The sequence below is a fragment of the Lissotriton helveticus genome, chromosome 9 (assembly GCF_964261635.1).
Source record: "Lissotriton helveticus chromosome 9, aLisHel1.1, whole genome shotgun sequence".
Taxonomy (NCBI): domain Eukaryota; kingdom Metazoa; phylum Chordata; class Amphibia; order Caudata; family Salamandridae; genus Lissotriton; species Lissotriton helveticus.
In genome coordinates, this window is record NC_136070.1 from 587670469 (window position 1) to 588823901 (window position 1153433).

Consider the following 1153433-nt stretch of genomic DNA (forward strand, 5'->3'; position numbering starts at 1 on the left):
AACTGTCTCGAACCATCAAAGATCTTGACGAAGAAATTTTCAACTTAAAAAGTGATCTAGAAAAAGTAGTTGAGCCTGAAACTTGGAAAACCACTTTGGAAGATTTAAATCAAAAATTGGATAGATACAACAAGGAGTTGCAAGAGGGTAAGATAAGAAAATATCGCAGAGATACGATAGACTATAAATTAAACGAGGTCTATACGTGGGCTGAAATCTATGCCAAGAGGAGGTTTACTCCAAACAAGACAAAGACATCCAGTGAGGAAAGTATTACCACTGATCAAGATGTGTCTGCTTCTCGACAACCACTGGCCAAAACCACTAGTGTAACTGCTTCGGTGCACCCCGCAGCTCAGAGCACCATCAGTGCCACTACGTCGTCTTTTTTGTTACAGGCTCCAACTACAGGACAACCACCACCCCAGATGCAGGCAACAATACCGCCCCCTGTAAGTGACGCACAAGGAGAGGACATGGGAAGAATACTTCGCAGCGGGAAGAACCTACCCTTGTCATAAATATCTCATCAACGGAACTTTCGAAACAACAAATGATGACACTCAACAAAGGGATGTCCTTTGTTCCCACCAACGATACTACCTTTTTGGAAACCAATGTAGCGTTTTATAAATTTATGCGCAAATTGAGGTTGCGCCATTATTTTTCAAACATTTTGGACAGTAAAACTGATGAGGAAAATACATTGGAAGAATCCAAATTTAAACCACCTAGCAAATATCTTCCACCAACTTCTCATAAAATTCTGGATTTAATACACTGTACCTACTATAGGAGAACAATGATACTCACCATTAGGGACTACAAGTTCCAATATGCCATTAGGCTACGGTTGTCACGCCTACGAAGTGCGATGATGTCAATATGCTAATCAAAGAGAGTTAATGGTGAGTCCACGGTGTATTCTTGTCACCCTGAGAAAAAGAGGCACAATGCCTCGAAACACGTCAGCTTTATTCAATTATCACAGGAAGCAGAGAGACGAGCTGCAGAAAGGCTTTCAATGAGAAGAACACCATTAAGTGACCTCCCGCTTCTCAAGGGCATTTGGTTTTCACATTTCTACACGGCGGCCCCTGCCGTGGGGAGGAGCACCATTTTCCTACAATCAAATGAAAAGGCTGTGAAGTGGAACTGTTCTACATTATGAGGCACGGCGTTCTTATGCGATGAAGAAGGCCTGTCTTTCCTGCATTCCATCCTACTAAGGAAATCAAAGAGTTAAGAGACTTTAATATACTGTACCTACTGTAGGAGAACAATGATACTCACCATTAAGGACTACAAGTTCCATCATGCCATTAGGCTAATGTTGTCACGCCTACGAAGTGCGATTATGTCAATATGCTAATAAAAGAGAGTTAATGGTGAGCCCATGGTGTATTCTTGTCAGCCTGAGAAAAAGAGGTGCAATTCCCCGAAAACGCGTCAGCATTATCCAATTATCACAGGAAGCACAGAGGCGAGATGCAGCAAGGCTTTCAATGAAAAGAACCCCATTGAGTGACCTTCCACTGCTCAAATGCATATTTTTTTCACATTTATACATGGCGGCCCCTGCCGTGGGGAGGAGCACCATTTTCTGGAACCACGGTCAAACTCCAGAAAAGACTTCAACGTATTCAGAACGTTTCTGCACGCCTCTTCCTCGGCATCCCCTGCCACTCCCACATTACTTCCCACCTGAAGGACCTGCACTGGCTCCCCATTAAGAAGAGGATCACCTTCAAGCTCCTCACCCACACTCACAAAGCACCCCACAACGCCAGACCAGCATACCTCAACAAGCGTCTCACCTTCTACACCCCGAAAAGTTCTTTCCAATAGGAACAGTGCGCACTACTAGTAGTTTCTTAACTACTGTTTTGTTTGTTTTCCATTTTGTGTAGCCAACACAATTTTGTAGCGCAGCACCCTTTGAGTAATTTGTTTTAGTAGTGATCTAGCATACAGAATATATAACGAGTGCACCTCTGCTTATCTTTCTTGTTCTTCACTTTTTGGCGCAACAGAGGCTGCACCGACACCGGTACTATATTGCACATAGGAGAAACAAGATGGCTTCATTTGATAGTATTACGCACATAACAGAGAACAGAGCTAGTAAATTAGCCTACACCAAAGAGGAAGCTACAGATATATATGCACTCATTAATGAGATCAAACTTGTTGACACCAAAGGGGGTTCAACAATTCAACGCCTCAAACAACTAGAATACCTCACAAGAAGACAGTTAAACCAACGGCTTCACGCATCAACTTTGGTGCAATATCATCGGGCGCAAAGAATACCTAGAGGTCTAAGAATTGCGTTGAGACCTATGTTATTCAGGTTTCATATGAATCCTAAGTTCATGGACAAGTGGTTTTCAATCCTGAATAAGTGCTCGCTGGATTTAATACTTCTTATCATTGAGGAACTGTCTCGAACCATCAAAGATCTTGACGAAGAAATTTTCAACTTAAAAAGTGATCTAGAAAAAGTAGTTGAGCCTGAAACTTGGAAAACCACTTTGGAAGATTTAAATCAAAAATTGGATAGATACAACAAGGAGTTGCAAGAGGGTAAGATAAGAAAATATCGCAGAGATACGATAGACTATAAATTAAACGAGGTCTATACGTGGGCTGAAATCTATGCCAAGAGGCGGTTTACTCCACACAAGACAATGACATCCAGTGAGGAAAGTATTACCACTGATCAAGATGTGTCTGCTTCTCGACAACTACTGGCCAAAACCACTAGTGTATCTGCTTCGGTGCACCCCACAGCTCAGAGCACCATCAGTGCCACTACGTCGTCTTTTTTGTTACAGGCTCCAACTACAGGACAACCACCACCCCAGATGCAGGCAACAATACCGCCCCCTGTAAGTGACGCACAAGGAGAGGACATGGGAAGAATACTTCGCAGCGGGAAGAACCTACCCTTGTCATAAATATCTCATCAACGGAACTTTCGAAACAACAAATGATGACACTCAACAAAGGGATGTCCTTTGTTCCCACCAACGATACTACCTTTTTGGAAACCAATGTAGCGTTTTATAAATTTAGGCGCAAATTGAGGTTGCGCCATTATTTTTCAAACATTTTGGACAGTAAAACTGATGAGGAAAATACATTGGAAGAATCCAAATTTAAACCACCTAGCAAATATCTTCCACCAACTTCTCATAAAATTCTGGATTTAATACACTGTACCTACTATAGGAGAACAATGATACTCACCATTAGGGACTACAAGTTCCAATATGCCATTAGGCTACGGTTGTCACGCCTACGAAGTGCGATGATGTCAATATGCTAATCAAAGAGAGTTAATGGTGAGTCCACGGTGTATTCTTGTCACCCTGAGAAAAAGAGGCGCAATGCCTCGAAACACGTCAGCTTTATTCAATTATCACAGGAAGCAGAGAGACGAGCTGCAGAAAGGCTTTCAATGAGAAGAACACCATTAAGTGACCTCCCGCTGCTCAAGGGCATTTGGTTTTCACATTTCTACACGGCGGCCCCTGCCGTGGGGAGGAGCACCATTTTCCTACAATCAAATGAAAAGGCTGTGAAGTGGAACTGTTCTACATTATGAGGCACGGCGTTCTTATGCGATGAAGAAGGCCTGTCTTTCCTGCATTCCATCCTACTAAGGAAATCAAAGAGTTAAGAGACTTTAATATACTGTACCTACTGTAGGAGAACAATGATACTCACCATTAAGGACTACAAGTTCCATCATGCCATTAGGCTAATGTTGTCACGCCTACGAAGTGCGATTATGTCAATATGCTAATAAAAGAGAGTTAATGGTGAGCCCATGGTGTATTCTTGTCAGCCTGAGAAAAAGAGGTGCAATTCCCCGAAAACGCGTCAGCATTATCCAATTATCACAGGAAGCACAGAGGCGAGATGCAGCAAGGCTTTCAATGAAAAGAACCCCATTGAGTGACCTTCCACTGCTCAAATGCATATTTTTTTCACATTTATACATGGCGGCCCCTGCCGTGGGGAGAAGCACCATTTTCTGGAACCACGGTCAAACTCCAGAAAAGACTTCAATGTATTCAGAACGTTTCTGCACGCCTCTTCCTCGGCATCCCCTGCCACTCCCACATTACTTCCCACCTGAAGGACCTGCACTGGCTCCCCATTAACAAGAGGATCACCTTCAAGCTCCTCACCCACACTCACAAAGCACCCCACAACGCCAGACCAGCATACCTCAACAAGCGTCTCACCTTCTACACCCCGAATCGCCAGCTTCGCTCCGCCGACCTCGCCCTCGCCACCGTCCCATGCATACACTTAACCACCACCGGCGGCAGATCCTTCTCCTACCTCGCCGCCAAGACATGGAACACCCTCCCCACCCATCTGCGTCAAACCCAGGACCTGCTGACTTCCAGGAGACATCTCAAGACCTGGCTATTCGAGCAGTAGCTGCTACCCCCCCCCCCCCCCAGGGCCTTGAGACCCTCACGGGTGAGTAGTGCGCTGTACAAATGGTCTGATTGATTGATTGATTGATTTTCTACAATCAAATGAATAGGCTGTGAAGTGCAACTGTTCCACATTATGAGGCACGGCGTTCTTATGCGATAAAGAAAGCCCGTCTTTCCTGCATTCCATCCTACTAAGGAAATAAAAGAATTAGGAGACTTTAATACACGGTACCTACTATAGGAGAACAATGATACTCACCATTAGGGACTACAAGTTCCAGCATGCTATTAGGCTAGTGTTGTTACGCCTACGAAGTGCGATGATTCAATATGCTAATATATGAGAGTTAATGGTGAGCCCACGGTGTATTCTTGTCAGTCTGAGAAAAAGAGGCGCATGTCCTCGAAACGCGTCGGCTTTATCCAATTATCACAGGAAGCAGAGAGGCGAGCTGCAGCGAGGCTTTCAATGAGAAGAACACGATTAAGTGACCGTCCGCTGCTGAAGGGCATTTGTTTTTCATATATATAAATATATATGTCAAAAAACGTAGCTCAGGGCTTTGAAGCCGCACACCGCTGAAAGTTTTGGTCGCAAACCTTTATTCGCAAGCACAATGTATCCCCTCCAGTTATTGTAATCCTTCGGCCTGACGCGTTTCGATGCCTTTGTGCATCTCTTCAGAGGCCGGCACAGGGAAAGTTCTTTCGTCACTCCACTCCTACTAGCAATGCTGATTTGATTAGCCTCAGGTGTGCTGTGATTGTCACGTTTTTTTAACAACTGCATGCTGGGAAATGGAGTCTTTGTAGGCAGTATTAACCCTCCAGTGGGTTCCTTTCCCATGCCTCAATTTCGGATGAAATTTAATGAGCCCTCCAATGGGCCCCAGACGGTGTACAGTGTGCTCTGAAGAGATGCACAAAGGCATCGAAACGCGTCAGGCCGAAGGATTACAATAACTGGAGGGGATACATTGTGCTTGCGAATAAAGGTTTGCGACCAAAACTTTCAGCGGTGTGCGGCTTCAAAGCCCTGAGCTACGTTTTTTGACATGTCTACACGGCTGCTCCGACCGTGGAAGCGACGCACCTCTGAGAACCGAAGAAAGGACCAGCAGGGGGGTAACGTCCCGTCTGTATTGGCGCTGGAAGTAGCAAGAATTAAGCACACTGTACACCGTCTGGGGCCCATTGGAGGGCTCATTAAATTTCATCCGAAATTGAGGCAAGGGAAAGGAACCCACTGGAGGGTTAATACTGCCTACAAAGACTCCATTTCCCAGCATGCAGTTGTTAAAAAAACGTGACAATCACAGCACACCTGAGGCTAATCAAATCAGCATTGCTAGTAGGAGTGGAGTGACGAAAGAACTTTCCCTGTGCCGGCCTCTGAAGAGATGCACAAAGGCATCGAAACGCGTCAGGCCGAAGGATTACAATAACTGGAGGGGATACATTGTGCTTGCGAATAAAGGTTTGCGACCAAAACTTTCAGCGGTGTGCGGCTTCAAAGCCCTGAGCTACGTTTTTTGACATAAATATATATATATATATATTCACTGAAAAAACCATAGGTTTAACACCAGTTATAGTTAGCTGAACATTTTACTCATACAAAACCATTGAAATTCCCACGTTATAGTTAGTTGGACTCACTATAACTCACGCGCCCGCAATCCACTGCTGATGATGTCACATATTACATCATTTATGACATGGTCAGTGACATCACTGATGACATCTCAAATGACATCACTGATGACCTACGGTTTTTAAAGTGATTTTTTTATTTTTTTAATAGCTAATTTTTAAAGCTATTAATTATTATATATTTTTTTAAATTATTTAAATATTGTATATTTTTGTAACATTCATTTTTCAATGTATGGTTTTTTTTTTAACCCCGGAGCGCTCAGGGTACGCGCACCCGTAAACGCACCCGTACACGTAGCGTGAGCGCTATTCCCGCGAGCGGAAAAAAATATAAGTATGTATTTAAAGTAAATAATAATGCAAGACATTCAGTGGCATACTCGTAAAAGTAGTATTTTTGATTTTAAATACCCGTATTTTAACTTTATACGCATTTTTGAAAATCTAGCAAAACGTCATTTAGACGCGCCGCGTAAGGCCCCCGGAAGCGCCTACGTACGTGCCGCGTAAGCGCCCCCAGAAGGGCTCCGGAGCGCGTAGCGTGTCAAGTCATGTGACCTTAAAATAACACTTTTCATTGGTTCATAACAGTTTTTTTCAACAAATATTGAACGTTCCCACCCATATCCCTCACTACCTCTTTGCAATTGCTAAGAGAACACCTCTTGCCTGCTTCTGCATCTAATTTTGGAGAGATGGCTGCTTCTCACAACACTTCCTCTGATTCTGAAGAGGAATTCCTGCATGAGGATCCTCCTACCAGGAAAGTGAAAGAACAATTCATGTGGAAGTTTTTTACCTTCCCGGAAGGTCGAAAAAAGGTGAATGCAGCAAAGGTGTGCTGCAAAATCTGTGGTACCACCTTATCACTTGGGAATCCAAATAAAAAATATATTTTTGGAAATGCCACTTTAATTAGGCATGTGCAGAGAAGACACCCCAACAACTTTTCCAGGGAGAGTGTCAGAGACCTGGCATGCAATGCACCGAGAGATGGGGCCAGCACCTTGACTGGTGGAGTAACAACTTCGGGAAGACAAGGTGGAAGATTGATCCCGAACGTGCAGCCAGTCTTTGCACGAATCAAAATTGTCTGCATGGACTGTGATGAACTGCTCTGTTATGGGGAGCAGAGTATTGAACTGATTGCTCGGAAGAGAGAGGAACACCGCTGCCCTCCCCAGCCCTAATGTTCCCCCTTTTTTTGCTCCTGTTGAGCAGTTTTGGAATCCCTGGTTTTGTTTTCCCCTGAAAAAAATACAAAAAAAATATAAAATCGTTATAAAAAAGAAGAAAAAAAGTTATTTTCAGAACTACCTCCAATTTTCCAAAAAGAGCTATATTCTTTATATATTTTGCAATTCTTTTTTTCAGAGAATGTGTACTGAATAAATGAATGAATGAAATGAGTGAATGAAGGGGAGAAAGTGACAGAGGGAACAAGTGACAGAAGAGGAGTGAGAGAAGGTGAGTTGTAAACAAGAGTGAGTCGAAGTGGAGTGAGCGAAGGAGAGTGACAGGGAGTGACGGAAAGAAATGAGTCAAGGTGAAAAAAGGGGATTGATATTGAGGGAAAGAGGGTGAGGGAGGATAAAGTAATGGGAGTGAGAGTAAGCCAAGGGGAGTGAGGGAGAAGGAAGGTGGAGTGAGTGAGAGTGAGTTGATGACAGTGAGGGTTTGAAGATGAGTGAGGGTGATTGAAGGGAAGTGAGAGTGAGGGGACAGAGGGAGTGAGGGTAAGACAGACGGAGTGAGAGGAGAGCAGTGAAGAAGTGAGAGGACAGAGGGAGTGTGAGAAGGAGTGAGTGAATTGGAGTAAGGTGAGTAAGGGAAGGGGAATGAGTGAATGAGCGAAGGAAGGGAAGAGAGGGGAAGGGAAGTGAAGAAGGGGGACTGAAAGAAAGTGAGTGTGGGAGGGGAGTGAGGGGAAGGGGAGTAAACATGGGGAATGAGGATAAGTGAGGGAAGCAGAGTAAGAGAACGGGGCTGAGGGAGGGTGAGAGAAGAGCAATGAGGTTGAGGAAAGAGTGGTGGATAAAGGCAAGTGAGCGTGAGACGAGGGGAATGAGGGAGTGAGGAGACACAGGGAGTGAAGAAAAGAGTGAGAGAAGGGGACTGAGTGAGGGATCAAAGAAAGGTAAGTGAGGGAGTGTGGGTGAGTTAAAGGGAGTGAACGTGACGGAAGAGGAGTAAGAGAGTGAGGGGACGGAGAGAGTGAGGCTAAGAGAGAGGGAGTGAGGAAAGGGGAGTGAAGAAGTGAGAGGACAGAGGGAGTGAGAGAACGAGTGAGTGAAGTGGAGTAAGGTGAGTGAGGGAAGGAGAATGAGTGAGGGAGCAAAGGAAGGGAAAAGAGTGGAAGGGAAGTAAAGCAGGGGGGCTGAAAAAAGTTGAGTGTGGGAGGGGAGTGAGGGAAAGGGGAGTAAACATGGGGATTGAGAATAAGTGAGGGAAGCGGAGTAACGGAACGGGGGTGTGGGTGGGTGAGAGAAGAGTAGTGAGGTTATGGAAAAGAGTGATGAGAAAGTAAATTTTGTTTGTCAAACTTACCTTATAAGTAATGAACACTTAATTACATATTATTACTAAATTTAATATCTGTGGAAGAGGGAAAAAAATAAGTTATAATTTTTATAATATATATTTCAAAATACAAGAGACAAGGCAGGAGATTAAAAGTCAAAAAAGGGTACTAAGCGATAAAGTAGGAGTGAAGGACACAGAAACAAAGGAATGGTGAAGGACAGAGAGAGGGAAAAAGAAATATAGGGTGAGCAAATTACTAAGAGGATAATGAGGTGGATAGATTCAGTGACAGAGAGGAAGAGAGGGAGAGAGAAATGAAATGAAGGTGAGTAAGACACTAAAGGAATGTGAGTTAGCAAAACTAAATGAGGAAAGCGGACTAAGGAAAGGGGAGTGAGTGAGAGGGAAGGGGGAGTGAGTGAGGGTGCATTCACGACAATGAGGGATGGAAGGTGAGTGAGAGTGAGTGAAGGGGCGTGAGAGAGTGAGGGGACAATGGGAGTGAGGGTAACAGAGAGGGAGTGAGGAAAGAGGAGTGAAGAAGTGAGAGGACAGAGGGAGTGAGAGAAGGAGTGAGTAAAGATGAGTAAGGTGACTGAGAGAAGGGGAATTACTGAGGGAGCAAACGAAGGAAAGAAGGGGAAGGGGAATGAAGCAGAGGAACCTGGAAAAGGTGACTGTAGGAGGACAGTGAGGGTAAGGGGAGTTAAGGATGGGGAATGAGGATAAGTGATGGAAGTGGAGTAAGGGAACGGGGGTGAGGGAGGGTGAGAGAAGAGCAGTGAGGTTGAGGAAACAGGAGTTATACAGGGTGGGTAAAGGTGAGTAAGCGTAAGACAAGGGGAGTGAGGGAGTGAGGACATAGAGGTAGTGAAGGAACTAGTGAGAGAAGGAGACTAAGTAAGGGAGCATAGAAAGATAAGGGAGCATAGAAAGATAAATAAGGGAGTGTTCGTGAGCTAAAGGGAGTGAGTGTGAAGGAAGGGGGAGTGACAAAGTGAGGAGATGGAGGGAGTGAGAGTAAGAGTGAGAGAGTGAGGGAAGGGGAGTGAGGATGTGAGAGGACAGAGGGAGTGAGAGAAGTAGTGAATGAAGTTGAGTAAGGTGACTGAGGGAAGGGGAATTACTGAGGGAGCAAAAGATAGAAAGAAGGGGAAGGGGACTAAAGTAGAGTGACTGAGAGCTGGTAAGTGTTGGAGGGGAGAGAGGGGAAGGGAAGTGAAGGAACGGGGGTGAAGGAGAGTGAGAGAAGGGCAGTAAGGGTGAGTAAAGAGGTGTGATAGAGGGAGGATAAAGGCAAGTGAGCGTGAGACAAGGGGAGTGAGGGAGTGAGGAGACAGAGGGACTGAAGGAAAGAGTGAGAGAAGGGGACTGAGTGAGAGAGCATAGAAAGATAAGTGAGGGAGTGTAGGTGAGTTATAGGGAGTAAGCGTGACGGAAGAGGAGTGAGAGAGTGAGGGGACGGAGGTAGTGAAGCTAAGAGAGAGGGAGTGAGTGAAGGAGAATGAGGATGTGACATGACAGAGGGAGTGAGAGAAAGAGTGAGTGAAGTGGAGTAAGGTGAGTGAGGGAAGGGAAATTATTGAGGGAGAAAAGCAAGGAAAGAAGGGGAAGGGGAGTGAAGTAGAGTGACTGAGAGCTGAAAAGTGGTGGAGGGGAGAGAGGGAAAGGGGAGTAAAGGAATGGGGAATAAGGGGTAGTGAGGGAAGTGGAGTAAGGGAACAGGGGTGAAGAAGAGTGAGAGAAGGGCAGTGTGGGTGAGTAAAGAGGGGTGATAGAGGGTGGAAAACGGTGAGTGAGCCTGAGACAAGGGGAGTATAATATATATTTACAATACAAAATACAAAATAACTTGTACAACATGTTATATGGTTTATTTTTGCTGTTCTCAGAATATATTGAATTTCACTTAAAACAGTGAGTGTAATACTACTCATCATATGACAGCGGGCAAAAAAAACACAATCAAAAAGATTGTGTTTAAAAAAGCCATACAAAGTTTCAATAAATAATGTAAAACTTCGAAAAACATATCTTAACTCACTTTTGATCCACGTACTTTTCCACGAGGCCAAATAGTATATGGAAAGTCCTTTTCTTTGGAAATTACTCAATAGTACTCTTAAACTTCCATTTACCCGAGTTTCTGAAAGAAAAGCTCCAACATCTTTTACATCATGAAACAATAGTTATATTTTCACCTCTGGCTGAATCATGATCAACATTTCCTATAATACTGATATCACTCACTATGTGATACACTTACACTACCTCTATGACAACTACAAGTTTTTTATTATCTTGATCACTCTCACTCACAAAGTAATTTTGAACGAACAGCAGACTAAGTTTTATTAACTGCTCCAATCTTCATAGGCCAATTACCTTTCTTAAAATTTTGGTTGTAAGAACACTAGGTAAGAATTTGGTAAGTCAAAAGGCAAACGTTGTTTAAAAGTCAATTGAGTATCATTACAATTAGTCCAGCCTTTTTGACATTTTAAATAAGCTGTGTAATGTCCTGATGTTGTCGAAGGACCATCATGGAAAATAAGTGCTGCAGTTGCAAAGGTTCTTCCTGAAATTGATAATTGAGAAGCCACAACATTTTTAATTCAAGTTGTCAATTTAGTTCCATCAGGTCTACATCGTTGGAACATTAAAATTACGTACTGTCCATATCTTTGTATAAATAATGTTGATAGCATTGCAGATTTACATTGAGTACAGACCATGTTTTGATTTGCTTCTCTGGTAAAGTTACATATATAAATCTTTCAGTGTCTATTGTAGTAGTACTTGAAAAGGAACAATTGTCGCAGTCATGCTGCCATTTATAAGAAAGGCCAAAAAGATTTTCTACATCTATACCTTTATCTTGCAATACAACAAGCATATACATTAGAAATTCCTGACAATCTTGCTGAATATTCTGTGAAAATTGATTTAGACAAGAACATATGTATAAAACATTTCGAATTTCAGAAACACTTTCTATTTTTGTTCTATCACTGCTACATTTCTCAAACACAGAATTCAACAAACAACAAAATCTTTGATCCCGATTTTCAACAATCTGTTCTTGTAAAGATTGGAGAAAAAAACAACATTAACCACTATATTAGCATAGCAGTTAACACCAGAACTGTTTTCAAACTGAGATCCAACAACATCTTTAACTGAATCCTTTTCCTTTCTGCTTACAATTACTTGTTCATATACTTTTTTTCTTTTTGCTACAACTTCACTACCATTTTTCTCATTTCTTCTTTTTCGGCCTACCACACGCTTTTCAAATAGAGGATATTGAGGTAAATTTGGAGCATACTCTCTTCTTAACCTATTATATTCTTTTACACAATTTAGATCTGCATTAATCTTTGTCTCATCAAAGTCAATCAAGTATAATCCAGATAAAGTTCTGACTCGCGATAAAGCAACATATGCCATACCCTCCTTGAACACAGAACTTAAACCTTGAGATTTATGAATAATCACTGCATATGCCAAAGAAAACAGGAAACTGTTTTCAGCTGACATATAAATCTTTTACAAGCAAAAATCGAGCAGAACAATGACTGATTTGTTGTACTTCTTCAATTCCATCAAACTTAATTTTTAAAAATTCAATTCCATCTCTATTTCGGTAATTCACAAAATCAACAAAATGACCCATTGCTCCATTTACTAAACCTCTTTCCACATGTACATTCCGTCGTAAAATTATACGACAATTTAAACTTGCATACAGCGTCTTTTCCAAACCAGCAGTTTTAGATATTGTCTTCTCTAAAGAATCCAATTTTGATTTTAACTTTCTGACAAAATAATAGTTGCTCCTTCATGCTCTATGTTATCAATAGCTTCCAGTTTCACAATCTCTTGATTTTCTAACTTTAACATTTTGTTGTTGAAAATTGAACATTCTTGCAGAGTTGGCATCAAGCATATCACAGATTTGTTTTCAGGAATTTTCTTAAAAATATTCTCTGGGAGAATATTTTCGTTTGGAAACAAATTTGAAATTAATCGTGCATGTAAAGCTTCTTTACCATGCTCACTTACTTTTCCAATTCTTACATCTTGTAGAATATTTTTATAATCTTCATCCTTTGACTGTCGCATATTTTGAAGCAGTTCTGCCTATTTGAAATATAACCATATATTAACATTTCCAATGCTTCCTTGGCACTTCCTGGTATTTTCATGCGTAAGCATTTTAAACACTGGTTGTCCTTTCACTGGAGTTAGCTGCAGTAGATCTCCAAAAACAATGATGTGTTTGCCTCCAAATAGCACATCATACTCTGTTTTAAGAATTTCTTGCATTCTTAAATGCACAAAAGCAAGCATTACATGTAATACCATGCTTACCTCATCAATGATAAGAAGTTTCATTTTCTTCAGGACTCTGGAAACTTCACAACAAGCTTCTCCAGATAGCTTGTGGTATTGTAATTTATTATCATGCTCTACTGGCAGCATCAATAAACGATGTAAAGTAATCCCTTTAATGTTATGTGCTGCCAACCCAGTTGGAGCGGTAACAACACAAGACAGCGATGACTCCGTTCTTTTCTGCAGATAAGTTGCAATTGCTTTAATCAGAAAACTTTTTCCAGTTCCTGCTTCTCCACTCACGTACAGTCGAACAGGCATAAATGACGTACATGAGCACTCTTTTTCCTCATGATATAAACCATGCTCAATCTGTTCTGTGACTTCGTCATATATTTGTTTCTGCTCAACGTTTAGTTTTTTTTCCAAATATTCTAAGTTAACTACATCCTCTTGAGCTTGTTCCATGGCTCTTTCCACTTCATCCATGGCAGTGGCAGCTTCATTTTGGATAATTGGTCCTCCTAGTGGATCCTGACTCAATGAAGCAGAACTCTGACTGTCTTGAGAACTGTCTCTAGCAATCTCTGCTGCAATTGTAGCTTCTTGCTGTATTTCCTCATTCAACATTTGCAGATAATTTGAAAAAACAGGACATTCTATGGTATCCTTGGTTCCATTGAAGGAATCTTCATAACTGAGAAAACCTCCAAGTAGTTCCTCTTCTGTACGCCAAGGTTTAAAGAGTTGCAAAAGAGCTAAATAGTAAAACTCCCTTTTGTCAGGAGATTCGCAACTCAATTTTCGATGATTAATCAAATTGCCTTTTCTTTGTTTCACCAGACATCCTTCACATCCAATTACAGCATATACTCCTTTATTGATATCTTCTGTGATGTTCCTCTTAAAAGTATAGCTTTGCAGAACTTCATAGAGACAAACGTTCTCAAGATGACTACTTCTATTTGGATAGTATGTATCCAACATGTTTGTCTTCAAAATATCTGTACTGTTTGGTTCTTTTTCCGCCAAATACTCAATTTCTTGTACAGATTTCAAAACTCGGTTTCGTGTTGCAGCAAGACCTAGACTCACCCAAATGATTGTTCTAGATTTGGCATATAGACTTGCTGATGATAACCGATCAGAACATTCATATGCTCCAATTTCTCGATGCAACAACATCTTCAGACTGTAACTGTACAACTTCTTACTTAGACCCTTTTCATGTGAAATTTCTTCCCACATTTCCTTCAGTTCCGTCTTTTCTGTGATGTAAGATGTCACATATCGAGCCACAGCAATTGAGTTGTCAGCAACATATTGATTATCCATGTTAGCATTCCACATGGACAAAATGACTGGGTTGTAGTCATTTATATATTTAGACTCTTGATTTCTTCTTAAGTTGTATGTATTTTTTGGTGATTTTCTTGTCACAGTATGTCGCAGAGAAGACATAAAATTGTTCACTCTTCCTTTAGATATTACTGGTCGTGGAAATCCAAAACGACATTTTGTGTAGAACTTGTCCTTGGATTTGAACTTTCGACGGCAGTATTTTCCACAATGATGGGTTTGAAAGCGTAAAACTTGATGTCTTAAATTGTTTTCTTCTGTACTTTTTGGAACAGCACATGTAGAATATTGTTCAATGAAACTCATCACTGTGTCATCCGAATACGTTCCAAATGTAGGTGCATCTTTGATCCATAGCAGCATATGTATATGAGGAGCACTTCTTGCTTGATACTCCTTTCTCCAAAAGAAATCCAAAACCTCACCAAGCGGAGGATTTTTTTTGTTTGTGATAAAAGACATCATAGCTTCAAACCTATGATTAAAATACCTGCATACATTAACTGGATCCAAAGAGCACAGTTCTCCAGGTGTCTTGTATTCAATATTTGCATTTGCCTCTCGTAGAAATTCTTCCCAAGCATACTCAGCACAGCTACCTCTAAGCACTCTAAATTATTTTTTTACTCTAATTTTGTACACTGTTTTTCCCCGTGGTGCGCTCAGGGTACGCGTACCTGTAAGCGTTCATGGGAACGCACCCAGCGCTTACCCCGCGATTTTTTTTTTTAATTAGTTTTTTTGCCCTTCAGGCTCCTTCTAGGCCCCCCTCAGAAAACCAAGGGGGTCAGGGGGTCTCTACCCTACCCCCTTTTAATCATTTCCCCCTTGTTATTTTGACCTCTTGTGTCTCGATTCTACAGAGACACAAGATGGCGGATTCTCCGGACTGTTTAGAATGTTGACAGACACCCGAGAGCCAATCAGCTTTTCGGTCGCGCACTTCCGTGGGGCGCCGGGTGCGCTCCCCGGTACGCGTACCGGTGAGCGCTCGTAGCGCGCATATAGATATATAAATTTTTTGGAAGTTAATTTTCGTAAAAACTACTGGAGCAATTTTCACCAAATATAGAAAAGGCACTTCTGCGTACCAGTCCCTACAATTTTGCAAAGTTTGGTGTAATTCCATTCAGCCGTTCGGGCTGTAGCCGTGTCTGAACGTCCTATGGAAATTAACATGGGGAAAACACATTTTGGGACCCCCCTTTTTTCTCGGCCCCCGCATGACGAATCCCGCCGAAACTTCCAGAGACGGAGCGGAGCGGAGCTGGCCTAAATTTTGGAAAATTACACGCAAATTCCTCAACCAGCGCCAAAGTTATTCCCAATAGAATGTTGCGGATTTCCTATGGTAACTAGGTCCTAACTATAACTACCTACTGGCGACCGCCAGTAGGTAATATATATATATATATATATATATATATATATATATATATATATATATATATACAAAGCCATAGAGATATGAAGACATGAAGTCATATAGCGACTTAGAAACTTACATATCCAGTGACACAGAGAGACAGGGACTGACACACTTATTTAGATGTGCACTGAAGTAGTGATACTCCTAGTCACTCATCCAGACTAGTAGTCCTTTAATAATGTAATCCGCCTACTACTGCAGACGCTGCATGTGTAGTTTTCCTGCTAGATCAAGTTGGTATTTAAAACTCCTTGCTTTATTGGGCCCTTCCACAACATATAACTCCTCCCTAAGGTAGGCCGTAGATAAGCCATAGGGCAGGGTGCTATGTGCTTAAAAAGCAAAACGTGCTTTTAACTTTCACTGAGTTACACATGTACTTACAGTCTCATATGCCTAGTTACACATCCAGTCTTCTAACCATACTGCAAGTCACATATGTATTTACAAAAGCATCGCGGCACTCACCCACCCAGTCAGACAGAAACAGAGACACTGTCACATTCAGTCACTTTTCCAACCTGCACTTATGTATCTAGTAGTAACAGTCAGTTGCACACACAGATATACATCCCAATACTCAGAAACAGAGCCAGTAACTAATATATACAACCAGTTACATACATATAGTTAGACCTTTAGAGATACTATGATAGATGGTCATAGAGCGACAGTTACTCACAAATCCAGTGACACACCCAGACAGGTACTGATGCACTTATATAGGTTCGTACTCAAGTAGTGACTTTCTAAGTCACCTATCCAGACATTTAGCTCTTTAAACATGTGTTGGGCCTGCTACTGCACAGCCTATGTGTGCAGCTTTACAGCCAAGTTCAGTAGGCATTTAAAACCCCTTGCCAAAGCATAAACTTCCTTTTTTCTACATATAAGCGACCTTTAATGTAGGTCGTTGGTAAGCTTACACTCAGACACACTCTAATGCATATAGAAGCACACCCAAGCACACATTGATGCATACACCAACACAATTAAGCACACACTCATGCGTACACTAACACACCCATGCAAACATTGATGTATACACTGACACACCCAGTCACACACCGACCCATACAAAAAGATACCCAGGCAGACACTTATGCATACACTAACACAACCAGATGCACTCAGATAAAATGTGTGTGCAGATTTACTGCAAGGTTGAGTTGCCATTTAAAACTGCTTGCTAGGCCTTAATCTTTCCTTCTATTACATATGACACTCCTAAAGTAGAGTGTAGGTAGGCCATTGGACGGGATTCTATGTGCTTAAAAGGTAAGACATGCAATTTGATGTTTTAGTGAGTTCCATATGCACTTCCAGACCCATATGCCTAGTTAAACATCCAGTCTGCCACCCATACTGGAAGTCACATACATATTTAACATAAGCATATAGGCACTCACCACCCAGTTAGACAGCAACAGAGGTACTTACACATTCAGTCACACACCCATACATCACTTATGTGTCCAGCAGTAAGAGAGCCACTTGCACACCCATTTTATATATCTCAAAACAGAGTAATAGAGCCAATAAGTAATATATAAAGGCAGTTACATACACATATCTAGACCCATAGACATACTAAGGCAGCTAGTCATTTAGCAAAGTTAGTTAGTTATGCATCCAGTAACACAGCCAGAAAGGGACTGATATACCTATTTAGATATGTAGTAAAGTAGTGATACTGCCAGTCACTCATCCAGCCTAGTAGGCCATTAAACATGTGTTTGGCTTGCTACCTCAGAGCCTGTGTGTGGCACTTTTACTGTGAAATTGAGTTCATATTTAAAACTACTTGCCAAGCTTTAAACTTCTGTTCAACTACATATATGAAACCTCTAAAGTAGGCTGTAGGTAGACAATAGGGCAGGGTGGTATGTTCTTGGAAGGTAATACACGTAGGTTGAAGTTTTAGTGAGTCACATGCGCATTTCCAGACCTTCATGCCCAGTTAGACATCTAGTCTCCCACAATACTGCAACTGACATACATATTTACAAAAGCATAGAGGCAGGCACCCTCCCAGTCAGAAACAGAGGCACATTCAGTCACACGGTCATACAGCATTTATGTATACAGCAGAAACAGAGCCATTTGCACCCACACACACATATATCTATATCCAAAAGTTCAGTAATAGAGCCAGTAAGTAATATATACAGAATTATGAATAAATGAAACGGGCCAGTGACATACCTACATAGTTACTTACACATCCAGTGACACATCTAGACAGGAACGGATACATTTATTTAGGTATGTACTCAAGTACTGATACTCTAAGTCACGTATGTAGAAAAGTAGCCCTTTAAACATGTGTTGGACCTGCTACTGCAAAGCCGGTGTGTGCAGTTTTAGTACCAGGTAGAGCAGGCATTTAAAACTTTTCCCCAAGCCTTTAACCTCTTTTTTCCTACATATAAGTCACCTCAAATCTACTCTGTATGTAGACATACACTGATGCATACATTCACACAGACACACACACACACACACACTCTAAAGCATATAGTAGCACATCCAGGACACACTGATGCATAGAGTAACAGCTCTATGAATACACTTATGCATTCACTAGCACACCCAGGCAGGCACTGATGCCTACACTCACATACCCAGACACATACAGATGCATACACAGACACACCCAGACACACACTCACGCACGCACAAAAAACACACCCTGGTACACTCTGATGCTTATAGAGAATTCACTGATATACCCAGGCACATACTGATGCACACACTAACACACCCAGTCCCACACTGACCCATACAGAGAGACACCAAGGCGCATACTGATGCCTACACTGACACGCCCAGGCACACAGTCATGCATACACCTACACAGCCAGGCACACACTTATGCATACACTGACACACCCAGGCACATACTTATTTATACACTAACACACCCAGGTAGACTCTGGTGCATAGAGTGACACATCTATACATACACTAATGCATAAACAGACACAACCAGGCACACACTAATACACACACTAACATACCCAGTCTTTTTTTTTTTTTTTATGGGGTATTCTTCATTGTTCTCTTAGTATAAATCGTTATAATATGCTTCATTTTCATGTATGAAATAAAAGAAAAAAGAAAATAAGGAAAAAGAGGGTAAAAGAATATGGTTTTTAGTTCGTAGCCAACGTGTATGTTCCAGCTGGGATGTCTAGTTTTGCTCAAATCTATAAAATCGTTAAAAAAAATTGAGACCGGACTAGATCTAAAGTGCTTGTGCATAGGGATAACAACTGTGTTTGTGGGCCCAATTTTCTCAACCTTTGAGTGGGCCCATTAACCTAGTGGATTAGAAATTGTTTCTAGTTCAGAAGTCCTTTATATTGACAGTCCCAGCATTGATTGTGAGTAAAAGCAGTTGAAACAACGTTGGCGGAATTTTTCCTCGTTTCAGTACGGGATGCGAATGTTGACTTATCTGACATGCACGATTGATCTTCTTATCTTGGTCAACTGTGTTTCCTTGTTTGACAGGAAATTGTGCTGAGTGGAGTCTGACGCAAACCTCTAACTTTATTGTGGGAGCCGGACTATTTCTTTGCTTCAGGGAGATGTTGGTTCTTGTAGCTCTGGCTTGGTGGCCAGCTAGTTGCTGCTGGTGGCTTTAGTGGTGTGTGTGAGAGTGACCCGAATTGCATTTGGGAATTTCCCTTGTCTAGCCGCTGTGTGTTCTGTGTTGACAAAGAAGCACTGATCTGTAACTTCTCTACAGTGTCTAAGACCATGAGTCCTGCAAATTGGGATTGTGAAACAATGTCGCTCACTAGCCATCTTTTGACAGTAGCACAGTAAAGTAAGACATGATTAGCATTGGTAGCTACATAGACGACATGAGGTTGAGTTGTCCCGCCCAGCCCAGGATGGATTAAAGACCATGATAGGTAATGCCAGAAGTCTCATGTAGGAGATTCTCTTCAGAGTTTGAACTGTCAAGGCTTGCTCGAAGTAAGGATGAGTTTGGCCCAGGATGTAGGAGGCGTCCAGTTTGGAAAAATTAGGTTGGCGGCGTAGGCTTTCCAGATCCCTTTCAATTGAGATTTTCTTAACCTGTGCATTCATTGACTTTTTCCAGGCTGAGACCAGGATGTCCTGGTTTTGCAGGTTTTGCACTTCTATTTCAAGTAAACTTGTGGCTGCTACCAACTGGGCCTACCATGTGAAACCGGCTACTTCAAAAATTATTTTGATTTGAGCTTTTTAGTGAGGGTGATGGGGCAAACAGAGAGCTGATGTAATATTTCATTGTGTCCCCTGAGCTTATGAAGTCCGGACGAGTGAGTCCCAGCTCCAATCTCACTCTAGCTCTTCTAGCCTGTCGGGGGAGCATTAGAACCTTCTTGTGAGCTGAATAATGGAAGTGCATACAAAGCATGTTAAATGCGTCGGGAAATGCTAAATGGCCATAGTTGAGAGTTGGGACAAGTTTAGCTCTCAAGACTTTCAAGATGAGTGCTGCAGTTGGACTATGTAGCAACTGATTTAAACGTTTCAGGCTATAGATGATGCCAGCCCCTTGCTTCTTAGATGTTTTAAATGGTGCCACTGGTATTTACCCTGTCTGATATGCTGACGCCAAGATAGTTATAATGTGTTCATGTTTTAATCTGCTGATCACCAAGGAGCCATTGGACAGTTTTCTTTCATGGGTACTTCCCAAAGATAACTCTCTTAGACTTCTCCTGAGTCACCGTAAGGTTATTCTTTTGATTGTACCCATGGAGTGCATTAAGGGCTTCTGTAGGTCGGTCCGTGTATGATCCATTATTGGTATATCATCGGCATACTGGAGGATTTGGAGCCGCCCTTTCCCCAACCTTGGTGTTAGTAGACATGCACCTTCCAAGGCTTTGCCCAGGTATGCTGTATAAAGATTAAAAAAAAAGGGGGGGTGAGGACACAGCCTTGTTTCAGGCTGTTGTTGGTTAGCACATTTGCTGTTACAGTAGATTGGCTGGTCTTTATGCTAACCCAGGTTCCCTGATGTAGTGCTATTATTGCCTTTAATAACTGTTGGGGGATTCCCCAGGAGTCTAGTTTTTCCCACAGTTAACCCCAATCCACCGGGTCAAATGCTGCGCTGTAGTCCACAAAACAGCAAAAGAGAGGTGATTGCATCAGTTGTGTAGTTCGGTGTCCCAGGTAGCCCAGTGCTAGGATATGATCCATGGTGGAACGTTTGGGCCTAAAACCGGATTGAAAAAGGGAAGGATATTGTTATATTTTGCCCAAGCTTCTAGTTCTTTCAGTAGATTCTTGCATACACTTTCGCTTCTAGGTCTTGTAAAGCAATGAGGCAGTAGTTTCCCAGTTTCATGCAGTCCCCTTTTTTATAAACTATGAAGAGAATGGAACCTTTTCATGACGATGGAATTGTCGAGATGTCATAAGCATGCTTGAAAAGGGGTGTAAGCTGTCCCAACCAGTGTTCATGTGAGGCTTTGAACACTGATGCGGGGACCCCATTGGGTCCTGGTGCACCCTGTGTCCTCATTTTTTTAATTAAGTCGGTTACCTCGGCCTCTGTAATATTAGGTGTTTAGGGACATGGCGTGTTGCTGAGGAAGATTGATGTGGGGTTATATATGATGAATTCTGATGGTTAAAATATAGCTGTTTTGAATATTTGACCCACTCGTCATCTGTCACTCCGTTCTCTTTTGTCTGACTAGTGTTACTGTATTGATTGATGTGTTTCCAAAGTCACACACTGACCCATACACTAAGACACACAAGCACACACTGATGCGTACACTGACACAGTGAGGCACACCCTTATCCATACACTAACACACCCAGATACATTGATGCATATAGTGACACGGTCACATATACATGAATGCGTACACTGACACACCCCCACACACACTTATGCATACAGTAACATACTCAGGTACACTATGACGCATATAGTGACACAGGTACACATACAATAATGCATACACTGACACACCCAGGCACACACTTATGCGCACAGTAATACACCCAGTCACACACTGACCCACACATCCAGGCACACACTGATGCATACACTGACACAGCCAGGCACACATTTATGCATACACTAACACACCCAGGTACACTCTGATGCATATAGTGACATGGCCACACATACACTAATGTATATACTGACACATCCAGGCACACATTGATCCATACAGTGATACATTAAGTCACACACTGATGCATACGGTAGAACATGCAGGCTCACTCTTATTTAAACATGAAAAGTAAGAGACTAAGAGTGCCTATAACATAGTGACCTGACTGAATTAGAAATTAAATGCTTATGATATGTAATTTAATGGTGTATTATGAAAAGCTAAATATATAGATTTTTTTAATTTCAGACATCTACTTGTATATAAACCTAGCAGCCCGTCCCGACGTTGTCCGGGTATGAATTGCTGCCGGCCAGTAGTATATTGTTTTGTAGGATTTCGTTTTGATAGCATTTCTTATCTGTGACAGGCCTGTGAAACGCTCCGATTCACAGTGCACTGCTGATGCACTTTAAGAGTGCACGTTCAGTAGTGTGTGAACTCGAGTTTCCCTACTTTATTTTTCCTTGCAATATTATATAGCGCGAACTCGACAACATGGCATGAGCACAATTTACATTACAGAAGAACACATTCCTTTGTGGTAGGCACGGGGAGACAAAGCGATTTGCTTGGAATCACAGGATGTTGAGCTGTTGCCGAGATTCGAACGTAGCTCCCCAGCTCTAAAGTTCGCAATTCTAGAACTTGTGGCGGGAGGTGTGTCTAATAGTGTATGTTGGTGCTGGCCATCAATGAGAGAGACCTGTGCATTTTTCAAATGGATGGTGAAAAAATATGAGTATGTTGCTGGAGATGTGGGCCGCCGTGACACCAATGTACTTACCGGGGGAGGGTAAACACCCATTATTCCACAACTTTCTTTCCGCATACCATCACTCCGCATACTTTTATTACAAAAGTACCATGACTCCGCAATGCCATTAGAACGCATGGCATTAAATTTTATATGCTTTTACCATGCATACATTTACAACAAAATTGGTTGTAAATGCATGAATGGTAAAAGCATGTTTTTTTTTAAATGTTTGGATAAGGTAAGTATGGGTATAGGGGTATATGTTTTGGGGTACTGAGGTATATGTTTTGGGCTGTTTGGGTATTTTAAGGGTTCAGATATAGTTTTGGGTTATGGGGTACAGGGGTAGTTTTAGAGTTTAGGGATAGGTATGGGTTTTGGGTACAGGGGTATTTTTAGGATTCAGGGCTAGGTTTGGGTTTTGGGCTATAGGGGTATTTTTAGGGTTCAGGGGTAGGTTTGGGTTTTGGGGTACAGGGTTATTTTTAGGGTTTAGGGCTAGGTTTGGGTTATGGGGTACAGGGGTAGTTTTAGGGTTTAGGGATAGGTATGGGTTTTGGGTACAGGGGTATTTTTAGGGTTCAGGGCTAGGTTTGGGTTTTGGGCTATAGGGGTATTTTTAGGGTTCAGGGGTAGGTTTGGGTTTTGGGGTACAGGGTTATTTTTAGGGTTTAGTGCTAGGTTTGGGTTTTGGGGTACAAGGGTATTTTTAGGGTTCAGGGGTAGGTTTGGGTTTTGGGGTACAGGGGTATTGGGGTATTTTAGGGTTCAGGAGTAGGTTTGGGTTTTGGGGTACAGTGGTATTTTTAGGGTTGAGGGCTAGGTTTGGGATTTGGGGTACAGGGGTATTTTTAGGGTTCAGGGGTAGGTTTGGGTTTTGAGGTACAGGGGTATTTATAGGGTTCAGGGCTAGGTTTGGGGTTTGGGGTACAGGGGTATTTTTAGGGTTTAGGGATAGTTTTGCATTTTGGGGTACAGCGTATATTTATAGGGTTAAGATGGGTTAGTGTTTAAGGGTGTTGGGGTATTTTAAGGAGTAAGGGTGGGTTATGATTATGGGGTGCAGGGGTATTCTAAGGGAGCAGGGTGGACACCCGGAGCTGGAATGTACATAACCTGGGAAGAAAAAACAATGAAATGTTGGGCACAACGCTCGCTTTTTTTCCCCGCAATCCCGCGCCCCGCACACGCCCACACCCCCAGCACACACCCACAGTACACGATATGAGACATGGCATGAAGGGTGGAACGTACCACACGCCCCCAGCGTTTGTCACGCCCCCAGTACATCCCCACAGCACAAAGCAGACATGCCCACAAGGGACTACTTTTCTGGCACGGTTCTTTTACCTTTTAAATGTATATGGTGGGCGTCTGCATAGCCTATGTCCTTCTGCTGCAATTGCCCTTTCCAACGCTGTATTGGGTGTTGTGATTGGTGCTGTGGTTCCTGAGATTACCCGCCTCAAAGGTTTGGGCTCTCTCTTTATTTTATTAGTATGGATATGGATAGATACAATTGATTTCACAAGCACAGCGCAAGCGTTATGCAGGAATAAACTAAAAAGTGCAGACAATCAGGGGCGGCTGTTGACATTTGAAAGTGGTGCGGCGTAAACTAATTAGCATATTGCACCGCAGCGAGCGAGCGCAGCGAGCGAGCCCGAACCACCTTGCATCCATCCATACATCATTCATGCATCCACCCATCCATCCACCCACCCACCCATCCTGCATCCATACATCATTCATTCATGCATCCACCCATCCATCCTTCCACCCACCCATCCATCCTGCATCCATCATTCATGCATCCATCCACCCATCATGCATGCATCCATCCATGCACCCATCCACCCAGCAATCATTAATGCACCCACCCTGCATCCATCATTCATGTATTTTTATGACCATATAACTTGCACACAGCTTAGCACCACAGTCTCATAAACGTGGGCTTCTGGTCGCAGTGGTGTCTGCAACCCTCACCAGGGGGTGTGTAAAAACGCCTGTTGCAATCTCACTGTAATGCTGACAAACCTCAACATGTGCAGACAATTTATAATGCCACATTCCCGTAAACTGGGGCCTCTGGTCGGAGTGATGCTGGTGTCTTCACGCACTGATTAAACGCCTGATTGATCACTGTAAAGCAGCGCTTTGGCAGAGACCTGACAAAACCTCAGCACCCAAATTGTTTGCGATGTAGAATTCCATTTTTTATAAATGTGATTTAATAACAGGAGAGACATTTACTGTGCGTGGTGTTAAAGTGGAAACAGCAACAAATATGAAATGACTTCACCCGATGAATATCACAAACCACTGATTCCCTCTCCTTATCACCCTCCCTCCCCCGCCTGCCGCGTCCATGTTCCGTTATCAGGTGTTTTTATCAACTATCTCTGCCTCTTGTGAGTCTCCGTAGTTCCGGGGGGAGGAGGGTTAATCCGGGCCTCAGTCCCTGTATTGCTGCACACTTTTACTGATTCCGAGTAACCACAGGCCTGTTTTATTTATTTTTCTGAGTTGTTGAGGGGCCTTCTTTTTGCCTGTTAATTCATTTATTTTTCGCCCGTCCCGACGTTGTCCGGGAGCAAAAGGCTGCTTCTGGGCCCCCGGCCGCCCGACGTTAAGGCTGCTTCAGGGCCCCCTGCAATACTGACACCCGTCACAAATTGTCTGCTCCTTTCCGCGCTCCAGGAAGTCCCTTACCTCGCGTCCCCACTGTCGCCGCCGCTCTCTTCCCTGCTCCTCCCGCCGAACGCCGCATTAGCTGTACTCCTCGCGCTGCTGATGATGTCAGCACGTTCGTGCACACGGCCGGCGCTACTTCCAAGGGACTATTTTTTTTGTAAGGTAGATTTTCTAAAGAACGTATATTTTTGGGGGTTATATAGCCTATGTCACTCTGCAGACCCTGCCAATTCCAATGATGTATTGGGTGTTTGGGTTCCCGAGTTTACGTACTTTATAATAGTAGTATAGACTAAACAGTTATAATGCCGGAAAAAAACCGAAAGAAGAAAGAAACAAAGGTAACGATACTATTTACTTACAACTGGGCATCCTTAACCCTTTCAACGCGTCTGGAATTCCCCCACGGTGTGGGCGATTCCACGCGTGCGTGGTTCCGGCGCACACGCCCACCGTGACATCAGACGGCCGGCGGACGTCCGATGCATGGAAAGGGTTAAAGGAACTTGGGGCCCTGGACATCCTCATTGCCTAGATAATTAGCCTCAAGTTCGGTAAGGACCTGGGGGACAATTGACCGATACAATCCTGATAGGCATGGGAATTAGGCAACGGTGCATTCTGGCACCTCCCCTCTTCTCCCTATACGTCAACAACGTAGTGGAGGAACTTTTTCAAGGGTATCTAGATGCACCTAAACTGGATGGGCCAGGGTACCCACACTCTTAATCACTGACAACACACTTTTAATTTCCCAGACTCCGATAGGCCATCAGCAGCTATTTGTTAATTTTAATGCCTTTTGCCCATCTAGGCGCCTTGAGACTAACGTCTCAAAAACTACCTTTATGACAGTCAGACTACACAAAACATTTAAGCATACTTTGTCCCTGACTGATGAAAAACTAGGACGTGCCTCCAGATTTGAGTATTTGGGCATAATGCTTGATAGCAGATTATCATGGTCCCCACTCATTGAGAAAAGAAGGGTTGTGATCCAACATCAAGCCTCAGAGATCTATAGGAGGTTCCTTTGAGAGCCTTACTCCCGGCACTTGAATTATACAAACTAGTGCTCAATCTGCTGCTTTGAACGGGGCAGAAATTTGGGGAAACTCCAATATAGATTCTCTTACCTCAAGCGAAAACAAGTTTGTTTTTTCACTACTCTATCTCCCCACGAGCACTCCTCTAATACATATGTTTAATGATGTTGATTTGAAAAGAGTGGGAGAGGTCGCTGGATTAGGAGCTCTCCTATATTGGGTGAGGCTTTGGACCCCTGAGGAGTTGAGGCCGCCGTATCAGATGGCAGTCGAGGAATTGTTTGCCCTTGACAAAGGCCTCACCTTCCCGTGGTTCAAACATGCCCACCACTGCTTTGAAAGATTGGATCTTGGAACCTTCTGGGCAGAAACAATTTTGCTGGTGTTTACTTCTAAGCTGTGGCAAAACACCCGCTACTGGGAATATTTTCAAACCAGGCTCTCTTGTTGTCCCACCCTTGGTAGGCAGACAAACCAATTCTTGCTTACTAAGGATCGTCCCTCTTATGAAACCTTTCTTGATCTCCTGCTCCAACAGCTGGGAAAATATTTATACCTGAAATGTTTCTGTGATACACTGGAATTGGGGTCATTCACTGCATTATGGAGCTTTAACAGGAGCGCTGTCCATTTGTCTGTATTTACTATGCTTTGACTGTCAGTAAATGAAACTGTACACCATGTGCTATTTTTCTGTCCAGCATATACAAAGCCTAGAGTGAAATGGATACGTCCACTGTGCAAGTATCATGGCATTTGGAGATGTTCGGAAGCATTGAGAACCTTGAAGGGTGACAAATCCATTTACACAGTTTTTGCTGAAAGAAAGTTCTTATTCATGGTAGGCTTAATTCTATACCAGGAGAAACTGTTGCATGCACTAGTTGCTTTTTTGTGCAAGTACATGTTTTTACTTCTTGCTGTGTTATGAGAATTGTTTTTATACTTTTTAAAGCAATGGTATGATGTAATGGAATAGACTTGAAGAGAAATTATCTGGCCATATTAATTCTGAAAAACGGTATATTAATGATTGTTTTATTGACTGTAAGTTTTATGGAATCAATTTTCCAAAATAAACTTTTACTGCACACTACTTATAACAGAGATTCAAAAGGGACAGAATGTGAACAATGGGATTAAATAGAAAAGAGCTGCTGGTAAGAAAACTAAGACATTTCTTAAAATAGTATGTGGAAAACTGCAAGTAAGAAAACTAAGACATTTCTTAAAATAGTATGTGGAAAACTGCATAGTGATAAGAAGCAAGTAAGTTTTCAAATCAGTTAAGAAAGGACAAAAAGTAAATGACATTACGAGTAATAAATTGTATAAGAAAACAGAGGCAGTTTAAGGAAATAAGAGTCAGAATGTTTAGTAGTAGGGTAATTCAGAATCTCGTACAAACTACAAAATGGGTTAAAAAGGAGAAGAGAAGCAGTCAAACAAAATGAGCGTGTTGAGGGTGTGTAGATGATCTGGAGAGGAAGCTATTTATTCTGATTTTGAGCAGAATGAGAACACTGGAAAAAAAACTTGTGAACAGAAGTAATTTTTGTAAATTTTCAGTGGCGAATGGAAGCATACTTTTGTTAACGCGGGATTTCTGGTCTATATTTATTCTTCCAGATCCCAATTCAGGTCGACTAAATCGTTGGTACCTGTCATTGAGTAAAAGGCAATCCACTACTAGGTTAATTAATAAAGATCTTACTCCACTCTGAATAACCACTTACTACAAATAAGTTTTAAAAGTTTATTATAAAGCCAAAGTTACCTGAAGATACAAACACCTCAGAATAAGATTCAAAAGATATACGGGAATCAATACAAACAAAAATTCTCTAAATGCTCTTAGTCGGCAAAATAATATCACTAAAACAAATTCAAAAAGCATTAAAGTTGCCAACATAGACACAAGCTGTAGCTTATGCGTCATTTACAGAAAGGAAAAGTTCAGGTTAGACTGTCCCTACACTAGACTAAGTGGCATCCCTACTTAACAAGATCTTTACCTAAAAAGGTGTCAGCCGTGGTGACTTCCAAAGAAGATCACACACTTCTCTTAGTCTTAGTTGCAAATCGATCTCTTGCAATTAACCTATCTGCCTACCCAACCGCTCTCTTAGGCTCCTCAGACCATCTGCTCTAACTCCACCCCGGGGTGCTGTCCCTAATACAAAATCACATTTCCAATAGAAACGCCCTTAGAGACGCCCCTCACGTGGTGTTGGTTCTGGCGGCAATTTCCATGCTGGTACTCCTCTGGGTCCATCGTTAGCGTTGACCTTGCTTCCCAGGCTCTTCTCGGCTGGACGGTACCCCCCAGGAAATTCCTGAAGCCTCCTACAGGTCTGTGCCAGGCTTCTCTGAACCAAGCCCATTCATCACTTTCCTGATTAAACCCCCTCGCACCTGCAAACAGACACTTTCTCTGTGGGCCCCAAATTCCGGCCTCCACCATATCTCTTAAGTCGTAAACCATGTAACAGGCTCTGTGTCTTGTGCTTTGCTTGACCTCTCTTTAACGAACCCATGCAGATCAAACGAAATGACTTTATCTATTCAGGCCTACTAGAATTACATGAAACAGTCCTCTGCACTTCTGCAAACATTTCACTTTCTTTAGTTTAAACAGTATTCTAACTATAACACATTGATTAAATGAAACACTTCTATAAAACATACTTTGCATTACAACAACATTAGATCCATATTATGTGGAAATGCATCAGCTTCTTGTATTCTCTGTGAACTGCCATGTGGCCTACACATTTCTACGTTTAGCAGAATTACATTTTCCCTTACAACAGCCACGTAACATGTGATTTCAACATCATCCTAACATCACTACACAATTCTATATTAGCTTTTCACTCTGGTATATGTATTATTACTCTAATTAAACACTCTTATATATTGTCACTCTACATATTTCACACTCTTATATAATTTCTACTGGGCTAATGCAACGTGCTTGTAAATATGGTGTACTTCTACATTTTTTTCTTAAATTGCGCTCTCTCAGTCCCCCCTTTGATGACTTTTAGTAGTCATCACAATCTCAACACCATCCCTAAGATGTGAATTTTCAAACTGAAGTCGTTGCAACATTCCCTCGTTTCATCACTTCTAGGGCCCTCAGGCTCCTGTACTGATTCTCCTGGATCGCAGCTACTCTCCTCTCCTGCTCTCTCATGGATCTTTGCAACCTGTTTGATCTATACCATTGGTACAGCAGCACCAATCCCCACAAAGTGATTACACAAATCACTATTATGATGATAGGCTTCACTATGTACCAAATGATTCCCTTTCCTAGGTTGGCAAACCAACCTCCAACTTTACCCATTCCTTGACCTACTTTCTCACACACATTTACCTTTGTCAAATCCTCAATCTCATGGTGTATTTCAGTAATATTCCGTATGTACTTCTCTAGAGGTTTTGAATTGTCTGGAATGTAAGTGCAACATTCCTGGACCTTCAAAGCCTTACAGACTCCTCCCTCTTTGGCTAACAGAACATCTAGAGCAAGTCGGTTCTGAAGAACCATTGCCCTTATCGATTGCATCTCTCCCTCCACCAGCATTAATGATCTAGCAGTACTGGCGGACAACCTATCTACGACTGTTGCCAATCTTCTAATCTTGATGTCATTCAGTATGATTCCCAAAAGAGGAAATGCAGCACCAAATACATCTCCAACTACCTCCTCAGTGCTGACATCTCTTCTTCCTCTTGCTTGAGTTCTTCCCTCTATGATCTCTAAATCCTTAGCATGGTATATTTTGGGAAAGACAATCGCTAAGTAGCATGATCCATACCAATTATCTGGTAGTTTCACATATGCATTCCTCCCACAAACAAAATATACATTTGGGATCACCTGCATTTCCTTCAAAAAATCCTTGGAGTAGTATTCTAACTGGAAAGCATGTTCACAACTTACTTCTCCCACAAACACATTTTCGTGATAGGTTTGACCCCTATGTATGCACAGTTTCCCCTTTTTCTCTTGATCTAAAGCTATTGGACCATTACTACCCTTTCTTTGATGTGACCTTTCTTCCTCGGTCCAATCTGTTTTCCATTGACCTGAAGATTTTAAAATCTTCTGTCTCCTATATCGAGCATCCACCTGTCCTACAAACTTTTTCTCAATTTCTGACACTGTACAAGTCAAATTGTTTCTTCTAGCATGTGAAGTATCTAAAGTTTTTCAAGGAAGGAAAAATGTCTGTAACCTGTCTTCACTCTTGTAATAATCCCATTTATTGAGGTGCTTGTAATTTGGCACCTCTGGCAACACGGAGTCAAAGTTCGAGAAGTAGTACTCGAAACCATCATGTTCATAAAATATGCTCAGCAATAAACTACATGTGATTCCATAAGTTAATGGAAGATGGTGGTACCTAATGCCCTCGTCTACAGATGCTGGCAATTTCATGCAAACGTAGCAATCTTTAGCCTCCATAGCATCCACATATTCATAAAGCAATTTAGCATATGCATTTGATTTAAAATTTCCCTGCGATTCATCTACATGTAACCTACGAGTCTCAGCTGCTAGCAAAGCTTTCTCTCTCTCTGTATTGTCCCCCTGTTTACCAGCAGTTGTAGGTCTCTGTGTTGATACACTTTTTGCTTCCTTTGCTGCTTTCACATCATTTTCATGTCCCACTACATATGATATAGTAACCACTAAAACTATAAGAGAAATCACTACCACTAAAAGTGTGCCTACTATGCATTTTGCCCTGCGGTTCGGGTTGCCAGCCTCCATGATCTCAAACAGTGTAGTTTTGCTTTTCTTTCACAGCACAAAGTCTCTTTTCTTTGCACAATGTCTCTTCTTGAACCACACCTGGAAGTTGATAATCCTTTCCGCAATTCAGTCTCTGAGTTCAGTAGCAATAGACAACTCTAGCCCTTCTCCAGCCGCTAAAATGGAAGTCCCTAGTTTCTTCTTTTTCTTCCACTTGGCGCTAGGTTATCTCTTGACCAGTTTATTTACAAAGTTTTTCAAAGTCTTTAGCAATCCGGAATTATACGTGTTCCAACAACTCTCATCACACACTCTAATATTTCCAAACGAAGAAGGAGTTCCTCAAGTATTGGACACCTTGAACAACAAGCTGGAAATTCCACTTTGTTTAGAACCAAGTCTCTTATTCCGCTCAGGTAAGGAGGATAAACAATATTGAGTGTTAGCAACCCTTCAACCTCCACTCCTGGTATCAGCAACTTTATTTCCACTATTATGATGGGGTCAGTACTGGTCAGGGTCACTTCCCTCACCCTCCCCGTTCTGCGTGCTTCGGACATCTGTAGCGAGGTAGGTCCACTCAGGAGTAGCGTATTTTCTGCAAGGCACTCGCACCCTCCTTGATCTTCTCGGACCTTCCTGTTCCTGTCCTTGTGCACCTTCGTCTGGATCTGAGTCTTCGGATATAGGAGCAAGGGTTCTCTCTGGAGTTGGCTTTAAGTTCGGCCTCTGTTTTCTTTCGGGCCAACTAACTTCTCCACGCCTTGTTCTCCTATTTCTCGTCCTCACACTCTGTTCTTGATCACTCTGGTACTGATCTGTGTCTGAGCCGTATTCACAACAGCTTTCTCCTTCTGTGGCAACCTCAGTTTCACTGCCGTCCTGCCTTTCTTCTTCTGGATCTGTAACACTCCCAACTTCTTCTGACACCCCCACAGCTTGACTGATCCTCTCTAGTGGTTCACTGTCCACTGCTGGATTTTCATCTGCGAGAGGAGCTGTTTCTTCCAGGGGTGCTGGAACTCTTCGAGTATGGGAAGCGTGGATCCAATTAGGCAGTCCTCCGCACTTCACGGCAGTGTTCGTCGTTAAGATGATCTGGTATGGCCCCTTCCAGCGCACGTCTAAGCAATTCTTCCGGACGTGTTTTTTCACCAATACCCAATCTCCTGGGCACAAGTTGTGGCATAAATCTCTGGAAGATGGGACTTCAGCAGCCTGCACCTGAAGGGACACAGAATGAAGGGCGTCAGACAGTCCATTGCAGTAATCCAAGATCAAGTCATCTGTGATATTCATCAAAGCAGTGGTTGGGACTGTTGGAAGTCTCATTGCCCTCCCCATTAGCACATCGTGTGGAGAGAGACCTGTCCTCCAGTCGGGTGTGCTACGCATACTCATAAGCACCAAGGGCAAAGCATCAGGCCAACTTAAGGAAGTCGATGAACACACTTTGGCAATTCTGCATTTCAACGTCCCGTTTATCTGCTCCACGATACCTGAAGCCTCTGGTCGATAGCTACAGTGCAACTTCTGATCAATGTTCAATGCCGAGCAGAGCATCTTCACAATTTCACTGTTAAAATCAGTTCCTCGATCTGATTCCAGGGAGTTTGGCACCCCGTAGCGCGGGATCAACTCTCTAAGTAACAATTTTGCTACTGTGAGTGTATCGCACCTGCGTGTAGGGTATGCTTCGACCCATCTGGAAAATATGCATACAACCACCAGAACATACCTGAGGCGGTTGACTTTTGGCATCTCGATAAAATCGAATTGCATTCTATTGAAAGGCCCCCCAGACCTCCCAATGTGATTCATCGTAACTGGTGTTCTTTTCCCTACGTTCAGTTGCTGACATGTAACGCATCTCCTACAGACTGCTTCTGCTGCAACCCTAAACTTAGGACAATACCAAGTCTGCCTAAATACCCTCAGCATGGCATCCCTTCCTAAGTGTACTGGACCATGTATCTGTCTTGCCATTGGACTCACTAATTCCTCAGGTAACACTGCCCTTCCATCTGCTGAAACCCAAAAGTCCATTTCACCTTTCACACAACCTGCTGTTTCCCATGCCTTTTTCTCAAAATCAGGTGCATTGTCTTGCATTACCTTCAAATCCTCCCAAGCATCCTCTGTTTCTAACATCATGTTTAATTCTGTCTTTTCCTGAATCCCACCTACTTCCACCTCCGTGAAAGAATATCCGTGCTCCGCGCAGTAACGGGCAACTTCGTCTGCATATCTGTTACCTTGCGACACAAAATCTGTATTTTTGGTGTGGGCTATACATTTGACTATTGCAATTGCATCCGGACCTTGTAATGCTTCTAACAGTAGTCGCACAAATTCTCCATTTCTGATGGGCGAACCAGAGGAGGTCATGTAACCCCTCTGAGACCACAATTGCCCGAAATCATGAACTACACCGAAACCATATTGGCTATCAGTATAAATGGTGACTCTAATCTTTCTACCTGCTATGAAGGCACGGGTCAATGCAATGATTTCTGCTACCTGTGCGGAGTGTACTCCTTCCAGGCAAGCGGCTTCCACAACTCCAGTAATGGTGCAAACAGCATAAGCTGCTCTCAACCGACCAGTATCGTCTCTTAAACATGAGCCATCAACAAAGAAAATTTCATCGGGGTCAATCAAAGGCTCATCCACAATATCTGGTCTGGGCTTCGTGCATAGTTCAGTCACATTAAGGCAATCGTGATCTTCACAGTCTTCGCCTTCTATATCATTAGGAAGTGGCATCAGTGTAGCAGGATTCAAAACAGAGCACCTCTTCAGGGTCACGTTTTCCGCAGCAAGAATAACTTGCTCGTAACGCGTGAGCCTACTGTTGGTCATGTGCTGTGTCTTGGTCCTGGTCATTAACAATTCCACAGAATGCGGTACATACACCACTAACTGGTGTCCCATCACTATATTCTCACAACGTTCAATGCTGACACCTGTTGCAGCAACGGATTTGAGACATCCGGGCAACGCTGCGGCTACCGGATCTAAAGTAGCCGAGAAATATGCAACTGGTCTACGAGCATTTCCATGAGTTTGTACTAAAACTGACAAAGCACAACCTTCTCTTTCACAGCAGTACAGTGAAAATGGTTTCTCATAGTCTGGCATCCCCAAGGCTGGAGCACGACACAGGTCCTCTCTCAGCTGTAGGAACGACATCAAACACTCTCTGTCCCATGGTACCGGATCACTCACCTCCTTGTGCGTCAGTTTCTGTAAGGGTTTTGCTTTCAGTGAAAAGTTAGCTATCCACTGTCGGCAATAACCAACCATTCCTAGGAACATCCTAACTTCTCTCTGTGTTGTAGGCGCGTTCATTTTCATTATCGCCTCTATCCTGTCTGGTGACACTTTGCGCTTTCCCTTTTCTATCCGATGACCCAAGTACTGTACTTCGGTCAGACAGTACTGCAATTTGTTCGGGGATACCTTGTGTCCATTTTCAGCTAAATGGTTCAGCAAGGCAATGGTATCTGTCTTACAAGCTTCTTCTGTTCCTGACGCAACAAGTAGGTCGTCTATGTACTGGACCAGAACCGAGTTCTGTGGCAGTACTAGACTTTCAAGATTTTTCTTCAGTATCTGATTAAAAATTGATGGGCTATCTGTAAACCCTTGTGGAATATGACACCATGTTAAAACGCGATCTTCCATTTTAAAAGCAAAAAGGTACTGGCTCTCTTCATCTAATGGGATTGAAAAGAAAGCCTGACAAAGATCTATCACTGTGAACCACTCAGCTTGGAATGGTATCTGAAACAATATCACTGATGGATTCGGTACCACTGGACAACATGAAACAACAATGTTATTAATTTTTCGAAGATCCTGTACTATTCTAAATTTCCCACTAGGCTTCTGCAAACCCATAATCGGGGAGTTACATGGACTACCCACGATTTCCTTCAATATTCCCTGTTGAATCATAGAGTCAATCACAGGTTTTATTCCTGCTATCGTCTCCTGGGACAATTTGTATTGAGGCGTTCTTGGATAATCGACATTTGGTTTCACCATGATCTTTACTGGTTCTACACCTTTGATCAATCCTATCTCTTCACCAGTAAAATCCCATACCTCTGAAGATACTGCATCACGTAAGTCCCAGGGAAGGTCCTCCACAGTCAGAGTAGGATACAGCTCTATGCATGTTCTCGAATTTGTAACTTAAAGGTAGCATCATCGTCAGTAGTCTGTACCTCCACTCCCTGAGGTGTGCAGTATTGTGATGTATTCCTATAGGTTCTGTATCGATCCCCCTATTCCTGACCCTATTCTGGTTAACAAGTTAACTAGCAGCCATCCCATGATGCAGAAAACCCCCATGATGCAGAAACCGTTATCTGATTAAGCCACACTACGGCACAGGAACGTGTTATCTGATTAGGTCATAACGCTTGCCATCTAATTAGACAAGCGATATTCCTCCAGCCCCTGATAAGGCATACGGAGTTCTCAAAACAAATCAAACCTATGACAACCTGGGAAAAACCCTGCGGCCATTGTTTTGATTTCACCGAGAACTTCAGCAAAAGAATGTGCTAACGACCAGCTCGTATGACATCCTTATTGACGTATCTATGTCCATCCTTACGCCAATCTCGGCACCTTAAAGGTATAAATATTACCGATATTGCCCTATGCAAACACACGCGGTGGTGACGAGATCGGAGCAGCCAGACTTGCCGAAGCCCAGAGCAGAGCAGACCCCGCTGGCGCAGCCCCGCCTTCCTGACGCGCTGAGAACGAGACGCTGCCTTTCTCCTGCCGAGAAATCCAGCTCCGGCGCTTCCGGGTAGCCCTCGCAGGCAGCCTGGAATATCGAGACCAGAGACGAGAGATACCATCCCTCATTCATCCTAGACTCCAGGTACAGAACTGAATAACCCCTTCCAGAGAATTCTTTAGTCAGTCACTTGGCAAAAACAAACTTAACTTAAACTGCTACTTTCTATTCCCGCCCACGTATTAGGCTTAGGTCAGGTACACGGGGTAGGCGTAGTTAGAAACACCAGTTGAGTACGATTAGTCAAATGTATATGTGTATGTATCTATTTTATTCATTTTAAACCATCATATGGCTTAGAAACCATATCAATGTTTTTACAGTATTATTTTATACTTCTGCTTTTAATGTATGCACTTTACTTAACCATAAGTATTGCAATAATATCGATCCATTTCTCTTGTATGAGAAAAGAGACTGATCAATAAATACCATCTTTTATTGAACACGCCCGTCTCTTCCTTTTCTCTACAATCTGGTGAAACTAAGAATGCACGTACTGACTGAGTAAAATAAGTCGTCTTTTGTTTTCACACAACTCTAGAGATACACTCTTGATTAGGGGAGAGCAAAGTTGTCATGTTCTATGGTTGTCAGAAATTAAATCCCTTCTTGTCTATCCAGGGAGGTTCAACTCCTCCTTGCCTATTCGAGAAAGTTTCTAGTGAACTCTGAGCTAGCTGGCAAACCCAAAACTTTAAGTCTAATATCGACAGTAGTAGACCTAGTTAACGTCTGGTCTAGGCCTATACTATTGAAGGTATTATTCCAATGCGCAGAGCCTATTGGGATAATAGGAACTACACTACATGGCGCCCAACGCGTTTGGATAGGCGATAAAACTAACGTAAGACAATTAGAGTAACTCAGTCGTGCTTTTTCACTCAGACCCCTTTTTTCCCATAATACTCCAAAGACGTCTGGAGTGGGTGAAAGGTCATATCCGCCAGACCTCGCAGGAGGAAACTCCTATGTATGGTTCTTGGTTTAGTCAACGTTGAAGGATACACTGTCCAAAATATTGTGCATCTAATCTTTGTTTCCATAAGAAACCTGATCTGCAAACAAAAGAAATAACCTTCCTGTCGGTAAAATGGTAGACAGTGATGAAGAAAGAGAGACAGCTAGAATAACAGCTGAACTCGCAGCAGCTGATAATGCACTGCAAGAAGCAGACCCGGGTATAATAATCATCCCGGTCAACACAAGGAAATCTATAACCTTAAAACTTATAGAAAATGGACTGACACCTAGAGGTGGCACAGTCATATTCGTAATTGAGGCACACGAATATCGGCAGACAGAGGTATTCTACACATGGATAAACTTTCCAGCAGCAAATGCTGTAACAAAGTACTTCCACTATTACAAAACAGAGGAACCTCCTGAAGACAACACTCCTTTCGAGGAGGTGGAAGTACCACTTAAATTTCAAGAGCACCTGCTCTTATTTAATGGCGCCCTAAAACATAATAATCACATCACCAGGCTCGGTCCCTTAGGTAGACCAGGAGCAACGGGGCCGGTCCTAGCCGGATACACACCACATCCAGACATCGAAAGAATGCCTGCACCAGAGCTTTTAACACAGCTAAAACAATTAATAAAATTACATAGACAATTAGTCCAATATGTGATGCGGACTTCAACAATCCAACCAGCAATTAAAATTTCACAGCTGACCCCTCACCAGGGGAACACAAATAAAATTACACCACAGAACATACAGTCCTGCCTAGGTAAAGTACCAGCTAAACGGGAACAAATACCTTTCTGGCTAGCACAAAAAATCACCCAAATAGAGGCGGTGTTTCCAGACACCACCCCGTTAGAAAAACACAGGATCCTGACTATCTGTCTTCCAATGGGAATCGCACCACACGTGGAGGACTGTGACACTTGGGGTACAGTCTTTGCTTTCATTTACACAAAAACGCATGGTGTTCCATCCATCTCGGTAATACCAGATGTGCTAAAACAAATTCAAGATGAATACGGTCCAGAACCCGCTTTAACTCTTGGTATGAAATTATTAAAAGACTTCAAGCAGGTCTTGGCTATATTATTAGCCAACATAAAGGGAGAAGCAGCAAACGTGGCGATCCGCCAGATGTTAAAAGAGACAGATATAGCAGACCAACCAGCTGAAATTGCCAGAATTATAGAAAAATCCTATGAGGAACTAGGTAGAGATAGTTTAGGTGGAATACCAGTAAAACCACAACTGATTGAAAGTCCTGAAAAAATATTTTTTAATAATAATTCAACATCACAAAAAAGGAGCTGGGATGGAAACAAACAATCCAATCCTAAAGAAAATAAATTCAAGTCCAGAGGAACATCTCCTCGGCGGAGAGAAAAATCTCCGAACCAAAGACACAGGTCACCCGAAAGTGACCCCTCTGGGAAAAGATACAACCTTAGAAATAGGGATAATATAAAGAAACCTGATAGATATCAAGACATTGATACACGTCCCTCTCAATCTTTTCAGACTTCCTCGCAGAAATCGGAAAGAAGAGGACGATCAGAACAAAGAGAAGAGCACGCCAAGTCCAAAGACAAGGAACCTGCTCATCTAAAAAAGAAATTAAAATTTCCAAAAAAGAAGGTAGCCAGCATTAAAATAGTTAACAATGCCGAGAATACTGAGGACACAACTGAAAAACGGAGAATGGGCTCAGACAATGCTAGACAGCGCAGCAGAAGTGAGCATAGCTCGCAAAGTCCTTATGAATCATCTGGAGACAGTGGACACGAATGAATACCTTCAAGTGGAAACTGCAGACACCAGAGTTAGCAAACCTCACAAAATATATGAAATAACATTACGTATAGAGGGGGATAAGACTAGAAAAATAAGGGGACTATTCTGGGATAATCTCTCCAAGGGCTATGACATCCTTCTAGCTGAAAAAGACTGGCCACCAGAGTTTGTCAGGGATTGCCCTCATGGCGAAGAAATAATTATGCCTGCCTTCTCAAATCATATCCCAATTCATAAAAAATACACACTTGCTAGAAAGTGGGCAGTAGCTCAAGCTCCTGCTTTATATAAAAATCACGTAGGATGGGATGAGGACTCTCCTCCTCACAAAATCCAGTTAAAATCACAACCTACTGCACAAAGACAGTACCCAATTAAGCAAGAAGCTAAAAAACAGGTAAAAGAAATCCTAGATCAACTAGAATACCAGGGGGTGATTGAAACTTGCACCTCACAAATGAACAACCCTTTGTTTCCGGTCTCCAAACCAGACAATTCATATTGTCTAGTTTTGGATTACCGACACCTTAACTCATGTTGCAAAACTTTTGCAGTGCAAAACTCGCATAGTGCTGCACTAATGAATAACATAGTGCGCAAAAAATACAAAACAACATTAGACATCTCTAATGGATTCTTTTGTCAAAACATAGCACCAGAGAGCAGATATTTATCCGCGTTCTCAATAAATGGCACTCAAAAACAATTCTGTCGGTTAGCCCAGGGGTACAAGAACAGCCCAGGAGTATTCTCAGCGAGAGTAACAGAATTACTACAAACATATGATGACAAAGCATTATCTTATGTCGACGACATATACTTAACAGATGATGACTTGGATACTCACTTGAAGAGAGTGAACACCATAATACTTGGGTTCGCAGCAGAGGGTTACAAATTCAACTTTAAAAAATCTAGAATGGCCCATCTGACAGTCCTGTTCTTAGGATATGAATTATCAAGTGAAGGCAAAAGCCTGGCTGACAATTTCCTAGAGAAATGTGCCGTACTCCAAGCACCTAGAACACTAAAAAACCTACAGTCAATTCTAGGCTTCCTAAATTTCGGAAGAACATACATTGCAAATTACGCAGAAAGGGTCAAACCCCTTTATGATCTAATAAAACCAGATTTTAAAAGAACCAATTGGACTCAAATACACACAGAAATTCTGAGATCCTTACAAACAGACATGTTAATTAAAACAAAATTAGAAACACGTGATAACACACGCAATCTTGTGATTCGAGTCATCCCAGGAAAATGCAGATTCACATACCTGACCTCTAATGAGGGAGAAAAGGTACCAATTGCATTCAAATCACACTTGTACACAGAGGCTGAAAAGAAGTTCAGTATTAAAGAAAACATTGTTCATGCAGTTCAAACCGCAATAGCTAGAGAAAAAGATAAAGCTGACGGTAGACGTATCACAGTCAGAACAGCAGAATCAGCCTTTGAGACACTAACTACACCGTGTAATTTACCAACAACAACATTGAATCCGGAATGGATACAATGGGTGAATTCAATTACAACGGACAAAGTATACTACTATTTTGATCCAGAATTAAAAGAATTAAAAAATCTAGAATATGAAAGAACATTCCCTCTGCCAATCGATATTCTGCCATTACGACAATACGCTTGTGTAATCTATACAGACGGACATGCTCAACCCTCCGTTTGGGGAGAACAAGCATACAACCCCACATGTGAGATTACAAAAGAAGTGTGGCGCGGAGGTAAACTAAGACCTCTATTAAAAAAAAAACACACTCAGTAGAAACTAATTCAGAACAACAGACTGAAATATTAGCATTGACAATGGCGCTAGATAATGCGGATCGCGAATTCCCGACACTTATAGTGTCCGATTCATATTACTGCGTCAAATCATATAACAACGATTTGCAGACATGGATTCAAAACGGTTACAAAGATGACACAGGTGCAACAATAAAGCAAAAACTGCTTTGGGAACAAATAGTTCTGTTACAAAAAGAACTACCAAAGACTCACGTGACACACTCACTGAGTCATCAGCGTGATGGCGTTCACGTTGCAGGGAATTCATTGGCTGAGACAGCCACAGCGGTAGCAACTAAATCGGCTTCCGTAGCTAGAAAAAAGCGTACATTAAAATACATTGACGGTGAAACAGTGCTGGCGGTGAAAACGTCATCAAAAGGCGACTGCTCAGCGCTACCGATCAACTATCCACTCAATTACACATACATAATCGATGCAAACTCCGTCCCTTTTGCCCGAATCCCTGGAGTGGGGGATAGAGTGATTCCAAACATGGACAGGAGAACCTTGTTAATTGCAGACGCACATATGGGCGAGGGTCTCGGACACCTCAAACTAAAAGATTCTCTGGAAGAATTACAATCAAGGTACTGGTGGCCAGGCATGAGCCTGCAGCATCACATTTTTGTAAAAAAATGCCCAAACTGCAACAGAGATCAGAGTGGCGAGAGAAACGGTATACTACCGTGGCGTTTCACTCCAGAAAAGATCAACAGTAAAAAGCAAAGCGTCCGATTAACATATACAGGCTAGTTTCCACTTATAATGTAGATCCTCAGCACTCGGCTGACGTCTGGACTGTTATACAAAGATTTGCGAGTCTAAATGGCATATACGCTAGGAACATGCTACGTTTGACCAATGTTTTCACATTTAGCCCTCAAGCCTGTGGGGAAACATAGTCAAATGAGCATAGCACAGCGGGATTCTTCTCACTTCCTTCCTGAGGGATACGGGATGGTGTAAAGAAAAAACCAAGGCAGAAAGCAATCTATAACGGAAAGGGTATTAGGTTCGGGAGCTGGGTGGGTCAAACATCTAATAAGTGTCCAACGTAGTCTAAATAACCTGCCAAGAAATTCTCTGAAGGGATTCAGTCCGTACGAATTATTGTTTGGAACTAGGATGTTAGTCTTAGACCTCGACAGTCAGACTTCAGTCGTGAAGGAAAAAAGCTTTGATATCAAAGACCGTTTGGCTATTTTACAGGACTTAAACGAAACAAGAAAAGACCTGAGCAACATAAAGTTGAAGCAACAGCCAACAACCACTGAAGAACCACCACCTGTCCCAGCAAGACCTGTCTGGATTCCAAAAGTCGGGGATCTAGTCAGAGAAAAGATCGCGGTAAAGAAGGAATTTGGGCCTTCTTACAGAAAAGCAGTTCCTGTCTTGTCTATCAACGGGACAAGATCAGTTGTACTACCGCCGCTTGCTGGTAAAAAGGAGAACCGAGTTGTATCCATCGACCTGGTAAAACCACAATCATGTGGCCGGTAACAAATAGTAGGCCAAGTGGACTCCCAATAAGTAGCAGAACACCAAGGTTTGCTACCAATACAGAGGTCCTAACAAAGAGGCTAATCACATTTGAAACGCCTACAGAAGAACAACAAGGACTATGCAACAATGCAATGGAACTTAAACCTCTAAAAACCCAAATAAAAACATTTAGCAGAGACACACCAACCTACAATGAAGTAACAAACGAATATGCAAGAAACAGTAATCGTGAAGCAATTGGAACAATTGACAGAACTGCATCCGGCTACTTCATAAACTTCGATGATTCCTCTGAAGGCTTCAGTGAATCAAAAACACAGCCATCAACAAAAACCTTTAAAGATAAAGCTAAAGAACTTTTGAAACAACTGAAAGAAACATACCTAATTTCTCCATGGATTGAATTTTGGGTGGGTTTTGGTGCATTTATCCTCATACTTTGGCTCATCATGGTACTAACTTTGGGACGCTTCATTGAGGGAAAATATGCTAAAATGGACACAGCATTTCAGAAAATCAACTTGATCCTCAAACCACACACATCTTCACACGCCGAGAAAAGAGAACTTTCTTCAGTCAACTTCACAGCCAATCCTATACCGGGTGGGGTAGCATGGGACAACACTGACTACGAAATCTATGGTCCGGTTGAAATCCTGAAATATCCACACCAAATCAAGATCTCATTGAGTGACTTTGTAAAACCAAGCTCATTTGCTGATGATTGGGACTTTGAAAGTATAAATAATATGATGTCTGACTTAGTGATGTCTGCTAAATTTACCAAACATGATTATTTGCAGGGTTCGACAAATTATGATAGTATGTACTGTTATAACCACTATGGTAACCATTTCCTACATAGATCTGCACAACCTAGAAATGTTTTAAATTATAATCAATGGGAACATTGTGCAACCCCTCCAAAAGGAAGCTCAAGAACCTTTTATGACAAATATTCATACTTTTCAGGTTTTAACACAAGTAATGCTGAAACATTTTATTTCAAATTGTCAAATAAGACAGGGACAAAGACCATGATAACAAACACGAAATTGATATATTCAGACTCATTTTTTGAACAAATGAATACTTTTGGTTATGATTATTGGGACAAAAATGTTGAAGTAAAAAGTGTTTGGGGTACAAAAGAATGGCAAGTACAAGGTATAGAATCTTTGTTTAGAGCCTGCATGATCCCAGAACAAATTATATTTTTAAATGACACTGTTCAACAAACTACTTGTCTTGGCCTAGCCAAAATCAAAGACTTAAATAAACCGTCTATTCCAAAACCAACAATGAACAGCAATAGCTCTACAGATGAAGAGATAGACGTAAACTATGTATTAAACCAAAACAGAACACATCCTGATTGGAAACAGTGGTTGATCTGGCCCACAGATACTAATAACTGTCAAGACAGATTCCTGAACAAAACACAGGGGTTCAAATTGACCAGGCCAGACCCTAGATATTCCCAAAGACAACACCCAGGGATAATAACCACCTACAGTGTGGGCAAATTATGCCTTCAATGGCTACAAACTTCCACACTGGCAGAAATTAAGCAACACCTAACTTTACTTACTGATGGTGCTGACTTGCGTGATTTCCTTATGGGACCACGCAAACAGCGTCAAAAACGTTTCATAGCAGCCTCTGTATATGCAGCATACAACGAGGCCTGGAAGGTGACTCAAATTGAAACAGCAGAAAGTATACGGGAAATTGACCGTATTAATTTGGAAAAATCACTTTCTGTAGTGGACAATGGGTTAATGACTCTGTCCTCCAGAATTTTTTCTTTGGACAGCATTGTGTCTTCAGCAATCGACATATTATCGCAAGACTTACTGTTGTTACAACACGGTCAGTCTCAATTGCGTTCTATTGTACAGCTTGGCTGGACGTTACAAAATCTGCGTTCAGGCTATGTGCCTTGGCGTTTAATCAACACAACGTCACTGTTTAATATCTTTAACCTTACTGATAAACAAATCAGTATGCCACAGAAGGGTGCTGATTATACAATCCTGAGCATTGAGAAACTCAAGAGATTACCAGTGACAATGTCAGAACAACCTGTCAGTGAATGGATAATACATGGGATAATTAATATTCCAATATCAACCTTCAGGTTTCAATACTGCCAAAAATATATACAGGCTGGCATGTACGAAACATTGGGAAAAGGGTACATTAAAACAACATGGAACTTGCCCTATTCACATGCATGTGTCAGTAATAAAGGACAGAAAGTGTTTCTTAGTGGCAATAATTGTGCAATGTCACTAAGCGGTACACTTCTGTGTAATGGAATTAGTTTGCATGGAGCCTGTGAAGGGAATTCATATAACCTTTCATGTCACCAGCTAGGCGCACCTGCAACAGAGATAGAACCATTCTTTCAAAGACTCTATATTGGGAGTTACATTCTAATTGTAGATCGCAGATGTTGTAGTCTTATGCCCGGGACTCCTTATCTCGTAACTACGACTGCGAAGGTCAAGTGCTGTGGACGCTCATTGTTCCCCAGCTCCTTTCCAGACAGGGAGGCAAGGGCATGGCCCAACTTGAAAATTACTTCTATTCGAATAGATACTTTAAGCAGAATGAAAACAGTGCTTCTTCAGACGCCAACCAGACTCACGTCATCAAAGGAAACGTATGATCTCCAAGTCGCAAGGACGACTGCAGAGATTCACTCTTTGTTATCAACTAATTCCCCCATACATTTCGCAGAAATCCTGAATGAAATCTTAAATATTTCTGATACCAGTGGAGTCTCAAAAGTATTTAAGACAGTATTTTCGATGGCATTAACACCATTCAAAGCCATACTGGGTATTTTTCCAGATTTCGTCCATTCGATTTTTGGCGGACTTCCCCTCATTTTGGGACTAATTGCAGGAATCCTATTCTTGGTCCTAATATTTCGTTATGGCAAACCATGTCACAGACAAAACACCTGCGACAAGGGAAGAAACAATCCGAGCCATTGGATACCGGGACCGGATATCAAAAATCCTGGGACTATCCCGGCTTAGAGACCTGAATATGACTTGGTTTCTTTCATTTCGACCAATGTGGCATCGATGTGTTTTACCTGTATTAAGGTGCATGCTATGCGGAGAAGAATGCGTGTTAGACACCTGTCTGACGCTACAATCGGATGCGCCAATGGATGCAGAAACATTGTTGAGTCCAAAAAAGGCTCATGCTTTGTGCTGCCCTCAACGGCTACCAATCATGATGACGGCATTCGTGGAAGCTTCACCACTACGATTAAGGGGTAGTGAAGTTCAAGATGAAAGCAGCATCGATCAGGTACGACCTTCTGTCAGCAATCCTAATCAAAACGTCAATGGAGACAATCATGCGCACGAATGCATGGTTACACCTTTTTCCGAGTTAGTGGAACTCTCCCAGGAAGCTGTTGACAGCTTTTTCGACAGTCTAAATGATATGATGTTCTCACCAGAGCAGAAATAGAGACTTTTGAGCAAGCTCGCATACGGCGTTCCCTGAATTTGGCCTTCAACTAGAATAATAAAATACCATGAACAATTTTCCCTCCAGTTCACGGACAGCAATTTTTTTCAGCAGCCCCAAAATATTTTTACGAATTTTTCGGGATACTTATCTTCTGCTTAAAGTAAGAACTATTCTTAGAGAACTAAAATTTCTATTTTTAGATACTTTATAGACATCAGCTGCCCGCTGGTATGTTCATAATTATTTTATTCTGTGATGGAATGGTCTCGAACCTTTTTTCTGTATTAAGAGCCATTTCATGTGTAAATTCTCATATACCAATTAGCAATAATGTATACATATGCGTGACTACATTATTCTACAGCTTGAGTGCATATAATACATGTGACTGCCTTTTTCCCGTATATTTGATAATTTCAAAATGCATTTATGTATTTTGGGGTGGTAAAGTATACACAATACTCTACAGTATGTTTTACTATGCCTAGATTCGTAAATATGTCCATAGTTAGCGTGGAGTGGGTGTGATGTATTCCTATAGGTTCTGTATCGATCCCCCTATTCCTGACCCTATTCTGGTTAACAAGTTAACTAGCAGCCATCCCATGATGCAGAAAACCCCCATGATGCAGAAACCGTTATCTGATTAAGCCACACTACGGCACAGGATCGTGTTATCTGATTAGGTCATAACGCTTGCCATCTAATTAGACAAGCGATATTCCTCCAGCCCCTGATAAGGCATACGGAGTTCTCAAAACAAATCAAACCTATGACAACCTGGGAAAAACCCTGCGGCCATTGTTTTGATTTCACCGAGAACTTCAGCAAAAGAATGTGCTAACGACCAGCTCGTATGACATCCTTATTGACGTATCTATGTCCATCCTTACGTCAATCTCGGCACCTTAAAGGTATAAATATTACCGATATTGCCCTATGCAAACACACGCGGTGGTGACGAGATCGGAGCAGCCAGACTTGCCGAAGCCCAGAGCAGAGCAGACCCCGCTGGCGCAGCCCCGCCTTCCTGACGCGCTGAGAACGAGACGCTGCCTTTCTCCTGCCGAGAAATCCAGCTCCGGCGCTTCCGGGTAGCCCTCGCAGGCAGCCTGGAATATCGAGACCAGAGACGAGAGATACCATCCCTCATTCATCCTAGACTCCAGGTACAGAACTGAATAACCCCTTCCAGAGAATTCTTTAGTCAGTCACTTGGCAAAAACAAACTTAACTTAAACTGCTACTTTCTATTCCCGCCCACATATTAGGCTTAGGTCAGGTACACAGGGTAGGCGTAGTTAGAAACACCAGTTGAGTACGATTAGTCAAATGTATATGTGTATGTATCTATTTTATTCATTTTAAACCATCATATGGCTTAGAAACCATATCAATGTTTTTACAGTATTATTTTATACTTCTGCTTTTAATGTATGCACTTTACTTAACCATAAGTATTGCAATAATATCGATCCATTTCTCTTGTATGAGAAAAGAGACTGATCAATAAATACCATCTTTTATTGAACACGCCCGTCTCCTCCTTTTCTCTACAATCTAGTGAAACTAAGAATGCACGTACTGACTGAGTAAAATAAGTCGTCTTTTGTTTTCACACGACTCTAGAGATACACTCTTGATTAGGGGAGAGCAAAGTTGTCATGTTCTATGGTTGTCAGAAACTAAATCCCTTCTTGTCTATCCAGGGAGGTTCAACTCCTCCTTGCCTATTCGAGAAAGTTTCTAGTGAACTCTGAGCTAGCTGGCAAACCCAAAACTTTAAGTCTAATATCGACAGTAGTAGACCTAGTTAACGTCTGGTCTAGGCCTATACTATTGAAGGTATTATTCCAATGCGCAGAGCCTATTGGGATAATAGGAACTACACTACAGTATATTGTGCAGTTCAGTTTGCACAATAAATCCCTTCCTAGCAGACACACAGGACTAGAATCACATACCACAAACTGATGTTCATTGGTGTAGTTTCCTATTTTCACTGACACTGGTTCCGTCAAGGGGCTAGTCATTCTCCTGTTTGCGACTCTTACCACTTGAATTGTTTCCCCCGACATCGGTAGATCTGGAACCACTGCTGATCTCAGAGTTGATCGAGTAGCTCCAGTATCCACTAAGAATGTTGTAGGACACCCTGCCACTTCAGCCTCAACAAACGGTCCTCTTTGATCCACCTCTAGAACTGCCCCGAGGGTACAGTCCTCTTCTCTTCTTACACGTTGTCCTGTCAATGGATCAATGTAATAACATTTTTCTTCATCTATAAAAAGAGGCATTTGTCTATAGACCTTTCCCCCTGTCGCAATCTTTGGTGGCTGCGGGATCTGAGCTCGTGGAGCCGAAGTCCCCCCTTTGGCCACATTACTTCTTGTCACTGTCACCCTTTGGACTGGGACTTCCTGGACTTCCTCCTCTACCTCTAATTCTCCGTTTTCAGGGTTATAAGGACACTCGCGTCTCCAATGTCCCACCTGGTGACACTGGTGGCACTTTGTCGTTTTCTTCAATGTAGCAATGTCTATTCTAGGTCTCGAGTTTTCCTCGCTGTCTTTATTCTGATTATTCGATTTCCTTCCCATTGTCCCCGTTCCCTGCTGCTGTCCACCCTTTCCAGCTGACTGCATCTGCACCATCATGAGCTTTTCCTTTAATTTCTTTGCTTTAGAATTTATTTCATCGCTGCAGTACCTTGCGTACCTCAAAATCTCATCCAATGGTTTGTTTTGCCAACAAATTAAATGTTGCTGAATCATCAAACAAATATCAGGTCTCAAGCCCAAAACGAACTTTGATACATACTGTCCTATATCCTTGGGATCCATTACATCTAGTCCACTGTATTGTTTGAATGCTTTCAGCAATCGCTCATAATACTCATGAACTGTCTCCTTGGGTTCCTGCCTTGTTCGGTCTATTTTTACCCAATCTATATCTTGTGGTGGCACCTTCTCTTTCAGCCATGTCATCACCCTTTCATATTTTAACATTACACTTTCTGACGGTCCATTAGTAAGAGCATTCCTTTCTGGTTCTACAGTGGGCCATTCGACACTGGTCTTGCATGTCGTCCACAAGTCCCCTGGAACCACAATGTCAAACAAAGTGTTCAAATCAATCCACAATACCTTTGAAATTTTGACAAACCTCTCTACCTGCTTGTACCACTCGACTGGATTTTCCCTTAACTTTGGAAATGAGTTGGTAAATGCGGCCAAATCTCCTCTACTCCAGGGCACATGTACACAATTCCCATTTGCTATTTCTCGCAACGGGAATGCCCCCATCTGCATTAGTCTTCCCTCTGGAGACATTGCATTCACGCTTCGTCTAACAGTTCCCTTTCTGGACCATCCCTCTTCCCGTTTGTCCAGATCTCTCCATGCTCGTATTCCTGTAATCAGTTCCCTTATGTGTGTTTTTAATCCTGTAGTTCTCTTCTCATCCAAGTCCTGGTCTGAATACTGCAACCTATGGTTACCCTGCAGTGTCTTTGTTCTGGACAAATCTACCGTATATTTTTCTGCTAGTTCAGACAGTTTCTCATGAGCTGCTCTTGCCTTTCGAGTGATGTCCTTTGCCATAAACAGTAGCTCATCTTGCTCGTACGTCTCAATCCTTTCTATTTGCAACGTACCATCAATTATATCTTCTAGATCTGATCTTAAGCTGGACACATCGAGTCTTTTAGCTTTCACCACAGCTTTCAGTACGCCATCCCTAGAGGGTCCATTTACATCTCTCCCATCACAGCTCTGAGTCCTACGTCTGGGCTCAGGCGTGTTATGGGGAGTCCTCCCTTGTTCCCACCTCTCTAGGTCCCATGCAGTTCCATCCTCTCTGGGTGTATGGTGAAACACCTTTCCGTTTGCCGTAGTCCCAGAGTGTCCATCCTGCCTGGTTCCCCTAGGTGCATGGTAAGACACTTCATTATTCCCCATTCCTCCACAATTTGGCGGTGACCTCTGATCACTCGACACATGGCAAGATCCCTCACTGTTCCCTGTGTTCCCATGATTCCAGTGCTGTATATTATCATCAGGTGCGTGATGAGTGCACCTAAACCTGTCTCTGTACTCACGTGTTCTTTGGTCTCCCTCACTTTGCATGAGACGAGACATCTCTCCACATCCTGTACTTCTCTCTCTTCGCTCCTGCCCATTTCCTCCATCACTGTATCGTATAACTCCTCTACTCTCCTGACTTTTACCATCCCACTCCTGACTGCTTGCGCTAGCCCCGCAGTGAGACAATGTCTCCTTTCCTCGATTTCCCCATTCTGCTTCCACTCTTGACCTGTTGCTCGGTGCTTCTGTGGACCTATCCCATTCTCTCAAGTCAGCCCTCAGCTCTTTATAAGATTTCGGCCGTGGTCCCCTCAGGTCCATCGGTCCTCTCTGACCCCCCTGCTCTGTTACGGGATCCCCTGCCGAATCTAATGGGGTGCTCCACGTTATCGGTCCTGGCAATTGCCTCCAGGCATTTGTCGTGTTATTCCTCCTTTCCATCTCGACTCTTTCCCTGTCTAACTGTACCTGTTCTCCCTCTTTCCCCTTCTCTGGGTGATAAATCGACCGTATAGGTCCTATGGTAACGGGTACTTGAAGAGCATCTGGCAATTCATAAGATTCAACCCTCTCTGTTGCTGGCGTCTTCTGTACCACAACCCTTCCAACTACACTCTGTATGGTACTATGTTGGGATGGCCCTTCATCTTTGGTAGGTACCTAATCCGCTAAAGGGAGTGATTTATACCCCTCTATGCCAACCCTATCTTCCCTTGGGAGTCCCGTACTTTCTGTCTCCCTATTGTCCGGAGGTGGTCTATCCATTAACAACCTATTTATTACATTGTCTTCCGACTCGCTCTCCTCATCCTCTTCCATGAGCCTCTTTTCTCCTGCAACCTCTCTCACTGTGTACAACTTATCCACCTCAATTGCCTGTACCCTCCATCTCTTGGCGTCCGCATCCCATTGGGCATCTCGCACTGCCCTTACTGATCGCCTCACCCTTTCTTGGCGCCTGTTCAGATTCCTGTTGTGCGCCGCCCTATTCCATGCATTAAATGCCTCAAACTGTGTTGGTCTAGGTGAAGGTTCCATTGAGGACATGATTGCTTTCAGCCGATGTAACACTTCTAACCTAAACGTTCCATACTTCGGAAACGTCAGTTCCTCATTCCCTTCCGAAATCTTGCTCCATTCACTAATCCACAGTATAGTATGCAAACCAACATTCGTTGCCATATAGTAAGCTGGTGTACCCTCTGGCGGTGCTTCTTCCCCATAATAGGAATTTCTTCTTTTTCTCTTAAAAATCCCCCTCAAACATTTAAAACACTTCATGTTCAAAACCTACAAAACTCCTATTTTCTCCGCATTTGTTTACTTCCTGATGACAATCCACCAATCTCAGCGCGGTTCTCGCTAACTGGCCTATCAGAGCGCGGCTTCTCACTGACGTCACACCAACCGCCCTATCACAGCGCGGCTTCACCAACGTCACACTAACCGCCCTATCACAGCGCGGCTCTAGCTGACGTCACTCGTCCCCCTTTGCAGCAGTTCCCCTCCTTTCTCCGCTCGTCTCCCGGTCATGCATGTGTCCCATTCATACTCTGAAAAATGATTACTTCCGTCCAAGCGATCACTTTCCTTGACTGTACGTCCACAGTCTAACTGTAATTGTCACCTTAACCGACGAAATGTCTTTCCGTGTACGTCCAGACAATCGCCTTCTCTGATAGGTTACTTACACTCGGTAACTTTCGACCTGCGTCCGTTACCCACACATTCACTCTTGCATTCCCCCCATCTCGGTCCTGCGGCGGTCAATGGTACCTCATGACCTCCTTACTCTGGTCGACAACTACTCTGGATGTTCGATACACCTGAACCACTTAAGCTCTACCCCGAACTTAAGATTTTACCAGTTCACCCGTTTACCAGGTTACCAGTTTACCAGGTTGCGCGCGCTCACAACCTTCTCTCATTCACACTACAGGCATTCAACTCCGCAAGACATTACAATACAAATACAACACAAAACACCGCAATCTGTCCACGCATGACCCTTGTTATACTCACTCTCTTCCGACACTGCTGCTTCTCTCGTACCGTCAGCACCTTCTTCGGCACGCGATTCTTCCGCTGCTCATCTCTCGATCTCTAGGGGCCTTGGGATAATCTAACCTAGTCTAGATTACCTTCCTCAAGAAGATAACCATCCTCACTCTGCTACCAACTGTTAACGCGGGATTTCTGGTCTACATTTATTCTTCCAGATCCCAAAATCAGGTCGACTAAATCGTTGGTACCTGTCATTGAGTAAAAGGCAATCCACTACTAGGTTAATTAATAAAGATCTTACTCCACTCTGAATAACCACTTACTACAAATAAGTTTTAAAAGTTTATTATAAAGCCAAAGTTATCTGGAGAAACAAACATCTCAGAATAAGATTCAAAAGATATACGGGAATCAATACAAACAAAAATTCTCTAAATGCTCTTAGTCGGCAAAATGATATCACTAAAACAAATTCAAAAAGCATTAAAGTTGCCAACATAGACACAAGCTGTAGCTTATGCGTCATTTACAGAAAGGAAAAGTTCAGGTTAGACTGTCCCTACACTAGACTAAGTGACATCCCTACTTAACAAGATCTTTACCTAAAAAGGTGTCAGCCGTGGTGACTTCCAAAGATCACACACTTCTCTTAGTCTTCGTTGCAAATCGATCTCTTGCAATTAACCTATCTGCCTACCCAACCGCTCTCTTAGGCTCCTCAGACCATCTGCTCTAACTCCACCCCGGGGTGCTGTCCCTAATACAAAATCACATTTCCAATAGAAACGCCCTTAGAGACGCCCCTCACGTGGTGTTGGTTCTGGCGCCAATTTCCATGCTGGTACTCCTCTGGGTCCATCGTTAGCGTTGACCTTGCTTCCCAGGCTCTTCTCGGCTGGACGGTACCCCCCAGGAAATTCCTGAAGCCTCCTACAGGTCTGTGCCAGGCTTCTCTGAACAAAGCCCATTCATCACTTTCCTGATTAAACCCCCTCGCACCTGCAAACAGACACTTTCTCTGTGGGCCCCAAATTCCGGCCTCCACCATATCTCTTAAGTCGTAAACCATGTAACAGGCTCTGTGTCTTGTGCTTTGCTTGACCTCTCTTTAACGAACCCATGCAGATCAAACGAAATGACTTTATCTATTCAGGCCTACTAGAATTACATGAAACAGGCCTCTGCACTTCTGCAAACATTTCACTTTCTTTAGTTTAAACAGTATTCTAACTATAACACATTGATTAAATGAAACACTTCTATAAAACATACTTTGCATTACAACAACATTAGATCCATATTATGTGGAAATGCATCAGCTTCTTGTATTCTCTGTGAACTGCCATGTGGCCTACACATTTCTACGTTTAGCAGAATTACATTTTCCCTTACAACAGCCACGTAACATGGGATTTCAACATCATCCTAACATCACTACACAATTCTATATTAGCTTTTCACTCTGGTATATGTATTATTACTCTAATTAAACACTCTTATATATTGTCACTCTACATATTTCACACTCTTATATAATTTCTACTGGGCTAATGCAACGTGCTTGTAAATATGGTGTACTTCTACATTTTTTTCTTAAATTGCGCTCTCTCACTTTCAATACGGAGTATTTCATTAATGAAGAAAGCTAATTTTAAGAGAACAAATTAGTACATGCAGTTGAAACAACTGGTTGATTTTATGAGGTGAAGGATGGTACTCCCATTCCAAAAAAGATGATTCCTAGGAATGTTGAAGTAGAGATAGCTAAAGAGTTACAGGGAAGGATTAGATAGGCCCCTGTATACAAATGGACCTGTAGTAGTATTCGGCTGGAATCAATTGGTATATTGGGAGCTTTCCTATGTCAGTTTCCGTGCAAAAGTCTGAAACTGAAAATTGGGATTTTGCAAGGATTAGATCCATGAAAAGTAAGGACATATACTAGTTCACAGGAACATTCACTAGCATGTCTATCAAAGAAAGTGTGCCGAAGCACCTATCATCAATTTAGAATGTTTGCTGTTCACCACTCTAAAATGCAAGATTTAGTTAAGAGACTTTACTATGTGAAAACTCCTGCCCTATGTATAGGAGAAATTAATAGAGCTCTTTTTCATGCTAGAGTAGCAGAGGTAGAAAACTTTTGTGAATATCTTCAGTTACATTTCTTTGGTCCTAAACAGGAGTCTAGGGAAAATTAGGAAATGGTATACACAGGTGTAGAGGAACAGGACACAGGTATTAGTACTGATAACTTTACACAAGAGATTGCAAAGTTTAACACTGTTTCTTCAGATAAATCAAACTGTATTTGTATTTGTTGTTGACGCACTCACTACAAAAGCCAAATTCAAAATGTAGTTCTATTCTCAAAAACTGAACAGGAGAACGGAGATAAGTGGCAAGAATATGCTGTATATTTATTTGTAGAGGAATGCCTTGATTTGACCACATGGCAAATTATAAGTGAATATTGCTATGGTAAGTTAAAGGATAAAGAAATGCCAGCTAGAGCAGTACATAACAAGTTTGAATTAGTATAAATTCTAGAAGAACTTCAAGAATTAAATGTTTATGAATCAATTCTCATACAATCTATACACCCCTTTCAAGCAATAGTTAATATGGAACCAAAGACAGGAAAACTACCACAACAGAGCTACAGAAAAGCCTTAGAGGAAGAGTTCTGTACTTACCTTTAGATATTAAACGTAATATTGAAACTGTAGGGATAGAGAGAGATATTGATGAACCACTTATCATTTTAGTAAATGGTGTGCCTACTAAGAACAAAACAATCTGGCAAGTGTTAGTGGGTGTTCATAAAGTTAAAACAGCACTGTACCTGGTACAAATTATTTTTATTATAAAAATGCTGATTTTGTTCAAGATGTAACACAGGTGGAGGATGAAACATTACCATCAAGTGGACAGATTAAATAAGTGGATCCATCCAGATCAACAAAAACATTATGAACACTACAGGATTCCTATACTGCATGCTGAAGAAGGTATTGGTGATGTGATTGGTCTCTTTCAAATGAAACAAGCAAAACAAGCTCCCATGAGTTTGTAGGAGAGGCTCATTGTTTTCACAACTATTTCCCACTGGAGCAGGTGGTACAATGACCGCCTCGTGGAAATTCCAGCAGCTGAGAACAGTACACCTAGATTATATTCAGAGGATCCTAAATGTTGCCAATGTATTCCATACCTATTCTATCTTCTATTTGAGAGTGACTTGCCCGGACTAAGATGCCATTTTATTTGCAAATGATTTAAAAGCACCAACATTGTATTTAGAATAAGAAAGGAGCTGGTGCACAATTGAGGATAGTTTTTTCTACAATCTTTTTGACTGTTTTATTCCAATCTGTGCATGGATTAATCCTTATACAGTACATTATGTATGATATACTAGTACAAAAGCTGAGAACAGTAAAAAAGGGAAAAGGAAATGCTATACTACAATGTGAAATAGTAATACTGCACATACAAAAAAGCCTACTGTTTTCTTTATAATAAGACCTTGTGCATTTCATAACTAAGGGGCCTCATTACGATGTCTGTCAGAAAGCCTCCGACCAACAGTTGGATTCCCCTAGACCGAGTTGGAACCCAACCGCCCGACCGATTGTGTCGCAGTCTGAAGGGGAACCGTTTGGTCATTCTGAATCAGTCCCAACCGGCAATCACAGAATCCCTATCGGTCAGAGGCGATCTGCACAGCTCTACGGACAGCGTTTCAGACAGACCGATTGCGATTTTGGATTCTGACAGCCTTTCTGACTTAGTCTGTCCGACACAATAAGACTTTTGGAAATTGACTTTGGGAGCCCCTAGCAGGTCTCCCTTCATCCTGAGGCCTCTGGTTAGGGGCACCCAAGGTACCCCCTGTGAAACCATGCACAGTGTGGCAGGCACCATGAGGTGCATGCCAAAAGGTGCAAGGCTTTCCGCAGACACCCCTTTTACCCAGAAGAGCCTGTGTTGTCGGTTGGAATAGGCCCCTATAGAAGTCAATAAGAGTCCTTCTGAATGGTGTTCAGAAGCATCGTAATTGGTCGGGAGGTACTTCCGACCGCGAGTTGGTCGGATCTCGAATCCAAGACGTGTCGGGAAGAACTTTTCCGCCCAACATCATAATGAGGCCCCAAATGTTTTTTCTTCTTTTTAAACTGAGGTACAACACCATCTATTGTAGTAAAGTAATTTCCGAACTACTTCCTTCTGTGTAGTTTAACAAACTTAACTTTGTCAAGGTACACGTCAAGTATGAGCCTGATACAGCCACGGAGACATCCACATACAGCTATACAATCACTATTGCACACAATCACTCTTCCATTTAACCACTGACATACCTAATCAATTACCCAAACAGTTACAAACACATTTGTTCACTCACCCAACCAGTCACTCATGCATCCAGTTAGTCATCAATACAGCTAGTGAGAGACACAGTCTTTCATACAATCAGCGACACATGCAGTCACTCACCAATATAGGCACTAACACATACCCACAGTCACCCATACAGACACTCATGCACCCACTCACTCACCATACCGTCACTAATACATCCCACTCAGTCACCTATACAACCAGTAACATACCCAGTTACTCTACCATGTAACCACTGACACAACCAATCGCTCACCCATACAGCTACTAACACACCCACTCATACACCCACTCAGTCACCCATACATTCACTAACACACCCAGTCACACTCCCATGTAACCACTGACATACCTAATCACTCACCCATACAATTACAAAGACATCCATTCACTCACCCAGTCACTCATACATATTTTCAGTCACCTATACAACTACTAACACAGCCATACAGCTAGTGACACACACACACTCAGTAATTCATCCAGTCAATGACAGTCACTAACTCATCCATACAGACACTCACACCCACTGACTCATCCATACACTCATGCACCCACAGTCACTCATACATCCACTCAGTCACCCATACAATCACTAACATACCTAGTCATTCTCCCATGCAACCACACACACCCAATCACTCACCCATACAGTTACAAATGTATCCACTCACTTATCCAAAGTCACTCATACACCCTCGCATTCACCTATAGATATTAACACAGCCAGTCAGTCACTAATACAGCTAATGACACCCACCCACAGTCTCTCATACAGTCAGCGTCACAGGCACTCACTCACCCATATAAGCAGTAACACACATCCTCACTCACCATGCAGATACTCATGCACCCACTCACTCATCCATACAGTCACTAATACATCCCACTCAGTCACTAACACACCCATTCACTCACCCTTACAGCTACCAACACACCCACTCACTCATTCATATAGCCACTCATACACACACTCAGCCACCCATACAATCAATAACACACCCAGGTAACACTCCCATTTAACTACTGACACAACCAATCACTTGCCCATATAGCTACAAACACAACTACTCACTCATCCAGAGCGCCACTCTGCCATCCACACGATCACTAACACACAGTCACTGTACCAAGTAACCAATGACACACCCAATTACTGACCCATACAGCTACAAACATACCCACTCACTCACCCATAGACCCAACCATACACTCGCTTTGTCACCCATACAATCACTAACACACACCAGTCACTCTCCAACGTAACCACTGACGCACCCACTCACCTATAGAGCTACAAACACACCCCTTCCCAGACTCATAGTGACATAGACCCACTTGTACGCCCACTTAGTCATTCATACAATCACTAACACACCCATTCACTCTCCCATCAAACCACTGACACAACAAATCACTCACCCATTCTGCTTCAAACACACCCATTCAGTCACACATAGACCCACTTCATTCACTAGCACACACAGGCACTCTCCTATGTCCACTGATACCCAATCACTCACCCACACACCCAGCCACTCTCCCAAGTAACCACTGACACACCCAATTACTCCCCCATACAGCTACAAACATACCCACTCACTCACCCATAAACCCAATCATACACTTGCGTAGTCATCCATACAATCATGAACACACACCACTCTCCAATTTCACCACTGAAGCACCCACTCACCTATAGAGCTACAAACACACTCACTCACGCATAGACCCACTCATACACCCATTCACTCATCAATACAATCACTAGCACACCCAGGCACAGTCCACTGACACCCAATCCCTCAACCATACAGCCACTCCCGTATCCATTCACGTACCCATACACCCACTCACTCACCAATAGAGCTGCTAATGCACCCACTCTCATACCCATACAAACACTCACACACTTATTCATTAACCCATACAGCCCCTGAAATACCCACTCACTCACCCACAATGCCGAAATGGAAAGAAGTTCCCTGGAGACATTTCCTGGTGATCCATTATGCAGCTATAGTGTAGAATACGCACCTGGCATTTACCAAACATGTAGCACTTACTAATTAACTAGTAGAAACTATTCCAGCTGGGTAGACATTTTGTGCAAAACTGTAGACTCTTGTTGGATAATCTGGCAGGTGATGTTCCTTTCTGGCCATGATGCTCATCTCACAGAAATGAAACCGCTCCGGGAAGTACTTACAAAAATAAACAGAGCAGGTTCCCCATTTGAAGCTCCACTTCTGTAAATGACAAATTATCATAACTTCCTTGGCTTCATAATGGGAAAGCAAGTGTGTTTTCTCTGCAATTACACATTGAAAAACAATCTGAAATCCTTGGAAAAGACGAATGCGTAATTGACTTATCAAAGCGCAATCTGTAGTGACTGTGACAAATGTCTTCTTTCTTGACCTCCCCTGGTGATAGCAGAGTCCATGGTTCTCCCTTTCAATGACTACAAATATGCAAAAGTTTATCTTTTTTTTAAACCAAGAAAGGTGGTTCTGGCGAGAACCTTTTTTTTTTTGTCTTTTTTTAAAACTTTTTTTTTAGTTTTTTATCATTTATTTTGCAAATAAAACGAAAACTGAAAAAGGCTTTAAAAGAAAAAAAATCCAAACTGGAAAAATACGTGGCATTAAAAAAAAATGAACACGTGCAGTTTTGCTGTGTCCAAAAGTGCAGCAAGTTACAATTTTCTTGCAGTCCAAACAAGAAGTGCCAATTATCTGGGGTTCTGGTGACTTCTTTGGGAATGGTTTCTGGACCTAAGATGGTAGAGGGTCCCCTGGAGCATTTGGTGTTGCAGTTGAGGTTGACGGATCACCTGCACTTTGCTGCCTCTATGCTCTGGTTAACTCCTTAGAGTGGTACATCTTCAGATGATACAACATGCTTGTTGTGCCGCATGAATATCTCTTAGATGCACCCCTGGAGAGGGTCGCATACTATGCACTTCACATGCTTAGCCACCACTTTCTTCTCCGCAGAGGGGATGGTAAAACACTCCCAAGCAATTGGTTGCCGCTTTGCAGTGGGTTCCTTCTCCAAAGAACTGTCTTCATCAAGGTGTGGCCGATGATCTTTACTGCCACCAGATGCCATTTTATTAGAAAATTTCCACAAATTGCCAAATCAATATTAAAATTGAAAAGAGCAAGAGCTGAAATGTGAGCCTCCAATCTCACCACAGGAAGTCTGAAATAAACAAAACTGTGTGGGGACTTACTTTCTAGAATAATCAAAAGTGTCTTGTCCAATGAAATCCTTTTCTTCCGCAGTCATCTGATATTTATGAACATCGACGTATTAGCGAACGCCCACTTATTCATGAATATGGGAAATAGAATAAAACAATGTTCAACCATAAAATTACTTAGGAAAATCTCTCTTTATTTTTTTATATTAGTAAACTACTGATCACAAACATTAATTACAAATATGTGTATGTATGTTTTTAGACTTTCTAAAAATCACCCTGATTTTGCAACTATCCACAGTAGCGGAATATACATATTGTAACTGTTTGCGACGAATTCACGAATATTAAAAATACATTAAAAAGAAAGAAAAGCCTTCTGGGCACACCTATTTCTTGATGCCCAAGAAAATGAGTATATCTCCACCAAACAAGGAAACACTTGCTTCATTTAGTATGGAGAAAGTACCCTAACTTGGTGGAGATTCACCTCTTTGTAGTCGTGTTGCCTTCTCTAGAGCAGGATTAATGTTATCACAGACTTCTGGTTGAAGACACACAAGAAACAATAACATTGCCGAAATTCAGAGAAGGTCGCTGGAGACATTTCCTTGTGATCCATTACACAGCTATAGTGTAGAATACACACCTGGCATGTACCAAACTATGCAGCACTTACTAATTAACCAGTATACACTACTCAAGCTAGGTAGACATTGTGAAAAACTGTGAACTCTTGTTGGATAAACTGGCAAGTGATGTTCCTTTCTTGCCCTGATGCTCATTTCACAGAAATTAAAACTCAACAAGAAGCAATTACAAATGTAAACATAGCAGGGGCCCCATTTGAAGCTCCACGTCTGTAAAGGACATCTTATCCTAACTTCCTGGGCTTCACAAAGACAAAGCAAGTGTGTTTTCGCAGCAATTCCACATTGCATAACAATCTGAAATCCTTGGTAAAGGCGAATGCATCGTTGACCTAGTAGAGCGCAATCTGTTGTGACTGTGACAAAAGTTTTTTTTTCTTGGCCTCTCCTGGTGAGAGCAGAGTCCATGGGTCTCCCTTTTAATTACTACAAATATGAAAAAGTACAGAATCACCTGGAGGCATTGCCCGTTTGGCTCCACCCTGTCTACCTAAGTAGTATGCAGCTCACAGCTACACACCCACAAAGAAATGTACACACCCACTCATACATCCATACAGCCCTTACACACCGTCACCAACCTCTACAGCCACTCAAACACCCACTCACAGACCCATACAGTCACTCACATACCCACAAACCCACTCACACACCCATTCACAGACCCTTACAGCCACTCACACACTATCAAAGGTTACAGGTTATAGTTAGGAAATAAAATGTAAAAAACCTTAGAAATTCACTGAAAAAAACAAAGGCTACTGGGACGTTATAGTTAGGCTAAGATTTTACTCATACAAAACCAGTGAAATTCAGCAGTTGAAGTTACCTGAGCTAACCATAACGGTATGTAATGTTTACAACGAAATTTTTACAACGCACTACCATTACAACGCAGGCATTACCACGCATACCATTACAACGCATTGCGCTGGGGGGCGCTCTAGGATAGGGAATACGTTTAATTTTCTATCCAACACCTTCCCTAGTGTCCACGGGGACTGGAGTCGGAATAGAAAATTATACTTACCACTATCCAGCACCCCAAAGCGCTATGCGTAGTAACGGTATTCGTTGTAAATACCGCGTTGTAAAGGTATGCGTGGTAAAAGTATGCGTTGTAACGTCATACATCCAACAATAACGCCCTAAAATGCACTGCATATGACCTCACATATTACATCACTCATGACATGGTCAGTGACATCACTCATGACATCACTGATGATATCAACCACAGACCCACTCTCACACCCACTCACATACCCATAAATCCTACCCACTCGCTTACCCACACAACCACTCACATACTCATTGACAGACCCATACAACATCTCACACACCCACTCACTCACCCTTATAGCCACTTACACACCCGCTCAATCACCCATACAGAAACTCACATAGCCACTCAATCACCAATTACTGACACACCCACTTATTTACCCATACAGTCACTCAGACACCCACTCACTTACCCATATAGCTACTTACCCACCCATACAACCACTCACACACCCACAGAACCACTTACACGCCCACTCACTCACTATTACAGCCACTCACACAGACACCTACTCTCTACCTCAGCTACTCCCACCCAACAGAAAAATGTTAAAATATACCCAAAGCAGATCCTAAATATTTGTTTTCACTGAAAAAAAAGGCTTACTACAATTTCACTTTACCACCCGATACCTGAGACCAAATTACTTTCTAAGTAGACCACAGTGTATACAATATAATATTTTTCACCTAAGCATCTACCATCTAGAGACATATGTCTTCTAGGTAATTCAGTCCTTGGTTAGGAGCATGAAGTGCTATATGACTGCACTTAACAATTACATTCTTAACAGTGCACTTCATTTGTAAACAAAACATGTCGGCAACTTCTTTGATTTACATACAGCTTTCTAACATTATGTCAATATTATGTATAATATTAATAGCATGATATTTTTGACACAGTGAATCAATATTTTTGAGACAATTGTTTGGTGGAATACCCAGCATGCTGTGCGTGTTGATCATCTCATTGTGAACAAAAAGGAAAGTTTTCAGGACGTGTTCCCTCATGTTCAGAAATTATTTTTTTCAAGAAAAATCCTTGTGGTGCAAGCACAGAGAGATTTTGCTGCACATTGTGGTGGACGAACTGTTTACGACCACAGCACTGGGAGGCTGTATGACATAACATTGAGGAAAACAATATCAAAATTCACAAAAATCCCCACAAAGTTGATTATCTTAATATTGCAATCCAATTCCTGAAAAGAGAAAATAATATTATCAACTACAAAATCACCAGATAAAATATTTAAAATATCGAAATATCGAAAATAAAGAAACGCTCAATACTGGCACCACAATAAAACACAGCACATATAACAGAAATATGGATAACTAAAATATCGACAACAGAATATCGCCCTTATACCAATAAAAAAAAGTTAAGCACCTAGACATACATCACTAAATATATATACGTATTGTATTAAATATCACAAATGCACTAGCCATACCATTAGATATTAACAACGTTGTAGCATGTAAAGTCATTGAAGTAAATAAAATACTTATGAGATCAGAAATGTTATTATTTGCCAGAACACAGTGCATGATACAGTGGTGAGTTACAGTTAATGTAGGGTGGCAAGTGAGGTGACAAGAGTGTGTACGGAAGTGCACGAGTGATATTAATTTGAAGTTGGTGCATAAGTATAAATGTGAGTTATAAGTATGAAATAGTAATTTGAAAGTGGTGTGTAAATGATGATTTAAACAGATAAGTATATATTATTTTTTTTACCCACTGGCGGCAACCACTTCGGGGTACTTATTGGTTTACTAATAACCAGTGGTAGGCATGGTTTGTGGGTGGAGGGGCGTGTGCGGGGGCACGGGCGTTAGTGGGGGATTTGGGATGGAACTGTGTGCAATGTTTAAAAAAAACAATAATAAAATGAACCCTTACCTTGCCGTGCCGGGTCCCGCCTCTCTACTACATAGCTGCCAAGGTTGCAGATTACTTATGTGTGACATTTTCATTACTTCAGTGTAATTATGAGTGACATTCAATGACTATGAGTGACACTATCTTGCGAGCAAAATCAAGTACTAAAGACGAGGGGAACATATAAATATCAGAAATTACACCCCTTTGAGCAGTGGGAAACTCTAAGAAGATCTTAAAACTTCTGCAAAGCACCAAAAATGGAAGGGCACTAACTTCAGAGGAGGGTCTGTAGTGATAAATCAATATAAAATGGGCAGTAAGATATAACTGGTTCAATACTCAAGTAAAAGAGCTCATGAAGAAGTACAACACAGCTACAGACCCAGGACCGCTGCACAATGGCACTGCAGGGATAGCCTTGCAACTGAGCAGTGACTCACACACTACAGCTCTCGCCAGCTCTGCTCTCTGAAGATATTGCAGGACTTCTTGATGGTGATGGCGCTGTCTAGTGACAGGCCGCCTTTCAGTTGTAGAGTCTCTCTCCTATTGGTCATGTTAGTGATGTAATCAGGGCCTCTACCCCAGACTGTGACAAACGTACATGACTGGAGGGCTTCACTGGTAAGGGTAAAGTTCAGATCCGTCTGGCCTGCTGATTATTTCCAGATGGTCTGAAGGGGGCAGCTGCAATTTGTTAAAACATCTTTCGCCGAGCCCACCAACACAAAGTCAAACTCACAGCACACCATGCACGGCGCCAAGATGGCCCTGTGCAATACGACAAAGGAAAAATGCAAATTAAGATGTTTTCATGTAAATTCATCCACTGGTGGTAGTGAAAAGTGATGACATGCCAAAACCAGCTGCATGACTATTGATTGCACAGGCCCAATAACACGTGAATCATCACACAGCACTCCCTAGGCTAATATTTACCCAGAGTCACCAGCCAATTGTCCAGAAAGTCACAAAAAGAGATAGTTTACTAGAGACACAACCAAAAACTTTACAAGGAGAATAGTAAATCTTAAAGCGGTCAGATTTCTGGCTTACCTGACTGGAAAGTGGAGTTCAAACAGATAATAACACTGTCTGTGTGCCGTTGGCACATGGCTTAGGCCAGTGTAGGTGTAGCTGGCAGACAGTCACTCATTTGCAATCCGCCTGTTGTTTCTTGACCTCTCCTCATGGTCCAACTCTGTCCATGCAGGCCTGGTTGGTGCTACGTGTCACTGTGCTGCCACCCGCACCCCTTGAAAAAATGAGAGGGACCCTGTGTGCACCAAAGGACTAGGGTTCAATCTAGAAAAATAACAATATATCCTTTGGTTGGCAAATACTGAGAGAACTCTCACGCATTCACTCACCTAAATCACACACATTCAATCATGGGGGATACAGTACCAATTGAAAAAGCAGTGTGCCAGTACACCAGAAAAATATTGGAAATGTTATGTATCAATTTATTAAACGCATATAAAACAATTGTAGCAAACTAAAAAACAGTTAACCATACATAGTATATTTATGTTCAAAATCATATAAGTCACACTATAAATAAACAAATGAACAAACTCAATAACAAAGACAATTAAACAAGAGTATTAAAAAGACACTACACTTTGTCATAAAGTGACCATATCCGTATGAGGTAACGTTGGGGCTGGGCTAGACCCTGATGTACAAAAGACAATCAATATCTAGTGTGGCAGCCCACAGTGTGGATTATAGTTCTATGGCGCACCTTCGAGGGCCTCCCGGGACTGCGGCTATGCCGCCTCGTGGTTTCTAGAGTCAGACTCCTGACCACAGCTAGCTCCTGGTAGTGAAAGGGCTGTGGTTCCCTACAAATGAGCAAGCAGAGCGACGACTGTCACGATCCGTAGCTGACTGCTACCTCAGGATGTACATACAGGCCTCCGTCCCAGGCGTTGTGACTGCGGGAGCGGGCTGCAGCATAGGGTGCACCTTAGACTGCTGTTCAGGCTGACCGGTCAGGAAGATGAGGCTAACAACGCAATGGGGTTCATTGAGAAGCTGTAATTGGGATAGCTTTTGGCCGCAAATCCCTCCTTTGTGAATCTTAACGTAATCACACATTATTTGCAGTGTCTACCAACTGTGCACTGCTCGTGCGCCGCAGGTCACGTGACTCACCTGTAGGTGTGTCTCTGTGACACATGAGTCTCTGTTCGCATTGACTGGGCAGTAACCATAGGGCAAAATCAGACCGACTCTCGTGATAGTGCTGAATGCCGTGGTGCATAGGTAACATTATATCCAGAGTCAACTCAGCTGAGTCAGCCCCCCCAAGCCTGGGCGGATCGCTCACTGCCACTAGTTTACCTAGTAAGTCACAGTAGTGCTAAATAGAGCGCTCCACTTCACAGCTGAGGGGGTGTTAAAAATGTGTGACTTTGCATTTTAGTGCGGTGATGCGGATCACCGCACTGAAATGCGTTAGTCTAACACCTGATATGTGGTACTTGGCAGGGCTGAGCCAGGGTCCCCTGAACAATCACAATACTGCAGCGTTGTAATTGGTAAGCACCCAGGCTCCCCATACCAATCAGGTATGGGGAGCCAGAGGGAGGGAGACCGAGAGAGACAGAGGGAGGCAGACAGAGGGAGGGAGACAGACAGAGGGTGACAGACAGGCAGAGGGAGACAAACAGACAGAGGTAGGCAGACAGACAGACGAAGGCAGACAGACCGAGAGAGGGAGACAGAGAGGAGACAGAGAGAGAGAGGGAGGGAGACTGAGAGTGGGAGACCGAGACAGGGAGACAGAAAGAGAGGGAGGGAGACAGAGAGAGAGTGAATGAGACAGTCAGAGTGAGTGAGACAGAGGGAGACAGAGCGAGAGAGACAGACGGAGACAGACAGAGGGAGACAGAGGGAGAGAGACAGAGAGAGGGGGACAGAGAGAGAGGGGGACAGAGAGAGAGGGAGAGAGAGAGGGGGGGGGAGACAGAGAGAGAGAGAGAGAGAGAGAGAGAGGTGTGTATGCTGGGTCTGGTGGCTCAGTGGACGAAGGTGTCCGCTGCAGGGACCTGTCTTCAACCTCATGGTCGCAGTTTTTTAATGCTCTAGCCCCGCCTCCCTCCCCCACTGACCCCGCCCCCACCGGTGCAGCCCTCCGCGACAAGCCACACTGTAAATTTGGCCCCCCCCGAGAGAAAGTTTGTGAGTACCCATGCACTAAAGCTATAGCCTGATTTTAATTGGATATCCTGCATATAGTATTTTATGGATATGGTTTATCGGGGTCTGCTGTTGGGATTTTTATTCTCTTGTTTTTATTTATTTTATTGTACTTTTTGAGATATGAAGATGTGCATAATTTCTAGGATGGTTTTATGTTTTTTATTTTTTTATTAACCGAATAAAGCTTCCCTGAGCTGACCTGACTGAACGCTAGATCTTGGTCCAAAAAGCATACTTTTTTCATTTGGTTTAAATTAATTCACTAGTTTTTGAGAAATTAAGGTTTAAAGTCTATGTATATTTCGCACTGAAGAGGCTCAAACAAACAGATCTGATTGGCTGGCCGCCTCTCAGATGCAGAATTCTGAAGCCAGGCCTGTTCCCAACATCGACACAAGCTTTCCAGCATCAAAACACACTAACATGAAGTGCTTATGTTAAATTTTTTTTTTTTTGCGTAAGACATTTATTGGTCATAAACAATAGGTACACTGCGTTATGCCAGCAACCCGGAGGTAGGTCGCGATATAAGCAAGTATCAAACAACAGCAGGTCTCCCGCGGGGGATTGTCAAGAATATCCTGGTGTCACACAGCTGGCCGTACCTGTAAACTATGATAAAAGGAAAGAAACATACAGTGCAGCAGAAGCAAATCACATAATCTTACATTTTTGTAGATGACGTCGCAAACAGTCAAAAGTACGCATGTAGTAGACATCGCACCGCCATAAGGACGAGAACGGTAGTCATGGCTCACCAAAACAGCAGTATAGAATAGACAAATTCGCGACACCCTTAACTCCCAACCTCTCACAACAGTGTGAGGGTAACAAAGAACACGGTGGTGCTTAACAGAGTGTGATCTACTTGGCCGAAAAGGCAATCTCGGGGCAGAGCGCGCAGGGCACAGACAGCTAATGTAATATGCAATCATGTGGCAGGGTCAGTAACAGGGGGACTCCAGAATCTCACTGAAGGTAGAGGGGGGGGGGGGGAGCAGACCGACTAGCGTGTCGTGGGATCAGTGAACGGGGCAGAGCAATAAGTCCGATGGGCGCTAGGTGAAGCAGAAGTAGTGCATGGGCAGGGTGTCTCGCAGGCCATAGGAGCAGTCTCTTTGGCAGCACTCAACTCGCCACAGGGAACGCGCGTGCTATCTAGGGATCTCAACCCATGTCGTCAGAGACTCCCACGTCAGGGAAACCTCCGGAGGCAGCAGAGCCTGTTTTCTCCCTAGCCCACTGGAGGAATGGCTCCCAAATGTCTTTGGGTCTGGCGGCAGTGGGCATCGACTCCCAGTAGTGCGTGAGTTGTGTTTGACCATAAGTCACGTCTTTTACCCACTCCGCGAATGTTGGTAGAGTCCTGCGGCCCCAGTTTATCGCCACCTGGCGTTTCGCATAAAGGAGCAATATCGCGTGTAGCTTCCGATCACAAGGCTCAGTGTCTTTCACATAACCTAACAGGCCCACAAGCGGGGTAGGCTCGTCTGACCTGCGCAGCATGTGGTTGACAGCATTGAAGATGGCCGACCAATATTCATGTAACTTCGGGCAGGCCCACGCCACATGCAAAAAGGAGGCATCTGCCCCACCACATTTCCAGCATGAAGCATCTTCTCTGATGCCCATGCGGTGTAGCAATGCCGGAGTGCGGTAGTACCTGTGCAGGAATTTAAAGTGCACTAGTCTCAACCTATAATTCGGTGACAGCGCCGACAGTTGTGCGCAGCAGTAGTCCCACATGTCGTCACTGAGGGGGTCATCTAAGTCGGCAGACCAAGCCTGTTTGGCCGCGGGCTCTGTGATCGGAGCTTGTTCCTGCATGCAATTATATAGTCTAGAGACCAGCTTCACGGAAGATGGTCGTGACAACAGATTATGGAGTGCCTCCAGGCGCGGCGGCTCCTCAGGGAAGTTAGGCCACAACTTCTTACAGGACTCCCGGAGGGAGTGGTGCAGCAGTGCGTCCGAGAAGGAGTCAGGATGTCCATCCTCTCACGCTGGTAACTCAGCAAATTTCCCGTCGGGATAGAGATCCGCAAACGTCAGTATGCGTTTCCCTCTGAGCAGAATGGTGTACCCCCTGGTGCAGAGGCACGGTAGCATCGGGTTACCCCGTAGTGGGATCGATGGCGCGTAGAGCAACGGGAGTTTCGCACGGATCCTCAGTTCACGCCAGGACCAGCGGATCATTTCCACCGTGTCAATGTCTTTCGATGGGCGCGTGACCCCTCCGTATAGCGCCACCTGTAGAGGTGATGGGGCGGCAGCAGCTAGTTCCACCGCCACATGCGGCTGGTATGGGGTGGGGAAGGCCCAGAAATGCAGGAACTGTGCCTGTGCGCATAGGGAATATAGTTTGAAATCCGGCGCTCCCAGGCCTCCCTGCCTGAGCGGGAGGGTCAAGAGGTCCCAAGAAGATCGAGCCTGACCACCGGACCACACTAGTTTTAGAAGTAGCGACCTCACGCGTGCGTGGAAGTGCGCCGTCATTGGTACTGGAACATTCACAAACAAATACAGGAATTTGGGGAGTACAACCATTTTCACCAGTGCTATCCGTGCGACCAGGGAAAGGGGAAGTCTGTTCCAGATCTCCACTTTGCTCTCAAGCCAGTCCACCGCCCTCCCGAAGTTTAGGGACCAGATCTCCTGTACGTCCCGGCTCACCCATACTCCCAGGTACTTCACCGCCTCAGTTTCCCACCGCAGGGGATATTCCGAGGGAGGCTGTGTGGTCGCGTCAGTTAGGGGGAATGCGACAGATTTTGACCAATTTATCGATATTCCGGCTAGGCCCTCGAATCTCACAAATTCTCGGAGCAGTGGGTTCATATTGTCAGAGGGATCTGTAATGTAGAGAGTTACATCGTCCGCATATAATGAGATTAGCAGACTCCGGGAGCTGAAGCCGATCCCCCTCGCCGTATGATGTTGACGAACCCTGGCCGCCAACGGCTCCATGGCAATGGCAAAAAGGAGTGGAGATAGGGGGCATCCTTGTCTGGTTCCTCTAGATATGTTAAAGGGCTCGGATACCAAACCATTCACACTCACCCGCGCCCTAGGTGCATCATACAGTAGTTTAATAAGTGTGATGAAGTTGAGACTAAACCCCATTTTCCCCAAGTTCTTGAACAAGTAAGGCCATTCCAAGGAGTCGAACGCTTTGGTGGCGTCTAAGAACACCACCGCAGCTCGGAGAGATGGGTGTAAATAGTGTAATACGGAGAAGAGGGTCCTGAGGTTGTGGGAAGTCGCGCGGCCAGGGATGGACTGGTCAGGGAGAGCTATCAGGGGCAATAGCGGTTGTAGCTTGTCTGCGATGACTTTAGCAAAAATCTTGGCGTCAACGTTAATAAGGGAGAGGGGACGATAAGAGTCAAGTGCCATGCTGTCTTTGTCAGGTTTCAGGAGCGTAATTATTAGGGCCTCGCGCATTGAGTCAGGAAGTGAATTCAGCTCAAGGGCCTGAGCAAACAGCGAGTGTAGTTTCGGGGCCAGTTCCTCCACATATGTTTTGTAGAAGGAAGTCGTGAGCCCATCCGGGCCAGGCGCCTTGTTTGATGGCATGCTTTTGATAACCTGAGCTATATCTTGTGCAGTAACGGGGAGGTCCATGTATTGCCTGTGATTGTCATTGAACCAGACCAGGGCAATAGAATCCAGGAAGCTATCCAGGGAATCAGGGACGTCCGTCTGTTTAGCTTTGTATAGGGAGGAATAAAAATCAGTGAAGGTTTTTAGGACTGCCTCTTGGCCCACCACCAGATCGCCTGCGCTGTCATGAATAGTGTGTATGTGGTGTGTGTCCGACCTGGGGGCGATCAACCTAGCCAGGGTCCTGCTCGGCCTGTCCCCCTCTCCGTATCTACGCGCCTCAGCCCATTTACCCAAAAATTTTACTTCACGCTGCGCCTCCTCAGCGAATTCGAGCAGTTTGGCTTTGATGTTACTGGCTATCTCCAGGTTCGGGTCTCGGCAGAAGGTCAGGTCCAACTCCCTCAGCTCCTGTTCTAACCTTGACAAAGAACGTCTAATATCACGTAGCACTCCCGCTTGCCTGGCTATGCACTGACCTCGTATTACCGCCTTAAAGGCGTCCCACACAATAGCCTCCGTGGAGGCCGACCCCTCATTATCCTTAAAGTAGTTATCAATATCAGTGCGTATTTCCTCAGTGAACACCTGATCCGTGAGGGCATGCGGGGGCAATCGCCAAGCAAACGCCTTGGCAGTGCAGCCAGGAATATTTAGCTCCAGTGCACAGGGGGCATGATCAGACAGCGACCTAGCTTGCACGTCCACCCTCTCCACCCACGTCGCAACCTCAGGTGACACCAACCAAAAATCCAACCTAGACCAAGCAGCATGATGGCATGTGATGCAGGTACCCAGTCTCTCCCCAGGGTGCCTAACTCTCCACACATCAGATAGTAATCCCTCCTCCATCACATCAAGTATAGCCTGTCTCGCATTGACGTGTGTGGGTCTGGCCATACCCTGCCTGTCCAGTTCGTCATTTAACACAACATTAAAATCCCCTCCAATCACAATTGAGCTAAAGTTCAGCAAAGCAATTCGTGCCCAGACCCCGCGAAAAAAGTCCGGGTCATCCACATTCGGACCATATACAGCAGCCAGAACTAGAGGTTTGCCCTGCAGCGAACCATGCAGAATGACAAAGCGGCCTTCAGTATCAAGCACGCACTCATGCTCCTTCCAATCCAGCCCTCTACGTATGAGAACAGCCACTCCCCTAGCATATTTGGAATAAATAGCGGAATATATCCGTGACCACCTATTTTGTTTCAACCTGGGCGACGGAGTCGCATTCAGATGAGTTTCTTGCAGGAAACAAACGTCGACATTGTGTCTGGACAGCACACCATGCATCAGCTTAGCTTTCTTGTAGTCTCCAAGCCCCCTAATGTTCCAGGTCCACAGTTTAACCCCCCCCATCCCAGCAGTTGGATCGATGTGACTGAATACCCCCCGCCACCAACCCCAACATCCTCTTAACGTCCTCACACCCCGCAGCCTCTCTCGCATCAAGCAAGTAAATACGTAAGCAATTGTGCACCAGTTCAAAACAAATAACCAAACACCCAACCACGTATTCCCCCCCCCACCCACGTCAACCCCCCAATCAGGTTGCGTTAAAACCCTAGGTGTGCTTAGACCAGCACTCCAGTAAAGTAGAAACAGTAACAGCGGGAAATACCCCATGGGGGCGAGGTGCTCCCGGCATACACCCCCGAATACTCGGGGTGGCTGCACATCTCAGAAGATTCACAGCTTTCCAGAGATAGCCAGACTCACGAATGTGCCAATAATGTACCAATATGGGAAACAGCAGTGTCTTAAACCCGGAACTGCACCCGGTTCCCAGTCGATCCTCGGGCATGGAAAAAAGTACTGGCGTCTGTCGGTCAACCATGCCAGTGTCCAATAGGCACGACGAAGCAGGGTCCCCCCATCTAGGCTACCACGCCGAGGGGGCTCTCAGCCAACCAGGGCTGATGTTTTCAATCATTATCGGTCATTCGATCAGCGCTGTCCTCCAGTCTGGGTGATTTTCGGCGAGCACCAGCTCCGCATATGTGTCTGGAGAATTTCAAGGCAGATTTCGCGTCTGTGAAGAAGTGTGCCTCTCGCTCGTGCATTATTTTCAATTTTGCCGGATATAGCAAGGAGTACGGTATCCCGGCTTGCATCAACAGTTTCTTGGCCGGTAGAAACTCCTTCCTGGCCGCTTGAACCAAAGGGGTAAAGTCAGGATAGAATGAGAGCTGGTTCCCTTTGTGAGTAATCTTTCCTTTCTCGCGAGCTAGCCGTAGGACACGATCACGATCCTGATAATTTAGCAATTTCGCCAAAATAGGTCGAGGAGGGGCCCCCGTCGGAGGTTTCTTGCCAAGGGTTCTGTGCGCCCTCTCTACCACGAAAACCTGGGAGAGTTCGGGGTCAAACAGTTCGTGCAGTAGGTCCGTTACAAAGACCTCCATTTTCCCAGTATTATCAGTCTCCGGAATGCCTGTGATACGAATGTTGGATCTGCGGGAACGCGCCTCCAAATCATCCACCTTGGCTCTCAGGAACTCCAGTTCGCGCTCAATGTTCGTTACGTGTTGCTTGGTCTGTTGCTGGAACTCGCAGCATTCCGTTTGTCTGTTCTCGAGCTTATCCAGGCGTGTCTCATGTGTGTCCACCTTGGCTTTGACCGCTTCCAGCTGCGAAGCCATTGCGTCCAACTTGGAGTCGATGCTTTTGAGGCTAGATCGGACCTCCATGATTAAGGCGCCAAAATCTATGTCTGGTGTAGGACTGGTGGAAGGGGGTGTCGCTGCCTCCTGATCTGCCGACATCTGTTTGGCCTTTTGTTTCTGCTCAAAAGTGAGCTTGGGCTGTCTTGCATCTCTATTTTCCCCCATCTGGAATCAGGAGTCCTCCACAGAGGTCGCGTGTGTCCACCCACTCACTAGTGCGACCGTGTCCCCAAGGGGTGTACAGCCCAGAGCAAGGAACCCTCAGATATGAGTGGGGAATACTGGCGTGTATCCGCAGGTTAACGCCACTCGATGTAGGTGTCGGGAGGGTGCCGCGGTATCAGGCGGGCCTCGGGATAAGAAAATGGCGGGCCTCTCAGCGACACGGTGCACCCGGGCTCCGTGTGCCCTGCGGATTCGCCCCCAAGTCCACCCCTCGAGGACAGGCAGAGATCACTCACCAGTGATGCAGCAGGTCTCCGCGTGGCTAGTGGGCAGCAGGAGCACCGAATACCGCCAAACAGGAGCAGTCCTTAAACCACACAGTCGAGTGTCCAGGCTATGGTCCTCTGCAGCGCAACCCCACACCAAAATGGCGGCCGCTCTGTCGGGTCAGCGTCCGTCCGCCCCACGGGCGCTGGGTGACCGGCTGGCACCCCCGCCCGGCTCCGACACCGCAGCTTCACACCACACAGCAGTCGTCAGCCAGCCTTCCTGGGGTTCCGACAGCCCCCTCGCTCCGCAGGTGTATAGGCCCACTAATCCCCGGGGCCCAGTGAACAGCCGCCGCCGCCTCAGGCTCCACCGCGGTCTGCAGCAGAGCCGGTCAGGTCGTCTGCGCCAGAACTCGGGCGCCCGGAGTCAGCGCGCCTCAGAATTTCAGCCGAGTGTGCCCTAGGTCATGTAGCGTCCGGCCACTCGCAAATCTGGGTCTCTCCGCAGCATAGAAAGGATCGTGCAAGGATTATTGGTGTGCAGCCGGCGGAGCCCTCTCACAGAGCGGCCATTTCGCTGCTCGGTTAGCCACGCCCCGCCAGAGCTTATGTTAATTAATGGTGAAGTTAGTTCCAACCCTCTCGCTGCTGACTGCCGCACACACGTGTGAGCTGAGAAAGTACAGGTTTTGTGAGACATATTCCAATGCGCATGCATATCATAGTGCGCATGCGCGCCTGACGTACCTGGGGCCTCGAGCTATGGGCACCTTCCGCCGACTGAACACTGGAAGCAACAACACCTGCCTGTGTTTGCAGTTTTGGAAGCACGCGAGGATTTGGTCGAGAAATCGTAGGTATATGAAGAAGAGAATAATTGTTCTTCTTTGCCCTTATTTAAATGCATTTTTCCGCCACTAACAATTCAAAGATCTAACATTCAGTCCCTGTTTCCGAATTGCTGTGAATAAAAGCATGATCAGCGAAATAGTGAGATCGGATTTCAATTCGAAAAGGCAGGCATTTCATAACTGCGGGGATATTGATTATTTTTCGTTCTGGCATTGCATCCCTTTTAAAATATCATTTAATTCTGCTCCAGTCATCCTTGTTTTAATGGTGGTTACGACTCCCAGGTCTTTGGGGCCTGTTTCGGGAGCATGCTTTTGGAGGCTAAGCACAGTTAAGTCTTTTTTATACGAAAAGCTAAGCAACTGTGTATTAGGACGTCCAAAATGTAAGCATTCCTTTTCAAGGTTCCTAACCCATGTCAAAAAGGAAGATCATCCTGGAGTCATTCTGGACTCATCTGATGATTACAGTCAGGCTATTCCTGCAATTATCTGGGGAAGTCATCCCAAGCCATCCTGAAGTATGCCTGTAGGACAAAAAATGTAAATGAGATGACGAACCTAGACTCATCACAAAAACTACAGTAGGATGGTGTTCTGATGACTTCTACTGGCAGGGAGCGATTACCTTTTACAACTCCACGAATACTAATTGACAACTTCAGGAGGAGGGAGAATTACTCCAGGATGGGTTCTAGCTAAGTTAAGGATGACTGCCAATTATTCCAGGATGATCCTATAACCTCTCCAGGATGGAAGTGGATTACTCTGGAATGATCCCATGACAATTTCTGGATGAGTGTGGATTATTCCTGGATGATCCTATGACAGCTTCAGGGTGGCTATTGATTACATCAGAATGACCCCATTATATTTTCAGAATGAGTGTTGATTACTCTAGGATGACGTGGTGAAAGGGAGGCATGTTTTTGTCCTTGATATTTGGATTTAAGCGTGGACTCCAAGACAGGTTCATTTTCACGGTCTGATGCGTCATTTTTAGTTGTGGATTTTTGATGAAGGACACTAGCCATCCCTGCTAAAAGGGCCAGGTTTTCAAGTTTCTGCAAATTCATGCGCAAACTTGCATCACCAGGCTGAAAAGTTGTGCTTTCAGCATCAGCTTTGTTACCAACTCTTATATAATCCAGTCCACTCTGCTTGGCTTTCTTGTCCTTGCATCTTTTCTCTGCAATTTCTTCCTCTTGTAGTTCGCGTAACACCCTCTTAAGTCTACTAGCGCTTCCCCGATTGCCACAGTCCATTAACATCTGCTTTTTCTCCAGTGCCCTTTGAAGTAACACCTGTTTTAGACCCTCTGTCGTGCCAGAATAGCTTGCAATTAGCTCTTGAAAAATATCCTGAATCATTAGACACCGTTTCTTCACTAAAAAAAGCAAGAGAAAAAAAATATATATTTACATATAAACTTCAAAACAGAAAAGAACACATTGACCACTTGCAATATATCTTCACGCTCTAGCCATAATATATAAATAAAGAGGTATTGATAATAAAGGACAAATGTACAATCTATCCATAACCAAGTAAGTAGGTTTTCCTTGATAGACAGTACACATTGTAAGCCTGAACTTGAACCTCCTGAAAAAAGTTGCCTAAATAAAATAGTTTACCCAAAAATGGCTGCCTTATAGTAGTGCCACAAGCTAAACATTTCAGTCCTTTTCATATGTGTTACATTTGTCTCTGGAGAGCAATCCAAGGCATATGTGGGGACATGCATGTTCATTTTTACTGTCCATTATTAGATTAATTAATCACAAATGTAGGTTTTTACTAAAACAGGTTGGTAATTTGTACCGTTATCCTGCAGTTGCAAACTTATTATAAAGGTTTACTTATTGTGCTTACCAGATGATTGGAACAGAATCATAGCTTCAAAATCTCACTCTTCGGTGATTGGCCGACCAGCTTCATCTACATTTTCGACCAGCCATTTACAAAGAACTTCCCCGGGATTGTCCAAAAGCAGGAAGTCACCATCTTTTCGAACACACACAGAATGATCGCAAGTGAAAAACAGGACGTTGAATGAAGCCATGATTATGTCCTGCTAGATATAAAAATCAGGAATTAGTTTGTGTGTGGTTTAAGTTTCAGAGGTAAAATACAAAGCATATCAAACTGATTAACAGATTTAATTGGAGAAAAGCACCCCAAAAAGTACACTGACCTGGTGCAATTTCTATCTAATATGCCTAGATTTTGGACTACAAAGAAGTGATTGGGCATGCACTGAAGGCCATTGAGGAAATTACCTAATAATCAACTTTATTTTTGGAGAGCCAGAGTGTATGCTTAGGTCTTGCTGCTCAGGACAAATAGTAATAGCAAAGTAGAAGCATTATGAGAGAAATAGAAGAACTATCAATAAGTGAACTTTCACACTGGGGTTTGTGACGGGAAATCAAGTTACCTATCCCCACAGATGCATAGAGAGTCAGATGCCTGCTACCCTCTGCCCACCGGCACCCCCAACATGAAAGGACAAGCGTTAAAAATGCAATAGGTTTCACCTTTTATTAAGCTAAAGAAATTAGCTTTGCTAGTAGTATTGTACGTTAATTGTGCAATATGTAATGGCTTAATAAATGAAACAAAAGGCATTACAATGGCAAATACTTAAAGCAAAAGCATTGGTATAGCCAATAGGTCTCCCCTCCGGGACCTTATAAGTGTTTTGCCAGAGGTGTTTGGTAAGAGATGCAATTTAACATAAAGGGATCCCATACCTCGTTGACACATGCAGTACCCGCAGTTCAAACGAGAAGAGGGCATGGGGAAACCTCTTATAAGATCTCAATCGAGAGAGAGAGAGAGAGAAATGCGATTTATCTCAAGGCTCGATCCCTCTGCCTCAGTACTTTAGCAGTAGGTCAGGTTGTAACTGGATATGGCTGGGATCGATAGTGGCAGATGTAACAAGACCTGCTTCATTTTTACAGAGATCTTAGCGGTCAAGGTAAATTAGCGCAAACAGGGAATACGTAATTGGCCCTGTCTCAATAATATATACAAGGTAAATTAGCGCAAACAGGGAATACGTAATTGGCCCGGTCTCAATAATATATACAAACGAGTTAAAAACATTGCATGCACATGGAACGAAACCAGAATGATAGCCTGTTTTGCGAAAGTAGATATTGCAAGATGTTGGAATGCGTCTGACTACGTTTCCTAAATAGGGCGTAAACCTCAATCGCCACAGGCAACCAGGCCTTTCAATTACACAAATAGCAAACAAAATAAGGAACCAGCATTACAACGGCTAAGTTATTTGAAGCATTTAACCTTATGCTTCGAAACGCATCCATGAAAACTGCCAGTGTTTTAGAAGATGTGCTGCTCTGCACACTACATAGCTTGGGGAACGTGACCAGGATTCAACAATAGAGCACACATTCATTTAGTAATGAAAGCTCACTACAAGTTGCAAGGACACAAGTAATGCTCAACAATATACAATATTCACATAAAGAAATGTGTTTAGTCTTCTTTGATTGACACCTTTTCAGTAGATCGAAAACTGTTCCATTTGGTCGAGAATCTTGAATACACGCAGGTGCACTTGGAACCAACATGGGACCTACAATATACGGGCAGTAATTTATTTTTCCTTACGGCGAAAAACTTGCTGTAAAACACATTTTTTAGGCTTTTTGCAATTTTCCACAACTTACACAAGCACGCACTACGTCACACATACACAAAAATACACATGTTCAAACACAAAAGGTGCATATTAAACAAGCAGGCAGGCTGAATACAGACAAACATCAAACACACATAATACACACACATTGCAAGGCAGGCATTAATTATAACACGTAGGAAGCACACACATGCAGGGAGCTGCGTCTGAATGTACCCCCTTAATGAAAATTCGTGCTTTCCGAAAATTGAGGAAGATGGTCTGGGACGGAAATTGAGCAGCTGGGTCCGAGAGCGGAGGATCGATGCTGCTCTTTTTTAACAGCTGCAGCACTTACCTGAGTATACGCTGGAATCGATGAAGGAAGTGGAGTTGGAAAAATAAAGAGACCGATGCCAATCCACCTGTCCCTTTCATGGCTATTGAACTCACGGCAGTCTTCGTTCTTGCCGCAGGACAATAACGTCACTTCCGGCGCTCCCCTATGTGCGTAGGCTTTTGCTAGAGGAATCCACCGGCTTCCGGTATATGAAAAGGTGAGAGAGCTGCTCTCCATTGATCTGCGGTTCGAGTCCCAGCCAGCCGGCAGACTGATGGTTTACAGTAGGTGATTTTGGCATTGTGTTAGAGGCAGCTGTGCTTTTTAAAAATATATTTTAGTTTATTTATGCATTTTTATATAGCGCGGACTTTACCCGAAGGTGTCAGAGCGCTTCACAAAAGGAACAGAAATGAAACATAATGAGAAATATTACAAAAGCATACGTTACGTTACATAAGGTAATAGTGACATTTGTGATCAAACAAAATACATGAGGTAGTAAAAATTGTGAGCAACCAAAAATACATGAGGTAGTAAAGGTAATAGTGACAATTGTGAGCAAACAGAATACACGAGGTAGTAAAAATTGTGAGCAACCAAAAATACATGAGGTAGTAAAGGTAATAGTGACAATTGTGAGCAATTAGTATTGTGATGGAGTGAATTCGGCAGTCACCATGACGACAAAGCTTGTTTTCCTTTGCAAGACCTATTCCTCGGGCCATGAGCAGTTCTGTCCGCAGTTGTTTTAAGAGTCTAGCAATCGGATTCCACTAAACTATGTGTTTATGGAAATACTCTATGAAGGAAGTGCAGCCTGGGGGTACAGAAAGCATCATATCACAGCAGCGCCTCCCGGCATTCCGTATTCATAAAAAGTTTGGGGGTTTGTAGGGCTTTTGGATTTTAGGGTGTACATGGTCATTTTAGGGTTGAGGGTGGGTTTGTGTTTTGGGGGGCCAGGTGTAATTTAAGGGTTTAGAGCATGTTTGGGTTTGTGGTGCGAGGGTTAATTTTAGGGTTTAGGGTGTGTTTGTGTTTGGTGTGCAAGGGTTAATTTGGGGGTTCAGGATGTGTTTGGGTTTTAGGGTGCAAGGGTTAATTTGGGGGTTCAGGTTGTTTGGGTTTTGGGGTGCCAGGGTTAGTGTTAGGGTTTAGGGTGTGTTTGGGTTTTGGGGTGCCAGGGTTAATATTAGGGTTTAGGGTGTGTTTGGGTTTGGCGTGCAAGGGTTAATTTGGGTGTTCAGGGTGTGTTTGGGTTTTGGGGTGCCAGGGTTAATTTTAGGGTTTAGGGTGTGTTTGGCTTTAGGATGCAAGGGTTAATTTGGGGGGTCAGGGTGTGTTTGGGTTTTGGGGTGCCAGGGTTAATTTTAGGGTTTAGGGTGTGTTTGGGTTTTGGGGTGCAAGGGTTACTATTGGGGTTCAGGGTGTGTTTGGGTTTTGGGGTGCAAGGGTTAATTTGGGGGTTCAGGGTGTGTTTGGGTTTTGGGGTGCCAGGGTTAATTTTAGGGTTTAGGGTGTGTTTGGGTTTGGGGTGCCAGGGTTAATTTTAGGGTTTAGGGTGTGTTTGGGGTGCAAGGGTTAATTTGGGGTTCAGGGTGTGTTTGGGTTTGGGGGTGTCAGGGTTAATTTTAGGGTTTAGGGTGTGTTTGGGTTTTGGGGTGCCAGGGTTAATTTGGGGGTTCAGGGTGTGTTTGGGTTTTGGGGCGCCAGGGTTAATATTGGGGTTCAGGGTGTGTTTGGGTTTTGGGGTGCAAGGGTTAATATTGGGGTTCAGGGTGTGTTTGGGGTGCAAGGGTTAATTTGGGGGTTCAGGGTGTGTTTGGGTTTTGGGGCTCCCAGCTGCAGGAGGTCAGACGTTTATCTGCAATTCATTGTGCAATCATCCAACAGTTTGCATTTTTCTGGAAAACTGAAACCAAAGTGGTGGACGTCCTCTTTAAATAGACAAACAATTCCTGTTAAAATCTCCAGACGCAAAAACATCTTATTGAAAACACAATGGTACCTTTGAAGTATTCAGATGCTTATTTTCAAATCACCCCAAAGTCATCAGGAACAATGTCATCTTGTGAAGTTATCGGAGAGTCATTTACAAGTCATCCTCAGATCATCAGGAATAATGACACCTTCTGAAGTCAGCAGATACTAATTTTCAAGTCCTCCTTAAATCTTCACGAATAATGACGCCTACTAGAGTCATCAGGTACTTCTTTTCAAGTCATCCTTTAATCATCACGAATAATGACACCTTCTAAAGTCATTAGATACTCATTTTCAAGTCATCCTCAAATCATCAGGCTGAGCTTCTGCAGCTTGCTGATGACTTCAAGAGCTTGATGATGTCTGATGACGTGTTAATGACTTCTAAGGTAGTTGGATGATCATCCAATGACTCTGGGATGGCTTCTAAAGTAATCCTGTTTGACCTGGGAATACTAATCATCTGAATTGTAGTTGATCTTTTTTTCTGTTAGTTAATAAATGTCTCGTGTATCTTCCACTTTTTAGGTTTTGACTGGCCATGCGCTTTGCGCATGTGCCAAAAAAACCTCTTGAGTTGTGTGTGTGGGTCGGGATACGCCCCCTCCTCCGATTGGCTAGCTCCATAAATGGAGGCTAGCCATTGGACGAGGGGCCTGTCCGTCAATGCCGGACCAGATTCGGGGGCGTTCTCGAGATTCTTTGGCTTTTGCCGACGTTACGCGACGTCAGCCAAAAGCCGGGAACGCCCCCGAATCTGTCCCGGCATTGAGCCGGCACCCGCCTTCCGATGCAGCATTTTCATTGTTACTATAAGCTTGTTTATTTTATACGTTTTAGCGTTGTGGACATTAAAAAGGACTGAAATGATGTACATATATGTGAATATCCGTTTTAGAGTTAGGTCCTTTGCTGGATGTGTTTTATTTCATGGGAGTAAAGTATACCGAATTCACGCTGGTTTCTCTTTATTTTAATGAGGCGAAAACAGACTAATTTGTGCGGTGATAAATGTCCCAGCGGCGAGCATGCTACTTTTTTTTATTTAATGACAGCCTCATTAGATGAAGTTATTTATTTAGAGCTTCCCATGTGTTACCTATTATAGGGCACCGACCCCCACTGTGAAACCACTAACTTTCCACTTTCCGACCAGAAAAGTGCACCCGGGATCACAGCATCGCCTAATTGTGCACTTCCCGCGGCAGCGAAGGCCACGAGGCAGCAATATTGTGCTACTGAACACTGCCTGACCCGCTGGGCATTGACAAACATTGCATGCGTATTAACACGAGGAATAAAAAGGTCTGCTTACTACAGAACAAAGGGAATATTTCAAGTAGATAAACTTCCAAATAAGGTAGGAATCGTAAGCTGATAGTTAAAAAAATGTTTATGCTGTCGCACTTTGAAACTTCCTGCTCACCTTTTAATAAAATTTCGTAACGAACATCAGGCAAACAAAGGAACCGAGAGTGGATTTTAAGGCGTGCAGATTCAGAGTCAGAGTGCAGATTCAGAGTCAGAGTGCAGATTCAGAGTCAGAGTGCAGATTCAGAGTGCGAGTGCGAGTGCAGAGTGCAGAGTGCGAGTGCAGAGTGCAGAGTGCGAGTGCAGAGTGCAGACTGATAGTGCAGACTGATAGTGCAGACTGATAGTGCAGACTGATAGTGCAGACTGATAGTGCAGACTGATAGTGCATACTGATAGTGCATACTGATAGTGCAGATTGAGAGTGCAGATTGAGAGTGCAGATTGAGAGTGCAGATTGAGAGTGCAGAGTGCAGATTGAGAGTGCAGAGTGCAGATTGAGAGTGCAGAGTGCAGATTGAGAGTGCAGAGTGCAGATTGAGAGTGCAGATTGAGAGTGCAGAGTGCAGATTGAGAGTGCAGATTGAGAGTGCAGATTGAGAGTGCAGATTGAGAGTGCAGAGTGCAGATTGAGAGTGCAGAGTGCAGATTGAGAGTGCAGAGTGCAGATTGAGAGTGCAGAGTGCAGATTGAGAGTGCAGAGTGCAGATTCAGAGTGCAGATTCAGAGTGCAGATTCAGAGTGCAGATTCAGAGTGCAGATTCAGAGTGCAGATTCAGAGTGCAGATGCAGAGTGCAGATGCAGAGTGCAGATTGAGAGTGCAGAGTGCAGATTGAGAGTGCAGATTGAGAGTGCAGAGTGCAGATTGAGAGTGCAGATTGAGAGTGCAGATTGAGAGTGCAGATTGAGAGTGCAGAGTGCAGATTGAGAGTGCAGATTGAGAGTGCAGAGTGCAGATTGAGAGTGCAGATTGAGAGTGCAGAGTGCAGATTGAGAGTGTAGAGTGCAGATTGAGAGTGCAGATTGAGAGTGCAGATTGAGAGTGCAGATTGAGAGTGCAGAGTGCAGATTGAGAGTGCAGATTGAGAGTGCAGATTGAGAGTGCAGATTGAGAGTGCAGAGTGCAGATTGAGAGTGCAGATTGAGAGTGTAGAGTGCAGATTGAGAGTGCAGATTGCAGATTGAGAGTGCAGATTGAGAGTGCAGATTGAGAGTGCAGATTGAGAGTGCAGATTGAGAGTGCAGATTAAGAGTGCAGATTGAGAGTGCAGATTGAGAGTGCAGATTGAGAGTGCAGATTGAGAGTGCAGATTGAGAGTGCAGAGTGCAGATTCAGAGTGCAGAGTGCAGATTGAGAGTGCAGAGTGCAGATTGAGAGTGCAGAGTGCAGATTCAGAGTGCAGATTCAGAGTGCAGAGTGGAGATTCAGAGTGGAGATTCAGAGTGGAGATTCAGAGTGCAGAGTGGAGATTCAGAGTGGAGATTCAGAGTGGAGATTCAGAGTGGAGATTCAGAGTGCAGAGTGGAGATTCAGAGTGCAGAGTGCAGATTCAGAGTGCAGAGTGCAGATTCAGAGTGCAGATTCAGAGTGCAGATTCAGAGTGCAGATTCAGAGTGCAGATTCAGAGTGCAGAGTGCAGAGTGCAGATTCAGAGTGCAGATTCAGAGTGCAGATTCAGAGTGCAGATTCAGAGTGCAGATTCAAGATTCAGAGTGCAGATTCAGAGTGCAGAGTGCAGATTCAGAGTGCAAAGTGCAGATTCAGAGTGGAGATTCAAGATTCAGAGTGCAGAGTGGAGATTCAGAGTGGAGATTCAAGATTCAGAGTGCAGAGTGGAGATTCAGAGTGCAGATTCAAGATTCAGAGTGCAGAGTGGAGATTCAGAGTGGAGATTCAAGATTCAGAGTGCAGAGTGGAGATTCAGAGTGGAGATTCAGAGTGCAGATTCAAGATTCAGAGTGCAGATTCAAGATTCAGAGTGCAGATTCAGAGTGCAGAGTGCAGATTCAGAGTGCAGATTCAGAGTGCAGAGTGCAGATTCAGAGTGCAGAGTGGAGATTCAGAGTGGAGATTCAGAGTGCAGAGTGGAGATTCAGAGTGGAGATTCAGAGTGCAGATTCAAGATTCAGAGTGCAGATTCAGAGTGCAGATTCAAGATTCAGAGTGCAGATTCAGAGTGCAGATTCAGAGTGCAGAGTGCAGATTCAGAGTGCAGATTCAGAGTGGAGATTCAGAGTGGAGATTCAGAGTGGAGATTCAGAGTGGAGATTCAGAGTGGAGATTCAGAGTGCAGATTCAAGATTCAGAGTGCAGATTCAGAGTGCAGATTCAAGATTCAGAGTGCAGATTCAAGATTCAGAGTGCAGATTCAGAGTGCAGAGTGCAGATTCAGAGTGCAGATTCAAGATTCAGAGTGCAAAGTGCAGATTCAGAGTGCAGATTCAAGATTCAGAGTGCAGATTCAGAGTGCAGAGTGCAGATTCAGAGTGCAGAGTGCAGATTCAGAGTGCAGAGTGCAGATTCAGAGTGCAAAGTGCAGATTCAGAGTGCAGAGTGCAGATTCAGAGTGGAGATTCAGAGTGCAGATTCAAGATTCAGAGTGCAGATTCAGAGTGCAGATTCAAGATTCAGAGTGCAGATTCAAGATTCAGAGTGCAGATTCAGAGTGCAAAGTGCAGATTCAGAGTGCAGAGTGCAGATTCAGAGTGCAGATTCAAGATTCAGAGTGCAGATTCAGAGTGCAGATTCAAGATTCAGAGTGCAGATTCAAGATTCAGAGTGCAGATTCAGAGTGCAGAGTGCAGATTCAAGATTCAGAGTGCAAAGTGCAGATTCAGAGTGCAGATTCAAGATTCAGAGTGCAGATTCAAGATTCAGAGTGCAAAGTGCAGATTCAGAGTGCAGAGTGCAGATTCAGAGTGCAGATTCAGAGTGCAGAGTGCAGATTCAGAGTGCAGATTCAGCCCTGTGTGTGGTGAGGAGGGCCCCTCAGTGTTTCACATGCTTCTACGGAGGTTTAGGGACCTTGTTGCTTCACTGCTGATTGGGCTCTGAGACGACCATCCTGCCTAGTTACCTGTTGTGAATGGGTATAAACAATAAACGTCCGATTATGGTGCCGGTTGGACCTATCCCCCCCCTCAAGAACACAAAGAACCTACTGACATTTTCTACCTGAAATAGACCATCTAATTTGGAAAGACCACCCTGTGTCCTTCCTGATTTTATTTTCACCCAGTCACTAATCTCAAACTTATACTCCTTTCTCTCCATGCTCACATTTGTCCCCTTGCCTCCTACACCATTTCAACCTTTCAGCCATGCATGGACCAATTTAGTACCAGGTAAGCATCACACATCTATTGAAATGGGGGTCGCAGTGTGTAGGGCTTGCAGTGTGTGGGGGGGTCGCAGTGTGTGGGGGGGCTCTGTGTGGGTGGGTGTGTGTGGAGGGCTCCGTGTGGGTGTGTGTGTGGGGGGGCTTTGTGTGGCTGTGTGTGTGGGGGGCTCTGTGTGGGTGTGTGTGTGGGGGGCTCTGTGTGTGTGTGGGGGGGGGCTCTGTGTGTGTGTGGGGGGCTCTCTGTGGGTGTTTGTGTGTGTCATTTGCGAGAGATAAAGCTAGTTGCATTGTAAATGACAATGCCATTTATTTATGTTTTAAAAAAACACATAAATAAAAATAATGTCAAGAGCAATGCCAATAGCTCTAACTTTAACAAAGGCAAAACCATTGCATTGTAAATGCTTGTTGGCCTTTCTGGTCTGTATATTAATTGCGCTCCAACTACCTTAAGATCGAGTTGCGCTACGATAAAAAATACCTTTGTCCTATTAGAGACTAGCATTTGCTATTGTCTAACAGGACAAGGGTATGTTTTTTCAGTTTTATGTAGTGGAACTAATAGTGGATTAGAGCGCTTTACATGGGTACGTGTTACATTACACACAGTCAAATTTGTTTTTCCTTTTAGGTAGGGCTTTAATTGGGATGAAATAAATGGGGTGTCTTTCAGAGGGGTGTGGCCGATGTAATTAAGGGCGTGGCATAAAAACACTTAAGCTAACTAACTGTGCTTAGCATAGTGTGCCGCCTGACTGGTATTTAACTGCTTCTGTCATTGCATCTAGATATACACTACAACAAATAACATTACACCTACAATAAGCCAGGAATATTGACTTTGTCAATGGCTGTTAGTTGCATGAGATAAAAAAGCAACAACTATGGCTTTGTTGTATATAATATTGAAAATGCTTCAGTTCTAAAATGTTGAGACCGTGAAAGAACTATAATAAGTTTCCTTGAAGTTACATCAAAGGCAGTGAAGAGTGGTACAGCTGCAGAGTTAAGATTTGGTTTTCCACCCTGAGGGCAAAAATGGAGAGCCCGCTAGGGACCCGTTTCAGCACCTGCTTTTTAGAACTGTCGGTGCTGAGCACCGGCAATACCAGACCCACTTAAAGCCCTGCCTTTTGCACGGGAAGCTAAAGTGATTTGCATAAAATCACAGGATGTTGAGCTGATGCCAAGCCTCGAACCTGACTCCTTAGTTCCACAGACAACAGCTATAGCTATAACCTCACTTTTTTCCAGGTTCTATCTGGTTCCTGCAAATGCAGATATTATGCATACTCGTCCGTGCTACCAATTTATTAAGTATGGGCTACATGTTTTGACAGTCCCTGTCCGTACGGATTTCACAATGGAGTCCTGTTGCTTTTTCGAAGGCGTGCCTCTCCCACGATTCGAGGCACAGTCCTCAGTAGTCAGGAGTGAGTGAGTACCTACTCCAACATTTTTCAGTTCATTATCGCCAAAGAAATGCTTCCAGAGTTCTGGTTGTGATTTTGTCTATTTATTTTTCCAAAGTTCATTGCATAGTAAGATAAAGAGACCTTCACACAGCCAACACGTGTTTCGCTCCTATGTGGTCATTCGGACCATGGAACCCTCAGGGCTTAAAACTGGGTTCATATCTGATCTTTGATTCCAATTTCGAATATATAGGTTCAAAATTTTCACAACAGTATAAATCGTTATGCGGTCTGTCTGTCGTTGCGGTCTATGTTCGTGACCCTGCTGGCGTCTTCAGTAGTGCTCCCGTTTCTCACCTTAGATAGTCTGTGCTGTTTGGGAATCTATTCTCCGAACACTGCTGGATCTATCATCTGGGGCAGAGATCATTTTTAGTATTAAGAAACAACCAATGATACAAACTTCTGGTGTGTAATGGTGGGAAGAATACTATCTGTCTTTCTATTAATTCCACCTATCAGTAGTACCTTGATTCTTGGGAAGCTGTGAATGTCACTTAGATTAGACTGACATTATAGTAATCACATAATGAAATTAGAACCGCTCTCCTTACTCGTGCCCTTTGCCTCGCAGACATGTTAATTTTCAGTCTTGTCTGTGGTAAGGGTGTTGTCAGTCGTAAGGTCCTGGCTGTTCCTGCAGCCCCTGCTCACCTTTTCACAGAGTTGACAACACAGCAATTTGGATTTCCCCATGTCTGCTGTCAAGTATTTCATATACCATTACCCCCTCATCGGACCTCCTTATCTGATTCAATAAGAAATAAGGTGGTCCCGCCCAGACAGGCCGCTTTCTACACATTAGTCTTTCTTTTATTTTTAATAAATAGAATGAAGACTCCTTCCTTCTTCTTGTCTGCTTAGTTTCCTAACCCAACAGGCAAGAGACACACTAGTAATTTGTGTTTTTATTTTCTTGCTGTAATCTTTCTACTCCCAGTGCATTTGCTTGGCTGGGACGTGGATCTGTGTGCGGTCTGCGGTTTGCACTTTCTGGTACAGGGATGTGGAACAACACTCTGGCTCCACTGTAGTGTTATGTGAATGTACGACTGCAGGGGGACAGTGTGTTGTTTCCTATGCAACCATGTCTTGGCCTCCCTGAGATTTGGTTGCCTGGCGACACCTATAAATAGGAAGGTGTGCCTTCAGCACTGCTTACTTCCGGCTTTTAACAATTGTGGCTATGGATAACATGGAGGATCTTTCTGATTCATCTAGGTGGAAAGCTACCCAAATAAGGAAGCATGTCAAGGATTTGGTTGAAGGTGAAATTTAACAGCTATCAAAAAGTGATCTTCAGGAATTGATCAATAAGGTGGTAGAAGCTGCCATGCAGGAACCACAGACAGAAAAGCAGAAAGATTATACTGATGATGATCACGATACTTCACTACAGGACAAATATGTGCAGGGGAAGGTTCTTTCAGAGATGTTGGTAAAGATATGTAAAGTCCTAGGCTTTGATCCAAAAACCCTGGATGAGGAAGGGTTCTGTGCGCAAGATAATACCTCTGTTGTGAATGACCTTTTGCATGATACCATTAAAGAAATAATTACAAAGGAATGAAAGGATATTGATAAGCGAGGTATCCCACGTTTTTTGAATAAGAGGTATTTTATTGCACAATTTGAAGATCAGTATCCCCAAATCCTAGAAGTTTATTTAATTCTGGCATTGTCTTCCTCTTTATCGTTGTTGGAGGTGACTCTATCAGACCGGGTTGAAAGGAAAGCCGAAGCAGCCCTTAGGAGAACAGATGCAGCCTCTAATTTCAGGCTATGTGCCAGCACATATTCTGCATATGCATCGCCAGTCTTATTAAATGACTTTGAAAGACTGTTTGATTGTCTCCAGGATCAAGGTGAGCCCAACTCCTATTTTAGCCCAGATGGGAGTACTGGCTCAATTCCTCTCGCATGTCACTGTTGATACTTTGTGGGCCTTTTCGTCTGCATTCGTTGCAGCGATTTCAAGACACAGGTCTCTGGATAAAGCCTTGGCAGCTAGATGCTTCACAAACAAATCTTACATAAACTGCCCTTTGGGGATCCCGGTGTGCTTGGGGATAAGTTATATGATAAGGCTCCGAGGTCTGTGGAAGAAAAGAAGATTTTAAACCTTCCCAACTGTTCCAGAGGAAGAAATCTTTTTTTTTTCCAAACAAAATTTTCTATGTCCCTTCGACAAGACCTGTCCCTTTCGAGGCCAGGCTCGAGGTTGAGGAGCTGTGTTTGCTAATAATACACAACCACAGGTACAAACCAGCCAGCAAACTGGTCAGAAGGGATTATGCAGAGGTTGGTGCCAGGTTTCGATTCTTTTTCCAGCAGTGTCTTTTGTACATAACGGATCAGTGGGTCCTTTCCGGCATTCATCATGGATATCGATTCCATTTCTCAAACGCACACTAGAAAAATTTGGAGCTACTCCATTATCAAGAGCCATGCGAAAGGAAGAGGCAATGTTGATAGGTGTGGAGAAGTTGTTCCTAAAGAAAGCAGTAGTAATGGTCCGGCAGCCGAGGAGAGAGAAGGGTTTTAGTCTGTTCTCTTCCTGGTTCGTAAACTGGACGATTTTTTCAGCCTATCCTAGGTCTGAAGGGATTGATCAAGTTTGTGAAGTTAGAACCAGTTTGGATGATCACTCTGCAGTCCAACCTCCCCCCTCCTCCAGAAGGGCGACTTTTTAGCAACTTTGGATTTGGAAGACTCCTATTTCACATTCCAGTTCACCCAACAGTCAAAGCTTCCTGCGGTTTTTGATAGAGGAGAGACACTGTCAAATTCAAGTCTGGACATTCCACCTGTCAACAACCCCCAGGAACTTCACCAAGATATTGGCACCAGCGATAGGGGTATTTTCAGCGTAGAGGTGTTTCGATCTTTCCGTACCAACTGGCTAATTTGTGCTTCCTCTCACACTAATGCAAAAACAACAATTTATGGACAGAATGCAGAACAATGTCATACATTCACCCAGTACAGAGATCTGGACCTATATCCATCGTTTTTATCCTCCCCTTGCCATTCCAGTTTGAACCCAACTATATGCAAATCAGTCTTGACCCTCTGCCCGATGGGACCAGTCCAGCCCGAACTGCCAGGCCAAGTCCTCCTGGAATGGAAACAAGCATCCTAGGACCTGTTTCGGGGTTTCACCTCTCATCAGCCAAAATAACATGACTCCAGTGGCATGGAGAGCAAGGGACCCATGTCTGGGCATGCCCGTCCCTCTCGGAGTGACAAATCCAAAAACAACAATTGATGAACAGAATGCAGAATAATGACATACATTCACCCCACTACAGAGACCTGGGCCTAAACCCATCGTTTTTTCCTCCCCATGCCATTCCAGTTTGAACCCAGCTATTTGCAAATCAGTCTTGACCCTGTGCCCAATGGGAACAATCCAGCCCGAACTGCCAGGCCAGGTCCTCCCTGGACTGGAAACAAGCATCCTAGGACCTGTTTTGGGGTTTTACCCCTCATCAGCCAGAGTAATTTGACTCCAGTGGCATGGAGACCACGGGACCCACATCTGGGCATACTCGTCCCAATCGGGGTAACAAATCCAGAAACACAATTGATGAACAGAATGCAGAACAATGTCATACATTCACCCCAGTACAAAGACCTGGGCCTGAATCCATTGTTTTTGCCTCAACATGCCATTCCAGTTTGAACCCAGCCATATGCAAATCAGTCTTGACCCTTTGTCCAATGGGAACAGTCCAGCCCAAACTGCCAGGCCAAGTCCTCCCTGGACTGGAAACAAGCATTCTAGGACCAGCTTCTGGGTTTCTCCCCTCATCAGTGAGGATAACTTGACTCCAGTGGCACGGAGAGCACCACGTCTGGGCATACCCACAGTCCATAATCTCCTTGTGTTTGCTTTGTTTGCCCTAAGTTGCCAGGGTATGCCCAGACGTGGGTCCTTTGCTCACTTTGTCACTGGATTCACGCTAGCCTGGCTGATGAGGGGTATTACCCTGAAACCGGTCCCAGGATGCTTGTTTCCGGTTCAGGAAAGACCTGGCTTGGCAGTTTGGGCTGGACTGTTCCCATGAGGCACAGGGTCAAGACTGATTTGCATATAGTTGGGTCTGAACTGAGGTGGCGAAGCGAGCTATAGAACTATGATGGATTCAACCCAGATCTGTGACTGGGGTGAATGTCTGAAAAGTTTCAGCACTCCATCCATTATCTCCTTGTGTTTGCTGTTTTCTCTCTCCCTAAGGCAGAAGCGGCAATGGGGGCTATTTTTCAACAATTGGGGATCAAACTCAATTTATCAAAGTCTCACTCACCCCGACTCAACAACTGTATTTAATTGGAGCAAAATTTGACAAGCTGAATGGAACTGTTTGTCTGCTTCACCCCAGGATTGAGACATTGCAGTCAAATTTGAGAACATTGTTGTCCCTATCGTCCGCCTCATCCAGGTGTTGGTTGAGAGTTCAGGGTCTCAGGGCAGCAACAACTTCAGTAGTTACCTGAGCTTGGTTACACCGCAAGCCGCTTGTCAATAATCTGTTGGCCTATTGGAATCTGTCCCTCGCCAGCTACTATTGCTATTCACATGGCCCAATATGTCCAACCCTTGCCCAGGAGTTAGTCTAGTTGTTGTATACCTCCCAATATTAAGATGGGTGTCCAGTTTCAGCTACCTATCTTTGCATTATTTAAAAAACATTTTTTTAATTGTTTTAAAGAAACAATGATTATAACCGTACAACACAATAACACATCCTTCACAGATTCCCCTGTCCCCGGCTCAATCCCACCATCCCCACAGCAAACCCCATTGATCAAGCATTGTAGCAATGCCAGATGAAGGCCCTCAGTCAGGCTGCCCAGGTTCCAGCTTCACCAGACCCAATGCTGTGTGTGTGATCCCCACCACCTCCAAATAGCTCAGCAGACCTGAACTACTCTACCGTCCCCACCTACGCAGACCCAGGCTCACATCGTCCCCCCAGCACCAATTCTTGTTCCCCACCCACCCCATATCTTATCAAACTTGTGTGGGCAGCCCCTGCCCTTACCTTATAGACTTCACTCTCCAGCAGCATGCAACTATCAATATCAGTCGCCCAGTCCCGCACCCTGGGGACCATCCCACTCCACCATTTTTATGCAATATCTCTCTTTGCCACCATACAACCTATGTTAACCAGCAGTTTCTCCTAACTCGTCAGGTCCGTTCTTTGAGACCTCAGATCCCTAGCAGAGCGAGTTGGGATTGTAGCTCTATGCGGGTCCCAATTGCCTCCTAGCGAGCCTGCAACCACTTCCAAAAAGGTTCTGAGTTTCGGACAGTACCACAGAGTATGCATTAGTGAGCCTTCCTTCCCACAATGTCAAAGGGGAAACAGCCTTTACAACGAGATTTGTACCTCGTTGTGCCTTTACCACACATTTTTTAGCACGCATATTTTACCACGAATATGCATTTACAACACATGCCAATACCACATGTATGAACTGGTGGTCTCTAGTTGGCAATGGTTTTCACCATTGTCCAAAAAGGGACCCTTGCTTCTAGTCAGAGTAAGGGGGCTACGCTCCTAAAATAACCCCTGCTCAACCCTGTGGTAGCTTGGCACGAGCAGGAAGGCTTATCTCAGAGGCAGTGTGTAAAGCATTTGTGAACACATACAGTAATACAGTGAAAACACTACAGATGGACACAACACAGGTTTTATAAAAATAAGTATTTTTTATATATACTTAACACAAGACCCAACCGACAAATATCCACAAATACAGTATTAAGAAAATGACTTTAAGATGGTAGAAATAGCTTAGTTTAACGATGATGGTAATTGCAACACTTATTTCTCAAAGTACCTTAGGATGCGTCACGCAAGATAAACAAAAGGTTAGCAGGGAGAACAATGTGTTGCTTCCCTGCTTTGGGGGAGGCGATGCATCTGTTCCTCAGTGCGTGCACAAAGTAGGGGTTGGGTCTGTTCCTTACCAGAGAGGAGGTGATGTGACGATCTCGTGGTGCGTTCCGGTTGCGATGCGACGATCTGGTGCGATGCGACAAGATGCATCTTTGATGCGATGTGATGACATGAAGGCAATGCGTGCACGCCCGACGGCCTTACGGCGACTCTGTAACTGTGGAGCCCCGACAGGCACTGCGACACGCTTCTCCGGTGATGCAACGGCGACCCATGCGGTAGCGAGATGCTTCCCCAGTGATGCGACGACACACAGCTGTGACGAAGGCACGCTTCTCCGGTGATGCGATGGCGACCCTTGCGATGGCGACACGCTTCTCCGATGATGCGACGGTGACAGCTGCGGATGAGACACGCTTCTTCTCGTTGAGTCGCGCTTCCACCTCCCGACAACACGCAGGCTTCTGCAGACAGAATTCCCAGCAAGGAAATTCAGTGGGGAGCTGGTGGTGAAGTCTTGTATCCCTGAGACTTCAGCAGGAGGCAAGCACAGTTCAAGCCTGTGGAGATTCTTCTTCAAGTTGATGAAAGTTGCAAATAAAAGTCTTTCTCCTTTCCTTGGCAATAAAGAAACTACTGCAGGTCAACCCCAGAAAGCAACATACTGGCATAGGGGAAGTAAAAAACTCCTGCATATTCTCTGGTTCTTCTCCTTGGCAAAAGGTGTCCAGAAGTGATCTAAAGTTCTGGGGTTTGGGTCCCCTTTTATGCACTCAAATCCTTTGTCTCTGAAGGCAGAGAGTGTCTGTACCTAGTCCAAACCAATTCTGGGTGCATTCTGCCAGTGCACAACTTCTTCCTTTGTCAGTGTGGGCCAGGGCCATGAGACACACCACAGGAGGTGGAGCCAGCATTGTGGAAGGCAGGCACAGCCCTATTCAGGCCCAGGTGCTACTCCTCCCACCACTCCCAAAACAGATAAGTCTATTCAGCCTAGTGCTTACTCACCTTGCCTCCTGGAGCCCCATCAGCATCTGTCCCTCACAAACCAGACATGCAATACACAACCTAGCAGAGGCAGGCTGGGTGGTTTAGGCAAGAAAATACCTACTTTCTAAAAGTGGTACATTCAAACACAGAATGTTAAAACCAACTTTACTAAAATATGTATTTTATCATTCTGAGTTCAGGCATACTAAATTCGTTTTTCTACCATGTTCCCTGGGTTAGTGAAAACTGCCCATTCTGGCCTATGGGGACAGGTAGCCTTACAATAGTGAAAAACGAAATTGGCTGTAATTCACTATCAGGACATGCTACACACATCAGGGCATGTCCTACCTTTCACATACCATACCATGCACCCTGCCCTAGGGCTTACCTTAGGGGTGGCTAACATGTAGAAAAGGGAAGTTTAGGAACTGGTAAGTGGGTGTGCTTACCAAGTCTCATGGCAGTACTAGACTGCACACAGGCGCTGCAATGGCAGGCCTGAGAGACACTTTACAAGCTGCTTCTGTGGGTGGCACAATCAGTGCTGCAAGCCCACTCGTGTAGCAGCATTTGCTCTACAGGCCCTGGGCACACATGGTGCACTGTACTAGGGTCGGACAAGTGCATCTAATAAGCCAATCATGGAGTCACTAATCCATTACAATAATTACAATAGGTAGCACATGCACTGTGGCACTGAATAGCAGTGGCACAGTGCCCAAAGCATGTAACCAGCAAAAACATATAAAAAAGAGAGGAGACACCAGCGAAAAATGGAAGGGAGACTCCTGCCAATGGTACCAGGTCTAACACCACACATTTAAAGTAAGTTGGGGGGATAGAGGGTCTGGTATTGGCATGCATTTTAAATGCATATTCGTGGTAAAAACATGCGCGCTACAAATGCGCGGTGAAGTCATGCAAAGTATTTGCCTGCTTTGTACTGTCGTACAACCTGTCTGAGGCATCCTGCATCTCCCACCTTCCCCATTTTAAACAATGGGGTCCTTGTGTAATACGTCCTATGAAGGATCTTCAGTTGAATTAAGCGGTAACTTGCCTTAATTGCCCCTTTCCCACGGAAGCCCAGTGCTGACTGCCAGTCTTCGTCATATAACTCACCCAAGTCCTGTCCCCAGCGATCCCTCAGTTGGCCGAGCTCCCCATGTGTATTTCTTAGCAGCGTCCCATGCGTTAGCGAGGTGGCCTTTGTCTGTAGGTGTCTGTCTAATAACCTCCTTTCCAATGGGAAATCCTCTTGTGTCTCCTCTCTGGGAATTCTACTCTGGAGTTCATGTCTCCGCTCCCCATACTTAAGTCACTGCGTCTTGGACATCTGATATTCCCTCTGCAGGGGATGTATGACGGTACCACGCGTACTTTTACAACGCGTACCGTTACAACGCTACTTTTACCACGCAAGTCGTTACAACGACTTGCGTGGAGGGGCGCTGGATAGTACATTTTTTAATTTACTATTCCAACTCCAGTCCCCGTGGACTCTAGGGAAGGAGTTGGATAGTAAATTAAACTATTTACTATCCTGGAGCGCCCCCCAGCGCAAGTCGTTGTAACGACTTGCGTGGTAAAAGTAGCGTGGTAACAGCACCGCGTTGTAAAAAATGCGTGCTAACCGTTGTATACCCTCTGCAGGTGCTCAAATGGGGCAATCCCATTTACGTCCCACATATCAGCCGGCGTCAAAAGGGCAATGTCATTCATCGACCCCTCGCAGTCTGGTTTTCGAGCCAACCACAGCACCGAGACCGCCCTCATCGCAGCCACCGACGACATCAGAACCCTGCTGGACAACGGGGAAACAGCGGCCCTCATCCTCCTGGACCTCTCCGCAGCGTTCGACACCGTCTGCCACCGCACCCTAGTTCAACGCCTCAGCAACATCGGTATCCAAGAGAAGGCACTGGAGTGGATCATCTCATTTCTCACCGGCAGAACTCGGAGAGTGCACCTCCCCCCGTTCCATTCCGAGGCCACCGAAGTCATCTACGGCATACCGCAAGGATCATCACTCAGCCTCACCCTCTTCAACGTCTACATGAGACCTCTCGCAGCCATCGCACGCCAGCACAACCTCAACATCATCTCCTATGCCGACGACACCCAGTTGATCCTCTCCCTCACCACCGACCCTGCCACCGCCAGAACCAACCTACACGAAGGGATGAAAGAAGTAGCCGAGTGGATGAAGAATAGCCGCCTGAAACTGAACTCAGACAAGACGGAAGTCCTCATCCTTGGATCATCACCCTCTGCCTGGGACGACTCCTGGTGGCCCCCGGCCCTGGGCAGCGCACCCAAACCAACGGACCACACACGCAATGTGGGCTTCATCCTGGACTCCCCCCTCTCGATGACCAGACAAGTCAACGCCGTCTCCTCATCGTGCTTCAACACCCTACGCATGCTCCGCAAGATCTTCCGATGGATCCCGACCAAGACCAGGAAGACGGTCACCCAGGCACTCGTCACCAGCCGACTGGACTACGGAAACGCCCTCTACGCCGGAACCACAGCCAAGATACAGAAAAGACTCCAACGCATCCAGAACGCCTCCGCCCGTCTCATCCTGAACATCCCCCGACGCAGCCACATCTCCGGCCACCTGAAGGACCTGCACTGGCTCCCCGTCAGCAAGAGGATCACGTTCAGGCTCCTCACCCACGCACACAAATCCCTCCACAACCTGGGACCCAAGTACCTCAACGACTGCCTGACCTTCTACACGCCCACCCGCCAGCTACGTTCGACAAGCCTCACCTTCGCAGCCATACCTCGCATCCGAAGAGCCACCGCCGGTGGCAGATCCTTCTCCTACCTGGCGGCCAAGACATGGAACTCCCTCCCCATCCATCTTCGACTGACCCAGGACCATCTCGCCTTCAGGAGACAACTCAAGACCTGGCTGTTCGAGCAATAGCAGACCCCTTCCCCCAAGCGCCTTGAGACCCTGCCGGGTGAGTAGCGCGCTATACAAGTGTTATGATTGATTGATTGATTGATTCAATCTCTGGAAGCCCTTCAGTTTCTCAACAGGCACCAGACTGGTCCCTTCCCACAGCAGGGTTCTCGGTGTCGACTGCTTATTCCACTTCATTTCTCTGTAGAGTCTGCGCCACATCACTGTCAACATGGTTGAACAGGTAGTGGGACCCATCTTCTCACCATACAAGGGATGCAAGTAACTTTTACCGCCCATTCCCCACTACCCTGCTGGAAAACCGGGTTAGCCCAGTCCGCATAATCCCAGTTATTCTCCACACTAATCTGTGAGGCCTCTTAATACTTCCAGATGTTTGGCAGTGCTATACCCCCCTCAAATTTGGTTTGCTGCAGCACAGACATTGTAATACAGGGCTGCCCCAGCCCATAACAGCGTTCCTAGCAGGGCGTCCGGCCTAGTGAAAAAGGCATCTGGAATACAGTATGGGCTGTTCAGCAACACATAAAGGAGCCTGGGCAATGTGATCATTTTTAACATATTCGCTCTTTCCAGGATAGAGAGCGGTAGTGTGTTCCAGTGTCTTAACATCATTCTCCAGTGCCTTCGCCGTCCACCCCAGGTATGCCTCATAATGAGCCTCAGCTCCCCTGGACATCCATAGTCCCAGATACTTGAACTTGCAGGGCTCCACCCCAAGCTGCAGCGGCAGCTGTCCATCTGGTGCCCAAGCAGCCATCGGGAACAGCAGAGACTTACCCCAGTTGATCTTAAAGCCTGAGTACCTCCTATATATACGGAAGATATCCAGTAACCTGGGTAGGGATTGGTTGGGTTTTTGAGATAGAACAGTGTATCATCCACGTAAAGCGATACTCTCTCCTCCCATTCCGTTTTCCCCGGCCCATCCCCATTTTTATGTGCATCTAAGCACACCCATTCAGCCAGCGTCTCCACTGCCGGTGCGAAAAGCATCAGCGATAGGGAGCGGCCCTGTCTCATCCCTCTCTCAGTTTGAAATTCCAAGGAGAGGGAACCATTGAGCTTCACTCTAGCCTGCTGCTCGCTATAGAGTAGTCTGACCCACTGGATGTATTGGGGCCCAAACCCCATCTTAGCCAATATTTCACACAGGAATGGAATCAAATTCCTTATTGGCACCCAGGGATGTGATAACCCACCAGTCTGCTCCCGCCCGTGCAGAAGCCAGGCAGTTATGAAGTCGCTGAAGATTCAGCCTGGTGGGCCTATGTTAAATGAATCGCCTTTGATCCGGATGGACCAGTTCAGCCACCACCACTCGCAGTCTATTTTCTAACATTTTCACTAGGACCTTAGCGTCTGCATTGAGCAGAGATATAGGCCTATAAGAATCACATTTGTCCGAGGCTTCCCTTCCTTGGGGTTGAGAACAATTGTTGCTGTACAGTTTCCTAAGTTGTTATGCCTCTTCATACATCCCATGTAGGGGGTAGCCATCATCCCAATGATCTTCTGGAGGAACTCTATAGGAAGCCCATTGGGGCCCAGAGCCTTTCTTGACTGTGTTTGTATAATTGCCAGTGTCACCTCCTCCACTCCGAGGTCAGCCTCCAAGTCTCTCCAACTAGTCAGGCTCAGTTTCCTTGTCGGGCAGTCCCACACACACTCTCTCACCTCGCCCAGGGTACAGCCAGCCAATTCTTTTAGAAGTATGTCATGTAATCTGCAAATGCCTCAGCTATGTTACTGCTCCCAGTTGCCGAGTCCCCATTCTCCATCTTAAGCTCCTTAATGTTTAGTTCCTCCCTCTTCATGCTCCCCTACCAAGCCAGCAGTTTCCCTGCTTTATCTCCAGTCTCATATATATGTTTCTGCTTGGCCAAGTATGCAGTTTTCACCTCCTGGCGCGCTACAATATGGTATTCTCCCATCAGGGCTGTCGGTGAGGCACCATGCTCATGCTCTAACTTCAACAACTCCCTCTCCAAATCTAACAAGCACAGAGCCCTTCTCCTCTTCTCACCCTTCTCCCCCGCTATGATCGTTCTACTAATCGCGGCCTTGTACGCCTCCCAGAGTGTGGACACTTACCACCGACCCAGTATTATCTTTGAAGTATTGTTGTGATGCCCTATGTAGGCTTTTCATCTTCTGTTTATTCGCTTGCCGCCAGGTTGCCATCCTCTATTCCCTGTGCTCTTGCGGCCTATTGGAAGTTAGGGTAATGACCAAGGGAGAGTGGTCATTGATCCCAACGCCAGGTATCTAGCCACTGTGAATCGGTACGTAGTGGCTAGCGGTATTAGAAAGTAATCTAGCCTGGACAGCATTTTGTGTGCATAGGAATGGAAGGAATATCCTCTCTCCTGCCCGTTAAGAGAGAGCGGCAGATGTAGCCCAGCCCAAGTGCCTGTATGAACCCCTCTAGCTTCCCTCTGTGGCCTCCCCTTCCGGCATGGGGCACATTCTGTCCAGCTGGGAGTTCAGCACTAAATTTAAATCGCCTCCCAGTACCATAAGGGCTGGGGGGCATATTCGTCAGTAGGCAGCCTAGATTTTGCAGCGTCTCCACTTGCAACCCTAGCGGAGTATATACGTTAGCCAGGATCATGGCTTAACTTTCCCATTCCCCCTGCACCACTGCATAGCAGCCCATGTATGGGTGACATAGAATGCTAGTGATTTTTTTTAAATCAAGATCACCACACCCTAGAGCTTGTCGCATATTGCGCTCTGCTGGCCACTCTATTTACCCCAACGTAGGTAGCTGTGTTGATTGTCCACCATGTGCATTTCCTGGAGGAGTGCCTTAGAGACCAGCACCGTTTTGATTCTGTTTCCCAGCCCATTTACATTCCAGGACAGCAACGACAAATCTTGTTGGCCTCTCATTGGGCCTGTCGGTTCCCCCGTCTCCCTGTTCAGGCAGACAGGCCTACTCCAGTACGCTGCGTGGAGAACCCGGGAACTGAGTGTGCCTAAAACTAACCCTCCCCAACCCCCTACCCTATCTTAAAGTGCTGTGATTCTCTAACTGACCCTCTGTTCATGGTGTGTGCATTACCAAACCACAAACAACATTTAACAATACAAAGTGCCTTACGCAGGGGACGTCCCTGCCGACGTTCTTCTTACTTTAGGCATGGCTTTGGGAGCTTCTTGTTGTTGTTTACTAACACAGTACCTGCAATGCCATGTCACTCTCCCTTCCAGCTTCCCAAAGTCTGTTGCCTATAGCTCGGGCCTACAGACGGACCATGCCCAACCCCGACCGGCCAGTGTGTTCATGCCCTAGTTTCAGATAATGTTCTCCGCTGTCTTCGGGGTTCCATCCGGAATTTGCTCGTCCTCCATGTCTGGCCCTGTTTCTGATACTTCAGAGCCACTTTTGTCATTCTCCTTCTCAAGCGCCCTCCATCTGTTGATGTCAAGGGCTCTCTGGTGTTGCTCAATTTCTTGTACCGTCTTGATCTGGCACCCCGCATTTGCTTCTTGGTCAGGGTGGCGGCTTGTTCTTTCCTGTTCTTCTTTCTGGGAGGGACTTTAGTCCAATTCACACAATTCTGGGACCTGGTGAGCACCTCTACCATAGATTTTGTTGTTCGTTGTGGCTCTTCATGTATGATCCACGCCTTGGCATGGAATAAGAGTGCATAGTTCATATCCAACTGCTGTAGCACTTTTTTTAGCTCCACAAACCCCTTTGTATCGGCACCAAGTTAGTATAATCCAGATATATGTTGACTTTGCCTTCCTCAATGGTCTAAGGGCTGTGCTTGCGTTCCATTTGCAGGATGTTGGTGCGGTCCTTAAAATTAATCAGCCGGACTATAATCGGTTGTGGGGCCATCCCCAGTGCAGGCATCAGTCCTGGTATCCTATGTGCCCTTTCCACCGAGAAGAATCTCACGAGTTTCCCCTGTAGCACCATGTCAGGCAGTCACTCTTCCACAAAGAGTCACACATTGTGCCTCCTTGACCGTTCTGCGTCTTCCAGGTAGTCAGTCAGTATTTTGAATTCTCTGGACATGGTGGTACATTTCGGTGACAAGTTCCTCCCCTTTGGGCATATATGTTTCAGTGTCCGTCATTCGCACCTCCAGTTTCTTGTGGTTAACCTTCAGGATCCCCACTTTGTTAACCATGGCAACTATTTGGGCCTCCAGCGCCACCTTGGTGTCCTTAATCGCCGCCACAATTGTTACCATATGTGTCTCCAGCGAATGACCGTCGCCTTCTGCTGCCAACGTATCATCTGTACCTCCCACTATTATTGAAGCCAGCGATTTAGCCTTACCGGCCGAGGTTTCCCCATTGCCTTCTGCAGTCTTCTGTTGATACCACTATAGCACTGCCGAAAGACTCCAGCAGACTCACGTAACCGGTACTCTAGTCCAGTTCCTCAGCAAGTGGAGAGCCCCCTCCGCCAGGCTACACAATGGTCGTCCTTGTCCCCTGCTGTCGTTAAAACCCACAGGTCGTAGCCACAAGGACAGCTGCACAGATGCTTTCCCCCCCAGGCACTGTACAGTCTTAGTGGATGGCATGGGGGGGGTGTCGGGGCCCCAAGTCTATCCCCAATGGCCCAGTGCACCACTACTCAGTAGTCTTTTATACACCCCTCGCCCAATAGGTGGGACACTTTCCAGGCCAATCTTGGCCTCCTTCTCCGGACTCGGGGAGGAGGGGTGAGCACACACCCCAAAGCATGTTGGTCCCAGCCATGGTGCTCCCCTTCAGCCCTGGGGTGGCCACTCTGCTCCACCTCAGGCACTCCTTGTCTCCATCATGAGGGGGGCAGGATCAGTACTCCTTTCTGCGCCCAGGAGACCACTGCAACTGTAAGGTGCATCCCAATGGCCCACCTTTCTACAAATCTTTGCGGGATCAGGCAGTATGTCTCTCTGCTTCTGGGCCCCCCAGATCACTTCTCTTTCTTTAAGCGCCCGGGGTGGGGGTGCTCCTTCCTAGTCACCCTCGGACCATCTCCTCGCTCACACACCTTCAACCGATCCGTCAGCTGCCCTGCGAGCGACCTTCTTCGCAGAACACAGCGGCTGCCATTGTGAGACCGAAAGGCTTGGACTCCGGCTTCCTGTCATGGGTCCCCAGTGACTCGGGACCTGACTTCGTGCACCGCAGTCAGTGCACCGCCACCCCAGGAGGACACACCGACTCACTCGGGGACCCAGCGGGTTATCGATGCAGGATCATTTACTATGGGCTTACTGCCAACAGGAATGCTGCAAGTTCTGACCTACTCCATGGCAGCTCAAGCCACGCCTCCTGCCTGGTTTTCTTGACAACGGATGCCAGCCTCTGGTGTTGGTGGCAACCCTGGGGAATTTGGAAGTGAAGGGGAAATGGTCACTGGGAGGGCAGCAGTCATTTATCTAATTAGAGAGAGTTGGCAGCAGTTTGGGAGCAGTGCAATTTTTACAAACACAGCTGCAGGGAGTTAATCTAGTGGTCTACACCTACAATCAAGTAGCGCGGTGTTACCTAAATCACCAAGGGGTGCACGGGGTCCTCTTCTTAACATTCTGGCTTTACAGATTTTTCTCTTGGGTGGAATATAATCTCATTGTCTTGAGGGCAGTTTATATTCAGGGGCAGCTCAATTTCATGCGTATTGCTTGAGCCGCAGCCTGCCCTCCTCCGTTCTCTACCATCTCTCTTCCTGTGTCTCACCTGATATGCCATTCTTTGGGTAACCGTGGACAGACCAGTTTTACCTCTCCGAACAACACCCTTCTTCCAATATTTTGTTTGGAAGTAGTTTGCCACCGGATATGGACGGTGGATGCCCTCTCGATCCGTTGGCCCCCTGGTCTTCTGTCTGCATTACCTCTTTAATCCCTGGTGGAGAGGGTAGCTGTGATTGTAATTGCCCCCTTTTGGCCTCAATTCCATTTAGTTACCTCTCTTACTCAGGTTTTCCAGAAGGAGGTTTGTCAGGCTATCAGTCATTCCCTTGCCTCTCCAGTTCCCAGCATTGCCACTGAGCCAGCTTCAACAGCTGAAGTTCACGGATTGGCTTTTTACGGTTAGCACTTGTGAACATTGGATTCTTGGGCCATATGGCGGCAGACATTTAACAATATTGTAAACAGCCTACTCTTTCCTCCTATAAAAAAACTGGTGCTTTTTTGTTACATGGTGTGCTGCTTAAGGTATTGATCCAGTTGATGGGGATCCCTTTCAGATTCTTGAATTTTTTAGGGATTTGTCCTGGAAGGGTTTGGCTCCAGCTAAGTCGGCTGATCAGCAATTAAAGCTTGTCATAATCATAAAGGTAAATTGGATATGGCCGCTCTATTGGTAGTCTGTTTACTTAAATGTTTTTGTCTAAGAAAACCAGTCACTTCAGACATTGTTACTTCCTGGGACTTACTCACAGTTCTCCAGGGTCTGCAACTGTCCCCATTTGAACCTCTCCAGGATGAAGACTTGATATGGATGTCGGCCAAAACTGCTTTTCTTTTAGCCATTACCTCATGAGGGCCAGACGTTTAGGGGAGTTGGGAGCATTGTAGATATCCTATTCTTATTTGCAGATCCTTCCTGATAAGGTGGTTTTGCGGTTGGATCCAGCTTTTGTGCCAAAAATATTTTCTAAATTTCATTTGCAGGGGGCGTGGCCAAGATGGCAGACGAGTCATGTCTCTTCGCCCTCTTTCCCGGCCCGGACCGTTATAGCAGCCGTCACCCAGAGCAACAATTCCTCCTCTTACAGCGCAGAGGTGGGGGAGACTGTAAACCCCACTTTAAGCGAACTACAAGGACCCTGACTGAATTGACGGAGCTGAGAGTACCGAGAAGGAGCTGCGGTGTGGGGCCTGTCCCTCGACAGTACGATAATTGGCACTTCTCAGAGGATGGAGCCGGCGGATCTAGTGCTGCTCCACGGGTTAGACAGACGGACGGCTGCTTGGAGATCTGAGACGCCAGCAGGGGACGGGCAGAGTGCCTTCCACAATCTTTTGGACTGAACGCTGAGCCTATGTGCGCCCCTGCCTGCTCTGGTCTAGATTGCTGCCTGTGCGCAGTGGTCCCCCTCGATAAGCTGTCGCCGCAGAGATAGGGCTGAGCGGTGACTTTGGAAGATTGTGGAGGACCTTGTACTTGTCCTAGCGGAGGCCTCTGGTGAAACCCCCTGGTAACAGTGACAGTTTGGACTCGCACAGACCTTCACCTGCTGCTTCTTCTGGCAGCGTTTCCTGACGGCTATGAGGGATCCCCGTTTCTTCCCAAGAGATCCTACCTCCGCCCCAGTGCTGGGCCTTTGAGGTGAGCGCTGCAGCGATGCCCAAAATTTGATGATGCACTGATTAGAGCTTCGTAGCGAGTGAGGCCTGCTGGTGTGCCCTCGCTTTGTGGGAGAGATTGGCAGCGGAGTCTATTGCCTTGAGAGTGCTGGTATCCTGGTGGGGAGAAGTGGGTGATACCCCTCCCGGAGCTTGTGGGATGGACTGTTGGGCTCTCTTGAGTTTTTGATAACTTTTGATTACACTGGGCATCTGCATGACTGCTTTCCTCTTGAACTACACATTTATGTGGTGAGAATCTATTGATTGAGACTGACATCTCGAATGCCTGCTGTGGGAGCACCGGGGACTATGAGTAATCAAGGGACAGTGATACGATCTACTCTGTGGTCCCTGGTTGAAACCTGTGACAGAGGTGGGACCCGGTGCTGATGCTGCACTACCGCCTAGAGCGATATGAAGCCAATCTGAGAGATTTGTGTCCTCGAAAGTCCTGGCCTGAGCTCTAAACGGAGTCATCAGGGTGAGCGCTACAGCAATATTGTGATGAGAGTTTGTCTTAATTGGTGCACCTGCAAGGGGAGATGACTACTCTTAAAATTCTGCACCAATGGGTAGTATGTTCCCGTTTTACATGTAACTTTGGCGACCTTCCCCTTTGACTTGTTTACCCAGCTTCTACCTGGCACGACTCATATCCTCGTTATCCTCCACTCTGACTGGATCATTTAACTCTTGCAGCTTAGAATTGTGTTGAGGCCCTGTACATAGACGCTCCCAGCATGTATCTCTATGTAGGTCAGACCATGAGTTTGGCTGATAGATCATTATTTGTTGGGCAGGTATGATCCGCGCTTGTGAGAGGTCAGCTCGCTTGCCTTTGGAGTACAAGGCTAGTTGCTCAACAGGCAATTTAAGAGATCAAGTATTGGTTCTTCCTATCATGCTCCACCAAGCCAATAATGACAACTCATTTCTCAGCCTAGCCTTCAACCAACTGACCTACTCAGCCAGCTCACATTCTGATATTTCTGTAGTATATCATCCTTAACAGACATCATGCCACAGGATGGAGGAAGAAGAATCACTCATTAAAAAATATGTTGGTTAAACTGGGGGGCTCAAAACGCCGAGCAACATCCGCCTAAGGATATGGATTCTACAGCTAGTAGTGGAGAGGCGGATGCCCCAGTGACACAGCCCTTTCTGGAAACACTTTTTTCCTGCCTTACAGAAGATCTTCAGACTCACAGTAAAGACCTCTCAGCGAAACTCATAGAAACTCTCCAAGCAGTGAGTAGCTTGGGAGACAGGGTGTCATCCTTGGAAGATCATGTATCCACCTGAGAAGAAGAAATTGAACAACTTCAACAGAAATTTCTTCGCTTACGGGACCAAAACTTAGATCTGCAGGCTCATTCTGAGGATCTAGACGTAACAATATATGTATTAAAGGAGTAACATCTGGTGCAGAAGTATCAGATATCACTGAACTCTTCCGTACGATTCTACGGGCCCCTCCTGATAAGGACATTAAGCTAGACTGTGTACATAGAGTGGGTCCTCAAAGACCAGATTCCGCTTCCCCTGCAGATATTCTAGCATATGTTCATCATTATGCTCTGAAGGAGCATATACTCCGTGCTGCGAGGGAACAACACCCAATACAATTTAAAGAACACCGTCCAACGCTATACCAGGATCTGGCTTCCTCTACTCTTCAAAAACATAGAACTTCCTGCCCAGTCACATCCCACCTTAGCAACCAGGGCATGTCTTATGCATGGGGTTATCCTTTCCATCTGGTATTTCGAATATACGGTAAATTACACCAAATCCACTCATTTTAGGAAGCCTGTAACAGAATGACAGACGCCGTCGGAGAAAGAATGTGGGGACCTCAGTTGAGACGCTTTGCCCAGATATTGAGACTATAGCAAAGGATAGACAGGCGATCCTAGACTCCCTGTCCAGAGATTTAACATCATTAGAAGAAACTTGAATGAAATATGTCCTGGGTCTTGTAGCAGAAAAGTTTCAATTCTATTAGGGACACGGAGGCGAGGATTAGGCATTTTCTTTCTTCTTTATTACGAACAGCAACTCTGTTAAACACGATAAACAACAACAAAGGACTATGTTTCCTATGATCCCAGGGAAACCATGAAGTAATAAAAAGAAACAAGTCTGTCCGATCAGGAGCCTCCAGCCCCCGTAACCGTTGTTGTCCTTCCTTGAACCACCTCTTCCTGCAACCAAGCTGCCCATAGGAGATGCACTCCTTCAATTACCCTGGCTGTTGAAGATTTCACTCCTGTCGAGCCGCTATCCTCCATCAGATCTAAGTCCTGTTTAGCAGATTCCTATCCTGTAAGTTAGAGATCAATGAACGCAACATAATGGTCCATGTATCTCAGCACAAAGCACAAAACTAGACAACAGACATTACAGAGAAGCAGAATTTTTGTTACGTACTCTCAGACGTTGATCCAAGGACGTGGGCGGGTCCTGATTCATCAGCGGGAGGGCTAATCCTTGCTTCCGTGTTCTTAATAGAATTGAAACTTTCTTTTACAAAAGCTAAGAAATTTTTCATTCTGCGTCAGTGCACAGTGGCGAGGATTAGGCCAGTTCAAAGCTTATCCACCACCAGAGCCGGAGTGGAGGAGACTGGCTTAAAATAGAACCTCTTGAAAGTTTAGTCTGACGACCAGCCTGCTACGTTCAAGATAGCCTCCAAACGGGCTCCAAGCACAAAAGCTTTCAAGGCCATTGCACCCCGTGCTGAAGGCGCACCAATTATTTTGGTATCAGTGCTGGCCGCCAACATAATCCACCAAACCCATCTTGCTATGATCGGGGAAAAGATTGCTTTAAAGGGCTTCCTCAATTCGATCCGCAGTTGTTTCTCCCTGCCTCATAAGCCTTAATGCACCATACCACGCACAGATTGGGAACGTCTGGAAACGCAGGCTAAGAAATCACAGAGATTGGCTCTTCATACTCTGAGTGACGTGGAAGGTAACCCCGCCTGGAGTGAAGGACCGCCCGTCATGTCTAGGGCTCTGACATCCAAAATCCTCCTACTTGCGATGGGACATAACAGCATGGCCACCTTGGGCGATAGTTGCTTTCGAGAGAGATACTTGTTGCTTGGCCATCCGGCCAGTAACTTCAGAACCTTATACACATCCCAAAGGATGGAGTACCAAGGCTCTGGGGGGAGAGATAAACTCATCCACAGGAGCAATTTTCCGACCATCGGTGCTCTCCGACAGGAAGGCCCGCCACTGTCGCATGGCTCACTGAGATAGCTGACCGAAAGGTGTTGACTGAGCGAAAAGCCATCCCTCCAGAGGCAAGGGAGGCTAGGAAGTTAAGGATGTGAACAGCGTCTGCCCCCACAGGATCCAGACTCCGTCGCAGGCAACACGCCGTCCAGCAAGACCAGGCTGATCAGTGTCTTTTAACGGAACCGTGCGCCCATGCGTGGGAGAGGTGGTCCGCTGCGCCGGTAATCCTCCACACCTTAAGCGGGAGGCCATCGTTCATCACCAGAGGATGAGGATTGCCGGACGGATCGCTCAGGAGATGAGGCAATGGGTGTAGACAGATTGGAGAAGCCCGAGAAAGTTCCATTACAACTGGAAACCCGACATCCATACAGGGGTGATCACCATAAGATCTGGCCTCTGCCGGCACACTTGAGTCGTCAATCCCATGATCATGGCAAATGGGGGAAAGGCGTACCCCAGTGGCGTATCGAAACTTGAGGGGGCCCCCCTGCAAAGCACATGTAGGGGGCCCCCCTCCCCCTGCGGCGCGGCCCACCATCTACCACTTTGCCCTACCACCCAAAAATCTAGTGTATATTGATTTGAAACCTCCAACATTGAACTGAAAGGCCTCTATATTGTCTTTCTCTAAGTTCTAATGAGAAAGTGGGAAACACTCTTAACATACAAGCTATGCCATTTGTAACAATACTGTCAAAAGCAGATTATTTAACTGAGGCAGCAATCAGAACAATTCCAAGGAGCGATCCTATTGTCTCAGGAACTGCCTATGGCTGAAGAACAAAGAACAACTATGAAGGGTCTGAAATAGAATTGACATTAATGGACAATACCTTGGAACTTTTCAAAGACAAACCCAAACCTGCAATTCCATAAAAACTCGACTGACAATATAATGAGAAGTACACAAGATATAACTTAGTATCCTGCAAAAGTCAAGCGAAATAGACTGGTGAATTATCTGCATGCAACACACTAGCGACTGTCGAGGGTTGTGCAGGATAATAACGTGAACTGAGGAAGCAATTTCAATCATAATGTCTTTATTAGTAAGCATTGCAAAACAGGCAGGCAAACAAGGCTGAGGAACAAAACTGTTTAGATGCCAACAGCCACCCTCTTCTTATTCATGGTTGGTATAGATCCAGCAGCATGGGGCGAAAGGAGGTTCTTGTTTTCGCCTCAAAATGCTGGAAAGCGCTTCCGCTGCACATTCAAAATGCCCCCAACACACGGGCCTTTCGGAAACTGCTGAAAACCTGCCTCTTTAACTCTCCCGAGCCCTCCCTCTGTGTCTGTCAAGGCCTTGTGAGCTAGCGCCAAGACACCTCCAGGTATTCGTTGTGCTTTAGAAGTCCTTACATAACACAATACATCACAACATATCACTCATTACACAACACATCATAGCACTTTACTCATAACATAACACATCACTCATACCACATCACAACACATTACTCATAACACAACACATCACTCATAACAGATCACTCTTCACAACACATCACAACACATTACTCATAACATAAAACATCTCAAAACATCACAAATAACACAACATATCACAACACATTATTCTGATCACAACACATCACTCCTATCACAAAACAACACTCATAACAAAACATATCACAACACATCACTCCTAACACATCACAATACATCACATAACGCAACACATCACTCATAACACAACACATCACAACACATCACTCATAACACAACACATTGCACACATCACTCACAACACAACACATTTACTCATAACACAACACAACACATTATTCATATCACAACACATCATAACACATCACTCATAACACAATACACCACTCATATCACATCACAACACATCACTCACATCACGTCACACCACAACACATTGCTCATAACACAACACATCACTCCACATCATAACACATCACTCATAACACAACACATCACTCCACATCATAACACATCACTCATACCACAACACTACACTCATAGTCATATCACAACACATCACTCATATTACAACACATCACTCATAACACAACACATTACTAACGCAACACATCACTCATAACACAACACATCACTCATATGACTCCACATAATAACACATCACTCCACATCATAACACATCATAATATATCACGCACATCATAACATATCACTCCACAACATAACACAGCACAACTCATCACTTCACATCACAACACATCATACTACATCACTCCGCATCATAACACATCACTCATATCACTGCACTTCATAACACATAACACTTTTGCCAACTTCTGTGAGGAGGTTTGAAAAGTAGGGTGCATACACAGGCCCTGAGATCAACAGCTCATCTACAATCTTTACTTTCATGAAAATATAGCAACCATTCAAATCCTTTCCAGGTTTTAATATCTTTCCTACAAAGATGTTTTCTGAAAAGAACGCCCACCACAGGGTTTGGTTAGATTAAAGGTAGGTGACAGAGTGTCTCTTTTCATGGTCGCTGCCACTGACCGACACCCGGTCACTGTTCAGTTTTTCCATTTCTAATCCCATTAATTTTGTGTCCAGGAGGATTGTAGTATCTGTACAAGTAAAGTGAATGAATGAATGAAAAGAAAATGAATAGATGGATGAATGAATGAATAGCCACATTTCTAAAGCATAATAGCTGCACAAAAGCCCGCCCTAGCGCTTATGTAAAGTAGCGGCTTACATAACGCACTATTACTTAAATCTCCTTTAAAAGGCATGTTCTCATCTGCTTTCTGAAGCAAGTCTCACTCTTAGGAAGATGGACCTATGAAGATGGGATACTGTCCCAGGTGTTTTCGGACAGGTGGGTAAATGCCCCCTTTAACTAGTCTAAACCCAGGAATCTTTAGTAGAGAGGATTTAGACGATCTCAAAGTCCACGACGGACAGTGACCCATGAACCTTTCTCTGAGGTGACTAGTCTTAGTGCTGCTTTGTGAAAATAAAATTGTGTGAAATAAAGAAGCGCGCATGCAGAGGACTGTCTCACACATTTCTAAAGTGCTGGAAAGAACCATCTTCAACATGGAGGGTCCTTTACATTTCCACAAACCGTAAGGTGCTGTTTTGGATGGTGGCAGCATACGTTAAAATATTCCTCCCTCTCAACCTTACCGTGCATGTGAAAGAGCAGCAAGGCACAAAAAAAGCATTTCCATTGCCCAGCCCTTAATTGTGACGCTGCTCTTCTAATTTAGAGACAAGCACAACAACTTTTGTTTATGAATACAATATACATTAAAAAATATTAATACCTACCTCCCTAGCCATTCATATACTTTGGGTACCTGGAATACTATGAACGGTCACACTTGCAGGAGAGAGGTGGTTAGTTGTTGTTTTGATACTGTCATTGACAGCGATGACAGTGACAATGGGTGGTGCAAGCTGCAGTGTACTCCTGGTCAGGGCCCTGGCACTTATTCTTATATAAATTAAGCACTGTACCCAGGCCTGCTATAAATACACCCTTAACTCTCATTAACAGTTGGGAGTGTTTGGTTTATTTAGTCTCAGTCAATAGTTCAAAGGTAGACATAAGGATACAATGTAATGAATAAATAAATAAATAAATGTTACACTTCTTTACATTATATGTGTAAATGTGTGGAATTCATTGCAGTAGTTTGAGCTGTAGAAATGCATTCATGAATATAAACAGCCCCCCAGCTAAACAATCTCAGCACTCAAGAAACGCAAGTGCTTACTTCTAACAAAATGCCATTGGAGTTTCCAGGGCTGTTGCTGTTGGTGTCTGTTGAAGTGGGTCAGGGGCGAGTGGAGGCCTGTCTCCTGCCCGACCTCTGACTCGTCTCGGAAAACAGACTGAGACTGACTCACCTGGCAGGGGGTAGCACTATAATAATTATATTATGCTCGGCGGCCCGGCCCGGCCGCATGGTGATGACGGTCCACTCCAGTAGTGGTCTCGGGCTGGGCTGGGTCGGGTCGGGTCTTCTGGGATACTTCACCTCGCCACGAGTCCTTAATTACGCACACGCACTTTTAGCTGCAAGGCGCATGATAATAATAGCATTGTGCCCCACTCGCGCTGGTTCGGTGGTGACAACTGCGCGCCGCCGCGCACCATTTCATTTAATTATGAGCGCGAGAGCCTCAGAGGCCCGGCCGTGCACACGGCACTATTTATATAAATAATGAAGGGCAGTGCGCAACTGTGCATGGTGTGTGCGCACACGCGCAGTTACACACTATTTATTTAATTTATGGAGACTGCAGTCTTAGGCCCTGCGCAACTGTGAGCACCATTTAATTGTACTAGTCTTGAAGAGTAGAGGGCGATGCTTGCTGCCTCCGCTGAGTGAGGGGCCCCTGGAGCGCGAAGGGCCCCCCGCACGCGTGGGCTGCGGAGGCCTGTTTTACGCTCCTGGCGTACCCCTGCTCCATCGCCCAATCCTGGAGAAAGGCATTGGTCTTCACTGCCCCTGGATCCGGTCTCTGACCGAAGGATCGGGGAAGGTGGTGATCCAGGCGTGACGCAAACAGTTAGATCGAGAAGGGCCCCAAATCAACTGGAGGGCTTGAAATATCAGAGGGAACAACCTCCACACACACTAATCCCAAAGATGACGGGATTGCCAATCCGAAACCTGATTGGAGGAGCCCGGTAGAGGCTCTCCCGTCACCGAGACATGATGCTCTAGCCAGTACTCCCAAATATTCTTGGCAAGGTCCGCCAGGGCTTTGGGACGTGTGCCCCCCAGATGGTTGATGTAGCGGACCGCTGCCATATTGTTTATCTGTAGCAGGACACAAGACTGCACCCGGTCTTTGGTCCAACAACGGACTGCAGACGAGCCTGCCATCAGTTCTAGGAAATTGATGTGGAGCAACTGCTCCGCAGAGGACCAACCACTGTCGGTGGTGTACTCTTCACAGCATGCTTCCCAGCCCGTTAAGCTGTCGTCCAACTCATTCACGAGGTCTGGCTGCGAGCCAAAAATGGCCCGTACGTTCCACGCTTCCATAGGGGAGAGCCACCAGCTGAGCTTCTCCTTGGCCTCGACAGACCAGGGCACCTGTTGGGCGTGAGATAGCCCGCAATGCAGATGGGATGCCTTATGTCTCTGCAGTGCTCGACAGTGGAGCGACCTGGAAAAATGGCCTCGACTGAGGACGGTAAGAGACCTACCACCCTTGTGATGTTGCGCAACAAGGCTGCGGTTTCTCCACACCTTATGTCGATCTTCGCCATTTTCCTGGAAGGCAGGCTCAGGGTGACCTCCACAGAGTTGATCTCGAAACCCAGAAAGGTTATCGAACGAGAGGGCACAAGGCTGGACTTCGCGTGGTTGATGACGAATCTCAGTGATTAAAGGAGCTCCACTGCCGTACACAATTGGCGAGAGAGGGACAGCGGACACTGATTCATGCCCCTCGCTCGCAAGCGCTCTACCCCTGGACGTAGGACCTTAGTAAAGCACACTGGTGCCAACAACAGGCCAAAAGGGAGCGAGGTGAATTCGAAAGTTTGGTTCCGCCATTGGAACTGCAAAAACCAACAATGCAGAGGGAAAATTGGGACCATGAGATATGTGTCCTTGAGGTCCATCCAAACCATCTAATCGTTGGGGTGAGGAGGTCGCGAAGTAGATGGATTTCCTCCATCTTGAAGTGGCGGTACACCAACCACTTGTTGAACTCTCTGAGATTTATCACTGGTCGCTGCCCTCAGTCCTGTTTCTGGAACACATTGCTTAAAAACTCTACTGGATAAGGGGTAGAGGGACAGATTGCCCCTTTGGACATTAGCTCTCTCACCTCTTGTTAAAAAAGAGCAGCATCTTGACCTGAGAATAGGAGTGGACGGGGGAACCCATAGAACTCCTCCTGAAATCCCTGAATAGTCTGCAGCAACCAGGCGTCGACTGTAAGACCCTGTCAGTTGTCCATGAACTGTGCCAGTCAGACCCTCAAACAATAGCATGAGATGATTAAAGAACACACTGTAGGAGGAGGTGGCCCCAACACCACGGGAACTGCTGCGCTGTCTTCTGTAGCATACTCTGCCCCTGGTAGGGTAGAATCTTCCAAAACCTGAAGAGTCTTGCCACAGGCCTCTATGGGAAGAATGGCCTCTTCCAAAGACGGGTTGGGAGGAACGGCCAGCCGAGAGCCCCCTACCTCTGCCGACCCCGGCAAATACACGTGCGTCACTGTCGACTGGGTCTTGTACAGGGAATTGATGGTGGATACAAATTTGCTGAGCTGCTTGACAAATGGAGATCTGAAGAGACCAACCTCAGCCAGCTGACCAGCCTCAGACGTGGCTACCTTGCCTAACTTGGGGCTAAGTTTAATAAGCCATGATCTGCGTCTTTATCAGTAGAAATCGCAATTGGCATTGCCAAGAAATATGATCGCTCTTTGCGACCAGCTGGAGAGGACATCTGGTGGAATGAGGGCCCCGGATGCCTTAGTATCCTCCACCAATGGGCCAGTGATGTCCAACAGCTTATCATGGCAGTAACGGTCAATGCACTTCTAGGGATTCTCTATGTATTTAGTTAAAAGGTTGCCATATGGACATCACATTCGGGCATGACCACCACCTTGCCACCCTGAGTTGGGATCGGAGCTCCTGGTCCATATGCTTACGCGGCCTACCAGCCACATAGCCACCTGTGAAAGGGGGATAGAGGACCCAGAGGCAGATGACAAACAAACCATTCCCCGGCACATTTTCCGCTTACCTGCACGCTCTCTTTTTCCCCTGCAGCCCGACGGTCATAGTGGTGGCGATTCAAATGGGAAAGGAAACACACTGACAAGAGAACCGGATGATGCCGATCACATGGTGGGCCTAGAACCAATCACCAAGCAGGGTGGGCCTTTTAAACTCAGGAAGCAGAAAGGGAGGCTGCTGGACGAAAATGCCGATTCAGAATACGAGAGAGACACGACACCAGGGGAATAATGTGGCGAAAAGGACAGTACCGGGCCAAAGCCAACCTACTTCTTAGACAAAAGCTGGAAGAGGGAGAACCCACGCCTTTTCAACCACCCGACCAGCGTGTCTTCACAGATATCCTCCCTTCTCCTTGGATGGAGTAGAAGAGAAAGAGACACGGAAGGTTCTGCAGCGGCAAACGTGAAGTCCCTTCTCTCTGACAGCCTGTGGCGATGACGTGATACCAGCACCCTATTACAGATCTTAATCTTCGCCTCCTCCTTCTCGCTTCCTTTTTTTTCTTCTCTTTGTTCTCCCTTCATTGCGCAAGACCTCCAAAGCATACTATTATGTTGTAGTATTCGTTTTTTTTCTTTCCTTAAGTCACAATCAGCCCCGATAGCGATTGATGCAATTTGGAGCAAAGGTGTTTTGCTCTCTTTAGGACTCACGCTATCCTCTCTAAAGGCCTACATAAGAAAAGTAAGCATATCTTACCATGGCGTATTCTTTTCTTTCTCCGAGGGCATCCCGGATTCAAGCCACAGACTCCGCCAGGATCTAAATAGAAAAAAAGAAAGAAGCAAAGAAAGAATTAAGATTTTTTTTATTCTTGTGATACTTTATTAAAACTATGTGACCTCAAGACAAAACAAAAATAGTCGGATATCAATACACAGAATTTTCTTTCCTTACCTTCTTTACTACTTGTAATTATTACCCGCAAAGAGACACCTCCTTATCACAATGAACACCCTCCAAGGAGCGGGGGTGAGATAGAGCTCCTCTGGCTCCAAAAGATCTGATTGCACTTCTCTCGGGATATCCACCGCTGGGCGGGAATCAGGGGTTGAAGGATGCCAGGTCAGGTCATGATCCGACTTGCCATCTTGCTCTGCAGGAGATTCATCAGAGGGTGGGGGAGAAGCTATGGGAGCCTGATCATCCGTAGGAGAGTAGGATCTGCTTACTATGGTTACCCCCACTTTTTGCTGGTGTTTCACTGTTTTTCGACTTTAGTCTGGCTGGGGCCCTGCTATCCAGGACCCCAGCCTAGCTGCTTCCTCTCTAAATTGATTGCATGTACTTTAGGTACACTCCAGATTGGTTACTGGGTTACCCTTGTGAGTCCCTAGTATATGGTACCTTAGGTACTAAGGGCGTAGGTACCCCAGAGGCCTACCAGGGGCTGAAGCATGTATTATGCCACCCCTGGGAAGCCTTCCAAAATGGCACCACAGGTCTGCTAATGCAGCCTGGGTAAGGTGGTGCATGCACCCCTTACTAAGATATAGGTTACCTATATCTACCTTTAATCACTGACACATATAAACCTATAAGTCACTCCTATGGCAGGCCTTATCAACCCTGAAGGCAGAGTCCTTGGTTTTGTGCGAGAGGGTGCCCATGCATGAGCTAGATCCCTCTGCAGCTTTTCTATTCTCTGATGCTGTTCTGTGATGCAGTCAGACCATATACTCTTAAGTGCATTATAACCTCGCGGTAAAAGCTAACTTTGGAATGGCTACATGGAAACATGTCGAGTTTGGTCTCAAACACTTTGGAATCCTACCCCCCCCGCCAGTCCTGGCGGCGGGGGTAGAATTCCACCCTTCTAGAGGGAGAAGACATGTTCACACTGGTCTAACCCGTAATAGTTTAAAAGAGCCCTGGCATCATAAAATGGTTGCCACAGACGCGGTTCTGACCTCTTGCTGCTGGAAGAAACTCCGGCAGGGAAGGCCTAGACAATAGGTTTCCTGTCACAAGGAGGTGCAACCACCTCCCAGACAGGCTTTAGTGTATGGGGGCTGGGTGGGTGCATTCAGAGAATGCTTTTCAGACAGTGCTGGGGGCACACTTGGTGTCCCTGTGCATACCCCAGTTCAAACCGGTTGCAGGGGCATTTAGCCCCTGCTCTGGCACGAAACTGGACAAAGGGAATGGGTGTAACCACCCCTCTTCCCAGACCCTCCCATAGGTGGGTCCCCAGAGTATGTCCAACCCCCTTACTTAGTATAGGTATCGGACCCCAGTCCTTAGGACTTCAGATTACACCTGGACGAAACTCTGCAACATATCCTGGAACTTCGACATTCTACTTGACTAGAAGAAGGAAGAATCTCCCGGGGGGTCAAGGAGTGACTCTCCTGTTCAAACAGGCACCAAAGAAGCATCTTGCAGGTCTGCATTTCCAAGGCTTATGCCGGATCGCGACAGATTTGTGACTCAGGACACAGACTTCCAGACTTCTCAGAGGCCGACACGAGATCCCAGCAAAGCTGAGATCCGCAGCCCTCACGAGTGACGCGGAACCGGAACTCCTGGACCCCGTGCACATTTGCAAGTGCATCGACTTCCCGAGCTTTCCCGAAGTTGTGCATTGGGCTACTTGTAGTCCAAGCCCTGAGCACCATTTGCACCGAAGATTGTGGGCCTACACTCCACGAGTGTTCTGTGGGCCTGCTTCTAGCATTTCCGCTCGAGGCTCCTTTGCGATCCCTGGTCACTCGACTGGTGGGTCCCCACGAAGGTAACTCTTCTGTTTCTTGGGCTTTCCTGGTTGCTCCATACGTGCCTTGACTCCCCACCGAGTGGTGAGTCCTTCAGACCTTGCTGGTCTGCACCGAAGCCAATCTTTGCTTTCTGCGTGGGTTGCTGTTGCCAAGGCTTGTTGGATCCAATCCGGATACCGATGCCGCAGCACTCGACATCCTTTGTGGGACAGCTCGAATCCAGCTCCTGGTTGTCGTCGACGCCTCCTGGTCCTCGTGGCTGAAGAGTCAAGCTTCACCATCTTCACCTTAATCACCCGACATCGGTGGACATCTGCTCATCTCGTTCCTGGACACTGGCTAGTGACCCAGACTTTGTCCCCTCTACTTTCAGGTTCTTCTCATCTCCGATTCCCCCTTGGATCCACCCGGACACTTTCGACTTGGTCACCAGCAGCACTTTGCAGCAGATCGCCATTGAGAACGACGACGAAACCCGACATCAAAAGACACCTATGCACCCGACGTCCCTGGGTGAGGTAACTGGAGTACTCTGGTGCTTCTGCGGGTATTGACTATAGAATTGCCTAGTTCTAAAGGAGTTTGCTCCAAGTCCTCTTCCAAGTGTCCTTAATCTTTAAAATTCCAACCGCGACTTTCCCTATAGAAGTTAATGGTGATTTGCAGCTCTTTTTAGACACTGCACGCGTCCCCCGTGGGACCCCTGTGTCACTACCTTGGGTGGTTCCTGGTGGCCGCAACGGTTCTAAAGGCTCTAGGCCTTGTATCTATGTCAGTCGTGGGTCTTATACCACTGTCTTATTATATGGTTTGGTACGCCCCTAGGGCTCAAAATATATTTTGCTAAATAAGTTTACTAAATGTACTTTTGCCTCTAGCCTCATAAAGAGACTAGAGGAATGTGTTTAGAATACATACATATATTTTATATATATATATATATACCTGGTGTGGTTCTCCTTTCATTTGGTCATTCATGAGATTATAGATTGGTAAAACTAGCTGCTTTACATTCCTTCAAGACTTAGCCTGAAGGCTGCTCTTTACAGCTACCACTAGGATAGCTTTCTATTTAGGTTGTCTTTAAACCCTCCATCAATAAGGGTCGTTTGGACTGGTGCAAGGTACCCACTAGAATAGTGGACAGCATATGCCAGGCCAACTTCTCACAGGCGGGAGATCAGATGGGGCCTTAGTTTGTGGGAGAGGCGGCTGAAACCCCAGAAACGCTTTCTTGAACCTATCAAAGGCATCTAGATCTGCCCCTTTGGGAAGGGGACGTTTAGTCGGGTTCTCTGGGAGAGGGTTGGTGGCCTGCTCTGGATTTTTTGGGGCAGAAGGCCCAGGGAATTCTTCCCTCGGTACAAGGGGTTGAAGGCATCGTTGTGCCAGGTCCATCAATCTCTTCTCCTGAAGGGCCATGGCCTCCAAGTCAGCTCTAATGATGGAGGCATCCACAGCATCACAGAAATCGTCCGTGGCCGAGAAGAACTGCAAGTTCGCTTCCTCCTCACAGTAGTCTTCCTTTATAGGGTAAGTATACCAGGGCGCTAGTTGGCTGCAGGAGGTAGGAATGGGGAAGGAGACCCTGACGGTATGTATGCCCAGGTAAGTATTGTCCCTGAACTGGAAGGGTTAACCGCTAGAATTTAGCCCCAGAGTAGAGGGACCCCACCTAAAAAAAAAAGCATGCACAGGCGCTACAGAGCCCAAACTGGACCAGGGACCAAGGCAGACAAAACACCCTCAGTTCACAGGGGTGTAAAAAAATACAATTTCCTATGGTAGTATGACAACCTAGGCAAGTCTGCCAAACATCTGGGTTATAATCAGTGGCGGCTCCTCCATTGGGGCGTGGGGGCATCGCCTCACTGCTTTCTCGCAGTGTGAGAAGCAGACACATAAAATGGTAAAACTACCATTTTATATTCCTGCTTCTCGCACTGTGAGAAAGCAAAAGTGCCTGGTTGTGGGCGGGTGGGTGGGCTGTCCTACTCGAGGGCAGGGGGGAGTGGCTTGCCCACTGTTGTGGGTACTAACTGTTTGGTCGGCCCCAGGGCTGACCAACCCAGTCATGCGCACTCTCCCTTTTTAGGTCTCGCCTCTCAATGCGCATGCGCATTGAGCGGAGCGAGACTATAGGGGCTTAAACAGACTTTAACTAACTGGCGATTTGATGCTGTGCCCGTGCGCTTTTAGGTCAATGCGCAAGCGCATTGACCTAAAATGCGCGTGCACAGCATCAAATCGCCAGCCATCTGTTGCCCAGCTTGGTGCCGCTCCACCCCCTGCGGCATCAAAGGCTTTCACGGCCGGCCGGCGGTGCTTTCAGTTTCACGGCCGCCGCCAGGCCGTGTCTCCTTATTTATTTAACGAGTCAGCCCCTGAATGCTCTAACTAGCGGTAGTTTCAACAACATTTTATGGATTATGACTTTAGAGGGAAAGCAGGGCCAGCGGAAGGAGCCAGCATTTCAGATTGTTGCTGCTAAAACAATCTCGCTTTGTAAGTTCAGCCATTACACTCGCAGCTAGCTGCACCTGGAAAGAAAGAATCCAGTCTCTTTTAAATATCCCGTGATCACCACAATGAATAGGGGGGATTCGGGGAAATGTAGTTGCTTACGTCTTTTAACCTCTGTTTTGGTTGTATTTAATGTTTAATGCTGAATAAATTAAGGCACGATCCAACCCGAATTTATAGGAGCATTATGTGAGGCATTTTATCACTGGAGTGTAAGCGTGTACCTTTCTGGTAAGATTCGAAACAAATCGCAGTAGATTTTGAGGAAATGCAGAGACAAAAATAAACGTAAACAAAGATACTACCAACCATGTGCGCCTATTAAAAAGCTATGTAAGTAGTCTAGGTGTGACGAGGCACCTGGTTTTAAAAGCCATCCAGAAAGCAGTTCTGTTCACTCGGTTTTAAGTACTTTGCTGACCAAACCAAGCAAAGTGCCTACACGTTTTCAGCCATTGCAGTCAGTTAAAGCCATTTTGAGCTCAAAAGTTGAAGGTATGCGTGAAGAGTTCACGTGCCTGTGCTACAAACCTGCTGAGAAGTGTGCGCCTATTCTGCAGTGTTCTGCTCTGCAGCCGCATTCCTTTCCCTCGGCGGCTACACCCCCCGGCCTGTGAATGGAGACATAAGGGTGAGTTTTCATTTCTTTTTTGTGCATGCTTTGTGTTTGTTCTTGCGTCGGGCGTGTACATGTATGTGATGTAGACTGCTACTCGTGTATGGGCAGAAGGGGGCGAGCTCTACTCTGGGCAGACCCAGCCTGACAGGCTCCCGCAAGGCGTGCGTTCTTGGTTCATTGTCTCGCGCCGGGCAGCTGGAGGGGTAAAAGTTAGTTACTTCCTGGTGCTTTGCTCTGGGATTTATAAGTAGGAGGACTTCGTCGGATGTTTACCGAAACGATTTTGATGCGTTTGTGTGTGCTGAGTGTCTGAGTGGTATAATTGCTTCGAAATGGCTAAAAGGCAGAGGTCTGCGCGGAATGTAGTAGGCACATTTTGGAGGGGTAACATTTACTGATCTTGGTCTGCCTCGCCGTGGTTTTGTAGAGGGGGTGTAAAAATCGTAAATGTTGAGATTTCAAGGCGGAGTGTGCATCATTTTAAGCAATGTTCCAAATAAAATGCAATACTCTGAAGTTGGTGTCATTATCCATCATGCGAAGGTATATAAACAAAGCATTTAGTAAGTTGCAGCGCCCAAGGTCTCATTGTCCCTACCTAGCTTTACCGACCAAACCCCCGCTTTCCTCTAGTTTTGTTCTTTAAAAAAAAAATCTCGTTTCCTGTAGCGCCCCTGCAATGTTCCTCAGGTCCGAAGCATTCCAAATGAAACCGGGGAAGTTTTTAATTATGGTAGGAGTGCTGAAAAAGCAGAAATTAACGTAATGAATGTAAATTATGAGACAACCAGACTGACTAAGTGTTACCTAGTGATTGTTATGCAGCGCTAAACTACACCAACTTCTGGAAATTCTTTCTCACAAGGTCTGTGCTTCTGAAAGTTATTAGCTGGTAGCCACAAATGTACATAGACAGACGTGTTTACTTTCCTGATTAAAGTGGTATGTATGCGTGGAGCTGGAGAGCAGCTGTGCAGTTTGAGCAGTGCTGTGCTTTTACAAAACAGTGCCTGTGCCCTGGAAATGGTACACGTGTTTTGTTACTCCCAAACACACCCCACCCTCCGAGTCAGGTGATGTGTGGTGTAAACATGTCCTGTAAATCAGAAGGTTTGCTTCTCTCCTCTCTCCCTCTATTTACCTTCCCACTGCTCTCCTTTTTCTCCCTCTCCCCATCTCCCCCTCTGCCTGCTCTCCTCTCTCTCTTTCCCTCTCTCCCTCCCCTCTCTCTCCCCTCCGTCCTTCGCTCTCGTCCTCCCCCTCTCTCCCTCTACCCTCTCTCCCTTTCCCTCTCTCTCTTTCCCTTTCTTCCCTCTCCCTCTCTCCCTTTCCCTCTCTTCCCTCTCCTCTCTCCCCTCTCTCCCCTTCTCCGTCTCGCTCTCCTCTCTCCCCCTCTCTCTCCTCTCTCCCTCTCTCTACCCTCTCCCTCTCCCTGCTCTCATTTTTCTCCCTCTCCCCATCTCCCACTCAGCACCACCACAGCATCACTCAGCACCACCACAGCATCACTCAGCACCACTCACCATCACCACTCAGCACCACTCACCATCACCACTCAGCACCACTCACCATCACCACATCATCACTCAGCATCACCCCGCACCACCACAGCACCACTCAGCATCACCACATCATCACTCAGCGCAACCACAGCATCACTCAGCGCAACCACAGCATCACTCAGCGCAACCACAGTATCACTCCGCACCACCACTGCATCACTGCATCACTGGTTCAAATATGTTCTTTTAATGTTTCAAGCTGTTTTCAAGCTTTCAAGCTTTATTACAAATCACAAAAAGATGTTAATATTTCACTTCTGTTCTTGGATTTTCGTCACAATAAAAAACACTGAACATAATCTTCACAAAAGTTATTTACAAAAGTTTAAGCTATTGACATTACAAATTAAATAAATTATTTAAGTATTAATTATTTAAAAAAATTAAAAGCCATTGTTATTTGTAATATCAATACATCTAAGTCACGTTAATACACAACATGTTGCATTACAAATGCTATAGGTGTCACATTTGCGAAAGTTAGAACTATTGGCATTGTTAATGACAAAGCTATTAATTTAGCTATTTTAAAAAACAACACAAATAAAAAAAATGTCATTTATAAGACCAATAGCTCAAACTTTCCTAAGGGGAGACCTATTGCATTTCCAATGCTTGTTTTCCCTATGTAGGCTGCATGCAGCTTACATAGAGAAAATGGCCCGGCTTGGGTGCTCTCCGCTGCGCCTTACCAATCACATGGCTGCCATTGCAGTGTTGTGATTGGCTTAGGGCCGACCGGGGAACGAGGCTGCCTGCTGGCTGCTTCCTGTTCCTGCGGACCCGGGTGTACCATCACACCGGACAAGAGCAGAGGTGGCCCGGGCGGTAAGGTAGGTTTTATTTTTTATTATTCCACACCCGCGCGCCCTCCCGCCGCGGCTGGATTGTACCAATTGCCCTCAAATCCAGCCATGTTGCTTTCTGTGCCAGATGCAACTCCTACAATTCCAGGCACCAAAAAAGAGCATCAAATTTGCCTTTGTTTTCCTGGGCAATGGCCACAGACTACACATTTATCAGAAAATCTTGGGCCTTACTTTGGCATCTTTTTTGCTGGGTGCTTGCCAGCCCTCCCCTCTGATAGCCCCCAACTCAATTGCCAACGACACACGATCACTACTTTGTATTCTTCACGCATCCAGATTTCCGAAAGCTCAACCACGATGCGCCTCTGTGCTTCGGAAAGGCCTCTAACCGCAGAGATGACCCCGTGCCACTCCCGCCTCAAGGTACAAAGGTCAGTGAGTGTCCCAGCGGTGTGTGGGAAGAATGAAAAGGAAACAGCGCCCCAAAGCCGTGTCACCAGGCTCTGGCGGCAGCACAGGGCTTGCGTGCATCAGCATGTCGCCTCTCCATGTTTTTCTACACCTTGCCTCGTTGTGCGGGTTTTAGGGTTTCGTCATTTACAATCCTAAGCACATCTGAGCTCTCTCCGTCCTGGCTGCAGTTAATGGATCCCTCTCTCTCTCATCATACAGTAAGTGCAGTTCCTTACTAAGTCTGGACAGACCGTGCTAATGGGCAGATGTGCTCCCCTGACAATTCCGCTTCTGTTTATGCTTAGTTGGGAGAGTGATGAAGAGAAGGGTAAAGGGTGCAGAGAAGGAGGGAAAGAGCGAAGGAAAATGGATAGAGAGGGGGAGAGAGTGGGAGAGCGACAACGATACAGAGATAAGGAAGAGAGCCAGGGGAAAAGGGGGAATGGGTGTGTCAGGAGAAGGACAGAGGGGGAAATGAGGAAGAGCAGGAAAATAGAGAGGTGTGCGTGGAGGGAGAGATGGTGTATGGGGAAGGCACAGATAAATGTAGAGGGGCACGGAGAAGGTGTGTGACTGAGGAGGGAAAGGGAGCGGGACAGGATGAGATGCTGAAAAAGGGAAATGGAGAAGCAATGGGGGTCAGGTTGTGTGAGGGGAAGGAAAGCAGACAGATTTAAGAAGGAGACATATGGGGCAAGGGACTGAGAGAAAGAGAGAGGGACGAATAGTGTTTGATAATATGAAAGAAAATGGGATATTATTGTGGATTATTATAGTGCTGGTCAAGTCATTGTTGACATCAAGCGCTACACATATAGCATGTACAATACAACATTTGGAGGTCAAAGATACAATACATTACTATATGACAAGACACAATCTGCATGCACAAAAGTGTTGCTATACTGAATCCCAGTAGGTGACATGGTCCTCATCGTTACAGATTGATGTACAATGCCTGATGGACTCTAGTCAATATGGACGTATCAATAACCTATATATATTCATAGAGGGTCCTAAGGATATGAGGCTTTTGGAAAGCTGTTTGTAGGCCGGTTTGGCGGGAGCATGGTGTTGGTTTATTAAGAATTCTTCCAGCCTTCCCTTAAAAGAAGTATAAGAAGGAGCTGTCCTGAGGCCTGAAGGGAAAGTTGTTCCACATTCTTGGTGCTGTCTATGGAATGATTGGTAGAGCGCTTGTTGAATTTTGCAGTCTTGAACGTCTGCAGATCCTTGCTTCAGGCATTTCTGGGTAATCGTTGCACATTCAGTTTCGGTGCAAGGTAAGCCAAGGAGTCATGATGTAAGGCTTTGTATGTTTTTCATATCAGAGCATATAGCTCTTTTCGTTGGGAAGGTGTGAATGTCTATGTGATGTGATTTGTCTTTTTAGTATTCAATATACATTCTGGTGCTGAGTTTAGTACTCACCGTAGCAGCATTGTGATTGGCGGAGGGGAGGGAGGCTGCCTGTGTGTGGCTGCTTCCTGTTGAGGACTGGAGCAGCACAAAAGGCGTGAATCGGGACCCGGCCAAGAGCTGAGGCGGCCTAGAGAAGGTATGTTTTATTTTAATTTAATTAAACTCATTTCCCTTCCCCCCCCCCCCCCCCCGCGACAACCCTATTCCCCCACCAGTCCGTCATGCCGGCTGCAACTTCTCCTGGAAGACCCCTGTGTGAGGGTGTGGGCACTGTATTATCTTTTTTCACGTGGAGATGTATGTAAGATAAATTTAAAATAAATAGAGTGAGCAGGCAGCTAATTCACAAGTTGTGCCCAGAGTACCCACAACAAACCCTACCAACCGCCGAGCTGCTCTACCTGCGTTTTACTGCAACGTCCGATGTTTTACGTGAACATTGTTTGGTTTCTTTTCAGGGTTTGAGTGCACATTTTAGGAGCTATCTGGTAAATATGTGTAATTTTAGGGAGACATGTGGCCCTTCTAATCCTATTTTCAGTCAGAACTGTGGGCAGAACAACCAATCTAGTGTATTGATGTAGTTTGAAAGTACCACTTGTAGGTCACTTATTCTCTGTTTCAAGGATGGGAACGTAGAGCGCCTGGAAACAGAGAATTGAGTGCAACCCTTTATTTCTTCCACATAGATAGATGTGACCAAAAGTAAACATATTTGTATCGCATGGTAAGGGTACTTTACAGCCTGTCGGGGGCCACAAGGGTCCTAAAGGGGTGTGTTGCAGTCCGTCTTCCATTGGGGGGGGTCTGTGACAGGTGGCTGCAAACTAGGATAATATTTATGCCAAAGGGGATGCAGTGCTTACCTCCTACACAGTGCCCCTAAGTCCAACCAGTCCGATAAAGTATTGTGTGCCAAGGTAATTAAAATACGTTTTACAATATGTGCCAGGACACAAAGTCCATCGCTGTTCCTGTGCCAGAAGGAACCAGGCAAATGTCTGTCAAAGCCCATCGCTGTTCCTGTGCCAGAAGGAACCAGGCAAATGTCTGTACTGCAATTGCGAACAAATTGAATGTAAATATTAAGCCTAGCAGGAGTGCTGCTCAAACTTTCTGCTTTCTCAAATTTGCTTGAAAATGCACCATTTGCCCACTCTTTTTTCAAAATTTTCTCAGGGGGGATAACCCCTGAGCACCCCATAGGTGGTTCGGGCTCACCGCAGCACAGTACAATAATTGTTTTACACCTCACCACTTTCAAATGTCACCAGCCGCCACTGGTTATAATCACTGCAAATCTTACCCACAGGGTGTTCAGCTCCAAGCTGGCCGGGGCCCAACTATGACAGAATCAGCGATGTGGGCTGAGGTGCTCAGCTCAAGCGGAAACTGAACGCGCTCGCGCTCCACGTCGGCGCAGGAGGCGTGCGTTCTAGCGGGCGGCAGACCGCCGCGCACTCTGGCCCTGGGCAGTGAAAAACTGACAGGAAAACAATTGTCAGGATGTGGCCCTGAAGGAGTGATAACGCATTCCCGCGGCTGCGGGGAAAAAAACGAAGCAGAGGTCTCGTCTCGCACATTGTCAACTGAAAACCCACACTCAAACGAAGCTGTAAAAAGGCAGTAATGATACCTGAAGGGACTCTCATCCCATACTAATTTTAATGCTGCTGCAGCAGCAGAAGAAATAGGTGGTTCAAGGAAGGGCAACAACAGTTACGGGGCAGGAGGCTCCTGATTGCACAGACTTGTTTCTTTTTAGTATTTCATGGTTTCCCTGGGATCATTGGAAAACAAGACCTTTGTTGTTGTTTATCATGTTTAACATGGCTGCTGTCTGGAATAAAGACGAAAGAAAATGCCTAATCTTTGCGTCTGTGCTCTGACATAGAATTAATTACTATACTCCATTTTTGCCTCTCTAGCTAATTACTATACTCCCTTTTTGCCTCTAGCTGGGTGGGCCGGGCTGGGGACAGGTAAACCATATCCTTAGGCCACTATAAACACCTGTACCTTTTTTCCACTACTTGGGGACCATGTTTTGTGACCATGATGATGAACATTATCTGATCTGTTTGCATGTTTTAATATGCTATTTTTTCTCTTAGTGGGGTTTTTGGTAACCAGCCGATAATGAACTCTTCTAGCCACTCTTTAGGTGCTTCACACGATGTTTCACAATCCATTATGTTATATCTGTCTACGCATTGATATATGCTTGGGGAGCGATTGATAACTGTTCATCCTTCTGTTATCTTATGACCACTGTTCCCAACAAGCTGCGCGGGTGAGCGCGCGCGCACAGAAGTCACCCTAGGCGCGCAGAGTGCTGTATTTAGCGCGCACTCCTGCGACACCGTTCGCGCCGTCTCTTTTACAATGCGAGCGGCGCGAAACACTGCCATTTCATCATTGCGGGAGAGGACGATTCTTACAGGGCACAGCTGAGGGGCTGATTGTGGTCCTTTGAATTAGTATTCGTGCAATTAACGTGAATAGCGTGAATACTAACTCAAAGGGTCACAATCAACCCCGCAGCTATGCACTGTAAGAAAAGGAATGCAGTGTGTCAAACACGACGTGTGATAAAGCACACGTCGTGTTTGACTTTGCTTTTCTTTTCTTAATTGCGCTCAATTGCGGGCCTGCTTGTGACCCTTCCTGTTGCCTTCCTCCAGCTGTCCTGTAAAGGAGAGATAATAATAATAATAATAAGATGAACGGTCACCCATAGAAATCAGCAGCTGCATTAATGCGACACTCTCCACTCGCTCGAAAACCAGACACTTTTGTAATGCATTTCCTGAGTTAAGCACTTTTGAAATTATCCCTAAAAAGACTCTTTAAATAAACGTTTGCAGCTCATACGGACAGGTGTGTTGACAGGAGCCTGAGGTGGGAGGGTGACGTGAGGGGAGAGAAAGTACGAGGGTGCAGTGGGAGAGAGCGAGCCTGCGAGACAGAGGCAACGAGATGGAGAGAGAGAACCCGAGGCAGACAGCAAGAAGAATGAAACAGTGACAGAGTGAAAGGAAAGACAGCATGCACGAGAATTATACAAACCTAACCAACAAATTAAAAAGTGAAACTACACCTGTGGGAACGCATCTCGACAGCGGCTAAAAGCCCGTGCGCGCTGAAGGCAGATGACATGGGCCCCTTTAGCTGTTTGTTTCCCACCCCTTCTTTCTTCAATTCTCTCCTCCTCCATTCTTCTTTCTCACTGCCCTCCCACCATACGTGTCTCTCTCTCCCTTCTCGTTCTCTTTTCACTCACTTTCTCTCCCTGTCCCTTGTGCACCTATAATGGTTACTGTCTGGACACAAAATGCTATGTTTACTCCAGGCCGCACACGAGAGACGTGAGAGAGACATCGAAAGAAAGAGGAAGTGACGTGAAGGGTGACAATAATGTAACCACGCTCTGTGCAGACCTCTTTGGAGACAGTAGGTGCCTGCCTTCACCACACATCTTTATCACAACGGTCTCCTACACCCAGGAGTAGGGGCTGTTGCACGCTTGGTGTGATGTGGTTTGAGCCATCTCTGCCAAGGACACACACTCCTGCGTCCTTCCCACAAAGGCCACACTATAATCACACTTCTCCAACTAGTGCCTAGACTCTAGGCACTAGCATACTAATGCCTAAGTGTCCTGCCTTCCCTCCGTCTCACCTCACTCACGAGAGTGCACAGTGAAAAGAGAGCAGCAAACACTACCCACTTACGTCACCGGCCAGACACGCACTATTCCATCCACAGACCCACCCCCACGGAGGAACGTGCAGTCAGGTCACCAGTGCACTCTAGCACCTCGCCAGGATGTAAAGCACTACATAACTACAGTATGGCGTACCTCAATGCGCTACAGTAACCTCACTGGCTATCTTACAGAGTTTACATGCGTCAGTATCAAACTTACTTAATAAACGATGCGTTGATTTTAGAACGAAAATACCACCTCTTTTCAAGTTATCTGTTATACAGAACTATAATGCCCACATCAGGCAGGTCTAATCTTTATTACACAAATATGACTAAAAATACCTTCAAATCAAAAAATTTCATTTTTTTCGACTTGGGGAGGATGAAAGGTAGATTTAGCCCTGCCCGGACTCAACCAGCAAGAGGAGCCCAATCTCATCAGCAGGCGCGTTCACCTCTTGAACTTCCAAGAGGTCTCGCGCTAGCAACAGCCACCAAACCCTCCCTTTGAACCCAGCTCTTGACTGGTATCTTAAATCTTCCTGGCCTTCTCGGGATTGTCCCTCCGTGGCACGTGCCACATGCTTCAACATGGCACAACACCGCCTAGTACTTTGAGACGCCTCTGAAATGGCATAGCTACACCTGGCATTGTAAAGCGCCTCGGAGATGGCACAGCGCTATCTTGTATTCTAAAGCGCCTCGGAGGTGACACAGCGCTGCCTGGGATTCTGAGGCGCTGTCTGGTGTTCTAAAGTGCCATTGAGATGACTCAGCGCCGCCTGGTATTCTAAAGGTAAGCATTCTTCCAGTAAGCCTAGCGGGGCCTCCTGATTGGTTCCAAAATTATCAGCATAACCACAAATGTCGAAACCTGAAAATCGACATTTATTAATATTAAAATCCCCCATCCAAACAAAAATACAATTTGGCTCATATCCTTTACAGAATTCTCAAGCACAGCAACAAGGTCTTCCATGTCTCTGTACCTTGTACTATTTAAAACATTATCATAAAAGTTTATAAATACACATTTTTGCTTCATATCCATCTGCAAAAGAGCCGGTTGAAAGAATGGGGGTTTTGTATAGATTTTCTTTACAGTCACTGGGACAGTAGTGGATATCAATTTTGCCAAGCTGTCTTTTGCCCTCCCGTGGAGTGAGGGTTTTGCAGGGGAATATATTGTGACACATCAATCAATATTAAAATTCTGTGCGCGCCAATACATTTGCCAATACTTGTTACCAATTTTGTTTTTGATCCCTGCTACATTCCAAGATCTCATGTTTAGAATCTTAGCAAGACATCTTTCACTTGGTTTCTTACACTGCTGCGTACCCCTTGTATCTTTATCCCTCATCCAACTAGATTTCTCAAGGATCCCAGTGTCCACCTGCTGTCAGTCTTGTTTACCGAGGCATCAGAGAAGAGCAAATCGTTTTGAACAGGGTATAGATAAGCTCTGTCTTTGATTTCTTTGTTGGAAGAATTGTTGGTGGCCCTGTTTCCATAAAATGATTGGTACTGGAGGTTAGTAAGGGAAGCCTAGGGGGGCAGCTGTAATCTTCTCCTCAAAATCATTAAGGTGTTGATGGCTGGCCTGAATGGTAAAAAGGTGGGCCTTTACCATATTTGGATGCTGAAAAATGGCACTAATACAGTCTCCATTTCCTATTTTATGTATGGGTCCAATCCAGTTCACCCTTCTAACCCTGAAATGATTTCCAGAGCACCACATAATTGGAGTGTTTTGGCCATCAATCTGACAGGTCCAATGGTATTGTTCAGAAAGACATGAGTTAATAGTATATAAATTGGGAGTCCAATATATGATGACAGTGTATATTTCTAACTATGGTTCCAAAATGCTTTTTATTCTTAACAACCATTGACAAAGCCAATAGTCTTAGCTTCTTGTAGGTGTAATGTTACTTGTATTATATATCTGGATGCAATGACAGAAGCATCAAAATATCAGTAAGGTGGCACACTATGCGATGCACATATTTTTTGCGTAATTGCTTTTAAGCGATACTTTTAATTGCATCGGTTACGCGCCTTTGAAAGATCACCAAGTATTTTCATCCCATTTAAAGCCCTGGTCTACACACGCGGTCAGGTTCTTGGTGCACATAGCCTTAACTGCAGCGCACACAGACCTTACTCTGCCGCACACAGAGGAAAATAATTAGAGGGAACATTGCTTATGACCCAGGTGTTATGAATCCTTTCCCTTAATGTTTAAGGGAGTAAATAACCCAGTGAAACGAAAGGCTATGGGCCCAATTCACAGAACTAACTTAAGACAAAATCCTAAACTTACTACCATTTTGGTATTCACAGAAGGCACTTACTCATTTCAGTATTCACAGAAGTTAGGAGTCCTAACTTTAGGACTCGTAAATGCCTTCTGTGAATACCGAAAGTCTTAACGTTAGGATTTTTCTCAGTTTAGGAGTAGTAAAATTAGGACTAATTTTACAACTCCTAAACTGAGAAAAATCCTAACATTAGGACTTTCGGTATTCACAGAAGGCATTTAGGAGTCCTAGAGTTAGGAGTCCTAACTTTACTACTCCTAAACTGTGACAAATCCTAACTTTAAGACTTTTGTTATTCACAGAAGGCATTTAGGAGTCCTAAAGTTTGGAGTCCTAACTTTACTACTCCTAAACTGAGAGAAATCCTAACTTTAAGACTTTCGGTATTCACAGAAGGCATTTAGGAGTCCTAACTTTACTACTCCTTTTCAGTTTAAAGATAAGTTTATTGGGTACAAGAATGCAATTCGTACAAGGAATAACAACTGCAATATGAAACAACTCAAACAAGCTAGTTAATTTTTATAAGAGAAAGTGGAAAGAAAGAAAGAGAAAGGGGGAGAGGGAAAGAGAGAAAGGAAGGAAGAATTGGAAAGAAAAAAGAGAAAAAGGTAAAAAGTCAGCAGAGAAAATACAATTGCAGTATTCAAGGCATAACACTATAAATAAGCATAACCATTTGAACTACATCAAATCATGAAACGAGTTGAGAACGTAGTAAAAAGAGTAAGTAAAGAACAATTCAAGGGGGTTTGGGCACTTCCTCATTACGAGGGGAATGAAGTGTAGAAGATGCAGCTGAGGAATCTAAGAAAGAGGTGATAGGCAACCACAATAAATCACGTTTGATAGCAAGCGTAATAGGATAAACATAAGCTCTATCCAATCTATGGTTAAAACAAACACCATACCACCAGGCCTGATAAGATATGGATGAGGTATCTTTCCATGCTTTGGTGATTTGCTGGATGGCGATTGCTAGAAGGAGATCAATAATAGAAGTGTTGAAGGGAGAGGAGGACCATATATCGGAAAGGCTACCCAGGAAAACATTTGTATAGGAAAAAGGAAAATTAGTGGAGAAAATAGTATTAATTTGTTTCCAAACCTTGGACCAAAATGTACGAACACGGGGGCAGAGGAAAAGCATGTGTTTGAGATCCGATCTTGCTTCACTACAAGACCAGCATGTAGAGGGAATAGAGGAATTCACTTTGTGTAATCGTGCAGGGGTGAGCATTAGACGATTATAGAGGAAAAATAAAGTCTGGGTAGTGTTGGCTGCTCTAGAGGATTTCCGTAGTTTATTCCATATGTCTTGCCACAAGGAGGTAGAGAACGTTTCACCCAAGTCTGATTCCCATGCCAGTTCGACGGTCGATTTATCTCGGGTAGGGGAGGAGTCATGTAGTTTTTTATAAATCTGTGAAGCGGAAGATGAGGATAAGAGAAAAGAGAGTGTAAGAGGGGAAGAAGCGGAAGAAGAAGAAGTAGAGGACGAAAGGGAGTCATAACCTAGTTGGACCGCAGTAGTCAAAAGAGTGAATTTAGAGAGGAAGGAAGGAGGAAGAGAGAAACGCTGTTGAAGAGTAGGGAAAGAAATGCAAGCACCATGTTGAAAAACTTGATGTACCCAAAAAAGGCCGAGTTCATACCAAGCCTTCCAGAAAAAAGTCCTATTTTTGATCTTAATAAGAGGATTATACCAAAGAGGAGATTGTAAAAAACGGGAATGTCTATCAAGGGTGGTCTGATACACTGGAAGGAAAAGTTTCCTGGAGATCGTAAGAGTAGGAAGAGACAGCTGTTTTGGGATACGGGGCAAGGAAATAAACTCTTTAAACGAAAAGGGATGAAAAAAGGAGGCTTCAACATCAACCCACAAGGGAAGAGAGGTATCATCAAGTAAAGTAGGAGACAGCAAAGAAACTGAATGAGAAAGAAAAAAGGAAGTATGGTAAGAGGAAAAATCGGGAAAATTAACACCTCCCAGATGTTTGGGACGGCGGAGTTTAGAAAACGACATTCTAGCTCTTTTATTTTGCCATAAAAAACGGGATAAAATGGAATAAATGGTTTTAAAACAAGATTTTGGAATATTAACAGGAAGATTAGAAAGAAAAAATAAAATAATAGGGACCAGCATCATTTTATTGGAGTCTAATCTTCCCCACCAAGATAAAAATAGCGGGTGCCATCGTGACGTAGAATCTGTGAGAGTGGTATGTAAATGTTTAATATTAAGGGCTACTGTTTCTTTAATGGATGGAGCGAACCAAAGGCCTAGATATTTAATCTTAGAGGGACTCCAGTGAAAAGAAGATATCAAAAAATCCGCATGAAAACAGTATTTGTTAAGGGGAAGAATCTCGCATTTATCGACATTTAGTTTATACCCGGAGACGGTTGCAAAATCAGAGACTTCAGAGAGGAACGCCGGAACAGAGACTTGAGGGTTAGAAATAAAGAGAAGAATATCATCAGCATATGCGGACAACTTTAAGTGTTTATCTCCATACGGGAAGCCCGAAATCTTTGCATTGAGTCGGATTTTTGTCAGGAAAGGTTCTAAAGCAAGAATAAAAAGAAGGGGTGAAAGAGGACAGCCTTGACGAACTCCACGAAATAAAGGAAAAGAAGAAGAAACAAGGCCATTAGCAAAAATAAAAGATCTAGGAAAAGAATATAACAAAGAGACGTAAGAAAGAAACTGCGGCCCAAAACCAAACCATTTAAGAGAGGACAAAAGGAAGGGCCAGTTAACTCTGTCAAAAGCCTTTTCAGCATCTAAAGCTATAGCAGCCAAAGATTGAGGGGAAGTATGTGATTTAGTAAGAACATCAAAAAATAAACGTGTGTTATCTGATAGATGTTGACCTTTGATGAATCCACACTGTTCCTTACCAATAAGCTGAGGTAAAATTTTGTCCAAACGTAAAGCTAAAATTTTTGCAAAAATTTTATAATCAAGATTAATCAAAGAAATAAGCCTATCATTTTTACATAAAGTATGATCTTTGCCATCCTTGGGGAGAAGACAAATCAGTGCTTCCTGAAAAGAACCCGTAGACTTTTGGGAAGAAATAAAGAAAGAAAATAATTGAAACAACTTAGGAACAAGAAAAGCAGAGAAATGAGAATAAAATTCAATAGAAAAACCATCTGGACCTGGAGCCTTCCCCCTTTTAAGGACACGAATGGCTTCTAAAATATCTACAGACGTAATGTCTTTGTCTAAAGAGGAGAAATCTACATCAGAAACAGAAGGAGAAGGAATAGAAGATAAGTAACGATCAATGACGGAGGGGACAGGAGGAGATTCAGGAGTGTAAAGATTCTGATAAAAATTAGAAAATTCATGCAGGATATCTTCATCCTTATGAAGGATAGTGTTTGTGGAAGAGACAATCGATTCAATTTTGGTGCGTTCTTTCTTAACTTTAAGATAATTCGCCAGCATGTTACCAGCTTTATTCTGAGAGGAATAGTACTTAGCACTGGATTTAAGTAAAATTAAATTTGCAGATTCGGTGGACAACTTATTGAAGGAGAATTTGGCGGAAACAAGATTATTAAGGTCAAATTGAGATTTAGATGAGTAATAAACTTGTTCTAAATGTTTAATACGAGCGGTAAGCGTAGAGATAGACTGGGTACGTAGACGCCTCTTCCCGGCAACATAAGAAATGATGAAATCTCTAGATGCAGCCTTAAATGTGTCCCATACTAGTTGGGGGGAGGTCTGAGGGGATTCATTCTCTTTAAAGAAAAGAGAGGCAAATTGAAGGAAGGATGTAGAGAATGTAGTGTCAAGGAGTAGGGAATTGTTGAATCTCCATCGTTTAGTCCCCTTATTAGGAGGAAGTAAATCAAGTTGAAGGGAGACTGGGGCATGATCGGAGATTAAAATGGAACCTATATCGGAGTGAGTAATGAGTTGAGAAAGAGCTTTGGAAATAAAAAGATAATCTATTCGGGATTGGGAAGAATGGACTGGAGAAAAATACGTGTATTCTTGTAGGGTAGGGTTACAAAGTCGCCATGAATCAACCAGGGATCGTTGGTCAATAAAGGAGGTGAATTGAGTATGAATTGGAGACGGGGAGAATCGGGAATGAGATCTACGATCCAGAAAAGGATCCATAATCGTGTTACAGTCCCCACCAAAAATAAAATAATCGTCAGTATATTGCATGGTGGAGGAGAGGATTTGTGGCCAGAACAACTTATCAGGAGTGGTAGGGGCATATACATTAAAAATGGTGAGAGGAATTTTGTTGACCAGTAATGAAGCAACAACCCATCTGCCCTCTGTATCATTATCCTGTTGAACAAGTTGAACATTCAAACGTTTATGAGTCAAAATAGCAACCCCATTACGTTTCCCCGACCCCGGAGAAGCAAAGACATGACCCACCCAATTACGTCTAAGTTTAGAAACTTCAACATCTTTGACATGTATTTCCTGTAACAATACTATATCTGCTTTCAGATGAGCTAAGTGAGAAAGAACACGTTGTCTCTTGATAGGAGACCCCAAACCTTTAACATTCCAAGAGATAATATTAATTGCCATTGAAAAAATTAAAAAACATCCGAAATATATAAATAATCATGCATAAAATGAACAATGCAACAAATGAAGAAAATGGAGAAGAAATGCAAGGAACTGCTGAAAGCTGAGAAAAGAGAAAAGGGAAGACTTAAGATAGGAAGATATAAGAAATAAGAAAATGAAGAGAAGAAAAGAGGAGAAGAGAGGAGAAGGAGAGAAAAGAGAAGAAAAAGCGAGTACGAAAAGAAGAGAAAAACAAGAATCAATGTGATACTAAAACACATACCGTACAAATACAAGAGAACTGGGGATGGAGGAGCCATAAAGGAAGGGAGCACAATGAACCGAAGACTCCACGGAGACGCGGCAAGGGGAGGAACCACCGGGCAAGTGAGGAGGAGTGAATGAAGAACAAATGGTAAGGACCACATGACCAGCAACTAAAGGAATAAGGGAGAGAAAAAATAACCCATATGAGAAACAAAATAAGAGAGAAAACACATGAGCTACATAACAATTGCACATAACAACCAACATTGGGAAAGAGAGGGAACATCACAAGAAAAAACAAGAGAAGCAACAAAAATCATCATGGATGCAGGGTGTCCATCGTTTCGGCGTGACAGGAATCCAGGAACTGCTGCAGGCGAACAGGATCTTCATAGGATGTCGTCTTGTTATTATAGGTGACCCTAAAAATGCAAGGATGAAAGAGTCCGTAGCGGGCATTAAGGGCCCGTAAAGCAGGTCTCATGTCCAAAAATCGTTTACGACGGTCTGCAGTAGCTTTAGCATAGTCCTGAGCAAAGAACAAGTTAGATCCATTGTATGAAATTTTTCCTTTTTGTCTGGCAGCATGAAGAACTCGAAGGAGGTCAGTATATTCCAGAAAGTACAGTATAACACCTCTAGGTTTTACCGAAGTGGAGACATTTGCTGAATGAGATACTGGACCTAGACGGTGAGCACGTTGAATATTTAAAGGAGGCGAAGGCGGAATATTGAGAAGAGTGGGAAGAAAAGATTGAAAAAATGAAATTGGAGTGGACCCCTCAAGATTTTCGGCAAGGCCATAAATACGGAGGTTATTGCGCCTATTTCTATTTTCCAAATTCTCAACCTGCTGCTTGAGAGAAGCAATCTCCTTCTGCATAGGAGGAACCTGGGCAATGACCGTTTGAGCTGAAGCCAGGGAATCTTCAATATCCACCACTCTCTGCTGTGTGTGAGACCAATTATCCTCAAGACTCTGGAGGCGGGAGTTGGTCTCTGACATGTATGGCCGGAGGGCTCGAATCTCTTCCAAAAGAAGTTCCATAGAAATTGCGTTGGACATATTTGTAGGAGAAGGAGGATTAACCTTAGTCCTCTTTCCTGAGTTGAGATTCGAAGATGGAGAGACAGCCTTGGAGAATGGCTTTGTGGAGCGCGACTTAGGAGTACTAGAGCCTTTGACGCTAGCAGAATCAGAGTGTGAATCTTCAAATGAGTCCTGCAACACATTGAAAGGGTTATTATCCGCCAAAGGAGCATGAGAGACAGAGCGTTGCTGAAGAGGAGCATTACGGTTTGAGCGGGACGTAGCCATTGTAGTGAAAATTCAATTGAAAAAGGAACTACGTGAAAAAGGAGAGTCCAGCACAAGTAGCCGCTAAAGTGAGGAGAAATAGCAATAAAATGTCTTGAAAACACAACAGCAACTCAGCAAGGACGCCTGGTTTTAAATGACAGCAGCAGGGAGCAAAACTAAGGGCTACCGGAAACAGGAAGAGGCCATGAAAAGCATAATACTCCTGCGAGAACCCAGTGAGGAAAATATCAAAAACAAAATGGCGGCAGGAATTTGAGGAGAGAACAAATCAAGCTATTAAATCAGCATGGGAGGTCAAAAAGTGAGGAATATGCACAGAACAGTAGCCAATGTCCAAAACGTAATGCAGCATACTAAAAAATGCAGCATCCCTGGAAATAGCAGAAATTCACCTTAGAAATGCGAGACAGCTCGTAAAATGGCGGCCGCAGGGTGAGCGAGCCGTCAGGAACTGCAGGTGGAGAAATGCCGGCAATGAAAGCTGTTCGCGAGCTGGCGGACACATGGACATGCGCCGCGTACCTTCCGACGCACTTTAGCGCTGGTCCGGTAGGCGAGGAGAAGAGAAGTCACCCGGTGAAGCTCCCGTCACCTCACGTCGCGACGGAGCTGTCCGGGATTGCGGCCATCTTCCTCGGCGCCTTAGCCACGCCCCCAACTTTACTACTCCTAAACTGAGAAAAATCCTAACTTTAAGACTTTCGGTATTCACAGACGGCATTTAGGATTCCTAAAGTTAGGACTCCTAACTTCTGTGAATAACAAAATGAGTAAGTGCCTTCTGTGAATACCAAAATGAGTAAGTGCCTACTGTTGAATACCAAAATAGTAGTAAGTTTAGGATTTTGTCTTAAGTTAATTCTGTGAATCGGGCCCTATGTTATCTTACCTGTAACACTCAGGAGTCCATCTATGTTTACTTCAGGAGACACACTTAGTAACAGCAGACCTGCCTTGTTTGTGCTCCCACGCTTTCCCACTTCAGTTTTTGTGTACGGACCCTTCTAAAACTGCTGGCATAACTATTTTGGTTTCTAATACTTTTCGAGGCAAGATAAGCCCTCGATGGGTGGAAATATGGGAACGACTTTTGGCTCCCTGTCACGCTAGGCACTCATACATTCACACTGGGAACCATTTATTCCCCCAATGCAGGTTAGAGACTGTTTTTAACCCCTTCCACGCTGATGACGAGCTGGGCTCGTCATGAGGTAGCCTCCTGCTACGCTGATGACGAGCCCAGCTCGTCATGTAACGCGGCTTTTTGAAAAAAGCCGCGCAGCGCATAAATAGCCGCCGCACGCATGCGGTTAAGATGGGCTGTTACAACAGTACTAGACAGGCAGGATTGTCAAGTGCTTATAGGGTGTGATTTTCATTTGGTATTTGATAATGATTTAGATAGATTTGCACAACAACGTGGATAGGCTGGAGCACTTTCTGTGGGAGGGGCCCTCTGGTTACAAGATATGGGCCTAGGGGATATCTGGCATCGGCTACATCCCAATACCCGAGATTACACCTTTTATTCTCATGCCCATAAAACCTACGCTTGCCTTGACTATTTTTTAGGTACAACTGTCATACAAACTAAAGTGGTGGAGGTTGAAATAGAACATAGTTCTCTCTCTGGTCATGTGGCAATCTTTCTCACTCTAACCTTTCTTCAGACGTCACCCCCTGCTGGCAATGGCGATTGCGTGACACACTCCTACATCGACCATAAGTGGTTCAGCAGATTAATAAAACCAGAATTGATGTTCTTGCCATAAATGATATTCTAGACACTTCTGTTATAACATTGTGGGGAAACTCTCAAAGCGGTCATCAGAGGCGAAGTCAACGCTATCTCAGCAGCACATAATAGGATTTGCTAAGAGAAAAGGGAGCAATTGACGTGCCAAATTTAGGAACTTGAACACATCCATAGGAGACCCGGCGCACCTCAGGTGTGGTGACAATTAGAGGTTGCTTATACACAACTGTCCGGTATTGACTTAGATAGGGCAGAATATGCCGTGCTTCGACTTCGACAGGCTTACTATGTCGGGGTTAATAGATGTGGCCGACTTTTGGCTAACATACTAAGGTCACATCGACAGTCGAGCTCGGTTCAGACTATTTTAGGGCCTGATGGTACTGAATACACAACTGATGCCATGATTGCATCTACCTTTCAAGAATTCTATAGTGAACTGTATCAATGCCAGGATCTGCCCCCTGAAAACCCAGTCCTCCATCTTCATGAGGCAAACATTTAGAAAAGTACACAGATCCAAGCGGCCGAATTAGACAGCCCTATCAGGTCTGATGAGGTGATTTCTTTTATAGCCAGAAAGAATCTTAATACGTCTCCAGGGCAAGATGTCTTTTTAGCAGCTTTTTATAAAACCTTCTGTTCCTCTCTGATCCCAATCCTAACTAGACTGTTCAATTCCATCTAAGGGCCGGATTCAATATCACCATCTATGCTTTAGGCGTCAATAGTGGTCATGCCAAAACCTGGCAAAGACAAATGCCAATGTGCCTCATATTGACAGATTTCTCTTCTCAATGTCAATTATAAATTACTTACTGTTTCAGTTTTAAAATCACGTTTATTTGGACCATTGGTCCACAAACAAAACACATACTATTAAATTTTCTCTTCAAAATGACACTTCATTAACACACTAAAACAGATCATAAAACATATTCAGTATAAAACCCTCCAGTAACTCTGATTGGAGCTATATTATTACTAAAACTCATTAAAAAAAGTAAAAAGGAATGCCTTCACTCTTTGCATAAATTTCCCAATAGCAACAGCAATGTCTAGATGGATCATTTCAGTCATTAAAGCTACAGCCTGGGCCCTAGATTTAATTTCATATTTCTTAAAAATCGGTTTTAAAAACATAATTCGTAAGTCAAGAAACTTCTGACAATCAAGTAAAATATGTAACAGGTCACAAGAGGTGCCCAAGGTGCAAGTGCATCTTCCTGTCTTATCGATCATTACATTTTTTGCCACATTATTCATATAACACGGGTTCACCCCAATTCTTACCCTGAGAACCTCACTTCGTAGTCGGCAGTCCGGTAGCCTATCAATATAGGGAAAGCTTTGCTCATTTTTCCATGCATCTAACATAAAATTCACTGAGATTTTATTTGCAAGGTAATTTTGGTCTTGTGCATGGGATAATTCCTTCCCCAAAGTCTTTAGTATCTTCTTGTCAATATTAATCATAAGGGTCATGGGGCACAATTTAACCTCCATCATGTGACATAGCTTCATCATAATCGCCCTAGTCTCTCTTGCCCATTTTAATTCGCTATTCCGTATTTCGTTTTTACACCATTGTGAAACTTTGGTGTCTTCGTCTACTCCTAGACGTTGCCAGAATCGAAGTAGGGCCATACCAGCTAGAATGCCCCATGAAGTAAGTCCTAATTCTAGTCTTACCGCTTGAACCATGGCTGACCAGGGCAGTATAAATAGATTTTTTAAGTTTTTACCTTCCTCAACATCCCAGCTCTCTTTACCGCTCAGGTATAGCAATTCTGCGCCGTACAGAAATTGCGGAGGTACCATGGCCGAGTAAGCTTTTAGTACAGGTCTATCTGACATCCCACCATAGGCTTTGTTAAACAATTTCAAGCCACTTATTGATGCGGAAGTTCTTGCTTTTGATGCCTCTAGATGGGTGGACCATTTCATACTTTTTTCAAACCATAGCCCCAGGTACCTATATTCAGTAACCGATTCTAATTTATCTTTCCCCAGCCACCATGTGAACCCGGCCTTCCTTCTACCAAAGCTCAGGGTTTTAGTCTTATCCATATTGATTATAAGTTTTTTCCTGGAGCAGTAATCATTAAATATATTCAATTTCCTTTGCAGGCCAACTTCTGTCTGATCCATGATCACAAGATCATCGGCATAAAGCAAGCATGCAATGTGCCTACCATCTTGTTTCGGGCTTGCTCCAATCACATTCCCCAGAATTTTTGGCAGATCTGCTAAGAACAAGGAAAACAGCAGAGGTGCCAATACACATCCCTGCCGCAGCCCGTTTCCAATCTCAATTCTCCCAGTTAAACTACCGTCTATATCTATAATTATCTGGGCCCAGTTCTTAGAGTGGAGCAATTGAATCAGGCATAGCAGATCTTTAGGAATACCAAAGCTAGTTAGGGCCTCCCACAACAGTTCCCGATCCACCAGATCGAAAGCTGCTCGGAAGTCTACGAAGCAGCAGAACAAACTTCCCCGTACTTCCGTCGAATTCCGCGCTATTGCCCAGAGGGCAAAACAATGGTCGATTGTTGAGTGCCCTGCTTTAAACCCTCCCTGTTCCGGGGGTATAATCTGATTTTCCTCTGCCCAGTCTTTTAATAAACCCAATATGGCTTTGGCAAAGACCTTTTCCCCTACATCAAGGAGATTTATCAACCTATAATTTTTTGGTATTTTATAGTCGCCTTTCTTATGTATAGGTCTTATGATTGCACCCTTCCAACTTTCTGGAATAATACCAGTATCCAAGACTACCTGAAACATCTTTGCAAAGAACTCAGCCCACCAATCTGGCCTAGTTTTTATTATCACTGCCGGAAGGTTATCTGGGCCTGCAGCACGGGTGAGATTCATACTTGTTATAATTTTCTTTATATAGCTTGGGGTGAAGAATTCTTTTATGTCATCCCTCACCTGCGGCCAAACTGGAATCCTGGTCTCTTCTTGCGTTGACCATTTCCCATAGATTTCTCCCAGGTAGCCCGTCCAGTGATCTTCCGGGACCATACATTCTAGGGAACCTACTTCCCTGCCCACACTTTCTTGAACTAATTTCCAAAATCCTTTGGCATCACTAGTTTCAATTACCTCCAACATTTTTGCCCAACACTTATTTTTAAATGTTCTTTTTTTATTCCGAATTAGGGTTTTATATTTTAACCTTAAATGCTGGAGCGACTGATATAATTCCACATTAAATCTAACCCTTAGTTTCCTTTCCTTCTGTCTAATCTGGGCCTTGGCTACCCGACATTCATCATCAAACCAGGTTTTCCTATTTTTCTTAGTACTATGGCTCCCAGAACCTGGCATTCGTGACCTAAATTGTTTCTTTAAGGTATCCACCAGCTTTCCAATGGTGGATTCAAACCAGGTAATATCATCTCTAAATTCAAACTCTTCTACCGGAATAGTCTGCTGGGTTAGCTTTAACTTTTCGATATAATCCTCTGTTATACTAGTTGTCAACCGTTTTGGATAATTCACTTGGACCTGCAGAACCCTTTCTCTATTTATCCTATGTAGTGAATGTAGTTCTGCCCTCAATGGATAATGATCACTACCCGTCATTTTCACCACCTCAAAGTTTTTAATTAGCCCAAAACACCAAGCCTGGCAAAACACATAATCTATTGGGCAGAGTTGCTGGCCCCTCAGGAAAGTACGTTCCGCTGGCCGATCTGGCTTCAATCTCCCATTTGCACATACCATGCCCAATGAACCCATCAGCTGGGTAAAGGTCACGTCCTGTGGCAATTGCTCTCCTCTTGGGAAAATTGCCAATTCAATATTATAAGATTCTAATAAATCTTTATGCCAGCTATCCACCCTTCTGGGGTCTAATCTATGATTAAAATCACCCATCACCAATAATATATCCTTCTGGAACTTTACACTAACCGACGCTATATCTTCTTTCAATCTTCTCAGGTTTATCTTATATTCCTGGACCTTTCCCTTCTGTATGTAAACATTTATAATACAAATTCCGTCATAACGGGGATCCGAGTTCTGTAGTAGGGTCCTGCAACCTAAAGCCCAATCGCAGAGTAGAGCCAGCTTTTCAACCTTCCTTACAATTTGTGTGGAAATTAGCGTTAACTGACCCCCAGATGGCCTCCCAGAGTTATTTTTCTTTGCTGCTTTAGAGAATTGGACAAATCCTTCTATAACTAAGGTTTCTAGGTTATCGTCACACAGCCAAGTTTCCTGTAGGCACACTATATAATTATTCTTAATGAAATTATCAAAGTTAGTCTGAGATGATATTTTCCTGTAGCCATTTATATTCCATGAAAGTACTGTTAGGCTGTGTGACGACCCATATTCCTAGTCGATTTCACTTAGAAATCCCTCCTCTTCATACTCCCTAAATTCTGGGGATACTAGGACATTAAATCTATTTCCATCAGATATATCATTTCCGTATCTTACAGGTTTATTATCAAATACCGTTATTGTTAAGTCCTCCCTCTTATTCCAATTAGAGTTAATTAACCTAATCTGCCGTAATCCTAGTTCAGCATGATTCTTAAGGAAATGCTCTCCCTGTATTTCCTCCCTTCTTACCAATCTAATCCCCTCCTTTTGCAGTTCGTTTTTGGCATTTTCCACCGCATCTTTTACCAAGGCTGAATAAAACAGAACCTTGGTCACTTCACCCCCTATGCTACTATTAACAAACCCTACTTCTCTAAGGTCCTCCGTGCCAATGCTGCCGAGACTTGCACATTTTGCCAGGGAGAATAGAAGCTGTGATCGATTTAATGGGTTTAACTTCTTAACTTTTTTGCCACCTTTGCCGATGTTATAAGGTTCTAAAAATATCCATAGGTCGGGGTTACCTTCTTCCCTTACCCCAAGGGTAACCCCCTTTGGTCTGGCCTCCCTTTTCATTGTTATAGGATCCCCCTTTTCTTTGTCTATAGGGGCCTTACTATCTCTAGAATTTCCTGGTCTCTCTTCCATTAATTTCCTCCTTTCTATACTTTCACCTTCTTCCCTCTTCTTCTCTCTCATTGTAGATGCCAAACGACTTTTACTAATCTTAGGTCTGTCTAAGATTTTCCAATGCTCTTCTTGTTCAGCTAGTTCAGCTTGGGGCTTTGCTTTATTCTCTTTTAAACTTTGCATTGTATTCCTCTCGCAACCATCTTGTTCCCTCTTTCCTACAGTCCCTATTCTCACCTTCCTTACATAATGCCTTGTTAAATGTCTTTTTCTAAGGGCGACTACCCCTGCCCTTAATCTCGGGCGACCATTCATATAATATCTTCTTTCACCCCATCTTTTCACAATCATTGGCTGCCGCGATATATATACAGATGGTTCCCCTGTCTTTAGGTTGAGAGCCCTTGTCCCCGTTTCCACCTCTTCGATTCTACCTACCCCCTCCAGTTCTTCGCTATTCGGACTAACTAAGGCCGGCATTAGCCCTCTGATTTGAGACAACTCAAGCAACATTGCTTTAGACTGCTCCCCTTGTAATTTTAAGAGATCGTTATTTAATACTGATACCTCTAACAGGCCTTGCAGGGTTTTGTGGAGGATCCACATAACCTCAGCAATTACTTACTGGGATTTTAGCGGCCCGACTAGGACCGCATCTTCTTACTATCATTGCTCCAGACCAAGTGGGCTTGGTTCCCAATTGCCAATGCAGCAGCAATGCGAAAAGGATTCTAAATCTTATTGATAAAGCTCGGCTTTCCAATCAAGAGCGAATGCTCTTGGCTGTAGACGCTGAGAAGGCGTTTCACTGAGTACATTGGTATACATGAAAGAAGTGGTCTGCAATTTTGGACTGGGTACATGGCTTATCACCTGTATCCTTAGCAATTATGGCTCCCCCATGGCTACGGTTCGAGTTAACAAGCATACATCTACGCCATTTACCATCTCTAGGGGCACTTGCAGGGGTGCCCTCTCTTTTCCTTACTTTTTGCGATGTACAAGAAGCCACTAGCCCGGCGAATTAGAGATAGTCTGCACATACACTGTGTACATTTGGGAGGGGGGGGTCATTTTATGAGCTTATATGCTGACAATGTCTTTGTTACTTTGGAACACCCGACAGCTCCCTGCCTGCTTTTTCTGTAAGAGCTAGAGACCTTCGGACAAGCGGACGGTTTTCGGATAAATGTACACAAATCTCGGGCACTAAATCTCTCCCTTACCTCAGCCACGCAGCTGGCTCTTTCTACCAAATAGCCTTTACAATGGGCAGACGAGTGTATCCCTTATTTGGGCATACAGCTAGCATCTTCAGTACAAGCCACTACAACCCTTAACTATGCTCTTTTACATCCGAAGATAAAGACGGACAGCGAAATCGAGCTCCTACCACTTCTTCTGGCTATGATGCGTGGCAGCACTCAAGATGTCAGTGCTGTCCAAGATTCTTTTTTTATTCCAAGCTCTCCCAGCAGAACCACCCAAGGGTATGTTTCAGCTTTTACAGCGCACTATTAATACTTTGTCTGGTCAAACAGCCTTGCATGTGAGTGGAACTAAGTTATAGATCTCCGAAAGAAGGGGGCCTTGGATATTACTATGAATCAACACAATTTAGAATTATTCTTGAATGGTCACAAGAAGAATCAGAAAAGTATTGGCTTTTCATGGATAGGGCAGTTTCTGGAAAACACTTCTGGAAGATTCCATTCCTCCCTAAATACTCCAGACCCGCAGTCTTTATTAATCACCAATTACTAAATCCTTTCTCGAAGCCTGGGACCAAGTAAGTACGGAAAGGGGCTTAACCTCCTTTCCTTCTCCCCTCACCCCAATAGTGGGTTATGTGGATTTCATTCCAGGACTAAATGAGACTGAATTTCATCACTATCAAGTAGTAGTTGTCGTTCCATAGTCCTCTATTTGACACAGAAGGTTTCCTTTTCTTCGGCAGGTGGAGCCTTTGAACATGAACTACCTGAAACAGAACGATTTCGCTATCTCCAGATCCAACATTGGATAATGCACCCCACACTTCGTCCTAATGCCCAGCGTCCACTTACTGTATTCGAGAAGGGGTTAGTCTCCAAGTCTACTGATAAGCGTTTGGTTTCTGAACCCTATAAACTCTCACAGCAACCTACCCCTCAGATTAAATACACGAGTCGGAGACTCTGGGAGACAGAACCTGGCCGCTCTCTAACACCCAGAGAGTGGGAAGGCATATATTACCGGGCTCGCCACACTGGCAGTGTTGAAACAGCTACTAAGGTCGCCACTTACTGTTACCTACCTTACCCCATACGTCTACACCGGGATAACCCTACCCGTAAACTGGACTGCTGCCGACAATGCGGTTCCTAAGGAATCTTTTTACATCTGCTTTGGGAGTGCCCCAAAATACCTGCCCAGTGGTCTCCGATTTTAAACAATGTGGATACTCAAATACATACCCAACTCCCTAGATTTCCAGCTTATGTGATACTGGGTCTTCCCAATCCACTTTCCTCCTAAAGTCCCGCAGGGGATGACAGATAGGATAAGCTTTGGGAGATGCAATACAAAATATTCTGACACACTGGGGAACTGAGTATCTCTCTACATATCATGGGTGGTTACCCTCACACTTTTGTCCCAGGCTACTACCTATGTTAAATTATGGCGCCCTTTCAACAATTTATTGTCAGAATTTCGAGAATTCACCTGCCCTAAATATCTCTGTCTCCTTCGCTTAACAGATTTAACAGCCACTGCACCATCAGAAATTACCAGCTAGAGAGCAACATATGCTGAATAGGATCACACCGTTTCTTCTATTAGATATCATCTGGTTTTGTTATCTATTTCTCTCTCTTTCTTTCTTTGAATATATAATGGACCAGAGCTACTTTGACGCATGATACTTCAGGTTAAGATGATTTGTTCATTTAACTAAAAACAACTAATATATGTAAACCATAAATTTCATTTGCGCCAGGAAGCAATTCTGCAGGTCTTTCATGATGGCGGTGGCCTTCAGCTTCCTTCCTCTCTGGATGTTAGGAGGGCTGCAACAATCAATTTGCAACGTACAAAGTGGTTGCGCTTTGCTAATTCCTTGTTTGTTTCTTTTGGTAGTGTCAATAAGGGTAAGAAAGTGACTACCTTGAACCTTGTTAAGCTTACAAATCTTTGGGTGCTGTACCTCCATCACAGTTTCAGGGGCGCTCCACTTGATCAGTTCTCTCCTCTTGGGCTGAGACAACTGGAATATCCATCCAAGAAATTTGCAGGGCAGCCACATGGCAAAATCTAATCACATATTTATTAAACGCTATTGCCTTGATGTTTTGCTTTCTTATGATAATCTTCCAAGTGGTGTTGTGATAGCAGCTTTGAAATAAGTGTGGTTTTACAAACATTTACTTGTTTTCAGCATATGGTGTAAAACGAGTTTTCTTTGTTGCTTGTGAGAGCCTCAAATCATAATAACTGGGATGATGAGGTCCTATGAGAGGGTAATAAATCCATTGCTTACCGGTAAGCTTCATTCCCCCGATTAAGGTCCTCCTTTTCCTGGTCATCGACCCTCCCTCCCTTCTGATTTTACACCTGTTTTTGTCGGAACTTGTTAGTAGTAGACATGAAGGAGGGAGGGAGGAGTCTGTATTCTATTTAATAAAATAAAGACTAGTGTGTAGAAGGCCTGTCTGGGAGCAGGACCACCTCGTATTGTAATGACTGTGGCAAGGAGGACCTTAATCGGGGTTTTGAAGTTTACTGGTAAGTAATGGATTCAATGCCTCCTATCATATGTTCAGTGAAAACATTTATTCAGACGTCGAAGTGTTTACAAAACAGTGTTAGAATATTTTGTGCTTCTATATGATTTTTGGATCTATTTTCTACTGTGTTCTCTCTAAAACATCTTACTTGCTGTTGCTCACCTTCCCATATTGTTTTTCTTTCTGTTTCTGATGTCTCGTTAGCACAATTTATTCAGAGGTAAAACCCACTTTGAAAGGCTTGGTTCAGCATACATAGATAAGCCCAAGAATCATCTGACACTAAACTAATTTCTACTTTTACCACAAGCAGCACACAGTGATACAAGTTCACGTAGACTTTATGCATGTACAACATAATCTGGACTTTGTACATACTCCCATCCTGCACCAAACAGACACAAAACCTGCACTTTCAAGACAGATTCCAGCCTTCCACAAGCAATCTCCTCCAGTCCTTCCTACAATGTAGTCATTCAAATTGCATACGTGTTATCCATTGTACATTACTTTAACATACTGAATATTTTAGTATGAAAAAACCCTCCCATTATGACCAGTGCCCGAAACACAGCACAACAAAAGCTTTTCTATGCAGTTTTCTTTGAGAAAACCCGGACTAGTGATTGGGAAAGGACAACTGGGAGAAAGGGCAAGGGGAAAGTTAGTTAACTATAGCACATAGGATACATCCCATATCCACCCTGCATAGTCGTTATTAATGTATGTGCTGGTAGTTACCGCTCAAGAAACACGTTTTTTTTATCCGTGCTTGCTGAATAAATCATGTGTTAGCAATGGTCTGCACCCGGTGCTTGAGGTAGCGTTGTTTTCCACTGCCTGTTTCTGAACCAAGCAAACCTCCGAGTTTCTCACATTCATGTATGAGTAGAGCAGGCGAGTTATGTTTTGCATTCTACGCTTTGAAGTCCTGTTCATCCCATCATAAAACTGAGACTAAAGGTACAGAATGCAGTGGGGAAACGGAGTTGGCAAAGAAAATAAGTATAATTTGGATGCCATCCTTTTTGCCGTGTCAGTGCTAGTTTTAGTTTTTTCATGGCTTTTGCAAAACTTTATTGTTGGGGAACCTCCTGGGTTCTTGTCCGTCCAAAAAAAACGAACAAAAAAACTGAAAGCAAAGATATTTGTTGTTCTCAGCACACTTGTTATTATGCTGACACTTAAAGGAACTACTTTGTCTCACAACATGGTACTTATGAAAGGGAAGAATGATATTTGTGTGAAACTAGCAATTGGCTGTTCTTTGTTCCTACCATGTTTCACACACAACCTTTCTAATTGTTTTAACCTACTTAAGCAAATTGTTGCTATCTAGTTGTGTGCTATTCACTTTTTTTCACATGCTGCTTTTCTTTTCTGTAGGAGGGTGATTGATTCAGTGTGCAGTGACCTCCTTGGTGTCTGCTGTCAAGTTGAAATTTAAGTAATGAAAATTTCAAATATATATTTTATAAAATGTGCACCCAAATGCGATGCATTGCCAAAAATATGTTATGTAGTATTTTATTTATTATAAAACTTTATATGCAGATATGTTTCATTATTTTGGAAAACCTCAGGCTTATGAGAAATTCCTAAATCGAGCACAGATGACACAAAGCTGCCTCAGTTTAACAAAGATCTCTTCCCTCAATTCCGCTGTCTCACTTCTTTATCCCATACGCTTTGTCTCTCTGCTTCTACATCTGTTCACTCTCTTCAGCTGCCCCGTAAATAAATAATAAATAAGAACCTACAGGCCTAGTGATTTAGCCAACTTTCTCTGCCTGGTGCTTTTGAAGCAATACTCTATGCTGTCTCAATATGTATTTGTTCCATTTATTCTTATTTTATGATAATTGGCTTTTATCTGTCCGAGTGTGTCTTTGAGTTGGTTCTCATCACCTGTTGGAAGTCGGTTCCCAGAAGGCCACTTTTTTTAAAGGTTTTATTGAGGTAGTTTGCAGTTGACTTTCGGTGTATTGGGAGCTGTAAAATTGTTTTCCTTTATGTACATACACCCAGCTCTACACAAAGACGTACAGTGATACTACTAGGACATTAAGGCAACATAGCTCACTTCATACATCTATTTGTCTTCCTCCTGTAACTTTATGGACAGTACTAAGTTTGCACATCTGTCTTTGTGTGCGCCTCCTGATCATATATACAAGTGCATAGCTGAATACATAAAAATTGTGGATGGGAGCCATAAAGCTCACCCAGTTTACCTAGTTTCCTCAGTATTCTACTTTGTGCGATATGAGGCTTGGGGCTCGATGGATGAAAATATTGGTCGCAAATCACAGAAATACGTTTGAGACCAGTCTTTTATTTTGTGATGGGATCTATGTACTAATAGGTCACATCACAAAATCTCCAGTCTAATGGTTTGCAGATAAACCTGCATAATGAATAGTCTTTTATTCGATCAAAAATATGATCATTTACATCATATAAAAGCAGTACATTAAAATAAGACAATTAGAATGCATTAAAATACATGTTGTAAACAATGGAATAAGACAAACTGATAAATCTTCCATTATAAGAGCAAGAATGTGATACAGCATGCCCTTTGACAGTATTATGCTAAAGGAAATAAAACGAAAACAAAAATAGTATTCAGAAGACAATTTGCCCTGTTTAGACCTCTTCCACCAGGCATATAGTAAAAACCTCGAAATTGTAAACACTAACCCTCTTGTAGTGTGTGTCCTAAATAGGCGTAAAGCTTCCATAGGACGATTAAAAGATAAAATACGACAAATCAGCGCTATCCAAATTTTTCTGAGGGCAGCATAAAAAGGGCAGCAGAATAGAAAGTGCTCAATAGTCTCGGGAGAAATATGACAAAGAAGACACAATGGATTGACGGACACATTCCCCCAAGAACTTCTTTTGGCATTCAGAGGGAGTGTTCCATATCTAAATTGGATATACAACGCTCAAGCCTGGGGTGGTTCGATATAATCTAGAAACATCTCAAAGTCAAAACCTCCTTTAATGTGCAAAAACCTCTCGGTTAAAATGCCATGTGCAATACAGTTTACACTCTCTGTGTCCATTACATCCCAAAACCTCTTTTTAACAAGGGGGACCATAACTTTAGTAATAGACTCTGGTTCCTCCCATAGCTGCCCCAACCCAATTTTAAAGAACCAGGCCTTGATCTTGCTAAAGCACTTAATGCGGCCAGTTTGCTTATGTAGGGCTATCAGCTCGCCTAGGGCTGTGGAGTCCAGACCAGCCTGTTTCTAATGCGGACACCCAAATAATCGAAGGACTTAACTTGCTCCTGAACTTGCGACCCCAACACAAGTTTACCTCTATTCGATTTATATGGATTAAAAATCATGTATTTGGTTTTGGAGCAATTTATTTCCAAGCCTTGTCTTTGCAGACGTTAGCAAATTTATTCGGAAGATTCTGGATGCCACATGGTGTTCTGGCTATAAGCAGTGTATTGTCTGCAAAAAGCAGACAGGGCACTACACTGCCTGCCAGTTTTGGGGGATCGCCACCATAGTTATAGAGTTCTCCTATTAGACCATTAATATAAAGGGTAAATAATGTAGGGGCAAGAACGCAGCCTTGGCGAACACCTTTCTGAACCAGTATATCCTGTGTCAGGTTACCATCGGGATTCCATCTAACCTTAGCATAGGTCTCATGATGTAAGCGAATCAGAATCCTAAGTAAATAATGAATATTGAAAAAGCTTAATTAGTTGTTAATTGATACCACCTGTAACTGGCTAACAACATTGGGATGCTCAAATTTAAGGAACATCAGACCACCATCCCTGATTTTGCATTCCCAATCAGGAAACAGATTTCTTTTTTATGTAGCTTATGTTCGGTAACAGATCTGATCATTCTTTAAGAGAAACAGTTTTGGAACATATGCAGAGAGCGGCAGTGTTGTCAGTTGGCCAGCAGTGGCCCTTTGGACAGCAACATGATTCCCAGCACGGAAGCTATTAAACTGTGATCTCTTCCTAAATCTGTTACCAGTCCTATAGGCATAATTATGGAGAAAATTGCCTTAAAAAAATGTACTCGACCTAATTGAAATGCACTTGACCTCAGTTTCTGGAAGCAGAGCAAATGTGACAAGTTAACAAGATTTAAAGGCATTTTTAATGCTCATTCACTTTGTGAGCAACAAAGATGCCTTTAAATCTTGCTATCTTGTCACATTTCCTCTGCTTTCAGAGACAGAGGCCAAAAGTCAGTTTGTCTTCCTACTCACCAGAAAGGGCGAGTAGGACCTAAAATAGCTCACCCTAATTGAATCTGTCTCGCAAATGTGAGCAGGCGGATGAATTTTTCGATCCCTGAGCACTTAACGTGACATCTCATTGCCCCAGCTTGTTGAAAGCCTTCAAAACATGTTTTGTTTAAACAAATTTAGATCTAAGCCCTTCCATACACCTGTCCTTCTTCCCGTTCTGTTGCTATCTCGATTGCTCCTACAGCTTCCTTTTGTTGAGCTCACAGCGCCTTGAAGGTCTTTTGAGTAACAATGGCACTCTACAAATAGAACTTACATTACGTTACTGTCTCTTTTGAGGAGTCAGTAACTTTTTACTGATTTGCACCACAATTGCGGTTGCAAAATATTGATACATTCCAATTAGGAGGGGACTCCCCTTTAAACCCTTTCCCATTTTTGAAATTGCAATGGGCCCACAAAACCATTTGTGACCCGAAAATGCTTTTGTGACTTGAAAATGAATTTACTACATAACAAGCTATTTACTGTGCAATACCCTGTAACTGTAATATGTGCTTCCAGGAAATGCAACCTGCACATCAGTGAAGATGCCCCTGGTATCGCAACGCCCTGCATGTTGATGGGCGTGCCAGCAGTGTCTGTTGTGGCAATGGTATGCTGTGTGTTGAGGTGGCTGAAGTGCTACATGGGTGCAGCCAATGGCACCTAGCACAAGAGGAAAATGGGCAAAGACATGCTCTGGAATGATCCAGTGGCCATGAAATGGAGTGCAGCCAGTATTTGACAGGTGTTATTACCTGGGCGGCCTGTAGGTGAATCCAGCTCCTACCTCCAGTCAGCAACCATGTCCAGGGTTATATCAGATGTGAAGCAGTATCTGGCAAGTGCGGCTTCACTGGACACAGCAAATATGTTAATCCTTTGCATGTAAACCCTCTCTCTCCTCCTATTCAAATAATGCTTCCTCAAAAGAAGGGCCAAACCTACAAATACATTCAACGATTTAGTGAAGACAGGAGGAGGGGTTTGGGTTCCTTTCTATTGTGGTCAGCCTGGCTGTTATTGGTTGTTGTTGAAACGAGTGTCATCTGCAGATGGGTGGTGCAGTTGAGAACAATCATTCATTTCATTATCGTGTAATCCTTGTAATATATACCACCAGCATTTATTTGTGATGAAAACTAACGTAGCTGTTTAAAAACCTTATCTCCAGGTTCAATTATTAAATAACCGTTTTCAGTTGCAGTTTTCTCATTTTATTTAGTTCTGCATCTAAAATAAATAGATATATAATTATTGTGCATTATAATTTAACTTAAACATATTTTCAATCTCTGCCTAACTCTTACGCATCCCTGTAGTAAAGTATAATTAAGTGATGCCTAAATTACAGGTAGCTTACATACATTTCATAAAATGTCATACCTTACTTTAATTTTTTTAAATAAAAAAAATGATAATTGAATAATAAAAAACATGCTATATTTTAATATTTTTTTAACATTGACTTGAAATAGTTATATTATTATTATATATTAAATATAAATATGTATTACATAATTATATATTTAGCTATTTAAATTAATTAAACATTATTTCATATGGGATTTTAGTTTAAGTCCCTAACTGATTTCTGTGGGAGCATGTTGCAGTATCGGTAGTTGGCCATGTGTGCTGCTGGACTTACTTCAGCTTTGAGGTTGACTAATTTACTGGTTTAGGCCCTTTTTTGTCTGCAGTAACTTTACAAGTGAAGATTGGGAATAGCAATGACCTTACTCTTTTGTAGGTGGTTACACATCACTGCCTAAACCCCTCCCTTAACCCATTCTTAGTCCTCCCTATTACTCCTCTATCCCTCACACAATTACTACTAAAATGTATACTTGCGTGTGCGGAGAGTATGCAGTCGAAGTTGTGATGTTTGAGGGGGCAAGTAGGAGATCTCTGCACAGAAAAAATAGGAGAGGTATAAACACTACACATAGGTTTGTGAATAGCTTTTTGTAGTACTACAAAACGTATTACAAAATGCAGTTTGTGAATAGGACGCGCAGTGTTTCAACACCCAGATATGGCTACGCTCACCATCAAAGGACCTTCCGTATAGTGAAATTCATGTTGCTTTGATCACTGATGTGAACCATACTACTTGCAATCAATAACAGTTCGCAATCAGTGAGAGTACGAGCCATCATGTAAGCTGAAATTTATAAGTGCAACAATTACGCAGAATTGCATAGAATTAGACTGCATGGCTATTCTACTTTGCATGGTGACCATGGCATCCCTTTTTAGTACTTACTCCTTTCTTGTAATATAGAATACATGTAGTGCATTAACTTTCTTCACTGCAAAACGCGTTTAACATAACTTTTAAAAATATGAATGAACAAGGGGAAATGTATATTATAAATAGATGCATAAGAGTGATTTTATGTTCTGTGGTTTCTCTTTTTTTTCAGGACAGAGAAGACTATAGTCATTCGATAACTTAAGGAAGTGCATTATTTCACTTTGGGATAATGTCGCGTGATCCCTAAGGAAATTATGTATGACTTGTCAGTCATTAATGGATAGAACACATATTCCTCTGATGGCATCTCTAACCGTTCATAAAGGAGTGTATTCTTTTGCAAGCACAATTAAGAGGTGTTCAATCTGAGAATGACTGCCTAAAAGGTAAGTAAAGGATATTATATTTTAACAATATATAGGGCAATTAATTTTCAGAGATATATCCCTCAACACACAATTACATGTCACTTTTTTCAATCTTCCACCTGTATAGTTAAAAATATGTATATGTTCTCTAAATCTGCTCACTTTCAATTATTTGTTTCCTTTATAGAACACCTTCAGAGAGAAGATGGCCATAAATAATTTTCATGCAGGAGTCTGCATTGACAAGGTCAAACATCGTACAAAAAATCCTCAACATTATCAAAAATATTTAGTGGATCATTTGCAATACAAAGGGTGACTTGCTTTATTTTATTATCCTTTGGTATATTATTTCTGGGTTGCAATCAACCTTCTTTTTATGGATTTAAATCGTCACTGGTAGGTGTGTTATGCCCAGATGTCAGATTACTATCCACAGACTACCACTTTTATATTTTTACTTGGTTTTAAATATTGTGATGGCATGCATGTTAATACTTCATTTGGCTATCTGCAGGCTGATATTCAGGAGCTGATGAACAAGTCCACTGATCCTTCCTGAAACAGAAATGAACTTATTCCAAAGAGAGGTATGCACAAGCTGTCGGAGGCCAAGTATGCTTGGAACAGTGCAAGTTTCCTCCTCACTAGTTAAAGTGAGATACAAGTTTACCAATAGAAAATTGCCAGAGGTGTTACCATGGCTCATAGTGGAACTGCTGCCCTTGATGAAGAGAAGGTTGATATTTGATAAGGTAGTTGAAATGTCTTAATTACCCTTCTGTCAGAGCTTTGTGAAAAGACAGTAATACACATGAAATGGTCCCAGGGAAAGAGCTCTAACGTGAAGTCTGGTAACAGCAAACAGCACTGTCTGCACAAGCTGCTCCAAGCATTACCTTGCACTTGTGCAGCACTTATGAAATCTGTATACAAGGTCAAAAGCTGGCCAATCACTAACATCCAAATTATGCGGTGGAAACTTGCCATACAGATCTGCCTTGCCAGAAGAGAACTGAAGAAAACATCAAATCTGGCAGATAACAACAAAGTACCGGTTGTAATTTTCTCTATTTTCTCAAGTATATTTTATGGTAACCTGAGCCCTTGTGGGGCCAGGTATGTGCTTTAGTTGAATAAAATTAAATTACTAAGTTTTCTTAGATCCTTTTTATTTTAACTTGTGCTTATTTTAGTTTTTTTTATCACAGATCACAATATCAGAAAAAGGTCAGGTAATGTCCTATACTCAAATGAAGCCGATGTCCACTAATATGGAGGAGTATCATGAGCGAAATTGCTTTTTTGCATACAACGCGTGTTGTATTCTTGCTAATCTCTACTCAAGATTTTTTTATTACCTCCCCACAACCTTTTATTGTGCAGAACAATAAAGAATGACGCCAAAGTTAGATTGTTGCTGCTTAGAGTACTCTGGACAGTTTAAAGAAGGTGCATTTATTACATTCAAACACAATTCCATACTGTACAGGAGGGCACATAGAGCATGCACCTCAAAGTACTTGTTTAGCAACAGATTAGTTTATCTAAATTCCTAGATGGGTGCTGGATTTGAGAAGATGTGACCAGAGAATGTTCTCATGTCATAGAACCTGCAATGGAACATTGGAAGGTTTTTATCCCAGAACAGCTTAATAAAGAGCCCACTCATAAAGTCGGTCATACCTTGGACCTCATTTTAGCAAATCCTGAAACAGTAGTGGTAAATCCAGTTTTAAAACTTTTTGGGTCGGCCCATGCTCTTGTTTCTTTTAAGACAGTCTCTCCCACCCTCTGTGTCACCCAAGAAGGGGCTAATACTTCATCTAGGCCCTGCCACAAAGTCTCTGAATCCCACTTTATGGAGTCACTTCAGTCCCTTCCCTGTCAGGGGGATCTAGAACAGGTTGTTTCGGTTTTCAACAAAGGCTGATTGTGTTTGGATACCATTGGCCCTCTGAAATCCCACTCTTCAAAGCGGCTAAAACCCTCAGTGGAGATCCAAGCTTGGAAAGGATGCAAAGGCAATTTACCAGGCAGCTATTAGGACGGTCCAAAAAAACATTATTGGTTCGTCCATTTTTGAGACAGCCAATAAACCAGAGAGCTGCTTAAACTTATCAACTCTTTTCTCTCCCCCTCAGCCACAAAAGTTACCCTCTCACTATCTATGGAGTTATGCGGGGGCCCCTCTGACTTCTTTAAATAGATATAAACCGTCTGATCAATTTCCGGTGCAGTCTTCCACTACTCAGGGAGCTCTGTCCTACCCTCACTCTGGGCCGGCACTCTAGATTTATCCTCTTACCTCTCGCTATATCCGCAGCTTAACTTGCAAATTACAAGTCTGATTCCCCCTTGAATCACTGCACCCCCCCATCCTCAAACAGGCCACCCCTGTACTAAATCCTATCCTGATCTGTCTGTTAAATGCATCCTTAGAACAGGCACATTCTCTTTCCAGCTGGAAGCCAACTTTTCTACTCCCCTTGCTTAAGAAGCCTTCAGCCGACCAGAAGGTTCATGACAGTTTTAGGCCTATTTCCCTAGAGTCTTCTCATTTAAATATTTCGGCCTATACACATACTTCAGGATGTTTTGGGTTGATATTACCAGAACATTACAGGAATAGCCTATCTGGAGTCATTCAGTGACTTCAGAATGACTCCAGGAAGATCTTCATTTTTAACTTGGGTATAGGCTTAAAATGTTGGCATATATGCATTAATATTTTACCTCTAAATTGGTAGGAACGACATACATGCCAATAGACTCGATTCAGGTAGCCTAAAATATCTTTAGTTTAGATGTCTCCCGCCTGAAATTGCCTCTGCTTCAATAGAAGTCAATGGGAAAAAAACATTTCCCAGATTTTGTTTTCAGGATCGTCCACTTTCCTGTTCTGAAATGTTGACTATGTAATCATTCACAAACCGGAATGGGGTTTCCTTCTTTTTTTGTGAATGGTGACATCATTTTTCTTAGTAGCTCCGTGGGACCACTGCCTGTTCCTAAAAAAATAAATAAACAAAAAGTTTTTTGTTTTTTTAACTCAACCTCTATTCCTTTTAGAAGGGATGTGATGTCCATTTGAGGTTTTTATAAGCTATTCATCGATTTGCACAAATCTACAACACTTAAGCAAAGCAAATTTCATCCCAGTCATTACTGTTGAGAATGGATTCCCAGTCAGAAAATACTATGTCTAACCCCACTCACTTTTCAGCTGGAAGCTATAAAGACTAGCATTCCCATAAGTACTTTCAGTAGTACCAAACCGAGTCTGAGGCTCATCTCAGGGAGGTCGGATGGGATTGTGATGACTGGAACGAAGATGACTAGAACTAAGAGAATGAAAATGACCACTAAGGAAGCGGGCTGTTACCTCTATGTCCCCCATCCCAGTCATCACCGTTTGCGGTATATCCAAGCCAATAAGGCCTTTGCATTTTGTATTAGCAGAAAATATGATATATAACTATATACATGTACAATAAAATATTGTGTAGTTCCTAAAAGACCTATATAGGATCTGCACATTTAGACAACATGCACTGCGGGACTGGTGTCCAGACTGATTCCAGACACCCCCACCGGATATGTTGGCCTGTGTACCAGCTAGCTCGAAATGCCTCTATAACCTCCTCTTACCCAGGGGGAATACTTCTTGGCAACTATCGAACATGACAACCCTGATCCCTCAGGACTGTGGTAACAGTAACTTACTTTTGCTCAGTCACTCGTGCTTACCTGTTCTCAGATTGATACAAAGAATGAACGGTTCCGACGTTTTCAATAAGTATTTATTGAACAGTCGTTATTCTGGCGTAAAATAAACGCACCTAAATCACCAGTAGACAGTAGCATATATTAATGAGTTGTAGCACATGGAAAGTAGACAAATGGTAGGTTTCTACCATTTTGCTAAAACCACAGGCAAGTATATAAAATAATAATATACATGACAATAAAATGCGTACTCCTACGATGCACCCTAACTAGATGTACCTAAGTGTACCTAGCATGTGAGTAGGTGTAAAGCCAAGAATCCCTCTAGGATATAGCCCACCCCATTACCTGATGTGAGACTGCGGGACCCCATTCTGGTCTCGAGCTGAACACCCCGCGAGTGATGTCAGACCACTGTGAGCTTGAGTATCTGCTTGCAGGAAGCTCAGTGTTGTGCGTCAGTTTGTCGGGAGGGAAGTCGTGATCTCCTCTCTCTATTTCAGCAAGATGTGGTGTTTATATACCCTAAGGTATTCCCAGGGGTTCTCGGCATAGGGTGTTCACCCTATATGGGAAGGATATACCCAGACGTGGGTCCCTTGCTCACTAAGCCACTGGAGTCAAGCTATCCTGGCTGAAGATGGCTGATAGCCAGAAACCGGTCCTAGGATGCTTGATTCTGGTCCAGGGAAGACATGGCTTGGCAGTTCGGACTAGACTGTTCCCATGAGGCACAGGGTCAAGACTGATTTGCATATGGCCATGTCTGAACTGGGGTGGCTTGGTGAGCACAATAACGATGGATTAAACCCATATCTGTGACTGGGGGTGAATGTTTTGCCATTGTGCAACATTCCGTCCATCATCTTGTGTGTTTTGCTGTTCACTCTATGTGGGAAGGGTATACCCAGACGTGGGTCCCTTGCTCACTAAGCCACTGGAGTCAAGCTATCCTGGCTGAAGACGTCTGATAGCCAGAAACCGGTCCTAGGATGCTTGATTCCGGTCCAGGGAAGACATGGCTTGGCAGTTCGGGCTGGACTGTTCCCATGAGGCACAGGGTCAAGACTGATTTTCATATGGCCATGTCTGAGCTGGGCTGGCTTGGTGAGCAAAATAACGATGGATTAAACCCAGATCTGTGACTGGGGGTGAATGTTTTGCCATTGTGCAACATTCCATCCATCATCTTGTGTGTTTTGCTGTTCACCCTATGTGGGAAGGGTATACCCAGACGTGGGTCCCTTGCTCACTAAGCCACTGGAGTCAAGCTATCCTGGCTGAAGACGGCTGATAACCAGAAACCGGTGCTAGGATGCTTGATTACGGTCCAGGGAAGACAGGGCTTGGCAGTTCGGGCTGGACTGTTCTCATGAGGCACCGGGTCAAGACTGATTTGCATATGGCCATGTCTGAGCTGGGGTGGGTTGGTGAGCAAAATAACGATGGGTTAAACGCAGATCTGTGACTGGGGGTGAATGTTTTGCCATTATGCAAAATTCCGTTCATCATCTTGTGTGTTTTGCTGTTCATCCCCAGGGGTTCTACCTTGCTGTGCCAGTGTCGGACCTAAGATGACGTCAGGATGAACTTTATACACAGTTATTATGCAGGAGATGATGGTCCTGCTGTGATTCCCAGAAACTAAGAATCCTCATGCATAATTTATGAGGCCAGTGTCCAGGAAAAACCCTACGGGGCAGATTTACAAGCCCCTTGCGCCACTTTTACGTCATTTTCCCATGTTAAAAATGACCCAAAAGTGGCGCAAGTGGCTTGTAAATCTGCCCCTACGTACTTATGTGTAGTATTGTAACTGGGTAAAAGATCAGTCCTTTCAATCCATTATGTATGTAGTATAGGAGAGAATGTAGATGAAGGGTTATGATGATACCTAGACTTATATTGGAGTACCTATATGAAACGCCCACTCCTCATCCGACTGGACAACACTACTAAATTCTAGCATACTATCAAGGCGTCTAGAGGTTTGTGCGCAACAAAATAAAAATATTTTTCAAAGAAGTTAAAAAGCGTGAAAAAAACCCTTTAAAAGTGTTCTAAAAAATCATTGAAATAGTGGCTCTAAAGTGTCCGTTTATATAGTCCCAACAACTACAAGCATCCAAAAGCCATGCAGGTCAAAAAGATTACATTTGGAATACGAAGAAGGAAAAAGCCAAATCATTCCAGCCTGTGACATGCCAAATGTTTGTGTCCTTGCTGGTAGTTGCAACATTGCTGCTGTCTGCATACGCAGCCGCCGATCCCTGTAACACCTCACAAAGAATGTCAATTGAGCACAGATGATCTTCCGTACTGCCTGCAGCAGATGCTGAGGCAGCTTGTGCCATATCCAAGGCCTGAGGTTTGGAGGAGCCAGTGCCCATACCACCAGGAGCAGAAACTACCTGTGGTGGCTCTAAGAATGCTGCCAACAACATCGGAATATGCTGAGGACACTGCAAAATATGGGCCGTTATCGGGTCTAGTAAAGCATCAATGTCTGGTGGCGTAACCCATGGAAGTGTCAGACAGAGGTCCAACACGCATTGTTCTCTGCAGAACAGGCATCGGAGAACAGGTAGGACACAGTCCAACCAGACTGGTCTAAATGACAAGAACCAAGGGGCGCTCAGTTCCTGTAGGCGAGGTGTGCCCAGATGTTGTACCATGCTGTCACGGTATCTGCACTCCAGGAGAGCTGTTGGTACTTCCTTGGTAGCTGGGGCAGCGCAGCCGAAAGGTAACTATCAGGATTTCTGCTATTAGAAACAGGAGCAGCGGAAGCCCTCCAAAAATGCTTCTAAGGACGGAGTGTATAAAGTTTGTTATAACTCCGAGGACCGTCTGAAAGGTGCTTAACAGTCCAGACCCCATGGTTTTAAATAAGTTTACAATACCCGTCGTATCAGATATGTTAATGATACGATTCACCATATCTCGGTGAATGGAAAGGGCAGTTAGTACGTATAAGGGCCTGTATCTCAGCCGAGGACCTTGCGATCTGGTGATCAAAAGTCTCCTTGGCGGAGGTTAAGACAGGCATTTTCATTCTGCTGAGAGTATCAAATCGTATAAAGGAAACATTTAGCAAAGGCCATAACGGTGCCTCCCTAACTGTATGTGGTGGTGGAAACAATACTTGCATACAGCAAGTAACCCTGGAGCTTACAGTTACTAGATATGCGAGGCCCGGAAGCATCCCACAACAACCTTGATTATTCAGCATCAAGTAACTACCATTCGAGAGATGCCTGAATGTCTGGTGGCGTAACCCATGGAAGTGTCAGACAGAGGTCCAACACGCATTGTTCTCTGCAGAACAGGCATCGGAGAACAGGTAGGACACAGTCCAACCTGACTGGTCTAAATGACAGGAACCAAGGGGCGCTCAGTTCCTGTAGGCAAGTTCGCCACAGACCCATTACAAGCCCCGTGTAGCATAATATCCTGGCATGTGAGAGATCCACTTAAAGCGTTCTCGCAGTTAGTTCCTCTTAGAAACACTTCCAGATCCTCACTCTTGCATCGAAATCTGTATTGTAAATCCCAGGGTTCCCTGATGAATTCCTTACCCATCTTATCAGATCTGCTTGCCTGTTGTTGTTCTAGGCAATATTGAAACTGGAAAGTTGCGACCAGTGATGATATATGGCCGTGGACTAACCATTCTGTGGACGGTGACCCAGCCATAGTAAAGGGTACCCTATCCTGTTTTTCAATACACAGCATTGTATATTTCGCTCTCCTCTGTGTCATTTTCATCTGTTTTTCTGTTAAGTTGTATGCAGAAAAACAAACCTGCCACCGAAACAGGACCGACCGCCAGAGGTGCAGTGGTCCCGCAGGGCCAATTAGGATGCGACCGCCACCCTGGCGGAGTCTACGCCATGGGAAGGCCTACCCACCGCAGGCATTCTAATATGTATGGCGGTGCCTGCAATGCACAGCCACCATATTGTGGGCCTTTCCCGCCCGGCCGGCAATCATGTGGATTGCCGACAGGCGGAAAAGCGGCGGACGGACTTTCTGTCCGTTGCGGTACCCCCGCCATGGTAATATGGTGGTGGGTACATGGCGGTCGGGCGGGGTGTTATGGCAGGCGGATTACTGCCGCCGGTTGGGCAGTGGCGATCTGCCCGCCATCATAATAGGCCCCTTAAAGTTGATAAAACGCCAAGGCACACAACCGGCACGCAATGACTGCAGCGTCCAGCTCAACAAAACAATAGAACATACCTGTGACTGTCCATGTTGCAATATGGACAAATCCTGTTCTATTACATCGATAGCAGAATGTTGCCAGTGAATATACCCTGGATGTTAATGTAGTCATGCCATTGTCAACTACGGCTAACACCTTTTCTAGGTTAATTATATCTATTTCTCTTAACCTCTCTTCTGTTTCTGATTGAATGAATTTCCAGATTTTATTATAGACAGCATACAAAAAGCGCTTCTGACTTGGTTTTCTGGGATCTAACAAACAATCCTGTTGGTCCACATCCTCTGAGAGTAAGGTCAAGTGTTGTTTTACCTGGGGTAGTGTTAAGGTTTTTAGCCAATCAAGGCACACCTTCCCAACACTGTATGATGTCCCTACCCCTGGATGTTCTCGTTGTACATAACATGGGTCTGGTCTGTGGATACTAAACCCTTCTGTGGTACCCCTGAATCTTTCCTGACATCTGTTTGTGTCAGTAGGCCAAACCAACCATCCCTTCCAATTGGGGTCTTATCTATTGTATTGCAATATGTTATCCAACTTAGACCCTCTTTCTGATGTTAAATTACCCACGGTGTTCAAAGGTGTTGGACTTTGAGGTGTGTTCAAGTCCTTGTTCTTGGCTATTCCAAGGCAGGAAATCAGTTGCACAGTGTCATTCAGAAAAATCATCTGCTGTGAAATGAGGCATGCTCTAAAAATAGCTTCTGTCTCCTGGACTTGCCAGTGCCTAGAACCCCAGATCCATTTCAAGTCTACAGTGTCCATCCAAATGTCAAAACCCTGTTCAGACAGCTGGGTGATAAAGGCGGCAGAATAAATCTGTTTGGTGTTAGTTAACATATTTTTCTATGCAGATATTGGTGCAACCTTATAGTAGTGTGAGGTTGGGTCAGAAGTGTTAAACCCTAAAAAAGATGACAATTTCTGTGCAAATGTTTTTTAACTACTATTCGGTAGTGTAGGGCAATGTTTCCACTGATGGTATGTGAAAATATTTCTAGGCTTGCTAGATTTATGCAAGAAATGATGACCATAATGTTGATAACAATACATTTTGTCATAATCAGATCTATCCTCTTAACATTTCAGTGCTAGAAAATGTAGTAGATTGTTCCAAATCACACATTAAGTTATCAACAGTTTCAAAATCCTAATCATCAGCAAATGTACTGGAGGTAATGGCATTGTTCAATGAACCCAGATCTGTGACTGGGGGTGAATGTTTTGCCATTGTGCAACATTCCGTTCATCATCTTGTGTGTTTTGCTGTTCATCCCCAGGGGTTCTACCTTGCTGTGCCAGTGTCGGACCTAAGATGACGTCAGGATGAACTTTATACACAGTTATTATGCAGGAGATGATGGTCCTGCTGTGATTCCCAGAAACTAAGAATCCTCATGCATAATGTATGAGGCCAGTGTCCAGGAAAAACCCTACGGGGCAGATTTACAAGCCCCTTGCGCCACTTTTGCGTCATTTTTTCCATGTTAAAAATGACCCAAAAGTGGCGCAAGTGGCTTGTAATTCTGCCCCTACGTACTTATGTGTAGTATTGTAACTGGGTAAAAGATCAGTCCTTTCAATCCATTGTGTATGTAGTATAGGAGAGAATGTAGGTGAAGGGTTATGATGATACCTAGACTTATATTGGGGTACCTATATGAAACGCCCACTCCTCATCCGACTGGACAACATTACTAAATTCTAGCATACTATCAAGGCGTCTAGAGGTTTGTGCGCAACAAAATAAACATATTTTTTAAAAAAGTTTAAAAACGTGAAAAAACCCTTTAAAAGTGTTCTAAAAAAAATCATTGAAATAGTGGCTGTAAAGTGTCCGTTTATATAGTCTGAACAACTATAAGCATCCAAAAGCCATGCAGGTCAAAAGGATTAAATTTGGAATTACGAAGAAGGAAAAAGCCAAATCATTCCAGCCTGTGACATGCCAAATGTTTGTGTCCTTGCTGGTAGTTGCAACATTGCTGCTGTCTGCATACGCAGCCGCCGATCCCTGTAACACCTCACAAAGAATGTCAATTGAGCACAGATGATCTTCTGTACTGCCTGCAGCAGATGCTGAGGCAGCTTGTGCCATATCCAAGGCCTGAGGTTTGGAGGAGCCAGTGCCCATACCAACAGGAGCAAAAACTACCTGTGGTGGCTCTATGAATGCTGCCAACAACATCGGAATATGCTGAGGACACTGCAAAATATGGGTCGTTATCGGGTCCAGTAAAACATCAATGTCTGGTGGCGTAACCCATGGAAGTGTCAGACAGAGGTCCAACACGCATTGTTCTCTGCAGAACAGGCATCGGAGAACAGGTAGGACACAGTCCAACCAGACTGGTCTAAATGACAGGAACCAAGGGGCGCTCAGTTCCTGTAGGCGAGGTGTGCCCAGATGTTGTACCATGCCGTCACAGTATCTGCACTCCAGGAGAGCTGTTGGTACTTCCTTGGTGGCTGGGGCATCCATTGCGCAGGCGAAAGGTAACAATCAGGATTTCTGCTATTAGAAACAGGAGCAGCGGAAGCCCTCCAAAAATGTTTTTAAGGACGGAGTGTATAAAGTTTGTTATAACTCCGAGGACCGTCTGAAAGGTGCTTAACAGTCCAGACCCCATGGTTTTAAATAAGTTTACAATACCCGTCGTATCAGATATGTTAATGATACGATTCACCATATCTCGGTGAATGGAAAGGGCAGTTAGTACGTATAAGTGCCTGTATCTCAGCCGAGGACCTTGCGATCTGGTGATCAAAAGTCTCCTTGGCGGAGGTTTAAGACAGGCATTTTCATTCTGCTGAGAGTATCAAATCGTATAAAGGAAACATTTAGCAAAGGCCATAACGGTGCCTCCCTAACTGTATGGGGTGGTGGAAACAATACTTGCATACAGCAAATAACCCTGGAGCTTACAGTTCTAGATATGCGATGCCCGGAAGCATCCCACAACAACCTTGATCATTCAGCATCAAGTAACTACCATTCGAGAGAAGCCTGAATACCAGACTAATCACAGCTGCAGGGGCACCCCTCAAGTGACAGGACAAGTTCGCCACAGACCCATTACAAACCCCGTGTAGCATAATATCCTGGCATGTGAGAGATCCACTTAAAGCGTTCTCGCAGTTAGTTCCTCTTAGAAACACTTCCAGATCCTCACTCTTGCATCGAAATCTGTATTGTAAATCCCAGGGTTCCCTGATGAATTCCTTACCCATCTTATCAGATCTGCTTGCCTGTTGTTGTTCTAGGCAATATTGAAACTGGAAAGTTGCGACCAGTGATGATATATGGCCGTGGACTAACCATTCTGTGGACGGTGACCCAGCCATAGTAAAGGGTACCCTATCCTGTTTTTCAATACACAGCATTGTATATTTCGCTCCCCTCTGTGTCGTTTTCATCTGTCTTTATGTTAAGTTGTATGCAGAAAAACAAACCTGCCACCGAAACAGGACCGACCGCCAGAGGTGCAGCGGTCCCGCAGGGCCAAATAGGATGCGACTGCCACCCTGGCGGAGTCTTCGCCATGGAAAGGCATACCCACCGCAGGCATTCTAATATGTATGGCGGTGCCTGCAAGGCACAGCCACCATATTGTGGGCCTTTTCCGCCCGGCCGGCAATCATGTGGATTGCCGACCGGCAGAAAAGCGGCGGACGGACTTTCTGTCCGTTGCGGTACCCCCACCATGGTAATATGGTGGTGGGTACATGGCGGTCGGGTGGGGTGTTATGGCAGGCGGATTGCTGCCGCCGGTTGGGCAGTGGCGATCCGCCCGCCATCATAATAGGCCCCTTAAAGTTGATAAAACGCCAAGGCACACAACCGGCACGCAATGACTGCAGCGTCCAGCTCAACAAAACAATAGAACATAACTGACTGTCCATGTTGCAATATGGACAAATCCTGTTCTATTACAGCGATAGCAGAATGTTGCCAGTGAATATACCCTGGATGTTAATGTAGTCATGCCATTGTCAACTACGGCTAACACCTTTTCTAGGTTAATTATATCTATTTCTCTTAACCTCTCTTCTGCTTCTTATTGAGAGAATTTCCAGGTTTTATTATAGACAGCATACAAAAAGCGCTTCTGACTTGGTTTTCTGGGATCTAATAAAAAATCCTGTAGGTCCACATCCTCTGAGAGTAAGGTCAAGTGTTGTTTTACCTGGGGTAGTGTTGAGGTTTTTAGACAATCAAGGAACACCTTCCCAACACTGTATGATGTCCCTACCCCTGGATGTTCTCGTTGTACATAACATGGGTCTGGTCTGTGGATACTAAACCCTTCTGTGGTACCCCTGAATCTTTCCTGACATCTGTTTGTGTCAGTAGGCCAAACCAACCATCCCTTCCAATTGGGGTCTTATCTATCGTATTGCAATATGTTATCCAACTTAGACCCTCTTTCTGATGTTAAATTCCCCTCGGTGTTCAAAGGTGTTGGACTTTGAGGTGTGTTCAAGTCCTTGTTCTTGGCTATTCCAAGGCAGGAAATCAGTTGCACAGTGTCATTCAGAAAAATCATCTTCTGTGAAATGAGGCATGCTCTAAAAATAGCTTCTGTCTCCTGGACTTGCCCGTGCCTAGAACCCCAGATCGATTTCAAGTCTACAGTGTCCATCCAAATGTCAAAACCCTGTTCAGACAGCTGGGTGATAAAGGCGGCAGAGTAAATCTGTTTGGTGTTAGTTAACATATTTTTCTATGCAGATATTGGTGCAACCTTATAGTAGTGTGAGGTTGGGTCAGAAGTGTTAAACCCTAAAAAATATGACAATTTCTGTGCAAATGTTTTTTAACTACTATTCGGTAGTGTAGGGCAATGTTTCCACTGATGGTATGTGAAAATATTTCTAGGCTTGCTAGATTTATGCAAGAAATGATGACCATAATGTTGATAACAATACATTTTGTCATAATCGGATCTATCCTCTAACATTTCAGTGCTAGAAAATGTAGTAGATTGTTCCAAATCACACATTAAGTTATCAACAGTTTCAAAATCCTAATCATCAGCAAATGTACTGGAGGTAATGACATTGTTCAATGAAATTTTAAACAAATGTGGAATTTTTAAAAGCTCGGTTGGTCCGAATATATCAAAATTCACTTTGTCCCAAACTATACCATCCGGTATAGGAACTGCTGAAATGTTCAAGAAAGACAAGTTTCTTTGTTCACGATGAAATGAAACGTGAAGTTTTAAAATTAAGTTTACTTTTGACGTTGCAGAGCTCTGTTGAAGATAAGTTCCATTGATGAGCGAGTGGAAAGTTATTACTAATCCTAACCAGTAAAGAAAAAATAAAATACCTGTGATTATCCAAAGCTCTAGCCAAGGTGGAACAAAATAAGTTATCCTAATAAAGTTCAAAAGGTCTTTGATCCGTTGTTTGCAAGAAATTTGGGCTTGCGTCGTTTCAGGTTCACTTGGATCCAATGATAAGGTATCAAAGTTGATGAAATAGCCAGATGCAGTCTGATCTATCTTTGGTAGCTCAGCAGGTTTTGTCAAACTTGTGGATTGCTCTTGTTGAGGCATGTTGACATAGACATCCATATTCAGTTGAATTTAAATTTGTCTTTCATTTTGGTTCTGAGAGTTTTTGTCAAGGGGAAATAGTTCCATTGCATTGTTATTGATTCCGTTGCTTTGTAAAAGTGACTCTTGAAATATTGAGTCTCTGTTTGTATTTCTTGTATTGTAGCGAGAGGAGGACGTCGGCTACTCAGGAACCCACGAGCCCTACTATTTAGTTTCGGCCACATAGTGTGGTTTGATCAGATCGATTGAGGTGAATCTAATTTCTTTTCCGGCAAGAGGCGGCAGAAGTGCAGTTATTGATCCTTCAATGGCCAGGACAGGTACAGGCTTTCAATAGGATGGCCCGAATTATTTTTGTCCACAATCCTTTCTCTGACCAGATCCCCAGCTTTAGGGATCCAGGCAGGTCTTGCCCTGGCTGACTTGACTTCCTCAGTGGCGCTTTTCTTTGTCTCGACGTTGCTTAAGGAAGCTCTGGAATCATCCAGATCCTGTAAAACAGCCAAACGTTTATTGATGTCAAATGGTTTCTCATCCGCCACTGTGCCTTCACAATCGAGATCAGGTACCCACATTCTTGTCCCAAAAAGGACCTCGTAAGGGGTTGCACCTCCCAGAGAGCCTCTTGGCTGGTTGTTTAGGGCCCGCAGGACCCCATATAGGTGATTGACCTAACTACCACCCAAGTCTAATACCCTAGCTGTTAAAGATTGCTTTAAGTCCCGGTTTTTCCTCTCCACAACCAAATTTCCCTCGGGATGGAACGGAGAGGAGCACCGCAGTGCTACACCCAAACTTCCCATGGCTTCCTTGTAAGCCTAGAGCTAAATACGGGGCCACGGTCAGAATGTTATGTACCAACTGCATATGTCCCTATGAAGACTCGTAAGTCTTTTATAACAGTTCAGGCGTCAGCCGAGCGCTGAGGCCATACCCATAAAAATCTTGAACAGGAATACACTGCAGCTATGATATACTTGTAAGCCCCATCAGATTGTAAACGGCCGCAGTGGTCCAGATAAATGCACGCGAACGGTCTGTCCGATATTAATAATGGTGTCTGCACTGGACGTACTGCGGTAGACCCTTTTATCTGTTGACAGATATCGCACTTTAACACCAAGTTTTTGGTCTGCTTTGTTAACCCTGGCCATCAATAGCTTTGTTTCAGTAAAGAAACTGTTGCCGTAACTCCTGCGTGCGCAGAACCCAGACTCTCGTGTGCAGCCATGATTAAACCTAACCTGCGATCTATGTTTGGTATTACTCTATCCCCCACTCCAGGAATCTAAGTAAATGGAACGTTGTTTACATCTAACTTGTAGGAGTATCTGAGTGGAAAATCTTTAGGTAGTTCTTTGCTGTTATTGCGTGAAGCAATTACTGCTACCATTGTGCTACCGTCTACCCTTGTTTTTGAATGGGTGATTGCATCTACGGAGGCAGTGCATACTGCCCCCTTCGCGGCTTCATCAGCCAATTAATTCCCTTCAATGTGAACGCCAACGCGTTGATGACTCAGCGTGCGTATCACGTGAGCTCTTGGTAGTTCGTTCTTTAACTCTGCTACCTGTTCCCATAGTTTTCTATGTTTAATTGTGCCACATTTTGCATCTCTGTACCCATTCTGTCCCCAATAGTGGAGATATTTGTTATACGACTGGACACAGTAAAAGGAATCACACACTATTAGTGTGGAGAATTCTGGATCCGTACTCATCCGTGCCAGTGGTAGTGCTTTTAATTCTACCAACTGAGCAGTGCAGTCTCAGAGAGACTGACTTTTTGTACAGTTTGGATGGAACTTGCCGTCCTGCATCCTACCTTTTACAATAGCGCATGCTGCACTGCATTGTTGATTACTCCCTATTGCTGGTTGAACAGAACCGTCAGTATAAATAATGTATTCATACCGATCTAGAGGCCTTTTATTTCATTTGGTAGAGGATATTCTTGTTCATATTGCAGGAATGCTTGTGTTTTTATACTAGGGTCATATCTGTATTCTACATCTTTTGCAGTGAGAGAATTACCCCATTGTATCCATAGTGGATGTAACGCTTATGCATTTAGGACACTTGCCTTTGTGGCAGCCTCTAAGGTCGGTACCGGGGTCACAACAATTATTCGTTTCCCCTGAGCCAGTGCTCTTTCTCTCTCTGCAGCAGTCTGTACTGCTGTCAGAATGTTTTCTGTAGAAGCAAAATGCATTTCAGCGTTTGTGTCAACTGCGATTTATATGCAATTGGTACTGTTTCATCTTCATTAAATGTTAAGTAAGTATACCCTGATTGACCTGCGACTATGCGGATCAGCAGGTTGCGTATGTTTACGGGTGTCTGTAAATGTCTTGATAATATCATATCAGCTTGTAGGGAACGAAGAATATTTGTGTGTTCCTGTGTCCATTGTCTAACTGAAAAGTCGGGTCTTATTAGGTCGTAGAAAGGTTTTACACTCTCTGCGCAATCCAAAATGTATGTTCTGCCAAAATTAAAAAATCCCAGTATGGACTGTAATTTTTTTAACAATTTTGGAGGTTGTAGCAGTGTGCACTTCTCTAAAAAGTGGGCTGCCAGGCTTTTGCCTTCACTTGATAGCTCATATCCCAAAAATAGGACATTGAGGTGGGCTATCTTTAATTTTTTTTAGGTTACATTTGTAGCCCTCAGAGTTGAAACCCAAAATAATGGTGCTTACCCTGGTCAAGTATTCCTCTAAGTCATCATCTGTCAGTTAAATATCAAAATATAGGATAATGCTTCTTCATCCAAATTCTGTAGTAACTCTGTTACCCTTCTTGAGAATAACCCCGGGCTATTCTTATACCCCTGGGGAAGTCGAAAAAATTGACACCGTAACCCTAGCGCTGTGAAGGCTGTCAAATATCTGCTTTCAGTCACATTGTTTCGGCAGAAAAATCCATTCAAGATGTCTAGTGTTGTTTTATATTTTTTCCGCATAATGGTATTTATTAGTGCGGCACTGTGTGAATTCTGAACTGCAAATGTTTTTGTGCATGAGTTTAAGTCTCAATAATCTAAAACTAGACAATATGAATTGTCAGGTTTCATTAGGGAAACAAAGGATTATTCATTGATGAGGTGCATGGTTGAATTATACCTTGGTATTCAAGTTGATCTAAGATCTCCCTGACCTGTCTTTCTAGCTTCCTGTTTTATTGGATACTGTCTTTGTGGGGTTGGGTTTGTTTTTATTGGAGTAACGTGGTCGGGTGACTCTTCATCCCACCCTAAGTGGTTACGGTATAAAGCTGGATCATGGGCTTCCGCCCACTCCTGTGCGTATGCATGTCTTAGGTTTGTGGGGACTAGGTCGGAGAAAGCTGGAAAAATTAGTTTCCCCCTTTGGGAATTCCATAACAATGGTAGGCAGCCAATCTTATTCCGCTAATAGGATGTCATAGCCCGAAGTCAGTTTCTCCCAAAAGTGGTAAAAATTAGTATTCCCACTCCACTGAATGCAACAGTAGGATAAGTGTTGGATAGCAAGGGGTATAAAAATGTATTCCCACTCCGGTAAGTGCAAAGTGTTAGATAGCGGAGGGATAAAAATACTACTCGCACTCCAAAGAGTGCTACAGTACGGAAAGTGTTGGATAGCAATGGGGTAACAATTACTATTCCCACTCCAGTAAGAGGCAACAGTAGGGAAATTGTTGGATAGCAGAGGGGTAAAAATTACGATTCCAACTCCAGTGAGTGCAACAATAGGGAAAGTGCTGGATAGCAGAGGGGTAAAAATTACTATTCCCACTCCAGTGAGTGCAACCATAGGGAAAGTGTTGGATAGCGAAGGGGTACAATTTACTATTCCGACTCCAGTGAGAGCAACAGTAGGGAAACTGTTGGATTGCAGAGGGGTAAAAATTAGTATTCCCACACCACTGAATGCAATAGTAGGATAAGTGTTGGATAGCGGAGGGGTAAAAAAATGTATTCCCACTCCGGTGAGTGCAACAGTAGGGAAAGTGTTGGATAGCGGAGGGGTTAAAATTACTATTCCAACAGTAGGGAAAGTGTTGGATAGCGGAGGGGTTAAAATTCCTATTCCAACTCCGGTGAGTGCAACAGTAGGGAAAGTGCAGGAAAGCGGAGAGATAACAATTACTATTCCCACTCCGGTGAGTGCAACAGTAGGGAAAGTGCTGGATAGCGGAGGGGTAAAAATTACAATTCCCACTCCTGTGACTGCAACAGTAGGGAAAGTATTGGATAGTGGAGAAAAAAAAATACTATATACTCTCAACACTTAAAAAATTGAAATAATAATAATAAAAATTAATAAAGAATATTAAAAAAGATATATTAAACATAAAAAGAACACATATTATAATAAACTAGAAAATATTTACAAACAAAAAAATGTATTCAAACATAAATGTATTTATTTTATTTCTTACCCTATAACACCACACCAGTAACAAAACAATTCACCATTTTTACTTACATTTATTTACATAATTAATAATCAATAAAAAATATTATTAATAAAAAAACTAATCCACATTAATTTACTACACACACTTTAACACTATAATATCCACAAAACACACCTAAATTAAGCTAGAAAATAATAAAACCCAATTAAAACTTATTTTAAAATTAAAAACTATTACGATTAACAACTACTAATTAAATAATGTAAATGTATTTAATACTCACCCTTTACCCTTTTAAAAGTAAAAAGAACACACACAAAAACAAACAAGTACCCAAAATAAATATCAAATAATTAACATTAATTAATTAAACACAAATCACTTCCCACCCTTTACTCCTATAAACACCACAACACGCCTTAAATTGATTACACAAGTACCAAAATTAATTACAAATTAATTAATAAAAATGATTTAACAACCAATTATTAATTCATATATTATAAATAAATTACTTCCCACCCTTTACACCTATAAAAACCACAACACACACCAAAAATTAATTACAAAATTACCAAAATTAATACCGAATTAATTAACCACCAATTATTAATTAATTAATTACAAATAAATAACTTTCCACCCTTTACACTTATAAACACCACAACACACACCTAAAATTAATTCCCCAATTACCATAATTAACTACCAATTAATTAAGTAAAATTAATTAATAATCATTTATTATTTAATTGTAAATTACTTTACACATTTAACACAATGGCAAAAACAACAGGTGATGGACAGAATGCAGAACATTGTCATACATTCACCCCAGTACAGAGATCTGGGCCTAAATCCATCGTTTTTTTGCACTCCACACCACCCCAGGTCAGACATGGCCATATGCTAATCAGCCTTGACCCTGTGCCTCATGGGAACAGTCCAGCCCGAACTGCCAAGCCATGTCTTTTCTGGACCGGAATCAAGCATCCAAGGACTGGTTTCTGGCTATCAGCCATCATCAGCCTGGATAGCTTGACTCCAGTGGTGTGGAGAGCATGGGACTCACGTCTGAGCATACCCATCCCACTCGGGACGACAAAGGCAAAAACAACAGGTGATGGACAGAATGCAGAACATTGTCATACATTCACCCCAGTACAGAGATCTGGGCCTAAATCCATCGTTTTTTGCACTCCACACCACCCCAGGTCAGACATGGCCATATGCAAATCAGTCTTGAACCTGTGCCTCATGGGAACAGTCCAGCCCGAACTGCCAAGCCACGTCTTTCCTGGACCGGAATCAAGCATCCAAGGACCGGTTTCTGGCTATCAGCCGTCATCAGCCTGGATAGCTTGACTCCAGTGGTGTGGAGAGCATGGGACTCACGTCTGAGCATACCCATCCCACTCGGGGCGACAAAGACAAAAACAACAGGTGATGGACAGAATGCAGAACATTGTCATACATTCACCCCAGTACAGAGATCTGGGCCTAAATCCATCCTTTTTTTGCACTCCACACCACCCCAGGTCAGACATGGCCATATGCAAATCAGTCTTGACCCTGTGCCTCATGGGAACAGTCCAGCCCGAACTGCCAAGCCATGTCTTTCCTGGACCGGAATCAAGCATCCAAGGACCGGTTTCTGGCTATCAGCCGTCATCAGCCTGGATAGCTTGACTCCACAATACAATAACATCTCAATTAAACAAATATTAATAAAAATAAATTAATACATTTAATATAATTAAATTACTTCCCACCCTATTCCCTTATCAACCCACAACCTGCTACGGAACTATAGCGCAATTCAAATTAAAAAAATGGATAACTACTAAAAAGTTAACACATATATTAAAAATACAAACAATTCTTATAAAAAAATACATCACATACATAAAAAATATATACTAAAATACATAACGATAATAAACATTTTTTTTAACAACTATACTTTTGCAAATGATATTAAACACTTCAATATTTTTAGAATCGATATTACTTACCTTAAGTCGATATTCTTGACCACGATATTCTTGCTGTCTATTTCTGACCCACGATATTAATGACTCGATATTTGTGCAACTCGATATTTTTTACTCGATATTCTGTCCCTGCACCGGCATGTGTATGTCTGTCCTTTGATAAATAGAGTACAACTTAGAAGTTGTGTCTTACTGACTTTGCAAACAGAGGTAATCAATCCGGGGTTTGTAAAGCACAGCTACTCACCCGTGAGGGTCTCAAGGTGCTGGGGGGAGGGGGGTGTCTGCTGATCCGTCTGGGTGCTGGGGTTCAGTTGAAGAGTCAGGTCTTGAGATCCTTCCGGAATTGGGTCAACAACCGGAATTGCCTGAGGTGGAGAGGCAGGGAGTTCCAAGTCTTGGCGGCGAAATAGGAGAAGGATCTTCCTCCGGTTCTGGTGTTGTGGATTCGTGTGATGGTGGCCAGGGCCAGTTGGGTTGATTCTTTTGTTGACTGGGAGCCAGTGGAGTTCTCAAAGGGGTTTGGTGATGCAACTGCGGTGGGGGAGATTGAGGACCACTGTGGCTGGTAGCCATAACCAAAAACACCAGATGACTGTTAGACGGGGACCTGGAGGGTCGGCCGAGCACAAGGGGAGAGGCCTCCGGTGAGGGCCGTCTCCAGCGATCGTACAGACAAGTAACTTCCCCCCCCCACAGATGGACACCACACCAAGATCAGATTAACACCCTTTATAGGCAGTTCTTGAAGTAAGGTAGTACGATACAAGGAGATCAGGACACGATGATCCTCTCAATTCTAGTCTCTAGTAGGGAAAGGGGGTAGCGGGACAGTCTTGGTACCTACGGGTACTGAGGTGAAACGGCGGTAGCTCACAATCCTCGAGCTCGGCGGTCGGACGGGTCGGACCGCGGCAGCGCCAGCAGGTCCCGAAGAGATCGTAGGTGGCAACGGGCCGCGGCAGCGCCAGCAGGTCCCACGAGGATGGAAGTTACAACGGGCCGCGGCAGCGCCAGCAGGTCCCACGAGGATGAAGGTTGCAGAAGGCCGCGGCAGCGCCAGCAGGCAGGACGATAGTTCACAAGGCAGGGCTGCGGCAGCGCCAGCAGTCCGTCAAGGATGAGTTCTTCTCGGTGTCTTTCGACTCCAGGATACAACTGCCTTCCTGCTCTGGGGCTCCCTCGGTTATAGGTCTGGCGCCCTTTGATGTCCGGACCCTCGCACTGGGAGGTCGGGAGGTCCGGGATGAGGGAGTCCAGACACCCAGCAGGGGGGTGGAGCCAGCACCCGGGGAGGCTGGGGGCGATCGGCACCTGGCGGGGGAGAGCCATCGACACTTCTTGGATGCAGGTGCGTACCCGATCTGGTACTCGGTACGGCCGGTGTCGGATAGGAGGACTGTCGCCAGTGTCCACGTCGTGCAGACACCAGGGGGTGACCCCGGGTGTGAGGGAGAATAGGTTTGCAAATTGCAGCAGGAGGGCCCGACAGTCTTGGCGCTGCTCCGGGGTCAGAGCCTCGGAGAGTTGGACCCCGTCCACCGAACCATCTTTTTCCCCGGCCCCCAGTAGGTCAGGGAGGGGCTCGGATTCCTCTTCCGCCCCACTGTCTGTAGCCATCAGCAGGCTGAGCTCCGAGCGCACGAAGTGGGGTTTGAGTCTGTTGGCGTGGAGGACCCGGAGGGGGTTCCGGGGGGATTCCATGTCGATGAGGTAGGTGACGGGGCTCTTACGCTCGATCACCTTGAAGGGCCCCGTCCATTTGTCCTGTAAGGCACAAGGTTCGATGGGGGACATCACCCATACCTGCTGGCCAGGCTCGAATTCGATGGAGGAGGCATGTTGATCGTACCACTTCTTCATGTCCTCCTGACTGGCTTCAAGATTGGCTTTGGCGAGCTCTCTGAATCGCCGGGTCTGATTACGGAGGGTCAGGAGGTACTTGTAGACGTCTTGAGGGGTCTTCAGGGGGGCCATTTCCCACTCTTCTTTAACTAGGCTGAGAGGCCCGCGAACAGGGTGTCCGTACAGGAGTTCGAAAGGGCTGAAGCCGAGGGACTTCTGGGGGACTTCTCGGTAGGCGAAGAGGAGGCACGGTAGTAGCACGTCCCACTGGCGGCGTAGGGGTTCTTCCAGCCCCATGATCATCCCCTTGAGAGTGTGGTTGAATCGCTCGACCAGTCCGTTTCCTTGCGGGTGATAGGGGGTTGTGAATTGGTAGGTGACTCCGCACTGTTGCCATAGGGATTTCATATATTTTGAAATAAAGTTCGTGCCCCTGTCGCTGACGACTTCCCTGGGGAAGCCCACTCGAGAGAAGATCCCCATTAAGGCTCGACCTACCACTGGTGCTGTTACAGTTCGAAGGGGAACCGCCTCAGGATAGCGGGTGGCGTGGTCCACCAGGACCAGGATGAATCGATGCCCTTGTGCTGTTCGGGGGTCCAGGGGCCCCACAATGTCTATTCCCACCCTTTCGAACGGGGTGGTCACAACGGGGAATGGTTGCAGAGGTGCCTTGAGTTTGCGGCCGCTCTTCCCGCTGGCCTGGCAGGTCGGGCAGGACCGGCAGTGGGTGGAGACGTCATTTCTCATTTTCGGCCAGTAAAAGTGAGTCACCAGGCGGTTGTATGTTTTGTCTTGCCCCAAGTGTCCAGACAGGCGGACATCATGGGCCAAGTTCAGAAGGAAGTCTCTGAAACGGAGGGGCACCACCAGCACTCGACTGGCCCCCAGCTCCGCTATTCTTTGTTCGCTGTACAGTAGGTCATTGTCCCAATAGATCCAGTGGGCCCCTGCGGTGTCTCCTGCGCCCTGGGCGAGCGCTTGCTGTCGCAGTCCCTCGAGGGAGGGACATGTCTTTTGCTCTTGCCGGAATTGTTCTTGGGTGGGCCCCCCTTCCTGATGCCACTGAGCCAGGTCCGGAAGGTCTTGGGGCTGAGCGGGCTCTTCGTGGCTTTGTTCCGGGGTGTCGGTAGGGATGGAGTCTCCCTCTGGAGCGATCGGGGGAGGAGGTGCTGGCCATTCGGGTTCTTCAGATCTAGGGATGGTGTCGGCGGCCATGGACCGGGTGGTTACGCACGCCCAGCCCGGGAGGCCTAACATCCCCAGGTGCTCTCTTCTTTCAACGGCTGCCCACGGGGAGCTCTCGAGATCGTTCCCCAGGAGGCAGTCCACGGGGGCATCGTCGCGGACAGTCACTTTTAACAGCTCCGCTGGTCCCACGAGGATGGAAGTTACAACGGGCCGCGGCAGCGCCAGCAGGTCCCACGAGGATGAAGGTTGCAGAAGGCCGCGGCAGCGCCAGCAGGCAGGACGATAGTTCACAAGGCAGGGCTGCGGCAGCGCCAGCAGTCCGTCAAGGATGAGTTCTTCTCGGTGTCTCTCGACTCCAGGATACAACTGCCTTCCTGCTCTGGGGCTCCCTCGGTTATAGGTCTGGCGCCCTTTGATGTCCGGACCCTCGCACTGGAGGTCGGGAGGTCCGGGATGAGGGAGTCCAGACACCCAGCAGGGGGGTGGAGCCAGCACCCGGGGAGGCTGGGGGCGATCGGCACCTGGCGGGGGAGAGCCATCGACACTTCTTTCTCCCATTAGCCTGCCAAGTGGTCCGTTCACCTCCTGGATGGATGGTGGTGCCGGGATGGCGGGGCCTGGCCGGGCCCAGGGTTGGGGTCGAGCTGAGGCCACGCGGCTGCGTGGTGCAGTGTCCAAGATGGCGGCTGGGCCGGGCAATGGGGCTGACGGGGGCCCGGGCCCCTGACACAGAGATATCCGGGAGCAGGCGTCCCGGAGGGGACGGGTTGCGGGTTGCTTCTGCGGGTAGCCCCCGGAGAGCCGGTGTCTGGGCCCTGCCATGCGGGGAGGGAGCGAGGCCTTCGTGGGGCCTGTCCAACAATTACATTCCCCAAGTTTCCTGATAACATTTGTTACCTCACTTGTGTGGGTAGGGCTAGTGCCTGCAACAGAAAAGGCGTCAAAATGAAACCTTGACATCACATTTTTCCACTGAAAACTGACTATTTTTTGCAGTGTGGCTTGCAGTGAATTTTAGGCTCTCCATGGTGAGGTGACTTTGTGGGGCTCTCACCGGGTTTCTTTACCCAGAAGCCTGTGGAAACCTAATGTTTAACTTAAAACACACATTTTCCTCATATTTGCTTGAGGAAAACTTCTGAAGTCTGAGTGGAGTCACAAATTTCCTACCACCCAGCATTCCCTCAAGTTTCCGGATAAAAATGGTACTGCACTTGTGTGGGTAGGGCTAGTGCCCGCAACAGGAAAGGCCTTAAAGCGCAATATGGGCACATACATTTTTTCCCACTGAAAACTGACCCTTTTTTGCAGTGTGCTAGCTGTATATTTTGAGCCCTAGTTAACCTGGGGAAACTTAGCAAACCTGCACATTTTTTTAAATGGGGAAATGGGGAAATCCAGGGTGGGGTGACTTGTGTGGCTCTCACTAAATTTTCTTACCCAGAAGCGCTTGCAGACTTCAAACCTCGACTAAGAAACACATTTTCCTCACATTTCTGAGTTCAGGGAACAACACATTTCCTACCTCCTACCATTCCCACAAGTCTTCCCATTAACATGGTACCTCACTTGTGTTGGTAGGAATAATGGCCGCAACATGAAAGGCACCAAAATGCAATCTGGACACATCACATTTTTCCACTGTAAACTGACCCAATGTGTCTGGCTGTGGATTTTTTGCCCTAGTTCAGCCGCAGACATATAGGAAAACATAGCAAACCTGCACATTTGTGAAAAAAAAGACACCTGAGGGAATCAAGAGTGGGGTGACTTGCCTCTAAATCAACACATTTTCCTCACATTTCTGTGATGGAAAATTCTATATTGTGCAGGGAGCAACACATTCCCTACCACCTACCATTCTCACAAGTCTTCCGATTAAAACGGTAACTCAATTGTGTGGGTAGGGCTAGTGGCCACAACAGGAATCAAGAGTGGGGTGACTTGCCTCTAAATCAACACATTTTCCTCACATTTCTGTGATGGAAATTTCTATATTGGGCAGGGAGCAACAAATTTCCTACCACCTACCATTCTCACAAGTCTTCCGATTAAAATGGTAACTCAATTGTTTGGGTAGGGCTAGTGGCCACAACAGGAACAGATCAAACCAAGGTCAACATGTGTCCCTTTGCGAGGACTCCTATTGACCTTAGTGTGATCCATTCCTGTTGCAGCACTATGCCCAGCCACACAAATTGGGCAGCATTTTCATAGGGATTAGTGGGGGAACCTTGGGTGGTAGGAATTTTGTGAAATCCGAAGGAATATGGCCCATAAATAAATACAAGGGAAATGTGCGATTTTAGGTAGATTTTGAGGTTTGCAAGTATTTGTGGTTAAAAAAGCTTTGTGGGATCTACAAGAGGCACACCACCTTGTACTCCTCTGGGTGTCTAGATTTCAGTAATGCCTGGGTGGTTTGTTAGGTTTTGCTGGGTGGCCTCCAGGCCCAAAAACTGCAGCTACCCCCTTTGTTATTGTTGCCACATTCCTTCTTGTACACCGCCCTTTTGAAGGTGCTATGCCCAGCCACACCGGTGAGGTACCACTTTTATTGGGAGACATGTAGGACCTCTGGGTGGCAGTAAATTTGTGGCTACACACAGATTCCAGTACTTTGAGTCACAGAAATATGACGAAAAGGTGTGTTTATAGCCTGTGTTTGAGAATTGCAAGGGCTTCTGGTAAAGAAACCTTGTGGGATCCACACCAGACACACAACCCTGGTCCCCCCCCCCCCAATATCTAGTTTACGAAAATATGTGGGGTTGATAGATTTTCCCTGGAGACAATGTACATTCTGGCAGAGAAAAGCAGAAAAGACAAAAATTACTTCACCACCATCTACTACTCCAGTACACACACATACTAGTCAGATTTGGCATGAGGGTAAGTGAAAAGTGAATTTTATGAACAAAAGATTTCATGAAAAAACTTAGAAATCACTGTAGATAAAAAAATTAAAGTTAGTAAGGCTGAACCAGTGACTCGGCTTGTGAGCTGTAAAGCCACGACAAGGCACAAACTGCTTTACAGGCCATTCACACACCTTTCATATGTCACACACACAAAACCATTCACACCTCTAGCTGCAGGCCCAGCACATTACAGCACTCACATCAACAAATGGCGCCATTCAAGGGCCCATCACTTTCAAACGCCCATAGAACTGACACAGCAATCACACCACCTGGCAGCAAGTGGAGGGTGTAGAATGGCGTTTGGCTGCCAGTGTGTATGTAGCGAAAAGCAGTAAGTCACTAAAGATGCACCATGCTAGCCAAATGCCAGTTCACACACACTGCCTGCCAGATACCAGTCACACATACAGCAGGTGGAATGTGTGGACTGGCGTTTTGATGGTGGTGTGTGTGGGTAGTGACTTACTGCTAGTCACTATACACACACACACACACTGACAGCCAAACGCCAGTCCACCCACACGGCCAGCCAAATACCAGGCCCACACACCACCAGCCAAACACCACTCAGACATCACCATGAAGCTCCACACCTTTCATTTCTAAAACACTCCCACAATGAACAGATTACGCACACACACAAAGCACAGACAGGACAAAATAAAACGTCCAACTAAAAACAGCACGTTTGTTTTCAAATAAGAAAGAACCAACCTATTGGTAGAAGTGACTGTATATACAACCGGTGTAACTAAGCAGATCAAACTACTGCCAACTAAGTATCTAAATAGAAAATATATTTAAATACAAACCACAGTGTTTCCCTTTTACTCTCATGGATGCTTCCAATTCTTGAGTTGTGTATGGTACTATTCTAAACGTGTGCACATGTAGGCCAGGATTACAGCAACACTCAGGGCAGTACATGCGACTCACTTTTCGTACTCCTCTTCGGACACAGACTTTATATCTCGGACAAAGCAAGTCTTTTTTTAGGTTTTAGAGGAATGTATTCAGGAAAGTTACGATCTTTCAGGTTAGCCACATCCTCCACCACTCCAGCTCTAGAAAAATGTGCCTGCTCAACTGTAACAAGGCTATTTATTACAGACTGCTGAAACTGTACAAAACTCAACTTGGATTCTGGAGAACGATCTTTGAAAACAACGTCAGCATTGAAGGATGTTAAAAGAAATAGATGAGCAGCCAACTTCTTGTACCAGAAGTAGGACTTCCAACTTTTGACCTACTCTATCTACACCTCCCATGTGCTTGTTGTAGTCTAGAATACACACTGGCTACACACTTCTGCAACCTAACCCCAAACAGAGGCAGTGCTTTCATCATGAATAGTAGTGAGCATCTGGATAGCTCATCTGTCTGAAAATGTCAATGTAAGTAGTTCACTACTACGCAGAGCACAGCTCCGTCCCCCCCTGAAGTTTCTTACAAACAAGCTCTTTAGGGTAACCTTTACAGTTAGAGTGGATTGTGAGACATGCCACGGTGCCAAACAATTTTCTCACTGATTCGAAAAGTGAAAGGATAACCAGGAGGATTCAATTGAAGAATCCCTACCAGTGTACACCCTGAAATCATTCACATATTCAGTGGTAAATTTCACACAGCATATACATATATCATAATGTGCTCTCTTCTTGGGAATGTTTTGTCTGAAAACCAATTGACCTTTGAACAAGACCAGAGAATCATCCACAGATATATCGTTCCCTGGAACGTAGATCTCTGAGAAGCGATCTACTGAATGGTCAGGGACAGGTCAAATCATAAAGAGACGGCGTAATCAGGGTGATCTTGTGGCAATGCTGTAGCATTATCCACAAAATGCAGCATCCGCTGCAGAAGCAAATGCTGATCTTGACTCATAGTTGCTGGAAATATAGCAGTTGCCATCAAGGGACTAGTAGACCAATATAAAGACAGGGATGGCTTCCTTATCAATCCCATCAAGAAAGTTAAACCCCAGAACTACTTAATCTCATAGAGATTTGTGGGAGTCCACTGGATAGCTCTGGGTTGGGTCTTAAGTGTGGCATGGTTGTTCCTTAAAAACTGCTCTGCATGCCAATTAGTCTGCTCTATAATATCATCCACATCATCAATAAACAGTTGGAAGAAATGTACAGGTAAAAAGTAATCTGTATCGACTCTACACCCTGAAACACATCTAAAGGCAGGCAAAACAGGCTACACCATGTTAGGGGCAACCCCAGGGTTCAGCACTTCCAATTGGAAGGCTTCCAGCCCCTTGCTTCAATCCAGCTTGCACCGCCAGCATATCACTGTCCTCCTCTAAAAAAGGCACTTCATCAACACTAATAGTGGATTCATCATCAGATGGTTCCTCTCAAATAGAACAAGCATTTGCAATGCAATAGATCTCGCATTAGGAATGTTTGAGCTAGGGGGGCGTGGCCTGGAGCCGTCGATGGTGGACGTGTAGTTCCCCAGCTCCGTCCTCAGCCCTAAAAAACGAGCTAATTATCCTTCAACACCCTGCCTATAACCCACCTGATCTTTGTCCAGATCGTCTCCGGGGGCGAGCGGCGTGGAGCGGGACGATATATCCCTACTTGGATTGCTCCTTTGGCGGGTACCGGCGTTGGTGCCTGTGTGGCCTGTAAGCCGGAGTAAAGCCCCGGCCTCGAGTAATTGGCCTGGCCGGCCAACTCCCTACCTCCTTCGCGGTAGGATTGGGACCCGGGCTTGGATTTCCTCTGCATCTTCGGCCGTGACTGTGGTGAACGGTGAAGTGCCCCATCCTGTTTCGGGCCCCACAGCCCCCCCGAACGGCTGCTACACCACAGGCCGGCCGCCCAGCTACGAGGACCTGCGGTATACGGCAACCTTTCCAGGCTGTCCCCCCCCAGCCCACCAGCAGAGCTAGCGGGGCTCCGATATACCACCACGGGGCCAGGAACCAAGGGACGGACAGCGCACGCATTCCGCTGCCACCGCCAAGGGGCCGAATCCGTCCTGCATAGAATACTGGCATTACAACGCGTATCGGCCCGTCAACACTGGTATATTGGTGCCATCTTGCCGTCACCCCGGGGCTGGTGCGAGACCCTTGGAACCCGGCACTCTCGCCTTGCCCTCCCCCCGAGTCGCCTACTAGAGACCCTGATAATACTGCACAGAGTGCTACGCACCGGCGACACACGGACATTGGAGTCGGGGGGCTAGAAAGGGGAGGTGCGCACCGCGCCCTGGCGCCATTTATTGTGCTACAGCCCCGGAGTTTGCCGCGTTCCCGGCAGGTGAGATGAGCACTGCAGTGGCCGGGACCCCAACACCTCTCCCCCACCACTGGCTCCGTGGGCCTGGGGCCATGCCCGCCTGAGAAGACGCCAGAAGCGCACAGACCTACCTGCGTTAATACATCGCTCTGATAGCCTGCACTGGCGCTGCCAACGCTGGGGCCTCTGCTACCTCTGCCTCTGCCCAACGCGTGGTGGTCCTCCCAATACCACTACCGCACTCTCGGAAGGGCTGCGGCGGACTGCTGCACCCACTACAACGCCATCCTGCTAACAAGATCCATGGGCAAGAACAGGGACAAACCTCGGGCCAAGGGCGCTCAGACGGACGCGCAGTCCACAGGCTCTGAAGACCCGCTGGCCTCCTCCAACATGGACATCATCCCGCCGACCGGTAAGGGGTCGCAAGATGCCAAGCTGGATCTGATCCTAAATGAAATACGCGCGACACGAGAAGCGCTGGAATCGCGCATGGACACCATGGCGACTGGACTATCTCTACTGAAGGCTGACCATAACAAGTTGGCGGATCGAGTGGCGGAGCATAAAATAGCGCTAGATGACCTGATCCCGCAGCAGACGGAACACTCCGCGAAATTGGAAAACGTGGAGAAGCAGCTGAAGCGACTGTGGGATCGAGTGGACGATGCTGAAGGACGTGCCCGCCGAAACAACGTCCGCATCCTGGGCATTCCGGAGAAAAGCGAAGGGAGGGACCCCACGCGGTTCGTGGAGGATTGGCTACGGAAGCTGGTGGGACAGAGAGACCTCACCGCCCTCTACAGTGTGGAAAGGGCCCACAGGATGCCAGCGAAACCCCCGCCACCAGGGGCACCCCCTCGCCCCCTGATCGCTCGTCTCCTTCACTTCAGAGACCGGGACACTGTCCTGCGAGCGGCCAGAGAGGAAGCACCGATACGCTTCGAGGATAAGAACATATCGGTCTACCCTGACTTCACTCCCACTGTGCAGCGGGCCAGATCCAATTTCCTTGGGGTGAAACGCACTTTGCGGGACAGGAACATGAAATATGCACTTTTGTTCCCTGCTCGGCTCAAAATCCTACACAACAACAAGTCCCATTTTTTCGACTCACCTGAAGAGGCAGCGGAGTGGATGGAGGTCACTCTAACCCCGCCGGCATCACAGGACCCTTTTGCAGACCACCGCAGTGACACCCGCAGGAACTCGCCAGGCCGACGAGACAACGCTCACAGCCCCGGTCACCATCCCTCCCAAGGAGCATCGGCGGTGACACATCCCCATGGCCGCCAAGCGGTGGACCACTCGTCAACATCCCCGCAACATCGTCTTACTGAGGAGGCACTGGCCGCCCACGACGCGGGTGCACCCGGAGACAGACTCACCGACACCCGCACTGAGGTATCGGGTTCAGTTGATAGCTTACAGCTCTTCCCGAAGATCACGGCCCAGATGGCTGCGGAGTTTTGAGCCACGACACGATTGATCCCCTCCGGGTGGTAACGTATAGCTGATCCCCCTCCTTCACAATTGGTGGGTTGTATGTGTGGGGGCCCATTGTATTGTGGGCTATCAAACCCACGCAGTCCGTTCAGTGACGCTTGACGGAGGCTTACCACCCCCGGTATGCACACGAACTTGACTGACTTGTGCCCACGTTGGGCACCATGGTTTGGCTCCTGGGTACGTTGGCTCAGGGACCTTTTTGTTCAGGGGTTACATGTTTGCGAGACACTCTCATTTACAAGCACAGCAGGATATGTGGGGTCGCCCAGTAGTTTCACTTTACCGCACCGCACAGATGGTAGTTGGACACCTTAATGATTACCAATTGTGCACCTGGAACGTGCGTGGCATGGGATCAGTGCATAAACGACACCGTATCCTTGCGCAACTAAACCGCAGGGGAACACAGATTGCTTGTTTACAAGAGACACATTTGAACGCTGCTGAAGCGGTGAAACTGCGCAAGAAATGGAGAGGGCAGCTCTTTTCTACCTCATATTCTGCATTTTCAAGGGGGGCGGCGATTTGGCTACGTAGCTCTCTTCCCTTCCAGATGCTGGAACAACGGATTGACCGGGAGGGTCGCTATGTATTTGTGCGGGGACTGTTGGATGGGGAGGCGGTTGTCATTGGATGTGTGTACTCACCTAACGTGAATCAGTCGGCATTTCTGTTAACTGTTAATGAGGTACTTGCGGGTTGGGCTGATCTTCGCTGGATCATTGGGGGCGATTTCAATGCTGTACTTGATGTTAGCCTAGATAGGTCACACCCCCCCCCTACAGGCTACTGAGAGCAGGAAACAGGCAGAGGCGCTTGCGAGTTGGGCTGAGGGATGGGATTTGGCAGATGTGTGGCGCAGCATACACCCTCAGGAGAGGGAATACACCTTCTTCTCCCCCCCCCATCAGCTACATACCAGAATTGACCATGTTTTCTGCTCCCGCTCCCTTACGGCGCTGATTGTCCAGGCCCAGCATATGGGGAAAACTCTATCGGACCACAATCCTGTGGAGATTACATGGCAGTGGGGTAGGAGGCTGGCTCCCATCCCGACTTGGCGACTCTCTCCTGACCTCCTTGAGGATTCGGTCTTCCGGTCCTCCCTGTCCGACACTATTGACACCTACTTCTCCATGAACGAAAACACGGCCAGCTCCCGGCAGATAGAATGGGACACTTTCAAGGTCTGTCTTAGAGGGGCTGCTATGGCCACTAGGGTGGGGAGGAAACGGGAAGTGATCAGCCAGCTGAAGGAGGTGGAGGGCTCACTCGCGTCCCTAGAGAATGAAGCAGCGGGCACCAATGTTCCCTTTACACCACTGCAAGAGGCACATATTAGACACGCAGAACTACTGGAAGACCTGAGGCTTATTGACTATAGGGAATACACGAATAGGCAACATACACAGGCAGACCGGGCCGGTACGCTACTAGCCCGCCTGCTGCGGGACCCCCCGATCAGCCAACCCATTCTGAGGGTCCTGGACCAATCTGGTCACACGGCTACCACCCAAGTAGGGATTAACACGGCATTCATGGGTTATTACTCTAAGCTGTATGGTCCCCCACAGCCCGTATCAGAACCGGCACTTGCAGCCTTCATGGAGGGTCTGGATCTCCCGCAACTTACTGCCAGCCAGAACAAAGACTTGAAGCGTACTATTTCGGTGGCGGAAATTAGACAGGCGATACGAGCCCTCCCGAAGGGAAAGACCCCCGGCACGGATGGCCTACCAGCCGAATTCTACGCGACATTTATAGACGTCCTGGCACCACGGTTACACACTGTCTATTTGGAGGCCCTACGTACATCCACTCTACCACAATCATCCATGCAAGCATTGATCACGTCCCTCCTGAAACCGGCCAAAGATGGACTGCAGATGGCAGATTACAGACCACTGTCCCTTCTCAATACGGATTCTAAAATATTGAGCAAGGTGCTAGCGTCGAGGCTCGTTCAGTATGTACCGAAGCTGGTCCATTCAGATCAGTGTGGTTTTGTAATGGGCCGTAATACAGCCATGAACCTCAGGCGCTTAGCCCAGCTTATGCACGGAGATAATGTGGGCGCAGACTCCGAAGGCTGCATATCTCTGGACTTAAAACAAGCGTTCGACTCACTGAGGTGGGACTATATGTTCTCCACCCTATCAAACTTTGGGATACCGCCTGAATTCCTGGCTTGGGTCAGATTGCTGTATACCATCCCCACAGCCAGAGTGCGCACTTCCCAACAAATTTCAGGCCCCATAGCAAGGGGCACCAGGCAGGGTTGCCCACTTTCCCCTCTCCTCTTCGTCCTTGCCCTAGAACCGTTGCTCTGTAGACTTAGGTCGCTGGCCCCCCACTATGGCATACGGCGACATGGTACGGAACACATTGTGTCCGCGTATGCGGATGATATTATATTATATCTCCGTGACTTAAGAGGCGACTTGAGCCCGGTTTCCAAAAATTTTTAGGACTTCAGAGAGATCTCTGGCCTCACCATCAGCGAATCTAAGTCCTATGGGTTCACCTTCACAGCAACGGACGGGTCCGCCCCTCTGCTTTTTACCCTTCATACCTTCCAGATGGCGGAAGGCACCTTCCGATACCTTGGGATACAGATATATAGAGAAGCGGGCATGATGGTGGACGGCAATCTGGGGAGGGCCGTCAGAACGCTGAAGTCACAAATTCAGTTCTGGCTAACACTGCCGCTCTCAATACCCGGCAGGGTGGCAATATCCAAAATGGTGATGCTCCCCCGTCTCATCTACTACTTCACCAACCTGCCCTTTCAGATCCCGGCGGTGATTTTTAAGACCCTCGATTCCCTCCTCACCGAACTTGTTTGGGGCCCTGGTCGCAGACGCATAGGCCTGGCCAAGTTGCAGCTCCCCTCCGACTCCGGAGGCATGGGCTTACCGGACTTCAGAGCGTATAATTATGCGTGTCAGCTACAATGGCTAGCTTACTGGGCGGCGGGCCGTAATCTTCATGAGATTAATGTTTCAATGGACGACCATGCTAAAGGGAGAGTGCACGTCTTGCTCCTGCCTGGCTCGGATCTACCTAGAAACGCCCCACCGCTTCTCAAGCTGGCGGTAACGTACTGGCGGAAGGCATTAAAGTACACGTCCCCCGGGACACCTTATGCCCCCACAATCCCACAGTTGGGCATACCTCTGGGCTCGGGCACGCTCACGGCGACCCTACTGGAGCCCTGGCCTGATGCAGGCGTCACGCATGTGGGTGACCTGTTTACAGAGGGGCACCTGTTATCCTTTGAGGACTTCAGGACCAGGCAGGGCATCCCCGATGGCTCCTTTCTGTTGCACGCCGGTCTCCGCCATTATATTACACGCATATGGTTGCCTGAAGGGCGTGAGCCTGTTACGAACTCTCTCGTCGCCATGCTTTACCTCATGGGAACGGGTGGCCATCTGACCAGGTGGCTCACGGCTGCCATAAAATCAGGGAAGGCACTTACACTGGCACCACTGCGGGCGACATGGGAAGCAGATGTGGGGCGGCCACTGAGAGACGCGGAGTGGAGGCACATACTCCAGTTCCCTAAAAGAGTAGCTAGGAACCCCAAATACAAGTTCATCCAACTGATGTTACTACATAGAGCCTACTTGACACCGCACCGCCTCCATGTGATGTTCCCTGCAACCAAAAGTAACTGCCCCCGATGTGATGCAGACGACGCATCGCTGGAACATATGCTGTGGCAATGCCCTAAACTGGGATATTTCTGGGCCGCTGTCCACGACTCCCTTGAACAGGCTGGTACTCTGCATAGACCCCCTACTCTGGAACATACAATACTTGGACTAGGGCCTACAACACACGCCAGGACCGTGGCGTCGCGCTTCTCAGATCTGGCCTTGTTGCTAGCGAAGCGCGCTATCACGATCAGATGGAAATCGTCTACTCCACCTAACCCCGACCTGTGGCGGGCAGAAGTAGTGCGATGGGGTAAAGCGGAGGGTGAAGCACTACAGAGGGAGGAACGGAGGGGTCTCCGGAAAAATCCGATCTCGCTGGATTGGTTTGCCATGCTGGGGGCATTTGAGGCTAGCAATGAAGAGGATGAAGGAGGTTCAAATGAATAGCCCCTAAATGTATCACTAGGCCCTGCTTCACTTCCCCAAACACGGACACAGACTACGGTGCACTCCGATGGAGCACGGGGGACCCCGGCCCATCGGTCATGCTACTCCATCCTACCTGTGCGTTTAACTTACCTTACACTTTGTATTCACACATTGGGAACGACCCCCCCCCCCTTTTTTCCGACATTTCAATTATGTGCTTATTGAGAGAGTGACGGGTGGGATTCTATGTGGGTGGAGGGTGGGCGAGGGTGTGAACGGGTTTGTTGGTTTGGTACAAAATGAAAAGTCGATTTCGCTGTTTCTTTAACTGCTATGAGCTGACACATGCATGTACCACCTGAATTAATGATGGGCTTATATATATAAACATGTATGTTTGCTGATGCTCTGACTACTTTACTAATAAACAGATTTTTTTTTAAAAAAAGGAAAGTTTGAGCTATTGGTATTGTAAATGACACATTTTTTATTTATGTGTTGGTTTTGAAAATAGCGAAATTAATAGCTTTGTCATTTACAATGCCAATAGTTATAACTTTCGCAAATGTGACACCTATAGCATTTGTAATGCAATATGTGTTGTATTTACGTGACTTAGATGTATTGATATTACAAATAACAATGTCTTACTTTTTTTAAATAATTAATACATAAATAAAAGTTATTGTAATTTATAATGGCAATAGCTTAAACTTTTGTAAATAACTTTTGTGAAGATTATGTTCAGTGTATTTTATTGTGACAAAAATCCAAGAACAGAAGTGAAATATTAAAATTTTTGGTGACATTTGTAATAAAGCTTGAAACATTGAGAGAACATATTTGAACCAGTTGTTGTTGAATGGTTGCACAGATTGATGCTGTAGTGGAGCTGAGTGATGTTGTGGTGGCGACGATGATGCTGTGGCGTTCAGTGATGCTGTGGTAGCGCATAGTGATGTTGTGATGCCCCTGAGTGATGCTGTGGTGGTGCTGAGTGATGCTGTGGTGATGCGATAGATACAGTGAGTGCGATAGATAGATTGAGTGAGGGCGATAGAGTGAGGGCGATAGATAGATAGATAGATAGATAGAGTGAGGCCGATAGATAGAGTGAGGGCGATAGATAGATAGAGTGAGGGCGATAGATAGATAGATAGATAGAGTGAGGGAGATAGATAGATAGAGTGAGGAGGATAGATAGATAGAGTGAGGGCGATAGATAGATAGATAGAGTGAGGGCGATAGATAGATAGATAGATAGAGTGAGGACAATAGATAGATAGATAGAGTGAGGGCAATAGATAGATAGAGTGAGGGCAATAGATAGATAGAGTGAGGACGATAGATAGATAGAGTGAGAGCGATAGATAGATAGACAGATAGATAGAGTGAGGGCGATAGATAGGTAGATTGATAGAGTTAGGGCGATAGATAGATAGATGGTTGTGTGTGTGGTTGTGTGGTTGTGGTTGTGTGTGTTATGCTTTGTTTTGCTATGCTATATTTTGTTATGCTATGTTTTGTTATGCTGTGCTATGTTTTGTTGTGTTTGGTATGCCCTGCTATGTTTTGCTATGCTATGATATGTTTTGTTTCGCTATGCTATGTTTTGTTGTGTTTTGTTAAGCTATGCTATGTTTTGCTATGTTTTGTTATGCTACGTGTTCTGTTTTGTTATGCTATGCTATGTTTTGTTATGTTATGCTATGTTTTGTTATGCTATGCTATGTATTGTTTTGCTATCCTTTGTTTTGTTATGCTATGCTATGTTTTGTTTTTCTATCCCATGCTTTGTTTTGTTATGCTATGCTATGTTTTGGTGTGTTTTGTTATGCTATGCTATGCTTTGTTGTCTTTTATTATGCTATGCTTTGTTTGGCTATGTTTTGTTATGCTATGCTATGCTTTGTTTTGTTATGTTATGCTATGTTTTGTTGTATTTTGTTATGCTATGCTATGTTTTGCTATACTATGATATGTTTTGTTTTGTTATACTATGCTTTGCTATGCTATGTTATGCTATGCTATGTTTTGTTTTTCAATGTTTTGTTATGCTATGTTTTCATATGCTACGCTTTGTTTTGTTATGTTATGCTATGTTTTGTTATGTTATGCTATGTTTTGTTCTGCTATGTTTTGTTGTGTTTTGTTATGCTATGCTATGTTTTGTTATACTATGCTATGTTTTGTTTTGCTATGCTTTGTTATGTTATGCTATGCTTTGTTTTGTTATGCTATGTTATGCTATGCTGTTATGCTATGCTATGCTTTGTTGTGTTTTGCTGCTATGCTTTGTTGTGTTTTGCTATGCTATGTTTTGTTTTGTTATGCTATGCTATGTTTTTGCTATCCTATGCTTTGTTTTGTTATGCTGTGCTATGTTTTGTTATGCTATGCTATGTTTTGCTGTGTTTTGCTATGCTATGCTATGTTTTGCTGTGTTTTGCTATGCTATGCTTTGTTATGCTATGTTTTGTTATGCTATGCTATGTTTTGTTGTGTTTCATTATGCTATGCTTTGTTTTGTTTTGCTATGCTATGTTTTGTTATGCTGTGCTATGCTTTCTTATGCTATGTTTAGTTATGCTATGCTATGCTATGTTATGTTGTGTTTGCTATGCTATGTTTTGTTTTGTTATGCTATGTTTTGTTGTGTTTTGTTATGCTATGTTTTGTAGTGTTATGCTATGCTATGCTTTGTTTTGTTATACTTTGTTTTGTAATGCTGATTTGTTTTGCTATCATATGCTGTGTTTTCTTGTGCTATGCTATGCTTTGTTTTGCTATCCTATGCTTTGTTTTGTTATGCTATGCTATGTTTTGTTGTGTTTTGTTATGCTATGCTATGTTTTGTTATGCTATGCCTTGTTATATTATGTTTTGTTATGATATGCTATGTTTTGTTATGCTTTGCTTTGCTATGCTATGTTTTGTTTTGTTATGCTATTTTTTGTTGTGTTTTGTTATGCTATGCTATGCTTTGTTTAGTTATGCTATGTTTTGTTTTGCTATCCTATGCTTTGATTTGTTATGCTATGCTACGTTTTGTTTTGCTATCTTATGCTTTGTTGTGTTATGCTATGTTTTGTTGTGTTTTGTTATGCTTTGCTATGTTTTGCTATGCTATGTTTTGTTATGCTATGCTGTTTTGTTGTGTTTTATTATGCTATGCTTTGTTTTGCTATGCTATGTTTTGTTATGCTATGCTATGTTTTGTTATGATATACTGTTTTGTTATGCTTTGCTATGTTTTGCTATGCTATGTTTTGTTATGCTATGCTGTTTTGTTGTGTTTTATTATGCTATGCTTTGTTTTGCTATGCTATGTTTTGTTATGCTATGCTATGTTTTGTTATGATATACTGTTTTGTTATACTATGCTTTCTTTTGCTATGCTGTTTTGTTATGCTATGCTTTGTTAAGCTATGTTTAGTTAAGCTATGCTGTTTTGTTGGGTTTTTGTTATACTATGCTATGCTATGTTTTGCTATGCTATATATGTCTTGTTTTGTTTTACTATGCTTTGCTATGCTATGTTTTGTTATGCTATGTTGTGTTTTGTTATGCTATGCTATGTTTTGTTGTGTTTTGTTATGCTATGCATTATGTTATGCTATGTTTTGTTTTGTTATGCTGTGCTTTGTAATGCTTTGCTTTGTTTTGCTATGCTATGTTTTTTTATGCTATGTTTCGTTGTGTTTTGTTATGCTATGCTATGTTTTGTTATGCTATGCTATGTTTTTTAGTGTTATGCTATGCTTTGCTTTATTTTGTTATGCTATGCTATGTTTTGTTATGCTATGCTATGTTTTGTTGTGTTTTATGATATGCCATGCTATGCTTTGTTTTGTTATGCTAGGTTTTGTTTTGTTATGCTATGTTTGTTGTGTTTTGTTATGCTATGCTATGTTTTGTTGTGCTATGCGTTGTTTTGCTATGCTATGTTATGCTATGCTATGTTTTGTTGTGCTATGCTTCTCTCTGTTTTGTTGCGATATGCTATTCTTTGTTATGCTAAGCTATGTTTTGTTTTGCTATGTCTTGTTGTGTTTTGTTATGATATGTCATGCTATGCTTTGTTTTGTTATGCTATGCTATGTTTTGTTTTGTTATGCTGTTTTGTTGTGTTTTGTTATGCTATGCTATGATTTGTTGTGTTATGCTATGTTTCGTTGTGTTTTGTTATGCTATGCTATGTTTTGGTATGCTATGTTTTGTTATGCTATGCTATGTTGTGTTTTTTATGCTATGATATGTTTTATGTTATGCTATGTTTTGTTATGCTGTGCTTTGATATGCTATGCTATGTTTTGTGTGTTGCTATGTTTTGTTATGCTATGCTATGTTTTGTTATGCTATGCTACGTTTTGTTGTGTTATGCTATGCTTTTCTTTATTTTGTCATGCTATGCTATGTTTTGTTATGCTATGCTATGTTTTGTTGTGTTTTGTTATGATATGCCATGCTATGCTTTGTTTTGTTATGCTAGGTTTTGTTTTGTTATGCTATGTTTTGTTTTGTTTTGTTATGCTATGCTATGTTTTGTCATGCTATGCTTTGTTTTGCTATGCTATGTTATGCAATGTTTTGTTGTATTTTGTTATGCTATGCTATGCTCTGTTTTGTTGCGATATGCTATGCTATGCTTTGCTATGTTTTGTTATGCTGTTTTGTTGTGTTTTGTTATGATATGCCATGCTGTGCTTTGTTTTGTTGTGCTATGCTATGTTTTGTTTTGTTATGCTATGTTTTGTTGTGTTTTAGTATGCTATGCTATGTTTTGTTATGCCATGCTTTGTTTTGCTATGCTATGCTTTGTTTTGCTAGGCTATGTTATGCTATGCTATGGTTTGTTGTGCTATGTTTTGTTGTGTTTTTATGCTATGCTCTGTTTTGTTGTGTTGCTATGCTATGCTTTGTTATTCTATGCTATGTTTTGTTATGCTATGTTTTATTGTTTTGTTAAGCTATGCTTTGTTATGCTAGGTTTTGTTTTGTTATGCTATGTTTTGTTATGCTATGCTTTGTTTTGTTATGCTATGCTATTTAATGCTATGCTATGCTATGATATGTTTTGTTATGCTATGCTATGTTTTGTTATGCTATGCTATGTTTTGTTATGCTATGCTATGTTTTGTTGTGTTTTGTTATGCGTTGCTTTGTTTTGTTATGCTATGCTATGTTTTGTGATGCTATGCTGCTTTGTTGTGTTTTGTTATGCTATGCTATGCTTTGTTTTGTTATGCTATGTTTTGTTATGCTATGCTATGTTTTGTTGTGTTTTGTTATGTTATGTTTTGTTGTGTTTTGTTATGCTATACTATGTTTTGTTATGCTATACTATGTTTTGCTATCCTGGTGTGTGGTTATGTGTGTGTGGGGTTGTGTGTGTGTGTGTGGTTGTGTGTGTGTGGGGTTGTGTGTGTGGGGTTTTGTGTAGGGTTGTGTGGTTGGGTGTTTGGGGTTGTGTGTGTGTGGGGTTGTGTTGTGTGTTTGGGGTTGTGTGTGTGGGGTTGTTTGTGTGTGGGGTTATGTGTGTGTGTGTGGGGTTGTGTGTGTGGGGTTGTGTGTGTGGGATTGTGTGTGTGGGATTGTGTCTGTGGGGTTGTGGGGGGGGGTTGTGTGTGTGGGGTTGTGTGTGTGTGTGGGGTTGTGTGTGTGCGTGTGTTGCGTGTGTGTGGGTTTGTGGTTGTGTGTGTGGGGGGATTGTGTGTGGGGGTTGTGGTTGTGTGTGTGGGGTTGTGTGTGTGTGTGGGGTTGTGTGTGTGTGGGGGGGTTGTGTGTGTGGGTGGGGTTGTGTGGGGTTGTGTAGCTGTGGGTTTGTGTTTGTGTGTGGGGGGTTTGTGTGTGTGTGGGGTTGTGTGTGTGGGGGTTGTGTGTGTGGGGGCGTTGTGTGTGGGGTTGTGTGTGGTTGTGTGTGTGGCGGGGTTGTGTGTGTGTGGGGGGGTGTGTGTGGGGATGTTGTGTGTGTGGGGTTGTGGTTGTGTTTGTGTGGGGGGTTGTGGTTGTCTGTGTGGGGGGTTGTGTGGTGTGGGGTTGTGTGCGTGGGGGATTGTGTGGTGTGGGGTTGTGCGTGGGGGGTTGTTTGTGGGGGGTTGTGGTTGTGTGTGTGGGGGGTTGTGTGGTGTGGGGTTGTGTGTGGGGGATTGTGGTGTGTGTGTGGGGTTGTGTGTGTGGGGTTGTGTGGTTGTGTGTGGGGTTGTGTGAGTGTGGGGGGGTTGTGTGTGGGAGGTTGTGTGTGTGTGGGGGGATGTTTGTGTGACATTAATACTAAAAGCATCTCAAAATAAAGGAACACAAACATCGAGTTTGTGGAAAGAGAAAGCACATTGCAAGTCAAACGGCGCAGCAAAGCATTAACACAGCAACGTTCTTTGATGTTTGATGTTCTATGAACGAGAACTTCAAAGGGGCGCTGCTAAAGTTTTCGCTGGCGAAAGTGACACATGTTCTTTTATGTTTGATGTTCCTTGAAGGAGAACATCAAAGGGGCGCTGCTAAAGTCATTGCCGGCGAAAGTGATCTTGGGCGCTTAATGAGGCTGACACATGCACTGTGCCCGATCCGCCTGCAGACTGGGAGCATTTTTGAAAGTCCCTTACTATACTCTCGCTGAACAACGCATGCGCGTTGGTTCAGCGAGACCTAAAAATCACTGCTAGAACATGCAACATGGTCTTCTGCCTCGGATGCAGAGTCCGTCTCAGAGACATGTTCAGCTGCAGATTCAAAAAGCAAACCTACAACCTGCTGGATGGTCAGCTAGCAGGCATCTATTATGCTTACTTATGAAACTAACACAACAAACAAGACAACAATAAACAACACTGTCATATTCAAAACAAACTCAGCTGTATTAAACAGTAAATAGAACTGTTGACATATAAAGATCTGGAAAAAACTATGTATTCAGTCTACACAAGGAACGTTATACTCTAAAAGATACCTTTCATTTGCACAGACAGCTAGACTGAAGATCAACTGCACCTACTCTGCACAGACACAGCAAACACCAAAGATAGCCCACTGGAAAGGAAAATCAATTACACACAAGATAACACAATACAGATCTTGCACAAATCCAAATATGAATTTGATACAAATGTTATAAGATCAATATGCTGCAATTATTACATCCATTAAAAACCATACAAGCAGTGCAATGATATTATTTTTCAGTCATTACATCATCTAAACACCAGCCACACACATTGACAGCCAGAAGCCGGTTCACACAAACCACCAGAAAAAAAAACAGTTCAGACCCACCATCAGCCACAAGCCAGTCCACACAGGCCACCAGCCAAACAGCACTACACGCACACCGCCAGCCAAACGTCAGTTCACACACACACGGAAACGTATTCCCTGGTGTCTAGTGGTTTTCTGCCACTCCTCAACCCCTCTCTTGGGCAGATTGGCCTACCTAAGAAAAGTCTGATCTGCCCCAGGGAGAGAAAAAAACAAAGGACATATGTGGGCAATGCTGGGTAGTGACCCTTGGCCAAGAGGCTGGTCCTCCAACATCTAATATAAAACCAAACCCTTGTGCCTAGTGGTTGTCCATTCCCCCCCCGCCACAGATCGGGTTAAAAATTGTCCGATCTGCCCACAATGGGTGGGGGGCGGGGAGTAAAGCAGCCAAAACATTTCCCCAAAAATGGGGAGCAAGCCTTGTCCACTGGGCCGCTCCCTTGCATACATAAACTATATAATTCCTGGTTTCTAGTAGTTTTCTGATCTCCTTGGAGCTGTTTGACCTAAAAATGACTGCTCTGTCTGCAGTTCAGGGCAGAAAACAGCCAAAACGTCCCCAAAAATGAGGAGCGAACCTTGCCTAAGGGCCTGCTCCCCAACATTTAGCATTAGTACATTGTCTAGTGGTTTTCTGCCCTCCTTGGGTGCAGTTCAGCCAGCAAATTTGTCAACCTGCCCAAAACATGTGACAAAAGAATGGGTATCAACCCTTGCCCGAGTGCCGCTCCCCACAACAAAAACACATCTCTGGTGTGTGGTCGGTGCATTCCAGCTGCTCAGTCACGGTACCTCCTGCAATCCGGCAACAGGAATGCACTTTAGAGAGACACCGGGAGGGAATGGAAAAACTCTTTCCTTTCTCCTAGTATCTCTCTGCCATCCTGATCCCTCCTGGGTGCGAAAACCTGTTTTCTGGCTGTGCTGGAAGCAAATGGTTTCCAGCGCGCCCGTGCCTTTTGATGAAGTCGGGTCTCTGTGCCTGCACTGACGTTTTCAGATCGCCGGGGAGGAGTCATGGCGGCAACGGATGTGCTTCCGCTGCCATCCATGGTGGGGGCATGAGGCGGGGGGCCTGTGGAGGGGGCACCAGCACTTACCCATGTGGGGAGAGGGGGTGATACTAGAATATGCTTGACATCTCCTCAGCACCCGAGGGCCAATGCTCAGGACGTGTCCAGCACGTCTTTAGTACCCAAGAAGTTAAACAACAGTGGAGGAGATAATCACAAATTGACACAAGACCTGTTGCAGTTATATATTTTTTGCAATAGACAAATCTTTACATAGATAATTAGAATTATTAACTTCAGTCACAATTATTGCAATAATCAAAATACAGATATGTGCACTATTACAACAGATGTTTAGGTTGCTCCCTTTGCTGTGTTATTTGCGACCATAAAAATCTGTGAATAGTTTTGTTTTTTTCTCATATTTACTATTTGTATTTTAATGTTTTCTCTGTCTTCAGAAAGATGCCGTTGAAACCGTTTACATATCCACTGCCTGAAACACGATTTCTTCATGCTGGAACAAGTGTTTATAAGTTTAAAATCAAATATGGCACCAGCATCAAGTAAGTGCCCACTTTTATTTGAATGAACTAAATGTATACAGCTTCTAAACATATTGCTGCTGTCAACTAGATTTGTTCCATAAAGTTAGATGGGGAAAGTTTGATTGTTTTCTTCCCTCCGGTTCAAGCTTTTCCCCCAACCTCTCTAGGAAACAAAGCTAATTTCGCAGAAGCAGAGGCTTCTGCAACGCTTTGTTAACCCCTTCTGCGCTGATGACGAGCTCAGCTCGTCATGAGGTTTACCTGTCGTGCGCTCTTGACGAGCTGAGCTCGTCATGAACTGCGGGGGTTTTAAAAACGTCAGCGCGCAGCGGGAAAACCCGCCGCGCACATGTGGTTAAAGCCTTAACCAGTACTTTAGGTGAAATATACAAATTTACACAAGACATGCCAAATCTGTAACTGTCTCCTTGTATTTTTATTATTCTTCATAAAAGCCATAGAGCTTCTGTTTGGATGCAATCAGCTAATAGAGAGCTGAACATATCTGAAATGGGTGCAGCTCAAATAAATAACCATCTTAATTTGAACACTAACACCTCCATTCCATGTGTGGAGGAATTTGCAGTTGTTTCCAACCTTGGATTATAGAGTTTAGGGCAATACCACATTGCTGCTGCTCAAGTATCAGCTGAATATTGTGTTGAAAACTTCAGATCGGAAACTGGATGGAAATGATGAATTACTATGAAACTGGTGTGGTAATTCCCATTCCTGTTAAATACCCTAATTTTTCAGGATCCCTCTTGAAGCTGGTAGCTAATTCTACATCCTAAAAATCAGTATCTCAGGGATTTCGGGTGCACAATTCCCTACGTGGGACTTTCTCACCACTTTGAATGTAGGTCTTAGTGGGTGTTTTTGAAAAGTTTATATCTTAAGTTAGTGGGGGCATCACAGTGATTGCATACACAACATTGAATCTTATTTGCCTTACTTTCCCCTACACAATGCCACTTGCGAAAAGGGGCCATTTGTCTCAAGTTCCCTTTTCTCTCCTTGTACCTCCCTCACCACAGCTAGCTTTGATTACAACTATTGTACCAGACTAATTTCCCCTAGGTTTTCCTGCAGTATAGAATGTAATGTGTTGCCATTGTATTAACATGCTGCAGTATCGAACATTCGTACAAGTAGGTCATGATGTAACAGAACAGAGCAGGTATCTTTTGAAAGAGACAGCTGAAGGCTGGATGAGATCTCTGTGGGTGGGGCACCTACTGGATAATCCTATCTCAACCTACTGCTGCCTTGATGTGGAAATCCAGCACAACTTACCAATAGTGAAGAGAGCAAGGAAGAACGTGAATCTATTAACCAAAGCTTTGGCTTAAGCATCCCAACACTTGAGTGAGATTCTCGACACCCTGACCAAAGCATCACTAGAACATTGATAGCCCACTTTCTGTTATGTTATGCACAGCAATAGATTGATGCAGTCTTTTCAGATGCTTGTATTAATATGTTGGGGGGTTTTAGTTTAATATTGACACTCTCAGCACTTGTTTAGGCTTAGAAGATGCGTTAGAGTTTAGAACTCACCCCTTCATGCTCGACTGACAGAGCACGAGGCTCATCATCAGGAGTTGCCCCTTCAGATATTCGTGCTCTGCAGTTTTTCTCCGCAAGGCCACCTGACGAGTCTAGGCGCAAGGAGTGAGCAGCGTGCTGGCCAGCTTGGACACATGGAGTCAACTGGCTACTGTCCCCTCAGCAGTGCACATGATACTGCTGGTGCATTTCAAGAACAGTGGTGGTGTTAAGTGTAGCAATGGATGCTCTTTTGAATAGGTATATCATTGCAACATCACAGATGTACATGTTCATGCATCCATTCTTGATAAACACTAGATTGCACACTTTAATGGACTCTTTACAATAGGTTACTGGAGTGCTTAGGTGCTAGATCATTGACCGGAGGTACAGATGAAGGGTTTGAATGTCAGGGCACTGGTGAAGGAATAACGTGTTTCTTGTTTTTCTAATGAGACACTGGGGTAGGAGGTGTTAAATACCTTCTTTGGCATCAGTGGGAGTAATACACTTCTGAGTTTTGGCATTTTAAAAGAACACAAAAGCAAACAATTTGGAAAAAAAGGGGTTTGCTTTTAAAACCGCTTGCTCCCCCTGAAGTTGAAATTAATGTGCAATGTAGCAGGTTCTGTAGTAGGGGATCTCTGTGTATAGTCATAATCTAGTGAATAGTCCCGCCCATGTGCGGGGACCCCGGAGCAATCAATCTCTTAAGCTGTCTTCTTTGCAGTCCTGCATAGACACTTAAGAGAAAATCAAAGACAAATAATGCAGCCGATAATTACAAGGCTACACTGGCCAGTACTTCAACTTAAAGTGAAAAGGATAGCCAAATAAAGTCAAATTTCACACATATTGCCAAGTTTCACCCATAGAGAAACTTCCCTTCACCAAAATCCTTGAAATGATAGAGAGGAAGGGTTGGACAGACAAGCCCCCATAGGCTGCCATTATGTGTCTGGAAAAGGGATACCGTGCCTTTAAGGAACTCTCCAGAGACCCTCGTTATCCCAAGATGCACAGCCAAAGTCCTTTTACTTCCAGTTATTTTTTCCGGCTCATGCTAGCAGGACCCTGGAGCATTGAGCTCTCCCTTTTTGGGTATTTCTTCAATTTGTTGCACTTTTCCAGTGTTTTGAGTGTTTCACTCGCTGTCTGGGGTCTTCCTCTTCCATTTGCTGTGTTTTTTAACCAGTTTTACCACCTCTTTCTGCCGAAAAGGCCAGCTTTATTCAACAAGTGCCCTGAGTGTGGTAGGAAGAAGGCTAAATCTGACTCCCACAGAGTATGCATACTCTGTCTCCCTTCCACCCATGTCCCTGAGTCTTGTGATATCTGACACTCTTTCTCCAGGAGGACCCTGCATGACAGGGACAAGATTCGTCTCGAAGGCCTGGAGCAGACATGAAGAACCAGGTGGGACTTCTGGGCATGAAGGGACTCAGTCATCATCCTCTGCCCGTGCTTCGGCCTCTGGGGGGATCCCCAGTCAAGAAAAGGCCCAGAAAAGGCACAGATCCCGGTCGACGTCGATAGCTTCGACGTCGGCGTCGAGAGGTATGACCACCATCTGCTCCCCGTCGACCCAGGGCTCTGGGTCCAAGCGGCGTCGCCGCTCGATGTCGAGGGGCAGGACGTCGAGACCTCGGACGAGGTCGATGTCGAGGACTTCACCGGCGTCGACACACCATCGACGTCGAGATGAGTCCAGGAGGCAACGGCGCTCGCCGTCGAGGCTGTACCGCCGTTCGCCGTCAACATCGACATGACGGTCGACGTCAAGGAGAGGCAAGTCGACGTCTCGAAGATCGACGTTGAGAAGTAGAAAGTCGAAGAGGTCGACGTCGAGGAAAGAAAAATCAACGTCAAGGAGACGTTCAAGGACCAGGACAGTGTCCCCTGCCTCAGTGGTCAGTCTGTCGTCTTCATTGGCGAGCTCCGGGTCGCGGCGGCGCCGGCACTAGGCCACAAAGAGGTCTGCTCAGAACATCTTCTTCGAGGCCTGCTCAGAAGAAGAGGAGAGTGGTGAGGTCATCGGAATCGGAGTATTCACGGACCTACTCACCTTCTAGGCCCAGGACGCCTACGCCTCCATCACTGCCTCCGAGGATGCCTCCTCCGCAGCTTCCTCCTCCTCCGGTCGACGTCGATAGCTTCGACATCGGTGTCGAGAGGTATGACCACCATCTGCTCCCCGTCGACCCAGGGCTCTGGGTCCAAGCGGCGTTGCCACTCGACGTCGAGGGGCAGGACGTCGAGACCTCGGACGAGGTCGATGTCGAGGGCTTCACCGGCGTCGACACACCATCGACGTCGAGATGAGTCCAGGAGGCAACGGCACTTGCCGTCTAGGCTGTACTGCCGTTCTCCGTCAAAGTTGACACGACGGTCGACGTCAAGGAGAGGCAAGTCGACGTCGAAGAGTTCGTCGACGTCTCGAAGATCGACGTCGAGAAGTAGAAAGTCGAAGAGGTCGAAGTTGAGGAAAGAAAAATCGACGTCGAGGAGACGTTCCAGGACCAGGACAGTGTCCCCTGCCTCAGTGGTCAGTCTGTCGTCTTCATTGGCAAGCTCCCGGTCGCGGCGGCGCCGGCACTCGGCCACAAAGAGGTCTGCTCAGAACATCTTCTTCGAGGCCTGCTCAGAAGAAGAGGAGAGTGGTGAGGTCATCGGAATCGGAGTATTCTCGGACCTACTCACCTTCTAGGCCCAGGACGCCTACGCCTCCATCACTGCCTCCGAGGATGCCTCCTCCGCAGCTTCCTCCTCCTCCGGTCGACGTCGATTGCTTCGACATCGGTGTCGAGAGGTATGACCACCATCTGCTCCCCGTCGACCCAGGGCTCTGGGTCCAAGCGGCGTCACCACTCGACGTCGAGGGGCAGGACGTCGAGACCTCGGACGAGGTCGATGTCGAGGACTTCACCGGCGTCGACACACCATCGACGTCGAGATGAGTCCAGGAGGCAACGGCACTTGCCGTCTAGGCTGTACTGCCGTTCTCCGTCAAAGTTGACACGACGGTCGACGTCAAGGAGAGGCAAGTCGACGTCGAAGAGTTCGTCGACGTCTCGAAGATCGACGTCGAGAAGTAGAAAGTCGAAGAGGTCGAAGTTGAGGAAAGAAAAATTGACGTCGAGGAGACGTTCAAGGACCAGGACAGTGTCCCCTGCCTCAGTGGTCAGTCTGTCGTCTTTATCGGCGAGCTCCCGGTCGCGGCGGCACCGGCACTCTGCCGCAAAGAGGTCTTCTCCAGAACATCTTCCTCGAGGCCTGCTCAGAAGAAGAGGAGAGTGGTGAGGTCATCGGAATCGGAGTATTCACAGACCTACTCACCTTCTAGGCCCAGGACGCCTACGCCTCCATCACTGCCTCCGAGGATGCCTTCTCCGCAGCTTCCTCCTCCTCCTCCACTTCCACCGCCTCCTACACCGCCCCTGCCTCCTCTTCCACCGCCTCCCTGACCTCCACAACCTCGGCCTGATCAAGGTCTAGAGGAAGGGATCGCACTCGCAGTAGACACCGCTCCTCCACAAGGTCCCGTCATCGCTATCGGAGGGACAGGTCGTGGTCCCGTTACACGGGCTCCTCCAGTGACCAGAGGTATTCTCCAACATTATCGGATTCCCCTCCTACGAGAGTGTCACCTGTGGACGACATTGTGACATTTCAGGAGGGGCTGCTGAGGGGGGCAGCGAATTTATGGATCACATTGACGGTACCCACACCATCTACCTCTGTGATCTTTGAGACTTTGCACAAATGGCATCTCTCTCGCCCGTTGTTGCCCTTGGTGCCAGGACTGGATGAAACGGCCATGGAGCTATTTCTGACCCCAGCTTCTGTGAAGTCGGCTCCATCTCGGCTGCTAAAGAAGTACAGGCTCCGGGATTCTGATCCGGCGTTCTTGAGGTCAGATCCTGTACCGGATTCTGTCATTGTGACAGTAGCCAAGAAAAAGCATGCTACTGCTCCGTCTTCTACGGTGCTTCCGGACAAGGAGAGCCGTCAGATGGACTCAGCCGGATGGAAGGTTTGCGGTACAGCTGCCACCTCAATAAAAGCGGCACTCTTGGGTCACTATGACCGCGCTTTGTGGGAGTCTCTGCAACAGTTTATTGAGCTCCTCCCGAGGGATAGGAGAGAAGACTTCCAGGAGATATTGAAGGAGGCCATGATGGTCTCCAATCAAGTCATCAGCTCTGCGGCGGACGCCTCTCTCCTGGCGGCTCATGTTTATTGCCATGGAATTAATTTAAGACGCCATTCCTGGTTGCGCCTTACCTCTCTCAAACCGGAGGCGCAGCAGAGAGTCGCAAATTTGCCGTTCTCTGGATCGACGCTCTTCGGGACGCATGCGGATGAGGAGATGGCCCGCATGAAGGCAGAAGTAGAGACATTGAAGGCCGTTGGTTTGGAGAAACCAAAGGAACAACGGAAGTCCTTCCGTCCGTTCCAGAGGAGGAGGTATGGTTCCCAGAAACGAGGACAAGGTTGTCAAGCTTGCCAGCAGCAACAACAACAGCAGCAGTACCAGCGGCAGCCTTTCCAGAAGCGTTAGAGGGCCAGAGGTGTCCAGCAGTCCTCCTCGGCAAACAAGGGCCCAGCTGGGTTTAAGCCCTGAGGTGCTACTTCCCCCTTGTCCGTTACCCGCTCCGGTGGGGGGAAGCATACAAAATTACTTGGCAGAGTGGAGAAAAATTACTCAGGACAAGTGGGTGCTTAATATTGTTTGCAATGGACACAGTCTTCGTTTTGTCAGCCCTCCTCCAGCAATTCCACCGGTTCGCACGCAGTTCCAACTGCGCGAGATCCAAGCGGAGGCCGATACCCTGTTAAGAAAAAGGGCGATAGAAGACGTCCCTTTGTCTCAAAGGGGAAAGGGTCTTTACTCACGGTTCTTCCTAGTGCGCAAGAAGGACAAGAACGAGTTCAGGCCCATTCTGGATTTGCGACAAGCAAACAAATCGAATCGCAGGGAAACGTTTCGCATGCTGTCTTTGCACCAGATTTATCCTCAGCTGCAAAGAGGAGACTGGCTTTGCGCAATAGATCTACAGGATGCGTACTTCCATGTGCCCATTGCACGGAAACACCGGAAGTTCCTGCGCTTTCTAGTCGGCACCAATCACTATCAGTACACCGTACTACCGTTTGGACTGAAGTCTGTACCCAGGACTTTTTCAAAATGCATGGCAGTGGTGGCAGCGCACCTGAGAAAGAACAAGGCGTTTGTCTACCCGTACCTGGACGACTGGTTGATCAAAGCCTCCACCTTCCAGGAAGCGCAATTGCACTTCAACAGGACGGCCGTTCTGTTGAACCAACTGGGGTTGCACATAAACATGTCCAAGTCTGTTCCGACTCCTTTCCAGTGCCTACAGTACTTGGGAGCCTCCATCGATACTCTTTCAGCAAGCGTGTCTCCTTCGGAGGAGCGGCGCTTATCGATCCTTCAGAAGGCTCAGGCTCTCATAGCTGTTCCATCTACGACAGTGAGGGCGGTGTCTTCTCTACTGGGGTCGATGGCCTCTTGCATCTTCCTCACGCCACACGCACGCCTCCACATGAAGCCGCTGCAGGAATGTCTGGAGGATCAGTGGGACCAGAAGCGGGGGAGCTGGGACGACAGGATCCGGCTGTCCCTTCACGCTCAATAGTCCCTGAGATGGTGGTGCTCAGCTGAAAATCTCCTCAAAGGGGTTCCATTCCACAAGGACATTCCCATTCAGACTATCGTCACGGATGCTTCTCTCCACGGCTGGGGAGCACATTCAGACCATCTACAGATCCAGGGATCGTGGTCCCCGGCGGAATCCACGTATCACATCAATTTCCTGGACCTCAGAGCTGTTCACTTGGCACTAAAGTGCTTTCATCTGTCCTTCCAGACCAACTCCTTGCTTGTACAGACGGACAATACGACCACAATGTATTACCTCCACAAGCAGGGGGGCTCGAGATCGCGCACATTGTCACAAGAAGCGCAGGCGATCTGGCACTGACTGCTAGCCAGAGGACTGACGATAAAGGCTACCCATCTGCCAGGTGTGCAGAATGCTCAGGCGGACGCACTCAGCAGGCTGGTGCAAGAAAACCACGAGTGGGTTCTAAACGACGAGGTGCTAGGAAACATCTTCGACAGGTGGGGCACTCCAGACGTAGATGTGTTCGCCACCGCCGAAAACAGAAAATGCCGAGACTTTGCCTCGAGGTATTACCAACCGGGGACTCTGGGGAATGCACTATGGATCAGCTGGTCTAACAGCTTTCTGTACGCTTTTCCACCCATTCCTCTGATTCCGGCGGTACTCATCAAGCTGTCTCAGTCCAGAGCACGGATGATCCTCCTTGCTCCGGAGTGGCCCCAACAGTGGTGGTTCACGGACCTGCTTCACAGGTCTCTCCTACCCCACCTGCGGCTACCGTGTTAGCCGGACCTTCTCACGAAGTTCGGGGGGCAGATGGTGCACCCCAACCTCTCATCGTTGAGTTTGGCGGCATGGCTCCTGAGATAGTGCATTATGGACACCTGAATATGCCTGACGATTGCATGGATATATTCAAGGAGGCTAAGCGACCTTCCACTAGGACTTCCTATGCCTACAAATGGAAGAGGTTCTGCATCTGGTGCACTTCCAAGAACTATGATCCGACGACGTGCAAGGAAGATGTCATTCTTCCATACCTTTTGCATTTGGCTCAATCTGGCCTTAATTTTCATTCTATTAAGGTTCACCTTGAAGCATTAACTGCGTTTAGGAAATGCCCTTCACAGACATCCTTCTTCCAGATTCCTGTGATTAAAGATTTTTTGGAAGGATTGAAGAAAGTGTTTCCTCCTGTTCGGCGTCCTTCGCCTTCATGGGAGCTGAATGTGGTGCTGTCCAGGTTGATGAAGGAACCTTTTGAACCTAGTCATAAGGCTTCACTACAGCACTTATCATGGAAGGCGGCTTTCCTCGTGGCCATTACAACGGCCCACAGGGTGAGTGAAATTCAGGCATTGTGTTGCCAAGAACCCTTATACTGAATTTCATGTTGCTAAGGTTGTGATGCGTACTCACCCTAAGTTCCTTCCTAAGGTTATTTCGGATTTCCATGTCAATCAGACTATAACTTTACCTACGTTTTTCCAAAATCCTTCCACTCCAGCGGAAAGGTCTCTTTATTCCCTGGATGTCAGAAGGGTGTTGAAATTCTACTTGGATAAGACCAAGGATATTCGTAGGTCAGACCAATTGTTTGTCAATTATGGGCCGTCAGTCAATTTCGAGGTGGATTGTGTCATGTATCCAGTTATGTTATCAGAAAGCTAACGACCTTAGGGGGTAAGCCTAAGGCCCATTCCACCAGGGGCAAAGCAGCTACAACGGCTTTGCTACGTAATGTTCCCATTGCAGATATCTGCAGGGCTGCCACTTGGAAGTCGGTCCATATCTTTGCGAAGCCCTACTGTCTGGACTCTGGTGCCAGGGCAGATGCTCAGGTTGGGCAGGCTTCGTTGAGAAATCTGTTTGCACAGTAAGAGTGTTGTCTTTTTCCTCCACCGCCAGATTGGTTCTGATGGGATGGGCTTGCCATTCTATTCACTAGATTATGACTATACACAGAGATCCCCTACTCCAAAGGAGGAGTTTCTTACCTGTAACTCCAGTTCTGTAGTAGGGGTATCTCTGTTATAGTCATAAGTGCCCGCCTTCCTCCCCGGTGGAGAAAATGATAATGTACTGTATGCTACAGGCCTTCTTGCTTTATACACCTTCAAAAGAACTGAAAGTAAAAGGACTTTGGCTGTGCATCCTGGGATACCGAGAGTCTCTGGAGAGTTCCTTAAAGGCACGGTATCCCTTTTCCAGACACATAATGGCAGCCTATGGGGGCTTGTCTGTCCAACCCTTCCTCTCTATCATTTCAAGGATTTTGGTGAAGGGAAGTTTCTCTATGGGTGAAACTTGGCAATATGTGTGCAATTTGTTTTTATTTGGCTATCCTTTTCACTTTAAGTTGAAGTACTGGCCAGTGTAGCCTTGTAATTATAGGCTGCATTATTTGTCTTTCATTTTCTCTTAAGTGTCTATGCAGGACTGCAAAGAAGACAGTTTAAGAGATTATTTTTGATTGCTCCGGGGTCCCCACACATGGGCAGGACTATTCACTAGATTATGACTATAACAGAGATACCCCTACTACAGAACTGGAGTTACAGGTAAGAAACTACTCCTTCTGTCCATTTAGTCTACCCGTTTTTTTCACAAATGACTGTCCACTTTTTGGACCTTTACTTGTGATTAACTCTTTCTGAGTCTCACTCACAGTACATTCATGGTAGTTAGACGGAGCTTGTTTACCACTTGTGTCCTTCTTATAATGTAAGTTCGCTGATACACAGCTAGGGTCAGGGACACTGGGATGGTTGCATATAAACATGTGGGCACACGTGTGTAGGGTGCACACTTAAAAATACCATTGTATGCAGCTCAGTAATTGTGCACAGGTAGCCTGACTCAGAAGGGATTCTGCAAGAATTGCTGCTGACCTGGGGTAGACTATATAGTATTAGTGGGCATACATAGATAGTTCAGGAGGGCTTACTGGAAAATCTGTAGTGTGCGGAATCAGCCTGGGGGGCCTGCACACCTTTGTATAATTACCCCCTGGGAGGAGGGGACCTAGGCCTACTTCCTATCCGTGGTGGCTTGCATCACCCCGAGGTTCGACGCAACAAAGAAGAAACCTTGCGAGTGCAGAGCAGGATCCTGGAACCCATCTCCGGGACCCAGAAGAAGACAGAAATGTGAGGAAAATGTGACTTTTTAGCTAAATTTGAGGTATTCAGGGGATTTTGCATAAGAAAATGTTGGGAAGGTCCACGCAAGCCACACCTCCTTGGACTGCTCGGGTTTCTAGTTTTCAGATATGTCTGGGTTTGATAGGTTTTCCAAGATGGCGGCAGAGCTCAGGACCAAAACCGCATGTGCCCCCTTGCTAATACACGTCATTTTGTGATAAAGACAGAAAAGACTAATATTACTGCACAACCATCTATTCCTCAACTACACCCACATACTGGTTGGATTTGGCACCAGGGTGAGTGAAAGGTTCAAAATGTAAATTTTATTACCGAAATTTCACAGAAATTAAATGCACTGTTACTAAATGAAAGTTAAAAAAACAACACAGCTTGTGAACTATAAAGTCATGACAAGGCGCAAACTGCTTTACAGCCCATTCACATACCTTTCACACATGGCACACACAAAGCCATTCACACCGCCAGATGTGGGCCCAGTACATTATAGTGCTCACATCAACAGACAGCGCCATTCAAGGGCCCTTCACTTTCATGCACCCACATACTGAAACAACAATCACACCGGCTGGTGACTGATGGAGTGTGTGGACTGGTGTTTGGCTGATAATATGTGAAGTGACAAGCAGCAAGCCACTACATACACACCGCAAGCCAGATACCAGCTCACACACCACCAGCCAAGCGCCAGTCCACGTCCACTGCCAGGCAAGCTGTAGTCCACGCACACCACCAGCCAAGCGCCAGTCCACACTACCAGCCAAGCAGCATCCATGCACACCGTCAGCCAAGCGCCAGTCCACAGTGCCAGCCAAGCGGCATCCATGCACAACGCCAGCCAAGCGCCAGTCTACGCACACTGTCGGCCAAGCACCAGTCCACGGACACCATCAATACATTTTGTTTAACAAAAAAAAAAACTCAAAACAATTTGAAGATCTTTTTACATGTACTTCCTACAAGAAAAGACTACAACTTCGAGAACTGCTAACCTGCTAAAAAACACCATCTATCACAAACCAGCAAAAAGATATAACAAAGTAAGTATACATAAATTATTATAAAATATATATGCAACCTAAAAGCGAGTAAAAATAAATCTAACAACCGCTACCTCTACAAACTACTAACAAATATACATTTAAAATTAAACAGACCCTCTTTTTTTCTTCCAACAGAAAAAAACACCTGCTCCACATGACATCACCCCCAGCGGAAAAGCTTCAAACCAGTGTAAAACATCTATGAAAAACATACATGTAAATATAAATAAAAGTGGTGGCATAATCTTATGTGCCAATAACAAATTTATAAACGTAAAATTGTATTTATGTATTCTATTAAACTACTTTCCGATACAATGACAGAGGGAGCTAAATATATGACAGAGGGAGCTAATATATAACATCCCAGAAAGGAGAGCAGTTACTAAGTCACATGGTCTACACCTATAACCAAGAAAGTACGTTGACAGAAAATGTGAATTTGAAATGTACCATATATTATTCTAGTGCATGCTGTGCGAGGGCTACTACAAAAGATGATGTTGTAATTAATATAAGGGAATAAAACCACCCCCAAATGTGACAGAAATGTGAGTTAGGGAGGAATTGCAGAATATAAGAGAACAAAGCACTAGTTCCCAGGAACCCACAACCACAACCAAAACCACAACCAAAATCCTAAAAAAGATATACTCACTTAAGTACCAACTATCACCTATACCCACTTTAAAATGTTCATTTGCACGAACTTAAAAAGCCACCAGCGATACTCCTCCTGCTTCTAGAAGGTACCAAGATAAAGAAATACCTGACAATTTAAAAATGCCCCATAGGGCCTCATTATGATGGCGGTTGCATGAGTGTCCGACCCCCATCGCAGCCGGATTGGGGCTACCCAACAAGTAGTCAGCAGTCCCACCCGCCTATTATGATACAACCACCGTGTAGGTAGGCTGAAACATCCCTTTTTCTATTGCAGCTTGAGCTGCAGCCCGGAAAAGGGACTCAGCATATGTCGCTGTAGAAAAAGGGATGTTTTTAAGTATCCATGCTCTGTTTGTCAGGCATTATGTCGTGCCTGGCACACGGTGCATGGATGTTTGGGAGAGCACCATATGTGTCCACCAGGCCACATAGCCATCATTCAATCAGGCGTTTGTTAAGCACTCTACTCATCTGTAGGGGTCTCAAGGCGCTGGGGGGGGGGGGGTGCAGCTTCCGGTCTTCAGGGAGGGGTCCATCGAAGAGTCAGGTTTTGAGGTGTCTTGCGAAGATGGGAGGCAATGTTGTCTGTCTGAGGTGTCGTGGAAAGGAGTTCCAGGCTTTGGCCACGAGGAAGGAGAAGGAGCGGCTTCTTGATCTGGTTTTCCTGGTGCATGGGACCACGGCGTAGGAGAGCTGGGCTGATCGTAGGGTCCTTTGGGGTGCGTGGAATTTAAGCCGGTTGCTCAGGTATGCTGGTCCGGTGTTGCGGAGGGCCTTGTGTGCGTGGGTGAGCATCTTGAAAGTGACTCTTGCCTCGATAGGGAGCCAGTGGAGTGTGCGCAGGTGCTGGGAGATGTGGCAGTGTCTTGGCAGGTTGAGGACCAGTCTTGCGGCGCCGTTCTGGATCTTTTGTAGCTTGCAGGTGAGGTTTTTGTTTATTCCGGCGTAGAGTGCGTTGCCGTAGTCGAGTCTGCTGGTGACCAGGGCATGAGTGACAGTCTTTCTGTGTTCGAAGGGGATCCATTTGAAGGTCTTCCGTAGGAGTCAGAGGGTGTGGAAGCAAAAGGACAAGCAGGAGTTGATTCGGCGGTCCATTTTGAGCTTGGAGTCCAGTATGATTCCCTGGTTTCGTGCGTGGTCCTTGGGGGTGGGCGGGTCTCCGAGGGCGGGGGCCACCAGGTGTTCTTCCATGCGGCGGGGCTTGGGCCCATGATAAGTACTTCTGTCTTGTTGGTGTTTAGTTGTAGGCAGCTGTTTTTCACCCAATTGGCGACGGCTTCCATGCGTTCACGAAAGTTGTGTCTGGCGATGTTGGGTAGGTTGGATAGGGAAAGGATGAGTTGGGTGTCATCCCCGTATGACACAATGTTGAGTCCATAGGTTCTAACGATGGGGGCGTGTGGGGCCATGTAGACATTAAAGAGCGTAGGACTGAGGGAGTACCCCTGAAGGACTCCGCAGGTGGTTGGTGTGGGGTCCGCTGCGTTCTGCCGGTGAGGAAGGAGCGGATCCAGTCAAGGGCTTTGTCCTGTATCGCTGTGTCGAGGAGTCTGCGTGGGAGACTGTTGAACACCGCTGAGAGGTCAAGGAGGATGAGGGCTACTGTTTCTCCTTTGTCCAGTAGGGTGCGGATTTCGTCTGTTGCGGCGAGGAGGGTGGTTTCCGTACTGTGGTTTTTTCTGAAGCCGGATTGGAAGGAGTTGAGGATGTTGTGCTCTTCGATTAATGTGGCGATTTGGCTGTTGATGGCTTTCTCGATGACTTTCGCTGGAAACGGAAGCAGGGAGATAGGTCTGTAGTTTTTGAGGTCGGTGGGGTCGGCCGAGGGTTTCTTCAGGAGGGGGTCGATCTCGGCGTGTTTCCAGTCGTTGGGGAACGAGGCAGTTGCCAGGGAGTGGTTGATGGTGTGTTGGAGTATGGGTGTAATAGTGTTGGTGGCTCTGTTGAAAATGTGGTGGGCAGGGGTCCGTGGGCGCCCCGGAGTGGATTGACTTCATCGTCTTCAGTGTGTCTTCGGGGGAGAGGGCTATCCAGTTGTCGATTGCTGGCTTCCGGGTGTCGGGGTGGTAGGTGGGGGCTCCGTGTATTGGTTGTCTTTGTTTAAATTGTCGTAGATGCTCTTGATTTTGTGGTCAAAGACGATACTGAGTTTCTTGCAGAGGTCTTGTGAGGGAGGAATGTCAGTCGATTTGCTGGGGGGGTTGGGCGAACTCCTTGATGATGTTTAAGAGTTCTTTGCTGTTGTGTGCATGTGTGGAGATCCTGTCTTCGATCGCTTTTTTTCTTGTTTTTCTGATGAGTTGGTGGTGGGTGTTGGTGGCGGCTCTGAAGTTGTTGTGTGCTTCTGTGGATTTGGTGTTCCTCCAGGTCTTTTCAAGGCGGCGGCAAGTGCGGCTGGATTCTCGAAGTTCGGTGGTAAACCATCTGACTTTCTTGGCATGGTTGTTGTTGTTTTCCTTCAGGGGAGGCTATGGTGTTGGCTCTGTCGGTGATCCATCTGTGCAGGGTTCGGGCTGCGGTATTGGGGGTCGTCGTTTTCCGCGCTGGTTGGGGTGGAGTTGCTGAGTGAGGTGGTGAGCTGGTCGTCGGTGATTCTGGACCAGTTTCTTCGTGGGAGCAGGTGCTGGTGTCTGTGGATGGTGGGTGTTTTGAAGGTGAAGTGGGCGTGTCAGTGGTCAGTCCATGGGAGTTTAGTGGTGTGGCTGAAGGTGATGGAGTTTCCTGTTGTGAAGAGGGGGTCGAGGGTGTGTCCTGCAGAGTGCGTGGGTTCGGTCACGATTTGGCGGAGTCCGATGTTGTGGAGGTTGTTGTGGAGGGATGTGGTGTTGGGGTCCAGTTGATTGTCGAGGTGGAAGTTGAGGTCCCCCAGCAGGGTGTAGTTGGTGGATACGATGGCATGCTGGGAGATGATGTCCATGATGGAGTTGGTGAATGGTCTGCGGGGTCCATGGGGTCTGTAGATGAGGGTTCCCCGGAGGTTGGTGGTAGGACTTGCCTGTACCTTGAAGTGCAGGTGTTCCATCAGGTCTGTGGGCTCGTCGGGGAGTGTACTCAGGCGGAGGGAGGATTTGTGGAAGATGACGATTCCCCCTCCCAGGTGGGTGTGGCGGCCCTTCCTGTAGATCTTGTATCCTTGAAGAATGGCGATGGCGATGTCCGGGCCTGAGGTGGTGTTGGTCCAGGTTTCGGTGAAGAACGCTACGTCCGGGGTGGTGCTGTCGAGGAGATCCCAGATTTTTGTGCCGTGTTTGTGGAGGGATTGGACGTTGAGGAGGATGCATTGCAGGGACTTCGGTTCCGTTGTGTTCTTGCGGTCGGGTTGTGCTGGGTCCGTGTTCCTGGCGGTGCTGTAGGTTTGTTGGCAGCGGTGACAGCTGAAGGGCCCGTGTGTGTCGGCTGGTGAAACTAGCTTGCAGTTGTTGTTGCGGCCTGGGTTGAGTGCTTAGAGTGCCGCTGGGTTGTATCGTTGGCGGTGCGGAGGTCCAGGATTCCTGGCGCTGGTCGCGGTTGAGTCGCGGACGGACATATTTTATTATATCAGTCTAAGCATTAAATAAAACTCCAATCTTAAGTACGACTGATAGAATAAAATATACATTATTTACATGCGAAATCTAAACCTCACCAACAAAGAAGGTCAAGAAACAAACTCAGTCTTTCACATCAAATAAATACAATACACTAACCACACCTTTCCAAATATCAGTCACATACATACACAAACAATGAAATATAAAATGTACCACTCAAAACAAATACACATAACTTAGTGTTCTGTAGCTGCACTTCCTCTGCATCCACGTAGTCGAAAATAATAATCCACCATAAACGGGAAATTGTTTCTCCAAAATGCCTGAAAAAAATGCAAAAATAAAATCAATCTAATTGAGATCCCTCGAAGCAATCCAAAGTATCTAGGAACCATAAAAAAGGACATCAAAGTTAGTATTGGTTTATTATAAACCAAACTTGAGCTCCTTTAAAAACAAAAACAAACTGTAAATCCCAATGCCTATAGGACACGCTCATAGACAAAAATCTACAAAGTTAAACAGAAAACTTCTCACCAAAACAAATTATATTCCAAAAAATACATATACTTAATAATCATAAAATAAGTAACATAAGACAATATAATATAACATAACGATACATTACTAAAACAGTGTACCAAAACCTGAAACTACACCATAGTGAAAAAAAATGATATTAATACAAGTAAATGTACAGAAAACCCACAAACAACACTATGGGGTTGATTATGATGTCGTTAGGAAAGGCGCCCAATTGGATTCAGCTCTTCCGAATCAGATTCGGAAGCCTTGTTTCCTACCAAATCAGAAACCTTTCCAAATGAGCAATTACGATGTTTGGACTTTCCGACTCAGTTCCGAATCCGAACCAGACGGCATTCGGAAAGTCTGAGTCGTTTGGAGCTGGATCGTGTGTGTCTACGGGATGTGTCTCCAAACGACTCGAAGCTTTCCGACTGAGCAATTATGATGACAGATTCCTTTCCGAATGCCTTTCCGAATTGGTTGTTCCGACATGGATCGGCTGTCGGAATCTGACTTTTGGGGCCCGTAGCCGTAGCAGGCCCCCCCTTCATCCAGGGCCTTCTGAATGGGGCCCGTGGGGGTACCCATGAGTTCCCTCTTTCCAACCATGCACAGTTTGAGAAGCACCAAGGGGTGCCCGCCACAGGGTGCACGACTTTCCCCTGCCACCCCTTTCTTCAATGGAAGCCGGTGTATTCGTTCGGAGCACAGGCTCCCATTGAAGTTAATGGGAGTACGACCGAATCGTATCTGGAAGCATTCAGATGCATCGTAATCCGTCGGTCGGACTCCACGGATCCGATTCGGTCGTAAACCATTCCGAGACCGATTCGGTCGGAATGCTTTGTAATAAACAATAGCTTATAATTTTAGTCTGAATATGTATTAATTATATTACACAAAAATGTAATCAACCCCTACAACAAACCTCTAGACCTCCCCCTAGACCCCTCAATCCTCAAAACATTTAAAAAAACTTTAAAAAGATTTACCTGTTCCAATGAAAGGTAGCACCTTACCGCAACATGGATCTCTAAAATAGAATAAATATTACACAAATAAACTACAAATTAGAAGGTAGCGGTAAAAATAATGCCCACTAAATGAAACAAAAAAAAAACCTTTCTCCCCATAGAAATCAATGGGAAATAAATAAAAAATATTTAATAAATGTATTAAAAATGGGGAAAAAATATTATACATGTAAAACATGTTTAAAAAGTTGTAAACAAATTGTTAAAATTGTAAGGTATAAATTTAAATATAGTATAAACGATATAAAGTTATCTAGTATATACTGGAAAAAACTTGTTAAAATGAATTGGAAAATATGTATATAAAACAATGTAATAAATGTTAAAAAATTGTTCAACAATTGAAAAAAGTGGAAAATGTACAACATATGGCCCGATTACGATGTAAGTCGGAAAGCCTCCTACCGCAGTTCAGAAGCTTTCCGATTTACATCGTCGGTTTCAAATCCCACAGCCTTATTACGATGAAGGCTGTCTTATTTGAAACCGGCCGGTCGGACTGACTGGCTTCCGATGGGCTCAAGGAGCCTGTTGGCCAATCGGCATCCGCTCATAATCCCCTATGTTCAGCGTTTACGCAGTGGGGATTATGATGTTGGTTTCCGACAAGCTTTTCATGTCGGGCTTTCCGACTTACATCGTACAACATAAAAATGAATGTAAAAATATTGTATTTTCGATTAAAGATTTTTCTATTTTAGATTTAAAAAAATAATTCACAATTGATTCACATTATTAAATTAAATGTTTGATATATTAGTATTTTTACAAAATATTATGATTTTAATATATCTTTTAATTCTAACCAGCAACCCTCCGAGTAAGACATCCTGTTCTAACCAGCAACCCTCCGAGTCACGACTTGACCCTAATGCGCGTCACTTGATGGTTTCGCAACTGCGATTGTATTCATATATACGTAATATGTATGTAATTGCATGACCACTGCTGATGTCTCTTTTTGTTTATTTAGGTTTGTCCGCTACACTAATGAGTCAATGATTCACTCACCATTTTTTTTTTTCTTGCACGTTCAGGTCTTGCATATGATGAATCATTTGTAATATCTTTTTTGCCTCTTTGATCCTTATTGTATTGTATTGTCTTGTACTTTGTTTTTATTTCTGATTTGAAAATAAAAATGATTTGAAATAAAAAAAAATTACATTTTTGTGTAATATAATTAATACATATTCAAAATAATTATAAGCTATTGTTTATTACAATTAATAATGTAACAAAATAAATGTAAGAAATGTACAAAATAATTTCCATACCAGAAAAACAATTGCCAATAAATTTAAATTAAAATATTCCGTTTTTAAACCTCCATTCTCTAAAAACCTAATATCCTATTGCTAAAAAATATTGTAAATCCATTATTTTTGGAGAATAATGCAACTAAAAATATACATTTCAAAAAATGTATAATTTATAAATTATCTCCCTAAAAACACAAATAAATTAAACATATATTATCAAACGCACTACAGTAAATTACATAAAAAATATAATTTGCAAACAATATTACATACAACGATAGTCTCTAAATCAATTTTTTTTTTACAACGTTGTGAAAAACATCACTTACAATTATATTCTTATCTTTGATATTCCTATTGATGATCTTTTTGGCATCCTGATATACTTGACATGATATTTTTGTATCACAACATTTTTTATTGGATATTTTGGCCAAGCACCACACCTTATGTTAGTTTCCAAAATTGGTGAGAGATCTGGAAAAATGGGATCTTAATATCAACCATCAAGCCATCTATCTTGAAGTATTGTAGCTAAACAAGATCGCTATCCAGACCACACATGTATTTTCTTGCCCAGCAGAGCCCCAGAACGAAGAAAGAAGGAGAATCATCCAGACAATGTCTTTCTGAAGGATTAAGCATTAATACCAAGACAGAGACAATTTGGATTGTTAAGGATATCTGAGACAAAGCAACTGACAACACACAGTTTAACTAGTTGGACCCTAAACATTGCATTGAAAACGCCCTAGGCGTGAGTGCCAAGAATGAGTGAAACATGTGTTGGCTGTGGCTCATATACCAACAGAGCCACATAAAAGAATTTCAACCCGGAACACTTATTTGTATCTACTGCTGTACAATATTGTTTTTTTAGTATTGAATTGACTTCTTTACCTGACCAAGGGCCTTATTACGAGTTTGATAGTCCTCCTGTGCATCTGCCTGTGCGCTGTCCGCAGGAGGGGCGCCAAAGCTGTGGTGCACCCGTCCACCGGATAACGAGTTTAATCCAGGTCCGGCAGGCGGTGCTGCGGTGGTCTCACATCAGTGGTCTGTTAGGCTCATAGGAGAGTCTAACAGGCAGACTGCCACAGTAAGAGCACCTGCAGCATGTTCCATAACGGTGTGGCATGCACCATGTTGTGCATGCCACACCGTGCAGGAACAGGGGTGCAATTCCAAAACATGTGCCCCCCTGCATGCACCCCGAGGAGCAGAAGGGGCCCTTTTAGGGCCCCTTTAGTTGCTTCTCTGCCACACTTTTCTTGGCGGGCTTACCGCCATTAAAAGGGTGGTGGACAGGCAACTCCTAATATGCTTGGTGGTGCGGCAGCGGCACGTTAGTGCGCCTGACCGCGGCACCACTGCTGTGGGATCCTGGATCCCCGGCGGACAAAGCATTTCTGTGGCGGTCCGACCACCACATTCAGAATACTGCAGGTGGGCCTACAGTATGGTGGTGGTCGGACCTTCACCGCAAGTGCTGCGGTCCTGTGGAACACCGTACTCGTAATAACGCCCTAAGACAATATACCAAATATTATAAGAAATAAGTGCTAGCAATCATAATCATAATCATAATCCCAAGCGTACCTAAGACTCTTTCTTACAAGGGGAAATTAATGAAGGTGAGATCCAAGTTTCTTGGCTAGGTGCTATTATAAAGGCTATCCACAAAAACACAATAATGGCAACATTCCAAGGGACTTATGAGGAGTTGTGTGCGCATGGAAATTCTTTCAAATGCATCTGAAAGCCATGTTGAATACAAAGGAACCATACCATGTAAAAATTGCAACAATTGCAATTGTATTATTAAAGGTAACATCATACCACATCCGATGAAAGGCAACCCCATCAAACTACATGTCAACGCAACTTGCGATTCAACGAATCTGATTTATGCGATAAAATGCCCATGTGGACAACTATACGTTGGAAAAACTGAAAGAAAGGTGAAAACACGCATGAATGAACATAAGTCGAATATTCGCACTAAAAATGTAAGGTCGAATCTAGCTGTACATTTCAATGAATTTCGCCATACCATCGCTCAACTGCAGTTTACAGTGTTAGAGATAGCCCCCAAAAAAGAGGGCATTGACATTCGCAAATTTCTTCTACAAAGAGAACTAGAATGGATTTACAGATTACAGACCCTTAAACCTAACGGACTCAATGATCGGGCAGAATATAGTTGCTTTTTGTAATCTATTTGTAATATAAGTCACTTAAACTCCACATACCGACCCACCGGCATTTTTTTTTTTTTTACCGTTTATCACCATGCCACCCACCCGCACTACCCTAACCATTGTTAATTTCTTCTTCTTTCAGCGCTCCTTGAAAAAGGGCGTTTTTAGCCCGAAATGCATCGGAGCTACATGCTTGAAACGATATGTTGACCATATATTCAAAGCTATTGATATGAACACTAATATCATCTACTGAAAATGAATAATTCAAACAAATAAACATTTTCAAAGCACAGTGGAATCATTGTTTTTTGAGCCACCCAGGTGTGCCTCCCTGGGATGTATCCGCATGTTCCATGCGCACACAACTCCTCATAAGTCAATTGGGCGTTTTTTGACGGAAACGCAACCAAGGAGTGCACCCCACCGAGAAAACCATCTCTACAGAATCAATTCTATACATTGCTGTGCATCCTCTGCACCCATCGTAGTCAACATTCCAAGGGAACAAGGTGATTTCTGAGCAAACCATTCAACTATTGATTATTTAAAGTCATGGGCACTAGCAGGAAGATCTATCTCAAATGTGAGCTAATTATTCTTCTGTTTTGTGGATCTCCAATTGGCTTTTGATCTAGCCGACTGGGACCTTCTATGGAGTAACTCCAGTCCTATAATATTTATGAATTTCTACTTCTAATGATGCATTAGTTAAACTCACAAAATGTAGAGCATCCAGCATGTTGCTATTTGCTATATAAATGCAAAATCAGCTATGGATGGAATGTCTGCGATATGTGCCACTTTTGCTGTAAAAAAAGGGTCTCCTGGCAGTCCGAAAAACATCTTTTTTCTGTCTGCCGGGAGACCTTTTTTACTGTACGGACTCACAATGACTTATTTACAGCATTTAGTTCCTTTTTAAACAAAATTGTGACTGATTATTGGTTACATGCACGAACATCATTATTTGCCACTGTGACAGCCTTGAAAGCTGGTTCCTGCTGTTGTATTACATATTTGCAGTTCGCTAGGGCAGAGTCAAGAGCAGATCAGAGAGGCCCACGACCTGGCTCAGGCTTCAAGATCAGTTTTTGGAACCTTCGAAAATGAAGGTTTTAAAGTTGAGAGTTGGCAAATATGGTGAGGAGGAAACTGCGGCGAGCTAGCAGTCTACTGGGAGAGAGATGTGGTCATCAAGGCAAACAGTAGTGTATCTACTATCTCAGTGGATCCGTCACATGTATTAGTATTTATTGCATTTTGTTTTATTCTTCTTAGATACGTCGTTGTCATCTGGTGTTTCTGCAGTGAATGCATTTGTCACAGTGCTAATGTATGATAGGGATAGGTATAGTAAAGTGCTAATCTCTTAAATAGTGCTGTGCTTTTAGTCTATGAGGTGCTAGCATAATCCTCAAAGGTGGTGGTTAGAAGATGAGGGTAGAATTATAATTTGGTGCTTTAGGGCCAAATGACTCAAGGAGTTCAGTCCTCACTGCTTACAGTTTAGTGTCACCAGTAAGTTATGTGTTTGAGGTCCACTAAAATCAGTTCAGGCTTTCAACTTTCCAAAGTCCATAAACTAAATTGCAGTAAACTCAGTAATGCGAGTATCTACTTTTTGTACAGTGCAGTGAAATGCCAAAGACTGCAGAATTTAGCACCTTTTAAAAAACAAATTATTTAGGGACGTTGCCTTTGTCAGATGAAAATATTTTGATGCAATATGACAAAAAAACTTCCATCCTCAATGTGTAAACAAGAGTGTTCGGTATCTATTCCAAACTATCTAAAATATGATGCCCTTTTACTTTCTGTCCTCTAGCCTCAGAGAAGTGTGCATATTGAAACTCTTCACCTTAGATCATAACCTCCCTCCCAGTTAATCTTTATTTTCACAGAAAAACATGCTTTCCACTTCTTTAGTGAAAATATCCTTGAAGTAATGTGGATTCTTCTACCACTTGCCACTGTTAAAAATGAATTTACAAAACACAATCCATAACAAAAAACAAAATACAGAAATGCTGCCAGTTACATAACCAAAATAAATAAAAGTACATTGGGGCAAGATTATCACACTGATGTTTAGATTGTGCTTCTGCAGGCACAACTTGCATAGGACTATCATTGTGACAACAGATAGATATGTCTGCACCAAGAGGGAGAGCATCATAAGTTGGTTTCACCAGAGAGATTAAGGGCCTGACTTAAATCTCTGGGGACAAGTTACGCTGTCACAACAGTGACAGATATCCCGCCTGCCGAAATATACTTCCAATTATATCCTATGGGATTTATTATATTTTGGAGGATTGTATATCTGTCATTGTTGTGATGGAGTAATCCGTCCGCCGAGATCTAAATAGGGCATTTAGATTCGATCATATGCCCTAACAATAATCCATCTATGCTGTTGTTGGATAAGTTGAATGGTGAAACTCACATCTGCAAGTATTCCTTAATGTGGTTACACACCTAGAAGTATTTTCAGAAAAATTACAATGTCTGAAAGGTTACGTATACAGGAACTTTGTAAAAGTGGGGACTACCAAAGACAAGATACATTTGAAGGGTTCCATTCATCATAATGCAATTGATACTGGCAGAATTAGAGAAATTTTAAAGATGGCCCCAGAGGAATTTGAGGCCACTGGTTGGTACCCGAGCAGAGTAGCCCACAAACACAATGGCGGAGTTAGACTTGATCCGAAGTTATATGTCTAAGTTTACTCATACACTTATAAATACCTTTACTACTTTTGGTTATTCACGATTTACCAGTGTATTACATTTAAAAAGTTATATATTTAAAATAAAATTAGAAATGTTTTATTTTTGGATTTTTTAAACATTAGATTCATTTATATTATTAACTATTTTGAGTAATTGAAATTTTTTCCTATAGGGTTTTATTTTAAGTCACTACTTCCATTATTTTCTGTGAGGGGATGTTGCAGTACCAGTGGTTGACCATTTGTGGCTGTGGCCTTACTCCATCTCTCAACTGGGGTATATTTACTACTGTTTTGGGTCCTTTTTGGCTGTAACACCTTTAGAGATACAGTTTTTGAATAGGAATGAGCTTAATCTTTTATGGGTGGATGCGCGTCCTTCCCTAAACCCCTCTCTGACCCTTCCTTAACTCCTCCTTACTCATCACAAAACCCCCTCCCATTTAGTAGTAAGTGGGCCTTATTACGATGTCAGGCGGACAACGCCGTTTTTCGACCACCTAATTACAATGCAACTGCACATGTTGCGGTCGCAAACTCCAATTTCTCTATGGGAGCTTGTGATGTGGGCGGTTTCCATCCGCGGCACAAGCTACCATAGAGAAATGGGAGATTGTGTAAATCCCTGCACAGTGTAGCAGGCAACCCACGGTGCCTGCCACACTTTGCAGGGATTTACAGGTGCCCCCAGACCTCCAACCAGAGGCCGTGGACAAAGTTGGTTTCCGACAGGCTTTTTCTGTCGGAAAACCCAACATGAAAAGCCTGTGGGGAAACCAGTATTGTAATCCTGATGGTGGATATGCCGTCCTTAAGGGATTACGTGCTGGTTCCAATGGGCCGGTTCCGACCGGCTCCTTGATCCCGTCAGAACCTAGCCAGAATGACAGGCCGGTTTGACATCCGACCGCCTACATTGTTATTAGGCGGTCAGAAGTCAAACCTTGGATGTCAGTCGAAAAGCCTCTGACCCCTGGTAAGAGACTTTCCGGCCGACATCCAAATGAGGCCCTAAGTAGTAAACTTACATGTGTGAGGATCTCCTTACAAAAAAGATAGGAGAGGTGGAGATATATACTCGTATGTTTGGGAACTGCATTTTGTTGTAAGTAGGTTGTACTAATGTAGCACTAAGTTATGTGCTACAAAATGTAGTTTGTGAATCAAGCCCAGAAATTCTGTGGTGACGGATTGATATCCCATTCCGAGCATTTCGGAGTTGTCATTACTTAAGGGTGTGAAAATCTTAACTATCCTAGACTTAATCTCGGCATATCATCAGATTAAATTGTATGATGGGTCAAAAAATCGGATGACCTATGTCTCACCATTCAGGGTATGTAGATATTTTCGGGCAATATTTGGTCTAATATCGGCAGCATCAGTTTTTCGGTGTGTGATGGAAAAAGTCTTGATGGGTGATGTTAGTGGGATTATGTCAGTGATCATTGAGATGGCAGAACATAAAGAGTGTTAGGCAGTTTTTAAATAGATTGAGAGATAATAATTTCACAATAAAGCATGAAAAATGTAAATTTAGTAAGAGAGAAATGGCATATTTAGGCCACACAATATCAGTTGAAAGTGTAAGACTTCAAGATGAGCTTATCAAATTGATTTGTGATATATGTCAGTTCCAGTAAACTAGAGAGAACTGATGATGTTTTTTAGGATAGCATAATACTATAATAACTTTGTGCCTGGCTTTACAGATCAATCTAAGGAGAGTTAAGAACGCGACGTAGTACCAGGTAATCCCTGGCGAACACCGAATGAGCGAGTGGGCTGCACAAGTGGAGAGTTGTGAGCTGTTAGCAGACGCCGCGGATTAGCCAAGGTTCGGCGAAGCAACACAGTACTACAATGGCAGATTAGCATACTGATGATTTCCTGAGACCCTCCTGCGCATTTCAGCTTTGATGTGTCCCTGTGTGTACACCACCCCAGCTGGGAGATCCAATGCTGCAAACTCATCTAGGCTGAATCATCCCATGATGGCGACTATGACAGCCCGGGGGAGAAAAGCTGAGACCTAGCTACTTTTGTATGATGCCCGGTGGAGCTACCTCGCTAGCTTTGGGGTAGATTGACTTTGGGCTCCCTCCGTTGACTATCACCTACCCAGCCGGACTTCGGGCTAACGCTCCCGCGTCTCTCCTGACCTTACCTTCCCCAACACTCCCCCCTCTCCGCTCCTACACTTTCCAGCTTCTGTCCTCTGCCCTCACCTGCCCTTGCCCTTTGTCCCCACCCTGTTTCTCTGTGAACCTCTTCCCTCGCCTCTTGAGACTGAACTATTTTGTCTGATGCCCGATGGAGCTACCTGGTTTAGCTATAGGGGATATGGGCTGTGGATTCCCTCCTCGGTCGTCACCCACCCAGTCGGTCTTTAGACAGACTTCCTTTCGTCTCTACGGTTGTCTCTTCCCTTATCCTCACTCTCTCTCCTCCCCTACCCCCACTACTTTCCCTCTCCTTTCTCTCCTCCCCTAATGTATTGCTGATTGTTTGATTTAATCTTTACTTGTCGATCTTTTTCTGGTATACTGTTGAACCACTTTGTTGCACTTCCTTTCGTCTCGCCTGTCGTCTCCTCCTGCATCCTCCCTCTATTTATGTCTCTCCTTCCCTCCTCTCTCAATGTATTGAGACCAAAATATTTTGTCTGATGCCCGATGGAGCTACCTGGTTTAGCTATAGAGGAGACGGGCCGTGGATTCCCTCCTTGGCCGTCACCTACCCAGTGTGTCTTTAGACAGACTTCCTTTCGTCTCTACGGTTGTCTCTTCCCTTATCCTCACTTTCCCTACTCCCCTACCCCCCACTACTTTCTCTCCTCCCCTAATATATTGCTGATTGTTTGATATAATGTTTATTTGTTTGATCCTTTTCTGGTATATTGTTGAACCACATTGTTGCACTTTCTTTCTTCTCTCCTGTCGTCTCCTACCGCATCCTCCCTCTATTTATGTCTCTCCTTCCTCCTCTCTCAATGTATTGAGACTGAACTATTTTGTCTGATTCCCGATGGAGCTACTTGGTTTAGCTACAGGGGAGATGGGCCGTGGATTGCCTCCTTGGTCGTCACCTACCCAGTCGGTCTTTAGACAGTCTTCTTTTCGTCTCTACGGTTGTCTCTTCCCTTATCCTCACTTTCCCTCCTCCCCTACCCCCCACTACTTTCTCTCCTCCCCTAATGTATTGCTGATTGTTTGATATAATGTTTATTTGTTTGATCCTTTTCTGGTATATTGTTGAACCACATTGTTGCACTTCCTTTCTCCTCTCCTGTCGTCTCCTACCGCATCCTCCCTCTATTTATGTCTCTCCTTCCCTCCTCTCTCAATGTATTGAGACTGAACTATTTTGTCTGATTCCCGATGGAGCTACTTGGTTTAGCTATAGGGGAGATGGGCCGTGGATTGCCTCCTTGGTCGTCACCTACCCAGTCGGTCTTTAGACAGACTTCTTTTCGTCTCTCCTTATTGTCTCTTCCCTAGCTCCTATCCCCTCTCCCCTGAATCTCTCCCCTTGCCTGCTACTCCGCCTACCCCCCTGTCCTTTGTGCCCTTTGACTAAGCACTCCTTCTCCCCTTGTTGGGGAAAGATCCAATATTTATACTCTGGAGTCTCAGCGAACCCGCTGAGTGAGTCCACTGCGCCAAGGGAGCCACTCACAGCTGAGGTATTGTATGGCACCCCTTGCCAAAGCACTCCCTCTCCCCTTTTTGGGGAAGGATCCAGTATGTAGGCCTTGGAGTCTCGGAGACCCCTCTGAGAGAGTCCACATGCGTAAAGGGAGCCTCTCGCAACAGAGATAAGGAAGTGATACCACTTTCCCTGGGATCACAGCTTACTGGACTTTGGACGTTGCCTTGACTCGTCTACCGGTTTGTGCCCCCGTCACCCTTCCCCTCCTCTTCCCATGCTGTGTCTCTCACCCTCCCCTCCTCTTTCCCGCCTTCATTATCTCTCTACTTCCCCTGCTCCAACCCCCCTCCCCTGAATCTCTCACCTTGCCTGCTTTTCCCCTTACGTATTTGTGCTTATTGTTTATCTCGACCTTACAAGTAATTATGTTGCCATGCTCTAAGAACTATGTAACCTTTGTAACAATGTAACCTGTAACTATGATCTGATGCTCATGTAAAGCGCTCTGATACCTCCGGGTCTTGCCAGCGCTATATAAAACTTTTTTAAATAAATAAATTAGTGTATTGATTAGTGTATTGAGAAAAATAAGTAGAATATAGATAGAGTTCTTGGATTTCAATAGCTGTTTAGCGGAATTGTCTTGAGTTTTGACCCCGAAGCCAAGATTGCTATGTTATTGATGCCAACTTGAAAGGACTTGGTGCAGTACTGAAACAAGATTAGGTTGAATCAGAAAAGACTATTATGTTTTTTCAAAAGCTCTGAAAGGTTTAGAGTTGAAATAATGTAATTAAAAGGCGGTCTTGGCGAATTTTTTGGGCTCTAAAATATTGAAAGACATTCTTGTGGCGAACGTTTTTGTAATAAGGACAGATTATAAACCCTTCAATTAGGTATTTATCAAGAAGGTCATTTACTTTTAGCAGGATATGTAAAAGGCACATTGCACTACAAGAATGTGACTTCAATTTTGTGTATATTTCAGGTGCAACCAATTGTATAGCTGACTGTCTCTCTAATTTAGTGCAATGTAATGTTGCAGAGCCTGTGTTTAAATTTGTGGATTAATTTGAGGAACTCAGGGTTTTTTTAATTGTAGGGGAGATTGTCAGTGAGAAAGTGGAAAAAAAGGACAAACTTGCAGAGCACATCAGGACAGGTTGAAACTGACTGCAAGATCTCATGTAGTAAGTACAGAGTGCAGAAAATGCTTGCTTGTTAAGGATGAGTGGTTGATTTATAAAGGCTCCAGGTTGTTGCCACCCACCAGTATTAGGTCCATTCTGATTGATAATTCCCACCAAGGCCGTGTGGGATTTGCAAAACCAAAGAAAGACTGTGGTTATGGTTATGTTTCTGGTGGCCTTGATCAGATGTACAAACGGAATGTATAGGAAGAGACTGTATTCAAATCTGTAACAGTGATAAACTACACAACCCCCAGGAACAGTCTATGATTGGGGGGAGATTACCGGACTAGCTTTGGGAAATGTGGTATTTGACATCTTAGGATCACCGTGTGGTGGTTAAGCCAACATTGCTATTGTTCTTATTGACATGTTTCCCAGATGGCCTGAGATAAATATCACTAATCATTTAAGGATAAGGACAGTTACAAAAATTGAATGATGTTTTCTGAAGAGAAGGATTTACACACACATTTCCTACTGGCTGTGGAGTTCAGCTAGTATATCTGGAGATGGGAGAGTTTCTGTCTAAAAGTGGAAGAACTCATAAGAAGGGTGCCATCTACCAAGTGTAAGAAAGCAACCCCCTAAACAAATATTTTAAGGGCTGGGTGCATGGGGAAACAAACGTCGACACATCTTTCGCAGGCCTTCCCGCCGGAACAAAAGGAACTCCTATTGCAGTCTTGTATTGGGACATTGATTTCTGTTAACCAAGAAACAAAAACGTTTATTTAAATCACCAGACAGATGGCAGCCCTACAGATTTAACAGTCACTGAGCCTACTTCTGATAAAGGAACTCAAATGTAGAGACTCATCTAAAGATATTTGCTCATTATTAAATGAAGCTATGCCTCTGGATCCATATATATTTATTAAGGACCAGTGCACCCTAGGATTAGGGACGTCCCCATACCATCATAACTCTTCCCATCATACCTACCTCTGCAAGTGACTTAAATATTGTTGTGTGGTCCTGAAGAAGGTGACAGGCAAATTATATGCCCACACCGAAACGTGCATTGACCTCTTGCTGGAAAACAGATGCCAGCCTACAACAACGCAGTGGATAAAATAACATGCTGTATCTCTGCTAAGGCTCGTTTTGAAGTATATATTACTGGGACACTTGTACGAATGTTGAGTATGCTAGTGTTGCAGTGTGAATGAAAGATAGAATGACAGGCTTGGGTATGAAGGTAGTTGGTCTATCTTGGAAGGCACTATATTGTTTTTAACAAAATCAAAGAAAAATGTGTCATTAATTGTGTCACAATACATAGAAAGAATTTTGAAATTTATTTGTAGACTGTTCATATTAATATGTTGTTTTTCAAATAATTTCTAAGGAATAATAGAAAACTTGGTAAAAAATATATATGGAAAAGAAGATATAAAATTGATCTCATGAATATCTACTCACTTGTCAATATTCCATCATAAATAGGACAATACCAACAGCGTATATCAGCAGAATTGAAGTAATACAGGTCTAGAGGATACTTGTCTCTTCTTCTTAGGTATGCCATCTACTATCCTCGAGTTAGTGGCAAGATATAGAGGTTTAACCGAGTACTGAAGGAGGCCTTACAAATTGCCGAGTCCAGTTTGAAGAATTGGAAAGAGTTTTTGAAGAGTAGAAATATCTTATTCCACCATGGGGCCCTTGTCTTTGTAGATGAACAGGGTCAGTAGGCTAAATAGTGTGTTTAGTCCTGTGTGGATGATTGATATAGATATTGGAAAGGAGGACTGGAGAAGAAAGCAAATGTAGAGACTGGTGGTTTGCAAGAGGTAGTTTAATCTAAAGCGAGGAACCAAAGGAACCAGCATCTGTGTGAAAGACACAATTAAGAAAAAGAATACCGTGGATAAATGGGACACACCAAGTTTTGTAAGGCTATGAGAGTTTTAACCCCTCCCATGCTCATGACGAGCTCAGCTCGTCATGAGCCACGGTGGCAGTGTGCTCATGACGAGCTGAGCTCGTCATAACGGCCACAACGCTCGCACGCAGGACTAATTCCCCCGCTGTGCTGAGCGTTCTAAAGAAACGGGTGTGGCGTGACGAGCTCAGCTCGTCATGAGCACACGGCCAGCGTGGCTCATGACGAGCAGAGCTCATCATGGGCACCGGGGCGCTGTGCGCGCCCCCCGCCCCCCAGCACAGCGGGGGAATTAGCCCCGCAGGCAAGGGGTTAAAGCTGTATACCAATGCAGTCTGAACAGAAGAAGCAAGAATTTAGGAACTTAAGAGAGTAATTCTAGTGAAGAGCTGTGAAAATGTTGGGTAACTCTTGAAGAACTGGTCGCAAAGGGCTATCTGAAAGCAGTGCTCCATGTGGTTGCATGGATGAACATGAGGGTGCTGTGGTCAGGAAGAGTGCAAAGATGGCTAGGTCGCCCTGTATCTGAATGATTTTGTACAGTCTTGATGCGTGGGTGTGTGTGTGTGGCAACCATTGTGAACATGTGTATTCCTTTTATTGTATCCTTCTCTTGCTATAATATATAATTTCCCCCATGTCCTTTAGCCTACCAAACCCTGTAGGGAAGTATTTCATTTTTACAAAGTGGAGTTTTCACAACTTTTTCGGATTCTATATTTAAAAAAATTGTGTATTATGATTGTCTCTGAGGTCGATTGTTTGCCCAGGAGGAGAGAGTTATTTTTCTCTGCTCTTCATTTATCTCTTCTTCTTGTTTCTTAATGTGAGTCGCATGACTGATTAGGAAAGGGCTATCCTCGATGGTTACAAGTGTACATATAATTCCGCATCTTTTTTTAATTTATTTATTTAAAAAAGTTATATATAGCGTTGGCTAGGCCCGGAGGTATCAGAGCGCTTTACATGAGCATCAGATCATAGTTACAGGTTACATTGTTACAAAGGTTACATAGTTCTTAGAGCATGGCAACATAATTACTTGTAAGGTCGAGATAAACAATAAGCACAAATACGTAAGGGGAAAAGCAGGCAAGGTGAGAGATTCAGGGGAGGGGGGTTGGAGCAGGGGAAGTAGACAGATAATGTAGGCGGGAAAGAGGAGGGGAGGGTGAGAGACACAGCATGGGAAAAGGAGGGGAAGGGTGACGGGGACACAAACCGGTAGACGAGTCAAGGCAACGTCCAAAGTCCAGTAAGCTGTGATCCCAGGGAAAGTGGTATCACTTCCTTATCTCTGTTGCGAGAGGCTCCCTTTACGCATGTGGACTCTCTCAGAGGGGTCTCTGAGACTCCAAGGCCTACATACTGGATCCTTCCCCAAAAAGGGGAGAGGGAGTGCTTTGGCAAGGGGTGCCATACCATACCTCAGCTGTGAGTGGCTCCCTTGGCGCAGTGGACTCACTCAGTGGGTATTGTGTTTTGTCCTGCAGGAATTTCTGTGCCCATCATAATTATTAATTTTGATTCTGCTCTACTCAGTCTCTGCTCCCTGTTCCCTCCACTACTGTTTTTGGGTATATGTTTGATTCCAAAATAACTAAAAACTTTCAGTGAGCTATTATGCACTTTTTCTAAATGATTCGCCATCGGGTAACTCATATCTCCATTTTTGATAGCCCTTATATGTTGTAATATTCGTAGTGTAAATTTGTTGATGGTGCTGTCCACGTAGTATTTATTGCAACTATATTTGAGTACATATACTATGAATTCTGTCTCACAAATAATTCTTCCTTGGATCGTTCTCTCCCCACCTAATGTTTTAAACGACTTTTGATCGATTCCAAATTGTCAAGCTCTACACGAACTACATTTTGTGAAACATTTTATGCTGCTTGTTACCCAGCTATTTTCCCTAGTTACTTCCAAATAACTCCTTGTTAAAAGATCTCCCAGTGATTTGTTTTAAAAAAAAGTTATTCCGGGGTTTTGGTCCACCACATCTATGATTAGATTTTCCTTTCGCAGTATACTCCAATTTTTCTTTAATATTTTCTTTATCGTTGGATGTACTGGGTTGTAGTCAAAGGTCCCTCTGTTTCCCTTTTGTTTTTCGTTTTCTTCTTTATCTCCTTTGGTTGGATAAAGTACTTCTGCTCGTGTCTTTTTGCTAATTCTTTCTTGAGCATCCCGTAACACATTTCTCGGGTAATCCCGCTAAATGGATCCTTCTGTCATTCCCTTTAGTTCTTTTGTTAGTCGTTCCTCTGTTGAGCAGATTCTTTTCGCTCGTAGCATTTGGCTGTACGGAATACTTCACTTCAATGCCGTTGGGTGTCCACTATTGGCATGTAGAATAGAGTTGGTAGCCATGGCTCTTCTATGGATGGTTGAGACCAAATCTCCATCTTGCACATCCAGATTCACATCCAAAAATTCACAATGTGTCTTACTCACAGTGCTGTAAACTTGATTTTCACCTCATTATTATGCAGTCTCATTATGAACTCCTCCAGCTCTGTTATTTCCTATCTCACAAGATGAATAGGTCGTCTATAAAGCGACACCAAAGCACAGCCTTATCCATGTAAGGATTGTTATCTTCTTTCCAGGCCATATATATGTAAATATATAGAAATAATACCCGTAGACGTAGTTTGAAACATGGAGCTTCATAACACTGTAACAAGATGGCCGAACATCTTGGGGAGACTTTATATGGCTATATTGCTAGTCCTTTACTTATTTCCTATACACTCCTTTAAACACGAGGACTGGTCGGTGTCTCGTTTCGCTGTATCGTTCGCTATACTAACCGTGGAATGAATTGCCGTGTATGGGTAGGATTCAGATTTGTTTTGTGTTATGACTGTACTGCCTTTTACTTATATTTTATGCATGACTCGGACTGACTCAGTGGCTTGTATATGCACAGCCATAGGTGGGAACTTACTGTGGGCTCCTGGACTACACGGAACAACGTTATTTTGGAGCTTCTCTTTGCCCCAAAGACAGTGGCGACAGCCTCTTTTTTGATGTGCATTTGCATCCAATTATCTTTAATTCAACAATTCTTTTCCTCTTCTTTTAAGTTACTTCTATTTTTTGTACTCTGTTTTCATTTACTCATTTTTATGCTCATTTAAGTCCTTCAAAAAGTCATGCAAGGTAAATGCCAATTTTTCGTAATTTCTCATGTTCAAGAATGCATGCAGAAAACACCATTCATCTTGTTCGTCACTAGCAGTTTATTCCAGCCCAATGCATTTCGGACCCCCACGGGTCCTTCGTCAGGGGTAACTGTAAATAACAACAAAAACATCCTTATAAATACTTTCCCTCCACATATTTACTAAAATATTACAAAGCTTCAAAGATCTAAATGACACGTAAACTAACATTCCTAGATGGCTCAGTAGAAATCTCATCCCCCCTCTCTATCCGCCTTCTCTCTACCGTATCTCGCCCTCTTACAAACTTACGAACACTCTTCAACAAAAGTTAAAAGGAAAGGAGGGGTTAGTGGATAACGTAGAATCCGCTGGGAAGATGGAAACACGAGGATGACTACTGTTGAGCAGGTACGCGCAGAGGGGTTAATGGAAGGAAACAAGGTGTATAAACAGTTGAAGAGTGTTCGTAAGTTTGTAAGAGGGTGAGATATGGTAGAGAGAAGGTGGATAGAGAGGGGGGATGAGATTTCTACTGAGCCATCTAGGAATGTTAGTTTACGTGTCATTTAGATCTTTGAAGCTTTGTAATATTTTAGTAAATATGTGGAGGGAAAGTATTTATAAGGATGTTTTTGTTGTTATTTACAGTTACCCCTGATGAAGGACCCGTGGGGGTCCGAAATGCATTGCGCTGGAATAAACTGCTAGTGACGAACAAGATGAATGGTGTTTTCTGCGTGCATTCTTGAACATGAGAAATTACGAAAAATTGGCATTTGCCTTGCATGACTTTTTGAAGGATTTAAGTGAGTATAAAAATGAGTAAATGAAAACAGAGTACAAAAAATAGAAGTAACTTAAAAGAAGAGGAAAAGAATTGTTGAATTAAAGATAATTGGATGCAAATACACATCAAAAAAGAGGCTGTTGCCACTGTCTTTGGGGCAAAGAGAAGCCCCAAAATAAAGTTGTTCTGTTCAAGCACGTGCTGTTTGGGCTTGGCACGCTAAAAGTGAGCACGCCACATGATGTAACTGTTGGATGATTTGAGTAAAAAAACTGGTGAAGATGTTGTAATGAAAAACGGAGTGCTACCCAGATATTTTTGAACTCCTGGACTACACGCCCACAATTATGGAGCTTGTTGTCTGAGTATACTTAGTGGAGGAAAGATTTTGACATTGGAGATCGTTTTGAATCTATATCACAAGCATGGTTACACCCTAGCATGCACTAGTAAGTCTCCCTCTTGTACTTTGCATTTGGTCTTTTCATATTTTGGAAAGGAATTATATGGATCAGTTTTCATTTTTAAATTTAGTTCTCTAAAATACCTGATGAACTGATAATCTGAAGATTTTTAACATGGGATTACCACATACATCACATTGCGTGGTAAGATTTATCCACCAGCATGACCAATCACTATTTTTAAATTTGTGGCTTATTAACGATTTCTTTACAATTTTCGGCATGTGCACGTTTTGGAGGTTCGATACAATGTCTGTGACATTGACTCTGGTCTCTTGTCTCTGTTTAGCTAATATGCCACCTTATATATGATGTTTTAGACTACAATCTTTGTGAGTCTGTATCTCTCAGACGCTACCTTCTGACCACGGTCTCTTGAACTTTTATTGTGTTATTCTGGTATGGCAGTGTATTTTTCACTTTTTCTTTACTTCACCTGGGTACTGTATCATCTTTTGGTGACTTTTGTTTTGATGACATATTCACAAGTATCATTGAATTCACTGCACATTTATGTGATTAAATCCCTTTGGATTTAATTTTCGACACCCCTACTTTTTGGACTTTATTTGTTGGACTTCTTTTATGAATGTTTCGGTATCTTTGTATAATTTCATAATGGGAAGGCGTTTGTGAAATGACAGCAATACCAGTTATAAAACAAACTGTACACGCCAGTGACTCACCTGCAACAAAAAGTAGGTAGATACAGAAGCAGATCCAGGAACTAACACCACCACAGACTCAAAAACGCACACGGCAAGGAGCAACATATAAAAAAAAAAACTACCAACACACAGTACAAAGATACGAAAAATACAATAAAAACTGAACTTCTTCTCTGGCACAAACAAATCCATAGCAGGCCGCACCTACCGAGAGCATATTCAAAAACCTGTGTTGCACTGCAGAGGGAGAAAATAATTGAGAGTGTTAGATTTCCAATGCAGCAAACCATAAAAGCCACACAATTAAAGAGTAAATGGTAAACAAACAAATAACAAATGTTTGCCACACCAGTGGACAACAAGGGGGGAAATCCTGAACAATATGCCAGCAAAAGACACAAACTGAATTTCTTCTCAAGGACTCAAAGAAAACATTAGACGACTGGAAGGTTACTGATTTGAGTCATGACTGGGGAATACTTGTTCTTCTTTTATCTTCTATGTGATCTCACTGTTCCATCATTCGATCCAAATCTAGCGACCTTTAGCTATGCCGGAAAGCTATACCCATTTTGTCACAGAAGGCTCATTGGGGAGGAAGATCTTGGAGATTTGTGCAAATAAGGGAATAATCATCGGAAACTCAACAAAACCAAATTACAAAATTCTGTTAAAAGATACCAACTCCTCATACTCGTATTGGGAGCTGAATCCCATGCCAGGGAACGGGAAGGGGGGCTCCTACCACGAAATGCATCCGATCCCTGGTGTCTAGTGGGGATTCCTGCTGTAAGATTGTGCTTTGGGCGATCGTCCTGCAGGAATCCACATTGTAGAGGCACTTGGGGATAGGGAGAACACTTACCTTTCGTTCGATCCCGCCCCAGCATCATATCTTTACATTTATTAAATTACTGTACTTGCCCATTGCTTCAAAATTCTCACCTCTGAGGACTGGGGAGGAGGTTGCTTCTCTATTTGACCATTTACGATTTTCAGAGAAAATCGGAAAATGGACTTGGAATAAAATAATTGCAATCCAATTTCTGTATCATGGCTGTTTTCACTGTGTTTATTAATGATTTTGAATAAGGAACATAATCTTGGTTTGGATTTTATATCTCTTTTCTCTATGTGACGTTCAAAATCAACCTGGCCGTGTTTTGCATGATGGGAGAATTTTAAATGTGGCATTGACCGTTTTCACTTGGATTGAAGACTAGGGGACCCATTATGATGTCGGGCGGATTGCCCCCGCCAGGCTGGCGGTAGGCACCGGCAGCCTGGCGGGGGCAATCCGCCCGACATCCACACTCGTTTCCCCCCGCGCCATATTAATATGGCTGGGGGGACCTCGGCGGACGGAAAGACCGTCCGCCGCTTTTCCGCCCCGGTCGCCTTGTGGCCGGGGCGGAAAAGGAATAATATGGTGGCGGTGTCTATCAGACACCGCCAGCCATATTATGATGGTTGTATTTAGGTGCCTTTCCGCGGCGGCGATGCGCCACGGAAAGGCATACGGTCTTCACTCTGGGGGTCCCCTGCAGGCCCCCAGAGTGAAGTATAGGTGGGGTTGCACACGGGGGTACCTGTGGTACCCCCCCTTCATTTGCATTAACAAAGCGGCAGGCACCGCGCGGTGCCTGCCGCTTTGTTAATGCAAATGCTGAAATGCATTTTTAGCATTGTGGCGGGCGGTGCAGAGAGCACCGCCCGCCACAATGCTAAAAATGCAGGATGTGCCCGCCACTGTGGCGGGCACATCCTAATACCCCCCACGGGACCCCCGCCCTTATGGCGGGTGGTCCCGAATTCCGACAGGATGGCGGGCGGACCCCTAAGCGTAGAAACAACTGCTTTATTTCTTCATTTAAATTGTATTTGTGTCGTGGTGTTTTAATTTGAAAATACTGTATAATGACTGATTTAGTTAAGTGGCTTTCATTTAAAAAAAGACAGAACATAGTCTCATATGAATATGTTTGCTTTAAAAAAATAACTTACAAAAGGGTTATATTTAAAAAGTGTTCCAGCATTTTGCATATAGTGCAAATACTGCACGTTGTATAAATTTAGAAAGCATACTAATAATGTAGGAATAAAAACGCAGATCAGGATGGGAGCAGTTGAACTTGCTGTATATTGAGTTCAGTGAGCCTCAATTATTGCTTAACACACAAGTAACAATCCTACACGCTTCATGTTTCTCACATCTAATCGCAGTACACCAGTCAGCATGGGAGGAAACAGGGTGCCCCAATTAGGGAAGACCCATGTGATACGGATATCTCATCTCACAGGGAGAAAATCGTATATTTAGGCCCTGGTTTGGGTGCAAATAAGAGTCGAAAAGAGGCAAAACATGAGGAAATCGGATACGCAAACTCCAACTACAATTGATATGTCTCAACCTGACAAATGGAATTCAGAGGTCTAATACTGCACCGATAAATGGCAGGTGTATTATGACCTTTCAAAATACGTGGGCATTCGTGATGAAGCACCTTATCTCTAATTAGATGTTCTCTCCTAGGCATATTACAAAACATACTGTAATTAACACCTCCACCTCAGAATAATTAATATACAGGTTCGATTGATCTCACTAGAGGCATGCATCTCTCTCTCTCTCTCTCTCTCTCTCTCTCTCTCTCTCTCTCTCTCTCTCTCTCTCTCTCTCTCTCTCTCTCTCTCTCTCTCTCTCTCTCTCTCTCTCACACACACACACACACATCCTCACACACCTACTATCCAGGTGCATAAAAAAGATTTGATCTTTCTGTACACAGAGACACTGCCCAGGCAAATTCTCAGAAAACATGGAAACTCCAGCTGTTATTGATGGGCTGTTGGATTTCTCAGTCCTAACAATTATCATAACAGTACCAGTACAGTACCTCACTTGTATAATAATTGGGTTGTTCTGTGTTTGCTCCCGCACTATGTCAGAATTGAGTTTAATGCACTGTGAAGTATGTAATATGTGCTCCAGCGATTTCAAACAATGTAGTCTTTTTGACAGAAGCTGTTTTTGAGATCCCAGCTAATGAATGATATTTTTTTTAATCCATGTCAGTGGTGAGGAAGTTGAAAATAAGGAAAGCATTGTCAAGGAACTTGAGGTAAAATGCATGTTTTTCTTTAGCCCCTGGCGTGAAACGAATAATCTGATGTATACTAATGCTTTCCCAGCTGCACACATGGTGAGAAAGACACCTTCCTCAACCAATCACCAACTGTGTAGTGTCAGAAGAGACGTATTTTACCCTTTGTATACCAAATCAAAATCTTAAGCACTATCTTTACGCTATTTTTCCTGCCACTGCATTTGTGGTTTAGAGCCTTTACTGGTTTAGAGTGTCTTAAATATTACCAGGTTTATAGAGCCTCATATGCTCGATGAAGGTATACTCGGATGCTGAAAAGTTGAAAGAATAATTTTTCTAATAGTCATTTGAAGTCAGAGTGAAGAAACATGTATTGAGTCAGCACTTAGTACTTCATAAAGCTATGGTGACTGAGTGCGGATACATTGTAAAGATTTGTTGGTAATTTAGACCTCTAAGTCGAAAGGATGCTTATCCGTGAGTGAATTAGTGGTCACACATTTGAAATCCAACAAGGCCTACTCACCAGTCATGTGATACCCACGGGCCATTGAGTTGGGTACTTGTAACACAGGGATTCAGGTTGTGTATCCTCACAGTCCTCGGGATCAGCGTGATGCTCAATGGGGGCCACCTCCTGATCTATCCAAACCCCGAATGCTATAATAGCCGTGGGCAATGGAAGGATCAAGCGAGGGCAGGGAAGGAAGGGAACAGCAGGAAGGGAGATCTGAAACGACAAACCAACAATGATGAGCTTTCTCCTGCCTAGCCCTATTCCCTAATGTAAGTCACCACATTATATCTACATGAACAGCTACATCATCATCAACTCTACCTGTAAAAGAAAAGAATTCTACTGCAAGAAAAAAGATACGACTCTTCACAACCTTCATGGGCACCTTAAGGAGGTGAACTGCTCTACTCCCCCTGCAAAACACAAAGAACAACTACTATGCCCCACTGTACTATTCTCCTTGTCAATGTTTCTATATGTAGAATTGATACCTACCCCCGTATTGCATTATCGATATCGGGAAAGGGGCATCTCCTGAGCAGTATCCTTGTAGCACTATGTCACCTAACATATGAATGTTATCAAACAATAATCCATATTGGGTTACGTCACCCCTTTGAATAATTCTAAATGTACAGTACCTGTACCAAGTTGCTCATTATGTCCCGATAGGTTTGTCCAAAAACGTTCCACACCCAAAGACTACTCAGCTGTTCATCTGTGGGCTGGAAAAGACTTCTGCCATACTTTTCATAAAGGTCCTCCGCATGAACCGCAAGCCACAGGTTCGCCAACAGAGGACCAAAACACCAATCCAGGTTTTATGCCACCAACGATATATATATATAATATCGTCTTCCGCAATAGCCTTGAGAAATCAGGCTCTCCAACGGAGGGCAAAAACGAGGTGCAAATAAAGTACGTCCTCAATTGTGTAACACAGATCGTCCTCCGCATGAGCCGTATAAAAGCAGGCTCGTCCAACGGAGGGCAAGGCAGACACAAACGAGAATCACAATAACTTCACCAAAATCATCCTCCGCATGAGTCTAACAGGACTCGCCAACGGAGGACCAAGGTCAGGGAAAAATACCCCGCAATTGCCGAACTTCGTAATGCCACGAAGTTCACTAGGAGAAAAGGTCTGGAAGCGCTCCTATTCACAGGAACCAAGAATCCTCAGAGCTGAAGCAGAACTCCTCTACCCGGCCGCCGATACAAAATATCCGACACCGGCTGCTGGCAGTGTAATCCTATATGAAACCTCTCACTTCCGGGTCGTAGCTAAGGCTTCTGGGATACGTAGTCTTTTCGTCCATTTCTCATTCCGACCGCCGCAAACTCCGGAATACGAGGCACTCATCTAACGGACTTAACAGTACATCCCCCCTCACTGAGAGCGCCTCAAAGGGCCAGGGCGCTGTGGGTACCTTTTATGGAACAACGCCACCAAACGAGGAGCATGAACACACGCCGCAGGTTCCCACGTATTCTCCTCAGGGCCATACCCCTTCCATGCAACCAGATAACGAAGGCTGCACCCCTGCCATCTTGAGTCCAGAATACTCTTTACCTCATACTCCAACCCATCTTGTACCACAAGAGGCGGAGGTAGTCTCCTCACCAATGACAAAGATGGCTTCAGCAGGGACACATGGAACACCGGATGGATCCGCAGGTGTTTTGGCAGCCTCAGCTTCATAGCCACAGGATTGACGCACTTCTCAATGGGATATGGACCGATGTAAGGGTTAAACACACTGTGTCTCCGAAATCTGATGTTTCTGGTCGACAACCACACAAGATCCCCCACCTGACGTCTGTGCTTATCGACTGCGCGTTTGTAAGCCACCTTTGAGGCCTTGAGATTAGCTTGTGCTTTCGCTAGGGTGTCCTTGATGTGTGAAACTCTCTTTGCCGCCTCAGGTACTTTGTCCTCCTTTATGGGATGAAGAAAAGGAAGGAAACGAGGATGGCACCCATAGGTACAATAAAAGGGAGACACCTGCGTGGCACTATGGGTAGCATTGTTGTATGCCACTTCGGCAAGCCACAAATAGTCCACCCAGTTTTCCTTGCTATGATCCAAGTAATATCTCAAGAACTGCTTTAAGGTCTGATTGAGAGGCTCCGTTTGCCCATCTGTCTGGGGGTGGAAGCTGGTGGACAAGGCTGTCTTGATATGCAGGGAAGAACACCAAGCTTTCCAGAACAGGGCTGTAAATTGAGAACTCCTGTCAGAAACGATAACAGCAGGCAGTCCATGCAGCCGCACAATGTGTACCATCAACAAACGCGCTAGTTGCCCTGCCGTGGGCACCTGTTGACATGCCACAAAATGCCCCATCTTTGTCAGGTAATCGATCACCACCAATATTGTTGTACACCCCTGGTCCTTGGGCAGAGCTACCACAAAATCCAGTGATATGCGCTCCCACGGAACGGAAGGAGTGGGTAGAGGTTGCAGTAACACTGCAGGCCGACGATGATCCGCTGTGACTGAAGCACAGACCTCACACTTTGATACCCATTCCTTAACATCAGACCTCAGAGATGACCACCAACATCGTCGATTTATGTGTTCCACCGTCTTCTCCACTCCCATATGACCCGCAGTAGGAGAGCAATGACACCATTGGTACACTTGTTTGCGAAGGGGGACTGTAGGGACCAAAAGCCTTCCTTGGTTTACAGGAAATCCCTCCTTGAACTGCCATTCTCTGTGGCTCTGTAGCCATGTTTTCCAATAAAAGGTGTTGATTCCCTTAAGGATTCCTTTCAGGAATGCGTCGGGCTGTATGACGCGGGAAACACCAATTACATCGATGTAAATACATCGCGGTGCGATGTTTACATCGCATGCTCGTTCACATCGCAGCCTTTTAGTGCGCATGCAACAACGGCGCGATGGCATTAACATCGCATGCAATTACAAGGCACGCGATGTTAAAATGCCATTACAACGCACGGAAAATGAAAGAAAGAAGAAAGTGGGCTTTTCATAAAAATAACATGTAGACACGGAAACATCCTAACATGGATGGGTGAAACGGGATAACAATGAAAGAAAGAAGAAAGTGGGCTTTTCATAAAAATAACATGTAAACAATGAAAGAAAGAAGAAAGTGGGCTTTTCGTACAAATAACAGATATACACGGAAACGGCCTAACATGGATGGGTGAAACGGGATAACAAGAAACGATGATTTCATGAAAGGTGTGCAAGATTTAAGAAGAAACAGGTGCACTGAAACGATGGGTGGGGAATGGATGGGCAGAAGGACGACGATGATTTCATGAAAGCAGGAAACAGAGGGCAGAAGGACGTGACAATATTTAAGAAACGATGATTTCATGAAAGGTGTGCAAGATTTAAGAAGAAACAGGTGCCAAGAAGCACGTGCCAATATTTCAGAAACGATGATTTCATGAAAGCAGGACGTGTGGTCTGACGGCTAGCTCTGCCGACTTTAGTGCTGTTAACCAAGGTTCGAGCCTCCTATCAAGTTGCCACACTTAAAATGTCAGCGCTATATTTACTTTTTATGTAGTTACAGTGATATTACAAGATATGTTATAATGGCGCAGATGTAAGTATTTATAAGAGACAGGTGAATATTACTTAATATTAATGAGAAGTGTCGACATGAGATGTGTCGACAAGAAAATGCTCAGCCTCGCAGATCTAAATATGTAAGAAGCAGGTGCCAAATCATATGTGTATGGGTGTATGGATGGATGCATGGATGGGTGGGGTGGATGAATGCATGGCGGGTGGATGGATGGATGGATGGATGCATGGGTGTATGCATGGATGGGTGTATAGATGGATGCATGGATGGGTGTATGGATGGATGCATGGATGGGTGTATGGATGGATGCATGGATGGGTGGATGAATGCATGGCGGATGGAGGCATGGATGGGTGGGTGAATGCATTGCGGATGGATGGATTGATGGATGGATGGATGCCTGGGTGTATGGATGGGTGTATGGATGGATGCATGGATGGGTGGGTGAATGCATGGCAGGTGGATGGATGCTCAGGCTCGCAAATGGGGACGGGGGAGGGGAGCAGGCATATGGGGTGTGAGTGAGCGCGCATGGACATACAACATGCATTGTGAAATTACCCTTGACCCATGCGGAAATGAAGACACATACAAAAGAACACCTTTGAACATTTTTATTTTCTTTACATTGCATTAATGCCAAATACTCAAACAAGTCTGGAGCTTTTTATTTTCTCTACATTGCATTGAAAACAAACACTTATTATTTGCTTAGCATTGCATTAATACAAAATACTTAAAAGATGAATAGGTATTTACTAGCATATAGAAATAACACACACAAACAAGAACACAACCCATTGACAAATTAAGGGTGGTACATATCCCACAAAAAATGTAAAGAAGATAGGGTGTCCAATGTACAGATCGGATTATGGTACACAACAGCAAGGGACAATTTTTTTACCCAAAGGAAGTAAGTACGTGTGCGATGGAAGATATGTAGTCACACGGCACAGACAAGGTGAAAAGTTGTAATACTTCCACAATTCGGGCAGACATTTCCTTTGAACGCTGAGAAAAACGAGGATGTAGATTACCGGCTAAACACTGTGAGATGCGCATTTCCTGGTAACTTTGCTCCTTTTGCAAAATCTCAAGAAAACTGTAGAAATTAGGGTGCGGTTTTCCAATACTTTTGTTCAAAGAGTTGTGCCAACCCTCTATGGCATTGTTTGTTTTTGCTCCTCCCTCTAAGCAGGCCGAGTAGCAGTTCCACCAGTCCACAAGAAAACGTGGTTTCCTCCGGCAACCCGACCTGCTTAGATGCCCAATCCATGTGTCTTCAAAATAATTTAATATTGGTGCCAATTTTTCTTCGTTTACCAAAAAATATTCAGACTGTGTAATCGATGTGTAGTATTCGTCTACACTATTAGGAGGAACAAAGCAAAGTCCAGAAAGTTTTTTAAGCTCAAACTGGAGTTTACTATCAGACACATAATCCTCAATAAGGGATGTTTTTTTAATTTTACGCCAAATAGCCTGAGAAAAGTGGAAAAAACATCCTTGTATTTGGGTATCGATGTACAATTTATTTATAGAATTTATCATGGGTAATTCAAAGTCCATGATTTCTTTTCTCTGACTTTTGTTTGGGATTTTGACTTTTAAGACTGACAAAAACTCAGTATACGTTGAAAATTGTTTGTCTGGTAGTAAACTGTAGACTAAAGGGACTATAATGTCGTTAACGTACCTGTGAATGGTGTAGATTTGGGTGAAAGGGGTGGGCGTGCTTTTAAAGGTCCCATCCATCATCCACACATCACTGCTCTGCAAGCGGTTGAGATTGCGGGGGGGTGCTAAATATTATATTGCGCTTTTGACAATTTTCATTGTCATACATAAGAAACGGTTCATTGGAAACGGTAACACTGAGTTCTACAGGAATTTTAATATCCCCAAAAGTTTGTGGTGCCACGCGTTTTGGGTCCTTTGCGTGTTTCTGACGTTGGATCATTCTACGTAAGTTGAGGATGGCAGGCATACTACTAGCCACATGTTCAGTAATGTTTTGGGATACCTCCCTTAAAATGGCACCACAAGGGTCATTGGAGTTGCCTGCAATCACTTTCATTTCATTTATCGCTTCTCGTACTTCAATAGCAGTTGCAGAGGCCGAGTGGTTATGCTCTGTGCTTCTTAAAACAGACTCACCCAGAGTAACCGCTTGTCCTCTGCAATCGCTTGAATAATATTTCACACACTTCCAATGACCCCGTGGCTCAGAATTTCTCTCTTTACAGTATTTATAACCGCTGTGTTTCAGTAGACGGTTTCCTCTGCTTGAGGTGATATATTTCGCCATCTTTGGATCAGACATTTGCTGTAGAAAAAAATAAAGCATTACCAAAATGATAAGAAAGACATAGGGAAAGTGGTAAGAAAGACATTTGCTGTAGGAGCACCCCAAAAACATGCCTTTTAGAGATGATAAGAAAGACATTTGATGTAGGAACAAAACATAAGCATGCATTTTTAAAATGTAAAAAAAATGTTTTTTCCATAATGCCGGTCACTAAATACAATTTAAATTAAAAGCCTTTTAATTGATTAATAACCAAACACATTTTTTGCGTGGGGAAAAAAATGGACACATTTTTATTATAGCACAGCATATCTGATTTGTCAACAAATCACATTGATTGACCCTTTAAGTAACAACAGACATTGTTTACCTTTTGTGCTACTCTGCTGCACTTAGCGGAGAAACTCCAAATCTTTGCTTGCCTTGCACCTCCGTTAACTTTACAACTCTGCAACAGCAAGTAACAAAATTAGGTTTGCTGTGTTATTATTACTTAGGTGTATCAAATACGCATTTGACAGTTGCTTCTTCAAACTATTTGGTGTCGTCATAGTTAGGACAAATTAACATTAATGTACCTGTAGCGTTGATCCGAAAGACATTTGATGTATGGACAAAACATAAACATGCATTTTTAAAATTAAAAAAATAAAAAGATTTTCGATAATGCCGGTCACTAAATGCATACAGTACTGCTAATAAAACAAAACAAAAAGCCTTTCATTTGATTAGTAATCAAACAATTTTTTTGCGTGGGAAAGAAAATGGACACATTTTTATTATAGCACAGCATATCTAATTTGTCAACAAATCACATTGATTGACCCTTTAAGTAACAACAGACATTGTTTACCTTTTGTGCTACTCTGCTGCACTTAGCGGAGAAACTCCAAATCTTTGCTTGCCTTGCACCTCCGTGAACTTTACAACTCTGCAACAGCAAGTAACAAAGTTAGGTTTGCGGTGGCATTATTACTTAGGTGTATCAAATACACATTTGGCAGTTGCTTCGCCAAACAATTTTATGTTGTCAGGGTTAGGCCAATTTATGCAATCCACCAACCCATCCACCAACCCAACCACCAACCCATCCAGCCACCAACCCATCCAAGAACATTTCAGTAGGAACCCCCCAAAAAAATGCATTGTACCGATGATAAGAAAGACATTTGAACAAAACATAAACATGCTTTTTAAAAATTAATCTAAAACAAAAAGCTTTTTTCATAATGCCGGTCACTAAATGCATACAGTACTGCTAATGAAATAGAAAAAAAAGTAATTTATTTCATCAAAAACAAAACACAATTATGGGTGGGATCAAAAGTGGACAAATATTAGTTTTGCCACAACATATGTAATTGGCAAAAAAATCACATTGCTTCACTCTTAAAGTAACGCCGGACATTTATTACCTTTTCTGCAACGCTGCTGCACTTAGCGGAGAAACTCAAAATCTTTGCTTGCCTAGCACCTCCGTTAAATTTCAAACTCTGTAACAGCAAGTAACAAAATCAGGTTGGCGGTGGCATTATTACTTAGGTGGATAAAATACGCATGTGACAGTAGCTTCGCCATACTTTGGCCGAAATACCATTACTGAACCTGTGTCGTTGTTTTAAACTGGGAATGACTTTCACCAACCCATCCACCCAACAACACACCCATCCACCCATTCATCCATTCATGCATCCATCCACGCATCCATCATGCACCCATCCACCATGCATCCACCCACCATGCATCCACCCACCCACTGCATCCCCCTCAGACCCCTCTAAATATAAGTCGGCTTTTATGTATATAAAGATCAGTGTAATCACTAGTATATGCAGTAGAACTTTGCACTCTACCATTCACATTCATATCCCTTTCCTATGTATATAAAGATAACTATACATTTGCAATTTTATTCTAATTGTATCTTTTATGTAACGCATGTAATCCTAAGTCCTTATGTTTTGCAACTGGTTATTATGTAAAACGCTCTAACACCTTCAGGGCAAAGTTCACGCTATATAACATTGCAACAGAGGGCACAACAGCACAAAAAACGAGGAAAACAGAGCTGACCCCTCACATATCTTGTTTGACTCTGATGTAGGGCACCTAAATGTCCCTTTCATTTTGAGAAGCCTAATTTTGGGGCTCTGGTTCCTTTACCCTAGGCCATCACATTCATCCTGTGTGATGAGTTTCCTCTTGCAGCAGTCCACCCATCCATGCATTCATCCATCCGCCATCCATTCGTCCACCCATCCATGCATCCATCCATACAGTCACCCATTCATCCACCCACCATCCATTCGTCCACCCATCCATGCATTCATCCATCCGCCATCCATTCATGAGCCCATCCATCATAACCTAATACATTAATAAAAATGTTATGTAGCGCTGCACTTTGAGGTTGTTGATAGGAGGCTTGAACCCTGGCTGACAACACCAAAGTCGGCAGAGCTATCCGTCAAGCTATATGTTAGCCCGTTTTGTAATTGTTTCCGTCTATATACATATGTGAGCGTTTTTTCTTTTGGGTTTGTCTACCCCTTTCCCTTTATTTTTGTTAGTTTGTTAGCCCGCTTTGTAATTGGCTTTTTTTGTCTGTTTCCCATTTATTTTTATTAGCTCGTGAGCTTTTTTGTGAGCGTTTTTTGGGGGGGATTTGACCATGTTGTTAACTGTGGATAGCAACAGGCACTTGTGCGTTTTCGGTTGAGCTTAACCACTTGGATGCTAAGCCTATTTGTTGATTCCCATGTAATTTCCATTGAAACCAATGGAAACTCCATGACGAGCTGGGCTCGTCATGAGCGTCGAAGGGGTTAAAGATGGCATAGTACACAGTATGGTGCACGTGAAGTTAAATATGATGACTCTGGACGAGATGATGGGGACTTGAAGAGGCAACTAAAGGTCAGAAATATTGGGAAGTGGTTTAAATGTCCCTTTCATTTTGAGAAGCCTAATTTTGGGGCTCTGGTTCCTTTACACTAGGCCATCACATTCATCCTGTGTGATGAGTTTCCTCTTGCAGCACTTGCAACAGAGGGCACAAGAGCACGGAAAACTAGGAAAACAAAGGGCAGAAGGGCACGCTACAACGAGGGAGAAGGCAACGAAATACAAGGGCAACAGAGGGCACAAGAGCACGAAAAACGAGGGGAACAGATGGCAGAAGGACACGAAATAGGAGGGCAACAGAGGGCACAACAGCACAAAAAACGATGAAAACAGAGTGCAGAAGGACACGAAATACGAGGGCAACAGAGGGAACAACAGCACAAAAAACGAGGAAAACAGAGCTGACCCCTCACATATCTTGTTTGACTCTGATGTAGGGCACCTACGGGGACGTACGGGTGAGCTTCGGCATTGCTATATACCCAAGCATCTTTGTGTGATTGGTAGGAAGTGCTACGTATTGGCTTATCAGAGGCTGTTTAAATGGGGCCCTGAGCTATTTACTGCCTATTTAACCCTACTCCATGAAATGCACGGCTTCCATTCTACCGGACCGGAGTATCATTCACATACATCTGGAGTTTCCTTATAGTTTCGTGCCTGTGGCTGCAGTCTAATGCTGCGGTCTACCATGTTGTTTACTGTGGATAGCAACAGGCACTTGTGCGTTCTTGGTTGAGCTTAAAGATGGCATAGTACACAGTATGGTGCGCGTGAAGTTGTTTTAATGTCCCTTTCATTTTGAGAAGCCTAATTTTGGTGCTCTGGTTCCTTTACACTAGGCCATCACATTCGTCCTGTGTGATGAGTTTCCTCTTGCAGAACTTGCAACAGAGGGCACAAGAGCACGGAAAACTAGGAAAACAGAGGGTAGAAGAGCACGCTACAACGAGGGAGAAGGCAACGAAATACAAGGGCAACAGAGGGCACAAGAGCACGAAAAACGAGGGAAACAGATGGCAGAAGGACACGCAAAAACGAGGGAAACAGATGGCAGAAGGACACGAAATACGAGGGCAACAGAGGGCACAACAGCACAAAAACCGATGAAAACAGAGGGCAGAACGCCACGAAATACAAGGGCAACAGTGGACACTTACCGAATTCAAAGTCACAACACAGGCACAGGGTCACGACACAGGCACAAATGCTGCAGACACGGTGAGCAGGACCATATATACCCCTCAACCCCCACCAACCCATTGGCTGAGATGATTTTTAAAAGTGTGGCCTCCAACATCGCGTTGTCATGTCGAGCGATGTATGGACGCCGCGCGATCCAATGACAGGCCCGCATTGGCGTCGCAACGACGTGCGGTGAAAAAACGGCCGGTGTGGATACCGTTGCAGTGAAATTGCCGCGATGTGAAGTCGCGCGATGGCAGTGTTCCCGATGGATCGTCATACAACTGTATGACGCACACCATCTTGGCTGGGTCGATGATAGCATTCTCCACTTTGGCCTTAGTATTCTTGGTGGAGGATTGGCGCGTGAGTGCATCTGCCTTCCTGTTCTCCGCCCCAGGTCGGAACGTTATGGCAAAGTGAAACTCCGAAAAGAAAAGCATCCACCTAAGCTGCCTTGGTGTGAGGTGTCTAGCGGCTGTCATAAATTGGAGGTTTCGGTGGTCTGTATATACTGTAACCATATGTCTGGCTCCCATAAGGAAATGCCTCCATTCCGTGAATGCAACCTTTATAGCCAGAAGTTCTTTTTCGGCGATACAATAGTTGCACTCCGCCCCATTCAATTTCCTGGACATGTACGCTACTGGATGTAATTGTCCAGTCAATTCATGCCTTTGTGAAAGTATGGCTCCCAGCGCTGCATCGGATGCGTCTGCCTCAACGATATAAGGTTTGTCCGGATTTGGATGGGCAAGCACTGGAGCAGACACAAAGGCTTCCTTCAATGCCTCAAATGCTTCTTGGGCTTCTTGATTCCAGGCAAAAGGCTGTGCCTTCCTCAACAGGTGTGTGATGGGGGCGAACACTTGTGAGAACTGCTTGATGAACCGCCTGTAAAAATTAGCAAAGCCGATGAAGCATTGCACATCCCTTACGTTCGGAGGTACAGGCCACTCTTTCACAGCTCGGATCTTGCCATCTCTTGGCCATAGGGGCTGAGCATGACCCCCAATAATTCCACCGTGGTCACATGAAAGTCGCACTTGCTCAATTTACAGTACAAGCTATGCTTATGTAGGATTTGTAAAACTGACTTAACATGATGAATGTGCAGTTCCTCAGTTTCGGAGTAGATGAGAATATCATCAATGTAAACGACCACATAATGGCCTAGGATTTCTCTCAGCACATCATTTAGGAAGTATTGGAATGCTGCTGGGGCATTGCAGAGCCCGAATGGCATTACCAAATATTCAAACAGACCATACCTGGTCTTAAACGCGGTCTTCCATTCATCCCCTCTTCTCATTCTCACTAAATGATTTGCACTCTTTAGATCCAGCTTAGTGTAGATGGTGGCTTTCTTGACTTGTTCCAGTAACACATTAATCAAGGGAAGGGGATATCTTTTCTTTACTGTTACGGCGTTTAACACCCTAAAGTCCACACATGCCCTCAGTTCCCCATTGGCGTTGGGAATGAAGAAAAGAGGAGAGGCCGCCGGGGACTTGGAAGGACGTATGAAACCTAGCTCTAAGAGTTTGTTCAGATAGTCCCTCAAGTACACATTCTCGGGTTCAGTCAACGCATACAGGCGTCCGGTCGGAACCACAGCACCAGGGACGAGATCTATTTGACAGTCGTACTGTCGATAAGGAGGAAGAACCTCCGCTTGTATTTCGTCAAAAACCTCTTGATATTCTTTGTATACCACAGGCAGTTGGACTTCTTTCTCTGCGGCAGTAGCCACATGCACCCCGCAAGCTAAAGCAGATGAAGGCCTCTTGTTAACCTCATAACAATGTTCCCAGCAATATGAGGAATTCAACGTGATTGTGCCTGTACCCCAATCTAGCTCAGGATTGTGACGTCTCAACCAGGGGATACCCAATATGATACCATATTGAGGTGCCTTAATTATGCTGAACTTGACCTTTTCTGTATGGCATCCAAACAGCATTTCCATCTCTTCAGTGAGGTACCGAATGGGGCCTATGTCCAATTTCCTCCCATCTACAGCATAGATTTCCTCACTTGTCTCTCTGGGGATCAAACAAACCCCTACTCTCTTCGCTCTTCCAAATCCATAAACATACCTGTTGCCCCCGAGTCTACCATGGCATGCAATGTTATCCATTTTGCCTGCACCAGCAACAGGATTTCAATAAACAGATGCTGAGAACCCACCATATGATTCAACAAGGAAGGGATGCAAACCTGACTCCAAGGAACCCCTTAGTTCACCTTAGAGTCCTCTAGTTTTCCGGCGTTTTATCTATAGCTGCGGTTGCCCCTCTGTTGACACGAAACCTGGACATCTTGGGTTTCACAGGGCATTCCCGAACAAAATGCCCTTTTTTGCCAAAATATAAACAAAGCCCTTGCCTACGACGTTGCTCTTTCTCAGTGTTGGTTAAGGCGGCTCTAACCGCCCCTATATCCATGGGCTCAGAGCTAGTAGTATGGCTATTGTCTGCAGGTTTCTGATGCACATACGAGGGGACTGTTCTCCCTCTTCCTTTATGATCCTCCTTACGTTCCCTTTGCCTATGGTCCAGTCTCAAAACCAAGTTGATCAAATCCTCACATGTAACCGGCTGGGGATCGATCTGCGCTATAATGTCCTTCATGTCCTCATGTAATCCCTGTTGGAACAAAGAGGCTTGCTTGGCCTCAGGCCACTTAGTTTCCGTAACAAGTCTTCTAAAAGAATTTAAGTAGGTCCAAATATCCTGATGACCTTGTCGGAGATCTAGCAGCTGTGTATGAGTCTGCCCTACGATCAAAGACCTTGATGAACTCATCCCTGAAAGCTTCCCAATCATGTATGATAGGGTCATCTCGGTGGATCAGAGGCACCACCCATTGGGCTGCGTCTCCTGGGAAGTAAGAGATAAGGAACACAACCTTGGCCTGATTGGTAGGAAAAGACCGTGGTTTACAAGAAAAATGCAGCATTACCTGCGTAAGAAACACCTGAACCGAACCTGAGTCCCCCTTAAATCGTTCAGGGTTAGCCAACGGAATAGTCACAGGCATTTCCACCACCACTGAACTAGGCGGGGTGGCAACCGAGGCCTCTGCGTTGAAAGGATTCCTCTGAATGTTATCTAGTCTGTTTCGTAAGTCTGCTGTCGCCTGCCTAGAGGCAACCAACGCCGTCTGTACTAGAGCTAAGGCAGCTAAAACATCATCAAGAGTGTCCACATAATCGATTAGCACCATATATCCCGAAAATAGTAAATCCACAGCAGCATGGATTTGTCATAGGCAGAGACACCACGGCTCACATAAATACAGCTATTACTGCTTTTGATATAGCCGAGACGGAGTCCATCCCACTCGGCATGATCTTACTAGACGCCGAGAAGGCTTTCGACTGAGTGGGATGGGACTACCTCTGGTCAGCTCTGTCTTTCATGGGATTCGGGGACCCCTTCGTTAGCTGGATAAAAGCACTATATGACAGACCCACGGCGAGTATCAGCTATGCTGGGCAAACTTCTTCGGTATTCCCCATCTCTTGTGGCACTCGGCAGGGGTGTCCTTTATCACCCCTGCTCTTTGCCCTACCAATGGAACCCTTTTTATCTGCCCTCCAGCTCCAATCGCGTATCGTACCGTTTAGACATAGCCCTTTTTCATTGAAAATTACCGCATATGCGGATGATATTGCCATATATTCTACAGATGTATCCCAGGCACTAGAGGGTATCAATATCGAAGCCAGCAGATTCGGTGCTGTTTCAGGATACAAACTAAATATCAATAAAACACAAATAGTTGTGAACCACAAACCACAAGGAATTATTACTGGTATATGTAAGGTTGCTAATTATCTGGGGGTTAAAATCTCGTCTAAAATCTGCGACATCATTCCCGTAAACTACGATGCTCTATTAAAATCTACCGCTTCGTCACTGAAGAAATGGCATAAACTTCCCTTAAACATCATAAGTAGAATCAACTTTATCAAAATGAAAGTGCTTCCTAAATTCCTGTACTTATTTCGTTCTATACCTTTAGCACTTCAAAACTCTTTTTTTAAGAAGCTAGATGGTTTATTTAGCAGTTTTATTTGGGGATACAAAAAGGTTCGTAGATCCTTGACGCTATTAAAAGGGACAGTAGAGGCAGGGGGACTTAATTTCCCAGACTTTAAATTATATTTTTGGTCCACTTTTATAGGCTGGCTGCGCTCCTTGCTGAATTCTGATACTCAATTTTTTTTCCATATCCTTATGCTCAACTCGGACTCCATAATGTTTTTGTTAAGATTAAACGACCCAAACTATTACAAAAGGGTCAAATTTAAGACTGCCAGAGATTCTGCAAAAATCTGGTTCAATATCTTGACTTTTTGCCACACTTCTTTTTTTCATCCCAGACTACAATTGTGGGGAAATCCAGGTCTCCCTGGGATTTTTAACGATGGCAGGGCAAATAAATGGTCCACTCATGGAATTAAAACCTTGGGGGATCTTTACGGGTCTGAAGGTTTCCTAGATTTTGGGGCACTTAAACATGTATTTAAACTTACCGACTCAATGATGTTTCAATATATCCAAATCCATGACTTTTTAATACGTAAGAGGAAAATCTCAGAACTTTCAGACTCTGATATTTGGGATTGCTTTTACTCACCGCCGACTAAGTCTTTAATAAGTAAAAGTTATAAATGATTAAACACCTATAAGACAGGAGACTGCTCTAAACTAGTGGAGAAATGGAGCTTGAAGATGGGGCACAATGTAACCTATAACCAGATCGCTCACTTTCTTTCCAATCTGAACAATCTTGTACGCTCTTCAACTTTAAGGCTACAACAGTTTAAAACCACCTGTTTGCTTTATTACACTCCCGAAGTAATTTCTAAATGGTCGTTAAATGCTGCCTATAGCGATCGTACTAAGTGCCCCAAGTGCGACTTAGATGGGGCTGACTTAGAACATATGTTTTTTTCTTGCCCTTTGTTGAAGAAGTTTTGGTCAGCATTAGACAAGGTCTTGAAAATGAAACTGAGCAAACCACCATCACTGTCGGCTCCTCTGATATTATTAGATATTCACCCCTTTTCCTCTTCTGAGCAGAACCTAGTTACTATACTAATGTCTTGCGCAAAATTAACTATAGCTCGAGTATGGATCTCCCCTAAACCTCCTCACGTTTTGGAATGGTGGTCGTTGGTCAATGAAATACATTCTATGAAGGCTGCCCTGACCAAGTTTAGAGGGGTACAGTCGTTAAGGAAATTTGAAAAGATATGGGGAAACTTTTTATAAAATGTTAAATTAAATGTATCCTAACGATATTAGTTATATTCTGTCAGATTGCTATCTCTGCTCCACTGTCATTGTCATTGATTCCCCTTTATGGTGTTCTCGCTGTCTACAAACCGATTCATATATTCTGCCATTATTTTATTTTGCCAATGCTTTCCTCCCTCTGAATGTTCTGTATCTGTATTTTGTCTCCATTGCCGTGTTGTCAATAAAAATATTTTTTTTAAAAAAGAGTGGCCATATTCAGCGCCCGCTGACCAGGAGGACGCTGTATCGTGGGTCGGATATTCTGTTATCCTCACAGTCCTCGTGATCAGCGTGATGCTCAATGGGGGCCACCTGATCTATCCAAACCCCGAATGCTATAATAGCCGTGGGCAAGGGAAGAATCAAGCGAGGGCAGGGAAGGAAGGGAACAGCAGGAAGGGAGATCTGAAACGACAAACCAACAATGATGAGCTTTCTCCTGCCTAGCTCTATTCCCTAATGTAAGTCACCACATTATATCTACATGAACAGCTACATCATCATCAACTCTACCTGTAAAAGAAAAGAATTCTACTGCAAGAAAAAAGATGCGACTCTTCACAACCTTCATGGGCACCTTAAGGAGGTGAACTGCTCTACTCCCCCCTGCAAAACACAAAGAACAACTACTATGACCCACTGAACTATTCTCCTTGTCAATGATTCTATATGTAGAATTGATACCTACCCCCGTATTGCATTATCGATATCGGGAAAGGGGCATCTCCTGAGCAGTATCCTTGTAGCGAATGTATGACATTACAACGCATGCTTTTACCACGCATGCTGTTACAACGCAGGTTTTACTACGCATACCATTACAAGCATTACACTTGGGGGTGCTGGATAGTGAATAGTTTAATTTACTATTCCAACTCCGGTCCCCGTGGACACTAGGGAAGGTGTTGGATAGTAAATTAAACTTATTCCCTATCCTAGAGCTCCCCCCAGTGTAATGCGTTGTAATGGTATGCGTAGTAAAACCTGCGTTGTAACAGCACTGCGTCGTAAAAGTTGCGTTGTAAAGGATGTTTACCCTTGTAGCACTATGTCACCTAACATATGAATGTTATCAAACAATAATCCATATTGGGTTACGTCACCCCGTTGAATAATTCTAAATGTACAGTACCTGTACCAAGTTGCTCATTAGGTCCCGATAGGTTTGTCCAAAAAGGTTCCACACCCAAAGACTACTCCGCTGTTCATCTGTGGGCTGGAAAAGACTTCTGCCATACTTTTCATAGGATCACTGAAAGAATATCGACTGAAAGAATATCGACTACCCAAAATATCGTTGAGAAAATATCGACAGTCAAAATATCGAGTTTCTATCTACAAACAGGTAAGTACAAAAATATCGAGTACAAAATATCGTTTACAAAAATATCGTTGTTAAAAATATCGACTTTACTAAAAACAATGTTTAATTACATTAATATAAAAAATTAATTACTAAAATATAATTAACAATACTTAAAATAACTTTTAATAATTAAATAATTAATGAAAGTAAAAAAATTATTTTTTTTCATCATATTTCTTAAAACATATATATATAGTAACAAAATTTAATTAAATAATAGGCAATATTGTATATGTACCCCAAAAACCCAAAACTGACCCTGAACCCTAAAAATACCCCTTTACCCAAAAACTGAAAACTGACCCTGAACCCTAAAAATACCACTTTACCCAAAAACTGAAAACTGACCCTGAACCCTAAAAATACCCCTTTACCCAAAAACTGAAAACTGACCCTGAACCCTAAAAATACCCCTTTGCCCAAAAACTGAAAACTGACCCTGAACCCTAAAAATACCCCTTTACCCAAAAACTGAAAACTGACCCTGAACCCTAAAAATACCCCTTTACCCAAAAACTGAAAACTGACCCTGAACCCTAAAAATACCCCTTTACCCAAAAACTGAAAACTGACCCTGAACCCTAAAAATACCCCTTTACCCAAAAACTGAAAACTGACCCTGAACTCTAAAAATACCCCTTTGCCCAAAAACTGAAAACTGACCCTGAACCCTAAAAATACCCCTTTGCCTAAAAACTGAAAACTGACCCTGAACCCTAAAAATACCCCTTTACCCAAAAACTGAAAACTGACCCTGAACCCTAAAAATACCCCTTTGCCCAAAAACTGAAAACTGACCCTGAACCCTAAAAATACCCCTTTGCCCAAAAACTGAAAACTGACCCTGAACCCTAAAAATACCCCTTTACCCAAAAACTGAAAACTGACCCTGAACCCTAAAAATACCCCTTTACCCAAAAACTGAAAACTGACCCTGAACCCTAAAAATACCCCTTTGCCCAAAAACTGAAAACTGACCCTGAACCCTAAAAATACCCCTTTAATTTAACATAATTAGCAATTAATCAATTAAATTAAATTAATTACCAATTAAATTGTAAATAATTAACATATATTATTTAATTACCAATTAATTAATTATTACTACCAATTAATAAATTTACATATTTAATTTATTATAATTAAATTACTTCCCACCCTATTCCCCTATAAACCCACAACCCGCTACAGAAAAGACATTATTTTAATTTACATAATTAGCAATTAATCAATTAAATTAAATTAATTACCAATTAAATTGTAAATAATTAACATATATTATTTAATTACCAATTAATTAATTATTACTACCAATTAATAAATTTACATATTTAATTTATTATAATTAAATTACTTCCCACCCTATTCCCCTATAAACCCACAACCCGCTACAGAATAAAATTACACAATAATTAAAAAAAATATTAATTAAAAATAATTATTAAAAAAATGACACTTTTCACATATATTATAACATAAAAACACTATTAATAATTAAATATTATTGAAAAAACTATATTTTTTACTATCTAGATTATATACTTGGATATTTTCACTGTCTATATTATTTACAGTCGATATTACTTCACTTACCTTAAAAACGATATTTTGACTGTCGATATTCTGTCTAGTCGATATTTTCTCCAAACGATATTTAAAACTCGATATTCTTTCCAGTCGATATTTTGGAGTCGATATTATGTCTGTGCACCCTTTTCATAAAGGTCCTCCACATGAACCGCAAACCGCAGGTTCGCCAACAGAGGACCAAAACACCAATCCAGGTTTTATGCCACCAACAAAATATATATATATATATATATATATATATATATATATATATATATATATATATATATATATATAAAAAAATATATATGTATATATATATATAATATCGTCCTCCGCAATAGCCTTGAGAAATCAGGCTCTCCAACGGAGAGCAAAAACGAGGTGCAAATAAAGTACTTCCCCAATTGTGTAACACAGATCGTCCTCCGCATGAGCCGTATAAAAGCAGACTCGTCCAACGGAGGGCAAGGCAGACACAAACTAGGATCACAATAACTTCACCAAAATTGTCCTCCGCATGGGTCTAACAGGACTCGCCAACGGAGGACCAAGGTCAGGGAAAAATACCCCGCAATTGCCGAACTTCGTAATGCCACGAAGTTCACTAGGAGAAAAGGTCAGGAAGCGCTCCTATTCACAGGAACCAAGAATCCTCAGAGCTGAAGCAGAACTCCTCTACCCGGCCGCCGATACAAAATATCCAACACCGGCTGCTGGCGGTGTAATCCTATATGAAACCTCTCATTTCCGGGTCGTCGTTAAGGCTTCTGGGATACGTAGTCTTTTCGTCCATATCCCATTTCGACCGCCGCAAACTCCGGAATACGAGGCGCTCATCTAACGGACTTAACACAGGTAAATAAACTGTTCTACCAATTGTGCTGTGCAAGCTTTACACAATACTCTGCTGCGAGACATTCAGTCTTTTGCCTGATACGCAATGTACTAGTTGGCTGCGTGACAAAGAACTTGGGATCACTGATGCACACAATTTTGTCTAAATAACTGTGAAAATTAGCTGTTCACATAATATGCACAGCAGCGACCGGTAGGTTGAAGTTTTCCGATGGATAGCAGACCTTCATCTCAGCAGCTATTTTCTCAATTTACCAGATTTGTTATCTCTGTAATTAAAGGTAAAAGGAAGCCTACTTCCACAAAAAATAAGACATTGGGGAGAACAGTGACAAATGTGGACAGCTGTCAGAAGCTCAGGAGATGCTGGCCAAAAAGGGTTGCTTCATGGTGGCAAATGTATACGGTTGTGAAATGTTGTTGCTAGAGTTGGTATAGTGAGAAAAGTATTATAAAAACAAGCATTGGCAAAGATAATAGGTCTCAGATGGTAGAGGTATTGGCTTTATACAATTACAAGAAGAGATCATGAGGTGAAAAAGTGCATAAGTTACGTCCTCTAAAATATTAACGCATCTAAACCCAATAAGCATGGTGTACGAAAGATGAAAACGGAGGAAATTTGAATTCCGTATTTAACATCCCTAGGGTGAAATATACCAGATCCAGTTTTTCTGGAAAAGGAAGCCTCACCCACGTAATGTGGCATGCTTCATCATAGTCTTCTTCGCACCACCCTGGTAAGAGGGTAACTAACCAAAGCATACTCTAACTCATAATTATGAAGGAGTTTCTGATGAATTATAATTCCTGGATAATTGCAGGGATCCAGATAAAACTACTTAGGGTAAACCTATGGGATTTTCCTTTATTGGTAGCTACCGTAGGAATGATTAAAAAAAGATAAAGGAGATGTTTCTGGCCACTACGACCCTCACAGCAATTTTTCTGGCAATGTGTTTCTTCCCCTAATCTAGCGTATCAACCAGTCTCAGGTATTCATCTGAACTAATGAAGGTAGAGATAAAGGATCCCTCATAAACTAAAAGTAGCTCCTCTACATGCAGATGAAACGAGGACTTCCTACCTTCCTCGCATGGAGATGACAGCCTAGGGAATAGACATCATGGTAAGTATTTTTGTCATGATTGACATAATAAATTCATAGTGCAGTAAAATCAGCACATGACTTTCTTATAGTGACACTTCAAAACAAAACACTCTACACACATGAGACTGTGGTTCTGTGGAGACAAGAAAACATGCATCCAATAATGCCTCATGACTTACCCAACTTGGGGGAGTGCTTTACAACATGGTCAGATGTCGGGGGCAGTTCCTGTTGCCACACATTTTAAGCTTAACATGGTTATTAGTTGGTAACTATCAGAATGAAATCCAAAAAGTAAGACATTCTTTTTTTCTTTAATGGTAAGGTGGCCATATTGGCTGCGGTATTTCAACCTCAAAATATTCACCGCATAATACACATTTTTTTCTTTTTCATCTTTGGTGCCCCGTCCTGTTTGGTTTAGAAGAGCTATTGGCTTTGCTACTTGGTTAGGGGTGGAGAACGGGAGGGCTGTGTGGGTACAGAACGAGAGGGAGGGTGGGAATGGGGAACGGGACGGTATAAAAAGTGACATGATTCAGCCAGCCCTGGCCACGTCATAGAGCTTTTTTCCCCAACTTTTGGTTTAGGGGGTGGAGAAGAAACAAGCACTGTGGTCTCTTGGGAGGGTACAAAAAAACAAGGGTGGGGAGGGTCAGAGGTGAAGAAGAAACAGGGACAGCAAAGAAGAAACTGGGACAGGGTGGCTGGGAGCAAAATAAGAAACGGACGGAATTGGTGGGAAGGGAAGAAGAAACAGTGGCAGAGTTATTCCATCATTTTCAAAGAAAAGTCAATAAAAAGTGATGGCTTTATTTGACAATACTTTGTCATTTTAGCAGTTGAAATCACTTTAGCCCTTCTGTTGAAATTGTTGCTATGAGTGTCATACCGGATCATTATGTCGCAAATTCTCATAGTGTGACTGCTCTTACCAAGCACACATTTGCCATCAACTGCATTACAACTGATCAAAAAAATATCTTTATTAAAGTATATATGTGAATTATACGCAAGTAGTATTATGTTAGCCATCTTTGATAAAGACAAGCTTGTTATCTACACAGAGAAATGGTCAGTGGGAGGGGTGAGATGCACCTCGCACAAGGATAGTGTGGAGGGGAAGAAGAAATAGTACCTCCATCACCCGTGGGAGCAGCGGAGGGACAGTCATTAAAATGAACCAATCTGTGCTCAGTCCATGCTCTACAGAAGAAACAGCAAGCTATGCCTAGCATGTGCTGGCCAATTAGGCAGTAAAGAAGAGTTACAATGAAGCCCACAAATGATGAGCAATTACCAGCTTCCAGGACCCTTACTCACCACCACATCTCTAGCAGACGAGAGTGCATGCGCTAGCACTCATGCACTCACGCAGGGGAGACCTAAGAAACACTTATTGGACTGAGTTTAAAAATGGTTAACCCTCTTACCCATTCTTCAGCAGGAAGTAGATATGTAATGCTTTCTCAATGCAGTAATAAATCATTCATACATTTCGTTTTCCTGTGAGTTGCAATAAAGGAGCCTCTTTTTCCTTGCTGTTTGCTACAGCTAAAAGGGCTCAACTCACAGGGCCATATATGCCTGGAAGTTTGACTTGTATGGGCATTGGCTTGTTTTCTGACTGAGGAATTAACAGAAGGTGACCTTGCAGTTGGAAACCCTTTCATTCATGTAAATTACCACAGTGGTATAGTATGTGGTAGTAAATCACATACAGTTGATTGAAAGTGGGTATTTGAAAGTGTGATTCACCTTCAGAGTTTGTGAACACCAACAAACCTACTAGTTTGTGGATATTTTCAAATTTCTTCTTGATCCCCTTCCCAATCTGGAACTGGTCAGAGATTTGCCTTTTCACTGCTGACCAGGCTGGTAAAGAAGCACCTCCAAATTCATGGGGACGTAGAGGAAACTGCATCTCAATAGAAAAAAGTATAGAAGAAGAACAAAAACAAAGCAAAGTTGTGACATTGCACAAAGAAATGCAGGCGTAACCGCACACTATTTACAATTACAACAGTTGAAAAAACACGCCTAGTGGTAGATAAGTGGGACTACACTATGGCACTGTGCAGGGTGGTCGACTAGTTTCAGCTAGATGGAGTATCGCTCCAGCTTTCATCAGGACCTTATAATTGATAGGCTACTGCAACAAAGTGTGATAAGTGTACAAATATAGGAGAAAATTAAATACATCAATAGCGTACAATATACTTAAGGAAGTCATGTATCTCCCCGGAACTGAGAACCCCAGTGTCCACTGGGGACAGGAAAGAAATCTTCTTCCCAGCTTTGTGTGGGTGAAAACCTCACCTCCATCTAGCTGAAACTAGTCGACCACCCTGCACAGCACCATAGTGTAGTCCCACTTATCTACCACTAGGCGTGTTTTTAATCTTGACACCTACACTAATCTTTATAAGCAATCCCTTTAGTCTAGGTAGCCAATTTTAGCAAGCACTTCTTTCTAGAGCACTGCACTTATTCTGTACTATACTTTGAGCATGACTGTGGCTAAGTGCTCCGCTTTCTACTTCTGCACCGTTACTTGATGGTATGGGCGGTGCATGGAGCGACTGCCTATTCCCATATGATGAAATGCCGCCACAAGGGTGGTCTGATGGGAATTTCTCAGCCCAGTGTGACTCAATACACTTTTCCACACATGCACCCGTGTGATCCTCGTTCACCACTCAGGACAGCACACCACTTTGGACATGGTCTTCTCTTTCTGTGTTTTTTACTGTGTAATACAGCTGCCTGTGAAGAACTCTTGAAAGAAAAACCCTACAAATTCTCTGTTGGTCCTCATCTACTGTCTCGAAAATGTCTATAAAAGTGGGGCCCAAACCAACCCACTTTTTTCACTTCCATGTTTTTCCTGACCAAGGAAGGATATTGCTTCACAGAGTACTTGAAAGACTGCGGTGTGATCAGGGCTGGTCCCCAGCCAGTCCCAGAAGCATCACCTGATGCCTGCACTTTCTGCAGGACGAGCTGATGGTGTGTGTATTATTATATTTAGAAGCCAGCCTGCATGCTGAGAGGGAAAGAAGTATGCTGCAACTTGCCGTAGATGAGACTCTCCAGGAGAAGCACAGTTTATGCCCATTTTTAGGAACACCCAAAGAAAGAGGACTGCTTCGGTTAGTGATGCCAAGTTAGTAGTCAATAGTATAGTTGGATAATATCAGTATAGTTAGACAATATCGTATCATTTTCACATATAATTTTATAGTCTACTTTCATTAATTGTTTTTGAGTCCATTCTTTAGCCGGTGAGGTGTTTAGGCTTCACCTGTGCTCCCGCAAGACTATCTTCAGTGTCTCATTGCTTAGTGGTGACAAAAAAGTGCCTATAAGCCTTACATACACAGTGGGAAATCAAACCATGTTCTCATTCTCGAGGGTATTGCGATGATGGCCTCATCATAATAAAAATGCTGTTATTGCCACCTGCTGTTATGTTCACTGCAAAAAAAAATATTTGTTAGCAGAAGCTGCACCAAAGATGCCTAATGAGACAGTTTAATATTGACTCAACCAATTTGTCAGCATCTTGGAGTCCCTGGAAAAAATCAATTGGGAGACTGCTCAGCACCGCAAGATTATGAAGGTTGTAGTTTGACTGCTCTTGCAGCGTGAATTACCCCCCCCCCCTCCCCCCCCCCCCATTGCAGCTGCATTGAAGGCTTCCAATTCCCCAGTTGTGACAATGCTCAATGGCAAAACAATTTAGAAGACTTAATTCTAGGAGTTCTTGCCACCAGATGGGAGGAAGATGGCTGCCAGCATCCCCTGAAAGAAGAACGTATATTGGACAATCTAATAAAGACATCATTGGATAATATCAAAACAGGTTTTTGTCAACTGGACATAGAAGAGCAAATAAAAAGCAGGCAAGAATTAGAGTCTCTAACCTCAACTCTAAGGTGTAAGCCTTTGTGTCTCAGCAGAGAACGTTTATGGACTGAAAATTTAGAAATGTTTATAGTCCATGAAAAGAGGCATTGAGATGGCAAGTACCTGCAAATCCTTTCAAATTTGGAGAAACTGTCCTTTTGCTGATCATGGCAGAAGCCTAGATACAAACAAAGGATCTGTCAGATTATGAATGTTTAGACCCGCTGATGCCCCCTGTAGTCCCGGAATGCCTACGTAGGTGGACAAGCATTGGTTTGCTGCTTACAGTAGGACTTTAGTGAAAATAAGGAAGGGGAGTGAGAGAGAGAGAGAGAAAATAATAGATCTCACTCTTTAAAAAGAAATTGTCTCAGCCGAACACTATCTCAGTGTTTAGGAGATGGAGCTTTCTAAACTGGCTGTTGGAAAGACAGAGGGCAACAAGTAAGTAAAAGATGCCAGCAGGAGTGAACACCTACTGTATGTTAGCGCATGAGAGACTTACCAGTTTTAGCAGCAGATGATACCTTTATGACCCATAAGCAGACACTGAATCCAGCTGAGGGTCATACGATGCAGACACAGATCCACAGGTAAAAAGTTAGGCGGGAAGCGAAAGAGAGAGCAAACATTCACTAACGAGTAAGGAAGGCCTAAAAGAGATTCTACTGAGAGGAATAGAGAGCGAAGAGATTTCTGATAGAAACCGATGAGGCTGGGAACACTATTCGACTAAATGAGTGAGTGGATCATAGGAGTTGAAATGATTACTCATTTCCAGGTTTTGGGTACGCTTTCAACACTAAGGAGTTAGGAAGGCCTAATAGAGATTCTGCTGAGGGGAAGAGACTGGGAATGGATTAACAAAGTTGATACACAGAATGATGAGTCTGAACTAGTATGAAAGTGAAGAGCCACAACAACTTACAACACTTGCCAGGCAAAAGCTGTATGTCATGGATGGTCTTAATGACAGCTCTGTCACCAGTAAATTAGAAGTGTAGTAATCAGAACAGTCATTTAGTTGTCTAGTGTCCCCATCCTCATAGGTTTCCCCTGCCCCGTCTTCTACAGACTCCAACCCCCATGCAACTAATGCCCTATTTTGTGTCTTTGCTTAGACCGAATTATGACAGGATTATTCTCCCATCAGACCTTATAATATTTAGATAACTTTGCTAGAAAATATATTCAGTCCAATGTACAGGCTCTCAAGGAGGCCCCGCGTAACGGTCAGTTCTCTAACCCCTACCTGTGCCCCGAGCCTTGAATGTTCAAGGCACGCATTAAAATTCATTGAAAGATCCCCGACAGTGGGTCACAATGGCATCCAGTGAGTGAATGCATAGTAATCTTCATGAAGTTCACACGTTAGAATGTATCTAGCGACCTCCAATTATCACCCCAAAAGACAAAAAATGCACATGCAGAAGTTGATGAAGAGAAATCAAGGTTTGCACCCTAGGTACTTGCAGGTGAAAGAAAAACTGGAGAGTGGATGCACATTCTACAAGTACTAATATGTGGTCACTTTACAACAGATTATATTTGGTTTCCTTTGAACATAAATTGGCAACCATAGATCGTATCATTTACGTGTTTCTGTATGGCCTCGGATAAACAACAATTATCTTTACAAAGTACATGAACACTTTGGTGTCAAACTTGTGCTTGTTTGGGAATGATGTATTTCCATACTTAGATGAGTAGTTGGGAATTGAACTTTGCCTCTAAAGTGCAGCGTCATAAACACAAGTAACTGAACCTCTTCTAAATTCACTCTGCTTATTAGTCAGCTTGAAGAAATCTACAATTACACCTTCCTGGGTGTTAATCTTCATAGGTACCACATTGAGGTCCCCCTCTCAAGCCACAGGGTTGTAACACTATTTAGAATGTGTAAGAAACTCAGAATAAACAACCCTCCAATAATTAGTCTTAACAATGTTGTGCCCATAGCAAGACAATCTTCGTTTCATATATTGAGGCTGAGGGTAGAAGGCAACTAGGAACAACTGCACCTGTACGGGAAGCAAGAATGGGTTGAATTGGAAGAGTAAGTATTTCTTCCCGCAGCTCTTACGTTAGTTCTCTGTCATCATGTATAAGAGAGAAACCTACTGAGCTGGGGGATTTTCCTGGGCCCTCACACTAAGACAGCAGTATTCACTGATGCTTTGCTTTCCAGATTGGGTGCAAGACTCTCCTGTCAAGGGCCAGCGGTAATACCTTACTTCCGATGACAGAGGTTATGATGCTCATATATGTAGAGGGCTTGGACTTAGTTGAGGCACAGTGGGTACTCTGTCCCTTGTATACAGATAGAAAAATAACAATATATCCCACTAACCCAGGTTATATGTGAAAGTATTTTTTTCAGAAAAGAGCACAAAAAAACCATGTATCCTTATTTGAATGAATCATATAATCCTTTTTATACATCACGTCTTTGATAAACATCATTTTTTTAAAGGCAAAATAATGTTTTTTGAAAGAGCAATCATGTTGAACCTAAAACAAATGTTGTTTGTGAAATGACACCTGTCCAGCAAAAGTTAAGTGCATTCATTGGCGAGAAAATGATTAAAAAAACAGGTCAGCACGTTTTTTGGTAACAGAAATGAGTCACACAAAAAATAGGGACTCAGTATGGGATTATGTAGCAGCCTGGAATTTTTTTAAATAGGTTGAATTATTGTGTTTGGCCAGTTTTTAAACAGGTTTTTATTGTTTTTTAAATGATCACATATACAAATCCATTACACACGGCATCAACAGTTATCCAGTATTAGGGGTGTCTTTCATAGATTCACATGCCTGAATCATTCCCCGTCGTCGAGACGGGAGCCTCCGGTATATAGAAAAGTAATGTCCTATAGACATACATAAAGAAAAATAGGCCTAAGGGCCTCACCTTAGTAGCCTATCCTTGTCCTTATGCAAAAAGGACCAAACTCTTAGAGCCAGCCAATCAGCTATCACCTCCCTCTAGAACCTTCCCTGCAGGAGCCTCAGTCTCTCAGATTTTCTACCGCACGTTGTGCTAAGGGAGTCTCCTCTGAGCTCTGCTCAGATTCTGTGTTTTTTTTTTTCACTTCATTAAATGACTTTGTTGTCAAGGATTCTTTTCTACTATGGATTATCTTCAAATACATTCTCTAAAGAACGTCTGGTAAGGAGAAGAAAAGATTTTTTTTTTTTTTTTTTTTTATTTTTTTTTTTGAAAACCTTTATTGTACAAAGAAAGCTCACAAATACGGGCCTACAACCCACGAGGGCTGGCCACCACATGGTAGACAACGTAGTAAATGAAAAACAAATTTTCAACAGGATATGTCACCAGGAGCACAGGAGAAACAATAGGAGCATCGAGCAATCAGCAAGAACAGGACAATAAAAGGTTAATTTTCTAATGCGGGGCGGGGAAACAGAAGAATCATGGGCCGTGCAAAAAACAACCAGGGAGGGGCCGCGGCAAGCCGCCATCATACGGTCACAGAATGACAAAAGAGGCCATACCAACATAGCTATCAAAGAGTATAAACGTAATCGGAATATAAAGAAACGACAATGGCATCAATCAAACCGCACCTACCCGTCGCCGCCCCCACCCAAAATGAGGAGACATGATCAAAAAGGCCCACATAATAAAGACAATACGATACGCATCCCAACAAAATAAGAGGACCCCCATAAAGGAGGAAAAAGGGGAGAGGGAAAAAGGGAACGAAAGAAGGGACTCCCACCAAACCACGCACCCCCAGGAGTGAAAGCAGGATAATAGAGTCCGGCAAGCGACATAGCAAAAATCGATACCGAATTACCCAGCGAGCTACAATCAGATACATACCGGAATACGAAAGTCACAGAAACTCCCCAGGGGGATACAGGAGGAGACGGAGTCCCGGAAAAAGTGAACACACCAGAGCCATAGAACAAAAAAGAGAGGAAATAAGGGAGGAAAAAGACCCCCCAATACGGACAGACCCCCCCCAACCCACCCCTAAAGCCCACCCTGCACCCCTGCAGAAGGCTACGGCCTACCCCCCCGCAGCGTGCCTGTCGCCCTAATTAGAACCCGAAATATAGCGGAGCAAAGTTAAGTCGGAAACAAAGACAAAAATGGGAAGGGAAGAGAAGGAAACGAGGGATGGGAAACACACACAGACATACACGGGGGAGGGCCGGGAGACAGGAGTAAACGCACCCAGCCACCCGCCTGAGTCGAGGAGCCAAGTCCCCGGGAAGCCAAAGAACATCGGGTTAGAGTCCAGGGGCACCAGTCAATCACACAGAACCATACCGGGACAGGTTGACCATCCAAACCAGTGCAAGACTACCGCACACAGATGCCAATATACATTAGCCCTGTCCTTGTTTGTCCAAAGTGGAAACGGTCCGATCCAGCGAGGACCAGGTTACGAAGAACAGGAGACAGACAGCAGGAAGATCCAACGGCAGTCCGGAAAAGGCACGTAAAGTGGAACACGGACGATCCAGGAAAGTCACGAAGAGTAGCAAACGATGCAGGCACAAGTCCAAGGATATGTCCAGAAGAACCGACCCATCTGGGCCAGCACAGGAGACATCGCCGGGCAGCAGCGACCGAAAGGAAGCGGGAGAGTCATGAAGGCCAGGCCAAGTAAAATCCAGCTCCCGGGCCCGAGAGAACGAAGGTAGCGCAGGAGGAGGAGGCGCCCTCAAGTTCCGTACAGCAGCAGACGCGGTCGGAGCCGGGGCCAATTCCGCCAGGATAATTCCAGCCGCACCCCACGGCGGCACAATCACGTCTGGCCGTGGGGGCTCAGGAGGCCCGCCGTGAGGAACCATTTCCGAAGCTAGGATAGGCGCGGTCACACAGAGCCGCCAGGAGAGCAGGGTGTCCAGTAACTCCTTAAGTGTAGGAAAACATTCACAGTATCGGGCACCCGGGCCATGCGGCGGGCCCCCAGCGCTCGCCCAGGCCCGGTCAAGACACTCGGGGTCGGCCGCCATTTTGAGAGTCCGACAAGGCAGCGCGGCTGTAAATCTCCGCCGAGGCGGCAGTAAGGCAAACAAAGTCCCGCTGACCGGCAACAGAGCACCCCGGGCAGGAAGGGGGGCCACCAGAAGAAAGGGATTCGCCGGCCACCCAACGCCGCCGGTCCCGTTCTCCGAGTCCGGGCGGCAAAATCAAAATGGCCGGACCAGAGAACAAAGGGAGAGCAAGCCGGACACACGAGGAGCTTCGACCACGGAAGGCAGCGCCTCCACCATAGGCCTCCTCCCCACAGGAATCGGCCAGGAAGGACCTCCGGCCCACACGAACAACGGCCCTCCGATCACCTCCTCCGCGCCCCGGAGGGCAGATCCGCAGGCTCCGTCTGGCCCGGGAGCCGGCAAGAAGATCCAGGCCAGTCCGCCTCCGACACCCCAGCACAATCGGGGGCACTGCACCGGATCTACAGCAGCCAGGATAACCGAAACAAGAGGTAAGTGCCTGCAAAGCGTCGTAGCACCACCACTCAGCAAACAGGGCTTCCCGGGGCAGGATTACAGCAGGATAAATGTGAAAACCCAGGCGGGCGAACGGAGCCGAGCTAAAGCGCGGCCATCTCGGTCGCGAGCTAGGCTCCTCCCCCAGAAAAGATTTTTTAAGAGCCTGTGCAACTTGTTTCTAGAGGTTGCTCTGCTTTGATCCTCACACGGACCTCATTTACTTTCTATACCACAGGCCAAAGACTGCAAGGTATGTCTCACTTTCTCAAGTAAGTTTTTGAGAAGTCGTGAAGGGCGATTTTTAATATGGTGTCAAACACTAAGACCAGAAAGGAGGTTTTTCATTTTCTCCAGTGTCCGTGATGAGGCGTTATCCTCAACGTCTAGGAGACCTCAGAAGAGAATCTCCTCAGACTCATTCCTCAGGGGAAAATCCTGAGAAGGCCCTCAAAAAGATCACCCATGGGTCTTCTGGGCGCAGTTCTTAAAAATCTCCTCACTCTGTGGTAAAGGAGAGTACAGGACTTGCTTTTGGGAGAAAAATCATGTAAAAAAGACGACTTCTGAGCCGTCAAAATCACCTCCTCTGGTCATAAGACCCTTCAGGAAGGCGTCTTCTATACCTCCTGAGGTAAAGACTAAGAAGCCAACATCGTCAACAGGATCGTCGACGAAAAAATCATCATCATTGCCTATTACAGCCTCTTCGTCTACGATGGCCTCGTCTACGATGGCCTCGTCTACGATGGCCTCGTCTACGATGGCCTCGTCTACGATGGCTCGTCTACGATGGCCTCGTCTACGATGGCTCGTCTACGATGGCTCGTCTACGACGGCTCGTCTACGACGACTCGTCTACGATGGCTCGTCTACGATGGCTCGTCGACGATGGCTCGTCGACGACGGCCTCATCTACGACTGCCTCATCTATGATGGACTCTTCTACGCCTCATCTACGATGGCCTCGTCTACGATGGCCTCGTCTACGATGGCCTCGTCTACGATGGCCTCGTCTACGATGGCTCATCTACAATGGCTCATCTACAATGTCTCGTCTACGATGGCCCGTCGACGATGGCTCGTCGGCGATGGCTTGTCTACGGCGGCTCGTCTACGATGGCTCGTCGACGATGGCTCGTCTACGACGGCTCATCTACAATGGCTCATCTATGACGGCCTGTTTACGGCGTCGGCGATGACCTCGTCTACGATGGCCTCGTCTATGATGGCCTCATCTACGATGGCTTGTCTATGATGGCCTCATCTACGATGGCTTGTCTATGATGGCCTCATCTACGATGGCTTGTCTATGATGGCCTCATCTACGATGGCTTGTCTACGATGGCTCGACGACTGCGTCGTCGACGACTGCCTCGTCTATGACTGCTCGTCTACGACGGCCTGTCTATGGCGTCGACGATGGCCTCGTCTGACGCTCGTCTACGACGGCCTGTCTATGGCTACGATGGCCTCGTCTACGATGGCCTCATCTACGACGGCTCGTCTTCGATGGCTCATCTACGACGGCATCGTCATCGACGGCCTTGTCTATGACTGCTCGTCTACGACGGCCTGTCTACGGTGTCGACGATGGCCTAGTCTACCATGGCCTCGTCTACCATGGCCTCGTCTACCATGGCCTCTTCTACGATGGCCTCGTCTACGATGGCCTCGTCTACGATGGCCTCGTCTACGATGGCCTCGTCTACGATGGCCTCATCTACGATGGCCTCATCTACGATGGCCTCATCTACGATTGCTCCTCTGCGATGGCTCGTCGTCGACGGCCTCATCTACAACGGATCGTCTATGGCATCGCCTACGGCGGCCTCGTCTATGACTGCTCGTCTACGACGGCATAGTCTATGACGCCGATCTCGTCGACGGACTCGTCGACGAGGGAAATTCTGACATTTCTGGAATCTTATAATGTGGTAGAGAGGGCTGCTCAACCTTTTAAGATCTCAATGGTCTCTCAAGAACAGGTCTGCTTCTTGTATGACTTCACAGAACCTCTCAAGAAGGCAGTAAGGTCAATACCGATTATCGATTGCTTATAGTCAGAGGGGTAAGGGTCATGCAGAACCCCTCCTCTGTATCACCAGTGATCCCTCAGTTGGATAAGAAGTATAGGGCGCCAGATACAGCGCCGGCGTGTTTAACAGGACATACTAAGCCGGACTCCGTGTTGACACAGGCGGCCCAGAAGACCTCCAGGAATCCTTCGGCCCCTCTGTCGCTTCCTCCTGATAAGGAGGTAAGAAGGGTGGACAACATTGGGAACAGGTTTTCCTCAATATCGGCAATGACGGTAAAGGCCGCGAACGCCTTAGCACTCTTGGGACGTTATCATAAGCAATTGTGGGCACACATAGCCCCATAGCTGTCAGAATTGCCAGGTTCATCCACTGAGGTAGTAAAGAGGATTCTGCTAGATGGTGAAGCATCGGCGTCAGAAACTATAGACTGCGCGATGGATATCGCTATGACAGGGTTCTGCCAGTTGGCTGGAGCAGCAGTCTTGCGGCTCCAAGGAAGGCTAAAGGCAACCTCTTTCCGTCCTGAGGTGCAAACACAGATTTTGGACATGCCATATGTTAACCAGTTACTATTTGGAACAAAACATTGACGAAGCTGACCCTGCAAGAGCTTTGGGCACTCTTCAGTATAAGGATCAGTCCTTTAGTAGAATAGAGGAAGAGGACAGTCTTCCTACAGAGGAAATTATTAATACAAGTCTTCCTGCCGTTCGGGCCAGAGTAGACCGCAATACCAACGGCGCCAACAACAGCAAAACAAGCAATCCTCTTTTGGGAGGTCGTCCTTTCAAGGTAAAGGACAGCGGACATAACAAAAATCTACGGCTGCTTCTATGAGAAATCTCGATTATGCTGCAGACAGGAGCAATAGAGAGAGTACCTCCATCTCAGAAGGGAAAAGGGTTTTATTCCTGCTTCTTTTGATCCAGAAAAAAGACAAGAAGTGGAAACCAATCTTGGACCTTAGGGCCCTCAACAAATTCCTAAGAAGCAGTTGTTTCGCTTGGTAAAGATCCAGGAGGTCTTGCGACTACTGTAACAGCAGGATTTTAGGGCGTCCCTGGACATACAGGACGCTTACTTCCATTTCCCAATTCACAGGAATCACAAAAAGGTACTTGCGATTTGCAGTAGCGGGCAGACACTTGCAGTTTCGCGTTCTGCCCTTCGGGCTCAGGTCTGCACCGCGCATATTCACGAAATGTCGTACCCCGATGGCGGCATATCTCAGACAGTGCCCTCACCAAGCCTTTCCGTATCTGAATGACTGGCAGGTCAGGGCTCCATCCTTAGAAGACACGTCCAGGCCTTCCAACGCCTGTTTAAAGCTTTTCGATTGCTTGGGTCTCACCCTCAATCAGGAAAAATCGGTCCTACAACCTTCTCAGTGCATCAGTTTCCTAGGTGCAACCCTGGACACACGGTCAGCAAACGCTTTCCCATCCAGAGAGAGGATGAGCAAGCCCCTTGCACTAGCTGCTATAGTAGCCACGAAGAAAGTCTTGACAGTCCGTCTCTTCAAATCCCTCCTGGGGATGATGTCAGCGTGTATCCTCCTGATTCCTCACTGTCGACTACGAATGAGGAATCTACAGGAGGTGCTCTCGAAGCGGTGGGTCCAATACACAGGGTCATTCGACGACCACATAAAAGTGAATCCTCAAATGGTCGGAGACCTGCAATGGTGGATGTAATCTCAAAACCTGTCTCAAGGCTTGTCATTCCTGCTTCCGGCTGCTCCTCATGTTGTCACAACAGGCGCCTCCTTGGAAGGCTGGGGAGTTTTTCTGCAAGAGCAACAGATAAGCGGGTAGTGGTCTCCTATGGAGAAGAAAATACATGTCAATCTGCTTGAACTGCGGGCGGTCTTCCTGGCCCTTCAAGCTTTCCTGCCAAGAATAAAACATTCCCTGGTGCTCATCCGGCCAGACAACACCACGACTAAGCACTACCTCAACAAAGAGGGAGAGACACGCTCTCTGACACACTCTCGCGAGTTGCAAAAAATAATCTGGAATTGGCTCACACTCCACAATATAACCCTAAGAGCGGAATATGTCCCAGGCATGGACAATGTGCTCACCGACGTGTTGAGCAGGCAGAAAACATCGTCACACGAGTTCGAATTAGATCAACACATTATCGACCAGATCTTCTCCAGATGGGGCACGCCGCAAATCGATCTCTTTTTGACGACAATGAACGCCAAATGCCCACACTTCGCAAGTTGGCATCCCCAGTCAGGGTCTCTAGGGAATGCATCTTCCATCGCATGGCGCAACGTCGTTGCGTACGCCTTTCCGCCATTCCCCATGCTTCCCAGAGTCCTCAGCAAAATTTAGGTGGAGCCTTGTACTCTAATTTTAATAGCCCCAACTTGGCCGAGGCGGCATTGGTTCACGGAGCTCCACCGTCTATCCCTGGAGCCGCCGGTCCACCTGCGGCAGTATCTATCTCTGCTTACAATGAACAACAATAAAGTGCACCATCCGGATCTGAAGTCTCTCAGGTTCGTCGCCTGGCTCCTGAGTTCAGAGAGTTCCACAATCTGAATATTCCACAAGACTGCAGACATTCTTGCCAGAGCAAGGGCGGATAGCACGACCAAGACGTATTCCCTGAAATGGAAGCGCTTTTGTGTTTGGTGTGCAGATCACGGAATTCGGCCTTTCTCCACATCACCGGAGCAAATATTAACTTATCTATTACATCTGGCACAGTCGGGCCTAGCCCACTCCTCCATTAAAGTACACTTAGCAGCAATATCTCGTTATAAAGAACTTCAACGAGTCCATCGCTCTGGTCAAGCGGGTTGATTAAGCCATTTCTAAAACGATTATACAGATCTTTCCCGCCAGTAAGGATGTTGCCACCTACCTGGCATCTCCATGTGGTTCTTAACCAGCTCATGAAACATCCGTTCAAACCAGTACACTGAGCTGACCTAAAGTATGCCTCGTGGAAATCAGCACTCCTCCTGACGCTCACATCTGCAAGGGGGGTCAGTGAGCTACAGGTGTTTTCAATCCAGCATCTTTTTCTACTATTTAATAACGACAGAGTAATCCTGAGAACCAATCCTAGCTTTATCTCAAAAGTCCCGTCGGACTTCCACCTTAATGAACCGGTGGCTCTACGTTCCTTCTTTGCAAACCCTACCACTGCAGCAGAAAGAACATTACACTCCTTAGACCTCAAAAGGTGTATAAAGTTTTACTTGGACAAGACGAAAGGCTTCAGGAAGTCTTCACAACTTTTTGTGGCCTACAGTAGACCAAGGCTAGGTCTCCCTCTAACAAAACAGAGTATATCTAGGTGGATCTCTTCAGCGATAGCATTCTGCCATGACAAGGCCGGCCGGCCGTTGAATGCCACGGTTCATGCACATTCCACAAGAGCAATGTCCACATCAGCAGCGCTGTTCGCTGGAGTGCCGATTCTGGACATATGCAGAGCAGCGACGTGGAAGTCACCGCATACGTTCGCCAGGCACTACTGCCTGGATGTTGAGCTTCTGCAGGACGCAGCAGTGGGTCAGGCAGTGCTTCGACATCTATTCCAGTGAGGTGAGCCTTCCTACATCCCGCCATCCTGGTATGCACATCTCTTCTATTTGGTTATGTTGATGTATCCTAATGCTTACAGTCGCATGATACTAAGTGTGTTATATCACTGATTATATGGCATCATTGCTTCGAAGATGTGCATAGTGTATTGCTAACTACTCTGATTCAGGCATGTGAATCTATGAAAGACACCCCTAATACTGGATAAGAAATGCGTTACTTACCTGTAACAGCAGTTATCCAGTATTGGTGTCTTTCATAGATTCACATGCAACCCTCCCGCCTCCCCTGGAAGGTCTCACTTTCTCTCTACCTGCATTACGCCTACCTAGCTTGGTGCGTACGAAAATCTGAGAGACTGAGGCTCCTGCAGGGAAGGTTCTAGAGGGAGGTGATAGCTGATTGGCTGGCTCTAAGAGTTTGGTCCTTTTTGCATAAGGACAAGGATAGGCTACTAAGGTGAGGCCCTTAGGCCTATTTTTCTTTATGTATGTCTATAGGACATTACTTTTCTATATACCGGAGGCTCCCGTCTCGACGACGGGGAATGATTCAGGCATGTGAATCTATGAAAGACACCAATACTGGATAACTGCTGTTACAGGTAAGTAACGCATTTCTTCAAAATTCTAACACAATCACTACTTTACAGTACTGTATTAGGACATGTGGCACCACCCAGCATTTGTAATGAAGGGAAATCTCCCTGAGGTTTTCCTAGTCCAAACCATTATAAGTCCACCCCCCCACATATCTCCGTAAACTTACACTGGCACCCTCTCCCATCATAGACCCCTCCTTTCTGCTTCCTTACAAGCCATCTTTCAAGCTGACCACATTTGATTAGTTGGGGTAGCTGGGTTGCTCCACTCTGGCTGTGTCTCTTCTTGCTAGTATAAAGCCCAGATAGCAGTACAATAATTGCTTTCTAGGAAGGTAAACATTGCTTGGAATCTCCAAGATCGTGAACAATGGCTACTTGGCACAGGGACCTCCAGGACCCCCAACAGTTCGGCTGTTTTATTGTCTAGTATCTTCGAATCGAGTGGCACTTCCATATGGTATGGAAAAACATAATATCTGCTTCAGTACAATACATGCTTAATCGGGATTGCGCTGTTCCCATTTTGTACAGGTTACTTCGATTACAGTATACCCTATGAAGTACCTTCAGTTGAATGAATCTCTGCAATTAATCGCCACTTCATGTGGGTGTAACAGTGCTGCCTCTCAACCTATTATTCTAGTTGACCCAGAACTGCTTCCCAGGCTGCCCTAAGTTTGAGTAGGTTCTCAGACCTGGTATTAATGAGAGTTAAGTAAATGAAGGAAATAGCTTTTTCCCTTAACTCTTCCTGTAACAGCCTGCTTTTCAACTGTTTGCTGTCTGGCAAGTCTGTCAAGTCTTCCTTCTCTGTCCCCAGGGCATGCCTGAACTGTAAGTAATTATATCGCTGGGTGGGCGCCAAGTCTTATTCTTCCTACAGGTTTTCAAAGGATTTTGTAGAATCATCTAGGATTAGGTCTCCTAATTTAGAAATGCCAAATGGAGTCCCACTTTTTGAACCCTATCAGTTTTCCCACTTCCTGCAGTTCCCTACAGGAAGTGGAGAAACTGTTCCCTTGTGATAGGGGGTTTCCCTTGTAAGCCCCACACATATCTTGATGTTCTGTACCAGGTCACCAGAGTATCCTTGGAAGGGCCTATCAAGTCCCTCCTAAATGTTTTCTCATACAAATGTTGAATAAAGGAGTGTGGTTCCATTTAGATCTGTTCTAGTCTCGTCGCGGGTTTCCCCTCGAGGCAAACCTCTAATTATTAAAAAATGATGGAGTGATCTTGATACCGAAATACCTAAAACCCACCCTCAACACTTCGAGACCGTGGGTTATCACCCCACACCGGTCCAGTCTCCCAGCGTATATAAAATTGATGTCTCCCAGTTAACTCTAAAGCCCGAGTATCATTCAGAATTGCAAAATACTGATAAAATAACGGGAAGAGACAATATGGGCTTAAAAAGATACAGTGCAACATCTTCTGCATATAGTGAAATCTTCTCGTGTTCACAAGAGACCTCAGGAAATCCCACTATATCTGGCTGCATTCTAATCCAGCATACCAGCAGTTCCATATAGAGGGTGAAGATCAGTGGGGACAATGGCCATCCATGCCAGTTGCCATGTGTGAGATAAAATGTGTCAGAGGTTACCCCTTTACTCTCACTGCCACCATAGGTTTCCCATGCCGCAAAGCCAACCACTGATGAAATATTGTGCCAAATCCGAGGCTGGTCCGGACTTGGGAAAGGTAAGTCCAGTGGAGGATTCAAGACTTTTTTCTGCGTTTATTACCATACTAGCAGCCCGCCCCAGCGTTGCCTGGGGCAGAAGGGGGCTGGGGGCAGCATTTCCGGATTGCGGCAGCGTTGCCCGGGGCAGAAGGGGGCTGGGGGCAACATTTCAGGCTTGGGTGCACTCCCACCCCGGCCCCCGCCCGCCCCGACATTGCCCAGACCGCCTCCCGCCTCCCGCCTCCCTCCCGCCTCCCGCCTCCCGCCTCGCCTTTGCCTTTGCCTTACCTGAGCCGCCTCTCTTCCCCGCGCTCCGGACTTCACCGCCACTCCTCGCTGCTCGTCACCGCTCCTCCCCGCCTGTCGCCATCACGCACGTTGCGGACATCGCTAGGTCGCGGCCAGCGCTACGTCGCGGCCGGCGCTACTTTTAGGGGACTACTTTGTTTTTAAAGTTTATTTTTTATTTATGTTTTTTTTTATTTTATGCAGCCTATGACCATCTACACACCCTGAGGATTACAACAATGTATTGGGTGTGTGGATTGGCGCTGTGGTTCCCGAGTTTACCTTGCCAAAAGGTTTCTGTTCTCTCTTTATAATAGTAGCATAGATAGACCAATTGCTTGTATGTATTTTTTTATCTCATTAACCCAATTGTGAAATTGTCAAAGATTGAGTTGAGTGGACTTCCCAGGTAATAATCCTGTTTAGTCTCTGGATCAGTGGGTTTCATGACCTTTGCTAGACGCCTTTCCATGATCTTACACAATATTTTAATTTCAGTGTTTAATAGGGGAATGGGTCTATAGGAAGTGCAAACATTTCTGAGTTTCCCTTCCAGTGGACAACTACAATAATTGCATGTTGATGGTCAGGTGCCAATTCTTCAGAATATCTGCCCTTATTGAACATACTAAGATAACAGGAGCTCAGTTCTGATGAGAGCTTCTTATAGAATTCCATCAGAATCCTATTGGGTCCCGGGGTCTTACCACTTTAAATTAGGCCTATCGCTACCAAGATTTCACCAGTGTTATTTGTTTCTCCAGCCTTTCTGTGCTGTATGAATCAAGGCTCGACATCCTCAGTTCTCCCAAGATTGCGGTGATGTCTTATACACTACTAGTCAACTATACAGTGACTGTAAAAATTGCGCGAATGTGAATGCTATGGCCTGGTCCCCGTTGACCATTACCCTATCATCCTTAGTTATTTCTTCCACTCTTCTGCCTGCTTCCTCTCTCTTTCTTAACGAGGCAAAAAGATGGCTTGCCTTGTTTCCCAATTCATATAATTTATTTTACATCACATAAAAGTGCTTTTTGGCCGCTTGAGTGAATATGTGATATTTCCCCCCCCCCGTAATTCCTCTAAGAGTTGGAGACTAGATTACAACCCTGCATTGATATGTAGTGTTAGTATCCCCTTTTCCAGGTGTGTGACATGTTGTAGCTTCCTTTTTTATTTTTGGGAGATTACGTTCAGTGCCCTGTCTCTAAGGACTGCCTGCCTTATAAACTTCCCAGAGTATTATCGGCGAATCCAGAGAGTGTTCGTTTTCTGTAAAATGGAGTTTGGTGTCTGCACATATAAGCCTTTATTACCTGCTTGTCCTGGTGCTCCCAACTGTCCTGCTTCCAGTTACCTTTTCAAAGTCAATCTTCTATTCTCAGTGTAACCCAAAGGGGGAGTGATCTGAGATCACGTATTGGGACAAACACGTAATCGATTCAGAAAAAAGTCTGATGGGTTTCAGAAAAAAAGGAGCATTGCTTAACTGTTGTTTTTGCTCTCCAAGCGTCCACCAGGCCCATAGCATGAGTAAATTGTGCTAATCTGGCGGGTCCACTACGGGGACGTCGTGTGAGTGTTGTCTTGTCCAGGACCCTGCCGCCCAACAGGTCTTTAAAGTACCCCACTATGATATGTAGTGAAGCATCTGCTTCCAGCAGGATCATTCCCAATTTTTTGAGAACCGTTTGTTTCAGTGTTGGAGATGTATCTACATTTAAAACAAAGATGGATTTTCAACCTTCTCACGCCGGCTGACACCCACCCACACCAGCTCACCGCATGGAAATCCCTCACTGAGAAGGAAACGGCTTACATCATGAGATCCAGCCACTCCGGGGCTCCAGCAGACCCTTGCCCCACCATACTTTCAACCTCAGCAATCAACCTATCAGCAAAAACTCACCAAGGTCTTCAACTCCTCAATCACCATGGCCCACTTCCTCCAGAATTGGAAACATGCCAATGTGAAGCCGTTGCTGAAGAAATCTTCTGCAGACCCAGAAGAACTCAGGAACTACTGATCCATCTCCCTTCTCCCCTTCACAGCCAAGGTCATTGAGAAAGCTATCAACGTCCAGCTACCCATACATCTGGAAAACCACAATCTTCTGGATCCCTCCCTAGCCGGCTGCAGAGCAAACCACAGCACCGAGAAAGCTCTAGCAGCCACGGATGACATTAGAATGCTGCGTGATCACAGAGAAACAGCAGCCTTCATCCTCCTCATCTTCTCAGCAGCCTTCAGGACCGTATCGCACCACACACTGATCAACAGACTTCACCAGATCAGAATCCAACTAGCAGCCCACAGGTGGATCGCTTCCTACCGGTATACAACCTCTACCACGCAACTTTTACCACGACCTACCTTTACCACGCAATTTTTACAACGCAGGATCCATTACAACGAAGTACCATTACAACGCATGTATTTACAACGCAGATACTTTTACCACGCATACCAGTACAACGTAAGTATTGGTAAGTATATAATTTTATCAAAAATATTATAAGTTTGGGTTTTTGGGTAAAGGGGTATTTTTAGGGTTTAGGGTCAGTTTTGGGTTTTTGGGTAAAGGGGTATTTTTAGGGTTCAGGGTCAGTTTTGGGTTTTTGGGTAAAGGGGTATTTTTAGGGTTCAGGGTCAGTTTTGGGTTTTTGGGTAAAGGGGTATTTTTAGGGTTCAGGGTCAGTTTTCAGTTTTTGGGTAAAGGGGTATTTTTAGGGTTCAGGGTCAGTTTTCAGTTTTTGGGTAAAGGGGTATTTTTAGGGTTCAGGGTCAGTTTTTGGGTAAAGGGGTATTTTTAGGGTTCAGGGTTAGTTTTGGGTTTTTGGGTAAAGGGGTATTTTTAGGGTTCAGGGTCAGTTTTCAGTTTTTGGGTAAAGGGGTATTTTTAGTGTTCAGGGTCAGTTTTCAGTTTTTGGGTATAGGGGTATTTTTAGGGTTCAGGGTCAGTTTTTGGTTTTTGGGGTAAAGGGGTACAGGATAAATTAAATAAAATTAAATAATTAAATTAAATAAAAATAAATTAATTAAATTAATTAAATTAAATTAAATAATTAAATTAAATAATTAAATAAATAAAAATAAATTAAATTAATTAAATTAAATTAAATTAAATTAAATTAATTAAATTAAAATAAATTAAATTAAATTACAATAAATTAAATTAATTAAATTACATTAATTAAATTACATTAAATTAAATTAATTAAATTAAATTAAATTAATTTAATTTAATTACATTAAATTACATTAAATTAATTAAATTCAATTAAAATAAATTGATTATATTAAATTACATTAAATTAAATTAAATTAAATTAATTAAATTAAATTAAATTAAATTAAATTAATTAAATTAAAATAAATTAAATTACATTAATTAAATTAAATTACAATAAATTAAATTAATTAAATTAAATTACATTAAATTAAATTAATTACATTAAGTTAAATTAAATTAATTTAATTAAATTACATTAAATTACATTGAATATATTAAATTAAATTAAATTAAATTAAATTAATTAAAATAAATTAAACTAAATTAATTAAATTAAATTAAATTAATTTTAATTAATTTATATTTCAAAAAATATTATATACTTACTAATACTTACGTTGTAATGGTATGCGTGGTAAAGGTATCTGCGTTGTAAATACATGCGTTGTAATGGTACTTCGTTGTAATGGATCCTGCGTTGTAAAAATTGCGTGGTAAAGGTAGTCGTGGTAAAAGTATGCGTTGTAACGTCATACATCCCTTCCTACCTAACAGGAAGGACGAAGAAGAGCTTCATCCCTCACTACTCCGCGATCCCAAAGAACATCAGCCGCAGTATACCGCAAGGCTCATCCCTCAGCCCAACCCTCTTCTTCGTATACCTGACATCCCCTGGCCAATATCTTCAGGAGCCACGGACTCAACATCATCTCCTGTGCCAACGACACCCATTTCATCCTCTCCTTGACAAATGACCCTACGACCATCAAAGACAGGCCCTAAAAATGCATGAAGAATGTGGCCATCTGAATGAACAACAACTGTTTCAAACTCAACACAGATAAGACAGAAGTTCTCATATTAGGGAAAGGCAAGGACACCCTATGGAACAACGAGTGGTGGCCACCTGAGCTGGGCCCTATCTCCAAACCCACCCAACATGCCGGTAACCTCAGCATAATTCTCGATAGCAGCTTATTCATGAAGAAGCAGGCCACTGCCATCTCCTCCGCCTGCTTCCTCAACCTACAAATGCTCAGGAAGGTCTTCAGATGGCTCCCACCCAACACCAGACAAACTGTCATGCAAGCTCGCGTCACTAGCAGACTCGACTACGGCAACTCCTTCTACTTAGGAATCACCGCGCTACTCTTGTGGAAACTCCAGGCTATCCAGAACACAGCAGCTAGACTCATCCTTGACCTCCCCAGACAGACGCACCCCTCAACTCATGAAACTCCATTGGCTACCAGTCGCGAAGAGATGCCAGTTCAAGCTGCTCACCTACTCTTATCAGACTCTACACAACAAAGAACCAGCGTATCTCAACAAACGAGGGAACTTCCTCCAACCTACCAGGGAATTCCGTTCCAGATCCCCCTCTCTTGCAGCTGCCCAGTGCATCCGTTGAGCGAAGAGCAGAGGCTGCTTCTTCTCCCACCAGGCAGTTAAGACCTTGAACACCCTCCCCCTACACCTAAGAGCAGCTCCGTCACTCCAGCAGTTCAGGAAGGCTCTCAAGACCTGGATGTTCAACCAATAGGAACAGGCAGTGGTATAAGCGCAGCAGGATGCCACAGACCCACGAAAACCCATATGGGTGAAGCAGACGTGCTATACAAATACTGATTGATTTTTATTCCCCACATCCTCTGTATCTTCACATATCTACCCCATGCCCTCCCACGGGTCAACCCATGTCTGTTCTATTTGGTTCTGTGGATTTTTCTGCCCTAGTATAGCCATCCCTCTGGGGCCCTCTTGTGAAATCAGAGTGTGCCAGAGTCGCACATTGTCCCCTGTTTAGGCATCCCTCCAGGTGAGTCTCATGTAGAAGTACTAAGTTTGAACCTTGTCTATGTAGATATTGCAACACCACTTTATAATTTGTTGACTAGCCCATTCATACTCCAAATTACGATTTTAAGTTCCTGAATATGAGGGCTGGGTAATAAATCTTTGCACTGTGTAGATATAATCTGACCAAGGTATGCGATCAGCTTGATCGTCTCTCATTAGCAGCAATGTACTGAATTTGCTTCTATGTATTTTTGAAGAAAAATACCAACTTTACCAACTTTGCTGCGAGTGCGAGCAGTGTCCTAGGCTACCCAGGTGCTTCCTAGTTACTCCCCATCTGGGGCGACCTATCGTGGAGGGCGAGGGGCGAAGCCTAGGCTGCAACCCGCCATTAAAGCTGGTCTCAGTGTGGGAGCGGGCACTTTAGGATTTTGACGCTACCCTGTTGGCCATTGATTTTATCTCGCCACGTCTCTTTTTAAAAATTGTTGAAACTGAATTTGCTTCTATGTATTGTTAAAGTAAAATACCAATGTTACCGGCTTTGCTACGAGTGCGAGCAGCGTCCTCGGCTCCCCAGCTGCTTCCTAGTTACTCCCATCTGGGGCGACCAATCGTGGAGGGCGAGGGGCGGAGCCTAGGCTGCTACCGGCCATTAATGCCGGTCGCAGCGCGGGAGCGCTGGCGGCACGCCAAAGGCAAGCCCGTCTGCGCCCAGTTACCATGCCAAATTTTATAAATACACCTCGCAGGAACTAAGACAGCCCCAGTCGTCCAGCACCCACTCAATCCTGCCGTCGGCCCCATTCTGACTTAAAATGAGATTATGGTACAACGGGTGTGCTTTTCTGAAGTCGCACATCGCACTCACTGCCCCAAACACTCACAGAGACAGGATAGACACAGGCACTCGGAGCTATCTATTTTTTGTTTAAATACCCGTTCCATAGTAAAACATAAGCTTGAAATATTCCTTCTTTTGGTTTCAGAGAAAGCTGACATCCTCCTTTTAACCTAAACTTGGCTTGCTCAAGATTCAACCCCTGATATTCTTGCGGCATTGCCAAATGATTATTACAACCTCCAGATGAACCGCCCTCCATGCAAAATAGGCGGAGGAGTGGCGGCCATCATTCGCCAGGACCTTAAATTCACAGCTCTTAACCCACTTTGTCGCCCTGCCGCTATCAATGTTGTAATTAAATTAGAGTCTGTTTCATCTCCTCTAATCTGTGTATTACTTTACAGGTCCCCCCAGCACATGCCCCTGTTCCCCCATTTTCTGGGCGAACAAGTAGCCAATCTGGCAACTAACCACACCAAAATCCTGTTGAAAGGAGACTTTAACTACTGGTCAAACGAGATTCGAGGTGGGCCCCACTCCGCTGAGTTAACTGAGTTGCTCACCAACTTTAACTTCACTCAGCAGGTATCCTCTGCCACTCACATCAAGGGGCACGCACTGGACCAGGTATGGACCAACAGCTTGGTCATAGCTGCACTCTCGATTTTACCTTGATATGGTTGGACCACCATTTAATAAAGTTCACCATTAGGAACCTTACCGCAGCCAAATTCCCTACGAGCGATGGCAAGATGATTAGGAAATGGAATACCATTGATAACAGTCAATTCCACAGCACATTGGCTAACACAGCCCCATTCATTGAATCTGACCTCAATGTCAGCGAGAAAACTATCTCAGCCTGGCTATTAGCAGCCAGTAATAAACATGCCCCACTCAATAAAATAAACCTGGCCCATCGCCTCGATGCACAGAGATGGTTCGCCACTGACTTTAAAACAACAAAACTGACCCTTCGCCAACTGGAAAGGAAGTGGGGACAGAACTATTCGCCCGAAGGAAAACTCATCTACTTGGAGGCTATGAGAGAATTTAAAAAGGCCATCTTAATCGCTAAGGCCGCTAACTTCTCCTCCAGACTCTTGACCTCCAGTAACAGATCTAAGGAGATCTTCTCAATTGTAAATGAACTGTCCAACTCAGACAGAGTTACTACAAAAGTCATACCCACCCAAGCACTCTGCAACTCTTTGAATAACTTCTTCATCCAAAAGATCTCAGTCATCAAATCCAGCATTCCCACACGCCCCTCCCACGAGATTTCCCCCTCTATGCCTGGTAACCCATGCTCCGTTGAGCAATTCCCGACCATAAGTATACAGGTACTCCAGGACCTTATGTCTAAAGTAAAATCTGGATCACCTACAGACTGCTGCCTTCCCCTCGTCCTAAAAGATGCCCTCACCAGCCTTCCAGGGTCTGCCCTCTCCCTCTTGAATGAGTCCTTATCTCAGGGCCATGTCCCCGAGGCGTTTAAAGAGGCAATTGTTGTCCTCCTTCTGAAGAAACCAGGGGCTGACCCTCAGATCCTTTCAAGTTACCTGTCAATCACCTTACTCCCCTACCTGGCTAAGGTACTGGAAGCCCATGTGGCTAAGTGCCTGTCCAATTTTATTGAACAATCCAACTACTTAGACTCACACCAAGCAAGGTTCCGCCCGGCACATTCAACTGAGACAGTAATTCTAGCGGTATTAGACTCCCTGCGAGAGAAAGCCGACAGGGGCTCCCCTCAGGCCCTGGTGTTGCTGGATCTTTCTGTGGCCTTTGACACGGTTGACCATGGTATTCTGGTGGACCGTGTCAGGGAGGCAGGCATCCAGGGCTCTGCCCTCAGCTGGATCAGTTCCTTCTTAGAGAGCCGCTCCCAGTCGGTCCACATAGCCCAGTTCACGGCACCAAAGTTGGAAAACACTTGCGGGGTTCCGAGGGCTTCTCGCTTCCCCCTTTTTGTTCACTCTTTACCTCCGCCCTCTGATCCGGTCTCTTAAAGAAAGGAAAGTTACCACATTTAAATACACGGATGATCTTCAATTAATGTTCATCATTGACAATTCCCCTCAATCTGCTCTCAAATTTCAGTCCGTCATGCTGCACATCCGTCACTCGATGGACTGCAATCATTTAAAGCTCAATCCAGGTAAGACTGAACTGGTCCTCACGGGTGGAAGCCACAACCTCTGGGGCCCACACTTCTGGCAAGTGGACCTAGGCTCCCCTCCCCACCCACCCCTTCTCCCTCCGCAAAAACTTAGGGCATCACAATAAACAACAACCTGTCTCTAAAATCCCAAGTTGGCTTCGTGATCTCTACCTGTTTCTTCCAACTACGGAAGATCAGAAAGATCAGTAGACTTCTCACTCAGGAAGCACTGATACAAGTAGTGTTAGCCACGATTATGTCCCATCTAGACTATGCTAACTCAGTCTATCTTGGTTTACCACTATTTTTAACTAAACGTCTACAGCTGGTGCAGAATCAAGTGACCAGACTGATCCCTCAGCAACCCAGGTGGCAACATGTTACCCTAATTCTGAGGAAGCTGCACTGGCTCCCTATTCCTCAGCGCTGTGCCTTTATAGTAGGATGTCTGGTCTTCAAAGCATTACATGCCAGTGCCCCAAATTCATTGACAGCCTTATCCAAAGGTACCTTCCCTCACGTAACCCACGCTCGACCCCCGCCCATCTCCTGGCAATTCCCGCCTTCAAGTTGAAGCGACAAGGGGGTTGCAGGTTTGCAACTCTGGCATCCAGACTCTGGAACTCCTTTCCCTTGGAAATTAGTGGAGAAGTGTGGCTCACTGGTTAGAAGAGGCAGACCCTGAAGCAGAGGTCAGGCCCGGGACCAGGGTTCAATTCCCGACGCGGCAGGGTCTTGAGCCCAAATATCCACGGACTCGATAATTCTCGTTTCGGTGCCTACTCGAATCATGGGTTCACACTCTGCAGCTCTGGGCATTAGCTGCTTAATCTCCACTACGGCCCCCCCGCGGCGGGATGCCTGGCTTTCACCTTGGGGATGCCCAGTATGGGTATCTCACAGGGAAAAAAGCCAGGACGGGTTCCCAAGGCAAGCGCCGAGATGCCTACGGGTAATCGAACGCTATATAAGAACGCATAATAATAATTAGATCATGTACTGATCTGCTGAGCTTCAGTAAATCCCTTAAGACATGGCTGTTTACCCAAGCATATAAATAAACTCCAACTGGGCCCAGCTAGTCCTAGATACAGCGCCATGAAACCAACCTGTGTATGTGCGCTTTAAAAGAATTTTATAACATAACATAACAATGTACACTATCCATATGGCCATGTACTGCGAATCTGTGTATAGTTCTCTTGTCTTTTCCACCCCCAACCTTCTATTGATTAAGCATAAAACTGTCTGGGTTCCCAACTGTGAGGAGGACTGGTGCCCTATCCTCCCAAATATTCACCCCCAACTTCCTCTATATTTCCTCCAACTGCCCACACCCATACCTCTTTCCTAGGAAGCATCTGTTGCCCTACCCTCACACCTTATGTAACTTCTACCAAAACTGTCAGTGAGATGAAGGCGGTTGCATTCTTTGTGTCCTGTATCTAGAAGATTATCCTCAAACTGTGCTCAGGGCTGTTGATTCCCCTTTTGAACTCCTGTTTGTAGCCCTAACATCCCTTCGTTTGCTACACTTTGAAGTGAGGAACTGTGATTAAAACTTGGGCCCCAGGCATTACGCCTAGCTAGGATCCCAATTTACTGTTAAGTGCCACGGTAACATTGTTTATAATAAGTTAGTAGTCACGGTAATGGCTGATATGCCTGCAAGTACTCACTCCTTCCACCCCCCACCCTCACCCATGTCCTCATCTTCACTCATGGGGATGATTGTTTCCACTGTCCCCTCTCTCGCCACCCAGTTCCACAGCCAACAGGTCCAGATGATCTGAGTCTCTCTCCCATGGGAATTCCTGTACACGTTACTTGGCTGCTGGGAGGACCTCTCTCCTCCACCCAGGCCCATGTGGTCGCAGGCGTTGCGAGGAAGAAAGATGTATTTTGGAAAAAGACTCAGAGTTTAGCTGGTAACATGAGCACATAGTAAGTTGCATGGCACATAGTTTGTGTTCGACTATTAAGAAAGAGCGACGTTGTTGCTGTACCAACAGGGAATATTTTGGGAACAACATTATTTTCTGAATAAATCTAGTTCTTTGAGAAAACCTTTATAAAATCTCCTATACCTACTTCAACTTTCCAGTCTTTCCGGAACATCACGTATGATGTCTAAAACGTTACTTACAGGATGCAGACGATAGCCACAAGTTATTTGACTGGATCCTTCTCAAAGACTATTGGACCGATAAGAGTAGAACTATAGCCATGATTCTTTAGACGGGAATTAGGCTGGGCCCTATCTTAAGTATTTTTTGTCACAGTAGAGGGTAATGGTTTGAGCAAAAAATAAAAAATCTTATTGTATTTACTTCTTCTATCAAGAAAATGTATTCATAAATATTGAACAGAAAAAGAGGTACCAATAATGTATGAATGGCTGGCAGAAGGTGGATGCCTGGCTATAATAGAAAAGCAGTTTCATATAAATAAAGAGGCCTGGGAAGTGACCACAGGAGAAAATCCATCAAGATAGCAGGGATTATGTTTTACACCTCTCTGTATTCACAGCTTGGATCCTTACCATGTTGGACACCTAAAATAAGACAATGAAAACGTACTGTTCAGGGATGCCTCTCTCAACTAACTAGACCAATCTTCCACCTATTTAGAGGAGACAGACAGAACCCATCAACAAGTCAAAGAAACTGCCTCTTTGCCACAAGGGATTGAAATTGCAGAACTATAGATAGCATCGCTGCCTCATGTCATTGTATGCCAGATGTAGTACTTCGAGGTGGCTGGGCAGAGCTATAGAGAACGTGTGTAAAATAAAAAAGAAAATGGCGGGAGATTGTTTAAGGCCTCAAAACTGCCACTTAACCAGAGCATGGTATTGTGTATACTTTCCCCTCACTAGGCGCTCGGCTGCGTCCTATGTGAGTAAACCCTTCCTATTACCCATTTGGTGTGCATGCCACCACTTCTGGCTCATTTTTTGTTCATTGTGCTGTCAGGTATCCCTCATTCTCATGGTCCTAATGAGACCCCCTATTATTTGATGGATTGAAACGTTGTCGATTAATATCCTAACCATTAATTTTTGGCCTCCCCAGATTGAAAGGAGGCTGTTTTAGGACATCTATACTACTATAGTAAAGCAAGAACTTTCAGCCTTTGAGGCGGGTAAACTCGGGAACCACAGCGCCAATCCACACACCCGATACACCGTTGGAATCGTCAGGGTGTGTAGATGGTTATAGGCTATATAAATTTTTAAAAAAAACGTGATTTAAAAAATTTACAGTAAAAATAAAAGTAGTCCCTCCGAAGTAGCGCCGGCCGCGACGTGCGTGCTCACGTCAGGAGCGCGGGGAGGAGCGGCGTCCAGGAGCGCGACGAGGAGCGTCGGACATGGCGTGGGGAAGGAGCGGTGACGTGAGGAGCAGCGGACAGGCCAGCGGCGGTGCGAGCAGCGGACAGGCTGGAGGAGCGGCGGCTGAGGTAAGGGAGCAGCGGACATGGCGCGGGGGAGGAGCCGTGACGTGAGGAGCAGCGGACAGGAGAGGGGCGGTGCGAGCAGCGGACAGGCGGGAGGAGCGGCGGCTCAGTTAAGGGGACCCATGTCGGGGCAGGCGGGGGTCGGGGCAGGTGGGGGACGGGCCTGGCGGGGGCCCGGGCTGCTGCACAATGTCGGGGCGGGCGGGGGTCGGGGAAGACTGTTGCACCCGGACAAGGTCGGGACGGGCTGCTAGTTGTTTAATAACATATGGTCGTTTTTATGTATTAAGAAAGCTTATCTTCTGTTAAAATGTGTCACACTTGTTATGTTGGTTCTTTTTCCACATGGGGCACTGAGCACAGTCTGCATGTTTTCAATACAGACATATTTATTTTTTCCAAACAGTAATTGGTCTCTTTATTATATTTTGTATAAAGTTTCTTCTTTGGTATTCTTTTTCAGTTTTATTCTACCATTGTGCCTACAGATTATTGAGTATTTTCTCATTGTCCACAAGAATTACTATTTTCTAAACATATTGTATGGCTTGGTTTCCTGTGAGTAGGGTCGCCCTTATTTCTTTGCTACAACCCCTTAACCACTATGACACCCTCTAATGTTCTGGCTATAATTTATTTTTAGAGCTTCATTTGAAGGGGCATTGATCAATGACCTTGAGGAAATCAGTCATTCTTTTGCCTTCCCTTCTTAATATAAGGTGCTCCAAACACATATGTACTTGCTGAGGGGAATCTGCCATAGAGATTTTACTGGCTAGTGAGCCATCTGTCATTCTAGAATCTACAATTTCAGTTATGGTTATCTGATTGTTATGGTTATCTGATTGGTGCATATGTATGTCTAATGCGTGTCTCCCGTTCTGGTTCTGACTTTTTCTTTCGTTGCTTGATTGTGGCATTGTCTCTAGCCCACACGAGCAGTAATTCACCATACCCTGTCCACTAGCTATCTGTATTCCCCTTCACATTGATTAGTTAAGAATGGATGCTTCTCCCCCAGCAAACAGTCCCATTAAGGGATCACCTGATAGCTGCTTGCAATCACCAATGTCTATTATGACTCCAACAATATCTACGCCACTGGAAGGAAAGGAGAAGTCAGCATGCCTAGTTGATTCACTACCTCTGTCAGTTGAAAGCAATACAGATGGCACATCCTTGCAGTACTTGGACGTTGCCTCGAACAGTGGCAGTAGAGAGCCCTCACTCCACATCACTCAGGGGCCGTGCACCAGACAAAGGTTAGTCTGTCACAATCCTCTCTTGGACCACTATGACAAGCAGACTTGGTTCCCTCACAATAAGTTGTGCATCCATGGTGGCTGCAGACCTTTGAACTGAGTTGTTACTGTGCTGGAGCTGAAAGGTGTTCCCAGCCTCTGCCATTTTTTACCAACTTTCCCACAGTGGCAGAGGCTAATGAGGCATGAAAGCAGTGCTGGGAATTTGGGGCATCCTTCCTAATCTGGCAGCTGTTATTGGGCCAGTGCTAGGACCCTGACAAACCCTAATGAAATGCTCTGAGTGTATTCCACTGTAATGTGCTGACACAAGGACACATTCATAAGCACTTTCACATTTTCTGCTTTGTCATAACTTCTTAGATCAACCATTACATGGATGTTACTCATTCTTTGTTAGCAATCAATGAGAACTAGCTCTGGTTTAAATTGTTTATATGTCTGCGGGTGGAGGAAAACCATTAGGTTTTATGAAGGCCCTCACCCACCAACCTAGTTGGTGGCATGCTTCATCATCGGGCCCCACCCGAGGTACCGAGTGTACCTCAGGTGTGCTTCGACGCCAGATTACTGCGGAGCGGGTTTTTTGGTTTGTGAGGGTGCTGTGAGTGTGCTCTGAGTGAGGTTTAAAATACTGTCCTGGGTGTCCCAAAGACTGTTTTAATGGTGGGCCCCAGACAGTCAATAAAAATAAAGGCTTTTGGACGTGCACGGTAGGCTTATGGCATCCGACGTCCTGTGTGGTCAACTAGTCCCAGCCAGGCCTTTTCTTCTACTGGCTTTCGTCAGGACCTTATATGTGTAGGGTGTTACAGGGGTTTGTATGAGTTTGTCAGTGCCCTGTGTGTGAAGCACACGCTACTGTGCTTATATGTGCAAGAGGTGTTTCCTCTCGAGTTGTACCTGTGGGGGGTAAAAAAGGACAGACATAACATTTAAGTCAAGGCTCCTTGTAGCGGGCTAAAAGCGTTCAGTGAGGCCGCGCTGGGGGCCTAGTGGTGACCACAGACAAGGCGATAGTGTTGGCGTCGGTGGCGGGCAGTGAAAGTGTGGCCGGTCTCACAATATGCGTAATTATATGTGAAATTAGGCCTAAGTACCGTAACCGGAGATGGCGTAAACAGTGGTGAAGGAATAAAAAACATTAAAATGGAGTTGCTTACACCTGATTTTAGCGAACAAATCAGCATGGAGCTCAGCCGGGGTCAGGACCATGTGCACTCTAAATTGGGGGAAGAAAAGGAAAAAGGTTGTTGGGGGAGGGGGGTAGTCTTGACCCAACAAGGTAACGGTAAAAGGATGCACACACAGACACGGCCTGGGGCAGCATGAATGGTGGCTGCACCGTTAACAAAGTCAAGTTCAGGTACTTACTGCGCGATTCTTTGTTAACTGATCCAACGTATATAGGGATGGCACTTAATTGGCACTGAACGTATGTCAGCTAACCACCCAATATAGTTGGAATGCCTTCAAGGCAGGAGTAAGGCAGGCAACTTTAAGTTTCACAACAGCTAAAGAATCACACTCTTGAAAGGAAATTAAGAGTAGGTATCAGCATTTAAATAATCTAAAACACAAACACTCTCAAGTGGTGATATGGTGAGGTTGTGAACTAAAGGGATGTAGTTGTGGTGCTCCAAAACATGCTGTCATGAAATAATGTGACTCTATTCCTTGTCCCATTGATTAAGAAAGTTGTGCTGTTCCATGTTAGGACCGTCTTCACTGCAAGCTTCCTGTTGAAAGCGAATATTTCGAAATTGCAGTTGGGAAGGATGTACTTGTGCATACGTGCGCGTTCATACTGGAGATGATGAATTTAGACGTTTTCAGTTAAATTAACTGAGTAGCTACACAGCATTGTTTTACTGTGCGTATGCTGACTCCTAGCAGGGTTGTCAAGTGGTGGCACTCTGTGGCTGTATGCTTCATAGTTTCAATGCTTCAGCTGTCCATTGTAGACCTCAGTTTTCTTTAGCATTGAATGGTTTTATACTGATTCATACACAACTCTTCTTACAGGCCAGTGAAATGAAGTATCATGTCCTCTTGGTCCTACACCAAAAAAACGAAATGGATTCTGGAGCTTAGTTTTTATAGCCTCTGTGAATTCTTTGAATCTAAACAAATTGCTCATGATAACAACATTGAGAGTTAAAAAGGTAAAATTCTGTTAGAAATATGCTACTAAAAGTTCCACTTGACTGAGATATTCAAGTATATATATTAGAAAGAGGATTATCCCATCTGCATTCATTCTTTTAGTAACCATTTTTTAATTTAGATTTCTATTAAGATCACCCTGAAATCTTCACGACCACTTAAGTAAAACATGTAAACAGGAATCGCTTTTTGTTTGGGAGCACCCTCAATTAAGATTGATAAGCTCAACTGCTATTTCTTGGAAGATATTTTGTCAACACAGTATAGATCCCTGGGAATCATGTAGTATTAAATATATTTATGTTGTTCCAGGAAGCAGTTCGTGTCATTATTGCCAACCTGCATGATCTACAGCCATTTGCTACCAGAAATCTAATTATTTTTCCTTGTATCCTTTACTAAGTTGAAAATATTTGCACAGTTTTGCAAACATCATTGTTGAACCCCCAGTTATTTCTTCAGTACATTAAGTTGGTTTAAGGTCCATGCTGCCTGGAAGGTAAGGAGTGACAACTGCAAGTTTCCCATTTTAACTGTTGCATGTCTTGTGGGACACGTATAAGAGCAATAATTCAATTTACCTTTTGTCAGTAGAATTAATAATAAATCATACCTATTTCTGTCCCTTCTAACCTCTCACCATTATGACTTTCTTTATACTGGCCTACAAACATTTCATTGCTCTTCTGTGTTAAGTTAAAGAAAATTAAATTAGAACATCACTGTAGGCCCTCCTCTTTCGCCTTCCTTCCCACCATTGTCAATGGGTACCCAACTGATGATGTCCTCCACCAGCTACATCCTCATCATGTATGCTGAATCCATTTATGACCAAGATCATATAATGTCCTTCATAAGCACTATCTCCTACTGTGTATGCTTTTCGGTCAATATATCTAATGCCTTAATCGGCTCTAATAGCACCTTCCTGGATCATGACGTGAAACTGTCAACCTTCCTCCCTGCATTTCAAATCAGAAGCATCAAAACACTTAATTTTTTTTCACATTTCCGGAATAGTTACAACTACCCTGACCCTCAGCAAGCTAGACTATTGCAGTAGCATTTCACTGTCCCCTCTGTGTTCTTTTTAGCCTCTACAGAAATGTATTAACATCTGATAGAGAATTCTAGCCACAGATTCCTTACTGTAGAATTATCCCCAGACTCAGACTGCATCCGAAAATATTTCTTCAACAATATCCATGCGCGCCGGTAGGTGGCATCGTTTGGCTCTGCAAGACGTCATCTGCGCAGGACTATATTGGCGCCACCTTAGAGCGCTAACGTTGGGTCTTTTTGGCCTGTAAGTGAGCGCAGATTCCGCAAGAGCTACCTCTTAGTCAATTTTTTACTAACTTTATTTGACATATTGATCTACGAACATGCCAGAGACGTTTTCGCAATTTGAACCCCCATACTCAAATTTTGACACTACACAGAAGGATCCGATACCGAAAGAATACCGGAACTTATTTACTAAAGATTTCAATATGCAAATTGGAGCCCTGAAGGAGTCTGCGTAGGACGAAACTCTTTGGCTACTATAATCACTACACAATGGCGTTTTTTTTTTAATGAAGAAAATGAATAAATAATATTTTCGAACTGAGATACTATTGTCAGATGCAGTGATTTACATCATGTATCACATTCTTGGATATGCTCTCAGTACAAATTTTTGATGAACATATGCCGGACTCTCAATAACGTAACATATTGCTAATATAATTGTGGGTGCTGGACCACCAGTGAAACATGTTGTTTTGAACATTGTTTTCAAATTGGAGTAGAGAGGGGTTGTACTCCTGGCCCAAATTGTACCACATACAGATTATTAACCTGCCCAACTTATTTAGTTGTTAGGTGCTGTAGTGTTCTGCCTCGATCCCTCTGTATATAGATGTTCATATTGTCTAAGTGTTTTGAGGGTTTTTTCCTCCTCGTGTTTCAGGAAATTTCGTCAAAGGCTGGCTTCAAGCCCTGTGGCGCCTGTCACCTCTCGATGTCAGTGATGGACCGCACCTTGTTTGCCTTTGGTGCCTTGAGCACTACCACAACCCAAAGGCCTGCTCTGATTGCTGCGCCATGCACGCGAAGGCCTTGAGGAAGTGATCCCTCAAGCTCCTGGCAACTCGACGTGCGAGGCCATGACAAACCAGATACCGGTCGAGAGGAAGGGGCAGATGGGGTCGCGGAGTCCGAGATCTTTGTCAGGCCGTTCACCTAAGTCCCTCCACAAGAAGGAGAAGAAATTGAAGTGTGCTTTGACTTAACCTCATCTGTCGGCCGCCGAGATGAGGGAGCGTCCTCACTCTAGGTCTGGCTCCAGCAGTTGAGCCAGCACCTGGGCCATCTGTGCACCTCCCAGAGTTTCTTGGAGGTGGAACAACTCCTGCCCAATTAAAATAATTTAATGAAGCTGTGAACCTCATATTTGGGTGGCCTGTTCCTCTCTGGCGCGCCTTCGGGCCCCGTGGGTTTGGGAGGCACCCCTACTGGATCCACACTGGCGGCTCTGGTACCAGTTGTGTCCTCGGGATCCACAGATGGATTGGATCTGCGCCGGTCGTGCCATGTCTACCTTTACTGGCACAGGTCCTGAGGCCGACGTTCCTGGTGCTGGCAGCACCCACCGGCGGCGCCTTGCCCATTTATATCCCCAACTCTGACACTGAGCTGGAGGGGCATTGCTTGATGTCAACTCCGGCGCAGACTAGAGCCATGCCTTCCAGGCCGGACCCTGAGCCCTATTCTTATGGGCTAGGACTCTGGGAGTAATGGGGAGGTTCTCTGGACCCTGAAGAATACCAGCCATATGATGCCAACATGGACTGTGTGAGTATTTGGCGGATGCCAGTGGACTGGGTACTTCTCCAGAAACTGGCATGCTTTCTCCTTTTAATGTGGCTCTAAAGGAGGGAGCATCATTCTCAATGATGGTGAAGAGGGTGGCTGAGGTCCTGGACCTTAGCTTGCCCTCGGTGGAAATCAAGACTAACATCTTGACAAAAGTGCTCCAGTCAGGAGAGTCCTCTCCAGAACCACTTCTCCTGTTTTGATGAAGCACTTACTAATGTCCTGCTTGGGACCTCATCCAAGCTCACACAGGACATTTGCCCACCACCCCACTCCAGGGGATGCCAAATTCCTCACAGAACACCTTACTCCGGAGAGCTTAGTGGTCCAAGTCCCCACTTCCCACGTCAATCCTGGCGCATTCCCAACAGCACTGCCGGATCTGGAACTCAAGAGGCTGGACAACTTAGGCAAGAAATGTTTCTTCCACCAGCCTGGCAGTGCAGTCTGTGAACACCAGATGACTTTTGGGCTGCTGTACTCATGCACTGTGGGATATGTTGTGCAGGTGGTACCAACGTTTCCGGAGGAGGCCTGGGCCATGCTCTACCAGGCTGTTGCTGACGGGAGGGATAAAGCTAAGTTCACCAATTAGATGTGGACTGAACACTACTGATTCACTGGGCAGAGCATTTTCATCAACGGTGGCCCTACGGCGCCACGCCTGGTTGAGGACTACTGGCTTTTCTGGGGATGTCAAGGCATCACTTATGGATATCCCGTTTGATTAGTTCTGTCTCTGGATACAAGGTGGATTCAGTGCTGGAGCGCCTTAAGGACAGCAGGACTATGGCCAGGTCCTTGAACCTTTTCATGGCCCCTCGTCATCCCCAGTCCACCTTTTTTTTGTTTCATGGCTATAGAAGGGGCTTCCAGCTGCATCTTTAACTGCCCAGCCACCGCAGTGCCCAAGGTTCTCAGCCTCTGCGAGGCCAAGGACGGGATAACCACTGACCCTGTGGGTCAGACAGCAAGAGTTCGGGCCAGTTCACCACTCCCCTGGCAGCCACAGTCTCCAAACCCTTAAAGTCTGCCCTCTTACCATCATGGGTATAAGTGGGGAGCAGGATACCCCATTTCCTGCCCCACTGGCAGTCTCTAACATTGGACCGGTGGGTTTTGCAGATCGTCTGAAGGGCCTACTCTCTCTCCTTCTAGACTGCCCCTTCCTTCATGCCACCTATTTACAACAGGCTGATAGAGGACCACCTATCCCTTCCCCGCAAGGAAGTGATGACTCTCTTGACCAAGGGAGCCATAGAGAGAGTGCTGATGCCAGAAGTGGATTGTGGTTGCTACTTCCTCTACATTGTGGTGCCCAAGAAGGACAGAGGTCTTCATCATATCCTCGACTTGCATTCGCTCAATTTCTTCCTCAAGAATGAAAATTTAAAAATGCTCACTCTTGCTCAGGCCCTGGTCATAGGAGACTTGATGGTTGCGTAGGACTTGCAGGATGCATACTTTCACATCCCCATCTTTCCCGCCCACATATGTTACCTGCGGTTAATGGTCGATCACGAGCACTTTCAGTTTGCAGTGCTCCCCATTAGCCTTACAATGCTCCGTTGAATGTTCACCAAGGTGATGGTAGTGGTTGCAGCTCTTCTGCTGAGATCAGGGATGACAATCTTCCCCTCTCTCACAGACTGGCTGTTGAAGGCGGGCTTGCTGTCAGGGTTGCTGGCGGTCGGCAGGTGGCAGGTGGCGGGGGCAGAGCGCGCAGTGCAGAAAGGACGGGCTTGTGGACAAGAAGCTTCTTCCAGTTCTAGTTGTTACGGGTTACAGCTTCCTGCCATCACGTTGCGTCACCTACCTGCTCTTTTGGGTCCTGCACATGGATCTCAGCCTCCGTCTTCGGCTCCTCTCGTTGAGCTGCATTTCATCCTGGGCCTTTGTTGTCATTTCCTCTCATTTGAACCTGCTTCCAGCTCTGCTTTTCGATGCTACAGCACCTGCACATGAATTACAAGATTGATCAAAGTTTACTGACTTCAATTGGGTAACGCGCTATGCAAATTAAAGCATGGCACTCGGTCTTAATTTGCTACTTACCTGATTTGAATTCCTACATATTTGAATTTCTGCACGCTTGAATTCCTACACGCTTGAATTCCTGCACATTCTAGAATCCTTGTGTGCTCGCTAAAAATACGGAAAGACATTAGTGTTAATAAGTTGTACTGGTCAATGATTATTGCCTCAGTGAACTCTAGGCATTTCTGCTTTCTATTGAGGCTCATTCATTGTTACCTTTTCCCTGCATCATATCAGATGTTTGTACATTAGGTACATGAAGTAATGCTCTGAAATTGTATATATATAGATATATTTCTTTTGATGATTATTTTTTAGCCTTGCTGTTTAAGTGCATCTTATGAAGACATAACCCATATCAAGGGTATACCATTGTAATGCACATTTGGATATCCCTACAAGTACCAGTGTGATGTTGGGTACTACACTTTAGCGTTTCTTTTTCTCATCCTTAGATGTATGGTTTCATTGGTGGGCCGAATATTTTCGACCTTGCATTGGAAGAGGGGGATTCATAATGGTACTCTTTCCCCCGGGGTGATATTTCAGGAATAATATAAGACGCATTTAGAATTACTCATTTATATATGTTTGTTTCTCTAACACACAGGGAGAGATATAGAAGGGCCAAATTAACGCATCTCTCACACCACAGACATCCCCTTGTTGACTTTGACTCTGCAGACTGGGAAGGTGGGAACTCTCATCATGACTTCGTTAGCTCCTGTGGAAAATCCAGGTGAGATTTCTGACGTTAGCAACAGGCTGATGTCTTCCACCTCCAGATTACGGCGGACCTCCTGGATTTGCTGGGATTCACTATCGGCATGCCGAAGTCACACTTGACTCCCTCTCAGACGCTCCCTTTCATTGGAGCTGTTCTGGTCAAAGTGCAGTTTCAGACCTATCCTCCTAAACAGCGACTCCAGGATATTCGGGCTATGATACTGATGTTTCAGTCTCTACCCTGGATTTTGGTGAGACTGACTTTGAGACTGCTGGGCCTCATGGCCTCCTGCATCCTGCTTGTGACATATGGTCGTTGGCATATGCGGGCTCTGCAGTGGGACCTGAAGTTCTAGTGGGCGTAGCATCAGGGGAACCACTCCAGCATGGTCCAAAATCTCGGTGGGAACTGCAACAAATCTGCAGTGGTAGTTAACGAACCATAATTGTTTCACAGGCATCCCCCTCTCCCTTCCCCAACCAGTAGTGACAGATGCGTCCCTCCTGGAATGGGGGGCAATCGGGAAGAGGTGGAGATCAGGGGCCTCTGGTCTACGGTGGAATCTGGACTCCATATCAACCTGTTGGAGCTCTGAGCGATCTGGCTGGCATTGAGAGCCGTTCTACCCTCTATCAAGGGAAGGCTAATGCAGGTGTTCACGGACAGCACCACTGCCATGTGGTACAGCAACAAACCGCGGGGTGGGGTTGTGGACCCTTTGTAAGGAGGCCCTACGCCTCCGAACATGGCTGGAACATCAGGGCATTTTCATGGTGGTTCAACATCTGGCTGGCTCTCTGAACACCAAAGCAGACAAACTCAGTCGCAGAACCTAGCGGATCATGAGTGGGTTCTCCATCCGTAGGTGGTGCAAGGTGTACTTCAGCAGTGGGGAGAGTCTTGGTTCAATCTGTTCGCCACCATGGAGAACGCACAGTGTCTGCAGTTCTGTGCGCTGGAGCTTCCAAGGCAGCTCTCGCTTTGAGATGCCTTTTGTCTCGAGTGGAGTGCTGGCTTCCTTCCCACTTCACTCCTGCTCAGGGCTTAAGAAGATCAGGAATGACCAGGCCCAAGTCATCCTTATGGCTTCCATTCTGGACTCAGAGAGTTTGGTGTCCGAGCTGTTGAGCACGGCCTTTGGTCCTCTGATAAGGCTGCCCCTTTAGGAGAATATTCTGTCACTGCAGCAGGGGATGTTCTCCACCTGAACCTGCCAACGCTCTTCCTTCCTGCGTGGAGATTGAGCTGCAACAGTTGACAGCTTTCGACTTTCCTCCCAAAGTCTGACATGTTATCTTGACAGCCAGGTGTCCCTCCACCAAGACTGTAAACGCCTGTTTGGGAAAACTTGTGGCATGGTGTACAGAAAAACAAATTGAATCTCTTTCTACCCCCTTATCACAGGTTCTCCTTTTCGTCCTTTCTCTTGCCCTACATGGCTCTGCTCTAGGCACTCTAAGAGCTATCTCAGCTTTTTCAATTTCTCTGTGGTTGCCTGACCTGCCGTATTTTTTCACATTTTGTATTATAAATAGGTTTCTGTAAGGTTTACAATATTTGTTCCACCTTCTCCCTTTGTTATGTCCCAGTGGGATTTCAGTCTTGTCCCCACTTTCCTTATGCGCTCTCCCTTTGAGCCCCTGCTTAATAGTCCACTCAGGCTCCATACCATCAACACAGCCTTTCTTGTGGCTATAACATCTACTGGGTCAGTGAGCTTCAGGTGTTGCCATCCAAGCCTCCTTATCTGAACATCTACACAGACAAACTGGTGTTTCGTACAAGAGCTTCCTTTCTACTGAAAGTGGTCACTCCCATTTACGTAGCCCAATCCATCACTCTCCCTACTTTTTACACTCCGCCTCATCCCTCCAAGGAAGAGCAGCTACTTCACCATCTGGAACCAAAAAGAGCGTTGTCGTTCTACCTTGACCACACACGAGAGTTCGGAGTGGATGACCAACCATTTGTGAGCTATGTCGGAGCAAAGAAAGGAATGGCTGTAAAGAAGAGGACCTTGATGGATTCGGCTCTGTATCAAAATCTGCTACACATTGGCTAGGAAGCAGCCCCCTGAGGGACTGCTTGCTCATTCCACCAGAGCTAAAACTGCAACCACTGCAGTAGCACTCAGATTTCCAGTCTTGGACATCTGCCAGGCAGCAACATAGGCTTCCCTGCACACGTTTACCAAGCACTACTGCATGGACAGTGAGGTCTGTAGGGATGTGCATTTTGCCCGTTTGGTCCTGCAGGACTTCCTCATTTGAAATTAGTATGCAGAACCCCCTCCAAGGAGGAACTGCTTGGGTATCTATTCTAAGGGAATCAATCTGCAGCTAGAAGTCTAGATCAGATGGACAAGTTACTTACCTCTGTCACGCCTTATCTGGTAGAATGTCTATCTAGCCACAGATTCCTTACCGATCCACCCATCCTCCCTGACCTGCAAATGGCTTTCTAGGGACAGGCCTTTCCCCTTTCAGGGCCCTACTATTCCACACCAGTGGTCAGTGTATTTCGTAGCTCTGCGCATCTGGCGTGAAAGGTCGCGAAAAGTAACCGACATCAGCAATGCTGGGGTGGCGCCTATATAGGCATTGCACACGTCACTTTCGGTGCGGACAAATCCGGCAGCGCCACGCAAAGCAGAATTATGCCACCTACTGGCACGCAGGGGTACTGCTCAAGAAAATTTCCAGATCCCGTCTGATGCCTGGGGATAAGTTTAAGGTAAGAAATGTACGGCTAGATATAGAGTCTTCACCAGATGAGGCATTACCGAAAGTAAGTAACTTGTTCTTCTTTACCAACTCCCTACTCACCACTCCCCAACTCCCTACTTATCCCCTTCCAACACCCTGCATCAAAGCTAAGTCTTCCTACTGTTGCCTGGGAGAATTACCCATATCACAAATCCTACAGGTCCCTTCTCAAGTTGCTTCTCTTGCTCTTTAAGTTCATTGATGGCTGCACTCCTCCATAACCTGCTGTTTCTGCTGTATGATCATGTACTAGCTCTTAAAAAAAGTTAAAAAAGAAAAAAAAATATTCTGTCCCGTTCTAGTCTAAATCAATTCTTTTGGCAGTTATCATGGGCATGGTACAATATGTGATTACTGGTAATTTCTGAAGTCAATTAGGAATTATGTCCCGTTGAAGGAACTTGTTTTCCCATATCTCTCAAAATGAGTTCCACACCAACTGCATATCATGACGTTAAGTTCAAAGTGTAAGTTCTGTTTAGAAATTTCAAATTTTTATGGTATGACTACATCTCCTGCCTTTCTCATAAAACCTAGTACCTCCTTTCACAGTAGGGAGGATTTGTTAGATCTCATTTCCGTTGAGAGCTTGGATCCTGCAGAACATGCCTTCCTCTCCTTTCCTCTATCTTCTTAAGTCTTGGTTTCAATGTTAATTTTTGTAAAGCTCACAAATGCTGTGAGTTGTCTTGGTGCTGCAGAATTATAGAGCTCAGATTGCTGTAGAAGAAAAAAGAATTAGCAGTATCGGTGCTGAGATTTGGTTGTAAAAAGCCAGGTTTTTAGGTCTTTCCTCGACCTTAGCAGGGTGGTCGGCGATCTTAAATATAGTGTAAGGCTGTTCCATAGCTTAGCGTACCGCCAATGAAACACCTACCTCCCCAGTTGGCCAGTTTAAACTGGGGATTCCTGCATTGTTAGCTGAAGCAGATTGAAGAGTTCTGACAGGGGTGTACCATTGAAGGCTCTATCTAAAATATTCATGATTTGAGTCATGTAGGGCCTTGTGGGCGATACAGAGGGATTTGAAAATAATTTGGTTTTTGGTGGGCAGCCAGTGAAGTCTACGTAGGGCTTGGGAAGCTGGCTAATATGTTGGGATTCCTAATAGTATATGCACAGCTGCATTCTGCAGGGTTTGAAGCTCTCTCAGCAGTCCTTGTTGCATGTTAAGGTGAGGGCCTTGCAGTAATCCATTTTTTGACAAGACCAGGTTAACAATCACTGTTTTCTTGAGTTTGTGGGGAATAAACAGAAGAATGTTTACAATGATCCTGATGGTGTTGAAGGAGGATGAGGTGAGCGCATTCACCTGGGCTCTGAACTTCAATTTGTCGTCAAACAAGACGCCCAGGTTTCTGACTTTTTTGACAAGGGTGGGAATTGCCCCAGATTCTGTGGCCACCAGTTAGGGGACAAGGAGGGTTCTTTACGAAAAAGGAGATCCTCTGTCTTGCCCGAGTTTAAATTCAAGTCGTTTTTCTTCATCCATCTCCCCACTTCTTCCATGCAGTTGTGGAATCTGACAGCCGCTTCATGAAAATCACTAGAAATTAAAACAATGATATGTGTCATCAGCATATGACAAGAAGGATAAGTCAAAGGACTGTTCAGGCTTGCAAGGGGTATAACGTATAAGTTAAAGAGTGTTGGACTTAGTGTTGATCCCTGTGGGACACCACAAAGCACGGAGAAAGGGGTAGAGACAAATCTATAAAAATTTACAGATTGTTCTCTGCCTGAAAGGAAGGATCTGAGTGTGGCCAATACAGTATTCTTTATTCCTATACTGTTTAGACATTTTAATAAAACCTTGTGGTTGACCGTACTGAAAGCCACTGATAGGTCAAGAAGGATCAGAGCTGATATTGCTCCTTGATCAATACTAGCTCTAATTTCTTTTGTGGCAACAATTTGGGCTGTTTCCTTGCTTTGCCCACTTCTGAAGCCAAATTGAGTATGGTCTATAAGAAGGTTATTCTCCAGAAAAGAGGTAAGTTCCATGTTTATTGCTTTTTCCACCACTTTGGCTGGAAATGGGAGGCAAGTTATTGGAAGATAGCTGTTGGTTTCAAGGGACTTGTGTAGATTTTTAAAAAAGAGGTAAGATAGATGCTGTTTTCTAAGCGTTTGGAAAGTATTCCACCCTGAACATCTCATTAAAGATCTTCATAAGATAGGCAAGATGGCGTCCGCCGCGCGGACATTTGTGTGAGGAGCTCCTGTGTGCGGATGCTTGGCTCACCTGAGATGTGCTGACTGCTCGTTCTGGCCGGGCTGCGGTTGCATGCGCAGAAGGCTGGAGTCGGTCGGTTTCACCGTTGCTCGATTTGGCGAGTGTTTTTTTGGGGCTGTGCTGGAACCGGTGTGCCGGCGGACTCGGCTCTGGAGGAGCGGCTCGCTAGTGTCGGAGTTGGAGCCTGTGTCGGAGCGCCAGCACCGAGTGCTGGAGCCGGCGTTTGGGGGCGGGTCATCCCGCGCATTGCAGCGTGGATGGTTCTGGCGCCCGGACGGCTGGATGGCCTGACGGCTCCTGGGTGACAGCGGAAGGTTGAGCTGGAGGAAGGCGGCTTTTGGTGGACTGTTGACGGAGGAGCTGAGCTGAGTTTGCCACAAAAAAACATACATAGTGGTGAGTGTTACAGTATCACTGTGCTTGAGACTTTGGCTGCAACATTGTGGCTCACTGTGCAGCTCTCCTCGAGTTAAACTTTAACTTCAACTCGCTTTTGGTTTGACAATGCGAGCCGCAATTTGGTAAACATTTAATCAGGTGCTAGAACGAAAATTAAGGGCAGAAAAAAGGATAAAACAATCAAGGGACAAAATTTGGGGGGGAAAAAAAAAAGAGGTGGTAAGAGATTACAACGCAACTATCAGCAATTTAATTTGGAAAAGGCTCACTATGCCTCCTAAGGCTGGCCGTGGGGGTAAAACTCGACCTGCAGGGGATAACGCTGTTGGCACACGGGCCGCTATTGCTGCAAAGCAAAAGGAATTACAGAAGGATATACAGTAGTTACAGGAGGCTGGCAGTGCCGCTCACCCTAAAGACGCTAGTACTGGACAGCCAAAGATTCCTCAAATGTTTCAAATGGCTACCGGACTTCCAAAAAATATTCCTCTGCTTAATACATCTGTAGCCTGTTTGGTCGACAATATAGACAATGAAATTGGCAGGGAACAGGAAGTGATATCGTTACCAGTAGTAAACACATCTACATTACTTACTCCTGCCCCCCCTGGAACATTCGCTGTCCCAGTAGTAGTAACGGAGGAGGCGGGTGGTGCGACCAGCGATGATGAAATTCAAGAACCGCCGAGCAGCAAGGATGGTGAATTTTATTCACTCTCCGAAGCTTCTGAAGGATCTGATCTGGAGGAAGTTTCGTTACCAGAGGATGTGATGGGGGAAAACACTCCTACAATTTCGGAATATACTCTCTCTACTAGCACTTCTGCACAAATCTCTACTATCCGAAAAAAGGACAGGGCTGGAGCTTTAGATCCCATCATTACTCCAACAGAAATTACAGATTGGGATGTATCTGTAGAAACACAGGTACTGGAGCAGTTGGATCTTTCTGGTCAAATTCACGAGGATGGCGTACCAGTGAGCCCTAATCAAATAACTGGATCTGTATCTTTGGAGGAAATTTATCGGTCCATTAACGACCATCGATTAGAGGCTAGAGCTGAGCATTTAAAAACTCACACTGCTTGTAGAAAGCTCCAAAATACTGTTCGGCGCCTCACAAAAACTTGCAATGACTTTACAGATCGCATGGTTGAAGCTGAGGCGCGGATCTCAACACTTGAAGACCAGATGGTCACTCAAGTAGCCGATGTGGCTGAAATTAAGGCACATAAAGAAGACATACATGACAAAATGGCTGAATTAGAAAATCGCCTCCGGCGTAATAATTTACGGCTACTGGGAGTACCAGAGGGCCTTGAGGGCCAGGATGTGCGTAATTTTGTCATAGAACTATTTGAGGAAGCATTCCCTGAAACCACTGAATGGACTTGGAGCTACGAGCTACAGCGAGCCCATAGGTTTCCTTTTCGGCAACGACTTATGCGCAGTGGTCAGGTTGGCCCACAACAACCACGGGCCATTTTGCTATCCCTGAATAATTTTTGGGCGAGACAATTTTTGTACGACAAGGCCCGCCCCGATAAAAAGATTACAGGGAAAGGTATTCAGTTTTTTGTAAGGCCAGATTTTTGCCACTCTACAGTGGAGAAGCGATGGAAATTACGTCAGTTGATTGCTCCAATACAAGCTAAAGGGCTACAAGTTTTTTTACTACAACCTGCAACTTTGAAAATTGTGAACAAGGGCCAGAGCCGATTTTTCACTTCCGTGGCCGATGTAAATGCCTATATGCAAACTGTCTCTTGATGGGCTTAAAATAGTGGCTTAATCTTTGGATTGACTGTTATAGACTGTTTTCTCCTGACTCTGGATATAATTGATATTGGTTCATTCTATGCTCTACATCTCTCCTATTTTTTTTGCATTTTTATCAAGGTTAAAAGTGATATATGTATTTTGGTTCTGTTTTTTTCCCCATTGATTTGGTGAGCCGAGCAGCATGGGAACCACTCACCGAGCATCACAGGGCTATGTGCCCAATTGCCTTAGTTAAGGGGGGGCACTGGTGGAGGCTGGGGGGGGTTTGGGTGGGGCAGTGTGGATCTGGGGTAGCAGGGGGGCACTGGGGGGTTTGCTGGGATAGTGGGTTAGGGGGTAGTGGGGGGAAAAGGGAAAAATCATCAGTTCATAGCAGTGGGTTTAGATGTTTTGGAGCTAGGATTCAAATAAATATGCTCTTTAATGTCCTGCAATTAATCCTTTTATATGGCGGCTAGAAATTTACGAATCTGTACATTCAATGTTTGCGGTCTTAACAACATTATGAAAAGAAAAAGGGTGAAACAAGAATTAAGTTTAATTAACCCTGACATACTATGCTTGCAGGAAACGCATATTCCTTGGTCTAAGCACAAAATTCTATTAGAACTAGGCTATTCAATCCTAGCGGTGTCCAAACAATCCACTATGAATCGTGGGGTAGCTATAATGGGCAGCCAGGCGGTAACCGGTACTAGTAGGATTAGGGTCGATAATTTTGGATGGTGGGCTATCTGTGAGTGTATTATGGGGGATATGAAAGTTACGATATGCACCGTGTATGGGTCCAATTTAGATGAGCCAGACACCCTGGAATTTTTAAATGTTGAGCTAGCACAATGGCCCTCGCCTTTAATACTACTGGGAGATTTTAATATTCATGGAGATAATCACACTTGGGATTCCAGGCCACAAAGATATTACGGTCGTAAGCCTAAGGTATATCGGGCATTATATCAGCTAGTATCCCAACATGGTTTAATTGACGGATGGGCTAAACTAAATCCCACTAATCCAGGATATACATTTTTTTCTTCTCCCCACTCTAGATATGTACGGTTGGATTATATTTTCATGCCTCAATATTTAATTATAGGTGCGAAGATGCAAGCTATGCCCCGAATTACGTCAGATCATAGCCCGATTGTTTTGGAGGTGATATGTATGCAGCCGACTCGTCCAATCCATACTTTTACTTTCAATAAAAAACTTATTGGTGATGACGAGTTTGCTACGCATATTAAGCTATGGGCTGCACAATTTCTAGACTTTAACCGAGGCACTGCTAGTCAGCCGATGGTATGGGACTCTTTGAAAGCAGGGATTAGGGGGGAAACGTGCAGCTATGGCTGGGCTAAACAAAAAATCCAAAAAGCTAGGATTGCTGAACTGCTGGATGACCTTAGACTGGTAGAATTCGAGCTTATGACGATAATCCAATCTAAGGCTGACTCTCATACGCAACAAACTAAGGTCGCTAGTTGTAAAGCTAGGATCAACGGGGTCTGGAGTCAAGATATAGCCTCTCAGTATAATACTTATAAAACTGAAAGATATGAATATGGAGAGACAACGGGCAGATGCCTGGCTCAAAGGATGGGGGCAAACAGGTGGCTCAACGTATTGCCTTGTTGGAGAATGATAGAGGAGAGCTGGTTGAAACCCCAGATGGTATTATGGAAGTTTTTCGTAGTTTCTATCAAGAATTATATACACAAGATGTCATAGATCTAGAAGAGATAGAAACTTATCTTAGCGACTTGGATATTCGTAAACTTGGGCTCCTTGAGAGGGAAATACTTGAGGCCCCAATTACTATACAAGAACTACAGCTTGCTCTTGAAAATCTAGCGTTAGGAAAAGCATCAAGGCCAGATAAACTTCCTTTAGAGATTTACCATTTATTATTTAGCGCCATTAAGGAGGACATGTTAGCTACCTTCATTATGGCTCAACGAGGTAGTCCGCCGGCTTCTTGGGACGAAGCCAATATTGTAGTTTTAAAAAAAAAAATAAGCCTCCCGAACTGCCCGGGTCATGCCCGGGTCATATCGGCCCATATCATTAATTAACGCTGACGCAAAAATATACTCTAAAATTCTAGCCACACGATTACTCCAAGTTATTCCGAAGTTAGTATCCCAACACCAGCACGGGTTTCTCCCTGGGAGAAGCACGGTAAACCATCTTCACCGTGTTATAGCGTTAATTGACTATGCAGCCGCATCACAAGAAAATATGGGAATTATTTTTTTGGATGCGGAGAAAGCATTTGACCGGGTTGCTTGGTCGTTTTTATGGGCTATAATGGGAAGAATGGGATTTGGGCCATTGTTTATGCAGGCTGTTCAGACTATGTATAGGAATCCCCGGGCTAAAATTTGTACTATGGGACAGGAGTCTGCATCTGTCCATATTACCCGGGGGACGCAACAGGGGTGCCCCTGTTCGCCCCTACTCTTTGCGATCTATATTGAGCCACTATTGCAGCGTTTGGAATTTACCAACTTAATCAAATCAATGATGGTAGGAGACTACGAAACACGCGTACTCGCGTATGCTGATGATATTGCTGTGGTTTCATCAGATCCGGAGTCAGCAATACGGGAGGTTGAATTTCTGACGCAATCATTTGGACAAGTTGCTGGCTATAAACTTAATATTTCAAAAACTCAAATTGTTTGCTCAATTGGGCTGTGTACTAGTGAGCCACGTGCGACGCAAGAGGCTAAGTATTTGGGGATTAAAATTAGAATGTGTATACAGGAGATAATAGATGTTAACTGGAACGATATATTAGGGTCGGTTAAGAGTAAACTAGAAAAGCTAGAATGTTTGCATTTGTCAATGGTTGGGCGACGTAACGTACTTAAGATGTGTATTCTCCCTAAAGTACTGTATTATTTTCGGACAGTCCCCTTGGAGTTATCCAGACCACAACTGATGCAATTGCAGGGTATTTCGGATAGGTTTATTTGGGGTTGGAAGAAATCTCGTCGTGCATCTAAATACATGATGTTACCTTTAAATCGTGGAGGCTGGGGCGTCCCGAACTTCTTTTTTTACTATTTAGTTTGTCTAATACAAAATTCTAGGTTTATGTTAATTGGGGGGACCACGCGGTTATATGAGACACCTAATGTGTATCAAATGTTAATTGGAGAATCGGCTCGTGAAGTCCTGTTGAAATTTTTTGAGCCTAGTTATTTTAAACGTACTAGATTTAAAATTACGATTGCTCCCTATAAGGGGTGGAAGCTACTTCGGAAAATTCTGAATATTCAGCGGGTTAATTTTTATACACCCTTAGATTCTAGGAATATGTTACCATCTATTTTTTGGGACGCTAAGATGCGAATTTGGAAAACCAAAGGGATATCCCATCTGGGAAATTTGTTTAAGGATGGTATAATGGTTCAATATACGGATTTAATGAAGGTGTATCCGGTGCCGAAAAGTGACTTCTTTAAGTATTTGCAAATACGAGATTTTATGTATAAACGCAAATCACAACCTATTGTAATTAATGAATTCATTGAAGCTCTCTCAAAAGGCGCTAAGATTGGTGTCTTATATGAAATTTTGTTATCCAAACAATCAGATGATATTGAACTGCAGGATGCCAAATGGCAAAATCGACTAGGATGCTCGGGTGTATTTTTGCAAGATTCCATCGACATGGCTGGGGCAATAGTTCTGTCTGCTAATTTGCGTACGCAACATTATAAGACTGTATTTAACCTGTACCACACACCTGTAAAAATGATGAAATGGGGAAGCAGTTATGATGGTAAATGCTTTCGATGTCAAGCTGATGCTGCCGATATTGTTCATATATTTTATAATTGCAATGCACTTTCTCCCTTTTTTCTTAGTATAGAACAATTTCTATCTCTGATTATGAAGGTGCAATTTCATGTAAGTCGTGAACTGTTGCTTTTTGGGGTTGGTATGGATGACGAAACTGTACAGCACTATTATCCCCATAGATTTTTCATTTTTATGGCTATGGCGGTAGCTAGACTATGCATTGCCACTATGTGGTTGAAACCCGAACCACCCGCATTTGAAATGTGGAGAGCCAAGATTTATAATGTGTTTCACCTAGAATACAATCTATATCGTATTAAATCCAGGAAAAAAAACTATTGGGATTGAAGATATGGCAATCAATGCTCCAACATTTTGAAATGTCATCTGGATAATATTCTTATTGTTTAATATTTGTTGCAATGCTATGGTATTTGTTTTAATGTTATGGACCTTATGTAATTATTGTATTCTTTTTTATTTGTTACCTTTGGTATTTTTCTTTTTTTTTTTCCCCTTGTCTGCTATGAACTGAAATAAAAAAAAAAATTAAAAAAAAAGATCTTCATAAGATGAGTCACTGCAGTCTTTGAAGCCATATGTAGTGTTACTGGGGGACATGGACAGGATGGTGATACAGATTTAAGCAAGTCCAGTAGCCTGCTAACCTGTTCTGATGTGAGAGGGGAAACATTAGTTAGTGTATTCTTTACTTGAGGTGCCGAAAAACGTCAGTAGAAGTTTGACTAGCCTTCTTATTTGATACAAACGCATTGTAAGCTTCGGCTACTGCTGTATTTTGAAACAATTCTGATAATTAGTTACAGAAGGATTGATTGGCGATCGGCACAGTGAAATTACTGAGATTGGTTAAGGAGTTAATAATTTCGAAAAGAGTTGTAGCTGAATTTTTGGCTGATGTAATTTTGTCAGTATAATAGGAGAATTTGTCTTCCTAAATTATAGTTTTGTAGTGTGGGTTACATTGTTTATATTTTAGTCTCCCATTGGGATCATACGTTTTACGCCATATGCATTCTTGTTTTCAACAGAGTTGTTTTTACAGCCTGATTTTTTTCTGAAAACCAGGGGGCTTACAGTTTATTTCTGTGGCATTTAAACAATTTTTGGGGCGCCAATTTGTCCACTGCAGTGTGTAACTAATTGGTGTAGTTGGTGGTGGCGTCGTGTAAGTCCTTCAGGACATCAGGTAGTGTGTCGGGTTGGACCCAGTTGAGCTGTGACGATTCCAGCTTGTGCCAGGCTGACTGTAGGTAACAACAAAACGTAACAATTGCCAATACTGAGCAAAACTCCCAAAAACTTTTTGTTGGCCAGAACCTACGAATAAAACATATAGGTCCACGTTTTTTACTACACCATCAGTTGTTTTATTTGACAACTCTCTTACAAATCACTTTATCAATAATACTTTATCTACATGTGCATCAATAATCAATACAAAACAGAGGGAAAAGCTATGTACACAAAACTACATTTCATCATACATGACACCAGCAAACAATCATTGCAAACCTTCACACATACTGCATGCAGATTCAGTCAGACACTAATAACAAGCACTCACACCATCCAAACGACACACCAGAGCGGGTAAAATTACTTTTGCATGGCCCCAGATCTGGTGGACAATATTCTTGATCCCAAAGTCAAACAACACAATAAATCATATAAACTCCTACTGAAATGTAAAAATGATTCTAAGTAATCACCATTTCCTACATCCAACATCTAAGTCATTACATCAATGAATCAATTGTATCACGTGGTTTGTTTGACAAGGGAAACAAAGGTCGACGCGTTTCAAACCCAACTGTTTGTCGGGTTCTCATCAGGACCGTAAAGTTCTTATTTCCTTGACAGATCAAATCTGTTGCTTCACAATCATGATTATGTTAGCGTTCAATTGCTGAACTTGTAGGTGTATTCCCTGTTGTTATGTTGCCGGTACCAGGGTAACCTCAATCGCACGACGGGAAGTCAGTAGTCGATCTATCCATTTTGCCAGTAAATCTTGAAAAGTCTCTCTCCCTCTCAGAAATCGCATACACATCCTCCAAGTGTGGTGTGTAGCGAGCCCGCATTGAACGATCATTTAATGCGGGAACGCTCGCTACACACCACACTTGGAGAACGTGTATGCGGTTTCTGAGAGGGAGAGAGACTTTTCAAGATTTACTGGCAAATTGGATAGATCAACTTTAGCTTCTACTGACTTCCCGACGTGCGATTGAGGTTAACCTGGTACCGGTAACATAACCTTTGTTAGGCAGTTAGATTAGTCAGTTTGATGCCTTATTTCAGTGTAACAAATGAATCTCCCTATACCGACCTGTCCACGAATTCCAAGGAGACTTGTTTCTCTTTATTACTTTATAACTGTTCACTAAGTATTTGCTTTGTTTAATTGCTTTGCTTAGATATCCTTTGTGTTCTTCTGATTATTTTTTACTTCTCAGTGTATATGACCTATAGTTTTGTCTACCATTCTTACTTTGTACTGCCCCTTTAAAACACATCAGTAAAAAGAAGGTAAGTTATAATTCATTGGACGAATGCAGACCCAGAATTTTCACTGCAGGGGGCATACACAAGTTATTTTTTAAGGTTCATTGATTTATTATTGTGTTCTCTGAGATGTGTACATTTTTCATATTGTACCTCTTTACGTCTAAACAGTGCTTAATGCCTGTTGTATTTTTGTTTAACATTCTTCAATGTGTGAGAAAAATCTTTCTTTGTCTAAAATGCTTCTCTTTCGGCAAGCATATAAAGGATTACATTTTTGTTTTAATGGAATCATTCAGTTTCTTTTTCAAATATATTTTTAGTAAACACCACAGGATGTCCAGTAGACCTCTGTCAGCATATACCCTCTTGAAATCTATCTTCAGTTAAATACCACAGCACATTGAGATGATGTATCCATGGAGATCTAAAGATACATTTCATGGTTAAGAACTAAATCACCTCAAATTCAGTTGCACGGTTCCTGGCTAATATTACTGTGATCCTATGCTGGGATGTACACGAATCATTGAGATTATTGATTCAGTATGCAAGGAATAATCACATCCTTTAAAGAGACAAAGTGAGTAGAAACGGAGACTTATTTTTGGAAAACATACAATTTCTCATCATCTAATTAGTGCCTGAGCGGAGATGTCAGATTTAGCAGCTAGCATATTTGCTCATAGGGTGTATTTTAGAAGATACCTTTGGTCCAGGATTAAAGGAGAAGGCTCAACGAGGATTGCTGATTTGTTCTCAGTGGCACTGTATTGTTATCTCCCCTTCTGATGTCTGGGTCTATGTAGGAAAGTGGCCCTTTCTGCATGGTTAGCCCCCACTTTTTGCCTGAGATGTGATGCAACTCAACTTGATGTGACCTGGGTCCCTGCCAATCAGGTTCCAAGTGCCTGTGTTCTTTTGTAAAACTGTACCTTTGTACCCACAATTGGCACATCTCTAGCCACAGGTAAGCCCCTTGTAAAAGGTACCATGGGTACGGAGGGCAATGTGACCAGGGAAGACCTCTAGTGGCTGCAGCACATATTGTGCCACCCTTAGGGGACCTGCACCTTAACACCAATGTACTGCCATTGCAGGCTGCGTGCTTTGGTGCAGAGAAACGTGAAGAGTCGACATGACACATATCCCTGTGTGCCATACCTGCTATACCTATGGCCTATGTAAGGTCCCGCTCCGGCAGGGTGCACTAAACCACAGGTAAGGCTACAGTTGCATGAGCACTGTACCCCTACAGTGTCTAAGTCGATTCTTAGGCATTGTAAGTGCAGTAAAGACATATAGAGTATATGTTCTGGTAGTTGGTAGCAAACTTCTCAGCACATTAAACCCACACTGATTCCAGGGTGGCATTTAATGGAAAATGAACTTAGAGGGCATCTGGCATAATTGGGGGTGAACCCACTCTATGGGAGGGACCCCTGTAACGCTCCTAAATTTAGTATTTAGGGGCAACCCTTTCGAGGAAGAAAGAAGAAGGACCGAAGAGCTGTGCTGACCCAGGAAGAAGAGGACACCAACTGCTTTGGCCCCATCCCTACTAGCGTGACTCGACCCAAACTGCCTACAGCGGAAACCCTGGTGTGTCCAGCAGCCCCCCAGAACCCGAGAGACCTGCCCTGGACACTGTCTTCTGCCAGCATCAGATTTGCTCGACCAAGACTCCAGCACAGAACCCAGACCTAGGTGGCTCCGTGGTTCTACACTCGATGCCCACGGCCTGACTTCGAGGGGCCCAACTCCACAAGAAGGCCTCCCCAGTGATCCTGATCTGGTGGACATCGACCTACCTCAAACTTCAAGCTGATGCTTGCAGCCTCTATCTGAAGAGTTCCCCCAAACGCGACCAGAGATGGAAAGAAGAGGCGACGTCAAAACACACCCCTCCACCCGACGGCCTTGGGTGGCCCAACCGATGGTGTCCAGGCATTCCCGAGAACCCAACTTGCCTCTCCTGCCAGTGGTCACCTTCAGGAAGCCTCTCTGCCTGAGCCTGCAACCTTTTCTTCGAACCGGAGATCTCTATTGAAAACCACAGGGTCCCCAACATCTTCTTGGCGCTTTGCATCCGGCTGCCTCTGTGCCACTGGTGGTGCAGCTCCAGTGCTGATTGTTGGCCCCTGCAGTTCTGATCTTAAACCCCGTAGCTTTGCTCAAAACCCGAGTGGCCTGCTCGTAAGCAGTCCCTGACCGAAGGCCCCCTTAGCCCAATTGACTAACATTGGGCCCCTGCACTCTGCACCAGTGCCACTGGTGGTGCAATTTGAGTGCCTACCTAGATATTGGAGAACCTTGGTTCTAACCCCCAAAAGCTATTCTTGCAGGTCGTTAACTTACCTGCAAACCGATAACCTTCTTTTTCCCTTAGGGACCAATGTTGTGATTTGTGTTCCTAAAAATGCTCTGTCGAGCTGAACTTTTGTATTTAAAACAAAATATCTTTGCTTTAAACTCAAAAGTGTAGTATGTACCTGTCAGTGGTAAACTCCAGTGTGTGATATCTAGGCATATCACCTCCAATACTCAAAGTAACTGAAAATTAATCCAAAACTAATCAAAAGTAATTTCTATGTAGTCTAAACTATTTTAAAAGCAAATACAAACCTGTAACGTTTCCAATTCTACTCCCAATTGCATTTCCTTGTAATTGGTCTGGATTCTGTCTCTGAGTGCGTGGCATCAGCCTTGATTGAGTGAATACAATAAATGCTTAACACACCCTCCTGATAAGCCTAACTGCTCGACCACACTACCACAAATAGAGCTGTTAGTGTTTGTCTAATTTAGCCTCTGATATACCTCTACGGATCCAATGGACTCTGTGCACACTATACCTTACTTTGGTATAGTATATACAGAGCCAGCTTCCTAAAGTCTTCAACACAAAAATCGTACTCAGTGGTTGATCATCCATTAGAAGTAACTAATGCGTTTTAAGTTCCTTGAATGGTGACCACATCATTATAGGGACTCACTGTTGATGCTACAGTGGTTTTGAGGACAAAGTAGATATTGAGTAGTAGTCCCCTATGTGCTTACACACACAAATCAGTTACAATTCCTAATTCCCCATTATATTCATGGGAGATGCATCAAACATTGCTGAGGGTAATATGTAACAAATCATTAGATGCTGGAGAAGAAGAAGAATTCTCCAGATCTCAGATAAACCTCCAGACAGTTTTTCCTTTAAGGTTGGAGCAATTTTATTACATCATGTATGTTGTAGAAAGTGTAATAGTGAAGGATGTTATAGAGAAAGTTCATCCTCAGGAATATGTCATTGGGTGCCACTTAAAAGACCAAGGGGCTTTTAACGATGTCGGGCGGAAAGCCTCCTCCCGACAGACGGAATGTCCTCCCCTAGGTTGGAGCCCTTCCGGCCAACTCGGTTGGTTTACATTCCGACAGCCCGATTACGATGTACGCGGTCGGAATGTAAACTGCGTGGTCATTCCGAATCGGTTCCGAGCGACTCACTGAGTTTTATAGTCGGTCGGAACCACATCATACACTCCTATGGATATTGTTTTCGCTCTCGGGAATACGATGTCAATTTCCAACAGCCTTTCCACATCTGCCTGTCTGACGCGAAAAGGTTGTCGGAAAGTGACTTTGGGGGCCTTGGCAGGTCCCCTTAAGCCCCGCGGCCTACAGTTGATGGCCGAGGGGGTACCTAAGCCCTGTAAAGCCCTGCACTGTGTGAAAGGCATGTGGGGTGCCTGCAACAGGGTGCAGGGTTTTCCGCAAACACCCCATTTCCCCATAGGAGCCTGTGTTACGGCCGGTTGTTGGGCGGAACACGAGCTCTAATAGGGAACGATGGGACTCCGACCGAAAACCGAACAGTGTACGAATTTTGTTGCGTGCACTGCATCCCCAAATGCGATGCAGTGGGCGTAAGAAATTCCTTTTATTTATTTATATGTTTACTAACCTGTAAACCTCCGTAATCCATAGATTACTACCCCCCCACCCTGCCCCTCCGCCTCCCCACGTCACCGCCCGGCGGGTACTCCCACTACCGACCGCGGCTGATATTTAGGTGTAAAATCACCAATGCAGTCAGAAAATGTTGTATTAAGTTGTCAAATTAGAAGCTGAAGCTGTGAATCAGTATGACATCAGATAAAGCTGATCGCACACCAAGGTGCTAATCCCCCTTGCTGCACATTAGCAGGAGTGCGATATCACGTCTAAACATTAAGCGGCACATTCACCCTTGGTGCAGTATCAGCAGGAATGTGTAAACACATTTATTTCTAGAACTACATTTCGGTGCAAAATCCCCATAAGCCTCCACAGGAGTGTGCAAACACTTTTAAGATCGCAAATGTTCCTTCATTGTCGCTCATGAACATTTAACTTCAGCACGCACCCATGCCATTTAGTGTGTTGTGGTCTGGTGGTGAACTAACACATCTAAAGGGGAATAACTAATGCTGAGACTGAAAAACTGGGGAAATAACCATTACAACGCATCATTACAATGCACTACCTTTACAACGCAGCTGTTACAACGCAACTGCCTTTACATCGCATGCCATTACAACGCGTGTCACTACAACGCATGCCATTACAATGCATACCATTACAACGCATGCCATTACAACGCATTGTATGGTAAGTAATGGAGATTTTTAAGTTTTAAGGTAGGTATGGGTTTTGGGGTACATGGGAATAATAATTTTAACCCCTACACTATCCAACACTTTCCCTACTGTTGCACTCATTGGAGTAGGAATAGTAATTTTTACCCCTACACTATCCAACACTTACCCTACTATTGCACTCACAGGAGTGGGAATAGTAATTTTTACCCCTCCACTATCAACACTCACCCCGCTGTTACCCTAAAAGTATTATGTGTTGTAATGGTATGCGTTGTAATGGTAGTTTTAAAAAATGCGTTGTAATGGCATGTGTTGTAAAATCATGCGATGTAATGGTATTTGCGATGTAAATACCGCGTTGTAAAGGCATGCGTTGTAATTGTTTGCGTTGTAACATCATATATTCCACAAACTGCTTTGGCCTGATCTAAAATGTGAATTACTCTTTCTTGAAGCAGTGGCTGAAGGAGGCTGACCCAAAGGTACATATAGTGGGAGAGGGCTGGCTAAAAATCTCCCTTTGTATTTTTCCGTGTTGATGACCGGAGCCCTGGTAGATAGATACATCGATCTAGAGACAGAGTTGGAAACTCAATATTGTAATGACATGTGAATGCTACTAAGCAGGGACGTAGTTACAGGGCGCTTGTTGGGATGGGTGACCTATGTTAATGTTTGCCCTCGATCCCCCAAAAGGTCTGCCAAAAGGCATGGCTTTGTAGGTATAGATGTGGTACTTCTAATTAACTGCTTTGTTCTTTTTCAAACATATCCAGCAGGGTATAAATTCAGCATGTATGCTAAAACACCAAAACTAATTCTGCATTCTGATATACTTTCACAATAACCAACAATTCTCATCTATTGTGAAAATAAACAAATAGTGCATCATTTCTGCAAAAGAAAAATGTTTGACCACTATGGTTAATATAAACGTTTTCAGAATATTTCTATGATAGCATAGTAACGTTTCTGCAAAAATGTAATTTGTGCAAAGATTAACTGTTTGTTTGCAGCGTGCCGGCTCGTTCTTCTTAAGTTGCAACCTGATCCAGTACATATCCATATTTCCGTGTAACTTTCCTTTTCTGTATTATGTATAGGGCGCACTGCTCTGGTATTCGCTGCAGTGTACATTTAACAAGATGCACTGTTCGCAGACCTGGTTGATGTGCACCGGTCCTGGGGTTTGGTTTGCGCATTAGTGGGCAGACCGGCTGTTTGAAGCAGCCAGACCTGGGGCCTGCCTTTAAATAGGGCACCGTGATACCCTAGCATGTGGGTGAAGTCAGTAGCTTATCTACCCTCTAGTCTAGGGGATGGATGGGGGAGCAAGTGATGCCTTCTCACTCTTTTAATGAGTTGTCCTTGTGCGATGCACTCACTGTGTTGGACCACTTTGTGGCGCACAGTCATAACGCCCTCGAAGCTCTTTACCTGTACGCTCACGTCTGTAATACTTCATGGGTGCAGAGGCAACGAGTTCCCTCATTGTATAGGGGCGTGGTAAAATGTTCCCTCATTTTCGTGCTGCCACACCCTGATGCAAATGAGGGAACACCTCCTAGAGATTGTACTGTTGCACATGCATCACAGGTGCAATCTGTATTACAGAAGGGGCTGTTTAATTGTTTGTAGTCACTTTTGTGATAATTACCCCAGGGGTGCAGAAAGCGTGTACATAGATCCCAGATTTCTCTTCCTTTGCCATATCAGTCCTCAGGTTCCTTCCATTCTTCACATGTCCCCTACTTCCATTTCTTTTTTTGCCCTGCTGGTGTTTTCAGTCAGCATTATGGACACTGGTACTGAGACAAAGACATAGAGGCAGTGATATTAGATCATTATTGCCACAACACTGTGACAGAGATACTAGCAGTAGGATTGGGGCACTGACATTGGGCCACTAACATAGGGCATTGACTGTGGCATTACTACAGGAGACTTGGTAAATGTACGCTTACACTAATACAAGGATAACTCAAGGATAATATGTTATACATGTGCGCACGTGGACTCTGACACTGCTTCATTAATAGAGGCACTCTGACAGAACTACATTCGGACAATGACACTTGAACCGTTGAGATGCACACCTAAAGTCTGCTGTTGACACGGAAATTCTGACATAGTGACCCTGGAACAGGGAAATGGCACAGAGATATTGACAGAGGGACACTGCCCTAGGCACTAAAATGTGTTAATTGATGTGGTCACACTGACTTTTCAAAAGCATATTGTACTCAGGGAGACAATGACACTTGGAAACTTACATAGTAATAAAGACTTTGGCACAAGAGGAATTACATGGGTAAATTGTAACTGGAATATTGACAATGATACAGGGACAGTGAGAAGTAAAGAATTGGCTTTTGAACTCAAATACTAGGGCACTGAACACTGAGGCTCAGTCATATGGGAGCCCTGGAACTCTGAAAGTAACCTTACCCTGAGACACACAGGCACCCCTCAATATAAAGCAAAAGGGTAAATTTCGAGATGCTGCACATGAACAGGCCATCTACAATGTCAGCAGAGGATTCGAGGTTAGCACTGTTGTTGCAATCCATATATATTGCATGCAAGGAGGATTTCTTAGCTGACCCCATTCCGTCACCGTACCTGCTCCAAGACTAGATGCAACCCCTTGCGAAACCCAGGTATCTTGATGCTTCCACTGAAGTGTTCACAGTAATGCGTACTAATACATTCATGAATAATTCCCATACATCATTAGTAATTACAGAGAACTGGCACTTTTATCTCATCATGTGGGGGAAGCTGAAACCATTACTCCCATCACTCACTAACGGAAAAGGAAAAGATTCAGGTTGCAAACTGGGAGGACCCTATCCTTGGAGTGTCATACACTTTTATCCTTCAGTCTTCAAGAGAGCAAAGAATGCAAGAGTTACTGGACAAGAGTAGAAAAGAAAGTAATGAAAGTACGGCTATCCAGAAAGTGGGAGTCTTCAAGAATTCAAGCTCCCTCAAACCCCACAGTGTCAAAATTAGTCTGATGAGGAAATAACAATGACTGTTGCTGGTAGTTCCACATCTGTTGTAAGTAGTCAGGTCACAGGTGTAGAAGCAAATGGTGGAAGTCTTCTGGTAGTCTGCTTTTTCCCTTCCTTTGAAGATTTGTTGACTTTGGTTGAGCTCCAGAAGAAGGATTTGAAAGAGTACAGGGGGAGCTAGGAGTTAGATTACTATCAAGTGGCCATTTCCCAAACGATACCAACCACCCTAACGCAGTCTAAATCACATTTACATGAAGACCAATGAGGCCCCTCATCCTTCTAATGCAAACGTTCTGGTAAAAAGGTAATCAAATGGAAAATTTGCCTACAATTGTAGTAATGTATCCACAATTTCAGACACAGAAAGTATTTTGATATTCAATGCTTTTCTGGCTCAGTAACGGCCAGGACAGTGAGCATTTAGCTATAAAAGCTATATGTTGTAGAGTGGGAATCAGCAACTGGTTGCATAGTTGTTGATAGTTGTGGCCCAGGAAATATATTGGAAACCATGAAGAGTAACAAACAACAGGCAAGCAAAAGCTCGTACTTGAGACTCGTTCTTGATTAATAGGAAGAACAGACTTTCTTCCACCCTACACAAGAAGTTATTCTTCCCACATCTTGGGTAATTTCCTTCTATCTATGAGCACATCCACGTTTTGGCTTAATGCAAGATCACGGAGAGACCATTTAGGATAATTGTTGGCCCTTTTCGTTCCCTTCAATCTCTTTACAAATATATGGACTCATTTTCTCAACCTTTCAACTTTTTATTCTATCTCTTTACTCTTAGTTAACTTTTTTTTGGTTTGTAGTTTTTTTCTGGTGTGTCTGTATATTGTTTTCTAATGCATGGAGGACTTTTGGCCAAATCATGTTTTTAGTAAATGTGCAAGTTACACAGTGACAAGAGATTTTTCGGTTTGGGGCCCAACCCGAGAAACAGTCTTCCACTTTATCTCCAGAAGGAATATTCTCTCCTTTTGGAAACTCTTAAAGATGAGATTTATGTCAATCCCACTTTTCCCCTAACCTTTGCAGTATTGTGTCTTGGTTCATACATAGTTTAATAATAACTTAATCAATTAATTAACAAAAAATATTTAACTGAGACAGAGTGACATGACAAAGGGACACCGCTAACTGAATGATGACGCTAGAGCACTGTACCTTGATGGTGGTATACTGAGGAGACTAAACTAGGGAACAGAGTTGTTAAGAAACGGACAAGGACACATGGGAACATAAGCACAAAGATATGTAGCGACATTTAGACAGTGACACTGCATAAATTAGAAGTGAGCATTGGAATATAGGGGCAATGACACAGGGACATGTAAACTAGGTCGCAAAGGTGAGACCATGCACATTTTGAGACCACAGACACTGGGTCACCATGGATCCAAGAAAGTGAACATCAGCACTAAAAAAGGTTATGGCCTCGGCCTGCTGTTACATAACAATGAGTTAAAGCAGCCCTTAGATCAAGAGGTAATATCAATGGCAGATGTTACACTTTAAAAATGCTACCTAGCCTTTCTTCTCATGGGGAAGAAAACTAAAGTTACTGAAAAGAGAGAGAAGTGACTGTGCACCATGCATTGTGGAAGCAAACGCAGTTGTACACATCTTCTACAGTTAGATCAGACAAGTAAGACAGCAATGTCATGGATCCTGATGCTCCACCTGTATTCCACCACAGCTGCCGACAAGCCAAATGTCATGGGTGTCAAATACAGCTAGTCCAGTTTTTAACCAACGGGCCTCAAATATTTGTAAATTATAGGCCAAGCGTATAGCGAGGAAAGTGAAGCTGGAAAGTTCCAGAATCAAAGTACTAACATTTCTCACCAATGGAAGCAACACTGATCTTATACGTCTACTTATACGTATACTACAAGCAAGTAAATTAGGTGCAACCACAGGCAGCTTCTCCTAAAGCCACTGGTTGTCCTTTGGCAACCAGGATAATGACCTTGGTAAATGCAGGAACCAGACATAATCAAGGCTCTGTCTACTTTCTCTGTTTTCTCCTCTTTGCCCTTATCCACGCTCAACAGAAGCAAACGGTAGTCTGTTATTGGCTAATGGTGGAACAATGGGTTTAGTTTGTAATTTCATCTGGAAGTCAGGGTACTTGATGTAACTTCTGCTACCCTGTCATTTGATTAATAAGAGTATGGAAGCTATCCTAAAAGGTGCTTGTGCTATTACTGAAAAGTATATCTGTGCTATTGAGGAGCATAGCTACAGCCCATGAAAAGCACAGTATTCCAGTTAAGATGTGTTGGTCCTGTCCATTAAATGTACAGAAACCAGCTTAAAAATCCCTGAATTGAGTGGATTGGTGTTTTCCGACCCCCTGCTCAAAATCCTGTTTAAGCAGGGTTATGAATTCCGAGTTGAGTGTTATTTAATCCCCCCTATTCAATTTCGACTGCGGAAAAGTATACTGTGTTTACCGTACCATGAGGTTTTTAGTGCGTTAAACACCACGATCCCCATATTATTCCCCCGAACTCTCAGAATAAACACAATTTATTGCTCCCGATAAATAACATACCCTGGGGTATATTTATTTATGGGGTGTGATAAATAGGACCTTGATTTTGACGAACTTGGAATTAGGGCCCTAGTAGCAGATTTAGTTATATTTCTGAGTACTTTTCAAAGTGAGCTTCGCAGCCCAGCTGAATTAAAGTGGTTCTATTAATGCAATGTTTAGAAGCAATGCAGACCTATATATCACCACAGTCTATGAAATGTATGGAAACACTGCTAAAGCGTTGGTCCTATCCATTTAAGTATGGTAGTCATAATGAGAACTAATACTAATGTTATGTTGGTAAAAGTCCTTTCTAGTTTTAACTAATTCTTCAACCCCAGTGTGCTTCAAAGCATACGAGTGTCTATTCATTTTAAGCAGATAATCTATGTGGTGAAATAACAGCAATATTTTTAAAGGAATGGATTGTTTCATTTAATGTCTTAAAATATTGTATTCCTAATTTAACACAATTCTACATAGGAATTCCTCTCACAACCCTCTGCCTAAAAGAACGCATTTATGTTGTCATTCCTTGGGGTCATGCTCCCACACAAATATAATCCAGGCTACGAGTCTGCTACCAAGAAACCTAATTTTCATTATGGAACCCTGTTGGGGTCAAGCTTTCAAAGGTGTGTTCACTGAGTTTTAAGATCTGTACACCGATAGCTCTTTTTCTCTACGAAATCATCAGACAGACATTGCTGGAAATTCTATTTATATTGTTATGAGACCTATACGGCGTTGCTTCAGCCATATTAAAATAATGTATGCTTACTGTCCTTCCTTGTTCTTTTAGATTTTTTAAAAATGTATCTGCTTTGCTGCCTAGTTGCACTTTCACCCCTCGTCCAGAGTTGTTTTGTCCCTTAACTTACATTTCCAGATAAGAGTAAATGGGAAAGTGTTTCAAAACTAAGGTTCAAGCACGGAGACGTGTGTCTCTCTCCTTTCCCGTATATTTGCACCATGTATGTGGAAAGCAACTCATTTCAGCAAAACGTATGCCTCGGTAAGTTAAGGAACTATTCAGCTATTGAAACTGTTGAACCTTTTTGTGCCATAGAGGATAAGGATGATGTGTGTTTGTAATACATTTGTTCCTCTGTTTCTTTGCCGAACCTTAGCATTTTTTGAGAAACAAATCAAAACTTCTAGATGATTTGATTATCAAACGCACCACCACTTTTGATGCATACATTTCTGTGAATCCAAGGAATGTGCCTTACTTCAGACTAGCTCCTACATTTCAAGAAGTAAACAATACCTCCTCATGCAAAATGTGTGTGGATATGGACTTATATTATTCCTAGGTACATATCCTTTTTTTGTTTGAGTACCCTAATCAATATTTGATTTATTTATAAAGCTCACTTCAGGGACTGAACATCACCCAGTCATGTAGAGAATCATGCCTAGGCCAACATTTTCAGAAAGGCCGCTATCCATTGCTTTTCTAACAGTGGCTAAGGAGTGTTTTTCTCTCTACTGAAGCAGAAGATGGCACCACAGTTGTTGGCCCAGCAAAAAAATGCTATTACCTACAGGACCTGCTGTTAGTTCTAGGAACTATTCTCAGGGATAAATTCACTGAATTTAAGGATTAGCGAGCAGTTTTGAAGGATTTCATGAGCTAGCTAATCAAGTGCTGAGGAATGTAGTCATATGTGAGTTAAGGAAAGGATTGTGAACCTCCCGAGTTAAGCTTAGCAGGCAGGTGATGTGGAGACTTTCGTATGTGACAATCTTTGTCTAATTTTTGCAGGCCTTTAAACTACCTGAACGGTGACATATTGGACAAGCGGAAGTCATGCCAGGTTAAAGTCAGGGTGACCTCCAAAGAGGTACTGACATAATATAGTTTCGGGTTGATTAGGGCTTTAACAACTATTGGGTGCAGGTTTGCCGGAAGGGAATGGAGGACGCTACATAGTTAATATAATTTAAAGTAACAGTCTCTAACTGTGTTATTAATATGTGTAGCAAAGGTCATATGAGTATATGAATCATATACATACCTGAAGTGACAGCAAGATTTTTATGGTGTCTAAATATTTGATTGTTACACCTAACCAGACACGAGAACAAGGATTATGATCAGAGTGGAATGGGGATGCTTGGGATCTAGAATCATCCCCTAAATGTTCCCTTCAATCAGGATAAACTAATTTGCTCCTAGGCAGGATGCTCTCTGAATCAGGTAAGAATATTCGACAAATGAGCCAATGAGAGTCTTGTATTTGCAAACTAGGTAAATACACAGAACATTTGAATATCATAAATGTTTGCTGCTTTCAGTCTGCTATTTTTTTCACTTTTATTAAAGTGCTAGTGAAGTCAATAATACTTTCCCTTACTGATGGAAGAATGGGGTTTGGTGACACAATAGACAAGAAGCGGGATTTACTAAATGTGTACATGACAAATGCATGACGACAGACATGAGAACATGAGACTTCGGCTATTCACTGAATGATCTGATATCTGTCTCTGAGTGCAGATGACAAAGACAAGACTTTCAGAAGGAAGAGCCTTGATTGTGCAGATAATTTCCACCTTGTGATTTTTTACCTGAACAGGTGCCTTGTATGATAGTAACGGCCAAAATGTTGTCATTCTTTGGATAGTTATATTGGGTTGTGCCTTGTACGACCCTGATAACCAGACTGAAAGTTTTACATTCAGTTGTTTGATGGGCATCCTAAGTGGGAATTTCAATTCTCCCAGGATGTGATATAATTTTTGAAGGCCAAGCATGAATTTTTGGCAAGCTCTGAATTTGGTTTGAAATCGGTGGCAAACCTCTTTAGAGTTTGTTCATAGTTTTTGCCGGGTGACTACTGTTTGAGCTATTGCAATCAGTGTGGGTCACAGTGTGTGGGTGTGGGTGTGTGTGTGTGTGTGTGTGTGTGTGAGGGCTATTACATGGATGAGGGAAATTCAGGAATGGGGTTGCTGATGGGGAAATATTCCACAGAGGTACAAAACACATTATTGGTTATGTTGTGAACTTACATGTTAAATGATAATTCTGAGTTGAAATTCTGGGTGATAAGAGCACACAAGGATTGAAGCCAAATTGAGTCATGGGCCCCCAGATTTTCAGACCCAATGAGCTGGATCTCTGCTTTGTGGTGTTCCAAACAAATGCAGATTAGCCATTGTGAGAAAGTAGATCATTAGATGAAGTGGATGGTAGTCCACTACAAGTGATAATGTTACTATTCTTGTTAGGTCTTTTAAAGGTTTCAGTAATTTACAACTGAACACAACCCCTAGTAGCTATGGCTTAACTTAACAAATTGTATAAAGCATTTGAAAGTACTGAACAGTTAAAAAGTTAAAAACACAAACACATGAAAATAAAAGGACTATAAAAAGTCTGCTCCCATTTATAAAAATAGACAATATTTTGATTAACAAAATGACACACAAATAACAAAATCCTAAAAAGGGGAACTGGATTTGTTAGAGTTGTAAATAAAAATAACACCAAAGAGCGTTAAGCGCTAACTGTGGTCATCTGGTTGTGCTTGACCGGTACCTAGGCACTAATTAAGGTTGACCACGATGGAGTGCGGGTCGGATATAGAGACCAGATTCTTCCTGGTCAGAAGTTTTACCTTCTTACTTAGTCTCTGAAATGGAAGTTAAAAATCTTCACTGGGGCCAGGCAGCAGTGGTGCCGAGACAGGTTCCACGAGGCCAGATACCTTTCTGGTGAAGTCCCGGTGAAGCAGCTTGGTGGGAAATCTCTAAGCCGAAAAAATGTAAAACTTGCAGGGTCCAGGGTAGGTCTAATTGGCCCTTCGAGCATATTGGGCTTCTTACAGCTTTTGTGTCCCTGTAGCTTACCAAGAGGGCATCCAAATGACCATTGGCACTTCTTTGTCCTAGGTAAAAGTGGGAGCAGGTCAAGCCTTGGGTTTCTCGGTGCCGGTCTCAACAGCAGGTGCAAACCTTCTGCAGCCTTGCATGACCCTAACGTAATCCTCCTTACCCCATGCTAAACACCTCCCATTTTGTCACTCCCGCTGGTCCATCCCACGTTTGCTAATAAAAGATATGCTTTTAGAGTGCAGAGATCTCCGTTCAAGTGGCAGAGATATCCTCACAGAAAAGATAGGAATGGGGGAGACAGAGGTCCCTACACTTAGGGTTGTGAAATGTATTTTGTACTATGTGAGCAGTACTACTGTAGTACTGCTTCACATATCACCAAATACAATTTGTGAATCTGGCCAAGTATGTTTTTGTACTATGTGAGTAGTACTACTGTAGCTCTGTTTCACATACTACAAAATACAGTTTGTGAATCTGGCCCTGTATGCTTTTGTACTAAATTTAAATCGTACTACTGTAATACTGCTTTACATACTACAAAATACAATTTGTGAATCTGGCCCTGTAAGTTTTGTTACTATGTTAGTAGTTTGTACAACTGTAGTTCTGCTTCACATACTACAAAATACAGTTTGTGAATCTGGCCCTGTATGTTTATGTACGCTTTATTAAGAATTAATGCCCTGATCTAGTGCAGAATATATAAATAAATGTTGTAACAAAAATAAGCATAATGGTTCAAATTGAATTGTCGATAAAACAATGTATGAAAAAACTGCAACATATTATACGGTGTTCATTAAATCAAGCATTGATTGATGGAATCAATCCATGGTAAAAACTCCTCTCTTTCTAGTCACTAGCTAAAGTAATTCAGCACCCAAGTTCCTGCATGTTTTCCTCGAATGGTCTTGCACACTTACCTTTGTATAATAAAGATGTTGATCAATTTGCTATTGTGCACCAGGTCATTTTGTCTCTAGTATTGCATTCTGTACTATGAAACTCAGATAAGAATGGCAATGCCAACCTGTGGTTTTCAGTTTAACATGTCTACAGCAAACAACATGTTCCTAGGAAAATCTGAAGGTGTCTCTTTGCTAAAATGCTTTAGCATCAGCCTTAAATACTCTTTTCTTATTATTAAGGAAATGTCAGACCTCGTTACTAGTGATGTAAAATGCACAATTTAGCATGTACATTCTGATAAACTAAATGCAATGAGGGGCACATAGCAGAAAATGTAAAGCGTCTGACACTGGGATCCTGCACATATGTGGTCCTATTGTACGTTTTATGAATTTCAAGTGCCTACCCATGGTGAAGAACTAGGATCACAATGAATTAACTTTTCCTTTTTATATTTACCACATACTTAGCTAATGTGTGTTTCTTCCGTAATATCTTCCTACCTGCCTTAAAGTTTGTCACAATTTACCTACAATTCGAAAAATCAGCAATGTGATGTTTCTTGTGTTATTCTTGTGAACAGTGGTGATTTCTCAATTTATTGAGGGGACCAATAAACTTTCTTGAAACATGTTTTGTTGTATTAGTGAGTACTGTCTGACAACTTAACATTTATTTTAGAAATATGTTGGACGAAAGCTCGTTTCTTGATCTGACAGAAGACAATTTTGGAAGCATGAAAGGTTTGACAAGATATGTTAGCGTTAGTTTTGGGAGGCCAAATAGATTTTCAGATTTTGGATCTAATTTTTTTCATGCATGGTGTTACCTCAAGCAATACATTTTTTTATTTTATAAACCTATACTTCCATAGCTCTTACATATTTTTTTTACTACATCAATATATTGAATACAATTCCTTTCTTATTCTTAGTTTCTCCCAATTTGGAGCCCAAAGCATGGGCAGTAGCTGTACCCCCTTATATTTAGGTAATCTATCACAATACGCAGTTCTAATTGTTATGCATATTAGGCACGCTACAAGCTTTGGCTTTTTCTTTTTTAGGTGGATTCAACTTTTTCTTTCTGTCTCTCCTTCCTGAAAGGAGAGACGGAAAGAAAATGTTGAAAGAATTGTTTTCTGTTCGTATTAAATATTGATTGCAGATGTACCTTCCTCTGCTGCACATGCCGTTTATTACAGACTTCAAGTAGTGCATAGCATATGTGTTTCGCTATTCTCTGTAGCTTTCCCGCTCAAGGCCTGCATCTTCTATTTGGTTAATAACACCTTGGGAGTTCTTCTTTTGCAAGGGATGCATCAAGCATTACTGTAAAGCCTTGTTTGCCAGTGATCATCATTGGGTACTTTAAAGAGCTGTAACAAATCTACCAATAGTTTTCGAGTGCATAGACAAGATAAACACTTGAAGGATGGATAAGAATCCGTTTCCTACAAGGTTGAGGGATCAGAAGTCTCATGTACAGATATGGGGATTGCATTTCATAATTGGGTTTTATGGTAAAAACTAGATCTGCAACCAGTCTGTGAGTCCTTATATAACTATGTTTTCCTGGAAGATATTTTCCCAGGAATGTAAGGTATGATAGTTGTAAGTAATTGGGGTTTTACCTGCAAAGGATGTGTAGCCTTCAGAAGAAATAAAGCTGCTATTGTCTTTTTACTGGGAACCAAGTACTCCATTGTAACGCTTCATTCTCTCAGGGTAGTGACACGGATATCTCAGTGCCTATTCAGGGGAGGTGGTTTGGTCTAATAACCCCAGTTCAATGATCCATAATAACAACACTCAATACATTATTGTCCAGTCCAGTGATACTGAAAGTACGGCTCGGGACGCATACGGCCCTCCTGACTATTACATGCGCCCCCCCCGGCCAACAGCAGCAGTGGGCTGCTGTTTACTCGACTCAGTACTAAGATTGAGAAATACATTAAATAAACAGGCAAGCCTTTATTTAAAGGGTAATTGAAGTTAAAGAAAGGAAGTAACTAGGTTATTCTGCACTGCCTAACCTGAGAAACTTCGTTGACTTTAAAGACATCTTGCAGCAAAAGTGTAAAAATATACGGTCTCTTCAAAGTTCAAAAGTGTATTTCAATAACATGCAGAACCGTTTCACCTTAGTACATCACATTATACCAGTCCATTTAAAAGCTGTTTTTCTTTAAAGCAATAGTTTCCTAACATACACTTACAAACATTCATTCTCCCCCCCCCCCCACCCTGACAGTATTGTCAATAGTGAACTAAGAAGCAAGTCAGTTTTTAAGTGCACTCTTAGACTGGGTTTCTATTATTCATGAAAAAATATAGCTTATTAAATCAAACACAAGAGAAGGTTTTGTACAATGCGCAACCAGAAGTCATGTACTTCGATGTCCTTTTATATATGATAAGGAAGAAAAAGGGAAAGGGAAATTAAACAATTGCCTAAGATCATACAGTTTGGTAAAGTGGGGAAGCCGGGATTAATCCCAGGTTTTCTGGTTTCACATTGTGCAGTTCAACCACCGGATGTGTATGCTTTGCTTACCCTACACGCACCTTACTGGCACCGCCCCCCCGCCCCCCCCCCCAGGTCCCCACCGCACCAACCACCACCCTGCTGACATCAATGCGGCCCTAGGTTGCATCACAGACAAAACCTTTTGGTCCTTGGGAAAATGTCAGTACTTTCACTTTTAAAATGAGACATACTTTTATTACCGACATAATACTAAATACTCTTCCACCACAAGATCAGGACACTCTACGACAATTTCGATGACCAAGACCAAAGCACCGACCCAACACCGTCCACCAGCGACTCCACCCAGCCAGCCCTCCTCACCTCGACCCCTGTCACCACAGAAGACACTACAAAGACTATGAAGACCATCCACGCTGGAGCACCCACTGACCCCTGCCCATTGCACATCTTCCACAGAGCCGTCTCCGCCCCGGAACTACGACGTACAATCAGCTGCATCCTCAAAACAAGTACGTTCCCCAATGACTGGTAACCCGCCAAAGTCAACCCCCTCCTCAAAAAGTCCTCCGCAGACCCGATGGACCTCAAGAACCACAGGCCCATCTGTCTCCTTCCCTTTGCCGCCAAAGTCACAGAGAAAATCGTCGTAAACACCCAGCTAACGCTCTTCATTGAATCTAACAACATCTTCGACTCATCCAATTCTGAATTCTGCAGCAACCACAGCACCGAGACCGCCCTCCTAGCCGCCACCGACGACATCCGCACACCCCTTGATCAAGGCCACACTGCAGCCCTCATCCTACTAGACCTCTCAGCATCTTTCAACATCGTCTCCCACCGCACACTAGCCACCAGACTCTGCGACTCCAGCATACAGGGAACCGCCTTAGGCTGGATCTGCTGCTTCCTCTCTGGCAAAACCCAACAAATATTACTCCTGCCCTTCCTCTCTGAACCCACAGAGATCAGATACGGAGTACCGCCAGGATCCTCCCTCAGCCCACGCTCTTCAATATCAACATGGCCCCCTTCGTAACCATCGTCAGAAAACATGGACTCAGCATAGTATTCTATGCTGACGACACCCAGCTCCTCCTCTCCCTCACCAAGGAACCCAACACCACCAGGCACAGTTTCCAGGAAGGAATGAGTGACGTTGCATCCTGGATGAGCAGTAGCTGCCTGAAGCTCAACTCGGAGAAAACGGAAGTCCTCGTCCTCAGATCCACCCACACCGCGTGGCCCCCCACCCTTGGAAACCCTCCCACTCCCAAGGACCAAGCACGCAACCTCAGCATCATATTCAACTCCTCCCTCACCATGAACCGATAGATCAATGCCGTATCCTCCACATGTTTCAACACACTCCACATACTCCACAACACCTTCAAATGGATCCCACCTCCCCGAATCCAAGAAGACCATCGCCCACGCACTCATCACCAGCAGGCTGGACTACAGGAATGCCTTCTACGCCGGAGTCAACAAATCTCTCCTTCACAACCTTCAGACAATCCAGAACGCCGCATCCAGACTCGTCCTCCGCATCCCATGACACAACCACATTGCCCAAACCCTCCGAGACCTCCACTGGCTCCCCATCAGAAAAAGAGCGACTTTTAAGCTGCTCATAAACGCCTATAAAGCCCTCCATAACCCCGGACCCTAATAGCTCAACAAAAGAATCTCCTTCCACGCCCCCAAGAGAAACCTCCACTCCATCGACCTAGCCCTGGACAAAATCCCTCGCATCCGCAGTGCCAGAATGGGAGGCACACCCTTCACCTACATCGCGGCCAAGACCTGAAACAAACTCTCCCTCAGCATCAGACGAAGCCCGACACTGCAAACCTTTAGAAAGGACCTCAAGCCCTGGCTCTTCAGATGACCTCAGAGCTGCCCAGACCACCCTCCCCCATCGCCTTTAGACCCTCACAGGTGATTAGTGTGCTTTATAAATCCCTGATTGATTGATTGACTATACATACATCAGGTAGATAAAAATGCCTTTAGTGCAGTGACAGTGAAGTAGCGTCGACCCACTGCTCCAAAGTAAAAATACAATGATAATAACAAGCGTTATTATCATTGTATTTTTCCTTTGGAAGTCAGTGGCTCACGGGACAGGGCTGGGCAGCACAGGGGGAGTAGTGGTTTGCATTTCCTAAGTGCACATGACTGCTCGCCAAGCAGTCCTGCACACTTTGCTTGTTCTCCACCAGGCTGCATTACACAGCCTGGTGAGGAACATGCAAAGCCTCCCTGTACCCATCTGAGCACCATGGTTCGGCGCTCAGAACAATCCCAATGCTGCATTGCAGCGTTGTGATTGGTTATGGGGAGCCAATCACAACGCTGCTGTTGCTGGCTGGGACTGGAAGATGAAGAGGACGGAGGAGAGGCAGCTGTTCATCCATTTCAGGTAAGTCTTTTTTTTTTATTGCCTCCCCCACCCCACCGCATCCGTCCGGTAGCATCTGCTACTGCTTCAGTGACACCTTCAATACACATTACAACTCTAGTAGTCCTGAACCCTACAACTACAATACCCATCACTTATAGTAGAAGCAACATCACAAAATACGGGGTCTCATTTTAAATAAGGTAGGCCTACTGCCTTTGACAGGGTATCACCATATTAGTAAGAGCAGCCACATGAAATAATTCCACATTGCACCATCATTGAAGTCAATAAGCACAGTATTAATCATCAATTACAGGGTGGCATTAACACTGACATCATTATCCTCTGATCCCAGCTCCTGTCAGCAGGGGCAGGATTCCATTTTCCTTCCACTCCGCAAACTATTGCTGGTAGTTGTTACAGCGGGGTTCGCCCAACTCCCCCCACCCCCAGGCATTGGGGGGGAGGGGGGGGGGGGGGTGGGGGTTAGCGCAATTATACTATTGCAAGCCTATCTACTTGAATGTGGTGTGCACTGTTCACTTCAGATTATGTAATACTTTATAAATCACAATATGCTAAAATACTACATTTTATCTCATTTTTAATTCTTCATGTTCAACCTTTTTGTGATTTTTCACATTGTTTTCAATGTTTCAAATTTGTGATGAACAAAAAACTTTCCAAAACATAAATTCACTTTTAATTTTGTCTAACATCAATATCATACTGTGACATTCTTCGTAATATATAAGATGCACATCCTGTTTCTTTGCATGCCGTATGCATTTTGGGACAATTAATTCCCTTCCTCAAGGGCATACCTCTCGTCCAACCAAGTGCTTACTATAGCCTTGTTAAATCCCGAGCTTACCTCTGCTCAAAAACTGCTCCAAGTAATAGCTGTACTTGCTTCCCGTAGTATGTCCCGTTTGTGCCACCCCACAGGCCAGGTTTGGCCTGGTTCCTAGGCCATGTAGTCCCCAGAACATTTTGCCTCATTTAGGGCCATGGGGATGGATTCACTAGGCCAAATGTTGCTCACGGAAAGTGGGGCCCACACAGGACCCCTTCCAAGGGAAATTTTAAAAAGGAACATATTGACGAACCCTGGGCACCTGGCCCACCTCAGGGATGATTTTTAGGAAATACAGAGGAACACTACATGCTCGAGTTCATTTAATTTTCCCTATGGCACCAAACTTCTCAGGCCCATTTCTCTGGCCCCATTAGAACAGTTTTAATAAATGCAGACTTGTTGTGCTACTGGTGGCCAGCATTTCTTTCAAGGCCCTTGGCCTCTAAAGTTGTTCTATTCCCTTTCTGGCCCCGTGCTCTTCTCCTGCTTGTGGATGCATGTTGTGCTTTCCCTACACAGCCAGCCAGCACAACACACTCCCTGCCACTCATTCCAGGTCTCAAAGCCTAATGGCTAACTGTGGGTCAGCAAAAGCCAGTCAACAGAAGATGCAATTGAACCATCCAGGGTTTCCCCACCAAATCTCTTCCACCATCTGCTCCTCAGATGGTATAAGGCAGCCAGCGCCACTGTCCCTGGAGAGACCCATCCCAGTCCTGGGGTGTCAGCTGGGGTGAAAGTCCTTCAGTCCATCCTTGCAGGGAATCAGTTGACTTCTCCTTCCTGATGGGCATTCTTTCGTCATTCTCACTCCGAAGTCCAGTATCTTCTTCCTGTTAGTTGGGGGTGGAAAGTTCTAGTTGCCAGGCACCCCTGGGCAATGCTATGACGCCACATCATCCATCCACCCCTGTTCAAACCCACTTGCACAATATCTTGGACAAACCAATATTGTAACTTAAGTTATCTGTAGAAAGAGCTCACCTGGGTTCCTTCGCTCCACCCCTTGATGACACATCTGACTGATTCATCCCCATTGAGACGTCAAAGGTGAGCCCTCCTATTGTGACTCCAGAGGCCTGGCTCTCCTCCTTTGTTCCGGTGGGCCTGGTCTGTCCTGGTAGTGTGACCGATAGCAAATGTGTTAACAGATAGAGTAATTAACTTGCCACACTAGGGAGGACAAAGGCCTGGAATATGATTATGAGCTGAGCTAGGGAAATAGGACAAATCCTAAAGTGCCTTAAATAGTGTATGTGGGATGTTAGGGACTACAGATTTACACTCGGGTGCATGTTTTACCCCAGATTGATACCTTGGTGATGTAAGTGGAGCGAAAATGTACTTGCCGGTAGATTTCGGCAATAATATGTACACAGTGCAGGCACCACAAAACCTCAGTCAGTATTACAGACCTACTCTATGAATCCCCACTCATATTATAAAGCTTATCCCAGGTCTGCTCCAATCCTTGATGAGTCCTACCTACGATAGGCTACCTTTACACAGATACTGGGCTATGTAAGTTTGTAGTCTCCCACATGCCACCCGCACGTGGGCTCATGTGTTCACATGCAACTAGCCCAGAGCCTCTTACTCTAGCTAAGCAGCAGCATATATGGTTGTTGACGTTACAACGCATACTTTTACAACGCACACCTTTACAACGCATTTTTTACACCGCAACATCCATTACAACGCATTCCATTACAACGCATGCCATTACAATGAATTTAAAAAAAACTACCTTTACAACGCATTCCATTACAACGCATACTACCTTTACAACGCATACCATTACAACGCATAACATTACATTGCATTTATGGTAAGTATTGGATAGTGTAGGGGTAAAAATTACTATTCTAACTCCAGGGGGTGCAACAGTAGGGTAAGTGTTGGATAGTGTAGGGGTAAAAATTACTATTCTAACTCCAGGGGGTGCAACAGTAGGGTAAGTGTTGGATGGTAATGGTATGCGTTGTAATGGTATGCGTTGTAATGACTGCGTTGTAATGACATGCGTTGTAATGGTGTGCGTTGTAGTGTCATGCGTTGTAATGGTTGCGTTGTAATGGCATGCTATGTAATGGATGTTGCGCTGTAAAAGTTTTGTTGTAATGGTAGTGCATTGTAAAAGATGCGTTGTAAAGGTTGTTTCCCGCATATATATCTTAAAAGATTGACACTGATGGTTAGCATGCTGATACATCATGTCCATATATTGCCTTATCCACAAGAGTATGAAGCGTAACTTTTTCTGTTACTTTTAAAAAAATAGGATTGGCTCGTAAGCAGTGCATACCAATGATCAGAGTAAGATGTAGCCCTAGCTGCACAATATGATGATTCTTGTGAAATGTGTTCCTTTTTATGTGCTATGCATAGTCTGATTAGTTGTTTGTTGCTATAATCTGATTTGGAGTCAATGATGTCACTAGCGAAGGTAGTTCATTAAGAAATGGATGTAACACACAAAGGTTTCAGGTAGTTGCAAAAATGATCTACAATTGATGTCTCTTATCCAGTGACATGGAAAAAGTAAAAAAGACAACACCCAATCTGTTTGCTTTATTTCCCAAGCTGTTGACAGTATTTCCAATAAGGGGGTTTTCTGAGAAGAAGTCTAGACTTGCCTAACTTTTTTTGTAAAAGCTATAAAAAGAAGCTCAATGTTTGAGGGCTTCAGATTTAGCTTATTCTTGTTCATCTGAAGTTTAATAGATTAAGATGTAAAGCTTATAACAATCAAGTTAAGTTTTGATCTGTTCATCATCCTAAACAACTCCTGTGTGTTTTCTGAAAGCAATGAAATTGGATAACTTAGCAATCTCTAATTGCTAACAGATGTTGAAAGGCAGTGTTGATAAACATGACCTCTGAGAAGCTGTGCAGATGAGCATTGATTCAACAGATTGAATCTGATCTATATACACTCATGTTCCACTGAAAGACTTTAAGAGAGATCAGACATTTTATGGTAAAAACCTTGGATGTATTAAATTTATCCAACTTCAGTTTGATCATTTTCATGATTCCGAATTATTCAGACCTCCTCACCCCTCTTGTTCATGCCTATATCACGGCTCATGGTCAGAAAACTAAGTGTATGACCTCCGAAAGAATTGTCTGAGACTACTTCCCCTGCCATGTTTCCATAGCCCCTAAACCTCCCATGATCAAAGAGAAAAAAACAACCAGGGATAATAAAAACCCTCCATCCTAAAGGAAATATCTTGTGAAGAAGAGGGAAGCCATTCAGGGAGCAGATGGTAGAAGTAGGTTCAAACTCTCACAGAAAATCGTTCATATTTTCCGATTCTTCCCAACGTCTTTACTGTTGTAGCCATCGCATCTTCCATGTGATTGGGAAAACTTCACTTTAATTTAAAATAATGTTTTTGCACATTTCATAATTTCACTTCCCAAAGTACCAGAAATTTGGTTTTGCTGGACACCTGTAAAAGTACCCATGAGTTGTCAAGGAACACTTTACAATTTTCACTTCAATCTATCTTTCACTTCTCACATTCCACACCCATCCAATCTGGGTCCCCACAGTTTGGGGATTTTCCTCCACCATCTTGGAAGGTTTCCCAAATTTAGACTAGTCCTTTGTGATATGTCTTCTTTTAGAAATTCATACCTTGCTTTCTACCTAGAAATCAGGTAAACCACATTATATTTTTTTTATTATGTTGAGCCTCAAATGCTCTTGTTTCACTCTCACGATGTTTCACTATTGATTTTCTGAACAGACGGTCCATTTTTTCTTACCCTTCCGTTTCCCTTTTAAACAACCACAGACACAATTCAGAAGATTCATCATTTTTCTTAAATAGCCTGAAAGGAGTTTCTCCAGTGGTGAGTGGTACATGATATGATACAGCTGTAGTTTTGTAGTCTTTTGCGTGATAATTCTTTTCAATCTAACCCATTAGCAGTGGCCCACACAGTATTGTCCCTGATGACTGTGTTCATCCCGCCTATTGTGCAGCCACGCCCGGTGGTAGGTGTAACTGCAGGGCGGTGACGTAGGGAGGGGCAGGGTGGGAGGTTGTAATGTATGGATTACGGACTTTCTAGTGATAGAGAGGGAGTTACCCTTTTTATCAGGAAAAAGGATTGGGTCAACAATCATGAAAAGCAAAAACTCCTTTTCCTGAACTTTACAACCAATTTCTATTACTTTGTCCCATAAAGAGAGGTTTCACAGGTGGGAGAAGGGGTCTCGTCTATGCGTAGGTTACCACATTTACAAGCTTTTTAAGTGTCAGACCAGGTTCAACATGAATGTATTTCCAAACACAAATTTCTTAAAAACAATTTTCTTTCATTTATTAAAAAAATATTTAAAAAAAACAACAATACATTGTCTCATTACATTATACATCTTGTACTACACAAATCAATTACAAATATTATTTGACTTAGTTTAAAAACTTGGATTTCTAAACTTATCGGCATAGTTCAAAAAAAATTTCACTGCAACATATTTTATAAAAACAGAGAACAAACAAACTGCCGGCGCGCCGTTTCGGTGCCAAAGACAATCTTGCACCTTCTTCAGGACTTGTTCATTACAATGATATCTAAAAAAGAAATGTTACAATAGATTCCATTAGATCCTGTTTTAGTCCGACATTTGCACATTGAATGTTTTGCAATTTTATTACCTTTCCCCTACCATTTGGTAACCCCGCTAGACCTTATTGGGAGTACTTTACTTCAATCCCCAGTTATACTAAGATCCTACACTTTAGCATTACTCATACAAGACAAACCTAGCAACTTTTTCACTTATCACCAGGATGATTAGTCCTCAACTTCCTTGATGAGACACGATTATAGATGGCTGCAATTGATTTACAAAAACAGGGGGGGCGGCAGTCCAAACCTCTATCCCGTCTTGGTCACAAAGCTCTACCCACAGAGAACACTATGTTCTTACCCAGGTTTCTATTTTCTTCCTGGCACACCCTTTTCAGTTTTAGGAGCAAGTAGTCTCCAGTTGTATAGGCAGAAGATGTTTGTTGTTTTCTCTTCTGTATACTAGGAAAGTTCAGGAAAAGGAGTTTTTGCTTTTCATGGATTACGGACTTTAACAGGTAAGTAAACTTATAAATTAATAAAACGAATTTCGATGTGTGCACTGCATCACCAAATTCGATGCAGTGTGCGCAACGAAATTCGTTTTATGTATTTATATGTTTACTTACCTGTTAAAGTCCGTAATCCATACATTACAACCCCCCACCCTGCCCCTCCCCCTCCCTACGTCACCGCCCTGCAGTTCCTCCTACCACCGGCCGTGGCTGCTATTGTGTTGTGTTCGATTTTAGATTCCGAGTGAATTTCCCGATTCATGCCCTTATATAGGTACAATTCGCATTTCCCTTATATAGGCATAGAAATCCAGTCCTTATTTAGGCATAGTTCATGCTACCCAAATACAGGTATGGCTACTTCCATCCGTTCATCTACGTCACAGCGATTTCTTGGAAAACCAGACTCCTAAGCCGTTAGAGACTTCCCCTTGCTTGAATATTGATTTCTCCAAGAACTCATTTATTATGCATGAACGTCTATTCCTTAGGGGTTCATTCATGACGTTCATATGCCTGACTTTACGTCAATACTGGCATTCCTAAACACCTTCAAGGTATAAATATACCTTCACTTGCTATGGAAAAGCACGGTGTGGTTCGGTGCAGTTCGACTACCTACTTGCACAACACAGCTCGCTACAGCAAGTGCCGTAGGAAGCCAACTCTCCAGCTGACGCACTGACCAAGAAGCTGTCATCCTCTTGCCGAGAAATCCAGCTCCAGTGTTTCTGACTCCCCTTGCGGGGTGTTGGGATATCGAGTCTGAGACAGAGATACCAACCTCTCTCATTCTAAGGTATGGAGCTGATTAGAACCTAGAGAAACCTTTGGCAATTCTTGGCAAAACTAAATCTATGCTAAAGACAGCACCTACTTCTTCCCTCGTACTAGACCTAGGTTAGGTACACGGGGGTCGTGGTATTTTAGAAGCACCAGTTATGTATTTTAGCCGGTGTTATTTATGTATGTATTTATATATGTCATAGCAACAGACAATGCTATTACAGTATTATTTTATATTACTGTTTATGCTGTACGCATTATACTTTGCATTCTGTCTAACGATTGTAGCAGTTCACCTCTTTGCATGAGAAAGTTGACTGTTCAATAAACCCCTTTTTATTGAAACGCCCGTCTCTCTATTTCTGTGTAAACTCTGTAGAAACGAAGCATGCACAATTGACTGAGTGAAATAGTTATCGATTGTTTCCACGAATCTGGAGATATTGTTCCGGTTCTAGGGAAAACAAAGTTGCCATGTTTATGCGGGTGTCAGAAACTAGTCCCTTCTTGTTTATTCGAGAAAGTTTCTAGTGACCTCTGAGTTAGCTGGCACACACAATTAAGTTTAGTATACTCGATAGAGATATACTGACCTCAGTCCTATGTCAAATCTATAGTGTATATTATTCCAATGCGCAGAGCCTATTGGGAATATAGGAACTACACTACATGGCGCCCACCGGTTTGTTAAGGCACTAATTTAATGCTAGATACTGGAGTAACTTAGTCTGCCTTTCCCAGAGACCCCTTTTTCCGTAAAACTCCAATAGATGTCTGGAGTGGGTAATGGATATTATCCGCCATAGCTGAGTAGGACGAAAAATCCTATGTATTAGCTTTTTGGTTTTTTCAACGTTGAAGGATACAGTGTTCCAAAATATTGTGCACCTTATCTTTGTTTCCTTGAAACTTGCTCTGCAGAATTTAAGTAAACAATGTCGAATAACGGCAACAACACCGAAACCGGTGGAGCTGCGGCTGATCCAGTCCATGCAGCTTTTAACCTTACAGGTTTCCAAGAAACCGACGAGGATGCCGTAGCCATACCTCTAAATTTAAGGAAAGACATCACTATTAAACTTATAAAATATGGCCTAACATCAAGAGGTGGTAGAATAGTTTTCGTGATAGAGGCACATGAATATTACCAGACAGAGGTATTTTATTCATGGATAGTCTTCCCTGAAGCAAATCCAATAACACATGTGTTTCACTTCTACAAAGAAGATGATCCACCAGAGGAATACATTCCTTTCGAGGATTTTGAAATTCCACTCACATACCAAGAGCACGAGCTCTGGTTTCAAGGCACCCTAAAACATTTAAATCACATTACCAGGCTTGGTCCACCAGGTAGACCAGGAGCAACATGGTCAGCCTTAGCCGACTATATACCTGACCCTAACATTAAAGCAATGTCGGACGAACAATTACTTAGTAATATACAAAATGTAATAGAATTATACAGTTAAACCCCAACTGTCTGAAAATCCGGAAAAGGTCTTTACTAAAAACACTCCTACTCCTTCTAAAAAGAAGTGGGAAAACACTAAACAAACTTCTAAAGAGAAGTGTTCTCATTCCAGAGGTAGGTCTCCTCAAAAGGAGCCCTCTGAAAGGAGGTATAACCTCAGGAATAGGGATAATTTGAGAAAACCTGACAGATATCAAGATACTGATACACGTTCCTCTCGTACCTTTCAGACTTCGTCACAGAAATCCGAAAGAAGAGGAGGGTCAGAAAATAAGGAAGAACGCGTGAAGTCCAAAGATGATCAACACGTTCAGAAAAACAAGAAACCTCAATTCACCAAAAAGAAGGTAGCAGGTCTAAAAATCAGACATGCCGAGGATCTTGAGGACACAACTCAAGAGCGGAGAATGGGTTCAGACAATGTTGGACAGCACAGCAGAAGTTACAATAGCTCGCCAGAACCTTAAGGATCTTCTGGAGACAGTGGACTTGAATGAATACATCCAAGTTGAAACTGCAGACACGAGGGTTAGTTCTCCACATAAGTTATATGAAGTAACACTGCGGATGGAGGGAGACATACCAAGAAAAGTGAGAGCACTCTTTTGGGAGCTACTTCCTAAGGGTTATGACATTCTTCTAGCTGAACAAGACTGGCCACCACAATTTGTCAGGAAGTGCCCACATGGCGAGGACATCGTTATGCCAGTCTTCTCCAACCACATTCCAATTCATTAAAATAGTAACGGGTTAAGCAAGAAGCTAAAAAAACATGTCTGGGAGATCTTTGATCAACTTGAATACCAGGGGGTGATTGAAACATGCACTTCATAAATGAACAATTCTTTGTTTCCTGTCTCCAAACCAGACAATACATATTGTCTAGTATTGGATTGCAGACACTTAAACTCTTGTTGCAAAACATTTGCAGTGCAAAATGCACACAGTACGGCATTAATGAATAACATTGTGCATAAAAAATATAAAACCACATTAGATATTTCTAACGGTTTCTTTTGTCAAAACATTGCACCAGAAAGTAGGTATTTGACCGCTTTCTCAATTATGGGGACACAGCGTCACTTCTGTCGTCTTCCACAAGGATTCAAGAATAGTCCTGGGTTATACTCAGCAAGGGTAACAGAGTTACTACAAACTTATGATGACGAAGCATTGTCATATGTCGATGACATCTATCTGACAGACGATGACTTGGACAGGCACTTGAACAGGGTGAACACCATTATATTGAGCTTCGCCTCTGAAAGGTACAAATTCAATTTTAAGAAATCAAGAATTGCCCATCTCAACGTCCTTTTCCTAGGATATGAGTTATCAAGTGAAGGCAAAAGCCTGTCAGCCAACTTTTTAGGAAAGTGTGCGCTGCTCCAACCTCCAAAAACGCTTAAAAACACACAGCCTATTCCTGGATTCCTGAATTTTGGAAGAACTTACATTCTAAATTACGCAGAAAGGGTTAAACCTATCTACGAATTAATTAAACCTGATTTTAAAACAGTAAATTGGACACAAAAACACACAGAAATGTTGTGTTTGGTCCAAACAGACATGATGGCAACAAAACATTTGCAAACATGCCTAAACATACGCAACTTAGTGATCCGAATCATTCCAGGACAATGCGGATTCACATACTTAACTTTTAACAAAGGTGAAAAACTACCAATAGCTTACAAATCACACTTGTATACACAAGCAGAAATGAAATTCACTTCAACAGAAAAAAATTCTGACAGCTGTTCAAACTGCTGTAGCAAAAGAAAGAGCCCTAGCACAGGAGAAACACATTATAGTCGTAACTCCTGTACCTGCCTTAGAGGCAGTGACAAAAGCGAGCATACTCAATGCTAAAGCTTTACATCCGAGATGGATCGCTTTCTGCAACAGACGTTGAATACATTTTTGATTCTTATTTGAAAACACAAGCATTTCTACAATGCAAACAAGAATGTCCTCTGCCTGCTGAAATTCTCCCTCTTGATCAGTATGAATGTATAATTTATACTGACGGATCAGCTCAACCCACTACGGGGAGTAAACAAGCCTATAGTGCGGCGTGCACGATGGTTAAAGGTCATTGGTGCAATGGCAAATTTGGACCAATGGACACTAAAACTCAATCCTTAGGAGATTGTACAGCTCAGCGAGCTGAACTACAAGCATTTAAGATGGCACTTGAGAATACAGATCGCAAATTCCCCACACTCATAGTGTGCGATTCGTATTATTGTGTTCAATCTTACAATGAATACTTGCAAAATTGGCTTCTAAGCGGTTTCAAAGATGCCAAAGGTGGCATAATAAAGCATAAAACTCTTTGGGAACAAGTAGTTCAGTTACGAGAAGGACTACAAAACTACAAAACACTCATGTGCTACATATGCTGAGTCATCAACGTGATGGCGTTCACGTTGAAGGGAATTCATTGGCTGATGAAGCCGCAAAGGCAGCTGTGCAAACGGCTTCCAAAGCTGCAATCACTCGTTCAAAAATGAAAATAGACAGTGAAATAATGCTGGCTGTCAATGCTACATGCAAAGGCAGCGGGGCAGTATTACCTAATAAGTTTCCACTCATATATAATTAATGCAAACAGCGTCCCTTTTGCTCGAATTCCTGGAGTGGGGGATAGAGTAATTTCAAACAGGAAATATAGAGTACCTTTGATATACGAAGCACATTTGGGAGAGGGTCTGATACATGAAGGGATCTCCAAAACGATATTAACTGTAAAAGAGACGTACTGGTGGCCAGGAATGAATGCTCACATTCATATGTTTGTCATTTACTGCATACACTGCAATAGAGATCACAGCACAGAATTCTGCCAGAAACCTCACTATAGCATAGCCAGCCCAGTACAGACACCATTGTTAGACAGCATTAGACTATCTACCTGCAGATGTCCCTGTGGACAAATGCAATCCCACAAATATTAAGACAAGGTTCATTTGGATGTGGCCTCAGCGCTCGGCTGACACTCGAATTGTAAAAGATTTGCGAGTCTTTATCGGCACATATGCAGTCGCCACGCTACATTCTGACTAGGGTCCTGTATTTAGCTCTCGAGCTTACAAAGAGGCTATGGCCAATTTGGGCGTTGCATTGCGGTATTCTAGTCCATTCCATCCTGAGCAAAATTCGGTCTGTTTTAGAGAAAAAAACGGGATATAAAGCAATCTATAACAGATAGGGTATTAGGTTCGGGTGACGGGTGGGTCAAACATCTAATAAGTGTCCAACATAGTCTTAACAACTTGCCAAGAAGTTCTCTAGGGGGCATCACTCCATATGAGGTCCTTTTTGGGACTAGAATGTTGGTCACGGAGCTTGATTGTCAGAAATCAGTGGTGGACCGAAAATAATTTGATATCAAAGAACCTTTGGCTGTTTTATAGAACTTAATGAAACAAAGCAACGTGATCCTGAAGCCAACCACCACTGATGAAAAACCGACTGTCCCAGCAAGGCCTGTCAAAGCTTGGTGACATGGTCAGAGAAAAGATCACGGACAAGAAGGAATTTGGGCCTTCTTACAGACAACCAGTATCTGTCCTAACAATCCACGGATCAACCACAGTTTTACTGCCGCCCCTTGCTGGTAAAAAGGAGAACAGGTTTGTGTCCATGGACCTGATTAAACCACACTATGTAGCCAATACTAAGCAGTAGGCCAAGTGGACTCTGATGAAGTAGCAGTCGGACTCCTCTAGTACTATCCAAGAGGTTCAAACTGAGAGACTCATCACCTTTGAGGAATCTGCAGTGCGAAATGAAGGACTATGCAACAAAGCAATGGAACTTGTCGCTCTTGAGACCCAAATAACAGTTTGTCATGAAACACCTGTCTACAACGAAGTAGCTCCAGTCTACAATGAAGTAACAAGTGATCAAGTGGTTCCAGCGATTTCAACGAATCCTGTTGCAATCCCTACAATTGACAGAACTGCCTCTGGCTATTTCATTAACTTTGATATGTTTTCTGAGGTTCCCAGCGGGCCTGAAACGACGCCAGCGAAAAGGACTTTGAAAGAACAAGCGACAGACCTTTTTCATCACCTTGAAAAGACTTATCTGGTTTCACCATGGATTGAACTTTGGATTGTGTTGGGTGTATTTTTTCTTCTACTTTGGATGACTCTGGTAATAACTCTGGGGATGCTGATAAATGGAAGATACGTCAAAATGGACACAGCAAGTAAGAACGTCAACTTACTCCTAAAGCCACACAAATCATCCCATCGTGAACAAAGAGACTTGTCATCAGTGAACATCACAGCCGTTCCTATACCAGGTGGTATAGCTTGGGACAAAAGACAATATGTAATTTTTAGCCCGTCGGAGCTGTTGAAGATTCCACACTTATTTAAGATTTCATTAAGTGACTTTGTTTCATTAAGTACCTTTTCTGGTGATTGGGACTTCGACAGATGTCTTGCCTTGGGTTAGCCAAGATCAAAGACATGAACAATCCGTCCATACCTACACCTACACCTGATAGCTATAACACTTCAGAGTGGGAGTTTGACGTACATACTATTTTGCATCACAACAGAACAGATCCATATTGGAATAAATGGTTGATCTGGCTCACAGACACAAACAACTGTCAAGATAGATTCCTGAACAAAACACAGGGTTTCACATTTAATAGGCCAGACCCAAGATATGTTCAAAGACAGCATCCTGGAATAGTAACAACATACAGTGTAGGGAAGCTTTGCCTTGATTGGCTACAAAGATCTACACTTAAGGATGTAAAGCAATACTTATCTTTACTTAAAGATGGCACTGATCTTAGGGAATTCTTGCTAGGACCAAGAACACCGCGTCATAAACGTTTGATATATGTTGGTATCTATGCTGCTTATAATCAAGCATGGAAGATTACGCAAGCAGAGACTGCAGAAAGAATACCAGAAATTGATTGTATTAATTTAGAGAAAACTCTCTGTAGTTGACAATAGGTTAACAACTCTGTCGTCCAGGATATATTCATTGGACAGCATAGTATCTTCTGCCATAGACATCATGGAACAGGACCTGGTCATGTTACAACATGGTCAGTCGCAATTACGTTCTATCATGCTATTAGGCTGGACGTTGCAAAACCTTCATTCAGGCTATGTGCCTTGGAGTTTAATCAATACTACGTCACTGTTTTCAAAATTCAATCTAACTGATAAACAGATCAAATTGGCACAAAGATGAGCATTGAAAAACTGCAAAGATTGCCATTTACGGTAGCAGAGAACCAGCTACTGAATGGATAATACATGGAACAATCACTCTGCTTGTTACAGTTTTCCATTTTCAGTATTGCCAAAAACACATACCAGCAGGCACATATGAAAGGTTTGGTAAAGAAGACATCAAGACATCCTGGGAATTACCGTACATAGCAAGGGCGCAGAAAAGAGCCCAAAATAATCACAGTGGAGCACTTCTAGAACACAGAGTCCGGACCCCTAAAATTAATGAACCGATGACATGCGTCACCACCTTCACGCCAGCCTCAAACGAGGTGAGGAAAATCATTATGCGCCACTGGCAAATTCTTAGTACAGGCGAACTCTCTCTTGAACCTCCAAGGTTTGCCTTCAAGAGATCTAAAAACGTGAAGGACATTCTTATAAACACCAGACCCAAAAAACAAAATTCAGCCGCCCAGACTACCCTGTGGCAATTACCACCTGTGAAAGGACATTATCCTTGTGGATCGTGCAGTGCATGTCCATTCACTACAATACACAAGACTGTCCAGCTCACAGACTCTTTTACGTGGGAGCTAAGGGGAGACACAAATTGTAACACTGTGTGTACTTACTACAATGCCCCTGTGGGCTCCAATATGTGGGGATGACCAACTCGGCCTATCAAACAACGCATCTCAGAGCATCGGAGTAACTTCCGCTGCAAAAAGAACAATACAAAGATATGTAGGCACTATTTAGAGACTAACCACACAGCCGGTTCCCTGAAACGGCTAATAATTGAAGCAAGCCCTAGCATATCGAAACAGAACCTCTTCTTGAGGGAGCAAAGATGGATCCATCGTCTGGCCTCAGACAGGAAGGGTCTAAATGAGGACATCCCTTGGAGTTCCCTCTAATCATCACCCACTCAGCCCTACACTATGTGTGACGCTCCATTGATGACTGATCGTCTACTCCACCATTATCAGGACCTTTATGAGTTAACAATTGGCATGAGGTAAAATAGACTTGACACTTAACTTAGTAGTCGTTAGCTATACTATCTAGACGTCTGCTTAATACAACATTGTGTCCACTATACCTCCCCGACCTTTGCGCTTGACGCAATGAGGACATCGTGACTCGAGCACCATCACAAAATGACTGCAAGTACTAATGTGACTATTACTTGACCCGGCCTATTTTACTTGAAGATATTACTACCCGAACGGCTATTGAGTCCGCAGTCATGCAAGCACCTCAATTAACGATCCTTAAAACCTATACCTAACTAAAATAAATAACGCAACCACCAGACCCCTCGTTTGTATCCGGTCCTGGCGTAGAGGGGTAGGCGACCAAACGAGGACACAGGAGCATTAAGTAAGTGAATGCACACACAGTTAGTCGTGTCAATACGAACGGAGCGTCCTTGACACACTTGTATTTGCGGCATTCTAAAGCGTAGGGATATTAGCTCACCAGCATTCCACACAACCGTTCGGGGGCACAACCCATGCTTACCGAAAAGGGACGCCCTTGCTGTAGTTGTTTGTCTCTTTATCTGCCGAGGGCCGTGATTGATGCGCTCACACGTTATATATCTTCTTGAGAGCGGCAGCATGACCGCGTACACATATACACTGGGGATAGCGTTCCACCCGGTTTACTGCTTAACCCGATTTTCTGAACCACTCCAAGTAAGGTTATGTAAGGACAAGCAATTTAATACTGAACACCCTATATAGCTGCACTGCACCATATGTACAAGCTTATTGTGGGGTGACTGAGTCGACGAATGAGAACCATAACTACACTATGAATAGGCTTCCCTGTTTTCAGTTTCTATTTTGGGTAAAATCTGGTGGTGTTTTGTCAGTGTTTTCCAGTGATTTCAATACCTGAAAAAAACAGTGCTTTTCAGTGATTTCAAATTTTCGCGCCATAAAAAACAACTGAAACTGTGTTTTTCCGGTGTTTATGAAACGCTTTGCTTTTATTTTGCTGGCTTTCTTCATTGATGCATGGCATATAGACAGTGCATGTACGTGTATATGAAGTTCAAATACATTTTCACAAGTCAAATTTATTGTAGTAGACCATACAATATTTCTTCAGAGATTCTTTAGTCATTCGTGCTCTCTCTTTCCTTCCCATGTACACTTTTATTTGTGAAAATGCCCTCTCAACATTGGCACTTGAGACTGGCAACGCCAAAACAGCCAGTACACAACTTGCCAACTCTGGCCACTGACGTAGCTTCCCATGCCAGTACTGGTGCACCTCAAGGTTGACATTCTCTGGGACAGGTTCTGCAACATACGCGTTGAACTGGGTGCACATGCCCTCAGAGGTATTAAAGCGGTCAAAAATTAAGCTGTACTTTGAAAAGTCCGGAGAAAATTCCCCTCTACGGAATGGATCTAACACTTGTGCAGCGTACCAAAGTGAGGCTTCATTAACTTCAAACGCCATGGTTGGTGAAGGGACATTTCTATGCATCATAGCTAGCCATTTCTCATGCATGGTAAAATAAAATTTCCTGAATTGGTCTTCAACACTTCTTTGCTTCCCAAGTGGCAAGCATTCTAACAGGGAACATGTTGCCGTGCCAAAGTCACTAAAAGTGTCGTCTAGCCTACTCTCGAGGAGATGTTTGACATCAACACCAATTATACTGAACACTTGGTACACAAGGGTGTTTTCTGACTCTAGTTTTTTTATTATGTCCACTACAGCAGTCATGTTTTCCTGCAAAAATCTAAGGATGCAGTACAGTGTACTTTTCTTGACATCACTATCAATATGCACCCGAAGATCCTCACATTTCTTGCCTTTTGCATCATCACTAAGTAAAAATTCAGTAAGGGGTCGCCACATAGATAATATTGCATTCACGGCCTCTAGTACTGAGAACCACCTACTAAATGACACAGTTGGGATGATTCTTTCTTTGCTGCCACACAAAACACAAAATGAGAAATATTTGCGTTTGAGTTCTCGCGCATAACGAAACAGTGCGCCTGAATGTACTACAAAATCAATAGCATTCTTCATCAGCTCAGAAGATTGTAATGCTGCTTTCAGCATACCATCTAGCAAGTGGCAAGGATCTCTCACAGGGAAACACTTCAGCTCAGGCATTGCTTTTGATAGGTCATCACATAACTTTTTCATATAAGTAGCTGAATCGCTGCAAATACAAACAATGTCACTCCAATCTTTGTTAAACTTGGTAAGAACTCTCTGCAGCAGCATTCCAAGTGACACTGCGTTGCATGTTTCCAGTACATCCAGATCTGCCATGATGGTACGTCTGTGCCATCCATTTTTTGCATCACAAAATGTGATTACCACTGCCACTGCTGGGTCGCCACGCATCTCTGGGGTTTCATCAATGGTAACAGAGATCTTCACATCACCTTGGAGTAACTCTGAAATATGTTCAATATCTGCAAGGAACACCTCTGGTAGGTATTTCTCATACATTTGTGTTGTTTTTGGTAATGTTTTGAATGCTGGTGCACGCTTGCGGAATAGATTCCCAATCGGTCCATCAGCTTGGTGTAAGCTGGTTCCAGATTGCACTAGGGCACGTACAAATTCATGTGCCACATCCTTTTCTTCCTCACGTTTTCTTTTGAAGCGGGTCATTGTCTCAGCAAGAGACATCTGGCAAAGGCTGTCGCTATTAGGTGGCTCTTTCAATTTCAAGTGGGTCTTGGTGACAAAATGTTCAGCAATTCGGCTTGCAGTTTTCCCACTTACTATTGGGACAGTCACTCTGCAAAACCTGCAAATTAACATCTTTTGGCCACGCACTTCTTCAACCATGAAATCTTTGTTTTCCAGCACATAATCTTCTGCCATCTTTATTCTGCGGGGCATTCTGTTCTGCGCAAAGTAGATCATAAAAAAAGACACTTAGAAACCGGTTGTGTACTGTTGAGAAAATGATGCCACTGAACAGGCTGCCAACCAATTGGTGAAATTGAAGAACACATATTTGAGGCATAGCATAAGGATCCATTTTATCTTTAGCTTTTGATTTAAAACTTTAAAAATCTGTATCCTAGGTACCCTAAATGCTTATTAACCATCATGCTTTAAAAAAAGAATTAGTTTCTGGATGTATGCAAATTAGCTAACCTCCATCTTGCCTAAAAGTGATTAATACTTGGTGGTCGAAAGCCCTCAGGCCAATTTCACGCTTTATAAAATTGCAAAGGAATGCAATGTATATACAGATGCAGGTCAGGTAACCTATAGTCAGGAGAATGTTCAGCTTAATGAAAGGGGAATGTTGAATCCATATGTGTCCAGTATGAAACATTCAAATACAGTTCAACAGTAATAACGACCAGTGGTGTAAATATACTTACATAGCTCCCAGACGCGCAACTACAGTCAAATTTCGGGGTGGAGGGGTGGATTCTTCCAGCAATTGGCAGAATGGAGATGCAGGGGTTCTAAGAAGGGGTGAAATCAAGAAAGCCTTGTTAAGTAAAATGTTCTTGTTGGATAAGCAAAATATGAAATACAAGGCAAACAATACAGAATAGATTGGTCAGAGCGCACTGCACACAATCACCACCACTGCTTCAACGAAGGTACACAACTCTCATGAGTTGGGGGAGGTCCGTTTTAAAAATGTAAAACTCAATGGAATTGGACATTTGCTACTATGTGTTTAACCTAGCGCTTGAGACCGTACTTTGCTATCGCAGCGCTGTGTCTGGCAGATGCTCTTTCTGTATGTGTTCCAGTCCTTAAACAGAAGGGGGAACGGAGACCATGCAGGGGATCGATCATGTGCATTTGTGCACGCTTCCCCCCCCCGAAGGTGTCCCCTGGCTGAAACACAAAAGTCTATTGATGGCCAACTTAATGGTGGTCCTCATTTATCGACCTCAGAAGGATGTTAGAATGGGTGGACCTGCCGGGATTTACCTGAGCCATAGGGTCAAACACAGTCCTCATACAGTGGATGCAATAGTCTGCTAGTAACTACACCCGTATCTTCATTCTACAAGGGGAGTTTGCTTTTCCCCCTCTTTTTTTATTAACAAGGAATGCCACGAATTCAGCGCTCCCTCACTACCGAATAATAATGACCTGCACTGGCAAGATGAGGGGAACACAGGTGTATATCGCCTGCAACATTCCAGCTTTCGTATCTGAAAATAATAACCCTGAGTCCCAGCGGCTAATTAATACCACCAAGACGATGAACGAGTGGGGACACTTTGGGGCTTCAGCAAGGACATGCGTGCAGTCGCTGCATCTGTTGGCCTCGCGACATTCATTTACACCAAAGCACATTTTAACTGTGCAAAATTGACTGTCTGATGGCGCTAAGCTCCCCATTCTAAGAAGGGGTGAAAAACAAGAAAGCCTCAACAAGTAAAATGGTCTTGTACAGACCCGTGAAGTACTCGGGTGCGGCTGCAGTTAAACAGACGCCAAAACACATTAGCTCCTCTCCCCCCCACGTGAGTCCGGCAGGGGGCCTGGTGTTTCTCTGGCCCTTTGGCCTTTCACACCTCGGCTCCCCATTCTCGTGTCTGCCTTCGCCCCCTGCACTCTGGCGCTCATGTAAAGCGCTCTGATACCTCTGCGTTTTGTGTCCCCGCATGTCAGCAAACTCTCACATGCTGCCTGTAAAACTGCACATAGAGGCACAAATGTAGGTGTGGGATGCACAGAAAAATGCTAATCCTAAGCAGAAGCAGAGAACGTCAATTATGGCGATGTTGCGGTGAAAGCATGCACCGTACACATTTAGTCTTGCAAAACAGTGGCCTAATTGTAGGTGATGGACACCGGTGCACCTCCATGACAACACCACTTTATGCGGGTGGTCACGATGGACACCCAGGCACCCCCAAGAAGCAGTGGGACCAGAGTACCTCTGCGGTTACCTTAAATGGACATCTTCCACCAGTGGAAATATTCCCACTCAGCCATTTTAGGGCAAATGAGGTCAGGAACAAAAACCAGCGGTGAAGCCAGTTAGGCTGTGCCCTTTTTGCGATATAGTAGAAAGGCCTTACTTTGTGAAATCTCAGATCATCATTTCATGACATACACAAATAATAATATACTTGGTGCAGAGGCAAAGCAGCAGCTTCTGAAAACGAACAGTACCTTCAAGTGCTTCTTAACTGTAGGAAAGAAGGTAAAGTAGGGCTGGTCGATAGGACAATGCAGGATATAATAACAGTGCATGCTGACCTGTACAGCAATGCCCCTGCACCACCTCTCTGTGGACCCGTTTCATAATGCTTGTAAAAAGTCTACTTCAGTCCTGCAAAAGGTACCCAAGAAAAAGCGCACTTAGAAAGTGTGTGGAGTCGCTCACAGTTTCATTGCGAAGCAGGGCAATAGAGCATCAGAGCAAACATAAGGTCATACTTACTGGCAAAATGAGAAGGAATACTAACTAGTCGACGATTTCCCCTTGAATTTCACTAAAATGGGAAATGCAATATCCTGCAGAGTGTTTGAGATAAGTCCCAAATGTCCATGCATTAGTAGTGGTCCCAAAGCAAGACTTAAACCTCTTTGCCCTACAAACATAGTACTGGTCGGCTCACTGAACATTAATGCTATGACCCGTGAAGTACTCGGGTGCGGCTGCAGTTAAACAGACGCCAAAACACATTAGCTCCTCTCCCCCCCACGTGAGTCCGGCAGGGGGCCTGGTGTTTCTCTGGCCCTTTGGCCTTTCACACCTCGGCTCCCCATTCTCGTTTCTGCCTTCGCCCCCTGCACTCTGGCGCTCATGTAAAGCGCTCTGATACCTCTGCGTTTTGTGTCCCCGCATGTCAGCAAACTCTCACATGCTGCCTGTAAAACTGCACATAGAGGCACAAATGTAGGTGTGGGATGCACAGAAAAATGCTAATCCTAAGCAGAAGCAGAGAACGTCAATTATGGCGATGTTGCGGTGAAAGCATGCACCATACACATTTAGTCTTGCAAAACAGTGGCCTAATTGTAGGTGATGGACACCGGTGCACCGCCATGACAACACCACTTTATGCGGGTGGTCACGATGGACACCCAGGCACCCCCAAGAAGCAGTGGGACCAGAGTACCTCTGCGGTTACCTTAAATGGACATCTTCCACCAGTGGAAATATTCCCACTCAGCCATTTTAGGGCAAATGAGGTCAGGAACAAAAACCAGCGGTGAAGCCAGTTAGGCTGTGCCCTTTTTGCGATATAGTAGAAAGGCCTTACTTTGTGAAATCTCAGATCATCATTTCATGACATACACAAATAATAATATACTTGGTGCAGAGGCAAAGCAGCAGCTTCTGAAAACGAACAGTGCCTTCAAGTGCTTCTTAACTGTAGGAAAGAAGGTAAAGTAGGGCTGGTCGATAGGACAATGCAGGATATAATAACAGTGCATGCTGACCTGTACAGCAATGCCCCTGCACCACCTCTCTGTGGACCCGTTTCATAATGCTTGTAAAAAGTCTACTTCAGTCCTGCAAAAGGTACCCAAGAAAAAGCGCACTTAGAAAGTGTGTGGAGTCGCTCACAGTTTCATTGCGAAGCAGCGCAATAGAGCATCAGAGCAAACATAAGGTCATACTTACTGGCAAAATGAGAAGGAATACTAACTAGTCGACGATTTCCCCTTGAATTTCACTAAAATGGGAAATGCAATATCCTGCAGAGTGTTTGAGATAAGTCCCAAATGTCCATGCATTAGTAGTGGTCCCAAAGCAAGACTTAAACCTCTTTGCCCTACAAACATAGTACTGGTCGGCTCACTGAACATTAATGCTATGACCCGTGAAGTACTCGGGTGCGGCTGCAGTTAAACAGACGCCAAAACACATTAGCTCCTCTCCCCCCCACGTGAGTCCGGCAGGGGGCCTGGTGTTTCTCTGGCCCTTTGGCCTTTCACACCTCGGCTCCCCATTCTCGTGTCTGCCTTCGCCCCCTGCACTCTGGTGCTCATGTAAAGCGCTCTGATACCTCTGCGTTTTGTGTCCCCGCATGTCAGCAAACTCTCACATGCTGCCTGTAAAACTGCACATAGAGGCACAAATGTAGGTGTGGGATGCACAGAAAAATGCTAATCCTAAGCAGAAGCAGAGAACGTCAATTATGGCGATGTTGCGGTGAAAGCATGCACCGTACACATTTAGTCTTGCAAAACAGTGGCCTAATTGTAGGTGATGGACACCGGTGCACCTCCATGACAACACCAGTTTATGCGGGTGGTCACGATGGACACCCAGGCACCCCCAAGAAGCAGTGGGACCAGAGTACCTCTGCGGTTACCTTAAATGGACATCTTCCACCAGTGGAAATATTCCCACTCAGCCATTTTAGGGCAAATGAGGTCAGGAACAAAAAGCAGCGGTGAAGCCAGTTAGGCTGTGCCCTTTTTGCGATATAGTAGAAAGGCCTTACTTTGTGAAATCTCAGATCATCATTTCATGACATACACAAATAATATTATACTTGGTGCAGAGGCAAAGCAGCAGCTTCTGAAAACGAACAGTGCAAATGCACAAAGAAATAAAAATAACAATGACGCCTCTAGCCCTCTACACATGCCAAGTCCCTGCAACAAACACTCGCTGGTGTGGCACTGGTGACTGCTGCATCGGCGCGTGGGTTGTTATGCTCAGCACGGGTCATTAAAAATGAGGAGGTGAGCCTGCAGAGGCGGCTGAGGCGCTGTAATTTACACCGAGGCACATTTTAACAAAAGGCCAACCCTGTCCTCCCTCCGCTATTCTGCCCCTGCTTGTAAGGTACAGGGGTCATCAAAGCTGACGATTCTGTAGCAATTTGAAAGTGCGACAAAACACACACTTTCACTTACCAGCTGGGCCTTAGAGCACTTGCAGTACTGGCGGTCGTCCTCTGGTCGTCTTCTTGTCGTCGTGCGGGACTGGAATGTGCTGCGGTGTGCTTCGGTGTGTGGGGCCAGACAAAGTGCGGACAGCATTTTCAATAGAACCTGGCCCCACCCACCAACCACCCACCAACCTTGCCAACCAATGTGTCTCCCCGAATTTAATGGGGGTGACACACATGCCAAACTGCTTTGTTCTCGGCCTAAATTGGAGCTTTTCTTCGAATGCTTTGGCTCCATCAAGTGGCCAAGTGGTGCCATAACAACGAAAATCGGTGACACTCGGGTTAAACCTTATCAGCTGATTTTCACACCGGTAGTGTATTTTCGGGCAGATTCGGTTTTAACCGAATTCCGGACTGGCTAACTATGAATAATATATAAAGGGATAGAAGCATACGTATCAGACCCTCACTGGCAACATTTGTATTACATACCTTTACGACAAGGTACATCAAAAATAGATGATTTATTGAGAGTGATACACTGTGGTTTGAGATCAATATGCATGTTGTCCCCATTCCTCCCTTGTTTCCATTCTAGCCTTAGCTACAGAGGCTTGGCTCACCGATGCCCATCCCGCCAGGCACTGCTGTTACATTTAAAAATTGACCTCTAGGTGAGTGGGGTCATTATGACCCATTTAGATAAACACTGCTGCTCCTTTTGTTTTTAAACGCTGCTGCTCCTTTTGTTTTTAATGTCACTAGAAATGTCTTCATTCAAACTTCTCCATTTGAGCATGTCACTCACTACTGCTCCACCTGGAGATGTTTCACTTGTGTGATTTTACCTTCCACTATGTGCTAGTAGTCACCAACACGAGCATGCCACTGTGTGCACCAGGTCACAACGAATGCGGATCCCTGTACCGTACCTGCTTCAGATATGTAATCCCCATTCTTCTCCCTTTTGTTTCCAAAACCAGGCATGGAACAATGTATATGCAGGTACTTCATTTCCAAATCTTTAATATAAGCACTGATACCTAGATAGATCAGCAATAATGTAGACTGCGAGTACTTTTGATAGGTCCTGATGAATCGCGGGTGAATACACCCTGAGCGAGAAACATGTCGACCACTACCTTCACTTGTTAGTATAGTCTTGAGTGCGGAAAACATTACTTTCCAGACCTCCCAGACTAACTATTGTTTTTAGTTGACGCATGGGACCACCCGAATAAAGTTCCTTCTGGTGCCCCTGCGTTATTTTAAATTTCACATTCCGTCTACTACTACTCTGGCCCCTCACCCACACTTCACCCATGGGCAGTTGGATAGAAAGATCTCCGCCAAAGAGCCCCTCTTTGAGGTGTTGCCTGTTGGGTATTGCACCGCCCACCCAACGAGGAGCATTGCCTATGATGAAGCATGACACCTGCAAGGGTGTGTGAGGCCAACATATCCAACAAAATGGATACCCACTGGTAGGTTACCATTTAACCACCGTTACATATCCACATCCCAGTGACCTGCACCTATACCCCAGGAACAGCCCAGCCCTTTCTTTGGTATCAGATATCATCTGAGGGCTAACACTGCGGCTTGGACATTCCACTTGTCCCGAGTGGTAATTTTGCCCTCTAAATCCATAAAGATCTCCTCTCCCTCTTTTTGTATACAATTACCGTACACACACAGATGTTGGAGTGGGGGACATGAAGTGTTTCTTAGCAGGAAAACTGTGAAAACGCACTAAGCGGTTCTCTCCTTTGTCAGGGTATAAACTTGCACGGGGCCTGCGATGGTTCCTCTAACAATTTATCCTGCCATCTGCAAGGTTGACCAGCTGAGGTGATTGATCCAATTTTTAGACAACTTTCAAATGGAAGTTACCTCATGTCGAACGATCACAGTTTCTGTGGCATGTTGCCAAGTACACCATATCTAGTAACCGTGTCAGCCATGGTCACTTGCTGTATGCAAGTATTGTTTCCAATAACCAAGACAGACAGGAAGTCGCCTTTATGGCCTTCACTGAACATCTCTTCTATACGAATTGATACTTTTTTTAACATTCTGTTTATTGTGAGTTTACAAATATTTCAACGTGCGTCTTCTACTTCCAGTATGCATTACGATATCATAGTATTCCATTTGTCCATTTCAACAATAAAGTGTAACAAAGGAGCTTGGTACATACAGTATATATCTTCAACATTACATCAATGGGATAGTGTTGGGCGGGCTACACTCCCTTCACCATCAGATATGCTCAATGCCTAAATCATACAGTAGTCCAGGCACAGCAATGCGCCAGACTCTTGCCTGCTCCAGCTGCCCTAGGCCTCATCCCCTCTATCAAATGTCGTCCTAGTGAGGAGATAGCATGTAAGGGGGGGCCAAATATCATCTGGCCTGGAGGATACAGGTAATAATTCAGTATATGTAGCAAGTCTTTCTTGACAAGTAATTAGATCATTCAACCATGTCTTGAATTTAGGTGCTCTACCTCTCCACCATCTACAGGCAACCCTGCGCCTGGCCATAAGAAGTGACATTGCCACAAACCTCCTGTGCTCTGGTTTCACTTTCGTTATAATCCCCAAAAGCGCTAACAAGGGGCATGGTGTAAGTGTCTTGCCTGTCATTTGCTGCAACGCCTCAAATACCTTCTCCCAATAGTCACGAATGTCAGGGCAGTCCCAAGCCAAGTGCATAAAGTCTGCCCCAGGGGTGCGGCATCTTTCACATCTATCATTGTCCCTCAAGTTGAATCTGTGCATTTTGTCTGGTGTATAGTAGAGCCTATGGAGAAACTTATAGTGTATGATACGGAGTCTGCTGTTTGCGGACACCCTCTCAGTGTGCAGGCAGCAGGTCTCCCACTGTGTATCCGTCAGTGGTCGTCCCAGTTCCAAGTCCCATTTCACCCTTGCCAAAGCTGTCTGTCTGTCCTTTTGGGCATGCACCATTTTATATATTAGGGAGACTAATCGCATGGGCCTGGGCCGTTCTAGAATAGTATGTAACGGTGCAAGTTTCATTGGCTCGTTAGGAAATGTCGGAGGAATTGATTTTACACCCTGTCGAAGTCTAATGTATAGGAAGACGTCCAGCGGCGTCTGCTGCTCCGCAGGACACATATGTGCCAGCTCACGGAACTTGTTTTCATGATACATATCACCCCATGTGGCCAGGCCGAACTTCTCCCTAAATTTACGAAATACACCCTCCTGCAATAGCGGTATATCCGGGTGATAGGTGAGCGGCATCAACGGCGTGTACGCCAGCTGCAATTCTAACATCTCAGTTATCTTGTGCCAAGCTCTAATTGTACCAGACAGCGCGTTCGAGTTTCGCTCATGTTGTCCAATCTTCGTATACATTGCCCCCTCTAGTGGGACAGGGTGAGCCAGCCAGTGCTCCGCCGCGACCAGTGGCATATAACGAGGTTGATGGACCCAAAACCACACAAAGTGCGCCTGTGCCGCCATATAGTACAGCTCTATGTCTGGTATCCCAAAGCCACCTTGGACATAAGGTCTAGTTAACACGTCCCACTGCAGTCGAGGCTGTTTACCTCCCCACACGAGTCATACGAATTGATACTTTAAGCAGAATGAAAGCCATTCTTTTGCAAAAAACTGTGCCACTGACCTCGGCCAAAGAAACCTATGATCTACAAGTCGCAAGGACTTCTGCCGAGATACATGCCCTCTTAACTACAAACTTCCCTATACATTTCTCAGAAATGTTAAGTCCTATCTTAAACATGTCTGATACGAGCGGTATTGTACATGTATTTAAGACCGTATTTTCTGGACTGTTAGCACCTTTTCAAGCAGTCCTAGAAATATTTCCAAACTTTGTGTACTCTGTGTTTGGCGGATTGCCCCTCCTTTTGGGACTCGTTGCAGGGATACTATTTTTTGCTCCTACTGTTGCGATATGGCAAGCCAATTCACCAGCGACACCCAGTTCTCCATTGAGACAACTCTACTGGCGATGAAGTGTCGTGAGCGCATCGTCTAAATTTTGGGACTACCTATCTATGAGAATTAGATACCACATGGTTTCTGTCATTCAGACCAATTTTGCAAGATTCCTGTTCTACGCTGCCTGCTATGCGGAGAATAATGCGTGTTAGACACGTCTCACACTCCCATCAGTCATGCCAACGGATGTTGATACTTTGCTTGAACCGGTAACGGCCCATGCTCTGTGTTGTCCTCAGAGGCTACCAATTCTGATGACAGCATTCATTGAGCTCTCACAGATGCAAATTGCAACTGCTGATGTACGAGAGGAAACAGGTGCGCAGGTACCATCCTGTACGAACATTGCTAATGCGACCAATGCTGACAGCGATGCTTCACATCTATGTGCGGTTAATCTTCTAAACGAGGTAATCCAACTTTCACCTACAATGGTAGATGACTTTTTGTCAACAGATATAGAAGATTTTATGTTTTCTCCAAGCCCCCTAACACTGACTTTTGATTTTGGCACACAGTGTTCTGAGAGACTTTGAATTTGACCTTCATTTTTCAAAACAAAGTTCTAACTTTTGAACTCTTTTTCCTATGATTCATTTTTTTCCCCCCAAATTTGTATTTTTCATTTTTGGCACAAGTAATCTGCTTAAAGTAGAACTATTCATAGAGAACAAGATTTCTTTGAAAACTTACATAGACAATATTTGACTCATGTCCACATACAAACAGTTTTATGTAAACCTGACATGAAATGGTATCGGCCTTTTTTCTTCTGTATTTATGAGCCATTTCATATATGTATATTTTCATGATTCATTCATTTAGCATTATTCAAATGTGAATATATGCTTAGAATGAAACATTGCTTTAAATGCATACAGTACCAATGCTTCTTTTATGTGTACAACCAATACCAATGCATTTTTATGTCATTCGGGTGGGTTTTCACACTTCATGTGTAGATATGTTTTAGATATGATAATCATGTTTAGAATTTAGTAACGTCGTACATAAGAAAGTGGAGTGGGTGTTGTGTTCGATTTTAGAATCCGAATGAATTTCCAGATTCATGCCCTTATATAGGTACAATTCGCATTTCCCTTATATAGGCATAGAAATCCAGTCCTTATTTAGGCATAGTCCATGCTACCCTAATACAGACATGGCTTCTTCCATCCATTCATCTACGTCACATCGATTTCTTGGAAAACCAGACTCTTAAGCCGTTAGGGACTTCCCCTTGCTTGAATATTAATTTCTCCAAAAACTCATTCTTAGAGTCTTTATTTCGACATATACATGTTAAAAGACAAATATATTAAAAGGGGATAAACATTCCATTATATCATATCAATACATTGTAAAACTAGGAGTCATTCCGTCCATTACAAAATAATTTAGCTTAAAAACATCCATAATACCATTGCTATTAAAAACGTTAAAAAGAATCCAAAATCAAAATACATTTTGCATCACAGAATAGGTTATAACTATTACAATTATTGATGTTATGTTAAAACTCCAAACTTAGTGTGGGCTTAATTTGCGTGCACGAATAACCCACATCCAATGTAAAAATTTGGCGACAGCAATGGCCACAGGTTCAGAACAATCAGTTTTTAGTATCCTGAGGGCCTCGGAACCAGTGGTAATGCCCATCTGGAGACAGATAGGCTTTATCCATGTGTGCCTGGGAAACTTGTACTCTGGGCAAATAAACAGAATGTGTGCAATACTTTCCCGCTGAGTTGAACAGAACAGACAACTTGGGTTGTTATCAGCATGCCATTTTGCAACAAAGCAATTTACAGGAAGCGTTCCCACCCTAAATTGGTGGTACCGTTTCCTGTCTCCTGGAAGCATAATAAAATCCCAGTATCCTTCGTAGGCAGCTTCATGTTTGAGCTCCATGAAGTCTCTTGAGAGTGAAGGGCCTATACAATTACTAAACATTCTTGTAGTAACCATTGTCCAATGCAACTCTTTGAGTACCTTTCTCAGCGGGAAACAATTAGCAGTAGGGTTTTCCCACAAAGATCTCAAGCCTATAGCAGTGTAAGCTGCCCTAACCTCACTCATCCAGGGGATTTTGTGGGTACTATCAGCATCTCTAACTTCGAGGAATGCCCGGGCATACTGGGAGAGCTCTGGAGTTACCCACAGTCTCCTCCTGTAAGCAACTGGTCTTTAGCGAGCTATATCCTCGAGGCGTTGGCATCCCAAATCATAATAAAGGGGCAATAATGGCGTTGAAGATGGAAGACCAGTTATACCCCTCAAGAACTTATTTTGGGCACTGGTTAGTGATGATAGATTACTAAACCCCCACAACTCTGCCCCATAAAGAACTGACGCGCTAATCTTGGAACCATACATTTTCAGCGCTGAGCAATAGGTTGGGATGATGAGGAGTGAAGCTCCTTTATTAGAGCTCCTGTGAGTTGTGCATGTTTGGTAACTCGCTGGTTGATGTGGGGTTTCCAATCCAATTTTGAGCCCAGAGTAATACCAAGGTATGAGAAGACTTGAGTCTGCTCTAACAGAGCACCATTCATAACCACCCTCCCTCTTACAAGCTTGTGCTTATGAAGCACCATAAACTTGGTTTTACTCACATTGATGGAAAGACCATAATCCTTGCAGAATACCTCAAAACGCTCTATGGCTTTCTGAAGGCTTTGCTGTGTTTTTGAGATTAACAAGGTATCATCTGCAAACATTAGCAGAGGGATTAGTTTACTATCCAACTTGGGGGAATCGGTGGGATGGTTCTCAAAGTACTGAATCACCCTGTTGATGTACAGTGAAACGAGAGTTGGTGCTAATACGCAACCTTGGCGTACCCCCCGAGAGATAGGAAACCTGTCTGTAACATTCCCATGCTGTCCCCAACGAAGTCTAGCTATTACCTTCTGGATGCAATCTATTAAGCTAATCTGCCTATAATTTCCTGGATCAGAGCGATCCGCCTTCTTAAAGACCGGAATTATCTCCGCGCCCTTCCAGGTATCGGGTACGGGTGAACCATTGGCAATGGCATTGGCTAGGGACTGTATGTATAGCACCCACACCCCCTTATCATGTAAAAACAAATCGGCTAGTACCTGATCCAACCAGGGCGCTCTACCCTTTGGGATGGTATTCAGTGATCTTTCGACCTCTTCTTTACTGAAGTATAGCGGTGAAATATCTTTAGGGATGACCAATGGGTCTTGGTCAGACTCAATATCGGGAACCGGTAGCGCAAACTGGGTCTTAAAATACGACACCCAAAGATCAGGGGGAACATAGTTGGTAGGTTGTCCCCTAGGGTGCCCATTGCCCCATTTTACCAGATCTCAAAAAGTGCTCATATTCCTTTCTCTGCTAGCATAATACAGCTCCCTCCAGTGCTCTTCATCCCAGGACCGTTTAGCATCCTCTTGCACTTTTTTGTACACCGTCCGTGCATTTTTAATACTGTCCCTATTTTTAGATCTTATGGCCTTTGCCAAGGCTTTATACGCATCCCTGCACGTTTTACCATACTAAGTTTCCACCCTAGTTATAGGACGCTTTAGCTGATTAGAAACCTTTGTAATAAAAAAGACCCTAAGTTGGTTAAAAAGGTTTGTATGGATAGCAATAACCTTGGCAACCATATCCTCCTGTGTAATACATTTCTGAAGATCCATTGTCGCCTCTACTGCCAGCTCCCTCATCGCAACTAAATGATCCTCTTTCAGGAGGCAACTTGCCCATTTTACTCTTCTAGTATCATTACAAAGAAGAGTTTCAGTCCCTTCTATGCAAACTTCGGGGGGGGGGGGGGTCACATTTAGTCAACTGAAAGGATAGTACTAGCGGATCATGGTCGCTTTCCACTCTTTCTGTTACTGCCATGTCCCTAATAGAAGTCCAGTTATCTTTGGTACAAAGAATATACTGGCAGATGCATCAAGCAAAATACCTCCCGCTAAAATACCGAATCGGTAAAACAGGCCGAAACCAAACGCAAAACCAGAAAATGCAATGCATCAACCCCAAATCGGGAAAAAATAAAGAATCGCTAAAAATATCCCCTCGGTAAATTACCGAATCGCAAATCAGAAGTAACGAACACCAAAGCTGACCTCAGAAATACCAAATCGCTAATAAAGAATCGCAATGGAATGCATGAAAAATCGCTAATACCGAAAAATGCCAAAATCGCTTAGCATGAGCAAAATAAGCTCAAACTGGAGGTAAAGTTATTTTTTGCAGGTGCAGACAATCAGTAACCCTTCACAAATGCCCTGGGAAACCCCACAGGTCTTTCAAAATGGCTGCCCTCTACGTGCTTGCTAGGAGGAGGAGGATCAACACCCAGGCTCAGCGCAGAAGGATGATCCAGGACAGGGTCTTCAGGGTGCGCATCACATTGCTGGGGCAGACTGAGGAACAGGTGTACGATAAGTACAGGCTCAACCATGCCATGATAATGCGCCTAATAGCAGATCTGGAACCATTACTGCAGCACGAGACCCGTAGGACCAACGCCATACCAGCCCATGTCCAGGTCCTATGCTGCCTGCACCTGCTGGCGTCTGGAAGCTTCCAGGGGGTAATAGCTGAGACCAAAGGAGTGTCGCAAAGCGCATTATCGCTCTTCTTCCACCGGTTCCTAGAGGCAATGCTGACATTCATACATCGCCACATCACCTTCCCCACAACCCCCCAGCAGCTGACCCGCACCAAACGGGAGTTCTACCAGGTGGCACAATTCCCCCATGTGATAGGGTGTGTTGACTGCACGCATGTCCCCATCTGTCCTCCATCAGCCACCGAATACATATTCCGCAACCGGAAGCCATATCATTCTATTAATGTGCAGGTCGTGTGCAATGCTAAGTACATCATTACGGACCTTGTAGCCCAATTCCCAGGGAGCACACACGACGCTTACATATTCCGTCACAGTGGCATCCACAGGCGCCTGATCAACGGTGAATTTGGAGAGGGACACCTACTAGGTACATATGATGCATCATCGTTTACTCCGTCCCCACATGTATCATTGCATTCATGCTGATGACCATTCTCTCCCCATCCTGCAGGTGACAGCGCTTACGCATTGCGTGAGTATCTACTCACTCCCTACCTCAACCCAGCAACACCTCAAGAGCAGCGCTACAACAGAGCACACATCAGCACAAGGAATGTGGTGGAGCGCACATTCGGCATCCTCAAGAGTCGCTTCCGAATACTGCACAAGACAGGAGGTGCCTTGCAGTACGATCCAGTGACCTGCTGCCAGATCAAAGCTGTCTGTGCCATCCTGCACAACATCGCCACCCGCAGGGGGATACCCATAGAGGTGGACGGAGAGGATGAACTACGTGCACAGCAACCCCTCCCCCCCCCAACACCAACAGGCGCATGTGCACAACACAGCAGAAGGGCAACGGAGGCGGACATACATCACACGGCATCATTTCTGAGACAGGTAAGAGAGTGCCTTGACAACATGATCTGGTTTGCAAGGGTTTAATGGTCATGAACACCTGACTGGTGTAGAAATATGTAACTCAAACATGATGCAGCTGCAGTAAAAGTTCAACTAAAATAGTCCCTTGTCAACACGGGTGCTGCTTGTGGCACTATAGTTGGCCCATGGTTACGTCACCATGGATAGTAAGACATTGCCACATGTCTACTTGCGTTTGCCACGTACCCCCAGTCTCCTGTCCCGTGACTCCTCCGCATCTCCACGATGGGTGTCAGTGGCTGTTGCGCTGCACACACTGCGCCTCCTCCCGCTGATCTCCGGCAGGGAGACGCTGCTCACACTGGAGGCTGCCTCACTCCCCTCATCCACTCCCACACTGCTGACACTGGCTGTTCCAGACTGCAGATGCTCCACTGCAGTGGTCACTCTCTCGAGGGCCCTTGCCACATCCCCACAATAATGCCCTAGGTCCACTTGCAGGGACACAGACCTGCGGGATAGCACAGCTGTGCTGTTGCACAGCTTAGTGATGGCCCTATTGGTGGAATTTACAGCGAGCATGATCTGCCTGTGCCTCCGGCGCTCACTTTGTTGGCCTGTGACTACAGCACGTGTCAGTTCCTGCAGGCAAAGCTTGATGTCATTGTTGCCCGCAGCTACGGCTGTGGTGTGATCACGCACAGCGTCAGTCATGTTTCCTGATTTGTTACACAGTTTTGTCATGGTGAGTTTAATTGCACCCATGTGTCTCCCCTGCAGGCGCTGGACATGCAGCATCCGGGTCTCAACTACTCCGTACCCTTCGGCCGGATCCACTGGTCTTGCTGCTGCCCTACCCAGGGGCACGGCCCTCTGTCTGACACGCAGACGTGCTGCTGTTTGGGTGATTGGAGTGACGACAGCCTGGCGTGGGACATTTTGGGCTGCTGTACTCTGCTCCGACTCCATCTCGTGCAGGGAGGGAACATCTGCCCTGCGGCTCTGCGGAGTTGTCCGCACTGGTGGTGGTGGTGGAGGTGGTGTCTTTGTCCGCATGGATGGCGGTGGTGGTGGTGGGGTCTTTGACCGCATGGACGGCGGTGGTGGTGGTGGTGGTGGGGTCTTTGTCCGCATGGATGGCAGTGGTGGAGGTGGTGTCCGCGGTGGTGGTGAAGGGGAGGACATGGCTTCATGTCCCTGTGAGCACTCCGCATCGGTCACCACTGGTGTCTCAGAGATGACGAGGCGGCCACTGTCGTCTGATTCCATGGGGGATGCATCTGTGTGTGATACAGTGCATAGTTAATATTTAGTTATTGTATGTGGATATTGCATTATTTTCTCTATATAAAGTACATTTTTGGACAGACATTTGGCCCTTTGCTGCTGTTTTCATTTCATTCACCTCTGGGGTCAGACATGCACTCATTCATGTATTGACTACAACTCCCATGGTGCAACACTGTGGTGAGGGTATGTGTTTTAGGCACGGCTACATGTGCACTGGGTCTGGCTTGGGGGAGTGGGCAGGGATTGACTACACGCTGCATCGCTACGCTGCCATGCATCTTACCTATCCTCCTTCCGCAGCACCAGAGGTGTCCAGTTGTGTGACCCCCACAACAGCTTCAGGTTCTATTGTAGACCCACTAGGTCCTCCAGGGCTGTGCTCGGTGTCACATTGGATGTGCCCCCACCTGTGCCTGCTGCATCCTTGACCCTCTGAGCGATCCTCTCCTTGGCCCTTTTACACAGGTCATACCAGCGTTTTTTTAAATCGTCAATGCTGTGGTGGGTGACTCCGCAAGCATTGACCTTGTCCTTGATGCGCAGCCACATCTTTCTTTTTTCCGCCTCTGGCACCTTCAGGGACAGCTTCCCAAAAAGTTTGTCATTATTGCTGGTTACACACTCGATCAGGATTTCAAGTTCCTTATCAGAGAACTTTCGCTTTCTCTTCCTGTGTGTGTCCTTTCCCTGCTGGGGGGCCTCCTTCTCCATCTTAAACTCACCAAACACAGATAAGACTGTCTCCTCCCCTCCTAGCATCTGGTCTAAATCGACCTGTCTCTGCTTAGAAAGAGAAACAAAACTGTAATTACAACAGACAGAGGACTTCTATTCTTGTCTCACCTTCCCCTTTTTTTGGAGGCCATCTTAGACTAGTCTTCCACCCTGGATATTATATTACTTTATCTAAGGCTAGTCTCCCACCCTGATCATATCATCATCGTATCTTCCTCCCACAGCGCGCTTCTATACCTAACCGCTCATACCCCCCTCACCTACCTACACCTTCCGCTCCAGTATGTTCTGGCAGTTTGATCTTTTCGTTTACTGTTATCCCAATAACTGCTTTGTTCCCTTTTGCAATTTGCACCCATCACTTTCCGTGTAACACAGTGTCTACTACCTCACACATTGGTTACTGGTCTTTGCAGTATTTTACCCCTACATGTATTTTATACGCGTTTTCTCTGTAACCTGCACACGTAACACTTTTCTGTTGTATTGCACAGACTACTACCTCATGTATTTTGGTCGCGCACTAGTGTCACTTTTATCCTTGTAACTTAATGTTGTCCTCCAATTTGTTCCCTGTGGTAAGCTCACTGACACCGCTGGGTAAAGTCCGCACCGCATAAAAAATTGCAGAAACATTTACACCACCTCTCCCTACATGGATCCCACGGGCAAACACACCTATAAAATTACCTACCAACCCGAGCTCACCAAAAGAAACGCCAAACGCTTCAAACACAACTTCCTGAAGGCCCACCCGGAAGTCCCCTTCGTGGACACCTACCACTCACTGATCAATGGAGCCACGAGCACCAACATCATCTGTCTCCACCACTAGAAAATCCGCCCATGGTCTAACACTGTCCATCACACCATCCCTGCTCTTCTCAGGCAAAGCTACCATCACTATCTACAACAACGGGATCATCCTTTGTCAATCCACAGATAGGAACCTTGAACTACTGGACAATGTGTTCCCCACCCTCAATATCATATATCCAACCATCGGATCTCCTATCCGAGCCCCTCAGACTACACAACACCCCCCCACCTCTAATCGCCTATCTGACTCTCCTGACCCAGCACAGCATCAGAATGTCACGCACCTCGCCCCTCCCCCCAACGCGCTTGTCACTCACCCACTCACTGTAACTTCTACACACCCCTCACCCACAGGCATCGAGCACTCCTCTTCCTCCTCCTACATTCTCCACACCCACACCCCCCCCACCCACCACCTCACACCTCCTACTAGTCCCGCAGAACCCCTCACCTCCCTTAACTCATCTCCCCTTCCCCGCAGCAGTTTCATCTCTCACCCGATCTCACTATCCACGCTCAGTCCCCACTTCCCCATCCTCCCAACAAGTCTCGTAGAACACACCACCCCCTCTACCCTATCCCCTCCTCCTCTCTCCCCCCCCATTCTCAGCCCCCACTTCCCTCCATGCACCCCCACCATCTCAAGCCGTTACTCATCCCCCAACTCACCTTCACCGCCTCCCGCCAATGCCCTCACCATTACCACCAACGTCCCCCCTAGCTCACCCACACTTTTCACCCCCAAACTCCCTCACCTACCGAATTTCATACCACTCACTGATTCCGCAGAACCCTGCACTAACACTAGCGCAACCCTCCCCCCCCTCGCCAATTCCCTACTCAATCATTCACCTTCGGCTCTCTTCCCCACCACCATCCCTAATCCCACACTGGACATGATTATCTCCACCCTCGTACAAGTCAAAGAAGATCTTCACACCATCAAAGAACTCCTCTTCGCACACCCCAGACATCCCCGACCCACCTCTACTTCCACGCTCAACAAGCACCCCACCCGCCCCGCGCTCAAGAAACACACCACCCGCCCCACTGTCCCACTCACTCAACACGCCCCACATTGGCTATCTATCCCTAATCGCAATAACACCAACCGCCCCCAACGCGCCCGCAATCCCTTCTCGGACCACGACATACACACCCTCCTCCGTTCTTATGCCCCAGCTCCCCTAAAGAACACAACCACCACACACCTTTCCATACCCACGATTCTCTCAAATCCCCTCAGGTCCCCTACACAAAACAACAGAAGCTCCGTCCCCAAGAACCTCAGAAAAGTCCCTCTCTCACTAGTACCCCCCCACCACCCTCTTCACCCCCAGACTCAAATGCATTCTTCTCAACTGCAGATCGGCCCCTAGAGACTCCTCCGCCATCGCGGATCTTATCATCTCAAGGGACCTTGACCTAGCTATTCTGACCGAAACCTGGCTATCCGAATCTTCTACACCTATATTGGACATTCTAGTTCCCCCCAACTACCAAATCATTAGACTCGACAGGAACAGCAAGACGGGCGGGGGAATCGCATGCATCTCTAGGAACAACCTTGCTGTGACTAAAGTCACCGTCCCCTCACTCACCTCCTGTGAATTCTTCTGCCTCGAGATCACTAGCGGGGGCAAACCTGTATGCTCCTTACATGTCATCTACCATCCACCCGGGGACAACCTCACCTTCTCCCAACAACTCATGGACACGATTTCAACCAACTCCGGTCGGCAAAACACTCAAATCTACCTGGGTGACTTCAACCTTCACTGGAATGATCAGAAAGATGCAGTGGTGAATAGTCTCAAATCTTTCCTTAATGCGCTTGACCTCACCCAAATTTGCAACAGCCCGACACATGACAAAGGATCTATCCTCGACCTTATCATCGCCAAAGAGGACTCTACCCAACTGGAGGCAATCCAACCCTGTGACTGGTCAGATCACCACATTATCACATTCTACATAAGTGAAAAGGTTAAACTTAACCCGGCTCAACCCTACAAACCCATGATTTGGAAAAGGGACATGAAGAAACTTAGCCCCAACTCCCTGCCTTCCCACAGCACCAGCCTCCTCCTTCCCCCCACCGGTGCTGCTGACGTGCAATCTCTGACCGATCAATACCTCAACTCTATGACCTCAATAATTAATGAAGCCGCCCCACTGCAACTGAAGAGAGCCTCCACCAAGATCTCTAACCCATGGTATGACGGCAGACTCAATGAAGATAGGCGTGCCATGCGCATGGCAGAGCGCACCTGGAGATCAGCTCCCTTGGCATTGCACCTTAAAACGCTCAAGAAAAAGAGGAACGCCTACTTCAGAAAAATCAAGCGCTCGAAAACAGACTTCTTCAGCCTCCAGCTTGACCAAGCAAAAAATCGTCCAAGAAAACTGTTTGAACTAGTCAAAACTCAAACCAAGGAACAACCTCTTCAATCTAATAGCACAACAAGTAATATACCATCCTGTGAAGACTTTTCTGCTTTCTTCAAGCAAAAAACTGATAATATAAAAAGTGAACTCCTCAATGATGTAAACCGATATTCTAGCCACATCAGCAGAACCACCACTCAACCTAAAAATAACGCGGCATGGTCGTCCTTCGACACCTACTCAAAAGAATCAATTAACAAACTGCTCGGCACCCTGAAACCCTCTAATCACCTCACAGACCCCTTACCTGCTGATGCTGTAAAAGACTTCATCCCCTGCTCCTCCCTCTCTGGACTAAAATCATTAACAGTTCCCTACAACAAGGGCTCATCCCCGACTCCCTCAAGGTAGGACAAGTCTCGCCTATACTCAAGAAACCTACAGCTGATCCGCTCGACCTAAACAATTACCGCCCTATCACCAATATCCCCACCTTGGCCAAACTGCTGGAAAAATGCGTACAACTCCAACTGACAAAACACATTGATCAGTTTGACCTCCTCAACCCTCATCAATCAGGCTTCCGAGCAAGACGTAGTACGGAAACGGCTATGACGCACATAATTGATGACGCCCTCCAATTCCTTGATCACAATGACTCTTGCCTTCTCATCCTACTTGATCTCTCCTCGGCATTTGACACCGTCAAACATGAGAACCTACTCGAACTGTTAAACACCAGAATGGGTCTATCTGGGACTGTTCTCAAATGGTTCACTTCCTTCTTACATAATCGGTCTCAGAAGTTTAAGATCAACAACATGCTGTCCTCAGCTGTACCCGTAACATTAGGGTCCCACAAGGATCTTCCCTATCCCCCACTTTGTTCAATCTAGTCATGGTGTGGAAAAGTAAATTTTGCCATGTTCTGTGTCCCTACGTGTTCCCCATCCTATGTTATATGTGCATGATTAATACGCATATGTATCCCCTTATGATTGATTAAAGACGCAATTACAGTTGTGTCCAACTCTAGTATGCCAATTTCCAGTTCTCGTGAAAGCTACGAGTATTAGGCCTATGTAAACCTATGTTGCCACGTTTCACAGTGTGCACGTTAATTCAGTAAAAGTCCCCGTTTCTAGGCCTCAAAAGGGCCCGGACACCAGATTCAGCTCCTGTCTCCTGAACCCTCGCTGAGGAGCGATACAGCCCCCACCTGTATCCCTGACCCTTCACTTACTTCCTGCCTCGCAGTGCCCGGCTCGGCCTGGCTCTGCCTGCCAGTCTGCCAAGAGTATGTTATGATTCTAGTTATCAGTCCAGCTCTCCTTCTCTGCATTCCTAAGCTACTGAATCGCATCAATAGTTTCAGTCATCGTCTAGCCTTTACGTCTCCATGTAAGAGAAATACTGAATTAATGGTCATTTAATATTCCTCGACACGCACTACATGTAGAATAATGCATGCACCAGTCTTAGAGTCTGTTAGCCTTTGCCCTGATAACTTTTGGATTCTATCAACATGTTCTCTAAACATCAGATACTAGATAGTGTTTAGGTACATGTCGCTCTGACTCTCCAGACTTTCGTCTCCTCTTCTAGCGCAGAAGTCATAGCCCCCAGTTCCTCCTAGTAACACGTCATTGCCAGCCTGCGCGCACCACTAGGTCAGAGGTCCCGGCTCCTTAGGTAGCCCCCTCCATGTTTCCGCCCCATTTATGACATATTCTGTTACGTTTACATCACATGTCTATGTACACGCCTCTTGTTACACCTACTTTATGCCTTATCTTTCGCGACTGCTACAATCCCCGCCCACTGCTACGCCTACTACACTGAATGTAATGCAATTGTTTTAGTATATATATGATATACGCTGTTATTAAAGTTATGCTTTTTGTCCCGATCCTGCCCCCCGGCAGCTGCCATCCTATTCCCGTGCAGGTTGTCCTGTTCCTGTCCTTTATGCTTTATTAAAACCTGCAAAACTCCAGCTACCTCGAATCTTGACTCTTATTTATTGAGCTACCTGTTTATTTCGTATCCAGTCAAAAATAGTACCGGTAATTAATTATTTATTTACCACAATGGAACCACTCACCACCTTGCTCCAAGCATCGAATGTGCACTTCCATATGTACGCTGATGACACTCAACTCTACCTCAAGCTAGAATCCCCGGATGGCATCAAACTTCTGAACACCACGCTCAGAAACACCCAATCTTGGTTGGCCGACAATCACCTCAAACTGAATGCGCAGAAAACTGAGTTCCTTCTGATCTCACCTCCTGCGAAAATCTCCACCACCCAATCTTGGCTCAAGCACCTAACCGCACTCAACATCCAACCCACCATCGTGGACTCAGCGAAATCCTTAGGCATCACACTTGACACCAATCTCAACATGCAGCAGCATATCAGTAAAGCAACTAAGGGAGCTAATTTCCAAATCAACACTTTGAGGAAACTTAAACCCTTCTTCCCAGCTAAGGACTTCCAAACTGCAGTACAAGCCCTAGTCATCCCACGCATAGATTACGGAATTGTGGCTCTCAGCGGACTCCCCCTATCTACAACTGCACCACTAAGAGCCTCCCTGAACGCTGCTGCGAGACTGATCACTGGATCAAGAAAACATTTGCATATCTCCCCTGACTTCAGATCCTTGAACTGGCTGCCTTTTGAAGCCAGAATACAGATGAAAATTGCCTGCATGACAAACATGGCTGTACACCACAAGTCACCCAACTACCTCACCCAAAAGCTGTCTTTATCAGGAGGCTCGAGAACAAACAGAAGCTCGAAAAATCTCCTCCTGAAACCTCGAAGATTCCGGAAGGAGAAAACATACAAACGATCCTTCTCAGGAATGGCACCTAGGATCTGGAACTCACTACCTCCCGAAACGAGGCTGATCTCCTCCACGGCATTTTTTAATGGCTAAATTCACTTGAACTCTATTTTGTTCTGAGCTAAGACTATATACCGTCTCTTTATTAGCTGTTTACTTTATTATCTACTTGTTGACTTTTTTACTTTATTATATACTTGTTTTATGCTTTTATCGGATTGCGATCTTATTGTGTTACTCACATTTTACCTACTACTATTATTGTTACTAAAGTCTGCTCAATCACCCCCTTGTTTCCCTTACCCCTTCCCTCTGTAAAGCGCTCTGATATCTGCAAAGATCTTGTTCGCGCTATATAAAACTTTGAAAATAAAAATAAATAAATAAATAAACTGCTTGCCTCGTCCTGGTTGCTGCTGGTTCAGTCTGGCTCCTCAGCTCCTGTGCTCTACCTCCTCCTATGAGCTCCTCGGGCACTGAATAGAGCATGGGCTGTCCTACTTCCTGGTTGTGATGTCATCAGCCTGCTTCCGATGCGTCGCGTCTTTTTACCGAATTAGCAATTACCGAATTCGCTAATACCGATTCGGTATTTGCTAATTCGGTATTTGCTAATGGTGTCTTGCTATCGTACTTTCGCTATGTGATACCGATTTTTACCGATTCGGTAATTAATACCGATTTCATTGATGCATCGCGGTTTGCTTGTCCTTATTAGCGATTCCTTATTTTTCGCTAATAAGGACATGGAATACCGAATTATGATGCATATGCCCCATAGTCTATACGACTCCTTCGCAGTCCATTATTGAAAGTAGGAGCCCCCTGTACATCAGACTTAGTTCGACCATTTGCTGCCCTTAGCCCTTGTTCAAGGCATACAACTTTAAGCTGGAGTGCAGCCTCTGACCACTTTTTAATGTGGGGACGGACAATTGTGGAATGTTCCAGGAGCTGTCTTCCTCTACGGTTAGATTTATATCACTACCATCTAGAGGTTCAAAACAGCAATTAAAATCTCCAGCCACTAGTATGTTCCCTTTCCCATTGTAAAAATTGAGGTGCGATTCTAACAAGGCAACGGTATCCAAGGCTTTACCCCCGGCTTACCTCTAGCATAAATGTTAAAAATGAAAAGGTCCATAAACTCTGTACTCTGGATTCGAATTAGTAGTATATCACAACTCTTGGAATCCAGCTGTTTGACCTTATAGCGATCATCTTTTCTAATCCAGGTTGTGAGGCTCCCCTTTGGTCTACCCCGCAAGCTTGGAGTAGCTGGCCTGAAAAAGTTTAAATAGCCTTGCCTATACTCCGGTTCGATTAACCACGCTTCTTGGAACAATACAAAGTCATTACTATCTATAAAGGTTTGCCAATCGTAAGACATCAGTTTGTTTCTTAGCCCTACAATATTCCGAAAAACGAGGGATGTTACACTACTGCCACGAGTGGAATTAGAGCACGCTAGATGCCCACTGGCACCAAGAATCGGATTTATTGCAGTTTTCCCTATTTCAGGGGATACTAATAGAGGGTTTGAAGCTTTATTTGGACTAATTACCGCCCCCAAATTATCTGTTGTCATGTCAGTATTAGTACTTCTTTGAGAGCAATCCTTTATCTGAGTCACAGTCATTCCTAAGCTCATAATGAGTCCTGAGGCTATATTCTCCTGACGGCTTTGGGGTAAAATTACCCCAGAGCTCGTCGAGTCTATTATTGGGAGCAGTCAATCATTTACATCCAACCCACTCAATGCCTCAAAACTATTAGTTAATGGTATTGTGCTATTAGCAGGGCATTGATGGATCCGATTTTGCCACCCTTCATTACCCCTTTGGGGCATATCGGGTCGATAAAAGTATCCTAGCGGTAAGATATTGATGCCCTCAAAGCTAGTCCTGAGCGCACCTGCCTGGTCCAGAATACTACCGACCATATTCGGGGACCTGAAGCTTAGCACAACGCAATCACCCTCCCAGCTTTTGCGAGAGTGGCCGACCCATGCCACCCTTCTCACCATTTTAAATTCCCTGAATAGATGTTCACCAAGCCCTGTTTTACTATTCAGGAAATGTAGCGCCTTATTTTTAAGTGAGGACCAATGCTGCTTTTCTTGACTAGGGAGTTTCGGTACATTTGCTAGGATAATGGTGTAAGGGCTCGCCTCAGGTGGTAAATGAAGGAATACTCCCTTTAACATATGATTTCCCAATCCCTGAATTTTTCCTGTTGGACCCTGGGCCCTATTCTTCCACTATGCCCAAGGAGTTGCGGGAGATTCGAATGTGGTGCCCATTGATGCTAATGGAGGGCACGTTGTATCTGTGTTTGTTATTATAGGTACAATATCCTACTCCCTCCGAACTTGCTCAGCAACAGGTCTATCCCCCATAGGGGAGGATCGTTCTTTACATATGTGCTTTTCTAATTTGATTAGTCTATGGTCGATTGCTTCAAGTTTAGCCAAGACCGGATTAACCAAATTAATAGCTTTTCTTCCAATTGTCTTATAAAGTCAAATTTATCGCGGGGTAGACTATGGCCAAATGTGTTTGCAGAGTGATTATCACTACCCTCACCCCCCTTAGTAACCTCTAGAGTAATCGAGCTGTCTACATCCGCCCCCAACCCATGAGCAGGGTTCTTATTCTTGGCCTGTTTAGAAATTTGGTAACTTGATTTGGGAGCACTCCGAGATTTCCTTTTTGCTGGTGGTTCTTTCCCCTTGAAGGCTTGGGTGCCCCTCAACTGCCTGGTACGAGTATTTGGTGGAACAATAGGTGGTGTTGGGCAGGGTATATTAGCCAACTGTGAAGATAGTAAGGGGCTCTGTTGTAGAATAGATGTTGCTGACAACCTATGAGAATTTAGGGGGCTTACTGACACTACTGTGGTGGGCTCAGGGACAAATGCAGGATTTGCAAACGGGTTTAGCGGGTCAAACGAAAGCCTCCGCTCAGTGAGCTCAAGCTCGTGTATAAGCACAAATTCAGCCGGAGAGAGGAAGGCATCCAATGTCCCCACTACCCCAGCCCCTGTACCCCCTTTACGGGTATTCTTACTCATATCAGCAGATATACGTGAAAAACAATTGAATTACAATGCCACAATTTGGACCGACGAGCTAAAAACTGCTATACTTTAGGCTATAATACACTTTTCCAGTAGGAGTGAGCTGATAGACAACAATACCCCCATTAATTCCAGCTTACTTTAGATTTGCTTTAGTCCCAGTCCAGTGTCCACAATTGGAAGGAGTTAGAGGACTGGCCCAGCCCAGCCTCTTCCAGCCGCTGACGGGCGCGGATGGGCCAGCCCTTGGCCCGGGCTTCACACTTTAGATGTGCTTTAGTCCCAGTCCAGTGCCCACAATTGGAAGGAGTTAGAGCACTGGCCCAGCCCAGCCTCTTCCAGCCGCTGACGGGCGCGGACGGGCCCGCCCTTGGCCCAGGCTTCGCGCGGGCATGCCTGCGCGTGCCCAGCACTGCGGGGGCGCTCTCCCGGTTTTAAAGCCCCTCCTGGCGCTCTACTGGTGACTTGCTGCAGGCCACCGGGGCGCTCTGGGAGTTGTAGTCTTTACCCCCAATGCGGCGATGGTGCGGGAGTCGCGGGACAGTTGCAGCCTTCCAGTCGGCTGTTCCAGGTGGTGACAGAACGAAGAAAACAACAGGTGAAGCCAAACGCAGTCAGAAGGCACAAAGAACTCATTTATTATGCATGAATATCTATTCCTTAGGGGTTCATTCATGACATTCATATGCCCGACTTTACGTCAATACTGGCATTCCTAAACACCTTCAAGGTATAAATATACCTTCACTTGCTATGGCAAAGCACGGTGTGGTTCGGTGCAGTCCGACTACCTACTTGCACAACGCGGCTCGCTCCAGCAAGTGCCGAAGGAAGCCAACTCTCCAGCTGACGCACTGACCAAGAAGCTGTCATCCTCTTGCCGAGAAATCCAGCTCCAGTGTTTCTGACTCCCCTCGCGGGGTGTTGGGATATCGAGTCCGAGACAGAGATACCAACCTCTCTCATTCTAAGGTATGGAGCTGATTAGAACCTAGAGAAACCTTTGGCAATTCTTGGCAAAACTAGATCTATGCTAAAGACAGCACCTACTTCTTCCCTCGTACTAGACCTAGGTTAGGTACACTGGGGTCGGCGTATTTTAGAAGCACCAGTTATGTATTTTAGCCTGTGTTATTTATGCATGTATTATATATGTCATAGCAACAGACAATGCTATTACAGTATTATTTTATATTACTGTTTACGCTGTACGCATTATACTTCAAATACTTCCCATTCTGTCTAACGATTGTAGTAGTTTACCTCTCTTGCATGAGAAAGAAGACTGTTTAATAAACCCCTTTTTATTGAAACGCCCGTCTCTCTATTTCTGTGCAAAATCTGTAGAAACGAAGCGTGCACGATTGACTGAATGGAATAGTTATCTATTGTTTCCACGACTCTGACGATATTGTCAAATCAAAATACCCTCACAGTACATGACTAAATATCTATTCCAATTGAATCAAAAGGCAAAAAAAAAACAACGAATGTCGTGTCGGCACAGGGAACAAAACTACGTCGTTTTGTTCCCCGTGCCGACACAACATTCGTTGATCCAGATTTTGCATGGATATAAAGGCCGCTGCAGTCATTTAAGTTGTCTGTGCACGCTCTATGCTGTAAGAAGTAGCACAATTGACTGAGTGGAATAGTTATCTATTGTTTCCACGACTCTGACGATATTGTCAAATCAAAATACCCTCACAGTACATGACTAAATATCTATTCCAATTGAATCAAAAGGCAAAAAAAAAACAACGAATGTCGTGTCGGCACGGGGAACAAAACTACGTCGTTTTGTTACCCGTGCCGACACAACATTCGTTGATCCAGATTTTGCATGGATATAAAGGCCGCTGCAGTCATTTAAGTTGTCTGTTCACGCTCTATGCTGTAAGAAGTAGTATAGGAAAATCATATCCCCAACTACAGTATACCATCGGCAACGATCAATTTCGTTTTATGGTATTAGGCTGTTCCAGCCAGTTCTAAATCAGCAGCAGTGACCATTTTCTCACCATTTGGTAGAGGTACCTTTTTGAAGAGTCCATTATCCCAGCCGCTATCTACACGTCCTGAAGATGGTCTGATGGACTACAGCCGAACAGACCGAAACGTCGACCTCATCCGCTATTCCACAGAGATTTTGTTATTCTGAAGCAATATGTACTCCAATTTTGAGACTTTTTGCCTTTTGATTCAATTGGAATAGATATTTAGTCATGTACTGTGAGGGTATTTTGATTTGACTTCTTTACATGATTAGATGCTGAGTGTTTTATTCATTTGTACTCCATTCTCTATTTAAAAATATAAAACAAGATATATTTTTCAAAACTACTAGGTTCTCCTGTGTTTCTTCATATTTAAGTCATTTTTGTTGTCTTATGACACTTTGGTGTTTGTTCCGGTAGGACTAACCCCTTGATTTATCTGTGATTGACTAAAAGTTCTTTGCAAATCAAATCCCTTGCCGGCTCCTTTTACCTTCTACATTATTGCCCAAGCCTACAAGGGTAAATTGGGTCCCCAAACTATTGACTCTGAGTTAGCTGGCACACACAATTAAGTTTAGTATACTCGATAGAGACATACTGACCTCAGTCCTATGTCAAATCTATAGTGTATATTATTCCAATGCGCAGAGCCTATTGGGAATATAGGAACTACACTACAATTGGTCTGGAAATCATGCTCTTAGGTCCTTCATCCTTGCAGGCATTAACTGTACCTGATTATCCATGACCAATATTTCAAGGTATGAAGGAAGAAGCTCAAGACCTGGCTGTTCGAGCAGTAGCAGCCCCCCCCCCCCCCCCCCTAGCGCCTTGAGACCCTCCGGGTGAGTAGTGCGCTCTATAAATGTCTTTGATTGATTGATTGATTGAAGGTATCATTCTGAAAATTCTGCATCCACTGAAGAGGTGGCCTAACTCTAACGTCCAGTCATTTAGCATGGTAAACCACGACAATTGTGGGAAATTTGTGGTTTAGTGAATGGTTCAGAAATATCAAAAGCTAATATCTGCTAGGGATTTTGGGGGCTCATTACAGGAGTGAGCAATGCTGTTTTAATTTTCAAAACTGCGTTACTTCCACAACACTCCTTCATCCACCTGTCGGCTACAGCATTTATACCTGGCTGCCAAACAAAAGCATCATCAACAACTTCTTAATGGAGAACATGCATCGATAACCTCTAGGGACAATTTCCAAAATTCTCCTATGAATCCTTTCCAGTGGTACACCTGTGTGCTGCTTTAAATAATAAGTTACCCTTCAGCTCTCACTCACCCTCTGTTTGATAGTATGAATAGCAGTTCTGGTCTGTCAACATACGATCAGGTCCTCCCCACCCATTCCACACCTCTTCACAAACTTTAAAACTGCATCTTAACCCTCAGCATTATCCCAGTCACTCTCACACATATGGCAGAATTTACCAGCCACCATTCCCTTGATGGTAGTTACAACATCCTTATCATTGCACTCAACAGCTGACGCAACCAAACTAGATTCACACACAACTCCTGACATAGAGTAAGCAATAATATTGTTCCCCATGATCATAAACAAATACATATTTATAATCTAAAACACAGTCTTCCAATACATGCCGTTGAGTTTAGTTTATTCAGGATAAAAAACTCCTACTGATGGTTTTCAGTCATGGCAGCTAAAACTGACTACACCAATTAATATTCCTGTCCTTTTCAGACCCACCTTGCATACACAGACACACATACACCAGCAATTCTTCTTCTTTGACTGCATATCTTTTTTCAGTGGTATTTGATGTGCATAAAGCAAACGCCGCATTCCATTCCTCCTTAATTGATTTATGTGACAACATTTCCCCCAACCTGTTCATTCTGGCAGCCACCATCTAACACACAATTATCCCCCACAAAATGACTTCAAGGTGGGAGCATTCATGATTTCAAACTGGACCTTTTCAAATGTGTTTGGTTGCTCTGCAGTCCATACAAACTCTTTGTTTTTTCTTCTTGGTCTCCTTACAGGTTCAGTCTTCTATGCAAGATTACTTACAAATTTTGTATATTATTTAAAAAGTCCCACAAACAATTACAGCTCCTCTGTGGAGTAAGGAGTGAGTGCAAATCACATCCATCAGTGATTTATCCATGGTAGTTTACCTCTCTTTGCAGAAATTTGCATTTTTATCTATTTTAAAAGTCAACCTATTTGTGTGCAGGCTTTCACACACTTCTATAATGTGTTTTATGTAGTTATCTTCATCTTTTGAGAATGTGAGGATATCTTCTTATAGACACCGCACAAAATGTTCTACGTTCTTGTATCAATGAATGAATATTTTTTATTGTATTAGTTTAGTTTTTGAAACTTCGTACAATCATAAAGACAGAATACAAAAGTAAAATTGCCATAACAACAGTAGTACTGAGACCTAAAAATCAATTTAACTAATAAGAAAAATACAATTCTTTTATGTAACAGGACTAATTGACACAGAGTTTTCTGAAGTCTTTTGCCGCAACATTCAAATTAATTATTTTTATATTGTTCACTTTGGGGGTTTTAATAACCTTTATGTGATAAACATGAATTTCATAGTGCATCTGGTAATGTTTTCTGACTGTCCTTTAAAACATAGGTATGTAGCCTCTTGAAGTGTCCTGATTCCGTCGGACTTGAAGAAGGTTTAAAATATTTCTTTAGTGCCTTAAATAGTTTAGGGCTGATGCATAAGTGTTCCGTTGTTTTATTATGTAGATGACATAAGCGATATCAAATTTCCTTTTCTCTGCTCTTATGCCAAGATCCTTCGAATTGCAGTAGGGGAATATAAAGAAGTCCAAATCTAAGAAAAGTCTTGGTTGTCCGGTTTATGTTAAAATTGACATATCTGTGACGTTTCGTTGTCACCTTAGACAGGAAATGTCTTGTGTTTTTCTGCTTATTTGGATTTGATCTGTGTCAAACTTCAATTGATTAGATTTTACAGTATGTTTTATTAGTTTCTGGTGTAATGTTTTAGAAATGTTAATGAGATCTCTGATTTCTGTGCAATTAAAGTCAAGGTTAAAAAGGTTAATGTTGACTGCTTGTTTTCTGTACTACTCAAGATTTCCTTATTAATTAGGCATTTCACCGTGTTTGCATTGGATTTGGGATAGTCACAGAAATAATTTAAAAGGTTTGTGGTGTTCATTACCACTATTGACAGAACATTTATCTCTAACCTTACTCTGGAATGTGGAGTTGAGGATCTTAAATCGGTGATATGTTAAATACAGTTTATAAACAGACCATCCAGTTTAGCAACATCTTGGTTCTTCATCCCAATTGCTCCTTCCTAGATTAGTGAAGAAAATTTAGGGTGGGTAGCTGTGGAGGTTGGACCAATAGCTCTACCACCATATTTCTTTAAAACGTACTTGATAGCCCCTGTGATGGTGTAACTTTTGTTGGTTAGATTGGTTAGATGTTTAGACCATTTCAGCTGCTTGTGAATCTCCATTCCTAGTTATGGACAGCTATCTACAACATTGAGCCTCTTTGCTTCCAATTCCTAGATATAATTAGTTGCACAGTTCCAGAGGGCAGAAGATTTTGGTTACATCCAAATTTTATTTTTATTTCTTATGCCTTTTATAATTTTTGGATGATAAAGCTGACATTAGAAACCATTTTAAGTTGAGTTACGTGAGCACAGGCAAGTTTAGGTTGATCGAATAAGGTATGACCACATGCAGAGAGTCCACTTGATGAACGGAATAGTAGGTCTGAGACGGTTTAGCTCTTTTTTTTAATTCCCATTATCCCTCTTTTTGATGCAGGAATTTGGTTGGGATGTTCCTATTTCTCATTTACCTGAAGCTGTTACCCCTCCTTCAGTAGGAGTCCAATAAAAGGTGACAGACCCTCATATTTAGGTAGGATCATGCACTATGTTTTCCCCTTATTCTGGAAAACATTGACCCATAGGTTAGGGTTATAAGGAATAATTATGCATGTATCTAGAGGTATAGAAGAAGATAGAGTTGCCACCAACACTCTCATGGAATAAAAGGTGAATTTATCACACTTGAGAAAGAAGCATGATAAGCGGAGCACACAGTGGCAAACAAGCACCTAGTATGGTCTTACTTTAAAAGTTTGTTAACAGTATATGTACGGCTCAGTAAAGTGTGTCATTATGTTTAGGTTGAGAAGTGACTAAGGGTCTGATCCTGTGGCAATCCTGAAGAAAGCGATGGTAAATTGCTGAAACACGGGTAGATTTGTAGAGATTCACAAGCCACAAATTCATTTGGTTGACAAGGACAAACATGTGGAATAAGACATTTCAAAACAGATTGATATGTGTTTAGATATCTGCAATCATTCTGATGTCAGAACCATTGATCGGATCATATACGATGTAATGACTGAAGATTAACTGTGTTATTATCTTTTGATTATGTTCAAGAAATTATGATAGTTAATATGATGTTTTGGAGAACAATGTGTGTATGACGGAACAAATGTTGTTTGGCTGATGAAGTTATGGTATAATAGATATGATATGAGTTATTTTTAGGTAAAATTATTATTGTACACTTCTCACTTTGTTTGACCCTATGCAAATTTGACATAACAAAATGTAATTTAAAAAAAGAGTGTTTTATATTTCAATTGTAATCTGCTATAAAAAGTAAATATTTTTGTGTCATAGTAGTTTTCAGTGGATTGCTTGATTACGTATATCAGGTGTAGCAAACAATAAAGGAAATTAAATATACAATTGGATCAAACTTTGTTGTACTGGCCGCATATAAAAAATGAGTGAATGACGATTTATTGTAACAACAGGTTGCCAGCGCCTTTTTTCTCTTGTTACAGTAAGACATAGTCCACATATCACAGGTAATGCATGCCTAAAATTGATTTGTGGTGTCCACAAATGATTGGATTATCATTGGGATCGGTATCAATTATATGTAAATTAAAGTGTGTTTTTCTTGAAATTATATTCCCGCCACATGTAAACAAATTTAAGATTAGGTATGAGAGCCATATGCCTGATGTAGTTGCATGGTGTGAATGTACAATTAGCTGGTAATACTAGGAGCACCGAAGAAGGCTTTTGACCCGTTAGGAGCATCATTATAGGCTGACACTTGTTGGCAAAATGCCAAGAATGTTGAAATCATGCAATTCCAATAACAGGCACTTTGTTGCATTTTAATCAAATCTGAGATACCAATCTAGTAAAGAGAAAAAAACTCCTTTGGTTTTACCTCAAGATATTTTTAGTCCCTAAAATTATGTTGATTCCTGCAGTTGTCCTGTTTAGATTTATAAAGAACTCCCATGATTGGTAAATTTGTCAGGGAAATATGTAGCTACCCTTCCGGGTGATCTCACTAATGCTCAAGTATGCCACTAAAATGTAGTCTGTGAGGTGATTTCTTCAAATATCTTTCGATATCTGTATGGAGACGAGTAGTATCCATATGGAGAACCTCTGTTTATACAACCTAGGCACTCTTTGTGTTGATTGAAGTTGCATGTCTTTAACAAACTCCTGAAGAAAAGGATCATATGTTCTCAGAGAAGGGATGTACGCTGCACTACTATGTAGATCAGTGGGCTGATTGGCTCCCATGCTGTCAATCACGACAACCTCCTAGATTTTCTGGAGCAAAGGATGGGCCTCTCTGGGCAGGTGCTGCAATGGTTTTCGCCCTTCCTCCAGCTGAGATCCCAAAGAGTTAAGGCGAACCACTCTCTCTCCCACCCATCCCCAGTCACCATGGGGGTTCCACAAGGATCCTCCTTATCTCCCATTCTCTTCAATAATTTGTTTCTGGAACCATTAGCTGATGTGCTAAAATCCTTGGACATTCGATTCCATATGTATGCAGACAACACCCAACTCTACCTGAAGATCTCCTCCCCACACAACATCACTTAATCTCAACTCCACCCTAATGACTACTCAAACTTGGCTAACTGAGAACCACCTCCTGCTAAACGCCACCAAAACAGAATTCCACCTCATCTCTCCCCGAAACACACTCCTAATATTGACCTCTGGATGAACCAACTCACAGCCTTCAACTGCTCCCCCTGCATTATTGACTCAGCTAAATCGCTAGGAATCACATTGGACAAACACCTGAATATGAAGACCCATATCAGCAACGTAAGCAAGGGAGCTAACCACCTTCTGAGAACTCTCAGGAACCTCAAACCTTTCTTACCTCAAGTCGACTTCAAGCAGGTGGTCCAAGCGCTTGTTCTACCGAGGCTTGACTATGGCAGTACTACGCTATGCGGCCTCCCCAAATACACTTTGGCTCCGCTAAAGGCTTCATTGAATGCTGAGGCCAGACTGATTACGGTCACCACCGAAATGCTCACATCTCCCCGGTCCTAAAATCTCTAAACTGGCTGCCATACGAATCTAGAATTCAACTAAAGATTGCATGTTTATCGCACAAAGCCCTCCACTTCCAAAACCCCCAATTACCTGGTGCAAAAGTTAAAACTATCCGGAGGGGGGAGATCGTCAAGGAGTGCTAATTCCTTCCTCCTGAAACCCCAGATCTTCCTCAAAAAGAGAACTTGTCAACAAGCGTTATCAGGATCTGCTCCAAAAATTTGGAACTCTCTTCCACCGGAAATCCGGAGAATCTCCTCCAAGGTTGCTTTCAAACTGGAAGCAAAAAGATTCCTCATGAACAAATTCCTACCTTCATAAGAAGAGCGATTGTCAGCTCTTAGCGGATCGGACACACTTCAAGAATGGATGTCACTCTGGTATTTTTCTATTGTATTTGCTCCCCTTGCCGTTATGTTTTCAATGCCTAGCACATTATACGCCTAGCCAGGCCTATATTGGTCTTTTCTTGTGCACAATTTTTGCATTGCCTATGTATATTCCCTATTTGACTCTCGTACTGATGTTACCTCATTCCCTCAATTTGTAAAGCGCTCTGATATCCTTCGGGATCAAGTTTGCGCTATATAAAACTTTATACATAAATAAATAAATCCCTTCATGAGCTTGGGGAGACAACTTCATTTTGGGGAGATCCCATAGACCAGGTGCAGATCTCCTTATCTCCCCTAACAAGACACATCTCACCTTGGTAGACTGTTACTAGTTCCTGCTGAAGCATCGATAAGACTTGGCCTATGAGAACAGTATCACTAGACACCTGCTTGAGACATAGGCACAAACAAAGTTTCTCGGGTGAGGGTGTCTTTTTTTCGTTCTTCCCGGGCTTCTCTTTTTTGTCTTTGTATTTTTGGGGGAAGTGGGTGGGAAGGAGTTGCGGCAAAGGTTTACCTATATTGCAAAGTGGTTTCAGTTCATAAATAAGCTATGACTGAACTGTGAAAGAGGATGAGGAGGTAATGGTAATATGCCCCTCTGTTCTAAAATGTTAAATGTGCCTCCATTATATCCACAGCTTTAACTAGCTTTTCTACTTATTGTTACTGTTACATTTGCATCAGTAAATAAATAGTTTATGCCAAGCTTCATCCTAACTTTCTTGCTCGTTTCTTTTCAACTAATTGAAAGTTTTTTTATGAAGCATTGTCACGGTTATATAAAACATTCACATGTTAGATCAACACAGCCAAATGTGATCTTCATACAGGATTCCACTTCAGAAACATCTGAGCATATAGATATGTATTGAGCCCAGTTACTTTCCATTGTCTGAATTTGACCCACTTCATCTGCCAGTGCAAGTCAATTGCAAGTGACATGAGATGACTACCAAGCACTACCATGAGACACAACAGTTCAAAATTAGATCATTCATTTTCTGGGAGTTGTAGAAATATTTGTTTTGCATTAGTACTAATATATGACCAGTGATGGATATGTTCAGTGGCACTGGCATTGCTACTCAGTGGGATTCCAGGTTAGGACCTCCCTGGATTATAAGTAATTAAGTAAACATTTTAAAGTAAGTTTAAATTGAGATTATTAAAAAACTGTGTACTGCATTGATTCACAGAATGAGAGAGATACAACAAAAATGAAAAGACATACTATTAAGGATACATGCATGCTAACTGCTTATAGTTCTTGAGTCTCAATATGAAGCGGATAATAAATAGATCAAAGGACATTCATGAACTTTTGCTTAATGAACCTGACCCACCCCATTCTAAAGAATCAGCTGCGCAATATTGTTGTATTTAATAGGCTTTTCAATTAAACTGCAGAATATTTGCTGTACAAAACAGCAGCTTTGCCTGTGTGCGTATCTACGTTTTAACAGTTGCCATGACACAAGTCTGGGCAGTTAAAGTGCCAACAAGCCAGAAATTCCTCACATAAATGGTACTTCTCACTCATGACCCTATGGGGGTTATTTGGATAGCGGGCGGATCGCGGTGGTGATCTGCCCGCTAAAAACCTCCGCCCACTTAGGATTTCCTCCCCGCCACATTACCATGGCGGGGGGGACCCCGGCGGACAGAAAGACTGTCCGCCGGTTTTATGCCCAGTCGCAGAGTCGTTGTGCGGAAAAGCTGCTAACATGGTGGCGTGTCTGGGGGATACCGCCATCCATATTAGCATATATTGGGGTTGTTGCCGCCACGAAAGGCAGGTGGTTTTCACCATTGGGGGCCCGTAGCGGGCCCCCAGGGATTCTGGGGGATGGGGGGTGCACATGAGGGTACCTATGGTACGTTGTGCATGGAAGTGCACGACATGCCTTCTTGGCATTGCGGCGGGCAGTGCTGAGAGCACCACCCGCCGCAATGTCAAGAATGCAGGATGCGCCGGCCATGTGGCAGGCGCATCCTAATGCCACCAACAGTACCCCCGCACCAATGGCAGGCGGTCCCATTCTTCGAAAGGATGGCGGGCGGACAAAGTCCGCCCGCCATCCTAATGACCCCCTATGTGTTTTCCATTTTCCAACCTAATCTAATGTCAGTGAAGGCACTAACGAAAATTGCAGGTGAATAAATGTATGCCTTGTTATACTGACTAACGACTCATGAAGTCATTCTAAGCACGTAGTTAAATAATAGTCCAAGCTATTACATGAGATGTTTTTTGTTCAGAAGTCAACGAATCCCTGCTTAAGAGATTTTGGCCTACATTTATGAAGCCTTTTACCTGTCGCAAACTGGCTGATTCACAGAATTGGCCTGTTTGCGAATGGTAAAAAGTAGGGGTGGGTGGAATTTGAGTAATCGAGTTACGCAAATCTCCGCGAAACGGTAAAAAATCTCCGCGAACACGCAGAAATTCCACGAACACGCGGAATTGCTTGTTCGCAATGCTTTTTTCCTGTTCGCAATTGCTGTTTGCGTGCTCGGGGGGAAATATCTCCCGAACACGCATTTTGAGAATGCGAACAAGCAAAAAATTTAGCAAAGTCGCAGAACGCAGAATTTTGGGCAATTTTGCGTTCTCCGCAGAACACGAAATTACCCAAATTCCGCAGGCGGAACGGAATTTACCGCCCAGGCCTAGTAAAAAGCCTTTGGTAATCGCAAATTGCGAATGCCTTCCCATTCATTCCTATGGGCCTCTAGGTCCCTAGGAATGAATGGAAAGGCATTCCTTAATTGCGAATCACAAATTGTGAGTCGCCATTAAGGAATATGTGGGAATCGCTATTTATTTTACGAAACCTACATATATTGCATTTTCCGATTCTATAATAGCGAATCAGTAAAATTCACTATTATAGAATTGCAAAATGCAATGTTGCTACATCTGGCCCCATGACTTTAATGTTACTGCAAAACATCTTATTAAACACCATGCAAGTCATGCAGCACTCCTATGTGCTAGTCAGAAGCGGCCAAATATACCTAGGCGGGTGCTTCTCATGGGACAGTTAGCTCTACTGCGAATCCAAACCTTGTAGGTCCACTGAAGCTGTATTTTGCACTTTAAAATAAAATTTAACAAGATAGACTTCCATGAAGAGCTCAACCATCGTTCTGAACGTGGAACTTTTCATAAAACCCAGCCATTTTGAGAAGAAAACTCTGCACCATAGCCCAGTAGGCACTTTTTGGTTACCTTCAGAAACCGATCAAAGGATTTCTTGGGATTTTTGAGTGTGCCACCTAGTGCAAAGAGGCCGCCTTAAGTATGCTAAATCACACTAATGGTTTCCATGTTCAACTAGACAAAGACCAGAATATCTGAAGAAGTCTATTCCACCTCTTTTAGTTTCATAAACCTACTCCATGTTTCTTTAATCTTCGGCCTAACACAATTATTTTTAGTAGGTACACACGTTGTGAATCACAACCAATTTCTTAACTTTATTATAATCTTCAACTGCATAAATAAATCTTTGGTGGCCAGTTATGGTACTAATCCTGAATTACCAATTGTCCACTCTCCGGCCTCTGTTACAGTGTTGCACATCCAGTTCAGTTGAGGCACAAAGACAAGTGGGACAGAATGAAATAGCGGCGGGAGAGAGAGACGTAAATAGAAAGAGAAAGCGAGAAGGAAATGTAATGGGCACTAGATAGACCCCCATCCCCCAACCCCCCAAGGCCCTTTTTAGATGCCTAGACGTTAGAATGTTGTCGACTTTTACATCTGACGCTTTTCTGTCTCCCTCTGTCAATTTGAATTGTAAGATTCAGCTTGATTTCTAAGCTCATTTGATGCGTACCAATTATGACTGCTGCCTGGCTACGCTTGTAAACAAAACATTGCTTTTTGCTTTCTGTTCGTTGGACTTTTCTACCCGCTATCTATCATTCTTTCTTTCTTTCTTCTCGTAATATTTTTTACTTTTTCATTTGTTTATTGTGTCATTTAGCTAAATATTGTAAAAGGCAGTGGAGTAAAACATTACAGAAGATCCGTAGATAAAATCACAGAAGCAGGATATTGAGAAGGCAGAATTGAATGGCTCAGAAAGAAGTGATAGAGCGCGCGGGTCACCCGACCAATAATTTCGCCACTTCCGGCCCATATATTTCAAATCACCATATACATTGATCGGATGACCTCACAGTCTGCTATCAAATTTTGTGAGTTCCTTTCGTTATCCTTCAGCGTACCCGACTTACCATCCACCGACACGGGTACCTATGACCACAATGGATCAGGGAGCTAGCTGTAAAAGGAAAGGCAGCAAAATACAAACCCAACAAATAACATTCAAAACCCTTGTAAAATGACCACGGACAACTGGAAGTTTTAAAGTCTTTATCTAAAGTTCGTTCTCAGAAATCATTAGATTTACCAGAATAAGACAGTCAATAATCAAGATAATGAAAAGTACATAACTATAGAGAAATAATGTCAGGGTAATCATTGAAATTCTGATATGAGATGCAACGGGAATATGCTATGCATTTAGGGCAAAAGTTCTTTAGACAGTTTAAGTAAGGAGGTTCTAGACCAGATCAGAAAATGACAAACTGCAATGCAAAATATAATTTCTAAACAGGTAGGGTAACATAGGAATACGTTATGAAATAAATGCAAATGACTTTATGATTCAATGGTTGCGGAAAAGCATGGAAAATTAACATATGCAAAGGTGTCTCAATGGACAGCAGGTGCAGAAAGGACACCCAGGACAGGACAGGAAACCCTCAGATTAGGAATCAGGACAGGACCTCTAGGACAGGACCCTCAGGACAGGACCAGCACCCGCAGTTAGGAAGCAACGCCTGCGCTCCACCCTCTCTGCAGCTATCGATCAAGACCCCGATTGGGTCAGCGAACTCCCAGCAAAGTGCTCCGCCAGCACTTTAAGGTTCAGTAAAACCTTAGTCTATGGTCAATTTCGGACAGAGTGCTCCGCAGTACTCTGTATCTTCAGTCACCTATTGAATGCGTTGGGTCAGTGACAGGTCAGCTAAACCAGACAAGTCAGACAATTTCCCTAGGTGAACCCAGGGTAGTTATACTGTTTTGGGACGGTGTACCACCCCCCAATGTTGCAAAGTGTCAGAATCCCTCAATTTGGATTGGTCCTAAGGTAGGCTTTGGGTAACACACCAATCAGAATAGACCATTTGGAGGCCTAATTTACATCTCTGGGCACCGCCTAGCAAGATTGGGGTTCCCATGAGAAAGTCGCACAGAATACAGTGAAAGAATACATTTTCGTTACAATAGAGCATAATCATGATGCTGCTGCAGGGCGAAGGTGTTCTTTCCCAGGGTGGCTCTGGCATCAACCTTCTTTGGCCTCAGTTCAATGCCATAGCAGCTTCTACGATTCTGCGCAGAAATACCCTCCAAGATGGACTCCCCAGCCCAGCACCCCTCCGAGTCGAGGATACATGAAAAGTAAGCGAAAACAAATTCAAACATAGAAGTGATGGTATGAAAACACAGCATTGGTTTGGTACTTTCAACTTATCATTATAAAAATATACTATGCGGTTTTAAATGTTAGCAACATATACACTGTCACAAGAGCATCACCACGTTATTCACGAAAGCTGTGTATTACGCATGCGCACCCTTTCCCACCAAACTTATAACTACGTCAGGTCACGTGAGTGTGACTGACGCATGCGCAGAAGAAATTTTCCAAGCGGCGGCCATGTTTAGAGACATGGATTAGTTGTGTTAGAAAACACATAGACAAGCTTCATCTACTTCGTTCAAATATAAAAATAAACATTAGTAAGACGTACAAAATGTATTAATTGATTACACACGGGCGAGGTTCATGACTCGAGCAAGTCGCGATGCGAAGCTTGCTCTATCAATCCCCTCTTTGATGATATTTACTATCATCACAAAAATAATGGAACCAGATGCCAACTTCTCACACCTTATACAGCTCTATCTCTTCCAACAAGCGATTCAACTTTTCTTTCTCATTTTTGGTAGGGTGAGAATTTTTCACCCTTTTGTATATCTGATTATTCATTTCCTCTAGTTCAAGCTCATCCACACTTCGTTTCACTCCTCTGGCATTCACTTGATGCTTTCTGGTGTGCTTACGACATTTGCAACAGACAAATATGAAAAATAGGATAAGACCTATAATTCCAATTGGCATCAGAACCTTAAACAATAAGCTTTTACCTAAGCTAGCAAGCCAATGACCTACATTTGAGAGACCATCTACCAGTCTCTTCCAGGCACTGTCAACCTCGAGTGGTTTGAGTTCCCTTTCCAAATTAGTAATGTTTTTCACATATCTTTTGAGCTGCACACTTTTGTCCGGAATGTAAGTGCAACAATGTTGCGCCTTCAACATCCGGCAGACTCCGCCCTCTTTTGCTAATAAGGTGTCAAGAGCAAGTCTGTTCTGCAAAACCATTGATCTGATCGCAACCATTTCGGTATTGACCAGTAGAAATCCATGAGCTGTGTCAGTAGACAACACATCTACTATTGTGGACAATTTGCAAATTCTGTGAGTGTTCAGAACCACTCCCACTCCAGGTATCAGTGCACTGAAAATACTACCCATTATTTCACCTACGCTTTCTCTTTTACTACGCACTAAGCCATTAGTATTTTCACTGCTTCCAGCAACTTCATTCACATGGTATATTTTCGGGAAGACAATGCCAAAATAGCAGCTTCCATACCAGTGATCCGGCAATTTGAAATAAGCCTTGTCTCCACATATATAATAGATTCCAGGAAACACAGGCTCTGACCCATTTTTGAAACCCCATCCTCCAATTACCTTGTAATTATGTTCACATTCACTGGAACCAATGAAAATGTTATTATAGTAGCTAGTCTTCTCGCGGTGAAGACATAGCTTTCCTTTCTTTTCAAAATCCAGCAACAGAGCAGGTCCCGCCCCACCATTTGAGGTGCCTTCCATGTTCTCAGCCCATTTTGGCGTTTTCTGCCTTTCGTCATCTGCCTTTCTTTGTATTTTTATTCTCCTCTTCTCTGCCATGTTCAGGAACATCTTTTCCTGCTCACGCAAAGAACAGGTCAAGTTATCTCTGTGTGCGTCACCTATGTCGATATTACCTATAGTCAGAAAGTATTCGCCCATGTAGCGAGTAACGTCACTTTTGGTATGTACAGGATTCAGGTTCCCACGTATAGGAAGTTCAGAAAAGATCACGTCATTGTTAGAGTAATAGTACTGTAACGGTCCTCTTTTGTAAAATAAGCTTGCTAAAATGCTACAGGATATTCCGTATGTCAGGGGCAGGTGATGGTATGTCACGCCTTCAGCTACAGAGGTAGGTAGCTTCATGCAGACATAGCAATCTTCAATTTCCATAGTCTCTACATAGTGTATTAACAAGTTTGCGAAAACATTTAAATGTGTCTTATTCTTAACTCCATGATAATGTAGTCCTCCCTCATCTGATGCTTCTAGGTCTCGTTTTGTTTGTTTCAGTGCTCTCTCATGTCTTGCTACACTCTGTGTTGTCAGCTCCTCATTGTCAGTATTCACAATTTCAGTAGGGTCAACATTAGTGTTTTTGCTCACCGCAAAAGGAATGAACACTGTTAGTCCTATCCAAACTAATATCACTATAATTATACTACATACACATACCTTGCAGCATGTTTTGTAACAACTGCGACTAGGTCTACCATTCACGCTTGAATCAGACATTTTGGCTCAGAAGAAGTTTCTCAACCCCTCTTTGTGTCTTTACACGAGTATCTTACTTTGTGCAAATTCACGGTGGCTCGTCTTCTTCTTCGGCAGAGTACTCGGCGACTGGTTCTCCGTCGCTTTCGTCAGTTATATCAAGATCTTCAAATTCTTCCAAAACGAGCGTCCATTCAGGAGACTTGTACTTTTTGTTTTGTCTCTTTATTCGATCGCTCCTTCTTTTGGAAGTGTCTTCTTGTTGCTCAGCTATGCGAGCACTTCTCCTTTCTTCAGCACGTTTTTCTTCCACCGTTTTTATCCTCAGCCTCAATTTCTTTATGAAGCCAGGCTCAATGTGCTTTCTTTTCTTAAGTCTTTTAGTTGGCACTTGGATTTCGTTTTCTTCTCTTGCTCTTTTATTTTCTTTAGTTTGTGGCAATTCTGCTTCAGTTTCTTCCCTTCCTACCTGACTAGTTCCAGGGCTTGCATCTATTTCTTCTGCCTGGTTACTAATCTGGCCTTGTTCAGGAGAATTTTGGGTTTGCTTTTCAAATGTCTCTGTTTCTGTGTCCTGAACACGTTTTCCTAATCCTAGCTGATCCTGTTCGAGCACTTCGATCCCTTGATTTTCTTCCGCTCGAACTATTACTCTATGTCTAGTCTGTCCCTTTTCGACATCAGGAGTCAGTGGAGGAGTATTGATCACTTGTTCTGTCCCTGTCTGACCTTCTCCTTCCTCAGGTTTGACGTGAATCTCAATAGTCTGAGGTTCTTCGCCTGTGCCTTGCTTTTCCTCTCTATTCCACTCTCTACCTTTCCAAATTCGTTCTCTTGTTCTGATTGGGTCTTCGGTGAGGTCAATCAAGGGTATCCACTCATCTGGCCATATGCTTGGCAGCTCGTCATCAGCTACTTCTGGACCAACTTCTGGGAACCCTTCAGCAGGCTGGACTCTTGGTAGCTCGTCATCAACTACCTCTGGACCAACGTCTGCGGACCCTTCAGCTTGACTGGTACTGGGCTGTACGTCGTCAGCTACTTCTGGTCTGGCTCCTGCAGGCCCCTCTGCTGGGTGGCCTTCTTTTTCAGGCTCCTTGTCTGGTAATACCTTCTGGGTGTGGCTGGCGTGGATCCAATGGGGAACACCTGCACACTTCACTGCTGTGGTCGTTACTAGGATCACTTGGCGCTTCTCTCCCCACCTTGGTTCCAGGCAGCTCGACCGAGTATGCTTCTTTATCTTGACCCAGTCCCCAGGGACCAGTTTGTGGAGAGGAGTCGTTGGATTGGCGACGGCGTCTTCTCCGATCTGGCGAGAGATATAACGCACTTGGTCACCTAATCTCTTGCAGTATTCAAGCACCAAATCATCAGTAATACTCAACAGTTTGCTTCCTGGTACCCACGCTTGTCTCATCACTCTTCCCATCAGGATTTCATGGGGGCTCAGGCCTGTCTTTCGGTCTGGAATACTTCGGAGTCCCATCAGGACCAGAGGCAGGGCCTTCACCCAGGTCATGCCAGATGCATCACACAATTTCGCTAGTCTGGTTTTGATAGTCCCGTTTATTTGTTCCACTACTCCAGATGCCTCTGGACGATATGCACAGTGGAGTTTTTGCGAGATCCCAAATGCCTTACAGAGTTGGTCGATCACATCATTCTGAAAATGTCGGCCTTTATCTGATTCAATCGTGACTGGAACCCCGAATCTAGGTATCAGTTCTTTCAGTAAACACTTTGCTACTGTCAGTGCGTCGCTTTGGGGAGTAGGGTAAGCTTCCACCCACTTTGAGAATAGGCAGACAATGACAAGGACATAACGCTTCCCCTCACAACGTGGCATGGTGATGAAATCAACCTGTATTCTCACAAAGGGACCCCCTGACCTCCCAATTTTCCCCAGTTCCACCATTGTTCTCTTGCCTGGGTTCATCTTTTGACATGACAGGCACCTCTGGCAGAGGGACTCTGCTACTTTCCTGAACTTTTTACTGTACCAAGTCTGTTGGAATACCAGAATCAAGGCGTCCCTACCAATGTGTGATCCCTCATGTATCAATCTCGCCATTGTGCCAAGCAAGTGTCTGGGTAACACAGGCATACCATTTGGGCCCAAGATGACACCATCCTCACGTCTTGGTCTACACCCTTCTTCTTTCCACTTCTCTCTCTCTTGCCAGGGTGCCGCCTGCTGCCATTCTCTCACTTCATCCCATGTAGGCACTTCTTCAAACACTCGAAGTTGGCAGCTGTTTCCAGGCCCCCCCCGTTTTGGATTTATAATATATCGATCTCTGGCGCACAATTGGTCCACTCGATCAGCGAAATCATTTCCCAAAGATACAGAGTCAATGCCCTTCTTGTGAGCAACACACTTGACCACTGCCAGTTCCTTTGGTAACTGAATTGCCTCTAAAAGGTCTTGAACAACTTTTCCATTTCGAATAGGGGTACCTGATGAAGTCAGGAACTCCCTCTGTAGCCATAATTGGCCAAAGTCATGCACAACTCCAAAACAGTACTGACTGTCAGTATACACTGTTAGGCGTATGTTTTTCCCAATTTTGCAAGCTTTTATCATAGCGATCAATTCGGCTACTTGTGCAGACTTTATTTCAAATAAATAACCTGCTTCTACAATTTTTGTTAAGGAGACTACCGCATAGGCAGCACTCAGGCCTCCTTGTTCATGTCTTAGGCATGAACCATCCACAAACAATTCCATGTCATGTTTAGGCAAAGGTGTTTCTTTTATGTCTGGGCGTGGTTTTGTGCACAATTCTGTTAAATCAATGCAGTTATGCTCATCTTCTTCCCCATCTTCCATATCCATTGAGTCGGGAAGCAGAGTGGCGGGGTTCAGGATGTTGCACCTGACAATTGTTATATTTGCAGCACCCACGAGAATCCTCTCGTATTTAGTCAGCCGACTAGGGGTGAGATACTGAGTTTTCGTTCTGGTTAGTAAAATTACCACTCCATGTGGAACATACACAGTTACAGGATGTCCCATGACAATGGACTCACTCTGCTCTAAACTTGTGCAGGTAGCAGCTACTGCTTTCAGACATCCTGGTAATCCAGCAGCCACTGGATCCAGGGTGGCAGAGAAATATGCCACAGGCCTTCTGGTTGTGCCATGTTCTTGGGTTAGGACTGACAATGCACAATTATCGCGAGTGTCACAGAACAGGGCAAATTCCTTGGAATAGTCTGGCATTCCCAACGCAGGGGCTGTACACAGACAATCTCGCAATTTTGTGAAGGCTGTTAAGCTTTCATCATCCCATTCTACAATATCCGGTGTTCCTCTCTTGGTCATTTTTATCAAGGGCCTAGCTAGGACTGCAAATCCCACAATCCATTGCCTGCAGTATCCTATCACTCCCAGGAACATTCTGATTTCTTTCTGAGTACGGGGTAACTGCATCTTTTGAATTATTCTCACTCTTTCTGACGTTACTTTCCTGATGCCTTTCTCTATCTGGTGCCCCAGATATTTCACTGATTTTGCACAGAACTGTAATTTTTCAGGGGCTACTTTATGTCCCTTCTCACTCAGGTGATTCAGTAGGGCAATGGTGTCAACCACACAATCCCTATGACTTTTGGACGCCACCAAGAGGTCGTCGATGTATTGCACCAAGACAGATTTTCCAGGTAAGACCAAAGTTTCCAAACATTTTTTTCAAGATCTGATTAAAGATAGAGGGACTCTCTGTGTACCCCTGAGGGACCCTGTTCCAGACATACACGTGACTGTTGAAGGCGAATGAGAAAAGAAATTTGCTGTCTGGATGCAAGGGAATGGAAAAGAATGCATGACATAAGTCTATCACAGTGAACCACTCAGCATCCCAGGGAATCTGATACAGAATCACTGCTGGGTTCGGCACAATAGGACAGCAAGGAACCACTATTTTGTTTACCTTTCTTAGGTCCTGCACTACTCTGTACTTGCCACTAGGCTTTTTGATGCCCATAATCGGTGAGTTGCATGGGCTACTCATTATTTCCTGTATGATGTTTCCTTCTAGCAATTTCTGTATTTCCAGGCCAACACCTGCTCTCACTTCTGCATTCATTCTGTAGGGTTTAGTATTGGGGTATAGTGCATTGTCCTTTATTGCTATCTGTATGGGGTCTACGTTTTTCATTAATCCTACATCTTTCCCGGTAAAGTCCCATACCTCCGGCTTTACTGTTTCTTGGAGTTTTTTGGGCAAATCCTGCAAAGTCATTTGTTTAATTTCTGAGTCAGGTCTGATTAACATTAATTTATAAATGCCATCTTCATCTGGGGTCTGGATTTCAACACCCTTTGGTGTGCAAAAGATGGTACAGTTCATTTTGCACAGCAAATCACGTCCCAGTAAGTTCACTGGACTGGTGTCACAAACGACAAATCTATGCATTTCTTTAAAGTTTCCAATTGAGATCTCCATGGGCTCGGTAACAGGAGTACTAATCAGTTGATTAGATACACCCACTACTTGGATGGCTTCTCCCGAGAGGGGTAGGTTTGGAACGTCTACTGTTCTCACAGTAGAACGGGCAGCGCCAGTGTCCAACAGAAAAGTGACATCATTTCCGTCAACCTTTCCTTCAATGTATGGTCCGGACTGGTCTACCGGCAAGGAGGCGCCAAGTACGCACTCCTCGTCCTCCCCTCTCAGGCCCCGTCAGTACTGGTCATCACAAAAGAAGGTATCATTTAGTAAATACTGCGAAGTTGCTGTATTTCTGTTCTCATTGCTTTCCCAGACTTCTACATCATCACCCTCCGTGGATTTTCCCTTAAATACTTGCTTTGGTGCTCGGGGCAACTGAATCGTTTTTACCTGTGGTTGGGTCTTTCTTGGTCTTTCTTTCTGCGTCTGTGGAGTTAAATCAGGTGTTTTGGGGTTATCATCCGGCAAATAGGGACACTCGTCTCGCCAGTGTCCAATTTCTCCGCACTGGTGGCAGGGAAATTTCTTCTTAGCCTCTTCCCTGCTCATTTTGGGCCGGGGCTTACCTCCTCCCCCACCCCCAGGACCTTGGTTCTGAGTAGTTTTGGCCATTTTACTCAATTGTTTTTCCTGCTGTTCTGCGAGCTTCACTTGAGCCCACATAACCTTCTCCTTGAGAGCCTTTTTCTTTTCTGCCATCTCGTCCTCACAGTACTTTGCGTACCGTAGGACCTCATCCATCTTTTTAGTGTGCCAACAGATTTTGTTATCTTTTATCCACTGACAAATTTCGGGTCTTAAACCATTAACAAACCTGTAAATAAAATGTGTCATATCCTTCATCTCGATGTTATCTATTCCACTGTATGTTTTGAACACCTGCAACAGCCTTTCATAAAAGGAGTGCACTGTCTCGTCTCTTTCCTGCGTGGTTCTATCTATCTTGGTCCAATCAGTTTCCTTTGCTGACACTTTTAGTTTCAGATGCTGAATTACCTGCTCATATTTTCTCATCACTTCCTTCGATGGTTCCCCTGTTTTGTCATCTCTTGGGTATTCCTCACTAGGCCAAGCTATGGCTATTTTACACTCGGTCCATAGATCTACCGGGACCACAATGTCGAAAAACCCATCCAGGTCTTTCCACAGGCATTTTTGCACCTTTACGAACCTTTCCACCTGTCTATACCAGTCAACTGGCTTTTCGCGCAATTTCGGGAAATCGTTAGTAAAGGACACAATATCCTGTCTGGACCATGGAACGTGCACATATTTTCCACCTGGTACTTCGCGCATAGGGCATAACTGTTCTGGTTTCTCAGTTTCCCTTAGAACAAATTCGGAAGTTGCCTGTCTAGACCTGGCCTCATCCTTTTTCTTGACCCACCTGGCTTTCCATCTTTCCACATCTCCCCATTTTTGCAATACTGACAATAGTTCCTTGACCTGTGCTTTCTTCCCTGAAACATTCAAGTTTTCCAAATCTTTGTCTGAGAAATCTGCCCTATATGGTTTTTGCAGTGGTTTCGATCTTGAAATATCTATTCCATGCTAGCAGCAGTGTCTGTCAGTTTTTCATGAAGTACTCGGGTATTTCGGGTGAGACTTTTGCAGATAAACAGCATTTCGTCTTCGGAGTAGGTATTTAATCTGTCTAATCCTACGTTTCCTGCCATCAATTCCTCTATTTCTATTCTCAGCTTGTAGAGATCTAAAGGTTTCGTTGGGGACGTTTGCTTTTCCAATTCCTGACTCCATCTTTCGATTTCTTCAGGAGTCACCAATGTGACACTCCTAGTACCCGAGGTCGATTCCATCTGAATTTCCCTCGTACTAAACGTGTGCGGCTTCGGTATCTTTTTTCCGGTCTTTCTAACGGGCAGATCTAGCAGCGAGACCTCCGACTCGCACTCACTGGTCTGATCATCTATAATTAATGGTTCTGGTCGGGTCGGTGCAATGACAGGAGTAATTACGGGAGGTTTCGGACTTCCTTGACGGTCCCCATACAACGGAACCACCGGTCCGATTGTTACTGGGATTGTCAAGGCTTCAGGACTTGCATTTAGTTGTGCCATTTTCCGTATTATTTCAGCTCTCTGATTTCCCAGCGCTTCTCGCTCTTTCTCTTCTAATGACCTGTCCAAGGAGTTTCCATGTAACACCTGCGGGGTCAGAATGGGAGCATAACTCGGGGCAGTGGGATGAGTCTCACTCGGCCCTCCGCCATAGTTAGGCTTCGGAAACAAACTTCCTGTGCCTAGAATTCTCGGATCTTCCTCGTTTTGGGGCTGTAATAACGGCATTTCTGAACCTAAGGACCTCATCTCACCTCCGTAGGGAGGGCGAGAGCAGAAATCTCCTTCCTGTGAATATCCCGTCTCCCCGCCCACGGGTCTCCTGGGGTAAATACTTCTGGTTTCCACAGGCCCTATATCCTCAGTATAAGGAGGAATTAGATAATTCCCTCCTACACTTACGGACCTGACCTCCTCCCTTTGTAGAGGTCTCCGGGGAATATCTCCTGCACTTGCAGGTCGGTGTCCTTCATTATAAGGAGGCGGACTTCTCATGCATAGGTCATCTAACAATTCGTCATCTGATTCTCCGAGGGGCCCCCAGTGTTTGGATTTCTCTGTCCTCTTTCCCCCCCCAGGAGGACCTTCTGCTGACATCATGGGAAACAGTCCCTCAACAATCATGCTCTGTCTCCACTGTTTCATCTTTTTATCTCTGGTTTCTTGTTTCAGTTTTGGGTAAAACTTGGTCAGCCCTTTGTCCATTCGGGGCTTTTCTCTTTGGAAAGCCTCAATCTCCCATTCCTCTAATGCTTCATACTGCGTTAATCTTGGTCTGGGATGCAATTCATTCATTCGGGTTCTTAAATTGAATAGGATCCTACCATTAAAGGTACCTTCTAACGGAAAAGCCATTATTCCGTCATCTTTTGTGTACTTTACCCAATTTTCTAACCACACACATGTATTGTACCCTCTGTCAAACATCATGAAAGAGGCGGGAGTATTTGGTGGTGGAATAACAATGCCCTCTCTAGTTTGAATCGGCTTGTCCTTTTTGAAGTAATTCTTTACCTTATTTACAAGGGACATTTTTCTCTTAGTTCCGTACATAATATCGTATCTATTAGCCTTCCACTGATCCCTTTCAAAACCTAGGTTTCTTGGATCGGGTCTAGTCTCTGGAGTATACGAGTGCCACATACGATTCCTACGCTTAACTTTGTTTACAAAATTACCTCCAATCAGAATGCGTCTTGCAATTCCATGCGACCAATGTGGTGCACGAGTTCAAATATTTTCAGCCAATGGGTGCGCGGCCTTTTCGCGAGACAGTTCTCACGCTTCGGCGCTCACCCCTCCTTCACAATTCCAGCCCCGCTACCCGCCCGCTGTTTCTACCAATCCCAGCGCGGCACGGAGTGACGTCAGAGACGCTTCGCGACTGACTCCCTCCCTTCACAAGGTAACAGAAACTTTCTTTCTTTCTAAAGTGCTAGTGCTTGGTTATTTTACAAGGAATACACATTCGCCACAGTGCTCAAGTGTCTAGACAGGAAAGAGTTGTTTTACTGCAAGTAAACTACTTCCATTTACTTTTCACACGCTGCGGGTAGATCTCTTCCGCCTACCCTTCACTCTAGCATCAGTGAACCTGTTACTTCCCTAGACCCATCCACTCTCTCCGGGATATATCCGAGTCTAAGGTTTCCCAGCGGACCCCTTTTGCTTTCACCCAAGCTCCGATGAACCTGCTACTCTTCCGATGTGACCCTTACTAGGTTACGCCACTATTGGAATTTGGCCAATGAACCTCGTTACTAACATTTATTCACACATGTATTCAGAAAAAGCCCTAGTTAGTGCTTCTGGTTCTACCTAACCTGCACCTAACTTTCCTTGAGCCTGCGACCTCAAGGCAATGGATTCTATTCACCACTTGCCATTCAATTCCCCGGGGAGTTCCGACAACACTTAACGAACCGCTTTACATACGCATGGATTAATACATATAACAATATAAGAACAAGAATAACAATTTTCAAACAATTCATAAATTTCAAAAGCAACGCATCTCAAGAGAGTGATCAAGTCCCCCGAAATGGCCGCTCTTATAGCAGCAGTAGTGTTAGCAGCTACCGACTTGGCTAGCCTAACTAGTCCTACCTAACCTTTAACTATTCCCTAACCATAGCTCTGCTACCAGAAAAACTGATAGAGCGCGCGGGTCACCCGACCAATAATTTCGCCACTTCCGGCTTCGGGCCCATATATTTCAAATCACCATATACATTGATCGGATGACCTCACGGTCTGCTATCAAATTTTGTGAGTTCCTTTCGTTATCCTTCAGCGTACCCGACTTACCATCCACCGACACGGGTACCTATGACCACAATGGATCAGGGAGCTAGCTGTAAAAGGAAAGGCAGCAAAATACAAACCCAACAAATAACATTCAAAACCCTTGTAAAATGACCACGGACAACTGGAAGTTTTAAAGTCTTTATCTAAAGTTCGTTCTCAGAAATCATTAGATTTACCAGAATAAGACAGTCAATAATCAAGATAATGAAAAGTACATAACTATAGAGAAATAATGTCAGGGTAATCATTGAAATTCTGATATGAGATGCAACAGGAATATGCTATGCATTTAGGGCAAAAGTTCTTTAGACAGTTTAAGTAAGGAGGTTCTAGACCAGATCAGAAAATGACAAACTGCAATGCAAAATATAATTTCTAAACAGGTAGGGTAACATAGGAATACGTTATGAAATAAATGCAAATGACTTTATGATTCAACGGTTGCGGAAAAGCATGGAAAATTAACATATGCAAAGGTGTGTCTTTATTGAAGCAAAAAGACAGAAAAATAGAAAGGTGCAAGATTTAAAGATTCAGAGCAATATTTACCTAGACTGGTGTGGAAACCAAACCCTGGCCACGTGTCAGTTAAGGACAGGAAACCCTCAAGGAAGGATACCCCTCAATGGACAGCAGGTGCAGAAAGGACACCCAGGACAGGACAGGAAACCCTCAGATTAGGAATCAGGACAGGACCTCTAGGACAGGACCCTCAGGACAGGACCAGCACCCGCAGTTCGGAAGCAACGCCTGCGCTCCACCCTCTCTGCAGCAATCGATCAAGACCCCGATTGGGTCAGCGAACTCCCAGCAAAGTGCTCCACCAGCACTTTAAGGTTCAGTAAAACCTTAGTCTATGGTCAATTTCGGACAGAGTGCTCCGCAGTACTCTGTATCTTCAGTCACCTATTGAATGCGTTGGGTCAGTGACAGGTCAGCTAAACCAGACAAGTCAGACAATTTCCCTAGGTGAACCCAGGGTAGTTATACTGTTTTGGGACGGTGTACCACCCCCCAATGTTGCAAAGTGTCAGAATCCCTCAATTTGGATTGGTCCTAAGGTAGGCTTTGGGTAACACACCAATCAGAATAGACCATTTGGAGGCCTAATTTACATCTCTGGGCACCGCCTAGCAAGATTGGGGTTCCCATGAGAAAGTCGCACAGAATACAGTGAAAGAATACATTTTCGTTACAATAGAGCATAATCATGATGCTGCTACTGGGCGAAGGTGTTCTTTCCCAGGGTGGCTCTGGCATCAACCTTCTTTGGCCTCAGTTCAGTGCCATAGCAGCTTCTACGATTCTGCGCAGAAATACCCTCCAAGATGGACTCCCCAGCCCAGCACCCCTCCGAGTCGAGGATACATGAAAAGTAAGCGAAAACAAATTAAAACATAGAAGTGACGGTATGAAAACACAGCATTGGTTTGGTACTTTCAACTTATCATTATAAAAATATACTATGCGGTTTTAAATGTTAGCAACATATACACTGTCACAAGAGCATCACCACGTTATTCACGAAAGCTGTGTATTACGCATGCGCACCCTTTCCCACCAAACTTATAACTACGTCAGGTCACGTGAGTGTGACTGACGCATGCGCAGAAGAAATTTTCCAAGCGGCGGCCATGTTTAGAGACATGGATTAGTTGTGTTAGAAAACACATAGACAAGCTTCATCTACTTCGTTCAAATATAAAAATAAACATTAGTAAGACGTACAAAATTTATTAATTGATTACACACGGGCGAGGTTCATGACTCGAGCAAGTCGCGATGCGAAGCTTGCTCTATCAGAAGCATGTCTACATTTTCAGCAGACTTTATTTTATTGTTGTTAGTTTAAATCTGTGTCTAAAATAATTCTGATAATTGTGTTTTATAATGTTTTACTGTTCACAAGCCATCTGTACATCTTGATGCAATATTATTATTATAAGTAGTTGAATCTCGCTTTCCTTTAAAGAAGTAACAGAGTTTTTATTTTTTAACAATTGTACAGCAAAAGAGCCAACCCGTATACAGGTCTCTGTAAGTATCATAATTATTATTACATGTGGAAAAACATTAATTGTTGTACTAATTCCCCTAATGTTGATGATTGCTTTGGATCCCTGGCAGTTCAGGGCCTCTGGGGTGCTGTCCATATGATGTAACATTTTGAACATCTTACTTTGGCACCTATCTCTTTAGCTATCTACTAATTTGTCCTTGTCTGATATAGACTTCCCCCAAGCCCTTCTTTCTGTCCTTCACTCTCCGGTATTTCCCCCTTCACTGACCCATTTCTGTTTACTGTTGGGAAACCCTTCACATCCCTGACTTCTGCCTGTTTCTGTAATATATGTTGATTCCTTCTGACCCTTGCCAAGTTCGTCCCTCATACCCGTTCACTCATGATGACAATCATCCTTTCCTTCCCTTCACTTCGATGACTTTAATGTTTAAGATAAAACCACTTTATTTCCAGCCATTTACCACTTCATTTAGCCATTTGCCAGGTGTTTGGTCCACTCTGTCACATATTTCTGGTGGTCTTCTGAAGCCCAAGCTTGACACATCTTTTTCCCCACTTGTCCCCTATCCCCTTTCTCCATTTCACTTCTCCTCTCCTTCCTCTTGGTGGTCTGCTTGCTTCCTGTGCCATGTTTTTCTTGTCTGGCATTCTCCTCGTTCATCTCAGTCCTTGAGGTAAGATGATGCAAAGCATGACAAACTATCTGTGATGTGCAAAATGCTGCATTAATGAAACAGAGCTACACTAGACTAATCCGCCCACCACTTAACTACATATGCGGACCATATCTTTCTCCTTCCCCTCTTATTTTCTTCTCTGCTCTGTTTCTCCTCTCTTTGCCCCCTCTGCCCCTTGATGGCTCTGCGACATTTATGATATGCAACCTCAACCTCATGAGCGAGCGCACCCACTGTTCAGACTTCGTTATTTTCCTTATGTTTTTTATACAGTTCAGTTATTGTTTAGAACTGTTTTCCCCTTTTGAGATCCTTCATTGTTATACTGACTTTATGCTAGGTGCCTTTGAACTCCGGAGAGAAATATTCCTTGCCACCTTCATAGTTGACACCATTGATTTATCTTTCTGTTATTCATGCATAGGTAGCCGACATATAAGGATTACATTATTCCATGATGCAATACTGTTTTTTTCAGTTCTCTTGAACATATGTTTTTTACGCAGATTGTACTATGCTGTATCAATCACACTGTACTGGTTATATTCTTTAAAAAATGTGAATACAAATTATTTAAAAGAAAACAACTCAGAGCAATACTAACAAAACACACCCTGGAAACCCGTTAAAGCTTTAAAACCTTGCATCACTAATATTGGAGGTAACTGTCACCATTAAGCCTCCTTTACCTAACCATCTATCTTAAAACTCCTTAAATCTCTTCCCCTCACTGTCCTCCATATTTGTCATCTGAACGTCCTAAGATCACCTTCCTTTAATTTTTAAAAAGGACACATCAATTGGGGACTTATGGCATCTTTAGAAAATATGTGCTCGCCTGGCAGAGGTCTCTATGCCTTCAGATTAGCCATAGCGGCCCCTCTGAATGCATTGAATATTTTCTGAGCGACAACCATGTTTTATGTGACTGCTCAGCAAACATAATTGTTTGGTTTTTCCCAAATGCTACTGTTCTTCAAAGCACCGTCTACAGTAGATTTCCTATTGAATGCGTTCTCATACAAATCCAACTTTCTGTTTTGGAGAAATGATTCTGTGGTAATATTTAACAATATTTTGAAGAGATGTGACCTAGGGCCACATGTACGAAGCAATTTTCTTGTCGCAAATGGTCCGTTTTGCTGAATTGGGCCATCGTTTGCCACAGGAAAAATCCTTTTTGGGATGTACAAAGCCCTAATTGTGATATGATGACCTGTTACTGAATCGTAATTTGGGTTTTACGAATCAGGCTGTGGAAGGGGCATGTTAAGTGTGTCCCTCCGTAATAACGAATTGCAATGGTAGGTATGAATGTTTTGCGACCAGAAAGCGGTTGCAAAGCATTTGCTTTTTACCACCAAATTCAATTTGGTGGAAACCCATTTGCAAACTGGAAGGGGTGCCCAGCGGACCCCTTCCCCTGGATGAATGCATGTAAAAACATTTTTTAAGAGCAGACAGCGGTCCCACGAACCGCTGCCTACTCCTAAAAAATGAAGCTGAAACTTTTTTTTTTTTTAACACTTCCCGTTTTCCTTTAAGGAAAACTGGCTGCATTTAAAAAAAAAAAAGAAGTTGCTTAATTTAAAAGCGCACACAGACATGCGGGTCTGCTGTCCTCAGCAGGTCACCATCCCTGTGTTTTTAGCGATTCCCAGTGGTTCGCTAATTACGACCTACCTCATGAATATTAACAAGGTAGGTCTATTTGCGACCCAGGGAATCGCAGTTAGTAACTTGCAATTTCAAACATTTGTGCATGTGGCCTTAAGTGGCTAGAGATGCTGGTTGGATAACCGATGGATTCAGGCTTGAATCCTAGCCTTCATACTTGACTCCATATAGTTTGATTCTGGGAAAACCATTTAATTTCCCTGGGCCTAAAAAAGTAAAATATATTACTGTAATCCCCATTTGATATATTCGATCTTGTAATTTGTCTCTCAACACTCCACATAATGGACAGCACTCCGTTGCTACACCCCATAATGTACAGCACTCTGTTGCTCTTTAGCTAGACAAATACCAATACATACTGCAGCAAATCCAATTTTTGTTACCAAAACTCATAAACAACAGTACATTTCCCGGAATATCCTGAACCTAAAACAGTCATATGTTTGTATCTGTATAAACGCAGATAAAGTAATCCATTTCTATAGGCAACTATAATACATTTAATGTTATAACCTTTTTTTTTAAAGGATTTTATGATTAAGATAATTTTCTCTAAGAAGGTCGAAATTACAGTTGTGATTCTTGATTTTCCATCTCATTTCCCAGTATTATCCTGTGCATGAGCTCCTAACAATATGTTCTTTTCAGTTGTCGTTTATTTGAATGCCATTAAACAAAGTATTTTTGAATCTAAAAAATGTTTTTCATACGGCACAATTTCATTAATCTCGTATTACTTTATTGCTTTAGTATAAAGGTATTTCAAGTCCATGATACATCATTCAATACTCTTGAACTTCCCTAGAAAGAAAAGTAAAAAAATCACATCTTACAGGTTCTAGCCAAAGACATAGCCCATTGATTTTAATTCTGAATTTAGCAAAAGCTACATTTGCAAGACAAAATTGCAGTAAGACTTTGGGCCTCATTTAGATTATGGCAGATGGGCTACTCCATCACAACGGTGATGGATATCCTGCTGCTGAAATGTAAATCCCATAGGCTAATATGGGATTCATATTTCGGTGGATGGGATATCCATCACTGTTGTGACGGAGTGATCCCTCCCCCGAAATCTAGATCAGACCCGTGCTATTTTTAGAAATACCTGCACACGTCCATTGATGGTAGTGTTTTGAAAGTGTTACTTTTTATCTATTATATATCATGACATGCAATTTACAAATAAGGACTGATTCTTATACACTTCTAAGTTGTAAGTCAAGAATAAATCAGGATTGGTACATCTGCGGTATAGTTTGGAAACTGTTTAGTAAAAATCTGTTCGTTTTGTTACTATGCTGTTCTAGTCATCAGTTATTACCATTTCACTTCAGCTATCCTCTCATGTCTCTTTTTCTTCAAAATAATTTGTATTGTTGTATAGTAACAACTTTATAACAAATACAACATTGACTGCATCACGTTTAGGTTATCTGGAGGTGTATGTTGAGAAAGTACCCAGTCAATCACATTTCCCCCACAATCTCTTTCACAGACAGCTGAGAAATGCAACACATACAGAATACAGTGCAGGACCCCGCCAACCACCTCTAGATTAAGGAATGTGAAAATGGTCGTTGAATTTCCCCCATATCCCAATGCACTTGTTTGGGCAACCCCTGTATGTATACATTGCCTTTTCTGCTATTGAGCAGTGGCTCATACCCCTCAATGACTCCTACGGGTGGGCAGCATGTTCTGGATCTCCAATATTTGGTTAGGTTGCGCCTGGCCAAAACACACCTGATACCCACTAAAATGTTTTACCATTCCTCCCTGAAAACACAGCGAGAATCTCCATCTTGGGGTTGCGCGCCAGGTGAAGGAGTATTACGTCTTCCAGCAAGGAGAATGGGCAGAAAAGACTTGTCACGTAAAACTCGGTGGGCATTGCCACAAGCACTATCATCAAAACATTTCACAAGGAGACTTCACAGAAACAAAAATAAAGCCCATCTGGTTAATAGTTGGCACCATTGGCCGACGGACATGGGACCAACCCCTCATCCCGTCACCCAAGTTCGGAACCTCGGATTCCTCATAGACGAAAATCTTACTATGAGGCAACAGGCAGCCAAGGTGGCGTCCATCTGTTTTGCCACCTTGAGATGGCTTCAGAAAATTTTGTGGATGCTGCCTCTTTCCACACAGAGAACCGTAGTGCAGGCATTGGTTGTTTCTCGCCTGGACTACGGCAACGTTCTCTATCTTGGAGCAGATTCCGCAACGATATATAGGCTCCAAGTGGTCCAAAACGCGGCTGCTCGGCTCCTTTGTAATGTTCCGCAAAGAACATCTGCTTCCTTTGCTCTTCGAGACTTTCATTGGCTCAGGATCTCGAATCGAATTAAATTTAAAGCCCTTTGCCATGTTTTCAGGATTAAACTAGGCTCAGCGCCGAAATACTTTCAGGGCTTAATACAGTCATATAATCCAACCCGTAATTTGAGATCCTCTGGAAGTGGTGACTTTGTTGTCCCCAGGTTCAGGCTAGTGAAAATGGGTGGTCGTTCCTTTTCTCATTTGGGCCCAAAAATTTGGAAAGTCCTTCCCATGGCCCTAAAGACGGAGACCTCTCTTCTTCGTTTCCGTAAGTCACTCAAAACTTGGCTCTTTCAGCAGTGAGTAGACGGTTTTTGTCCAAGAAGTCCAGCCTGCTAGTCCTTTTTCTTCTTGAGTCTGTCCCTTGGCGCCGGGAAACCCACTGCGGGTAGCTGTGCGCCTTACAAGTTTAATAAAATAAAATAAAATAGTAACGCGAGACCCCTCCCTACAAATATTCATACACAAAAATCTGTTCAACAAGAAACTAGATTATTTGGATGCTTGTTTCGGAATGTGGCGGGCTTACGAGGTAAAATACAGACCACAGAATGGCTAGATTTGTAGACAGATATCAAATTATTTGTCTACAAGAGACATGGCTCACAGAGAACGTCCATCTAAATGGGTATAGGACATACTTTACATCAGCCATTCCATCCAATTATGGTGGAGCGAAAGGGGATCTGCGTACCTACGTAGCTAATACTTTACAATTTACTAATATTATTTCCGCCACTGACTACCTATCCTATCAATTATTGGTTTGTAATTCAAAAGGACAAGCTGTTTTAATTATATTTAACTTTCATAAGAATGCCACCATGATAGGGATAACAGGTCGTACAAGAAATAAACAATGACCTAGAGCGTATTGCGGTCTGTAATAAAAAATATATGACGATCTTAAGGGGGGGGGGATTTTAACAAGCATTTGTGTAACGTCCATTTGGTCAACACATGTGAAGTGACAAACAATGAGGATGTAGAGCAGCCCCATTGTATAAACAGTCCATATGGCAACAACTTAAACAAAGTAATATGTCAATATGATCTGTCCTTCGCTAATGAAATTTCAACACCTTATGTGAACCGTAAGAAGACCTTTAATAGAACAACTAATAACAGTATCATTGATCATGTTTTACTGGCGAACAACTGCATGGGCTTTATTTTTAACTGTCAGACTCATTCAATATCCTTAAGTGATCACTTCCCTCTGAGTTTGCAATTATAAATGGTGCAGTTTTTTTAATCAAGTGAAGGCTTAAGTGATTCCACAGGTAGAGGGGATTGAACTTGCCCGACACAATGGATACAGTTTGCGTTGGACTCAGATAAACCCAAAAGATCTTCTTAATCAGTTAATATCTAATAGGAAAGAACAAATTAATTTATGTTTAAGTGAGAATACTCCCCCAAAAGAAATTATCACGGCTTCCTTGGCCATTACACAGGGTGTTAAAGAGAGCATGTTGGTCAAGAGAGTAAAGACAAAAACGGGGGAATAGGGCTGGTTCGATACCGTATGTAGTAAATCCCACAAGCACTTGCCAAATAAAGGGGCCCCCTGATACAGGTGAGAAGTACACCTAGACAGGGAAAATACATTAATGTAAATACTCTAGGGCTACTTCAGACAGTTAAATCATTGTGAGGTAAAAGACAATAGTGACACTAGGAATTAGAAAAGTATAAAAAAGTTTATTTGTTGAATATCTTTATAATTTTAGTAAATATAAAACACACATTAAGAGAAAAAGAGGTCATACAGGGACTAGCAATTGCACAACATTCTGACCGGATTCATTCACAACCACAAGCATACTACATACACATAATCATAATGATGTATATGATCTTTTTAACAATCATGATTTGATTTGTAACGGATGTAGCGAAGAACAACAAATTGATGAATAATTGACTCTTTTGCGTGGTTTCCAAAGTGACTCTTCGCGCATTTCGACAGAACACTGCCTTCATCAGGAGTTCCACCACCGAATGTTGTGCTCAAGATGTTATAGACAAAGTCCATAGGTTGAGGATGAACGATAAGCGCTCTCCAACAATGCATTCATATATGCAAGACGTATATGCTCAGGAAAATAGGCTGTTCTAACATTAAAAAGAGTTGAGGCAGATCTTGAATCATCAAGAAAAAGGCTGTCACCCGAGATGCATGTGCAGGGTCTTGTTTTGTTGTAAGCCCTTGTAAAGAAGATGATTATTTTGCTTGCCGGTTCCTGATGGTAAACGGAAAGCTGACCCTGCTCGAAAAATATTTCCGGCAAGACGGACGACCTGCTGGTCCTTCAGGTAATTAAAACTGATTTGGTTTTGATGTTCGTGAAAAGACAGGCAGCTCTTATCTCAGGGTAGCAGCCAGCCGATATCAGCGGTGCTGAAAACGCCGATAACCGTAGCCCACAAGCGCCTTAAGGATGCCCGCATAAAACACCAAGGAGCAAGAGTGAGGTTGATCAATGTAGAGCTGATTATAAATCGGTAGTAAAGAGGAGGAAACAACACTTAAGAGAGACCACTTGGGATTCCCTACAGGAGGCCAGCATTAGCAAAGACGACAGATCATTCTGGGGGATAATCAATTCCTCACCATGGAGCACAGAGGGACACCCCAAGATTGAGGTTGCAATATTGGAGGAAGAGTGGATTAATCGCTTTCGTTTGTAATCACTCAGCACCTCCCATAACTAATTTACAAGAACATGGACAAGTTAATAATGAGACTGTAGCTATGTTCCAAACCTCTACCATCTCCCACTGGAGGAAGTTATTAGCGCAATCCAAGCAAGCAAAAGCAGCAAAGCCCCAGAACCAGATGCCATCCCCGTTGACCTGTACAAAGATAACATCAACCTGTGGGGCCCACTGTTGACCCAAGTTTTAAGGGCTAGTAGTAAAGTGGGACTTTTACCATCATGGGGAGAATCAATTATTGTGCCCATATACAAAAAGGGAGATCGTTTAAATCCAGCATGCTACAGGCCAATGTCCTTAATTGATTTCTCTAGTAAAGGTAGCAGGACGGATAATCTTGGAAAAGATTACAGCAGTGTGCGGAATTGCACTGTCACATCTGCAATATGGCTTTCACCCTGGTATTGGGACACTAGAGCAGAGTCTCAATTTAAGCATGTTTATTGGTAAATATGCTAAGATCAAAAAGGGGCAGATCTACTTAGCCTTTGTCGATCTTTCATCGGCTTTTGATTGCGTAATACACGACAAGCTGTGGTTAAAACTGAAAGACATGGGGGTGGAAATGTCAATTATTGGTTTTTTGAGACCTATACACGGGGTGCAGAGCCAAGGTAAGATTTGGTGTAAGCGTAGAATGTACTGAAGCCTTCAGTGTGGAGAGAGGGGTGAGACATGGGTGCATCCTGGTTTCCTTCTTGTTTTCTTTGTATATAAACAGTGTGTGGAAGGAGCTCGCAGCAGCCGCAAAAGATCTTCTGCAAGTTGGTGCTCGCCCAGTCCTGCCCCTACAATGTTCTTATGGCCTGCACTCCATTGGCTCTGCAGTCATTGCTCATTCATTTTTTTGATTATATGAAGAAATTGGTACTCCGTGTTAATCAAGCCAAGACGTGGAGAAGTGTGGCTCACTGGTTAGAAGCGGCAGACCCTGAAGCAGAGGTCAGCCCGGGACCAGGGTTCAATTCCCGTTGCGGCAGGGTCTTGGGTCAATGTCTGCGGACTCGATAATTCTCACCTAGGTGCCTAAGCTAACCATGGGTCCCCCTCTGCAACTCTGGGCAATAGCTTGCTTAATCTCCACAACGGCCACATCAGCACCGGGAATGCCTGGCTTCACCTTGGGTGTGCCCAGGAGGGACCATCTCACAGGGAAAGCCAGGACGGGTTGCGCTTTACAAGTATACATTTACATTCATTATGAAAAGCGGTAAAAACAGTAATAAATGTAGAACTATAGTAATAAATGGAACAAAGATTGATTTTACTGACACATTCTCCTATCTCGGAGTCCTATTCGACAAGGAGGGGCTGTGGAGGAAGGCCATTGAAAACAGAAAGAGCCTTTTTATTAAGGCCTGCTGGGCCCTCAGATGTTTTGCAAGGCCCTTTGGAACAAACCCGCCAGATATGATGATGAAGATCTACAAAGCAAAATGTGTTAGCATAGCACTTAATGGGACCGGCATATGGGGACACAAGACGTGTAGAGCTGCAATCAGTAGAAAATGATTTTTTTTAGACATCTCTTGGCAATACCCAAAAGTACATCAGTATATGTATTTCACTCTGAACTTGGTGCACCTCTTCTTACAAATGTAATCAAACTAGAACCCATTTTACTTTGGCATACTATCTGGTCCTCAGAATATACAGACCTCAACCGATCATTAATAGCTGATTGTCTCAAATCATCCTCATATTTGTACATCCCATGGCTGGCGTTTGTCCAACGGTTTTTCCATGATATGGACCACTCTGAATATTTCGAGAAGCCAGTGCTGCTGGCTACAATCAGTAGAAAATTGTTGAAAAGGGAAGCTATGGAACATTTGGAGAATTTTGACCTGATATCTGAACTCCCAAAACCTTCCGTTACAAATAATCAATTGAATTTAACCACTTTTAATATTCGGCCATATCTTAAATCTGTTTTAAATTCACGGCATAGATTTGTTCTTACAAGTTTACGGTTGGATATATTCCACCGACTATGCACTTTTCCCACTATGAATGATTGGTCCACAAAATTGATAAACTGCCCCTGTGTTGTTTCATATCGGCTTCAAAAGAGAAAAGTGAAACAACAAATTCATTACATTTCATGGGGTTTGTTGTGGGATCCCAGAAACTACTCTGCCTGTTGTCCTGTAGGGATTCTCAGTGTTCTTTATCACAGCCCCCAATATGCCATTCAGTTCTTGCTACTGCCTCTTGTCCCAAGATCCCATCTTAGATCTCTTTAGCACACATTACAGCACTTTGAAACCGTGAGTCCTGTCTCTCTTTGGGGCAGTATAATAGTAAGAGTGTATTACTAAAGCAAGTATATTCTCAACTAAGCCTCTGCAAATGTATTGCATTGCTGCTTGATCAATTTAGTGTCAAACAAACATAAAGCCGAACCACCACCAAGTAACTTGCCATTTAGCAATGGTTTAATTTTTACATTCATATTTTAAAACCAGCCAAGAGTGTCACGTGGCACTTATAAGTCAATTGTTGTCTGGTCACCTGGATAAGAACTCTTATAACTATGTATGTACCAGGCAATTTATTGAGACACTTTATATGCTTTAAAGGCAATCATTTGATGTGCTAGAGTATTGCTAATAACACATTTTGAACAATTTGAAGGACTTGGCAATGTGGTTTTCATAAGGACAGATACCATTTTAGTCAAATCTGGTGAAGGTACATAATGTTGCATGCAGATTGTAATTTTTGTAGCTAATAAGATGGCTCTGTTGAATCAGCTAGAGTCTGCAAGTCTCCTCATCGTGCTTCAACACCCTGCGTATGCTCCGTAAGCTCTTCCGTTGGATCCCCACCGAGACCAGGAAGACCGTCACCCAGGCACTCGTCACCAGCCGACTGGACTACGGAAATACCCTCTACGCCGGAACCACAGCCAAGCTACAGAGGAGACTCCAACGCATACCAATGTTAGACCCGGCTTCCTGGGCACCAGGGCACTCAGGGGTAACTGCGCTCCAATCGCATCAACTGGAGTGTTCCCTCACTGATGTCCTGGGGCCTCAGTACTAAGGGACCCAAAACTGGATAACCAAGTACTCCTCTCCAGCACTTGACTCTCTCAGGGTAGCGAGACAGAGCAGTCCAAGGCTTACTCAAGGAGGTGAGGTGGGGTTAGACATTCAGAATACAGTGTAAACCGTACCACCAGCTGATAAACTCAATGTCCAGTCAGTGCTTTACTTTTTATAAAAGAAAAGTACTTTAATACACATAAGATAATTATTCTACACATAAAACTAGGATAAACAGTGAAAACCAGAAGTCTCTACAACCCTCTGGGGCAGAGTTCTGACCCCAAACAGTATTATAGCGCCTAGACGCCAACCACTATAAAACACAGTTAACATGAAAACACACAGTAAGCATTGCATATTACAGATCATGTTACACAGGGCTGTTCTCATTCACTCCAACGCATCCAGAACGCCTCCGCCCGACTCATCCTGGACATCCCCCGACGCAGCCACATCTCCGGCCACCTAAGGGCTGGCACTGGCTCCCCGTCAACAAGAGGATCACGTTCAGGCTCCTCACCCACGCACACAAGTCTCTCCACGACCTGGGCCCCAAGTACCTCAACGACCGCCTGACCTTCTACACGCCCACCCGCCAGCTACGCTCTACTAGCCTTGCCCTCGCCGCCGTACCACGCATTCGAAGAGCCACCGCCGGAGGCAGATCCTTCTCCTACCTGGCGGCCAAGACATGGAACTCCCTCCCCATCCACCTTCGACTGACCCAGGACCATCTCGCCTTCAGGAGACAACTCAAGACCTGGCTGTTCGAGCAGTAGCCGACCCCTTCCCCCAAGCGCCTTGAGACCCTCCCGGTGAGTAACGCGCTATACAAGTGTTACGATTGATTGATTGATTGATTGGGTTCTTGCTGGCAGTAACAAACTTAACAGTGAATGAGCAGAGGTGTTCAGGCCTAGTGCCCTTCGCAGAATGGTTCTGGCCAAATGCCCTTCAAGGCCCAAATAAGGGAGTCACTCTGTACCTCGAGCACACTTAACTGTGATGGTGTGCCCTGGAAAATGTGAATAAAGAGCCTACAACCTTGTTGCATGACGTACTCAGATGAGTCAATCTAGCTAATCACAACACAAGCAAATAGCCAAGACCCTGCAGTGATCAGGCCAGAAACATTTATTGGCAAAGACATGCAGCTAACATATGAGGCTAACTTTGTAAAATAAATGTCAAAATAGCACATTTGTTTTTAGCAGAAGCAAAATCATAATTAAACAGCACAATTGTCCATATTTTCACCAAACACTATCTTCAATTTTTTGCCAACACAATCTAAAACATTTACACCTCAAAAGCGAATTTTAGCAAAATAAAACAGTTTGAAAGCAAGATTCAGGAATGTTGTTCTCTATCACGGATTTAGTGCCCAATACAGTTTTTGGGCCGACAGCCCCTCCTCATCCAGGGCGACGGAATAATTTACTCCGTCACACTGACGGAGGTGCCGCTGCGCCAAATTTTGAAATGTCCACCGGCCATCAAGGCAGTTCCTTCCAATACATTGTACCTTTGCTGGGTGGCTCCGTCAAACATGACAGATCTGTACATCAAAGTTACAATTTTTATCCACAACAGAAAATAAAAAAATGCAAGACTATATTAAACCCTGATAACATTTCTATAATATGAAACAATGATGATTTGAGTTTGTATACTGTCCTATTCTTGATAACAGCTTCCACTGCGAATGCAAAGGTCAGTGCACAGGTGGCTTGCCTTTGAGCATTTGCATTAGATTTCATCATGACATTTTGCACCCACAACAAATACGTTCTTTGCATGCCATGGATGCCTCCGGAATGGTTGTCCAATGCGGTACCATTACTCCATCAATCTTCTTCCATCCCCAATCATTTAAATTTGGCAATCCTTGCATGGGCACTAAAGTTTGACCCCAAACATGGCTCCTTTGGTACACAGATCATTTAACATGTTGAAGAAGTAGGTGGGATATTTTCAATTGTTCTTTTGCCACTTACAAACATTGATTGGCAAGCACTGTTTATTTCATGCAAGTGACAAGTGCAGCTATACATTAGTACAATGGAACAAGATCAACAGAGCTTGGTTGGTCTGTCAGAAATGTAAATGTAGGTGGCTGTAGAGAGGGTCACGTACAAGGCAAGGGGGTGCCCTAAGAAGTTCAATAGAGTATGGGAGAAATGGCGCCGATATCATGGCTTGGATGGAGGATTGTGAACCAGGGAGGGAGGGGGACTCGGCTGCTTTGGTTGGGAGGCGGGTTTAACTGGGAATGTGTTTTAGTATTTTGGGGCTCTTAGAGTAGCAATGTAAAGCCCGGTCAAGAGGAAGACGGGAGTATGGTTTTGCGGGAGGGGGGAGGAGGGCGGGGGGATGAAGGGTGGTGGCTGATGGTCTTCTGTGACAATCCTGTTGTGTTTATGCACTGTAAAAAGCAAATAAAAATATTCAACAAAAAAAAATAGAAATGTAAATGTAGGAGTAGAAGAAGATAGTGCCATCCAGGTGTCATAAGCTGCTTTCTTCCCTCTCACCAAAAAGCTGATGTGGTGTCGCAACTGGTACAAGCATGGAAAAAGGGCAGAGATTCACACATATGGAGAAGTGTGGCTCAGGGGTTAGAGGCAGCAGACCCGGAAGCTGAGATCGGTCCTGGACCAGGGCTCAATTCCCCGCCTCGGCGGGGTCTTGGGCTAAAAAAAATTCCACGGACTCGATAATTCTCGCCCCGGTGCCTCCTCGACTCACGGGTTCACACTCTGCGACTCTGGGCAATAGCTTGCTTAATCTCCACAACGGCCCCTCGCGGCGGGATGCCTGACTTTCACCTTGTGGATACCCTGCTATCTCACAGGGGAATACCAGGAAGGGTTCCCTAAGCAAGCGCCGGGACACCCACTGCGGGTAGCTGTGCGCTATATAAGCTCAACTACATTTACATTTACATTTACATATCAATGCCTAAGCTTGCTGCAATAGTGTGAGCTGGTATGTGCTGTACTTGTTTCCTGCACCAAATGCTAACCACAATTCTTGACATTCTATGATTTTAAAATTAGCAATTGCAAGAACAACTACATCGGTATCTACTGTAAGAATCATTATTTTGGAATGAACTTCAGTTGCTGCATGGGAAGAATGAAGCATAACTGGTGTGGCCGCTTTCTCATGGCTGCAAGGCAATATCTGATAGAGAGATCTAGCTATAAAGTCATTACCTTTGAATTTCCCAGCCTGACACCGGTGAAATTTAAAGGTAAGGAATCTGCGGCTAGATCATGTCTCTACCAGATAAGGCGTTACCGAAGGTAAGCAACTTGGACATCATTTCGAAATTCGTAATTGGCCTGGAACTTTCATCTTTATCCTGACAGGTGACAATTACTTGCTTCCCTTCGTTGTTAATAAGTTGTAGACGCCTACTCAGTAAACCAGACGATTCTGTCTTGTGTTCGTCTCATCAAAGGAAACTATGCCAATCTTTGGGTATAGCAGTGTTAGATTCAATTAGCTTCTGAAGACTCATATCTCTTTCTTCCTCTTAACACTTTGCTTGAAGCTTCCAGTAATATAACATAATATATTATATATATATATATATATATATATATATATATATATATATATATATATATATATATATATATATATATATATGCACAACAGTTTCAAATGCTAAGTGCAGCAGACTCCATTCCGCCGCGGCACCGCCAAGAAACAGGAGACCCAAAAAATTCCGTGAGTAATTGTTTATTCTGCAACGGACAGCATAACGTTTCGGCCTTCCAACGGCCTTGGTCACATGGCGCCACTGAGGGCGATGGCAGAAATTTAAAGTGCAAGTGCATAAACGTTGTCCAATCAAAATGGATATATGCAGGTAACACAATGAAAATAGCAAAAATACTGCACATTTACCGTTTTCGTTACTGTGTGCATATAAATCATGAAATCACAATCTTAGGTTAAATCCCTCAGCACAAGGTGTTTACGCTGGATAATCCTGCGTTATCTTATAGAGATGGCGATGGCTTACACAGGTGTTGATGAGTTTTAAATAACTACCACCATACAGGTCCTCATATTGTTTGAATTAATTCCTAGACCAATATATGTTACAAACACATTGTTAGTCATATCCCTATTACTAACATATATACAAAAATACAAAAATGCAAAACTACTAGATATACAGTATATACAAACATCCTATAACGATGCTTTAACATGTATCTGCATGTAACCCATAGTTCAACTTTGTATGTACAAGGGCTGACACATCACACTGTGTTATTTCAAAAAATGCGTGTATAATACAGAGCACGTAAGATCCACCCCAGTTTGTCCTTTGTGATGAGGAACATTCCTGGACAACGCAAAAAAATGTATATACATACAAAATTATACAAACGGTGCTCGATATTTTTGTGTATGTGAATATTAATTACTTAAGTGTCAAGTGAATAAAAAATTAGACAGACTGGTCCCAGTCTGACAGACAGACACATCTAGTAGCATGTTCAAAAATAAGCAAAAACAAGAGTTTTTAAGTTCACCAAACAACTAACACACCTTACATACACAACACCCCGTTGGTATCACAGTAGGTTAATGTCATTGTGTATGCAACTATGGACTATTGTGTGCCAGATATTCCTGCAGTTTGGCACAAATTGTGAAACAACCGGCTGCCTCAGAGACAGGTGTAAAAATCTTCTGAGGCATTAAGCCCATGAGGGGCCTTACTATCTAACATCACTATATACCTTGTTTCCAGCTTTCTTAATGCTTTCTTAATGCAGCATTCCTGTCACCTCCCCTTCTCATAGGATCTATTGAGTCAATGGCATAGAACCTCAGCAGAGTACTGTTGCTGTTATGGTACTCCTTGAAGTGCCTAGCCACTGGGTAGGCAGGGTCATTGGTGTTAATAGCCCTCAGATGTTGGAGAACCCGTTTGTGGACTTGCAGCTTCGAGCTGCCCACGTATCTTAAACCACACGGGCACTCCAACACGTACACTGCAAACTCGCTCTTGCAGGTAAGCTTTTTGCTGATCTTATACGGGACCTCAGAGAAAGGGGTAGTGTATTCTGTTCTATTGACCCCATGAGTACATGCCTTACAGACAGAACATTTCCTAAAACCTTTACTGCCACTCAGCCAGTCTTTGTTTGTTAATAATTCTGGACTGGATTTTACCAGGGTATCTTGTAAGGAATAAGCCTTTCTGTAGGTGATAGCGGGTTTTCTAGGCCTGCTTTCGCCAATTACTGGGTCGCACTTCACTAAATCCCAGTATTTATTGACGATCTTTCTTAAGGCCCTGTGTTGACTGTTGAATGACCAAATTAATCTGACTGGTTGCTGCATGGATGAAACAGTTGGGGCTTGTGATTTTTTATGTTGCAAGGCAACCTCACGAGGAAATGCATTAGCTTTGCGGATAGCAGCCTCGACAGCTTTAACATTGTATCCTCGTGCCAGAAACCTAAGTTTACTGGCTTGTTGTGCTGCAATGCATTGAATCTCAGTACTGCAAACCCTTCTAATCCTGAGCATCTCCCCATAGGGGATGCTCCTGATTAAATGTGGAGGGTGGTGGCTGTGGGCGTGCAGAACTGTATTCCCCGCAGTGGGCTTTCTAAACAAAGTTGTCTCCAAATAACCATTGTTGACTTCAATTGATACATCTAGAAAGGTTGCATGTTGTTCACTGATATTGGAGGTGAAAGCCAGGTTGTAGTTGTTCATATTCAGCTGAGTAACAAAATGTTCTGCTTCAGTGTGTGTGCCTTTCCAGATCATGAAAACATTGTCGATATATCTATACCACCGCACGATGTGATCTTGACAAATGGCTGAGTGCTCACCATGGAGGACCTGCTTCTCCCAGTAACCCATATGAATACAGGCATAACTTGGAGAGAAGCAGGCCCCCATGGCTACTCCCCTGATCTGTTGAAAGTGTTGTTGGTTGAACATAAAAAAGTTATTATTAAGACAGAAACTAATCATAGACAGTAACATCTTATTATGTTCTACCAATTCAATCGCACGTTGACCCAAGTAGTAAGAGACCGCCCTCAAACCATCTACATGTTGAATACTTGTATATAGCGACGTGACGTCGAGTGTGATTAACAAATATTCTGGATCCCATTGTAGTTCATTAATTTTCCTTAAAAAGTCACTGGAATCCTGGATGTACGAGGGTAGTCTATATACAAAGTCCTGCAGAAATGCGTCTACATAGATAGTTGTTTTCTCCAGCAAGCCCCCACACGCAGAGATGATAGGTCTGCCAGGGGGTTTATTTGGGTTTTTGTGGACTTTTGGGATCAAATATAAGACGGGCGTGATGGGGTGATCGTTCTTAAGATACTTCAATTCGTCCATGCTGATGAGGCCCGATGACCTCCAACCCATCAACATTGAATAAAAAGTCAGTTGAGACTTCTTTACTGTAGCTACATCACAATGTCTGTAGCAGGAAGCATCATTCAGCTGTAATAATGCTTCCTCCATGTAGAGGTCTCTTCCCCATAACACAATGTTGCCCCCCTTATCAGATTGACGTACAATAATATTGCCGCAACCCTGTATTTTCATCACCAAATCACTGTATTTGTGGTTTCGTCTGTGTTTGTGCTTATTGCCCTTTAATGTTCTTTCGAAAAGGGCCTTAATGTCCTTGACCACCGCCTCTTGAAAAATGTCAATGTTATCATGCACCATTTGTGGTATGTATGTCGATTTTGGTCTAAAGTTGGTAAGACCAGCAACTGGATCACTGGGGTTAGTGCTTGTACTCTGTGATAGAGATTGCTCCAAACGTAGACCCTCCAAATCCTGTAACAAAGGCATATCATTAGCTGTGAGTGCTACTTTACTTGGAGTATTTTTGTCAAATCTCACTTCTGCCTTGCGGGATTATTGTTGATAAAATGTTTTTTCAGTTTGAGCTTGCGCTTGAATTTGTACAAGTCAATACGTGTATCAACATAATTGAGGTTCCTGGGAGGGCAAAAAGATAGCCCTAATGAAAGAGTTTTTAATTCCGTAGGCGTTAAAGACATAGAAGTGAGATTAATCACAGAGAAATGTTATATATATATATATATATATATATATATATATATATATATATATATATATATATATATATATATAAAATACCAAACGCAGCAGCTTTCTCCCACTCCTGGAAATACAGCCACCACGGACTCAAACTGCACTTAGCAAAGATTTTCTTTATTGCAAAATTCCGGCAAACTCACTCGACGCGTTTCGAGACCTAGTTTCGTGACCAAGAGACTAGGGGCCAGATGTAGGTAAATCTATTTTACCGACTCATAAATACCGAATTTTACCGATTCGGTATTTATGAATCGGTAAAATAGAAGCAGGAAGATGTAGGTACATCCAGATGTTTTTTTACCGAATCGGTAAAAATCGGTATTTACCGATTCGGTAAATACCGACCGGCAATGCCCATTCATTCCTATGGGCTTTGAAGCCCATAGGAATGAATAGGCATTACCGATTCGGTATTTACCCAATCTGTAAATACCGAATGTCACAAGGGTGCAGGGGGTGTCACTTTGACACCCTCTGGCACCCCCAAAAGAGGTTCGGGTGCCATTTGGCAGGCATACCTGCCCTAAGGGCAGGTCTGCCTGTTATATGGCACAGGTGTGCATGCACACAAGTGCATGCACACCGGAATCGGTATTTTACCATCAAATTGATTTGATGGTAAAATACCGATTCTGTAATGCTTGTGGGACTCAGAAGAGTCCCACCTACATATCAATTTTACCGAATCGGTAAAAAATACCAATTCGGTATTTTACAGAATCGGTAAATTTACCGATCGGTAAATTTACAGATTCTGTAAAATACAGGGCCCTACATACCATTTCTGACATACCGGTCGGTAACGGCCGAAAATACCGATTTTCGGCCGTTACCGACTGACCTACATCGGGCCCTAGGTCTCGAAACGCGTCGAGTGAGTTTGCCAAAATTTTGCAATAAAGAAAATTTTTGCTAAGTGCAGTTTGAGTCCGTGGTGGCTGTATTTCCAGGAGTGGGAGAAGGCTGCAGCATTTGGTATTTTATATTAAGGTTCGTCACCTTTACCACGGACCGCCGTTTCACAGTGGCGGGGACATGGCGTTCCCGGTATTTATATATATATATTTATATATATATATATATATATATATATAGACACACACTCGATTGGCGTGCTTCTGCCGCTTAGGACGGCGGGCACTCGACGTGGTTCGCCAGCCCCTAAAATCCAAACACTCCTGGTTCACTTATTTCCTATCGTGAAAGAAACCCGAGTCGAGGCCCCAATGCAGTCAGTGCTTCAGGTTTATTAGGCACAAAAAACACCCTACGCGTTTCGAGATCTGCTGATCTCTTGCTCACGGGTGGAGCTTAGGTGCACTGGCATTCTTTTTAAAGTAAACATTACCGTGTTCGAAATCACACGTGATCATAGACATAAACGAGATTTTTTAAGAAATGTGATATTTATGAATTTTTAACAATGAATTTAGGCAATGACCGATTTTTTATTGTTATTCATATTTATACATATTTAGATGCAAATCTATTTATCATACACTATGCACTTTATGCTATATAGTTTGCACTGAATTGTTGCACAGCTTTTTTACACATTAGGTAGAGGTGTTACTGAAAAATCCACAACAAATATTTTTGCTATAATAATTTATGCACTTTATCGGTTTTAAGATCCTCCCTATAATACTGTCTGTGCTAATGGATGGAGTTATTAACGATGTATAGTTTGTATAGAATGGTGTTTAGGTAGTAGGATTTATCCTGGCATATATAGTTTTAACCCCATTAAGCTTTGTTATATTGCTTTTACACCTGAAGTGGGATCACATATAATGTATAGGCATTGATGCCGCAATATTGTTATAAACACACGTGTGATTCCCATCAATAAGGGACCCATCATAAACGCATTTATGCACTTTAGATTGAAAATCAGCTCTATTTGCACATTTGTCGACTACATCGGCCAGTAACTTCACTATGTCTATAGTCATGTGACTGAGCAGGAAGTTTGTACCAGGGGGGCGTGTATTAGGTTCACTGCATAAAAAAAAACAAAAAATGTAACTACTCTGCATGTGATCAAGGGCTCACGAGCCCGAAACGCGTCATTGCTGTTGTTGTTAACTTGTGCCATTAAAAGACATCTGTGGCCAGTTCTTGTGGTACGTCTCCTGTTTTGCTTCGCCGGTCCGTGTGATTGGAGGTGGCTTTGGGAGTGTTTTCCTGAATATATATATATATATATATATATATATATATATATATATATATATATATATATATATATATATATATATATATATATATTTATATATATATATCCGGTAAACCACGTCTCCACCCAGCAACAGTCTCCTACACCGAGACAGAGATACCACGGCCACGGACCAAGTAAGTGCTGAAGATTTTTTTTGTGCAAATTCAGCCGCATGACGTTTCGGCTCCGAGGAGCCTTCCTCACATGACAACATTCAAATGTGGAGAGCGCTCATTTAAAGTGCCAGTGATTAATTGTAACAACGTCACCTGATAGGGCTGATAGTAGACATGGACAAAATACTAGAGTTGAAATGACACTGCCGAGGTATTACATGAGTTGGTATCGATTTTTACAGAATATAACATAATGTAAAAACTTTTGCAGTCAAATACTGTGGTCTCAATCTCTGCATTATTAAAACCATATATTGTGGATTTAAAAGCAATAGTATGGGCAAGTTTCAAAACAAAAAATCACGGTCAAATACCCAATGATGTATGTATTATTCAATTTGATTCAAGAAACGCTGTCTGACGTATATTTTCAATACAGTTATATCCATCTAGTTGGCAGTACAATGAAATTATATTGCAACATCTTATGCTGAGTGCAAATTACGCAATAGTGCAAATTTCATATCCTCAGATAATAATCTCCTCGGATTTTTGTGCAAAATACGCAGCTGTGCAAATAGCTTGTTCTAATCATATGAACAAATAAAGTGCATATAATAATAAATCTGTGCAAAAATTTCAAATTTCACTTATTACTGCAATTGTACTACCCAGTTTTCTAGTGGATAAAAAAATACATTAAAAACAGCTGCAGGTCTTTGTCTAGAGTTTGATAAAACATCATGAACATTTTTTTGGGTTCGTCTCATTGTTTTATCACAATTCTAAGTAAAAAAAAAGCCTGTGTGCATAAACTCCACCAATATGTCATTACAAATAACCTCTTAGATTGTCCTACAAGTGAAAATTTCTATAGTGTGAATTAAACTATAAATAGGATCATTTTACTGATTGACTAATAGGGATTAAGGGCCCTTATGGTCTAGAAGATGATATAAGCCCTTCTTTTAGGAGACATAATTCATATAAACAGCAGCAGCAAAAGCACTCAGTGGATCTACTTCAAAACATCCCTAAATATTAAAAGCATATAGTTAGTCCACATAATGCTGTATCCCCAAATTAGATCTTATACTACTATTTTCCCAGCCGGGTAAAATTAGTAGGTGTCGGGCTCATAATATTAATAACTTTATATATATATATATATATATATATATCCCACACGTGTTCCAATCATTTCACGTTCCTTGCTTGAGTTTCTATGTAGGGTATACAAACTTTCAAAGGGTAATCATCAAATGTTTTGCAAGACTTGGGAGGTAGCATATTTACTATAGCTACACCATCTGATATATTTACATCTGCATTTGGAGCAGTGTTATGTATGATGGTACTTCGGGCAATGCAGTCCAATAGCTGCAACTTCTGTCCTTGTCTGATTTTACCATTCACTGATATAAATGGTGGAAAGACTGATTTTTGTGCTTCAAACATTCTTTCAAATTACTATTGCTTGCCTGACACCTGATATATAATTTAGCACACAGATTACAATTACTTTTTAACGAGGAAAGTTTGTCTTTGGACTCAAACTTTTATGCAGGCTTGTATTAAGTATTTGAAGTTTGTTTGTTCCTGATTATTGTATCTGTTATGGGCTTCGAACTTGTTTGCAACACCTCATTAAAATAAGTTATATTGGGATCTACCTATTTCATGTGAGTATTTTTCTGCCGTGATAACTGTAGCAGGCATAACTTAGTTGCTCTCCAGATTGCATAGATCACCGCTCTCCTCCATAAGTGGATTATTAACTTCCTCAATTGTGTACAGTAAAGATTTGGCATCTTTGGTGAAAGAATTTTGTTCACTAGGTATTTATTTATTTACAACTCTCGATATCATCCATCTTCTAAGAGCTCCATGATTTTCCATGAGACCAACAGCACCTCCATCTCTCTGATGATAGCATTTTCCTGTTCATGCTCTTGTTCTAGAACAACTGATAAAAATGCGTGTTCAATTTTATTGACAACAAACTTTCCTTTACGAAACTTCGAGTGATTGAGTGACATGCTAGTGTTGCCATGTTGTGAATGTGGACAGACAGCCATTGAGAATAATGACTGTGATTTGTAGCAAACATCCATTGAACCATTCGAACGAGTACTTGTACATAAAAATCAAAGTTACCCTCGCTAATTGAAAAAACAAATTCAAGAGCAAGTATCTGCAGATCCTTAGCAATTGCTCAAAATTGGAAGTGTAGGTGCTCATTTGATTTCCACTTAATCCTATTAGGAAACTGCCTTATTTCTTGATGTGACTGTCTAACTTCAAGATAACTTTGATAAGCCTTTCTCTGTAATATGTACAGCACAGCAATAGAATTGATGAGCATGACGTGTACGGGTTAAGTGGGAAACCTTCAATATAGTATCAGCTTTACCTGTGGTAGTGATGTCAGCTCGCACTAACATACTGGTCAATCCACTGTTCGAAAGCCAGTCTTCAAGTACTTCAAAGAAATTCTTTTTGTTATGAAATCCCCCCAATGTCACAAAATATTTATCTTCACCATATAGATGTGGTTCATTTCATTGAATTTCTTTTGCTAGTGCAAAGAGAGCTTGGTCCCTTGAAATAATAGATGTTTGTCCTGGGTTGAGATAATGAACAGACTCTTTAATTACTTTCATGCAATGCTAGACCATGTATTTAGAATTAGCGCTTTCTGTGAGCAGTGGCAACAGTATAGAAGTTGACGGTGGTAGCAATTATGCATGATGTACTGCCCAAGGTATGCTTTCATAAGAAGAAATATTTCCACTCTCAACATTGGGCATCAGACTTTCAAGCCATTTATATTCGTAGGTATTAGAAGCATCAAATAGATCACTTTTTGCGATCAACTACTACAGATGTTAATGGAATGTGACAATCTGTATTGTTTATTGAAGCTGGTTTGATATTTATATACTCTACTGGGAGATTTGAAATCTGTTTTGCCATATTAGGATTAATCACCACAATTCCACAATCAGTTCCTTCTAGTTCTTGTTCTGGGTGTTGTGTCAGAGTTATTGCTGTTCTCTGGAAAAAGTCTTTAGCTGTCATGGGGTTGTGATTTAAGTCATCAATACTTCCACTGGTGTGTACTTGCAACTTTCGTTTTGGTGGACACACAACTTGTTCACTCTCATATAGTGTGGAAATTCTATTTCTTAAGCCAGCAGATATTCTCAAAACCCTACCATATGAAGTACAATACCTACTTTATGGAATTGCCTATAAGTTCTCGATTTCTCGTTTGACTGTGGATAGAAAGAGCGATGTATATGGACAGAGGAGTTTCTTTGCTGCTGTTATGTCTGAGAACTGAAGAAGAGTCTGGTCTTTAATTCTTTACACAGTTAAACTCAGTTATTCCGAAATAGCCAACGCAATATTGGTAGTGGCTGTTTCACAGGAATACTGATCTCTTATGTCGAATCCACCAAGTATCATTTTACAAGGGCAAGAAGAAACTTATCGGTCTCTACAATCATCCCCAAACGTTCCATTGAATTTTTCACATTTCTGCATCATGTCCCGTCTTTCTAACAATGGCTGCTGCATTAGCTATATTTACAGCCTCAGAATCAGACGTGTCACATGCAAATATTAATGTAGATCCTACGTCATCTTCAATAGCTAACAGGACATCTCTCCCTTCATTGTATGGCATAAAACCTCTTGTATTTCTGAGAATTCTCTCTTTTAGCCTTGTCAAATTAACCATGCCTGCAGTGGAATCTGCTTTACTCTACTTATGTAAAGGTTTACTAATTCACAGAGTTTGAAAATTGTTTTAACATCTCCCACTCATGAATCTTTCAGATAAGATACGAGTTTGACTAGAGCTATTTCTTCTACGGAGGCCTCACTAGGTGATTTGTTGTTATTCTTTCGTACACCGCATGCTCTGTTATACAGTCCAACTAAACATTTATGATGGTATTCAGCATCCTGTGTGTGCATAACACCCATGGGCAATTTCACAATAACTGCTGTATCTTGAACTAACTCAGCACACTGGCGAATATTAGCATCCACATCATCTGTTTTCACTTTATGCATTACAGATGCATATGATGCATTGCCAAAGAAACATTCTTTTCTTCCAGGATTTCTATTTGGAACTGGAATTGTCAAACATGTTTTAACTGGGCTACTATATAGATCCGCTTCACTATGTTTTTTTTCTGAGCCTGTTGCAGCTTTAGATTGTTGCACTTGTTAAAACAAGATTTATGCCACACTGCATTGTTAGTCCTTAATGCTGCTCAATACCAGAGCCATCATCAAGCCGTTCTAGTTCGATTTTCATAGGTACGCACAACAGTTCTTTAAATTTCTTCACGTTATGATCTAAAACACTGAATCCATACCCTTAATGTTTGCATGTACCATGTGCTGGGCTAATAAGGCTTTCTAAAGTTCTTTCCTGACCAAGAACACAGATGGACCAATTTGTTGCAACAACACCATCACACTGGACAGCTTGACCACTGGTTGTCGATGTTGCAATAAGGTATTGTTTCGACATGCCACTCATTTTCAGGCATTACAAAACACGTGGTGAAGCTGAAAACAAAAGAAAGGTACATATTAATATGTAATACATGTTATTAAATGTTGATGCATGTTAATAAGTATGAGTATTTACACCCAATGTATGACTAATTTGAATGTAAACATTTTCTACATGATTTTGGTGGCCATTTTGGATTTATATTTATGAAGTCACAGTGTAGATCCAAAGTGGGCATGCACATGATATGCACTGACATGCACACATGAACTTGTGTGCCAAATTTGATGCAAATCGGAAGATTTAAAACTATTTTTTTTATATTTGTTGGCCATGTTGGATTTTGATTAAACTGTATGACATCATAGGCTAGATCCACTTGGGGTCTTGTTCTTATATTATTAATATTACAAAGACAAATGTCTGTACCAACTTTCAGCTTTCTATTACCAGGCGAAAGATTTTTCAGTCTAACAGCTATACTACAACATGGAGACATCAAGTATTCACTATGAAAGCTTCCCCAGTTTGGTCAAGTGAATTGCTCCAATATTTAGGCCCTGACTCTGTGCCACCCAGGGAAACCTACAAAGACCAGACTTTGTGAAAACTAGACACCTAGGGAAGTTCAGGGTAGTATAAGCTGCTTGGACCACTCTATGTTTTCTTACACAGAATGCTGTGCAGACGTCAAACTTTGACTATAATCACAGTTTTCCTCACATTTCTGTGAAGGAATATTCCCGAATCAGCAGGGAACAATAAAATTACCATCATGCAGCATTCCAGCTTGTGTGGCTGGGCGTATCGTACTGGACAGGAACCAATCAAAACTTGAACTGTATGAATTCAATGTATTGTCAATATAGTTCTCACATGTTTAAAGTTTTGGTCCATTCCTATTATGTGCTTTCTGTATACCCACACATGTGAGGAACAGTTTATCTTGGGAGACTGGTAGGGATGCAGGATGACGTGAGTTTTGTCTTTGGCTCTAAGTGTCCAAGATATTTTAACAATAATGTGGACAAAGTTTCATTTTTGACCCATAGTTTGACATTTGTGGGGCTTTTTGGGTAAGAAAACTCTCCAATTCCCTTGGTCTCACATTTTCCAAGATGCCCAGGATTTGTAGGGTTTACTGGGTGCTGGTTAACCTTGGGGCCAGATATTTCAACCATTTGCCATGGAAAGAGTGAGAATATTTGGCGTTTTTAGGCACAGTTTTGATGTTCACAGGGCATTCTGGGTTAGACTGTATGTTGAGCCCATGCTCACCACACCACCCTGGATTCCTCTGGGGCCTAGGTTCAAGAAGTGCCATGATTGGTAATCTTCCCTGGATAGTAGCTGACAAGGAGCCTGAAAATTACAGCCATTCCTCATGCTAAGTGAGAGGAAATAGCAATTACTTTATGTGTAGTTTTGAAATAGTGGCCTACAGAGAAGGGGTTAACCTCCCATTCTGCCTTTCCTTGGGTAGGGGGGCAGAAAGCTGCCTAGGGTTCAGGGGTTTGGGGGACAGACAGCCAACGCCAAGATCAGTCAACCCCCGCCTGATATCTTTTAAAAAAACATTTTTTTACCCAGGTGGTCTGGTGAGCTTAAAGGAGGTAAACATTCAATGTGCCACCAGGTGAAGGACACAAAGACTGGTTTAGGTCTGTGGTGGCGTGGATGTCCTAATGACTGGACAGGTCAGACCCCTCCACCACATACATAATTTAAAAAAGTATTCAAGTCATCCCTACAGTCTAGTAGTGCTTTCTGCCTCCCTTGGTGGAAGATTGGGAATAAACTCCTCAACCTGCCTCCTACGAGACTGTATGGTCTTCGGGGTGTTCGGGGTGTGGGGCATGACACAGAGCCAGGTCCAGTCGGAGCCCTGCACCATACTTAATAAAGTAAGCCAGTAATCACGGGTGACTCCCCTGGGTGGACAGGTTGAGGATAGACTCCTCAATATATCTATCCAATGGTGCAGAAAGCCTATATAGGCCCTGCGGTGTGGGGCACAACCCAATGCCGCGACAGGTTAGCTCTAGCGATGCATTTGATCCCCCAGGATAGGTAGATTTAGAAAAAACTTTTCAATCTGCCTCCACAGGTGGGGCGGAAAGGCTGAATGGGCCCTAGGGAATGGGGCAGGACCAAACCCAGCACCAGTTAACCCCAACCACATAATTAAAAATAAAAGTAGTCCTGTAATCATTGTTGTCTAGTTGTGCTTTCTGTGCCCCTGGCTGGGCAGATTGGGGGATAAACTCCTTAATCTGCTTTTCAGGGGCCTAATGATTTAATGGGCACCTGGAGTGAAGGAGTGTGGCTGAATGCCATATGGGCGAACCCCATACATAATAAGAGACGTAATCCCTAGTGTCTAGTACATTCTGCCCCCCTGGGGTAGACAGATTGAGGCATATTCTCCCATATGCCGCACAGGGGTGGGGGGGGCAAAATTACTGCTTGCCCCTGGGCGGGACCCGCAATCCATTCCACTTTTTTAAAACAAATTCTGGCACTAGTGGGCATTCTGCCTCCTTGGAGTAGGCAGATGTTGATGGCATATCCCCCCATTTGCCACCTCGCAGCCCTCGTGGTCTAATGGGGTAGATTCCTGTTCAGGGATCGCCCTTCTACAGCAATTACCAGGCAGCAATCTACTAAAGAGGAATATTGTTGGATATGAGGAGGACTGCCTCTTTTCAGTGGTACTCCTGTTCAGATTGGATCTCAGTCAGGGGAGCAGTGGCCTGAGCACCGATCAAAGTGAAAGCATTTGAAGCTGAGAGTGTTGTATGGCGTTTTAGGACCCAAGTGAAATTTTACCGATTTATGCCCTTATATAGGTACAATTCACATTGCCCTTATATAGGCATATAACTCATACCCATATTTAGACATAGCCCATGCAGTCCAAATAGAGGCATGGCTCCTTCCACCCGTACTAAAAAGTCACAACGATTTCTTGGAAAATCGGCTTAAGCAGTCAGGGACATCCCCTTGCTTGAATATTGATTTGTCCAAGAACTCATGGAGTTTTCAAAGAACTACCATTCCCTTGGGGTTCTTTGCTGATGTTATTATGCCCGACTTTACGTCAAACCAGGCACCTTCAAGATATAAATATGCCTTCACTTGCCCTAGCAAACACACGGTGGTTTGGAGCAGTTCAACTATCTATTTGCCCGAAGCAGCTCGCTACAGCAAGTGCCGAAGGAAGCCGATCCTCCAGCTGACGCACTGATCGAGAGGCTGTCCTTTCTCTCGGTGAGAATCCAGCTCCAGTGTTTCCAAGCTCCCCTTGAGGGGTGTTGGGAAATCGAGTCTGAGACAGAGATACCAGACCTCCTTCATTGTAACTAAGGTATGGAGCTGATTAGACCCTAAGAGAAATCTTGGATAGATTCTTGGCAAAGAAACTAAACCTATGCTACACCACACTTACTTCTTCCCTCGTACTAGACTTAGGTTAGGTACATTGGGGTAGGCGTATTTTAGAAACACCAGTTGAGTACTTTTAGCCATTGTTATTTATGTATGTATTGTTATGGCTTAGAAACCATACAATGCTTTTACAGTATTATTTTATAATACTATTCATGCTGTACGCATTATACTTTGCAGCCTGTATTACGATTGTAGCAGTTCAAAACGTCCGTCTCTCTATTTCTCTGCACCTCAGATGAAACGAAGCATGCACGATTGACTGAGTAAAATATCTATCTATTGTTTCCACGGCTCTGAAGATACGTTTATTCTTGGTGAAACAAAGTTGTCATGTTTATGCGGTTGTCAGAAACGAATCCCTTCTTGTTTATTCGAGAAAGTTTCTAGTTACCTCTGAGCTAGCTGGCACTCACAATTAAGTCTAATATATTCGACAGAGACCTAGTCGACCTAAGTACTACGTCAATGGTATAGGATATATTATTCCAATGAACAGAGCCTAATAGGAATATAGGAGCTACACTACTAGAGCACTGATTGTCATGAGCCAACAAAGAAGAAAAAAAATGCCTCTAGGTGCAGGGAAAGCTTTATCGTTGTCGCCTGAGGCAAGTGCCTCAAAAGGAAAGCCATCTTGTACAAATATAACAGCAGGATGCCGAGCTGTGGGGGCTTAAAAAAGACCGCCATATCTTAAGTACTTGCTGGGTTGTTCTGTAGATGTGGAGGTCACATCCATTGCAGGCATGGTGTTACTACTGCTCTGGGGTAATCCTGCCTTTGTATGATATGGTCTACCCGACACTGTATTGGATAAGATCTTCGAACAACTTTCTGGTGAAGTCAGTACTTTGGGATTGACTCTTGCCTTTCATTCATTTCCTGGTGATCCTTGTGAGGGATGATTTCGTTTTTTTTGTAAACAAACTTCATTAGTCATTTGAAAGACAAGGCATAATACAATACAGACACTTGCTCTGCTCGCCAAGCAAGTCGAGGTACTCCTCTGACATATATATAGTTTTCTATTGCTATGTTAATGTCCATACTCCGACTCCATGTCCTCAGGAGCTTTAGTATTGGGTGTTTGCTAAGCACATGTCTATAAGTGAAACAGTAATTAATTCGACCCCCATCCCCCTTCCAAACAATAACTCCCACCCCCCTCAACCCCGCCTCCCTCTCCCCAGGCATGTGTTGGCTTATTAGGCACCTGCGTCCTTCTCCGGGTCACCCTCTAGAGTATTCTATCTAATCCTCTTGGTCTCTGGCTTGGCAGTTCGGGCTGGACTGTTCCCATGAGGCACAGGGTCAAGACTGATTTGCATATGGCCATGTCTGAACTGGGGTGGCTTGGTGAGCAAAATAACAATGGATTAAACCCAGATCTGTGACTGGGGGTGAATGTTTTGCCATTGTGCAACATTCCGTCCATCATCTTGTGTGTTTTGCCAAACATTATCTATACACAGTTCTACCATTTGGCCTAAAATCAACTCTGCACAAGTTGTCCAAATGCATAGCAGTAATAGCAGCTCACCTGCAAAGGAAGGGATCTTTGACTACCCTTACTTGGATGGCTGGTTAATCAAAGCACACACACGGTTAGGCGAAGGTGGAAAATAATTTTAAAACAACTTTCAAGATGCCCCAGAAACAACTAGGCCTGCAGGCCTCCAAATCAACTTTTTAAAATCAATCTTGATACTAGTACAACATCTGTCAGATCTACTGCCCTCTCGGTTCTGTGGCATTTTGTATTTACGTTGTCCCAAATTCAAAGCTGCATATGGAATCCCTGTCGTAATGCCTGAAAGATCAATTATCTGAGAGATGTGCCAATTAAAGAGACATAGTGCAATTAACTATCACAGCAAAGCAATCCTTCAAATAGAAGTGCCAGAGTCTTAATCTACTCAAAGGAGTTGCTTTTTAGGTGACACCATCACATATATTGTAGCAGATGCATTTCTGACAGGTTGAGGAGGTCTTCTAGGTCACCTGTCAGTTCAGTGACAGTGGGTGGACAAGGAAAGTTCATACCACATTAGTTATATGAGATTGAAAGCAGTTCATGCGGGCTGCACAGCCTCCTTACCATCTCTGATAACAAACAGCATTCTGATACAAACAGACAACACCACAATCATGCATGTCCTAAAAAACAGGGAAGTATGGGCTTGAGCCCGCTGTCTGTGGAAGTGCAGATGATCTGGCTCTGGTCCTTAGCCAGAGACTGTTAAGATTATTAACTTAAATCCTTAAGAGTAGATATGGACTCCAAATTCTAAAGCCAGTTACTATCTCCTTAGGCTGTCTAGTCATGGCCTAACCATTAACATAAAGATGAAGTGTGGATACACCAGTAGGAGAATGGGGAATTGGATGAGAGTGAGAAACAGCAAAACACTGGATCTGGAGGTCTTCCGGTTACCTGTACTTACTTGATTCAGACTCTGGGGCAGATTTGTCCTAAAAGAGAAGTAACCGGGTTAAGTATCAAATAGCCATTTAACTTATTGCCATCAAAGCTGTTCACTGAGGATTAATTACATACAGTCTAATTAGTGCTGTTTGTAAAAATTGTTGTGTTCTGATGAGAGATAAATATATATATATATATATATATATTCACTGAAAAAACCATAGGTTATAGACCATATATAGTTAGGAATTAGCATTTACAAAACCTTATTTTACTCACACAAAACCATTGAAATTCCATATATAGTTAGTTGCACTAACTATATATCGCGCACCCGCACTCCACTGCTGATGATGTCACATATTACATCATTCATGACATGGTCAGTGACATCACTGATGACATCACTGATGACATCTCAAATGACATCACTGATGACATCACTGATGACATCTCAAATGACATCACTGATAACATCTCAAATGACATCACTGATGACATCACTGATGACATCTCAAATGACATCACTGATGACATCACTGATGACATCTCATTTGACATCAATGGTCACATCACTGATGATCTCATTCATGTGACAATACAATGCATCTCCTCACACTTTAATATAACCTCTGTTACACCCAGTGTTAAATACAGAATATAATTTTTTAAACCATTGACACACCAATACTAGTTACTACATACGCCCTCACTGATTCCTATGTCTACACACACATTCACTCATTCACCCATACAATCATTCATACATACAATCACTCATCTTTACAACACTGTCATATGCACTCATACACCTATACAGACACTCACACTCTGCCACTCATCCATGGAGTTACTCACACAAGGTTGTGCTTTCTATTACCTGGCTGCTGGAGGAAACGCTGCCGGAGTGTCTGCCGCTTGTCACTTTGCCGCTTGACACTTGTTCGCCTTCCCGACCCACGCCTCGCGGCCCCCGCTCCGCGGGCGCCGCTCGTGGTTCCTGCACCTGTGCCTGATTAACTGCAGGGGGACCTGCCACTGTTTGCATCAGCTTTCGGGACTGCGAGGACCAGCAGGCGCAGCGCTTTTCAACTCGCCGCAGCTGGTCCTCTTCCCGCCCCTCCTGCCTGGACTTGAAAACTGCGGGTTGGAGGAAACTCTGCGTTGTGCTTTCTATTACCTGGCTGCTGGAGGAAACGCTGCCGGAGTGTCTGCCGCTTGTCACTTTGCCGCTTGACACTTGTTCGCCTTCCCGACCCACGCCTCGCGGCCCCCGCTCCGCGGGCGCTGCTCGTGGTTCCTGCACCTGTGCCTGATTAACTGCAGGGGGACCTGCCACTGTTTGCATCAGCTTTCGGGACTGCGAGGACCAGCAGGCGCAGCGCTTCTCAACTCGCCGCAGCTGGTCCTCTTCCCGCCCCTCCTGCCTGGACTTGAAAACTGCGGGTTGGAGGAAACTCTGCGTTGTGCTTTCTATTACCTGGCTGCTGGAGGAAACGCTGCCGGAGTGTCTGCCGCTTGTCACTTTGCCGCTTGACACTTGTTTGCCTTCCCGACCCACGCCTCGCGGCCCCCGCTCCGCGGGCGCCGCTCGTGGTTCCTGCACCTGTGCCTGATTAACTGCAGGGGGACCTGCCACTGTTTGCATCAGCTTTCGGGACTGCGAGGACCAGCAGGCGCAGCGCTTTTCAACTCGCCGCAGCTGGTCCTCTTCCCGCCCCTCCTGCCTGGACTTGAAAACTGCGGGTTGGAGGAAACTCTGCGTTGTGCTTTCTATTACCTGGCTGCTGGAGGAAACGCTGCCGGAGTGTCTGCCGCTTGTCACTTTGCCGCTTGACACTTGTTCGCCTTCCCGACCCACGCCTCGCGGCCCCCGCTCCACGGGCGCCGCTCGTGGTTCCTGCACCTGTGCCTGATTAACTGCAGGGGGACCTGCCACTGTTTGCATCAGCTTTCGGGACTGCGAGGACCAGCAGGCGCAGCGCTTTTCAACTCGCCGCAGCTGGTCCTCTTCCCGCCCCTCCTGCTGGACTTGAAAACTGCGGGTTGGAGGAAACTCTGCGTTGTGCTTTCTATTACCTGGCTGCTGGAGGAAACGCTGCCGGAGTGTCTGCCGCTTGTCACTTTGCCGCTTGACACTTGTTCGCCTTCCCGACCCACGCCTCGCGGCCCCCGCTCCGCGGGCGCCGCTCGTGGTTCCTGCACCTGTGCCTGATTAACTGCAGGGGGACCTGCCACTGTTTGCATCAGCTTTCGGGACTGCGAGGACCAGCAGGCGCAGCGCTTCTCAACTCGCCGCAGCTGGTCCTCTTCCCGTCCCTCCCGCTATTTAGCAGCCGCTACTGACGCGCTAGCGGGACGCGCGCGGAGCAAAGCGCGGAGCTAAGCCCGGGCAAAGGGCGGGCCCTCTGTGGCCCTCAGTGGCCGAGGTAGGCTGGGCTGGGCCCTGTTACTTACATGGATTGAGTTATTTGCATTGTGTTACCCTCGAGTTTTATTGATTTTCGTTGGACGATCCTAGGAAGATCTATCTACTGACACTGTTTCGTTATTTCCTCGAACTGTTCATTTTGTCGGTCATCATTGGATCTTCAGGACTATATGTTTTATTTTGGAAAAAATTTTAATATTTTATATTAATTCTTCTGGAAGTTGGTATTTTTGTATTACTATTTTGTGAGTTATACTCTTAAAAGATGTCTAAAAAATTGCGTTCAGGGAGGGAAGTTGGAGGCATATTAGCCTCACAAAAAGAGCCTGTCCGCATAAGAAATAAATCCGTGAACAACCCCCCATTGAAGGGTCAATGCCAACTACTTGATCTCTGGGATTTGCCGACCCTTAAGAACGATAATTTGTCGAAGAATAAAGCCACCGGTGTTAAGGCCCAGGAGGTTCATACCTCTGCCCTTATGTCTCCCCCGCCCACTTCGGTGATGCCTGCTGCATCACATTCTGTATTAGCGGTGTCCTCTCCTCTTGCTAACTCTGAAGGGAAGGGAGAAAGCAAGGCTGATCTTGTGGGACCTGAAGGAGATCATACGATTCATCCACTGCTGTCTTATACTCCGCAGATTGACAGGTCGGGTGGCGGTTTGTTGTCATTATCCACCGACCCTGAACTCTGTGGTCAATGTGTAAATATAGCTAAAGTGGAAACTCAGGCCCCCAGTAGAACCTCGGGTGGTGCGACCCCTTCCGGGCTTATGCTGTATAGTAGTACCCCCTCCTTAAATGATCAGGACACGTCTAATCTGTTAGATGCTTCTGGGTCTTTGGGTCTTAACCTATCGGGTATATGCCACCCTCAGGAGGCGTGTGAAAAACCTATCTCTGAATCCATGATTGCTTTGGAACAATTACTATCCTCGATATTAGCCCTATTGGGGAAATTTGTTGGCAGCTCAGATTGCATCTTGGATTCAGTTACCCAAATCTTGAAGGCTCTGTTACAAAAATCAACTGATATGAGAGGTGTCCCTCTCCCCATGACGGAATATAGCTTGCAAGCGGGAGAAATAAATGTCCGTGCACAAGTCGCTAATACGAAGGATGTGGCGACATCTCCCCAATTACATACTGTAGCTATCCCCTTAACTGCAGTGCCGAACTGCATTACGAACTCAGTCTTAGAGATTGAGGAAGAAAATAAATCCATTTCTGGTCTCAACGGGGTTCAAGACCTATTTCCCATCTTTACGTCTGAGAATAGAAAAGACGTGTATGATTCTAAACCTGTGGTAAAGGAAAAAATCGGCAAACATGGAAACAATAAAGGGAATAAAAAGAAACCAATTCGCAAATATAGGAAGAAAAGGCAGCGTCGAATAATATTTCAAAATTGTTCGGCTGAAGGGGAGAATGAAGTAGCTGATTTGGAACCCCGCTCATTATCCGCAAAGGCGGATGCTGAGTTGAACTCCTTCTTTTCTTCACCTTCAAATGGTGAATGCGAACCGGGTCCCTTAACATCTCAGGAGGTTTTGCTACGAATAGGGGGTCACTTGCCAAGTCAGTCTCTACCGCCTGTGAGTGGAGACCCAAGTTATTTTCCACCTGGGACTCTTAATCCTTTGGCGCCTCCCTTTTCCATAGCTTTAGAGACTGATGATGGCCCTATAGTGGATTACCCCCAGTTTACATCAAAAGCTCCAGTGGACACCCTCGTCTTGGATTTTCTACCTTTATTTGATGTGGACCTTCCCTTAAACAGAGCCTGGCTACTTAAGCGCTTTAGTGAGAGTGAAAGTCTCCACCATATCCAAACTAGGGATATTGAGTTGGTTACCCTGTTTGGTGAAGTCAAGGTTTCTAGTATAAGGGTTAAATTCTACTCACCTATTATTGTAAACCTGATACTGCAGCAAGCTGAGATCTTCCAACGCACGGGTATCGATATTCTCCCGATCTTTAACCTGGGCAACATTAAGTATGCGTCTGGGGAGGCATTTGGAGGAGATAAGATTAAGGGGGTACCCTCTTCGCTTGGGGATCTGAAGATTCAGGTCTCTAAGGGAAAACGTTTGGTCTTGCAAGCGGAACCACCACCGTTAATGCAGACTTCCTCTCGTTTAGAGGATAATGATCGGTGGAACTGGCTGCACGGAGCCTTAACTACAAAAATTAAAGACAACCCCAGACTGTTTCAGCATCTTTAACACCCCGCTGAAAATTATTTCTTGGAATGCGTCAGGGATCCATAGCAGCCCAGAGAAATTTGATTTCCTTTTTTCATTAGGAGCTAATGTGATTTGTTTACAGGAAACTTGGTGTGTCAATATGTTGAATGTGTCTAAAGATTTTTATGTCTTGGAAGTGCCTGCTGCCCCTTCCAAGAAAGGACACGCCAGGGGGGGAATTGCCTGTTTATTATCTAACAAATTGCAATGGAGATTCTCCCATTATATTGATTCCAGTAAACTTTTCCATGCTATAACTATTGAAAATTTGTTTAATGTTGGCATTAAGGCCCCTATCGTGATTTTAAATGTTTATATTCCTCCAGAAGAACGTTTTAATGTGTTAATGAAGCGGGTATTTCGCTATGTAGATCAAATCAAAAATGTTCCATCTCCCCCGGAGGTTTTGATCATGGGTGATTTGAATTGTAAGATTTCTAATGTTAGTCTGGAGCTTTTTAGGAATAAGTCTAAAGAAGAGGCGCACTTTGTTCCCCAAGCTCTCTTCCCTGAAAAGTCAGTGACAAATAAAAGAGGGAAGATCCTGTTAAAAGAATTAGCGGCCGTCGATGGGCTTATAGTAAATGGGAGATTCCCGTCGGACGTCCCTGCAAAATTTACTCATAAGTCTCCCTTTGGGTCTTCCATCTTGGATTATGTCATTGTTGACTATGGCCTGTTTCCATCTATTCTTGACCTTAAGACTATACCCACCCCCCTGAGTGATCATACTTTATTATTTGTAACTATTTCCTTAAAAACCCTGCCTACTGCACCTTGGTCCCTTAATGGCAGCGATGCTGCCTTCCATGTTTCGTCGGGAAGGTGCTATTGGAATTCCACAGCCATTAAAGGGGTGCAGGAACTTTTATCCGATACCCTTTTAGCTCTTAATGAGTGGCGTGGAAACGAAATATTATACTTTGAAGAATTTTTGCGGAAGATTATTTCTTGTGCTAATAAATCTTCACGATCAAGAAGAGGGGTTGTAGTTCCCAGGACACTGTGTATCTTAAATAAGGAAATTAATAACCTTGTCCGGGAACAATATTTAGATAGAGGCATAGAACGTGGAAGAGAGATCTCCAGGCTAAAAAGAAAGAGAAGTAGACTTAAGCTAAAAATAAAAAAGGCTAAGGAAGACATTATCTGGATTGACTTACGGGAATCTGTTGTCCATGGCAGGATTAGAGATTTCTGGGCAATAATAGGTAAGGGGTGTGGGTCCAGATTAAGCCCCTCCCCTATTCCTATAGCGGAAGAGGTATGGACCACTTACATCCGGGACCTTTATGCAGGGAACTGTACTTCTGATACTATCGCCTCTGATGATATTTTAGGTGATGTTAGTACTATTGGTCTGATTGCGGATGGCCTTACGAACTATCCTTCAGTAAAGGAAATTGAGATGGCCATAAAAAATATGCGTGTCTCTGGGGCAATGGGACCAGATGAACTCCCCATGACGGTCCTTAAACAGGACCCGCTCGGGTGGAGTAAAATTTTGTACCCCTTGTTTAAAGTATGTTTCATGTCTAAAAAGGTACCCGCCTCGTGGAGTGGGAGTATCCTGGTCCCCATTTTTAAGAAGGGATCTAGGGATTGCCCAAGTAACTATCGCTTGATTGCTCTCCTCGACTCAATCGGGAAGGTCTTTGCGAAATGCCTTCTAGGATTCCTCTCCGCTTGGGTTGAGGAGAACAATATCCTGCCGTTTGCACAGACTGGTTTCCGCAGGAATCACGGAACCCTGGATAATCTTACTGCTCTACATGTGGTTACGGACAAATATGTACAGGTGAGACGGGGGACGGTGTATGCAGCTTTTATTGACTTCTCCACCGCATTCGATAAAGTGGACCGTGGAATGCTGTGGAGAAAATTGGCTGCGCTTGGTCTCCCGTCTCACCTGTTGGAGTTGGTGCGGGCCCTCCATACAGAGACCTGGTGTAGGGTCCTGTTGGGGGGTGAAGGGGGGCTTTCTGACCCAATTCCATCGGGTAATGGCCTTAAACAAGGCTGTTTATTGGCTCCCCTCTTATTCTCCCTATATACGGCTGATTTGCCCGCCGCTTTGTCTGCCACAGAGGGCATCGCCCCCTTGGTGGGGGGGACCCCTTTATCTTGTTTGATGTATGCCGATGATGTCCTCATTCTTGATCTAACTCCTAAAGGACTCTCAAATCGGCTACATGCTCTCCATAGTTATGCTGTGGCTCATTGCATGAAGATTAACATAACCAAGAGTAAAGTCATGTGTATAGTAGGTAAAAAGAGGTGTCGAGCTGCAGATTTTGGTTGGTGTATCGGGGGGCAAAAATTGGAGGTTGTAAAGTCATATATTTTTTGGGGGGAAATCGTTACGGCTAATCTGAGTGAGAAGCCCCATATAGAGCATTGCTCTCGCAAAGCTCTTGCCCATGGCAAAGGTTTAAACTTACTATACCATGCAACGGGGAAACGGCACTTTCCGATTTTATTGGAGGTGTACAGATCTAAAATCCCCGCAACAATTTTGTATGGCATAGAGTTAATAGAGGTGAAAAAGTGGGACTTCTGCCACAGGATTGAGGGGAAACTCTTAAGATCTCTCTCTTCACTAAATACTGCCTGCTCTCTGGCCGCCTGTAGGCTCGAATTCGGTCTAAGGAGCAGTTGGGTACAGGGACTCTGTGCCATAGTAAGATGGGTGGCCTGTCTTGCAAGAGCGGAAGTTGGGACACTGAGAGCACTCCTTAAAAGTGAACTAGGATCACTGAAAGAATATCGACTACCACAATATCGAGTACCCAAAATATCGAGGTGAAAATATCTACTACAAAAATATCGAGTTTGTATGTACAAACAGGTAAGTACAAAAATATCGACTACAAAATATCGTTTACAAAAATATCGTTGTAAAAAATATCGACTTTACTAAAAACAATGTTTAATTACATTAATATAAAAAATTAATTACTAAAATATAATTAACAATACTTAAAATAACTTTTAATAATTAAATATTTAATGAAAGTAAAAAAATATATATATTTTTAATCATATTTCTTAAAACATATATATATAGTAACAACATTTAATTAAATAATAGGCAATATTGTATATGTACCCCAAAAACCCAAAACTGACCCTGAACCCTAAAAATACCCCTTTACCCAAAAACTAAAAACTGACCCTGAACCCTAAAAATAACCCTTTACCCAAAAACTGAAAACTGACCCTGAACCCTAAAAATACCCCTTTACCCAAAAACTGAAAACTGACCCTGAACCCTAAAAATACCCCTTTACCCAAAAACTGAAAACTGACCCTGAACCCTAAAAATACCCCTTTACCCAAAAACTGAAAACTGACCCTGAACCCTAAAAATACCCCTTTACCCAAAAACTGAAAACTGACCCTGAACCCTAAAAATACCCCTTTACCCAAAAACTAAAAACTGACCCTGAACCCAAAAAATACCCCTTTACCCAAAAACTGAAAACTGACCCTGAACCCTAAAAATACCCCTTTACCCAAAAACTGAAAACTGACCCTGAACCTTAAAAATACCCCTTTACCCAAAAACTAAAAACTGACCCTGAACCCTAAAAATACCCCTTTACCCAAAAACTAAAAACTGACCCTGAACCCTAAAAATACCCCTTTCATTTAACATAATTAGCAATTAATCAATTAAATAAAATTAATTACCAATTACATTTTAATTAATTAACAAACATTTTTTAATTAACAATTAATTAAATATTACTACCAATTATTAAATTAACATATTTAATTAATTATAATTAAATTACTTCCCACCCTATTCCCCTATAAACCCACAACCCGCTAGAGAAAATACATTATTTTTATTGACATAATTAGCAATTAATCAATTAAATAAAATTCATTACCAATAACTTTTCACACATATTATAACATAAACACACTATAAATAATTAAATATTATTTAAAAAACTATATTTTTTACTATCTAGATTATATACTTGGATATTTTCACTGTCTATATTATTTACAGTCGATATTACTTCACTTACCTTAAAAACGATATTTTGGCTGTCGATATTCTGTCTAGTCGATATTTTCTCCAAACGATATTTAAAACACGATATTCTGTCCAGACGATATTTTGGAGTCGATATTATGTCTGTGCACCAGTGAACTATTAGGTAATTTCAATGAGTTCTCTCAACTTGTTCGTAATTTCAGAAAAGCCGTAACTCTTTTAAAATTAGATGAAACTATTCTTTTTGTGTATTCCCCTACACAGTTAAAACTTGTTTTAAAAACAGCCTCCTGGGACCTCTGCTTTCAATCGGATAAAAAATTAATTCATGGGAAAAGGAATGTAGATATCTTTCTTGACACTTATCTGATGAAGCAGCCACAACCTTATGTGCGATGGTCCCTCCCACACGGCATACGTAGATTTTGGTTCCTGCTACGCTACGATTTAATACCTTTAAATCTCCTGTTATCTAAATGGTATGGTTCCACCTCTTTGTGTAATCTATGTAATCTGAATATTCAGGATTGTACGCATGTTCTACTGATTTGCCCGGCACTATGTAAATTGCGCTCTAGATGGATAAAAGTTATTTGTCTCCGTCTCGGCATTTTAACCCTGAAAGACTTTTTTCTTGCACTTTATTGTCCCCCCAATGAAATGTTCTGCTTCCACATTTTTAACTTTTTTAAAGGTTTTTTAGCTATTTATTAATAATCCATGGAGATCCTCTTTTGACTTGCCAATTTTCTATTGCTGTGGTGTGTAAGTTAGTTTGTATGTAATTTAGGTACCTCTTGGGCGGACATTTGCCAGCATTTGTATTGCTTTGTACTGTATTTCTGTATATTTTATGTGGCCCTCTGTTGAGAGCCAAAACATAATAAATAAAAATTGAATTGAGTTACTCACACACCTAGTCAGTCCTGTAAAGAATCAATCACACTTCCATTTTCTAATCTATACAGTTAAACATAGAGTACCTTACATTTTCAAACATATACTAACACATACTTACTCTCTTATACAATCATTGATACAAGAACACATTGATCTGCACAGAGTCACACATATCCCAGCCAGCCACACACACACTCAGTCTCCCATACAAATACTTGGACAATCAATCAATTACCCATATAGTTACTCATATAGCTACTGATCAACACATGCAGCAGTTTACAGAACAACAGACATAATGATGCACAAATTAAGACAGTTTAGTCACTAACCCATGCACTCAGTGAGACACATTTAATCACTCACTCATACAGTCAGTCACGCACCTACTAAATCCTTCATCCAGACACTTCTACATCTACTCATTCTTCAATATGTAAAACATATTTAAACTTTACAGAAACACACAGTCACTGGATGATGTCATCAGTGATGTCATCAGTGATGTCATTTGAGATGTCATCAGTGATGTCATCAGTGATGTCACTGACCATGTCATGAATGATGTAATATGTGACATCATCAGCAGTGGATTGCGGGTGCGCGATATATAGTTAGTGCAACTAACTATATATGGAATTTCAATGGTTTTGTGTGAGTAAAATAAGGTTTTGTAAATGCTAATTCCTAACTATATATGGTCTATAACCTATGGTTTTTTCAGTGAATTTTCAAGGTTTTGTAAATGCTAATTCCTAACTATATATGGTCTATAACCTATGGTTTTTTCAGTGAATATATATATATATATATATATATATATATATATATATATATATATATATATATATAAAACATTTCTATGGCAAAATGAAACCCCTCATTTTGTTCCTTTGCAAATTAAATGTTTTAAGTGTTAACACTTTATTCCAATCAAGATGACTTCAGGTGTGCCATACTTGTGTCATAAATAAGACTGTTAGCGCTCTAGTTGTTCTTTAGAACACTCTGGGACATTCTGTCACTGGGCTATAGTTGGGCTACATCTGGCTGATATTTGGGCTACATTTGTTTTTTTTTGTCTCTGGTGGCCATCTTTGGGCTACATTGGGCTACATTGGGCTACATTTGGGCTCTAACATATATATAGCCCAATGTAGCCCAATATATATTTTTCAAAGTTAATTTTCGTAAAAACCACTGGAGTATATATCTTGAGACATAGCAAAGGCACATCGGGCTACCAGTCCCTACAATTTTGCCAAGTTTTGTGGAAATCCATTCAGCCGTTCGAGCTAAAAGTGAGTCCAACTGCCCTATGGAAAACTCAATGTTAAAAACACGTTTTGGGACCCCCTTTTTTCTCGGCCCCCGCTTGACGAACCCCCCCCCCCAAACTTTCAGGGGACGCTCAGAAACAAAATGTGCCATTTTCCTGAAAATTTCAGCCAATTCCGTCCATCAATGCTAAAGTTATTCAACATAGAATTTTCAGAAATCCCTATTCAAAAAAATCCTAACTATATATACCTACTGGCGACCGCCAGTAGATAATATATAACATTTCTATGGCAAAATGAAACCCCTCATTTTGTTCCTTTGCAAATTAAATGTTTTAAGTGTTAACACTTTATTCCAATCAAGATGACTTCAGGTGTGCCATACTTTTGTCATAAGTAAGACTATTAGCGCTCTAGTTGTTCTTTAGAACACCCTGGGACATTCTGTCACTGGGCTATAGTTGGGCTACATCTGGCTGATATTTGGGCTACATTTCGGCTCTTTTGTCTCTGGTGGCCATCTTTGGGCTACATTGGGTTACATTTGGGCTCCAGCATATATATAGCCCAATGTAGCCCAATATATATTTTTCAAAGTTAATTTTCGTAAAAACCACTGGAGCATATATCTTGAGACATAGCAAAGGCACATCGGGCTACCAGTCCCTACAATTTTGCCAAGTTTTGTGGAAATCCATTCAGTCGTTCGAGCTAAAAGTGAGTCCAACCGCCCTATGGAAAACTCAATGTTAAAAACACGTTTTGGGACCCCCCTTTTTTCTCGGCCCCCGCTTGACGAAACCCCCCCAAATTTTCAGGGGCTGCTCAGAAACAAAATGTGCCATTTTCCTGAAAATTTCTGCCAATTCCGTCCACAAACGCCAAAGTTATTAGACATAGAATTTTCAGAAATCCCATAGAGAAAAAATCCTAACTATATATACCTACTGGCTATCGCCAGTAGGTAATAACGATATTTTGTACAACTATATTTTTGACATTGATATATTTTTTTCTATATTTTTGTACTTACCATTATAAATATAGGTTGGAAATATTTTTGATATCGATGTTTAAAACTTGATATTTTGGTATTGTGGTATGGGGATATTTTAGATGTCGATATTCTGTCAGTGAATTTGAGTGCAGAGCCCATTGTATCTTTATTTTCTGAGAAGTAGAGCTCAGTTCTGTTTTTTTATTTTTCCACTATGCTGTTGTTTTTCAGGTACCAGAGGACGTTGGACCAGGCTCCTCCTTTCCTTTCCATTTTGCCCTGTATCTCTACCCACACTGGGGAGTGGTCCGAGTTTCCCCTTGCGAGGTGCTAGCCCCCACAAATCTACCCATGTGTAGGCATTGTGTCAGAAGATTATCAATGTGTGACAAACCTTTGTGTGCTCCTGAGTAGAATGTGTATTGCATATGCCAGGGATTGTGGGTGTGCCTAAGCCACGAGCAAGCTAGACAATTGACTAGGCTCTCCCAGAGTCACTCTTGGAGTTTCTCTGTCCCAGTTTTCATAAACTGGCATGTTAAAGTCACCACCCAAAACCAGTATTCCAGAGGATAGCTGTAGTAGAATGGAAGCTATCTCTGGGATGGTGAGTGCTTGCAATTCTGGTGGGATGTATACTGAGCATAGGTTTATCATAAGGCCGTCCATGTGCCCCGTCTGTAAGACAGATCTGCCCTGTTGGTCTATCCATGTCTGTTGAGGGACGAATGGGAGCAACGTTTTTATAAAGAGCCCTACCCCTCTCAAACTTGTGGTCTATCCGAGTGAGCTATTACTTTGCGCCCATATGTGTCTAATGCTTTATAATGATTGCCCTTTAGGTGGTTTTCCTGTAGGATGACAGCATCTGGGGCTTGTCTTTTGAAGTATTGCAAAACAATCCCTCTTTTGATTCTGTTTCCCAACCCATTAACATTCCAGGATAGCACTTTTAATGTTTTCCCTTTTGTCATTTTGGGGTTGTGTCTGCTGGTTCTGTAGGGATTCCCGGCTCAGTTACTGAATGTGGAGACCACAGTAGCGTAGCCACGATCGTTCTATTATGTTTGGGCCACTAGGAGGTTTTGTGACTGCAAAACAAACACATTCACCAAAACAAAACACCCATGTAATAAAACTCCCCACACCCCTGCATGACTTTGAACCCCAACTCGCAGTGATCATGTTGCCCCTTCATTTATGTGTTCTTTGCGGTGCAGCCCTTTCAGCATGTCCTTTGTTTTATCTGGGAGGGTATCAGCCCTCTAGTCAGTTCCATATCTCACCTTGAGTTTTAAAGTGCCAGTTTTTGCCTTCTGCTGTCACCCTCAATTTTGCTGGCACATTATCATGTATTTAATCTATCAGGCTCTTAGTGCCTTCCTAACATTATCAAAGTTGCATCTTTTCTTGACATTTAGGGTGAAGTCTGGAAAAAATCTGATTGTGGTATTCTTGTGTTGGATATTGTCTTCCAGGTGCACAGCTTGGAGTATGGCATCTCTGTTGCAGTAGTTAAAAAAGCAAACAACTATTGTTCAAGGTGGGGCACTTGGGCGAGTTTTGTCACTGGGGCCCTGGGAGTTCGCTTGACAGTGAAGAGCTTGAGTGTTTGCACAATTAGGTCCTCCAAGAATAAATCCATGATGGGTCCCTGTGCTCTTTCTGGGACCTTCACCACCCTAATGTTGTTGCAATTTGATCGCCCTTCATATTCTTCTAGTTTTGCCATTTTTTGCTCATTCTCTTTGGTGAGTTGGTTATAGTCGCCTTGAGAGATTTGGTGTCACTTTGAAGAGTGTTTAGAAAGTGTTCAATGTGTGTCACCCTTTCATTGATCTTTTTTAGATCTGCTCAAGGAAGGGTGACCTCAATAGTCTATAGTAGGTTCTAGCGCACCCTTAATATCTGGGATTGTTGTAATAATAACTTTTATGGATGGTTGTGTTTCCTGCCTGAGACTCTAGGCTCAATGCTTCTTGCATTCTCCCTGGTATGCTGGGCTGATTTCGCTGAAAGCATGTTTACCTTGCATTTGTCCAGTTTATTTTGTTGGGTCCCTTTTACACCTTTACCATGTCATCCTGGCCGTCTTTTTGTGTTTTGTAGGATGGGCCATTGCTCTGGGGCCTGCTGGTGGCAGGAAGAGACATATGTCCCCACTACTCTACCTCTGAGATAATGTGTGATACTCTTTGCTGCCATCCTGGAGGATGTGTGGTCATTGGTTATTTCTGTCCCTGCAGCCTTTCGGTTTCCCCACAAGCGAGCCTCGTCACAGAGTCCGATATTGTCTGTCGAGGGGGACAGGGTTCCTCACAGATTGCAGAGTTTTGCTTCTGCTTGTGTTTGTTGACGAAGGAGTAGGGGGATTGCAGGACTGGAAAGACAGTACTTATCTCACTTGAGGTATGCCACTCTGTCCAGATTGCTATTACCAGCAGTAGTGAATCCGGCTGTCCACTTCATCTGAGTTCCCGGGGTTCACCCACCATGATGGCCGATGGTGACGAGCTGCCTTCCTGGCTGTTGTGATAACTTGCCCCAAAGGTGAGTTCAGGGAGGATCATTTCTTCCCATCTTTGCAGGTGTGGCCTCAGCCTCTGCATCCAATTTTGCTCCTCAGCGTCGGATGGGCTCACTACTCAACCCTGAGATTTGTGCGCAGGCATAGGCCGCGAAAGTGCTTGTCCTGTCTCACAGTTTGTCGGGCCAGATCGCCGTTTCTGGGGTGTCATTCAGCTTCGCATCCTTGTCTGACATCTCTGTAGAGGTGGGGGTTGGATATTTGTACAGAGGAATTAACAGATGGGAAAAACTGTTACAAAGGGAGAAAGTAGGGATGAAAAACAACCTGCAAGAGTAAAATAAAGGGGCAGGAAATGTATGTTGGTGTATGAATGAGTCATGCCTTGGAATGAAGACTAGACAGCCTTGGCATTCAACATTGTGGGCATTTGACTTCTGAGAAAAACTTTGGGCACCCGTGCTTACTCTTTTACAAAAAATAAACTCTGCCTCTGTAATATTATCTGGGATGTATTTAAAGGCTGTTGTACAAAATACTACTTTAAGCTACATTGTACATGGCGCTAGGGGGCGCACGGCAAGATGGCCGCATGCTAGTGTAGCTCTGCCCGGCTGGGCTGCTATCCATCCGTAATCTGCCACCAAATCGCTGCATCCACGACACTGTTGCAGGGGTACTGCAATATATCACTCCCCTGCTTTCTTTTTGGGAACCGTGAAGCGCCCAGCGGTGCCGCTGCGCTGGGGATCCAGCCTGACAAGGTTCTAGCGTGCGCGGGCAAGATGGCGCCCAAGATGCGGCCCTGAGGTGAAGCTCTCCCGCTGTGGCCGCTGCCGTGTGTGTCGATTTAAAAAACTGAGGATAGCGGGCAGATCTTGGAAGTGGTAGCCGGCACGGAGGAACGTTGACTGTGCCTTGCCATTGACCGCTGCTGGAGTATCGCGGACCTGACAAGCGCGAGCGGAGCCCCGCAGTGTATGGAGGAGGTGCAGCGGCCTGAACTAAGCTCCTGGCCCGGGCATCTTCTGAGGTTGCCCGCTGCCTGCCATGTCCTTCTGGTGCCGACTGCGGTGAGTGGGGCTACGCCTAACCAGGCTCGTGACTGCAAAGATGGGTACGGGACCAGGGTTGCGGGTCGCGCTCTGCGAGAAACATTGGTGGGGGGAGCCGGTGGCCTGAAGGGAACTGACTATTGGATTGGCGGCCACCCGGCGTGGGATATACTTTCATCGTCCTGCGGCAGAATCGCCTTGAGGGACTTCGTGCACACAAGAGCTGCCGGGCGCTGCTGCGCGGTCCTCGCCTTGGGCTGGTGGCGACAGCAGAGAGGACAGTGCTGTGAAGATCGGGATTCCGGTGGGCCTGTGTAAATAGTGTGCTAAGTGACCCGGTTGATAGTGCTTTGTGGAGGCAGCGCCTTGGGCCCTGGGACTGTGTCCCTGAATCGTGGGCTGAGGGCCAGTGAAACCTGGTGTGGGGGCTTTGTCTCTCTCAGCCTCAAGTCTCAGTGCAGCTCCACGGGGGCCCGGTTGGTGCCAATTTGTAGCCCTAAGGCGCTGCTTATGTGAGTGGGCTTCTGTTCTCTGGCTCTATACCCAGTAGTTGGCGCCAGTCTACAGAGGGTGCTGGCGCAAGGTATTTTTATTTTGTATTTTACTTTGCACGCCACGTACATAGGCAGCTCACGTCCTCGGGGTAGACAATGGGGACGACAGATACATCACAACCTCGCCTCACTTATGAGGCACAAAATTTAACAAAGACGACGCAAAAAGCAGCCTCTGACTCAAGGGCGGATGCCCTTAGTGACGCACCTCCTTCCCTTGAGGCCACGCTACTGGCGATGCAGCGCAGCCTCCAATCCATTGAGGGCACAATGGCTGCGGTGAACCATCGTCTGGACCGTATGTCCTCGCAGTTAGAGAAGCAGAACACCCACATGGGTGAAGTGGAACAACGTGTATCTGCTGCAGAGGATGGACTGAGCGATATCGCAAGCAAGACACTGAATATGGACAAGGTTCTGGCCCTCATACAGGCCAAGAATGAGGATTTAGAGGCGCGGTCCCGGCGCAACAACATAAGGCTCACAGGGCTGCCGAAATCTACCAATGTGGGAAAAATGGAGAGCTGCATAGAAAATCTCATTAAAGATATTTTTGCTACTGAACAGTTGTCAAATATGTTCATTTTGGAGAACTTGCACCGCTCGCTCGCCCCCGGGACCGGACACGTCCGGTCCCAGGGGCCCCTCCCTGCCCAATTATAGCTAGGGCGTTAAACTATAGGGACCGTGATGCCATTCTACGTATGGCCAGAGACAAGGGGTCTATTGTGCATCAAGGAAATGCTAGAGCCTTCTTCCCTGACTTTACCATAGCTGTGTAAGCTGCCCTCAATGAAGTTGGAAACATAAAAATATGTCTGCAAGCTGAGGGGGTCCCCTATGTGATGCTATACCATGCACGATTGCGGATTGGCCCTGATGGAAACTCAAAAATGTTCTCCAATCCTAAGGCAGCCCTTGAACATGCGAAGCAGCTGAAGAGGAATCAGCGGGGTCCAGCACGGCATGCAGTGATGAGGAACAGTAGTAGGGGAGTCAGTTACCTCCGCAACGGGACTATTGCTTTATTGATTTTTGCTGTTTTTTTGATACACACTGTACTAAGAACACTCCATATTCTCTATGTATGTGCTCTACTAGGTAGTTCGCAACGGGACTATTGCTTTATTGATTTTTGCTGTTTTTTTTATACACACTGTACTAAGAACACTCCATATTCTCTATGTATGTGCTCTACTAGGTAGTTGGACTCATAGTGGATTTGCATCCTGGGGTCCCAGAATGGTTATTGTGGCACAGTCCCTAGACCTGCTCAGCCGCCTCCTACTAGATGGGAGTTTAGGAGCGCTCTGACGTCCCCCTCGAATGAGTGTACCCCACAAACAAGTTACTCTCCCTTGTTTTTGGTTGGGGCATTTGGTATCACATCGGGCTGGCTTTGGCGAGTTGGGGAAGCGGAATTGAGTGGGAGGTAGGGGGGTTGTGGTTCAGGGAAAGGCATTGGCGCTGTCGTTTTAGTTGATACAGGATATTGAGTAACCCTGGGCGCAGTGCTACGCTCCGTTCCTTCTAGAAACGCATCTTATTAGATCCTCTGAACGGAATGTGGGTGCTAGATGGGCAGGTGTGCGCATTGCGTCCTCTTACTCTACCTATTCACGGGGCATGACGATTCTTATTAAAAAGGGAGTCTCATTTACCGCCCTGCAGACTGACACGGATGAGAACGGATGAGTGGCGATGGTTTATGGTCAATTGGGGGGTATGAGCTTACTGCTGGTGAATGTTTATGGGCCGAATGTGGATGACCCTTCCTTTTTTACAGCTGTATGGCGCCGTATAGCTGGGTTCCCATCGGCTGATATTCTTTGTGGGGCGATTTTACCTTATGTTTGGATGGAGCTCTTGATCACTTGAATAGTGGTGCACCCAGGCTCAAGCAGGCATCGGAAACGTTACTGGGGTCATGGATGCAGAGAACTTACATGATGTATGGCTCAGTCAACACCCGGGGGAACAGCAAAGCACTTTTGTATCCTCAGTGCACGGGACCTGGTCTCTTATAGATTTCTGACTAGTTACTGAGACTGTTTGTACTTGGACAACGATGGTTAGTCACATGGTACGAACGCTTTCTGATCATTCCCCGGTGCTTATTGAATTGAAAGTACCAACTTGTGAGCAAACACCTTTTACATGATGGCTGCAACTGTTTTCGCTGACGGACCCTGTCTTTAGGCAGACTATTGGGGAGGCAATCCGTAAATTTTTTAGGGAAAACGAAGGCTCGATTGGCAGTGCCGGAGTACTGGGGGAGGCATTTAAAGTTACTTGCATAGGGGTGCAGGCTGGAGTGTTGCAGGACCTTAAATTTAGGATTAATACGTTGGCGGCCGATATGTCTACATTAGAACCAGAGTACTATCAGTCCCTTTCCCCTACAACGTTAGCTGCAATACGGGATCTTGTTACGGAACATAACGAAACTTTGGATCAGGAGATATTGCACAGATCCAGGCGCAGTTTACCCCACTATTATGGAGAAGGAGGTCGCCCGGGTAGGTCCTTGGCCCAGAAGCTCGCGGCACCACACAGCCAGACCTGTGTCACTGAGCTGGTGGATGAGGATGGAGTGGCCTATTATACAACTCCCGAGGTCAGTGATATTATCGTTCGGTACCACACTAAATTATATGCAAAAGGAGCTGCAGTGTAGGGGTGGGCGGAATGTGCGAAATTCACTTTCGCAAACTATTGCGAAAATGTAAAAAAATCTCCGCGAGCACACGGAAATATCGTGAAGACGCGGAAGTTTTTTTCCTGCCTGTTCGAGATATTTTCTGCGTGATCGCATTGAAAAAGTCTTGCCAACTTACCCATGCGGTCGCCTATGGGCGCGGCCATCTTGTTTTCACTTATCCCGTCCGCTCGTGATGCTTATTTCCTGTTCTGGGTCGCACAATGCATGCTCGCGATACATATTTCCTGTTAGGGAAAGCTTTTACATGTTCGCGATGCTTTTTGCGTGTTCGGGGAGAAAATATTGCACAAACTTGCCCACAGGGTCGCAATGGGCGCGGCCATCTTGTTTTTCACTCTATTGCATGTTTCTGGGGCCTGCTTTTCAATCCTTCCTCTATCTTTTCAATCTTTTGTTTCTAGACACTTTTAAAAAAATCTATTTTATTTATTATCTCTCTGACTATTTTCCTGCTTCTATATTTTTGGTTTTGGTCTACTTTTTGTGTGTTTTTTAACTACATTTTCACTCTTTTTCTATTACCTGCTTTTCCCATTTCTTCTACTTACTTTTTAAATTTTTACCTTTTCTTTTCCGCCCCCGCCTACCCCAGAACCATGGCAAGGGGCCACAGGGCTCATCAGAGCCAGAGCCGCGACCGCCTTCCTTGCGGAAGGCGGCACCCACAAGGGGCGCAGGCACGGGCCTTATTTGGGGAGGTGGAGTTGGCTGCACTCGTTTTCTTTGTGCAGCGCCACCTCCCCTTAACCCTGGCAGCAGGTGGCAGGCCTGGGTCCGGGTACGGTCTCCGGGAGTGTCGGCAGCGGTGGAGGAAGGTGAGCCGGGCAGTGTTCCGCTGCTCTGGGGTCCGGCACACCCAGAACCAACTGACGCACCGGTGGTCCGATATCCTGGACCGGGAGCAGGACCTGCTGGACCTGCTAGGAGTGGAGGTCCCGGGTCTTGGTGAGTAACTAATTATTACTACTTTGTGTCTGTTTTTCTGTTCTGTATTATATATTGCAAATATCTTTTTTTTCCAACCAGCTAGAATGCTGCTGCTTACATTACAGGTAAATTACGTTTAAAAGTCTTCTGTGATTGTTATGATGACACAGGTGCTCTTCTGCGCTACTATTCTTTCTTGTTTGCAACTTTGCGTTAGCGCTCACTTAGCGTGATTATATAAGAGTTTATTTTAGAGAAATGAAGTTACATAATGCTATAGTGACTCTAGTCCTTACTTTGTTCTGTCACTAAGAGATAGGGGCGGATTGATACTTAGGTTTAGTTACTTTGTATGAGTTTGTAATTTTTTTGTGGTATGCGTGATGCCCCCTCTGTTCCGTCACGTGTTGCTAGTACCCCAGTCTTTAGTAGAACCATTTCTAGTTTGTGCAACGAGTGGTAATAGGCTTAGCACTAGCAAAACATCATTCAGCATTAATCAATCAACCAAACATTTGGTGTATACAGAAATGTAGTCATGTGTCCTCCATTTAACCATATGCATTGTTGACGACTAAAAGAAGTGGAAATACATGATTAGTGTACAATTGGCATGCCTGGAATAGGTGGGCTAGGTCAGGTGGTACGTCGTACTTAGGCTTAGTTAGTATTCTGGAATCAGAATGGAAGACTGGATTGGTGTTGATAAATAGTAAGTAGTCGATCCGCGAATCCCCCGGTACTAATTTAGTTATTGCAATTGTTGTTTACATGAGTGTTTTTCAGACCGTTCTTTAAAAATATTTTATTTGTTTCACACCAATCATCAATGTTTGTCTCTTTCTTATATCTTTCCTGTTCAGCACCCAGGGGCAAGCAGACAGGGTCGAAGTCGGCGGGAGAACACCAGCAACAGGAGGACACCAACGAGGGCTCTTCTGCTGGCCCTAGTAAGTCTTCTTGTTTTCAATATTAATAATTCTTAATCCATACCTTTTACTGCACCATATTTTTCCCGAACTATTGTTTCCGTTTCCTAATGCTATTTTTTACCAACAATTATCCTTCGATCTGTACTATCTGTTTTCGAAATAAATTCTTGTTATCCCTGCCTCTGCTATGATAACTCTCTGTACTACTACTATTAGTCTGTCTGTAGTAGCTAAGCTTGCCCAGTTGGCCACTCTTTATTTAAAAGGTTTTAAATAAAACTCAGATTCACCAGTAGCTCTATCCATTGAGTCCAGTCCTTTGGGTTGTCCTCTTGTAGTACTTCTAGTCCTATTGATCTTGAGTCTTTGTTAATCTTGAGACTTTTCGACAATTCCCACCAACAAATGCCCAATCAGATTTATTACTATTTTGATAGGAGAGGACATACTACTACTGTTGTAGGGATTTTGAACATACAGAACTTTGCACAAGAAAATAGGATGTTGGTGATGGGAGGTTCGACCTTCCTCACACCTCAATCAGAAGTTTAGAACCCACCACAATCCCCTGCCCGACTGGTTATAGTAGTGTCTCGTTATAACTATTAGCTCTCCGAACCCTCCCCCTAAGATACCCAACAAGTAGACAACCCAGATCATAACACACCCGACCTCTCAGTCATGGAAGCAATGCATATGCACATCCTTCCTTTAGCTCACTCACTCGTGTAAGTCCACACCAAATACCACCGAGTCTATGTAAGTTCAAAAGTTTTATTTTGAATTGACAAGCTATCTACGTTGTTCTATAATGCAGCACCAACAGGAAAATGCATTTCAATAAAACAATAAACATTGTTACACTTACAGTTACTTACAACAACTAGAAGTCCATACTTGAAAAAAAGGAAAATCATGATAACTGAACAGTGGTGGAAGCACCACCATCCCCTTGTTAGGAATATAGTTTATATAAAATTTGAAATGAAGATTTCTGAGCATATTCTGGGGACCCCCCCACCTTAGAAGAACCTAGTACTGGTAGTTGTTACATCATAAGCTCTGCAAAGCTCTGGTTCATAGAAGGGAATCTTCTCTCTGTAATGAGAAAAATGGTGCACGTTAGTATATTGCAAGCATTTCTCAGCCGTGCCAAAAAGTGTAGCATTTTTATGGATAAGCAATATGGACTAATACCACAACTTCATAAAAAAGTGGCTTGTTAATGTTTTGGTTGACCTTGTACGCAGCGCTTAGACAGTAGCAGTATGAGGTCATGTGGGCTCAAAGGTGTCTCTTATACAACAAGCTGCGACGGAGGATAGATACATACCACAAATGTTATGTACTGTGCTTTATAGTGCTACTATGTGTACTATAATTAACTTGTCTTACTGTTTTTCTAAGAGTAGATTTTACAATAGTCTTGTTTTTTCTTTTTTATATACAGCTACTCCTTCAAAACCAGATTGGAAGGAGTTTGCCGCCAAGGCACGGCGCCGGAAGCTGGAGGCGATACAAGTGGAATATCGACGGCTGGTGGTCCTAGAGGAGGAGGAGGAGGAGGCGGCAGCAGCTGAACACTCCTCCAATGCCCCGGGCCCCAGCCACCGCCCTCCAGAGGAGGCAGTGCGTGTCCTCCAAAGACAATCCCGCCGAACCTAGAAGACCCTGTTTATTGCCCCTTTTTTATTTATTGTTTTGGTGGGTGGGAATGGGCGTTGGGGTTTTGGATATTTGGTTGGACTTTTTTATGGACAATTGGACATTGGTTGGGGTTAGGGAGAGGGGTGGGTCAGGTTTTGTGCTTTTGTTACATAGTTTATTTTTGTTAGGGTTCTTATTAAATCAATATTTCTAATTTACATACAATGTTGCTAACGTTTTGTGGGTGGGGTTACTGTTTTACATCACACTGTTTCCTTGCTGGTGCAGGGCCGCCCATAGCCAGTGTTTGATTTAAATAATTGGCTGACTTTGTAAGACACAAAAAGATAGATGCGGCACCCCTCACTGATTGAGTTGTCCTACTAGTACTGTCAGTCTCTCTATTCTAGTCTGTGCATTCTTTAACTGGACTCAAAGGGGTGTGTGAATTGAAAACATGTCCATTATTAATTATGCCTCCCCCAAACTTCTCCTACCTTTGCTTGATGTTTAACTTAGGCACAGCGATGACTGCATGGTGATGATGGTTTCCTCTCCTAACATGCCATGGTTGTGGTGGTGGTAGTAGTAGTAGACACTGGCAGGGCAGCAGCATTTGCAAAAAAAGAAAATGAGACAGTCAGTTGCCTGAGAGAGACTGTTCGAGGAGTAGTAGAATGAAGTACAGGAAAGAACTTACAGAGAAACAATAATATGCAAAAATATTTTACAACAAAACATAACAGTGGTGGTGATAGCCTACTAAACAGAGTTACAAACTATAGTTGTGTTGACTCACTTGAGTAGGCCTACAGTACACTCGACACAAGCGTAACAGTTAGTGCTGTGTATGAGGATGACAGCAAATCCTATCAATACCGGCAATTAATGAGGATGTATATGTTACTTTGGTAAATAAAAATCACCTCTAAAATATACTGTTCATGGGTGGCCAAGCAGAAGAAGATCCTCGCTCTGCCTTGAAATTGAAGTACTGTTGCTTTCGCCACATCCGCCCAAGCAAGCGTGTGATAAATTATTGGTGTACATTTAATTTAGTCACACCTCAATAAGTCACACAGCCCGGGGGAAGAGGGTTAGGGTTTGTTGAATGGATGGGAAGGGGGGTTTGGGGAAAGGTTTGAAAATGAAAAACAGTACGCAAGGACAAACAACAAAACACAATCTCTGTAGACTACCCTATCCATATCAATATGTTAAGGGAGAAAAAGGAAATGCATGCATGATGATGATTGATAAGGAGAACCGGATTACATACAGTTCTTAATCAGTTGTTCCGGGCTTACTTTTACAGATAGCAAATAATTGTTTTTAAATATTGGTAGGGATGAATCATAAACAGAGAGCAAACCTAATGATAATAATAACAACAAGAAGAACACACTGTTGTAAAGATTGTAGACAAAAAAATGAATCAAATTATTTAAAAGATAATGAAAGTTGAAACTGTTACTGTGTTATCCTCGGCATTCATCTTGGTCCTCTCGTCCATCAATCTTGAGTGTCGCCAGTCGCCACTGCCTGCAAGGCAAATGTAGATTTATTGGTAAGGTAAGTGTGCATTGTAATGTTTTCCCAAGTATAGCGCAAGGCCCGGCCTGTAATTGTAGATGGAAAAACAAAAGGGATATTGAGAAACAAAGTTGAAAGAAATGCACAAGTTATAGTGTAGTGCAACAAGAACACTTTCCGAGGCGGTATGTATGCATCATCTCTACTCTAGTCTGTTTCCAGCATTGACCTTCAACAACAACAGGACAGAGCAGGTCCACAGTGATGGCACGTTGCTTAGCACATCCTCCATTTAGAGTACTTTTTTTTAAAGAGTCGGACAAAGCACATATCCAGCAACATAGCATTTTACAATTTAAGTGAGTAAATCAATGCACCGCAGTCATCCCACCGCTACACTCGACTCCACTTCTACACAGAAATTTAGGTCTGCTGTGGTTGTTGTTGACATGTTTACCTTTTATGCCACTCATGAAACGTCCTCCTGACTTGTTATTATTCCATCAATCATCTCCGATACTTGTACTGACTGACTGTGAAGATCGGCCTGCAGTAGAAGTACAATTTTGTTATTACACAACAAGAGTAGAAATATTATTGACTTGAGTCACTCTTTAGTGTGTACAGTAAGACTACCAGTACACTTTGACTTCACTTCATGCACAACAAACAAACAACAAAAACACAAACACCAATCGCTCAGAGTCAGGTGTCTAATGCATGACATTCATTTTCATTACCTGTTCCTTCTCATCGTAAGTTAACGGGCCGTCTTTTTCGCCATCATCATCTTGGACAGTTCTGTTGTCATACTCAGTGTGCAGATTGAGTCCCCTTCCTGTATTCAATCAAAAGCAATGTATCAAGCTGCAGTAGAAGTACAAATTTCTTATTAAAAATAGTTGCAAGAAGGGGAAAATTGCCTTGCGTTACGTTTAGTGTGTACTGTAGAAAGATGATTAGTGCACAATGAAATAACTTCATGCACAACAAACAACAAAATCACTCAGTCTGCGTCCAATGCATGGCATCAATCATTACCTGTTCCATCTCATTTTCAGTTAATGGGCAGTCTCTCTCGGCTCTGAAAGGAGGATAGCTATAGTAGTCATCATGTTCTACTACTTTTGGCGGGACTAGGAAAGATTTTAGTTTTTTCTTCTCTTTTGCATCATCCAATCATCATTTGTCTTGATGGCAATGGATTTAGGGAGATTCATGAGGATGGAGCTGAGGAGCTGGTTTCGGAGGACTGTACTGTGAAAGGCAGACACCTGAAACTTGTATATTGAAATAAGAGTAGAAGACGGTGGTGATAGATTTGTTGTGATTCACAGTTTGTAACCGGAAAGACAGACACACAAATAAAGGAAAATAAGGGAGGAAGACAGTAAGTGTAAGCCTAATTGTCAGAGAAGTATAGCTCGTCCTCAAACTCTGGGGGTTCAGCCAGTAGTAGGTAATCATGTAACACACTACTTCCGTCACCTGAGCCGCTGTCCTCATCTTCCTCCCTTGAATTTGAGTTTGAATTTTAAAATATTTGTTAAGCGCGCTTATACCGGAACGGTTTCATGGCGCTGGATAGCTGTGAGTCAGTGGAGGCGAGGCAAGAGGCTAGACTGCTGCAGATCTGGAAAACAGGAAAGTCTTGAGTGATTTGCGAAATTCCTGATAGGAAGATGTAGTCCTGAGTGCGAGAGGGAGTGAGTTCCAGAAGGATGGGGCTAGGACCGCAAATCCGGCCCCCCCTGACTTCTGCTTTCTAAAACGGGGAACTGACAGGAGAGCCTGATAGGTGGAGCGGAGCTCTCTGATCGGAAGATAGGGTGAGATGGCTTCACAGAGGAAGGCGGGGGCAGTCCCCGACCTAGCCTGATACGTGATGCAGCCCAACTTGAAGAGGGCCCTCTCCCTCACCAGTAACCAATGCAAGGACTGTAACAAAGGGGCGGCATGGTTGAATTTAGGGAGACCATAGATCAGGCGAGCCGCCTGATTTTGTATCAGTTGGAGCCGGCGAATCAGGTAGGCCGGTGCGCCGTTGTAAATCACATTCCCATAATCAAGGCGCGAGAGCACCATAGCCATGAGAATGAGCTTGAGTGCAGCGGCCGAGAAGAAGCGGGAAACCTTTCGGATTATACGAAGGGAGAAGAAGCAGGCAGACACCACTGAGTTAATCTGCGTGTGAAGAATAAGCAGGGGGTTAATGAAGATGCCCAGAGTTTTGACCTTGGGAACTGGAAGGGGAGGGGGACCAAGGGAGTGGGGCCAAAAGGAAGGAGACCAGGGACTGCAACCACCCCCCGCCAAAACCAATTCGGTCTTGTCAGGGTTTAATTTGAGGTGGTTGCAGTTCATCCACCCTTGGATAAAGAGCATGACCCTCTGAAAATTCGAAGCAGAGGAAGGGGAGGAGGAAAGGTTGAAGATAAGTTGGAGGTCATCGGCGTAATTGAACACCGAGACCTCCATCTGCTGTAAAGAAAAAATGAGGGGTGAGATGTATAAATTAAATAACAAGGGGGACAAGGAGGAGCCCAGGGGGACTCCGCAGGTCACTCTCCGAGGTGGAGCAGTGAAATCGGCCAGATGGACGGCTTGCTCCCTGTCCGTTAAAAAGGAACGGAGCCAGGCAAGGGCCGTGCCCCCAATGCCCGCCGCCTCGACACGGGTCAGCAGGATGTCATGGTCCACCGTGTCGAACGCGGCGGACAGATCTAACAGGACCAAGGCCTGGGGCCGGCAGTTGTCAATGCCCTCCCTAAGTTTATCCATCACCGAGACGACTACCTTCTCGGTAGAGTGCAGCGGGCGGAAGCCCGCCTGACGAGCAGAGAGACAACCCGTGGATTCCACAAAGGAACTCAGGGACCTGGTGATATGAGCCTCTGAGACCTTTGCCAGGTAGGGAAGAAGGGAAATAGGACGGTAGTTGGCAGGCAGAGAAGGGTCAGTGCCTGCCTTTTTCAAAATCGGAATGATGACTGCCGATTTATGGGCATGAGGAACAGTGCCCGTACTAAGGGAGTGATTAATCAAAGTAAGAGGAGGGGAGGAACAGATTGAAAAAAACTCTTTTAGGGCAAATGCAGGACCAATATCCTGGGTGGAACCCGATTTAACCCGGGCCAGTAGGGGGAGAAAAGTATCTCGAGTCAAAGGAGGAAACTGGGTAAAGGATGAAGCGGGGGGAGGGGGGTTGGCCGCAGATGATACCGGAGGTGAGGAGGGGATGTTGGCCTTAATAAGGGCTATCTTCTCGAAGATTCATGTATTGTGTAATTCGGTGGTATGAAGTGCTGATTCCCTTTGATCACTGTTAACCTCTCCACGTTTTTGGGCGAGAAACTGGTCCTTCTCACTGTTACAATGGTAGCAGCAGCACTGAAAACACGTTCGGTAGAGACACTTGCGACAGGGCGAGCCAGATAGCTTATCGCCAGCCTGCTGAGCAGTGGCCATTCAGCCCTTTTCCTATACCAATACTGCATTGGGTTTTGATCAATGTACACCTCTGTTGGGTCATTCAGATAGGCCTGGACCATCCTCTCAATGTTCAGGGGTGCTGCTGCTAACCTTTTTTGTGCTCTTTTCTCTGTGCATCAGCACTGTGCTTACCAATGCCTAACTGTAAATACCAATCGTGTAACGATTCTACTGGGCCTAATGATCCAGTTATTGTTGCTGTTGTCGATAGTGATGGTGAGTGTTGTGAGCCAAAACCACTGCCCTCAGCCTCCGAAGTTGCACTTGATGCCACATGCCCTGCTGCAGTACTTCTTGTGGGTTGATCTAGCGGGCTTTTAATTAGCAGCCGTTCATTTTCCAACTTACTCGCTGCCTCAGCTATCCAAGTTTTGTAGCGGGCAACATCCATCTCTGAAAAAGGAATTAATGTCTTCAGTGCAAATGTGGCCCGTGGATCCAGAATTGTGGCAGAAATGTAATGTTCTTGTGACAAAATCTTATTTTGCACCCTTGTATTTTCAGCTAAGCGACGGGCTAAGCTCTTCACCAAGTCATATGCTTCTTCTTTTTCCTCTACACCTTTGTATGATTCAGACACCTTCTTCAGCTGATGCTTTTGCATTTGCAATAATGGGATAGCTTGGCCCATTGTACAGTCCTCCTTACTGACTTCACGTGTGAAGACCTCAAAAGGACGAAGCATGTCAGTCAGGCATTTAACTAGACACCATTGGTCCATCTGAAGGGTCATGCCTTTCACAGTAGCATCCAGTCTTTGCATGACATACTCATTGAGTGGCCTGTACTGCTCAAACAGACGATCAAGCATGTAATACGTTGCGTTCCAACGTGTTGCCACCTCCTGGATGAGGGCTTTGACTGGCATGTTATATTCACGTTGAATAATAATAATAATAATAATCCACATTTGTAAAGCGCGAACCATCACCCGTTAGGGTCTTTAGGCGCTGGGGGCCGTCGGGAAGATTAAGCAAGCTATTGCCCAGAGTCACATGGTGCTGGGCTAATCTGCCGCCGGCCCCAGAGATCGAACCGTGATCCCCAGGTTCCGGAGTCAGTCACCCTGGCCACGGCGCCACACCTCTCCCTGAATGATCCTCAGCTGCTTCCGAGCTTTAAAAGAATGGCTGGAATTAGTGCATATTCTTCGGCAGGTGGTCAGTAAGTTGCTGACTATGGGTTCTTTTTTCAGATAGTCTTGAACTATAATATTTATGCAGTGCGCCAAACACGGAACCCTGAAATAGGAACCAAGGTACATTACTGCCATTATCCGGGGCAACAAAACCAATACTAAGCCCTCTTGGGCGCAGCCATTCAAAAACCTTGCTGCGAAACTCTTCCAAAATGTTTACAGCAGTATGAGATTTCTCCATGGCGAACATGGGTACAGTTGCATGTTTCCGAGTAGCTTTAAAAATCTCAGCTGTGTCAACAGCACCTCTTTCAGATAGCTTATCTCTAACCCCCACAAAAGAGACCCAGTGTGCAGTGATGCACATGTAATCTGTGGCTTGGCAACTGGTCCACATGTCTGTTGTCAGGTGGATATTGTGAACAGCACTCTGCTGCAAAGCGTGTCCAACCAATTCCAGCACGTCATGATGTAGTGCCGGAACAGCAATTCTTGCGAAATAGGACCGGCTGGGAACCTTCCATTTAGGGCAGATGGCTGACACAAATTCAAGGAAACCCACCCCTTCCACAAATGAAAAAGGGAGAAGGTCCAGCGCTAACATTTTAGCCAGCTTTGCACTGTACAACCGTGCCGTTGGGTGGTTGCGTTGGAACTGCCCCTCCAACCTAAGCATGCTCTCAATGGTTGGCTGAATTACTTTCCTTTGTGCTGCTGTTGTTTTCATTAACCCACTTAAGCTCAACTACACACTTTGTCTCATTGCAGTAATCGGTCGCCTTGCTGTCTCAGCCTGACTCTGAGTATGGCTCTTACTGCGGTGCCACTGAGATGTTGCTGAGGAGGATGTGGGAGGTACCACTACACTACTGGGGGCAGGGCTAGAAATGCCTCCCCTTCTTCAACTTCCACCGCAATAATATCGTCCCCTGATTCTTCCTGCCCAACTTCAATGGGTTGAGTTTTTCTTCTTTGTTTTAAGTGAAGTAGGTGATTCACCCACACCATAGTGTAGTGTATTCTGAGATGACTTGCTTGGCCTACGGTACCATAGTTTGTACCAAGCTTACCCCGCCGAACAACTTGTCGACAAATTGAGCATGTAGCAACGTTCTCCTCCTTGGTGCTAACAGAAAAGAAGTCCTAAACTGGGGAGGAGAACTTTCTGACTCTGCTGTATGTGCCACTTTCAATACCAGATGAACTGGAGGGTGTGCTTGGAATGTGACTCTGTGCAGCTACACTGTGACTTTTACTACCACTACCTACTGAGATGGTTGAGCTGGATGTAGGTCCCAGCTGGGCCTTTGAAAATATGGCAGCTGGAGATCGTGGTGGTGTAACCTGTGTTGGTGGTATCCATGCTACATCCCGTTCAGCAGCATCCTTTCTGGATAGGGTGATAATGTTGGTCTCCATCCCCTTTCGGGCGGGAGTGATGTGCGTGATGACTGGCTCGTCTTCATCAACATCATCCCCCTCTTGTACATCTACCTCCATAACTCTAAGTTTTTCTGGAACCTTCCTTTTCAGAAGCATTGTCTTGTGGTGTGCATCACTCTCAGACTGAGCTGGTGGCTGCCAAGTGGCATCACGATCATCAGAAGCGGGGCTTGAAGAAGAAGAAGATGATGGACTAAGCCTCCTTTTCCTTGCTGGTGGTCTGGAAGACAATAGATCTTCCGAAACAGTGGTGTGCTCCACTTTGTCTGCAGGAAGCTCGATTTCCTGAAATGCCCCTAATTCAGGAGCAGCAACTACTATTGTGTGCTGTTCTTGCGGCTGCTGCTGTTCTTGCGACTGCTGCTGTTCTTGCGGCTGCTGTTGTTCTTGCGGGTGCTGCTGTTCTTGTGGCTGCTGCTGTTGTTGTTGCAGCTGCACACTTATCTGCTGATTTTCCGCCTGTGTTGATTGTGTACTACTTTGCGATAATGAGATTTCAACATCGCCGCTCATTAGTAGACTGGCTAACTCTGCGACACTCAAGGGCTTGGGCCTAGGTTGGTGGGATTGGACTGCTGGTGCGGAGGTGCTGCTCCCAGATTGGTTCCCAGACAACGCTGCTGCAGGCGTAATTTTTCTGGTCCCAAAAATAACATTGGCCGCCACACCAGTTGTGGTTAGTGGCACTTCCTTTTTCTGTTCCTTCTTCTCACCGGCAACTTTCTTGGTACTGGACCTGGTACCTTTTTTGGGGCCATCTTCTTCAGATGTCAGGCAGGACGCAGGTACACAAGTTGTGGTCACACGTGGACGTGATGGGCAGCAGGACTTCTGTCTGGCTGGCAGTACAACGGGTGATGATGATGACACATCCTCCTCTGGCTTTTTGTGCACCTAAAAGCAAATAAGCCAGGAGAAGAACATCAGTGAAATGTTGCATTTGTTGTTGTGGTTCAGTTACTACTGCACTAGTACAATCAAACAAACAAACAAAAGATATAGTCTAGCCATTTCTGAGAGTTTGTCAACAAGACCTATGTTATACTACTGTGTACACACTACACTCTCAGGAAGGATAGGAAATAGAATAAGAACCACCAAAATAAAAATGTAATGGAAGTGGGGTGGACCATTAAATTATTTGAGCATCACATCATTCATGGAGCTGCTGCTGGCAAAGGGGGTGAATGGATGGAAGCAGTAAGCCAATAGGAAAACCATGCAGGCCTATATGGCAAAAGCAGGACACTAATAACTCCCACCACAAAAAAGGCCACCAGCCACATGGACACTCACTGCTCTGCCTTTTTAATGCAATAAAATACAAAAACTAAAATTCACAGGCCCAAAAAAGGTCTGCAGGGTGCATGCATAGCACACCAACACACACCAGACACACACAACAAAGGCATGTCTTTAAGACACCCAACATCAGAAAGCCCACCCCAAAAAAACAAATTTCCCAACTCAATCCAATGCCATCCATGCCCTAAATGATGTCTAAATTCTACAGACCACACAGAAACACTTGCTTAATAAAGCTGTGGCTATCTGCTCTGAGCCTACTGGATGAAAGCAGGCCTGTTGGCAGACAAGGCCAGACAAGGTTGCAGGCCTAGGCTTCAGAATGGCCACCAGCCACATGGCCAGGACCAGCATCAGAAAGCCCACCCCAAAAAAACACATTTCCCAACTCAATCCAATGCCTTCCATGCCCTAAATGATGTCTAAATTCAACAGACCACACAGAAACTCTTGATTAATAAAGCTGTGGCTACCTGCTCTGAGCCTACCAGATGAAAGCAGGCCTGTTGGAAGACAAGGCCAGACAAGCTTGCAGGCCTAAGCTTCAAAATGGCCACCAGCCACATGGCCAGGCACAACATCAGAAAGCCCACCCCAAAAAAAATCATTTCCCAACTCAATCCAATGCCATCCATGCCCTAAATGATGTCTAAATTCAACAGACTACACTGAAACACTTGTTTAATGCAGCTGTGGCTACCTGCTCTGAGTCTACTGGATAAAAACAGGCCTGTTGGCAGACAAGGCCAGACAAGCTTCCAGGCCTAGGCTTTTAAATGGACACCAGCCACATGGCCAGGCCCAACAACAGAAAGCCAACCCCAAAAAAACACATTTCCCAACTCAATCCAATGCCATCCATGCCCTAAATTATGTCTAAATTCAACAGACCACACAGAAACACTTGTTTAATGCAGCTGTGGCTACCTACTCTGAGCCTACCAGATGAAAGCAGGCCTGTTGGCAGACAAGGCCAGACAAGCTTGCAGGCCTAGGCTTCAAAATGGCCACCAGCCACATGGCCAGGCCCAACATCAGAAAGCCCACTCCAAAAAAACACATTTCCCAACTCAATCCAATGCCATCCATGCCCTAAATGATGTCTAAATTCAACAGACCACACAGAAACACTTGTTTAATGCAGCTGTGGCTACCTGCTCTGAGCCTACTGGATGAAAGCAGGCCTGTTGGCAGACAAGGCCAGACAAGGTTGCAGGCCTAGGCTTCTAAATGGCCACCAGCCACTTGGCCAGGCCCAACAACAGAAAGCCCACCCCAAAAAAACACATTTCCCAACTCAATCCAATGCCATCCATGCCTTAAATGATGCTTGAAAATGAAATACATTAAAAAAACACCAAATGAACAGTTGCTTCATCATGCACTCGCCCATGACTAGCTCTGGGCCTACCGACTACTACTACCCACAACAATTTAAGGAATGATATGTACCAAAATTAAATTGTAGTTGAAACAACTGCAATGCCCCCAATCAAACAGACACAACAACCACTTTCTTGTAAAATATCCAATTCAAAAATCCTCAAATCCAATAAAAATGATGCAGCAGACAAAAAGAGTGATCTTTCCAGCTTAAAATCCAAAGGCAGAATGAGCAGGAGATGGACAAAGCACTGGGAGGAGCCTGCTGGACAGGAACCGGAAGTTGGAGATTCTGTGGCCCTTCCTCTCTTCCCCCACTTTAAAAAATGACTCCTTGCACAAAAAAGGACAGCCAAATGTAAATCTGAGGAGTTTTTTCATCCAAATCATCATTTGCAGAAGGTTTTATGCTGCTAGAGATGATAATCTTCTCCAGATTGAAAATTGTACATGTTCGAGTTCTCGAGCTTCACCTTACTTCCGCCGGATGTAGATGGCGCGTCCAAAATGACGTGTTTGCGGTCTCTCGCTCCCTGTCGCGTTGGATATGATGTGTTCGGGTTCTCTCGCTCCTTGTCGCGTTTGATATGACGTGTTCGCGTCCTCACGCTCTCGCTCGCGGTGGAGAATGACGTGTTCGGGTTCTCTCGCTCCTTGTCACGTTCGATATGACGTGTTCGTGTCCTCACGCTCTCGCTCGCGGTGGAGAATGACGTTTATGAGATCTCATACTCTCGCGGTGCATGATCGCGAGATGAATGACGTGATTGCGGGCGCGAACTCTCGTGAGATAGCGCAAACGGCTACCAACATCTCGTGGAGCACGCGACCGGTTCGGGAAAACTTGCCAGCGAATGCGTGTATCCAGGTAAGGCGATCGTGCACGCAAGAACGTATTTTTACAGCGCAAGCATGAAAAAAAATTCCGGTACGCTGCGGATCGCGGAAATTTTGGCATTTTCGCGCTCTTCGCGGATCGCGAAAATGTCAAATTATCGCAATTTCCGCGAGCGGAGTGGAATTTGATGCCCATCCATACTGCAGTGCCACAAAAGGAGATACACTCCTATCTAGGCTACGTCGCACTGTGGTGGTTATCCCAGGAACAGAGGGAGTACATTACACAGCCCTTTGATGTTGAAGATGTTAAGTTAGCTATAATGTCTCTTCCCACATTTAAGGCTGCGGGCTGGATGGACTCCCCAGTGAGTTCTATAAGGCTTATGTGGATGAATTATTCCCTCGGCTGCTGGATGTGTATGCGGAGGCCTACGAAGAGGGAAAACTCCCACCCTCCCTAAAAGAGGCTTTATTGGTGACACTCCTGAAGCCCGATAAGGCTGCCAATCGGTGCGACTCCTATAGACCTCTTTCCATTATTAATATAGATGCCAAGATATTGGCTAAAATGATAGCCATCAGGCTTCAGCCACTTGTTCCCCTTCTGGTTCTGCTGGATCCGTCGGGTTTTGTGACTAGATTTACTGCAAACAACTTGTCTACGGTGTTCTCCACACTGCATTATTTTGACCCGGCATTCCAGGCAGTTGCTGTGTTGCTAGACGCAGCAAAGGCATTCGATTCCCTGCAGTGGGACTATATGTTTACCGTTTTCACTATAATGGATCTTCTTCCATTCCTTTTGCAGTGGATAAGGGTGCTGTACACTGCGCATCTGGCACGAGTGCGTGTTAATGGATGGGTGTCCTCAGCTTTCCCTATGGAGTGGGGTACGCTTCAGAGTTGCCCCTTGTCACTGATGCTGTTCGCACTCGTGCTAGAGCCGTTGGCCTGTAAACTTCGGCAACAGCATGCTGCGGCTGCGCTTCGCTTTAGGTAGCGACCTTTGGTGGTTTCACTCAACTCTGATGAAATGCTGTTGTACGTAAGGGAGCCTGCCACCTTCCTACCAGCACTTCTCTGGGAGTACGTTAAGTTTGAGAGGTATTCTGGGCTGGAGATTAATTGGGCAAAGTCTACTGTGTTTCTGCTCACGGCTGGAACTCTGGAGGTAGAGATGGACTTCCCGCTGGCGTGGACTCAGGTTCCAGTGAAGTAGCTAGGGATACGGGTGATCTCTGAGAACTATGGCCGGGCAATCACACAGATCATTGAGCAGACAGAGCGATGGACTTGTCTGCCTTTTTCGCTAGCTGATCGAATCGCAGTAATTAAAATGACTATCTTGGCCAAATTACTTTATCTCTTTGTAAATATTACGATTAGATTGAACGTTGCGTTGTTACGTACACTCCAGTCTGCACTGCTCACGTGCGTGTGAGGTGGCAAGAAACCCAGATGCAGTTGTGAAATCTTAGTGCAACTCTTTTGAATGCCTGGGCTTCGAGGCGCCTGATTTACGGCTCTATTATCTGTGCACAAAAGCGCAGTTTGCACACTATTGGCACTTTCCACGGCGTTTTCAACCCCACACTGCGATAGAGGCGAATGCTGTGCTTCCATTGCCGCTACAGCCGGTCACCCTCTTGGGGGGGATGGGTGGGCCCAGAAACGAATAAATCCTGCACTGTGCACAGCGCGGGCCTGGAGGGCCTTAGCAAAAAAAAACATCTTCCCACACTGCATGCCCCTTCGTTACCACTGGCTGCACACCCAGATATCTCGGCGGCTCGGGAAAAACTTCCACTACGAGAACTAGCGGCCGTCGGCATTACTACCTTGGGGGACTTGTATAAACAAGGGCAGTTTCGTTCATCGTAGGACGTACAAGGGGATCGGTGTTGCAGCTTTATCCTAGGGTTTGTATGTGTACGGGTGCGACAAGCTATTTACCCGGCCTTTCCAGCAGAGGCTAGGCCGATGCGAGCACGGCAGGCGGTGCTGGCTGGGACAGAAAAAAAGTGCCTTATTACCAGGTTTTACAATGCATTGCAAAGGGAAAATGAGCCAGGACAACACCCCTCTTTTTCAAAATGGAGTGTGGTGCTGGGACCCGCATTAACGACAGAGCAGTGGCAAACCTGCTCTGCACTCTCTGGGTGCCTCACATCGAACTGTAATCTTCGTATGATCTACTTTAAGTTCTTGCACCAGTTGTACTATACCCCATTGCAACTCTGTAAGGTTGGCCTGCGAGAAGATGCTAATTGTGTGAGGTGTGGACAAGCGGACGACGATTTTCTGCTCCTGGCATGGTCCTGGGCTGGTGTATTGGAGTTTTGGTCTAGGGTGATGAAGGTGCTAACGGATGTTGTTATAGAACCTGTGCGCTGTACTCCGGATATGTGCCTCCTGGGTAGCATTAAGAGTCTCAAGCCCGGCAATCGATGCATTGTAGCAGTCTCAACCCTGATCGCCAAGAGGGAGGTGGCACTGAATTGGGGGGCAAAATCTGTTCCCACTGTTAAAAAAAGGATTTGTGCCTTACTTTATTGCAGGGATCAGTTGGAGATCTATGATGACGAAATTCCTGAGGCTTCACGGCCTAGAGAATTTGGGCCCCGCTCACTGTATATTTGTTAAGCCACCCTGATTTGTGATGCTGTGATTGCATATAGGCTGCTCAGTGCTAGAGATAGGACAGACTGTTACAGCAACTGTATTTATTACCATGGTATTGTATGTCGTATTTTATTGACTCTGTGATGCTGATGTTCCGTCAAGTGAACGTTGTAACCTCATTAGCCATGCCGGGTGGGGGGGGGGCCGGGGGTGGGTGTGTTGGGGATTGATGCGTTAATTAGTACATCACTGTGCATTATAACATGTTTCTCAAAAATCTAATAAACAGATTTTTAAAAAAAAGCTACACTGTACATAAAGATGAGGTGATTGATAATGAAACAGAGTTACTATGCCAAATATTGACACAACTACAAATTGAGCATGATCACCTGAGCCTCGATCAGATATCTGACAATGAAGAGCTCAAGACTTTTAAACATCTGGACATCCATGTACCAACACATTTCCCGTTGATCCAGAGTGGAAAATCCTTTCCCTTAAGTTGTTGGAGCATACTGACTTAACAGGTTGGATATAAGAGCTCAAATTAAAGGATACAATTAATAGAAATTATACTACTACAGTTTTAAGTAATGAAGCAAATGAGGTACAGCAACCTAGGACCATCCTGTAAGTAGTTTGTGAATTTTACTTAAATCTTTATATGGACAACACTTATGGTTCTATCGAAAAGCAGGAAGTAAACTGTACTCCTGATGAAGAAGCATACTTAAAATTTTGTATCAGAAAGAGTTAGCGTTAGTGATAGATTCCTTACCTTAGAATATACCCAGGCGTCAGACTGGATGCGGAAAGTTTTGCTTAGCAGTATCCCTGCGTGTCAGTAGGTGGTGTCCTGCGGCTCCACGTCCGTCACTGGCGTCGTAAGCGCCAAGATGACGTCACGGAGAGTACTTAGGCGCCACCCATGCGCGCTGATGTCAGTTCTTTCTTTTTCCACTCCAGCAAGCGCAAATCCGGATTGAGCACGTAACTTAGACACTTATTGACTACTCTTTTGAGACTTTTGTCTCTCCTCTTTCTTATCCTCGTGCACGTAGGGATGCCCGGCTTTAAGTCTTGTGGGACATGTAGCCGTAATATGTCGGTGGTGGACCCCCACGATGTGTGCCTCTACTGCCTGGAGACAGATCACGACTCCCGGGCCTGACCGGACTGTCGAACCATGGCCCCAAAGGCCTTGCGGGAGCGGCGCCGGAAGTTGCTGGAGGTTCGGCATTCGTCACACCGCCGCTCTGGGTCCAGGGGCCGTTCCCGCTGCCGCTCTCGAGACCGAAGCCGTCGCTCCTTGGGCTCCAAGTCTTTGGATTCCGGTAAGCGATGCCATAAAAAGAAGTCAAAGAAGCGCGTTCGCTCTCCGACATCCCCCTGTCGCTCCTCATAGGCTCCTCTGGAGCTTGGGAGTCCCGCGGCCTACCCGCCATACCCGGGTCCATATGCCACTCCCGAACAGGTGCAAGAGTTTCTTGCTGCCATGGACCGCCTTTTTAGGCCTCGGGCTCCTGCCTGCGTGCCTTCGAGCCCCATGGTACCGTGTCCAGATCCTGCTGGCCCGGCAGCTCTGCCACCGGATCCTGCGCCACATGATCCTACGCCGCTGGCTCCGGCCCCGGTGACACGAGGTGCAGCACTGCCGGCTCCGGCCCCGGTGCCGCCCTCGGCTCCACCCCGGCACCACACTAGGTGCTGTTCATCCCACCCTTGCCCCGGTTCCAGGACCATTTTGTTCCGGCCTGGGATCCGAATTGGGAAGCGGCTCCTTCCCTGCCCCGGCCGACGCAGTTCTCTGCGCTGTTCGTCCCTTCTCCCGGTACCGGCACCCTCTACGCCAGAGGCGGACGACGACTGGGAGGGGTCCGAGGACCCTGTTACCTGGCAATGTGATTCCAAGCAAGATTGGGTGGACGACCTGGAGGATGCAGGCGAACTCGATGTCTCTTCTGACCCGGGGTTTGCCTCTCCTCCTCCTACTATGGAGGAAGGTGCTTCCTACACCATGGTGCTCCGTCAGGCTGCGGAGGCTCTCAACCTCGACCTCCCTACAGTGGCCCTCAAAACCAACCTCCTACTGAGGTGCTCCAGACGGTGTCTACATCGTCGGAGCCGTTGCTTCCTTTCAATGATGCCCTTACCGAAGTCCTCTTGGGCACTTGGTTGCGGCCGGCCACGGGGGCACTGTTGGATAAAAATGTCACCAGGCGTCACCGCCCGAAGCCTGGTGATCCCGCCTTCCTGACCACTCACCCGATGCCTGAGAGACTGGTCATTCATGCCTCGACGTCGCAGAGTGCCTTTCCCACGGCTCTGCTGGAGAAGGACTCGAAGAGGCTGGAGCAATTGGGTAAGAGGTTGTTCTCCTCGGCCAGCTTAGGGCTGCGATCGGTTAACACCGCCTGCTTGTTGGGCTATTACTCCCACGCAGTGTGGGATTCCGTTACTCAGTGTTCTGAGGAGGTCCAGGCTATCCTTTCCCAAGCGATCGCTGCGGGTAAGGATGCGGCTAAGTTTGCCATCAGGTGTGGTTTGGATACCGTTGATTCATTGGGCAGGGCAATTTCCACGACTGTGGCGTTGCGGCGCCATGCCTGGTTGCGTTTGACTGGGTTCTCGCCCGATGTCCAGGGCTCGCTCATGGACATGTCCTTTGATGGCTTCCGCCTCTTTGGCGATAAGGCCGACAGTGCACTGGAGCGTTTTAAGGACTCACGGACCACAGCCAAGTCCTTGGGTCTTTCTACAAAGATCCCTGCCCCTCCTGGGTTTCGTTCCTTCCGTGGCCAGGGCAGAGGCACGCTCCTCCAACAAACCTGTGCAGAACCAGCCTCAGCAGTGGCTTCCACGGGGGCGGGTCTGGGAACCAGCGTGCAGGTCAATCCACCTCTACCCCCGCTGCTTCCACCTCCAATCCTTCCTAATCCAAGCTTCAGGGATCACCCCACGCCGGTGGGTGGCAGGGTCCACCACCACCTCCACCACTGGCGCGAAATTACATCAGACAAGTTGGTACTGCGGATAATCTGCAAAGGTTACTCCCTTCCTCTTCAGTCCTCCCCTCCAGACATGCCACCTCAGTGCCACCGCATGTCGGGGGATCATTTGGACCTTCTTCGACAGGAAGTTACGGTCCTCTTGGCCAAGCGGACCATCGAGTATGTTCCCAGGCAGGAAGTAGGGAGTGGTTGTTATTCCCACTACTTTCTGGTCCACAAGGGGGGCCTGCGCCCCATCTTGGACCTCCAGGACGTTGATCGCTTCCTCCGGAAGGAGAAATTCAAAATGCTGACTCTGGCTCAGGTCCTGTCTGCCATCGACCCTGGAGACTGGATGGTAGCGTTGGACTTGCAGGACGCTTATTTTCATATCCCCGTCCTGCCGGCCAACCAGCGCTACCTGCGGTTCACGGTATGCCAGGAGCATTTTCAGTTTGTCATGCTCCCCTCGGCCTCACCAGTGCCCCTTGGGTGTTCACGAAGGTGATGGCGGTGGTCGCAGCTCACCTGCGCAGGTCAGGGGTGTCAGTCTTCCCCTACCTCGACGACTGGTTGTTGAAGGCGGGCTCGCCCCAGGCAGTCGTCAACCACCTGCAGACTACGGCCGACCTCCTGCAATTGCTAGGGTTCTCCATCAACGTGCCGAAGTCGCACCTGAGTCCCTCTCAGAAGCTCCCCTTCATCTGAGCGGTTCTGGATTCAGTGATGTTTTGGATTTATCCTCCGGAACAGCGATCCCGGGATATTCAGGCTATGATTCCGACCTTTCAGCCTCTATCCCGTGTTTTGGTCAGGATGACACTCCGGCTTTTGGGCCTGATGGCCTCCTGCATTCTGCTGGTGACACATGCCAGATGGCATATGCGGGCTCTGCAGTGGGCCCTGAAGTTCCAGTGGGCGCAACATCAGGGCAACCTGTCCGATCATGTTCAGATCTCGGAGGACACTGCACGACAATTGTAGTGGTGCCTCACGAATCGCGATTGGGTCAGTGGCAGATCCCTCTCCCTTCCCCAACCGGAGCACACTGTGGTGACGAATGCCTCCCTCCTGGGATGGGGAGGCCACTTGGGAGAGGCGGAGATCAGAGGCATCTGGTCTCCAGTGGAGTCCCGGCTCCATATCAACCTTATAGAGCTGTGGGCGATCCGACTTGCACTGAAGGCATTCTTTCCCTTGGTCCGGGGTAGTGTGGTGCAGGTGTTCACGGACAACACCACGGCCATGTGGTATTGCAACAAACAGGGCGGGGTGGGGTCCTGGACCCTATGTCAGGAGGCTCTGCGCCTCTGGACATGGCTGGAACATCAAGGCATTACCTTGGTGGTTCAAAACCCGGCAGGTTCTTTGAACGCCAGGGCGGGCGAACTCAGCCACCCGTGCATGATGGATCACGAATGTCGTCTGAACTCGGAAGTAGCGCAAGGTCTCTTTCTACAGTGGGGAGAGCCTTGGTTAGATCTGTTCGCTACTGGAGAGAACACGCATCAGTTCTGCGCGTTGGAATTTCCAAGGCGACACTCGCTCGGAGACGCTTTTCATCGCGAGTGGAGTTGCGGTCTGTTGTACGCCTTTCCGTCTATACCACTTCTGCCCAGAGTGCTGAAGAAGATCAGGCGCGACCGGGCCCAAGTCATTCTTGTGGCTGTGGACTGGGCTCGAAGAGTATGGTATCCCGAGCTACTCAGTATGAGCGTCGATCCCCGATCCATCTGCCTCTTTGGGAGGATCTTGTGTCGCAGCAGCAGGGGACGGTCCTCCACCCGAACCTGTCCAGCCTTCACTTCCATGCGTGGAGATTGATCGGGATCAGTTGACGGCTTTCGACCTTCCTCCTGAAGTCTATGATGTCATTCTGGCAGCCAGGCATCCTTCCACTAAGACGCTATACGCCTGCAATGTGGAAAACTTTGTGGCATGGTGCACAGCAAAGCTGTGGATCCCCTTTTTGCCCCTCTTTCTGATGTTCTTCTGTTTCTTCTGTCTTTGGCCCAGCAGGGCTCTGCTTTGGGCACTATCAAAGGTTATCTTTCTGCTATCTCCGCCTTTCTAAGGCTTCCTGATCAGCCTTCTCTTTTTAAGTCCTCGGTTGTTAACCATTTCCTCAAAGGCATTACACACACATTTCCTCCCGTGCCTTTCAAAATGCCTCAGTGGAACTTGAATCTTGTCTTAACTTATTTGATATGCGCTCCCTTTGAGCCCCTTCATAACTGTCCCTTATGTTTTCTCACTTTAAAGACTGCTTTCCTGGTGGCTATCACCTCTGCCAGACGAGTGAGTGAGCTCCAGGCTCTTTCTTCCAAACCTCCTTTCCTTTCAATTCATCCAGACAAGGTGGTTCTAAGGACCCGTCCTTCTTTCCTGCTAAAGGTTGTCACGCCCTTCCACATCGGCCAGACCATCACTTTGCCTACCTTCTTTCCGCCTCCGCATCCTTCCAGGGAGAAGGAAGGGCTCCACCATCTGGACCCAGAATGTGCACTCACATTCTATCTGCAGCAAACACAGCAGTTCCGGGTGGATGATCAGCTCTTTGTTGGCTACGTGGGTGCCAAAAAAGGTTGGGCTGTGCACAAACGGACCATCTCCCGGTGGGTTGTTCTGTGCATCAAAGCATGTTATTCCTTGGCCAAGAAGGAGCCTCCTGTGGGGCTGCGTGCCCATTCGACCAGGGCAACTGCAGCCACTACTGCCTTGGGACGCGGTGTTCCCTTGCAAGACATTTGTCAGGCAGCTACGTGGGCCTCTTTGCACACGTTTATGAAGCACTACTGCCTTGACAATCAGGTCCGGAGAGACAGCTTCTTTGGCCGTTCTGTGCTCCGTGACTTTCTGTAATCTTGTTTGCAGACCCACCACCGGGGTTGGTATTGCTGGGGTATCTATTCTAAGGTAAGGAATCTATCACTAACTTGTCTCTTTCAGATGCACAAGTTACTACTTGTGTAACAATATATCTGTAAGAGACATTAGTTAGTGAAAGATTCCTTACCGACCCACCCATCCTCCCTATTCTGTGAACTGATTACTAGGGTTAAGGTCATTCCTTTTAGGACCCTAGTTTTATGCACCAATGGTCAGTATCTTGCATGGCTCTGCGTTCCTGGCGTGGAAAGTCATGTACAGAACTGATGTCAGTGCACATGGGTGGCACCTAAGTACTCTCTGTGACGTCATCTCTGCGCTTACGACGCCAGTGACGGATGCGGAGTCGCAGGACGCCACCTACTGACACGCAGGGGTACTGCTAAGCAAAACTTTCCTGATCCAGTCTGACGCCTGGGGATATTCTAAGGTAAGGAATCTATCACTAACTAAGGTCTCTTACAGATATATCATTACACAAGTAGTGACTTGTGCGACTGTGCTACACTTGAATACAGAAGAGATAATTAGAGCAGGTGAAGTACTCCTGTGGCTGATTCAATTCCCTCCAAATGTTATAAAGCTTTTTGGGATTACTGACAACTTTCTTTTAGACAGGGATCAATTAATTTGGAGAAAAGCTTTCAGTACCATCATCTTGATGGTAAATCAATATTGCTTTCTTTCCCAAAAACAAATAATGATTCAGAGCGTTGTGGTTCTTATCATCCAATATCCTTCATCAAGTCTGATGCTAAGCGCTATGCTAAAATGCTAGCGGATCTTGTAGCACAAACAAATAATGTTTGTTGGCACCTATGCAAAATAAATTTACCTTTTGAGATAGACCAGATCATTTTAGTAAGACAGCCACTTTTTCTGAATCCCAGGGTATATAGTCTGGGATGATGCTGTTGTATGCCATAAAGGCATTCAGCAGTATCTGTTGGTGATTTTTGAGCTTACTGTCAAGAAAGGGGGTTCTATCTAAAATGTGTACATGCATTGGATGCAAATTATAACCCCATCTCTAGGAGTAGTGTACTATACAGTTCTTGCAACAGTCAGGCGATCTGACTATTCCATCACTAGAGGTAGATTATTGCCAACTGAACTTCAATAATAGTACTTCACATTAGCCAATGTGCTGACCACCGAGGGAGGGTCAATTTTACAGTGGATCCTCAGCGGATCACTGTACTCTTAAAAACAAATTAAGTTTTTAGCCATGGGGATTCCCTCTGGCATTCCCCACCTGGCCAAGGGGGTCACTGTATCCCTACCCTGTCCCCCCCCCCCCCCCATGTCTTTTATATTTTTCATGACAGGGAACTGGGTTCCACAGTCCTAAAATGTCTGCCTCACTATCGTTGTTGTTGGTGTGGTAACCAATAATGTTATATAAGAAATTATAAGCCTGAGCTAATGTCAGATGTTGGGACAGTAATCATCTATTGGGATAGTGCCTAGTTGATTAATGTGGAGTAAATAAAAATGGAAATGTGTACATACATTTTTTAATATTTTATAGGGCGGCCTCACGCATCAGCATATAGTAGGAGATGAAGGCAAAGTATCAGTGAAACGCAAAAGAGTCCAACACCCAGAACAGTGGCACTTTGCACAGCGAAAGTTACTAAGGTTAGTGAAAACTTTTTTATCTGTGTCATCTACTAACCTTATACAAAATGTTTTAGCAGCATACACAATATCTCTGATTTTCACCATTATGTAGATACCTAGAAAATATTTAATTAATATAAAATACGAAAACAAGTCAGCCTAAACCTCGTGGAGCAATTGTCAATGAGAGGACAGAAAAAAACGACAAGAGAAACCCCAAAACATCCAAAACCAACTTTGATGTAAAATAAATTTAAAGCAAACAAAAGGAGATGATGGATGGAGCGCTGAAACTTTTCAGACACTCACTCCCCAGTCACAGATCTGGGTTGAATCCATCATCGTTCTCACTTCGCCCCCTCAGTTCAGACCCAGCCATATGCAAGTTAGTCCTACGTTTTGAGTCACTAATTGGCATCTGTTTTAGATTATAGGTAGGCATTTCGCTGTATGACGGACTGGTTTGACAGCACCGAAGGACCGCACATAGACATCCACATTACCGATATTGTGACAGGTTATTATCTAAGTTTAATCTCATCTGTCTCTTTCCCTTCTTTTGGCTCTGACCCTATAGGGTTATGTTTTGCTGGTAGCCATGCGGATTGATTCTCTTTGATGGTTCCCTTGCCATTTTTTCAACTGTACTATTTGCCTTTACGATTGTTCAGTCTTTTCCTTTGTTTTGGGTGGCACTTTTCTTCTGCACACTCATCACTTCCTAATAAATGTCTAAGGTGGGTGATGGTTCTCTTTTGGTCTGAACGGACTAAATTCTGTGATGTATTCGGAATCTGGTGACGATATCCCGTGTGATACACTGATTGGTGACGGTTCTACCTTTGATGCCTATTCATTATTGTGAGACTGTGTATCCATAACATCAGACCTGAAGAAGTGCAGGTATATAATACCTTATGACAAAACACGTGTTGGCTGTATCCGCTATATCAAGATGTACTATTGAAGAAATCAACACTTGTTATATGGACTGTATCATATGGATTACTGGCTGTGACAAGAAATTGGATTAAACACTGATCCTGAACTGGTGCTTATGGATTAAAAGTGGACTAAGACTACATTTGTGTTCTTAACATCAATTATGACATTTCAATTTTCTATGTGTGCTCGGAAAGGAATTTTGCTGTTGTTGTGTTCTCTTCTTTGAAAGGATTATTAGGGTTGAATTGGTAACCGACCCTTCTCTCCTAGAAGCACCAATGTTATTATTGCTGCATACTTTTCCCGATACTGTCTGCAGAGCGCCCCTTGTGTTTGCTTTCGAACCTGGTTACCAAATCTGTTTTCTTGAGACTCTCTTCATGGCTTGGTAGGATGTTAAATAAAATAAAATGTTTAAACATTTTAGAAATATATCCTCTGGATACTTGTTTTCCCCGCAATAATCAATAATTAAAAATGCCTTAGTATTCACGAAGGTAAGTTTAGATTCTCTTTAGAACACTGAGCTGAGGATTATGCTCAACTCTTTATTCCATAGATCAGTATTATACAAAGTTAACATCTTCACCTGTATATTTCTCAAAACTCATTTTGCATACGAACTCTTTAAATGGATGGCAGACAAACAAATACTCTTTCTATGAGACTTGCCTCATACATCGTCACCAATGATCTTCCTATTGGGCCACAGCATGGCATAAGAGGGGGGTGGAAGGAAGGAGAAGACTTCCTTCGACCCCACCACCCCCATCTTTCGTTGATGCAACTAAAAAAAATAATCTTATTTTATTTTAGGATCAGGTGCGAGGATTATGCTAGTACAAAGCTTACCACCAGAGAATGCTTTCCTACTACTGGCTTAAAATAAAAAATCTTGAAGGTAGACTCCGCACACCAGTCGGCTACTTTCATGATCTCTTACATTTTACCTCTCAAAGCTAAAGCTTTAGACGCCATACCGACTGTGGCCGAATGAGCTCCAGAAACTGAGATTTCAATGCCAGCTTCCGACATAGCCCAATTGTAATGAGCAAGAATCTGCCCAAAGAGCTTCCTGATGAAAATGGAAAGCTGATTGGTCTCTGCTGGGAAGAGTCCCGCTGTGATATCCTTGTACGCCTTAGGGCATCTAATCACACAAAGCTACAGATAGTCGTGAAACCTTGGGTAAAAAAACATGCAGTTATCCAACTTGGTTCATCTGACTATTGCCAAAATTATCCCATCTGGGGTCTACGTTCTCCTACCTAGATTAAGGACTGTGCCATCAAAAACCCATTTATAGGAGATTATATATAACTCATATCCAGCTTGGATCAGATCTCATTCTCAGGCCAAAAGAGAAGAAGGTTGAGAAACATGTAGACATCCCAGAGCATAAAATATTTGAAACCAAGCGGTTTGGAGAGGTGAATGCCCCTCAAGAGTTTGCATACCATAGGGTGTTCACCTGCTGTCATTCCCTCAAAAGGAATGCGCTCATCCGATATGGTGGACCGAAAGGTACTGACAGACGTGTAGGCTATCACTGAAACAACCAGTTCAGTCAAGAAATGTATTTTATGGACAAGTCTGCCCCCATGGAATCCAGATTCTGTCAGACATATCGACTGGCCTGTCTCCTTCAAACTTATCTGTATTGCTTGTTGGTGCTTTCTGAACAAGCCTTGCTGATTAGGCCTCAGCCTGCTTCGAAATGCCCGGGACTGGCTGCTTCTTCTAAGACCATGAGCTGAAGGAAGACCTATTCCAGTATGACAGGAAACCAAACTTTACCTTTCCAAAGGGCGGGTGCTCAACACCAGATATGTCCTCTGGCACCTCACCTGATCTTCTGTCCTCGTGATCATGACAAAGGGGGGAAAGGTGTAATTCATCTGACACCCTTTCCAGTCCTGCAGGATCTGCCGGAGCTTCTGGGTCCAGGCGCCACCTGTAATACCACTCCAGATGGTGAACTAACCGAGAAGCAAACAATTCTATCCTCCATGGGCCGTATGGGACATCAGGCCCTAAAACTCCACCGGATCCAGCATTCGGTTGATGAAATCCTCCAGATATCTGGAATTTCAGTCTGATATAACATTCTGGAAGACAGATGTCCTGCCACCACTGATATTCACTGTTTGAGGCAGAAGTGTTAAAAGTCATTGACTAACTCCACCAGCTTCTTCGACTTAGTACCCCCAAGTCACTTGATGTATCTGTCCACCAAAAGAGTGTACATCCGAAGAAGGATCCAGTAAGACTGCTGAAAGGCACCTCACTGCAAAGAATCTTGACAAAAGCTCTGAGCATTTAATGTGATGCTTGAGCTTCTCCTCGGCCCAGTGTCCCCCTTTAATATATCTCCACATCATGCACTCCAACCAGGGACCTTGCATCTGATTCTATTAACATAACCGAGAAATTCTTAAAGATTGCCCTACCATTCCACGCCTCCATAGGTCTAGTCACCACTGGATTTCCATCATGGCCTTTGTGGACAGAGAGATCAGCTCCCAGGTGGCAGGCACTTTCAGATGTGGACGCCCTTGAACTTCTGAAGAGCCCTGTAGCACAAGGACCTTAGAAAATTGCCTGAATTTATGACAACAGGAGACCCACTGCCCCTGCTACATTGCAGGGCGCCATGTTGTCCAGGGAATGAGTTATCCTCAGCTCCTTTTGGATACTGATCACTTTCATCCTTGGAAGATAGAAAGATGCCTGTATGGAGTTGATAATAAACCCCAGAAAAGACAAGAACTGATTTGGTATCAGAATTGACTTTTCCCATTGATAATGAAGCCATTGTTCTGAAAAAGGTCCACTGTCACACTGTCAGATTCAGATGGTTCACAAGACATTCCCGAGATTGGTCCTTCAGAAAGATGTCATCCAGATAAATAACCAAACTGAGACCTGGACCTGAGAAACACTGCCACTGACCTGAGAAGCTTAGAGTTAGCACCAAGGTACTGATGAAAGAACAAACCAAAGATCAGTACACTCGAAAATTGGCTCCCCCCAGGAGAACTGGAGACAGCGATGATGTGGAGGGAAGATGTACACCATCAGATATGCATCTTTCGGGTTCAGTCAGACCATCCAGTTGTTCAGTAGGAAAATATCCTGAAGTAGTTTTGTACACACAATAATCCAGCACTCCAACAAGTGATATAAACTCTTATGTCAAACAAATTTTCAGAGAGGAATCAGAAGGTCGTAGTATAACTTCTTTATTCAATGTTCTTCTCTTTAAAAATTACAACACGGAGTAGCCAACGCGTTTCGCCATTACAGACTTCTTCAGGGCAAAATTATTCTTGTAACGTCCTTTTCAAGATTCTACTTCATATTTTCTTTTAAACGGGTGATAGTAATAGAAAATGCAAAGTTTCAAAGAGCTTCCATATGCTCCCTCAATGAAATTACTAGGATGACTTGTTCCAATATGCTCTAGTGAAAAGCTTCAATGTATAATGTTGACATAATATTTATAACGGTCCAGATTTGTATAACAGCGCCATATCAGCCCGATTCCGCGTGCACGCGGAATCCGGACGAGACGCTCCTTACCGACATGGCGCTATTATACAAATCTGGACGGCTATAAATATTATGTCAACATTATACATTAAAGCTTTTCACTAGAGCTCTGAACCTTGGCACCTAAATACATAACTGTTACCTGATTAGGGGATAGTTGCAGTCATCGTTACCCTATACCCTTTGTGTTTCCATTAATATCCTGAAGTAGGTCAGTGCCTTCCATTTTGAAGTACCCATAAACCAACCAAGCGTTACATTTTGGAAGATTGGAGGTGGATGGGGTGAAGGATTAACCAAACAACTGTCTGTTTGGCTTCCAGGCCTGCCATTTTCTCATCTTAATATTGAAGACTGTGGGATAAGTGGAGCAGATGTGGGTGTTGGTTTTACCTCGGGGAATGTAGAGCTTCTATACAAACACCTGAGACGTGTTGAAGAACCCACACACCCCTCAAGATACCTTTTCACTCGTTATGATCGGCCGTAGTGTAAACCTTAGGGCTAAAGACTCTTTTAATGGGGGCTTTGGTCTTGTTCAGCGATGTAAAGGTGGAGGAGAACTTCCCCAGCTCTTTGAGGAGGGGATTACTGAAAAGTCCCAGATCTTCAATGAGCTAGCCTCTGCCCCGTTTTGGGTCCACCTTAATCAGTAAGGATTATCTACGTTCCATGAACAAGGCAGAGTTGGCATTGCCAAGGAAATAAATGACCCACTGGGGCCAGCATGACAGGATCTGTGGGAAAATCAGCTTTTCCCAAGGCCTTGGCCTCCTCCCCTGTCATATAAAGGCTCCTGGTAAGAGTCCTATGATATTCAAGAGTTTGTCTTGGTAGGCTGTCCAGGACCTGTTGATACCCTTCTTTGGCTCCTTAACAAATGTAGACAGAAAGGTGGGCATTTTCTTCTCAAGGGTAAGAAAAACCTTCCCCTCTGAAAAGGGGTGATGACATTCAGCCCTCAGCCTTCCCAGACCTCTTTATCAAGAGATGTATGGATTCTGTATGCTACATACTCTTCCACCTTCCCTGAGGGGCACCTCTCAGATGACATGTGGATATGGTGGTCAAGGTCTTTTGGTAGTAACATGTCCAAGTAGCTTGTTCTGAGTGGAACCAGGTCCGGTCTTTTGGGCCGAATTGCCCCTGCGGGCGGGCACCAGGGATGAGTGCGGCCAAGGTTTTTTTATAAAGCACCTGAAGTGCCTGAACCCATATCTTCCTTTAGGTCTTTCTCTGCAGGAGTAACCTTCTCCCCAGCCACCTCTGAGGGGAATGGTTCATGTCATTGGTTGCCGGCTTGTTTTAAAAAGCCTTCTCTGAGGTGATCAAATGCATCCAATTATGTAGCATTACTTGTTACATTTAGCCTTACCTCCCTTGGTGTCTCCGGTTCAAGGGCCTTGACCAAACTTTACCCGAAGGGAGGGGTTCAGGGAGATCTGCAGCCAAGAGTAGCAATTTTCAGCCCGGGCCTCAGAGTCTGTTTTCTTAAAGAATGAAAGCTATCCTGTCAGATACATCCTCCTCCACGTCACAGGGTTCCTCATAACCCTCCTAAAAATTGAATTTGCCGGGGGGCGTGGCCGAGGCGTCAAGATGGCGGTCGCACTTTAAGAGTGCTCTGGACCCCCCGTCCGTCATCCGCCTCCATCCTACCTGTTTTGGTGCCCTTCCTTCAACTCCACTGGCCTGCCTGTGATCGCCATCCCAGCCGCTCTCTGTTACTTGGTTCCTGGGTCCTGGAGCCTGTCTCCGCGGCTCCCGCTGGCCTGAAACGATCGGCGCCGAGGTAACATGGCGGCCCCCGCGCGTCTCGCGGGTAGTGACGGCCCCTGCTCGAGAGCCCTGTGCCGATCTCCTAGGCTCCCCGTGGTGGATGGGGAGCCGACTGCGAGTTGCGGAGCCGGGGGCCCGGGGCTGAGGCTGACTGATGCTCCCCCCTGGTCCCTGGTTTGAGATCCTGGTGCCCGGGACTGTACCAAGATGGCGGCCCCTGAGACGCTCCAGCCTGCCGCCTTCGCCGCTTACTACCTGCCTCCCCCGGCGCACATCAACGCCTGTGGTGCCGACGCCCCCTTGCTCACAGAGGGCCGGTCCTGAGCTGTCTTCTGTGGCTCCGGCTGCTCTGCTGCTGGAGCGGAGCCACTGCGCCTGCCTGAGGGACCCCGGCCTAGCGAGGTGAGAGGCACCGCGGCCCGAGGCCACCGTCCTGAGCGTGCTGCATCTGCCCGGAGGCTGCTGGCCCTGCGCTCCGTGTGGCCCAGGGGGAAGGTGGGGGGGGGGTGGCGGCCGGCCACCCCAAAGACCGTGTCCTGCTTGCCTCGCGGCCCCGGCCCTACCCTGGTGAGGGGCGCTGTTCGGCCTTCCCCCCTGTGCATTTCACCCCGCGGGGGCCCCGAGGGACGCTGCACCTGGCTGTCGTCCGCCTGCTCCCGGTTGGTGGTGGGTGCTGGGGCGTCCACCCGCTTGCCGCTCCCCCCTCCCCGTGCCATCTTTGGAGGGGTGGCCCACCGACTGGCTCTCGCCCGCGGGGGGCTCTACCCGCGCCAGCTTCTTCCTGGGGACACGAGGACTTTGTGGTGTGGCGCGACCCCTGGGGCCCCCCCGCGCACGGCCTGGAGTATTGGCATTGCCGCCAGTGAGGTTGTGCTCCAGTTGGAGGACCTACCACCTAGTCAGGGGGCACTACACTGCGGCAGGAGCGGCGCCCTTCCTGTGTCTGCTGGGATCTTTGGGACCAGGACCTGCCTTCCTCCCACCTGTGTGGCGGATCTTCTGGGGCCGCCAGACCTGCCTGTGTTACCCATTGTGCTGTCCTCGCCCATCTAGGATTGTGGCTGCCCTCTGCCCTGCCCTCCTGAGTCCAGGTGTGACGGACAGTGAGTGGCGCTGACCTGCGGCATCCCGCCTGCGCTACCGAGGATCGTGGCGCTTGTCCCTGCATCGGCTCACTGGTCCTGGTTTTGGAGGGTTGCTGCGCCATGGGGAAGCCTCAGGCGCCCGCGGTCGCTGTGCCCGCTGCTCAGACAACCCTGGACAAATTTACCACGGTGGAGCGGGGAACTGGCGCGGACAAGCTGCCGGGCTCCGGACCGGCTGGAGGGGACTTGCAAGCTATCCTCCATGCGATCTCGACCTCGCAGACATCGGTCAAAGCCAAGATAGAGGAGGCAAAGATTGACGTGTCTCTCATCCGTCAAGACCTCCGCAAGGCCACGGAGCGCCTCACGGAGGCTGAATCCAGGATCTCCACGGTCGAAGACGACGTCTCCACCATCAAGGCCCAAATGACTTGTCTCCAATCACAGACCTCCGAGCTTCACCGCCGGGCCGAGGATGCGGAGAACAGGGCGCGCCGAAACAACCTGCTCCTCCCGGGATTCCCGGAGGGAGTCGAGCGGGCGGATGCGGCCACCTTCCTGGAGGACTGGATCCGGGGCTGGATGCCGAAGGATAGGCTCTCCCCATGGTTCGCGATAGAGCGTGCCCATCGCTCCTTGGCCCCCAAACCACCTCCGGGAGCCCCTGCTCGACCCTTCATCCTTCACGTTCTCAACTTTCGGGATCGGGATGCCATCCTGAGGGCCGCTCGGGAGTTGGGGCAAATACACCATCGAGACTCCAGGATAATGGTTTTTCCCGACTACTCGAAGGAGGTCCAGTCCCAGCGCCGCTCCTATGAGGAGGTGAAACAGAAGCTTAGGGCGATGCTCATCCGCTATGGACTCCTCTTTCCAGCACGCCTCAAGGTTTTCTTCCAGGGACGAACCCTCTTCTTCGACTCCCCGCGGGCGGCGTGGACCTGGGCCACGGAGGAGCGACCTCTCCAGCTGCGGACGACCCGTTCCCCGCCCCGAGATGCCCCGGACCGCCCGAGCAATCCAGCACCCAAGCCCAGGCGGCACAGGACTGGGACCCGCAGGAGGGGCGCACGCGGGGTGTGGAGCTCCTGCTCGCCGGGCCCCGCAGACCAGCGGACCTCCCCTGAGACACGACAACGTGACCCTGCCCCACCTTCGTAGACTCCGTCCCTGATCGACCTACAGTCAGCTCCTGTGCCCGCTGACACCCTGCGGCGTGCAGTCTCGGACACTGACCTCCCCAGAAGCCCGTAGCTTCGCGGCCCCGAGGTGACTCTGACTCTTGATTGAACGCAACTCCGTCCTGACCTATTTCTGTCTGGGCCCTGGGACCTACGCCAACATCACGGGAGTCGAGTCTGGCTTGGTCGTGCCTGTGGCTCAACACTCCTGTGATTTCCGAGGCCCGACGTCTGGAGACATGGACTCCTTCTTGCACCGCCACGGAGGCGTGGGCCTGTCTGCAGACTCTTCTTCTTCTACTCTTGTACCTGGCTTCTGATGTTTTCGTTTGCCACTGCTGGTTTCTATCCTGTATTATGGAGGGGGGTCCTCCCTGTTGGTGTTCTGGCCATAGTTCCCACCCTTAGCTAACCGTTTTAGTTTAGCACTAATCCTACGGGGTTGTTACTAGTTGAGGGCGACAGATGCTTCCCGTTACGAAGTGTAGGGAGGGGGGAGTTGGGGGGATGAAGGGGGGAGGGATCGTTGTCCCTCGAGAGTTTGTTGTTTTCGGCCGCCTGCAGGCCGCCTTTATTATTTTTCATCGCTGGTCACTTTCCCTTTTCATCTTCCTTGGCACCTGTGTGAACCCCTGCATCCACACGACACACCCTCGCTTCTGGAGCTGGACCCAGGCCTGTCCCCTGCTCGTGGAGGGGCCCAATCCCTTGGGGCATCGCTCCTCTTGACCGACTCTGGACACTCGTACTCGTTTATGCCCTTGTACGAGCCTCACAGTTCTGCCTGTCCCCGAGCCTCTCCCCTAGCGATGGGGAGACCCCTTGGTCCTATCCGCTTTGTGCCTGAACACACCCTCCCCTATGCCTTACCTCTCTGACACGCCGCTTCATATTCTCTCCTGGAATGTGAATGGCCTTCTAGACCGTATCAAACGCACAGCGGTATTGCGTGCTGCCCGCCGTCACCTCCCTGACGCCCTGCTCCTTCAGGAGACCCACCTCCTGGGCAATCAGTGTCACTTCCTGGCGCGCTACAGGTTTGACCGAGTCTGGCATTCCGGCTTCGCAAGGGGTTCTAGGGGGGTGGCCGTCCTTCTGAGGCGTGGGCTTCCGTTCACCGTCACCCATGTCACCACCGACACTCAGGGTACGTACGTGGCGGTGTCGGGCCTGGTTGAGGGAGCCCCCTGAGCCTTCTCTCGGTATACGTGCCCCCGACCCTCCTGACTGCCACCCTTCCGTGCCTGTTGCGCGTGGTCTCATCCCTCCCCCAGGGACTCACAGTCATCAGAGGGGACTTTAACGCGGCCCCCCATCCCCACCGGGATGTTTCGGGCCCTCCCTCGGTGCAGCGGTGCGCTTCCGCGAAGTGCCTAGAGGGTTGGGTTTCGGCACTGGGACTCTGTGATGTTTGGCGGGTGTGGAATCCGCGAGTGACACAGTACACCCACACATCCGCTGCCCACCGAAACCACTCGCGGATTGACCTGATTCTTATACCTGCCACGGACTGCCAGCTGGTATCCGGGGCGGAAATCCTCGCTAGAGGGATCTCTGACCACTCCCCAGTCGCTGTACGCACCGGGTCCCCCACCTACTGGCCCAAGGCCCATCTGGTGCCTCAATGCGTGGTACCTGCAGGACCCGGACCTGGTCGACTCCCTCGGTCAGGAACTCCGACACTACTTCTCCGTCAATGCGGGATCGGTCTCTTCACAGGGAACGCTCTGGGAAGCTGGTAAGGAGGTGCTCCGTGGCGTCGCTAGGGGGCTTGTCCATGCCAAACGCGCGGCTCAGGCTGCCCATCTGGCGCAACTGGAGTCCACGGCCCTCCGTCTAGAGCGGACCCCTTCGGAGTCTGTCCCTTCGGATTCTTCCAGGCAACTGGCCCTGGTCCGAGATGAGATCCGACGGGTCTCGATGGAGTCTGCCAAAATGCTCTGGCGATCCTCGGTAGCCCGCATATACGATGGGGTGACAAAAACGGGAAGCTGCTCCATAATTTGGTCTCCTATCCTTGCGCCCACTGTATTGTCCCCGAGGTCCGTGCGGCTGATGGGACTCGTCATGTGTCGTCTCAAGCTATAGCACAAACCTTCGCCTACTACTACGAAACCCTCTACGCTGCGCTTCCCCTCAGTGCCTCCCTTGCAGCCCTAGTGGCAGAATCTGGTTTATCTCTGCCTTGCCTCCCGAAGGAGGTGGCGGACGCACTCGACTGCCCTCTCACTTCGGAAGAAATCCATGGGGCCATCACCCTGTTGCGCTCTGGCAAAACGCCTGGGCCGGATGGTTTCCCCCAGGAATATTACTCTGCGTTCCGGGACGATCTGGTGCCCCACCTGACGGAGCTTTTCCGGCAGGTGGTGGAGGATGGGTCCTTTCCGTCTGAGTCGGATGTGGCGACCATCGTGGTCATCCCAAAGACACACCCACCTTCCCTGGACTGCTCGGCCTTCAGGCCCATTTCCCTGATCAACACTGAAATTAAGATATTTGCCACCGCCATTGCCCAGAGGCTCCGCCCTCTTCTGCCCGACTTGGTCCACCCTGACCAATGCGGTTTTATGCCGGCCAGGGGCACCCGACATTGCATCCATCGTCTCCACCTTGCTCTGGCCCATCGTCACCGGCTTTTCCCCTACCTGGCCCTTCTCCTTCTTGACTTTGAGAAGGCTTTCGACACGGTGGACTGGGGGTACCTGGGCGATGTTTTGAAACGGTTGGGCTTCGGCCCTCCCTTCCGCCGCCTGATCCAAGTCCTCTACAAAGTCCCCAGAGCCCGGGTGCTCGTCAACGGCAAACTCTCGCTCCATTCCCCATCCGCAGGGGCACCCGCCAAGGGTGTCCTCTTTCTCCACTCCGCATTAGCGATGGAGCCCCTGGCGGCGCTCATACGACAAGACCCCCTGACTCAGGGTTTGCAGTGGGACCGGAGCCATACGGACAAAATCGCTCTTTATGCGGACAACGTGCTGCTCTATCTGGCCGACCCGGAGTGCTCCAGCCCTCGATCCCTAAGAGCGCTTGCAGCCTTTGAGCGGGTCTCTGGCCTACGCCTTAACCCGGCAAAGTCCACCCTGGTTCCCCTCCACCCTTCCCGAGCCTGCTTCGATTAGCAGACTATGATCCCCCTTCGCAAACTGTCCTTTAAATACCTAGGAGTGTGGATAACCCTCTTGCCTGAACTAGAGTGGTCACTCAACATCGCCCCCCTGGTCACCCGGATGAAAAACGAACTTCGTAATTAGCAGTCCCTCCCCCTAAACCCGCTGGGGCGTAGTGCCCTTTTTAAAATGATGATCCTCCCACGCTTCCTATATAGCCTACAAAATACCTAGATCCCTCTCACGAGCGGATGGTTCCAGGAAATGGATAGCCTGCTGATTCGCTTCTTATGGGGTAGGGGGCGTTCCCGCTTATCGCTCTCTCACTCCCGCATCCCCCCATACGACGGTGGTATGGGCATCACCAACCTCTACGCCTGCTACTTAGCCACCAAACTCATCATGATCCACGATTGGTTTGCAGGTGGGTGGTCTGACCCTGCCTACCGAGTGGAGCTTGCCGTCCTTGAATTCACACACCTGCAGGGCTTCCTGTATGGCTCCCCGGTGCCCCGCGACATACCCCCCCGTCACCAGGTCGGTCCTTATGGCTTGGCGCGCGGCACTGCGCTTTGTGCGCTGGGACGGAAACTGACTAGGCAAACGCCCCTTTGGTGTGGCACCTGGCTGGGTGAGACCGCGGCCCTGGAGGGAATCCGCCGATGGGACCTGGTGGGGATCACCCTGCTCGGTGACCTCTGGGTGGGAGACCACATACGCTCCTTCACTGACTTGCAACAACACCACTCGCTCCTACACTCCCAACTTTACAAATACCTGCAACTCCGACATGCTCCCCGCATTCACCTCCCCACGCCCACTCCTCTCCCGGAGTTTAGTCCCCTGGAAGCCCACGTCATGATGGGTGATCTGGGGAAGGGAGGGGTCTCCCGGATTTACTGTGCCCTAATTAATAACTCCCCTGCATCATTGGATCACCTTAGAGAGCAATGGGAGGAATGAGTGGGCCCCTTGGACGAGGTGGACTGGCATAACGCCCTTACTTATGGCGCCCAGAACCCTGACCACGTCCTCAAAGCTATGCCTGGTCCAGCTCTACTTCCTCCACATGGCCTACTTGACCCCGCTACGCCTCTTTCGTGCGGGTATGAGGCCCTCCCCGTCATGCGCCCGGTGCGCTGGTACCCCGGCTCACTTCTTCCATGTGGTGTGGCTTTGCCCGGCCCTGGGATCATTCTGGAAGGGGGTAGTGAGGGAGCTCACGGATGTGCTGGGGTGGGTGGTCCCGCATGACCCGAGACACTTGCTTCTTGGAGTGTTCGATGGTTTAGACGGCTCTCGGGCCGATAAGCGTCTACTAGGTACGGCGCTGGCGGTGGCGAAACGGGACATCGAAGCTAAATGGTCCCAGAGGGAGGCACCAACCCTATCACAATGGAGGAGAGGGGTGTACTGGTGTGGGACTCAAGAAGAAACCGTCTTCGAGGCGAGGGGCTGTCTGGACTTCTTTAACAAAATATGGGGCAAATGGTTTGGTGTCCTGCCGCCATGAAGACTCTGATACTATGTCGGGGCCGCTGGGAACCAGAATTCGAGCTATCCATGTTACTTTGACTTGTGGTGTTGTGTGGGTGAATCGGGGGTGTTTCAGGGGACTATCAGCCTGATTCATGTACAGGCCGTTTTGCGTGGCCCTAATAGCGAATCATAGCGACTCGCTATTGAGGACACGCAAAACGGCATTCATGTAGGAATTGCTAATTAAATAGCGATTCCTACATGTTCTTTATTTGCGAGTAGCAATTTGCTACTCGCAAAAACTCCCCATTCATTCCCATGGGCCAAGAGGCCCATAGGAATGAATGGGGAGTATCCCTTAATTGCGAGTAGCAATTTGCTACTCGCAAATAAGATAGCGATTTTAAGGGTGCCAGGGGTGTCCAAAGGACACCCTGTAGCACCCCTAAAAAGCACATTTGAACAGGTGTTGCGCACACACATGTCCAAAGGACATGTGTGTGTGCAACATGCAACTTAGAAAAATGCTTTTAAAAGCATTTCTCTGAGTTTTTGCTATTTACCGAGAGGTCTGACCTCTCGGTAAATAGCGGCCCCAAAAGTGCTAAATCGCAATTTCTTGATGTGTCATGAATAGCATTTGAGGAATCTCTAATAGAGATTCCTTAAATGCTATTCCTCGCATATTTGCTAATTCTTAAATAGCGATTTTTGCATTTGGGATCATGAATACCAAATGCAAAAATCGCACTCGCAAAGGGCCAGATTCTCAGAATCTGGCCCTTTTGCGAGCGCTATTGGCTACATGAATCAGGCTGTATGTGACTTATTGAAATGAAATTCATTGTGTTTAAAACTTCAATAAGACTTGATTATCAAAAAATATATATTTGAATTTGTCTTGTAAACGGTCCACTGTTGATGAATAGGAAGTGTTTTCCTGTGTAAATTGAGCCTACACAGAGACACGCTAAGTCCAGAGGCAGATCTAGGTTAAAAACACTAAATAACGAGAGGTAACTGTCAACACTCTGTGCAGATGTGGGTCCTGCAGAGAGAAGGAAGCCCATGTAAATGTCCCAATAGTATTGCCTGAAGAGCTCTGCACATTTCTAGTGCCGCCTCATAGGTAGGTGGATGACTGCACTCCTGTGAAGCGAACACAGCCTTGCGGTACAGTATGCTCAAGTAGCTTCGCTGGCATGCGCGACAAGACAATCTGCATCTGGAGGCACAGCAATGCGTGCTAGGTTGCTGGAGCAAGAACAAAAAAGGAGGGTTGTGGAAGGAGAGTGGTGTGCTGTGGCATGACGGGAAGGTCATTGGTGGCATAGGCAGTTAGCTCGGTTTTATCCCCGTAGAGTTTTACTCTATCTGAAAATAGCAAAAGAAATTCAGGTATTAAAATATCTTCATTTTAGACATTAAGGGTTTATGTTATAGCTCATGAACCTGAGATGTATCTGTGGAGAATTGAGCCCCAAGTCATCAAGACCGCGACCGCCCCCACCCCACCGTCTATCTGGCTGAGAAGTTCACCATCTCTGCTAGCTTTTGGCACACATGCATCAAGGACACCATCAGACTGAGACAAAAAAGTGAAAAAAAGAAAACAAGGCAATAAGTTTTGTTTATATTTGCAGCTAAGTTCTGGAAATACATCCCTGTATACAATATACCTGTTCCATTATATATATATATAAAAAAAGCCGACGTCTCAACTCTTTAAAGAGCAGTACATCATGATGAAGTAACAAACCACTTTCACTCCTAGAAACCAGCTACAATTCCAATTACATGTTGACTTTGTCTTTACCTTGGACCATATACAGAACTGAGCTGCATTACGGCTAGATTTGCACTTAATAAATTATTTATCATGTTTACATATAGTGGGAGAGTTTGCTTCGTTTATGACTAAGGTTAAGGAGAATAGCTGAGATCTTACTGTTACCTGTCAGGGCCTCTGTTTTTAAGCTTTTGATCCTCTAGCCAGAAATCATACTTAGGGCCAGATGCATCAAGCATCCATTTTGCGATTCCTTATTAGCGAAAAATAAGGAATCGCTAATAAGGAATAGCAAAATGGAATGCATCAAGCAATCACTACAAAAATAGCGATTCCTTAGAATTCCTTAATTGCGACTCGCAAATTGCGAGTCGCAATTAATGAATACCTCCCCATTCATTCCTATGGGCCCAGAGGCCCATAGGAATGAATGGGAAGACAATCTCAATTTGCGATTCGCAATTAGCGATTTGCAATTTGAGATTGCGAGTTCAAGGGTGCAGGGGTGTCCAAAGGACACCCTGTTGCACCCCTGATTTTGATCTGTGCACATATGTTGCGCACACACATGCCCTTAGGGCATGTGTGTGCGCAACATGAAACCTTGAAATATGCACAAAAGTGCATTTTTCTAAGTTTTAGCAAATTACCATGAAGTTGTACTTCGTGGTAATTTGCGTGCCCTATTAGCGAATTCGCTATTTTTGAAACTTTCATGCATTGCATTTAAGGAATCTCAATTTGAGATTCCTTAAATGCAAACAATCGCAATTTAGCGAATTCTCTATTTGCGATTTTTGCATTTGGGATGATGCATCCCAAATGCAAAAATACCGGTAGCAAAGGGGCAGATTCTGAGAATCTGCCCCTTTGCGACAGGTTTTTAGCTTGACGCATCTGGCCCTAAGTTGCGTAATATACTCCAGTACTGTTTCTAAATTTGGGTAGGTGAGTTCATTATTTATGCCAATACCATCTGTGTAAAAGCAAATTATGCAGGTGTCAGGGATCCCTACTGGACCTAGAATATCCAAAAAGCTATAAATCAGAACAGCCAGTTGTTCGATTAAAAAAAAAGCCAAAGAGAAGCAGGGAGGGAAATCACCCTTGACAACTAACTCTAACAGTCTCTACTGTACCAGTCTATCCCCTCAAAACTAAATTAAATAGTACAATCAGAACTGCAGTGACTTCATAATAGTAGGATTTGTACCAAGGAGTAGAAATCCCTTGTCCTCCTAGTAGTGTCACAGACTGTAGCTATTTTATTGCAGCTCATACATCTGCTGCTATCGTGGTTGTAATCAGCAAACTCTGTCCTTCCCTACAGGCAGATGCATCAAAGTTATGTTTTGCGAGTCCTTAATAGCGAATTTTAAGGAATCGCTATTAAAGACTCGCAAAACGGGATGCATGTAGGAATCGCAATGTTATTAGCGATTCCTAAACATTCCTTATTAGCGATTCGGTAATAGCTAATCGCTAATAAGGAATGGCTTTCCCATTCATTCCTATGGGCCAAAAGGCCCATAGGAATGAATTAGCGATTAGCTATTACCGAATCGCTAATGTTCCGCTATTTCAAGGGTGCCAGGGTGTCCAAAGGACACCGTGTTGCACCCCTGAAATAGACCTGTGCACAAATGTTACACACACACATGCCCTAAGGGCATGTGTGTGCACAACATGTAACTTTGAAAAATGCACAAAAGTGCATTTTTCAAAGTTTTAGCAAATTACCACGAAGTTCAACTTCATGGTAATTTGCTCCCCCTATTAGCGAATTCGCTATTTTTTTGGGTTTCATGCATTGCATTTAAGGAATCTCATTTTGGGATTCCTTAAATGAAAGAGCAATTTAAGGAATCGCTATTTAGAGATTCCTTAAATTGCAATTTCTGCATTTGGGATGATGCATCCCAAATGCAAAAATATCGGGAGCAAACGGCCAGATTCTGAGAATCTGGCCGTTTGCTCCCGGTATTTTCTTTGATGCATCTGCCATAGTGTTGTAAGGGAGAGGGATGTCTTTTACGCCCTTTTTGACCAAAAGTCACTAGTATTATCCCCACCGAATAGTTGTTAGTTTTTTTTCTTTTAAAAAGGTGTGCACAATTGCAATTTACCCCATCTAGGGTCTGGTGCTTAGGATCTTTCATTTTATTTATGGAATTGGCTGAAGTTAGCCCTCCACTCTGCAAAGTTAATAATTTCCCATTTATATTGTTTTTTTCTAGTTGAATCTTGGTTTGTAAATCTTATAATGTATAATCTCGGTAGCCACTAATGCAGATTCCATTATGATCTTGATCAAATCAAACTTTTTCTTGTCTGTTTACCTGCTTTAATTTATTTTGCATGGTGATGATTCGATCATAGCAGTGTTAGTCAGCTCTGTTATCAACATTTTTCCCTACCTGTCATGTGTAAACATGCTCAAATAGAATGGTTTAAAATGCTTTGCACACGCAGTGAACTGAGACTCATGCTCTACTCAAGTTAAAGAAGACTTGAAAAACTACCTAAATGTAATCTTTAAAGACACCTGCTCAGCTAACAACAAGAAGCTGTACAAATTAACCCCGAGTACAAAAAACTATGGGGCATATTATCAAGTAAGGGCGTTACATTATCGCCGCTTTTATCGGCAGGAAACTGCCGATAAAGCGGCGATAATGGGCTTGATAATATGCTCTATGAATTCCAATCGAAGCCCATGTTAGATGTGAAGACATCTAACATGGGCTTCGATTGGAATTCATAGAGCATATTATCAAGCCCATTATCGCCGATTTATCGGCAGTTTCCTGCCGATAAAAGCGGCGATAAGTTAACACCCTTAATTGATAATATGCCCCTGAGTTCCTAGAATCACCATATTGTGGTCCGCAAAAGGCATAGGTTTAATGTCTGCTGAGGTCCATTGGAGGTCGAAAAAGGTTAAATAGTAGTCAATTTGCAGTTTGCTGTGGGAATGAGAACTTTAATGACTATATCCCAGAACTGTTGGTTTATCATATATTGGTTAAATTAAGACACCTCATAACTTCTCCGAGATAACTCTGGGTTTTTGACTTAGGTGGATGGAGTATGTACTGTCGCCATGGTGGAATACTTTACTCCCACTATTGTGAGGGTACGCTGCCCTATGATTGTGCGGTGATTAGCATTAGAAATTATTTTGTTTCCGTTACTTGTTAAGCAAGATAATTTTAAACCTCAGAACTGTAGCAGGATTGTAGCTCTCCCCTTGGGTGTTTTTATTACCCTACACAACAATTGGTGAGACCTGATAATGTACAACATATGCGAAGGAAACGCGATGTTTTACGTTATTTTGGCATCACGGTTGTAAATAGGCTTGCGGCTCTAGCCCAGTATGAAACCTTAGATTGACAATTTAGCAGGTCTGTAGCTTAAACTCTAAAGCAAATTGTAATTGTGGGGAATATATCTAGTGGGATTATATTACAAAAGGATGAGCTTGAAGTCAGTCTGCCTCCTCCTCTGATACCTGATATTGGTTGGCCCATAACCTTTGGGGAACTGGACGTACAAGGTGTGATTCAGCTTTTAAATCTGCGTATTAGAACCTTTCAGGTTTAGGATCAAAATTAGGGGACCCAGATTGGTTGCACCTTATAAAAAGCTATGATATTATCTGTTGTCAGTAAACTTACAGGCACATGCATCAAAGCTTTTTGCGATCGCAAACGGCACGATTCGCAAAAATCATCCGTTTGCGATCGCAAAATTGGCTTTTGCAATGCATGAAACAACTTGCCTCTCTCAATATAAGAAATTGCAATTTTTTGGTGATTTCTTAAATTGTGATTGCATTTAAGGAATCGCAATTTGCGATTCCTTAAATGCAATGCAATAAACTAAAAAGAATAGCGATTTCGCTAATAGGGGGTGCAAATTACCATGAAGTTGAACTTCATGGTAATTTGCAAAAACTTTGAAAAAAATGCACCTTTGTGCATTTTTCAAAGTTTCATGTTGAGCACTGTGCAACATATGTGCACAGATCAATGACAGGGGTGCAAAGGGTGTCCTTTTGACATCCTTGCACCCTGAAATTGCATGCGCAATTTGTGAGAACCTATTGCTACTTGCAAATTGCGCATGCAATTTCCCATTCATTCTTATGGGCCTGTATGCCCATAGGAATGAATGGGAAGCCATTCCTTATTTGCGACTTGCAATTTGCGAGTCGCAAATAAGGAATGTGTAGGAATCTCTATTTTTATAGCGATTCCTACATGCATAGGCTTTTGCAAGTCCTTAATTGCGATTCCTTAATTATGGCAATTAAGAACTCGCAAAATCATACCTTGATGCATGTGCCAGTTAGGCTTTAGTAACACAACATATAGAGGGATTCAGCTAGTTTTTTACAGCTGTCATCCTTTCACGAGGTGGTAGAGCGAAGGGAGGACTGTTAACTTTGTTGTTGGTAAAGTTCCCTAGGAAAGGTGAATGGTGTTATCATGGGTCCCTCTATTCCCAACTGTTGTGGTTTATCTACAGCCATACAAATTGTTTATGGATGAACTTGTGCAATAATGATTTTGACTCACGCAATACAGATGTTCCTACTGCACTTACGAATGAAATAGCTAATGGGCCTGTAGGATTTCTGTGGATGGTAAAATGTAATCTCAAACTCTGCCCTTTTTCAAGCTCGGTTTCTTGTAGGCAGGTGGATCATTGTGGGGATGCCCTAACTCAGGTTTGTCATTCACCTTATACGGAAGTACTTAATCTGCTTCTTTTCAATTGTTGCTTATATTTTTCCAAAGATTCTTTGCCTACTACCCCAATTTTAAAACTGACATGTATCTTCAGGTATTGCAGTAGTCTAATTGACTATATCTTACTTTCATGAGATATGATGACTTTCTTCTCAAATTACTCAGTATTACAAACTGCACTTAGCGATCATAGTCTGCTCTCCGTCTCATGTCGTGGGAGGAGGGTGACCGCTGATAAAGGTGAACCAGCAGAAATGATTACCCTAGCAAATAACAAGGGAGTTATGCTGAAATGTGAGAACATAGACAAGGAACATTTGATTACCACCTTGGTTACGCAAAACATGATCGAGGTTTAAACCTGGTTACATAAGCCCCAGGAGACTAAGACCATGCATTGGTTTGACGCTAATTGCTCTAAAGCACACAGGAACTTGGTTAGTGCTCTGAAATCAACCGCTAGGATTCAGTTGCATTAAAAAAGCTGTGGACACCAGGAAACAACAAATAAGAGGGTAGACTTACGGAACTCTTTGTCAGGGACACTACTGCAAGGAGTCACAGTCACAAAAATCACAAACTGGGCGAAAACATGAAAACAACACCAACATAAATTCTACCCACGTTGGAAACGCCAGAGACTTCATCTTTTGTACCTACTTAGGCTGTTGCTGAGGTTCCGTGGCAATTGCTTGAAAGTGGAAATCTAAGATGGCGGCCACCATGATTGATTCTAGCGTTAGCGGTTTAGTCATTCTATTTTCAGTGCGAGCACTCAACTGCCTTAACGCTCACTCTGAACTCAAGCAATGCACTTCAACTGAACTCTTCATGCCACAAGTAGTGTCTCTCCAGTGCTCCTGCTCTGTCAAAAGTGTTTTGCTGGTTATTCCCTTTTAAATGTCCCTCCCCCTCAGAATTGTGGGGAGTGCACACCAAGGATAATTCACCAGTCCTTTACTTTGAGTATTGGGCGAAAGCTATTCGAGTCCTTGTGAATACGTTTTTTTTTTATTTTCTTTTTCTTTTTATTAAAACAAGGCATCAACAAAAAACATAGCACGGAAGAATCACATTACATATAGCAGTACATTAGTAAAGGAGGGGGGGGCGAAGAGGACGAACACAGAATCATCAAAACACCTCATGGGGATGACGGATCCTCAATAGCAGAATCTCTAGGTGGTACACAAATGCCCCCTCTGTGTCCATTCCACTGACCCCAGAATAATGCCCATTTGCGGGGGCGTCCCCTTGCCACACACACTGTCTTTTCACGAAACATACTCCAGTCCATGTCTTTTTCCAATTCCCTAAGGGTGGGCGGCGAGTCTGAGCCCCACTTCTGGGCAATGTTTCTTTTAGCCACCATAAAACCTAGTGTAACCCATTGTGATGTGAATACGTTTCTTAGTATTTTTAGTAAGACAATTGAGTCTGGAAGGAATTGTTTATCAAAAGAGAAAGTGTAAAGGAAAATTCTAACAGAACATTTTATGACTGCACCTGTTGTAACTCAATGCTTATGTGCAGTAGAGACTGTTCTAGAGATATTTTACTTAATTTGTTCAACAACTGATATCTGTGAATTTCTAAGAGAGACACTATTGGCTCTGAGAAACAAGGTACTCCAGTATTTAATTAAAAGGAACAATGGAGTTATAGTTTAAAGAATAATAGAATGGGAATACAATTATATTAGTGTGTGTGTGTGTGTGTGTGTGTGTGTGTGTGTGTGTGTGTGTGTGTGTGTGTGTGTGTGTGTGTGTGTGTGTGTGTGTGTGTGTGTGTGTGTGTGTGTGTGTGTGTGTGTGTGTGTGTGTGTGTGTGTGTGTGTGTGTGTGTGTGTGTGTGTGTGTGTGTGTGTGTGTGTGTGTGTGTGTGTGTGTGTGTGTGTGTGTGTGTGTGTGTGTGTGTGTGTGTGTGTGTGTGTGTGTGTGTGTGTGTGTGTGTGTGTGTGTGTGTGTGTGTGTGTGTGTGTGTGTGTGTGTGTGTGTGTGTGTGTGTTACTATCCTTGTGGGGACTTGGGCATGATAACACACTCACGCTGTGGGGACCTGAACACAGGTCCCCACAAGGTAATGTCTTCTAAATGATTAAAAATGACTTCAGGAACATCTGTGTCAATTTTTACAACTTTTGAAAAAATTGCCTTGTGGGGACCTGTGTTTCATAAAGTGTGTTTATATTTTTGCTCGCTCTGTCCCCGTAGGCAGGAGGTGGTACTGCAGTCCTAAACACACTTTGCATTTAAACACACATTGCTCACCAGAAACAAATACCAGCAGCAGAAAGGATGCACATTTCAAAGGGAAAGCTCCATAATCCTTTATACATCCAAATATTCTAAATGTAAATTAACCTGTTCTCTACAAAAAAAACTTATTTACATGATGCTGCTATTGAATTTAGTCGTTTGTGTCTGAAAATTGTGGTTTTATGAGCATTTTTAAAATCCATTTGAGTTGGAACACTTCACTATTGCCATGTGATCTTTAACTTCAATTAAGGAATGATGGGGCACTGCACTGTGATATAAAGTAAATGATTCTGATCATGTTTTGCAAAGAACTTAGAGGACTATTCAGGCCCAGTGTTCAGAGCCCTTGCCTTTTTTCGCTATGACAAAGTCAATTCACTCCAAGACTGTGACCATCCTTAGGCGGACTAGCTAGCCAGAGTCGACTTCAGGGCTAATGGTGCCTGGTGCAACAGTCTTTTTGGTGCGCCCCATGACCTCCTTCTGCATGGATGGCCTCACTACAACCCTTCAAATGTGCCCCTCATCTCTTCATAGCCCCTCTCTCACATGCATTTGTTTTATTGCACCACTGATACTAGTGAAGGTTGTCAGAGCATTATACATCACACACATTATACAGAGACAATGAATCATACAACTCTAAATTAATATGTAGGTAATGCTACAAAAGACACTAAGGATTACGAGGTGTAGGAATCGCATGTCATCCATTGAGTATTTTTTCTGGAGACACACAAACTCAGGATTTAAAACCTACCACAGTGATTGGGATACGATTTTCTAATCCAAATGTACTATTATCCAAACATACCATTTTTAGCGATAATAGGATAATGAAAGTCTGGGGGAAAACATAACATTCTAACCTATACCATACAGTCGCATGCAGCTCTGATGAAAGTTAATTGGTCACTGTGCTATTTAAGATAGTAATTTATGAACTGCAAGTAAGAAAAAGATCTCTGCAACAAGAGCAGTTATCCACTGAGCAACTCACATAAAATACAGTCCTTTTGTCTGCATGGTACACTTTCTTTGCAGAAGGCATATTAACTAGGCCTGGGCATAATTTTTATCACGCTAATCAGAGTAATTTTTTAATTCCTTTTTGGTAGGTACTCTTTGACGTAGAAATACCAATAATAATGCAATTACACCTGCTCCCGTAACTAAGAGTAATTTGGGGAAAAACAATCCTACCAGGAGAACACACCTAGTGAGTGCTAGTGGCTGATTGACCTTGCTATTCGTGTTCTGCTGCATTTAGTGTTATTTCTCAATGTAAAATGCATCCTTGCGTCCAAAATGGAATTTAGCACTAGAAGCTGGGAGTAAGTTGGAGGGAAAATAATTCATCTGCAACAGCACATTTAGCGCTACTGCTTAGCACTAAATGCCTGTTCACGCCTGTTACGGCTGTTTGGGGGGCATTTGGCAATAAGAAAATAGTGCCAAATACGGGGGAGGTAAATGTTTTGAAAAACCCACCCCAGGAGCACATTTCGTAAGCATGATTGGCTCCTTTCCTTTGCTATTCGTGTTCTGTTGCATTTAGCACTATTTCTTAACATAAAAAGATTTCTTATACTCATTTTTGGACACAAGGGTGTATTTTTGCATTATGAAATAGCACTTAACATAGAATTACTCTTTTTGCGTAATTATGCATAATCTCACCGAATTTTTAGATAATTCCGCTTGATTCCGCTACACTAATTACGCGAGTTATGCCCACCTCCAATATTAACCCTCTGCTCTACTTTCGGATGAATCAAAACTACCACTAGAAAAAACTCTGAACTCTCTCCAGCAGGAAGATTAATCACCAGAGTTATCTTGACATTTGTATTGTTGCCTGACAATTGATATACACACAAAGAACTCTGCAGCAGGTGCTTTTAAGCTCATACCTTATTTCTAAACACAGCCCATCCCTGAGCTCAGCGCCAGGTGTGGCTTCACCAGCTGCACCACTTTAAAGACGTCCTGTAGATGGCATCCCACCCTCAGGCTTTTCATCCCAGCATGGGGCTTCTTTCATTTTCAAGTGGTATTATCCAGTCTCCGCAATAGCCTAGGTTTCACTAGACTGTATGTACATGGCTAACTGTGCTGTGTCTCTTTCACATCCTCTGACTTACATCACTTCAGACCATTCTTTTTTCTGCATTTCAAGCCTCTCTTGAAATTTCAGGAGCGCTCAAGGTACACAGCTATGCATTTTCTAGCCAGGTGTCTCACTGCATCCATTAGTGTTGAAGGCATCAACAATGGAAAATCACCTAGGAGTACTGTTCCTATTGCCTGCTTTGACTGAAAAAACACAGTAATCACTGGGTATTTAAGGGTGTTGTTACTGGTGGCCTTCTGTGGAGCACACACTACTGACATCTCTTCAGAGAACACCACTTCTACACATGATGGAATGCACCATCCACAAACCTCCTGATTCAGTGTAACTGATCCAAGATCATTAGGTAGGGCTACCACCCTTGCTGAAAGCTCAAATGCTCTAGGTTTGCCCTCTACATTGCCACATGGATACTTGGTGGTGCTTCGTAAGATGCGGCAGACACCATAGAGCTGCGGTACTGGCTGTCAGGCTGGCCACTATTGCATCCTTTGTGCCCGTTGTCCCCTCATACCTGCAATTTACATATATACACCCTTCACAGTTTGGACAATCTGAAACACATATCATTTAGGGAGAAAGAGAATATTCTATTCTTGAAGTGCACAGCACTCATTTTGAAATCGTATCAATTTAACCAATGGTTAAACCTATTGCTCTTATTTTAATGTGAGCGCTAATCTAAGAGCAAATACTGTTTCTTTGTCTCGTCTGCAAAGTGCACAAATATGTCACTTCAATAAGAGGCATGCTGCATAAAAAAAGTTATAAATAAACCACGCGAGGGGTACGGTAATTACTGATGAGTAATGTGCTCACTGTTCTCAGTTTTGCACTTAGAACTGAGGGATGAGATAATGTGCAAAATGTATGTTTCCCCCATTCTTTCCTGATGAAAATTCTGCCAGTAAAAATTCTTGGGATGAGATATTTGTGCCCTGTTTCCGTTTAAATCAGATTAGATTTTACATTGGTATGAAGGAAGTGTGTTTGCAAGAAAAGGACAGAACTTATTTATCATTTGCACAAAAAATTTATGGATTCTTTTAACTTCCATTTTTATTTTGAATGAAGTAATACTTTCCTAAAAATGCCCTTTTTAACTTTCACCTTGAAACAGTTCGTGTGGGGCACAGAAAACAATTGTTTATGTACACACCAGTAATAAATGGTGTTTCGTTTTTATTAAGCGCATACCTACCCTCCACAACTTGTACTAGTGCTGAGTTTAAATTGCAGTGGTTTTATTAGGGGTTTTGAAGCGGCCCCGACTCCTTCGAGGGAGAAATCAGGAGCAGTAATGTACGATTTGTTGGATATTTGCCTTGCATAATGTTTTGGACTTTACTGAACATGCCGCGCTTACTTGAAACGTGATGTTTTTAAAGCAGAGTTCGTGAAATGAATGGTTTGAAAAACATGCCTGTGAACTTTATGCGCAAGGATTTAAGCAAAACAACTTTGCAAGTCTGCTCAAAGAGAAATCACTTTACCCGATTTGAATAGCCTTTCCTCTGCCCCTAGGAATGATAATACTGGCTGCCTAAAGAAAAAAAAACTGTAAGGTTTCAGGATGGCCAGGCGCAGGTATGCAAATGCACCTTCGCACATAACAAAGGGGACATTAGCCCGTCAAGAGGCGAGCACGCTGGAGTCACCTGAAACAGGAAACTCTCCCAGACTGGGGGATGGGCCCTGCTGAAAAGACGGCACCTTTGCAGGGAAAGGCAACATGAGATGTGACTGACTGGGACACTGAGAGCAGAACGAGGTTTAGGCATCCAGAGACTAAACCCAGCCTAAATCTTTTAGCGAGTTTGTAAACATTAATAAAACAGTTTGTGTAATTTAGAGATGCAGGCATTAATTCATACAGAGGTTTATTTGTCATTAAAATTTATTGGGAGAGAATGTGACATGTTGCCTCAACATTCTGTTATTCTGGGCAATTCACATACTCTCCCAGTGCCTGCAAAACAAGCATTGTCATAGCCAATAGATCTTGCCTTTGGCACCTAATGAGTGTTTAGTGATGCAGCACGTTATCCTGGGTGTTCCAACATCTACTGTGATTTCATGTGCCAATGAGGATGTAAGGAGGCTATGTACAACAAGAATGTGTGTGTACTGAATTCTAGATGCTAGGAACGAAGGAAACAATTAACAACAATCTGACTTTTATTAAATAAAGCTGCCTAGAATGTTGTGAGGCCAGTGTTGCTCACTGTAGATAGAGATGACAAAGAAAGCAGGTTTTCTTATTAGAAGTCTGTCCCATAGTTAACTGTCACCTCAGGGCCACTTCTACACATTTTACTGGAAAGAATGCATATCGGTGTAGCTACCTCTTTTGACCATACATGGAGTCAAGGGGGAGGGTCAGTATGCATATGGTCAGTTTAGTCACTCCAGCTTCCATTTTGTTTGAGGATTACATCGCTTTTCTGTAGACAGGAGCACATAGTGCTAGGACCTGGGCAAATGAGTAGTGGCAATTAAACCCCAGCACTGTGGTGTTACAAATCTCTGCACAAAATGCGATTTTTTATAAAACTTCAAAAGTCAATAGGTGGGGTGCGAGAATGCCATCTTAAAAACTTTTGGGATTTATTAAGTCATCAGAACCGATCTATGTTGCCCTTCATGATAGAAGTTCAACAGCAACAACTATTGCATCACATCCAATTCCTAAACCGTGCACACAATTAAATATTACCCATAATAAGCAGTAAAAGCAGCCAATCACAAAGGCATTTGTGGTGTAAACACAATTTACTTTTCTTCTACTTGTCTTATTAAGTAATTTAGTGAACACGTCTTTACTTTGGTACGTTTACTGCGGCACTAAAAATTATATTGCTCATCATGCACGGTTTAAAGGTCTAACACGCAAAACCTGTGGCTCAGGGGAATAGAGTATTGAGAGTGGAGCATAAATAACAAGGGGAGTATGATGAATATAGAGCTCAAGGTAAAAGGAGAGAGAGTGTCAGACAGAGAGGAAATAAACTGTGAAATAGAGGAAGTGAAATACAACAGAATGAGCGAGAGTAAAATGAAAGGAGGAGGAGAAATGAAACATCAGAAAAGAAAAGGACAACAAACACGAGTGAAGAAAGAAATATAGGGATCAAAATAGAAAATGTGAGACAGGAAGAGGGGAGAAAGGAGAAATAGAGGTAGTGGAATATGAAGGGAAGAGGGTGGAGTAATATCCAAAAAGAGAAAGGAGGAGGAGAAAGATGCAAAGACAAAGGAGAAAGAAATGGGAGGTCTCGAGAGAGGATAGGAGCGAGCGAGGAAGAAAATGAGATCGAGATTTAAAGTTAAAGAGACTGACAGAAGGAGCGGACAAGAAAGAGAGCAAGAGAATGAGAGGAAAGAGAGTGTGCCTTACAATTGGAACATTTGTAGAAGTCTGACTAGGGCTAACTAGTAATGAGTGACAACGTCAGCCTGGCTTTTACCCAGCAGCAAATTGTGTTGTGTGACTTGCAGTTTCACTTTTAACATATACAGTTCGCTAAAATGTTGAATGTCTGACTGAAAGTGCCATATACAGCTTTTCGGCTATCAGCACACCAAACGCGTTCCTGAATTAAAGGGCGCACTCCTTTAATTCTAAACGCATCTTTAGCGCCTGGATACCCTCGAGGTTGATTAGCCACTGTACAAGTCCCAATTGATTAATTGTAAATAGATTCTCTTTAATCTCTCCTCCTGAAGCTATGGTTATGACTTGATGGGTAGAGTAAACAATAACTGTTCACTAAGTATAAATGGTCAGCTGGTCCGTTCTGGAGTCCTTATTGTCTGCTTTTTATTTGTATAGCACTTAGGAACCCCTGATGAGGCGATACATATGGAAACTAAATGCTGTAGCCCATAGATGTGAATAATATCTCCATATTTCCACAACATATGGCTTAGGCAGCGTAAACCTCGCAGCATGGCTTGGAACTGCATTAAAAATGCTAATGCTCACAAACTAGAAAGATAGCTCAGTGGGCGAATGTGGCAGTGGCATAGAGCTGAATGCCACCTTCAGCCACGTTTAAAACTAGGTGAGGCATTCGGCAGATCAAGAACTAATGGACCAGCATGGTTGCCGAGGCTATCCAAGCTTACAGACTGGACCAATTCCTTCCCCGCACTTTCCTACGCTCTCACGGGACCAACCAGATCCCTACTATACAGAAGCCTTAAAAACAAGCATTTGTAATCCTGCTCCAATTTTGTTTTCTGTAACTCAAGCGGATACAAGCCACTTTCTCCAAAAGCAATAGTTGCTATCCTTTGTCTTCTTCACAAATCCATATAAGTATCGCAAGGCCATATCGTACCAAGGGGTATAATATAATTTTATACTTTTGAGAAGTGGTCTAACCTCCAAGTTGAACAGCACAAAAAGTGATACATGGGATGCTTGAGTGAATCTCATTCACTCGTAATTACAATGGTCACATTCCAATGCACCCTTTTTTAACTTACCTCTTCATTTACAGTCAGGGAATAATCATATAAGTAGTTTTTCACATTGAGAAAACGTCCCCACATACATCCCTCTATGGCAGTAGGCAGTGCTTTAAATGGGAAAAATAAGTGCAGGTACTCATTAAAATGAGCTAGAGGTGTAGTGAGGGGGTGGGGCTAAAGGCAAGGCCTGATGATACTTCATGACTTCTATTATTTTTTTTTTTTTTTTTTTTTTTATTGCAAGACATCGATTTGAAACAAATGCAACTGAAGATTCACACTGCGTCACGCCAACAACCCGGAGGCAGGCCGCTACCAATAAGGGCATACAAAAATCACAAAGAAAGCTAACCAGAGGCCGACATCCGACCGGGTTAATCATGCAGAAATAAACAGGAAATACAATAAAAGCTGTTGCGTGTGCAGTGCGACTTCAGCGAGGGAACGGTCTTGCTTTTCTCACAGTGTCGCAGACAATTGAAAGATATAGAAGATCAGTGAAGCCGCCCCTAAAGAAGCAACGGTCAACTAACCGCTGCAGCGGCCTATGGGAAGGATATGTCTATCAGCACTGTTTTTTCTTCCCAACAGGACCCCCCAACAAGCTAACCCAAAAAGAAACATCAAAACATAGGTGCAAGTACATATAAACAGCAGTCATACAGCACTTCAGGCCACAACAGAGTTGCGCGGTCTCGCCATGGAGCACTCAGATAGAAGGCAAGCCATAGTCTGGGCAGGCGTGCAATGGCATCGCATCTGTGCCCGTATATGCTGAGGGGCGTTTGGGGGAGGGGGGGGGGGCAAGCAATAGGCCACATGAGGGCCAGCGGGGGGGAGATGCCAGGGACAAGAACAGGGTCAGTGGGGGCAGCAACTGCAGAGCGCGCTTCAGGGCAGGGCTTGTACTCGACAGCGCCACTACGCAGGACTTCAATCATTAACCTACGCAGCGCACATCCTCAGCCCATATCATCTGAAACGCTCGTAGCACGTGATGTACCTGGGGTGTCTGAACTCGCGCGCGCCGCAGTCCACTGTACAAACGGGCCCCAGATGTCAGTGGGTCTGGAAGCGGAGGGCATGGTCTCCCAATAGTGTGTCAGTTGTGTGTGGCCATAAGTCACATCCCTAATCCAGCCCTCGAAAGAGGGGAGAGCCGATCTGCCCCAGTGCAGTGCGATCTGACGTTTGGCGTATAGAAGGAGCAACGCATGCAATTTCCTGTCGCAGGGTGTAGTGTCTTTAACATACCCCAGCAGACCCAGCAGTGGGGACGGTGAGTCAGTTCTTTGTATGATGTGATTGATGGCAGTGAAGATCTCCGACCAGTATGTGCTCAATCGAGGGCAGCTCCAAGCCATATGAATAAAGGTCGCATCCACACCCCCACACCTCCAGCAAGAGGCGTCCTCACGGAGACCCATACGGTGTAGTAGTGTCGGAGTGCGGTAATACCGGTGTAGGAATTTGAAGTGGATAAGCCTCAACCTATAATTAGGGGATAGGGCTGTCAGTTGAGCACAGCAATATTCCCATGTGTCGTCCGGCAGCTGATTCTCTAGGTCAGCAGCCCAAGCGTGTTTGGCCACGGCCTCCGTCACCGGGGCCTGTTCCTGCATGCAGTTATACAGTCTAGACACCAGCTTTTTGGGGGAAGGTCGTGACAGCAAGTTTTGGAGAGCAGCCAGTGCGCAGGGTTCCTCCGGGAAGCTCGGTCCCATCTTCTTGCAAGATTCCCTAAGGGAATGATATAGCAACGTGTCAGCAAACGAGCAGGGCTGGCTGTCCCCATCAGCGGACATCTAAAAAAAAGTGCCTTCCGGATATAAGTCAGCGAATGTGAAAAGGCGATTGCCACGGATGGTGAGGACGCCACCCCTTGCTGTCAAACAAGGCAGCATCGGGTTACCTCTCAGGGGGACGGCTGGCGCATAAAGTAAGGAGAGACCGGCTCTCTTCTGGAGTTCGCGCCAGGACCAGCGGACCATTTCCACCGTGTCCACCTCACGTGACGGGCACGTGACTTTGCCATATAGTGCTACTCGTAAAGGCAAGGGGGCGACCACTGCTAGTTCCACCGCAGCATGTGGCTGGTATGGGGTGGGGTAGGCCCAGAAATGCAGGAACTGAGCTTGCGCACAGAGGGAGTAGAGCTTTAAGTCCGGGGCACCCAGACCTCCTTGACGGAGTGGAAGCGTGAGTAAGTCCCAGGAGACTCTGGCTTGACCGCCGGCCCACACCAACTTCAGCAGCAGGGAGCGCACACGAGCATGGAAGGGCGCTGTCATAGGCAGTGGTACGTTGACGAACAAATACAAGAATTTGGGGAGAACCACCATTTTAGCCAGTGCAATTCTCGCGACCAGAGACAGCGGCAGTTTGTTCCAGACCTCGACCTTCCCCTCCAACCAGTCCACCGCCCTCCCGAAATTCAGCGACCACAACTCCTGCACATCTCGGCTGATCCAGATACCCAAATATTTGACAGCCCCCGTCTCCCATCTGAGGGGGTAATCAGGAGCAGGGCGAACAGTGCTCTCCGTCAGTGGGAACGCCACCGACTTTGTCCAGTTAATGGATATCCCCGCCAGGCCCTCAAATCGTACAAATTCACGGAGCATCGGACTTAGGTTATCTTTTGGATTAAGGACATATAGGGTGACATCATCCGCGTATAGCGAAATCAGTAAGCTTCTAGCACTGAACCCAATGCCCCTGGCGGTGTGATGTTGCCGTATGCGAGCCGCAAGCGGCTCCATCGCTATCGCGAAGAGTAGCGGTGATAGAGGACATCCTTGCCTAGTTCCTCTCGATACACGAAATGGTGGGGAGATGAGGCCATTAACGCTCACCCGGGCTCTGGGTGCTGTGTAAAGGAGCTTGATCAGGGTCATGAAGTTCTGGCTGAATCCCATCCGCCCTAGGACACTGAAGAGGTAGGGCCATTCCAAGGAGTCGAAGGCCTTGGTGGCGTCAAGGAACACCACCGCCGCCTGTACAGATGGGTGTAAATAGTGAAGGACAGAGAAGATAGTCCTGAGATTATGCGATGTCGCGCGTCCAGGGATGAATCCCGATTGATCTGGAAGCGCAATCATAGGCAACATCGGTTGTAACCGATCCGCAATAACCTTCGCGTAAATTTTAGCATCCACGTTGATAAGAGACAGGGGTCTGTAGGAGTCTAACTGTTGTTCATCTTTATCCGGTTTGAGTAGTGTGATAATTAGAGCCTCACGCATGGAATCTGGAAGTGTATTCGACTCGAGAGCCTCAACAAAGACAGAGTGTAGTCTCGGCGCCAGTTCAGCTACATAGGTTTTATAGAAGGAGGTTGTCAGACCATCTGGGCCAGGGGCTTTATTAGCCGGCATGCTCTTAATCACCTGGGCAATGTCTTGTATCGTGACCGAGAGGTCCATGTACTGTCTGTGGTTATCGTTGAACCATACTAGTGCAATGGAGTCAAGAAAGTCGCGCAGTGAAGGCGGTGCTGTGGGTTGCCTTGAGGTGTACAGGGTAGCATAGAAGTCTGCGAAGGCGCCTAACACTGCCTCTTGGCCCATCACTAAGTGTCCAGATGTATCATAAATAGTGTGTATGTAGTTCGAGTGTGTGCGAGGAGTAGTCAGCCTGGCAAGGGTCCTGCTTGGTCTATCCCCCTCTCCACATCGGAAAGTAGACCTTCATTCATGACATCAAATATCGCTTGACGCGCTCTAGCATGCTGCGGTCTGCTCACACCCCTACGATCCATGTCATCATTCAATGCAATGTTGAAATCTCCCCCCAGCACAACCGTCTGGCAGTTCAGTAACTCAATCCTCGCCCAAACACTTCTAAAAAAATCAGGATCGTCCACATTGGGGCCATAGATTGCAGCCAGGACAATGGGTCGCCCCTGTAAAGACCCATGGAGTAAGACATACCTTCCCTCCACATCTCGTACCTGGGAGAACTCCCTCCAATCCAACCCTCTACGAATGAGTATGGCAACGCCCCTCGCATAACTGGAGTATATGGAGGAATAGATATGAGCCCATCTGGAATTTTTCAATCGGGCCGAGGGGATCACGTTTAAATGAGTTTCTTGTAGGAAGCAAATATCAACGTTGTGTCTGGACAACATGCCATGCAGTAACCGGGCCTTCTTGTAGTCCCCAAGGCCTCTAATGTTCCAAGTCCAGAGTTTGATACCCCCCATCAGAGTGCAGTCCAGCACAGCAATCTCCCCACACATCTCCGCCCCCGGAGGCTAGACAAGTGCTCAGGCACAACATCTGCAGACCAAGCGCGCAAAAATAGAGGCATTTGTAGTAGTACAGTGCACCAGATACGGACGAAAACTCTCAACTTGTGAAATCCCCCCTTCCACCCCCCTCCCTCAGCAACCCCCCAATTAGGTCGTGACATACCCCAGAAACTCGCACGCATAGCGTGGAAATACCCCAACATCAACAACAAAGGGAGGCACCCCATGAGGCGTGGTGCGCTCGGCAAACACCCCCGTATACTCGGGGTGGCTACAGTCAAACTTTAGCGTTCCTGAGCTCTAGCAGTTCCCCCAACTCCTGGTCCACAAAGTCCGCAAGCAATCAATGTCACATTGGAGGCATGGTGACGGCAGCAAAAGTCTGTGCACAAAAGTGACTCCAAGACTTACCCTCAAGGAGATAATGCGAGTGTAACAGACCTGTGTGCTGGGCGCTAACCGGCCCCCATCCTCGAGGCAAAGAGGAAAGGTGCAGCCATTCAGGGTAGGCTTTGTAGAGACCTCAGTCATTGTCACTGAGGGGATCCGAAGCTTCCTCAAGTCTTGGCGATTTTCTCCTGGCTCCAGCACAGATGTGTTTGGCGAACTTAAGGGCTGATTTGGCGTCAGTGAAGAAGTGGGATGCGTTGTCGTGCTGAACCTTTAATTTTGCCGGGTATAGGAGAGAGTAGGGCACACCAGCTTGCAGTAGAATCTTCTTAGCTGGTAGGAATTCCTTGCGGGCCGCCTGCACCAGGGGGGTGAAATCTGGGTAAAATGAGATGTGATTGCCCTGGTGCGTGATCTTACCCTTCTCTCTCGCCAAGCGCAGAACGGCGTCCCTATCCTGGTAGTTGAGCAGTTTAGCCAGTATTGGACGCGGAGGGGCGCCCACCGGGGGTTTTTTCCCAAGGGATCTATGCGCTCTCTCCACCGCGAAGACCGGGGACAGATCTGGGTCGAACAGGTCATGTAGGAGGCACGATACAAACGATTCCATCTTCCCCGTGTTGGTTGTCTCCGGAACGCCTGTAATGCGGATGTTGGACCTTCTGGAGCGCGCTTCTAAATCGTCCGACTTGGCGCGCAAATTTTCAAGTTCCCGCTCCAGTGTAGTTATGTGCTGCTTGGTCTGCTGTTGAAATTCACAACATTCAGTCTGCCTATTTTCGAGACAGTCCAGCCTCGTCTCGTGAGCGTCCACCTTAGTTTTCACTGATTCAAGTTGCGCAGCCATGTTGTCAAGCTTGGCATCTATGCTCTTCAAGCTGGTTCTCACCTCCATGATGAGGGCCCCAAAATCAATGTCCGGGGTAGTGCATTGCGATGACGATGCGCCATTATCCAGTTCCATCGTTTTGTTTTTCGGCGGTTTCCTATTGTCAAAGCTTAGTTTCGCTTGCCTTGCGTCGTTTTTTCCCATCACCACAGTCCGAAGAGGTCCGCCTGCCACGCAGTGAGGTAGCCCCTATCCTGCGCCTCAGCCAGCAAGTGTTGAGCCCGCTCGTAATTATCCAGGAGATGCCAGGGCGCGCCAGGCGCGATGGAGCGAGCGCGGTATTGTGAGCCAGCCGCGTTAAATATCGTAGCAGGCGTCCGGCAATGTCACCCAACCTGCCACGTGTCCAGCAGGTCTCCTCAGGTCCTAAAATGGCGGGCTCTCTTATCGCAGCGGGGAGTCCACTCGTCAGGCAGAATCAAACCCAGCGCAGGGGCTCCAAGGGGATCGGGGCCGCAAGGCGTCCCACCATGCACACGGCGGCCCACTCCGTCGATTTCAGGAGCCGCTGGGGGGTCCGGGTGCAGTTGTGGAGCGGGAATACTGCCAGGGGAAACCCGTCCCTCCGCAGCACCTCCTCACCTTCTCTCCAGCTCCCGCCGCAGCGCAGGTGGTGCAGACGCGACTTCTTGTCCCTTCACCGGGTCCCTCTCATGGAAGCTCCGCCGCAGCAGGCCTAAGGATCACTCCTCCGCAGCGCGGCCGCTCCCGCCCAGCCTCGCCAGTCGCAGCCAGACTCGCAGCGGAGATCGCCGGTAGGTGCAGCGGGGGCACAATATTGAGGTGCCTTCGGCATGAATACGGCAAGCGCCAGACCTCCGCCGAGTTCAATCAGGCCGCAGGGGCCTCCGCAGCCGCGGCCCACAGTTGAGCTTGACTCCCAGCGAGAGACACTTCCGGCGGGACGCAATACTAGCTCACCGGCCGCTGGTATTTCCGTCTTGTGCCGCTTCACGGAGAAACCACCTCCGCGCACCAAACTCGGGTCAAAGGATCACCCGGGCTTGCGGAGCGGAACCCGGGAGGAATGGGGGTCCACAGGCGCCAGGAACAGGATAGTGTAGAGGATTAATCAAAGTAGCCGGCGGAGCTCACTCAGAGAGCGGCCATCTCGCTGCTCTGCTAGCCACGCCCCCCCTCATGACTTCTATTATTAGTTGCAGGACACATCAAAACACATGAGAAATGTGTTTATATAAACAAAGCAAGTTAACTCATTACACAAAAATGAAAGAGAAATGCTATAATATGTTAACATTTCCTTTTTTTGCAATAGATGCACCTTCTCAATGCCATATTGTTAATTGCTGTTGTTTGGCACAAAACCATATATTTTTCAGCACGAGTAGAAAGAAACTGAAAATACCCCCACGTCACACCAAAGCTCTTATGGCACCAAGCAAATGAAGCAAATCATCATGACCCTCCACAGAAGATATCTCTTGTCTCTTCCATAGATCTATCCATTCATCCTTTCATCCTACCATTTACCTGCTGATGTCCACCATTTAACATTTACATTCTGTCGTCTATTCTGTCTTTCATCCATTATTCAGTTTTTCACCATTCTGTCTGTCCACCCTTCATATAAACACCTATACATCCATCCAACTCAAAACCTATCCATTCATCCTTTCACTCATCCATCTTTTTATCCACTCTTTCGCTCATTTATTAATCCTTTCGCTCATCTACCCATCAACCCCTTCACTCCTTTATTCCATCCACCCTTTCATTCCATCCACCCTTTCACTTAACCCCTCCTTTCACTCATCCATCATCCACCCTTTCATCCATCCATCCTCCCTCCCTTTCATTCATTATTCAAATGAGCCCTGCTGAATAGCTCAGCTGGGGCTCAGATCGGGGCTGCAGAAGTGGCACCTTGGCTGCCAGATACACAGTCCACTCCGGCTCACCAGCACAGCCAATGAGCCTTACTTTTTTCGTGAGTACTGGTACTCTCAATGGCAGTAGAGAAGTGCTGGTACTCAGAGTGATAAATCTGAGAAGTGCCGATACTCAGTACCGGTGAGTACCGGCCCATTTAAAGCACTGGCAGTAGGAATAATTTGCTTTCCGCTTGTAGGGGCTCCGACCTTTCGTTATTCCAAAATGTAGTCTAGCAAGCCAGCAGCAAAAAGGGTGTATCAGGGAGGGTGACATATGGCACGCTGTTCGCCCCTGTTGAGTGACGGTGCAGGTTAGAGTGAACCCCACAGGCCTGAAGATGTCCCATTGCTCTAGACTGCTGGTGATTTGCTGAAAAGGCCCCTGTCCTACTTCAATCCATCACATTTTACCTGCGACTGCTGAGGTGGTCACAACAGGGCTGCTGACAACCGTTCTTATCTCGGGATCATTGAGGTGGTATCCCCCTTATCTGGGAATCGTGATTCTCATTATGTAACCCAGCAAACACCAACAGCATCTAATGGGACCCGGCCTCCATCAGCCCATGCATTTAGCAGCCACTGAAGGGCAGAGGTGAAGAAAAGCCCAGAGTGCAAGTGTTTATTTACACTTGTCAGAGTCCCAGGCTCACAAAGCACATCTGTGAAAAAGCTCAAAGTGTGGGTGGGTAATGTTGTCAGACTTTAAATGCTTAAAGGTTATGCTGTAAAAGACTATCATAATTGAGGGGAGTGAGTCTTTTACATGCTTGGGCCCCGGTATCACTACACATGCTGAAGTACCACTTGGAGACACTTATGTCAGAAAAAGCCCATGCATATTTCTATTGTAAGGTCACACGGCACACTCACCATAGAATCTGAACACTTTGGCTCCGATTCACTAAAGTAATCTGAGACAAAATCCTAAGGTTACGACTTTTTGTATTCACAAAAGGCATTTAGTAGTAGTACTACAACTAAACGCCTTTTGTGAATACCAAAAGTCAAAATGTTTTGTAGTAGTAAAGTTAGGAATCCTAACTTTACTACTCCTAAATGCCTTCTGTGAATACCGAAAGTCGTAAAGTTAGGATTTTGCCTCAGATTAATTTTTTGAATTGGGCCCTATGTCTTCCTGGGAGACCTCAACTTCCACCTGGACTCCACTGACCTACTGGAAAGATTGGACAACTTTGGACAACTTTGGACTCAAGCAACTGGTTACATACCCCAAACACAAAGCAGGACAAACGCTAGACCCCATCTTCACGTCCATCAACAGAATATGATACAGCCACACCACAGAAGTCACCTGGTCAGACCACTCCATCGTACACTTCACCCTCGATGGACACCCCATACTACCCCCAACTGCCCCAGTGCCCCTCTCCACAGGCTGGACCAGTGTCACTCAGAACCAGTGGATCGACGCTCTCAGCATCACACAGCCTAACACTGCTGTTGTGGTTTTTGTCATTGGCAGAGCTTTACATACAGACCAGTTAATTTTGTAAAAAAGTTATCAGGACATTAATGTTGGTTAGGAAACCTTGATCGTTACAAGTGCAACCACAATACCATCTGCATAAAACAGAAGTGTCATTATGCTCCATATGTCTCTGCTTTGTGTGATTGCCATCTCAAATAAAAACAGAGTTAGTAAAACAAGAGTGGGGACAGAGGACAGACCATTCTAGTGCCCCTTAAGATGAGGAACGGTTGTGAGATAAAGCTCCAAATGTTTATCTGAGTCAGTCACTTTATATAGCTTCTGCACTTTTTCAATGAAATCCCTGCACAGACTCAATTTACCTATTACCATGAATAGATACCTGCACTCTACATAGTCAAAGGCCTTTTCTGCAACCAGCAATATTGCTAGTTTGTCATTTGCTTCATTCTTTAAATGCCACTGTAGATGTATAATGGTTCTAAGGAGATTGCCAGCTCATATGCCTAGAAAAAACACCACTGCATCCTTGTACACCTGTATAATAGTGGTACCAACTTTGCTTTATTCAATTTATAATATTGAACTGGAAAGCAATCATCATACTTATCGTTCCCCTTACTCGTACTGTCCAGGGCATTGCTAGTTCATCTTCCTTGATGTCCCCACACAGGAAAGGCCTCCATCTCACTGTCTGCCATTGTCTCGGAAGTGACTTGGCAATTACTATCATGATGCATAAACTCTGACGGGACAATCATTAGACTATCATTAGACTCTATCTCAGTGGGGGCCGTAGCATTACTATAAACACATATTACCTCTTCAGAGACATGAACTTGATTAGCACACTATATATGTGTGACCTTAAACTTGTCTATCATCACATACTATCTGTGTGAAGGTTTGAACATGACTTTTATCATGTACTGAGACAATCTGGTCATTACAGTAATCACACTATCTGTGTGGGGACTTGCACAGCTATCAACACACTCTATCTCAGCATGTCTTGAATAAGAACACTATAACATACTATCTCCCTGGGGACCTGGCCATTACTCTCATCACACACTATTTCTGCATGTCTTGGATATGAATATCATAACTACTACCTCTGTGGGGAGTTGAATATCATGGCCACCACATACTAACAGATGTATGGTTCACAATCTTGCAATAGAGTTTTTATTAAATAAACCTCATTTTAAGGAGGCCGGCAATATGCCACATGCACAAGTGTTTGCCCTGATGTGTGTCCTAATGCATGTGTGAATGAGCTTCATGACACAAGAATGTGTCATGACACAAGCCTCTGCTTTAAATGTACTAATCTAACATGGCGGCCAACCATGTTAGATTAGTAAATTCAAATGTAAATAAAGTGAAAATAAAAGAGTGCAATATACAGAAGGAAGCAAATGGAGCAGAAGCATTTTGCAGATGCTAACCCATTGTAAACCAATAAATATTGACAGGAAGGAAATACCTGCACTCCCATGGAATGTTAAATCTAAAATAAAAAACAGCTCCACAAGTATGCAGAAGAAGGATAAAAAACATTCACTCACAACACTGTGAGATTAAAATGCCCCAGGGTGGAACAAACACAGAATCAGGGAGAAAAGCCATTGAATCAAGACATCTGATATAAACAACAATGGCTGTCCAATCACGAGCAAGTGGCTGTCCCAACGTCCACTCTAAGTACATGTAATGTTTTGGACATAACAGGTCTTGCCAACTTGATGGTCAGGGGTGTGCATGACTTCATGTGGGTGGGATGGCGGGTACTGAATTGATGCATAGTGGGATCCATTGCTTGTACTGCAAAGCATGATGGGTCCGCTTGTGTTAAGCTGATGTTGTCTATCTCCGATGTCTCAGTATGGTTGTAATCCATGTCTGTTCCTACCTTCCTAAAATCTGTGCACCTGATGCCTGAGGGAGGTTGCTAGCCCCCTTCTCACGTCAGTTGCTGGGTAAAATTCACCCATTCCCAATTGTGTGGCCAGGGATCTCTTTTCCGAAAGTGCATTCAGATGTATGGTGGATACAATTTTGATAAATCAGATAGATAGACTGATCGACAGATTTACAACTAGATAGAGGGATGGGCAGACAGTTGTACATACAAATGAAGGGATATATAGATGGACAGATGCACTACTAAGGATAGATTGAAGGAGAAACAAATATAGACAAAGACCGATCTATGTAGCTAAAGATGTCTCTGTTACAGGTAGAGGGATCAAGAGAGGGTGGGATAGAGGTTAATGGACAGACAAATAGCTTTAGATAGAACTACATTTAGATTCAGTTCAGTGTGTATTTCCTTCCTTTCTTCCTTCTGTCCTCCTTCCTGTCTTTCTAGTATGTTTCATAAACCCACCCCTCTCCTTGTCTTACTCTTTCCCTGTCTTTTACTGTCTCTCCCACTTCCTCACTCCATTTCGATTTCACATCTCTCCCTGTCTTTCTTTTTTTCTCTCTTCCTATTTTTCCATCTCTGTTTCTGTTTTTCGCCCACTGTTTTTGTCTCTACCTATCTCTCCCTCCTTATGACACTATCTGGCTTTATTTCTCTCACCAATTCTAACCCTGTTTCTCCTTGACTGTCACATATGTCTCATATTTGGCTGTCTTTCCCTATTTTTCTCTCTCCCTTCCTGTCTTTCTCTGTTTCTGTCTTTCTTTCTTGTTCCCTGTCTATCTCTGTATCTCTATCTTTCGATGCCTCTCACTAGCTTAATTTATCAGCCTCTCCTGTCATTCCTGTGCCCTCCCCTGTCTCCCCATATCTCTGACTTTCTCTCTCCCTGTCTATTTCTCTCACTGGTTTTGTTTGACTTTCCTTATCTCTAAATCTCTCTCTCCTGTTTACCCCCATTTTCTTGTTTGTCTCCAAGACTTTTACCACGTCGTTCTCTCCCTAAATCTTGATTCAACTTGTATCTCTCCCCATCGCTCTCTGTTTTCTCTGACTTTGTCCATTTCTCCCTATGCTCCTCTTACTATTTTCCCTATTCCCTCCCCATTTTCCTCCCCTGGGCCGTTCTTACTGTCACGGGTGAAATGTACATTACAGGCTCAATGCTTTATTTTCCTATGCTTAGCTATTTATGCTAAATGAAAGGAAGAGGATGCCGACTCCATAAATTGGGATCCAGGTTCGATTCTCGGCGCTCAGTGTCAGCTCAACACCCTGTGATTCTGGGCGTCACTTATTCTCCCTGTGGCTAGGAACATTAATGTGTTCTTGTGTAGCATATCTGGTGCTGTGTAAAGCGCTCCAATGCCTTCGGGTCGAGTTTCTGCTACATAAACCTGCAAAGGTTTCAGTCCTGGAAGGTTAGACCTGCAATGTTTACATTGAAGGATGAATAACTAGACTTGAATTATTTGCCAGCATGTAGTGCACCAAAGTCCTCCCTCTCGTTTGCTTCACTAACAACAAATAAAATGTTTCAAAAGCTATTAACTTTAGTTTTTGTGTTGTCACCCTGGAATTTCTAGTGCATAATCATGTGGTTATTGGATGACTGCAAAGAAATGCCAGTTTCATGTATCAGCCTTTGTCAAATACCTATTAATGGTACAAATTGTCAAACGCAAAACAAACTATGGGTCTTCCGCGGTTTCCTTGTTAAATTCAGTGTCCGTATTATGTTTTCAAGAGTGGCTCTCGTTGTTGCAACCAACCTGTGTTTGGAGGTTGGGGGAGGGGAGGTGTTCCTCTCATTCCTAACTTGAGGCTCACCTCTGTGATCAGCCGAAACACAAAGGCTGCGATCTGCATACATTAACACTTTGACAGCTGCCCAGGAAGTGCTCTGCCCAGAAGGAACTGCTAACTCCCTGCTCTTGCACCTGTCGCCTGAGAAAGGGGAGAGATTACAGCTGTTTTGTAGGGCCCGAATTATGATGAGCATGTTCTCTTGCTGTTAAAAAAAAATATATAACGTGGTGTAGCATGAGGCAATTTTGCAGTTTTCTTTTTCATTAGTTTATGCACATTCCGAAACCTATTTAACGCACTTTGGCACCTCATTTAAGGCCTGAATAAGATAATCAAAGAGAATGGTGAGCACAGCCCTATTCAAACAATTCGAGGATTCCCCCCACTTAGGCTGTTCTCAAACAGAGTGGACGCAGACATACAAGGTAAAAAGCAAAGTGCTACGTGGAAGCCAAATTGTAAACGATTCCTAGCCGTGGATGGCAATGCACATCCCTGATCAATTCAAAAAAGGTAACAGCTTATATAGCAGGTGTAGAGTAACACAGGTACTCTTGTGTTAACCTGTGAAGCACTACCTGCAAAATCAGATTTCAAACTTGTATTACTTCCTTCACTAAAATTGTATTTAAAACGTCACAGAGCAAAATTGTAGGCGTTGACTGCTAAATTTCCTTTGTGGATTTGAACAAGTTGAGTTTGTAATGTATTTATTTATTTATTTAGTTGCATTTATATATCGTTTACTACCCCTGACGAGGCGTCAAAGTGCTTTTGTGACCTTCTGTAAAGTCACTGGCTTCTAAATCATGTTTGTTTTTTCTTGAGACATTGCAATACTTTGCAAAAAGTTGTATTTGTTAAATTAGAGGAGGGCCATCATATATGTAGGGCGCTCTGCATTCCAAGCAATTCATTTAGTACTACAAAGAGCAAAGCACATGCATTTCATTCCATGTTGCTCACTGATTTGATTTCCACTACCTATTGAAATAGTATTTGTATTTTGTCTTCTTGGACATGTTGTGACTGAGGCCTCTTATGTCTCCTATTATTTGTTGATTAAATGCAGTGCACTTATTCAGCAATCGAGAGACAAGCGATCCAGTGGTGTAATGCCCATTTCTATAGGTTGCGCCCGGAATACCTGGGTGATCTCTTCAAGCATATGCTATAGCGAGGGGCACAGGAATTATGCAGCAGGGGAGGACCAAATTATGCAGCAGGCTTGAGCAGATTATGCAGCAAGAAAAGGGAAATTATGCACTAAAAGATGGCCGATTTTTTAATAGTATTACTTGATTCCTTTCTCATTTTTAAACTTGGGGCATTGGCTGTGCCTCTTTGGAACCAGTTTACCACCCTGATATAGTAATTGCAACAGAAAGGTGACTAGTTAAACTTTGCAAAGATCCTTCCATTGCGTGGCAATAGATGTTGCTTCTTTTTTAGTAACTTTTGAACCTTTCAAACAAGAAACAATTTTTTTGTTAAAATCTGCAGATTATGCGGTAGAGAGTAGATTCTGTGACCAATGCAGCATATCTATACTTATGTTAAAATCGCTGCTGCCACACAATTGCATAATTCCAGTGGCCCCGACTATAGCTGACCATACAATGATTGTTCCTCTGCTGGTACACAGTGGATTCATTAGAGTTTATATTGTTTCTGGTTAGAAAATAGCCATTCTGATGGGTAGCTCTTTTAATGGTCCTGTGTGATGGCAAGAGTATTTACTATAGTTAATCCATGATTGACCCCCACCACAGCTCCCTCGCATCTTAGCTTCTTTCACATCTGGACACCTCCAATGCCAATATTCAGTGTTCTTTAAACTGTTTGATAGTCCAATCCAAACGGTAGATGTCCACTAGGCCTGAGAAAAATGTAAATTACCCTTGCATAGTTTGAGTAATTTGGGGAATTTCGTGTTGCACTTGTTATGTAAAATCCCTGAAAGTATGCCATTATGTCACATCACCTAATTATGTGGCATTTGCTACAAACATTTATGTTGAACACTCAGGAGGAATGCGGACAAACAGAACGTGAGCAGGTATTGCTCATGCCAATTGTCTTGTTTGAGCTATAAAATGCTGCAGAATGTATGCCTGTGTCAAAAAGGACTTATTGGTTATTTTGTGCTAAAATATAGCACTAAAAGCCAGATTCACATTTTGCATTTCGTATAATTTTCATAACATTGTGTGTAAGTGCGTAAAAGCAAATCACATGAATTTCTCACACTCCTACTGTCCACATGCATGAACAGCAACATCTTTTCTAACACTTTTCTCACCTACCTAGGCATATACACAGCTATACTGCTGCTGTGACAAATTTTGCAAAGCTGCTGTCATATACACACAAGAGAGGGAGTTGGCCTAACGGCTAGGGCGCTCAACCTCGGACCTGGATGAACTGGGTTCGAGTCTCGGTAACGACGCCAAATGTCCTGTGATTCTGGGCAAATCACTTAATCTCCCCGTGCCTAACAAAAATGAATGTGTGTCCTCATGTAACGTAACTGGTGCTATGTAAAGCGCTCTGATACCCGATTCAGTTCGGGTCTAGTTCGTGCTATATAAAACTCTGCAAAAAAAAACAAAACAAAAAAAAACACAAACACCTCCCAAATGGGTCAGATTGCACCGACTCACTTTTCCCCCATCCATAGACTTAACACTAAGGTTTAAGCACATTATCTCACACCACTTTTTGCTTTATCTTCACACATTCTTCAATCCTTAGCACTGCCACAGAGTTTCACAATACCCATTTATAAATGCATTTCGGCCCTTCACCAGCTACATATGCCATACTATAAATGCATTTTTTTCATATAAATTGCCAGTACAGGATGAAATAATTTGATTACTGAATTCAATGTTTTGTGACAGAAGTCTAGGCTCTGGTCTTAACTTACTCGCTACATCAAATTGTGTGTGCGCGGGAAAGACATTTCAATCCAATATTCCTAATTTTCTTCAGGTTGTGTTATGTATGTAATCTCATTTATTTATTGTTTTCTAGAGTATAATTATGTGCCATATACAATAATGGTATGTGTATTTGTAGAATGTACTCTCATCCATGATGGAATTCTAGTGATGACCAGGTGTCTGTGCATCGAAACCAGTCGAGACAGATCATCAGGTTCTTTTGGAATTCAAGAAGATAGAAGACTCTGTCTGATGTGAAATGGAAGATCATTTGATGCTTTAAGTGTTATGTAAGAGAATGCTGTGGTTCTGTGCCTGCATAGAATGTGTGTGAATCGTACTGCAGAGTGTAGGTCACTAGGTGGTGGGTGAAAGGAGAGGTGGGTGGCCTGGAAAGTGGAGCCTAAGTAGTGTAGTGGCTTGAACATGTGTGTGGGAAGTTTGAAATGCACACATTTGTGCATTTGGAGTCAGTAGAGCTCCCTGAGATGTTATGTTATGTGGGTTATACGTGGTGGGTTGAGGAGGAGTCTGGCTGCCACATTTTGGATGGTTTGTTGTCTTCTTGTGAGATGCTTGGTGATACAACCGGAATGAATGCTTGATGGTACGACCAGAGAGAATGTTTCAGTAGTCTAGTTTGCTGGTGGTTAGGGTGACATTCTTTTCTGGTGTTACTTAGGAGGCATATAATATTCCTCAACATCTTTAGGGTGTGGAAGCAGGATGACTGTGCTTACTTGTGCTGTCACTGCCAGTTTGGTGTCAGTGATGATTCCGAGGTTCTGGTCCTAGGTGTGACTGTGGGTATGAGTGCAGCCATCCAACAGGTGGAGTCCCATGGTATGGTGAAGATCACTACATTTGTCTTGTTGGTGTTGAGTTTGAGAAAGTCAGCTTTCATCCAGTTAGCGATTTCGTCATGCAAGTGATTAACTTGTTTCTTGTGTTGGGGTTCATGTCTGAGAGGGAGAGTATGAATTGTGTGACGTTGGTGTAGGAAAGCATGCTGAGGTATGTGCTGATGATTGTGGTTAGAGGGGTCATGTACCTCGAGGCACCCTAGAGATGACTTTGTAAGCTTCTGAGTAGTGGGGTGCCAAGCTTATAGCTTTTGATCTATATAAAATCATAATTTTGAACATTGGTACTGCCAACTCCAAAAGTGTAATAGCTACTCGTACCATACCTGTCAAGGTAGGGCTATAAATAATGAAATATTTCTTTTATTTAATTAGAAAGTATGAATTGCAGGGAATATAATTAATTGACCTGCCAATAGGTCTGGCTTTTAATTTGTTTATTCAGATCTGCTTCTTCATTGTTACACCAGCCATTAGTAATCCTTAGTAAGTATTGGAATTTGCACTATCTCTCTATAATCATCAGCTCATGCTGAGATGTCCATCATGACTCAGTAATCCACAGTGCCTGTTTGGTTTTGCATATATGATAATTAATTCTTAGTATATTGTCAGATTTGCACCACTACCTAGAAATCTTCACTACATGCCCAGCTTTGAATCATTACTCACTAAACCATGTCTACGTGCATGCTTAGATATACACCACTTCTTATTAATTCTAAATGTGTGTTCACGTTTACCCCACCATAACTATCACTATCATTATATATGGACAATTTAATGTCACTGTCTTTGGGGCTATAAACACATATGTGTTTATGTTGTGTTTATCCTTCATGGACACTGCATTTGAAATAAAACTGGTTATTCATTGATCTTATTTCACAGCAAAGAATAACCATACTATGCTACTCAATTCTTTTGTTGAATACAAAATCACAAAAATCCATAGTGTGTTATGTACCAAATTGAGACTGCAAATTTGTGCCAGTCTTAGGCTACAGATCTGTGCCCAGTGATCACCAGGGGGACCTCATCCTTGGGACGCAATATTTAAGTGTCCACAATAGCCTACCCCCAGAACAATGTGGTTTTCTGCTCGCAGTCTCCCAGACTGGGAACTCCACTCGTCAGGGCTGGAGCAATCTAGACACACTTGATTCCTCACAATAGAGCCTCAAGGTGCACTTCTATATATTGTAAATGCGCTTCACTCTGAGCCACATTATCAGAGAAGCCGTCAACCTTTTTCTTAAAAAAAATGAAATGCGATATTTTAGGTATTACACTCACAATAGAGCCTCAAGGTGCACTTCTATATTTTGTAAATGCGCTTCACTCTGAGCCACATTATCAGAGAAGCCGTCAACCTTTTTCTTAAAAAAAATGAAATGCGATATTTTAGGTATTATTTTAAATACGATGTGCCCTCGTTTTGTATTATAATTCCTTATTATAATCTGAAAGTCCTCTTGAAATAACTAACAATTTCATAAATGTCTATGAAGATTTTCGGCATTAAATATAGCACATGGAATAAACATGAATGCACATCAACAAAAAACAAAACAATGTCATGACTCATAAAGAGTCATTTTTCACACTGAATTTGATGAACGAAAGTATTTAAGACAGATTTTGCTCCACCCTGTAGACAAAATCTTTCCTGCAGTCCCGCAGCTTGGATGTTACTATCACCTGCTTCAAGATGAAATATAAGGCAGGACTTAGAACTAAGTAGTTGTATACAAATAAATACACCTTTCTGCAAAACAAAGGAACCATTAGCACCTGAACAGGCTGTGTACTGGAACCTCCTGAAGTCAGTTGATTTCCATACTAGGGAATAGCCCTGCTGTGAAGACAGCACACCTTTGAGAAAGAAGGAACATCGGGGGCTCCTGAACTCCTGAGACTCAGGTGTCCAACTGGGCTGACTCGGATTACAGCTTGGCGCTATCTTGCGTTAAAACAATCAAGCCAAGTGTGGGATTTTAAAGTGTATAGTAAAAATAAATGCATCAGTGTGTTTATAGTAAATGTTGTAATTCACAAAAATCCTCCTGTCTGTGTCTGCAGCTGTCTCAGGAACTTGTACTAGGTAATAGTGACAACCAACTCCCAGATCCCTTCACAAGATAAACGCTGAGCATTATTTTGGAGCACTTTCTTAAGTCCTCAGAGTGAAGGCAATGCACACTACAAATAGAGAGATTTGGGGAATTGAAAAATGACAATCCTGGAGACTAAGGTATATATGGGCAAAAAGGGGAAAAAATTAAATGTTAAATTACCCAATTTTGCACTTATCATGTTAAAGAGCGCACTGAGGGTGATTGGTAACCCAAGCAGTACAGAAACATTCTCATCATTTGAGCAAATTTTGAATTTTTGTACTGTTAAACAAGCTCTTTGTATCACATGACCATCAACCTTGAGATAAAAAGGGATTTATTTATTTTATTTATTTCTGGCGATTTTTAGAGCGCGCAAATACCCTGGGGTGTCTCGGCGCTGTAGTTGCAGAACTCTCCGGAAGGGGGGGTGGAATTAGGCAGGGAACAACCGTGTCTTTAGTTGTTTTCTAAAGTTAAGAAGGGTCGGAGCGCACTTGATGTTTAGAGGAAGTGCATTCCACAGTATGGCCGTGGCCACAGCAAAGCGTTTGTCACCCCAGTTGGCCCTTCTTGTCCGGGGGACCATGAGTAGGTGCGCTGAGGATGACCGCAGAGTTCTAGTGTGCTCAAGCGGACGGAAGGCTCTTCTTAAGAATAGGGGTCCTTGGCCGTGAATGGCCTTATATGCAATGCATAAAGCCTTAAACTTGATGCGGCTCCTCACCGGTAGCCAATGTAATTGTCGAATATAGGGAGAGACCGATGCAAATCTAGGGATGGATAGAAGTGTTCTGGCGGCAGCGTTCTGGACAGTTTGCAGTTTATTAAGAACCTTGGGCTGGGATGGGCACACAGACACCTCAAGAAGATACCTCTTAAGTGAGCCTCATTCTTTCTATGTGTTAAGGACTTATTTTATATTCCTCCATTCTAAAAATGTACAACACTGACTCTGTGTTAGCTCTAATTTCTATTTACTTTGCTACTCAGAATGATTAAAAACATTCATCATCCAGCTGCCTGAGTGGTGCTCTGTAGTGTGTAACTGCACCATCTATCAGAGCATTGTAACCAGAAACATAGCTCTGCTGTCTGTCTGTAGACCACGTCGGGTTATTTTATCTGGTGTTAAGCCCTGCTGTATTAAGCCATGGCTTTAAGATATGTCCTACAGGAGAGGACATTATTGCAATTTCAGAATGCAAGAACTGTATCTCAAAGGATACTTACTTACTCGGTATAGGCCATCAACCAGGAATCTCTGTTGTGGGCTTTTTTTCAATCGGACTCCGGGTGTAACCCATCTCTTTACAGTAAGCCTCAAGGCATCGATGGTAGGTGTTTCTTGGCCTTTCTTTTTAGGTCGAGCCTTCGCAGCGCATGCGCTGCAAAGGAAAATGACCTTTTCCTAGCGCTTAGGCTTTTCAGCCAAGCACGTGCACGCGTTGCCATTGCCTTCAATGGCAACGCGTGTACGTCAGGAGATCCACTCGCGGGAGCGCGCGGCCCATGTGGTCGTAATTATCGCTCCCACGAGGGAATATCTCCCCCCTGCTACAGCGCAAGCGCTTTTTTTCTTGTTTTACTAGGAGCTTGAGTGAAACAACAATGTGAACTAAAATAAAGTTCTGTGTAATGTTTTCTGCTGACGTCGGGCGCAGTTCTTTAAATAACAGGATAAACGGGCGTGAGTCATTGGTGAAAACTCGAAATATTGTGATGAGCCTTGTGTTACAGTAAGCTGGCAGTCATCTCGCTCCAAGCCGACAGATAAGAGTTGAACTGTTTACCGAAAACACGCATGTTCCGACACAATTTTTCGAAGTCTTGAAAACAAATCCCGCCGATGCAAACTGGCCGTGGACACGGTTTGAACTAAATTCACACGACCATGGAGGGCAGTAACTTTTACAAGAATTAGCCCTGACGTTCGTTTTTAAAGTGGAATATGCATGGCATAGAGGCGCTCTTTCTTGATACATTTATGAGTGATGTTTAGTGTTGAAGATTCTGTCATTCGAGTCCCGGCATCCAACTTTTAGCCAAAAACGTTGTGTGATTTGTGGCAAATCACCCTCCCCCCGTACCCGAAAACGAAACCATTATCACGTGCAATGTGACTGGAGTATGTAGGATACAAAATTCAAACGGCGGAGTGTTTTTTCTAGTACTGTCTACATTACAACCCCCCCACACACACACATACTCTCACCTGTAACCATCACTACTGCAATCTGTCATCTGGACCCCTCCCTTCACAGGCAGCACTTTCACAACGTTTACAACGCTTTGTGTAACGCGCCACCTTGATCTCTGCATCCAGGTCGGCACTATATCGTGGACCTCTAGTATATTCTATTTCAGCACCTGCCTCTCTGTTTACAGTTTCTATTTCTTGCAACCACTTTACCTCTTGTATTTGCACCCGGAGAACACTCACACTATGTGTTGAGCTAACTAGTTCGTGTTTAAAAACAAAATGCACATATCTCTGTTCCGACAGCCATGTGGGCATTACTATTTGTACGTTTTGTCTCTTGAATCTCGGGAACTGTACTGTGCATATTTATCGTCTATATGTGTTGGTGTTTTCCCCATTTTATATTGTAATCATTTTGCGACTTCCGACTCGACTCTCGGCATGGTCCCGCTCGCCCTGCAGCTCTGATAACGCGATGGCGGGAGTGGGGGCCGTTGTATGGTGGCAAAACCGGACATCAGCTACAATACCTTTGCGCTCAGTAGATGCAGTTCAAACAGTGGGTTGTCGTGTCTTGGTCCCCTCCTGTGAATGCCGTCTCCACACTCTGGGGCAGCACAGATCAGGACATCAATGATGCCCTGTAAAACCGCCTTGAGATCTTTCTGTCTCACATATAATATGCCCTAGGATTGGTCCTTAATGTCGCCCCGTGACACCGGGATTCCCCAGCACGTGGCATGCGCAGCCGAGATTTGGTGTGAACTAGGGCACAGGTGTTGAAGCTCACTTCTCTCCTTCTCTGCACTGTATGCAATATACACTCTTAATTCATTGGGATCTCTTGTCCCTCAGGACATGTGGGAACCATTCCGCGTACCTAGGACACAGGGCTCACTCTCCAAACAAATGAGATAGACCAGAGAAATAAGTAAATATGGAACCATGATCCCTCAGTGTGCACTGACCCCCACGTCTCCAAGCACTCCTTTTACTACTCCTCAGTGGCCCACTTACCTCACTCAGGGCCAGATGTAGGAAATCCCAGATTACCGATTCTTAAATACCGAATTATAACGATTCAGTATTTAAGAACTGGCAATCGGGATGTAGGTAATTTTACCGGTTTAATTACCGAATCGGTATGAATCGGTAATTACCGAATCGGTATTTACTGATTCGGTAATTGACATTCATTCCTATGGGCCTGGAGGCCCATAGGAATGAATGTCAATTACCGAATCGGTAAATACCGATTCTGGTAATTGGGGGAAACATTGAAGGGTGGCAGGGTGTCACTTTGACACCCTGTTGCACCCCTCAATTGTGCATGACGAAAAGCTTCTATGTCACAGAGGTAACAAGTGTTGCTTTGCCAAGAGACAGTCTGTGCAGAGAGAGGAAGCACTGGTAAAATTATAAATACATAAAAGTAACCAGTTTGTATGCTGTAACATAAAAAGAAAAATCAATTAAAGTGTTGAGACAGCTACATACCCTGAAGTCTTTTCGTGCTATAACATTACAAATAGCAATTCCATCGCTAGAAATTTACAGTAATTCTTGGTGTCAGAGCAGAGTAAGTATATTCACCTGGCCGTTGCCTCTACAGAGAAAACACACTAGTTAACAAGCATTGGCATAGCCAATAGGTCTCGCCTTTGGGACCTTATAAGTGTCTAGCCATGCAACAGTTGATGTTGTTGCACCAAGGATATTGTGCTGGATAACTAAATACTTATAAGGTCCCAAAGCCGAGACCTATTGGCTAGGTCCTTTTCTGCACATAAACAATCCTAAAATGCCATTTTGTCACTTTTATGTGTGCTGCTTCATGTAACACACATAAAAGTCACACAATGACAATTTTTTACAGATTGTTCATGTACAGGAAGGGGGACCTTCCTGTACATAACAATCCATGGCTGTTTGCTTTTTCCATGTGTGCTGCACAAGGCAGCACACATGGTAAATGCATAAACGAGGGAAAATAATGCATTTCTCCTCATTTTGCCAAGTGAAGACCAGGTTTTCCTTAGTATTAATTTTGGCGCTGCCTGCTATGTACGCTGCCCTTGTACAAAGGGGGCAGCGTCAAAATCAATGGGTGTTGCGGTGGAACGCTCCCCAACATCCACTGCCCAACCCTTTCACACTAAAAATAGCATGAAAGGGGGCCTTATTTACCAGGCCGCGTTAATGATGCCTGTAAATAAGGTTAAGCCCCAAACGCCACCACAACGTCAGAAAAAGTGATATTGTGGTGGCGATTAAGCATGGGCGGATTTTGCGGATCCACGATTCACGAATTTGCGTATTCACGGATCGTGGATCCGCAAAATCCGCGGATTTAGCGGATCGGCGGATTTGGGGGCGGGGTTTCCATGCCAGGACCATCGTGCCAGATTGAACCCTGCCCTTCGTATTTATTCAAGAAGACGCCACCGTTTTGTGCCATACCTCTACTCAACTGGAGTACTTTCTACTGGATAATCAGTAAGTGCTACCTCGTTGGGTAAATGTATAGTGTTGCTTTTACTACAGTACAGCTGCTTAAAGTGCCAGAGAGTTGTCTACAGTGACCAGGTGTGTGTTACTATGCAATCGCGCCGAAGGGCGCAGGGGTCCCTTGAGTGATCTGCCCATCATAGTGGGTAAATGGCGGGAAGACGGTGCACACCTCGAGTGTGTGGGCGGGGCCAAACGGACGGGGCTTCCATGCGAGTGCACATGCCTCTTGTGTGTATAACAGGTCAGAGACTGATCAGAGCAGTAGATGTAGAGACAGAAGCTCCTGGTCACATAACAGCACGGGGATTGCGCTCGTGAAGGTCAAAGATGCAAAGGCCTTTGTCCAGCGTCACTGCTGATTTTCGACGGTATATTTGGGAAGAAGGCACACCTGCCCAGCCTCCACAACGCTCACGATTGTTTTTGGGCTGATGAATGAGTCACTGAATGTAAGCTTCAACTAGGGCACGTGCTGTATTGATATCTGTAAGTGCTTCCTGTTGAGGTTTAATTTTTGTGCCAGGACCATCGTGCCAGAATGAACCCTGCCCTTCATATTTATTCAAGAAGAAGCCACCGTTTTGTGCCATACCTCTACTCAACTGGAGTACTTTCTACTGGATAATCAGTAAGTGCTACTTCGTTGGGTAAATGTATAGTGCTTTTACTACAGTACAGCTGCTTAAAGTGCCAGAGAGTTGTCTACAGCGACCAGGTGTGTGTTACTATGCAATCGCGCCGAAGGGCGCAGGGGTCCTTGAGTGATCTGCCCATCATAGTGGGTAAATGGCGGGAAGACGGTGCACACCGCGAGTGTGTGGGCGGGGCCAAACGGACGGCGCTTCCATGCGAGTGCACATGGCTCTTGTGTGTATAAAAGGTCAGAGACTGATCAGAGCAGCAGATGTAGAGACAGAAGCTCCTGGTCACATAACAGCACGGGGATTGCGCTCGTGAAGGTCAAAGATGCAAAGGCCTTTGTCCAGCGTCACAGCTGATTTTCGACGGTATCTTTGGGAAGAAGGCACACCTGCCAAGCCTCCAAAACGGTATTATTCCATTCCTGGTCTGTTGTAACTAATTTACGATGGCGCCGGCAAGCTGCCAGCGCCATCATAAAATAGTTACAAAATTAGCTTCAACAGGAAGCTCTAATAGATTAAATAAAGCAGGCGCTCGATGACCTGCTTTATCTTATCTATTAGAGCTTCCTGTTGAAGCTAATTTAGTAACTATCTTAGGATGGCGCTGGCAGCTTGCCGGCGCCATCGTAAATTAGTTACAACAGAGCAGGAATGGTTGAACTTTTGCCCCCGGAATCCGCCGCTCGCGGATTGCGAATTTTCGGCAAATTCGCGAGAGTTCGCGGATCGCGAATTTACCGAAAATTCGCAAAATCCGCGATCGGAGCGGATTTAGCGCTCATGCTTAGTGGCGATAGGTGCTTGTACATATGCCCCTCTGTCTGTTATCATTCTGAAAATCCACTAATAGTCAGTAATACTGTCCAAGCGTGAGAGGTATTTTATAACTGGTATTTGTTGCAGTACACTTGCAATGGTGATCCTACTGGGTTCTCAATGATCTAGCTCAGTTTGGGATAATATGGTATGAGCCGATAATTACTGGGGACTTTTGGATCTAAGTTGGGTTTTAATATCAATGATGGGAGTGTTTATCGCAAAATAAAAGCCTATAAACAACCTAATTTGCAGAGTTAATGGAATAGGGTCATGGGGAAGTTCTGTAGGTCTTTTTTTAAACAGGTGATCATGTTCTGTTTGTGGCTAGATTTGAAATCAAAAGGTGGTAAGGGGGTGTAACACTTGTTATTTCTTATTATGATAGGCAATGTAAAACCCTGTGCTTTAGAAGTGTGTGGTCAATGCTAACATTACTTGCCTTTGAAGTGAAATACAAAGACAGGATGAACTTCCAACGATTATCTAAAGAACACTATTCTCTTTGGCAACCGTGGTAATACTGTAGTCACACACTATCTCTGTGGGGACCTGGGCATGTCTATAATCACACACTATCTCTGTGGGGACCTGGGCATGAGTATAATCACACACTATCTCTGTGGGGACCTGGGCATGTCTATAATAACACACTATCTCTGTGGGGACCTGGGCATGTCTATAATCACACACTATCTCTATGGGGACCTGGGCATGTCTATAATAACACACTATCTCTATGGGGACCTGTGATCTTTATAATCACACACTATCTTTGCGGGGACCTGGGCATGTCTATAATCACACACTATCTCTATGGGGACCTGGGCATCCCTATAATCACACACTATCTCTGTGGGGACCTGGGCATGTCTATAATCACACACTATCTCTGTGGGGACCTGGGCATGTCTATAATAACACACTATCTCTATGGGGACCTGTGATCTTTATAATCACACACTATCTTTGCGGGGACCTGGGCATGTCTATAATCACACACTATCTCTATGGGGACCTGGGCATCCCTATAATCACACACTATCTCTGTGGGGACCTGGGCATGTCTATAATCACACACTATCTCTGTGGGGACCTGGGCATCCCTATAATCACACACTATCTCTTTGGGGACCTGGGCATGTCTATAATCACACACTATCTCTGTGGGGACCTGGGCATGAGTATAATCACACACTATCTCTGTGGGGACCTGGGCATGTCTATAATCACACACTATCTCTGTGGGGACCTGGGCATGTCTATATTCACACACTATCTCTATGGGGATCTGTGATCTTTATAATCACACACTATCTTTGCAGGGACCTGGGCATGTCTATAATCACACACTATCTCTATGGGGACCTGGGCATGTCTATAATCACACACTATCTCTGTGGGGACCTGGGCATCCCTATGATCACACACTATCTCTGTGGGGACCTGGGCATGTCTATAATCACACACTATCTCTTTGGGGACCTGGGCATGTCTATAATCAAACACTATCTCTGTGGGGACCTGGGTATGTCTATAATCACACACTATATCTGTGGGGACCTGGGCATGTCTATAATCACACGCTATCTCTGTGGGGACCTGGGCATGTCTATCATCACACACATTCTATTTGGTGACCGTGGTAATACTATAGTCACACACCATCTCTGTGGGGACTTGAACATTCATTTAATTACACACAAGCTCTGTTTTGACTTGAGCATCACCAGCTTTGCATTCTCTGCATGGGGCTTTTTGAATACTGAAAAGTAGTACAGTTAGACTTTTGGTCTAAGTTTACATTGTTGAAACTGAAATGTACAAAAGTTAGAATTTTTGTCTAAGTTTACCATTGTGAATCGGGCCCTATTTTAATGAGGACTTAAACACAATCACCTTCATGCACTACCTCTGTGGGGACTTAAACATCGCTATAATAACACACTATCTTTGTGGGGACTTGAACAACACTGTAATACAACACTATCTTTGTGGGGACTTGAACATCACAATAATAACACACCATCTCTGTGGGGACTTGAACATCTCTATGATAACACACTATCTCTGTGGGGACTTGAGCATTTCTATAATTACAGACAACCTCTGTGTGGACTTGAACATCATTAGATTCACACCCTTTATAATGGGATTCAAGCTTTGAATGTACACACTATTTCAGTATCTCTGTGGGAACTTAAACATCTATTTTGCTAAAAATGTCAGCAGCTCCTCAAGCTCTGGATTCCACTTGACCATATTCCTTTGTTCCATAAGTTAATTTCTTTATGGTTAGTTCCCTTATCTCCTAAGATTTTAAGCACTAATAAATAGGTTAAATGCAGCTTTAAGTGTCTTTCGTTAAGCATGATATGGTATTTTCTGGCACATTAAGATAATCTGCCTTTAATGTATACACCTATTATATATGCAGTAATTCATATATGATTATATTATAATGTTGTTTGTGTATATTGTTGCTAAAATAAACATTTAGCCATGTGCCTTCGACTGTATTCAATCACAAATAGTGTTATGGACTAGGTCCCCACAAGGATGGTAGCACGTGTTCAAGTCCCCACAAGGATGGTGCTGTGCGCACGATTAAATAACAATATATTTGCAAATTTGAAGCAGGATCCTGTATCATGAATTTTTTCTTAACATTTTTCTGTTAGTTGTGTGTTTTAAAAACATTGGGAAAGGTAAGTCCCCACAAGGCAGGTATTCACACATAGTCCCCACAAGGATGGTGAGTGTGTGTGTGTGTGTGTGTGTGTGTGTGTGTGTGTGTGTGTGTGTGTGTGTGTGTGTGTGTGTGTGTGTGTGTGTGTGTGTGTGTGTGTGTGTGTGTGTGTGTGTGTGTGTGTGTGTGTGTGTGTGTGTGTGTGTGTGTGTGTGTGTGTGTGTGTGTGTGTGTGTGTGTGTGTGTGTGTGTGTGTGTGTGTGTGTGTGTGTGTGTGTGTGTGTGTGTGTGTGTGTGTGTGTGTGTGTGTGTGTGTGTGTGTGTGTGTGTGTGTGTGTGTGTGTGTGTGTGTGTGTGTGTGTGTGTGTGTGTGTGTGTGTGTGTGTGTGTGTGTGTGTGTGTGTGTGTGTGTGTGTGTGTGTGTGTGTGTGTGTGTGTGTGTGTGTGTGTGTGTGTGTGTGTGTGTGTGTGTGTGTGTGTGTGTGTGTGTGTGTGTGTGTGTGTGTGTGTGTGTGTGTGTGTGTGTGTGTGTGTGTGTTTTTTTTTAAAGTATAACTTCTCACTCATGCTTAGTTGTAGATGCTGGACTTCCCGTCAACGCATCCCTTCTTGGGCAGCTCAAGAAGAGAAATAATGAGCAGAGAAGAATATACAGTTTATCATCTGATGCCAGAGGCAGTCTCTCTTTCCATCCCAATCTCCTTTTTGGAAGTTATCATCTGCTTCTGTGGAATCTGGAGGTACAAGGTCAGCCTTGACAGATTGAAGTGCCATACACATTCCACCTGGGCAAGATGGCAGAGGGATTCGATATTGAGGCCTTAGCAACAATTATAGAAAACATGCAAAGACAACTATTGAGTAAAATAAAGGGTTAAGAGATGAGATTAAAAGATCCCAAGTAGAGTCACAACATTATTTACAGAGATTAGACAAATTGGCTGTAGGCCCTTCCTCCTTCCCTCATGTGAATAAATCATCATCATCCAATATAACAGAGATCTCCCATCCAGGTTATGCATGCGATTTCACCAGTTAGTCCCTTTGCCTTTCTAGGGTGATTCAGTGAAGATCCCCATAAGGCCCACATTTTCTTAACCAATGTTCATTACACTTTCTGTGTAGGCCCATTATCTTTGCAGAAGATCAAGCCAAGGTAGCATTCGTATTGTCCTATCTGAGTGGTGATGCAGCTGCTTGCTCCTTGCCATTAGTATCAAGAAATGAAACCAGTACTTTACGATTTTGAGAAGATTAAAACAGAACTTCCAATTTTTGACCAACGAGCTCCTTCACATGGCACTGACAATGAACTTCTAGATATTAATCAAGGAAATAGAGATTTGATCTCCTATTTGCTTCAATTCAATAAACTAATTGTCGACACTAAATGCCTGAAACCAAGAGAGCAGCCATTTTGTATCATGGTCTTAGGGAGGAATTGAAAGATGCCCTATGCCAAATTGCTAATAGACCCACAGAAAAACTAAATTAATTGCCTTGGTGTTACAGATTGATCAGAAATTGAACAAATGCCTAACAGAAAAGAAAAGAGATTTTCAACCTATCCCCCCACGTTTTAATAGAATTAAGTCTGAGATTAATAAGAGCCCGGAACAAAATATCTCAGAAAAACCTATGCAGATTGGAAGTACTAGAGGTCCACACTCTAAAGAAGATGAAGAGAAAAGAAGGTCTGGAAATCTCTGTTTGTACTGTGGCAATGCAGGACATTTTGTCAAAGAATGTCCAAAAAGTCCAAAGATTAATCCGTTGGGAAAAGAGAAGCACCATCAGTAAAAGGAGTTGCCATGAAGGGTTCCTTGGAAACTACAACTCCAAAAGGTCAACAAATAGCCAGCACATTACAATTGGCCTCCCCGCACCTGACCAGATGGCAAGATTTGGCAAAAAAGAGTTCTGAGAAGTCACTGCAATGATACATTCTGGACAGAGCCAGTTAGTGTGATGAATTTTCAAGGGCTTCACAATATGATTAACTGTAATTTAATCAATACCCTCCAATTCCAGTTAAACTGTGGTTTGCCCTAGTTAACAGAACATTATCCACATATAGAGTGAGAAAAGAAAAGTCTCAATGTCTTGAACATTGTTATATAACAGCTACAGAAGAGGAAAAGGGGTCTAAAGCAAAGGGTTTGCCCAAACAATCTTGAATAATCTGATCCATAGAGACTAAGGTGATTCTTGTGGCGTATCGGGATTTTGTGGATGTATTTCATGAAATCGAAGCAAAATGATTACCACTGTATAGACCATATGATTGCAAGGAACTACTAGAGTCACAGTCACATAAACCAGAAACTGTGCCTTAACAGCACCACCATAAACTCTGCGCCTGCTGGAAACGCCAGATAATTCATCATTTGCACCTATTTAGGATGTTGCTGAAGTTCTTTAGCAATTGTTTGAAAGCTGGAATCGAAGAAGGCGGCTGCCGTGACTGATTCTAGGGTTAATGCTCTAAGCTTTCTATTTTCAGTGCAAGCACTGAAGTGCCTTAACACGCGCTCTAAATTTAAGTGTGTTTGTCTTAGTGGAGTGTAATCCAGTTTATGACCTATGGGGCTGGGATCAATACATATTATCTGTCTAGGAGTACCCCCTATTTCATAAATCTAAAAAAAACTATTTTGCAACAGCAGAACACATCTCATCATAGTTTCTCTGATAGTCAATCTATGACTGCAGGTAGAGTTTTATAAATCATAACCGGTGTACACTGATTTTGCCATGTGTCAAATTCTCATATACCACTTTGATTTCCAAAATTAGAGAGAACAAGGGATAATGTGTATAATGTAATATTATCTTCATCATTAGTGAATAGAGAAACAATTACATATAATTAGTGAAACAAGTATATACACATAACAACATCAATCACAGAGACATGTGGATACAATATTATTGATCAAATCAAACAACAGACATTGATAAACATATGTTTTCATTAAATAGTGTTGAACATATAGTGTATTCGTGGACATCAAAAATAATTGCGGTATTAGAGATGGTGTCCTGTAATGTATTGTTGGTTAATGAGGGGTACATATTTTAACCCTCTATTATGTAGTCCAAGTGGTACTAGTTGGCCCTTTCCTTGGGTGGTCGGAGATCTTTAGCTATTAATCAGTGAAGTTCTGATTCACATCACCGTTTTTTGTAAAATAATTTATTCTTTTGTGATTCACGATAACTCTTGGCCACACTAGTGTGTACGCCGACGCGTTTCAACCATCTTGTAGGTCCATATATCTTTTATTGTTGAAGGTCTAATCCTACATTTTTGTGAGGTTTGTAGGTTCTGAAACTGTACTAGTCCTTCTCATTCAATTGTTGAGAAGATTCGGGCTCTGGGACCCTGGGGTAGTCAGGAAGTCATATGTCTGGAAATTATTTACTGGAACTGCTTTGTAGGTGCTGTTCCCCTTACTGGCGCATTCCTTACAGGGGCCATCATCTGTCAGCTCCTCTGTCTCCACCGCTGAAGCGTAAGTCAAGTGTAGTTCTTCAACTGAACTATTCATGGCGCAAGTAGTGTCTCTTCAGCAGGTGCATGCAGTGGAGAACTAATTTAGAGCCTCTCCTTGAATGTAGTTGCAGACGAGAATTGGGAAATATCATCTGCCCCTGTGGAATCTGAAGGAACAGGGTCAGTCTTGAAAGACATGAAGGCCCCAATTATGATGTTGGACACCGTTGCGGAATGGGAACTGTCCAGCCTCATGACTGTGGTTCTGACTGCATAATTTGGATGTGATCGCACACAGTGTGGTCAGAAGCATCCCTCTTTCTATGGGAGCTTGCGTGCTGGGCAGAAAACGCCCACAGCATAGGCTCCCATAGAAGAATTGATGTTTCCTAACGGGAAGCAGCCTTTCCAAACGGAAAACATCCTTTACAACGAAACTTTTAAAACGCACTACCATTACGACGCAACTTTTACAACGCAAACCATTACAACGCATAGCGCTGGGGGGCGCTCTAGGATAGGGAATGTATTTAATATACTATCCAACACCTTCCCTACTATCCACGGGGACTGGAGTTGGAATAGTAAATTAAATAAATCACTATCCAGCGCCTAAAAGCACTATGCGTTGTAATGGTATGCGATGTAAAAAACGCGTTGTAAAGGCATGCGATGTAAAAGTATGCGTTGTAACGTCATACATCCTTTCCAAACATCTCTGCACCATGTGGCAGGCACCTCACAGTGCTTGCCACACGTTGCAGGGATCTTGAGGGGGCACCAGGGCAGTATGCAGAGGCCACGTAGAAATGGGGGCCCTGCTAGGGGCTCCTAAATACACTTTCCGACACCAGTCCATGTCCTAAAGGCCGCTATGGAACTGCTATCGGAAAGTGCCATCATAATCCAGACTGCGGAAACGCCATCCTTAAGGGATTATGAGGCCTTTCTGACTGGCCAATGGGCTCCTGTAGCCCGTCAGAACCTTGTTGGATTCCCCTTCCGGTTTGAAGTCCGACTGCCGTCATTATAGTATGGCGGTCGGACTTTAAACCTACAATGTCGGTGGAGGCCCACTGACCGATATTGTAATTAGGCCCAGAGTGTTCTGGCAGGTGGGTAACCTGGCGTTTTTTAATGACTCATCTTATACAGGGCCTGATGTTATTTCCTCAGATAATTGGTTCACCCATTTTTGGGAGGTTTATAATGGCATCTCCCAGAGAGGTAGCTAAGCCCTGTGGTCTTGTCATCAGGATTAAGAATGTTTAAAAAGCCAACGGTAAATGTTCCACTGGTAAGGGTCCTGAACTTTTTAAGGCAAATATTGGTTTGTGTGCACCCCTTCTTACCAATGCTATAAGGCTGTTGTCGGTTTGGGCCTGCCGAGGTCCTGGTCACATGCTTTCATTGTGCCAGTTTTCAAATAGGGCAACAAAGGGAACACAAAATGCTACTGTCTCATTTCTTTGATTGCCACCACTGCGAAGTTAATGGATAGAACCTTACTGGACCAATTGGAATCCTGGGCCAAGGATAACCCGATTTTCTCTGACTTGCAATATGTTTTTTTTTCGCGAGTGGGCTTAAGTGGGCAAATGCATACATTTTTATCTTTTATTCAATAAATATGCAGTTGTGAAAGGTGGATCCGACTACACTGCATTCATGGATCTTAGCTCTGCCTTCAGCAATGTGAACCTAGGTAAATTATGGAATATCATGACAAATCTGGGTGTGGAGGGCGATATAAACTTTTTAAGACAATTGTTAGCGAGGTGACAGCCAGTGTCAGATACGGCCCAAATGGGGAGTTGAATAAGCACTTTCAAATTTCTTGGGGAGTAAGCCAGGGTTGTGTATTGGCCCCCTTTTTGTTTATTTTGTATATTGATGGGCTTGAAAACGGTTTATTTAATTTTCGCATTGACATACCAAGTGTTAGTAACTGTCCTTTACCTGCCCTGCTTTATGCGGACAATATTGTCCTTATGGCTTGGACCTCACTTGTTCTTCATAGGTTGCTGGATAGATTCACAATGTCTTTGTCGAATCTTGATCTCACCATGAACCAAAGACCAACATTATGGTCTTTGACCCATAAAATGTAAAAACAAGTCTTTTGTTACAAATCAAACCAAGATTATCTCAGTTTCCACTTTCTCCTATGTGGGGATTTTATTTCACGGTTCTTGTGGATGGTCCCCTCTGGACTTCATTATGGCAGGTACATTTGGAAGAAGTATGGAGGCACTTTTCAAATTTGCCTCAGAGTCGTGCAGCAAACCCATTGGAGAACTGATAATGGTTTAGGAATGTAAGTGCCTCTATTGCAGCATATGGTGCCGGATTATGGGGTATGAAGGATTATGACATTATTCAGAAAGTGGAAAATAGATTTCTAAGACCTTTGATGTCAGTCTCTCAGAGTACTTCCACCTCTCTGTGCCATACTAAATTAAGGTTGTACTATATTAATGATATAATCAAACTCCATCCAGCCCTCTTATGGTTCTCTAGCTGGGCTAATACCCAAACTTATTTCACGCGACTAATACTGGAAGATTGCTTGGGCCTGGATAAAGCTAAGAAAAGTCTGTGGTTAGCATATATTAAGGAATTAAGGACCAGTTTGGACATGCAATTAAAAAGTCCTGTGACTATTTATTTTGTGATGACCACCAGCCCTTTGATTGATTCATACCTTGTTTAGATTCCGTACAACTATCATGGGTATTTGCTGACACAATTACGTGTCAACATTGTCCACTTTATGGTCACATTCCTATAGCAGTTTTAGATCATACGACCGTACCTATCTGTCCTTAAAAGCAGTTGATGGCGAGGTCACTAACCAGTTAAAACCTGTCAGTCTTACAAGTTACATAACTCATGCTACTGATTGTGTAGAGTGAACACATGCTTACAATCATCAGTCCACTAATTTAGTAATTTGAGTGTAATCACTCTGTGCCCATTGTGAAGGCAAACATAGTAGGGCCAAGCCTATCTGAACATTTGAAGAACACATTTTCTGAGGTAGTCAGGCATAGTCAGGGTGCCTCTGGAGAGATCCTCAGGGCAGGCCATGCCAGGATTTTGAGACCAGGGCAACTGGCTTCTTAGTCACCCTAGGGAGATTGGGACAGAGTTACCTCTCGGTCTCTTGGTTTAGCTTCTCCAGTCCGAGACTTCCACAGGCAACTGGTAAGTTTCGAGGCTTCTCTAAAGGGCTCACTTTTTGCCAGCTCTTCCAGCTGGTCCAAAAACAAGAGCAATTTCAGAGGCCGGTGCAAACCCAAACTCGCACATACCCACCAACCCTCCTTTTCCTCCCCTGCATCACCTAGAAAGCTGCTTTAGTTTTCCCTTGAGAGATCATGCACAGCTGGTTGGAAGAAGGGTATTGTACTTTCTGCAGGACTGGAAGCCCATGACAGTGGAGCATTGGGTTCCACAAGTTATAGGAAGGGGATAGCCCCATCCTTTCCAAAACTGCTGTTGTAGCTGCACAGAAGGTACCTGTGGTTTGTGGTACGCTGTACTGACTACCAGACTGTAGGGACTAACATTAGCACTCAGGGTTTTCTCCAAGGTGATGGCAGCAGATTTGACACATTTGTGTACGTTGGGAATATCAGATATCCTGTAACATTGATTATTGACTGCCCGAGCACAGCTTGCTGCAGTTGGTAACAGGCCAAAGATTCTCTGCTGCTTGATGTGAGTTTTTCCATCAACCAACCCAAATTGCTCTTAGAGCCCTCTCAGCGCCTCAGGTTCATAGGGCTAGTATCAGTCGCAACATCCCTCTGAGTTTTCTCTCTAAAATGAAGTTTTAACTGGCATTTTCACCTAACTATCATGCCTCTTTAACCATTGGCCTTTTAAATTACTTTCTAAGGTTTTTTTTAATGTAAAGGAAGATATTATTACAATTACAAACTGTAATGTCACTTTAACCTCTCGAATTTTCAGTTAATAAAAAAAAGAAAGTAAGATGTCCATCGTTGTGCGTGGCGTGGTGCTGGGCGCAGGGCCTGGCCTATGGGCAGGCCCAGCACACAACGCCTGCAGGCGCCCAGCCTCCGTGGGCACCCACTGGCTCCTCCCACGCATGGCTCACTATGTCATGTAACAATATAAAGGGTTTCATTTTCATTAATTCAGATGAATTGATTTTGTCAAAGGGTCAGTGGGCCTTTCTGATAGATACATCTGCCGTGTGGATTCCTCACCTTGTGAATATCCCCCTTGCGCCAGCAACGTTCGGAAATTTTCTTCGTAGTACGCCGACGTGGGCGACGTCACAGGAGCACGGCATCGCGCGCGACTCCGTCTGACGTCACCGACCCCATATCAGGCCCACGCCGGCGTGATGACGTCAGTTCCCTTTTTTCCGCGTCTTCGACGCTAACGGTTTTCGGGATCTTACTGCGATACTTAGTATCTTTCTGTTAATTAAACGACACTGTTTCTCTCTTACGACTTGATTCTTCTCCGAAGATGTCGTCGAGGAAAACAGGCTTTAAGCCGTGTAGGTCTTGTGCCCGCACGATGTCCATCACTGACCCACATAAGGACTGTTTGTGGTGTCTTGGTTCGAGTCACGACGTCAAGAACTGCAATTCCTGTTTTAAGATGAATCCGAAGGCACTTCGAGAACGTGAAGCTAAATTACTTTTAGCGAAGGTAAAACAGGATTCTGGACGTTATTCAAGATCGACGTCACGGAGGTCGAAGTCGAAACAAAGGTCTCGATCGAAGTCGGTATCGGCGTCGAGATCCAGAGCGGGTTCGAGATCTGGTGAGGATACGAGATCTAAAGAGAAATCGAAATCCAGGGAAAGATCGAGGTCTAGATCTAAATCGGCTTCCGGTCACGCTTCGAGCTCCTCGAGGAGAAAGCATAAGAGGAGGAAGCACAGTTCGAAACATCATTCAGAGAAGGAATCCTCTGACTCGAAGAGAAGGTCTCATAAACATCGTAAAGACTTTGTCTCTCCTTCTCCTGCTTTATCGAAAGAAGGTTCTCCGGCCCCGGAGCCGGAGCCGGATCCGGATCCGATGTCCTCGGAACATGAAGAGGAAGAAGAAGTGATTCCTCAAGAACCGACTCCAGCGGAGACTCCTGCGGATCCGGAAGGTCAGAGTGAGGGTGTGTCGGGGCGACCTCCATTGGATCCGGTAGGTCTGTACCCTCCCTTTCCTGGTCCTGGACAGGATCCCTCGCATTTTTTAAATGCAATGTTCGGAGTATATTCCAGGGCAATGTACCCCACTGGAGCACCTGTTGGTCCCATGGGTCCATTATCATACAATCTGGGTATTCCTCAGTCGTATGCCCCAGCTCCATTTATGCCATTCATGCCGGCGCCTCTTCCACCATGGCTCGGTACGGCTCCACCGAGGTCTTCGACTCCGCATGCGGCTTCGCCGACTCCGGATCGACCTCGCAGTCGAGATCGAGGTACCACACCTGTTCATGACTCTCGTCCTGCTCCGGCTCCTCGATCGACGTCGGAACCGGCTCCGTCGGAGTCGTTACCGGATCCGTCGACGTCGATTCGATTGGAGTGGTCGAGGCGAAGAGCTCAGCGCCTTCTAGAACAAAAAGATGATGAGAGTTCTGATGTGGAAGAAGGCGAGCTTCCTGATCATGACGATGATTTTGATGAACTTCGGGATGCTAGTGGTCTAGAACTCTCTCCTGAGTGGGTTCTGCCTTCAGCTTCTGATGCTCCATCTAGGGACGTGGCACCCTATCACGTGGTCATTAGGAAGGCTGCTGACCTTCTTAATTTAAAGCTGCCCACAGTGGAGTACAAACCCAACATCCTCACTGAAGTCTTACATTCTCCTTCTTCAATTGTGGAACCTACACTGCCATTTACTGATGCCTTGATGGATCCAATAAAGGAGATTTGAAAGAAGCCCTTATCTGCTCCTGCAGTTTCAAGAGTTATTGCAAGACGCTATAGGGTGGCTCCTGATGACCCTGCATTTCTTTCTACGCATCCATCTCCGGAAAGTCTTGTGGTTCAGGCGGCTTGCTCTAATAGGGCTGCTGGCTCCTTCCCTCAAGTGCCAGCTGACAAAGAGTCTAAAAAATTAGATCTGTCTGCGAAGAAGACTTTCTCTTCTGGGAGCATGGCTCTTAAATCATCAAATGCTACTTGCCTTTTAGGTAGATACGTGCATGCGCTAATGGACTCAGTGAAGCAATTATCATCAAAACTTCCTGAGGATGATAAGAAGAACTTTAATGAGGTTGTCTCTGACACTCAGGCTGCTGCCCGCATGGTCATTCAAAGCGGTATGGACACTGTGGATTCTGTTGCTAGAATTATGGGTTCATCCATTGCGACCAGGAGAGCCGCATGGCTAAAGTCTTCAGATTTCTCTGCGGATGTGCAATCTACATTGCTGGACTTACCCTTTGATGGAACTGGCCTTTTCGGTAAGAAGGCTGATGTAGCCTTGGAAAGGTTTAAGGACAGCCGTGCCACCGCTAGATCTTTGGGTCTGCAGATGAGAGGGTCGACGACTAAAAAGTTCAAAGGATTTGGCAGATCTTCTTTTCGTCCCTTCAAGCAAGGCCAACAACAACAACAGCAACAGCAGCAAAACCCTCTATATAGATCCTATAGAGGTAAACAGAGGGGTCGTGGACGTCAAGTCTCCTCTTCCTCCACTTCCTCCAATAATGCCCAACCCCCACCCGCATCAGCAAAGCAGCCCTAGATCCACCATTCTGGATCATGTAGGGCCAGTAGGGGGTCGGCTTACTCATTTTCTACGAGATTGGGAATCGGTTACATCAGATCTTTGGGTTCTCAATCTCGTAGAGAATGGGTATGCACTTCCTTTTCAGGAATTCCCTCCCAATTACCCTCCTTGCCAAGGTTATTGTTCGGAGGACCACCTGCTTCTCCTGCAGGAGGAAGTCCTGGCACTGTTTCGAAAGGGTGCGATAGAGGTGGTTCCAGAGCAGGAGAGGGGTCAAGGGTGCTACTCCCGGTATTTCTTGATTCCCAAGAAGGATGGCAGGCTTCGGCCTATCCTGGATCTCAGGATTTTGAACCTCTATCTCAAACAGGAGAAGTTCAAAATGCTCACCCTTGCTGAGGTTCTTCTGGCGCTGATGGAAGAAGACTGGATGGTGTCGATCGACTTGCAGGATGCGTATTTTCACATCCCAATCCTGAAGTCGCACAGGAGGTATCTCCGTTTTACGGTGGGATCGCAACACTACCAGTTTGCGGTCCTTCCCTTTGGACTTACTACTGCGCCTCGAGTCTTCACCAAGGTGATGGCAGTGGTGGCTGCGCATCTCAGAAGGTCGGGGATTCCTGTATTCCCTTATCTAGACGACTGGCTGATCAAAGCAGAGTCGCCGGAGATGGTGCTCCATCATCTGCAGGAGACAACTCAGTTGTTACACAGGTTGGGTTTTTCGATAAATGTACCCAAGTCTCACCTGGTGCCCTCCCAGCGCAACCTGTTCATAGGTGCGGTACTGGACACTTCTGTATGTCGTGCATTCCCTCCACCTCAAAGAATTCACGACATTCAGGAGATGATTCCTTTATTCTACAATGGAGCGGTTGTTCCGGTCCTGAAGGTCCTTCGTCTGCTCGGTCTGATGGCTTCTTGCATTCTGTTGGTCAGTCATGCACGCTGGCACATGAGGGCACTCCAGTGGTGCCTCCGCAGGCAGTGGTATCAGCACAACGGAGATCTCAGGGAGTCAGTGAAGATCTCCGGAGAAGCTGCAGCGGATCTGTCTTGGTGGAGCGTGGAAGGCAATCTGTCACAAGGAAAGCCTTTTCAGCTACCTCCATCAGTGGCCACAGTGATTTCGGATGCATCCACTCTCGGGTGGGGTGCTCATCTGGGAGACCTGGAGGTCAAAGGTCTTTGGTCTCCGGAAGAAAGGTTGTTTCACATCAACCTTCTGGAATTGAGGGCGATACGTTTGGCACTCAAGGCCTTCCTCCCTTCCCTTCGCGGTCGTTCTGTTCAAGTCCTAACGGACAACACGACTGCGATGTGGTACATCAACAAGCAGGGAGGAGTAGGGTCGCAGTGTCTCTGCAGAGAGGCTCTGCGTCTCTGGTCCTGGGTTCAGGACCATCAGATTTGTCTGCTGGCAAATCATCTGGCCGGAGTTCTGAACGTTCGTGCAGACAGTCTCAGTCGACAGTTCTCTGCCGACCACGAGTGGAGGCTTCACCCGGAGGTTGTTCACGACATCTTTCGGATGTGGGGGACTCCTCGGGTGGATCTATTCGCCACTCGCGAGAATGCTCACTGCCTTTCGTTCTGCAGTCTCCAGTATCCGATGCAAGGAGCATTGGGGGACGCGTTTCAGCTGAGTTGGGGAGATCAACTCCTTTACGCGTTTCCTCCCATACCTTTGATTCCTCGGGTTCTGAGGAAGATTCGTCAAGACCGGGCCCAAGTCATATTGGTCGCCCCGGATTGGCCAAGAAGGGTGTGGTACTCAGACCTTCTCCGCCTCTCCTCTCACCCGCCGCTCCGTCTCCCTCACAGGGCAGACCTCCTCTCTCAGATGGAGGGGCAGGTTTTACACCCCCACCTCCAGACATTACACCTTCATGCCTGGAGATTGAACGGGGCAACTTGAGTTCTTTTTCTCTCCCTCACGAGGTGGTGGATGTCATTCTTTCTGCCAGGCGTGACACCACTAAGTCCATTTACTCCTATAGGTGGTCAAAATTTGTTTCTTGGTGCAGGGAGAGAGATGTTGACCCTTTGAAGGCTCATTTGTCTAATATTTTACAATTTGCCCTTTATCTGGCGCAGCAAGGTTTGGCTGTGGCCACGGTCAAGGGGTATCTTTCTGCCTTATCGGCATTTCTATGTTTGCCGGATCAGCCATCTCTCTTTAAATCTCCGGTGGTTTTGAGATTCTTGAGGGGTCTCATAAATATGTTCCCTCCTACTCCTTTTGTTGTTCCTCATTGGGATTTGAATCTTGTGCTGACCTTCTTAATGGGTTCTCCCTTCGAGCCCTTGCATAAGTGTCCATTGAGGCTTCTCTCTTTTAAAATGATCTTCCTCGTTGCAATCACCTCGGCAAGGAGGGTAAGTGAGCTTCAAGCTCTAAGTTCCAAACCCCCATTCCTGACCATTCATGCTGAAAGGATGGTTCTCAGGACCAGGGCTGCTTTTCTGCCTAAGGTGGTGACTCCTTTCCATCTTGGGCAGTCCATTACCCTTCCTACTTTCTATCCTCCCCCTCACCCGTCTAAGGAGGAAGAGAGACTGCACCGTCTGGACCCTAAGAGGGCGGTGTCGTTCTATCTGGACAGGACTAAAGACTTCCGGATGGATGACCAGCTGTTTGTTGGTTTTGCTGGCTGCAAGAAGGGCAGAGCGGTGCACAAGCGCACACTTTCCAGGTGGATAATCCTGTGCATCAAGATCTGCTACTCTCTTGCTGGTAAGGACCCTCCTGAGGGTATTAGAGCACATTCTACTAGAGCAAAGTCTGCAACATCTGCTTTGTCTAGGGGTGTACCTGTTGAGGATATTTGCAAGGCCGCGACTTGGGCCTCCCTCCACACTTTCGCAAAGCATTACTGCTTGGATACCGAGGTGAGGAGGGATGGCCACTTCGCGCGCTCTGTCCTCCAAGACTTCCTGGTGTAGCAGAGTGGGCACCCTCCTCCGGGAGTGGGGACTGCTGTGGGAATCTATTCACAAGGTGAGGAATCCACACGGCAGATGTATCTATCAGAAGAACAAGTTACTTACCTTCGGTAACGCTTTTTCTGGTAGATACTATATCTGCCTGTGGATTCCTCACTGACCCACCCGCCTCCCCGTTGTCCACTCTGCTATACCTGTTTTTTCTGTATATATGTTTATACTATTGATTTAGTTCTATGTGTACTGTGTACATTGTATATTTGCATATTTGCTGTCGTTGGTCCGTCCGTGTGCCTCGAAGGCACGGAAAAAAGGGCGGAACTGACGTCATCACGCCGGCATGGGCCTGATATGGGGTCGGTGACGTCAGACGGAGTCGCGCGCGATGCTGTGCTCCTGTGACGTCGCCCACGTCGGCGTACTACGAAGAAAATTTCCGAACGTTGCTGGCGCAAGGGGGATATTCACAAGGTGAGGAATCCACAGGCAGATATAGTATCTACCAGAAAAAGCGTTACCGAAGGTAAGTAACTTGTTCTTTGGCTTTATTAAGGACTCGCAAAAAACACAGTTGATGGACAGAATGTAGAACAATGTCATACATTCACCCCAGTACAAGGATCTGGGCCTAAATCCATCGTTTTCGTTCAGATGCTCCGTCCATCACCACCCCCTTTTGTACCGCTTTTGGCCGCCATAAGTGTGGCAGGGTATGCTCAGACGTGAGTCCCTTGCTCACTTTGCCACTGGATTCAAGCAAGCCGGGCTGAAGACGGCTGTAATGCCAGAAACCGGTCCTCGGAAGCTTGTTTCCGGTCCAGGGAAGGCATGGCTTGGCAGTTCGGGCTGGACTGTTCCCATGAGGCACAGGGTCAGACTGATTTGCATATGGCCCTGTCTAAACTGGGGTGGCAGAGTGGGCTAAAGAACGGTGATGGATTAAACCCAGATCTTTTGACTGGGTGTGAGTGTTTGATTGGTTCAGATGCTCCGTCCATCACCACCCCCTTTTGTACCGCTTTTGGCCGCCATAAGTGTGGCAGGGTATGCTCAGACGTGAGTCCCTTGCTCACTTTGCCACTGGATTCAAGCAAGCCGGGCTGAAGACGGCTGTAATGCCAGAAACCGGTCCTCGGAAGCTTGTATCCGGTCCAGGGAAGGCATGGCTTGGCAGTTCGGGCTGGACTGTTCCCATGAGGCACAGGGTCAGACTGATTTGCATATGGCCCTGTCTGAACTGGGGTGGCAGAGTGGGCTAAAGAACGGTGATGGATTAAACCTAGATCTTTTGACTGGGTGTGAGTGTTTGATTTTTATTTTATTTTTTATTTATTTTGAAAGTTTTATATAGCGCGAACAAGATCTTTGCAGATATCAGAGCGCTTTACAAGGACACGGGGGTGATAGAGTAATACAAAGTAATTTGAGGTAGTTCTGTACAAGGTCCTTAGTTACATAGGTAGGTCAAAAACATGAGGTAGGTCACAGGTGAGGTAGTACACGGTGCATAGTCAAACAGTTGTGGCAATAATATAAAGTACAAAAATAAGGAGCATATACTTGCTTAAGCGTGTTTAAAATTTTTGGAGATAGCATAGAGTTGGGCATAGTTGAGGTGGGTGAGTGCAGGATGTATAGTCCCACAGGTGCGACAGAAGTAGGAAAGTAGGGATCGTTGAGGTGGTGTGGGTAAAGTGTGCAAAGTCAAACGGGTGCGTCAACAATATAACAATATACAAAGTCAAACAGGTGCATCAACAATATAACAATATACAAAGAGTGAGCGTATACAATCAAGTAAGTCGATAATACAAGTAAGTCGATAATACAAGTAATACAATAGACCAGGGGGGTCAGGCAGGTCTTACAGAGCAGATTCATGAGAAATACGGAATAGTAGTTCATGTGTATTTAGCCATGAGGATCGCTTTAACTTCTTTCTTAAAAAGTTTGTTGGAGGAGATGAGCCTGGTTTCAGGAGGGAGTGAGTTCCAGATCCTGGGTGCCATTCCTGAAAAGGAGCGTTTATATGTTTTTTCCTTCCGAAATCTTCGAGGCTTCAGCAGAAGATTGTTTGTGCTTCTAGTAGTTCTAGAGCCACCCGAAATTGTCAGCTTTTGAGTGAGGTAGGCGGGTGAGTTCATGTGTACAGCCTTGTGTGTCATGCAGGCGATTTTCTGGCTTCAAAAGGTAGCCAGTTCAGGGATTTAAAGTCAGGGGAAATATGCGAGTGTTTTTTTGAGCCAGTGATGAGTCTCGCTGCGGCGTTAAGGGACGCTCTTAGGGGTGCCGTTGTAGTTAGGGGTAGCCCGCAGCGGGCGGTGCTACCGTATTCTATGTGCGGGATGACTATAGATTGTACTGCTGTTTGGAAGTCTTTGGCAGGAAGGAAGGGTTTTAGTTTTCTCAAGGTATTGATTTGGAAGTTCGCTCCATTGGTTGCCTTGCTGATGTGCTGCTGCATGTTGAGATTGGCGTCAAGTGATATGCCTAAAGATTTTGCTGAGTCTACGACGATGGGTTGTACATTTAGAGCCGTTAAGTGCTTAAGCCATGTTTGAGCTGTGGAGATTTTAGCGGGAGGTGAGATCAGGAGGAACTCAGTCTTCAGCGCATTGAGTTTGAGGTGATTCTCAGCAAGCCAGGATTGGGTGTTTCTGATCGTGGTGTTCAGAAGCATGATGTCCTTGGGAGATTGTATTTTGAGATAAAGTTGGGTGTCGTCGGCATACATGTGAAAGTGAACATTAGATGTCTGAAGCAAAGTAGTGAGAGGTTCCATAACTAGGTTGAACAGTGTTGGGGAGAGGGAGGATCCTTGAGGTACAGGTACCGGAGAGGACAGCAGGTTGTTACTTTTAAATCTTTGTGACCGGTTGTGTAGAAAGGAGGTGAACCACTTGAGAACAGTCCCAGATATGCCCATTCTTGTGTTTAAGAGTTCGAGTAAGTTCTCATGTTTAACTGTATCGAATGCTGAGGAGAGATCCAGAAGGAGGAGGAGGCAGGTATCGTTTTGATCTAGGATTTGGAGGGCGTCGTCCACTATGTGAGTCATGGCAGTTTCGGTACTGTGCCCTGCTCGGAAGCCTGACTGATGGGCGTTGAGGAGATCAAACTTCTCTATGAGTTTAGTCAGTTGTAGCTGTACGCATTTTTCCAATAGCTTAGCGAGAGTGGGAATATTTGTAATAGGGCGGTAATTGTTTAGATCAGTGGGGTCTGCTGTTGGTTTTTTTAGTAGCGGTGTGACTTGCCAGACTTTGAGGGCGTTGGGGATGGATCCTTGTTGAAGAGAGCTATTGATAATCTTAGTCCAGAGTGGGAGAAGCCAAGGTGAAAAGTCTTTTACAGCGTTAGCAGGAAGGGGGTCAGAGAGGTGATTGGATGGTTTCAAGGTGCTGAGCAATCTGCCAATTTCTTCTTCGGAGTAGGTGCCAAAAGATGACCAAGTAGCATTGTTCTTTGGGTCAGGCACTGCTGTGTGTCGGGGGTTGGAGTACAGGATAGCGTCATTGAGGAGATCGCTTCTTATTTTCTCAGTTTTTTGGATAAAGAAGGCAGAGAAGTCTACGCAGGAAGGTGTAACGCCCATGGTGCTGAGTGTCTGGGGTTGCTCTTTGGATTGTGTTCTGATTAACTCAAACAATTTTCTTGGGCGGTTTTTTGCTTGGGCGAGCTGGAGGCTGAAGAAATCTCTTTTTGAGCGTTTTATTTTCCTGAAGTAGGCGTTTCTATGTTTCTTTAGACTTTTTAGGTGCACTGCAGAAGGGGCTGACCTCCAAGTGCGCTCTGCCATTCGCATGGCCCGTCTATCCTCATTGAGGCTCCCGTCAAAACCATGGGTTGGAAATCTTCTTGGACGAAACTCTTTTCAGTTGCATGGGCGCCGCCTCATTGATTATTGTGGTCATAGTATTGAGATAGTGGTCAGTCAGAAGTTGAACGTCCGTAGCGCCGGACGGGGGAAGTAGGAGATTGCAGCTGTTAGGCGGTAAGGCGTTTGGGTTGAGTTTCTTCAAGTCTCTTTTCCACGCTTTGTGCTTAGAGGGTTGAACTGGGTTAATTTTAATTTTTTCATTGATGAGGAAGGAGACAATATGATGATCTGACCAGTCACAAGGTTGGATTGACTCAAGTTGAATAGCGCCCTCTTTGGAGATGATAAGGTCAAGGATAGAACCTCTCTCATGGGTCGGGCTATTGCATATTTGGTTGAGATCAAGTGCGTTGAGAAAGCTTTTGAGGCTGTTTACCACTGTGTCACTGCTGTCATTCCAGTGGAGATTATAGTCGCCAAGGAAAATTTGGGTGTGCTGCCGTCCTGAGTTGGCTGATATTGTATCCATGATTTGTTGGACGAAGGAGAGCTTGTCCCCAGGTGGGTGGTATATAATGTGTAGTGAGCATACCGGTTTGCTTTCGCTGATGACATCAAGGCAGAGGTATTCACAGGAAGTAAGAGAGGGGGCGGACACTTTAGAGACTGAGAGGTTGCTTCTGTAGATACAGGCAATTCCACCGCCTGTCTTTTTGGCCCTGTCAAGTCTAATGATACAGTAGTTGGGGGGACTAGGATATCCAGGATAGGTGTCGAGGAATCAGACAGCCATGTTTCAGTCAGAATGGCTAGATCCGGTTCCAGGGACATGATGAGGTCGGCGACCTCCGTGGAATGTCTTTGGGCCGATCTGCAGTTGAGAAGTATGCATTTAAGGCTAGGGGAGCAAAGGGTGGAGGACGATTCTATAGTGAGGGGAACATTAGTGAGGTTGTTGGGGACGGCGCCTCTGTTGTTATCCTTTTGGTGCCTGAGGGGGTTAGAGATAATCGTTGGGATGAACATGTGGTTGGTGGCTAGTGGATTTTGGGGAGCCGGGACGTAAGAGTGGAGAAGGGTGTGTACGTCCTGGTCTGAGATCGTGTTGGACCCATGATTGGTTCAGATGCTCCGTCCATCACCACCCCCTTTTGTACCGCTTTTGGCTGCCATAAGTGTGGGAGGGTATGCTCAGACGTGAGTCCCTTGCTCACTTTGCCACTGGATTCAAGCAAGCCGGGCTGAAGACGGCTGTAATGTCAGAAACCGGTCCTCGGAAGCTTGTTTCCGGTCCAGGGAAGGCATGGCTTGGCAGTTCGGGCTGGACTGTTCCCATGAGGCACAGGGTCAGACTGATTTGCATATGGCCCTGTCTGAACTGGGGTGGCAGAGTGGGCTAAAGAACGGTGATGGATTAAACCCAGATCTTTTGACTGGGTGTGAGTGTTTGATTGGTTCAGATGCTCCGTCCATCACCACCCCCTTTTGTACCGTTTATTAAGGACTCAGCGCATCATTATATATAAAAAAGATCTATTGGATTTGTCAAAAAATCACCAGTAACTATAATGAAATTTACATTTCATAAATTGATGCATTGCAATGTCTAATAGTATTGATTTTCCCAACATATTTTCAATAAAGTATTTTTGAGGAAAAAGCCATTAAACAGGCCTTTAGCAGCTCTAGAACCAACCACAGAGGTTCCTGCACTCCAACTGAAGAGCATACAGCTCCAGCTTGGATATAAATATGGGAAGCTGTCCAAGGGTCATGTATTCAATGACCCAGACACAGGAGACTTACTGTGGTTTTTATAATGTTGCTGGGGGTCTGTTGTGCTCCAAGCATCCCTCCAGAACATTATGAAAATGCTTAGTGGTGCAGCTGCTCCTTCTAGGGGCAGAACCAAGAACCAAAACTTTTATTAGAAAGCCCTCGCAGTAAATAATAATGAGCATCTCCTGCTGCTCATTTATTATTCTTTTTATATTTATTTTTTGGAAGCCCATATGCAATTATAGGCCTGTTGTGGGAGGCCCAAGGCCCCCACGGCTCTGTTGGCTTCCCAGCCAGTGCCGTGGGAGCCAGCTACTTTGTCATAGTGGGTTATCCCTTGCCCACCCGAGGCACCCACAATGTAGCCTTCATTGGGGCCGTGGGAGGAGCCCCAAAGCCTGTGTGGTCCCTTATTGGACCCATAAGGAGTGGGCATTTTTTTGTACTTTGGGTGCCCTTGTGCCCACTTGTGGCACCCACAATTTAGCCTTTGTTGGGGGCCGCGATGGGAACCGCAAGGGCTCTGTGGCACCATCGGGCTCCCGAACCAGCATCCATTGTGGTGCTGGTGAGAGCCGGCTTTCTTAGCTTCCTCCAACCTGTGCAGGCCAGGCAGGAGCAAAATTGTGTTCCCTGCCTGCCTGGGTGAGTGCAGGCAGCGAATAACGTTTATCTTCCCTGCCTGCAGTCTTGCCTACCCTCTTCTGGGCAGGAATGGTCCCGGGAGATGCGATCCCCGGCAGCAGTATTTTGGCCACGTGGAATGGAGACCCCGGGACTGATCTGTGGCTCAGGGAGGGTGACCCTTATACCTCTCCCCTGAAGACAAAAAATATTGTGCCCCCAGGGATGGGGTCCCCTGGTCCTCTAGGAGGTTTGAGATGGGGGATGAATGCCAATTCCCCTAAAATTCAAACTTGCCCTGAGGGATGGGGTCCTGGAGCCTCCTTAAGGCTTGGGGGGGTTGGGGCGCACGCCCTCCACCCCAAAAAAATGAATTGGCCCTTGAGGATGGTGCCCCACGGGTCCTACAAAGGTTTGTGGGGGGGGCGCATGTGCCTCCTGCCCTATATAATAATGACTTGAAGTGGAAGGGGTTTACTTACATTAAATAGACTTATCATGCATGGGAAAGGCATGCATGGTAAAAGCTTGTGTGGCAAATGCATGAATTATAAGGCAATTTTTGTAATGTCATACATCAAGTTGTATGGGGTACTGCTGTTGTATCTATTCAAGATGTGAGGAATTTGCATGTGGAAGAATCGATCAGAAGAAAAAGTTACTTACCTCCCATACTCATCAGTACTGCCCTCCTCCGTTTTGAAGGATGTTTGTAGGCATCTGAGGATTAATACGATTCCAATTTAGTCCAGAAGCAGTGCATATTCACTGGTGATTTAAGCTGACCTGCTCTCTGCATCAAAGGATTTGAAAAAAGGATGAGGAACTGAGACAAGAGCGCCAGAGTGGTGCTATATGGCTCCAGAAACATCACTTCCGCGTGGCAGATGGCGTCGAGAGGGAGCTGAGTTCACCTACCAGCAAAGGAATGCTGTAGCAAAATTTCCAGATTCAGTCTGCCACCTCGAGCTATTCAGGAGATGAGGCATCTGCAGGTAAATAGAGTATCCAGTAGAACGATCATTACAGAAGGTAAGCAACTTTTTCTTTTATGAAGTGCAGTGTGGCAGGTGGTACGGTAAGCCTAATGCCATGGGAGGCATACACATGCTGTTGTGCGGGTGTTCATGTGTTTTGTGTGTGTGTATGCACCATAGTATTATGTTGTCAAGAGCATATTTAGATCCCTGACAATTCTATAATTGGGTCTCGTCTCTGTAGAGCCATGCATGTTAGATTCTTTAAAATAGAAATGTTATTTTAGATATCAAATTGGGGAAGATATGAGATGATTGTGGAGAAGTGTGGCTCACTGGTTAGAGGCGGCAGACCCGTAAGCAGAGAACGGCCCGGGACCAGGGTTCGATTCCCGACGCGGCAGGGTCGTGGACCAGGGTCAGCGGACTCGATAATTCTCGCCTCGGTGCCTACTCTAGTCAGAAACCACACTCGGCAACTCTGGGCATCAGCTTGCCTCATCTTCACAACGGCCCCCCCAGACCGCCGGGGATGCTTGGTCGCACCTTAGAGATACCCATTAGGGACCATCTCTCAGGGTGAGCCAGGACGGGTTCCCCAGCGGTCGAAGCGTGGAGATACTCCTCCGGGAGTCGATTCCTAGCGCTATATAAACCCGCAATTAAATTAAATTGTACCACTGCATTGTTTGAGCAGATGGAGACAGGTATACTTCAGAAGCGGATCCAAAGGGCTCCTCTTTGCCCCTATATGGGACCAGTGATCACCAGTATATTGGACTGGACAGCTAAAAGTCCCCCTAAGCGTTAGGTAACATCAGTAGCCCCAAGAAAGTAAAAGAAGACTAGGAGAATTATAAGCAAGAATTGCTTAGGGTGCAGTGGTGGGAGGTTTGGTTGTGGTGGACACCCCATCGTCATTCACTACTAAGTGAACTGCCTGACTTAGAATTCACTGCTGCTAAATATCTTTATTTCTAGCACCAACTTCTGAGAAATGATAACCTATCCCTTTTGTGAATGGTTGTAAGCTTACAGGAGTGGACTCCTGCTTTGTAGACTACCCGCCCCCATAAAGAGCCCACTCTGTTACGCTCTTCCCGGCTGCTGCAATCTCCCTCTGTCACTTTTCCCCTCTGAATAGCGCCAGGAAGCCCCATTGTGTGGTAGCTGACACGATCTAGTAGTGCTATTCATCCATTCAGTAGGCCGTATGGGTGAAGAGCTAAATGACTGGGTGGGAGCAGTCGGTGATACGACAGTGCAATAGTACTCTGTCCTAACAGCTGATTAGAGATTGTTTACACTTGCACGAGGCCATTTCTGTATTGTGGGTAGAGGTAGTGTAGCACTCAAAGCAAGCTCTGCTGACACAGTTAAACATTTACTGGCCATAATGCTTAATAGCTGAAAAGTAATGGAATGGAATAGGTATAAAGGCGTCTGCCTCTCAGTGAAGAACAGAACTGTGGAGCTGGCTGCTCCTCTTAATGCTCGCCATTGATAGACTAGTAACATCTTCAGTCCTCTGTTGTGTTATATAGTATTGTTGAGAACTGACACTGGTGTTATATGTAGCAAACTAATTGCCAATACTTGTACTTCATGCATTGCTTTATTTTGTGAATAAAAATGCTAAAAAGAAGTTCACAACTTGCAAAATGTATATTATTCTGTGTACTTATATGAGATATTTAATTTCTTTTAGAAATGAAAACGTATTTCCAAGCTGCATCAAAACCGACACTACAAAGGTGAAAGGATATGAAAGGAAGAGTAACTACATGGTATATTTCTCAGATAAGAGCTGATCAATTTTATTTGTTGTTGCACATTTTTCAGAATATGAACTTTACAAAACAGCTTGAATTTTACCTTTGTATTCACGATAACATGTCTGAAAGGAGGGCCTGCTATGTGATGATAGAACCAAACAAACCAAAACTTTTCAGTGTAACAGGGTTCTCTTTAAACATTCTGAAAGTGTAATATTCAAAATATTTTGGAAAACATTCTTTATAGCAAGGACAATTTATACCATAACGTAGTGAACTTTTTTATAAGTCACATTATAGAACATCCTATGTACTTACTTCCTTTTCTTCACAGTTAACACTACTATGTCCATTTATAATTTATGTACTGTGTTCTTTTGTGTTTCAAAATACTGCAAAAACGAGATTGCAGATGTCGTATAGTTTCCACCCTATGGTAGGAGCCGCGCGTTTGTGGATCGCATAAACATTGGGATGGTGCCAGACTGATTCTGTGCACCCCCTCAGGATACGTTGTCCTGTAGACCAGCTAGCTCACAGTGCCACCATAAGCCCCCTCAACCTAGTCTGGCAGCAAATAGTTCTGGCAACCACTGAACATGACAACCTTGGTCCCCCAGTAAGCACAGTAACAGATCTAGAACACTTTTGCTCAGTCGCTCGTGCTTTAGTACTCACACAGAAATTTACAAGGGATACACAGAGGGACGTTTTCAATATTTATTGTACCTGAACCAGCATGATTCTTGTATAAAATATATGTGCTGCAATGATCAGTAGACTGAAGCAAATTAAATTATTAGAAGCACCAGAACAGTGAACAGAATAAAAAAATTCCACCATGGTAGTAAAACAATATATATATATGCAGGCATAAAAACTAATATAGAGAATTGATCGTACTCCGACTATGCAGTCCCTAACCTTAATGTCTAGGGCGAGTGTGTGTATGCAAGGCGAAGATATGCCTGCATATATACATTGTTTTACCACCATGGGGGATTTTTTTTTATTCTGTTCTGGTGCCTCTAATAACTTTCATTTGCTCCTGTCTATCATTACACATCAATTTTCTCTCGACTCCAGGAAAGCGTGTTTATCCAGGGCCAGAGAAAAACCTCTATTAAAACATTAGTGTGAATGGGGAGGCCATCAAACCTGTTTTAACAGCCGTGGTATCTAATACCACCATAGTGACATGCATTATAGGTCACAGATATTGCCCCCAGCTTCTGTGAGAGTATAGAAGTCATGTTACTTCCTAAAGGGAAACACCCACTATTAGAAGATCAATTCAGCACTATTATTTGTTGCTGTTTTCCCCCATTTTAACAGACACAGCAGCACTGCTGCTTGGCAGTAGGTTTAGATGTGAGGAATTGCCTTGCACCCATTTGTAAGTGTGTTTTGCTGCTATCCTCTGGGTTTTATTCATCCATATATAATTATTTATTATGGACTTTGTTTGTATTAGGGTGAACTGCCATCTACCAACCAGCTCATGCCCCCTCGGCGCTAAGTAAAGCAAAGCTGTGCGCTGCACTGCTTTTGCTGAACATGTGGGATACTTACTTGCGCAACACCAGTATTACACAGATAACATGATCTGGGAATGTTAATATTGTGGCTGGGTAGTGCCACTTTTGTGAACCTCACCCAGCCCACATTACTTATCGCTACACCCACTTACATCTACCATGCAGTAAAGTTAATTATGGCAGGAATATACGTCTATGTCTAATCACCACTCCAAATTTCTAAATCTTTGCATACACATTATTCCTGCTATGCGTGCTGCACTAAGCAGCACACATGCAAAGTGCATAGTCCGTTGTTGCATAGTAATGTGCAAGACCATGCAGGACTCACTGAGACACCCTTGTGCTATGTTACAAAGCTGCGTCTGTGGGGCACAGCCGCACATGACTCCGCAGGAGGTAGGGAGAGGGGAGGAGAGTGGAATTGTCATGAACCTATGGCACTCTCCAGTTCCCTCTTCCTCACCCGGCCTAGTGCAGCTTTTGATGCAGATGCTCTGCACTGCTTACTAATGATGTGAATCTGGCCCGTCCTGTCATGATGATGTTCAAATTGCTAATAGGTGTCTGCCATCACTAAAAAAATGCCCAAGGCAAGCCAGAAGAGGAACACCATTGCGGTTGGACCAACAACATGCGCCATCTTCGATGCAGAGGAGTTGGGGGTGCTATTTCATTCCATCCTATACTACATGCCCAGCATGCTTAAGGAAGGTGGCCGTGTGGGTCAACGCTATCCACTTAATGAGAGAAAGGAGAGATGGTGCTCGGTTGCCCAACCAGTGACTGAGGTCAAGCATCAGTGAGCTGACATCGTGGCTAGGGAGTAGGATGTGTTCCACCACATTGGAATTGAGGTCAATGGACCTGTTGGTGAGTCAACTTATGAAGTTGTCAGGGTGTGCATAATGTGAGTTGGTGCTGTGTATGCATGAAGGAAGTAAGGCACATCCTTGTTGTCACCAAATCTGGCCCCTTCTGTGTCTGTCATTACACTTCTGCCCATATGTCCACCACAGCGCTGGTATGCAGTGCAGCTGCCTGTCAAGGTTGCTGCAGTGCTTTGCATGATGTATATTGTGCTGGGGAGCACATGCCCAATGGAGATATGACTCTCTCTCCATCACACAACCTTGCAATCCTGTGTGCCATAGGGCATGTGTGTGTGTGTTGACACCTCAGACTTTATGCTGTTAGTGTAGCTTTACAGTGTAAATAAAGTTACTCCAGTATTGGAACTTTCATAGATTCACATGCCTGAATCATTCCCGTCGTCGAGACGGGAGTCTCCGATATATAAAAAAGCAGTGCTTAGTAGTATAGCAAACTGAAAAGAGGCCTAGGCCCATTTCCCTTTTGCAACCCATAGCCTTTGTTATGTAAAAAAGGCCCAAACTTTTCTCTGAACCAATCAGAGCTCCTCACCCTCTAGAACACTCCTGAGAGAAACTTCTGCCCCTCAGATTTTTCTACCGCACGTTGTGCTAGGGAGTCTAGTTTGAGCTCTGCTCAAACTCTGTGTTTTTTAACTTCTTTAAAGAACTATGTTCTTAAGAATTCTTCTGGATTCTGTTCTACTATAAATTATCTTCAAATACACCCTTTAAGGAATGTCTGGAAAGGAGAAGAAAGGATCATTTAGAGCCTGTACAACTTGTTCCAAGAGGTTGCACTACACTGATGAACCTCACACTGACTAGATTTACTGTCTATACCCGCAGGCCACCGACCTCAAGGTATGTCGCATTTTCTCAAGTAAGTTCTGAGAGGTCGTGGAGGCCGCCTTTTAATAGGGTGTCAAACGCTAAGGCCAAAAAGGAGGTTTTCCCCAGTGACAGTGATGAGGCGGTGTCCTCAACATCTAGGAGATCTCATAAGAGATAAAAATCTCCTCAAACTCATTCCTCAGGGGAACGTCCTGAGAAGGCCCTCAAAAAGACCACTCATGGGTCTTCTGGGCGCAGTCCTTCAAAATCTCCTCACTCTGTGGAAAAGGAGAAGAAAGGACATGCTTTTGGGGAAAGATCATGTTAAAAAGACGACTTATTCCAGTATTGGAATTTTCATTGATTCACATGCCTGAATCTAGGAGATCTCATAAGAGATAAAAATCTCCTCAAACTCATTCCTCACGGGAACTTCCTGAGAAGGCCCTCAAAAATACCACTCATGGATTGTGGGATGCCACTTTCATTCATATGCTCATCTTTATCAATAAAACTTGTTGTGAAAAATACCACTCATGGGTCTTCTGGGCGCAGTCCTTCAAAATCTCCTCACTCTGTGGAAAAGGAGAAGAAAGGACATGCTTTTGGGGAAAGATCATGTTAAAAGACGACTTCTGAGTCGTCAAAAGCACTTCCTCTGGTCAAAGAACCCTTCAGGAAGCAGTGTTTTATACCTCTGAGGTAAAGACTAAGGCAGCCTCTCCGTCGACGGCTGCATCGTCTACAACGGCATCGTCTACGACAGCATCGTCTACGACGGTGGTCGTCTACGATGGTCGTCGACGACGGTGGTCGTCTACGATGGCTGTCTACGATGGCCGTCGACGACGGTGGTCGTCTACGATGGTGGTCGTCTACGATGGTGGTCGTCTACGATGGTGGTCGTCTACGATGGTCGTCGATGACGGTGGTCGTCTACGATGGCTGTCTATGATGGCCGTCGACTACGGTGGTCGTCTACGATGGTGGTCGTCTAAGATGGGGGACGTCTACGATGGTGGTCGTCTACGATGGTGGTCGTCTACGATGGTGGTCGTCTACGATGGTCGTCGACGACGGTGGTCGTCTACGATGGTCGTCGACGACGGTGAAAACCTTTTGGATACACTAGTAGTCCCTCACAATTACATGTGAAGTATGAGGAGAAAGACTATGAGGAGTGATATGGGGAGTACCAATATCCTCAGCAACAGCACTATCGCCATGAGTGCCAGGAAGGAATGGTTGGAATGCCATGCTTCATGATGATAGATCTGCAGTTTATGCTGGCAGTCTATGGAAAGAGGTTTCTGCCGGCACCAGCTGCTCAGGAAATCCCATCCCTACAACTCCAGTTAGAAACAGGGAGCCACAACAAGAAGTTAGTCTGGCAACTCCTCGAATAATACACCACCAGAATCCGGTCACCACAGATGATGATGATGACCAGGAAGAGGGAGAAATAACAGATCCCAACAAAAAATGGGATGATTACTTGAATCCATCTCCGGCATCTCCATCACCAGGACTGGTGGATTCTCCGCAGATTCCATAATATAATGGAAACAGCTGCGAGAGATTCTAGCTTCCTATGTCGACAATACGAACGGATTACTTCTTATACGATTTCATGTAGCCATTCAAAACCATCCAAAATCTCATTTCGTGTTTTAGCAAGTGGCGCAACAGGAATCTAAGAATCCCTCTACGCCTATATCAACACCTCATAACAGGGAGGGGAGATGCTTGGACAACGCAAGACAGAGATTCTCATCCATGTCTGTTCTCTTAGGCAAAGCAGATAATGCCTTTGCTATTCTGGGCAGTTAATACAGGCATATATGGTGTAACATGGCGCCTAACATGGACCTCTTCCCAGAGAACATAAGACATGAGGCGAGCGAAGGTGCTAACGAGTCAGAGGTGGTTAAGGTCGACTGCCTTAAGACCAGAAGTCCAAAATTAGGATCCTGAATCTCCCCTTCGATGGTTAAGATTTATTGGGAAACAAGTGGATGAGGCATTTCAAGGTATCAAAGGATATACAGATACTACAAATACCCTGGGTACACTATGATACCGTTAGGTGCCTTTCCGAGGCTACTGGGAAAGAGGCCAGTCATCCTACAAAGGGAGTTATCAACAAGGGAAGATAACCCCTTTTATTCCTCATCATCACAACCATATTGTCAACAATAGGAGGTACAACAAACTATACAAAGTCTGCTCCTAGAGGACGAGAAGGTAGTCAAGGGAAAAAACATTGGTAAAAGACAATGACAACCTCAGGGATCTGGCTGCATGTTGCTTTTCCTCTCCACGAGTTCCATTGGTGGGAGAGTTGCTTCCCATCTATATTATTGACAGACAATAACAGACAGATGGGCCTTCAATATACTAAAATTCACACACTCTTCAGTTTTCTTCGATTCCCTCCTTCCAACACTGCAGACAAGTCAAGAGACTAAAAGCATCAATCTCAGATTCGTTTGGAGATTCGGACAATGCTCCAAAAGGAAGAAATAGAACCGGTGCCGATCTTCCAAAAACAAAAAGGTTTTTTACTACTGTTTTTCTTCCAAGTTCGGACGAATGCCCTGCAATAGCGCCCTATTCTAGGCCTGAGGGTTCTGAATACTTACCGTAAGAAGCAATTTTTTCCAAATGCTGTCCCTAGACATTCGGCTACTCTTAAACCCAGGGGATCATATTACCACTCTAGACTTACAGGATGATTATTTTCACATCCCATTCATCCTTCCTTTAGACTGTATCTTCGATTGGCAGTAGCCTGAGGACCATTACTCTTTATATAGTGTCCGACTCCAGCGTCATTTCTGGGGGCAATATTGGACACGGACTGCAACAAAGCGTTTCCCTCCGAGGAAAGACAACTGAGGATTGTGTCCCTCTTCCAAGAGTTGGTAAAAAGGAACTCTTTCAGTCCGCAGGTACAAATCCTTGCTGGGCACGATGTCCTCTTGTATTCCCCTGGTACCTTGCTACAGGCTAAGGATGAGACCATGGCAGGAACAGATTGATCTCCAATGGCATCAGGCGGAGGGATCCTTCGACGATACATTAAGGGTGACACCAGTGATGATACAGGCAGCAAAGTGGTGGACACAAAAAGCCAATGTGTCTCAAGGACTGACGTTTCTGGCAAGAGCGGCTCCACTAATGGTAACGGCGGATGCGTCGTTAGAAGGATGTGGAGCTTTCCTTCAGGACCTTTAAGTCAGCGGTCGTTGGAAGGCGCAGGAGCAGCAGTTACACATTAATCTGCTGGAGCTCAGAGGGATCCGCTTGGCATTACTGGCTCTTCTGCCAAGGATAAGAGGTTCACCGGTGTTGGTAAGAACAGACAACACTACGGCGATGCATTATGTGAACAAGCAAGGGGGAACGAGATCTCTCTCCCTGTCTCAGGAAGCCCAGGAGATATGGGAATGGGCTCTTCAGCAAGGAATATCATTGGCAGCGGAACACCTCCCGGGGGATCAAAACGTCAAGGTGGATACTCTCAGCAGGCTAACATTGTCCTGCCACGAATGGGAGCTAGACCAGGGGATCCTGGACAGCGTCTTTCGGAGATGGGGAACACCGATAGTGGACCTCTTCGCTACAAGGGAAAACAGAAAATGCCAGTACTTCGCAAGCTGGTTTCCCCAGAAGGGATCCTGAGGGAATGCGTTTTCCATGGCATGGTCCGGCATCTTTGCCTATGGTTTTCCTCCAATCCCTCTTCCCCCGCGTACTTTTGAAGATCAAGAAAGAGCCGTGCAGGCTGATCCTAGTAGCCCCGTGGTGGCCCAGACAACACTGGTTCACGGAACTGCTGCTGCTGCTGTCGGAGGACCGTCCAATTCGGTTGCGCCTTATTCCATCGCTTCTGACAATGTCCAAGGGGCAGGTGCTCTATCTGGACCCGAAATCCTTGCGATTAGCAGCCTTTCTCCTGAATACTGTGAGTTTAGCCATCTGAACATCTCACACGAATGTAGGGAGATCCTGTCCAAGGCCAGAGCGGAGAGTACCAACAAAACCTACAGGACGACATGGAAAAGGTTTTGTCTGTGGTGTAAGAGACCTGATGATCACCCTCTTACTGCTGCACCTCATCAAAATTATACCTTACATTCTGCCGTTAGCAAAGTCACGATTAGCACACGCCTCCATCAAGAGGCATTGGGCTGCGTTATCCCGCTACAGGAGGTCATCGTCAGGCCCATCTTTATGGTCCTCAAGGATTATCAAACAATTTATGAAGGGGATATTCAGAGTCTTTCCTCCAGTAAAGCCTCCACCACCATTATGGAATCTGAATGTTGTACTTTCTCAATTGATGTAACCACCGTTTGAACCGATACATAGGGCAGATCTGAAGTTCTTGTCCTGAAAAGTGGCTCTTTTCATTGCATTGACTTCAGCGAGAAGAGTAGGTGAACTACAAGCGCTCACGATTCAGGTGCTTGTCTTACAGTTTCAGGAGGATAGAATGATCTCAGGACAAACCCGAAGTTCATTCCGAAGGTGCCAACTGATTTTCATTTGAACGAACCATTGGTGTTGAAACGTTTCTTTCCTCATCCATCGACAGCGGCAGAACGAGTATTGCACTCGCTGAACGTTTAGAGATGTATGAAATTTTACTTGAAAGAAACTAAGGCGTTTCGCAAGTCTTCCCAGTTATTCGTCGCCTTCAGCGCACCCAGGAAAGGTTTCTTGCTGTCAAAGAGGGGAATTGCCAGATGGATTTCCAGTGCAGTTGTCTACTGTCATCAAGCTGCTGGAAAGCCTTTGAATGCACGAGTCCGTGCCCATTCCACGAGGGCAGTGGCCACATCCACTGCATTGTTTGGAGGAGTGCCAATCCAGGATATCTGCAGAGCAGCAACCTGGGCATCTACGCACACCTTCACCAGGCACTACTGCTTGGAGGCAGCCGCAGAATCGGATGCGGCGGTGGGAGAGGCGGTACTGCGGAATATCATCCAGTAACGGTGAGCCTTTCTTGCATCCCTCCATCCATAATTTCTTTTGTTTACAAAGTCACATTTTATATAAGTATGTATATATATGTATATGAGATTATACTTCATTTTCTAATGGTATTGCATGATTATGTAATGTATCAGGAAAATGTGCTTTGTTTTTTCACTGCTCGCTATTCTAATTCAGGTACGTGAATCTATGAAAGTTCCAATACTGGAGTAAGAAAACAAGTTACTTACCTGTAACTTTAGTTCTCCAGTATTGGAATCTTTCATAGATTCACATGCACCCACCCTCCTCCCCTGAGAGGCTCACCTCGGATTTAGCACAAGAAGTGTGTTATATGCACAAGTGCGTGAAAAATCTGAGGGGCAGAAGGTTCTCTCAGGAGTGTTCTAGAGGGTGAGGAGCTCTGATTGGTTCAGAGAAAAGTTTGGGCCTTTTTTACATAACAAAGGCTATGGGTTGCAAAAGGGAAATGGGCCTAGGCCTCTTTTCAGTTTGCTATACTACTAAGCACTGCTTTTTTATATACCGGAGACTCCCGTCTCGACGACGGGGAATGATTCAGGCATGTGAATCTATGAAAGATTCCAATACTGGAGCATTAAAGTTACAGGTAAGTAACTTGTTTTCATGCTGATCCCGACTCTGAATCTTTGCACACTTACAAACATTGCATGTGTCCAGCACTGCACATCACACATACAGTTTGAAGCAACAGTGAGGGTGCCCTAACCTGTGCATCACTCACAGGAGCACAAGGGTTCCTGGACCACTCACATGCTCTAATCATCTAGGAACATATGCAGTGCAGTGTGGTGCAAAGGTGTGTGCCTGACACTTTTTGATGAGTGTGCCATGGTGCTAGGCAGAGGGGAGAAGAGTGGGCTTAGTCTTGACATCAGTCTCACATATTTAACTCAAGTTAATGTCATATTACAGTGTACTGTACCATGTAAGTGCATAGAGTACAGTGGGTGTATTAGTAATTCAGACCCTCAAATCCCAATGTGTGAGTAGAGTGACATTTTGCTGTAATAACTGTAGTTGGTACGTGTTGCAATGTAGTGGGTAACCAACATTGATCTGTTAGTCACAATCGTATGTGATTGCATTGGTATGTTACAATGACACATACAGCAAGAGTTCTTACTATTGACTCAAGTGAACAAGCAATTGATATGTGATCAGGCATAGAATCGAGACAGTGTTTGGAGATAGGCAAAATCAAGTTTGTATGTAGGTTCATGAATGATGTTGCACAGCCATTGTTGTGCATCTTCGAATTTAGTTTTTCTCATCCTGGCAGGTGGACCAGAACCAATTGACCCAAACAAATTCAGCACTGATGCAGATGAGGGCTGTTAGACCTGACACCTTTTGGCGTGGTTCTTCCCCCATCTTTTTGCCTCTGACTCATGTGTTGTGATGCTGTGCTGGATTTCGTTTTTGCTGATTAAGATGCTTTGGACACTCTGCCACTGCTGATCAGTATCAGAGTGTAAGTGCTCCCTCTGTAAATTGTGATATTGATTGGCATATTTGTATCACCACGAAGTCCCTAGTAAAGTGCACTGTGTGTGCCAGGGCTGGTGATGACAAATGCTACTAGTGGGCCTGCAGCGCAGATTGCGCCACCCACATGAGTAGCTTTAAAATGGTGACTCAGGCCTGCCAGCGCAGAGCCTGTGTGCAGTCAGTGACTGCCATGTCAGCCTGGCCAGTGTCCCCACTGGCTAGGCCTAACCCTTCCCTGTCTGTGCACATCAGTCACCCCTATGGAAGGCTCAAGGTACCCCCCTGGGCAGGGTGCAGTGTATGGATAAGGTAGAGCATGTACTAGTGCAGGTAATATGCTCTGGTAGTGGGCTGCAGCCATTTTATGCGCTCACTGCTGTAAGGCTATCTGCTCCATAGAGTAACATGGAGGAGGCTGGGCCCAGGTGATACCAGCCTATCTTCCCATAGGAACAAGATGGGACGTAAGTGAAAGATATCCCTGAACTCAGAATTTAATGACACATCTTTTAGTGAAGGGTGTTTTTAAATCCTGTGTTGGAGAATAGCACTTTTAGAAAGTGGTTGTTCTCTTGTCTAAACCTTTCTGTGTGCCTGGGTTTGTGGAATGCCTGCCTGGTCTGGATGTGACAGGGGGGGCTGCAGAGCCCCAGAGGAGAGGGTCGGAGCCATCCCGGGGATGAAAGGGCACATCTGCCTGCCTGGGAGGTGGGAGGAAGGAATGCCTGATAAGTGCTGGGCTGTGCTGGTCTGCCTCCCCCTGCTAGCTCCCTCCTGGTGGTCAACTGACACCCCTGGCCCTGAAGCTGACAGGAAGAAGAAAACCAAAGACACCTCAGTGCTCCGCAACCCCCAGAACTGGTTTAGACTGGACCAAGGGCCTCCATGCACAAAGACTTCAAAGGACTTCAAAGACATTGAGGGGTATAAGGAAAGGACCCCTGACTACAGAAGATTAGATTCTGAAATTCTGCAAGCAAGAAGGAACCTTTGCTGGAAGGAGGACAGCTAGAGAACTAAAAGAAGACTGCCTTGCTGTGTGCTCTAAGGGCTGACTTGTTCTGCTGTCTAACTGGAAGCTAAGGAGGAGAAAGGGACTTTGCTGTGTGCTGTGACCCTGCCTACTTGAAACTGCCAAGACTCTGCTGTGTGCTGTGTCTACAATCTTGAATCTCCAAGGGCCTGAGAAGAGCTGGCCCCCTGTCTGCAACCCAGGGACATAAAGGTTGCCCGAGGACTACTAGATCCTGCTGTGCCCCCCCTGGAGCTGCTGTGTGGCGAGGAGATCGTGAAACCCTGCAGTTTGCCTGCTTAGCGCGTGGGCTGCTCTCTCTCATCTGCTCGAGAGCGCCGCGCTGACCCAGCCTGCTGAGGGGCCAAGATCGGCGTGTTCATCGACACACGTGTGTGTGGGGGCCGCCCGGAGACTTGTGGGCCTTCCCAGTGCAAGGCGCACTGAACACCACTGTGAGCTGTATCACCACCGCGGCCCGGGGTCCAGGAATACCCCCCCCCAAGATCGCCGATCGTTTGGGGAGCCGAGGCGCCGAAGAACGAAGGCGCCGCACTCCCATTGGTGGAGGGAGCCGAGCCCCCTCACTAACGCCGCGACGGGATTGGCCCGTGCGGCGCAGCGTCATCAGTGGTGGTGGGCCGTGATTGGTTGACGGCCCCGCATCGTCAGAGCCGAGTCCCGGGAGCCGCTCTGCCATTGGCTGACTCCCGGGTACTGAAGGGGCTCGTCTGAAGGGCCGCGACCTGATTGGTCCAAGCGTGGAGCAGCCTTCAAGCCGCCGAAGGAGCCGTGAGCCGGTGACCCCCCCAGCGAGGAGCCGACAGCCGGAGCAGCGGCCTGACCCGTCCTCGCCGAGGGAGTGAGTACGCGTGTGTTCCCTACCCCGGGCCTGGCGTCCCCTGAGGTGTGCTGCATCCCCGCCGCTCGTTGGATTGTCGAGAGCGGGCGGGAGAGCACTAGGGGACCGGCCGGGGCAAGGAGCGAGCGTGCTCTACGGGGCGCGAGGCGCCTGAGACCATCCGGCGCACGTGGCAGCCCCGAACGCCAGAAAAGGAGTCCCCCTTCCCCCAGCATCCGGGTGAGACGCGCAGGAAGCGCTTAGAGTCCCTGACCCCAGGGGCTCGTTGTAGGGGCCCATTTTGCTCACCGCTGGCATTGTTTACCCTGCTCTTGGGAGAGCGCTTGATTAGGAATCAGTGGCCATATTGTTTTTTAACTACTGATTTAAGGAACTTGAGACTATACATGTTTTTTTGCATAAGAACTTCCTATGTACAAGCACCATTATTAAGATTAAAGTGCAGCCCGTAAAGATAAAAATGCAACAGCTTTCTAAAGAAGTGTTTATCCTGCAACTGCTTTAATTACTTGCTGAAACTAGATACAGTTATATATTTTTATAAAATATACTTACCTGTGTGGTCTCAGTTTGTGGTGGATTGGGGATTATTGTTGTGTTAAGTGCAAATGTTATCCACATTGCCTCTGTTTAGCCTAGACTGCTCGCGCCATGCTACCTAGAGGGTGAGCAGGGGTTATCTCAGAGGGTTATTCCGTCACCCTGACTGGAAGTGAGGGTCCCTACTTGGGCTAAGGTACTTACCTCTGCCAACTAGAGACCCCCGGTTCTAACAAGGGCGAATGATGAGCATAAGTCTGTAATTTCAAGGGTCTAATGTGAAACATTGTCTATATGTACGGTGAACTCATGCTTATATCAATGATTCACTCATGTAGGAGGGCACCGTCACACCGAGCAAGTGTGAAACTAGCCAAAGTTGAACCTTGTAGGTGTACTTGACATGAATGGGCGTTGTCAGCTTGTGGTGTATGGAAACTCAGGAGGTGACTCCAATGTGTAACGTAAGGTACCCACACAGCTCAAAATTGATGTAAATGATGACTATACACGTACGTATGAGATGTGTGCAAATGTGTGGTTAGATGGGCAGTTGTCCGCCAACGGTGTGTTTGGATGGGTTTGTTGGGCAGGTGTACTGTAGTGCATAGATAGTTTTTGTGGGACTTGTACATTGTGTACAATTGTATTTAGGTAGCCATGTGGATCCACCAGGTGTGGTGTGAGTGTGGAGTAGGTGGATGAGAGTGTAACGTGTGGTGGATGACTGAGCTGGCCACAGGCTTCTGGTGGGAGGCAAGTCACACACAGTGTAAAGGAACATCACAACTAGGTTACTTCAATGTAATGGTAATGTTTTGGCTGCTCAGTATGTGCCAAATAATTTGTAGATCTTCCCACTATCCTCTTGGTCTGCCACCATCAACAAAATACAGGATTGCACATGCTTGACATGTGTTGCTCACTGTTGTAGATGTGTGTGCTATAAGTGGGTATTGGTCAGAGTTATGTTGGTGGGAATGTGCAAAATATTTTATGATACACATATTTCATATTGCTGTCTTGGCCATGCTTTGCTCAGACCTGTAGGCCTCCCAACCATTGGCAAAATCCAGGATGCAGCCATTAGACATATCTGGGAATGTGTAATACCCTCAGCGATGGAGCAAACAACTTATGAGTTCTAGTTGGTGGACTGTACATTGATGTTGTGAGAATGGATCATGCCGCCTAGGATGACACACTAAACTTCTTGTAGGATGTTGCCCTCATGGACGCACCTTGCAAGGCTGGTCAATTGTAGCAGTGTGTATCCAGGATGAACAGTGTTTCCCTGTTTGTATGAGTATCCTTTCACAAGTTGCAGCAATCACAGAGTACATTTCTTTGGTTTGGCATGTAAAGGCTGCAGTGGGTGGAGATGGTGTGTCAGACTGGGTCAGCAACTGCCAAGAGGTTATATAGGATGAGGCTCATTAGGTCTCCTCTCTACTTGGCCATGTAGATGTTGTTGTTGGTGACAAGGGGAGCATTTCCTCCACTGTGTCTGGGTCAGACCCTTCATATGGTGTTTGTGGGCCATCTGTCCATATGTGGATGTGTGGCTTTGGCAGTAGGCCAGTTTACATTGCCAGTTGCACAGGAAGAGTTGTTGTAGGCTTACTCCTGACCCTGGTTGTCATCACAGATAGTGTACAAGTGGTGACTATATTTACATTTCACCAGATGGTTGTGAAGTTGGTACCAGGGATTTTTCCTTAAGTTAGTGGGTGCATATATTTTCATGTAAAATGTATGTGCGCACACAGTTTTGGGAGTGGCTCATCACAGATGATTGTACGCGTATACAGTGACTGATCTGACTCCATGTAAGGAAATCATTGTTGGGTGTGACCAATGTTCATCTGATGTTGAACACTGGCGTCGATGGAATAATTATGACACATCATCATGCTGTCACCTGTCTAAATTTGTGACGACCTGTGGGACGTCATTCATTTTCTCTAATATTCAACTCTGGATGAAGCTGCACTGTGCAGGCTGAAGAAGAGGAAGATGCGCCTACATCACATGGAGGACATTGCCAAACATTTCCGGAGGGCAGCAGAGGCGTATGAACAGCAGAAGAGTATGAAGGGCCAGGAGCCAAAAAATTTAACTGGCCAGCTGCACAAGAAAACATGCGCTGGACATACTTCAGGGGCATATACAACAGGACATGGTACCACTGTTGCTGTAGGTGGAGCTCCACAATCCCATCTTGTGTATCCTCCATCAACATAATCATGTACTTCCTGCAAGCAGAACATGATTTTGCTGAAGCAAATTCTGCTTGAACTTAAAGGATTGAAGAAGGCCGATTTAATACACATAATAGTTGGTTACAAGTAGTTGGTGTCATTTTTTTGTTTATACATGTATATGTGTGACAGTTTAAAAACAATAGAGGGAGGTAGAGCGAAAAGTCTGGATTCTTGCTCCACGGGGTTACTTAGGTAAACACAGAGAATCCAACAGGAAAAATGGAAGGGAAGAGAGTGATCAACGAGTGTTGAAGCACTCAGTGTTTTGTAAAATACCCCTCACACACCAAAAGGCCCCTTGGTATCATGCTTCATCATCGGGGTCTTCGCACCCCTCTATCGGGATGCGGCGTGCTGCGACCTACGACTACGCGGGAGCACTAGTAGTAATGACTATGTGTGGTGTTAGGTGTGTGGGGTGTATTTGGTTTAAGTGAGTGGTGGGATGTGGTGAAAAATTAAAAAAAAATACCTGGCGCATGAGTTAAAGGAAAAATTTATTCTGAACTCTGGCTGGTATTATTAAAAAGAAGTGCAGTGTGAGGTCAGGGCTGTTGTATTAGGGAACAGGACCTCTGGTGTGCGTTGTCGACATGTTTCGGAGCCAAGCTCCTTCTTCAGGACGGGGGCACGACCTCCCCACCTTACTCACGTTTTTTTAAATAAAAAGTGTATTATACAGAAAAGTGGCAAAAAAAATAGGCTAAGTGTGCCTACAGCGGTCTGCTACAAGTACAATGACCTGTAGAAAGACAAAAAGGGAGAAAACAACATTGGTTACCCTTGTAGCGGGTAGTTCAAGCAGGTGCAGTCACCTGGAACCTCACCAGAATGCTTGTTTTAAAGCCTGTGGAAGAAAAAGGACTCACAACACATACAACATAGAACACACATGTTTGGTACTTAGAGTTATTGTTGGTCATACTTATGAAGCTTGCTTGTGGGCTTCATGAGCAAAAAGAACGTCTGGGGTGTTGCTATTATTGCAATCTGTTGGGAAGAATGATGCAGGTTTTAATAAATCATTCTTACTCACTTAGATTTCAGAAGGATGGTTTTGTTCAGGTCGATCTATGGAATACTCACAATGACAGGACGCTATGGACACCGTCTATCCCCACACGCTGCTCCGCTGGTTCTGAAGTGGTAAACCAGTGGGCATGCTATTTATACCCTGTTTTCGAATTGGGCGGAAGCATCTGTGTTACCTAACATGGGTGTTCCGCTCCATGTTAATTGACAAATGCCCATGTTTGGCGCGTCCGCCAATTAGCCATACATCATGCTTCTCTGTCCGTCATGGAATGACATGGAAATAGCGTCTTGTTATTATCCCCGCATGCGTATGGAAAGTGATCTGTCGCGCATGCGCAGGGTAGCGTTTCCAGCGCATGCGCGTTTGGTTCTGGCACTGCTGAAAGTCACTGATTATCGCGCATGCGCATTAGGACTTTTAGCGGTCCTTGAAGTACTTTCTACGAATCTCTTCGGATAAATGACTGTGTTAAATGGTGACAGCGCTGGTTTTTTAGCTGTTCATTTCAGCGGTCTTATAAGTACCTTCTATGAATCTCTTCAGATAAATAACAGTGACAGCGCTGGTTTTTTAGCTGCTCATTGTGACAGTGTTTATTTCTGAGATATTCATTATTTTTTGAAGGTCTATTCTTAGGCAAAATTAAAGGAATGTTTGCTGATTACTCGTTAATTGGGTCCAAGGCACAGCGTCATTAAGCCCAATTAAATGGGTTCCAAGCCTGAAAACCCATCTTTGTTCCTTCTGGAAGAGCCCGGCTTCAGAGGGTAGTTGCTCCATAATTGTCCAGTTGAGGTCATTTACACAGTGTCCTGCAGTCAGGTAATGTGTTGCCATTTTCGTTGTGCTCTTTTTACAGCGCATATTGCTCTTATGTTCGTTCATTCTTGTTTTTATGGCCCTCGTGGTCATACCTACATATTCAAGGTTGCAGGGGCACTTGATCAGGTAGACCACGTTTTTGGAATTGCAATTGGAAAATTTTCTTTGCTCCCAAGTTGTTCCATTACGGAAGGAAAGTTTTTTACTTTTCTTGGTCAGGTGGCAACTACTGCAGTTCCCACAGGGGAAATGACCCTGGATGTCAACAGACGGTTGCGTGACTGCTGTTGTTGGTTTTGGTCTTGTATGTACCAACATGTCTCTCAGGTTTCGTCCCCTTCGGTGAGCAAACATAGGTTTTTCAAAGTTTAGGTGACCACATGTAAGTATCCTCCAATGTTTATTTACAATTTTTGATACTTCATTGGACATGGTGTTGAAAGTTGTCACACATATCGGTCGTTTGTTCTCCTTGGGTACTTTAGTTCGATCCTCCAGTAGGGCCTCCCTGTTGTTATTCTTGGCCCTTTTTAATGCTTTGGCAATGATTCTCTTGGGGTACTCTCGTTGCTTTAGCTTCTCACTCAGGTCTTCTGCCTGTGATTTGAAATTGGACACATTTGTGCAATTACGTCTGAGACGTAAAAATTGTCCATACGGCAAGTTTTCACGCAGGTGCCTGGGGTGAAAACTGTCGTATCTTAACAGACAATTTCTCGATGTTGGCTTGAAATGGGTGGTGGTTTTTAAACCCCCATCTTCTGCATAAATATTCAGATCTAGGAAGACTAGTTGGTTGGCCGATATGGTACTTGTGAATTTGAGGAAGGCATTTTGGTTATTCAGCCAGATTTGGAAATCTTCAGCAGATTGTCGGTCACCTTCCCAGATGACTAGGACGTCATCTATATACCTCCTCCAGCATTTTATGTTTGCTCTGTATGGATTCTGTTTGTTGAGAATTTTTGTGGTCTCAAGGTGGTGTACATAGAGCCCAGCCAGGCTCGGAGCAAAGGTACTTCCCATGCTGGTCCCATGGCACTGCTGATAAATCGTGGTTTTGTACTGAAAAAAGTTTTTCTGTAGGGCCAACGAGATGCATTCTAGAACCAGCCCTCGTGGTGTTTGGTACTTCCATTCCGTAGAGAAGAGAACTTCTTCAATGATCACGAGTGTTTCGTCATGAGGAAGGCTGGTATAAAGACTTTCAACGTCTAGGCTGATTAGGAGTTGACTTCCTGGGTCGAAAGGTATGTCCTGCAGGAGTTGTAAGACCGCTTTTGTGTCTTTGAGGTAAGTGTTTGTTGATTGTACTAGTGGGCGCAGGAAAGCATCCGCGAATTTTGACAGGGGTTCCAAGATCGAACCGATCCCAGATACTATCGGTCTTCCTGGAGGATTGGTGAGGTTTTTATGAATTTTCGGGATGCTGTAAAAGTACGGAATACGTGGTTTTTTCTGCTCCAAAAATTCGCCTTCTTTTTTGCTCAACCAATCGTGTGCTAGGCCTTCTTCGATCATCCCTCCGATTTTGATCCTCAGGTTCTCTGTTGGATCCTGATGTAGGATCATGTAATTGCGTCTATCAGACAGTAGTCTTAAACATTCATTGTCGTAGGCCTCTGTAGTTTGTAGGACGATGGCTCCGCCTTTGTCTGCTGGCTTTATTATGATACTTGTGTCCTCTGATAGCGCTTTTAGGGCTTGTTGTTCTTCCCTTGTTGTGTTGTGAAAAACTCTCGTGGACGACACATCCAGTTTATTGACTTCTGTCATGATGGCTTTTTCATAAGCTAATAGCTCCAATGGGACCAAGGAATCTGGTGGAGTAAAGGTAGACTTAGGTCTAAGGCCGGTATCAGTTCTCAGAACCGGTGATGGTCTTTCCATGAAGTAAGCCTGTAGTTTCAATTTGCGTATGAATTCTTGCATCTCAATGTTCACCTTAAAGATGTCTGGTCTCTGTGTAGGTACAAAACCCAAGCCTTTATTTAACACTTGTGTTTGTAGTGTCGTTAGTGGTTTTGGAGTAAGATTGACCACTAAGTCCCTCTCTGGTTGCTGGACGATGGTTGGTTGGGTAGGGAGCCTGTCATGCTCCTGGTTTGTCGGGGGTTTCCTTGGTTCTGGTCCTCCCATGTGACGTTGTTGCCCTTCCGGTTCCTTCCCCGTGTCCCGGGGCGGGTGCCTAAAAAAGGCTGTGGATCGTAGAAAGCACCATCGAAGTCCTGGTTCCATTGTGGATACCCCTGAGCATTTGCTGTCGGACCAAACTGAAAAGGTGGGAATGGTGGAGGACCCATATATTGTGGGAATTGAGGATACCCTCTCCAACCCCGTTGTCTCGGGAATTGTTGTCTCTTTTGTCTCCAACCGCCTCGGTTTGGACGATACCTTTGACCATTGCCTGAGTTAGAGCTAGCTGAACTGTCTGACCCATCACTGTCTATATCACTATTTTGGTTCTTGTGCACATAGTCAGCTTTTGTATATGGATAAGCTCCTTCAGGTGTGAATTTGTCTTTATCCTTTTTTAATTTGTTGAACTTACTTTGTTTTAGGGTATACTCAAACTCGGTCATCTGTTGGTTAAGTTCATCTAGTCTGATTTTAAGGTCGGCAGGTGAGATGTAAGTGCTCAGTTGTACCTCAATTTTTTGAATTTCAATTTTTAATTCCTGTGTTATTCTGGCCGCTGTTTTAACAATGAGGACCAACCAGTCCCTGGTGCAGTGCCAGGAGATTAGTGACCACTCCTTCTTGAACTGGGCATCTGACTGGAATATAAATGGTTCAGTTTTGACGATCAGACCTGGTGGGCCCATTTTATTCCTGAGGTATTCCGTCATTAGTAAACCATGCAGTGCTGCTTTGATTTGGTTGCGTCTTATGTTTACTATTTCATTCCAATCATTAATGTTGGGACCTGTTTCTGGATTGCTAAGGCCCTCAAATGGGTTGATTGCTGTAAGAATTTTGTCGATCTCGTCGTCCCCAAACATGAGGCCATGTTCGTCCTCCATTTTAAAGACCGCTGGTGTATGTACCTAGTGTGTGTGGTACTATGTGTTGTGAAGAGAGTATGACTCCCGCAGCTGTGCGCTGCCTGAACTAAGTCAAAAACAATAGAGGGAGGTAGAGCGAAAAGTCTGGATTCTTGCTCCACGGGGTTACTTAGGTAAACACAGAGAATCCAACAGGAAAAATGGAAGGGAAGAGAGTGATCAACGAGTGTTGAAGCACTCAGTGTTTTGTAAAATACCCCTCACACACCAAAAGGCCCCTTGGTGTCATGCTTCATCATCGGGGTCTTCGCACCCCTCTATCGGGATGCGGCGTGCTGCGACCTACGACTACGCGGGAGCACTAGTAGTAATGACTATGTGTGGTGTTAGGTGTGTGGGGTGTATTTGGTTTAAGTGAGTGGTGGGATGTGGTGAAAAATTTAAAAAAATACCTGGCGCATGAGTTAAAGGAAAAATTTATTCTGAACTCTGGCTGGTATTATTAAAAAGAAGTGCAGTGTGAGGTCAGGGCTGTTGTATTAGGGAACAGGACCTCTGGTGTGCGTTGTCGACATGTTTCGGAGCCAAGCTCCTTCTTCAGGACGGGGGCACGACCTCCCCACCTTACTCACGTTTTTTTAAATAAAAAGTGTATTATACAGAAAAGTGGCAAAAAAAATAGGCTAAGTGTGCCTACAGCGGTCTGCTACAAGTACAATGACCTGTAGAAAGACAAAAAGGGAGAAAACAACATTGGTTACCCTTGTAGCGGGTAGTTCAAGCAGGTGCAGTCACCTGGAACCTCACCAGAATGCTTGTTTTAAAGCCTGTGGAAGAAAAAGGACTCACAACACATACAACATAGAACACACATGTTTGGTACTTAGAGTTATTGTTGGTCATACTTATGAAGCTTGCTTGTGGGCTTCATGAGCAAAAAGAACGTCTGGGGTGTTGCTATTATTGCAATCTGTTGGGAAGAATGATGCAGGTTTTAATAAATCATTCTTACTCACTTAGATTTCAGAAGGATGGTTTTGTTCAGGTCGATCTATGGAATACTCACAATGACAGGACGCTATGGACACCGTCTATCCCCACACGCTGCTCCGCTGGTTATGAAGTGGTAAACCAGTGGGCATGCTATTTATACCCTGTTTTCTAATTGGGCGGAAGCATCTGTGTTACCTAACATGGGTGTTCCGCTCCATGTTAATTGACAAATGCCCATGTTTGGCGCGTCGGCCAATTAGCCATACATCATGCTTCTGTGTCCGTCATGGAATGACATGGAAATAGCGTCTTGTTATTATCCCCGCATGCGTATGGAAAGTGATCTGTCGCGCATGCGCAGGGTAGCGTTTCCAGCGCATGCGCGTTTGGTTCTGGCACTGCTGAAAGTCACTGATTATCGCGCATGCGCATTAGGACTTTTAGCGGTCCTTGAAGTACTTTCTACGAATCTCTTCGGATAAATGACTGTGTTAAATGGTGACAGCGCTGGTTTTTTAGCTGTTCATTTCAGCGGTCTTATAAGTACCTTCTATGAATCTCTTCAGATAAATAACAGTGACAGCGCTGGTTTTTTAGCTGCTCATTGTGACAGTGTTTATTTCTGAGATATTCATTATTTTTTGAAGGTCTATTCTTAGGCAAAATTAAAGGAATGTTTACTGATTACTCGTTAATTGGGTCCAAGGCACAGCGTCATTAAGCCCAATTAAATGGGTTCCAAGCCTGAAAACCCATCTTTGTTCCTTCCGGAAGAGCCCGGCTTCAGAGGGTAGTTGCTCTATAATTGTCCAGTTGAGGTCATTTACACAGTGTCCTGCAGTCAGGTAATGTGTTGCCATTTTCGTTGTGCTCTTTTTACAGCGCACATTGCTCTTATGTTCGTTCATTCTTGTTTTTATGGCCCTCGTGGTCATACCTACATATTCAAGGTTGCAGGGGCACTTGATCAGGTAGACCACGTTTTTGGAATTGCAATTGGAAAATTTTCTTTGCTCCCAAGTTGTTCCATTACGGAAGGAAAGTTTTTTACTTTTCTTGGTCAGGTGGCAACTACTGCAGTTCCCACAGGGGAAATGACCCTGGATGTCAACAGACGGTTGCGTGACTGCTGTTGTTGGTTTTGGTCTTGTATGTACCAACATGTCTCTCAGGTTTCGTCCCCTTCGGTGAGCAAACATAGGTTTTTCAAAGTTTAGGTGACCACATGTAAGTATCCTCCAATGTTAATTTACAATTTTTGATACTTCATTGGACATGGTGTTGAAAGTTGTCACACATATCGGTCGCTTGTTCTCCTTGGGTACTTTAGTTCGATCCTCCAGTAGGGCCTCCCTGTTGTTATTCTTGGCCCTTTTTAATGCTTTGGCAATGATTCTCTTGGGGTACTCTCGTTGCTTTAGCTTCTCACTCAGGTCTTCTGCCTGTGATTTGAAATTGGACACATTTGTGCAATTACGTCCGAGACGTAAAAATTGTCCATACGGCAAGTTTTCACGCAGGTGCCTGGGGTGAAAACTGTCGTATCTTAACAGACAATTTCTCGATGTTGGCTTGAAATGGGTGGTTGTTTTTAAACCCCCATCTTCTGCATAAATATTCAGATCTAGGAAGACTAGTAGGTTGGCCGATATGGTACTTGTGAATTTGAGGAAGGCATTTTGGTTATTCAGCCAGATTTGGAAATCTTCAGCAGATTGTCGGTCACCTTCCCAGATGACTAGGACGTCATCTATATACCTCCTCCAGCATTTTATGTTTGCTCTGTATGGATTCTGTTCATTGAGAATTTTTGTGGTCTCAAGGTGGTGTACATAGAGCCCAGCCAGGCTCGGAGCAAAGGTACTTCCCATGCTGGTCCCATGGCACTGCTGGTAAATCGTGGTTTTGTACTGAAAAAAGTTTTTCTGTAGGGCCAACGAGATGCATTCTAGAACCAGCCCTCGTGGTGTTTGGTACTTCCATTCCGTAGAGCAGAGAACTTCTTCAATGATCACGAGTGTTTCGTCATGAGGAAGGCTGGTATAAAGACTTTCAACGTCTAGGCTGATTAGGAGTTGACTTCCTGGGTCGAAAGGTATGTCCTGCAGGAATTGTAAGACCGCTTTTGTGTCTTTGAGGTAAGTGTTTGTTGATTGTACTAGTGGGCGCAGGAAAGCATCCGCAAATTTTGACAGGGGTTCCAAGATCGAACCGATCCCAGATACTATCGGTCTTCCTGGAGGATTGGTGAGGTTTTTATGAATTTTCGGGATGCTGTAAAAGTACGGAATACGTGGTTTTTTCTGCTCCAAAAATTCGTCTTCTTTTTTGCTCAACCAATCGTGTGCTAGGCCTTCTTCGATCATCCCTCCGATTTTGATCCTCAGGTTCTCTGTTGGATCCTGTTGTAGGATCATGTAATTGCGTCTATCAGACAGTAGTCTTAAACATTCATTGTCGTAGGCCTCTGTAGTTTGTAGGACGATGGCTCCGCCTTTGTCTGCTGGCTTTATTATGATACTTGTGTCCTCTGATAGCGCTTTTAGGGCTTGTTGTTCTTCCCTTGTTGTGTTGTGAAAAACTCTCGTGGACGACACATCCAGTTTATTGACTTCTGTCATGATGGCTTTTTCATAAGCTAATAGCTCCAATGGGACCAAGGAATCTGGTGGAGTAAAGGTAGACTTAGGTCTAAGGCCGGTATCAGTTCTCAGAACCGGTGATGGTCTTTCCATGAAGTAAGCCTGTAGTTTCAATTTGCGTATGAATTCTTGCATCTCAATGTTCACCTTAAAGATGTCTGGTCTCTGTGTAGGTACAAAACCCAAGCCTTTATTTAACACTTGTGTTTGTATTGTCGTTAGTGGTTTTGGAGTAAGATTGACCACTAAGTCCCTCTCTGGTTGCTGGACGATGGTTGGTTGGGTAGGGAGCCTGTCATGCTCCTGGTTTGTCAGGGGTTTCCTTGGTTCTGGTCCTCCCATGTGACGTTGTTGCCCTTCCGGTTCCTTCCCCGTGTCCCGGGGCGGGTGCCTAAAAAAGGCTGTGGATCGTAGAAAGCACCATCGAAGTCCTGGTTCCATTGTGGATACCCCATAGCATTTGCTGTCGGACCAAACTGAAAAGGTGGGAATGGTGGAGGACCCATATATTGTGGGAATTGAGGATACCCTCTCCAACCCCGTTGTCTCGGGAATTGTTGTCTCTTTTGTCTCCAACCGCCTCGGTTTGGACGATACCTTTGACCATTGCCTGAGTTAGAGCTAGCTGAACTGTCTGACCCATCACTGTCTATATCACTATTTTGGTTCTTGTGCACATAGTCAGCTTTTGTATATGGATAAGCTCCTTCAGGTGTGAATTTGTCTTTATCCTTTTTTAATTTGTTGAACTTACTTTGTTTTAGGGTATTCTCAAACTCGGTCATCTGTTGGTTAAGTTCATCTAGTCTGATTTTAAGGTCGGCAGGTGAGATGTAAGTGCTCAGTTGTACCTCAATTTTTTGAATTTCAATTTTTAATTCCTGTGTTATTCTGGCCGCTGTTTTAACAACGAGGACCAACCAGTCCCTGGTGCAGTGCCAGGAGATTAGTGACCACTCCTTCTTGAACTGGGCATCTGACTGGAATATAAATGGTTCAGTTTTGACGATCAGACCTGGTGGGCCCATTTTATTCCTGAGGTATTCCGTCATTAGTAAACCATGCAGTGCTGCTTTGATTTGGTTGCGTCTTAGGTTTACTATTTCATTCCAATCATTAATGTTGGGACCTGTTTCTGGATTGCTAAGGCCCTCAAATGGGTTGATTACTGTAAGAATTTTGTCGATCTCGTCGTCCCCAAACGTGATGCCATGTTCGTCCTCCATTTTAAAGACCGCTGGTGTATGTACCTAGTGTGTGTGATACTATGTGTTGTGAAGAGAGTATGACTCCCGCAGCTGTGCGCTGCCTGAACTAAGTCAAAAACAATAGAGGGAGGTAGAGCGAAAAGTCTGGATTCTTGCTCCACGGGGTTACTTAGGTAAACACAGAGAATCCAACAGGAAAAATGGAAGGGAAGAGAGTGATCAACGAGTGTTGAAGCACTCAGTGTTTTGTAAAATACCCCTCACACACCAAAAGGCCCCTTGGTGTCATGCTTCATCATCGGGGTCTTCGCACCCCTCTATCGGGGTGCGGCGTGCTGCGACCTACGACTACGCGGGAGCACTAGTAGTAATGACTATGTGTGGTGTTAGGTGTGTGGGGTGTATTTGGTTTAAGTGAGTGGTGGGATGTGGTGAAAAATTAAAAAAAATACCTGGCGCATGAGTTAAAGGAAAAATTTATTCTGAACTCTGGCTGGTATTATTAAAAAGAAGTGCAGTGTGAGGTCAGGGCTGTTGTATTAGGGAACAGGACCTCTGGTGTGCGTTGTCGACATGTTTCGGAGCCAAGCTCCTTCTTCAGGACGGGGGCACGACCTCCCCACCTTACTCACGTTTTTTTAAATAAAAAGTGTATTATACAGAAAAGTGGCAAAAAAAATAGGCTAAGTGTGCCTACAGCGGTCTGCTACAAGTACAATGACCTGTAGAATGACAAAAAGGGAGAAAACAACATTGGTTACCCTTGTAGCGGGTAGTTCAAGCAGGTGCAGTCACCTGGAACCTCACCAGAATGCTTGTTTTAAAGCCTGTGGAAGAAAAAGGACTCACAACACATACAACATAGAACACACATGTTTGGTACTTAGAGTTATTGTTGGTCATACTCATGAAGCTTGCTTGTGGGCTTCATGAGCAAAAAGAACGTCTGGGGTGTTGCTATTATTGCAATCTGTTGGGAAGAATGATGCAGGTTTTAATAAATCATTCTTACTCACTTAGATTTCAGAAGGATGGTTTTGTTCAGGTCGATCTATGGAATACTCACAATGACAGGACGCTATGGACACCGTCTATCCCCACACGCTGCTCCGCTGGTTATGAAGTGGTAAACCAGTGGGCATGCTATTTATACCCTGTTTTCTAATTGGGCGGAAGCATCTGTGTTACCTAACATGGGTGTTCCGCTCCATGTTAATTGACAAATGCCCATGTTTGGCGCGTCCGCCAATCAGCCATACATCATGCTTCTCTGTCCGTCATGGAATGACATGGAAATAGCGTCTTGTTATTATCCCCGCATGCGTGTGGAAAGTGATCTGTCGCACATGCGCAGGGTAGCGTTTCCAGCGCATGCGCGTTTGGTTCTGGCACTGCTGAAAGTCACTGATTATCGCGCATGCGCATTAGGACTTTTAGCGGTCCTTGAAGTACTTTCTACGAATCTCTTCGGATAAATGACTGTGTTAAATGGTGACAGCGCTGGTTTTTTAGCTGTTCATTTCAGCGGTCTTATAAGTACCTTCTATGAATCTCTTCAGATAAATAACAGTGACAGCGCTGGTTTTTTAGCTGCTCATTGTGACAGTGTTTATTTCTGAGATATTCATTATTTTTTGAAGGTCTATTCTTAGGCAAAATTAAAGGAATGTTTACTGATTACTCGTTAATTGGGTCCAAGGCACAGCGTCATTAAGCCCAATTAAATGGGTTCCAAGCCTGAAAACCCATCTTTGTTCCTTTTGGAAGAGCCCGGCTTCAGAGGGTAGTTGCTCTATAATTGTCCAGTTGAGGTCATTTACACAGTGTCCTGCAGTCAGGTAATGTGTTGCCATTTTCGTTGTGCTCTTTTTACAGCGCACATTGCTCTTATGTTCGTTCATTCTTGTTTTTATGGCCCTCGTGGTCATACCTACATATTCAAGGTTGCAGGGGCACTTGATCAGGTAGACCACGTTTTTGGAATTGCAATTGGAAAATTTTCTTTGCTCCCAAGTTGTTCCATTACGGAAGGAAAGTTTTTTACTTTTCTTGGTCAGGTGGCAACTACTGCAGTTCCCACAGGGGAAATGACCCTGGATGTCAACAGACGGTTGCGTGACTGCTGTTGTTGGTTTTGGTCTTGTATGTACCAACATGTCTCTCAGGTTTCGTCCCCTTCGGTGAGCAAACATAGGTTTTTCAAAGTTTAGGTGACCACATGTAAGTATCCTCCAATGTTTATTTACAATTTTTGATACTTCATTGGACATGGTGTTGAAAGTTGTCACACATATCGGTCGTTTGTTCTCCTTGGGTACTTTAGTTCGATCCTCCAGTAGGGCCTCCCTGTTGTTATTCTTGGCCCTTTTTAATGCTTTGGCAATGATTCTCTTGGGGTACTCTCGTTGCTTTAGCTTCTCACTCAGGTCTTCTGCCTGTGATTTGAAATTGGACACATTTGTGCAATTACGTCTGAGACGTAAAAATTGTCCATACGGCAAGTTTTCACGCAGGTGCCTGGGGTGAAAACTGTCGTATCTTAACAGACAATTTTTCGATGTTGGCTTGAAATGGGTGGTGGTTTTTAAACCCCCATCTTCTGCATAAATATTCAGATCTAGGAAGACTAGTAGGTTGGCCGATATGGTACTTGTGAATTTGAGGAAATTCTGCTTGAACTTAAAGGATTGAAGAAGGCCGATTTAATACACATAATAGTTGATTACAAGTAGTTGGTGTCATTTTTTTGTTTATACATGTATATGTGTGACAGTTACAAGTTGTGATTGAAACTTTTTGTAAAAGGATTTTGTAATGTATATAATTAAAAAGTCATACTAACAATCTTGTCTCTCATAGTTTGCACATATGTATGTCCATTGCTATCCATTTCTAAGTTGTTTGTTGTAGAATATGTGATAGATGTCATTTGTAAGGGGGATCATACATGAACAATGTTTATCTTGTGTAAGAGGTTTCTTCCTGCCACACATTGGCTGGGTGTATACATGTGTTGGGGAAGCAGCACACATTAGGCAGGCCCATGCCTAAATCTGATGCTCACCACCTCTGTCTCCTTCATTGTCTGATGGCTAGGAGTAGAAAAGAATAATGAACAGACAATTTTGTATGTGTACTGAATATATTGTTTACACGACCCATCAGATAGCATTGTAGTTCATTTGGCCAGTAATTATCATCATGTTATAGATACAGAGTCTCAGGTCATCTTTTGATGACTGAAAGTATGTCCTGATCCAAATTTAATACATTGGATATTAAAATCTGGTATGAATTGTACAGACAGGCTACTCAACTTTGTAAATCGTGACATATACATTTTGGTCCCACTGATGTGCTGTAGTCTACTGCATATCAGTTCAATTGATTATCATTTAATTTTACATTACAAACTGGCCAACAGGTAAACATTCTCACAGGTGTGCTTAGTTTACTAACTAATTTTGCTGCTGCCCACATGTCTGTTTAGCAAAATATGTTAGAGGGTGCAGCAGATCATACAACATCATGGCGTAGAAGTGATTTATGTCAGCACCTTGCTCTTGCATGTACACAGAACATCACATGTCGAAAGTATGTATACCAAATTATGGTAATCATAATGCTATGCAATGTTGTTTTACTTGTCAGGAAATTCACATTTACAAACAGGTTTATCTTATATGAGTCATTTGTTCACTCACTTTTTTAACAACATAGTTTGTTCACTTCAACATCAAGACTGATGTGTTACACTTGTCCTATCTTCTGCTTCTATGACAAAACAATTACTCTTCTTCATCGGCACCATTTGATTGTTTGGAGTTGTTGATATGTGTAGTTTGTGATGTAGATGTTGGTTGTGTGGCTTTTGCTGCTGAACTGGTGTGTACTCTAGCTTCTTGGGCAGCAGCTATCCTATTGAGTGCAGATGGTATATCTACATGTATTGCTAACATCTTGACTTTTAAGTATATGATAGTTTTGACATCTTCTCTCAGGCCAGTCACTGTATCTAAAAGTTTGGTTATCATGTGGTTGGATTGTGACATCAGCTTCAAGACCTCATTGCTGCTTGATGGAGACGTTGTTGGATCTACCATGTTTTTTGAGCTGTTAACATCCAACTGTTTTATAATCAACAATAAGTCTTCATGGATATCCATGAAGGAGTTGTCCGTACCACTGAAGTAGAAATGCACGCCCTCTATCATTTCAGACACAGACTTGTTTGGATGTAGACAATCTATCATATCCTTGACAACATCATGTAAGTTTGTGAATCTTTCCTGCACAGCCTCACGTGCCAGATCTGGTGTTCTGTGGATTTTTTGTTCAAATTCATCAACTTCAGATGTTCTGTTAGATCTTTGTCTGTTTGGTGTACTAGGCCTATGTGGGCTTGTTTGATCTTTCTCCTGTGTGATTTCAGCATTGTCTGGTTATCATTCTGTGGTAATGGTGTTTGTAAGTTATTAATATGATGAGTAGTGTATCGCCATTTAAGGGAGGCATGTTGGCACATGTTTCCTCATTTCCAGGCTCTTCGTTTTGTGATTGGTCAGTCACATGTGGATTTGCTACACAAAGAAGAAGATGCAACATGATTAGGTTTTGTGAGATATGAACACCTACAGCATGATTAGTTGTATGTGAATGTTAGACTATCATGGTTTATAGAACAATCCAACATAACAGCATTCGGGATGTGTGGCGCAGCATGTTGGGCATATCACACTTGGGGAGCCACGCAAAAACCCTACCTGTCACTGATATCGTTACGAGGAGGAGGAGAAGGAGGATGCCGCCACTGGCAAGAGTCAGCCACGCCATTTTCGCCGCCGCCACCGGCCAGAGTCAGTAACGCCACGCCTCGCGCCGCCGCCCCGGGACCACAACCCCCGGCAGGCTCAGCGGCGGCACGCTCCACTGACTACGCGCCAGCGACAGGAGGCGCATATAATCGGTGCAGAGCCCCGCTTCGCGGGACGCGCGCGTGTGCACGCCGGGCAAAGCCCGGGCAAAGGGCGGGCCCTCTGTGGCCCTCAGAGGCCAGAGGAGGCTGGGCTCGGCCTCCCCCCTTTCATCACAATCTCCGTGGGCTCAACTGTAAGTCACTAACTTTATATCTTCTATTTATTACTGCTATGGCTCAGAAGGGGGATAATCCTAAAGCACAAAACACAACCTTAATTGGATCTATGGACACATTTTTAATTAAGGTTAACACTGCATTAGACCAGAGTATCTCCCTGATGGAGAGGCAGGTCTCTCAGGATCTGGAACTCGCTAGGAGATCATCTATGGGACACATTGCTAGCGCACGCTCACCTGATCTCCCCCAAGGGGTCTGTTGATGTAGGGGGGATTAACATCGACCTGCCACCAGAAACAAGTCCATATCTGGTAGTTTTGGCTGGGGTCCCGGTAGTAAAAAAGGACGAGCAAGAATCCTTCTCGTCCCTAAGGAAAAGGTGATAGTCTGGCTAAATAAACACAGACCTTTACCACCATCCATTTTCAGTAAAATACTTATGGTGCGTAGGGTCTCTTGGGTGGGCCATTCGGTCAAGCACATCAGGGGGGACTGTATCCTAGTTAATTTTAAAGATCCTAGGACAGTAGGGCACATCTGCAACTGGGGACAATCCAACTCTCGTTCTCTATAGTATCTCTACCCTTGGCCTACTTTTACCCCCCGTACACCCGACCCATGTGTGACGGTTGGTCACTAATCCAGCGGAAAGGGAGGAGTTTGTCTAATGTGGGCCGGTGTGAACCTTTACTATCCCCTAACCAGACCTCCTGTTATAACCGGTTTAACGGTTTGGAGTCTGTGGATTGACTGCAAGCCAAACCAATGGTACCCTTCACTCCAATTGTTCCATCGAGTTCCAGTTGCATCAGTCCCCCCAGGCCTTGTCAATCCCCAGCCATGATATTACCTACTATAGCCCCAACTAGACAGGGGGCCCTGTCTGATAACGATCTAATCCCCATCCCCACTAGTAATGTACAGCACTCATCCGATGACTCACCTAGGAACCTTAAAATTGTGTCGTGGAATATAGCGTGTTTGCAGAAAAAACTATCCCTACCAGACTGGAACACTTTTATTGATGCCTATGACCTGTGCATATTCCAAGAAACATGGAGTCTAGAGCCTTTGTATAAGCCAGGTTTTAGTTGTTTCCACGTTCCAGCCATTTCTTCTGGGTGCGGCCGTCCGTCTGGCGGGCTGATAATTTGGATCAAAGCTGCACTTAACTGCAAGACTGTCCATCATACAAATATTTCACCGGACCTTATGAGACTGACTATTAAGGACCCAAAGAACAATGTCACATTGGAACTCTTTAATATTTGTGCCAGAGGCTTGCAAGGGGGGGCAAAATCACCAACCGTTTCCACTCTTTCGGAAATTCTTACATCTTGCCCCTCTGACTCTTTATTTTTGATTGCTGGCGATTTCAACTGCACTTTTGAACCTTTGGCAGTAAATGGTGATGCTGGAATAGAGGAAGATGATGTTAGATGGGGTATACCACTCCTGCAGATCCTGCCTGTGAAAAAATGGTCACAGATTGTTTTACAACTAAATGCACTAACGCTTGGGCATGGCTTAAAAGCTGTCAATGGGCGTACCCCTTCGGACCTTTTAGGAGCCAATACATATAACAGGGTCTCCTGCCCTAGCAGAATTGATTACATTTTGGTGGACAAAAGGCTATGGAAATACTTGATCGATATGGCAGTCATTCCTTCTATCCATAGCGATCACAATCCCTTGTCTCTTAGCATGCGGGAACTGTTGCACCATACGGACCATCGGAGCAGCACCGGGCCCCATATGCTAACTAAGGCATCAATTCCCTCTAATTGCAAAAGATTCATCAAATGGCAAAAATTCTCTGTGAATGATCAGAAACTCAGTGCCTTGGATGAACTTTTAAGTAAACAGACCCCCAAACTCTCAGTAGCCTGTACGAACAAGGTGGGTCCCCCCGAGGCTGAGACAATCCATACTGAAACCACTGATTTGATAGCTTCTCTCTTTGCGGAGAGTATCGCCCCTAAAAAGTACCTCATGGGCAGGAAACCAGCCGATCACTGGTACAATAAAAACTGTAAGAAGAAAAAGTCTATCCTGATGCTTGCCATTAAAACTCGCAACCCTCTAGAGGTACGCCTTGCAAGACATCAGTATAGGCAAGCCATATCTGTAGCAAAGAGGGAATGGGAGGATAATCATTGGGCCAACCTGAAATTAGCCAGTCAGCCCAAAAATAGTGAACTCTTTAAGGCTTTAGTAAGACAATGAAATGGTTGTGGTTCAGACCAACTTCCCAATCATATTACTGACAGAGAATGGTTTGACCATTTTAGCATACTGTATGCAGGGGATGAGGTTGTTGAGGGTAATGGGCACTGTGGCTATCTACTGGACCCTATGATTGGACCATCTGACTCTTTAGATCCTATAGAGAAGAGCGAGGTAGTGGTGGCCATAAACAAAATAGTGCTCGCTAAGGCCCCGGGTCAGGATGGTATCCCAGGTGATTGGTTTCGGGCTAAACCTGAACAATGGGCTACTTATTTTACACTCCTGATCAATGCACTCCTTGAGGGCTCACCGGTACCAAGTTCCTGGAAAGGGGCGGAGGTGATCCCTATTTACAAGAAGGGGGGCAGGGAGAGCCCTGCCAACTACCGCCCTACAAGCCTTATTGACGCTGGTCAGAAGGTGGTTGGCAGGGTTCTACTGGAAAGAATCCTCCTGTGGGCGGAGGAGAATAACATCATATCACAGTTTTAGGCGGGATTCAGGCCATGTACGAGCACAATCGACCAGGCTTTTAGGCTGGTGCGACTGCACTGGAAGGTTGTAAGCATTGGTAAGGGCGGTCTCTACCTCGCTTTTATAGACATGAAGACGGCCTTCGACCTCGTTCCCCGTGAGCGCCTCTGGTCGGTCCTGCAGGACATGGGGTTCCCACCCCCTATTCTGAACCTCTTAGCTCGCATGCATGAAGGGAACTATGCACGAATCAGGTGGGGTTCTCAGGCTCAAAAAACCGAAAAGATCCCTGTAAATAGAGGTGTCCGTCAGGGATGCGTTCTGGCCCCTACCCTCTTTACGTTGTTTGTAAACGGGGTAGTTTCCTTCTTATCTGAAATTAATGCTGATTCCCCCGTCCTGGCTGGTGTTAAGGTACCAACACTACTCTTCGCGGACGATACGTTGTTGGTTTCGAAAACTCCAGCAGGCTTACAGAAGCTGCTTGACCGGTTCTGCTTGTTCTGCAAAATGAGGGGCCTAGTTATTAATACCACCAAAAAAAACGAAGCTCCTCTATTTTAACCCCAGCAGGGCCGCCAAATCTACTCTTACGCTCGAAGGCGAGCCACTGGAACGTGTAAAAGTTTTTGATTATCTGGGGATCAGAATTGCGGATAATCTTAAATGGCAGCTGCACATTGAAAGAATGGCTTTAACCCATAAACGGGTTACGGGTGTTATTGGGAGAGAACATCGAGCTTCAACCTCTAGACCCATTGCTCCTGCCCTGGAGATCTACGCTGCAAAGGCAATAGGCAGTGCTTTATATGGAGCGGAGCTCTGGGGCTTTAATAATGTAGATCCCCTCGTGACAGCAGAGAACAAGTTCTTCCGAGAGCTTGTTTCTCTTCCTAGGGGATCACCTAGTAAACCTCTCTTGAGCGATTTGGGCCGACGCTCAATCAAGGATTTGGTCGGCTTACGCCCCCTTTTATACTGGGGTCGCCTTTGGCGTACCCCAGAGCTATCTAGCTACGCTGATGGCCTAAAGAAAGTAATGAATCTCCAGGGTTCTTACAAGATCGCCTGGTTAGTTAACATCAAAAAACTTCTTTTGGCCATCGGCCTAGCTCCTGCATGGGAGTTAGGGGCCCGGTGTCCAAGCTGACAATTAAGAGACTATATTGGGCATGGGTTGATAACCAAGCCCATAGAGATCCCAATCAGGGCAGGCTGACTGATGAGTTTCGTCAGCACAAGACAGTCCCCCGCTTTGAGCCTTACCGGGATTTTATCCAGAAACCTAGGGGCAGGGCCTTCTTCATTCAGTTTAGAATGGGAACTCTTCTGGTCCACGAGCGTACTCATAAGTGGAAACCTCCATACCAAACCCCTGCCACTTGCCCATTTTGCACTGGGATAGTTGAAACCACTCCACACTTGTTCTTTGTATGTAAAGCTTACTCCAGACCGAGGGAAAAATGGTTAAGACCTGTCTGTCCATTGCTAGATACAAGGAACCATTCAACTGCACTTAGAATTCTTCAAACGGAGCCAAACACTACGTTAGCATGTGGGGTGGCTAAATACCTAAGCTGGGCCTGGCTGATAAGATCGAAAGCCATACAATGATTCTGTTTTGATATTCCACGGCAAAGATGTCACTGGTTTTAGACTTTTTTTAAAATCTTTTTAACCAATGTATTTTAATGAAATCGGTCTTACAGTAAAACTCTTCAAAGCTGATTTATGGTTTAATATCCCTTTTAATCATTGCACTGTATAATTGATTGTTAGCTCTAAACTCTTTTCACTGTTGAAAGTATATGTACTTTTTATATGTGATGCGCTTTTTAAGATATTTTATATCGAAATAAAGCTTTGTTCAAACACATATCACACTTCGTACGTTTCATCTTTCATCTCTCTCTCTCATCTTAGCCTGTGACAATTTGATGAGCCTGTGAGTAAAATGGTTTACTGGTTGCTTGGGGTGTGGGCTGCGGGGATGCAGCTACAATCATTTTCGGTTGAGTGGATGGCCGGCACACCTTCCATGTACCTACCTACCCTACATACTGTAGTTGCTTGCCACTGAACATTCATGCTTCACCTACAGGCCAAGCGTTCTGTACTTATGGTCCATATCAGGAGTAGCTGATGTGGGTTACAGCTTAATGCATATCCCATTTTACCTCTGCATGCTTGACCTGGCAATATAGGGATTCTGCGCAGAGGCATGCCTGAGACATATTTTATGTGCTGGTTATGTGGGTGACACAATCAGTGCGTCCACAACGCTCTTTGCACTAGTTTTCAGGCCCTAGGCATTGGTTGTTCAACTTTAAAGGGTCCCCACAGGTACATTTCTATCTTTTTTTGTATGGGGCAATTGTTACATATTTGTTGGGGGGGGGGGTGGCACTTACCAGTTCTTCACTGGCTTTAAATGGTCATTTTGCACAGCCCTGACAGAGGTTCCCCTGAATATTTGGACACACAAGAGGCATGGAATTTTGAACTTTCATGTACTGGCAGAAGATATGATACCACGGTTGACAAGTCCAGGTGGTATGTATGATGATTTTTTGGTTGTCTGTGTGTATATATCACTTCCATCACTATGTTGGACTCTGTGGTCTCCTACACACGCACTACAATGACAAAGATAGCTCACATGACTGGTACACAGAGCAGACAGTATGCATTTTAGTAAGCCTCTAAGGAGATTTACTTTCTTGGATGTTGGACAGTATGTACATTAGCATGGCCTGCGTTAGACCTAGCTGTTTTGGGCTGGCTAGGACACTTTAGAGCTAGTAAAATAATTCACTGTTACAAATCGGATGAGAATGGGACACTTGAACAATAGCATGTCCTCCCCCTTGTGTAGCTATGTACAAAGCAGTCAGGCTTATCATCAGGGCACACGTGTACATGATTGTGATGACACCACCCTTGCAACACACTGCAGACCACACGCATTTCACTCCAGACAGTATGTTCAACACACTTGCCTTTGTATAACACATACGCTGATATAAATACAAGTTATATGTTTTACATTACTTTACAAATTATGTGCATCTGTCGAACTTCACAACATTGATGAACATGAATACTTCCTTTCCTCCCCGAAAGCAGTAAAAAGACAGTTGTTACGGCCCTGGTCTTACCCCAGCTGGATTACTGCAATAGCCTGCTGCTGAATGCCCAACAGGGGCTTCTTAACAAGATGCAGGTGCTGCAAAATGCAGCAGCCAATATCCTGACGGGCATTCCAAAGTACGCATCCGTGTCGGGTGAACTCATGAAATTACATTGGCTGCCAGTGCGGAAGCGGATTGCTTTTAAGGCCTTGTGTCTGGTTTTTAAGGCCCTCCAAGGCGTTGGACCGGCCTGTTTGAAAGATTATTTTCAATGGTATAACCCCCTCATACAGTTAAGATCATCGGGTTCGCGACTGGTCATAGTACCTCACATAAGGAAAGCACGATGGGGGGGTAGGAGCTTTGTGTTGGGGGCCACAAAGGCCTGGAATGCCTTGCCTGTTGCCTTGAGAAATACCACTGTACTTATGACCTTCAGGAAAGGCATTAAGACTTGGTTGTTTACACAGTAATCCCGTCGGTTCATACCCTTTTGGAGCATTTCATCAGCGCCAGGACACCTCTGGGTAACAGTGCGCTCTACAAATGTTAAAAATAAATAAATAAATAAAATAAACATGAGCCACACTTTGTAAGTCCACTTTACCATTATTTGCAATTGTCATACTTTTTCACTGGCTGAAATGTCCTGCAGTCACAGCTCTGTGACTATGCCTCGTGAACCAACACCCCAGTCATTGAACTACTCAAGCCTACAATATACATAGGGCCAACTAGCATCCTGTTGGCTTGACAGGCTGAACCACCAGACGTAACTCTGACTTAGTTTGACCCCTCCAGATGAGGGCTCCATGCACCCAGAGGCACCTGCACAGGTGAGACTCTGCTATGCACTCCCCCTCCCTTTGACAAGTGGGTGTGACCCTGAAAGCTGGTGCAAGACCAAGGCTTGAGATATATTATCCCCAGAAGCAAACGTGTGACATGTCATAGCCCATGATAGAAAGGTGTTGATGCCCACAAGGCACACAATAAAACTCAGACCACAATACACTGTTCTCGACATAAATGAACCTTGTGGCGTTAATCCAGGGAGAGGGACCAAACAACTTCACACAGATACCCTGATGTCTGGCAATTTTATCATCATGATCTGGGGCCAGTTACAGTCTCATATTCTGGCTCATGTTCTCCCAAGAGCCCTAGCCTCCACATGCTCTGAAATGCAAGGTGGCACAGTTCCCCTTGGTGCCATGCATGTATCTCTTGGATTCTACATGCTCCATGGTTTCCTCTCATCTAGGTATACCTGAGATTCCTGCTAATCTTTACTATGATTCCTTGTCGCTTACTACTGTCACTTCCTTCTGTCTCCCCAGCACACAGTGCAGTCTATGCAATCTTATCTCCTGCCTCCTTTGGTCCTTTGTGTCCCTATAATCTCATGGACAGGAGGCCAGGTCACAGGCCCTTTGAGGGTAGTTAGGGACCAGGGCCACAACAGATATTACTTAGCTGCAGGGCAGCTACATCCAGGCAATATCCCCCAAGTTATAGCCCCCTTCCTGGAGCACTCCAATCTCCAGGCTACAACAAATCTGCAGATATTCCAGTTTCAGTTCCTCCTGCCCTTATGGGTGCCCATATCAATGCCTTGGCCTCAAACCAGCATAATATGGTTTGTATTACTAATGCATCTCTACTTTCATAGCCCTGATTTCCAGTAGTTATTTCCACATTGGCCTTTGTGGATAATATGAGTTCATGAGCTCAGCTTTGACATGCACAGATCCACTCTGTTTGTTGTCCTGTGTGCCATCCTACCCCAGGAACTTTGCTTAGCAACTTTAGTGGGGTCAAACCCTGCCCCTTGATTTGCTGGTGCCTATCCCACCCCAACCCCCAACCGAGCCAGAAGGGCCCTCAGGGTCAGAGGTACACAGGTTACCCTGTGCCCCTAGTTTGTGGGCTACATTCAGGATTGCACTGTTGTAGCTGTTCCGCTTGCACCCCAATGTGATTTGGGAGAGCCCAACAGTCACACAGAGCCACGAGCATCGTAATGCACACTTCCAATTATTTACTTTTCCATCACCATTATGTAAAATCAACTTGTTCTACCTGAGAAGATTTAGGATTACAGACTCATCCATTGCAAAAACTACTGATTTTCTACATTTGTGCTCACTGGTAAACCAGCTTAATAATCTTTCACTATATCCCCTATGCCATTCAAATGCATGTAAAAGGAACAATTGATGGGCGGAATGCTCAACAATGCCAACATTCACCCCCAGTCACAAAGATCTGGGTTTAATCCATTGTTCTTTTGCTCACCACGCGACCCCAGTTTGGACACAGCCATGCGCAAATCAGTCTTGACCCTGTTCCTCATGGGAACAGTCAAGCACACTGGATTCAAACTAGCCAGCCAGATGAGCGGTGATAACCCAAAACCGGTGCCAGGATGCCTTTTTCCGGTCCAGAGAGGCCCTGGCTTGGCAGTTCAGCCTGGACTGTTCGCATGAAGAACATGGTCAAGACTTATTTGCATATGGCTGGGTCCAAACTGGAGTGGCGTGGTGAGCAAAGGAACGATGGATTAAACCCATATCTTTGTGAGTGGGGATGAATGTTTGCATTGTTCAGCAATCCGTCCATCATTTGTTCCAATGCATGTGGCAGACACAGTTGTACTTAACAGACCACCCAGAACCATTCACAACACTTGCATGTTTCACATATATGCACATGGCCATCCTCTCCCACTAAACCACACCCTGTCCCCAGGCAGCACTCCCATATGTAAAGAGACATGCTGAGCCTTGAGACATAGCTTCTAAAGATGACAAATCTAGTGACATTTACCCATGCACACAGGGCACACCACGGCAAACCTTTGGCACAATTAATGTGCTCCCTCCGTGGATGGCACAATCAGTGCTGCCAGACCACAGAGGTACATTTGAGATTCATGCCCCGGTTCTATATCTTTCCACTTGACACGGAAATTACATGCCAATCATGTATACACCAATTACCTGTATTTATATATGTCAATCGCAGCATTTTGGCATTGAATGGCAGTGTCAGACAACCTTACAGTCCGACAGATAGCATCCTGATCGCCTCATGACTGTGTAGTAGTTAGGCAAAAAGTGGATGCAACACACTCTTGTATGGTTAAGTACTTACAAACTGCAAGTACATAACACACAAAGATAGTCTCTCTGACAACGGATGTATGACGTTACAATGCATGCTATTACAACGCATGCCTTTACGACGCAAGTTTTACAACGCAAGTCGTTACAACGACTTGCGTTGGGGGGCGCTGGATAGTGAATAGTTTAATTTACTATTCCAACTCTGGTCCCCGTGGATAGTAGGGAAGGTGTTGGAAACTATTCCCTATCCTAGAGCGCCCCCCAGCACGAGTCGTTGTAAAAGTTGCGTTGTAATGGTTGCGTCGTAAAGGTACTTCGTTGTAAAAGTTGCGTTGTAAAGGATGTTCCCCCTGACAACATGCAAGTGGGTATTGTTGTTAGGATATATCTGATAGAGACTATTAGTTGTAGATTCCTTACCGTAGACTCCCCTCCTCCCCCCCCCCCAAGCGTCAGTCTGGGTCCGGAGATTTTTCTTCAGACGTACCCCTGCACGTCGTTAGGTGGCTTCGGTTTGGCTGCATGTCCATTGTCTGCATCATGGGCGCCGAGATGACGATGCGTGACCTACATAGACACCGCCAATTCGCTCTGACTTCAGTTCTTTCTTTTTCCCTGCCAGCCTAACTGCAGATCTGGAGAGAGCTAACCCTTAGCCGTTTTTTGACTAGTCTTTTTTTACTTTTGTCGACTTCTATGTCGAGTCCCGAACTCCTGGTGTGTTGAGGGGTGTCCCAACGTCGGACCATCTTCAAGCCTTGCGCCTCCTGTCCTCAGTCGATGTCCGTGACGGATCCACACCTCATGTGCCATTGGTGTCTCAAGGGTGACCACGACCCAAAGTTGTGCTTTGAGTGCCGGGCCATGAACCTGAAGGCTTTGTGGGAGCAGTCTTGAAAGCTGCTGGAGGCCCGGCGCTCAGCTCTGAGTTACTCCTGTTCTCGTTTAAGAGGAAGGTTTGTGTAAAATAGTAGTCCCAAAAGGGATGGATGTGATTATTATCTGGGGTGATGATTTTAATGCTAGTATATGTTCTCTGGTTGAATGTGGGTCATGTGGTTCAGAAATAGAAGAAAATGACCACGTGGTTCACTTTGCTCACTCAGACATGGGTGAAAGATTCAATGAATTCATGGCATCCTTTGATCTGGGTTTTGCCAATAAGGTGTGCTCCCCACCAGTGGACTTTAGTTATACGTTCATTGGTCGAGGCCTTGAATCATTGATAGATTTTATTATCGTTCCAAATCTCTATGCGAATTGGTTTGATAAATTCACAACTCACTCTAACACCTTGAGTGACCATCTTCCCTTAAGTATCAATATAGTGCTTCCCCATACGGGTATTCAATCAATTAAAAATAGTTTGGCTTGGACAGTCAGAACGGTTATTCTCTACGTTGGGGGAAGAACGACCCGGAGGTGTTGAAAAAACAGATTATTACCGAGGCCATGGGCCCAATAGTTGAGTGCTTACAAGAAGGCTCCTCTTATATGGGCATACTGAGCGTGTTCTCTTCAATCACAATAGTGGTACAAAATACGCTGAGTCTCCCCCTCAAGGATTCAACTAAAATGAATATTGGATGGTTTGACAGTATGTGCTCCAAAACGTATTCATCTTTAAAGGCCACACTTCATAGAACAGAGAGAGATCAAGAGGAAATTAGAGCTTGTAGGAAGGCATATAACCTCGCTAGGAACAACCGCAAGAAAAATATTAAAGAACAAGCCTGGACCAACCTTTATGAAGCATCCCTGCGCAAGGATTGTACCTCCTTTTGGCAGGCAGTAAAGGCTCAGTTTTTCTCTAACAATGAGGGAGCAAAGATAGAGGTTGCTATCGATGAGAAATCGTAGATTGATTTTTTTTCTTCAATGTCTATAGTAATAAGAGGAACGAGGATACTATTATAGTTCCTGATTCACAACTATTTGGAGATTCCACTGATTTCTTGCCTATTGATATCTGCATTACTCATGATGAAGTTTTAGTGGCTATTAAGGCAAGTAAAGGAGGCAAGGCACCAGGACCCGATGGGGTACGCTAGACCTGTACAAATGCACCACAGAGTTATGGACCCCCCGTTAACTAGGGTTCTAGAAGCATGCTGTGCAAAGGGTTTTATCAAATCCTGGTCAGAGTCTGTGATAATTCCAATTTTTTAAAAAGGGGATCGTGAAAACCCGGCTTGTTATCGACCCTTATCCCTTTTAGACTCGCTCATGAAAATAGCAGGAAGGGGGCGTGGCTTGGATGCCGGAGGGACTGGTAGCATGAGCCCAGAGCTCCGCGCCTGATCCCCGCTAATATCCTGAAATTGGGAGCGTTATCCCGCGTTATTAACACCATCAACGCGCTAATATTCGTCAGAATGGTGGCGACACCCCGGGAGCCATAAGAAACGCTTCTACGGCGTCACGCAAGCTCGAGCGAGGAGCCGACTGGCCTTGCGGACTGGGCTGCCCAAAATGGCGGAGGATGCCGCGGCCACCGATCGCAAACACTGAAGAACCGACCCGCAAAGCACTGTAACGAGAACTGTGTCGAGGAGTAAGGCGGGGTCAGTAGCGATATCCCCGTGGCTGCGCTAGACACCGATGCTTGCTGCCCCGATGGTGAAGTCCTCCTCGGCTGCCGTTAGCCGACACGGAGATCTACAAAATGGCGGCCACAGCACAAACAGGCCACTGAAGAGGCTGTCGGAGGCCGTTGACGGGGAAGGAAGTTGCGGTCCCTTGCGGCTGCGGCTCGTCCTTACTGCCGCCTGGCCGCGGGAGGGGGGGGGAGGCTCGTCTGCCCTGCACGGTAAGTGCACCCTCGGGCGCGAAAGGCAGGGCGCTGGGCGACTGAGAGCAGCCTGGAGAGGGGGCGGTCTGCAGCGGAGCGGAGAGCGAAGGCTGCCCTCGGGCCGTTCTGGGGGGGCCTCCTGTCCGGCGGAGTGATACGGGCTGCGCCGGCTGCAGCGGGCAGTTGCGGAGCCATCGACTGCACTGCTGTGGCGCACTAGAGGAGCACCGTCACCCTGAGACAGCGGAGGCATAAGGACCGGGTCGGACCGCAGGAGGCGCCCGGGACCCCGGGGACGAGAGAGCTGACCGGCCCGGGGGCGGAAGGAGCACCGTGGGCGTACATGCACAGTGATTGACCTACAGCCATCGCCCTGAGGAGCACTGCCGCGGCTCGCCATCTGCTGGGTGAAGCGGGACACTCCTCGTGGGTGCTTAACGCTACGCGAACTGCGCTGGTGGGGCCCTCATACTGGACGCCCCCCGGAGTAAAAGAAACAACGCCACGATGGCCTAGTACTGTTTGGCACTGGAGACCCGCGCGGTAGAGCGGCGGCGCACCTTGGCGGAACTGGGCGCTGCGGCCGGCGGCGCAACGACAGCTGAAATACGCTCCTGGCCTGAATAGGTGACTAAGTGCACAGAGGCGGGGAGTAGGAGAGTCTGGGAGATCCTCCGTGCTACTACGCGACCGATGCCTGGTGGGCTTCTGCGGTGCTGGATGTCGAGCCGGGTGTGACAATGCCCTGCTGGGGGGAGCCTCGCATCCCTGGCCCTTGAGTGAAGCGAGGGCTGAGAGGTGGGATCGGAGGCGGCTGCACGCTGGGAGACTACTGAGACATCACTGCTGCCTAACCTCTACGCGCTGGCTTACTAGAAGTGCTGTGGCTGCATTGGAGCTCAGGCTTGAGAAGACACTGATTCTGGGAGAGCCCCTGTCGAGCACTCCCCCTTTGTGGGGTTGCATGTGACCCATTGGTGCTGGAGTGTGGCACGTTCGGCTGGCGCAGAGGCATGATGGGGAAGCCCAAGGGGAAGCAGGAGGGGGCTACTAGCTCCGAAACGCCAGAGGGTACTGTGTCGGGACCTGCCGACTTGCAGCAACTCCAGGACCGCATTCTGGAGGCCATAGCGGCAACGAAGGAAGCATTGCAGCAAGACATTGCGCAGGTGGCAACAGGGTTGGGGATCCTCCGTGCGGACCACGCTAAACTCAAAGACAGAGTCAAAGGCACGGAGGATGCCTTGCAAGAGCTAGTCCCGGCTCATAAATCGGCAGAGGTGAGGCTGGCGGACGCACTTGACCGGATACAGGTGTTGAAAGACGGGCAGAAGACGCCGAAAATCGCAGCAGACGCAACAACGTCCGTCTGGTGGGCCTGCCGGAAAAAAAGAGGGTGGGGACATGATCGGATACTTGGACGATTGTTTTCGATCGACAGTGGCACCAGAGGGACTCTCACCTTTCTTCACACTTGAGCGGGCGCACAGGGTCCCGGCTAGGCCTCCCAGGCCGGGCCAGCCCCCCCCGACCGGTGGTAATCAAGTTGTTGCACTATAGGGACAGGGACTTGCTGCTTCAGAGGGCCAGGGATGCGGGTTTATTTCAAGTGGACAATAGCAATATGACGCTGTTCCCTGACTACACTAGTGAGACCCAGAAACTGCGTGCTTCCTTCTTATCCATTAAACAGGAACTGAGAGCCAAAGGCTTCCAATACTCTCTACTCTTCCCGGCCAAGCTCAGAGTGGTAGTGGATGACAAGACGCTCTTTTTCCACACGTCGGCAGAAGCCTGGACATGGTGGGAAACTTACAAAGCAGGAACGGATGGAGCGAAATTCATGGAGGAGGAGGAGCGACGCCGGCTCCCAGTGCGCAAATCAAAGAGGCTCCGCAGGCGCCGACAAGGATCCAGAAAGCCCACGGGCTCAGACGGACGAAGAGAGGAGAGCGGCGCTGCAGGCAGTGGTGGACCTGGCAGGGACTGATGCAGCCCAGTCACGCCGGGGCACAGACTCGGAAGCCCTCGCCACGGGTTCGGACACGGACCTGTCAGATGTTAACGGCGCTAAAGGACCGATAGTGACGCCGCAGACATCAGAGGAAATCGTGGGACCCTGATACGGACGCTGATCGAGGTGGCCACATGTGGTAACTGGGGGTGTCTGTACCTAACGATGCAGAAATGCATAGCAAAACGGATTGGGATTACTGCATGCATTTATGTGGGGATTGCGGGGCGGAGGGATGGGACTATAGTAGCCACCTTCGGGTCCGAGTTACACCCTATTGGCCCATAAGGCTACCGCGGTGTCGACTGCGGAATAGGTGGAAGTTGGGTTGTTTTCTGAGTTTGAATGGGAGCTGATGCTTCGAAATTGGGTCCTGTTCTGGGGGGGAGGGCGCTGAGGGTAGTTGGGGATGCTCTCCGATGGAGTTCGTTTGGTTCTGTTTAGGGCGGGAACTGTATGGAGGGGGAGAAAGCCCGCCTGAAGTTCTATTGGGAGGGTACCACCACCTGCGCTGGGGCACGGAACTGTGCTGCACTGTTTTGGTCTTTGTGGGGCTATGGCTAGCTCTGGTACATTGAGATGTATAACCTGGAATGTGAGGGGGATGCATACTATGGCGAGAAGGCATAGGGTTCACGCTTACCTGGTTCGTAGGGGGGTCCATATTGCGTTCCTGCAGGAAACACATCTGACGAAACAAGAGGGTGTAGCGCTGCAGCGCAGGTGGAGACGGCAGGTGTTTAACACCACGTACTACGCGTTTGCAAGGGGCGCGTTAGTCTGGATCAGAGCAGGCACTCCCTTACAGGTGGTCAGGCACATCATAAACCCCGAGGGCAGATACGTGGCTGTCGAGGGCAAACTTAGAGGCCGGGATATAGTCTTATGTAGCGTGTATGCACCCAACATTGACCAGCTATCTTACTTAACGAGACTTTCTGGAGCGCTTGCAACATACCTAGCGGGCCCCATCATGTTGGGAGGAGACTTTAACTCGGTGATGGATGTTGCATTGGATAGATCCCACCCACCGCTGAGCGATTTCCCGGTGCATCGACTCGTAAAGGGCAGGCTTGATTGGCAGGAGAGGTGGGGATTGGCGGATGCTTGGCGCGTGCAACACCCAACTGCACAAGACTACTCGTATTATTCTAGCTTGCATGACCTCCATGTTCGACTTGACTCGATATTGTGCTCCCCGCTTGTGCTATCTGCTGTGGCGCGCACCGAGTACCTCACCCGCACACTCTCTGACCATAACCCCATGCTGCTGACACTGGACTGGATGACTGAGATCTCGCGGGTCTCTTCTTGGCAACTGCGACCGGACACATTAGACGACCCACTGTTTCGGGCGGCGCTCGAGGAGGGGATCACACATTATTTTGCCGAAAATGAGGGTACCACTACATCCAGAGCGATGGAATGGAATGCCTTAAAGGTTGTTATTCGAGGGCAGTGTATAGGGAAATTCGCAGGAGTACGCAGGATCCTATTAGAGGACCTTGACAAAGCGGAGAAAAAGCTGCGAGACGCAGAGGTGGCACGACCGGGTCACCCAGAGCTCCAGGAGGTTGTTAGTGCAGCTAGGGAAGCAGTGGCAGGCGAGATGGAGCGCCTCCATAGCTTCGACCACAAGGCCTATCTGCTGCGAACACATGCGGAAGGGGACAAAGCTGGGACACTCCTAGCATGGTTGGCTAACCCCGACAAGCGCAGCCCTCCGATCCTAACCCTGGAAGGGGAGGGAGGACACGCACTCTACACCCAGAAGGAGATATTGAACAGCTTCCACAACTACTATGAGACTTTATAGAAGCGCATTAGAGGGAAGGGAGGGCGATATTGACACCTTCCTTTGGGGGGCCCCAGTTGCCACAATTGGATCAAGAGCAGGCCGATACCCTGGGCAAGAATATCGACTTAGGGGAGATCAGAGGTGCTGTGAAAAAAATGGCCCGTAACAAAACCCCGGGATTGGATGGCTTGCCCATAGAATTTTACAGTAAATACCTGGACCTGCTCGCTCCGCGCCTCCAAACGGTGTACAACGAGGCCAAGACCAATGACCAATGGCCAACTGCCCCAATCCATGTGCGAGGCACTGGTGATCCCCTTGCTGAAACCGGGGAGAGAGAGCCACAGTCCAGCTTCTTATCAGCCACTGTCAATGCTGACCACAGATTACAAAATCCTAAGTACCATACTAGCGACCAGACTGTTGCAGTATATGCCTGGGTTGGTCCACAACGACCAGTCCGGATTTATTCCCACACGTAATACTACCATAAATATTCGGAGACTCATACGCCTACTGGACGATCCGCTACCGGGAGCACAGACGCCCTTAGTATTATCAATAGATATAGAGAAACCATTCGATAGTTTGGAGTGGGAGTACCTGTACAAGGTCATGCAACGATTTGGCCTTGGCGACGGTTACATCCGATGGACGAGAGTACTGTACGCATCGGCAGTTGCGAGGGTGCGGGTGGGCTCCCTCGTATCGCACCAATATCCGGTGAGCCGGGGCACTCGACAAGGTTGCTCCCTACCCCCCCTGCTGTTCGCCCTGGCAATAGAACCCTTAGCGGCTGAGACCAGGACTGGAAAACATTACAGGGGCATAGTCAGCAGGAGAGGCCCACAGTTTATCTCGCTGTACGCGGATGACCTCCTGATATTCCTTGAAAATGTGGAGGAGGCCCTGGAGGGTGCAGAGAGACTCCTCTCGCTCTTTGGCAGGCTCTCAGGCCTGAAAGTTAATTGGTCCAAGACCTGCCTATTCCCTCTGCGGCAGGGAGAGGTACGTCCCGCCAACCACCCATTGCTCAATTGGGAACCCACCTTCCTAAAATATCTCGGAGTGCACGTGTACCACACGGCGGCGGATATGTTGGAGGGAACGTGGGCCGATGCATGCGAGCACTGAAGGGAAGCATGTCTTTTTGGGCAACCCTACCTCTGTCGGTAACTGGTCGCATTTCTCTGTTAAAAATGATCGCTTTGCCGCGCCTTCTCTATTACTACCGCACGCTCCCTATGTGGATACCCGGATCCATCTTCAAACAATTGAAATCGCAATTGACATTGTTTCTCTGGGGTACGGACAGGCGCAGGATAGCGTTAGCTACGCTTACACGCCCGAAGGACGAGGGTGGCCTGGCGGTCCCTGACTTCGAGCTTTACTATCTGGCCTCACAATTGCAGGTCTTCACGCAGGAAGTGGCGAGGGTGTTCCGAGGCCCAGAACAAGAGAGGGATGCAGGGACCCCACGCCATATCTTGGCTTATATCACATTGCAGCAAAGACTCTCCCTTAGAGACTTGTCCCTGGAGGAGCAAACGTTCAGGCTCTGCTGGAACCGCTCGCAGCGCCGAGCGGGCGTGCGTCGTCCGTACACACCTGAGATACCGCTGGGAATGGTGACGGCGCTCCCCCACGGCGGGGACTGGTCGCGATTACAGATCTGGGAGGACGCGGGGCTGCAAATGATTGGCGACCTGTACGAAGATGGTGTGCTAATACCGTACCAGACTTTACAAGACTGCTTCGACCTGCCGAGAGGGGGTATTTGCTGCAAGCCGCTGTGACCAGGGCCTTGCAGGCACACTGGAAGGAAGGGCTCTTGGAACCCACGACATCCATGGCCTGCCAATATACCATGATGGCAGCAGGCACTTATAAGGCGGTAACATGCCTCTACTCTAGGACGCTACGGGAGACTTTACAGCCCTTGACGGTATTGAAAGCTAAATGGGAATCGGATCTCGATACGGAGATCCCAGACACGACTTGGGCATAAATAGTGCGGCGAGCGCGAAAGAGCACGAGAAATGCACGCTTCCAGCTAATACACTTTTATGTTCTCCTAGAGCCTATCTAACACCTGGTAAAATTGGGAAATATTTTGGGGTGGCTGACGCGGCATGCCCCAGATGCACTGCGGGAGGAGTGGAACTGGGCCACATGCTATGGGATTGTCCTCACCTGCGGGAATACTGGCAGGAGATTGGCGTGACAGCCAGAGGGTTACAGTATGATAAGGCCATTAGTATATTGCACTGGTTCCCTCACACACTCAAAAATAAGATCACAAGTAAATTTATAGATATGGGCCTTCTCTTGGCCAAAAGAGAAATAACGAGGAACTGGAAATCGAGAACGGGCCCTATATACAGGCGATGGGTTAATGAGTCCCTGAAATGGGCAGCTGGTGAGAGTACACTCCGATATCAACTGGCCCGCCGTAAATCAGATGACAAAGCACTGGATGCAGCAGCTGCGTGGGAAGCGCTAGTGCAGGCCTTACGAGAGAGCGTCACTAGAAGAGGGTACTCCCAACATAGACGCTACAACTCCCAAAAACACACAGGATACATCTCTTACTTAGACATTTATTGACTCCTGACTACATTCATGAACACAGACTAACCGTGAGCCCAGGCGTAGGTGGAGGGACATGTGGGGGGGTGGGAGGGGTGAGAGGGGAGTTGGATTGTTAAGCTGATATGGGGGGGTTCGAGGGGGGGAGAAAAGTAAAAGCGGACAAGTGAATTCCCTGCGAAACGGCTGCGCCTGTCACTGCACCAATGGGACTAGTGTTATATTGCTTCCGACCTCCGGGTTGTGGGCTTAAAGGCCGTGTACGAAAATCAACGAATGATGAGGGGCGCTGACAACAGGAGAGCGGTACCCACACACATGTACCCTGTATATCATAAGTCTGCAATAAAAACTGTTTAAAAAAAAAAGAAATGAAAATAGCGGGAAGGGTCGTTTTGAATAGTCTTCAAATGTGGGCAGAAGATAATAATATTTTAAGTCCGGTCCAATATGGTTTTAGGCAGGGGATGGGCACAATCAAGCAGGTTTTAAATCTCTGTATTTTAATGGGGAAGTATACCCAAGCTAAGGCTGGGAAGTTTTATGTGGTATTTGTTGACCTTACTGCCGCCTTTGATTGCGTTGCCCATAGCAGATTGTGAAAAATTCTAGAGGATTTAAAAGTTGACCCCGCACTGGTGCAATTTTTGAGACAATTATATGCGGGGCCACAGCTAAGGTGAGGTATGGACGAAAGGGGGAATGCACAAAGTCATTCCGTGTGGAGAGTGGCATCAGACAAGGTTGCGTCCTGGCACCACTCCTCTTCACACTATATACTAATGCCCTGGAAGAGGAACTGGTGACCAGGGCGAGAGATCCTCCACAAATTACCAACAAGCCGATTGTCACCCTTCTCTATGCGGATGATGCTGTCATAATAGCAAGAACCCAGCTTGGCCTACAGAGAGCCCTTGCCACTTATATAGATTTTATGGGTAATCGGGGCCTTAAACTTAATGTAAAGAAAGCGTTTGTGATGTCATGTGGGAAGGGGAAAAACAAATGTAGAAGTATGACAGATGGGAATGGAAGGATAGATTCAACCAAAATGTTCTCTTACCTTGGCGTTCTATTTGAGGACTCTGGATCCGGGGGGCCAGCGGTTAAGTGTAGGGCCCTTCTATTTAACAGGTCGACTGCGGTGGTGATTAATTAAAAAAAGAAATGGGAAAAAGGCCCCCGGGGATCCTGCTCAAAAGGTTCATTTTAGCTGTTACCCAGAGCACACCTGTCTATAATTGCCATAGTGAATTGGGGATTTCCCACATATCTGATGTAATTAAAATACAACCTATTTTGCTCTGGCATAGAGTTTGCACTTCCCCCAGTATTGGGTTGAATCGAGAAATTATTAAAGGACTCTATGAAGTTGGATCAGGCTAAAAAAATCCCTTGGCTGAATTATGTAAGAAAACTTTTTAATGATTTGAGCAGACATGATTTTTATATTAATCCAGAAACTATGTGCCCCATATCTAGGAAAGAGTTTAAAGTTTTATGTCTGACACATCTTGAGTCTCTCAGAGTCGCAGTGGAAATTAATAAAAGTTTGGTGATCCAGCATCAATTGACTTTGGCCACCCATTGCATTCAACCTTACCTGGTGTGGTGTACTGGTGAGTACGACAGATATGTCCTCACTAGGTTCAGGTTTGATAGTTTCCATTGCTTGGTTACTTTTCCAGTTATCAATGATTGGTCCAGGGACCGTTGCTATTGTCCATGTGATAACATATCCGTACAAACAACAATGCTTGCGACCTTTTTTTGTACATTTTGTTTCAAGGAAAGAGCAAGATGGATCATGCCTTGTTTGAAGAAGGAAGCCTGGCGGCAATGTCACTCGGCCTTTTTATATCTACAACTATTGGACAATATGTATTGTATAGGTATTGTGACTGGACTCTTGGAAAGTATTGTGAGGAAAAGGAAAAGTATAACTGGATAGATTCTAATATCGAAAATTGTGCACTGTTGGGTCTGATGTTTTTAGATATTGTGTCGTTAATATTTATCTGTATGAATTTCTTTTTTGATTCTGCTTTTATGATTTTATTAACTGTCTAAAATCGAATAAAGCATTTTCTGAATCTAAAAACAAAAAAAGAGGAAGGTCTCAAGAACGGTCACAGAGCCCACAATCCTCATCGCACTCTAATTCCATTGGGCGGGTCTTTGGGTAAGTCAGAAAAACACAAGAAGAAGTAGAAAATGCACAGGCGTTCTTCTACTTCTCCCTATCGGTTGGCCAATGCGACGTGGGATTCCGAACGTCGTCGCTCGAAGGCTCTGTCTCCGGCACCTACTTCTGAGATGGCTTCATGCCTCCCTGCTTTTCTGGGGGCAGAAGCGTCTTCTGCCCAAATCCAAAAATTATATGAGGCCCTGTACCTCATTTTTGGGCAGCCCAGCCCCGCTGGTGCACCTTTGGGCCCGTTGAGTCGGTTGGGGACCCTAGGCCTTTGACGCCAGTGGCTCCAGCCCCAGCTCCAGAGGGCTCCCGTGGTTCCAGGACTGGATCCGGATCAGCACCGGTTGATCTCACTCGACTTTCCCCATATTTCTCCGAACATTGATCCCGCTGACGACGCTCCCGGCGTCAACTGTGCCCCCGTTCGGTGCCATCCCTATCCTCATCCCCGAACTGGACATAGAGATGGGAACGACTTCGATCAACTCTGGTTCGAACATCGGAGGGTACTTTTGTTCAGGTGTTCATTCCTGGCATTCTTACTGGGCCAGAATCGGGTGATGAGGACTTGGAGAGGCCTCTGGACCCTTTAACAGATGAGCTTGACAAACCAGACTGGCGGATGGACCTGGGTGATGCCAGTGGTCTGGACACCTTCCCAGACACTGGAAGGAGCTTCCGATGCTGTGGTGGTGAGGAGTGCAGCCGAGGTCAAAAGTCTCGAGCTCCTTTCAGTGGCGGTCAGGACTAACCTCTTGAAAAAGGTGCTTTAGCCAGCGGCTTCCACATCTGAACCCTTTTTGCCGTTCAATTAAGCCCTTACCAATGTCCTTCTGGGCACTTGGTCCAAGCCCAGCACAGGGGCTCCTGTGGATAGGACAATCGCCCGCTGCCACTACCATGCCCTGGGTGACACAGCATTCCTGACACAACATCCCTCCTCGTAGAGCTTGGTGGTTCAAGCCTCCTATTCCAAGGGCACATTCCCTTCTGTTATCCAGATAGGGAATCCAAGAAGCTGGACCATCTTGGGAAGACGATGTTCTCTTCCTCCAGCTTGGCATTGCGATCAGTGAATACTGCTTGCCCCTTGGGCTGATACTCCCATACCATCTGGAATACAATGGCGCGTGCTGCCTCAGTGCCCGGAGGAGGCCCTGGCCGTTCTCCCCCAGGCAGTTGCGGAAGGGAGAGATGCAGCCAAATTCACCATAAGATCTGGACTGGATACCTCTGGCTCAGTGGGTAGAAAGATTGCACGTCAGTAGCGCTCAGATGCTATGCCTGGTTAAGGACTTCTGGCTTCTCAAGTGATGTCCAATTAACCTTCATGGACATGCCTTTTGATAGCCGTCGCCTCTTCAGCGACAAAGCAGACTCAGCGTTTGAGCGCTGTTAGGATTCTCTAGCTACGGACAGATCCTTGGGCCTCAGGGCTGCCACTCGTCCACCCCAGTATGCTTTTTGTCCCTTTCGTAGCTACGGAAGGGACACCCATCCACATCCTGCTCAGCCCAGCCCCCAGTACATGCAAGCTGTCCAGCCTCTGCATGGCCGCGGACATGGGACCCAGCGTCCTTGCGGGTCAGGGAGCCAACAGGCAGGCCAGTCCACCCTTTCTTCCCCTTCCATCACCTCCAAGCCTTCCTAGTCCGATGTTCCAGGCACATCACCAGCCAGTCGTAGGCAGGATTCGCCATCAGCTCCTCCACTGGTGATGGATTCATCAGGTCGGACAGGTGGGTTCTGCAAATAGCCCAAAGGGGTTACTCCCTCCCATTCAAGACTTCCCCTCCCTCCATGCCACCCTCTTGTGATCGCATGTCGAAGGATGTTTGGCTCTCTTGGCCAAGGGAGCCATAAAGAGGGTCCCTGTGCTAGAAGTAGGTCGTGGTTGCTATTCCCGCTACTTTTTGGTACACAAAAAGGACATAGCCTGCATCATAACATAGACCTCCGAACCCTCACCTTCTTCCTCTGTAAATGGATGCTCAAAATGCTCACCCTAGCCCAAGTTCTGTCTGCATTCGAGCCAGAAGACTGGATAGTGGCACTTATTTCCATATCCCCGTCCTGCCAGCCCACAGACGTTACCTTCTGTTCACTGTGGGCCACAAGCATTTTCAGTTCACCGTGCTCCCCTTTGGCCTTACCAGTGCCCCTTGGGTGTTCACTAAAGTGATGGTGGTGGTCGCAGCTCATCTGCGCAGATCAGAGGTTCCAGTCTACCCTTATCTCGACGGCTGGCTATTAAAAGCGGGTTCACCCCAGGCTGTGGTTTTCCACCTCCAGACTATGGAGGACCTCCTACACTCGCTAGGGTTCACTATCAACATGCCGTAGTTACACCTTACTCCCTCTCAGACGATCTCTTTCATCGGGCGGTTCTGGACACAGTGCAGTTTTGGACCTATCCACCCTTTGTCAATATGTCTGCCTCTGGACATGGCTGGAACATCAGGGCATAACGCTAGTAGTTGAACACCTGGCGGATTCTCTGAACGCCAGGGCAGACAAACTCAGCCGTCGGTGCCTGGTCGATCGCTAATAGCGTCTCCATCTGGAGTTGGCTCAAAGTCTTTCAGTGGTGGGGAGAGCCTTGGTTAGATCTGTTTGCCTCTGAAGAGATTTCTCAATGTCTGCAGTATTGCATGTTGGAGTTTCCAAGGCAGCTCTAGCTTGGCAACCCTTTTCGTCTCAAGTAGAGCTGCAGCCTCCTATACTCCTTTCCACCTGTACTAATTCTGCCCAGAGTGCTCAAGGAGATGAAGCACGACTGGGCTCAAGTAATTTTTGTAGCTCCAGATAGGGGACGAAGAGTCTGGTACCTGGCCTCCTGAGCATGGACATTGATCGTCAGATCAGACTGCCCCTTCGGGAGGATCTTCTTTCGCAGCAGCAGGGAAGGGTTCTTCGCCCAAACCTGTCCAGTCTCCTCCTTTAGTGGAAATTGAGCGGTGGCAGTTGACAGTTTTCGACCTTACGCTCGAAGTCTGTGATGTTATCTTGTGAGCCAGGCGTCCCTCCACCAAATCTGTAGGTGGAACACATTTGTGGCATGGTGCACAGCAAAGGCTGTTGATCTCCTTTCTGCTCCTCTTTCCGAGATCCTTTTGTACATACTTTCTTTGGCCCGGCAGGGATCTGCTTTGGGCACTCTTAAACGATAACTTGCAGCTTTCTCTGCTTTTCTTCGGCTGCCAGATCAGCCTTCCTTATTCAAATCTCCTATTGCTAATAGATTCTTTAAGGGCCTTATTCATCTGTTCCCTCCGTCTCCTTTCGTAATGCCCCAATGGGATTAAAATTTGGTTCTCACTTAATTTATGTGTGCTCCCTTCAAGCCTCTTCATAAATGCCGTCTCAGGTTGCTGACTCTCAAGACAGCCTTCCTTGTTGCCATCACCTCTGCTCGCAGGGTGAGCGAGCTGCAGGCTTTATCTTCCAATCCCCCTTTCCTATCTGTCTACCTGGATAAAGTGGTGCTTCAGACGAAGCCTTCGTTCCTTCCTAAAGTCGTCACTCTGTTTCATGTGGGACAATCTATCCACCTTTTACCCACCCCTGCATCCTTCCAAGGAGGATGAGAGACTCCACCGTCTGGACCCAAAATGTGCATTGTCTTCTTATCTTGATCGCATCAAAAACATCTGGGTGAATGACAAACTCTTCCTCGGCTATGTGGGTGGCAAGAAAGGTTGGGATGTTAAAAAAGGAACCACCTCCCGAGGGATTGTCCTCTGCATCAAAGTATGCTATGCTTTGGTTAAATAGGAACCTCCTGTGGAGCTGCGTGCTCACTGAATCAGAGCAACTGCGGCAACCACAGCGTTATCACCTGGGGTCCCAGTCCTTGACATTGGTCAGGCAGCAACATGGGGATCCCGGCTCACGTTTACCAGACACTACTGCCTGGGCAGCCAAGTCCAGTGGGATGGGTACTTTGTCTGTTTAGTCCTCCAGGACTTACTGGTATGATCTTGGTTTCGCATACGCTTCCCCGGGGATGGTGTTGCTGGGGTATCTATTCTAAGGTAAGGAATTTACAACTAATAGTCTCTATCAGATAAACAAGTTACTTACCTTCGGTAATAATGTATCTGGTAGAGACAAATATTAGTTGTAGATTCCTTACCGCTGCACGCATCCTCCCCGCTCTGTGAATTTATTTCTAGGGATAGGGACTCCACTACAGGGCCCTAGTTTTGACGTATCATTGGTGAGTGTCTTTCATGGCTCTGCGCTTCTGGTGTAGAAAGTCGTGTTAAAAACTGACATCAGCATGCATGGGTGGCGTCTCTGTAGGTCCCGCGACGTAATCCCGGCACCCACAACGCCGAAGACAGACGTGGAGCCGACTGATGCCACCTAATGACGCACAGGGGTACTGCTGAAGAAAAATCTCCGGATCCAGACTGATGCCTGGTGGAAAATTCTAAGGTAAGGAATTTACAACAAATATATATCTCTACCAGGTACATCATTAACGAAGGTAAGTAACTTGTTCTTTAGGAGCTATCTTGTGTAAGCGTACATATGTTCCTTCACACATTTGGCCTAACCCATATCACATTCTTTATCAAGATTTATGCATGTGAAATCTTGATTTCACATGTCTTGAGACCACTTTCTATCCTATTCCTACACAGTGCATTGTTTAGGGCTTACATGTGTCCTCAATGTTGGCCTTTAATATATTCTGCTTTTGGTTCTGATCATTACTTGTCTCTTTAATTTCTTCAGCGAGAATTCTCATGGTAACCCTGAAAAGGCCTTCCCTCTGCGAAAACCCAGAGCACCTTAATCATTAAAGGGGCCACTTTTTCTGGTCACATGCCCATGTGCCTCACCACCTGTCCTCCTCACTTGTGGGCTTGCATCGGCCTAGACCAATCATCTGGGGCCATGTGACCCAGGCACCAGCACCTAGTACCTAACACCGACCCTTGGGCCCTGCACATTTAATACCACATTGGTCCTCTCTGGCATGTCCTCTCACACTCTGATGCTCCTCCTTTGCACTTTACAAGTGCTACCTGGGACTAGGCTGATCCATCCATATAGCATTCTTTCACCCTGGTGTGTAAAGTAGCTTTTGGTGAATTGGCTGGATTAGACCTCCCTCACTGGACTTGCACGAGAGGGATGCCTTACTTTCACCCGCTGCCATTGTTCTTCCATGCTTCACCCATTCAGCACCTGATCGCCACCGCAGCTTCTCCTGAGTGTGGCATCTCTGTTGTGCCTTTTAGGGTGGACAAGGGGTACTGGTAACTGCTGATGTTTCGGGGAAGAAGCAGAACCTCATTGGCAGTGTCTTCTCCATTTCCTCGCTGGCCAAGGCCCCATAACTATATTATTACTTTACGAACACTTGTTAATTGAGATGTCTGTAAGAGTGGGATGTGGATAGTTTATTAATTAGGTGAAATAGGTTTGCAGTATGCGCTGTTGTGTATCACATGCTACTCACACTCCTTACATCCAGTATCGGCTGTGACCGTCTAGTTTGTTTTTATTTGAAGTAAAGGTTTTAGTTTTGAGGTGAATCATGATCCCTTTACATTAGAATGTTTTTTTGTAATCAGGTTACAATGCACTTTTGGAGCTCCAGGACCGATGTGCTAGACAGTCGCTGCACTCTTTTTTAAACGTTATTCTTTTTTTTGTCCTCATTTGCCTCAGGTTCGCCTTCCATAGCATAATTTTCAGATACCTTGCCCTTATGCCGGAAGAGGGATTTATGGTTCCGCCCTGTGATCGAGTACTTCCATCTGCTCTTATATTGTCCACCAAGCCACCTTTGCCTGGCCGAATAAGTGCTCAAACTTGAAGCTACAAGGTGTAATCATCAGACATATCATCTGTCCGTTACCCCTCTATCTCTATCCAATTAGTCAGAGGAAGCCAAAATGCATATCTTTTCTTCCCCTGGGAATACTGCATCTAACCTAAAATTATTTTTCAAAGCAATAACCAATCCTTATACATGAGAGTTTGAATTCAACCACTCTCTCCAAATCTCTCTTTGTGCCAACAATATTTAAATAAAATCGAATTTTCAACTTTTCTCTATCCATTTTTTCTTGTACAATAAATAAACCAAAAAAAGATGAGAGACAGGCTTATCTGGATCTGAGTCTTTAGAATATCGGATTAGGCCATACCCAAGTCTTCCCAGAATGACGTTATTCCTTGACATTCCACAAACATGTGTACATCATCTTCCTTGTTTTGCCTACATTTGGGGCATGCTACAACTCCACCGCTCCTAAATTTTGACAGCCTGAGGGGAGTCCAATATGCCCTAAGTATTGAAAACAAATGGTTTGTTCCTAAATAGGCAGGTTTAACCACTTGATATAGCATACACAAAGATACTTGCTATAAGCTTTCCAGCGTGGACCCCGTCAAGTATTCTCCCCATAGCTCTTGAGGCAGCATGAACATCCCATCAGTCTCTTCAATCATTATTGATATTTCTTTCTTCTTTGGTATGCCCAATAGCAGTTTTTCCTCCAACTTGGTGGAACTGATAGAGATCGCAGGTCATCCGACCAATAATTTCGCCACTCTGGCTTCGGGCCCATATACTTCCAGATTACCATATATACTTTGATCAGATGACCTTACAATCTATTACCAATAATCATGAGTCCCTTATGATTGTTTCTAGAGTACCCGACTTACCATCCACCGTTACGGGTACCTATGACCACGATGGGTCAGGGAGCTAGCTGTAAAAGGAAAGGCAGCAAAATACAAAACCCAACTCAGTGTACACTTATTTTCGTATGGAATGACCACGGACAACTGTGAAGTTTTAAGAGTTTTATCTAAAGTTCATTCTCAGAAGTCATCAAATTTACAAGAAGAAGACAATCAATAATCAAGATAACGAAAAGCACATAGCTATAGAGAAATAATGTCAGGGTAACCATTGGAATTCTAATATGAGATGCAACGGGGATATGCTATGCAGATTCAGAAGTAAGTTTAAGAAGGGACATTCATTAAGGAACAAACTTATGCACGTATTAGAGTTTCTCTGTTGGAAAAGTTTTATACTATGGTACATTCAGAGATCCTATATATCTATAGGAGAGTCAAAACACGCTATGCATTAAGAGAATTACTTTAGTCAGTTTTATACGAGAAAATTATAGACCACATAAGCAAATTGCAAACTGCAATGGAGAAAATTATTTCTAAAAGGTAGAGTAACATAGGAACACGCTATGAAATTAAATGTAAATAACTTCACGATATGCACTGGTTGCGGAAAGCATGGAAAATTATCATATGCAAAGGTATGTCTTTATTGAAGCAAAGACAGAAAATAGAAAGGTGCAGTTTAGCGTTTCGCAGCAGTATATTTACCTAAACTGGTGTGAAAACCAACCCTGGCCACGGGTCAGTTAAGGTCAGGAAATACCCCCAGGAAGGACAGACATCAACGGGACAGCAGGTGTAGAATGGACACCCCAGGACAGGACAGGACCACCAGATTAGGATCAGGACAGGACCACCAGGACACGACCAGCACCCGCAGTTCGGAAGCAACGCCTGCGCTCCACCCTCTCTGCAGCTATCGATCAGAACCCCGATTGGGTTAGCGAACTCCCCAGCAAAGTGCTCCGCCAGCACTTAAGGTTTAGTAAAACCTTAGTCTATGGTCAAAATTCGGACAGAGTGCTCCGCAGCGCTCTGTAAAGTCAGTCACCTATTGAGTGCGTTGAGTCAGTGACAGGTCAGCTAATTCAGACAAGTCGGACAAATTCCCTAGGTGAACCTAGGCTAGATATACTCTTTTGGGTCAGTGTACCACCCCCCAAATGTTGCAATGTGTCAGAATCCCCAATTTCGATTGGTCCTAAGGTAGGATGGGTTAACACACCAATCAGAACAGACTACTCTAAGGCCTAATATGCATTTTTGGGTACCGCCTAGCAAGATTGGGGTTCCCATGAGAGAATATGCAGAATACAATAGAAACAATATCATTGTAACAGTTTTAGAACATTTAACTCCATCTTGCTGGGTTGCAGGTCAGTTTCTCATGAGCATCTCGACTGTGGCTGCCAGCTGGCTGAGTTCCACTGTTCAAGGTTGTTTCACCCGGGCGTTTGCGCTCATGCGCAGAAAGGACCTTCAAGATGGCTCTCGACCCATTGGGACCCCCCGTGTCCCATGATACATGAAAAGTAAGCGAAAACAAATTAAAACATAGAAATAAGTGAATGTATTACATATCATGATTTCGTACTTCAGGATTATTATTATAAAAATATACTATGCTATTAAGGGTAAGTGCTACAGACAATAACACAAGAGCAGCGGTGCAAGCTTCACCTCGTTATCACATTAAGCGGCCATCTTATAACCATTACGCATGCGCACCCTTTCCCTCCAGAACTACATCTACGTAAAGTCACGTGAGTGTGACTAACGCATGCGCAGAAGCACATTCAAAAAGCGGCGGCCATATTATGGACAAGGGTTATTTGTATTAGTAAAACACATAAGCAAGCTTCACTACTACACACGCATATCAAAAATAAAGAAATTAGTAAGACGTACAATTTGTTTATAGGATTACAACAGATTTGAGGTTCATGACTCGAGCAAGTTGCGATGCGAAATCTTGCTCTATCAATCCCCTCTTTGATGATATTTACTATCATCACAAAATAACGGAACCAGATGCCAACTTTTCACACTTTGTACAACTCTATCTCTTCCAACAGACGATTCAGTTTTTCTTTCTCATTTTTGGTAGGGTGAGAATTTTTCACCCTTTTGTAAATCTGATTATTCATTTCTTCCAATTCAAGCTCATCCGCACTCCGTTTCACTCCTCTCGCATTCACTTGATACTTCTTTGTGTGTTTGCGACATTTGCAACAGACGAAAATGAGAAATATGATAAGACCTATAATCCCAATTGGCATCAGTACCTTAAACAATAAGCTTTTACCTAAGCTAGCAAACCAATGACCTACATTGGAGAGACCATCAACCAGTCTCTTCCAGGCACTGTCAACCTCGAGTGGTTTGAGTTCCTTTTCCAAATTAGTAATGTTTTTCACATATCTTTTGAGCTGCACACTTTTGTCCGGAATGTAAGTGCAACAATGTTGCGCCTTCAACATCCGGCAGACTCCGCCCTCTTTTGCTAATAAGGTGTCAAGCGCAAGTCTGTTCTGCAAAACCATTGATCTGATCGCAACCATTTCGGTATTGACCAGCAGAAATCCATGAGCTGTGTCAGTAGACGACACATCCACTATGGTGGATAATTTGCAAATTCTGTGAGTGTTCAGAACCACTCCCACTCCAGGTATCAGTGCACTAAAAATACTACCCATTATTTCGCCTACGCTTTCTCTTTTGCTACGCACTAAGCCATTAGTATTTTCACTGCTTCCAGCAACTCCATTCACATGGTATATTTTCGGGAAGACAATGCCAAAATAGCAGCTTCCATACCAGTGATCCGGCAATTTGAAATAAGCCTTGTCTCCACATATATAATAAATTCCGGGAAACACAGGTTCTGACCCATTTTTGAAACCCCAACCTCCAATTACCTTATAATTATGTTCACATTGACTGGAACCAATGAAAATGTTATTATAGTAACTAGTCTTCTCGCGGTGAAGACATAGCTTTCCCTTCCTTTCGAAATCCAGCAACAGAGCAGGCCCCGCCCCACCATTTGAGGTGCTTTCCATGTTCTCAGCCCATTTTGGTGTTTTCTGCTTTTTATCATTTGCCTTTCTCTGGATACTTTCTCTCCTTTTCTCTGCCATGTTCAAAAACATCTTTTCCTGTTCATGTAATAAACAGGTCAGATTGTCTCTGTGTGCTTCATTTAAGTCTATATTACCTATAGTCAGGAAATATTCTCCCATATAACGTGTAACGTGACTTTTTGTATGTACAGGGTTCAGGTTTCCACGTATAGGAAGTTCAGAAAAAATCACGTCATTATTAGAGTAATAGTATTGTAACGGTCCTCTTTTATAAAACAGGCTTGCTAAAATGCTACAGGAGATTCCATATGTCAGGGGCAGGTGATGGTAAGTCACGCCTTCAGCTACAGAAGTTGGTAGCTTCATGCAGACATAGCAGTCCTCTATTTCCATAGTTTCTACATAGTGTACTACCAGATTTGCGAAAACATTTAAATGTGTCCTGTTCTTAATTCCGTGATAATGCAGTCCTTGCTCATCTGATGCTTCTAAGTCTCGTTTAGTTTGTCTGAGTGCTTTCTCATGTCTTTCTACACTTCGTGTTGTCAATTCTTCAATGTCAGTAGTTATAATCTGTGTAGGGTCAATGTTAGTATTTTTGCTCACCATAAAAGGAATGAAAACTGTCAGGCCTATCCAAACTAATATCACTATAACTATACTACATATACATACTTTGCAGCATGTTTTGCAACAACTGCGGCTAGGTCTACCACTCACGTTTGAATCAGACATTTTGGCTCAGAAGAAGTTCTCAACCCCTCTTTGTGGCCTTGCACAGGTACCTTTATCCTGAGCAATTTCACGGCGGTTCGTCCTCTTCTTCGGCAGAGTAATCAGCAATCGGTTCCCCGTCGCTTTCGTCAGTAATATCAAGATCCTCAAGATTTTCCAAAATCAAATAAGTCCACTCAGGATCGTGATATTTTTCGTTCAGTCTCTTTATTCGATCACTTCTCCGTTTGGAGCTTTCTCCAACGTGCTCTGCTATTCGTAGACTTTTCCTTTTATCAGCAAGTTTCTCTTCTACTGTTTTTATTCTCAGTCTTAGTCTCTCAATATATCTTGGTTCGATATTTTTCTTTTTCTTGAGTCTTTTGGCTGGCACTGAAATTTGGCCTTCTTCTATTGCTCTTTTGTTTTCACTTGTTTGTGGCACTTCTGTTTCTGCCTCTTCCCTTCCTGTCTGACTTGTCCCAGGTCTTGTATCTGTTTCTTCTGCCTGGTTACTAAGCTGGCCTGGTTCAGGTGAATTTTTGTTTTGGCTTTCGAATGTCTCTGTTTCTGCGTCCTGAACACGTTCTTCTAGTTCTATCTGATCCTGTTCAAGCACTTCGATCCCTTGATTTTCTTCTGCTCGAACTTTTACACTAGTTCTAGTCTGTCCCTTTTCGATTTCAGGAGTTAGTGGAGGCGTGTCAATCACTTGTTCTGTCCCTGTCTGACCTTCCTCTTCGTCCTCAGATTTGATGTGAATCTCAATGATCTGAGGGTCTTCGCCTGTGCCTATCTCAACCTCTGTATTCCACTCTCTATCTTCGTTGTCTCGCTCTCTTGTTCTGAGTGGGTCTCCAGTGAGATCGATTATAGGTATCCAATCATCTGGGCTGGTGCTCGGCTGTTCGTCATCAGCTACTTCAGGACCGACATCCGCAGACCCCTCAGCTGGACAACCTTCAGCTCCCGGCTCCTTGTCTGGAATTACCTTTTGGGTATGGCTGGCATGGATCCACTTGGGAACGCCTGCACACTTCACCGCTGTCGTGGTCACCAGTATTATTTGGCGCTTTTCTCCCCACCTCGGTGCAAGGCAACTCGAACGAGTGTGCTTCTTGATTCTAACCCAGTCACCAGGAATCAATTTGTGAACTTGAGTTGTCGGGTTGGCGACGGCGTCTTCCTCAATCTGGCGAGAGATAGAACGCACTTGGTCACCCAATTGCTTGCAGTACTCAAGTACCAAATCATCAGTAATGCTTAACAGTTTGTATCCTGGTACCCATGCTTGTCTCATCACTCTTCCTATTAGGATTTCATGGGCGCTCAGGCCTGTTCTCCGGTCTGGAATGCTTCTGAGCCCCATCAGAACAAGAGGCAAGACAGTAATCCAATTCATTCCAGTTGAGTCACACATTTTTGCCAATCTCGATTTTATTGTGCCATTTATCTGCTCTACCACTCCAGAAGCCTCTGGACGATGTGCACAGTGCAACTTTTGTGCGATTCCAAATGCTTTACAGAGTTGGTCCATCACTTCATTCTGAAAATGTCCGCCTCTATCTGATTCAATAGCGACTGGGACCCCGAACCTAGGTATCAATTCTCGCAGTAACAATTTGGCCACTGTTAAGGCATCACTCTGTTTGGCAGGGTAAGCTTCCACCCATTTAGAAAATAGGCAGACAATGACAAGGACATATCTTTTTCCCTCGCAACGAGGCATGGTGATGAAGTCAATTTGTATTCTCACAAAGGGACCCCCTGATTTCCCAATTTTCCCCAGTTCAACCACTGTTCTGTGGTAAATAAATAAATAATACCCTATTTTTGACTAGACTTATAGCATAACAGATAGCTCAATAAATAAGAGTCAAGATTCGAGGTAGTAGGAGTTTCTGCAGGTTTATTACAGCATAAGGACAGGATCAGGACAACCTGCATGGGAATAGGACAATAAGGCCCGGCAGCTGCCGGGGCTGGGTCTAGGATGAGCGCGCTAACATTCAATAACAAAACATTGACTTATATACATAGCGCAAACACATAGCATTACATTGCAGTAGGCGTAGCAGTGGGTGGAGCAGAAGGCGTGACGCGTAGCAGTCGCGAGAGATAACAGTAAAAAGAGGTGTAACTGGGCGTATACATAGACATGTGGTGCAAACGTAACAGAATATGTCATGAATGGGCGGAAACTTTGGAGGGGGCTACCTAAGGAGCCGGGACCTCTAACCTAATGGTGCGTGAAAACTGGCAATGACGTGTTACTAGGAGAAGCTGGGGGCTATGAACTCTGTGCTAGGAGCAGAGACTAGAGTCTGAAGGGTCGGAGCGACATGTACCTAAACCCTATCTGGTATCTGATGTTTAGGGAACATGTTGATATAAACTAGAAGTCATGAGGGGAAAAGCTAACTTGATTCTAAGACTGGACCATGCATTATTCTACATGTAGTGCGTGATGAAGAATATTAAATGACCATTAAATACAGTATTTCTCTAACATGGAGACGAGAAGGCTAGACAATGATGGAAACTATTGATGCAGTTCAGTAGCTTAGGAATGCAGAGGAGGAGGACTGAACTGATAGCTGGAACTATAACATACTTTTGGCAGACTCAGAGGCAGAGCCGGGCTGCACCGGGCACTGCGAGGCAGGAAATAAGTGAAGGGTCGAGGATACAGGTGGGGGCTGTATCGCTCCTCAGCGAGGCTTTCAGGAGACAGGAGCTGAATCTGTGGTCTGGGCCCTTTTGAGGCCTAGAAACGGGGACTTTATAATGGAATAACGTGCACACTGAGAAACGTGGCAACATTACTTTACATAGGCCTGATATTCGTAGTATTCACGAGGACTGGAAAATGACATACCAGAGGTGGACACAACTGGAATTGCGTCTTTAATCGGACATGGGGAATAACATATGCATATTGGTCATGCACACATAACATATGATGGATGAAGCGTAGGGACACAGAACATGGCAAAATTCACTTTTCCACATTCCCTCCTTGTCACTACGTTTCCATCAGGAAACATCAATTTTCATGATACCATCTATCATTTCATACAGTACCATTTGCTCGTCTCGAATTGTCTTGGAACGGGATTTAGAACGGGGCTTGGGACTAGGAATACAAGAGGTAGCACACATGCTGCAAATCGCAGGGCCACATTGTATACAGAGGCAGCAGCTAAATATAATCGCTACTGCAATACCTAAAAAGGACAGGACTTTCCATCCCCATGCGGAAATTATATTCCAGAACCAACCGGACCATGTCCAGGTGCCTGGATCTTGATGTAACAGATGGGCAATCTTATGGAGTCTGGTTATAGCTGAATAAACAGACGGCGCGTTATTTGGAATGAAAATGCAGCAACTAGATCCGATGACTCTACAGGCCCCGCCCCTATCGGCCAGTATGACGTCAAGGACGAGACGATTCTGGAGCACAACAATTCTCATAAAGGATTGCTCTTCGGTTAAGTTACCTAGAGCGGAGGCAGTCTCATCTACTACTGCTTCAAGGGTTCTTGTTAACCTACGGATTAGCTTACTGTTTACAACTGTGCCTAAATAAGGGAACACACCTTTATCAATATCAATGAATTGCTCTGCAGCAGTTTCAGTATAATCGACAATTGGGAGATTTCTCTTGTGTCTGGTATGTACTAGGAAGGAATTCCTATGATAGTCAGGTGGGGCTAGGAAAACAGGTGGCAGTAGGAAAGCGATGTAACAGGTTCCCTCCCAATCGAGGGGCAGACGGACATATGCAGTTTGACCACAAATAAAATAAGAATGACGTGAAGCTTTGAAAACAGATTTCCCACTGTCACTATACTTGATAACAGTAGTACATTCACTATGACCTACATGTACAGAACCATAATTACGGACACATAATTCGCCTTTGACTGGTAGTACTGAAATAGCAGGTAAGTCTGGAGTAGTATCAGACTGAACATTCAGGACCATGAAATTCGACGAATAATTACCTAAATTATATACTTCGTTTTCTAGATCTAAACCTGTTCTGTGGGGGAAACCTTGCTTGTCTGGAAAACATGTACTGTTAAGAAAAGACATATCTGTTGAGGATGACGTTAACGTGGACCATGCTCCACACGAACCATTGTGTGAGAATGGATAAGGAAAAAGTGGCAGAACTCCCTTCGGTGTCTGAAAAGGGGGGAGTCGACCACACACCCAACAATTAGTAGCATTGCTGGTCTGGTGTGAATAATGTAACATACGGATAAATGTGTTGTTGCGCATAGCGAGGCGGTAAGAATATTCGTGAGGAGGCAGATCACTAAACGTGTGCTCTACTGTAGCATTAGTAGACATATTTGCATGAGGAACTGGAAAACACAGGAAAAGTGCGTAGCTAGTGCAGGAAATCATTATGCTGAGAAATAATATGAAACTCAGAAAAACGATACATTGAAGTGAACTTCGACTGACTCTCTCACTATGGGGGTCTATTTTATACATGTCAGAAACAATCTAACCGTTTCACCTAGGGGAGGACTTATACAATCAAACTGACTGACTTATTTTACTAGACCTGAGCTTCAACTTATACTCCTGTTGCGGAGTTTTTTCTAACAAGGGAGGGGTTGTAATAATGTCTTGTGCGGGACAGTCCTTAAGAGCAATATTTTGGCAGTCTTTCGAATCCTGGAAAATGTTTTTAGACGCTGGTTTCAATCCTTTGAAAAGTTTTACATGAGAAAGGTGGACCCACCCCTTCCTGCCTTCCAACTTGACGGCAGTTCGGGTGGTCAAGAGGACCTGACGTGGCTCCTTCCAACGTGGTTCCAGCGGACTTGATCTGTCAAAATTTCTGATCATCACAAGGGAGCCTGGAACGATCTCGTGCGATGCCACCTCGGTATTGTCTGGAAATGCGGCGGCAACCTGTGAACGACATGAGTTGAGGGCAGACATCAAGGAAGCTAGGTAATCTGTCAGCATATTACATGAAACATCGGTAATACTTCGGGGTCTAGGAGTACCCCACATGTTAGGGGGGCGGCCGAATACGACCTCATACGGGGACAGACCTGATCTGGAATGTGCGACCATACGCATATAAAATAAAGCGACTGGCAGAGCTATTAACCAGTCCACACCTTTGTCCTTACAGACTTTTGCAATGCGGATTTTCAGAGTCTGATTATGCCTTTCGACTAGTCCAGCTGCTTCTGGATGGCGTACACAATGAAACTTCCACTGGTACCCTAACAACAGGGAAACGTGTTTCATGAGTTCAGATGAGAATGGCTGGCCGTTATCAGAATATACGACTCTAGGGAGTCCATATCTAGGGAAAAATTCACGAACCAACTGCTTGGCAGTGGTCGCGGCTGTGTAATCTGGGACTGGATATGCTTCTGTCCACCTGGACAAAGCGCATACAACTACAAGGACATACTTGAAACCTCGACATCGCTCCATCTGAATATAATCCATCTGGAGGACCTCAAAAGGGTGGTCAGGGGGCTGGAAACCACCTTGTTCCACCGGGACACTTTTACCTGGATTAAACTGACAACATATCATACAGGTACGGACTTTCTGCTTGGCTGCAGCTCTTAAATGCTTGTTGAACCAAATGTTCTGGATACTGTCTAACATAGCTTTTTCTCCTAAATGGGCTGGACTATGTGCGGTATTGATAATGACTTGAACCATAGAATCGGGGAGAAACCATGTGGCTCTACCCTTCGTTAACCATCCTTGATCTGTCTGGACCCCTCCTTGTTCAGACCATTTCTTGATTTCATCGGGAGTAGCATGTAACTGGATATCTATGACATCTTGTGTAGGGTCCTTAACTGTCATGCATGTAATCGGATCTGGAGTATGTGTCATATTAACCGGAATGTCTGGAGTCTGTGCTGTAAGCTTGGCTGTGCGGTCTGCTAGATCATTACCTTGGGAAATAATGTCAGTGACTTTCGTATGTGCTTTGCATTTCATGATAGCAATAGATGTCGGTAAATGTATGGCATCTAACAGGGCTTGAATAAGGAGACCATGCTGAATCTTGGTTCCATGAGAAGTCATGAAACCTCTCTCCTGCCAGAGCACTCCGAAGTCGTGTACAACTCCGAATGCGTAACGTGAATCTGTGTAAACATTAACTTTCAGATTCTTGGCATGTATACAGGCTTGTGTCAGAGCGACTAGCTCTGCTGCTTGAGCGGACAGGGTATCAATACGGTGTGTTTCAATAACTTCAGTGTCGGTAGTCACTGCATACGCGGCGACTAGTTCTCCTGTACTAGTTCTCATACATGAACCATCCACATAAAGTGTCAGGTCAGGATCTGGTAACGGAATGTCTGTCAGGTCTTGTCTTGGCTTTGTCGTAATGTTAACTACTTCCACACAGTCATGTGGGTCTGGATTTGTATTAACTGATGGTAACAGTGTAGCAGGATTTAGGATGTTGCAGCGTCTGATTTCTATGTGTGGCTGGAACAGTGTCAATTCATAACCTGTTAAACGTGCAATTGTCAAGTGCTGAGTTTGTGTTCGGTTTAAAAGAACTTCTACGGAATGTGGGACTTGTACTGTCAGGGAATGTCCTAAAACTATGGAATCACTTTGTCTGATAGCTAGTGCTGTGGCTGCAACTGACTTGAGGCACGCAGGCAACGCCTGGGCGACTGGATCTAATGTGCTAGAAAAATAAGCACAGGGCTTGTATTGTCCTGCTTGATCTTGTGTAAGAACAGACAATGCTGTACCTTCCCGTTCAGTAACGAAAAGTGTAAAAGGCTTACTGTAGTTCGGTGTAGCTAGAACTGGAGCTTGACATAGGGCTTTCTTTAACTCGTTAAAACTAAGTGTATGGTCAGATGTCCAAGGGAGGACAGTCGATACGGCTGCCTCCTGTGTCGTTAACTGTATCAGTGGCTTGGCTAGAAATGCATACTGGGGAATCCATTGTCTACAATAAGAAGTAAGGCCGATGAAGGCACGTACCTCCTTCTGGGTTCTGGGCTGGGGAAGACTCGCTATTAACTGGATACGGTCGGGTGTCAACTGCCTACCCCTCTTGGACAGCAAGTGTCCTAAGTATACCACTTGCTGGACACAGAATTGAAGCTTCGAAGGTGACACCTTGTGCCCCATCTCGGCTAGAAAATACAGAACTGTAAGTGATGCTCGCTCGCAAGCACGTTCAGAACGGGCTGTGATCAGTAGATCATCGACATACTGGAGCAGGGCAGTGTCAGTTGGCATGTGAATGTTGTCTAGTTGTCTCTTGAGTGCTTGACTGTAAATACTAGGGCTTTCTGTGAAACCTTGAGGAGCGCGTGTAAACATATAGCTCCTTCCATTTAAACAAAATCCGAAAAGAAACTGGCTGTCTGGATGAATTGGAACACTAAAAAATGCATTCTTGAGGTCTATGACAGTGAAAAACATGGCTTCAGAATCAATGGCTGTTAACAGGGAAGAAATATCTGGGACAACTGGGTACTGAGGAATAATACATTTATTAAGCTCTCGTAAATCAATCACTAATCGATATACTGGGGGTGCATTTGGATCAGTACGTTTCATGACTGGAATGATCGGAGAATTACATACATTGGAGTCAGTTTCTACAACTACTCCTTGAGCCATGAGCTCGTCAATAATTTTGGATAAGGCTGCTACAGCCTCAGGTGGCAATCTGTACTGCCTGATTCGGGGTAACACTACACCTGGCTTGAGAGTCACACGATGGGGTGTGATTTGCATGTAACCTACATCAGTTGGACCTTGCGCCCATAAATGCTGTGGAACATTAGACAATCTTGAATCAAAATCTCGTAACACATAGTGACCCTTAAAGTCACGTAGGAACAGACGTATTCCCTCTGGGGAACAGCAAATAACTGCACCTAACTCTTTCAGTGTCTTAATACCTAATAGATTTTCTGGACATGACTTAGTAAGTAACAGGTCAGTAGTGCGGGACAATGGACCTACTTCTAGAGTGACTGGCTTAGATATCTCATTAACTATTGGTTTTCCTGAAAATCCAAGGGAAACATTTCTTGAGCCTGAGAGCGGAGCCCCTGGAACTTCGGCATGACTAATTGTGGTCCTACTTGCCCCTGTATCGATCAGAAACTTTCTATCTTTCCCTAATACTTGACTGTGAACATAGGGACCTTCTTGATCTACAGGTATCTCGATGAGAGGCAAGCCTACCTCCCTCTCTAGGCTGTTTCATGAATATGACTGGTACTCTGGATACTCAGACTGTGCATACTGGTACATCTGTGATGTAACGTGCTGTGTTGCAGCAATAGGCTGCGGTACTGTAACTGTCTGTTGTGCACTCTGTGGCTGAGGAATCTGTGAAACTTGTTCTTGTCTAGGCGGACGTGGTCTTTCTTTAGTCTTACCAGTAGCTATGTTGTGTTTCAGAACTGCACACTCGTTTATAAAATGACCTGGCTGTTTACAATAATTGCAGTTCCCTTTAACGGGAGCTGCAGGATGACTGGCTTGATTCGGACCCTTCTTCTGACTGTCTTGAGGAACAGATTGTGCAACTAGCACTTTCATTTTCGTGTCTTTCATACGTTTTCTCTCGTGTTCTTGCTCTTCTCTGATTCTATTCTGGTGATACTGGAGCATCTGGAGCATCTGGGACGGAGTATTAGCTTGCCAGGTGCTTTCGACTTTCAAAACTCGGTTTTTAATTTGTGGACTTGAATTCTCGACTAATTTGGTGACGAAAAGATGAGGGTATGACTCACTACTTGTCTTGAGACCACTGTTAATACTGAAACATTTTTCAAACCTAGAATAAAAATCACTAATATCCTCATCTTGCTTCTGTTTACAGGCTGAGATTGCATCCCAGTCTTCTTTCCTAGTTGTCAATAATCTGGGTAAAACTTGAATCAATAATTCTGGTAAATCTTTACATTTGTCTCCAAGACCGGTACCTGGTACTCGTGCCTTGTCTTCAGCTTCTAGAGCTGCCCAATCGATCTTTTTCTCTCCCACCTCCCATTCTTTTTCCTTTAACTTTTCATACACCCCTGCGGGTAACAGGACCTTTAACATTTTAATGATATCTGGGTAAGTGTATTCTCCCATACGGAGCATGTCTTTTAATTCTCTATGGAACCCTGCTGGATCTTTGTCATGACAGGGAATTAATTTCTTCATTTCAAGAAGTTCCATCTTTGATATTGGAGTGTATACAAACACTTGTTGCATTACGCCACCCGCCCCTTGGACTGGGTGGACTTCTCGTAACGGATTCTGTCTGTCTATGTAGAATGATTTACTTTCTGGGGGTGAGACATGAACAAAATGCGGGTTCAGGAACGTTCTATACTTGTGACGCTGTTCTAGAATGACACTTATTAAATCGGTACCTAGACCTCTCCATCTATACTGGAGTAACTCGTTCAGGATATCGTGCAACGGGCCTGGATCAGAATGTTGACCCTCATACAGAGTAATGAGGTGCTGGATCATATACATACCCACCAGTCGTTGCTCGGCTGGGGGCAGTTTCAGAAACATTTGTGCCACTATTTCGTCTGGAAAAGTGGTAGAATCAGTAATCCATCGGACTGCTGATCGGGCTAGTTCTTGTTCATGCATAGTACTTAGTTCACTGTAACCGACTCGTGATTTCAGAATGTGATCGGTAGCTTGAAATACTTGTTCTAGGGAACCTTGTTCTGGTGCTAGATGTTGAAAAATAGACTTGGGTTCTAGACGTAAATGGCGATCTGGAAATCTGGATTTTCCTACATACGCTATTCTAGCGGGATTCTCGTTCTCTTCCTCTTCAGGATCAGAGATACTTTCTTTCTCGCTTACTTGTGCTGCTTTACGCTGGTCGTGTAACCTTATTATTTCTTTACGAATTTTCTTGTACATACTCTCCATGGCACTGACGGTCTTGTGCTTACCCTCGGCTATATTATCACTCCACCTTGTCAGGATTCTCATTTCGGCGGGATCTTTAGACGGGTAATCTTGTTCTCTTATTAGACAATTGATCAGGAACTTTAATATCATGAGCTGAATCTCGGCTTTCCTTTGAGACATAATCTCGCCAATACTTTCTGGATCATCCCCTGTACGGATGAAACGATATATTCTGTCTAGATCTTCTTTCATATTCGGTAAGGTGACTAGATACTCGGTCACTCTCCTTACACGTAAGGAATATAAAACCATAGTATATTCGCCTGGAACTGGATCATAAACACATTCGTTAAGGGCTTGCCTGATTTCTGTAACAGACTTATTACTTTTAGGAGTACGCTGTGATGCTTGAGCATGTAATTCGAGTGCCGATAAACGCTTGTGTGGCGGCGGGGTTTGAGGAGTAGCTCCTCCTGCGGCCCCTAAACTGGAGTCGTCTACTGAGGCTCTACGTCCTGGCAGAGTGGGAAATGGAACTGTAGGCTGGACCGGGGGTACCATAACAGGTACTCCGGTGTCTGGAGGAGCGGGAAGTGCCTGATTTACAGGGACTAGCGGAGCGCGAACAGGATTTGCATATTCGGGGACTGTGTCATCCAAATAGGACGAAATAAAAATATCAGCTGCGGTCGGTTTGTGACGTAGCTTGGTCGGAACTAATGGTGGCGGGAAATTACTGGATGCCTCTGGGGTCGCTTTTGGCAAACCTTCGGCAAGAAGAGGATACATACCCTTAATAAGGGCATGCCTCTGTCTGTCTGACTGTTCGGCTTTGACTTGTTCACCTATCTCGATTAATTCTCTTTCTTGGGCTCGTTCTTGGGATTCTCTACTTAACTCTGACTTTCTGACTTCCTTTTCCGTTCTTTTATGAGCTTCCTTGCGCCATAACTCGATGGCATCTTTCTGTGACTGTCTGGCTTTCTTTTTCCATAATGCTTCTTCTACTCGCATGATACATTCGGCATCCCATGTACCCGATACGGGCCATCTATACTTTTCTTCTAACTGTTTGGTATACTCTACCCATAAATCTAGATACATTATGGCGCTTATGCCATGTTTCTGATACATAAAATGACCTGGACTGTCCCTAGGCGGGACAGGAACTGCTTCCTCTAACAGACCCTTTCTAGTTTTTAACTGACGTAACTTGGAAAAGAGCGGCATTCTAAACTTGAATCGGAACACAATACAATACACGAAAGACAATAACAATTGGGAAAACAATTCAGGCATACCACGACATTGGAAATACATTAAACAATATCATAACATAACAGTTCGAACAGAATACTACCTGAAAATACTGAAAACAGAAACAGAACAGAATTCTCGAGAACGGAACAGACTAGAGTTACTGGATGCACTGCTGTAACAGTACGGAACATACCGGTCCCATAAAGGAACGCATCAAGACCCGTATCCACCTAGGTGAACACTTCGTTTGTGGGCTTGGGTACCACCAACCCACGGACCAGGAGTCAATTTAGATTGGTCCTGTCTAGATACTACCCCAGCAATGGTACTCACCGGGCAGCACGGAACGGAAAGCCTCGAACGGGACTGGACTACGACGGACTTCGGACTTCGGACTTCAGTTACGGGTGGGCCTCCGGATACCTCGGACCTTGGACTCTCGGCTTGGGCTCTGGTCGGGACTCGCCGCGTTCCTCCACCGTCTCGTTTGGATGCTGGACCGCCTCCTCCGTCTCCTCCGTGGGCCTGAGGGATACTTGGAGCAGAAATATCTGCCAGTGCACGGTATGGTTCCGTCACGACTGCAGAGGGTCAGGGGGTCGGCGTGGCTTCACCGACGCGTGGGGAAAGGGCAAGTCCCTGTTCGGGCGCCATTATGTGGTAAATAAATAAATAATACCCTATTTTTGACTAGACTTATAGCATAACAGATAGCTCAATAAATAAGAGTCAAGATTCGAGGTAGTAGGAGTTTCTGCAGGTTTATTACAGCATAAGGACAGGATCAGGACAACCTGCATGGGAATAGGACAATAAGGCCCGGCAGCTGCCGGGGCTGGGTCTAGGATGAGCGCGCTAACATTCAATAACAAAACATTGACTTATATACATAGCGCAAACACATAGCATTACATTGCAGTAGGCGTAGCAGTGGGTGGAGCAGAAGGCGTGACGCGTAGCAGTCGCGAGAGATAACAGTAAAAAGAGGTGTAACTGGGCGTATACATAGACATGTGGTGCAAACGTAACAGAATATGTCATGAATGGGCGGAAACTTTGGAGGGGGCTACCTAAGGAGCCGGGACCTCTAACCTAATGGTGCGTGAAAACTGGCAATGACGTGTTACTAGGAGAAGCTGGGGGCTATGAACTCTGTGCTAGGAGCAGAGACTAGAGTCTGAAGGGTCGGAGCGACATGTACCTAAACCCTATCTGGTATCTGATGTTTAGGGAACATGTTGATATAAACTAGAAGTCATGAGGGGAAAAGCTAACTTGATTCTAAGACTGGACCATGCATTATTCTACATGTAGTGCGTGATGAAGAATATTAAATGACCATTAAATACAGTATTTCTCTAACATGGAGACGAGAAGGCTAGACAATTATGGAAACTATTGATGCAGTTCAGTAGCTTAGGAATGCAGAGGAGGAGGACTGAACTGATAGCTGGAACTATAACATACTTTTGGCAGACTCAGAGGCAGAGCCGGGCTGCACCGGGCACTGCGAGGCAGGAAATAAGTGAAGGGTCGAGGATACAGGTGGGGGCTGTATCGCTCCTCAGCGAGGCTTTCAGGAGACAGGAGCTGAATCTGTGGTCTGGGCCCTTTTGAGGCCTAGAAACGGGGACTTTATAATGGAATAACGTGCACACTGAGAAACGTGGCAACATTACTTTACATAGGCCTGATATTCGTAGTATTCACGAGGACTGGAAAATGACATACCAGAGGTGGACACAACTGGAATTGCGTCTTTAATCGGACATGGGGAATAACATATGCATATTGGTCATGCACACATAACATATGATGGATGAAGCGTAGGGACACAGAACATGGCAAAATTCACTTTTCCACAGTTCTCTTGCCAGCATTGAACTGTTGACACGTCAGGCACCTCTGGCAAAGGGATTCTGCTATCTTCCTGAACTTCGGGTTATACCAGGTCTGTTGAAACACCAGAACCATGGCATCCCTACCAGTGTGTGATCCTCCATGTATCAATCTGGCCATAGGGGCAAGCAGGTGTCTAGGTAACACAGGCATACCATTTGGGCTCACAATGACACCATCCTCACGTCTTGGTCGACAACCAAGTTCCTTCCACTTCTCTTTCTCCTCCCAGGGCACAGCATGCTGCCATTCTCTGACTTCATCCCAGGTAGGCACTTCTTCAAACACCATAAGTTGGCAGCTGTTTCCAAGCCCACCCAGTCTGACATTTATTGACATGCGAGCCATAGCGCATTGTTTTGCTACTCGATCAGCAAAATCATTTCCCAATGATACAGGGTCAAGGCCCTTTTTATGAGCAACACATTTGACCACTGCCAAATCTTTTGGTAATTGGATTGCCTCTAGAAGGTCTTGTATAACCTTTCCATTTCGAATGGGGGTACCTGATGAAGTCAGGAATTCTCTTTGCAGCCATAACTGGCCAAAGTCATGCACAACCCCATAACAGTACTGGCTGTCAGTATACACTGTTATTCTTTTGTCTTTTCCCAATTTGCAAGCTCTTACCAGGGCAATTAATTTGGCTACTTGTGCAGACTTTACTCCAAATAAACAGGATGCCTCTTTAATGCTGTTTAAGGTGACTACGGCATAAGCAGCACTTAGGCCTACAAGTTCGTGTCTCATACATGAGCCATCCACAAACAACTCCAAGTCTTCCGCAGGTAAAGGTGTTTCTTTAATGTCTGGGCGGGGTTTGGTACTAAACTCTGTCAGGTTAATGCAGTCATGCTCGTTTTCTCCCCCATCTTCCAGAGCCATGGAGTCAGGTAGTAGAGTGGCTGGGTTCAAGATATTACACCGAGTAATGGCTACATTTGCAGCACCCACGAGAATCCTCTCGTATTTAGTCAGCCGACTAGGGGTGAGATACTGAGTCTTAGTCCGGGTCAATAGGATCACAACTGCATGTGGAACATACACAGTTACAGGATGTCCCATGACAATGGATTCACTCTGTTCTAAACTCATGCAAGTTGCAGCTACTGCTTTCAAACACCCAGGTATTCCAGCAGCCACTGGATCCAAGGTGGCAGAAAAATATGCCACGGGGCGTCTAGTCAAGCCATGTTCCTGAGTTAGGACCGACAATGCACAATTGTCTCGGGTGTCACAGAATAGGGCAAACTCCTTAGAATAATCAGGCATGCCTAAGGCAGGGGCTGTACATAGACAATCTAGCAACTGAGTGAATGCTGTTAAGCTCTCATCATCCCATTCCACTGGGTCCTGTGCTCCTTTCTTTGTCATCTTTATCAAAGGTTTTGCTAGGACTGCGAATCCCACAATCCATTGCCTGCAGTAACCTACAACTCCAAGGAACATTCTGATTTCTTTCTGAGTACGGGGTAACTGCATATTTTGAATTATTCTGACTCTCTCTGAGGTGACTTTTCTGACGCCTTTTTCGATCTGGTGCCCCAGATATTTCACTGATTTTGTACAGAACTGTAATTTTTCAGGGGCCACTTTATGTCCCTTTTCTCCTAGGTGGTTCAGTAAAGCAATGGTGTCAATTACACAGTCCCTATGACTTTTGGACGCCACCAAGAGGTCGTCGATATATTGCACCAGTACAGACTTTCCAGGTAAGACTAAAGTTTCAAGGCATTTTTTCAAGATCTGATTAAAGATAGAGGGGCTTTCTGTGTACCCCTGGGGGACACGATTCCAAACATACACGTGACTGTTGAAAGCAAATGAGAAAAGAAATTTGCTGTCTGGATGCAATGGGATCGAGAAGAATGCATGACATAGGTCTATCACAGTAAACCACTCAGCGTCCCAGGGAATCTGATACAGGATCACTGCGGGGTTCGGGACAATAGGACAGCAAGGAACCACAATCTTGTTTACCTTTCTCAGGTCCTGCACTAGTCTGTACTTGCCACTAGGTTTCTTGATTCCAATTATGGGTGAGTTACATGGACTACTCATCACTTCTTGTATGATGTTTGCTTCTAGCAATTTCTGTATTTCAATGGCAACTCCTGCTCTTACTTCGGCACTCATTCTGTAAGGCTTAGTATTGGGGTAAACTGCATTTTCTTTCATGGCTATTTGTATGGGATCTACATTTGCCATCAATCCTACATCCTTTCCAGTAAAGTCCCACACTTCTGGTTTCACTGTCTTTTGGAGTTCTTCAGGTAGGTCCTGTATAGTCATTCGTTTAATTTCTGAGTCAGGTCTGATTAACATCAATTTATAGATACCGTCTTCATCTGGGGTCTGAATTTCGACGCCTTTTGGTGTGCAAAAGATGGTGCAGTTCATTTTGCACAGCAAATCACGTCCCAGTAAGTTTACTGGACTAGTATCACAAACGACAAATCTGTGCATTTCTTTAAAATTTCCAATTGAGATCTCCATTGGTTCTGTAACGGGGGTACTAATCAATTGATTAGATACTCCCACTACTTGGATTGCTTCTCCCGAGAGGGGTAGGTTTGGAACGTCCGCTGTTCTCACAGTAGAACGGGTAGCACCGGTGTCCAATAGAAAGGTGACATCATTTCCGTCGACCTTTCCTTCAATGTATGGCCCAGAATGGTCTACCGGCAAGGAGGCGCCAAGTACACACTCCTTGTCCTCCCCTCTCAGGCCCCGTCAGTACTGGTCGTCACAGAAGAAAGTGTCATTCAGTAAATACTGCGAAGTTGCTGCATTTCTATTCTTGTTACCTCCCCAGATCTCTATGTCGTCACCCTGCGGTGATTTACCCTTAAAAGTTGACTTTGGCGCTCGGGGCAATTGAATTGTCTTTACCTGCTGCTGGGTCTTTCTTGGCTTTTCATTCTGCGTCTGTGGAGTTAAATCAGGTGTTTGGGAATTATCATGCTGTAAATATGGACACTCGTCTCGCCAATGTCCAATTTCTCCGCACTGATGGCAGGGAAATTTCTTTTTGGCTTCTTCTCTACTCATTTTCGCTCGGGGCTTTCCTCCACCCCCACCCCCAGGGCCTTCGTTCTGAGTTGCTTTATTTAACTTGTTCAACTGCTTTTCCTGCTGTTCTGCGAGCTTTACTTGTGCCCACATCACCTTTTCCTTTAGAGCCTTTTTCTTTTCTGCCATCTCGTCCTCACAGTACTTTGCGTACCGTAGGACCTCATCCATCTTTTTAGACTGCCAACAAATTTTATTATCTTTAATCCACTGACAAATTTCGGGTCTTAAACCATTTACAAACCTGTAAATAAAATGTGGCATGTCCTTCATCTCGATGTTATCTATACCACTGTATGTTTTGAATACCTGCAACAGCCTTTCATAAAAGGAACGCACAGTCTCGTCCCTTCCCTGCGTGGTTCTATCTATCTTGGTCCAATCAGTTTCCTTTGCGGGTACCTTTCCTTTCAGGTGTTGAATTACTTGTTCATATTTTTTCATCACTTCTTTAGATGGTTCTCCTGTTTTCGAGTCCCTCTGGTATTCCTCACTAGGCCAACCTATGGCTAATTTACACTCGGTCCATAGATCTACCGGGACCACAATGTCAAAGAACCCATCCAGGTCCTTCCATAGACACTTTTGCACCTTTACAAATCTTTCCACCTGTCGGTACCAATCCACAGGTTTCTCTCTTAATTTCGGGAAATCATTTGTAAAAGACACAATATCCTGTCTGGACCACAGGACATGTACATATTTTCCACCTGGTACTTCACGCATAGGGCATAGCTGTTCGGGCTTGTCAGCTTCTTTTAGAACGTATTCGGGTGATACCTGCCTAATCCTGGCCTCATCCTTTTTCTTGGCCCATCTGGCTTTCCATTTCTCTACATCTCCCCATTTCTGCAACACTGTCAATAGTTCTTTGACCTGTACTTTCTTTCCGGACACATTCAGGTTTTCTAAATCTTTGTCTGAAAAATCTGCTCTGTAGGGTTTCTGCAAAGGTTTTGATTTGGAAATATCTATTCCCATGCTAGCTGCAGTGTCTGCTAATTTCTCATGAAGTACTCGGGCATTTCGGGTGAGACTTTTGCAAATGAACAACAGCTCTTCCTCAGAGTAGGTATTTAATCTGTCTAATCCTACATTTCCTGCCATTAGCTCTTCTATCTCTATTCTCAATTTGTAGAGATCTAAAGGTTTAGACTGAGGAGTTTGGTTTTTCCAATTCGCGACTCCATCGCTCGATTTCTTCAGGAGTCACTAGAGTGACACTCTTAGTACCCGAAGTCGATTCCATTTGAATCTCCCTCGTATTGAAAGGATTTTGCTTTTTCTGCTTTCCTTTCCCAGTGTCCCTAATGGGCAGGTCCATTAACGAGACCTCAGACTCGCCCTCACTGGTCTGGTCATCTATGATTAGGGGCTCTGGTCTGGGTTGTGCCATGACTGGGGAAATGACTGGAGTTTTTGGACTTCCTTGTTGGTCCCCATACAGCGGAACCACTGGTCCAATAGTTACTGGTATTGTCAAGGCTTCAGGGCTTGTATTTAGCTGGGAGAATTTCTGAATTATCTCAGCTCTCTGTTTTGCTAGGGCTTCTCGCTCCTTCTCTTCTAATAGCCTTTCTAATGATTTGTCATGCAATACCTGCGGGGTTAGGGTGGGAGCATAACTCGGGGCAGTGGGATGTGTTTCACTTGGTCCTTCACCATAATTGGGTCTTGGGAACAAACTTCCTGCGCCTAGGGATCTTGGTTCCCTTTCATACTGACGTTGTAAGAACGGCATTCCTGAACCTGATGATCTTGCCTCACCTTCGTATGGAGGTCTCGAGTAAAAGTCTCTTTCACGGAACATCCTGCCTCCCCGCCAACTGGTATCCTTGGATAAATATCCCTCTTTTCTACAGGACCCAGATTCTCGGGATGGGTAGGTATGAAGCAACCCCCTCCTACACTGGCAGATCTGGCCTCCTCCCGGGGAGGAGGTCTTCGGAAAATTTCCCCTTCACTAGAAGGTCGGCGTTCTTCATTATAGGGAGGTGGGCTTCTTGTAAACATGTCATCTAACAATTCATCATCCGATTCCCCAATGGGCGCCCAATGTTTACTTTTCTCTGTACTCTTTTCCCCCGGAGGCGGACCATCCGTGGGCATCATTGGAAACAGTCCCTCCACAATCATATTCTGTCTCCACTGTTTCATCTTTTTGGCTCGGGTTTCCTGTTTCAGTTTTGGATAAAATTTTGTCAACCCTTTATCCATTCTAGGCTTATCCCTTTCAAAAGCCTCAATCTCCCATTCCTCTAGTGCTTCGTACTGCGTTAATCTAGGTCTGGGATGTAAATCATTCATTCGGGTTCTCAAGTTAAATAGAATCCTGCTATTGAAGGTTCCGTCTAACGGAAAAGCCAATACTCCGTCATCTTTCGTGTATTCCGCCCAATTTTCTAACCATACACATGTGTTGTACCCTTTATCGAACATCATGAAAGATGCGGGAGTATTCGGTGGCGGAATGACAACACCTTCTCTAGTTTTAATCGGCTTGTCTTTTTTGAAATAATTCTTTACCTTATTTACAAGGGACAAATTTCTCTTATTTCCGTACATAATGTCGTGTTTGACACCTTTCCACTGATCGGTCTCAAATCCCATATACCGAGGATCAGGTCTAGTATGCGGTCTATACGAATGCCACATACGATATCTACGAGTGACTTTTGTTTACAAAATCACTTCCAATCCAAATACGTCTTTTATTTCCGTGCGACCAATGAAGTGCACGAATTCAAATAATTTCGACCAATGGGTGCGTGGCTTTTTCTCGAGACAGTTCTCACGCTTCGGCACTCACCCCTCCTTTACAATTCCAGCTCCGCTACACACCCGCTGCGTCTACCAATCCCAGAGCGGCACAGAGTGACGTCAGAGCAGCTCCGCGACTGACTCCCTCCTTTACAAGGTAACGGAAACTTTCTTTCTTTCTAAAGTGCTAGTGCTTGGTTATTTAACAACGAATACACATTCGCCACTGTGCTCAAGTGTCTAGACAGGAAAGAGTTTGTTTCACTGCAAGTAAACTACTTCCATTTACTTTTCATACACTACGGATAGATCTCTTCTGCCTACCCTTCACTCAAGCATTAGAGAACCTGTTACTTCCCTAGACTCATCCACCTTTCCGGGATATATCCGAGTCTAAAGTTTCACCAGCGGACCCTTTTGCCTTCACCCAAGCTTCGACGAACCTGCTACTCTTCCGGTGTGACCCTCACTAGGTTATGCCACAATAGGAATTTTGCCAAAGAACCTCGTTGCTAACATTTATTCAAACATACATCCATAGAAACCCTAGTTAGTGCTTCCAGTTCTGCCTAACCTGCACCAACTTTCCTTGAAAGCCAGTGACCTCAAAGCAAGTGGATTCTATTCACCACTCGCTTTTCAATTCCCCGGGGATTTCTGACAACACAGAAGACGTTTTACGTACGAATGGATTAATACATATAACAATATAATAACAAGAATAATGATTTTAAAACATTTCATAATTTTTCAAAGCAAACATTTCAAGTGAGTGATCAAATCACCCGAATTGCCTACGCTCGTTAGCAGCATCCAACTTAGCTAGTCTAACTAGTCCTACCTAACCTTTTAACTATTCCCTAACCATCCTCTGCGCTACCAGAAAATTACCGATAGAGATCGCAGGTCATCCGACCAATAATTTCGCGACTCTGGCTTCGGGCGCATATACTTCCAGATTACCATATATACTTTGATCAGATGACCTTACAATCTATTACCAATAATCATGAGTCCCTTATGATTGTTTCTAGAGTACCTGACTTACCATCCACCGTTACGGGTACCTATGACCACGATGGGTCAGGGAGCTAGCTGTAAAAGGAAAGGCAGCAAAATACAAAACCCAACTCAGTGTACACTTATTTTCGTATGGAATGACCACGGACAACTGTGAAGTTTTAAGAGTTTTATCTAAAGTTCATTCTCAGAAGTCATCAAATTTACAAGAAGAAGACAATCAATAATCAAGATAACGAAAAGCACGTAGCTATAGAGAAATAATGTCAGGGTAACCATTGGAATTCTAATATGAGATGCAACGGGGAAATGCTATGCAGATTCAGAAGTAAGTTTAAGAAGGGACATTCATTAAGGAACAAACTTATGCACGTATTAGAGTTTCTCTGTTGGAAAAGTTTTATACTATGGTAAATTCAGAGATCCTATATATCTATAGGAGAGTCAAAACACGCTATGCATTAAGAGAATTACTTTAGTCAGTTTTATACGAGAAAATTATAGACCACATAAGCAAATTGCAAACTGCAATGGAGAAAATGATTTCTAAAAGGTAGGGTAACATAGGAACACGCTATGAAATTAAATGTAAATAACTTCACGATATGCAATGGTTGCGGAAAGCATGGAAAATTATCATATGCAAAGGTATGTCTTTATTGAAGCAAAGACAGAAAATAGAAAGGTGCAGTTTAGCGTTTCGCAGCAGTATATTTACCTAAACTGGTGTGAAAACCAACCCTGGCCACGGGTCAGTTAAGGACAGGAAATACCCCCAGGAAGGACAGACATCAACGGGACAGCAGGTGTAGAATGGACACCCCAGGACAGGACAGGACCACCAGATTAGGATCAGGACAGGACCACCAGGACACGACCAGCACCCGCAGTTCGGAAGCAACGTCTGCGCTCCACCCTCTCTGCAGCTATCGATCAGAACCCCGATTGGGTTAGCGAACTCCCCAGCAAAGTGCTCCGCCAGCACTTAAGGTTTAGTAAAACCTTAGTCTATGGTCAAAATTCGGACAGAGTGCTCCGCAGCGCTCTGTAAAGTCAGTCACCTATTGAGTGCGTTGGGTCAGTGACAGGTCAGCTAATTCAGACAAGTCGGACAAATTCCCTAGGTGAACCTAGGCTAGATATACTCTTTTGGGTCAGTGTACCACCCCCCAAATGTTGCAATGTGTCAGAATCCCCAATTTCGATTGATCCTAAGGTAGGATGGGTTAACACACCAATCAGAACAGACTACTCTAAGGCCTAATCTGCATTTTTGGGTACCGCCTAGCAAGATTGGGGTTCCCATGAGAGAATATGCAGAATACAATAGAACCAATATCATTGTAACAGTTTTAGAACATTTAACTCCATCTTGCTGGGTTGCAGGTCAGTTTCTCATGAGCATCTCGACTGTGGCTGCCAGCTGGCTGAGTTCCACTGTTCAAGGTTGTTTCACCCGGGCGTTTGCGCTCATGCGCAGAAAGGACCTTCAAGATGGCTCTCGACCCATTCGGACCCCCCGTGTCCCATGATACATGAAAAGTAAGCGAAAACAAATTAAAACATAGAAATAAATGAATGTATTACATATCATGATTTCGTACTTCAGGATTATTATTATAAAAATATACTATGCTATTAAGGGTAAGTGCTACAGACAATAACACAAGAGCAGCAGTGCAAGCTTCACCTCGTTATTACATTAAGCGGCCATCTTATAACCATTACGCATGCGCACCCTTTCCCTCCAGAACTACATCTACGTAAAGTCACGTGAGTGTGACTAACGCATGCGCAGAAGTACATTCAAAAAGCGGCGGCCATATTATGGACAAGGGTTATTTGTATTAGTAAAACACATAAGCAAGCTTCACTACTAAACACGCATATCAAAAATAAAGAAATTAGTAAGACGTACAATTTGTTTATAGGATTACAACAGATTTGAGGTTCATGACTCGAGCAAGTCGCGATGCGAAATCTTGCTCTATCAGAACCACCTATCTTCGTGTTAGAAAACTGGGACCAGCTTTGGATTTGTAAGAATTTAAATCTTGACACCTTGTTATTTGTTCCTTTTCTGCACTCCTCCCATGTTATTAATTGTCCTCTCTTGATTAGATTTTTCCATATCAGAATGTCAGTTTCTTTCAAAGGACATGCCAGTTTGTCTTTCACCCATTCTGGGGAGCCGGGGAGTCCTAAATCGGAGCCAGATTACTGTGATATGGTAGCTTTAAATTCCTTTTAATGCAGTACCAAGTTTCTGCTATGCCCTGTAGAATTTTCAGTCTCACTTTTTTTAAGTCTCTGGGATCAGCAATCTTTTACCTACATCAGATGTTGGCTCCTTCCACATCCTTTAACATTACTAACATTACTAAGAACAGCCTGCCTATTTCTGTACAGAGGGGACTGTCCAGGAGCATTTTACCATTCTTTTTTTATTTTTTTTATTTTTTTTAGAACCTTTATTTCCATTAGCATGAAATTACAAACACGGGCCTACAACCAGTGTGGCCGGCCGCTATTTAAATCGAGCAGAAATTAGTACGAAGTAGCACATCAGTCCGGTAATGAAAAACAAGGCCACATCCAGGATACAGCAGAGAATCAAGATAATTCGTGTTAACAAGGAATAGAAACGGTTCATTTTTAGATAACCAAAAATTAAATCAAAGAATCGATATCGCATTGTCATTCCCGCTCCCAATACAGTCAATTAAAAAACACATTATCATTCCGATGATGAACATAGAGTGAATGGGAAAGGAGAGGAGTATCAAAGTCAGGATAAATGCGATAATAACGTACCAAGCACGGCATGCGAGCCCCACCCCTAAAAGGGATGCACTATGGGAGACATGAAGACAACGAGAAGTATCCACAGCAGCCTGTGATTGGTATTTTCGTGTTATTCATCCATATGTACAATTCAACATAAACATCATAAATTAAACAGCCTCTGTTTTATCAAAACTTCAAAGATTCAAAACTGAATGTATTCACAGTCTTTTTGTTCGAACGTGAAAGCCTTAACCCATTCAGAGTAAATACTTATGAAACAATAATCGTATTTCTTTTCTTCAGAGATGATTTTATTCTTCTTGTTCATCAATGAATGCGATAATATATTCTTCAAACAACTCTCCAAAAGTCAACAAATGATGTCATATCCCAATGCATTTCGGTATGCACCTTCGTCAGGGGAATGCACTATAAATAACAAAAATTCTTTTTCATATATATATCCAGTACGTACTCTATTTACAATCATACATGCAATGGTTTCATAATTTTTACACTAAAATAACAACCAGAAGATCTCCTCATGTGATTTGAACATCTGATGTGTATTCAAAAGTCATGCTCACAAAAATTCACCTATCACCATCTAAATAAAAATAAAAACCCAAAACCGAGCAGTGCAACCCAAAGTCACCGCCACCTCGTGCTCACTCATATACTAGCCAAAATAACATACCAAAAATAACATCATCATGTGTACCACCTAAAGCTACCAAATTCCTACCTTTGTTAAACCGATCAAGCAAAAAAAGGGTAACCAACATCGGGGTCCGTATTATTCCTCTGTTAAAAAACACAGAATGCCGCCCTTAGTACTTTGCATGTATTACTTCCTTCCTCATTATGTCAACACAAGCCGGTACTTACTTGGTCACGAAGACCCCAACTTTGAATCACTGCGACGCTATTTTAGCACTCAGGCTGTATTTCAACCAAGTCAAGAAGAATAAAATCATCTCTGAAGAAAAGAAATACGATTATTGTTTCATAAGTATTTACTCTGAATGGGTTAAGGCTTTCACGTTCGAACAAAAAGACTGTGAATACATTCAGTTTTGAATCTTTGAAGTTTTGATAAAACAGAGGCTGTTTAATTTATGATGTTTATGTTGAATTGTACATATGGATGAATAACACGAAAATACCAATCACGTTATTGTGAACGAGTGCATAGTGCTTCCCATACCACAGGCTGCTGTGGATACTTCTCATTTTTATCAACTTGACTAGGAGCTAGTCAAGATATGGGTTAGCACCAAATATAATTTGTTTAAAGAGTTAAAGAGTTAAATTGTTAAAAAATAGGAGTGCATATCGCTATACATTGCTGTAGACATGAAGACAACGACATCGAAAAAGGAAAGGGCAAAGGGCCATAGAAACAAAAAAGGGAAGCAGAAAACAAACCCATCCCCCAACCCCCCCACCCTGCACCCCTGCAAAAGGCTACGGCCTACCCCCCCAGCAGCGTGCCTGTCGCCCTAAATAAGAGACCCGAAATATAGAAAAGAAAAGAGAAAAAGAAGAAAAAACATGAGGAGAAGGGCCGGCGATTTGACCACCCAGCCCCTCCCACCCCCGCATACTAAAATCGTATAAACAGAAGCAATAGAAAAGTACAAATATCAGCAAGCACATAAAACGCAATCAATTACAGCCCCACTAAACGTGCCCTTGAATCACCATTAGCCAGCAAGAAGTCCATCCAAGTTCCAAGCGAGGTTACCCCTGGCCACTTCTGTCAATAGTAGCAATGTTAAACAGCCGTGCAGTCGGGAGACAATTCGGTACAAAAGGTTCAATCGTTCCAGGCAGACAAGGTAGCGCCGCCGCCCAACATGGTCCTAGCCACCGAAAAACAACTGACAATGCTTGGCGGAGGCCGGAATGCAACAATACCCAGACCACCAACAGTTCCAAGTCCAAAAACAGGTCCGCCAAGCACGGAAAGGAAAGCACAGGATATGGGAAGCACCGCGGCACAGTCCGGGCCTCATGTACCATGGATCGATGTAGTTTCTCCACTTGCTGGTCAGAAAAGGGCCCCGATGAGACAACCACTTGCGGAACAGGTGTGTCGACAATAAGCTCAGGAACCAAATCTATTTGCGCCTCCAAGACTGTAGACTCATCCGGGGAACATGACACTGCGGCAGAAGGAGACACATCGGCACCGACTCGGGGGCAAACCACTACGCTACAAAATGGCGGGTCAGCAATGGCGGCGATCCTTCCTCCCAAGTCCCGGGAACTCCGGAGCAGATCAGTCCGCAGGGTCGTCAGTGCAGCCAATACGTGGCGACGCGTGAGCGTTTCCCCATGTAGCCGAACTCCGGGGGTCTCAAGTTCAGCGGTTTCTCTGTCCCTGGGAGGGGTGCACTCCGAGGCGCCGTCCGCCATTTCAGCCATATCGTTCTCCTTCACTTCCCCTCCACCTCCGAGCCCCGTGCGACCATTAGAGTCAGCAGGTCCCACGGCTGGATCTCGACCGTCGGCGCTTGGTGCAGAAAGGAGAGTCAACAAAAGTCCGGGTGTGCTCCCCGCAGCTCGCCGGGAGCCAACCGCTGGTTCCCGGACGGGACTATTAACATGGCCGGGCGTCACACCCAAGGGGAACCGGGCGACAGGGGCTCTCTCCGGCTCGGCGATATCTTGGGTTCACTGGGCAACCCACTATTGGGAGTGGGTTGGTACCAACTCTCCCGGCTCGCGGCTCTCAGGCTCCCACTGACCGGCTTCTCATCCCGACTAGGGCCGCCAACACTACGAACACTGCCAGGCAACCTCTGCACTCAAGGCCCGGCTTCAGTGCCGCGAAGGCCGGCAAGCAGACGGGGACAGTTCTTCGGATCTACTGCACGGTGGAGCCCCAGAAACAGATGGTAAGTGATTGCTTCCCGTCAGCAACTTAGATCAGCAAGTCTCACTCAGGATTATCGTCAGGATAGACGTGCGGGGAGGAAGGGCCCTCGGAGCCAAGCGTTTATGCGACTGTTCCGATCGCCATCTTGGCTCCTCCCCCCCATTTTACCATTCTTGAGCAAAAATGCCCAGGCGGAGAATTGTAAATCCGGAAGGGCTAAACCTCCTTTATCTTTTTTCCTCCTGAGTTTCTTCCAAGCAATCCGAGACCCTTTAGATGCCCAAATAAAACTACTGATTTGGCCCTCCAACTTTCCAAAACATGCACCCTTAAAAGGTAGCGGTGTTGTATTGAATGGAAAAGTAAGCTTCAGAAGAATGTTTTTTTTTAATCATATTGCCTCTTCCAAAAATGGTTAAAGGTAGATGTGCCCAGCCTGCCATCAAATCACACACTTCTTTCTTAGCTCTGTTAAAATTTACTTCAGGAAATTTCGTGATGTCCTGTGTTACCCTAACTCCTAGGTACCTCATCTCCATTTTAATCCTCCCAGTTTCCCCTTCAGTATTCCAAGCCATTATCTCAGTCTTCCCTCTGTTTATCTCTTAGCCTGAGATCTTACCAAAGTCATTGGCTATTTTAACCACATAGATCATTGTGGCCTGCAGGTCAGCTGTGTAAATCATTAGGTCGGCAGCTTACAGAGCTTGGTTTTTTCCCCATCCATTGCATTTAAAGGGGGGGATCTCTGGCTCACTTCTAAAACTTCTGGCCAATCGTTCAATATACAAATCAAACAATAAATGTGACAAGGGCATCCTTGTCTCGTCCCTCTTGTGATCTTAAAGGAAGTTGTCAATATTACATTCACAAGTACTTTCGCCCTTGGGGAATTGTATATTTCAGCAAGTACCTTACAGAACCTATCTCGTAAATACAGAGATTTCATCACTGTCTGCAAGAATATCCAGTTCACCTAGTCAAATGCTTTTGTCGCGTCTAAAGCTATGACTGCCATGGGGGAATTAATAACAGTGGCCAGATCTATCGAACCTATGAGAGCATTTGTAAGCTCATGTAACGACCGCCCTCGTACAAACCCTTTCTGGTCTTCATGAAAAAGATCACACATAATCCCGTTGAGTCTCTCCACCAAGACTTTAGCAAAAATCTTGTAGTCACAGTTTAGAAGTGACACCGGCCTATATGAATCACAGCTCCTTGCACACTTCCCAGGTTTTAAGATTAAAGTAATGTTAGCCAACGACCCTGACTCAGGTATGGGTGCTCCATTTACAAAAATGTCATTAAATCGGTCTGTTAGAGTTGGGGCTAGGGTACCGGCTAAGGCTCTATAGCCTTCATGTGGCAAGCCATCTGGACCAGGGGTTTTCCCCTGCTTGCCAATCTTAAGTGCGTGTTCCACTTCCCAGATTTCTATTTGGCCATTTAAGGCCATACATTTTTCTTCATTTAGAGCCTCTGCACGTTTCTAATTCACCCAGCTCTCCACCTCTTCTTCTGAAATCGCTAAATCTTCTTTGTACAGATTTTCAAAATAGCTGTAAAAAGCTCCCTTAATCTCCTTCTTATTCCTTAGCACCACCCTTGTGTCCTTATATTTAATTTCAATTACCAGGTTCCTCACCTGATCTTTCTTAGTTTGCCACGCTAATAACTTACAACCTCACCCACGCACACAAGTCTCTCCACGACCTGGGCCCCAAGTACCTCAACGACCGCCTGACCTTCTACACGCCCACCCGCCAGCTACGGTACACCAGCCTCGCCCTCGCAGCCGTACCACGCATCCGAAGAGCAACCGCCGGAGGAAGATCCTTCTCTTACCTGGCTGCCAAGACTTGGAACTCCCTCCCCATCCACCTTCGGCTGACCCAGGACCATCTCGCCTTCAGGAAACAACTCAAGACCTGGCTGTTCGAGCAGTAGCATACCCCTCCCCCCAAGCGCCTTGAGACCCTCCCGGGTGAGTAGTGCGCTATACAAATGGCATGATTGATTGACAACAGTTTTCCCCGTATTCAAAATGCTCTAACTTACTAGCCTCCCATCTTTCCCTAACCCTGTCTTCGCTAGTGGAAGTTAGTTTAAATTTCAAATCCAATAACTTTGACTGTAGGGTCTCTATCTTTTCCTGTCTCAGATTTAATGTGGCCAATTCGTCTTACGTTATTCTTATAATTTTTTCTAAATACATAACTTCCTCTTGAAAAGCTCTCCTCTTAGCTGCCGACAGGCTACCTATCTTTCCCCATAAATAAGCATTGTACGAGTCCCACACTAATCCTACTGGGGCGGAACCTAAATTAAACTGAAAGAAATCTAAAGTCTCCTTATTCAGCCGTTCCACCAAGTTTTGGTCTAGTAATAGAGTGAGGTCCATTGTCCAGCTGGTCTGTGTGTTCTTCTCTGATAGGGCTATAGCTAATTGAATGGAAGAGTGATTTGATAGATGTGCCCCTATATGTATGATGTCTTGGACTAGATCCTTTAATCACATATCTATTAGAAAGTCATCTATCCTGGACTGATGCCGATATTTCCTATTGTATCCTCTTCTGGACCCCGCTCCCTGTCTCCAGATGTCGCATAGCCCCATTTGGTTCATAATCCGCTTTATCTGTGGCACAGTCTTTTGATTGACTATCACTCTGCTTTTAGTTGCTCTATCTAAGGTGCTGTCTAAAACAGCATTTTGAAGTCACACTATGTTTTAAATAGATGATTATGACAGTAGGTGCACAAACAATGGTCAATGAGTTTCAAACACTCTATAACATCCTTTATGAGGTTCTCCTCAGAACACAGAACAATCCACTGTACAAAAATAAACACAGAATTACTTACTATTATCTATAACAAACCACAGTGGGTCTATACACAATCTCCAAATGCCTTCCGACTTGGCGTAAAGGAAAATAATTAATCTGCAACAGAAAATCTCAACATTACTAAAATCGCTACCTCACGGATAGAAGACTATTTGCAATGACCATTGTGTCCTCGCTTGTGTTTCTATGTGTTAATATAAAGAAAATCATTGTTCCAAGTTTATGAGCATAATTAAACTACCTCTTCAACACCATAGTTTTATATGTGCACACGCATATTGAAACAGGCACAAATGCCAAACATTGCATCACCTCCAATTTCAAATCCAATAACCTTGGTTGTAGGGGCTCTATCTTTTCCTGCCTCAGAATTAATGTGGCTAGTTCTTCTTCCGTTATTCTTATAATATTTTCTAAATTCATAACTTTCTCCCGAAAAGCCATCCACTTAGCTGCCGACAGGCTACCTACCATTCCCCTTAAATAAGCCTTGTATGAGTCCCGCACTAATCCTACTGGGGCCGAACCTAGGTTAAACTGAAATAAATCTACAGTCTCCTCATTCAGCCCTTCCACCAAGTCTTGGTCTAGTAATAGAGTGCAGTCGATTGTCCACCTAGTCTGTGTGTTCTTCTCTGATAGAGCTATATCTAATAGAACGTCAGAGTGATCTGACAGATGTGCCACTATATGTTTGATGTCTTGGACAAGATTCTTTAATCCCATATCTATTAAAAAGGAATCTATCCGGGACTGATGCTGATATTTCCTATTATTGTAAGTGTATCCTCATCTGGTTCCCGCTCTCTGTCTCCAGATGTCGCATAGCCCCATTTGGCCCATATTCTGCTTTATCTGTGGCTCCATCTTTTGATTGACTATCGCTCTGTTTTTAGTTGATCTATCTAAGGGGCTATCTATAACAGCATTAAAATCTCCGACCATGATAATAGGATCAGGGAAACTTGGTAGCTCTGCTAACATTTCTTTTAGAGGCATTATTTAATCATTATTAGGCCCATAATACCCTGCCAATGTAAAACCTTGTCCACCTACCCTCAATTTCACTATAATCCATTTTCCTGAACTGTCCTGTAATCATGATCTTGGCATCCTGTTTTAGCAAAATAGCTACCCCCTTTGTAACTGATGTATGTTTTGAGCACACCAGTTGCAGCACCCATCTCCTTGCCTTAAATACCTCCATGCACTCTTTCTCTGTTCAGTGTGTCTCTTGTAATATAATTACCTGGGTGGGGTAGTCTTTAATGCACTGCAATATCCTTTCTCTCCTTCCTCTTACCCTCAACCCATTTACATTCCATGATAGAATTTCAAATCATATCCTCTGATCCTCAGCCATACTCCTTTATATTGAAATTAACATCCGGCGAATCAGAATCTCCTGAGGTATTTTTCTTTTTTTCCCCCTCCCCCCTCCCCTGGAGTACCTGCCCCCATCTCACCACGCCTCTGCCTTATGGGTGACCCCTCTCCCCCAGTGCGGCTGTCTCAAATAGAATATGTTTAATCGGAGGACTGTGCCTATAACCTTTGTTTGTCCATTAAACCAACTCACACTGCCTTCTCCAAACTCTCGCTCTATAAAATCATCCACTTCACTTGCCACTCGAAAACTATGCATTTTATTGTTCAACATTACTTTCAAAACTGCTCGGAACTTCATCTGTACTGTTGCCCCTAATTTCTTAGGTGGGTCAAGCCTCTTCCCCAATTCCCATTGCCTATTAGACGTGATGTGAGAGATATCTGACCTGATCTCGCATGATACCCCATCTACCTTCACTACCTTCATTCTGAGAACTCTTGACAGTATGTTTTCATTTAGTGTGTAAGTAAGAAAATGTATCAGAATCTTCCGCAGCTTGCTTCTGTTTGGGTTTGGACTAAAAGAATCCTTGTGCACACTCTGAATATCTCTGCAAATTTCTTGGTCTGATACTTCTAATTGTAGCCCATTTTTAGTCAGTCTTACTACGAAAGATTTCAGATCTTCCCCTTCCGCTCCTTCTGCCACATTCAAGATCCGAAAGTTATTCCTTCTCTGATTATTTTGCATTCTCTCAGCACAATCCTGATGTCCCTGTTCTCTCATTCCTAGGGACTTGATATCCTATTTGTTAATTTGCACCATACTCCTGAGCTCCTCTACAGTTTCCTCTAAAATCGTGGTTCTAATTGCGAGATCATTAATCTTTTTTTCTAGGCTCTCACAAGCCGTCCTACTCTCCCTCTGATTGCCTTCAGAGATCGCAAACCAGCTCTTTTTCTCAAAGGAGAGAGCTGTAATTAGGTCCCTTACTGACGGTCCCTCAATGCTCTTACTCGTGCTGATCTCCCTCCTACCCTGCACCCCGGTCCCTCTCAACCCGGCCGCACTAGCAGGCTGGTGGGGCATGGGAGCAGCTTCTACTTTTGCACCACTCTGAGGTGTCTCACCAAACTCTAGCCTTACCGTCTGCAGCTTATTGAACCTACTTCTAAAACAGACAGATCCTCCACTGCCAACGCCTGAAAACTATTAGGGCTGCAGTAGTTTTCCCAGCCAACCTCCACCTTCTCTCCTGGGCGTTCCAGCTGCCCTTCCTCCCTTCTCTGTTCTTCCTTGCCCGACATCCCTACTTCACTTAAGACTAAAGTGTTCGGAAGCACTTTGAAGAAGGTTCTAAGGTAGGGCGTAACCTTGATCCTCTGATCCCCTTTGCTCTGACTCCTTTCTATCCTTTTCACACTGTGCTTCTTGGTTGTGTTTCTCACTATAAGGCCTATATTATCTGCTCTCCCCTCCCCCACTCCTCCTTCTGGCGACTTCTCACCTTCCGTTCCCCCTCTTTTTACTCCTCAACGAATATCTGCAGAATCCTTTTTCCCCCGAAAGTCCTCCCCCCCACTTTCACCAACTCAACCCGACTAACCTCCCTTTTCTTCCTGTTCCTCTCGACCTCAGTGCTTCCTCAAGCTGGTCTTTGCAGTCTGTCAGCCTCCACTTGCACCAAGCCTATGATTCCTGATCCTGTTGCTGTGCAGACAGCAATCCCAGGCCAGCCTCCACCTCTGGTTGCCTTCCGATGCAATCTCTGCCTCCTCTCCCCCCGAAAGGAATCCTGGACGCTGCCCGCTGCCCTCTCCTAATCCCCACCGTGGCTCTCGACCAGCGCTGATCCCCTTCTCCTGCACCCACCGTGGCTGCTCCTCTTCGCCCGAATCACCTCGCAGATTCCTCCCTGATGTGGCGGGAGCTGTGCTCACCAGCACAACAGTTTTTCTGTGATTGACAATGATAATTAAAGCTCACTTCGCCACTGCTTCCAATGGCGCCAATAGCGATTGCAGTTTCAAGGAGCATTGATGGTTATTCCGCCATGTTCCCCTCCGCCAGTCGCTGTACTCTTTGAGTATAGAAGTGTTATCCTACCGCACAAAGTGTCTCTGTATGAGCTTCAACCGCTTCTCAATTTACCGATAACATGATTTTGAGGTCAAATCATATGAAAATTACTCATAGTGTGGTGAGTATGGCACACATGCCCAACCAATTTTGCTCTAAATGCATCAGCTATTTCCTGTGGTCAGACCAGCATAAGGTCTGCAACTTTTACCTTTCAAGGGGCCATGAGGAATCAAACTTTTTGCCTTTACCTGGGTGTAATTTAAAAAATGTAACGCCAAACCTCTCCTTAACCATCAGCAGTACTCAGTGCCAAAGACATTGAGGGGACATATTCTGAAGGAGAGAAGAGTGGTTCACCTGGTGTACTGGTAGGCCAAAACCAGCAGAGTCCAGAATACTTGTCCTCAGTGGGCTCCGACTTCGAAAAACAACTATCTCCATGAGCCCCAGTGAAACCCTTATACAGGACACAGACTGGATCACACAATGCACAAAAGCCGAGGATCTTTCCTCCAGGTTCTCAACTCATCAAGAGTTTTGACTCCAGGACAAGCACAGGATTTGAGAGAACTGAGTTTCAAGCCCCACGCCAACGATGCCTCAACAGTGAGCACCTACCACTTTCCACAAGCCCACTTGGGCTCAAAGCCCATCATGGAGTCAGCTCTAGAAAGGTCTTGAGCGTTGATTTCTAGTGACACCATTTCAGCACCAAGACCCAGATGCTCCCACCTCATCACCGAATTCGATTGCAAAACAGGCATTGACACCAACTTCGATGCAGAGTGTGCCTATGCCATCGCAAGAACTGGTAGAGCAGCCCTGACGTCAAAGTAAGATCTGTATTCATGCTGTATGCTTGCACATCCCCTCCCTAGTAGGAGACAGAGTCATCGTGGAAACTCACATTTGAAACGGTCCTATCCAAGAAACTTAGATAGCTCCCTATATAGGACTTGAGACACCAGTAGTCCACCACCAGTGCAGTCACCAGCAGACTCTCCTTCTCAAGCACATTCTCTGCACACCAACTCTGACACCGATCATGGTGTAGATCTTCCTGACCTATATGAAACAGTTGTATGATAGAACCATGAATGGATAAACCATGCGTGCCTCCACCACACAACCTAAACAACAAATGCGTCTTAACCACGCATTCCTATACTACGCATGCATTTACCACGTAATTTTGTTGTAAAGGCATGAGTGGTAAAAGGGTATAAGTGGCTACGGTCGCGACCCCTCCTCCCCCTGCCCGAAGCTACAAACTCCCCCCCCCATCTGCCCCCTCCCCGCCCTGAGGTCCAAATACCCCTCCTCCCTCCCAACCCCCATGCTGTCCCTAACCATTAAACACTTCCTCGACTCCCTCCCACCCCCTTGCGCTGCCTCTACAACTACTCCAACCTCTTCCACTGCCCTTAGGCAAACCCCTATTTTAAGACTACCCGAGCCCCCCCAATAGCCATAAAAACTACCCTGCCCTCCCGTAAGCCCTAAAAACTACCCCGACTACCCATTCCCCTCCCCCTGCCCTGAGGCCTAAAACCTTGTTCATAACCTGACCCAGCCCTAAAAATGACCCTGCCTTCCCCAAAGCCCTTAAAAGTACCCGACTACCCCTTCCCCTCCCCTGCCTTGAAGCTTAACCCCTTCGCTGCTAGGCCTTTTCCCCTCCTGTGCTTAGGCCCCTGTTACTTTTGGACCACATAAGGTATCCACGCCAAATTTGCGTCCTCTTCTTCCAACATCATGGGGATTCTAAAGATACCCAGGGTTTGTGGATTCCCTTGGAGGGGTCCCAGAAATTAAGCAAAATACAGTAAAATATTTGTTTTTTTCAGAAAAATTGGGAAAACAGGTTGCAAATGAAAGCCTCTGGGTTTTTCCCTGCAAATGTTATCAAAAAAGGGTTGTGGGGCTGAAATCACCATTTTCTCAGCTTTTAGGGAAAGACAGTCTTTTGTCAGAGAACCAACATTTTTCACACAGTTTTGGCATTTTTCTGGGACATAGCCTATTTTTTGCTATTTTTAGTGCTTTCAACCTCCTTCCAGTTAATGGTAGAAATGAGTTTGAAAGCAATAATGGATCCTGGAAAGCTATACATTTTCGAAAAGTAGACAAAATTTTGAATTCAGAAAGGGGTCATTTGTCTAAATCCATGAAGGTTTCTTTATAGAAACTAACAGTTAAATATTGGAATAATTGAAAATTAGTTGAAAAAAACAGCCTTTTGTCTCAACGTTTTCACCTGTAACTTCTTGTAATTTTGACAGCTCTTTGAAAGCAATATACCGTTACATCTGTTGGACTTTCCTGGTTGTGGGGATATATAGGACTTGTAGTTTCACCAAGAACCCGACGAACACAGAGTCAAAAACTGAGCAGCAACTTGCAATGGTATTTTATTATTTACCGGGTATAGAGCACTTATTCTTGGAAAATGTATACATGGAAAAATCGGTATGAAAGACACCTATGTATTTCTGAATTGGGTACAAATTATACAGTTTAGAAACAGTATATATTTGCACATTATCAAAATTGGGAATACTCATACTAGCATGAGAATTATTGGTCATTTTTCAAAATGATTTTTTTTTACACAATGTCTTTCATTGGGAAGGCAGAAATGCATGACAACTCAATAGGTAATAACAGTTGATTTACAAATCTGAATTACCCTAAGTCTCCCGATCAAAACGGTACCTCACTTGTGTGGGTCGGCCTTGTGCCTGCGACAGGAAACGGCGCAAAATACAACGTGGTCACACCTCAATTTTTCAGTAAAAAATTGACCCTTTTTTGGCAAAGTGCCTAGCTGTAGTTTTTGCACCTTAGCTCTGCCGGCACCTAGGGAAACCTAGCAAACCTATACATTTTTGAAAACTAGACACCCAGGGGGAATTCAGGATGGGGTGACCCAACTGCCTCCCACCAGGTTCTGTTACCCAGAATCCCTTGCAAACTTAAAAAATTGGAGAAAAAAAACGAATTTTCCTCACATTTCTGTGGTGGAAAGTTCTGGAATCTGCGTGGATCAACAAATTTCCACCCACCCCGCGTTTTCCTAAGTCTTATAAGAAAAATGGTACCTCACTTGCCTGGGTCTGCCTAGTGCCTGCGACAGGAAACGGCGCAAAACGCAACGTGGTCGCACCTCAATTTCGCAGTAAAAACTGGCCCTTTTTTGGCAAAGTGCCTACCTGTAGCTTTTGAACCCTAGCTCTGCCGGCACCTAGGGAAACCTAGCAAACCTATACATTTTTTAAAACTAGACACCAAGGGGAATTCAGGATGGGGTGACTCAACTGCCTCCCACCAGTTTCTGTTACCCAGAATCCCTTGCAAACACAAAGAATTGGAAAAACCCTGCATTTTCCTCACATTTCTGTGGTGGAAAGTTCTGGAATCTGCGTGGATCAACAAAATTCCACCCACCCTGCGTTCCCCTAAGTCTTATGAGAAAAAGAGTATCTCACTTGCCTGGGTCTGCTTAGTGCCTGCGACAGGAAACGGCGCAAAACGCAACGTGGTCGCACCTCAATTTCGCAGTGAAAACTGCCCCTTTTTTGGCAAAGTGCCTACCTGTAGTTTTTGAACCCTGGCTCCGCCGGCACCTAGGGAAACCTAGCAAACCTATACATTTTTGAAAACTAGACACCCAGGGGAACTCAGGATGGGGTGACTCGACTGCCTCCCTCCAGGTTCTGTTACCCAGAAACCCTTGCAAACACAAAAAATTGGGGGAAAAAATGCATTTTCCTCACATTTCTGTGGTGGAAAGTTCTGGAATCTGCGTGGATCAACAAAATTCCACCCACCCTGCGTTCCCCTAAGTCTTATGAGAAAAAGAGTATCTCACTTGCCTGGGTCTGCTTAGTGCCTGCGACAGGAAACGGCGCAAAACGCAACGTGGTCGCACCTCAATTTCGCAGTGAAAACTGCCCCTTTTTTGGCAAAGTGCCTACCTGTAGTTTTTGAACCCTGGCTCCGCCGGCACCTAGGGAAACCTAGCAAACCTATACATTATTGAAAACTAGACACCCAGGGGAATTCAGGATGGGGTGACTCGACTGCCTCCCACCAAGTTCTGTTACCCAGAATCCCTTGCAAACTTAAACAATTGGGAAAAAAATGCATTTTCCTCACATTTCTGTGGTGGAAAGTTCTGCAATCTGCGTGAATCAACAAATTTCCACCCACCCCACGTTCCCCCAAGTCTTATGAGAAAAATGGTACCGCACTTGCCTGGGTCTGCCTAGTGTCTGCGACAGGAAACAGCGCAAACCGCAACGTGATTGCACCTCAATTTTGCAGTGAAAACTGGCCCTTTTTTGGCAAAGTGCCTACCTGTAGTTTTTGAACCCTAGCTCTGCTGGCACCTAGGGAAACCTAGCAAACCTATACATTTCTAAAAACTAGACACCCAGGGGAATTTAGGATGGGGTGACTTGACTGCCTCCCAACAGTTTCTGTTACCCAGAATCCCTTGCAAACACAATAAATCGGAAAAAAATGCATTTTCCTCACATTTCTGTGGTGGAAAGTTCTAGAATCTGCGTTGATCAACAAAATTCCACCCACCCCGCATTCCCCTAAGTCTTATGAGAAAAATGGTACCTCACTTGCCTGGGTCTGCCTAGTGCCTGCAACAGGAAACGGCGCAAAATGCAACGTGGTCGCACCTCAATTTCGCAGTGAAAACTGGCCCTTTTTGGCAAAGTGCCTACCTGTAGTTTTTTAACCCTAGCTCTGCCGGCACCTAGGGAAACCTAGCAAACCTATACATTTTTGAAAACTAGACACCCGGGGGAACTCAGGATGGGGTGACTCGACTGCCTCCCTCCAGGTTCTGTTACCCAGAAACCCTTGCAAACACAAACAATTGGGGGAAAAATGCATTTTCCTCACATTTCATGTGGTGGATAGTTCTGGAATCTGCGTGGATCAACAAATTTCCACCCACCCTGTGTTCCCCTAAATCTTATGAGAAAAATGGTACCTCACTTGCCTGGGTCTGCCTACTGCCTGCGACAGGAAACAGCGCAAAACGCAACATGGTCGCACCTCAATTTCGCAGTGAAAACTGGCCCTTTTTTGACAAAGTGCCTACCTTAGTTTTTGAACCCTAGCTCTGCCGGCACCTAGGGAAACCTAGCAAACCTATACATTTTTTAAAACTAGACACGTAGGGGAGTTCAGGATGGGGTGAATCGACTGCCTCCCACCAGGTTCTGTTACCCAGAATCCCTTGCAAACCTAACAAATTGGGAAAAAACGCATTTTCCTCACATTTCTGTGGTGGAAAGTTCTGGAATCTGCGTGGATCAACAAGTTCCACCCACCCCGCGTTCCCCAAAGTCTTATGAGAAAAATGGTGCCTCACTTGCCTGGGTATGCCTAGTGCCTGCGACAGGAAACGGTGCAAAACGCAACGTGGTCGCACCTCAATTTCGCAGTGAAAACTGGCCCTTTTTTGGCAAAGTGCCTACCTGTAGTTTTTGAACCCTAGCTCTGCTGGCACCTAGGGAAACCTAGCAGACCTATACATTTTTAAAAACTAGACACCCAGAGGAATTCAGGATGGGGTGACTTGACTGCCTCCCACCAGGTTCTGTTACCCAGAATTCCTTGCAAACCTAAAAAATTGGGGAAATAAACGCATTTTCCTCACAATTCAGTGGTGGAAAGTTCTGGAATCTGCGTGGAACAACAAATTTCCACCCACCCCGCGTTCCCCAACGTCTTATGAGAAAAATGATACCTCACTTGCCTGGGTCTGCCTAGTGCCTGCGACAGGAAACGGCGTAAAACAAAACGTGGTCGCACCTCAATAAGGCAGTGAAATCTGGCCCTTTTTTAGCAAAGTGCCTACCTGTAGTTTTTGAACCCTAGCTCTGCCGGCACCTAGGTAACCTAGCAAACCTATACATTTTTTAAAACTTGACACCCAGGGGAATTCAGGATGGAGTGACTCGACTGCCTCCCACCAGGTTCTGTTACCCAGAATTCCTTGCAAACCTAAAAAATTGGGGGAAAACGCATTTTCGTCACAATTCAGTGGTGGAAAGTTCTGGAATTTGCGTGCATCAACAAATGTCCACCCACCCCGCGTCCCCCAAAGTCCTATGAGAAAAATGGTACCTCACTTACCTGGGTCTGCCTAGTGCCTGCGACAGGAAACGGCGCGAAACGCTACGTGGTCGCCCCTCAATTTCGCAGTGAAAACTGGCCCTTTTTGGCAAAGTGCCTACCTGTAGTTTTTGAACCCTAGCTCTGTCGGCACCTAGGGAAACCTAGCAAACCTATACATTTTTGAAAACTAGACACCCAGGGGTACTCAGGATGGGGTTACTCGACTGCCTCCCTCCAGGTTCTGTTACCCAGAAACTCTTGCAAACACAAAAAATTGGGGGAAAAAATGCATTTTCCTCACATTTCATATGGTGGATAGTTCTGGAATCTGCGTGGATCAACAAATTTCCACCCACCCTGCGTTCCCCTAAATCTTATGAGAAAAATGGTACCTCACTTGCCTGGGTCTGCCTACTGCCTGCGACAGGAAACAGCGCAAAACGCAACATGGTCGCACCTCAATTTCGCAGTGAAAACTGGCCCTTTTTTGACAAAGTGCCTACCTTAGTTTTTTAACCCTAGCTCTGCCGGCACCTAGGGAAACCTAGCAAACCTATACATTTTTTAAAACTAGACACCCAAAGGAGTTCAGGATGGGGTGAATCGACTGCCTCCCACCAGGTTCTGTTACCCAGAATCCCTTGCAAACCTAACAAATTGGGAAAAAACGCATTTTCCTCACATTTCTGTGGTGGAAAGTTCTGGAATCTGCGTGGATCAACAAGTTCCACCCACCCCGCGTTCCCCAAAGTCTTATGAGAAAAATGGTGCCTCACTTGCCTGGGTCTGCCTAGTGCCTGCGACAGGAAACGGTGCAAAACACAACGTGGTGGCACCTCAATTTCGCAGTGAAAACTGGCCCTTTTTTGGCAAAGTGCCTACCTGTAGTTTTTTAACCCTAGCTCTGCTGGCACCTAGGGAAACCTAGCAAACCTATACATTTCTAAAAACTAGACACCCAGAGGAATTCAGGATGGGGTGACTTGACTGCCTCCCACCAGGTTCTGTTACCCAGAATTCCTTGCAAACCTAAAAAATTGGGGGGAAAACGCATTTTCTTCACAATTCAGTGGTGGAAAGTTCTGGAATTTGCGTGGATCAACAAATGTCCACCCACCCCGCGTTCCCCAAAGTCTTATGAGAAAAATGGTACCTCACTTGCCTGGGTCTGCCTAGTGCCTGCGACAGGAAACGGCGCAAAACGCAACGTGGTCGCACCTTAATTTCGCAGTGAAAACTGGCCCTTTTTTGGCAAAGTGCCTACCTGTCGTTTTTTAACCCTGGCTCTGCCGGCACCTAGGGAAACCTAGCAAACCTATACATTTTTGAAAACTAGACACCAAGGGGAATTCAGGATGGGGTGACTCTACTGCCTCCCACCAGGTTCTGTTACCCAGAATCCCTAGCAAAGTAAAACAATTGACACAAAAAAACGCATTTTCCTAACATTTCTGTGGTGGAAAGTTCTGGAATCTGCGTGGATCAACAAATGTCCACCCACCCCGCGTTCCCCAAAGTCTTATGAGAAAAATGGTACCTCACTTGCCTGGGTCTGCCTAGTGCCTGCGACAGGAAACGGCGCAAAACGCTACGTGGTCGCACCTCAATTTCGCAGTGAAAACTGGCCCTTTTTTGGCAAAGTGCCTACCTGTAGTTTTTGAACACTAGCTCTGCTGGCACCTAGGGAAACCTAGCAAACCTATACATTTTTTAAAACTAGACACCCAGAGGAATTCAGGATGGGGTGACTTGACTGCCTCCCACCAGGTTTTGTTACCCAGAATTCCTTGCAAACCTAAAAAATTGGGGAAATAAACGCATTTTCCTCACAATTCAGTGGTGGAAAGTTTTGGAATCTGCGTGGAACAACAATTTTCCACCCACCCCGCGTTCCCCAACGTCTTATGAGAAAAATGGTACCTCACTTGCCTGGGTCTGCCTAGTGCCTGCGACAGGAAACGGCATAAAACAAAACGTGGTCGCACCTCAATAAGGCAGTGAAAATTGGCCCTTTTTTGGAAAAGTGCCTACCTGTAGTTTTTGAACCCTAGCTCTGCCGGCACCTAGGGAAACCTAGCAAACCTATACATTTTTTAAAACTTGACACCCAGGGGAATTCAGGATGGGGTGACTCGACTGCCTCCCACCAGGTTCTGTTACCCAGAATTCCTTGCAAACCTAAATAATTGGGGGGAAAACGCATTTTCTTCACAATTCAGCGGTGGAAAAATCTGGAATTTGCGTGGATCAACAAATGTCCACCCACCCCGCGTTCCCCAAAGTCTTATGAGAAAAATGGTACCTCACTTGCCTGGGTCTGCCTAGTGCCTGCGACAGGAAACGGCGCAAAACGCAACGTGGTCGCACCTCAATTTCGCAGTGAAAACTGGCCCTTTTTTGACAAAGTGCCTAACTGTAGTTTTTGAACCCTAGCTCTGCCGGCACCTAGGGAAACCTAGCAAACCTATACATTTTTGAAAACTAGACACCCAGGGGAACTCAGGATGGGGTGACTCCACTGCCTCCCTCCAGGTTCTGTTACCCAGAAACCCTTGCAAACACAAAAAATTGGGGGAAAAAATGCATTTTCCTCACATTTCATGTGGTGGATAGTTCTGGAATCTGCGTGGATCAACAAATTTCCACCCACCCTGCGTTCCCCTAAATCTTATGAGAAAAATGGTACCTCACTTGCCTGGGTCTGCCTACTGCCTGCGACAGGAAACAGCGCAAAACGCAACATGGTCGCACCTCAATTTCGCAGTGAAAACTGGCCCTTTTTTGACAAAGTGCCTACCTTAGTTTTTGAACCCTAGCTCTGCCGGCACCTAGGGAAACCTAGCAAACCTATACATTTTTTAAAACTAGACACCCAGGGGAGTTCAGGATGAGGTGAATCGACTGCCTCCCACCAGGTTCTGTTACCCAGAATCCCTTGCAAACCGAACAAATTGGGAAAAAACGCATTTTCCTCACATTTCTGTGGTGGAAAGTTCTGAAATCTGCGTGGATCAACAAGTTCCACCCACCCCGCATTCCCCAAAGTCTTATGAGAAAAATTGTGCCTCACTTGCCTGGGTCTGCCTAGTGCCTGCGACAGGAAACGGCGCAAAACGCAACGTGGTCGCACCTCAATGTCGCAGTGAAAACTGGCCCTTTTTTGGCAAAGTGCCTACCTGTAGTTTTTGAACACTAGCTCTGCTGGCACCTATGGAAACCTAGCAAACCTATACATTTTTTAAAACTAGACACCCAGAGGAATTCAGGATGGGGTGACTTGACTGCCTCCCACCAGGTTCTGTTACCCAGAATTCCTTGCAAACCTAAAAAATTGGGGAAATAAACGCATTTTCCTCACAATTCAGTGGTGGAAAGTTTTGGAATCTGCGTGGAACAACAAATTTCCACCCACCCCGCGTTCCCCAACGTCTTATGAGAAAAATGGTACCTCACTTGCCTGGGTCTGCCTAGTGCCTGCGACAGGAAACGGCGTAAAACAAAACGTGGTCGCACCTCAATAAGGCAGTGAAAATTGGCCCTTTTTTGGCAAAGTGCCTACCTGTAGTTTTTGAACCCTAGCTCTGCCGGCACCTAGGGAAACCTAGCAAACCTATACATTTTTTAAAACTTGACACCCAGGGGAATTCAGGATGGGGTGACTCGACTGCCTCCCACCAGGTTCTGTTACCCAGAATTCCTTGCAAACCTAAATAATTGGGGGGAAAACGCATTTTCTTCACAATTCAGCGGTGGAAAAATCTGGAATTTGCGTGGATCAACAAATGTCCACCCACCCCGCGTTCCCCAAAGTCTTATGAGAAAAATGGTACCTCACTTGCCTGGGTCTGCCTAGTGCCTGCGACAGGAAACGGCGCAAAACGCAACGTGGTCGCACCTCAATTTCGCAGTGAAAACTGGCCCTTTTTTGACAAAGTGCCTAACTGTAGTTTTTGAACCCTAGCTCTGCCGGCACCTAGGGAAACCTAGCAAACCTATACATTTTTGAAAACTAGACACCCAGGGGAACTCAGGATGGGGTGACTCGACTGCCTCCCTCCAGGTTCTGTTACCCAGAAACCCTTGCAAACACAAAAAGTTGGGGGAAAAAATGCATTTTCCTCACATTTCATGTGGTGGATAGTTCTGGAATCTGCGTGGATCAACAAATTTCCACCCACCCTGCGTTCCCCTAAATCTTATGAGAAAAATGGTACCTCACTTGCCTGGGACTGCCTACTGCCTGCGACAGGAAACAGCGCAAAACGCAACATGGTCGCACCTCAATTTCGCAGTGAAAACTGGCTCTTTTTTGACAAAGTTCCTACCTTAGTTTTTGAACCCTAGCTCTGCCGGCACCTAGGGAAACGTAGCAAACCTATACATTTTTTAAAACTAGACACCCAGGGGAGTTCAGGATGGGGTGAATCGACTGCCTCCCACCAGGTTCTGTTACCCAGAATCCCTTGCAAACCGAACAAATTGGGAAAAAACGCATTTTCCTCACATTTCTGTGGTGGAAAGTTCTGGAATCTGCGTGGATCAACAAGTTCCACCCACCCCGCGTTCCCCAAAGTCTTATGAGAAAAATGGTGCCTCACTTGCCTGGGTCTGCCTAGTGCCTGCGACAGGAAACGGTGCAAAACGCAACGTGGTCGCACCTCAATTTCGCAGTGAAAACTGGCCCTTTTTTGGCAAAGTGCCTACCTGTAGTTTTTGAACCCTAGCTCTGCTGGCACCTAGGGAAACCTAGCAAACCTATACATTTTTAAAAACTAGACACCCAGAGGAATTCAGGATGGGGTGACTTGACTGCCTCCCACCAGGTTCTGTTACCCAGAATTCCTTGCAAACCTAAAAAATTGGGGAAATAAACGCATTTTCCTCACAATTCAGTGGTGGAAAGTTCTGGAATCTGCGTAGAACAACACATTTCCACCCACCCCGCGTTCCCCAACGTCTTATGAGAAAAATGGTACCTCACTTGCCTGGGTCTGCCTAGTGCATGCGACAGGAAACAGTGTAAAACAAAACGTTGTCGCACCTCAATAAGGCAGTGAAATCTGGCCCTTTTTTGGCAAAGTGCCTACCTGTAGTTTTTTAACCCTATCTCTGCCGGCACCTAGGGAAACCTAGCAAACCTATACATTTTTTAAAACTTGACACCCAGGGGAATTCAGGATGGGGTGACTCGACTGCCTCCCACCAGGTTCTGTTACCCAGAATTCCTTGCAAACCTAAACAATTGGGGGAAAAACGCATTTTCTTCACAATTCAGTGGTGGAAAGTTCTGGAATTTGCGTGGATCAACAAATGTCCACCCACCCCGCGTTCCCCAAAGTCTTATGAGAAAAATGGTACCTCACTTGCCTTGGTCTGCCTAGTGCCTGCGACAGGAAACGGCGCAAAACGCAACGTGGTCGCACCTTAATTTCGCAGTGAAAACTGGCCCTTTTTTGGCAAAGTGCCTACCTGTCGTTTTTTAACCCTGGCTCTGCCGGCACCTAGGGAAACCTAGCAAACCTATACATTTTTGAAAACTAGACACCAAGGGAATTCCGGATGGGGTGACTCAACTGCCTCCCACCAGGTTCTGTTACCCAGAATCCCTAGCAAAGTAAAAAAATTGACCAAAAAAACGCATTTTCCTAACATTTCTGTGGTGGAAAGTTCTGGAATCTGCGTGGATCAACAAATTTCCACCCACCCAGCGTTCCCCTGAAAAAAATGGTACCTCACTTGCATGGGTGGCTCAAGGACCCACAACAGGCAAGGGCCCAAAACCTAATGAGGCGACATCAAAATGACCTATCATCTAGGGAAACCTACCTGACCCACACATTTCTGGAAACATAGGCAACTTCAAAATTGCCTATGTCAAAACCACCAGCTTTTGCAAGGGGGGTTACATGGGTTTTTTGGCCCCGTGCAAGACGGCCATCTAGGGAAACCTACCAAACCCACACATTTCTTAAAAGTAGACACCCGGGGGCTTCCAAGGAGGTATGGCTTGCGTGGATCCTCTAACGATCCTTTACCCAGAATCCCTTGCAAACCTCAATTCTAGCTGAAAAAATCAGATTTTCACTCATTTTTGTGTGGGAAAGCGTAGCATCACTGGGCTCACACAAATTTCCTCCCATCCAGCGTTCCCCAAGGTCTCCCGATAAAAATGGTACCTCACTTCCGTGGGTAGGCATAGTGGGTGCAACAGGAAAAGGCCCAAATCGTACGGTGGAGAATTAAAAATTACCTATAGCAAAACTACCTTATTTTTTGGGGGGGCACCTGAGTTTTGGGCCCGGGGCTCGGCGGCCATCTTTGGAAACTACCAAACCCAAACAGTTCTGAAAACTAGACACCCAGGGGAGTCCAGGGAGGTATGGCATGCGTGGGTCCCCCAACTTTTTCCTACCCAGAATTCCCTGCAAACCCTAAAATTAGGTAAAAAAAACACTTTTACATACATTTTTGCATAGGATCTCCGTGCCGGCACAAATGTCCTACCACCCAGCGTTCCCCTTGTTCTCCCGAGTAAAATGATACCTCACTTTTGTGGGTGTCCAAAGCAGAACAGGCTAAAAATGTATTTTAAAGAAAATATAGCGTTCGGGATTGACAAAAAAAACACAGAGAATTCTACTGTTTTGGGGTCATCCTAGTCACAGGCCTTTGGCCCACCCACACAAGTGAGGTGTCAATTTCTTTGCAAAATTTGAGTTTGCAGTGGATTCTGGGTTGGAGAATGATGAGGGACCCACGCAAGCCATACCTCGCTGGAGTCCCCAGGGTGTCTAGTTTCCAGAAATGTGTGGGTTTGGTAGGTTTCCCTAGATGGCCACCGAGCCCCGGGTCAAAAACTCATGGGAACCCCCTTGCAAAACCAAATTGTTTTGACTGAATTAAGTTTTCAGTTCAACAGCGTGAGATTCTTGGGACAATATTGCATGGAAATTGTGACAGACATTTTCAAGTTTGTAGGACATTGTGGATAAAAAAAGAACTTAGAATTCACATGAAAGACATGACCGTATACTCCCATGGTTTAACAATAATATCCACATTTAGTAAGTTATTTATAACTGTAATGTACACCTTAAAAGAGGTACTCAAAAGTCAAACATTCCAGCACGGCTATCTATTCCTCAAACACACACACATACAGGTTGGATTTGGCACGAGGGCGAGTGATGGTTCAGTACATAAAATTTTATTAACAAGATATTTCACACAAATGAAATGCTCTGTCAATAAATAAATGCATAAAAACCGAACCAGTGACTCGCAACTCGTGAGCTGTAAAGCCACGACAAGGCACCAACCGTTTTACAGGCCATTCACGCACCTTTCATACCTGATACACACCAGACCATTGACACCATCCGGAAGGAAAAGCAACACATTACAACATTCACAAAAAGGGACAAGTTCCACCTTACTTCAGAAAGAGAAAAAAGGCCAAATATTACTGCACAGCCATCTAATCCGCAAGCACACACACATACTGGTTGGATTTGGCACGAGGGTGAGTGATGATTCAGTACATACAATTGTATTCGCAAGTTATTTCACAAAAATGAAATGCACTGCGAATAATTGAAAGTATGAGAAACTGAACCATTCATACGTGTGACACATACAAAACATTCACACCGCCAGCCGCGGGCCCATCACATTACAACACTCACACCAGCAGACAGCGCCATTCAAGGGCCATCACTTTCACACGCCCACATTCCTGACACAGCAACTACACAAAATGATGGACTGCGTGGGGTGTCGCTCAACTAGCAGTGTGTGTAGTGACTAACAGAAAGTAACTAATCACACACTGCCAAGTCCATGCACACCGCCAGCCAAGCGCCACTCCACGCACACCGACAGCCAAGCACCACTCCACGCACGCCATCAGCCAAGCGCCACTCCACACACACCACCAGCCAAGAGCCACTCCACGCACACCGCCAGCCAAGCGCCACTCCGCGCACACCTCTAGCCAAGCGCCACTCCACGCACACTGACAGCCAAGCACCACTCCACGCACACCACCAGCCAAGCGCCACTCCACCCACACCGCCAGCCAAGCGCCACTCCACGCACACCGCAAGCCAAGTGCCACTCCACGCACACCGCCAGCCAAGCGCCACTGCACACACACCGCCAGCCAAGCACCACTCCACGCACACCTCCAGCCAAGCGCCACTCCACGCACACTGCAAGCCAAGCGCCACTCAATGCACACCGACAGCCAAGCACCACTCCACGCACACCACCAGCCAAACACCAGCCTACGCACACCGCCATCACATTTTGAATTTTTTTAAACAAAACAAACAAAAATATTGCAAATAGATAAAACTCTAGTAACACAAAATCTGTAACTAAATACATTGCACAAATGCCACCCTTAAAAAAGAATACAAATTATTTAAAAAACACAGACCAGGCAGTACATTTTACCACTCATGGATACTCCCAACATTTCTTTTGTGTGTGGTAAGCTCTATAACAAGCAGGCACACACAGCCCAGGGTTAGAAGGACACCCAGGGCAGTAAAGACGAGTCTCCTTCCGCAAACCTCTTCGCCAACAGACTCTACATCTCCTAGTGGGAAAGGCTTTTGTAGATGTGGGAGGAATGTAATCAGGAAAGTGGCGATCTTTCAATTGATACACAAAGGATCTTTCAATCGAGCCACATCCTCCACCACTCCAAATCTAGGAACACTTACTTGCTCCACAACAACAAGGCTAGAAACTGAAGAAATGTCAACTTTGACCCAGGAGAACACTCCTTGAACACAATAAAAGCATTGAAAGATGCTAAGTTGAAAAAATGGATGGCCAACTTCTTATACCAAACATAAGCCTTCCGAATAGCAGTGTAAGGTTCCAACCTCTGATCTACTCTGTCAACACCACCCATGTGCTTATTGTAGTCCAGAATGCATACAGGTTTGTGCACTTCAGCAACCTGACCCCAAACTGGCAGAGGTGAAGTACTCTCATCATGGATGGTAGTCAGCATGTACACATCCCTCCTGTCCACAAATTTCACAGCTAGTAGTTCGCCACAACGTAAGGAACTGCACTGACCCCTCTGAAGTTTCTTGCAAACAAGCTCCTTTGGAAAACCTTTGCGGTTAGAGCGGATTGTACCACATGCAAAAGTGTCCACTTCAAACAATTCCTTAAACAATTGCACAGCAGTGTAGAAGTTATCAAGGTACAAATGGTGGCCTCTGTTGAACAGTCTTCTAGCAAGATCCCACACAATTTTCTCTGATACTCCAAAAGTGGACGGACAACCAGGGGGGTCAATAGTGGAATCTCTACCAGTGTACACACGAAAATTAAAAACATACCCTGTCTTACTCTCAGACAACATATACAGTTTAATTCCATAGCGTGCCCTCTTGCTAGGGATGTACTGCCTAAAAACCAAACGACCCTTGAACAAAACCAAAGACTCATCAATAGAAATTTCTTTCCCAGGAATGTAAATCTCTGAAAATCGATCAACAAAGTGATCAAGAACAGGCTGAATCCTAAAAAGACTGTCACAGTCAGGGTGACTACGTGGCAACGCCAAAGAATTATCCACAAAATGCAACATGCGTAGCAAAAGTAAATACCGATCACGAGTCATAACAGCTGGAAATATGGCTGTTGCCATCAAGGGACTGGTAGACCAATATGAAGCCAGGTTCGGCTTCTTTAACAAACCCATCAATAAAGTCAATCCCAAAAACTTCTTGAGCTCTTCCAGATTTGTGGGCGTCCACCGGGTAGCTCTAGAGTGGGGCCTACGTTTGTCACTGTTGACCCTCAAAAACTGTTCAGCATACAAATTAGTCTGCTCAACAATCTCACCCAAAAACACATCATCCATAAATAACTGAAAATACTGTATAGGCAAAAAGTTTTCACAATCCACTCTACACCCTGCATCACCGCTAAAGGCAGGCAACACCGGCTGCACCATGTTAGGATCAACCCAGAGTCCAACACTTCCAGTAGGAAGACTAGCAGCCTCAGGCTGCAATCCAGATGCCTCTTGCATCATCGGCACAGCAGTGTCCTCCTATAAAACAGACCCTTCATCTGCACTGAGAGTACCTTCATCATCCGATGATTCCATGTGGAGAGAAAACTCACTGCCAGAATCTTCCCCTCCCTCCTCTCCCTCAGATGCACTGTCAGTGTCATAATCCGGCTCAGAGGAAGACTCAAGAAGCATACCAACCACCTGCTGAGCAGTCATTCTACGGCTAGCCATAATGATTACTAATAAAAGTAAATTGTCACACAAGTCAACAAAAACAATCACTATGTAAAATAAACAATGAATAAAATTCACCTTTAACAAAAATACCTACACACTGAAAAACAAAACCACTCACTTGCCTGAAGCAGCTAAACTCACCACCACGTACTAAGCACAGACAGAGTATGGATCAACAATATCCCACTAAAAAAGAAAGAGAAAACAAAAATACACATAAGACAATGCAAAACACATCACAAAGAATTTCATGCTCAAAACAGTAACTAAATGCCACTATGACACCGCTTACAAAAAAAAAATTCATACATTGCAATATTACTCATTTGGAGTACATACAACAAAAATAATTTTTCTTACCTAAAAAATGCAACTACACAAAACTGCAGAACAACCACTGTCGAAACCGCAAACAGGAAGCAAAAGCCTTACACTAGATTGAAAAATAAGAAAAAAAAATTGAATCACATATTCAAAAAATGCACCAGTCCACCTGCCAAGCTAAGGGGTAGGTGGGTCTAACAGTATAAAATCAAAAGGGGAGCAACCCTTGCCCATGAGGCCACCCCCTCCAAAACTAAAATTAAAAAAACTCTGGTGTATAGTGGCTTCTGCCCCCCTTGGGGACAGATGGGACTAAACACATTCTGTTACTCTACCACTCAAAGAGGCAGTAAAGGCAACTATCATCCTCCCATGAAGGGGGATCGACCCATGTCCAAGGGGCGGATCCCCAACATAAAAATAAACCCTGGTGCCCTAGTGACCCATAAAAAACCCAGCAAAACTGCCCTTCAAGACAACACCAAAAGGGGGATGATGACGGAGCCCTTGAGCAAATCTAACACTCACCCCCAGTCAACTGATCTTGGTTTAATCCATCATCATTAATTAGCTCAATTCATCAACCCAGGTTAGACATGGCCGAATGCAAATCAGACTGACCCTTTGCGCTTTGATTGCCCTAAGTTGGCAGACGTTGGTCCCTTGCTCACTTTGCCACTGAACTCAAGCTAACCTGGCTGATAACGGCTGAATAGCCAGTAACCAGTCCCATTATGGTTGTTTCCGGGCCAGGTAAGATATGGCTTGGCAGTTCGGGCTGGACTGCTCCCATGAGGCATAGGGTCAGACTAATTTGCATATGGCCATGTCTGAACTGGGCTGCTGCAGTGAGCTACAACCTAACATCATGGGAATACCAAAATGGCAAGGCAAAATATTTGTGCCAAAAAAGGGTAGTGACCTTTGCCCAAGGGGACACTCCCCACTACATTTACACAATTGGCACAGTGTGTCAAACAAATTGTTACCACTTTTATTTTGACCCCCCCAAGGGGGGCAAACAAAGTAAAAAGGATGGCCCCCAAAAAATAAACAAAAAAAGTGGGCATCCAAAAAAGGCCCCCAAGGGGAGTGGCCTTTGTCCAAGGGGCCACTCCCCAACACATCCCTCAATTAAAAAAAAAATTGCCCCCAAGAGGGGAGCAACCCTAGTCTTAGATGGTCACTCCCCTACACACAAAAAAATTGTGGGCTACCTAAAATGGCCCCCAAGGGGAGTAACCCATGCCAAAGGGGCCACTCCCCAGCACATGCTTTATATTTTTGATAAATTAGACTCCCACTGGGGTAGCCAAAGGCTTACGAAATGCCCCCTAAAGGGGAGCGACCCTTGCCTAAGGGGTAAATAAATAATTTTTTTGAAGACCTAAAATGGCCCCCGTGAGAGTGGCCCTTGCCCAAGGGGCCACTCTCCAAAACAATGCCCAATTTTATATATTTTATTCAAATTATAAATAAAGTTGTGCCCCCTCCCGGGTAGCCAACAACTTAAAAAATATGACCCCTAAAGGGGAGCAACCCTTGCCTAAGGGGTCGCTCCCCAAAACTAAATAGAACACCTAAAATGGCCCCCGTGAGAGTGGCCCTTGCCCAAGGGGCCACTCTCCAAAACAATGCCCGATTTTTTCATTTAAAAAAAAAAAAAAAATAAAGTTGTGCCCCCTCCCGGGTGGCCAACAACTTAAAAAATATGCCCCCTAAAGGGGAGCGACCCTTGCCTAAGGGGTCGCTCCCCAAAACTAAATATAACACCTAAAATGGCCCCCAAGAGAGTGGCCTTTGCCCAAGGGGCCACTCTCCAAAACTATGCCCGATTTTTTCTTTTTTTTTAAAATATTTAAATTAAGTTGTGCCCCCTCCCGGGTGGCCAACAACTTAAAATATATGCCCCCTAAAGGGGAGCGACCCTTGCCCAAGGGGCCGCTCCCCAAACCAACAAACTTAGCCATTTCACACAAAAAAAAATCCCTGGTGTCTAGTGGGTATTCCTGCTGCACGATCACACGATCGTGCAGCAGGAATGCTCTAAAGAGGCATTGAGGGAAAGGAAAACCCTTTCCTTTCCCCCGATGCCTCTTTAGTTTAAATCCCCTCCGCCTGTCATTGATGACGCGGGCGGGGGGTGGAGGGGGGGTGGGGGCAGGGGAAGGTCTTCCCCTGCCTTCCCCGCAGAAACTAAGGAAATCATCATGAGCACCCGATCACTGTATGCCATGACGAGCTCAGCTCGTCATGAGCATACAAGGGGTTAATACTCTAACCCACACTAAACCTAGCCCCAACCCACACCCCAGCCCTGTAAAGGAGCCCCGACCCACCCCCCAGCCCACAAACTACCCCCAACCCACCCCAGCACACAAAACTACCCGACTCACCCCAACCCACAAAACAAGCCAGACCCACCCGAGCCCACTAAACAACCCCGACCCAGCCCACAAAACAATCCCCAACCCCCCAGCCCACAAAACTACCTGACCCTCCAGCCCAGAAAACTACCCCGACCCACCCCCAGCCCACAAAACCATCCCGACCCACCTCCCAGTCAACAACACAAAACACAACCCCGACCCACCCCTGCCAACAAAATATACCCCGACACACCCCAGTCCATAAAACTACCTGACCCCCAGCCTACTAAACTACAACAAAACAACCCCCATCCAACCCCCAGCTCAGAACTACACCCTGCCCCACTTACCTCACCGCTTTCTGCGAAGTCTTCATGCATCCGTCCGCAGCAGGCAGCAGCTAGACCGCTCATTGCCTTATCCATGCATATACGCGGTTTGGGCCTATGCGTGGTTAAGGCATGCGTTGTAGAGTTTGCGGAGTCGGAACACTCGTGGTTTAGACCGCGGTGTTCCGACTGTTTCCCATATGAAACGTCTATCCGAACAGATGATAGGTAAGACCCCTGGCATAACTGTAGTGTGGAACCTAAGGAAGACCCATCTCATTGTCAGTCTCAGTAAAAAAATATCACAAGGGGAAATTACATGTGATAGAAGAGGAAGATAACTTTATAATTGAAAAAGATGATCTAAGACAGGAAGGTCAGTGCAGTTGCAACCCTTGCTCAAGGGCATGGCTATGTGTAAAGGTGGATACTCTAAAAACACAGTAAAATAACATTCAGTGTCATGTACCACTATATTCCATGGAGGTTCACGCAGTGAGAAAGAGGGCCTTCACCCAAAACATTGGAGGTGCCTCACCATCAGACAAGGAAATCACCAAGATTGGTCAGCAAGATTGATGCAACTGCCAAAAGATGAGATTTGGAAGCAATTACTCAGTGATGCAAGTCCAGCTCAGTGAGCCAGCTATCTAGATACAACAGGTACTATTGGGGGTGGAGGAATTAGTCAAACACCTGATAAGACCTACTGAAAGAAAAGCAAGATGTTGGTGCAGGAGGGGAAAACATATCCATTATCCACATCTGATTTGCTCTGGTTGTAGCTGATCCTGTACAAAGAGAGACCAATGCTCTGAAGGCATGCTTGGCATAGGATCTCAAGCTTCTATCCGCAAGTTCAACAGCACCGACTGACCGCCCCTTTCAACAGCTGATATTTGTTCAGAACTCAGATGGACTTAGTGCTTGAAAATATAAAAAAACCATTGACATAGCCACCGCCATCTGTGATCTCTAAACCCAAATAAGCAGGTCTGGTTCCGGTGCCCTCAGGCGGGAGGAGAAGCAAAGGCTGCAGCCACTATTCAGCTCCCTGTCTTTCAGAAGCAGCAGTCCATTCAGGAAGAGGAATCTTCCAAAGCATTTCCAGAAGAAGATATTGAAGCTACAGCTGTGGCAAAGGTGGAGGAGCCGAAGGAAAAAACGAATATACTTCAAACCAATGACATAACCACCATCCCCATCATACAACACCTATCAGAAGAAGGATGAGGTTATACCTGCCACAGTGGGAGGCAATACCCGCAGAAGAGTGGTTCCTATCCATGTTCACCAATGATACTGCTTGGAAATCCATATTACACCACCCAAAATACCACTTTGTCATAAAACCATCAGCCAAGAAGATGAAAGGAGGAGCTACAGACAGAAGGAAGTGCAGACACTGCTCCAAAAGTTTCACCACACAAAACAGGAAAAGGAGAATACTCACTGTACTTAATAAGCCCCGAGGATGGCACGATTAGGCCACTTCCCGACCTTAATCTTTTAAACCTCTACATTGTGTCAGAGCACTTCAAGACATCCATGCTGCAAGACATCATTCTGCTGCTCTGCTTTGGGAATTGCACGTCTTACCCCGATTTTAAGGATTTCTATTTCTACATCCATCGTGCACACCACCAATCCCTCAGGTTTATGGTAAGTGGATAGCGCTGTCAATTAAAGAAATTACCCTTTGGGTCACCAAAGTCTCGCTGGTATTTACAAAATGTCTTGTGGATGTTGCAGCACATCTATGTTGCAAAACCATTCATGTTTTCCATACCTATATTACGGGATTGTAAAGAGCAATAGCAGACAACACAAAACTCGTCCACACTCACAAGGTACGGTCACTCCTCCACAAATTTGGTTTTATGGTAAATTCTATAAAGTCGCATCTCTCCTCCCAACAGATGAAAGCCGTACTGGAAGCTATACTTAACATATTGTCAGCAGTGTGAGAGTGATGTGATTGCAAAGGCTGCTTCCCCTTTTCCAGACGTCGCAACCTTTGACAGTGAAAATGGTTTTAAAAAAACTGCTCGGACTGATGACCTTAAGCATTGCAGTAGTTCCCAATACTTGTTTGCACATGTACCAACTACAGGTGTGTCTTGCTAGGCAGTAGTCAGATGTGGCTGATTAGTAGGGTGATCTGGAATTATTAGAGCCCACAGTTCAGCATCAAACTAAAATGGTTGAGCAACACCAGTTTGATACTGGACAGGTTGCTTCTCGACCCTCAGCTGCAAGTGTCAGTTACCACTTATACCACTCTCACAGGGCGAGGGGCATGTCTAGACCACTTTGAAATACAAGTAAATTGGTCCCCACTGCAACAAAATTAAACATGCTGTGTATACAAAATTGCATAATCCCAGTGTGTGACCCTACTTATAGTTGATGCCAGTGCAAATGGCACAACCCATATTCTACACATTTGCAATAAAACCATCCTCATCTGCACTGACTAAATCCAAAAATATGGTGGGGCACATACACAATTTAGGGGCCCATTAGGATATCTGGCAGATCGCCACTGCCGGGCCGACGGTGGCGATCCGCCCGCCAGATATCCTTTTTCACCCCCGCCATATTAGTATGGCGAGGGGCACCCCGGCGGACGGAAAGACCGCCCGCCGCTTTTCCACTGGTCGGATTGCCGGCCTGGCGGAAAAAGCAGTAAATATGGTGGTGATGCCTTGCAGGCACCGCCATCCATAATAGCATGCCTGCGGTGACATGCCTTTCCATGGCGGAGACTCCACCATGGAAAGGCATGTGAAGAATGCCTTTGGGGCACGTTTTGGGCCCCCGATGGCATGGGGGTGGATGCCTGTACTTGGGGGGCACCCATGGTACCCCCTTCATTGGCATGCACAAGGTGGCAGGCACCACGCGGTGCTGTCACATTGTACATGCCAATGCACAACATGCATCTTTTGCATTCCTGCGGGTGCTGCTGACGGCATCGCCCGCCGCAATGTAAACTGTGCTGGATGACGGTCGCATCCTAATTGCCATGGCGGGACCGCCGCACCTCTGGTGGTCGGTCCCGTTTACTATTACATCGCAATAGGCCCCCTAGTTTTCAATCTTAGTACAGGAAATATGGCATTGTACCATTTGATCTAAGTTTTTCTCCTTGCGGAGCATCTGCTCAGAGTGGACAACAGTTTCATGGACCTGCTCTTCAAGATGCCTCAACAGACATACAATAATAGATGAACCCATATACTTTAGCAGCACTGCAGGAAACCCAAAGTCGATCTCTTCGCCACTTCAAAGAATGCAAAATGCCCAAACATTACCTGCAGGTACCACACCCACAATCCATGGGAAATGCTTTAAGAATGAACTGGTCAGGGGGGTTTGCCTATGCTTTTCCTCCACTTCCCTTGAGTCTGTATATAGAGAGTTAAACGAAACAGACCCCTATGCTGCTCATCATGATTGCGCTCACTTGGCCAAAGCATCCAAAGAACACCATTCTTCTAAACATGTCAGTTTATCCACGAGAGGTTTCCACTGCACACAGACCTCTTGCGCAGCATCAGGGTCAGCTATGCCACCAGGGGGCGTAGCTAGCCAGCCTTCATGGCGGACGTGAGTCCCTAGCACTCGGACCGGTATACCCCCGGAATCCGGTAAATTTATCCTGTAAGTGTGCCATCTGTGCTGGCAACCAGTGGGACCGGACAGCAAAGGGATCACTGAGGCCAGGAAGACTTGAATCGAGCCTCCTTGCCCATTGCAACAGCGGATGTGGCGGAAAGGAAAGTTGGGGCCTACACGCATGGGTGATCACTGATGGGGTGGGCATCCACGTTTGAGTGGCGTCTCCTGGGCAGATGGAGCGGAAGGACAGCGGCCTCCTCGCAAGACCCCCGAGACCGTGTCCGAGGCGGTCGCGATCGACAAGTTGGTGCAAGTGAGTCTCTGCTCTGCGGTGTCCTGCACAGTAGCTGACCCCTGTGACGAGTCAGACCCTGCTGAAGTGGAGCGTGGGTGTCTGCTGCGGGGCGAACCCGGCTCCTGAGGCACCTGTGGAACGAGTGCAGGCTGCGGTGCACCCGCTGGGAGGCCCGGCAGCTATACGACCACCTCTGGTGGCGGCCAGCACTGGTGACCCCCAGTGAGTGACACACTACAGAGAAGACTGCTGCGGAGGGAAGTGAGGGCAGTGTCTCTTTGCGGGGGCCGCGAACTGAGCATACGTGAGCCTGCGACGAAAGAGGTGGAGGCAGCCGCACGGCGCTCACCCTGGGAACCTCGGCGAAATTACCCCACCGCAAGAGAACAAACTCTGAGTGAGCGGCCTAGTGGAGGTGATCTGATAACTGAGCACCCCCAAGCGCCGGGGCCTGGGAAACCTGCAGTCGGTGGCCCGTGTTCATACCGGCAGAAGGTGGTGACGCCATTTGGGCCTACACTGGGGAGGAAACTGCGGCCTGGGCGAAGCTGATCCGACACAAGCGGTGGCGCTGCCCTGACGGCTCCTGAGCACCGAGGAGGAGAGTGGCAGCGGCGCTTGGGATGCGTAGGCGCTGCCGGGGGTGGGCCCTTCTCCTATCTGAGAAGACGCAGCGGACTTTGGAAATAGGAGCCCATACTGCCTGCTGCCACTGGGGGTAGTTATAGGGGCCACAAGGCCCTGTGGTTGAACAAAGCTGCACCTTACCACATAACTCAACATTTGTTGATGTAACTTGTTGCTCTGACATTGTGAGACGCTGACAGCCGCCACCTTGCTGGAAGACTAGACGTCCACCTCAGAAGAAGGCTGCCAGTGTTGAGACTGCACACAAACCAGCGGGCCACAACGCGCGCCTTCGTGAACAGGCAACCGCACGAGGCGCGGCCACCATTAGCAGCCAATCCTGGCCACATACCTTCAGTGGCTTGTGCCCGTGGGACAGCCAGATGCCTGCACAGGGTTCTTGCAGTGACATCCCCACCCGTGTCCCAACTCTGCCAGTACCTCGCAGCGAATGCCCACGGCACAACAGCTTGTCATGGTGCGGATGTGCGCCAGGATGCAGCAGGGGCCCCCACACACCGGCAGCCTGGACTCCTCACGCGTGGGAGCTGAGAAGGTGACAGAGCCAACAACCACAGCTCAGGTGGCCAAAATGGACTCCGTCCTGGCAGCGGTGGAGAAGAAAGGTGCCGCGCTAGAACATACCAGAACCTCTCTGGAGACTCGGATAGACAAGGTTACCTCAGATGTTACACTATTAAATGTGGACCACCGTAAACTGGCAGAAAAGGTCCACTGCACAGGGCCAAACGCTCAAGGATCTCCAGCCTGTCACGCAAAGGCACGCAGCGGCGCTGCAGGAAATAATGGACCGTATACATGCCCTGGAAGATAAAGCGCAAGATGCAGAAGGGCGTTCCCGCCACAACATCATTCGCATGGTGGGCCTGCCGAGGGTGAGGAGGGAAGACACCCGGAGCAATACATAGAGCGCTGGCTACGCAACCTCCTGCCTCAGGGAACATTGCCCATGCAGTTTGCGGTGGAAAGGGCCCACCGTGTGCCGGCACAGAAGCCCCAACCGGGAGCCAGGCCGCACCCATTCCTTTTCGAACTACTCAACTATAGGGACAGGGATGCGGTACTGCGTGAAACACGCAAGATGGAAAGGCTCAAAGTGGGGGGCAGCCAGGTAATGCTTTTGCCGGATTACACTGCCCTTGTGCAGCATCAAGTTCAAGTTAAAAAATTTGTATAGCGCACTACTCACCCGGAGGGTCTCAAGGCGCTTGGGGGGGAGGGGGGGTACTTTACTTATCGAATATCCAAGTTTTTAGTTGCTTTCTGATGGAGAGGTGGTTCTGTGTAAGGCGGAGGTGGGTGGGGAGAGAATTCCAGGTTTTGGCCGCTAAGTAGGAGAAGGATCTTCCCCCCATGGTGGATCTATGGATGCGAGGAAATGCGGCGAGGGCTTGATTGGACGATCGTAGTTGGCGGGTGGGGGTGTTAAAGGACAGTCGCGTGTTGAGGCATTCAGGTCCAAGGTCGTAGAGGGCTTTGTGTGCGTGGGTGAGGAGACGGAACGTTATTCTCTTGTTGACGGGGAGCCAGTGGAGGTCTTTCAGGTGGCCGGAAATGTGAGCTTGACGGGGGATGTCCAGTATGAGTCTGGCTGAGGCGTTTTGGATGCGTTGGAGTTTTTTCTGTAGTTTGGCTGTGGTTCCGGCGTAAAGGGTGTTTCCGTAATCCAGTCGGCTTGTGACCAGTGCGTGGGTGACCGTCTTTCTTGTTTCGGTGGGGATCCAGCGGAAGGTTTTTTTGAGCATTCGTAGGATGTTGAAGCATGATGATGAGACGGCGTTGGCTTGTTTGGTCATCGAGAGGGAGGAGTCCAGGATGAATCCTAGGTTACGTGCGTGGTCCGTAGGTATGGGTGCTGTTCCTAGGGCCGGTGGCCACCATGAGTCATCCCAGGCAGAGGGGGATGAACCTAAGATGAGGACTTCCGTTTTGTCCGAGTTCAGTTTTAAACGGCTGCTCTTCATCCACTCGGCTACTTCTTTCATTCCTTCGTGTAAGTTGGTTTTGGCGGTGTTTGGGTCTTTGGTGAGGGAGAGGATCAGTTGGGTGTCGTCTGCGTAGGAGATGATGTTGAGGTTGTGTTGGTGTGCGATGGATGCGAGGGGACTCATGTATATGTTGAAGAGGGTGGGACTGAGTGATGATCCTTGTGGTACGCCGCAGATGACTTCGGTGGCCTCTGATCTAAAAGGGGGGAGGCGGACTCTCTGGGTTCTTCCGGCGAGGAACGAGATGATCCAGTCTAATTCTTTTCCTTGTATTCCGACGTTGCTGAGGCGTTGTATGAGGGTGCTATGACAGACTGTGTCGAAGGCTGCGGAGAGGTCAAGTAGGATGAGGGCAGCTGTTTCTCCGTTGTCCAGTAGAGTTCGAATGTCGTCTGTTGCTGCTATGAGGGCGGTTTCGGTGCTGTGTTTGGCTCGGAAGCCGGATTGTGAGGGGTCGAGGGATTTGTTGGATTCAAGGAAGGCGGCGAGCTGACTGTTGACGGCTTTCTCAATGACTTTGGCAGGGAATGGGAGGAGCGAGATGGGGCGGTAGTTCTTCAGTTCAGTGGGGTCTGCTGTGGGTTTCTTCAGAAGGGCGCTGAGTTCGGCATGTTTCCAGCTTTCCGGGAAGGTAGCAGAGTTGAAGGAGCAGTTGATGACGTCACGGAGATGGGGTGCAATAATGGAGTCTGCTTTGTTGAAAATGTGGTGGGGACATGGGTCGGTTGGCGATCCTCAGTGGATGGAGTTCATCAGGTGGATGGTGTCTTCAGTGGTGATTGGGTTCCAGGCGCAAAGGTTGTTAGAGGGCGGTTTTGGGTCGGAGGTGGGTGGAGTGGACTGGTCTTCGGACTGGTTTTCAAAGCTGTTATGTATGTCGGCGATTTTGTTGTGGAAGAATGAGGCTAGGGAGTCGCAGAGGTCTTGGGAGGGAGTGATGTCGTTGGTGCCGGCGGTGGGGTTGGTAAATTCTTTGACGATGTTGAATAGTTCCTTGCTGTTTTGGGCATTGGTGTCAAGACTATCCTTGAATGCTGATTTCTTGGTGGATCGGATCAGTTGGTGGTGTTTGCGGGTGGCGTTCTTGAACGTGGCCAGGTTGTCAGTAGTTGGGTTTTTTCTCCAGGCTTTCTCGAGGGTACGACAGAACTTCTTGGATTTTTTAAGGTAATCGTTGAACCAGGGGGCTTTTTTGCTACCTTGCTTGATTTGATGGTTTTTCAAGGGTGCTAGTTCGTCGGCGCTGTGGGCGATCCATTGTGTGAGGTTGGTGGCTGCTTGGTTTGGGTCCGATGATTTGGCAGGAGGGTTCTGGTGAAGCGATGTGAAGAGCCGGTCGGTGGTAATTTTGTTCCAGTTTCTTCGGGGAATGGGTTGTGGGGGGTTGTGGGTCGTGGTCTTTTTGAAGTTGAAGTGAACGCAGCTGTGGTCCGTCCAGTGGAGGGCTGTGGTGTGATTGAAGGAGATGTGCTTGCTGGAGGTGAAGATTGGGTAGAGCGTGTGTCCGGCATAGTGGGTGGGGGTATTGACAAGTTGTTCGAGTCCGAGGTTGGCCAGGTTGGCCAGAAGGGTGGTGGTGTTGCTGTCGTTGTTCTTTTCCAGGTGGAAGTTGAGGTCTCCCAGTAGAATGTAGTCCTCGGAGGGGAGGGCGTGTGGGCTGATGAAGTCAGTGATGTCTTCGCTGAATTGTGTGCGGGATCCTGGTGGTCTGTAGATGAGGGTGCCTCTGAGTGTGGTCTTGGAGTGGATCGGGAAGTGAAGGTGTTCGGCGGTAGCGATGTTGTCGTCGGAACTGGTCGTGATGCGGATGGTGTTCTTATGGACGATGGCGATGCCTCCTCCTGTTTGGTTGGTGCGGTCCTTTCGGATGATCTTGTAGCCGTCCGGGATGGCAGTGACCACTGCGCCTTTGACGAGGCCGGGTCACCCCTCCTACCTCCCACGCCTGCCGCTGTCTCCTGACTGCTTGGATCGCGACCCAGCCGCCGCTGGGCCGCCCGGATCACCCCTCCTACCTCCCACGCCTGCCGCTGTCCTGCTGCCTGGGTGAGCGACCCAGCCGCCGCTGGGCCGCCCGAATCACCCCTCCTGCTGCCACTCTCGCCCCCTGGTAGAGCCCGCCGTCCAGTGTTCCCGCCGCTGCCTCCCTGCGGCCCCGCCCACCACCAGCCCATTCGCCGCCCCGCTCCCGCCACCCAGCTGACCCGCCCTCCCAGGCTCCTTACTTATGACGCCCCCAGAGCGACCGCGCAGCAGACGCGCGCAGCGGGAGCACCGATTGAGCGCTGAAGGTGCGCCAAAGGTAAGCCTGTCTGCGCCCGTCCGCGCCTGGACCGCGCCCAGCGCCAGGACCCCTGGCCCCCGCAGACCCCAGCCCACCCGCCGGACTTACGACGCCGCCACCCTCAGCGCACTCAACACCGGCCGAATCCCGGGATGCTACCGAGCCACCCCGAGACGCACCCACGGACCCTTCAGCTGCCACTCCTGCAAGTTCACCTGCATCCGGACCTGCACTACGCCAGCACCCACCAAGCCGAGCACCAGCAACAACCACCTGAAGTGTATCCTGCTCAACACCCGCTCCGTCCACAGACACGCCGTCGAACTCTGGAACCTCCTCGACACCTCCAGACGTTGCCTTCCTCACGGAAACTTGGATGAACGCCTCCTCAGCGCCCGACATCGCCATCGCCATCCCGGACGACAACAAGATCACCCGGAGAGACCGCACCAACCAGACGGGAGGAGGCATCGCCATTCGCATCACGACCAACACCGACGACACCCTGACAACCGCCGAACACCTGCACTTCCAGATCCACACCGACCCCAAGACCACCCTCAGAGGCACCCTCATCTACAGACCCCCGGGACCCCGCACACAATTCAGCAAAGACATCGCAGACTTCATCAGCCCGTACGCCCTTCCCTCCACTGACTACATCCTCCTCGGGGACCTTAACTTCCACCTGGAGAACAGCAACAACCGCAACACCACCACCCTGTTGGACAACCTCGCCAACCTCGGTCTCAAGCAGCTGGTGACCACCCCCACCCACTACGCCGGACACACACTCGACCCCGTCTTCTCATCCAGCAAGGACATCATCTTCAGCCACGCCACCGGACTCCACTGGACGGACCACAGCTGCATCCACTTCAGCTTCAGAAAAACCACGATCCACCAGCAACAGGTTGCACGAAGAAGCTGGAACAAGATCACAGCCGACCAACTCGCCGCATCCCTGAGCCAGCACCCTCCCGCCAGCTCAGCGAACCCCAGCCAGGCCGCCGACAACCTCACGAAGTGGATCAGCAACTGCGCAGACGACCTCGCCCCACTGAGGACCCCGCCCAGCAGACCCGGCAGTAAGAAGGCCCCATGGTTCACCGACGAACTCAAGAACTCCAAGAAAAACTGCCGCGTCCTCGAGAGAGCCTGGCGAAGAGACCCAACACCGGACAACATGACCACCCTCAAGCTCGCCACCCGAAAGCACCATCAACTGATCCACGCCACCAAGAAAACAGCATTCAAGGAACGGCTGGACAACAACGCACACAACAGCAAGGAACTCTTCAACATCGTGAAAGAGCTCTCCAACCCCAGCGCCGGAAACAACGACATCACCCCATCGCAAGACATCTGCAACTCCCTCGCCTCCTACTTCCACAACAAGATCGCAGACATACACAACAGCTTCAGCACACAACCAACGCTCCCCACGACCGCACCAACGCCCTCCACCACCACCCTCAGCGCCTGGACCCCGATCAGCACCGAAGACACCATCCACACGATGAACTCCATCCACTCTGGATCTCCTACCGACCCCTGCCCTCACCACGTCTTCAACAAGGCCGACGCAGTCATCGCACCCCATCTGCGGGACATCATCAACAACTCCTTCGACACCGCCACCTTCCCGGAGAGCTGGAAGCACGCCGAACTCAGCGCTCTACTAAAGAAACCAACAGCGGACCCCTCCGAACTCAAAAACTACCGCCCCATCTCGCTCCTCCCGTTCCCAGCCAAAGTCATCGAGAAGACCGTCAACAAGCAACTGGCCGCCTTCCTCGAGACAAATGGATCCCTCGACCTCTCACAGTCGGGCTTCAGGGCCAACCACAGCACCGAGACCGCCCTCATCGCTGCCACCGATGACATCCGAGCCCTGCTCGACAACGGAGAAACAGCGGCCCTCATCCTCCTAGTCCTCTCCGCAGCATTCGACACCGTCTGCCACCGCACCCTAGTGCAGCGCCTCAGCAACGTCGGAATCCAAGAGAAGGCACTGGAGTGGATCACCTCCTTCCTCGCTGGAAGGACACAGAGAGTCCGCCTACCCCCGTTCAGGTCAGAGGCCACCGGAGTCATCTGCGGCGTTCCTCAGGGCTCCTCGCTCAGCCCCACCCTCTTCAATGTCTACATGAGCCCCCTTGCGGACATCGCACGCCAACACAACCTCAACATCATCTCCTACGCCGACGACACACAGCTGACCCTCTCCCTCACCAACGACCCCGCCACCGCCAGAACCAACCTTCACGAATGGATGAAAGACGTAGCCGAGTGGATGATGACCAGCCGCCTGAAACTGAACTCAGACAAGACGGAAGTTCTCATCCTTGGCTCCTCACCCTCCGCCTGGGACGACTCCTGGTGGCCCTCCGCCCTGGGCACCGCACCCAAACCAACAGACCACGCACGCAACCTGGGCTTCATCCTGGACTCCTCACTCTCCATGACCAGACAAGTCAACGCCGTCTCCTCGTCCTGCTTCAATATCCTGCGCATGCTACGTAAGATCTTCCGGTGGATCCCCACGAGACCAGGAAGACGGTCACCCGGGCCCTCGTCACCAGCCGACTGGACTACGGCAACGCCCTCTACGCCGGAACCACGGCCAAGCTCCAGAAGAGACTTCAGCGTATCCAAAATGCCTCAGCCAGACTCATCCTCGACATCCCCCGACACAGCCACATCTCCGGACACCTGAGAGATCTGCACTGGCTCCCAGTCAACAAGAGAATCACCTTCCGTCTCCTCACCCACGCACACAAAGCCTTACACGACCAAGGCCCGAGATACCTCAACAGCCGCATCAACTTCTACACTCCCACACGCCAGCTCCGATCAACCAGCCACGCCCTCGCCGCCGTCCCCCGCATCCGAAGAGCCACTACAGGAGGAAGGTCCTTCTCCTACCTGACCGCCAAGACCCGGAACTCCCTCCCGACCCACCTCTGCCTGACCCGGGACCACCTCGCCTTCAGGAAGCAGCTCAAGACCTGGCTGTTCGAGCAGTAGCAGACCCCCCCGCACAAGCGCCTTGAGGCCCTCCGGGTGAGTAGCGCGCTATACAAATGCCATGATTGATTGATTGATGGCGATGTCGGGTGCTGATGAGGCGTTCATCCAGGTTTCTGTGAGGAAGGCGACATCCGGCGATGTAGTGTCGAGTAGGTTCCAGAGTTCAATGGCGTGTCTGTGGACCGAGCGGGTGTTGAGCAGGATGCACTTTAGGTGGTTAGTGACGGAGCTCTGTTTGGAATCTTTGAGTTTGGTGTGGGTCCTAATGCAGTTGAACTTGCAGGAGTGGCAGGTGAAGGGTCCATGGGTGTGTCCTGGGGCGGCTTGGTAGCAGTTTGGTGGGCGGCCGGGGTCAAGGGCTGAGAGGGTTGCGGCGTCGTATGTTATGCGGGCGGAGTGGATTTTGCGGGAGCCAGGGGGTCTGGCGCTGGGCCCGGTCCAGGCACGGACGGGCGTAGACGGGCTTACCTTTGGCGCACCTTCGGCGCGCATGGGGCGCGACCGCTGCGCGTGAACGCTGCGCGCAGAAGAATCTGTCATAAATGGATAGTGGAGGAGGGTGGGGCGAGGGAGGAGCAGCTGGGAGGCGGGAGCGGGGTGGAGAGCCGGGCTGGGAGGCACAACAACAAACAACAAAATGGCAGCAAGCCAAAAGCGAAATAGGACGAGATTGGGGCACGATCTTATAAAGCGCTATGAACAGGCAGCACAGTCAGGCAACAATATTCTGAGCAGGCAAAGCGAGTGATACACAATGGCACAATAAATATCGAAGCACGGTCTAGCAGTAAAGCGCTACAATAACACAATATTCAGCAGTGCGAGCAATGCGTGATAGATGGCAGTCTGGCAGTAAGCGCTACGATAATACAATATTCAGGCAAGCAATGCGTGATGGATGGCAGTCTGGCAGTAAGCGCTACGATAACACAATATTCAGGCAAGCAATGCGTGATAGATGGCAGTCTGGCAGTAAGCGCTACGATAACACAATATTCAGGCAAGCAATGCGTGATAGATGGCAGTCTGGCAGTAAGCGCTACGATACCAGAAGATTGAGCAGGGAGCAGCGAGGGGAGCGACCGCTTCTGAGAAGCTGAGGACGGTCACAGCGCTCGTTCTGGAAGAGTGGAGCCTACACTTTCTGTGGGAGGGAGGAGCAGCTGGGAGGCGGGAGCGGGGTGGAGAGCCGGGCTGGGAGGCACAACAACAAACAACAAAATGGCAGCAAGCCAAAAGCGAAATAGGACGAGATTGGGGCACGATCTTATAAAGCGCTATGAACAGGCAGCACAGTCAGGCAACAATATTCTGAGCAGGCAAAGCGAGTGATACACAATGGCACAATAAATATCGAAGCACGGTCTAGCAGTAAAGCGCTACGATAACACAATATTCAGCAGTGCGAGCAATGCGTGATAGATGGCAGTCTGGCAGTAAGCGCTACGATAATACAATATTCATGCAGGCAATGCGTGATAGATGGCAGTCTGGCAGTAAGCGCTACGATAACGCAATATTCAGGCAAGCAATGCGTGATAGATGGCAGTCTGGCAGTAAGCACTACGATAACACAATATTCAGGCAAGCAATGCGTGATAGATGGCAGTCTGGCAGTAAGCGCTACGATACCAGAAGATTGAGCAGGGAGCAGCGAGGGGAGCGACCGCTTCTGAGAAGCTGAGGACAGTTACAGCGCTCGTTCTGGAAGAGTGGAGCCTACACTTTCTGTGGGAGGGAGGAGCAGCTGGGAGGTGGGAGCGGGGTGAAGAGCCGGGCTAGGAGGCACAACAACAAACAACAAAATGGCAGCAAGCCAAAAGCGAAATAGGACGAGATTGGGGCACGATCTTATAAAGCGCTATGAACAGGCAGCACAGTCAGGCAACAATATTCTGAGCAGGCAAAGCGAGTGATACACAATGGCACAATAAATATCGAAGCACGGTCTAGCAGTAAAGCGCTACGATAACACACTATTCAGCAGTGCGAGCAATGGGTGATAGATGGCAGTCTGGCAGTAAGCGCTACGATAATACAATATTCAGGCAAGCAATGCGTGATAGATGGCAGTCTGGCAGTAAGCGCTACGATAACACAATATTCAGGCAAGCAATGCGTGATTGATGGCAGTCTGGCAGTAAGCACTACGATAACACAATATTCAGGCAAGCAATGCGTGATAGATGGCAGTCTGGCAGTAAGCGCTACGATACCAGAAGATTGAGCAGGGAGCAGCGAGGGGAGCGACCGCTTCTGAGAAGCTCAGGAGGGTCAGAAGCAACTATGCTGCAGTGAAGCCCCAACTCCGAGTTCTAGAACTGCAGTACTCACTGTTATTCCCTGCCCGGTTGAGAGTGATAATGAGCGGGGGGACCCGCTTCTTTGACTCCCCTGCGGAGGTTTGGGACTGGTTGGAAGAGTCCGGGCTGTGGACAGGCACAAGACCTTCCGATCCGGATGGCAACAACCCTACAGGCAGGAGATCCAGAAGACGCAGACGTCGTGGGACAGTGCGGAAGGCGAAATCAGGGACTGCAGCCCCAAGCCCGGAGAAAATGAGAATGGAGAGACAAGATGCTCTGGAAGCGGTGACATCCCTGGGAACTCGACACACCAAAGAACGCTTGTACTTCTATGTATGGGACACAATGGTGATCAGTGGCTCCTCATCACTATCAACTGAAATATCCGACGACCTCAACCTGCCAGTGGTAACCCCACAGACTGCCGATGATGTCATAGGATGAGACATGGATATGTTGGACTCTGTCACAGGCGGCTCACACAAGTAGAACGTTGATTGATATCATATGTGTCCTTACATTGTACTAGAGGCGAGGGCGGGTCTACTGCGTTAGTTGCTACACACACTTCTTTAGGCAGTGCTGTGGAGGCCATTGTGCCTACGACTGGACGCATTGCGCATAACCGCATAGAGAGTGGGCGTACATGACACAACGCCTGGCCCTGTACCCTGCTGACCTGGTACACTAATCTGGGTGGCTGCCTTGATGGCACACCCCATACACAGGAATGGGGGGGGACGATCATGACAATGCATTACCTGTGCGCGCACCCCATTAGGTGTTCATGTATGTATGCCGATGTTGCGCTGGGGGCGAGGGTGGGTCAGCAGAGTTACCACCCGCACATGCTCATTAAGCGTTGCCTGGCAGATCACTAGACCCACTGTTAGAAGCCTCACACATTCTATCACAGAGAATGAGATGACGCTTCACCTTGTACCCTGTGGACCTCACTGTCTAAACTGGAGGAATATCTTAACGGCACACCACATGTGCAAGGAATAAGATGATCCTGCTCACTGCTGACTGGAGGGGTGGGTCTACTGGGTTAAGTACCATACACACCTCACACAGCGAGGGAATAGTAACAATGTGCCCACCACTGGCCGCATTATATATTTTATCAGGGGAAACACATTCACCTGACACGGCATATAGTACTGCACACTCCTGGTCCTGCGAGACAACGCAGGCGATTACATAGATGGCACACTACACATACAGGAATTGGGGGGACGGTCATAGCACAACATCACTAGGGCGCAATCCAACAGGCAACACACTGAGCTAGTTCACACTATTCAACTGTTGCAGATGTTTGGACGGACATCTCTAAATGTCTGCCCCAGATGTTATGATGTTCTCAGTTCATGTATTGTTTTTGTTGCAGCATCCCAAAACACTCCTGTCGATTGACCTCATCAGATATGACGCGAGCTGACATGATCACATGGAGCATACACGGCATGTACACGCCCACGCAACGCTACTCCATATTCGCATACCTCCAGAGGCACTCGGTTGGAATTGTCCTATTGCAAGAAACACATATGACACAGCCGGTACGAGACAGATTGCCTAGAGGCTGGAGGGGACAAGTATACAACACCATATACTCAGTGCACCAAGGGGCACATTAATCTGGGTGAGAGCGGGCATTCCGTTCATTTGTGCACACACGGTGACAGACCCTGAAGGCTGAATCACTTTAGCGCGGGCGACACTTAATGGCCCACAAATTTTGCTGGGCTCAATATTTGCCCCAAACACAGACAAGCCCTCGTTCCTAACACAGTTTTTCACAGTCCTGACCCCTTACGTTGGGCTCCCCTGGTTGTTGGGCGGGGATTTTAATTTGGAGCTCGATGTACATATGGACAGATCCTTCCCACCCCTTCGGAAGACGACAGCGGTGTCAAATGCGCAAGCGCTCACAGACTGGCTCTCACACTGGGCATTACTAGACCTGTGGCATGTCCTGCACCCTAATGAACGTATCTATTCTAATTACTCTGCAGTACATGACTTACATGTAAGACTGGATAGAGTGGTGGGCTCCCAGTCCCTAATCCCGCTAGTTGCGGTGTCGGACTACCTAGGGCAGACACACTCTTGACCATAACACCATGAGAATCCAGCTGAATTGGGAACCTGATCATCCTCCCATATCCACTTGGCGACTCCAGCCACCCGCACTGGAAGACCCGGAATTCCGTGCATCCCTGGGGACGGCTGTTCTTGAGTATTTCGAGTTCAATGAAGGGAGGCGAGTACCGCATTGGTGGAATGGACGCCCACTAAATCACTGTCAGGGGTCACTGTCTCGGAGCCACATGGAACATACGTAAGCAGCTCACATTATCGCTCACTCGCCTGGAATCACAACTACTACAATACGAGCAAGAGGGTAAAGTCAGCAGCAGACAAGCAGGCCATCTGGAGAATCTTAGGGTGCAACATGCGGAACTCATGGAACGACTGCGGTGCCACAACTATACGGCCCACACGGCTCATACACATGCTAAAGCTGACAGAGCAGGTCACCTGCTGGCCTGGCTGCTGAAGCAGGAGAGTAGTCGTACCCCGATAGGAGCCATACACACACCAGAGGGGACGCTGGTATACACACAGCGTGAGATACACAGGGTGATGTCCGACCATTATGCACATCTGTATCAATCCAAAGGGTGCTGCTCCGGCCCGATCTGGAGAGATTTCTAAAACCTATCCAGCTGCCCACAGCCTCAGAAACATGCCAAGAGGTGCTTAATGGTCCCCTCACTATAGAAGAAATCGGGGAGGTGATTGGGTCCATGGCGTCTGGGAAAACGGCAGTACCTGATGACCTGCCTGCCGAATACTACAAGGCCTACCGGGAGTCTCTAGTGTAGCGGCTGCATACCCTTTACTCCACAGCCCTAGCAGAGCACACGCTGCCTGCATCGATGCGCGAGGCCTACCTGGTGTCCCTGCTCAAGCCAGATAGGGACCCCGAAAGCTTGGGTTCGAACAGACCCCTGGCGCTCCTCAAGGTGGACTACAAAATATTCACAAAAGTTTTGGCGGAGCGATTGCACCAGTGGTCCCCTAATTGGTTCACAGCGACCAAAATGGATTTGTGCCCAAGCGCAGTACATCACTGGATTTGCAGAGGTTTTTTAGGGTGGCGTCGGATAGTGTGCGGGAGTGGCCCAGGGCGGGATGCCTTGTGTTGGACCTCGAGAAGGCGTTCGACTGTCTAGAGTGGAGTTACCTAGCGGCAGTGCTGTTGCGATACGAACTGGGCTTGGGATTTCTCCAGATGGTTGACCTATTATACAAAAATCTCGCAGTTTGGGTGCGACAGGGGCCATACATCTCTGACGCCATACCAATACGCAGGGTCACCAGGCAGGGGTGTCCACTATCGCCCCTCCTGTTCGCGCTCGCAATCAAACCCCTGGCAGCGGCACTGCGGGCGACACTGGGAGATGGAATACCCCTAGGAGGTGCAATACACCAGGTGTCGTTGTACGCAGACGACCTCCTGGTCTTCGTGAGAGATGTAGAAAATATACCAGCTCAGCTGACGCACACATTGCGCGACTTCGTGCCCTCTCAAGACTCCGAGTGAACGCTAGCAAGTCCTGTCTTAAGCATTCGGGGGATACCCAAAACCCGGGTTACACTCTGGATGGTACGAGGGTGCAATGGAAAGCTGATACCTTCCGCTACTTAGGAATCCAGATATAGCGTCAGCCGACAGACCTCTTCGACGGTAATCTGAGATGAGCTGTTAAAGCCACCAAGTCACTAGTGCACTTCTGATAAACGCTTCCATTAACAGTCACTGGCAGGGTAGCACTATCCAAGATGGTGATCCTCCCCCGTCTCCTGTACTATTTTGCTAACCTGCCACTGTATGTCCCGGCTTCCTTCTTTACCACACTCGCTAAATTGCTTAGGGTCTTCCTTTGGGAAAACCCACGCCACAGGATAGCGTTAACAAAGTTGTACCTGGGGGAGGAGCTTCGCGCGCAACCAAGATGGCCGCGTGAGCTTAGGGCTTCCGAGACCCTCGTAACCTCCCGCAGCTATCCTGTCGTCTATCCTGGCCCTCATTGATGTCTTCGTGAAGACGAACCACGGGTGAGGCGAATCCTGCATTCAGATTCCGAATCGGACCCCCGGGAATCGGTGTTGTGGTGCTCAGAAGATTGCGGCCTACGTCCCCGTGATGCCCGGCTGTGGAGTTGGCATGGTGCCCGAGCTGTAGTTGAATAACATCGGCCTGAGGGAGCAGGGACGACCGGTCCGGTTGACTTTCACTTTCGATTTGTCTTCCGGAGAGATCTTCGACTGGGAACGACCCCCCCGTGCCGAGGGTTGTTATCCTGTGTTGCCCTCGAGTGTGCTTTTTCATTGCCTTGCCGGTTTTGGTAAGACACTTGGCCTGTGCCCTCTGACTGAAGCTGGGCCTCCGCCCGGGGGTCCCAGGGGCCGCCATCTTCCTGCTCGTTCTAACCGCTGCAAGTCGGTCTACATCCCGCAATGGCGGGAAAACCGGAAGGGGAAAAGCAGAAATTTAAGACCACTCGGCGGGGTGGCTATACCCAGACTAACATCATGGATCGCTATGCCCAGGCTAAGGGATCTCCCGGTGGACCGGGTAGGTCGCTGGAGGACACGAGAGATCCACCGACTTCGGCAACAGAGCTGACCCAGCAGGACGTTATGGGATCAAATCCTCCCTCGGTCAACAAATGGAGACTCTCGCCCACAAGCTCGATACTGTGGCGATAGATGTCAACCTGATCCGTACGGACTTGAGGAAAACGAACGACAAAGTCAATTCGTTGGATATTAAGACTTCCAGTCTGACGGGCGATGTTGCTGACCTGCAGACGGAGGTCCGCAACTTGAGGGCCTCCAGTGACCTCTTTACGCGTCATCTGGAGGATTTTGAAGGAAGGGCTAGGCGGAACAATGTCCGCATCATCGGGGTTCCGGGGAAGGCGGACGATCCAGCAGCTGACCTCTTCGTCGAAGATCTCATTGTTAGCCACCTTGCACCTAAGGGACTGAGTACGTTTTTTACTGTCGAGCGGGCCCATAGACTTCAGGGCAGTAAACCAAAGTTGGGTGCCCCACCGCGGCCTATAATCGCAAGAATTTTTAATTTCCGTGATAGAGACGCTATCCTGCAGGCCTCACGGATGGGTGGACCAATAAAGTTTGAGAACACTACCATCAGCTTCTACCCAGACATTACCCAATCGGTCCAGAAGCAGAGACTTGGTTTCCTAGGGGTAAAGAGAAGACTGCATGACATGGGCCTTAAGTACGCTATGCTTTTCCCGGCCAAGTTGAGGATCGAACATACGGAGCGGACTTATTTTTTCGATTGACCGGAGGTGGTGGCCGACTGGCTAGACACTCTGCCGAACCAGCGTGCACAGGAGGAGCAGTCTGGCGGGGCGGAAGGTGGACCGATGGAACAGGAATAGGCACCTGTTGTCTGGTTTCTGGGGTCTCTAGTGGGCCTCGAACTGTGGTTCGCTATTTCTGTAATGTGATTTGATGTGACACTCGGGGCGGTTGCGGGGCTATTGGTGGGTTTCTTTCCTCCTCTGATTGACTTTTTGTATCTTAGTTAGATGTGGGGGCGACAGGCGCACTGCAAGTTGGGGTGGCTTTCTAGTCACACGCAGGGGTGCAGGGTGGGGGGGTTTGTAACGGGATGTTGGTGGGGGGGATGGGGGTTATGTTGGGGTGTGTGTTTGTTTTTCTGCAAGGCAATGTATTGTTAGACCTTCTGATCGAAGTGCTGGATTCTTACTGGGTTTGGATCTTCTTTCTCTTTCGGGATGGGGGTAGGGGGTTGAAACTGATTAGCTGGAATGTGAATGGGTTGGGGGATAGGATAAAACGTGGGGTAGAACTGCAATTGTTGAAAAGTCTCTCCCCTGATGTGGTCCTTCTGCAGGAGACGCACTTGATAGGTAATACTTGTCATGCTATGAATAGGAAGGGGTATCGTTTAGTCGCCCATGCTGGGTTCTCCTCCGGTTCCAGAGGGGTTGGTATCCTTAATAAGACTTCTCTTCCGCTGGAGATTGACGCCACGGTCCTCGATGATAGAGGGCGCTATGTCGCTCTTACGGGTAGGTGGGAGGGCCGTACCCTTTCCCTAGTTTCTGTATATGTCCCCCCTGGCCTGCAGTCAACTACTTTTGCGGACTTGGGGCGGGTTATCCTCGCTCTCCCCGAGGGGTCACTGCTATTAGGTGGTGATTTTAACGCTGTGGTTTCTGGTGTGGTTGATCGGCATCCACCTAGGGATCTTAAGGGGGCACAGAACTGGCTTCACGATTTCATTGATAATCTGGGCCTGGTAGATTGCTGGAGATTGTTACAACCCGCTCAGCGGCAGTACACGTTTCATTCGGGCGCTCACGGTAGCCTTTCAAGGATTGATTATGTTTTGGTGCCGGCTGCACAGGCACTTTCTGTCACTGAGGTTAAGCATTTGGCTCGGGGAATTTCGGATCACTCTCCGATATGGTTTCGAATGGAGTTGCATTCCGGGACCGAGGGACGGGTAGCCCCGATTAACCCCTGGCATCTCCGGAACTCTAAAACTCGTGCTGACCTAGTAAAATCTCTTGATCAATTTTTTCTGGAAAACGAGGGTTCTGTTTCGTCTACGGTATCGCTTTGGGAGGCTTTCAAAGCCGTCCTTAGGGGCCAGGCCCTGTCGCTAATCGCGGGCGTTAAGAAACGGAGGGATGAGGAGGTGGTTAAGATCGAGACGGAGATAGTGGACCTTGAGCTTGGCCTGGAGCGGGAGGTTACCCGCGCTATGACGCATGTTCTGCGACTAAAACAGTTGGAATACAGGGCGTTGGTTACTGACGCGGCTAAGGCCCTGAGTAGAAAACAACAGGGGCGTCTATATGATGTGGGAGATAAAGCAAGCAAACTGATAGCGTGGCTGGATAAGAAAGATAGGGCTAGTCGTGTGGTGCCTGTGATTGAGACGGCGAGTGGTGCTAGGGTCACCGACCCTGAAGAGATTGTTCAGTGTTTTGCGGATCACTTCCAGACAGTGTACTCCTCCGTGTCAGATAGGCCGGAGGAGGACTCACATTTATTGCTGCGTGATATTGCTTTACAGCGCCTTTCTGATGTTGATAGGGAACAAATGGACGCTGCAATAACCGCGGATGAGGTGGCTCTTGGGATTTTCTCCCTGCGTTCAGGGAAAGCTATGGGTCCCAACGGTCTGCCTATTGAACTTTACAAGTTGCGGCCTGACAAGATGGCTCCCTATTTAAGGGATATGTTTTTGGAGTCTCGTGAGTGTGGTTCTCTCCCCCGTGATCAGCGTCTTCCGACCATTGTGGTGATTCATAAGGAGGGGAAACCGAGGCATAGGTGTGCATCGTACTGGCCGATATCTCTTTTGAATGCCGAACCTAAGATCCTCGCAAAGGTACTGGCTAACCGATTGATTACCGTTATTAGCGAGTTGATACATCCGGATCAATCCGTTTTTATCCCGCATAGAAACACTGCCTTGAATCTTAGGCGTCTGCATGGCGTTCTCGCGAGGGCTGCGACGTTGCGTGAGCCGGCCATCTTGCCGTCTTTGGATGCCACGATGGGTTTTGATAGCGTGGAATGGCCATATTTATGGGCCGCGTTGGCTAAGTTTGGGTTTGGACCCGGTTTTATTGGCTGGGTACGGCTCCTCTATGAGGACCCCCTTGCGGAAATTGTTGTGAATGGTCGTGTCTCTAGTCCGTTTGGTCATGGGAGAGGTACTCGCCAGGGTTGTCCCTTGTCGCCGCTCCTGTTTGCCCTAGCCCTCGAGCCCCTTGCTGCATGGATCCAGTGGGAGCCCTCGATGAAGGGTATTCAGTGGTCCTCTGAGTTTGAAGATCGCATTTCGCTTTATGCAGATGACATCTTATTGTATCTGACCTCGCCCCGGAAGTCATTGATAGTTTTGTGCGATGTTTTGACCTCTTTTGGTAGGAACTCGGGCCTGATTATTAATTGGATGAAATCCTACCTATACGCTCTTTCTGGTGACGTCCCTCTTCTTCCACGTAACTGTCCCATTCAGGTGACACAAACGGGTTTTAAATACCTCGGTATCTATGTTTCATTGGACCCTGCAACTCGGTATGAACAGAATCTCCTCCCACCCTTAACTAGATTGAAGCAGGACGTCGCGGATTGGCGTAAGCTTCCGCTTTCACCACTTGGTCGTGCGGCCCTCTTTAAAATGTTGTCTCTGCCTCGTTTTCTTTATGCTCTCCAGAACACTCTTGATATAGTTCCTGCTAGCTATTTCCGTGCAGTTGAAGGTCTTCAAAGAAAGTTGATATGGGACGGTAGACCTCGTATTGCACTTGCCAAACTGACGCTCCCATGGTATGACGGGGGTATCGCTCTCCCTGACATCAAACGTTATTATTGGGCATCTTAATTGGGGGCCATTAATCATGGTATGTATGGTCCCGGATTGAACCCCGCTTTTGCTATGAACAGATGGCTGCTGCCTGGGGGTAATTACTATAGGGCGCTGTACTCAAAGTCGGTGGTTAAGGCTTTGTCGGGGCCTACGAAGACGGCAGTACGTATGTGGCAGGACGCAACTAGTTCGATGGGATGGAAAGACTGCTTGACACTAGTGACCCCGCTTTTCGGCTCAGATAAGCTTGGTAAACTGTGGAAGACCAAGGGGTTCGATAAGTGGGACCTCATTGGTATTAGTAAGGTGAGAGACCTCTGGGTTAAGGGTCAGGTGAAATCGTTTGAGATGTTAAAGACGGAGTTTGAATTGGGTGACATAGAGTACTTCCGCTATGTTCAAGTCTGCCATGCCCTGATGTCAGTTTTCCCAGTGGGGGAGGTAATTCCGGAGTCGTCTCCGCTTGAAGATAGATTGTTGGACGGCCATGTGCCTGACAGTACTATCTCCCTTGTCTACAAAAAATTAATAACGATAGGTCGGACCTCCTATTGCATCTTCGGGACTTGTTGACCCGTGACGGCCTCGAGTTAAATGACGAGGACTGGCAGTCTGCGATCTCCCCTCCCAAGGAGGTCGCGATTCCAGCTTCACTCTGACTGGTACAACTTAAGATCCTTCACAGGATATACGTCACGGGCCCCCGTTTGGTTCGAATGGGCTTTTCTGAGGAGGGTCTGTGCAAGCGAGGGTGTGGGCAGGTAGGGACATTTCTCCATATTATATGGGAATGTCATGAGGTTGCTGCTTTCTGGAGCGGGGTGCATAAGGTAATGAAGGAAGTGACGGGTGTTGCTCTCTTGCCGGAGGCCAGGCGCTGCTTGTTAAATGTCTGGGAACCCACGGATTATAATGTAGCCCAGACTCAGTGGGCGACCCTGGGGGCCATGATTGCCAAGCCAGATATTGCTCAGTTGTGGGGGTCTCAAAGGCCTCCTACACTCGAAGTATGGAAGGAAAACATGGACTGGTGTATGTTTAGGGAAAAAACGGTTATTTGGCCCGGGGCCGTCCCCGGAAATGGTGTAGGGTGTGGGGACCTTGGAATAGTTATCGTGGGAACATATGTACACCGCCTGTAGTAGATAACATTGATGTCCCACTCTCCCCCTGACCCCACATTCTGACTACTTCATTGTATGTGTACTGAGTCGGCCCCTGTCCCCCCTCCCTTTCCTTATATTGATTGCTGATTTTGTTGTACTGTCTTTTCCTTCCTCGTTTGAACTGGTACTTTGTATAACATTTAGCTGCCTTGCTCATTTATATTTTAAATAAAAAGAAACAAAAACAAAACAAAGTTGTACCTGCCCACTTATCAGGGGGGCCTTGCTGCGCCCTGTTTCAAGCACTACTATTTGGCGGCTCAGTTGCAGTGTATAGCCCGCTGGCTTGCAGACAGAGGCCGTGAAGACACTGCAACCATACTTCCTCCCCTCTCTCTGAACTACACCACCAAACTTTTTCATCCAGCCACCAAAACCCCAACGCCGACTCCGCTCCTCCTGGCGGTGGCTTATAAATACATTTGTCGCAGCCTGCACCTCACTTGACCGCTAGTCCCCTACGTACCAGCCATACCACTAGAGGGTTCCCCTAGTGGACCTGGGGTGCTAACACCTCTTGAACTTACGGAATGGCATGAAGCCGACGTACAGACCCTGGGGAACTTATACTGGGATGGCACACTCATACAATATGAATCCCTGGTTGAGGAGATGGGGCTGGGGTAAACAAAGAGCTAACCGCAAGAACACTTGATAGTTGAACACTACTAATAAACTCAGCCCAAATAGTGTGTAAACATTCTGCGTGTGAATTTACTTTGCTGAAATAATTATAACATACAGTCTAAATCTTTTGTGAGAAGTTATTCTTCTTTATTATTTTAATTTTCAGGATGATATAGTTTCCTTAATGTTTTATCAAAATTCATAATATTTTATCTTTTTTGCTTTCACACATTTTTTTATCTCCTACAAATACATTTGTTATTTTTGTACATACATAAATAGTTGAACACACAAAAAACACAGTACAATACTTTACAGAAGATTAAAAAACACTAAAGGAGGGGTTATGGCAAAAGTGTCAAAGGCTGGCGGTCGATGAAAAAGAACACGTCGCGCATTTCGGCGTTAAAGCCTTCTTCAGGTGAACCCGTCTCAACTTTATCTAAAAGGTACATAAAATATACATAATCATAAATACATCCATACCAACAGTGTACATAAAGTCTGTCATATTTCATATTATTCTTGGGCTGTGTCCAATAGTTGACTGATAAACATAAGAGCTTAGACTGCTTCAATTGCTTTGTCTTGGTTCATGGGATCCTGAAGAAACGCACCACCACCTAGTTAGATTACACTATAGTAGCTCATACGTTCAAAAGTACTCTGTATATATGGAGAATTTGCAAACAGTTAATGTAGGCCTAATGTCAAATGCAGTCCTATAAATCCACCCGTGATTTAAGAACCTATACTTCAACGGTACAAATATTATCAATGGCCTGTTCATATTGTGGAATACTTCAATGGGACTCAAATTATGTCTCTGGTTGTTATGTACGATGCTAGTAAGGAGAATAGGTTACCATATATCCTTTTGGATCTCAAATGCAACTTATATGGGAGGTCCCACTTCTGGATAGAAAGTTCCGCTTTAAGATGGAACTATATCAGGATCCCTAATGAGAAAGAGAGACGTTGAGAGACGTAGATAAGGAGATATTATTAGCAAGAATATCTAAATTGCTTAGGGACTTCCTTTGGGAAAACGCACGCCACAGGATAGCGTTAACAAAATTGTACCTGCCCACTTATCAGGGGGGCCTTGCTGCGCCCTGTATCAAGCACTACTATTTGGCGGCTCAGTTGCAGTGTATAGCCCGCTGGCTTGCAGACAGAGGCCGTGAAGACACTGCGACCACACTCCCTCCCCTCTCTCTGAACTATACCACCAACATTTTTCATCTAGCCATTAAAACCCCAACGCCGACACCGCTCCTCCTGGTGGTGGCATATAAATGCTATTGTCGCAGTCTGCACCTCACTAGACCGCTAGTCCCCTATGCACCAGCCATACCACTAGAGGGTTCCCCTAGTGGACCTGGGGTGCTTACACCTCTTGAACTTACGGAATGGCATGAAGCCGACATACAGACCCTGGGGGACTTATACTGGGATGGCACACTCATACCATATGAATCCCTGGTTGAGGAGATGGGGCTGCCACCAGGGCAATTCCTGAGACACCGCTCATTGATCACGACATTAACTGCCAGATGGGGGCACATGCATGAGGAGCCGAGCCAACACCTCACCATACAGTACCTTCACGTTATGGGGCGTGGTAGACACTTGATTCGCTGGTTTGTGGCATCCGTCCGTACACACGCAGCGATAGGTTTAGATCCACTCCGCCACAAATGGGAAGAAGATCTGGGGCAACAACTGGAACAGGGAATGGGAAAAGATAATAAAGAGCCCAACATGTATACCCAGAAACATGAGGTTCAGACAAATACAACTGTTCATAGTCCACAGAGCATACCTTACACCTGAGAAAATTAATAGGTACTTCCACCGCATGGATGCGGTGTGTCCTCGCTGCACCGAGTCGGGGGCTGGACTGGTACACATGCTGTGGAGTTGTCACAGATCACACACCTATTGGTGGGCAGTCGGTGAGACACTATACACATGTACAGGCCGCGACATACCCTTTGAATGGCCTGTTTACTTGTTACACCATTTCCGCAGAACCCCGGTCACAAAAGCTTCATCTCGTGTCCTTGACTTAGGATTGGTGGTAGCTAAGCGGCTTCTAACTAAGAGGTGGAAGGCACAAGACCCGTCGCACATACGGGCATGGAGGGCTCCTAGCATGGGCCAAAGCTGAAGGAATTGCCATCCTGCAGGAGGAAACGTTGGGGCTACGGAAGGAACCTATAGCGAAGCAATGAGAGGGACTACTCCAGGCCCTGATGCAAATAGAGGGGGACAGCCCTGAGGGACAACTTGAAAATGAGGGAGGTGTGCCTACTGTGAGTGATGGATAGCCTGCAAATAGACAGCGGTAATGTCATGTACGCGCACTTACACCATCTGACACTTAGGGTGCACATCAGAGCTGTCAGCGGGTGGAGAGGGCGGTCTAGATAGTGCCGCAGGGCGGGTCGAAGGGGATGGGGGACAAGGCAAGGGACGATTACCCAAAAGTTGGTCTATTTGGCTGGCATTGGTTTTTGAATTTTGTTTGTTCTTACCTATAGTGGCTGTTCAATTGCCCAAGCTGAATGATATGCAAAGACTCTGCACAACACACTAATGGGACCGCATCACTAATGTAAGGTGACTTTTACCCTTGATGGAATGGACTACCTTTTGAGGAAATATCCCACCTGCAGACATCTATAAAGCGCAACTTGGTCTACACCACACACGTAGAGACATTTTAACCCCTTCCGCGTAGCACACGTTCAGCGGACATCGCATGCACTACCTCGGTAGTGCTGCGCACGTCCACTGAACGTTCCGGCCCCGCCCGCGCAATAGAACGTTCCGAACCAGCGCGGAACGTTCGCCGCAGCGGAGGGGTTAATACAAGGCAAACTGGGCTCTAGCCCAGGGCCCCAGCCTTTCAAGGGGCCCCCGGACAGATCTGGCACTATTCCCAACACAGTCTTGCCCTGATGACCTTGAAAGATTTTTAAACACATTTTGTTTTAAATACCATTTTTCATTTAAAGTATTTTTTGTTTTTCTGTGCCATGCAACATCCATAAAAAAGTCCCCTTAGATAAAAACATGACCTCATATATTAGAAATGGCAGCGGGTGACAGAGATTACATGCAATAATAGTGGGCTGCTGCTATATTACAATATTGAAAAGACAAATCTTTACCTCTGAATTTTAGATAGAAACACGTTTAGAATTTGGACGAGTGTGAGTAAGAGAGTAATCTGGCCAACAAGGGCATGAAAAAGCTGAAATTGGATCATAAATTCAGAGCTGACCTGAACAGGGGCCCCACAAATATGCTTCGCCCAAGGCCCCCAAAATCCTTAAGATGTCCTGCACACTTGTTCACTAATCTCTACTAGGTAGACTTTCATGCCCGCTAGGAAGCTCATGTCAGACAAACAGTACTTAAAACATTGTTCCAAACATCTTCTACATCTTCCTGCAGACCACCACTTTAAGGAGAAAGGTGCACTGCTTTTCAGTATAAGCAGAGCATGTGATCTATGGCAGCATTTGCTGCAAGTGGATAAATATACTTACCTGTAATAATCTCTTTGCAACTTGCCGCTCTGTAGATACACTTGCTCCCTTCTGCCTTACTGGATACAACTAATAGAACTTAAATCAACATAATACCAATGCACGAGTGCGCTTTGCAACATTCCACATACCTTCTCTCACATCTTGGTGATTAATATAATCCAAAGTAGAGTCTTTGTCTTGGTACATTTTGGATTTTGGGGAGGAATCATGGGTCACCTTGAAACGGAAACCTCTACTGCAAAGAAAAACAACTTCCAGCGTCTGCGCTCAATACTAGATAGCAAGAGTGCACAAAGCATGTAAATCTACAACAGTACAAGCTGCAAACCCATTGTTACAGATTAGTAATGTTTTTCTTACTCTGGCCTAATTTTGATCTATTAAGCTCACTCTAGAAGAATGAAGCCTTGTCTCTAAGTTAGTCATTTTTTAGACTTTCCAATCTACTATAAGGGCAGTGATGATTGAATGAGATTCTTTTTTTTTCTGGTCATTTACTTTGTAGTGCTCTAAATGATTTACTTTCATCATGCAAATCTTTAGATAGCCATGGTGTACACTTCTTTGTTTTCTCCATTTTCACAAGTAAAGGGGGTGGGCTCTCTAGTGCATTTATTGCTGCAGTATTGCAGTTGAATGGTAGTTGGTTTACAACCTTAGTGCAAAGATTTGAGGAGAGGACTGATATAGAAGTGGTGATAATTTCCCCTATTATTGTGACGTAAACATCATTTTACGTTCTATTAGTTGGCCCTCTGGGTGTTCTCACACCAATCGACCATTAAAGGATCCTTGGCAACTAATTAGCTCTCTTTGGCTATGATGAGCTCTAATATGGCACCTCTTTTATAAGTAGAAACTATGCAAAATTGAGTTAGATTATTATCCTCTAGAAAAGTAGTCAGTGATTTTGCTGCCATGTTGTAGTTGTCCCCCACTTGCTGTAGATATCACAGAGTAGAATCTTGTTTTATAATTAGATAATGAATGTTTTATAATTAAAAAAACAAATGTGTACTTTTTTTACACATCATTTATTTATATTTATTTATATTTTTAACTATTTTAAATAATTTCATTTAATTAAACATCATATCCTGTGGAGTTTTAGTTTAAGTCCCTGCCTCCATTATTTTCTGTGAGAGGTTAGGGCAGTGACAGTGGTTGGCCAGGTGCAGGGTTGGACAAAAAAAGTGCAGTTTATGAATGCTGAAAAGTAGTACACTTACTCAAAAGTATAAACGTACTCAAAAGTACAGTTTGTGAATCAGGCCCTGAGTTTTTCACAAATAGACAAAGACAACCGACTTTTGTGCTGAAGGTGCAGTTGCAAAAATATCTGTGCAAATATGCCTATATTCTTTTTTCTCTTTCAAAAAACTCATAATATAAATTTACAACACACATAAATTACTTTTGATTAATCGACAAAACTAAAGTCCAAAAAGACCAATTTAAAGAGATTGAACTGGTCTCAAGACATTGTATATTTTAGGCTCGACTGTTTTCAACGAGATCCATTCTCCTTAAGCGCAATTTAATCAAGTGAATGAATACTGATTGCACATATTACTCGTTAATGTGAATGTATTTTGCATGATTTATTCATTTATTTGGTACTTTTTAGAAAGATTTAGAGCATTGGAGCTTATCCGTTTAGTATTTATTGTTTGTCTGAAACAGCAGATAGGCCTGTCAATGTTTTGAGAAATGTTTTTTTTGTTGGGGATAGTGTGTAAATAGTTGAAATGTGTTGTATGCCACACTGTATTTTTATCAATCAAATTTTATTGGCAACGCAAATTCAAAGGAAATAGAGAATATGCATTCTAAAATGTGCTTTTCTTTTGTACCACATTGACATTGTAGGCAGGTTTATTAAGAATTATATTAATAAAGAAAATAATATGCAATGTGGACTAGTTGTAATATTTATTTTCACTCACTGGGGAGGGTTCATTGGGTAGATACTTGAACCAAGGATGGGCCTGCAAGGTTAAGCTTATTGGGTGTGCTGACAAAATGGCATGTTTAACTTTTATTTTTGTTTAGGTAAGCTAAATATCTTGCAAATGGACACAGCACTGTGAAATAATTCAGAATTAGACCTTTGTCTATGGGAAACTATATAATGAACAATTATATTAAATTAATAATGATTTTTAAATTGGAAATAACGTATACCATTGTATGAAAATATTACAATTATTCAAATTAAACACATAACTTATCAAAACGAATTAAATATCAAAAATCCAAATGCTAATGAAGGATTTCTTTTAATTATTGTTTAAACATTATTGTTTCTGAATTTAATTAGTATATTTAAATTAGTTTAATATTTCATACACATTTAAATTGATGTGCAATGTGCTGTAACAAATTATGTATTTAGTTATATGTTATTATTAAATATTTTAACTTAAATTAAGTTGATATTACCAATTCAATTTTTTTTTAATTTGTTGCAAGAATAATAACTTTAATTATTTGCCCCATACTTTGCTTATAAATACGTACCTGTTTATACATTTTTTACTGTTAATTTATATTTATTTAAATGTTAAGAATTTTAAATAATTTAACCTAATTTAACATTACTTGCTATGGGGTTTTGTTTTTAGCCCCTATTCCATTATTTTCTGTGGGTGGGTGTTGCAGTACTAGTGGTTGGCCGTATATGGTGCTGGACTTAATATTGTTTCTTTTTTTGCAGTAGTAATTTACATTTATAAATTTGGCTCCACGCCCTTTTTCAGAGGTGGGGGCACGTAAGTCTACACTTTTGAGTAACTTTTCACTCTGATTTTGTAAATAGCCTAAGGGTAGTAAAGGTACTCAAACATTTAAGAGTAAACCTGCAGGTGTAAATGACTCACAAGTGTAAGTTATCTTTGTGAGTAGCTCTGTGAGAATGTAAGATGCTCCTAAAACCCAACCCCCTTTCGTAAACTTGTAGGATGTTTTTACAGGTGTTGTCGGAGACAAATTCAAATTTTACACATCCCAGTGTAAACAGTTCAAATTCCAGGTACCTTTTTTCCCTTCATCACCCAGGTTCTTCACTGCTGGCATAACTAACCTAAACACTTTTTTTCAAGTTAAGGGGGATTAGTTACAGTTATTGCACAAATTGGGTAAATGTAATTTCTAGGAAACTTGATACTTTTCCTCTTTTGGGAATTTTCTCCAGCCTTTGTCTTTCTTCTTCTTATTCCATGACTACAGATTTTGTATCAATTCACCAAATTCAAAGATTGCTGATTCCATTGGTCCAGAGAGATGTTCCTCATCAATTATGCTTGTAGCACTTGGTGGTCTGACATGCAATGGACACATGCTGCAAGCTGTTCAGCTTCACACAAATTCATCTAAAACCGTATCCTCTGATAAGACGGTGCCAAGATTACACTGAGGGCCAGATTTCTGAATTTTCTGTTGACAGAGCCTCATTTGGCTCTATCCTCAGAAGGCTTTTTCCAACAGCCCATGGGACTGTTGAAGGAAGGACGTTACACTGCCCTCCCTATTTTGGATATATGGTGAAATGTATTTTTTTCTGTCCGTCATCACCAGGAAAGATGTGTTGGTGAGGGACAGAAAAAAATGGACCCCCGCACCTTGTGAGAAAACTCGCAGAATGTGGGTGTCATTAGTTTTCATTTTTTTCCTTTTTTTTTTAAAACAAACTCCTGCTATGGGAGTTTGTTTCTGAAAAACAGAAATTCGCAAAAGTGTGGCGAGCAACTGTCAATACCAATGATGGCCGTCCACCAAACTTTATACATTGAAAGGAACCACCAACAGTTGAAGGAGCTTCCATGATGGCAGTTAATTTCAATGTACAGAGACAACTGTTGAGACAGTGATCATCTCTAAATTTGACAGACGCTAATCCGTCAAGATAGCAAAGGCAATTGCCTCCAACCCCCCGGATGAACGAAGTACCATCCGTCAAAAGTTAAACCGGGACCTAGGTCGCTTTTGTGACCTAAAATGGGTTTGGGGAGAGGAAGTGCACTGGTGGCGACTGGAGGATGAACAAGCAAAACCTGAGCCTTGATGAATATCTGACTACAGGAGTGGTTCCTCCCTGGTATGACTGCTAATGTTATGTGGCCTAATGGCTAGGCCGGTCAACCTCAAATCTGGGGAAGTCTCAGCAAAGACACCCAACGTCATGTAATTCTGGGCAAATCACTCAATCTCCCCGTGCCTAACAAAATTGGTTGTGTCCTCATGTAATGCAACTGGTGCTCGAGTAAATCGCTCTGATACCCGATACCTTCGGGCCAAGTTTGCGCTATAAAAAAAGTCATTAAAAAAAGAACCTGACAATATCAGGGTTAAAAATGCAGGATGGGCAGGTTGGACAGGTAAGTATTACTCTTACCTGCATGTAAAACTAGTTCTTGAAGACAGACAGTAGGTGTACATTTAATTGCCCTGATGAAGGCCCTAGACCATCTTCCGAAAAGATCTTATGGAGGCCAAAACTTGTTGGCAATTGACAAGTAGAAAGGATGTTCGAGACATAGGCTCCTGGTCACATACCCCTGTTGTTTTGTAATATAGCCCTGTGGACCCAAAATACAGGGCACCCTTGGGTTTACACACAAGTTGTTTTACAAAACAATCTGGACTCCTTATATGACCAGAAAACATTTATTCTGATCTACCTCACAAGAAAGTTGATACCACCATGTTGGTATCATCTTAACATGGTGGGATGGACTGACTGATGATGAAGCATGCCAAAAAGTATAGGTGAGAGCTTTCCAACCAAATCTTTGCTTTGCTCCTAGTTCCCTTAGATATAGTCTCACTATTCCAGAACGAGTATATGAATCCACGATCCTATGAGATAAAATGAGTTTCCACTATGGGGATGATACATCCAAATTACCTTAGGGTCTTCGTTGGTGCTTTGCATCTTCTACAACATAATATCAAGATAAATATTTAAACACACAAAATTATCATCAAAACTAATATTGAAATATGTACGTCTCTGTTACCATTCCAATACATTTGTTTCAATAAAATATATTGAGAACACAAAGGTCGTCATCCTGTACATAAAGCACAAAAATCTACTATAAAAATATCACTGTAAAAATGCCTGAAATACCTAAATATCGAAAACAAAAATAAAGAAATACTATTGTCAGTACAATAAGACAAAAAAAATTAGAAAAATAAAAAAAGAATAGTAAGAATCAGAACACCAATATAAAATGTATATCTGAATATATATATATATATATATATATATATATATATATATATATATATATATATATATACACTTATATCTGAATATATATATATACATATATATATATATACATGTGATCAAGGGCTCCAGGGCCCGAAACGCGTCATGGCAATCAGAGGTTGCACGAAATAAAGAAATAAGCAAATTCATCTGCTTGGGTCCGTTTCGTCTGTCACGTCCAGTGGATGGTGTATGATCGAAGTTCCTTGTGATATATATATATATATATATATATATATATATATATATATTTATTTTTTTTTTTAAGTTTGTCCAAACACGAAAGCGCACTCTGACAACAGATCACTTTCTAGTGCTTTATTAATTGCAAGAGCAAAGCTGATCATTGAGGTCAGGATATTTTCCTTGCCTTACGCGTTTCAAGCCTCCTGGCTCTTGTTCACAGGCATCACAGGTAATGGAAGCACCAACAACCATTGGCAATATATTTCCCTCCAGTGGGATTCTCTCAGGTGAGTTCATTTTCACGCCATGCACTCTGGCTCTTGTAGTGCTGTTTTATAATTTCTACCCTCCAGTGGGCGTGCTCCATTATCCGCTAATAATGATTATTATGAAAGCCCTCCAGTGGGCCCTCAAACACCAAATGCACAGTCCATTAGGCTTCTGTTGTGGCCGCGGTGAGGCAGCGATAAGCTCTATGCCCCTCCAGCACCACTGAATTGAACGTAGCAGTGCGACTTTCACGGCGGGACAGCCTCTAATTTCTTTCAAAAGTTCATCCAAAAGCCAATATATATGATCAAGGGCTCTGCGAAGTCCGAAACGCGTCATGGCGGCCGAGAAAACGCACAAAATAAAATAATGCTGCACAAAGACAAGAGGAGTCCGTTCCGTAATTTCTTCAGAATATATATATATCACACACAATGATGCTCCTGCTGGGATCACGGGCCCGAGTCAAGTGGCGCGGAATGGCGGCGGAGCAAGCAGTCAATTAATCGCACACAACAGAAGAAAGAAGAATTGTCCGCACTCTCAGGTATAAACGAAGTGAATTTAATAGCATATATATATATATATATATATATTCTCACATGCCATACTTCACGATTAAAGAAGGCGCTGACTCCGTGAATCTGAATCCAAATTTTTATTCTTTAGATCAGTTGCTGCTTAGACGCGTTTCGGCTTTACCGCCTTGTTCACTACATCTGCTGTTATGTTGGGGGCATACATATATGCACAGAAACATGGGTGTGTCTCTAAATTAGTGTAACAGGTTTGAACCAGATGTTGCCATGGTTACATAGTGGCAGTACCTGTCTTTGATAGTCTTTTTACACTTTTGTTTGCACATCAAGAGCATTGTATTGGAAACAATTTGTATGTGTTTTATATATCTCCAAATACAAGTGTTTATTGATTTTTTAACCTTTTCATCATTCAACATTATGAACAAGTGACAGCTGAATTAAGGTTATAGAAACCAAAAGAAAATAAAAGAAAATTTGAACATGAGTGAAAACATATAAATTAACACAATTTGCTATCCTATTCTGATAGTCCCTGCCATGAAAGTTCCAGTGTATAGGTCCTGCGCTAGTAGCCCATCTGGTTTGCCTGTATGCAATAACATCAGCCGCGCCATGCGGACGCTTTGGGCATACGCAAGGATATGTTTCCCTCAGCCGCTTCCCGGGGAAAGGTGCTAGGACTGAATCGATTAGACAAAGCTCCTCAAAATCGGGGTGAGTGGCTAGATGTGTAGCGCTGTTAATGGCAGACAAAGTGAGGTTAGTAGATACACTTTCTAAATTTAACAAACAGCCTGTCTGAGTCAGTGCTTGCCCGGGGTTTTTTTTTCGCGGGCAGTCAAGGGTTTACGCTTCCGCGGCATCCAATGCATGGCTGTCAGTTTCTAAAATTGAAAAAACAGCCTGTCTCAGTCAGTGCTTGCCCGGTGGTTTTGCTCACGGACAGCCAAGGGTTTAAGCTTATATATATATATGTTCACAAAAAAAAAGGCAACAGGGACGTTATAGTTAGGCTCAGATTTCACAAGCACAAAATCAGAGAAATTCAGCAGTTATAGTTAGCTGAGCTAACTATAACTTGCACGGTCCACACTGTACTGCTTATGACCTCACATATTACATCACTCATGACATGGTCAGTGACATCACTAATGACATCTCAAATGACACCACTGATGACATCATCAGGTGACTGTGAGTTTTTCTAAAAAGCTTATGAGTGTTAACTATAAATACACCAAGATGTATTAATGAATCAGTGGGTGTATGAGTGCCTGTATGGATAAATTAGTGGGTGGGTGACTGATGACTATAAGTGTCTCAGTGAATGTATGGGTTAGTGACTAATTTGTGTGAATGTCTGTATCAGTCTCAGTTGGTGTGTAAGTGGCTGCTTGGGTTGGTGAGTAGGTACATGAGTGGCTGTGTGGATTGATGGTTGGTTGTTTGAGTACCTGTGTGGGTGTATGAGTATCTGGGTGAATCCCTGCATGGACGAGTGAGTGGGTGAATCAGTGGCAGTATGAGTTCGTGAGTGCATCTGAGAGGGGCTCTATGGGCGAGGGAGTGTGTGTATGTATGGCTGTGTTGGTGAGTGAATGGATGTGTCAGTGGTATATGGGTAAGAAATTGCATTTGTGAAAGGCAGTATAGGTGAGTGTTGGAGTATATAAGTGATTGTATGTGTGAGTGAGTGATTCTGAGAGTTGCTGTATGGGTGAGTGTGTGCCTGTGTCAGTGACTGTATAGGTGATAAAGTATGTATTAGTATCTGTATGAATAAGTGAGTTGATGTGTGTATAACTGTCTAGGTGAGTAAGTGGCTGTGTGAGTGACTATGAGTAAGTGAGTAGGTGTGTGATTAACTCTATAGGTGACTGAGGAGAGTGTGTGAGTGGCTGTATGAGTAGATATATCAGTGACTTTATTAGTGAGTGAGAAGGTGTACGAGTGGCTGTATGTGTGACTGAGGAGAGTGTGTGAGTGGATGTATGAGTAGATATATCAGTGACTTTATTAGTGAGTGAGTGGGTGTACAAGTGGCTGTATGGGTGACTGAGGAGAGTGTGTGAGTGGCTGTGTGAGTAGATATATCAGTGACTTTATTAGAGAGTGAGTGAGTGGGTGTACGAGTGGCTTTATGGGTGACTGAGTGTGTGTAGACCTTTGAATAAGTGAGTGGGTATGTAAGTACTGGTATGGGTTTGTCAATGGTTTCAAGAATGGTAGTGTGGAAGTTGGAGTGGGTCTATGAAAGGTTACATGGGGGTGTGAGTGGGTGCGTCAGAGATTCTGTGGATGATGTCACCAGTGATTTTTTTTTTTGTAAAACAATTTTTTATTGCAGATCCACACATTAGACGCATTAGCAGTTTGCACATCATAGTTGTGATCACAGTTCCCACCATAGTATGATACACAGCCTTTTAGCCCTCAACCCGGAGGCCGGGCGGCGATTCGTGTGGGTCAGGTATGTTCATAGGTGTGTTGGGCTATGTAATAGGAGGATAGTTCAATCAGTTTCTGCTTTATGTTTACATCCCCCTCCCCCCGCTCTGCTTCTAGTCTCGATCGCAGGATTCCGGTGATGCTTATGGTGGTCTGCGCTCCCCTCCCCTCCCCCACTGTGTGTCTGTGCCTATGTCCGGTGCTGGTGCCCATATCCATGGTATATGCTGAAGGAGTTTCATGTGCTCTCTTGTGTGTGTGTGACTGGTGTCGGTGCTGGGTGGGCGATGGGTGCTAGAGGAGTTGGGGGGCCCTCTACCTCTTCGTCTTCTAGTCCCTCCAGTGTAGTGTCCCTCAGAGCTTGGACCAACGTCTCCCATGCTCTCGCCGCGTCCTGCGCTTTCTCGTCTGAGCTGCGGCGTGCCAATTGGTATCTAATTGTGCTCTCGGCTGTTGCCCATTTCAAGAATTCGGAGAGCCATCTCCTGTGTGTCGGGCCCTTCTTTGCCTTCCAACCCTTGGTCAGCTCCCGTTTGGCTAAAAGCAGTCCCATGTCTATGAATTTGCTTGTTAGCTTGTTTTTGCGTGTGTGTGGGAACCAGTGGAGTAGTGCGGCCCCATTGTCGTATTGTAGTTCCCTGTCCGTTACTGTGTTCAATGTGTCCCCTATCTCACTCCAATATTCCTGTATGTGAGGGCAACCCCGGAGCATGTGGAGTAGATCTGCCTTCACCAGGCCGCATCTGGGGCACGCTGCATCTGTAACTCCGAAATATGTTGCCACTTTGTTCGGGGTTAAGTAGGCTCTGTGGAGGATGTACAGATGTATAAGTTGAAAGCGCGCATTCCTCGTACCTTTCCTAGCCCTGCGTACCAGTTGGGACCATGTTGTGTCGGGTATTTCTTTTTGCAAGTCAGCCTCCCATTTCATTTTGAGTGAAGTGAGGGGTTGAATGTTTTCTGAGGATAGTCGGGAATAAAGGCACGTGACTGCTTTGAATGTCCCTGCCGCCATCATTGCGTATTGGCACACCAGTGTTGTCTGTGGCTCGGTCAGCCCCTCTCCCCAGTGTGTTTGTATGGCCCTCACTACCGCTGCGTGGATTAGATAGTCGCCCCTTCGAAGATCGTAGCGCTCCTGAAGAGTCTGAAATGGTACCAGAACGCCGTCGTCATAAAGGTCCCCTATCATTTGCAAGCCTGCTTCCTCCCAATCCTGCAGTCCCGACCAATCCCCCCCATGTGGCAGCGCCGTCACCATGCCCAGAGGAATTTCGGGCGCGTATGGGTGCTTCAGCCCCGCTCGCTTCTGCGACTTGTTCCAGCATAGCCGCAGTGTTCGTTCCTCCAGGGATAGTCCTCTAAGGACTAATTTTTGTTGCATGGTAATGTACGCTAGAACATGGCGGGGTGTTCCGGTGTCTCTTTCCTGCTCCGGACCTCGGTAGGCTCTTGCAACCTCCTGCGTAAAGTGCTGCAATTGGGCTGCCAGGTAGTATAATTCAAAGTCCGGGACCGCCAGGCCACCCTCGTCTTTCGAGCGGGTCAGCGTCGTTAGAGCGATTCTACGCCTGCCCGATCCCCATAAAAAGGAGATTACTAATGACCTAAGCCGTTTAAAGGTTGTCCCCGGAATCCATATCGGGAGGGTCCGGAAAAAGTACAGCAGTCTCGGAAGGGCTATCATTTTCAGCAGTGATACTCGACCTGACATAGATAGGGGCAAGGTTGCCCAGAAGGAGATATTGCCCTGCAGGGCTCTGATGCAGCGCCCGATATTGCCATCCAATAAGTCCGCCGGGTCATGGTATATGTGCACTCCCAGGTAATTCAGGCAGTTGGGCTCCCATCTCACCAACTAATGGGATGAGTAACGCGCCCCCTCTCTCCGCAGTGGGAAGAGACAGGTCTTCGACCAGTTCACCCGTAAACCAGAGATGTCGCCAAAGCAGTCTAGCAGCCTCTCGGCACCTTCCACTGCCTCCTCTGCATTCTCTAAGAAGAGGATCAGGTCATCTGCATATAGGGAGATAAAATGGCGGGCTTCCCCGGAGTCCAGGCCACAATAGTGGTCACCCTGTCTGGCAGTTGCCGCCAGGGGTTCCATTGCAAGTGCGAATAGTAGGGGGGAGAGTGCACACCCCTGTCTGGTTCCCCGGTTCACCTCATATCTTTCCGATACCAAGGCTCCGACTCTCACTCTGGCTGTCGCCGACGCGTACAGTACTTTCGTCCACGCTATGTACCCCTCACCCAGTCCAAAGACTCTCATTACTCTATAAAGGTAATCCCACTCTAGGTTGTCGAATGATTTCTCTATGTCGACCGCGAGCACCAGGGGGGACTGTGCTCCGGGAGGAGGGTTATCTATCAATCTGAGGAGCCTGCGTATTTTGTGTGTCGTGTTTCTTGTGGGTATGAATCCCGACTGATCTCTGTGGATTAAATGTTGCATGTGGGATAGTAATCTGGTGGCTAGAATGGTACTGAGGATTTTGTAATCCGTCGTCAACATAGAGAGCGGTCGGTAGGACGCCGGGTCCGTGCCGTCTCTCCGAGGTTTTAAGAGGGGAATCATTATGGCCTCGCGCATTGAGCAAAGGAGGCAGCCCATCTCCTTGGCTTCATTATAGATTATTCGGAGGCGCGGGGCCAGCTGGTCAAGGTATTTGACGTAGAATTCAACGGGCAGTCCATCCAGTCCCGGCGTTTTGTTGTGCGCCATACGTTTTACTGCACCCCTTATTTCCGTTAAGTCTATCGGGCTGCCCAGGGACTCGGCGTCTTCTCGAGTTAGTTGGGGCAAGTGCAAGTCCACCAGAAAGGCGTCCGTTGCCGCGCCCCAGCCCACCAGCCTGCTCTGATATAACCGTTCGTAATAGGAGCGGAAGCAGGTCAGTATCTCTGGCTGCATTTGGAGCATACAGTCCCCGCTCCCCTTAAGAGACAGAATTGGCTTACTGTTTCGGCTGGGGTTCGCCAGCCAGGCCAGGAGCGCGCCGGGTTTATCTCCTTCCGCGAGGGTTCTCGTCAGGTACAGTTTATAATCAAAGCTGCGCAGGCGCTCCACTTCTACTGCCACTGCCTCCCGCGCACTACTGACCCTATCCTGAAGTTAAGGATGGTTGGGGCGCTCCCGCTCCGCCTTTCTCAGTGTCGATTCTGCCTTATCCAGATCCTCTATCAGCGTTCTCCGCGCCCCCGCAAATTTTCCTATACAGTGTCCCCTCACCACTATTTTAAATGCATCCCATTCTACAGCCCTAGAGGAGGCAGTGTCCTCGTTCTCCGCGAAGTATTGTTCAATCCTTTCTCCCAACGCTTCGCGGAAAGGCGGGTCATCGAGCGTGTCCGGTCGTAGCCGCCACGTCGGGATACGTGTGGGTTCGTTCATCCAGTTCAGTGTAAGGAGTAGGGGGTTATGGTCGGATATTGTTCGCGCTAAATATTCAGTTCGGGTCACTGACGGGAGCACCGTTTGCGAGCACAGGAAGACATCGAGACGGACATGGAGATCATGAATGCTGGAGTAGAATGAATAGTCTCTGTCCCTCGGGTGTTGTACCCGCCAAGCGTCTGATAAGTCCCATTTTCCCTGCCAGTCTGCTCGGTGCTTAGCTAGTCTATGTACTGGGGATGTCTGTAATGGTGGGTGTGTTCTGTCCAGGGAGACGTCCACTATCGAGTTGAAGTTGCCCCCAATTAGCAGCGGGCTAGTGAAGTAGCTAGCCAGAGTCCGAGAGAGTTTCGTGAAGTATGTTGCTTGGTCTACATTCGGGGCATATACGCTAGCAAGTGCTATGTGTCGGCCTCTAAGCATGCCCTCGATTGCTACGAACCGCCCATCTGGGTTCACAGTGTGTCTAGTGACCTGGAAAGGGACACCCGCTCTGATCCAGATTAATACCCCTCTAGCGAAGGCCGAGTATGTAGCGTAATAAAGGTGGCCCCTCCACCTACGCTGTAGCGCCACTCCCTCCTTCCGTGTCAGGTGGGTTTCTTGCAGGAATGCTATGTGCACCCCCCTGCGGACTAGATAGGAGTGGATCTTGTGTCTTCTCGTCATCGTATTCAACCCCCGCACATTCCAGGACACACAGTTCAATGAACCCATGTTAGCCATAGTCCCATTGGGTACGAGTCAATTCAAGCTTGGTTGGCAACCAGACAATAGGTTCGACAACATTTCCCACCCTCCCAACAACCCCTACAGTCCCCCCCCTCAAACTGTGCCCCGAGTGTCCTCAACTACTCCAGGCTCCCTCCCCCCCCAGAACAGGACCTAACTGCGACAGAGTAGCTCCCATCCAAACAGGCGAGCAATCGTGCTCAAAACTTCTATGTAACCGTGATTAGTGTCACGGAAGCCTTATGGGCTCTGGGGAGCGTGAGCTAGTTACTGGTATTTTCCAATATCGTCTCCACAGATCCCTCCCGCCATACATCGTGCAACTTACGAAACTGCAGACTAACATTGTCCTGCTCAGGTGTGCGTAGAGGCCAATCGGCTCGTCATCGCCAGGCGTCCAGTGGGCATGTTCGGGAGGTTAGCTGCCAATGATAACTTCCGAGGTTTGTGGCGTGAGTCTCGGGCCACCAGATTTGCCCATTTCCGACAATTCAGTCTCTGAACCTGAGCCCCGGTTCTCTGATCCCGATTCCCTCTCCGATTGGTGCAGAGTTGATCCCGAAACATCCTTCACCGCCTGGAGCACCGCCTGCCGTTCGCCTTCCGTTTGGGATTGCGTCGGTTTCCCGGTGCGCCGTCGCAGTCGTCGGAGCCTCCGTGATTTCCTTATAGGTTGATTCCGGCGCTCCTCCTCAGCCCTGAAAAGCGCCCCATCCGTGCCCGTTTTGTAGGTGTCCCACCAGGCCCAGGCCTCTTCCGCAGTTACAAAGAACTGAGCTTTTCCATCTAGTTCCACTCTGAGCCTGGCGGGGAACAGCAGAGAGTATTGGATACCTTCCGTGCGGAGTTCCTTTTTGATAGAGAGGAAAGAGGCGCGCTGTTTTTGCGTTTCAAACGTATAGTCCGGAAACAGGGTTACTTTGCTGTTGTCTACTTGGAAGGGTCCCGCTTCCCTGGCTCGTTGCAATAGCCAGTCTCTGTCTTTTGATGTCACCAGTGATGTTATATGAGTTGTCATGAGTGATATAATCAGTGATGTCACTGAGCATGTCATGAGTGATGTAATATGTGAGGTCATAAGCAGTGCATTGCGGGGACTCAAGTTATAGTTACCTCAGCTAACTATAACTGTTGAATTTCACTGGTTTTGTATGAATGAATGAAACCTGAGCCTAACTATAACGTCTCTGTAACCTTTGTTTTTTTCAGTCAATATCTAAGTTTTGTTTATTCCATTTCCTAACTATATCGTCTCTGTAATCTTTCTTTTTTCAGTGAATTTATAAGGTTTTTTAAATGCTAATTCCTAACTATAACGTCCCTGTAACGTTTGATTTTTTTCAGTGAATTTCTATGGCTTTGATGTAGCAGTCGAGTTTGCAGAATGGTGGAGAAAGGGGGCTGGGCCTCCTACCAGCTCTCAGGAATCTCACTGTGTAGGACTAACAGAAGGTACCAGGAGGGCTTCTGGTCCCCCAAGGTCCCTCAGGAGTAAAGTGGTATTTATCCCCCAAATAGTAGTTCGCCAGGAGGCGTGTTTGCAGAGTGATGGAGAAAGGGGATACCTAGAATATTGGGCTTTTAAAAACAACCATATAAAATTCAATCAAACTGGATTTAGGACAGTGTGCTCTACTACAGATCATATGTTTACCATAACAAGGTCAGCAAACAAAATCACAGAAAAATGGGAATCTATTCAAATGCTTTATAGACCGCTCTACTGTGTTCAACTGAGTTACCAAAAATAGCCTGTGGCACAAATGGGGAATAGATTGAACACTTCTTCACTTAATTGCTGAACTGCATTCAGGAACACGAGTACAAGTGAAGCTGTCAGAAAGAAACAAGGTAACTCCTAACATTTCAAATAAGAACAGTCTAAAATAAGGTTGTATTCTACCCCCCACTATTATTCTCCTTATACATTACTGATACCTGAGAAACGTTGAATCAAGACAACGCTCATGCCCCAAAGTTTTGGAGCATCCTGATCTCATAATTAGCATATGAGGATGACCTTGTCATCCTCTCACAACCCCAACTTGGCTTACAAAGACAATTAACTCGATTACAAGCATATAATAAACCAAATTACCAGAAACTAAACTACATCAAAACTAAAATAATGACAAAACTACAGACAACAAGTTACACTTACCTTAGGGTGGAAATTGAAGCAAAACTTTCCTGGAATAAACCCATCAATCAAGCCATGAATAAACCTATGGAAGCAATCAACGCTATCAAACAATTCTCAAGGAAATTTGGATATGGATAATTGGTCCAACCATATAGGCCATAACAACTAAAGCACCACCATTACCTTTATACAGTGGTGTGGCTTATATTCAACAAATATTAAATAAACTGGAAAAGCAGCATATAAAAAATGTACGGTCATTGATCAAATTAAAATCTGCTACTCCTAACTTCCACAGAAGATTTGAGCTTAGAATAATTTCATAGTCCTTAATGACACAAGCAAAATTAACCATATTTGTGACTGTTAGAATTCAGAGGAAGAAACAGGAAACACCTGTATAAATGACACGTAATACAAACTTCAGGAACTTCAATATATCAAAAGAGTTTGGAAATAACCTCAATGCTAACCAAGTATAAGCTACCTTCACTGCTGGTCTTCTTTTCCAAAAACAAACTGGAAGGGAAAGTGCTAATTAAAAAAGCAGTTGGACAGTATCGCTTTAAAGAGGATATGTTCTGGTTGCAATCATATAAAAACTCCCAATATTCCATCAATACATATATACAGCCAAATGCCAGGCCTACTTGAACACCACCCTTAAATCCCAAGTGAAATTCTTCATACTTAGATTCAGATTTCTATACATACCGTTTTTACAATTTGAAGCAAACACAAGGAGATGATGAACGGAGCGCTGAAACTTCAGACACTCACCCCCAGTCACTATTAGATTTGGGTTGAATCCTTCATCGTTCATTTTTCAATTCGCCTCCCCTGTTCAGACCCAGCCATATGCAAATCGGTCTTGACCCAGTTCCACATGGGAAGAGCCCAGCCCAAACTGCCAAGCCAGGTCTTCCCTGGCCCAGACAATTATCCTGGGACCGGTTTCTGGGTAACACCTGTCATCAGCCAGGTTAGTTTGAATCCAGTGGCAAAGTGAGCAAAGGATCTGGGCATACCCTGCCAACTTAGGGCGCACAAAACAAACACAAGGAGATGATGGACGCAGCGCTGAAACTTTTCAGACACTCACTCCCAGTCACTACTAGATCAGCGCTCCGTCCATCATGTCCCTGGCAGTTTGGACTGGACTGTTCCCATGAGGAACAGGGTCAAGACTGTTTTGCATATGGCTGGATCTGACCTGGGATGGCAAAGTGAGCTAAAGAACGATGATGGATTCAACCCAGATCTGTGACTTTGGGTGAGTGTCTGAAAAGTTTCAGTGCTCCGTCAATCATCTCCTTGTGTTTGCTTTACAATTTGAAGGTGCACGGAGTTTAAGTGCCCACAGCAAATAACTTTGCAGATTATGTGGTTCAATTGAAGAAACAATTGAGCACATCCTCCTTTTATATCTTTATCTAATAGACCTAAGGAAAAAATACTTGAGGTACATATTTATTTATTTATTTTTTTAATTTTTATTTGACAAGCAAGTCCAGGAGCGTAGCAATTTTCATATACATACACAAAATAATAATGTTCAATCGTTGGCGGGACAGATCAACGTTCAGCAGAAAAAAGTACCTAAAAAGAAGAAAACTAATCGCAGTCAAACATAAATATAAATTCTTAACAAGATCAGAAATGTCATCCAAAACACAGAAATTCCATTAAACAAATCCAAGTAAGATTTACAAAAAGTTATCCCATATTTTTTCAAATTTGATGGTTGCTTTTAAGCTTCTACCCTTAGCCAGTGCCTTTTCCATAGTATAGATTTCATGTAAAAGATTCCACCACTCGATCGTGTGAGGTGGGTTCTGTGAAATCCAAGCCCTAGCTACCACTAATCTGGCGCAGGACAAAGCTATACTTAACCAGCTCCTATTTATAATACCCGTAGGGTATATGGAAAGTAGTACCAAAGATGCAGTAATTGAAGTATTGATCAGTGGCTTTTGAAGTAAGACATTTTCAATTTCTAACCAATATTTAGTTAACAAAGGGCATGAGTAGATCATATGTATGAGGTCTGCTGCAACCAGACCACATTTCGGGCATTTTGTACGATCACTGCTAGTAGCATTTTGTTTCCATTTGGATATTTTTAGTGGAGTATGATAAAGTTGGCTAACCGTCCTATAAAGTTGTAATTTCAGACTAGAAGAATGGACTACTTTATTAATATTATATAGTGCATCTGAAACATTCTGGGATGTCACTTTAATTCCCAAATCATCAGACCATTTTGACGCCAATCTAGGGCAGTCGTCTAATTTATTTAAGCGAAAACATTTGTATCCCAGACTAATTAGTGATTTCTTTTTCGTAGAGTAGAAACAGCTCCAAATAGCTGAGCTAGTTATTTGCTTCAGATTCATCTTGCGGATCAAATAGTCCTTAATTTGTAAGTACTTGAATATCATTACCTCCGGCAAATTATACAACGTTTGCAATGTTGTAAATGGTAAAAGTCCGTCTGTGCCATACAAATCTCCTAGCTTCTTAATTCCAAACTTGGCCCAGTCCCGCCCAATTTTATCACAAAAAATATCAGGAAGCCCTGGGTTATCCCAGAGTGGTAACTCGGTGTGAAAAAAAGAAGTATCGCACTGACTGAGGATCAAGTTCCAGATACGTACCGCATCTCTCGCCGTCAATAATCTCCTTGTGTTTGCTTTACAATTTGAAGGTGCACGGAGTTTAAGTGCCCACAGCAAAGAACTTTGCAGATTATGTGGTTCAATTGAAGAAACAATTGAGCACATCCTCCTTTTATATCTTTATCTAATAGACCTAAGGAAAAAATACTTGAGGTACATATTTATATAACTTGGCATTAGAAATATTACAGATGCTGTACAATCCAGCTTTCAAAGCATTAACGCTAAAAAAAATTGTTCAACAATGAAATATTTATAATTATCATACTACAGATTATAATAAATGTTTTTGTATTTGAGAACGACCATATTTTCTCTTCTGTATTGGACGTTAGATGTTTTTATTGTAAATGGTTTTAGGTAACTTATACCATAAAGAAGTTTCTTACTTATTTACACATATTATTAAGACTTCAAATTCAGTGCCATAGGAACGCTGATGACTGAAAGGAATGGTATCAATAAAGTTGTTTGATTAAATACACGATTCTGGTATCAAATATTTTGGAGAATAGACTACCAAACTAATGGAGACGAAGGCAGACTTAAAGAAAGCTGAATTTAGTCCATTTGTATTAGGAAAGTGAATGTTTCAAATGTATTTATAAGTATGTAATTGACTGTTTACAGCCATATTGCTCACATTCAACAGATAAACTCCAAAGCATCCCTATACAAGATGGTATATTGTGCAAGCACAGGAAAATTATCTAACATCACTGATTTATATTTTAAATTGTGTAAACACCAATATGAGTTTTTCACAAAATTATATCAATTAAAATTGTGTTCCTTTCCAGAACCACGTTTGCCAACAAAATGAAGGTCTTGTTTGTGGTTACGAGAGTTCAGGTAAGTGGAGATTGCTACAGTTTTTGTTTCTGTCGTCCTGGCTGCTTCACATTCAATTGGAAGAATTTCTCAAGTATGGGGTGTTGATTAGAAGAATTACCAGTGATTTCAAATTAATTGAACATCAAGCTTATCTGTTCATCACTTTTTTTGCTAATTGAGCCACCTTGAGAAGCATAGGCATGCCCAAATGTGCTTTTAACCACATCACTCTGCCATAGGTATAACATTGCAGCTCATTAATTTAACGAGGCCAAACTGCAACTGTGGTTTCCTGTGCTTCTTTTCAGAGAGAGAATAAGGTCTATCAGATTGGGCTGGAACATCCCCTTTAGAATAGGGTCAAGACTGATTTAGATGTAGTTGGGCACCAACTGCAGTGGCACACATTAGCTAAAATCAATAGAATGGAGAGAAACTGACGTTATTGCTAATGGTTCGGATCGATACAAGTATTTTCAGCCATCTTATTTGTACAGTCGTTTGAATGTTCAACATCTTCAAGATGATCTACTGGTAGAATATGAAATTGTATATAGTCTATCAAAAACAATGGTGGGTACTTTTATTATATCTATACGTAAAATAACAGACTGTTAAAATAACATAATCCCATTAAGCCACTCGTTTGAGATTTTATATTCCATTTACATTTACAATAGTCCCTCCAAATACTCCAATCCCTCCAAATACTACAACCTTCTCCAGATAGTGCTGAGCTGCACCAAACACACCAAGAGGCATGCAGTGACTTTACTATTTTCCCCATCCGGCAAGATGTAGTGATTCTGAGCTATCATCGTTGTCCCTGACGAACACATAAGCACACCTCACTCATTTGTACCAGGGATGGTACAGTGCAGTACTAAAAAAATAGAGCGCAACGTAATGGTTTCTTTCCTTCTGGGCAGAACATTTAAGGCCATGCAACATATATACGACCTACAGAAAGAAACAGAGGTAGCTTCACAATAGACAGGGCTTGTTTGCATGACTGAAAAGCAAGATTACCGTTGGACATAAGATGTCCACCAAAGCCATATAAACTTTTAACATTCAATGGGTAATAAGAGAACTGACAGAAATAAAAGACTTGGAAACTACTCTGGAGTTGCTGAATACTGCTTGGTCATCACGGAATGCTACAAACGATCATTTATGACACATCTGTTGGACAGCGAAGGTCTGGAAGTCTGCAGTACACGGACCATGACGCCAATCTTGAAAGCGCTTATCTACGGTTGACCAGGTGAGCCATTCAATTTGGAGACTATGGAGGAGGCACCCAAGCGAGCACAGGAAAGAGGAGACATACGTGCAGACCGAGAATGGGAGAACATGAGTTGTGATACAGATGAGAGATGGTGTCAGAGTCCAGAGAGGTGGAGACTATCATTATACCTGCCAAAACCCTGTGGCTCTGTCAAAAACAGAGAGACCGGTAATTAGGAGCAGCGATTCCTAGAACCCAAATATTTCACCAACATATCAACAAACAAAGATAGTAGATTGACTTTGTAATTATACAGAGGATGGTTCGGGGGCCTCACGTGGGTGCTATTTTGAGGTCAAGCAGGAGCCATTAGTGCTCCATAAGAAAATATGCACATTGCTTTACCAACTAATAAAAAAGATGTGGCATGATTGAACCCTGCGTTCCAGTGACCTTATCTACAAAATTGCAGATAAACAAATCTAAATGCTACAAACTAATTTGAATATTCCAACATACAGTATGCCAGAGCTGATCTGAAAATGTAACACAATCTGTACCAATAACTGTAATATACATTACATGCAGTTTTCAGTGCCTTGATAAAGACAGTAAACAAACCAATCAAATATATATATATCTATATAAATGTAACTGTTCGTTTGTTCAAAATCTCAAATCTCCGAAAGTTCTTCACCGATTGCTTTGAAATTTTGACATAACGTTGGATTAGAATACGCTCATGTCGAATACGCGCGTTTTTAATCAAAAGCACAAACAGACACATAAAAATGTCAATGAGCGTTTGATACAAATCTTAATTCTCCGAAAGTTCTTCACCGATTGATTTGAAATTTTGACACACCGTTGAATTCGAATTCGGCACTTACCTGTAATCATCCATATCCCGCATTTTACAGCCCCCCACCCTGCCCCTCCCCCGCCTGACATCACTGCCCGGTGTAACGCCCTACACGGGCCGTGCCTGGGTTTCAGGCATGTTATCTTTAGAAATTAGCATTTAAAAAACCTTAGAAATCCACTGAAAAAACAATAGGTTTCAGGGACGTTATAGTTAGTTGGACATTACACTTGCACAAAACTATAGAAATTCTGCCGTTATAGTTAGTTCAGCTAAATATAATTCGCGCCCCCGCAATGCACTGCAGATGACATCACATATTACATCATTCATGACATGGTCAGTGACATCACTGATGACATCACTGATGACACCTCAAATGACATCATTGATGATATCACTGATGACATCATCCATGTGAAAATCTGATGCACCTCCTCACACTCTAATATAACCTTTGATACACCCACTGTAAAATACAGACTACCATTTTCGAAACCATCGAGACACCAATACCATTTACTACATACACACTCACTGATTCCTAGGTCTACACACACATCCACTCATTCACCATATACAATCACTCATACATGCTGTCACTCATCAATACAACACTATCATATGCACTCATACACTTATACAGACACTCACACACCACCGCTCATCCAGAGTTACTCACACACCTAGTCAGTCATGCAAAGAATCAATCACATCCATTTACTGACCTATACAGTTATACACACACCACTTCACTTTTTCAAACAGAAACAAACGCACACTTACTCTCTTACACATTCACTGATACAAGTACACACTCATCTATACAGCCACTCTGCCAATCACTGACTCATGTATAGTCATTTATATACACTAACTCTCATATACACTGCCTTTTACATATTTAGTTACTTGGACATGTACTACTGAGGCATTAATTTACTCACCAACACACCCATACACACACTCACCCACCCATACAGCTGTTTCCACATGCACTCTTGAACCCATACACCCAGTGAATCAACCACTCAAACATCTATGCACAGAGTCACGCACCTCCCACACACACACTCAGGCACTCATACAAATACTCAGGTAACCAATCGTTAACCCATATAGACACTCATGTAGCTACTGACCAACCCATGCAGCAGCTTATACAACGACAGACAGACAGATACAGAAATTCACACAGTTTAGTCACTAACCCATGCATTCAGTAAGACACATGTAATCACTCACTTAAACAGTCAGTCACGCACCTACTAAATCCTCCATCCAGACACTTATACACCCTCTCATTCTTTAATACACCTTGGCAAATATATAATACATATTTAGACTTTATAGAAACACACAGTCACTGGATGATGTCATCAGTGATGTAATTTGAGAAGTCATCAGTGATGTAATCAGTGATGTCACTGACCATGTCATGAATTATGTAATATGTGATGTCATCAGCAGTGCATTGCGGGGCGCGAGTTATAGTTAGCTGAACTAACTATTACGGCGGAATTTCCATGGTTTTGTGCAAGTAAAATGTCCAACTAACTATAACGTCCCTGAAACCTATGGTTTTTTCAGTGAATTTCTAAGGTTTTTTAAATGCTGATTTCTAACTATAACGTGCCTCAAACCTATGTTTTTTAGTGAAAAATAAATAAATATATATACAATAAACACCGCTGGGCAGTTATAGTTAGGTCAGCTTTTCCATAGGAAATGTCTTTTTTATTTTGATTATATTTTTGGCACTACATGACAGATCTTCACAAAACTAAAAAGTGCTCTCTTTTTTACCTAGTTTGTGCTTGGAACGTTTTGGGGTGACCTATGAAGAGGGGCCCGAGAAAGAAGGGGGACCCCAAAAACACAAAATCTCCTTTCATATTCAGAAGACTTTTATCTGAAGCTTTTTTACAAAAACTGCTGAACAAAATTAAAACAAATTTGGCAGGAAGCTAGATCTTGGTCCGCAGATTGTGCTTTTTGTGATTTCGTGTAAATCTATTCCATAGATTTGGAAAAATTAAGGTACAAAAATATTTGTATATCTGAAAAGTTGAGTCTGAGGGACTCCCACTTGAGGCTCAGTGAGATTTTTTATCCTTGGGCCTATTTGCTTCCGGGGTAGTCTGACTCCTGCAGGAGCAAGCGCTCTGATTGGCTGCCAGCAACATAAGAAAAATGTTTCCGGCAGCCATTACAGGACTCCGGGGACATAGTCCCCTTTACTGAAGTGAAACAAAAGAATTCATAAGGGAGCAGGGTATGGATAAAGAAAAACCAAAGAGGATGATGGACGGAGTGTTGAACATTGTAGGCACTCACCCCCAGTCAACCGATCTGGGTTTAATCCATCATCATTATTTAGCTCACTCCACCACCCCAGTTCAGACATGGCCATATGCAAATCAGTCTGACCCTGTGCCTCATGGGAACAGTCAAGCCCGAACTGCCAAACCATGTCTTCCCTGGACCGGAAACAAGCTTCTCCAGTATTACATCTTTCATAGATTCACATGCTTGTATCTTCCCCGTCGTCATGGTGGGAGTCTCACGGTAACAGAATGACCAAAGCAGTATCATAGAGAAGAAAAACTGCATAGAAAAGCCCCTAGGGACTGTAGTATTTGGTAACCAGACCTCCTCATTGTTTGGTCTAAATGTCAGCCAATCAGCATTGCTGCCCTGCCCTCACACTCCCCAGCAGAAGCTTCCTGCCTCAGATTTCCAACCACCTTCGTGTGAGAAAGGAGTCTCCCTGAGCTCTACTCAGTTTGCTGTTCCTGAGTGAACTATTGACCTTTTATTTCTACTATCTTTTCATCTGGATTAAGGTATTGTGTGTACCTAATTTCTTTCATAATGGCTGAAAGCTCTAAAAAGAGGCTTTTCAGGCCTTGCAGATCCTGTGGAAAGGCTAGACTTTTCTCTGAAGATCCTCACAAGGACTGCTTATATTGTCTTCATCCTAAGCATGTAGCCAAGGATTGTAAATATTGTAGAACCTTCTCTGCTAAAACTCTGAGGGACAGAGAGGCTCGTTTGCTGTTGTGGCTTCAAAAGAAGAAGGCCGCATCAGACTCAGATTCTGGGGAGGAATCTTCTAACCTTACACCTAAAAAGAGAAAGGCCTCACTTTCTGAGGAAAGGGTGGAGCCTAAAAAGGTTAAATCAAAGGAGAAAGTGGCGTCATCTCTCCCTATTACTCCCCTCAAGAAGCCGTCAGGTCAGAAAGGGGCAGGGTCTGCTCCGTCGACCAGTTCCCTGGTTTCTACTGCAAAATCTGTGGTAAAGTCTTCAGCCCCGTCGACGACTTCACCGTCGACGACGACTGTTTCGACGACGGCGGCTCCGTCGACGACAGGACTTAAGGCAGCGTCGACGAGTATGACCATCCCGTCGACGAAGAAACCGAAGACGTCGTCGACGACGAAAGGCTCAGCGACGAAGACGTTGACGACTCCGTCGAAGGAGACCCCGTCGACGGCGGTCTCGTCGACGATGGCTTTGGTGACGACGGCTCGGTCGACGATGGCTATGTCGTCGACGGCGACTGTAATTTCTACGGCAAAGGCTTTTAAATCGCCACAGTCGAAGACTATGATCTCTATTCGCTCTTTTCAGTCGTCGAGGGGTTCGGCGACTATAAGCAAATCTGCAGAATTCACGTCGTGGACGCAGATTTCGCCTCTACCACCATCTTCTTTACTGGAACAGGATTCAGAAGGAGAGGAGTCGTCAGGAGCGGCATACAGCCCCTCACAACTCAAAATAAAGAGCCAGGACACAGACGAGGAAGAGGTGTTTTCCTTCAAGGAGAGAGCTCAATCTACAAGATATGAATCTTTCCAGGAAACATGTAATTATAATGAGGATGAAGAGCAGCAAGACGAGTCGCGAGAGGAGTCGCGAGATGAGTCAGTCTCCATACCTGTTTCTCTTGTCTCTGACCTGAGGTTTATGATTAATGACTATTATCGTCGTTTTCCGGAGGCAAATGCGCCTCCGTCATCTAAGCCGGTGGCTACATCGCAACCTCCAAGGACCCAATCTATTCCTCACGAGCAGGTTGTGAGATCACCACCAGTGATAACAATCAGGGATGATCTAACGGATTCTGATGATGATGATCAGCCTGAGGAAGGTGAGCTTGTACAAGATTCTATGGGACAGGAGTGGAATGAGTACATTTTGCCGTCGGCCCCTTCACCTACTCCGCCTCCAACCACTTCCCCCCCTCAGGACATTGGAGGGTTTCATGACATTATGGAGAAAGCGGCTAAAAGATTTGATTTGGATATGGAGGTTAAAGAAACAGAATGTTTCTTATATGATTTCAAAGATGACGCCAGGAAATCTGCTCGCTCAATCCCGATTATCCCTCACATTTGGGAAGAAGGCCTAAAAATGTTAAAGACACCGGCTTCCATCGCGGTTTCGGTTCCTAGAATCGAAAAGAAATATAGAGCATCAGGGGGCAAGATGGCCGCCAGGCTGCTGTAGAGGGAAGTCGCACCTATTCCTTCTCCTGGACCCAGGGAATAAATGGCTGGATACGGATTAAAAGCATGCTGATCCTACGGGGTTTACTCTGGACTAAAGGCGGTATTAGCATCAAGGCGCTACAAAAGGTGATTACAACCTGGGGGTGCTATTATTGTGAGCACTTCAAGAAGGCGATTGCGGACAGTATCAATACAGCCTTAAGGATGTCGCAGCGCTCAGGTGCTGTACCAAAGGTCACGCTGAGTAAACGCACAACAACTATGGCTACAAGCGGCACTTCCCAGAAAACGCAGTTCAAGAAGAGCGAGAGACCTGCTAAGGATAAAGACAAGGAAAAGGCCGACTCCAAAGCGGAGATGAAGGCAGCCTCGCAAGCAACACAACCGGAGACTCCTGGAGGTAAAGCGCAGGCACAACAGAGGCGTTCTCATTCCGAAAGTGGAACAGCTAAGCATGCAATTACGGTACCTGTCGCTGGCAAGGATCGGCGGCAGCCCACTGTGACAGAGGCTTTCGCTGGAAGAAATCAGCAGTTAACCCTGGCCGCTGGAGGTGCTTCGGGTGCCTCGGGTCCAAACTCAAGTCTGAATGCGGAAACTCTCCTCGCTGACCGCGAGGACGCAAGCACGGCGGTTGCTAAGCAACCGGGGCCTGAAGCGCTCACACCTCTAGCGGGAGACGCACAGGGGCTTGGGAATGCAGCGGAGGTTGCCGAGGAGGCTGTCGAGGACGCCAGCACGAACAAAGACGGTAATGCAGGCGGAGAAGCAGGATCAAAGACGGCGAATAACGCAAGTAAGCTTAGTACTACCCAATCAAAGGAAATATTTGAAACAAACATTAACATTGCCCAAATGCTCAAAGCTCTGAATGAAGTAAATCTAGTGCCAACGCCCGTGGACAGCAGTGTAATGATACAGTCTACCTGGGGCAGTATGAAAAGTATTCAGAGCCACACAACAAAGGGGGCAAAAGGGAGGAGAGTATGCTCCCCGGAGAGGGAAAAGTTCTACTCCGTGACCGAGGGGTCAGACTCTTCATTGCTGGGATCAGAGGAAGAGGACTCTAATACAGACCTATCATCTGGGACAGAGTCTGAGAGATCCCTCTCTAGCGAGCACAGAAATAGGGAAACACAAAAGAGAAGAAGAAGAACAATGATAAGGCGTGACAGTGAGATGGACAGAGCTGCAACAAGTACAAACAGAAAGCTGTTATGGGACTATGGTAGTGCTTCCAAAATTTTCCAGGATCAAGATCTGGGAGTGGCACCCGAGACTTATTCCTTAAATGCCCCTAGCGAGTTAAATGATATCCCGCCTCAAGCAACTTTGGATGGTATGTTCTCTATGCTGAAGCAAATGCACTTAGAAGCTCGCTTAGAAAGCAGACGAGCAAGGCAGGATTCAAAGAAAATACAAGCGAGCATCAGGAAAATGAACAGAAAATATCAGGAAGTTGAAAATAGAGTGGAACAAGTAGAAGAAAGAACTGGGAAATTAGAGGATGAGGTTACAGACTGGCAGAATGCAAGAGCAGAACAAGGGAAGGCGATCGAAGACGTGCAGTGGAAGCTGGAAGATTTAGAGAATCGCCAAAGACGGAACAATCTTCGCTTTCTAGGCATAGAGGAAGGACTGAAAGGGAAGGACCCAAGGGGGTTTATGGTTAAACTGTTAAAAGAGGCATACCCAGAGGCGCAGTGGCAGTGGGAAGTCGAAGTGCAGAGAGCGCATAGATTTCCATTAACGCAGAAGGGGGGAAGTGGCAGTAATCAATACAGCAGTAATCAGAATAGATTGCCTAGGGCAATGCCGGTCTTTTTTGGTAATTTTTTGGCTAGGCAGGAAATCTTTGAGACTGCAAGGCCAGAGAGGAAAAAATCAGCTGAGGGGATTACCTTTTTTACGAGGCCCGACTTCTGCCATATTACCGTGGAAAGGAGGTGGAAACTGAGACAGCTTATCACTCCTTTTCAACGACAGGGCTCAGAAGCATACTTGATGTATCCATCTAAGTTAAAAGTGGTTACAAGGGGCCGCACCAGAATGTTTTTCTCGGAAGTAAAGGCAGGAGAATACCTTGCAGAGATTACAGAGCTTCAGAAAGGCAGGATGAGCAAGGAATCAGAACCAGCATAGGTTAAATAAGAAAAATATTAGGCATATTGTATATTGGGTTTCACGATGGTAATATGGTTAACTAGGGTGGGAGAAGGAAAGCGACACTACAGTAGCGCGCAGCCACACATAGGTCAAAATTGACCTATTTGCCTGTGACAGGGGGGGGGCTAGCAAGGGGAGGGGGGGAAAGGGGGGGTTGGGGGAGGGGGGCAGGAAGGGGGTGGTAAAGAGATAAGGTTTTGTACAGCACAAAATAAAAAGGTATGTAGACACACAAAGGTGGCAGGAAAATATCTTGAGGATTTGTTTTTTGGTCTTTTTTATGAAAGCAGATGGCATTAAGAATTACTACAATCAATATATGCGGGTTAAATGATGGGGGTAAAAGACAGAGAGTAGCGGCCATGTGCAGAAGGTTAAAATTGGATATCATATGTCTGCAGGAAACACATGTGAGGGGGAAGGATAGGTATCTTATGGATCAGCTAGGGTTTGATGTATTAGCACACACGCACCAGGATACCAAAACAAAAGGAGTGGCCATACTGGCAAAAAAAGGTTTGATGAAAGTAGAGAGAAAAAAGGAAGACGTGGATGGTAGATGGGTGATGATAGAAGGAGAAATAGCCGGATGCCGCTACACAATTGTTTCTGTATATGGTTCCAATGAAGACGAGCCTGATTTATTTGAGTATCTAGATACCGAATTGCCGTTATGGACCGAACCTATAATTATGTGTGGAGATTTCAACATCAATGGGCTAACAGGGTTGGGTTTGAGGGGAGGGGGGATGAAGGGCGAGCGTAAGAAGAGAGTAAGAAAAGCCATTGTCAATCTAATGAATAATAATGCGTTGGTAGACGTTTGGGCGGCATACAATCCTATAGGGACAGGTAGTACTTTTTATTCGGCCCCTCATAAAAGTATAGCCAGATTAGACTACTTCTTAGTCTCCAGTCCATTAGTATCAGAACTGAAAATAGAAATACTACCCCGAGTTTCCTCAGATCATAATCCACTGGTGTTGTCTATCTCCCGGAACCACAATATTAGTCACAAAGAGTACCATTGGACATTTGAAAGAGGGTTGCTCAGAGAAGATGACTATGTTTGCAGAATGAAGGTATGGATTACACAGTTCTGGGAGGTAAACAGAGGTACGGCAACCGCAGGCATGGTTTGGGATGCATTCAAAGCAGGGGTAAGGGGGGAAACACTGGCTTATACTCTGCATAGGAGTAAAAAGGAGAAAATGGAGTTAGCCAGTAGGCTACAGGATTTAAGGAACCTTGAACAACAGCTTATCCAGCATGTTATAAATCAAGAACCTCTTGAGCAGGTCTTACTAGAAATAGAATTGAAGAAGGCAGAAACTGGGGAAAGTTTAGCTAATAAAGCTGCGGCTAATTATTTGGCAAAAAAAGAAAAGTGTTACGAGTTCAACGAGAGGGTTGGACACATGCTCGCAGTGCGTATTAGGCAAGACCTGGCAGCTGGGGAAATTAAAGAAATTAAGAATAAATGTGGAAAGGTTGTAACCAAGGTGGAAGAGGTGAGGGAGGTGTTTAGAGAGTTTTATTCTGAATTATACGATCAAGACGTGGGTAGTAAGGGAGACGAGATAGAGGACTATTTGGCTGGCATCCCACATAAGGAACTGTCCTTGGAAGATAAAGAGACTCTAGAGGCACCACTAATGTTGAGTGAACTACATAATGTGGTATCAAAACTCCCCCCGGGGAAGGCCGCAGGACCTGACCAGATACCGGCAGAATTTTATAGGACGTTTTGGGATACACTAGGGATAGATATGTTGGAAACTTTAAGGCATGCACAGATAGGGGATAATACACCACAGTCATGGGCTGGTGCAAGTATAGTAGTTATTTTAAAGAAGAATAAAACACATCTGGATCCTGGCTCTTATAGGCCGATTACGCTTATGAACGCAGATGCAAAAATATACTCTAAGGCTCTATCACAAAGACTTAGTAGAGTAATTGAGGGGCTGGTATACTCAACACAGCATGGCTTCATACCAGGTAAAGGCACTACGGAACACACAAGGAGAATGATCACCATATTGGATGTCACGGGAGCTGCAGGAGACCCTGCCTCAGCCATCTTTTTGGATGCAGAGAAGGCCTTTGACAGGGTCTCCTGGTGTTATTTGTGGAAAGCCTTGGAGTGGTTTGGGATTGGCACAAGTTATATACAGGCTATAAAGGCATTATATGCGGCTCCAACAGCGAAAGTGAGGATTAATAGAGGGTGTACAGAGGATATACATATAAAGCGTGGTACAAGACAGGGCTGCCCGGCCTCACCACTGTTATTCGCCCTATATCTAGACCCTTTTTTGCGAAGGTTAGAAGGAAACTCGAACATTCTCCCGATTGGTCTACATGGCTATGCATATAAGACACTTGCATATGCGGATGACGTGGCAGTGGTCACACCGGATCCAGGGTCAGCCATTATTGAAATCGAACAGGAGGCTACACTTTTTGGCACATTTTCAGGGTACTCACTAAATAAAGGAAAAACACAAATAATTAAAAATAACTGGGTAAACTATCATGACATAAGAATTGCACCTGAAGTCACTTATTTAGGGGTGAAGATCACATCCGAGTTAGATAGTTTAGTTGAAACCAATATGAGACCACTGTTGGAGAAAATTAAAACAAACACAGAAAGAATGAATAACTTGCATTTGACCTTAATGGGTCGAATAAATGTCATAAAAATGATAATATTTCCTAAAGTGCTGTATTTACTTAGATCCATTCCCCTATATTTTGAAAATGGTTGGTTTAGCAAATTAGAACTGATTTTGAATAAATTCATCTGGGTGAAAGGGAAAACAAGAAGAGCATACAGACACTTGACGGTAGATAGGGAAAAAGGGGGCTGGGGAGCACCAGACTTTAGGCTCTATTATTGGGCTGCGGTATTACAATACAGTAAGGTGTTAATAGGAGGGGGAGGTCTGGAGCAAACAACGGATAGTGAGGTGGGCTTACCTAATGTGTATACCGTATTGCTGGGGGAGGAAGCTGAGAATGGTTTTTTCAATACTACTGAATTTACGTATTTCAAACACACGAGATTTAAGACGTTGAATGCAGTATATAGGGTGTGGAAAGGAGTGGCTAAAAAATTAGGGCTAGGCAGATTTAATATCTATACAAGTTTGTACACAAATAACTCATTGCCGAGGGAGATCTTTAAGGATGCCACTATGTCTGATTGGTACAATAAAGGTATAATGCAGATAGGGAACTTATTGGATGTGCAGGGCAATATCATGCAGTTTGGAGCACTCAAAGCAAAATTTGGTTTAGAACACAATAGTTTTTATAAATACTTACAAGTGAGGAGTTTTCTAACACAAAAACAAGGTGGTCCACTTGGGTTGCAGCACTGCAAGATTATGGATTATATAAAAATAACCACCAAATGTACAATAAGATATCTCTATGCAGAACTGAAAGGAACTAAGTCAGATGAAAGGGCAAAATTTTCACAAAAATGGATGGAAAAATTGGGCTCAGGCTCAGAAATTTTTCAGGAGTCACTAGATCTGGGTAGAACGGTGCTATGCTCGGCAACCCTTCAATCGCAACACTACAAAACATTATTTTCACTTTACCATACACCGGCTAGAATTGCCCAGTGGGGTGGAACAACAGGAATAACTTGCCCACGATGTAATGCGAGCGGAGCAGATATTGTACATATGTTTGCGCAGTGCCCACAACTATTTACTTTGAAAATGGCGATTGAAGAATTTTTTGATAAAACGCTTAGGATTAAGATTAAGCTGTTAGATGAATTAATCATTTTAGGGGTGGTAGGCATGAGGGAAGCTATGCCAGTAGAGTTTATTTTTGTTTCAATAGCAGTGTTCCGCATCTGTATAGCAAGGAATTGGCTGAATAAGGCTCCTCCACTATTTGCAGACTGGATTGCTAGTCTCCTTACTATATATAATTTAGAAAAGGCAATATACGACAGGAAAGGTAGAAGGGCTAAGGCCTTAGGCAAAAAAATATGGCAACCAATTATGACGTGGAAAACTAGCAGGATAAATCTAGAATAGTGCAACAGAAGTTTGATTTGATTTGTTTTGGAGGACTGTCTTTTGGTTTATTATATCTGTTTATGATATGAAAATTTGTATAAAAACAATGAAATGTATATGTACTATATATCCACCTGAGAAATTGGTATGTGCTGTAATACATACGTTGGAATATGTGGAAAAATTGTGGAAAAATGTTAATAAATATGTTTAAAAAAAAAAAAAAAAAAAAAATGTTTTACATTATAAAAAAGAAAAAAAAAAAGAAATATAGAGCACCAGAGTCTGCTGCGGCTTGTCTTATAGGACATCCGAGACCAGAGTCGGTGGTGACGCAGGCGGCGCAGAGGAATTCAAAGAATCCAGTCGCTACTTCATTGGCGCCGCCAGATAAAGAAGGAAGGAGGATGGATGGAGCCGGGAAGAGGTTTGCGGTCATGGCAGCCTCTATCATTAAAGCAGCCAATGCTATGGCCCTTATTAGCCGTTTTAACAGGCAAATGTGGTGTGATTTGGCACCCATTTTGTCTGCACTACCGGAGGATAAAAAAGAAGAGGCAGCGGCTATCCTTTGAGACGGGGCAAAGTCAGCATCAGAGTCTATTGGCATTGCCATTGATGTCTCCTCTATGGCGTTCAGGCAGATGGCAGGAGAAGTGTCGCTTCGGAGACAGGGTTGGCTAAAGGCAACATCCTTTCGTCCGGAGGTGCAAGCGAAGATTGTAGACATGCCTTTCGATGGCGAAAATCTCTTTGGAAAACATGTAGACGAGGCGCTGCAGGGTATCAAATCAGACACGGATACAGCTAGAGCACTGGGATCCCTTCAGCAAGGACGGTTCCAGTCCTTTCGTAAAAGAGGTGCAAGGGGTCAATTTAATCAGAGGTCTTCATATCAGACCAACAGATATCAGCCTTATAACCAACAAGGATATAGGCAATATAATACAGGCAATCAATACAGGACCTCCAACTCCTCTTATCAGCAGCAGTCTAGGGGCAAGTCCTCCAATAGAGGGAGAAATCAACAGTCTAACAAACGACAATGATTTCAGGCCGGCGCTCCCCACACAGCAGATCCCGGACAACGACCACTATTTGTCTCAATACTTCAACAATTGGATGTCCACAACGTCGGACAAATGGGTTTTGGACGTAATAAGCAGAGGCCATACCCTAGAGTTTGTGGAAATGCCACCAGATCACCCCCCGGTGCTCAGGCATCACCAACATCGTCAGGAGCTGCAAAAGGAAGTCCTTTCACTTTTGCAGAAGGGGGCTATAGAAGAAGTACCGCGACAACACAGAGGGAAAGGCTTCTATTCGCATTTCTTCCTCATCAGAAAGAAACAAACTCTGAAGTGGAGACAGGTATTGGATTTGAGAGATCTGAATCAATACATAAAGAAAATTCCCTTCCGAATGCTTTCATTGCAAGAGATCCTTCTGATGTTAAAAGAGAAAGACTACATGGCGTCACTGTATCTCATGGATGCGTACTTCCATATCCCAATTCATCGGAAGCACAGGAAGTTTTTAAGGTTCGCTGTGGAGAGTCGCCATTTCCAATTCAAAGTGTTGCCCTTTGACCTCAAATCGGCCCGAGGGTGTTTACCAAATGCATGGCCCCGGTGGCGGCCCACTTAAGGTTGAAGGGGCACTGCATTTACCCATATCTAGACGATTGGCTGGTGACAGGACCATCATTCACAAGAGCCAGAAAGTCCCTTCAGTGCTGCATCCGCCTTTTCCATCGGTTAGGATTAAGGACCAAGTTGGAAAAGTCTTCACTGATTCCAGCTCAGGGCATTCAATTCCTAGGGGCATGGATATGCACCAAGGAAACGAAAGCATACCCATCCGAGGAAAGGATGAGAAAAATAATAAGCCTTGCAACATCCCTTCAACAAAAAGGTTCACTTCTGTGCGGATGTACAAATCCTTGTTGGGGATGATGTCCTCTTGCATACCACTGATTCCAAACTGCCGTCTTCGAATGAGACCCTTGCAGGAACATCTAGACGAGCAATGGGTTCAATCCAAAGGAACCTTCGAAGATCAGATTACCATCACTCAACGTATGAAGGTGGCCATGTCATGGTGGAAGGTTCAGAAGAACTTGAATCAGGGTCTCAACTTTGTACCTCAGACTCACGAATACGTGATGACAACGGACGCTTCGTTGCAAGGATGGGGTGCGCACCTCCAGGAGCTGGAGATCCAGGGCCACTGGTCAGAGTGGGAAGCACAGCTTCACATAAATATGTTGGAGCTCAAAGCGGTGTTTCTGGGACTTCAAGCTTTCCTGCCCAGGATACAGAACTCGTCGGTGCTCATTCAGACAGACAGCACCACGACTATGTTTTATCTTCTGAAGCAAGGAGGAACAAGATCCAAACCACTTTCTGCGCTGGCGCAAGGAATTTGGAAATGGCTGATAAACCACCACATTTCTATCCAGGCGCAGAATATACAGGGCATCCTCAACACACGAGCAGACGTCCTAAGTCGCACGACGAGTGTGTTGCACGAGTGGGAACTGAACGACACTCAGCTTCACAGAGTATTCCAAAGATGGGGCACACCAACGTTCGACTTGTTCGCAACCCGGGACAATTCGAAATGCGATCAGTTTGCGTCCAGGTATCCTCAGCGGGATTCCAAAGGAAATGCGTTTCACATGGACTGGACGGGAATGTTCGCTTACGCGTTCCCACCAATTCCTTTAATACCACGAGTGATTCGCAAAATGAGATCAGAACCATGTCATGTCATTCTGATAGCACCAGCTTGGCCGAGGCAGGCATGGTTTTCAGATCTGCTGCAGATGTCGAAAGGCAACAAGGTGCAATTCCCGACATTCCAGAGCCTCATATCAATGAGCAACGGACAAATTCTGCATCCGGACCTAGCATCGCTAAAATTATCCGCATGGAACCTCATGAGCGGGAATTTCAAGCCATGAGTATTCCACAAGACTGCAGACAAATACTTTCGCAATCCAGAGCTATGTCAACCAACAAGACATACACAGCCAAATGGACACGCTTCTGTCACTGGTGTACTAGTCAAAGTCTACATCCGTTGACGGTACCCCCAGAAGGTATTCTGCCTTACCTGTTGTCGTTATCAAAAGCAGGTCTATCTCATGCCTCGCTGAAGGTGCATTTTGCGGCGATTTCAAGATTCAGGAGAATGCCAGACGAGCCGTCTCTCTGGTCACACAGACTGATAAAGGAGTTCGTTAAGGGGCTCTTTAGAGCTTTTCCACCCATTCTACGACCGCCAGTACCCTGGCATCTCAATACAGTCTTGACGCAGCTTATGAGCCACCTTTTGAGCCTATACACAAGACAGACTTACAATTCCTTTCTTGGAAGACAGCCCTGCTGCTAGCTCTGACCTCGGCGAGGAGAGTTAGCGAAATTCAAGCCTTTTCAGTGGAAGAGCCTTTTCTACAATTTCGACAGGACAGGGTTATACTACGGACAAATCCTACGTTTATACCCAAGGTCCCTACTTCTTTTCACTTGAATGAGCCAATTATTTTGACTACCTTCTTCAACAATCCCTCATCTGAAGCGGAAAAAGCGCTAGATGTTTGAAATTCTACATTGAACGAACAAGAACATTCCGCAAATCTAAACAGTTATTTATTGCATTTGAAGGCCAGAGGAGAGGGCTACCTCTGTCGAAACTGAGTATCGCCAGATGGATATCATCGACTATCATTAAGTGCCATGAAAAAGCTGGAAAGCCGCTTCATTCCAGAGTGACTGCTCATTCCACAAGAAAGATGGCGACATCGATAGCCTTATTTGCAGGAGTGTCTCTACCTGACATCTGCAGAGCGGTGACTTGGAAGAGTGTGCATTCATTTACCAAGCACTACTGTCTCGACACTGCGTGGAAAGAGGACACGGCAGTGGGGAAAGCTGTTCTGAAACGTCTATTTCAATAAGGTATTCTTTGGTTCTTTGTTATAACTCTATACAATGTATATATATATATATATATATATATATATATATATATGAAGAGAGGATCCCAATCCTGTCAATAGACGACAGGCTACGGCAGGGTGCAGACCTCGAAACGCCACATCAAACGGTCAGCAAGGCTCAAGAATGAATCAACTCCAGTGAGTAAGCAGGAAAAACGTTTAATTTGGAATAACGCGTTTCACTCCACGAGGGAGCTTGTTCACATAGGGACACTCAAAAAAAGTGTAGGTATATATACAAAGCATAGGGAGGGGCTTATTTCAGGGAACACGCCCAAAAAATAAAAAAAAGGGGGGAAGAAATAGTGCACATGAGAATTTTAAAGTGATACACGCATGACCGTAAGGTATATACAAAGACAAAGGTGGCAGTTACAGAAATGAACAAATAGTAACAATAAAGCATGTGGAAAAGATACAATAATTAGACACATGATGGTAAATGTAACAATGAAAAGACTGGCAGAATATGCTCAGACACAGACTAAACGAATCGCAACCTCTAATAAAGGTACCACATTGGGCCACAAACAAATATCCTGACAAAGTGCCAAATATTGATAAAGTGCCAAACAAATAGGACCCAAAGGAGCAAAGGATTAGTCAAAAATATAAAATTAACCAAAAGTGTCAACAAAGTCAGGGCATGGTGCCTGAAATACAAATGACCACATTGCTATAGAATAGAAGACTGCCACATCAGCTATGAACCCCACAATCATTTAAGTCATGCAGTGCAACAAAATAGTGATAGACATAGGATATAGATATACCTCAAATAAAAAAAAGGTGGTTATAAAAAAATAAAGAAGACAACAAGAGAAACAGCCCAACCAAAAAAATTATGTCAAGAGATAGGAAAAAAGAGAGAAACAAAGAAAATAAAGAATGAGGCAAAAGGAATAAGTGCTGAAAAGAGCAAAAGTATGATTCACACTAATGCTGAATCAAACAAACATTGTTTTTCCAAGAATCATAACAGCATCAAAATAATGATTGCTGATAAATATCAGCCACAAAGTGCCACAGCAACTAGAACAAGAACCAAATTAGTCACAGTCATTGGAAAGAAAATAGACGCAAACCAAAATCGAAACCAATTGTAGAACAAAATTTAGAGGAAATTTTTCAGATCCTCCGTCAGATTAAGACCATTAGGGGCCTTGGTGTCAAGTGACATGATAAGCTGTGATTCACGCTGTCTCAATAGTCTTTCGCGGTCACCACCCCGACTTGGTTGGGGTACCGAGCACAAAACAGTGTATTGTAAATCTTTCACTTTCTTATCATGAAAAGCCTCAAAATGTCTAGCCACAGGGTAATTGCTGTCACTGTTAACAATGGCTCTAATATGCTGGAGTATTCTCTGGTGCACGGGCAGCTTAGTGCTCCCAATGTACTCCAAGTCGCAAGTGCATTTGAGCTTGTAGACAACAAACTCTGATCTACAGGTTAGATATTCATTGATCAGGATGGGTACATCACTGAAGGCAGTGACATATTGATTGGTGTTGGTGGCAAAATTACAGGCACGACAAGATGTGCATTTAAAGAAGCCCATTTTGTTAATTTTGCTGGTTTTTGGTGGATTTTCTGGTGCTGCTCTATCCAGAGCATCACGCATAGAGGGCGCACGTCTAAATGTGATGGTAGGTGTTTCAGGTAATAGAGGGCCAAGAATAGAATCAGTCAGAATAATGGGCCATTCGGTGCCAATGATGCGCCTTAACTTACGCTCCTGTGAGCAGAAAGTAGTAATCAGTCTGACTGTACAAAGAGAGGTATCCTGTGAGCTGTTAGTGCTAACAGTAGTGGGATCGCTGGATGTAAGAAGCGAGGCACGATCCACTTGTAAAGCCCTAGCTAACGCTTGGTCAAGGATGGCTCTGGAATAGCCTCTCTGTATGAAGCGCTGTCTAGATTCCTCAAGGCATCTTGTAAGAGACTCCTTATCACTGCAGATTCTGTGAATTCTAATGAATTCACCATACGGAATACTGCGAATGGTATGTGATGGATGAGAACTGCGAGCATGCAAAATGGAATTGCCCGCAGTACTTTTACGATGCAATTTGGTCTCAAGTTTGTCATCTTTGATATAAAGATGGACATCAAGGAATTCCGCCTCATTCACATTCACATTGGCAGTAAATTTTAGGTTCAGAGAATTGGCGTTACAGTCAGATACAAATAACAGGGCCTCTTCCTCCGTCCCCCTCCAAATGATGCAAATGTCATCAATATAACGCCAATAATGTTCAATGTGAGATGACCAATGTGCGTGTGTGGATCTGAGCTCGTGCTCCTCCCACCAACCCACATGAAGACATGAGTAGCTGGGGGAGAAACACGAGCCCATCGCCACCCCACGCAATTGATGATAGGTGTTGTTCTGGAAACGGAAAAAATTGGAGGTTAGGCACAACCTGATCATTGAAATAAGCATAGCATTGTGTTCTCTGAAACAAATAGCACGTGTGTTAAGATAGTATTGACATGCACTAATACCATGGTGATGATTGATAGAGGTATAAAGTGATTCAATGTCCAAGATTAAAAACAAAAAATCACTGCACCACTGAACGGTTTGGATCTTGGTTAGAAAGTCTGTAGTATCTTTCAAGTAGGAAGGGAGACTTGCAACATGGGGCTGGAGAAAAAAATCCACATACTTAGAGATGTTCTCTGTCATACTCCCTATGGCCGATATGATGGGACGGCCTGGTGTAGGGGTGACCAGTTTATGGACTTTAGGTAAGAAGTACAAACAAGGTGTAACAGGATGGTCTTTTGTGAGATAGTTGCACTCCTCCTTGGTTATAAGATGGAGTCTCTTCCAAGTGTTCAGTTGTTTGCGTATCTGATTTTGGCTTTGGACCATAGTAAATTGAGATGACAAAATGTAGCAGGTAGAATCAGATAAATGTCTCTGAGCTTCCTCAATATAGTCAGAAGTCTTCCACAGAACAGTATTGCCGCCCTTATCGGCACTCTTAACAATCACATTGTGGTTCGATTTAAGTTTGTTGATTAACAAGTTATATTGCTGGTCATTGTACTTAACTTGTCTGTGTTTGCCCAAAATTGATCTGTTAAGGGCTTTAAGTTCAATGATGACCCGATCACTGAAAATATCCACAGCATCACGTGGCATCAGTGGAAAGAATGTCGATTTCGGTTTAAAGGGTGTAGGTACTGTTCGATTCACATTGACCACCTGGCTGACAGTTGGAGCAGGTTGAGAGGAGTCATCAAAAGCTAGGTCATATAGATTTTGCAGGCCGATGTTGTCATGTACTTGCAGCTGAGGTGCCATGTTGGTAGAGATTTCACTTGTCACGCCTTGTTTGCGTCTGGCCTCAAGTTTGAAGTACTTGATGAGTTTGATCTTTCGTACAAATTTGTAGAGATCTATCCGAGTTTGATTATAAGAAAATCTATTGGGTGGACAATATGAAAGGCCAAGAGATAACAACTGTTCTTCCGCCTTAGAAATAGCAGTGTCAGTGAGGTTGATGACGGTATTATCGACAGTGTCAATTATTTGCGCCAATTCCTGTTGGTTCTTCCTTGCGAGGTATTTTTGTTTGTGAATCCTCCGCCTTGTGCGCCTGCGCTGGCTGACTGATTGCCGGCCTGGTTTTGAGGATTCCGGGAGCGCAGGGAGTAGCGCCGGTCCTCGTTTACAAAACCCAATTCCTCCACCACTGTGTAGTTTTTGCCTATGCTGGAGGTGATTGAGGATGTTGAGGCTCCCTCGTCTTCGCTATTGGAGGTTAAGGAGTTGAGTGACAAATTGTCGCTGTTGTCACTAGGTAGCCCTGAGACTTGATTGGTGGCGGCAATCTGACCGCCTGCTGGCTTTCCGCTGTTGGATAATGCTTTTCGTTTTAAATTATCGTACTTTCTGGAGAAAGTAAAAATTCTGCCAGTAGCGTAGTCGTTTTTGTCCCTGGCAAACTTAGTAATTTTGCGTTCTATTATGGTATCCTCCAATTTTTTAATGCGGATTTCAATCTCTGATTTGCTTTTGGCTATAAAGTCAGTTTCTCCAGTGGCCTCCAATAGTGCTTGTACTTTGTCAATTTCTGCCAGTAGTTTATTGCGGTCAGATTCAGCGTATTTAATTAGAATTTTGACCGAATTCATAGAACCTTGTAGGCTATTGTCCGCCCATTCTTGTAGCATTAGGGGGTCAGGGTTTTCGTAGGTCGGAACAATAAGATTTCTTAAGCCCCTGGGCACCCTATTTGCATCTCGGTACTTCTCAAGTGATTTTTTCTCCCACCACTTTGCAAGCTCGCTGCGAAGTAATTTCTCGAGGTTCTTGATTAGAGTCTTTGTGTCACTGTTTGCGGTGATTGATGCAGCCTCATTAGCGACCGGGATACTCGCCGAGAGGCTTTCAAATCGTGCCTCAGCAGTTGCTTCCCTGGTTCTGAGTGCGTCACTCGATAACATAATAATAGTAGTTCAATACACAAACACGTTTTTTATGGGATAAATGGAATTCCCAAACCTGCAGCGATAAAATGAGCAAGCCGTTTGGAAATGACAGGCGAATCCCGTACCCCGCTTCAGTGGAACAGTTGTTTAGACAGATATAACGCTACAAGGCGGGAAGTGTCCCACAGGAATCGGTGTCCGGTAGTTCCGCCGAAATACATATATATATATATATATATATATATATATATATATATATATATATATATATATATATATATATATATATATATGTAGAATCTGATATTGTTATAGATGGTTTTCTATTCTTATCTGACCTGTGTATTCTCAGATCATGTTCTAACGATATTTCAGCTGCAGAACTTCCTTCTGGGTTCTATCCTGGAAACGCTGCAGGCTTTGTGGGTACTACTTACTACTCTGATACAAGCATGTTAATCTATGAAAGATGTAATACTGGAGAAGGAATTAGTTACTTACCTGTACACTATAGTTCTCCAGTATTATCTTTCATAGATTCACATGCGCCCGCCCACCTCTCCGTTTCTCAGGCAGAACCTATTGTATCTCACTTGGGGATGGAAATCTGAGGCAGAAAGCTTCTGCTGGGGAGTGTGAGGGCAGGGCAGCAATGCTGATTGGCTGACATTTGGACCAAACAATGAGGAGGTCTGGTTACCAAATACTACAGTCCCTAGGGGCTTTTTGATGCAGTTTTTCTTCTCTATGATACTGCTTTGGTCATTCTGTTACCGTGAGACTCCCACCTTGACGACGGGGAAGATACAAGCATGTGAATCTATGAAAGATAATACTGGAGAACTATAGTGTACAGGTAAGTAACTAATTCCATCCTGGAACCGGTTTCTGACTAATCAGCCGTCATCAGCCAAGCTAGCTTGAATCCAGTGGCAAAGTGAGAAAGGGACCCACATCTGGGCATATCCTGCCAACTTAGGGCGAACAAAGCGATACCAAACGGGATGATGGACGGAGCGCTGCAGCAAATCAAACACTCACCCCCAGTCAACTGATCTGGGTTTAATCCATCATCATTCTTTAGCTCACTCCACCACCCCCGTTCAGACATGGCCATATGCGAATCAGTCTGACCCTGTGCCTCATGGGAACAGTCCAGCCCAAACTGCCAAGCCAGTTCTTCCCTAGACCGGAAACAAGCATCCTGGGACCGGTTTCAGGGAAACACCCCTCATCAGCCAGGCTAGCTTGAATTCAGTGGCAAAGTGAGAAAGGGACCCACGTCTGGGCATACCCTGCCAACTTGATGGACGGAGTGTTGAACATTGCAAGCACTCACCCTCAGTCAATTGATCTGGGTTTAATCCATCATCATTCTTTAGCTCACTCTGCCACCTCAGATCCTGAAGGCCAACCCTGCGCTAGACACGCCAAAATCACTGCTCAGACTGGGGTTGGCAGCCTGCTGGGGGTTTGGCCACAGGCCAAGCCCTGTGGCCAAAGGCTGTGTGCAGCAGTTGATTGGCTGCTTGTGGTGAGTTGCCTGCAGGGCCTGGCTCTAAGCCCGAACCGAAGGCTGTGCACGGCATGGGGTTGGCTGCCTGTGGGGCGGGGGTTGGCTGGCCTTGTTGACAACCTCCAACTGTGCCCGGAAAAGGGTGTGAGCAGCGTATGGTTGGTTGGCTGCCTGCAGGACGTAGGCTGCAGACCCTGCCGCCAGCCCTTGTCATGTTTGGTGGAAGATTGGCTGTACGTATGATAATAAAATAATACTTTACGTTAAAAATAACCTGGAAATTCACTAAAATACAAAGGTTAAAGTAATGTTATAGATAGCTGTGATAAATAGATCCGTTTTTGTTTTAAAAAAAACTTGAAAATTCACTAGAAAAAACTATTTGAAAGTGACATTATAGTTAGCTGAATATCTCAGTAACAATATTAATGTTTTGAACTAATAACACAGAAAATAACTAGTTATAGTTAGTAAACTATAATTGTGCCCGCCATGCACTGCTTATAACCTCACATATTACATCACTCATGACATGTTCTATGACATAATTTATGACATCACTGATGACATCTCAAATGTCTCCACTACTTATTTATAGTTCTCTTAATTTCCATAGGAAGAGTGTTTATTGTTTTGATAATAATTCTGGCCCTGTTTGATGAATCTTCGTGAAACTTTCCCCAAGAAATCCATCCACCTCAGCTCCTTCTAGGAAAGTTTTGGGGTGATCCGTCAAGCATTTTACTAAAAAATTGGGAGGTCCCAGTGTCACTATCTGCGGCTCCCTCTAGACCAGCAGTGGTTTGATTTCTAGTTTAATGCACCAAGCTGAACTAGCAAATCTAGTTGGACTGCGAAGCAGACACCACCCACTCAGCAATCTTGCATAGGAAGTGTTTCCTGCTTGCGATCAGTCCCATAAGATACGTTCAGCAACAGCAGTGGAACTACAAACAATCTTTCGTTAATGGATAACACACTCAAGGATCACTAGAAATAGAAGATGCATTTTAAAATATTTATTTTAAAATCTCTAATCTAGTGCACACAATACTTAATGGTAATATCACAGATGATAAAAATTAGAGAAACAAAACATTTCATGAAGAGTGAAAACAACAACGAAAAAGTTGTAAGATGGTTATTTAATTTTGTAGCTCTAACAATCTCACTGTGCTATCTCTTTGCGCTATACTCAGCTAACAAGGTCGGGTTAACCTACCACACGAGTTGGTGCAAGGTAAGTCACTTTGGTTCGTCGACGATCTATGGAAATTAAAGGACCTAGTGAGCAGTTATTGCAGTCGCAATTTATTGGAGCATCAAAGCAATTGCCTGTAATGTGATCTAAGACAAGATTTATAAACGCCCCTTTAGGTCATGAAATATTTTTAAGAAAAATTGGATATTGTAAGCGTAAGCTGTAACTTATCCACATTGCGGGAAAATGACATTTTAGGGAGGTTGACTATGGTATACAGAAGCGGCAAGAGTAATAAAAGCCCCTTAAGGCCATGAGGTAATTGTCTCTCAGGCCTCGCGGGTGGTGGCTGGAGTATTGTAGTAGCGAATTCCTCTCTGTCGCCTTCCTGAACAGGGTTGTGTGAAGTGTCCCTTCTTCTGCAATAACTGAGATATCCAAAAAATTGATGATTTTTTTATCAAAATGGATAGTGAATTGGATGTCCTGTGATCTCATGTTAAGCCAACCGAAGAAGTCTGTAATTTCTGTTTCCGTCCCAGACCAGATTAGGAGTATATCATCGATATACCGCATCCACACGAGTATATGGGATCCAAAGGGGTTGATGTCGTTTAATACAAATGTTTCTTCAAAAGTCGACATGAAAATTATGGCCAGATCCGGGGCAAAGGCTGCCCCCATTGCCACGCCTTTGGTCTGGACATAGAAATGTTTTTGAAACAGGAAGAAATTCCGCATCATGGCGATTTTCAATAGTAGGATAATGAATGTTGTGGGGACACGAACTGGTGCTTCCCGTTTGTTCAATGCCATTGTTGCCACCACAAGTGCTTCATCTTGGGGTATGCTCGTATATAGCGAAACAATATCGCATGTGGCCAAAAGTTCATTCCTTGGGTCAAAAGGGCGTCCCTCTATCAAATTAATCGTATGCGTGGTATCACGTAAGTAGGTAGGGGAGCCCTCAGCCAGTGGTTTCAGGAAAAAATCTATGTATCTACATAGGGGTTCCAATATTGATCCACAACCGGAGACAATCGGTCTACCCGGGGGCTTCTGTTGGTCTTTATGTATTTTGGGTAAAGTATAAATGGTGGGGATCCTAGGGTTTTTTTGATTGAGATATTGAAATTCTTGTTCCGAGAGGAACCCTTGTTCACGGCCCTCTTGTGTAACTCTAAGGATCTCAACTGCAATGTCTTTCGATGGATCACCCGGCAGCCTCTTGTAGCTCACTCCGTCTTCTAGTTGTCTCATGATCTCTTCAGTGTAATCATCCACGTTCTGGATCACAATCGCGCCTCCCTTATCAGCAGGTTTCACTACCACACCCTTATTGTCTCTCAGTGATGTCAGCGCAAGTTTCTCTGCTATGCTGATGTTGTGCTTTATGAACTTCTTTTCTTCTAGGGTCTTTTTGACATCACGTAGTACAAGGCTTTCATAGGCCAGGATACATTGACTCATGGCATAGGTGGGAGGATTCCCTCGAATTTTGTTCCCCCCACCTATGCCATGAGTCAATGTATCCTGGCCTATGAAAGCCTTGTACTACGTGATGTCAAAAAGACCCTAGAAGAAAAGAAGTTCATAAAGCACAACATCAGCATAGCAGAGAAACTTGCGCTGACATCACTGAGAGACAATAAGGGTGTGGTAGTGAAACCTGCTGATAAGGGAGGCGCGATTGTGATCCAGAACGTGGATGATTACACTGAAGAGATCATGAGACAACTAGAAGACGGAGTGAGCTACAAGAGGCTGCCGGGTGATCCATCGAAAGACATTGCAGTTGAGATCCTTAGAGTTACACAAGAGGGCCGTGAACAAGGGTTCCTCTCGGAACAAGAATTTCAATATCTCAATCAAAAAAACCCTAGGATCCCCACCATTTATACTTTACCCAAAATACATAAAGACCAACAGAAGCCCCCGGGTAGACCGATTGTCTCCGGTTGTGGCTCAATATTGGAACCCCTATGTAGATACATAGATTTTTTCCTGAAACCACTGGCTGAGGGCTCCCCTACCTACTTACGTGATACCACGCATACGATTAATTTGATAGAGGGACGCCCTTTTGACCCAAGGAATGAACTTTTGGCCACATGCGATATTGTTTCGCTATATACGAGCATACCCCAAGATGAAGCACTTGTGGTGGCAACAATGGCATTGAACAAACGGGAAGCACCAGTTCGTGTCCCCACAACATTCATTATCCTACTATTGAAAATCGCCATGATGCGGAATTTCTTCCTGTTTCAAAAACATTTCTATGTCCAGACCAAAGGCGTGGCAATGGGGGCAGCCTTTGCCCCGGATCTGGCCTTAATTTTCATGTCGACTTTTGAAGAAACATTTGTATTAAACGACATCAACCCCTTCGGATCCCATATACTCGTGTGGATGCGGTATATCGATGATATACTCCTAATCTGGTCTGGGACGGAAACAGAAATTACAGACTTCTTCGGTTGGCTTAACATGAGATCACAGGACACCCAATTCACTATCCATTTTGATAAAAAAATCATCAATTTTTTGGATATCTCAGTTATTGCAGAAGAAGGGACACTTCACACAACCCTGTTCAGGAAGGCGACAGAGAGGAATTCGCTACTACAATACTCCAGCCACCACCCGCGAGGCCTGAGAGACAATTACCTCATGGCCTTAAGGGGCTTTTATTACTCTTGCCGCTTCTGTATACCATAGTCAACCTCCCTAAAATGTCATTTTCCCGCAATGTGGATAAGTTACAGCTTACGCTTACAATATCCAATTTTTCTTAAAAATATTTCATGGCCTAAAGGGGCGTTTATAAATCTTGTCTTAGATCACATTACAGGCAATTGCTTTGATGCTCCAATAAATTGCGACTGCGATAACTGCTCACTAGGTCCTTTAATTTCCATAGATCGTCGACGAACCAAAGTGACTTACCTTGCACCAACTCGTGTGGTAGGTTAACCCGATCTATGTGTTGTGAGTGCACAGTGTGCCTCTGTGTATATAGTCCTCAGTATTTTAATGCGAATCCACCTGCGGCTTTTCCGCTGGCTCAATATATACTGTTGAGTCTCTCATTTAAAAATAGCCCTTACTTGGTTTTCACTTTCCTTTTACCCTAGGAGGTTTGCCCTTCCCCTACCTGTCCTGATGAAGACCCGCCTTGTAAGGAATAACAATCCTACACTTCCAAGGGTCGAAACGTAGACTGTTATCTACCCTGTCAACTCCGAATATCAGCGTGACTTATGCAGCACTTCAGGAGCTTGATTATATGTCAAATGTATTAGACTTTTGCGTGTTGTCTTGAGGCCCCGATAAATGGGGACCATCTGGTACAGAATATACATGATTATCAATGTATGATTTCAATTGAATATTGAGTCACTTTTACTTTCACCTCAAACTTTATCCCACACCTTCTTCTTCACCCCCCCCCCCTCCTTATGGGCACAAATATTAGTTTGAAAATTTGTATGATATATGCTATCTAACCATGAGAAGGTTATAACAGTGCACTGTGAATAAAAACACTGCACTTCAATTGATTGTTTTGATTTTCCAATTCTTTCTTTATCTATCTGTTCTATTGTTCTGATTATCGTTGTAGTCTGGGACCCCTCTGTCTATAAAAAGTACTACCCAGGTCCCTTAGACTTTATGGGTTCAACCCTATGGTTTACAATATACTCAGCTAAGGCAGAGGAGTGTCGCTCCACTGATTCAAAAGCAGTGCAAGTGCAGAGGAAAAATAAAATGATAATAACAGAACGTTATTATCACTTTCTTTTCCCATGTGCATGGGGGGGGGCAGGGCTGACCAGAGCAGGGGCCAGGGGGAGAAGTGGTGAGCACACTCAAAGTGCCCATGCCTGTTTGGCTGGCTGTCTTGGGCCGGCCAAGCAGTCAGGCGCACTTTAAATGGTCCTCACCAGGCTGCATTACATAGCCTGGTTGGGAACATGCACAGGCTCCCTGTCCCCATCTGAGCGCTGAACCACAGAGCTCAGGCCAGTCACAACTTTGCATTGCAGCGTTGTGATTGGCTTAGGGTAACCAATCATGACTCTTCCTGCAACGAAGGAGAGGCAGCGACTGTCGACGCAACCAGCAGGTGAGTTTTATTTTAGCTTCTTTTTTTATTTTTAACACCCCCCGATCCTTAAACAACCCCCCTCCCCGTTCCCTACCAGCCGCCACTGGCTATACCAGTTCTAGGAGAACCAATAAATAATAAGCTTTATGAGTTTTAGTGGTTTTGCACATATGTAATTTAGGACATCAAGGTATGTTCTTGTCTTGAAAAGCTTGGCTGATACCCTCCGGCACACAGGGAAGGACATTGTGTCTGTTCGACAACAAACACAGCCTTTGTACCATGTAGTGCAGCTTAACCTTGTCCCTCAGTCAGAGTTCGGGTAATGCAAGGGAAACTGGTGCCTTGCCCATCTTGATCTTTGCCCGCATTAAGTTCCTGTCTTAATGGTCAAATCCTGTGGTTAATACACGATTTGACCACTGATTTTATCAAAGATTTACAAAATGAAACACGGTTTGGAGACAGTAAATATTCTATAAGACTAGACTAACAATGCGCAAATACATAATCACTATCTACATAATATTAAGTCTCCTTCTTTGTGAAGTTTGTATGATGTTACAACGCATTCCGTTGAAACGCATGCCTTTACCACGCATAACCTTTACCACGAATATTCCTTTACCATGCATATTTTTACAACGAATTTCGTTGTAAATTAATGCATGGTAAGGGCATACTCTTGGTAAAGGTTATTCCCCCACCCCTAAATCCTTCTTATAAATACCCCTCCCCTGCCCTTACCAGGGGAGGGGAGGGCAGGGAGTTAGCCTATCCATGTCGTTATGATATTCCAAACTACAGCCAATCAGGCACAAGCACCCTCTAGAACCTTCTCCCCAGAGGCTCAGGCCCTCAGATTTTCTACCGCACGTCGTGTGAAAGGAGTCTCCCTGAGCTCTGCTCAGTTTTCTACTTCCTAATGGATTTCTACAGTTTTTGGGATGTCTTCAAGTAAGAAATCTCTTTTTCAACCATGTGCATCTTGTGGAAAGTTGCGGCTCTTCTCAGAGGACCCTCACAAGAAGTGTATTTACTGCCTCTATCCAGAACATGAGGTAGGCAAGTGTAAAATTTGCAGGACTTTTTCCACCAAGACTCTTAAGGACAGAGAAGGGCGTCTCCTTTGGTTACAGAGGCTGAAGGATAAGGATTCCCCTCTTTCTGATGCAGATATCCTTGCGTCTGGGTTGTCTAGAGCCACTTCCAAGTGTAGCAGGACTTGCCCTCTCCTTTCCTTAAAAAGAGGAGACTTTAGCCCCAGGAGGCTTCTGCAGTGTCTCCACCTCTTCGTGCGACGCCTACGCCCGAGATCTAACTCTCAGGTGTCCACGGCTCCTTCAATGTATGTTTCTACCAAGAAACGGGCCAAATCGTCGACGGGATCGTCGACGATCTGTCCGACGACGAGATCTGCCGTTTCTGGCTCTTCGACGACGACAGTGATGACGACTTCTGCCAGCAGGTCGTCGACGGCGGATGCGTCGACGTCTTCAGCGTCGACGGTGGTATGTGTGAGGCTCAAATCAGTCTCGTCTACGATTCCTATTTCCTCGCCGACATCTAAAAAGGGAGTCTCGTCGACATCCAAATCTTCGTCGACGCCTTCCGTGAAGAGACGTCAGCTTCATCGGCGGTGGCTCCGTCGACAGCGGCCCGTGGTGGTCTCATCATCTACGGCTCCATAGACGGTAGCTTCGTTGGTTGTCCCGTCGACGGCGGTACTATCGTCGATGACTACTTTCGCATCACTACCTCTGGTGCCAGTTTCAACATCCGGCGCTGTGACAACTGCTGTTGACCCTCTGCTCCAGCGTCGTCATGTTTCTTTGGATCAGCTTCCTCTTCCACAACACTCTCAGCCTCCATAAACTCTGTTTGCCACGGGTTCAGAGCATGACTCTAGTTCTGATGAGGGGGAAGATGATAGATTCCGGGCAGCTCGAAGTCCTTCGGAGCTGGTCATCAAGTGTCAGGATTATGAGGACGATCAGGAGGATCATCATTTTCATGACGAGGAACATTCTACACAGGTTCCCACAGCACAAATACCGCTCTCCCTCATTTCTAATCTCCAGTACATGTTGGAGGATTATAACAGACGTTTTCCACCGCCTCACCATGGCTGTCCTCTGCCACTACAGCTGCTCCTTCGTCTCCTGCGCTGCCGGGGCCATCTGCGCCTTCAGTTCAGATACAGGCAGCTGATGAGGAGGACGATGACGTTCACCCGGATCGGGAAGACGGCGCAGGGGATGATGATGATGGGACCATGGCGGATTGGGACAATTACCAAATCCAAACACCGTCGCCGCCTCCTTCGGTACCTTTGGATTCCCCTCCCGTTGATATTGCCAGTTTTCACCAACTTATGGAAAGGGCGGCACAACGCTTCAAACTCCCTATGGTTCTAAAGGATGAAGATTGTTTTCTTTATGACTTAAAGAGCCAGCCTCTTAAACAAGTCCGTGTGGTGCCCATAATTGACTTTATCTGGAAGGAAGGCGTCAAACTGATGCAGACTCCAAATCCCATTCCGGCACTTCTTCCACGTTTGGAGGAAAAATAAAGGGCACCAGAAAATTCTCCAGCTTGCCTTGTAGCGCAACCTAAACCAGACTCCGTGATTACACAGGCTGCGCAGCGCCCTTCCAGGAATCCATATTTCCCTATTTCCGCACCACCTTACCATGAGGGACGTCGTCTTGATGCCATTGGGCAAACATTTTCCACTATGGCTTCTACCACCGTGAGAGCTATGAATTCACTGGCTATTCTGGGTCGTTATGACCACCAAATGAGGTTGGATAAGTCCTCCTTTATCGAACTCATTCCTGAACCTTCCAGAGCGGATGCTCTCAAGCTTCTTCAAGAGAGGGAAAGAGCATCATCGGAGATTATCGACTGCTCTGTGGACATTGCGTGCACTGATTTTAGTCAGCTTGCGGGGGCAGCTGTTTTACGTTGTCAGGGCTGGCTTCGTTCCACCTCTTTTCGCCAGGAGGTTCAGGCGAAAATCCTCGACATGCCCTTTGACGGCGAATCGCTCTTTGGCCAGCATGTGGACGAAGCACTTCAAACCATTAAGAAGGACACTGAGACGGCTCGTGCCCTAGGCACTTTGCAGTTTCGCAAGCAGCCTTTTCGTGGTGCTCGCGAACGCGGCACCTCCTCTTCTTTTCGTGGCGGATCCAGCCAGTACCGCTCCTATAATCAAGGAAACCAAAGATACTCCTCTCAATCTCAACAATCTTATCGAGAACAGTCTACAAAGTCTTACAGAGGAAAGTCTTCCTACAGAGGCTCCACTCCTAAGAAGCAATGACTTGCCTTCCCCTCTCGAAGTTGGAGGTCGAATCTCTCTTTTCTTTTCCAATTGGTCTCTAATCACTTCGGCCCGTTGGGTACTAGACATTCTGTCAAAAGGCCATGCCTTGGAATTTGGCAAGTTCCCTCAAAACACCCCTCCAACTGGTCCACCTCCAGCTCACCTCAAAGAGCTCTTTCGCCAAATTTGTCTCATGATTCGGAAAGGTGCCATTGAAGTGGCTCGGATTTTATTCCCGTTTTTTTCTGGTCCTCAAGAAGTCCAGAGAGTGGCGCCCGATCCTTGATTTGCGGGCCTTACACAAGTACCTGAAATGTCAATCCTTCAGCACGCTCACACTCACGAAAATCCCCCGCCTTTTCTCGAAGGGCGACTTCCTGACCACCATCGATCTCCAGGACGCCTATTTCCACGTGCCGATACTTCCAAGGCACCGGAAGTACTTGCGCTTCCGGGTAGGGCGCAGAGATTTTCAATTCAAGGTTCTACCTTTTGGCCTTCGTTCCACCCCTCGAGTTTTAACAAAAGTCCTGGCCCCAGTGGTGGCATATCTACGCTTGCGGGGCGTTCAAATCTTTCCCTACCTAGAGGACTGTTTAATCAAGTCACAATCTCATCATCAGGCGTCTCTGGACACTCAATTCTGTCCGACTCTATTTCACTCCCTAGGTCTGTCCATCAACACCGAAAAGTCTCAGGTCGATCCAGCTTCCTGCAGAACCTTTCTGGGCGCCACTCTGAATACCACGCTGGCAAAGGCATTCATGTCGCACAAACGTCAACTGTGAATTCTACGCCTAGTGGCTCTCATCCGTTCAAAAGGGTCCGTTTCAGTTCGTGTGTTGAAATCTTTTCTCGGTATGGCGTCCTCCTCCATATCCCTGATCCCAAATTGCAGGCTCAAGAGTCGTCCAATTCAGGAGGAACTGGACAAACAGTGGCGTCAGGTCACTGGCTCCTTCAGCGATCTAGTCCTGGTAACTGCTCGAATGAAGTCAACTCTCCGCTGGTGGGCTCACTCTCCCAACCTCGCTGACGGTACTTCTTTCCTGACCATCACTCCAGAGCTCATCCTTACCACGGATGCCTCCCTGGAAGGTTGGGGCGCTCATCTTCAGGGGCTATTCATAAAGGGCAAATGGACCCAGTCTCAACGTTCCTGGCACATCAACAGACTGGAACTGATGGCCATTTTTCTTGCGTTAAAGTCCTTCCACCTCCTGCTTCAGGTAGAATCAGTGCTCATTCAAACCGACAATACCACCAGTATGCACTATCTAAACAGACAGGGCGGCACCAAGTCATCGCTCCTCTCTCTGCTGGCACAGAGAATCTAGGATTGGGCACTCCATCACCACATTACCCTTACAGCGGTTCACCTCCCAGGCATCTCCAACATCCTGGCGGATTCTCTCAGCAGGTCCGCGTCCTCGACCCACGAGTGAGAGTTGCATCAGCCGACTTTAGACTTCATATTTCGGCTGTGGGATTGGCCGAACCTGGATCATTTTGCAAGTCCTGTGAACCAGAAATGCCCGTCTTATGCAAGCTGGCTTCCCCACCACGGGTCATGCGTAAATGCCCTTTTGATGGACTGGTGCAACTATTTGCCGACGCTTTTCCGCTGATCCCGCTGGTTCCTCGAGTGCTGTGGAAAATGCAGAGACAACCGTGCCACATTCTCCTGATTGCTCCCAGATGGCCTTGACAAGCATGGTTCTCGGATCTGCTACTCCTATTACAGAGCGAGCCCATCCTCACAATGGACAAGAGTCAGATCTGTCATCCGGACCCCTCCTCTCTCAAATTATTGGCCTGGAACCTGAGCACCTTGAATTTGCCCACTTGAATATTTCGCAGGCATGTCAAGACGTTCTTGCCAATGCGAGAGCTCCGTCCACAGTAAAGACTTACAAGTTAAAGTGAAAAAGGTTCTGTCACTGGTGTGCATCTGCCAACATCCACCCCGCTGACTCTTCTCCTGCTCAGCTTTTTCCGTTCTTTCTGCAGTTGGCACAATCGGGAATTTCCCACTCCACTTTGAAGGTCTTCCTAGCGGCAATATCTTGTTTTCGGCAGGACGGGTCTTCTTCTCTCTACTCTTCCAGAGTCATTCTGCAGTTTTTCAGGGGGCTGTTCAGAATGTTTCCGCCCATTCAGCGTCCTCCTCCTACCTGGCGTCTCAATATTGTTTTGGCGCAACTGATGAAGGCGCCTTTTGAGCCCATCCACAAAGTGGATTTGAAATTTTTGACTTGGAAGGTTTCCCTCCTTCTCGCCCTGCTTCTCGCCCTGACCTCCTCAAGTCGCGTGAGTGATATCCACGCCTTTACTATTCAGCCTCCTTTCCTTCAATTCAAATCGGACTGTGTTGTACTTCGCACCAACCCGGCATTCATGCCTAAGGTGCCAACTGATTTTCACCTCAATGAACCAGTGTTCTTAAAATCTTTCTTTGCTAATCCCCAGTCTCCGGCTGAGCGAAGCCTACATTCATTGGATGTGAAAAGATGCCTTAAACTCTACATCGACAGAACAGAACCCTTTCGTAGATCTGATCAACTGTTCGTTGCTTACGGACGCATGCACAAGGGGCGTTCGGTTACCAAGCCAACTATTGCACGGTGGGTTTCCTCAGCTATCTCGTTTTGTCATCAGAAGGCCGGCAAGCCTCTTCAATCTACAGTTAAAGCTCATTCCACCAGGGCGATTTCATCCTCTACTGCCCTGTTCGCTGGTGTGCCGATTCACCAAATATGTCGTGCAGCTACCTGGTCCAGCAGGCACACCTTCACGAAGCACTACTGCCTAGTGGCGATCAACGAAGCTGATACAGCAGTAGGCCAAGCGGTGCTCCGCAATCTTTTTAAATAAGGTGAGCCTCTTTCCTTTCCCTCCGCCTGTATGTGTATGTATAGAGTTTTATATAGCGCGAACTTGATCCCGAAGGATATCAGAGCGCTTTACAAATTGAGGGAATGAGGTAACATCAGTACGAGAGTCAAATAGGGAATATACATAGGCAATGCAAAAATTGTGCACAAGAAAAGACCAATATAGGCCTGGCTAGGCGTATAATGTGCTAGGCATTGAAAACATAACGGCAAGGGGAGCAAATACAATAGAAAAATACCAGAGTGACATCCATTCTTGAAGTGTGTCCGATCCGCTAAGAGCTGACAATCGCTCTTCTTATGAAGGTAGGAATTTGTTCATGAGGAATCTTTTTGCTTCCAGTTTGAAAGCAACCTTGGAGGAGATTCTCCGGATTTCCGGTGGAAGAGAGTTCCAAATTTTTGGAGCAGATCCTGATAACGCTTGTTGACAAGTTCTCTTTTTGCGGAAGATCTGGGGTTTCAGGAGGAAGGAATTAGCACTCCTTGACGGTCTCCCCCCTCCGGATAGTTTTAACTTTTGCACCAGGTAATTGGGGGTTTTGGAAGTGGAGGGCTTTGTGCGATAAACATGCAATCTTTAGTTGAATTCTAGATTCGTATGGCAGCCAGTTTAGAGATTTTAGGACCGGGGAGATGTGAGCATTTCGGTGGTGACCGTAATCAGTCTGGCCTCAGCATTCAATGAAGCCTTTAGCGGAGCCAAAGTGTATTTGGGGAGGCCGCATAGCGTAGTACTGCCATAGTCAAGCCTCGGTAGAACAAGCGCTTGGACCACCTGCTTGAAGTCGACTTGAGGTAAGAAAGGTTTGAGGTTCCTGAGAGTTCTCAGAAGGTGGTTAGCTCCCTTGCTTACGTTGCTGATATGGGTCTTCATATTCAGGTGTTTGTCCAATGTGATTCCTAGCGATTTAGCTGAGTCAATAATGCAGGGGGAGCAGTTGAAGGCTGTGAGTTGGTTCATCCAGAGGTCAATATTAGGAGTGTGTTTCGGGGAGAGATGAGGTGGAATTCTGTTTTGGTGGCGTTTAGCAGGAGGTGGTTCTCAGTTAGCCAAGTTTGAGTAGTCATTAGGGTGGAGTTGAGATTAAGTGATGTTGTGTGGGGAGGAGATCTTCAGGTAGAGTTGGGTGTTGTCTGCATACATATGGAATCGAATGTCCAAGGATTTTAGCACATCAGCTAATGGTTCCAGAAACAAATTATTGAAGAGAATGGGAGATAAGGAGGATCCTTGTGGAACCCCCATGGTGACTGGGGATGGGTGGGAGAGAGAGTGGTTCGCCTTAACTCTTTGGGATCTCAGCTGGAGGAAGGGCGAAAACCATTGCAGCACCTGCCCAGAGAGGCCCATCCTTTGCTCCAGAAAATCTAGGAGGTTGTCGTGATTGACAGCATGGGAGCCAATCAGCCCACTGATCTACATAGTAGTGCAGCGTACATCCCTTCTCTGAGAACGCATATGTATAAGTTGTCATCTGTCTGGCAGTCTTATGTTATATCATTACGGTTTCTGCCACTGCACTGCAGTTTTCTTGCGGACACCTATTACTGCTCACTATTCTATTCAAGCATGTGAATCTATAAAAGACACCCAATACTGGAGAAGAACAATTCTTACTTACCTGTAAACGGTGGTTCTCCAGTATTGGTGTCTTTCATAGAGTCACATACGACACACCCACCTCCCCTCAGAGGCTCTCTCTCTCTTCTCCTCCTAGACTCTGTTGTCACTCTTGTGCTACGAAAATCTGAGGGCCTGAGCCTCTGGGGAGAAGGTTCTAGAGGGTGCTTGTGCCTGATTGGCTGTAGTTTGGACTATCATAACGACATGGATAGGCTATTGAAGTGCCTTTTCTTTCTTTTAATGTAGTTCTATGTGTTAATGCTAACCTATGGTACTTATGAGTATTTATGGTTTTAGGATGTATGTAATCATGTTTTTGTATACATATTTACTTGTTTTTTATTGCTATTTTATTTACCGTGGGACTCCCACTTTGACGACTGGGAATTTTCAAGCATGTGAATCTATGAAAGACACCAATACTGGAGAACCACCATTTACAGGTAAGTAACAATTGTTCTTTTTTAACGTTACGCTATGTATAACATGGTCACCTAATTTTAACCCCTTGGTCGCTAAGCCGTTTCCCCCTAAAATGCTAAGCCATTTGTTTGGTATTTGGAACACTTCGTGCTTACACCTTCAAAACTTTTCTTCCACATAAGGTATCCATGCCAAATTTGTGTACATTTTCCAACATCCTGGGAATTTAAAAGGTACCAAGGGTTAGTGGATTTCCCTGGAGGGGGCCGAGAATATAGCCAAAACAGCTCTTTTTTATGTGAAAAATGAGAAACAAGTGCTGCATAAAAAAACATTTGTTTTCTTTTCCTAAAAATGTAACCAATAAAAGGTTTGCTGTACTTGGACCTCAATCTGCCTAACTTTCAAGCACAGTTGCATCGCAATACAATTATTTACCACAATTTTTGCATTTTTCTAAGAGGTAGTCAGTTTTTCCCAATTTCTGTGGTGTCAACCTGCTTGCAGGTCGTGGTGGAATCGGGTGCAAACCCCATAAGCGATCCTGGAAAGCTATACATGTTTTAAAAGTAGACACAATTTTAAATTCAGCAAGATGTCATTTATGTAGCTACCTTAACAAGTTCCTAAATAAACTAACTGTGGAAATTAAAAAAGTTGAAGATGAAGAGAAAAAAATCAATTTGTGGCATTTTTATCTGTAACTTCTTGTTGCAATGTGCAATTTTAAAAAGCAATATACCGTTACTTCTTTTAGATCCTCCTGTTCACAGCAAGGAATAGGAATTGTAAGTACCCTTAAAAGACAAGATGCCCATAGCCAATAACTGAGCTGCACCGAACAATGATTATTCATCGCATACCAACTGCACAGCAACTTATATGGCAAGATATAAAGAAATAAAAATGGGCATATAGGAAACCTATGTATTTCTAATTACTGAACTGTATACAAACTCCTGAGTTTAGGAACAGTGGCCATTTGTACACCTCTGAATTTGGGGTTATCCATACTACCTGGATTCTGAGGCCTTTTGCAAAATGTCTTCTTTTGTGCATTCTGGCTTACAATTGGAAGCCACAAAATGCAGAGAAATAAAATTGGTAATAACAAATATTCTACTATTCTGTGTTCCCACATGCCTACAGATAAAAACTTTTACCCCTCTTGTGTGACTGAGCCTAGCGCCTGCGACACAAAATGCCCCGAACCTGACCAGAAGACATCATATTTCACCCAGCAGAATCCACGCTTTTTTACAATGTGGTTTGGTGCCAATTATGGGCCCTAGCTCAGTTGCCACACAAGGAAACCTACCAAACATGCACATTTCTGAAAAATAGACACCAGGGTGTGTCGAGGGAGTTGTGACTTGTGTGTTTCTTATAAGGTTTTCTTACCCAGAAGCCCTTTCAAACTCAAACTTTGCCTAAAATTAAACATTCTTCTCACATTTCTGTGAGGGAAAATTCTGAAATCTGCATTGAGCCACAAATTTCTTATCATTCAGTATTCCCACACATCTCCAGTTAAAAATGCTACCTCGCTTGTGTGGGTGGGCCTCGCGCCCCCGACAGGGAAGGGCCGAAAACGCAACATGGACAGATCAAATTTTTCCACTCAAAACGGTCCTGTTTTTTGCAATTTGGGTAGCTATTGATATTGGCCCCTAGCTCATTCAGCATTAAGGAAACCTACCAAACTCGCACATTTCTGAAAAATAGATGCCATGGGGAATCCAGGCGAGAGTGACTAGAGTTTTTTTTGTTTTACCAGGAACCCGTTGCAAACCCCAAACTTTGGTTAAAACCACACATTGTCTTCACATTTCTGAGACGGACTGTTTTGGAATCTGAGGGGAGCCACACATTTACTACCACATTTCCCACTAAAAAGGTACCTCAGTTGTACTTGTGGGCCTAACGCCTGCGAAAGAGAGGGACTCAAAACGCAATTTGGAGACATCAGCATGCCCTATAAATAAAATAGCCTGGTAAACTGTAAAAACCAACATTTACCACAGGGGGACAGAAAGACTGTTTGGTCATTTGGGATCTTGGACACAGCCAGATGCCTGGGAGCGTTACTCCCACCACTTTCTTGTGTTAAATTACCTCCCTGAAGACTAAATGGCTTTCTGCTCCTGGGTTGTCGGGCACATATTGCATGCAAACACCATCTATCTGCCCTGGGAGTGGGGTTCAGAAAGACTGATTTAGGTATTTGTTGGGGTGGGAGTTCGGCCCAGTTCCTAGGCAGGCCACCCCACAGCTTTTTTTAATAGAAAGAAACTCCCTTGTGTCTGAATGGCTCAATAGGGGACAGATTGTTGGTAAACACCTCATATCTGCTCCCCCCGCAGGGGGGCGACTAGTGGGGGCAGAAAGACTTCTTGGGTATTTGTTATGGTGAAACACTCCTTTTTTAAATAAAAAAAAGCTCCCGGGCATCTAATGGATTTACTCCCCCCCTTACGAGGGCAAATTGGAGGTAAATGCCTCCTATCGGCCCAGAGGCAGCAAAGGGACTGTTTGCCTACTTGTTGGGGTGGCGGCTTGGCCATATGCTTTGACGGGCCGGCCCAACTCTTTTTATAATTTACAAACCTCCCTGGTATATAGTGAGCTTTCTGCCCCTCCTGGTAGGCAGATTGGCGGTAAATACCTCTTATCTGCCTGGGGGAAGGGGACGGGGGACAGAAAGACTGTTGGCATATATGTTGGGGTGGGGGCTTGACCCGATGCCTGTATGGGCTACCCTAACCATTTACTATGCCAATCATATTTTCCTGGTGTCTAGTGGGCGTTCTAGCCCTCCTGGGGAACAGATTAAAGGTAGTAACCTCCTATCTGCCCACAGAGGTGGGCAGAAAGACTTTTGAGGCCCATGGCTGGGGGGAGTACTAGGCCATTGCCATTGCTGAGGGGCTGCTCCACACTCCCAAAACCTAGTCCCTGGTGTATAGTGGGTGAATCCCTGCTTGGGAATTGCCCTCCTGTATCAATACCCAATTAGGGATCCACTAGAAAGGAATACCAATCGAAAGGGGAAATTCTGCCCTTTCCAAATGTATCCCCCCCAGGTAAATAGGTGTTTAGCGGGCCGAGGTATGCCCCAGAGCACCAATGCAGTGAATGTGAAATGGGCAGATTGTCTCATTTCACTTCCACATTCCCTGTAATTACTTCAGCACGCCATGCGTGCAGATCGTCATTACACACAAAATAAACAGCCTCTGACTGCAGGAGAAGCTTTTCCCCAGCATCCTGACTTGAAAATATGAAAGAGAAATCCCTCTGGTGCAAGCACCAGAGGCATTTCCTGCTTGCTTCAGCGAGGATGTGCTGGACACTTCATAAGTACATCAGAAGCAATGCTAAGGCTATGTCCAGCATGTCCTTGGCACTGAAGTGGATAGTTTCCCTTTGACTTTTGTTTTTTTCAGAGAATATCTGAGTTTTTTTTTATGTCTACTGGGCTCAAAAAATCCACTTGCAATGTCGAGCAAGAATTTATCAGGACCAGCTATTTTACTACTACTCACCCTTTGTGGGGAGCTGAAAATCCTCTAACTTCAGGCACAGAATGAAAAATAAATATAGGAAAACAAATTGACTTTTGACCTGTGTCTCTAAAAGCTAGCAAATGTGACAAGACAACAATATTTAAAAGCATCTTTATTGCTCACAAAGTGAAAGAGCAATAAAGAAGCCTTTACATCTTGTTATCTTGTCACATTTGCTGGCTTTCAGGGGTCAAAAGTCAGATTTTCTTTCTATATTTATTTTTCTTTCTGTGATTGAAGTTAGAGGATTTTGTAAAGTGAACTGTGTGGCAGTTGAACTGTGGAAAGCATTTGAAATAAAAGGCTGTAAGATGTCAGGCTTTTTTCTAACATACCACTGAAATAGCAAAGTGAACTGTTCAAACATTTCAAATATATTTTACTGGTTATGAAAACACATTTTTGTAATTCTGTGGTGATTTTTGTATAGGATCAAAACAAATTAGAACACTTTACTTGGTGATGTTCCAATTTTAAATATTTTTGCTGAAACCTAATTTCCAAACATTGTGATTGCGCTTTTTATAAGAAAAACTACATGTTAGTGGGAATGTTTTGTGGCCATTTCAATGGAAAATATACTATATGTAAATATCGGTGCACTGCCACATCATGCTTTAGTAATATATTTATGAAAAGTGAGTTTTTAAACATGAACTGGGAATTATTACTGCTACTGTCCATATGACGATGTAATTAGTGAACTAAGAGGCAAGCCAGGGATCATGTGTTCCCTATATATGGGTTCAATTCTTGTTATACATTGAGCAAACATTTAGTATAGTAAATAAAAAATGTTTTTGTACAGCAGAAATAGTGAACTTGCATATTTGAAGGTGCTTTCTTATAAGGCAGCTCACAAGACAAAATAATTTGAGACCAGTTCACGGGTCGAGTACATTAGAGTTAGGTTGGGTAGAATTTTCAAGTTACTAGACCTGTAGGTCTAGTAAACTTTTTATGATTTTTTGAGCCCTGGTGTAAATTAAGGTGTTTTCTCATACCTCAGTATAAAGTCACTTTAACCTTTTTTTTCGTTTCCAGTGAATTTGAGCTGTTTTTTAACATTAGTTCAGGAATTTTTTCTATACCTAAATATAACACAATTTTAACCTTTGTTCTTCTCAATGAATTTCGGTTGTTTTTGATCATATGTAGGGATTTTGAAGATGTGTGCAGCTTTCATGTGTGCAGAGTTAGGGATTGGCAGCACTGCATGGTGTCCAGCCGCACCCTGCACGCAACATCCCATGGATGGCAAACCCACTCATGCATATGGCCTTTTAATGCACCCAGTCCAGGTTTACACACAACGTTCGACTGTGTGTAGAAAAGAGTGGATACTATGTTTTGTGTATGTTTTTGTGTTGTTTTTACTGTTTTTATCATTTCTTTTTAAGATGGTTTGAGCTATTTTTATTTTTCACATTTTGTACAGACCCACATAGCACCGCCCAATCCGGCATCTAAGAATATTTCAGCTTATCTCTAGGTGAGAAGAAAGTGTCCGTAAAGGTGGAAACCTGCAGCCTCTGCGACAAGCAGTTTTCCAGAAACACTGGGAATAAATAGTCTTTCAGTACCCCTGACATGTTAAAACAACTAACGCATCCAGCAGGCAGCTTAATGTTCAAAATGGAAGAGGCAGTAGGATAAAGGAGCCTCCCCATCCAGTTCTGCATTTCTGCATTTCTGTGTATTTCACAGTGTGCAACCTGGCGACACTGCTGCTCCTACTGCTGCAGTCGTAAACGTCTATACAATTAAATTGCGCCCTATTGCTTGGATTGCAGTATCTTTGTCTCTGCAGGGGAGCCAAGTACCAACACCTGGGACCATCTCTTGACTGCACATGAGCAGGTGTACAAAAGTAGGTTTTTTCTTTTTAGTTTTCTTGCTCCTTTTTTGATTGTTTTTAGTTCAATAGCCACAAATATTAAAAGGCCCCCACAAAAAACCTGTTTGAAGTTTCTTTTTTCAATTACATTACCTGGTTAATAGATACAAAAAGAGTCTATTGTTTGCCATGCCTGACTCTTAATGTTAATATTTTCTTATACTTTGCTAAAGTAGGCTACAGTGGCCTTTAAATGCCCTCTCAGTTGCTATAGCTAGAAGCTAAAGACAAACATCTATAACAAGTAAGTAAGAGTCTAATGGCTACCATAGTCTGCTACACGATACTATAAAGCTATAGGAACATTCTGGTTTACTAAAACTGAATGTCCTTAATAATATAGCCTTGTAACCCGCTATAGCAGGCCATATCGGCCATTAAAGGCTTACTCCAGAGTTTTTAACCTAAACAAAAGGTGAAGGTGTATAACTAGCTTTTTGTAGTGGTCGGTATAGACCGCTTTGGCAGGTTATAAGGCTATTAAAACATTCTGTCCCATAAGGGTGGAACGTCCTAATTGAAAGGAAAAAGCCACCTGTGAGACATAGGGGTGTTTACAACTCCTTACTCCTCTGAGGCTTGAATGTCTTACTCTGCTTTTGCTGTGTGTGCCGCCTGGCAGTTGCTAGTGTATGTACACACACAAAGAGCTGTGAAAATGGCCAATAGTCTTGTCTGGTTCTTCTTTGCCATCATTTGGGAGAGCCAAAGGAGACAGGACTTGAGCAAAATTTCCACCTCCTTCCTTCCGCGCCTCCAGTGAGACTGAGATACGGAAGAAGGGAGTAGGTAAGGCTTGTTGTTTGCCCTGGCCCATGGCCTCTGCTTCTCTTTTTTTCCTGCCCAATCCATATATTTCAGAGAGAAGGACGTAAGAGGGAGGCAGAGGGTCCTAATTTGGGCACTGTTTTATTTATGGGAGTGGATCTACAGCAGAATTTATAGTCACTACTGCTCTATTGGCTTCAGTGGAGCTTTCAACACTACAATTTTCTACTAAAGCCTTAAAACCCACTGTAGCAGACTATGCTGGTCATTAGAACATTAGAATGTTGAGAGCTCCATGTAAGTTAATACATCATTAGTGGCCTATAAAAGCTGGCAAAGGTCTTAATATGCACACACACCCTCTCTCTGTCCCCTGCCTCTTCAGGATATGTGAGTAGTGCAGAGGAAAGAGAGAGGCAAAGTCTGTGGTCTAAGGCACACATTAGCCTTTTCCTCTCCCTTCTGCTGTAGCTCACAGTGTCACTAGAACCTTAGAATGAGGGAGGAGAGATTTCTGTTCAGCCTCTAGGTCTCCCTCACTTGTCCAAACAAGGAAAAGCAGTTTAACCAAACCTGAGGGAAACAAGGGCTGATTTCAGACTACTTTCACAACTATTTCTCTGTTTATTGAACAGTTTACAGACATGGTCCTGTGCATGACTGTAATTGTTGGCGTTCACATCAACAAAGGCTTTGGAGCCACAAGTAGTTTCATTCTCCTTGGTCTCTGGAAACATTTTTTCTTAGTTACGTCATTCTCTTAACTCACATGATATAGGCCCTCACATTAATTTCAGCCCTATAATGCTGCCGTGGACCTTTAATGGCTGGTGCAGCCAGCAAGCACTGACTATAAGGGTATATTAAAGGTCTACTCAAACATTAAAAGCCGAGCTGAAACTAATTTTACTACATTTTTTACAGTATCCAGGCCTACCTTCTCTTTCTCGCTTCAGTTAACATGAATCCATAAGAAACTAACAGCCTATCCCATATACTTTTCTTAGACTAAAACTACTGGTTCTAGTTCTTCAGTTAACTATGATAGTTACATATTTTACTCTCACTGAGGGCCTGATTCACAAAGGTAAACTTACAAGTTTGTGTAAGTTTACACGTTTTGCATTATTCACAAAACTGCATTTTAATAGTAAGCTTACGAGTGGGGAGACTCCGCCGTCTGGCTGAGAACTCCCCACATAAAAAGATAGGCCTTTTCCATCTTTTTATGTGTGTAGTTCTCCCAGACTGCAGAGTCTCCGCACTTGTAAACTTACTATGAACATGCAGTTTTGTCAATGCTGAAAAAAGCGTAAACTTAAACAAAAGTGTAAGTTTACCTTTGTGAATCAGGTCCTGAGTGAACAAGTAAAGTGCAATTTAACTTTTCACTTTGTTATCTAAACTCAAATCTCACCACTATGGTTGACACATCGCCAACCCATTTTTCACACGCTTTATTAAGAGTGTCTGCAAGACATTCTACTCTGGTTCAACTCAGATTTCTTTCTCAGGATGTACGAGAGGAAACTAAAGATCTCTTTGGATGTAAAATACTGCAGACACCTTACACCCAAATGCAGACCATGCTAATTTGGTAACACTCACACTTTCCCAGCTTCAACTCTGTGGCCATCTTATCTAGACAATTGTGAGCTTCTAGACCTCTGTGTTTGTAAGCAGGGGCGACCGACTTCACTTTTAGATGACATTGTCTTCTCTCGCATACACTAAGTATCACACAAATCTTTCTTACTATTATACATGCTATTTCAATTCAAATATTTTTTACTGAAATATGTAAGTACCCCTGTACCCTTCAAATACCCATGTTGCCCAGTTATTATGGCACAGCTCCTTGTTCGGAACTGCAGGATTACTGCGGTACCTTTGTTATACCAACAAAAAACAATTTTCTTACACCCCAACCCCAAAGACATAGTAGAAAGAGTCAGGGTCAGCAATGGAGCTCAGTGGCACCACTGAGGTAATGGCAACAAAATATACCAGAGAAGGTGGTGAGTAGGAACACACACATGAACTAGAGGGGTGGATGAAGAGAGCAGGGAGTAGCACTGAAGGGCAATGATAGCATGGGTAAGCCTGCAGCCAGACCCTGTGCACAACCCTGCACAGGCGGCTAATGCTCTCCATGGGCAGCTAAGCCCTCGCTGTGCATGGCCTTTGTCTATGGATGGATGTTTCTTCTCTGTATACACAGATTCCACAACAAGATGGATTAGATGCCATGGAGGTGTACCTCGAGAGGAGACCTCGCCCACATCGAGTGCCCACTGATTTGATTCTACGTCTTACCGCTTTGGCACTAAAAAAGATTTTTTTTCTATTTGAGGATGATATGTACTTACAGATCAAAGGATCTGCGATGGGGTGCCCTTTCGCCCCAGAAATGGCAATTCAGTATATGGGGCAATATGAGGACAAGTTTGTGTACAACAACAATCCCTATCAGCAACATATAAACAATGGCTGCGATATATCGATGACGTGTGGTGTATCTGGGAAGGTACACCCACGTCATTGACAAACTTCCATCAGTGGCTCAATGATCGAAGCCCCGATATTAAATTCAGCCTTACTTACGATTGCAAATCCTTACCATTTCTGGATGTCGAAATTAAGTACACCCCGAAAGGACTCATGTCCTCCCTTTATCTGAAGAAAACAGATAAGAACAACGCCCTGCATTTTCGCAGTTACCATCCAAGAAATTTGAAAAACAACCTCCCCTATAGACAATTCCTTAGGGTGAGACGGAATTGTTCTAGGGTGGAAGAATTCGAACTACATGGTGAAGCATTGTGCCAGAAACTCCAAGAAGGAGGGTATCCGCGGGAATTGGTTAAACACTCGATGAAGAGGGCCCGTTGGACACCGAGGGATTATCTACTCCAAAAGAGAAATAAACCACTCACAGAACGTATGGTATGTGTTTCTACGTTCGGGCCGCACACACAATCAGTCCAGAAAATCATTCGGAACCATTGGCACCTGGTGGAGGATGCCATCCCTCAAGTTGGGAAGCCGCTTTTTGCGTTGAAGAAAAATCGCAGCATCGGACAACAAATAGTATCAACTCGTCCAATAACTAAAAAGCTAGTCTAGAGTATAATCCCAGGGGACAGTCCAGTAAAGGGACATCACAGGTGTGGCACCTGTTCGGTATGTGACACCACTGAAGAAGGAACACTGTTTAGTAATGGCAAAACATTTTGGCGACACAATGTGTTCACAAACTGCAAATCCAAATATGTTATATATGCTATTAAATGCCCGTGCCAGCTAATTTACATCGGCAAAACTATGCAGGAAGTGCGACAAAGGATCATCCAACACCGATCCAGGATAAAGAACAAGGTTTCATCCGCCCCCCTGGTACCACATTTCTTGGAACAGAAGCATGGCCCCAATGATTTTAAATGGACTGTTTTGTCGTCCATCAAAATCGCTCCGGGGTTGAGAGGAGACCCAGACCTTCAACTATCACTTAGGGAGGCTTTCCTTATTCTGAAATTTAACACGACCAATGTTGGCCTGAATGAACTATCTGAGCTGAGCAATTTAAGCTAGCAACGGTGCCCACATTTGTTTTACGAAAAACTGAATTTTTATGGACGATAATGAACATTAAACCTACAAGGCTCCCTGGTTGTCTAAGAAAACGCTGCAAAATCCATCCGCGCTGTGTACCTAAACCTCAGTTGGATAGCACATCAATCTGCAATTTTTACGGTCGACAGTGACTACAACTACCAAGTGCCCCGGTTAGGAAAAAACGTTGCAAGATCTATCTGCGTTGTGCCTTAAAACTGAGCCGAGCCCGGCCCCCAGCGTTGATGTCAGACGCCGAAATCAGAAGCGATGTGAGAGACGGAGTGCCGGAATCATAGCGGATGTGAGTCACAAAAGTATACGAGTGATTTTGAAGAGCCGAGAAGCTTGAGATCGAGCAGACACTAATGCACGGCTCATTATTATTTTTTTCACCAACAGCCTTGAAGGAAATCTCGTATTGCAAAGTGAAAAAACTCCTTTCCACCGCCCACCCATGAGGTACGTGTAAAAAGGGGGTCCTCAGCAATAACGTGCACCAGCCAGACACTGAATATAGATGATCCTTATTACGTTTCACTTGTTCTACAGCAAACAGTGCCGGGCACCTCAACTACAAGCAAGGAATCACTTGTAAAAGACCCCTATTTTGAGGTATGAATGCTATACACGCGCAGAAACTTAGCTTGCATTAAGACTTTTTTGTAAACATTGTAGCAAATACAGCTAGTCATGATACATCATTTTGTACACCTGCAGATATACAGTATCAGAGTGCCCCGGAACGAACATTGTTGCCCTGCAAAAGCGACATTTCAGTTACACTTAGATCTGAATGAGTTAACTAGAGGTATTGAAGGGATCAGCTGTCCTCACACTATCCATTTTTTTATTACACTTTACAGTACAGGACAGTCTCCAGTCCAGGTCCTGAGGAGAGCCCCTCATTAATACGTGGGCTCGAAACGCGTTGACACACTACTGGAACAAGAGTCAGGAAGGACATGTCAGGATTTTGAATGTGGATACTATTCTACCTGTTTTATGACCCTATTATTTGCTATTTGTTCCAGTATTAACAAACAAGCAGGCTAGTAAAATACTCAGTGCCTCTTGGTTGTGTATAGGTTGTATATAAGGACTGGTGCCTCATAACATTGATTGATAATAGGCATTTTTGTCTGTGTTTTATGTATATATTGTGTAAATGTAAATATGTTTCATTCACGGTGATTGTCTAATTTATATTGTGAAAAGTGTAATTTTATGTGAATTTTCGCTACTGAAATTGTATCATTCTTTTGACATATACGAATCAATTCTGTGGAAAATGAAAAAAGAGTAAAAATACTAAATGAAAAGTGTGTCCGCTTAGATCAATTGGGTAAGTGGTACTAGACTTTGTTGTCATAATCAATCTACCTGGCCAATGTATTTTTGTTGTTTCAATTTGAGTGGTCTAGGCCAGATAGTACATAGACCCAAGCCTTCGTTGTTTTTCTTTGTTAGTGGCGCGAGCAGTAGCTCGCAAGGCTTTTTTCTGGTGACCAATTAAAATCCAGAAGTGTGAAACATTTATTGTAGGCGGGGGAGGTGTTCCCCTGATACTAGATATGGCTGAGAAAGATACATTATCCTTCAGTGAGGATCACATACAGAAATTGATAGCTGATTCCACACTTTTTCCCTCTATTAACCTGAGTAGCTCTGCAAAACAACAAAATACTTGTGACAAACTCATTAGACTCCAGAAAAAAAACGTAAGGACCGAACTACATGGCCACTTTCTCCTAGCAAACCTTAGGGCAGGTGTGATCCCCTGGGGCCTACAAGTGAAAAACGTACCAGTGATTTTCACCGATGATCCGGTGTACAGGAAGGGGTTCAGCTGCATAAGTATCAAGTGCAGTAGGGATTTGATGGTACATACCATCGAAACTGCTCAACGCATTTGCAAAAAAGAACAGGAGGAAATCGAGGAACAACTGAAGGTGATTAAGGATAACCATACTGAGTCAGAAGCCAAAGTTCTGCTGGAGAAAATCAAGAAAGAACTTGCAACATTCAAAGACCAGACTATCAACTTTAAAACCAATAAGTTTGAAAAAGATAAGAAAACCTTCAGCCTTGAAACAGTGTACCCCTACCTAAAAGACGAGTTCTACACAAGATCTGACTCTACAAGGTATCTCAATACATATCAAGGGAGATCAAAGAAAAAGTTTCTTACATTTTTAGAAACTTCCTCGTCCGATACTACAAGCAATTCTGACCCAGGAGAAGGTTCTTCTAATAAGAACCAGCAACAAAAGAGGCCTTTTTTAGGCCGGGGCCAACAACAGCCACGCACCAGGTTCAAACCGCAATGGGAGATGACAACGCGCAAACAACACTACAAATCATGAACAAATCTCCAATCATTAATATATCGGACATGGTGCTGACTAAAACCGAAATGGAAGTTCTTGAACTTGGTCTATCATTTGTACCAGGTACCATGATGGACTTCACAAAAGTCAAAATGGAAGTCATCGAATTCTTCCGAAGGATAAGACTCAAATGGTTTTTCAAAGACTCTGTGGAGACATCCTCTGCTGAAGCATCAGGACTAAGAAACAAATCTTTGTTTTGCCCTTCCAACCACAATATGCCCAAAGAAATATTAACTTTTGAACACACCGTACTATCTGCCTTGAATGCATCAGAGAGAAAGCGTGCTTTTGTGCCAGCGAATATCACCCAGAAGCAGAGAGAGGCCATTGATAATTTAAGAAACCAGCGGGAAGAGGTGATCTGACCCACGGACAAAGGGGGAGCAGTCGTCCTGTGGTCAAAAGACCTGTACAAATTGGAGGGAGCCAAACATGTAGGGAACTTGCAATGGTATCGTCCAATCTCTACTGACCCCACAATGCAGATATTACAGGAGATTACACTCATTGTCAATGACGCAAAAGATAAAGGGATCCTTGGGAAGAAGGAAGCTGAATACCTTGTGAAAAAACATCCTCGCACCCCTCATTTAAACTTCCTACCCAAGGTCCATAAAGATGCTACGACACCGCCTGGCCGACCAATCGTTTCTGGTTGTGATTCGGTCCTCGAACCAGTATCCAAATTTGTGGATGTTTTTTTAAAACCGTGCATATTGGAGGTCCCTGCACATCTACGAGATACTATGGAATTCCTGAACCTGGTGGAAGGATTTCCATTTGATCCAACAACACAAATCCTGGCAACGATGGATGTTTCTTCTCTGTATACACAGATTCCACAACAAGATGGATTAGATGCCATGGAGGTGTACCTCGAGAGGAGACCTCGCCCACATCGAGTGCCCACTGATTTGATTCTACGTCTTGCCGCTTTGGCACTAAAAAAGATTTTTTTTCTATTTGAGGATGATATGTACTTACAGATCAAAGGATCTGCGATGGGGTGCCCTTTCGCCCCGGAAATGGCAATTCTGTATATGGGGCAATATGAGGACAAGTTTGTGTACAACAACAACCCCTATCAGCAACATATAAAACAATGGCTGCGATATATCGATGACGTGTGGTGTATCTGGGAAGGTACACCCACGTCATTGACAAACTTCCATCAGTGGCTCAATGATCGAAGCCCCGATATTAAATTCAGCCTTACTTACGATTGCAAATCCTTACCATTTCTGGATGTCGAAATTAAGTACACCCCGGAAGGACTCATGTCCTCCCTTTATCTGAAGAAAACAGATAAGAACAACGCCCTGCATTTTCGCAGTTACCATCCAAGAAATTTGAAACACAACCTCCCCTATGGACAATTCCTTAGGGTGAGACAGAATTGTTCTAGGGTGGAAGAATTCGAACTACATGGTGAAGCATTGTGCCAGAAACTCCAAGAAAGAGGGTATCTGCGGAAATTGGTTAAACACTCGATGAATAGGGCCCGTTGGACACCGAGGGATTATCTACTCCAAAAGAGAAATAAACCACTCACAGAACGTATGGCCTGTGTTTCTACGTTCGGGCCGCACACAGAATCAGTCCAGAAAATCATTCGGAACCATTGGCACCTGGTGGAGGATGCCATCCCTCAAGTTGGGATGCCGCTTTTTGCGTTGAAGAAAAATCGCAGCATCGGACAACAAATAGTATCAACTCGTCCACTAACTAAAAAGCTAGTCCAGAGTATAATCCCAGGGGCAAGTCCAGTAAAGGGACATCACAAGTGTGGCACCTGTTCGGTATGTGACACCACTGAAGAAGGAACACTGTTTAGTAATGGCAAAACATTTTGGCGACACAATGTGTTCACAAACTGCAAATCCAAATATGTTATATATGTCATTAAATGCCCGTGCCAGCTAATTTACATCGGCACAACTACGCAGGAAGTGCGACAAAGGATCATCCAACACCGATCCAGGATAAAGAACAAGGTTTCATCCGCCCCCCTGGTACCACATTTCTTGGAACAGAAGCATGGCCCCAATGATTTTAAATGGACTGTTTTGTCGTCCATCAAAATCGCTCCGGGGTTGGGAGGAGACCCAGACCTTCAACTATCACGTAGGGAGGCTTTCCTTAATCTGAAATTTAATACGACCAATGTTGGCCTGAATGAACTATCTGAGCTGAGCAATTTAAGCTAGCAACGGTGCCCACATTTGTTTTACGAAAAACTTAACTTTTATGGACGATAATGAACATTAAACCTACAAGGCTCCCTGGTTGTCTAAGAAAACGCTGCAAAATCCATCCGCGCTGTGTACCTAAACCTCAGTTGGATTGCACATCAATCTGCAATTTTTACGGTCGACAGTGACTACAACTACCAAGTGCCCCGGTTAGGAAAAAAACGTTGCAAGATCTATCTGCGTTGTGCCTTAAAACTGAGCCGAGCCCCGCCCCCAGCGTTGACGTCAGACGCCGAAATCAGAAGCGATGTGAGAGACGGAGTGCCGGAATCATAGCGGATGTGAGTCACAAAAGTATACGAGTGATTTTGAAGAGCCGAGAAGCTTGAGATCGAGCAGACACTAATGCACGGCTCATTATTATTTTTTTCACCAACAGCCTTGAAGGAAATCTCGTATTGCAAAGTGAAAAAACTCCTTTCCACCGCCCGCCCATGAGGTACGTGTAAAAAGGGGGTCCTCAGCAATAACGTGCACCAGCCAGACACTGAATATAGATGATCCTAATTACGTTTCACTTGTTCTACAGCAAACAGTGCCGGGCACCTCAACTACAAGCAAGGAATCACTTGTAAAAGACCCCTATTTTGAGGTATGAATGCTATACACGCGCAGAAACTTAGCTTGCATTAAGACTTTTTTGTAAACATTGTAGCAAATACAGCTAGTCATGATACATCATTTTGTACACCTGCAGATATACAGTATCAGAGTGCCCCGGAACGAACATTGTTGCCCTGCAAAAACGACATTTCAGTTACACTTAGATCTTAATGAGTTAACTAGAGGTATTGAAGGGATCAGCTGTCCTCACACTATCCATTTTTTTATTACACTTTACAGTACAGGACAGTCTCCAGTCCAGGTCCTGAGGAGAGCCCCTCATTAATACGTGGGCTCGAAACGCGTTGACACACTACTGGAACAAGATTCAGGAAGGGCATGTTAGGATTTTGAATGTGGATACTATTCTACCTGTTTTATGACCCTATTATTTGCTATTTGTTCCAGTATTAACAAACAAGCAGGCTAGTAAAATACTCAGTGCCTCTTGGTTGTGTATAGGTTGTATATAAGGACTGGTGCCTCATAACATTGATTGATAATAGGCATTTTTGTCTGTGTTTTATGTATATATTGTGTAAATGTAAATATGTTTCATTCACGGTGATTGTCTAATTTATGTTGTGAAAAGTGTAATTTTATGTGAATTTTCGCTACTGAAATTGTATCATTCTTTTGACATATACGAATGAATTCTGTGGAAAATGGAAAAAGAGTAAAAATACTAAATGAAAAGTGTGTCCGCTTAGATCAATTGGGTAAGTGGTACTAGACTTTGTTGTCATAATCAATCTACCTGGCCAATGTATTTTGGTTGTTTCAATTTGAGTGGTCTAGGCCAGATAGTACATAGACCCAAGCCTTCGTTGTTTTTCTTTGTTAGTGGCGCGAGCAGTAGCTCGCAAGGCTTTTTTCTGGTGACCAATTAAAATCCAGAAGTGTGAAACATTTATTGTAGGCGGGGGAGGTGTTCCCCTGATACTAGATATGGCTGAGAAAGATACATTATCCTTCAGTGAGGATCACATAAGAAATTCATAGCTGATTCCACACTTTTTCCCTCTATTAACCTGAGTAGCTCTGCAAAACAACAAAATACCTGTGACAAACTCATTAGACTCCAGAAAAAAAACGTAAGGACCGAACTACATGGCCACTTTCTCCTAGCAAACCTTAGGGCAGGTGTGATCCCCTGGGGCCTACAAGTGAAAAACGTACCAGTGATTTTCACCGATGATCCGGTGTACAGGAAGGGGTTCAGCTGCATAAGTACCAAGTGCAGTAGGGATTTGATGGTACATACCATCGAAACTGCTCAACGCATTTGCAAAAAAGAACAGGAGGAAATCGAGGAACAACTGAAGGTGATTAAGGATAACCATACTGAGTCAGAAGCCAAAGTTCTGCTGGAGAAAATCGAGAAAGAACTTGCAACATTCAAAGACCAGACTATCAACTTTAAAACCAATAAGTTTGAAAAAGATAAGAAAACCTTCAGCCTTGAAACAGTGTACCCCTACCTAAAAGACGAGTTCTACACAAGATCTGACTCTACAAGGTATCTCAATACATATCAAGGGAGATCAAAGAAAAAGTTTCTTACATTTTCAGAAACTTCCTCGTCCGATACTACAAGCGATTCTGCCCCAGGAGAAGGTTCTTCTAATAAGAACCAGCAACAAAAGAGGCCTTTTTTAGGCCGGGGCCAACAACAGCCACGCACCAGGTTCAAACCGCAATGGGAGATGACAACGCGCAAACAACACTACAAATCATGAACAAATCTCCAATCATTAATATATCGGACATGGTGCTGACTAAAACCGAAATGGAAGTTCTTGAACTTGGTCTATCATTTGTACCAGGTACCATGATGGATTTCACAAAAGTCAACATGGAAGTCATCGAATTCTTCCGAAGGATAAGACTCAAATGGTTTTTCAAAGACTCTGTGGAGACATCCTCTGCTGAAGCATCAGGACTAAGAAACAAATCTTTGTTTTGCCCTTCCAACCACAATATGCCCAAAGAAATATTAACTTTTGAACACACCGTACTATCTGCCTTGAATGCATCAGAGAGAAAGCGTGCTTTTGTGCCAGCGAATATCACCCAGAAGCAGAGAGAGGCCATTGATAATTTAAGAAACCAGCGGGAAGTGGTGATCCGACTTGCGGACAAAGGGGGAACAGTCGTCCTGTGGTCAAAAGACCTGTACAAATTGGAGGGAGCCAAACATGTAGGGAACTTGCAATGGTATCGTCCAATCTCTACTGACCCCACAATGCAGATATTGCAGGAGATTACACTCATTGTCAATGACGCAAAAGATAAAGGGATCCTTGGGAAGAAGGAAGCTGAATACCTTGTGAAAAAACATCCTCGCACCCCTCATTTATACTTCCTACCCAAGGTCCATAAAGATGCTACGACACCGCCTGGCCGATCAATCGTTTCTGGTTGTGATTCGGTCCTCGAACCAGTATCCAAATTTGTGGATGTTTTTTAAAACCGTGCATATTGGAGGTCCCTGCACATCTACGAGATACTATGGAATTCCTGAACCTGGTGGAAGGATTTCCATTTGATCCAACAACACAAATCCTGGCAAAGATGGATGTTTCTTCTCTGTATACACAGATTCCACAACAAGATGGATTAGATGCCATGGAGGTGTACCTCGAGAGGAGACCTCGCCCACATCGAGTGCCCACTGATTTGATTCTACGTCTTGCCGCTTTGGCACTAAAAAAGATTTTTTTTCTATTTGAGGATGATATGTACTTACAGATCAAAGGATCTGCGATGGGGTGCCCTTTCGCCCCGGAAATGGCAATTCTGTATATGGGGCAATATGAGGACAAGTTTGTGTACAACAACAACCCCTATCAGCAACATATAAAACAATGGCTGCGATATATCGATGACGTGTGGTGTATCTGGGAAGGTACACCCACGTCATTGACAAACTTCCATCAGTGGCTCAATGATCGAAGCCCCGATATTAAATTCAGCCTTACTTACGATTGCAAATCCTTACCGTTTCTGGATGTCGAAATTAAGTACACCCCGGAAGGACTCATGTCCTCCCTTTATCTGAAGAAAACAGATAAGAACAACGCCCTGCATTTTCGCAGTTACCATCCAAGAAATTTGAAACACAACCTCCCCTATGGACAATTCCTTAGGGTGAGACAGAATTGTTCTAAGGTGGAAGAATTCGAACTACATGGTGAAGCATTGTGCCAGAAACTCCAAGAAAGAGGGTATCTGCCGAAATTGGTTAAACACTCGATGAATAGGGCCCGTTGGACACCGAGGTATTATCTACTCCAAAAGAGAAATAAACCACTCACAGAACGTATGGTCTGTGTTTCTACGTTCGGGCCGCACAAAGAATCAGTCCAGAAAATCATTTGGAACTATTGGCACCTGGTGGAGGATGCCATCCCTCAAGTTGGGAAGCCGCTTTTTGCGTTGAAGAAAAATCGCACCATCGGACAACAAATACTATCAACTCGTCCACTAACTAAAAAACTAGTCCAGAGTATAATCCCAGGGGCAAGTCCAGTAAAGGGACATCACAAGTGTGGCACCTGTTCGGTATGTGACACCACTGAAGAAGGAACACTGTTTAGTAATGGCAAAACATTTTGGCGACACAATGTGTTCACAAACTGCAAATCCAAATATGTTATATATGCCATTAAATGCCCGTGCCAGCTAATTTACATCGGCACAACTACGCAGGAAGTGCGACAAAGGATCATCCAACACCGATCCAGGATAAAGAACAAGGTTTCATCCGCCCCCCTGGTACCACATTTCTTGGAACAGAAGCATGGCCCCAATGATTTTAAATGGACTGTTTTGTCGTCCATCAAAATCGCTCTGGGGTTGGGAGGAGACCCAGACCTTCAACTATCACGTAGGGAGGCTTTCCTTATTCTGAAATTTAATACGACCAATGTTGGCCTGAATGAACTATCTGAGCTGAGCAATTTAAGCTAGCAACGGTGCCCACATTTGTTTTACGAAAAACTGAATTTTTATGGACGATAATGAACATTAAACCTACAAGGCTCCCTGGTTGTCTAAGAAAACGATGCATAATCCATCCGCGCTGTGTACCTAAACCTCAGTTGGATTGCACATCAATCTGCAATTTTTACGGTCGACAGTGACTACAACTACCAAGTGCCCCGTTTAGGAAAAAAACGTTGCAAGATCTATCTGCGTTGTGCCTTAAAACTGAGCCGAGCCCCGCCCCCAGCGTTGACGTCAGACGCCGAAATCAGAAGCGATGTGAGAGACGGAGTGCCGGAATCATAGCAGATGTGAGTCACAAAAGTATACGAGTGATTTTGAAGAGCCGAGAAGCTTGAGATCGAGCAGACACTAATGCACGGCTCATTATTATTTTTTTCACCAACAGCCTTGAAGGAAATCTCGTATTGCAAAGTGAAAAAACTCCTTTCCACCGCCCGCCCATGAGGTACGTGTAAAAAGGGGGTCCTCAGCAATAACGTGCACCAGCCAGACACTGAATATAGATGATCCTAATTACGTTTCACTTGTTCTACAGCAAACAGTGCCGGGCACCTCAACTACAAGCAAGGAATCACTTGTAAAAGACCCCTATTTTGAGGTATGAATGCTATACACGCGCAGAAACTTAGCTTGCATTAAGACTTTTTTGTAAACATTGTAGCAAATACAGCTAGTCATGATACATCATTTTGTACACCTGCAGATATACAGTATCAGAGTGCCCCGGAACGAAAATTGTTGCCCTGCAAAAACGACATTTCAGTTACACTTAGATCTTAATGAGTTAACTAGAGGTATTGAAGGGATCAGCTGTCCTCACACTATCCATTTTTTTATTACACTTTACAGTACAGGACAGTCTCCAGTCCAGGTCCTGAGGAGAGCCCCTCATTAATACGTGGGCTCGAAACGCGTTGACACACTACTGGAACAAGATTCAGGAAGGGCATGTTAGGATTTTGAATGTGGATACTATTCTACCTGTTTTATGACCCTATTATTTGCTATTTGTTCCAGTATTAACAAACAAGCAGGCTAGTAAAATACTCAGTGCCTCTTGGTTGTGTATAGGTTGTATATAAGGACTGGTGCCTCATAACATTGATTGATAATAGGCATTTTTGTCTGTGTTTTATGTATATATTGTGTAAATGTAAATATGTTTCATTCACGGTGATTGTCTAATTTATGTTGTGAAAAGTGTAATTTTATGTGAATTTTCGCTACTGAAATTGTATCATTCTTTTGACATATACGAATGAATTCTGTGGAAAATGGAAAAAGAGTAAAAATACTAAATGAAAAGTGTGTCCGCTTAGATCAATTGGGTAAGTGGTACTAGACTTTGTTGTCATAATCAATCTACCTGGCCAATGTATTTTGGTTGTTTCAATTTGAGTGGTCTAGGCCAGATAGTACATAGACCCAAGCCTTCGTTGTTTTTCTTTGTTAGTGGCGCGAGCAGTAGCTCGCAAGGCTTTTTTCTGGTGACCAATTAAAATCCAGAAGTGTGAAACATTTATTGTAGGCGGGGGAGGTGTTCCCCTGATACTAGATATGGCTGAGAAAGATACATTATCCTTCAGTGAGGATCACATAAGAAATTGATAGCTGATTCCACACTTTTTCCCTCTATTAACCTGAGTAGCTCTGCAAAACAACAAAATACCTGTGACAAACTCATTAGACTCCAGAAAAAAAACGTAAGGACCGAACTACATGGCCACTTTCTCCTAGCAAACCTTAGGGCAGGTGTGATCCCCTGGGGCCTACAAGTGAAAAACGTACCAGTGATTTTCACCGATGATCCGGTGTACAGGAAGGGGTTCAGCTGCATAAGTACCAAGTGCAGTAGGGATTTGATGGTACATACCATCGAAACTGCTCAACGCATTTGCAAAAAAGAACAGGAGGAAATCGAGGAACAACTGAAGGTGATTAAGGATAACCATACTGAGTCAGAAGCCAAAGTTCTGCTGGAGAAAATCGAGAAAGAACTTGCAACATTCAAAGACCAGACTATCAACTTTAAAACCAATAAGTTTGAAAAAGATAAGAAAACCTTCAGCCTTGAAACAGTGTACCCCTACCTAAAAGACGAGTTCTACACAAGATCTGACTCTACAAGGTATCTCAATACATATCAAGGGAGATCAAAGAAAAAGTTTCTTACATTTTCAGAAACTTCCTCGTCCGATACTACAAGCGATTCTGCCCCAGGAGAAGGTTCTTCTAATAAGAACCAGCAACAAAAGAGGCCTTTTTTAGGCCGGTGCCAACAACAGCCACGCACCAGGTTCAAACCGCAATGGGAGATGACAACGCGCAAACAACACTACAAATCATGAACAAATCTCCAATCATTAATATATCGGACATGGTGCTGACTAAAACCGAAATGGAAGTTCTTGAACTTGGTCTATCATTTGTACCAGGTACCATGATGGATTTCACAAAAGTCAACATGGAAGTCATCGAATTCTTCCGAAGGATAAGACTCAAATGGTTTTTCAAAGACTCTGTGGAGACATCCTCTGCTGAAGCATCAGGACTAAGAAACAAATCTTTGTTTTGCCCTTCCAACCACAATATGCCCAAAGAAATATTAACTTTTGAACACACCGTACTATCTGCCTTGAATGCATCAGAGAGAAAGCGTGCTTTTGTGCCAGCGAATATCACCCAGAAGCAGAGAGAGGCCATTGATAATTTAAGAAACCAGCGGGAAGTGGTGATCCGACTTGCGGACAAAGGGGGAACAGTCGTCCTGTGGTCAAAAGACCTGTACAAATTGGAGGGAGCCAAACATGTAGGGAACTTGCAATGGTATCGTCCAATCTCTACTGACCCCACAATGCAGATATTACAGGAGATTACACTCATTGTCAATGACGCAAAAGATAAAGGGATCCTTGGGAAGAAGGAAGCTGAATACCTTGTGAAAAAACATCCTCGCACCCCTCATTTATACTTCCTACCCAAGGTCCATAAAGATGCTACGACACCGCCTGGCCGATCAATCGTTTCTGGTTGTGATTCGGTCCTCGAACCAGTATCCAAATTTGTGGATGTTTTTTAAAACCGTGCATATTGGAGGTCCCTGCACATCTACGAGATACTATGGAATTCCTGAACCTGGTGGAAGGATTTCCATTTGATCCAACAACACAAATCCTGGCAAAGATGGATGTTTCTTCTCTGTATACACAGATTCCACAACAAGATGGATTAGATGCCATGGAGGTGTACCTCGAGAGGAGACCTCGCCCACATCGAGTGCCCACTGATTTGATTCTACGTCTTGCCGCTTTGGCACTAAAAAAGATTTTTTTTCTATTTGAGGATGATATGTACTTACAGATCAAAGGATCTGCGATGGGGTGCCCTTTCGCCCCGGAAATGGCAATTCTGTATATGGGGCAATATGAGGACAAGTTTGTGTACAACAACAACCCCTATCAGCAACATATAAAACAATGGCTGCGATATATCGATGACGTGTGGTGTATCTGGGAAGGTACACCCACGTCATTGACAAACTTCCATCAGTGGCTCAATGATCGAAGCCCCGATATTAAATTCAGCCTTACTTACGATTGCAAATCCTTACCGTTTCTGGATGTCGAAATTAAGTACACCCCGGAAGGACTCATGTCCTCCCTTTATCTGAAGAAAACAGATAAGAACAACGCCCTGCATTTTCGCAGTTACCATCCAAGAAATTTGAAACACAACCTCCCCTATGGACAATTCCTTAGGGTGAGACAGAATTGTTCTAAGGTGGAAGAATTCGAACTACATGGTGAAGCATTGTGCCAGAAACTCCAAGAAAGAGGGTATCTGCCGAAATTGGTTAAACACTCGATGAATAGGGCCCGTTGGACACCGAGGTATTATCTACTCCAAAAGAGAAATAAACCACTCACAGAACGTATGGTCTGTGTTTCTACGTTCGGGCCGCACAAAGAATCAGTCCAGAAAATCATTTGGAACTATTGGCACCTGGTGGAGGATGCCATCCCTCAAGTTGGGAAGCCGCTTTTTGCGTTGAAGAAAAATCGCACCATCGGACAACAAATACTATCAACTCGTCCACTAACTAAAAAGCTAGTCCAGAGTATAATCCCAGGGGCAAGTCCAGTAAAGGGACATCACAAGTGTGGCACCTGTTCGGTATGTGACACCACTGAAGAAGGAACACTGTTTAGTAATGGCAAAACATTTTGGCGACACAATGTGTTCACAAACTGCAAATCCAAATATGTTATATATGCCATTAAATGCCCGTGCCAGCTAATTTACATCGGCACAACTACGCAGGAAGTGCGACAAAGGATCATCCAACACCGATCCAGGATAAAGAACAAGGTTTCATCCGCCCCCCTGGTACCACATTTCTTGGAACAGAAGCATGGCCCCAATGATTTTAAATGGACTGTTTTGTCGTCCATCAAAATCGCTCTGGGGTTGGGAGGAGACCCAGACCTTCAACTATCACGTAGGGAGGCTTTCCTTATTCTGAAATTTAATACGACCAATGTTGGCCTGAATGAACTATCTGAGCTGAGCAATTTAAGCTAGCAACGGTGCCCACATTTGTTTTACGAAAAACTGAATTTTTATGGACGATAATGAACATTAAACCTACAAGGCTCCCTGGTTGTCTAAGAAAACGATGCATAATCCATCCGCGCTGTGTACCTAAACCTCAGTTGGATTGCACATCAATCTGCAATTTTTACGGTCGACAGTGACTACAACTACCAAGTGCCCCGTTTAGGAAAAAAACGTTGCAAGATCTATCTGTGTTGTGCCTTAAAACTGAGCCGAGCCCGGCCCCCAGCGTTGACGTCAGACGCCGAAATTAGAAGCGATGTGAGAGACGGAGTGCCGGAATCATAGCGGATGTGAGTCACAAAAGTATACGAGTGATTTTGAAGAGCCGAGAAGCTTGAGATCGAGCAGACACTAATGCACGGCTCATTATTATTTTTTTCACCAACAGCCTTGAAGGAAATCTCGTATTGCAAAGTGAAAAAACTCCTTTCCACCGCCCGCCCATGAGGTACGTGTAAAAAGGGGGTCCTCAGCAATAACGTGCACCAGCCAGACACTGAATATAGATGATCCTAATTACGTTTCACTTGTTCTACAGCAAACAGTGCCGGGCACCTCAACTACACGCAAGGAATCACTTGTAAAAGACCCCTATTTTGAGGTATGAATGCTATACACGCGCAGCAACTTAGCTTGCATTAAGACTTTTTTGTAAACATTGTAGCAAATACAGCTAGTCATGATACATCATTTTGTACACCTGCAGATATATAGTATCAGAGTGCCCCGGAACGAACATTGTTGCCCTGCAAAAGCGACATTTCAGGTACACTTAGATCTGAATGATTTAACTAGAGGTATTGAAGGGGTCAGCTGTCCTCACACTATTCATTTCTTTATTACACTTTACAGTACAGGACAGTCTCCAGTCCAGGTCCTGAGGAGAGCCCCTCATTAATACGTGGGCTCGAAACGCGTTGACACACTACTGGAACAAGAGTCAGGAAAGACATGTCAGGATTTTGAATGTGGATACTATTCTACCTGTTTTATGACCCTATTATTTGCTATTTGTTCCAGTATTAACAAACAAGCAGGCTAGTAAAATACTCAGTGCCTCTTGGTTGTGTATAGGTTGTATATAAGGACTGGTGCCTCATAACATTGATTGATAATAGGCATTTTTGTCTGTGTTTTATGTATATATTGTGTAAATGTAAATATGTTTCATTCACGGTGATTGTCTAATTTATGTTGTGAAAAGTGTAATTTTATGTGAATTTTCGCTACTGAAATTGTATCATTCTTTTGACATTTTCGAATGAATTCTGTGGAAAATGAAAAAAGAGTAAAAATACTAAATGAAAAGTGTGTCCGCTTAGATCAATTGGGTAAGTGGTACTAGACTTTGTTGTCATAATCAATCTACCTGGCCAATGTATTTTTGTTGTTTTAATTTGAGTGGTCTAGGCCAGATAGTACATAGACCCAAGCCTTCGTTGTTTTTCTTTGTTAGTGGCGCGAGCAGTAGCTCGCAAGGCTTTTTTCTGGTGACCAATTAAAATCCAGAAGTGTGAAACATTTATTGTAGGCGTGGGAGGTGGTCCCCTGATACTAGATATGGCTGAGAAAGATACATTATCCTTCAGTGAGGATCACATACAGAAATTGATAGCTGATTCCACACTTTTTCCCTCTATTAACCTGAGTAGCTCTGCAAAACAACAAAATACCTGTGACAAACTCATTAGACTCCAGAAAAAAAACGTAAGGACCGAACTACATGGCCACTTTCTCCTAGCAAACCTTAGGGCAGGTGTGATCCCCTGGGGCCTACAAGTGAAAAACGTACCAGTGATTTTCACCGATGATCCGGTGTGCAGGAAGGGGTTCAGCTGCATAAGTATCAAGTGCAGTAGGGATTTGATGGTACATACCATCGAAACTGCTCAACGCATTTGCAAAAAAGAACAGGAGGAAATCGAGGAACAACTGAAGGTGATTAAGGATAACCATACTGAGTCAGAAGCCAAAGTTCTGCTGGAGAAAATCGAGAAAGAACTTGCAACATTCAAAGACCAGACTATCAACTTTAAAACCAATAAGTTTGAAAAAGATAAGAAAACCTTCAGCCTTGAAACAGTGTACCCCTACCTAAAAGACGAGTTCTACACAAGATCTGACTCTACAAGGTATCTCAATACATATCAAGGGAGATCAAAGAAAAAGTTTCTTACATTTTCAGAAACTTCCTCGTCCGATACTACAAGCGATTCTGACCCAGGAGAAGGTTCTTCTAATAAGAACCAGCAACAAAAGAGGCCTTTTTTAGGCCGGGGCCAACAACAGCCACGCACCAGGTTCAAACCGCAATGGGAGATGACAACGCGCAAACAACACTACAAATCATGAACAAATCTCCAATCATTAATATATCGAACATGGTGCTGACTAAAACTGAAATGGAAGTTCTTGAACTTGGTCTATCATTTGTACCAGGTACCATGATGGACTTCACAAAAGTCAAAATGGAAGTCATCGAATTCTTCCGAAGGATAAGACTCAAATGGTTTTTCAAAGACTCTGTGGAGACATCCTCTGCTGAAGCATCAGGACTAAGAAACAAATCTTTGTTTTGCCCTTCCAACCACAATATGCCCAAAGAAATATTAACTTTTGAACACACCGTACTATCTGCCTTGAATGCATCAGAGAGAAAGCGTGCTTTTGTGCCAGCGAATATCACCCAGAAGCAGAGAGAGGCCATTGATGATTTAAGAAACCAGCGGGAAGCGGTGATCCGACCCGCGGACAAAGGGGGAGCAGTCGTCCTGTGGTCAAAAGACCTGTACAAATTGGAGGGAGCCAAACATGTAGGGAACTTGCAATGGTATCGTCCAATCTCTACTGACCCCACAATGCAGATATTACAGGAGACTCCACTCATTGTCAATGACGCAAAAGATAAAGGGATCCTTGGGAAGAAGGAAGCTGAATACCTTGTGAAAAAACATCCTCGCACCCCTCATTTATACTTCCTACCCAAGGTCCATAAAGATGCTACGACACCGCCTGGCCGACCAATCGTTTCTGGTTGTGATTCGGTCCTCGAACCAGTATCCAAATTTGTGGATTTTTTTTAAAACCGTGCATATTGGAGGTCCCTGCACATCTACGAGATACTATGGAATTCCTGAACCTGGTGGAAGGATTTCCATTTGATCCAACAACACAAATCCTGGCAACGATGGATGTTTCTTCTCTGTATACACAGATTCCACAACAAGATGGATTAGATGCCATGGAGGTGTACCTCGAGAGGAGACCTCGCCCACATCGAGTGCCCACTGATTTGATTCTACGTCTTGCCGCTTTGGCACTAAAAAAGATTTTTTTTCTATTTGAGGATGATATGTACTTACAGATCAAAGGATCTGCGATGGGGTGCCCTTTCGCCCCGGAAATGGCAATTCTGTATATGGGGCAATATGAGGACAAGTTTGTGTACAACAACAACCCCTATCAGCAACATATAAAACAATGGCTGCGATATATCGATGACGTGTGGTGTATCTGGGAAGGTACACCCACGTCATTGACAAACTTCCATCAGTGGCTCAATGATCGAAGCCCCGATATTAAATTCAGCCTTACTTACGATTGCAAATCCTTACCATTTCTGGATGTCGAAATTAAGTACACCCCGGAAGGACTCATGTCCTCCCTTTATCTGAAGAAAACAGATAAGAACAACGCCCTGCATTTTCGCAGTTACCATCCAAGAAATTTGAAACACAACCTCCCCTATGGACAATTCCTTAGGGTGAGACAGAATTGTTCTAGGGTGGAAGAATTCGAACTACATGGTGAAGCATTGTGCCAGAAACTCCAAGAAAGAGGGTATCTGCCGAAATTGGTTAAACACTCGATGAATAGGGCCCGTTGGACACCAAGGGATTATCTACTCCAAAAGAGAAATAAACCACTCACAGAACGTATGGTCTGTGTTTCTACGTTCGGGCCGCACACAGAATCAGTCCAGAAAATCATTTGGAACCATTGGCACCTGGTGGAGGATGCCATCCCTCAAGTTGTGAAGCCGCTTTTTGCGTTGAAGAAAAATCGCAGCATCGGACAACAAATAGTATCAACTCGTCCACTAACTAAAAAGCTAGTCCAGAGTATAATCCATGGGGCAAGTCCAGTAAAGGGACATCACAAGTGTGGCACCTGTTCGGTATGTGACACCACTGAAGAAGGAACACTGTTTAGTAATGGCAAAACCTTTTGGCGACACAATGTGTTCACAAACTGCAAATCCAAATATGTTATATATGCCATTAAATGCCCGTGCCAGCTAATTTACATCGGCACAACTACGCAGGAAGTGCGACAAAGGATCATCCAACACCGATCCAGGATAAAGAACAAGGTTTCATCCGCCCCCCTGGTACCACATTTCTTGGAACAGAAGCATGGCCCCAATGATTTTAAATGGACTGTTTTGTCGTCCATCAAAATCGCTCTGGGGTTGGGAGGAGACCCAGACCTTCAACTATCACGTAGGGAGGCTTTCCTTATTCTGAAATTTAATACGACCAATGTTGGCCTGAATGAACTATCTGAGCTGAGCAATTTAAGCTAGCAACGGTGCCCACATTTGTTTTACGAAAAACTGAATTTTTATGGACGATAATGAACATTAAACCTACAAGGCTCCCTGGTTGTCTAAGAAAACGATGCAAAATCCATCCGCGCTGTGTACCTAAACCTCAGTTGGATTGCACATCAATCTGCAATTTTTACGGTCGACAGTGACTACAACTACCAAGTGCCCCGATTAGGAAAAAAACGTTGCAAGATCTATCTGCGTTGTGCCTTAAAACTGAGCCGAGCCCGGCCCCCAGCGTTGACGTCAGACGCCGAAATTAGAAGCGATGTGAGAGACGGAGTGCCGGAATCATAGCGGATGTGAGTCACAAAAGTATACGAGTGATTTTGAAGAGCCGAGAAGCTTGAGATCGAGCAGACACTAATGCACGGCTCATTATTATTTTTTTCACCAACAGCCTTGAAGGAAATCTCGTATTGCAAAGTGAAAAAACTCCTTTCCACCGCCCGCCCATGAGGTACGTGTAAAAAGGGGGTCCTCAGCAATAACGTGCACCAGCCAGACACTGAATATAGATGATCCTAATTACGTTTCACTTGTTCTACAGCAAACAGTGCCGGGCACCTCAACTACAAGCAAGGAATCACTTGTAAAAGACCCCTATTTTGAGGTATGAATGCTATACACACGCAGCAACTTAGCTTGCATTAAGACTTTTTTGTAAACATTGTAGCAAATACAGCTAGTCATGATACATCATTTTGTACACCTGCAGATATATAGTATCAGAGTGCCCCGGAACGAACATTGTTGCCCTGCAAAAGCGACATTTCAGGTACACTTAGATCTGAATGATTTAACTAGAGGTATTGAAGGGGTCAGCTGTCCTCACACTATTAATTTTTTTATTACACTTTACAGTACAGGACAGTCTCCAGTCCAGGTCCTGAGGAGAGCCCCTCATTAATACGTGGGCTCGAAACGCGTTGACACACTACTGGAACAAGAGTCAGGATGGACATGTCAGGATTTTGAATGTGATACTATTCTACCTGTTTTATGACCCTATTTTTTGCTATTTGTTCCAGTATTAACAAACAAGCAGGCTAGTAAAATACTCAGTGCCTCTTGGTTGTGTATAGGTTGTATATAAGGACTGGTGCCTCATAACATTGATTGATAATAGGCATTTTTGTCTGTGTTTTATGTATATATTGTGTAAATGTAAATATGTTTCATTCACGGTGATTGTCTAATTTATGTTGTGAAAAGTGTAATTTTATGTGAATTTTCGCTACTGAAATTGTATCATTCTTTTGACATTTTCGAATGAATTCTTTGGAAAATGAAAAAAGAGTAAAAATACTAAATGAAAAGTGTGTCCGCTTAGATCAATTGGGTAAGTGGTACTAGACTTTGTTGTCATAATCAATCTACCTGGCCAATGTATTTTTGTTGTTTTAATTTGAGTGGTCTAGGCCAGATAGTACATAGACCCAAGCCTTCGTTGTTTTTCTTTGTTAGTGGCGCGAGCAGTAGCTCGCAAGGCTTTTTTCTGGTGACCAATTAAAATCCAGAAGTGTGAAACATTTATTGTAGGCGTGGGAGGTGTTCCCCTGATACTAGATATGGCTGAGAAAGATACATTATCCTTCAGTGAGGATCACATACAGAAATTGATAGCTGATTCCACACTTTTTCCCTCTATTAACCTGAGTAGCTCTGCAAAACAACAAAATACCTGTGACAAACTCATTAGACTCCAGAAAAAAAACGTAAGGACCGAACTACATGGCCACTTTCTCCTAGCAAACCTTAGGGCAGGTGTGATCCCCTGGGGCCTACAAGTGAAAAACGTACCAGTGATTTTCACCGATGATCCGGTGTACAGGAAGGGGTTCAGCTGCATAAGTACCAAGTGCAGTAGGGATTTGATGGTACATACCATCGAAACTGCTCAACGCATTTGCAAAAAAGAACAGGAGGAAATCGAGGAACAACTGAAGGTGATTAAGGATAACCATACTGAGTCAGAAGCCAAAGTTCTGCTGGAGAAAATCGAGAAAGAACTTGCAACATTCAAAGACCAGACTATCAACTTTAAAACCAATAAGTTTGAAAAAGATAAGAAAACCTTCAGCCTTGAAACAGTGTACCCCTACCTAAAAGACGAGTTCTACACAAGATCTGACTCTACAAGGTATCTCAATACATATCAAGGGAGATCAAAGAAAAAGTTTCTTACATTTTCAGAAACTTCCTCGTCCGATACTACAAGCGATTCTGACCCAGGAGAAGGTTCTTCTAATAAGAACCAGCAACAAAAGAGGCCTTTTTTAGGCCGGGGCCAACAACAGCCACGCACCAGGTTCAAACCGCAATGGGTGATGACAACGCGCAAACAACACTACAAATCATGAACAAATCTCCAATCATTAATATATCGGACATGGTGCTGACTAAAACCGAAATGGAAGTTCTTGAACTTGGTCTATCATTTGTACCAGGTACCATGATGGACTTCACAAAAGTCAAAATGGAAGTCATCGAATTCTTCCGAAGGATAAGACTCAAATGGTTTTTCAAAGACTCTGTGGAGACATCCTCTGCTGAAGCATCAGGACTAAGAAACAAATCTTTGTTTTGCCCTTCCAACCACAATATGCCCAAAGAAATATTAACTTTTGAACACACCGTACTATCTGCCTTGAATGCATCAGAGAGAAAGCGTGCTTTTGTGCCAGCGAATATCACCCAGAAGCAGAGAGAGGCCATTGATAATTTAAGAAACCAGCGGGAAGTGGTGATCCGACCCGCGGACAAAGGGGGAGCAGTCGTCCTGTGGTCAAAAGACCTGTACAAATTGGAGGGAGCCAAACATGTAGGGAACTTGCAATGGTATCGTCCAATCTCTACTGACCCCACAATGCAGATATTACAGGAGATTACACTCATTGTCAATGACGCAAAAGATAAAGGGATCCTTGGGAAGAAGGAAGCTGAATACCTTGTAAAAAAACATCCTCGCACCCCTCATTTATACTTCCTACCCAAGGTCCATAAAGATGCTACGACACCGCCTGGCCGACCAATCGTTTCTGGTTGTGATTCGGTCCTCGAACCAGTATCCAAATTTGTGGATGTTTTTTTAAAACCGTGCATATTGGAGGTCCCTGCACATCTACGAGATACTATGGAATTCCTGAACCTGGTGGAAGGATTTCCATTTGATCCAACAACACAAATCCTGGCAACGATGGATGTTTCTTCTCTGTATACACAGATTCCACAACAAGATGGATTAGATGCCATGGAGGTGTACCTCGAGAGGAGACCTCGCCCACATCGAGTGCCCACTGATTTGATTCTACGTCTTGCCGCTTTGGCACTAAAAAAGATTTTTTTTCTATTTGAGGATGATATGTACTTACAGATCAAAGGATCTGCGATGGGGTGCCCTTTCGCCCCGGAAATGGCAATTCTGTATATGGGGCAATATGAGGACAAGTTTGTGTACAACAACAACCCCTATCAGCAACATATAAAACAATGGCTGCGATATATCGATGACGTGTGGTGTATCTGGGAAGGTACACCCACGTCATTGACAAACTTCCATCAGTGGCTCAATGATCGAAGCCCCGATATTAAATTCAGCCTTACTTACGATTGCAAATCCTTACCATTTCTGGATGTCGAAATTAAGTACACCCCGGAAGGACTCATGTCCTCCCTTTATCTGAAGAAAACAGATAAGAACAACGCCCTGCATTTTCGCAGTTACCATCCAAGAAATTTGAAACACAACCTCCCCTATGGACAATTCCTTAGGGTGAGACAGAATTGTTCTAGGGTGGAAGAATTCGAACTACATGGTGAAGCATTGTGCCAGAAACTCCAAGAAAGAGGGTATCTGCCGAAATTTGTTAAACACTCGATGAATAGGGCCCGTTGGACACCGAGGGATTATCTACTCCAAAAGAGAAATAAACCACTCACAGAACGTATGGTCTGTGTTTCTACGTTCGGGCCGCACACAGAATCAGTCCAGAAAATCATTCGGAACCATTGGCACCTGGTGGAGGATGCCATCCCTCAAGTTGGGAAGCCGCTTTTTGCGTTGAAGAAAAATCGCAGCATCGGACAACAAATAGTATCAACTCGTCCACTAACTAAAAAGCTAGTCCAGAGTATAATCCCAGGGGCAAGTCCAGTAAAGGGACATCACAAGTGTGGCACCTGTTCGGTATGTGACACCACTGAAGAAGGAACACTGTTTAGTAATGGCAAAACATTTTGGCGACACAATGTGTTCACAAACTGCAAATCCAAATATGTTATATATGCCATTAAATGCCCGTGCCAGCTAATTTACATCGGCACAACTACGCAGGAAGTGCGACAAAGGATCATCCAACACCGATCCAGGATAAAGAACAAGGTTTCATCCGCCCCCCTGGCACCACATTTCTTGGAACAGAAGCATGGCCCCAATGATTTTAAATGGACTGTTTTGTCGTCCATCAAAATCGCTCTGGGGTTGGGAGGAGACCCAGACCTTCAACTATCACGTAGGGAGGCTTTCCTTATTCTGAAATTTAATACGACCAATGTTGGCCTGAATGAACTATCTGAGCTGAGCAATTTAAGCTAGCAACGGTGCCCACATTTGTTTTACGAAAAACTGAATTTTTATGGACGATAATGAACATTAAACCTACAAGGCTCCCTGGTTGTCTAAGAAAACGCTGCAAAATCCATCCGCGCTGTGTACCTAAACCTCAGTTGGATTGCACATCAATCTGCAATTTTTACGGTCGACAGTGACTACAACTACCAAGTGCCCCGGTTAGGAAAAAAACATTGCAAGATCTATCTGCGTTGTGCCTTAAAACTGAGCCGAGCCCGGCCCCCAGCGTTGACGTCAGACGCCGAAATCAGAAGCGATGTGAGAGACGGAGTGCCGGAATCATAGCGGTTGTGAGTCACAAAAGTATACAAGTGATTTTGAAGAGCCGAGAAGCTTGAGATCAAGCAGACACTAATGCACGGCTCATTATTATTTTTTTCACCAACAGCCTTGAAGGAAATCTCGTATTGCAAAGTGAAAAAACTCCTTTCCACCGCCCGCCCATGAGGTACGTGTAAAAAGGGGGTCCTCAGCAATAACGTGCACCAGCCAGACACTGAATATAGATGATCCTAATTACGTTTCACTTGTTCTACAGCAAACAGTGCCGGGCACCTCAACTACAAGCAAGGAATCACTTGTAAAAGACCCCTATTTTGAGGTATGAATGCTATACACACGCAGCAACTTAGCTTGCATTAAGACTTTTTTGTAAACATTGTAGCAAATATAGCTAGTCATGATACATCATTTTGTACACCTGCAGATATATAGTATCAGAGTGCCCCGGAACGAACATTGTTGCCCTGCAAAAGCGACATTTCAGGTACACTTAGATCTGAATGATTTAACTAGAGGTATTGAAGGGGTCAGCTGTCCTCACACTATTCATTTTTTTATTACAATTTACAGTACAGGACAGTCTCCAGTCCAGGTCCTGAGGAGAGCCCCTCATTAATACGTGGGCTCGAAACGCGTTGACACACTACTGGAACAAGAGTCAGGAACGGCATGTCACGATTTTGAATGTGGATACTATTCTACCTGTTTTATGACCCTATTATTTGCTATTTGTTCCAGTATTAACAAACAAGCAGGCTAGTAAAATACTCAGTGCCTCTTGGTTGTGTATAGGTTGTATATAAGGACTGGTGCCTCATAACATTGATTGATAATAGGCATTTTTGTCTGTGTTTTATGTATATATTGTGTAAATGTAAATATGTTTCATTCACGGTGATTGTCTAATTTATGTTGTGAAAAGTGTAATTTTATGTGAATTTTCGCTACTGAAATTGTATCATTCTTTTGACATTTTCGAATGAATTCTGTGGAAAATGAAAAAAGAGTAAAAATACTAAATGAAAAGTGTGTCCGCTTAGATCAATTGGGTAAGTGGTACTAGACTTTGTTGTCATAATCAATCTACCTGGCCAATGTATTTTTGTTGTTTCAATTTGAGTGGTCTAGGCCAGATAGTACATAGACCCAAGCCTTCGTTGTTTTTCTTCGTTAGTGGCGCGAGCAGTAGCTCGCAAGGCTTTTTTCTGGTGACCAATTAAAATCCAGAAGTGTGAAACATTTATTGTAGGCGTGGGAGGTGTTCCCCTGATACTAGATATGGCTGAGAAAGATACATTATCCTTCAGTGAGGATCACATACAGAAATTGATAGCTGATTCCACACTTTTTCCCTCTATTAACCTGAGTAGCTCTGCAAAACAACAAAATACCTGTGACAAACTCATTAGACTCCAGAAAAAAAACGTAAGGACCGAACTACATGGCCACTTTCTCCTAGCAAACCTTAGGGCAGGTGTGATCCCCTGGGGCCTACAAGTGAAAAACGTACCAGTGATTTTCACCGATGATCTGGTGTACAGGAAGGGGTTCAGCTGCATAAGTACCAAGTGCAGTAGGGATTTGATGGTACATACCATCGAAACTGCTCAACGCATTTGCAAAAAAGAACAGGAGGAAATCGAGGAACAACTGAAGGTGATTAAGGATAACCATACTGAGTCAGAAGCCAAAGTTGGCACAGCTCCTTGTTCGGTACTGTAGGATTACTGCGGTACCTTTGTTATACCAACAAAAAACAATTTTCTTACACCCCAACCCCAAAGACATAGTAGAAAGAGTCAGGGTCAGCAATGGAGCTCAGTGGCACCACTGAGGTAATGGCAACAAAATATACCAGAGAAGGTGGTGAGTAGGAACACACACATGAACTAGAGGGGTGGATGAAGAGAGCAGGGAGTAGCACTGAAGGGCAATGACAGCATGGGTAAGCCTGCAGCCAGACCCTGTGCACAACCCTGCACAGGCGGCTAATGCTCTCCATGGGCAGCTAAGCCCTCGCTGTGCATGGCCTTTGTCTATGAGTCCAAGTCCTCTGCCCAACCTCCCACAGGTAGCCAACCCCCACAGTGCACACAGACCTTGGCCTTGCACAATGTGGGGTTGGACACCCAAACCCCCAAGGGAAGGCAGTCCCTCAGCGGACAACCAGCCACAGTGCTGCAGAATACATTTGAACATTCGCAGCATAGGTTTGGAAACATGGCTTGCCTGCGGTCAGACCCTGCACCCAAGCCCTAGCAACCAACCAACCCCCACGGTGTACAGATTTCGGCCATGTGCAGTACTGGATCAGCTGTGCCCACCCTCTTCAGGCCTATCCCCCATGGATGGCCATCTCCCTTGTGCACAGATTCCAGCTGTGCGTAGCATAAGATTGGGTGCAGACTCTGTACCCAACTTCTTACGGGCAGCCAAACCCCACAGCGGATGGCTAACCTTTCTGCTGTGGAATGCCTTTGGCTCTGCACAGCATGGGGTTTGGGCACAGGGCTTGGACAGTGGCTAGACCCTGCACCCAATCCCCTCAGCCAGCCCATTCCCACTGTGTACATCTTTACATTTGTGCAGCATTCGCTGGCTATGGCCAACCACGCACAGGCAGCCAATTCACCCAAAGATGACCACCTCCCCTGCTCAGGGCCTCCAGCTGTTCACATTGTGGGATTGGGCGCAGGGCAGCCAACGGGCAGACAATCTCCCTATGGGAGACCAACTCCCACTGCGTGTGACCTTCAGCTGTGCGTGGTGTGGGTTTGGATGCAGGGATTGTGGCCAGGTACTGTGGCCAACTCCCTACGGGTGGCCAATCCCCTGTGGGCAACCGACCCACTGCTGTGCATAGCCTTTAGCCATATGCAGCATGGGGTTGGCTGCAGGGCCTGACCTGCATCCAGGCAGTGTGCCCAACCCCCCACACAGCCAGCCAATCCCCCAGCAAGTGACCAAACCACTGCTTTGGCTGTGCACACTGTGGGGTTAGCCATAGGGCGCATCATCAGTGATGTCATCAATGTAAACATCAATGTCATCAGTGATGTCATTAATGTCATAAGCTATGTAGTATGTAAGGTCCGGAGCAGTGTATGGCAGGAACCACATCATAGTTAGCGCACTAAACTACAACTGGTAAATCTCAGTATATTTTTCTTTTTAAGCGTTAGTTTTAAAGCAATTCAAAGCTTAAATACATCTTTCCTTTAACCTTTGTATTTTGTCAGTGAATTTGCATATTTATTTTTAATGTAAGGGTGGATATTATTATCTTACCAAATTATAACATCTCCTTAACCTTTGTTTTTAGTGAATTCAGGGCTTTGTTGGTCATATTCAGCCAACAGCCCCACTTTAGTGGTGCACAGCCATCTGTTGGCCGTCCTCAACACACTACAAGCTCTTAGCCCCCACTACACAAAGCCTATGTCCTTCACAGTGCTGTGGGCTACAGGATCTGCTGACTCACCCCTCCCATCCACCGTTGTCAGCTTGCTGTCCCTCTTGCCTTCCCTTTGTTGTCCTTGTGTGGCAAAAGACCCTCTTTCCTTTGGCTTACTGCCTCTGCCCCTTCCGCATAACCTCCATTTTCCATGTGCTGCCTCTGCCCCTCCTGTTTGCCTCCGTTGACAGCTTGCTGACCCTCCTGCCTAACTTCCGTTGTCCGTGAGCTGCCCAGGCCCCTCCCACCTGCCCTTTGTGTTCAGCTTGCTGGCCTTTCCCCTACCGTATGACCTCCACTGTTCATATGCTGCCCTTTCCCCTTCCGCAAACAATTAATTGTTTATGTGCTGCCCCTGCCCATCTTGTCTGTCCTCCATGGAGCTTGCTTCCCATGTCCCTCCTGTCTACCCCCTATTTTCCATGTACTGCCCCTTTCATCTCCCCTCTATTGGCTATGTGCTGCCTGTTTCCCCATGCCCTCCCTCTATGCTTTTTCCACCTGACTTCCATTGTTCGTGTTGCCGTTCCTGCCTGCCCTCCATGGTCAGCTTGCTGGCCCGGCTCCTCCCACGTGCCCTCTATTATCCCTGTGCTGCTTCTGAGCCTCACATCTGCCCTCTGTTGTCCATATGCTACCACTTCCCCTCCCATCTTCCCTCCATGGTCAGCTAACTGCTCCGCCTTTCTCATCTGCCCTTCTTTGTCCGTGTGCCACCCTGTCACTCCTGTCTGCCTTCAGTTGTCTGTGTGCTGCCCCTGCCTCCTCCTGCCCACCTTCCATTGCCATCTTCCCGCCTCTCATGCCTATCCTCCATGATCAGCTTGCTGCCCATGCCCCTCTGAACTGTCCGCAATGGTCAGCTCGCTTTGCCTGTCACTTTTGCCTGTCTGCCAGCCCTTTATTGTCTGTGTGCAGCCCCTGCCCGATCCATTCTGCCTTCCATTTTCAGCTTGCTGGCCTTTCCCCTCTGGCCTACCCTTCATGGTCAGCTTACTGCCCCTGCCCCTCTAGCTTGCTCTCTGTTGTCCAGGTGCTGACCCAGCTGACAGCTCCCACCAAGCAAAAGCAAACACTCTGGTTCCAGTGGGTAGGAGCTGTTAAAGTGCTCCCGCCCCCTGGAAGCGAAGGTGTAATCTCTTTTTCTGCATGCAAACATGGGGGCTGGGAAAGAGATTACATTATTGCTCCGGCACAAAGGAAACTGCATTTCTAGCCGCTCCCTATATTTATTTATTGAATTTATAAGGCACAACAGCTACCCAAAAAGGGTTTCCCGGCGCCTGGATGGACTGGGTGCAAAAAAAGACATGGCGATGAGTTTGGTTTATTGGTTAAATAACTAGGTACTCAGAGATCTGCAGAAGCGAGTCATAGTAGGTTCTTTGCGGATAGCAAGGAGAAGAGCATTCCAGAGGGACGGGCCAAGATATGCAAAAGATCTTCCACCCATCCTGGCGAGTTTGAACCTGGGTACAGTAAGATTTTCATGAGTTGTGGATCGAAGATGTCGAGTGGGAACATAAGGGCTGACAAGAGATTGCAGATATTGTGGCGCCAAACCTGTTTTGATCTTGAACATGTAGCTCAGGGCTTCGAACTTTATGCGGTTCTCTACCCTGAGCCAGTGTAAGTCACGGAGATAGCCAGAGATGGGAGTGGTTCTGGGAACCCTGCAAAGTAATTTTGCTGTGGAGTTCTGTACCAGCTGTAGTTTACAGGTCACCGCCTTGTTTGAGCCAAGAAAGAGGACGTTACCATAGTCCAGCTGGCAGCAGGGCCAGCTCCCCCCGGACTCGTGGAGCTGCATGGGAACGCATGGGCCTTGAGGCTCTCCCACGGTCCCCATCATGCACACTGAGTGCCCTGGCTGGAACCAGGGCCCCCAGAGACACATAGCTGGGCCTGAGGGGTTGAGGTGCCTGGGGTTGAATTCGGCCCGGGGAGTGGGGCTGTGCAGCCCCTCTCCCCCATTACATTTCAGCCAGGCCCTGGGGGATAGGTCCCCTCTCATCCACAAATTATATAAATGTATTAAGGCCGGGCCTTGAAGGATAGGGTTCCGGGGGCTGAAATTGTCCCAGGAAGTGAGGCCGTGCGCCCCCCCCTCCCCAATTGAATAATGGGTAAACACCGGAGGATAGGGTCCCCGGGGCCAAAATTGGCCTGGGGAGGAGGGGGACGCGCAGCCCCCCTCCTCCATTTGTACAACAATAAACATAAACCCAAACTAAACTTTGCCAAATTGCCATTTTAACATACCAATCTCAAGGGAACTTCAGAAGTAGAAGAGGGAACATATTCCTATGTCAAGAGAGAACCTGCACTAAGCAGTTTTGACTGAAGCCTGTAGCAATGACTCCACCACAGATCCAATGTAGCTTCTAGATTATCTAACTGACCTTTCAGTTTTAGTCCCCTATAATCCTGTGTAGATCAACCTTTGTTGGCAGTAAGTGTCCTATGGTTTGGTACGAGTGGCGTCAACACTATACATGAAGTGTTAGGAGATTTCCTCAGATTTCATTCATCAGCATGATTCGATTCATGGAATGTAAACTCAGGTTGTGGGCAGACAGACAGATTTCTGGTTGAAAGGGATTGTAAGGTTCATCACAGACATATGTACTCCTAAACAATGTGAAGCCTGTTAAATACTGTATTTTATACATTTTGACATGGATGAAATCCTTTCCGTTAAGCAGAGCTCTGTGAAGTAGTCTTGCCAAATACACCTTTGAGGTGTTTACTAACTGTTTTCCACACCTCCTAGATGCCCCGCAAGGCATCCCTGAAGACCTTCTGCGCTGTGCATCTGCATTGATAATGTAGTACAGGTGTAGGGATGAAAGCAGTGCTTTTTTTTAGTTTGGTGCCGAACCACAATGCACTTGAGCGAACTTTCACTTTGTGTTCTGCAGATACATAATCTGTGCCCAGGTAATGGGTATTACAGTAGAGAGTGCACTAAAATCTGATACTAACACCGGCTGCACTGCCGGGACACTTTAGTAATACAGCCATCAGAGTACTCATGCACCCACTCACAGACCCACTCAGACACTAATGCACCTACTTACAGAAAGGACCACTGATACTCTTGCACACCCACTCACAGGCCCACTCAGAGACTCACACACCCACTCATAGAGTCACTCAGAGACTCACAAACCCACTCATAGACCCACTCAGAGACTCACACACCCACTCACAGACTCACTAAGACACTCATGCCCTCACGCACAAGCTGACTCACACACACATGGAGGCACTTGCAACCCCACTGAGACACTCTCACACCCACTCACAGACCCACTTAGACACTCACTCTGACACTTATGCGTGCTCTCAGACACCGAGCACCCGTTCACAGACCCAGTGAGACACTCACACACCCGCTCACACACCTATTGAGACATTCGTGCACTCACTCACGCACCCACTGAGACACTCATGCAGTCACTCACACTCACTCTCAAAGGTTACAGTTAGGAAGTAACATAAAAAAAACCTTCTATAAGATAACAGATATCCAGGACGTTATAACTAAGAAATAGAATTATAAAAAAAGTTGAAATTCACTGAAAAACCAAAGGTTTCAGATAGGTTATAATTAGGAAATGAAATTAAAAAAATCTCAGAAATTCACTGAAAAAAACAAAAGTTACAGGGACGTTATAGTTAAGGTCAAATTTCACTCGTACAAAACCAGTGAAATTGAATAGTTATAGTTGGCTGAGCTAACTATAACTAATGCCCTCACAGTGCACTGCTTATGACCTCACATAATATATCACTGATGTCACGGTCAGTGACATTACTGATGACATCTCAAATGACATCACTGATGACATTATCTATTGGACCACTCACGCATCTACTCACAGATCCACAAACCACTCATGCACCCACTAACACACCCATACAGCCATTCACACAAACCCTCACTCATCCTTAGAGCCACTCACTCACACATACAGTCACTCACACACCCATACCCACTCATACACCAGTACAGCCATTCACACGTGCAGAACTCATCTATACAGGCACTCACGCATATAATCACTCACCCATACAGTCACTGACTTATTCATTCATTCATTCATTCATACGTACAGGAACTCAGACACCCATTCAGTCACCTACACAGACACTCACATACCAGGTCTCATACCCATAAAACTACTCACACGCCCACTTACAAATCCATACATCTTCCCACACATCCACTCACACACAACACAACCACTCACTGACTCAAATACCCATACAACCACTCACAAACCCACTCACACCCCCACAACCACTCACACCCACTCACATCCATACAGCCACTCACATACGTATGCAATCAATCACACATCTACTTACAAACCCACTCACACACCCATACAAGCACTCACACGCTCACTTAAAAAACCATATAACCACTCACACAACCATTCACACCTCACAACTCCTCACACACCCACTCAACCACTCACACACCCACTCACACATCACATGGACACACACAGTGACTCATTGACTCACCTAATATATGTTAGAAATAGTATCACTCATTAGTAGTACACCTAATATACTGGATGATGTCATCAGAGATGTCATCATTGATGTCATCGACCATATCATGAAAGATGTAATATGTGTGGCCATAAGCAGTAAATTGCAGGGGCATAAGTTATAGTTAGCTCAGGTAACTATATCTGTTGAATTTCACTGGTTTTGTACGAGTGAAATCTGACCATAACTATAACATCCCTGTAACCTTTGTGTATATATATATATATATATATATATATATATATATATATATATATAAATTACGTTTTAAATTAGTTTTTTCAAATATCATATCAACATTTTAATAATGCTGTTTCCTTTTGAAATTTGTTTACAAATTATGATCAAAATGAATCTTTTGAGGAAAGTTTCATTTATATGGAAAAGGAATATGCAAGTATTTTACCATACAGGAGTTTTGTAAACATTATGAACATGTTCTAAGATGGCGCCAAAATATTTTAACCCGAGTACCTCACGTTTACAAAGGGAAATGTCCTCTGTCTATGTCAATTTCCTGTCCTTTTACCTTCCTTTGTCGGGAAAAGGTGCATGTATTGGAAAAAAAGATATAAATGTGGCTCAGTATCGTGACCAAGGTTGCGGGCGGCAGCTGAAATGCGTAGATAATGCCATCACTGTAAAAATAAAGAATTCGAGAGGAACAAACCTCTAGAGTGCCGGTCTTTTCCTTGGAACGAAGGAATTTGTTTGAATAAATACAAAGAGACGTTGCGGACGTCTCGTTACCAGCACCACCAGCGCTTGGGAAGCATGCCTGGAACTTCCAAAAGGCAGAAACGCTCAAAGACAGGCATGCCCCCCGCCAAACCAATATCACGGCCCGTGAAGTGACACAGAGGGAGAGAATTCCTGGGACTGGAATCAGGGGATTCCGGTCAGCGTTGGAATGCTCGAACGCTCAGGTGAGTCGGGCAAGCGAAGGGAAGGCGGAAGCCGGGCTGAATGTGGCACGCTCTCCGTGATCAAAGGAGAGAGAGAGAGTCACTAGCAGATAGAAGCTAGTCGCCGAACACGGAAGACAATTAGTGATCATGAGTGTGCAATAAGACAGCAAGAAGCCAATAAGCTCTTTGTTGAAATTGCCACAACCACAACTCTAAATGAAACAACAGGGGGAAGAGTTCCAGTAAACAGCAATGAATTAGGTAGAATGTTGCAGGTCTATGAAAAATTAAAGAAGAGAGAAATTTCACATTGGTGGGAGGTCGCCTCCCTCAAACAGTATATACAAGTGGACAGAGTCCCACTGGGACTAAAAATCATGATAACACCAACTTATGAAAACCACAACTCAGGCCTCCTAAGAGAGTGGGCAGACAGTAGTACTCAAAGTTCTAAAGGCCGCCGCGGTCCCTGCTGGCTATTTGCCCCCTGCAGAAACTACCATTAATTTCATACATAGAGAGCTGCTGGAAAGCCAGCTCCCTATGTCTGAAAGCAATTCTGCTCTTGCTTGCTGGAAGTGGAGTGTTTGCTGTGGCCTAGCGGGAATGGTAAAGATTCTGCCAAGTCACTTCAGACAGTGGACACCCCAGGACATAGCAGGAGCCGGTCCTGGTGAGTGGCATCCCCAGGGCCATTTATGGCTCCAGGAGGCGGGCCACGAGCCCCCTTCCCTTCTTGTTGAAGTTAGCCCGGAGGTGGCAGTGGTTCCCGGGGTGCTTGGGGCCCCCATTACAAATTTAAAAGCTCCGGGGAGGTGGTGAACCCTGGGGTATTTGGGAATCCAGGAGGCCCTACATATTTATTTATTGCATGATGCCCCAGGGAGGTGGTCGTCCCCGGGGCACTGGGGTTACAAAAGGGTCCCCCCTTTTAATTCTACATAAGCCTTGGGAGGTGATAGTCCCCAGGGAATTTATAAGCCACTGGAGGTGGGGCCCCTGTGACCCCTCTCTTTTATTTTGCACATGCCCCGGGACTTGGCCCACCCAGAGGCCGATAACTAAAGAAGCGCGGAAGCCTGCGCTTCTTTTTTAAATAAAACTTTAGGAAGGAGCAGCGGATCCAACGTGGCTCCCTATGAAATTAAGAGGCCTAGGGGGTGAACATGGGTAAAATGTGTTTTTTGAACCCCCCTTTTTCTTCGCCCCCACTTGACTGATCATATTGAAACTTTCAAGAAAGCATCTGAAGTGAGTGGGAAACTAGTTTTGAAACTTTGGTGCGGATTCATCAAACTGCGCCAAAGTTATTGGCAAATGAAAAAATCCTAGGTCCTAACTATAACTACCTACTGGCGACCGCCAGTATATATAAAAATATATATATGTATATACATGGGTTCTGGTGGCTTAGTGCATCCACTGTGTTTGATTTTATGCTCATATGTTCAAATCCCAGCGGTTCCACTCAGCCTTTCATCGTTCTGAGGGCGATAAAATGAGTCCTATTTAGTTGGTTAACAATAAACATCTGATATTCAACACCAGGATACTCTTCGGGGTGAACGTGTGCTTTACAAATACATGTTATGTTATATATATATTTGATCAATCATCACTTCTCCAATCATCCACAAAGGATAGCCAACACTCTAGAGTCTTGTGCAATTGTTTTATTCTGTTATGAGTTTTTCAAAGTGGCACTCGTAACAGAATAAAACAACTACTCAAGCTTCCGCAGAGTGGGCAATCCTTTGTGAATGGTTGAAGAAGTAAGGATTGTTCAAGCATTTTTTACAAGATTGCTGACTCCTCTGCAACACTGAAACTCCCTTTGTTCAGGAGAACAGCTGTGGCTTTGCTCATGCCAACAGAAGCCCCAAAACAATTCTGCTTTTGCCTGGCTCAAGTACACAGGTAATGTTGCTTGCTCCCACACTGGCTGTTAGGAAAGGGACGGCATGCATGCTGGGACCCGACGGTGTGCCTTGGGGCTCGCCTCACAGCCCTCAGTAATTAAATAATAGTGGGTGACCCGGGTGGGAATGGGAACCCAAAAAGAAAATGAAATGGTGGTAAAAAATAATAATAAATTAGTGGCTGGGGCTCATTTAATATTCACTGCTCCTACCAAGGAACACCCTTTAATATTCTTTGTGGCCTAATTTGCATATGCTTTTTATGCTTCGTCTTGCAGGGTTACCACCATCATGTTACAAAAGTGTTGTAGGGAACTGCAGGAAGAGCAGCAGCCCCCCAGAAATTATTTGTAACAGTAACCCTATGTTTCTTGGTTTGTATAAATGCGACTACATGGAAAGTTTAGGTGTTTGTAAGCATTCCCAGAGATGGGGCTTTTTCTCTTCAGCTGATTTTTCAGGGGTCCCTTATGGCTGTTGTTATGACTGCATAATGTGGCCGGAGGAGGGTGATAAAAAAAGACTCTGACACATGTTTAATATTGATGACAAAGCTAAGAGGTTTGCTTCCACATATTGAAGTACTGATTTCTAAATATCCATCAGAATATAACATCACATTAACGTTCTGTTTCTTTTCAATGATTTTTTCAATGATTTTCTTTTTTTTTTACTGCAAAGTATGATCTTACCACCACACATAACTATAACATCACTACCCTGTGACAGACAGGTAGGAGCGGTGGGTCCGGGATGGGGGTATTTTGACAGACAACAAGGAAAAATGTAATAAATAATTAGTTTTTCCTTGTCCTTGTCCGTCGAAATCCAGCCATACCCCCGCCCCCCCACCCCCGAGCCCCCATCCACCCGCCCACCGGGCCCCACCACTTTTACCTGCACGGGCCGCGGCTGATTTCTTGATAAAACAAATAGGCTTGTGTTTTATTTTATAATGATGTAGGCTCATCTTGACAAAGCCAAAGGGATGTTCTTCATAACATGATGTGGCTATCCTTGACAAAATAAATAGCCTTGTCTTGTTTTATAATGATGTGGTGACTCTTTTTTCTGTATTGATGTGGTGACTCCTTGAGAAAGCTATTAGACTTGCATTATTTATTATTAAAACGACACCCCTTCATTTGTGTGAAGCCCTCTCATTGGCTGGCCATGCACAGGTGAGGTATTGACAAACCCTGGTGGGGTTGTGGGCAGGGCTTGTCTGCCACAGGGTAGTGATGTTATAGTTATGTGTGGTAGTAAGATTATACTTTGCAATAAAAAAAGAAAATCATTGAAAAAATCATTGAAAAAAATCAAAACGTTAAAGTGATGTTATATTCTGATGGATATTTATACCTGCAGATTCCTGTAGAAACTTTTCAACAACTCACCCATGCTAGTAGGGGACACTGGCTCTAAGTCAGCATCACCCGTAATGCCTTCGAATGTTACTGGAGTCATAAAGAGACCTCACCCTCCCCCATATCAGTAAACACCCGAAATATAGAATAAAAAATATTGAGAGGACATAATATCGAATGAAAAATATAGAGAGGACAGAATATAGAATGGACATAATATAGTTGGAAATAATATCGACATATAGGTAAGTAATGTTGAATGTCATTATATCGAATGTCATTATATAGTATGTTATAATATAGAATGTCATAATATAGAATGTTATTATATCAATTTTTTTAAATTATATTATGTTAGTATCTGTGTTTTAAGTAAATAATATTTTTTAGTGTATGTTACAATTTGTTTTAAGATAATGAATTATATGTTAATTAATTTTTGCGAATAGGGTGGGAAGTCATTTAATTTAAATAAAAAAATGTTTTAATCAATAATTTATTGTTTAATAATTAATATTGGTAATTAATGTTTGCATATATTAGTTCTGTAACTGGTTGTGGGTTTATAGGGGAATAGGGTGGGAAGTAATTTAATTAAAATTTCAAAAAAATAATTAATTAATTAATATTTTTATGGTTAATAATGAATATTGGTAATTAAATTTTGTGTATGTTAGTTCCGTAGTGGGTTGTGGGTTTATAGGGCAAGGGTGGGAAGTAATTTAAGTTAAAAAAAATGTAAAATAATTAATTAATAAATAATGTTATGGTTAACAATTAATATTGCTAATTACGTTAATTGATTTATTATTAAATATTTAAAGTTATTAATAAAAGTTTTTAATTAATTGATGCATGTGTAAATTGTTATTAATTATTTAATTAATTAAATAATAATTATTTATAATTAATGTATTCATCTGTCAATTATGTTAATTTTTTGAGGAGTGTGTTAAGTGTTTATAGGGGAGTATGGTGTTTATTTAAATATCTGAAAATAAATTTTTATTAATATTTATGTAATATGTAATCAAAGTTATTTTATAATGTTAATTGTGTTAATTAATTTATATATTATTGTTTTTATATTTTTGTTAATTGTGATTAGCAAATTAATTAAATTTTAATTAATTATGTTAATTTATTAATATTTTAGATTATTGGAGATGACGTTTATAGTGGAAAATAGTGGAAAGTAAATTAAATGTAAATAACATTTTTTTTTATTAATTTTAATTAAATTGTAGGACTGGGTATACTAAATTATTCCTCTACGCTATCCAACGCTTTCCCTACTAGTCCACTCACTGGAGTGGGAATAGTAATTTTTGGATGTATGACAACGCATGCTTTTACCACGCATGCTTTTACATCGCAGTTTTTACAACGCATACCATTACAACGCATAGCGCTTTGGGGTGCTGGATAGTAAATAGTTTAATTTACTATTCCAACTCCAGTCCCCGTGGATAGTAGGGAAGGTGTTGGATAGTAAATTACATTTATTCCCTATCCTAGAGCGCCCCCCAGCGCAATGCGTTGTAATGGTTTGCGTTGTAAAAGTTGCGATGTAAAAGCACTGCGTGGTAAAAGTTGCGTTGTTAAGGATGTTTCCCGTAATTTTTACCCCAATGCTATCCAACGCTTTCCCTACTGTTGCACTCACTGAAGTGGGAATAGTAATTTTTACTCACCCGCTATCCAACGCTTTCCCTACTGTTTCACTCACTAGAGTGGGAATAGTAGTTTTTACCTCTACTCATTCCAATGCTTTCCCTTCTGTTGTACTCACTGGAGTGGGAATAGTAATTTTTACCCTCCCACTATCCAACGCTTTTCCTACTGTTGCACTCACTGGAGTGAGAATAGTCATTTTTACCCACCCGCTATCCAACACTTTTACTACTGTTGTACTCACTGGCGTGGGAATATTAATTTTTACCCCTCCGCTATCCAACGCTTTCCCTACTGTTGCACTCACTGGAGTGGGAATAGTGATTTTTACCCCTATGCTATCCAACACTTTCCCTACTGTTGCACTCACTGGAGTGGGAATAGTAGTTTTTACCCCTACGCTATCCAACGCTTTCCCTACTGTTGCACTCACTGGAGTGGGAATAGTAATTTTTACCCTCCCACTATCCAACACTTTCCAACTGTTCCACTCACTGGAGTGGGAATAGTCATTTGTACCCACCCGCTATACAACAAATTCTCTACTTTTGCACTTGTTGGAGTGTGAATACTAATTGTATTCCTTTAGCTATGTAATGTTTTTAATTTTGTTATATTTATTGTAGTGTAAATTATTGATTAACATAATAAGTATTACTTTAATTAATTACTTTTTTATTTATTATTTATTAATATATTTATATAATTGGTTTATTTATATATAAATATCTTTTTTAATAATGTTTTAAATATTTTATAATTAGGATTAATACTTATTTTATAATATTATTAAGTAAATATATATATTTTTTTATATGTTTTTTACATTACATTTATTATTTTTACATTTTAAGCTTTTTTACATGATTTTAACTATGTTTTATTTAATTGTGCTTATTATTTAATTACTTTTATATTATTTTTAATACATTGAAAAAATTCTAGATTTTAGTTAGCTATTTTTTAAATATTGATATTTTGTACTCAATATTTTAGTACTTACCTGTTTGTAGATAAGTATTCTATATTCTGTCCCTCGATATTTTTTAATCGATATTCTGGACAGTCGATATACTGTCCCTCGATATTTAGTCACTGATCCCCCATATCGTTGTGTTGACATAAGTTCTCTTTTCCTGTGCCATTGACGCATTCCAAGGATCTCAATAATAATAATAATAATGTAACTTCTAAAGTGCAATAGTTACTTGGAAAGAAGTTTCCCAACGCTGCATAGTCAGAAACACCCAAAGAAGGTTTACAAAATGCTGAAAGAAACCAACAGCCTATCTAAAAAGCCATGTTTTCAGATGTTTCCTGAACAGGGCCTCTGTCTCACATTGCCTAAGACAGAGAGGAAGCGAGTTCCATAACTTGGGCATCCAAAACCTGAAGGAGCTGCTCCCAATGTGGACCTTCGTAACACTAGCGATTTGAGGCAACAAGATCGAGGATATTACAAAAATCCAACCGGAGATCACAAGTGCTTGAATCACCGGTTTATGGGCAGATTCAGGCAAAAGGCAAATGATGTTCTTCAGGGATTTAAGAATCCCAAAGCATTTGCCTACCAAGGCTGTGATTTGACTGACAAAGGTAAGGTCTTCATCAAACCACATGGCTAGGTTTTTAACGCTAGGCTTTGGTGAAGGAAGGGGGCGTAAGGTAGAAGGCCACCTATCTGGAGACCGGATTGATGGCTGTTTGCCCAGAATACCCTAGTCTTGCCTCCATTTAATTTTAGGCAATTGAGGTCCACCAATTGGGCTACCTCTGACAAACAAGCTCTCTAAGAGACCACTGCACTGATAAAGTTCTGTGTTAGAGTGACAATCAACTGCGTATGATCAGCGTACGATATGATGTCAAACCCGTGATGCTCACTAATATCAGCCAGGGGTCGCAGATAAAGATTGAAAAGAGTAGGGCTCAAAGAGGAACCCTATGGCACCCCCTGCTCCAGTGACAGAACCTGAGAACAAAAGGGGTTTTGCATGACCTCGAAAGAACGGCCCTGCAAGAAAGACGCAAACTACTGCAATGCTCTCTGGCTGATACCCCAGTTCCACAACCTCTCTAGAAGGAGGTTGTGGGATACGGTGTTGAAAGCTGCACTCAGGTCCAAAAGCAATTCCCCTCAGGACAGTAGATCATCAGTCGATGATTTAGCAAAAAAACATCTATGTGCCTTTTTCTTTGATAATGTCATTGGCAAAAGGATTCAGTTTTAAACCATGCTGAGACTGGGAGGGTCAAATATCCCTCACAGACCCCCCATGGCATCTGCCTCTGGGGCCTCGAACCAGACAATGACATTGTTTCCAAAACTGCTAAAAACCAGTGGGAGCTGGTTAACGACACCACCCCCGCTCCTGTGAGGTGGGAGACGCCACGCACAGGCCCCAGCACCATTTCTGGTGCATTAGAGGAAGCCTTGGGTCCGGCTGTGCGGGACACACCCAAATGCATGCCCATCTGCGCCCATCCATGGGTGGATGAAGCTGGACTGGGCAACCCCTCTTCAATCTGCACCAATCCTGTAAGTAATAACTTTTATTTTTTGCGATTTATGTTATAAACAAATAAAATGGGCAAAAGAAAGACTACCTTGGCCAAAAAGGGCATCTACCTGAGGCTCCATTGCAAACTTCTTATCAGGGACAATGAAGATCATCAGCAAAGAAAAAGGAAATGTGGAGAAAAGACTGGAGGCCACCCAGTGAGCCATTATAGATGTTTTATCCATGGCTGAGGAGACAGCAGGCAGCCAGCAAACTCCTATGGGAGAGGCAACCCCTTCCACAGATGCACTCAAATTTAGCCTCGGGTATTTCAAAATTGCTCCCTAAACTACAGCCTCCTCAAATAGAAATCCCAATGACTTCACCAACACACTCTCCTCCAGCTAAAACAAAGAAAGGCCCACCAAAGAAAAGGGTGAGATTAGAATCATGTACAGATCGTCCAACATCATTATCTTCACAACATAATGTTCTGATGGTGATATCAAATTTGGAGAAGCTAATGAAACTAGCTGTAGAGTGCATTATGAAAAGGTTAGATAACTTAGAGAATGGGATGTCAAAGTGCTGAACTCATTGCAAAAATAATCAGATTTCCTGACTCAACATTTCCTGCCAATTGGTGGCCCATTAACTGAACTTGAAGAGAATCAGACTGTTAGGGTTCCCAATGAACTGGGCAATACTGGCCCTTCAACTATGATCCAGCAGAGAAGCACAATTCAAACATCTAATACTAGCCACATTCTGGGTACCAGTACGCCTACCCTGGTATGAGGGGAAGAGGACCAAAGGTCTCCCTGAGCAGTGTGAGACATGAGCCCCCTTGTTGGTTCAGCCTAACAGGTCACCCAGTCTCGGCTTGCACCCTCTTTTCAACCGGACCGTTCCACATTAAAGTAAATGGGACAACCAACAGATAACACACCTCTGCAGCAGGACACCCGAGAGACTCCCGAGGTGACCTGTTTGTGTGGCCTTGGAACTTGTCCCATACTCACCTTAAGTCCAGGAGATTGGTCTCATAAGTCGCAGTGAAGTGCCCAAATGCAGTACATGTTTCCCCCCCCCATAGGATTACATTGGGCACACGCTGCTGAAAAGCATCTCTGCACCCTGCCGCCCCAGTGCCACCCGAGGTGACCTGTTTGTGTGGCCTTGGACCTTGCCTCATACTCACCTCAGGTCCGGAAGATTGGTCCCGTAAGTCGTTGTTAAATGCCTGAATGCAGTACGTGTTATTCCCCTATAGGATAACATTACCGCTCCCAAAAATTGCATTGGCAACTTTTGAAAACTGTAAAAATTCATGACTCTAAAAGTACTTACCTGAATCTGATTAACTTGGTATCTAAATTCTTATAAAAGTATGTGTTCTTTTTTTAATTGGTGTCGTATTTCTTTATTGAGTATGTGTCTCACTTGCTGCCTTTGTGTTTGCAATAAATGCTTAGCACTACCACAAAATAGAGCAGTTGGGGTGTTATTTGTGCCTCTGTAATTTCTTTGGGGTTTGCCTGGACTCTTTACACAGTGTACACTACAAAAAGAGCCCGCTTCCTACAGTCAGAACTCAAGATTGTGCACATATACTGGCCTCCGTGACACATCCAGGGCGGGACAGATCCTCACAAAGTCACCTACTGACGTGCAAGGAAATTACTGTCAAAGTTTTTGGATCCAGTCAGCTGCCTGGGAAAATTCACAAGGTGAGGAATCTGTGGTTAGATAGAGTCTCTACCAGAAAAAGCATTACTGAAGATAAGTAACTTGTTCTTACTGTTATCTGTAACATTTCTGTTTCTTATTCTTTAACTACAGTTTAATCTTTAAGTAATATCAATTGACCGTTAAACAAATAAAATGTATGTAAATTTCTTTTTGGAATTTTGGAAAAACAGTACAATCTTGTTTTTCCTGCAAACATCAGGGAAATATGTATCAAGAATTTTAATCCAACGTGCGTTACATTTATTTTGGCGTTCCTTGTCGTCTCCCCTCGTGGTTAATAGTTTGTAATACTTAGTAATTCTGGGGTAGAGTGCAATATTTTTCAATGGCACCATTAAACAGCAAGCAGCCATAGTCCTACGAGCAGGCCCAGACTGGCTGTAGCGGGCACCGGGCTTTTCCCCGGTGGGCTACCAGGGTGGGGCCGGTTTTGGGACACCTGGGGGTGGGGGGGGGCATTTTTGGTATAGGGCCGTTTTTGCAGCATAGCTGCATTATCACCCCCGTAACAAAATTGTCCGAAACCGGCCCTGGTAAACAGCTCGGCTGCACCCCCAACCCCCTGGGGGGGGCGGCCGAGCACTTTGCCAGGGCCGGTTGTGTTTCCCAGTCCGGCACTGCCTACGAGGAGCACTCACAATGCATGAAGGATGAGCCCCTTAAGCATCCTTATGCCAGTGATATTCAGAATGTTTTTTAGAATAACTGTAATGTGTCAAGGAAGGGCCAATGCTGTCCCAGAAATAGACGGCATGTTGTCAGAAATGCTCAAAATGTGTAAAATAGCCACTGTTATGCTATAGATAGCACAATTGTTGTCAAGAACGGTCACATCATCAACCTGGGTCCTCTCGTCTGCCATAGGAAGACCCTTTCTTCATTCTGTCTCATCTTGTAATAGGGATGGGGCAAATATTCAGAATTTTTTCAGCGCTTCAGCACTGGTGGGAACACTCAGCATGTGGGCTATGGATATATATGGGAGCAAAACTAAATTATGCCCTTCATATTCACAGTTGAAGGGAAAACAAATTCACTGACAAACTGTCAATATTAGTTGTTTTCATTCTGAAGCTCGAAGCTGTAGAGAGCAGCTTCTCCGTGTGTGCTTACTGGTGGGACACTGTTAGTGCCCGTTTTGTCCTAGTTACCAGGTAATATATTTTTTCTTTTGTCCATTTTGAGTTTAATCTAGCCAGTGCTCTATTATGCCTTCACGTGTATGAAGTATTTTTCCTACCAACGGTGATCTATTCTAGCCACCCTCTTGAAGAACCGGGTTTTCTTAGAACCCAGCGGTGCCAGGGACACACCCGATGTATTCGGATTCACCTGTCTTGGTAATACAGAGACACGGAATACTTCTGGTTGGCGTCAGAAATCAATTTATTAGCTGCAGCTAGTAGCAATGAACCAAGCAATACAACACGGTGTACAACTCAAGAACCTGCTCAATTTTTGTAGAGCATAACATCTTCTTTTATGGACAGTTTCAACCCCTTACAAATGCACATCCATTGTGGCAAATTCTGACCAATGAAACACATTTTACGTACATTATTACATTCCAAAAAGCTCACTTTACGTTGTACCAACCCACAAGTTAATTATTAGAACTGTCCCAAATTCGATTACCAAAAAGCCGGACAAACCCATAATTGAAAGCACTACCCATGTAATGAAAAATCGTAAAGGAAAGAGCAATTCAGATGTAGAGTAGGATAGGATATGTGCAAGAAACTAAAAGTTAACGATATCCTGAACAATGATTGGATTCCTAGATTACTATCAGCTACAAAACTGGCTACTCAAAACGCCAGTTTCAGGTGACCAGGTCAGCGTCTTGCAGTTCACTCGCAAGTCGAAAAGGGCCATGTTAATATGTACATGAGCAGCGAGGCCCATGCAACTTCGTTCGTTCGTTTACCACCTAGGCCTACGTGAGGGCAACACAAAATGGCGTCTTGAGCAATGCAAAACAAAAATGAGTCCGGTCCCGAAACCCACGGAACCTCAGACCCTCCTTTTGCCATTACGTATTCAATAACCCAAACTCACGTCAATCTGAATCCAGGTCTATATCTATTCTCATCAGATCATCAAGGTGTTGCTGTAACACCATCTTACTTTCTTTCGCTTCTCTCGAGATAGGTCTCACACAGATCGTAGCACAAAGGCCACAATTGGCGGGACCACACTGGATGCATAAGCAACACGAGAAAAGGATCGCTAAAGTCATACCAAAAAACATCAGAATCTTCCATCCCCATTTGGACAGCAGTTTCCAAAACCCTCCCGTCAACGACCAGTTACCTTCGTCTACATGTATAGACTCAGCAGACTTATGTAACCTCAAGATGGCTTGGTACACTGTCGGGGCATTATCTGGTATAAAAACGCAGCAACTAGATCCGATCAATTTGCATACCCCACCCCTATCTGCGAGTATAATATCTAAAGCAAAGCGGTTCTGTAATGTCATGAGGCGATCCGCTTGAAGCTCCGCAGTAATATTACTAAGGACACCTGCAGTGTCATTAATAGTTGCCTCAACCACTCTCGTAAGCTGTCGAATAGTCCTACTATTAGCCATAGGACCCCAAAAGGGCAGGAAACCCTTAAAGAAGTCTCCAACTTCTTGTGCGGCAGTGTCTTCCGCATTAATAACACCTCTACCAAATCTCGTCTTATGATAATCGAAAGCAGCTGTATACGTAGGGGGAAGCAAAAACGCCACATAACATGTGCCTGAAAAATCAGACGGCAACCATGTATATGCTCTGTCCTTACAAACAAAATACGTGCGTTTAGCTGGCACGAACGGAGGAGATTTCTGGGACGTATAAACGTATGTGTGAACACACACACTCTTACCAAGTTGAGCTCTCGGATTCTGACCATTGCCTTGCAAACAAAGGTAACCTCGGTGGGGTACGATCCAAATAGGAGGAGACCTTTTCTGTCTCTCTTTCTCCATCAGACTAATCCTATAACTTGTCTTGTTCCAACCAACATATGCTCGGACTTCATCTTTGGGAATGGCATTGTACGCGTCGATATCTCTAATCATATCGACTATTCACCGTATCAAAGCATTGTTACTCACATTATCATTAATGGAACGCACAGGAGAGGCTTCATTCGCATAGATAAACATCGACTGGAGTGCCCATACTGAACCATTAGGCGAAAAAGGCAAAACCAAGTATGGCATTCCCTTATCTATCGTATGTGGCATAAGACCACACACCCAACAATTCGTGGTATTTACAACTAGCTGATGCTGATGCAACATCTGTATAAACGAATTGTTCACAAATTCTGATCTTCGTGTTTGTTCATGTTCAGGTAACGTATGAAACTCATGTGGAGAAACAGTAGAAAAAGAAAGGGTAGGTTGGGAGGTAGATGTAAGTGGCTGTTGGTGTGGCATAGAAAATCAAACCCACACAAGCTAACGCAATATTCAAAAGCATTAGAATACACATTATTAAAAAACATTTGCTACAAACCAATATACATATTCGGACTTTAGAATCTACTTTCGCAACACTCTGGTCAGAATCAATAAACTCCATCCTCTAACGTGCTCCTCACGGTCGTTACTTTCTTCACTTAAGTGTGCGCCAAGATCGTACTAACAACCCTGGCCCTGCAGCGGAGTCCGGATGGTGACTCGAAAAAGGAAAAAGCAAAAAAAGTTTCTTGATCTGCCAAAGTGTAAAATTCACTATCTAAAAAAAAATTCCAATTTCACTTTTATTTGTCCATATGTACAAGCTTTCTTGGTCTCAAATCGTAGCGTTCTTTATAAGGCACCGTAGGATCTTTGAATAAAAGATTCGGATTTGTCGTGTCAATCTTCAGAAGAGGAGGCACAGCAGCTTGCAGAACATCATCATCCTCACGTTCTGACCGAGTCCATGTCAAATGAGCATCACTAAACGGAACGAATCTAGGGACTCCCTCACACTCGGAATCAGCTATACCATCCCTCACCCACTGTTCATACGGTAAAGGCAAAGGAACTTTTTTTGTATGGGTGGCATGCACCCAGTTTTTTTTACCAGCTACTCTAACAGCAGTTCTAGTGACCAGAAGAACTAAGTAGGGACCACTCCATCTCGGTTCCAAATTCTTGGTGCGCTGGAAATTCTTGACAAGAACGTAATGTCCAGGTTCGATGGAGTGGCCTGGATCTGTAGTAGCTGTCGGTAAACTGTCATGGATCTGTTGGTGGAGAACACGTAATTTAGCAGTCAAGTCATGTAAGTAATCCACCAACATAGGGTACTCAATACTGCTGTATTCTTTCGGACGAGGCACACCCCAAACATTCGCTGGACGACCAAACGCGATTTCATACGGACTAAGTCCCACTCGAGAATGCACAGTCGTCCTTGTTGACAAAAGATCCAACGGCAAAGCATCCGGCCATGTAAGACCAGTGCTCGCTTGTACCTTAGCTAATTTCAGCTTAAGCGTACCATTGTAACATTCAACAAGTCCAGCAGACTGGGGGTGATTCGCTGCATGGAACTTTTGATTTATGTATTATCCTTTAGGGGGTAAGCCTCTATCCATCTGGAAAAGGCGCAAACAACCACAAGAACGTATTTCAGGTTGTTGTATCTCTCCATGTGAATATAGTCCAGCTGTATCACCTCAAACGGATACGTCGGAGGAGCAAAATGACCAGCTGGAGTTAGAGTTCCCTTACCAGGATTATACTTCAGACAAATCATACAATGCTTCACCACATTCTCTGCACATTTCGAGATTCCAGCATTCTGCCATACTGGAGCCAACAACTTACATATTCCCTTTGAACTAATATGAGCCATTCCATGAGCCATAGTAACCACTGGGAGCACATACGCATCAGGCAACAACCATCGCTGGTGCTCCGACAACTCAATCCAACAACCTGTAGAATCCAACATACCCGTAGTCTCTCTCCAAACACTCACTTCTTTCTCTGTAGCTTCAGCCTGAATCATCTTCACACTTTCTATTGTGTCTTCACACATTCCACCAGCTATAACCCAATTAGCATGGCCTGCAACATACATACGGCTCATCATGTCTCTCGCCGTTTCCTTCGCAACTTCATCCGCGAACGCATTCCCTCGCCCAACATCGTCCACAACTTTCTTATGCGCACTACACTTCACAATTGCAATCTGCTTTGGGAGAGTGAGAGATTCCAAAAGTTCATTCACTAACTGCCCATGCTGTATTTTAGTGTCATGGGAAGTAAGGAACCCTCGTTCTCGCCACAAGCGCCCAAAACTGTGAGCAACACCAAACGCATACTGACTATCGGTATAAACATTCACTCGCTTTCCTTCTGACAATACACACGCACGTGTTAGTGCAATCAACTCTGCTTGCTCAGAATTCTGTGGTATGCGTGCTGTCTCAACAACGGTATGTAAAGTTGTAACCGCATACGCTGCAGTCGTTTCACCATTCGGAAGCTTAAAACACGAACCATCTACCCACAGCGTACCATCAACATTCTCAAGAGGCGTATCCTTAAGATCTACTCTAGCCTTGGTTTCTTCTTCTGTACGAAGAAAACAATCATGCTGTTCTTGAACATCCGACTCTGTAGAGATCGGCAACAGCGTAGCTGGATTCAACACATTACATCTCTTGATGTGTACATGTCTAGCTAACAGAGTCAACTCGTAACCTGAAAGACGTGCACTAGTAAGGTGCTGTGTCTTTGTCCTGTTCAACAACGTATCCACTGCGTGTGGGACCATCACAATCAACGTATTATCCAATACCAAACCAGCAGACTGTCGGATAGACACAGCCGCTGCTGTTGTAGCTCTCAAACAACTCGGCAACGCTTTAGCTACTGGATCTAACGTCGATGAAAAATACGCACATGGACGTTGCTTGTCTCCAAAACTCTGTGTCAAAACTGACAATGCACAACCTTCCTTCTCGTGCACATACAACGTAAAAGGCTTACTGTAGTCCGGAGTACCCAACACCGGAGCCGAACACAATGCATCACGTAATTCAGAAAAACTTTTCTGACACTCATCAGACCAAGGGAGAGAATACGGAGTATCTTTAAGAGTCAGTGCCAACAGAGGTTTCGCTAGCAAGGAAAAATTAGGAATCCACTGTCTACAATACGAAGTGATACCTAGGAAAGCACGCACTTCTCTCTGTGTGGATGGCACACTCATTTGCGCAATCGCTTGAATGCGTTCTGGGGTCAATCTTCTCCCCTCCTTCGACAAGAGATGACCTAAGTAGGTTACTTCTTGGCGGCAATACTGCAACTTCGAAGGTGACACTTTATGATGCAGGTCAGACAAATGTCGTAACAGAGAAAAAGTAACCTTTTTACAGATCTCTTCATCATCAGCAGCAACCAACAGATCATCAACATACTGGATAAGAGTAGCACCAGAAGGCAACACAAGACTATCAAGCTGAGTTTTCAACGCCTGACTATAGATCGAGGGACTTTCACAATAACCTTGGGGAGCTCTCTTAAACCGGAAGCTTCGTCCTCCTAAAGAGAATCCAAAAATATCCCTACTCTCCTCAGCAATCGGAATGTTAAAGAAAGCATTTTTCAGGTCGATAACAGAAAACCAAGCAGCCGAAGCTGGAATCAAAGTCAACAAAGTAGTAATATCAGGAACAACAGGAAACTGTGGCACAACAATCTTGTTTACTTCTTGAAGGTCGATCACAAACCTGTACACAGGTGGATGAGAAGCATCAGTACGCTTAAGAACAGGCAAAACCGGGCTATTGCACACATTTCCTCTCGTTTCCTCAACCACACCCTTCTCAACCAAATCATAGATAATCGCTAAAAGAGCTCTCTCACCATCGCTCGATATCTTGTATTGTGGGATACGAGGCAGTCTAGCATTCGATTTAAGAGTAACAACATACGGTGGAATCTGCAAAAGGCCAACATCATTTGGACCCATAGCCCAAAGTGTATCAGGAAGCGAACGCATTTCCAGTGACAGACAATCTTTAGACAAATACATTGGAGAAATCCCTCTTTTACCTAAAGTAAGGTGTACTCCCGAAGGAGAACAATGTAATGTTGCATACAATCTTTTCAGCAAGTCCAATCCCAACAGATTCTCATTACAACCAGTCGTTGAAATAAGATAAGTCTCCAATTTACAAGGGCCAATAGAAAGAGGCAAAGGATCAGAAATCGGGTTACAAACTGGGGCGCCTGAAAATCCTACAGAAACATTGGTCAAGCCAGACAAAGGTGCGCCAGGGAGTTTAGAGTGCATAATAGAACTCTTTGTCGCACCAGTATCCAAAAGAAAAGGTTGTACCACACCTGATGTAGTCACTTCAACATACGGTCCACTCTGATCTACTGGAACTGACACTACTCCCTCTCTTTGCCCATGGCTGTCCTAGCTATCATTATAACTAGCACTTTCACTCTCAACATAATAATCATCAACATAGTACTGTGCAGACTGACCAGTTGGAACATTCTGTCTGTCAAAGTAATTCGCAGAATTCTGAAGGGAAGGAGAACGCTCATTCTGAGGTAACACACCACGTCCCCTACCTCTAGGAGCTTGCTGAAAACCACCACGACCTCTCTGACCAGATGCACCATTTGCACGTTGTAACAAAGCTGGGCAACTATTCTTGAAATGACCTTCCTCCCTACAGTAAGGACACTGATTAGGACCAGGATAGAATCGCTGAGCATAAGGCTCAGGCTTCTGTAACAATCTTTGAAACTGTGGAGGTTGCTGAAACTAGGGCTGATTCTGACGAGGCGGATAAGCTTGCTGCAAAAGAACTTTCGTCTTTAAATCTTTCGTTTTCTTCTCTGCTTTATCCTTCTCATCTTTATCCCTATTCTCATAATATTGGGCAGTAGCCAATATCTGGGCTGACGAAGAAACAGCCCATGAACTCTCAGAGTCCTTCAGTTTATTCGATAGTTCGGGAAGCAAATTAAAGACGAATTTGTCCACAAATAATCTTTGCCCACCTTCCGTACTCATGTCCTGACCACTATGATCGATAAACGTCTCTTCAAACCTTGTGAAGAAATCAGACACACTCTCGTCTTTCTTCTGCTTACATGCTGCTAACTTATCCCAATTCACTCGTAACGCGGGCATCATAGTCTTCATCAAATTAATAATTCTACCTGGCAATTCCGTAACTAAAGGTTCAGGTTTAGCACCTCCCTCTTTTCTAGCATCTGCAGCAACAATATTCGCCCAAGTATCTCCTAACTTTGCTGCATGATTCTCATGACGAATCTTCGCCCACAAAGGTTGCGGAACTACATTACCCATCAACATGTCGATATCGGCTAAATTCATTATACACGCATCTACTGTCTGGGACAACTCTTTGTAGTAACCAGCCGGATTCTTACGAGGATCAGGTAAGGTTCGTTTAAGAGCCAAGACCTCTGCTCTCTTCCAAGGGACATGTAACCATACTCGTTGAAAATGAGCCGGAGCGGCAATAATACCCTGATTTACATTAGCCTGAACTGCTTCCTTCCATACAGGAGGAACTTCTCTCATAGGATACTGTCTCGCTTTTCTTCTAGCAGAGGAATCAGGTTCATACAATGTCTGAGACGGAAGTCTAGATCTAAAAGCCAGTATTGTCTCTACGGCATCTGTAACATCAGATTCCACTATCATCCCTTTAGCAAAATCTGACTGAACTTGGAGCACATCCTGCGGAATCGGACCCAACTCATTATCTTCCCATTCCTGGCGCAGAAAAGTACACATCTCATCGAAAACATACCTTTGCTTAGGCGGTTCCCACTGAAAGAAAACATCCATAACCGCTGGCAAACTATACCTTGAGGCATTTATAATCCATCTACGAGCCAACAAATCCAACACAACCCGTTTCTCGGAACTAGGAAGCTGACTATGACTCTGCTTACGTTCCGAAACAGGGGTCATATTCAGTGACCCAAACAATGGAGACAACAAATTAGAAACAGTTTCTGTCATTCGTTTTCGAGCAGAAGGAGAAGAAGCAGACATAAGAACAGGGGAATAAGTATTTTGAGGCAAAGAAGGTGTAGGAATAAGAACAGTAGGAGTCCCAGATGCTGAAGTAGAAGGCAAAGGAGTTTGAGGCAAAGCTGGTAGCAAGGCTGGCGACCCTAGAGCGGGTTGCACAGGAGAAGGTAAAACTATCTGTGGAGTACCGGGTGGCTGAACAACAGCAGGAGGTTGAACAACAAAGGGCAGAACAACCGGAGGTATTGGAGGCGCAGTAGCACCCTGCACATAAGGAGGTGGCAATCTCAACAAATGAGAGATCAAAGGATCTTTTTCAAGATCTTCAATCGTTTTCGGAGGAGGAGACGGCAAGGCCGGATAACATTTATCTATGGCCATGCAACGCTGTCTATCTGAAACTTCACTCGCTCGCTCCTCTCCATCATCCCTATACTGCCTAGCGGCTTGTAGTACTGACATGTTTTTATCTTTTCTATCTCTTTTAGCTTGTTTAATTTCTCTCTGTTTGGCTTCCTTTCGCCAAAGGCGGAAAGAGTCAAACATTGCCGGCCGGGCTTTCTTCTTAAATAGCGCTACTTCCAGATTGTCTAAAATATTTGATTCGAAACTACCATATTGGGGCCATCTTAAGACACCATCCTTCCTAGTATAGCGGATCCATACTTCATTATAAGTAATAGGACCCACTCTGTGTTTTGAATAGAGCTCATAAGTCGGAGTTCCAACCGGAGGTATCGGACACGAGTCCTCTAGTCGGGAATCCTTGTTGCAACCACAACTAAACCATTTTCTGAGTTTGCTAAGACCAGGCATCTTATAGCTCACTAATCTAGCTTCCAACTTCAAGGGGTTATCAATTATCGATACTCTCGCAAATATACGAGCTCCTCGGCTTCAATTACTGCAGTGACCGAATGAAACCAATACCAAGAACCAAACCAAGAACCAAAACAAATTTGTGGGAGCGACCCACTTATACTTAACCGAGGTATCTGTCACTCCACCAGAAGACCGTCTATCGTCTCGCTCTACAAAGCATCTATCGAGGGTCCAAGACAGGGCGGCAGTCAGGGCAGCAGTCCTTCGTAGATGTCGGAAAGCGGGAAGCCTCGCAGAAAACACCTTCGGTCCACGTCGACATGCAGGGGTCGATGAAGTGGCGGCCTTCCTCCAGAATTTCCTCACGTGGCTCCTCACGAACCTCAGGCTTGGACCGGTACCGCTTGATGTCGCCCCACGTGGGCGCCAACTGAAGAACCGGGTTTTCTTAGAACCCAGCGGTGCCAGGGACACACCCGACGTCTTCGGATTCACCTGTCTTGGTAATACAGAGACACGGAATACTTCTGGTTGGCGTCAGAGATCAATTTATTAGCTGCAGCTAGTAGCAATGAACCAAGCAATACAACACGGTGTACAACTCAGGAACCTGCTCAATTTTTGTAGAGCGTGACATCTTCTTTTATGGACAGTTTCAACCCATTACAAATGCACACCCATTGCGGCAAATTCTGACCAATGAAATACATTTTACGTACATTATTACATTCCAAAAAGCTCACTTTACATTGTACCAACCCACAAGTTAATTATTAGGACTGTCCCAAATTCGATTACCAAAAAGCCGGACAAACCCATAATTGAAAGCACTACCCATGTAATGAAAAATCGTAAAGGAAAGAGCAATTCAGATGTAGAGTAGGATAGGATATGTGCAAGAAACTAAAAGTTAACGATATCCTGAACAATGATTGGATTCCTAGATTACTATCAGCTAACGAAACTGGCTTTGCAAAAGGTCAGTTTCAGGTGACCAGGTCAGCGTCTTGCAGTTCACTCGCAAGTCGAAAAGGGCCAGGTTAATATGTACATGAGCAGCGAGGCCCATGAAACTTCGTTCGTTCGTTTACCACCTAGGCCTACGTGAGGGCAACACAAAATGGCGTCTTGAGCAACGCAAAACAAAATGGAGTCCGGTCCCGAAAACCACGGAACCTCACTCTGTCCTTTCAAAAGTGTCACACATGAGGTCCCCATGAAGTGAGCCCATCAACAGCAGGAGCAAGGCATCGTTTATAGTTTTATTTTAATGACATCTGACCTCCATGAATACATTGAAAGGCACATTGAAAATGGAAACATATAGGTGAACTAAACATTTGTTTTGCATAGTTTATAGAAAAGAACCACAATCTGAACTGCCCAAAAGGCCTGAAGTAGGAATCTCCATATTTTGGCCACTCCAGTGACTGTATAGTTATTGTTCATGAGATTAGGGGAGTCCTTAGTGGCAGTCAAGCTACCTCCGTCCTGTACTGTACTGAGGAGTGTCCCCGTGTTTGGTCCTTAGACTGTATTATCACACGAAGGACAAAAAACCACATTTAGAGGTATATATTAGTCCCAGCAGACTAGAAGAGGTTGTGTCATGGCAGTCAGACTCTCTGTGACTGATAGTGTTTGGCCATGTGGTGACGTTACAGAGTTTAAGCCTTTTGATTTAGAGGTGGGTCATTGGTTTCTCTTAAGATAACTTGTGATGGCTTTGTTTCCTTAGGTAGGGGATGAGACAAGCACTGATTGTTGGAAATCCAGAAGATCTAAAACATAACTTTTAAATCAATATTCTATATTTAATACATAAAACACCTATCAGCAAAAACAGGTTTTTACATGGGCTCTATAAGCTGTGTATAACTGGAGCAAGGAGCGGTGAAGCTCTTTAGTCAAACCCTACTGGGCAAATGGAGGAGGCATCCAGGATAGGAGTAAAGGGGCATATTATCAAGCACGGCGTTAACATTATCGCCGTTTTAGCGGCAGAAAACTGCTGCTAAAGCGGCGATAATGGGCTTGATAATACGCCGTAGAAAATTCCCATAGAAGCCCATGTGCACACCAGAACATGGGCTTCTATGGGAATTCACAAGGGCGTATTATCAAGCCCATTATCGCTGCTTTAGCGGCAGTTTTCTGCCGCTACAGGGGCGATAATGTTAACGCCGTTTCTTGATAATATGCCCCTTAGTGTCAAAGAATGAGATACAGGATGAGCTTCCCAAATGCTTTGCCTAATCTTACAATTCCCACCAAATTCACTATATGGTTTTAGATAATTTGGTTAAGATGTTTTGGATAGATATTTTATTTTAGATCTGTTCACATGAGTAAGAAGTGAAATGTACAGCTCCCTTTTAGTGGTGCAGTTTTTAGGGCTTGTTGAGTACGGAAATGTACAAATATGACAGCTTAAACTTGTGGACACATGCAAGCTGCTTGCAACATTTTGTCATTTGCTTCTCTCTTTTTTTAGATACATTTGAAAAGTATGGTAATTATGAATATATAACACCAAAAAGGCATACAAATCCTGAAATGGAAAGTCACATGGATAAAAGATTTCCATCCTCGGAGTCAAATGAAGGAGGTTGGTTGCAATACATAGCAAGGTAGGAATCCTGAAACTACATTTGGCTTCTAGTACCAACTGAAGTGAAAAAAAAGTTTCACCAACAATGATACAGTGCATGGTCATATATGTCGCTGTTTGAATATCTTTTGTTTAAAGAAAACCTCATCCAACACTTAGGGGGTCACGAGGATGGCGGGCGGATTAAGTCCGCCCGCCATCCTATCGGGTATTGGGACTGCCCGCCATAAGGGCGGCGGTCCCGTGGGGGATATTAGGATGCGCCCGCCACTGTGGCGGGCGCATCCTGCATTTTTAGCATTGTGGCGGGCGGTGCTCTCAGCACCGCCCGCCACAATGCTAAAAATGCACAAATGCATTTGCATTAACAAAGCGGCAAGCACCGCGCGGTGCCTGCCGCTTTGTTAATGCAAATGCAGTGTGCACCTCTCCCTCACTCTGGGGGCCCGCAGGGGGCCCCCAGAGTGAAGACCGCATGCCTTTTCGTGGCGGCATCGCTGCCACGGAAAGGCATCTAACTAAGACCATAGTAATATGGCTGGTGGTGTCTAATAGACACCGCCACCATATTAAACCTTTTCCACCCCGGCCGCAAGGCGACCGGGGCGGAAAAGCGGCGGACGGTCTTTCCGTCCGCCGCGGTCCCCCCACCATACTAATATGGCAGGGGGTCATTTATGTGAGGATGTCGGGCGGACTGCCCCCGCCAGGCCAGCTGTGGCTACCGCCAGTCTGGTGGGGGCAAACCGCCCGCCATCCTAATGGGCCCCTTAGTTTTTCTTTCCCTGAAACCTTTGCTGCCAAGGCAAAATTATTGAACCTGAGCCCTTTGACATCATTGGCTTTATAAAAAAACACTGCTTTCCCAACTTTTTTCCCCAGCATAAGTGAGTATCTGTACAATTAAGTCATTTCTAGAGACATATGTTTATTTTCATGAAAGGTTTCTGTTTTTTCAGGCAGCTTATATTTGGCCTTTTCCATGTTGAGCGTATCCTTCATTTGTTACTGTCATAATGACGCGATGGAGCAGGACACAAGGACCCTGCTCACACTCACACCGGACTGCAGAGGAGTGGACAACGCTGCCTATCAGGAAAGGCAGGAACTAGGCAAACGGAGGGTCAGACACAAGGCTGGGAAGAGGTGACTGCATGAGCTTTTAATAGTAAAATCCCTACATTCACCTACCAGCTTCTCATCCTCGTTATTTTATTACCTGGACCGCGGGACACAACATCTGGCGACAAGGGTGGTGAACCGTACCCCAGCAACGATGCTTAGCGTGTTCCCCAACGTTCATCTGCAAGTGGTACTAGAGTCACGCTGGGAGCCCACCCGAGTGTGCTGCAACAGTTCGGTGCCTACAGTGACGTCGAGAGCCCACCCTGGTCGCTTGCCACAGACTACTACAAAGCGTGGCCTCTGGAGCCCACCCTCACCACATTGGAGTGAGGCCACTGCTGGGTCCACGCATTCAGCGCCTCAGCACTTCTTGCCTTGTTTAAGCTTCACATCTGGTGATCTCACTGCAACACAACATCTCTCGAGAGCATGACCACCTCGGCGGCCATCATGAGGTCAGGGGAATAGGCCTATGAGCTTATTCAGAGCCCCGGCTGCCATTTTAAAGTTAGGCGCCACAAACAATATTGAAGGCGAACTGCAGCATTAGGAATAATAGGTTAACTGGCACTGCATTTGCACTCCTCCTAAGAGATACCAGCAAGTACATCAGCAACAAACACTGCACACTGCATCACATGCTTGCGAACCACTTACGACCAACTTGGCAGATGAAGGCAATGAGAATATAGTACCAAATTCAATCTTCTGGTGCCCTCTGTCCTTTGATCTCTTTGACTCTCAAACGAGGGGTGCTCCGTGGGAGAAATGGATCAGCCGCTTCGAGCACTATCTGCGCGCCACCTACAAAAACTACCTAGATGAACGGGCCAGGGATCTGCTCCTAAACATTATCGGGAACGAGGTGGAAGATCTGCTTGTAACAGTCCCACCTGATTTCATAGCTACTTACAAAGGCCTAATAAAATGCCCTACAGACAGTTTCAACCCCCAGCAGAATGTCGACTTCGAACTGTACATGCTGAGTATGGCGTGCTAAAGAGCGCATTAGTCCCTTGATGATTTTGTGACCCTGTGCGCAAACTAGTGACCTACTGTGAGTTTGACAAATATGACAACAAGGCAGGAATTAAGCTGCTCATCACTGAAGGTTGTCACTCAAATGAGTTTCGCACAAAAATACTAAAAGAAATACACACACTATACAAAAAGCTAGCATGGCCAGGACAAACGCCAGGGCCAAACTGCATGCTATCCATATGGAAAATAAGAGAACACGAACAACAGAACAAGCTCATCATATGGCTGGGGCAACGGCAGACGTGACAAGTCAACGCTTCCTCCGAACCAACCAGAGAGAGCATGCTACCACACTGTTGGACTGCATTTTAAAATGACCTTTATGACTCCATTTTGTGTTGCCATGCTCTCTGCAACTTGGTGAAGAATTGCTTTTCACGTCCCTGTCAAAACTTGCCCAACCCTCCCTGCTCCTTGTGGTTGAGCGATTCCAAGAAGCTGCCTGTGTGCCTCACACCCCCACAGCTGTGTCAGAGACTCAGCGACATCCTGTCCATTGTTGGTAACTCAGCCTGTCACACCAGCTGCCCTGTGACCACCCCAACTGATAGAGGAAGCACAAGGTTATGCCCTGTGACCACACCAACTGATAGAGGAAGCACAAGGCTGTGCACTGTAACCACACCAACTGATAGAGGAAGCACTAGGCTGTGTCCCATGACCACACCAGTTGAGCAAGGAAGCAGGGGGCAGCGTACATTGTGCAATCAGAGACAGATGTCCCCTGGCCACGATTGCACCACACAAGACTGACGAAGAGCTTGTCAGATGAGGAACTTGTTTAAATAGGGAACTTGTACTGTGCAAATGGTCGTGGCTAGCGCTATAAATATGTGTCATGCTGTGAAGTAAGAAGCAGACTCCATAGAATTGTCTGTGCACCATTCTGGGACCCTGTCCTTAGCTCGAGCTAATAAATTACTTGCTTCCCTCCACGGCTGGTTGTCCTGGTCTCTTTGGTAATGTATGATTGATGCAAGAAGGACCCGTAGATTCAAGGCATTTCCCTGCGCCACTGGCTTGACTCTCCTAGTGGGGGGGTCTCCAAAAAGCCGGTTCTACAACAGTGGACTGGAGTACCCGCACGCCTGCGCCTGCCCAGCCATGGGACAGAAGAACGTTGGTACAAGAAGAAGTGCACATCCTCAGGGGAGATATACCAGCACTGTGTTTACTGAGCAACATCACAGCTCAATTGATGGGTCTCGGGCCATGACATATCACATGTCTGAGCACCACATCATCTTGAAAGAGTACCCAGCATTCTTCAAAAAGGCTGGAAAAGATGAAGTACTCGCAAGTCACCCTTCACATCAACAAATCTGTCAAACCAGTAGCTCAGAATCACTGCAGAGTTCCAGTGCACATCCAGCCGCAGTTAGAGGAAGAATTGAAGAGCTTACTAGCGCAAGATATGATTGAGTCCGCTGAAGGACCAACGCCGTGGGTTTCCCCCATCATGGCCGTTCCAAAGAAAAACACACAGAAAATGTGCATCTACGTCGACATGCATATAGTGAACACAGCCATCGAGAGGTAACTGCACCCATGCCCTCCTCTGAAAGACATGATCAGTGGCCTCAGTGGAGCCTTTGTGCTCTACAAGCTAGATCTATTCATAGGCAATCACCAGCTGGAATTTGACCCGCATTTCCCGCTACATTATCACATTCTCCACTCACCTGGGGCTTTTCTGCTACAAGCGCTTAAGCGCGGGGGTGTCATCCGCAGCTGAAATATTCCAAGCGATGGTACAGAGGGTGATAAGTCCCATAAAGAACATTTTAAACTACAGCGACTACATTCTGGTCTTTGGTCACAGGAATGAGGAGCACAACAAGGCACTGAGGAAAGTAAATGTAAATGTAAATGTGGGATACTTGTAAAGCGCACTGTTACTCTACCCGAGTGTCCTGGCGCTGTAGACCGCTAGGGAACCCGTCCTGGTTTTCCCTGTGAGATAGCCCCTTTCTGGGTATCTCCAGGGTGAAACCAGGCATCCCCGGCGTCTGTGGGGGGCCGTTGTAGAGATGAGGCAAGCTTAATGCCCAGAGTTACCAAGTGTGTTCCCTGGTTAGAGTAGGCACTGAGGCGAGAATTATCGAGTCCGTTGACCCTGGTCCAAGACCCTGCCGCGTCGGGAATTGAACCCTGGTCCTGGGCCGTTCTCTGCTTCCGGGTCTGCCGCCTCTAACCAGTGAGCCACACCTCTCCACAGGTATGCAGTCAACTGGAAAAAGCTGGACTGGCCCTGAATGCGGACAAATGTGAGTGAGGAAAGGGAGAACTCATCTTTGTTGGGCACATCTTCTCTCAGAAGAGAATGCGGCAAGACCCAAGCAAGTGTGAAATGCTCCGCAAAGCACAGCCCCCAGCAGACCTTACAGAAGTGAGATCATTTCTCAGACTGGCAAGTTACTGTGCTCGCTAAATCAAAGACTGTGGACATCAGTGTGTGACAAGACATTCAAGGGCATTTGGCAGGCGGTCACAACCGTTAATCACCTTGCCTACTTCAATGCGTCCCTATGCACTAAGCTCACTGTCGATGCCAGCCCGATGGGACTGGGAGCCCTTCTCGCCTGGACAAGACTCACCGAGGTGCATTGTTGCATATGGAAGTAGAAGCCTGACAGATGTAGGAAGGGAATACTCTCAACAAGAGAAATAGAGCTTAGAAGTGGTGTGGCAGTGTGAACCCTACCATAAGTTCATCTATGGAAAGCCATTCACCATCATGACTGACCGCCAATTACAGGTCACGGTTTAAGGCAACCTGACTGCAAAAAGTCTACACGCATTGGGAGGTGGGGAATATACATGATGGACTACAATGTCAAAATAGTCCACAAACCAGGAAAGGAACTCAACCCTGCCGACTGCATACTGCAGCACCCTCTGTTGTGTGCAACGCTGATGTTCTCCATGGAGGAAGAATACCTCAATTTTGTGTGAAATAAAACACACCGGCTTCAATCACGATGGAGGAACTGGCACAAGAAAGAAGGGCTGACGTCACACTGGAAGTAGTCGAAGGAATTATACAGCAACAAAGGTGGAGGAATGTGAACTATGACAGCCGGTCAGTACAGGGGTCAGGAGAGAGGAGATACTTGCATTCAAACAAGTTCAGGAAGAACTGTCTGAAACGGAGCGGGGGATACTTCTTCGAGGTACCAGGATAGTGATTCCGCAGACTCTTCAATGGCAGACGGTCAGCCTTGCACATGAGAGTCTAAGGGGAATGGTAGCAACAAAGAAAATGGCTGAGGGAAAAAGTAAGATTCCCAGGCCTCGATTGTCTGGTGGAGGATATTATCATGAACTGCCTCCTCTATCAGATCATAGGCAGACCATACAAGCTGGAGCAACTGCACATCTCTGACCTCCCCAACGCTGTGTGGTCGACACTGGCTGCTGACTTTTATGGGCCATTTGACTCCAGCAGATATCTATTAGTCATCATGGATCATTTCTCTTGCTTCCCCATAGTATGACAAGTGTTGTCAACATCAGCAACTGCCACACCGCCAATTCTGGGTGACATATTTGCATCCTGGGGTGCCTCTCTTAACGCCCAAAACCGTCAATGGACCCCATTTCTCAGGAGAAAAATTTCGAAAGTTTTGGCATACCTGTGAATACATCATCAGAAAATAACGCCCTAATGGCCACAAGCCAACAGCAGGGTGGAACGTTTCATGGGCAACATCAAGCTGGTGCAGATTTCAGTCAGCCAAGCCCTGTGCCAAGTACTCGGATATTATTGCAACACCCCACACAGCTCCATGGGGCGATGCTCGTCAGAAATGGTATTGGGGAGAACAAGCAGGACCCATCTGCCTCCGCTGTAAGACAAGGCAGCGCCAGAGCACAGTGACATTGCGAAAAATGAAAAGACAAGCTGAAACATGATGTTGCGTAACAACTTCTGAACTGAAGTCTGGGGATTTGGTCCTTGTGCAAGAACGTCAAACACAAAAGTCAGATAGCCTTTTCTCTAGCCAGCCACACAGGTTAGCTAACGTCAAAGGGCCAATGATAACAGCATCAGTGGGATCTCACTCCATTATCAGGAACAGCTCTCACTTCAAAGAGGTAAGAGTGCCTGATGGAGTTGACGGAGATGTAAGCGCAGGTGTCCAACAGAGGTCTCTGAGCAATGCCACAGAAGAATTGCAAGTGTCTGCACCTCCAACTGGTGATGGATCTCTCCCAGATGAGGATGCGGGAGACGAGTGAGACCGTCAATGACCCTGTGGAAAAGAGAGCCCATGCCCTATTAGAGTGACTCGGAAGCCCAAACGACTCATTGAAAAGCTGTGATGCTTGACCAATGGAAGAACAATGATGCATGACTGTGAAGCACAGTTGATCTTAATAACAGCCGTTGCCTATCTCTATCTCTCTCTCTCTCTTTATAGTTTGGCGGAAAGCACTTATTTTCTCAACAAAGGGGGCAGATGTCGTAATGATGCGATGGAGCGCAACACTAGGACCCTGCTCACATCAGACTGCAGGGGATTGGACACTGGACATGGCTTCAGGTCAGGAAAGGGGCAAGACTGGAACAAGACACACGGATGTTCAGACACGAGGCAGGGAAGAGGTGGCTGCATGAGCTCTGAATAAAGAAACCCCTACACTCACCGGCCAGCCTCTCGTTAGTTCGGGATCAGGGCACAGGACACAACTGTTACTATTTTTCTTGCTGTTTGTTCATTTGTTTCTGTTCATGAGCAGTGGGTCCTTAATAATAATGACCTACCTTGTCCTTCGTTCTCACTTCAGTCCATGACTAAATAAGCTACTCCATGGCTCATGCACAGTATTCCCCTACACAAGTTTAAAAATACACACATACCCCACCCAATATTACCCCCACAGGAAGTAAATGCTTCCAGCCCCATATTGCCAGGGCTTAATCTGTGTGCTTCCAGCTTTGCCATATGTGTCTTGGTCTCTGACGCACACAGCGAGTTGAGTGAGATATTTTTTTTCTATTATTTGATTGATTATGTTTGGTTTTCCTTTTTAGGGCTCGCCCCTATTCCATTCCGCAGGAATAGGAATAGGGGTGAGCCCTAATGCAGCTAAACCACTACTTAAGCTAAGGCTCTCAAAAGGCTCTCCAAAAGCGGATTTTCAACAGTTCACGTGAATCATGTGACCAAACAAGCACGCGCATTTTCACGGCCGCCAGGCCATGACATCATACCAAAGGGCTTCTCCCAGCGTGCGCTCTGCGGCTTCTCCTCCCCTAATCATTCATGGCCGGCCGTGCAGCTCCCGCTTTCGTCTCTTTCGTCCTGTTTAATGACTCAGCTTTCTCTGCCCGTCTCTCTACTCTTCCATGTCCTTTCCTCCGTTCGTTCTTTCTTCTCCTTTTCAGCCCACCTCATCACATCTCCCAGGTGTGCACCACACTCGTTTTTCATTCCATCCCTATACTCGTTTTCTTCCCCCATCCTGCGCTCTGCTTCCTCTCTGCCTTCTTTCTTACCTCTCCCCTCGTCCTCCATGATTCTCTTCACTCCCCTTCTTCCACACTCATACCTTTTATTCTCCTCCCAATTCGTGCGTTTCTCTTTGCCCCACCACTCTTTGTGTTCCACGTCTCTTGTCTGCTTCATCTCCCATTCTTGTTGTTTCTTCTATCTTGTGCTCGATTTTCTTTCCTCTCCCCCTTTCTGCTTGTTTTTTCATATATATTACTACTGCCACAACTTTTCTTGTTAGTTTACGTGTTTTTAAGCCCCGCACTTAATTACATTGGCCCCACACCTTTGAGACCTCCCTCCTCCCCCCGTTTTTTCATGCCACTTAAAGCCCTGGGGACACCCCACTGCAAAAACACTGGGACAAGCTCTAGAGACTCCACGGCGACTGGATCCGTTCACTATGCAACAAAGGTGAAAGGAAGAGCAGCCCTGCGACAGGGTTAACCCTTAAGTGCCTGCCGGCAGCGATGGATGTGACAGCAGGCGCCTGACCCCAGTGCAAGTGCAGCACAAACAGTGTCTCCCCTCAGCCATCTCTCGTACCTCCCAGTCACAGCGCGCCCTCTCGCTCTAAGACTCGCCGCGGTGCCAGTGGTTGGGTGGGGTGAGAGGTTCCTTGATGATTGACCCATAGAATTTGTGTCTTTATGATGAGTGGGCTTGGAAACATATTTATGATGTGTGCATGCTGTGCCTAGCATTACACAGTACCTGGATAATGTTTGCTGTGCAGAAAACTGCAACACAACATTTATATTTTTAAGCGCTACTCAAAGTTTTTCACGTTGTTGGGTGTAATGTCCGCATTATTTTGGTTCTTGTTAGGCTGCAGACATTAAAGAAATGTCACATTTTGTTTGGGTTACCTTGCGGGGATTGTGATGGAAGCCATCTGTTGCTTCCCCAGCACACCCTCTCCCCTAATTATTCACTTCAATTTTCACGGCCGCAGGCCGTGACTCGCATCTGCTTCTCTGCTCTTTAAAGGCTCTGCTCCCCGCCCCCCCCCCGCCTCCACCACCGAGAGCACTTCAGTTCGTGACCAGCCCCCCTCCCAGCACTGCCTTCTTTTAATCGTTTCGGCTTATGTTTTAATACTGCCAAAGAGTCGAGGCTTAGAGCATACATGCCAATAGACCCGATACAGACGAGAGACTACCGATTTTCCAAGCCAAAAATGACTTTATTTTGTCTGTCTCCCACCTGAAATTCCATTTTCTACAATGGAAATCAATGGGGAGTTTTCATTCTCCCGATTTTCTATTTTAAATCTCCCACGTCCCTGTCCTAAAATGTTGGCATGTATGATGGAGGGATAGTCATTTAGCGCTTACACAATGGTCCTCTCTGCGCGTGGCTTGTTCGATTGCATTTATTTGTATTTAGTTATGATCTCGTCACAGGCCCGTTTCTTGTCGCTAGCGTAGATTGTAATCAGTTGAGAGACGCTGCTCGTCGCCAGAGACATTTTGAGGCTTGTTCCAGTCCAGGGAGGATGGGTTAATGAGCGTCCACAGCCAGAGAGGTGCCGTGATTTCATTTCACATGCAATCTCTGCAACTTATTTTTCTGCGATTTTTCCAGTCCCATTTGTTGTAGTGTACAGAAAACAGGAAGACTTGGCACGGCCGGCCCCAGGGCCTGCTGTTGCATCACTCCTACGACGCGGTGGTGCCGGCCAGGAGTTTGCTTGCTTTGCGAAGGAGATATGTGCGCTGTGGCTGTGTCGCTGGCTGTGGATTTATCTGTAAATCTCACCTTTTACCCCAAAAATATATATATGTTGTAACCAGCGCCATTGGTTACATTTAAACAGCGTGGGACTCGGTAAACACATCTTTATATGGCAGGGAAAAGATATTAAAAGGATCGGCGACTTAATGTGTGTCCCCAGCAAGAAATGCAGAGAAGTCAGAACCTAATTCTAGGGGCATGCGTGCAGCCCACGGCTAAGGGCTTGTCGCCGTGAGTTATACCCTAAAACACTGACCTGCCCAACATACCAAGCATCTAAGCCAGGTACAAGCCCCCTCTCGCTCACTCTCTGCTCTGGCTGTCATTACAGACCCAAGACAGGGTATGGCTTATCGCTCAGAATTGCCGGCTACGGGCTTTGGACGTCTGCTGAACATCCTGTGATTCAGCGCAAATCACTTACTCACCCATTGCTTGCTACAAAAGAATGTGTCCCTGTATGACATAACTGCTGCAGCATCACTCAGCGCTACCCCAGCATCACTCAGCGCAACCCCAGCATCGCTCAGCGCTACCCCAGCATCACTCAGCGCTACCCCAACATCACTCAGCGCTACCCCAACATCACTCAGTGCTTCCCCAGCATCACTCAGCACCACCACATTATCACTCAGCACCACCACATTATCACTCAGCACCACCACATCATCACTCAGCACCACCACATTATCACTCAGCGCCACCACAGCATCACTCAGCGCCACCACAGCATCACTCACACCACCACAGCATCACTCAGCACCACCACATTATCACTCAGCACCACCACAGCACCACCACAGCACCACTCAGCACCACCACAGCACCACTCAGCACCACCACAGCATCACTCAGCACCACCACATCATCACTCAGCACCACCACAGCACCACTCAGCACCACCACAGCATAACACAGCACCACCACAGCATCACTCAGAAACACCACAACATCACTCAGCAACACCACAGCACCTCTCAGCGCCACCACAGCACTACTCAGCACCACCACAGCACCACTCAGCATCACCACATCATCACTCAGCGCTACCCCAGCATCACTCAGCACCACCACATTATCACTCACCGCTACCCCAGCATCACTCAGCACCACCACATTATCACTCAGCATCACCACAGCACCACTACAGCATCACTCAGCACCACCACAGAATCACTCAGCACCACCACAGCACCACTCAGCACCACCACATTATCACTCAGCACCACCACATTATCACTCAGCACCACCACAGCACCGCTCAGCACCACCACAGCATTACTCAGCACCACCACAGCATCACTCAACACCACCACAGCGCCACTCAGCACCACCACAGCACCACTCTGCACCACTACAGCACCACTCAGCGCCACCACAGCATCACTCAGCACCACCAAAGCATCACTCAGCACCACCACATTATCACTCAGCGCTACCCCAGCATCACTCAGCAGTACCACATTTTCACTCAGCATCACCACAGCACCACTCAGGGGCACCACAACATCACTATGCGCTACAACAGCATCACTGAACGCCATAGCATCACTTGTTCCCAAAACAACATCTCACTCAGCACCACCACAGCACCACCACAGCACCACTCAGCACCACCACAGCATCACTCAGCACCACCACAGCATCACTCAGCACCACCACAGCACCACTCAGCACCACCACATTATCACTCAGCACCACCACATTATCACTCAGCACCATCACAGCACCACTCAGCACCACCACAGCACCACTCAGCACCACCACAGCATCACTCAGCACCACCACAGCATCAACCAGCGCCACCTCAGCACCACTCAGCATCACCACATCATCACTCAGCGCTACCCCAGCATCACTCAGCACCACCACATTATCACTCAGCGCTACCCCAGCATCACTCAGCACCACCACATTATCACTCAGCATCACCACAGCACCACTCAGGGGCACCACAACATCACTATGCACTACAACAGCATCACTGAACGCCACAGCATCATTTGTCCCCAAAACAACATCACTCAGCGCCACCACAGCCTCAATCTGTGCAACCATTCAACAACAACTGGTTCAAATATTTTCTGTCAATGTTTCAAGCTTTATTACAAATGTCATAAAAAGATGTTAAATGTTTTCACTTCTGTTCTTGTTAAAACATTGTGATTTGTCAGATCAATACATGTAAGACAGGGGAAAACTAAACATGTACCTTTACTAATGCTATAGATGTAGCATTTGCTAACTTTATAACTATTGGCATTTCTAATAACAAAATTAATACTTTTATATTTTGAAAAACAAACAAAAATTTTAAAAAATTTACATTTTACACACCAAAAGCTCAAACTTTTCTATTGCGAGACCTATTGCATTGCAAATGCTTGTTTTATTTATGCTTACGGTCTGCTTTATAAGCTGTATATGACAGTACAAATTGGTTCTTGGTATGCTTCAGTGTTATTCGGCATGCTGCCTCCTCCTCTAAATTTGGGAGGCAGTTGCTGCATTTGCCCCTGGCTATTTGCTTTATCATTTGGTACCGACTGCTGATTTAGCACAGTCATTTGTGAAGGTTTTCTACGTGGTACTACGATGCCTGGTTTAGACGTTGCGGCTGTCCCACAAGGCTTTTCTGCATCACGTCATCATTGCTAAACAACTTTACAATGCGGGAATCCGATTTTCACTGTATTTGAGGAGCGAGCTTCCTCTACTTGCATTTCTGCTGCATGTTGGAGGGAAAGCATGCTTCCAAGAGAAACATGTCCCCGAGTCCAGTTTGGATCAGGAAGTTCCAGGTCTTGCTTCTGCCACTTTGGAGGTGCTTTCTCACAATTTAGACCTGTTGCAGACCATGATGAATGGTAAATGTGCGGATCACTGATACAATATTGTGGTAAACAATGTCTCTGACAAAAATATTGTGCCAAACATATTGTTTACTACAATATTTTGCTCCTATACTTATAATGGTAAATACAAATATAATGAAAAAAATATAGTTGACACTAAGGGCCTGATTACGATGGCGGGGAGACCGCCACCGACAGGCTGTCGGTGGCGGTCTTCCCGCTATCGTAAGCAAGTTTACTGCCCACAATATAACAATGGCGGACGGATGCGTGGTGGTCGGAATGACCGACCGCCACGGGTCAGACAGTTGGAATGATTTTGATTGCCTGTCAGACCACCGGCTATCTCTAGAATGACGGCAGTGCCTGCCAGGCACCGCCGTAGAAATTATGATATTCCTTTCCACCTGTATGTCAGCGGCAGCTAACCCTCTGTGACCAGGCAGGCGGAAAGGGACTTTGGGGGCCTGTAGCAGGCCCCCATTCCTCCCTGGCCCTGAGCTGTGGTTTTGGGGGGGCATATCCCTGCACTATGTGTCAGGCACCGCATGGTGCCTGCCAGGTAGTGCAGGTACATGTCCAGTGTCCCCTTTTTGTCTTGCCATTACAAGTATGGGGTGACCCGGACAAGTCTGTGGGCCTGGGTAACGTTCAATATAGAAAAATAGTGGTCCTCAAACCAATCACTTTCAGTGGTAAAATTAATTACAATTTCCTAGTTTTGAGCTAAAGTAAATTCACGTTCTTTGCGGACAACAATGTTACAGCATACAATTTTTACAATGAGACAAAAATATTTACATATATAGAAAGATGGATGTGCAGAGACTTCACTTTGTATGAAACAACATTAATTTATTTTAATTCTTAGAATTTTATCACTAGACGTTTTGGAAAGGTTGCTCCAAGGGGAACGTGCAGGAAAATAGTGCTTGAGTTGTCTCATTGTAAAAATCGTATGCTTTAACATTGTTGTCCGCAAAGAGTGTGAATTTACTTTAGCTCAAAGCTAGGAAATTGATATTAACTTTACCACTGAAAGTGATTGGTTTGAGGACCCTTTTTGTCTTGCGGCATGTGCTGTAGCCAGCAGCACTCGCTTCAATACAAAATATAAAGCAAACACAAGGAGATGATGGACGTAGCACTGAAACTTTTCCGACACTCACCCCCAGTCACAGATCTGGGTTGAATCCATCATCGTTCTTTAGCTCCCTGCGCCACCTCAGTTCAGACCCAGCTATATGCAAACCAGTCTTGACCCTATGCTTCATGGGAACAGTCCAGCCCGAACTGCCAAGCCAAGTCTTGCCTGAACCAGAAACAAGCATCCTGGGACCGGTTTCGGGGTAACACCAATCATCAGCCAGGCTAGCTTGAATCCAGTGGAAAAGTGAGCAAGGGACCCACATCGGGGCATACCCTGTCAACTTAGGGCAAACAAAGCAAACACAGGAGATGATGGACGGAGCGCTGAAACTTTTCAGACACTCACCCCCAGTCACAGATGTGGGTTGAATCCATCTTAGTTCTTTAGCTCACTTCGCCACCTCAGTTCGGACCCAGCTATGTGCAGGAAGAGCACAGGAGCAGATATATTGAGGGCTCTGAGTTAAAGTAGGTTATAGCCCAAATAAGAGAGAACCTATCATTTCTGGATATGGGAGCTTGGGTGGAGAAGGATGACTTATTTGGTCAATATGGAAGAAGGGAACCAGAGTTGCTACCAATTCATAAGGCCATTCTTGGACTCATATCTAGAGAATGGTCTGATGTTTAGAAGACTGAGCTTCCTCCATTCTTGTCTAAGAGGTATCCTCTACATAACTTCCCTGAAGAATTTCCTTCTTTAGTTAAAGTTGACACCCTACTGGCTGGTTTGTCATCTAGCAAGATTATCATTTTTGAAGGTGCTTCACCGGCGGACTAAGTTAACAAAAAGGTTGTGGAAGGCCGTCGAGAAGATCTATTCTGCAGCAAAGTTTGAAATAATCACTGGGGCTTACGCCACATATACTGTACAATTACTCCTGTGTGACATTCAAGCTTTGGCACAGGAATTGCAACAAGGGACTTGCTGCTCCAGGGCCCCTAGCCTGGCTGTACAATCCGTATAACCAGGTTAGGTGCCCTGGAGCAGCAAGTCAGATTCCTATCAGACATAACCTTTGCTTCATTGTAAGCAGCTGCAGCAGTATCAGATTCTGCTATTTGTGCTAGGTGCCATATTTTGATGAGAGCATGGAAGCCAGCAATTCTCTGAAGGCCCTTTTAAGCCATCTCCCCTGCAATGGCACAAAGACTTTCGGCTCTTAATTGGAGGATCTGGTTAAGAAATCAGTAGAAAATCACAAGTTTCTTACTCAAATTAAGCCTTCCTTGAGGGGCAGAGACTTTGAATGTCAGGGGGCCTTTGCGGGCTGATCATCATCGACAAGGGGTCAGAGCAGCTCTTTCGTGGCAGTGGATGTGACCAAGGTACTGCTTTTGCAGAGAAGTCCCAACAGCAACCCACAATCTCTACAGCTCCTCCAAACCCAAGGTGGTGGTGGTGGTGGTGGGGGGGTAAAATAAATACTTTCCTGTCAGCCTGGTAGGTAGATGCCTCAGATGTCTGTGTGCTTCAGCTGGTAAAGGACAGCTACAGGATAGAGTTTGTCTCCCAGCTGGAAGACATCTTTAATTGAACTCCGAAACCACAAAGTCCAGAGAAGCTCCAGGGTTTGAGGAAGGGGATTCAAGATCTGTTTGCAAAGGAAGCCATCCTTCTGGGTACCAGAAAATGAGAGGTGGCAAAGATCCCACTCAATTACGGTCTTATTTCAGATGAGTTCGGGAGAGTATCGTCCTGTCCTCAATGTAAAATCTTTGAATCAGTTAATTTCTCATCAGAAGTGCAAGATGGTGAGTCTCCAAAACATTCTTCCTCTCATCTTTCCAGGCATGTTCTTGTCATCTATAAATCTGGTGCTTGCGTATTTACGTATTCCTATGCACCCTTCTTGTCAGAGGTTTGTCAAATTCTATGCCTTGGGCCACCATTTTCAATTCTGTGTAGGCCTCTATTGCCTCTCTTCAGCACCTACAGTTTTTGCTAAAGCCTTTGAACCTGTAGTGGAGAATCTACACTGCATCGGTCTGTTGGTTTTCCCTTACTTGGATGATTGGTTTATTGCTGCCTATTCTTTTTCGAAGGACCTGCAAGCCATCCAACTATTGTGCAAACACCTAGACGTTCATGGCTGTCTTTGGAATTTCAAGAAATCTGATCTCCTGACTACCCTAGATCTTCGGTTTATTGGTGCCTTGTTCGACGCTGGCTTAGAAAGAGTATTTCTGCCTCCTGCTTGCCAGCCGAAACTGATGTCATGCCTGAGAAATTTGTTGGCTCTTCAGGGAGCTGCAGCAATGACTGGTTGAGAGTGCAGGGGGGCTTGGTGGCATCTCTATTCCTAGTACCGTGGGCATGTCTCCTTCTGATTCCTTTAGTCTATCATCTCGGTTTTCGCTGGAATGTAGCTTCCCAAGGCTACAAGACTCCAGTTCAAGTATCGCATATTATTGTACAGAAGTTGCAGTGCTGGTCAACGGTCTCAAATCTGAACTAGGGAGTGCCTAGCACTCTCCCCATTCCAGTAACAATCACCAAGGATGCAAGCAGTCTGGGTTGGGAAGCAACAATGGAGAACCTCTCGCCACAGGATCTGTGGATGCGAGTAAAATCAAGAAATTCTTCAAAATGAAAATAACTGGCAGCAGCACACAAAGCACTCTGTTTTCGCACCATAGATCGTCAACAAGCCAGTTCAGATCAGAACAGACAATCATACCAGGGCCTACTTGAATCATCTGGAAGGTTCCTGTGTTCCTCGGTTGACATCTTTTGCAGAACAAACTACTCTCCCTGACGGTGATATATCTTCAGGGGATGAAGAATGCACAAGCAGACCTTCTGAGTCGAACATTTCCCTCCACAGTCTCCTTGTTGCTGTTTCCTCGGTTTGGAACACCTCAGCTGGACCTATTTGAGTCTCCCCTCCCCCAGAAAGCTCTCCCACCCAAATGTTTAACCCTGCTTCCATGTCAGAAATTGTGATGATAGATGCAATGATTTTCAGACGGCCCATCGGTCTTCTAAATGCCTTCCTCCCCATTTCCCTCATCAGCAAAGTGCTATCGAGGGTCAAGAGGTAAGGGACAGAAGTATTATTCGTTATTTATTTTTGGAAATGCCAACCCTAGTTTCCATGGTTTCTCAATCTGGCCATTCAAACTCCCTGGATTTTCCTACTGAATCCATCTCCTCTAAGGTATCAGATCTTGCTCGAGATCTCCCTTCGATGTCTCTCTCTGGGGTCTCGCGATTGAGATGAAGAGATTACAGGCTTAGGGATGTTCTTTTGATATTGCTCCCTCTATTCAAAGCTCAAGAAAAATAAGTACCCTAACGATCTATGACAGACGTTGTTGTAACTTTTCTAGGTAATGTTCTGTCAGTGGTCTTCTTACTGTCTCATGCAAAGGCGATGAAGTCCTAGACTTGCTTAGGGAAGGTCTACTCCTTGGGTCAGCTGTGTCTATTTTATGTAGCAAATTAAAGCTATCAGGGACCTTTCAGTTTCTCGATTCAATCTTCTCACCATTTGATGAGTTTCTATCTGTAGCGACCAGTTGTCCATTCCCCGTTCCCTCCTTCGGTTCCAAGTTGTTTGCAAGAATTGCCAATTGAGCCCCTTCCATCTGTATCATAAAGTTTTTAAAAGCCAAAGATAAGCTGAGATTGGAGCTCTTTTGTTACATGACCCATTACTAAAAAATGTTTCAACATAAGGTGGTCTTAAGACGGGATCCCTCCTTTCTGGCTAAGGTGCCTTTCGCTTTTGATCTATTTCAGGATTTGATAATTCCTGCCTTTTTTTCCTGCCCCTCCCTCAGGGCAAGAGATCCTGTGGCATGCCTTAGAATTAGTGAGGACTTTCACCATCTACTTAGAAAGAAAATCCCCTTTCAGAAAGGTGGATTTTTTGTCACCTTTGGTTTGGCCCATAAGGGCCAATACCCCACTGTTTCCACTTTGAGCTGTTGGATCAAAACAGTAACTTACAGTACCATTTCTTTTTTTTCTTTTTTTTTTTTAAGTTTAAGTTTATTGAAATAGAAAGAAACAGAAACAGAAAATGAAGAAACAATCAAATGTGACAATCATATAAATATATATCATATGAATTGAATTAGGAAAAACACAGGGCAATGTCAATCAAATAGGCAAAGAGAAAATGCATCATAAGCATAATAATTTTGAACAAATAACTAATGGAAAATCAGTGAAAAAATAGTAAAAGGCAATGGGAAATCATGGTGGTTTTTGCACTTCATCTGCTCTAGTTTGGGATGAAGTTGGCGGGGGAGCAACCAAGGACAAATAAGTGGTTAAAGGGAGAAAAAGAAGATCCCATTTGATTGCCAGGGAAATAGGAGAAACAAAGTTAGTGTCAAGGCGGTGGTGAAAACAAACCGCATTCCACCAAGCACGAACGGTGACATCATTAGCTTGTTTCCAATTGGAGGTAATGAGATGATAAGCAATAGCTATTAAAAGGTCTATCAGTGTATAAGTGTGCGTGGAAAGGGGATAGATAGAAGATAGAGAGCCCAGAAAAATGTTGGTGATGGAGAAAGGGGATTGAAATGTAAAAAATGTTTGAATTTGTGCCCAAACTAGTTTCCAAAACTGGAGTATGGGAGGGCATTCAAACAGCATATGTTTTAAATCAGCAGAAGCAATACCAACAAGTGGAAGGGATATCAGAGGAGAAAGTCGATAGTGTAAGTGGGGTAGATAAGACACGATTATAAATAAAGAATAGGGTTTGAGTGGTATTGGCAGCCCTAGAGGTTTTATGAAGTTTCAACCAAATCTTATCCCACAAGGAAGTTGACCAATCCTGTGCAAAATCCTTTTCCCAGGCCAATTCGATTTTGGTTTTAAACCTATCTATTGATTATTGAATTGATCTATAAAGAAAAGAAGCAGAGGGGAGTGATCTAATGCAGATGATAGAGATTGAAGGGGATTGGGAATAACATTAGAAGAGGGCAATGATTGTAGGTATTGAATAAGAACAGGACAAAGTAAATTATATTGTGAACGAGAAGAGGAAGGTAAAGAAAACTGAGATTGAAGATCAGTGAAGGAAAGAAGTTGATTATGTAAAGTGAGTTTGGAAATCCACTTCAGTCCATGAGAGTACCAAGTCTTCCAAAAGATGGAACGATTTCGAATCTTAAGATGTTTATTATACCAGATAGGTTATAGATGAAAAGAATGAATAGATGGGTAAGAGGAAGATAAGTAAGGAATAAGAAGGGTGCGAGAATGGGAAATGATGGGGTTACGAAGCGAGGCCATATTAGATGTAAAGGAGAGGATTTCACGAAAGTCAAAGGGAACAAGAAAAGAAGATTCGAATTTAAGCCAGAGAGGAGGGTGATAAGTCTTAAAGTCAGGGAATTTAAGACCACCATTGGATTTATCTTTTTTCAGGGTAGCGATAGCAATACGAGAGCGTTTACTCTTCCAGAGGAATTTGAGTAGAATAGTATCAATTGTCTTAAAATAATGATTATGAATGAGAATAGGGATCATAGAAATGGTATATAAAATAAGTGGCGCTAACATCATTTTAATAGAATCGAGACGACCCCACCAAGAGAGAAAGAGAGGGTTCCAACGGGCAATGGCGGCATTCAATTTTTTGGAAATATGTTCAAAATGTATTTTAAGTGTATCAGATAAAAGAGGAGCAAACCATATTCCCAAATATTTGATCTTTGAAGGCTGCCAAGAGAAACCAGAATTGTCAAAAAGAGACGATAACCAGAAACCTTGGAAAAAGAAGAGACCTGTTGTAGGAAGAAAGGAAGGGAAGATTGTGGATCAGAACAATATAAAAGAATGTCATCAGCGTAGACCGAGAGTTTCACTTGTTGAGAGCCAAAATGATAGCCAGAAATATTAGCGTCTTGTCTAATTTTAGTGAGAAAGGGTTCCAGAGCTAAAAGAAATAATAAAGGGGATAATGGACAACCTTGCCTAACACCTCTTTGTAATGGAAAATAATCCAAGACCATACCATTTGCGAAAATTGATGCTTGCGGACTCGAATAAAGTATAGAGATAAAAGAAATAAATTTAGGTGGAAAGCCAGCACACCGAAGCACCTGGAACATAAAATCCCAACCAATCCTATCAAAAGCTTTCTCAGCGTCTAGGGAAATAGCGGCCAAAGGATGAGAAATGGAGGGAGCTTTACTCGTGCATTATCCGAGGAAAGTCGACCTTTAACGAATCCTGATTGTTCTGGATCAAATAAATCAGGGAAGAAAGGATCCATTCTAAGCGCTAAAAGTTTGGCGAAAATTTTATAATCAGTATTTACCAATGAAATAGGGCAATAGTTCTTGCATAGAGTATGATCTTTATCTTCCATAGGGATTAGACAAACCAAAGCTTCCTGAAAAGTCCCACGGACCTAAATCAGAAAAGGATTGAAATAAGATTAATAATTTTGGCAGGAGAATAGAAGCAAAATTATTATAAAATTCTATGGTAAAAGCATCTGGTCCAGGAACTTTTCCATGTCTTAAGACCGATACGTCATGAGAGATTTCTGTGAGAGAGATATCAGAGTCTAGGGATCCAAAGTCTACGTGATCAGAAGGAGGAGGGGGAATATTTTGGAAGTAGGAGAGAATATCAGCAGAATTAGGACAAGACAAGATTCGGGAGTATAGTTTGTAGAAAGCGACAAATTAATTTAAAATATCTTTATCTTTAAAGAAGGATACACCAGCAGGGCTTTGAATAGATTCAATTTTCGTCCTTTCCTTCCGTATCTTAAGGTAATTGGCTAATAATTTCCTCATTTTATTCTGACCGCCATAATACCGGGAATTACATTTCAATAAAGAATTCGAGGCAGCGTTCGTGGTAAATTTATTAAAATTAAATTTGAACATCAATGAGATCTTTAAGAGAGGCTTCAGTATTGGAGTTATAATACATATATTCAAGTTTTTTTAACTGACTTAGAAGTTGAGCTGATTGAGATTCTAGATGTTTTTTCTTCTGGAATACGAAATTAATGATAAAACCTCTAGCTGCTGCCTTGAAAAAGTCCCACACCATAACAAAAGGAGAATCAGGGATATGATTAATCGTAAAAAATTCAGTAGTAAATTAATTAAATTTAGTACAAAAAGAAGGGTCAAGAAGCAAAGAGTTATTAAATCTCCATGTACCAGGATGAGGGGAGAAGGGAATGAGGTCAATATCAACAAAAACGGGTGTGTGATCTGAAATTAACCCGTTCGATGCTGATGACGGAACCGCTCCGTCATCAGCTGCTGTGGCGCTGTGCTGATGACGGAGCGGTACCGTCATGACCCGGCCGCCGCGCCTGCGCGGCGCGTTCTATTGAGCGGGCGGGCCATGACGGAACCGCTCCGTCATGAGCACAGCCCAACCGCGGCTGATGACGGAGTGGTTCTGTCACCAGCATGCGGCCGCCGCGCGGCGGCCCCGCCCCTTTAGCGCTGCGGCGGAATAGCCGCCGCAGCAATGCGGTTAAGATAGAGCCAATGTCAGAATTCAGGGCAAGTTGAGCTAGGGATTTACTGAGAAAAATATAATCAATTCGGGATTGTGATTGGTGAGAAGGAGAATAAAAACTGTATTCCCCAAGGTCGGGGTGACAAAGTCTCCAAATGTCAACTAGTGCATTTTGTTGAATAGAGGCAGTAAATTGAGAGTGCATTTTGGAATTGGAATATTTAACTTTGGAATTTCTGTCCAGTATAGGGTCAAAAATTTGGTTGCAATCGCCACCAAAGGTAATATAATCATCATTAATGGTAACCAGTTTTTCCGAGATAGCAGGCCAAAAAGATTTATCAATACCAGTAGGAGCGTAAACATTAAAAATAACTACAGGAATCATATCTATATTTAGTTTAACAAGCACCCAACGACCATCAACATCGCATTCTTGAGAAACAATAGAAACATTAAACTTTTTATGACATAATATCACAACTCCATTTTTCTTACCCAGAGCAGGGGAATGGAAAACGTGACCCACCCAACAACGTTTAAGTTTGAAGGCCTCAACCTCTAAAAGGTGGGATTCTTGGAGACGGTCCACATCTGCTTTAAGTCCAGCTAAATGGGATAAAACCAGTTGCCTTTTAATGGGGTTATTTAAACCTTTAACGTTCCAAGTGACAACCCGGAAATTGAAATAAAGAGATATTATGAGTAAACATTACGCTTACTAGGTTAAGAAAAAGGATTGAGAATAAATAGGAACGAGAAAGGTAAAAGCATAGATGTAGAGAAAAGGGAAATATAAAACTGAGCAAAGCCAAGAAGAAGAGTAAGGAGAGAAGAAGAGAGAAAGCAAAAGTAAAAGTAAGAAAAGAGGAACACTGGAAACAGGAAAGATCAAAAAGAGATGACCAAAAAGCATACCTACAAATACAAAACGAAGAACGGGGGTGACGTGCCAGAAGACGACGACATCAACAACGAGAACAAACATCACCGAACATCCGGAGAAGTACAGCGTTTCATATGACATATGGGTAACATCGGGGTGGAAAGCAAGTGAGCATACCTGTAGGGAAATAAGAGGAGAAAAGGAATTATTCAAGAAAACACAATATGTTTGTTACAAAACAGTACAAGAATGTAAATAGAAAAATATATAGGAGAACACATAAGGGAAGAAATAAGACAAGAAACAAATGAATAAGCAAAAATTTAAAACTGGTAATTAAACGGCTCTTGAAGTGTCCATGACATCAGCGCCTTGCTGGCGAAGAAATTCTTGCAGGGCCAGTGGGTCTTCAAAGGTCGTGGTCTTGTCCTTGTAGGTAACCTTGAAGAGGCAGGGATGAAGCAAACCAAATCTGGCATTAAGAGCATGCAGCTGCGGGCGCATCTCTAGAAATTTCCTCCGACGGTCTGCTGTTACCTTAGCCACATCTTGGGAAAGAAATAGGCGGTGACCCTCCCATACAATCTGCTTTTTAGACTTGGCAGCAGATAAAACCTGGAGAAGGTTGGTATATTGTAGGAACAGCATAATGACACCTCGGGGTTTGGTAGAAATTTTTGGCCCCAGCCGATGTGCTTGTTGAATATTGAAACCAGAAGTAGGTAGGTCCAGCATTTTTGACCCTTCAGTGTGTTCAGGAAGTCCATAAATTTGGAGGTTATTCCTGTGGTTTCGATTTTACAAATCCTCTGCCTGCCTCTTCAGGAGTGATATGTCTTTTTCCAGAGTCGAAATCTGGGAGCAGGATGACTGTAGGGATTCTGTTGATTGTTCCACAAGGAGAACACAAGATTCTAAAGAGGACCATTTATCATGTAAAAATTGCAAGGTTTTAGTGGTTTCAGTCATAAATGGTTTCAGAGCCCGAATTTCTTCAAGTATAAGGTCCATGGAAGCAGAATTCGAAGGAGCACCAGGAGAAGGAGGATCTTTCTTTAGCCGTTTTGTTGAAGCAGATTGTGGAAGTTTACTTGAGGATTGCGTCTTTGGAATTGCGCCAGGAGGCAACTCAGGCTTCTGTGACGTAGTATCCTCCATGTCTGGGGGAGTTGAGTCGGAGTCTGAGCAAGCGAGAGGCTTAATGGAGTTAGAGAGTTTAAGGTTACGCAGTTTCCCCATAAAGATGAGGGAAAAGAAACAAAACTCTCAATTGCAGAGGAAAAATAAATAGAGTAATTCCAAAAAGGATAGAAGCCGCAAAAATGGTAAATGCACAGCAAAAATTCAGTTAAGTAGCCTAAAAGTCAGTCATGAGGTGTAAAAGCGTGTTTGCTCCCTCAATATCAAAATGGCGGCAATTAGGATCATGAAGAGAGGAAAAAGTGAGAAAGAACAGTGGACGACATCATGACTGCAAAACTAGTCGTATAATGAGGTGGAAATGATGATTCTGCAGACAAAAATCATGGTAAAGGGCATTTCGTTGAAAAAACGGCATTTAGTGTTATTCAGGAAAAAACAAAATGGCGGCCGCATCCAAAACGGGCCAAGTCGCAGCGTTTTCCAGGCTTAAAAACGGATGTAGAGAAGAATAAAGCAGTTCTCCCTGCTCACCTCATTGTCCTGGAGCAGGGACTAGCGCCGTATGCAAGATTTGCCCGATGTGACCGGGATTAACAGTCCCATACCGGAGCGCGGGCGAAGGAGCTCTGCAATTAAGCCGCCATCTTGTGCGGCGTTTAAGCCACGCCACCTACAGTACCATTTCTCCTCCCAAGAAATCAGGGTTCAAGCCCTGTTGGGATTGTGAGGGGCAGATGTCCATTACAGACCCCCATGCTGTTTGCCTTTGGTGCTTGGGATCTGATTATGACTTCAAAATCTGATTGTCTTGCCTGAGCGTGCACCCTACCTCCATAAAGAAGTAGGCGACTAAGGTCTTGATGGCTAAGCTGAAGGAAGGGCATTGACGCCATAAACGATCCCGGCATCGTTCCTGAGCTCCCTGATCTTCTTCTGCTGCAAAGAAGGAAAAGAAGCACAGGTAGATGAAGATGCACTACTGCATCTGCCCCAGGACCTTTTTCAGCCTCATCGAAACTTCTTCTCTCCTTTAATGAGGCTTTACTAGAATCCATTCTGGCAGCATGGAAGAAACCCTTGTCTACCCTGGCAGTCAACTGGCTTATAGGTCTATGCTATCGTCCGGCTCCGGGTGATCCAGCCTTTCTGATTTTTTTGTGTTTGAATATTTTTATTGAGATTTCAACGTATGGTAACAATACAGAGCAGTAGTTTGAGGAGGGTAAAGTAAAGGTTATTTTTGCGATGCTTAGCAATGAACAAGTACAGCAACAGCATTATACATTACAATCTTCTCATTTCTTAACCGTCATTGCTGAAAAAGAGGAAAACAATACATGAATCGAATAACTGTTCCTCATGATACTTCCTACTGGGGAGTGTTGTCTATATCCACAGAGCCACAAACCATCAGCTAGAATAGAGATGGCGTTTGGTGATTGAGTCGATGGTACATGTCATGCGGTTGTGGCTCATCGCGTGTGGCGAGTGTGTGTCCAGTGGGATGGCATAAGGGCAGGTTGTTGTTCGGGTCTGATGTAAGTGTGGTGCCGTCCACTCTGTTTATAGATATCTCTTATTGAGTACTCAGGAGGAAAGAGAGAGTGAACAGTACATCAGACATGTGTCTACATCTCAAGGATGTATGCCATGGTCGCAGGACGTAGCACGTAATGCAGAAATACATCACTTAATGTGTCATAGTGGGATCTCATCACCGTCATTCCAGCCGTGTTGGCTCCGTAGAGAGAATGTGGAAAAAGAAAGGGGGGGGTGTGGTCATAGAACTTGGTGGTGTGGTGTGTGCGTCGTGGTGGGAGCGCTTCGATATGGGCGGGTCTCAGGGAAGTCATCGGGTATGCCTGTTGCTGCTTGTCTAGTTCTGGGAGGGTGTTGGGACGCCCGCGGGAGGCGTGAGGTGCGGGTAAGGCATGGAGGGTGTCGCCTCGTCAGTTAGAGTGTGGTGTCGTCTGTGGGTACAACAGCTTCCCTATCTTGTGGGCCATGTATATCCCTGTCAGGGGCGTCAGGGCCGTGGTCCATAGCGTCTGCTCCCTCTATTGCATCTCCGTCCCTCCTGGGGGAATTGTCAGGTGTGGGGTCTCCCAGTGACTGGCATTCTCTATGGAAGGAGCTGAGCGTGTCGTCCCATAAAGTCGCGATTGGGAATTGTCACAAACCTGCTGTCTCCTCGTTATGGAGGAAGAGGCTTTCCGCTCTTGCCCAGTTGTCCAGGGAGGCGCGCCAGTGTTGCGCTAGGGGTGAGGCCGTTCGTTTCCAGTGTTTGGTAATCAGTCTCTTGGCCGTGAGGAGGCCAAGGTCCCAGAAACGGGAGGGGACTTTATTATGTTTGGTCTTCTTGTATAGGCCCAGTAGGCACGCCTCCCATGTGTGCGGTATCGGCATGGTCGTGCACCGCTCGAGTATCAGCAGCACCGACCGCCAGTATGTTTGAATCCGTGGGCATTGCCACAGCTTATGCAGTAGGTCCGCCCCATCAAGCGCACATCTCGGGCAGCTGGCCGCGGCTCCTGGGAAATACTGGTTAATTTTGTCTGGCGAGAGGTATGCTCTATGTAATATGTAAAATTGAATCAGTTTAAAGCGTGCGTTGCGGGGGACGTTTTTGGGGCCTGCTAGCACCATTGCCCATTCCTTGTCCGTCCAGTTGAGGTTCCGTGACGATTTTACTCGTGTTTGTAACATTGTCGTAAATACATAATTTTGGTATCAGTGAACCGCAAATGGTCCATTTAGTATATCCTGGTGTTTTCGCTATGCTACGAGCAAGAGCACTCCAGTTACAAACACATTTCTGTTCTACCCATGGCATCCATCTTAGAACACGGAAGCCATTTTGTATTCCTTGCCCTCACATAGTCAATGGACACGCAATGACCTCTTTTTCATCTAAGGACACGTAGGCTTTACCCGGCGATTCACCTTGCGAGGGACACGTGCACCTTAGGCCAGCAACGCTGTGGCAGCATGACTCGGCAAGAACTGCCTCCCCAGCCTGAGGCCAGTCCTGCTATACTGGTTCTTGTGTTCGTTGGCCTGATCATGATTAGGCGGCCGAAGCTGGTAACCGTGCCCATTTACGACCCACAAACATCTCTTATCCTGTCTTTCTATCTTCTACACCTGGCTCTGCTCCTTTCCTTCTGGGCCTTTATTAGGGGGAGGTAACGAAATTTACGATGAGGCGGTCCGGGTCTTGAATGAAAAATTGACATGGGATTATGATGGAATAGTGGGAACCCCTCATTCGTAATGTTTTGACATCAGATACTGTTGACGATTCCTGTGCAACGCCAAATATTTATTGTTTAAGACACGAATGTTTAGAACTGTGGTAACATGTAAAGAATTTGCCCCAAGCAGAATATTTAGTATATAAGGAACAACCCTCTTTGTACAAATTGAACAGGCTCCTAGATACTGCCCATGTGTAGTTTCTGTGACTTCTGTGTCCCTGCAGTAATAAACCTTTGGTCTTTGACGCCACCATCGAGAAGCCCGTGTTTCTGTTTGTTTGTGCACCGAGACAGGTAGAACTCCGGGGTCTTCGGGTGTTATCCCTGACACCTCTGGACAGAACCGAAAAGTCCAGAACTCCAATTGGCGCCCAACGTGGGGCGACGTCATTCGGTACCGATCCAAAAGCCTGAAGAGTTCGAGGAGCTTTGTTTTAAAATTTTCAGAGGGAGGCGCCCCACTTCATCGATCCCGGCATATCGCAAAAGTGGCCCGACGTTCTCTTCCACGAGGGTTCCCGTTCAGACGGCTGCAGTGGTCCGTTGCCTTGACCGTCGCCCTGTCTTGGACCCGAGGTGCAGTCCTTAGTACGGCGAGACGTGACGGGTTTCTCCTTGGTGACGTCTTCAGTACCTCAGTTAAGTATTTTGTGAGGGTTGCTCCTGTTTGGATAATCCTTTTAGTTCTCAGTTCAGTTCAGTTCTGTAAGATTATCACTGGTTATTCTGGTTACGATAATCATTCGGTTCAGTTCAGGTATCGATACATTTATCAGTTCTGGTAGGCCTAAGTTCTTGGTTCAAGTGCGCACCCTTTTGTTTGTATTTTGTCTGTTCTGTGTTCCGGATTATAAAATGGTAAGTCGGAAAAATTGTATGTTGTCTTGTTTTAGTTGCAACAGTGATTCCCAGTTAGAGGACTCGTGTTTGGTTCCTCCGATTGGAACTCCTCTTTATGATCTATATTGCAAATTTGGTGTTGGCCCTATCTCTTATAACGAGGTATGGATCCACTATACAGAGAAAGATGGTGTCCTTAGTTGGCCACTACATGGTAGTTTTGAACCTGAAGTTCTCGATAATCTAGAAAGAAGGTTGTTTAAGAAGAAAGCCCGGCCGGCAATGTTTGATTCTTTCCGTTATTGGCGAAAAGAATCTAAACAGAGAGAAATTAAAAAGTTGAAGAAAGAACAGAAAGAGCAAGAGTTGACTTTAGAACAGTCTGCTAAGCAGCTGCAACTCAACGAGTCTGAAAAAGCGATGGAGGTGGCCAATAGAGAGCGTAATTTAGCGATAGACAAGTGCTATCCTGCTTTGCCATCGAGTACGGCTAAGATAGTAGAGGACCCTGAAAAGGATCCCCTGTTGTCTTACTTGTTACGATCACCCCCACCGTATGCACAGGGTGCTACGGCTCCACCTATACCGAATGTTCAATTACCGGTTGCTGGACAACCTGGTGTCCCTGTTCCCGCTCCCCTGAATCAAGTTCCTGTACCTCCTGTGGTCAATATTAATGTTCCTTCGACAACCCCTCTTCCAGGGTTGCCGGCTTCTTTACCTATGCCTGTGTCGCTCACACCTGCTAGTTCACAAGCTATTTTGCCTGCTACTCCTACTGTTCCTAATCTATCTGTTCCAACTGCTACTCTATTTACTGCCTCTGCTAATATTATGACTCCACTTTCTGTTCGTCGGAGAATCACTGATTCTGTCTCCAATATTCTATCTCCCTTCTATAAAACTCTGATTAAGACTCCTACCTCTGACTCTGTGCAGAGGCGTAGCCAGCTTCCCAGTACTGAAGAAAGAGGAATATTAGATTCCACTGCTCTTAGATGGGTTTCAAAAGTTGGAAGATATAATGTACAAGATGTATTAGATACATTTATGCAATGGAATGAACCGACACAACGATATGTGTTCGATGAAATGTGTTTCCTTCTACGTGAGGAATTGGAAGAGGATGACCCTGAATCAAATCTAGGAGAATTAATTAATGTTCAGAAAGAGTTTGCTGCAGGTATGATAGTCGGTCAAAATATAAAAGAAGCGATGGAACTGGTTCTAAGTTATAGGACCGACTCATCCCTTCGTTCACCGAGAGAGTTAGAGAAACGTAGTACGAAACAAAATCGTCAATACCCAATGAGAGAGGTTCCACCAATTTGGCGTGAAGCTGTGCAAGCTAATGCAAACCTTGGTATTGCAGCCGCTCCGGCCCAATTCCAGAGAGTATGGATACATATTCCATGGAAGCGAGCTGAAGTATTAGCAGTGAAACAGGCCTTGCCAGATCCGCGTAAAAATCCTGCAGGGTACTACAAAGAGTTGGCTCAAACAGTTGACGCTTGTGTATTGAATCTTGCTGACATAGATCTGCTATTTGGTAATGTAGTACCGCAACCAATTTGGGCTAAAATTCGTAAAGAGAATCATCCAGTTGCCCTAGGTGGTGACTGGGCAGCTATAATTGCAGCGGATGGTCAACAAATAGGTGGTTCCAAACCAGAACCCCTAATTGCTAATTTGCCTGGTAGAATAATCGATTTAATGAAAACCTTGATGCCAGCATTGCGCGTTAACTGGGACAAATTGTCCGCGTGCAAACAAAAGAAAGACGAAAGCGTCTCCGACTTTTTCACAAGATTCGAGGAGACTTTCGTAGATCATAGTGGTCAGGATATGAGCACAGAAGGAGGCCAGAGATTATTTGTTGATAAATTTGTGCACAATCTGTTGCCAGAACTTAGTGGTAAATTAAAGAATTCTGAAAGTGCGTGGGCTGTCTCTACGACTGCGCAAATACTTGCGACTGCCCAGTACTATGAAAATAGGGATAAAGAAGAGAAGGAAAAATCAGATAAAAAGACGAAAGATTTAAAAACTAAAGTACTTTTACAGCAAGCTTATCCGCCTCGCACGAATCAGACTAACATGCAGCAAGGGTCATATCAAAGAACGGATTATAATTTTCAAAGGCCACAATACCAATGGAATCAATGTGCTTATTGCAAAATGGAAGGTCATTACAAAAATGAGTGTCCAGTTCGAACGCAAAATAATACTGCGGCTGCTCAGAGAGGTCGTGGTAGTTCTATGCAAAATTCTAGAGGTCGAGGAAGAGGTGCTATGCCTCCGCAGACGAGTGATCGCCCTTCTAATTATTTCGACCAGCGAAATGGACAATCTGCCCAACAGAATAGGTCTCCACAGTATCATGTTGAAGACTATTATGAAGCTAGTGAGGAAGGTCAGCAAAGTGAGTACTAGGACAGCCATGGACAAAGAGAGGGAGTAGTATCAGTTCCAGTAGATCAGAGTGGGCCTTATGTCGCAGTAGCAACATCAGGTATAGTCGAACCGTTTCTGTTGGATACTGGTGCAGCAAAAAGTTCTATCATACATGCGAAACTCCCTGGCGCACCTTTGTCTGGCTCAACAAACGTTTCAGTAGGTTTTTTGGGCGCCCCTGTTCATAACCCTGTTTCTGGTCCTTTGTCTATTTCTGTTGGACCCTGTCAATTGAAAGCACCCCTGATTTTGACGACAGGTTGTAACGAAAATCTGCTTGGTTTAGACTTGTTAAAACGCCTATATGCGACATTGTACTGTTCTCCAGCAGGAGTACAGCTTACGTTGGGTACAAGAATAATCTCTCCGATGTACTTGTCGATGGATGCGCTCCCACCAGAGCTGCGTTCACTCCCTGATACTCTTTGGGCGACTGGTCCTAATGATGTAGGTCTATTGGAAATTCCACCCTATATAGTAACTTTGAAAGCAAATGTCAAACTTCCACGAATTCCACAATACAGAATCTCTAGTGAAGGTGAGCGTGCGCTCCTACTGATAGTGCATGATCTGATTGAGAAAGACGTTATAGAAGAAACTAGAGGTAATGTCTATAATAGTCCTGTACTGCCTATTTTGAAACGAACTGACCCAACAAAACCTCCAGTATATAGGTTTGTAATTGATCTTAGAGAGGTTAATAAAATTGTGATTCCACAGTTTCCTGTGGTTCCAGACATTACTGCATTGTTAACGTTGATTCCTGCTACAGCAGCATGGTTTTCGGTTGTCGACTTGAAAAATGCCTTTTTCAGCATTCCGATAGCCGAAGAAAGCAGAGATATCTTCGGTTTCTCTCTAGGAGGACGAAGCTTCAGGTTTAAACGCGCTCCACAAGGCTATTGTGAAAGCCCATCCATTTACAGTCAAGCATTAAAAAGCCAGTTAGATTCCTTCGTACTTCCTCCTGGTTCTGCTTTAATACAATATGTTGATGATCTTCTAGTGGCTGCTGATGACAAGGAAACTTGCAAAACAGCTACGATTTCTTTATTGCATCATTTGTCAAATTTGAATCACAAGGTGTCACCTTCAAAAATGCAATACTGCTGCCAAGAAGTGACCTACCTAGGTCATCTCTTGTCAAAGGAGGGAAGGAAGTTTACCCCAGAGAGAATAAAGGCAATTACACAGATGAATGTTCCTAGCACGCAGAGAGAAGTACGTGCCTTTTTAGGTATTACCTCATATTGTAGGCAATGGATCCCAAATTTTTCTCTTTTGGCAAAACCATTGGTAGCCTTGACTGGGAAAGGTGTTCCGAGTCCGGTACCTTGGTCTGCTGAATGTCAGCAGAGTTTTTCTGAATTGCGAAATGCACTGTGTTCAGCACCTGTATTGGGTACACCCGACTACAGTAAGCCATTCACGCTCTATGTCCATGAGAGAGAAGGTTGCGCGTTGAGTGTGTTGACACAGAAATTTGGTGATAAACAACGCCCTTGTGCGTATTTTTCATCAACATTAGATCCAGTAGCTAGAGCGTTGCCTAGTTGCTTGAGAGCTACAGCCGCAGCTGCAGCCTCCATTCGACAATCTGCTGGTTTAGTAATGAACAACATGCTAGTAGTTATGGTTCCTCATGCTGTAGATACACTCATGAACCGAACCAAGACGCAGCACCTTACCAGTGCTAGATTATCAGGTTATGAACTGACACTGTTAGCTAGTCATATTCAGATCAAAAGATGCAATGTATTGAATCCAGCAACATTGTTGCCGACTAGCCAAGAGTCGAGTGATTCCGAACCACACGACTGTTGTTTCAAAACTGAGGAAGAAACAAAAGGACGAATTGATCTAAAAGACACTCCGTTATCAGATCCAGATGGAACGTTGTATGTTGATGGGTCTTGCTTCAAATTAGAGAATGGTGATGTGACTGCTGCTTATGCAGTAACGACTTTGAGTACGATTGTGGAGACTGCAAGAGTGAGTCAGAATTCTGCCCAGGCTGCATAATTGATCGCGCTAACAAGAGCGTGCGTTTTAGCTAAGGGAAAGAGAGTGAATGTGTTCACAGATAGTCAGTACGCGTTCGGCGTGGCCCATAGTTTTGGCCGTTTGTGGAAAGAGAGAGGTTTCATTACGTCCCATGGGACTAAGATTCAACATGGCCAGCTAGTTAATGACTTGTTGGAATCTCTAACCTTGCCGACTGAAGTTGCGATTGTGAAATGCAGTGCTCATAAAGCAATCACGGATGATGTTGGTCGTGGGAATGCTTTTGCCGATGAGACTGCAAAACAGACAGCTAGAAATATGATGAGTAGAATGTATGTTGCAACGTCTGCAAGATGGATTTCTGAGTCTGGAATGTGTGAAGACACAGTGGAAAGCGTGAAAGAAATTCAGAAAGAGGCGACTGAGGAGGAAAAGCTTGCATGGAAAGAGAGCACGGGTAAATTGGACTCGAGTGGGTGTTGGATTGACTTGTCGGAACAACAGCGTTGGATGTTGCCTGATGCGTATGTGCTTGCAGTAGTGACGATGGCACATGGAGCAGCGCACATCAGTTCTAAAGGGATTTGTAAGATGTTGGCTCCAGTTTGGAAGAATGATGGGATTAGTAAGTGCGCAGAGAGAGTGGTGAGGAATTGTATGGTATGCTTGATGCATAATCCTGGCAAGGGAATCCCCACACCTGCAGGTCATTTCGCTCCTCCCTCCTGCCCCTTCGAAGTGATCCAGCTAGACTTCATTCACATGGATCGTTGTAATAATCTGAAATACGTCCTAGTGGTAGTTTGTGCTTTCTCCAGATGGATCGAAGCATACCCGCTAAAGGACAATACTGCCTTATCCACTGCCAAAATTCTTCTTAAAGAATACTTCCCCAGATACGGAATGCCACGGATTGTATGGTCAGATAACGGAAGTGAGTTCGTAGGGAAAGTTATGCAGAGTGTGTGTGCCGGCCTAGGGATTAGACAGAAGTTTCATAGTGCGAATCATCCCCAGTCCGCGGGTTTAGTCGAGGGTTACAATGGCACCCTTAAACTGAAACTTGCTAAGATACAAGCGTCCACGGGTTTGTCCTGGCCAGACGCATTGCCTTTGGCTTTGCTATCAACAAGAGCAACTGTACATTCTAGAGTAGGGCTTAGTCCATATGAAATAGTTTTTGGTCGTCCTGCAAATGTTTGGGGGGTACCTAGACCAAAAGAATTCAAGCAGCTGGAATACCCAATGTTAATTGATTACCTTTTCGACTTGACTGCTAAATTGAGTCTTATTCACCAACAGGTTTTCGATGCATTGCCAAAGCCACCGGAGAGTCCAGGCCATCAGCTGAAACCGGGTGACCAGGTGGTCATTAGAAATTTTGCAAGAACGAAAAATCTTCAGCCCAGATTCATTGGCCCTTTTCAAGTCCTACTAGCAACGAGAACTGCTATTCGTGTGGCCGGAAGGAAGAACTGGATCCATACGACACATGTCAAACGTGTGCCTCTGCCACTTCCTTACGACAACTGGGTAAAGAAAGGAATCGGTGCCTCTGAAACGGAACAAGTCCCCAGGTTCATACCTTTCAGCGATGCAGAACTGATCACGGATTCACCAAATTCTGACTCTCCTCCTGAAACTGCTCTTTTGAACCCTGAACATTTGCCATCTGCAAATGTAAACATTACAACGTCGGCTGAAAATACACTGTTTCCAGATCAGACAGCTCCTGCAAAACTGAGATACAACTTGCGACCTCGCAATATGGACAAATAAAGCAGGAAACTGCCTATTTTCAGATTTGAATTTTCTATACATTGCCTCCAGCCAGGAAGTTTGCTAATACTTTGTATTGTTTCTTTTTGTTTTAAAATTGCCTTGCCGTCTGGGTAGCCATAGGGTCGTGGCTGTGTGCCTAGTTGAATCTGCGGGGGTCAGACACAAGGTCGATCTTTCTGTTAGTTCTGGGAACTCCCAGGGCTGATAGAGGCATTTTCATCTACGTACACATCATCAGTGGTCGCGAACGGTCGTAGAAGATGGAGCTTCCTGAGCTGCAAAGAAAGAATGTAATTTATGTTCGCAGAAATAGACTGTACCGAATACTTCACAGCAAATGCTTTCTAATGCAATGTGCAGTTACGTTTTTAATCGTTTTGATAACGTTGGTGGGTGGAATCATCTTTGGTGTGCATTTGATTTTCATGCCGGTAACTACAGTACCTCCCCTTGATCCTACTACTTCTACGGTTTCTTCTATGCATTCTTTTCACTCATTTCCTGAACACGAACAAGCTCGACGCTCAGAATTTATTAACAATACATTTGTACAGCTCTTGCATCAACACCAACTGGTAGTTAATACTACAGACTGCTGGGTGTGTGGCTTGATACCTCACACTATGGATAAAGGCATTCCCTATCTAGTCTTGCCTTTTAGCTACAATGGATCATTTCAGGCCTTTCAGACCATTTTTTCATATGCCTTGAGACCTATCCTCCGCGTCCACCACGGTCCACTAAATACAACTCAGCCAACAAAGCTTTAGTCCAGGGAATTATTGACATGATTAAAGACGTCAATAATACTCCATCTTACCCTAGAGATGAATTACGGGTGTATTTGAGTTGGAACTCTACAGAGTATCGCCTTAGTTTGGGAGAAAGCAAGCGTAAAAGCTCCACTTCAGTTTGGGTCGTGCCTCACCGAGGTCAGGTCTGTTTACAAGGAAATGGGAGAAATCTGAGAGCTCAGCTAGGGAGGAGTGAGTTCGTTGAGACTTACGTATTTCCGTCTAACTCCTCCCCTGCCTTCCTGACTGCTAGGGGTACCTACTTCATCTGTCAGGACAGAGCATATACATGGCTGCCTGCTGACTTTTCAGGTTCATGTTATATTGCTCGATTGTTACCTCCGACATACACTGCTTCTTCAGATTATCACAAGACCAGAGTAGCAAGAGGTGTCTTCAGCAAGGAAGATACCGCTGGTCAGGAAGCTGGAGACTTCTTCAAAGGTTTCCTTCCGTTTTGGGGGCCTATGGCCAATAGTAGAAATCTACGTCAACTAACACGGGTAGTTGAATCTACTATTACAGAAACTGTTGGTGCCCTTAGTAACTTAACAGCTGAGCTTCAGGCGGATCGTCTCATGACGTTGCAGAACCGAATGGTTCTAGACGTAATACTTGCAGATCGAGGTGGGGTATGCAGAATGATCCAATCGAGCTGCTGTGTCTTTATTCCAAATAATGCTCCAACAGTCTATGAAGCGATCTCTAAGCTACACAAGATTTCCGACTCTATACTCGTAGATAAGGGAAACTGGTCCTTCATGGAGTGGTTTTGGACTCTGGTATCAGCGTGGGGATGGAAGGTTCTGATGGTCATTGGTGCCATCCTAGTATTTCTGTTCTCGTGCTGCCTTATTATCCAATGTGGTCCCGCTTTGTGTAGTCTCTGTGCTGCAACCTGTTTCAGAAAACCACCTGCATTTGGAGAAAAGGTACGAGACAAGATGATGGTGCAACAACATGTCACTGACCTAATGAGCATAGAATTAGACTCTGACTCTGACATAGACTGAGTAATTGCCTATGTAAGGGCAAAAGGAGGGTCTGAGGTTCCGTGACGATTTTACTCGTGTTTGTAACATTGTCGTAAATACATAATTTTGGTATCAGTGAACCGCAAATGGTCCATTTAGTATATCCTGGTGTTTTCGCTATGCTACGAGCAAGAGCACTCCAGTTACAAACACATTTCTGTTCTACCCATGGCATCCATCTTAGAACACGGAAGCCATTTTGTATTCCTTGCCCTCACATAGTCAATGGACACGCAATGACCTCTTTTTCATCTAAGGACACGTAGGCTTTACCCGGCGATTCACCTTGCGAGGGACACGTGCACCTTAGGCCAGCAACGCTGTGGCAGCATGACTCGGCAAGAACTGCCTCCCCAGCCTGAGGCCAGTCCTGCTATACTGGTTCTTGTGTTCGTTGGCCTGATCATGATTAGGCGGCCGAAGCTGGTAACCGTGCCCATTTACGACCCACAAACATCTCTTATCCTGTCTTTCTATCTTCTACACCTGGCTCTGCTCCTTTCCTTCTGGGCCTTTATTAGGGGGAGGTAACGAAATTTACGATGAGGCGGTCCGGGTCTTGAATGAAAAATTGACATGGGATTATGATGGAATAGTGGGAACCCCTCATTCGTAATGTTTTGACATCAGATACTGTTGACGATTCCTGTGCAACGCCAAATATTTATTGTTTAAGACACGAATGTTTAGAACTGTGGTAACATGTAAAGAATTTGCCCCAAGCAGAATATTTAGTATATAAGGAACAACCCTCTTTGTACAAATTGAACAGGCTCCTAGATACTGCCCATGTGTAGTTTCTGTGACTTCTGTGTCCCTGCAGTAATAAACCTTTGGTCTTTGACGCCACCATCGAGAAGCCCGTGTTTCTGTTTGTTTGTGCACCGAGACAGGTAGAACTCCGGGGTCTTCGGGTGTTATCCCTGACACCTCTGGACAGAACCGAAAAGTCCAGAACTCCACAGTTCCTCCCCCTGTCAGTCGCCCATTTGTCACGCAGAGGTTGTAGAGTATGTTGTGTGTGTGACAATAGCGCTTGAGTCAGCCAGTGTATCACGTGCGAGCTATTCCCCATGACGTGCAGGTGTTGTATCAGTTGATGTGTGGGAAGCTCATCAGTGATGTTTCCCCACCGTCGTGTGTATGCCGCCACTATGGAAGCGTGTTGCAAGAACTGTCCCGCCGGGATGCCCGTGTCGCTAACCAGTGTCGCAAAGGGGATCAGGGTGCCGTCGGCATATAAGTCCGCCATGGTGTCTACTCCCGAGCGTGTCCAGTGCTCCAGTGCGGCCTCCGTGACAACGGTTGTAGCCTTTGGGGTGCCTAGGAGCGGGAGCGCTGGGGCATATGGTTTGACATGTTTTGTGAGTCGTAGGCTCCTGGTGTAGCACTTAACGGCCACATCTACATGTAGTTGTGATTGATTCTTCGTGTGTGCTAGCGGGTGGAATAGCGAATGTATCTGCAGGAGGGACAGCGTGTCCGCGGTTGTGGCTGTGTCCTCCAGGTTCCTGCCTGAGAGCCAGGCCGCTACCCACTGTAGCTGTGCCGCCAGGTAGTAAAGCTCTAGGTTTGGTACTGCGAGGCCGCCTTCTTCGACAGGTGTGTATAATTTTTCAGCGCCACTCTAGGCCTTCCAGTGTTCCAGATCAGCTCCCTGATCATTGTTTCTAATTCATTAAGAGTGCGGGCCGGGACGTACACTGGGATGTTGGCATAGTAATATAGGAGTCTGGGTAGTACGATCATTTTCGTTAATGTCACTCTGCTTGGCACATTGAGTGGGAGAGTCTAGGCGACCTGTGACCTAATGGACGTGACGGCGCGCGTCAGGTTGCCATCTAGGATATCCGGGAGCGTCCTGTATATGTATATTCCTAGATATTTGAATGTGGTGTGGTGCCATGGTAGCTGCTCGCCATTGATTCTGATTCCGGGATCTGGAATGTCGGGAGCGAACGAATACGCCCCCGATTTGGCCCAGTTCACTTTGAGGCCCGACATGGTCTCAAAGGATCGGAAGATGTCCGATAGTTCCGGTGGCAAGCTGGCAAGGTCCCTGATATACAGGAGCAGGTATTCAGCGTATAGCGAGACAACGTGTGTGCCATCTGCCAGTGGTACGCCCCAGTTCGCACCTCTGCTGCGCAATATCTCAGCGAGGGGTTCTATTGCCAACGAGAAGAGTAGTGGGGATAGTGGGCAGCCTTGCCTGGTGCCTCGTCTAATCTTAATGGCGTCGGACAGTAGCTTACCCGTGCGGACGCGTACCTCGGGGTTCCTGTACAGCAGCCCGACCAATTCGATGTATTCATCTCCTAGGTCGAATTTACGCAACACTGCCAGCAAATAGGGCCACTCGACCGAGTCGAACGCCTTTTCGAGGTCTAGAATTAAGCAGCCCGAACTCGGCCATCCCTGCACCGCGTATTTCTGTATCCGAAACAGCCTTCTGATGTTTTGGGAGGTGCATCTAGCGGGCACAAAGCCGTTCTGGCCGCTGTGCACCAGGGAGGGCACCAGTGTCGTCAAACGTCTGGCCAGGGCCGACGCTAGGATCTTGTAATCCGTGTTCAGAAGCGCTAGGGGCCTATACGATCCAAGGTCTGTGTCATCTCGACCTGGCTTGAGAAGAGACACCAACGTCGCCTCGTTCATTGACTGGGGTAAGATCGAGTCGTCTAGTGCCGCTGAGTATACTCTGAGGAGCTCCGGTATCAGTATATCGGAGCAGGCTTTATAGTATTCGGCCGGTATCCCATCTGGTCCGGGGGCCTTGCCATTCGAGAGGGCGAAGATGGCATTGCGTAGCTCATCTGCCTCCATTGGTGACCCAAGATCGTCTCGCTGGTCATCCGTAAGGGCAGGCAGCGTGACCTCGTCCAGATAAGCGGGGATGTTCGGATGTGGGTTCTGTAGGCGCGACCTATACAGCGCTTGGTAGTGCGCTACAAAGGCTTCGTGGATCTTCGCTTGGGTGTATACCACGGGGCCGACAGGCGGATGTATCGCCGTCACAGGCGACGTTCGCTCCTCACGCTGTATCAGCCAAGCCAACAGTTTGCCGGGCTTATCACCAGTGTGATGCGTGCGGGACGAGTGTGCCTGTGTAATTAACATGTTTCAGCTTATCCATTAGCCTGTCATGTTCCGCCCGCGTCTCCAACAATCTAGCGTCCGCGCCTTCAGTCGCTTCCTGTTCCACCTGCATCAGGTCCGTCTCTAGGCGCCTCAGATCTGTCTCCAACTGTCGTCGGGAGTGAGCTTGTGTGCCCAGACATTGCCCCCTGAGGACTACTTTGAATGCGTCCCATTCAATCTGTGGAGTTGATGCCGTGTCAGTTTGTGTGCATATGGAGCTTCGAAATTGGCCGTCCAGTAGCAGGTCGGGTTGTAGCCGCCATGTAGGTATCGGGGGCCGGGGGTGTTCCCATGCCAGACTCAGGATGTGTGGTTTGTGGTCAGAGTGTGTGCGGCCCATATAGTAGGTGTCCGTGATATGTGGCAGGATCTCGCTGGTGACCATGTACCTGTCTAGGCGTACGTGTAGAGCATGTGCCCCAGAATAGTACGAGTAGATTCTGGTGTGTGGATTGCGGCTGCGCCACGCGTCCTGCAAGTCCCTTTGTGTGGACCATGCCTGAAGAGTGTTCGCAGCAGTCTGTGCCTGTGAGTTGGGCGGCGGGGGGTGGGATCGGTCCAGGACCAAATCCAATGTGCTGTTGTAGTCCCCACCCAGCACCCATGGGGTACCATGCCAGGGAGCTAACGTGGTTGATAACTGTGCAAGGAAAGCCGCTAGGCCCGTGTTGGGCGCGTACACCGAGGCCAGCACCAGCGGATTCCCATCTAACCTGCCATGGACCACAACGTACCTCCCTCCGGGGTCTACATACGTGTCCAATGTCGTCCATGGAGTGCCTGGTCTGACCCACACTAGTGTCCCTTTAGCATAAGATGAGTAGCGCGTGGCATATAGGTGCCCCCGCCACCGGCGGCGTAAAGTGCAGGTTTCCGAGTCGCTGAGGTGTGTTTCTTGTAGGAGGGCAATTTGTATATGGTGACGCTTGAGATAGGAGTAGATCTGGTAGCGTCGGGATGGTGTGTGCATGCCTCCTACATTCCACGTACATACCTTAATGGCAGACATTACAGTTTTTTAACGGTTCCCCTCCTCCAGGCCTCCCACCATCCCTCCCGAGCCCCAAATGTTTCATCGAGCAAATGTTCCCTGCATTACACATCGAGAGCGCAGCCATGTCCACACATCACTTCAGCAGAATGGGGGGGGAAGGGAAAAACATGACTAATGAAACAGTGAGCCATTGAACATGATGAACATACAGAATACCAAAAGGTCGGTGCGAAACGTGCTCCCGTCCATACTCTCGAGGAGAGCAACAAAGTCTAAGTCTAAAGGGGCAGCTGTGCAATGCGCACCGTAACAGTGGTATCAAATCAACAAAGTCATTGCATGAAGGCCCTCCACCTTCTCGGGAGGTATGTGCCATTCTAAACCACCCTTGCATACAGTGGTCCCCATACGCACATGCATTAAGGCACTATACTTTACGTGTCCCAGTCGGGCGGCTGCCAGGCGTGTCTTCTCTGGGTTCGCGTGTCAGCCAAATGTAGGCTTCTGGGCTGTTTCCGAGGCCCGCGCCCACCGGAGAGGCCTCAGGCGTGTACTTACTCCGTAGATTGTGTTCTGTGCCGAGGCTGCCATTTGTCGTTGAGAGTGTCCCCCGCGCTCACGGTGTCGTGGCCCCGTCCGTCCACTTCTCCGAGTCCTCCGTGGTGCTCCACAGCAAGTGTTTCTGAGAGAGCAGGACTTGTGGTGCAATCAACTTATGTATTCCGCCGTCTGGGGCGTGACATCCGGCCTTTCCTCCGATGCTTGTGAATCCGGTATTCCATAGATGGCTTCACCGTCGCTGGGAAGGTCCCAATGGCTGCCGCCTGCTGTTTCGCTCTGTGCAGGGGAACGGCTGAGTTCCATCACCAGGCGGAGGGCATCTTGTTTCTCCTGCTGCGCGGCGTCCGCTGGGGGGGTGTCCTCGCCGCTCCTCGCACGCTGGTCTGTGATTTTTGGCGGGGTCTGCGTCTCCTCCGGTTGCTTCCGGACTGTCGCCTAGGCATGGGACCCGTGGCAGTCCTGGGGTCCGTATCCGTGCCGCTGTCAAGCCATGTCTCCACCTCGGTTGGGTCAGTGAAGAAGTGGGTTCGCTCACCAGCTACGACTCTCAATTTCGCGGGAAACAGCAGAGAGTATTGCAGGCCTAGCTGTCTCAGGCGTCTTTTCACTGCCAGGAAGTTGTGTCGTTGCCTCTGCACTTGCACAGTGTAGTCCGGGAAGAACATCACTGACGCATTCTCAATCCGGATCTCCTGGAGTTTGCGCGTTTCGCGCAGGATGGAGTCTCTGTCTCTATCGTTCAGTATGCGGAGCAGCATGGGCCTCGGGTTGGAGCCCGTTGTTAGTGGCTTAGTGGGGACACGGTGAGCACGTTCCACCACAAAATGCGGCGAGAGTGTCCCCTCCGGCAGTAGTTCCTTCAACCACCGTTCCATGTGTTCCTCTGGGCTCCTTCCTTCCCATTTCTCCGGGACCCCGACCAGTCGCACGTTGTTCCTTCGTGCCCTACCTTCCGCATCCTCGGCCCTGTCTTCCAAAAATTCCACCCTGTTAAGTAGGTCTTGTATGTGTTTGTTTGATTGGCCGGCCTGGGGTTGAAGTTCCTTCACATCACTTTCCAGGGATGCGGTGCGTTCCGCCAGTTTTTTATGGTCCGCTCTCAGGTGCGTCAAGTCTATGACTACGCTATCGATTTTGGTAGCCAGTGAGGTGTGGGTGAGCTGGATGGATTCTTCCAGCCTTTCCATGGCTGCCAACATGGTGTCCAATTTTGCCGTCGTTTGATCCGGTTCAGTACTCTTCCCAGGCTTATCCATCTTGCCCTTTGAGTTTGCGCCGCCGGTCCCGGTTCGGGTTCTGGGTCCGTTAGACATCTGTGCTGGGGCGCGGACGCGATCACAGCAGCGAGGCCTGCCGCCGGAGGGCGAGTCAGAGCGTGGAGCCGTTGCGCGGTGGGGGCTGGGTCGGCCTCGCAGAGTTTGTGGCTAGTAGGTGGGCAGCTGCTTGTCCCTACGTTGCAGCGTTCGTGTGCTACAGCGCCCAGCGCCAGCCAGGCCACCGCTTCCTCGCGTGCGGGCAGCAAAGCTTCGGAGTCCTCCCCCCAGGGGTGTTGTGGGTATGCCGGCGAGTCCCTCAGGCCTTCGCGCGTCTCACGGGGCGCAGCTGGTGATGGGGGGCGCTGCGAGCTTCTCGTCCGCCCTCTCGTCCCGCCCGGACCTCTCCCAGTCGTGGGCGTTTATGCTCCCTCGTCGCGCTTCGTCAGCGGGTGGGTGCTCTATCCCTAGGGGCGTTCACCAGCGCCTGCGCCCAGGCCACGTCCCCGGTCTTAGCCGCCTCTGTCCCCTAGGCCTCCTCCGCTCACCTCTGTCTGTTGCGCGGCCTGTCCGCGTTCTCCGCGTGTTGGAGTTCGGCCTTGGGCTGCCGTGATGACTGGTTGCCGGTCTCCGGGCGCGGTGGGTCATCTCTGCACTCCTGGCCTCCGGACCACAGCCCTCCGGTCGGTGCCCCGCGACCGTTCGTCGCCACCCAGCAGTGCAGGCGTCGTGGTCGGCAGTATGCAGGAAACGGTACCTTTAGCAGGGCAGTGACAGGTCTGGGATTCCGTTTCTGGGCATGTTAGTGCGTTTCGCGAGCGTTGTTTGTAGGCCGCACTTCCGGGCCTGTTGCACTCGGCGAAGCCTCGGGCTTTCCTGGGCGCACGCCGGGTTCGGAGGCGGTGTGCACGGCTGCGTCTCCGTGAATCTCGCGGTGCGGGTCGGGTGTGCCGATTGCCTCCAAAGTCAGTGGGGTGCTTGGTTATGGTCCCCCACTGCAGCGCCGGTGGTTATCGGCCGGCTGTGGATGGCGATGCACAGGATAATTGCGCCGGGAAGGGGAGCTCGGCACGGAGCTCTACCCGAAGGCGTCCATGTCGGTTGCGTGCGTAGCCACGCCCCCTCGTGATCCAGCCTTTCTGATGACCCATCCTTCAGAGAGGCTGATTGTTTAGGCCTCCTTTTCCAGTTCTCAATCTGGAGGTACATTTCCCGAAAGCGTTTTCTAACGGCAGTATGACCCTCACATCGATTAATGCTAACTGCCTTTTGTCAAGATACATCCATGCCTCCTGGGACATGGCTCAAATGCTCCTCCCACATGTATCAGCGGATATGAAGGACCACTTGCAAGAGACCATCGCTGATGGTCAAAATACCTCCCTCCATATTATAAAGACAGGCCTTGACACAGCGGACTCAGTGGCACATGCAATGGACACCTCCATCACAATCCGGAGAGCTGCTTGGCTCCAGCCGTTCAACTTTTCCTCTGATGTCCAAGCCCATTTAATGGACTTTCAGTTTGATGGGCTGCATCTTTTTGGTGACAAAGCAGACTCGGCCATGGAGCAGTTTAAAACCTGCAAGGCCACAGCAAGATCCAGCAAGGCCTACAGATTCTGCCTCTGACCAAGGACTACCGACCATTTTGATGCATTTGCAGCTTTGCAACCTTCCTCCTCCCCTTCACCATCAGGAAAGTAAGTTTAGTGTGCTTCCCCAAATCCACACAGAGCTTGTAGGAGGGCGGGTGTCACAGTTTCTTCCAGTCTGGTAGGTCATTACTTCTTATCAGTGGGTTCTTCAAATTGTGGGAGGGGTTACAACCGTCCTTTCCTTCAGGTCGCCCCCCCTTTCTGACCTCCTCCCTTCTTTCCACTCTCAGACCATTTGGCCTTTCTTCAGCAGGAAGTAGCAGATCTCCGCCTTAAAGGAATGGTGAAGTTGGTGCCAGAGCGAGAAAAGGTCCAGGGTTGTTACGCACATCATCAACAAGAGTTTTTTTTTAACGTGGACACTGTTAGACTTGTAGACTATCAGTTGACAAAGTGAAACACTTTTCTTACAATATTAGTCCTATATATACAATTAAAAGTAACATAAATTGTAGGACCAACTTTTTGGTTTATATTCTGAAATGTAAATGCCACAAGATTCGTGTTGGTAGTAGTTAGACCTCAAAGAGATATCATTTCTGAACATTATGGAGCGATGAAGCCGGGAGATAGTAAATACCTCCTTGCAAGGCACAACATGGGATGTACATCACAAAGTGCACATTGTAATTTTGTGTTTTGTGGGTTGGAGGTCGTACCAATTGATCCCAGAGTGGGAAACTATGAGCTCCAATTAAGATGCCAGAAATCATTGTGGGTCATAAAACTAAAATGAGTAGAATTTGGACTGAACATTGATAATAAATCAAATTTATTTCGGGGTGACCCATGAAGATTATTGTAAGTGATAAATTGGAGGTTGGCACTCCAATTTACTAATACTCAGTTAATTTCTATTAATGTAGGTACACTGCATATTACATACCTTAAATCACATTGTCTGATCAGTGATAATGAATATTTAAACATCAGAAGTGGGGTATATAGATTATGGTTAAAAACATGAAAGTTGTGCTTCCCATGGTCCCCCCTAGGAAGGGGAAAGGGGACGCTGTCTGAGGGTGATCGGGGGGGGGAGATAGTACTCCCTAGATTCTCGGGATGGGTTAGTGGTGGACTCTGAGGTGTCAGTGTATGGTAGGTGACTGCCCAAGTACAATAAAGGATGTCATCCTAGGACTGTTTTTACCTGTTCAAGGGGATGTCCAGCCAGGTAGGTCCTGTAGGTCAGACCCCAGGACTGAGGGCAGAAGCCCTGTAGATGGAGGGTGCACAGGAGGCTCTGACTTAAGCTGACTCCTGCCTGGTGTACTTCTGGTGTACCAGCCTTGGGGAGCAGCCATGAGGCCCCATGAAATTCTTGCTTGCCAGGCATTGATTTTGCTGATGGGTGAAGCCCCCATTGTGGTGTTATGGTGTAGAAGGTGGGCGCACCCACTGTTGCTGAACCAGGTGGTGAGGTGGGGCCTGCCTTAAATGATGGGAACATCACTCTGGCATATTGTTAGCCACTTCTGTCCAGGAGAGTTTGCTTTGGGCTGTCAAACGGGCGTTTGTTGAGGACTGTACACAGCAGACTCCATCTTGGGGAACTTTAGATGTACCAGTTTCAGGGTGTGTCACAGAGAACCCTTCGGATTCCTGGTTCGCCAGGCAAGGACTCAGCAGGTGGGGTGGCCCCTCCAATGATTGAGGTAAAAGGGGGCAGTGGGGGCCTCAAGGTGATCTGTTGAACCTTGCACTAGGGAATCTTTAGGGTCCCTGATTGGTTTTCATGGAGACTGGGATGTGGCTGAAGTAGGGCTTGGGTGAGGCATGACCCGCACAGTGCCCGTCTGCACTTCCTGGTGACCCGTGGGGCTTTAGAGAGTCCATGTATGAGGGGTTTTTGTGGTAGGACTACTTGGGTGTGACTTTTGTGAGGGAGCACTCCATGATTGGGCTGGCATCCCCTAAGGGGTCACAGTCATCCCAAGAAGGTGTGGTGGCAGCATAGACCCCAGAGAAACTGTTGTGGGTGAGGGTCAGAGATCCTCTGAAGGGCCCTGTGTCTGCATCTTTAGGGTGTAGCAACCTGGTTGAGTGAGGGTGCTAGGTTGTGTATTCTTCTGAGGGGAAACAGCCAGTAACCTGTGGGACAGTTCTATACCTGTCTGTTGTGTTGGAGTCTGTGCTAAGGCACTGAACCCTTGCAAGGCACTGTGTAGTGGACGTTGCGTGCCCCACAGCAAGAGTGGCCCTAGACCTGTCCAGGCCAGGTAGGAGGTTAGTGTCCTGGATGCATACCACCTAGAATTGGAGGGAGACGGGGCCCCATTGTTGAGTTAAGTGGATGGCCTTAACGTAGGAAGGCCAGAGAAGGTCTCAGTGGTGGTGGATTAACTGGCGAATGGTGTGTCTGGTCAGACCCCATTGTCACTTGCTACCGGTAAGAGTGCCTATGAGCAATGATTATTTCTTCCCTAGTGTCAGCTGGCTGCAGCGTACTTTGCATTTGGGTTCCACCCATTTAGTATGCCCAGATGTTTTGCTTTTTTGATCACCCGGTTTTGGACTTTTTACTGTAGGTGAGTCTCACGACTTGTGTCTCACCCTTGGGCAAAATGTAAATAATGTAAATGTAAATGTCAAGGTATTTGTAGAGCGCACTGCCACCAAGCGGTTTCCTGGCGCTATTACTCATACCGCTGTGGAACCCTTCCTGGCTTTCCCTGTGAAGTGTCCACTCCTGGGCACCCCCAGGGTGAAGCCAGGCATCCTAGCGCTGTTGGGGCTGGTGTGGAGGTTAAGCAAGCTATTGCCCAGAGTTGCAGCGTGGGGCCCATGATCAGAATAGGCACCGAGGCGAGAATTGTCAGGTCCGAGGAAATTGAGCCCAAGACCCGCAGAGGCGGGAGTTGAACCCTGGTCCCGGGCCAGAACTCTGCATCAGGGTCTGCCGCTCTAACCATTGACGTCAGTGGTGTAACCATTGAGCCACACTCCTCCACTGGGCAATCACATGATAAACGGAGTGCTCGGTTTACCACAAGTGTCTGCCTTTTAAAATATGGCTGCTGCAACGCAGTTAGGATAAGGAGCACTTGGCTGGTTATACATGTGCACATGTATGTGGACTGTGAATGGTAGACTATGGGAACTCTTCAAGTTCAGATGTTGACCTGGAATAGGCCTTATTATATTAGTGGGCGTTGATAGGTAAAGTCAGTATGGTTTACTGCTTTGTCTGCAGTGACATTGTATTATATATATATATGGGGGGAAATCGGCCTTAGAGTGGAGTTTCATTTAACTTAGGCCTACAAAGCCCTGTGAGGAATTAAACATGTGTTCCTAGTTTTACTACGCAGGTCCCAAAACCATACATGTGCACCTTATAGGTCGTCCAGAATTTTCATATTTTTCTGGCTTAGCTCAGGATCAGAGGCCAAACCTCTTGACACCCAGCTGGTCCAAGTTAATTACTCTGCTTACCAACAGAGTAAACAAATGCCCCCCCACACAAAATGAATAATTAACAGTGCTTCTCTCAGCTCTTGAGGAGGAAGGGGTGGGGAAGAGAATCAGCATTTGTTAATTAGCTGTCACACTGTACCAGGGCTGGTACATACCTGGGCTACTGAACAATGTAGGAAGACCAAACCTCTGGAGCCAACAGAGGAGGGGGTTCGCTTTGAAGTTTTGGTGGCAAAGACCCTGCCTTTGATGTCAGCTAGGGGCGGAGCTGAGGTCCTCAGAGGAGATGCGAACAGTGACTTCTTGACAGCACCATCTTGAATTGTCCCAGTATGGTGTGCAAGAGGGTTGGGACAGAGGTGGAGAAGTGATGTGGCAACCTAGGATTGGCCAGTGGTACCTGGCTTATAGAATTTTCTACCTCCATTTAAATACTCTTGCACAAGGGAGAGAGAGTTGGAGTTGATCACTGGAACGGGACGGTGGCAGCAGCCACGGACAACTGGAAGGACAAGTCCCCTGATGCCCTAAAAGAATAAGGACTGATGTGGTGTATCACACTGGACCTAAATATCTTAGTGTAGTCGTCATACGGGATCCTTCACTGGCCTAAGGACCTTTGGTTGTCGACTGAAAATGTATGAGAGAAGCTACATTTCAATTACAGTGATACCAATTTGGCGCCACAAAAACAACAGAAAGAATGGTGTACAAACCGTGAAGGTTTATTAGCAGAATTTAGTAAAGTACAAGTCAGACAATTGGTAAGTCAATTTATTCAAAAAGAATATGTATCAATATGATTATGCATTCTAAATGTGTATATTATAAATAAACAGATGCAAAATATGACAGTGCACAGTACACAGAACAAGAAATATATTTCTGTAGTGTAGCTCCTATTTTCCCAATAGGCTCTGCGCATTGGAATAGTACCTACAGCAGTAAAGGCCTAGGCCAGACGTTAACTAGGTCTACTACTGTCGAAACTAGACTTAATTTTTGGGTTTGCCAGCTAAGCTCAGAGTTCGCTAGAAACTTTCTCGAATGTTCAAGGAAGGATGAACTCCCCTGATTAGACAAGAAGGGATTTAGTTTCTGACAACCATAGAACATGACAACTTTGCTCTCCCCTAATCAAGAGTCAATCTCGAGAGTCGTGTGAGCACAAGGCAATTATTTTACTCAGTCAGTACGTGCATTCTTAGTCTCATCAGAATGTAGAGAAAAGGAAGAGACGGGCGTGTTCAATAAAAGATGTTATTTATTGATCAGTCTCTTTTCTCGTACAAGAGAAATGGATCGATATTATTGCGATACTTATAGTTAAGTAAAGTGCATACATTAGAAGCAATAGTATAAAATAATACTGTAAAAACATTGATATGGTTTCTGAGCCATATGATGTTTAAAATGATTAAAATATATTTACATACACATATACATTTGACTAAACGTACTCAACTGGTGTTTCTAAATACGCCTACCCCGTGTACCTGACCTAAGTCTAATGCGTGGGCGGGAATAGAAAGTTACAGTTTAAGTTAAGTTTGTTTTTGCCAAGTGAATAACTAAAGAATTCTCTAGGAGGGGTTATTCAGTTCTGTACCTGGAATTTAGGATGAATGAGGAATGGTATCTCTTTCTCTGCTCTCGATATTCCAGGCTGCCTGCGAGGGCTGCCCAGAAGCGCCGGTGCTGGGTCTCTCGGCTTGAGATAGCAGCGCGTCTCTCAGCGCGTCAGGAAGGCGGGGCTGCTGCCTGCGGGGTCTGCTTCTGCTCTCGGCTTCGGCAAGTATGGCTGCTCCGTCTTGTCACCACGCGTGTGTTTGCATAGGGCAAGGTCGGCAATATTTATACCTTAAAGGTGCCGAGATTGACGTAAGGATGGACATAGGTACGTCAATAAAGATGTCATACGACTTGCTCGTTAGCACATTCTTTACTAAAGTTCTCTGTGAAATCAAAACAATGGCCGCACGGATTATCCAGGTTGTCATAGGTTTGATTTGTTATGAGAACGTCGTATGCCTTATCAGGGGCTGGAGGAATATCGCTTGTCTAATTAGATCTCAAGCGTTATGACCTAATCAGATAACACGTTCCTGTGCCGTAGTGTGACTGCGTCAGATAACGGTATCTGCATCATGGGGGATTTCTTGCCTCATGGGCTGACTGTTAGTTAACTAGCTAGTAAGTTTAACCAGAATAGGGTCAGGAATAGGGGGATCGAATCAGAACCTATAGAAATACACGACACCCACTCCACGCTAACTATGGTCATATCTACTAATCTATGCATAGTATAACATAGTACAACATACTATAGAGTATAGTGTATACCTTACCACCCCAAAATACATAAATGCATTTCGAAATTTTCAAATATACTGAAAAATTGCAGTCATATATATTGTATGCACTTAAGCTATGAATTAGATGCAAAAGTGAACACGCATTGTTATGCATTATTGATTGTTGGTATATGAGAAATACACATGAAATGGCTCTTAATATGGCTATACAGAAAAAAAGTCGAAACCATTTCATCACATAAAATCTATTGCGAACATACCAGCGGGCAGCTAAAGTCTATAAAGTCTATAAAGTATCTAAAATAGAAATCTTAGTTCTCTAGGAATAGTCTCTTACTTTAAGCAGAAAATCAGTGTCCCGGGAAAATATATAGAAAAATATTTTAGGGGCTTGCTGAAAAAAGTTGCTGTCCGTGAACTGGATTGTAATTGTTCATGTGACTTTATTTTTAAAGTTGAAGGCCGAATTCAGGGAACGCCGTGTGCGAGTTTACTCAAAAGTCTCTATTTCTGTTCCGGAGAGAACATCATATCATTCAGGCTTTCGAAAAAACTGTCAACAGCTTCATGGGAAAGTTCCACTAAGTCGGAAATAGGGGTAACCATGCATTCATGCGCATGATTGTCTCCATTGACATTCTGATTTGCATTGCTGACAGAAGGTCGTACCTGTTCGATGCTGCTTTCATCTTGAACTTCACTACTCTTCAATCGCAGTGGTGAAGATTCCAGGAATGCCGTCATCAGAATTGGCAGCCTTTGAGGGCAGCACAGTGCGTGAACCTTGGTAGGAACCAACAGTGTATCTGCATCCACCGGCGCATCCGATTGTAGCGTCAGACAGGTGTCTAACACGCATTCTTCTCCGCATAGCAGACACCTTAGTACAGGTAAAACACACCTTTGCCACATTGGTCGAAATGATAGAAACCAAGTCATGTTTAGGTCTCTAAGCCGGGATAGTCCCAGGATTTTTGATATCCGGTCCCGGTATCCAATGGCTAGGATCGTATCTTCCATTGTCGCGAGAGTTTGATCTGTGACATGGGTTGCCATAACGAAAAATAAGGACTAGGAATAGGATTCCTGCAATTAGTCCTAGGATCAGGGGAAGTCCGCCAAAAATCGAATGGACGAAGTCTGGAAAAATACCCAGTATGGCTTTGAATGGTGTTAATGCCATCGAAAATACTGTCTTAAATACCTTTGAGACCCCTGTGGTATCAGAAATATTTAAGATTTCGCTCAGGATTTCCGCGAAATGTACGGGGGAATTAGTTGATAATAATGTATGTATCTCTGCAGTCGTCCTTGCGACTTGTAGATCATACGTTTCTTTAGATGACGTGAGCCTTGTAGGCGTCTGAAGAAGCACTGTTTTCATTCTGCTTAAAGTGTCTATTCGAATAGAAGTAATTTTCAAACTGGGCCATGCCCTCGCCTCCCTGTCTGGAAAGGAGCTGGGGAACAAAGAACGTCCACAGCACTTGACCTTCGCCGTCGTAGTGACGAGATAAGGAGTCCCGGGCATAAGACTACAGCATCTGCGGTCTACAATAAGAATGTAACTCCCATTATAGAGTCTTTGAAAGAATGGTTCTATTTCAGTTGCAGGTGCGCCTTGCTGGTGACATGAAAGGTTGTATGAATTCCCTTCACAGGCTCCGTGCAAACTAATACCGTTACACAGAAGCGTGCCGCTTAGTGACATAGCACAATTGTTGCCACTAAGAAACACTTTCTGTCCTTTGTTACTGACACATGCATGTGAATAGGGCAGGTTCCACGTTGTTTTAAGGTACCCCTTTCCCAATTTCTCGTACATGCCAGCCTGTATATATTTTTGGCAGTATTGAAACCTGAAGGTTGAGATTGGAATATTTATGATTCCGTGGATTATCCATTCACTGACAGGTCGTTCTGACATTGTCAACGGTAATCTTTCTAGTTTTTCAATGCTCAAGATTGTATAATCAGCACCCTTCTGCGCCATACCGATTTGTCTATCAGTAAGGTTAAAGATTTGAAATAGTGACGTTGTGTTGATTAAACGCCAAGGCACATAGCCTGAACGCAGATTTTGTAACGTCTAGCCAAGCTGTACAATAGAACGCAATTGTGACTGACCATGTTGTAATAACAGTAAGTCTTGCGATAATATATCGATTGCTGAAGACACAATGCTGTCCAATGAAAAAATTCTGGAGGACAGAGTCATTAACCCATTGTCCACTACAGAAAGTGATTTTTCCAAATTAATACGGTCAATTTCCCGTATTCTTTCTGCTGTCTCAATTTGAGTAACCTTCCAGGCCTCATTGTATGCTGCATATACAGAGGCTGCTATGAAACGCTTTTGACGCTGTTTGCGTGGTCCCATTATGAAATCACGCAAGTCAGCACCATCAGTAAGTAAAGTTAGGTGTTGCTTAATTTCAGGCAGTGTGGAAGTTTGTAGCCATTGAAGGCATAATTTGCCCACACTGTAGGTTGTTATTATCCCTGGGTGATGTCTTTGGGGATATCTAGGGTCTGGCCTGTTCATTTTGAAACCCTGTGTTTTATTCAGGAATCTATCTTGACAGTTATTTGTATCTGTGGGCCAGATCAACCATTGTTTCCAATCAGGATGTGTTCTGTTTTGGTTAAGTATATGGTTTATGTCTATTTCTTCATCTGTTTCAGAGTTATTGCTAAACATTGTTGGCTTTGGAATAGACAGGTTAATTAAATCTTTGATTTTGGCTAAGCCAAGACAGGTGGTTTGTTGAACGGTGTCATTTAAAAATATCATTTGTTCTGGGATCATGCAGGCTCTAAACAAAGCTTCTATACCCTGTACTTGCCATTCTTTTGTACCCCAAACACTTTTTAAATCAACATGTTTGTTCCAATAATCAAATCCAAAAGTATTCATTTTTTCAAAGAAAGAATCTGAATATATCAATTTTGTGTTGGTTATCATGGTTTTCATCCCTGTCTTGTTTGACAATTTGTAATAAAATGTTTCAGCATTAGTTATGTTAAAACCTGAAAAATATGAATATTTGCCATACACGGTTCTAGAGCTCCCTTTTGGAGGTGTAGCACAATGTTCCCATTGATTAAAATTTAAAACATTTCTAGGTTGTGCAGATTTATGCAAGAGATGGTTACCATAATGGTTATAGCAGTACATGCTGTCATAATTTGTAGAACCCTGCAAATAATCATGTTTTGTAAATTTAGCAGACATTACTAAGTCAGACATCATATTGTTTATACTTTCAAAGTCCCAATCATCAGCAAATGAGTTTGGTTTTGCAAAGTCACTCAAGGAGATCTTGATTTGGTGTGGATATTTCAGGATCTCGACCGGACCATACATTTCATAGTCAGTGTTGTCCCAGGCTACCCCACCAGATATTGGAATTGCTGTGAAGTTGGCTGAAGAAAGTTCTGAAGAAAGTTCTCTTTTCTCGACGTGTGAAGATGTGTGTGGTTTGAGGACCAAGTTGATGTTCTGACTTGCTGTGTCCATTTTAGCATATTTTCCCTCAATGAAGCGTCCCAAGGTAAATACCATGATGAGCCAAAGTGTGAGGATAAATGCACCAAAACCCACCCAAAATTCAATCCATGGAGAAACCAGATATGTTTCTTTCAGTTGTTTCAAAGGTTCCTTCGCTTTGTCTTTAAAGGATTTTGATGATGGCTGTGTCTTTTGTTCGCTGAAGCCTTCAGAGGAATCATCGAAGTTGATGAAGTAACCGGATGCAGTTCTGTCAATTGTTCCAATTGGTTCAGGATTTTTGTTTCTCGCATTTTCACTTGGTACTTCTGTATAGATTGGTGTGTCTCTGCTAAATGTCTTTATTTGGGTTTTCAGAGGTCTAAGTTCTATTGCATTGTTGCATAGTCCTTGTTGTTCTTCTGTAGGCGTTTCGAATGTGATGAGCCTCTTTGATAGGACCTCTGTACTGGTAGCAAACCTTGGTGTTCTGCTACTTATTGGGAGTCCACTTGGCCTACTGTTGGTTATCGGCCACATGTTGTGGTTTTACCAGGTCGATGGATACAACTCGGTTCTCCTTTTTTCCAGCAAGTGGCGGTAGTACAACTGATCTTGTCCCGTTGACAGACAATACAGGAACTGCTTTTCTGTAAGAAGGCCCAAATTCCTTCTTTACCGCGATCTTCTCCCTGACTAGATCCCCGACTTTTGGAATCCAGACAGGTCTTGCTGGGACAGGTGGTGATTCTTCAGTGGTCGTTGGCTGTTCTTTCAACTGTATGTTGCTCAGGTCTTTTCTTGTTTTGTTTAAGTCCTGCAAAATAGCCAAACGGTCTTTGACATCAAAGCTCTTTTCTGTTACCACTGAAGTCTGACTATCAAGGTCAGAGATCAACATCCTAGTTCCGAATAATAATTCGTACGGACTGAATCCCTTCAGAGAATTTCTTGGCAAGTTATTTAGACTACGTTGGACACTTATTAGATGTTTGACCCACCCAGCTCCCGAACCTAATGTCCTTTCCATTATAGATTGCTTTCTGCCTTGGTTTTTTCTTTACACCATCCCATACCCTCAGGAAGGAAGTGAGAAGATTCCCGCTGGGCTGTGCTCATTTGGCCATTCTTTCCCCCCCCAGGCTGGTTTGCCTGAGTGAAAAAAAAATGGTCGAACGTAGCATGCTCTTAGCGTATATGCCATTTAGACTCGCAAATCTTGTATAACAGTCCGGACGTCAGCCGAGTGCTGTGGATCTACATTATAAGTGGAACTAGCCTGTGTATGTTAATCGCAAGCCATTCTTTTTGTTGGTAATATTATCTGCCTTGATACGACGAGGTATTAAACTGCTTCTCTCCCCACTGCGATCTCTGTTGCAGTTTGGGCAGTTTTTTACAAACATGGTGTAGTGCAGGCTCATGCCTGGCCACCAGTACCGTGATTGTAATTCTTCCAGAGAATCTTTTAATTTAAGGTGTCTGAGACCCTCGCCCATGTGTGCATCTGCGATTAACAAGTTTCTCCTGTCCATGTTTGGAATCACTCTATCCCCCACTCCAGGGATTCGAGCAAAAGGGACGGAGTTTGCATCGATTATGTATGTATAATTGAGTGGATAGTTGATCGGTAACGCTGAGCAGTCGCCTTTTGATGACGTTTTCACCGCCAGCAATGTTTCGCCGTCAATGTATTTTAATGTACGCTTTTTTCGATCTACGGGAGCCGGTTTACTGGCTGCCGCTGCGGCTGTTTCAGCCAATGAATTCCCTACAACGTGAACGCCATCACGCTGGTGACTCAGTGAGTGTGTCACGTGAGTCTTTGGTAGTTCTTTTTTCAAAAGAGCTACTTGTTCCCAGAGCAGTCTCTGCTTTATTGGTGCATCTGTGTCATCTTTGTAACCGTTCTGAATCCATTTCTGCAAATCCTTGTTATATGCTTTGACGCAGAAATATGAATCTGACACTATAAGTGTCGGGAATTCGCGATCCGCATTATCTAGCGCCATTTTCAAAGCTATTATTTCAGTTTGTAGTTCTGAATTAGTTTCTACTGAGTGTGATTTTGTTAATAGAGGTCTTAGTTTACCTCCGCGCCACACTTCTTTTGTAATCTCACATGTGGGATTGTATGCATGTTCTCCCCAAACGGAGGGTTGAGCATGTCCGTCTGTATAGATTACACAGGCGTAATGTCGTAGAGGCAGAATGTCGATTGGCAGAGGATACGTTTTTTCATATTTTAGATTTTTCAATTCTTCTAGTTCTGGATCAAAGAAGTAATATACTTTGTCCGTTGTGATTGAATTTACCCATTGTAACCATTCTGGATCCAATGTTGTTGTTGGTAAATTACACGGTGTTGTTAATGCCTCAAAGGCTGATTCTGCTGTTCTGACTGTGATATGTCTACCGTCAGCTATGTCTTTTTCTCTAGCTATTGCGGTTTGAACTGCTTGAACAATTTTTCCTTTGTTGCTGAATCTCTGTTCAGCTTTTGTGTACAAATGTGATTTGAATGCAATTGGTACCTTATCTCCCTCATTAGAGGTTAGGTATGTGAATCCGCATCTCCCTGGGATGACTCGGATCACAAGGTTGCGTGTATTATCACAGGTTTCTAATTTTGTTTTAATTAGCATGTCTGTTTGTAAGGATCTCAAAATTTCTGTGTGTGCTTGAGTCCAACTGGATCTTTTAAAGTCTGGTTTAATTAGATCGTAAAGGGGTTTGACCCTTTCTGCGTAATTTGCAATGTAAGTTCTTCCGAAATTTAGGAAGCCTAGAATTGACTGTAGGTTTTTTAGTGTTTTAGGAGCTTGGATTACGGCACATTTCTCTAGGAAATTGTCTGCCAGGCTTTTGCCTTCACTTGATAACTCATATCCTAAGAATAGGACCGTCAGATGGGCAATTCTGGACTTTTTGAAGTTGAATTTGTAACCCTCTGCAGCGAAACCAAGTATTATGGTGTTCACTCTTTTCAAGTGAGTTTCCAAGTCATCATCTGTTAAGTAAATGTCATCGACATAAGATAATGCTTCATCATCATATAGTTGTAGTAATTCTGTTACTCTCGCTGAGAATACCCCCGGGCTGTTCTTGTACCCCTGGGCTAACCGACAGAATTGTTTTTGAGTGCCATTTACTGAGAAAGCTGTTAAATATCTGCTCTCTGGTGCTATGTTTTGACAAAAGAATCCGTTGGAGATGTCCAAGGTTGTTTTGTATTTTTTGCGCACTATGTTATTCATTAGTGCAGCACTGTGTGAGTTTTGCACTGCAAAAGTTTTGCAACATGTGTTAAGGTGTCGGTAATCCAAAACTAGGCGATATGAATTGTCTGGTTTGGAGACCGGAAACAAAGGATTGTTCATTTGTGAGGTGCAAGTTTCAATCACCCCCTGGTATTCTAGCTGATCTAGTATTTCATTTACTTGTTTTTTAGCTTCTTGCTTAATTGGGTACTGCCTTTGTGCAGTAGGTTGTGATTTTAACTGGATTTTGTGAGGAGGAGAATCCTCATCCCATCCTACATGATTTTTATATAAAGCAGGTGCTAAGGCCACTGCCCACTTTCTAGCAAGTGTGTATTTTTTATGAATCGGTATTTGATTCGAGAAGGCAGGCATAATTACTTCTTCGCCATGAGGGCACTCCCTGACAAACTCCGGTGGCCAGTCTTTTTCAGCTAGAAGGATGTCATAGCCTTTGGATAGGTTATCCCAAAATAGTCCCCTTATTTTCCTAGTCTTATCTCCCTCTATACGTAATGTTATCTCGTATATTTTGTGGGGCTTGCTAACTCTGGTATCTGCAGTTTCCACTTGAAGGTATTCATTCGTGTCCACTGTCTCCAGATGATTCATAAGGACTTTGCGAGCTATGCTCACCTCTGCTGCGCTGTCTAGCATTGTCTGAGCCCATTCTCCGTTTTTCAGTTGTGTCCTCAGTATTCTCGGCATTGTTAACTACCTTGATACTGGCTACCTTCTTTTTTGGAAATTGTGATTTCTTTTTCAGTTGAGCAGGTTCCTTGTCTTTGGACTTGGCGTGCTCTTCTGATCGTCCTCTTCTTTCCGATTTCTGCGAGGAATTCTGAAAAGATTGAGACGGACGTGTATCAATGTCTTGATATCTATCAGGTTTTTTAATATTATCCCTATTTCTAAGGTTATATCTATTCCCAGAGGGTTCACTCTGAGGTGACCTTTGTCTCGGGTTTGGAGATTTCTCTCTTCGCCTAGGAGACCTTCCTCTGGACTGGAATTTCTTTTCTTTAGGATTGGATTGTTTATTTCCATCCCAGTTCTTTTTTGGTGAATTATTATTAAAAAATATTTTTTCTGGACTTGTAGTCAGTTGCGGTTTTACTGGTATTCCACCTAGACTATCTCTGCCTAGTTCTTCATAGGATTTTTCTATGATTCTGGCAATTTCAGCTGGTTGGTCTGCTATATCTGTCTCTTTTAACCTCTGGCGGATCGCCACGTTTGCTGCTTCACCTTTTATATTGGCTAATAATATAGCCGAGACCTGCTTGAAGTCTTTCAGTAATTTCATACCAAGAGTTAAAGCTGGTTCTGGACCGTATTCATCTTGAATTTGTTTTAGCACATCTGGTATTACCGAAATGGATGGAACACCGTGCGTTTTTGTGTAGATTGAAGCAAAGACTGTACCCCAAGTGTCACAGTCCTCAATGTGTGGTGCGATTCCCATTGGGAGACATATAGTCAGAATCCTGTGCTTTTCTAATGGGGTGGTGTCAGGAAACACCGCCTCTATTTGGGTGATTTTCTGTGCCAACCAGAATGGTATCTGTTCCCGTTTAGCTGGAACTTTACCTAGGCAGGATTGGATGTTCTGTGGTGTGATTTTATTTGTGTTCCCCTGGTGAGGGGTCAGCTGTGGAATTTTAATCGCTGGCTGAATTGTTGAAGTCCGCATTACATACTGAACTAATTGTCTGTGAATTTTTAGTAGTTGTTTTAGCTGTATTAATAGCTCTGGTGCAGTCATCTCGTCGATGTCTGGATGTGGTGTGTATCCGGCTAAGACCGGCCACGTTGCTCCTGGTCTTCCTAAAGGACCGAGCCTTGTAATGTGATTATTATGTTTTAGGGCGCCATCAAATAAGAGCAAATGCTCTTGGAATTTGAGTGGTACTTCCACCTCCTCGAAAGGAGTGTACGTTTCAGGAGGTTCCTCTACTTTGTAATAGTGGAAGTACTTTGTTACAGCATTTGCTGCTGGAAAATGTATCCATGTATAGTATACCTCTGTCTGCCGATATTCGTGTGCCTCAATTACGAATATGACTGTGCCACCTCTAGGTGTCAGTCCATTTTCTATAAGTTTTAAGGTTATAGATCTCCTTTTGGCGACCTGGATGAGTATTATATCCGGGTCTGCTGTTTGCATGGTAGCATCAGCATCTGCGAGTTCAGTTGCTAATCTAACTGCCTCTCTTTCATCATCACTCTCTGCCATTTTACAGACAGGATGGTATTATGTTTGTTTGCAGATCAGGTTTCTTTATGGAACAAAGATTAGATGCACAATATTTTGGAACTGTTTTATCCTTCAACGTTGACTAGACCAAGAACCATACATAGGAGTTCCCTCCTGCGAGGTTTTGGAGGATATAATAACCTTTCACCCACTCCAGACGTCTTTGGAGTATTTGGGAAAAGGGGTCTGAGTGAGAAAGCACGACTGAGTTACTCTAAATGACTTACGTTAGTTTTATCGCCCTTTCCAAACACGTTGGGCGCCATGTAGTGTAGCTCCTATTTTCCCAATAGGCTCTGCGCATTGGAATAGTACCTACAGCAGTAAAGGCCTAGGCCAGACGTTAACTAGGTCTACTACTGTCGAAACTAGACTTAATTTTTGGGTTTGCCAGCTAAGCTCAGAGTTCGCTAGAAACTTTCTCGAATGTTCAAGGAAGGATGAACTCCCCTGATTAGACAAGAAGGGATTTAGTTTCTGACAACCATAGAACATGACAACTTTGCTCTCCCCTAATCAAGAGTCAATCTCGAGAGTCGTGTGAGCACAAGGCAATTATTTTACTCAGTCAGTACGTGCATTCTTAGTCTCATCAGAATGTAGAGAAAAGGAAGAGACGGGCGTGTTCAATAAAAGATGTTATTTATTGATCAGTCTCTTTTCTCGTACAAGAGAAATGGATCGATATTATTGCGATACTTATAGTTAAGTAAAGTGCATACATTAGAAGCAATAGTATAAAATAATACTGTAAAAACATTGATATGGTTTCTGAGCCATATGATGTTTAAAATGATTAAAATATATTTACATACACATATACATTTGACTAAACGTACTCAACTGGTGTTTCTAAATACGCCTACCCCGTGTACCTGACCTAAGTCTAATGCGTGGGCGGGAATAGAAAGTTACAGTTTAAGTTAAGTTTGTTTTTGCCAAGTGAATAACTAAAGAATTCTCTAGGAGGGGTTATTCAGTTCTGTACCTGGAATTTAGGATGAATGAGGAATGGTATCTCTTTCTCTGCTCTCGATATTCCAGGCTGCCTGCGAGGGCTGCCCAGAAGCGCCGGTGCTGGGTCTCTCGGCTTGAGATAGCAGCGCGTCTCTCAGCGCGTCAGGAAGGCGGGGCTGCTGCCTGCGGGGTCTGCTTCTGCTCTCGGCTTCGGCAAGTATGGCTGCTCCGTCTTGTCACCACGCGTGTGTTTGCATAGGGCAAGGTCGGCAATATTTATACCTTAAAGGTGCCGAGATTGACGTAAGGATGGACATAGGTACGTCAATAAAGATGTCATACGACTTGCTCGTTAGCACATTCTTTACTAAAGTTCTCTGTGAAATCAAAACAATGGCCGCACGGATTATCCAGGTTGTCATAGGTTTGATTTGTTATGAGAACGTCGTATGCCTTATCAGGGGCTGGAGGAATATCGCTTGTCTAATTAGATCTCAAGCGTTATGACCTAATCAGATAACACGTTCCTGTGCCGTAGTGTGACTGCGTCAGATAACGGTATCTGCATCATGGGGGATTTCTTGCCTCATGGGCTGACTGTTAGTTAACTAGCTAGTAAGTTTAACCAGAATAGGGTCAGGAATAGGGGGATCGAATCAGAACCTATAGAAATACACGACATTTCTTCCATAAAGGAATTTCCCTATTCTAATTAAAGCATCGAAAGCGGCAAGGGAAAGTTTCAATGGAGAAAGTGTCAGCATCAAACCAACTAAGTTAAGGTTCAGGGGATAGCTCGAGTGTAAAGGATGAAGCCCAACACCCTGGGTAAGGGGAAATCAGCATAGCTTGATAAAGGTCTTCTCTCAGCGAAGACAGGGCAGGATCTGCCACTCTATTCTAAGGAACACACAATTAAAACGCAATAGAATGTTCTGGAAGCTTCATCCTATTAACTCCCTCTGGATGGTCCAATCAGGATACGATATTCTTTGGGAGCAAGTCTACTACATGAGTTCCCAGCCTTAAACAAATAGGAATACAGCTGCACAGCCTTTAACTTAGCAACAATTCGGTCTGTCTGGTACAGGAGACTCTCTCCCATCCCCGTGCATTGCATGTCCACGGCCAAGTTTCAATTAGACTGTCTAATCTAACAGTTCCCCACGATAAACTATAAGACTTTTCTAGCTAAAGATGGCTCTTTGATAAACACCTTTTGAGGTGGGAAACCTTGAAACTTGCAATGCATTTTATAATGAAATAATTTGAGGGTCTTGGGTCTAGGTACAAATCATTTCAACATAAAGAGAAAAAAGATGGCGGCCAACAGGGTACTATTATTATGAGCAAATACATTGATTATAGTGGTTATATATGTGTGGCTATCACTACGAGTAAATGCAGCCACCTACCATCACTTTCGGTAGTGCAGTGCACACAAATTAATATTGTTATCACACAATGAGCATGATTAATGTATGAATGTATGGAGCACTGTAATATGCTGCTCTAGGACTCTGCCCACAGTTGACCCCAGGCCCAGTGGGTCTCTCCAAGACCAGGCAAGCTGGTTCCTTTACACCCCTAAGGACAGTGCACCCACGTAAGGCCAGGAATCCTACTGAACATGTTCCTGGTGGCTGGAGCCTGCCATCAGGAGTATAAACTGAGCACAAAATGGTTGAAATCATCCCATCAGAGCCTAAGTTATGGTGTTTTAAAGCATTTTACCTTTGAACCCACATGAGGAAAAAGAGAGCATGTGGAGTTCCACCACTGTTTCCTTCCATAATCAGTGCCTAGGTTTCGGCGCAAGTGCATTATTTGTTAAGGAGCTCAGGGGGTGCCTGTGTACCACCTCATAGCTCTCCATTACCCAGGGACTTCATCCCCCGGGTCAGTTATTCAATTAAGGGGGCCCAGGACCCTAACTCCTGACACGAAGAAGGTAGAGCACCATTGCACCCCAATGACACTGGCCTTAACCCCGCTTCCCGTGCCCATGCCTGGTGGGTGCGGGGCAGCCACCACCACCACAATACCCCCCACCCACGGTGCCTGAAGAGAGGAGATTGCTAGCAGCAAGGAGAAAGCCGCCCAGTTTGAGAGGCATCTGGACATCACTGGAGTGAGTTCTTGGCACTGCCCCAATGTGGGGTCCTGCAATAAAAAGTAAAGCGGCTCTCCCGAACAGCGGGAGAGCTGCCCATAAAATATTCACTATTTCCCGAATGAGAGCACACTGTAATGCTCTATGGGCCTTTTTGGCTTGTAATGGCCCCATGGGCCCCACCAACCTGAATTTTGAGGATGAGGTGGGTTTGAAGGGAGTGCAGCAGTCACCCTCCAAATGAACTGGTAAACTGACCCTACATTTCTAGGGTCTTGGAATACATGAATACCAGAATTTTCATCACTGTTTGTAAGAATTTCCTAAGGCTGAAGCTTTGGTCTTCCGCTGGCAGTGTGCTCGCTCTCTAGGGGTTTGTTATATCGCCTGAGAGTGTATAAAAAGACACAGACACCTTTTATGTTCATTTTAAATTCTTCATTGATAATATCATGCTTACAGTGATTTTTGATCAGTGTTGAAATGCTTCATGAACATACATTTTTTTTGTCTGATCTGTTTATTGATTTTTGGCAGTAAAAAAAGTCACATTTCGCTTGTATACCACATACATAAATGCCGCATGAGTCCCAGTCTCACTCCGGAGAGTCCCCTCAGCAGTCCCTACAGCTTTTACTATTACTACAGTGTACATATATAAACATTCATATGCAACAGTCCATCTGCGTAAATCGACTGCATCTCTATAAGTGCCATAAATCCAATAACATTTATAGGCTCAATCATATAATCGTTGTGTACATGTTTACTCACGGAGTACTTGGCTGAGCCCAATGCTCATACCCCTCAATATGTCAATTGTGTACATGTGAGCAGCTACAAGATGTTATTATCACCAGCATCAAACATATTATGAAAGAACATGCAATTTATAACCCATCATCAATAAAGAACGTTACCCAACTTCAGGCAATTACGTACTCAGTAGCCACCCCCACCCTCCCCACCCCAAGACACCCACCTCCCTCCTCTCAATTGCAGTAAAATCCTCATTACAATATCCTGACATTCCATTAAGTGTGAATACATACACATATGCATACACACAGCATATCATCCCTTTTTATTTCATCCGATTCAGCCTTTTCCCAGTTCTCTCAGCTACCCTCCTGGTCTTCTGTCTGAGAGTGATCTTCTACCGGGTCAGGGGATATAGTCATTTATAAGGGCACTAAGATCGAGTTCCAACTATTGGCAATGGGAAATTTATGCAGCCCCAAGGTGTCCTCCCTCCAGAGGGATACCGTCGCTGCCCTTGCCCAGTTAAGTAAAGAGCAGGCCCGGCCCAAGCTATTAGCGGTGGCGGGTCTTTGGATTTCCACCGTTTCATTATCAGCCTCTTAGATACCACCAACCCCAGGTCTATAAAGCCACTAGTGGCTCTGTGCTGCATGTTTCGTGTGAACAATCCTAATATACATGTTTTCCCATGTGTTCGCAAGGTATCTGTCTGTGCAAGTGACTGTTATATCACTTCCTCCCAATATTGCCCTAATTTGACCCCAGACCACAGCATATGGACGATATCTATAGTGTAACAGGAGCATCTGGGACATTGCGAATCATTTTTATTAAAGAAGCGGTTGATTTTCTCTGGAGTTAAGTATGCACGATATACTATGTAGTATTGAATCAATTTAAATCTGCCATTGCGAGGGACCAAGGCGGGACTTGCCAGAATTACTTTCCATTCTGCATCTGTACATGGGCGGCCTAAGTCAAGTTCCCACTTCGTACGCAACGGCACGAGGTCTGTTGCTGTGTGAATGTGAAGCGCACCAGCGAGTGAGATGCCTGCGCTTACCCATGACATGTATATATTGGAGCACTAGATTGGATGCTGGTTCCTGTGTAATGTCTCCCCAGCTACGCTGTAGTAAGTTCAACCATGATGCATGCATGAGGAGGTGTCCTGGAGGTATTCCAGCCTCTAGCGCAATATCCACGTATGCTATGAGTGTGCCATCTAGGTACAGGTCACCCAAGCTATGCAGACCCGCCACGTACCAGGCAAATTGTTTTGAGTGGACTCCTAATTCCTGTTTTAATCTGCACATAGACGGGTGACCCACTTCACACACATATACACTTCTTTTTTAGGCACCTCACTCCCACTGCACCAATATGGCATGGAATAAAAGATCTCCGCCAAAGAGACCCTCATAGGGTGCCCGTCAGGTATTGCAGCGCCGACCTGACGAGGAGCACACCCTATGATGAAGCATCGGCTCTATGGCCAGAAAAAAGAGAAGGGGAGAGAAAGGGCAACCTTGTCTGGTGCCCCTTCACACCATTATAGGTTGCAATATCATGCGTCCCGCCTTAACCCTCATGACTGGGTTGTTGTATAGGAGCTTTACCAGACTGATAAACTAGGAGCCCAGTCCATATCTGACCAGAAAATTGAAGATAAAGGGTCATTTCACGGTGTTGAATGCCTTCTCCAAATTGAGCACCATACAGCCGGAACTGGGCCAGGCCTGTGAGGCGTAGTGCATAACTTGGAACAATTAGTTATAGGAAACAAGGGAACCCGAAGGTAGTACACTAGGGACCTTGGGCGTTTAACTTATTACAAACAACAGTGGGCCCTAGTAGTTTGGGTGATCAGGGTAAGAATAGACACAAACTGGAATAGTATTTATGTCCTTTGTCCAGCCGGACAGGAATTTCTTTGGCGATGCACACAATCAGAAAGTAATGTCAAGGGGGCACAGCCTGTGACCTACAGTGAACAAGACAAAACAACAAGTATAGGCAAGAGCGAGCAAATCGGTCTGTATACTTATGATCAGTGAACAGACTTTATTGTAGTTTGAGTGACCATTGTACATAGTATTCACAAGCATATTCAGTACATATGATCCTATTTTGTCGACGACGTTTCGATGCCGAAAAACAAGATAAATGGCATCATCTTCCGGACAATTATATAAATCATGTTTGTCTTGGAATTATAAACAATTGCCTTTCATGCTACATACAAATGACATTAGTGGGAAAAATGAGGGAGAGAAGGGAAAACAAACAATGTAATTACGTGGCCAGGCATGTTTAAAACACAAAACACACAAGGTGGTGCATTTTACTATTCGCACCTCAAGGACCGTTCTTTTCTGGCATGCTTAGTTGCTGGAGCAACGATGTCAAACTGTGCACTTAAACATCGGTGCAGTGAGTTCGGCGCAGACGGCGAAAAAGGAAGAAGAAGTGATGGCGCAGTGCGAAATTGTGTTGGAATTAAAAAGCCCGAGTTCCAAATGGGAACCAGTTCAGAGAAGGGGCGATTAAAAAAACAAAACGTTGCATATGGCGTAGTGCGAGACAGTATCCAGAATAGAAGTGAGAGGGTCCAGTTCTGTGGTACTGATATTTCAGGTACAAACTTGGAATGGTATCACTCATGGCCTCATTATTTTCATTTATGGAGACCATACATGCTGAGCTGTAGTCACACATCCCATTCAGGCTGAGTAGGCAGACATGTGCCTGAGCAGAGCATTGTGTGTAAGGTGCTCAGACATATTACCTGGGGATCAGTGGTGACATTACCGACAAGTGAGGATGGACAAATTGCACTAGTACATCGTGTTAGGTGTTCAAGTGTTAAGTGTTCAAGCAACAGGGTCTCATGGTAGTTGTAGTCATTTCAACCTCTCTTACCCCACACTTGACCAAATGTTAACTGCCTCTGAGATGAACCTCAGTAGTCACATGTCTGACAAGTGAGTAAGGACAAACAACAGTGGTGCTTCCTATTAAGTGTTCAAGCAACAGGGCCTTGTAGTAGCTGTAGTCATTTCAACCTCTCCTACCCCACACTTGACCAATGGTTAACTGCCTCTGAGGTGATCCTCAGTAGTCACATGGCTGACAAGTGAGTGAGTACAAACAATAGTGGTGCCTCCCAATAATTGTTCAAGCAACAGGGCTTCATGGTAGCTGTAGTCATTTCAACCTCTCCTACCCCATACTTGACCAATGGTTAATTGCTTGTGAGGTGAACATCAGTCGTCACATGGCTGACAAGTGAGTATAGACAAAATGCACTAGTAAGTCTGTTTACCTCTTTCCTGCTACTAACCTTTGCCCTAACCTGTCCTTGCCCTAGTCCCCACCCTGTTTACCTGTGCATTTCCTGCGTCATTTGAGAGCTAGCTTTTTTGTCTGATGCCTGAAATGAATTAAATGAAATAAAACGTATAATGCGCGACTTTGCCCGAAGGCGTCAAGGCACCTACAAAAGAAAAACAGAGGGCAGAAACAAAGAGCTAGGGGTAAGCTTTGACAAAGAGCCATGTCTTCAGGGCCTTTCTAAAAGTTTGTATTGAAGGCAGCATCCTGATTTCTAAGGGAACATTATTCCACCATCTGGGAGCAAGATTGGAAAAGGCTCTGCCTCCCCACTTAGCTCTTCGCACTCGGGGAGCTGTAAGGAGAACCTTCATTGAGGAACGGAGGTTCCTGGCGGGGACATAGGGAATCAAGAGGTCTTTTACTCCTCCAGTCTCTTTTCTATTCAGGGCTCGGAACACCAGACAAAGCACTTTAAAGGAAATCCTGGCATCAATTGGAAGCCAGTGCAGGGATTTCCTGGCGAGGGTGGCTGACGACCTCCTAGGTCGTTCGAGTACGAACTTCGCCGTTGCATTTTGCACCGATTGAAGTCTTTGCAACAGGCCTTTATTAGCTCCCGCGTATAGGGCATTACAATAATCAAGCCGAGATACTATCAGTGCTACCACAGTTTGTTTCCGGGCTTGCACAGACAGGTAATGCTTGATTTTCCGCAAAATTCCGATAATGCCCCAACAAGTGGAGATGGTCCTTTTTACTTGAAGACCCATGTCAAGGGCCGGATCGATCAAGACCCCCAGATTTCGTGCCACGAGGGTTGGAGCCGGACAAGTCCCCAGAGATACGGGCCACCATTCCGTCGACCAGATGTCTTCCTTCTCGCCGAACACAAGGATCTCCGTCTTGTTGCCGTTTAGCCTCAATGAATTGCCAATCATCCATTGCGCGACTGCCTCCATACAGTGTCTAAACTTGGAGGCAGAAGAGCTAACAGGCTGGGCGAGAGACAGCAAGATCTGAGTGTCGTCGGCGTAGGAGACTACCTCCATCCCAAAAGATCTAAAAAGCCTGGCCAGGGGGGTCACATAGATGTTGAACAGGGTCGGGCTTAACGCCGACCCTTGTGGGACCCCCCACTTCACCGGTAGGGATGGAGATAGGAACTCCCCCAGCTTCACTCTCTGTTCCCTCTGGTCCAGGAAGGAGGCCAACAAACTTAAAGTGGGCCCCTCCACCCCTATCTCCCACAGTCGAGATGTTAAGACAAGGGGAGACATGGTATCAAACGCAGCTGTGAGATCTAACAGGATTAGCAAAGTACTCCCACCCTTATCGACTGTGGTGCGGATGTTATCGAGCACCACAGTCAGGGCCGATTCCGTGCTGTGAGCCTTTCGAAATCCATGCTGCGAATGATCCAAAAGACCAGAGGTTTCCAGAAAGGATGAAAGATGCTGGTTAAGATGGATTTCCAGCATCTTTGCTGGGGCTGGAAGCAATGAAATGGGGCGAAAGTTTTTAAGAACCTCCGGGTCCAGCCTGATGGAGCTACCTGGTTTAGCTATAGGGGTGACAGGTCGGGGTTTCCCTCCTTGGATGTCACCTACCCAGTCAGTCTTTAGCCAGACTTCCTTTCGTCTCTCTTGTCGTCTCTTCCCGCTTCCTCCCTCTATTTATATCTCTACCTCTCTCCTCTCTCAATGTATTGAGACTGAACTAGTTTGTCTGATGCCCGATGGAGCTACCTGGTTTAGCTATAGTGGAGATGGTCCGTGGATTCCCTCCTTGGTCGTCACCTACCCAGTCGGTCTTTAGACAGATTTCTTTTCGTCTCTCCTTGTTGTCTCTTCCCCTATCCTCCCTTTCTCACCTGCCCTGTTCCCTCCCCTCTACGCTCCAGCTATTTTTCCCCCCATGTTATTTAAATGTTTCCCATTGAGACCTAGCTATTTGGCCAAAGCCCGGTGGAGCTGCCTGATAGCTATAGAGGAGATGGTTTTTGGGACTTCCCCCTCGACCGTCACCTACCCAGCCGGTCTTTGGGCAGACTTTCCTTCGTCTTTCTGCCGTATCTCCCTCCCATCCTGTTTTTCTGCGAACCTCTGTCCCCGACACTTGAGACCGAACTTCTTTGTCTGATGCCTGATGGAGCTACCTGGTTTAGCTATAGGGGAGATGGACCGTGGATTCCCTCCTAGGTCGTCACCTACCCAGTCGGTCTTTAGACAGACTTCCTCTTGTCTCTACGGTTGTCTCTTCCCTTACCCTCACACTCTCACCTCACCTACCCCCCACTCCTTTTCTCTCTCCTTTCTCTCCTCTTCTACTGTATTGCTGATTGTTTGATGTAATGTGTAATTGTTGATTTTTTTCTGTTATACTGTTAATACCACATTGTTTCACTTCCTTCGTCCCTCCTGTCGTCTCCTCCCGCATCCTCCCTCTATTTATGTCTCTCCTTCTCCCCTCTCTCAATGTACTGAGACTGAACTTTTTTGTCTGATGCCCAATGGAGCTACCTGGTTTAGCTATAGGTGAGATGGGCCGTGGATTCCCTCCTTCGTCTTCACCTACCCAGTCGGTCTTTAGACAGACTTCTTTTCGCCTCTCCGTATTGTCTCTTCCCTTTTCCTCCCTCTCTCACCTCCCCGGCCCCCTCCACTACTTCTCGCTCTCCTTTCTCTCCTCTCCTAATTGTATTGCCTATGTTTTTTTTTGGGGGGGGGGGGATTTATTGTGTAATTGTTGTACTTTTTATGTTACATTGTTGATTCTCATGTAAAGCGCTCTGATACCTCCGGGTCTAGCCAGCGCTATATAAAACTCTTTAAATAAATAAATAAATAAAACAACAGACCTCATGATAGTTATAGTAATTTCAACCTCTCCTACCCCACACTTGACCAGTGGTTAACTGCCTGTGAGTTGAACCTCTAAGTAGTCACATGGATGACAAGTGAGTAAGGACAAACAACAGTAGTACCTCCTGTTAAGTGTTCAAGCAACAGAGCCTCATGGTAGTTGTCGTTTCAATTTCCACTTGCCAACAGTAGCAAAACTAGTTTGTTTTACATAGCTGTTTGCAAAATGGAGTTGTGGTGGGCTATTTTGTTAGACATTTGCATATATAATGGGTCCTGTGATGATGATTTGATGGTAATGCACCTATAGACAGCATTTCTTCACGTGGGATGTGATGGAGGTTGATACATGTGAACGTATGTGCAGGGTTACTGATTGTAACTGGCAGTCACACATTTCTGATACTTTGGCTACTGCATACAGGAAAAGTGGATGAGAAACACGATAGCTGAGATGTGTGCAAACAGAACATTGATATGTTGTGACAGTTGGTGTGGTGTTACTTACCAGTCTCCACTCCCCCAGGTATTCCTCTCAAGCCCTCAAAATGCAGGATGGCGTGCAACTTCTCCTTTGTGGTGAGTTCTACTGGTGGGCTGGGAGGACCACCTCCAGTCTTCTGGGCCGCAAGGTGTTGCCTGGAGACCAGGTTCTTCACCCTCCCCTTTATTACGTTCTACCTCTTCCTGATATCCTCCTTTGTGTGCAGGTTGGTTACTACAGCATTCACTTTGTTGACTACCCTGTCCCACATTTCATTCTTCCTAGTGAAGGAGGTTTGTTGGACTTGGGCTCCAAAAATGTGTGGCTCTACTCAAATGATTTCATCCACCATCACTGTCAAATCGGTGTCAGAAAAACTTGGAATTTTGGCCGGTGACATGTTAAATAAATAAAGTGAGTAAGAGGGACATAAACGAAAAATGCAGTGAAAAAAGGAAATATGTAGAAAAAAAGTGCATGGAGTGTGTGAGATTGGATTGTGTGAAAAGGGTTGCCTAATGTGACCACTAATCCTGCTCGTAATTGCTGTGCTGCAGTATAAAGGCCAAGGATCATGGTCTGTGATGGGGTGTGTTTTATATATTGTGATTTGAAGGTGTGTCCACTTAGGCAATGGCCATCAGCTGTGTTGTTTTTTCTGCATCCAGTTTGCACTGTTGTGATGCCTTGCGGTAGCAGCAGCACGCCGGTCTAGCACCGTTGTGAAACCGCAGACAAGGAACTGCCAGTACAGGAGTTTCATCGTAATATGCTTGGTGGTGGTACCATAGCTCTGATGGCCTCGGAGTTACTATCGGCAACATTTCCGACTGTTGTGGCCCATGCGAAGTCCAGTCTGACTGCCGCAGCCCATACAGAGAGCACTCCGATTGCTGCGGTTCGGCCAGCTGCCTCGTAATACAGCGTGTGTAAGTTTTCGGCCTCGGCAGTTAGAATCGGACTGCTGCAAAGGTGGTCGGATGGTCGGTTCGCCCAACGTTATCAGCCCCTTAGTGTCTAGTTTTCACCTGGATGAGGATATTATTTCCCTCTACTTCATCCCAATATTAATTTATTAGATGCTCACTGGCCATTATCACTCTATGTTTCTCGCACAGCAAAGTTCAAAAAGGTACAGTTTCTGTTCATAACCTTTGGCTCTTCAATTAAAGCATTTTGACCATCTTTTGCTACCTTAAGTAGATTTATAAAACAAACTGTGTCGTTAGCTCATTAAATGAATGGTTTAGTCCTGCATAATTCAGTTCAGTGCATGTCATCAAGTGGAGTGCCTAACTCTTGGGCAGCATGCCAGAGAGAATCCCTTAAAGATGAATGTAATGCTGGCACATGGGTTTCCCCAGGCCCTTTTATTTTTAATTTGTTTATTGGCATTTATAAAAAATACTTAAGATCATTGTTCATATGCATATAGCCTGATGATACAAGAAAACGAAACAATTATATCATAACAGATAAAACAAAACCAAAGCAGAGGCAACACAGTCCGAACATGCATTAATGTGAGATTCTAGATTTGAAATAGTGAAAACCGACATACTTATTTCTATATGATTTGCATAGCGTTGTCAGAGGCTCTACATGAAAGGTGACACATTTCCGTTACAGTAGATACAATTTAAGACTACTCGTTACTCATTAGATGTTGTTGGATCACTTTCACGAACAGGTGAATCAACTTGGGTAGGGGCCTTATTTAAATCAGCTAGCCAGACAAGGAATGGTTCCCAGATGTCTTTGGGCCTGGATGCTTGTGGTAGTAATTCCTAGTATATGCTCAGTTGCTCCTGACAGAATGTAACATCTAAAACCCAGGTTTTAATGTTGGGGGGTTTGCGTGTACCCCAGTTCATCGTGACTCTGTGCTTGGCTAGCAGTAGGAGCATAGCGAGCAATCTGCGGTGACCGATTGGGGCCTCTTTAACGTATCCCAAAAGGCCTACTTTAGGTGATGGTGACATGTTAGTCTCCAAAGTCCGCAAGCCCTTTTGATTCACATTACAGATTACAGTTGGAATGATCTAAACCCACTGTTTTTGGTTCAAGTGTTCTGTCTGAAGGTTTTGAATAAGTGAGTTAGTAAATAAACATTGTGTTCCATATATTACTTTGCGTCATCTTTATTTATAGCACTGTTATAGGAAGGGAGTATAGCTTGAGTGCATCCTCATTATTACAGACTGGGACAAGGAATACAGATGAGGAGTTAATGCTCAGATTACTTACCGGTAATCTGCAATACTTCGAGTCATGGTCTTCCTCGCTACTACCCTACATATCCTACATGCCCTCCCTCACTTGTTCTTTACTCAGCTTATAAATTTCATCAAAAGGTTTGGTATTCCAGGATTTTCAGGGGGTTAGTTCCTCATTGTATCTATGTGCTGGGGGCAGGGTTTTGTCAACCCAAAGCCAAGACCAGCATTTTATAGCTTTTCAAGGAACTTAACAGGGTCTGTTGCCTTATTAGTAAGTGCTGTGGTGAGGAATACCATTACTCAGAGTAATGAATATTACCAGTAAGTAATCAGAGCATTACAAAACCCAGACCTATTAACTTTGCTTGTTTATGCGTAAAGTGCCACACATCATACTGTTGCATATTGTCTCAGGTACTATCTTATCGTATTGGATTTAGAGGGCCAGATGTACGACTCTATTTTGCATACGCAAACGGGATTGCGACCCGTTTGCGCATGCAAAATGTGAAAGGGCTATGTACAATTCCTAAAAAGTGAGTCACAATTTATTTGCGACTTGCAATTTAAGAATTGCGAGTCACTGTTAGGAAGGGGCGTTCCCTTCCTAATAGTGACCGCAACCCCATGTATAAATGTTTTGCAAACACAATTGCGGGCCCAAAACATTAGCAAATTACCACTCTCTTCAAGAGGCTGGTTATGCAGTCTCAATTTGGAAGGGGACCCCTTCCACTTTTGACCCCTTCCACTTTGTGACTGTCTCTTAAAATATTTGTTAAGGGCAGGCAGTGGTCCCCCACTACCTACCCTTAAAAAATGAAAACAAAAACGTTTAATTGTTTTTGTTTTAAATGCATCCCGTTTTCCTTTAAGGAAAACGGTCTGCATTTAAAAACAAAACTGCTTTATTTAGAAGCAATCACAGACATGGTGATCTGCTGAGCCCAGCAGACCACCATCCCAGGGAGGGCCTGTCTTTCCCAATGGGCTCGCGAATTGCGAGAGGCTCATTAATTTTCATGAGCCTCGATCACAAACAGTGTTAAACACATGCCAAATAGTGCCTCGCAAATTGCGAGTCGCAAATGAGTCGCAATATGCGAGGTGCTACTTTGCCCATCGTACATCTGGCCCTAAATGTTTTGTGTTGTAGAATCTGTAACGTAAGAGTATGACTGTAACAACAAATTAACTTTTTCCTTATTACAGAGTTCAGGATTCTTTGCTGCAAGGGATTTTTATTTCTTCTCTTTCTATGGTTATGTTTTCTAAAATCAATTCAAAGTTGGCATGAAACATATTGTTTGCTCATACCCCTAAAAGCTCTCCCTGCTAGTGCACATAATCCACAAAATACCCACATTTGGCTTTTTAAATTGTCACCTGAAAGGTAATTTTTTTCTTCTCTAGATCCTTCTGGCAGTTTTTTGGCGGAAGAAGATTATATTAATCTAACATGTTCAACATGGCCGGAAAAGCCAGGCATATACATGAGGAAAAATTAAATGTTTGAATCCCTGTCTGATGAACATTTCCAGTGGTACGAAATGTAGATTGTTAAATAAGAGATGTAAACATTTAAGTTGAAAACCAACATTAGTTTCAAAATGTTGAGTAGTGTATTTATAACTTTAGTTTACATCGATTTTTACTTTCACATGCAAAAAGAGAAACCCCTATGAACCATCATTTCTAGAAGGTGCAAAGGAAAGTTTTATGTCATGTACACTAAAAACTGTAATGAAATAAGTTGTTGAAATAATGAGAGAACCAGTTACATTTAATAAACATTTGTATCTGTTTCATGCGACTAGAATCTTTGACCTGTTGGATTCTGTGACATGTTTGTTGGTTTTATGTGAGTGAGATTAGACGTTGACATAGGTCACACTTCAAACAAAGCTGAATCTTGGCACCATGCTACGTTAAGGTGTGAACCTGAAGAGCAACCTTTTTGGGATATTTGCTAGAGGTTTTCAGTTGGGAAGCGTGTCACATTCCATTGCTTGCAGTGTGATTATCTGAAACAGGAACGCTTTATCATGATGTTAATAAGACTCTTCAGAAATGACTCGTGTACAATGTTACAAAGTGCTTCGTTTGTTGCACTTTTTCAGCTGTGCCTTGGCAGATGTATTGTCTATGTTACACCCCTTTGAGGCAACTCCTCCATCCCGTTTACGTGTTCTTTCAACCATCTCCCTTAGGCATCCTCCTTCCCCCTAAGATTATCCATCCTCCCGTCCTATGTATCTGATATTTCTAGCTGCAGATCCCTTACCTTAGAATGTTCGCCAGGTGTCAGACAGGATCCAGATTTTTTTTAGAGCAGTCCCTTTGCACACTAGTAAGTGGTGTTCATTGGCTCCACATGGGCGTCATTTGCGCTAGAAGTGATGTGCATGCTGCCTTATAGGCGCCACCCCACTGCACTGACCTCAGTTACTTCTTTTCTGCACCATCAGCACAGATCCGGCTTTAGCTCTCCTTAGTAATTTATTTTGTGTTTTTTCCACACTTTTGTTGACACTTCGCCCAGTCTGCCTTTTTCTCCAATTTTTGGGGAATTTGTCATCAAAAAACCTGTAGGTTTGGAGCCTTGTGGTGCCTGCCACAGACAAATGACTGTGACAGACCACCAATTGGTTTGCCTTTCGTGCCTGAAGCCAGATCGCAACTCCAGGGCCTGTACAGAGTGCATGATCATGCTTCAGAAGACAGTCCGAGAGGTAGCCATGAAGCTTCTGGCAGCTCGACACACAATTCAATCCCGCTCCAGGGTCTGGTTGAAAGGGAGGTGCCGGGACCGCTCTCAGAGTCGTTTGCGCCCGTCATCATTGCGCTCCCGAACTTCATCAAGTAAGTCCCATGAAAAGAAGTCCAAGAAGTCGAATAGTTCTTCAACTTCTCTGCGCCAGTCCAAGCAGCCCAAGTCACCGGACGAGGTGTGGAAAAAATGCCAATAGCTTAGGCCCCGCTACCACACCATTCCCCTCGAGCCTGAGCCTTGATCTGCTCTGCGCCTCCCCGAGTTTCTTGGAGCCGGAGTGACTCTTGCCCGACAAAGAGTTTTATGAAGCAATGTTTTTATTTTTGGGCCGCCGGAACCCTCTGGAGTGCCTTTGGGCCTCATGGGTTAGAGATGGGCCTGACTGTGTTTCCGCTGGTGGGTTGACCCTTATCGCCATTCAGGCCCTCTGGGTCTGTTTTCGGTTCCTGACCGACCTGGTCGCGTACCCATGACCTCCACTGGGATTCATACCAGTGGCGATGTTCCTGTTGCCGCTGACACCAATTGACAGCACTGATCCCGTCATAATTCCTGACTCTGATACGGAGCCAGACCGGCGTTGTATGGAGCTTGAGCAGCATAGTACGACGCCGGCACTGGCCAAACCCAGATAGTCTGAGTTAGAGCTTTATTTCCCAGAACAGCCCTATGACGGTTATGATTGGAGTTGATCCCTATAGTAATTCTGGCCCCCTAGAAGAGGTCATAGCCGAGGATAACTGGTATGAGGAACCGAATGATGCCAGTTGTCTGGATACCTCACCAGACACTGGTCTCCTCTCTACTTAAACTGTGGCTATAGAGGAAGGGGCCTCCTTTGCAATGATGGTGCATCGAGTGGTTGAGGTCCTGAACTTTACACTGCCCACAGTGGAACTTGACGTAAACTTCTTGACAGAGGTACTTCAACCTAAGGTATCCCCCTCAGAACCCCTACTCCCCTTTAATGAAGTCCTCACTGGTGTCCTGCTCGGGCCGGGGCCAATCCCTGCGCAGGAAGTTCTGTGCACAGGACCATCGCCCGCCACCATAGCCCTGCTGCCGGGGACTCAGCCTTCCTCACCCAGCACCACACCGATGAGAGCCGGTTGGCCCAGGCCTCTACTTCTAAAGCTAGCATATCTTTGGGAAGAGGATTTTCTTTTCCACCAGCCTTGCACTGCAGTAGGTGAACACCACATGATTTGTGGGCCAATGTTCCCATAATGTATGGGATTTTGTTGCACAAGTGCTGCCTATGGTCTCGGAGTTGGCCCGAGCCATACTCTGCCAAGCAATTGCTGATGGCAGAGATGCAGCAAAGTTCACCATGCACGGTGGACAGGATACAACCGACTCGCTAGGCAGAGCGATTACGTTGTCAATGGCACTCAGCTGCCAATCCTACCTGAGGGCAACTGGCTTTTCGGGGGATCTCAAAGCGACATACCTTATGAACATGCCTTCAGTGGCACTCGCCATTTTGGCGACAAAGCGGGTTCGATGCTTGAGCGTTTTAAAGATAGCAAGGCCACCTCTGGGTCATTGAGGCTCACCATGGCCCCACAGTAGCTGCATTTTACCTTTTGCTCCTTACGTGGCTACGGTAGTGGCTACCAGTTACGTCTTTTCATCCATAGTCACCTAGGCCACCAAGTTTCTCTGTCCTTTTGGGGCCATGTGCATGACTCCCACAGACCTTTTGTGAACCAAGGCCAGAGATCTAACCAGTCCAGCACCCACTGGCTGCAGTAGCCTTATTAATATGTCCTCGCAACGTCTTGGATCCGGCCCCACCAGCCCTAATGGCAAATACCTTTGGACAAATAGGTTCTTCAGATTGTTTAGCAGGGTTATACCCAACCTCTTAGAGAAACCTCACTGCTCATGCCATCATCCTCAGATCGGCTGACACTGTTCCGACAGGAAGTGCAGATTCTTTTAGCCAAAAGAGCCATTGAGAGAGGGCCAAAATCAGAAGTAGGTCGTGATTGCTATTCCCACTGGCTTTCTGGAGCCAAAAAAGTATAGAGGATGTTGTCCTGTTCTGGATCTGCGCCCTCTCAACTACATCCAGAAAAAAGGAAAAGTTCAAAATGCTCACACTGGCTCCAGTCCTGTCTACCCAGGATCCCCAGGTTGTGCTGGACTTGCAGGATACATATTTCCATCATATTGTCATCCTGCCAGCCCACAGACATTACCTGTGGTTCATGATGCGTGACAGGAATTTCAAATTTGTTGTGCTCCATTTCGGCCTTAACAGTGCCCCTCAGGCGTTCAAGAAAGTGATTGCAGTGGTTGCAGCCCACCTGTGAAGGTTAGGGTTTTAGTCTTCTCCTACCTCGATGGCAGGCTGTTGAAAGGAAGCACACCTCAGGCTGTCATCACCCTCCTCCAGAATATGGCAGACCTCCTGCATTCATGGGGGTTCTCTGTCAAGATGCTGAAGTCTCACCTGATTCTCCCTCAGACACTCCCTTTCATCAGAGCCATTCTGGACACAGTGTAGTTCTGCGCCTGTCCTCCAGAGCAGCGAGTCCAGGATATTCAGGCTGTGATACCGATGTTTCATCCTCTATCCTGGATTTCGGTGAGGCTCATTCTGAAGCTGCTGGGTCTCGTGGCCTCCTGCATCCTGCTGGTAAAGCATGTCTGTTGGCATTTGCAGCTCTGTAGTTGGACTTGATGTTCAGCATCAGGGGAATCTCTCTGACCTGGTCCAGATATCAGAGGGAACAGAAAAAGACTTGCAGTGGTGGCTAACAAATTGGAACACGGTCAGCGGCAGACCTCTCTCCCCTCCTCACCCACAATTCACAGTGGTCACAAATGCGTCACTCCTAGATTGGGGCGGTCACGTGGTAGAGGTGGAGATCGGAGGACTCTGGTCTCTGGCAAAGTCTCAACTCCATGTTAACCTATTGGAATTGAGAGAAAAACGCTTGGCATTGAAAACCGTCTTTCTATCCATCAAGGAGAGGGTGGTTCAGGTGTTCATGGACAACACCAATGCTATGTGGTACTGCAACAAATAGGGCAGAGTGGGGTTGTGGATCCTGTGCCAGGAGCCTCTGTGCCTCTGGACATGGCAGGAACATTGTGACATGTTCCTGCTTGCACAACACCTGGTAAGATCTCTGAATGCTAGGGAGGACAAACTCAACTGTCGATGCCTCATGGATCACACATGGCATCTTCACTTGGAGATGGGGCAAGGTGTCTTCCATGACTGAGGAGAACCTTGGTTAGATGTATTTGCCACTGCAGAGAACGTGCAATGTCGGCACTTCTGAGCGTTGAAGTTTCCAAGGCAGCTCTCGCTAGGAGATGCATTTAATTTTGAGTGGGACTCATGACTCCTGTACGCCTTCCCTTCAATCCCACTGCTACCCTGAGTTCTCAAGAAGATCAGAACTGACTGGGCCCAAGTCATTTAACTGCCATCGGACTCGGAACAGAGAGTATGATATCCCGAACTCCAGAGCATTAGTCTTGGTTCTCTGATCAGGCTGCCTCTTCTGGAGGATCTCCTGTCACAGCAGCAGGGCGGAGTTCTGCACCCGAACCTGTGCACTCGGCGACAGCTGGGAGTTTTCGATCTGCCTCCCAAAGTATGTGTCATCATCTTAGGAGCCAGGCATCCCTTGACAAAGACTGTGTAAACCTGCCAATGGGACAAATGTGTGGCTTGATGTGCTTCCAAATTGAGAGATCCTCTGTCTGCACTCCTATCTGAAGTTCTTTTGTTTGTATTGTCCCTTGCCCGGCAAGGCCTGGCTTTGGGCATATTTACAGGGTACCTATCATCCATCTCAGCTTTCTAGCAGTTGCTGGTCAAGTCACCCATTGTGACACATTTCCTAAATGGGTTGCAAGGGAAAGCAGTGCAAGAGAGAACCACCTCCAGATGGATTGTAATCTGCATCAAAATATGGTACGCACTGGACAGGTAGCGAACCCCTGATGGCTTGCGGGCTCATTCTACCAGAGCCAAAGGCACGACCACAGCACTAGGTCATGGAGTCCCAGTCCTAGACATCGGTCAGGCAGCCACATGGGCATCGCTGTACACGTTTACCAAGCACTACTGCCTCAACAGTCAGGTCCAGCGTGATGGGCTTTTCGCCCATTCAATCCTCCAGGACTTTCAAGTCAAACCAGTTAGCAGACCCTCCTCCGGGGAAATATTGCTTGCATATCTATTCTAAGGTGAGGAATCTGTGACCAGACATCTACCAGATGAACACGTTTCTTAACTTTGGTAATGCCTTATCTAGTAGAGACTCTATCTAGCTGCAGATTCCTTACCAACCCTCACATCCTCCCCATTCTGCGAACTGTGATTTCCAACTCGAGAAGTCCTTGAGCATAGTGCTCAGCAAAGGTCCGTCCTGCTGTTTTTCATGCCAAGTGAAATCTCTGCACCTAATCACACCATTCTCATGCACACTTGTTTTCCAGAGGTCATTCTTCTAACCTCGCACCACCTGATCTCCTTCTCATACCTCCACTCATCACCTTTCTCTGCTAATCATCCTTCCCCACTACTCCTCTAACCCCTCTACCTCCCACTTATCCACCCCTTGTCAGTCCATGGTTTTCTGTCCTCCTACTCTCCCATAACTAATATCTATCCTGCTCACCCTCTCCATACCTCTCTCCACTAACCATCCTTTTCCCTCTATAAAACTATAACCCCTGTTTCTCTAACTTACACCGTCCATCTCTGCTAACCTTGCTTCTTCCCCCAATTATGTGTCTTCCAGTTACCCATCACCCTTCCCACTCCTCTTCCCATATATTACCCTTTTCGTCCATCGCCAGCCACCCTGAGCAAACTTCTCATGATCACCTGTATCACCCTCTGCAGTGCACTCGGAGCCCAAGACGCCACTCAGATCCCACCTAAACTAACACACACCTCCACCATCCAAATGTTACTAAAGGACTTGAGGGGTTTGACTGTGTCTTTGACTTCCACCAACCTCTTTTAGATTCTCTCATCTCTGCCTCCTATTTCTCCTCCTCTCTCCACTTGTTACCCTGCTTAATTTATACATTTAACAGCCCAATGCAAACCATCTTCCTTTCTTTCACCTATTATCCATTTTCTACCCTCCTTCCCCCTATTCCAGAAGGTCCCACCCCACCCCTTGGAAGCAAGAGTAATGCCTTTCATTCCCCATCTCCTCTATCTCTTATTCCCTTTCTCCAGCCATCCTTCCTCTTAACTAATCAATTTTCCCTACCCTCAGCGAATTTCTCCAAACCTACTCTTGGCTCAGTTGCCTCCAATTAATGCATGATCTATGAACCCCCATCGCCCAAACATCTATTTAATCTTCATTTTCAATCTGGACCTTGCATTTATCACCAAAACCTAACTATTAGCTCTGACCCTCTTGGGGCTATCTCTCACAGATGCAGAATCGTCTCCTGAAATCAACCTCAAAAGAGTGGAGGGAATATGACAAGTCTGACTTGCATCTTAATTGAAGAGCAGACAGACTGTACCCTTAGGAGAGAATAGTATGCTGTGAAGAAAGATCCTGACTGCGAGGACCTGTGACGATAAGCATGAGGTCTGTGTCCCTTCACGAGGCAAATCTCTAATTTGCTGTTCTTGAGAATAACAAAAATCTTCATCATCTGCACCATCTGATGCTCAAGGGAAGAGTTGCTGCATGCTGTGTCAGTTGGTGAGTTTGTGTAGTCGCTAACCCTACCTGCACTACAGGAATGTTTGGGCTTGCATTCCAAATGCCCATGAAGCGCAACGGGTTCCCAACTGTGGATCACATTGACATATGTCAAACATATTTGGGGGTATTTGCATTTAAACCCCTAGTCCATTGTTATCTACGGTGTTATGGCAAGAGAGATAGCTGGAGTCCAGCTTACCAAATTTAAAATATCGTGTGCCCTCCCAAAAGGATCTGGTATCCTGGCACCACAAGCACCTTTAACTCTCAACGATTGGCTTGGTGGCTATTGGACTGCAGTAAGACGGTGCCCTGAGACTGGACACAGTCTGCTGTTCCCCTGAAAAGCAACCATTTTACTTTCCAATCTGACTGTGCACTTACTGTTTCAGGAAACGGTGTGTCGGTAGGTATTTGGCAAGAACACCAAAACATGATAAACTTTGCTACACCAGCATCTAATACTCAAATCATTTCTGTGAAGACACATTTCTTTGATTTAAAGAGCAGAAAGGTGGCCCATTACCACTTTTATGACCCTCTCAAAACAGCTCCTTTTTGTGATTTATGTTGTTGTGGAAGGGTGTGGGCTGTATTCTAAAGAACTGAACTTGTAAAGTAACTCGCACCTTCATCCCATATGAATTAAATCATCCACCTGGCTCACAAAGTCAGGCTCATGATTAAACACTTCCACGGGCTAACTCCGGCCTTCCATTCCAGTATAAGCAGACACACTGCTTGCCTTGAATGCGCTACATAAGCGTGTTGTGTCAGATCTTCATCTTGGAGGAATCAACAGAATTCTGTTTTTCTTTGTCTTTTTTTATGTAATGTACATTGTTGTGTCAACTGTGTAGTACAGCACTTTTTATAAAGTACAACAGTGACTAGACATTCCTTTACTAAGGGGATATTGTTGTGTCACACTGTACTATTAATATCTAAATCAACTCCACCTCCTTGAGTAGTCCTTGAAGTATTCTGTGTCTCAATCCCGAGAGAGTCAAGTGCTAAAGAGAGGTACTTGAGTATCCAGTTTGTAGTCCAACAGCACTGTGGCCAGGTAAACTTTGACTGCTGTGGGGCTTCAGGAACCGAGTTCTGGCTACTGTGCATGGTCAAACTGTAGAGTGACTGGTAATTTAGCAGTGGATACTTAAACATTGAGAATTCTGATTAATACTGCTAACTGTAGATTCCTCATCACTTGAATCTCCTATAGGCTCGAGACCGCCGGGTGGTAGTCAACTCCAGGCCCCCCTCACCCACAACCCCAGATGTGACAGAACTGAAGCCATGTAATTGTCATCATGGCACACCAATGTCAGTTCCTTTTTTGTGCCCTTTGATGCAAACCCAGAGTGCTTTACTTGGAACTGTTCATTGACCATATTAAAAAGTGTGCTGCTGGCAGGTTGTCACCCTCCAGGAAAGTTGGTTTTAAGCTGTACCAGACCTGCCATCATCATGATCCTCACATGGTGTGTTTGTGCTGCCTGGGGACCAAGAACGTCTAAGGGGCGGCCTTATGGATGGTAAGGCTTTCAAGGAGAAGAAGGTTGAGCTTCTATCGGGGAAGGAGAGGGGGATCTGCATCGATCGTCAGCAGTTCTAAATCCTTGTCTCGCTCAGGGCGAGTGTCCCCTCAATCAAACAGCAAATCCTCCAAGTCCTTGCGTAAAGCCAATGCGCCCAATAAGTATCATTGGCCGTCCAGAGAGCAATCTTGAGGTAGGTCTCCAATCTGCCGTCGTGTTTCCCCTACAGCCGAGTTGTTGGAACCTTAGCTCAACATTGTCACCCTAGCATTGGCTCCAGCCCCTCCTCCGGTTTTCCTGGAGTTTCCAGGCCAGGGAGCTGACCTTGCACAAATAGTAGCCTTTTCTCTGGCAATGCTGGCTTAGTTCTGTCAGGATTTCTCAGGCACGCCCTAAGACCCTCTGGAGCTGGCACTTTTCTGGACTTCCACCTGCTTGTACTCCCATTGCATCTGTTGGCTTTATACAGTTACTGTTCTGGTGCTAGCGGTAGCATTCCTCCACTGAAGGCCTCACCAGTATTGCCCCACTGATGCTAGCACCACCTAAATCTTTTAAGGCATTGCATGCCATGGTGACGTTTCAAAAGAACAAGTCTATCCTACAGCAGTCTCATTGCCCAGCGCAATGGGTTCCAGATGAGCCTCAATATAGGCCCCTCTATGGATGAGTATTTTAAAAGATGAATGATTTTTTTTTTTTTTCAATGTAAACCATTTTTGGGGGGGTTTGCATTGGGGGGTTGTTTAACAGCAACATACAGCATTTTACAGCATATTGCAATAGCATGAGGTAAATAAACGCAAGAGAAAAAGCAGCACATGTAGGCATGAACACACTAGATGTAGCAATTGTGTGGAGCACTCCTGGGTATGTAGATCTGCCATGTTTTGGGTGCTTATTGCTCACGGCCTGCCGTAGATGGCACAGCTAGAACGTAACTTGAAGTGAACTGTGGGAGACTGAGCGGGTAGGGGCAGGTTCAGTTTTAGTGGTAGCTCTGAGGTGGGTGGTTGTAGGCAGGAGTTGTCATGAGCTGGTGGAAGTGTGTGAAACTGTGAATAGAATGGATATGGGATGTTGGCACATCTGACAGACCTCCTCGTATTGAAGGGCGTCCTCCTCCGCGGCACCCCATTTGCTGTTATGTTATGTTATGTTAAATGATTCTTATTAAGCGCACTAACACCCGGAGGTTTCATGGCGCTGGCTGAAGGGACATGTAAATGAGCAGAAAAAAAGTTTATTCAGAAAGGGTAAATAAAAAGTCTTGAGAAGTTTCCTGAACTGAAGAAGGGATTTACTGGATTTGATAATCAGAGGGAGGGAGTTCCAAAATTTGGGGGCAAGGAGAGCAAAGCGACGGCCGCCAAATTTATGAAGTTTAAACTTGGGGGTAGCAACCAAGTAATGGGAAGCTGAGCGAAGAGAGCGGGCAGGTTGATACAGAGTAATCAGAGATTTCAGAAAAGCAGGACAAGAGCAATGAAGGGATTTGAATACCAAGCAGCCCATCTTAAAGGCTGCTCTCTCCTTCACTGGTAGCCAATGAAGCCTGCGGAGCAGAGGCCTCGATGATTGCCACTTAGGGATCTTGAATATGAGGCGGGCTGCCTGGTTTTGTACAACCTGGAGGCGGTGTGAAAGAAATCGCGGGAGTGCATGATAGAGGGAATTAGAAAAATCAAGGCGCGATATGACAAGGGACATGACGACCTGACACAAGGCCACATGTGGAAGTAGGTGCCTGATCTTCCGGATTTTTCGGAGTTGGAACATACACGAAGAAATCGTGGCACCCACTTGGGCCTTGAGTGACAATTCAGCGTCGATCGTCACCCCCAGACTCCTAACGGCCTTGAGTGGTGTCGGAGGGGAGCCCAGGTCGGGAGGCCAAAACTGCGGACCCCAAAAAGCGACACTGGATCCAGGAAGAAGTAGCTCAGTCTTTCCAGGATTGAGTTTTAATTGATTCTGATTCATCCATTGATGGATATGGGTCATAACGGCGTGAAAGTTGTTAGTCGCCTGAGGAGAATCAAGTGGAAAGACGAGCTGCAAATCGTCAGCATAATTGAAGACGCTGACGTCCCAGTTGCGAAGGGAAAGAATTAGAGGGCGCAGGTAAAGATTAAATAATAACGGGGAAAGTGAAGAACCCTGGGGAACACCACAAGTGATAGGGGATTTAGATGCGGTGAAGGGGCCAAGACGCACGGCTTGTGATCTTCCCGTCAGGAACGACTCCACCCACTTGAGGGCTGTGCCCCGGATGCCGGCTTGTTCGACACGGTGGAGAAGGATGTCGTGATCCACCATGTCGAACGCGGCAGACAGATCCAAAAGAACCAGAGCCTGTGGTCTCTTGGCGTCTGCGTTCTTTCTCAGGGTATCCATGACTGCCAAGATGACTGCTCCGAGGAGTGGGCCGGCCTAAAGCCGGCCTGGTTGGACTCAAGGAAGCACGAGCTCTCGATGAAATTAGAGAGGCATCAGGTGACATGGGCTTCAAGGAGTTTTGACAAATAAGGCAGCAAGGATATTGGGCGATAGTTGGAAGGTTCAGCCGCATCAGCCCCTGGCTTCTTCAGGAGAGGCAAGAGAATGGCCTCCTTGAAGGTTCCAGGGACTGTGCCAGAGGTGAGGGAAGCATTCAGAAAGGGAAGTATGCACTCCGGTAGTTTAAGACAGACCTCCCGCAATACCGCGGGAGGGCAATGGTCCTCCGGCGAGCCCGATTTTACACGATTGGCTAATTTCGCCAGGGAAGGAGGATCCAGAATGGGAAATAAAGTGAAAGAAGATAGATTGCCCGGAAGAATGTCCAGAGATGGTGACGGCTGAGGAGTAGAGGTGATAGAATTTTTTATTTTAATGATTTTTTCCATAAAGAAGAGATTGATAGCCTCGCAGGTCTCTTTGGACGGAGTTTGAACTGGGAGAGTCCTGTCGTCCGTGGTCAGTTCATTCATAATCCTGAACACCTCGCGAGATTTGTTAGTGGCAGAGAGGATTCTATCAGAGAAGTGCTCCGATTTGGCTGATAGAATAGCCAATTTGTATTCCCTCCGAGCGGTAACAAATTTCTGTCTTGAAATTTGCGCATCGCTTCTGTCCGTACCCCCACCTGGGGAGCCATTGGGGGGCGCCAGTGGAGTGTAATTGCGCACAAGGCAAGTGACAGGGCAACCGCTGCGAAGCGGGCCCTTATTTTCAGTTGCTTCTTACGTTTAAGTATGCCTAGGGAGCCTTCGTGCTATGTGTGTATATCTGGGCGTTCTGTCACCTCATGCAGCTTGGTGTGAATGGCGCCCTAGTTTCTTTGGAGGGCTGGATAGGTCCATAGCATGTGCATAAGGATCGTGTCTGGGGTCCGGCAGCGAGGATATATAAGTGATTTATTTAAGTCAAACTCAAGTGCCACACAAATGTCTGACATTGTACAGCATGATAACAATTACAGCCCCTAGGCTAGTAACCTTCCACTGGCCAGCACATATGCTGGGGACTATTTGGACAATAAATGCCAGCGTCTTCGATTCTTTCCCAGAGCTGGACTTGGAGTGTCCTGCAGACACCTAGTGGAAAAGTAGCGCCAATTCACAGCTGTCTTTAAAAATGCAACCGATATTGTGGAACTGCTCTTCTCCAATAAAACAAATGTAACCACTCAAACCAAGGGGACAAACCAAACCTTTTAACACTCCCATCATTATGTGCATAATCATCTATACTACACAGGTACTCGGTCTTGCAATCCAGAAACACACAACCACTAGCCAGAAAAAAGTTAATGTGATTAAGAAATGTCTACAAAATATATATAATTTTAATCAGATAAAAAATGTATTCTAATAATATATTAAAATGTCACATAAAATACGACACCATATAATGCACATAACCACAAAAGAAAGAGACGAATTTATTTAAGACAATTCAATCAGACTTTGAACATATACATCTCTACCAAACATATCACTAAGCATACATGAATTTGTTTACCGTCATATAAGATTGCCCAGTGTCGGTAGGTATTGTCACAATAATTCATTGAGGCGTTTCTGTTGGATTTATTCTTCTGGACTATGAAATAAAAAAAATAAAAAAAATATATATATGTATATATATATATATATATATATATGAATTCAAGTCCTGACTTCCCCATTTAGGTCAGTGAACACACGAACAACTTCTTGCTGGAGAAATGCTTTTTTAATGCAGTTTCAAAGCAACGAAAAACTCTATGCGTTTCAGGAGCTCACCTCCCTTGCTCACGAGTAAAAGTATACATATATATGTGCGTTGCTAATGATTTTGGCCACATTTCCTGAATCTCCACGAATTTTCCCCCAAACAGTGCCACTTTTTGACTAGTTTGTGCATGGAACGTTTGGGGATGATCTGTGAAGAGGGAGCCAAGAAAAAAGATGGATCCCAAAACACATCATCCATAGACTTCCTTAAGAAGGGCTACCACAAAAACTGCTAAATATAATTATAGCAAATTTGACAGGAAGCTAGATCTTGGTCCGCACATTGTGCTTCGGTGTAAAGCTGTTCAGTAGTTTAAAAAAATGAAAGCTAACAAATAATTGTATATCTGAACTGTTGGGACTGCGAGAAGCTTTAGAGACTCTCGTGGGAGCACCAATTTAAAAATCGAGCGTACTGATTGGCCCAGGAAGCTTTATTTCCCTTGGACCATCTTGCTCCCGCAACAGCAGAAAAATGTTGCTTGCAGCCATTACAAGGCTTGGGGACTTAGTCCCCTGTCCAGATGTAAAAAAAAGAAAAGTAATATTAGGGGCAGGTTAGGGATCCTCTGATCCCCTTCGCCCCTTCGGGGACCCAGAGGGACCCCCTGGAGCCAGAAAAACCAAACAAGTTGTCACAATCCCGGCGTATCAGAAAAAGAAATGGCCACCGGGCTGCATTCATTCGTTATAGGCCCCGGGGAGCCCACCCCCGGGGCTGTATTCAGCAAGAGGAGGAGGGGCTACATGGCACCCCTCCCAGAGCCATTAAAGGCCTCAGGTAGTTCACCCTTGGGCCAAAATTTGCATATAAGGGTAGGGAGACCACCTCCCTCCCCTTTATTTGAAGTGGTGGCCCAGGGGGAAGGGGTCCCCAGGGCCTAGTAGGGCTCATGGAGGCGGCCACTCGGCCCCCTTCCCCTTTGATAAAAACAAACTAGCACTGGGGGATGGGGTTTCCAGGACCTAATAAGGCTCAGGAAGGGGGGGCCAAGCAAACCCCCTTCCCATTTCATTAAAGAAGGACCCCGGGGATGGGGTCCCCAGGGCCTGATTAGGCCCGGGAGGGTGGCCACGTAGCCCCCCTCCTGTTAAAAAAAATATAAGGTCCTGTGGCTGATGCCCTGCCGCGCATGGCCTAGGGAATGCGTGGGGGCGGGTTAGATTTATGTATGGCAATAAGGCTTTACTTTACTTAAAAAAGCCCTAGAAATTCACTGAAAATACCAAAGGTTAAAGTAACGTTAGTTAGGTGCGATAAAAAATCAGTTTATGTTAAAAAAAACAGAAAATTTCACTGAAAAAGTGAAAGGTTAAAGTGATGTTATAGTTAGGTGAACATGTCAGTGTCAACAGTAACTAAAAAACATACCAGAAATTCACTAATTATAGTTAGCAGAGCTAACTCTAACTTGCAATGCACTGCTTGTGACCTCACATATTACATCACTCGTGACATGTTCTATGACATCATTCATGACGTCACTGATGACATCATCCAAGCTTCTTTTGTATCTTTTTTCTCTAATAATGGGTATAGCATTAGAGGTATGATAGTAAATGCAAAATAGCTCAGAATTACATGAAGCATCATTACTGCTATCATACAAAAAACTCCCATAGGTAAAGTAAGCTTGTATTCTGTGCAACTTTGACCCCATACCATGCACTTCATGGGTAGCTGAGTTCATGTTGATTATGAACCACAGATGAAAGGATAACCTATCTTGCACACATTGTTCAATCTGTATACAAATGTTCAGGGAAAACCAAGTTCCTCCAGATACTGAAACCCAGTTACACAACTAATAGCCTACTACGGACAGTCTTTACCTGTTTCAAAGCCCTGACAGTCACTGAACCTACATTGAGAAATTAAGTGGCTATAAGTAGAAAGTGGGTACTGTTAACACTATCTGATAGATACTTCTAGCTGCAGATTCCTTACCTAAGAATTATTCCCAGGCGTCAGCCTTGATCCAGTTACTTTTTTAAAAGCAGTACCCTTGCGCACCGGTAGGTTGGCTCGACGTGGCGTTGTTGGCAGCGCCGGCTCTGATGTGTGCTGTGCCTATGTAGGTGACACCCTAAGGCGTGGAAGTCAGTTCTTTTCTTTCCGCACCAGTCAGCGCAGATCCAGACAGAGCTACCCTTTCAGTCACTTTTTGACTGCTTTTTGGCATGTAGTCAAAGCTTTTTTGAGGGTTATTTCCTGGTGTAGCAGGGGTGTCCACTAGTAACACTGTCTTCAAGCCCTGCGGCTCCTGTCATCGACAGATGTCGGTGATGTAATTGCAAAATTCAAAAAATGGAAAGTGTTCCTAGGGTTTTGTTTAGTTGGTTGGGGAAATGTATTGTACAAATCACTCAGGCCTCATGTAACCACATTCAATCTCCACATCTTGTGTTTATTCTTAACCCCTTGGTGATAGTAGAACCACAAAAGCTACATAAATTCACAGTAGGATATTTATTATATTAAAAGTATTGCATCAAAAACACACATAAATTTATTCAAGGGCAAATTGACCATCGGTGTTCTTTCTATTTAATACAGTGCCTAATGCTCGTCAATGATTGGTCATATATGTGCAAAAATATGGCTGTAATTCAAAGTTAAAAACATATGTAAACAGTTATAATGCAATTATAACAAACAATTTAAAACAATTAAAAATCAATTAAAAACCCCTTAGGGTTGTCGACGCGTTTCAGTGGATCAGGCGCTAGGCCCCACCTTCTTCAGGACAGTTTATAGATCAAGGATCTGTGAATGAAAGAATCCCATATAAGAAAACATTCGATAGTGTAGTTTCATCATTTACATAGCATATTTCCTTTTTATTAATTATTTTTTACATCCCTGTTTCTTTTGCTATTTGTGGTTATACTATCGATTTCCTATCGGTGTTGTCCCTCATCCCACCAGGGGGTTTGTCTCATTCATACATCCACTGTTTGTCGCTCAGGTTTATATAAAACATTTTATTCAAAATAATTTTTATTGTTTAGAAAAAAGGGGGGGCACATCCTTCCTTTACACATTCATACTGTTCCCTCTATTCATTATTTTTCATAGTTCATACCTTAAGTAGATCTTTAAAGTATTTGTTGATTAATTGAAATACTTGGTGATTCTTGACCGAAGCAATTCTTTTGGTCACTTTCAGTCAATTTGGACCTATAGGTAAACACTTTGTTAATTATTAATGATCCTAACGAAAGGGAGAACTATTCATATTTTTTCGAATAGAGAACACACCTGTAATTGTTTATAGTCAGATATACATCGGTGTATTCGTGGACCTTCTTAATTGGCCATATTTTTCATGAATCCATTTGGAGCCATATTGCTAAAAAGGAGACAAAGTGTTTAAATTCAAGTCTCCTTTTACAGTCATTCACATACTGGGAGGGGTTTTGGCGTTGTTCCCACTCACCTATTGGTTTATAAATCGGGTCCGTGTATTAGGTCCTCTTTAGTTCAGTTGACTCGATCTTTGTGTCATACGCTTTTTCCGTTATTGCGTATATACTGTGATCTACCAGAATGTGGATAAGACACAGGGGACAAAGAAGAAGAGAACCGGGCCATAAATACCTTCCATTCACAGTCTCCTGTGATGTAATTGCACCTTGTATGCCTCTGGTGCTTGGACCGCGACCACAACTCAAAGACCTGCTCCGATTGGCACACATCATACACCCCAAGGCCTTCAGGGAGCGATCCCTCAAGCTCATTGCCACCAAACAGGTGGCGACGCTCTCGATCCAACTTGAGAAGAAGGTCCCGGGATTGGTCACGGAGTCCACAATCCCTGACGACTTGTCTGGCTACTCAGGTAAGTTCCACAAAAAGAAAAAGAGTAAGAAATTGAAGAGGTCTTTGACTTCACCTCGTCCTTCGGTCGATGAGACGAGGAAGTGTCAACATTCGAGGCCTGGCTCCGCGGTTGAGCCAGTGCCTGGGTTGGCTCCAAGCTTCCTCGAGTTTCCGGGAGCCGGAGCAACCCCCACTCAACTCCACGAGTTTTTTTTTCCAAACTCTTTTTATTGAATTGTATTGCTGGTACTGTATCGGGCAGACATCATACAGCTAGGAAAAGTCATTAAATATTTCATCAAAAGGCTAATGACGTACACACTTGCCGTAAACATGACTTTGCCAGTAGAATAAACAAGATCAGATGTGGATTTGTCCACTGGTTAGCAATATAAAACAATTCCAGTGCCCAATATCCCCCCAAAGATCACTAAACAATAATCCATGAGGGAGGAAACAATACTTATATAGTGTGCCATGTGGAAGGGGTGTTGGTTGAGCCAGGGTCACAAGGGCAAGCCTAGGGCACTGGAGAAGCAACCCTTAGGGCTTCTGGAAGGATCAAAATTGAACGAGGTTTAATGCTCTCTTACGAGTTTGGCAGGCTATAAGTGGTAGTCCTTCTGAGAGATAAGTAACTAGTGGCCCCCATTTGTATTCAAACTTTTTGTATGTATCTTGCAGAATGTTTGTCATCCTCTCCATTGTTAGTGCCTGGCATGCCACTGTGTGAGGGAAGGTGCAGTGTTTTTCTTCTAGGCGGCAGCCAGGGCTGTCTCAACAGCTCCCAGGCAAAGTCATATAATGGTGCGATCGCATGAGGTTTGGCGTTTCAATGTATCATCTTGAAGAATTAGTAGCGCAAAGCCAGGAGTAGATGGAAGGGGATAGCCCAGTTTATTTTGAATTTGTGCTAAGAGTTCTGTCCAGAATTGTGGAATGACTGGGCAGTCCCACCAGATATATCGAAGTCTTGGAGTAAGCCGCAACCCCTCCAGCAAAGAGCTGAGTAGGAGGGAATATGGTTTCTGTAGTAGGGGATCTCTGTGTATAGTCATAATCATGTGAATAGTCCTGCCCATGTCGTGGACCCCAGAGCACTTCAATAGATAGAGTCTCTTAAGTAGTCCTCTTCTGCAGTCCTGCAAAGACACTTAAGAGATAATAAAAGACAATAATGCAGCCTGAAACCAACTAGGCTACTCTGGCCATTACTTCATCCTGAAGTGAAAAAGATAACCAGGTAACAATTAAATTTAACTATTTTATTAAGTTTCACACATAGAGAAACTCCCCTTCACAAAGATCCCTTTTTCATGATAGAGATGAAGGGTTGGACAGACAAGCACCATAGGCTGCCATTATGTGTCTGTAAATGGATACAGTGCCTTTAAGAATCCTTCCAGAGACCCTCGGTATCCCATGATGCACAGCCAAAGGCCAGTTATTTTCAGTTCTTTTTTTCCGGCTTCTGCTAGCAGGACCCTGGAGCATTGAGCTCTACCTTTAGTGGTATATCTTTAAATTATTGTGCTTTAAATTTAGTTTGAGTGTTTCACTCGACATCTTTGGCCTTTCCCTTCCTTTTGCTGTCTTTTTTGGGCAGTTAGCCCACATTTTTCTTGTCAAAATGCCATCTTTATTTGACAAGTGCCCTGAATGTGGCAGGAAGAAGGCCAAGTCAGACTCCCACAGAGTTTGTATTCTCTTTCTACCTACATCACATGTTCCTGAATCCTGCGCCATCTGTAAATCCTTCTCCAGGACGACCCTGCGTGACAGGGAGAAGATTCCTCTTTAAGGCCTGGTGAAGAGAAGACAACAGGCTGCAGGTGAGACATCTGGGCATGGAGAGAGTCTTTTCTCCTCCACAACCCATGCGTCGGCCTCTTGGGGGCAACCCAGTCAACAAAAGGCTCAAAAACGACACCAGTCTCGGTCGACGTCGAAGGCGACGACATCGACGTCGAAACCAGGTATGACGACGATATGCTCCCCGTCGAATCAGGGCTCTGAGTTTAAACGACGTCGAAGATCATGGGGTTGGACGTCGAGGACTCGGCTCAGGTCGCGGACATCCCAGTCAACGTTGACACATCATCACCATCGATCTGGATCTAGGAGACATCGGCGCTCGCGGTCGAGGTGACACCGCCGCTCACCGTCGACGCACAGGTCGGCGTCAAGAAGTAGAAGATCGACGTTGAGGAGAAGATTGACGTCACGAAGAAGATCGACGTCGAGGAGAAGTTCAATGTCACGTAGGGGGTCGACGTTGAGAAGTGGACGGTCGACGCCGAGGAGGTACCATCGTAGCTCAACATCAGGAGACCAGTCACCCTCTGTGGTCAGCCTCTCAATGTCTGTAAGTTCTAGATCACTGCAACGTCGGCGTTCGCATTCGAGGGGCACTGCATCCAGGGCTTCCTCTTTGAGGCCAGCCCGCAAACGGAGAAGGGTAGTAGCTACCTCGGTCTCTGAGTATTCCAGGACTATTCTCCAACTAGGACACCGGAACCTGCTCAGCCTGTGGCTCCTCGTCAGTCGCCTCTGCGGCCCAGGACACCTACTCCTCCGCCTCGTCCTAAAACTCCTTCACCTCCTCCTCCTCCGCCGCCTCCTCCACCTCTGCCTCCTCCTCAGCCTCCGGCAGCTCCACCTGTGCCCGTAGTCCCTGCAGAACCCAGAAGGCCAAGGTCACTGTCCCGGCCAAGACATCGCTCTCGCAGCCGGCACCGTTCTTCTACAAGATCTCACCGACGCTGTTGTCATGAGAGATCACGTTCCTGATATACTAGGGACACGGAGTCCTCTAGTGGGGGAAGATACTCACCCACACTGTCGGACTCTCCACCTCCGAGAGTGTCACCTATCGATGACATTACTACATTTCATTGAGGTTCTTGTGAGGGGAGCGGCGAAACTGGGCATTGCGCTGTCTGTGCCTACTCCTAATACATCGGTGATTTTTGAAACGCTACAACAAAGGCATGCCTCTCGTCCTCTGCTTCCTTTGGTACCCGGGTTGGAGGAACTGGCGACGAAATTTTTCCTTACGCCTGCCTCGGTGAAATCGGCGCCTTCGAGGCTCCAGAAGAAATAACGTCCCCCTGACTCTGACCCTGCATTCCTCCGGACTGACCTCCCCCCCACCCATAAGTCATCGTGGTGGCGGCGAAGAAGCAACATGCAATGTCTCCCTCGACAACAGTCTCTCCGGACAAAGAAAGCCGTAGGATGGACTCTGCGGGGAGGAAGATCTGCAACACTTGTGGGAGTCTCTTCACTAGTTCATGGACCTCCTACCTAGGGACAAACATGAGGATTTCTAGGAGGTACTCAACGAGGGACTGATGATAATCAGCGGACACCTCTCTCCTTGCAGCTCATGGGTATTGCCATGGTGTTACTCTACGACGGCACTCCTGGTTGCGTCTCACCTCCTTGAAACCGGAGGCTCAGCAGCGGGAGCCTTTTGAGCCCATTCATAAGGCTTCTCTTCAGCATCTGTCCTTGAAGGCAGCTTTCCTTGTAGCCATAACATCGGCTCGCAGGGTGGGTGAAATCCAGGCTCTTTGTTGTCAAGAGCCTTATACTGTATTTCATTCTTCTAAGGTCATGAGAACTCAACCAATATTCCTTCCTAAAGTGGTGTCAGAGTTTTATGTGAATCAATCGATTACTTTACCCATGTTTTTTCAGCATCCATCCTCTCCTGCTGAAAGGACACTTCATTCTCTCGATGTGAGGAGGGTGTTGAAATTCTACTTAGAAGAGACTAAGGAGATTTGTAGATCGGATCAGTTGTTTGTTAACTATGGATCTGTCAGGACTGGTCTTGCTACCTTCAAGCAATCCATTTCTAGGTGGATTGTTGTGACTTGTATTCAACTGTGTTATCAGAAAGCCAACAAGACTCTAGTTAGTAAGCCTAAGGCTCACTCTACCAGAGGTAAAGCTGCTATAGCGTCTTTACTCCGTAATGTCCCTATTGCAGAAATCTGTAAGGCTGCCACTTGGAAGTCAGTCCATACCTTTGCTAAACACTACTGCCTGAACTCTGATGCCAGGGCAGATGCTCAGGTTGGACAGGCTTCTCTGAGGAATCTATTTGCTCAATAGTGGGTCTGTCTGTTTCTTCCACCACAAGTGTTGTTTTTGGGGGATGGGCTTGCCATTCTATTCACATGATTATGACTATACACAGAGATCCCCTAATACAGAATGAGTAGTTTCTTACCTGTAACTCCAGTTCTGTAGTAGGGGTATCTCTGTGATAGTCATAAGCAACCCACCCTCCTCCCCGGTGGATGAAACAGTGTTATCCTGAATGCAGCAGGCCTTGCTTTATACACCTCCAAAAAGAACTGAAAGTAACTGGCCTTTGGCTGTGCATCATGGGATACCGAGGGTCTCTGGAAGGATTCTTAAAGGCACGGTATCCATTTACAGACACATAATGGCAGCCTATGGGGCTTGTCTGTCCAACCCTTCATCCCTATCATGAAAAAGGGATCTTGGTGAAGGGGAGTTTCTCTATGTGTAAAATAATTTAAATTACATTTAATTATTACCTGGCTATCTTTTTCACTTGAGGATGAATTAATGGCCAGAGTAACCTAGTTGGTTTCAGGCTGCATTATTGTCTTTTATTATCTCTTAACCCCTTCCATGCTCATGACGAGCTCAGCTCGTCATGCAGTACAGTGCTCCTGTGCTCATGACGAGCTGAGCTCGTCATAAACAATGGGAAAAAAGGATCTGCAGCACAGCAGGATAATCTCCCTAGCAGCGATGCGGTTAAGAGTCTATGCAGGACTGCAGAAGAGGACGACTTAAGAGACTATATCTATTAAAGTGCTCCGGGGTCCACGCACATGGGCGGGACTATTCACATGATTATGACTATCACAGAGATACCCCTACTACAGAACTGGAGTCACAGGTAAGACACTACTCCTTTCAGTTTAGTGGGGCAGAGGTATCAGTGGAACAAAAGGTTATAGTGGGCTTTTTTAAGTCCCAAAGAATGATTTTGTCTGGGAATGTCTTTCCACAACTTTGGCCACTGCTTGTCAGTTATGGAGCCTCCAAGGATATCAGCCCAGAATTGAACATGGCGTGGTGTGGTCAAAGGGAAAGGATCAAGCAGGTGGGAATAGGGGAAAGAGATTATTCCCTTGTCCCCTCAGGCTTGTTTTACACATATTTCAATTAGAGAAAAATCCCTAGTGGCTGCAAGCATATTTCAGGTTATCCGACCCGGTGTTTCAATTGAGTGTAATGGTATCCCTCGGAATTAGGCAACCCAAGATCACGTTACCAATGTTCAAATGTAAGTATGTCCCTCCCCATGGAAGAGATGAGAAATGATGAGGCATCCGCCTTCCCTCCAGAGATCGAAGGGTCCCGGTGTTAGTTCCGGGGGGAAGCAGGTTGAAGTGAATGGGGCTGTAGAGGGAGGGAAAGGAGGCCCACCCCGAAACTCGAGTGACAGTGTCCCACACCTTCAGGGTCTTTAAGGTAGGCTTCCTCAGGTATGATTTAGGAGAATGGTCAGGTTTCGGCTTCCAAAGGACATCCCACCCATATTGACCCATCACTGCTGTGTCTATATGAAATGTTACCCCGAAATGTGTTCTGGGATGCTTGTTTCTGGTCCAGGGATGACCTTGCTTGGCAGTTCCCATGAGGCACAGGGTCAAGACTGATTTGCATATAGCTGGGTCTGAACTGGGGTGGCAAAGTGAGATAAAGAACGATGATGGATTTAACCCAGGTCTGTGACTGGGGGTCGAGTGTCTAAAAAGTTTCAGTGCTCCATCCATCTTCTCCTTGTGTTTGCTTTGTTTGCCCTTAGTTGGCAGGGTATGCCCAGGCATCGGTACCTTGCTCACTTTGCCACTGGATTCAAGCTATCCTGGCTGATGAGGGGTGTTACACCGAAACCCGACCAAGGATGCTTGTTTCCGGTCCAGGCAAAACCTGGCTTGGCAGTTCGGGCTGGACTGTTCCCATGAGGCACTGGGTCATGACTGATTTGCATATAGCTGGATCTGAACATGGGTGACGAAGTGAGCTAAAGAACAATGATGGATTTAACTCAGATCTGTGATTGGGGGTTAGTGTCTGAAAAGTTTCAGCAATCCTTTCATCACCTCCTTGTGTTTGCTTTGTTCACCCGTAGTTGGCAGGGTACGCCCAGGCATGGGTCCCTTGCTCACTTTGCTACTGGATTCAAGCTAGCCTGACTTATGAGGGGTGTTACCCCAACATCGGTCCCAGGATGCTTGTTTCCGGTCCAAGGACGACCTGGCTTGGCAGTTCAGGCTGGACTGTTTCCATGAGCCACAGGGTCAAGACTGATTTGCAAATAGCTGGGACTGAAGTGGGGTGGCAAAGTGAGATGAAGAAGGTTGATGGATTTAACCCAGGTCTGTGACTGGGGGTTGAGTGTATACAAAGTTTCAGCGCTCTGTCCATCATCTCCTTGTGTTTACTTTGTTCGCCTTTAGTTGGCAGGGTATGCCCTGGCGTTGGTCCCTTGCTCACTGTGCCACTGGATTCAAGCTATCCTGGCTGATGAGTGGTGTTACCCTGAAACCGGTCTAACGATGCTTGTTTCCAGTCGAGGGAAGATCTGGCTTGGCAGTTCGGACTGGACTGTTCCCATGAGGCACTGGGTCATGACTGATTTACATATAGCTGGGTCTGAACTGGGGTGGTGTAGTGAGCTAAAGAACAATGATGGATTTAGCTCAGATCTGTGAGTGGGGGTGAGGGTCTGAAAAGTTTCAGCACTCCGTCCATCATCTCCCTGTGTTTTCGTTTGTTCGCCCGTGGTTGGCTGTGTATGCACAGATTGGGTCCCTGGCCCACTTTGCCACTGGATTCCAGCTAGCCTGGCTGATGAGGGGTGTTACCCCGAAATCGGTACCAGGATGCTTGTTTCTCCAGTATTGGGTGTCTTTCATAGATTCACATGCCTGAATCATTCCCCGTCGTCGGAGTGGGAGTCCCACGGTACATAAAAAAGCAATAATATGCCTATAATAAACCAAAAACCTTGGTAATAACCAACCAGGAAGTAAAGTAGCCCTAAGCTACAGTGCAAAAAACTTCCGCACTCATGACTATCCTAGTCATTTTGTATAGACCAAACTGCAGCCAATCAGGCGACAGCACCCACCAGAATGTTCTCCCCAGAGGCTCAGGCTCTCAGATTTTCTACCGCACATCGTGTGAAGGGAGTCTCCCTGAGCTCTGCTCAGTACTTCACAACTTGGTGGGTTTTTTCCTTCTTGAAGATGTCATCTTCTAAATCCCTCTTCAGACCTTGTGAATCTTGTGAAAAGCTTAGGCTGTTTAAGGAAGATCCCCACAAGAAATGTATTTATTGTCTATATCCAGACCATGAGGTAAAGGAGTGTAAGATCTGCAGAACGTTTCCTCAGCAGACCCTCAGTGACAGGGAAGGTCGTCTTCTCCTATGGCTGCAGAAGATCAAGGAACAGGATAACCCCCTTTCTGAGGTAGGGAGTGTGAGAAGTTGGCCTGATGTGCAGTGCTCACTATTCTAGTGATCACTATATATCAGTCTAAACAACCCTTATTGATGATTGGTTGTAAGTCAACCTTATAGACCAGCTATCCTAGTAGCATGGATACGAGCAGTCTAAGGCTAAGACTCTAGAGGGCGTGTTAAGCCAGCTGTTTTACCATCACATTACCCCTTGAACACCCAGTGAAAGGACACCACACAAGTGTTATGAAAATAAACAGTGTATTTATTAGAATCACAACAACCCTGTACTCTTTATGAGGACAGGGTGCTAGGCACACAACAAAACTCTTTACGAAAATACTTAAGTTAGCACAGTATATACAAATGCCCGAGGGGCACGAAAAACCATATACTCTAAAAGTGGAATGCGAAATTACTAGCAGGTAAGTACAGTACTAATAGGCTTTGGAATCGCTAGGACTTGACTATGGAATCGTTAGATTACTTCTAGGAGGCCTAGGGGACTCGGGTGCAGAGTGTGCACTCTCACGCGGGATGCGGGACAAAGTCTATGATAGCTAGTAAAGTTAAAGTTAGTGTTCACGGGCGAACCCGACCTGGTAGGGAGAAAACGACAGTGGATCCTGACCCTTGGATAGTGAGGCTATGCTGGGGCACCGAAATGCCGAAGTTACCTAGCCCAGGGGCTGCAGCTGCATAGGTCTCAAAAGACGTCGGGAATCCTCGTTGCCGGACCAGGAGCCTGGAAGAAAGATGCTGGCAGGCGACCAGTGAAGAGAGTTCGAAGTGATCCAAGCCTGGATCTGGAAGATAGATGACACCTGAAAGCAGAGGGGACCAAGTTCGTGACTACTAGCCAGTAGTCAGTGGGCACCAGGAGGGCACCGGATGGTAGTCACCTCGACTAGGTGAGTGGGCGACGCTGTGCTCTGCAGATCTCACGGACCAGGAGGCGTTGTCGGCGACCAGGATGGAGAGGCGAGCTGTCCCACGATGGATGAAGCTGTCGGCGTCGAAGTACCCAGGATTGGGCAACAAAGCCTTGGCTAATTCAAGCCCACGTGGTGGACTCAAAATGGCGTCTTGAGTGGACCAGGAGGGTCCGGGGTGCTCCTCTTCTGGAAGGGAGCAAGAGCCAGTCTGGAGCAACCAGACCAGCAGCAGTGATGTCGTCGGGCGTCGTTCAGAAGGCCACAAGCCAGCGGGCTAGTAGCCAAACAACGCGGTGAGCAGCAAAAAGCAGAAGGGCCCCACGCCGATCGTGGAGATGCTGGGGGGCTGCTCTTCGGTGCTGGAGCTGCTCAGGGTCGGGGCTTCTCGGACCCCAAAGCACTCGCCAGGAGATTACTCGGCGGGCTTGCTGTGCAGAAGTCGTGCAGTCTTGGCAATAGTCGGTCCCTTGAGGTCTCGTCGCACTCACGGTTCTCAGCTTGGCTGTAGAGGTGAGTAGAGGTCGGAGGTGCCAGGGAAGCCGGGTCTTGTCGAGCTGGGCAGTCGGATTCCGGAGGAAGGACTTACAGCAGACCGCAGTGTTCTTGCGATGGTGCCTGCGGATGCAGGGTGACTACTCCTTAGTCACAAGGGAGAATCTTGAAGAAGGAAATCTTGAAGTCCTTTCGCAGAAAGTCGTGTCTTGATTCCAAAGATGATCTAATTTGGAAGGGGGCCTGCTCCTACCTTTATCTGGGAAAAGGGGGTTGGCACGCGACTAAGTCCTGCCCTATGGGTGGGACCAGGAGGGGGGTGGTTACACCCCTCTCCTTTGGCGGGCTTTCCCCAGGCTAGGGGCTGGAGTGCTCCTGGAACTGGTTTCAGCCGGCCTATGCACAGTGAGCACCGGGGTGCCACTTGCAGTCACCTTCCTCTGAAGCCCTGCCTACCTAGGATACACAAAATCCTGTCTGGGACGGTGCTGGCACCGCCCCTGGCAGGAAACCCTTTGTCCTTATCTCCTGCTCTGGGAGGACTCCCAGCAGCAGGAGGGCAGACTTGTGTCTCGGTGGCAGCATCCATTTTGTGGAGCTGAGGCTCTGTTTGACTTTAACCGGGGTTAGAGGTTACATACATGTCGTGTCCCTCTAGAAGGGTGGAAGGCATACCCCGTCGCCAGAATTGGCGAGGGGTTAGTATTCCAATTCGTATGACACCTTACTCGACATGTTTTGATAAAGCGATACCAGAGTTGGCATATAACCGCGAGGATTATAATGCACTTAAGAGTATATGGTATGCGATATCATGGAAACGGCTAAGGGATAGATCCCGAAAGCCGCAGACAGGCTCAGCTCGTGCCAGAGCACCATCTCACACGATTCCAAGCACTCTGCCTTCAGGATTGTTAAGGCCTGCCATAGGAGTGACTGATAGGAGATCTGTGTGTCCATTTTTAGGGTTATATATAGGTATACTATACCTAAAGCAAAGGGTGATTACACCACCTTGCCCCAGCTGTCAAGCAGCCAGTTGTGTCAGATTTGGATGGCCAGCGAGGGGTGGCATAATACATGCTGCAGCCCCTGGTAGGCCCTGGGTACACCTATGCCCTGGGTACCTAAGGTACACTGTACAGGGACTGATAAGGTGACTCAGTATCCAATTGGATATGTACCTAGGGTACATGGAATCCATTTTACAGAGAGAGCAGTAGGCCTGGGGTCCTGAATAGCAGGGCCCCAGGTCAACTAAGTCAGAAAACCAGCAAAACACCAGGCAAAAAGTTGGGGGCAACCATAGTCAGGGATCTACCTTCCTACAGGGAGTATAGCCTTGGGGTGTACTATGTCCTCTAGAAAGAGGAGAGCTGAGGTTGAGATAACTTCTCCTGGGGCAAAGGTGTCAAGAACAGCCCAATCCTCCAGGGATTCTGGCGTGCCTTCGGCTTCTACTTCAAAAAAGGCATCTCCACCTTCTAAAGCTGGACCTGGAACGCCCTCGAGAAAGTCTGGAAAGTCTTCATCTTCCAAGAGACTATCTCAAAAAGATTTACCTCAGAAAATGACTTTGTCGACGGCAGCGTCGACGACCGCTTCTCCGTCTACGATTATCATCGGCGACGCATCTTCAACATCGACGGTTACCTTCTCATCGCCGAAGCCAAAGATAGTAATGTCTTCAGACTCTTCTCCGTCGACGCTGGTCTCCGTATCAGTTCGGCCCATCTCGTCGATGACGGTAATGCCATTGATTGCCGACGCCCCATCATCGGCGAGAATTCTAAAGGTCCCGTCGACGAGCGCATCGTCGTCGAAGCATACCTCGACAACGCACACCTCATCGACGAAGGTCAGCCCCTCGACGGAGTCCTCGTCGGCGAAGACCACCTTGCCGTCGACGAAGACCACCTCGTCGTCGACAAAGACCACCTTCTCGTCAAGAGCATCATCGGCAAAGATTGCCTCGTCGACGAAGACATCGTCGAAAAGATCGTCGACGATGAATGTCCCGTCGACGAAGGTTACTGTCCCGTCGACTGTCACTATCGTTGCACCTTCTCCGTCGACCGCGCCATCGACGGTTGTTCCGTCGACGCCTCCTCTCTCTACCTGTAAGGAGAAACAAGTCTGGTCTGCTGCGTCGTTGGCAGTCTCATTACCTTCACTGTCTACGACAGCTTCCTTATTGGAAAGACGGGGTTCCTCCTTAGCGGTCCTTTCCCAGGTGAAGTTGCCAGAACAATTGTTAGACTCTGAGGAGGATGATGAATCTGATGAGGATGAGAGGTTTCGTGCAGCCAGGAGTCCATCTGAGCTGCTTATAAGGTACCAAGATGAGGACCAAAAAGAAGAAGAACAACAACAGTTCCTTGAACCTAAAAGTCGGGCACCTACCTCTGGGCCTACGGCACAGATGCCATTAGATCTCCTCAACAATTTACAATATATGCTAAACGACTACTATCGCCGGTTCCCACCATCTGAATCGGGCGAATCATGCCTATGCCTCAAGCTTCTAAGGCAACTTTTAGTCCTCCAAGGCAATCTTCTACGGTACCAGCTTCAGAGATACGACCTACAGTCCCTCCTTCGCCAATACCATCTCACCATACACAGGGGGATGTCACTTCTGATGACGACAGGGAAGAAGGAGTGATGGATGATAAATCAGTGTTGTCGGAGTGGGACGATTATCTAACACAAACCCCTTCTCCAACAGACCCACCTGCTGCAGACTCACCGCCTGTGGATATCGGAGGATTCCATCTTATAATGGAAAGAGCGACAAAAAGATTTTTAATTACAATGGAAACTAAACAGGATGACTGTTTCCTGTATGATTTTAAAGATCAGCCACAGAAACAGGTAAAGACAATTCTAATAGTTTACTTTATTTGGAAAGAGGGCCTAAAAATAATGGCAACACCGATTTCTCTTCCTGCAGTGTTGCCTCGGGTAGATAAGAAGTATAAGGCACCTCTCACTTCGCCAACGTGCCTTATAGGACAATCAAAGACGAGGTCAGTTGTCACCCGAGCGGCTCAGAGACGCGCCAGGAATCCATCTTAGCAAATAACCGCTCCACCGGACAGGGATGGCACACGTCTGGATTCCATCGGCAAAAAGGTTTCGACTATAGCTGCAACTACTGTGCGTGCTGTAAATTCCCTAGCGATATTAGGGAGATAAGATAGGCAGATGTGGTCGGACATATCGCCATACATTGAAAAACTTCTGGAACCCGAAAGATCTGAGGCAAAGAAGATATTGCATGAAGGAGAATGTACCTCTGCAGAGATCATTGCTGCTGCAGTAGATGTAGCAGCTACTGGTTTCAGTCAATTGGCGGGTGCTGCAGTGCTGAGAAGGCAAGGTTGGCTGAAATCAACATCCTTCTGCCAAGAGGTTCAGTCTAAAATCATAGACATGCCTTATGATGGGGAGTTTCTCTTTGAACAACATGTGGATGAAGCATTGCAGACCATAAAGAAGGACACGGAGACAGCAAGATCGCTGGGGAGTCTGCAATTTCGTAAGTCGTCCTTTCGTGGTGCAAGAGCACGTGGCAATTTTTCCAACAGAGGGGGATACTCTCAACAACGTACGTATCAAACCACTTAAAGTACTCAGAGGTACCAACCGTACAAAGCAGCAAGCGTACGGTCAGCGAGGAAACAATTATTCTCCAGAAAGAAGGAAGCCTTCCTAGCGAGGAAGGGACTCCTCCAAAAATAAATGAGACGGACAGCCTGCCATCATCTCTACCCATTTCAAAGCCGAAAATTGGAGGAAAAATATCCAGTTTCTTATCGAATTGGTTAAAAATTGCTACATACAAATGGGTCCTGGATGTAGTGGCCAGGGGCCACGCGTTGAAATTCGTCAAATCTCCTCCAAATTCATCTCCAAAGGGTCCACCACCAGCTCATCTCAAGGATCTGTTCTCCCAAATACACGTAATGATTCGGAAAGGAGCAATCGAAAAAGTTCCTCAACTTCAAAGAGGAAGAGGGTTTTATTCAAGATTTTTCCTCATACGCAAGAAGTCAGGAGAATGGCGCCCTATCCTCGACCTGCGTGCCCTCAACAAATACCTCAAAAAACTATCCTTTCGGATGTTAACACTTCAAGAAATTCTCCAGTTTCTCTCTGAAAGGGATTGCATGGCAACCCTCGACCTTCAGGATGCTTATATCCATGTGCCCATCCTTCCCAGGCACAGGAAGTTCTTAAGATTCAGAGTGGCTGGCAGGGACTTTTTATTCAAGGTTCTCCCATTTGGGCTTCGTTCAGCTCCCCGAGTTTACACGAAAATATTAGCTTCAGTGGCAGCACATCTTCGTTTGGAAGGCATTCAAATTTTTCCATATTTGGACGACTGCCTTATCAAGGCCAGTTCTCTTGGAACAGCAAAAGCTCATGTTCAAAGATGCCTCTCGCTTTTTCAGTCTCTGAGTCTCTCAGTCAACTTCGAGAAATCCCATCTAATTCCGGCTCGAAGAAAGTCTTTCCTGGGAGCCACATTAGACACTCAGCTTACTCAGGCTTTCGTTTCAAAAGAAAGGCAACTCAAGATCTACAAGATGGCTTCACTTCTACTTCAAAAAGAGTGCGTTTCCATTCGGCTGTTCAAGTCTTTCCTAGGGATGATCTCCTCTTGCATCCCTCTGATTCCCAACTGCCGTCTCAGAATGAGATCCTTATAAGAGGAGCTCAGTCTCAAATGGGTGCAAGTTTCAGGGTCATTCGAAGACATGATCAATATAACTCCTCGAATGAAGGAGGCATTCCATTGGTGGATGAAAAGAGATAATCTAAGAAAGGGATGTGCATTCCTGACGGAAGTGCCAAGGTTTACCAACACCACGGATGCTTCCCTGGAGGATGGGGTGCACACCTTCAGGGAATGACGGTCAACGGAAAATGGAGTGTACAACAGAGGAAGTGGCACATAAATCTCCTAGAGCTGCAGGCCATTTTTCTAGCCCTAAAGTGTTTCCGAGCAGTCATCGAGGAATTCACAGTTCTGATTCAAACAGACAATACAACAAGTATGCATTACTTGAAGAAACAGGGAGGTACAAGGTCGGCCCTATTATCTCAGCAGGCGCAGGAGATTTGGGATTGGGCCCTGGATCACAACATCAATCTGTCAGCAGTTCACGTTCCAGGGATTTCCAATGTGTTAGCAGATTCCCTCAGTCGGTCTGCAATATCAAATCAAGAGTGGGAGATCCACCAACCGACTCTAGATCGAGTATTTCAGGAGTGGGGTCACCCTGACCTGGATTTTTGGATGCCAGAAACCGGTCCCCGGAAGCTTGTTTCCTTCCCAGTATAAGAATTGGCTTGGTAGTTTGGTTTGCCCTGTTCCCATCATGCACTGGGACAGGAACAGACTAATTTGCATGTAGTCAGGTTCTGAGCTGGGATGGTGCAGTGAGCTAAAAAACGGTGATGGATCAAGCCCTGATTTTTGGACTGGGTAAGAGTGGTCTGCTTAATTCAGACACTCTGTTCATCACCACCCCCTTTTCTGAATCATTTTGTCCACCATAAGCGTGGAAGGGTATACTCAGATGTGAGTCCCTTGCTCATTGCACCATCAGGATTCAAGCAAGCCGGGCCGACGACGGCTGAAATGCCAGAAACCGGTCCCCGGAAGCTTGTTTCCTTCCCAGTATAAGAATTGGCTTGGTAGTTTGGTTTGCCCTGTTCCCATCATGCACTGGGACAGGAACAGACTAATTTACATGTAGCCAGGTTCTGAGCTGGGATGGTGCAGTGAGCTAAAAAACGGTGATGGATCAAGCCCTGATCTTTGGACTGGGTAAGAGTGGTCTGCTTAATTCAGACACTCTGTTCATCACCACCCCCTTTTCTGAATCATTTTGTCCACCATAAGCGTGGAAGGGTATACTCAGATGTGAGTCCCTTGCTCATTGCACCATCAGGATTCAAGCAAGCCGGGCCGACGACGGCTGAAATGCCAGAAACCGGTCCCCGGAAGCTTGTTTCCTTCCCAGTATAAGAATTGGCTTGGTAGTTTGGTTTGCCCTGTTCCCATCATGCACTGGGACAGGAACAGACTAATTTGCATGTAGCCAGGTTCTGAGCTGGGATGGTGCAGTGAGCTAAAAAACGGTGATGGATCAAGCCCTGATCTTTGGACTGGGTAAGAGTGGTCTGCTTAATTCAGACACTCTGTTCATCACCACCCCCTTTTCTGAATCATTTTGTCCACCATAAGCGTGGAAGGGTATACTCAGATGTGAGTCCCTTGCTCATTGCACATCAGGATTCAAGCAAGCCGGGCCGACGACGGCTGAAATGCCAGAAACCGGTCCCCGGAAGCTTGTTTCCTTCCCAGTATAAGAATTGGCTTGGTAGTTTGGTTTGCCCTGTTCCCATCATGCACTGGGACAGGAACAGACTAATTTGCATGTAGCCAGGTTCTGAGCTGGGATGGTGCAGTGAGCTAAAAAACGGTGATGGATCAAGCCCTGATCTTTGGACTGGGTAAGAGTGGTCTGCTTAATTCAGACACTCTGTTTATCATCACCCCCTTTTCTGAATCATTTTGTCCACCATAAGCGTGGAAGGGTATACTCAGATGTGAGTCCCTTGCTCATTGCACCATCAGGATTCAAGCAAGCCGGGCCGACGACGGCTGAAATGCCAGAAACCGGTCCCCGGAAGCTTGTTTCCTTCCCAGTATAAGAATTGGCTTGGTAGTTTGGTTTGCCCTGTTCCCATCATGCACTGGGACAGGAACAGACTAATTTGCATGTAGCCAGGTTCTGAGCTGGGATGGTGCAGTGAGCTAAAAAACGGTGATGGATCAAGCCCTGATCTTTGGACTGGGTAAGAGTGGTCTGCTTAATTCAGACACTCTGTTCATCACCACCCCCTTTTCTGAATCATTTTGTCCACCATAAGCGTGGAAGGGTATACTCAGATGTGAGTCCCTTGCTCATTGCACCATCAGGATTCAAGCAAGCCGGGCCGACGACGGCTGAAATGCCAGAAACCGGTCCCCGGAAGCTTGTTTCCTTCCCAGTATAAGAATTGGCTTGGTAGTTTGGTTTGCCCTGTTCCCATCATGCACTGGGACAGGAACAGACTAATTTGCATGTATTCAGGTTCTGAGCTGGGATGGTGCAGTGAGCTAAAAAACGGTGATGGATCAAGCCCTGATCTTTGGACTGGGTAAGAGTGGTGTGCTTAATTCAGACACTCTGTTCATCACCACCCCCTTTTCTGAATCATTTTGTCCACCATAAGCGTGGAAGGGTATACTCAGATGTGAGTCCCTTGCTCATTGCACCATCAGGATTCAAGCAAGCCGGGCCGACGACGGCTGAAATGCCAGAAACCGGTCCCCGGAAGCTTGTTTCCTTCCCAGTATAAGAATTGGCTTGGTAGTTTGGTTTGCCCTGTTCCCATCATGCACTGGGACAGGAACAGACTAATTTGCATGTAGCCAGGTTCTGAGCTGGGATGGTGCAGTGAGCTAAAAAACGGTGATGGATCAAGCGCTGATCTTTGGACTGGGTAAGAGTGGTCTGCTTAATTCAGACACTCTGTTCATCACCACCCCCTTTTCTGAATCATTTTGTCCACCATAAGCGTGGAAGGGTATACTCAGATGTGAGTCCCTTGCTCATTGCACCATCAGGATTCAAGCAAGCCGGGCCGACGACGGCTGAAATGCCAGAAACCGGTCCCCGGAAGCTTGTTTCCTTCCCAGTATAAGAATTGGCTTGGTAGTTTGGTTTGCCCTGTTCCCATCATGCACTGGGACAGGAACAGACTAATTTGCATGTAGCCAGGTTCTGAGCTGGGATGGTGCAGTGAGCTAAAAAACGGTGATGGATCAAGCCCTGATCTTTGGACTGGGTAAGAGTGGTCTGCTTAATTCAGACACTCTGTTCATCACCACCCCCTTTTCTGAATCATTTTGTCCACCATAAGCGTGGAAGGGTATACTCAGATGTGAGTCCCTTGCTCATTGCACCATCAGGATTCAAGCAAGCCGGGCCGACGACGGCTGAAATGCCAGAAACCGGTCCCCGGAAGCTTGTTTCCTTTCCAGTATAAGAATTGGCTTGGTAGTTTGGTTTGCCCTGTTCCCATCATGCACTGGGACAGGAACAGACTAATTTGCATGTAGCCAGGTTCTGAGCTGGGATGGTGCAGTGAGCTAAAAAACGGTGATGGATCAAGCCCTGATCTTTGGACTGGGTAAGAGTGGTCTGCTTAATTCAGACACTCTGTTCATCATCACCCCCTTTTCTGAATCATTTTGTCCACCATAAGCGTGGAAGGGTATACTCAGATGTGAGTCCCTTGCTCATTGCACCATCAGGATTCAAGCAAGCCGGGCCGACGACGGCTGAAATGCCAGAAACCGGTCCCCGGAAGCTTGTTTCCTTCCCAGTATAAGAATTGGCTTGGTAGTTTGGTTTGCCCTGTTCCCATCATGCACTGGGACAGGAACAGACTAATTTGCATGTAGCCAGGTTCTGAGCTGGGATGGTGCAGTGAGCTAAAAAACGGTGATGGATCAAGCCCTGATCTTTGGACTGGGTAAGAGTGGTCTGCTTAATTCAGACACTCTGTTCATCACCACCCCCTTTTCTGAATCATTTTGTCCACCATAAGCGTGGAAGGGAATACTCAGATGTGAGTCCCTTGCTCATTGCACCATCAGGATTCAAGCAAGCCGGGCCGACGACGGCTGAAATACCAGAAACCGGTCCCCGGAAGCTTGTTTCCTTCCCAGTATAAGAATTGGCTTGGTAGTTTGGTTTGCTCTGTTCCCATCATGCACTGGGACAGGAACAGACTAATTTGCATGTAGCCAGGTTCTGAGCTGGGATGGTGCAGTGAGCTAAAAAACGGTGATGGATCAAGCCCTGATCTTTGGACTGGGTAAGAGTGGTCTGCTTAATTCAGACACTCTGTTCATCACCACCCCCTTTTCTGAATCATTTTGTCCACCATAAGCGTGGAAGGGTATACTCAGATGTGAGTCCCTTGCTCATTGCACCATCAGGATTCAAGCAAGGCGGGCCGACGACGGCTGAAATGCTAGAAACCGGTCCCCGGAAGCTTGTTTCCTTCCCAGTATAAGAATTGGCTTGGTAGTTTGGTTTGCCCTGTTCCCATCATGCACTGGGACAGGAACAGACTAATTTGCATGTAGCCAGGTTCTGAGCTGGGATGGTGCAGTGAGCTAAAAAACGGTGATGGATCAAGCCCTGATCTTTGGACTGGGTAAGAGTGGTCTGCTTGATTCAGACACTCTGTTCATCACCACCCCCTTTTCTGAATCGATACTCTCAACAACGTACGTATCAAACCACTCAAAGTACTCAGAGGTACCAACCGTACAAAGCAGCAAGCGTACGGTCAGCGAGGAAACAATTATTCTCCAGAAAGAAGGAAGCCTTCCTAGCGAGGAAGGGACTCCTCCAAAAATAAATGAGACGGACAGCCTGCCATCATCTCTACCCATTTCAAAGCCGAAAATTGGAGGAAAAATATCCAGTTTCTTATCGAATTGGTTAAAAATTGCTACAGACAAATGGGTCCTGGATGTAGTGGCCAGGGGCCACGCGTTGGAATTCGTCAAATCTCCTCCAAATTCATCTCCAAAGGGTCCACCACCAGCTCATCTCAAGGAGCTGTTCTCCCAAATACACGTAATGATTCGGAAAGGAGCGATCGAAAAAGTTCCTCAACTTCAAAGAGGAAGAGGGTTTTATTCAAGATTTTTCCTCATACGCAAGAAGTCAGGAGAATGGCGCCCTATCCTCGACCTGCGTGCCCTCAACAAATACCTCAAAAAACTATCCTTTCGGATGTTAACACTTCAAGAAATTCTCCAGTTTCTCTCTGAAAGGGATTGCATGGCAACCCTCGACCTTCAGGATGCTTATATCCATGTGCCCATCCTTCCCAGGCACAGGAAGTTCTTAAGATTCAGAGTGGCTGGCAGGGACTTTTTATTCAAGGTTCTCCCATTTGGGCTTCGTTCAGCTCCCCGAGTTTACACGAAAATATTAGCTTCAGTGACAGCACATCTTCGTTTGGAAGGCATTCAAATTTTTCCATATTTGAACGACTGCCTTATCAAGGCCAGTTCTCTTGGAACAGCAAAAGCTCATGTTCAAAGATGCCTCTCGTTTTTTCAGTCTCTGAGTCTCTCAGTCAACTTCGAGAAATCCCATCTAATTCCGGCTCGAAGAAAGTCTTTCCTGGGAGCCACATTAGACACTCAGCTTACTCAGGCTTTCGTTTCAAAAGAAAGGCAACTCAAGATCTACAAGATGGCTTCACTTCTACTTCAAAAAGAGTGCGTTTCCATTCGGCTGTTCAAGTCTTTCCTAGGGATGATCTCCTCTTGCATCCCTCTGATTCCCAACTGCCGTCTCAGAATGAGATCCTTATAAGAGGAGCTCAGTCTCAAATGGGTGCAAGTTTCAGGGTCATTCGAAGACATGATCAATATAACTCCTCGAATGAAGGAGGCATTCCATTGGTGGATGAAAAGAGATAATCTAAGAAAGGGATGTGCATTCCTGACGGAAGTGCCAAGGTTTACCAACACCACGGATGCTTCCCTGGAGGGATGGGGTGCACACCTTCAGGGAATGACGGTCAACGGAAAATGGAGTGTACAACAGAGGAAGTGGCACATAAATCTCCTAGAGCTGCAGGCCATTTTTCTAGCCCTAAAGTGTTTCCGAGCAGTCATTGAGGAATTCACAGTTCTGATTCAAACAGACAATACAACAAGTATGCATTACTTGAACAAACAGGGAGGTACAAGGTCGGCCCTACTATCTCAGCAGGCGCAGGAGATTTGGGATTGGGCCCTGGATCACAACATCAATCTGTCAGCAGTTCACGTTCCAGGGATTTCCAATGTGTTAGCAGATTCCCTCAGTCGGTCTGCAATATCAAATCAAGAGTGGGAGATCCACCAACCGACTCTAGATCGAGTATTTCAGGAGTGGGGTCACCCTGACCTGGATTTGTTTGCAACAAGTCAGAACAGCAAATGTCTACGCTTTGCATGCTGGATTCCTCACAGGAACTCATGCGGGATGCCCTTTCGATGAACTGGTCTCAGATATATGCATGTGCCTTTCCTCCAATTCCGTTGGTTCCCAGAGTCATCCAGAAGATGAAGAGGCAACCATGCCGCCTGATTCTCATTGCGTCCAGATGGCCTCAACAGTATTGGTTCACCAAACTTCTCCTCCTCTCGGAGTGCAATCCCATTCAGTTGCCACTAATATTGAATCTCCTGACCATACAAGGGGGTCAGATTTGCCATCCGGACCCAGCCTCCTTGAAATTAGCAGCATGGCGCCTTGACACATTGAATTTGCCCATTTAGAGATCCCGGCGGATTGTCAAGAGGTTCTAGCCAATGCTAGAGCGCCGGCTACAGTTAAGGCTTACAAGCTCAAATGGAAGAGGTTCTGTGCCTGGTGTCACTCGGCTAATCTTCATCCGATTCAAGCTAAACCAGAACAGATCTTGCCATTCTTTCTTCATCTGGCTAGATTGGGTCTATCTCACTCCACTCTAAAGGTATTTTTGGCTGCCATCTCCAGGTTCCGTCAGGACGGAACTACTTCCCTTTATTCATCAAGAATAATTCAGCAATTTTGCAAAGGATTATTTCGGATGTTTCCTCCTCTTCGACGTCCACCTCCATCTTGTTACTTAAATGTGGTGCTCGCTCAGCTCATGCGTCACCCCTTTGAGCCTATTCATAAAGTGGATCTCAAGTTCCTTTCATGGAAAGTTTCCTTACTCATAGCACTGACGTCAGCACGAAGGGTCAGTGACATTCAGGCGTTCACGACTAAATCTCCTTTTTTGCAATTCACTTCAAATTCAGTGGTGCTGAGTACCAATCCGACCTACATGCCTAAGGTTCCCGCTGACTTTCATCTTAATGAGCCGGTGATTTTAAAGACATTCTTTCCAAATCCGCAAACAACGAGGGAAAGAGCCTTGCATTCACTAGACATCAGAAGATGTCTCAAATTCTACCTCCAACGAACTGCTACATTGAGAAAGACTGATCAATTATTTGTAGCATATGGAAGACTACGTCAGGGATACGCTGTATCCAAACAGACTATAGCCCGGTGGGTGTCTTCCGCGATTAGCCTGTGTCACCTGCAAGCGGGAAGACCTCTACAATCTTTGCCAAGAGCGCATTCTACAAGAACGGTCTCCTCTTCTACCGCTCTCTTCGCTGGTGTGCCTCTCCATCAGATTTGCAGAGCAGCAACTTGGTCCAGCAAGCATACCTTCACCAAACATTACTGTTTGGACTCTGCAAGTGATGCAGATACTTCGGTGGGAAGAGCAGTTCTTCGCAATCTTTTCAAATAAGGTGAGCCTCTGTTCTCCCTCCTCCTCTATGCTCTTTTTAGACGCTTATTCTGACATGTTATTCTCTTTTGCAAAGCATGCATGTATACTGGGATACAAGGAGCGTCTAATGAGCATGATGTTTTGTACTTCTAATTTGCATATAGCTGGGTCTGACCAGTGAAGTGAGCGAACGAACAATGATGGATTTAACCCAGATCTGTGACTATGGGTGAGTGTCTGAAAGTTTCAGCGCTCCGTCCATCATCTCCTTGTGTTTGCTTTATATGAAGTCAATGTTTGTCTAATTCTCTCTGAGCCCAATTTGCAATGACTCTCAGTTGTGCTACTTTATAGTTTAAGTGAATGTCTAGTAGGGTGAGGCCCCCTGCCTCATTTGGTAGCCGCAATTGTTTATAGGGAAGCGGGATCTGCGGCCTTGCCAGATGAAGCATATGACCAGGGAACAGTGCTCAGAGAAAAAAACTCAGGTATGTCAATTGGAAGGCTTTGCAAGAGATATAAAATACCTGACAGGATTGTCATTTTTATTGTGTTAATGCGTCATAGCCATGAAATATACATGGGGGCCTAACGCCTGAAATCTAGTTGGAGCTGACAAAGTAGTGGGGGAAAGTTGGCCCGATCAAAATTGGAGATCTTGGGGGTGATTTTAATTCCCGGAAAAGTGATGTCCTTATTCATCCATTGAAAGAGAGTTGTAGTTACTAGCAACTCTGTTTTTTTGTGAAGAAGGGTCAGGTTTAAGAGGAAGAACTTGTTTAAATTCATACGATATCCCGATACTGTTTTATAGTGGGCCAATTCTTGTACAGCACCCAATAAAGTTTATGGGGAGGTAAGAGAGATAAGCACATCATCTGCAAAAAGTGAGATTTTATGGTCTACTAAACTGAAAGGGATGCCTCGAATCTCTAGTATAGCTCTGATTTTTGCAGCTAGGGTTTCTCTACTAAGCGCAAATACAAGTGGGGAGAGCAGGTGAATTTGGATCTGGTGATATAGACTGCATTTAGTTTCCCTCTCAAAGCAGTAACTTTCCTCTACAGTGCGAGAGTAGGTGAATCTTCATGTGCTCTCTCTGGGGCCTGAAGTTCCGCTTCGAGAGTTAGTCTATTCTGGGTCTTTTGTTTGTTTAGTGCTCAAATGAGGCAACACATTTTCCTCTAATTTCTGCGTTAAAAGCATCCCAGGTAGTAGAGAGATTTGTAAATTGGGGTTTATTTATTTGGAAAGCTTCTCTGATAATGTTGCGTATTTCCTCCCTGAAGAGACGGTCTCTAGTAAGGTATCCAGGAAAGAACCATTGGCGTACTTTGGGTGTGGGAGACACCCAATCCAGGGTCAAATCGACAGGGTGTGCTCAGACAGTGCAGTAGGATGAAAGTCTGCTGCTAAAATAGTTTGCGTTAAAGATTGGCTTATGATTACAAAGTCCAGCTTTGAATATAATGAGGGTGGGAAAAAAGTGTAGTCCTCGTGTTAGGGTGCACTTTTCACCACATATCTACCTGCCTATAAATTGAAGTGCTTGTTGAAGTGTTTTTGTAAAGCTGCTTGTGTGCTGTGGGTGGGTGGTGTCCAACTGTGGGTCCCTAGTAAGATTAAGTCCCATCTTATGTATGATGTTCCCTTCTGCAAATCCCTCCAAAACTATGAGAATAAATGGAGGAAACTAGCTTGTGACGAGTTTGGGGCATAGATCAATGCTATCGTGAACAGCCTACCATATATCATCCCATTCACCATCAGTATTCAGTCTTCTTTATCTGTTTTACTGCTTAGAAGGTGGAAAATAGAGAGAGGAATGAAATAGAAGGGCTACCCCGTTATGTTTAGTGGGCGCAGAGGAGCAATAAATAATCGGATTGTTCTTGTTGCGAAGCTTATTTTCATCACTGCACTTGAGATGAGTTTCTTCTAGTGCCACTATATCATAGCGCCTATCAAGAAGGTATTCCCATAATTTGTGTCTTTTGGCCGAGGAATTAAAGCCCTTAATGTTCCAAGGGAAAGTGATCAACACCATTGTTGTGGTAGGTGGATGGTTCAATTAAATAGTACCGCCATGTTTCCTATCATGACAGTTTCGCATCCCCCCTTCAAAGCTTCCCCCCAGCACATCAGAAAGGTCTCCTACATGGAAAAACAAATGAATAACCAAACAAACCTAAATGGGAACCATGTTTCCCAACACTCAAACAAACAGTCTGAAAAACTGTGGAAATATGTGCGTGTGAATCAAGATCCACTTAAAACATTTATATTAGAATGGCTAATGGTCAAGGTAACAAGGAATACATCAGCAGCGGAAAACAGTAATTGGATACTTAGGGGACATTAAACATTGTGTACGACCCATAATGAAAGCCATAAAGCAGTGTTTCACATTAGAGAGCTTCCCCCATGTTGGGGCCTATGGTATTAACTGACATCTTACAGTGATAGGCACATACAGGCACAGAAATTGAGGACCTCGTTGTCTATCAAGTGTCTTTGTCGGGGTGAGTAGAAGATGACTGCTTTAGCCGAGGGCACCCTGCTTCCCCTGATTCCAGGAATGTCGCTGTATGAGCCATAGTCCATGGTCTGTACCAGCTTGGGAGCTCATGGACGGGTACTCCGTATGATCTGCTGAGTGTTCCGAATCGGAGATCTTCACTCCCAGCAGGGCTACTGCCTCCGAAAGATCAGTGAAGTGTTGTGTTTTTTTGTGGTAGTGTAGCAGGGTTTCTGTTCTCCCACAGAACTGTGCACAGAGGATTGGAACCTCAGCGAATTAAGGTGACCCAAAACTCACCTTAGTACCCAACAAACCCCTTACCGAGCTAGCTACAGTGTCTCATTGGTCATAACCAACTCCCAATGTTTAGACAAACCAGAACATGAACTCACAAACCTCAGGTTACGTGGAACACATGAGCACTATTTCGTTATACAATCATTACAAACCAGAACATGGAGTAAATAAGAACACGTGAGCATTTGAAATGTTTATTTACTAATGCCGTCTTCTCAGGCGCAGTATCTTAGATAATACAAGTAAACATATTATCAGAAGCAAAGTTACCAGCATAGTTACTAGTCCATAGAAAGCGAACGGTGACAGCATGTTAACATGCTGTAAATGAATAAGGGTTAACAACACTTATTTCTCACCCTCCCTAACACGCATATTATATTAATAGCTAAGAAGGTCTCTTTGGGTTGAATTAGGGCGGGCCCATACCTCAGGATCCTAGAATGAAGAGATCACATCAGCATACACCAGCTCTCTCTGCATGCGAACAGCATCAAGTGTGTTTGTGTGCTTCAAGCAAAGCCATATAAAACCCGCCTAAAGCCCAAAGTTGGCAGAAGCTGCACTTATGTTATGTCTATGAAGGCGCGAAGATCAGACCTCATAACAATTCTGTATCGTGTTATTCCTGAAGCTTCAGCACTCTCTGTACAGACATAGTTTATTAAGCAAAGCTGATATCAGAGTAATAACATATTATTCTCATGTAAACCACAACGAACTACTAGGTTGAAAGCTAAATCAACAATTAAGTGTCGTGTGCAGAAGCAGCAAAAAGGAAAAAATGGCGTTTAAACATGTAATGAGCCTATGCTAACTTAACGCATTATAAAGATATACAGTAACTATATGACACCCCCCCATGATCCGAGGACGGATAAGATAAGATAAGGGCAACTTCATGAAAGCAGAGTTCAAGAACTATGAACAACCTTATAATTATAAAAACTACAGTAATCAAATCAAAATATAAAAAATGTCAATTTCAGAATTCAACAGCACTCAAGCCAATAGGACTGGGAGGTGAAAAAATGCAAAAAAAGTGGGGCATCATCATAAACCAATAAGGTTCATCAAGGCAAGACCGAATATGCAAAATATGCAGCAACAGCCTCCAACAGGAAATCACCGTCTTCATCCGAAAACAGTTCAGCCATCCAATTCAAAAGAGGAAAAGAACAAACGTGTTCTCCCAGTACAGGAGCCTCTATTACCATCAGAGGACAACTCGGTGGGTTTTCAAGAAAAGCTCAGTGCCAAGAAATCTTGCGCTGCTGTAAGAATGTTCCAAGGACCCATTAGTCCATGCATCGCTGCTAAGGCCATAATCCTGTCGCCAGTACAAACCAACTCGTGAGTAACGATGGGACTCATCAGCTGATTAAAGTCGACTTCAGGAGAAACCGGTCCGCAGAGACACAAATCAATGGCCCAGTCAAAATCACAGCTTAGGCAATGAAACACAGGCTGGGCACAGGTGAAGTAGGAAAATCGAAACGATAATCCATATGCCGTGCTTAAAATCGCAAGCGGCAGCGTGCCATAATATTCAAGCATCCGGTTGCGAAACAACGCCAGGAGGGGCTGGGCGGCTCCTTCCACATGTGGGGCATCCATATTTAAGGAAGCAAACAACCACTAAAACAGCTGCAGCTAGTGCTAGTATAACCGGGAATCCACCAAACAAACTCGAAAAAATGGAATGGAAGAAAGCAGGGATGACTCCAAAGATTTTTTCAAATGAAGTTACAAGACCACTGCTAACAGATTTAAAAAAATGCGCCAGCCCAGTTGTGGAGGACGCGTTAAAGATAGAATGTACCATCTCGCTGAAATGCAACGGTAAATCAGTATTTAAAAGGGCCTGAACCTCAGTCCGGGTGTTAGCTATGTGAAGAACGAAAGTCTCCCTAGCCGAACTCAAGGCCACTTCTTTCTGGGACAATAGGGCCCTTATTCTGCTCATGCCGCTGAATTCTGCTTTCAAGGTTGGGATGCGTGGCCAAATGGAAACCTCCCTATTTTCATGTGTGGGTGGGTACAGGACATTTCTGCAGCAAACGACACGCTCAGTTACAGTTACCACATAAGCTACACCTTTAATTAACCCGCAACAATCTTCATTATTTAAAAGTAAATAACTTCCGTTCCCCAGTAAGGTAAAAGTCGGGTGATTGCAGGAACTGGAGTCCCTTTTAAAACACAGGCTAAGTTTGTCCGGTCTTGGTTACAAGAACCGTGCAATTGTATATGCCTACACATTAGCGAATGGTCTGGTGTTTCTGTACACTCCTCCCCATTCAGATAAACCTCCTGTACGTCTTTCAAACATCTATAAGTGAAAGGAAGGGACCAGACTTCATGGAGAAATGCACTACCTAAGGGCTCATAGCGACCTATGGCAACATATCGCATACAATTTGTAAATTTATACAATGCAAAAGGTAAAGTTATTAAACCGTGGATAAGCCACGTTGCAGCGTTGGCCTCTGCCACCGAAAAAGGCAAGGACTCCAATCTCTCAATATGTAACATAGAAAAAGAAGCATCTCGCATGGAAAGCAAGCGCTGCTTGTCAGTCAAATTAAAGGGGGCAAAGAGAGAAGAAACATTCATGTAGCTCCATGGCACCTTGCCAGTTTTCAACGTTTGAAGGGTCCATGCAAATTGCATGATAGAATGTAATTGATTCTGACCATGGTACAACACAGACACTTCATCATGCACAATATCCACTACAGACGACACAATATTATCTAAAGTGTAAATGCGGGAAGAAAGCATGTTAACACTATTATCTACTACAGCAAGCACTTTTTCTAGATTGGCTTGATCTATAGCTCTAAGGCGTGTCGCAGCCTCAATCTGTGACGTCTTCCAGATTTCATTGTAAACAGCATATATCCATCTTTTTGATCTACCACTAGCCGGGCCCTTTATGAAGTCATTCAAATCTATATCATCATTTAGTTTTGCAAGATGTAATTTAACTGCAGCCAATGTTGAATGTTTCAGCCAATTCTGACACAATTTTCCCACAGAGTAAGTAGTGACAGAATGCTCAGTTTCAAAACGTGGATCAGGTCTAACCTGTGTAAAGCCATCAGATAAACCCAGAAAACGGTGCTGGCATGAATCCGCACTTCTGTGCCACACTAGCCAACCTTTTGGATCCATACTGGATATGTTAAAGGATGAATTCAGCAATAGGGTTTGCAAGTCCCTTATCGAAAACTGAGTATAATTACTCTAGCCAGAATATTCTTCTAACTCTGGGATGGTTGGAGAATTCAATTTTTTAGAAGTAGCCAATCCAAAGCACGTCGTTTGTGAAATAGAAGAATTCAAAAACAACATTTGATTCGGGATTAGACAAGCACGGTGCAAAGCCTTGTACTTGCCAACTTTTAGAACCCCAAACAGATTTTAAGTCAATAGTTTCTTTCCATAATTCATAGCCGCCAATAGCCAGCTGATCAAGAAAGAACTTCGAATACAACAATTTGGTATCGGTAAGTCTAACCTTGGACATAGGCTTCTGTGTCATTTTGAAATAAAAAGACTCGGGATTAGACTGATTGAAGTCAGTAAAATAAGTGTACTTTTTCAAAAAAGTACTCGAACTGCCTTGTTTAGGAGCTGGGCAATGCTCCCATTGTGTATAATTTACAGTATTCCTTCTGGATGCTGTTTTATGTAAGAAGTGATTGCCAAAATGTTGAAAGCAAAACAAATCACCATAATTAGCAGATTCTAAATACAAATCCTCAGCATCAAAGGCAGCATAGTATTTCAAATCAGAAAACAAAGACTCTACGGCCTGAACATCCCAATCATCAGAACGAATGTTTTGTTTCACAACATCCCCCATGTTAACCCTAAGCACATTGGGGACATTAACAACCTCGGTAGGGCCATGAATTTGAAACCTAACGGCATCCCACACTATTCCATCAAGGACAGGCCAAGCAGTGATGTTAACAAATGTCAAGTCTCTTTTCAATCTGTGTGCAGAATGCGATGAGGGAAGGGGGGCCAAAGTTCCATTCAGATGTCGAATGCATGTTCTTTCTTCGACATAGTGTCCATTCATAAGTCGGAAAAAATAAAACACAAACCCAATTGACATAAAAAGGTAAATTGAAAAAAGCACCAGCCAAATATATGTCCAAGGCGGAATTAAAAAATGTTTTTTAAACAAGCTGGCATAAACTGCAAAACGTGAGGGTTTCTTCGAGGCATTGGAAACAGTGTCAAATGAAAATCTGGATTCTGTGGCCAAACGGGCTTGCAGGTCAGGCATGGACAAGTCAGTGGGGTAAGTATAGTCTATTTCAGCAAGGTCTGTACCGGGCAAAGTACTTAATAAAGGACTGGAAATAGCAGACAACTCGATTGCCACTTCAGTTTCATGATTAGAAGCAGTGGGCAAAACTGAATTTCTCACAATGGAAGGACAGGAAACAGCCGGTGTCATGCTAAGAAGAATCGGCCACTCTGTGTATCTTGACATTGTCAATTGAGATAAACCTGTTTTCCTTACGACCAGGAAGTGGTGGTAAAATGACTGTTCTTGTGCCCTTCACTCCAAGGACTGGAACTGGAGCTCGATAGGAAGGACCAAATTCTTTCTTGTTGTCGATCTTCTCTCTAACCTGTTCTCCAACTTTGGGTAGCCTGCCGACTACCGGGATCTGCAACGCAACATCCGACGTGGAGGGCAAATGTTCCTTTGCAAGACTGTCTCTGGTCTTTTGTAGATTCTGTAAAACAGGACAATGTTCATCTACGTCAAAGGTTGTGGCGCGAGCCACGCAGTCTAGACCGTCAAGGTCAGGGACGAACATCTTGATGCCAAAGAGCATTTCGTATGGGGTCCGCCCACCCAGAGACCTTCTAGGGAGGTTATTAAGAGCACGCTGCACGCCATAGAGGTGGGCTAGCCAGTTTCTGCCGGTGCCTATAACTCGAGCTGTCAAAGATTGCTTTAAATCACGGTTCATTCGCTCCACTACACTGTTACCCTCAGGTCTGTAGGGAGACGAAAACTTGACTTGGACCCCCATCGAATTCATGGCATCCTTATACGCCTTAGAGGCGAAAGCCGGACCCTGATCCGAATGGAAGGTACCACAGGCAAAAATCCCTACAAAGATGCGCAAATCTCTAATGACAGTCCGTGAATCAGCGCTGCGATGGGGCCAGACCCACACAAAGCGTGTGCATGAATCAACTGCAACTAAGATGTACTTATAAGCAGTATCAGATGAAAAAGGACCGCAGTGATCTAAATAAACACAACCTAGTGGTTTATTAGAAATGTACAACTGAGTCTGTGGCGGACGCGCAGCAGTCGAAGGTTTAATCTGCTGACAAATGTCACAAAGAAGGACATAATCACGCGTCTGTTTGTACAGTCCCCGCCACCAGAAACGTTGTTGTAATTGAGTTACAGTGGCTGAGACGCCCGCATGCGCAGACGCCACACCTTCATGAGCTGCTGTAATCAAGTCAGCCCTGCGATCCGAGTTGGGAATCAAACGTTCACCAACATCAGGAATTTTCACAAAAGGAACCTTTTTGGGACTTAAGTGGTATGTGTACTTCGAAGGGAACCCCGAAGGATGTTTACCTCCCTTCTCAGTGGCCGCAACTGCCGCCAAGATATCACTATCAATCTTACTTTTGGACCGTGTAACTGCTGCAACTAAGTATGTAGACACCGCTAATTTCGCTGCTTCATCAGCAAGCGAGTTACCGACAGCGTGGACTCCCACACGCTGGTGGCCAAGAGTATGAATTACATAAACGAGCGGCAACTTAGCCTTAAGTTCTGCCACTCGAACCCAGATCATCTTGTGTTTTATTGTGCTACCCTTGGAATCATGAAAATCATTTTGAATCCAAAAGAACAAATTTTCATTGTAAGACTGGACACAGTAAAAAGAATCACTTACAATAAGAGTAGTAACACTAGGATCAGCGTACTCCAACGCTAGTAAGAGAGCACGAAGCTCTGCCAATTGTGCGGTGCAATCGCCCAGGGGCATCGTGTGCACTTCCCTGGAAATGAACTCATCATTGAACATAGCACCGACCACAATTGCGCAAGCGGAAACATATGCATGTTTAGAGCCATGCGCAACCTGCGCTGAGCCATCAGTGTAAATGATGCAATGGAAGTCCTCCAAAGGTCGCATAGCTAGAGGAGCAGGATGAACGAACTCATACTGCAAGTACTCTTGCGACCGTAACGAGGCGTCAAAAACAAACGTGACATCCGTGGACGTCAAGGACGCAGCCCACTGAATCCACCGAGGGTGCAAAGCTTTTGAATTTGGTACACTGGCTTTCGTGACTGCCTCTAAATGAGGACAGGGTGTTACAACCAACATGCGTTTCCCCTGTGACAGAGCTCGTTCCTTAAGAATCGCCATCTGCACAGCTGTTAAAACCTTTTCCACAGTGGGAAACCGCATTTCAGCCGAAGTGTACAAGTGTGACTTGTAAGCAATAGGTACTGTGTCTCCTTCATTAAAAGTGAGGTACGTGAAACCCACTGTCCCAGGAATTATTCTTATCACCAGGTTGGTGTGGTTATCACGTGTCAGTAAGTATTTAGAAGCGAGCAGATCAGCCTGCAAGGATTGCAATATGGCTGAATGCTCAGGCAGCCAGCATGATTTCGAAAAAGTTGGTTGTATCAAAGCATACAAAGGCTTGATACGCTGGGCATATTCCGAAATGTATGACCTTCCGAAATTTAAAAAGCCCAGTAAGGACTGTAATTTTTTCAGTGTTGTCGGAGCGCGCAACTGAGCGCATTTCTCCAAGAAGTGAGGCGCTAAACCTCTACCTTCATTGTTGAGCTCATAGCCCAGAAACAACACTGTGTACTCAGCAATGTGCGATTTTGCAAAGTTAAATATGAAACTCATGTCTGCAAAGTTACAAATAATCGAATTTACCCGACACAGATGCATCCAAATTTCGTCGTCTGTGAGATAGATGTCATCCACATACGAGCAAGCATCTGGGTCGATTCTTTCCAAAAGAGAGACAATGCGTGCGGTAAAAATACCAGGACTATTCTTATAGCCCATTGGGAGACGCCGGAATTGTTTTTGGACCCCAGCGCACGTAAAACTGGTCCATTGGGAGCTCAAGCCATCCAATCTATGGGCATAGAAACCGTGGAAATGACAAGCGTTGTTTTAAAACGCTTACGCACTAGACTATCCACTAGGGCAGAGCCGTGAGTATTCTGTACTGCACAGTTACGGCAATGCGAGTTTAAATGCCGGTAATCCAATACCAAACGATATGAGCCGTCAGGCTTGGTCACAGTAAAAAGAGGATTATTCATCGGTGACACACATGTTTCAATAACTCCCTGATATTCCAATTGTTCAAGGATTTCCGCGACGGAAGATTTTGCCTCACGCCGAATGGGATATTGAGGTTGAGGCTGCGGCTGAGACCGCAATGGAATTTCGTGGCAAGGGGACAATTTATCCCAACCACATTGGTTACGGTACAGAGCCGGTGCGAGAGCCCGAGCCCACTCTTCTGCAAAATGCTGCGCATGCTCTGTCGAGACAGTTTTCGCGAAACTGGGGAGGATTACCTCCTCCCCCCGCGGCGCCGCGAGCACAAAAGGTGGGGGCCAGTCAGCCTCCGAAAGCAAAATATCATACGTAGAAGACAGATTTTCCCAAAATACCCCTTTAACTGTACGCTGTATGTCACCTTCAATTAACAGGACAATTTCATAAAGTCTTTCAGGGGGAGCAAGTCTCGTATCGGCTGTTTCAATTACAACGTAGAAATCAGTCGCTGTCACCCTCAGTAGTGGACGCAGCGCCTCTCTGACTATGGTAATCTCCGCTGCGCTGTCCAGCAAGGTCAGGGCCCACGTCAGATTCCGAAGCCGCATTCTCACTATCTGTGGCATATCGATGCGCTGTTAAGGCTGCGACTTTCTTTTTCGCAAACTGCGGTCTTTTCGGCGTAGAATCCTCCTGCTTCGCTGCGCCTTCAGTCTGGCGGGGCTGGCCACGACCTTGTTGGCCACCACGTCCTCTACCGCCTTCTCCTCCACCGGTTTTCGGGGCCGATGAGTCCTGAAAGGAACGAGGAGAGCGTTGATCAGAAACCTGAAATCGATCAGGTGATTTAATCATCGCGCGATCGCGCAAATCATAAACTTTTTCTGTCGGCGCAGGAACTTGTGTTGCAGGATAAGAATCCTGAGTCTGCTTTTGTTGCTTCCCCTGTGTCTGTTTTTTAGGCCAATTTTGTTTTTTGGACTTGGGTTGGACATCTGCCGCAGCAGACTGTCCTTGTGGTTGTTTTTTCTCCTTGACAGGAAAATATTTCAGACCTCTACTTGTGCGGCCAATCGTTTTATATGCGGCCACAACTATCTTCGCTAACTGTCGGGGTTTATCGGCATCGGGCAGAGCAGCCAAAGCATTCGACACCTGAAAGTTCACCGCATCTCCTTTAATATTGGAGAGTATGAGATCGCTTACTATCTCAAACGAACCACACAGGCGCATACCCAATTCAACAGCTGCCTCCGGTCCGTGATCATCCTGAACACGCTTAATGATCTCAGGCAGTGCGGACATAGACGGGGTGCCGAAACACCTCGTATAAACGGCCGCAAAAGTTTTTCCCCAGCTTTCACAGTCAACGAGCTCAGGAGTTAAATCCTTTGGTAAAGTGATCGTCAACATTCTATGTTTATCAGCAGGAGTAGAATTCGGAAACACAGCCTCCAGTTGGTCAAACTTCTCGGCAAGCCAGAAAGGGAAGTCATCGTTATCAACGGGACGCTGACCAAAAACCAAATTGACCATAACCGGATTGAGCCTTAAACCGCCACGTTCCGTTTGAACGGCCGGACCCCCCGGGGGACCTCCCGGGAGATGTCGACCAATGTATTGCACTAATGCACGAATCACGGCAATCGAGACAATGTGCAGTCTACGAATATCCACTAGTGGACAAGCGCCGTGATTCGGGTGCGGGGTGAAGCCACCCAATGCAGGCCAATTTGTACCTGGAATGGATAGTGGACCTAACCTCGCAGCGGACAAAGAGTGGGGTAGGGCGCCATCAAACCAAACGCGATGCTGCCAATGATCAATAGGTATTTCCAGTGCCCTGTACGGTGTGTACTCAGCCGGTACAGGGGATGGAGTGTAGTGGAGGAACACACCAGAAATTGCGTCCACCTCCGGAAATGTGACCCACGAGTAAAACAGCTGGAAAGGGTACGCCGGATCTGCACACACCACCAAAATCACAGCCAAACCTTCCAAAGGGACTTGGTAAGTTTGTAAATGGTTGCGCACCGCAATGCGACTATGCTGTGCAATGGCCACAGCCATGATATCACCGGAACTACTGAATAACAAAGAAAACTTTGTAGCACAACTGGGTAGTAAGTCAAGGAAACCGTTTTAGATAGATTCAAGCTTGAAAAAGACCTATTTCAAAAAATAGGCAGGTCTCACCGACACCACCGTTTTCCGGAAACGATAGTGAAGGGGTTAAGGTTTGAACGATATACTACTCGAGTGCCATGATATAAGACCACCAACGTATGGGCGCCATGTAGCAGGGTTTCTGTTCTCCCACAGAACTGTGCACAGAGGATTGGAACCTCAGCGAATTAGGGTGACCCAAAACTCACCTTAGTACCCAACAAACCCCTTACCGAGCTAGCTACAGTGTCTCATTGGTCATAACCAACTCCCAATGTTTAGACAAACCAGAACATGAACTCACAAACCTCAGGTTACGTGGAACACATGAGCACTATTTCGTTATACAATCATTACAAACCAGAACATGGAGTAAATAAGAACACGTGAGCATTTGAAATGTTTATTTACTAATGCCGTCTTCTCAGGCGCAGTATCTTAGATAATACAAGTAAACATATTATCAGAAGCAAAGTTACCAGCATAGTTACTAGTCCATAGAAAGCGAACGGTGACAGCATGTTAACATGCTGTAAATGAATAAGGGTTAACAACACTTATTTTTCACCCTCCCTAACACGCATATTATTAATAGCTAAGAAGGTCTCTTTGGGTTGAATTAGGGCGGGCCCATACCTCAGGATCCTAGAATGAAGAGATCACATCAGCATACACCAGCTCTCTCTGCATGCGAACAGCATCAAGTGTGTTTGTGTGCCTCAAGCAAAGCCATATAAAACCCGCCTAAAGCCCAAAGTTGGCAGAAGCTGCACTTATGTTATGTCTATGAAGGCGCGAAGATCAGACCTCATAACAATTCTGTATCGTGTTATTCCTGAAGCTTCAGCACTCTCTGTACAGACATAGTTTATTAAGCAAAGCTGATATCAGAGTGATAACATATTATTCTCATGTAAACCACAACGAACTACTAGGTTGAAAGCTAAATCAACAATTAAGTGTCGTGTGCAGAAGCAGCAAAAAGGAAAAAATGGCGTTTAAACATGTAATGAGCCTATGCTAACTTAACGCATTAGAAAGATATACAGTAGCTATATGACAGTAGGAGCAAGCCAATGGATACGGCCATCTATATTTAATGTTGTCCTGACAAAGTTTATTGGTGACTGGTCTGAATTGTTGTCTCTCAGTAAGAGTCGCTGGGGCAACATCCTGGAATAAGAGGAATGACTCTACCTAAAAGGTCACCTCACTCACGAGGATGGCCTCCTATGTTTTGAAAAAGTGTATTTTCACCAGGACATCTCCAGGGCGTTTTCACTCACTGTGGTTCAACAGTCCCACTCTGTGGACACTATCCAGCTTGACCATGCCGCTCCCAGTTCCCAATAGTTCTGAAAACAGGCCCACCATGTAGGCATACAAATCCGGGTCCTCCTCTAGGCCTCGTAGCCTGAAGTTGTCACATAAAGATCGATTCTCAAGGTCTTCACATTTCAGCAGTGCTGTGTGAAGATGAGCTTTAAGGCGGCCAGTGGATCTCTCCAGGTGGTTGATCCGGTGTGTCAGGGTTTGGCAGGTAGTATCAATGTCGAGTGTCTGCATACCTATAGAGTCCACATCGTGTTGGACAGCAGTGAATTTGGAGGTGAATTCGGATTGGAGGGCCTCTAAGGAAGTAGTCAAGTTGGCCGTAAGTTCTTCACGTGGTTCCTTTTTGTAGTTGTGAAGGGAGGGCAGAAGGTCCTGCTCAGTCAAAGCCATGTTGTCTTCTCTATGGGAAGATGAGTGAAAGTCCAGTGAATCAGTTGACTGGAAATAACTCGAGACCCTGTGCGTTTTTTTTGGGGGGGGGAGCCATGCAGAGTGCAACTGTCAATGAGTACGCAAGGATGGTGAAGCGGCACTGCAAGCTCTATTCAAGTGTCTCATATTGGATTGATCAAAAGCCCAGAGCTTCCCCGGTTTCACCGTGCATTCAAGAGGATAATAAGGAGGCTAGCAATTTTACCATAGTGCCCTCTGTTGGTTCCAGAGAAGGGACCAATCCGAAAGAGAGGTAACAAGCCTTAGTCTTTATAGTGGATGTAGTAATTGCAAGCTGTAATGTCCAGGAAGGGCACTACTTCAGAAGGTGAAGAACCAGAGCCTGATTGGCGCATGGTCTCCTTGAGTTTGTCAGTAAGGAGGACCTCTGATGCACACCCTATGGTTCACTGAGTATACATCTGATATCACAGGTAGAAGTAGTGAGCCCCACTGTGCCTAGGACCATAGAGACCTCCTAAGAGCTCTTAGCAGTGCTATAGATCAGGCAATTCGGCATAGAATCTTGGGCAGCTATCTGGTAGGGGAGGGAAATGCCTCCAGTAAAGAGGATGGTATAGACTGGTTGTTGTTGCACACTAGTGCAGTTCCCAGAAGCCAGGAAATTACATGTCTATTGTCTGGTCATGCTCCTATGAGTTAAGTGTGGTGGTATATGATTTGAAGGGCTCTTTGTCCCAGTAGCCTTATGATGCAGTTGCTATTTTGTATGTGTGCCTAGGGCTAAGTCACCGCTCTCCAGGGGTTTCATTAAGTGCCAAGCATAGGTCCCTGGGGCTCCACAGTTCCCTCCCTAAACGCCATAAGAGGTAGGATCAAACAGTGGAAAATCGGCATTCCTATGGCCCTTTAATAGGACTCTGTGTCACTCGTATCGCAGTGCATTTAGTACCCCTGTAGCTTTGTGTGTATTTGAAGGCAAAGGGGCTATGAGAGGACAGCTGGGCACTTACTGCGGCAATATTTGGGTCATTGGCGAGCGCAACTTCTTTAGATCTCAGTGTGGCTTTCCACCTTGTTGCATCTGGGCCTCATAGTGGGCTTGTGCAAACTGCACCACTCATATCGTGGCCCAGGGAGTTTCCCTGAGGCATTGTTGTTGTTGTAAGCTTTTATTCGATAAAACAAGTATCTTGAAAGCAAATTACATACAATAAAAATATTCCAAGACATCCAGCTAGTCAATACATACATCATAAAAAGTTAAGAACCGGGTATACTCCCGAATAAATTAGTTAAGAAAACAATTAAACAGAAATTGACAGCCTCTTGGAACGAATCAGCCAAAATTGTTTTAAAAATTTGGAGACACCACAAACAATAACAGGAGAGGTATCTGACATTAAAATACGAAGGGCAACCAGGTGACTACGTGTTCCCATGTTGGACAAAAGGGGCTTGAGCCAGTATTTCCTTGGTCTTAGGTAGTCCGGGCACTCAAACAAAATGTGAGCCACCGTTTCTGGTCTAGTATGACAATGGGCACAAAACGGGGACAAAGGAGCACCAGATTTCCATTTCGATATGAATGCACCAATTGGGAGAATACCCACTCTAAATTTAAAGTACAGTGCCCTATCTGCTGGGAGGGTGATAAAGTCAAAGTAGGATTCGTATCTTGTCATATCCTTTAGGAGCAAAAAAGATCTCGTGGAATTACAGTGGGAAGAGTTCATAATTAGCTGACCTGCAGCCCAGTCCCAGTAGATTTTCTTCAAAGCGTCTTTTGGGGGTGACGTTTTTGCGCTCCAACGATCACCAAGGCTAAGGTCATACAATAGTTTCTTGGTGTCCCTCAGCCATTTGATTTTGGCCCAGCCAGCCATATTCATAATCTCAATTAGTCCATTTGCATAGGATTTCAGTTCCTCCACCCTCCAGATCTGGGACCACAGTAAGAGCGGGCGTAGACGTGCTTGATTTTTTATGCTCTTACAGCCCGTATCCAAAAGTACGGGAACTGTTGGTGTACTTGAGGGCAGACAAAGGAGGTCCTTCAGAAACCTATTCTCAGCTTTGTCCAAGGAGTCCAGGTTTTCATGTCCCCATAGCTCCGCCCCATATAGGGCCGCCGAAACGCCTTTTGCTTTGTAGATTTCAAGGACTGGCGCTATTCTGTGTCTGGGTGACTCCCGGAATTCTCTCAACAGAGCGCCACCCACTCTCTTGTGACTTAGAAGCATTTTTTCTATATGCATGGACCAGCTCATGCTATCTGTTAAACGAAGGCCCAGATAATCGAATTGGGAAACTCTCTCCAGAGGTATGGAATTAAGAACAGGAGGGCTTCCGAGCTTCCTCGGGGGATGTAGAATTAAGTACTTTGTTTTATCTACATTGATAACAAGACCTCGAGAGTCACAAAAGTTCTGGAAGCGGTTGAGTAGTTTCTGGAGTCCTTGGGGGTTTTTCGAAATTAGTAGAGTGTCGTCCGCAAAGAGCAGGGTCGGCACTCGTACACCCCCCAAGCAAGGGGCGTCAGCCGGTTCCTTCTGGAGATAATCAACCACCCCATTAACGTACAATTAAAACAGGGTGGGGGCCAACACACACCCTTGCCTCACACCCCTTAACACTGGGATCTTTTCTGTTGTCTCGCCATTACTCCCCCACCGTACCTGGGCAAAATTGGCTTCATGCAACTTAATAAGCAGGGATAAGATATAGGGAGGTATCCCCATATTGTATAGAGACTCCCACAACCGTCCCCGAGGTACTAGGTCAAAGGCAGTCTTCAAGTCAATAAAGGCTAAATAAAGACTGCCTTTGCCCAGCACCACCACCTTCCAGTTGATAAGGGCCAACCTAAACGCCTGTTCCACGGTTCCTGTTCCTGTGCGAAACCCCGCTTGGTAGTCTGAGAGTATTCTATTTTCATTGACCCAATGCAGAATACGCCCCAGGAGCACCTTTCCCGCTACTTTCTGTGAGGAGTCAAGGAGACTAATAGATCTGTAGTTCCCGGGGCTGTTCCTGCAACCTTTTTTGAAAATGGGGACTACCACTGCCCCCTTCCAAGAATCGGGGACCAGCCCACCCTTCATAATATCGTTAAGAACTGCCGATATTATTTTCCCCCACTCCGATGGAAAAGCCTTCAGCAAGTCTCCAGGTAGACCATCTGGTCCTGCCGGCTTCCGGGGAGCCACCCACTGAATGACATTCTCAACCTCCTGGGGGGTAAACAGATCTAAACTAGCTAACTCCAGGGAGGGTGATAGGGGAACAGTTTCAAGCAAAACCCTTTCTCCAAGTGCATAAAGTGCCCCAAAATGCTTGGCCCAACTCTGGGAGGGAATATTACAAGTCCTTAGGGTGTCATCGGGCTTGCTACGCTTCCCCACGAGTAGCCAGAACCCTCTTGGGTCTTTGTTTCTACTGGCCACTAGTAGGTCCTCCCAAAATTTTTCCTCCCATTCCCTCTTTGCAACAGAGATTGACCTGGAGTACAGTCTCCTTGCCTCTTTCACTCTGGATGGGGAATTAGATTTTACCGCTTCTACCAGCCTTGTTTTTAACACTCTGCATGTGTGGGTGTACCATCCCTTTGCTTGGGTTTGCTTAGATTTTCCCTCCCAGCCACTTGATGGGACAGTAAATAAACTTGTTAGAGTCTCTGTCAAAGTTCGAAACTCCCCACAGGCTGCACCCACTCCCCCCAGCGATGCATCTAACCTTTGCTGGGCTTTGGATAGGACAAGCATAACCTGTTCAACACTCTTCTTGGAGAGTGAAAGTTTTTCCCACTTTAGTCGCCTCCCGCAGGGGGCAACTTGCGATTCGCCCAGTCCCACCAGACGAGGGGTGGGTGTACCCTCCCTTCCTGGTGTCCACCAACACCCCAATGTAAGAGAGAGTAGATTGTGGTCACTCTCTATGGTTGGAACCACGACCATATCTTTTAGCTCTTTCCATAAACCCACATCGAGCATGATATAGTCAATACTCGATGTGTGGTTTGGTCTATTATATGTGTGAGCCCCCTCCTTGTCTGATTTGGTCCTACCATTCACCGCCCGTAGCTCAAATTCAATAGAAAGTGAGTATACTTGGAGGGCCACCTGCGACCACCTTCTGATTGGTTGAATCTCTAGGCCTGGAATCCCCCTAGCACTATCGAGCTCTTCCTGGTGCAAGGAAACATCTGAGCCCAACGGCTCGTACGTACAGTTAATGTCGCCTGCAACCATAGTGCAAGATTTATAGGGAGTTGTTTTTAGAAGACCCTCCAGTATTTTAATAGTTGGTGAATGATTACCCCCTTTGGTACTGTGTGCATAAATATTGAAAATATTCAGCACTGCTCGGTTCCGAGAGTCTTTTAAGATGATGTTTTGAATGTCAGGGCAACCTGTTTGACACTCCACTAGCCTCCAGTTTAGGGACGCTGACACCCAAATTAAAAGACCACCCAAGGGTCGTCCTTTCTTAGAGGACGAGCGTATGGCCGGGATAGAGCTGGTTGCATAACCTGCTCTGTGCACAGGAACCACGCTCCAGGTCTCCTGGAAGATGCATATAGCATATTCCTCTACCAAGGCATTCCAGTCTGGGAGCTGTAACTTCCTAGTAATTCCAGCCACATTCCAGCTGGCGACCCTAAGTTCAGTGTCCCCTACAGACGCAGCACCACTGCTCACAGGAGCAGGACAGGGTGGCAAGCCCACCGGAGGACCGTCAGCTCCCAGATAAGAACTAGAAGTTTGGGGCATACTGGCTCCCGCTATATCAGTTGGTAGTAGCGGTATTTCCTCCAGAGAAGAGGAAATGGGCATCTGTTTCGGATCAATAGTTACACTATACACTTCCTCCCCTAACTGCCCCTCGACTCCCTCAGGTCAACACCCCCCCAGGATCCAGCTGGGAGTAATCCAACCAACCTGGGGGTGTGACAAAGGTTCCACTGGCCAGCAAACACCCATACTTTGAAAAAGAGGATTTACAGCCAGACCCAGTTTTTTTTAATTAGACACAGGCCTGGGGTAAAAATAGGACAAATCCACTGCTTGTACACCCTCGCTAGCTCGCTCTTGGCCCTGGGCACAAATTAAACCTGCCACCCTAGGATCCTGAAAGTTGATAATAATGCAGTCCCCCTCCAAATGCTTCTTACCTTGACCCACCCAGTTCACTCTACGGACGGCTAGTATCAGCCCGTCCACACCGGGGGGTAATGTTTTTTTTTATATTAACCAATGTATACACTTGTTTTTTAACATCTGGTGTGTTTCTATCTGGTTTTCCTTCAATGGGGGAACTTTTACCAAGACAGCCACATAGGGAAGACAGTCCGGGGGAAGGTTTGCCGAGTGCCTCATTTGTGGCTGCCTATGGGGACCAACTACAGGTGGCACAAGGGTTGTCTTGTTCTTATCGGGGATAGGTGTAGGGCTAGGACTGCTGCCCCTTACTTTCTGGGCCCCCTCCACTGTTTGGTTGGCTTTAGGCGGATCCACTTTGTCTACTGCCTTAGGTTGGGAAAGCTTTTGGGGTTGGGATTTGGGAAGAACGGGTGGTTTTTGCTTGGGTTTAGAGTAACATCCTGCTGAGGGTACAGACGGAACTGGGTTTAAGGAAGGAGCTGTTTTCCCCCCCACTGAGAGTACATTAGATGGAGCCAGCGTCTGGCCCTGGGCTACAGGGAGTAATTTCCCTACCTCCCCCACCATATTTTTCTCACTCACTCGAGTCTGCAATTTAATCAGATTTTTAAGTGAGCAGAAGTTATCGAGTGTTGTTTGCTCTAGCTTGTCCAATCTTGTGCCCAATCCTTCAACTATACTAAGCAGGGGGGCTAAAAGACTAGTGAGCTTATTAGTAATAATATCGGTGTAGTCAGGGACAGCCGTGCTCAACACATTGCTACTATAGATTGGCAAGCTACACCCCTCTTCTAATAATTTGCTTGACAAATTCCCCTCAATTGGTACTTCCTCTGTGGTGGGGGTAGGAAGGGAATATGATCTTACCCCCAGTCTTCTGCATTCTTGCTTCTTAGAACGTTTGGAAAGGGTGACATACTTCCCCTTCCGACGGCGGCAACCCCTCTTCCCCTTATCATGTGTGGGCAACACCGAAGGTCTTGCGGGCTCAACTGCTTCATCCACAATATCCTGGTTATTTGGTGAAGGAACCACGCTGGGCGTAGGAGCCTGGATTCCATTTAGGGGCGAAGCCCCGGGCTCCTCAAAAACCTCCACAACCTCATGCAGTTGAAGACAAAGGGGCTGTTAGGGGACAGCTTGGCACTTACTGCGGCACTATGTGGGCGCTGGTATCTCTTTGCACTTAGAGGCTTATTTTGAAGTGTGAAATCTAGGTCACGGCTGGCCGCCTTGTCACAGCTGGGCCTCTAGTGCCAGGGCATAGCCGTGTGGTGAGAGTGGTAGGCTGTTGGAGGAGAGTACTACCTGTACTAGGACGAATTTTGTCTGAGGTCTTTCCCCACTATCTGTGGTCTAGTAAGTACTCCGCAATCGGAAATATAGTGAAGCGCGGCAAATCTCTGCCTCCAGGCTCCGCAGCCCAACAGCAGTCGGTGCCGCGTCAGTCATTCTGCAATCCATCAGGAAAAACAGTGAACCTCTATCTCGTCGCCCCCCCTTCTCCTTGATGTTTGCGACAAATGGGAAAGAAAATTTCATCAAATGGAATTGGTAACCTTGAGTTAAAAACTAAAAGTTCTGGAGCGCATACACATCACATCTGTGCAGCCATGATGGTTTTTTGAGGCCATGCACCTCATATTTGGGCAACCCGCTCCCGCAAGCTTGCCTTCGGGCCCCACTGGTTCAAGAGGAGCCCCTACTAGTTTCACGCCGGGCCCTTTGGATGCGGACCAGTAGATGCTCTGGGCGGCGGCGTGTCTCCATGCTAATCCCCGACACTGAGCCGGAGGAGCGTTGTCCGACGCCGATTGAAACCATGTCTTCCATGGCCAGAGCCTGCGTCCTACTTCTATGTGCTTGGATGCGGGGAGGAAAGGTAAGGGTAGCTGGGCCCTCAGGAACACCAGCCCTCAGATCCACAAATCGACTGGTCTGAGGACTTGGCGGCGGGACTGGACACATCTCCAAATACTGGCATGCTTTCTCTCCCTACCGTAGCTATGGAGGAGGAATAATCTTTGCAATGGTGGTGAGGAGGGCAGTCGAGGTCTTGGACCTTAGCCTGCCCTCAGTGGCAGTCAAGACCGTGAGTGACCCCTTTGGAACCGCTTCTCACTTTCAGTGAAGCCCTTACTGATGTCATGCTTTGACCTGGTCCAAGTCCAACACAGGGGCTCCTGTGAACAGGACAATTGCCCACCTCTACCAACCTGCCCTAGGAGACCTCAATTTTCTCATACAACACCTTACCCCAGGGAGGTTTGTGGCCCAAACCTCTACCATCCTTGTAAATCCTGATGCATTCTCTAACGCCCCACTGGAGAGGGAATCCAAGAGGCTGAACAACTTAGGGAGGAAGATGTTTTCTTCTAACAGCCTGGCACTTCGGTCTGTGAGCACTGCATGCCTTTTGATTTGTTACTCCCATGCTCTGAGATTCAGTTGGGTAGGTGCTGCCCATGGTTCTGGAAGAGGCCCTAACCATACACTCCCATGCTGTTGCCGATGGGAGGGATGCAGTTAAGTTCACAATCCGTTGAGGACTGAATACCATGATTCGTTGAGCATAGAGGTTTAATCTACAGTGGCCTTACGTCGCCACGCCTGGCTGATGACATCTGGCTTTTCAGTGGATGTCCAAGCCTTGCTGATGGAGATGTCCTTTGATGGCTCCCATCTCTTTGGAGATAGGGTGGATTCAGCACTGGAGCGGTTTAATGACAGCAGGGTTATGGCCAGGTCCTTGGGCCTTTCCATGGCCCCTCGCCACCCCAATCCACATTTCCCACCTTTTGTGGCCACAGAAGAGGTTTCCTACCCTGTTCACACCTGCCCAGCCACCACGGCACCAAGCTTCCCAGCCTCTGCGTGGCAGAGCATTCGGTATCCACATACCTCGTGATTCGTACAGCCAGAGGTCTGGGCAGTCCATCCCTCCGCACCACCCCCTTACCATCATGGGCATCCAGTGGGAGGCAGGATACGCCATCACCTGCCCCATTAGCAGTCTAGCAGTCTATAACATCAGATCAATGGGCTCTGCAGATTGTCCGGAGGGGCTACTCCCTCTACTTTGAGCCTACCCCTCCACCCATTCCACCTGCTTCCCACAGGCTGATGACCGTCTTTCTATCTTTCTTTGCTCCACCAGTAAGTGATGGCTCTGTTGGCCAAGGGAGCCATAGAGAGGGTGCCGACACCGGAAGTAGGTCGTGGTTGCTATTCTCACTACTTTCTGGTGCTGAGGAATGACAGAGGCTTCATTCTAAGCTAGACCTGGGCCCTCTCAATTTCTTTTTCAAGAAGGAGAAGTTCAAAATGCTCACACTTGCTCAAGTCTTGTCTGTCCTCGACCCAGGAGACTGGATGGTAGTGTTGGAGTTGCATGATGCATACTTCCATATTCCCATCCTTCCTGCCCACAGGCGTTACCTGTGGTTCACGGTGGGCCATGAGCACTTTCAGTTTGCTGTGCTCCCTTTTGGCCATACCAGCGCCCCTTGGGTCTTCACCAAGGTGATGGCTGCACCTCATCTGCGGAGATCAGGGGTGCAAGTCTTCTCAACGACTGGTTGTTTAAGTCAGTCTTTCCCAAGGCTGTTGTCTCCCACCTCTAGACTGCAGCAGACCTACTGCATTTGCTGGGGTTCACTATCAACGTGCCAAAGTCACACCTGACTCCCTCTCAGATGCTTCCTTTCATCTGAGCTGTTGTGGAGACAGTGACATTTTGGGCTTATCTTCCCAAGCAGCGAATCCAGGATATTTGGGCTATGATACTGATGTTTCAGCCTCTGTCTTGGATTTTGGTGAGACTGACTCTGAGGCTGCTGGGCCTTTTGGCCTCCTGCATCCTGCTGGTGACACATTCCTGCTAGCATATGCAAGCTCTGCAGTGGGACCTGAAGTTCCAGCGGGTGCAGCAACAGGGAAATCTCTCTGACATGGTCCAGATCTCAGAGGGAACTGCAAAAATTGCAGTGGTGGTTAACAAACCACGATTGGGTCAGTGGAAGATCCCTCTCCCTTCCCCAACTAGATCTGACAGTGGTGACAGATGCGTCACTCCTGAATTGGGGTGGCCATCTGGGAAAGGTGAAGATCAGATGCCTCTGGCCTCCGGCAGAATCCAGATTCCACATTAAACCTGCTCCGGGTGATCGGGCTGGTATTAAAAGCCTTTCTACCCTCCATTAAGGGAAGGCTAGTGCAGGTTTTCATGGACAACACCACCGCCATGTGGTACTGCAACAAACTGGGCGGGGGGGGTCGTGGACCCTTCGTCAAGAGTCCCTACATCTCTGGACATGGTTGGAACGTCAGGGCATTTCCCTGGTGTTTCAACACCTGGAGGGCTCTCTGAACACCAGGGCGTTTGAACTCAGCCGAAGATGCCTAGCGGATCACAAATGGCATCTTCATCTGGGGGTGGCGCAAGGTCTCTTTCAACAGTGGGGAGAACTGTGGTTAGAACTGTTCCCTCTTGTGGAGAAGCATGGCTCAATGGTTAGAGCGGCAGACCCTGATGCAGAGGTCTGGCCCGGGACCAGGGTTCAATTCCTGCCTCTGCAGCTCTTGGACTCAATTTCCCCGGACCTGATAATTCTCGCCTCGGTGCCTTGTCTAATCATGGGTCCCACTCTGTTACTCTGGGCAATAGCTTGCTTAATCTCCACAACGGCCCCAGCAGCGCTTGGATGCCTGGCTTCACCTTGGGGGTGCCCAGGAGTGGACATTTCACAGGAAAGCCAGGATGGGTTCCACAGCGGTATGAATACAGCGCTACGAGACCTCTGGGTAGAAGTGCGCTATATAAATACAAAACACACACACACACACACAACTGTTCTCCATGCCGAGAACATGCAGTGTCAGCAGTTCTGCACACTGGAGTCTCCAAGGCAGCTCTCACTTGGAGACGCTTATCATCTCGAGTGGAGCTCAGGCCTCTTGTACGCCTTTCCACGCATACCTTTCCACCCCAGAGTTCTCAAGAAGATCAGGAACGACCAGGCCCATGTCATCCTTGTGGCTCTGGATTGGGCTTGGAGACGTTGGTAGCCTGAGCTGTGTATCATGGCCATCGATCCTCTGATTAGGCTGCGCCTTCGGGAGGACCTTCTGTCACAGCAGCAGGGGAGGGTTCTCAAACCACACCTGTCAGCGCTGCACCTTAATGCGTGGAGATTGAGCGGCGACATTTGACCATTTTCAACCTTCTGCCTGAAGTCTGTACTGCTATCTTGGCAGCCAAGTGTCCCTCCACCAAATGTTATACACCTACCGATGAGGCAAGTTTGTGGCATGATGTGTAGAAAAGGGGATTGACCAACTTTCTGCTCCCCTTTCTCAAGTTCTTCTCTTTATTCTTTCCCTTGCCCAGCAGAACTTTGCTCTGGACACCTTAAAGGGCTGCCTTTCTGCTATCTTTGTCTTTCTGCGGTTGCCTGACCAGCCATCTATCTCCAAATCCCCTACTGTACATAGGTTCTTGAAAGGTTTGCAACATATGTTATCTCCTCCCTTTAGCATGCCTCGTGGGACCTTAATCTCATCATGACATTCATGATGTGCGCTCCCTTTGAGTCATTGCACAGCTGTTGTCTCAGGCTCCTCACTATCAAGACGGGCTTCTTGTGGCAATAACATCTGCCCGGAGGGTCAGTGAGCTTCAGTCGTTGTCATCCAAGTCTCCATATCTGAACATCTATTCAGAAAAGCTGGTTCTACGGACTAGAGTTTTCTTTCTACCAAAAGTCGTCATTCCCTTTTATATAGTCCAATCCATCACTATACCTACTTTTATGCTCCACCACATCACTCTAAGGAAGAGGAGCGACTCCACCAATTGAACACAAAAACAGTGTTGTCGCTCTTCCTTGTTTGCACCAGAGAGTTCTGGGGGGAAACCAATTCCTCATGGGGATGTAGGATCGAAGAAGGGAAAGGCCATCTCCCGACGGATCATGCTCTTCATTAAAATATGGTACGCTTTGTCCAAAAAGCAATCCTCGTAGGGCTTGCGTGCTCATTCCACTAGAGCCAAGGCTGCAACCACTGCGTTAGCATTAAGAGTACTGGATATATGCCAGCCAGCAGTGTGAACTTTCTTGCACACGTTCACAGAACACTACTGCCTGGACAGTCAGATCCGTCGGGACGGGCACTCCGCCTGTTAAGTCCTGCAGGACTTTTTGGTATGAAATTGGCTTGCACGTTCACCTCCGGGAGGTATTGCTTGGTTATCTATTCTGAGGTAAGAGATTTGCAGCTAGATGTCTCTATCAGATGAACATGTTACTTACCTTCTGTAACGTCTTATCTGGTAGAGACTGTATCTAGATTCCTCACTGACCCACTCATCCTTCCTGCTCTGCAAACGGATTTCTATGGACAGGGCTTTCCCCTTTCAGGGTCCTAGTTTTCCACACCAGTGCTCAGTGTTCTTCTTGGTTCCGTGCTCCTTGTGTGGAAAACTGCAAAAAGAAAAATGACATCAGTACGCTGGGGTGGTGTCTATATGGGCACAGCGCACATGGCATCCGGTGGTGACCACGCCATGCAGAGCCGATCAATACCACCTACCGGCGCAGAGTTACTGCTCCCAAAAAAGTTTCTTGATCCAGTCTGGCACCTGGGGATAATTCTAAGGTAAGGAGTCTGTGGCTAGATGGAGTTTCTACAAGATAAGGCATTTCCAAAGGTAAGTAACTAGTTTGTTTACTTTATGGAGAGAGTTTCCTCTGCATCACACTTTGCCGATAGTGAAACTCTCATGAGAAATATCCCACAGAGTATTAAAAATTATCTACTAAGAACAGTGTACATTCTATGCAAAACGTGCCCAAAGAGTCACTACTCACCTAAAATAACCAAGGTCTGAAAATGCTAATAATCATACTACATGCAGCCTTCAAACTGTGGTAAAACATTTACAGATACACCATCTTCTGAAGAAAAACAAGCACATGCACATAGGTTAGTACTTGCTGCACACAGTCTTTAATATTATGTAGAAAGTGTCACTCTGAGATGTTTCTTTATAATAACTCAAGGCTGCTTACAATACTTAGGGCCTTATTATGACTTTGGCGGTGTGGGAGCGGGCCGCCACGCTGCAGCCCGCTCCCGCACTGCTAAAGTCAAAACAGACCGCCCGCCAGATTACGACTTTTTAATTCGCTGGAAGGCAGTTCTTTGGCATTTCCACGGCAGTGACTTTGAAATAGGCACCGCAATGGGAACGTCAAAGCATGTTCCTGCACAGAACGAAATGCACAATGCTGTATAAAATTAGGTAAAAAAGTAATATGGTAGCTACTCGCTACTAAGTAAACTATAAAACAAACTAATACACTCATTGGATGCTGTCATTAGTAATGTCATCAATGATGTCATTTGAGATTTCATCAGTGATGTCATAAATTATGTCTTAGAACATGTCATGAGTGATGTAATATGTGAGGTCATAAGCAGTGCATGGCGGGCACAAGTTATAGTTAGCAATAGACCTCACACACAACTTAAAAAAAAATGAAATCTGCCATTGTGGCTTGTTTTCTCCATGTAGATCACACCCATTTGTTTTCTTCTTTTCAGTGTGTAATAATACTTTTGTATTGTTTAAATATTTCTGTTTGTGTGGGTAAGTGTTTTTGTTGTTGTTGTGTTTATATTAAAACAATTTCATATGAAATATGATTATGCAGAGAAGAGAATCCTACCATCAAGGGAGTATCCAGACAATGAAATGCCTCCACTTTGAACTATACGGCTGCCACTTTGTGAGTGGGTGAAGTGTCAGTTTCTGAGCCTTTCAAGGAAGGTCTTTGACATTGTTTCCCCAAGGAATGCTTCTTTCTTTCTTTCCTTCCTTCCTTCTTTTTTTTTCTTTTCTCCTTTCCCATTATTTCCTTCTTCTGATTTTTCTTTCTTACTTGTCAGTCTCTATACCTCATGCTTTTTTTTTTAACTTCCATCTCTTTCCTTTTTTGCACTCTTCTTCCCTCCCGTCTTTTGTGCTTTCTGCCCATTTGCCTCGCTTACATTTTCCTTAAGATTTTCATCTTTCCTCTTTCTCTAACCATGTTTGGTTCTTTTGACTCCTTTGGTCTACACCCTATTATTGTCTCGTGTTATATTCTTCCTGTTATTTTTTACGCTCTGCTTCGCTCTTTCAACCTGGGGATCTCAGTTCACTTTAATCTGCCCAGTGACACACCCACTCAAGCTGTTATTACAGATGCATCACTACGACCTTACCTACCATTGTTTGCGTCTTTTGTGGAAGGAAGCCCGCTGCTTTGTGTGCCTGCATAGTGTAGTGACCCAGAGTCACAGTCAGCAGTCTAGTGTTTCTTGTATGCCCTACACTAAACACCCACCCACCACTGATGTCACTGGTCAGGTGACACAGGTCTAATAAAAGGGGCCGAGCCCATGTGCTCTCGGCCAGTTGCACCCAGTGGCTGACTGTGTCTGCGTCAGTCCTTTATAGCAATGAGGGCCCAGGGCCCCCAACATTACATTGGCGATGAGGAGGGCAGACGCTAGCCACGCGTGCCGCAGCTAAACATCCCCGGGAAAGATGAAGGGAACTGCCCATGTGCAGGGCACCCCCTGGGGAAGTGGCGCCGGCCGCCGAGAGGCCCGCGGGGCATGTGCTGTGCCCCGGGCCTGAAAATCCATAAGGAGGTGACCGGGAGTCCACCCCGCACCTCCGTGCCCAGCGTGAGCCTCCCGGCGTGAGGAGAAAGTACAGCGGACCGACCAGAGCCCACCTGTGCCGGCCGCAACCGAGCGCCACATGGAGGCGCGGCCCGAAGTGCCCAGGAAGGAGCGGACCGACCGGAGCCCACCCGCGTCGGCCGCAGTGAGGCCCCACCGCATGGTGACCGAAGCGGAGCCCACCCGCGAAGTGCAAAGGCCCGTCGGCCGAAGGTAGGCCCATGCCGTGACCAGCACCGAAAGCAGAGCCCACCCGCAACGGTCACCACAGTGCAAATGGCGGCCGCTTGCCAGTGCCGCCCGTGAACACACCACAAAGCGGAGCCCACCCGCTACGAACATTGACCGTGCCCCAGCAGTGGTAAGCGGCGCCAGCATCGCCCGTAATTACGCAGGACTCGCAGAGCCCACCCGCGGCCTGCCTGCAGCGACGCGGCGTCGGCCGCAACTGCCCCGTAGTAAATCAAGGCTTGCAGAGCCCACCCGTGGCCTGCCTGCAGCGCCCCCTCCCCCGCCGCGTGTGTGAAGTGCGGCGGCGGGGTGAATAGACTTGACCGGAGAGCGCCCGCAGCGTGAGGGGAGCTGCCGGGCGCCGAATGAATGAAGCGAAGCCCACCCGCGATTCACCGAGCAGCAAGTTCGCCTCACCCCGCGCAGCGTGTGAAATGTGGAGCTGTGGCGGTGGGGTGGAGAAGAGTGAAGCGCCCGCAGCGTGTGAAGTGCTGCCGGGCGGACACTGAACGAAAGCGGTGCCTACCCGCACAGAGGGAGAAGGATACAGACCCTCACCCCCGCAGCGTGTGAACTGCTGGAGGCTGCTGCGGCGGGGGTGAGAAAAGGAAAGAGGAAAGCATGTGGCCCGAGTCTGGTAGGAGCAGCACCAGCCCCCCCTTCCCCCGCAGCGCAGCATAGGTGTTGCAAAGGCGGACGCATGCCCTCGAGACACCGGCCCAGAGACAGAATGGAGACGGGGAGAGGCTGCGAGCCAGCAGCGGCCCAGCCCCACGCATGGAAAGTTGCCAGGTGCTATTAGCAAGAGCGGAGCCCACCCGCATTATCAGGAGGCCCCCTCACCCCTACTGACACTCAGAACTGCCGGCACCCGCGCGTGTGCCCGGCGCCGTCAAGAAGAAAGAAGAGACTCACCGAGAATAAGGGGAGCCCTCCAGCGATGCCTGTCTGTCTGCCAAGGCCCCACACGAAGCCTGCACCTCCATCAGGTCGTCCGCTGTCCCCAAGCACACCAGTGAAGCCAGAGTGGCCACTGCAGCACCGGCAGGTCAACTCCATCGAGGAAAAATCCAGAAAAGTACACAAAGACGTGGACTGCTAACCAAGCCATCCTGCTGAGCCATCTAGTGGCCAAACTGCATCAATGCGCCCACTGTAAGAAATGAGGAACCAAACAAGCCTATGACAACCCAAAGGCATACCGCAGCTTTTCCCTAGCAGCCCCAAGTGCGCCAGAAGACAGCAGACTCCCCGCAGAGGACACCCGACAGAGAATCAGTATATACAAGCCTGAAACAAACCAAGGGAACACTGTCAGCAGCAAAGAAAGACACTTACCTATTAGGCACCCGAAGAGACTGACCCATCGCAGGTACACCCCAGGAAGCGCAAGAAGTGTTCAGGAGTCAAGGCAGGAACGCGCCAGAATACTCAGGAACACGCCAGGAGGTAGCGCAGGAACGCGCCAAAACCTTAAGGAACGTGCCAGGAGACAGCGCAGGAATGCGCCGAAAATTCCAGGAACACGCAAGGAGACGGCGCCAGGACGCGCCAGAAGCAAAGCGTTGCCCAGGACAGCGCAAGGAGTGAAGGAACCCCAAATGCCACAGAACAACACTGCGCAGGAACGCGTAAAGAGTGAAGGAACTCCACACCTCAGGACCGAACAGCACAGCATTGCGCAGGACCGCGCAAGGAGTGAAGGAACTCCACACCTCAGGACAGCACAGCACAGCATTGCGCAGGAATGCGCAAGGAGTGAAGTAACTCCACGCCACCACGACTGAGTGACGCAGGTATCGCATCCTCGGAGACCTGGCAGTAGGTCACAGCGAAGATGACTTGCCAAAAAGTCACCGCCAGATGCGGACCAGTCAGTTGGTCGCCCGGAAAGAAAAGGAGAAGATGACCAGTCAGTTGGTCGCCCGGAAAGAAAAAGAGAAGATGACCAGTCAGTTGGTCGCCCGGAAAGAAAAGGAGAAGATGACCAGTCAGTTGGTGGCCCGGAAAGAAAAGGAGAAGATGACCAGCCAGTTGGTCGCCCGGAAAGAAAAGGAGAAGATGACCAGTCAGTTGGTCGCCCGGAACGAAAAGGAGAAGATGACCAGTCAGTTGGTCGCCCGGAAAGAAAAGGAGAAGATGACCAGTCAGTTGGTCGCCCAGAAAGAAAAGGAGAAGATGACCAGTCAGATGGTCGCCCGGAAAAAGAAAGGAGAAGCTGACAGTCAGAAGATCACGACTGCGAAGACATGCCAGAAGATCAAAGGCATAGTAACTGAATAGATCAAAAAGAGGTCCATGGACGGGACCCAGAAGAGGTCTGATGACACCGACCCGAAGTAAAGAAGGAGCGACAGGAAGAAAGGTGCGATGCCTGGTTTGGCCATCGGAAGAAGAGGAGGCGTGTCCTAAGGGTAGGACGCAACCAGGGAGATTCATGTGGAGTGCACGCCACACGGAGATGGCCTGGGTGGTTGAAGAAAAGAAAAGGGACCAACCACGTCGTGAAAGGAAAGGAGGAGAAGAAGGGTAGTGAGTGCCACGGTGTCACTAGAAGATCACAAGAAGTGAAGAGGTGTGACCAGTCAACCCACACACCCATCAGAAGAAGATGGTGACATGCACCAGAAAACCGGAGTGCAGCGAGAACAAGGCCTGGCATGAACACCGGCGGCACCAGTCAAAGGCATCCACCTACGAGCCATCCATCCATGTGGCGATCGCAGAAGAGGGCAAGTTTGGACTGTTGACAACAATCTACCTTGGGGTTGAGCGGAAGATTTGGATGGCGAGAGTGCTCACACATCCGGCTGAGGAACTGACCACTCCACACCAACCCGTGGCAGCCCGAGAAGCAAAGGCCTCAAGGGACTCTGGTGGCAGCAAGTCCCACAAGAGAGACAGATCCACAACGGTGCGTCTGCAAGACCCACTGAGAGGGAAGCTTCGCGTGCAAGAAAAGAGTCAACAGCGTAACCTTCAGGTGGAACTAGGACACAACGGTGAAGATCGTGGAGCGCCCAGCTCACGGCCCGAAGGCTATGGTGGAGCAACATGACCGAAAACACCAGTCCTGTGGAAACCTGGCAAAGAGGTCCTCCCGGACATCTTGTGAGAGGGGAATACCGGCGAGAGGGGCATCCTAGTGAGAGGGATGTATGCACCTACTCTTTTCATCTGCCCAGAAATACTTTGAAGCCTGCCCCGAGACACCACCAAGGACCAAGACTGAAGAGGAGAACCGAGAAGACAAACAATACTCGGATCACGTCACCCTTCTATCTAGCTACCAACTGTCACCAGTGGTGTGAAACAAAGACAAGGCAAAGGACAACGTCCAGGCGGCGCAGACAGAAGATAGGACCCGCCAAACAACGGGAAACTATGCCACAGTGACTCATGAGTCCTGGATGCAGCAACTACACCATCTGCGACCTGCAATCCACCAAAGAGACTCACTTCAAATTACAGAGTCCAGTGTTATATTGTATGTACATTTTCTTTCCCACAGTTTGAACTTTGTCGTGGGGTTTGCGAACTGTACTTTTTCTTCCATAGGTTAGACTTTCTTTTGTTTTCATTTTTCCCCAAGTTTGGGAGGGATGTAGTGACCCAGAGTCACAGTCAGCAGTCTAGTGTTTCTTGTATGCCCTACACTAAACACCCACCCACCACTGATGTCACTGGTCAGGTGACACAGGTCTAATAAAAGGGGCCGAGCCCATGTGCTCTGGGCCAGTTGCACCCAGTGACCGACTGTCTGCGTCAGTCCTTTATAGCAATGAGGGCCCAGGGCCCCCAACATTACACATAGGACACTTTTACTGGTGCTTCCAAGCTGTGCCTTCTATGCGCGAGAACATTTCCATTCTACACCTGTGTTTTCTGTTTATGAAAGAAGCTTTCACTGTTGCAGCTGTACCGTACCTTTTGATGGGGGAGGTGGGGGTGCGCGTGCGTGTGTGTGTGTGTGTGTGTGTGTGAGAGAGAGAGAGATAGATAGAGAGAGAGAGAGAGAGAGAGAGAGAGGTTCAGTATTGTATATGTTCTGTATTGATGGACCTGTTTCGTTGCTTGCTGTGTGACACCAGTTTTGTGGGTGGGAAGGAAGCTTGTGCTACTGCTGCCATATTTTACACATTCAGTATATTAGCATCTAGAGGAACCTTTTGACTACAAAATTCAGGCATCGCTTTGTGAATGCTGTTATTCTTAAGATGGTATCATTATGCTTATTTGATCAAAAATGCCCTCAACTAATTCTAATACAAAGAAATCATGGCAATGTACATAGTAAGATCCCTGCTCCTCTCTTTTGACCCATTTTATATATCAGACAAGAACAGATAATTTGCTTATGTATGCATGGTCTTCTTTCTTTGTCTTATGCTTCAGTCTTACCACGATTTCAAAGTCCGGTTGTGATTCAGAATTAGTGCTCAAAATATCACTCTATAACTGTATATTAGCAGATATTCTTTACATAGAGAAGTACACCCAGAAAGTATATACTAGCTCTTTGTAGCCTTCATGGTCAATATGACCCCTTAAAAACTCTCCATGTGGTCCACCCATGATCTTCTAAATACAGTAATGTCTACCAAGTATGCTGTGTTGTACTCTTCCAGGCTGGTGCTGAAAAGTAGCAGGAGTATTCCTTAACCGAAGGTATAGCCTTAAATTGATAGAGGCCTCTGGGGTGGGAAATGCCGATACGATCTTCCAGTAGCCACTGGACAGATCACTGCGGTACTTGGTTGTGCCTAATTTGTCCACCAGCTCATCAGCATGAGGGATAGGATAGGCATTCTCTTTTATGAGAATAATGAATGCTTGATGGTCCAAGCAAAAGCAGGGCATCGATCCTCACTCAAGTTCAAGTTCAAAAATTTGTATAGCGCACTACTCACCCAGAGGGTCTCAAGGCGCTTGAGGGAGGGGGGTGAATTTACTTATCAAATATCCAGGGTTTTAGTTGCTTTCTGAAAGAGAGGTGGTTCTGAGTAAGGCGGAGTTGGGTGGGGAGAGAATTCCAGGTTTTAGCCGCTAAGTAGGAGAAGGATCTTCCCCCCATGGTGGATTTGTGGATGCGCGGGACTGCGGCGAGGGCTTGATTGGATGAACGTAGTTGGCGGGAGGGGGTGTAGAAGGATAGACGCGTGTTGAGGCATTCGGGTCGTAGAGGGCTTTATGTGCGTGGGTGAGGAGCACCGCTGGAGAAGCCCATGAATTGTTGGAGTGCTCAGTACCTCCCAGATCCCACGTCTTGGCCTCCTCCACCTTGATGCACTCCTGTACCCGTTCTGACACCCGGTAGAATTTGCTTTTCACCAGCATATTATCTCCAGTGTCCATGTCGTGGACACAAGCTGGAGTCAATCTTGGGGTGTATGAGAAGCGGTGGTCAAACTGTCCCAAAACTTCCTTGCTTTCCTCCTATTGTTCAAGAGTCAGCTCAGGGTAAAGCTTTACCCCATCTACTAATTCATCTTTCGCATCACTGTGCAACAGCTCTGGGAGGTTCGCACTTTCCTCATCAGTTTTTTTTGCCATTGCCAGGATGCTAGCCATGTAACCTCTCTTGAGGTATGCCTTAAGCCGGCTCAAACGATAGACCCTTTGAGTTTTCCAAATAGCAATTAAATAGTTAACATCAAAAATGTTCCTAACAACCTTGGAGGGACCACTCTACTTGTCCTCCGAAGCACGAGCAAATTTACTTGAGCACTAATAAACCCAGACCATCTTGGTATCCAATCACCATTGCTTTCTTATCATACCATTCCTTCATCAGATCTTGGTAATGACAGGCAGAGATCCTATTTTCTTTTTAGGTTCTTAGGTAGAGTTCCTGTCATGCTCTTTAGGGTCTTTTAGAAGCGTTCCGCCAACCCATTGTTTTTGGTGTGGTATGCAGGAAAGAAATGTTAAGTCACACTACTGTGCACATACATTGGCTTATATATAAGGAGAAATGTGTTCCTGTATCAGAGACCATAGGCTTTGGTAATCCGATTGTGGAGAAAATAGCAAGGAAGGCCCTCGCCACCACCTTGGCAGTCATTCCCCTTAGGAGTTCAACCTCTGGCTACCTGGTTCCATGAGCCACCACAACTCTAAGGCACTTGTTGCTTTATGCAAGGGGTAATCAAACAGGCCTACTATGTCTATGTACACCCTTTCAGATGGCACACCAGCCACAGGTAAAGGTACCAACGGTGCCTTGATTTGGGCTCCAGACATGCCACTCACTTGACAAGTCGGTCAGTTTCTACAAAATCTCTATACATCTGGGCCATAGCTATCCTGTAGAACAAAGATTCTATTCCGTCCTGGGTTTTCCCGATGTACAGCTGCAATGATAAAGGTACCTTGTGAAATAGTGGCACCAAGGCGGCCCTGTGCACCAGTGGAACCACCAGCTTCTTGCAAACTCCAGGTTCTGTATCTGTGGGCTCACTATTCAGCACTATCTTCCCAAACAATGTTGTTTGGAAACCATTCTGCTGGCAACTTGTCCATGGCCACACCACTTAAGCCCGCAAGAGTAGGACACCTTTCCTCTGCCTGGCAAACCTCCTCTTAGGACCGTCCTCCAGTTGCTAGCAACTCCTGCAGCTTTGGCAGTGACTCGGACTCCAACACACAGTCTGCCTCGAAGGCCCCCACTCATCTCTGTCTGGAGTAGAGATGATGAGCACATTGGCCACTTTCGTCTCAGAGCCTGCCCAGGTACACACTACACTACTCTTTCCTGATCCTTCCACTACAGGAGTGATCCCAGCTACCCTCTGAGGCTAACATGCAGCTTGTGCTTTGTCAACGCTGTTGACATTTTCCAGACTATGCAGGCCTCTGCCCCTGGCACTAGCTTGGCACAATCAGGTAATTGTACAGTAGGCACCCAGCACCATGTTGGCCTCCGTGCCCCTATGTTGACCACAGCTGTCCTACTATTTATTTTATTGATTTTTGTATTTTATAAAGCGCGCAGCTACCCCAACGGGGTGTCCCGGCGCTACAGCTGACTTCTACCTTAACCAGGGCGAGCAGGCATGGCAAGTTGTCCCCACATGCTGCCAGGCCAATTCCAATGGTACCAGGAATATTATCTTCAGGTTTGAAATCCTTTCTCTCAAACATAATCCTGTTAACTCCATAGTGTTTCGGTGAGAGTGCTAGGAGTATCTGGAATCCTGTGCTAGATGTCCATAGTGAAAAAGGTTGTGTGCCACTGGGCCCTCACTGGTACCCATCCCAACTGATGGCATGCTGCCTATTAGAGGTGCATCTGGTCCTTAGGCTGAAAATTCTTAAAATGCTCTTCTCTGTACCACTGAAAACAGGTTATTAAATTGGGCAAGGATGTTATCTATTTCCCATATTTCTCCTTCTCGTTCTGTCTAGGAACCCAGTTCCCCTTATTCTGTCCCCACAAATACTCTTGCAAACCATGCTGGCCTTTCCCTTCCAGTCTAGCACCATTTGCTCTTCTCTCTTTTGTCTTGGAACCATAATGCTCAAGGCCTCCGTTCACCCTGTTAAATAACTACTTGTCAGAAAACACATTATGGATCCTTCTCAGCAGGGTCAGAAAAATACGGTCTGAGTGGGTTAGCACAGTGTTCCCAGAATCTCGCTGCAATCAACTGAATTTAGGAATCTGTATTGTTTCATTCCATTTCTTTCACCCACTCATTCTAGTCACACACTATGTGATGTATCCAATTCACCAATGGAATTTCATCCTCCTTTTTGCTCTTGCAGAACCTCAGTAAGTATTGCCTGGCTCCAATGCAAACTGTCTAATAGGAGCATCCTTCATTCACTCATAAATCAGATTGTAATTATCACATAGCCTTCCAATGATTTCAGTCCCTTTAGAATGGAAATGACTTGGAAGAGCTGTGGGCTTGGAGTTATCAATCAGATTGTTGCACCACCATTGAATCACATGCATTTGTATAATCTCTTGTTGTTACCTCAGAGTTCGACTTTGAGGGGGAACCACGATCCTCAGAGCTAACCCTTTGTTATGCTCCTAACCTGAGTTTCTGTTTTTCCGTCGCTATCCACTCCTTCTCCAGTTGTTGTCTACCTTCTCCTGTTCCCTCTTCCTCTCTTCTCAGGCCCACACATTTCGTCTATCCCTTTGCTTCTCCTCTTCATCCTGGGTGGCTAACTTAAATGTTTCCTTTTCAAACCTCTAGTCTTTTCATTCCACTTTGCCTTAGCTTACTGGAGTGCTAGCTCAAAATTCATGGTCACAGCAAAATCTAGCATAGGTAAAGGTGCTATCCCTGGGACAGATAATATATGTACTGTAGAATTGGGTGGAGGAGACTGTCTCAGGAACAGTCTAGAGAACAATCTCGAAGACACATTGGGGGACAACCTTTAGGAAAAGCCTTTACTCAGATCTCTCTCAGCCAGTGTCCATAGCAGTCTGTTCTGGAGTATCTGTTAATAATCGCTCCTGAGAGTTTCCTGCATCCTTCTCCTTCTCTGTTAGGACCTTTTTCTCCTATTAGTCCATCATGAAATCCAAATTGTTTTTCTTATCCTTGGAACCCTTTACCCTTGATACAAACACTTCTCCTTCAATACATCTAGGGACATATTTATTAGTCTTGCACCTTCCTATTTTTCATCTGCTGTTCTAATATACAGATATGCTGTGAGAACAAAACTGAATGCATTCTTTGCTGTTAGCATATATTGTAACTGGAAACTAATGATCCTTCCTGTCTGCCGCCAATTGTAGGATCATTTTCAGGTATCACAGGGCAGTCAAGGGTTTCTATGCTCAGAGTGTAATAAGCAGAGCGTGTGGTTTAATCCTTCTACTGAATTTAAAATTGAGGACCAAAAAAAACCCTTTATCACTTTTCCTTCAGGGTAGCAGAATCAATCGGACTTAGACTTACTCTGGGAAGTGGTGGGGGGTTAGAGACTCTGCACTCAATGTGCATCTGGTAATAATCAATCAGTCATGTTAAGACAGAACTTTAGTTTTAAAAAGAAAAGTAAGTTAATGCTAAGACACACAATAGAAAAGTACTGTCATTAACAGAGAGGACTTTCATTACAGGTACCAATGATAAACAGTCCCCACAGTAATCTGGGACAGTCTATTTTGCTACTTTGGAAACATGCATTGGCGCTTGAAGGCCCAATGTTGTGATCTCAGTGTGATTACAGCAGTAGTTCTAGGAAGGTTGTCCTATGTTTCGCTCAAGATCACGAACTCAGCGTTCCCAAATAGATATGTAGTCTTTCCACCCATCTCGGGTACAATGCCACAGTACCTCTCTGCCATTAGTGAAGAGTTTGTGTTGGGGCAACAATGTCCTCTACCCAAATGTGAATATCTGGTATCCTGGTTTTTGGATTTATGGCTTCAGCCTCACACTAACCTTGCATGGCTGCAAAAGCATATGCCTGCGCATTGATATGAGTCTGGTCCTTGGTCTGTCCTGGACCTAGAAGGGTGGACGAAGTGCACGCTCACTAGTGACAGGGGACTACTGTCCCTACCACAGGTTCAAGCATGGCAGCATACCATGTGTTGTAGGGATCCCAGTGTGACCACACCTTTTTTATTTGTGTAGGGGAAGAGGTGCCCTACAGAATAACTCATGTAAAGTTTCGCTGATACAGGTGAACCTATATAACTCTGCTGATATCCCAAGTGCATGCATGTATGTATGTACATGTGTGATTTGCGTGTTACACACATTGTGCATGGGTGAGTGAACCAGAGTGAAGGAGGCCTCTGGATTCCATTTTGAAAGCCCTTGGTCTGCTTATATGCACAAGATGGAGATGAGGGTTCTTTCCCAGAAAGTGGAAGTGTGTTACTGACTTTCCTAAGACAGGAAGGAGACCTAGACGCTGAAGAGGGAAAGTGAAAACAAGCTCCTTTAAGAAATGCAAAGTTCTACTTTTACTACAGAGAGCTGTTCCTGAATACTGCAATATGGTTGATGGTAGATCTAAAGGGTGGGCCTGCAGTTCCAGTTATCAGAGTCTGAAGAGTACTTGAGAAATGTGTCAGCCTTCTGTCTCTCTTCCTAACCACAATCCGGTGTGGCTGTGATACCTAGGTGGAGAATGTACACATCTCTTTGTGCCTCTGATACAGGTGATTCAGCCTGGATACAGCCTTGCTGTGAGGAGCATCGCTCAAACAGAAGGTGAGTCTGGAAACCTGAGAAGGAAATGTGAAATAATAATCTACCCAAACCAGTTCTGGAAGTGCAGACAGAGACCACACAATATGTCTGCAGTACCTCTATAAGAGTGGGAGCTGTTAACCCGCTTGTCCTAGTTCTTCTTTTTTTCGGCAAAGTATGGGATGTTCCACAGAGTACCCAGAGGACTACTGTGCAACCAGGGCTGGTGACTTTCTGACAGCAGCACTCCTGATTCAGGGGACATCACCTGGAGCCTGACATAAAGAAAGAGCCAATCCTTGTCTTGGTACATCTGGAGGATGATGCCTGAAAGAAGAGAGAAGAAAAAATGGACTGCATGGGCAAGAGGAATGAACTCTGGTGCTGTGGGACTGTCTAACAGAAACTTGAAAAGTGTGACTGGCATGCTCCTTGCTCAGGGAAGCTCATGATTGCCCTGCAGCAGCCCTGTCAAAATTTGACGAAGTGGATCGCCCCACCAGAGTGCCCAAGCAGTATGCACCGCTGATCAAGGGACTATTGCTAAATCCTGGCACTCACCAAATATGCCTTAGTTGATTTTGCTGTTGCAGTCATGGGGCTTGTCCCAAGTGCATGAACTGGCTTGTATCATGGCCAGCTGCATGGTACTTGCTCAAACTTGTGCCAGAGTGGCCTACGCTGCTAGAAGTGAACTGCTGCCTCGAGGCACTTGCCACTGTGTGCCTGAGTAACTGTGTGGCTGCTGTGGCACTGACTGGAAGTGCGCCCAACAAATCTAAGGGCTGCTGTTGCACTAAAGCACCTTGTAGTGACTCAATAGCCAACCTGCTACATGATGCAAACTCATTGCCCAGGAGGAAGGAGGCCCTGCTGCTACTTGCAGGCCCATTCATTGCCGAAACCACATGCCAGGAGGAGCGCCACACTCTGAAGACAGCTGCTCACCGGCCACTGCCTCCAGACACTGCTGTGTGTCCTCCATCTGATCGAAAGGAGTGGAGCAGCCTAATGACACACCTGCAACTAGAGCTTCTTCTCCAACTGTGGGATCACCGATATAGAGGAGAAGAAGGCTAGAGTGAAGGCTACACAGGCCTGGATTGTAAGAAAGACAAACTATTATAAAGAGAGGATGCTGTGAGTTGAAGTTCTTTATTAAGCATCATACAGCATCACAGGTTCCAGTCAGCTAAGGAACCTTGAGTTGACAGTTGAGTACAGAACATTCAAAGGGGAGTGGGAAGGAGGGGAGATGGAGTGAACCAACTGTAGTAAATTACAACACACATCCTTCGTAGAGAGAGAAATAAATTCATTGAAAAATTATAAACCAAACTCAAGGAAGAACTGTGCAAGACTACCCCAGGTAAATTGCAACTGTGAGGTAACCAGATAAAAATAACTGTACAGAATAATGAATCACTGCTGTAAGTATATTTCAAAAAAATAATATAAATAATCAGACATACAGAAGACATAAATTCATCAGCTATAGATAATCAAACATACATGAGATATAAGTTCTCAACCCATACTGCAAACTAGAAGTACATGAACCTGTACCCAACTCACACATAGAAAATAAAACAACCTCTTATTTTGTACTATACTCTTTATGCCATATAGGAGCAGATCTTCTTCTCAGTGATTTCCTGGAATTAATGTGATCCTTCTCTGCTTGTACTCTTGTTGGTTCAGGATCCCTAGTTAGTTATTGAGTTGTTGGGGAACTATTTTGTTCATCCCGCAAATCTGACTGTTCTCCAATTGCATAATAGCTTTCCTTAACTGAGATATTCTTAATGGCAATGAAATCCTGGGATCATCCTTACTCCATTTGGGGAGGTCTACACGCACCCAATCTCCCTCTCTGAAGCATCTTTTTTTAACATGTTTAGTAATATCATATCTGTTTTTGTATTTAACTTGGTGCAGGGATATTTTCTTTGACACTTCCCTTCTGTCCACCACACGTGTACTATTTTTCTTCAACCATGAAGCTGTCATCTTAGTTTTGGGGATTCTACCCTTCAAGGATAGAAAAGGAGAAATGCCTGTGACACAATTTAGTGCAGTGCGGTAAGCCCGCACAGTGTCTTGAAGCACAGGTTTGTCTGACACCAGGATTTTAGAACTACCTTCTTCGTAGAAGACATCCTTGATGAACTGGATCAGGGTATCTGTGTTTATGATGCAGACACTTTGTGATGAAACAATGCGTGTGATAATCTATTAATACCAGGACAAAGCGTTCATTAAGAACTTTTAGATTCAAAGGCCTATTATGTCTAATGCTAGTTTAGTCCATGGTGTGTCAGGGATCTCGCCTGGAGAAAGGGGAGGCTTCCTGACTGATGGGTTTTGACACTCTTTGTGCACTCCACACACCCTCTCATCTTGGCCTCCACCATTGTGTCCATTGATGGCCACCAGGATTAAGATTGTACTTTATTCTTCATCCCAAATGCCCCGCATGCGCTAGGTCAATTATTTTTCTCTCATCTCTTCAGGGGGCACTCTTTTCGCCCCACGATATACTGTCATGACCTGTGTGCTCAACTCAAATCTAACCTCCCAAAATTTAGACAGCCTGGCAGGGAAGTGACACTTACTTCTTCGCCATCCTTCCTGTATGAGTTCTGTCAGGGGTTTCATCTCCTCATCCTTTCTCATGAACTCTTCCCACTCAATTTTGTTCATACTCATCAACTTAATTATGATTTCTCTCTGTCTTCTTCATTGGTGTCTGCAGTAGAATCCATGGGGGCACAAGAAAGAAAACGGCTACCATATTTTGTGTACCTGGACAATACTGTACCGTGAAATTGTACCCTTCAAGCCCTAACATCCACCTGGATATCCTGGGTGTGGTCCTGGTTCGTCCTTCAGGTGTGAAAACATATATCAAAGGTTTATGGCCTGTTAAAGGTATGCCCCATAAAAAAAATGTTTAATGTATGACTGCCCAAAAACACGCTAGGACCACCTTCACCGCTGAATTGAGTCCCTACCCCTTTTAAGGCTCTAGATGCAAGAGAAATAACCTGTTCCTTTCCATCCACCCACTGCATCAGACTAACCCCTAATCCCTTATTGCTGAAGTCTATAGTCAAAACTGTGAGTTTAATACGGTCAAACCTACCCAGAGAAGGGGCCTTGTTTATATTATATTTAACAGATCTGAAAGCAGACTGACAATCTTTTTCCCATGTGAACTGGGCCTTCATTCTCAGTAGATTGCATAGGGGCTCAACAATAATTGCCTAATTATTTACATACTTTGAATATTACTCCAAGAGGCCCAGACATAATTTGAGTTCTTCGACATTGGTGGGAGCTACACTTTTCTCAATGGCCTCCATGAGATTCAATTTAGGTTTGATACCATTGTGGGTTATAGTGTGGCCTAGATACTCCATGAACCCCACACCTATTTGGCATTTATCCTTTTTTAATGTGAGCCCTGCCTTCCTTAATCAGCATAGTACATCCCTGAGCATTGTCTTGTGCTCCTCTTCATCTTTGCCATGGATCAGAATGTCATCCTAGAAGCACATAGTACCGGCCACTTCTTTCAACACATGCTGCATGATTCTCTGAAATACGGCCGCTGCGGAAGCAAGATGGAACGGCATGTGCATGTATTACAAAGCACCCAGTTAAGTCACAAAAGTAGTTAGGTGACGGGATCCAGGGTGAAACTCCCCTGGTGGTAGGCAGACAAAAGTCTAAAAATCTGAAGTATCTTACATCTTTGATTAAGGTGAGGATTTTAAGAATGCAGGGAAGGGAATGTCTGTCAACCCACATGTTCACATTCAAATTCCTCAGATCTATGCAAAGTCTTATGTCCTTACCAGAAGATTTGGACGCTATGGCCATCGGAGTCAACCACTGTGAACTTTCTGTTGCCTCAATAACCCCCAACTCGAGTAGTCTGTCCAGTTAATTTTTTTAAGGGGTCATGCATCAGGTAAGGAATGGGCCTTACTTTATGTGCCACAGGTTTAGCCTTTGGGTTCAACTTAATGCCGTGTTGATAGTCCTTTAATAGCCCAAACCCATCGGAAAAAACATCAGGGGAATCTCCAGAGACATTACCACACATTAAAGGGTCCACTAGAAGTACTTGTTCCAGGCTATTCAGATCCAGTCTGATACCTTACTCTTTTTGATGGCGACATCCTAACAGATCCGAACCCTTCTTAATTACGAAGACTTTTCCTATAGTATAACGTCATTTAAAACTGATTTTCTTAGTGGTCATGCCTAGTAAAGGAAAGGGATCACCATTGTAACCACCCAGTGTGTTGTCTGGTACCTCCAGTTCATTATGCTAGTCTGGAATCAACCCCAAAAATAGATCCTTATGTACTAAGGTGTAAGGTGAACATGAGTCCCCAAAAATGGTGATGGGCGTACTGTAAAGAGTAATCCTGCAAGAAGGAAAGTTCGATCTCTCAGTGTTATTTTATAATTGGAAAACTAATTTGGTTTCTTGTTGGTTAGCAGGCTCAACTTCCAGGACAGGTGTAGAACACAGAACCTTGCATACTCTGGCGAAATGTCCCTTTTCCCTGCATTTACGGCAAATCACAGCCCTGGCCTGTCAGTCCAAGTAATTTGCAAGATGCCCTGCCACACATATAAAATGTGGGTTTGTCTCCCCATAGCAATTGATTTTTATATTTGACCTCTTTGTTGCTATCTTGCTTTATAAACTATGTTGACCTCTGCTGTGGGGTCACCACACATTTTCATTTCCTTTATGCAATCAGCAGTATGTTCCACACTCAAGACAATGGCTATAGCTTGTCTCAAATCAGGATTAACAAATACTAACTTCTCTTGTATTTTGGAATTGTTGGTACATCTGACTAATTGGTCCCTAATAAAGAAATCTGTTAAAAGGCCAAAATCACGTGTTGGATAATCCTTTCAAAGCTGCAATGTACTTATTCACTTTTTCACCTTTGCCTTGAGTTCTAGCAAAAAACTTATGCTTTTCCAACATTATATTTATTTTCTGCCTAAAATGTTGTTCAAGTTTATCAAATGTAATTTGATATACATCTGCCTCTTCATCGCTATCCTCATCATCATGTGGAAATCTAAAATATTACCATGTGTTTTACGTCCTTCAACCCCCGAGTTATGAAGCAGAATGTGTTGTTTACAAAGTGATGTAAACTTCTTACCGCCAATCATCATAAGATAGCACTCAAACAGCCCCTTCCACTGTTTCCATGGAAGGTTTGGTCATTTAGAAAAGGTGGTGGTTGTGACATGCTTGCTGCTGCTATCATATTCCCTAGATATGAAGCCTGGAGGGAAAGGCATATACTTTAACCAGTTAATATGAATTGAAGATAATCTAATACATTACATAGAATAATCAAAATTAATCTAGTACATTGCATAAAATAAAGCTTACAAATCCACTAAGAGGAATAGTTTACTTTTACCTCCTCGACACTGGATGAACGCCTCCTCAGCCCCCGACATCGCCATAGCCATCCCGGATGGCTACAAGATCACCCGGAGGGACCGCGTCAACCAAACCGGAGGAGGCATCGCCATCGTCCACAGAAACACCATCCGCATCACGACCTACTCCGACGACACCCTCACCGCCGCCGAGCACCTTCACTTCCAGATACACACCGACCCCAAGACCACCCTCAGAGGCACTCTCATCTACAGACCCCCGGGACCACGCACACAATTCAGCGAAGCCATCACAGACTTCATCAGTCCACACGCCCTCACCTCATCAGACTACATCCTCCTAGGGGACCTCAACTTCCACCTAGAGAACAACAAGGACTGCAACACTGCCGCCCTGCTGGACAACCTCGCCAACGTCGGACTCAAGCAACTCGTGAACACCCCCATCCCACTACGCCGGCCACACGCTTGACCCCGTCTTCTCCTCCAGCAAACACATCTCCTTCAGCCACTCCTCCGGACTACACTGGACAGATCACAGCTGCGTCCACTTCAACTTCAGTAGAACCACGACCCACCACCGCCAGCAGCAGGTCACCCACAGAAACTGGAGCAAGATCACCACCGACCAGCTCACCACTGCCCTCAGCCAGAACCCTCCCACCAACACGACGGACCCCAGCGAAGCAGCCCGCAACCTCACACAGTGGCTCACCACCTGCGCCGACGACCTCGCACCACTGAAGAACCCTCCCAGCAGATCGGGCAGCAGGAAAGCCTCGTGGTTCACCAACGACCTCAAAAACTCCAAGAAAACCAGCCGCACCCTCTAGAAAGCCTGGCGCCAAGACTAGACAACAGAAAACATGACAGCCCTCAAGAACGCCACCCGCAAACACCACCAGCTGATCTGTACCACCAAAAGGACAACATTCAAAGACTAGACAACAACACCCACAACAGCAAGGAACTCTTCAGCATCGTTAAAGAGCTCTCCAACCCCAGCGCCTGCAACAGCGATTTCACACCCTCGCAAGACCTCTGCAACTCACTCGCCTCGTTCTTCCACCGCAAGATTGCCGACATACACAACAGCTTCGGCGCAGAGACCACGCACCCAACCACCGAACCAACGCCCCCCACCACCACCCTCTGCACCTGGACCCCTGTCAGCACCGAAGACACCACCCGCCTGATGAACACCATCCACTCCGGCTCCCCAACCGACCCCTGTCCACACCACATCTTCAACAAAGCCGACTCCATCATCGCACCCCAGCTCCGGAACATCATTAACAGCTCCTTCGCATCCGCCACCTTCCCAGAGAGTTGGAAACATGCTGAGCTGAGCGCCCTCCTGAAGAAACCCACCGCGGACCCCACGGACCTCAAGAACTTCCGCCCCATCTCGCTCCTCCCCTTTCCTGCCAAAGTCATCGAGAAGACCGTCAACAGACAAATCTCCGCCTTCCTCGAGACCAACGGATCCCTCGACCCATCACAGTCTGGTTTCCGAGCAAACCACAGCACCGAGACAGCTCTCATTGTAGCTACCGACAACATCAGATCCCTGCTCCACAACGGGGAAACTGCTGCCCTCATCCTCCTAGACCTCTCAGCAGCCTTCGACACCGTATGCCACCGCACCCTGATCCAGCGCTTCAGCAACACCGGAATCCAAGGAGCGGCCCTGGAGTGGATCATCTCGGTCCTCGCCGGAAGAACCCAGAGAGTCCGCCTCCCCCCGTTCTGATCCGCGGCCACCGAAGTCATCTGCGGCGTCCCGCAAGGATCCTCACTCAGCCCCACCCTCTTCAACGTCTACATGAGCCCTCTCGCCTATGCCAGGCTTCAGGAAGGAATGAAAGATGTCGCGGAATGGATGAAGGTCAGCCGTCTGAAACTGAACTCAGACAAGACGGAAGTCCTCATCCTCGGACCATCCCCTTCCGCCTGGGATGACTCCTGGTGGCCCCCTGCACTGGGCACCGCACCCAAGCCAACGGACCATGCACGCAACCTGGGCTTCATCCTGGACTCCTCCCTCACGATGACCAAGCAAGTCAACGCCGTCTCGTCTTCCTGCTTCAACACCCTGCGCATGCTCCGAAAGATCTTCCGGTGGATCCCCACCGAAACCAGGAAGACGGTCACCCAGGCCCTCGTCACCAGCCGTCTGGACTACAGGAACACCCTCTACGCCGGAACCACAGCCAAACTCCAGAAAAGACTCCAGCGCATACAGAACGCTTCTGCACGACTCATCCTGGACATCCCTCGCCACAGCCACATCTCTGCCCATCTGAATGACTTGCACTGGCTCCCCGTCACCAAGAGGATCAAGTTCAGACTCCTCACCCACGCACACAAGGCTCTCCACGACATGGGCCCGAAATACCTCAACAGCCGCCTCACATTCTACACACCCACCCGCCAGCTCCGATCCGCCAGCCTCGCCCTCGCCTCCGTCCCACGAATCCGCAAATCCACCGCCGGAGGAAGATCCTTCTCCTACCTGGCGGCCAAGACATGGAACTCCCTCCCCACCCACCTTCGGGTGACCCAGGACCATCTCTCCTTCAGAAAGCAACTCAAGACCTGGCTGTTCGATCAGTAGCGAATCCCCCCCCTCCAAGCGCCTTGAGACCCTAGCGGGTGAGTAGCGCGCTCTACAAATTTGCTGATTGATTGATTACAGTCAACATGGATATGTAGAGTGCAATATACTACCAAATTGCCTACTTTGTACCTTACATATGATATGATATATGATCCCAGTACGCTGACTTAGTACATAACATAGGAAACTGAAGTTAAAACTGAAATCTCAGCCAGAACCATGTTCAGATGTTCTTGAGGCCAGTCTAAATGAGGTTCCATCTGGTATACCAAAAAGTAGGGTCACAGAAAAGACTACCGACTGGAACAGAAGTTGTGCCTGTCAGTGTGAGGAGACAATGCAAACTTTGCTAAACAGGCTTCCTGCTGGGATAAAAGCTGGACCTGTCAGCAAAGCAAATGCATCATCTGGGCCTGTCAGCGTGAGAAGAATAGTTATCGCTAACAGCCTTCCCACTGAGATACAAGCTGTGCCTGTCAGCCTGACACACTCCTCCAGCGAAGTAAAGAGCTGTGCCTGTCAGCATAAGGAAAAAAACTAGACAGGCCTCCCACTAAAGTAATCCGGAAGGCGACAGGAACTGCCCCTCAGCTAACGTGACGTGACTTGAGGTAATCAACGCGACATGAACTTCTCCTCAGAGAAATGCAGCAGAGCCTAACCGCTTATGGATGCACTGATAATTTTTTGAACCAATGAACGCAGTTCAAGGAGAACAGAAGCAATGTGTTAAAACGGTAAAAGAAGCGTTGACCATGTGAAGTAGGTAATAAGATTTCTGCTTTATTCATTAGATCTCTTCTTAGTTACAGATGACCAGATGTAGTTAGATCCATAGGAATGCCCCACCAGGAGCAGGCTCTCCACTGCTCAGCCCATCCACACCAACTGACTTACTCATACAAACCAACACAACCAACATTCCATCTGATGTCATCACTGGCTGAGCAGCAGGGAGAGAACCACAGTAGGAAGAGTGTAATAAGTAAAAGTACATTACAACACAATGCAGTTCAAAAGAACGGTCGGGCCACACGAAGGCGCTCAAAAAGAATGGCTCACTATACCTCCAGCAAAACACGGTTCTAGCAGGACATGGGAAGGTGGTAGCTGAAAGCGGCCAGGAGAACAGCTGGTACTGCACTCCCGCACAAACTTCACTGCCAAAAGCCTCATGCTTGGAATGAAGCACCAAGGTTTCACGGTCCCAGTGAAGACTAACACGCGGCGCTTGGGTAACTGGCAGCGATGGGAAAGTGGCAGCTGAATATCAGCAAAGGAACAGTTAATACAAAGGAACAGCTGATTCCGAAGATTCTCTCACACGGGTCACTGGCAGCAACCTTGTGGCCGATAAGAACAGTAACCCAAAAATGGCACTAAGGAGCCAGGTAAGTCGTTACTATTAAACAAGCCTCAGAAAGCGATGAAATATCCATCTATTCCAAGCAAGCATATCAGCAAGTAATCTCACTGTTGTGCACGTCAGGACACGGTGTAAAGTGCAGCTGCAACTGGAGAACTGGTTGGCGGTGATGGCGTAGCTGTCCCCGCACAGCCAGAATTGTCACCAGTGTTATAAAGAGAGGATGCTGTGAGTTGAAGAGGTCTTTATTAAGAGTCATACACCATCACAGGTTCCAGTCAGCTGGAGTCAGCTGTGAAACCTTCAGTTGACAGTTGAGTACAGAACATTCCAAGGAGAAAGGGAAGGAGGGAGAGATGGAGTGAACCAAGTGTAGTAAATTTACAACGGACACCTTGAGAGGCTGAGTGCTTGCGAGTTCCTACCAGACTGATGGGGGGAATCGCTGTACCTTCGCTGAAACCTACACCAGGGTGCCTTAGACTACGGGAGGTTGACAAGAGCAGAAGGGGCACTCTCGTCACGAGGCAACGGTACCAGAGTCTTAAGAGTACCTGATACTATCGTGTAGTGTGTATTGTTGACTTTTAGAGTATATTAAAGTGCTTCTTTGTTTACAAAGATAAGCACTGAGCTGGGCAATCATGTTATTACACTGTTAGGTGTCTGTTGAATGCTGACCCTGTGTACTTCCATGTTATCTTCCCTGAGAAGCCCATGACCATTCGCCAGTGCTTCCAGTGAGAGTCAAGTGCTGAAGGGGTGGTGCAGGGCATAGTTTGCACAACCATAGAAGTATGGATCCATGACCATCAGAGGCAAATCAACCCCAGCACCCACAGCTGTGGTCCAGTAGCCCCTTCTTGCCCCTCTCGTCCCCGAATGAGTTCTGAGAGATTGCGAAGTCTTTTTGAAGCAGGTGGCATCTCTGGGTGTCATTGTTATCAGGAGTGGGCTTGCTCACGATGAGTTGTGTGCTGCACAACCAACTGCTCAGGGATGTTGGAGCCCTTGCTCCAGACAAACGAGCAGGATTGTGCTTCACAACATCAGTTAAGTTGCACTAGCACCAGTGAAAAGGAAGTTGCATTGGGGTTGCAGTGGTTGTGGTCATGGAGTTCTTGCCTCTTGGCTTCTCTGAGCTCATTTCAAAACCCCACACTCAAACAAACAAGGTGCCTATCCCTGGTCACCGCAGTGTAGATGATGTGCATGGCAGTCTCCTTCGATGCTGTCTGTCTTCTTTCAACACTGTTCCTTGTTTATAGGTCGGCCGCTTTCAGTAGTACTCCAAGCTTTGGAAACTTCTTGGCGCCAGTTCATGCAGAGGAACTCACCCTCTCCAGTTCCACAACACACTGAGTTTCAGGTGTCAATGCAATAGCTTATGGTGTGTGATTACCTCCAACCCATTGGGCCTTACTGTTAGCAGAGCAGTGCGGTCTTGCCCTTCGTCGCAGTCTTGGTGCTGATTTGTCTCGGCTGGGTTCCTTCACAGCCCTCTTTCATTTAGCGCAGCAGCATCTTTGTGCAGCCATTGTCCCTCCTGAGCAGTCAGGCTGCTCTCTCTCTCCCTCAAAGCAGGGTCCAGACAGCCCCTCGTGGCTGACTAGTCAGATATTTCTCAAGTTACTTGTCCTGTACCTGCCAAGGAATTGGCAGTCAGAAATCCAATCCTGGAGCTTAAAGGAATCTTCTAAGCACCATTGGTTGGGCCCTCAGGTTTCTGGTCACAATAAATCTTGTCTGGCATGCTGATTGGATAGGATAGTTTTTGTCTTATGTTTGTACCCAAGTCTTTGTGAATCCCCACATTTCAGTTATTTATCCGGTTCTGAGTAGGTTTGCTCTTTTGCTATTTCCACAGAGGCTGGTCCAGCCATAGTCTTTCTCACAAGGCAGGATGGAGCGGGGAGTCTTCTCAGGAGCAACCCAAAATGAGCTCAAAGGCACCGGAGGCAGCCCTACTTAACTACATTTTAGCCATGGGGCAGTGGCCTCGCCCTGACAACAGTAAGCTAGTGAAGGACAGGGGGGGGAGCCCTAGCTTTACCTAACACTTCTTTGTGTGACCTACTTCCAATGAGCTCTGGACTGTTCTGGGGGCAAGCCTTATCATCCACGTCTGCTGCCTGGGATTTTCCTTCCAAATCTCTATTTTATGTCCTTATATTATAGCCAGTACGAAATGGAACCCCGTTTGCCCACAGCCACGTCATATTCTCTCCACATACTGCATCCTTTACACCCGCAAGTGATGTAGATGTTTACAACATCTCTGTCCCACAAAGATGGGTGAAGGACTCGACTGGAGGAGGCTGGCAAAACAATGTTTAAAACACAAGAGAAGTCGGTATCCAATGTCCCTAGCAAGGGACAGATAAAATAGCCGTCCTGCTAATATAATCGTTTTGCTGTCACCACTTTCAATCCTCTGCAGTTAAACGTGTTGACACCAGTGACACATAAAAAGGGCGCACTTTGGGCCTCATTAGGATGGAGGATTTTCCGCATCCTCCGGGCCGGCGGAAGCCACCGCCGGCCCGGAGGATGCGGAAAATCCTCTGCGGACCCACCAAAGACCCACCGCCACATTAGGATGGCTGGTGGGTCCCGATTTCCGTCCGCAGCTTTTCCGCCGCGGTTGGCTCACAACCGCGGCGGAAAAGCACTAATATGGTGACGGTGTCTCTCAGACACCGTCAGCCAGATTAGGATGGGCTCTAAAACATGCTTTTCCGCGGCGGCTTTTCCGCCGTGGAAAAGCATGTGTAACTTCACTGCGGGGGCCCGTCGCGGGCCCCCTAGGTGAAGGGGGGGCTGGGGGGTGCACATGGGGGGTACCTATGGTACCCCCTGCATTTGTATGCAGAAAGCAGCAGGCACCGCGCGGTGCCTGCCACTTTCTACATACAAATGCAATGCGTGCATTTTTAACATTGCTGCGGGTGCAGCTTGAAGCCGCACCCGTCGCAATGTTAAAAATAGAGGATGTGACCGCCAGGGTGGCGGTCACATCCTAATTGCACTGGAGGGACCTCCGCAGGCCATGCGGAGGTTCCCTCCTACTCTATGGTGGCGGACGGACTCAGGTCCGTCCGCCATCATAATGTGCCCCTTTGTGTGTCCCTCTGATTACAGACAGAGCTCTGCCATTGGCCTCCCTTCATTTCACAGAAAGGCCTCAGGGCACACACTTGTGGTAAGGCAGGAGTCAAAAAAACTCCACAGTTTGCTATTGGGAATCCTAGACAGGGACTCGCATGCTATAGAGCCATGTTGTGGCCCCTTCTCCATTCCAACAAACACCGAATAGTACACATTTTAGCGGATATGCAGTCTCCTGCCTCCTTCCACTTAAATGGGATTGCATATGATGCATAACAGTCAACAAGCTGAGTTAGAGGCTCGACACTTCTAAAGCAGGAAAGCAGCTGCTAGATTTTTTTTACACCTTCCCTCTTTCAAAATGTCTGCTAAACAAATGAGCAGCAACCAGACAGAAGCTGCGATTTCTGCCTTTATTTCCACACCACAGAATTTTAACAGACCGTCTCTTTCAGGTACAGTACTTCCCCTGTTCGCGGCTTGTTTCTCTTCCGACTCTCTGTCAATCGGATTATTCAGAGAACTGTGAAACTGAATGGTTAGCAAAAATATACCGTTGGGCATTTTGTAAAAAATAAAGATGTTTCATAAGCAGAAGCCGCTATTTGTTCATGTTTTCACTTGCTTTTTCACTTACGATTATCCACGAATTTCTTTATTTTCAGGGCTCAAGTATGTCGTCTTCCCTGTCTCAAGTCTGCAGACAAACAGCTTGTCACAGGCGAGTGCTGCATTGCACACAGTACCTATGTTAGGCATACACAATTTGTTTCCCATACGAATCATGCAGGTGATGGACTTTTAAAAGTTTTATGTCCAATAGAAGTGCACTTCTCTGGGACGGTTAGCATGAGCGGTAGTTCCAGGAATAATCTGTCTGTCAGTGGCAATACACACTTGGCATTCAAAATGGTGGCTGGCTGAGCGACTTATATTTCCCTATACATGCGAGTAAGGGTTCTTTAAACGCTGAAGCCAGGCCGAGCTAACCAAGGAGCACTAACCATACGAGGTAGGACCAGCCACCTGCAATATGGCTAGTTCTCCCTCCTTTGTTCTGGACTGTGAGGTGAGGGTGCAGCCTAGCACTGTGCCACCGGACTACTGCTTTACATTGGGTTGATGCACCCTTGAAAGGTTATCTGTGCAGCTCTATTGAGACATTACACTGTGGATCTTGGGTTCAGAAACCATGCGCTTTGCACATTGCCTTTTAGATAAAATCTACCTGCAAAAACGGAATATTTATCACAACCCCTGAAGGCAAGAGCTCTCTCTCACACCAGCTGAAATCGTGTCATATTCAGAAAACAAGCGAGCAGAGTCATTTTAAGGATTTTAGGGGCCCAGGGCAAGACATTTTGCGGGCCCTGAGTGGAACACATTCAGCGTATTACCCTTTTCATGCAAACTCAAGCTCACGTGATGTCAAGCAATGCTAAAAAATATGTTACACTTTAATAGGGCCAAACAAAAACAATTGAAATTTGTGCTACCTGGGACTCCTAAAATTCTTCAAGATTACACCGAGACAGAGGTAGAAGAAGGCAGAGAGGTTTAGATAGAGACATAAAAAAGATAGGGGTCAATAGAGAGAAAGCTCACTTTCCCAGGGGGCCTATGAAATAGATAGGGGTAAAATAGAGAGAAAGTTCACCTTCCCGCGTGGGGGTGGGGGGGTTGGCTTGGAAGGGTGGTCTTGGACAATGACCCACTTTGCCCATGCCTCCAAACCTCTGTGGAAGTGCGTGTTCTTTCAGTCGGGATTCAAGGCCCAGGACTCCTAAGGATTACACAGAAAGAATTGTCAACTCTAAAGTAGTTTACCGTCCTCCCGTATATGCACAGTGTTTTTTTTGCCTTAGTTTGTTCTGTCCTGAATGACTTTTGCAAGGTAAATAAAAACATCTACATACCGCTCATGTGCCGTCTGTCTTTTTGCTGTGGGATCCCTTCACTACTTATTTTTCCCTAAAATGCGAATTGTACCTTTCGAGAACATTCCAGAAGCCACTTCCACATGCTGCGTGTCACCTCAGTCATTTCATTTGTGAACGTCACGTACACGCAGGCCAGAAACCACCGAAGACTGGTGCATCTCTCCATAAAGACTGATTACAAAAATTAAAAACATAATTTAACAGTCTCCACTATGACATTAAAATTTCTCGTCAGTTACATTTTTTTATGTAAGATGTCATAGGTCATGCGCTAGATTCCTGTTTAAAATTCGGAAATAAAAAGAGCAGCTCAGAGGGAGAAAAACCTTTTCAGGTTAGCTGCAACTCTGCACCCACCACGCTCAGCAGCGGTTTTTTGTGCTAAATTTGGAACTAGAAACGCGGCCCGCGTCTGTGGAATCATAAAAGGGTAAATATGAAAACTTACCTAAAGCTAAGTTTTTCCATTCCTTTTGTCAGAGTCCTGAAAGAAGATCTCGCGGAATTTAGATGATCTAATTGACACAACTATTGCACTGTGTAAACCTTAGAGAATGCATTTTGCCTCTAAATCTTTGCTAATCCCACAGTTGTCGAGCGGTGAAGCCACCTGAATTGTGTTAGGCAGTTATTTCCATTATGTTTCATGCTTAGCTATTTATAGAAGATCAGCTGCTTAGTCAGTTTGCATTTAAAGTTATGTTTCCGGTGCCCTATTGTTCAATAAACTTTGAATTGGCTTCCGGCCAAAAGCTTTTTACTATCTCGTTACGTAATAAGGTATGATAGGAAGAAAACGCCTCGTTTTCTTTTGGGCTATGTGGGTGAGATTTCATATCTTTGTTCCAGCTCAGTTGTAATTTCCGGGTCCACGGCTCTTTGACGCAGCAAGTGTTACATAGGCTATGTATGAATCACCACCAGGGGCGGTGGGTGACATTTCAAAGTGGTGGGGCGCAAAGTGATTTGCATACAGCACCGTAGCGAGCGAGCGCAGCGAGCGAGCCCGAACCCCAAAAGGGGGGTTTGTGGGGGAAACTCCCCCCAAGAAAATTTTGAAAAAAAGAAGAAAAATCATGCATTTTCAAGTAAATTTGAGAAAGCAGGAAGGTTAATAAAGCAATTGTGAAAGTGCAGTTATTACATTAAGAGATGGTATAACATAGGTAGCTGCTTATTCAGTATAACCACAGAGCTTCATACATTTCGTCCTATTACGCTCAGGTGCTGAATTCAGACTATAAGGCTTTCATGAAAATCTCAGCTCTAAGAGTAGAAGAAGTTGCACAGCAGTTGGGAAACAGCCTTCACGAAGCATTAGGAAAATGAGAGGCAATTACTTGAAAGCAAACTAAAAGCAATGCATCAAGTAGTAACTTAAAGCAATGCATCCAGCAAAACAGTGCATGCAGTCAACCATACAAAAGTAAACTAAAGCAAGTGTGAACCTGTGAACCTTCACTTTGAAAGCAGGGTGCTAGTCAACAGGCCAGTCACATACATTTAAACTGAAGAAGAGTACACTTCAGCATGCAGGCACCAACATAAAAGCACCAAGCAAGTCAAACAGTTTAATTAAAGAAAAATTAAAGCAATACATCCAGCAAACTAGACAGTGACTCAAAAAGTAAACTGAAGCAAGTGCACACTGAAAGGAATGCGCAGTTATAAGTCATACATTCACATAAAAGCAACTTACCAAGACACCTAATCAATTACATGGGAAAAACTTGAGCCAGTGCACCCAGAAAACCAGACCAGCACACCAAAGCATCCCACCCCTGTGTGGATGGCTCTTAGGCTCTTAGGGTCACCCCTCAGTTGTTTGGCAGGGTTGAGCACCCCCCAGTTTTATGCCCTCTGCGTCTGAAGGGGAGACAGGCAAAAGGGGTCATAATGGGACATCTGGCACAGCCACTTTGTAATCGAGGTCACCCACCCAGCTCAAGACTGAGTTACAGGCTGATCTTAAATCTTTAAATAACCACAAGGGTCTCCAGCTAGTTGGTTCTTGAGCCAAAAGAGTCCCCAGCTCACTGGGAGTCTTTACATCGCGCCTGAGATGACATGACAATGTCCCTTAATCCTGAGCAACTGTGGGGACTGGTCTGGGTCTGGATCTGACTTGGTACGAGCAGGATACAAAAAGTAACGGGTAGGTGGCCTATGAGCTGTTTTAAATCACTCGTTAAATTTTAGGCAAAATGTTTAGTTTGACTTTTAAGGTGGACGGATTTCATGAGTACACTTCTGAAAAGCTTGATCAAAAGTCCTATTGCCCTTCAAGAATCTAGTCTTAGCCTTGATCAGAAGCCCCTTCCTGAAGGTTCTGGATGACATCACCCAAAGAATTTACCAAGGCAATCCAGGAGTGATATTAGGTAATAATTCACATGATCAAAGACAACACCTTTATTGCATCTTGAGACAAATTTCCCATCTTTTAAAAGTGTCCTATCAGCACTGAACTATCTACTGGCTCTCATACAACAGACCAGCATCAATGGTGTCAGGCCTTGACGCAAGGACTAGCAGTCTGTCATCCTGCAGTGAAGCTTTGCGAGATGCAATTTCACAGCTCCACACCTTTCTTTAGCACTGCCATCGCCTATCCACTCTGCAAGCACCAGCAGATGCTCATGTTCCTGCATTCCCTGCTAGACAGTCGCCATCTTACCTATGGGAGATGGGATTGCTCATAAGCATCAACAGGATGTTCAATCCTCTTGGGCCCATGCCTCACTTCACTTTTGTGATTTAGAGATGGACTCTATTTGGGATCTCCCCTGGGTTCATCTAGGGCTGCACCAAGCTCGGCACCAACCCAAGTGTGTCCAGAGGCCTATTAAATATTCACAAACATATATGTCCATGATCCATGAGTGCAGACTAGGAACAATTGTAAAACAATTGAAGATCCATTGGGGAGTTCAAATTTGAGTTATTGTGCCCTGGCTGGGCTCACAGTTTTAAAATTACTGCAATGACAAGTGGCAGGGAAATGTGATTTGACATGTAGGAAATCTACTTCCATATACCAGCAACGTCACTCCTAACTGTTTTAAGTCCACAGGCATGGGGACCCAATATATAAATACTAGATATATTAAATATCAAGGAAACATTTGTCCCCACAGTCAACAGCTACACAAGGCCTTTTGCCATGCTGTAGTCAAAAACAAATTTTTCATTACCAAGCCCCACTGTAAATTAACACTTAATGGCATAACAAATCACACAAGAAAACGAATTGAGAAATACTTCAAAGTTCTTTTTTACCGCTTATTAATTTTCAATTCATTGAAGAAAGTACATTTTTGTAAGTATAGTGGAACTCAAAATGTGAAAAACTGTACTTTATGCTGGCTGTCAAGGAACAAACTGGATTTTGTCAATCGCGACCACATAACAGGGAGGAATTATCTGGAGTGCGATTAAACAAATGGAAACACTGCTACAACACATCGACTTTTTGAACTGTAGATCCCAGTGGGGTTCTCATGCAATGAAATCTGTTCATACAGTCGACTAAGACTTTCCGGTTGTACCAGCTGGAGGGGAAAGCAGGTTTATCACAGAGGCAGGGTACCTCATTTCATCAGAGTTGTGTAAGGAAACCCAAGGCTTTTGCAGAGCTCCCATAGGTACACAAAATGCAGAAGGCCTCCCTTCTCTGAAGGAGGTCCAGCTTACAACTTAAGACCAGCCAATGGACGATCTGGAGAGATGGAGAGAGACCCAGTGCCTGGAAGCCTGTCCTAAAGATCCAAGGGCTGTATGAAACACCACAAGTGACTTTCCCACTAAAAGGGAGCGTGTGTGAATTAGTCCATATTTTCACCTCTAGAGGACTAGCTTTATAATACAAGGTTGTCTTGAGATCACTAAGGACCTGGTGTTTAATTATATAACTAACGCAATCGTTCCTATTAAAAAGTGATTAAACATTTGTTTGTTTGAATTTACTCAAGGATTAAAAAAATCCATAAATATGAACCATCATTAAATAACAAGGTGCAGTGAGGTGAACAAGTGTGCTCGGTGCTCAGGCAAAGTGTGACACGCATGTAATGTACAACAATATCGGTGTATCACTAATTATGAACTAATGACCCTCATCATTCCTATTGGGAACTCGCAAATTGCGCAAGCAATTCCCATTCATTCCTATAGGACTCTAGGCCCATAGGAATGAATGGGAATTAATTCCTTAATTGCGACTCGCAATTACCGAGTCGCAATTAAGGAATGTGTAGGAATCACACATTTTTATGCGATTCCTATAGGCAAAAGCGATTCTTTAATTGCGATTCTTTAAAAATCGCAATTAAAAAATCGCTATTGTCTATTTTGATGCATGTGCGCCTAAATCCAATAACCACTGGGATGACCATTAATTTTGGGCTCCAGGGTAGTGTACTACTCGCCGGAAAGCGCTTTTACTCCTAGTCAGGGGTAGTAAGTGCTATATAAATGCAAGTTCAATTATTGCTGCTGGGTCCAGTCTGAACTCTCTCTTCGCCAGCCCTGCCGATTGACATGGCTGGCAAAAGCATGCACTAAGCTGTTTATTCTTCCAGGTTAGCAACTTCATCTCAAGAATACAATTCCTGTCTGGTTCTCGGGCTGGCACCAACCCAGAGCTCCAAGACCCATTCACAGCCTGACTTTCTGCATTGGTTGTGAAAGCTTAGCTTGGACACTTGGCAAGAGGCCAGCTGGCAACAGGTGTAAAGTCAGCAGGGAGGAACTGCAGGCTGCCCCATCCATTCAGACACAGCAGGGAACAAGCAGGAATCATTACTAGTAAAAGAGACACAAACTACCACCCCCACCGAAAGAGAATTTAAAGTCAAATCGATGAAACAAGCTGAAAAGACAAAAGAGTTCTCGTGAAAAAAATTAATATTAATGTGCACTATACTAGACCTTATATATCTTGATTGTGGTTAGTTTTATTTTCTTACCGATATATAAAAATTAAGAGCTGAAGATTCGAGTTAATGTCTGATGCATCCTTTCATCTTTTGAAATAAGGACTGCGCTATACATTATGCTGGCTGATGTACATAATATGCAAACGTATATACAGTTACACCCATCTACTTACGTGAAATAGATTGCTTATTGTATCTTTATGACAGCGTTCCATCCCAGCAGGGCCAACAGAGCATGTTATCCTTTTATGGTTGATTGAAGGATAATGCTTGAGTTGGTGAATAATGATGTGAAATTATCACATTATTTTGAAAATGCAAGTGCACTCTATAGTCGAGTCACTACATACCCCCCTCTACCACTATACATCCGGATTTAGAAATCTGGAGCCGGTCTATGCAGCACTCCCAAATTATCAGGCCTGATATAACAATCTGTTTTCTAGAGCGCTTCGTGCCTCACTTCTGAATTGTCTGCGCGCCATACAGAATAGATGCTGCTGTTATTCTTTCTAACGGTACCGAATTTAAAGCCCCTGGGCGAATGGAAGGTTCTGCTGCCCTTCCTGGAAAACTCGTGACCTTGCAATCACCGCAGATATCAACAGCGAGCGCACAAATCCCTGTGTCATGGTGAAAGCAACTGAGGGAAAGAAAATCTTATTTTGGCGGTGATTAAATAACGACTTGTGAGTTCACGTGCGCTGCGTAGTTTCACATCAGAGGGTAGTGTGTGTGAGTGACACAAAAAAGCGCATAGTAAACACAGGTAACAAAGGAGAGAAAGTGGCGCACGTGGGCCCCACCTCGCCCGACTCATTTACTTGAGAACGAGCATCACCCTCCCTGGGGCCCGCATGAAAGGCAAGAGGAGAAGCCGCCCAGTGCCTTACTTTACTACTCTGCCCATTGCTGCGATACATCCAGTTTTGACAATGCTTTTTTTCTTACACTCTTTTGAAATGTTGGACTGCTGAGAAAGTTTCCGTGGGTTTTACTTTCCGAGTCAATCTAAAAAGATGAGCTCACAATGGACATTTTTTACTTGGAGAGGCGAGTGATATTTTATATTTTTGTGTTTCTTGTCTTTTATTTATTAAGACGGGACAAGGATTCTTTACGTGGGCAGGCTACCGAAAACCACGAATTTAGTAAACAGTATAACGACAAGGCGTGGGAGGGAGAAATGGGACTTTCCTTGTTGTTCATGCACTTGAATGAAGACAACCATCTGTCCTTCGACCCATTCACATCATAGTCAGTTGCCCTGGCAATGGGCATGTCAGAGATGGCTACATTAAGCAGTCTGCGCCCCCCTTAATAAGGGTCACCCATCTGCCCAGTTGATTTACGGGCCCCTCGCAGGATGTGGTGGCGAGATCAGGGAAAAGGCCCCACTTATCCACTTGTATTTAGATCATTTGCCAGCGGAGAGCCTCAGCCAGACCGACGAACCCACAGCACTTCACAATCCTGGAGCTCCGGATCGAAGCACACCACGCGTCTGTGCCGCTACTCCACCGCAGGCCTCAGCACGCAAGTTGAGCACTGCCTGGCTGGTATTAGAAAAGAGGGTGGGCGCGAGGGACAGCCGAGGGCCCAGGGGTAATGTTCTAGGGAAGAGGGGGAGCCCAACCTCACTGTGACGGTTGCAGACGGGCCCTGCCAACAGCCCCCACGCTCCCGATGACAGTATGGGGTCCAATGCACTCACCAGCTCATCGACCGGTGCTCGCACCAGCACCTGTCTCCAATTGGCACACCTGCTCAAAACCGGACCCCACTGCCGGGGCCAAGCGGCATCCAGTGCCCCGTGCATGTTCCACCAGGGTGTGAAATCGGGAGTCCGCGGGGGGCCCAGTCCTGGTCTCGATGAAGCCTCCGATTATATACTGGCACCCGGTTGCAGCCTCGGACAGCAGCGCGCCGAAGGACTCTTCAAAATTGCCCACAGTACAGAAACAAACGTCATGGCGCACGTCCCGAATCGAATGGCCAATCACTGCATGACTTCACATGCTGAAGTCACAGTGATTGGCCATATGCAGTGCAGTGAGGCAGTGTGCCACCACCCACCTGCGGCATCCAATAATGGATTGCCACGGTGGGACCAGCCAATCCTGGCGGCTAGGGGGGCACGCTGCTGCTCGCCCTGAGCCGCCTTTGAAACCCCGGGGCTGTAAAAGCAGCACCCCCTTGGACCCTCTACTGTCAGGTTAGCAGCGCGCATGCTCAGGCCAGGTGCAAGCCTGGAATCCTCATGCGCAGTGCAGTGCTGCTGCTGGCCTGCAGACTCTCACAGCCCCACCCCCTGCCCATGCGCACTCTCCGCTGTCTCCGGATTCAATCGGGTGTATCCCGGATTGAAGCGCTGCGCTGCGGCGCTTTATAATATTGTTTGTTTGCAGGCAGAATTCACACAAAAATTTTAGGTGCGTCCAGAGCAGCTTAGTGGGGCTACGCCCCTACGCCCCAATGGACGCACCGCTGCTGATCACCACTCTTACGTTCTGATGACCACCGTTTGTAATCAATAGGAAAAGTGGCAGCTGGTGAGTTTGTGAGTGGTGAGTCTGGGCTTGGGCTGGGGGGGGGGTGTTTGCATTTTTTGTCGGGAGATTAGTCGTCATTTCCTGTGCAAATCTTATTAAGTGGAAATGGGATAAAAAGCTGTATTTTTCAGCCCAAGTTTATTTTTAACTAGCAGCCCGTCCCGACGTTGTCCGGGTATTAAATAGAATGTGTGTAATAGGCAAGGGAAATTTATTTTAAAATCTCGCGGTAGAGAAAATTTTTAGCATGAAGTGTCACAATAGTTAGGCATGTGTGTGCAGATACTGTGTGTACCTCGGAGTAAGAAGTTTTAGCAGATGTCTCTAGTGTGTATGTACTCCACTTCCGTAGGTAAGCATGTGTGAAAGTGCATTCAGTTGTAAATTTCGTGTCCCCGCAGGCACGCTGAATCGCGTCATCCCCCGCTTGAGGCCTGGCTCCAGTTTTGTTTGATGTTGTGCTTGTGGTGTAAAGTCGTTGATTCAGAGAGTTGAGTGGGTGACAGCGCGCGCTGGAGACGCTGCGTGTGTGGAAAAGTGCAGTCACTTCAAAGGTTAGTGTCCCAGCAGGCGCGCTTAGTCGCGTCATCCGCCGCCTGAGCCCGGCTCCAGCCCTGGTTGATGTTGTGCACCTGGTGTCAATTCGTTTATGCAGAGAGTTGAGTGTGTGACAGCGCGCAGGAGACGCTGCAGTTAGTGTCCCCGCAGGCACGGTCCTTTATGCAGAGAGTTGACTGGCTGACAGCACGCAGGATACTGTGCAGTTATTGTCCCCGCAGGCACGATCAGTCGCGTCTGCCCCCGCCACGCCCCTTGCTCCAGCGCAATTGTCGCACCCATTGGCCTTGGCCCCGCCCCCGGCCTAACACACACGTTTGTTTTTCACATGCCCTCAAGGCACACTTTTTTTTGGGGATGTGCCGCGCGATTGTTGCCGGGTTGTCGCATCTATTGGCCACACCCCTTGCTGCCGCGCAATTGCCGCGCCCATTGGCCTTGTTCACGCCCCCAGCACACGCCGACAGCACAACGCACACGTTTAAGGAACGCTTTTTTTTTTGTCGTCATGCCGCACCCCGCCCACGCCCACTCCCACAAGGGACTACTTTGCTGGTAAGGTTCTTTTACCTTTCAAATGTATATGGTGGACATCTGTGTAGCCTATGTCCTTCTGCTGTAACTGCCCTTTCCAATGCTGTATTGGGTGTTGTGATTGGTGCTGTGGTTCCTGAGATTACCCGCCTCAAAGGTTTGGGCTCTCTCTTTATAATATTAGTATAGATAAAAAGAACATAGGACTGGCTTGTTAGACAAGCCTGACGTCCTTCTTTAGCGAAGTGTCCAACAGGCAAGAAGTTTTGGGGTTGGTATCTCCTTCACTACATGTTTGTATTGAGGATAATAGGATGGGTAGGGGCTAATAAGCACAATTAATTTTAATAATGTTGAATAAATAGGTTGAATCTGTCTACTGAGCCAGTGCATGCAAGAGATAAAGTGGCATTCAAGATGACCCAACAGATTAAAATGCCTACTTATTCCATAGAATAATATATTGGTTAGTGTTCACTTTTTGAAACTCAATATCATGCATAAAGGCAACTCACACAAAGTAAAAACACATAGAAACATGCAGAGATAAAATATATACATGCAACACATAAAATGTTTTCCCTACCTTTAGTGTATGTCTGTTTCCTTTATGAATCATTTGTTCAAAGCCAAGCACACAGGAGATGAATGAAATCTTCATATGAAATAATTGGCTACAGACAGAAGAAATATAGTAAGTCAACCAAACTTTGAGCCGGGTAGCTTTACAGTCGAAAAACGAAAAGTAAATATCCATCACCACAAAGCCAGATGGTCAACAAGTAATGTAGAATACTTTATATAGATTTACATTTAAACAATCAAGTATGGTTAAATTCTTTCAAAAATCATTATTTAAAGAAAGATGACTACAACCTTTGTGTAGGGAAGGTTTAATAGTACAAAAAGTATGTTTATATACTTTAACGTTAAATACTTTGTACATCTCTGATAAGCACTCTGGTTAACTAGTACTTTAGAAAACTTGTATGAATAATTAGATGAAATATGCAAATGTGCAAAGAAGAAACGATTTTCTCAAAGTTGTATGGGTTTACACATTTATATCATCTAAAACCCACAAAGCCATCACAAAATATTACAAGTAGATAATCCTACATGAACCAACAAGCAAACAAATATTGTTATATCATTTATTAATCCTAAATGAGCCAACATTCAGACGCCTTGCATGAAAATATAAGTGCACCCTTATTGATTTTGCATCACTGCAGATGGCGATTAGAATCCGATTCTGCTAAAGTAATGGACTTGATCAACAGGAAGTGCTGCCACCTTTATATAAATGTTTGAACTTTTTTATGATGTGTTGAGCATTAAGTTTGAGGTAATACGTCATGTGTTGATCAAAAGATATGCAATGGTGTCAAATCTAGTCTGCTCTTCAGTTGATAACGATATTAAACCATATCCATTCAGAAATGAAGCCCATCATTACAAAGTAAATAATATTATTAACAAATTCACTCAGTATCAGTCTATATTATGCTGAGTGATAGATTTGGTAAACAAAACTATGTCTAGTATTGAACAGGCCTCTACCAGCACAGAAAACATTACAGTGTATGAGTTTGCAATTAGGAAAAGAGCAAACTACAGCTTCATCAAATGGATAGCCAGAGGAAAATCCCTTCTCCCATAGGACATTGCTTAACAGCTAAAGAATGCAAAAGAAGACTATAACACCCTTAGGAAAGGTGAGACCAATAAACATAACCCTGTAATTTCTTACAAGACTGACTGTTGCCCAGTATGCACCATCTTTAAGTATGTAATTGAAGGGACACAGTCACAGACTGTCTAGCTGTAGTTAGTAAGTTAGTCCAAAGAGTGTAGGATATTTACAAAACTGTGCCATATTTGCTGGGGACCTTTGAAAAAAGGTTGAGAGAGAGGTGGCTTAACTAATACCCAGAAACAATACCAAGCTTATGTGGCTTTGTAATGATAAGTCTAAATTCCTCTCAAGTGATGCAAGCTACTGACAAATACATTGAATACATGATGCACTTACTTTCATACAAGGTTCCTAAGGTATTCTTTAATGTTACTTGCAATACAAAGTAAACAAAAACTATATTCGCTAGGACCAATGATTCACAGCACCACATGTATTTCCAAGGTTTCTATTTATACAGATAGTTTACACTCCGTTCTTTATTATAAGCAACTTTTTAGTAGTTCTTTTGTTGAATTCTAGAATCTTATTTCTTAGTTCCTTTTCCATTGACAGCATGGCCAATGCATTTATTCGAGCTGGAGTAATTGTGCTTCTTAACAATGTTTTTATCCTCTTCAGTGTGGAAAAGCATCTTTCAGCCTCAGCTGTTGTCATAGGTATTGTAATGACAATTCTCAATAACTTGAGTCTCAGAAAAAGAATTCTGTAAATTGTTTTGACATAAAAAAATATATAAAGCCATGGCACCACCTGTAGCCTGTTGAAAGTCCTGTCTTCCATACAGGATTCATAGTTCAGTGCGCAATCTTGACTTGTTTAGCATTGGATATGCTTCCACTGTTTCACTGAGAGCTGCAGTGAGAAAACATTTGCTATGATTTTTAATCAGGTCGCTATGCAGTAGTGTTGCACGGACTAGATGCCTTGTAAATGCAAAGCGCTCTTTGCCATGCACCACAATAATGTCACATACTTCTTTTCCCTCCTGAATCAAGGTACTTAGCTGCAGTTTGTAGTTTGTAAATCGAGAATCATGTGGCAATTTAGAGTCCAAATTGTCAATAGATTTCTGTACCTTGTTGATGCTGATCACAAAGTCTGCAGTGGCTCTATGTACAAATACAATATGAAGGTCTCATTTTTGTAATTGATGGTACAAAATATTGACATGGGGGATTATGCTGTGGAACAAAAAAATAAAAAAAATAAACTCCCTGTCTTCCAGAGTTTTGGTAAAGCCCTTTGCTTCACATGCAGAAGTGGAATCAAATGTATTCTCTTCTGTAATTGAGTTCATGCATTCTACAAGGTTATCTCTGTGTTTGTGAATTATATTGATAACTCGGATGTTGATGTTCCAGTGATTTGCCGACCCTCTTGGCATTCTTTTTGCCACTATCTGTTCAAGCACTTCAGTCCGTTTTGGCGGACGGGAAAAAAAAGCAGCAATACCACCCAACTCTTTAAAGAAAATTCTGACCCTGGATATTTTTGAAGCAGCCTAATCCATGATTAGATTTAGTTGGTGGGCATAGCAATGGACATAGTATGCATTTGGATAGATGTCTCGGATTTTGTTTTTGAACCCCACCTGAGGCACTACGCAAGACACTGATACCGTCATAGCACTGAGCAACTAACTTCTCTTTAACACAGTGCTCTGGGAAAAGAAGGTTAAGTTCATTAAGAATAGATGCTGAAATTGAATCTGCAGTTGAATCTTTAAGAGTCGAAAAGCAATAAAATCTTTCCACTTCCTTGGAATTGCCATCAATGTAGCAGAAAACAAGTACTGACTGCATCTTGGTAGAGACATCAATTGTATCATCAGCCTGGATAGCTAGGTAATCAGTGCTTCTTAATTGCTGCACAATAGTTTCTTTTGTTACCTCCAGCATACAGTCAAGCAACTCATTCTGGATTGTCTTAGAAGTGCCTTGAAACACAGTTGCACTTTTCAAGTGTGCTTCCATTGCACTGTCTATACTGGACACAAAATCAACCAGCCCTCTGAATACTCATGGATTTAGGGAGTCTTCAGTTTCATCATTGCCAAGCAATGCCAATTCAAAAGTTCCACAGCACTTTATGCAGTCAATCAATTTGGATAATATATAATGGTTCTTATCAACCTCCTCATTATGTTTGATTACTCCCTTGCAGTAGGCTAAATATAACTGAAGAGCAATATTTGATTTTCCAAACAAAGATAACTTTAATACATTGGTCAAGTGAGATTCACTGGAATTATGCCTCTTTTTTCTGCCAGATGTTTAAGGTCAGTAACGCCTGTTGTAGGCCAGGTAGCTTCACCCCTAAAGAGCAAGCAAAGGAAACAGAACAAGGCATTCTTAGAAGAGCTGGCACTTAGCCACTCCATTTTATCAAACCAGGTTTGTGTAAACCTACATGTGTAACTCTTCCCTATTCTTTTGCAGACTGTTCATTGTTTATTTCAGGTTTATCAGGTCTTGGTCCTTTCACCCAAAGTTTATCTTCATGTGTCATTCCCAAAAATGGGTTTGTGAGTAGATGTATCACCTAACAGAGAACACCAACGTATATTAATTAAAATACCACAGATGTACTAACAAGAAATGTCAAGAAGTACACAAGTTGCCGTAGTTATTTGTTATTTTTCTATCACTTCTGATATGGATTTGCAACTGTACTTCAAGTTCCTTTTTAGCCATAGGTGATGAACTTTCAGCTGATTTAGTAAATGATGCCTCCTGTTAAACTATCTGCTGAGTTGATCTGTAACCTGGAGACAACCTTCCAGCTGAGTTCCCCTCTTGTTCCTGTTAATAAGCTATCTGCTGAGTTCCTCCCTGGTGTTTGTCAAACTATCTGTTGATTTCCTCTGGTGCCTGTAGAAAACCTTTCTGCTGGTTTCCTCTCTGCTGCGTGTTGTTCCTGTTGATAAACTATCTGTTGATTTCCTCCCTGGTGCTTCTCAAACTATCTGTTGATTCCCTCTGGTGCCTGCAGAAAACCTTTCTACTGGTTTCCTCTCTGCTGCCTGTCATTAAACAATATGCTGATTTCCTCCCGGTGCCTGTGAAAAATTAAAATAGAACGTAAGCTTTGAGACTAGTGTCCATTGGATACACAGTAGAAACCACTAAACAGCTTGAACAATTTTAAAGCAGCTGTTAATTCCAAATTTGCAGTAAAACCGGATGCCCACTGTAAAGCCAGAAGGGACTGCAGTGTATAGGTTTCTCAGTAATATAACTCCACAGCTGTCTCCATGTAGAAAATGTTTCCAATACAAATGCATTCATAACTTCTCAAACAGACATTTGTTGTGGCAGAAAGCCAACTTACTGTGAGAGCCTCCGTGACATGTCATATTGCAAATGTGTCAACCCCACTGAAGTCCCATATATGTATTTTTCCTTACTGCAGTGAAGAATGTGAGTGCTGCACCAGGTAATGTGGATCTAGAACTATAGAAATGTCACTTGCAAAATTGCCATTACCTTATGCATGCTTCACTCCTGGCATCACTCTTACTCACAGTTCCTTGATGTTATCAAACATCCTCCCTCACCTGCATCCAGTCAGATGCAAGAGGAAGGCAGAGGTCAGAGATGCTCTGTATGCATCCACGCTTTGCAGGCTGTCAATGCCTACATTTTGGGTACAGTTCTGAAACATCCCCACCTCTTAAAGTCCTCGAAATCAGAGACAGACAACCATTTTAGGGATGCAGGACATGAGAGTAACCCTTGGAACTGTACCGAAAATAAGGCACGATAGGTAAACCTAAACCAAAAAAAAACGAAGAGCTTGAGGCTTTTGCAGTACCTACAGCTCGGACTTTGTGTGCTTCTCATGGGGTGGGTTGGGGTGAAAACCGGTCACATAACCATGGAATGGTTGGATGCAGGTGAGGGGCAGTTATGGCTACGGGGCGCAAGCAGCATCACTTCACACTACTCTTTCACATTGACAATACATCATACAAGTGTGTAAATCAATGTACAGTATGTGTTGCACTGAGGTTTAGAAGGTGTAGGAGTCACATGTCCTTCATAGCTAACTGTGCTATATGAGAAGGATTACAATTCATGAACTACAAGTAACAAAGGATGTGTGTTAAAAGGTAAAAGCAGTACCCCACTTACCTATCTGCTTAAAATAAAAATCTGTTATCTGCATGTTACAGGAGGTGCTTTGCAGGAGACACCTTAACCCTCTAAGCTACTTTAGTTCAAAACTGGGACTAGACAAACCACAGATCTCTCCAGCAAATATGTTAATGCCCAGAGTTATATTACAATTAGTATCATTCACTAAGATTTACTGGGTACCCAAACATCTCTGCAGCAGGTGACTTAACCAGTGCCTTAAATGCCGCTCTGAATGATGCTTTCAGGGATGACTTCTGTAGCTCACTATGAAACAGGGGACTTGCTCACATGTGAGTACAATAAAAATATAGGGTGAATTGCTTTCTAAAAGGTTTCATGTACATTGACTTGGGTGTGTGTGGTGGAAGCATATCTAATGATATAGTCAGTCACATAGTAGTACAATGTAGCACTCCTGGGACATGGTGGACCTGTACCTGCTTCACAATTGCAACCTACTCTCCTGTATACAGACTCAGAGGGTGCATAAGACAATTGAAAACAACAGGAATATCCTGGGGGCACTGGCACTCTTAATGCACCTTCCATGGGGCCCCTTTAGGTTTCACTACATCACTGTTCGGCAGTCACCAGCCCTGGTGTCAAAATGGCAATATTGAGGTGGGCACACAAGTTGCAATCATGCTTTCAGGCACTGGCACTTAGGGCCTGATTAGGATGGTTTAGAGACTGCCACCAACAGACAGTCTTCGGCGGTCTCCCTGCCATCCGTAAGGGCCGGTCCAACGCCGCATTACCATGGCGGTCAGAAAGACCGACCGACACGGACCCGACGGTCAGAAGCATTCCGACCTCTTGGCGGACCACCCTCCATCCCCAGAATTGTGGCGGTGCCTGTCAGGTAGCGCCATGGGATTACAATATACCTTTCCGCCGCTAGCGGGAATAGATTTGGGGGCCCATAGTGGGGCCCCTTACCCCATGGGGCTGGTACATGGGCCCTGGGATGCATGTCTGATGCCCCCTACATATCCCTGTACCCCTGTATCCCTGTGGCAGGCACCGTATAGTGCCTGCCACCTAGTGCAGGGATATGTAAACATCCTATTTTTTTGTATTGTGGCGGGGTCAGCTGACCACACCCCCGCCGCAATACAAATATAGGCAATGCGACCGCTGTGGTGGCCGTCGCATTGTAATTCGGAGTGTAGGTAGGCCGCTTCGTGGTCGGCCGGTCCCCATTCCGAGACGATGGCGGTTGGACTTTATCAACACATGCAACTTTTGCTACTGTGCATTTTTAATACCATCTCCAGCATGGCATCCCTGCTTTCAATTATAGATGTGACCTACTTGGGTGAGGTCTGACTGAACGGGGACTAGTCGAAGAATGTTATGCCAAAATGTAAATTAAGCATGGCTTCAGTACCTAAAAGAGGAGTAAGTTGACACCGGGAAGCCACACTGGTTAGCATTCACAATCAATGGCGTTTGCTTCTCATCAGATGGCTGTTTGATGATGTAATTTCTAACAGTATCTATATATGGGGAATCCCTGGCCGGTCTTCCTCCTAACCTGTATCAATACCGTATAGTGGTTCTGTCAAAATTAGTGGTTTTGTGAAAAATTAATTAAGGTAAGTTTAAATGATCTGGAGTGGTAAACACCATCCTCATCATCCCTCAAGCATGTGTGAACTTGTGGCAAGAACACCTCAGCGAAAGATTTTTTTTAATGGTAATTTGAAAATCAGTTGTGATTAATTACAGATCCTGAGGAAAGCTGTTTGCAGTTGGTTCACTTGTCATCGTAAGCATCTACTTTAGAAAGTGAATCGTATTCTTAATTGATGTTTTTTGCATATACTTCCTTCCCTTCACTCTGCCAGTCATTAAAATAAGCTGTGAGGGCAATAACCAGGTGCGGTAAACTGCGCACTACACAGAATATCCACTCTAGCCTACTCATAATGGGGGCGCTGAGATGACCTCTCCGTACTGCTCCTCCAGTGTTAGTATAGTGACAACAAACAGAAAACAAGATGTGATTTCTTAACCCCTTTAGCGCAGCACAAAATCCACCCCGCTGCGGGCGTTCTATTGCGTGGGCGGGGCCGCGTCGGCTAACAGACGTGCGCAGCACTACCGAGGTAGTGCTCGCGACGGCCGTTGGCCGACGGCAGCAACGAAGGGGTTAAAACTGATTTAAATCTCGCCTCATCAGTAAACCATAGATTGATTGAAAATAAAACAAATAGTCTGTGGTTTTAAGTTCAATTAACATACAAAAAAGCAAATCCCTGTTAAGATAGTCGCAGGCTAGGATTGCTGTAGGAGTACTGAACAGGGGTGTAGGACTAATCTAATACTCAGCAAAAGACAATGATACGGGGCTTCAACTTATTAACTTCACACAACATATAAAGTAAAAAACGCTAGTGCTGGAATGATTAAAAATTTGTACACAATTTATTAGAAAACCTCCCAACTGGGTTACAATCTAAAAATTTTTTATTTGCAGCAGCATATACAGAAATAAAAAACAATTTAAAATTTGGCAACCTTATCAAATTTATACAGTCAAAGTATTGTAAACAAGTCGACGCGGCGTTTCGGTGTTATTGGTCTTGACACCTTCTTCAGGACACAAACATTTGACTTCTTTATCTTTTATCTTGATTTGAGGAGGCTTTTCAATTGCCTTCACTCTTATCTGGTGGTCATATCACCAAGGAATCTTCATAATATTCCATACATGAACAAACGATCTTATGTTGCGGACCGAGGATTGTCTATGCACGGAGGAACCACCGAATTTAATAAAGGGTGCTCAATATAGCTCATCCCCTTAGATTCTTTGTCTATAAAGACTCGTCCCCATAAATGCGGGTAGGAATTCTGGTTAGAACTGTCTGAGAATTCTCAATTATTCCGGTCTTCTCTCTTGTCTAGCCCGGAAGACGTGTACACTCAATTGTTCAGGTCGGCCTCCCTGTTCCTCCGTGTCCTGCTCCCTCGCATCAATCGATATAAAATATACTTCTTTTACTCCCCATCCCGCCTTTCTACCATGTCTCTCAGTTATCTTTATCCCACTTCCCAGCCACCCCACCCCTTCCCTTCCTGCCTCCGCCCGTACACCCTAAAAGTTCCGGGTCAGTGCTCAACCATAAACGGAGGTATACAACCTTTACAACGGAACTTTTACCACGACCTACCATTACCACGCATTTTTTACAACGCAGGATCCATGACAACGCATACCATTACCACGCATGTATTTACAACGCAGGTACTTTTACAACGCATACCATTACAACGTAAGTATTGGTAAGTATATTATTTTATTAAAAATATTATTTGGTTTTTTTTGTAAAGGGGTATTTTTTGGGTTCAGGGTCAGTTTTGGGTTTTTGGGTAAAGGGGTATTTTTAGGGTTCAGGGTCAGTTTTCAGTTTTTGGGTAAAGGGGTATTTTTAGGGTTTAGGGTCAGTTTTCAGTTTTTGGGTAAAGGGGTATTTTTAGGGTTTAGGGTCAGTTTTCAGTTTTTGGGTAAAGGGGTATTTTTAGGGTTCAGGGTCAGTTTTCAGTTTTTGGGTAAAGGGGTATTTTTAGGGTTCAGGGTCAGTTTTCAGTTTTTGGGTAAAGCGGTATTTTTAGGGTTCAGGGTCAGTTTTCAGTTTTTGGGTAAAGGGGTATTTTTAGGGTTTAGGGTCAGTTTTCAGTTTTTGGGTAAAGGGGTATTTTTAGGGTTCAGGGTCAGTTTTCAGTTTTTGGGTAAAGGGGTATTTTTAGGGTTCAGGGTCAGTTTTCAGTTTTTGGGTAAAGGGTTATTTTTAGGGTTCAGGGTCAGTTTTTAGTTTTTGGGTAAAGGGGTATTTTTAGGGTTCAGGGTCAGTTTTGGGTCTTTGGGTAAATGGGTATTTTTAGGGTTCAGGGTCAGTTTTGGGTTTTTGGGTAAAGGGGTATTTTTAGGGTTCAGGGTCAGTTTTGGGTTTTTGGGTAAAAGGGTATTTTTAGGGTTCAGGGTCAGTTTTGGGTTTTTGGGTAAAAGGGGTATTTTTTGGGTTCAGGGTCAGTTTTGGGTTTTTGGGTAAAGGGGTATTTTTAGGGTTCAGGGTCAGTTTTGAGTTTTTGGATAAAAGGGGTATTTTTTGGGTTCAAGGTCAGTTTTGGGTTTAAATTTAAATTACATTAAATTAAATTGATTAAATTAAATTAAATTAATTAAATTATATTAAATTAAATTAAATTAAATTAAATTAAATTAATTAAATTAAATTAATTAAATTAAATTAAATTACATTATATTAATTTTAATTAAATTAAATATTAAAAAATATTATATACTTACCAATACTTACGTTGTAATTGTATGCGTTGTAAAAGTATATGCGTTGTAAATACATGCGTGGTAATGGTATGCGTTGTCATGGATCCTGCGTTGTAAAAAATGCGTGGTAATGGTAGGCGTGGTAAAAGTATGCGTTGTAACGTCATACATCCATAAACGGAGCATCCCGCCGAGATTCCAGAGGTGTATCCAGCTTGGCAGAAGACAGTCTAGCACAATAAAGATGTTTTTCTTTAGGGAGGAGGGCCCAAATGTCTCTGCTCTTATCTACCCATTATTACCAATTAAAAAATACAACAGCTGAAAAAACGATTCCTATATTCATGTGTGATCAGCATGATTAAAGCTGACATATCTCACTATGAGGTCAGAGACAGAAGAAGAAAGAAAGAAGGTGTGTGTCTGAACGAGAGAGATGGAAACCGAGGGATGAGAAGGAAGGAGAAATTCAAAGTGTGGAAGGAAACTAGAGAGGTAGGTGGGAGAGAAAGAGGGAGGGTGGGGAAGAATACAGCAGAAGAAAGAGTGAGAGTGTGACACAGAAGAATATAGATAAACAGTTTATGCGTGACAAGTAGAGAACATTTTCAAAAAGATAGAGAAAAAGAGAGATGCGAGAAAAACATTTTAAAACACAGAGCCAAAATGTGAATGTTACAGTGAAATTTTGAAAATATGTCATGTCCTTGATGTGCAGCATGTCATTGATATGCCCTTCATAAAACCTGTGCATGACAGAAACATAGGCTGCCCAACAGAAAAATCACATATTTTGATATATTTCTTGTAAATGAGGCCTTTTCCTCGCTTACAAATAGGGGGAAGGAGGAGTTACAGGCGGCAGAACTCTGTTACTTAGGCATACAAACAACAGTCCTGAATTTGACAGACTCCTGCCTGAAAATGCATGTTTCAATTGTGGCCAATGGGAGTAACTAGGTCTGAGAACATCTTCTCTGGCACCAAGCAGCAATCCTTTTAGGACCTACAGCGCATCATAAAACGTATTGCTGATTGGCGCTAGAGCAGATGATGAGACAATGCACTGTGACTGACCCTCTTCCCCAACATCCATCCATGCGGCAATTAAGTGCCAGTGCCCAGCACCAGAAACCACTGTTTCAAATTAAGCATTTAACCCATTGTGTTCTTCTCTGTAGCATGTGATTATCATCATTGTGTTTAATTTGTGAGTTAAAGTGTTGATTATATTAACTAGCTAATAGTGAAAAAACAGACTGAGGCTGCCCAAAACTTACATTTCAAAACTGTATTTCCTCTCATGTCAAGCTGCCGTTAAGTTAAAATGACAACGATGCACTTTGGGACATGGGTACATCAAAGGGGGAGTGGTGCAAAATAATGCAAAACATTGATCCTGGAGAAGCAAGCGATCATCCAGCAGGGATGGGCAGAGCCTGGAGGTCTGCCAATGTGGAATAAGTGACCATGCGTGGTGGATTGTGAATCTGAAGTGTTGGAATTGATGAGAAGTTTGATTTACAACTGGTAAGTTCACAAAATCCAACCTGAGGTCATGGGTACTTTCCCACATTTAACACAACAAAGACATTGAAGACTGACATCTACTTTTGTATTTCATTGTTCCTCTCCTGCCGTTTTCATATGCCAGCACAAAAGTGAAGAGTTTGTTTCAATAATTATTTCCAAAATGACTTAGAAACTTTTGGGTGAACACTTAGGAAAAACGAAACAACTTGAGCACAAAACAAATTCTGTACATCAGAATTGAGTCTGTGGAAATACTGATGTTGAGTCTCCAATGACACAGGTCCAGGAGGGGAGTCCAGTGCTTCAAATGGGCCGATAGTGAGTAAAGGCACTTTTTTATTTTAAGTGGGAGAGTACCTGTGCTTCTTAACCTAATACTTTTAATTGGAAAGTACTGACATTTCTCAGAAACAACCAGGTACTCCGGTTCAGAGTACCTGGTCCTGCACCTCTATTTCAAGCGCTGGGGGAGTCCATTATCAAACTTGACCTCATGGTAAGTTATATTGTAGTTAAAAATTTTGTTATTAGTGTTGTTTATAATATCAATGTTAAAAATATCGTTGGATATAATATCATTTTTTATGATAAAATAGTATGTAATGTGTTAAAACCTTTTAAACCTTTGTGTGCATAATTTATTTTAACCCCTTCCATGCTCATGACGAGCTCAGCTCGTCATGAGGCACGGCTGAGCTGTGCTAATGACGAGCTGACCTTGTCATGAACAATGGTAAATCTGGGCATGCAACACAGGAGGGGAAAACCTCTAGCATTGAAGGTGTTAAATGTAGACTTTTTTATTTATTGAATTGTTGAAATGTCTCTGTTTTAATTGTTTTAATGAATTTTTATTAATTATAGAAAAAATATTCTTAGTAGTGGGATGTTGGGTGAATAAGAGTTAAGGGTGGGGAGATTTAAAAAAATATATTTTAAGTTTTATTTGTAACTTAATTTTTTTACAATGCAAAGTATTTGTTTTGTAAAAAGTATTTATTAAAATTTTATTTATATTTTATGTGACAAGACCTATTATATTTTTTAATAACGTATTATATTTGGATTTATGTAGATAGTTTAGTTAAGAATATGTTAATTTTTAAATGAAATTGTTATAAACGTATAAATTATTTAAAGTTTGAATAACATTTAGAATTTCTATTTAAATATTTAAAAATGTAGGAAATTCTTTATACAACTTATTTAGTAAATTTGCTAATTTGTAATATTTGTAATTGCGACTTTTTAAATCTGTGTATAAATGTTAGTCATTGAAAATTGTGGTTTACGATATTAATATTTTTTACATTCAAACATTTACTAAAGTTTGATAGTTGTACTATTAATAGTGTATTGTACATTTCTTTGATATTATAAGTAAAAAAGTTGTATTTAGAATTGGATAATAAATAATTGTACTTTTTTATTTTTAGAGTTTCTTTAAGTTGATTTAGATTGGAGTGGGAATAGTAAATATCACCCCTTTAGGGTCCAACACCTTCTATTAGTTGGGTAAGATTGGAGTGGGAATAGTATTGGTCTGGGAATATTAAATGTCACCCCTTTAGTGTCCAACACCTTCCCCAAGTTGGTTTAAATTGGAGCTGGAAATAGTAAATGTCATATCTTTAGTGTCCCAAACCTTCTCTGTGTTGGTTTAGATTGGAGTGGGAATAGTAAATGTGACCCCTTTAGTGTTCAACCCCTTCCCCAATATGATTAGACTGGATGGAGTGGGAATAGTAAATGTCACCCCATTACTGTCCAACACCTTCCCTAATATGGTTAGTTTGGAGTGGGAATAGTAAATGTCACCCCTTCAGTGTCCAACACATTCTCAAATATGGTTCAGCTGGAGTTGGAAGATTAAATGACAACATTTTAGTGTCGAACACTTTCTATGAGTTGGTTTAGATTGGAGAGAGAATAGTAAATGTAAACTGTATAGTGTCAACACCTTCCCCAAGTTATTTTACGTTTGTGTAGGAATGAGTAGTAAATGTCACCATTTGAGTAGCAACATCTTCCTCAAGTTTTTTTTAGGATTGGAGTAGGAATAGTAAATGTCATCTGTTTAGTGTATACAATTATCACACCACTGAGGGCCTGATTCTGATGCGGTTAGGAAAGCATTCCCACCTAGGGCCGGATTCCAATGCGGTTAGGAAGGCCTCCTAACAGCATTTGCTCCTTCCAAATCGGATCGGGAACGCGTCTTCCCGACCAAGGACCCAAGTCCGATGCGGTTAGGAACATATGCTCCCACTGAAATCAATGGGAGTCCAGCCAAATCGTATCTGGAAGCATCCGGATGCATCATACTCGGTCGGTCGGACTCTCCCGATTCGAGTGGGTCGGAAACCATATCCAAACCGATTCGGTGGGGAAGCTTTCCAAACCACATCAGAATCAGGCCCTGCGTATAATAAAAAGATGTCACACATATTTTCCAAATTTATTTTTTCATAATTTTTATTTATTGTCCAGTTTAACATTTTGTTAAATATATTTTTTACAACAAAAAAAAATAGTAATTATAAAGACAAGTGAATAAAATATTTTTTTATTTGAAAAAAGTACAAAGCAAATCATAGTGTATAAGTATTTGTATAATGTATATTTTCACATGTAATTTTGCATTAAATAGGATTTGAGCATATTTCCAAACTTTTTTATACATTTTTAAAAAACATTATTTAACATGTTTTTGATTAGTGTATATTAAATAAGTGTATATATTTTATACCAAAAATGTATGTATACTTTACAAATTTTGGCAAAATTTTTACGGTATTGTTTGATGTTTACATTTTGAATATTTATTTTCCTTTTTGTATCTTTTATTAAACATTTCCAATATATATTTCAGGTTGAGTTCTATGTGAAAATAGTCTTTTTTTAAAAGTTTTATTTAGTGGCATTTTTTTTGTTTTGCACGGCCTGGTATTTTACAGTCCGTTAGTGTTGTTTTGGGTGTTTTTTCCAGGAACTGAGTCGCAGTTAGGTGCTGCTGCTCTTCGGAACAGATACATCCTTTTTTAAGTATTTTTAGGGTTTTTAGGGTAGAGGTGGATCTTGGATGGATATTTAAGAGTAGGGTATAGTGTTGTTTGGGAGTTTAAAGTATAGTGAGATGTGTTTTTATTTGTGTGTTGCACTGTTTTGTTTTATGGCATTTTTCTGCATTAGGAGGTTTATTACGATGTCCATCTCTGGACCGACGGCCCTCCAGTCGGGGGTTCCGTCTGCCTGATCATGATGCGACCGAACACTGTTTAGTCGCATATTCACTTTTCTCTATGGGAGCTTGTGTAACCCCCTCGACTACCAACAGTAGGACACAAAGGCAAGTGGGCCCTCCTAGGGACCCCCTAAAGTCGCTTTCCGGCTGCCTTTCTGTGTCGGACAGGCCGGCATGGTAAGGCTGTGGGAAACTGACATCGTAATCCCGATGGTGGAAACACCATCCATAGGGAATTACGGTGCGGTTGGAACCTAGTCGGAATGACCGACCGGTTTATGTTCTGACTGCCGACATCGTAATCGGGCGGTCGGACCACTAACCGACGGTGTTGGTCGGACAGCCTCAGACCGTGGTTGGAAAGCTTCTGACTTGCAATCGCAGGTTCTTCGACCGGCATCATAATCGGCTCCTACATTGCAAATGAGTCAATATATTCTGTTAAAATATGTATTGTTACTTATGTTTTGGCGATTAAGTGAAATGTATCTATATATTTGTATTTTACATGTAGGTATTTAATGTTTTGTGTTACAGATTTTTATCTACAAACACATTTTATAGGAATATGGAGTTCACGATTTGTTTTTTAAAGGAAATCTATTTTGGTTTATTATAAACCAATTGTTTTTACTTAAATCGTCTATTTTTCAGGTTTCCTGGAGTGTTTTTTTTTACTTTAAAGTTTTTTTAATTGAAGCTACAGATTTTAGATAATGTCAAGGGATTTCGAATGGATTGTTTATATTTTTACATTTCATTTAGGGATTTTTGGAATCATTTTCTTTTTTTTATTGGATTATTATTATTTGTTACTTAGAGTTGGAGGAAGATCTACAGCTGCTACATGGTAAGTTTTATATTGATTTTTGATGTGGGAGGGAATTGTTATATATTTTTTATTTTATTAATATATGGAGTTGTTATGATTATGTGTTGTATTTATTTAATGTAACAGTTTATTTTTATGTTGTTTAGATGCTTAGTAATTTCTTTTGTGATTATTAAAATGTATATTTTTATTATATCAGTGTTTTTTTGATTGTATATCATTATTTCACTGTAATAAAATATTCATATCATTATTATAAAAAATGGTTTATTGGTTTAGAGTATGTTGTAGTTTGTGAGGTTTCTGGTAGGTTTATATGTGTTTTACAGGATGGATTTGGCTATTGTAAGTAGTCTAGTCCTTTGTTATTTACAAAGTTTCGGACTTTGATAGTATCTTTTTGTACATTATTTTAGTATGTTAAGTTTAGGGACAATTTCAGTTACAAATTGTTCTATTCTTAGTTCTTAGTAACTTTGCTCTTTTTGTATTACTTCGATAAATGTGTGTAGTGTAGGTTGAATTCTGCCTGGGTTGGTTTGGAAGGCATTGTGCCATCCTTCCACTGCATTGCTTGCTTTGGGTTCCTTTGCAAGGGTGCTGTCATAGACATTCCTCCATGGTATTTGGAATTTAGTATTAGCGTGGCGTCTGTGTCCTGACCAATGCAGCCTACTCAGTCACGTGTCTTTGAAATAATCCATTAGGGGACTACGTTTGTCTTCATTTTGTTTGTAGAAAGGGCTTTCTATTAATAATTTATAGTTGTTGACTATCTCTGTGATAGGGACGTTAGCTAGTGCTATCTGCTATCATGTCTTTAATTTTGAAGGTTAATTGGCTGTTGGTGGAATATTCTCCGCCTAGTGTAGATTTTGTAGGTGTCACCATGCACTCTGATTAAAGTGGGAGTAACAGCCTTGTATGCCTGTGTGGGGGTTTATTTTTTTTAATTGTTTGAATCATAGCTTGTTCAAAGTCTATGATTATTTTTGGGGAGTAGTAGTAATTTGTTTGTTGTTTTATATACTTTCGGAGTTCAGAATAGGTATTGCTTTGTTTATTTGGGAGTAAAGCATACACGAAAGGGATGTTGATAAAGTTGTTCTTTACCATGTATGGTGTATATTTAAATGAATGATTTAAGACACATTTTAAAGGTTCCTTCCATCATCCAGGTTTGGCATTTGGTAGGTTTCAGGAAATTGTTTGCAGTAGAAAAGATTAGGATTCTTGTTTCGTTATTTAGGTTGTCAAATAAAAGAAAGGGTTCCTCATTATGTGTAATTGTCAAATTGTCTGGTATTTGTATGTCTTGGAATCTTCTAGGAGCAGGAGGGGTATCACTAGTGGCTCTTTTAGAGGATGTAATTGGACGTTTTTAAAGTGGGCATAGATGGTAGATGGCCTGTTATGTGTTCAGGGACTTTGGGCAGTATGTCTTTAAGGGGCCTGTTACGAGTCTAGTGGTCCATGGACCGCCATACTCGTAGGGGAACAGCGGCGGTCGTCTCCCAACTGCCCAATTATGATTTGGGCATCAGACCGCCATTGCCCTACCCCAGACGCCATGGAAGCGCCGTTTCCTGGGAGTGTTGCGGTTGTGTAGAGGCATCAATATGCTTGAAGGAGACCGCTGCGGTCCCACCAAGCATATAAGGAGTTTCGTCTCCGCCAGTGTTTTCATGGCGGTTCCTCCTCCATGAAAATCCTGGCAGAAAGGAAACAAAGGGGGCCCTACATGGTCCCCTTGTGCCTTTTTGCCCTGTTGATGCACACATGTGCCCCCTGTGTGCGTGCACACCAGTTCCTGAACTGCATGGACTTTTCAGTCCATGCCGTGCAGAAACTGTTTTTGGGGTTCCCATTGTGGTGCCCACTTTTTAAGGCGCCACCATGGGAACGCCAAAAAAAGCCAGCCAGACTAAAAAGTCAGTACTTAATAATAGGAGCTGAATCAGTAACCTTCAGAATCCATACTATTATCTGAAGAAGGAAGACTGTTATGGCATTACCTAGCCCGTGGGTCCACGCCTGAGGAAAAAACTACCTGGAGTAAATTATTGGCCCACAATTTCTTTATATATATTTCAAATGTCATTACCATTCATGAAATCAATACACATATCCCATAAATCCCTCTAGATCAGTGTTTCCCAACTTTACTTCACAACTCAGTTGTGGTTTGTGAGCTGATTTTTGGTGGATTGTGAATGTTCAAACAATCAACAAAGATGCCATTAAATTCTGTATTGATATTGTCACATTTGCTGCACTTCAAAGACAGGTCAAATATCAGGCTATGTATTCTGACAAATTGCTTCTTATGTTTTTTAATATTGGGATTGGTATTTAAAACTCCTCTCACTTTGCAGTCAGAGAAAGAAAATTCAAATTTATTTTGTGCACAATCTTGCTGATGTACAGGGATTGTTCAAGTAAAGGTTGTAGGATGGCATTTTTGGACACACGCAACAAAATGTAAATACCTTTAAATGTAATACCTGTAAAAGTGTGAGGAAAGATTTTAATAGTATCAAAACAAATGAATATATTTTATTTGGTGATGCACAAAAGATAAATATTCACTGAAATTCGAATTCCACACATTATCATTTTTGTGCCATACAGTTTTATCAGTAAAACTGTATGTCTGTGGAAATGTAGTGGCCTATTCAATGAAAAAGTGCTGTCTGAAAATTACACTGCTCTATGCTTTAGTGTGTTTAAAAAATCACCTGCATCATATCTATTACAGCGAGGTGTTTGTCATTCTAAAAATTGGGTTGTGGGTCCAGAAAAGTTTGGGATGTAGATGTAGTATCGCCAAAATTGCAGAACATTAAAGTTACTCTAAGCATCCTTCATCAGGACAGATGCTTATATATGTTTTACTTTCACCACTTTTAAAATCTCCCTGGTTGAGGAAAATCAGTTACCCATGTCAAAAACCTCTAATTCGAGGCAATAGGTTTATTTAATAGTTACTTGTGGGCTCTTAAGTTGTGCAGGTGCCTAACACCTCATTCATAGCAGACACACCATTTTTGCACATCCCCATCTGACAGAGATTGTTAGTTGTAGATTGCTTACCATAGAATTTCCACCAGGCGTCAGTCTGGATCCGGAGATTGTTTCTTCAGCAGTACCCCTGCGTGTGGTTAGGTGACGTTGGTCGGCTCCATGTCTGTTGTCGGCATCATGGGTGCCAGGATGATGTCACAGGACCTACATACATGCCGCTCATGCGTGCTGACATCAGTTCTTTCTTCTGTCGCCCCAGCCTAGCGCTGATCTGGAGGGAGCTAGCCCTAGCCACTTATTTGGCTACCTTTTTGACTTTTTGTCGACTTATTTTTCCAGTCGTAGACTCCTGGTGCGTCAAAGATGTCCCAACGAAGGACCGGCTTCAAGCCCTGCGTTTTTCTGCTACTGGATGATGCCCATGAAGGATCTGCACCTGGTGTGCCTCTGGTTTCTTAAGTGCGACCATGACCCAAAGTTGTGCTCCAAGTGCCGAGCCATGAACCCGAAGGCTTTGTGGGAGCAGTCCCGAAAGCTGCTGGAGGCCCGGTGCTCCACGGCGCTCCCCTTCTTGTTCGAGGGGAAGGTCTCGAAAATGGTCGAGGAGCCCCCTCTTTTTACACTCAAAGTCGTCAGGGAGATCTTCGGGTAAGTCAGGGAAGTCCCTGTCGGTCGACCGACGCAACAAGGGGTTCTGGAGCGTCGTCGCTCTAAGGCTTTGTCTCTGGAGCCTACTTCTGAGACGGCTCAGCGTCTCCCTCCCTTTCCGGGAGCCGGAGCGTCTCCTGGCCAAATCCAGAAGTTCTGTGAGCCCTTGTACCTCATCTTTGGGAAACCCGGCTCTGCCAGCGCACCTTCGGGCCTGCGTAGTTGGTCGGTGGCCCTGGGACTTTGATGCCGGTGGTTCCAGCCCAGGCGGGTCCCTGTGGATCCAGGCCTGGATCCGGATCGATGCCACTCCATCTCACTCGACCTTCCCCAAGGTTGATCCCAATGACAATACTCGCACTGTCAACCGTGCCCTCGGTCGGTGCCAACCCGATCCTCATCCCCGAAGTGGACATGGAGTCGAGCTGACATCGCTCAACGTTGATTCCGATCCCAAAATTAACTTTCGTTCCTGTGTTCCTTCCTGCCACTCCTTTTGGGCCGAAGGTGAGGAAGAGAAGTGGGAGGGGCTGCTAAACCCTTTATCTGACCAACTTGAGGAACTGGACTGGCAAATGGATCTGGGTGATGCTAGTGGTCTGGACACATCCCTTGACACTGGCTTGCTTTCCCCCCCTACCGTGGCTACAGAGGAGGGAGCTTCCTATGCTATGGTGGTGAGGAAGGCAGCTGAGGTCCTCGGCCTCGAGCGCCCTACCATGGCAGTCAGGACTAACCTCCTGACAGAGGTGCTTCAGCCTCCGACTTCCTCTTCGGAAACCCTTTTGTTGTTCAATGAAGCCCTCACTTATGTCCTTCTGTGCACTTGGTCCAAGCCCAGCACAGGAGCTCCTGTGGATAGGTTGATTGCCCGCTGCCACTGCCCCGTTCCAGGCAACCCTGCGTAACTCACTCAACACACCTCCCCTGAGAGCTTGGTAGTCCAAGCCTCATCATCAAAAGGTGTATTCCTATCTGCTCCCCCAGATAGGTAATCCAAGAAACTGGACCACTTTGCGAAGAAGATGTTCTCTTCCTACAGCTTGGCATTGCAGTCAGTGAATACCACATGTCTCTTGGGCCGATACTCCCATACTATCTGGGATACAGTCACGCAGGTGCTGCCTCAGTGCATGGAGGAGGCCTAGGCCATTCTGTCTCAAGCAGTTGCGGATGGGAGAGATGCCGGCAAATTCACCATACGATGTAGACTGTATACCACTGACACACTGGGCAGAACGATTGCCACTTCAGTATCTGTTAGATGCTATGCCTGGTTGAGGACGTCTGGCTTCTCGAGGGATGTCTAGCTTTCGTTGATATTGTGCCCTTTGATGGCAATCTCCTTTTTTGGAGATAAGTCAGACTCAGCACATGAGCGCTTTAAGGATTCTCAAGCCACGGCCAGATCCTTGGGCCCCGCAGCTACCTCTTGTCCACCTCAGTCTGCCTTTCGTCCCTTTCGTAGCTATGGAAGGTGCGCCCAAACACGTCCTGTCCAGTCTAGCCACCGAGTCATGCAAGGGGTCCAGCCTCTGCGCAGACATGAGACCCAGCGTCCTCGTGGATCAGTGAGCCATCGAGCGAACCAGTCAACCCTTTTCCCCTGCCACTGCCTCCAAACCTTCCTAGTCCCATGTTCCAGGCCCATCATCAGCCAGTCGGAGGCAGGATCTGCCATCACGTCCTCCACTTGCAATCCGTCACGTCGGACAGGTGAGTACTGCAAATAGTCTGAAGGGCCTACTCAAGCCCCTTCAAGACTACCCTTCCCTCTATGCCACCTTCTTACGATTGAATGATGGAGGATCATTTGGCTCTTCTTGCTAGGAAGTATCGGCTATCTTGGCCAAGGGAGCTATAGAGAGGGTTCCTGTGCCAGAAGTAGGTTGTGGTTGTTATTCCCGCTACTTTCTGGTACCCAAGAAGGACAATGGCCTGCGTCCTATCCTAGACCTCCAGGCTCTCAACTTCTCCCTTCGGAAAGTGAAGTTCAAAATGCTCACCCTACCCTAAGTTCTGTCTGCATTCGACCCAGGAGACTGTCTGGTGGCGTTGGACTTGCAGGATGCTTATTTTCATATCCCCTTCCTGTCGGCCCACAGATGTTCCCTTTGGTTTACGGTGGGCCACAAGCATTTTCAGGTCACTGTGTTCCCCTTTGGGCTTACCAGTGCCCCTCGGGGGTTCACAGAGGGGAGGGCGGTGGTTGCAGCTCATCTGTGCAGATCAGGAGTTCCAGTCTTCCCCTATTTCGCCGACTGGCTGTTGATGGCGGGTTCACCCCGGTTGTTGTGTCCCACATCCAGACAACAGTGGACCTCCTGCATTCTCTGGGCTACAGTCCAGTGCCAAAGTGCCAAAGTCACACCTGACTCCCTCTCAGACGCGTCCTTTAATCGGGGTGGTTCTGGACACAGTGCAGTTCTGGCCTATCCTCCCGAGCAACGAGTCCAGGATTTTGGGCTATGATACCAATGTTTCAGTCCCTATCCTGAATTTTGGGGAGAATTACTCTGAGGCTGCTGGGCCTCATGGCCTTCTGCATCCTGCTGGTGGATCATGCTAGATGGCATATGCAGGCTCTGCAGTGGGACCTGGTGTTCCAGTGGGCGCAGCATCAGGGGAATCTTTCCGACTACGTCTAGATCTCAGAGGGAACTGTGCACCAACTGCAGTGGTGGCTAACATACCAAGATTGGGTAGGAGGCATATCCCTCTCCCTTCCCCAACCAGAACTAATGCTGGTGACAGATGTGTCAATTCTGGGATGGGGCGGCCACATGGAGAGGTGGAGATCAGAGGCGTCTGGTCTCCGGCAGAGTCCGGCCTCCATATCAACCTTTTGGACCTCCGGGCAATCAGACTGGCACTGAAAGCATTCCTTTCGTCTCTCAAAGGGTAAGTAGTGCAGGTGTTCACCGACAACACCACTGCCATGTGGTACCGCAACAAACAGGGTGGTGTGGGATTGTGGACCATTTGTCAGGAGGTCCTCCACCTCTGGACATGGCTGGAAAATCAGGACATAACCCTGGTGGTTCAACACCTGGTGAATTCCCTGAACGCCAGGGAGGGCAAACTCAGACCGGTGGTGCCTAGTTGATCATGAATGGCGTATCCATCCGGAGGTGGCGCAAGATCTCTTTCAGCAGTGGGGAGATCTGTTGGTTAGATCTGTTTGCCCCCGAAGAGAACTATCAATGCCTGCAGTTTTGAAGTTTCCAAGACAGCACTCACTCTGCGATGCTTTTCGTTGCGAGTGAAGCTTCGGCCTCCTGTATGCCTTTCCGCCTGTACCACTTCTGCCCAGAGTGCCAAGACGATCAAGTGTGACTGGGATCAAGTCATTCTTGTAGGTCCGGAATGTGCATGAAGAGTCTGGTACCCTGACCTTCTGAGCATGGGCATCGAGCCTCTGATCAGACTGCACCTTCGGGAGGATATTCTGCCGCAGCAGCAGGGGAGAGTTCTTCATCCAAAACTGTGCAGTCTCCACCTCCTTGCATAGAGATTGAGCGGCGGCAGTTGACAGCTTTCGACCTTCCGCCCGAAGTCTGTGATGTTATCTTGGCAGCCAGGCTTTCCTCCACTAAGATTGTATACGCCTGTGGATGGAACAAATTTGTGGCATGGTGCACAGCAAAATATGTACATCCCCTTTCTGCCCCTCTTTCAGAGGTTCTTTTGTATATACTCTATTTGGCCAAGCAGGGTTCTGCTTTGGGCACCCTTAAAGTATAGCTTGCAGCCATCTCTGCTTTTCTTCGGCTGCTGGATCAGCCTTCTTTATTTAAATCTCCTATCATGAATAGTTCCTTTAAGGGTCTTACTCATCTGTTCCCTCCATCTCCTTTCGTAATGCCCTAATGGGACTTAAATCCAGTTCTCACTTTTCTTGTGTGCTCATCATAACTGTCCCCTCTGGTTGCTGGCTCTCAAAACTGCCTTCCTTGTTGCCATCATCTCTGCTCACAGGGTGAGCAAGCCTGCAAGCTTTTTCTTCTAATCTCCCTTTTTTATCTGTCTATCCAGATAAAGTGGTGCTTTGGACCAAACCTTCCTTCCTTCCAAAGGTCATCACCCCTTTTCATGTGGGACAGCCTATCCCTCTATCCACCTTTAATCCACCCGCGCATCCCTCGAAGGAGGAGAGACTCCACTCTCTGGACCCAAAACATGCATTGTCTTTTTATCTTGATCGCACAAAAGACTGCTGGGTGGATGGTCAACTCTTCGTTGGCTATGTGGGTGCCAAGTAAGGTCAGGCTGTTAAACAAATGGTTACCAACGGGGATGATGGACGGAGCGCTTGAGCAAATTAAACACTCACCCCCAGTCAACTGATCAGGGTTTAATCCATCATCATTCTTTAGCTCACTCCACCACCCCAGTTCCGACATGACCATATGCAAATCAGTCTGACTCTGTGCCTCATGAGAACAGTCCAGCCCGAACTGCCAAGCCATGTCTTCCCTGGACCGGAAACAAGCATCCTGGGACCGGTTTCTGGCTAATCAGCCGTCATCAGCCAGTCTAGCTTGAATCCAGTGGCAAAGTGAGCAAGGGACCCACGTCTGGCCATACCCTGCCAACTTAGGGCAAACAAAGCGATACCAAAGGGGATGATGGACAGAGCGCTTGAGCAAATCAAACACTCCCCCTAGTAAACTGATCTGGGTTTAATCCATCATCATTCTTTAGCTCACTCCACCACCCCAGTTCAGACATGGCCTTATGCAAATCAGTCTGACGCTGTGCCTCATGGGAACAGTCCAGCCCGAACTGCCACGCCATGTCTTCCCTGGACCGGAAACAAGCATCCTGGGACCGGTTTCTGGCTCATCAGCCGTCATCAGCCAGTCTAGCTTGAATCCAGTGGCAAAGTGAGCAAGGGACCCACGTCTGGCCATACCCTGCCAACTTAGGGCAAACAAAGCGATACCAAAGGGGATGATGGACAGAGCGCTTGAGTAAATCAAAGTCTCCCCCCAGTCAACTGATCTGGGTTTAATCCATCATCATTCTTTAGCTCACTCCACCATCCCAGTTCAGACATGGCCTTATGCAAATCAGTCTGACGCTGTGCCTCATGGGAACAGTCCAGCCCAAACTGCCTAGCCATGTCTTCCCTGGACCGGAAACAAGCATCCTGGGACCGGTTTCTGGCTAATCAGCCATCATCAGCCAGGCTAGCTTGAATCCAGTGGCAAAGTGAGCAAGGGACCCATGTCTGGGCATACCCTGCCAACTTAGGGCGAACAAAGCGATACCAAAGGGGATTATGGACGGAGCGCTTGAGCAAATCAAACACTCGCCCCCAGTCAACTGATCTAGTTTTAATCCATCATCATTCTTTAGCTCACTCCACCACCCCAGTTCAGACATGGCCATATGCAAATCAGTCTGCCTCTGTGCCTCATGGGAACAGTCCAGCCCCAACTGCCAAGCCATGTCTTCCCTGGACCGGAAACAAGCATCCTGGGACCGGTTTCTGGCTAATCAGCCATCATCAGCCAGGCTAGCTTGAATCCAGTGGCAAAATGAGCAAGGGACCCACGTCTGGGCATACCCTGCCAACTTAGGGCAAACAAAGCGATACCAAAGGAGATGATGGACGGAGCGTTTCAGCAAATCAAACACTCACCCCCAGTCAACTGATCTGGTTTTAATCCATCATCATTCTTTAGCTCACTCCACCACTCCAGTTCAGACATGGCCATATGCAAATCAGTCTGACTCTGTGCCTCATGGGAACAGTCCAGCCCGAACTGCCAAGCCATGTCTTTCCTGGACTGAAAACAAGCATCCTGTGACTGGTTTCTGGCTAATCAGCCGTCCTCAGCCAGGCTAGCTTGAATCCAGTGGCAAAGTGAGCAAGGGACCCACGTCTGGGCATACCCTGCCAACTTAGGGCGAACAAAGCTATACCAAAGGGAATGATGTACGGAGCACTTCACTTCACTCCAGCACCCCAGTTCAGACATGGCCATATGCTCACTTTGCCACTGGATTCAGGCTAGCCGGGCTGATGACGGCAGATTAGCCAGAAACTGGTCCCAGGATGCTTGTTTCCGGTCCAGGGAAGACATGGCATGGCAGTTCGGGCTGGACTGTTCCCATGAGGCACAGCGTCAGACTGATTTTTATATGGCCATGTCTGAACTGGGGTGGCGGAGTGAGCTAAAGAATGATGTTGAATTAAACCCAGATCAGTTGACTGGGGGTGAGTGCTTGAAATGTTCAACACTCCGTCCGTCATCCCCTTTGGTTTTGCTTTGTTCGCCCTAAGTTGACAGGGTATACCCAGACGTGGCTCCCTTGCTCACTTTGCCACTGGAATCAAGCTAGCCTGGCTGTTGACAGCTGATTAGCCAGAAACCAGTCCCAGGATGCTTGTTTCCAGTCCAGGTAAGACATGGCATGGCAGTTCAGGCTGGACTGTTCCCATGAGGCACAGGGTCAGACTGATTTGCATATGGCAATGTCTGAACTGGGTGGCGGAGTGAGCTAAAGAATGATGATGGATTAAACCCAGATTAGTTGACTGGGGGTGAGTGCTTGCAATGTTCAACACTTCGTCCATCATCCCCTTTAGTTTTGATTTGTTCAAAAAATGGACCATCTCCTGATGTGTTGTCTTTCACATTAAAATATACTATGCTTTGGCCAAGAAGAACCCTCCTGTGGTGTTGCGTGCCCATTCCACCAGAGAAAAGGCGGCAACCACGGCATTAGCACGTGGAGTCCCAGTCCTTGACATCTGTCAGACAGCAACATGGGCATCCTTCCACACATTTACCAGACACTACTGCCTGAACAGCCAAGTCCAGAGGGACGGGTACTTTGCCAATTTGGTCCTCCAAGACTTTTTGGTAAGATCTTGATTCGCCGACCTACCTCAGTGGATGGTATTGCTGGGGTATCAATTCTATGTAAGGAATCTATAACTAACAGTCTCTATCAGATGAACAAGTTACTTACCTTTGGTAACGATGTATCTGGTAGAGAGGTATATGTTAGTTGTAGATTCCTTACCGCCCCACCCATCCTTTCCGCTCTGCAAACTGATTCCCCTTCAGGCCCCTGGTTTGGACACACTAGTGGTCAGTGTCTTTCATGGCTCTGTGCTTCTGGCGTGGAAAGTCGTGTTAAGAACTGACATCAACGCGCATGGGCGGTGTCAATGTAGGTCCGGCGACGTCATCCCGGTGCTCTCAATGCCGACGACGGACACTGAGCCGACCGACGTCATCTAATGAAGTGCAGGGGTACTGCTGAAGAAAAAATCTCCAGATCCAGATTGACGCCTGGGGGAAATTCTAAGGTAAGCAATCTACAACTTGTTTATCTGTAACACATCTAGTTCTGGTAATGTGGCCAGATCAGAGACGTTTTACGGCATGGACAAAGTGGGCTCTGGCCCAGGGCCTCGCTTTTCAGGGGCCCCCTAATAGAGCCAGCTCTGTTCTGCAGAGTTTGTCCAGACGCCCTTGATTATTTTTTTTTAATTCTGTTTTAAATATTGTTTTCCTTTAATGTATTGTTGGTGTGTGAGAATCTAATACCATTTGCAGAAAATGTGTTTATGTTTCAAGCAATATCCATAAAAAAAGTTTCTATTAGATCAAAACAGGACCTCGCATATAAGAAATGGGAGGGTGCCACAGTGATTATTTGCAGTAATATAAGTGAGCACTGCTAAGTTACACTATTGAAAACACACATCACTATCCCTGAATATGAGATGTAAACACATTAAACGTGGACAAGTGTGCAAGAGTGCTGTCAGAGACCTGGCCAAAGAGGGCATGAAAGAGCTGAAATTGGATCATGAATACAAAGCTGTTCCAAACTGGGGACCCCAAACTATGTTTGGCCCAGGGCCCCCAAAATCCTTATGATGTCCATATATGAATATAATCCTTGAATTCCTGGTCTCTCAGCGACAGAGAATCGTGCGCGAGCACCTCTGGCTGTACCTGCATCAAATTGCAGGGTTGGAACCTATCTGCGGCTCGCCTCAGCCACTTTGGGGTGGTACCACATTTCTGTGGAGCCATATGGCGCCATCTGACTGCACACTGGAGCTGTCATGTAAAAATCTCAGGATTCAACGTAGCGCCAGGTAATAATCTAAATGTGAGGAATCTGTGGTTAGATAGAGTATCCACCAGAAAGAGTGTCACTAAAGGTAAGTAACTTGTTCTTTTAAACAATTGATCACAGTTGTTTTTTTCCCACGTCAGGGACAAATACAGTTTACAAGCCGGTGATTAAATGTTTGATATATCCATATCCTCACAACAGACTTACAGGTGGTTTGCAACATTAAACTCAATCAAGCCTACCTAGCTAGCTCTCCTAGTTCTCTAGGGTGGGAGGTTCGACAGAGAGGGTTAATTAGAGCAATTTGGTGAAGATTTATGTCTCTCTGTAGCACTAGGGCCATGGACAAAGGGAGGTCGCCAAACATGCTGCAGTTGATGATTATTTCCCCTGCCCATCGTCAGTATAGATTTTAGTTGATGCTTTTTCTTGAACTCAACTGGGTGACCTCTTGTCTGGGGCAACTGAGATACTACAACAGCTACCAAGGGCCTTATAAGACCGCCATACTCGTGGTTATGATCCGACCACCGCCACACTGCAAGTCCGCCTGCAGTACTCTGTGTGGGGCTCGCCTGCCACGAGACCGCAGGCTCTATCAGGATCAAGGATCCCGCTGGGCTGACAGTCTGAAACTGGCCTGAATATGCTGGCGGTGCCGTTTCAGGCACCGCCCACAATATTACGAGTTGCCTTTTCACCACCCTTTTCCTTGTGGTGCTCCTGCCAAGAAAGGGGTGGCAGAGAGGCAAAAAGGGGGCCCCAACAGGCCCCCCTGCCAGATCTGGGACTGGGGGTGCATGTGGGGGCACATATTGTGCTCCCTACACCTCTGTTCCTGCACAGTGTGGCATGCATGCCAGACCATGGAGGAAGGTGCTGCAGGCGCTGTCACGGCGGTGGGCTGCAAGTTAGGCTCTCCTATGAGCAGATACTGTGACCTGTGCCTCTGGGGAATTATAGGCTGGGAGCTTAAGGAGGGCGCCTCTGTTTGCTTCCAGTGCATGTCCCAGTTGTAGGTAGCGGTACAATTGTGTGTGGTGCATGTTATAGGTCTCTACCAGGAATGCCAAGCGGCGGTGTGACTCATTAACACATTTCTTGCTCATCTTTGCTTCTCAGATCATTGGCTTGTCCACCATATTTTTCATGTTTCCCCTCGTTGTCCTTTCACTTTCTGTCTGCCACTCCTTTGCTGATGAATGATTGGTAGACTATGAAGTTTTCCGTCTTTTTGATTCCTGTTTTGTCAAGGGTTTGTTTCAGTTGTTGGTGGATTGTAATGGGTATGGTCCTGAGGTTGGTTCTTGGGAGCAGGCATTCCTAACTCATGATACTTGACTTGTTCATTCCTTTTACAGGATGTACCCATCTAGGCTGGAGGAGTTCTTATTGGGCGGGGGAGGGGAGGAGGTGTACCAGCAGTGTTCAATCACTGCAATGATAAAATCTATACTACATCTTCCAGAATCATGCAAGGACAGCGACGCCAGTGCAATTCGTGAAGTCAAAGAGATTTATCACTGCCAAATTGTGCCAGTATTGGTGCAATCGATGTATGGCGTAGCGCGGGTACACTTCTCCATACTGGCTTAAAGGTGGAATTTATAGGGTTGACATATAAGTGCAGAATGGAATCAAAAAGACTTGGGTGAAAACAAATAATGTCTCTATGTTTTAAATATCACCAGTTTGAGGCTGCTGCCCCTTTAAATCTGCTGCGCTTCCAGTCTCCGGCGCATGCATTCCAGCTTCGGACAGTGCGCAGCGAAGAAGGCGTCCACAGGTGTGCTGAGGCGGCAGCAGCAGGGGTGTCCGCGAGGACCCGCTTCTGCACACCAGCCTGTGACTGACACACCTCAGGGGCGGGGCCTGGCAGCCAGCCGAGGGAGGGTGTGTTTCGGCAGCCCCCCTTCATTCCCAATCAGACCCCGGGCTACAAATAGCACCTGCGGAGCACGAGCCCTTCCAGGGGATGCTAAGCCGCGAAGCCACCACGCGCCTACCTAGCAACCTGCCTAAAAGCACACCTGCGCGCCTGCCTGCTGCCACTCACCGGAGGACACGGTAAGCCCTCGTCGGTATAAGCACCGGCTGCTGAAACTCTGTGCTGCGACGTGCGCAGAGCTGTGGGTGTGACTTTTAATGCTGAGTTGTGTTAAAATAAAAAGTAATGAATGCATAGTTGCTCGGTTTATTACTTTTTTCTAGCCTTTCTGTGCCAAGGTGTTTCCACAAGACATGGTCTCTTTTAGATGCTCTATATGAGAAAGTTCAAATGCGTGAACTTCCAGGATTGTTTGAGAAGAAAATGAAATACGAACAGGTGGACGGCTAAGTTGGGATGGACGTTGCTTTCAGAACAGCAAAGTTCAAATCTCGGTTCGTTTTTATCTAGCGGTCAAATCTCGGCTCCATCTCGAGCGCACACTGTGATCTTAGGCACATCCCTTTATTTCCATCACCGTCCAACAGTTGGCATATCTTCGAAACCATGTAGGTCTTAGAACCGAGCTAAACACTGGTTAAAGCCAGGGCATTAATAACTAGACATTTGCACTGTTCAGTTTCCTAAACCAGGTATGACTGGCTGGAAACATTGCAGAAATGCCCCCATGCAGGTGTGTACACGTCATGAAGTAGCCCAGCATGTGGGATTGAAGAGCAAGACTTCTCCCCACCTGTCCCAGAAGCACTGGGGGCAGATTTACAAGCCCCTTGTGCCACGTTTGCGTCATTTTTAACATGGGAAAATTGGCGCAAAAGTGGCGCATGGGGCTTGTAAATCTGCCCCTGGGTGTCGCTTAGCGTCAGCCAACGTAAGATAAAGGCTTCTCTAAACATTAAGGGGCAGATTTACAAGCCCTTTGCGTCACTTTTAACATGGCAAAAGCGACGCAAAAGTGGCGCAAGAGGCTTGTAAATCTGCCCCATAGAGGCTTTTTTACAAGCCTCTTGCAGCAATTTTGCGTCACTTTTCCCATGTTAAAAATGACGCAAAAGTGGTGCAAGGGCCTCGTAAATCTGCCCCTAAATGTGTAATCTTGGCTTCAGCTGCAAACACTTGTTGCAGGCAGCAGAACATAATCAGAAGTTAACAGAAACGAGCAAGACAGCCCGAAATGGACAAGGAAACGAGCAGAGTGCACGGAATGATGACACCACTCAGCCGTAAAGTAGGAAACATCATGGAAAAAGCTTTCCGGAATTCTCTGTACATGAAATCAGGCTTACAGAGTAGCTCGTCCATGTGTTTAACTGGTGAAGACTGTCTCCTCCTGGTTGAATGGCTTTTATAAAATTGTGGGGCCTATTCACAAAGGAATTTTGGACAGTGCTTAATTTGTAAAACTTTTAAGTGCCAGGGCCCTTCTTAGGAGGTCACTGCAGCCTGCACCCCCATTACGCCTGACAGTGCTGCCAATTCCAGTACCAACACAAGTACTAACCTCTTCCTACAAGTGTGGCAATTCTGTCTATTCAAGGCCATCCAAAGCTATAAAAATGGTGTGGCATAGTCTGAATTGTGATTTTTAATGTAGATTGAATTATTAAACTGTTGTTTTGCTCATCTCAAATATAGACATCCAGCGCCACCGTGTAGTAGACCATGGGTACTCGCAAACATTTGCCCAGGGGCCATAAAGTATGGTCTGTGGTGTGACTGAGGGCTGCACTGATGCCAGCAGGGGTGGTTGTAGGGGGTCTGGGTGGGGCAGTTATTGTGTAAGGAGATTTAAAAAAATAAAAATAAACGGGCAAGCATTTATTTGCAGATAAATGCTGCCTGTTTATTTAACATTTAATTCTGAATATTAGTGCTCAGCAACTAAACAGCAGCTCACCAGGAGGGCCGCATGTAAAGGTCAAGAGCGCAAGCAGCCCCAAGCCGTGCCTTGAGCAGCACAGTAGTGTCCTATTTGTCAGCATATTATGCGACCAGAAAGATGTAAGTAGTTTCATGTTTAGAAAACAATAATTAGAATTTAGTGTTATAGAGGTTCGGCTGCTCCTGACTGAGATCTTCACTGCTCAGCTGTCTCCTGCCCATTTCTTCCTTGCTGCTGCTAAGTAAAATGCGAATATGGGGTGGGCGGGGTGGCGTTTGGGGGTTGGACTATTGTTTTCAGGGACAGACCTCTGCTGATTACACAAACGAGCCCACTCCCCCGCCATTCTTACCTGTATGACCAGGGCCGGCTTTAGGGCGGTGTGACCGGTGCCACTGCACCGGGTGCTGACTTTGCATGGGGCCGCCTGTTTGCTAGACTATATTGTTTTTAAAAGCACCCGTAGCACCGTTCCTGACCTCCAGCAATTTTCAGTCAACAATTAAAATGGCGAACCTACTCCGGTGATTGATGTTCCTCCTGAGAGAGAACAAAGTTTTGGCTAGTGGAAGTTTTGACTGGGTAATGTTTTGATTCATCATAAGTTAGTGCAGAGGGTTAATATGCCTGCTGCACAGAATGTGCATCATGCAGATCACGAAGTGAACATAACGTAAATAGGTCAGGGGGTTACTGCTTTCGTTGGAGACTTTGTTTTGTTACTTGTAGTTTATTAGTTAAAATACTGATAAAAAATCTGTGAACTATTAACTTTCGTCAAATAACTGAACTGCAGACTTCAAGTATAGATTAGAGCGTATTGATTTTTTCCCCCAGACTTTCAATATCCTAATGTTGTACAAAGTGTTGATTTGGGTAGAAATCAATTCCAATTTTTAAAGATAATCCCCAACCATGGTCTTCGTTTCAAATTCTGAGTTTGTGCTTCTCCAGACCAAGCCCCCCAAAACTTTACTGCCTACCAGAATGGATGACATATAAATCCTACCACTCTGCCTAATGTAACGTTTCCTACACATTGATTTACACACAAACGATTGAGTAATGTGTGCGCAATGTAAAGTGCTCTGACATCCTTCACTTTTACGAGTGACACTATAAAACAAATTAAATGCATCTGAGTGAGAGTGGTTATGGAGACTGTTACTGGGTGGTGGTACTGCGGAAATTCGTTGCGCTGGTGGTCATGTGGGGTGGGGGGGGGCAAAAAACATTGTCGCAATGGGCGCCACCAGTGCTAAAGCAGGCCCTATGTATGACCCACAGCTCAGCTTCTTCCTGCAAGTGCCAAATTGTAAATTAGGAGGGGTTATAGGGTGAGGAGATGGGAGAGCAAGATAATTTTGATGGGGCGCTTCCAGTCTGTACAACAAAAAAAAAAATGATTAAAGACATTGTGGGCTAACTTGCTGGAGCTATTTCAGAGTGAGACTGCTGCATGACCTGCATGGAGCCAGCTCCTTGCGCGGCTTGCGCCTCCTCTGAGCATTCATGTCCTGGGCCCAGCCCGCCCATGCTAAAGGCTGGCACTGCCCCCTGCATCCCTCTGATGTGCTATCACATAATTTTTCAAGCCACCCACCCAGGGTGCGGCAGACTAGGGGCTGACGAGCACCACAGGCATTTTGCATTTTGCTTGTGGATATGGAAATCTCCAACGATGCTGGCTAGCCCTTCCTCTACTACACCATGGCGGGAGCTTGGAGAATGGTGCAAGAGAGGGGATGCATAAGAGGCAGAAGCTTATGGCTCTTAATTCGGCTCACTGTTGGCTTGAGAGTATCAGAAGAGCCCTGGCCGAGCTAGAGGTGGCCACCTTGCTCAAGCCAGGCTCTAGACTTCAGCAGCTAGTCCATCCCCATTGCATACTCTTCCAGGCTTTTATGAATTTGCACAATATAAATCGCAATAAACTGGACCTCATGAAGGATGCCCCAAGTGAGGGCTTTGGACTCAACATTGAGAAAATAATTCAATTCAGGGAGACTCACAAACCTCAAGTGAGTCCTGGGTTGATTTTGCAGACTTTTCAGTCGAAACACTAGGTGGCTGGTTAAAAGGAAGTAATTTACAAGACTTTGATGGGCTTTATAATTAATTATGAAAGAGCATCTGTTAGGTAACTGTACTTCAGAAAAATTGCATCAATTCTTGGAGGACCTAGGTTTATTCTCTACTTAGGAGTTGGAGAAGAAGGCTGACCATTGGATCAAGACTCGGGTATCCAAAAAGTCCCATGGAGCACTTTGCCCTCTCTGCACTTTTACTAATAGGGAGTTGACCATATGGAGGCCAACTACATGTAGAAGTGCGTAGAAAAGCACTCCTGTAGGCCTACTTCCCGAGGCATAAATGCCTTTGTGAATCGCCCTTTCTTTGTCTCTGTTTTTAATTCAAGTTAATGATTTCTTTAGATAAAAATTCTACTCCTTCTCACATAAGATTTGGGAAACTCCTACGACTTGGATTCTCCAACTGTATCTCCTGAGAGGAGGGCTCCTTGACATTTTGTCAATATTGGAGCGCCAAGCTACTCCTTTGGGTGTACTGGTACAAAATAAATCCTGATGTCTGTCCAGAGTTGGAAACTGAAAATATGCCTGCTGGGATCCTCAAATATTGTGCTAACATGTAAGGAGGGGAACAGAAAGGAGCAGTTTTCGTGAAATGCAGAAGCCCTTGATAGTAAATATATGGTCTGCACTTACATACGCATTGTTTTCCTCAAAACTGCCCTAAAGAAATTGACAAGAAAACGAGGCAGTAAATTGGTTCTGACGAATTTTATTGGTCACAAACAAAACGAATTTGGAGATAGTTTTGAAGCTTGTGTGGGGGGTCAAGGCCCTTGTACATCCATCAAGTCTCAAGGGGTAATACTCATGTAATAATAAATCAAAGGGGTAACTAGGGCAATAAAGTTCCAGCATACACGCCTCAACCTATGAACAATGAATCAAGAGGTATCCTGTTCCTAGAGGCGGGACATCCCACTTCTAGGAACAGCATACCTCTTAGTTCATTATAACACTCAAGTAGTCACTGCACTTGCTGCCGTGACCCGTGTTTAATTTATTGTCTCCGAGAAGTATCATAAATTAGCTTAGAAGGGTAATGTGCCCACTGTGCGCTACAGCGTGTAAATCAAATTGCAAGTTCGTACCCTACAAAAGAAAGCTCAGTGGGTGCCCAGTGCCCCTTTTGTACTAGCGCTGAAACGATCCTACACAGGCATGCCCATTAGCGCCCAATACTCATCCCTGTGTCTAGCCTCCTGCTGTTTTTTTGTCTCCATGGGTAGTTGTTCTGTTGTACCCGGGAGCCCTCTGCAGAACCTTCTATAATCGTGGGATGAATACAATGGATCTTCCCAGGGCGCTGTTTTTTCGTTCCTAGAGTTCAGGAGGTTTGAAGCTGATTGAAACTTAATAACGATTCTCCATGACACAGAGGTCAGATATGCCCCAGTTAGAGGGTTTACTCCTACGACATCAATCAATCAATCAATACATTTGTAGAGCGCACTACTCACCCGTGAGGGTCTCAAGGCGCTGTAGGGAGGGGGAGGGTGCCACTATTGTTTGAATAGCCAGGTCTTGAGGTGTTTCCTGAAGGTGAGATGGTCCTGGGTCAGTCGTAGGTGTGCGGGGAGGGAGACATGGGACTTGCTTTCCAATCAGCCTATAACCTGTCACTTCAGCATCGACTATGCATTGGAATATTTCTCAGGGGCGCTTGGGATGTGAGAAGGAAGAGAGTTGCTAAGGTGGGAGAGACGAGCTGGGTCAGTAGAAACAGATGCGTTCATGACTGTATTGAAAACAGCTGCCTTGTTAAGCTGAGAAGACGGGAAGCCTTAGAAGTCTGCGTGGGCCACTGAAGATCCCGGTGTAACTGGTCACAAGGGTCAGGACAAATCTCAAGTGTAATACAGCGTATTTATTAATCTTTCTACCCATACTTGGGAACTACCCAGAGTCCTCTGCTTCTTTATTACATAATTTATGCAGCACTTTAAGCCTTAAAGGATATTGTTTTTTGCTTTATATATATATATATATATATATTTATTTTTTATATATATCCAACACAAAGGGAGCACCTGATAGAAGCCTCTGTAAGATTCCTCATTCATTTTCATTTATTGTCGGCAACTTGCAAGCTGGCAGCCTCACATGTTACAAGCATCAATTAATCATAGCGCCAAACGCGTTTCAGGAAATCATTTCCCTTCGTCAGTGGCAGCACAAGACAAATCAAGGTCACCCTACTGGTGCACAATTTATATTCTAAATACCCGCCCCAGTGGGCGTGGCTGTCAACACAGCCTCATGGTAGTTGTAGTCCGCCAGAGTATTTCCAAGTGGATGCACTTCGACTTGTCCAGAAATAAAAAACAACATTGTAACCCGAGTGGGTAGATGCGCTGCTCTGTTATGGTGCCAGCCAAGGTTGGATTGGGATTGAAAATCGGCCCAGGCACGCCAAACAAAAAAAAATAGGCCCACATTTGCATATTCACTCCTCAAATCACTGCTTTGGCTGATCTTATAAAAAAAACTTAAGGAGGGGGAGTAAAAAAAAAAAATGCACGCGTTAGTTTACAGTGGTGAAACAAGTTAGGCCACTTCTACTCAGGCCCCTGCCCCCACTCAGTATGTGCAGACATTATTGGGCCGGCCACGGAGACAAAGGGAGTGACACCTCTAGCTAAACGGAGGTAATGAGCGCCCATCTGCCTCTAGAAAGGCCACTCAGACACCCACTGGGCCTCTGGCTGTATTTGAACAATAGAGACAGCGCCCAAATGGCCCCCCAGACTGCTAAAAAAAGAGGCCCACAGCAGCACTCGGACACCGGCCCCTCGGGCATTGCCCGAATGCCCGCGTTACCAATCCGACGCTGGTGCCAGCCCCGCTTTGCAGAAGTCGACGTCAATGATGTAAGTGCTAGTCATGTAATGGCGCCAAACAATCCCTTCTCAGCCCAGCCAAAGTCCTCAAGGTATTCTACTTGAGTCTCTGCAAGGTCTTACAAAGAGCACAAAGTTTGCTGTTGAACACCAGACCTTGAGACATGGACATGCTGATTGTTGCAAATGATATACCTTGAACGATAGTTGCTGAGGTTTGCAGAGCGGTGCAGGATGCAGCACTACAGAACCAAGAGTAGACTGAGGCCATCAGCCCTCATGTTGTTATCTGCAACTGATGTCTTCCTCAAACAATTCATGTGGTAGAAACAACACGTCACATGCAAATACCCACAAGAGTGTTGGACATCTGGATGCAGGTAAATCAGGCTAACAAGGAGTTCATGAAAGTAAAACATAATAATATGTACCGCCTACGAAAGTTGAGTGACTGCAGGCCTATTAATTGAAGTCCTGATTTGGCCAACAGGGTACTTGGTAACAAACTTGGAGGAGTACTCTGTCCGCTAATCCAGTGGCCGTCCAAACTTCAACTTTCCGACAGTGGTCCCCCTGCTGGCTCTGCCGTCAGAAAACTTCATTCAATGGCTTGACAGTGTCTGGGCTGTCGTAGTAAGGACATCAGACTGCCCACCCTATTTAGAGTGGATGATCTGAAGTTTTTTTTTCAGTCTGAAAGAGAGAAAAAATTGCTCCCTATACCCTAGGGCAAACCACCCAGGGGGTAGCCATCATTAGTTTATTGTTTTTCAAAAACATACTCCTGCTTTGGAAGTTTGTTTTAGAAAAACAATAAAGTTTGGTGCACCGCCACATCGTAGACCGTGACCTTGCACCGAGCTTCACTGCCTTCATTGGATCAGCCATCGCAGTGGTTCTTCTGAAGACACATAGATCTCTGCTGGGCTGGCAATGGTCCTTAAATATGGAGGGTGGAGTCATGCCAGCGTGGCACACATAATGTCCTCTGCCACCCGGATGGACGATGGGCCGTCTGCTAAAGTCAAAATCAGGTCCTAAGTTTTATGTTTATTAAAGTAAATATGACACTATATAAAGATCAGTCATTTCGTACAAAAATACTGCCTACCACTACATTGCCTGCCACTATATTGTCAAGGTCGGTATAGGTAAGGTACGTATTCTTTCTCCATGTCTCCTTCCACTGTAATTGCCATGCAATATCCTGGTTAGGCTGAAGTAGTGGATGATTGTCATGCAACATAATAATACAGGCTATGTACGGAAGGAGTGCCATATTACCAATTAACATCATAGCCAAGCCGCAAACCACTTACTGATATTAGGAACCAAAACATTTGTTTCAGGCCTATCCTGGCTAAATTAGGCATTTTAGTTTCTTTACTTCCCTCCATGTCATTGTACATCAGAACACCTGAAACTGTCTTTGAAATTATGTCTTCTTACATTAGTGAGGGGCATGTCGTCTATAGAGAGTAGCCTGTCCCAGCACTCTGTTCCTGCCCAGCTCAAGCTCAACTTTCAAACAATGGCCTGATATCCCCGTATTTGGAACTGAGGATCCTTATTTACAAGAGGCTTGCACTGCCATAGCGTCACTCTTTTTCATGGTCCGGCGGCATAAGCCTCTAAATCATATCTATGAGGCGACGCCAAGCAACACTGCGTGGCTTTGCATGGCCTCATAGATATGGAGTAAGACAAAGCAACGCCAGTCGGTGCCTTGCCTTACTGTGCATCAAGAAGGCGTTCCATGGGTGTTGCAGTGGGTTTTCCCAGGCAGCACCCATGGATTTTTACGCTGCCCCTGATTTACAAGAACATGTAAACCTGGAGCAGTGCCAAAACCTTATGCCTCCCCAGAGCAGGCCTAATGAGGAGAAATAGAACAAATAATCAAAGCCCGGCGACGGACTATCTAGTCTGCTTCTCACATGTTAAACATTGACAGTAAAATTGTCACGTGCACAAATCCTCTGGCACTTGCCGCCGTTTAGTGCCACTGTGAAACAGATTCCAAGTTTGTTGTATATATGGAGGTGCACCAGGAAGTGAAGTCCAATCTCATGAATTTTTGCAAAGAAATCCATTAATCATAACTCTTCAAATTTCAAAACATATGATCCAGCCAACACGTTTCGTTCCAACACACTCCTGGAACTTCGTCAGGGCTTTGAATTTCATTAAAGTCAATACTCATTAATTGCACCAAAATTACAGCATCATATGCCGGCTGTAAATAAATTTCTTTCCAAGGGCCTCATCCAGCCTTTGAGTTCATCACCATAATAAGTGCGTATTGTAGTCTCTGTGCAGTCAGACTGCAAAGGTTCATGAGATTGGACTTCTCTTCGTGGTGCACCTCCATATATACCATAACGAGGAGAAATACTTTTATTTCCCCTCGTTTTTTCCCTTTCTATGTGTGCTGCATTCTGCAGCACACCTAGAAAGAAGAAAACGCCTCTCAGGATTATGTTTGTGCAGGAAGGGACACCTTTCTGCACAAAAACAATCATGCATGCAATGCAGACACCCTTGCACTATGGTGCAAGGGTGCCTGCATTGGCGCTAGGCGGTAATTTGTGCGCCAGCACAGAGTGAAGGACAGGATTGCACCGTATTTCATAAATACAGTGCATTCCAGCCCTTTCACATTGACGTAGGGCAGCATCTCAAGGAGCCTTGCGGCGCCGCCCTATGCCAAGCCGTCATAAATTAGGTCCTAATTCTGCAGTCTCCAGAGTTTGCGTGCACATCAAGAGAGCAACTGATGTCTCCTACTTGGTTTGCAACAGAGTGCCGCAGCACATCATTGGTGACCTGTGTAACCATGTACTACAAGCTAAATATAAATGAAACAATCATTTGCAAAGCCAATAAGTCTGGCTTCCATTTTGACCTCTGTCAAAAAAAATGTGAAATATAATTCTTCAGTAGAAAAGAAAACAAAAATACGAATACTCTCTGTTTGTCTAACTTCACAAGGGTTTTTGAGGTCTAATACTGTATGGAGAAGTACTCTTTGTAAAGAACGGGTACCCTCACCCACCATACGGTGGTTGCTTCATTATAGGGCACTCCCTAATTCTGCAAAGCAGGGGAGCACTTTCTGGTGTTTCCTGTGGTATCCTACCTATGGTGAATAGGTGTGGTGAGAGTATCCTAACACAAAGGTGTGTGTATGCATTCAAAAGGAACAGTTGGATATTATAAAAAACATTTTTTACCGGTCACAGTTGCCATTAGTTGGGCTTACGAGCAAAGGCCTTTAATAGAATCTTAATGGTAATACAAATAGCATGGACTGTGGTTTGGGACAAGTCAACACGTAAATATACAAGGTTTTCTCATTGGTATGGCAGTTCACAGGGAGAATCCCTCCCCGTATGGGCGTACAGTGACACCTCAACACTGGAGGACACTGTACACATTTTTAAAAAGCATGTGTGGTAATAATGAAGACTACTGTCCCATTTTTCTCCACCATCCATTGAAAAATGGAGTGGCAGATAAAGTGCCAGCAACGATCACAAACTAGGCCTGGGTATTCATTTTTTATTGATGCAAAACACAAAATGTATAACGGCAACATATACTGAGATTTAAACAGTTTAAGGTCCTGGAGAAAGTCCTAAGCATCTCTAGGGACTGCAGTCCAAGAGCTGAAACATATTAACCAATGAATAGGGTTTACTTTTGACCAATACACTGTTACGCTATACCTCGACCACCGTTGTCTAATTAGTCAAATTTCCCATTGAGAGTCTCTTTTGGTGTAGATTTATACTAGGGAATGCACCCTCTTGGTTGAAGGTTCCCTCGTTCCCCTATAGATGCAGTTACAATTCATCTGTGTATGACATACAGAATTTAATGTGTGACAGTTCTGAGCACTTTTGAGTAGTAAAATACTTCCTTGTGCATTGTAGACGCTCAGCAGTAGTTGGCATGATACACCAAACAGCCAAAGCACGAGGCAAGACAGAATACTCTATTGGGGGAGCCAAAGTCTATTCTATGACTATTTTAAAGAATATATCAAAACAATAGGTCTTATTGATACCCGCACCATCAAGCCAGATTCAATACAAGCAATCCATTTAAGACCCTCTGATCTGGTAAGGGCAGATGGCAGCTTTGTTGACATTTATCCAAAATTACTATTTACGCACAGAACAAAATATGACCGCAAGATAACTGTACCTGTATAATAGGCATGTGTTCGGATGTATGTCAGTACAACGCGATCTTTTAGATCGCGTTACTTGATATCACAGGTTTTACAACGCAAATCGTTACAACGACTTGCGTTGGAGGGCGCGGATTTAGGAATTTTTAAATTTTATATTCCAACACCAGTCCCCGTAACAGTAGGGAAGGTGTTGGACTATAAAATTAAAACATTCCTTATCCCACAGCGCCATCCAGCGCAAGTCGTAGTAACGACTTGCGTTGTAATAGCTGCGGGGAAAAGGTTGTGTGGTGTAAACACCGCGTTGTAAACGACATTTCCCATGTGTTTTGACCTTGTCACAAATTTCCAACACACCAAGAAAAGCTTAGTTATGAGAGCCGTCCATTTTATTTTACAGATCACAACATGGCCTCCCTTTATGCTGCGCTGCTTGCCCTGGTTCTGGCTTTGATGGCTTCTGAATCTTGGACATACGAAAACATTGGACCAGGTTGCCATCTCCATCGTAAGTGTGGTTGGATGTTATGTTGTTCATTTTATGTAGTATTAGAATGCTTAGCAAGTCCAACTGCCTGCAAAACCATAACAGCGTAAGAATGGTGAGACGTCTGAGAAGAGAATTGCTGTATTAGGTGTAATTTAAGGTTTGTGGTCATGTTTCTGTTTAAGTGTCAACCCCGTTTCGATGTCTCCAGGCCTCTTGTCGATTGTCATTTAATTTTCACTGGGAGAGCTGGTCACCCTCATTTGCAAGGGGAACTCTACATCAAGTCCCTTTCCTGCAGCCACTTTCCCAGTGCTTAATTTACAAGGTTGTTGCAGATGGCAGATTCATTTTTTAACGTTTTTTTTTAAACTAGGGCTTATTTTTAACATACAGCTCAGCTTTAGCCTATGTTTGACCCCAGAACTTGAATTATATACTGCGTACCCTTGCTTAATTGTAACCTGAAACCAATCACCAGGATAAAATGTAATTTAACAAGCCTAATATGCTTATGTGTTGTAGCTGTCCATATGCAGAGCGCTCTCACATCCATTTAGGTGTGGTCCGCGCTATTAAACTGCAGCAAAATAAATACATTTTTCATCGTCCGACTTTTCCCCAGAGCAAAAGAGAGAAAGGCAGAAACAGGGTAAAGATTGACAAAGGGGAAAATGGTAAATCAGTGACAAAGAAAGAAAGACGGGATGAAAATGGACTTGCAGAAGTGAGATGGAGTCAAAGGAAGTCTATGAACTGGAAAAAAGAGGCACAGGGTGAAATTAAGAATAGACAGCCTTGAATTCGGCAACCCTAGCATTTGCCAGTGCTGCTGGCAGGCTCCTAAAAAGTCTTAGGCCTCCGCACTTATTTATGTACAGATATGGCACTGCTGTACCTGTCATTCTCTGCTCCTACTACTTCATTTTCCAGACCCCATTCTTGTGCTGCTCTCTTGTTCACTCTCAATATCCCTGGGATGATTGCCCAATCCTGTAGCTTCTTCCAGTCCACTGTTCAATGATCTCAACTGCCTGCCCTCTCTCACCTACCCTCAAACTGTGTCATCCACGCTCTGACTTCAAATGACCCGTCTCTGTCCTTTCATTTTCGCCCACCCTGCTCTTGAGCTCTTTCACTAACATTTTGCAATGTTTTAGCCTCTGTATGTTCTACAACTGATACTACTGATCCTGTTGCACAGGGTATGGCGGGCCCTGTTCATGCATGCTTTGTGAAGGAGACCACAGACATTAAGCTTCATCTTCTGTATCAGTGATTACTACGTGGTCTCACTGTCTAGGATAGTCATTATCAAAATTATGCAAGTCGTTCATTAGCATTATAGCGTTGCTTTGCATGGAGGTACTTTTCAGGACAGCTTCAGCAAACGCTAGGGCAATACTAATACGTAACGTGGGCTCGAACAGTCTTGTATTTCTTGGAGAAATGCAAGTTGCCCTGCATTTTGGTGCTACTTTCTGGATATTGCCGTTGTAGTGGAACTTCTGCCTGGCACAAGCGAGCCGTTCACTTGTATGTTAGCAGAACTCCATCCTATGGAATCTAGTGGTTTACAATTGTTCCGGGTGTCATAAAGCCGATGATTGGGTGATCTCAGCCCAGTTCTTCAGATGCTTCTCTTCACTTTGCAAAACGTCTAAATCACTCAACCGTGCTAAATGGACACTAGAGACAGTAGGCAAGGATGGAATTGACAATGGTACTGAAGTGCCTTCTCAGTCTCTGGAGGTGATTTCATCATATTATGGTTGAGGCACATTGGCCAGAGAGGGTGACTGACACTTACGTTATCGCTGACCGTAGAAGGACATGATTGAGGGTTTCACTAAATTTCATTCGCTTCCACCTATCAAGCTAACCGGCTTCTGAGTGTTACCTGATTTCTTTGGTTATTAAAGTATCACAAAGTGTTATTTGTTAGACAAGGTTAGATTTGCCCACCTTCATGACTTGGTGAGGACTAGAAGAAGGTCATATTTGTCTATAGATGTAAAATTATAGAATCTTAAGCGGGTGTACTTTCCTTTTCAGAGCATTTTTCGTCTTCTACACTAGCATGCATTATTATATTTGAAGGTCTTGGCAACTGGTGTTCTTAGTGGCTCTTTGTTTGGCTGTCTTGTGTTTCTCCCATCTTTACCACTTGCTTGCTTCTTTCTGGCAGCCTTCAACGTGACTATAAAGAGTGACCGCAAGGGCACATGCCGGGGAACCCATGTGGTCCATGCCTGTGTAGGATACTGCGAGTCCAGCGCTTTCCCGTCCAAGTACTCTGTGCTCCTGGCCAGCGGATTCAAGCACAACATCACCTCGGTGTCCCAGTGCTGCACTATCAGCAAAATGCAAAAGGTCAGTATGCATTAGGTCTGTATAAATGATTTCCTGCTGTTTCAGGCAGCATACTGTTAGCACTCAGTATCTGTGCTTTACTAGACAGTTTGGAACTGTAGATTGCTGACAACCATGTATCAACCTGAAGAAGTGTGAGAGATAAGCACACAATTGCAGCTTTGCACATCTCCGAAGGTCCCTTTATGGTTCTTTTTATGAACATAGGGCCAGATTTACTAACATTTCATTTTGCGAGTATCTAATTGCAATTTTTTGCAACTCGCAAAATGAGATGTACTAATGTGTCTCAGACACATTAGCGATTCCCAAATGGGTCGCAAGGGACCTGCCTCATCAATATTAATGAGGCAGGTCGCAATTTCAACCCACTGGGAATGGGCAATAACACAGGGATGATGGCCTGCTGGGGACAGCGGACCACCATGTCAGTTTTTACGGATAAATAAAGCAACTTTTATTTTAAAATGTTTTCAAAAAGAAAAATGAAATGTTTCTGTTTCATTTTTTAAGAGTAGGAAGTGGTCCATGGGACTACTACCTGCTCTTAAAAAACATTTTCGCTACCACTCACATTCACCATTTGCAACTGATTTACCATCTACTTGGAGAAGGAGGTAAACTGTGATTGTTTTGCAACCACATTCTGATCGCAAAACAATTGTACATCCCCCTTCTATCGTTACCGACTCGCAAAATATGTTTTGTATATAGCAAAATGGATTATGCATTTTACTGGTCACAAACCAGTAACGTGTCATACATCTGGCCCATAGTACATTAAGCTTGTTTTATGAACATAGTTAATTAAGCTGATTACTTCACTGGGTTGTCCTTTCTGGGATTTTTGGTTTAAAATGTATGAGCCTGAGCAGGTATAGGTTGGAGGGAGAGATGATTGATAGATCTGCTGGGATAGGGTTTGTTACTATCATCCTATACATGATTGTCATTGTCGAAAAGTGTTTATAGTACATAGCTAGTTGGGTGGATTTAAATTAGAGTGCTCTGTTTGCCAGCGATACGGGCCGATCTCTTCAGTTATTCCATGCATGTTCATTTGGTGATGAGCGGTTTATAGCTGTAGATTGGTACAGTACTGGAGGATGGACATGACCCATAGGGTTCTGTTTTATGTGAGTGTAACATAGTCAAGCAGTATAAGGGAGTTATTATGCAACTTGTTTGAACTATAGTCAGCTGCCCACGAGTGTGGGCCAGGAGGTTTATAAATGAATTAATATTACTATATAATATCCAGGCTAGACGTAGGCCAGCTGTTCATAACTTACTTGGGCATAGGAAGCTGTGTGCTGGTTGGGCTGTTCAACATCTGTGAACTGTAGACTGTAGATTATACTTGTAGAAGCTATTCTTATTCCTGGTTCTATCTCAGGGTTCTGGGATGATGTAGTTGTGCTGGAAATAACCATGTTTTCACCTCTCTTCTGAAGTATAAATGATCCTGAATACTTCAGATCTTACCTGGAAGTGAATTACAGAGTTTAATAACTTGTACTGAGAAAGCCTGCCTCCTATGTATTTCTCATTGTAAGGTGTTATGAATATCAGTGTGGCAAGCCTGAGATGCAGTGTCCTATTTTGTTTGTATTGCTTCTTCAATTTAATTTGTAGATAGAGTGAGCCTTTTCCTTGGGAGGCTCTGTGGACAACGCAGAGTGCCTTGCACATTACTTGTCTAGCTACAGCTAGCTGGTGGAGTGATTGTAGTTTGGGAGTCATGTGTCTGTTGGGTTGAGATGAAGAAGGAGCTTTGCGGCACCATTTTGGTTAAGTTATATTTTGCGCATAATAGAATTGGGGAACCAATGTTATGTTGGTGGCAAAATCACGTTTGGAGATTACAAGTGTGAGGATAGTTTATAGTTTTTGTTGGTATTCGACGCTGAGGAGGTTGTGTCACAGTGTTCTCAAATTGCTGCTTGCGAACTTGTTGATGCTCTTTGTGAACTTCTTGAAATGTGGTATAAAGGGCAGATTTGAATCCAAATTTATCCCTAGGTTTATTTCTTTTCCTGATGTCAATAGAGGCAACACAAGTTGCTTGGGTCATGTGTCTTTAGGTTGGTGTTTTTGCTATCATTTACAGTCACGATCTCTGTTTTTGTGGTTTTCATCTTTAGGTGGTTATTTATCATCCATGCATTTATGGCATTAGGGCTGATGTCCAGCTGTGATTTGTAGAGGTCTTCCAGGCTATCCATTTTTTGAATGATTTGCTTATCTGCTTAGATGTAACATTTGAGGTTGAATGACCTTATCAGGTTTGGTGGGTGGTTAGGTAGATGTTGACTACTAGGGCAGATATGAAGGACCCCATAGGGGTGCAACAGTGTTGAGTGTGAGGAGCTGATGTATAAGTATACCAGGCTTTGTCTATTTTTGAGTTGAGGCAATTCATTTAAAATTATTTACATATTCAGAAATGATAGAGCCTTTGTAGTAGCGTGTTCTGATTGACAGTGTCAAATGCCGCTGATAAACTCATAAGCAGTAGAGTGGCAATTTTGGTCCTGTACACTGTGAGTTTTAGGTCACCGCAAACTCAGCCGCAGCCCGTGGAGGGAGTTCGGTGGGGCAGGGAGACGGTGCGGGGGAGGGGCAGGGTGGAGGGTGGTAAACAACGGAATATGGATAATTGCAGGTAAGTAAACTATTTAATGAATAAAACGAATTTTGTAGCGCACCCACCATCAACAAATGTGATGCAGCGCGCTACGAAATTCGTTTTATTTATTAAATTGTTTACTTACCTGCAATGATCCATATTCCGTTGTTTACCACCCTCCACCTTGCCCCTCCCCCGCACCGCCTCCCTGCCCCACCGAACTCCCTCCACGGGCCGCGGCTGCGCAAACTGACACAAAGGCTGACTCTGTGGCTCTATCATCTATAAATCTAGATTGTTGGTCTGACATTAAGTCACTTTCCTCCATAAATGTGAAAACTGAGCAACAACTGATCTTTCAGATATTTTTGTGCTTTGGTTCTCTGCTATATCTTGTGGACTTCCTTAGAAGGACAGTTGGCTTCAATTATGTGTGTGGAATAGTCTTGCCTTTTTGTGATTCTGGATATGATTTGGACTTCAGTTCTTGATTTTCTTACTTGTGTTGTTTTATTTTGGGGTGTGTTTTCATTCTTTTGATGTTGTTGTTAATCCATATGGCTTTCTTTCTGTGTTACCTCTACGTGTTGTCTTTACTGGAATGTGGTTGTTCAATGCAGTGGAAATCCAGTTGTGGAATTTGTATATGTTTTGAGGTTGCATATTTGTTGGGATTCTTTTGAGACAGGAGTTGAGTGTTTTGAGGTCTAGTTTGTCCATTGTCTTGTCTGCATGTGTGTTGTCTGTTGTAGGTTGATGGTGTCGTTGGAAAGGTGTATTAAGTTGTATTGATCTTGAAGGTAATGATGTTGTGACCACCCCAGATTACTGGGTTGTTGCCTGTCACTGTGGCCTGTCAGGGGGGTGGCAAATATGATGTGCAGAGTGTTTCTACTGGAGTGACTTGGTCCACAAAGAATTTGTTGTAGTTTGAAGGCCTCAAGGTTCAATGTGATGACTGTGGTTTTTTATTTATTTTTTATTCATTTATTTATAGAACTTTCAGTTACAAAATATATTCTTACTAACATTCCCTTCACTCATCCCCCACCCACCAGTTGTGCAGTACATCAACCGAATGTCAGATTCTTGTCATCACAATTCCAATAATTACACAGCCACTTAGCCAACAACCCACTAAGCGGGGCAGGCGGCGTTGATAGGACGTATATTGAACAGACCCAAATTGTCCAGGGCGCGCCAAGGAGCTTCACTGTCCATGCCCACGGCTTCACATCTCTGAATCAAGGGAGTGCTCAAAGTTCCGAGTGTGTCAGATATAGCACCCACCTTCCCTATGTCCCCTGATGCTCCTCCGCTGCTGCACTATCCGGCCGGGTTGCCAAATAGGTATGGTACAGCCCCCAGAAATTCTTGGGCCTACTGGTAGGAGGAAGGAGTTCGCTATAGTTGTCCGATTGTGTGCATGAGTACAACATATCATGCGCCCATCTCTTAGGTGTCGGCTTTGGTCCTTTCATCCAGCAGCAGGCCACTACTCTGCGCGCAATTAAAAAACCCATGTAAGCTAGCCTGCGGATCGCTCTAGGAAGTTTTTTGCTGTAGCCTAACAATGCTATCATGGGATCTGGAGGAATAACTACTTCTGTGACGGTGATAATTTCTGCAAATATCTTGGTCCAAAAATCACTGATACCCTGGCACAGCCAAGCTAAGTGCAGAAAATCAGCGTTTGGGGAATGACACCGCTCACAGTCAGCTGTTTCACGAAGACCATACCTGCAAAGCCTAGCCGGTGTATAATATATCCTATTCAGGAATTTAAAGTGCACCTATCTGTGCCGGCCATTCAGCGATATTTTTCTGGTGTTGGTGCAGCAATATTCCCACGTGTCATCATCTAACTCCAATTGCAAGTCCAGTTGCCAGGTCAGTCTTGCCTTAGTGTAAGTATGTCCCCTGTGAGATTGTGACAGAGTGTACAAGTGCGTCAGCAATTTCTGTGGTGTCATCGTCTTTATGATATATGTGAGTTTTTTAACCTCTGGAGGCTCCGCCATGTCACTCCCCAGGAGGTCCGTCAAAGCGTGTCTAACCCTGAAGAATTGGAATCGCGTTAAGAGTGACGGTGTATCAATCCCAGCTACCACCTGATCCCAAGTTTTGACTACTCCGTCCTGAAACAAATCCCCAGCTGTCGCTATTTTGAGTTTCAGCATATCAACTATCACCCCCTTTTCTCTCAGCGGAGGCAACCATTTAGTCCAGTCAATGGGCATACTCGGGGAATACAGCAGGACTACATTCTGCCCCTGTAGGAGGCTGTACCACGCATGATTGGTTGCTGCTAGCGAGTCCAGGTTCCCGGTCCTGCGATCAGTCAGTTCAAAGATCGTGTGAGGGAGGGAAAGAGGGCTAGCAAACAAGGCCTCCATTTTGACGTGTGGTATGTCTCGGTTCCCGTGCACCCATGTGTGTAGGTGAGCAGCCTGCGCCACTCTATAATATAGCTCCAAGTCTGGTGCCCCTAGTCCCCCCATTTTGTACAGCAAAGTAAGAAGTGACCATTTTGCGCTGGGCTGACCACCCGCCCATGCAAGTCTAGTCATCACTTGTTGAAACCTCTGGAAAAATATCTTAGGGAGCACCATAGGAATGGTCAAAAATAAAAACAAAAACCTGGGGAGCACTACCATTTTCATTATTGCAATTCGTCCCAGTAAAGAAAGTGGCAGCTTGCACCAAGCAGTTACATCGTCCTCCAGTTTACTGAAGGCAGTTCCGTAGTTGGCACTAAATATGGCCTCTGGGTCCGTATGTAGGCGAACCCCCAGATATCTAATCGGATCTGTGGTCCATTTTAGTGGGTACTCCATGTCGGCAGGTTGCGTGATAGGGGTCAAGGGAAATGCTAGCGACTTTGACCAGTTGACTCGGAGTCCCGACAGCGCGCCAAAGCGGACCACCTCCCTTAGGACTGAGGTCAGGTTGTTATCTGGGTCACGGACATACAGCAATGTATCGTCCGCGTACATTGACACCACTATTTTATAGGTCGGGAAGCACACGCCTTCGTTACCATGGTATTCCCTCAGGGCACAGGCCAGAGGTTCTGCCACCAGGGCGTACAGTAGGGGCAAGAGCGGGCACCCTTGTCTAGTACCTCTGGAGATCGGAAAGGAATCAGTCACCAGGTCATTAATCCTGATACGAGCCCGTGGTTTGCAATACAGAGCCCCTATCATCTGTAAAAAAGGCTGGCCGAGTCCCATACGCTGTAGCACCTGTCTCATGAATGACCACTCTACCGAATCGAAGGCTTTTTCCATGTCTAGGAAAACTGCTAGCGCCTTCCTGTCTTGCCGTACATGCTGAATCGCGCCAAATACAGTACGAATGTTATATGTCAAATTTCTGCTTGGCATAAAGCCTGCCTGTTCCAGAGCTACTAGGCTAGGCGCCACAAGTGCTAGCCGTGTGGCCAAGACCTTAGCAAACAGTTTTGCGTCAACATTCAGCAGAGATAGGGGTCTATACGAGCTACACTCTTCCCTAGGCTTGCCCGGCTTGAGTATGGTCACAATGAGCGCCTCTCTCATGGAGTCCGGCATGCTTCCTTCCACGCAAATGTCATCATAAAGAGCAGACAAGTGTGGCATCAGCTGGTCTTTAAATGCCTTATAAAAGCCTGCCGTCAGCCCATCCGCGCCCGGGGCGCTTCCAGACTTCATGCTCGCCAGTGCGTCTGATATTTCGTCTTTTTCAATGGGGTGCATGAGGAATTCCCTGTGTGCATTCGTAAGCATTGGGATGTCAATATGGCCTAGGTAGTCTTCAATGTCGTCCTCAAGATCCCCCCCTTTGTCGTGTAAAGTTCCTCATAGTAGGTTCTAAATGCAGTAGCTATCTCGGTTGGGTCAGTCAGGGCCTCCCCAGTGTTAGAGTGCAATTCCGTTATTAGTTGACGTTTTCTCCCTCCCCCTATGACCCTGGCTAATAGCGCACTTGGCCTGTCCCGCTCACCATATGTCCTAGCCGTGGCGTACTTCCCCATATGTTGCACTTCCCTGTCTGCCTCATCGTGAAATTCGGCCAAGAGTGTTTTTATTTCATCGCAGACCGTGCTATCGGGGTATTCACTCTGCCTCTGTTCCAAGGCCCCTAGCTGTTTCTCAAGAGCTGCAAGCCGCACTCTAATGGCTTTCAATATGCCAGAATGTTTAGACATCACCACTCCACGTATATAGACCTTGAATGCCTCCCAGACAACCTGAAAACTCTCTACCGAGCCAATGTTCTTTTCAAAAAACACCTAAATGGCCTCCGCGATCTCCCCTCTGAACACCGGATCAAGCAGAGAATAAGGCGGGAACCGCCAAGTGAATGGCGGGATAGACTTGCTCTTAGTTATCAGCTCCAAGAGTACAGACGAGTGGTCAGAAAGTGTCCTAGGGAGCACACTACACTTACCAATCAAGTCCAATTTGCATGCAGGGACTACCCAATAGTCAATCCTAGTGTGGATGTCATGATACGCAGAGTAGTGGGTGTACCCCCCCTGCAGAGGGTTACGGGCTCGCCAAGCGTCTTCTAGGCCCAGGCAGGTCATCACGCCTTGCAGTTCTACGGCAGCGGCCGCAGGTTTCCGATATGGTCCCGCAGATCTATCAAGTGCCGGGTCAAGCACTGTGATGACTGTGGTTGGTGATAGATTCATCTTGTCAGGACAAATGTTAAGGTCTCCAAGAATGTATAGGTTGGGATCGTTTAGATCAGTATTGTTAACTGTATCTAGAAAGGTATTTTTAAAAGTTTGCTTTGGTGCATGGTTGTCTATATAATAAGAGGAGAGAACAAATTAGCATTTAAGTGGGGTAACCTCTTTCCAGAAAGGATTCACAGTAATTACTGGTGAAGTTTTTGATGTGTGAAATTTTGTTTAGTAATCTCCTATATATGACTGCCAGTCCTCCTCCAATTTTGTCAATATGAGTTTGGCTGACAATGGCAAATTCAGGTGGGATGGCTTTGTGGCATATTTTTGTAATGAAGGTGAGGCTATGCTTTGAATTCTGAGAGTAGATCATTGTCCTTGATTTGAAAAGCAAACATTTAGTTGTTGTGTCTCTTTCATCTTGATGTGATGGTGCTTTGAGGAGGTGTGGTCTAGTATAGGAGGAGGGAAAAAAGCATAGGAATATCGATGGGATTAGGTCGGGAATAGTTGTCATTTGAGGTAGAAATGGAGGATAGATTGTTATATTAGAGCATAATCTGAAGTTTCAGAGGTGGGTGTGTGGGATTTTTGTGGAAGGTGGTAGTGTTGGAGCTGCTTTGTCCTATGGTGGTTTGAATGAGGTGCATAGGGCTCTGGGGAGAAGGTGCGATCAGAGAACCTGGTGATATTTTTTAATTTCCTCCTGGCAAGTGACATTGTGGCCTAGATTTACAAAGATTTTGTGTCCGGTTTGCATCTTGTTTTTGAGGCAGACCCATCGCAAAATCAATTTTGGTATTTACGAAGCAATGCAAATGTCGATTTGCATGCCTTTACAAAAAAAATGTAAATTAACAGCACAATGCACTGCTTTTAGTTTCTTTGCGTCTGGGAGGAGAATGAAACAAATTAGAGTAATTAGCGTTACAAGAATAGTGAACATTTCCACCATTGGACAGTGAATGTATGGGGGCTTATAAGTACTGTGTATAGTGTACTTCTACCTAGCGCTTCCTAACCTGGTCTTCCTAGGGTGAGTGATCTGCCAAATCCCATCCCGGGTGGTCTAACTCCCCATTACCTGTGGGTAAGTGTCATCAGGCTGCCCGTCTTGGTGTAGAGCTGGACATCCCTGCTTTGATATGCATGAATCAACTGAGCTGGAATTCCAACATGCAGTGACCTCGCAGCGTCAGCTGAGCGCTCCTCTCCCTAAACAAGGAAGTAGTTCTGTGTATATACCAATAGAACCCATGTTGCCATGTTGCAACCCCTGTCAGGCTGCCACTCTTTATCTTTCAATTCAATTCTTTATTTTAGTTGAATGGCTTTGCCACCTACTGGATAATAACATATATACCATTTGCGCAGTGAACTTTATCCCTTGTACTGAATGTGTCACGGTGTCGTGATAGTATGCCTATGAAGTGGAAATGTAAGCAATGCAGATTCAGAGAAGTTTGTCCTGCATGGTCACGCACACAAACGTATGTCAAAGTCACAGTGTGTAAAAGAGAAGGCAATTTAAGACACATGAGCATGTAAATGGCCGCATTTCTTTCAGGGCCTATCCTGAACTACGTGACACTTCTGTAGGCTGGTGTAATTAGGAGAAATACCTACATTTCGCCTTGTTTTTTCCTCTTGCATGTGTGCTGCATTCTACAACACACAAACAGAGAGAAAATAGCCTCAAATTATGGTTTTTGTGCAGGAAGGTATCCCTACCTGCATAAAAATGATCCTGACCACAATGCAGGTACCCCTGCACTATAGCGCAAGGTTCCCTGCATTGGCGCCAGGCAGGCCAAAGTCGGCCAGTGCAGGGAGACGGCAGAACTGCGCTATATCTTCAAAGAGTTGGGGCAGTTCTGCTCCCTCCCGTTTCCTCAACGCAGTAACTTCACCTGCTGCACTGCATTGTGTGAAACGTTTGTAAAGCTGTGTATGTCAGTTGTTTGCGATGAGGATTTTAATTAGTGTGTTGTTTTTTTATACGTTTTATGATTTAGGTGTCGGTAGTTGGACTTGTTGTGGGTGTGGCTGTATGAGTGCAGTGTTTATTGTGTGTTTTTAGGACCTTGTGGGACTTTGGGATTAGATCTGGGGTTATTCACCTCTAGCTCAGTAGTAGTTATAATCATCTTATGAATGCATATGAGGATGCATACCTATGACTGAGAGTCTGTAGGAGTTAATAGGAGATCTTGCTGTATTGATGTGTGGTTGCGTACCTGGAGTTTTGAAGTTAAAGAGACAAAGTTTCAGGCTCTAGGCCTGTTGCAGGTCCTCCTAATAGGTAAGTGAAATGAAAAAAAGGACCCACCGGGAACGGCCGGCCGCTGCCACTCCTCCGTCCTCTTCCTTCTTCCTGCCTCGACCGGCAAGCAAGAAGCACCCGGGCACAGAGGCTCCCCTGAGCCAATCACAACGCTGCAATGCAAGGAAAAATCCTAACTTTAAGACTTTCGGTATTCACAGAAGGCATTTAGGAGTCCTAAAGTTAGGAGTCCAAACTTTACTACTCCTAAACTGAGAAAAATCCTAACTTTAAGACTTTCGGTACTCACAGAAGGCATTTAGGAGTCCTAACTTCTGTGAATACCGGAATGAGTAAGTGACTTCTGTGAATACCAAAATGGTAGTAAGTTTAGGATTTTATCCTAAGTTAGTTCTGTGAATCGGGCCCATAGCTTTCAAACTGTCTAATGTTCCCTCAGTGACCAACTGTGTCTTTTTTTCAGATCAAAGTCCGCCTCTACTGCGCTGCCTTGCGCCGCGAGGAGATTGAAATCTTCACCGCCAAGTCCTGCCAGTGTGACATGTGCCGGCTCTCCAGATACTAGCTGCTCATCACAGCCATCACGCCAAGAAGAGACTGTCCTGCGTCCCTCGTCGCCTGCTGCCGACTTCCTTCTAGCTTTGTCAAGAGGGTCTTGAGGAGAAGCTAATAGACAATGTTCTGTTTTTTAGATGACTTTATTTATATAACTAAATATTTGTAAATGTATTTATGATAGAGCCAGAATTGCACTAAAGTCGACGGGTTGTCCATGTAAAAACGAACTATGCAGATGCCCGGCCAAGAAAAATAATACCTTTTCAACTGTCTCCTGGCTCTTTGTGTTGTTTTTTGGCTATGTCTAGCTTGCTGATTGGTCTGCCTCTCTAGGGAGACCAGCAAACACTTTTCAGTGATGATGACAAAGACAAGAAGCGCATGCATTACAGCTAATTAATAACGGATTTCCTTTTCCTGACCTATGAGTTTGAGGCTGAAGGTTTTCTTTCTTGTGCACAACCACTTTGATGTTTTAGAGCTCACCATAATCATGAGACTGTGAATTTTCTGCTTTGAGTTTTTTAAACCGAACAACAATTTTTTTGTATGTTTGTCTTGCAACCATGTCCACGTATTGTTTTCTCAGAATGGTTCATAACGCATGTAATGTGGAGACAAAGTACCCATTTGTCCATTTATAGCTTAACATCACGATGTCTTCTTTCACAACCTCCCTGGTGATATACACTTCAAGCATTCGGCCATTTCATGTGGCTTGTCTGATTATTTCATCTTCCAGTGTTGATGTAGCGCCTACAAGACCCGTTAGGAGCCAGGCACTTTACTATGAAGTCACGACTTACATCATTACAAAGTGGAAAAAAGTCAACAAATAAAAGGGGGAATAAGCGATCTAGTACAAAATGAAGGGGCATATTATCAAGGGATTTATCTCCGCTTTTTTGGCTTTGAAAGCGGAGATAAAATTATCTCCCTATCAGCAACAGGGTGCTAACACGCAAATTCGCATGTTAGCACCCTTTTTCTCTACGCTTCCTCTTGCATCTCTAAAGAGATGCAAAGGGGGCGTTCCAGAGAAAAATAATAGGAGAAATGTTGTTAAGCGACATTTCTCCTATTATCAAGGATTTCGCTAACCCTGTTAGTGATAAAAAAAAAGCAGTGCTAACCGCGGTTAGCGCTGCTTATTTTACACCTGGGACCTCATTTATGAGGCCGTGCGTCACTTTTACTCCGCCGGTGCGTCACTTTTTGTGACGCACCAGCAGCGTAAAAAATGTGCCTTGTTGCACCATATTTACAAAGTGACACATCTAGTTAGATGCGGCACTTTGTAAACCCCTGCGCTACACTACAGGTATAATGTATGCAGGGGGGGCATTCTGACGCAAGACATGGTCATAGAAGTGACGCAGTGAAATCTATAAGATTTCACTGCGCCACTTCTAGGACACAAATGCGTCAATTTCTTACGCCTGCCTCACAGCAGGCATAAGACTGACGCAGGCCCTTTCACAAGGGGCTTGCCCCATGTGAAAGGACACATTGCTGGAGTTGCGTCACTTTTGTGACACACTCCAGCAATGCGTCACTTTTGCGCCATACAGATATGTCTGAAATACTGACGTATCTGTAACTCCTTGCGCCATGATGCGTCATACTGTTAATATGACGCATCATTGGTCTCACAAGGAGGGCGCAGTGAAAAGTGACGCACCGCTGTTTTCACGCAGCGATGCGTCACTTTTCATAAATGAGGCCCCTAGTATTTTCCTGACTTAGCCATGATATCCTATGGAAGGTGGATATCATGGCTAAGTTTGTGAGCCCCTATCATCAAGCTAACGCCAAACTTCGAGAGATTATCGTTGGTTTTCCAGCGATAATCTCTTATTTGGCAGTTAGCGCGAGGATTTTTATCACTTCTGAGATAAACCTTGCTAATAGCAAGTTATCTCTGCGATAATTTCCGGCGATGTTTAGCGATAAAAAAATTGTTGCTAAGCCTCGTTAGCGATAAATATCGCTAATCGTTGGTAGTATGCCCCGAAGTTCTTTTCAGTGCAACTAGAATAAAATAAAGCACAAGCATTATTGATCAAAGAAAAATAATGTTAACATTTATTTACATTTTTTAAAACAAAAGCACGTGTTGTAGAGGAACCAGGAGTAGTTGCATCATGTAAGATAATTTTTAAAAACTGTGACTTTTATTATCTGTAGCAGAAGTGGTTAACGTAGGCCTAGGAGGGCTAGATCCATACCAGATTTTCAGCTTGACCACTCATCATATAAGCATATGTCCATAGGAATTTATTGCAGATAAATGTATCTTATTGGTCTGTGTGGAAATATGCAATGGATTAGGCCCTCTTGTATCTACGTTGGAGACGCCTAATCTTGCAATAGGTGATATACCTGTTGAAGAGAGCCATGGATATGACCATATATAATGTCTACCTAGATAGAATAGGACACGGTACAACGCAAACTTTTACAACGCATTCCTTTACAATGTGGTTTTTACATCGCAACATCTATTACAATGCATGATTTTACAACACATGCCATCACAACGCATTTTTAGAAACTAAACTTACAACGCATTCCATCACAAGGCATTCTATTACAACGCATACCATTACAATGCATAATACTTTTAGGGCAACAGTAGGGTAAGTGTTGGATAGTGTAGGGGTAAAAATTACTATTCCCACTCCAGTGAGTGCAACTGTAGGGTTAGTGTTGGATAGTGGAGGGGTAAAAATGACTGTTTCCCATTACTTACCTTATAATGCATTGTAATGGCATTCATTGCAGTGTCATGCGTTGTAATGGTATGCGTTGTAGTGACATGCGTTGTGATGGCATGCGATGTAATGGATGCTGCGTTGTAAAGGTAGGGCATTGTAATGGCTGCGTTGTAATGGTTGTTTCCCACCTAGATAGCTGTAGAGTTTGGCAGAGGTCTGTCCAAGATCCTTTAGGCTGTGGGATCACTTTTCAAGCTTGTGATCGTCACAGATATGGGAGTCAGAGGTGAAGAGGCAATTAAAAAAACAATTGTTGCAGTTTCGAACACGAATAGAGAGAAGATAGTGCGGACACGGGGAGAAATTAAGTTCAGACGTTTCAGAGCATCAAAGAATGACTGATTGAGGGTGTGTATTTTTGTTGAAGAGAGTGTTTTGAGGAAATAGTTTAAGATACTGTGAAGGAACTCTGATCAACAGGCAACATTTTTGTTGCCATGCAAAGTAGGTTGATACTTTGGAGTGAAAACGTTTGTGAGGGGGGCTGCCATTTTTTAGATGCATCAGCCCACAATGGGAAGCCACTTTAACAAGATGGTGAGCACAAAGGTATCTTTAAAGGAAATTAGGTTAAGCAATCAGTTAAAATGATTTCCCTTAGTAATCGCTTTGTGCATGCCCAACTTCATTAGGTTATATTGAGCTGCCTCACATTTTCTTCTGCAATGAGATCTGCTTTCTGAGATAACATCAAGAGAGAAAAGCAGCTTTCACAGAACTTGCTGTATTTTAGGGCTACCCGTGAAAATAGCATTCCCTTTGTCAGTCTTGGAACGGTATGGACTATAGATCATACCTAGGGCTCCCGGTTTTATGGTATTTATTTTTTGACACTTCCGTCTGTATCTATCCATATTTATTTTTTGTCAACTTTATCTGTATTTATCCATATTTATTATGGGTTTGTGAAACGAATAAAGCTGAAACTGGTATATTTCTGCATTTATTTAACTAATAAATATGCAGTCATTCTTGAATGCCTGCCAGGTTTCAGTGATATGAACACCTGCAGAAGATACATCAATGCCCTCATTTGAAAATATGCACATTTCAGTATCAGCATTGTGCATATCTACTGCTGTTTAAGCCTCTTTACTAAAATGTCTTTCTTTTTTAACCCCCTTACCTCTCAATCCACACAGTTATTGGCCTGGCAGTCATGGCAAAGGGTATTTAGATTCACTCAAAAAGCACTCAATTCCATTTTTATCCACATTTAAAAATAAATACAGACAAGAAAATAAATGTTTTTCTGTCTGTATTTATCTGTAAAAATCAGTAAAAACGGTAATCATACCCCTTCTTTAGGGTACTGTTCTGTAGGAACGTGTATTCCTTGTGCATAATCATGGGAATATTCCTTTGGATTCTGCCATATCGTGCACCAAATTTCGCTCCAGAAGTTGCTTTGCTTTCGGTGCCAGGATAGTAAGACTGAAAGGATTGCTAGCATGGAATTATGAGTGCTGCCATCTCAGGGGTTCCTAGAGTAGTAATGGCTAATGTGATTCTTCAATTAATCTCCTCTGATGCTGTGGCATGACATAGGGACCTTAGAAGTATGTGCATCTCAGTAGCAAATGCGCCACTAATACAAGAGCTAGTTTGGGCAACCACTCATATTGTGCCCTACAAGTGCATTGCTCCAGTGGCCAATGAGGAAGCCGGTTATTTAATCTTCAGGGACGAGCGTGGCATTACCAAAATGCCTGCCAATGTAACCACAACACTGGTCTGTATAACAATATCACCAGAGGCAATAGCGGAATGAGGAAATGCATGTAGTTGCATTGCTTTATTCTCCATTCTTACCTGAGATACTCAGAATGAGGTGGGAATGGCGGACCAGTGGCATTTCCTTGATGGGGTAGAGCCGCACCAAAAAATGTGGGATTAGTAAACCACGTGTGGGCCAATCCGAAAACTTACATTTGGGTTAGAGCCTACCCAATAGCAGCCACGGCCCGTGGAGGGAGTTACGGTGGGGCAGGGAGGCGGGGAGGGGGAGGGGCGGGGTGGATGGTGCTAAAAACCGGCATATGGATAATTGCAGGTAAGTAAACAATGTAATTAATAAAACAAATTTCGTAGCGCGCACTGCATCGCAGTTTGCGATGCAAGACGCGCTACCAAATTCGTTTTATTAATTAAATTGTTTACTTACCTGCAATTATCCATATGCCGGTTTTTAGCACCCTCCACCCTGCCCCTCCCCTTCCCCGCCTCCCTGCCCCACTGTAACTCCCTCCACGGGCCGTGGCTGCCCAATAGTTACCATTGGTTGACTTGATTGTCTCTCTCACTTGCTTGCATTGTATTGGGTGCCGCTCGCAGTTGTGCGTTGAAGAAGCCTTTCCCTGCTGTAAAAGACATTTTCCGAAACGAACTGTGTTCTGTAACTTGGGAGCCCGTGTGCTCAGTTACCAACTTTGCTGTGGGAGCCTACGCCTTGTAAACGGGAGCGGGACTGCGAGGACCAGAGGTGCTTGCGTCAGAACATCGCGCGCACCTGGTGCCTCTTCCCGCCCCCTCCTCCCTGTGGGCCATTTAACGACTCGCGGCCCCCGCTCCGCGGGAGCCGCTCGCAGTCGTGCGTTGAAGAAGCCTTTCCCTGCTGTAAAAGACATTTTCCAAAACGAACTGTGTTCTGTAACTTGGGAGCCCGTGTGCTCAGTTACCAACTTTGCTGTGGGAGCCAACGCCTTGTAAACGGGAGCGGGACTGCGAGGACCAGAGGTGCTTGCGCCAGAACATCGCGCGCACCTGGTGCCTCTTCCCGCCCCCCTCCTCCTCCTATTTAGCCCAGCCCCCGGACGCGATCGCGGGACGCGCGCGGACGGAAGCACGGGCGAAGACCGGGCAAAGAGCGGGCCGTTTGAGGCCGTTCGAGGACGAGGGAGGACGGGCCACCCCCCTTGCCCGGACTAGCACTCCCGATCTACCGGATAAGACCATTGGATTACCTGACACTGGGAATGTCAATGCGGCAAACTAGGAGCAAATCATCTATGGAAGCGGCAGGAGTAGCCCAAGGTACTATTGATAACTATTTTGTAAAGGCCGGCGCAATTTTGATAGAAGGTATAGAAGTACTAGAACGACGGATCTCCCAGGAAATCGACTGGTGCGGAGGTCCTAAATGGGCCCGCTTGCCCAAGCCAAAACACCAGAGGGGGGGGAAATCCTCACTCAGTATACCGTTGGGGTAGCAGGGGCAAACCAGACTCCCACCAACTCCGATTTTGATGACATGAGCTTATTGACCCTTCCCAATACACAGCAACCACACATTGCCATCTATAATCACCTTCAAGACCCAACCCCACATATTCCAAATGAGAACATCCTTGACTGCACAAGAGGGGCTAAGGAAGGTTCCATCCCAAAAAGAGAGAGAGGGGGGGCTACCAAGGGGGGGAAGAAACCAAAAACCCCTAGGTCCACCATTGCAAGAAAAACTCCTGCGAGGGGTGAAAACACCTCGAGCGCCCCGCCGGTGGAAGGAGACGAGGCTCCTCCCACCGAAAGAGTAGTAGAAAGCTATAGGTCCCACACAAAATGCCCAAACCAAAACTACCCAGAATAAAACTCCCCAACTATCGAATGGGAAAACCACTGCCGCGCCACAACCATCCCTAGTCGCACCTCCCGCCCTAAATACACACTCCAAGACTAACAATACAACTACTCCTAGTCAATCACAGAAAGATCAGCCACCATCAGCCAACACGAAAATAGATATCCCCCAAAGCAAAACTGTGAATCTCCCGCCTGAGGCAGCACCATACACAATAATACTAGCTGGAGTACCAGAGTTAAAACCTAATACTACAGAGGCTGCCTCCTCCCTTAAAAATAAGGCCATTGATTGGTTGTCCAAATATAGACCACTCCCTCATGGAATAACAGGATCAATCCTTACTGCGTGGAGAGCTACTTGGGTAGGAAAGCAAAGGAAAACAATTGCAGGGGATTGTATCCTGGTGAGGTTCAGGGACACAAACACAGCTGCTTATATTTGCAGCTGGTCCGTTGACGACCAGGATAGCCCCATCCAGCCTTTACCTCTCTCGTTTTTCTACCCTTCAAGTGCTTATGTAGCAGATAAGCAGAGATGGGGGTTCCAGCAAGAGAGGAGGGAGGAGTGGGGGCCTAATAGGAGAGATAGGTGGGACAATTACCACAATCGACACATGAACGTTAACAACTTGTCAGTGCGTGATGAGGAGGAGGGCTGGGGCTTTGGTAGTAGAAGGGGGTGGGGGTGGGGGGGAAGTGTGGAAGGAGAAAAATATAACAGGCAAATGGCGAAAGAGTACATACGACCTTATGATGAGGAAGAAGGGTGGGAGCATGTCAACAGGAGAAACAGGTTTGGAGGCGGTTGGGGGGGAAGACGGGGAGAAACCCCATGGTCATACACAAAACCTAATTTTGGCTATCTTCGGACCTTCAACAGATACAGTAATCTTGATCTGGTCGACTGACCACTAGAGCCGGTAACTAGTGAGCTGCCCCCAGCAAACTTCAAAAGGGATAGGTCACCACACTTGGAAGACTGCCCATCACAAAGGGAATACAGGGCTGCCCTGAAAACCCAAATAACTAGCCAAGATGTAAGTTGCCCGCCGGAAAAGATTCCGGCTGAATTCGACGGGGACAGAATGAGGGGCAATGTCACACTAGGACCCCCAAAGCCAAACCTGGCAAGAAATAAACTGCAGGGACCAACACGTCCCTTATCACTGAACCTAATTTCGTGGAACGTGGCGGGCCTGGCTAGCAAGCTAGAATGTGAGGAGTGGGTTTCCTTTACTAACTCGAGAAGCATCTGCCTATTTCAAGAAACTTGGGCAAGAGAAGAACATACTCGCCATGGCTTCGCAGTTTTCACGAAACCCGCGAAGTGGGGAGGACGAGGTAGACCCTCGGGAGGCCTGGCAACCTGGGTGGCTATCCATTTGGGCTGCAATGCTACCGTCTTAAACGTGGATTCAGATGATATTCTGGCGGTGCAGTTAGAATGGCCTAACTCCTAAAAACTTCTATTGATAAATGTCTATTCGAGACCCACGCCCGCATCTAAAGAATCAAGCACAATTGAAGAACTTTCTGTGCTCCTGAGTCAAATTCCCAGAGAACTTCCCTATCTGGTGGGAGGTGATCTAAATGCACATTTTGAGCCGCTGCCAGGCCTTCTTGATGGACCCTCTCAAGAGGAAGATTCAAGATGGCTGGTGCCGGCAACGATGGCACCCCCCGCGAGGGCCTGGACCCCTCTCGCCCTGCAGATAACAGCTCTCACACTTAATCATGGCCTCAGGGCATGTAACGGCCGCACGAAATCAGATGTCCCAAGTAAATTCACATTCAACAAAATTGGAAGTGAATCTAGACTGGACTATGTTTTAGTCCAAATGTCTTCTTGGCCGCAGGTCATTGACTTCAAGATAATAGACAGGTGGGACAGCGATCACAACGCCTTAGAACTTGATTATGCCATCCCAGGCACCTGGGCTGAGGGAACAACCAAACAGAGGCCAAAGACAGGGTTGGCACTCGAGAATAATAGAAGGAGAGTGAGATGGGAGAAATTGATCTCACATGATGACAAACTACCAAAACTCTACGCCAAAATTATGCCAGTATTGGAAGAGACACTTGCCCATGGGGAAGGCCCCTTTAACGATGAAATTAGAGCTCAAATGTGGCAATCCCACGAAGATCTTATTAATTTAATGGAGGTAGACCTCTTTAACAAGGGAAATGATAGACGTGGCGGGAATAGCAAAAAGACTTGGTACAATTCCACGTGCCTTAAGTCCAAAAGCGACCTTCTGCTAGCTATCAAGGCGGGCAACAATAGGGAGGAAATACAACTTAGAAGAAGGTCACACAAGAAACTCTTGGAAAATGCAAGGGTGGAATGGGACGAGGCCCACTGGGAGAAACTTTTGGGTGCCCTAGGGAATAGGGACTCTCGTAAATTTTGGCGATTTGTAAATCATGGCTCGGAAGATCTTCCTTCAGCTATCGAGCCAAACATCGCCCCAAGTTTGTGGCAATCCCATTTTGAGTCCCTATATTCCTTAGAAGAGGAAGCCTCGAACTATAACTCATATACCCTGGAGGCTGCCACAGAATGCGAACCCTTTCTAATAAGAGAGGTTCAAAAAGCCATTGAAGGATTGTCAGCAGGCAAAGCCCCTGGCTTAGACGGGGTACCAGGAGCCGGGGATATGGGCACCATATTTGTCACAAATTTTCAATGGGGTTTTGGGAGGAATGAGGGTACCGGATACTTGGCTGGGAGCAGAGGTAGTCCCAATATTCAAAAAGGGATCCCCACTGCTCCCAGCCAACTACCGCCCCATCAGTCTAATCGACGTCTCTCAAAAACTTTTCGGGAGGCTGGTGCTGGATAGGCTCCAGAATTGGCTGGAGGAAACTAATACTTTGAGCCCATATCAAGCGGGATTTAGGAGGGGGGTCTCAACGGTCGACCAGGTCTTTAGACTGAGCCTCATCTACTGGAGGACGGCGCTGATCGAGGCCGGCGCGCTGTACACGGTTTTCGTGGATCTGCGCGCCGCTTTCGATCTGGTGCCCAGATCCAGGCTGTGGAGGGTTATGGAGGACTTGGGGGTCCCAAAAGACATTCTTGCAATCCTCATGAAATTACATCAAAATAACTTTGCACAAGTCAGGTGCGGGAACAACGGTACTCTAACTAAGAGGTTCCCCGTCCGGAGAGGGGTAAGGCAGGGTTGTGTGCTCGCACCGACCCTGTTTTGCCTCTTCGTGAACGGGGTAATAGAGCACCTGACCAGGATTGCCAACACCGATGCCCCGAAACTGTGCGGCAGCAGGGTTCCCGCAATAATGTTTGCGGATGATACCCTGCTGCTGTCCAAATCCCCTATGGGCATTCAGCGGGTATTAGATGGGTTTCTGGGCTTCTGTGAGGAAAGGGGATTAGAAGTTAACCCACAGAAAACCAAATTTATGATTTTAAACCCAATGCCGACCAGCAGACCGAACCCTAAGCTGGGAGAAATAAGCTTAGAAAGAGTGAAGACATTCGAGTACTTGGGGATAACCCTTAACCAAAACTTGACGTGGGAGGCCCACCAAGCCAAATCGACCATGAAACTGACCCAAAGGGCGGGTGGCATTCTAAGAATTGCTGGTAAATCCACTTACCGCCCTCTTGGACCAGCAATTGAAATTTATAAAGTCCAGGCTCGGGGAGCAGTCACCTATGGTGGAGAGCTATGGGGCCATATACCATCCCAAAGTTTGTTAAGTGCTGAAAACAAGTTTTTAAGGCAACTAACATCTCTCCCCTGTAGTACACCACTCTTGCCCCTAAGACTGGATTTGGGCGTGAGGCCAATCACCGAGGAACTTGGCCTCAAACCATTGGCTTTTTGGCGCCGCCTATGGAGCACCCAGGAGCTGATAACCTACAGAGCGGAGCTCCAGGAGTTTTTAGCTGCTCCAAAAGCAAGCAGTATACCATGGCTAAGTTACATAAAGAGCATGTGTGAGTCCCTTGGAATCCCAGGACTATGGTCAGATCCTGAGAGAGCCAGCATCAGCATCTCGAGGAAGATGCTGTCCAGAATTTATAATGACTATATGCTTGCCGGAGCACTGGACAATGTCCGTGAAGGATCCCTAACCTTCCATTTTATCCAATCCAAAGACACTTTTACCATGGAATGTGTATTGAATGATATCATGCCTCCCTTAACAAGGAAATTATTTTTGCAGTGGAGGTATGGGACATTACCTCTGGGGTCCTTTACTAAAGGATGGTCGAGCCAATCCAGTATCGGGACATGTCCTACATGTGCCAATACACAGGAGACCGATGTGCATGCTGTATTTATGTGCCCAGCCTATCAAAAAAGCAGAAAGTATTGGATTGTTCCGCTACTCAAAAACTGGGGTTTTAGACAACTCCTACCGGCTTATAGAGTTTTAAAAACAGATTTATCCCCGGTAACTGTCTTGGCAATGTCAAAATTTTTAACTGCAATGTGGGTTATACGTGCTAGGCTGTTAAAGGGCACGGGGAGGCAGAGTTAATCAATTTACCTCGTTTCAGCGAATTTGTCTTTTAAATTTATCGTGGACCAATCTGGTTTTTATTCTATGTTCTTAAAAATGTGTTTATCAGTTGGTTTTAATAATGTAACTATTATGTGTATATCTTTTATGGTCTTGGGACCGAAATAAATATTTGAAATTGAAAAAAAATTGTATTTAATAACTTGCCTTCCTTTTCTTGTGTTGTCCCTCCCTGCGCATAGCCTCTTTACCACCCTTTGGTTGGCTAACTTGTATCCTTCCACTGCTTTCTTTTAGGAAAGAACATTTCCCTAAGCACATCAGAGTGTATGTGCTTTCTCTCTTTCTTACTTGCCTCACCTCTAATACCTGCCCCTCCCCTTTCCCTTCCTCTTCACCACCCCTCAAACTCGCTCCTCTGTTGCTCCCTTATGCCTTGCACTCCCAGAAACCGAAGTTTTGATTTAATTGTACTTTTTTAGACAGGCCAGGCAGCTGCTATTTACTGCCGGTCCTCTCCGCTTTACATTGCTTTTGCACACCTCCATTGCTCACTTGCTCCTCCCCATTCCTTAATTCCTTCACTTATAATTGCTGTTCCACTGCTCCTCCACATCTCATAGTCAGTTCAATATTTTTTTTTTATAAATTTTTTGGGGGAGGGCTCTGACACCTTTCATTTGCTGCTGGGTCGCTCCGCTATCCAGAAGGCACTTTTACACCAGTTATATATATTTTCGAATTTACTCATCTGAGTGGCGTCCACCATTTTAGGCCTGATTTATATTTTGGCTACTGAGAGTGCTTGTGTTTGGGAGGTGGCTCCCTCATGTGCTCCTTTTTGTCCCTGTCCGTGTTGTTGCTTGCCCCCACCCACACTATTACGTTGCTTGCCCTCTCCTGCTGTCTATGTTGTTGTTTGCTGTATGTGTTGTTGCTTGCCCGCTCCCGCTGTCTTTGTTCTTGATTGCTCCCACCCGCTGTCTGTGTTATTGCTTGGCCCTACCGGCTGTCCGTTTAGTTGCTTGCTCCTCCCACAATCCTCCCGCTGTCGGTGTGTTGATGCTTGAACCCACCTGCTGTCCCACCCGCTGTCCATGTTGTTGCTTGCCTGACCTGCTTTGTGAGTTGTTGTTTGCCACTATCCGTGTTGTTGACTCCTACCCCCTTTGTCCCTCCTTCCCTCCACCTGTTGGCTTCCACCCATTCCCTAGGTGATGTGTTGCCTTCCTCTGCCCCTTTCTCTGTGTTGCCTCTCTCCCTCCTCCCTCTGTGTTACTCCCTCCTTCCATCTGTGTTGCCACCCACCACAAGCCCCTGTGCTGCCTCCCGCTCTGCATCACACAACAAGCATGTGCAATGCAATAGGTCTTGCATTACTGAATGTTGGAGCTATTGGCGTTGCTAATAATAATGCAGTGCCAACAGCCTAAACTTTCAGTAATGCGAGACCTATTGCATTTCAATTGTTTTTTTTAATTTACTTTTTAAGCAATCATGGCACTCGCTCTTTACCTTAAAATGTTTACAATAAAAGCACGGATGCCGCGATTGTAACAAAAGAAAAGAAATAGAAAAAAAGGTGTGCATTCACATTTTTTTCGATTTATTGACTTTTGAAGCAATCGCGGCACCTGCGCTTTAGCTTTAATCATCTTAACCCCTTGGCTGCTGGGGTAATTCCCCCACGGTGCGGGGAAAGGGGTTCCGCAGCGCCGCTGTGCTCATGACAAGCTCATCTCGTCATGACTCTCAGTGGAGCTGTGCTCATGACGAGCTGAGCTCGTCACAGACCTGCCCACTGATTAATTCTCCCGCACAGGCGGGGAATTAGCCGCGCGTGGGCGGGTCGCAGCCGTTATGACAAGCTCAGCTCGTCATGAGCACAGCTCCACTGTGACTCATGACGAGCTCTTACTATGCCGGGCATATCTGTAGCATCAGATACGTGGCACAAACTGTTCTGAAAATATTCTGGACCTTGCCGAGTAGTAAATGAGTGCAATTACAAGACTATGGGGCATATTCTCAAGGAGTCATTGCCGAGTTATCAGCACTTTATCGCATCCAAAGTGGCGATAAAACTATTGCCCCATTCACAAGCTGGTAATAACAGCCCATATCACCAGTTTACCTGCGATAGCAGCTGCAAAAAACAGCGCCGCAGATGACCCCGGAAGCTATCGCTAAAGAGATGCAGAGTAGGTGTTCCCGTGTCAAAAGCCACAACAACACCACTCCACAACATTCTCAACAACCAGCCAGATCGGCGATAAGATCCAAAAACATGCAATAAGGTGCGTTAGCAGCAGAAAATTAACACCTGCTCTGACCTGGTGTAAAGTTGGACGACAGCCTGCACCAGAAAAGGGATCCCAGGCCAGAGCAACACCTGAAGGGCAACAGATGCCATGGAGCCACTGATCATGCAGCTGGGAGCCCCAACAGGGCCACAGCACCCAGCGCCACCGCCCCCAGGACCTCCCCCGGGCCCTCCCCACTCCGTCCCAGGCAAAGACATGTCACATCAACTTCACGAAATCATGTACAAAAACATTTGCCTGATGTCGCACAATCACAACAGGAAACATGCATGTGTCCTCACAAAAATGAGCATCACACCTTCACCTTCGAATTAACAAACGGAAATTAATTAAAAAAACAAACTCAAAAGAACAATAATAAAGACTCATGGCGGGTCTCCTCGGGACAATCGGTAGGACACAGCCTGCAAGACAAATATCCATATAAGAAGGTGTGTCATGCGCTCATCACAGGACAGAGAGAGAGCGAAAGAAAGAGAAAGATACAGAAAGAGATGGAGAGAGAGAGGAAGACGAAAAGAAAGGGAGTGAGAAAGGAAGATGGAAAGAGAGGGAGTGAGAGAATTAGTCAGAAAGAGAGGGAGAGAGAGAGGAAGACGGAAAGAGAGGGAGAGAGAGAGGAAGACAGAAAGAGAGGGAGAGAGAGACAGAGAAAAGAAAAGAAGAGCGGGACAGGTAGAGAGAGTGCTGACACTGCACACCCAGGCCTCACTGGTCACCTGCTGCCACCGGTGTGTCTCCAACCACGTGCCGGTATGTTCTGCAGTTCACCAGGTCCCTCATCTGAAACAGATCCCTCATCTGAAACAGAGTCCAGATACATGAATGGCACCCTACATACAACTGCACACGCCATCATCGCCTGTCTGCTCCTGCGCACCCAGGCAGCTGCATGCTCACCCCGGCACACCCAGGACTCACTGCTCACCTTCCGCCACCGGTGTGTTGCAAAGAGGGCCCACCACGTGCATGTGCCAGCCACAGTGTATCAGGTGCTACCAAGTCTGTGCCTCCAAAGTCATGGACCCTCTTTGATTGAGTATCATGGTGCGGAAGACATCATGTCACCTCCGGCCCTGGGGAATGTGATGTTGCAGGGCCCTAGGTCCTCATGCCTACATGAACACCACACGGATACACCCAGATAGAGAGTAGAAATGGTGTCGAACACGTGCACCCGGCCCTTTTTATTGGCAGGGTCACATGTCCTGTGACGCGTGTGCTGTATGGGTGTGGTTTGGGTGTAAACCAACCGTGTGGGAGTGGCTGTGGCATGCTGATGTTTAGACCTGTGATCACCAGATCACTACAGGGAAGACCTGGCACATGTAGTATTGTCATCCCCCCTGTGAGCGTAAGCAGAGTGGGCTGGCCTGGTGTATGCCAGTCCAGCATAAGGGTTTGAACAATGACCCCGGGGCTCTGAGCGTGGTTCCATACTAGGCTGGACAAGGAAGTAACTAATGTGTGTATCCCTGTTGTTGTGTCTGTGCCACCCGGACTGCATTCTGCAATGTGTCACTCTGTGACCCAAGTCCAATGACATGAGAAACATGGACGTAAGGGGGTATCACTGACCCTACATTCATCCATACTGCCACACTTGAAAGATCATAGACATGACACATCTGTGTGATTATGAATGTTTAATGCACATTTAGTGGAGTATTGCAGCTGGAGCAGTACAGGGCCATGCAAACCCCACTTTACAATGTTGGCCCATTGAGGGCCAGCCAGAGTCCTTCAGGGGATGACTAGTCCAAAGGAAGAGGAAGAGTTCAGTCCACAGTCTGATTGCTGTGTCATTGGCGATCAAACAGAATATGGCAGTCCATGTCGAGGTACAAGGTGAGTGTCGCAGTGTGCATCGGGGGACAGTGGAAGGTGATGATGCAGAGGGCAGAACTAAGCATAAACTGGCCATAGGACAGAGATGAATGCTACAGTTTTCTTATTACCAGTAAGGCAGTTTAATCCGCATCTTCTTCCTCTGCTGTTTCATGTGCCTCACATGTGGATGGTTGTGTTCTGGCTCCAGCACTGTGTGGCAGTGACACATCAGGGGCCGGAGGTGGAATGTCTGCCACACTGTGTGGCACTTACACTTCAGGGGGCCGAGATGTGGATGGAGTGGTAGCAGCAGCATGCATCAGCGCCAGGCCTTGTGGCAGCAATGCCATGAGGATGGTCCTGAGGTCATTGAGAAACCCAGCTACCGCTCGCTGGTGTGCAGCCCTGGCTGCCGCTCTTTCCACCTTCGTATGCTCCATGGTCTCCATTAACCTCCGCATGAGTCCCAACTCCCGGGTGACATCGCTAGAGCCACTCTAACTGGACAGTTGGTCTAGTTTCTGAGTCAGGGCTACAGCGATGTCAGCCATGGTTCGTTGGAGAGCATGGAGCGGACTGTGGATGTCTGTTAGGGACCATGAGTGGTCCCTGATGGGACTTAGACACCGACGTATGGCATCTCATTTGGCTGTCATGCGGTCGAAGCCCACCCGCACATGTTCAGCCAGATTCTCCTGGCACCCCAACACAAGGCGTTTGAAGGCCATGTGTTTGTCCTGGGGGTCCTGGGGGCAGCCGTGGTGGTGGGTGCTGCCTGCTGTGTGGTCTGTGCAGGGAGTGGGGTCTCCTTGTAGCAGCTGGGTTGCCCTACTCGTGGAGGTGGGCTGCAGAAGCTCTCCACGAGCTGTTGGAGGGCATCGGAGTCAAAGCTGTGGTGGTCCTGTTCATCATTAGAGAAGATGGATTCAGGCTGCTCTGCACAAGGTGTTGATTCTCCCCCTGCAATGTGAAGGGGAGATGCAGTTTAACAATGTGTTCACATGTATGTTGTTGCATTGTACATGTTTTCATACAGACTGCATGACAGTGTACATTGTGGGTGTATGGGAGGAGCTGTCTATTTGATGCGGGACAGTGGACATTTAGACAACATCACGGATGTGTGTTGGTACTTGTACATTATCAACTCACATTTCCCTGCAATGCCAAATGTGATTGGCCAGTTTCTACACACAAGCGGCACCAGTTGTGTCCTGTGTTCTGTTGTGGACGTGTTGCGGTTTGTAGAACGTTTTATATGTTGATGTGCTCTGCATGTTATGTGTGTGTGTGTGCTGCATTTCGTGAAAGTCGGCCCTGCAATTCTGATTTTGCTGCCCATTATTCCTTTCATGCAGTGTGCCTTTGACTTCTGTGCTTGCACAGCGCTGAGATGTTGCATACTTGGGTACATTGGTCTCTTGGTGGGAGTTGGGGGCTGGGGCATGGTTGGGCGGATGTGCTCTACTTAATTGTACATGTGTGCCATTGTGCCCATCTCCCCTCGTCCCCCAGTCCCTGGTAGTTACTCACCCTGGTGCTGTTGTGTCCGGTCATGTTGATCAGTGTCCGGTCCCCCAACTCCTGCCACCGTCTCCCCACTGATGACTATGGACACAATTTCCTCCATCTCGTCCAGCTCCTCCTGTGGCGCAGGACTCCCACCTCGAGTCTGCATTGCTGCCTTCCAGTTGTTGGCGAGTTTCAGTTTGGTTTTGCGCTTGACATCATTCCAGCGCCTCTTGACCTCTTCCATTGTCTTCTTCAGGACTCTGACTGCATTCACCTTGTCCACGATGGACTGCCATTTTATGTTGCCAATGACACAGTGGAGGTGACAAACAGTTGTTGATGGTGTTCTACCACCTCCGTTATCAGGATCCTGTTTTCCTGCGGACTGAACCGCTTTTTCCTACTCTTCTTCTCCTTGCCCTTCCCTGACCCCGAGGTCCCAGGCTGGTCCTCCGGGTGGCTTGTGGGGTTCTGGTTGTCCTCCGTACTTTCTCCGGCAACATCCATTGTGCTTCGCTGTTGTTTGGCATTTGTGGGGGTTTTTTTTCAACCTTTATGGTGATTTTTCCCTCCTGACATGTGTGGATTGCAGGCCTGTCGCTGGTTTTAGCTGATTTTTGTATCGCGATTGGCCTCATCGCAATTTTTTTTGCGTTCGTGTCTTGCATTTTTGCAGCATTGCGTTGAGTTTATTGCAGACATTTGATGCGTTATCATGGGCTTATCGCATGGTACCGCCGTGTTGTGAATGCAACGTTAACACAGCATTATTTTCCCAAGATAGACTGTGATAAGAAGAGTTGCGTTAAGCTAATTTTGCGATAATTATCACACGTTCTTGAGAATATCCCCCTAAGGGTATTAAATCATTTGATGTTTTCAAATACATGTGGCTCAAAGCGTCAATCACTTTTTTTTAAACCACAGTCTTGTAGTAGATTTATTAAAAAAAACATACTACGTAAGATTCGCTTTGTGTTCGGCGATGACTCGCCATTCTGAAAGCAGGTATCGCGCTTACCACCCAATTGTGTCTCGCAAAGGTACTTTCCCTAGAAGTGCAATGTTCTTGCTGGGGCAGTGAGGAGTAGGAGAGCGTGTCCTAGGCCACCAAGCAGCAATATCCAATCATAGGGAAAGGCTGAAGGCAGCTAGGACTGGAGTGACCAGGAAATAAATCCTAAATTGCCTGAAGCCAAGAAGAGCTTCTTGTCAAACAAAATAAAGGGGCGCAGTCGCTATTGGCTGCTTTCTCCAAAAAGAATGGCGCGCAGCTGCTATTGTTAAAGCGTGCCCCAATGCCCCAAAACATGCCTTTATAAATCAAAAGGTTTAAGTCGGGCGAGCTGCGCATTTTGTAAATATAATTTGCGTCCGCCATTGCTAATAATATGCTTACTCCGACGAAAAGAAAGGCGCACAGGTGCTATTGTTAAAGCGTGTCGCGCTGCCAAAAAAACACAATCTTTATAAATTAAACAGGTGTCAGGTGAGCAGCGCATTTTGAAAATATCCTGCGTGGCTGCCATTGCTAATAAAAGTATCAAAACCGGGCTCTGTGCTGAAACCTAAAACATAGCGCCCGGGGCGGGACGACGATGAGGAGCAGACAGCCAGCACTGAGTGAAAAAGTGGGCACCATTGCAGGAAAGACTGTCGTGCAGTGCAGTAGTAGAAAATCTTTTAAGAAAAATTGTGCTCACAGACTGTAAATAAACCATACTGAGTAACAACACTAATAAGAGTGCCAGTCCTTATGAGAGGTTACAAATGGTGAAAAAGCGGTACTAAGGAAGAACTACAAGCCTATTTACGAATCAAAGGCAACCATTTATAGTAAAAGGAGCCAATTGAACAGATGGGTGGAAAATGGGTGGGGCTTCAAGTCCATACCTGAATACAGCATGTCTCAAACAGACAGCACAAGTGCTGCCTAGGCGAGACCTAAAACAAGCATTTACAATGCAATAGGTCTCGCAATTACGATTTTTTTGAGCTATTGGCATTGTAAATTGCAATGCCTTTTATAATATTAAAAGGCATTGTCATTTACAATATTAATAGTTCAAAGTTTTGCAAAAGCAATACCGTTGTGTCCATGAAGTAGGCGCCGTGCTCACTATTAAAGCTAAAATAAAAAGAAACAGAACACGCAATTCCTGGAGCGGGCACCACGCTCATTATTAAAGTTTAAAAAATAAAAAATAAACAGAGTGCGGTGTCCCTTAAGCGGGCGCCGCACTCAACATCAAAGTTTAAAAAAAATGTAAACTGAGCGCGGTGTCCCTAAAGCGGGTGCCTCGCTCAGCGTACAATTTAGAGCACAATATCGCGGTATAAGAAAATTAGCCGCAATTGTCCCCATCACTGTCAATTAACAAAATAGTGCTCACCCACTTATAATGCAGAGTGTGTCACAAGCCAAGTAAAAGGTCCAGTCGTTATGGGCAGTAACAAATGCAGACAAGGCGGTACCAAGGAGGGACTAACAAGCATATTTGCAAATCAGAAGCCAGCATTTACGAAGGACAATGACACAATCCAATGACAAATATGGGCACAGAGTGGGCGGGGCTTCCAGTGCATTCCCTAATACAGCATGCTTCGCAAAGCGAGTGGATAACGGATTGGATGGTTGAGTGGGTGGGTGGATGATGAGAGAAAGGATAGATGGGTGAGTGAAAGGTTGAATGGATGGAGTGAGTGAGTGAGTGTGTGTGTGGTTGAATGTATGAGCAAATGAATGAGTGAGTGAAAAGATGTGTGAAAGGATGGATGAGTGAAAGAATTTATAGATGAGTGAAAGGGTGGATGGATGAAAGGGAGGATGGATGAAAGAGCAGATGGATGAAAGGGCGGACAGATGAAAGGGCGGACAGATGGATGAGTGTAAGGAAGGGTGGATGGGTGAAAGGGTGGATGGATGTGTGAAAGAATGGATGGATAATTGAAAGGGAGGGTGAATGGATGGATGAACAGATGAGTGAAAGCATGGACCGATGAGTGAGTGAAAGGATGGATGAGTGGAAGGATAGATGTATGAGTAGATGGATAGAGGCAGGGGCATAGTTACGGCGGGGGGTGGAGGTCTTGAAAGCCTCTTCTGTCTTCAACTAGGCAAACAAAAGCTCAAAATTAACATGAAAGGATGGATGTGAGTGGAAGGATGAATGTCGAACTGAACGGATGGGTGAGTGAATTGGTAGATGGATGAATGTTAGGATGGATGGGTGAAAGAGGGGTGGAAGAGTGGATGTATAGGTCGGATGGATAGATTTGGTGATAGAGGGATGGATTTGGATATAGATGGGTGGACAGATGGAATGGTTAAAAAGATGGAATGGTTAAAGACTGACTGATGGATGAAAGACTGAATGGAAGACAGAACGCACATGTGAAATAGTGGATATCAGCGGGCGGATGAAAGGATGAACAGATAGATGATTGGGTGGAAGAGACCAGAGAGCTCTGCTGGGGAGGGCCTCGATGACTTGCTCCACTTGCTTGGTACCGTAAGAGCTTTGGTTCGAAGTGGTGGGTATTTTAATTTTCTGTCTACTCCTTTCGGGGGGGGGGGGGTAGAGGAGGAAGGGGGGGGGGGTAAAGTTCCTGTCTCCAGGATTAACACTCACCCTTATGTTGTGACGAACGTGACGAGAAGTCTAGCACTCTGAGAGGATTACCAGTAAACAGCAGGCCATGCTGTGGCATCAGTTCATGAAGAATGAGCTACCATTCGGCAAGTGGACAAAAAATGCTACATATGTTTCAGGCATCCAAGGCAAAGAAGGCAAATCAGGGAGAAGGACAAGTAACAGATGTCTGCCCTTTGGAAGGCCTGCACTTCTTGAATCAAGTCTGTTACAGTATCTATTCTGAAAGTAAAGAGACCGAGAAAAGAAGGAAGTCAATTAATTAAAATTGCACATTTGATATTAAAAAAACCTCTGAAGATGGGCTGACATATGCATCTCTGCTGCAAGCCAGAACTGTGGCACAGCTTTACCTGGTGAATCGAAACATCTATAGTAAGGGCTTAGACCTGCACAGAATCTATAGAAAGCAGAAGCTAGACTGGAGCACAGAGCCTATGAGCACATGGGTTTTCGGGGGCACTCCTCGCAAGAGGCACGGAAAACTCTATCAGCCTGATTCATCAACGGGCCGTTTTGCGAGCCCCTAATAGCGATTCATAGCGAATCGCTATTAAGGACTTGCAAAACGGTATTCATGTAGGAATTGCTAAATAAATAGCGATTCCTACACATTCCTTATTTGCGAGTAGCAAATTGCTAATCGCAAATAAGGAATAACTCCCCATTCATTCCTATAAGCCAAAAGGCCCATAGGAATGAATGGGGAGTATTCCTTATTTGCGATTAGCAATTTGCTACTCGCAACTAAGATAGCGATTTAAAGGGTGCCAGGGGTGTCCAAAGGACACCCTGTAGCACCCCTTAAATGCAAATTGAAACTGGTGTTGCGCACACACATGTCCAGAGGACATGTGTGTGTGCAACATGCAACTTAGAAAAATGCTTTTAAAAGCATTTTTCTAAGTTTTTGCTATTTACCGAGAGGTCTGACCTCTCGGTAAATAGCAGCCCGAAATTGCGAATTAGCAATTTAAAAATGGTTGATGAATTGCATTTAAGGAATCTCAAATAGAGATTCCTTAAATGTAATTCCTCGCAATTTAGCGAATTAGCAATTACCGAATTTTGCATTTGGGATGATGAATCCCAAATGCAATAATTGCGCTCGCAATGGGCCAGATTCTCAGAATCTGGCCCTTTGCGAGCACAATTCGGCTTGATGAATCAGGCTGACAATACCCATATAATACAAGACACCTTTGGCAGCTTGTCATCCACAAGATGGCAGTGTTGACAAACGTTACGACTATCTAGTTCTTTTTTTAAAGTGCAGTTTAGTTGATTTATTAAGCCACGAAACACTTTACTATAGTAAATGTTATACCAATATCACAAGAGCAGACGGGAAGGGCAGAAGGGTGAACGCCCTTCCCAAAACATTTCTGACCACCTTCATTAAAGATACAATGAATAACGAGCCAGTCAATAAGTCAATTTACCTCTCACCACCTTCATAAGAGATGTAACGAAATTCAGCCAACAAACGGATCAAAATCATTCTTAATCAGTACCATTTAAGCATCTGGGAGCAGATTTACAAGAACTGGCGCATCTCTGCATATTAGAAGAGATGCATCAGTTCATTTGCGTCCTCTAAAAAAACCCTTGCGCCACAATGAATGCGTCGCATTTATAATGCTGAGCACCATGGAGCATGGATAAAGAGACGCGTGATGCATCTTTTGACTTACATGCAGCGCATTGCTGGAGTCGTGTCGCAAGCACGACGCAACTCCAGCAATGGTTAGGAATGCCTATTCCTAACATGCTGCGTCACTCCTTGACTCAGTGAAATCTTGTAGATTTCACTGCGTCACTTTTACAAGGCTTTCTCACGTCGAACACCCACCCTGCATACATTATACCAGACGCAGGTATAATGTAGCGCAGGGCTTTACAACGTGACACATCTCCCTAACGGCTAGGGCGCTCGACCTCGGACCTGGGGAACTGGGTTCGAGTCTCGGTAATGACGCCAAACATCCTGTGATTGTGGGCAAATCACTTAATCTCCCCGTGCCGAACAAAAATGAATGTGTGTCCTCATGTAACGTAACTGGTGCTATGTAAAGTGCTCTGATACCCGATTCGGGTCAGGTTTGCGCTATATAAAACTCAGCAAAAAAAACAACAACGAAAACGTTGCGCATTGTTTACAATGCCGATGCATCACCGAAGTGATGCAATGGCTATGTAAAGTTGTCGCCAGGGGCTAGTAAATCCGCCCCCTGGAATCTACAGGACTGTGCTTCTAATGTGAGTGATTGCTTTAAAAGGGATTGAACCAATGGCGTTGGGTTGGTTCATGCTCGGTCCAGACTCTAGTGACTGCTACTCGTGATACACAAACTAAAAACAGACAAACGGGTGAATTTTCTGGGCATTGAGGCCCAGTATAGACAGGCTTGCAGGAATCATTTTCGCTGACCACAGACCTGACTACAAGTCAGGCATTCATTTCGCTCCGCCCAATTATTTGCGGTTACATTTTTTCCGCACCTGGATTTACCAGGTCTGGAAGAGCCTGCCCAGCTTCAGTAGGAGACAGGTGCCCTGGTACAATGCTTTCATCCACTAAAAACTCATCCACTCTCCCATGCCCTTTGCTTAACCCCATGTACACAAAATGTATGTGGTGAAGCTGCATGGAATAAGGGATTCCGTGCTGTTTTATAGCAGAGATAAACATATCAGCCCCATACCGTAATTTCCCATTCCATGTGATGTTACACATAATTGCACGGTACTGGGGTGAGTTTATCACACGGAAAGGGTAAAACCGCATTAAAAAAAAATAATTAAAAAATGAAACCGAGTGTGTTGTCCCCGAAGCGGGCGCCGTGCTCAGCATTCAAGTTTAAAAAAATAAAAAATCAACAGACTGTGGTGTCCCTGAAGCGGGCACCACGCTCAACGTCAAAGTAAAAAAAAATATTTGACTGAGCGATGTGTCCCTAAAGCGGGCTCCACGTCAGCATACAATTTGCCCAGACTTGTGTCCCTTGCTCACTTTGCCACTGGATTCAAGCTAGCCTGGCTGATGAGGGGTGTTACCCCAAAACTGGTCCCAGGATGCTTGTTTCCGGTCCAGGGAAGACCTGGCTTGGCAGTTCAGGCTGGACTGTTCCCATGAGGCACAGGATCCAGACTTATTTGCATATAGCTGAATCTGAACTGGGGTGGCGAAGTGAGCTAAAGAACGATGATGGATTAAACCCAGATCTGTGACACAGGATGAGTGTCTGAAAAGTTTCAGCACTCCGCCCATCATCTCCTTGTGTTTGCTTTGTGCGCCCTATGTTGGAAAGGTATGCCCAGACGTGGGTCCCTTGCTCACTTTGCCACTGGATTCAAGCTAGCCTGGCTGATTAGGGGTGTAACCCCAAAACCGGTCCTAGGATGCTTGTTTCTGGTCCAGGGAAGACCTGGCTTGGCAGTTCAGGCTGGACTGTTCCCATGAGGCACAGGGTCAAGTCTTATTTGCATATAACGGGAAACAACCTTTACAACGCAACTTTTACAACGCACTACCATTACAACAAAACTTTTACAACGCATGCCATTACAACGCAACCATTACAATGCATGTCATTACAACGCATGTCATTACAACGCAGTCATTACAACGCATACCATTACAACGCATACCATCAAAACGCATAGTACCCTTACACAATTCAACACTTACCCTACTGCTGCACCCCCTGGAGTTAGAATAGTAATTTTTACCCCCTACACTATCCAACACTTATTCTACTGTTGCACCCCCTGGAGTTAGAATAGTAATTTTTACCCCTACACTATCCAACAATTACCCTACTGTTGCACCCCCCTGGAGTTAGAATAGTAATTTTTCCCCTACACTATCCAATACTTACCATACATACAATATAATGTTATGCGTTGTAATGGCATGCGTTGTAAAGGTAGTATGCGTTGTAATGGAATGCGTTGTAAAGGTAGTTTTTAAAAATTCGTTGTAATGGCATGCGTTGTAATCGAATGCGTTGTAATGGATGTTGCGTTGTAAAAAATGCGTTGTAAAGGTATGCGTTGTAAAAGTATGCGTTGTAACGTCATACATCCCATATAACTGGGTCTGAACTGGGGTGGCAAAGTGAGCTAAAGAATGATGATGGTTTCAACCCAGATCTGTGACTGAGAGTGAATGTCTGAAAAGTTTCAGCGCTCACTCCATTATCTCCTTGTGTTTGCTTTGTTCACCGTAAGTTGGCATGGTATGCCCAGACATGGTTTCCTTGCTCACTTTGCCACAGGATTCAAGCTAGCCTGGCTGTTGAGGGCTGTAAGCCCAAAACCTATTCCAAGATGCATGTTACCGGTCCAGGGAAGACATGGCTTGGTATTTCGGGCTCGACTGTTCCAGTGAGGCACAGGGTCAAGACTGATTTGCGTATGCTGTGTCTGAACTGGGGTGGCAAAGTGAGCTAAAGAACGATGATGGATTCAACCCAGATCTGTGAATGGGAGTGAATGTCTGAAAAGTTTCAGCACTCCGTCCATGAGGCTGTTGGCTGCAAGGGCAATGCGAAGTCCTTGCGCCAGGAAAGTCCATGAAGCAGTGGCAATGCGATGTTCTGCTCAGGGTTGCACACAGATGTGCTGGCTGGGCACCTTCAGACCCGCATCCAATGGTCCAAGACTGGGGGGCACCACTTGGCAGGGTAGGACTCAGAGTTGCAGATTCCAGGGGCTGGTTACAAGAGACGAGCTATTGGAGTCACTCTGGTGGTCTTGGGTATGGGCTACTCAGTCCTTCTAATCCAGGCAATCAGTCAGCAGGTCAACAAGGCAGGTAGCAGTCCTTTAGGGAAGTAGTCCAGCAGAGTGGCAGTCCTTTCAGCAGCAGAGCAGTCCTTCTTCCTGGCAGACTCCACAGATCCAGAAGTGTACTGAAGAGTTGGGGTCTAATGTCCAATATTTATACCTGGTGCCTAGTTTGGAGCAGGGGAAATTTCTAGAGGTTTTGGAAGGGAGTTGTCAATATTTTTAGTGCCCTCCTCAGATGCCATGTCACTCACTTGTCCCAAAAGGTCTGCTATATGCATATCTGCCCATTGCCCTTCTCTCCAAGGTCGTCGGCAGATTTAGTAGGAAAGGGAAACATTTACGTTTATCACCCCTTTCTGTTCAAGGAGACTTTTGTTTCTGATGCTTATCAGTTATCAATTGAGTAATTGCTGAATCAATCTCCTCTTGCTTTTCCACTTATCCATCATAGTCATCAGTATCTACACTTCACGGGTTGAAATTTAAGAGGGTCAGATTACAGCATTTAGGTTACTCAAGGGAGGTACGGATATGCTTTCAGCAGTCAAGGAGACCATCTACTCTTGCTTAGTATTTGAAGCATTGGGAACATTTAATCTCAGAAATGTTGCACTGTCACAACCCCTTTCAGACGGCCACAGGGTAAGCGCAAGCTACTGCGCCCAGCTGTGGGTTAGAGGCCTTGTACTCCCGATTTCCTGGGGCCCATGGGGGATATGTACAATAGAATTGGCGGAGTGAAGCGTTAGCCGTTATGGCTTAACGCCTCTCTCCGCCACTTCTGAAAGGCAAGGCTGCACCATATTTACAACAATATGGTGCAGCCTTGTGTTTCCCTAAGCGATGGCAATACACTTAGCAGTGTAGCGCCAACACAGGCACCCTTGCACCACAGTGCAAGGGTGTCTGTGTGCAGGGTGAGGACTGTTTATGTTTAGGAAGGTGTCCCTTATTGCACATAAACAATCCTGAAATGCCATTTTGTCACTTTCATGTTTGTTGCTTAATGCAGCACACATGAAAGTCATAAAATGGCATCTTTTTTTACAGATTGTTTATGTACCACCACAATGTCGGAAAAACTGAATTTGTGGTAGTGATAGGGGCTTGTACACATGTCTCACAATTAGATCATTTAGAAACAGCCTCTTTTCAATGATTAACAGAGAATGTAGCTTTTCCAGTAGAGCTTACATGAGCAAAGAGGCTTGGGAATCAGGTACCTCACTTTCATCTTGTCCTTACATTAGATTTTTTTCCAAACGAGGTGGTTCTCCTTCCAAATACTAATTTCAAACATAAAGTCCAAGTGCAATTTTATCTCTCCTAGTAGGTTATCCTGCTAGTAGTGTATGAGTAGGAGTTGCAGTCTGGTGTGCCTGTGATGTTAAATGTGATGAGGTTCTTATTATTTACCTAAATAGAACAGATTCATTCAGGGATTCAGATTCGCTCTTTATTGAGTACGGTCCAGCAAACAGTGGCAAAAAAACATCCAGTCTGACAATGGGCAGGTAGGTTCACAGGCAATCCCACAGGTGTACAAGTGAATGTGTAAGACTGTCCCTGAAAACATTCAGGGGCAGATTTACAAGCCCCCTGCGCCACCAGTACGTCACTTTTTGTGACGTACTGGTGGCGCATGTTACTGCTCCATATTTACAAGGACAGGAAAAGCCACCCTGCGTGGCTTTTCCTGTCCTTGTAAATATGGCCCCTTTACACTCAGCATTTTAAGTGAAAGGGGTGTTTCATGGGTGTTGCTGTGGGTGTTCGAGGAATCGTAAATCTGGAAATGCGTCCGAATGATTTACGAGGAATCATGAATCTGGAAATGCATTTGAATACTACGCCACACAAGGGGTGGCATAGCGTGGCGCAACAGGGAGAAATGTTTTCATTTCACCTAGTTTGTTCCTCTTTCAATGTGTGCTGCATTTTACAGCAGGCATTGAAGAGGAAAATGCCTGTAGTGGATGTTTTTGTGCAGGAAGGTGCCCCTTCCTGCACAAAAACAATCGCACCATGACGCAGACATCCTTGCACCATGGTGCAAGGGTGCCTGCACCTGCGCATGGCAGCACTTTGTGCGCCAGCACAGGGGTGAGCACAGGAATGTGACATATTATTGTAAATATGTCGCATTCCTGTGCTTTGGAAGTGCCATAGCATAGCGCAGCCAAAGGGCTTGCGTTGCCGCGCTGTGGCCCTTCCTTGTAAATCTGCCCCCAGGGTCCTTGAACATTAGGAGTTTTGGTCTCCTGCGTAGAAGTCAAACACATTTCTAGTATGGAAAATTCTGTTTTTGGTTGAGAAAACTATTATGAAGTGAACAATTAGTTTTCCCCTATCATTGAGTTATGCCATTTTTGTCATTAAATTGTGTTGGCAGAAAATGTAAGCTTTGAACCTCCTCAGGTAGTAAGGACTGGCATGGTGCAAATAAGCTCAGAGCCAGAGAATTGATTGCTCACCGGTAATCTTCATTACTCAAAACCCTAGTCCTCCCCATCACAGTCCTTCCTTCCGCCTGGTCTCTCACCTTGTCATTTTCTTTGGCATCTACTGTGGCTTTTTTTTACTAGCAGAAGGGGGAGGAGGACCAACTTTTATGTTGTCAGTGGTTGGAGTCTAAGGAGGAAGTAGAAGAATCATTTGTTTTGAATGCTTTTTCTGCTATGCTTTGCCTGCCAGCTGTCTCAAAGTGGAGCTATCCTCTGGTAGTAAGAACTGTGAAGAGGAGGACTAGGCCGTAGAGTAACAAAGAATGCCAGTAATTAAAAAGTTCAAAATGCTTTGGGCCTCATTTATGAAAAGTGTTGCATTGCTGCGTGAAAACATCGATGCAACAGTTTTCACTGCGTCCTCCGTGCGATATGGTGGATGTGCCGTATTTAATGTACGACGCTCTATGTCGCAAGGAGTTACAGATACATCAGTATTTTTGATGTATCTTTGGCTTACAGTAATGACACATTGCTGGAGTGTCACAAAAGTGACGTCACTCCAGCTGTGTCCTTTCACATGCGGCAAGCCCCATGTGAAAGGGTGTGCGTCAGTCTTATGCCTGATGTGAGGCAGGTGTAAGGTTTTGATGCAGTGGCGTCCTAGAAGTGGTGCAGTGAAAATTGATAGATTTCACTGCGCCACTTCTAAGAGTCTTTTTGTAGGGGAACACCCACCTTGCATACACTATACCTGCCGCAGGTATATTGTAGCGCAGGGCTTTACAACTTGTAAATAGTTGCAAAAAGAAACATTGATGGACAATTGCAGAACAATGTCATACATTCACCCCAGTACAGAGATCTCCATGCCACTTTGTAAATAGGGCACAATGTGGCACATTTTTTACGCAGCCGGTGTGTTACAAAATAAGAGGATGCAACCGTGACTTAAAATTGTTACAAGGCCTCATAAATAAGGCCCAGAGTGCTTAAGAGAGCTATATATGTCTGCAGTTACAGCATATCCTCAAGCTTCCATGAATTGATCACAAAATAAGAGGGTTTCTTGCATGCAGAGAATCAGCTACATGAATCCCTCTACTACTTGGCACCAGACAGGACTTGTCTCTGTCCCCCTGTGCTTCTCTGAGTGTTCCCTGCATACTTTACATTGTTCTCGATCATGTATTTTCTACGGCGTTATATCTAAGGCCCGTAAATTTGACTGATGGTACCATATCCTTCCAGGTAGCGGAGGACATTTTCCCCACCATTCTGACAGACTACCATCCGTCAAATTTAGAGAGTGGTCATCGCTGTACACTGAAAGAAACTTCCATCATGGCGGTTCTTTCAAATGTACCAAATTTTGGTGGATGGCTGCCGTTAGTTTTAATGGCCATATACCAAAGTTTTAAAATGTCTTTGTTTGCAGAAACAAATTCCTAAACCGTGAATTTATTTCATAAATACAGAAAACTAATGTCGCCCGCACCCAGGGAGTTTTCTCCCAGGGGAAAGGAGTCTTTATTTTTATTTTCCTGTCCCTCACTGCCAGGTTTTTACTAGCCGTAACAGCCAAGAAATAAAGGGCTTACACCATCCACCTTTAATAGGGACGGCAGGCAGTGAAGTTTTCCATTGGGCCGTCAGAGGAAGTTTTCCATTAACAGAGCCAAAGGAGCTCAGTTGACAGAAAACTTAAGGTCCACCTGTCTCTTCATGAGGCGAGGAGACTAAGGGGCAGATTTACAAGGCCCTTTGTGCCGCGTTTGCGTCACTTTTAACATGGGAAAAGTTAGGCAAAAGAGGCACAAGGGGCTTGTAAATCTGCTCCTGAGGGTCTGGTGAACAGGGTACTCCATGCGACAAAGTACCCTATCTACCAAGGTCTAAATTGGGCCCTATCTTTCCTAAAGATGGTTTAAAAGTTCCATTATTTCATTAAAAATTTTATTTCCTCAAGAGTCCATGCTTTTCACATTCGACAGACAGGAGGTATAAAGCATCTTTACAGTATAATTACGTCCAGACATTGAGTCATACAGGTGATAACGACTTTAATTAAGAACCTATGGCGTTACAGGTTCCTCCAGGGAGGAGATCACAGGTGGAGCACAAATGTCACCTCTGTATGCGTTCCATTTGTTCCAAATGGCAGTCTCCTTTTTGTGGCACCCACGTGCTGTATACACCATCTTCTCCCTAAACATGCACCAGTCCATGTCTGCCTTCCATTAAGTGAGTTGAGGTGGCACACCAGAGCTGGGCTATGTTCCTTTTAGCCAGCAACAGGCCCAATGTGCCCCATATTTTGTCCTTGCTATTTAAATCTGTGGGTTCCCACACATTTAATAGACAGTGCTTGGCTTCAGGTTGAAGGCTTACCTCAAGAATCTCTTTCTTGCACTTGTGTATTTCCTGCCAGTAACTTTGGATGTAACCACATTCCCATACGATGCACATGAACGTGCCCTCCTGCTCACACTGTCTCCTGCACCGCCCATCATCTACCCTTCCCATGTTGACAAGTCGAGACCCAGACACATACACTCTATGGAGAATCTTTAACCCTACCAGACGCAGATTAGAGGAAATCGCAACCGCTCGTGGGGAGAAGATTGCTTCCTGCCATTCCTTGTCGTCCAGCTCTAGGCCATCCCTCACCCACCATTCCCTAATCAGTGTGAGGGGATCAGGTGTATTGTTAATTGATTTCTTATATGTTAGGAAAATTGCTTTCATAGTCATATAGCCATCAAGTAGCCTGTCCTCCAGTGGCGAGGACTCTGGGGCTGAGTCACTTTTGGGAAGCTGCACAAGCAGGGCATGTCGTATCCGTAAGTAACAGAAATACTCCGTATCTGCTAGTTCGTACTCGTTCTTCAGGGAGGCAAATGACACCACTCCCCTCCTACAATAGGTCTCCTATCTTTGAGATCCCGATCAGATCCCATTTGTCGTAGCCCTTCGAAGTCCCCAGCTTGCCTAGTTGTTCAGCTTCCCACAAGGGAGTGGCTAGTGTGAGCTTCTGTTGCCATCCCAGGTTTGGTTCGTTGCCCGCCAGACTTGCACTGAGTGTTTGGTTGGTCCTGTTAATGGGAACTTGTGCGTTTTAGAGTAAAGGGCCCTGTTCTAGTTACTCCCAGGAAGCAGCCATTTGTCCATTCTATATCCCGGGTCCTCCGAGCATCGATATGTGCAATGGTTGATTGCAGCCAAATGGGCAGCCCAGTAGTATTTTCGTATATCTGGAAGACCGATCCCCCCATTGTACCAGCCGAGGGCCAGCTTCTGTAGAGCTATTCGGGGTCTACTGTTCCAAAGGAGTTCCCTCTGGAGACCCTCTATTTCCTAAAAAATAGCGTGCAGGGATCAAGTCTGGGTAGTTCTGTACGGCATAAAGGAAGCGCGGCAATGACATCTTGAAGAGAGCTGCCCTGCCCAGTAGCGAAAGGGGGAGCGCCCTCCAATGTGCGACATCACACTAGGGTCTCCAAGGGGGTTGGGGCAGGTTTCGGTCATATCGAGTCTTGGGGTCTGCTGGGATGAAGACTCCCAAGTACTGGAAGCCCCCTCCAGCAATCTGAATTGGACAATTGTTAGGCAGTCGCGGAGGATCACCACTGAGGACGTACAGCAAGGACTTGGCCCAGTTTATTGTATAGCCAGAGTACCTCCAAAAGATGGCAAATATATCAAGGACTGCATTAAGCGATGACCTGGGGGGGAAGCCAGATACAATAGGATATCATCCACTTAGAGGGAAATGCGGTCCTCCCAGGTCCCAGAGCACTTGAGACCCCGGATTACCGGGTCTCTGCTGATCCATGCCGCTAGGGGCTCGAGGGAAAGAGCAAACAGAAGCGGTGACAACGGACACTGCTGATGCGTTCCGCGACTCAGTGCAAACACCTCAGATTTCTTATTGTTTACCACTACTTGCGCCAAGGGTTCGGTGTATAATAGCCGTACCTAGCCTATGAATCTGGGCCCGAAACCCAACTTTGCCAGGACTGCGAACAAGTATGACCACCCGATGGTATCGAACGCCATAGTGGCATCCAATGAGACCACCACTGTGTCTTCATGGATCATCCAATGCCGTCAGTTCTTAAAGGTGTCAGGGGCGTAAAGTGTTATCAAGATGATTTACTGATATTTGGTGGTTCACAGGATGAACATGAAGTTATAGTGAGAATGGTGTTAAAGAGGTTGCTTAATGCTGGACTAACACAAAAGAAATAGAAATAGAAAAAGAAGTGGGCATGAGGTTAATTATTTGGGCCATCTTATCACAGGAATAGGTGTTGCTCTAAAGAAGGAATTGGTAGATACCATTGTTAAATTACCCACTCCAGAATCAAAGGAGGAAGTTGTTTCTTTCCTAGGTATGGTAGAATACTATGGGAAGTTTATAACAAACTTGGCAAGTAAATCTATCAATTTAAGATTTCTACTAGGCAAAAACAAAGAGTACAAATGGACTCAGGAATGTCAGCAAGAATTTGATAGTTTGAAATGCAATGCCCATTAGATTCCCCATGTTAGACTAATGTTCTGATTTGTTACCTTTGCTTCAAATTGTAAAGCGCTCAGATATCCTTCGGGATCAAGTTCGCGCTATATAAAACTTTATAAATAAATAAATAAATAAATATGTTTATTACTGTGTCATACCACCCAAAGCATGTAAAGTTCCTCAGGAGACATTTAAATCACCTAGGGCCAGATGTAGGAAATTTTATTTTACCACTTCTTAAATACCGAATCATACCGATTCGGTATTTAAGAAGTGGTAAAATAGAGGGGGGGAGATGTAGGTATTTCAGATTCGGTAAATACCGAATCGTTAAGATTCGGTATTTACCGATTCTGTAAATACCGATTCGGTATTGCCCATTGAATCCTATGGGCCCTGAAGCCCATAGGATTCAATGGGCAATACCGAATCTGTAATTACAGATTCAGTAAATACTGATTTTAGCAAGGGTGCAGGGGGTGTCACTTTGACACCCTCTAGCACCCCAAAGACGGGCATGTTTGCCATGTGGCACACAGACATGCCCTAAGGGCATGTCTGTCTGTCACATGGCTAGGTGTGCATGCACACATGTGCATGCACACCTGGAATCGGTATTTTACCACCCAATTGGATTGGGTGGTGAAATACCGATTCTGTAAGGCCATAGGGACTCTGAAGAGTCCCACCTACATCTGGCCGTTACCGAATCGGTAAAAATACCGATTCGGTATTTTATAGATTCGGTAAATTTACCGATTCGGTAAATTTACCGAATCTGTAAAAATGGCCCCCTACATCTCGAAAACCAATTACCGGTCGGTAACGGACGAAATCGGCCGTTACCGACCGGTAATTGGCGACCTACATCTGGCCCCTAATGTTTTTTTAACACCTAACACAAAAATGAAGAAACAGAAAACATGACGTATGATACCCTTCAAACGTCTGACAATAGATCCTCGGAACAACGCACCTCATTTCCTTCTGGCACCTCATTTAATCTGTAGTAGTCAAACCTAATTTCATCTGTAGTGATAATAATTAATTTAATCTGTAGTGATAACAACTAATTTCAACTAAAGTCACCAGACCTCATTTCATCTGTAGTGATAACTCATTTCATCTGTAGTGAGCATACCTCATTTCGTCTGTAGTGATAATAACTCATTTAATCTGTAGTGATCATAACTCATTTCATCTGTCATGATAATACCTAATTTCATCTGTAGTTATCATAACTAATTTAATCTGTAGCGATAATACTTAATTTCATCTTCATCTGTAGTGATAATACCTCATTTAATCTGTAGTGATCATGCCTCATTTCATCTGTAGTGAGCATGCCTCATTTCATCTGTAGTTGTAATAACTCATTTAATCTGTAGTGAGCATACCTCATTTCATCTGTAGTGATCATAACTCATTTAATCTGCAGTGATCAATACTCATTTCATCTGTAGTGATAATACCTCATTTCATCTGTAGTGATCATAACTCATTTTATCTGTAGTGATAATACCTCATTTCATCTGTAGTGAGCATGCCTCATTTCATTTGTAGTGATAATACCTCATTTCATCTGTAATGATCCTTCATCATTTCATCTGTGGTGGTAATACCTCCTTTCATCTGTAGTGATCATATTTCATTCCATCTGTTGTGAGCATACCTCAATTCATCTGTAGTGATCATAACTCATGTAATCTGTAGTGATCATAACTCATTTCATCTGTCATGATAATACCTCATTTCATCTGTAGTGATCATAACTAATTTCATCTGTAGCGATAATGCTTAATTTTATCTTCATCTGTAGTGAGAATACCTAATTTAATCTGTAGTGATCATGCCTCATTTCATCTGTAGTGAGCATGCCTCATTTCATCTGTAGTGATAATAACTCATTTCATCTGTAGTGAGCATACCTCATTTCATCTGTAGTGATCATAACTCATTTAATCTGCAGTGATCAATACTCATTTCATCTGTAGTGATACCTCATTTCATCTGTAGTGATCATAACTCATTTTATCTGTAGCGATAATACCTCATTTCATATGTAGTGATAATAACTCATTTCATCTGTAGTGAGCATACCTCATTTCCTCTGTAGTGAGCATACCTCTATTCATCTGTAGTGATCATAACTCATGTAATCTGTAGTGATCATAACTCATTTCATCTGTCATGATAATACCTCATTTCATCTGTAGTGATCATAACCAATTTCATCTGTAGCGATAATACTTCATTTTATCTTCATCTGTAGTGATAATACCTCATTTAATCTGTAGTGATCATGCCTCATTTCATCTGTAGTGAGCATGCCTCATTTCATCTGTAGTGATAATAACTCATTTCATCTGTAGTGAGCATACCTCATTTCATCTGTAGTGATCATAACTCATTTAATCTGCAGTGATCAATACTCATTTCATCTGTAGTGATAATACCTCATTTCATCTGTAGTGATCATAACTCATTTTATCTGTAGTGATAATACCTCATTTCATCTGTAGTGAGCATGCCTCATTTCATTTGTAGTGATAATACCTCATTTCATCTGTAATGATCCTTCATCATTTCATCTGTGGTGGTAATACCTCCTTTCATCTGTAGTGATCATATTTCATTCCATCTGTTGTGAGCATACCTCAATTCATCTGTAGTGATCATAACTCATGTAATCTGTAGTGATCATAACTCATTTCATCTGTCATGATAATACCTCATTTCATCTGTAGTGATCATAACTAATTTCATCTGTAGCGATAATGCTTAATTTTATCTTCATCTGTAGTGAGAATACCTAATTTAATCTGTAGTGATCATGCCTCATTTCATCTGTAGTGAGCATGCCTCATTTCATCTGTAGTGATAATAACTCATTTCATCTGTAGTGAGCATACCTCATTTCATCTGTAGTGATCATAACTCATTTAATCTGCAGTGATCAATACTCATTTAATCTGTAGTGATACCTCATTTCATCTGTAGTGATCATAACTCATTTTATCTGTAGCGATAATACCTCATTTCATATGTAGTGATAATAACTCATTTCATCTGTAGTGAGCATACCTCATTTCCTCTGTAGTGAGCATACCTCAATTCATCTGTAGTGATCATAACTCATGTAATCTGTAGTGATCATAACTCATTTCATCTGTCATGATAATACCTCATTTCATCTGTAGTGATCATAACCAATTTCATCTGTAGCGATAATACTTCATTTTATCTTCATCTGTAGTGATAATACCTCATTTAATCTGTAGTGATCATGCCTCATTTCATCTGTAGTGAGCATGCCTCATTTCATCTGTAGTGATAATAACTCATTTCATCTGTAGTGAGCATACCTCATTTCATCTGTAGTGATCATAACTCATTTAATCTGCAGTGATCAATACTCATTTCATCTGTAGTTATAATACCTCATTTCATCTGTAGTGATCATAACTCATTTTATCTGTAGTGATAATACCTCATTTCATCTGTAGTGAGCATGCCTCATTTCATTTGTAGTGATAATAATTCATTTCATCTGTAATGATCATCCATCATTTCCTCTGTGGTGGTAATACCTCATTTCATCTGTAGTGATCATAATTTATTTCATCTGTAGTGATAATACCTCATTTCATCTGTAGTGAGCATACCTCATATCATCTGTAGTGATCATAACTTATTTAATTTGTAGTGAGCATACCTAATTTCATCTGTAGTGAGCATACCTCATTTCATCTGTAGTGATCATACCTCATTTCATCTGTAGTGAGCATACCTCATTTCATCTGTAGTGAGCATGCCTCATTTCACCTGTAGTGATAATAACTAATTTCATCTGTAGTGATCATACCTCATTTCATCTGTAGTGAGCATACCTCATTCCATCTGTAGTGATCATAACTATTTTCATCTGCAGTGATCATAACTCATTTCATCTGTAGTGAGCATACCTCATTTCATCTGTAGTGATAATAACACATTGCATCGGTAGTGATAATAACTAGTTTAATCTGTAGTGAACATACCTCATTTTCTCTTTAGTGACCATACCTCTAACCCTGGGCAAAGCACTACGCTACGCTTGCGTAGTTTGTGCTACTTTGCACTACGCGAACAGCACGTAGCACAGTGCAAACACGCGTAGCGTAGTGCAGTGGTCATTTTTTGCTTGCTCCCGGTCCTCAACGCCAGGTTGACGACCACGAGCAAGCAAAATGGCATCCCGGCGAGACGTTTTCCTCGTTCACAATCAGCAACATCAAGTTGACGATCGCGAGCGTGGAAAATAAACCTCCCGGTGAGATTCTCAATGCGGGGGAGGTCAGGTTTCTCATTGCGAGTGGTCGCGTATACTCGCGACCGCTCGCGATGAGAAACTACCAGTCCACGTTGAGAAAGCTGCTGCTCGAGTAAAAATCTACTCGAGCGGCAGAAAACTACAGCTCGCACTGTGCAAGATGATGTTTTCAATGATTGCACAGTGCCGGATGCTTGTCCGCACTGAGCAATCATTGAAAACGGCATCTTGCACAATGCGAACAGGGTACTACGCCATTTGTGTAGTGCTACGCGTAGCTCGCGTAGTGCTAAATGCACATTGCGTATCTTCGTGTAGCCCTACTTCGCAAACTACGCCCAGCCCTACATACCTAATTTCATCCGTAGTGATAACTCATTTCATCTGTAGTGATCATACCTCATTTCATCTGTAGTGAGCATACCTCATTTCATTTGTAGTGATAATAACTTATTTCATCTGCAGTGAAAACTCATTTGATCTGTAGTGATCATATCTCATTTCATCTGTAGTGAGCATACCTCATTTCATCTGTAGTGATAATAACTCATTTCATCTGTAGTGAACATGCCTCATTTCATCTAGTGATCATAATGTATTTTTGTTCCGGATGACGACCTCACTGACATCATTTATCTTACTGTATTTCCATTTCCATCCTTATCCCATTTTACTTATGCTTCACAACATAATTTATTTTATTTTGTATTTCTGCCTTAACTTTAATTATTTCAGTAACTCTTATTAGACTGGCGATATATCATCCCTTGCTCTTTTCTAATCTGTTTATGGTATTTCTTTATTTTCGCAATTAGGGCCAAGTTATATTATGATGTTACAACTCTACGCATGTTTTGTGTGTTGCTATCCTCATATTTAAGACATTTGTTAAATAAAAAGCAGGTCATTTCCATTTATTATTGCTTTTGGTGAAGATTATACAAATTTGTTAGCTAATAAATATTTTGCTGCAAATAAAGTTTTTGTCAACTGTACCTCCAAAACCTGGAACTGTATTTTGCCTATGTGATGTTGCCCAACTTTGAAATGCGTTGCCACTGTAGAATGTTCTGTTCTTGTAAGTATATTGCTCATACCGCTATATGACATCCTTGATGGGACTTTTAATATGCAATTGCTAGTATTACATGTTACTTTTGTTTAACTTTGATTTGTTTCCGTTTGTGGTTGTAGTATATTTCTCCTTTAACATTACATTACTGTGTTCACATTTGTGACAGGGGAATATGTGAGGGCGCCACTGTAATGGAGTTGACAGTCTAGTAGTTGGGGGGCGGAGCTAGTTGGGTTGAGGGGAAGAGGAGGAGCCAGGACAGGATGAGGGCAGTTAGAGTAGGGACAGGGATGATACTGGACGTAAGGAATAAAGCTCCAGTTAAACAGTAAGCTGTGTCTGTATTTATTAGTAGCGCGATGCTACAACTGGCGACGAGGGTGGGATACTAAGCCCACTGCCCACAGCACCCCACGAGAACACCCTGTCCCAGGCAGCGTCGGGAAGAACGCTGCCGAGTGAAGTCAAGCTGCCGCCTGAGGAGGCGAGGCTAGCAGCAGGTGACCCTGCCCCTCCAGAGACCGTGAGGGAGCCAAGAGGGGCCGCAGGAACGAGCGCTGAACCGCTCGGAGAAAAAGAAGCCGATCGCGCTGAAGCGTGACTCACGCCGTAAGCGTGTGCCTTGGGTGAGTGCTGCAAGTGCAGAAGTCGGGAGCCCACTCTGACCCTGCTTCGCACCCCAGAGCGAAGAAGAAGCGCTCCCAGCGTGGTGGACGCTGTCCCTGAAGATCCGCTGGCAGGCGCCGATGAGCGCGTTGAAGTCGGGGCTCGAGTGCTCACCGACGATGGAAAACCTCACGCCTGATGCGTGAGTCTTGGCATGCTGTCGCCAAAGAAGCGCGGGAACCTGCAGAGTAAGGCGGGAGCTCACCCCAACCTCACCTGGTGGTAGCGGTGGCTGGAGAGAAGTGAATCCTGACGTGTGCTGCCGCCTGAAGTCGCCTGCCGGTGAGTCCAGAGTGAACTGGGACCGAGTGAGCCATGAGAGAAAGCCTCGTGTGCATGTAGTGGCGGCGGCCATCTTGGAGTCAGGCACCTTTCAAGACAGACCCCTTGATCATTGTAGAGCGGCCATTTTGAAGTCAGGCATCCAGCAATTTCAACAAGCATTGGCGAAAAAAGGTAAACAAGCACTGACAAGAGCAAATAAACAAGCATTGGCGAAAAGAAGTAAACAAGCATTGACAAGAGCAAATAAACAAGCATTGGCGAAAAGAAGTAAACAAGCATTGACAAGAGCAAATAAACAAGCATTGGCGAAGAGAAGTAAACAAGCATTGACAAGAGCAAATAAACAAGCATTGGCGAGAAGAAGTAAACAAGCATTGACAAGAGCAAATAAACAAGCATTGACGAGAAGAAGCAAACAAACATTGACAGTAACAAATGTGAGTGAACTACAAGAACGAACATTGATAAACGGTAGCAGTGTAGCGAGAAAACAAGCAAAGGCAAAGGAAAGAGTGAGAGGGAAACAGCGACACAATGGTGACTCCCGACACTTCACCACAGCGGAATGAAGCTAAGCCACTCGTCGCGGGAGGATCGCACTTGCGAGCTCCAGAACCCCTGACCGTGACCACGGGAGGGAGCATGGGCCCCAAGTGGCAAGAATGGCTAGAAGACTTCGAAGATTATATTGAGGGATCCAAAGTGACGGTAGACAAAGAAAAGCTAATTGCCCTCCGCAACCTAGCGGGCCGAGAGATAAGCAAGATTATTAAGGACCTTCCGCCTGCGGATGCTGGAACTTATGACAAAGTACGTGAGTCGCTAAACAAAAAGTTCCTCCACAAAAGGAATGTGGACTATGAACACCATACATTTCATCAAGCGTGTCAAGGAAAAGAGGAAGCGATGAGTGCATTCATCACCCGGTTACGACGGCTGTCGAGACACTGCGAATTTGAAACTTTCTCGCCTGACGCTGCCATCAAATCGCAAATCATAACCGGTTGTCACTCAGAAACACTCAGGAGGCGACTGCTGAGAAAGCCCCATGGTTTGGAGGAAATAGAAGAAATGACTTGTGTCTATGACCAAGCGGAAGAACACGCCACCACCATCGAAACAGGACACTGTGTAAGCCATGAGCAAGCACACTGCATTCAAGAACGACCCAGTAGCAGACGTAAGTACTCGCAAGAGAAACAATGGAGGCCAAGACCGCCATCTCGCCAACGACGCCCAGAATACAGGAGGAGAGAACCAGGGCGAAGGGACCGAAAGCCAGAAAGGACTAAACGATGTTACCGATGTGGATATGACTATCCCCATGTAGACACCTGTCCAGCAATGGGTCAGCGATGCAGGAAATGTGGGCGATCGAACCACTTCGAAGCAATGTGTGGAGACTATCACAAAGAACGGCGAAGTGAAACGACGAGATCATCTCGCTCAGACACAAGAAAACATCACATACGAGCTGTTCAAGGAGAGCCCATGCGGTCCCCAGACTCATCGCATTCCAGCCGCGAATCGCGCAGGTCGCGATGGGAACGCAGATCCCCGTCACAGGACTCGAGATCATCGTCATCCAGGGACTCTGCATACACCGTGGAATACTTAAATATGATAGCAGATCCTGATCAACTCAAAAGGTATCCACGCCTAGACATTAAAGTGGGAAACCATGACACAAAATTTGTAATGGACAGCGGAGCTTCGCTGAACTACATTCCAGTTACGGAACACGAGAAAATGATCCCGAAGCCCCCATTGACTTTTGCACCAGTCCGTGTTTTCACGTGGATGTCCAAAAAACCACTCCCTTGTCTGTGCAAATTCCACACAACACTCACCCACGACAACATCACCATACCTGCGGTCATACATGTTATCAAGGGGCCTGAAGCCGACTGCCTACTTAGCCTCCCCACCGCAGAGCGTCTTCGTCTGGTGGAAATTTTATTCAAAGTCAACGACAACCAGGACTGTGTCAGCAAGTTTCCCAAGCTATTTCAGGGCCTGGGTAAGCTGAAAGGGCGTCAAATCCATCTGCACATTGACGAACAGATCAGACCCGTTGCACAGCACCCGCGACGGGTTCCATTTCATCTCCAAAGCGCCGTCGAGGACAAACTCCAAGAACTCCTATCTGCGGACATCATAGAGCGCACGGATGGCCCGACCCCATGGGTGTCGCCAGTGGTCATCGTGCCTAAGAAAGGGACTCCCAACAAGGTAAGACTGTGCGTTGACATGCGTCTACCCAACACTGCGATTGAAAGGGAGCGGCACCCTGGACCGCATCTGAGCGACATGATCGCTGCGCTGAATGGTGCAAAGGTATTTTCGAAGCTGGACTTAAACAAAGGCTATCACCAGCTAGAATTAGACTCCAAATCTCGCTACATCACCACGTTTGCGACACACCTAGGACTTTTTAGGTATAAAAGGCTGAGCTTTGGTGTCTCGTCCGCCGCAGAAATCTTCCAAGAGGCGATCCGGCAAATAATCCAACACATCCCTAACACCTTGAACTACAGCGACGACATCCTGGTCTATGGGTCGGATGTTCGTGAGCATGACATCGCTCTTGATCGCGTTTGTCATGCCCTGTTGGACGCAAATCTGACATTGAACATGGAGAAATGTGAGTTTCACCAGGCCACTTTGAAATTCTTTGGCCACATTTTCTCAGATAAGGGTATGAAGCCTGATCCGGACAAGATTGCGACTCTGAACAATACCAAGAGCCCACAGGACGTCAACGACTTGAGGTCTTTCTTGGGGATGGCCAGCTACTGTGTTCGCTACATCCGTGACTATGTGACTATCAGTCACCCCCTTCGGATCCTCACCAAGCTTGGTCAATCGTTTGACTGGACCCCTCAGTGCGAACGAGCATTCAAAGACATCAAGCGTGCTGTGGAGTCAGCCGACAGTCTCTCTTACTTCAATCCGCACCGGAAGACCGAGATTACCGTGGATGCCAGCCCCGTTGGATTGGGGGCCATCTTGGCTCAATATGATAATGACTCTGACCAGAGGCGGCTCGTTGCTTATGCCAGTCGCAACCTGTCTGATCCCGAGAAAAAGTATTCACAGCCTGAAAAGGAAAGTCTTGCAGTGGTCTGGGCATGTGAACATTTTCATGTTTTTGTATATGGCAAGCACTTTACCTTGATCACCGATCATCAGGCGCTGGTCACCATCTACGGCAACCCGCGATCCAAGATGCCCCCGAGAATTGAGAGATGGGGTCTCACACTTCAGGAGTACACTTTCACCATTGTTCACAAACCGGGGAAGGTGGAGAACCCGGCTGACTATATGTCCCGCCACCCTCAGCCGTCATCTGAATCCAAACCTTCGATCGCTGAGGAGTATATCCACTTCGTGGCTGACCAAGCACTTCCACCTGCCATTCCCATGAACGACATCCGGGAGGTCACCACCCAAGACACTGTTCTGCAGCTGGTACTCCGCCGGATTCAAACTAATCGGTGGAGGCACAACCCCCAAGAAGAAGACACAGACCCCACAGTCCGGAAAGAGATACAAGCATTTTGGCACGTCTGCGACGAATTGTCGGTCACCGCCGATGGAGTCATCCTGACAGGTCAACGACTTGTGATCCCTAGCCAACTACGGCAGGGAGTTGTCAATTTGGCCCATGAAGGCCACAGAGGAATAGTATCCGCAAAGCGAGCTCTACGGGAACGCGTTTGGTTTCCGTTTCTTGACCAGATGGTAGAGTCTACCCTGAAGGATTGTCATCTCTGCCAGTTGACCAACAAAAGCAATCCACCGGCGCCACTACAGATGACCACCCTGCCCAGCCGAGTATGGCAAGAAATTGCCATGGACTTCTACGGACCGCTGCAGTCTGGAAAATATGTAGTTGCCATAATTGACGAATATTCCAGATTTCCCATCGCACAAATAATATCGTCCACCAGTGCTTCTTGCACTCTCAAGGTGCTAGATGAAGTATTCGCAACATGGGGTGTCCGCAAAGAGGTTAAGACGGACAATGGGCCCCCATTCAATGGACACGAATTCAGTGCATTTGCGAAGCACATGGACTTCAAGCACAGGAAAGTTACACCACTATGGCCACAAGCAAATGGCACCATTGAAAGATTTATGGCCACGATCAAAAGGACATTTCAGCCAGCCACGGCTGTGAAGAAGGAGTTGCAGGCCGCCTTGAATGAAGTCCTCAGAGCATACAGGACAACCCCACACTCTACCACCGGACAATGCCCAGCAACCCTCATGCTAGGGCGACCAATGAGAAATCGCATCCCAACCTGGGAAGGGGCCTTGCAAGCTGGGTCGCCGATTCACAATCACCACGAAATGGCTGTGACTGACAAACACAACAAGGACAGAATGAAGTCATACGCCGATGCCAAAAGGAGAGCGAGGTCTCCATCCTTGCATGAAGGAGACTATGTCCTCGTCAAACAGGATCAACAGAGAAAGACTGATTGACGATTCCGTGATGAGCCACTGCTGGTTACCCAACAGAAGGGCACCATGCTAACTGCTGAATCTGACCAACGTCGAATCACCAGGAATGTCTCTCACTTCAAGAGGTGTCCTCGAGACATGAATGGACCATTGATGAGCCCCACTGGCATCCCTGCATTCGAGGAACCTAACTCTGGTGATACAGACAGCAGAGGTCAGCAGAATGGACTTTTTCCAAATGTGTCCACGGGGGCCATGTCTTTGCGGCCACGTCGTGATATCCAGCCACCAAAGAGACTCATCGAGGAGATGGATTGAAACCATGTTTGTTTTGTTTTCTTAAGAAAGGGGGAGATGTAATGGAGTTGACAGTCTAGTAGTTGAGGGGGGCGGAGCTAGTTGGGTTGAGGGGAAGAGGAGGAGCCAGGACAGGATGAGGGCAGTTAGAGTAGGGACAGGTATGATACTGGATGTAAGGAATAAAGCTCCAGTTAAACAGTAAGCTGTGTCTGTATTTATTAGTAGCGCGATGCTACAGCCACGTTTCAGCAGCTTCTCAAACATGTCTGCAGCTTCTCACGCTCTGGAGGCAGAAGTCGCAGGCAGCCATTACGGCATCCTAGGGGGTTTGCCCTACTGCTGTGAGGTGGCATCCCTACTTCAAGGTGTATGCCTGCCAGATGTGATTTCCCTCACTCAACAAGGTTTGGCAGTTTATATTGTGAAAGGGTACCTGGTTCTACTGCCTGGAACTCTTGTGTGGCCCCAAACAACCTTCCTGGTGTCTTAAATGTGGCTCTGACTTTCCTCATGGACTTGCTGTTTGAACTGGCACACTGTTGTTGTATTTGTCTTGTGACACTCAAAACGGTGGCAATAACTTTGGTCCACACTAGCAGATTATACTAGCAGGTCCTGTTTAGTTGGCCCTCTTTTCTGCCAGACATAGGGGCATGTTTACAACAAAGTGACAGAGAGCGACGTTAGCCTCCTTGGCTTAACGCCACGCTACACCACTTCAGAAACGCAGGGCTGCACCATATTTACAACAATATGGTGCAACCCTGCATGCCCCCCTGCACTGGCGCTACATTTAGCAGCCTAGCGCCAACGCAGCCCCCTTCCGCCATAGTGCAAGAGTGTTTGTATTGAGGGGAAGATTTTTTATGTGCAGGAAGGTCTCCATTCCTGCACATAAACAATCTTCAAATGGCATTTTTAACTTGTATGTGGGCTGCTTAATGCAGCACACATAGAAGTTGCAAAAAGTTATATTTTTGTTTTATTGTTTATGTGCTGGATAGGGACACCTTCCTGCACATAAACAATCCATGGCGTTTTGCTATTTCCATGTGTGCTGCACAACGCAGTACACATAAAAACAGCAAAAACAAAGAATTTCTCCTCGTTTCACCTGTTTAAGACCAGGTATTCCGTGGTCTTAATTTTGACGCTGCCTCCTATTTACGCCACCCTTGTAAACAGGGGGCAGAGTTTAAATCAATGGGTGTTGCGGTGGAACGCCCACCGCAACACCCATTGCCCTCCCCTTTCGCGCTAAGTACAGTGCGAAAGGGTGCCTTATTTACAAGGCGACGTTAAGCCGCGTTAAGTGGCTTAATGATGCCTTGTAAATAAGGCCAAGTCCCTATTGCCACCACACCGTCACTGAAAGTGACGTTGTGATGGCAATAGAGGCTTGTACAGGTACTCCGTATAGTCCAACTAGACCAGTCTATCATTTTATAGTTCATTCCCACTCCTCATCTTTTCAAGTAGGAGGAGTGATTGCACAGTCTGGACGTTAGGTGATCTGCCTACTCCTATGCCAATTGTCTGAGAGTGTAGCAGGTGGATTGTCAGATGTTTCTTAGCTTTGCCGGGGTCAAGAAAGGAAAAGCAGTGACCCTGCATACTAATTTGCATGTGGTCAGACTTTGCATTCGTCTTGGATACAAAAGAATCTCCAGTTGGAATGTGTGCTCATCATGACAGCTTCTGCCGGCTTATTGACCTCAACAGGGCATCCTAGTGACTGATATTTGCTGGACGGCAACTTGATCTTCATTGTATACCGTTGCCAATAATTATTGCCCTACAGCTAAAGCATGGAGTGAAGAATACTTTGCTAGGCCTTTGCTTAATCAGCACAATCTCTTGGTGGGTGCTGCTGTAGAATTCATTCCTTTGGTGAGGGATCTGCAGGAAGAAGCATCAATTAGAAGAAAAAGTTATGTACTTTGGTGACAATATTTCCTGTTGATACTATATCTTTCCGCAAATGTATCACTGCTTTCATTCCTCCCCTACTGAGGTAGTTCCAACCTTAACTGTGTTCCAAGGTCTCCTACTTGCTGTAGTTAAAAACCTTTTTATTTTAGCCCATTTCCAATCCAAGAGCTCTTGATATTTACTCTTTTAGCGTCATAGTAGATAGTCACCTGCTAAAGCTCACATATGTTTGAAAGATTTAATATTTTGTCTCAAAATATTTTTGTCCATTTGGGGTATTTGTACTGAGCCAGTGTAGTTCTTTTACAAAATGTCTCTTTTAATTTATTGATAAAAGAAAATAGTGCAGCTGTTGGTTACTAACACCCCGCAGTCAAATTCCTAAAGTCTATAAATGTTAGATTTGTGGACTAAAATTAACTTAGAGATGTTTTAATGTGGCCTACGTCTTTGCCGAAATCATTCTAAATATGAAATTTCTAAATTCCAATAATGTTAACAGTGCTGCTATTGTTAATTGCTCACAAAATGTCAATGTTCATGTTTTGATTGAGCCTCAGATCAGTTGTCTTTACCTAAACACCACATTAAAGACCTGATTTAGGGAGCAAAGATGGTGTCAGCGTAAGCCTGTGTAAGCGGCCGCCGCCTCGCCACGCTAGCTACCGGAGCCACAGGTGATCGGCTACCTGCCCTGTGAATCGGTGATGCTGTGTTCCCAGGAGCATCACGCACGCCGAGTGTCGAGACAGCTGAGCTCTCAGTGGAGCACGAACGGAGCCACGCTCGGGATACTTGACAGAGCGCTGAAAAAACGAAAAAAGATTTGCCTCGCGGTCCTATTTGCCTTTCCCGCGGGTAGCTTTAAAACACTCCTTCGGATTGAGGTCTCTGCTCGTTCTGCTCGCTCTTGCCACGGAGTCAGAGCTAAGACAAGGACATGGACCCCTGGTGAGCACTCTGAGACAAAGAGACATCGGTTGGAAAGACAAGAAGTGCTTTTTCGGAGCCTTCACTATTTAGCGCCGGTGTGGGCAGTTTATTTAACATTTTTTTAACTTTGCCACGGAGACGGAGTCGGAGCCAAGACACGGACATGGACACCTGGTGAGCATTCTGAGAGTCTGATAAAGAGACATTTATTGGAAAGACAAGAAGTGCTTTTTTGGAGTTTCTTCTGTCTAGCGCTGTTGTGGGCAGCTTATTTAACATTCTTTGAATTTTGGGAGCAGCAAAGCGCATTGGAGAGATCTGGTACAGGCGAAGGGATCAGAAGGAAAGAAATGAGCTATCGTGGCAAAAAGGGCTTAAAGGCAAGGACACCCACCATAGGAAAAGATTCCTTGGCAGAAGATGATGCCGGCAAGATCTAGTCCAGACAGGTCAGTGGGGCTACTGGGGAAAAAAAAAAACACTGGTCTAACAGGGGCAGGGGCAGGGGTCTCCAGTAAAGAACTTAAAGACAATAAGGATAATAGTGCTACTTCAGCGCAGGCCCTTCCAGACAAAATTTTTCTAGTGGCCAAGAGCCAGGCTACCAATGTTAAAAGCAACACAAAGAATACGCAATGTCCTAATGGAGCTGAAGACTCTTCTCAACAGAATTGCGATAATGGCGATATCAATCGAGTACCCGCTGTTAGTACGGAACCCAGCAATGCCCCTTCCGGACCAGAAGTTATCCTCACCTCGACCTGTAATCTGGAGCACTCAGGGGAACCTGCTATACCATTACCTACTTCAACTGAAGAACATGACTATACACTTGACCCCTCTATGCCCCCTAATCCTCTTTCAACCCCACTCCCTAACGAGGGTGAACACCTAGAACCTGATGAAGGAAATATTGGCAATATCTTAGGTACTCACTTTGAGAATCTGAATACCAGGGATCATCCCACAAAGACGGAAGCTGCCATCCAAAACCTGGAAGTTCCTTCTGGCTCTACTGCCCCCTGGACCCCAGAAGCTGGTCAAGAGGCCTTTTACTCAGTATCAGACAGTACTCCGAGCTCATCAGGGGAGGAGGAGACTGAGGAAGATGAAGGCAATACTAACAGCACCAGCGAAGAGGAAAGTGAGGCTTCCCGTGATAACACTGGTACAATTGTTCGCCCTAAAAAACCAAGAAATAAGATCAAACGGAGGAGCCAGCTCAAATGGGATTATTCAGACTCGCAGATGTCATACCACTTGGAAGAAGAGGATCCGACCGTGTCACAATCAATACCACAAGGACGCAGCCCAAGAAGATCGCAAGCCAAAACTAGCGAGACATTGGAGCCCTCACTTGCTGCCATCCTCGCCTTGATCAAAGACTTTCAGGAGGAGGTAAGAGGTGAAAACAGGGCAGCTAAAAATGCAGCGAAAAAACTACAGGGTGGTCTCAGACGACTAAATAAGACTTGTACAGATGATGAAGCAAAGCTTCGCATATTTTGCGGCTTGCCGAAATCAAGAACCTCATTTATGTGTAATAAGGTAACCTGTGTATGTTTTACTAACGTTTATATTAAGATTGAGTAAAGTTTAAGACGCTTGCCTATGTGTATTTCTAATGAAATTAATCCATGTCTTCTAAAAATGGCCGCCGCTTGTATTTTAGTTACTGCGCATGCGTCAGCCACACTCACGTGTCCTGACGCGTCTGCAGAAGTGGAGGGAAAGTTATGCGCATGCGTAATTCATAGCTGTGCTTATCATGTGGTACTGCTCGTGCCACTGCTCTTGTATTTCGTCTAAATGTAGCTAACATTTAAATTGCATAAGTTTATTTCTTGATGATGAGTTAAAGGTACAAACCCTGTGATGTGTTTTCATAATGACATTATTATGTATTAATTTGTTTTCGCTTACTTTTCATGTACCGCGGGCAATGGGGGTCTGAGTGAGAGGAGAGCCATATTGGAGGTCCCTTCTGCGCCTGTGCGACATTCGGCAGCACGAGGGACCTTGGCTGATGGAACATAGCCAGCTGGCAGTGATGGGCGAGATGCTCCTGAGAAAGTCACCTCTGCCCTGCGAGAACAGCGAATGTGGCTTCTTATATGTTACAATGTATTGATGTGCTACTGTTAGCTCATGGGAACCCGAACATGCTAGGCGGTCCCAAAATATGTAAATGAAGGCTTCAAATCGTATATTGTGATTGGTGTGTTACCCAAATCCTACCTTAGGACCAATCGAAATTGAGGGATTCTGACACTTTGCAACATTGGGGGGTGGTACACTGTCCCAAAACTGTATATCTATCCTGGGTTCACCTAGTGAACCGTCCGACTTGTCTGGTTTAGCTGACCTGTCACTGACCCAACGCACTCAATAGGTGACTGAAGATACAGAGCGCTGCGGTGCACTCTGTCCGAATTTGACCATAGACTAAGGTTTTACTGAACCTTAAAGTGCTGGCAAGGCACTTAGCTGGGAGTTCGCTGACCCAATCGGGGTCCTGATCGATATCTGCAGAGCGGGTGGAGCGCAGGCGTTGCTTCCTAACTGTGGGTTCCGGTCCTGTCCTGAAGAGGGTCCTGTCCTGAGGGTTTGCTGTCCTGTCCTGAGGTCCTGTCCTGATCCTTATTCCGAGGGTATCCTGTCCTGTCCTGGGTGTCCATTCTGCACCTGCTGTCCTTTGAGGGGTATCCTTCCTTGAGGGTTTCCTGTCTTTAACTGACCCGTGGCCAGGGTTTGGTTTCCACACCTTTCTAGGTAAATACTGCTCTGAAATCTCTTGAAATTCTTGCACCTTCTGAATTTCTAACTTTTGCTTCAATAAAGTTCAACATTGCATATGTGATATTTTCCATGCCTTTCCGCAAATATTGAAAGTCATTTAAATCTTTGCAAAGTGATTCCTATGTATTCTCATTTGTTAGAGATTATATTTTGCATAGCAGTGTGTCATTTCCTGATATGGTCTAGAACTTCATTGCCTAGGTTGTTCAAAGGCCCTTTCACCTTAAGTGAAGCGTGTTATTCATTATAAGTTCTTCTATAATCACACACACTTAGTCTATCACTGTTTTAGATAATACTGACTTGCATAAGTATCTTTTCTCATTACATTTTATTAGTACTTTGATGATTACTCTGCCATTATTTCTTTATGCACATGTGATTTACATTTTCTTGGTTATTGATTGCCTTATTTTACTGTATCTCATGTAAGAAAATATTGAACTTTAGATAAACATTTTAAAACTTCCAGTTGTCCGTGGTCATTTTCACAGTATTTGAATGTTATTGGTTGGGTTTGTATTTTGCTGCCTTCCCTTTACAGCTAGCTCCCTGATTCATTGTGGTCATTAGGCACCCGCATCGGTGGAAGGTAAGTCGGGTGCACTGAAAATTGGTAGCAGGGAACACACACACACAAAATTGGTAGAGCTCGTGAAGTCACCTGATCGATGTATATGGTGATTTGAAAAGTATATGGGCCCTGAAGCCGGAAACGGCGAAAACTATTGGTCGGGTGGCCTCGCGCGCTCTATCAGTTTTTCTGGTAGCTAGAGGATGGTTAGGGACTAGTTGAGAGTAAGGCAGGGACTAGTTAGACTAGTTAAGTCGGAAGCTGCTATTATATTAATGCTGCTATAAGAGTGGCTGTTCTGAGAGACCTGATCAATCTCTTGTGAATACGCACGAATAATATTTTGTAAAAATAATTCATGAATTTTTGTATTGTCATTATTCTTGTTCTTATATTGTTATATGTACTAATCAATGCATTTGTAAATCGACTCGTTAAGTGTTGTCCGAACTCCCCGGGGAATTGAAAGGGCAAGTGGTGAATAGAATCCATTGTCCTGAGGTCACAGGTTCGAGGAAAGTTAGGTGCAGGTTAGGATAACCGGGAAGCACTAACTAGGGTTTTCTGAATACATGTGTGAATAAATGACAGTAACGGGGTTCATTGGCAAAATTCCCATAGTGGCGTAACCTAGTAAGGGTCACATCGGAAGAGTAGCAGGTTCCTCGGAGCTAGCGTGAAAGCAGAGGGGTCCGCTGAGAAACCTTAAACTCGGAACATATCCCGGAAAGAAGTGGATGAGTTTAGGAGAATAACAGGTTCACCGATGCTAGAGTGAAGGGTAGGCGGAAGAGATCTGCCCGCAGCGAGTGAAAAGTAAATGGAAGTAGTTTACTTGCAGTAAAAGAAATCTTTCTCTGTCTAGACACTTGAGCACTGTGGCGAATGTGTATTTGTTGTAAAATAACCAAGCACTGAGCACTTTAAAAGTAAGAAAGTTTCCGTTACCTTGTGAAGGGAGGGAGTCAGTCGCGAAGCGCCTCTGACGTCACTCTGTGCCGCGCTGGGATTGGTAGAAACAGCGGGCGGGTAGCGGAGCTGAAATTGTAAAGGAGGGGTGAGCGCCGGAGCGTGGGAACTGTCTCACGAAGGGGCCGCGCACCCATTGGCGGAGCTTATTTTGTGTCGCGCACCCATTGGTTGCACGATTTACTGAAGCGCATTCTGATTGGAGGTAGTTTGTAAACAAAGTTAGCGCAGAAATCGTATGTGGCACTCGCGGACTACAGAGACGCGACCTGATCCAAGGCATCTAGGGTTTGAAAGGGATCAGTGGAAGGCTAACAGATACGATATTATGTACGGAACCAAGAGAAAAATGTCCCTTGTAAATAAGGTGAAAAATTATTTTAAAACGGACAAACCGATTAAATCAAGGGAAGGTGTTCTTGTCCCAGCACCCAATACTCCTGCCTCATTCATGATGTTTGACCGAGGGTACAATACCTGTGTGTGGCTGGAGAATTGGGTGAAGTACACAAAAGATGACGGAGTATTGGCTTTCCCGTTAGATGGTACTTTCAATGGTAGGATCTTATTTAATTTAAGAACCCGAATGAATGAACTGCATCCCAGACCGAGACTAACGCAGTATGAGGCATTAGAGGAATGGGAGATTGAGGCTTTTGAAAGAGAAAGACCCCGAATGGACAAGGGTTTGACCAAGTGGTACCCCAGGCTGAAACAGGAGTCCAGGGATAAAAGGATGAAACAGTGGAGGCAGAGCATGATTGTTGAGGGTCTGTTTCCCATGATGCCGGCATGTCATAACCCTGCAGCGGGGGGAAAAAGTACTGAAAAATGTAAGCATTGGGGGGCCCTAGGAGATTCAGATGATGAACTAATAGATGACATCTGTACCAGAAGTCCGCCACCTTACAGTGAGGGAACCCGACCTTCCAGTGTAGGAGATGTTCCCCGACGCCCCTTCCTAAAGGAGGAAGACAGGTCCCTGGGACTGGGAGGGGGTGGTCAAGTATTACCCTATCCTGAGAAACCCGAACTGGCGGAAACAAGGGATATATATCCCAAAGTGCCCGCAAGTCAGGAAGAAAAATATTCACGTACAAAAACCTTTTTCCCCAGACCCTTGTATGAAAGCGAAGAGAAACCATCGAATTCAGGACTGCCTTTTGTTCAACCTCCATATGGGGAAGAGCGCAGGTCCTTTAATACTGGAACTTTATTCCCGAAACCAAATTATGGTGGAGGACCAAGTGAAACGCATCCTACTGCCCCGAGTTTTTCCCCTCCGCCTACTGCCCCGAGTTTTACTCCTCCATTGACCCCACAGATATTACATGACACAACTCTAAGAAGGGTATTAGTGGAAAAGGAGCAAGAGGCTCTAGCTAGACAAAGAACAGAAATAATTCAGAAAATTTCTCAGATAAATACCAGTCCTGAGGCATTGACTATTCCAGTAACTATTGGACCGGTGGTCCCGTTATACGGAAATGGTCAGGGAAATCCGATTACTCCAGTCATGACCCCAGTCATAGCAACCCCGAGACAGGAACCAATCATCATAGATGATCAGTCCAGTGAGTGCGAGTCTGAAGTTGCGTTTTTGGAATTGCCAAACAAACAGACTGCAAAGGGACCACAGCTGAGGTATAACCCTTTTAATGCAAAGGAAATAAAATTAGAGACAGCAACAGGTACTAGGAATGTCTCTCTGGTAACTCCGGATGAAATTGAGAGTTGGAGTCGTGAATTAGAAAAGCAGACTCCGCAAACAAAGCCTTTAGACCTCTACAAGCTGAGGGTTGAAATAGAAGAATTAATGGCAGGAAATGTGGGGTTGAATCGATTGAATACCTACTCTGAGGAAGAATTGTCGTTCATATGTAAAAGCTTTACAAGGAACACCAGAGTGCTCCATGAAAAACTGACCGAAACAGCAATTAGTATGGGGGTAGATATCTCAAAATCCAAGCCCTTACAGAAACCGTACAGAGCAGACTTCTCAGACAAGGATATAGAACACCTGAATGTGGCAGGAAAGAAGCTACAGATTAAAGAATTAATGGGGGTACTGCAGAAATGGGGAGATGTGGAAAAATGGAGAAGCAGGTGGGCGAAAAAGAGGGAAGAGGTTCGCTCCCGACAAGTGACTCCCGAGTTTGCTTTAAGGGAGGTAGAAAAACCTGAGCAGTTATGCCCCATGCGCGAAGTTCCAGGAGGGAAATATGTGCATGTTCCCTGGTCTAGGCAGGATATTGTGTCCTTCACGAACGATTTTCCAAAATTAAGAGAGAAACCAGTTGACTGGTATCGGCAGGTGGAGAGGTTCGTGAAGGTACAGAAATGTCTGTGGAAAGACCTGGATGGGTTTTTCGACATTGTGGTTCCAGTAGATTTATGGACCCAGTGTAAAATAAACATAAATTGGCCCAGTGAAGAGTATCCCAGAGACAAGGACACAGGGGAGCCATCAAAGGAAGTCATGCGAAAATATGAGCAGGTAATCCAGCACTTGAAGGAAAAGGTGCCCGCCAAGGAAACTGATTGGACAAAAATAGATAGAACAACACAGGAAAGGGACGAGACAGTGCATTCCTTCTATGAAAGGTTATTGCAGGTATTTAAAACATACAGTGGTATTGACAACATCGACCTGAAGGATATGACACACTTTATTTACAGGTTTGTAAATGGTTTAAGACCTGAAATTTGTCAGTGGATAAAAGACAATAAAATCTGTTGGCATACTAAGAAAATGGATGAGGTCCTGCGGTACGCTAAGTACTGCGAGGACGAGATGGCAGAAAAGAAAAAGGCCCTTAAGGAGAAGGTTATGTGGGCTCAGGTGAAGCTCGCAGAACAGCAGGAAAAACAATTGAGTAACATGGTTAAAAATGCTGAGAACAAAAGTCCTGGGGGAGGGGGTGGAGGAAAGCCCCGGCCCAAATTTAGCAGGGAAGAGGCTATGAAAAAATTTCCCTGCCATCAGTGCGGCGAAATTGGACACTGGCGAAACGAGTGTCCCCAATTAGTCGATGTTAATGAGACAACTCCTGATTTAATTCCACAGACGCAGAAAGAAAGACCAAGAAAGACTCAACCCCAGGTAAAAACAGTTCAGGTGCCTCGAGCACCCAAACAGGTATACAGGGGAAGACAGGCAGAGAATGAAGAGATAGAGGTTTGGGAAAGCGGGGAGAACAGAAATACAGCAACTTCGCAGTATCTGCTGAATGATACCTTCCTTTGTAATGAACAGGACTGACGGGGCCTGAGAGGGGAGGACGAGGAGTGCGTACTTGGCGCTTCCTTGCCGGTAGACCAGTCTGGACCATATATTGAAGGAAAGGTTGATGGAAATGATGTCACCTTTCTGTTGGACACTGGCGCTACCCGTTCTACTGTAAGAACAGTGGACGTTCCAAACCTACCCCTCTCGGGAGAAAATATCCAAGTAGTGGGTGTATCTAATCAATTGATTAGTACTCCTGTTACCGAACCAATGGAGATTTCAATTGGAAATTTTAAACAGATGCATAGATTTGTCGTCTGTGACACCAGTCCAGTGAATCTACTGGGTCGTGATTTGCTGTGCAAAATGAACTGTACCATCTTTTGCACACCAAAGGGTGTTGAAATACAGACCCCAGATGAAGACGGCATTTATAAATTATTATTGCTTAGACCTGACTCAGAAATTAAAAGATTGACCCTGCAGGACTTGCCCCAAGAACTCCAGGAAGCCGTAAAGCCAGAAGTGTGGGATTTCACTGGAAAAGATGTGGGTTTGATGAAAGATGTGGACCCCATACAAATAGCCATCAAGGACAATGCAGTATATCCTAACACTAGGCCCTACCGAATGAATGCTGAAGTGAAAGCAGGTGTCACTCTGGAAATACAAAAACTATTGGAAGGAAACATCATACAGGAAGTGATGAGCAGCCCATGCAACTCCCCGATTATGGGCATTAAAAAGCCTAGTGGCAAGTATAGGGTAGTGCAGGACCTGAGAAAGGTTAACAAAATTGTAGTCCCTTGCTGCCCTATTGTCCCGAACCCTGCAGTAATTCTGTACCAGATTCCTTGGGATGCTGAGTGGTTCACTGTGATTGATTTGTGTCATGCATTCTTTTCGATACCCCTGCACCCCGACAGCAAATTTCTTTTCTCATTTGCTTTCGAGGGTCACGTGTATTGTTGGAACAGGGTCCCTCAAGGGTATACAGAGAGTCCCTCTATCTTTAATCAGATCTTGAAAAAATGTCTAGAGACTTTGATCTTACCTGGGAACTCTGTGTTAGTCCAGTACATAGACGACCTTCTACTGGCGTCTAAAAGTCACCGGGACTGTGTAGTTGACACCATTGCCCTCCTAAATCATCTGTGTGAGAAAGGGCATAAAGTGGCCCCTGACAAACTACAGTTCTGTGCGAAATCAGTGAAATATCTGGGACACCAAATAGAAAAGGGTGTCAGAAAAGTCACATCAGAAAGAGTGAGAATAATTCAAAAGATGCAGTTGCCCCGTACTCAAAAAGAAGTCAGAATGTTCCTGGGTGTTTTAGGGTACTGCAGGCAGTGGATTCTGGGATTTGCAGCCCTAGCCAGGCCCTTGATAAAAATGACCACGAGAGGAATGCCTGATGTTGTACAGTGGGATGATGAAAGTCTAATGGCTTTCACCAGATTGAAAAACTGTCTGTGTACAGCCCCTGCGTTGGGAATGCCAGATTATTCCAAAGAGTTTGCCCTTTTCTGTGACACTCGCGATAATTGCGCATTGTCAGTCCTGACTCAAGAACATGGCACAACCAGGAGGCCTGTGGCCTATTTCTCTGCCACACTGGACCCAGTAGCTGCTGGGTTACCAGGCTGTCTAAAAGCAGTAGCTGCTACCTGTGCAAGTTTGGAACAGAGTGAGTCCATTGTCATGGGACATCCTGTGACTGTCTATGTTTCACATGGAGTGGTAATTCTATTGACCAGAACTAAAACACAGTATCTCACCCCTAGTCGGCTGACTAAATACGAGAGGATTCTTGTGGGTGCAGCAAATGTGAGCATTGTTAGGTGCGGTATTCTGAACCCTGCCACCTTACTCCCCGACCCCTCAGAAATGGAAGGTGGGGATGATGATGAACATGATTGTATTGATCTGACAGAGTTCAGTACCAAGCCACGCCCTGACATAAAAGAAGTACCATTGCCTGAGCATGATAAAGAACTGTTTGTGGATGGTTCCTGCCTAAGACATGAATTAGGAGGTTTGAGTGCTGCTTATGCAGTAGTATCTTTTGAAAAAATTGAACAAGCAGGTTACCTATATCACATCAAGTCTGCACAAGTAGCCGAATTGATAGCCCTGATAATGGCTTGCAAAATTGGGAAGGACTTACGCATAACAGTGTATACTGACAGTCAGTACTGTTATGGCGTTGTGCATGACTTTGGCCAATTATGGATGCAGAGGGAATTCATGACTTCCTCAGGTACTCCCATTCGGAATGCAAAGGTTGTTCATGACCTTTTAGAGGCCATCCAGTTGCCCAAAGAACTGGCAGTGGTAAAATGTGCTGCTCATCAAAGGAGCATGGACAGAGTATCACTGGGAAATGATTATGCTGATCGAGTGGCTCAATGGTGTGCAAAAGATCGGTATATTATAAATCCAAAACGAGGGGGGCCAGGAACCAGCTGCCAGCTTCAGGTGTTTGAGGAAGTGCCTACATGGGATGAGGTGAGAGAATGGCAGGAGTCGGCTCCTTGGCAAGAAAGAGAGAAATGGAAGGAGGATGGGTGTAGACCGAGGCGTGTGGATGGTGTGATTTTGGGCCCCACTGGTATGCCTGTGTTACCCCGACACTTGCTTGGCACAATGGCAAGATTAATACATGAAGGATCACACATTGGTAGGGATGCCATGATTCTGGTATTTCAACAGACTTGGTACAGCAAGAAATTCAGGAAGGTAGCAGAGTCCCTCTGCCAGAGGTGCCTGTCATGTCAACAGATGAACCCAGGCAAGAGGACAATGGTTGAACTAAGCAAGATTGGGAGGTCAGGGGGTCCCTTTATAAGAATACAGGTTGATTTCATCACCATGCCCCGTTGTGAAGGGAAACGATATGTCCTTGTCATTGTGTGCGTATTTTCAAAATGGGTAGAAGCTTACCCTACTCCCAAGAGTGACGCACTGACAGTAGCGAAGTGTTTACTAAAAGAACTGATACCTAGGTTCGGCATACCATACATTATTGAATCAGACCAGGGTGGACATTTCCACAATGAAATAATGGCTGAACTGTGTAAGGCCTTTGGAATAAGGCAGAAACTCCATTGTGCATACCACCCAGAGGCTTCTGGAATAGTGGAACAAGTAAATGGAACTATCAAAAACAGACTAGCAAAGCTGACAGATGCCACTGGCATGAACTGGGTGAAGGCCCTGCCCCTGGTCCTGATGGGACTGAGAAGTGTTCCAGACCGCAAGACAGGCCTAAGTCCCCATGAAATCATTATGGGAAGAGTGATGAGACAAGCATGGGTGCCAGGAAGCAAACTGTTGAGTATTACTGATGATTTGGTGCTTGAATACTGCAGAAGATTGGGTGACCAAGTGCGTTCTATCTCTCGCCAGATTGGAGACGACGGCATCCTTAATCCAACGACTCCTCTCCACAGCTTGGTTCCAGGAGACTGGGTCAAAATAAAGAAGCACACTCGATCAAGCTGTTTGGCACCGAGGTGGGGAAAGAAACGGCAAGTAATCCTGGTGACAACCACTGCAGTGAAAGTCGCAGGTGTTCCCCAGTGGATCCACGCCGGACACACCCAGAAGGTATTGCCAGACAGAGGATTTGAAGAACCAGGGCAACCAGCAGAGGACCCTGAAGCAGCCAGACCAGTGGTAACTGACCACGAGCAGCCCAGCACCAGTCAGGTTACAGGAACAGCAGACGTTGGCCCAGGAGTAGTTGACTGCGAACTGCCAAGAAACCAGCCTGCTGAAGAGGTCCAGGAAACTGAGCCAGAAGTAGCTGAAGACGAGCTGCCAAGCATATGGCCAGAAGAATGGATACCGATGATTGATCTGACCGAAGATCCTATCAGAACAAGAGAACGACTTAGTGAAGGTAGAGAGTGGACTAGTCAGGAAAAGCAAGGCACAGGCGAAGAACCTCAGCCACTTGAGATTCAAATCAAAACTGAGGAAGGAGAAGGTCAGACAGGGACAGAGCACGTGATTGATACAGATCCAGTGAATAAGACTGAACGAATATCCGATACTGAACAAGTACCTGAGACTGAACAAGTACCTGAGACTGAACAAGTGCAGGATACAGAGCAAGTGTTCGATACTCCTCCATTAACTCCTGATGTGGATAAGGGACAGACTAGACATAAAGTAATAGTTCGAGCAGAAGAAAATCAAGAGATCGAAGTGCTTGAACAGGATCAGATAGGGTTAGAAAAACGGGTTCAGGAAACAGAAACAGAAACAGAGACAATTGAAAGCCAAAACCAAAATATTCCTGAACAAGGCCAGATTAGCAACCAGGCAGAAGAATTTGATGCTAGCCCTGGAACTAGTCAGATAAGGGAAGTAGGAGAAGAAAGTGGAGAAGAATTACCACAAGATAAAGAGAACAAGAAAAGAAGAAAAGAAAGTGAAGTCCAAGTACCGACTAAGAGAGTAAAGAAAAGAAACAACCTTGAGCCTAGGTTTGTAAAGAGACTGAGACTAAGGATAAAGACAGTGGAAGAAAAACGTGCAGAAGCAAGAAGAAGTGCTCGAATAGCAGAGCAAGAAGAAGACTCTTCCAAAAGAAGGAGTGAGCGAATAAAAAGACAAAACAAAAAGTACAAGTCTCCTGAATGGACATTGGTTTTGGAGGAGCTTGAAGATCTTGATATAACTGACGTGAGTGACGGAGAACCTGTCCCAGAGTACTCAGCTGAAGAAGAAGACGAGCCACCGTGAATTTGCACAAAGTAAGCTAATTGTGTAAATCCACAAAGAGGGGTTCAAGAGACTCCTTCTGAGCTAAAATGTCTGATTCAACAGTGAATGGTAGTCCTAGTTGCAGCCGTTTTAAGACGTGTTGCAAGGTGTGTATATGTAGTGTAGTAGTACTGATAGTTATCTGGATAGGATTAACAATTTTCATTCCCTTTGCTGTAAGTAAAGATACTAACATTGTCCCTACTGAAGTTGTAAATACTGACAATGAGGAGCTGACAACACAGAGTGTAGAAAGACATGAGAGAGCATTGAGACAAACTAAACGAGACTTAGAAGCATCAGATGAGAAAGGACTACATTATCATGGCATGAAGAACAGAACACATTTGAATGTTTTCGCAAACTTGTTAATACACTATGTAGAGACTATGGAAATTGAAGATTGCTATGTCTGCATGAAGCTACCTACCTCTGTGGCTGAAGGCGTGACATACCATCATCTGCCATTAACTTATGGAATTTCCTGTAGCATTTTAGCTAGTTTATTTTACAAAAGGGGACCGTTACAGTATTATTACTCTAACAATGACGTGATCTTTTCTGAACTGCCTATACGTGGGAACTTGAATCCTGTACATACCAAAACTGACACCATAAGATATATGGGAGACTACTTTCTGACTATAGGGAACATTGACATAGCAGACGCACACAGAGATAACTTGACGTGTTCTTTGCGTGAGCAGGAAAAGATGTTCCTGAACATGGCAGAGAAAAGGAGAATTAAAATTCAGAAGAAGGCTAATGACGAAAGTCAGAAAAAGCCAAAGTGGGCAGAAAACATGGAAGGCACCTCATCTGGTGGAGCGGGTCCTGCTCTGTTGCTGGATTTTGAAAAGAAAGGCAAGCTATGTCTTCACCGCGAGAAGACTAGCTATTATAATAATGTTTTCATTGGTTCCAGTGAATGCGAACATAATTACAAGGTAATTGGAGGTTGGGGTTTCAAAAATGGGTCAGAGCCTGTGTTTCCTGGAATTTATTATATTTGTGGGGACAAGGCTTATTTCAAATTGCCGGATCACTGGTATGGAAGCTGCTACTTTGGCATTGTTTTCCCGAAAATATACCATGTGAATGGAAAAGCTGGAAGCAATGAAGATACTAATGGCTTAGTGCGTAGTAAAAGAGAAAGTATAGGTGAAATTATGGGTAGTATTTTCAGTGCACTGATACCTGGAGTGGGAGTGGTTCTGAACACTCACAGAATTTGCAAATTGTCTACTATAGTAGATGTGCTGTCTACTGAAACAGCTCATGGATTTCTGCTGGTCAACACTGAAATGGTTGCGATCAGATCAATGGTTTTACAAAATCGACTTGCTCTTGACACCTTATTAGCGAAAGAGGGCGGAGTCTGCCGGATGTTGAAGGCGCAACATTGTTGCACTTATATTCCGGACAAAAGTGTACAGATCAAAAGATATGTGAGAAACATTACTAATTTGGCAAAGGAACTCAAACCACTCGAGGTTGATAGTGCCTGGAAGAGACTGGTAGATGGTCTCTCAAATGTAGGTCATTGGCTTGCTGGCATAGGTAAAAGCTTATTATTCAAAATACTGATGCCAATTGGTATTATAGGTCTTATTATACTTTCCATTTTCTTATGCTGTAAATACCGCAAGCGCACCAGAAAGCACGAGGTTAATGCAAGAGGGGTGAAACGAAGTGTGGATGAGATTGAATTAGAGGAAGTGAATGATCAGATATACAAAAAGGTGAAGACTTCTCACCCTGCTAAAACTGAAAGAGAAAAGCTAGAACGGTTGTTGGAAGAAATAGAACTTTATAAAGTGTGAAAGAAAGTTGGCATCTGGTTCCATTATAATTTGTGATGATAGTAAATATCATCAAAGAGGGGATTGATGAAGCAAAGCTTCGCATATTTTGCGGCTTGCCGAAATCAAGAACCTCATTTATGTGTAATAAGGTAACCTGTGTATGTTTTACTAACGTTTATATTAAGATTGAGTAAAGTTTAAGACGCTTGCCTATGTGTATTTCTAATGAAATTAATCCATGTCTTCTAAAAATGGCCGCCGCTTGTATTTTAGTTACTGCGCATGCGTCAGCCACACTCACGTGTCCTGACGCGTCTGCAGAAGTGGAGGGAAAGTTATGCGCATGCGTAATTCATAGCTGTGCTTATCATGTGGTACTGCTCGTGCCACTGCTCTTGTATTTCGTCTAAATGTAGCTAACATTTAAATTGCATAAGTTTATTTCTTGATGATGAGTTAAAGGTACAAACCCTGTGATGTGTTTTCATAATGACATTATTATGTATTAATTTGTTTTCGCTTACTTTTCATGTACCGCGGGCAATGGGGGTCTGAGTGAGAGGAGAGCCATATTGGAGGTCCCTTCTGCGCCTGTGCGACATTCGGCAGCACGAGGGACCTTGGCTGATGGAACATAGCCAGCTGGCAGTGATGGGCGAGATGCTCCTGAGAAAGTCACCTCTGCCCTGCGAGAACAGCGAATGTGGCTTCTTATATGTTACAATGTATTGATGTGCTACTGTTAGCTCATGGGAACCCGAACATGCTAGGCGGTCCCAAAATATGTAAATGAAGGCTTCAAATCGTATATTGTGATTGGTGTGTTACCCAAATCCTACCTTAGGACCAATCGAAATTGAGGGATTCTGACACTTTGCAACATTGGGGGGTGGTACACTGTCCCAAAACTGTATATCTACCCTGGGTTCACCTAGTGAACCGTCCGACTTGTCTGGTTTAGCTGACCTGTCACTGACCCAACGCACTCAATAGGTGACTGAAGATACAGAGCGCTGCGGTGCACTCTGTCCGAATTTGACCATAGACTAAGGTTTTACTGAACCTTAAAGTGCTGGCAAGGCACTTAGCTGGGAGTTCGCTGACCCAATCGGGGTCCTGATCGATATCTGCAGAGCGGGTGGAGCGCAGGCGTTGCTTCCTAACTGTGGGTTCCGGTCCTGTCCTGAAGAGGGTCCTGTCCTGAGGGTTTGCTGTCCTGTCCTGAGGTCCTGTCCTGATCCTTATTCCGAGGGTATCCTGTCCTGTCCTGGGTGTCCATTCTGCACCTGCTGTCCTTTGAGGGGTATCCTTCCTTGAGGGTTTCCTGTCTTTAACTGACCCGTGGCCAGGGTTTGGTTTCCACACCTTTCTAGGTAAATACTGCTCTGAAATCTCTTGAAATTCTTGCACCTTCTGAATTTCTAACTTTTGCTTCAATAAAGTTCAACATTGCATATGTGATATTTTCCATGCCTTTCCGCAAATATTGAAAGTCATTTAAATCTTTGCAAAGTGATTCCTATGTATTCTCATTTGTTAGAGATTATATTTTGCATAGCAGTGTGTCATTTCCTGATATGGTCTAGAACTTCATTGCCTAGGTTGTTCAAAGGCCCTTTCACCTTAAGTGAAGCGTGTTATTCATTATAAGTTCTTCTATAATCACACACACTTAGTCTATCACTGTTTTAGATAATACTGACTTGCATAAGTATCTTTTCTCATTACATTTTATTAGTACTTTGATGATTACTCTGCCATTATTTCTTTATGCACATGTGATTTACATTTTCTTGGTTATTGATTGCCTTATTTTACTGTATCTCATGTAAGAAAATATTGAACTTTAGATAAACATTTTAAAACTTCCAGTTGTCCGTGGTCATTTTCACAGTATTTGAATGTTATTGGTTGGGTTTGTATTTTGCTGCCTTCCCTTTACAGCTAGCTCCCTGATTCATTGTGGTCATTAGGCACCCGCATCGGTGGAAGGTAAGTCGGGTGCACTGAAAATTGGTAGCAGGGAACACACACACACAAAATTGGTAGAGCTCGTGAAGTCACCTGATCGATGTATATGGTGATTTGAAAAGTATATGGGCCCTGAAGCCGGAAACGGCGAAAACTATTGGTCGGGTGGCCTCGCGCGCTCTATCACAGACATCAGCGAGAGACTGGGCATGGTTGAGGCCAGGACTGAACACTTGGAAACTGAAGCAGTGGCAACCAAACAGGCCACTGATTCCAATTCTGCTTGCCTCATGGATCTAATGGTGAAAATTGAAGAAAACGAAAACCGACAACGCCGGAATAACTTGCGCTTGCTGGGGATTCCAGAAGGAAAGGAGGGGGAAGACCCTAGACAATTCATTGTCAAGCTACTGCAAGACTCTTTTCCAGAAAATACTGAATGGGACTGGGACCACAAAGTACAGCGAGCTCATAGGTTTCCCTTCTTTCAGAAAAAACAATACAAAAATGGTAACTTGACTGAAGGACAGCCCCGGGTTTTCCTTGTATACTTCGGCAATTTCCTCCTAAGACAATTGGTTTACGACAAGGCCCGCCCCAACTCCAAAAAAGGGGCTCATGGAATTACCTTTTTTTCCAAACCGGATTTTTGCCATCAGACTGTTGAGCGCAGATGGCATCTGCGGCAGCTGATCTCTCCTTTACAACAACTAGGTGCAGAGGTGTATCTCATGAACCCGGCTAGGTTAAAGGTTATTCTACACGGCACTACCAAGGTCTTTACATCTGAGATTAAAGCCAAGGAGTACCTGGAAGAGATCAGACTCAAGAAGGGACCTAGAGGAACAAATTGAAAAATGGGGGGGGAAGGAAGTTATTCTCTATCTTATAGAGGGATAGGAGGGGAGGGGGAAAAAAAGGGGAAAAAAAGAAGATAACTGTTACTCTCTTTCTTGTCTGTTCTTTCCCATTTATCCTTTAGTACCTCTCAGAATATGAATTTGATTTTTTTTTAGCACACTTACTTTTCTTAGGCGCCTGGCGTGGTTGGCGGTCGTGGCTTATGACTGATCACCATCATTCAGGCTCTGCCTGATTGCTCACACAAAGGGGGGGGGGTGGGTGGAGGGGGGACTTTGGGGGGAAGGGTGGGAAGGGTGGGTAGGGTCACAAAAGGCATATACAGGCACTAACCATACACATACACATCAAATCCTGTTGACTAGTTTTCTCTTTTTTTTCCTTTTTTGGAATGTAGATGGGTACTGCTATACCCTTTAGAGCTAGGATAGCACCACTACGAATTGTCTCTGTTAATGTTTGTGGTTTGAATGATGTGTCAAAGAGACAAAAAGTGGCGATGGGCCTACGAACACTTGGGGGGAACATCATATGCCTACAGGAAACCCATGTAGAACAGTCAGAAACACATCTACTAAACACATTAGGGTTTAAAGTAGTGGGTGCTACTACGCAAGGAGCTAAGACAAAGGGTGTAGGAATCTTAACTGATAGAAAATTTGCTATTAGCAATCCACGAACCAAATCAGATTCATTAGGAAGGTGGGTCATCACTCAGATTCAACTCCCTAATAACATCTCTTTCACTCTCTGCTCACTATATGGTAGCAATGTTGATGATCCCGGGGTCATTAACCAAGTTTCTAGCGAATTAGTACATTGGCCCACCCCGATAGTCCTATGCGGAGATTTTAACATACATCTACCTAGCAACTGGGATGCCAACACAACCTGGAGATACAAAGGAAGGAAACCCCAAGTCTTTCAAGCTTTGACTAACCTCATTCAAACTCACGGTCTGATAGATGGCTGGGCGAGAAAAAACCTGTCACTTTCTGGGTACACTTTTTACTCGGCCCCGCACCAAGTACTGGTTAGATTGGATTATTTTTTTGTCTCTGCATCATTGGCCCCCAGCTTTACTATAGATATCGCTCCCCGTTTCATGTCCGACCATAACCCTATTATTTTCACCATAAGGGAATTCGGGCAATCTAAAGAGACCTCCAGCTGGAGCTTTGAAAAAGCTTTATTATACGTGTGTCTGTGGCAGCAGCATCCATTTTGTGATGCTGGGGCTCTGGTTAGGATTAACCGCGTTTTCAGTAAAGTAACATGTCTTCTCCCTCTAGAAGGGTGGAATGCTACCCCCGTTGCCAGAACTGGCGAGGGGGTAGTATTCCAAAGTGTATGACACCAAACACGACATGTTTTGATAAAGCCAAACCAAAGTTAGCATTAACCACGAGGATTATAATGCACTTAAGAGTATATGGTATGGCAGTATCACTGGAACGGCAGTAAGGAAATGGTTCCGAACACTGCAGACAGGCTCAGCGCATGCTAGAGCACCATCTCACATAAAACCAAGCACTCTGCCTCCAGGATTGTAAAGGCCTGCCATATGTGTGACTTATAGGTATATATGTGTCCAGATATAGGTTTAGATATAGGTATAAAAGATATATAGTATATAGAAAAAAAAATAAGGCAAGATGGCCGCCCGGTGGGAGCTCTCGTCCGGAGCTCCCAGTGCTCGGGATTCCTCTTTTGGATTTATCCCCGATAGCACCTATCTCCTTGCAAGGAAAACACCTACGAGTAACAGGAGTATTCAACGAGTAACTGGATTGACCACAAAAGTAACTGGAGTGCACAGCATCATCGATGTTAGACACCTACCTGTGTCACCGGCGGCTGGGACCCCTGCGACTGTCTCCGGAGCATCAGCAGAACTCGAGACTTCAGGGGGAGAGCCACTGAAGGCTTGTGGCGGCTGGTGACCGGGAGGCTCTGGGCATCGGAGAGGTGCTGCTGTCGGGGGCCCCGACGCTGCTGTGGTTGCCTGCCGTGGCTGTCTGCTGGGATCGCCGGTCACTGGCGGTCACCGGATCGATCATTGGATCCCCTTCGGCTCCCCCTGTCGACGGTCTGGAGACCACCGGGACTGCCCGGCGGCTGGAGCGGCATTCACTGAAGGGCATTGAGGAGGCGCGGAGGTCGAGGCGCTGTGGCTAAAGCTGCGGCTCACTGCCGTGCGGTCCGTGGTCTGTTGGGGGACGCAGCAGGACGGAGAGAAGGCGAGGAGGACGGTGGGCGCGGCAGAGGCGCTGGAGGACTGGTCCCGGAACCGGAGCATCGGGCCCCGGTCTGCGCGGCTCGTGGCAGGGGCGCACCTGGCCCCTCTCCCCTCTCGCCGGCTGCACGGTAGGAGCTGTGGAGGTGGGGTGCAGTGGGGCGGCCGCTCAGCGGCGTTTGGTCTGCGGTGCTAGCGGGAGAGTGTGGCGGTGGGTCGGCGGTTCCACGCGAAGCCCTGCACGCACGGAGAGAAGGTGCCTAATAGCCCCGCCCCCCCCCCCGAGGAAATGCCCAGGAAATGCATTGAATAAACGGAAAGAATACTGACATTGCGAACATCGGCTAGTACCTACTAATGGAGTGACTATTTCTACTCAACACTCAACTGCACAAATCTACCTTCTGCATCAGATTTGAACAGTCTCAGTGCAGCCTAACTAAGGTGATGTCCTGAAGGTATTTGCACGCATTCTTTTATTTATTCTTATCTCGAACATGCCGGCTTTGCACTCCCTGCCCTGAATCCTGAATCCCATAAAGTTTATCTGCCTGCAAACTTTCTTCACGACATAGCGGGTTTCTCACTCTTCTCACTCTCCATTCCTAAAATGGCTGGGGCCATATACCGGAGCCATAAATCGCCTCCACTGCCCACCAGATGACCATGAGGCTACATACCAACGTGGTCACAGGTCAACATAACAGAGATAAGACTCTCTCCTTGCCTCCAAGCAACAGGGAAGCTAATCTCTCTCCTCCCACCTAACAACACAGAAGATGGACTAACGCGACCTGCCCCTAAGCAGAAAGGGAAACTATCTCTCTAAGGCACACCAACAACAGAGAAAGGACTATTACTCTTGTTTCCAATTATGCTATTCTGGCGGCCATCTTTGACTAGTACTTCATTGGGGTGGCCATCTTAGCCTAGTCATCCCTACCAACTGCCCATACACAAGCCTAAGTGGGTCTACAGCTCTGCATTCTCACACACTCACCCACGTACACCCCCCCCTCTGCTACCTACGCTTCTTACACTATGGAACGCATGGGCGAACACACATACAAAATAAATTACCCACCCGAACTGTCAAAAAAAAAACGCCAAACGCTACAAACACAACTTACTGAAGGCACACCCTGAAACACCGTTTGTGGACACCTACTTCTCACTGACCAATGGAGCCACAAGCACCGATATCATCTTCTACACACTGCGTAGAGCACAGTGGAGGAAAGCGCTCCTCTCCATTCTCACTAGCTCCTCCACCAGTAAATCCGCTCATGGCCTAACGCTGTCTATTACGTCATCACAAGTTTTCCTAGGCAAAGCCACCATCACCATCTACAACAACGGGACCATACTATTCCAAGCCACTGATAGGAACCTCGACCGACTTGACAACCTGTTCCCTACCTTCTTAGAACACATCGCCAAACGGCGGACCTCCACTCCGAACTCATCAAGTTACACAACACCCTCCGCCAATCCTCGAGCTAACTTGCCTCACCCATCTCAACAGCGGATTGACACTCACCTCCCCCATCCCCCAGCGCTATAGTCAATCGCACACCCGTCCTAACACCTCCTCACCCCACATCTACTGGCGGAGAACACTCCCCCTCACACATCCTCCATGACCCCACCCTCCCTTCCCCCCACCTCACACCCCCCACAAATGCCTCTGAACACACCACCGTCCGGAGCTTATCTCCCCCCCCTACCCCCCCCCCGCGGCACATCTTTCTCCCTCCCTAGCTCCCTCCCCACTCTCACTCCCCACCTCCCCACCCTCCCAACTAGACCCACAGAACATACCACCTCCCTTACCTTAACATCCCCCCTCTCTCCCCTCCCATTCTCAGCCCCCACTACCTTCCTGCCACCCCCATTGTCTTCAGCCTTCACTCACTCTTCAATTCACCGGCACCGCCTCCCACCGACGTCTCTACCTATGCCTCCCACCCTCCCCCTACCTCACCCACACCCCTCGCCCACAAATTCTCCCACACATCGAATGCCACCCCACTCAATATCACCGCAGAACCCTCCAATAATGCTAGCATATCCCCCCCCTCGGTACCCTGCTCGCTTTCCAGCTCACTACTCAACCACTCGCCAACGGCTCTCATCACCAACACCATCCCCAATCCACCTCTGGACTTGACTTTATCCACCCTCCAACAAGTCAAAGAGGATCTCCTACAAGTCAAAGAAGATCTCCACGCCATCAAAGAACTTCTCTTCTCACAGCCCAGTCAACCTCCCACCATGTCACTACCCTACAAACGATGCACCCTCCCCACATACCTTCGCCTTCAACGATCCCCGCGCTGGCCGACTATCCCCGCTCGCAATAACTCCCACCGCCCCCGTCGTGTCCTCAACTCCCTGTCGGACCGCGACTTATGCGCCCTCCTTCGCTCCTATGGCCCAGGGCCGGTAAAACACATATCCACCACACACATCCCCATACCCACAATTCTCACAAATCCCCTGAGGCCCCCAACCCTAAGCAACAGAGGTTCCATCCCTAACAACCTCAGAAAAGTCCCCCTCTCTCTAGAAGGCTCGTCCACCCTTCTCACTCCCAGACTCAAATGCATCCTACTCAATTGCAGATCGGCCCAGAGACACTCCTCCGACATCGCGGATCTCGTCACAACAATGGATCTGGACCTAGCCATTCTGACTGAAACGTGGCTAACTGAAGCTTCTACACCGATAATGGACATACTAGTCCCCCCCAATTATCACATCATTAGACTTGACAGGCCCGGCAAGACGGGCGGGGGAATTGCATGTATTTTTAGGAGCAAGCTCTCCGTTACTAAAACCACCTCCCCCTCCCCTACTTCCTGTGAACTCCTCTGCCTCGATATCACCAGCGAGGGCAAACAAGTTTGTGCTCTACATCTCATCTATCACCCGCCTGGTGACAACCTCACATTCACTCAACAACTCATGGACACGATCACATCCAATGCCGGTCGGCAGACCACCCAAGTCTACCTGGGTGACTTTAATCTCCATTGGAACGATCAGAAAGACGCAGTGGTGAATAGTCTCAAAACTTTCCTTAATGCGCTTGACCTCACCCAAATATGCGATAGACCAACACACGACAAAGGCTCGATACTCGATCTCATCATCGCCAAAGAGGACTCTACCCAATTGGAGGCGATCCAACCCTGTGACTGGTCAGACCACCACATTATCACCTTCTTTATCAACGAAAAAGTTAAACTTAACCCGGCTCAACCTACCAAATCCAAGATCTGGAAAAGGGACATGAAGAATCTTAACCCCAATTCCCTGCCTCCCCACATCTGCAGTCTCCTCCTTCCCCCTTCGGGTGCCTCGGATGTTCAATCACTGACCGATCACTACCTTGACTCTATGAATTCAATAGTCAACGAAGCCGCCCCATTGCAACTGAAGAGAGTCTCCACCAAGATCTCTAACCCTTGGTATGACGGCAGACTCAATGATGACAGGCGTGCTATGCGAATGGCAGAGCGCACCTGGAGATCTGACCCCTCATCACTGCATCTCAAAACGCTTAAGAACAAGAGAAATGCCTACTTTAGGAAAATAAAGCGCGCGAAGTCTGACTTCTTTAGCCGCCAGCTAGACCAAGCTAAAAACAGGCCAAAAAAGCTGTTCGAACTAATCAAAACTCAAACAAAGACACAACCCTTACAATCAAACAGCACAACACGCGATACCCCACACTGTGAAGACTTTTCTGCTTTCTTTAAGCTAAAGACCGACAACATAAGAAGTTACCTCAGCATGGATGTAAGCCGATACCCCAGCCACACCAGAATGTCTAACACTCAACCTAAAAATAATGCATCATGGTTGTCCTTCGACACCTACTCTGAAGTAGCAATACACACATTGCTCGGCACCTTGAAGCCCTCTAATCACCTCATAGACCCCCTACCTGCTAATGCTGTAAAAGACTTCATCCCCCTGCTCCTCCCACTTTGGACCAAAATCATCAACAGCTCCCTTCAACAAGGTCTCATCCCAGACTCCCTCAAGGTGGGGCAAGTCACGCCTATACTCAAGAAACCTACAGCTAACCCGTCTGACCTGAACAATTACCGCCCTATCACCAATATCCCCACCCTGGCCAAACTGCTGGAAAAATGTGTCGAACTCCAACTAACAAAACACATTGACCATTTTGACCTCCTCAACCCTCATCAATCAGGCTTCCGAGCGAAACATAGCACGGAAACGGCTATGACGCACATAATTGATGACGCCCTCCAAATCCTTGATCGCAATGATTCCTGCCTCCTCATCCTTCTTGACCTCTCCTCAGCATTTGACACGGTCAAACACGAGAACCTACTGGAGCTGCTAAGCACTAGAATGGGTCTATCGGGAACTGTTCTCAAATGGTTTACTTCCTTCCTTCATAACCGGTCTCAGAAGTTCAAGATCGACAATGTGCTATCTACACCTGTGCCAGCAGATCTAGGTGTCCCACAAGGATCTTCCCTCTCCCCCACACTGTTCAACCTCGTCATGGAACCTCTCGCCACCTTGCTCCAAGCATCCAATGTACAATTCCATATGTACGCCGATGACACACAACTTTACCTAAAGCTACGATCCCCGGAAGATATCAAACTTCTGAATTCCACACTTAGTAACACTCAATCTTGGTTGGCCGATAATCACCTCAAACTAAATGCTCTGAAAACTGAGTTCCTACTCATCTCACCTCCGGCGAAAATTACCACCACCCAAATCTGGCTTAATAACCTAACAGCACTCAATGTCCAACCTACCATCGTGGATTCTGCGAAATCCCTAGGCATCACACTCAACGCCAAGCTCAACATGCAACAGCACGTTAGCAAAGCAACAAAAGGAGCTAATTTCCAAATCAACACACTGAGGAAACTTAAACCCTTCCTCCCTGCCAAAGACTTCCAAACTGCTGTACAAGCTTTAGTCATCCCTCGCATAGACTATGGAATTGTGGCCCTCAGCGGACTCCCGCACCCTTAAGAGCCTCCCTGAACGCTGCCGCGAGACTCATTACTGGCTCAAGAAAACATTCGCATATATCCCCAGACTTAAAATCTCTAAAATGGCTGCCTTTTGAAGCCAGAATACAGCTAAAAATTGCCGTTATGACACACTCGGCCGTGCACCACAAGGCTCCCTACTACCTCGCTCAAAAGTTGTCTATATCAGGAGGTTCGAGATCCAATAGAAGTACAAAAAAATCTACTCCTGAAACCTCGTAGATTCCAGAAGGAAAAAACATACAAGCGCTCCTTCTCAGGAATGGCACCCAGGATCTGGAATGCACTCCCTCCTGAAACCAGGCTTATCTCCTCCACTGCATTCTTCAAGAAAGAGGTGAAAACCATCCTTATGGCCAAGATCACCTGAACTTTATGGGTGTTGGATCAGAGACTTTGCATCGCTTTGTATTATTGGTTACCTGATTGTCTCTTGGCATTATATTCGTACTTGATTGCGACACTATTATGCTACTCTCCTACTACCGACCACTATATGGTACACTTTAGTTTGTTGAATCACCCTCTTGATGCCCCCACCCCTGGTTCTCTCTATCCTAAGAAAATGATATAAGCCATCCCTACATCCAAAGTTTACCTGAACTCTTTTGAAGCGGGATCAATGACTTTGCGCCGTCTTATATTACTTGTTACCTGATTGTATATTGGTATGTTTTCTGTACATTACTATTATCCTATTATGTTACTGACTATTATACTGTTCCCATTAGTTTTGTTCAGTCCTGTTGCCCCTACCCCTGTCTCTGTGAAGCGCTCTTATATCTGTAAAGATCTTGTTCGCGCTATATAAAACTTTGAATAAATAAAATAAATAAATATAAAAGTATACTATATCTAAGCAAGGGGTGATTACACCACCTTGCCCCAGCTGAGTGATCAGCCAGTTGTGTCAATTTAAGGACCAACCAGGGGTGGCAAAAGATATGCTGCAGCCCCTGGTAGGCCTTGGATGCACCTATGCCCTGGGCACCTATAGTGCACTGTACAGGGGCTGATAAGGTGTCCAGTACCAAATTGGTGATGTACCTATAGTACATGGAGTCCATTTAAAGAGAGAGCAGATAGCCTGGGGCCCTGATTAGCAGGATCCCAGGCCAACTAAGTCGAAAACCAGCTAAACACAAGGCAAAAAATCTGGGGTAACCATAGTCCGGTATCTACCTTCCTACATAGCCCCCCCCAAAACGAAAGGAGATAAGGCTATCCTTGACCAGGTGAGCATATATTGCCTAAGTCGCCATATAAGGAAGTACCTGCACTAGCATGGTTACCCCCTGTCTCATGGTCCACTAAGCAATCCCTCACCCTAGGGGTATCAGAGGGTCTCCACCATAGGGAATCACTACCTTTGGTGTGTTTTGGCAAAGTAAAAGGCTGGTGTTGAGATGGAGTACTGAAGTGAGGCTCCACTAAATTAGGGCTCAGCTTCCTCCAATCCTCTTCCACCATGTGTGCCTTTCTTTCCTTGACTGAGTTGCACTGTGCTCTCAGGGGCAACCTCTGGCTGCCTACAGCTGGAGGCTGGGTCCCTTCTGATGGCTTACTGGAGGGGCAAATCAGGTTTGGGGCCTTGGGGTCCCAGGTTTGGCTGTGCCCTACAGTGTCCATTTGGGGGAGGTCCCTAACTAGTGGTAAGGGGGATCCCTCAGGAATTTTTAACTTTTTCACCGGGCTAGGGCTGCTAGCTTTGGTGCCCCTAATCTGCTGATGGGGGTGTTTTATTTGACAGGGGGCCCTTTGGGGCTCACTGACCTCCTTGACCTCTGCAGCCCTGGGCTGACTGAGGCAGGGTATGGAGGGGCAGGTTACCTGCTCCAGACTGGGTCCCACCTTGGAAGGGTTCACTGACATTAGGGGCTCTGCCAGGCTAGGCCTGACTACCTCTGGGGCAGTTCCTTCACAGGGGGTAAGATCAGTTCCCTGAGGAGGCTGATCCTTACCTAATGTCTGGTGGGAGGGAGATTTCTCTTCCTCCTCAATGCTCTCTGTTTGTGTGGAGTGATCCATAGTTTCAGGCTTCACAACACATGAATCAGTTTGAGTTTGGGCTGTGGCCATCACAGCCCCACCAACCTTTTCAGGAAGGGATTCTGCTGAAGATGGGGCTGAGTCTTGCACAGCCCTACCAACCTTTTCAGGAAGGACATCTTGGATTGGGGCTGTAGCCATTACAGCCCCACTAACCTTTCCATGGAGATTTACCATTTTAGAATGGGTTTCTTGTTCAACCTCAGCCCATGCTGAGATTTCAAAATCATTCCCAAGTAGACAATCTACAGGCAAGTTTGATGACACTGCCACTCTCTTTGGGCCAGTGACACCTCCCCAGCTGCGATTTACTACTGCCATGGGATGATTTTTCTGAACTCCATCAATGTTTGTCACCTGATATGTGGCACCAGGTAAAAGTTGCCTTGAGGGGACTAGATTCTCAGTCACCATGGTGATACTAGCCCCTGTGTCTCTGTAGGCCTCAACTTTTTGACCATTGATGATGGGCTCCAGTCTATACTTGCTCAAAGTGTTTGGGCAATCAGTGAAGTTGGAAAACCCCATGCCATTTTCATAGACAAGAGTATCTGTATTAGGGGACCTGGTTAGGCCAGAATCCACCTGAGCTCCAAAAGTAAACCCACCCAAATTTTTGGGGGTGCTCCCACCACCTGGGGGATTACTGCTGACAGTAACAGGAGGTGTTGGAGCTTTACTTGGAGGTATGTTTTCCTTATTGTTATTCCTGGGACAACTGCTATCAGTTTTCCAGTGGCCAGGCTGTTTACAGACATGGCAATAAGGTTTCTTTTGGTCAGAGGAAGTGTTCTGGGACCCACCTCCACCCTTGGAGTTTTGGGGCCCTGTGGGAGACTTGTCTTTAGATTTATCCCCACTCTTCTCTTGAGCCTTGGAAGTATCCTTCTTTTGGTCATTACCCTGATTCTTAGGCCTAATCCTGGTTCTGACCCATTTGTCTGCCCTCTTACCCAATTCTTGTGGAGAGGTCAGATCTGAGTCCACCAGGTGCTAGTGTAAAAGCTGGTTCTGACAATTACTTAGGATCTGCTCCCTCATAATCAAATTATACAATCCTGTATAGTCATGTACTTTGCTGCCATGTAGCCAACCTTCCAGAGCCTTAGTGGCACAATCTACAATATCACTCCGGTCCTGAGCCTGAGCTTTTTGGGTGTCTCTGAACAACAACCTGTATTGTTCAGTGGTTAATCCAAACCCATCAATAAGAGCACTCTTCAGGACAGTGTAATTTTTAGCATCCTCAGCTCTAACAGTGAGGAGCTTATCTCTCCCTTTCTCAGAAAAGGAGAGCCACAAGATTGCTGCCCACTGATCTTGAGGGACCTGCTGTACCATGCAAGCCCTCTCAAGAGCAGTTATCCATTTGTGGATATCATCCCCATCTCTGTAGGGGGGCACAATCTTACTCAGGTTTCTATGGTCATAGGACCTGTCTTTATTCTTTGGGATAATGCTGCCACCAGTGGGTATTTCACCACTCAGCTTCTGCTCTCTTGCAAAAGCTAATCTAGCTTGGGCCAGGGCTAATTCCTATCTTTCTATTTGGAGATTAACTGCTCTCATCCTGGCCTTATGCTCTCTTCTTTGAGGGGAAGTCATTCCTCTCTGTGATTCTCTTGAGGCACTAGAAATGTGAGAATCCCTGGAAGGGCGTCTCTCTCTCCTATTGCCTGGGAGAATCCTGCTATGTACTCTGGGGAGGTGCTGGCCCTCCCCATTTCCATGTAGGTCCAAGTTGGCCTGGCTAAGCCTTGCCACTGGTACCTGGTTATCCCCTGGATGATTGTCTACATCATCACCTGACTCTGGGTCCTCCTCCTCCTCTTCTGGGGTGGTGTTCTCAGTGTCTGGGGGATGCACTCCTGTTCCTGATCCTGAGGGGACTGTTTTGCCTTTCTCAAGGTCATCCTTCTCCATGATGGCTATCATGACAGGAATGGTAGGGTTGTGATGCTTTTTCAGCTTCCTGGCAGTGCACAGGGCACTCAGGTCTCTATGGCTGAATTTGTCATAGTCTGAAGTTGCCTGTGGAGGGTCAACCACCACAGGTAGAGAGCCTGTAGCTTCACCTGTGCCAGACATGACTCTAGTGTGGTGTAAGTGGTGCACCTACCTACACTAAGTGTTTTCCTACTGTCCCTTACTAGTGATTTGTAGTCAGGGTGTGCCAAGCCCTTCTACCTACAACCACTAAGTTCAGTAGAACTTAAATATGCTAAGCTTTTATTTATATGTACCTATGGTACTTAATGTGATCTTTCAATTTGATAAAAAGATTGCAAAGGTAAAACAACAGCAAGCTCAAATCCGTACCGCTGCTCACCAATGTGAGAAGTTGGCCTGGTATATGATGTCCACAGTTCTGTGGGCACCTTGTATCAGTCCAAACAATCCCTTATGGTGGTGGTTGTAAGTCAACCTTAAAGACAAGCTATCCTAGTGGTAGCATGGACTAAGCAGCCTAAAGGCTTAACTCAAGAGGACATGTGAAGCCAGCTGTTTTACCATATACAATCCTGTAATATCAAATGAAAGGACACCACACAAGTTATATATTATCAAAATATATGTATTTATTCTTAGAATAATCCCCACTACTCTTTATGAGCAATGAAGCACAAGCGTTTAAATAAAAGCACAGTATAACATAGACAAGTTGCACGTTTTGGATGAGGCCGGTGGCCACTCAAACCATATATCAATAAAGTGGTATAACAATCACTAATCGATCGGGGGTAAGGCCTAGGGCCTTGTGAATCGCTTGGACTACACTGGACTAACAGCAGTTAGGACGGGAGTAGCCCGCGGGATTCGGGTGCCGTGCGGGAAGCACGGCTTACACCAATGTAAAGTCAATGGCGCGTAAAAGTTACAAAGTTACTGCAAAAGGAGTCTTCCGACTGGACTAGGACTACCAAACTTTAGACCTAGGCACTAGAGGTGTGTACCAGTGTAGGAACACCGGCGCTAGTAAGTTACCTCACCCACAGGAAGCGGGTGCATAGGTGCCAATGTGTGTCGGGTTTCATCACGCAGTTCGATGGTGCCTGAGGATGAAGATGCTGCAGGCGTCCAGAAGAGAAGTGTCCGGTGCGATCCAAGGGTGGATCGGAGTTGATGGGTACCTGAAAGCAGAGGGGACAGAGTCTGGGTCACTAGCCAGTGACCAGGAAGGAACCAGGCGATGTTGGGCGCAATCAGGTTGATGTCGGGTGCCTTGTCTCCGCTGCCACGTGGTCTCTGGGGCACCGAGGATGTCCTGGGGTAAATCACGAGCTGTCCCACAAAGGCTCTCACTGTCAGCGGTGTCGGCTTCCGGATCGGAGTCAACAAACCTTGGCAAAGGCAACCCACGCAGGATTCGAAGAAGGCTTAACACTCGGACCAGCAAGGTCAGAGCGGGTGCTCCTCTTCAGGGGAGCGAGGGCAAGTCTGGAGCAACCAGACCAGCTGTGTAAATTCTTAGGTTCGTTGGTTCTGGGGCCACTAGCCAACGGGCAAGCGACCAGACCAACGCATCGAGCAGGAAGATGCAAAAGGGCCCCAAGCAGCACTCGTCAAGTGTGGAGGGGTGAGCTTCGGTGCACAAGCTGCTCGGGGCTGGAGCTTCTCAAACTCCAATGCACAGCTTCGAGGGAGCCTCGGGTGCTGCACGGTCAGCGCTTCATTGTTCCTCCAAGATGGCCGCTCCCACACTTCAGGTCGCCTCCACGGGTCTCAGCTTTGCAGGGACTGTGGATCGAGCTGTTAGAAGGCAGGCACCCTGGGTCTTGTTGATCTCTGTCGCTCGAGTTCTGGCGGGAACTGCAACAAAGCAAACGTCGAGGTGCTGGATGGTGCCTGTTTGCACAGGGTGGTCACTCCTTGACCACAAGGGAGATTCTTCAGTCTTCTACGTCGAGTAGGATGTCGAAGGGTCCAGAGTTTTGTTTCATAAGTTTCAGTCAGGATAATCTGATGTGCATTGGCACTGCTCCCACCTATATTCTAAATCTGGGGGCTGAATTACCTGCTAGGTCCCTCCTATGGGTGGGACCGGAGAAGGGGGTGGTTACACCCCTTTCCTTTGTCCAGTTTGCCGCCAGGACTGGGGCAGGATGGCCCCAGAACCGGTTTGACTGGAATCTACCCAGGGACACCTTGTGCGCCCCAGGCAGTGTCTAGTTTCTTTCAACCCTCCCTGCTACAATCCACTATCTCCTGTCTGGGGTGGTGTGACACCTCCCTGTGACAGGAAACCCTTTGTCCAGGCGTCCTCTGCCAAGTTTCGGTCAGCGGTACAAAAGGGGGGGGTACAAAAGGGGGTGGTGATGGACGGAGCATCTGAATCAATCAAACACTCACACCCAGTCAAAAGATCTGGGTTGAATCCATCACCGTTCTTTAGCCCACTCTGCCACCCCAGTTCAGACATGGCTATATGCAAATCAGTCTGACCCTGTGCCTCATGGGAACAGTTCAGCCCGAACTGCCAAGCCATGTCTTCCCTGGACCGGAAACAAGCTTCCGAGGACCGGTTTCTGGCATTCCAGCCGTCTTCAGCCCGGCTTGCTTGAATCCAGTGGCAAAGTGAGCAAGGGACTCACGTCTGAGCATACCCTGCCACACTTATGGCGGCCAAAAGCGGTACAAAAGGAGGTGGTGATGGACGGAGCATCTGAATCAATCAAACACTCACACCCAGTCAAAAGATCTGGGTTGAATCCATCACCGTTCTTTAGCCCACTCTGCCACCCCAGTTCAGACATGGCTATATGCAAATCAGTCTGACCCTGTGCCTCATGGGAACAGTTCAGCCCGAACTGCCAAGCCATGTCTTCCCTGGACCGGAAACAAGCTTCCGAGAACCGGTTTCTGGCATTCCAGCCGTCTTCAGCCCGGCTTGCTTGAATCCAGTGGCAAAGTGAGCAAGGGACTCACGTCTGAGCATACCCTGCCACACTTATGGCGGCCAAAAGCGGTACAAAAGGGGGTGGTGATGGACGGAGCATCTGAATCAATCAAACACTCACACCCAGTCAAAAGATCTGGGTTGAATCCATCACCGTTCTTTAGCCCACTCTGCCACCCCAGTTCAGACATGGCTATATGCAAATCAGTCTGACCCTGTGCCTCATGGGAACAGTTCAGCCCGAACTGCCAAGCCATGTCTTCCCTGGACCGGAAACAAGCTTCCGAGGACCGGTTTCTGGCATTCCAGCCGTCTTCAGCCCGGCTTGCTTGAATCCAGTGGCAAAGTGAGCAAGGGACTCACGTCTGAGCATACCCTGCCACACTTATGGCGGCCAAAAGCGGTACAAAAGGGGGTGGTGATGGACGGAGCATCTGAATCAATCAAACACTCACACCCAGTCAAAAGATCTGGGTTGAATCCATCACCGTTCTTTAGCCCACTCTGCCACCCCAGTTCAGACATGGCTATATGCAAATCAGTCTGACCCTGTGCCTCATGGGAACAGTTCAGCCCGAACTGCCAAGCCATGTCTTCCCTGGACCGGAAACAAGCTTCCGAGGACCGGTTTCTGGCATTCCAGCCGTCTTCAGCCCGGCTTGCTTGAATCCAGTGGCAAAGTGAGCAAGGGACTCACGTCTGAGCATACCCTGCCACACTTACCGCGGCCAAAAGCGGTACAAAAGGGGGTGGTGATGGACGGAGCATCTGAATCAATCAAACACTCACACCCAGTCAAAAGATCTGGGTTGAATCCATCACCGTTCTTTAGCCCACTCTGCCACCCCAGTTCAGACATGGCTATATGCAAATCAGTCTGACCCTGTGCCTCATGGAAACAGTTCAGCCCGAAATGCCAAGCCATGTCTTCCCTGGACCGGAAACAAGCTTCCGAGGACCGGTTTCTGGCATTCCAGCCGTCTTCAGCCCGGCTTGCTTGAATCCAGTGGCAAAGTGAGCAAGGGACTCACGTCTGAGCATACCCTGCCACACTTATGGCGGCCAAAAGCGGTACAAAAGGGGGTGGTGATGGACGGAGCATCTGAATCAATCAAACACTCACACCCAGTCAAAAGATCTGGGTTGAATCCATCACCGTTCTTTAGCCCACTCTGCCACCCCAGTTCAGACATGGCTATATGCAAATCAGTCTGACCCTGTGCCTCATGGGAACAGTTCAGCCCGAACTGCCAAGCCATGTCTTCCCTGGACCGGAAACAAGCTTCCGAGTTTCGGTCAGCAGCAGGAGGCCAGACATGTGTCTGTTGCAGCAGCATCCATTTTGTGATGCTGGGGCTCTGGTTAGGATTAACCGCGTTTTCAGTAAAGTAACATGTCTTCTCCCTCTAGAAGGGTGGAATGCTACCCCCGTCGCCAGAACTGGCGAGGGGGTAGTATTCCAAAGTGTATGACACCAAACACGACATGTTTTGATAAAGCCAAACCAAAGTTAGCATTAACCGCGAGGATTATAATGCACTTAAGAGTATATGGTATGGCAGTATCACTGGAACAGCAGTAAGGAAATGGTTCCGAACACTGCAGACAGGCTCAGCTCATGCTAGAGCACCATCTCACATAAAACCAAGCACTCTGCCTCCAGGATTGTAAAGGCCTGCCATAGGAGTGACTTATAGGTATATATGTGTCCAGATATAGGTTTAGATATAGGTATACTATATCTAAGCAAGGGGTGATTACACCACCTTGCCCCAGCTGAGTGATCAGCCAGTTGTGTCAATTTAAGGACCAACCAGGGGTGGCAAAAGATATGCTGCAGCCCCTGGTAGGCCTTGGATGCACCTATGCCCTGGGCACCTATAGTGCACTATACAGGGGCTGATAAGGTGTCCAGTACCAAATTGGTGATGTACCTATAGTACATGGAGTCCATTTAAAGAGAGAGCAGATAGCCTGGGGCCCTGATTAGCAGGATCCCAGGACAACTAAGTCGAAAACCAGCTAAACACAATGCAAAAAATCTGGGGTAACCATAGTCAGGTATCCACCTTCCTACACAGGGCATGTAAGTTAAACCATCCACTCAGGGCTGCAGTACAGATTGTGCCACTCTGTGTGTGACAAAGTACAAAATGTCTCCCAGCCTGCCACTGCAGGCTGGAAGAGCCGTTTTAAAACTGCTAGTTTGCCTTTGCCATTTAAACCAATGGTCAAGACCCCACTTTCCTTAGCAAAATCTGTTAGTCTCCGCTAAGGAAGGCCTATGAAGCCCTAAGTCCGGGAGCTGTATAGTATTAAGTGGGACATAAACTTAAATAAAATGTAATATTATATAACAGGAAAAACTCCCAAATTATTGTTTATTGCGTTGAAACATTATTAGCCTCATTGCCTAGTACAGAGATGCCGGCTGACCTCTCAGTCTGGCTAACTTGTGAATGGGACTTTTTAAATGGGTACTTCAAGGTACCAAATTAATCATAGCATTAAACCTAGCATGATGCCCAAGTCAAATTTAAGTCACTTTGAAGGAAAGGCAACTTTTGGAAGGTTGCCACTCTGTTGCCCAGTTTATCAGGTGTTTGGACAAAATATCGAGTTTTTAATATCGGGAGACAGAAATAGCAGTAAAAATATTTTTATACAAAAATATTATGATGCAGAAATACTGTCAAGAATATCGTTTTTTAGGTAAGTAATATCGCTGTTAAGAATATCATTGTTTTTAATATCGTTTTAAATAATATCGTTGTTAAAAAAATGTTTTTTGATTAGTTTAATGTGTTTTAGTGCATATATTAATTTTATGTGTTATTGTGTGAACAATTGTTATTAATTTTTTTACATATAGTTTGTAATTTTGAGTGATTTAGAGTTAGTTTAATTGCTAATAGAAATGTATAGTGTGGTACTGGATTGTTGGGCTTGTAGGGGGGTAGGGTGGGAAGCTAGTTAGAAATTATTAATTATTAATTAATGAATTAATAATTTCAAAGTAAATATGTGATTGAATTTAATTTTGTACTTTATGCTAATTGATGTATTTCAGTTTTATTTTAGGCTCAGGTTGCTAGGTGTGTAGGGGTTCAAGGTTGGAATTAATTAAGTAATCATTAATATGATTGGTTAATCATTTTTATTAATATTTTAATCAAACAATAAATATTTATATTGTGTAAGGGCAAAGAAGTAATTGCTGTACAGTCCACTGGAAAAAGCAAACTAAAAGTAGGTCACTTTTTCTAGTTTAACAAGGAATTTTTTTGTTGGTCACAGATGGAAATGTATCGCTTTCAGGCATGTGAAACAGCTGCTTGAATCAGATTTGAAGAGATCTAAATTTGATAATATCTGGGCAAATTGCAATTGTATAGGTATTTGTATCAGACCGCATAGTTGAGCTAATCATTTTTAAAAGCCCCTATCTTTTGAAGCTAGAGGTGGAGATTTGTGAGATGGCACGATTTTTCTCTCATTTGAATAATACATCCCAAGCCAAGTACCTGAGAGAATGTACATTTTCTGAGATCGGCTAAACCATTGTTATGAGATATGAAGATATGGAATGACAAACCTCACAGGGTGATAACTGTATACCCATATTTTCTAAGGCATACGGGGGCTATGTGAATGTCAGTTGCTTAAAAGTGTTTGCCTTGGCTTGGATTGTTAATGATCACTAATCTAAAATCTGTTTACGGACAGAAACTATGTTGTATAGCATCTTAGTTCCTAGGGTTAAGATTAGCTAATAAAGGTGTTTTGCGTTTGAATTACAAATATGGAATTGTTAATATTTTTACTGTGTTGTGTTTATTAGTTTGTATACTTTATATGATTTTTCTTTTTACATACTAATACATAAGGGGGTTTGCACCAATGGTATTTAGAACTCTGTAGTTATAGTTGGGGTGACCAGAGATGGGGATTTTTGTCTCTTAATAACTTTGCAGACATGGTGCCCTTTTTTCATTGTTGGAGTCCTGAAAGTTTTGCGGTGTTTCACCATGGAGGTGGAAAGACAAAAGGAGGGTTTCAAAACTGGCGTAAAATCCAATGAATTTTGCATAGACTTTTTAATTTTGCGTATCGTGAAAACCGTATTTCGAATTTTGATGAAATATAGAAGGATTATATATTGTGGTGACAGATGATTCTTTGGGGTACTGCAAGTAAGTAGGGTAAGTATTTCATACGTTTTCTGTGTTTTTAATTTAGGTATATCGGTGACTGCAGTAGTACCGTGGTACTCCGGAGGTATATAGTGGTGACAGGTCCTTAGCTGACTGGCTACTGACTGCCTTTACAAAAGTTAAAGGCAGCCATCTTGTTTTCACCTTTAGTTCCTAATGTTCTGCATTATGTTATTCAATGTAGGTAAGTATTAGGTTTGGTATTTTTCCCTAACTATTACCACTTTAGTAAAGTGTTAATAGGTAGGAGAACATTTTATTTATATATATTTTGTATTTAAAATCAAGAGTACCACGGTACCCAAACAAAAAAACATGGCAATACACTATAAGGTACTGTATTGTAATAACATAATGTGCTAAAGTGTTTACTAAAGTTTTTTTACATATTTAAATATCCAGAATAATTAGTAATAATAGCCATGCTACTGAAAAAAACACAACTCACCATACACTGGTATAAAAATATAGAAACATTTAAAAACAAAAGTGTTAACCTTAGAATTTTTGGGGGGAGGTACCGCAGTACTCTTGCACTATTCTGTAGTTTTTCAAAACAAATATCTGGAAACTTATAAATGTTTTGCTCTACTTATTAACACTTCAATAAAGTGGTAATAGGGCAAAAATACCAAACCTAATACTTACCTACATCAGAAGGTGGAAAGCACAACATGGGAAAATGTACCTAAAAGCAACATGTCTGCCTTTAACTTTTGTAAAGTCAATGATTATCTAATCAGCTAATGACTAGTGATAACTATGTAGTGTGGTGCTACCAAGAAATACCCCCAAATTTCACACAAATACTGCAATAACAAATATTACTAACTTGAATACATTAAAACTGATACAACGATTACATTACTTACCTTCACTACATTAAAAAACATGTGTGCACCATAATATGTTATCCTGCCAAATTTAAATAAAATACAACTCCTGGTTTTCATGCAACGTTAAATATATTTGATTAAAGCACAGTTTGGGACCACCATTTTTCTGTTACACCCTCTTCCGCCATCCCCGCAAAACTTTTATTCCTTCCTAAATTAAACCAGTGGAAGAAGTCTGCTAAAATGCACGGACATTCCTCAAACTGGTGCAAAGTTATTGTGGTATAAACTTTTTAAAACTCTATAGATCAATAATGTATACAATTTTCAAAACAAAAATATTATCAAATTACTACTTCATGAAAGTGGCAATAGGCTGTTAACAATAATAAAACGTAATATTTACCTTTATATAACACCCTAACACACAAATTGGCCAAACGCTGACTGTACAATAATGCAAATTTGTCATAAAAAACAAAACATGGTTGATTTCTAGCTTTGGTAAACACAGCCATCAATGAATCACATCACCAGTTCTAAGCCCTATGTACTGTGGTATACTGTGAGCGTTGCACGATATACCATAGCACAATATATAACTATGTTTCATACAACATATAAATTTACGATTACTTACACTATTTATATATACAGCCCCAAAATTAACATTTAGATAATAAAACTCATATTTTTCAAATATAACATTCACATGTTTTCACATAATTTTACAGTACCTTTCATTGTAATTACACACTCCACTTGAAGCCACTCCGGTGTATGACAGTTGACTTTATGCCACTGCACTCTACGCTATTTACAGTATACTCCAGTATATGCCATTAAATTCTACGCTAATCCACTGTACGCTACTCCACTCTACACCACCCCACTCCACTGTACATCATTATACTAGTTTACTATTTACCAATGTGTTCTATTAGACTTTTGTGTATGCCAGTTTACTGGTGGACCCTACTCTGTACTGCTCTCAACTGTACTCTATTCCACTGTACGCAACCCACTTTAACGCTATTCCACTATGTCCAACTTTCTGGTACGCTACTGGAGTATACGCTATTCCAGTATGCGCTACTCTACTCTACGGCACTTAATTCTACTCAAATGCAGTATACGACACTGCAGTGTACCACAGTGTGCAATTTGCTATTTCACTTTGCAAACCTACATTCTGCGCCTCTTCACTAAACGGAACTTCAATCTATGTCACTAGACTCTACTCTTCTATAATTAACCCTATAAATTGTACGACACTCTACTATACACTACTCCAAGATAAGCCAATCCAATGTACATCTCAAGACTTAATGCCAGTGAACTCTACGTTATTATAGTAAACACTACTTAATAGTATGCTACTCCAATGTATGGCACTACACTTTAGGAGATACTCCAGTATATGCCATTGCACTGTACCCTATTACACTGTACACCACTGTAGTGTATGCACAACACCACACTGTATGACACTTGACTTTACGTCAGCCCACTGTACCACACTGAACTGTACTCCACTCCACTGTATGGCACTCCACTGTACACCACTCCTATGTACGCTATTCCAGAATACGCCACTGGACTGTATGCTATTTTAGTATACTATATTTCAATATATGCCCCTAGACTATACAAATTCCACTCTCTTGCACTCCACTTTACACCACTGCACTCTATGCCACTGCAATATACGCCACTCTACAGTATCCATCTTCAGAGTACGCCACTTTGCTGTATGTCATTCCAGTGTCTCCTTGGACACCAGGCAGTCGCTGACACATAAAGGCATGAGCCGTCTACCACCATGTTCAACACGAACACCACTGGTACCATTGCACAAACTAGGCGGCCACACAGGAGACACATGTTTAACATTTGAGAAGAGGCTTTTGTCCCCTGCAGCACGAGCACCAACAGACCGCTATCGCTATGATACCAGGCAGCCATTGCACTGGAGGCGCAGAGTTGAAAGACGCTCTTCAGTCACGGAGAAACCTTTGCTGCAGGGGAGAGAGCAGCCTGCAACATAGACTCCCCCTCGTTCGCCAGTTTAGGTTCCATCCAGAGTTTATGGTTAGCCACCTCACTAGGCCTGCCTTAGGTGGCCTAGTTGCACTGCTCGCAGGTGCCGCTGAACAGAACACTCGGGAGACCGATGGTGAGTGGATTGGCGCAGGCTCATAACGACCGTGCTGTTCCCGTCCTTAGCCTTTTATTCCAACAGCACTTTGCATGGGGCAAAACCAAACCATTTGTAAGTACAAAGTCCTCCTCAGTTTCTCCTTGCTACATGGTGCCGCTGCCCTGTTGCTACACTTAGGGGATGGACATTGCACTCATATGCTCTACTGTGTCTGCGCCTCTGTTCATGTTGTCTCTCTCTGACTCAGTGATTTTGCAGCTCTGCGTGCATTTTGTACTGTTGCCCCTTTCCAGCACTGTATGCACCCCTCCCACCCCGCATCCCAACCTCTGTACCCAGTTGCCTGTTAATTACTGGTTGTACCATTTGATTAGTAAACCCAAAGTAAAAACAAAATTAGTCACTCATGCCAACTCAAGAAATGTTACACTTGGGGGTCTATTTACTAAGATTTAACGCTGTGTCTGCTTCATAAAAGTGATGCAAAATGATGCTAAATCTTTTTTTACTAGTTTACTTTCCAGCGCTAAACTTGTTTAGCTCTGGAAAACACTTGAAAGTAGGGGGCATACTATTGGTGGGGCATGGGTATTCCCATGCCACCACCCAAGGTTTCTGACACAAAACCCTATTTACTCAAAAAATAGGCATTTCTCCTTCCATTTCCAACTTTGTATATATGCTTCACTGTATACAGCACACATACAAAGTGGGAAAACATTTAGGGGCAGATTTTCAAACATTTTTCGCTGGGTTAGCGTCACGAAAGTGATGCTAACCAGTACAAAATGTTTTTTTACCAATTTACTTTCCAGCGCAAATTTTGTTTTGCGTTGGAAAGTACCCTACAAGTAACGCAAAGGAGCATGAAGCATTGCTTTGCATTGCTTAGCATTAAGGGGGCGTTACATGGGTGGTACATGGGCGTTTCCCTGCAACCCCCCATGCCTTTTGACGCAAACCCTATCTACAAACAATTGTAGGCAGGGTCTAGTAGCAAAAGTTAAGGCCGTCTGAAAGGAGGCGAAGAGAGAAAGGGGAGGAGAGAGCAATATCTCTGTAGATATGGCGCTCTCCTTCTCCCTCCCCGTCACGCATCGCAGCGCAGCCTCTTTGGGGACTGCACTGCGTTGCATGCCTTTTATGAAAATCTGGCCCTTAAAGTTAGTTTGAGTGTAGTATTTTGTACTGGAAGGCTATCCTTCCAGTACAAAACCTAGACTAGACTCATGCAGACACCCTTGCACTATGGTGCAAAGGTGTGTGCGTGGCGCATGGGAGCTAATTTTAGCCCCAGCACTAGGGAGAGGGGAGAAAAGTGCCATATTTCTGTAAAGATGGTGCTCTCCTGCTCTCTTCTTCTTGCGCAATGCAGCACAGCTTTATTGCCTGCTGCGCAGCGTGAGATTTTAGCAAATTTGCTTCGAAGAATCGTGCATACTCGCCGCTATAATGCTTGATCGATAAACTATGTATTGGCAACATGATTTGAAAACAAGTCATCCCTAGGAGCCTGCATCTCCCTAGCGCACACCAACAGTGCCACGCCCAATGTCCTGTCCAGGTGTGCCCTAGGCCCATCACCCGAGCATGACTAAGAAGATGGTTGTCCCAGTTCGCCCCTCATCCCATTTTCCGGAGGAGGCTTGTTCTCCTCACCCCACACGTAAAAAGGCAAAATTATTCCTTTTAAAATAATTTTTCATTTCATATTACTAAAATGAAATGATCAACAGTGTAGATTTTTGATAAAAAGACCAATTTGGTAAAAGTTCAACAGGTGGCGCACAAGTCATAGAAAACACACATGGCAGCAGATACTCCCAAAATAAATCTATCACTAAGGCAGCAATGAATCCAGCCCAATTCGGTGAGAGCAGTAACAGTTCGTTTAGTGAGGCCAGTCTCCTTTATCGAATTCGAGATAAAAAGGATAATCATTTTGAGAGAGATCGAAAGCTAAGATTAATCACTGTATATACTCTCTTCAATGTCAAATACCGAAAATTTGCATTTTTTTCTGTATGTATCTTTTATGTAACACATGTAATCCTTAGTCCTTATGTTTTGCAACTGGTTCTTATGTAAAGCGGTCTGACACCTTCGGGTAAAGTTTGCGCTATATAAAATCGCATAAAATAAAATAAAAATAAAATAAAAAGAATGTAACCCAAATCCATGAGGTTTTTGTGGCAATTTGTGAAACACATATTGTGCTACCGTTTCCAGAAAAAATGGGAGTGAGCCATAATATACCTGCGGTAGAACCAGTGCTTAATTTGTAATATACTCTGGGGCAGATTTACAAGCCCCGTACACCACATTTGCGCCGCCGTTGCATCACTTTTGTGACGCAGCGGCGGCGCAAATCCAGCGCCATGCTGCGGGATATTTACAACGTGACACATCTAGGGAGATGCGTCACGTTGTAAAGCCGTGCGCCACATGTGGGCGTTCCGGCGCAGGAACGCCTACTAAAAGTGGCTGAGTGAAATCTACAAGATTTTACTCAGTCACTTTTACTGCCATACTGCGTCAAAACCCTGCGCCTGCTTGAAGCAGGCGTAAGGATTGACGCAGCATGTTAGGCATAGGGGCATCCCGAGCCTTGCTGGAGCTGCGTTGCGCTTGCAACGCAACTCCAGCAATGCGCCGCCTTTCCGCCAGGGGATGCGACATGCATCTTCCCATCCGTGCGCCACGATGCGCCGCATTGTAAATGCGGCACATCAGTGGTGGCACACGGGTGGTTTGGCGTGTCGCAACTGTTCTGGCGCATCCCTGCTGGTTAGCAGAGATGAGCCAGGAGTTGTAAATCTGCCCCTAAGTGCCAGGGCTCTGACCAGGACGACACTGCAGCTTACACCACCCATCGCCCTTGTCATCGCTGCCATAACAACTACTAACCATCCCTCTCGCATGTAAATGTGCAGTTCAAATTATTCCAAGTCCCCAAAGCTAAAGGAATGGCTGGGGAGCCAGGAATTAGCACTATTTTAATGTATATTGTATTCCTAAACAACAGTTGTTCTGCTCATCTCTAAATTAGATGAGCAGCCCCACCATGTGGTAGACTGTTCTAAGTATGATGTTGACACTTAGATGCCGGTTCCGAGCACCAGAAAACCAATTAGGTGCTGGTGCTGAGCACCGGAAAGCACTGGCTCAAATTAAGCACTGGGTAGAACCCTTCCTTCCTCATTTTTTGATGGCCCTTCAATAAACCTCAATCTGAACCTGGACTTGGAAGTCAGAATTAGTTTCAGACTTTACTCAATTTAATGTCTGCACTTCTCAGATGGAAATCCCATTAACTGGGAAGCAAAAGCGAGCGGAAATCACTGACAGGCGTTGTCCCTGACACTAGCAAAGTCAACACTGGCGGTGGTGAAGAAGATCTCTCTTCTAAGAGGTAACTGCTCAATAGGATTCACCAGAGCTTTACGTGGGATGTAAAAACTGGGGGGTTTCTCAAAGTTCCGTGGTCGATGTAATTAAGGGCGCGACTTAAAAATCCTAGGGGTTTGTTTACAAGGCCCTTGCGCTACTTTTGCGTCATTTTTAACATGGGAAAAGTGACGCATAAGTGGCACAAGGGGCTTGTAAATCTGCCCCCTAATCTAAAAATCTGTGTTTAGCATTGTGTCCCCTCTGACTGGTATTTTGCTTCTTCTGTCATTGCATCGAGATATAATACAACAAGTAACATACATCACACCTACAACAAGCCAGGACTATTGACTTTGTCAATGGTTGTTAGTTGCATAAGAATAATAAGCAACAACTATGGCTTTGCTAAATATAATATTAAAAATTGTTTCAGTTCTGTAATGATGAGACTGTAAAATAACTGTAACGTGTCTCTTTGAAGTTACACCAGAAGCAGAGAAGAGTGGTACTAATGCAGTACAGAGGCAGAGTTAATATTTTGTTTCCACCCTGGGGGTTAGGCCCAGGCAAAAATGGAGAGCCCGGAATCCATCTCAGGACCTGCTTTTTAGAACTGCAGGTGCTGAGTACCGACAGGACCCTGTCCACTTAATGCCCTGGGGTTGACAAACCGCTGTGACTGTATAGCACTTGTGTACTTGTTAATAGTACATTCCACTCCTGCACTACCAAGTGAAACAAGTACTTTTTAATATGTACATATTAGAAATGGATACCACCAAAGGTCTAGCAAATTAAATTATGGTCCATTGGGGAAAAAAGGATCCCATATATGGTAGGATTCAAGTCAAACGCCCAGATTTACCAACAAGGCACGGAACACAGCGCAGCAGCCAAAAATGCTGCACTGCGTTGCGTGACTGGGTGGGAGCAAGAGAGCGCCATATTTACAGAGATATGGCTCTCTCCTCCCTTCTTTCTAGTGATGGGGCTGATTTCAGCTGCTGTGCGCCAAACACACATTTTAGCACCATAGCGCTAGGGTGCGTGCCTGAGTCTAACATTGTAAAGGAAGGATACCGTTCCTGTACAAGATACCATGCTTAGACACACTTTAAAACGTTTCCTACTTTGTATGTGTGCTGCACGGTGCAGCATACATGCAAAGTCAGAAAAGAAAGGAAAAATAAAAAAAAATCTCTACTTAACTCCTCCTTTTAAATGGCGCTTTTGGTGCTAAATTCTGTATACTACTGTTTGTAGATAAGGTTTTGCATCAAAAGACATGGGTGGTGGCAGAGGAACGCCCATGTACCACCCATTTGAGTTCCCCTTGGCGCTAAGTAACGCAAAGCAGTGCATCATGCTGCTTTGCGTTACTTTCAGGATACTTTCCAGCGCAAAGCAAGTTTGGCATTGGAAGGTAAATGAGGAAAAAAATATTTTATGCTGATTAGCGTCACTTTTGTGGGGCTAACCCAGCTCAAAATGTTAGTGAATCTACCCCATAATATATAGTTGGTTAGATCGGCAGATGTCATCTCATGATCATCCATTGGCTTGCATTAAGCAGCATACTGACACTTTAAATGACCATGCAGTTATACATGCCTTTCTTAAAAGTCCTTAGTAATCCAAACAAAGAGGCCGATTAGGATCGCGGACGGAAACGTGTCCCGTCCGCCAAGGAAGCGGGCAAGATACTCCGGACCGCTCCGCGGATAAACCGCCGTAGCGATTAGGATTATACTGGTACGAACCCCCGACCGCGGCGGACGGAGAACACCAAAGTCCGTCCGCGGCGGACGGAGTACACCAGAGCCCGCCGCAAGCGGACGGAACCGACCAAACCCCGTCCGCCGCGGATGCACATGAACGCGGGAACAGCCACCTCCACCGCCATACCTGCGAAGGCTCCGTGTCCGCGATTAGGATAACGCCGCCTGTACCCCGGTACTCACCGCCATCCACGTCCGCGGCAGAAAGAATGCAACGAGAAACAGTGCATCACAGCGGAAGCCCAACACGAACAACATCCCTACCGTCAAACCAATGTCAAAAAGTGTGACGGAAGTAAATTGCAAACACATGAAAAAGGACTACCCCCACCTGAAACACCAACACCAATCACAAGCCACAATGACACCCCCCCAAGTACCCAATAATGCGCACTAGTCAACACACCCACCTACCACCTGACTGCCAACAACCATTGAGACACGACTATAAAATGACACACACCCACTACCACAATCCTTTGCATCACAGCATAGCTGCTAGCAAGAGGCCCAATACGAGCGACAGCATACACCAATTGAAGACACACAACCATCACCCTACCACACCCACCACACAAACACCCACCACACCATTCCTACACACCACACAACACACACCTGCACCCCCCAACTCACTCAACCCACACCCTGAGCACCACACACCATGGCACCCAAAAAAAAAAAGAAATTCACGGAGACGGAGTTGAAGGTAATGGTGGATGAAATTATCCGTGTTGAGCCCCACATATTCGGGGCCCAAGTCCAGCAGACCACCGTGGCGCAAAATAAATCACATGTGGGACAGGATCGTCAGTCGGGTGAATGCGTCAGGGACCGTGCCAAGGACAAAGCACGAGATACAGAGGCGGTGGCATGACCTGAAAACCAGGGTGAAAGGCATCCGTGCCAAAAAAAATGTGAGAGCTAATCACACTGGCGGCGGCACCCCCCCGGAGCCCATACCCTACACTGATTGGGAGGAAAAGGTGCTGGGCATACTGCACCCAGAGAGCCTGGAAGGACTTGAGGAAGGAGAAGAGGCTGATAAGTACTAACCAAGCACCACGATCAGAACGACATGGTCAGCCTCACACAACTGAGAAGACACATCTCCCAGGCCCCAACCCATGCACGTGGGCCACATACTCACCAAAATGTAAATGGCTACCAACAGGCCCCCATGTCCACAGGGAGGGCGGTGGTGGTGTGTGGGGTGTGTGAGAGCTCACCACTACAACTCCCAACAGGCCCCCATGTCCACAGGGTGTGTGTGAGAGGTGGGTGGGGTGTGTGAGAGCTCACCACTACAACTCCCAACAGGCCCCCATGTCCACAGGGTGTGTGTGAGAGGTGGGTGGGGTGTGTGAGAGCTCACCACTACAACTCCCAACAGGCCCCCATGTCCACAGGGTGTGTGTGAGAGGTGGGTGGGGTGTGTGAGAGCTCACCACTACAACTCCCAACAGGCCCCCATGTCCACAGGGTGTGTGTGAGAGGTGGGTGGGGTGTGTGTGAGAGGTGGGTGGGGTGTGTGAGAGACCAGCACTACAACTCCCAACAGGCCCCCATGTCCACAGGGTGTGTGTAAGAGGTGGGTGGGGTGTGTGTGAGAGGTGGGTGGGGTGTGTGAGAGACCAGCACTACAACTCCCAACAGGCCCCCATGTCCACAGGGTGTGTGTGAGAGGTGGGTGGGGTGTGTGTGAGAGGTGGGTGGGGTGTGTGAGAGACCAGCACTACAACTCCCAACAGGCCCCCATGTCCACAGGGTGTGTGTGAGAGGTGGGTGGGGTGTGTGTGAGAGGTGGGTGGGGTGTGTGAGAGACCAGCACTACAACTCCCAACAGGCCCCCATGTCTACAGGGAGGGTGTTGGGGGGTGTTAGAGACCAGCACTACAACTCCCAATAGGCCCCCATGTCAACAGGGAGGGTGGTGGGGGGTGGGGGTGTGTGAGAGGTGGGTGGGGTGTGTGAGAGCTCACCACTACAACTCCCAACAGGCCCCCATGTCCACAGGGTGTGTGTGAGAGGTGGGTGGGGTGTGTGAGAGACCAGCACTACAACTCCCATCAGGCCCCCATGTCCACAGGGTGTGTGTGAGAGGTGGGTGGGGTGTGTGTGAGAGGTGGGTGGGGTGTGTGAGAGACCAGCACTACAACTCCCAACAGGCCCCCATGTCTACAGGGACGGTGGTGGGGGGTGTTATAGCCCAGCACTACAACTCCCAATAGGCCCCCATGTCAACAGGGAGGGTGGTGGGGTGTGTGTGAGAGGTGGGTGGGGTGTGTGAGAGCTCACCACTACAACTCCCAACAGGCCCCCATGTCCACAGGGAGGGCGGTGGTGGTGGGTGGTGTGTGTGCGACAGGACACTGAAATGTAATCAAATTGATATGAACATGTAATGTCCACAGTACTGATCAGCACAATCTTGTCCCTCAGGTGATCGTAATCTGACTGGTGGAACCCGCAACCGGCCGCAAGACTCGCCTCACACCCATACCGGACTCTCTGGGGAAGATTCCACAGCCAGCTCCGGTGCGGAGGATGGTGCGGGCCCAAGCAGACTGCCGGGCCATCTGGCTCACAGGAAATCCCGGCCCGACAACCGTCGCCTGTGTAACTCCTGCAACACCGGCCACAGTGAGCTGTTAGCGATTAGCGATCAATGAGCTGGCGCCTCTGGTCCACACCTTCCTCCTCACCACTATCCTCATCAGTCGACATGGGTGGGATGGGAGGCCGAGGAACTTGTTGGTCTTCAGGGTCCAAGAGCAGTTCAATGTCATTGCGCACGGCCAGGTTGTGAAGCATGCAGCAGGCAATCACGATCCTACATACTTTGCCTGGTGAGTAAGGCAGGGCTCCTCCGGTCTTATCCAGGCACCGAAACCTAGACTTTAGCAGTCCAAAAGTACGTTCAACCACTCTACGTGTCCTTCCATGTGCATCATTGTAGCGCATTTCACCCGCTGTAGTAGGGTTACGTATGGGATTCAGGAGCCAGGGCCGGTTTGGGTACGCCGAGTCGCTTATGTAGGGGGATGACAGACACAAATATCACAACCAGAATTGGTGGGTACCCCATGCCACACAGAAATCACAAAAGTCCCCACAGCATACTCACCAACAAGCCACGCATGACCGGGACGCAGATTTGCCATCAGTTGGGGGACAATGCTGCTCCGCATGATGTGGGCGTCATGTGCGGAGCCTGGAAATCTTGCACACACATGGGAGATGATGTTGTCGGCCAGGCACACCACCTGCACGTTCAGCGAATGGAAGTGCTTCCGATTCCTATAAACCTGCTCACGTGCCCGTGGTGGAATGAGAGCGATATGTGTGCCATCAATGGAACCCACTACGTGTGGTATCTGGCCCAGTGCATAGAAGTCTGCTTTGACTGCTGGCAACTCTGCCGGCCGTGGGAAATGGATGTGGTCATCCTTGTACAGCATCATAGCTTTTAGAACATCCCGAAGTACCATGCTGAACATGGACTGTGACATCCCCCCGGCATGTCCAACTGTGTACTGAAAGGTGCCAGTAGCAAAAAAGTGTAGTGCCGCCATCACCTTTGCTGTGGGTGTAATGGAACCAGGATACGTCCTTCGTGGCTGCAGATGAGGAGACAATTGGGCAACTAGCTCCATCAATCTCCGTCGATCTAGGCGGAATTTCCTGATCACCTCCTCGTCAACCATATCCTCCAGCACAGTGTATGGCCGATGCACATTTGGAGCCCTCCTGTGTGGGAGAGAGATGTAACTTGAGTCAACTTACGAACAACGCATAGGTGTGCAACTCCATCACATGTAAGCCAACATTAGCAAGAAGATAAATGTTGTGGACAATGGTCATATGTGTGACATCTCTGATAGTAACTACAATACGGAGTGCCCCATTAACAATGTGCAGCCACTAGCAACAGGAAGTGTGTCAACACGTACAACGCAACTTAGTCACATGTCAACATTACTGACAAGACGTGTGTCATGACCCTAATGTGTAGAAGCCACATCACAGACACACATGCAAGTGCAGGCACACAAACGATAATGATACGCACACACCATGTCATCATGCAGCAATGCCAACACCAATAATGGTGAGCATACGGACATTACATGCATGGTGACACAACAGGCAACACACATACACTGAATGCATGTGTACCCCCACCATTGTTGTGACCTCACATGAACCACACACTGACAACAGATTCAGAATGTGGCGATACAGCCGTGATGTACTGTGTAGATGTGAAGAAGTAAAAACGTCTGTAGGGTCACACCCGACGTCAACACGTCGACATGCACATGTGTTGCACATTGTGTGCACACCGATGGGCATAGTTTGGACACACATGGAATAGTGCATGACAAATGAAGTTTCCCTATCACGCTCACAACCCTCATGACGCAACTGCAGACAATACACCACGGTGCAGCGTCTGAAAATATACAATCATTGGCGCCGCCATGGCGGTGCACGTCTTCCGCTATTTTCGAATGGGCATACGCGGGCCGTGTTCCCTCTCCCCATTGTCTGCATGTGCACGGACAGTCACGGTCACACATCGGCAACCGCATGTGCAAGCTTCCGGGACGGATGCTTCTTTTGCAACAATGTTCTATCACTAGCGCCACCATGGCGGTGCACGTATTCGGCGGGGGAGGTGCAGGCCAACACACCCTTTAGATGTAGTCAATGGACATGGCAGTTCATGACCGCCCTTGCAGTCACATTGCATCATCCACCGTATACCGGCCGGGGCGGCCCGGCCTGGCCTAGGAGCGCCGTGCCGGCCATGTCCACAACCGCCGTGCCAGGCCCGGCCTAGGAGTGCCGTGCCGGCCATGTCCACAACCGCCATGCCAGGGCCAGCCTAGGAGCGCCGTGCCGGCCATGTCCACAACCGCCGTGCCAGGCCCGGCCTAGGAGCGCCGTGCCGGCCATGTCCACAACCGCCGTGCCATGCCCGGCCTTGGAGTGCCGTGCCGGCCATGTCAACCACCGACGGGTGTTCACTCGCCTGGCACGGCGGTGGTTGACATGGCCGGCACGGCGCTCCTAGGCCGGGCCTGGCACGGCGGTTGTGGACATGGCCGGCACGGCGCTCCTAAGCCGGGCCGGCCCGGCCGGTATACGGTGGATGATGCAATGTGACTGTAAGGGGGGTCATGAACTGCCATGTCCATTGACTACATCTAAAGGGTGTGTTGGCCTGCACCTCCCCCGCCGAATACGTGCACCGCCATGGTGGCGCCAGTGATAGAACATTGTTGCAAAAGAAGCATCCGTCCCGGAAGCTTGCACATGCGGTTGCCGATGTGTGACCGTGACGGTCCGTGCACATGCAGCCAATGGGAAGAGGGAACGCAGGCCGCGCATGGCCAATCGAAAGTAGCGGAAGCAGTGCACCGCCACTCCAGGGCCAGTCATTGGCCCTTTTACAAACACGCATCCAGGGCTGACCAATTGCTGGCGACGTATACCACTGACATGTGCTCAGGGCCCTATATATGTGTGGAAAAGTAAATTTTGCCATGTTATATGTGCCTACGTGTTCCCCATCTTATGTTATATGTGCATGATCGATATGCATGTATTCCCCTTTGATCGATTAAAGACGCAATTACAGTTGTGTCCATCTCTAGTATGCCAGTTTCCAGTCTTCGTGAAAACAACGAATATTAGGCCTATGTAAACCTACGTTGCCACATTTTACAGTGTGCACGTTAATTCAGAATAAAGTCCCCGTTTCTAGGCCTCAAAAGGGCCTGGACCCAGATTCAGCTCCTGTTTCCTGAACCCTCTCCGAGGAGCGATACAGCCCCCACCTGCATCCCTGACCCTTCACTTACTTCCTGCCTCGCAGTGCCCGGCTCGGCCTGGCTCTGCCTCCCAGTCTGCCAAGAATATGTTATGATTCTAGTTATCAGTCCAGCCCTCCTTCTCTGCATTCCTAAGCTACTGAATCGCATCAATAGTTCCAGTCATAGTCTAGCCTTTATGTCTCCATGTAAGAGAAATACTGTATTATATTCATAGAATATTCCCCGCACCCGCACTACATGTAGAATAATGCATGCACCAGTCTTAGAGTCTGTTAGCCTTTACCCTGATAACTCTTGGATTCTATCAACATGTTCTCTAAACATCAGATACTAGATAGGCTTTAGGTACATGTCGCTCTGACACTCCAGACTTTAGTCTCCTCTTCTAGCGCAGAAGTCATTGCCCCCAGTTCCTCCTAGTAACACGTCATTGCCCATTTGCGCGCACCACTAGGTTAGAGGTCCCAGCTGCTCAGGTAGCCCCCTCCATGTTTCCGCCCCATTTATGACATATTCTGTTACGTTTACATCACATGTCTATGTATACGCCCTGTACACACCTCTTGTTACACCCACTTTATGCCTTATCTTTCGCGACTGCTACGAAAACACGCCCACTGCTACGCCTATTGCATTGAATGTAATGTGTTTTGTTTAACTATATATACTAATGCACTGTTATTAAAAGTTATGCGCATCATTCCCAGATCCTGTCCCCGGCAGCTGCCGGGCCCTGCCATCCCATTCCCGTACAGGCTGTCCTGTTCCTGTCCTTTATGCCTGATTAAAGCCTGTCAAACTTCAGCTACCTCGAATCTTGACTCTTATTTATTGAGCTATCTGTTTATATTGTATCCAGTCAAAAATAGAACCGGTAATTAATTATTTATTTACCACATAATGGCGCCCGAATAGGGACTTGCCCTTTCCCCACGCGCCGGAGAAGCCACGCAAGCCCCCTGACCCTCTGCAGCCGTGACGGAACCATCCTGCGCAGCGGCAGATATTTCTGCTTCAAGTATCCCTCAGGTCCACGGAGGAGACGGAGGTTGCGGTCCGGCATCCAGACGAGGCGGTGGAGGAACGCGGCGAGTCCCGACCAGAGCCCAAGCCGAGAGTCCAAGGTCCGAGGTATCCGGAGGCCCACCTGTAACTAAAGTCCGAAGTTCGTCCGTCCGTCGTCGTAGCAGTCCAGCCCAGTCCGAGGCCTTCCGTTCTTGCTGCCCGGTGAGTACCGTTGCTGGGGTAGTATCTAGACAGGGTCAATTAATTTGTCTCTGGTCCGTGGGTTTGGGTACACAGATCCAACACGAAGTGTCCACCTAGGTGGATGCGGGTCCTGACGTGTCTCTTTATGGGACCGGTATGTTTCGTACTGTTTCAGCAGTGCATCTAGTAATTCTAGTAAGTTCCGTTCTCGAGAAATTCATGTGTTCTGTCCTCAGTATTCCAGGTAATATTCTGTCCGAACTGTTATTTTAATGTCATTCAATGTGTATTCAATGTCGTGGTATGAATGATTTGTTTTTTCAGTCATTATTGTGTTTATCATATATTGTATTGTGTTTAGATTCCTTGATAAATCATGCCTCTGTTCTCAAAGTTACGTCAGTTAAAAACTAGAAAAGGTCTGCTCGAGGAAGCAGTCCCTGTCCCGCCTAGGGACAGTCCAGGTCATTTTATGTATCATAAGCATGGCTTAAGTGCCATAATATATCTAGATTTATGGTCTGATTATACCAGACATCTCGAAGAGAAATATAGGTGGCCTGTATCAGGCACATGGGATGCCGAGTGCATCATGCGAGTAGAAGAAGCATTATGGAAAAAGAAAGCCAGACAGTCACAGAAAGATGCCATCGAGTTATGGCGCAAAGAATCTCATAAAAGAACCGAAAAAGAAATCAGAAAAGCAGAATTAAGTAGAGAATCCTCAGAAAGAGCCCAGGAAAGGGAATTAATCGAAATAGGTGAACGAGTTAAAACAGAACAGTCAGACAGACAGAGGAATGCCCTTATTAAGGGTATGTACCCTCTTCTTGCCGAGGGCTTGCCAAAAGCAACCCCGGAGGCATCCAGTAATTTTCCGCCGCCATTAGTTCCGATTAAGCTACGTCACAAACCGACCGCAGCTGATATTTTTCTCTCGTCCTACTTGGACGACACAGTCCCAGAATATGCAAATCCTGCTCCGCCAGCTCCTGTAAATAATGTAATTCCTGTTCCTCCAGCCACCGGGGCACCCGTTACAGCACCTGTTACGGTACCCCCGGTTCAGCCTACAGTACAAGTACCGGCTACATCAGTCACTCTCCCAGCCCGTACAGTACACACCGACGATTCTAGTCTAGGAGCCGCGGGGGGAGGTTCTCCTCGTACCCCGCCTCAACACAAACGTATGACGCTACATGAGCTAGCGGTACAGCGTACACCCAAATTTCAGTCAGTTGCAGATATCAAGCGAGCTCTCACCGAATGCCGTTATGATCCAGTCCCAGGCGATGATGACATGGTCTTGTATTCATTACGTATAAGACGGGTGACCGAGTATTTGGACACCCTACCGAATATGAAAAGTTATCTAGACAGAATATATCATTTCATCCGTACAGGAAGAGATCCAGAAAGTATTGGCGACACCATGGTCCAAAGAAAAGTCGAGATTCAGCTCATGATTTTAAAGTTTCTAATTAACTGTTTAATAAGAGAACAAGATTATCCAGGAAAAGATCCAGAAGAAATGAAAGTCCTGACCAGGTGGAGTGACCATATAGCCGAGGGAAGACACAAGACACTAGCTAGTATAGAGAGTATGTACAAGAAAATCCGTAAAGAAATAATAAAGTTACACGAGAAACGAGAAGCAACACAAGCAACCGAGAAAGAAAATGACTCTTCTACTGAAGAGGTAGACGACGAGAATCCTTCCAGAATAGCGTATGTAGGTAGAACTAGACTTTCCGACCGACATTCACGTCTAGAACACAAGAAAGTTTTCTCTCTTCCAGCACCAGAACAGTGTTCTCTTGAGCAAGTATTTCAAGCTACCGATCACATTCTGAAATCACGAATCGGTTATAGTGAACTCAGTACCATGCATGAACAAGAACTAGCCCGATCAGCAGTCCGATGGGCTACTGATTCTACCACTTTTCCAGACGAAATAGTGGCACAATCGTTTCTGAAACTGCCCCCAGCCGAGCAGCGACTGGTGGGTATGTATATGATCCAGCACCTCATCACATTGTATGAGGGACAGCATTCTGATCCAGGTCCGTTACACGATGTTCTGAACGAGTTACTACAGTATAGATGGAAAGGTCTAGGTACTGATTTAATTAGTGTCATTCTAGAACAGCGCCACAAATACCGAACGTTCCTGAATCCGCACTTTGTTCATGTCTCACCCCCCGAAAATAAACCATTTTACATAGATAGACAGCATCCGTTACGAGAAGTACATCCAGTTAGGACAGCGGGTGGTGAAATGCAACGAGTATTTGTTTACACCCCTATCACAAAGATGGAACTCTTAGAGATGAAGAAATTAATTCCCTGTCACGACAAAGATCCAGCAGGGTTCCACCGTGAATTAAAAGACATGCTCCGTATGGGAGAATACACGTATCCTGATATCATTAAAATGTTAAAAGTTCTGTTGCCCGCAGGGATATATGAAAAACTCAAGGAAAAAGAATGGGAGGTGGGAGAGAAAAAGATAGATTGGACAGCTCTAGAAGCTGAAGATAATACACGTGTACCAGGTACCGGTCTAGGAGACAGATGTAAAGAATTGCCCGAACTGTTAATACAAGTTTTGCCAAGATTACTAGCCACGAAAAAAGGAAGATTGGGATGCAATCTCAGCATGTAAACAGAAACAGGATGAAGACACTAGTGATTTTTATTCTAGATTTGAGAAATGTTTTATTATTAACAGTGGTCTGAAGACAAGTAGCGAGTCATACCCTCATCTTTTTGTTACTAAACTAGTCGAGAATTCAAGTCCACAAGTTAAAAATTGAGTTTTGAAAGTCGAAAGTACCTGGCAAGCTAATACCCCGTCCCAAATGCTCCAGATGCTCCAGTATCACCAGAATAGAATCAGGGAAGAGCAAGAACATGAAAGGAAACGTATGAAAGACACGAAAATGAAAGTATTAGTTGCACAATCTGTTCCACAAGACAGTCAGAAGAGGGGTCCGAATCAAGCCAGTCATCCTGCAGCTCCCGTTAAAGGGACTTGCAATTACTGTAAACAGCCCGGTCATTTCATAAACGAGTGTGCAGTTCTGAAACACAACATAGCAACTGGTAAGACTAAAGAAAGACCACGTCCGCCTAGACAAGAACAAGTTACACAGACTTCTCAGTCACCACAGAATGCACAACAGACAGTTCCAGCACCGCAGCCCATCGCTGCAACACAGCATGTTACACAACAGATGTACCAGTATGCACAGTCAGAGTATCCAGATTATCAGCAGTATTCATGAAACAGCCTAGAGAGGGAGGTAGGCTTGCCTCTCATCGAGATACCTGTAGATCAAGAGGGTCCCTATGTTCACAGTAAAGTATTAGGGAAAGACAGAAAGTTTCTGATTGATACAGGGGCAAGTAGGACTACTATCAGTCATGACGAGGTTCCAGGGGCTCCGCTCTCAGGCTCAAGAAATGTTTCCCTTGGATTTTCAGGAAAGCCAATAGTTAATGAAATTTCGAAACCAGTTTCTCTAGAAGTAGGTCCATTGTCCCGAACTACTGATTTGTTACTTACAAAGTCATGTCCAGAAAATTTGTTAGGCATCAAGACATTAAAAGAATTAGGTGCAGTTATTTGCTGCTCCCCAGAAGGAGTCCGACTGTTTTTAAGAGACTTTAAAGGTCACTATGTATTACGTGATTTTGATCCAAGATTACTGAATGTTCCACAGCATTTATGGGCGCAAGGTCCAACTGATGTAGGTTTTATGCAAATCACACCCTATCGTGTGACTCTCAAACAAGGTATAGTCCTGCCACGAATAAGACAGTACAGATTGCCACCTGAGGCTGTAGCAGCCTTATCCAAAATTATTGACGAGCTCATTGCTCAAGGAGTGGTTGTAGAAACTGACTCCAATGTATGTAATTCTCCTATCATTCCAGTCATGAAACGTACTGATCCAAATGCACCTCCAGTATATCGATTAGTGATTGACCTTCGAGAACTTAATAAATGTATTATTCCCCAGTACCCAGTAGTTCCAGATATTTCATCCCTATTAACAGCCATTGATTCTGAAGCCACGTTCTTTACTGTCATCGACCTCAAGAATGCATTTTTCAGTGTTCCCATTCATCCAGACAGCCAGTACCTTTTCGGATTTTGTTTAAATGGAAGGAGCTATAAATTTACACGAGCTCCTCAAGGTTTCACAGAAAGCCCTAGTATTTACAGTCAAGCACTTAAGAGACAACTAGACAATATTCACATGCCAACTGACACTGCCCTGCTCCAGTATGTCGATGATCTACTGATCACAGCCCGTTCTGAACGTGACTGCGAGCGAGCGTCACTTACAGTCCTGTATTTCCTGGCCGAGCAGGGGCACAAGGTGTCCCCTTCGAAGCTTCAGTTCTGTGTCCAGCAAGTGGTCTACTTAGGACACTTACTGTCCAAGAGGGGTAGGCAGTTGACACCTGACCGTATCCAGTTAATAGCGAGTCTTCCTCAGCCCAAGACCCAGAAAGAGGTACGAGCTTTTATCGGCCTCACTTCTTATTGCAGACAATGGATTCCTCAATATGCATTTCTAGCCAAGCCACTGATACAGTTAACGACACAGGAGGCAGCCGTATCGACTGTTCTCCCTTGGGCATCTGAACATACACTTGTTTTTAATGAATTAAAGAAAGCCTTATGCCAAGCACCTGTTCTAGCTACACCGAACTACAGTAAGCCTTTTACACTTTTTGTCACAGAACGTGATGGTACTGCATTATCTGTTCTCACACAAGATCAAGCGGGACAGTACAAGCCCTGTGCTTATTTTTCGAGCACATTAGATCCAGTAGCCCAGGCTCTGCCTGCGTGCCTCAAGTCAGTTGCAGCCACAGCACTAGCTATCAGACAAAGTGATTCCATAGTATTAGGACACTCCCTGACAGTACAAGTTCCACACTCCGTGGAAGTTCTTTTAAACCGAACACAGACTCAGCACTTGACAATTGCACGTTTAACAGGTTACGAATTGACACTGTTCCAGCCACACATAGAAATCAGACGCTGCAACGTTCTGAACCCTGCTACACTGTTACCGTCAGTTACTTCAAATCCTGCCACACATGACTGTGTGGAAGTAGTTAACACTATGACTAAGCCAAGACAAGACTTGACAGATATTCCATTACCTGATCCCGACCTGACACTTTATGTGGATGGTTCATGTATGAGAACAAGTACGGGAGAACTAGTAGCCGCGTATGCAGTGACTACTGACACTGAAGTTATAGAGACACATCGTATTGACATCCTGTCTGCTCAAGCAGCAGAGCTAGTCGCTCTGACCCAAGCCTGCATACGTGCCAAGAACCTGAAAGTAAACATATATACAGATTCACGTTATGCATTCGGAGTCGTACACGACTTTGGAGTGCTCTGGCAAGAAAGAGGTTTCATGACTTCTCATGGAACCAAGATTCAGCATGGTCTTCTCATTCAAGCTCTGTTAGATGCAATACATTTACCGACAGCTATTGCTATCATGAAGTGCAAGGCACATACGAAAGTCACTGATATCATTTCCCAAGGTAACGATCTAGCAGATCGAACAGCCAAGCTTACAGCTCAGACACCAGACATTCCAGTTAACACGACACTGACACACACTCCAGATCCGACTACATGTATGACAGTTAAGGACCCTACACAAGATGTCATAGACATACAGTTACATGCTACTCCCGATGAAATAAAGAAATGGTCCGAACAAGGAGGGGTCCAGACAGATCAGGGATGGGTGACGAAGGGAAAAGCCACATGGTTTCTCCCCGACTCTATGGTTCAAATCATTATTAACACCGCACATAGTCCAGCACATCTAGGAGAAAAAGCTATGTTAGACAGTATCCAGAACATTTGGTTCAACAAGCATTTACGAGCTGCAGCCAAGCAGAAAGTCCGTACCTGTATGATATGTTGCCAGTTCAATCCAGGTAAAAGTGTCCCGGTGGAACAAGGGGGATTCCAACCTCCTGACCACCCTTTTGAAGTCCTCCAGATGGATTATATTCAGATGGAGCGATGTCGAGGTTTCAAGTATGTTCTCGTAGTTGTATGCGCTTTGTCCAGGTGGACAGAAGCATATCCAGTCCCAGATTACACAGCCGCGACCACTGCCAAGCAGTTGGTTCGTGAATTCTTTCCTCGTTTTGGACTCCCTAGGGTCGTGTATTCTGATAACGGCCAGCCATTCTCATCTGAGTTAATGAAGCATGTTTCCCTTTTGTTAGGATACCAGTGGAAGTTCCATTGTGTACGCCATCCTGAAGCAGCCGGTCTCGTAGAGAGACATAACCAGACTCTGAAAATCCGAATTGCCAAAGTTTGTAAAGAGAAAGGTGTAGACTGGCTCGTAGCTCTGCCAGTCGCTCTATTTTATATGCGCATGGTTGCACATTCTAGATCAGGTCTGTCCCCTTATGAGGTCGTATTCTGCCGCCCCCCAAATATGTGGGGTACACCTAGACCCCGAAGTATTACAGATGTTTCCAGTAATATGCTGACAGATTACCTAGCTTCCAGGGCCGGACTGACAATTTCGGGCACCGGGCAATCCCCCGGTCGGCTGGAGGGGGTGGGGGCCGGTTTTCTGCCAGGGGGCCGGTTTTTTGGCTGGGGCCGATTTTCGGTCCGTGAAATAACGTGGGTCACATTCCTCGGCGGCTGAATTGTAATTGCATTTATAGCGCACTTGACTTGACATGGTTTCACGTCACTGCAACATCATACATTTGATTTGATGATAGTGGAGAGTCTGGATACAGGAAGTAATCACTCATGAGGCGGGCGTGCGTGTGTGCGTACGTGCGTAAGGCGTCCACTGCTTACATTGCTGCCTGTGCCGCCCGTTAATTGCTGCCAGCCTCGTTATGCTGCAGGCAGCGACCAGACCGAAGTCAGAGCTTTTGCAGTCTTCATTTCAGAGAGACTGTCTGCACACACACAATCTTCATTACAAATAGAGACGTCCGGAGACTCTTCATGGCCGTGACTCAATCAGGTACTTGTACAACTTGTAAATAACATTTAAATGTACAGCCTGACTTAGCCTTTAGAAGCTTTGTTATTGGCTGCTCACGTCACAGGCTGGTGCCGCGGCGGGCCGAGCTCTGTCATTGTTATAGCACTGGACTTGAAAATATAATTTATTTTACAGCCCTGACTAAGTCTACCTAACTGCTCGCTGTTTCTGGTCCCCTAAGGCTCTTAAGGAAATCACAGCGTATCTTTAGAATAATGTTGCTGCTGGAACAAGATCGGCATTTTGGGAAGTAGCGGTTTTCACCCCCCTGAAGCAGAACAGAAGGTTAATATTCCTGTGGCAAAGAACGTGTACATGTAAATCACTAAAGTGCATTTTATGTGGGTAGGTCAGTGGGTTACCGATTTTGTCACACTTCATAAATTACAATCCTAAATTACAACCCTAATATAGCACAATTACTTATGAACTACACCAAAGGGTTTGTATTCAAAAAGTGTGTTTTAAAGGTTAGAACCCAGCGCTATGTTTTCCGTCAGAGTTTCATTAGCCTAATGTTGCTAAAATGTTTAGTTTGGAAAGAAATATATTGTTTTAAGTAAAACCAACCTCGGTGGTACCTTTTAAATCATGTGTTTGTGCTTCTCCAGACCAAACACTCTTAAAATATATTGCTTACTAGTATGGATAAAATGTGATTCTACAACTTGTAATCCTCACTGTTTTATGTAACATTTCATTTAGACTGATTTACACACGTATGATTGTCTATCTATAATGTGTGCATGATGTAAAGTGCTCTGACACCTACACTACTACGAGGAGCACTATAAAATAAATGAAAAACATGAAAGATCGATGAGTGCCCTTACATTTCTGGTGCTATGTAGCATTTTGAATATGCTCTTACAGTTTCTCGCTGCTCATATGGATGTAACTTCTGATATTTACCTATCTCCATGGACTTCATTGCTTGATTTTACTTGCGAGAAAGTGCCATTTTTAAGTGTCACACATTGCCAGCACATTGGTCATTGAATATCACTCATAGCTACACTAAAACTATGAAAATGTCACACATAGGCAATCTCAAACCTTGGCATCTATGCTTCAGAGAGAGTCACAGTAGTCTGACTGTCTGTCTGAGTCTGACAGACTGAGACTACTACTCCTCTCCGTCCGTGTCTCCACTGCGCAGTGCAGCCTGAAGGGGAAAAAAGCACAACTGCATTGACCCGGTGCAGCGCATGCAGGCAGCCTGCTGGTAAGTGGATTTCATAATCAGGAGGAGGTGCCTGCGTGCAGATGCATTGTCTCCTCCTCCGCGCGTTTGCGCTCCACTCTTCAGCTCACCCTTAGGGTGAGGCTGATGAGAGACCAATTGTCATGCCGCATGCGCATTGGGCCTCACGCAATTAAAAGTGCGCGTAACTGCCTGCATCCCAGACAACTGGGACAGAGAGGCAGAGGCACAGTGCGCAGGCCTGACCGTGCGGCCATAATTAAATCATTTCTAGCCCCCCGTCTGCCGCCAGCAGCAGGTGAGTTTTTCCATCCACTCCAGTCGTCGGCAATGAATGAACATTCATGGTAGGCAGTGGTGGCACTGGGCGGGCATCGCGCGCAGTGGTGGATTTGATTGGTGTTGTGAGCAGGGCGTAGGCAGTGCGGAGCGAGGTGGCCTGAGTTGCGTGCTCACAGAACCGTCACGGGCTGTGGCTGCAGGCAATAAATCAAAAATTATAATCATGATGAATCCATGATGATTGTCACCGTCGGGGACCCTGACAAATAATCATCATCATGATTAAAATTTTTGATTTCATGCGCATGGTGTGGGCGTCCGGGCTGCGATTAAAGTAGGAAAACGAAGGTAATGCAGGCTGGCTGCTTCGTTCGTTCTCCAACTTTAATCACGGCCTACTGTGATTGCTAGGCCTCTCAGGTGGCTGCCTGGGGCGGCCAACTAAAGTAATACAGGCCCAATGAATTTCTTTGCACATACCATCAGATTGGGGCCTAATCAGATGGTATGTGCAAAAAAAACAAAATGGAGCAAACATTATTTGGGGCATGGGCCGCCCCCCAGCCTGTCACTCACAAACTGGAGGCTCTGGTGCGGTCAGTCTCGTCTGAAGAGCCTCACTCTCTCTGACTCCACTGCGCAGCGCCGGACCGGGATGAATAATTTCCACAGACAGGACCAGGCCATGGCTGTGGAGAGATGTTCCCAGAACAGGAATCATTTTCACAGGCAGGAACAGGCCGGGTCTGAGGACATGTGTTCTCGTGACGTGGATAACTTCCATGGTGAGTAGCAAACTAGGTCGGTGGAGAGATGTTCTTCTCTGGTACCAGTTCTACAGTTTCAAGGTAACTTTGGGGACATTCCTTACCTCCACCTCCACAGTCTCTTCTGAGTTTGGCTCATGGTCCTTTCTTGGCTTGGCTGTAGTGGTAAAGATGTGGCTGTGGTACATGTGTGGCTTGATATAGCAAATGCAGTTGTGTTAGTAGTCATTGTGACGTGCCTTGTGCCTGATATTTGAGTCTGTGAATGTGTCTGGCTATGTTAAGTCTGGGTAATGTTAGGTGTTGTGACAGTGGTGTCTTTGGCAGCAACAGGTGTGTGCATGCCACAGATGTGTGTTTTGCTGTGATGTGGTCTATGCTGCATCCCTGTACTGTGTGGTGTATCACTGTCCGTGCTGCGTGTGTCATGACTTATGAGCTTTGTATCACTATGAGCCTGTACTGTGTGTTGTGTGACTGTTTTCTGTGCTATTTGTCATTGTGCTTTTGATCTGTATCACTGTATATGTGCTGTATGCCGCAGTGTCACTGTGTGTGTATATTATGTCATTGTGTATGTATTGTGTGACACTGTGTCTTTGCTGTGTGTCACTTTGTTTCCGTGCTGTATGTACGTCTGATTGACAGCATGTGTTTGACTTGTATTCCACTGTGCCATCGTGTGTTGTTTAAACATATTAATAGTAAGCAATTTCTTAGATCAATTTAGGATCGTTTACATCACCAAGTAAAAACATATTCGCAAAAATACAAATCTAACAAACATTTTACAGCATCATTAATTTCAAAATGACTAATCAAAAATAAAAATAAATTTTATACTACGTCATTTAAATAAAAAGAACTATACAAAAAAGACAATTGCAGAAGTTTCCAAACTACTTAATAGCCATGAGGAGAGTAGTTCTCTTGGGTAGCTAACATTTACTTACATATTAATATATTTCTTGGGATATAGCCATTTCACTGTTTTTCTGGCTGTGAGGTGTATGTGTGTCTGTCACAGTGTGTACACTGTCTGTCTCTGTGTGATTGTATCCATCTGGATCTTTGTGTCTAGCTACATTGTGTGCTACAGTGGCACTATGAATGTGTCTGCCTCTATGTCAGTGTCTAAATACTTGTCTGACAGAGTTTCCTTGTGTAATTAAATGTCTGATTGCCTCTTGTTTGCCTTTCTGCATGTGTGGTTATTTTTGTGTATCTGTCTGGTGCTGCCATCTCTGATTGTTTAAGGACATTTGAGTGGGATGATAGTATAGATAAAGAGTATTTGAGTGATAGTATTAGCCGATACTCATGTTCTATACAGCTATAGCCTCCTTCTTCAGTACACCATGGGAACATTCTGTGGGACAATAATGCACATTTACTACAGTAGGATAACAGCATATTTTGCCGTACATTAATGCCTATTCTGTAGGGTAATAATAGCCATTCTCTGTAGTGAAATGATAACATAGTCTCTAGGACAGTTGTGGCCTCAATCCTGTAGGAGAGTGATTGCATTAATTCTGTAGTACAGTCATGGGGCCATTCTGTAGTAAAATAATGAACATATACCATAGTACGAAACGTCATTACATTAATGCCCATTCTACAGTGCAATAATAGCCTTATTCTTCATTCTGTAGTACAATAGCCTCAATCGGTAGGGTAGCAATGACATACTATAATACACTTATTGCATATTCTGTCTACAATCATTGCATATTTTGTAGTACAGATGCACAGAGATGGTCATATTTGGTACAATGATGGCTACATTCAAAAGTACAGCCAAGGGGACATTCTGTACTACATTAATTGGCATATACTGCTGTACCGTAATGACATGTTATTCAGTACGTTGATACCTGTTTTTTTATACAATAATATCTATTTTATCTAGTTCAACTATTCCCTTATTCTGTAGTGAAACAATATTGCATTATGTGGAACAACAATGGCGCTTTGGTGTAGTGAGGGTAAAATTATTAGTAAATTAGTGGTATTTTCTGTAGTGAAATGATGGAAATCTCTCTCTTTCTCCCTCTCTCTCTCCTTTCATCTCTCCTCCTCTCTCTCTGTATCCCTCTCTCCCTCTCTTTTTCTATCCTTCTCTCGCTCTCCCACTCTCTCTCTGTCTCTTTCTCTCTCGTGCCCCCTCTCTCTCCCCCTCCTTCTTTCTCCCCCTCTCTCTCCCTCCCTCTCTCTTTCTTTCTCTTGCCCCCTCTCGCTCCACCTCCCTATATCTCTCTCACCCTCTCTTGCTCCCTCCCTCTCTCTCTATCCCTCTCCCTTTCTCTATTTCTCTATCTTCTCTCTCTCGCTCCCTCTCACTCGCTCTTTATTTATCCCTCTCTCCCTCTCAGTCTCTCTCTCTATACCTATCCTTCTCTTGCTCTCTTACTCTCTCTCTCTACCTTCCTCTCTATCTCTATATCCCATATCTCTCTCACTTCATCTCTCACTCTCTATCACTTTCTCTCTCTCTCTCTCTCACTCCCTCTCTCACTCCCTCCTTCTCTTTCTCTCCCCCTCTCTCTCTCCCCATCTCTCTCTCTCCCCTCTCTCTCCATCTCTCTCCCTCCCTCTGTCTCCCTCTATCTCTCCCTATCGCTCTCTCACTCTCTGCCGCTCTCTCTCCCTCCGCTCTCTCACTACCCCTCTCTCTTTCTTTCTCTGTTCCTCTCTCTCCCTCTGTCTCTCCCACCCTCTCTGTTCCTCCCTCTCTCTTTCCATCCCTCTCCCTGTCCTTCTCTCATTCTTCTCCTTCATCTAGCTCTCATTCTCTTCCTCTTTTTCTCCCTCTTCTTTTCCCTTTATCTTCCTCTGTCTCCCTCTCTCTCTCCCCCCTTCCTTCCCCCATCTCTCTCCCCCATTCCTTCCCTCCCTGTCTCTCCTCCCATCTCTCTTCCCCACGTAAAATATAACCAGACCTATTGCCGCAGTCAGTGCTTGTTCATGCTCCCAGCGTTTCTATATAATATTTTGTGTCAATGAATGTATTATGCAGAGGTCTTAATTTATTTTTCTTGAGTGTTCAGACGTTTTGGCGGATCCGCCTGGGGGTTGGAGGAGAGGGGGCAGGGTGCCCCCTCACTGTTTAGACCTGGTGGTCTTTAAGGTCATCATCTACTATTTACTGTTCTTCGAAAATGGATACAATTGAATATGTAATGAAAAATGTGCTGTAAAATTCACCATTTTGGTCTGTCTTTTTCAAAAAAATCCAATAACCCCCCTAGTAGTGGTCGGGCTCGCTCACTGCGCTCGCTCCCTACGCGCCGGACGGGGGCTGGTCTGGAAAAATTTGCCAGGGCTGCTTTCAGCTCCCAGTCCGGCCCTGCTAGCTTCCTTGATGTCTGCCCTACACTCTTGTCGTTCACAGGTTGCCGCCGCATTTCCAGACAATACCGAGGTGAAACCGCATGAAATCGTTCCAGGAAACCTTGTACTTGTCCGGAACTTTGATCGTTCAAGTCCGCTGGAGCCTCGTTGGAAGGAGCCACGACTTGTCCTTCTGACCACCCGCACGGCCGTGAAGTTGGAAGGCCGCAAGGGGTGGGTCCACCTGTCCCACGTCAAGAAATTCCATGGATTGTCTGAAAAAACATTTGCCAAGAACATTTCTAAGGACTGCCTAAAAATTGACTCTGAATCGAAAGTTCCCCTGTTAGAGGAAACTCCGCAACAGGAGTATAAATTGAAACTCCGGTCTAGTAAAATAAGTCAGCCAGTTTAATTGTCTAAGTCCCCCTCGGGTGAAACGGTTAGACAGGTCCCTGACATGTATGAGATAGACCCCCATAGTGAGAGAGTTAGTCAAAACTCTATCAGATGTATCGTTTTTCTAAGTTTTATATTGTTTCTAAGTTTAATGGTTACCTGCACAAGTTATGCATTACATTTATGTTTTCCAAGTTCACATGTAAATATGTTTTCTAATGCTACAGTAGAGCACACATTTAGTGATCTGCCTCCTCACGAGCTATCCTATCGTCTTGCTATGCGTAATAACACGTTTATTAGAATGTTACACTATTCACACCAGACCAGCAATGCCACTAATTGTTGGGTGTGTGGTCGACTCCCCCCTTTCCAGACACCGAAGGGAGTTCTGCCACTCTTTCCTTATCCATTTTCACATAATGGTTCGTGTGGAGCATGGTCCACGTTAACGTCATCTTCAAATGATATGTCCCTTCTGAATAGTACATGTTTCCCAGACAAGCAAGGTCTCCCCCATAGAACAGGGTCAGATCTAGAAAATGAAGTATATGATTTAGGTAATTATTCTTCGAATTTCATGGTCCTGAATGTTCAGTCTGATACTACTCCAGATTTGCCTGCTATTTCAGTACTACCAGTCAAAGGCGAATTATGTGTCAGAAAGAATGGTTCCGCACATGTAGGACATAGTGATTGTACTACTATTGTCGAGTATAGTGACAGTGGGAAATCCATTTTCAAAGCCTCACGTCATTCTTATTTTGTTTGTGGTCAGACCGCATATGTTCGTCTGCCCCTCGATTGGGATGGAACATGTTACATTGCCTTCCTACTGCCACCAGTTTTTCTAGCCCCATCCGATTATCATAGAAACACACATCTAGTACATGTCAGACATAGAAGGGAGATCGAGTCCCCAATTGTCGATCAAACTGAAACTACTCTAGAACAATATCAAGACTTCAATAAAGGTTTCTTCTTCTTTATAGGACCTATCCAGAATAGTAAGCTAATACGTAGGTTAACCAGAACCCTTGAAGCAGTAGTGAATGAGACTACTTCTGCCCTAGGTAACTTAACCGAAGAGCAATCTGCTATGAGATTTGTCGTGCTCCAAAATCGTCTCGTTCTTGACGTCATACTGGCCGATAGAGGAGGAGCATGTAGAGTCATCGGATCTAGTTGCTGCATTTTCATTCCTAATAACGCGCCGTCTGTTTATTCAGCTATAACCAGACTTCATAAAATTGCCCATCAGATACACCAAAATCCAGGCACCTGGACATGGTCCGGCTGGCTCTGGAGTATAATTTCTGCCTGGGGATGGAAAGTATTGTCATTCCTAGGTATTGCAGTAATGATCATATTCAGTTGCTGCCTCTGTTTACAATGTGGCCCTGCGATTTGCGGCATTTGTGCTACCTCTTGTATTCCTAGTCCTAAATCCCGTTCCAAGACAATTCGAGACGAGCAAATGATGCTATATGAAATGATAGATGGTATCATGAATATTGATGTTTCCTGATGGAAACGTAGGGCACAAGGAGGGAATGTGGAAAAGTAAATGTTGCCATGTTATATGTGCCTACGTCTTCCCCATCTTATGTTATATGTGCATGATCGATATGCATGTATTCCCCTTTGATCGATTAAAGACGCAATTACAGTTGTGTCCATCTCTAGTATGCCAGTTTCCAGTCTTCGTGAAAACAACGAATATTAGGCCTATGTAAACCTACGTTGCCACATTTTACAGTGTGCACGTTAATTCAGAATAAAGTCCCCGTTTCTAGGCCTCAAAAGGGCCTGGACCCAGATTCAGCTCCTGTTTCCTGAACCCTCTCCGAGGAGCGATACAGCCCCCACCTGCATCCCTGACCCTTCACTTACTTCCTGCCTCGCAGTGCCCGGCTCGGCCTGGCTCTGCCTCCCAGTCTGCCAAGAATATGTTATGATTCTAGTTATCAGTCCAGCCCTCCTTCTCTGCATTCCTAAGCTACTGAATCGCATCGATAGTTCCAGTCATAGTCTAGCCTTTATGTCTCCATGTAAGAGAAATACTGTATTATATTCATAGAATATTCCCCGCACCCGCACTACATGTAGAATAATGCATGCACCAGTCTTAGAGTCTGTTAGCCTTTACCCTGATAACTCTTGGATTCTATCAACATGTTCTCTAAACATCAGATACTAGATAGGCTTTAGGTACATGTTGCTCTGACACTCCAGACTTTAGTCTCCTCTTCTAGCGCAGAAGTCATTGCCCCCAGTTCCTCCTAGTAACACGTCATTGCCCATTTGCGCGCACCACTAGGTTAGAGGTCCCAGCTGCTCAGGTAGCCCCCTCCATGTTTCCGCCCCATTTATGACATATTCTGTTACGTTTACATCACATGTCTATGTATACGCCCTGTACACACCTCTTGTTACACCCACTTTATGCCTTATCTTTCGCGACTGCTACGAAAACACGCCCACTGCTACGCCTATTGCATTGAATGTAATGTGTTTTGTTTAACTATATATACTAATGCACTGTTATTAAAAGTTATGCGCATCATTCCCAGATCCTGTCCCCGGCAGCTGCCGGGCCCTGCCATCCCATTCCCGTACAGGCTGTCCTGTTCCTGTCCTTTATGCCTGATTAAAGCCTGTCAAACTTCAGCTACCTCGAATCTTGACTCTTATTTATTGAGCTATCTGTTTATATTGTATCCAGTCAAAAATAGAACCGGTAATTAATTATTTATTTACCACATATGTGTGATGTCAAAAAGCACACATCCTACCCTGGGAACCAGTGCTGGCTGTTCACCTCGACCTGCTGCTGCTGAGCTGACCACCGACTGCTGCCTGTGACCATCACCTCGACCTGCTGCCTCTGAGCTGACCACCGACTGCTGCTCTAGTGCCATACTCCGTGATCTTCGAAACACAAGAAGGACCCCCTGATACGGATTGGTTTCCTGGGTCAGGGCAAAGAGCAATTGTGAGTAAAATACCCAGGCAAATATGTAAACCAACTAACACATGAAAAATACCTCAAAACATATTAAAAAACGAAAAAACACTATGACATGTACATATCCAGATATGAATTTAATAACATACTATTCATTAAAACTGATACACAATTTTACACAAAGGATAAAAAAGGTTTGTGGCATACAGTGTATGCAAATTTTCAATCATTTAGATAGTCCATTGATATAAAAGATTAGATGGTGCCTTGTTTTTTTTTTTTGTCTTGTTTTTTTGTCTACGCGTTTCAACACTATGTGTCTTCCTCAGGACTGTACCATCACACTGTAAAAAGATTTAAAAAAAAGCGATTTTACAATTTTGTTTTGGTATGTACATAACAACTAGTAACATTCCTTAACTAACATGTGCTCAGAGTTGGTTATCTTTATGACTGATAATGCCGCTTTACACATTGTGACGTTTTTAGTAGGGCTGCTAATACATTACATTTGATACAGCCTAATGCTTTTATATTATCATTTGATAATTATTCAATAGGTCTTATTTCATTCCGAAACAGAAATGTGCTATACATTGCATTGTTATAACAACTTTACATGTATGTCTAGAACATATGCTATAGCAGATTAAGGATCGAAAGAGAGACGGATGCATAGACTAAAGGCCTAATTTAGATGGAAAACAGAATACAGAATACAGAATACATAAAGAAAAATGTGAATGTGTGTCCCCTACATAGCATGTTAAGAAAGCTGCGTTTATATTTTGTACTTATAGAGAGGGCTTACCTATTATAAGCAAAGAACTGGATTGATACGGGAGAGTATAAGATCAATATGCCATCTAGGTCAGCTAGAACATAGGTGAACGTCGTGCCTACATGATAAGTACAATATATATTTAATTAGCACATTTCATTTGGTTAGGTGAATAGCATCACCACCATGAGAGCTGTGCTTACCTTTTAGTAATCTGATGTTTAGAATGATAAAGTATTCTGATGAATAGTCTGCTTGATATAGTTGGCTACCTCGTTTCCAAACCCACTGTAGCTCTGTTTAAAAGGGAACCGCTAGGGATGGATAAAGAGAGTCCAGTTACTTAAACGATGGTATCTTACTTATTAGGTACTATGCTTTAGTTGTACTTGAAAACGCAAAGGCGGTTATCTCTTTGTTGATCTATTGGCTATTTTATTAATTGTTTTATATATTCGATATACATTGTTATTAATTGTATTCATGGCCCTATGCTTATAGACAATCCCAGTTATCATGCTTTTATCTATATAGATCACTAAGTGTGCATTGACCGGGCCCTAAACGATATATGGTTTGCTCTCTTAATTACCTATTATGAAAACCGCTGCTGTCCACGCATTCTTTTCCAAAACATTTTCAGATATTTTCGACACCAAAGCGGTTCTTGCAGTCTGCAATCAACAAAGTGGTGCTAGCATTAACTATTTATCTTTTTTTATATAATTTCTTATATGCTTCGCACATTCGGGTTTGCGACTGCATTCAATTTAAATGCCCCGCTTTTTTACCTGGTTTGTCTTTCGTACTGCAGAGAAATACTTCTGCGGTGCCCGCAGGCAGGTACAGCGGTCAGGCGATTCCTGCAGTCAGGAGATAGACCAGTATCACCAGCGTTACCATTTGCTTCTACTTTTGGAAAACTTATATAAGCTTCGCACATTTAGGTTTACGGCTGCTTTCAATTTAAATGTCTCGCTTATTTACCTGGTTAGTCTTTCGTACTGCAGAGAAATGCTTCTGCGGTGCCTACAGGCAGGTACAGCGGTCAGGCGGTTCCTGCAGTCGAGAAATAAACCAGTAACACTGGCGTTACCTATTGTCTCTATTTTTAGAAAACTATGCACCATTCAGTTACCGCTATTCCCTATGGCGCTCTCACCTATGTTAGTTGAGATCCGGGCAGACCGTGCGGCAACGGCGTTATCCTGGTTTCCGGCAGTTCGACAAAGAGTTTGTTAGAGGGTTTTCTATTGGCTTTTATATTGAGGTGGATCATTGGAAACATCGCACAAGTGCATGTTTCTTAAAGGGATATAGTTCTTTATTAGCTGGGTGTTCTGGTCTATCTAATTTTACATATATGTCTACCTGCAGGTTTAATTTCATAGTATGGCGTTTATCCATGGAAGATCATTATTTAACCCATGGGTATACGTATCCAAAGTAAAAATCCAGAACACCTCTCTTTTTTTTTCCTGATTCTATCTCCACCACTTTTACAAGTCATATGGATCTTTTCTAAGATACGCCAGCGGATCTGGGATGGGGAATGTTGGAAATCAATGAAGTGGGACACTATTGGCGCAGTCAGTTTTTTTGTTTTGATTGCGGATCTATGTTCTGTTAAACGGACTTTCATAGTTCTAGCAGTTTCTCCAACGTAACCTAAGTTACATGGGCACAGTAACAAATAAACTATGTTGGTGGTATTACAGGTCCATAGCTCTTGGGCACGTATGGCTACTTTGTTGAACATAAATATTTCACCTGTTATAATGCCATCGCATGACTGGCATGAGCCGCATCTGGAGGTACCCCTAATGGCATTTACTCCAATAAGAGATTTTTGTACAAAAGGGACGTTGTTAGTAGTTCCACTGAAACGAGATCTGACCACTATGTCTTTTAAATTTTTGTTGCGTCGGTGCGCAAACATAGGTTTTGATATTTTTGGTAGTGTGGGTTCCACATTTAGTAAGTGCCAGTTTGAATTAATAATTTGCCTGACTGTCTCATTTAGGGGGGAATGTTTTGTTATACACACCAACTTTTGTTCTTTCCGTTGTTTGTTTGAGTTAAGGAGAGCGTCACGATCAAAATATCGGGCTCGCTTGTATGCTACGCGGATCAGCCGATGGGGGTATCCGCGAGCAAGAAATTTTTCCTTCATTTTTTCAGCCTGAGTGTCATAATCCTTAATACTAGTGCAGTTTCGCCGCACTCTCAGAAACTGTGAGAAGGGTATTCCATCCTTTTGATTTCTCGGGTGGTAACTGCTAAAGTGGAGTAATGTATTCCTTGCTGTTGTCTTGGTGTATAAATCAATTGTTAGCTTGTTAGATTCATTCTTGATATATATATCAAGGAATTCCACTTTTTCAGAATTAATGTGTGCAGTAAAACGTAAGTTGGTATCCGCTAGGTTTATCCATTCTAGGAATTCTTTGAGAGTCTGTTCCCCATTGGTCCATATAAAAAATATATCGTCAATAAACCGGTACCAATGGGAAACAGACTCATAGAAAGGTGCCATCTCATTATGTATGTGGTGGTATTCAAACTTGGCCATGTATATATTGGCTATGGATGGGGCCATGGCTGCTCCCATACTTACGCCCTTTGTTTGTTGGTACATGTGTTCCCCAAATTGGAACACATTTTCTTCAAGTACCACTGATAAACAATTGAGAACAAAAGGTTTATGGCATGGAATGTTATGCATGTCAATAAACCAACTGGTTGCTTCTATAGCTCCTCTTTGGGGAATATTGCTATAGAGGGCTTCAACATCCAATGTAACTAGCAGATCTTTTTTGTTATCAAAGGGTAAATGTTCAACTTTAGCGATGATTGCTCCAGTATCTTTTATATACGAGGGAGTGAATTGGATGTATGGCCTCAAAATATTGTCTACATATTTTGATAGTGCTTCAGTGGGGGTGCCAATCGTCGAAACAATTGGACAGTAGGGCGGGTTTTCTTCATCTTTATGCATTTTAGGTGTCCCATATATACAGGCTACCTTTCTTTCTGATTTATTCAAAAATTCATGCTCTTTTTTGGTGATAATGTTGTTGTTTAAAGCTTCAGTTGTTATTTTTTTAATGGATTTGATTACTCTTTCTGTGGGATTTTTTGTGACTTTCTTATAGAAAATCGGATCATTCAGCATCACAAGCATATTTGTTTCATAGTTAATGGAATCAACCAAAACTATACCTCCTCCCTTGTCGCTACTTTTGATTGTAATTGATTTGTTATTTTTTAGATTTTGGAGTGCTAAATACTCATCTTTTGTTATGTTATATGTTGGCTTAGGTACATATTGAAGGGCCAATTTTAATTTATTGATAACAACTTTTTCAAATATGGCCATCTCTGGGCCAAGCTGATCCAAAGAAGGGGTAAAATAGAAGGTAAAGATACGATGTCATTAGAGCCTGTGTCTGTCTGTATTTCTTCCTTGCTTGCAAAAAACTTCTGTAATCTAACTTTTCTGAAGAAGGAGTGTATATCCTGGTATAGCTCAAATAAGTTGACACTAGAGTGGGGTACAAATGAAAGGCCTTTTGTTAAAATAGATACATCTGATTTTGAGAGAACATAATTTGAGAGATTAAAAATGGGTATTATAGCCATTGTCTCTGGTATTGTTTGTTGCGGGTCTCTAGATATTGTTGAGGCTCCGCAGGATATTGATGAGGTTGATGGGATTGGTAGTGGCCTCTCGATTGGGGTTGAAATCGTACTCGTTGTCGCCCTCGTTTCGCCCCCGATACCCTAAAAAAGGTTGGCGTTGGTTTCTGCGACCATTGTTAGGATTATATGGGCCATCTTCATGATAGTTAGAATCACCATCTGACTCTGGATCAGAAGAATCTGAGAAGGTGCTAACCTTAGGTTGATTGTAATTACTGCCTCCTTGTTGGTATTCCCCTTTGTAGAACCCTTCACCTAAGTACGGATAGGTGCGTTCTATCGTATAGTATCTTTTATCTTTAGAAAAATTATCTTGTTTCCTATTCGTAAGATATTCAGTGAAAGATACAATGTCCTTTTTTAGAGCCTCTAGCTGCTTCTCTGCTTCTTCTAAGGAAGTTGATCTCTTTATTTTTTCCTCCAGTTCCTCTATCTCTTTTTTTATCTCTGTAGCTAGTTCTTTAGAAGTCGTTATGATGAGGATCATGAGATCCCACGAGCACCTACTCGCGATCATACTCCATTTGTGGAGGAAAGCTTTATCATCCACAAATAATCCAGGGATATTTCTAATTTTAAGACCTAATGGGATAATGCCTGCTTTTAAATAATTCAACATAAATTCGCCATGAGCTTCTATTCTTACTAATTTCTTTTTTAGGTTAGATAATTTACCTATATCACTATTATTGTGAAAGACAGGAGCTGCACTTTGATTATGTGGTATAGTAATCCCAACTAGTGTGGCAAAATCCTCATCTGAAAACCCAAATGTTTCCATTTGGGCCATGATCTATTGTCAGTGTAAGATGTGTAAAAAAGATAAAGAGTATAGACAGGTAAGATTCTATTAAGACAAGGAATGATACTATCTTATAACAAGCATCCAGTCAATACATAGATTATATGTTTACAGGAATATATAGCAGCCACTTGAATTTTGATTTTAATAACGGCATGTATGTTAATACATCAAATAATAGGCCCCACACGGATAACCGTGGGTATAGATATGCGAAACACAACAAGGACCCCCTGATACGGATTGGTTTCCTGGGTCAGGGCAAAGAGCAATTGTGAGTAAAATACCCAGGCAAATATGTAAACCAACTAACACATGAAAAATACCTCAAAACATATTAAAAAACGAAAAAACACTATGACATGTACATATCCAGATATGAATTTAATAACATACTATTCATTAAAACTGATACACAATTTTACACAAAGGATAAAAAAGGTTTGTGGCATACAGTGTATGCAAATTTTCAATCATTTAGATAGTCCATTGATATAAAAGATTAGATGGTGCCTTGTTTTTTTTTTTTGTTTTTTTTTTGTCTTGTTTTTTTGTCTACGCGTTTCGACACTATGTGTCTTCCTCAGGACTGTACCATCACACTGTAAAAAGATTTAAAAAAAAGCGATTTTACAATTTTGTTTTGGTATGTACATAACAACTAGTAACATTCCTTAACTAACATGTGCTCAGAGTTGGTTATCTTTATGACTGATAATGCCGCTTTACACATTGTGACGTTTTTAGTAGGGCTGCTAATACATTACATTTGATACAGCCTAATGCTTTTATATTATCATTTGATAATTATTCAATAGGTCTTATTTCATTCCGAAACAGAAATGTGCTATACATTGCATTGTTATAACAACTTTACATGTATGTCTAGAACATATGCTATAGCAGATTAAGGATCGAAAGAGAGACGGATGCATAGACTAAAGGCCTAATTTAGATGGAAAACAGAATACAGAATACAGAATACAGAATACATAAAGAAAAATGTGAATGTGTGTCCCCTATATAGCATGTTAAGAAAGCTGCGTTTATATTTTGTACTTATAGAGAGGGCTTACCTATTATAAGCAAAGAACTGGATTGATACGGGAGAGTATAAGATCAATATGCCATCTAGGTCAGCTAGAACATAGGTGAACGTCGTGCCTACATGATAAGTACAATATATATTTAATTAGCACATTTCATTTGGTTAGGTGAATAGCATCACCACCGTGAGAGGTGTGCTTACCTGTTAGTAATCTGATGTTTAGAATGATAAAGTATTCTGATGAATAATCTGCTTGATATAGTTGGCTACTTCGTTTCCAAACCCACTGTAGCTCTGTTTAAAAGGGAACCGCTAGGGATGGATAAAGAGAGTCCAGTTACTTAAACGATGGTATCTTACTTATTAGGCACTATGCTTTAGTTGTACTTGAAAACGCAAAGGCGGTTATCTCTTTGTTGATCTATTGGCTATTTTATTAATTGTTATATATATACGATATACATTGTTATTAATTGTATTCATGGCCCTATGCTTATAGACAATCCCAGTTATCATGCTTTTATCTATATAGATCACTAAGTGTGCATTGACCGGGCCCTAAACGATATATGGTTTGCTCTCTTAATTACCTATTATGAAAACCGCTGCTGTCCACGCATTCTTTTCCAAAACATTTTCAGATATTTTCGACACCAAAGCGGTTCTTGCAGTCTGCAATCAACAAAGTGGTGCTAGCATTAACTATTTATCTTTTTTTATATAATTTCTTATATGCTTCGCACATTCGGGTTTGCGACTGCATTCAATTTAAATGCCCCGCTTTTTTACCTGGTTTGTCTTTCATACTGCAGAGAAATACTTCTGCGGTGCCCGCAGGCAGGTACAGCGGTCAGGCGATTCCTGCAGTCAGGAGATAGACCAGTATCACCTGCGTTACCATTTGCTTCTACTTTTGGAAAACTTATATAAGCTTCGCACATTTAGGTTTACGGCTGCTTTCAATTTAAATGTCTCGCTTATTTACCTGGTTAGTCTTTCGTACTGCAGAGAAATGCTTCTGCGGTGCCTACAGGCAGGTACAGCGGTCAGGCGGTTCCTGCAGTCGAGAAATAAACCAGTAACACTGGCGTTACCTATTGTCTCTATTTTTAGAAAACTATGCACCATTCAGTTACCGCTATTCCCTATGGCGCTCTCACCTATGTTAGTTGAGATCCGGGCAGACCGTGCGGCAACGGCGTTATCCTGGTTTCCGGCAGTTCGACAAAGAGTTTGTTAGAGGGTTTTCTATTGGCTTTTATATTGAGGTGGATCATTGGAAACATCGCACAAGTGCATGTTTCTTAAAGGGATATAGTTCTTTATTAGCTGGGTGTTCTGGTCTATCTAATTATACATATATGTCTACCTGCAGGTTTAATTTCATAGTATGGCGTTTATCCATGGAAGATCATTATTTAACCCATGGGTATACGTATCCAAAGTAAAAATCCAGAACACCTCTCTTTTTTTCCTGATTCTATCTCCACCATTTTTACAAGCATATGGATCTTTTCTAAGATACGCCAGCGGATCTGGGATGGGGAATGTTGGAAATCAATGAAGTGGGACACTATTGGCGCAGTCAGTTTTTTTGTTTTGATTGCGGATCTATGTTCTGTTAAACGGACTTTCATAGTTCTAGCAGTTTCTCCAACGTAACCTAAGTTACATGGGCACAGTAACAAATAAACTATGTTGGTGGTATTACAGGTCCATAGCTCTTGGGCACGTATGGCTACTTTGTTGAACATAAATATTTCACCTGTTATAATGCCATCGCATGACTGGCATGAGCCGCATCTGGAGGTACCCCTAATGGCATTTACTCCAATAAGAGATTTTTGTACAAAAGGGACGTTGTTAGTAGTTCCACTGAAACGAGATCTGACCACTATGTCTTTTAAATTTTTGTTGCGTCGGTGCGCAAACATAGGTTTTGATATTTTTGGTAGTGTGGGTTCCACACTTATACTCTCCCGTATCAATCCAGTTCTTTGCTTATAATAGGTAAGCCCTCTCTATAAGTAGAAAATATAAACGCAGCTTTCTTAACATGCTATATAGGGGACACACATTCACATTTTTCTTTATGTATTCTGTATTCTGTATTCTGTTTTCCATCTAAATTAGGCCTTTAGTCTATGCATCCGTCTCTCTTTCGATCCTTAATCTGCTATAGCATATGTTCTAGACATACATGTAAAGTTGTTATAACAATGCAATGTATAGCACATTTCTGTTTCGGAATGAAATAAGACCTATTGAATAATTATCAAATGATAATATAAAAGCATTAGGCTGTATCAAATGTAATGTATTAGCAGCCCTACTAAAAACGTCACAATGTGTAAAGCGGCATTATCAGTCATAAAGATAACCAACTCTGAGCACATGTTAGTTAAGGAATGTTACTAGTTGTTTTGTACATACCAAAACAAAATTGTAAAATCGCTTTTTTAAAAATCTTTTTACAGTGTGATGGTACAGTCCTGAGGAAGACACATAGTGTCGAAACGCGTAGACAAAAAAACAAGACAAAAAAAACAAAACAAAAAAAAACAAGGCACCATCTAATCTTTTATATCAATGGACTATCTAAATGATTGAAAATTTGCATACACTGTATGCCACAAACCTTTTTTATCCTTTTTGTAAAATTGTGTATCAGTTTTAATGAATAGTATGTTATTAAATTCATATCTGGATATGTACATGTCATAGTGTTTTTTCGTTTTTTAATATGTTTTGAGGTATTTTTCATGTGTTAGTTGGTTTACATATTTGCCTGGGTATTTTACTCACAAATACTCCGTGATCTTGCCATGTCGAGAGTCAAAGAGATCCGGTCTCGTCCCTTCACCGCCGCGGAGCTTGATGTCCTCGTGGACGGTGTGCGCCGCAACTTTGGACGGCTTTACGGCGCTCCCGGACAGGTGGTAAGTGCAGTGTGGGACATGTTGGTGTGCATGAGGTGGTCAATGACTCCTGGCTTCTGCAATCTTAGCTGTGTACTGTGGGCCCGACATATTTGTCGGAA

The 1153433-nt window shown here is 45.1% G+C and overlaps 3 protein-coding genes and 1 long non-coding RNA gene across 13 annotated transcripts; 2 read left to right on the forward strand and 2 right to left on the reverse strand.

The window, feature by feature from the left end:
* Nucleotides 1-59468: 59468 nt before the first annotated feature.
* On the reverse strand, nt 59469-77789 carry LOC144781623 (uncharacterized). 3 transcript variants are annotated; one of them, XR_013601017.1, is made up of 4 exons: nt 77663-77789; nt 75525-75726; nt 63942-64190; nt 59469-62196 (listed from the first exon to the last, which is right to left on the reverse strand). It is a non-coding gene; the product is annotated as an uncharacterized LOC144781623 (long non-coding RNA). The 3 variants fall into 3 exon arrangements; XR_013601018.1 differs by lacking the exon at nt 63942-64190; XR_013601016.1 differs by lacking the exons at nt 59469-62196; nt 63942-64190 and adding an exon at nt 74438-75039.
* A 33-nt stretch (nt 77790-77822) lies between these two features.
* MAJIN (membrane anchored junction protein) lies at nt 77823-878912 on the forward strand. 8 transcript variants are annotated; one of them, XM_078660568.1, is made up of 14 exons: nt 77838-77928; nt 147077-147137; nt 152398-152614; nt 152784-152911; nt 196071-196175; nt 234423-234468; nt 287976-288051; nt 317899-318024; nt 396927-396955; nt 470685-470794; nt 548810-548888; nt 706720-706771; nt 806857-806992; nt 878526-878912. In XM_078660568.1, exons 4-14 carry the CDS (start codon nt 152802-152804, stop codon nt 878563-878565), a joined length of 909 nt encoding a protein of 302 aa, XP_078516694.1. In that variant the 5' UTR covers nt 77838-77928; nt 147077-147137; nt 152398-152614; nt 152784-152801; the 3' UTR covers nt 878566-878912. The 8 variants fall into 8 exon arrangements, with proteins under 8 accessions (XP_078516697.1, XP_078516699.1, XP_078516694.1 ...); XM_078660570.1 differs by having other exon boundaries at nt 548810-548855; XM_078660569.1 differs by lacking the exon at nt 147077-147137 and having other exon boundaries at nt 77861-77928.
* On the reverse strand, nt 342181-343995 carry LOC144782856 (uncharacterized). Its single transcript, XM_078662117.1, has one exon. The coding sequence runs from the start codon at nt 343993-343995 to the stop codon at nt 342181-342183; it is 1815 nt and encodes a 604-aa protein (XP_078518243.1).
* Nucleotides 878913-1007490: 128578 nt separating the features above from the next.
* GPHA2 (glycoprotein hormone subunit alpha 2) lies at nt 1007491-1031739 on the forward strand. The gene is made up of 4 exons (XM_078662118.1): nt 1007491-1007575; nt 1018870-1018977; nt 1021145-1021329; nt 1031381-1031739. The coding sequence occupies exons 2-4, from the start codon at nt 1018878-1018880 to the stop codon at nt 1031480-1031482; spliced, it is 387 nt and encodes a 128-aa protein (XP_078518244.1). The 5' UTR covers nt 1007491-1007575; nt 1018870-1018877; the 3' UTR covers nt 1031483-1031739.
* The last annotated feature ends 121694 nt before the right edge of the window (nt 1031740-1153433 follow it).

Coding starts and splice junctions, on each gene's coding strand:
- MAJIN (XM_078660568.1), top strand. CDS start 152,802: ATGGCCATAAATAATTTTCATGCAGGAGTCTGCATTGACAAGGTCAAA. Junction 152,912..196,070: donor GATCATTTGCAATACAAAGG/GTGACTTGCTTT, acceptor CTCTGTCTTCAG/AAAGATGCCGTTGAAACCGT. Junction 470,795..548,809: donor GCACAGCGAAAGTTACTAAG/GTTAGTGAAAAC, acceptor AATTTCTTTTAG/AAATGAAAACGTATTTCCAA.
- LOC144782856 (XM_078662117.1), bottom strand. CDS start 343,995: ATGCCCCGCAGAATAAAGATGGCAGAAGATTATGTGCTGGAAAACAAA.
- GPHA2 (XM_078662118.1), top strand. CDS start 1,018,878: ATGGCCTCCCTTTATGCTGCGCTGCTTGCCCTGGTTCTGGCTTTGATG. Junction 1,018,978..1,021,144: donor ACCAGGTTGCCATCTCCATC/GTAAGTGTGGTT, acceptor TCTTTCTGGCAG/CCTTCAACGTGACTATAAAG. Junction 1,021,330..1,031,380: donor CTATCAGCAAAATGCAAAAG/GTCAGTATGCAT, acceptor TCTTTTTTTCAG/ATCAAAGTCCGCCTCTACTG.